The sequence below is a fragment of the Carcharhinus amblyrhynchos genome, chromosome 12, assembly GCF_965287045.1.
Source record: "Carcharhinus amblyrhynchos chromosome 12, sCarAmb.v2.hapA, whole genome shotgun sequence".
Classification (NCBI taxonomy): Eukaryota; Metazoa; Chordata; class Chondrichthyes; order Carcharhiniformes; family Carcharhinidae; genus Carcharhinus; species Carcharhinus amblyrhynchos.
This window is the reverse complement of record NC_137335.1, coordinates 32,537,178-33,670,105: the sequence shown is the minus strand read 5'-3', so window position 1 is coordinate 33,670,105 and position 1,132,928 is coordinate 32,537,178. Positions and strand designations below refer to the sequence as shown.

The 1,132,928-nt window shown below is 41.8% G+C and overlaps 6 protein-coding genes across 11 annotated transcripts; 4 read left to right on the top strand and 2 right to left on the bottom strand.

Moving 5' to 3' along the window:
- Positions 1-17,630: 17,630 nt before the first annotated feature.
- Positions 17,631-152,633, top strand: ipcef1 (interaction protein for cytohesin exchange factors 1). Its single transcript, XM_080200345.1, has 11 exons — positions 17,631-17,727; positions 86,599-86,649; positions 86,934-86,967; positions 87,187-87,356; positions 96,201-96,274; positions 102,721-102,792; positions 109,977-110,044; positions 110,148-110,230; positions 112,159-112,498; positions 146,585-146,772; positions 151,819-152,633. The coding sequence occupies exons 1-11, from the start codon at positions 17,695-17,697 to the stop codon at positions 151,972-151,974; spliced, it is 1,269 nt and encodes a 422-aa protein (XP_080056471.1). The 5' UTR covers positions 17,631-17,694; the 3' UTR covers positions 151,975-152,633.
- Positions 152,634-169,314: 16,681 nt separating this feature from the next.
- scaf8 (SR-related CTD-associated factor 8) lies at positions 169,315-454,577 on the top strand. Of its 2 annotated transcripts, XR_013888261.1 has the most exons (21): positions 169,315-169,550; positions 212,080-212,163; positions 240,288-240,332; positions 264,813-264,974; positions 273,102-273,258; positions 297,725-297,861; positions 299,051-299,224; positions 304,373-304,452; positions 307,331-307,448; positions 308,482-308,613; positions 310,562-310,680; positions 310,819-311,012; positions 319,986-320,086; positions 322,220-322,333; positions 324,233-324,389; positions 329,001-329,125; positions 331,417-331,567; positions 333,555-333,623; positions 335,143-335,388; positions 336,751-337,956; positions 452,673-454,577. XR_013888261.1 is itself a non-coding variant. In XM_080200340.1 (20 exons), the coding sequence occupies exons 1-20, from the start codon at positions 169,521-169,523 to the stop codon at positions 337,767-337,769; spliced, it is 3,414 nt and encodes a 1,137-aa protein (XP_080056466.1). In that variant the 5' UTR covers positions 169,315-169,520; the 3' UTR covers positions 337,770-339,505. The 2 variants fall into 2 exon arrangements, 1 of the variants encoding a protein (XP_080056466.1); XM_080200340.1 differs by lacking the exon at positions 452,673-454,577 and having other exon boundaries at positions 336,751-339,505.
- Positions 454,578-463,249: 8,672 nt separating this feature from the next.
- On the top strand, positions 463,250-808,746 carry LOC145350898 (rho guanine nucleotide exchange factor TIAM2-like). Of its 3 annotated transcripts, XM_080200337.1 has the most exons (26): positions 463,250-463,415; positions 511,096-511,151; positions 600,449-601,672; positions 608,777-609,212; positions 616,425-616,597; positions 621,034-621,258; positions 628,571-628,756; positions 633,144-633,290; positions 653,269-653,436; positions 670,933-671,037; positions 673,775-673,853; positions 678,589-678,681; positions 685,364-685,612; positions 690,185-690,285; positions 767,306-767,485; positions 774,271-774,339; positions 777,837-777,962; positions 782,370-782,478; positions 786,564-786,743; positions 793,374-793,492; positions 794,889-794,997; positions 796,053-796,111; positions 796,234-796,339; positions 798,119-798,206; positions 806,566-806,723; positions 807,317-808,746. In XM_080200337.1, exons 3-26 carry the CDS (start codon positions 600,455-600,457, stop codon positions 807,943-807,945), a joined length of 5,112 nt encoding a protein of 1,703 aa, XP_080056463.1. In that variant the 5' UTR covers positions 463,250-463,415; positions 511,096-511,151; positions 600,449-600,454; the 3' UTR covers positions 807,946-808,746. The 3 variants fall into 3 exon arrangements, with proteins under 3 accessions (XP_080056463.1, XP_080056464.1, XP_080056465.1); XM_080200338.1 differs by lacking the exons at positions 463,250-463,415; positions 511,096-511,151 and adding an exon at positions 589,722-589,920; XM_080200339.1 differs by lacking the exons at positions 463,250-463,415; positions 511,096-511,151; positions 600,449-601,672; ... (9 more) ...; positions 685,364-685,612; positions 690,185-690,285 and adding an exon at positions 733,804-733,994.
- Positions 808,747-820,736: 11,990 nt separating this feature from the next.
- Positions 820,737-868,287, bottom strand: tfb1m (transcription factor B1, mitochondrial). 3 transcript variants are annotated; one of them, XM_080199777.1, is made up of 9 exons: positions 868,260-868,287; positions 863,010-863,074; positions 862,088-862,239; positions 855,901-856,052; positions 855,250-855,358; positions 845,388-845,539; positions 837,605-837,724; positions 826,975-827,102; positions 820,737-821,082 (listed from the first exon to the last, which is right to left on the bottom strand). In XM_080199777.1, exons 3-9 carry the CDS (start codon positions 862,218-862,220, stop codon positions 820,830-820,832), a joined length of 1,047 nt encoding a protein of 348 aa, XP_080055903.1. In that variant the 5' UTR covers positions 862,221-862,239; positions 863,010-863,074; positions 868,260-868,287; the 3' UTR covers positions 820,737-820,829. The 3 variants fall into 3 exon arrangements, with proteins under 3 accessions (XP_080055903.1, XP_080055904.1, XP_080055905.1); XM_080199778.1 differs by having other exon boundaries at positions 868,256-868,276; XM_080199779.1 differs by lacking the exon at positions 868,260-868,287 and adding an exon at positions 863,693-863,747.
- On the top strand, positions 833,536-834,198 carry LOC145350673 (claudin-20). The gene has a single exon (XM_080199889.1). It carries the CDS (start codon positions 833,536-833,538, stop codon positions 834,196-834,198), a length of 663 nt encoding a protein of 220 aa, XP_080056015.1.
- Positions 868,288-887,058: 18,771 nt separating the features above from the next.
- On the bottom strand, positions 887,059-1,023,635 carry LOC145350707 (NADPH oxidase 3-like). Its single transcript, XM_080199912.1, has 14 exons — positions 1,023,517-1,023,635; positions 1,020,458-1,020,686; positions 944,936-945,031; positions 944,734-944,844; positions 938,915-938,999; positions 934,663-934,808; positions 933,480-933,661; positions 928,209-928,338; positions 915,021-915,113; positions 913,445-913,698; positions 907,789-907,951; positions 906,246-906,392; positions 894,582-894,706; positions 887,059-887,185 (listed from the first exon to the last, which is right to left on the bottom strand). Exons 1-14 carry the CDS (start codon positions 1,023,633-1,023,635, stop codon positions 887,059-887,061), a joined length of 2,007 nt encoding a protein of 668 aa, XP_080056038.1.
- Positions 1,023,636-1,132,928: the final 109,293 nt, after the last annotated feature.

The following is a 1,132,928-nucleotide window of genomic DNA, read 5'->3' as shown; positions in this document are numbered from 1 at the left end:
GATTAAGGAGAATCCCAAGGCCTTCTATAAATATGTGAAAGGTAAAAGGATAAGAAGAGAAGGGATAGGACCTATAAAAGGTGAGGGGGGAAAGGTTTGTGTGGAACCAGAAGAAATGGTGGAGGTGCTTAACGAGTACTTCGCCTCAGTATTCACAGTGGAAGCCGATCTGGGAGATTTTGTTATGGATTTGCAGCAGATGGAAAGGATTGAGTACGTGAATATTAAGGAGGAGGATGTGTTGGAACTTTTGAATTCTATCAAGGTAGATAAGTCGCCTGGACCAGATGGGATGTACCCCAGGATACTGTGGGAGGCGAGGGAAGAGATTGCAGAGCCCCTGGCGATGATCTTTGCGTCGTCAATGGAGACGGGAGAGGTTCCAGAGGATTGGAGGATTGCGGATGTAGTTCCTATTTTCAAGAAAGGGAACAGAGATAGCCCGGGAAATTACCGACCGGTGAGTCTGACCTCAGTGGTTGGTAAGCTGATGGAGAGGCTTCTGAGGGACAAGATTTACGAACATTTGGAGAGGTTTGACATGATCAGGAATAGTCAGCATGGATTTGTCAAGGGCAGGTCGTGCCTTACAAGCCTAGTTGAGTTCTTCGATAATGTGACTGAACACATTGACGAAGGAAGTGCCGTGGACGTAGTGTACATGGACTTCAGCAAGGCGTTTGATAAGGTCCCCCATGCGAGACTTCTTGAGAAGGTGAGAGGGCATGGGATCCAAGGGCCTTTGGCCTTGTGGATCCAGAACTGGCTTGCCTGCAGAAGGCAGAGAGTGGTTGTGGATGGGGCTTTTTCTGAATGGAGGTCAGTCACCAGCGGAGTGCCTCAAGGATCTGTTCTGGGACCCTTGTTGTTTGTCATTTTCATAAATGACCTGGATGAGGAAGTGGAGGGATGGGTAAGTAAGTTCGCTGATGACACGAAGGTCGGTGGTGTTGTGGATGGTCTGGAAGGATGGCCAAAGTTGCAGCAGGACATAGATAGGATGCAGGACTGGGCGGAGAAGTGGCAGATGGACTTCAACGCGGATAAATGTGTAGTCGTCCATTTTGGCAGAACCAACGGGATGAACGAGTACACTATCAAGGGCAGAAGTCTGAGTAGTGTTGAGGAGCAGAAGGATCTTGGGGTCCGGGTCCACAGGACTCTTAAATCGGCCTCGCAGGTGGAGGAGGCGGTCAAGAAGGCGTATGGTGTACTGGCCTTCATTAATCGAGGGATTGAGTTTAGGAGTCGGGAGGTAATGCTGGAACTTTATAAGACCCTTGTCAGGCCTCATTTAGAGTATTGTGCGCAGTTCTGGTCGCCTCACTATAGGAAAGATGTAGAAGCTATTGAAAGGGTACAGAGGAGATTTACAAGGATGTTGCCTGGACTGGGAGGCATGCCTTATGAAGTTAGGTTGAGGGAGCTGGGTCTCTTTTCCCTGGAGAGACGAAGGTTGAGAGGCGACCTGATAGAAGTTTACAAAATGTTGAGAGGAATAGATAGGGTGGACTCTCAGAGGCTATTTCCCCGGGTTGAAATGGTCGCTACGAGAGGACACAGATTTAAGGTGCGGGGAGGGAGGTTCAGAAGTGATGTTAGGGGTAAGTTTTTCACTCAGAGGGTGGTGAGTGAATGGAATCGGCTGCCGTCAGTGGTGGTGGAGGCGAACTCGCTGGGGTCTTTTAAAAGACTCCTGGATGAGTATATGGGGTTTAATGAGATTGAGGGTTATAGATAGGTCTGTAGGTTGGTAGGTGATGATGTGATCGGCGCAACTTGTGGGCCGAAGGGCCTGTTTGTGCTGTAGTGTTCTATGTTCTATGTTGTGTTCTATATTCTTTTCAGTTGGTGTCTACACACTTATTTGATTTACTATTGTTACATCTATTGACATAGAGTGAGAAGTATTGTTTCTTGTGCGCTATACAGACAAAGCATACAGTTTATAGAGAAGCAAACGAGAGAGTGCAGAATGTAGTATTACAGTCATAGCCAGAGTGTAAAGAAAGATCAACTCAACGCAAGGTAAGTCCATTCAAATATCTGACAGCAGGGAAGAAGCCGTTCTTGAGTCGGTGGCCTCAGACTTTTGTATCTTTTTCCCGAAGGAAGAAGATGGAAGAGAGAATTTTCGGGGTGCAAGGGGTCCTTAATTATGCCGGCTGCTTTGCCAAGGTAGTGGGAAGTGTAGACAGAGTCAATGGATAGGAGGAGGCTGGTTTGCAAGGATTGGGCTACATTCACAACTTCTGTAATTTCTTGCGGTCTTGGGCAGAGCAGGAGCTGTACCAAGCAGTGATACAATCAGAAAGAATGCTTTCTGTGGTGCATCTGTAAAAGTTTTATAAAAATTTACAATGAAATCATGTCATTAATATCTCCAGGATTATCCCTTTGGTTGTGTATTTTTGGACTTGGCCTTTGAAAATCTGGGATTGGCTTTTACACAAGGTGCATGAAAAATTGTTTTTTTGCCCAATATCATGGGTTAACTTGTGATCTATTTGTGGTGTATAGTGGAACAGTTAGCTTTTGTTTAAGATGTTTGTCTATCGTCGTCGATGAGGACCTGGACACCATTAGTCATTTTGAGGCTGGATGCAGTGTGTCCAGAGATGGTATGGGCATGTCATCCATATGCTGGACGAGCACATTGTTTAAGATAGGTTACTGTTTAAAAGCCATGATGTGGAGATGCCAGCATTGGACTGGGCTGGGCACAGTAAGAAGTCTCACGCCACCAAGTTTAAGTCCAAAAAGATTGAGCCTGCTCCTTCATTAGGTGACTCCTTAGGTACTCTGCAAGTTTGTGATTCCAAGTGAATCGCCTAATGAAGGAGCAGCACTCTGAAAGCTTGCAATTCCAAATAAACCTGTTGGACTTTAACCTGGTGTTGTGAGGTTTCTTACTGTTTAACATTTCAGCTGCAGACTGTTTTAATCCGTCTTTCTGGGACGCAGATGGACCTGCTGCTGTGCGTTGCAGTGTGCGCTTTCAAATTGAGAATAGTATGTATTCAGGTCTATTGCAGGAACAATGTTAATTCAAAATCCTATGTAGAATTAAAAATACTTTAAAATTAATAATTGGAAATGCTCAATTCCGAGCAAGTCTTTTTGTAGAAATTTACCTTTAATAAAAGCTTCAGCAAAACCAGGACATTAGTACTACACATCTCCAAAGGAAGTGTATTTTTTGACATGCTGTTATTAAAAACATAAGAAATAGGGGTAGTCTATTCAATTCACTGATTTGACTGAACTACTGCAACACCATTTTCCTGCACTATTCCCATATCCTTTGATTCCTGCGCCTCCCCCAGATCCCGAGAGTACAGAATTCCAAAGATTCATCACCCTTTGAACCATTTCAGTCCTAAATGGCCCCTTATTCTGAGATTGTCTCTCCTGGTTTTTGATGTTCTTCTGCAGCCAGAAGAAACAGGTTTTCCTGCATCAACCCTCTCACTTCCTGCAGGAAGTTTGTAAGTTCGAATGAGATCACCTTGTTCTTCTATACTCCAAATAATAAAGACCCAGTGTATTTAATCTTTCCTCACATGATGATCCCTCCATCCCAGAAATTAGTTTGTTGAACCTTTCTTGCTCTCCTCTATTACTCATTCCTATTTGTGCTATCAATTATATGATGCTACCTTGTGACGAATGCTGCAAACATTCAGATATAGAACCTTTCCAATTGTGTACTCTTCAATTTTTATTACTCTGACCTTATTTGCTGGTGCACCACTTATGTTTGTACACTTTGTCCCTTCCTGTCTCACTCTGGTTATCACTAGCCATACTATTGCTTTGCAATTTCTCTAACTTTCTAAATTGCTCCTTAGATAAATCTCCCCTCCCAACACCTTCATCCATCACCACTATTTAGCTCAGAATCTTCTCAGTGCAATTCAGAGAAGCTGCAAGAATCTTGAACATGTTGGACATCTGGACTAATTGAAGCTTGTTCACTGCTCCCTTCCGGATCACTCACGTTCACATCCTCCTGCCCCTGACCATGACCAAATTGTGGGGCGGCACAGTGGTTAGCACTGCTGCCTCCCAGCCCTCCATTCAGAAACGCACCCTTCTTTGACTGAGCCAGTTTTGTATCCACCTTGCCATCTCACCTTTGATCCCATGTGAGTTCAACTTCTGCACCAGCCTGCCATAAGGGACCTTGTCAAAGACTTTACTGAAGTTCAATTCCTGGCTTGGGTCACTGTCTGTGTGGAGTCTGCACGTTCTCCCTGTGTCTGTGTGAATTTCCTCTGGGTGCTCTGGTTTCCTCCCACAGTCCAAAGGACATGCTGGTTAGCTGTATTGGCCATGCTAAGTTCTGCCTCAGTATACCCGAGCAGGCACCGAGTGTGGCGACTAGGGGATTTTCACAGTAACGCTGTTGTAATGTTAATGTAAGCCTACTTATGACTCTCAAATAAAAATTGTAAGTACTTGCCTGATCCTGATTGTGCACATGACCACTTCCAAGTAAGGTAGGCACTTGCTTCACCCCACCCTGACCAAGGCGGGCACTTCCTTCATCCCACCCCAACCCAGTAATGCAACTGAAGGTTCTGTTCCTAGAAAACAATTCATGCAGCCCTGCCCCTTTTTCTGTTGCATCCTTCACCCAACATTTCCAACACCTTCAGAATGTGATACTCAGCAGTCAGTTAGCAGCCCCTCTGGCTGCTGGTCCATTCAGTGTTACCACTTGTGGACAATGCATCAGGGTACCACAAGAAATGAACTGGACTATTCTGGAAGTCATTTCATTTGGCCCAAGAGTGTGTGTGTGTGTGTGTGGCATTATGGAACCATGTTTTAGATATATATTTTATATGTTATATCTAGCAGTGCATCAGTTAGGTTAAGAAAGTCCAACAGTTTTCTTGATCACTTTTTTTAGATGCCAACTCACAGATAATAATTGTTGAGTTCAGTTTGCCATGGTAGAAGTCAAACCCTCAGTTGTTAGTCCAGTACCATGACCATTCAGTTACTATCAAGGCCAGATGTGGAACTGGCCTGAGAATTGGTGCAAAAAATGTTTAACTTGAGTGCAGTGTATTGTGATATGATCTGCTGAAACGTTTGGAAAGATTCTGCATCCTATAGTGCATTTTGCTGCCTGTACATGTTTAACTGGAGCTGCAGTGAGTTGGATTCAAACATGTTTGGCGTCCAGGGCATTGAGAATTCATATCCAACTGCGGTTGCCATAATCAATATTGCACAATACGATCTCACAACTTCAACATTCTTCAGCTTCATGTCTTCCCCTGCCTGCCATAATTGAATCAACTTTATAAAACCAGTGGCCTAGAAATACAGGCCAGTAAAACTCAAGCTGATCTATTGAGTTGACTCATTTCAGACGGAGAAGAGAAAACTGCAATGCAGCAATTGGCCTCTTCCCCGGGTTGTAGAGAATGGCCCCACTTGCACCTTCAGAATGGTATTGAGTGACACTTCTGGTCTCGTGTATGTGTGAGGACTGGATCTTGTGCTGCTATAAAGACTCCAGTGGTTAAACAGAAGATTGTGGTTCTCTTATAAATGGATGAGGTATCTGAGGTAATTTGGCATCAAGAGTGTGTGGCATACACACAACTCTTGATATCTGGATTCATTCTTCTAATGGTCATTGCTTTTAGGAGATGAGGAAAATATTTTCACAAGAAAATTTGGAGTCTTTTGTACTAGTTTTTATTTAATTCTCTTTGGGTATCTTTTTGAAGAAGAGTGAACTATGCTCCATAAACATGCAAGCCACATTCCCCCTATTGAATTTAAAGACACTTGTGGTGGTGTGCATGATTGGTAACAACAAACTCTTAGATTTTATGTAATGATGGAATATACATATACAGCTAGCTTCAAAATACGGGAATATATTAAATTATTTCAAAGATTATAAGCAAATATTCATAACACATTTCCTTTTTAAGAGTTTTCTGATTGAATTTTATCTATTTTGAAACAGACTCCAGCCTCTGTGCCAGATTGGATGGTAAAGCTAATGTGCTGTAATAAGCCAGCACTAGTTCAGATGTAGTGTAAATCCTTTTGGGTTTTTTTTTGTCTTGCCTATTTTTAGTTTAGTTCGTGGGCAAATTGTAGTAATTTCTGGTGCTTTTAAGCTGCGCTCATCAAAGTTATGCTGGAGAACGGAACACTTTTTTCCAATCATTCCATGGCTCCCAGTTTCAATATCAAATCCAAGTTGGCAATGTTAGCTAAAATGCACATTGCCACAGAGCAGTGCACACTAATACTAACCTTCAAGCGCCCTCTGCTGTCATCTTTCAGAAGTTTTCCATTTCTTTCATGCATTTTTTTTGTGTGGAGATTGAGGGTGGTTATTTCTCTGCTCGCTTGTAACCTAAAGGTTAAGAATTCACACCTGCAAGGAATTGGGTTCAATTCTTACAGCTGGCATATTATTAGTCTGTACCAGATTTGAACCTAGGCCCTCAAGGTAAACAGATGGTTTTCCAATCCTAAATTTATACTACTCACACCCGAACTAATTTTCCCCTTAGAGTGTTAAGTGTAACTTTCAACCTGTTTCTCATTGTACAGTGTCTGCAAAATATTTTAATTTGCAATAACAAGTCCAGGCTTGTATGAACTGAGCTGTTATTTTTAACTTGTTTACGTAAGTATGTCAACTGAAAAAAATGTTCACTTTCCCAAGTACTTGAACCTTCTACAAATGTTCACATGTCGAATGTTAACACAAGACTGACCAGCATCAACTAAACAATGATTGTTCCTCATTCACGCCATATTGATTTTGAGGGTGGCATGCTGCTACAGTGGTTAGTGTTGCTGCCTCACAGCATTGGGGACCCAGGTTCAATTCCCAGCTAGGATCACACTCTGTGCGTGGTCTGCATGTTCTCTCCATGTCTGGGTTTTTTCCCACAGTCTGAAAGGCATGCTGGTTAGGTGCATTGGCCATGCTAAATTCCTCCCCCGTGTACTCAAACAGGTGCTGGAGTGTGGCGACTCGGGGATTTTCATTGCAGTGGTAAGGTAAGCCTATTTGTGACCCTAATAAATAAGCTTAAACTTACGTAGCTATTGTGGACTGCCTTGGATTTTGAATGCTTATTAAGTTGTAGTGTCGTGGCCAATCTGTCCATGTTATTCCTAATTTTCCAAATGGATCTGCCTTCAAAAATCCTGAACAATCTGCTCAAAATTCTGGTTCACTTGCAATTCCTTGGCTTACGCACATGGTAGCACTTGACCTTTTAACAGGTTGTTTGAAAATTATCTGCAGTGTTTGTATCGTCTGACTGCAGATTCTGTTACTACATTGCAGCTTTGCTGGAGTATGTGTTTTTATTCTGCAACAATGACTCAACAATTCAAACTGTGAATTCCCTCTGTACTGTGTTGCCAAGCTTTGATTTCTGATTTTCACATACTTCCCCAGTTGTCTGTTGTACCATTTGAACTACTTAAGGCACATAATTAATTTTTAATGTCCAAAATGCATTTTGTTAGAAATGTGCATGGCAGCAACCTTTTTAGAAGACCAATATTTCTCAAAAAGCACTAGTCTCTCTACTTAATGTAGAGATCAACGCCACTTAACTTTCCATTGTTCTGTAATTAAGATCCGTAATGCAGGGTAAGCAACATGTTCTCTTCCCTGACTCCTTCACTGCCTTTTTGCTTGAACACTTCTCCCCACCACCACCACCACCTCCCTCCCCCCGCCCCCCCCCCGCCCCAACCTTGAATCCCTGCTGCAACTCTTACAGCTCACCAATAACTTACTGCTGTAAAACTTAAAAATACAATCGGCGAGCTTCACTATTCTTGAATTCTACTTTCCCACTCTACCTCTCCACCCCATGACTTCCTTTGTGCCCAATAGTTTGTTAAACATAAAGTAGGACCTCTGGTGAACTTCCACTCAAGTTGTGACAGCGAGAAGATTTGTTCACTTTATATAATGTTGGATGGTTTTTTTATCTGCTTTTCCTACCTAATCTGTCTTGACACTTTTTCCCGTTTTGTATCTATCTACCAGAGGTCAACAAAGTATTCCAGTATTCTGGAGATGAATGGATAAGGTATTGATTTAACACAGTTTTTTAAAAGTAAGGTATAAAGATGGAAATATTTTGTTCAGAGTGAACCTATTGTAGAATCACAAACCATATGAAAAAACTGAGCTTTGTTTTGTTTTGTTTTTGCAGCTTTGACTGAACAACGAGGATTATTACAAAGGCTGGAACACTATTGAACATTTAATATGTTGTAAAACTCCAACAAAACAGATCTGTGTTCCTTTTTTTTAAAATATAAAAACTTGTATAGAGCAATTGTCAGAAAGCAAACTTCAACCTGAAGCATGAATATGCTGTGAAAAATTCAGTAGCTAATTGCATGCAATTTCATATTATTGGGGGTGCGTAATATTATTTCGGGCCAGTTATTGATCCAGCCACCAGCAAGACCTGATTGGAAAGCTCAAATAGCTTAACTCTGTCCCATTATTTCTTAAAAAAGGAGATTGCTGCTTGAAGCAATAGTTAATACCTGCATTGATGATCCAATTCATGAACTGAGTACACAGCCCAATTTGTGCAAAATATCTGGCCCTCCACATGTGCTGAAGCTGTACTAGTTTAGGTGGATGCTTCTAGCCAGAGGGCTGTTATTCCACCCAAGTACAAGACTTCAGTGCTTTAACATCTATCAATTTGCGGCTTATTTCCTCTTCACAATACCCATGTCTTGCCTTGTCAGCTCTGTTTCATGGTTTCAGTTTACATTGTTCTGCAGTCATGGTGCCCAACTACTTTCTGTAGGATAGTATTTTGTACTATGAACGAGGTAAGACTAATAGCCTCTCCAGACCTTAAGCAGAAATGTTTGACCTCTTGATACTTGACAGTGATGCAGTTTGTTGTAGCCTCACCTGAGCTTTTTTGTAAGCATTGTGTGTTCTTGAGGGTAGTTTCATCTTTTCACCGGAATTGCGGTGAGGAGGGTCTCAGGCACTTAACTATGGTGGGGAATGATGTATTTGGGTAACAATTGTCCTTAATGTGATAGTGTAATGCAATAAGAGCAATAGTCAGGTCAATACACTACAGCTGACTTCCAATCTGAATGAGGATGGGGTGTGCCTATTTTTAGTTGTTTCATTTATTTTTAGCTTGAGTGTGTTGGAGATGCTGTATTCTGTCATCTGATTATCCTAAAGTTGCATTCTAATGTTAGATCCTTTACACCTTTGTAGATTAATTAATCCATTACAGTGATGAGGAAAACAAATACATAATTTGTCTATTTTCTAAGAAGTACTCAGATTGAGTGGTTTTTTCATTGTTGCAGCATTTAGACATCTGCTAGTTTACTGATTTGACCCTTGGGCTGGACTGGCTCAATCTATCTCCGTTAGACTCATGGTGGTCGGAGAGCAGAAGGAATATCAGCCGACTTATCCAGTGATTTGCTGTATGTGGATGTCATAACAATGTAACAAATAGAGGTAGCAATAGCTTTAATGCCCCTAAACCTGCTCCACTATTCAATTTGACTTCCCAACTTGACTCCACCAGATCCCCATGATCTCTTGATTTTCCAAAAGTCCAAAATTAGCTATCTAAATGCGTAGTGGACAAATCGTCTGCAGTTCATGGAAGAGAGAATGCCAAAGATCCCAACCTTAGGAATGAAGAAATTCCTCCTCATGATCAAAGCTATCAGATGACTGCAGGGTGCTTGGCCTTCATGTTTGTCACCTTGCCCTCAGCATTGTCCCGGTTCACACCTGAACAATGTCACTTGTCAGGTTTGACCCGCTTTCAAGGTGCGTGGCTGGAAGAAGATTACTCGCTCTTGCATTGCTCCCAATGCTCTTTTGCTCTTTAGGATATCGAAATTTTCACACCATAACAGCTGCTTGTATATTTATCGCACCTTTATGTCAAGGGTCTTGAGGTGTAATTCATTTTCAAAAATTAATTTATTTCCCTCAAGATAAAAGGGGGGCGGTTTAGAACGGAGTTGAGGAGGAACTTCTTCACTCAAAGGGTGGTGAATCTCTGGAATTCTCTGCCCGTTGAAGTGGTGGGGGCTGCCTCGCTAAATATTTTTAAGACGCGGGTTGTTGGGTTTTTGATAAGAGAGGGGTGTAAGGGTTATGGGGAGAGGGCGGGAAAGTGGAACTGAGCAGCGACAGATCAGCCATGATCTTATTGAATGGCGGGGCAGGCTCGAAGGGCTGGATGGCCTACTCCTGCTCCTATTTCTTATGTTCTTATGTTCTTATGTTCCCATGGTATTTTCTCTGTCCAACTGTGAGTGAGACCCACGTCTTCCAAAAACAGTTTTTCTAATACGTGCTAGATAGTGAGAATGGAATAGCCGCTGCTTCAGATAGATTCCCAAACACACACTTAGCAAGACTGGGATGGCTTTTCTCACAGTAATACATGCTGCGGTAGTGGGAGAGAGACTGGGTGGCCACTAATCCCTCCAGTGAGTGATTGCATGACCATTCATTTGTCATGCATAGGTTATAATTAATTTCATGGTAGCTCAGATTCAGTAAGAAATCAATTAGATTGTAGATACTAGTCTGTTTAATTTTAATTTTTGTTTTTCAACTTCACGTCTTAAAAGCAACTTTGTTCCCTGCTGTCTGCTTTAGCTAGTGTAATAGCACTGAATGCTTTCAATGGCGTCTCTGTTGGTTCATCCAAGTTGCCATTCTTCCTGAGCCCAACAAACAAATGCTGAAGGGTCAGATTTGACTTGAACGTTAACTTGGTTTGTCTCTCCATAGATGCTGCCAGACCTGCTGAGCAATTCAGCACTTTTTTTGAAAGATGCAATTAAAAAACTTACTTTGGCCCCAATTTAAGTGAACTTCTGATTTAAACCATTTTATTCCTGATTTGGCCAGATCCTGTTCCAATCTTCTTTATGTTTATCCACATTAATTTACTGTGCTTCTTTTACACGAGGTAGTAATTTGCATATGTATACCAAAGGTGATTGAACCATTCTCTTCCAGATGTTTCTTCCTGACACAAGCCCAACCACCCCAGCCTACTTTGGAATGGTAAAATGAGTTGACAAAAATTTGCCATGCTGTTTTCATAGTGTTAATTTGTGCTGTATTTCCACATTTTAGTCCCAATAGATTCAGAGTTTGGAAGTTTCGCGGTCAATAATTGTTCTCATATGAAATACATGGTGGAATGCTCATTTGCATATGTTGAGCCTAAATAAAAACTTTGTTAGCAAAACAGCTTTCTAAAATTCTGGAATAAAATAAATAAATAGCACAAAATCTGATTGGATCACATGGCTCTGCATGATGGGACAGGAATTTTCAAACTACAAATAAAAATGCACATCAAAAAAGAGTGACAGCAAGTTATTTGGTCCCAAATGACCCCATTGCTAATCTGCCAATAAGTCTCAAGTAGATGCACAGGAGCGAGTCAGTGATCCTAACACAGCCGACCTCTGAAGATCTCATCAGCAACTGCTATACAAATCAGGAATAACTCATTTTAATTTCCTGTTCTCTGCTGAAATAACAGATTAAAAAGTCTGACAACACCAGGTTTTAGTCCAACCTATTTATTTGATAATATACTCACAAGCTTTCGGGGTTAGTCCCTTCGTCAGGTGAATGGAGAGTTCTGGCCAAGGGACTAAGGGACTAACGAAGGGACTAACCCCGAAAGCTTGTGAGTATATTATCAAATAAATAGGTTGGACTAAAACCTGGTGTTGTCAGACTTTTTACTGTGTTTACGCCAGTCCAACGCCGGCATACCCACATCAGAAATAACAGATCCCAGTTCACGATGCAGTACAACAAGGGAGCTTCTCAATTGGTCTCAGTCCCCAGTCTGACAAAATGGCCACCCATACCCTTTTCCCCATAAACCTCAACCAACGAAAATCCCAGGATTATGTTTCGTTACACATCAAGGCTACAGAATGTTTCACGTGCATTCACAGTGGAAGAAAACTCCAAATCCGATTCAAATCCAACTTGTGAGTAACTGAGTCAGAGACTAACGTTTTTGTTCTAGAAGTTGGGTTTGATTTTGCTCCGGATGCTGAGATTCAGTTGGTCCCTCCCCTTGCCACCCTTATAAACTTGGGTAATGGAATATGTTTGAACCTATTTTGTATCAATAAGTTGTGGAGACAGCCAATGTAGGATAATTTACATTGATTTGCTGCTTTTCTGGTGTTGGCGAAAATACCCTACATGATCCAGGAATGCTCCAGTCATAGCAGATCGCTGATGAGTTTTTTCGGAGGTCGGCTGTGTGAGGATCACTGACTTGCTCCTGTGCATCTACTTGAGACTTACTGGCAGATTGGCATAGGGGTCATTTGGAACCAAATAACTTGCTTTCCTCTTTTTGGATCTGCATTTTTATTTGTTTGAAAATTCCTGTCCTATCATCACCGACTAAAGCACAATTCCATATGGGATATTGTGTTCTGTTAAATGAAGGGAAAAAAATTGCATTTTCTATTTGGACCTCGTTAATGTACATTGAATCTCTGCAATAAGTAAGTTAACTTGGTAAAAATTATGCCATCAGTCTTCTAATCTTTAGTTGCTGCTGAATAATGTAAAGATTTTGACCACAGTAAATTCTAGAGGAAGTTGGAAACAGATACTAAATAGATTTTGCTGAAGAATATACCTAAACAGTCAATCATGTTAAGAGTACATGTCGTGCACTTCACTTAAGTGCATTAGTGAGTTCCCATAATTGCGCAGGGAATAATGTAAAGTACACTGTGTAACCCAATATTTATATCAAGCAAGAATTGCAGACAGTGGAAATTTGAAGCAAAAACCAAAACTGGTTGATGGGTCTCCACCTGGAGCATTCAGCTGCTCCACTCATACTGGCTGACCTGAATATCTACAGTATTTCTGTCTAATTCTGATATATTTGTAGACAACAGGTTTTTATGGAGAATTAAAATGTGAAATTTGGGTTTTAAAATATAAAGACAAACCAAGCATACACCTGTTAAATACTTAAAAGCTCAAAAGTTTTATTTATCAGCTCTTTTTGGCTGCTGAGGTAGTTAGTCTGTTGTAGGACTTTTAATGTATGTGTTTATAAGGCAGTTCTTCATATGAAAACGTCAGCTATTTTTGACCGTCTTCTGTGCAAATAAATGATATTGCATTTTTCTGTTATGACTTTGCAATCTTGGTTGTCTCTGACATTGTTTCATTTCAGGGCTAAAGACCACAGGAGGGTTCATTCACTGTCACAAGACTCTCGTGATCCCTCCATCAGCCCAGATATAGTGGGTCTGCATCCTACTCTGGCAGCATCTGCTCAGGGATGATTTTGGGATTTGAGAAACATGAGCATTAGAACTGACAATGATAGCGTTGTATTCTCCAGATCCTCTTGTTTCAGTGGCTGGTGCCACCAGATCTACATGGATGTGTTGTGTTACATTTTATTCTGGCACCAGGTAGCTGGGAGAGCTACAGTAGCCACCTCTGCTGCTTTTTGGGTTCCAGTTCTGTTTCACTGGTGTCCAGTGTGCTTCTGCTGAAGGAGGGTGCAAGATGCCTATGCATATGAGCTGCATGGAAAGTCTGGAGTGATACTCGCCCTCAAATTACTGCAGTATCAGCGGTGGCTGGTCAAATTGGGATGTGAGGAGGTGCCTTGACAGAGGAAGGGGTTCACATACAAGATATGAAGAGGAAAAGACTGGGGTTTGCAGTGGCATGTGGAATGGGACTCTCCATTCCTGCCCTGACCATTCTTGCTGAACCTCTTCCAGCATTATCCGGGACTGAGGCACCACACTCCTGACCACTACCTGTGCCATCTGCTGTTCTGATTTCTGAGGCTCCTTTCTTCCTTTTGTTATTGGGGAAAGAGCTGTCTAAGGTGAGGTGTGTGGCAGGGGTGAGTGGGGTGTGGGTGAGGAGGTAGGTGAGAGCTGAATTCCAGGTATGTTAATTAAGGTCTTCAGTTTTGGTTGGTTGATTTTTGTTCCTGTTTTCTCTAAACTGAGCTGTAATTTAAAGTAATATTGGGAAGACTTTAGTACTTAATTAAATTTATAGCAACTAGTTAAGCTACTTAATATAGCTACATTTTATAATTGAATGCCATTTCTAAACTTTAAACGAAAATTAATTACAGATGGGGAGGTGATGGCCCAGTGGTACCATTGCTAGATTATTAATGCAGAAATTCAATTAATGCTCTGGGGACCCAGGTTCAAATCTTGCCATGCAAATGATGGAATTTGAATCCAATAAAAAATATCTGGAATTAGGAATCTACCGATGACCTGGTTCACTAATGTCCCTTAGAGAAGGAAATCTGTCATTCTTACATGGTCTGGCCTACATGTAACTCTAAACCCACAGCAATGTGCTTGAATTTCAACTGCCCTCCAAGGTCAATAAATGGTCGCTAAATGCTGGCCAGTCAGTGACATACATGTCCCACAAATGAATTTAAAAACAATATATTAATAAAGGTGGCACGGCAGATGATTTGTTGCAGCTACTACAGCTGAGGACTGGTGAACATCAGTGTGATCCACAGCAGCTTTAATGTGATGCAATGATATTAAGTGATCTTATACACTAGGCAAGAGTGGTCATAACATAATGGAATTTCACATTTAGATTGAGGGTGAGAAAGTTGGTTCTGCCACTAGTGTCTTAAACTTAAAAGTAATTACAAGGATATGAAGACAGAGTTGCCTAAAGTGGATTGCGTTAATAAGTTTGAAAGGTAAGATGGTAGATAAGCAGTGGTATCCATTTAAAGAGATCTTTCAAAACACTAACCAGAAATATATTCCAGTCAGAAAAAAAGACTGAGAAGAATGTACTATCCGTAGCTAAGTAAGCAAGTTAAGGAATATATTAAATTGAATAAAAAGGCATATGGTGAGGATTGGGAAACTTCAGAAACCAGACTAAGTTTATTTATTTATTAGTGTCACAAGTAGACTTATATTAACACTGCATTGAAGTTACTGTGAAAATCCCCTAGTCACCACACTCCAGCACCTGTCTGGGTACATGGAGGGTGAATTTAGCATGGCTAAAAAGTAAAGGGAGAAGCTAATGTATGAGAAAAAACTAGCAATAAATATAAAACAGACACATTGCAGTCAGCAACAAGCTGTGGAGCATATATGTATATGGTGGGTAGTTTAGTTTTGGCACGGAGATATCTGAGATTAAAACTTTCCATCTATTAGGTGATATTTAATACTGACACCAGAAGGCATTTGATCTTTGAGGTGAATAAGCCATTGTCAGGTAGACTGTATATAATTATGGAAGCTAACTCACAGCCTTGCTTGGCTTCAGTCTGGATTTTGAAACTGTCTGTTTTAGAACTCCAGGTCAGGGCGGTTGCAATCATATCATCATGAAGCAATTACAGGATTATGAAGAAGTTTACTGGACATCCAAATCTTTGGAGGACATTACATAGGGCCTCATGATTTACTGAGTCAAATACTTTGATCAGATTGATTGATGCAAATGAAGAGTTTGTGATGTCATTCTCAACATTTTTCTTAGATTTGTCTGGCCACAAAGAATATGTCACAGATTCGTCTGGAAGATCTGAAGCCACATTGAGAGAATTTTCTCAGCCACAGGAAACAAGTGATTCAAGAGAATGTCTGTCAGGAATTTTCCTGCTCTAGGCAAAATGGAAATGTCTCAATAGTTTCCACAGCATGATTTTATCTCCCTTCTTGAATCAAGTTACAATTGAAGTTTGGGGGGGGTGGGGAGTTGGCAAAAGTTATTTTTCCTCCCAAATCTGTAAGATGTGCATGGGGTCTTGATATGAACAAAAGCCAACCAACTTTGAAGAGCTCAACTGGAATCTGTCAGAGCTGTATGCCTTGTTCTTTTTCATTCATTTGATCGCTTGTTGCAAATCTTCCATCAATGATGGGTCATCCATGGATTCTACCACAGGATACTTGAGAATAGCCTGGAGAGTAACAGCTACGTTCACAGTTGAGGAGTTGTTGAGAGTGTTCTTTCCGGAGTTGATGGGTGGCATTGTCATTCTTGAGAAGAGAGCAAAGGGATTTTATCAATTTGATTGGTCAATAGATGATCCTGGTGGCTTCAAAAAAATTGTTGCATGTCATGAAGGTCAGCATATTGTTGGATCTTGCAGGCTTTCTCTTCCCATCATGTGTTCTTTAACATAGGAATTTGTCTGTAGTATTAGCTTTGTGCTGATGGAATGTTGCCACCTTGATTTAAGACCTAGAGTTGTTCTGCTAGGCAATGAAGAATGCTCGTTTACATTGTAGGTCATATATTTTAACATTATTTACCGAACAAGTCCTGATGATGACAGTGCTCAAACCCAATGGCCTGAGTATTGGAATCTAGTACAGCTGATCTATTTGATCCCACTGTTTAGGAATGGAATTGGATTTGTGAAGATTTTCCAGATTTGTCATGAGCTGTGCTTGGAATCTTCTCTTCAGTCAGGTTGAATGTTAATCTTCTACTTCTTGGACTTTGGCCCTTGTAATGTCTTAATGCTAGATGGATATTCACCATCAGTCAGACCAGTCAATTATATGTGCAGCAGGCTCCAGACCCGTGCCTCAGACATCACGTCAGCAATACAGACATGATTTGGATTTTTAACTTGGAAAATGATATATCCCATGAGGCGTCAGTGTTTTGATCCAGGATGCTTCCATGTAGTTTTGTATTTGTCTTTCTAGTTGAAGAGGGTGTGAGGCCATGCTGAACACACTGTCAACAAGTGAACACCATTCAATCATCAGGATCCAAAATTAAATGGACCAGCACATCAAATACAGTTCATTTTGAATTGGTATTTCTGACTGGGCCAGTAAAAGGAAATGTGAGCAGCGCCAAACCTATTACTGGATAAGCAGATTTTTCCCACCTCCAACAGAGAAACTTTTTGAATGAGTGACCATTGGGCCTGCTAATAGCATCCATCAATCACAGTACAAATTGGCATACTCCTCCCAAAGTGCCCTGGCTCAATTTCCAACTGTGATGATAGAAGTTTTAATTATTTCTGTGTGCAACGTTGCACAAACAAGCACAAAAACTATTCAAGGCCACAGCAAAAGTTTTTAATCTGCCGTGTCATTTCCTGTTTAAAAAAAATTATGTTAAGTTCTACATTTCACAGAAAACGTTACTTTGCAAAGTGCAACATAGGTGCAAGCAAACTCAATAAGTACTGATAGGGAAGTGGATACTTGAGGATATGTCACCACTTGTGCTACAAATTACCTTGCTTCTCAATAGTCTTAATAGCTTTTTCTACTTCCTGATTTGCAACAGCTCATCGAAGATAACCACTCAAATTGCCATTAGCCACATGGTACAATGCACTATTCCCAGAGCATCAGTAAAGAGAAGTAGTGTTGTGGTGAATACATCTCTGAAGTACCAGCTGTTAGAAATGCAAATCGGGACTGAGTTGCTTCATGTTTCAGTGAATCAGGGATTGTATATATTTGTGTGGGGGCCCTGAGGTGACTTCCTATTACCCCAGTTGGACTACTGCACAGAAAATGTTTTATTTTCAGGAGGAACTACTATGGATCAAACCTTGTAACTTCATTTTCTGGTGAAAATACACAATGTGGGGCATGAAAAACCTTCAACAGTCTGGGGTAAGTGTCAAATTTCATACCAGGGATTTACTGTAAAGGCTAGTTTTGTGAAATATTTGGATTCATTTCATGTAACCTTAGTTTAACACCTGATTTCATAGCCTGGTTTGCCTTGTACATCAAGTCAAACATTTAAAGGGAAATATACTCTCTCAAGCTTAAAGTGAATGTTTTGTGAATTAGTTAGGCAACTAGGCAAGGCCCTCATTGCATTTGTATTAAAGCTGCTGGTTCAAGACAGTCTGATCACACAGTCTATGTAAAGCCATTCCTCCTTCTTCCATGCAGAATTAACTGTATGATTCTCCAGTATCTATTTTCGAGTAGCACAGACATTGATAGTGCTGACAACAATACCATGTCTCATTCCAATGATGCTGGAGTATTACTTCATTGTGTTTTTTTAAAATATAATACTTGCATTTCCAAGGTGCAACTGAAGGAAATTAAATATTTAAGGACATAATGTGGCAACAAAAGTAAACTAAGAACAGAACATACGCAAAATCCACCTTTTTCTGTTACGTGGCGGTTGTATCATATTCACTTCCCTTTTAACAATATGAATATGTTCCTTTTGACAAAAACAAATTATTTTTCATAATTTTAAATGTGTGAATTAAAAATACACGCACACACACAAAGAGGCACATGCTGGCATCCACAGATATGGTCACTTGTCGATTTTCCATGCTATAGTTTGTTTTTAGTTTCTGGTCTGGAACACAGCTATTTAACTGTTTTGTCCTGTACGATCAATGCTCAGAATCCATTCCCATAACTGTTTCTAACACAGCTCAGCCTGAAAGGAGTGCTGAAATATTTGTACATTTCAGATTCCAAACCAATGACTGACCTCTTCAATACATTTGTAACAAAATACAAGCCTGGAGTGCTAAATTTAAAATTTGTATTGTCTCTGGCTGTCTCTCTCTGCCCAGTGCCAGCTTATTGCTTCGAACTACAATATAAATTAACCATTATTTTTATATTAAATAAAATGCACAAACTAAGTTACAATTTCTTGTTTTTCAAAACATTTTAAACGTATTTTACTTTACAGATCATGCTGTATTTCCAACAATGTTGAGCATTAAATACAATATTTTGAGCAAGAAGAAGTTAGATACTTTTCTAAATAGCCTATAATTATCAAATACTTGTTGTTTGGAAGTTCAGTGTTCATGCCAAGAAATCATAAAACTAAAGAAAACAACATTCAACTGTTTTCCTTTTCTTTTGCTTCTGTATTAAATGTCTTTGGAACATATTTTGGAATAGCTCAAAAAATGTTGTTTTAATTAGAATTATAGAAATGTACACAGAAGGAACCCATTGGAATTGTCACTGTCAGGTCTATGGCAGAGCTGATATACTTATGTGCCTTTCACACATCCTTACTGGTGTTCAGTATTTTTATATATCGAATTGAATTACCTCAATTAATCATTTTGTGATAATCTATTTTCTAATAATCCTATGCATTAAATATTATTTTAAAACTGTTCCCTTTTTTATGCTTCTGAAATATGTTCCTCACCTACAACAGTTGTTACTCAAATCACCAACTAATGGAAATAATTTCTTCACATTTACTTCCTCTCCAAAGACTGAATTTTTGTTCAGTTCAGTCGCGTTCTCTCGTAACCTTTTCTGCTCCTGTCATCCTTTTCTCTTACTAATGCTACAAATTTGGTATCAATTATTAATGACTTTTCCTCTATTGCCTTTATCTAAACTGTTTGTCTCATTTTCCAAAATTCACACCCAAGGGACGTGCACACAAACTATATCCTGACTATGCAGGAAACATTCTGTCTTTCACCTCCTCCTCTAGTAATTGCATCAGTTAACATTTCCATCTTGCATCTTGTGTACTCTGTCAAAAGCTTTTTAAAATTTCAAATATATTGCAGGCACGTTCCTCTTTCCAATTCGTCATCATGTTAAAACATTTGAGTAAATTAGTTAAAAACATGACAGACCTGTAAAGTCCATATTGTTGTCACTGAATAACCATAATTCTATTGTGTTCCTTAATGTTTTCCCTTAGTAACAGTGAATATGATACAGCCACTGCATTATAGAAAAAGGTGGATTTTGCACATGTTCTGTCCTTAGTTTACTTTTATTGCCACATTATATCCTTAATTATTCCCTTCAGTTGCACCTTGGAAATGCAAGTATTGTACAAAAAAAACAGCCACGATGAAGTAATCCAGCATCACTGGAATGAGACATGGTATTGTTGCCAGTGTTCCAATCACTGTCTGTGATACTGGAGAATCATACAGTTAACTTTGTATTCTTTCTGTTTGGTAGTAGGACTACGGATTCTTTAGACCAGAAGTGTTAAACCATGTATTGCAAAAAACAATGATAAGACGAGTACAGGAAAGAGAGAGAATCTGGTGAACTGGTACAATGACAATAGTCTCTCCCTCAGCGTTAACAAAACAAAAGGAGGTAGTCATCACCTTCAGGGAGCATAGTGGAGGCCGTGCCCCTGTCTTCATTAATGGGGACAAAGTGGAAATGGACAAGCACTTCAAGTTTCTAGGTGTCCTGAACACCAATAACCTGTCCCGGTCTGTCTACGCTATAGTTAAGAAAGCCCAACAATGCCTCTACTTTCTCAGGAGGCTAAGGAAATCTGGTATGTCCTCTACAGATGCACCATAGAAAGCATTCTTACTCATTGTATCACAGCCTGGTATGGCTCCTGCTCTGTCCAAGACCGGGAATCATGAGTGAAAACCAGTCCAAACCAGTTCCCACCCATTGAGTCTGTCTACACTTCCTGCTGTCTCAGAAAAGCAGCCAGTATAATCAAGGACCCCAGACGTACTCTCTTCCACCTTCTTCCATCGGGAAAAAGATACAATAGTCGAAGGACACATACCAACCAACTCGAGACAGCTTCTTCCCTGCTGCCATCAGACTTTTGATGGACCTACCTCTTATTAAGTTGATCTTTCTCCACATCCTAGCAATGACTGTAGCACATTCTGAGTTCTATCCTTTACTTCTATGTACAGTATACCTTGTTTGTATAGCACGCAAGAAACAATGCTTTGCATTGTACATGAATACACGTGACAAATCAAATCGAAACGATGCATTTTTTTTTGCTGGTAAAGTTGTTTCTTTTTAAGATCAAGAAGCCTATTTGTTAATGAAACATTGATGTTGTTCAGGATGGCCTGATCATTTAAAGCCAGAATGTCTATTTCCTGTGTGTGACGGCAGCCTGAGATTCCTTAAGAGCTAAATTGTTGCATTGACTGGAATGTTTCTGGTTTCTGCAGTGAGCATTGATTGCTTTTCACCAGTTTCAAAACTGTCTCTGGAATGGAACATCTCGGGACATTGATACATGGATTTTAACGTATTTCTCTTGGAACTTCTAATGCATTGTTATGATGAATAATGAGATTAAAGGACAGGAGTGAAAAATGGAATTCATTATTTGGCCAAAAACGTATACGAGCTCCTAAGCATACGTTGAGTTAAATTTAGTTTGGGAACTTTGCGTTTAGCCTACAACTCAGAATGGAGTTAGCATTTTAAAATGTGTTTGCTTCATAACTTGTGCACCACAGTCCAGGGTGCAACATCTGGGTTTCTCCAAACACCAAATGATTGGAATTTTTAAAACCTTTGGAAGAAACTTGCGTGGGCACTTCCATGAAGTGGAAGCAGCAAATGTAATTATATGTTCAAAATAACTGGTACTGGGCAATTACAGACACAACATCCTTGCTTCAACATTAGGAAAATTAATGGAATCAATATGTGACCCAAAATGGAAGAGTACTTGGATTTTTTTAAAAACGTAACCTAACAAATGGTGATTAACCCAGGATTCTTTTGAAGGAACTAGTGTCTCATCGGGATGTCATTTGATGTAGTGTAGGAATATTAAATGAAATTTAATAAACATTCTCCCTATACCTTTGAACAGATGAGGGCCTCTTTGAAGGATGCCCCCAGTTCTTTCTCAGCAGCCTAGTGGTTACAATAATTATATTTATCACCAGAGAAGAAGGTAGTTGTCAATTGCTGTTTCGAGTGATACTTAAAGGTATGGCCTGAAATAGCCTTTAGGAATTTATGCCTACATGACTCTTATGTACTGATTGCAGCAGTTGACAATCAACAAATTCCATTCCTTCTTTGACAACATCCTATAATACACATTTAAGTTAATGAAACATTCCAAGAAGGAATGTGATCAAAAATGACAATGACCAAGGGGACATTAGGAACAGTGCCCAAATTCTTAATCAGTGGTGAGTTTCAAGTAGCATCTTGAAGAAAGACAGGTAAATGGTGAAGCCTTCCATTGTTTGCTGGAGCAGAGAGACAGATAAGAAATTACCTGTTAAAAACCTGTTTAAATAAGTTTAAAGCACTTTGTAGTAAGAACTTACCTTGTAGAACGGAATGGGACGGCCGTAATTATGGGGGATTTCAATCTACGTATTGATTGGCCGACCCATGTTGGACGCGGTGGGCTTGAGGAGGAGTTCTTGGAATGCTGCCGGGATAGTTTCCTTGAACAGTGTGTGTTGGAGCCGACGAGGGAGCGAGCTATCTTGGATCTGGTGTTATGTAATGAGGCGGGTAGAATTAGGGACCTTGCGGTGAAGGATCCTCTTGGGGAGAGTGATCATTGTATGGTGGAGTTTCTGGTGCAGATGGAGGAGGAGAAAGTGGGTTCCCGGACACGTGTCCTTTGTTTGAACAGAGGGGAGTACAGTAGGATGAGAGAAGAATTGGCGAATGTGGACTGGGGGAGCGCGTTGGAAGGTAGGTCTGCTGAGGAGCAGTGGAGGATCTTTAAGGAGATCTTTCTTGGTGCTCAGCAGAAATTTATTCCGATGGTTAAAAGGACCGTAGGAGGAGAGGTAATAAGCCGTGGATAACGAAGGAGGTGAAGGAAAGTGTTAAATTAAAAGCGGAGGCGTTTAGAGTAGCTAAGAGTAGTGGGCGAGAAGAGGATTGGGAGAGGTTTAAATGTCAACAAAGATTGACAAAGAAGTTGATAAAGAAGGGTAGGAGAAACTATGAAGCTGGGCTAGCGCTTAATATAAAAAAGGATAGCAAGAGTTTTTATAAATACATAAAAAGGAAGAGGCTGGCTAGGGTGAACGTTGGACCTTAGAGGATGAGAAGGGGGACTTAGTGGTGGGGGATGGGGATATGGCTGAGGTCTTGAATAACTTTTTTGTTTCGGTCTTCACGGAGGAGGACGTGGATAATTTGCTGGGTGTTAGAGATGGAAAGGTGGTAGGACTGGAGGGTCTCAATGACATTACTGTTACTAGAGAGGCGGTGCTCGACAGACTGGAGGAGCTGATTGTGGACAAGTCCCCAGGACCGGATGGAATGCATCCGAGGGTTCTGAAAGAAATGGCGGAGGTGATAGTGGATGCCTTGGTGGTTATTTTCCAGACGTCGCTGGATTCCGGGGAAGTGCCGGAAGATTGGAAAACGGCTAATGTTACGCCATTGTTTAAGAAGGGTGCCAGGCAAAAGGCAGGGAATTATAGGCCTGTTAGTTTAACGTCTGTTGTAGGTAAAATGTTAGAATCCGTCATCAAGGAGGAAATAGCGAGGCATCTTGAGGGGAATTGCTTGATAGAGCAGACGCAGCACGGTTTCATTAAGGGGAAGTCGTGTCTGACAAATTTACTGGAGTTCTATGAGGATGTGTCTAGGGCGGTGGATAGAGGAGAGCCGGTAGATGTGGTCTTTCTTGATTTTCAGAAGGCGTTTGACAAGGTACCTCACAAGAGGTTATTGCAGAAGGTCAGGGGACATGGAGTTGGGGGTAGGGTGTTAGCGTGGATAGAGGATTGGTTGTCAAATAGGAGGCAGAGAGTGGGGGTCAATGGGTGCTATTCGGATTGGCGGTTGGTGACTAGTGGAGTGCTCCAGGGGTCGGTGCTGGGGCCTCAGCTATTTACCATTTATATAGATGATCTGGAGGAGGGAACCGAGTGCATGGTGTTGAAATTTGCTGATGACACCAAGATTGGTGGAACGGCAAATTGCGCGGAGGGTGTGGAGAGTCTACAGAAGGATCTAGATAGGCTGGGCGAATGGGCCAGGAACTGGCAAATGGAATTTAATGTTGGCAAGTGCGAGGTGGTCCACTTTGGTAGGAATAATGGTAGGAAGGATTATTACTTACGTGGCAAAAAACTGCAGCAGGCAACAGTGCAGAGGGACCTTGGGGTCCTTGTGCATGAGTCGCAAAAACCCAGCTTGCAGGTGCAGCAGGTGGTCAGGAAGGCGAATGGGATGCTGGCCTTCATCGCGAGGGGGATTGAATATAAAAGTAGGGAGGTCTTGCTGCGGCTGTATAGGGCATTGGTGAGGCCGCAGCTGGAGTACTGTGTGCAGTTTTGGTCGCTGTACTTACGCAAGGATAGTTTGGCCTTGGAGGGAGCGCAGAGGAGGTTTACTAGGCTGATGCCGGAGTTGAAGGGGTTGAGCTATGAGGAGAGGCTGAATAAACTAGGCTTGTACTCGTTAGAGTTTAGAAGAATGAGGGGAGATCTCATTGAGACGTATAAGATGATGAATGGGATGGATAAGATAGAGGTGGAGAGACTCTTCCCGCTCAGAAAGGACAGTAGGACTAGGGGGCACAGCCTCAAGATAAAGGGGGGGCGGTTTAGAACGGAGTTGAGGAGGAACTTCTTCACTCAAAGGGTGGTGAATCTCTGGAATTCTCTGCCCGTTGAAGTGGTGGAGGCTGCCTCGCTAAATATTTTTAAGATGCGGGTTGATGGGTTTTTGATAAGAGAGGGGATTAAGGGTTATGGGGAGAGGGCGGGAATGTGGAACTGAGCCACGACAGATCAGCCATGATCTTATTGAATGGCGGGGCAGGCTCGAAGGGCTAGATGGCCTACTCCTGCTCCTATTTCTTATGTTCTTATATCACAGTCAGTGACGATAGAGTGAAGGTAATAGGAGATGTACAAGAGGTCAGAGTTAGAGGAGTGTGGATTCCTCAGTGAATGTAGAGCTGGAGGAGGTTGCAGAGATGGAGAGGGGTGAGACCACAGTGGGATTTGAACACCAGGATGAGAATTTAGTGGACCAGAATCCAATTTAGATCAGTAAGCACCAGCCAATTGGTGAGCAGGACTTTGTATAAATAAGGTAATAGTAGCAAATGAGGATGACTTGTATTTTAGAGCATCTCTCATGACCTCAGCATGCTCCCAAATGTTTTACAATGCATGGAATACTTTTCAAGCATAGTCAGTGTTGAAACGTCAGCAAACTGGCAGCCAGCAAATCCCACAAACAGAAAGACAATGTATGACCAGATAATCCATTGTGATGTTGAGATATAAATATTGATCAGAGCATTCCACTGCTGCTTTTTAAATAGTGTCATGTAAATCATCCTTAGATAGATAAGCACCTTGTATGAAAGGTGACACCTCCAGCAGTGCAGTACTCCCTCACTGCATTGTCAGTCTACATCATATACTTATCTTTGGAGCAAGGTTTGAATGAATGACCTTTTCAATTTTGTTGCAGAGGTTGCTCATGTGATTTTGGTGATCAGATACTCACTTCAGCTGCTTCAGGTTTTCTTTGTGGGGGTGGGTCATTTTCTCCCTTGCACCCCAAGGCTGGCAGTTATTCTGTCAACAGTATATGTAATGCTGTATCCTCAGCCTCTGAGTCATTACTCCTGTATCCTTACATGCACCAAATTCTGATCATCTGTCATCTCTGCACTTGCTAAACTACATTGGCTTCCAATTCGTGTTTTCAGTATCCAGCTCAATTGTGTGTAAAACCAGTCTCCCATCCATTGATTCTGTTTACACTTCCCACTGCCTCAGCAAAGCAGCCAGCATAATTAAGGGCCCCATGCACCCGGACATTCTCTCTCCCACCTTCTTCCTTCGGGAAAAAGATACAAAAGTCTGAGGTCAGGTACCATCTGACTCGAAAAGTTTCTTCCCTGCTGCTGTCAGACTTTTGAATGGACTTAACTTGCACTAAGCTGATCTTTCTTTACACCCTAGCTATGATGTAACACTACATTCTCTTCCTTCTCTATGAATGGTATGTTTTGTCTGTATAGTGCACAAGAAACAATACTTTTCACTATATGTTAATACGCCTAACAATAAATCAAATCAAATGCATTGCTCTAGCTATAAATTCCAATTTAAAACCAAAGTATGTAACTATTTTGCGATCTGATGCAGGATAGAGTCCATTGTCTGGGGCGGCACAGTGACTAGAAATGCTGCCTCCCAGGGACCTGGGTTTGATTCCCAGCTTGGGTCTCGGTGTGGAGCCTGCATGTTGCCCCTGTGTCTGTGTGGGTTTCCTCTGGGTGTTCTGGTTTCCTCCCACAGTCCGAAAGATGTGCTGATTAGGTGCACTGGCCATGCTAAATTCTCGCTCAGTGTACCTGAACAGGAACTGGAGTGTGCAACTAGGGGATTTTCACAGTCATTTCAATGCAGTGTTAATATGAGCCTACTTGTGACACTAATAAAACTTTAAAAAATTGTCCCGTACCCTTACATTGTAGGATGTCATTGAATAGGAGGAAGACATGGTCACAGAGAGAGAGGTATTTCTTGAGATGGTTGAGTCACAACTTTTGTACATCATCATGAGGCAATGAAACCAAACCTGTTGTTCAACCTTCCTGTTGTATTGTGAGATCAACACTTCTCTCTTCCTCTTCCTAAGACTCAACCACCCTCAACTATTGCTCAAGCATTGGCTGGAATCCAACCTCTCACTTTGTCTCAACTGATTCTCTTCTTTTGTTTCTCTTCCCTTTGTTAATTTTCTTAACAATTTGAAGGCATGATTTTATTTTTGTTAGCGTATCATTCTACAAAATACGCCTGAACAATTCACTATTTCAGTACTAAAGAGAAGCATTTTCTTAAGTTTATTGAAGTCATGGCCAACTCCCAGGCCCTCAGGAATCTTTTACCTTATGGATTAGTACTTCACCCACACGTCTTCCTGCAGCTGTTCCCTAGAGTGAAACCAATCGTAAAAGTCAATTTTTTTCCCTATTCCCGCTGTAATGGGTGCGTGCCCTACTGTGTGGCTGATTACATCCTAACCCCCTCCAGAAATTCAGATGTAGCTTCAGTTGATTGCTTAAGAGGAGTGAAGAAGAATGTGTTCTGAATGCTACTTACCATAGAACCCTACAGTGCAGAAAGAGGTCCTTCGGCCCATCAAGTCTGCACCGAACACAGTCCCACCCAGGCCCTATCCCCATATCCCTACATATTATACCCTCTAACCTACGCATCCCTGGTCACTAAGGGGCAATTTCTTAGCACGGCCAATCAACCTAACCCGCACATCTTTTGGACTGTGGGTGGAAACCAGCGTACCGGGAGGAAACCCACACAGACATGAGGAGAATGTGCAAACTCCACACAGACAGTGACCCGAGCTGGGAATCGAACCCAGGACCCTGGAGCTGTGAAGCAGCAGTGCTAACCACTGTGCTACCGTGCCACCCCATTTTCCTCTTTTAAAAAACACCATCAATGAGGATCCAGTGTTTGTTTCTATATAGAACGGTAGGAAGAACCTGGGGGAAATAATAATAATAGCAGTTTCTATAATGTGGGGTTGGGCAGGGGGAGGTGATGGAGCTCTTGACGCACAGTGGTAGCATCCATACCTTGGGGCCAGACCCTCTGGGTTCAAATTCCACTTCAGAGACCTAATGAATTTTGAACTTGGCACTTGGTTGCCTATAAATCTCTGAGAGTGATAACAAGTAGAAAGAGCAGAAGAGTTTCCTGGTCAGCCAGACTACAGACGGCCATTGCAACACTTTATCACATATAATCATGGGCCAATCCAATGGACATCCATTGTCACCAATGCCCGTTAGGGAATAATACCTTAAGGTGGAAGGAGATAGTTCAGAGAGCCTTTCTGTGTGATAGACATGATTCCAGGATTTTATATTTCCTCCCTAATACTTGGGTCACAGTGCTACAGATCATTGTAGGCTAAGGGCTAACAACTGCGGTGGATGTAAGTACTAATGACAAAAGTAGAAAGAGGAATGAGCTCCAACAGGGAGACTTTCGAAAGCTTGAAAAGTTATTGCAAAGTAGAAGCTTAAAGGTGTGGGTCTGTGGATTGCTCCTGCTGCCACGTGCTAACAAATACAGAAATAGGAAATTTCAAATGACTGGAGAGATGGTGCAGGAAGAAGGACTTTGAGGATTTTGGGAGCAGTTCTGAGCGAGATAGAAGCTAGATGAACCAGATGTGTTCCACTTCAACAGGGATGAACCCATTGTCCTGTTTTGTTCCTGCTGTTCGGGATGATTTAAATTAACTTGATACGAGACTGTAAACTCGAGTGCAGTACAGTGGTTCCCAAAAAGCGGATCGTGACTCCCAGTGGGGTGGTGTGATCAGCAATTAGGGCAGCGAGAGCCATCTCCTTCCCTGCCAGCAATGAAGACTGCAGAACAAAAACTCCGGGCACTCGAGGTCAGCTCTGAGTCTCTTTTCATAAGGCACAATTCTTTTTTTCTTGCCCCAGGTGGGTGCGACTAAATGAAATTTGCTGCCTCCAACAGAGGCTGCAAAATAGTTCATGAAAATTCTAAACATTGCCTGTATTCCAACCCCCCTTCACCCCCCCTTCCCCCCACCATTCTCTCAATTTCCCCTGCCCCTCCACTCAACCCCCTCTTTTCTTGATACTCTGCTCTCTGAATGCTCCCATTCCAGGTCCCTCAGCTCTACCTGACCTTACAACTGGCCTCCAACCTGTTTCCCCCCCACACACCACCCATGCCCCTCATGGCAATTTTCAAGCTTCAAAATGAGTCACAGTCACAAAATCTTTAGCAAGCCTGCTGTAGAGTTAGAAAGGAGCAGAGCTTGATTGGGTGTTGAAGAGAGTGGTCAAAGGCAGCTGAATTTTGGTTGAGTTAAGAAATGAGGGCGGTGTTATTACCCAATTGTGTTTATTCTGTTGGCCATCAGCTAGTGGGAAAGATGTAGAGGAACAAATTTATTGAGAATTTAGAGAGATACAGGAACTATGGAGTAATAATAATGGGGGACCGTGGCCACAAATACGAAGCTGGCTGGGTGACAGGAAATGGAGAGCAGTTATTTTTCAGATGGGAGGAAGGTAGACAGTGATATTCCCAAGTGATACATACGCAAATCATTACTCATCTCTGTGTATATTAATGCCTCAGACTTGGATGTTCAGGGCACCAGATTTGCAAATGAGACAAAGTTTAGAATTGCAGTATGCAAATAATTGTGACATCAAGAAAACAGGTTGGTGAAATGGACAGGCAAGTGAAGTTTTAGGCAGAGAAATGTGAAGTGATACATTTTGGTTAAGATAAATGAGGAGAAACAATATGAACTAAAGGGTACAATTCTCAGGAAGTTGCAGGAGCAGGAAGACTTGGTACGTGTGCACATATTGTTGGTGGTATGGCAAGTTGAGAACATGACTGAAAAGGCATATGGCACCCAGGGATTAGAGACCTAGAGTAGAAGAACAAGGAAGTTACGGTGAACCTTTCGAAACACTGGTGTGTCGGCTCAACTGGAGTATTGTGCCCAATTCTGGGCACTGTACTTTAGAAAAGAGGTGAAGGTTTTACAGAGGGAACACAGGAGGTGGGAGGGTCATGAGGCAACCCTCCAGAAATATGTTGAAACAGAACTGGCAATCATTGGAGATTGGGTGGGGGAGAGATTGGGTGGAAAGCATCTTGATTAAGCTCGATATTACCTTTCCTCTTTGTCCACTTGGGCATCTCCAGCAGTTCATCACTGGATAACGATTAGAATCAGGAATCCAAGAGAAATTTCCTCTTCCTACAATCCAAATAAAATGAGGCCAGTTGTGGTAATTAAACAACTCTCCTAGCTAAAATCGGAGGCCAAAACTGAGCAGATCCTGGTCTATATTTCTCAGTTATTCAGCTAGGTATGCTACATTTCAATTGTTGTAATGTCACACGACTCCAAATGAGGGTCAGCGCTGAGCAGTTTCGTGCTTATTTATTATCTAGTGCCAAGAGTAGGATTGGAGTCTCTTTCTCCACGGATGTCAAAAGTACTCCTTGTCCCTGATTTTGAAGCATTAGGAAAATTCCTTTACTTTATAGTAGAGGACATTATCTTTGTTTCTTCAGAACCATTTAATTGTGTACTACTTTATCCTTTGGCTCTTCCAGTATGCTCAACTTAATTTCCTACGTTTACAACAGTAACTCCACTTCAAGAATACTTGATTACATATGAACATACAAATTAGGAGCAGGAGTAGGCCACTCGAGCTCTCGAGCCCACTCCACTTAGTCAATAAGATCACAGCTAATCTCATTAGTTGCAAAAAAGCTTTGGGAAGTTCCAAGGTGTTAAAAGGTGCTTTATAAATATATCCATCTCTCTTTGATTTGCTGATGTTTAATTTATTGGTGTAAAATTACTCTAAATTCACCAGAAATAGAAGACTACTTTTTAAATTATTTATAATTAAATTAAATACGTTTTAAATTATTATTTGCCTCGGTGATTATTTTCCAAACGTCGCTGGATTCCGGGGAAGTGCCAGAAGATTGGAAAACGGCTAATGTTACGCCGTTGTTTAAGAAGGGTGGCAGGAAGAAGGCAGGGAATTATAGGCCATTTAGTTTAACGTCTGTTGTAGGTAAAATGTTAGAATCCGTGATCAAGGAGAAAATAGCGAGGCATCTTGAGGAGAATTGTTTGGTAGAGCAGACGCAGCACGGTTTCGTTAAGGGGAAGTCGTGTCTGACAAATTTATTGGAGTTCTATGAGGATGTGTCTGGGGCGGTGGATCGAGGAGAGCCGGTGGATGTGGTCTGTCTTGATTTTCAGAAGGCGTTTGACAAGGTACCTCACAAGAGGTTATTGCAGAAGGTCAGGGGGCATGGAGTTGGGGGTAGGGTGTTAGCGTGGATAGAGGATTGGCTGTCAAATAGGAGGCAGAGAGTGGGGGTCAACGGGTGCTATTCGGATTGGCGGATGGTGACTAGTGGAGTGCCCCAGGGGTCGGTGCTGGGGCCTCAGCTATTTACCATTTATATAGATGATCTGGAGGAGGGAACCGAGTGTAGAGTGTCGAAATTTGGTGATGACACCAAGATTGGTGGAATGGCAAATTGTGCGGAGGGTGTGGAGAGTCTGCAGAAGGATCTAGATAGGCTGGGCGAATGGGCCAGGAACTGGCAAATGGAATTTAATGTTGGCAAGTGTGAGGTTTTCCACTTTGGCAGGAATAATGGTAGGAAGGGTTATTACTTATGTGGCGAAAAACTGCAGCAGGCGACGGTGCAGAGGGACTCGGGGTCCTTATGCATGAGTCGCAAAAACCCAGCTTGCAGGTGCAGCAGGTGGTCAGGAAGGCGAATGGGATGCTGGCCTTCATAGCAAGGAGGATTGAATATAAAAGTAGGGAGGTCTTGCTGCGGCTGTATAGGGCACTGGTGAGGCCGTAGCTGGAGTACTGTGTGCAGTTTTGGTCACCGCACTTACGCGAGGATATTTTGGCCTTGGAGGGAGTGCAGAGGAGGTTTACTAGGCTGATTCCGGAGTTGAGGGGTTTGAACTATGAGGAGAGGCTGAATAAACTAGGCTTGTACTCGTTAGAGTTTAGAAGAATGAGGGGAGATCTCATTGAGACGTATAAGATGTTGAATGGGATGGATAGGATAGAGGTGGAGAGGCTCTTCCTGCTCAGAAAGGACAGTAGAACTAGGGGGCACAGCCTCAAGATAAAGGGGGGGCGGTTTAGAACGGAGTTGAGGAGGAACTCCTTCACTCAAAGGGTGGTGAATCTCTGGAATTCTCTGCCCATTGAAGTGGTGGAGGCTGCCTCGCTAAATATTTTTAAGAAGCGGGTTGATGGGTTCTTGATAAGAGAGGGGATTAAGGGTTATGGGGAGAGGGCAGGAATGTGGAACTGAGCCACGACAGATCAGCCATGATCTTATTGAATGGTGGGGCAGGCTCGAAGGGCTAGATGGCCTACTCCTGCTCCTATTTCTTATGTTCTTATGATCAAATAGTAATTGATTTGGAAATTAGGATCCTATGTTCCCATTTTGATTCTAAGTGTTGGGCAGATCTGGAACTGGGAGTGTTTCAGATCTGACTTTTAGATCCATTCATAGGCGCCCCCATACATACTCTGCCTGCAGTAATATCAGTGATTTTGAATCACGCTGCACAAGCTTGTGGATAAACATGTCCAAAACCCTGCTGCTCCAATCGGAGCCTGCAACTGCACGTGCGCAGAAAAAAAAGATAGAATGCTGCTCCCCTGCCACATCCCCCCCAGCCCGGATAATGCCTCCCCCTGGCCCTGACAGGCATCGCCCCACCCCCACAATATTACTGACCCCCTGATCCCACACCCTGGCCACCCAGACCGATTGTGATCCCATCTGCCCTTCCTCCCACTGATCTCTGCAGAATGGCAGTGGACCCCCTCCCTCACTGATCTCGCGCAGAGTGGGAGCGGACTCCCTCCTCCCACTGATCTCAGGCAGAATGGCAGTAGAACCCCCTCTTTCCGTCCCCCTGTTGATCTCGGGCAGAGTGGTAGCAGACTCCCTTCCTCCCTACTGATCTCAAGCAGAGTGGCGCTGGACTCCCCATTACTCCACCCACATGCTCCTCTGAAACATTCAGAGGCTGCAGCAGTCCAATTTGCGAGGGCTTTTTGCACATACTTCAGCTGGCTGAGTGCACTGGGACCCATCCAAAAGACCCACAGTCAGTGGTGAGACCTGGGTCCATGCTGCAAGCCAATCGCCCTGCTGAGCAGAGCCCCTCGACCCGAGAAACAAAATGGCTGCAACAGAGAGCCGTCGGACACGAGGCACTTACCTCCTCACACACGCTCGCAGATGGAGTACCCGAATTAGACTTTTATGGAGCATGTCTGTTTTACGTCAATTTGAGATGGGTGAATGCAGTGGTAAAGGGGGAAATGCCGGTAAAGTTGGGCCTGCCGCCCATTAAGTCGATTTAGACGCGTGCAAAGCGATCGTTTTCAGGCCTTGGTAAAGGGGGAACCAGTGTGAAGTGGGTGTGGATTGCGCTACTCTCCTAATGCCTGACTTTACCAAATTTTTGCGCCCAAAAACAGGTGCAACTGGATGGTGAAATTGAGCCCTCCTTGTTTTTTTTGCTGTTAATGTCAGTAACTGAGATTTTTTTTTAAAGTTCGAAGTTTTACTCATTTTTATGCACCCAAATCTTGACGGGAACAAGTGTCCCAATAATATAAAAATATGACTGTTCAAGTCATTGTTTATGATATTCTGTTGCAGCACAGTGGTTAGCACTGCTGCCTCACAGCACCAAGGACCTGGGTTCAATTCCAGCCTTGGGTGACTGTCTGTGTAGAATTTGCACATTCTCCCCATGTCTACGTGGGTTTCCTCTGGGTGCTCCTGTTTCCTCCCACAGCCCAAAGATGTATGGGTTAGGTGGATTGGTCGTGCTAAATTGCCCCTTAGTGTCAGGAGGATTTGCAAGTAAATACATGGAGTTATGGGGATAGGGTCTGGGTGGAATTGTGATCCATGCAGACTTGATAGGCCAAATGGCCCCCTTCTGCACTGTGTGGATTCTACAATTATAGTAACTTTTTCTGGTTCAGCATCAACGGGGGTAGGGGTTTAAATGGAAGGAGCAATGATGGCTGTTCCGAGATACCCCAAGGAATGATAATAAATTTACTTCCTCGTTTGTCAGTCAGTAATAACAAGCTAGAATCAATTTTACCAGAAGACGGATTATGTCCATAATGGCTCCCAAGACTGATGCAAGAGTATGCAATGACCAATATTTGATATTGTCAGATAAAGCAAGTAATGCAAGATGCGCAGATTAATTAGTTTTAAACTGCCCAACTATGCATTAACAGTATCTATTTCCATTGTACTGAGCAGCGCACACTTTTACACTGACATTTCTCAGTCGATAGTGCACGAGTAACTGTTGGGTACAATGTACGTGGTGATTTCCTTATACAGCTATCCAGTCCTGCCCAGAGGCAGCATTAGATAGTGTTTCTAACACAATCAGAAGTAACTTGTGTCTTATTTTTTGGTTTTTGCTAGTTTGTAAGACAAAATTTGTTGTTCCTTCACAAAAGCAAAACACTGCAGATACTGGAAATCTGAAATAATAACAGAAAATGCTGCAACTACTTAATAGGTCAGGCAACATCTGGAAAAAGAGAAACAGGGTTGGTGTTTTGGGTCCATGACCTTTCATCAAAACTGTTTGTTACTCCTTGGCTGTAAGAGACTGGAAAATGGCAATGTCTCTGGGACCATAACTTTGAATAGTTTTTGGTTAAAAATTAATCAAATTGACCAGCATAAAAGTCTGAAAGGGATACTGTCTTAATCTTTCTCTCTCACTCACTCCCTAGAGAAGTGTGTGGAAGAGAGGAAGTGCAAAGGAAAATGTTTCTGTTCTGGGCCAACAGTGCATCAAGTCTTTATTGTTCTGTAAGACTGAGTCTCTTTGCCACTTATTCTCAACCAGTCAGAAGCAATTTTTTCTCCCAAATAATAGAATAAAAATGCTGATTCAGTTCAGCTTTGCAGAACATCTCCGTTCTGTCTATAAGCATGATTCTGACCTTGGCACTCACCATTTCAGTTCCTTTTCTCAATCCTAATTCAGTGCAAACTTTAGAGACAGTATCTTGTCTTCACCTTGAGGACTCCTCCAATCAACTTCTAATCATAAGCATTTCCTCCATTTTCCTACCAGCTTTCATTTACATTCAGTATTTTCGTTTTGGAGCAGTTTTAGTCCCTTGTCTTCCTCATGCTTTTTCAGAGCCTGAGTGAGTGGCATGAGGTATATCATCCCAGCACTTCTCATCTCTTTCTGATCCTTTAAAAAATAAATCCTTTGCTAGATTACTAAGTATGTTTTGAGCCACGCTTTGTGCTAGTGTTAACCATGTTCAGCTAGCAGCCTTTGGCTTATCCCTGCTCATTGCATCAGTCAGTCATCTACCTCCCTGAGCCAAAGGTTCCCTACCCTAAACAAGCTCCTTCTCCCCTTTCCAAACGCTGATAGACTTGCTGAGTATTTACAACATCTTTTGTAATTTTATGTAGCCTTGTCCCTTTCTGTTAAAAGTAAAACATTCATCAGCTCTCTGGGTAACCTAACTCTTAAGAAGTTCTGACAAATTACAAATAACTTGTTGCCATTTTAACCTTTTGAGTTTTACCAAGATTTGGGGTGGGGCAGTTCCAATCTGTAATGGTTTGAAGAGACAAAGTTTAACAATGTTTTAAATGTCACATTTAAATCATTCTGGATTTCAAGTTCAGCTTAAATTTCATTCTTACATCTCTGGAACAGGACGCATTGTACAACAGAGCACAAAAAGTACATTACTGGCAGCAGTAAGTTGGTACCAAGTGTTGCCACAGAAACGAACTGAAATAAATGTGCGAGAGTTCCAGCCTTGTGTTCCCAGTTCTCCATTTCAGATGCAATGATCACACAACACTCAAAAATGTTAAGAATCTTCCCAGTGAAGGAGAAGGGGATATTACTCTCAGTGAATGATTAGTAAATTCGCTATAAGCAAAATTACATGGAAATAAACGCCAAAGTTACGATTTATTCCAAAAAATCAGAAAATGGGGTGCTTTTTTTTCCTTTTTTAGAAGATAAGGCAGGGAACTACAAATTGGTTCTCTCACACAGCTCTGGAATTCTGATAAACTGGAAGCATAATTTTTCATTTTGCCATCTTTGCATCCATAAGAACACAATATAGCTGAAGTGCTCGTAGGGATTCTGACTTAAGTGTGTAAATAAAAATATCATGCAGCCAGCTGGTGCTGGATACTGCCTCCTCAAGAGGCAAGGATTTGCAGCAAAGAAACCATTCACCCCCGAATATCCATGTTCCTCAACTCTCCTTCCTACATTAAGATATCACTCTAGCATGTAAAAAGAATGAAAGAACAACTTGTAATTTATAATGCTTATTTATCTTGTCCTGACCATTCATATCAACTATTCCTTCTGGTAACCAACTCAATTTCCTAACTGCTCTCTGGGTAAAGTTTCTCCTGGATTCCCTATTGCATTTACTTAAAAGCTATTTTCTATTGATAGCCCTAGTTCCAAGTTCTGGTCTCATCAGCAAGTGGGAACATCTTCTCTGTTTACTCTAACAAATCCCTTCAATATCAATCAGGTCACCTTTTAGTCTTCCCTTCTGAAGGAAATATCCCTAGCTTTGTAATCTTTCCTGATGGATATGAGTTTAATTCTGATATCATTCTAGTATATGTTTGCACTTTCTCCATTATCTCCATATTGTACTCCACATGTGATCTAACCAAAGTTTTATACAAGGTTAACATAACTTCTCTGCCATTTAATTTGAACCCTCGAGAGATGAATCCTGGTGCTTTGTTTGCTCATCACATCATCTCCAGTTCTTTTCATTCCTTCATTATATTCAGGTAGTTATTTACAAAGGAGTATGTGGCCTTGTTCTTCAAGAAAGATGTATTATTTCACCTCAAACTTTGCTGATTATGTATCATTCTGAGAATTAAGTATATTCAAGATAGGGACTGATGGGGTTTTTTTAATACTAAGGGAATTGAGGGAAAGGAGATGGAGCAGGAAGATGAAGTAGAAGGTCAAAGGGCCAAATGACATACTCCTGTTCCTATTTCTTATATTCCTATGCATCTACTATGTGATGCCTTATCTAAGACTTTTAATATGTGAACTGCATCACCCAGAGTAACCCTTCCTAGTACGTCAAAGAATTCAGCGAGATTAATCAAGCATGACCTCTTAAAATTTGTGCTGACTACTTTTATATTTTCAGATATGCAATGTTCTTCTGTGACATCTTTGAGTAAGGTTCCGTTCTCTTTCCCAACAGTGATGTTGTCTATAATTCTCTGGATTCATTCTAGCTCCCCTTTTCAAATATGGAGATCCAGTTAGCTGCCCACTATTCTCCTGCTACAAATCCTGTTCTAATGAATCTTAACATATATTAATAGTGTCCCTGGTACCTCCTGTTAACTTCTTTTGATGTGCATGGATGGAGTCCATCACGTCCAAAGGTTTTCTCATTAAGTTTGATTAAGGGCGGCACAGTGATTAGCTGCGGACTGGGTTCGATTCCCAGCTTGGGTCACTGTCTATGCGGAGCCTGCACTTTCTCTCCATGGTCTGCATGGGTTTCCTCCAGGTGCTCCACTTTCCTCACACAATCCAAAGGACATGCTGGTTAGGTGCATTGGCCATGCTAAATTCTCCCTCAGTGTACCCGAACAGGTGCCAGAGTGTGGTGACTAGGGAATTTTCACAGTAACTTCATTGCAGTGTTAATGTAAGCCTATTTGTGGTAAATATATAAATAAACTTTAAACTTTTAATTTATTATCCCTCCCTTCTGCTCTTAAATGTCTACCTTTTTGATATCTTTCAAAATCTCCCTAGTAAATGTAATATATTGCAAGGTCTGAGCATTCTGTTTATATTGCCCTCTCTGCTACTGTGATCTCTGATGGGAAAGTAAAAATAATGTTTTAATAATGGCTTCCTACGGCTGTGCATGTGTTGTTTGTGCTCAATGCAAGGCAAAGTAGGAAGATGGTAACGAGGATGGGACAGAATTTTCTTTTACATTGAATTTGAGAAATTAAGGACTGGGGGACATTGTGCCACAGTTTTGAAACTTGGAAACTTGATTCTGAGGAAGTTTGACCAATTTGAAAGATTGCTGTGTGTGCTCATCATGTTCAGACACACAGTGAGTCAGCATGGTACATACTGAAAGAAAATTGCACTGAAGGCAATGGGTGAATTCAATCTTAACGGAAAGCTGGTATAATTACAGATCAAATTTTAACACTTGGCTGAAGGTGAATAAAATAAGGATATAGTAAACATTTTCTTCAACATGATGGGGCCAGATGCTTTTGATGTAGTTTTTACATCTTGTCTGACTGATCCCTAGTTTCAGGACCCAGATTATGGTGCTACTAAGAATGAGATTGCACTGAGAATTATGTTTCGTCAAAGGAAACAACTAAACGAGACTCTTGGAGATCCTCCAAATTAAGAAACCCTCTTGTCATTGTGGGATGATGCAAACTTAGAAATTAACCTTACAGACTCATTTGTAGGAGGCCTAAAGAATAATAAAATCTGGGCCAAGCCTTTGTGCAATAAGCTGACTTAGAAGTAGGCCTGTGGTGAAGTCACAGCTATGGAAATGACAAAGAGGGTTGCGCATTGCAAGGGAATTATTTTCCTAAGCCAGGATAAAGGAGGTCCACCAGATTTCAAAAGGGAGCTGGCTAAGGTCAGAGTCTCGAGAATGTTGCCCTGAAAGGGCAACCTCCACATCGATGACTGTTAACACAGCAGAGTAAGGCTGACACGGCTTGGTCATCCTTAAGACATGGAGTCAGAAATACTGTTGCTACCATTGCCATGACAGTTACCAATCAATTGACTGCCTCACTTCCCAGTCAAAGTGCTATGCTCATGGGAAATTCCGTCATATCGAGACAGGATGTAGGAGAGGAGGATATGATTCATGGATAAAGCTCCTGATCACAGTTAAGCACAGAGTTGAGATTGTGGTGGATCTAAAGCTAGGTCAGGAGTCTTGAAATCCTCAAATGCTCATGTGCTAAACTTGGAAGTTATCAAACAGGAAAGTCAAGTTTTGTATTCAGTGAGTAAGGAAAAAAAACGAGTGTTTAAGATGAGACCAATAAGGCTGAAGTTATAATTCCAGCATCCACTATAAAAATGAAAGTCAGAGATTTGCAACCTATTTTCAATATTGATACAGTTGCAGCTGTATTATAGAACATAGAACATTACAGCGCAGAACAGGCCCTTCGGCCCACGATGTTGCGCCGACCAGTTTAAAAAAAACAACAACAATGACCCACTAACCTAAACCAATCCCTTTTCGTCCATAAACCTATCCACAGACCTCTTAAACGCCCCCAAACTAGGCGCATTTACAACTGCAGCAGGCAGGGCATTCCAATCCCTCACCACCCTCTGGGTAAAGAACCTACCCCTGACATCTGTCCTATAACTACCCCCCCTTAGTTTAAAGCCATGCCCCCTCGTGCTAGATTTTTCCATCAGAGGAAAAAGGCTATCACTATCCACCCTATCTAAACCTCTAATCATCTTATATGTTTCAATAAGATCCCCTCTTAGCCGCCTTCTTTCCAGCGAAAACAACCCCAAATCCCTCAGCCTCTCCTCATAGGATCTCCCCTCCATACCAGGCAACATCCTGGTAAACCTCCTCTGCACCCTCTCCAAAGCCTCCACATCCTTCCTGTAATGTGGGGACCAGAACTGCACACAATACTCCAAGTGCGGCCGCACCAGAGTTGTGTACAGTTGCAACATAACGCTACGACTCCTAAATTCAATCCCCCTACCAATAAACGCCAAGACACTGTATGCCTTCTTAACAACCTTATCTACTTGATTCCCAACTTTCAGGGATCTATGTACACATACACCTAGATCCCTCTGCTCCTCCACACTATTCAAAGTCTTCCCGTTAGCCCTATACTCAACACATCTGTTATTCCTACCAAAGTGAATTACCTCACATTTCTCTGCATTAAACTCCATCCGCCACCTCTCGGCCCAGCTCTGCAACCTGTCTAAGTCTTCCTGCAAACTATGACACCCTTCCTCACTATCTACCACACCTCCGACTTTGGTATCATCAGCAAATTTACTGATCCACCCAACTATACCCTCATCCAGATCATTAATAAAAATCACAAACAGCAGTGGCCCCAACACAGATCCCTGAGGCACACCACTTGTATAATGAATACTCCATGATGAATATTTACCGTCAACCACTACCCTCTGTCTCAAAGAAAAATACAAGAAATCCCCAAGTCACATTTCCTTACGCAAAACTGTTGTAAAATTGACTATTTCGTCTAGTAACAGTATTCAAAGTTGGATCAAGTTAATGATAGGTTGGAATACAGTGACACATTATATTGCTTGACATTGGCAGTAGGAGGAGAGAACCAAGTCTCACTAATGGCAAGAAATTGGCTCAAGAAAGTATAATTAAACTGGGCTGAGTTATCTACAGTAAGGATCAGTAAGACTACTTCTGTCATTGAGGAAGTGGTCAGACAACACAGTAGTCTTCAACATGGAGGACCAAAGGCTAAAGGTAAGCATCACAAAGCTGAAGTGAAGATAATGGACAATGAACTTTGGAAGGTTGAACAAGCAATGTACTCTGTTAGAAGGAGTAAGCAAAGAGCTGACTGGATTAGAAAGAACGGGGGGGGCAATTAAGCAAATGAAGAGCAGTGAAGGATGCAACCGTTGTGATACGGTAGCACAGTGCTTCGCACTGCAGCCTCACTGCCCCAGGGACCTGAGTTCAATTCTAGCCTTAGGTGACTGTCTGTGTGAAGTCTAATGTTCTTCCCATGTTGGCCTGGGCTTCCTCCCACAGTCCAATGGTGTGCAAGTAAGGTGGATTGGATAAGCTAAAATTCCTCCTGGGATATGTAGTTTAGGGGGTACTATGTAGGTTATAGGTAATCAAGTCTTAAAGGTACAGACAATGTGAGTGAAGAGAGCGTTTACCTGTAAAGACTCGCATTCCAACCATTATTTTGCAAATTGAGTTTGTGTCTTTATATGTCCTGTTCATGAACAGAACTCTCACTTACCTGGCGAAGGGGCAGCGCTCCGAAAGCTAGTGGCGTTTGCTACCAAATAAACCTGTTGGACTTTAACCTGATGTTGTGAGACTTCTTACTATACCCCAGTCCAACACCAGCATTCCGCATCGTAAGATACTCTGTCAGAGAGTTGGTGCAGACTGGATGGGTTGAGTGGTTTCATTCATGGGTTTTTGATAAGCGAGGGGATTAAGGGTTATGGGGAGAGGGCGGGAATGTGGAACTGAGCCACGACAGATCAGCCATGATCTTATTGAATGGCGGGGCAGGCTCGAAGGGCTAGATGGCCTACTCCTGCTCCTATTTCTCATGTTCTTAAGTTCTTATTCTGCACTCCAGGGATTCGATGATTAAACAGGTCCATTTGGAACTTGTTAAGATTCTCAGCAAACAGTAAATTAAGATCAGGAATGATACCCACTGCCTACCAATGAAGATTTGTTTTCTGATTTAGCCAATGGAAAGGAGATCAGTCGAAAATTTATCAAATATATATTTGCAATTAGAAGTTAAATAATTTTTGAAGTTAAGTTAAATAAATAATTGAAGTTAAATAATTACTGAGCAGTGATGTTGTTTTGACCCACTATGGTTCTAAGAAAAGCAGTTGGTTTTTGTGTGCAATGCCTCACCACATGTTTTGGTGTTATCTCATAACAGTAAACATTATGGAGAAGCCTGCAGCTAATGCTACGTGTGCTTAAAGTCAGAGCGAATTTAGAAAGAGGCATTTGCAATCAAATATTCCATCAATGTTTGTGCAGTAGAAGGTTCACTTTGTTTGCTTAAAACCAAGCATTTACAATCATGTTTGGCTTAAAGAAGGGAATACTATCCTTTGTGACAGAATGGCTTCAGATGAGGGTTGATCTTGATCAGTACAATATTAAATATAATGTATCAGCAGTTCACACCAATACAAGCTTCCAATGTGATTTCTCATGAAGACAGATTCATTTCTAGCCACTGAGTTACCTGTGAATTACTTCACATAAATGACATACATTGCCAGTTTCTGCCAGAGAAATTAGTGAAGAAAATCATGAGGAGCTGATGTTTGAGTGACTAGTCATAACAGTGTGATGATGAGAAATTGCAGGATTACTTCCCATGTAGAAATGAGTGCTGAGTATAGATCGAAGCTTTCTCTTGAGGTTTAAGAGTCCTCAGTCTGCCCAGGTTTCAGGAGAGATTGTTAGAGGATTGTGATCAAGAGTGCACAGGGATAGTTTGTGTTAAAACAAAAGCAAGAAGCTAGTTTGGCCTCCAAAAGATGGATAGAAATTACTGAAGAGTTGGTGAAAAGTTGTGAAGTCTGTCTGCGAATGAGAAATGATCCAATTAATTTCATTCCATGGTCAAACACAAGTAAACCATGGGAATGTGTACATGTCAACTTCTTTGAAGTTCAAGAGAAAGATAACGTCCTTATAAGACTGTTCTCTGACTGAGCGTTTATGTTACCCGTGTTTCCTTACCTTGGCCTCACCTTTTTAATATCCCCTTTTTATTTCCTTTATCTTAACACCTGTTAGTTAAACCAGATCCACCATTGCCTTTTAGTAATTTCACCTCCTAGTAACAGCCCTATTTATCCATGGCCCTACACCTACTCCAGTTCAGGAGTGGACATTCTCAGTGGAACAAGTTCTCAGCATTGATATTCTTATGTCACATAAGAAATAAGGAACAGATTGGTCTATACAGAACTCAAACATTTTCTATCATTCAGTAAGATCATGGCTAAACTTGTCCACAAAATCTACTTTCTCATCCTATCCCCATGTTCCTTGATTTCCAGAGTGTCCAGAAATCTACCAGTAACTTGTATTTATGTAGCACCTTTAACATTATAAAGTATCCAAAGGTGGTACTTGTGAGCATCTGAAACAAAATTTGAAAGCGTGACACCTCTGGAATTATTAGAGCAGTTGGCTAAAAATTCATCAAAGTAGGTTTTAAGGTTTCATTTGATGACAATCTTGAATAAACATCAACTGAGCATCCACAGTTTTCTGAAGTAGTGAGGTCCGACAATTCACACCCCTCTGAGTGAAATTTCTCCTCGTGTGGCTGACCCCTTATTCCGAGACACTACCATATCGTTCTAAACTCTTCAGCATCTATCCTGTCAAAGCCTCCCATGATTTATATCTTTCAATGACATCACCTCGCATCCTTGTCAAACATGAAAAAACCATGGAAATATGTACAATGTCGACTTTTTTGAAGTCCAGGAGAAAGAGAATGTCTGTTTTAAAACTGTATTTGTTTATTCATTCATATTACCCTCGTTTCTTTATTTTGGCCTGTCCTTTTTAATCTCGCCAGAGTCAAAGCCCATTTTATTCAACTTGTCCTCACGAAGAACAACCCTCTCGTCCCAGGATCCAATCTTGTAACATTTTTTGTAACCCCCCTAAGGCATGTTAATCCTCCCATCGGTCAGGAGATCAAAACTGAATTTAGTATTGTAGCTGTGGTCTTTCCCCCCACTGTCCTATATGATTGCAGCAAGATTTTCCAACTGTCTATTTTTATTCATTCATGGGACATGGGCGTCGCTGGCTGGCCAGCATTTATTGCCCCATCCCTCATTGCCCTTGAACTGAATGGCTTGCTAGGCTATTTCAGAGGGCAGTTGAGAGTCAACCACATTGTTATGGTTCTGAGTCACATGTAGGCTAGACCGGATATGGAAGGCAGATTTCTTTCCCTAAAGGACATTAGTGAACCAAATGCATTTTTCTGAGAATCGGCCATGGTTTCGTGGTCATCAGTAGATTCTTAATTCCAGATATTTTTTATTGATTTTTGAATTCCACCATCTACCATTGGCAGGATTCGGACCCCACTTCCCAAAACCTTAGCTGCGTTTCTCAATCAATTATCTAGTGATAATATCACTCGGCCGTCGCTTCCCCTATAGTCCAACCACTATGCAATACATGTTCCTAATTGATTACTAAACCTACATGTTAACATTGAGTCTTGCGAGGACCCAAATCCTTCTGAATCTATAACTTTACTCATCTCTTAAAAATAAATTTTGCTTTTGTTCTCCCCGGCCAAAATGGACATTTTCTCACAATCTTTCAATATATTCTATCTGCCACTTCCTTACCCAATCACTTGATTGTACTATAACCCTTGGCAACTTTTTTGCATCATCCTCCTTACAGCCTAGTCTCCTACCTAGCTTTATATTGCCAGGAAACCTAAGTATTTCTAAATCATTGACGTAAGTTGTAAATAGCTGAGGCCCAAGCACTGATCTTTATAGTGCCCACTCTAGTTGTACTCTACCACCTCAAATGATTTATTAATTTTTACTCTGTTTTATGTCTATTAACCAATCTATCATATTGCAAATATTTTGTGCAATTAGATATTGTGCCTTTTTTTTGTTTTCCTGAAGGACCTTTAGTTGCTAATGTCCCAAGATAGTTTTAGACTCTGTCTCATCCTGCCATCATCTGCCTGATTTTTGCCCAAATTGCCACTCTGCTTTACAGCTTTGGCTGATTTGCCACGACACTGATTCCAGTCCATTCTTGTGGTCCTTCCCAACAGAACAACTCCCTTCCCCACCCACCCCCCTCCCAGTGCTGATGCCGTTGCCTCATGAGTTGAAACACCTTGCTTCCCACATTTCTTTTTAGATATCTATTTAAGCGTCTAATTGGTTTGTTCCTATACCAACTTAACTCAGGTAGTAATTCAAATATTGTTACGTTTGAGGTTCTAATTTTTATTTTGTACCCGAGCTCCTCAAACTCCCTCTGCAAGATCCACACTACTCCTCCAAGTTCTTTTCCAGCTGCAAGGAGATGTTCTTAACCTCGGAAGTCAGGAGTGTAATACAGACTTAGTGACTGTTAGTCATGGCTGCAGAGACTTTCCCCATCACTCCTACGTTTCTTTAATATCCCCATTTGAGTGACTTCCTGTGCCATGGTTAATTTGTCCATCATTCCTGCAACCTTGCTTCTCATTCACGTAGGCAGCAAGTGCATTGTACCGAGCTGACAATGTCAAAGGCACAGGCTCCTCAATTGCAATCATCTTCCCTGCCCTAATGTGGTCACGTCCTCCTGATCCTAACCAGAAACCAACTTTGAAAACCACTGCCCAAGTAAAGGATTGTGATAGCTCCCTGTTTTTAAATGTTCAGGCAACTCTTTCCCCTGCTCAATATGTTACAATGCCTCAGATTCCAGGTCGATCACTCTGAGCTGCAGTGCCTCGAGTTACAACAGATGTGAATGCCTGAGATCATTCTGCTCTCCACAAACTTCCACATCCTTTAAAAGCAGCACGCCACTGTCATCCCTATTTAAACATGTTGTATATACTTTTAATTATTACGGTTCTAAGTAATTAATTCACTTTTTTCTGAACTAACTTAACCAGCTTAATTAATTTACTGAAGTACTTGTTGCAGATTTCTGGTTTTAACTAACATCTGACTCTATCCAGTTTCTACAAATATTACAAGTGTGAAAGGCGAGAAGGAGTACTTCCTTTCTCCTCTGCACTAAATTCTCTCACCAAATTCTCAACTTCCCATTCTGTTAAGAATGCATTCCGATCACATTGCAATTTCTATTTATATTCTGTGCCGCAGCTCATGAAATGCAGATCCTCCTTCCTGCACCAGTCTCTCAGCCACATATTTTACGTTCCTGATCTGCCAATTCCTGTATTAGTTAGTACGTGGCTAGTGTGAAATTGCTAAAATTACCACTTCTAAAGTCCTCTCATTAAAAAAAAAACATGGTTCTACTTCTGATCCCTCAGCAAGAGCTCTCTTGATCTCTGTCATTGCACCGGTCTGGACCACAACATCCGGACATTCCCCATCACTTTCCAAGTTCTTTTCCATTTTTTGGAAGCTATCCTTGACGTTTGCACCAGCTATAGGCAACTCCATTTCCTGACTATAGATCACACCTACCAATGATAGTCTTTCCCCCAGCTCCTGGTCCAACCCAATTTGACGAGTCCCCGCCATCCAACTGCCCCGGCTTGCCCCCAACTCCCAAGTCTCCCTCTTGACCTGACCTCACCACCCTATCCAGTTTGCCACCTTGTTCACTCATTCATTTTTTCACCAATGCATGGAGAAGCTCTCTGAGGTTTCCTGCACTGTCTGTGTTCTGCAACAACCTGAACATCCTGCAAAAACATCCAATTGGAAGACTGGCCAGGAAAATCACAGGGAGGTAAGGGGGTAGTTTTTTTTGGCTGCTGAAAACAGGGTTCCCAATACTGATTGTGAAATTTGGGCCAGAGCCTTTTCCTCTCTAAATGAGGAGATGAGACTCGTGAGTCAGAGAATCAAATAGTGAGTAGTTTAAACAGGCTCACTCAGGATTTTCTTTCTCTGATTTCCGTGGAGTTTAAATTGTTACGAGCAGAGTTAGATTCCACAAATGATCTGCTGGGCTTTGTATTTTTTAGGACATGAATACAGCTCTGTGCTTCCTGATCAGTCACGTAGAGAGCAAATAAAGTTTAATAAAACAAATTGGTTCACAAAAAGCTAAGATAAAATTGGAATTATACCCTTGGCATCACCTGTGTTCCCCAACTGCTTGTGTGGCTATGAATCATCTTTGGCACTGACCCAGACAATGCATTACCTGCATTTAAAAAAAAGAAATAGTCTCTCTTGTTGTGGCAGCATGTCTCCTAAAAGCTTTAAATATTGTGCAAAATGCAATAGTCCATTTTGAATCACTCAATGTTTATCATTGTGTAAAATGCTTAACAACTAAACATGACACAGTAACTTGCCAGATTGGCTCAAGTTCAGAAAATATGTTATTGAGGAAACCTTGTGCTGTCTTCACGATATTCAAGACACAACACGAACAAAATCTGAAGAAATGTTGTGACAGTTCTGTAGTCCTGTGACCCCCAGTCATGAACGATGGTGGACAATTAAGCAACTAACAAGAGGAGGAGGCTCCACAAATAACACTATCCTCGATGTTGGGGAACCCAGCACAAGAGTCTAAAACATGGAACGTTTGCAAATGTCTTCAGCCAGAAATGGCGAGCAAATGATCTATCTGGGTGTACTTCGGAGGTCCCCACCATCACAGAGGACAATCTTCAGCTAATTCCATTCACTCCACATGATATCAAGAAACAGCCAAGAGCACTGCATATTGCAAAAGCTATAAGGTTGGACAACATCTCGGCAACGACACTGAAAACTTGTTCCACAACTGACCACACCCTTAGCCAAGCTGAGCCAGTACAGCTGCATTACTGCCATCTATCTGACAATGTGGAAAATTGCCCAAATTTGTCATGTCCACAGAAAGCAGCACAAATCCCATTACTGCCCCATTACTGATCATTGGTAGATGGAATGGTGTTATCAACGGGGCTATCACACTGCACTTGCTCAGTGACACTAGTTTGGATTCTACCAAGCCACTCAACTCCTGACCTCTGCGGTCTTGGCCCTTACATGGGCAAAAGAGCTCAACTCTAGAGGTGAGAGTGATGACCCTTGACATCAAGATAGCATTTGACCAAGTATGGCATCAAGGAGCCCTAGCAAAACAGGAGTTAATGAGAATTGGGGTAGGAAAAATTCTCCATTGGTTATACCTAGCACAAGGGAATATGGCTATCCTTGTTAGGGGTCAATCATCTCAGCTCCAGGATATCACTACAGTTGACCCTCGGGGTAGTGTCCCAGGTTCAATCATCGCTAGCTGCTTCAGCAATGACTTTCTATGACAGCCCATTGCGTCCGTGCCAGCTGGAAAAGCTATCCAGCCGAATCCCATTTTCCAATTCGTAGCATTATGGATTACAGCACTTCCGAGTGCATCACAAAGTGTTTTGTTTTAAAAAGCAAAGCTTCTGCCTCACTCACCTTTTCGGACAGTGATTTTAAACTCACACCACAGTCTGAGTGAAATCATTTCTTCTCAACTCCTCTCGAATCTTTCTGCTTTAAATGCCTGGTTATTGGGAAATTCTTATCCATTCATTTTATTTACACCTCAATTAACCTCTGTTTCAAAACAAACACTCAAAAACAACATCAACCTAGCCAATATTTCCTCATGGCTAAGATTCTTTAATCCAGATAATATCCTTTCAAAACTCTGTACCCTCTCTAATCTGGTCATATCCTTCCTGTGATGTGATGGCCAGAACGATATATAGTTGTAACCTAATTTGTGTTTAAACAGTTTTTAACATTCTTTTTCATCTTTATCTTGATTAATGAAAGAAAGTATCCCGTATATTTTCTCAAGCATGTTATTTACCTGTCCTGACACCTTTAGGGATCTGTGGACATGCACTTCAAGGTCCACTTGTTAATCTTATGTTTTCCATACTCCCCCATTTGTTCATTCCCTTGGCTTCCTGCCACAAATCCATTACCCCATAATTGTCCAGATGGCATTCCATTTGATATTTTCCTTCCCATTTAATCTGTTTATTGGTATCCTCTTGCAGTCCACATCACTTTTCCTTATTACCAAGCACACTAGCAATTTTGTATGATCTGCAAACTTCTGAATCATATCTCTAACATTTAAGTCTATATCATCGGTATATACCACAAAAAACAAAGGACCTGAACCCTTCTGAAAATAGCCTTCCAGTCACCAACATACCATCAAACATTACGCTTCACTTCCTGCTACTGAGATAATTTTGGGTCCATCCAACCATTTTCCCTTGGATTCCACAGACTTTTAGTTTTTTGACTAGTTTTGCACTGTGGAACCTTGTTGAAAGTCTTTTCTATATCAAAAATGTGATACTCATCAATTCTCCTTGTTAGCACTTAAAAAAAAGTTAACCAGAAGCAAATTCATCTGACAGCCTTGATAAATCTGTCTTTGACTAAAACTGTCTCTCAGAATTTTTTTCCCCAGTGAGTGAGGTTAGGCTAACTGGTTTGGAGTTACTTTATAAACAATGATTAAAACATCAACAATCTGATAGCCTCTGATATCCAGGCCTGTCACTGAATAGGATGGAAAAATGATGATCAATCTCTGATATTTTCTCCTTTGTTTTCTCTTAACTTGGGCTACATTTCATCTGGGTCCGGCAGGTTACCTGCTTCAATTTTCATGCTCCCTAATATTTCCTCTCTCTATGTTTATCCTTTCTGATAATTCATAGTATTGCTTAGCTACAGTGTCTGCAACATTCCCATCTTTTTGTGAAGACAGATGCAAAATATTTATTAAGAATCATGCTCACATCTTTTGTCTCCAGGAACAGGGTATCTTTCTGGTCTCTAAAAGGCCCTACTCTTGCTTTAGTTTACCCTCTTGTTCATCATTAGTTTATATTTTTTTTAGATTTAATAATTTGGAATTCATCTCGAGCAGGAATTCCTATGCATAGAGATTCCAGCATAGCTGAAAGCAGCATTATTTAAGAAAAACATACCAGATACCTTTCAGATTCTCAACCCTCAGGATAATGACTGAGAAGTCTAGAATGAACAGTACAGAAATCGATTCAGTCTGATTGATTAATGCTAGTGTTTATGCTTCACTTGAGCCTCTTTCATCCTCTGTTCATCCTAACTCTATCAGCATAACCTTCTGTTCCTTTCTCCCCCATGTGTTTATCTAACTTTCCCTTAAAGCATCACCTGCTTCTTAGAGTTACAAGTTCCACAATCATTGACCCGCTCTGGAATTTCCCAAAAGATTAATTAGTGACCAAATTACATGGCCCACTAGTTTTGTTCCTTTCTCCCATTAGAGGAAAGAACCTACCTAACCTATCAAACACTTCGATATTCATAATGATCTCTATCAGGTCACTTCTCTGAATTCTCTTTCCTAGAGAATAGAGCCCCACTTGTTAACTCTTTCCTGATGGGTATAACTTTGTGCCCTTATTGTTAAATAATTTTTGCCCCTTTGCCCACGCCTCTTTGTTCTTTTAGTAATATGACAATTAGAACTATTCACAGTACTTCATGAAAGCATCTCTAAATGGGCATGGTTTTGTACTCCTCATATGTTGCAATGGGTAACCCACCTCAGCCTACATTGATTTGCTGCCTGAAATTTCTACCTCTCTAAGATCACCACAATGGGGATCAATTGGATAATTGCTGTAAAAAGATCACACCTAAGCCCATCTTTGCTCCACCTGTCTTTTGGTGAGGGATAGGATTCCTTAGAAGGATCCTGTTTTTGTTGTCGCTCCTTTTATAGCATACTTGTTCTGAAGGCTTTTGTCAAGAGATTCCCTCAGTTCCTGAAACAGGACCCAATGGAAATCTTCCAGGAGGGAAGATTAAGGAAACCAGGACCAATATGCTCCCTTTCCACACTGCACAATCAGTTCAAATCCATTTCCGTTGGGTCCTGTTTCAGGAACTGTGAGAATTTCTTGACAAAAGTCTTCAGACAGGTATGCCACAATAGGAGTGATAACAAAAACAGGATCCTTCTAAAGGAATCCTACCCCTCACCGACAGGTGTAGCAAAGATGGGCTTAGGTGTAATCTTTTTACAGCAATTATTCAATTAATCCCCATTGTGTCCTCCACTGTACAATATCCAGTCTAAGACACTAACTGGTCAATCACACAGCAAATATTCCCTCATACCATGAGAGTCTTTTAAGTGACCATTTGCAAGAACATGGATGACTGTTACTACAGATGCAGGGATGCGCGAACCTATTTGAACATAAGAACATAAGAAATAGGAGCAGGAGTAGGCCATCTCGCCCTTCAAGCCTGCCCTGCCATTCAATAAGATCATGGCTGATCTGTCGTGGCTCAGTTCCACTTTCCCGCCCTCTCCCCATAACCCTTAATCCCCTCGCTTATCAAAAACCCATCAACCCGCGTCTTAAATATATTTAGCGAGGCAGCCTCCACCACTTCAACGGGCAGAGAATTCCAGAGATTCACCACCCTTTGAGTGAAGAAGTTCCTCCTCAACTCCGTTCTAAACCGCCCCCCCCCCCCCCCCTTTATCTTGAGGCTGTGCCCCCTAGTCCTACTGTCCTTTCTGAGCGGGAAGAGTCTCTCCACCTCCATCCTATCCATCCCATTCATCATCTTATATGTCTCAATGAGATCTCCCCTCATTCTTCTAAACTCTAACGAGTACAAGCCTAGTTTATTCAGCCTCTCCTCATAGCTCAACCCCCTCAACTCCGGCATCAGCCTAGTAAACCTCCTCTGCACTCCCTCCAAGGCCAAAATATCCTTGCGTAAGTGCGGTGACCAAAACTGCACACAGTACTCCAGCTGCGGCCTCACCAGTGCCCTATACAGCCGCAGCAAGACCTCCCTACTTTTATATTCAATCCCCCTCGCTATGAAGGCCAGCATCCCATTCGCCTTCCTGACCACCTGCAGGCTGGGTTTTTGCGACTCATGCACAAGGACCCCGAGGTCCCTCTGCACCGTCGCCTGCTGCAGTTTCTCGCCACGTAAGTAATAGTCCTTCCTACCATTATTCCTACCAAAGTGGACCACCTCGCACTTGCCAACATTAAATTCCATTTGCCAGTTCCTGGCCCATTCGCCCAGCCTATCTAGATCCTTCTGCAGACTCTCCACACCCCCCCGCGCAATTTGCCATTCCACCAATCTTGGTGTCATCAGCAAATTTCGACACCATACACTCGGTTCCCTCCTCCAGGTCATCTATATAAATGGTAAAAAGCTGAGGCCCCAGCACCGACTCCTGGGGCACTCCACTAGTCACCAACCGCCAATCCGAATAGCACCCATTAACCCCCACTCTCTGCCTCCTATTTGACAGCCAATCCTCTATCCACGCTAACACCCTACCCCCAACTCCATGCCCCCTTACCTTCTGCAATAACCTCTTGTGAGGTACCTTGTCAAACGCCTTCTGAAAATCAAGAAAGACCACATCCACCAGCTCTCCTCTATCCACCGCCCTAGACACATCCTCATAGAACTCCAATAAATTTGTCAGACACAACTTCCCCTGGGGCACACTGGAGTGCCCCAGGGATCTGTTCTGGGACCCTTGCTGTTTGTCATTTTCATAAATGACCTGGATGAGGAAGTGGAAGGATGGGTAAGTAAGTTCGCTGATGACACGAAGGTCGGTGGTGTTGTGGATGGTCTGGAAGGATGGCAAAAGTTGCAGCAGGACATAAATAGGATGCAGGACTGGGCGGAGAAGTGGCAGATGGACTTCAACACGGATAAATGTGTAGTCGTCCATTTTGGCAGAACCAACGGGATGAACGAGTACACTATCAAGGGCAGGAGTCTTAGTAGTGTTGAAGAGCAGAAGGATCTTGGGGTCCGGGTCCACAGGACTCTTAAATCGGCCTCGCAGGTGGAAGAGGTGGTCAAGAAGGCGTATGGTGTACTGGCCTTCATAAATCGAGGGATTGAGTTTCGGAGTCGGGAGGTAATGCTGCAACTTTATAAGACCCTTGTCAGGCCTCATTTGGAGTACTGTGCGCAGTTCTGGTCGCCTCACTATAGGAAAGACATGGAAGCTATTGAAAGGGTACAGAGGAGATTTACAAGGATGTTGCCTGGACTGGGAGGCATGCCTTATGAAGTTAGGTTGAGGGAACTGGGTCTCTTTTCCCTGGAGAGACGTAGGTTGAGAGGCGACCTGATAGAGGTTTATAAAATGTTGAGAGGAATAGATAGGGTGGATTCTCAGAGGCTATTTCCCCGGGTTGAAATGGTCGCTACGAGAGGACACAGGTTTAAGGTGTGGGGAGGAAAGTACAGAAGTGATGTTAGGGGTAAGTTTTTCACTGAGGGTGGTGAGTGAATGGAATCGGCTGCCGTCAGTGGTGGTGGAGGCGAACTCGCTGGGGTCTTTTAAAAGACTTCTGGATGAGTATATGGGGTTTTATGGGATTGGGGGTTATAGATAGGTGTTGATGTGATCGGCGCAACTCGTGGGCCGAAGGGCCTGTTTGTGCTGTAGTGTTCTGTGTTCTATGTTCTATGTTCCCTTTAACGAAACCGTGTTGCGTCTGCTCTATCAAGCAATTCCCCTCAAGATGCCTCGCTATTTCCTCCTTGATGACGGATTCTAACCTTTTACCTACGACAGACGTTAAACTAACCGGCCTATAATTCCCTGCCTTTTGCCTGCCACCCTTCTTAAACAACGGCGTAACATTAGCCGTTTTCCAATCTTCCGGCACTTCCCCGGAATCCAGCGACGTTTGGAAAATAACCACCAAGGCATCCACTATCACCTCCTTTGGTAATTACAGCAGTAATTTCTCCATCAGATTGTTTTATTTTAATTTGCTTGCTGTCTATTTGAATTAGGTGTAGTACATGAAAGTTTTAAAAAGACGTACATTTTCAAATCCTGTTGCATTTTACGCATTGTGGAACTTGTCTCCTTGGTAACATGCTCAAACAAACGTCTACAAATAATTTTCAAGTATATTCAGGCATTGTGATTAGTCCAGTATTGGATAAGATAAGGCAGTCCTAGCTTTCAAATGTCCTGAATTGTGAAGGGAGTGAGCGAAGAACAGCCCTTGATGTAGTTGAATCAAGCAAATAAATCATGTTTGGGAGGTATATTTAGATGACTCACAGCTGGTAAAGAAATGAGAAGGAGGGGATGATGAACATAGCAGTTTACAGAGAATTTAGTTTCACAAACCTTTGTGTTTCCTTTGAGGAAATGGATGACTGTGCACATATTATAGAACATTGAAAACGTAGAAAAACTACAGCACAAACAGGCCCTTCAGCCCACAAGTTGCGCAGAACATATCTCTACCTTCTAGGCTTACCTATAACCCTCAATCCTATTAAGTCCCATGTACTCACCCAGAAGTCTTTTAAAAGACCCTATCGAATCTACCTCCACCACCACCGCCAGCAGCTGATTCCACCCTCTGAGTGAAAAACTTTCCCCTGACATCTCCTCTGTACCTACTCCCCAGCACCTTAAACCTGGGTCCTCTTGTGGCAACCATTTCAGCCCTGGGAAAAAGCCTCTGAGAATCCACCTGATCAATACCTCTCAACATCTTATACACCTCTATCAGGTCACCCCTCATCCTTCGTCTCTCCAAGGGCAAAAAAAACCAAGCTCTCTCAACCTATCCTTATAAGGCATGCCACCCAATCCAGGCAACATCCTTGTAAATCTCCTCTGCACCCTTTCAATGGCTTCCACATCCTTCCTGTAATGAGGCGACCAGAACTGAGCACGGTACTCCAAGTGGGGTCTGACCAGGGTCCTATACAGCTGCAGCACTATCTCCCGACTCCTAAACTCAATTCCTCGATTGATGAAGGCCAGTATACCATACGCCTTCTTATCCACATCTTCTACTGCAACTTCTGACATCCCTCCAAACTATCCACAACACCTCCAACCTTTGTGTCATCAGCAAACTTACCAACCCATCCCTCCACTTCCTCATCCAGGTCATTTAAAAAAATAACAAAGAGCAAGGGTCCCAGAACAGATCCCTGGGGCACTCCACTGCTGACCGACCTCCATGCATAAAAAGACCCATCTATAACCACTCTCTGCCTTCTGTGGGCAAGCCAGTTCTGGATCCACAAAGCAATGTTGCCTTGGATTCCATGCCCCCTCACTTTCTCAATAAGCCTTGCATGGGGGACCTTATCGAATGCCTTGCTGAAGTCCATATAAAGTACATCTACCACTCTTCCTTCGTCAATGTGTTTAGTCACATCTTCAAAAAACTCAACCAGGTTTGAAAGGTGTGATCTGTCTTTGATTACTTTTGATCATACTATACTTCTCTAAATGTTCATAAATCCTGTCTCTCAGGATCTTCTCCATCAATTTACCAACCACTGAGGTTAGACTCACTGGTCTATAATTTCCTGGGCTATCTCTACTCCCTTTCTTGAATGTAGGAACCACATTTGCAATCCTCCGGAACCTGTCCCGTCTCCATTGATGATGCAAAGATCATCGCCAGAGGCTCTGTAATCTCTTCCCTCATCTCTCACAGTAGCCTGGGGTACATCCCATCCGGTCCTGGCGACTTACTTAACTTGATGCTTTTCAAAAGCCCCAACACATCCTCTTTCTTAATGTCCACATGCTCAAGCTTTTCAGTCCACCGCAAGCCTACACTACAATCGCCAAGATCCTTTTCCACTGTGAAATCTGAAGTAAAGTATTCATTGAGTACCTCTGCTATTTCTACCGGTTCTATACAAACTTTACCACCGTCACGTTTTATAGGTCCTATTCCTTCACATCTTATCCGTTTGCCCTTCACATATTTGTAGAACGCCTTAGGGTTTTCCTTAATCTTACCTGCCAAGGCCTTCTCGTGACCCCTTCTGGCTCTCTTAATTTCCTCCTTAAGTTCCTTCCTACAAGCCGTATACTCCTCTAGATCCCTAACATTACCTGGCTCCCTGAACCTTTGTACACTTTTCTTTTTGACTAGATTCATCATTCGTGCACCACGGTTCCTGTAACCTACCAAAACTTCCCTGTCTCATTGGAACGTTGTTGTGCAGAGCTCCAGACAAACATTCCTTGAAAATCAGTCACACTACTTCTGTACATTTCCCTGAGAAAACCTCCTTCCAATTTATGTCTCTAATTCCCTGTGTGATGGCTTCATAATTCCCCTTATTCCAGATAAACACTTCCCTAGCTTGCCTGATCCTATCTCTCTCCAATACTAGTGTAAAGGAGATAGAGTTATGATCACTATCTCCGAAATGTTCTCCCACAGAGTTCTGACACCTGACCAGGTTCATTTCCCAATACCAAATCAAGTACAGCCTGTCCTCTTGTAGGCTTATCCACATACGGTGTCAGGAAACCCTCCTGAACACACCTAACAAATTCCTCCCCATCCAAACCCCTTACCCTAGGGAGATTCCAATCGATATTTGGGAAATTAAATTAAGTATTCACTTATTCTTTTCTTAGTAGTTGAGAATTAGAAGAGGTTTGATATGATGTTTTCCACTGATGATAACACTAGCTTGAAAATAACAGACAATGGGTGGGATTTTCCAGCTCTTCCCAATGCCGGGATCTGCCGGTCACCAAAGGTGACTCCCTCTGGAGGGTTACCAGGCAGTGGGATGGACAAGCCATGCAAAACACTGCAGATATCAATGGGACTGGAAGATCCCACCAGCAGCCAATGGCAAACCGCCTCCACCGCTGGAAAACATACTATGCGGTTGGGAAGAAATCCTACCCTGTGATTTTGCTGTTTGTAGTTACAACGTTTACCCAGGTGATGTGACTGGTCAAGCAAAGACTCAAAGTCCTAAGGAGTGGGACTCAACTAGAAGATTGATCCAAGGTATGATAGAGAACAAAGAAGGATACAAAATAAACCCAAAATTAACAAAAGAACACCTTTTGAGATGTAAATATGATATTTGGGACAGACCACCCACAGAGCACTATCATTGCAGCAGTGTTAAGTCATAATCTGGATAAAATATGAATCTGAGAGGTACTGGAAAAAAATCCACCTGAATATCCTAAAAGGATGAGCTTCGAACTTGAAATTTTGTTGCAGGGAAGGTGGGAAATGAACTGAAATCACAGATTTCCAACTGGTGATTGCCACAGGTATTTAAGACGTTCATAGTATCTGAAAGGATACTATGGAGAATTCTAATTGAATTTCCCTAATGCAATGCTTTCACTACAAACTGATGCATATGACCTGTTCTAAACTGACAACAGCAGGAGTCGTAATGACAGGACGTGGCTACATTCTCGCCATTGAATGAAATTTTAAATTGGAGCTTCAGCTGCCTTTTCAAATCTTACATTTGCTTGTATAACACAAACTGACGTTGTACACTAGTTAGTTAGTTGTGAAGTGTTTTGAGACAGCTGAGGACATAAATTTGGGTTGGTATGGAACAAGCCCTTTTTTACCCTAACCAATGTTGGTACAGAAATATTTTCAAAGAGGATATATAGTGATGGGGCAATACACAGTCAATCTTTTTACACTCTCTAGAATGCATCATCCAGAACACACTTCCGGGTTCTAGCTGGTCCTCCAGCACACATTGTGAGCAATTGAAATCCTCTTGAATCTGGCACCTAAGTTGTGATATTCCTGCAGTGAGGTTATCAGTAACTCTAAGGTAAAAATTTATATCATATGCTTGAAAAATGATTCAAAACATTGTACATTTGGCAACTGCAGGTATCACTTGTACATGAGTGCCTTCAGGCACCAGAACCAAGTTATAATTGATAAAACTGCTTGCTGCCTCCAAAAAGTTACCTTAAATGTGCAATACACTCACACATGGACATTGTGTGTTAAAATGTATAAGGTGCGATCTTATGACCTCGTCCTGCCCAACTTTCAGCAAGGCAAGGTGGTTAGATCGCACAAGGCAAAAAATGAGAAACGCGCCTGTTTTCTTGCCTCCCTCTATCTTACTGGCCCTGTTTTGCCAACAAAATTGGTTTCGTGCCCAGAAAGAGCACAAAACCAATTTAAATATTAAAGACATAACTTAAATGTCATTAGTGAATCCCGGACACTGTCATCCAGGCTCACTTACCTTGAACCACCTTGTTGCTCAAGCTTCTCTCCAGCAAGAATCACAGATGGTCTCCACCAGGAGACCAGACGTGACAGCCTTGCTGGGGGGATTAAAGGCCATTGAAGACCCCCAGGTGGTCAGGGGCAAGGCCAGGCAGTGCCCTTGGGACACTGACAGCCTGGCTGTGCCCAATAGACACCCTGACACTGCTCGCTGGGCACCATAATTGTGCTGGAGCAATGCCAAGGTGGCAGAGCCTGTATGGGGGGAGGGAGTGGGAGCTCTGCAGGGGTGGCACTCATGGAGGGAAGGGAACTCTGCCGCCTGCTGGAGTGGCAATTGGAGAGGGAGGGAGAGCACTCTGGAGGCTGGTAGGATTGGAGAGCAAGGGAGAGAACTCTACATACAGGGCAGTTGGTGGGGAGAGAGGGAAACTCTGCAGGATTGATGATTGTGGGATGGAGGGGGAGCTCTGCAGATGGGGATGAATGGCATGGGGAAGGGAGGAATTCTGTAGATGGGGCAATTGGTGGGCAAAGGGGGAATTCTGTAGATGGGGGCAATTTGTGGGGTAATGGGGGAACTATGCAGATGGGGGCAATTGGTGGGGTAATGGGGCAACTCTGCTGACAGGATGATCGGCAAGGGGAAGGGGGAACTCTACAGTCAGGGACTATCAACAGTGGAAGATAGGGCAGTTGGGTGAAGACAAAGGGGGAATTCTGCAGATGGGGGCGGTTGGGAAGGGGGGAATAATGAACTGTACAGGGGTCATGATCGGAGAGAGAGGGAACACTGGAAGATCAGGGCGCCTGTACAATGGTGACCCAAGAGCTCAGCAGTCGGCTTTCCCAGTGAGCACAGCTCTGCGCTTCCCCCACTTGCTGACTAGAATCACATCCTGAACTATTTTTTGCATTAAGTTCTATATAATTGCTACTCTCAGCTTACCCAAAACACTGGTGCAAACCTCTCCTGTTTTCTCGCTCATTTGGCACTTAGTTTTTTTTGTAAGATCATGTCCATGGCTAGTTTTCCCTGGAGACAACAAAGAGAATCATATTCTTTACTGCTTGTCCCCATCCCTGCACCAACTACAAAGATTTGGATGGAACCCATTCCTGTTCATCCTTTCTCACTATCACTAACCCAAAGTATGCTTTTTTTTCAAAAATTTTGATATTTGTTGCTGGGTTGGTAATAACACTGGCAACTATTCCCTAGATAATGGATAGAATGACAGGAAGACCAAAGATACAAGGTGGTAGTTTGTTTGAAAGCAGTTCTGAATCAGAATGGTCAAATGAACAACATGTCAGCATCTGTCAAGTTTAACCTGCCTGGCACAAGTGGAATCACGGTGTGACCATTTTTGTCTGACATTCCTCACTACTATTTCTTGTATTAATTTAAAGACATTTCCTTTTATTCAAACTTTTACTTGAGACAGTTAAAAGTTTTTAAACGAGACGTGGGTGCGACCAGCTCACCTTCAGCTTTATTGTTGTAAGATGTTCTGTGTTTAAAAAGTTTATTTATTTATGAGTGCCACAAGTAGGCTTACAGTAACACTGCAATGAAGTTACTGTGAAAATCCTGTAGTCACCACACTCTGGCGCCTGTTCAGGTACACTGAGGGAGAACTTAGCATAGCCAATCCACCTAACCAGTTCATCTTTTGGATTGTGGGAGGAAACCGGAGCACCCAGAGGAAACCCACACAGACATGGGGAGAATGTGCAGATTCTGCACGAACAGTGACCCAAGCCGGGAATCGAACCCAGGCTCCTGGTGCTGAGGCAGCAATGCTAACCACCCTAAGTGCACATGAATACTGAGGTGGAGGTGAGGATGCTTTTTGATGTTACGTGACCCAAAATGGCTCTAGCCATAGCCATGAAGAATTGATTTTTATGAATAAGATTTGTGTGTGTATACAGAAATACAAAATAAAACCTGACCATTGAATTTTGTTTTACATTACAAAATCCAGACCTTGCTAACAACATTGTAACTAAATTTGAAGAATATTTCCCCTTCATTTTCTACATTTGTCACCCCTTGGCTGCTTCCATGCTCCTGTTTTACTCGCTGATAATAAACAGATGGATGATAATTGGCTTATCAGGATGAACTTTTTCCTGAGTTACTTGCACTACTGGCCAGGAGATTATTCCTGGCAACCTGAGACAATAAAAGTAAGCTCTTTGTTAATTTAAGGCAGCACAACATGAATATTACCACTCTAAAGGAAGATATTGAAACACTTGCTCAGAACTGATAGCTTGCCCTTTTTATTTCCCCATACACAGGTCCATAAATGTGGTTAGTAATGGGGTACAAATGAGTGAGAACACAGACTCAATGATCATCAAAGCTGGTCCTCTTGTAGGCACCATTTAGACACCACCCCCCCACTGCCCCTGCCACCCTGATTTCCAAGACTGCAATGTGTTTAACACAATGTTTAACTATTAGTGTCACAAGTAGGCTTACATTAACACTGCAATGAACTTACTGTGAAAGTCCCCTAATCACCACATTCCACTGGCTGTTTGGGTACACCGAGGGAGAATTTAGCATGGTCAATGCATGTAACCAGCACATCTTTCAGACTGTGGGAGGAAACCGGAGCACCCGGAGGAAACCCACGCAGACGCAAGAAGAACGTGCAGACAACGCACAGACAGTGACCCAAGCCAGGAATCGATCCCTGGTGAGAAAGCAATGCTTGCCACTATGCCACCGGTGGGCTGTTTTGATTCACTATGTCAGGGTCCTGCGACTTTGAAACCACATATCGCTCATTAATAACTGCGGTGGCTCCTAACCATAGTTGATCAATCCCATTTTGACAGCAGTTAAACAGCTTGTTTTAAAGTTTGTATTTGTGAGATGGTATCATTCATTTAACAACATTTTAATGAAAATGTTGAAAAATGCCTCTGCCCTGTATTTGATTATCATTTGCATTTAATCAAAAACATTGGACTCTTGATATTGCAGTTTTGGCTATTTCTTTTTAAGTCTGTTCTTGTTAATAAGGATGCTGACCCCTGCACAATCTAACTGTTAAATTCTGCTGCACTTTACACCAGGCTGTTGCAATTTCCTTCTGCACTTGATCACACTTATTTAGTTTGCATGTTCAACATATGGAGCTGTGGATCTGTTTCTTCATACGAGCAATCTTGCAACCTGTACAGCAGCAGGACAACAGCCTGAGAGCTCAGCACAAAAATGCACATCTTCCACATGTCATATGTTTATCTGAAATTACGTTATGCAGGTCAGCCTTTTGAATGATTAAAAGGATCCAACGAGAAGCTCAGCAGGCAGCTCTTGGAAAGCTTTTCAGCCAGAGTCTGTGAAATGATGATATTACATGCTCCCTTCCGCTGGAGTTATTTGTAGAGCTGACCAGTTTGAGCTCGAACTTCCTGTTTTTTGTCTGACATGTTGTCATTAACCAGTGTAGCTGCAGAGAGGTCAAGTGGCCTGAGTGACTTGGTATGTAATTTTTGTTCTTATTTTTAATGCTTTTTATTTCACTTTGTTTCTCTGCACTTGATTGAGAATATTTCAATAAACACATCTGCCTTAAATCTGTTTTACTGCATGCAGAAAAGAGGAAGATTGCATGTCTGCTAAAGCTGTTTTCTTTCAGAAACGTAAAGAAATATTTTTCATACAGATCTCTAAGCAGTGGGTGATGAAGTTTAAATGTTCAATAATTTTCTCCATTAAAGCATTATTTTGGGGAAATTAACATTTGAAGACTCCTTTTAGATAATTGATGGAAAAATGCAAACATTTTACTTAATGACTTTATATGGCATAAACCCTCTTTTTAATGATTTAATATAACGCAATCAAATGATATTAAACTATTTAAATTGTCTTTTTGAATTGTACAGCTATTTTGGCATTAAGTATTGCAGTGTGGCTAAATGCCAGTATATTGAGGCAGAGGCTATTGCAATGGAGGCTTCATTTCCATAAATCTTTACAACAGTACTTATTGATTGTAACTAAGTGAGTCTGAGAGCCATCGAGGATATTGCCAAGTAGCAGTGGTCACAGGGATAGGTGCAAGGAAGTATAGGAAAGAGGTTTTCTGACTGGGGTCACTGGACTCTTGGAGATCAAGAAGGGGATCACAAATTGAATTCCAGATGATCGAGCTGCTGTCTAACAAAGGGGGAATTTCTCAATCTTTCACTTTTTTTTTAAACAAGCTGATTATTTCAGCTGCTGCTCCTTCTTAGGTTCTCTCCCCATAGGCAAGGCCAACTGACCTACAGCGTCATGATCTCCACTGTGAGCTGGTGGATGGATTGCCAACTGGATAAAGTGGTCAGGATGGATTGGGGGATAATCAAATGGCGGGGTCTCGTCAGGTCAGGTTGGAGGATTACAAGGGTCAAGGGGGCAGCTGGGAGCAGGTCAGTGAGAGTGATTGGGAAGTCAACTGTATAATTACCAATAATTAGACTAAGACTTTTCTGTAACATTTCTTTGGTAATTGTCCTGATATACAAGTCAGACCATCCAAAGTCTCAGACTCTAAGTCAGTTTTGGAGGCTCCTGGGAAGTGGGAAATTGTTCACTGGAAGTTCAAACTTACCAGGCAATTCCCACAAAGTTGGTGTGTTTTTACTTTCAAGGGGGTCCTGAAGCACTTCTCCAGTCATAATTGGAGAGCAATGCCTGGGCCATGCTTTCTCCAGTGAATCCAAATTTCTAAAGTAGAGGGATCAATGCCCTTGCAATGCGTCAATATTTACAGAGGATGCCTGTGATTGTTTTGCTATTCTCAGAGTGTCTCCACTATGGAAATGTTTAAGCAATTGTCTTCTGATGCTGTAGAAACAATGACTTTCAAAAAGAAATACAATCTTCCAGTCAATAGCTGAAAGAATGACAAATCAAGATTTCACATTTTAAAATGTTTACTCTAACAAATGACTAAACATTCTGTTTCCAAAACATTATATTCATAGGAAACATATACTTTAATCCACAGAACAGAGTATCTCCTTTCTTATCCATAGTCCAACCTACAAAACACACTTCATAGTTATATTTTACGAGCACCTTTATGTAAACATTCAATTTTCCCAGAATAATTTCCAGGTGATTCTCCATTCCCCAGTGTCTATCATTGTTCTATTATTTTCCCAATCCTGGAACTGTCTTTCATAAATCCATGGAGAGGTTTTATTTTCCTGTAGACTCTCCCAGCCTCGTTTTAATTCCCCACAAACTTGGTCTTTTCAATCTGAATGTGAACTTCCACCAGTATTCCTAGACAGACCATAGAGATTTTCTTGACCTCAATGGACAGTTTAAAACTCAATTGTTTACATCCTAACATTCTCAACACTTCTCTGAGACTTTTGAGATTGTCAGTCTCCACTGTTAACACACAGACTGCTGCCATTGTCTCCAAGCCTAAATACCTTGCACTTTCTTCCCTGGAAAACAATCTAAGCTGCCTTTTGATCCCAGACAATCAAACGACCCAAGTTTATTGTCAGGCAGACTGCAGACCTAGTCACATGACCCCTTCATTTGACCTTGCATCTTAAGGTACAGTCTCAAAACATGACAAACTTAAAAACTTCACAATTGTAGCAATTGCTTTTGACTGTGGAATTAGTCATTCATTTGAAATTATTACCATGTGTGTGAAGGATCATAAGGAAATGCCTTTATGAAGAGTTATTGGATTCAGGGTTGCCTTGCCACTGGGAATAGTTGAAGTAGATGGCACCACACCTGTCTATCCAGCACCATTGTGGTTTTCGTAGACATCATGTTAATAACAGTAACTCACTGAAATTATTCTAATACAAATACCAGTAATAGTTACAATATTCATAACCAATAGTACTATAATAACTCTCTGATGGTAGGAATAGGTTTAATGACCAGCCTTTTGTTTTATTCTTGCATTAGATGTGGATGTTGCTAGCATTACCTGCATTTGTTGTCCATCCCAGTTAAGTCGACCACGTTGCTTTGGGCCAGAAGTCATATGTAGGCCAGACCAAGTAAAGATGACAGATTTACTTCCCTAAAGAACATTAGTGAACCAGACAGATTGAAATGGCAAATGATTACCAAGATCTAGCTTACATTCCAAAATTTGTTTTGATTCATCAGTTGACTTTATCAATTGAATCTAAATTCCACCACTGTGGGATTTGAACACACATTCCATCCAGACTATTGGCCTGTGCTTCTGGATCGCTAAAGCAGCACAATTACCACTACCATATTCCCCTAAATTATATCTGTGTCTAGTAGTTAATCTTATAACCCACTGACATTGTTCCTATACCTACAGTTGAAAGCCCCTGCACTTCACAAGGTGTGGTCAGGCTCCCCAGTACCACTTCAAACAGCTCAATCTTTCTCCCTATCTCCTTGGCCTCTAGTTTGGACCTTAGTTTCATGTGATGGTGACAACTCAAACCCTGAATTAAAGTTAATCATTTAATCTGTAGTTGGATATCATGTCAGTATGGAACTACCTGAACTAAGCTGACTGTACAAAGGGCAATAAGTTCACTCACTGGGGCATTTCTCACAGAGCAATTGTCCTAAACTTTGCACAATATCAATATTTCTAATTCACTCCCTGGATTCAGACTGGATAAATAACAACTTTTATTGAGCAATACAAATTTAAGCATAGGAGGAGCAATTATTCTCTCCATATCACCCTTAGCAGCTGGCACTTTGTCCTTTAACCCCATCTCCCTCAGCCCCTATCACATTTCTTTTCAAATATACCAATCCCTTTCAAGTGATTTATTCTGTACCTAAACAATAACTTACAATGAAGCATCCCATGACTTGGTCACATTCAGTACAGAAACCTCCACCCTTTCTTGCTCCTTGTTTTATCCAGTGAAAAGCTCTATTCTATATCTCCTTGTTTCCCATTGGGCAACCTATGGGAACACCTTCCACTGATTATCTACAATAAGATTCCCAAATTTCATTTGCCCCTTGCTACTCCTCTCTGTGCCAGCCCCAATCCACCCCTTTACTACTGCACCAAGCTCTGCGGGAAATTCTGGACTCTGTTTCCAAGTCTGCCTCACTCTCTTTCCCTCCCTACATCAAGGCTTAACCACCTGATCTTCAGACCCTCTTCCCCACTCACCAACCCAAGAACCAATCCCACGATTGCCTCATCATCCTCTTGAGTAACACCGTCTCCCAATCATCCTGCTTTTCCTGATTCCCAGTCTGCTGTCATTCTCTCTTCCTATCCTGAGTCCCAATCTCCTGACCGCCTCAGTCTCTGGTCACATGAGCCCCAGGTTCCCACTATCTAGTTGCTGTTCACTCTCATCTAACCCAGCCACATGCCTCACCTTCTCCATCTGTCCTGAATTCATCGTCTAACTTTCCCCAAATCCTGCAGACTCTTCACTTATCTCCATGAATCAGCCCCATTTCCAATGATCCTTAAGAACATTAGGTTTAGAAGCTGTAGCAAAGGGTTGGCATAGGCACAATGGGCAGAATGGCATCCTTTGGACTGTCATTCTCTTGGAATTCAACAGTGGCACAGTAGCACAGTGGTTAGCAGTGCTCCACAGCTCCAAGGACTGGGGCTCAGTTCCTGGCTTGGGTCACTGTCTGCGTGGAGTTTGCACATTCTCCTCATGTCTGTTTGGGTTTCCTCCAGGTGCTCCAGTTTCCTCCCACAGTCCAAAGATGTGCGGGTTAGGTTGATTGGCCATGCTAAAATTGCCCCTTAGTGTCCTGAGATGCATAGGCTAGAGGGATTAGTGGGTAAATAGGGATGTGGGATAGGTTTTGGATGGGATTGTGGTCGGTGCAGACTCGATGGGCCAAATGGCTTCTTTCTGCACTGTAGGATTTCTGTGAATCTGTGAAGTGTTGTTGGCAAGGTCATAATCTAGCAGTGAAGTCATAATATTTTGGTAATATTTAAGCCTCTGTTTTGACTGGGGCCTGTGGAAGGTAGTTTGTCATATTAGCTGCGGTTAAGCATTTGCCTGAAGGGATTTAATGGTTTTTCCTGTGCAGGTGCCCCCACACCCCACCCCACCCCCAGGAAAGAATAAACAGCTGTTACACTGTCTCTGTCTTTTACCCATCTGTGAAGCCAGTGCACGTTTTATTATTGTATGGTTGAAACCAAGTTTAAATAAACTGAAAAACAATTGTACGTGGGTGGCGCAACTTTAGATTGACCATTTTTAGATATTGCATACGTTCTATTTTAGCATAATTGCAACCAAGTGGAAGTTTGTTGGGTAGTTTGATCTTGCAAATGATGTGTAAATTAACTTATTATAGACTACAATGCATGAATCATTTGTTGTTTATATGTTTGCACTTTGATTCTAGTATCCTGGTGTCTGGGAGCCAGCTCACTGTCTGTGCTGGTGGATCTGGTTTCCTTTCCCTGCCAGCAGATTTGGAGACCTACTGGTCTGCTGATCAGGGAACCAGGTTTAACCACTTTGATGCTGGCAGCCAGCTTATACATAGAAACTAGAAGCAGGAGTGGGCCACTCAGCCCTTCGAGTCTGCTGCACCATTCATCTTGATCATGACTAATCATGGAACTCAATATCCTGATTTCTCCCTCCCGCCATATCCCTTTAGCCCCAAGAGCTAGATCTAATTTCTTCTTGAAATCAGACAATGTTTTGGCCTGAACTACGTTCTGTGGTAGTGAATTGCACACACTCACCACCCTCTGGGTAAATAAATTTCTCCTCGCTTCAGTTCTCCTCACTTATCTCCAAATTATGACCTCTAGTTCTGGAGTCTCCCACCATTGGGAACATTCTTTCTGAATGTTAACATTTTAACAGTTTCTGTGAGATTCCCTCTCATGCTGTCTTCATGCTATACGCTCACAGGATCTGAATTAAAAATCCACCTAAATATTGCAATGAACTAATCAAAAATCAAGTAATGCACCTTTGGGTCAAGTTACTATCTCTGGTTGGATATGTTTCTGCTACTTCAATTGCGTGACCATCTACCCCCGACAATCCTGAAAACTAAAATGACCTGCTTTTTACCATTGCCAATATTTTTACAAATAATAAATAGAGATGATTCAAAGGGATTGGATAGAAAACTTCAGTTTTTTCATTGTCTCATGATGTTTTTCCTGTGGATGCGTTTCACATCAAGGAAATTAACCTATAATTCTTGGAGACTCCAGGCAATCCTGGAGGGTTGATGACACTGCATTCAGGAGAGGTGTTAAAGTTCCTTGTTTATAAAGGCACGGTGGGTCTTTAAGCATCTGTCAAGTTTGCTAACTGTGTAGCATTGGGAATTATCAATGTTGAAGAATGCTTGATGGTGACTTTGTTCCATTATGGAATTTCATTAGAGTTAATCTGATTGAATTCAAGCCATTGGCATCCTTAAATTACCTTCTTTAAAACCAAATTATTCCAAGAATTCGCAATCATTTTAGCATCCTTTAATTTTTCTGCCAGTGTGATTTTGGGGTGTTTTTACAACCATTAATAATGGCAGTGATGTTCTCTGGAAGGAGTGTCCTGGAGAAATGGTAACAGTTAATAATGTTGCATTGTTGCAAAGAGTTGAACTAAAAACACCCTGGATGATGTCGGCGTGGGTTTCCTCCGGGTGCTGTGGTTTCCTCCCACAATCCAAAGATGTGCAGATTAGGGAAACTGACCATGCTAAAGTCCCTCAAGATGTATATGTTAGGGGGATTAGCAGGGTAAATATGTGGGGTTATGGAAAAAGGGCCTGGGTGGGATCCTCTGTTGGAGAATTGGTGCAGACTCAATGGGCTGAATGGCTTCCTTCTGCACTGTAGAGATTCTATGATTCCCTATTGATCAATCCTTTGCTGCCTTCTGAGCCAATCCCCTCAGCAATACTGGGACTGATTTTCTGACAGTTTGCACTCAGCAAAGTGTTATTTCCTGGAAGAGCAATGAAGAAAATTAGAATATTCACTCATGGGATATCAAAGCCTGCATTTATTACCCATCATCAATTGCCCTTGAGGTGATGAATGAGCCACCTTAGAGGTTTACAGCATGGAAATAGTCCCTTTGGCCCAACTTGTCTATGTATCCCTTTTTTTAAAATCCCGCAGGTAGTCCCAATTGTCTGCATTTGGCCCATATCCTTCTATACCCATATAACTGTCTAAATGCTTTTTAAAACACAAAATTGTACCCGCTTCTACTACTACTTCTGGCACCTTGTTCCAGACACCACCCTCTGTGAAAAAGATTGCCCCACTGGATACTTTTGTGTCTTGTCCCTCTCCCTTTAAACCTATGCCCTCTAGTTTTAGACTTCCCTACCTTTGAGAAAAGGTATTGACCATCTAACTGATCTCTGCCCCTCATTATTTTATCAACCTCTATAAGATCACCCCTCAGCCTTCTACACGGCAGAGAAAAAAGTCCCAGTCTGTCCAGCCTCTCCTTATAACTCAAACCATCAAGTCCTGGTAGTATCCTAGTAAATCTTTTCTGTGCTCTTTCTAGTTTAATACACAGTATTCCAAGTGTAGCGTTGCTAATGTCTTGTGCATTTTCAATAAGACATCCCAGTGATGTATTCAATGTCCTGACCAATGAAACCGAGCATGCTGAATGCCTTCTTCACCACTGTCTACCTGTGACTCCACTTTCAAGGAGCTATGAACATGTACCCCTAGGTCTCTTTGTTCTGTAACTCTTCCTAACGCCCTACCATTAACTGAGTAAGTCCTACCCTGGTTCAACCAAAATGCATCACCCCACATTTATCTAAATTAAACTCCATCTGCCATTCGTCTGCCCACTGGTCCAATTGATCAAGGTCCCATTGCAATCTTAAGTAACCTTCTTCGCTGTCCACTATGCCATCGATCTTGCTAACCGTGCCTCATCCAATTCTCATCCAAATCATTAATATAAATGACAAAAAACAGTGGACCCAGCACTGATCGCTGAGACACACCGCTGGTCACAGGCCTCCAGTTTGAAAAGCAACCATCCTCTGGCGTCTGTCATCAAGCCAATTTTGTATCCACTTAGCTACCTCGCCATTTAACCTTATGCAACAACCCACCATGCAATATCTTGTCAAAGGCCTTGTTAAAGTCCCTGTGGATATCATCAAGCACACTGCCCTCATCTACCTTCTTTGTTACCTCTTCAAAAAATTGAATCAAATTTGTGAGACATGATTTTTCCACTCACAAAGCCATGCTGACTGTCCTTAATCAGTCCTTGCCTCTAAATGCCTGTAGATCCTGTCTCTCAAAATAACTTCCAACAACTTACCCACCACAAATGTGAGGCTCACTGGTCTGTAGTTCCCAGGATTTTCCCTGCACCCTTTTTAAACAAAGGCACAGTATTTGCCACCCGCCAATCTTCAGGCACCTCACCCGTGACTATCGATGATTCAAATATCTCTGCTAGGGGACCCGTAATTCCCTCCCTCGCCCCTCTCAATGTCCTGGGATCAGTTTGGACCTTCTGGGATAAAACAGAGTGGTTTACTGGGCCATTTTTTAGACGGTAATTAAGTGTCAACCATATTGCTGTTGGTGGAATCACGTGTAGGCCAGATAGGGTGAGAACAGCAGATTTCCTTCCCGAAAGAACGTTAGTGAACTGGATGGTTTTTTGCAATAATCTGGTAGTTTAATACTTACAATTACCATGACTAACTCTTTTAATTTCGTATTTATTTAATTGAGTGAATTTAAATTCCACAGCTGCTCCTGTGGGATTTGAACTTGCTTAACAGGATCATTAGTCGTGGCCTCTGGATTACTAGTCCAGTAATATAACCACAGTACCAAGGGCCTTTGCCAAAGAGGCAGACCTGATCCTGCACCTATTTTGTATGGCATAGTTGAATCTTCTGCACAAGTTACCAGCAATCAGGAGATCTCATGGTGATCAGACCTAAGAAGATAGGCAGGATATTTTGTATCCTGGAGTTTTGAGCTTGGAGACCTTTGCTCTGCAGATTTCTAGTCAAAAGATCCAAAGAAAGCATCCAGTCTTGTATCTCTAGCTGTGTTCCCAACCCCATCATTGAACCTGCAGCATAATCAATTGAGTTATGTCTTTTCCAACACTATGATCACAGTGCATTGTGTCCAATACCTGAGAACAGGAAACACAGAAACCTAACCCCCATGAGCTATTGCTGTTCAAATCACTGGGTGGCATGGTGGTTAGCACTGCTGCCTCAGCACCTTGAATCCAGGTTCGATTCCCGGCTTGGGTCACTGTCTGTGTGGAGTTTGCACGTTCACCCCATGTCTGCGTGGGTTTGCTCCAGGTGCTCCGGATTCCTCTCAGTCCAAAGGTGTGGGGATTTGGTGGATTGGCCATCGATAGTCACTGGTGAGGTGCCTGAAGATTGGCAGGTGGCAAATATTGTGCCTTTGTTTACAAAGGGCTGCAGGGAAAAGCTTGGGAACTACAGGAAAAATGAGCCTCACATCTGTGGTGGGTACGTTGTTGGAAGTTATTTTGAGAGACAGGATCTACAGGCATTTAGAGGCCAGGACTGATTAGGGACAGTCAGCATGGCTTTGTGAGTGGAAAATCATGTCTCACAAATTTGATTCAGTTTTTTGAAGGAGTAACCAAGAAGGTAGATGAGGGCAGTGCAGTTGATGGACTTCAGCAAGGCATTTGACGAGATACCGCATGGTAGGTTGTTGCTTAAGGTTAAATTTCATGGGATCCAGGGTGAGGTAGCTAAGTGGATACAAAATTGGCTTGATGACAGAATGACAGGGTTATGGGGAGAGAGCCTGGGTGGGATTGTGCTTGGTGCAGACTTGATGGGCTGAATGGCCTCCTTTTGCACTGTAGGGATTCTATGAAATAAATGTTTCAACAGGTTGACTAATAGTTTAGGGCAAACTGATGTCAAGATCAGAAGAAGTCCAAAATCACGAGGATAAATCCAAGTGAAGAATAATGTTTTTCTTCTTGGTACATGAACATCATTGACAAAACCAGCCTTTTGATGCCCATCCTTGAGAAAGTGGTGACGAGCAATCACCTTGAACCGCTGCAGTCCATATGGTGTGAGCACACCCATGATGCTGTCGGAGTGTTTGATCCAGTAAGAGGGAAAGGATGGCAGTATAGTTCAAAGTCAGAATAGTCATAGGGGAGAACCAGTGCATGATGGTGTTCATGTGTGTTTGCTGCTCTTCTAGTGGTAGATGGTCAGGTCCCAGTTAGAGATGGTGGCTTGATAAATTGCTGCAATCATTCTTGTCGATGGTGCATGCTGTGCACTGGTGTTGAAGGGAGTGAATATTTACAATGGAGTTTGGAGTGCGATCAAACAGAATTCATTGTCTTGGATGGTGTTGAGTTTTTTGAATGTTTTTGAAGCTGTACTCATTCAGGAAAGTAGAAGGTATTCTACCATGCAACTGACCTGTGCCTTTTTGATGCTGTACAAATTTTTGAGAATCAAGTGAGTTCTTGCCACAGAATTTCTAGTCTTTTGACTCCTCTTGTATCTGCTGTATTGATATAGCTGATGTAGTTAAGAGTCTGCTCAATGGTAACAGGATGTTGATGGTGGGAAAATTCACTGATGGTAATGTCATTGAATGTTAAGGGGTGATGGTTAAATTTTCTTTTGTTGAAGTTGGTCATTGCCTGGCACTTGTGTGGTGTGAATGTTACACCACTTATCAGCCCAGGCCTGAATATTGTCCAGGTCTTGCTGTATGTGGACATGGACTGCTTCAGTATTTGAAGAGTTGAAATAATCAGCGAACATTCGCACTTCTGACCTTATATTGGAGGGAAGGTTATTGATGAAGCAGATGAAGATGGGTGGGCCTACCCTGAGAACTTTTGCACCAATGTCCTTAGACTGATATAATTGACGTCTAACATCCACAACAATCTTCCTTTGTGCTAATTCTGATCCCAACCAGTGGCAACCTTTTTACCTGATTTTCATTGTCTTCAATTTTGCTAGGGCTCTTTGATGCCACACTTGGTTTGCCTTGAAGTCAGGAGTAATCACTTTCACCACACAGCTGAACCTCAATAAACAGGACATTGTGCTTGCTAGCCCTGTTGATTATGACTATCATTTTGATAACGAAAAGTAGACAGATGGGATGGTAACTGGCCTGATTTGATTTGGCCTGCTGGTTTTGGATAGTCATGATGTGGATATGCCGGCGTTGGACTGGGGTAAACACAGTAAAAAGTCTGACAACACCAGGTTTTAGTCCAACCGATTTATTTGATAGTAAACGCACAAGCTTTCGGGTTAGTCCCTTCGTCAGGTGAATGGAGAGTTCTGGCCTCAGACAGAGCATATAAAGCACAGACAGTTTACAGATTACTGATTAGAATGCGAATCTTTCCACCTAACCTGCTGTTCAAGTCTTGAAGCGGCCGACAATGTGAGTGGAAGGAGCACTGATCACAGGTTAAAGAGATGTGTATTGTCTCCAGACAGCACAGTGAGTGAGGTTTTGCAAACCCAGGCAAGTGTTGGGGGTTACAGATAGTGCGACATGAACCCAAGATCCTTGTTGAGACCGTCCTCATGTGTGCGGAACTTGGCTATCAGTCTCTGCTCAGCGACTCTGCGCTGTCGTGTGTCGTGAAGGCCGCCTTGGAGAATGCTTACCCGAAGGTCAGAGGCTGAATGCCCGTGGCCACTGAAGTGTTCGCCAACAGGAAGGGAACAGTCTTGCTTGGTGATTGTCGAGCGATGTTCATTCATCCGTTGTCGTAGTGTCCATCATATCGGGCAATGGGACTCTGTGTGAGAACCTCTCCAGCTACGTCGAGGGCATCCTGAAACCCATTGTACAAAGAACCCCCAGCTTTTGTCGCGACACTACGGACTTCCTACTGAAACTCAGCACACACGGAGCAGTTGAACCAGGGACACTCCTCGTCACAATGGATGTCTCGGCGCTCTACACCAACATCCCCCACGACGATGGCATTGCTGCGACTGCCTCAGTACTCAATGCTGACAACTGCCAGTTTCCAGATGCAATTTTACAACTCATCCACTTTATCCTGGACCACAATGTCTTCACCTTCAACAACCAGTTTTTCATCCAGACACATGGAACAGCCATGGGGACCAAATTTGCACCTCAATATGCCAACATCTTCATGCACAGGTTCGAACAAGACTTCTTCACTGCACAGAATCTTCAACCAATGCTATACACTAGATACATCGATGACATTTTCTTCCTTTGGCCTCATGGTGAACAATCACTGAAGCAACTATATGATGATATCAACAAATTCCACCCCACCATCAGACTCACCATGGACTATTCCCCAGAATCAGTTGCATTCTTGGACACACGCATCTCCATTAAGGACGGTCGCCTCAGCACCTCACTGTACCGCAAGCCCACAGACAATCCGACAATGCTCCACTTCTCCAGTTTCCACCCTAAACATGTTAAAGAAGCCATTCCCTATGGACAAGCCCTCCGTATACACAGGATTTGCTCAGATGAGGAGGATCGTGACAGACACCTCCAGACCCTGAAAGATGCCCTCTTAAGAACAGGATATGGCGCTCCACTCATAGATCGACAGTTCCGATGTGCCACAGCGAAAAACCGCACCGATCTCCTCAGAAGACAAACACGGGACACAGTGGACAGAGTACCCTTCGTCGTCCAGTACTTCCCCGGAGCGGAGAAGCTACGACATCTTCTCCGGAGTCTTCAACATATCATTGATGAAGATGAACATCTCACCAGGGCTATCCCCACACCCCCACTTCTTGCCTTCAGACAACCACACAACCTCAAACAGACCATTGTTCGCAGCAAACTAGGTAAACTACCCAGCCTTCAGGAGAACAGTGACCACACAACCTTGCCACAGCATCCTCTGCAAGACATGCCGGATCATCGACATGGATACCATCATCACACGTGAGAATACCATCCACCAGGTACACGGTAAATACTCTTGCAACTCGGCCAACATTGTCTACCTGATACTTTGCAAGAAAGGATGTCCCGAAGCATGGTACATTGGGGAGACCATGCAGACGCTACGACAACGGATGAATGAACATCGCTCGACAATCACCAAGCAAGACTGTTCCCTTCCTGTTGGCGAACACTTCAGTGGCCACGGGCATTCAGCCTCTGACCTTCGGGTAAGCATTCTCCAAGGCGGCCTTCACGACACACGACAGCGCAGAGTCGCTGAGCAGAGACTGATAGCCAAGTTCCGCACACATGAGGACGGTCTCAACAAGGATCTTGGGTTCATGTCGCACTATCTGTAACCCCCGTGACTTGCCTGGGTTTGCAAAACCTCACTTACTGTACTGTCTGGAGACAATACACATCTCTTTAACCTGTGATCAGTGCTCCTTCCACTCACATTGTCGGCCGCTTCAAGACTTGAACAGCAGGTTAGGTGGAAAGATTCGCATTCTAATCAGTAATCTGTAAACTGTCTGTGCTTTATATGCTCTGTCTGAGGCCAGAACTCTCCATTCACCTGACGAAGGGACTAACCCGAAAGCTTGTGCGTTTACTAATAATTCGGTTGGACTAAAACCTGGTGTTGTCAGACTTTTTACTGGGTTTTGGATAGGACACTGGGTAATTTTCCACATTATCACTTTGGTACCAGTTTGATAGATGTACTGGAACAGTTTCGTTAGTGGTGTGATTAGTTCTGGAACCCAGGTCTTCTCACCACAACTGGGATGTTGTCAAGAACTATAATATTTGCTGCATCCAGGTTCACCTGTTTATTCACAGCAACTAAATTGACTGAGGACTGGTGTCTGTGATTCTGGGGGCCTTCGGAGATCAGGATGGATCACGCATTCAGCAATTCTGGCTGAAGATGGTTGCAAATGCTTCAATCTTGTCATTTGCATTGATATGTGGGCTTTCCAATCAGTGAGAATGGCAATATTTATGAAGATTGAAATCATCAAAGGTGAGGAACTGCTCATTGCAGACACTGAGGAAGGAAAGCAAGAATGATATCTCAATATCAGAATAGCTTGGGGTAGGGCTTTGAGGAGGGAGGCTGTGGAGGTGGGAGACAATCAGATTGAGATGAGGAGAAACAACTTCACTCAGAGCGTTATAAATCTTCGGAAACTTATCCCGGAGTGTTGTGGATGGTCCGCTGTTGAAGACATTTAAGGCTGGGACAGACAGATTTTTGGTATTTTGGGAAATTAAGGGATATGGGGAGGGTGGGAAAATAGAGTTGAAGCCCAAAATGATCGTATTGAACGATGGGGCATATTCCTGCCCCTATTATTATACATGCACTTGGACATCTGACAAAATTCAGCGCAAGATGATATAAACAAAAGCTAGAATAGTTCATTTGACCAATGAAGCATGCTATACCATTCAACAAGATTATGATGGTTCTTTTCAAGGATCAGATCCACCTTTGAGCACGATCCACATTTCTGATATTTCCCTCTGTAATAATCTCGCCGAGGCCAGTTTTCCATCAGCAACACGTTTTATTTACAGAGCGAATAAATCAGCGTTTCTGTAGCTACAGTACACAGATCAAGCCCTGGGGTTCTTTGGCTGCCAGCTTGAGTAGCGAAAGCTAATTTTAAACTTCCTCTGCTCCTACTCCATAAATCCCACAGGGAGATCTATTGATGATCCCCCATGGCTGAAATAACATTGCTCCCTCCCTCAAGTCCGTTTCTTAGAATAGAATCCCCTCAGTACAGAGGGACTCTATTCAGCCAGTCTAGTATTCACTGACTCTCTGACACAGCATCTTATACAGGCCCTGTTCCCATAATCACACATTTACCCCACTAATCCCCCTAACCTACACTAAGGGGAAATTTAGCATTGCCAATCCACCTAACCTGCAGATCTTTAGACTGTGGGAGGAAACCCATGTAGACTCGAGGAGAACATGCAAACTCCACAGAGGCAATCACCCAAGGCCGGAATTGAACCTGGGTCCTTGGCGCTATGAGGCTGCAGTGTAGGCCAGTGTGCTGCCTCCTCTTCCTCTGCAGCACCGTTGTGGGAAAGCCTCTTCTGCTGCTTGGTGATTGGCCTGAGGTTGGTTGAAGGCATGACCAGATCTAGGACTGTGAACCAAATTGGAGACTTTCATATTCAGAGGTAGAGTGTAAAGCCATGGATGCAGGTACTTCCTGGGGCCCTTCCTGGGGTGCTGGTCTCTTCCACTTCCATCTGAGAATCAATTCTTCATCACTCAGAGATGCAGATCTGGGGTTGGTTCCAAGTTATGGTTCCACACTGGCAGTGGTCGCCCCCATGGCTGGTAATAAAACCTACACTGATATGGGTTCCACTCCTGAGTTAGCTCAGGTATTTCTTCACAACTTTGCCCTGCAGTTTTATTTTACAAGGTCCTGCTGCCCTGTTTTCTGTCCGTTACGATCCCAGGGACCCAACTGAGACCGCCTTTAAAATTTCTCACACGAACTGGGTCACAGATTTTGAGTGTTCTTTCTGTCCTTGCAGAATCTTAATTTTTATTCTCATTCACTTGTTGGGACTTCGCTGTCCCCGCCAGGTTTGGTAACAGTAAGCTTAATCTTGTCTGAAGCCTCCATCCCATTAACAATTCTGCTATGGCGATTCCAGTTGTGTGAGAGGTAGTCTTAATGTTGAATAAAAATCATGCCAGTTTCGTCTCTGTGGACCCTGTGGGCTGTTCCTCATGCCAAACTTAAAAGTCCCCACCGCTCTTTCAGCCAGTCCATTCGATGATGGGTGATAGCGTACTGTCCTAATGTGATGGATTCCATTGAAAAGCATGAAAGCCTGAAACTCAGTACTTGTAAAGACCATTGTGGTAGACCAGGACTTCAGATATCCCATGGTGTGCAGAAGTTTGTTATAATTTCTCAGTGGTGGTATGGGAGATGGTGGAGCTCATGTATCCACCATTTAAAAAACATAGAACCCATAAAAGGCCCAGCAATGAATACATGAACTCACACTCAGAGCCTACCAGGCCACTCTCATGGAGGCTGAGGAGGGAACGTTTTTGATTCTGCTGGCATAAATCACACTGACCAAGTCTATAATGTCTGCATCAAGGCTGGGCCACCATACATAGTTCCTGGTTCATGTTTTCACTTTAGAAATCTCAGAGTGGCCAGGGTATAATTCCATTAGTATTGATGTTGTCCTGGGCCAACTATGGAGGAAAAACAGGGCTGGGCCTGATAAAGAAAAAGTGCAGGGCAAAGTTGTGAAGAAATACCTGAGCTACCTGAGGAGTAGAGCCCATATCAGTGTAGGTTTTATTACCAGCCCTGGGTACAACCAATGCCAGTGTGGGGCCATAACTTGAAACCAACCCCACATCTGAATCTCTGTGTGATGAAGAATTGATTCTCAGGTGGAAGTGGAAGAGACCGGCACCCCAGGAAGCACCTACATCCATGGCCTTACAGCTCTACCTCTGAATACGAAGATCTCCAAATGAAGCCACCCTCAACACTAAGCTTGTCTTTCTATTCATCTGAGGGCTATTCTCTAAATCCTCAAGTCAGAATCATATATTTTCATTTAGATAGGAGTGGGTTCTTTTGCATTCAAGACTTGTTTTGCCTTGCAGACACTGGCAAAAATGCACTAACTGATCTGCCATTGCCCATAAAACATAGAACATTACAGCACATTACAGGCCCTTCAGCCCTCAATGTTGTGTTGAGCTGTGTCCAATCCCAAGATCAAGCTATCCCACTCCCTATAATTCTGGTGTGCTCCATGTGCCTATCCAATAACCGCTTGAAAGTTCCTAAAGTGTCCGACTCCATTATCACAGCAGGTAATGTATTCCACGTCCCAACCACTCTGAGTGAAGAATCTACCTCAAACATCCCTCCTATATCTCCCACCATGAACCTTATAGTTATGCCCCCTAGTAACAGCTATATGCACCCGAGGAAATAGTCTCTGCACGTCCGCTCTATCAATCCCTCTCATCATCTTATAAACCTCTATTAAGTCACCTCTCATCCTCCTCCTTTCCAAAGAGAAAAGCCCCAGCTCCCTCAACCTTTCCTCATAAGACCTACCCTCCAAACCAGGCAGCATCCTGGTAAATCTCCTCTGCATTCTCTCCAATGCTTCCACACCTTTCTTATAGTGAGGTGACCAGAACTGAACACAGTATTCCAAATGTGGTCTCACCAATATCTGGTATAGTTGCAGCATAACCCCACAGCTCTTAAACCCAAACCCCCTGCTAATAAATGCTAACACACTATAAGCCTTCTTCACGGCTCTGTCCACTTGAGTGGCAACCTTCAGAGATCTGTGGATATGAACCCCAAGATCTCTCTGTTCCCCCACATTCCTCAGAACCCTGCTGTTGACCCTGTAATCCACATTCAAGTTTGTCTACCAAAATGAATCACCTCGTACTTATCAGGGTTAAACTCCATCTGCCACTTTTCAGCCCAGCTCTGCATCCTATCAACGTCTCTTTGCAGCCTGCAAGAGCCCTCCATTTCATCCACTACTCCTCCAATCTTGGTGTCATCAGCAAATTTACTGACCCACCCTTCAGCCCCCTCCTCCAAGAGACTGATAAAAATCACAAATAGCAGAGAACCCATCACTGATCCCTGTGGTACACCAATGGTAACTGGCCTCCAGTCTAAAAATTTTCCTTCCACCACCACCCTCTGTCTTCTATGACACAGACAGTTACTTATCCAATTGGCCAAATTTCCTTCTCTCCCAAACATCCTTACCTTCTTCACGAGCCTACCATGGGGAACCTTATCAAATGCCTTACTAAAATCCATGCATACGATATCAACTGCTCTACTTTCATCTCCATACTTAGTTACCTCCTCAAAGAATTCAATCAAATTTGTGAGGCAGGACTTACCCCTCATGAAACCATGCTGACTATCCCGGATTAAACTGAATCTTTCCAAATGGTCATAAATCCTATCTCTCAGGACCCTTTCCATTAACTTACCAACCACCGAAGTAAGACTAACTGGCCTATAATTACAAGGGTCATCGCTTTCCTTTCTTGAAAAGAGGAACAACATTTGCCACTCCAGTCCTCTGGCATTATCCCTGTGGACAGTAAGGACCCAAAGATCAAAGCTAAAGGCTTCACAATCTCATCCCTTGCCGCCCAAAGTATCCTAGGATGTATCCCATCTGGCCCAGGGGACTTATCCACCCTCAGGTTTTTCAAAATCGCTAACATATCTTCTCTCAGAACATCTACCTCCTCAATCCTATCAGTCTGTATCTCGCACTTATCCTCAAAAACATTGCCCCTCTCCTTAGTGAACACTGAAGAAAAGTATTCATTCAACGTCTCACTTATCTCTTCTGACTCCATGCACAAGTTCCCACTACTATCCTTGACTGGCCCTAACCTCACCCTGGTCATTCTTTTATTTCTCACATAAGAGTAAAAAGCCTTGGGGTTTTCTTCTTTCCAACCTGCCAAGGACTTCTCATGCCCCCTCCCCAGCTTTCCTAAGCCCTTTCTTTAACTCGTTCCTTGCTACCTTGTAACATTCAAGCGACCCAACTGAGCCTTGTTTTTTTATCCTTGCATACGCTTCCTTTTTCCTCTTAACAAGACATTCAACCTCCTTTGTGAATCATGTTCCCTCACTCGGCCATTTCCTCCCTGCCTGACAAGGACATCCCTATCAAGGACACGCAGTATTTGTTCCTTGAAAAAGCTCCACTTCTCGTTTGTGCCCATAACTGACAGTTTCTGCTCCTGTCTTATGTTCCCTAATTCATGCTTAATCGCATCATAATTACCCCTGCCCCAATTATAGACCTTGATCTGCCATGTGACCCTATCCCCCTCCATTGCAATAATGAAGGACACCGAATTGTGGTCACTATCTCCAAAGTGCTCTCCCACAAACAAACCTAACACTTGGCCCGGTTCATTACCCAGTACCAAGTCCAATGTGGCCCCACCTCTTGTCGGCTTATCCACATATTGTGTCAGGAAACCCTCCTGCACACACTGTACAAAAAGTGTCCCATCTGAACTGTTTGACCTATAAAAGTTCCAGTCAATATTTGGAAAGTTAAAGTCACCCCTGATAACTACCCTGTGACCTCCACACTTATCCAGGATCTGCTTTGTAATTTCTTCCCCCACATCTCTATTACTATTTGGCAGCCTATAGAAAACTCCTAACAATGTGGCCGATCCTTTCCTGTTTCTAACTTCAGCCCATATTATCTCAGTAGGCAGATTGCCTTCGAAATGCCTTTCAGCATTTTTTTGGACTCTTCAGGTGGCGTGTTAAGAAACTCTGTCATTTAAAAAAATCCTGCCCTGTGTATGTTTCAATTAGACATCCCTCATTCTTCCAAATTCCATGAAATATAGGTTAAATCACTTCAATCTCCCCTCATTGGACAATCCTGGCATCTCAGGAATCACTCTAGTCAACCGTTAGTGCATTCCTTCTCAGGCAAGTGTGTCCTTTCTTACGTAAGGAAAGGAATGTTGCACACATAGTGCTCCACCTGTGACCTTAACGTCCTGAACAATTGTGCTGAAATTTAATTGTTCTTGTACCATGGAATGCAGAGGAGAGTAAGCTTTGTCACAATTGTGTAAAGCTTTAATCAAACCTCATTAAGAGCATTGCGTTCAGTTCTGGACACCACACATAATAGCCGCAGGGATCGGTGCTGGGGCCCCAACTGTTTACCATATACATAGACGATCTGGAGGAGGGGGCTCAGTGTAGGGTAACAAAATTTGCTGATGACATGAAGATGAATGGAAAAGCGAATTGCGTGGAGGATGCAGAAAGTCTGCAGAGAGATCTGGATAGGCTGAGTGAGTGGGAAAGGACCTGGCAGATGGAGTATAACATTAGCAAATGTGAGGTTATCCACTTTGGTAGAAATAATAGTAGGAAGGAATATTATTTAAAGGGTGAAAAGCTGCAGCATGCTACGGTGCAGAGGGACCTGGGGATCCTTGTGCACGAATTGCAAAAACCCAGTCTGCAGGTGCAGCAGGTGATCAAGAAGGCGAATGGAATGTTGGCCTTCATAGCGAGGGGGATAGAATATAAAAGCAGGGAGGTCTTGCTGCAACTGTACAGGGCACTGGTGAGGCCGCAACTGGAGTACTGTGTGCAGTTTTGGTCACTGCACTTGCCAAAGGATATATTGGCCTTGGAGGGAGTACAGAGAAGGTTCACCAGGCTGATACCGGAGATGAGGGGGTTAGCTTATGAGGAGAGATTAAATAGACTGGGTCTGTACTCGTTGGAGTTTCGAAGGCTGAGGGGTGACCTTATAGAGACGTATAAGATAATGAAGTGGCTAGATAGGGTAGAGGTAGAGAGATTCTTCCTGCTTAGAAAGGACAGCAGGACTAGGGGGCACAGCCTCAAAATAAGGAGGGGGCAGTTTAGAACGGAGTTGAGGAGGAACTTCTTCACTCAAAGGGTGGTGAATCTCTGGAATTCTCTGTCCGTTGAAGTGGTGGAGGCTGCCTCGCTAAATATATTTAAGTCACGGGTAGATAGGTTTCTGATAGACAAGGGAATTAAGGGTTTTGGGGAGAAAGCGGGAATGTGGAACTGAGCCACGACAGATCAGCCATGATCTTATTGAATGGCGGGGCAGGCTCGAGGGGCTAGATGGCCTACTCCTGCTCCTATTTCTATGTTCTTATGTTTTTACATAAGGTAGGATAGATCATCCTTGGAAACAGTGCAGCACAGGATACCTGGGTTAAAAGGATTAATCATGAGAAATTGCATAGACTAGATCTCAGTTAATTGATTAGCATAGAAGTTGAAGAGAGGGTGAGGTCTGGAGCTGAGTAGCCTGACAGAACCCAGACTGAACTACTGCATGCAGGTTATTGATGAGGAAGTGCTGCTTGACAGCATTATCAATGGCTGATCACTAAGATTAGATTGATGTGGCCTTTGCTGTATCTAGTTCACTCAGCCATTTCTTAATATCACCTAGACTGATTTAAATCGGCTGAATCCTGGGATCTGTAATGCTTCATACTTCTAGCTGAAAGTGGTTGCAAATGCTTCAGCATCGACTTGTGCATTCACGCAGTGGTCTCTGCCTCCAAGTCATGTAATTTTCTATTATATGGATGTGGCAGGACTGCAGAGACTTGGTCTGATCCATAATTGTGCTGTGTCTGGAGAATGCTGCTTCCAGTGTTTAACAGGCATATAATCCTGTGTTGCAGCTTCACTGGGGTTGCATCTCATTTTCAGGTTTGTCTTGCTGCTACATTACCCACTTGCTATCCTGCCCACCTGCAGCCCACGTACTTCCCTCACCCAACATATCCATTTATCTTACCCACACTACCACGTGCATACCTTCACATTCACTCATTGACTAACACACTAAAAAGCTGCTCAAGTGTCCCAAAGCTTTTCAGTGTTTGTGACTGCTGCCATCAAAAAGGAGCAGGGTGTGCTGTGCCTTCACTGATGATCCAGTGCGACATGGAAACAGTCTGATGGAAGACCACTCCACAAGTGTGGGAGTAGAAGACTCAGCCAGTAATGCAGAGTTCCATCATGGAGCAGAAGAGCAGGAGTGGCGCAGTTATTCCAACTCCTTGGTAGATTCAGGTGCTTGCTACGTTTGGAAGGGCAGGTCCGTAAGATCATGAGATGTAGAAGCAGAATCAGGCCGCTCAGCCCATTGGGTCCACTGCACCATTCAATCATGGCTGATATTTTTCTCATTCTCCTGCCTTTTCCCCATAACCCCTGATCCCCTTAATAATCAAGAACCTATCTATCTCTGTCTTAAAGACACTCAATGACCTGGCCTCCACAGCCTTCTGCGGCAAAGAATTCCACAAGTTCACCACTCTGGCTGAAGAAATTCCTCCTCTGTTTTAAAAGATCGTCCCTTTAGCCTGAGGTTGTGTCATCTGGTTCTAGTTTTCCTTAGTTGAAATATCCTCTCCACATCCACTCTATCCAGGCCTCGCAGTATCCTTTAAGTTTCAATAAGATCCCCCCCCCCACCCCCCATCCTTCTAAACTCCAATGAGTGAAGACCCACAGTCCTCAAACATTCCTCATATGACATGCTCTTAATCCAGGGGTCATTCTCGTGAACCTCTTCTGGACCCTTTCCAAGGCCAGCACATCTGCCCTTTGATACGGGGCCCATAACACTCCAAATGGGGTCTGATCAGAGCCTTATCTAACCTCAGAAGTACATTCCTGCTCTTGTATTCTAGCCCTCTTGACATTAACGTTAACATTGCAAGTTATTGCGGTCACTTGGTCTGAAAGACTTGCATCTCATGTTGCGAATGGAAGTGGGACAGGAGACAATGAAGGGCTGGCCATAATCTTCCAATCTTCCCTTCATGGGGGGAGGACTGGAAAATAGAAAAAAAATGGCACCCTTGCACAGAAAGGTATGTCTGCATATTGCTTGTAATTGTCAGCTAATCAGTTTAATATCATTGAATCAGAGCATCACCACAGTACAGAAGGAGGCCACTCAGCTCATCAAGTCAGTACCGACCACAATCCCACCCAGACCCTATCTCCATAATCCCACACATTGACCCTACTAATCCCCCCTGACACTGGGGTCAATTTAGCACGGCCAATCCACATCTTTGGACTGTGGGAAGAAACCCACACAGACATGGGGAGAAAGTGCAAACTCCGCTCAGTGGTGCGTTAGGTTTCAGAAACGAACTAACAGGCACTTAGAGAGATTTGTGTTCATCAAGGAGAGCGAGTATGGCTTTGTAAAAGACAGGTCATTTTAATGTAACAGAGTGTTGATGAAGAGAAAGTCATGGATGTTGTCCATGTGGATTTTAAAAAAGTTTTTGACAAAAGTATCATACAAGATGTCGGTTAATAAAATTAAGGCTCCAGCAATAGGATAGCCATTGTCAACTTGGATAAAAATATTGGTTTAAGGATAGCAAACAGTGAGTCATGGTAAGCGGTTATTTTCAGCTGGAGCATGGTAGACAGTGGTATTATACAAGGGGTAGTGCTCAGGCCACTGCTGTTTTGGATATTAGAATGCAGAATAAAATTTCCACATTTGCTGATTATACCACATTTGAGGATGAAAGTGTAGAACATTAAAAGGACATACAAAGTTGGTGGAGTGGGCAGATAGGCGGCAGATGTAGTTCAACGCGGAAAAGAGTAAGTGATGCATTTTGGTAGGAATAACACGGAGAGATAATATAAAATAAGGAACATTCTTTGAGGGGTGCAGGAGCAGAGGGATGTATGTGTGCATAGATGATTGGTAGCAAGCAAGTGGAGGGAGCAGTTAAAACTTATAGTATTCTAGGCTTAATTAATAGGAATCTAGAATACAATAGCAAGCAGGTATGCTGAACTTATACAAGACTTTACTTAGGACGCAAATAGAAAATTGTGTACAATTCTGGACACCACATTATAAGGAAGGTTTGAATGCACTGGAGAGAATGCAGAAGAGGTTTACAAGAATAGTTCTAGGGGTGAGACTAATCGACTGTAGGACATAGCCGAACAAAACAGGCAGACAAGTGTCAGATGACATTTTTTTCAGAGAAATGTGAGATGATACATTTTCTCAGAAAGGATAGGGATTGGCAATATAGATTCAATGGCAGAGACCTGAAGAGTGTACAGAAACAGAGGGACCTAGCACATCACTTGAATCCATCTTCGAAGCTGGCATGATTTATTGAGAGCAAAACATATGGGATCTTGGTCTTCAGAAATAGAGGCACTGAGTACAAAGCTAGAAAAGTTATGCTAAAACTTCTTAAAGCTCTGATGAGGCCACAGCTAGAGTATTGCACCCACTTCTGATCACCACACTTTAGGAAGATGTGATTGCCCTTGAGGGGCTACAGATCAGATTTATCAGAGTGGTTCCAGGCTTGGGGAATTTTAACTACAGGTTAAATTGGAAAACCTGAGGTTCTTCTCCTTGAAGCAATGGAGATCGAGAAGAAGATAGAGATGTGCAAGATTTGCCAGGTTTCAGAAACATAGGAGGCCATTTGGCCCATCGCATCTGAACTGGCTCTCCAAACATGCATCATTACTTAGTGCCATTTCCCCTGTACATTGTTTCTATTCGAACAATCATCTAATGCCCTCTTGAATGCCTCGATTGAACCTACCTCCACCACACCTCCAGGCAGTGCATTCCAGCTTGGACCACTCATTTTGTGAAAACGTTTTTCTCACATCACACTTGCTTCTTTTGCAACTCACTTTAAATCTGTGCCCTCTTGTTCTTAATCAATTTACCAGTGGGAACAGTTTTACTTTCTGCTCTGTCCATCCCCCTTCTGATTTTGAACATCTCTATCAAATCTCATCTTAGCCTTCTTTTCTCCAAGGGGAATGAGTCCCATCCTCTATAATCCACCCTCAAACTGAAGTATCTCACCCCTAGAACTATTCTTGTAAACCTCTTCTGCGCTCTCTCCAGTGCATTCAAACCTTTCTTATAATGTGGTGCCCAGAATTGTACACAATTTTCTATTTGTGTCCTAAGTAAAGTCTTGTATAAGTTCAGCATACCTGCTTGCTATTGTATTCTAGATTCCTATTAATTAAGCCTAGAATACTGTAAGTTTTAACTGCTTTCTCCACTTGCTTGCTACCAATGATCTATGCACATATACATCCCTCTGCTCCTGCACCCCTCAAAGAATGTTCCTTATTTTATATTATCTCTCTGTGTTATTCCTACCAAAATGCATCACTTACTCTTTTCCGCGTTGAACTACATCTGCCACCTATCTGCCCACTCCACCAACTTTGTATGTCCTTTTAATGTTCTACACTTTCATCTTCATAGTTGACAATACTTCCAAGTTTTGTGTCGTTTGTAAACTTTGAAACTGTCTCCAGCGTACCAAAATCTAGAATATTAATATACTTCTTGAAAAGCAAGGGTCCCAATACCAACCTCTGGGAACACCACTACAAACCTTCCTTCAGACAGAAAAATATCCATTAAACCCCTGACGTAAATCTCCCTGCTGTCAAAAAAAATTGTGTGAGGGGGGAAGATTGCAAGGCCAAGCTCGCCCAGAAAACTGGTGTGAAACACTCCAGTATGACACTAGTTTTTTTGGTAAAGTGCATTCTTAGTGTCTGGGGCTTCCGTTGATGACAGATAGTTCATACAGTATTATTCTTAGAACTTTTCTTAGTAGCTTAATACAACAGAATGGCTTGCTCAGCTGTTTCAGAGGGCAGTTAAGAATCAACCACATTATGTAGGACTGGAGTAACATGTAGGCCAAACCAGGTTAGGATGGCAGATTTTCTTCTGAAGAGGATGTTAAGCTGAATGCTGTACTCCCGTTCCAGTACGCTATAAATAAATGGTGAATGTTGCTGGGCTTTTTAATTGATCATGTCATTGCAACCGACCTGATGTCTGAATATATATTGTCTACATGTATACTTTGAACAGTCAGGAGTAGGAACTATAGAATCTACAGTGGAGAAGGAGGCCATTTGGCCCATCGAGCCTGCACTCAACAATCCCCCCCAAGCCCTATCCACTACTCTCCTAATCCCCCTGACACTAATGGGCAATTTTATCATGGCCAATCAACCTAACCCAATCGGAGCACCGGGGGAAACCCCCACAGGCACAAGGAGAAGGTGCAAACTCCATACAGTCACCCGAGGAATTGAACCCAGGCCTCTGGCGCTGTGAGGCAGCAGTGCTAGGTACCGTGCTGCCCCCAACTATAGCCTGATCATTTCTCTAATATGAAGACACTGAAGTGGGTTGTGGACTAAATCGGGCTTCATTCCAGCTACACGCATTGATTTTTCATAAACCAAAGATTGAACTTGGATCTCTTTGGTTGTAGAACTTTGCTGAAACACTGCGGGGGCGGGGTGGGTGGGTGCAGAATAATGTCACTGTTTAACTTGAAGGTTTTTTTCTTTCATATACTCTACACACAGACATCATGCTTTCATACAAAAATAGGTCACTTGATGGAGATTAGTCTTTATTCCAGATTTTAGTTTTGCTTGTCAGTTTATATAGGCTTACAAGGGTACACTGCTGATTGGGAACTGGTCCAGCTAACTGAGTGAGTGGAGCTTCAAAACCACATGAATTTCAAGGACAAATAATCAGAATTCTGTTGTGTGGCAGGACCTATTTCATTGAAGGGGTGAGTGGGAGAGGCTGCTGGTGGAGCTCCTAGACAATAAGGTTAAGAGTATTTCATACCCTTAAAGATTGTTCAAGGAAAGATGTTGATCATATATAAAAAGCAAAGTTTCTTATATAATCACACCAAAACCCCATAGATTTACACCTCACTTGTGTCACTTCCTGTTTGCATCTCTGACTTTGTTCAAATAATATTTTTCATTAACTCTATCCGTACCCATGTTGTTTTGAAACTTTTTTTTCCATTTCAGCCGTCCCCATCTTCAGTCTCAGCTACTGGAGCAGCAAATGGCAACTCAACTGTAAGTAGCCATTGGAATTTTGGAATGTATTGTGTTGCCATCAGCCAAGTTGATTGTGGTTTTTTTTAGCTGTTGCTGTACGGTATCAGTGTGAACGTTCATTTACAGGCAACAGGATGTTCACTGAAACCCTGCTAATTGATTTTTTTTTGTGTTGTGCGTCAGTAGCTGTCAGTTATTAGTGAAAGGTTTCCTGACTGAGCTGGCTGAATGCATAACAACTGCTCCAAACGTCTGTGATCTATGAAGCCAAACGCTGTAGCTTGTGTGTCTTCTCTTCACAGGTTGCCTTGCGTTCGACTAAAAGGAAGACTCGAGGTAACTTTCTTGTACTGCACATCCAGTATAATTTGTTAGATTGTAAGAAAGAGCAGTGGACTGCTGTTATAGTTGGAATGACACGAAGAACCGTCACTTGAGCATTTTGTATCTCAGAGTAACATTGAGATATTGTGCACTGAATTCAAATAATTTATTTGGTTTGACAGTCCACAGTTGACTGAGTTTAGTGTGCTCAATTGAACTTGTTATTTGTAGGAAACTCAACCATGAGCAGACGAAGAATTTCCTGCAAAGACCTTGGTCAGGCAGACTTCCAGGGATGGCTCTATAAGAAGAAAACCAACAAGGGCTTAATTGGCAACAAATGGAAAAAATACTGGTTTGTGCTGAAAGGGACCTGCCTGTATTGGTATACAAACCAGTGTGTGAGTATACTTAAATCATATTTACCTCACGTTTCTGTGTCTCCGGCTAGGTTCAGGTGGGATTTGAGATTTATAGTCTGGCATTTGAATAACAGGGGAATAGCGTATCTCGTACCTTAATTACAGTTTAAAAAGCAGTGTGGTGTTGCTTGCCTGGTGGAAGAAGGGAAAATTGTTGGACCCTCTTACAAACTTCTACTCGCCAGTTCAGAGCCGTGTTGATTGAGAAGAGGGGTCTGGGAGTAGACTAACTGTTCATCTCAGCTGTAGCTTGGCAGACGGAGAAACATGTGGAGTGGGGAGAAAACAAATGTGTGTCTGTTTCAGTAATGAAGATGTGCAAGAGCAAACATATTCATTAAGCACATTCATTGGCTGGGAACATGCTCTACACACACTCACACACTATATTATATATACACATTTTAGATATTGTGCATGTGTGTAACAGTGAAGGGAATCAGATCATGTGAGTGATATTGATCTGACAAATATTCCCCAAAAACTTAAAATGCAGAAAATTCCAGAAATATTCAGTACGGCCAGGATTTCTTCTGTGGATGACTTGAAAATGCTTCAATGTCACTGGGCTGAAGTGGGTTTAAGGTTAAAGATCTTTGCGAGTGGGACATGATGCCATAGCTGGAAAGGTGTATTGAGAAACAGGTTTCACTAAAGGCACATGACTTCAGTGTTGGAGTGAAATCAGAGTTAGAGGAGACAAAATGGAATCTGGGAAACGACATTAAGAGGCGCACTGACTTTGGGCACAGACAGTACACAAAGAGTTAAAACCTGCAGTGTTTAAATTACTGCAGGAAAGAGGTCAGACCTTGAGGGACCTTAAACTTGAAATAAAAGCAGACCCAGGGCAATGAGTTTGATAACAAGATCAGCCACTAATGGGGAGACATAAATGCATAAATATATATAACAAGATCAGTCATTGATAGGGACATAATTGCATAAATGTATCTACGCTATGTACAACAATGTGATAATTGTCAATGTCCATACTTGTCTATGTATAATGACATGCATAATGTCTATGTCTGTTTTTGTCTACTCAGTGTGTAACTCTAATGTCCGTACTATTATCTAACAATGTATAAAAGATGCTCAATTACCATTGTGTAGTTGAGAAGGTGACTGCCTGTACTGCGGAGTGCCAGCGCTTCTCCCAAAGCTTTGTCCGAATAAAACTGTTGAACCTCCAAGTCTGACTCCAAAGAGGTGACTTCCATCAGGAAGTCAAAGAGGCTGAGGAGAGGTAGCGAAAAAGTGCAAAGCAATTCAGGCTTGAATGGATAAAACTGATGTGGAGATGCCAGCGTTGGACTGGGGTAGACGCAGTAAGAAGTTTTACAACACCAGGTTAAAACCCAACAGGTTTATTTGGTAGCACAAGCTTTCGGAGCACTGCCCCTCACCTAATGAAGGGGGAGCACTCCGAAAACTTGTGCTACCAAATAAACCTGTTGGACTTTGACGTGGTGTTGTGAGACTTCTTACTGTGGATAAAACTGCACAGACTTCATAGTCTGGTATGAGGTTTTACAGCTCACCATTCGTGACAAAGACTGTGCATGGAGAGAGAACAGAGGTAACAGTTTGAGTCTGAAAGAGTCATCCTCAATGTTGGCCAGAATCAACTGTTCCTCACTGCACAAGGGTCACGGGTCACTGTGTGGAATTTGCACATTCGCCCTGTGTGGGTATCTGATGGGTACTCTGGTTTCCTCCCACAGTCCAAACATGTACAGGTTAGTTTGATTGGCCATGCTAAATTGCTCTTCGCGGTTAGCGGGGTAAACATATGGGATTATGGGAATACGGCCTGGGTGGGATTGTTGTCAGTGCAGGCTAGATGGACTGAATGGTCTCCTCTGCGGTGTCAGGGCTCTATGTTTTATGATTCTCCCAGCCTGCTGCACCATCCTGCAGTGGGTTGGGAGACGACAACAGGGGGCCTTTTGCAAAATTTGCGATCAGCATCTGTCAAGCACTTTTTTTAGCGGATTCGGCTTCACAATGATTTTTGGTGCGGAGCTGATCATATAGTGTTTACAACCGCTCCCCACTAATGGAGAACAGGCTCCTCCACCTGCTGGTGGGGACAGAAGCCATTGAGGCCACCTCCTCCCCCCCTCCCATGGGAGGTCAGGGCAATGGGGGCATGCACCTTGGGCAGTGCCCACTGGGCACCAGGCAGTGCAAAGGGGGCACAGGCCAGAGGAGGGTGTGTGGCATACTAGGGGATGAGGCCTACCAGGAAACGATTGGCGGTGGATTGGGACCTGCTGCCATTCTCCAAGTGAGATTGGTGGAGTGGGGGTGGGGGGGGGAGGTGGTGGTCAGGACTAACCATTTGTTTCAGGGGAGGCCGGCAATCGGAAGGTTGGGGGGGGTTGTTTCGGAGGGGGCAGTGTGCATGCGCTGATCTCCACAGTGACAGATCGGCACTCAGCAATATGCTGCCACCCTCTCGGGCAAGATGAGGCCCTGTCCCCCATTTCTCACCATGAATCAGTCTACAAGACACTCTGTCTTGCTCAGAGTGTCAGCAGTTCAGTCTGGTTAGTGCATCCAAAAATCAGGTGGGAAATTCTCCCATTTTCCCGCCTATTGGGCGTTTATTTTTGTTTTGGGAGAATCCCAGCCATTATTTCTATTCTCAGTGTCAGACCTGCTGAGATTTTCCAGCTTCTTCTGTTTCCCCTTTTGTGCTTTGTCAATGTTTGCTATATACTTGCAATAAATCATCATTAAAAACATCTTGCTGAATCTGTTTATCACGAGCACTCAAGTTTAAGGAAACTTAATCAGTATATACTATATATGTGTGTGTGTATATCTTCCCCTGATTATTGAATCTGTCAATTTCTAATTGCTGAAAGCTAGCTGCTTCTCCCTAACATAAAGCACAGCCCACATGTGGAAGAAAAAGATCAACGTGTCTTTATTAAGTGGCTTCAACAAAATAGATAAATAGATTTCTGATCTGAAAAAAAAGTTAAAGGGATATGGGGAACAGGTGGGGAGGTGGATCTGAGACAGGGAAAGATCAGGTTCGAAGGGTTGAATTTGCTGACTTCTCCTAATTCCTACGTTCCCATGTTTATTAATAGAGCAATTGACATTGTTGGCATGAAATATCTATGAACTAAAAATCTGGCCAAATATCTTAGATCTAGAATCTGGTGGTAAAGAGTTAAAATCTGCAAGGAGGAACACTATTTCTTATTGTATATTGACATTCTGTAAATTTCACATCGGTGCAAATTTGCAGAACACATTTAAAACCACCTGTAAGTGTCAAATTGCTCTGAAGGCCCACTCTACATCAAAGCGAAACTCAGTGAGACTTACTTCACCAGAGAAGCATTGTACTGTGATAATGAATTCACACTACGTTTGTACCATAGGTGAGAAGCAAAACTGCTTTGCTTCAATGCTACAATTGCGGTGCAAATAGACCTTAACCCTACAGCAGAGAACAGTATTGCAATTTTCTGAAATAGGCTGTGTTCTGAAAATTCACAGAAATTGTTAACTTCATGAATTAACTTCTCCCTTTTGAAGATTCAACTTGTGCAGTAGATACAATATTTGCAGAGTCAGCTTTTCTAAAGTTTCATGTTGTGCAAAATGACCCATTAGTTGCAACATTATCATTTTGACAAAATACGTCAGCGTATGTATCTGGGTACAAAGCTGATGAAGGACTTAAGAATGCAAGAATATTTAGAAATTTAACTAAAGACATACCAGGGTTAAAGCACTGGTAAAAAGGATACTGTAAACTGGTTAAAAGAATACTGTAAATTAAGAATAGATCTTTTAGAACATAGAACACTACAGCACAAACAGGCCCTTCGGCCCACGAGTTGCGCCGATCACATCAACACCTACCAACCTATAGACCTATCTATAACCCCCAATCCCATAAAACCCCATATACTCATCCAGAAGTCTTTTAAAAGACCCCAGCGAGTTCGCCTCCACCACCACTGACGGCAGCCGATTCCATTCATTCACCACCCTCTGAGTGAAAAACTTACCCCTAACATCACTTCTGTACTTTCCTCCCCGCACCTTAAACCTGTGTCCTCTCGTAGCGACCATTTCAACCCGGGGAAATAGCCTCTGAGAATCCACCCTATCTATTCCTCTCAACATTTTATAAACTTCTATCAGGTCGCCTCTCAACCTTCGTCTCTCCAGGGAAAAGAGACCCAGCTCCCTCAACCTAACTTCATAAGGCATGCCTCCCAGTCCAGGCAACATCCTTGTAAATCTCCTCTGTACCCTTTCAATAGCTTCTACGTCTTTCCTATAGTGAGGCGACCAGAACTGCGCACAGTACTCCAAATGAGGCCTGACAAGGGTCTTATAAAGTTGCAGCATTACCTCCCGACTCCTAAATTCAATCCCTCGATTAATGAAGGCCAGTACACCATACGCCTTCTTGACCACCTCCTCCACCTGCGAGGCCGATTTAAGAGTCCTGTGGACCCGGACCCCAAGATCCTTCTGCTCTTCAACACTACTAAGACTCCTGCCCTTGATAGTGTACTCGTTCATCCCGTTGGTTCTGCCAAAATGGACGACTACACATTTATCCACGTTGAAGTCCATCTGCCACTTCTCCGCCCAGTCCTGCATCCTATTTATGTCCTGCTGCAACTTTTGACATCCTTCCAGACCATCCACAACTCCACCGACCTTCGTGTCATCAGCGAACTTACTTACCCATCCCTCCACTTCCTCATCCAGGTCATTTATGAAAATGACAAACAGCAAGGGTCCCAGAACAGATCCTTGAGGCACTCCGCTGGTGACTGACCTCCATGCCGAAAAAGACCCATCCACAACCACTCTCTGCCTTCTGCAGGCAAGCCAGTTCTGGATCCACAAGGCCAAAGGCCCTTGGATCCCATGCCTTCTCACCTTCTCAAGAAGTCTTGCATGGGGGACCTTATCAAACACCTTGCTGAAGTCCACGTACACCACGTCCACGGCACTTCCTTCGTCAATGTGTTCAGTCACATTATCGAAGAACTCAACTAGGCTCGTAAGGCACGACCTGCCCTTGACAAATCCATGCTGACTATTCCTGATCATGTCAAACCTCTCCAAATGCTCGTAAATCTTGTCCCTCAGAAGCCTCTCCATCAGCTTACCAACCACTGAGGTCAGACTCACCGGTCGGTAATTTCCCGGGCTATCTCTGTTCCCTTTCTTGAAAATAGGAACTACATCCGCAATCCTCCAATCTTCCGGAATCTCTCCCGTCTCCATTGACGACGCAAAGATCATCGCCAGGGGCTCTGCAATCACTTCCCTCGCCTCCCACAGTATCCTGGGGTACATCCCATCTGGTCCCAGCGACTTATCTATCTTGATAGAATTCAAAAGTTCTAACACATCCTCCACCTTAATATCCACAAACTCAATCTTTTCCATCTGCTGCAAATCCGTAGCAAAATCTCCCAGATCAGCTTCCACTGTGAATACTGAGGCAAAGTACTCATTAAGCACCTCTGCCATTTCTTCTGGTTCCACACAGACCTTTCCCCCTTCACCTTTTATAGGTCCTATCCCTTCTCTTCTCATCCTTTTACCTTTCACATATTTATAGAAGGCCTTGGGATTCTCCTTAATCTTACCCGCCAAGGTCTTCTCATGACCCCTTCTGGCTCTCCCAATTTCCCTTTTAAGCTCTTTTCTACAGTCCTTATACTCCTCAAGATCCTTAACCTCTCCTAGTTCCCTGAACCTTTTGTACACCTTCCCTTTCCCCCTGACTAGGTTCAACACAGCCTTCGTGCACCACGGTTCCCGCGACCTACCAAAACTCCCTTGTCTCATCGGAACATTGTCATGCAGAGCTCCAGACAAACATTCCTTGAATGTCCACCACCTTCCTTCGGTACTTTTCCCTAAGAACGCCTCCTTCCAGTTTATTTGTCCAAGTAACTTCCTGACTTCTTCATATCTCCCCTTACTCCAGACAAACACCTTCCTAGCCTGCCTGATCCTATCTCGTTCCAACGCAATTGTGAAGGAGATAGAATTATGGTCACCATTTCCAAGATGCTCTGCTACCGAGAGATCCATCACCTGCCCTGGTTCATTCGCCAGTACCAGGTCAAGTACAGCCTCTCCTCTCGTAGGCTTATCCACATACTGTGTCAGGAAACCTTCCTGAACACACCTAACAAACTCCTCCCCATCCAAACCCCTTACCCTAGGGATATTCCAGTCGATGTTTGGGAAATTGAAGTCTCCCATCACGACAACTCTGTTATTAATACATTTCTCCAGAATCTGTTTCCCTATCTGCACTTCAACTTCCCTATCACTATTGGGTGGCCTATAGAATACACCCAGCAAAGTTTTCAACCCTTTGCTGTTCGTAACTTCCACCCACAGAGACTCTGTAGATAGTCCCTCCACGGCATCCTCTTTCTCTGCAGCCATGACACTGTCCCTGATCAACAGTGCCACTCCACCACCTCTTCTGCCACCCTCCCTGTCCTTCCTGAAGCATCCGAAACCTGGCACCTGAAGTACCCAGTCCTGTGCCTGAGACATCCAAGTCTCCGTAATGGCCACCACATCACAATCCCAAGCAGCAATCCACGCCCTAAGCTCATCTACCTTATTCACTACACTCCTTGCATTAAAATATATACACTTCAGCCCCTCAGTCTGGGCATTTCCCTTCTCCACCCCCTGTCTAACCTCCCTCCCATACTGCCTGCGGTCCTCCCCTACCTGGGAGCTAAACTCCTCCGTCCCAGTCTCCCCATCACAGTTCCCTCCCCCCATCCTTTCTAGTTTAAAGTCCCCCCGGTAGCCTTAGCCAGTCTTCCCGCCAAGATATTAGTCCCCCTGGGATTAAAGTGCCACCCGTCCTTACTGTACAGGTCCCACCTACCCCTAAAGAGGTCCCAGTGATCTAGGAACCGAAATCCCTGCCCTCTACACCAGTCCCTCAGCCACGCATTCAGCCTCCACCTCATTTCATTTCTTCCCTCATTCTCCCGTGGCACAGGCAGCAATCGGGAGAATGAGGGAAGAAATGAAATGAGGTGGAGGCTTTGTTGTCCAATTGAATTTGATCTATAGAATATTTTGACTGTGTAAAGTAAAAACTTGGGCTCATGTCACACTTTCTGTAATCCCCGTGACTTGCCTGGGTTTGCAAAACCTCACTTACTGTACTGTCCGGAGACAATACACATCTCTTTAACCTGTGATCAGTGCTCCATCCACTCACATTGTCGGCAACTTTAGGACTTGAATAGCAGGTTAGGTGTAAAGATTCGCATTCTAATCAGTAATCTGTAAACTGTCTGTGCTTTATATGCTCTGTCTGAGGCCAGAACTCTCCATTCACCTGACAAAGGGGCTAACCCCGAAAGCTTGTGAGTCTATTATCAAATAAATCGGTTGGACTTAAACCTGGTGTTGTCAGACTTTTTACTAAAGTAAAAACACCAGCACACCAATCTAGAAGCATATTCATTCCTGACTGGCTCGCTGATATATCGTCTTAAGTTAAGATTCTGAGATCAAAGAGAAATAGAGGATGATCTTTAGACAGTCCTTCAACACAGTCATGGGAATCTCAATGTGCAGTAAAACAATGCCCAGTGTAATGGAGACTTCACAATAACTTAGCTGTTGTGGCTACATTGGTAGATTTTAGTGAAGATTTTTTTTCGAAGTGCTTCTCACTGTTCCCAGCTGATAGATCTGTTCCTTAAACATTCTGGATGGATTTGGCCTCCTGTTGCGAGTCCTCCTACTGATCCTCCTCCATCTTCTAGAAATTTGTTCTGTCCTGTGCGGTTCTCTGTTCATTCTCCCCGCCGTACGCATTTCCCTTGGAATACAGTACCAGTCCAGTATGTCTGGAGGCAACTGGCTTTTGCAGAAGCCTTGTAATCAACTGCCACACCACTCCCTGTAGACTTTTACAGCTTGAAACAAGTTCCGAAAGTAAAGACTTGTAAAATTGGAGCGACAGTCAGAATAAACCAACCAGCAACTAACCAGCAAGTAGTTGATGATCTCACTAAATAGCACTTTCTGTTATTGAACAAGTGTTTAGCTGGTTAAGACATTAGCTGGAACATGGCGCTCCAAAGTAGCTGTACTGGTGTCAAATTAGATCTGATTACTCTATCTTCTACTAGATGTTTGGGTGCTAATGCTCTCCTCAGTATGGTATCTGGTGCAGTTTTCCCCACAAATGTGTGCTTGCACCATGGATACCATTTTGGAGCAATATGAGGCACTCAGTGCCCCAGAAATGGGGGTCAACAGATCCCACTTCTCACCTAAATATCCCTTTTATTTGTCAAAATACATACCATATATTCAAAATATTCCGTAAATGGTTTGCTGCGCAACTAACTGGTTGCAGATGGTTCAAGGCTGAACAGACCCAAGTTGAAGGAGTGGTAAAAGCTTTATTGCAAACCGGAAGTGCTGCTGAATTCAGCAAGGATATAACGTGTTGCATTGCTCACCCATATTTATATTGTGAGTTGGCCAATTTATGGTGTGGAACAGATAGTGCATCTCTGTGCCTTACAATTTAAAAGGTATGTTCAAAATTGCTGCACTTTTTGCAGTGGGAGTTTCAGTAAAACTGAGTGCAATTTGCCTTCACATATTTCCCAGCTATATAATATATTGTTTGATCCACTTTAAAGGAAAATTTTGAAATACAAATTGAAGACAAAATAGTTCCAGGCGAACAATCTCAACTTGTTGATGATAATCAAGCTCTTCTTTGCTAAATGTTAACCAATTCTGCCCTTCCCACAGGCAGAGAAAGCTGAAGGTTTCATTAGTTTACCTGAGTTCAAGATTGATCAAGGAACCGAGTGCAAAAAGAAACAGTAAGTAATCAGTCATGAAACCTACACCTTAACCAGGCTGTATTCTTGCACTTTTATAATGCTTTTCATCTCATGGAACATTCCATAATGAGGATTTGAACATCTATAGCAGCTGAGGGGAAATAACTGCAGACAATTTCAAATCGGAAGTTTCTGGGTGAGAAAGAGGTGAAAACATAGCCAGAATCAAAAATGGGAATCAAGGTAGAAGTGGAGGAGCCTCAGCCTTTGCAATTGTTCAACAAGTTTGAGGTTTTTATGGATGAGAGTGGGAGTTTCAGGTTGGATGAATGAGCTAACTGTGGCACAGGAAGCCATTCAAGTGGTGGAAGTAAGGGGGTAGACACAGCTTTCCATAGCTGAGAGCAAGGCTCAAGATGGCTGTATAGCAGGTCTATCCCAATGTTAAGGATATTCCCTTGCAGTTGGAGGGAAACTTGGAATGGTAAGAGGAGCATCCGGTCGCAGTGGTCATAACACTCAGCAAAATTTCATTCCAATCAGAAAGGAAGATTTAAAACACCAAATGCTTCATGCAAGGCTAAGGTAGTGAACAATCGTATCAAACTGAAAGAAAAAGTGTACAATTTTACAAAGATTAGTGGTTGTCAGAAACCTGGACAGAATATAAAAACCAACAAAGAATAATAATAAGGAGGGAGAAATTAGAGAATGAGAGCAAGTTAGGTGGAAATGTAAAAACTTTTACCATCCTCTGTTTTTATAACAGTTTGAAAAGGAACAAAGTGAATATTGGTTTTCTGAGACTGGGGACATAATGAGGAGAAATAGAGAAATGTTGAACTGTTATTTTGTAATTCACTTTAGAAGAAATAAATGACATCCCAGAAACACTCGTAAATTGAGAGGCAAAAGGAAGGAAGGAACTTAAAACTATGACCACCAGAGAAAGGGTACTGAGAAAATTATTAGAAATAAAATTTGGTAAGTTCCCAGGATCAGATGGGCTTTATCCTAGGGACCTAAAAGAAGTGGCTGTGGTGATAGTAGATGCATTGATTTTAATTGTCCAAAGCTCCCTACATTCTGGAAAGGTTCCATCAGATTGGGAAATACTGAAAGTAATTCCTTTATTCAACAACAAAGAAAGGTGACAGAAAACAGATATCGACAGGTCAATTGGTCTAACATCTCCTGTTGGGAATATGATGCCATTGGAAATGGTATATTATTAAGGTAGTTATAGAAGGGCGCTTAGAAAATCTTCGTGCAATCAGGCCAAATCAACATAGTTTTGTGAAAGGGAAATAATAGAAACCTAGAAAATAGGAGCAGGAACAGACCATTCAGCCCTTCGAGCCTGCTCTGCCATTTATTATGATCATCCAACTCAGTAACTTGTTCCTGCTTTTCCCCCCTCTACCCTTTGATCCCCTTTCTCCCCCAAGAGCTGTATATAACTCCTTCTTGGAAACATACAATGTTTGGCCTCAGCTGCTTTGTATTGTAATGAATTCCACAGGCTCAGCACTCTCCGGGTGAAGAAATTGCTCCTCAACTCGGTCCTAAGTTGTCGATCCTGTGTCCTTAGACTATGACCACTAATTCTGGACTCTCTCACCATTGGGAGCATTCTTCCTGTATCTATCCTGCCTCAGCCTGTTAGAATTTTATATTTTTCTATGAGATCTCCCTCACCCTTCTAAACTCCAGAAAATGTAATACCAAGTGACTCAATCTCTCTTCATACATCAGTCCTACTATCCCAAAAATCAGTCCTGTAGACCTTTGCACTCCTTCCATAGCTTCTTATCCTCAGATATGAAGATCAAACGCAATATTCCAGGTGTGGACTCACCAAGTCCCTGTATAACTACAGCAAAACATCCTTGCTCCTGCATTTGGATCTTGTTGCTATGAAGGCCAAAATTCCATTTGCCTTTTTCATTGTCTGCTACACCTGCATTCTTACTTTCAGTGACTGATGTACAAGGACACTCAGGTCTCATTGCTCATTCCCATCTCTCAACCTAAAGCCATTCAGATAATAATCTGTCAACCTGTTTTTGCTATCACATTGGATGACCTTAGATTTATCCACATCATACTGTATCTGCATTTGTAAACTATGTTTGTCTAATTTATTAGAGTTCTTTGAAGAAGTTACAAGGAATATAAAGGAAAACCTGAGGTGTACTTGGATTTTTAATAGACATTTGAAAAGGTGCCACACCAAAGGCTCCTACACAAAATAAAAGCTCATGGTGTGGGGGTAACAATAACATTGATAGAGGATTGATTAGCTAACAGGAAGCAAAGGGTAACGAAAAATGGGTCTTTCTCATGTTGGTAAGCAGTAACTGCAGAGTGCCACAGGGATCAGTACTAGGGTCTCAACTATTTACAATCTACATAAGGGTTTGAATGGAGGAACCAAACATAGGGTTGCCAGCTTTGTTGATAACACAAAAATAAGTTGGAAAGTTAATTGCGTGAAGGACATATAGTTAATTGGCTTGCCAAAAAAATGGCAGATGGCGTATAATAGAAGAAAATGTGAACTTTGGCAGGAAGAATAGAAATGCAGCAAATTATTTAAATGGAGCAAGATTGCAAAAATTTGGTGTGCAGGGGGAGCTGGGTGACCTGGTATATGAAAGAAAAGTTAGAATGCAGATACAATGAGTGTTTAGAAAGGCAAACGGAATGGTGTTACTTATTGCGAGGTGAATGGAATATAAAAAAAGAGGTGTTTTGCTGCAATTGTACAACACATTGTTGAGATCATATCTAGACTACTACGTACAGTTTTGATCTTCTTAATTAAGAGAGGATATAACTAAATTAGGAGCAGTTCAGTGAAGTTTCACTTGACTGATTCCTAGGATGGAGGGGTTCCAAAAAAAGTTTGGAAAAGCTGGGTTGGGTTTAGGAGATTGAATGGGGGTCTTAAATCCTGAGGAGACTTGACAGGATGGATACTGAGAGTGACATGTGTCTCTCGAATGTTGAAAGAGAGGCTAGAACTTAATTTGATTTATTATCACATGTATCAGGAAACAGTGAAAAGTATTGTTTGTTGCGCACTTACAAACATACCATTCATCGAACAAATGGGGGAAAAGGAAAGGAGAGAGTGCAGAATGTATAGTGTTACAGTTACCAATAGGATAAAGAGAAAGATCAGCTTCATATATAATAGATCCATTGAAAAGCCTGAAGGCAGCAGGGAAGCAGCTGTTCTTGAATCGGTTGGTGCATGACCTCAGACTATTGTATCTTTTTCCCGGTGGAAGAGAATATGTCTGGGGTGCATGGGGTCTTCGATTACGCTGGCTGCTTTTTGAGGCAGCAGGAAATGTAGATGGAGTCAATGGATGGGAGGTTGCTTTGCACGATGGTCTAGGCTACGTTACCATCAGTTTGTAGTTTGTATTCTTGGTAACAGCAGGAGCCACACCAAGCTGTGATACATCTGGAAAGGATGCTTTCAATGGTGCATCGATAAAAATTGATGACAGTTGTGGCAGACGTGCTAAATTTCCTTAGCCTCCTGAGAAAGTAGAACTTGAGAACCAAACTTAAAAATGGCTGTAGTTGGGATGGGGAGTTGAGGGAAAGAGTCTGGTTGGGGGGTTAGATTTGTGGCAGGGTAGATTGCTTGGGTTGGGCAGGTCATGAGTGAACAATCGTATCAAACTGAAAGAAAAAGTGTACAATTTTACAAAGATTAGTGGTTGTCAGAAACCTGGACAGAATATAAAAACCAACAAAGAATAATAATAAGGAGGGTGCCGTAAGGGATGATTGACAAGTTCAGTTGTAGTGTTCATTTCAGTTATACTGAGTTAGACCAGGTACTAACTAGCGGAACATTTCCAGTGGAAGTATCCAGTTAAATCCCACTTTTCTGTCCAAAGTCTTTGACACCAAGCTCTGTGTCAGGGGCATTTGTGGAAAGACATGAGCTGCTGAAATCAGCCCATCAGAAGGTTAAACCTCTGGGGTAATTTCAGCACATGTGTACATAGGTATTTCAGTGGCTCAAGGCAAGGTTAGAGTGCATATCTTATAGTTAACTGAAGAAGAGGAATGTGCCAAAACATCAGTAGAGGCAGAGATGGTAGAAGTAATGAATGGGGTGAAAATTGAAAGGGAGGAGGTGCTGGCAAAAGGCAGGGAATTATAGGCCGGTTAGTTTAACGTCTGTTGTAGGTAAAATGTTAGAATCCGTCATCAAGGAGGAAGTAGCGAGGCATCTTGAGGGGAATTGCTTGATAGAGCAGACGCAACACGGTTTCGTTAAGGGGAAGTCGTGTCTGACAAATTTACTGGAGTTCTATGAGGATGTGTCTAGGGTGGTGGATAGAGGAGAGCCGGTGGATGTGGTCTTTCTTGATTTTCAGAAGGCGTTTGACAAGGTACCTCACAAGAGGTTATTGCAGAAGGTAAGGGGGCATGGAGTTGGGGGTAGGGTGTTAGCGTGGATAGAGGATTGGTTGTCAAATAGGAGGCAGAGAGTAGGGGTTAATGGGTGCTATTCGGATTGGCGGTTGGTGACTAGTGGAGTGTCCCAGGGGTCGGTGCTGGGGCCTCAGCTTTTTACCATTTATATAGATGATCTGGAGGAGGGAACCGAGTGTATGGTGTCGAAATTTGCTGATGACACCAAGATTGGTGGAAAGGCAAATTGTGCGGAGGGTGTGGAGAGTCTGCAGAAGGATCTAGATAGGCTGGGCGAATGGGCCAGGAACTGGCAAATGGAATTTAATGTTAGCAAGTGCGAGGTGGTCCACTTTGGTAGGAATAATGGTAGGAAGGACTATTACTTACGTGGCGAAAAACTGCAGCAGGCGACGGTGCAGAGGGACCTCAGGGTCCTTGTGCATGAGTCGCAAAAACCCAGCCTGCAGGTGCAGCAGGTGGTCAGGAAGGCGAATGGGATGCTGGCCTTCATAGCGAGGGGGATTGAATATAAAAGTAGGGAGGTCTTGTTGCAGCTGTATAGGGCATTGGTGAGGCCGCAGCTGGAGTACTGTGTGCAGTTTTGGTCGCTGTACTTACGCAAGGATATTTTGGCCTTGGAGGGAGTGCAGAGGAGGTTTACTAGGCTGATACCGGAGTTGAGGGGGTTGAGCTATGAGGACAGGCTGAATAAACTAGGCTTGTACTCGTTAGAGTTTAGAAGAATGAGGGGAGATCTCATTGAGACGTATAAGATGATGAATGGGATGGATAGGATAGAGGTGGAGAGACTCTTCCCGCTCAGAAAGGACAGTAGGACTAGGGGGCACAGCCTCAAGATAAAGGGGGGTGCGGTTTAGAACGGAGTTGAGGAGGAACTTCTTCACTCAAAGGGTGGTGAATCTCTGGAATTCTCTGCCCGTTGAGGTGGTGGAGGCTACCTCGCTAAATATTTTTAAGACGCGGGTTGATGGGTTTTTGATAAGAGAGGGGATTAAGGGTTATGGGGAGAGGGCGGGAAAGTGGAACTGAGCAGCGACAGATCAGCCATGATCTTATTGAATGGCGGGGCAGGCTCGAAGGGCTAGATGGCCTACTCCTGCTCCTATTTCTTACGTTCTTATGGAAAGGCTGGCTAGCTAAGAGTAGATAAGTCACCTGGTCCAAATAACAGTAGAAGCAGAGAACACCAGTGATTTCAAACGAAATATGCTGGGCATCTAAAGGAAATCTACTTGCAGTGGTTCGAGATAGGAAATGGCGCCAGCTGAATTGCTCCTTGGAGCTAGTAAAGATTCCATGGGCCGAATAGCAGTTCTCTAAATGATTATAAATCTATGACATTGAGAAGGAGAAAGAGAAAAGTAACACAGTGGCGATACAGTTGGATAACTGCAAATTATCAGTTATGGTAGGCATGGTGGCACAACAGTGAGCACTGCTGTCTCACAGAGCCAGAGACCCAGATTCAATATTGACCTCATTGTGTGTAGAATTGACACGTTCTCCCCGTGTCTGCATGGGTTTCCTCTGTGTGCTCCGATTTCCTCCCACAGTCCAAAGATGTGCAGATTGGCCATGCTAAATTGACCTAGTGTTGGGGATTAGCAGGGTAAAATATGTGGGGTTACGGGAATAGGGCCTGGTTAGGATTGTGGTTGAAACTCGATGGGCCAAATGGCCGCCTTCTGGACTGTAGGGAGTCTATGAGATCAGCTTGCTTCAGGGCAAATATTTCAATGTTAAAAGGACTTGTAAAAATGTTATAAATACTCATTCAGATGTTTGAAGTGTAATGTTCAAAAATTCTCTAAACCTCCACTTCAATAGAATCAGACATTTTTTCCTCATCTACATGTTTTTAAAAGCTAAGCCAAGAGTTGTTAATATGTTGATCATTGTGAGCAAATAAGGGGAAAAAAATCACCTTTTTGGCTTTAAAGTACAACATTAAGATGAGAAGAATTCTAATCAGTTGAAGTTTGTCCCTTTATTATCAATTTTCTATTCTCTTAATCAAGTGCGATAAAGGCCAGCCGCCCACAATTCAAGAACTTCTACTTTGCTGCCGAGAATGCTGAGGACATGAACAAGTAAGTACTAGGTGGTCAGGCAAAGGTATACGTTTATTAAGAAATGGCAAAAATGTACTTTTCAATTTTGGTCTTTTGTTTTAAATTGAGGAAGAAAGCTGAAGGGTCAAGAATATCAACAAGGCTGAAGAAAATAGGGAAAACTGGAAGTAATGGTTAAATATCTTGTGCTTTTAAAAACCAAGAGACAGCGGGTGATAGTATGGAATATCCATGAGGTTAAGAAGTAGTAGGAAAAAGTGAATTATGAGAAGATGGCAGTGGAAGTTGATTTCAACATGAGTGAAAATGTGTCTTACCATATTATTAGTTACATTCTAATTTTCCCCTCAGCAATTATGCTATCTTTAACTTTTAATTAATAAAAATTAGGAGCAGTAGTAGGCCACTTGGCCCCTTTCTGTCATTCAATAAGATCATGGCTGATCGGATTGTAACCTTAACCCCACTTCCCCCCTCCCCCAATAACCTTGCACTCCCTTGTCAAACAAGAATCTACCAACCCCTGGATGCCTTAAAAAGACTGCTTTCACTGGCTTTTGAAGAAGCAAGTTCCAGACACTCACAACCCTCCAAGAGAAATAATCTATCCTCATCTCTCCCTTCAATGGAGCAACCCCTTATTTTTAAACAGTGACTTCCTAGTTCTAAGTTCTCTGACAAGAGGAAATATCCTCTCCATATTCATCCTGTTAATATTCCTTGGGATCTTAAAGGTTTTGATCAAATCATTTTTTCTAAACTCTAGTGGATACAAACACATCCAATCTTTCCCCATAAGCCTACTTGCTCATTTCTGGTGCTAGTCAAGTAAACATTCTCTGAACTGCTTCCAACACGTTTACATCTTTCCTCAAATCAGGCGACCAATACTGTACATGATATTCCAAATGTGGCCTCACCAATACCCTGTACAACTGAAGCATAACCCCTCTACTTGTGTAATCAATTCTCCTCACAATGAACGATAGCATTCCATTAGCACTTCTAATGACCTGTTCTACCTTTTGTGATCCACGCACTAGGATACTCAGACACCTCTGCACCTTAGAGCTCAGGAATCTCTCACCGTATAGATAATAAGCTTTTTTATTCTTCCTGCCAAAATGGGCAATTTCACATTTGTGCACATTTACCAATTTTTTGCCCACTCACTTAACATCCTTTTGTAGGCTCCTAACATCCTCTTCACAAGTTACTTTCCTACCTACCTATCTTTGTATCATCAGCAAATTTAGTATCCTGCCTTCATCCAAGTTATTTATATAAATTGTAAAAAGTTGAGGCCCTAGCACTGATCCCTGTGGCACACCACTCATTTCCTGAGAAACAAGAAAAAGACCAATTTTTACCAACTCTCTGCTTCCTGTTAGCTAGCTAATCTTCAATCCATGCCATACATTGTGAGCTTTTATTTTCCATAATTAATTTTGATGTGGCACCTAATCATCATCGTAGGGGGTATTGGTGTAAAGTGCTGAGACATCCATTGTGACGAGAAATATTCCTGGTTCAACTGCTCCATGGGTGCTGAATTTCTATAAGAAGTCCATAGTGTCACGACAGAAGCTGAGGGGTTTCTTGTACGATGGGTTTCAAGATGCCCTTGGTGTAGCCAGAGAGGTTCTCACACAGGGTCCTATTGCCTGGTGCAGTGGGACGGCCAGGTGTGTTGGCCTTGTGTATCTTTGGGAGGCAGTAGAGATCTCTAACCCAGGGAGTACGTGGGATGAGAGTACAGAGGGTGCTCTGAAGGTCCAGATCACAGGTCTTGATTGGCCTGTTGAGTTGGTGGATGTACCCTTTGGCCAGATCTGCGGTAACTGTCTGTCATGCCCCTGGTTTTCAGTTTTCGGCTCACTTATTTGCCATAATCTGTTCTGTTCAGTATGGCCTCTCCTTTGTTTGCTGGTTTGATGACAATGTTGCAGTTGGTCTTGACTCTGGATGACATTGCATTGTGCTTGGGTAACATTTGGGGCTGTCTTCTGAGTGCGGCTGCTGAATCTGGCATCGATGCACCCTCTGACTGCTTGGGCATACATATCGAGTCGAGGGCAGCAGCCTTCCAAAGGGATCCAATTTGACCCTTCCCTCTTTGGTTGCTACACCGTGGATCTCTCTGTCGGCTGTTCCGGTTCATTGGCTGTCTCATTGGGTTCGCCGTTGGCCTCTTTGGGTTTGAGGAAGAATTCCTAGAACCTCGTTTGCCTGATGAATTCCTCTATGTCCATCGCGAAACTGATGGGGTCCATTATGGTGATGGGGCAGAAATTGAGCCCTTGGCTGAGAACTTCAAATTTGTCTGGCTGAAGGGTCTAGTCTGACAAGTTGACAATGGACTTCCCTGCAGCAGTACTGTTTTCTACTGTGGTATCGGGGGAGGCTTGGTTGGTGCTGGTGGTGATGCCCCAAGTTTTCCACATCCCCTGTTCTTGGCAAATGGAGTCGTTCTGTTGTCTCATCTGCTTGGCAACTGGTCTGCATCCTGAGCGCAAGTTGAGAATATGGACTCTATCTTGGTTTCCAGGATGCGATGTTTGCTGTAGAGCTGGTGTACGAGGTGGTTGAGGACTGTGAGAGAGGTGCGACGGCAAAGTCACTCAGCGTAGTCTGTGTTATCGGTTGACCTGAGTGGGTCAACTGCTAGGCAGATGAGACAATGGAACTACACCATCCACTGGAACAGGAAACTTGAGAAGCTCGGTATCACCAAGCCTCCCCCGGTATCACAGTAGAAAACAGTACCACTACAGGGAAATCCATTGTCAACTTGTCAGACTACACACTTCAACCAGATGAAATCGAAGTTCTCAGCCGAGATCTCAATATCTGCCCCACCATCAAAATGTCCCCATCAGCTTCGCTGCGGACACAGAGGATTTCATCAGGCAAATGAGGGTCTGGGACTCCTTCCACAAACTCAAAGAGGCCAACAGTGAACCCAACGAGATAGCGAATGAACCGGAACAGCCGACAGAGAGATCCGCAGTGCAGCAACCGAAGAGGAAGAGTTCAGTAGGACTCCTCCGGAAGGCCATTATCCTCAACTCGACGTGTATGCCCAAGCTGTCAGGAGGTGTGTCAACACCTAATTTATCAGCCGCACTCATAAGACAGCCCCAAACATCACCCAAGCACAATGCAATGCTACCTGCACTCTCAAGACCAGCCGCAACACTGTCATCAAACCAGCAAACAAAGGAGGGACCATCATCATACTGAACAGAATGGATTACTGCAAAGAAGTGTATGGACAACTGAAAAATGAGGAACACTGCAGACAGTTACCCACCGATCCGACCAAAGAAACACCTGCCAACTCAACAAACTGATCAAGATCTTTGATCTGGAACTTCAGAGCACCCTCCATGCTCTCATCCCACATACTCCCCGCATTGGAGATCTCTACTGCCCCCTGAAGATACACAAGGCCAACACACTCAGCCGTCCGATCGTATCAGGCAATGGGACCCTCTGTGAGACCTCTCCGGCTACATCAAGGGCATGGTAAAAGGAACCCCCAACTTTTGTCGTAATACTATGGACTTCTGACAGAAACTCAGCACCCATGGAGCAATTGAACCAGGAAAACTCTTCATCACAATGGATGTCTTGGCACTCTACAGTATCCCTCATGGTGGTGGGATTGCTGCAACAGCTTCAGTATTCAATGCCAACAACTGCCAATCTCCAGACACAATTCTACAATCACCCACTTTATCCTGACCCATGACATCTTTACCTTCAACAACCAGTTCTTCATCCAGACACATGGAACAGCCACGGGGACCAAATTTACACCTCAATACGCCAACATCTTCATGCACAGGTTCAAACAAGACCTCTTCACCACACAGAGCCTTGAACTGACGCTATTCGCTAGATACATTGATGACATTTTTTTTCTTTGGACTCATGGCAAACAATCACTGAAACAACTACATGATGACATCCATTCCACCATCAGATTCACCATGGACTATTGTCCGGAATCGGTTGCATTCTTGGACACATGCATCTCCATCAAGGACAGTCACTTCAGTTCACTGTGCTGCAAGGCCACAGAGAACCTCACGATGCTCCACTTCTCCAGCTTCCACCCTAAACACGTTAAAGAAGCCATCCCCTATGGACAAGCCCTGCGTATACACAGGATCTGCTCAGATGAGGAGGAACACAATGGGCACCTACAGACTTGAAAGATGTCCTCATAAGAACAAGATATGGCGCTCGACTCATCGATCGACAGTTCTGATGTGCCAGAGCGAAAAATTAGACCAACCTCCTCAGAAGACAAACATGGGACACAGCAGACAGAGCACCCTTTGTCATCGAGTACTTCTCCAGAGCAGAGAGCTACAACATTTACTTCGGAGCCTACAACATATCATCGATGAAGATGAACATCTTGCCAGGGCCATCCCCACATCCCTACTACTTGCCTTCAAACAACTGCGCAACCTCAAATAAACTATTGTTCGCAGCAAACTACCCAGCCTTCAGAAGAACAGTGACCACGACACCTCACAACCCTGCCACAGCAACCTCTGCAAGATGTGCAAGATCATCGACACGGATGCCATTATCTCACATGAGAACACCATCCACTAGGTACACAGTATATATTCTTGCAACTCGGCCAACATTATCTACCTGATACGCTGCAGTAAAGGATATTCCGAGGCATGGTACATCGCGAGACCATAAGATGCTACACCAACAAATGAATGAACACCGCTCAACAATCACCAGGCAGGAGTGTTCCCTTCCAGTTGGCGAACACTTCAGCAGTCACGGGCATTCAGCCTTTGATCTTTGGATAAGTGTTCTCCAAGGCAGCCTTCATGACACATGATAAGAGAATTGCTGAGCAGAAACTGATAGCCAAGTTCCGCACACATGAGGGCAGCCTCAACCGGGATCTTGGGTTCATGTCACATCATCTGTAACCCCCGCGACTTGCCTGGGCTTGCAAAATCTTACTAACCGTCCTGGCTTGAGACAATTCACATCTCTTTAACCTGTGCTTAATCCTCTCTCCACTCACATTGCATGCATCTGTAAAGACTTGATTACCTGCTAAGACTCACATTCCAACCATTACCTTGCAATTGAGTCTGTTCCTCAATATGCCCTGTTTGTGAACACGGTTCTCCATTCACCTGATGAACGGGCAGCGCTCCGAAAGCTCATGCTACCAAATAAACCTGTTGGACTTTAACTTGGTGTTGTGAGACTTCTTACTGTTCTTTTTTCAGTTCAGTCCATTATAATTTGGTGACCATGATCTGCTTTCTCACCTTTACACACAACACTTTACATCAGGGTAAAAGTTGCCATAGTCCCAGATGACCATAGGCTGCCCTCCCCTTTGAAAGGGTGGCTGATTGGTGATGATTTAACCTGAGGATCAAGCGAGGGCAAGTTTGAGAAGGTGGGGCCTAAATGAATATCCTCAGCTGGTACAGGAATTAAACTCACGCTGTTTGTGTTGCTGTACATCACAAACTAGCCATCCAGCCAACTGAGCTAACCAACCCTCAACTGAACTACCCTACGCTCGCCATTGTTCCAACAATCTCTTGACTGGCTTTGCTTATACTTCTTTCCTGCTCCTTGTTCCCATTAAAGTTGGAATTATGGGACCTGCCATAAAGGGTATTTGCAATGGGTCCTCCTTCACTTGGGAATGGGGAAGATGAGGGATTATGATCTGAATTAATTTACTGAAGATTAAATAATTCAGTGTAGAAGTATCTAATGATAAAAAAAGCCTAAAAGTAGTATGAACTTTCGTTCCTCCTCATCTCGAGATCTTTGTAGTTGTATGAATGCTAATAGACTTCTGGTACCTGAACCACTATTATGTAATTCAGCCTTATCAAATATTGTCAGCAGTGCAAACGTAACTACCAAAACCAATCTGGTCTTTAATAATAATGGCAGATAATACTGGAAATACTCACCAGCTCTGGCAGCATCTGTGAAGAGAAAAACTGAGTTAACATTTCAAATTGTGAGCTTTCAGCTGAATGCCAATCTTATCTTTACCTGAAACCTATATGCCACAGGGATCATTGCTGGGACCTCAACTGTTTATAATTTGTATAAATGATTTAGATAAAGTATGGATACCAAATGTGCCGATACACAAAGATAGGTAGGAAAGTAAGTTGTGAAGAGGACATAAGGATGCTACAAAAGGTATAGATAAGTTGGGTGAGTGGTTAAAGATCTGGCAAATGGAATAAAATGTGGGAGAATGTAAGGTTGTCCATTTTGGCAGGACAAATAAAAAAGAAGCATATTATCTAAATGGCGCGAGATTGCAGATACAGAGGGATCTGGATGTCCTAGTGCATGGATCATAAAAGGTTGGTGGATGGTGCAGCAAATAATTAGGTAAGTTAACAGAATGTTATGGTTGATTGTAAGAGGAAATAAAAACAAAGTTATGTTTTAGCCACAAAGGACAATGGTAAGACCACATCTGGAGTACTGTGTACGGTATTGGTCATCCTATTTGCGGAAAGATGTGAATGCATTGGAAATGGCTCAGAAAAGGTTTACCAAACTAATACCTGAAAGAGACAGGTTATCTTAGGCAGAAAGGATGGGCAGGCTCGGCTTATAGCTGCTGGGTAGAACCTGAAGGAAATTAACATGGTGGTTGTGGTAAGGATGTTTTCTCTTGCAGGAGAATCTAGAATGAGTGTCACTGCTTAGGAAGAATGGGTCCCCCATTTAAGCTAGAGGTAAGGGGGAAATAATTCTCTGAGGGTTGTGAGACTTTGGAATTCTCTTCCTCCAATGTGGTTGAGGCAGAGTCTTCCAATATCTTTAAGACAGAGGTAGATTGATTCTTAATAAGCAAGGGGCGAAAGGTTGTTGGGGGGAGGCAGGAATGTGAAATTGACCTTAAAATTAGATGAGCTATGATTTTACTGAATAGTGGAGCAGGGCCGAGGGGCTAAGTAGTCTACTCCTCCTAATTCATATGTTCATATGAAAATTGTATTGCAAACACTTTTTAATAACATGATCAAAGGCTTGGATAGAAGTGATTATGTATGTTTCACAATGAATTTTGGAAGATAAATATCTGGATTTATTGTCATTGATATTAATTAATATAGTTGAATATGTGCAATATCAAACTATAATTCTCATTAATCTTTTAGGTGGATTAATAAAATGGGTTTAGCTGCTATTCAGTATGTCCCTTCAGCTTCAGAACGAAAAACCGAAGGTATGTGTTTTGTTGAAATGAAGTGTCAAGCATGTCTCATTATCTATTGCTAATTTTCATCAAACTTAATCTCCTGCCAATGGTGAATTATTTCTTGCTGCAGAATGTTGGAGTGAGAGTGAGCACGAAGATGTGGAGATTCCACCAGAGGTGCCAGCCTTACCATCACAACCAGAAGTACAGCAGGTAAATATTGTTTCATAGAACACAAACATGTTAAGAACCATAGCACTGCGTACAGGTTAGATTTAGTGTATTACTTTATCACAATGGGTCTTTTACGAAGGTATTGATAATTAATTTTGCTTCATTACACAACACTAGATCTAAAACAGCTTTAGCCTGAGTTTGTTCTACATCATGCTACTTCAGAAAACTGTCAGAAAAATATTCTGCATACTCACCCTTTAGATGACTTTTGCCAATTTGATTGTCCAAGTCTATATGAAGATTAAAATCCCCCACAATTATTACATTGACTTTGTTACAAGCTCCAATAATTTCTTGTTCAATACTCTGTCCAACAGTATAACCGAGGGCCTGTCAACAACTCCCACCTGTATTTTCTGACTCTTGCTATTCATAATTTCCATCCATACTGATTCCACTCCATGATCCTCTGAGGCCAGATCATTTCTCACTATGATATTATTTGAGATGAGAAAGGAACTACACAAAAGAGGAAAGTGAGCTTTGGGTACCTTGGTGAACAGAATATAAAGAGGCTACTAAAAGACATAGGTTAAGTGAATGGGCAAAAATCTGGCAAATTGAATGTAATGCAGGCAAATGTGGAATTGTCCATTTTGGCAGGAAGAATAAAAAAGAAATATTTTATCTAAATGGTGTGAGATTACAGGAATCTGAGGTGCAGAGGGATCTTGGTGTCCTAGTGTATGGATCACAGAAGGCTGGTATACATGTACAGCGTGGAATTAGGAAATCTAGTAGAATAATGTAATTTATTTTGCGAGGAATTGATTAGCAAAGGATGGAGGTTACAGGGTGTTGGTGAGATCACATCTGGAATATTGTGTATAGTATTGGGCTATTTATTTTCGGAAAGATGTGAATGCATTAGAAGCAGTACAGAGAAGGTTTACTAGGTTAACATTAAGAATCAACAGGTTGTGTTATGAGGAAATGTTGGATAGGTTGGGTTTGTATGCACTAGATTTAGAAGAGTAAGAGGTGATTTGATCAAAGCCTTTATGATCTTAAGGTGTATTGACAAGTTGAATGTTTCCTCTTGTCGGAAAATCTATTTTTTAAAAATAAGGGCCCACTCATTTAAGACAGAGATGAGGAGAAATCTTTTTCTCAGAGGATTGAGAATCTCTGGAACTCTGTTTCTCAAAAGGCAGTGAAAGCAGAGACTGAATATTTTTAAGGCAGAGTTATATAGATTTTTGATAGACAAGGGAGTGAAAAGTTATCAGGGACAGGCAGGAATATGGATTTGAAGTTACAAATGGATCGGCCATGATCTTATTGAATGGTGGAGCAGGCTCGAGGGACCAAATGGCCTCCGCCTGCTCCTAATTCGTGCATTCAGATGTAACTCCAAGTTGATGGCATAACAGACTAATAATGAGTCTTCGAGCACAACATAAAGCAAATTTTTAGAAGAAACTGCGGGCTTCACCGAGATGTCACTCAACCAATGTTCTGAGTTCAAATTCTACTCTGGAATTTGTGTACTTAGCACAAGTGTATTTAATGCAAACACCAAATGATACCATATATTGGAAGTGCTACCCTTTAAATGAGATATTATTCCCATAGATGGATGCCAAAGTTCCCACTGCATGATTGAAAGAAGCACAGGAGTTCATCATTCTTGGCCAACATTCCTTCTCTGGGCAGATGAATTAGTCATTCATCCACCAATCTTTTGCTGGCTGCTATGTTTGCTTTAATATTACGAGTGACTCTAACATATGTGATGTTTTTTAGATCTATTTGAGATGTGAAATGATGCAATAGGAGTGCAGACTTGTTTTTATATATAAATGGAAACTGGTTATATATCTTCAAGATTTAGATAACATATGATTGAGAATAAACGGAACTGTGTTCTGACTTTTCTAATCCTGCAGACACTTTCTTTTCAGATTCCACTTGTGGCTAGTGAAGTATCAAGTTCTTATTCTTCAGCAGAGAGCACCAGTAGGTCATCCACCGCTTCACCGTCACCATCTCAATATTCCTGTCAGGAAAGACAGTCATGGCTTGACAGTGTTCATTCATCCTGTTCTGATTTTGGACACCAGTTCTTAACTTCTAGTGTGGGATCTTCGCAGCAGGAAATATGTGAAAATGAAAAAGCTGAGCAAAAAAGGACTCCCTCTGGATCACATGAGAATTTGGCTGCTGAAATTCCACAGTTCACTCTTTCTGGAGAAGACACCGAGACAGCAGAACACATAACTGTTTTAACCACATCTGTGAAAGGTAAGCATTTACCTCATTCCCAAAAGTCTTTCCCACCTTCTTGTTCTAAGCTAAGATTCTGTCGACATTAACTGCATCTTGACTGAGTGAATCTAGAAAGCTGGAAAAGATTCGATTGAGTGAGGTATCACAGTCAAGTCTAACCCTGCTCTCAATAACAATCTGGACACTTTGGAGTTGAGATCATTTGATAAACATTGGGCTGACTTCATTGAGTTTTGATTCAGCCTTTTAAGCTTCAGGAAGATGGCAATGTAATACTCCTCAGGCTGAAATCAGTTAAGCCAAGAAAAAATAGGAGTGTGTTTTCACCCAAATTATTCAGATTTACGATGTTTAATGTGACACTGGGGCAACTCTCTCTCTCTCACTCTGTCTCTGTCCAAATAAATCTGGTTCCCATTTGTCATAATGCTGGTTTTTGTAGTAGGAAAAGTTTCCAAATGCGTGAAATAAATAATCAAACAAATAACTTGTAAATAGGTCAAGGTATTTGATAACAATGTGAATTTTTTAGGGTTTCAATAATAATTTCCTTCCACGTAACTGACTTCGGTGTGGAAGGATGAAAGTAGCAACAAAATGATGGTGATTCAAGAGATCAGCAACTACTAAGTGAAAAGTAGCATTATTGCAGCGTTGTGAATAAGTCAGTGTTGAATATCCTTACATGTTACTTAAAACATTGGATAAATGTTTTATAAAATCTATCTGAAATGGATCATGGACAACATTCCTGAATTAATGTTGCTGAAAAATTGAACTTTGGAATCAATGAGATAACGGAAGTGCAAACAGAGTGCACTTTTATTATTTCATGGGATGCGAACATCACTGGCAAGGCCAGCATTTATTGTCCAACCCTAATTACACTCAGAAAGATACTAGTGAGCTGCATTCATACTACTGCAGGCTATGTGGTATAGGTATAGCCACTGCGCTGTTAGCAAATGAGTACCAGGTTTTTGACCCAATGACATTAAAAGAACAATGATGTAGTTCCAAGCTAAAATGGTGTTTCACTTGCAGTTGGTAGCATTCCCATGTGACTGCTGCCCATGTTCTTGTAGGTGACAAAGGTTATGGATGGAAGGCTCTGTCAATGAAGGCTTGCCAAGTTGCTGCAGTGCATATAGATTGGGAAAGATTGTGTCCACAGCATGCGGGTAGTTAAGAGAATGGATGTTTAGGATGCCAATTAATTAGGCTATTTTGTCCTGGATGGTGTGGAATTTCTTGAGTGCTGTGGAGCTGCACTCATTCTGGCGAGAGGACAGTATTCAATCACACTCCAGTGCCTTCATATCCTTCCTAAACCATAGAATCCCTGCAGTGTGGAAGGAGGCCATTTGGCCCATTAAGCCTGCACTGAACGTCTAGCAGACTATCTTACCCAGGCCCTCTCCCCTGACCTAGCCCCATAACCCACACACTTACCATGGCTAACCCCTCTAACCTGCACATCTTTGGAGTGTGGAGGAAACTGGAGCACCTGGAGGAAACCCATGCAGACACAAAGAGAATGTGCAAACTCCGCACAGACAGGTGCCCAAGCTGGAATTAAACCTGGGTCCCTGGCTCTGTGATGCAAGACTGCTGACTGCTATGCCACTGTGCTGCCTCAACAATTCATTGGAATGGGTGAAAACAATCAAAAGTTTTTGGAGAAGGGGTAGGATAGAATTTCTGTACAATTAGTGTTTCACAAAATAGTAACAGCTTATTATGTTGCACATAGAGAGATGTTTAATTTCATTATATTTTAAGCACAGAAAAAGTTGGCACTGTGATTAGTAAGAAATTTGAGCAACGTTTTCAAAGTGACTGCTCGAGTACTGTTTTTAAGGAATTGAAAGAGGAATTAAGGATACTTGTAATATATGTTTAGTCAAATCTTTGTAAGTGTGAGTAACAGTAACAGCTGCTAATATGATTGTTCCAGAAATGGAAACACAAATTAGCAAAGATATTGATGTAACAAGTTGCTCTTTGAAACCTCAAAAAATCCCTCCAGAAAAGGGAGTCAACTTGTATGCTGAATATAAAAATAAACTGCCAATCCAGGTGGTCACCATCTTTACCATTAACTACGTGGGGCCTGCTCTGTATAGATATGTATTAAATTCCCATGCACCTTCACAACACAGCCCATGTGGGATCCCTTGTGCCCAGTTATAAGGCACCAGTAAATAAAATGTCTAATTGTATGGTGAAAAATCGAAGCTGACTCCTAATGTGAGTGTAGCAGGTTGAGGCTGAAAAAGGGGGATCAATTTATATGCTGAGTATATGCAAATATGTGATTTCTGGGGCTGAAAAATTGAGCCACATTATCCACCAGCTTCTATAGCATACAGCCCAGTCAAATCAATATTGCTAATACGAACACGGAGCAGACACATTCCATTATTAAAGCACTGATAAGAGACTTGAGTTAATGATTTGCTAGTCAATGTGAGTATTGTATGTTCAGCCTTTTTTGTCACAGTATCAGAGTGGGCAGTTTAGCTTCTTGAGACTGTACTGTCTTTCGATGAAATCATGCCTGATCAATGACCTAACTCCACAGTCCCTGCCCCACATACCTCACCGTACAGGGCTGACAAAAATCGAACAGTCTCAGATTTATAATTACCAATTGATTTGGCATTAATTGCAATTTGTGGGAGCTTCTACCACCCTTGTATGTCGTGCAAGGTCTAGCTCTAACTTTTATGATATGTCCACTAATCCGAGATTCCTCAATCAGTAGAAATTGTTTCTCTCCATCTATCTATTCCCCTTAATAGCTTGAAAACTAGAATTATATCACTGCTTAACCTTTTACATTCCAGGGAATACAATTCATAATCCTTCTCATAATTTAATCCATGGAGTCCAGCTCTCATTCTGGTGTATCTAAGCTACATTCCATCCATCTTTCCTAAGGTGTAGTGCAGAACTGCTCACAGATCTTTTTTTAAATCAGTCAATGTGAACATCATTGGTAAGGTGGACATTTATTGCCCATCCCTAATTGTGCTGCGTATGGGGTGGTGAGCCTCTTTCTTGAACTGCTGTTGGCATGTACTGAAGATATTCCCAGTGTTTTTAGGTAGGGAGTTCCAGAATTTTGAGCTAATACTGATTAAGGAAAAATGATTTGCATTGATATAATGATATAAGATCATTAGGAGTAGGAGCTGGCCATTCCCAGCCCATGGAACCTGCTCCACCATTCAATATGATCATGGCTGATCTGATTGTGCCCCTAACTCTTCTTTCCTATCAGACACCTCAAGGCACTTCACAGCCAATTAAATACTTTGAAGTGTAGTCACTGATGTACTATATATTTATCATAATGATATATGTCCGAGTCAGTTTGTTTGATGACTTGGAGAGCTTGAAGGCAGTGCATTTTCATGCTACTGCTGTTCTTATCCATCCAGATTGTGTGTTTACAGTTTTGAGAGTTGATCCTATGTACCTGTGACCTAAGTCAGTTGGACATTTCTGGCTTTTCATGATTTAGAAAATATCCTGTTTTGTTTCTCTTGGCCCAAAGAGAGCAATCTCACATTTGTCAACGTTGACATTCATTTACTACAGTTTTGTCCCTTTACTTTAATGTATCCACATCCCTTTGAAATATAATGATTCGATTTACAGTGTTTAAAATGCTGGCTATCTTTGTGTCAGCAGCAACTTGGGATACGTGGTTTTCTCCTCATGGCACACAATTGAAGCCCTAATACCAAATCTTGCCGAACAACACCACTCTCATCCTGCTAATTACTGTACCTGCCCATTATCCAAAATCTGTTTCATGCCATTCATCCAAGTTTCTAACCAGGTTTATGAGCTCCAACTTTAGTGATCAGTCTGCTATGAAGGCCATATCAGTAACATCCAATTAGGTTTGTGAGGCACGATCAAATGTTTTACAAATCCATGCTAGCTCTTTCTGATCAGCTAAAAAGGTTCAAGGTGTTCAGTCATTCCACCCTTAATTGTAGATTCTATTCATTTCCCAGTGACAGGCGTTATGATAACTGGTTTATAATTCCTCAGTTTATCTTTCTTAACAGAAACAGACTGTGACACAACTTTCCAATCCACAGGAAGAGTCCCCAAATTGAGAGAACTTTGGAACATTATAGTTAGAGCATCTGCAATGTCCTCATTTACTTCCTTTTAAACCCTGGAATGGAAACCATCCAGCTCTGATGATTGGTCATTCCTTGGGGTGTATAGTGGCACAGTGGTTAACACTGCTGCCTCAGCACCGAGGATCCAGGTTCAATTCCGGCCTTGGGTGACTGTGTGGAGTTTGCATGTTCTCCCCATGTCTGTGTGGGCTTCTCCAAGTGCCCCAGTTTCCTCCCACACTCCAAAGACGTGCGGGTTAGTTTGATTGGACACATTAAATTGCTCCTTAGTGTCAGGGGAATTAATAGTGCAAATACATGGGGTTACAGGATAGGGCCAGGGTGGCATTGTTGTCACTGCAGGCTTGATGGGCCAAATGGCCTCTTGCACTGTAGGGATTCTATGATTCTATGAATCCCAGTGTCTTTGTTTTCTTTGTTACTATTATTTTGGCTACATTAAATGTGGTGAACCCCTGACCCTAATTCAATATCAATTTCCTGAGGATGTCTGGCATGCTGACCTCTTTCTCTGTTGTAATTACTAGTGCAAACTGCTTCAACATGCCCATCATTTGTTATGGTTTTTTTTAAAGTAGAGCTCTATCTACTTCGAGTATATGAACTGGTAACACATTACATTAAGTTCCCATTTGAACAGTTTCCACTGATCTTCTGTCTTTTTATGTATGAATGGATTTGCCAAGTTTGCTGTGAACAGTCTTTGTCTCAGAGAATGCCTAAATCTAGAAACTTAGTGGTATATCACCTATGTTCCTTTCAAACATTATATTGAACTCAATCATTTTGTAAATGCTATTAGATAAACGATCGTGTTGTGAACGAAATCCGGATCATTGCTCATTACCAAATCAAATACGGCTTGCTTTCTTATTTATCCATGAGCATATTATTGCAGAGAAATATCCTTAGCATGACAAAGATATTTGCTAATCTGCTTATCATAATCAAATTCCCCATTAAAACTGCCCTGGCTTGACTTACACACTTATCGAATCTCTGCTCTTGGTTGTTACAAGGAAACCCATATACAGCTCTGGCTACATGTTTGAATTTTACATCGGGCTGGCTTTTGCAGATTTGAGAAGATGCTGCAGAACTTTCAAAATGGACAGGATCCTGACGTAATGTCCAATCCAGAACTAATTTTGCTGGAAGGGGGAAGGGAGGGCATAATTCACAGGGGCTGGAAATCTGAACTCTGCAGGGCCTTTTGAACTCCATACTGAATTCGAACTGACCTCATTCCAGTTGTTCCAAAGGCCTTGAGCTACAGTGCAAAAGTCACAAATTGATGGTGCAGATATAAATGCTGTTGGAAGCTGAATGAGGCCTGTTTTAGTCAGAACATTGAATACAGGAGTTGGGACATCTTGTTGAAGTTGTACAAGACATTGGTAAGGCTGCACTTGAAATACTGTGTACGGTTCTGGTCACCCTATTATAGAAAAGATATTATTAAACTAGAAAGAGTGCAGAAAAGATTTACTAGGACGCTACCGGGACTTGATGGTTTGAGTTATGAGAGGCTGGATAGACTGGGACATTTTTCTCTGGAGCCTAGAAGGTGATCTTATAGAGGTCTGTAAAGTAATGCGGGGCACAGACCAACTAGATAGTCAATATCTTTTCCCAAAGGTAGGAAAGTCTAAAACTAGAGGGCATAGGTTTAAGGTGAGAGAGGAGAGATACAAAAGTATCCAGAGGGGCAATTTTTTCACACAGAGGGTGGTTAGTGCCTGGAACAAGCTGTCAGAGGTAGTAGAGGCAGGTACAATCTTGACTTTTAAAAAGCATTTAAACAGTTACATGGGTAAGATGGGTATAGAAGTCTTGTACAACTTCAATAAGACGTCCCAACTCCTGTATTCAATGTTCTGACTTAAACAGAGCTCATTCAGCTTCCAACAGCAGTCATATCCACACCATCAATTTGTGACTGTTGCACTACAGTTGAAGGCCTTTGGAACAACTGGGATGGGGTCAGTTTGAATTCAGTACAGAGTTCAAATGGCCCTGCCAAATGAGGACAACTGGGATTAGGTTAGCAGTTTAAAAAAAAAGGGCGGCATAGACAAGTTGGGCCAAAGAGCCTGTTTCCATGCTGTAAACTTCTATGACTCTAAGTGTCAAGATCTGAAGTTTTTAAACCCTCCATTTTTTAAATTTAGAATGAAAAATAGGTTAAGCTGTCAGTGAAACTAAATAAACAGTCTGCTGAACTGTTTTGATTGACAGACAATGTGATGTAGATAAAAAAAAGTCGACATTTCACTAGGTTTGTTATTATGTCATGAGGGATGCTTGGATACATTTCAAATGTGACAATTACTTCAGTAAGGGGCTCCAAGTTCACAGTTTGACAGTTTAAAGAACTATTAAAGAATTAGCTGTCTTAAATGTGACTGACTAATGAAATGAGGGAAAAGTGACAGCCCTTGAAATTAATTAGCAGGTGCAAAACTGAAATCAGTTGGGGACGAGCGGTATGGGAGGCTCTTCACTGGTTGGAGCAATACTTAACACAAAGGAAGATTGTAGTTGTTAGTGGCCAAACATTTCAGCCATAGGATATCACTGCTGTAGTCCCTCAGAGTAGTGTCTGAGGCCCATTCATGTTTAGCTGGTTCATCAATGAATTTCCTTCCATCATAAAGTTAGAATTAGTGGTGTTTGCTGATGACTGCAGAGTGTTTAGCTTCATTTGTGACTTCTCAGGTTCCTACCACATTCAGCAAAACCTGGACAGTACTCCATAAGTAACAACCACGCCACATAAGTGGCATGCAATGACCATCTCCAGTAAGGGAAAATCTAACCAACTTTCCATGATATTCAATGGCATTACCAATGCAGAATATTTCACTATCAACGTACTCTGGGTTGCCATTGACCAGGAACTGAATAGACCAGCCACGTAAATACTATACCAAATCAATTGATGCACTTGCATTCTCTAGCAACCATAACATTGTGGCTCCTTTAAACTGCCAATTTTGTGAAACATTCTGGATATTTTGATGGTAGATTGTGAACTGACATTTTCTGTGGTGGTTCTGCCATATGATGTCTGATTGATTGTCACTAATGTGAAATCGTGGCACGCCGGTCTTTAGAACACTTGTGGTACCCAGGAGGATTGATTGTACTTGCACTCCAAGATTATGGATCCTGTGCATGGAACGAGTGAACTATTCTATGCTGAAAGTTTTACAGCAGCAGGTTTCACCATGGCCTTCCATGTCTGTAGATGCATGTCTTTTAGAATTCACAGCAGTAGTATGTTGGCATTTACCTGTATCAGTCTTGGCCAACAGCAATCAGTTACCGACTTTCTTAGGGCAGATAATTAGAATCTTGATTTAAAAACTTCAGCATGTGAGATGGCATCTGAGTTTTCCACAAGACTGACAGTGTGAAACATCTTTACCTACACAATCTAACATCATGATATCCAGAATGTTTCACAAAATTGGCAGTTTAAAGGAGGCCACAATGTTATGTTGCTAGAGAATGCAAGTGCAACAATTGATTTGGTACAGTATTTATGTGGCTGGTCTAGTTAGCTCCTGGTCAATAGTAACCCAGAGTATGTTGGTAGAGAAATATTCTGCATTGGTAATGCCATTTGTCTCGTCATCTGTTGTTATTATGAATCTATGTGTACAAATCACATCTCTTTCTTTCTGTTTTAAAACCCACATCTTGGGACGTAGTTAGGAGATTACAAAAAGAAAATTGACAACGAGTCGAGATATTGTTTCACTGAGAACATCAAGGAAAGATCCTAAGCAGAAGGTCAGGGGACATGGAGTTGGGGGTAGGGTGTTAGCGTGGATAGAGGATTGGTTGTCAAATAGGAGGCAGAGAGTGGGGGTCAATGGGTGCTATTCAGATTGGCGGTTGGTGACTAGTGGGGTGCCCCAGGGGTCAGTGCTGGGGCCTCAGCTATTTACCATTTATATAGATGTTCTGGAGGAGGGAACCGAGTGTAGGGTGTCGAAATTTGCTGATGACACCAAGATTGGGGGAAAGGCAAATTGTGCGGAGGGTGTGGAGAGTCTGCAGAAGGATCTAGATAGGCTGGGCGAATGGGCCAGGAGATGGCAAATGGAATTTAATGTTGGCAAGTGTGAGGTGGTCCACTTTGGTAGGAAGAATGGTAGGAAGGACTATTACTTACATGGCGAAAAACTGCAGCAGGCGATGGTGCAGAGGGACCTCGGGGTCCTTGTGCATGAGTCGCAAAAACCCAGCTTGCAGGTGCAGCAGGTGGTCAGGAAGGCGAATGGGATGCTGGCCTTCATAGCGAGGGGGATTGAATATAAAAGTAGGGAGGTCTTGCTGCAGCTGTATAGGGCATTGGTGAGGCCGCAGCTGGAGTACTGTGTGCAGTTTTGGGCGCCGCACCTGCGCAAGGATATTTTGGCCTTGGAGGGAGTGCAGAGGAGGTTTACTAGGCTGATACCGGAGTTGAGGGGGTTGAGCTATGAGGAGAGGCTGAATAAACTAGGCTTGTACTCGTTAGAGTTTAGAAGAATGAGGGGAGATCTCATTGAGACGTATAAGATGATGAATGGGATGGATAGGATAGAGGTGGAGAGACTCTTCCCGCTCAAAAAAGACAGTAGGACTAGGGGGCACAGCCTCAAGATAAAGGGGAGGCGGTTTAGAACAGAGTTGAGGAGGAACTTCTTCACTCAAAGGGTGGTGAATCCCTGGAATTCTCTGCCCGTTGAAGTGGTGGAGGCTGCCTCACTAAATATTTTTAAAAAGCGGGTTGATGGGTTCTTGATAAGGGAGGGGATTAAGGGTTATGGGGAGAGGGCGGGAAAGTGGAACTGAGCCACGACAGATCAGCCATGATCTTATTGAATGGCGGGGCAGGCTCGAAGGGCTAGATGGCCTACTCCTGCTCCTATTTCTTATGTTCTTATGTTCTAAGTAGGGGAAAAAAAGTCATGGCACTTTGAAAAGTAGAAGGCTGGGGAAGATCAACAATGGGAACAAAAATTGAAGTGTCAACAAAGAAGACCAAAGAAGAAAAAAGAAAAAAAATCACATTTTTTCCCGGAACTAAAAATCGGGTAGGTTCCTCTAAGCTGCAGGGTCCATACAAATATTACAGTGAGTAGCACAGTAAGAGGTCTGACAACACCAGGTTTAAGTCTAACCGATTTATTTGATAGTAAACTCACAAGCTTTCGAGATTCCCCTCTTCGTCAGGTGAATGGAGAGTTCTGGCCTCAGACGGTACAAATAACAGCACAGACAGTTTACAGATTACTGATTAGAATGCAAATCTTTACACCTAACCTGCTATTCAAGTCTTAAGAGTGGCCGACAATGTGAGTGGAAGGAGCTCTGCACACAGGTTACAGAGATGTGTATTGTCTCCAGACAGTACAGTAAGTGAGGTTTTGCAAACCCAGGCAAGTCACGGGGGTTACAGATAGTGCGACATGAACCCAAGATCCCTGTTGAGACCGTCCTCACGTGTGTGGAACTTGGCTATCAGTCTCTGCTCAGCGACTCTGCACTGTCGTGTGTCGTGAAGGCCACCTTGGAGAATGCTTACCCGAAGGTCAGAGGCTGAATGCCCGTGACCACTGAAGTGTTCACCAACAGGAAGGAAACAGTCTTGCTTGGTGATTGTCGAGCAATATCAATGATATGTCATTAATGAAGACGAACGTCTCACCAAGGCCATCCCCACACCCCTACTTCTTGCCTTCAGACAACCGCACAATCTCAAACAGACCACTGTTCGCAGCAAACTACCCAGCCTTCAGGAGAACAGTGACCACAATACCACACAACCCTGCCACAGCAACCTCTGCAAGACATGCCGGATCATCGACACGGATACCATCATCACACGGGAGAATACCATCCACCAGGTACACGGTAAATAGTCTTGCAATTCGGCCAACGGTGTCTACCTGATACGTTGCAAGAAAGGATGTCCCGAGACATGGTACATTGGGGAGACAATGCAGACGCTACGACAACGGATGAATGAACATCGCTCGACAATCACCAGGCAAGACTGTTCCCTTCCTGTTGGCGAACACTTCAGTGGTCACGGGCATTCAGCCTCTGACCTTCGGATAAGCATTCTCCAAGGCGGCCTTCACGACACACGACAGCGCAGAGTCGCTGAACAGAGACTGATAGCCAAGTTCCGCACACACGAGGACGGTCTCAACAGGGATCTTGGGTTCATGTCGCACTATCTGTAACCCCCGTGACTTGCCTGGGTTTACAAAACCTCACTTATTGCACTGTCTGGAGACAATACACATCTCTTTAATCTGTGATCAGTACTCCTTCCACTCACATTGTCGGCCACTTTAAGACTTGAATAGCTGGTTAGGTGTAAAGATTTGCATTCTAATCAGTAATCTGTAAACTGTCTGTGCTTTATATGCTCTGTCTGAGGCCAGAACTCTCCATTCACCTGACGAAGAGGGGAACCTTGAAAGCTTGTGAGTTTACTATCAAATAAATCGGTTGGACTTAAACCTGGTGTTGTCAGACCTCTTACTGTGTTTACCCCAGTCCAACGCCGGCATCTCCACATCACAGTGAGTAGCAGCAGAGCTCTGCAGTTGAAAAAGGGTGAAAGCTCTCTGAGTGCTTTTAAAAGAAGGTGAGATTTCAGGCAGTTTGTGACATTTTTGAAAAGAAGGTATGCTCTGTAGGGCCATTTGAAATAAATACATACATACATAAAGTTAATCATTTCCAGGTAAAAACTAGAGTACTGAGAACACAGTAAAAAAAACTGAACAGTTTTGAGTCACTAGTGCCTGCAAGAGAAATGATGGGTCAGTTAGTCACAATGAGTCCTTTCAATGAAGAAAATGAATCATTGATTTCCTATGTAAAGCATATTCAACACTTTGTACTTGTCATTAAAACAACCATAAATGAGGTGTAGTGTGCTGATCTATATCAATTACTTTTAATTGAAGATTTGTTTGCTCGTTTATCAGATGGGCAGAAATTCAGCAAGATTGATCTTTCACAAGCATATTTATAAATGAATGTAGTTAGTGAATCTCAACCATTGCATACCATCATTACTCATAAAGGTCTTCTTTATTATAAAAGATTGCCTTTTGGAATAACATGTGCACCTGCCCTATTCCAAGATTGATTAATCAAATATTAAGTGGTCTCTCTGATGTACGATGTTACCTGGATGATATTCTTATTACAGAGTCCCATGAACAGGGCCCTGTAAAACTCCCTAATGATATCACCATCAAATCATGTGACCGGCTCTTAAAGTAATCATGCAGTGACCTAAATATATAACAATTGCACTCCTGACTTATAATTGTAGATGGCAGAGTCAAGGGGTGAGACACCTGCAGCAGAATTCCTAGCTTCAGACCTGCTCTGATAGCCGCAGTATTTATATGGCTAGTTCAGTTTCTTGTCAATGGTAACCCCCAGGATGTTGATAGTTGGGGAAATCAGTAATGGCAATTCCATTGATTGCTATAAAAGGTACCAAATGCTCATGAGGGATTGGGTAAACATGTTGTGGGTCCATTAATTAAGACAAGACATAGGAAAATAGTTATACAAACGTTTTAAAGCTTGAAGACACATTGGCAGCAAAGCTCTCCATGTGTGCTCTGCTCAAATGCAAAAGTGAAACTAAATTGGATTGCATGACACACTTCCCTTCAGTGTCCTGAATATCGCATGCTGCTACACATCAAAGACATTTTAAGATAGTGTATGTATTGTACTGCATCACCATACCATTCTTCCATCAGTAGCACCTTGCAAATGTGTAACCTCCACTATCTACAAGGTCAATGGTAGCAGATACATGTAAGTGCCACCACCTGCAATTTCCCCTCCAAACCTCTCGCATCCTGACTTGAAACCACACAGCCATTTCTTCACTGCTATGGGCCTAAAGCCTAGAACTTTGTTCCTCAGGTCAGAGGATGTACATACTGCAGATGGACTGCAATGGTTCACCACCACCTTCTCAAGGGGAATTAGGGATGGGCAATAAATGCTGGCTTTGGAAACATTTTAAAAAACAGACCTCATAACTTGGTATATTGAGTTCCCAATGCCCGAATCACCTTAGAAAATCATAGAATTCCTACAATGCAGAAGGAAGCCATTTGACCCATTGAGTGTGCACTGACAACAATCAAAACCAGGCCCTATCTCTGCAACCCTACATATCTACCCTTAAATCCCTAACACAAAGGGGCAATTTAGAAGGTATGCTCTGTAGGGCCATTTGAAATAAATACATACATACATAAAGTTAATCATTTCCAGGTAAAAACTAGAGTACTGAGAACACAGTAAAAAAAACTGAACAGTTTTGAGTCACTAGTGCCTGCAAGAGAAATGATGGGTCAGTTAGTCACAGACGTGGGGAGAAAGTACAAACTCCACAAAGTCATCCAACGCCAGAATTGAACCTGGGTCCCTGGCACTGTGAGGCAGCAATTCTAACCATTATGCCACTGCGCTATTCCTTGCAGCCATGTCTCAGTAATGGTTATCATAAGATCCCCAAAATGTATTCCAAACAATGAATATATGGAGGTCATTTATTCAGTTTTCCATTTGTAGAGATTGCACTTAACTAGTTGTTTAACGATGGCAAATATAATGTTTTTCAGGCTTTAACATTATTCGAACTGAAGTTGCTATTTCCTTGCTTTGACTTGCAATGAAATTGGCTCTTACTTTGCTGCGTATTATAAGAGGAATTGTTTGTTTTTTGTGTAATAAAGCCTGGAATAGACATCCTGAAAGTTGGTCAAAGACAAAACATGCTGGATACCAAGCTTTTATTCATCCTGTGTTAAGTACTTTTCACATTTTGGATGCATTCCTGAAGTGTCAGTTCTTATCCTCAAGGATTAAAGAGCTGACTGTCAAATAATTATGTTATATTTGTTTCTGCAGCATTCCTTTCCTAATTACTTTTTTTCCATTACTGGCTGTAATCATATTGAATTCATTTTTAATAAATGGAATTGAGTTTTTTAATTGCAAAAGTCAACACAATACACATCGCATCATTTATAAAACACAGTTTATATACATCAGGCTTTAAGAAAGTGTATATGACAAGGTTGAATTCTTGGTGATCCAATTTGTGCAAATTATACTATTAACATGAATTGATAATAGTAATGACAACAAAGCTATCAGTGTTGCTGATATCACTCCTGTGAACTGACAGCAGCTTTGAAGTTTGCATATATTGAAGTTTCAGAGTTGAGGAGGAACTTCTTCACTCAAAGGGTGGTGAATCTCTGGAATTCTCTGCCCATTGAAGTGGTGGAGGCTGCCTCACTAAATATATTTAAGTCACGGGTAGATAGGTTTCCGATTGACAAGGGGATTAAGGGTTATGGGGAAAAAGCGGGAAAGTGGAACTGATCCACTTCAGATCAGCCATGATCTTATTGAATGGTGGGGCAGGCTCGAAGGTCTAGATGGCCTACTCCTGCTCCTATTTCTTATGTTCTTATATGTGCAGTTAAATCTGGAAATCCAAATTTTGGGTGTCACTAATTCTACAATGGGTGCATATTGAAGTTTCCCCAGTCTGCAATCAATTAGGAATCAATGAACAATGAGAAATTGTCCTTTTGCAGTCTCATTGTCAAAATCCTTGAAAAATATCACACCTTTGACTGAGATATAACTAGCTTCAACAGCATTCTAAATTCAGAATTACTGATGAACAACTTCACTGGGCCTTGTGGAATATCACACTTTTATTATTTTTGAAATATTTGATTACAATATTGTCAATGCTGGCTCGATGGGCCAAATGGCCACCTTCTGCACTGTAGGGATTCTATGATATTTCAGCTGCTACCTTAATCTCATGTGTATGACCCAATCATTTGTACTGATTTCCATAAAATTCAATTAACGCTAAAGGATAATGCATTTTACTTCCTGGTTTGCGGTCTGTGAGAATACTTTAATACGATTGGCTGCTTACCTTGCCTGTTAACATCACTATTGCTAAATGCCCGGACACCCCTTTGACTTGACATCAGATTCAAACTTACATTGGGAAGTGGGAGATCTAAAACGACAGATATCAACTTTGATTTGATTTGGTTTAATTTATTATTGTCATATGTAATAGTATACAGTGAAAAGTATTGTTTTTTGCACGCTATAAGACAAAGCATACCATTCATAGAGAAGGAAAGGAGAGGGTGCAGAATGTGATATTGCAGTCTTAGGGTTTAGAAAAAGATCAGCTTAGTATAACGTGGGTCCATTGAAAAATCTGATGGCAGCAATGAAGAAACTGCTCTTGAGTCGGTTGGTACGTGACCTCAGACTTTTGTATCTTTTTCCCGATGAAAGAAGGTAGAAGAGAGAATGAGTGGGGCGCACGGGATCTTTGTGAGCAGCTTTCTTCAAGGTCAGCAGTGAAGTGCGATCATATCAGTGTCGATTGCAAAATTTAGGCTACTATTCTGAGGGTTATGCAAGGTGAACTTGATCTATATGCAAAGACTTAGCTAAACATGTCAATATATTTCTGACAAGTATTTCTGTAAAATGTAATGATGCATAGATTTGAAAATTTAATTTAGTAGCAACTCTGGATGTACCCAATGTTCAGTGTGTTTCTCCAGTGTGTTGCTGAGCCAAACAGATACACAATGTTTCTGTTTCAATCCACAGTATTGTGTTGAATGAGCTGATCTGAGCCAGGCTGCCAGTGAAACATTACAATTTACCTGATCTTTGTAAACCTAAAAATGCATTTGTGGATCTGGACAGAGACAGGGCTGCTGAATTCACTACTTTACTGTCTTTTCTTCAAAACCATGTTACTAACTAACAGTCAAACCTCAAACAGCCATCTGGGTGAGGCCGGGAACAGGGCCTATGGAACTGCTCCCCAGCAAGAGTTAACACTTGATGGATCCAGAAGTAATCTGGGTTCGTCATAGCACAAAATGTCTAAAGATTATTCTAATTGTCATTGAGAAGAAATGTTAATTATATTTCCTTGTTTTAATAGCCCAATAAATATCATCCAACTGGCAAGAGCAGTAGACAATGCTGCTTCATTAGATTGGAAAATTGGAGATATTTGGAGCCGAGTGCTTTTAAGTGGCCACTGGTCTCATTATATTGCAGTATGATTTAATAACATAGCATGGAAATGCATTTCCAAACAAATTTGGTTTACATGTTTGCTAGGGAGCCACCCTAAAGGAGAGAACATATTGATGTTATTTATGTTGTAATGTGCCATTTCCCATTAAAGCATATTGATTACATTAAAGGGGCATTTTCATCTCATTGGGGAATGTTTAGAGCAGCTTGCAAAGCTACATTTATATCTCACCAATATAATGATAGGAGAGCACTCATGCAGCATGTATTATACTGGATTTCACAATATTGACTCATGAGCATGTTTATGAGTTCACTTTTTCTCAATGTGCCATTGCTGTGCGTCACTCGTTGCATTATTGTATTCTATTCACTAGCTTAACAAAATATTGGGCAAGAAGATGATTATAGTACATAGGATACATGGTACAGAAACAGCCCGTTTGGCCCAACCTGTTTTGATTTGATTTGACTTATCATCGTACACAGTGAAAAGTATTGCACCAACTCATACAGCGTAAAAGGATTCTTTATTGATTTATTATTGTCACATGTATTGGTATACAGTGAAAAGTATTGCTTCTTGTGCGCTATACAGACAAAGCATACCATACATAGAGAAGGGAAGGAGAGAGTGCAGAATATACTGTTACAGTCATAGTTAGGGTGTAGAGAAAGATCAACTTAATGCAAGGTAGGTCTGTTCAAAAGTCTGATGGCAGCAGGGAAGAAATATTCTTGAGTGGGTTGGTGAGGGAGGCTAGTGTTGAACTTGCAGGGGCCCTGGCAGACATATTTAAAATGTCAGTATTCACGGGGGAGGTGCCAGATGATTGGAGGGTGGCTCATGTTGTTCCGTTGTTTAAAAAAGGTTCCAAAAGAAATCTGGGAAATTATAGGCCAGTAAGTTTGATATCGGTGGTGGGCAAGTTATTGAACGTTGTGATAAGGGATAGGATCTACAAATATTTGGATAGACAGGGACTTATTAGGGAGAGAGAACATGGCTTTGTGCATGGTAGGTCATGTTTGACCAATCTATTAGAGTTTTTCGAGGAGGTTACCAGGAAAGTGGATGAAGGGAAGGTGGTGAATGTTGTCTACCTGGAGTTCAGCAAGGCCTTTGACAAGGTCTCTCATGGGAGGTTAGTTAGGATGGTTCAGTTGCTAGGTGTACGTGGGGGAGGTAGTAAATTGGATTAGACACTGGCTCAATAGAAGAAGCCAGAGAGTGGCTGTGGAGGATTGCTTCTCTGAGTGGAGGCCTGTGACAAGTATGGGCCGCAGGGATCAGTGTTGGGTCCATTGTTGTTTGTCATCTATTTCAATGATCTGGATGATAATGTGGTAAATTGGATCAGCAAATTTGCTGATGATACAAAGATTGGAGGTGTAGTGGACAGTGAGGAAGGTTTTCAAAGCTTGCAGAGGGATTTGGACCAACTGGAAAAATGGGCTGAAAAATGGCAAATGGAATTTAACGCAGACAAGTGTGAGGTATTGCATTTTGGAAGGACAGACCAAAGTAGGACGTACAGGGTAAATGGTAGGACTCCGAAAAGTGCAGTTGAACGGAGGGATCTGGAAATACAGGTACAGAATTCCCTAAAAGTGACGTCACAGGTGGATAGGATCGGAAAGAGTGCTTTTGGTACATTGGCCTTTATAAATCGGAGTATCGGGTATAAAAGTTGGAGTGTTATGGTAAGGTCACATAAGGCATTGGTGAGGCCAAATTTAGAGTGTTGTGTCACCTAGTTACAGGAAGGATGTAAATAAGGTTGAAAGAGTGCAGAGAAGGTTCACGAGGATGTTGCTGGGACTTGAGAAGCTGAGTTACAGACAGAGATTGAATAGGTTAGGACTTTAGTCTCTGGAGCATAGAAGAATGAGGGGAGATTTGATTGAGGTGTACAAGATTTTGATGGGTGTAGATAGAGTGAATGCAAGCAGGCTTTTTCCACTGAGGCTAGAGGAGAAAAAAACCAGAGGGCATGGGTTAAGGGTGAAAGGAGAAAAGTTTAAAGGGAATATTAGGGGGAATTCTTCATGCAGAAAGTGGTGGGAGTGTGGAATGAGCTGCCGGATAAAGTGTTAAATGTGGGGTAACTTTTAACATTTAAGAGAAACTTGGATGGGTTCATGGATGAGAGGGGTGTGGAGGGATATGGTCCAAGTGCAGGTCAGTGGGACTGGGCAAAAAATGGTTCGGCACAGACAAGAAGGGCCAAAAGGCCTGTTTCTGAGCTGTAATTTTCTAAGGTTCTATGGTACATCCTCAGACTACTTTTTCATGACGGAAGAAGGTGGAAGAGAGAATGTCTGGAATACGTGGGGTCTGTAGGAGGGAATGAATGAACTGAGTCTTCAGAGACTGTGTAAAACTTCGACAAAAATGATTTACTCAACATGCATGAGGGAAAGCAGAACTCGAGGCTGTAATTCCAGCTTGCTTCCAAATTACTTTACTGATCATTGGTTCTTAAATATTCTGATGCCTCTTTTGTTACATTTCAAAGCATTTCATTTACATTAGGGCATATTGTTACTTTGAATTGGTTACAGTTCTGTTTTTGATCACATTATATGTTTCCATTATCTTGTGTGCTTTAGCTTTAATCATTTCCTGGACATCTCCTGTCTACCCGTTTACAATTAGAACCATAGAAAATTACAGCTCAGAATCAGGCCTTTTGGCCCTTCTTGTCTGTGCCGAACCATTTTTTGCCTAGTCCCACTGACCTGCACTTGGACCATATCCCTCCATACCCTTCTCATCCATGAACCCATCCAAGATTTTCTTAAACATTAAAAGTGACCCCGCATTTACCACTTTATCCAGCAGCTCATTCCACACTCCCACCACTCTCTGCGTGAAGAAGACCCCCTATTATTCCCTTTAAACTTTTCTCCTTTCACCCTTAACCCATGCCCTCTGGTTTTTTCTCCCCTAGCCTCAGTGGAAAAAGCCTGCTTGCATTCACTCTATCTACACCCATCAAAATCTTGTACACCTCCATCAAATCTCCCCTCATTCTTCTACGCTCCAGGGAATAAAGTCCTAACCTATTCAATCTCTCTCTGTAACTCAGCTTCTCAAGTCACGGCAACACCTTCGTGAACCTTCTCTGCACTCTTTCAACCTTATTTACATCCTTCCTGTAACTAGGTGACCAAAACTGTACACAATACTCTGAATTCGGCCTCACCAATGCCCTACATAACCTTACCATAACACTCCAACTTTTATACACGATTTATATTTGTCAAACTGATTTTGGTGGTGTGTTAATTGTCCCATCTCCCAGCTACTTGATTAGTTTTTCAGAGGCACAATGGTCTTCTAGACTTTTTGGAGCCTTGATAATCAATTTTCCTATGGTTGTTGTATGGTTGCCTATGGAACAATTTCACCTGGGGTGTGACTGTAGTTATTTGTGAGTATGGATGCTACAGTGCTTTCTGTTTAACTCTTTCCATACATTCCTCTCCCGCTGCAGCCCTCACTCATTGGGTTTGTCCTACTACAGGGTCCTGGATTATGCAGGCTGCTTTTCTGAGTCAGTGGGAAATGTAGACAATGTCACTGGATGGGAGGTTGTTTTTGTGATGGGCTGGGCTTTGTTCACAAACCTTTGTGGTTTCTTTCAGTCTTGAATAGAGCAGGAGTTATACCGAGCTGTGAAGCTGTCAGAAAGGATGCTTTCTGTGGTGCATCTTTAAAAGTTGGTGAGAGCCATAGCGGACATGCCAAATTTACTTTAGTCTCCTGAGAAAGTAGAGGTGTTGGTGGGTTTTCTTAATGATAGCATCAGCGTGGGAGGGACCAGGACATGTTGGTGATCTGGACACCTAGAAACTTGAAACTCTCAACCATTTCCTCTTCAATCCTCAGTTATCTTCTCCATCAAAATGGGTCTAGCTTCGCCTTAAATGCATCTTTAGTTGGCTTTGGTCAAGCATCCACGTTCATACCATTCATGGGAGAACTCTGAAGAACCTCTTTCTTCATTGGATTTCCTGGTGACCATCTCAGTTTGATGGCCTGAAATGATATTCTTCCCCACAAGAGGAAACATTCTTTCTGTATCCTCTGAAGCAAAACAGTCCATAATTTTAAAACCCTCTATTGGTCACTCAAGGGAAAAGAGACAATCCTTTACTAATGTATATACCCAACCATTGCCTGTAACATCTTTATAAATCATCTCTGTACCAAGGTTCAAAACAGCTTTCGAGTAACTTCTCTACTTTTCGATTCTACTTCTTTGAAAAGCCGTGTGCCCATTTCCTTGCAGCCTTCCTTTGTCCAAACTGCAAATTGTTAATGCAGTTTGTGAACAGCAGTGTTTCACGACTAATCCTTGTGGACATCATTTCCCACCTTCAGCCGCTCTGAATAAATACGCTTTGTTTCCAGGCCAGAATCAAGCCTGGGTCCCTGGCGCTGTGAGCAAGCAGCGCTAACCACTGTGCAGTGTACATAACTGCCAGGAAGCATTTATTAAATTACAAAAGCAATACCTAACAAAGTTAGGCAGCGACTTTAGTGGCTTAACATGTTTCTTGCTTCCTAGTTCAGTATGATGTGAGGTGACAAATAGTCTTTTCTCTCTCTATCTCTGAAACCTTCTGGTTTTCTGCTCCCAGCTAGGAAGCTGTCTTCAGTTTCCGACTCAGTACGTGCCTGACACCTTAAAGCTGTTGCTATTTAACTCTTTGCAAACTGCAACTCATGTACATAATCAGTGATGTTGATGAATTCTGATTCGCTCACGCAGCCCATGATCTGTCCCTGATTCATTTCTCGAAGCTGATGGTCACCCATAGATACCATTTCCTATTTCTCCTGACTGGGTGTATAATGTGTCAAATACTCAGAAGACCATCCCTCTCATTATAGTTTTTTTCTCTTATTTCATTACATTTCATGACTTTTTGCAGTGATAACTGGGGCTTTAAGGTAGTTCTGGTGTCCACTTATTTGAGATAAGAAATTGTGTGATGTCTTGCACTGACGATGAACATTTTTGACTCATTTTCCCATGTGCCTAATTGATGTATAGGTATTACTATCACATGTCCTGTAGAACTCTCGTGAAAAAGGTGTTAGTCAGTGTGTTTTGATTAAGAGAGCTGCTTTGCCATTGTACATTTTTGTAACATCTATCTGTGCTTGGAATAAGTTAATTAAAAATACTAAATAGTATAGAGTGCTGCATTGCCTTGCAGAAATTATAATGTTACAGAAATTATATAAAGTCAATTCACAAATACATATAAAATGAGTATATAAAAATGATCCAGAAACAGAAAATGCTGAAAAATCTCAGCATATGGCAGCATCTGTGGTGAGAGAATAGAACCAATGTTTTGAATCTGGATGACACTTCATCAGAGATGATTGGTATGTTAAAATAATAAAATACTCATATTATAGCATAATACGTTACATGTTCATAAAGAATAGAAATCAAGGCAACTACATAGTTGCAAAAGCTGGTTACAGGACTTAATTCTAAGCTTATAGAATCAAAGCTGGCTATGTATTGTGAAGGGAAGTGACTATTTCTACTCTTTAAGCTTCACAGGTTAAGCTATCTTAATTTAAGACACAAGGCTGAATGTTTAAGACCTGCTTTTCTTCCCCATCCCTCCCCAGTCACACTCCCACATGCCCACCTACTCACTGGGTTCCATCCACTATCCATATCGATGTTTTGATGTGGAGATGCTGGTGTTGGACTGGGGTAAACACAGTAAGAAGTCTCACAACACCAGGATAAAGTCCAACAGGTTTATTTGATAGTAAGCGCCGCAAGCTTTCGGGACGCTGTTCCTTCGTCAGGCGAGTGGAGAGTTCTGCTCAGAAACAGGGCATATAAAGGCACACACAGTTTACAGAATACTGATTAGAATGTGAGTCTTTACAGCTAATCTGCTATTCAAGTCTTAAAGGTGCAGACAATGTGAGTGGAGATAGCATTAAGTATAGGTTAAAGAGATGTGTATTGTCTCCAGACAGGACAGTAAGTGAGATGTTGCAAGTTCAGGCAAGTCATGGGGGTTACAGATAGTGTGACATGAATCCAAGGTCCCGGTTGAGGCCATCCTCGTGTGCGGAATTTGGCTATCAGTTTCTGCTCAGTGACTCTGCATTGCCGTGTGACGTGAAGGCCGCCTTGGAGAATGTTTACCCAAAAATCAGAGGCCGAATGCCCGTGACCGCTAAGTATTTGCCAATAGGAAGGGAACAGTCTTGCCTGGTGATTGTCGAGCGATGTTCATTCATCTGTTGTCGTAGCGTCTGCAAGGTCTCCCCAGTGTACCACGCTTTGGGCCGTCCTGATACACTGCAGGAAAGGATGTCCCGAAGCATGATACATTGGGGAGACAATGCAGACGCTACGACAACGGATGAATGAACATCGCTCGACAATCACCAGGCAAGACTGTTCCCTTCCTGTTGGCGAACATTTCAGCGGTCACGGGCATTCGGCCTCTGATCTTTGGGTAAATGTTCTCCAAGGCAGCCTTCACGACACAAGACAGCGCAGAGTCGCTGAGCAGAGACTGATAGCCAAGTTCCGCATATAAGAGGACGGCCTCAACTGGGATCTTGGGTTCACGTCACACTATCTGTAACTCCGTGACTTGCCTGAACTTGCAACATCTCACTTTCTGTCCTGTCTGGAGACAATACACATCTCTTTAACCTATACTTAATGCTATCTCCACTCACATTGTCTGCACCTTTAAGATTTGAATAGCAGATTAGCTGTAAAGACTCACATTCTAATTGGTATTCTGTAAACTGTGTGTGCCTTTATATGTCCTGTTTCTGAACAGAACTCTCCACTCACCTGACAAAGGAACAGCGTCCCGAAAGCTTGTGGCGTTTACTATCAAATAAACCTGTTGGACTTTAACCTGGTGTTGTGAGACTTCTTACCATGTCAATGTTAGCCAGCACAAAGTAAAAGCAGCAAGATCCCATACTAAAGCTGCTCACTCTCACTGTGAAAACTCTGCTGCTGAGCACTGGAGCCAAACTCAGCACTGTTCATTCTCTCACTCTCCTGCCGATGGCAGAGGCTCCATCTCCTGAGCGGGAAGTGAGCTGCAGTGTTTCTCTCCAATCCTAGACTGAGTGTAGGAACTGGCTCTCCCCTGCCTGCCTGCCTGTTTGCTATTGTCTTTGGCTGTAATCTTCTCCCTGTGTGCCTCTCCACTCTCTCTTCGACTGGAACATATTTTTCTCAGGCTTTCAGCTTTCTGCCACTTTCTAACAACTTGATTTTCTCCTTTCTCCAGTCTCCTTGTGGCCAAGTGAAATGATGGTAGGACTAGTGTAGGTGCTCAGTGTGCCTGCTCAAAAAACAGTGTTACACATCAACTGGGGTGGCATGGTGGCACAGTAGTTAGCACTTCTTCCTCACAGCGCAGGGACCCAGGCTTGATTCCCAGCTTTGGTCACTATCTGTGTGGAGTTTGCACGTTCTCCCCATGTCTGTGTGGGTTTCCTCTGGGTGCTTCAGTTTCCTCCACTCTCCTAAGATGTGCGGATTAGGTGGATTGGTCTTGCTAAGTTACCCGTAGTGTCAGGGAGACTAGCTAGAGTAAATACATGGGGTTATGGGATAGGGCCTGGTGGGATTGTGGTTGATGCAAACCCAATGGGCCAAATGGCCTCCTTCTGCACGGTAGGATTCTATGACGGTAACTACCACAATGTGAAAAATAATGAGGTGCAACACCAGTGGTTTGTAGTGAAGTGTGCTGTAGGCTTAAGATGTTGCTTGATCCAGGTCCAAGATGGAACAGCCACAGAAACCCACAAATCTCTCTACATACGTGACTACAGATCACATGATGGTATACATAGGAGAGATGCAACCACTTTAAATACATAACAGGAAGCAGTAAGAGAATTCTCAGTCGTCTCCTAGACACTGGCTAAGAAATACAGGAGAAATGGTGTCCAATGAAGGCATCAAATGGGATGCCAGACAAGGGACAAAATGATGGGACAGTTGGTTACCCAGGTTGGTATAGAGATCATGGGGATTGGAGATAATGGCTACAATGTGGTCTGGTGAGCCCCAGGATGCTTGCAGGTGGGAATGGTGACAGTTCTGCAACAGATTGTGAGCAGAGATATGAGGATTTAAGGTGTGCATGATTGTGGGGGATTTGATCATAGAGAGCCAGGCTACATTGATTATGAGGAGGACTCTAATTGTAGGCGAGCTCTGTGTTATCACCGACTAGTTTGTGTGGGGACGGAAACGGTTGAGCTTGAGCAATGAGGCAGACATGCTCCTGTTCCTACTGACCCTCAAGCAATGCTGGAAAGACACTTAACTCTTCCACAATTTCTGCAGGAATGGTTTTGGGTTTTTTGGTATTGATTAAATTATTGAAGGGAATGTGGCAACACAGTCAGGAAGTTGGTTAAGAGGTAACAGCGATACTTCAAGGACCCGAGGGATCTAAAGATAGTTGTCAGCTTGTGGTAATGCGTATGTAAAAAATAGTGTATGGTTGACTATGAAGATGTCTCAGTGGCTTCACATGTCAGATCAAATTTGATAAGGCAAGTGTGAGCTAAGTACATATTGAGAGGATGAATGCTTGTATATTAAAATCTGTTGAATATTTTTGAGTTGGTTGAGGTTCGTGAGCATAAAGGCATTTAATAGGATTACAATCTTCATCTTTTCATTCCTGCTGGTAAACTGAGACAGAAAAGGTTGGTAGGTTATGGTGGTCAAGTGCTGATAAAGGTTGCCTGGAGGCCTGGGCTAATGATATTGAAAGCAGGAGTTTGAATCCCAACCTGGACTGTTGTATATGTGAATTCTGTTTTTGGATATAAGGGGGTGTGCAGCGACACAGTAGCACAGTGATTAGCACCGCTGCCTCACAGTGCCAGGGACCCGAGTTCAATTCCAGCTTTGGGTGACTGTCTGTGTGGAACTTGCACATTCTACCCGTGTCTGTGGGATTTCCTTCAGATGCTCTGGTTTCCTCCTACACTCCAAAGATGTGCAGGTTAGGTGGATTGGCCATGCTAAATTGTCCCTTAGTGTCAGGGGATTAGCAAGGTAAATATGTGAGGTTACAGGGATAGGGCTTGGGTGGGATTGATGTCACTGCAGGCTCAATGGGCCAAATGGCCTCCTCTTACACTGTAGAAATTCTACAATCATGAACACAAAATTAGTTAAGTGTTAGAGAATAGAGCATTGTGGTGAAAGGCTGTTGGAGAGGAATACAGTGGCGATCCCCAGCTGCTGTTGTTGATATATATATGTGAATTGTGGATGCAGGGCACAATTTCAAAATTTGCAGATGACAGGAATCCTGGTAGTGAGGTAAAGAATCACAAAGATAAGCTGAATGTGAAGGAAGTGTGAATCAGTACATTTTGGTGGGAAAAATGAGAAAATACTATAGATAATAAGTAGTATCTAGTAGGGCACATGGTAGCACAGTGGTCAGCACTGCTGTCTCTCGGTGCCAGCGACCCGGGTTCGATTCCAGTCTTGGATCACTGTCTGTGTGGAGTTTGCATATTCTTCCCACGTCTATATGGGTTTCTTCCGGGTGCTTCGGTTTCCTCCCACATTCCAAAGATATGTGGGTTAGGTTGATTGGCCATGTTAAATTCAGTGTCAGGGAGATTAGCAGGGTAAATGTGTGGGGTTATGGGAATAGGGCCTGGGTGGTACTGTGGTCGGTACGGACTCGATGGGTCGAATGGCCTCCTTCTGTACTGTAGGGATTCTCTGATCACACAGCACAATTTTAAGTGGGTCGCAAGAAGAGAGAGTCCTGGGATGCGTTACAACAAATCAGGTGGCAGATCTGGTTTATAACCGGTTAATAAACCATGTGGGATCCTGTTTTTTATGAATAGAGACATGGGGGCGAATTTTACAGATCCCTGCTGGCAGGGTGGCTATAAGATTAATCGGGTGGCCTCTCCACTGCCTCCCTGCCTGCCCCAACCTGTCAGTCATTTTACAGGAGGTGGGTGAGGCCGAGAGAGGCCTGTCCACCTGTACTCCAATAGAGGCCCTTCCCACCTGGCTGTAAACTTGAGGCTAGAGAAAGAGCAGTGGGATGGGCCTGGGTAAGATGCTTTGTTGGAGAGTTCGTGCAGACTCAATGGGGTGGGGTGGGGGTGGAGGCCAGCAGGTGCAGGCCAACAGAGCTGCTGGCCAATCAGATTGGCTGGCTTCTCTCTGAGGTAGGACTTTGTCCCAAGTGGCCCCTCAACAGCCAACACTGACAGGGATGCATTTCCCACCAGTCTCTTCAGAGGCTGCACGAGAACCTTATTATCTGAAAAACCTTACCCAGAGAATACAAAGTCAGCAAGTCATACCAAACCTGTCCAACACGCGTAATTTAACACCGGCAAGAGGATCTGATCAAGGTTGTGTTGCCAGAAAAGGTAATGGAACTTTTGTAAAAATAATTTCCAAAAGGGAATTGGATAAGCATTTAAAGGGGAAATGTTTAGGAGGATCGGAGAAGGGAATGGGACAAATTGATTAGCTTTTTGAAAGAATCTGCATAGACATAATAGACTGAAAAGGCTTTGTTGTCTTATTCTATCCAGCTGGCTGAGTCGTGCAGATCACATGGATATACATTCATTTTGTCACTGTATACCTTCCCCTGTTTGAATTCAGTTGCACAAATCCCACGTTCCAGTTTGCTTTCTTATGCTGCCCTCTACTGGGACTCTTTTGATAAACACTGCAACCTCTTGTGTCTCTCAATGACACTTGCACGTGGAGGGAGGAGATTGCAGACTAATCATGAAAACTACTTCCTACAGAAGTAAACGTGTTAATCTTGGAACCAGAAACAAATTGTGGGAAGAATAAATCATCAAAGTGCAAGAAGCAGCCTGAAATCCTCCGCAGTGCAGCAGGCACCAGAGATATTGGATTCAGAAGGGAATGATATGTTCAGTGGTGTAAAATTAAAGAAAGCAGCGTACAACCGCTTTCCGACTTCCTTCCTTCAAGTCTGGGATTAAAGCAAATCACTGTGGAAGCTGGAATCTGATTTAAAATCTGAAAATGCTGGAAAATCTCAGCATCTGTGGAGGGCTAACATTTCATATCTGGGTGACTCTTCGTCAGAGCTGAACTCCGACACGAGAGACTGAATGCTTCTTTGAGGGGTCTGAAGGGAAGCACTTTCTGCATCTCCTGGTCAATCAGGAGTGCTTATAAAGGCTTTATTTGTGGAACTGTCAGCTCCCACCTCGCTTCCCCCTCCAAGAAACCCATTCCACAGTGGCACATTTCAATTCGAGCTTACAATTGCACTGTGGAAGTCAGATTTAAATATACTCATAAAATGTCTCACCAGGTTACGGTTCAGGTCCCATTTTGAATATTTGATAGTTTAACTCCTTGCCTTAACTCCCCTCCTGCCCGTCTTCTTGAGGAGGAAAGGGTGGAGCCGAGATTAATCATAGAAACCCTGCAGTGCAGGAAGAAGCCATTCAGCCCATCAAGTCTGCAGCAACAATAATCCAACCTTGGCTTTATCCCCATAACCCCACATATTTACCCTGCTAATCCCTCTAACCTAAGGACACTAACGGGCAATTTAGCATGGCCAGTGCAGTTAACCTGCATATCTTTGGACTGTGGGAGGAAACCAGAGCACCCGGAGAAAACCCACACAGACATGGGGAGAATGTGCAAACTCCACACAGATGTTCACTTGAGCTGGGAATCAAATCCAGGCCCCTGGAGCTGTGAGGCAGCAGTACTAACTACTGTGCCACCATGCCGCCCACAATATTCAGGTCATAGGCCAGAATTTTATCATCCTGCCCACCACAGGAATCGAAGTGGGCGAGGGGTGGACAATGGAAAGGTCCGTTGACCTGCAGACTTGATGGGCTGAATGGCTTCCTTCTGCACTGTAGGATTTTACAGTTTTGAAGCGAGGAAGGCTGTAAAATCCCACCCATGGTTTCTGTGCTTAAAGTGAATTCCAGAGCCGCTCAGTTCTCTGTATAAAAACATTTTCTTGCTCACTATTCTAAATCTTTTACATTTAGTTTTTACCCATGTTTTTTCCATTCTTAACTTAGCGACTGACAACTGTCTGCTTCCATTACCCTGTCTCATTCCTGCATAAGTTTAAATACTTTGTTATGATCCCAGCTGGACAAGTCAGATCCCAAACTGGAATATGGCTTGATGGACTATCATTTTTTAAAATTTTTTTAATCCATGTGGGGTACTTCTTAAAACAGATTCTTAGAATTCTTGTTAACATCTTAACAAAAAGATAAAGCATTTATTAAACATGAAACATCAACTATGGACACTAAAAAGATTGGAAAGGTTCAAAGACATACATCAAGAGAAATTATTCAAACCCATCGTCTCCTATTTATCCCAGCAATCTTCTTACAGACCCAACCCTTCAGTGAAGAGGTACCATTATTTCACACCAAGGGTGGAACTGCTTCAATTGCAAAGAGGTTTATTTTTCCCAGTAAACTGTTGAACATTCACTAGTTGTCTTTCTACAATTAGTATCTTCCTTGAGATCCAGAAAATTCATTCTACATTCACTTTAACTTTCAAAGATTATCTATGAGTTGCATTACGGTCAGGAAGACCATTCTGTTTTCTCCCTCTATTATGCACATTCAACTGATCTAAAATATGCCTTTCTCTCTCCTTGTGTTCCTGTGGGTGTCTCTTTGATGCTCTGTTGCTAGGTAACAGGACAGTTTTTTTTCTACTTTATTTTTGTTTTAACTCCCCTAAACAACAAGCGCCTTGGTATCCTATCTCTTAAGAACATAAGAACATAAGAAATAGGAGCAGGCGTAGGCCATCTAGCCCCTCAAGCCTGCCCCGCCATTCAATAAGATCATGGCTGATCTGTCATGGCTCAGTTCCACATTCCCGCCCTCTCCCCATAACCCTTAATCCCCTTGCCTATCAAAAACCTATCAACCCACGTCTTAAAAATATTGAGCGAGGCAACCTCCACCACTTCAACGGGCAGAGAATTCCAGAGATTCACCACCCTTTGAGTGAAGAAGTTCCTCCTCAACTCTGTTCTAAACCGCCCTCCCTTTATCTTGAGGCTGTGCCCTCTAGTCCTACTGTCCTTTCTGAGTGGGAAGAGCCTCTCCACCTCTATCCTATCCATCCCATTCATCATCTTATACGTCTCAATGAGATCTCCCCTCATTCTTCTAAACTCTAACGAATACAAGCCTAGTTTATTCAGCCTCTCCTCATAGTTCAACCCCCTCAACTCCAGAATCAGCCTAGTGAACCTCCTCTACACTCCCTCCAAGGCCAAAATATCCTTGCGTAAGTGCGGCGACCAAAACTGCACACAGTACTCCAGCTGCGGCCTCACCAGTGCCCTATACAGCTGCAGCAAGACCTCCCTACTTTTATATTCAATCCCCCTCGCTATGAAGGCCAGCATCCCATTCGCCTGCCTGACCACCTGCTGCACCTGCAGGCTGGATTTTTGCGACTCACACACAAGGACCCGAGGTCCCTCTGCACCGTCGCATGCTGCAGTTTTTCGCCACGTAAGTAATAGTCCTTCCTACCATTATTCCTACCAAAGTGGACAACCTCACATTTGCCAACATTAAATTCCATTTGCCAGTTCCTGGCCCATTCACCCAGCCTATCTAGATCCTTCTGCAAAGTCTCCACACCTTCCGCACAATTTGTCGTTCCACCAATCTTGGTGTCATCACCAAATTTCGACACCATACACTCGGTTCCCTCCTCCAGATCATCTATATAAATGGTGAATAGCTGAGGCCCCAGCACCGACCCCTGGGGCACTCCACTAGTCACCAACCGCCAATCCGAATAGCACCCATTGACCCCCACTCCCTGCCTCCTATTTGACAGCCAATCGTCTATCCATGCTAACACCCTACCCCCAACTCCATGCCCCCTTACCTTCTGTAATAACCTCTTGTGAGACACCTTGTCAAACGCCTTCTGAAAATCAAGAAAGACCACATCCACCGGCTCTCCTCTATCCGCCGCCCTAGACACATCCTCATAGAACGCCAATAAATTCATCAGACACGACTTCCCCTTAACGAAACCATGCTGCGTCTGCTCTACCAAACAATTCTCCTCAAGATGCCTCGCTATTTTCTCCTTGATCACGGATTCTAACATTTTTCCTACAACAGACGTTAAACTAACCGGCCTATAATTCCCTGCCTTTTGCCTGCCACCCTTCTTAAACAACGGCGTAACATTAGCCGTTTTCCAATCTTCCGGCACTTCCCCAGAATCCAGCGACGTTTGGAAAATAATCACCAAGGCATCCACTATCACCTCCGCCATTTCCTTCAGAACCCTTGGATGCATTCCATCCGGTCCTGGGGACTTGTCCACAATCAGTCCCTCCAGTCTCTCTTCACTTCAAGAGTCATAAAGCCTCATTTAAAATGCATGTACAGTAAAAAACAGTTTTAATTTTCCCCTTTTAAAATGGTTTGATTTTCAAGGACTTGTTTTTTGCACCTTGTGTTGATGGGTGCAACCGGTGTAATGATGTCATCATACGTCCAATGCAACAATGTCACCAAGTCCTGAGTGATGTGACTGCATGATAGAGGATTGGTTGACTAGCAGAAGGCAGAGAGTGGGGATAAAGGAGTCGTCGTCAGGATGGCAGCCAGTGATTAGCGGTGTGCCTCAGGGGTCAGTGCTGGAACCATAACTTTTCACAATATACATTGATGATTTGAAAGAAGGAACTGAAGGCACTGTCGCTAAGTTTGTAGATGATACAAAGATATATATAGGGACAGGTAATATTGAGGAAGCAGGAGGGCTGCAGAAGTACTTGGGACAGGTTAGGACAGTGGGCAAAGAGTGGCAGATGGAATACAATGTGGAAAAGTGCAAGGTTATGCACTTTGGAAGGAGGAATAGAGGTACAGTCTATTTTCTAAACGGCAAAATGCTTAGGAAATCAGAAACACAAAGGGACTTGGGAGTCATTGTTCAAGGTTCTCTTAAGGTTAACATGCAGTCGGCAGGTAGGAAAACAAATGCAATGTTAGCATTCGTGTCGAGAGGGCTAGAATACAACAATAGGGATGTACTTCTGAAGCTGTATAAGGCTCTGGTCAGAACCCATTGTCGTATGCGGAACAGTTGAGGGCTATGGGTCTGTACTCGTCGGAGTTTAGAAGGATGAGGGGGCATCTTATTGAAACTTACAGGATACTGTGAGGCCTGGATAGAATGGATGTATAGAGGATGTTTCCACTAGTAGGAAAAACGAGAACCAGAGGGCACAACCTCAGGCTAAAGGGACGATCCTTTTAAATGGGAGGAATTTCTTCAGCCAGAGAATGGTGAATCTGTGGAACTCTTTGCTGCAGATTGCCGTGGAGGCCAGGTCATTGAGTGTCTTTAAGATAGATAGGTTCTTGATGGATAAGAGGATCAGCGGTGATGGGGTAAAGGCAGAAGAATGGGGATGTGAAAAGAAAATCAGCTATGATTGAATGGCGGAGCAGACGCGATGGGCCGAGTGGCCTAATTCTGCTCCTATCTCTTATGGCCTTATGAACAGGCCAGTGACTTGGAGTACAATCTACTTGTGATTGTGTTGCTGCCGTTTTGTCCTTACTGTACATTCAGAGTACATCATTTTTTTACTGCATTTTCAACAATAAATTTAATTTTTATAGTTTTTTTCACTAGTTGAGGAACCTGTGGACTTTGTTTCCTGATAGAGTTCTCTGCTGTATCATGCAGTAATGTATACATACAGTACTGTAAACTTTGTTTCTCAAATTTCTCTGCTGTTTACACGGTACACACCTTAGGAACTGCTGTGGACTTCCATTTGTAAAAAAAATTCTTTATTGTACATGGATACTGCTCTGTACCGCAGAGTACCTGTGTTTGAGGAACCTGCGGGATTTTCGAGCCCTTCCTGCTGGCTGGATATCCCAGTCCCACCGAAGGTGATTCTTTAGACTCCCCAGTGGCAGTGTGGGGAAGCCATACAAAATGTCGTGGACTTTGGTGGAACAGGAAGATCCCACTGGCAGCCATCTCTACGTCTGCCGCCAGAAAACACGCTGCACGGATCCAGAAATTCCTGGCCATGGTGTTTTAAAGAGATCTTTGTAAGAAAGAAGCCTGCAAGCAAGGCAGAAATGTTAAACTCACTTATTGTACTCTACAGCAATCTGGACAGTATGTACCATGCAGATTGTATGGTACTGTGTTTCAATTTTTACATTGATTTATCCAGGCACAAATGCCTTCAGGAATCTAACTCTGATTTTAACATTGATGAGAATGCTTTACTTAAAGGGGTTTCATTTAAAGTGGTGATTTTCAGGAAATCAATCATCACTTTAAGTGAGGACTCCCTATATATTTATATATATATAGGGCCTCAGACTGCTGGCTCCACCTCCAAACTAGAACCAATCCCAGACTTCATCTTTCTTTAGACACAAATTAGAAAATATAAACATTAAACTTAAAACTATATCTTGTTCTTAACGCCCACAAATAGAAACATAACTTGCATAAAACTATCTCTAGTATCTAACAATTTCTATTATGTCATTCCATATCTGTGATCTAATGCAAAAAGTTAGTTTTTTCATATTTATTTTTGTATTTTCATTCTCTCATACCATTCCAGTGAATTTGTTTTATGCCCAGTATGATGTGTAGTATTTTAACTAAGCTCTTATTAAGAGTTTATTTAGGCTCATCCTGCTGAATTGAAACTTTAAAATTGGTGAAACACTTAACATTTTAAACAAGAAAATAGAAAATTTTAATGAACCCTGAATTTTGTCAAGAATGCTCTTTCAATAACGTTAGCTAGCTAATGTACCTCCTTTTAAGAGACAGTTTTAATATTGAGCACTTCATTCTGACATTCAGTGGCTAGATGAATTTCAGAATTGCTTTCACATTGCTCCAGTTATGTCCATTGGTTGTAAACTTGAGAAAAATTCCATTTTCTATACACTTTCCCCTTATGATTTCTCAGAAGGAATATTTACCTTTTTTTATGTTTTGGGTTGTAGCCATTGCTGGCTGGGCCAACATTTATTGCCCATCCCTAGTTGAACTTGAGAAAGTGGTGATAATCTGCCTCCTTGAATTATTGCAGTGCTGTTAGGGAGGGAACTCCAGGATTTTGATGCACCGACAGTGAAGGAATGGTGCTATGTTTCCAAGTTAGGATGGTGCGCAGCTTGTAAGCAAACTTCCAGATAGCAGTATTCCCATGTATCTGCTGCCTTTGTCTTTCCAGCTGATCATGATTGTGGGTTTGGAATGTACTACCTAAGAAGCTTTGGTGAGCTCCTATCAGTGTAGATGATACACACTGCTGTGACTGTTTGTCAGCAGTGGAGGGAGTGAATGTTTAAGAATGGAGTGCTAGTTAGGTGATTTGCTTTGTCCTGAATGATGTCAAGCTTCTTGAGTGTTGTTGGAGCTGCATTCAGTGGCATGTTTTGTGTAGTGAATTCTCATTGAGTGGGTGCATAGTTGGGAATGCCAAACAGATCTAGAAATTACATCAGAAGGCTGGTGAACAAAGATTTTGTAGTAAGCTTTTAAGGGCAACAGGATTGATAGTTGTAAAGGAAAGATTTGAGGGCTGTTAGGAAAGAGCCAGGGAAGTCACTAATTGGATAGCTTTTTCAAGAAGCCTACACAAATGTGATGATTCGAATGGCTTCCTTGGTGCTATATGATTGTATGAATTCACAAAGAACCTTCATCAGTCTCTGGAAATAAATGCAATGCTAATCATCTCTTTTAATGGAGAAATCCTGTGGCAAGTAACTCACCTGCTGAATCACCGCCTACAAGGCACAAGTCAGAAGTGTGATGGAATACTCTCCACTTGCCTGGATGGGTGCAGCTCCAACACTCAAGAAACTTGACACCATCCAGGACAAGGCAGCCCTTTTGTTTTCTCTTCTTTAAATATTCACTCCCTCCACTGCCGATGACCTGTGGGAGCTATGTGTATTATCTACAAGATGCACTGAAGAAACTCACCAAGACTCGTTGGGCAGCACTATCTAAATCTACAACTTCTACCATCTAGAAGGACAAGGGCAGGATATGCCAGGGAGCACCATCAGCTGGTAATTCTCCTCCAAGTCAATCACCATCCTGACTCGGAAATACATTGCCGTTCCTTCACTGTTGCAGGGAAATTCCCTCTCTAATAGCATTCTGGGAGTACCTACACCTCAGGAACTGAAGCAGTTCAAGAAGGCAGCTCATCACCACCTTCTGAAGAGCAACTAGGGGTGGGCAATAAATGCTAGTCTAGCCAGTGAAACCCACATCCCATACAATAAATTTTTAAGAAATAATTCAAAGCAAGGACCTATAATCACAGACAAATGTTCTGTTTAATCTCTTGTGCCATCTAATGCTACATTTAAGATCATTTCAATTGCATTCAATTAGTTTTATTGTGGTGATTAGTACTATATTTCATGAAGTCGTTTAATGAGTGATCTATATTTAATGCTTAGTGTCAGGGGATTAGTAGAATAAATACATGGGGTTACAGGGATAGGGCCTGGGTGGGATTGATGTCAGTACAGGCTTGATGGACCAAATGGCCACCTTCTGCACTGGGATTCTATGCTATCAATTTAAATGGGAATTGGTGTCACTGAGGAGCCCATTTAACATTTGCTTTGCTGCTTGTCTTTCAGAACAACCACAAAATTCAGACGAAATGGAACAATTGTACAAATGCTTAGAGAAAGCCAGTCTTTCCCCTATTGGGAAACATCGGCCTTCAACGAGAAAGGATTACAGGAGATCCTTCATAAAACGCAGCAATAATCCTGTTGTCAATGAGAAGTTGCACAAATTTCGAGCTTTGAACAGTACTTTGAAGGTATGTATATATCAGCATTCTTCTTGGAGCTGTTAATAAAATAGAAGCGCTCCATAATTAGCTAAATTGATGGGTTGTTGGAAAAAAGAACTATTAGGCCTCATCAGTAAAACATTTTTCTCAATCTAGATCCACCTTGAAAATTTTATATTTAACTTTTTAGTGAAATGTTGCAGACTTTGATGTTTTGACAAGCTGTGACCAAAATAACAGGAGAGGAATAAAATAGCAGCAGCATTTAATTTTCAATCTGAATTCTAAAAGAGCTCTTTCATTGGAATTGTAAAATACTTTATCTAACTAACTAACTGTGTATATATTTTTCTCAGGTTTGTTAAAGTACAGTTGTACGTCTTTTGTCCCACTATCTCAGATTTTTATCCTCAGCGTTACAGTGGAGACTTATTGAATTTTTATAGTATAACTTAATTAAATATGGAGATTAGGTTGGGCGACACTCTCAAACCAACCATAAGGCAAACTCTAACAGCTTATTTTTTTAACCGAAGAACATGTTCTATGTAAATATCCCAAAAAACCCTGAAATGCAAAATAGCAAATAGAACAGAAGCAATATTTTTATTCTTTCATGGGATGTAGGCGTTGCTGGTAAAGCCAGCATTTGTTGCTTATCACCTAAATACCCTTGAACTGAATGGCTTGAGGGCAGTTGAAAGTCAACCACATTGCTTTGGATCTTAAATCACATGTAGGTCTGACCAGGTAAGGATGGCAGATTTCCTTCCCTAAAGGATATTAGTGAACTAGATAGGTTTTTACTACAATTGGTGATAATTTTGTGGACCTGAATTTTCAGGATAGCAGAGTTCAGGCCCCACCATCTGAAGAGTTGGCAAGTAACACATCCCCACCCCCCCCAACCCTAGCAGCTCCAATGCCATATTATGCTCCAAATAAGCATTGATTAGCAGAAAGCAGGATTTTCACCCTCACTTGGTATTGCCCAGCATTTCTCCAGGCATAGTACTGCAGAGGCCAGAAGAGGCAGTGCAGGGAACTGCCTGGAACTAAGTCTCAGGACCAAGGGGGTTCAAAATAGCAGGTGTCCCAGGGCGGGGAAGGTAGGGAACATACTTGGGAGTCATGAGGAGGGCCATGGGGCTCAGGGGGTGAGGGGAGAGGGGCTCAAGGTCCAGAGCTCACCATGGCTTAAGGGTAAGGCTCCCTCAGTCAGAAGGGGAAATTATAAAATATTGGCTATGGTTACCATTACTGAGACTGGCTTCACGTTCCAGATTTTTTTTATTAACTCGATTCAAATTCCAAAAACTACCATGTTGAGATTTGAAACCATGTCTCCAGAGCATTGGCCAGGGTCCCTGGATAACCAATGCCACTACATTGCCATCTCCCTGATCAATATTCATTAACTAATATTTGCTTCCCACTAAATATTGAGAAAGACAGCTTCACCATTTTAAACCATTCTTGCCCTCATTAAAAAAACGAAGAAGGGAAGTCATCAAACGGGTTCTGACGGTGTTTCTATCCTATTATCCCCAATTCTTATTTCAGAATTACTGCCCATGTAGTCTATGCAGTTAAATGGAAAACAGGATGGTGTTAATTTTGGCTGAAAGATTTGTCTGTTCTATTGCCAATCAGGGGACAAGGTTGTGCAGATTGACAATCCAAAGCAGCACAAAATGGATATTTTCCAGCTGTCTATAAAATGAAGCTGGTTGAGGAGTGATTACACCTTCCTCCTGACTGAAGCCTCTTCACCTAGTTATGTCTTCCACCATTTGCCCTATCAGGTCAAGTGTGATGCTCAGCTCCAGATTGCACTTTGGTCTGACCCTCCATTTCTTTGGCACATTCTCCCACTTTGAGCATCTCAACTTGTTCCACACCCTCCTCTGTCTTTCAACATATCATTCTGCACCACTCTCCCAAGTATAATGAAAATAGTATCACTGAGCTTTCTTCAGTGATTTCTCTCTCAACCTCTGTATGAATGATTTATCCAACTTGATGTTTCATCTCAACTCATCATGCTTGCTCTGCTCTAAGTTAAGCTTCCTATATCTCCTCTTCCGTGCAGACTCCCTAATCCATATTCACGGCCAACCCCTCGATCTTTCTCCCTGACATGGTCTTGCTAGTCCCATCATATCTATTACAGGTAAGGCTATCTCTGACCACATCCCTGTATCATTCATTCATCACCCGTATCCCCCTTTCCACGCCCAACCCTACCACCTCTTGTATCCACCCTTGGAAAAAACTATCCCTCAATTCAGTTGCAGCTGCAGTTTCAAAATTCCAACTGTCTCCTTTGACCCTCTGTTCACATTTTGTAGCTACTGATAATTCACCCTCGCCTGTACCCTTGATGTTCTAGACTCCAGTAAAACTATTAGTCTCTCTCACCCTGATATTCCTGTTAGTGCGGCCCTTCTCTCCATAAATCCGAAAGGTGTAGATTTGAAAGGAAATGGCAGATGAATGGTTTAGCCATTCATCACCAGATCTGGTTGGACCACTTAAAACATTATCAGCTCCAGCTCTCATCTGCTGAAACTATTCACTGTTCTTGGGTCATCCTAGAATACAAAGAAAACTCCCAGCTCTTTGTCTCTACTGCAAACCATCTTCTTAAAACATTCTGCCCTATCTCATCACTCTCACCTCCAACAAGTGTGGGGAGCTCATGGACTTTTGCTGCTAAGATTGAGAGTATCTGATCATCAGTCACTGCCGTATCTCTCCTTCCACTAACCATCCCCTTACCAAACTTCCTGAAATGCTCCGTCCTGTCCTAGCCCTGAACTTGCATCTTTCTCTAGTTTCTTGCCTATCTCCCCTCATGCCCTCTCTTAGCTCATCTTCTCCATGCTTCCTCGATCCTATTTCCACTAAACTGCTGACCAGCCAACTTCCCTCCTGATCTCTACACTAACCAATATTAAAATGGTTTTCTTCAGGTATTGTCCCTTCTTTAAATCTACTACTATCACGTCAATCCTCAAAATAAACCCTTGACCCCACTGTCCTTGCAAACTACCATCATCTCCAACATCCCTTTCTTTTCCAAAGTCCTTCACATGTTATCACCTCAAAAATTAATACCCGTCTTTCCTTGAATTCCATGCTTGAATCCTGCTGCCACAGTTCTGAAACAGCTCTTAAGTCACAAATGACATTCTATGTAACTGTGACAAAGATAGTTTCCTCTCTCTCACCCTTCTTGACCCACCTACTGCCTTTGATGTATTTGACCATACTATCCTGTTCCAAAGGCCAACTGGATGGGACTGCGCTCACCAAGTTCCATTGCTGTCCAGAGAATCAAGCCAAAGGATCATTTACAATTTTGTTCTTCCTGCTGTCATACATTAAATCTGGTGTCCACCAAGGGTCTATCCTCGCTACCATCCCCTCCCCCACATCAAAATGCCATCCATTGGCTCCATGAAGCACAACATGAGTTTATACATACACCCTGATGATATCAGGTGTAACGTCATCACCACATTTCTCAACTTGATTATTGCTAAACGATTAGACTCCTTATCTAACAGCCAGTAGTGGATGAGCAGAAACTTCTTCTATTTAAATATGGGAAAGACTGGAGTCATTGTTTTTCGACCATGCTCTGTTCACCAGCAACTGACTCCATCCCTCTCCCTGGCAACAGTCCGAGATTAAGTCAATCTATTCACAACCTTGATGTCACATTTGATCCTGAAATAAACTTTTGAGCGCATGTTCATGCAATTCTTATTTCTATTTCCATAACTTCATCCCTGTCTCATCTCAAGTGCTCTGAAACCCTCGTTCATGCCTTTGTTAGTTTACCAGTTGAAAATTTGAGGTAATTCAGAATTTAGCTGCATGTGGCTTTATGCACAGCAAGCCCTGTTTATCACCCCGTGTTCACTGATCCTCTTTGGCCCTCTGTCATGCAACATCTCGATTTTAAAATTTTCATCTTCGTTTTCAAATCCCCCGGGCCTAACCCCTCCCTAGCTCTCTAACCTCCTCCAGCCACAAACCCCCCAAAGATATCGATTGTCCCTAATTCTAACCTCTAGTACATCCCCAATTTGAATCACTATACTATTGGTGGCTGCGCTTTCAGTTCCTCAGTCCCAAGCTCGAAAGCTTTGCTTTATAATGCTCCTCTGAAATGTTCTGGGACATGTCATTCTATTTAGAGATTCCATATAAATATAGGGGGGATTCTCCCAGCCTCCTGCTCTGACATCACAGAAGGCTGGGAGACAGGCCGTTATGCAGGTTTCCTGCTGGGCATCACAGCTTCCACACATCTCCCAACCAAAGATTTCCAGCATCATCAGCTCCGTGCCAGAAATTGGTGTGGAGCTGATTGCAATATGGAAGTCTTCACCACAGCTTTGTTATGGCTCCTGTTCTGCTGAAGACTGCATGAAACTACAAAGGGTCGTGAATGAAACCCAATCCATCACGCAAACCAGCCTCCCATCCATTGACTCTGTCTACTCTTGCCGCTGCCTCAGCAAAACAGCCAACATAATTAAGGACCGCACGCACCCCAGACGTTCTCTCTTCCACCTTCTTGCACAGGATAAAGATGCGAAAGTCTAAGGTCACATACGAACCAACTTAAGAACAGCTTCTTCCCTGCTGCCATCAGACTTTTGAATGGACCTACCTCATATTAAATTGATCTTTCTCTACCCTAGCTATGACTATAACACTAGATTCTCCACTGTCTCCTTTCCTTCTCTAATGAACGGTATGCTTTGTCTGTATAACATGCAAGAAACAATATTTTTCACTGTAGAATACTACATGTGACAATAATAAATCAAATCAAAGCTGCTCCAGAAAATGACAGTCTTGCTCTCATCAGGAATTAAATTTTATTTGAACGTAAGAAAATCCATATATCAAACATGCCTTTAGTACGTATATGAAGTGGAACGTGCACATACAGTGCAGCATAGCAGTAAGTTATTTTTACAGTGATTAAACATGGTTGGTTTGTATCATAGTAGTTATGGTTGCTTTTTCTCTTCTTTTGTCTCCATCAACTAGTCCAAAGAAGCAGACTTGGCCATAATAAACCAGCTCTTGGAAAGTCCACAGCTGACCTCTGAGAAATTTAGACAGTGGAAGGAAGATTACTCCTTATTGCTGCAGGATATCTGTAAAAGTTGCCAAGCTCAAATCTATTCTGAAAAAAACAACTAATGTTCCGGAGGATCAGCAGTTGTCCTACGTGAAAACTGATGTTTAAGACTTGAGAATGACTTCACCAAAATATGGTACTTAACTGTCCTGGTCAAGCTGTACAGCTTATTGAAGCACTAAGAGGCAGTGGTGGACTTCCAGTAGGCTAATGCTGCCTGCAAACAATGACGGCCATCAACTGATTAACAGTATTCATTGTGTTTATAAGTAGACATGTAAAGTCCTTTTTTGCCTACAGTGTAGGACTTGCAAATGATTATTTAACTTATGCGCTATTGCACTGATGGTAGTGGGTTGCAGTTTTATTTGTAAGTATAAAGATTCACAGGAGTGTGTTCAAAGACATTCTCCCAGGTGAAAGTACAATTCTGCATGCATTTACATATTCTATTTTGTGATATTCTATTTATTCTGCATTAAGTATTGGGCTTCAAATGGTCAGAGTTATTGAAACACGTTTTCACAGTTGCATAATATTTTTATACATGTGAAATTCCACGTAAGAAATTGTGAAAACTGATATTTTCTCGACTAAAGGCCAATTCACATTAATCTGTCAGTTCCTAGCAGACTGATCGAAGCAAAGTGTAACTTGTACAAATGTAAACAAAGCTTACATTTACATTATATTTTAATTGTACTAATCAAAGCTATGCCATCAGACAGAATAAACTGAGAAAAATCTGTTATTTCACCATTGTCATTATTTCTATAATAAATTGTTCTGCCTCCAAATAAACAAACAGCAGCCAAATTCAAACGAGTAAGATTATTTGGCTAATGCAAACCACACTCGCTGGCTGTGTCCTCACCCCTTTCCCAGCAGGGAAATACTCACTGGCTATGTACTCACCCCTTTCCTAACATTTGGTACTCACTGGTTACGTGCTCACCCCTTTCCTAAATTGGTACTCAGTGACTGTGTGCTCATCCCTTTCCTAACAGTGCGTACTCAGTGGTTGTGTACTCATCCCTTTCCTAACATTGGTACTCACTGGCTGTGTTCTCATCTCTTTCCTAACAGTGCGTACTCAGTGGCTGTGTACTCATCCCTTTTCTAACATTGGTACTCACTGGCTGTGTTCTCACCTCTTTCCTAACAGTGTGTACTCAGTGGCTGTGTACTCATCCCTTTCCTAACATTGGTACTCAGTGGCTATATCCTCACCTCTTTCCTAAATTGCTACTTACTGGCTGTGTACTCATCCCTTTCCTAACACTTGGCACTTGCTGATTGTTTACTCACCCCTTTCCTAACAGTGCAACATTTACTACATATATTGTTCTAACTCCTTTGCCACCAGTGGTAGGCCAAGTTGACCGGATCTCCAGCACTGAGTCCATCTCTGTGCGCAATAGTCATAGGGGATGCGATGGTTAGAGGGACAGATAGAGGTTCTGCGGCAGCAAAAGAGACTCACGGATGGTATGTTGCCTCCCGGGTGCCAGGATACATGACGTCTCGGACCGTGTTTTCAGGATCCTTAAGGGGGAGGGGCATCAGTCGCAGGTCGTGGTACACATCGGTACCAACGAAATAGGTAGGAGGAGGGATGGGGATTTAAAACAGGAATTTAGGAAGCTAGGATGGAAACCAAGAGCCAGGACAAAGCATGTGTCGTCTCTGGTTTGTTGCCAGTGCCACGTGCTAGTGAGTTGAGGAACAGGGAGAGAGTGCAGGGATGGTGTAAGAGAGAGGGTTTCATTTACATGGATAATTGGAGCACATTCTGGGGAAGGTGAGACCTGTACAAACAGGATGGTTTGCATCTGAACCAGAGGGGCAGTAATATCCTGGGAGGGAAATTTGTCACAGCTCTTCGGTGGGGCTTAGGCTAATTTGTCAGGGGGTGGGAAAACAGCTGTAGTCCAGAAGTCGGTGTTGAGGCTAGTGAGGTACTAAGGAAGATATCTAGGTCGCAGGAGTGTACAGGCAGATAGGAAGGTGGGTTGAAGTGTATCTACTTCAATGCAAGGAGCATCTGGAATAAGGTAGGTGAACTTGGAGTGTGGATTGGTACTTGGGACTACAATGTTGTGGCCATTATGGAGACATGGTTAGAACAGGGACAGGAATGGTTATTGGCAATTCTGGGATATTGATGTTTCAGTATGAGTAGGGAAGGTGGTAAAAGAGGTGGAGGAGTAGCATCTGTTAATCAAGGATAGTTTAACGGCTGCTGAAAGGCATTTTGAGGGCGATCTGCCTACTGAGGTAATATGGGCTGAAGTTAGAAATAGGAAAGGAATTTTCTTTTGGCCCCCTAAAAAGCAATAGAGATGCGAAGGAGGAAATGGCAAAGCAGATTCTGAATAAGTGTGGAGGTCACAGGGTATTTATCATGGGTGACTTTAACTTTCCAAATATTGATTGAAACTTTTATAGGTCAAATAGTTTGGATGGGGCACTTTTTGTACAGTGTGTGCAGGAGGGTTTCCTGACACAATATGTGGATAAGCCGACAAGAGGTGGGGCCACATTGGACTTGGTACTGGGTAATGAAGCGGGCTAAGTGTTAGCATTGTTTATGAGGGAGCACTTTGGAGACAGTGACCACAATTCCGTGTCCTTCATTATTGCAATGAGGAGGGATAAGGTCACATGGCAGATCAAGGTCTATAATTGGGGCAGGGGTAATTACGATGCAATTAGGCAACAATTAGGGAGCATAAGATGGGAACAGAAACTGTCAGGTATGGGCACAAACGAAAAGTGGAGCTTTTTCAAGGAACAAATACTGCGTGTCCTTGATAGGTATGTCCCTGTCAGGCAGGGAGGAAATGGCCGAGTGAGGGAACCAAGGTTCACAAAGAAGGTTGAATGTCTTTTCAAGAGGAAAAAGGAAGCGTAAGGATGAGAAAACAAGGTTCAGTTCATAAGAACATAAGAAATAGGAGCAGGAGTAGGCCATCTAGCCCTTCGAGCCTGCCCCGCCATTCAATAAGATCATGGCTGATCTGTCGTGGCTCAGTTCCACTTTCCCGCCCTCTCCCCATAACACTTAATCCCCTCTCTTATCAAAAACCTATCAACCCGCGTCTTAAAAATATTTAGCGAGCAGCCTCCACCACTTCAACGGGCAGAGAATTCCAGAGATTCACCACCCTTTGAGTGAAGAAGTTCCTCCTCAACTCCATTCTAAACCGCCCCCCCTTTATCTTGAGGCTGTGCCCCCTAGTCCTACTGTCTTTTTTGAGCGGGAAGAGTCTCTCCACCTCTATCCTACCCATCCCATTCATCATCTTATACGTCTCAATGAGATATCCCCTCATTCTTCTAAACTCTAACGAGTACAAGCCTAGTTTATTCAGCCTCTCCTCATAGCTCAACCCCCTCAACTCCGGTATCAGCCTAGTAAACCTCGTCTGCACTCCCTCCAAGGCCAAAATATCTTTGCGCAGGTGCGGCGCCCAAAACTGCACACAGTACTCCAGCTGTGGCCTCACCAATGCCCTATACAGCTGCAGCAAGACCTCCCTACTTTTATATTCAATCCCCCTCGCTATGAAGGCCAGCATCCCATTCGCCTTCCTGACCACCTGCTGCACCTGCAAGCTGGGTTTTTGCGACTCATGCACAAGGACCCCGAGGTCCCTCTGCACTGTCGCCTGCTGCAGTTTTTCGCCATGTAAGTAATAATCCTTCCTACCATTCTTCCTACCAAAGTGGACCACCTCGCACTTGCCAACATTAAATTCCATTTGCCATTTCCTGGCCCATTCGCCCAGCCTATCTAGATCCTTCTGCAGACTCTCCACACCCTCCGCACAATTTGCCGTTCCCCCAATCTTGGTGTCATCAGCAAATTTCGACACCCTACACTCGGTTCCCTCCTCCAGATCATCTATATAAATGGTAAAAAGCTGAGGCCCCAGCACCGACCCCTGGGGCACTCCACAAGTCACCATCCGCCAATCCGAATAGCACCCGTTGACCCCCACTCTCTGCCTCCTATTTGACAACCAATCCTCTATCCACGCTAACACCCTACCCCCAACTCCATGTCCCTCGACCTTCTGCAATAACCTCTTGTGAGGTACTTTGTCAAACGCCTGTTCAGTCGCTTGAGGGTTACAAGGTAGCAAGGAATGAGTTAAAAAAAGGCTTAGGAGAGCTAAAAGGAGACACGAAAAGTCCTTGGTGGTTCGGATCAAGGAAAATCCCAAGGCGTTTTACTCTTATGTGAGAAATATAAAAATGTTAGGGCCAGTCAAGGATAGTAGTGGGAACTTGTGTATGGAGTCAGAAGAGATAGGTGAGGTATTGAATGAATACTTCAGTGGTCACTAAGGAGAGAGGCCGTGTTTTTGAGGATGAATGTGTGATACAGGCTGATAAGATGGAGGAGGTAGATGTTCTGAGAGAAGATATGTTAGCGATTTTGAAAAACCTGAGGGTGGATAAGTCCCCTGGGCCAGATGGGATACATCCTAGGATACTTTGGGAGACAAGGGATGAGATTGCAGAGCCTTTAGCTTTGATCTTTGGGTCCTCACTGTCTACGGGGATTGTGCCAGAGGACTGGAGAGTGGCGAAAGTTGTTCCTGTCCTCAAGAAAGAAAATAGGAATGACCCTATTAATTATAGGCCAGTTAGTCTTACTTCAGTGGTCGGTAAGTTAATGGAAAAGGTCCTGAGGGATAGGATTTATGACCATTTGGAAAGATGCAGCTTAATCCAAGATAGACAGCATGGAGTTGTGAGGGGTAAATCTTGTCTCTCAAATTTGATTGAATTCTTTGAGGAGGTAACTAAATATGTAGATGAAGGTAGAGCAGTTGATGTTGTATACATGGATTTTAGTGAAGCATTTGATAAGATTCCCCATGGTAGGCTCATGAATAAAGTAAGGAGGTGTTGGATAGATGGAAATTTGGCTGATTGGATAAGTACTGGCTATTTCATAAAAGACAGTGGGTGGTGGTGTAAGGAAAATTTTCAGACTGGAGACCAGTTACCACCGGGATCAGCGCTGGGTCCTCTGCTATTTGTGATTTTTATCAAAGACTTGGAAGAGGGAGCTGAAGGGTGGGTCAGTAAATTTGCTGATGACACCAAAATTGATGGTGTAGTGGATGAGGTGGAGGGCTCTTGTAGGCTGTAAAGAGACATTGATAGGATGCAGAATTGGGCCAAAAAGTGGCAGATGGAATTTAATACTGATAAGTGTGAGGTGATTCATTTTGGTAGGACAAACTTGAATGCGGAATATAGGGTCAATGGCAGGGTTCTGAGGAATGTGGAGGAACAGAGAGATCTTGGGGTTCATATCCACAGATCTCTGAAGGTTGCCACTCAAGTGGATAGAGCTGTGAAGAAGGCTTATGGTGTGTTAGTGTTTATTAACAGGGGATTTGAGTTTAAGAGCTGTGGGGTTATGTTGCAACTATACAGGACCTTGGTGAGACCACATTTGGAATAGTGTGTGCAGTTCTGGTCACCTCACTATAAGAAGGATGTGGAAGCATTGGAGAGAGTGCAGAGGAGATTTACCAGGATGCTGCCTGGTTTGGCGGGTAGGTCTTATGAGGAAACGTTGAGAGAGGTGGGGCTTTTCTCTTTAGAGTGGAGGAGGATGAGAGATGACTTAAAAGAAGTTTATAAGAAGATGAGGAGGCTAGATGGAGTGGACATTCAGAGACAATTTCCTCCGGCGGATGTAGCTGTTACTAGGGGGCATAACTAGAAGGTTCATGGTGGGATTATAGGAGGGATGTCCGAGGTAGGTTCTTTACTCAGAGAGTGGTTGGTGTGTAGAATGCACTGCCTGCTGTGATAGTGGAGTCAGACACTTCAGGAACTTTCAAGCGGTTATTGGGTAGGCACCTGGAGCACACCAGAATGATAGGGAATGGGATAGCTTAATCTTGGGATTGGACATAGCTTGGCGCCACATTGAGGGCCAAAGGGCCTGTACTGTGCTGTACTGTTCTATGTTCTAGAACTGGACTGTCTGTCTATAACACATTCACCCCTTCTCTGACTGACATTGCGTTAGGTTCTGAAGATATATGTTCTGAAAATGTAATAGATGGATGGATCTATTTCTAATAAAGAAGGGGAAAGCAGGATATGTGGAACAGGAGAGGAGGTGGACTGGAGACCAGGGAAAGATCAGCCGTGATTTGACTGAATGGTGGAGCAGGCTCAAAGGGCTGAATTTGCCAACTTCTGCTCCTAAATCCTATGGATGATTACAGGAGGGCAATTGGGAGTTGGGCCAGAAGGTGAGAGGGACCTGGAGCTCCAACATCCCAGGGTGGAGGGTGCCCAAACTCTGAAGAGCCTTCAGAATGAGGCGCCTTCCCGGCTGAGATGGGGAAAGGTGGAAATGTTCATTTCTCACCCTCCCCACACCTGCTAGCCTAAACATTGAGGGTGAGGAGGATAAAGCCTTTAGTGATCATTGAGTGACCAGTTACGAGCCTTAATAGGTGAATGGGCAGTTTCCGACCTAAGGCTCTGCTCACCCAAGAATGAAATTGTGTCAGGTGATGGGTGGGTGGGTTCCCAGGGGGTAACATGTCCATTCAATTTTATGCTTCCCTCCGCTGCCTAAGAGCCCACCTTGCGGGGAGAATTAAATTCTGCCCAATGACATCAGCCTCTTCCAAGATATCAGCTTTGACAAAAGGTCATCTGGACTCAAAACGTCAGGTCTTCTCTCTTCTTACAGATGCTGCCAGACCCGCTGAGATTTTTCAGCATTTTCTCTTTTCTTCCAAGACCCTGATCTTTCTGTTTCAAACATTAGGGGCTGGATTTTGCTTTTGAGGGGATTTCCCCCATCCCACCCCCATGGGAATTGTAGCTGACAGGCAGCAGACCATGCAAAGGTCCATTGACCTTGGGTAGGGTTTTCCAGTTTTAGGGCAAGCGTGGCCGGAAAATCTAGTCCTTGGGCTCAGGACCCTGACTTCAGGAAAACCTCTGGCTCCTGACTCTGCACCATGATAACTACCTGAAAGGGAAAAGAACTATGCACAAGCGCGAGCCAGAATCTGCTGCGGAATTTTACTGTCCCGTCTGCCATGAGAATCGGAGGGGGCAGACCATGGAAAGATCTGTTAAGCTCTGGTGGGATCTTACAGTTTTGGGATGAGCAAGGCCGCAAAATCCCACCCTGTGTGTTCTTCACTGCAGGTCCTCACAGCAAGGAGCAATGCTCCTGCAGCAAGTCTGACCTCTGCCTCTGGGGATGATGACACAGATCACTCACAGGATACATTATCAATAACATTACTCCCATACCCTTCACCAGCATAGAGACAGTTACCTCAACTGGTACACATTCACGGTTAGACTCAAGGTCACAATCCAATGAGCACATCACAGCAGCTGATGGAAGGTGTGACAATTGACATCATTGACAATCAAAGGACTGCTGGGAACCAAGCCTAAGCTGAGCCAATACTGATAACATGCCATTGGGAAACACTGTGAGCTAACTGATGGAGATGCAGAGACAGACAGGGGAATACATAGCAGAGATGCCAGAAGCCATGCACAGACTTGACCAAAAGGTGGAGCAGTCCATCCAAGTCCTGAGTTGTGGATCAGTTCTACCATACAAGCAATTAGCTATCTCTGTAGATATGTTAGCAATCACCATGGAGAGCCAGGTCTAGCAAACACTCCGTGTCTGCTGGATATGTGCTCAAACCTACATTCTATTGATCTAGTCGTGGGCTAGTTATATGGTAATCAGCAGGAGGTTTCATGTCCATGTCTGACCTGGTACCACGAGACTTCATGGAAATCAGAGTTGACATTGAGGACTCCCAGGGTCGGTCCCTCTTGACTCTATACCAGTATGCCATCACCTGGGTCTGTTCTGCCCACGACACAGGACATACCCAGGAATGGTGATGGTGGTGTCTGGATCATTATCTGTAAGATATGATCCTGTGAGTATGACTATTTCAGGCTGTTGCTTGTCTTCTGCAGGATAGCCCCAGAAGTTATTCAAAAGGACTGTGCAGGTCAAGAGGGCTGGGTTTGCCATTGTCATTTCTGGTGTCTTAGGTCGAAGATGTGGAGATGCTGGCATTGGATAGGGGTAAACACAGTTAGACGTCTCACAACACCAGGTTAAAGTCCAACAGGTTTATTTGGTAACAAAAGCCACTAATTTTCAGAGTGCTTGCTGCCCCTTTGTCATGTGAGTGGGAGTTCTATTTGCAAACAGGGTATATAAAGACACAAACTCAATCTACAAAATAATGATTGGAATGCAAGTCTTTACAGGTAATCAAGTCTTAAAGGTACAGACAATGTGAGTGGAGAGAGGGTTAAGCACATGTTAAAGAGATGTGTACTGTCTCCAGACAGGACAGTTAGTGAGTTACCTATCTCCGCCTTTGAAGATCTCACCTTGGAATTCACTCTGAAGGTTGCTCTCACTCAGAAAACTTTCGCTATGACCCACTTAAGGGCCTTAATTGGAGTAAAGTGAGCATCTTGTTCAAGACCTTGCCAGCCCCAGTATTAAATTTCTGCAAGTTTGCTGCAGGCGGGAAACCAGAGGGAATCCTGTTCTTTCAATTTCGTGCTCCTCACCCCACCACCACAGAAACCTGGGGGTAGCGTGGTGCTGAAATTTAGGCCCTATGCTCAGGCACTTCCTCTTGGGCAGCACGGTGGCTCAGTATTTAGCACTGCTGCCTCACAGGGCCATGGACCCAGGTTTGATTCCTGGCTTGGGTCACTGTCTGTGTGGAATTTGCACATTCTCCCCGTTCTGCATGGGTTTCCTTTGGGTGCTCCGATTTCTTCCCACAGTCTGAAAGCCATGCTGGTTAGGTACATTAACCTGAACAGGTGCTGAAGCGTGGTGACTAGGAAAGTTTCACAGTAACATCATTGCAATATTAATGTAACTCTTACTTGTGGCTAATAAATAAACTTAAAACTCTTCTTCCATTACTGTAGGGATTGGTGAGCTACAGAATTACTGGCCAATGAGATTCTGGGGCAAAATTCCCGCCTGAAGCCAACTGATGCACATTCGGATGGTGGGAAGGCAGGCCTCGCTATCTGAAAAATTCAGTCCCAGGAAGTATAAGTCCAGTTCGCTCATTATCGGCCCACTCTCTTTTCCAGAACCTTCTCTTGGCATATTCTCGCCAAAGCAATTATATCCATCCTTGGATCTGAAGACCAAACAGCACACAATGAAGTAGGATGATGGAGTAGGATGAGTGACTGGATAATATTAATGCTGTAACATCGCCAGTACGGAAAGCTTAGGGCCTAATCATTTCCGGATTTTAGAATTTTCTGGATTTTAAAATGAATAAAAATGTCGAACCACAAGTTTATGAACTGGAAATAACATGGATATAGATAATTAACCTGAAACTAAAACAGTGATATAATATTTTAAAGCAGAAATTAAACTTGTTTTACTGATCTAAACACTGTATCTACTATATTACTCCTCCCAAAGTACTGGGTTAAAATGATGACATCAAGGGAAGCTTTAAAGTATTAAAACCGAGGATAGTTAATAAGTTGCTTGAAGACACAAAGACCAATACTAACTGGGAATGGAAAAAGGGAGGGGAAGGGGAGGAGGTGGCAGATGGAGGTCACAAAGTGAGCAGTAGCCTCTCCTCTACTGACCTTAGGTGTGTAAGGGCTGGCCGATTATAACCATTGGACTTTGTCAGCATCTTGAAATGGGTGTGAAATGGCAGCTTGCCAACAGACATTTATTTAGTGGTAAATTGGAAACAACCCTTCCCTTCTCAGGGTTAAAAGCAGTTGGAGCCCATTTACCCTGGTCTATATATTTAAAGAACTTGATTCAGATAGATTAACGTTGAAGACATTTGTGGGTATGTCATATGGACAATTTTAACCCATTTTCATTTGGGATAATAAAGTTAAAGATCATATCTGCTATTTTTGTGGGGTAATGAAAAATTCTGGCACACTGAGTTTATACCTTCTTGATTTAGTTGCTGCATCTGAACAGTTAAGTGGCGAGTCCATGGATTGCTCGGGTCTACTCAAATAAATTCCAGCCAACTGATATTTCCAAATTGGAGAGGTTACTATATATCATATTCTGCTTTTGAGAGAGATGTGTTCACTAAATCTCTGATCTATGCTAACATAGAACAATAAAATGCAAATACTGAAAATATAAACTAAAAACAAAAAATACTGGAAGTACACAACAGAGTATCAGTATTTATAAAAAGACAGATTTGACCTTTAATTGTGTCCCTTTGTCAGCGTGGAACTGGAGTATATGTCATATCACATAAACCTATTGCTTCCAATTTCCCAAGGGTTGCATAAGACATTGAAAGGCTTACACCAGTTGATGAAATAAATTCAAGTTGTGGTTGGCCCAAGTCACATGGTGCTCTGAAATGCCTTATAACGGCACAAGCTATTTGGAGCATTCCACTTGGAAGCAAAATCCAGGTTAATTCTTTCTGACCACTCTGCAGGCATCTGATATACAGCACAACAACCTACAGAATATCACCAATAATCATCAGCAGTTTTTAGGTTTACTGGAATTTCCTTGTGATTGCAACAAAACATTCATATTTCAGAATTCTGTTCTCCAGCCTTAGAAAAGATGGCTTTGAGAGAAATCAATGGTTTCTGGAACTATTGTCAAAGATCACTAACATTTCACCCTACCCATCTAGAGCCTCCATCAAAAGATGCCAATTAGGTAAATATATCATTGCCCTGCCTGTGTATGTTTATCCAATTCATCTTCATATCATTGCTTGATACGTTGTACATTGCACTGTTTCTCTTGTACAATTTCCATGAACAATTTCTGTAGTATATATTGGAATGTTCGAAATATGTAGATCTTACTGGGCGTCATTTCACTAGGAACCTAAATGTAACTACATGTGTGACTTGGTGTTGGGAACAAGAGGGGGAACCACTGCCGCTATTATTGCTGTTATAGCAGTGATCCTATTGGAGAGAAAAAACTGCAGTTAATGACCAAAGCCAATGTTTAGACTAGTGACATCTTAGTACCAGACAAATAGCTCAATAATTTTATTCAGATTTGTTACCATCTCATTTTGGTTTCTTTTTTGCTGCGGCTTGTTCCATTTCCATTTCCACACCATTTCCATTCCGCGGAGTTTCCCAATGTTAATAAAGATACCCAAAGCTATCAATTATCTCCTGATCACACTAACCTCTCACTGACCTCAGCACCAACAGCACAATACTCCAACAATACCAAGCACCTTCTCTCAACTTAGGCTGAGAGAAAGAGATAGATCAGGATCAATTAGGAAAGATCAGGTTTTAGATACCATCAACAAATGGTACACAAAAGGCCAACCACCAATACAGCTTTTGAAATGAAAAATTGCAATTTAAAATAAATAAAATATACTTTAAGGTATGAGTTGCTGTTATAGAAAAAAAAGTCATTTGCAACGTGATCAGCACACCTCAGCTACCTAGCATGGTCAGTTATTTTCCACAATTTCTTAGAATATGAGAGTATAAAAAAGGAGAGACTGTGTATACAATCTCTCATGCTTGCTCTGCCATTCAATAAAGTCAAGGCTGGTCTTCTATCTCAACTTCACCATCCTATGCTATCTCCATATCCCTTGATTCTTTTCTTCTCCACATGCACATTTTAATTCTCATATTTCAGCTACATATTCTAATGTTAATCTCCATCGCAAAGGAAGACAAATGGGAATGTGTTCTAACTCAGTTGTACAGAGCCTCCAGTCAGCGGGAAAGATGCTCTGTTAGAGAGTCGGTGCAGACTTGATGGGCCAAATAACCTCCTTCTACACTGTAGGGATTCTATAATAGGACAGGGCCAGAGAAATAATTTCCTCTGGTAGTGAAATCCAGAACAAGGAGGCACAATCTTAAAATTAAAGCTAGACCTATTCACATAAAGTATAGTAGAAATTTAAAATGCTCTTGACAAAATGCTATGGTTACTGGGTCAATTGAAAATTTCAAGATTGAGATCAACAGAAATCAAGACAGCATCTGATCCACTGTGACACGAAGGAGCCCCAGCAAGATTAAGATGAATGGGAATCAGGTGGAAAACTCTGCACTGGTTGGAGTCATGCCTAGCATAAAGGAAGACAGTTGCGGTTGTTGAAGGCAACCAAGCCTCCGGAGTTTGGTAGGATAGTGTCCTAAGCCTAACCATCTTCAGTTGCTTCATCAATAATCTTTCCTCCATCTTATGTTCAAAGTGGAAATTTCTTATCAATATAAGTTGCAATATAAGCATTTTCAGTACCATATGAAACTCCTTAGCTACTGAAGATATCTTGCACCCAGCAAGACATGGATAACATTCATGCTTCGTGGATAAATGGCAAGTACCATTCAAGTCACACAAGTACCAGGCAATGACCATTTCCAACAAGTGAGAATCTCAATCTACCCATTCCCCTCGATTTTCAACGGCATTACCATGGCTGAATTCCCCACCATCAATATCAGGAGAGTTACCATTAACCAGAAACCTAACTGAGCCAGGCATTTAAAAATTATGGCTACCAGAGTAAGTCAGAGGCTGGAAATTTTGAAGTGGGTAACTCACCTCCTGATTCCCCAGCTGTGTCCCATCTACATGTTATAAATCAGGAGACAATGGAATACTTTCCATTTTCATTAATGTCTGCAGCTCTAACAACGCTCAAGAAGCTCAACATGATCCAGAACAAAACAGCCTGCTTGATCAGCACCCAAAATCTTAAATGCTCATTCCCCCCAACTAGTGCATTTTAACTGCATTGTCCACCACCACCTTCAGCAACTTGCCAAGTGCACTTCAACAGAATCTTCCAAACCCATGACCTTTGCCATTTGGAAGGATAAGGGCAGCAAATGCAAGGAAACATCATGACCTGCAATTTCCCCTCCAAGCCAAACACTATTCTGATTTGACTATATTGCCTTCCTTCATTGTTGCTTGGTTAAAAACCTGGATCTCTCTTTCTAACAGCGGTGTGGCTATATATACACCATATTGACTGCAGCAGTTTAAAAAGATAGCTTAATACCACCTTTTCAAAGGCAATTAAAGGTGGCCAGGAAAAGCTGGCCTCGTTAGTGATACTCGCATCCTAATACAAAAAAAACAGATTTTTGTTAGGGTAAGGTATCACGTGGCAGAGGGTAGGTAAGAAGTGTTCAGGTTAGATTAGCCATGATCTAATTGAATGGCAGAAGAGGTGCGAGATATTAAATGATCCTACTCCGCTATTTGTATATTGCATGAATATTTAGGACGCTGTAGTAATGTAGAACCACAGTATCCCTATAGTGCAGAAGGAGGCTATTCGGCCATTGGTTCTGCACTGACTCTCTAAAAGAGAATCTTACCCAGGCCTACCCTCCATCCTATCCCCATAACCCTGTGCATTTATCAGGGCTAAACCCCCTAACATTCGCATCTTGGGACAATGAGGGGCAATTTAGCATGGCCAATCCATCTAACCTGCATGTCTCTGGAGTGTGGGAGGAAATCAGAGCACCTGGAGGAAACTCATGCAGACACAGGGAGAACCTACAAAATCTATACAGTCATCCAAGACTAGAATTGAACCCAGGTCCCTGGCACCGTGTTAATCATTATGCCTCCCCGCAAAGTCTACAGTTTAAGTTGTTTCCTGCCTTGGCTGCAGAGATTGATTGGCATTGCAGGAATGTAAATCTACTCAACTGAAAGGTGCTTGATGTTTAATGTACAATTAATGTGCAAATGTAGGAATTTCTTGAAACTCTCAGAGGGGTTGTGGGTGAACTGCCTTTTTCAAGGCTAATGGCAAAGTTGCTAGCACCAAAAATGCTGATTCACAATTTGCTGTGTATCCCTTCATTATCACAAGTTGCTGGATGATTTGCATTTATTTAATGATGGGCACATTAAATTCCCTATTATTTTGGCAGCAAAATCTGGGCCAATTGTTCTGTAGTTGAGTTTGTAAAGATGTAAAGAATGTTTGTAAAGATGTTAAAGAATTGTAAAAACTGCGAGAGGAAATAAAAATGTGTAGTCCCTTTAAAAACTGGTTTTATGTTCAGTGCTTGGAAGTTAATAATGGAAGTGCTTATGGAGTACACAGATTGCAACATTTGTAACCAGGACCAAACATCAGGGTTGTTTTGCATGCTTTTGCTTTTTAACAGCCTATCAGTTTAAAGAAGATACTCCGCCATTAGGAACTTATCAAATTTGAATTTACTGTTGTTGACAACATCAGACCAATCCTGGTATAGAAAATGGATAGGTCGTCAGATATATAAAAATAGGAATTTAACTGCCTGCCTTCAGATAGTTCAGTTCAGTTAGTTCAGTTCAGTGGGGTTGAAGTGAAAAACTGCCACCTCTCAACACTTGAAGAGGGCAAGAGCGGCTCCCTGCCAGCTAAAGAAATATCTCTTAAGAGAATTCTCCATCTATCTACCAGAAGTGTACCAAATCAGAAAGAGTTTACTGACAGCGACATCAACTGAAGAACTCCAAAATTTTTTTCCAAAGCCACAAAACTTGTTTATATATTTTCTTGAGAGTAACTAAGTTAGTTTTTTTTGGTAATGAATGGTACTTGTATTTATTTGAACAGTGTTCCAGACAAACTTTAATCTATATGTTACCTGTTTAGAGTTCCTGATTAGTTAAATAAATTACTTGTTAATTATTCACTTAAAGTGAATCAAGCCTTTATTTTAATGAACCTCTAAATGTTAACAACTTCCCAAACACTTTAACAGATTACAAAGTGAGGTAAAGGGGATTATCCTCTGCATTATAACACCAATATAATAATATTTCTAACTTGCAATAACTAAACATGGCCACATAGAATGTGAAAATTAACACTAACTAGCATTAAGTCGACAGGCTATTTCAATTGATTATGTTTTATTATGAGATTTGTTTTTAAATGTTTATACTGCAGAAATTCTGATGCTTAACTCCTGAGTTCCTGAAAATGTGGTGTGATGTTTGTGATTAGAAGTCACATTAATTATAAATCAATATATATATATAGACATATTTATTTTGAGAAGTTAACATATAACAAAAAATAGCTTGAGTTTGTAATCATTGAGTTGTAGTCAGTCAGTTTGAACTCAATGATGTAAGATGGTTAGATCTTAGTGAGATGATTTTATTTACTTTTTGTACCATAGAATGTAGATAGACTGTAAAAGCCTTGAAAGTGAATAAAGAGGAGATTTCCCAGAACGGTACCAGGGATGAGGAAATTCAATTATGAGGAGTGACTAGAGAATTGGGGATTGTGTTCCTTCCAGCAAGGAAGGTTAAGGGAAGATTTAATAGAGGTGTTCAAAATTATGAAGGGTTTTGAAAGAATAGTTAGGGAGAAACAGTTCCCATAGCAGAAGGGTTAGTTACCAGAAATTTAAGATTGTCCAAAAGCCAGGGGCAGATGATTAGCAATATTTTTACTCAGTGAGTTGTGAATATCTGAAAGAGAAAGGGAAACAGATTCAACAATAACTTTGAAAAAGGATGTGTACAAATATTTAAGTTCATGAGTTTATAGAGAAAGAGCATGGAAGATGGAGAAAATTGGATATCACTTTCAAAGAGCTGCCAGACACGGTTAAATGGTTTCCTGTGTTGTAGAATTCAATGATCCTACGGTATCAATGTGGGAAAGTCTGGGAGTATTATGAGGTGAATTTCTTCGTAGCACTCTCAATTGTACACCATAATTTCCACACAAGATTCATGGGAATGCCATATAAATGATAAGAATATCTTGTCAGTTTATTCAGGGTAACTTAGTGGAAGAGTTGTGCACACATCTTTTTTTTTGAAGCTGTTCTGCCTAGGTTATGGTAGACAAACATCAGAATTCCCATGAAAACCCATTAGTATTCACAATTTTTTCTACCGATGATCAAGAGAAGCCTGAGGAAGTTCAATCTGTCTGATGGAGTTTTGCCAATTTAAAGACTGACATGTCAACAGATATTGGACTAAAAGGAGTGCCATAACAATTATGGTAGCAAATTATACATGTAGTTAATTCAACCTTTCTGACACTGACAAATTGTCGATGCAAGCACACTTTTAGAGGGGGATTCTTTTTGTGAAACTACCAGAGTTGGGGGGGTTCTTTCGGGTCAAACCAAGTAAACAAACTCAAATTACATTAGGACAAATAAGAACATAAGAACATAAGAAATAGGAGCAGGAGTAGGCCATCTAGCCCTTCGAGCCTGCCCCGCCATTCAATAAGATCATGGCTGATCTGTTGTGGCTCAGTTCCACTTTCCCGCCCTCTCCCCATAACCCTTAATCCCCTCTCTTATCAAGAACCCATCAAAAGGGGGTGGCTCCCCAAAAGGAGGGGGAATGGCCCAAACAGAGACAAAAAGTACCAAGGAAACTGAAGACACTTCAAATCAAAATGTGATTGTCGGGGTCTATAGCGCACCTCAGCCCCTGCGGTGCCCAATGGGCGCAGAAGGCGTCGACTGTGCCCACGGACACCGCATGCTCCCTCTCCAGAGACACCTGGCCACGAACGTAGCCATGGTAGAGGGGCCTAGCAGAGTTGGGTTGCAGTTAGAATCTGTGATTTAATGGAAATTGCGATGTGTCTCACCAGTTATTTTATCTTGTATACAACTAGACTTTTAATATAGAGATACCGTGCTGGTTCCTTGCATAAATGTTTCGCTAACACGTAGTTGCTGCAATTGACTGCAAAGTATAACTATGTCTAATTTGTCTTTTTAGTGCATTATAATCAATGTGCAGGTGGGATGGAGCAGGGAACTGGCATTGCAGTGTGGTGGTGGGGAGGCAGTGAGTTGGCAGTGTGGTGCTGGGGAGTCACCTGATGAAGGGACAGGCTGTCCCGAAAGCTTGCGACTTTTGCTACAAATAAGCCTGTCTGGTCTTTAAGCTAGTGTTGTGGGATTTCTTTCTGGTGCTGGGGAGGCAGTGTGGTGCCAGCCAGGCAGTGAGTTGGCTGTGTGGTGCCAGGGAGGCAGTGTGGTGGCTGTGTGGTGCTGGGGAGGCAGTGTGTTGTTGGGGAGGCAGTGTGGTAGCTGCGTGGTGCCGGGGAGGCAGTGTGTTGGCAGCGTGGTGCTGGGGAGGCAGTGTGTTGGCAGCGTGGTGCTGGGGAGGCAGTGTGTTGGCAGCGTGGTGCTGGGGAGGCAGTGTGTTGGCAGCGTGGTGCTGGGGAGGCAGTGTGTTGGCAGCGTGGTGCTGGGGAGGCAGGGTGGTGCTGGGGAGGCAGTGTGTTGTTGTTGCTGCCTGTCGCCCCTAGGTGTCTCTGGCTGTGTGCTTCCCCCTCCCCCCTCTGCAGAGCCGCTGCGATTGTCCGCTCCGGAGCCGCTCTCTGCGCTTGACGCCATATTGCCTTCCTCCTGCACCGCGCTGAGATGCGAGTGAAGCGCGGCCGTTGCCGCCGCTCGTGACTCCTCGCCGAGCCTCAACTGCGCTGCCTTGACTCCCGCCAGCGCTGACGATCCTGCCCATCCTCCACATCCAAAAGAGGAGTGAAGGCGCGGAGCCATGGAGGCCGTTAAAGCCTTTAATAACGAGGTCTGTGTGAGCCGCGGCTTTTTTTTTGGGGGGGGGGAATTTCTAAGCGACGCAGGCGGTTGGTAGCGGGGCCTCCGGAGACTAACGGGCGGGGAGAGGGAGGCTCGGGCACTAACAGGCCTCTCGAGCGTCTCATCTCCGGATTAAAATTGGAAATTAAAACCGTGTCGGAAACCGGGGCCTGGAGTCGGGGTCAATGCGGCCGCCCCGGTGGCGATCCCGAGTAACCGCCCCCAGGAGGAGTTACTCAACCTGGAGGTGAAATGTGCGTGTTTGAGGGGAGAAGAGCCTCTCTGCCCCCTCCCCCGCTCCGGGTAACGGAAATTCCGCCAAGCCCTGGGCCTGCTCAGTAAATAAATGGCAGCTGGTCCCCGGAGTAGGGTGGGAGGATGAGCATTATCTGGCTGCCGGCTGTCCGTGACCTTTCCTGGAGGCGCTGCTGCCGCCGCCTCCTCCACAGGGCCTCCTCTGCGCATTTATTGCTGAGTGCGGCCCTGGGCCCCGCTCTCTCATTTGACGCCTGTCCAGGGGGACTGGAGCCTGTCCGAAGAATGCGTTTCCTGCGCCGATGAAGTGATGTTAATGCTGCAGAGAGCCATTGAGCCAAGTTTTCGACTTGTCATCAGAACGCATTTTCGTTTATTTGCCATCTTTAGTTAAAGCCGGTGTTTTATATCAGTTAAAAAAAACAAATCAATTAGTTTCAATCTAAGAGACAATATTGGACACTTATCACCAATGATCCTCATGAGTTTCATAAACTTAAGTAGATAAAGTTAATGGGTCTGAAACAGTTCTGTTAACTGTAAAGATACATTTACTTTAAAGGGAAGATCTTATGACATACTGTATATTTGCCAAAACATTGGTCAAATTAAACATTCATTTGTGGCAATATTTAGAAGTATTTTGTATGCATTTCGAGTCAGGGATAAAATAACTACTATGTTGAAGATATTTCAAAATTTCATAACAGGAAATCTAATCTTGTCTAACATTTTCCTCCCTAAATCAAGGAAATTGCTTCTCACACAAGCCATATCGATTATGATCAACTTGGACCAAGCTTGCCCATGTGGGCATCCTCATGGTCTGGAAGGACATTTGAGTTGCTATCTCGTGGAGTTTGGAGAAAGAAAAACTGGTGGAGTGTGCTGCATGAATAGACAACCTTAGTGAGCCACTTTAAAGGGAGGAAGTGAATTTTTTTGCTTGTAGGGCAGCAGGCATGAACATATTTAGGAATCGCTAAATGTTATTCTAGCAAGGGTGGGAGGCTTGTAAAGATTTTGGTGATCTGTGCCAAAAACTGTTGAATTAACCTGGAATTGCCTTTCTGAGGATGGCGAACACAATTCTGTTTCATTCTTCTTGCATTCTGTCAGTTTTGATTTGTATCCATAGACAAGAGAATTCTAGTGAGCACACGGTTTGAGAAAACTAATTGATAGTGGCTCTTAAATTGGTAACTTTGGGGCTTGCAGAAAATCAGGAAGGGGCAAGCTGGATTCTGTCCTCAGCAGTGTGCAAGAATTGTGTTTTTTTTTCAAGATTGCAGATTATCTGTGTTATTGAATTTTCATACAAGTTTTGGGCCTAGTGCTTAATGTTAGTCACATAGAAGTTGAAAACAATGGAATTTATCTGTAATATAAGACCTTAAGTTGTAGGAGAAGAGGTAGGCCATTTGGCCCATTCAGTCAACGAGATCTGATATGACGCTCATAACCTTTGATTTCCTTGCCGATGAAAAAATCTTACCTTAGCCTTCAATATACTTGAAGACCCAGCATTTGCATCTCTCTGCATTTAAAGAATTCGACATTCACGATCCTCAGAGAGAACAAATTCTTCCTCTTCTCTGTTTTAAACAGTTAACTCCTTACTCTGAGATCACGTCCCCTGGTCCTAGATTCTCCCACAAGAGGAAACATCCTCTCGGCATCTATCCTGTCAAGCCCCCTGAGAATCCCATATGTCTCAATAAAGTCATACCTCGTTCTTCTGAACTCCAAGGAATACAACCTACTTAACGTCTCAGGAGAAAATCCCTCCATACCCTGGACCAAACTAGAGAAGCTTCTCTGGACTGACTCCAATGCCAGTACCTCTTTCCTTCAATAAGGGAACCAGAATTGTTCGGAGTATTCCAAGTGTGGTCTAAGTGGTGCCTAGTATAGTTTTAGCAAGATATCCCTATTTTTATTTATTGTTTCCTTTGAAAGAAAGGCCAGCATTGCATTTGCTGTCCCAATCACCTTTTGAACTTGTATTCTATTTTTGTGAACTATGCAGGAGGACCCTCAACCTCTTCAGTTCTGGAGTTTTCTCCATTTAAATAATACTCAATTCCTTTATCCTTCGTATCAAAGTTGTAACTTCACATTTTCCTACATTATATTCCATCTGTGACTCAGCTAAGCTGTTTGTATCCCTTCGTATACGCTGTATCATCCTTACCACTTGCCTTTCCACCTATTTTGTATCACCTGAAACTTTGGCAATAGTACGTTCACTTCCCTCATCCAAGTCTGCACAGATCCCTGTGCTATGTCACTAGTTGCAAGTTGCCGTCTGAAAATGCACATCTTATTTCAGCTCTGGCTTCTCTTAATCAACCAATTTTCTATCCATGCTAACAAATCTCCAAAAACATGGATTCTTTTCAGTAGCATTTTGTGTGGTAGCTTATTGAACATTTTTTTGAAATCCAAGTATACTAATACATCTACTGGTTCCCCTTTATCAATCCTCTTGTAAGATGGGGCCATTGAATCTGTGGAATTCTGTCAACATGATTTCCCTTCATGACGCTGTTATGACTCAGCTTGATTATGTTATGCATTTCTAAATGCTCTGCTATGACATCCTTTATAAGTACTCTTAACATTTTCCCACTGACATAAGTTAGGCTAACTGGTCTATAGTTACTTGATTTTTGCCTCCCTCCTTTTTTGAATAAAGGTACATCGTAAGTTTTCCAATGTTCTTGGAATTTCCAGAATTAAGAGTTTTGGAAGATAACTATCATTATCCATTATGCACCCACTATCTCTAGCTACTTCCTTTTAATATTCTAGGATTCAACCTATCAAGCCCAGGATAATTATTGACTTTCCTTTTTATATATTTAAAGAAGCTCTATGGGATAATTGCAAAGATGTTGAAGGAATGGATAAAACATTTGATAACATCACTTAATCCGTCGATAAAGCAAAATATTGTGAATGCTGGAGTTTGAAACAAAAACACAAAATGTTGGAAAATCTCAGACTTCTGACTTGAACCGTTGGCTTATTCTCTCTCCACAGATGCCGTCAGATTTTCCAGCATTTTTTGTTTTTGTTTCATTTAATCCATCACTCCACGTAAGATACAAGGCAGTGGTATTCACTATCACCTATTCCATTTGATTTTGTCATTGACAGTGGGCTTAAAATTGGGCAGTGCACCTGCAAAAATATGAGGCTTTGCCAGTGGCGTTAGGCTTCAAAGTTCCACCAGAATGTCTGTGCAGACATCTCTGAAAGCATTGCCAGACTTTTGGCAGATACCATACTGCCACAGATGTGTGGTTTGTCGCATTTTACATGCAACCTTGACTATTGGGCTAACTGGTAGGATATGAAAGACTTGCGTTTTATAATCTTTAACAACCATAGCTCCCCCAAAATGATTTACAGCCAAAGAAATGTTATTAATGTGTAGGCACTGTTGTAATGTAGGAAACACTGCAGCTAATTTACATTCAGCAAGCTCCCACAAACAGCAATGTGATAACCAGATAATCACTTTTTGTGATGTTTTTGAGGGAGAAACACTGACCAGAAAATTGAAAATATAGCTTACCTATCTTTGAAATAGTGCCATGAGATATTTTGCACCTACCTAAGCAGGCAGGTGGAGCCTCAGTCTAACCTTTTGTCCAAAAGCTGAGACCTCTGATAGTGCAGCACTCCACAGGAGTAATTTTTGTGCTCAAGCCCAGGAGTGAACAAAAATGCTATAAGCTGAAATGGTGGGGCTTTTTCTTTCGTGATGTTTTTTGGATGCTGTAGGAGCGGAATGATTGGTGGATTCTGAGTACATCTTTTCCAACTGTTGATTGGAAGCCTGATGGATGCCAATTAGTTCTCAGGGACAGCACTAAGAAGGGCACTTTTTTGCTTTTCTTATCTTTCCAATATGCTGGTATATTCACAATGCAGATTTCACTTGAGGCATATACTTATTGTCCAAACATTTCTTTATGTAGAAAACTTTGGAGAACCTTTTGTATCTTAGTCTCTTCCAGAATTGTTTTAAATAGCATGCTTACACATTGGCAACTATGTGGTACTAAAACTAATGTCTGGATTGTCAAACACAGACACAGTATAAGCTGATCTTTATAGATATGGTACAGTGAAGGAACGAAAATATCATAGAATCCCTCCAGTGCAGAACGAGGCTGTTTGGCCCATCAAGTCTACACTGACCACAGCTCCACACACTTAGTCTGCTAACCCCCTTGATACTAGAAGCAATTTAGCATGGCCAATTCACCAAACCCCCACATATTTGGACTGTGGGAGGAAATCGGAGCACCTGGAGGAAACCCACAAGAACACTGGGAGAATGTGCAAACTCCACACATGGTGATCTGAGGCCAGAATTGAACCCAGATCTTTGGTGCTGTGAGGCAGCAGTGCTAACCACTGCCACTGCTGCCATGTCCATGTATAACTGATAAGGAAATGCTACTTGGAATGCCATCTGCTGGATGTTATTGCCTGGCCAAGTCTGAGGACATTGGTCAGTGCATCCAGATCTCAATGTCTGACATGATCACTTTGCAGAATAGCAAACGACCTCTCTGAAGCTGTGATGGAAACTTTGTTGAGGGTGCAGTGTGTTCCCATGTGACCAGGCTAAATATATAAATGTATTTATACATTTATATACTCATATTTATGTACTCATATACTTTATATATTCATATTTATATGAGTATTTATATACTCATCCAGAAAATGTATTTTGTAAATGTATTTTCTGGATGAGTATATGGGGTTTTATGGGATTGGGGGTTATAGATAGGTGTTGATGTGATCGGCACAACTTGTGGGCCGAAGGGCCTGTTTGTGCTGTAGTGTTCTATGTTCTATGTTTATTGGTTATCTGTGTTACTCAAAAGTGATACTCCAAACTCCAGTTATTTGCTGTTCACTGAATTATTATGTACTTGTTTGTCTGTCAAGGCTAATAACAATCCTCTTTGGAGCTAAGGTGGATCCAAAATGATACATATGGCAATGGGATCTCTGTGGCAAGCTTTGTTATCTCAACACCTGAACCAGGGAGATCTAGCAGACCTCAGGGCACTGACTAATAAAACATGGAGAAGTACACCCTCTACTGGGGCAGGGACTCCTACAACCTAGCATCTGTCCTTCTGAGGAGAAGCTCTCTCCTGCTTTGCACAAAATGCATTTTCACTCCTGCCTCTGTCAGATATCTGACTTGATAAAAGTTCTTTACAGACAGTTGTGGGCTGAAGAAAGCACTTACAATATGTGCAGCTATAACACTAGTTTATGGTGTAATGACATAATTAGTTATTTAATGTGGAATGCGAATTTTGGAGTAGTACATCACACCTGCCCCTTTGGCATTACAGCTAATGGAATCCGCAATCTTTAATGCAGAGGTGAGAGTCATCAACTGTACCACAGTTGACAAGCGGTCTAAAAGATTAATATGAAACTTGTCTATTTCTAGAGGAAAGGAAATCTAGGTGTTTGTTGCTTATGTTTGTCTGACTGTTTCAATTTCACTTAACCACAAGAAGTGAAACTGAATGGCAATTCAAATGAACTGATCAAGTTTGGTACAAATCGTACTTTCGGGTATTAAGTGAAACCTGCCATGTGATGTGTTGTGGACAGGATAAGAATCGTTGCAAATTTTATGTTTTAAAGATTGGTAAAACATGTTTAAAATGAACACGATTTAATGTAGAAGAAACCAGAAATATTAATCAGAAGCATAATAATAGTGATAAGTGGAAATTTCATGTGATCTCCAGTGCTAATTTTCACTGAGCATATTGAACCACGAAATGTTACAGCATTCTCTAACAGGGCATTTGGATAATAAAGTGGCCCTTGATGTTTTTCTTAATATTTTCAGTTTAGATAATTGTTTGGAAAACTAGGTCCATGCAGCGTCTACAGTTATCCTTAAGAGCAGTTAGGGATGGGCAATGAATGTTGGTTTAGACAGTGCGGCCTACATCCTTTTAATGGATGGGAGAATGGGAAAATTGAACATGTTGTGTGCCTTACCTTGATCAAGCTGGTTAGAGACACAGGCAGTTCTGTGGGTGCGAACGAGACTCCAGGATGGTAATCTGCCTCCCTGGTGCCAGAGTCCTGGACGTCTCTGAGCGGGTAGAAAGCATTCTATAAGGGAAGGGTTATCAGACAATTGTCATTGTCCACATTGGTACAAATAATGTGGGCAGAAAGAGCAGGGAGGTCCTGTAAGAGCAATTTAGGGACAGGTAGAAGGCTGAAAAACAGGACCGCCAGGGCAGCAATCTCTGGATTACTCCCTGTGCCACGTGCTAGTGAGGCTAGGAACAGGGAGATTATCCAGCTGAACACATGGGTAAAGAATTGGTGCAGGAGAAGGGTTTCAGATTCGTGGATCACGGGGAAGTCTTCCGGGGAGGAGGGGACCTGTACAAGAAGGACAGGTTACACTTGAACCGGAGGGGCACCAATATCCTAGCTGGGAGGTTTGCTAGTATGGTTCGGGTCGGTTTAAACTAACATGGCAGGGGTGTGGGAATCAGAACAATAGGTCAGCAGATGTAGAGACTGGGGATGAACATGGGGCCAAGACAAGGCTACGTAAGAGGAAGAGCAATCTGGGAGAGAATGAACTCAGTGGGCCTAGAGGTCTGGAGTGCATCTGCTTAAATGCAAGGAGCGAAACAGGCAAGACCGATGAACTTAGAGCTTAATTCATGCGTGGAACTTGGATGTGGTTTCAGTGACAGATACTTGGTTTAAAAAAAAGGACAGGACTGGCAGCTGAATATTGTATAAGTGTTTTAGGCGAGACAGAGGAGGGGCTAGAAGAGATGGGGGAGTAGCAATATTGGTTAGTGAGAATATTACAGCAGTACAGAGGGTGGACAATTTGGAAGGATCATGTAACTGTGGCTGGAGCGCAGATACAGGAACGGTGCAGTCGCTATGCTGGGGGTATACTACAGGCCTCCCAACAGCCCACAGGAAGTTGAAGAACGGATATGTAAAGAGGTTCTGGACAAGTGTAGAAAAAATAGGATTGTTGTAGTGGGAGACTTTAATTTCTCTCATATAGACTGGAAATCCCTTGGGGCTGGGGGTCCAGACGGGGAGGAATTTGTAAAATGTGTCCATTTTACATTTTGTCTCACAAAATGTTGATAGTCCAACTAGAAAGGGGGCTATACTGCACCTAGTACTGGGGAATGAGCCCGGTCAGGTCATCAAAGTTTCAGTAGGGAAATGTGTGGCGAACAGTGACCACAATTCTGTAAACTTTCAGATAGTCATAGAAAAGGATGAGTGTTGTCCTATGGGTGAGGTGCTGAATTGGGGGCAGGCTAACTACAGCCGGATTAAGCAAGATTTGGTGGCTGTTGATTGGGAAAGGCTGTTGGAGGGTAAATCCACATTTTGCATGTGGGAGTCTTTTAAGGAGCAGTTGATAGGAGTGCAGGACAAGCATGTGCCTATAAAAAGGAAGCACAGGAAAGGGAGGATTCAAGAGCCATGGATAGCCAGAAAAATTGTGGGTCTAATCAAAAAGAAAAAAGGGACATTCATAAGGTCCAGGCAGCTAAAAACAGATGAAGTACTGGAGGAATACAGAGAAGGTAGAAAAGAACTCAAGCAGGGAGAAGGGCAAAAAGGGGCCATGAAGTGTCCTTGGCAGACAGGATTAAGGAGAAACCCAAGGCATTTTATACATATGTTAGGAGCAGAGGATCATCAGAGAAAGAGTTGGACCTCTCAAGGACAAAGGAGGGGAATTATGCTTAGAACCCAAGGAAGTAGGTGAGATCCTAAATGAATACTTTGTATCAGTAAAGGAGAGGGACACGTTGATTGGTAGTGTCTCAGAGGGATTGTAGACCTGTTAGAACAAATAGCAATTACAAGGGAGGAAGTGTTAGGTGTTTTAGGAAGCATTAAAGTAGACAAATCCCCAGGCCAGATGGCACCTGTCCTAGATTACTGAGAGAGACAAGAGGTGAAATTGCTGGGCCTCTAACAGAAATCTTTGTTTCTTCATTGGACATGGTGTGGTCCCAGAGGATTGGAGGATGGTAAATGTGGTCCCGTTATTTAAGAAGGGTAGCAAGGATAATCTGGGTAAATATAGGCCAGTGAGCTTGACGTCCGTGGTAGGGAAATTATTTGAGAAGATTCTTAGAGATAGGATTTATACACATTTAGAACTGAATAGTCTCATTAGCAATGGACAATATGGTTTTGTACGAGGGTGGTCATGCCTCAGTTTTTTGAGGAGGTGGCAAAAATGATTGACGAGGGAAGGGCCATGGATGCTGTCCACATGGATTTTAATAAAGCATTTGACAAAGTCCCTCATGGCAGGCTGGTGCAAAAGGTTAAATCTCACGGGATCAAAGGTGAACTAGCTAGATGGGTACAGAACTGGCTTGGCCCTAGAAGACAGAGGGTGGCAGTGGAGGGGTCTTTATCTGTTTGGAGGTCTGTGACTTAGTGGTGTTCCGAGGGCTCTGTATTGGGATCTCTGCTGTTTGTGATATATATAAATGATTTGTAAGATGATGTAGCTGGCCTGATCAGTAAGTTTGCGAACGACACAGATTGCTGGAGTTGCGGACAGTGATGAACATTGTCAGAGAATACAGCAGGATATAGATAGTCTGGAAAATTGCTTGGAGAAATGGCAGATGGAATTTAATCCAGATAAATGGTGATGCATTTTGGAAAGCTGTACAATAAATGGCAGAACCATCAGGAATATAGACACACAGAGGGATCTGGATATGTAAGTCCGCAGATCCTTAACGGTGGCAGCAGAGGTGGAAAAGGTGGTGAAGAAGGTATAGGGCATGCTTGCCTTTATTGGACGGGGCATAGAGTATAAAAGTTGGCTTATGATGTTGCAGTTATATAGAACGTTGGTTAGGCCACATTTGGAATACCGTATCCAGTTCTGGTCGCCACACTACCAGAAGGACGTGGAGGCTTTGGAGAGAGTGCAGAAAAGGTTTACCAGGATGTTGCCTGGTATGGAGGGTATTAGCTATGAGGTGAGATTGAGTAAACTAGGGTTGTTCTCCCTGAGAAGGCAGAGGTTGAGGGGTGACCTAATAGAGGTTTATAAGATTACGAAGGGTATATAGGGTGAACAATTAGAACATAGAACATTACAGCGCAGAACAGGCCCTTCGGCCCACGATGTTGCGCCGACCAGTTTTTTTTTAAAAAAAAACACTGACCCACTAATCTAAACCAATCCCTTTTCGTCCATAAACCTATCCATAGATCTCTTAAACGCCCCCAAACCAGGCGCATTTACAACTGCAGCAGGCAGGGCATTCCAATCCCTCACCACCCTCTGGGTAAAGAACCTACCCCTGACATCCGTCCTATCACTACCACCCCTTAATTTAAAGCCATGCCCCCTCGTGCTAGCATTCTCCATCCGAGGAAAAAGGCTATCACTATCCACCCTATCTAAACCTCTAATCATCTTATATGTTTCAATAAGATCCCCTCTTAGCCTCCTTCTTTCCAGCGAAAACAACCCCAAATCCCTCAGTCTCTCCTCATATGACCTCCCCTCCATACCAGGCAACATCCTGGTAAACCTCCTCTGCACCCTTTCCAAAGCCTCAACGTCCTTCCTGTAATGTGGGGACCAGAACTGCACACAGTACTCCAAGTGCGGCCGCACCAGAGTTGTGTACAGTTGCAACATGACGCTGCGACTCCTAAATTCAATCCCCCTACCAATAAACGCCAAGACACCGTATGCCTTCTTAACTATCTTATCTACTTGATTCCCAACCTTCAGGGATCTATGTACACATACACCTAGATCCCTCTGCTCCTCCACACTATTCAAAATCCTCCCGTTAGCCCTATACTGAACACATCTGTTACTCCTACCGAAATGAATTACCTCACATTTCTCCACATTAAACTCCATCCGCCACCTCGTGGCCCAGCTCTGCAACCTGTCTAAGTCACCCTGCAAACTATGACACCCTTCCTCACAATCTACCACACCACCGACTTTGGTGTCATCGGCAAACTTACTAATCCACCCAACTATACCCTCATCCAGATCATTAATAAAAATTACAAACAGCAGTGGCCCCAAAACAGATCCCTGAGGCACACCGCTCGTAACCGAACTCCATGACGAATATTCACCATCAACCACCACCCTCTGTCTCCTATCTGCCAGCCAATTCCTGATCCAAGTACCTAGATTACCCCCAATCCCATGTATCTGCATTTTCTGCAGAAGCCCACCATGGTGAACCTTATCAAACGCCTTACTAAAATCCATATATACCACGTCAACTGCCTTACCCCTATCCACCTCTTTGGTCACTTTCTCAAAGAACTCAATAAGGTTAGTAAGGCACGACCTACCTGCTACAAAACCATGCTGACTGTCTCTAATCAATTCATTACTCTCCAGATAACTATAAATCCTATCCCTAATAATTCTTTCTAAAACCTTGCCCACAACAGAAGTAAGACTCACCAGTCTATAATTCCCGGGGAAGTCTCTGTTCCCCTTCTTAAACAATGGGACAACATTCGCTGTCCTCCAATCTTCCGGTACTATACCAGAGACCAACGATGACCTGAAGATCAGAGCCAGAGGCTCTGCAATCACCTCTCTAGCCCCCCAGAGAATCCTAGGGTAAATCCCATCCGGACCAGGGGACTTATCTATTTTCAAGCCCTCTAGAATATCCAGCACATCCCCGGTTTCAACTGCAATACTTTCTATTTTACACCCCTGCACCCCAGTGTCCTCCACAGCTACATTCATGTCCCCCTGCGTGAACACCGAAGAGAAATATTGGTTCAATGCCTCTCCAATCTCTTCCGGTTCCACACACAACTTCCCTCTACTGTCTATAACTGGCCCTAATCTTGCCCTAACCAACCTTCTGTTCTTGACATACCTATAGAACGCCTTAGGATTCTCCTTAATCCTATCAGCCAAAGTCATCTCATGTCCTCTTTTAGCCCTTCTTAACTCCCTCCTAGCCAATCTAAAGCTTTCTAATGCACTACCTGAGCCCTCAAGCCTCATCCGAACATAAGCCTCCTTTTTCTTCCTAATCAACGAATCAACTTTTTTAGTACACCACGGTTCCCTAGCCCTACCAAATCCTCCTTGCCTGACAGGGACATACCTATTGCAGACCAGCAGTAGGTGTTCCTTGAAAAAATTCCACATTTCGGATGTTCCCAGTCCCTGTAATCTCATAGTCCAACCTATGCTTCCTAATTCTCTCCTAATAGCCTCATAATTACCCTTCCCCCAGCTAAAACTACTGACCCGAGGTTCATGCCTATCCCTATCCATCACTAAGGTGAACGTAACCGAATCGTGGTCACTATCCCCAAAATGCACACCAACTTCCACGTCTAGCACCTGGTCTGGCTCATTACCCAGCACCAAATCCAATATAGCCTCACCTCTAGTTGGCCTATCAACATACTGAGTCAAAAAACCTTCCTGCACACTTTGAACAAAAACTGACCCCTCTAACGAGCTAGAGCTATAGCAATTCCAATCAATATTAGTAAAGTTAAAATCCCCCATAACAATTACCCTATTACTTTCACTCCTAACCAGGATCGTCTCCGCAATCCTTTCCTCAACCTCTCTAGAACTTTTTGGAGGTCTATAAAAGACTCCCAGCAGGGTGACCTCTCCTCTCCTATTTCTAATCTCCGCCCATACTACCTCAACAGACAAGTCCTCATCAAACTTCCTCTCTGACACTGTAATACAGTCCTTGACCAATAATGCTACCCCACCCCCCCTTCTACCTCCTTCTCTACTCCGACTAAAGCATTTGTACCCCGGGACCTGCAACATCCATTCCTGACCCTGCTCTATCCATGTCTCTGAAATGGCCACAACATCGAAGTCCCAGGTACTGATCTACGCTGCAAGTTCATCCACTTTATTGCGAATACTCCTCGCATTAAAGTATACACATTTCAAACCCTGCTCCACCCCACCCCCACAATGCCGTGCATTGCAGTCCCCAACTATGCCCCCCTCACTTTCACCCCCTCTACTCAGGATCCCACCCCCCCTCTGAATCAGTTTAAACCACCCCGCATAGCCTTCACAAATTTACCCCCCAGGATATTTGTTCCCCTCTGGTTCAGGTGTAAACCATCACTCTTATAGAGGTCCCACCTTCCCCAGAATGAGCCCCAATTGCTCAAGTACTTGAACCCCTCCCTCCTGCACCATCCCCTCAGCCACAAGTTCAAACTTTCCCTCTCTCTATTCCTCTCTAAACTATCCCTTGGCACAGGCAAGAGTCCAGAGATAACCACTCTGTCTGACTTGGCCTTTAGTTTCCACCCCAACTCCATGAATCTCTGCTTAATATCCCCTTCCCTTAGCTTCCCTATGTCATGTGTAATTGGAAGCTTTTTCCCAGGTTGGAAATGACAGACACAAGGGGTCACAAGTTCAAGGTAAGGGGGGAAGGTTCAATACAGATATACGAGGGGACGTATTTTACATATAGGATGGTGGGAACCTGGAATGCACTATCAAGTGAGGTGGTTGAGACAGACACGCTAGGATCATTTAAGACTTATCTAGATAGCCACATGAACAGACTGGGAACGGTGGGATACAAACAGATGGCTTAGTTACGAACATATGAATGGCGCAGGCTTGGAGGGCCGAAGGGCCTGTTCCTGTGCTGTATTGTTTTGTTACATTGCTCATACGTTGGTCCATACTAACTCTTGGGACCAGCATGAGACTGATTTGGGTTAACTTTGATTTTTCCCTTCCTTAGGACGTGACTTCAAGTATTGCCTGTCTTGATGTTGGGAACATCGGTTGAATGACCTATGTTCTTTCAAGCCTGCACGATCACTTAATTAGGTCACAGCTGAGTTGCACACCTGGCATGGTAGTCTTGTATAACAAAAATCTAATCAATCTCAGTTTTGAAAATTTCAGGAGGCCTAGCCTCAATAAGAAAGGGGTGTGTGTGTGTGTGTGTGGCTATTCCAGAATTTCACTTCTACTGGTTTCTGATTTCATCCTGAACAATCTGGTAACAATCTTAAGGTTATATTTTTCCAAATTCAAAATTGTTCCCCTATCTACTCTGATCATAAGCATCTCAATTAGATCAGCCCTTAATTTGCTATATTCCAAGCAATCCAGGTTTATGCAACCTTGTAATACTACGATTCTATGCTGTACTCCTCCAAGGCTGACATATCCTGTTTGGGATGTGATGTCCAGTGCTGAATGTGGTACTCCAAATGGTATCTAACCTGAGCTGGGGGGTCGGTTTAACTCAACTTGACTGGACAAAGGTTAGTGATGCAGAGTGGTGCCAACGGATAGGTTCAAATCCCGTACTAGCCGAGCTTACATGAAGGCCCACCTTCTCAACACTGTCCTTAGCCTCAGATATGGTCATCCTCAGGTTCAGGCACCATCAGTCAGTTCTCCCCCTCAAAAGGGAGAGCAGCCTGTGGTCCTCTGGGACTATCTGAGGTCCATAAGGCTGTAACTAAGATTCTCCTTTCAGTTTGAGACCTCTTGAGATGAGGCCAACCTCCCATGATCTTTTCAATTATTTGTCCCAGTCCAACCTTTACATATACTTGTATATGCCTGAATCTCTTTGCTCAACCCAGCTTCTTGCCACTCAGAAAATATTCCAATTTATCTTTCTTGGGCCAGAGTGGGTGACATCACATTTTCCTATGTTGGGCAAAACGTTGGTGAATGAAACTCACTAATCTATCAATAAGCTATTCCTTTGCATTTTTCTATGCTATTTATAATGCCACCTGGCTTATTGCTGTCAGAAAAATTAGATATATTCCTTCTTCAAAGTCAAGCTGAGGTTCCAGAACTGATTCTTTGGGGGAACCAGTGGTCACATCCTACTAATTTGAATACCTACCCATTATTTCTACTCTCTGCCTTGAATCCTTAACCAATTCCTGATCCACGCCAGTAGGATGGCTTCTATTCCAGATGCTCCCATGTTTATTATCAGTCTCTTGAAATAACCATACCATATGCTTTCTGGAAATCCCCATAAATAAAATCCACAGACCCTGCCTATCATGTTTGTGACCTCAGCTAGGTTTGTTAGATGTGAATTAACCTTTACAAGTTCATGTTGCTTTTTTTTGATGAGTTTATACTTGTTCAGTCACACTGTCTCTAATATAGTAACTTCTCCACATCTGACTAATAGGCCTCATTTCTTAGTTTATTTATTCTATCTTCCTTAACCAATAGTGAATTTTGTGAAACCAAGGGGGAAATTTTTGAATTGAGATAATTTTCTCACCTTCCTCATTTAAAAACTGAGGTGGGAATCTTCAGGCTCAGGAGATTTGCTTTACTTTTAAATCTCATTAGTATTTCCTCCACCTTGTTTTTTTTCCTCCTTGTATTTAATTGAATTAGTTCTTCCCTGTAATTTGCATCTACTTTGCCTTCTATCTCTGATAGTTTATCCTCGTCTTCTATTGTGAAGACTGATATCAAGTTACTGTTTTTATTAAGTCTGCCATTTCCTTATTTTCAATTACAATATTACCTGCACCTGCCATTAATAGGGCTACATCAACCTCAACAATTTCCTGTCTAAAAACCTTTAGTGTTATCCTTGATATACTTTGCAAGCTTATATTCACTCCTTTTTTGCGTCTCTTGCCATTTGTTTAGTATTCCTTTGCTGCCTTTACTTCTCCCAATCCATGGGATCTCTATTGTTCTTTGCTTTTGTGTAAGCTCTTTATTTTTATACTTTTAATTGTATGTTATCTCACTTCCTTCATTGAGCAAGATTGTTTTATGTAGAAACTAGAAGCAGGAGTAGGCCATTCAGCCCTTTGGACCTAATTCACCATTCATTTCGATTGTGGTTGACCATTGTATTCAATATCTTGATTTCCTTCCCCCGCACCCCCCGGCTCATTGCCTTAATTACCCTTTGGTAACAGATTCCACATTTTCAATCTTTTTTTGTATAAATACATTTCTCCTGCATTCCCAATTGATATTATTGGTAACTATCTTAAATTGTGGTTTTTAGTTTTTAAACTCCTCACAAATAATATCTTTTCTCTATCAAATAATTTCATGGTCTTTAAGATCTCTATCAGGTCACCTCCCCTTCGCTTTTTTCTAGAGAAAAGAGCCCAAGCTTCTTCAACCTTTCCTGGTAAGTATGCAGTCTTAGTTCTGCTCTCATCCATCTGGATCTTATTTGCCTCTTCTCCAATGTGTATCCTTTTATAAATGGAGGCCAGATCTGTGCATGTGTGGTCTAACAAAGATTCATTATAAGGTTAACTTCACTTCTCTATTTATCCATTCATAGAAGCATACAATCCATAGAAGGCCATTTGCCCTATTGAACCTGCACTGACAACAATCTCACCAGTGCCCCATCCCTGTAATCCCATGTATCTACCCTGCTAATCCCCTGACACTTAAGAAGCAATTAAGCATGGCCAATCAACCTAACACGCACATCTTTAGAGTGTGGGAGGAAACCAGAACACTAGTTGGAAACCCATGCAGACACAGGGAGAATGTGCAAACTCCACACAGTCACCCAAAGCCAGAATTGAACCTGAGTCCCTGGCACTGAGGCAGCAGGGCTTACCACTGTGCTGCCCATTCTATCCTTCTAGATATGAACCTCAGTGCTTGATTTACTTTTCTAAACTGCCTGAAAGCAAGTGCGAATGTATACCCCTTTGTTATTATACCCGATTTAGAAACTGTGTGAACTTTTAATCCTTCCGACCAAAGTATATCACCCCTCTTATTGATATTCATTTGGCGATCCTATGTCCGTTCTTGAAATTCATTCACGTCATATTATATTTTGTTGCAGTCCTGGTCTGTTAACTGCAAGCCCAGATTGGTGTCCAGTTCCCCAGTCCAAACCATTTGATGTAAATTATGAGCAATAGTGGTTCCAGTACTGATCTCTTTAGAACACCACTTGATAACTTTTGCCAGTCTGCATAGCTTTATTTAATGCCTCATTCTTCTTTTCTGTTTTTGTAGCCTGGTTGCTATCCATTCTGCAACTGCCCCTTAACTCCAAGTGTTCTGACCTTAATCATGAGTTTGCTAAAGATCTACTATGATCTTATCAAAGACCATTTGAAAATCTAAATATGTCACAGCTACTGTGTTATCTTTGTCTAGTCTTTCTTTTACTTGGAAAAAAATTCAGTAAGGTCAGTGGCCTTTTCTTTTGAAAGCATGTTGCCTACTCCCTTCTGTTTTCAGTTTCTAAATGTTTTTCAGTGACGTTTGAGGAAAATTTCCATTATCTATCTTGCCTTCAGTGTTAAGCTATAGACTTGTAGTTTGGTTAACTTAATCCATGTCCCTTTTAACTATAGGGATCATATTATCTGTCCACCAGTCTACTGAAAAAAATCTTTTCTAATTAAATTTTTAATGTTTGTGTGTGTATGTATGTATAGTTCCTCTAATTCTCTAACTTTTAATATGCATGGACATGTTCTAGTATTCTACCACAACACAAAAGCAAAATACTGCTGATGCTGAAAATCTGAATAAAATAGAAATTACTGTGGGCATCTGTGGAGAGAGAAATCGAGTTAACATTTCGGGTTAATAACCTTTCATTCCACCAAATAACTCCTGGTGATTTGTAGTTTTAGTAGTTGATACTGGTGCTGCTGAGTCTATTGTGTTGAATTCCTTCCTCATACCTTCATAATCCACTGTATTTAAACCTTGTTTTGTGACTCATCTTTCTCGCTCAGAAACCTAATAAGAAATTCTGTTATATGGCCACTTAGCTCCTTAATTAGCTGTTTCCTTACTTCTCGATTATCAACTAATTTGGCCTGTTTTGTTTGTTCTAGAGCGTATTATTCTCAAACTTTCCAAAATACAATCATGCAATTCACTGTTTTTGGGACTTGAGCTGTTTTAATTCCTCCAATCTATGTGAAAGTTAGTTTAGTTATCATGGGAGTGTTCTTGGAGCAAGCCTTTATGATCTCCAAACTTGTGCATCTCACTATTTTATCATTAACAGCTGGTCTGGGAATGACTCCCTTGCAAAATTCTGCAGTTTTTTCTATTCCTCTATTCTATCCAGACTTTCAGTTGCATCCTCACTCTTGGTGACAATTCTCCCTTTCTAATGTTGCATAACTCTCCCATGTCGATATTGTTACTACTCCAGTTGTAGTTTCCCTGACCTTTTTTAAGGAAGTTGTGCAGTCTGAGGTGTAGCATTCAGAGATAGGGATTAGAACTTGGGAGTAGGAGTAGACCATTCGGCCCTTTGAGCCTCCTTCGACATTTGATAAGATCATGGCTAATATGATTGTGATAGAACCTAAATGTGTTGCAGGTTGCTTTTTCAGCCATTCGAGATTAACGGTCAATGGTAAATTAGCTGCTCAATGCTTGACAAACGTTTGCAGTTAGAGAGGAAGTCTTTAGTCCTATTCAATGTATAATATGAAATTACATGTTTGAATGTAGCAGTGTAAATGATAATTTATTGAAATGTAACCATTATTGTATTTCAAAGTAGATAACGTTAAGAGAGGAAAAGACTTGTATTTCTATATCACTGAAACATAGTGACGTACTTTGAAAGATTGTAAGAACATAATAAATAGGAGCAGGAGTAGGCCACCTAACCCCTCGAATGTGCCCTGCCATTCAATAAGATCATGGCTGATCTTGTAGTGGATCAGTTCCACTTAGCCACTTGCTCCCTATAACCCTTAATTCCCTTATTGATCAGAAATCTATCGACCTGTGACTTAAACATATTCAATAAGGTAGCCTCCACCGCTTCAATGGGCAGAGAATTCCAGAGATTCAGTACCCTCTGAGAGAAGTTCCTCCTCAGCTCTGTTCTAAACTGACTCCCCCTTATTTTGAGGCTGTGTCCTCTAGTTCTTGTGACTGTTTATGTAGGCAAGTGTGACAACTGTTTTATGTTCAGTTAATTTGTCTTTAGTTGTGGTTGATGAGAAAGGAATTCTAGCTAGGGCACAAACTGTTCTGAGCCGTATTGTAGGATCTCTCTAAATGACCACAGACAGGTGATTCCTTGATTTCCTGTCTAATTTGAAAGATGACCCTTTCATCAATGCAGCTTTCCCTCATCTCAACATTGGAATGTCAACCCAGGTTATGTATTTGTGGTTTTGAGTGTTGGTTTAGATTATGCATTCAAATCCTCCTTAAAGCTACAAGTTTCTGATTCAAGTCAGGTTGTGACCAACAGAGTCTTGAATTGAACTAGACTGAATATACTGGGACAGAGAATAGGAGGAAAGTCATTTAGCCCAGCACCTCGAGCTTGTTTTGCCATTCATTAAAATCAAAGCTGATCTGCAATATAATTGAATATCCAAATTTGCCCATAACCTTTCACATCTTTGGTTAACAAAAATTGATCAATCTTGGACTTAGTGTTGCATCAGTTGTGGTTTGTGGAGGAGAGTTTTAAACTTCTACCATCAGGTATTAGGAATATTACTTCTAAGTTGAAAGTATCCATTGGAATACGTGGAGAAATCTTAGCCAAGTATTCTACGAAACCTGTTCAAGTACATATATTGTATTTAACTCAAGCTAGGATTGGGGTTGAGGTGGGAGGTGGCCATGTACTCATCCTTTCTCGACAGATGCGATTCACACGCTCATGCAGACCAGGGAGAAACAATTACTAGTGGTTAGAATGGGTACGGAAATGCAAACTTTAGATGTTTTTTGGAGGCAAACCTTCAACTACTTAATTTTTCCTAACTCAGGCATGCACACGTCAGATTGTGCTTGTATACCATGGAGCCATTGTGCCAGAGATTGAGGCTACTTGGCCCAGTGGGTCTGTACTGACTCTAGAGCTATCCAGTCAGTTCCATTCCATTTTTTGTAAACCTGTTACCTTGAACATTTATTCCTTTAAGTGCCCATCTAATTTCCTTTTAAATTCATTGATCATCTCCACATCTGCCATCATTGTAAAGATTAAATTTCAGATCATTACCACTTGCTGTGTAAAATTTTCCCTCAACTTTTTGCATCTCTTGCTGAAAACAGTAAACCTGTCTCTCCTGGTGCTTGTACAGTTAGCTAATGGGAGCAGTTTTTATTTGCCTGTCCTTTCTAAACCTGTCATAATCTTGTACACCTCTGTCAAATCTCCCTTGCTCCAGGGAGAATAATCCCAGCCTTCCGATGTAATCTTGTAGCTAAAATCCCTCAGCCTGGAATAAGTCTGGTAAATCTCCTGTGTCTTTTTCAAGGGCTGTCACATCCTTCCTAAAGTATGGTAACCTGAATTGGGTGTAGTATTCTAGCTGTGGCTTAACTTGAGCTTTGAAAATGTTCAACATAGCTTCCCTGATTTTGTACTCTGGGTCTAAACTCCAAATTCTTTTGTTCCTGCGTGTGCTTTACACTTTTGCCAGTTAATCTGTATTGCCTCTTTGTTTTACTTTTGCCAAAATTCAGCACCTCCCCCTTCTCTGTATCAGGTCTACTTGTTTGCCTATTATCTTAGCCAGTCAGTGTTCTTTTGCGGTTGATTGGTGTCATCATTGGTGTTTGCCACTCCTCCAAGTTTGGTATCATGGGAAATTTTGAATTTTCACTGTGTCTTCCAGTATTGTAGTCATTTATCCATGTCAAAGAATCACTGATCTTTGTTGAACATCACTGTCTTCCATCCTTGAGTTTGGAAAAATAAGCATTTACCTCTACTCACTTTCTATCCTAAAGCCTTCTTTTAATCTAAATTGACATTGACCCTCCTATTTCATTGCACATCTGTTTTCTTATGGGGGCAAGGTGGGCGGCACGTGTGATTTGCAGCTAAGTCTAGTGTAGAGACTGGTAATCATAGAATCATACAGTGCAGAAGAGGCTGTTCGCATCTACACCAACACATTAGAAACACCTGAACTCCCACTTAATCCCATCTGCCAGCATTTGGCCAATAGCCCTGAATGTGCCAAGTGCTCATCCAGGTACTTTTTGCAGGATGAGGCAACCTGCCTCCACCACCCTGCCAGGCAGCACATTCCAAACTGTCACCACCCTCTGGGTAAAAAAGTTTTTACTCACATCCCTCCAAAACCTCAGGCCCCTTACCTTCAATCTATGTCCCCTTGTGACTGTCCATTCAACTAAAGGGAATAGCTGCTCATTTCCATGCTGCCAATGGCCCTCATGATTTTGTACGTCTCAATTAGGTCATCCTTCAGTCTTTTCTCTCCAACAAAAACAATCCAAGCCTACTTGCTATCAGGACGTAACTCTTTAATTATAGTTTAATAAAGAACAAAGAAAATTACAGCACAGAAACATGCCCTTCGGCCCTCCAAGCCTGTACTGACCATGTTGCCCGACTTGACTAAAACCCTCTACCCTTCCTCCATCCCTCTATCCCATCTTACTCATGTAATTATCAAGATGCCCCTGTAAAAGTAACTACTGTATCTAATTCCACTACCTTCCCCAGCAACGAGTTCGAGGCACCTACTACTCTGTGTAAAAAATCTGCCTCGTACATTTAAATCTTGCCCCTTGCACTGTAAACCTATGCCCCCTAGTAATTGACTCTTCTGCCCTGGGAAAAAAGCTTCTGATTATCCATTCTGTCCATTCCTCTCATAATATTGTAGACTTCTATCAAGTCTCCCCTCAACTTCTGTCGCTCCAGTGAGAACAAACCAAGTTTCTCCAACCTCTCCTCGTAGCTAATGCCCTCCATATCAGGCAACATCCTGGTAAATCTTTTCTGTACCTTCTCCAAAACCTCCACATCCTTCTGGTAGTGTGGCAACCAGAATTGATCACTATATTCCAAATGATCCTAACTAAGGTTCTATAATGCTGCAACATGACTTGCCAATTTTTAAACTCAGTAGCCCGGCTGATGAAGGCAAGCATGCTATATGCCTTCTTGACCACCTTCTCCATCTACATTGCCACTTTCAGTGACCTGTGTACCTGTATACCCAGATCCCTTTGCCTATCAATACTCCTAAGGGTTCTGCCACCCACAGTCCAAAGATGTGGGTTAGGTTGATTGGCCATGCTAAAATTGCCCCTTAGAAGTGTAGGTTAGAGGGATTAGTGGGTAAATGTGTAGGGATATGGGGATAGGGCCTGGGTGGGATTGTGGTTGGTGCAGACTCGATGGGCCGAAGGGCCTGTTTCTGCACTATCGGGTTCTATGTTCTATTTACTGTATATTTCCCATCTGTATTAGACTTTGCAAAAAGCATTACCTCACATTTGTTTGGATTAAGTTCCATTTGCCATCTCTCCGCTCAAGTCTCCAACTGATCTGTATTCTCTGATGGCCCTCATCGCTATCTGCGATAAAGAGTTGCTTTGTTTTGGAACGGTGTTTCTTGAGATGTTTAGCTGGCAATTAAAAAACTTGTAAGAATGGTTATTTCAAGAAAAAACAGCATGATAAGCCTTCTGTCCCTTGTGTAATTAGAAGACAATTTATCTTGTCTGCTCATGCACTCTGCTAAAGAGGCAACCTTAAGTAAACTTCTACATGTTAAATATGGCTCCAGGTTTATTTTAAACAGGCATTTGATACATCTTGCATTTAAATGTTTGTTATATCAGAATATGTAGACTAGCTCAGCTAAACCATTTCCAGTACGCAAATAATATAGATTTAATGCTGTTCACTTTCGTTAGATCAGATTTGTCATATTTGATTTGAATTGCTTCAACCTGTATACAGCAATATCTGGACACCAATCAGTTTTGGGCTGATAATGGCAAGTAATGTTTGTTCATGACTGCATTTATGTAACTCATTTATAACAAGAGAAAGTTTAACTACCTCCTCACGACTTTCAATGGCATTACCATTGCTGACTCTCTCAACATCCTAATTTTTTGCCATTAACGAAAAATGCAATTGGACCAGCTGCACAAATGCAGTAGCTTGAATCTTGGTATTTTGCTAATCTTATTGGGGTGGTGGGGGAAGATGGGGTCCAGCATAAGTATTGCTATGTTTAAGAGTGGATTCAGAAATGGGAGGAATAAGACCAGGGAAATGCAAGGCAGATTAGGATGTGTTTGGAGTGCATGTGTGTAAATGCAGAGTATGGTAAATATGGTTAGTAAGCTGCAGACCTAAATTATCACAAGTGCTTATGATATAATGGAATCCTGGCACAGCCAAAGGGAAAATTGGAACATAATATTTGTGGCTATAAAGATTTCAAGAAAGATATGGAAGGGAAAAGTGAGGGAATGGTAGTATTGATTAGATATACTGTTACCACAGTGAAGCAGAGGGGGTAGTGGATGGGTGTTTTTCTGACTGGAAGACTGTCCAGTGGAGTCCTTTGGGGAGCGGCGTTGGGGTCCTTGCTGTTTGTGATTTATATAAATGATTTAGACGTGAATATAAGAGGGTTGACTAATAAATTTGCAAACGTTGGGGAGTGGTAAATAGTCTGAGATTACAGGAGCATATAGATGGGCTGATCAGTGGCAAATAGAATTCAGTCTGGTTAAATGTGGGGTGATGTGCAGGAGGACAAATAAGGCAAAGGAATACACAACGATTGGCAGGATCCTGGGGAGCACTGAGGAGCAGAGAGACTTTGATGTGCATGTAAACTGGTCCTTTAGGTAGCAGGACAGGTGAATAAAGTGGTTAAGGAGACGTAGGGTGTAATTGCCTTCGCAGACGCGTTGTGTTTAAGAGCCAGAATTATATAAAACGTTGGTTCAGCACAGAGAGAGTACTAGGTGCAATGCTGATTTTCAGATTATAGGAGGGATATGATAGTATTGGAAAGGGTGCAGAGGAGATTTACCAGGATGTTGCCTAGGTTGGAGAGTTTTAATTATGAAGAGAGATTTGATAGACTGGGGTTGTTTTGCTTTGGAGCAGAGGCGAATGAGTGGGGGTGTGGAGCATGATTGAGATGTGTAAGAAATGAGAGTCAAAGTGGAGTAGACTGGAAGAAACCTTTCCCCTTGGAGGGACCAATGACTTGGGGGCATAGATTTAGGGTAAGGGGCAAGAGGTTTAGAGGAGATGTGCAGAAAAACCTTTTCATCCAAAGGGTAGTTGGAGTCTGGAGCTCATTGCCTGAAAGAATTGTTGTAAGCCAGGTCAGAGACTCCAAGGTGTTTTATGGAGTTAGCTGAGATCATATGTTTTGCATTTTGAATTTGGCACGGGCAAGCATAAGATGTTTCACTCCAGGTATGATTCAGGTGACACGCTAGGGAGCGTTTATAAAACACTTTATTTAAGAATACAGTTAACATATATATACAACTAACAATAACTTTTACCAATTACAAACAAGAAAAAAATCATGACATTGTATAAACTTTATCTTTAACAGCTAAGTATACTATACCAACTGAACATCCCTCCAACCATACACATGGTTCTAGGCTTAGAAAGCAAGTGTACCACGTGATGCTGGATTTTGCAGATTTTCAACCCCTGCTTTGAATCAGTACTTTGGATGGAGAATTGAAACTCTGACTTCCCAGTCCAAACAGCTGAAAAACTGAAGCCAGCCCTTGCATTTCCTCTGTGGGAAAAAAAAAATTGGTCCAGAGTACCACTTGCCCTGTCAATCATTATTCCTCAACAATTCAAAACAGGGTCACTAAACTCCAGGGCACTGCATTAGGCCCAAATTAAAAGTAAGCAAGATGTCCATTATATTACTTAAGCATGAATAAGAAATGCTGCTTCATAGTTCGGTATGAAACAATTAAAATGTATTTCTTAAAGGCACAGTATTGTCACAGGTTGGTGGAGGCAAAAGATTGTCATAAATTGAAGAAGTATTTAGATGTGCACTTGGAATGCCAAGGCATGCAGGGTGATGGGGCAAGTGCTGGAAAATGGGATGAGAATAGTTTGGTGGTTTGTGATGGGCTGAAGGGCCCTTTGCTGTATACCTATGTGATTCTACTACCTGAAATATTAATTTTGTTTCTCTCTCCAGAAACGCTGCCTAATTTGCAGCATTTACTGTTATTTCAGATTGTCCTGACGCTCTTAAAATTCATAGAATCTGTACTGTCCAGAAAAAGTACAGATTTTGACAGGATTTTAGCCTATTGAGTCTGCATCGATCACAATCTCGCCCAGGCCTTATTCCCATAACCCAATATAACCCCTGCTAATTTCTTGACACTAGGATCAATTTAGCATGGCCAGTCAACCTATTGTGCACATCTTTGGACTGTAGGAGAAAACCGGAATACCCAAAGGAAATCCATGCAGGGTGGGAAGAATGTGCAAACTCCATACAGACAGTGACCCAAGGCCTGAACTGAACATGGGTCCCTGGCACTGAGAGGCAGTAGTGCTAACACTGTGCCAATGTATCACCCCGCAAAATTGCACAGCTTTAATTTAGCAACAAAATACTTTAATACATTGTCATGCTGTGTAGTAATCCTATCCTTGCAAAAGAATGAAGTAGATAATCCTGGGAAAATATTGGCTTTATAATTATACTGCTTTTAATGTGTAAATCACTCGGGATGAAGATGTATCTTGGGTGTTGCAAATCAACGGTGCTTCCCAAACAATTGACATTATTTTGCCATTTACATGGGCAAACAATGTCTTGACTTTACCCTCTCTATTTTTAAGAATTTTTTGGATTATCGCATTAATTGACCATGAAACATGTTACTGAAAGTTAGAACTAATAATTAATGTAAGAGGCCTAGAGATAAGGCATAGATTCAGACACTTGGAGTTTTCTATTAGTTATTACTGAAATGTAATTTAAAGAATGGTTATAGGGTTCTCAGATGGGATGGGGAGGTGGATAAAAAGGAGGGGGGTGGTTGTAAAATTGGTTAATGAATTGTGAGAAAGAATGAAATGTTAGAATGAGCATCAAATTAGGAGAAGTGAGTTGAGCAAAAAAGGTGCAATCACACTGTTAAGAATACTATGGGCTCTTGGTATCAAAGTGCAATAGAAGGGCCAATATGTAGGCAAATTGTCAATACATGATCAAGCAACAAGGCAATAACGGAATTTCAGCTTCCTAAGTAATCAACTATCAACACATAATATCAACACATAATATCAACACATAATATCAACACATAATATCAACACATAATATCAACACATAATATCAACACATAATATCAACACATAATATCAACACATAATATCAACACATAATATCAACACATAATATCAACACATAATATCAACACACAATTCTTAAAATATATTTGGGAGGATGCTTTTAGCCAATTCATAGCAACAACAGAAGATGCATTTTATGGAGTGAAGTTGGACAGGCAGAAGGGATATTTATGGGAGAACAGCTTAATGGTCATAATCATCGTACAGTTAGATTCGGCAAAGTTACATAAAAGAATAAAGATGGATTAAGAGTATCTTTCTTTAGGTGGGGGAAGACCAATTTTACTAAGGTCTGGTTTGGCAAAAGTAGGCTGGAAACAGTTACTTGAGGATTAATCTGTCAGAATTGTAGGTGTTATTCACAGCGTTCAAAACTAATTTATTCTTAAAGAAAAAGCCTGAGACCCTGAAATCTAGGCACCCTTGGATGTCAAAGAGCGTGTAGAGTAGAATATAGCAAAAAAAGGAAAACTTCGGTCAGATACCTGAACCTCCATACACCCAGAAAAAACACAGGAATATGACAAGTGCAGAAGTGAAATTTAAAAGGAAATTAGCAAGCCCAAGAGGCCATGACAAATTATTGGAAAGTGGGCAGGGTTCTCGATGAATGTTTTATCTGTGTTCACAAAATAGGAGTACGAAGTGGATATTGTTGTTGTTGTTGTTCGTCCATCGTCATCAATGAGGACCTCGACACCATTAGTCATTTTGAGACTGGTTGCAGTGTGTCTGAAGATGACTGATCAGGCCAATTCGGGCACGGAATGTCCTGGCACAAATTGGACAGACTTGTGTAGGCACTGTAGTTGTGCTGGTGGCTCTGGACTTGTGCAGCTCGCGCTTAAGTTGTGCTTCAATACACCTTGCTTCGTGGGCTTGACAGCCTTTGTGGATGAGGCAGCGCCAGGTAGGGCAGTTTTGTGCCAGCGTTTCCCAGGTGGTCGTGTCAATGTCAGGCGACTTCAGGGAGGCCTTGAGGGTATCTTTGAAACGTTTCTTCTGCCGTCCATGCGAGCGTCTTCCAGCAGTGAGTTCCCCAAAAAGGAGCTGCTTGAGCATGCGCTCGTCCGACTTGCGGATAATGTGACCTGCCCGCTGGGTCTGCGCTTTCATCAGCAGTGTGTGGACTGATGGTAGACTTGCTCTAGAGAGAACTTCAGTGTCTGGTACTTTGTTTTGTCGTCGGATGTGTAATATTTTGCGAAGACAATTCATGTGGAAATGATTAAGCTGTCTTAGATGCCTTCGACACACAGTCCACGTTTCGCAGGCATACAGGAGGGTAGTGAGTACCATGGTGCTGCAGACCTTCAGTTTTGTTGCTGGGCTGATTCCTTGACGTTCCCGTACAGTGGAGCGCAGTCTACCAAAAGCCTTTGCCGTTCTGCAGTTAACTTCTGCACCAGTAGTCACTGCTTGGGAGAGGGTGCTGCTTAGATAAGTGAACTGGTCCACTGCCTGTAGTTTCTGCCCTTTGATTGTGATTAATGGTTCTGTGCACGGTGCACGAGAAGCAGGCTAGTGCATGACTTCGGTCTTTTTAATGTTGATGGTGAGCCCAAAGTTGTCACAAGCCGTGGAATATTTGTCCATACTGACTTGCATCTCGGGCTCTGAGCCAGCAGACAGGGCGCAGTCATCGGCAAAGAGGAAATCTCTCAGAACAGTTTCTTTCGCTTTGGTAATAGCTTGCAGTCTCCTCAGGTTGAAAAGCTTCCCATCCACTCTGTACTTGAGGCTGATTCCAGCAACACTGTACTGGAAGCAGTAAACATCATGCTGAACAGTGTGGGTGCGAGCACACAGCCCTGTTTGACACCATTGGTGACTGGGAATGCCTCCGAGGGTTCTCCGCCATCCAGTACTCTGGCCATCATGGAACTGCCGTACCATCTGAATGAATTTGGGGGGGCAGCCGAACTTTGACACGATCCTCCACAGGCCTTGTTGGCTTACAGCGTTGAAGGCTTTCGCGAGGTCAACAAAGGTTGTGTAGAGCTCGCGATTCTGCTCCTGATACTTCTCCTGAAGTTGGCGCGTGGCAAAAATCATGTCAGTAGTCCCACGACCTTTGCAGAAGCCACACTGTGACTCTGGAAGCAGGCCCGGCTCCAGATGAGTGATCAGACGATTTAGCAGGACTCTTGCGAGGGTTTTTCCTGTGATGGAGAGCAGCGAGATTCCTCGGTGGTTGTTGCATACTTGCCGTTTGCCCTTCCTCTTGTAGAGGTGTACGATGGAAGCATCTTAGTTCCTGAGGAATGGATCCTTGCTTCCAAAAGGACTGGAACAACTCGGTGAGCTTCTCGACAAGTGCAGGACCAGCAGCTTTATAGATCTCTGTGGGTATGGCATCTGCTCCTGGGGCTTTGCCACTGGATAACTGGCTGACAGCTTTCGTGACTTCGGCTACTACTGGTGGTCATCCATGGCGCTGTTGATATCAGTCTATTGCCTCATCGTTAGTAGATGACGGTTGGTTGAGGACGGCTTCAAAGTTTTCAGCCCATCTCTGCAGGATCTGAGCCTTCTCTGTAATGAGAGTTGTACCATCTGTACTGAGGAGGTGGGAACTCCCGAGAGATTGAGGTCCAAAGAGTGTGTTGAGGGTTTCATAGAACTGTTTCAAGTCATTTCTGTCAGCATATCGCTGTATTTCATCTGCCTTGGCACTCAGCCAGGCACCCTGCATTTTACGCAGTTTAGTCTGGACTGTCCTGCGAGCACTGGTAAAAGCATTTTTCTTGGCAGCTGAAGATGGGTCGTTCTGACACGCCTGATGAAGACAGTGCTTTTCAACAAGTAGAGCCTGTATCTCCTCATCATTCTCATCAAACCAATCATGCTGCATGCGGGTGGAGGGCCCGAGCGTCTTCAGCGCAGATGTATGGATAGCATCCCTGAAGCGTTCCCAGTCGTCCTCAGTGCTGCCAGTGAGGTGCAGGTCAGCAAGCTTGATTTCTAAGTCTTCAGCCAGTGCTGAAGCTATGCTGGGGTTCTTTAGCTTGGCCGTATTGATTTTTTTCATAACCTTGCTTCCTTGTGAGCGCCTCTTGGGTCTGATGCGGAGCCTCATTTTGGAGACAGTGAGCCTGTGATCTGTCCAACAGTCAACACCACACATGGCCTTGGTTACTCTGACATCCTGGCTGTCTTTTCTCCTGACAGTGACATAGTCAGTAAGATGCCAATGCTTAGAGCAGGGGTGCATCCAGGAGCTCTTGTTATGGCTAGGCAGATGAAAGGTTGTGTTTGTGATGAGGAGGTCATACGCTGCACAGGTCTTCAGTAAGAGTAGGCTGTTACTGTTACACTTGCCCACTCCATGCCTCCCAATGACTCCCTGCCAGATTGCAGAGTCACACCCTACTCTTGCATTGAAATCGCCAAGCAAGATCAGCTTGTCGGTACTGCTGATTGCTGATAGTAGGGTATCTAGTTCTTCGTAGAACTTGTCTTTCATCTCGTCTGGGTTGTTCATTTTGGGAGCATAGGCGCTGATCAGGGTGGCTTGGCTTCTGTTCTGTAGCGGAAGCTGTAATGTCATAAGCCGGTCGTTCACACCCTTGGGTAGACAGTCAAGTTTCCGAACAAGGTGACTCCTGACGGCGAATCCAACTCCAGCATCATGACGCTCATCGCTGCCGCAACCGCTCCAGAAAAGAGTGTATCCACCTCCAGTTTCAGTCAACTGACCTATGTTGGCAAGATGAGTTTCGCTCAGAGCTGTAATGTCAGTGTTGTATCTTGCAAGGTCTCTGGCAGCTAAGGCTGCTCTTCTCTCTGGTCTCTGCAAGTGTCGTGGAACGCGAAGAGCAGGACAAGACACGGAATACGTCCTGGTCATCCACTGCGCCTAGTCCCACCCCCAGCCGTCTTGCCACTGGATCTAGATGGGAATTGGGAAGAGAGAATGAGGCTGATGCTGCGCAACTCTCCCTCACTTTAATCCAAATCAAACGCGAATTTCGTCGTCATCATCATCAGTGTCCTGTTCAATGGGCATGTATGGGATGTCAGGGAGGGGTAATACCTTTGATGGGGAAACATGTCGTGTCCTTTCAGGGTGGTTTGTCCATCCTTTGTCCCCACCTGGCACTCAGCTCTCACCTGTGGCTCCCCGTAGCTGTTTGCATGCGACAGCAGCCACACCCCGGGCAACGGCCTCGACAAGCCGGCTAAACCAGGTGAGGGTAGCCGACAGGTCTCAACCCTTGTGGTGAGATAGGGAGATGTCTATCCCAGCATGTGAAGACAGAGTCCGGAGAATTGAGCAGAAGAGCCAATGGAAGGTTCAATGGTCAAGATATTGTAGTTGAATGTGAAGTATCAAGTGGAATAAATAGTGAGGAAAAGTATTATGGTATTTAGCATGTTTGACATAAATCATCAAGCCCAGAAGCAATGTATTCCAAACTTTTAAGGAAAGTAAAGGAAAAGAAATAGAAAAAGCTCTGAGCATAATTTTCCACTCTTTGGGTACAGACATGGGACTTAAGGACTGTTCCTTTTGTTTAAGAAGGATTGGAAGGGATAGTCTATATAGTTGCAGGCTTGTCAGCCTAACTTTGGTGATGGTAAATCATTGAGAAGAAATTGAGATGAATTGTTGTTTAGACAGATTCAGGACTTCAGTTAATGAGGATGACATTTCTGAGTAATGATTAAACTTTTTGAAGAAGGTAACAAGGAGGGTTGATGAGGGGAACGTGTTTAATGTTATCTGCATCGATTTTGTCAAGGCTTTTGACAAAGTCCCACAGGACACAATAGTCAGAAAATTAAATGTGCATGGGCGAATATCACTGAATTAGACTTGAATGTAAGGGGCAAAATTAAGAAATTTTCAGATGATCCATAAAATAGGCTTATAGTTGATAGTGAGGAAGAAAGCTGTAGTCTACAGGAAGAGCTTTGTGGATATCCAAGAGCTTAAAAATATTCATGCAGAGAGGGAATGGCTGACTGCCAGAAGGATAAGCAGGATCAGGCAGAGATCCCATGAGTGGATCTTGTTCTTCAACCACAGTTCAGAGTTTCTTTAGGGTGCACAGGCAGAGTCAAGTCCATGGTACCTTGAGTGGTTCAGTTGCAGAGGGTAGGAAGGAAAAAGAGTGGATTGCACTGGTGGTAGGGCATTCCATAGTGGGAGGGGCAGGTGCTTTTGCAGCTGCTGATGTGACTCCAGGGTGATATGTTGCCTTCTTGGTGGCAGGGAAGTCACTCAGCAGTGTGCAGGGACATAGAGAATGTTGGTATGATTCTTAGTGAAAATGCATCTCTCTCAAATGATCAAATGATACAGATATCATTGGGGCAGAAGTGTGTGAAATATTAACTGAAATTAACCTTACTTCTGTTGTGGGCAAAGTTTTGGAAAGGATTATAAGTGATAGGATTTATAATCATCTAGAGAGAAATAATTTGATTAGGGATAGTCAACATGGTTTTGTGAAGGGTAGGCCGTGCCTCGCAAACCTTATTGAGTTCTTTGAGAAGATGACCAAAGAGGTGGATAAGGGTAAGCAGTTGACGTGGTGTATATGGATTTCAGCAAAGCGTTTGTTAAGGTTTTCCATGGTAAGCTACTGCAGAAAATACGGATGCACGGGATTGAGGGTGATTTAGTGGTTTGGATCAGGATTCGGCTAGCTGATAGAAGACAGGGTGGTGGTTGATGGGAAATATTCAACCTGGAGTTCTGTTACTAGTGGAGTACTGCAGGGATCTGTTTTGGGACCTCTGCTGTTTGTCATTTTTATAAATGACCTAGATGAGGGCGTAGAAGGATGGATTAGTAAATTTGCGGATGACACTAAAGTCGGAGGAGTTGTAGACAGTGAGGATGGATGTTACAGTTTGCAGAGGGACATAGATAAGCTGCAGAGCTGGGCTGAGAGGTGGCAAATGGAGTTTAATGCGGAAAAGCGTGAGTTGATTCACTTTGGAAGGAATAACAGGATTGCAGAGTATTGGGCTAATGGAAGGACTCTTGGTAGTGTGGATGAGCAGGGAGATCTCGGTGTACATGTGCATAGATCCCTGAAAGTTGGCACGCAGGTTGATAAGGTTGTTAAGAAGGCGTACGGTGTGTTAGCTTTTATTGGTAGAGGGATTGAATTTCGGAGCCGTGAGATCATATTGCAGCTGTACAAAACTCTGATGTGGCCGCACTTGGAGTATTGCGTACAGTTCTGGTTGCCACATTATAAGAAAGATGTGGAAGCATTGGAAAGGGTGCAGAGAAGGTTTACCAGGATGTTGCCTGGTATGGTGGGAAAGTCTAATGAGGAAAGGCTGAGGGACTTGAGGTTGTTTTCGTTAGAGAGAAGAAGGTTAAGAGGTGACCTAATTGAGGCATTCAAGATGATCAGAGCATTAGATAGGGTGGACAGTGAGAGCTTTTTTCCTCGGGGATGGTGATGGCTAACATGAGGGGACATAGCTTTAAATTGAGGGGTGATAAATATTGGGATGGATGTCAGGGATAGGTTTTTTACTCAGAGGGTAGTAAGGGCGTGGAATGCCCTGCCTGCAGCAATTGTGGACTCACCAACTTTAAGGGCATTCAAATGGTCATTGGATAGACATGGATAATATTGGAATAGTTTAGGTTAGAGGGCCATTTGATTTGTTCCACTGGTCGGCACAACATCGAGGGCCGAAGGGCCTGTACTACACTGTAACGTTCTATGTTCTAATTTAAAACCCAGCTTTTCAATTGTAGCACATTCTGAAATTTTATGATGACAACTTAATCTTAAAGCTAACCATTTAAATTGCAATCATTTAATTCCTAAAATAGAAATGTCAGTTGCCGCTTTTTTTATTTAAGTAAATAATTAAGAGACAAATCAAATGAAGGGAAGAGTTACTCTAGTGGCTGGTGTAGTTCAATCCGTTTGTTTCCTTTAATTTTGTAAATTATACTATGGGTAAATAAGTAGAAGATTTCCTTTGGCATTATGTACAAATGCACTGTGTAGGATTATATCAAGCCATTTTGTCCAGAAAGGCAGTAGTTTCACCCCTCAAACTGAGCTGAACCAGGTGGTTTAGTCAAGTTAGCAGCTGTCATGTTTCTGTTGGTCTTAATGCATCCAGTTCAAAAAGGAGAAAAATCATCTGTATTCTCTTTCGTGCTTGCCAACCAGTGATACCTTCTAGAGAATATGCATGTGTGAGTGGATGGAGTTCAACTGTCATGCACCTTCAAATAGCTTGTCTCTGCTGTTTATGTCCATGTATAAAAGATGACTGCTTGAAGTGAAGTGATGATTGGGTACAATCAGTTATGGAATTATAGCTGAATTCTTGGGATATGAAGAAGAAAGATAAATGGATGGAAATAACATTTAATAAATTATTATGTAGTATTTTGAATGTAGCCATGATCTTGTTCCAGTATGCATTTAGTAATCTGGCTTTCTTTTTACCTTTCCTGTATTATCTATTTCCTTGCTCAAGATAATATTATTCTAAAAAGTTGACTTCAATGAAATGTTGCCCATCTAGCTTCCAAACTTTGCTTTTAACATTTCTGCGGGGAATGTCAGCTTTTGACCAAGCAGCATATAATTGGGATTACTCAGACTTTATTATATGGAGCACTGTATTGGAACTACCACAGGAAAAGTGACCAAACCATAGCTTAAAGGGAAATTGGAGATAGTATTAGATCCAGGAAGAGGCATACAAATTGGCCAGGAAAAAATAGCAGGCCTGAGGATTAGGTGCTGGATAGACTTCAATAAAGGAGAACAAAGGAATTGATTAAGCGGCGGCTTGTGGAGAACGTGAAAACTGACCATAAAGGCTTTAGTAGATATGTGAAGAGAAAAAGATTTTTTGAGAGTCAGAAATAGGGTAATTTATAATGGTGAAAAATGAAAGGCTGACCAACTAAATACATGCTTTGGTTCTGTCTTCACACAGCAGGACACATAACATAGCAGAAATGTTGAGGAACGTGGTTTAGTGAAAGGGAGGAGCTGAAGGAAATCACTATTAGTAGGGAAATAGTATTGGGGAAATTGGGATTGAAGCTGAAAAATTCTGAGGCCTGATTGATAATCCACCAGAGCACTTAATGAAGTGGCCCTAGAAAGATTCAAGATTCTATGGCCTCTGGAACAGCTCCTATGGATTGGAGGGCAGCTAATGTAACCCCACTATTTAAAAAGGGAAATAGAAAGAAAACAGAATTGGGGACCAGTTAGACTCACGTCTTAAGAGGGGGAAAATGCTAGAATCCGTTATAAAATATTTAATAACACAGCACTTGGAAAACAGTGGCAGAATTGGATGAGGCAGCATAGATTTATAAAAGGAGAATTGTGCTTCACAAATTTATGGGAATTCTTTGAGGATGTAACTACTAGTTGATGAGGGGGAGCCAGTTAGTGTGGTTTATTTGGACTTTCAGAAAACTTGAAACAAAGTTTCAAGTAAGAGATTAGTGTCTAAAATTAAAGTGCATGGCATAAAAGGTAGTGCAGAGATGGAGTAAAACTGGTTGGCAGACAAGAAACAGAGTAGAAGTAAATTGATCTTTTTCCAAATGGCGGGCACTGGTGACTAGTGGGGTACTGCAGAGATCAGTGCTGGGATCCTAGCTATTCACAGTATGAATGATATAGATGAGGGAACAAAACGTAATATTTCCACATTTGCAGATGAGACAAAGCTGGGTGGATGGTTGAACTGAGAAGAGGATGCAAAGATGCTTCAGTGTGATTTGGATGCGTTAAGAGTGGGCAAATGCATGGCAGATTTGGTATAATGTGAATAAATGTAAGGTTATTTACTCTGGTAGCAAAAACAGGAAGGCAGATTATAATCTGAATGGCTGCAACAAAACTTGAATGACCTTTCACCAATTACGAAAAGCAAGCATGCAAGTGCAGCAGGTGGTGAAGGAGACAAATGGTATCTTGGCCTCCTTATTGTGAGAATTGGAGTACAGGAATAAGAATGTCTTGCTGCAGGTGTACAGGGTCTTGGTGAGACCATACCTGGAATACTGTGTGCAGTTTTGGTCTCCTTATCTGAGGAAGAATATTCTTATCATCGAGGGAGTGCAACAAAACGCTACCAGATTAATTACTGCGGTGGCAAGATTGATGTATTGAGACAATTTGAGTCAGTTAGGGATTATATTTGCTGGAATTGAGAAGAATGAGGGAGGATCTCGTAGAAACCCATAGCTGCAGAAAGGATGCTCCTGATGTTGGAGGAGTCCAGAACCAGGGATCTCAGTCCAAGGATGCGGGGTAGACCATTTAGAAGCGATAGAACCCCCACAGTACAGAAGGAAGCCATTTGGCTCATCAAATCTGTGCCAAATCTAGCCAAGCTAACCTGTGTACCTTTGGACTGTGGGAAGAAACCGGAGCACCTGGAGGGAACTCACGTAGACAGGGAGAATGTGCAAACTCAACACATGATCACCCCAGGCCATAATTGAACCTGTGTCTCTGATGCTGAGAGGCAGCAAAGCTTACTACTGTATAACTGAGATGAGGAGAAATTTCTTCATCCAGAGAGTAGTGAGTCTGTAGAATTCTCTACCAGAGAAAGCAGTAGAAGCCAAAACACTTTGTTTTCAAGAAGGAATTAAATACAGTTCTTGGGGCTAAAGGGATTAAGGTATATGGAGGGGAAGTGGGAACAGGTTACTGAGTTGATAAATCACATTCACAATGAATGGCGAAGCAGGCTCGAAGAGCCAAGTGGCTTATTCCTGCTATTTTCTGTGTTTCTGTGTAATTTGTGCAACCCATTGCTCTGATCGGATCTATAAAATTTTGCAACAAAGAATTTCAGTACCATTAAACTTTTAAAGTTCTGAGGCCTAGAGGACTGTATATTACTACTCCTGAGGATGGATTTTGATTAACTTGCCTTTCCATTATTTAACTATATCTTTAAAGATAAAGCTGTGACAAAGGGTCACTTAGACTCAATGTTAGCTGTATCCTCTCCACAGATCTGCTGAGATTTCCCAGCATTTTCTGTTTTTGTTTCAAATTGCAACATCTGCAGTAGTTCGCTTTTATCTCTTAAAGATGGAATCTCCTGTTCTTTGACTATGAGCATGAATCAGATGTTGGCAACTACTGAGCTTGACCCTCAATAGGGCATCCATCCATCAGCTGTCAGGAAGATCCTTGTGCACTGTTATAGTAGACCCAGCTAGATTTCTTCCCAGCATGCATGTTCCTTACTACAGTGCTTCAAGAAGACAGCTTCCCAGCACCTCCTGGAGGACAATAAATTCTGGCCTAGCCAATGACACTCACATTCTGTGAAAGAATAAAAGCATATATTCAGGAAAAACACCGAAGTAGGAATTATTTTCTTGAAAATAATGGAAATTCCTGAAGCTGTACTGCGATTTTAAAAAGGGAACAGTATAGAAAAGAGAGAGTCATAAAATGAGAAGAGGAAGCATAAGGTGTTGAGAGCATGAGAGACCAGATGAATTAGGAGCAAGTGTAGGCCAATCAACCTTGTGGGTCTGCTGCGCCAATTATGGTTGGAGAGATGGGATGAGAGGGAGTGCTTTAAATTTCTTGGTAGTTGGGAATGGTATTGAGTAATTTGAGACTTGTATAATGAAAGCTGCGTAAGTTGCACCGTCACAGGTTTAGGGCCAACCTTCTTGTGGGTTGGTTTGTTCGTAATATTGGGGAGGATTTAGACCACCGTGCTAGGGGTTTGGAACCAGGATGTAGTTTTTGAAAGAAAAAACAAGGTGGACAAAAGATTATGGTTGATATGATTGTAGCTTCAACCCCATATTTTACCTCCCCTGATAACCTTGGGCAAAGATTTGATGGAGGATATAGAACGAAAGAACAAGGGGAACAAACAAAAAACTGGGCTTTGGAGGAGGGATGAATGGAATGCCTTGGTGTTTGCTGTTTTATAAATCTGCGTTTGTATTATATTATTGTAATTAAATGATTGCAATGCAGTCAACATATCTATTTTTTACATGTACACAAACCCCTCCCTGCCCCCCTTTCCAAAGGCTGGACGTTCATTCCTCCCCTTAATTCTGCGTCATCTGTTACCTTTACTGTTAACATGTGATTTGATTGCATTCTTGTGTCAATTATTTTGATTCTTCCATTGCCGGCAAGCGGTCCACAATTTCTGTAATTGGATCTTGAGAAATGCAAACAGTGCAACAAATTCAGGTAATTATCTGGATTTCTGAGCTGCAATGAGGGAAAGTACCCCTTCCTAAGTCTAGGGAAAGAAATTGGGCTCAGAAGAATACAAACACTTGGATTCCAACATTTAAACAGAATGGATGTTACTAATATTTCACATTTAAGAGGCACATAAAATGTCTGCTAAGTGCAAAAACTGAAATTTGGACAAGTGCATCTTTGCTTTTACAGTATGGGATAGATTTAACTCAAAGTCCTTTTAAATAGGAAAATAGCTCATGTAGTTTAGCTTTTCATTTTGATATCCACCATAAAGAAGATGCTTGCAGAAATCCTAAGACTTTATGATCACAGTATTTTATATGTGTATTTTATGATCAAAGAAAATAAACCAGGCCACTGGAAATGCACTTCTTTCTATAGAAATAGAAAGAACTCCACAACAAACTTGATTAAGGCTTTGAAGAAGTTACTAGGTTAGTGGATGAAGGTAATCCAGCTGACATTGCTTTTCTGAAAATTCATGTAAAGAGTGATAAGATACCTCTTGCTAGAGTAATTCACAAGATAGAACCTACTGGTGGGAATTGACTCCAACTCCACACACAAAGAGATGTAGTCAACAATTGTGGATCAGTTGAAAAACACATTACTAGTCATGTTGCCCAGGAATTGGGTTAAGCCTGGTGCTGTTCACTGTCTTGGTATTCTGGACAGTGATGCCTTGGATATACTTAGTAGGTTTGCAGATGACACAAAAATAAGGGTTAAGAAAGTAGAGGAGTATCATCTTTTGCAAAAGGAATTAGCTGTTATGCAATACGCAGAAATGCTATGTCATGTATGTAGGTAGGCAGGACCAACACAATACACGTGTCATTTATGGAAAATGATACTATAATCCAGTGAGAAGGAAATGATCCCGATGATATTTTGTACAAATCGATGAAAGTGTGCAACCATCAATATGTGCTTTAGGGAAAACAAACTCTGTATTAAGTTGTGCTAATAGAATGTTTGAGTACAAATCCAGATGTAATCATTTTGTTGTTAAGTTGCGTTTGTGGTACTCTGACTAGCTTTGGTCCCTTCACATGGCATAATGTCCTTGAAAAGCCCTCAGATGAGAGTTATAAAAATTATTCCTGGCTTTGTTCCTCATGCAGGCTTAAAGATTTGGATGTATTTACTTTAGAACAGCATAGATTTAATGAGTGACCTGATAGAAGCATCTGAAATAATGAAACTACTGGCAAAATTTTAGGGAACTAAGAGAAGACTAGCAAGCAAGACCTCCAAGATAGTAAACTATGAATTACTCCCAGTGCCACATACCAGCCTATAGAATTAGGATAGAGTGGCTGATTACGTAGTTGGAATGATGAAGCAAGAGGGAGTACTTTAAATTTCTGGGACGTTGGGAATGGTATTGAGCAGGATGGGATTTATATAATAAAAGCTGCATAAGTTGCACCTCAACGGGGGTCAGGACCAACCTCCCTATGGTATTGGGGAGGTTTAAATCACTGGCAGGAGGTTGGGATCAAGATGTAACATTCTAAATAGAAAACAAGGTGGACAAAAGATTGGGTGAATGCTTGTGTTAGAAATAATAAGGCGTTATGTGGTGTCAGTAATAGAGAATGTAGTGAGGTCAAAATTAGCTTTACAGAGCTTAGTAAATGAGGTTGGTTTGCTGCAGGGCACAGATGTCAGTACAACAGAAGAGTTACAGACAAAAGAAATGAAGTTGAAGGCAGTTTTAGCAGATCTGGCAGATAGCTAGATTGTAGCAGTAATAATAGATAAACCCAGGAACGCTCTAGAAACTGAGGATTAGTATATGCTAAAAGAGAGAATCATAAAGAATGGAAAGGTCCTAGTAAGATGTAGTGGGAAGACAGTAGATGTCCGATATGGTAGTCAGGCTATTAAGGTTCTTTTGTCACATTTAATTGGGATTGATTACAAACGTTCAATGTGAGGAATTAATAAAAAATAATGAGGCATCCAGCAGTCATATGTTAACAGTTATGAGGAATAGAATACAGTAAATAATGGACTAGTTAGCAATAGGTGGAATGCTGACGGCACATAAAACACAGCTATTGTATCCAAAGGACAACTTGCTAGAGTCTGTACTTAGGTAATGTACATACCAGAAGGTTGAATGAACGGACAGGTGCTATGATTCTAGTGTGGGCAGGGAAAATTATTGGCAAGTTCAAACATTGGCTAAATCTCAAAGATAATGGACAAGAGGTAACTATTCTGGACTGGAAAATCAGATGAAATAGCAGAAGACAAAAAGCAGCGCGAGTCCTTAGAGTGGATCTGTTCCACTTTCCCACTCGCTCCTCAGATCCACTGATTCCTGAGACTCCAAAAATATGTTTATCCCAGCCTCAAATGGTGGAGCATCCATAATCCACTGGGGTAAACATATTAAAAGATCAACAGTCGGAGCATTTCACAGGTGGATAAATTTTATATAATAAATACATTTTTGGCAATGATAAACAAGGAAATAAACCCTATGATGATGCAAACAGATGTATCAAAAAATTACAAAACAAAATATTTTGTTCTGCATTGAATGACAGTGTATACAAAAGCTAGGAAGAAATGTTGAATTTCTTGGTTAGCCCACAGCTGTGTGCAGTTTTTCTCAGCCCCATTATAGGAGGGATATAAAAGCAATATAAAAGGTTAGGTTTAGATTCACTGTTAATATGTTGCACAATCTGCTAGGAAACTTAACTGAATCTCATTTGGGATTGAACTTTCACTCAACAGAGTGCATCAGTTATTAAGATAAATCTTATTTTTAAAGAAAACTTTACTTAGCTGTTAGAAATGCCAGAATGAAGTCAAACATTGCAATATTTGAACTTTTAAAAGAAGTTGTTGGCCATGCATTTCTGAAGAACTTCACAGAATAAATATCAGTTTCCAATTCTCTTCATTACATGTTAAATTTATTTTATTTATCATCATACCTACTGATTAAACAAATACAGCCTTTCCCTTTCCTTGCTTTTATTTCTTTGTTTCACCTTCCATTTGTAAACTTGGCAATCAACATTGGTGCATAAAGATTCTCTAAGACTTTGTGCTACTATATCACTTGTCCAGTGCACATGTTGAATATTGAGTCAGTATTAGGGAGATTGGTAGAAGTACTACAGTTTTTGATGCGAGTCTTGTTTTGAAAATTATATCAGGAAGATGGAGTTGTTTCCAAAGTCGATGCAAGTTACTCCTGCAACTCTCTTTTATGTGCTCTAATGAAAATTTTCCTTCCAACATTTGTAAGACTTGAAAATTTTCAACAAATATGGTTTTGAATCAGAATTATGAATGGTAAATGAAAGTGAAATAAAATTAAACGTCTGTTAAATAGACTATTAACATTTAAATGTAATTAGATGTAATATACTTTAATATCAATTTTCATTTCTTTTTGTAAAGAAATTCAGAGGCAAAAAATAGAATGCAACTTCCACCTCAAATGAAAAGTAGTATTGTTTGTTTTGCATATTACATTTTTTTTGCCTGAAGTTAACTTGCAAAATGCTTCACACAGGAGTGTTGGAATATGGGCCCATAGCCCAATCCTGTCATTGCAAGGGAACTTTATCCGGTAGCATCCTTGCATATATCTGCAGCTGGTGACAATGTGGGATTGGCAGTGGCCTGAGACTAGATGTTATATTGTTATTATTTGTAAAGAGCTAGGAATTAAATGTTATATATCCTGGGGTGCTGCGTTCACTGCTGCACTGCAGTCATGGACTGAATAACAGTGCATCAATCTTATCAGTCGGCAGCCACTTGGAGAGCAGCAAGAAGTACACCTTTGAAACTTGTGTGTCTAAGGTGCGATTATTGTGAAAACCAAAAGACATAGCACTAGGCCACTTGCATTGGCAAAGTGCACATTTTTAGTGAGTGAAGAATATTTTTTAAAATGTATTGTTTGGTGTTGGAAGGGGATATGCAGAGAAAAGTTAATATTAATGTTAGAAATTATTCTGAAAAAATTATACTATTAATTTATGGAGTGTTTTCACTGTAATTTGCATTGAACATACTTAAAGGTGAGGAAAATATAAAAATAATATTTGATAACCATATAGTTCAATAGCACAGAAATTCATTGGTTGCACTTGCTTTATTTAGAAATAATTCATCAGACTTCTGCAACAGGCTGCATGCATTGACACTAAGCTTGGTTACATCACAAATCCTGTTTATTCAATTCCATGTGATCTGCCATGTCTTCAGTTTACAATCGCTACAACCTAATATGGGGCACTAGAGCACCTGTCATAATTTGTTGCCAACTTTTTTTATATAGTACAGCAATTTTTATTTATAAAGTGCCCTTAACATAATGAAACAATCTAAGGTGCTTTCAAAACAACGTATGATGCTAGGTCATGGGTATTAAATCAAATGATCAAATGCTTGTTTAAAGCAGTTGGTTTTAAGGGGTATCTTAAAGGAGGAAGATGAGGTAAAGAAGTGTAAGGAGGGTATTCCAGAGTTTGTCAACTGAAGGCATGTCCACCAATGGTGGAGTGAAAAAAATTGAGAATACATAAGAGGCTAAGCACAGGTATCTTCAAGGGCTGTGGGACTGGAGGCAATTATAGAGGGCATGGAGGGTTCTGAAAGCAAGAATTTAAAATCAAGACATTGCTTGACTGGGAGCCAGTATAGTTTAGGGATGATAAAAGAATGGGACTTGCTGCGAGTTAAGATATGGGCAACAAAGATTTGGATGACCTCCAGTTTGCGGAGGGTAGAATATAGACCAGCCAGAATGCATTGCAATAGTCAACTCTAAAACTAACGAAGTACGAATGACAGTTTTCAGCAGCAGATGAATTTGAGCAGTTTTGTAGAAATGGAAATGGACACAAATATGGAGTCAGCATTTCCTTTCAGGATCAAGTTTGACTGCTGGATTTTGAACAGATTGGCTTAATCTCAGACTTAAATAATAAAAGCAAAGTACTGTAGATACTGTAAACCTGAAGCAAAAACAAAATGCTGGAAAGGCCCAGTGGATCTGGCAGCATCTGTGGACTGGGAAACAAAGTTAACGTTTCAAGTCTTGATGACTCTTCAGGGCCTTGAGCTCTGATAAAGCGCAGCATAAAGATGAGATATAGAAGATGGCTAAGGATAGATAGATTCCTGGGAGACACCAGAGGCAATAATGCAGGAGTAGAAAGTGAAGCCATTGCAAGTGATTCTTTGGCTTTGATGGATAAAAAAAGGAATCAGATTAGAGCAGTTGGAATACAGTGGAGAGGCATTCGAGGAGGACAGTGTGGTCAAAGCCCTAGATGGATGGGGAAGGATGAGGAGGAAAATTCTTTGTAACGGTTATAACAGAGTGCCATTGTGACTTTCAAAAATATTGTGGTACAGATTCAAACATTGAATTTCAGAAAAGATGGGAATTGATTTGGAAGACAGCAGCTTGTTCAACGTCTTTGGAGAAGAAGGGAATTTGGAGAAGGGATGGTAGTTTCAAGGACAGTAGGTTGTAGGTTGGTTTTGTGGGGAGCGGACGTATGATGACAGACTGACAACACCCAGAGAGATTACAGTTCATCATGGTTAATGTGGGCTACGTAGAGAAGTTGCTAGGTCAATGGGTTATTGACACACAGTTCAAGGATTTTCAAATGTATGTGGTTTCAAATGTATGCAGACCATCAACTAAATTGTGAAAGACAGGAATAACTACATTTAAGTTTATGTGGTGAAGAATGTAAGTGTTTCTCGATTCTCACAATCTGTTGTCATTTTCTTTTAGTTGTACTCATTAAATGAGTATAAACCACCTATCTCCAGGGCTAAAATGAACCAGGTGACAAAGGCGGCTATCAAGTCTATTAAGGTAAATTTTAAAAATGATTTGTTCTTTTGCTTTAAAACATATGTAATCTTTGATGGAAATGTTACTGAATGTTATATTGCAACATAATTTGAGCACATCTTCTGTTTAGTTAACTATTAACTATAGTCGTGGCTTTAACTGCCACAATAAATGTAAAGTTTTCTGACTCCGTGAAGGCACTAGTAGCTAGCGACTTGCATTCCAGCATATTCAACTTTCCAGTGTCTAAATTTGACCTTCTGGACTTGTTTCTTCAGACCTGTGAAGTCCAGAATGATTTTGTGGGTTGCATATGTCCTGAGTTCATAAATTGGGTTTGTGAAGTCAAGGAAGCCCAGTCATATTTATAGTTTAATTTCTTCTTCACAGTTTTGCCTTTTTTGCATTCTGTGTAGCTGGAGGTTTGGAAAGAATTGTACTTACTTTGGGTCTGGAGATCTGGAAAGGATAACTTATTGTGCTCTGCTTTTTCAGTATAGAACTTATCTATGAGTAATCCCAGCCTAAGATGTGCAAATTAATGGAAACTGTGATTTAAACTTTATATTTGGCTCATAAGGCTCATGAAATACATCTATGGGACTGATCATGGCAAAAAACCTTCATGCTATGGTTTTAGACAGTCTGTTGCCAAATTTCAAATATGCTTGATGCGTTCTAAACCGCTGATAGCTGCAGACAATGTTCTGACAACCCAGAATTTCTAATCTTGCATAGCCATTGATACACTTGTAAAAAGTACCTTGTAAAAAGGTACTTTCAGGTTGTCAGGTTTGAACCTATTTGTTTTGGAGCCTTAGTTCTAATGTATTGATGGGGAATTGTTTTGGTTCCAAGTTTTAGATCAGACAGTAAAATGTATTAGACATCTTTACAGGATGATGCAATGGTGGTTGTCAATTTTCTTTCTTAATTGAGGACTGATGGGGCTACATTGTCATTTTTTTTCAGCTAATATAGCCCCCACTTAAACCACATGAGAACTAACACTTCTGTATTGCTCTGGTATTGCATTAATTGTTAGGTGGCTAAAACATCAGGATTAATTCTCCTTCACAAAGAACGTTGTGTTCTGAAAAGTTCCAATGATATTTGAAATATTCTTCCCATTGTCCATTCCTCTTCACCTCTGTGCTCTAGTAAAAACTTGGATAGGGGAATTATTTATTTTCAGATATGTTATTTTATATTGGAAAAATAGGAGCGTAGTTGATGGAGCAACATACTTATTTTGTTTCACAAGGAATTTTAGTGGAAGGTTTTTTGAGACAGTTGGAGAGTGGTTTTATCAAAGAACTTTTGACCCTTAAAGATTGCACTCTGTGTAAAGAGGATAAAAACATCTGGGTTCAATTAGTTTAAAATTCCAGGAAGTTTCTTGAAGACCTTGAATTTCTCAAATTTTTTAAAGGAAAAATGTTAAAAAGTATAATATAACCTCAGTATCAGCAGTACAATCAAGATAATGATTGTAAACTTCAAGATGTATTCAGATGGCTAAGTAATTCAGAAAAAATACATTTGTTATATTAATGTAAATCTTTTAAATTTTTTTTCCACTTAAATTTGATTAGGTATGATGTAAAGTTTGAGTGTTAAAGCCGTTGCGTAGATGAAGCTTGTGGATCAAAATGATGCTTAGTTTGTAGTAAAGCATTCGTGCAAAAGGGCTGATCCAATTATTCCATGACGCCCAGCGCATTTTCTTGGCCTGGGTTTCCATGGGGGGGGGCCACGTTTGTGGAGACCTGCAGCCCTCGCTTCTAAATGTACTGATAGTGATGTTACGTCTGGTGCTTCTCAGTTGTGGTTAGGAATGCCTAGTTTCGGGTCCCTGACTCTTTATCTGTTTTGCATCATTGACTTTGTTAAGTGGGTATGCTGAAGTTTCAGCCCTTGCAAGGTTGACGAGAACATACAAGGAACTACTGCCATAACTGGGTTATTTATGGTCAACATGTAGCAGAAGAATGGAGAGAACTTGCAATGAAATTTATCCGATCTGATAATTTATTTGTAAGTTTAAGCGTTTAATTTAATTGTAATTCAAAAAAAACACCAGAATTGCGAGAAGAGGGAAAAGTAAAACAAAAATTACTGGTGACATTTCATCAGATCTTAGTTATGAGATGTGAATAAAATCTGCTTTTATTTAAAAGCAAAAAAAAGATGTAAAGTAGTAGCTGAAGTTATCGATCCAGTTATTGCTTCTTTAAATTCAAATGTTATAACTTAGAACATAGAACCCTACAGTGCAGAAAGAGGCCCTTCAGCCCATCGAGCCTGCACCAAACACAATCCCACCCAGGCCCTACCCCCATATCCCTACATATTATACCCACTAATCCCTCCAACCTACACATCCCTGGATACTAAGGGGCAATTTCTTAGCATGGCCAATCAACCTAACCCGCACATCTTTTGGCTGTGGGAGGAAACCGGAGTACCTGGAGAAAACCCTCGCAGACACGAGGAGAATATGCAAACTCCACACAGACAGTGACCTGAGCCGGGAATCGAACGTAGGACCCTGGAGCTGTGAAGCAGCAGTGCTAACTACTGTGCTACCGTGTCCTTTTAACATTTTTCCTTTAGAAAATTGAGAAATTCAAGGTCTTCAAGAAACTTCCTGGAATTTTAAACCAATTGAACCAGGATGTTTCTATCCTCTTTATTCAGAGTGCAATCTTTAAGGGTCAAAATTTCTTTGATAAAATTATTCTCCAACTGTCTCAAAAAACCTTCCACTAAAATTCCTTGTGAAACAAGATGAGTATGTTGCTCCATTAACTTCGTTCCTAATTTTCCAATATAAAATAACATATCTGAAAATAAATAATTCCCTAACCAAGTTATCACTAGAGCAGTTGGGGCTTTGTGTTTGGAAAAGGGACAGCTTGGCGATGACCAGATACAGGTCTTTAAAATCTTGAATGAATAACTCATGATCGATGTGGACAGAATGTTTCCACTTGTCTAATAGTGTTCTTATCTGCTATTGAGGGAGTGCAGTGAACGTTCACCAGGCAGATTCCTGGGGTGGCACATGTGACATATGAGGAATGACTTAAGTCGGTTAAGATTATCTTCACTAGAGTTTAGGAGCATGAGAAGAGATTTCAGAGAAACTTACAAAATTCTAACAGGGTTAGATGGAGTAGATTCAGAAAGCATGTTCCCAATGGTGTGCAAGTCCAGAACAAAGGGTCATAGTTTGAGGATAAGGGATAAACCTTTTCGAACTGAGCTGAGGAGAAATTTCTTCATCCAAAGTGTGGTGAATGTGTGGAATTCATTACCACAGAATAGTTGAAGCCAAAATATTGTTTAATTTCAAGAAATTAGACACAGCTCTTGGGGCTAAAGAGACCAAGGATTATGGGGGAAGGGGGATCAGGATTTTGATTTGATGATTAGCCATGATCAAAATGAATGACGGAGCAGGCTGGATGGGCGGAGTGACGTACTCCTAGTTTTTAATCCAAAATGAGGAACAACCTGTTGCCTTGGCAACACTACTGTCTGGCCCCTTGATACAATTTTCACTCTCTGCTCTCTGTGTACTTACATTTGCACTTACATTTAAAAAACTCTAAGGGCAAAAAAACCCACCTTTTTAACAGACGATTTTACAAACGCCAACTTTGCCACAAAATCTGATGGTGAAATAAGGAGAAATTTGCTTTGTCAGAACGGTTTAAAAGTGCAACTTGCTAATTTTTTTAATAACATGCAGAGGCAGTTTTTTTTTAAAGGTGCATGGCCCCTTTAATTTATTTTACACAACCAAGCATATGTAGTAATTTTAAGGGGCTTGTGCACAGCCTGTGCAGGAATGTTTGGATTTCTGTGGGACCGTGCAGCATAGAGAGAACATTGCTTACTACCACAGGAAGTAGTTGAGGCAAAAACATAGATGCTTTCAGAAAAAAATTAGATAATTACATGAGGGAAGGGAATAAAAAGATGTACTGATAAGGTGAGATGAGGCATCTGTAATGGAAGGAAACCGATTTGGATTATAAACTCCAGCACAAATTATTTGGGCCAAATGGCATGTTTGTTGCTGTAGGTTCTATGTAATTCTAAAGCCTCAAAAATCACCAGCAGTGTTTAGGATTTAAAACAAAAAGTAGATATCATAATGTAAGAATAAGGAAGTAATGATAAGTTTGTACTGGGCAGTAGTTATACCACAGTTGTAAGTACTGTGTGAAATTTTAGGTATCCCATTATAGAAAACGGAGCATACAGCATAAATTCACCAAAAAGATAGCAAAGATAGGAAACTAGTTATGGAGAGAGATTTGAGATGCTAGGACTATTTGAAGGAACAGAGGTTTGGTTCATTTTTAAAATTAAGAAATGTTTAACTTGAGTGAATCGGGAAAGATCATCACCTTTGATAGGGGAAAGGTTGGGATGGATTTATTTTCCCAGAAGATGGATGAAGTGTGAGTTGATTTGTAATAGGGGAGTTGAAGCAAGCCATTGTAAATTTTAAAGGAAATTTGATAGCTACTTAAACCAGAGATGCATGTAAGGCTCAGAAGATGGATTTTTTTTGGATTGGTCTAGCACAGAGCTGAAATGATGCATTGAGCGACTCCTTATACACTATCCATTTGAGATCTTTCAGTGTTCCAATTCATTTTAAAAATGGTTAGCCAGAGCAACATAATTCATAGGAGCTGCTGATGCTTTATATAAGAATCCAAATTATAGCTGTATCCATTTATTTACAACTTGCTTGATTGCCTCCTGAAGGCTAAAGCTAGTAGTTCCCCCTCCTGTTGCTAAGTGAAACACAACTTTATTTACAAAAAAGGGCTGTATGAAAAAGCTGGACAACAGTAAAAAGAAATGGAACGTTTGAATTCTTTGCTCTGGAAAGGGACATATGGAGTTGATTTCTGATCACTACCAAGTATTCATTTCATGGCTTCAAGCTTCCTCAGTTCTTTTGTGCTGTAAATATATTTTTACTTTTTAAAATGACATTCTGTATTCACTTTTTTATTATGTACAAAATGTCAGCACATCTGGGTTATTATGCACCAGAACAGGTTAAAATTACTTCTTCCCCTTCTATATAAAATAAACAAGATTGTTCCAAGTGGTTGGAGTTGAGTTTGTCAGTAGTAATCTTTGAAGCGCAAAGAATTTGCGGTTTAATACTCTTTGGTATTGTGCATTGGTACAAAACGTTAATGTATAGTGTGTTTCCAAGCTGTTGGTTGGGTAACTAACCTTGATATTGGTGCAAAGCACAATTGAACTAATTTTTCAACATGGTGAGCATGATATTGTTAAAAAAATGTTATTGGTTCAAGGTCCGTACTAGCTTTTTGAATTGAGAATTGTATGTAAATTCAAATGATGTTGATACTGATCTAGTCAGAAGAAATAAGCCTTTGTAAGGGGCAGCAGTGGAAAGGTTCTTTTGATCCTGATGCAGGACAGATTTGATCATAAAGCCTCTTTTCAGTCTTATTCAAATAATAGTTAGGAAGAGGTTTTATGGTAGTTTGGAATATGTAAATAATTGATTTTCTAAAATTTTCTGCCATTATTAGATATTGGAAAAATGTCAGGATTTTCTTTAAAATCCATACATCAGTATTTTCAACATAGTTCTTGGCTTCTGTATTGAGTTTAAGAATTGCAGCTTATATTTCCATCTAGCAAAGTTGGTAACTGGCAATAAGTTGTCAGTCTTTTTAATGTGCAAGTAATGAGTTGTCTGTGGAGATTTGAAGCAAAGAAAACGGGCTTGAATTTGTGATCATTGGCACAATTTGTGCATTTGCCGATGATTTTAGAGACAGTCACTCACAGAAATTTAATTTCAATGGTGTGATTTTCCTCTTTTCCCGGTGGCAATTTAAATTGTGTGCCAACTCACTTTGCAGCAGCAATGTCAGCAGACAGGCAGCCAATGTAAGTGATTTTGTAGAAGAGGAAAAATCATATTAAAAAATATATTCATCATGGAGAAATTTGACTTTCCAGAAATATAAAATAAACTTTTCAGAACCAGTGAAGAACTTCAGTTATGAAGCTAGATTGGAGAAGTTTTCTTTGAAGAAGTTGAGAGGAGATTTGACTAAGAAATTCAAAGTTATGAGGGGTCTGGACAGAGCAGGTAGGGATAAATTGTTTTTGCTCATCAAGAACAAGAGGGCACAGATATGAAGTAATTGGCAAAAGAAACAAAAACCTTCTTGGAGAAAAAATTTTTTCACACGTTCCACAATGCGCTGCCTGAGACTGAGGCGGGTTCAACCAAAGCATTCAAAATGGAATTAAAACATTATCTGAAAAGGAAGAATACCCAGGGTTACCGAGCAAATGACACTTGGAATTGCTCATTTGGAGAGCTTGTGCAGACATGGTAGACTGAATGGCTACCTCCCGCTCTGTAACAATTTTGAGGATGTTTAGCAGTAATTATGAAGTTTATACCCTGATTCAACAAAGAGCAACATTTTAAAAGAATTTTTACAGTGAGACTAATAGTGTATAAGTGGAAGATCTTGAAAATTCAACTGATTTCTGGAGGTGTATAGGTGTATTTTTGCACGGGGGGGGGTAACATGGGGGAATGGGTGTTGCTGCCCCAAATATGCACCCTTGCATGAATACCTGATGCATAGAATCACTGATAGCAACTTTTAGTTTCACTAGACTTTTGACAGCAAATGCTGGCAACTTTACAGTCATTACACAATTTGAACCAATAAAGTTAAAAATGATCAGAACTGCAGAAATTAGTTGCACAGAAAAGTCTAAGTCACTAAAGAGTAGTAGATACTGTAAGTTAATTGCCAAGTATATGGTAGACACTTCCTGTTAACAAATCCTTACATCCTACACCATTATCTTACTATATAAAGCATGTTAAGATGTCAGCTTACCTATAACACCACTAGATGGCATTTTAATAAATGTTACTGCTAAATATTAACTGGCGTTTTAATTAATTCTCTGGGCGTGAACGTTACTGTCAAGGCTTGCACTTGAGAATGTAGTGATGGGCCGCCTTCCTGAAGTTGATGTGAAGGTGATCCAGTAATAATAGATAGTGAAATGTAGTTGGAATTACCTCTCAAATGCTACTACTGTACAATCTTGTCATTCCTAACAAAATTACCAAAAATCCTTTCATTCATCTGTTCCAAGATATCGATTTGAGCAATGCCAGTTTAAATAATGACCAGTTATTACCAATTTCATGATTGGGTTATTAAATTGTCTTTCAATTTTCCATTAAAGTTTTTATTTTATGTTCTTGTATTCTTATTTAAAATCTTTAGATACATCAGTATCATGTAGAAAATGTAATTGAGAGTCAAGAAGAATAAAGAAGGCTGGAGGTGGGGTAGTGGTGTTGAAAGTGAAGAAGGATTATGTGAGAGACTAGCAATATAAAGGGGAATCCCAAAGTCATCTTCTATAGGCATATGGAGTAACAGGGTGGCAAAAGGAGGAGTAGGACCGATTCGGGACCCGAAAGGGAATTTATGCATGGAGGCAGGTGGCATATCTGAGGTTCTAAATTAATACTTTGCATCCCTGTTTACCCAGGAGATAGATGCTACCCAGGACATGGTGACAGGCGAGGAAATTCTTTTCCTAGAAGGGTTCAAAATTGATAAGGAGGGATTACTGAATTGTTGGCAGTGAAAGTTGGCACTGGTATTGGATGAGATGTTTCCAAGGAAATCAACGGAAGTGGAATGGAATTTGCAGGATTGCTGCCATAATCTTCCAGTCTTCTCTCAACTCATGAACTGAAGAATTGTAAATGTTACTCCCCTGTTCAAAAATAGTTATAAGGATAGCCACAGCAATTACAGGCTAGTCAGTTTGACATCAGTAATGGGCAAACTTGTAGAAGCATTTATTAAAAAAAAATGGGTTGATTAGGAAGTGCCAGCACTGCTTCCTAAAGGAGAAATTGTGTTTAACTAAATTGCTGCCTTTTTTTTTGAGGAGGTGATAGAAAGGATCAATGCCGGTAATTCAGTTGATGTTATGCACATGGACTTTTAGAAGGCAGTTGACACAGTGCCACACAACAAACTTGAAAAATTATAACTCGTGGAATAAATGGGACAGTAGCAATGTGGATACAAAATTGGTTAAATAATAGGAAGCAGACAGTAATGGTCAGTGGGTATTTTTTGGGCTGGAGGAAGGTTTGTTGTGGTGTTCTGCAGGGGTTGGTATTGGGACTCTTGCTTTTCCAGATAAATGTTAATGATCGAGGTCTTGGTGTGCAAGAGACGATTTCAAAGTTTGCAGATAATCCAAAACTTGTAAACTGTGAAGAGCTATGTAGAAATTCAAATGGGTATGGACAAGTTGGTGGAGACGACATGTAGATGGCAGATGAAGCTCAATGCAGAGAAGTGAGAGGTGATGCATTTGGTAAGAAGAATATGGAGAAGCAATATAAAATAAGGGATGTAATTCTTACAGGGGTGTAGGAACAGAGAGACCTGGGTGTATATGTGCACAGATCATTAAAGATGACAGGACACGTAGAGAGAGTAGTTGATAAAACATATAGTATTGCAGGCTTTTTAATTGGGGCATAGAGTACAGAAGCACAAAAGGTTATGCTGAACTTATATAAGACACTAGTTAGACTTCAGCTGGAATTTTGTGTTCAGTTTTGGGTACAACATTTTGGGAAAGATGTGAATGTATTGGGAAGAGTGCACAAGAAGTATACAAGAATGGTTCCAGGAATGAGAAACTTCAATTATACAGATTGATTGGAGAGGTTGGGATTGTTTCCCTTGGAGAAAAGAAGGCTGAGGGAGATTTGATAGAGATGTTCAAAATCAGGAGGGGGCTGGACTGAGTAGATGTAGATAGAGTAGCAATTATTCCCATTCATAAATGGACTTCAGGGCATAGGTTTAAAGTGAATTGCAAAAGAAATAAATGTGATGAGAGAAAAATCTTTTTCACAGGAGTGGTCTGGGTCTGGAATACACTGCCTGGAAGTGTGGTGGAGGCAGGTTCAATCAAGGCATTCAAGAGGGAATGAATAAAAACAATATGCAGTGATGTGTGCATCTTTGGACTATGAGAGGAGCACCCTAGTTACACTAAAGATACAGAGCACTGTAGGGGTGGTTAGCTCACCAACCATATCCCTAATGCCTTTTGTTTTGCAATGGACATTGAAAGTCTCTGTACACAAAATAGAAACAGACAGAGGTATGTTGTCCATTCAAAATATCTTTAATACATGTCCCCAGCCTGACAGTCTAGATGAAGCTATAATCCTGTTATTAACTTGGATTTTAACAACAAAAGACTTTGAATTTGATCATAAATTTCATCTTTAAATCAAGGGCACAGCTATGGCTAAGAAATTTACCCTAGCTTACGAAGGCAGTGTGGAAAGGAGAAGTATTTAAAAAGTGTCTAAGATTTCCTGTGTGTTACTTTTTTTATTTTTTGTTTCTCAGGATGTGGCCATTGTTGGCTAGGCCATTATATGTTGTCCATCCCTAATCCCTGAGCTACTGCCTTGAACTTATTTGGTCCCGTGTGGTATAGTTACACACATAACGCTGTTAGGGAGGGAGTTCCAAGATTTTGACCCAGTGACAGTGACGAAATGGCCATATAGTTCCAAGTCAGGATGGTGTATAGCTTGGAGAGAAACTTGCAGATAGCGGTGTTCCCATGCAGCTGGTCCCTTGACCTTCCAGGTGGTAGAGGTCATGAGGTATTATTGAAGGAGCCTCGGTGACTTATTACAGTGCAATTTGTAGATGGTACTGCTGCCGCTGTTCTCTGGTATTGAAGATAGTGAATGTTTCAGATGGTGGATGGGGTGCCAATCAAGTGGACTGTTTTGTCCTGGTTAGTATTGAGCTTCTTGAGTGTTAGAATTGCAGTCATCCAGACATGCGGAAAATATTCCATCACACATTACAAACTTGTACATTACAAACATATGAGCATATGAATTAGGAACTTGAGTAGACCACTTGGACCTTTGAGGCTTCTCTATCATTCAGTAAGATCATGGCTGATAAGATTATAAACTCACTCCACATTTCCACCTAATCCTGATAACTTTTCACCCTTTTGGTTATCAAGAACCTATCCGCCTTCAAATAATCAAAGACTCTGCTTTAAAAATATTCAAAGACTTTTCTTTCACTGCCTTTTGAGGAAGAGTATCCCAAAGATACTCAACCCCCTAGAAAAAAATTCTCCTCTATCCTGAACGGATAACCCTTTTTTTCCAAACACTGTCCCTGAGTACTTGATTCGTCCGCAAGAGGAAACAATCCTATCTGCAGTCACCTTATTAAGACCTCTCAGCATCTTATACTTCGATCAAGTCACCTTTTACTCCTCCAAACTCCAGCGTATTTGCATCTTTTCTTGTATAAGAAGACCACAATACTATACACTATAGATGTGGTCTCACCAGCGCTCTGTAAAACTGAAGCATAACCTCCCTATTTTTGTATTCAGTTCCACTCGCAATAAATGGTAATATTCTATCAACTTCCCTAGTTACTTGCTGTACCTGCATACTAGACTTTTATGATTCGTGCAGTAGGATACCCAGATCCCCCTGCATTTTAGAGCTCCACTATCTCATCTTTTAGTTAGCTTTTTATTTTCCTGACAAAATGGTCAGTTTCACGCTTTGCCATGTTCTAGTCCATTTGCCAAATCTTCAGCTACTCAACCTATCTATATTCTTCTCCATATCTTACTGACCTACCTATCTTTGCATTGTTAGCAAATTTAGCAACCGTAGCTTTTGGTTCCTTAGTCTCAGTCATTTATACAAATTGCAAAATGTTGAGACCCCAGTCCTGATCCCTATGATACACTATTCGTTGTCTTGCCAACCAGAAAAAGCCCATTTATGCCTACCTATGTTTCCTGTTTGCTAGACTATCTTGTAACCATGCACTTACGTTACCCCATACACCATGAGCTTTATTTGGTAGATGGTGGACAAGCTTTGACGAATCGGAGGTGAATTACCGGCTGCATAATTCCCACACTCTGACTTGCGCTTATAGCCAGAGTACTCAAATGACTGGTCCAGTTAAGTTAAATGATCAATGTGCTATTCAGACTCTCAAAGAAGCAAAATTAGAAGAATTCCTCAATAATTGTCCCTCCATTAAAGTTAAAGCCACAACACAAAGCTTTAGTTTCCTAAACATCAAAGCATTTAAATTGGCACAAAAAAAACAACAGGCATAAGAATAACACACATGTTTGCACAAGAAAATCATCAACCAAAATACAGTTCTGTGGACTGAAGTTGCAGATTTTTAGTTTTTATTTGATGTGTACAGCTGGAAGATTTTAACCAGGCAGTCATACTTCTTATTGCAGCAGGGCAGATGAGACGTAAAAGCATTTTTTGAGAGAGCTAGTCAACCCACCATTGCAAAGTAGGTTAACGCTAAGACCACTATAAATTACAACATATTGCACAATGACCCACAAATAAATAGTGATTAAGAATCATTTTGAAAAGTTATATGGGGATGTCCGTTCACAGCCAACATGACTTTTTTTGATGTGTTTATTGAAAATGTTCTTATATTTTACATAGGAAACAAACACAGATATAGATCCACACAGTGCTCACATATACATTCCAACGTGACTGGGCTCAGGGATTCCCGTGGCAAATATCACATTTTTAAAAGAGATTTTTAAAGCTTTTAAGAGGTAAAACCCTAAAAGACTTATTAAGACCGCAGTGAAGACACAAGCTACTCTACTCACTCAGCAGCCTCATTTGCCAACCTCCAAATTCTCTCCTGTTAGCTTGCCCATTCTGCTGAACGCTACCAACTCTCTGGTGCGCAGGCTTGTGAGACCCTACTTGCTTTACCACTGCATTTGTTGGTTGTAGGCTTACTACAAGCGAACCCAAGAGCAATAAAACAGGGGAAGAAGCAGCCTGTAGTTGCAAGAGTAGCTCCTCAAATTTCCTCTCACTTATATATTGGGGAGTAACGATTCTTTTACTTGTCCCTTATGTTATTGATTTTTTTGCAAGTTTTATTGATCCTTTTGAAGGTGATTTCCCCACCCTTTCCCCCAGTGTATTTTGTAGCCTGCATCAGAAGTAGCTTTGGATTCTATAAATGTTGGGATGTCAATGGAGAGAAAAATATTTGTTTTCTGAATAGACCAAGAGCAAATGAAGGTGAAGTATGAAAGGTTACAAATAAATGAGCAGGGTCCTCATAATGTAATTTCTTTCAAAATAAGGAACTAATTTGAAAGTTATCTGAAAAATTCAAATTACTGTGAATATTTTGTTGCTATTCTTGCAAGATAGGCAGATAGAGAAAGTGAGAGAGTGATATATAAAGGTTCCCAAACATGAACCCACAAAACATGACATCGAACAGAATAAGACTGCCAGTTGTGGATTCTCCACACCAGATTTGTTTCATGTCCCCCGCTTCCTTTCACTATTGATGAACAAATTTACCAGTGAGGTAAAGCTAATTTTCCATCACTAATTGCTTTAATTTTCACTGCTTTAGCTCTGCTAAATCCTACATTTTGAATCTGCAGTGATGCTAGAAAAAAGTAACTACCTTCCCAGGACCAGAACCTTTCATTACACCATAAAAGCTCAGGAAAGATCCCAAGTACATCTGAATTGTGCCCTACCTCTGCTGGACTGCTAAATATCAGATATTCTCCTTTGTCTGGTGCACCTGGATTGCCACCTTGCTTGGAGGGAGGCAGCAGATGGGAAATTCTAGGCTGGTTTGGTCATTGACAATGTTTTAGGGTCCATTATTTAAGACGACCTCATGGAGTACTTGGAAGTGCATGATAAAATAGGACTGAATCAGTACATCTTCATCAAGGGGAGGCCATGTCTGACAAATCTGTTAAGGGTTCTTTGAGGAGGTAACAAGGAAGTTAGATAAAGGAAAACCAGTGGACGTAATTTATTTAGATTTCCAGAAGACCTTTGACAAGGTGCCCCATAGGAAATTGTTAAATAAGTTAAGAGCCCATGGTGTTATGGGTAAGATCCTGGCATGGATAGAGGATTGGTTGGCTGACTGACAGAAAACAGATAGTGGAGATAAAGGGGCCTATTTCAGAATGGCAGCAGGTGACTAGTGGTGTGTCTCAGGGTTGGTGCTTTTCACAATATACATTAACGATTTGGAAGAAGGAACTGAAGGCACTGTTGGTAAGTTTGCAGATGATACAAAGATATGTAGAGGGGCAGGTAGTATTGAGGAAGCAGGAGGGCCTGCAGAAGGACTTGGACAGGCTAGAAGAGCGGGCAAAGAAGTGCCAGATGGAACCCAACATGGAAAAGTGTGAGATTATGCACTTTGGAAGGAGGAATGGAGGCATAGACTATTCTCTAAATGGGGAAATGCTTTGGAAAACACAAGCACAAAGGGACTTGGGAGTCCTTGTTCAAGATTCTCTTAAGGGTAATGTGCAGGTTAGTCGGCAGGGAGGAAGGCAAATGCAGTGTTAGCATTCATGTCGAGGGCTAGAATATAAGAGCAAGGATGTACTTTTGAGGCTGTGTAAGACTCTGGTCAGAGTATTGTGAGCAATTTTGGGTCCCGTATCCAAGGAAGGATGTGCTGGCCTTTGAGAGGGTCCAGAGGAGGTTCACAAGAATGATCCCTGGAATGAAGAGCTTGTCGTATGAGGAATGGTTGAGGACTCCGGGTCTATACTCACTGGAGTTTAGAAGGATGAGGGGGGATCTTATTGCAACTTACAGGATACTGCGAGGCCTGGATAGAGTGGATGTAGAGAGGATGTTTCCACTATTAGGAAAGATTAGAACCAGAGGGCACAACCTCAGGCTAAAGGGACAATCCTCTAAAACAGAGATGAAGAGGAATTTCTTCAGCCAGAGGGTGGTGAATCTGTGGAACTCTTTGTTGCTGAAGGCTCTGGAGGCCAGGTCATTGACTGCCTTTAGGACAGAAATATGTAGATCCTTGACTATTAAGGGGATTAGGGGTTATGGAGAAAAGGCAGGAGAACAGGGATGAGAAAAATATCAGCCATGATTGAATGGCAGAGTAGACGCGATGGGCCAAGTGGCTAAATTCTGCTCCAGTGTCTTATGGTCTCACAGTTTATTACCAGCCTTAAAATTTTAAGGAATAATAATTAGGTATTGATGTGCATGTAAATTAATGGCCTAGATCTGCAGTCTCAGATGATCATATCCAGGAGAAAACCTAGAAGATGCATTGAAGGACCTCTTGGAAGGCCTCATGCACTGTCTTCACAGGAATGGCTTAAGATGTTTCTATTTCCATTAAGCAATTCCCCTGTTTATGGAACCCTTGAAACCCCTGATTTAATGATAGAAACTTCTGGATGGTTCTGAATCACTTAGTAAAATAATTGCCCAGGACAAGTTAGAAGGATTAAAACCAGGTCTAACTCCTGGATATTGCTTCCTGTACTTTCAAGAAGTGGAGTGGCACAGTGGTTAGCACTGCTGCCTCAAGCGCCAGAGACCTGGGTTCAATTCTGGCCTCAGGTCACTGTCTATGTTGAGTTTTCACATTCTTCCCATGTCGGTGTGGGGTTCCTCCCGCAGTCCAAAGATGCGTGGGTGAGGTTGATTGGCCATGCTAAATTGACTCTAGTGTCAAAGGGATTAGAAGGGTAAATATGTGAGGTTACAGGATCAGGGACTGGGTGGGATTATGGTTGGTGCAGACTTGATGGGCCGAATAGCCTCCTTCTGCACCAAGGGGATTCTATGATTTTATGTCTCATGGTATATCATGCCTGAATTCGAAATGATAGTTTATTTTTACCTTGCAGCTTCTAGCTTCACCTAGGTAGATGGCACATTGGTTATAGCGTCATTTGTGTCACCATAGTATTTTAGCTTTACTGGACCTAAAGAACAGTAGAGCACAAGAACCAGGCCCTTTGGCCCTCCAAGCTGCACTGATCACATTGTCCTATCTGGACCAACCACTTACATCCCTCTATTCCTCATTTGTTCATATGCCTATCAAGATGAGTTTTAAATGTGGCTAACATAACTGCCTCAAGCACCTCATATGGCAGTGCATTCCAGGCCCCCACCACCCTCTGTGTAAAAAAAAAACCTCCCTCTCTGCTATAGCCAGCCTAGTTGCAACATATGTTGTTTGAGGCCTTGTTGACGGTCTTTAGACCTGCCAACTAATTGTTGGCCTGCTTTATTGCCTAGATAACTCCAAAACCTGAAACCAAAGATCTGGTCTGAGATCTGAGATGGACATCCCCATCAATGATCTGGAGGAGGGAACCGAGTGTATGGTGTTGAAATTTGCTGATGACACCAAGATTGGTGGAACGGCAAATTGCGCGGAGGGTGTGGAGAGTCTACAGAAGGGTCTAGATAGGCTGGGCGAATGGGCCAGGAACTGGCAAATGGAATTTAATGTTGGCAAGTGCGAGGTGGTCCACTTTGGTAGGAATAATGGTAGGAAGGATTATTACTTACGTGGCGAAAAACTGCAGCAGGCGACGGTGCAGAGGGACCTCGGGGTCCTTGTGCATGAGTCGCAAAAACCCAGCTTGCAGGTGCAGCAGGTGGTCAGGAAGGCTAATGGGATGCTGGCCTTCATAGCAAGGGGGATTGAATATAAAAGTAGGGAGGTCTTGCTGCGGCTATATAGGGCATTGGTGAGGCCGCAGCTGGAGTACTGTGTGCAGTTTTGGTCGCCGTACTTACGCAAGGATATTTTGGCCTTGGAGGGAGTGCAGAGGAGGTTTACTAGGCTGATGCCAGAGTTGAGGGGGTTGAGCTATGAGGAGAGGCTGAATAAACTAGGCTTGTACTCGTTAGAGTTTAGAAGAATGAGGGGAGATCTCATTGAGACATATAAGATGATGAATGGGATGGATAGGATAGAGGTGGAGAGACTCTTCCTGCTCAGAAAGGACAGTAGGACTAGGGGGCACAGCCTCAGGATAAAGGGGGGGTGGTTTAGAACGGAGTTGAGGAAGAACTTCTTCACTCAAAGGGTGGTGAATCTCTGGAATTCTCTGCCTGTTGAAGTGGTGGAGGCTACCTCGCTAAATATTTTTAAGACGCGGATTGATGGGTTTTTGATAAGAGAGGGGATTAAGGGTTATGGGGAGAGGGCGGGAATGTGGAACTGAGCCACGACAGATCAGCCATGATCTTATTGAATGGTGGGGCAGGCTCGAAGGGCTAGATGGCCTACTCCTGCTCCTATTTCTTATGTTCTTATGTTCTTATCAACATACCCCCCACTGAAAAAGAGAGGAGTCATAGACCAGTGTGTGCACACCCTATTGAAGGAGGGTGGAAAGTCACAGGCATAAACACTCCCCACCAAAATGGGAAAAAACATGTGCACGCATGCATGCACACTGTTCTCTTTAATATCATGAAAACTTTGATCAAATTACCTCATAACTATCTAAATTCGAGGGAATACACCACTGGCTTGTGTAATCTCTTGAAATTTAATCCTCTGAGTCGAAGTGTTATGGTTGTTAATCTATATTGCGCTTCCCCCAAAGTTGATATATCCTTCTGAATGTGTGGAGCCAAGAACTCCTGCAGTATGGTTTAACCAGGGCTTTGCATAGCTGCAGGATGATTTTTACCCATTATATTCTAGCCCTCTAGTTGTAAAGACTGGCATTCTGTTAACCTTTTTGATTTTCTTTTTGTACTTGTATATGACATTTTAGTGATTTGTGTACCTACCCCTCCTTTCACCACTCTGTCTCTTTGGAACTCCACTGTTTATTGTTCTTTTTATGTTAGAAAATAGCCTGTTCTACGTTTTTTAGTTCCACAGTGAATGAACTCACTTTGCCTACCTCAAAATACATTTCTCACAATTTTGCTCCATTAATCTATCAGTGTCTGTTTAAAATTTTATGCCTTGAGTCACACGTATCTTTTTGTTATCGATAAGTTTGTATATGTGGCTTTCTGTCTTCTACTATGGTGCCTTGAACAAAATGAAATATCTTTAAAGCACTTCACAGGAGCAATACAAAACAAATTTGATACTGAGCCATATAAGGAAATACTTGGTCAGATGACCAAAAAATAGTTTAAGGGGTAGATTTTAAGGAGGACCTTAAAGGAAAAAAGCGTTTTGGAGAAAGTATTCCAAAACTTGCAGCCTGGGTAGTTGAAGGCACAGCGATACTGACAAAAAAAATTACAATTGGGGATGTACAAGAGGCTTGAATTAAAGGAATGCACATATCTTAGAGGATTAGAGAAGATTACAGAGATGGAGTGGGGTAAAATCATGAAGGTATCTGAAAACAAAAGATGCAGATTTTAAAATCAAGATGATGCCTCTTGATAGAAAGCAGAGGGTAACATGGGAGTGGGACTTATTAAGTAATAGAGGGAAATGTGGGAATGCAACCATGAGTGCATTGCAATAGTCCAGTCTAGAGGTGGTGAAGGCATGACTGAGGGTTTCAGCAGCAGGTGAGCTGAGATAGAAGTGAAGGTGAGCAACCTTCACAGAGTTGGAAATAAGTGGTTTCCATGATGATGCTCATATCTTGGAAGATATGGTATCAGGGTTGCGAACATCGCAAAAGGGAGAGGGATGGAGTCTGTAGCCAAGGAAAGGAGTTTGTATTGGTGACCAAAAGCAATGGCGGGAGCCTGCCCAGTATTTGGTTTGTTCTTCCAGTACTAATTATGTTAGATAATTTATCTTGGCTCTTAATAAATTCGATGATTTGTTAAGGTCCCAACATTGATCTTTGCAAGACACTACAATCCACATCTTGTCAACTAAATTACTTCCCCATTTCCCCTACACCATTTGATGCTGCTGGTGTAGCAGATGGTGTAGGGGAAACACCATTTTCCTAACCAGATGAATAAATTGTCTGACTCTTTAGGATTTAATATCAGCCTCTTATGAGGGACTTTTCTGGAAGACTATACAAGTAAAATTCATAGGCCTTTTCCTGTCCACTATTTTAATTACCTCTTCAAAAAGATCAGTTTTGTTCATCAGCCATAAGATGTATTAAGTTATCCTATCCTTAATTAGACTCCTCCATCATTGGATTTCTCAACAGTAGGCAGACCAAGTTTACCACTGCACATCACAACTACGCTCTATCTCTGAACAATGCCTTGGCGGAGCTGAAGTTTCAAAAACCTCTTATCTTCTGATCTACATGTGCTCCTGAGTGACAGTTTAACTGATAAAATGCTGGAATATTATTGATTTCAGTTTTATGGTCAGAAATGCTGAGTAGCTGTGAACCAGTGACTTAATGTTGTTCATAAGTTCATTTTTAATTTGTGTTAAATTACAAATTCAGTTGTGTGTGTCCATTACGGAAAATGTATTAAAACTATGAAAGGGAGGCATGAAAAATCTGCTTGAAAATCTGCCAGCATTGTAAGAGATTATATCTCTGAAAATGGGCTTATGAAATTGGGACTCTAGTACAAGGTTTGGGGGATCTATCGATGATGGCTTAGTGGGAATGTCATTGGACGAATGGTGGATATGAAATTCAGTTAATGAACCTGGAATTGAAGACCAGTCTCAGTAATTGTAACCATGAAATTCATTGATTGTCATAAAATCCATCCAGTTTGCTAGTGTACTTTAGGGAAGGAAAACTGCTGTCCGTCCTTGCTGTGTCTACGTGTGACGATGTGGGTATGCCGGCGTTGGACTGGTGTAAACTCAGACTTTTTACTGTGTGTACGTGTGACCCCAGACCTGAAATGGCCTAGCAAGCCACTCAGTTTAAGTGCAATTGTGGATGGATAACAAATCGACCCACATCACATGAAAGAATAAAACAAATAAAGATCTACAAAATTCTGGAGATTTGGAAAGATTGTTTCCACTTTTTGGCATCGATTAACAAACATGTTTAAACTCGGGCTTATGACTAGATGAACAAAGATGATAAAAATGTATCCATACATTTGAACACAGATTACACGCAGGTACATAGTGTAGTTGAAAGAGAATTCGATAATTATTTGAAGACAAAAAGGATACTGGGAAAAGGCAAGCAAGTTAGATTAGATAACTCCATCCTGAGTGCAACTCCCAAGCAGCATATGAGGTAAAAGGTTGTTTTTGTCATTTGTCCTTCAGTTAATTCCTTGAGGACAGAGAAGATCATCTCAAAAGGCGAATGTCCATTTTACATTCCTAATACATTCCAGCATTAGGTAATCTACTGTCGCGCCATGTATAAATGCTCTGCAGATGCATTTTTTAAGCTCTTGTATATCTCACCTCACGACCTAGCTTATCACTTTTGTAGTTTGCTTGACTTCTAATAGTTACACAATTTCAATGTGTAACTTCAGATTTTTGTTCCATTGTTACATGTTTTGAAGTTATTTTCAAGTTTTTCAAAATTTCTTTGCTGAAGCTAGTTAGTTATATGGTTGCTATTTACTTCAGTCACTGTCTTCTCAGTTGGGATTACCTGATGCTTTGAAAAATGTAATTCTAGATTGTCACTTGAAGCTATTTGTTACTGAACATCTTTAGTATTAACTTCTAGCCATTTTTTAATACTTCTAACAATCTAATGCAACGATGTGAGAAATCCGTGGACTTTAGTTAACAATGACATATCTGATGCATGTAAAAATGGTACAGCAATTATCATGGGGGATTTTAATCTGCATGTCGATTGGTCAAACCAGGTTGGTCAAGGCAGCGTTGAAGAGGAGTTTATAGAATGTATCCACAATAGTTTCTTCGGACAATATGTAATGGAACCTATGAGTGAGTAAGCTATCCTAGATTTGGTCCTGTTTAATGAGACAAGAATAATTAATAATTAATGATCTCACAATTAGGGATCCTCTAGGAAGGAATGATCACAGTATAGTTGAATTTAAAATACAGGTGGAGGGCGAGAAGATAAAATCCAATACCAGTGCCTTGTGTATAAACAAAGGAGACTACAATCGGATTAGGAAGGAGTTGGCTAAGGTAGACTGGGAGCAAAACTTTTTATAGTGATACAGTTGAGGATCAGTGGAGGACTTTCAAAGCAATTTTTCACACTGCACAACAAAAGTATATATCAGTGATAAAGAAGGACTGTAGAAAAAGGGATAATCAGCCATGGATATCTAAGATAAAGGAGGATATCAAATTGAAAGAAAATGCATACAAACTGGCAAAGATTAGCGGGAAACTGGATTGGGAAATCTTTTAAAGATCAACAGAAAGCCACGAGAAAGGGAATAAAGAAAATTAAGGTAGACCATGAGAGAAAACGAGTTCAGAATATAAAATCAGCAAAAGTTTCTACAAATATATAAAATGAAAGAGTGGTTAAGGTGAACATTGGTCCTTTAGAGGATGAGAAAAAGGATTTAATAACAGGAAATGAGGAAATGGCTGACGCATTGAACAGCTATTTTGTCTTGGTCTTCCCAGTGGGAGACACAAATAACATGCCAAACATTAATGACAAGTAGGCTATGGCCAAGGCTATGAGGACCGAGAAATGATCATTATTACTAAATAAGTAGATTTCACAAGCTAATGAGGCTGAAAGTGGCCCTGATGTAATGCATCCCAGGGTACTGAAAGGGATGGCCTTCCTAATTACTTGCTGCACCTGCAAACCAACTTTTTGCAATTCAAGCACAAAAGACACCCAGGTTCCTCAGCAGAGCAGCATGTAATTTTTTTACTATTTAAATAATAGTCCATTTTGCTGTTATTCCTACCAAAATGGTGTTGAGATGCTGGCAGTAGACTGGGATAGGCGCAGTAGGAAGTCTCACAACACCAGATTAAAGTCCAACAGGTTTATTTGGAATCTTGAGTTTTTGGAATGTTGCTGCTTTATCATCTTACCCTACCAAAATGGATGACCTCACATTTACCAACATAGTACTCTATCTGCCAGACCCTTGCCCACTCACTTAAACTATCTATATCCTTTTGTGTCCTCTGCACACTTTGCTCTACTACTCATCTTAGTGTCATCTGTAAACTTTGGCACACTACACTTGGCCCTCAACTTCAAATCATCTATATAAATTGTGAACAATTGCAATCCCAACACTGATTCCTGAGGCACAGCACTAATCACTGATCAACAACCAGAGAAACATCCATTTATCCCCACTCTTTGCTTTCTGTTAGTTAACCAATCTTCTATCCATGTTAATACATTACCCGGAGCATTATGCACCTTTACCAATGCAGCAGCCTTTTGTGCAGCACCTTGTTTGAATGCCTTCTGGAAATCCAGATATACCACATCCACTGGTTCCCCATTGTCCACCGTGCTTGTAATGTCCTCAAAGAATTCCAGTAAATTAATTAAACATGACCTTTCATGAAACAATGCTGCATCTTCCCAATTTATATCCAGATGTCTGGGGAAATAACAAATGTGCTTGTGTTAATTTACCAAAATTGGCTGGATGCTGGAGTGTTTCTGGCAGATTGGAAAACCACAAATGTGACCCCGCTGTTTAAAAATGGAGGTCGGTAAAAGGCGGGTGACTGTAGGCCAGTTAGCTTAACTTCGGAAGTGGAGAAAATGCATGAATCTGTCATCAAAGAAGAACTAGTAAGACATCTGGATATAAATTGCCCCATTGGGAAGATGCAGCATTGTTTCATGAAAGTTCATGTTAAAGGTCATGCATTGATAAAGGTGCACGGTGTTCCAGGTAATGTATTAACATGGATAGAGGATTAGTTGACTAACAGAAAGCAAAAAGTTGGGGCGGCATGGTAACACAGTGGTTAGCACTGCTGCTTCACAGCTCCAGGGACCTGGGTTCGATTCCCGGCTTGGGTCACTGTCTGTGTGGAGTTTGCACATTCTCCTCATGTCTGCGTGGGTTTCCTCTGGGTGCTCCAGTTTCCTCCCACAGTCCGAAGGTGTGCCGGTTAGGTTGATTGGCCATGCTAAAATTGCCTCTTAGTGCCCTGCGATGCTTAGGTTAGAGGGATTAGTGGGTAGGACCTGGATGGGATTGTGGTGGGTGCAGACTCGATGGGCTGAATGGCCTCTTTCTGTACTGTAGGGTTTCTATGATTCTATGAATGGGCATTTTTCTGGTTGATAATCCGTGACTAGTGGTCTGCCTCAGGAATCAGTGTTGGGGCTGCAATTGTTCACAATTTATATAGATGATTTGGAGTTGGGGGCCAAGTGTAGTGTACCAAAGTTCACAGATGACACTAAGATGAGTGGTAGAGCAAAGTGTGCAGAGGACACAAAGGGATATAGATAGTTTAAGTGAGTCAACAAGGGCCTGGTAAATGGAGTACAATGTTGGTAAATGTGAGGTCATCAATTTTGGTTGGGTAAGGTGGTGAAGGAGCAGCGCTCCAAAAGCTCAAGATTCCAAATAAACCAGTTGGTGTTGTGAGACTTCTTATTGTGCCCATCCCAGTCCACTGCCAGCATCTCCTACATTATTTTGGTAGGAATAATAGTAAAATGGACTATTATTTAAATGATAAAAAAATTACATGCTGCTCTGTGGGGTGTCTTTGTGCAAAAAGCCGGTTTGCAGGTAATTAGGAAGGCAAATGGAATATTATCCTTCATTTCTAGAGGGATGGAATTTAACAACAGGAGGTTATGTTGCAGCTGTATAAAGTGCTGGTGAGGCCACACCTGGGGTACTGTGTATAGCTTTGGTCTCCTTATTTGAGAAAGGTTATAGTGGGACTGGAGGAGGTACAAAGGAGGTTCACTAGATTGATTCTGGAGTTAAGAGGGTTGGCTTATGAGGAGAGACTGAGTAGACTGGGACTATGCTCTTTGGAATGCAGAAGAATGAGGCGGGGATCTTACAGCGACATATAAAATTAAGAAGGCAATAGATAAGATAGAAGCAGGGAGGTTGGTTCCACTGGCAGTTAAAACTAGAACTAGGGGGCATAGCCTCAAAATAAAAGGGAGATTTAGGACTGAGTTGAGGAACTTTTTTATCCAGAGGGTTGTGGACCTGTGGAATTCCTTACCCAGTGAAGCAGTTGAGGCTATCTCGTTGAATATTCTTAAGGCAAAGATAGATACAGTTTTGAACAATAAAGGAATTAAGGCTTATGGAAGGAGGCAGGTAAGTGGAGCTGAGTCCACAAAATTATCAGCCATCATTTTATTGAATGGTGGCGCAGGCTCGAGAGGCCAGATGGCCTGCTCCTGCTCCTAGCTCTTATGTGACCCCTATCTGTATCATATCTGCTTCAAGTTTTGGCATGCATCCTCTATATCAGCTTGCAGTTGATCATCTTCTGTTAGCTAAGCACTGTCCCAGTTTGATGTCACTGCTTCATGGATCTGAGATATTAAGCAGTTAATATCTCATGCAACTACGAGCTTTTGTTAAACCAGGCATAAATAAATAGTCTGCTGTGAGTTGATTTCAAAATGATAATTTTAGGACATCTGTGATTAATTAACTTAGCCATTAACAGTTGTCCTTCTTTTAACATAACCATATTACGACCTTAGATATGGTTAAGCTGACTAGAACAAAGGGTGTCTTGTGATCAGCTATATTGTATCAGACTGAATGTGACCCTGAGAATTGTAAAAACTACATAAAGGGGGACAGTCCCATTATTCGGCGTCCTTTGCTACCTGACTCCTAGCACTGAGTGGAAGTTACATAGCTTGCCAGCCTGCATATGTAAGAAGAATAAAGAACTTTTGAATCGGACAGCAGTTGGTGTTTGCCTTTGTATCAAGGACGAAAGAGTCTTGCAAAAAACGAACTTAACAAGCGCAAAATGAACTTGACAGATCTGCCTTCAAGTCTTAAGCTCTCAGAAAGTAAGGAATTCCTTGTATGAGGCAACTTAACAAAAATGTAAGTGTTTTGCAGTCAGTGGATGTGATGAAGATTGGGAAAGATTGAGGTTTGACCTGGGACGATTTAGCAGTATAATGCTCAGTTTGAAGTTTACATGTTTTTTTTCTCTCTCTCTCTCTCTCTCTCTCTCTCTTCCCCCCCCCCCCTCCCCCCCCCCCCCCCCCCCCCCCCCCCCCCCCCGGTGTCTGTGTGGGTTTCCTGTGGGTGCTCTGGTTTCTAAAGTCTAAAGATGTGTAGGTCGGATGGATTGGCCATGCTAAATTGCCCTTTCGTGGGGTAAAATACATGGGCTTATGGATTTGGGGAACATGGGATGCTCTGATGGAGAGTTGGTGCAGACTCAATGGACCAAATGGCTGCCTCCTGCACAGAAGGGATTCTACTTCTGCTTTTCCACCTCTAATGAAAAGCTTTTAGAGATAATCCTCCAGCCTTTATGAAATATGAATTGTTTAGAATGTTTAATTTTGTTTAGCAAGCTGATTATGTCTCTTTAAAACATCACAAAAACTCAGCAAGTCATTCTTGTCTTATTACAGTGTTAGCATGCCACACTTTTTGAGTCTATGTTTGATATTGCTATAGACTCAGTGTCCCTAGTCACTATGAAGACAGACTGCATGCCTCATGATAAGGAATCTGCTTTTAGTGTCCAATAGCTGCTCATGTGACAGCATGATCTCTGGCCGTGTTCTATGTCTTGGAAACCTTTTCTGCCAAATGCGCAGCCAAGCACTTGGACCTCTGACCCTCACCCTCACATTTTTTTGAGTGTTGGTGTCTAGTGCTTCCCAATTTGTCCCTACCTTCTATGAATGAAAACAACACATTGTTTGGCCAATTCAGATCCCTGCTGAGTCCAGTAAAAGAAAGCCATCCTAGTGTTGCATCCAGTTTCTTTCTGGCAAATGAGCCACATTGTTTCTGCCTCGCATGATGTACAAGAATTTGAATCTAATCCACATTCTGAAAGTCAGCATAGAGTAAGAAGTTAAGCTCTTGTGCATTGCAAAATAAGTATTGTAATATAAACTAAGCCCTAAGCAGTGCAGTTTCTTCCCTGAACCTCTTTGCCACTCCTCCTTCAAGACACTTCTTAAAACCAGCTGTTTTGAGCAAGCTTTTGATCATCTAAACATCATCTTACGTGGCTCAGATGCTGTCTGATTACAATCGTGTGAAGTACCTTGGGATGTTTTACTTTGTTAAAGGTGTTTTATAAATACAAGTTCTTAATAAATGCCATTGATATTTATTTCATTACATGCACGGTGGCACAGTGGTTAGCACTGCTGCCTCACAGCGCCAGGTCCCAGGTTCAATTCCGTACTTTGGTCACTATCTGTGAAGAGTTTGTACATTCTCCCTGTGTCTCTGTGGGTTTCCTCCTGGTGCTCTGGTTTCCTCCCACAGTCCAAAGATGTGCTGGTTAGGTTGATTGGCCATGCTAAATTGACCCTAGTGTCAGGGGGATTAGCAGAATAAATGCATGGAGTTACGGGAATAGGGTTTGGATCAGGTTATGGTTGGTACAGACTCGATGGGCTGAAGTGCCGCCTCCTATGTTGTGGGGGTTTGAAATTAACGTATATTGGTTTGCATGATTGTAAAGGGATTTAGGAAAAAATGATCTGCCAAGTTTGGGAGCATGGTAGACTTGTAATTATTTGGAAATAAAATAGGTGGTAGCTGTTTTGTTTAAAAACAGGTATATCTGACCATTTTTGACTTTAAATGATATTTTTAAAACAGTGTTGGAATTGATGAAGTAGTTGTTGACCATGCCCAGTTCTTCAGTTGCTTCAGCTTCAAAATCGCTGGCTAAGCCAGCTGGTTCCCAAGGGGGTATCATCAGCAGCTGCCAGAAATTTCCTTATGACAGATGCCTGAGAGACTGTGATTTTCTGTCTTACTAAATTTGATTTGTCAATCTGTTTCTATCTTTCTTTATAGAACAGCACAGTTCAACCCATCGAGCCTGCTTAGCCCAAACAATCAAGTTAATCTCACTGTAGACCATTCCCAATATCCCTGTAATTTTTTTCCTAATTTCAGCACTTAATTCACCTTTGCTAGTTGTTAGTTTAGCTTAATTATTAGTGTCACAAGTAGGCTTACATTAACACTGCAATGAAGTTACTGTGAAAATCCTCTAGTTGCCACACTGCGGTACTTGTTTGGGTATACTGAGGGAGAAATTTAGCATGGCCAGTGCACCTAACTAGCATGTCTTTTGGACTGTGGGAAGAAACCAGAGCACCCAGAGGAAACTTACGCAGACGCAGAGAAAATGTGCAGACTCCACACAGACAGTGATCCAAGCCTGGAATTGAACCCAAGCCCCTGGACCTGCGAAGCAGCAGTGCCTAACTACTGTGCCATGTTATTGAATATGTTCCCACTGTTCTTTGTTTCAGCCCTGATCAGGTTCCCTTTCTTCTTTTTCCAGTATGTTGATTAATGGTTTTCTGCTGTTGCCCTAAACTGTAAAATTCAATCAACTTTATTTGCAATTTCCACCCTTACCTTTTGTCTCCATTTCTATTATCAACTAATATCCAGTATTAAGGTATTGACCCCCATGGCTACCTCAGTTACATTTGCTTTCACCCCGGTTCCTGTAAGGAATCTTCCAATCTCCCAATATCTCTGTCTCTATTGTATTTGTTCTGATGGTGCCACCTTTTATGTTAGTGATTTTAATGTGTCCTTTTCCTAAACTGAGGATTCCCAACAACGTCTTCCTCCCCACCAAAACTGTGTTTAACATTGCTCTCTACTATGACACTTCCAGCTCATGTACTTCTGCTTTCACCTCTTCGCAACATCCCAGGTTGCGGGTCTGGGAGGTTGTAGTGGTTTTCCCACAATAGGGTCCTCTTGTCCTCACCTTTCACCCCACCAGCCTCCATATTCATCAGATCACTCTTTGCCATTTCCATCTCATACTGTGGTGCTACCTTCCCCTCCCCTTTTGGCATTGTTCCCTCTACTCCCTCTAACATCCTATCGTCTCCACAGCACTTTCCTTTGTCAGAGCATGAAAAGCAATATCTGCTGTTTTCCCTCCTCTCTTCCCACAACGAAAGGCCCCAAACATACTTTTCAGGTGAAACAATGATTCATTTTTACCTCTGTCACTTTAGTATACTGTATTTGTTGCTTATGATTGGGCCTCCTCTATATTGGGGAGATCAAATGCAGATTTGGTGATGCACTACCAGTTGGTAAGTGTGACTGAACTTCAGTTATTTGCAATTTTAATTTTCCATACCATGGGGCGGCACAGTAGCACAGTGGTTAGCACTGCTGCTTCACAGCTCCAGGGACCTGGGTTCGATTCCCGGCTTGGGTCACTGTCTGTGTGGAGTTTGCACATTCTCCTCATGTCTGCGTGGGTTTCCTCCATGTGCTCCGGTTTCCTCCCACAGTCCAAAGATGGGTGGGTTAGGTTGATTGGCCATGCTAAAATTGCCCCTTAGTGTCCTGAGGGATTGTAGGTTAGAGAGATTGGTGGGTAGATATGTGGGGATGAGAGGGTAGGGCCTGGGTAGGATTATGGTCAGTGCAGACTTGATGGGCCAAATGGCCTCTCTCTGCACTGTAGGGTTTCTATGATTTCTATGATTCCATGATTCATCTCCACTCCGACCACACTGTCCTCATCATTTTGCACAGTTCCAATGAAGCTCATCATAAACTCGAGGAAAACACCTTATCTTTTGATTAACCACTTTTACAGCCTTTTCAATTTCAGATTGTAACCTTTACCACTATTTTTTGATTTCAATATTCGTTGATTGACCTTGGTGATGTTTCTGTCTTTTCTATTTACAATTCTGTACCCACCTTTTATGTCTTCACTCATCTCAATGCCATCTCACTTTGCCTTGTACAATCATGCCTCATGTCACTTGTTCTCTCTTTCCTTTGATCTATTATAGACCTCCCCTTTAGCTTTTTTCCCCCTTCTAGCTTTGTATTTAAAGCCTGCTACATCTCTAATTTTTTCCCTGTCCTGATGAAGTTAATCAACCTGAAGGATTAACTGTTTATCTTTCCACAGGTGTCATATCACAGACCTGTTGAGTATTTCCAGCATAATTTCCAGGTCTTTGTTCTCTGTCTTTATAAATAAAAAGTCCAAGATCTCTCATAATTTATTAACTTGTTTGTTAACATGTCTTGCTGTCTTCATAAATATAATACTTTCTCTTTTACATTGCAGTTTTACAAGCACGTGGTACAGAGTGTGGAAAAGTTTATTCAAAGGGTAAGAACTTGTATTAAGTTCATGATTGATGTATAAAACTTCAGTGCTTAATTGGACGCTTGGAAACACATCTGTATATGTAACTCATTTTATAATAGGTGAAACTCTGATTCTATAATATATCTTGATCAGTTTTTGAGGCAACGTACCGATTGACTTAAGGTTTTGCATCCTCTTTCCGTCTTTTTAGTCCTGCTTGTTCTGTAATATCCTTTTTTAAACCAAATCATCTGTCAGTGTTCCAACCCCCTCATTGAAGTGGGTGGGCTCTTTCACACATTGCACATATTTGTTATTTCAGATTGCTGAGTACATTCAGTTTTGGACGTTATGCAGAAATCTCAAGCCTCACATTTAGTGTACCAACTCTGTCAGCATGATGTACCTGGACTTGATTTTTGCTTCATCTGGTTTATGTCATTTAATCAATAAAGTTTGGGGGCCCAGAGAATTTACTTTCTTTTTTGGATCTTGGGATTATAATTTGCAAAAACGGTTTGATTAATATTTGCTCTCATTTAGATAAAATGCTTTTAGATATTAGCAAATATGATGTATCAAAGTAAAGTGGGGGGGGTGTATATGTGGAAAGTAAGCTACATATTACACCACTTAAAATGTTTGTATTTTGATCAGGTTATCACTCGAAGGTAATAACCATTTTCCGTTTCTATCAGCCAGTTACAATGTGACTGCTTAGTGTATTAAATGTTACAGCTATTGGGATAGTAGTAAGTATTTAGTCACTATTTGACAGCTTCAATAAGTAAGCTGCATGAATAAATGCTACTAATTGATGAATTGTTAGCTGTAATGAATATTTTAATTTATCCTGTTATTGTTTGTTATGCTTAGTTTCTTTTCTCTCAAAACTTCTTTCCCTTCTGACTTCGAATTCTCATCAGCTGATTATTTTGTCCCTAAGCACACAAAACAGCTTTGTCTTCCTCCCCTCAGTATATTTCTCTTTACCAGATGCCCATTTATCTCACTCAACGTTGATTTTTTTCTCTGTGGTCCAAATGCTTGTTCTTCTCTTGAACCCTTTGGGGATTAGGTTTCAGATACCAGGCACAGGGTGTGTGTAGTGCTCCTGTTGCAATGGACTGGTTTATGGACCTTGGTTAAGAACACTGAGAGACCATACACTAGGTGTATGGCATCTCTGCTGTTTGGCTGTGTCGTTTATAAATATATATGAAATTGATAGGTAGGGAAAGACCACTGGTCCATCAAGCTTGCCTTGCATTCGTGATTGCAATATCACCGTGACTAATGAAATCCTGTGCTCTCCTGGAGAGACAAAAAAAAAGACCAATGAGGGAAATATTCACCAGAAATTTGAGCAATCTGAACCACTTGACACTGCATCAGCAAAGGAGGAAAGTTACCTGGGCATTTGGTTCCAGGAGGTGTGAACATTGCTTAGATCATGGCCTTCTGATTTGACCTCTTGTAAGGGACAGGAAGATGTGACACTGAATGAGGTAGTGATCAAGAAAATAAAATTGGAGGGACCTCACCCTTTGCAATTGTCTAGTAAGTTTGAAGTTTTTGCAGCTTGTAGAACAAAATTGGGGGTTGTAAGATGGATAAACAAACTTACTAAGGTACAGGAAGCCATTCAAGTGGAGTGAGTTAATAGAAATACAGTGGTGTTAGGGGGATTGGCACAGATGTTACACTATTTCAAATCTGATTAAGTCTATGAAAAAAGAGTTGGCTGAAGAGAGCTGGGAAACTGTTGAAAGGTAGAACAGTAGAGCTGCAGTGGCAAACCTTTAAGAAGACATTTAATAACAACACAGATTTGTCACAGCAAGAAAAGAAGATTCTGAGATCGTTGCATCATCTGTGGCTGAAAAGAGAGTTGAGGATATTTTTTCATTCATTCATTCATTCATGGGACGTGGGTGTCATTGGCCAGCATTAATTGACCATCCCTAGTTGACCGAGGGCAGTTGAGAGTCAACCACATTGTTGAGTCACATGTAGGCCGGACCAGATAAGGACGGCAGATTTCGTCCCCTAAAGGACATGAGTGAACCAGATGGGTTTTTACAACAAATGACAAAGGTCATCAGTAGATTCAGAATCAGTAGATTCTGAATTCCAGATTTTTTATTGAATTCAAATTCTACCACCTGCTGTGGCAGGATTCGAACCCAGGACCCCCGAACATTAGCTGAGTTTCTAGATTAATAATCTAGCAATAATTCTACTAGGCCACTGTCCCCTCATCAGTTGAAATCAACACTAAACAAAACTGTAAAGGTTAGTGGTGTGTTAGAAGATTGATCAGATTTTAAGAATCAGCAAAGAATGACTAAAGCTGTAATTAAGCGGCAGAAAGCTAGCTAATTCTGGAAAACAGATAATAAGAATTTCTACAAGTATTTAAATAGGGGAATAATAACTAAAACTCATGTTAGTCCTCTAAAGAGAGTGTCTAGGGGAATTAATAATGGAAAAATAGGAAATGGTAGAGGCAAAGTACAGGTATTTTGTGTCTTCCTCGCTATAGAGGCTTAGAAAACTGGAAAATCGAAAGGTGAATTAGAGGGAAGAACTTAAAACAATCACCATCATTAGGGAAAGAATGTTGGGAAAACAATTAGACTGAAAGGCTGACAAGTTTTGTAGACCAGTGAGCCTTAGATCGGTAGTGGGTAAAATTCTCAAATCCATTATCAAGGACTTTATAGTGGAGCATTTAGAAAGTAATGGCAGGATCAGATAGTCGGCATGGATTTATGAAGAGGAAATCATGCTTGTCAAAACTGTTGGAATTCTTTGAAGATGTAGTTAGTAGAGTTGACGAGGGGGAGCTAGTTGATGTGACATATTTGGACTTTCAGAAAGCGTTTAACAAAGTCCCGCATGAGGAGATTATCATGCAAAAAAACGCTCAAAAAAGACAGTAGGACTAGGGGGCACAGCCTCAAGATAAAGGGGAGGCGGTTTAGAACGGAGTTGAGGAGGAACTTCTTCACTCAAAGGGTGGTGAATCTCTGGAATTCTCTGCCCGTTGAAGTGGTGGAGGCTGCCTCGCTAAATATTTTTAAGAAGCGGGTTGATGGGTTCTTGATAAGAGAGGGGATTAAGGGTTATGGGGAGAGGGCGGGAAAGTGGAACTGAGCTACAACAGATCAGCCATGATCTTATTGAATGGCGGGGCAGGCTCGAAGGGCTAGATGGCCTACTCCTGCTCCTATTTCTTATGTTCTTATGTTCTTAAAATTAAAGCGCATGGGATTGGAGAAGTGTATTGACATGGATAGAAAACTGGTTGGCAGAGAGGAAACAAAGAGTAGGAATTAATGGGTGCTTTTCAAATTGGCAGGCAGTAACTAGTGGGGTGCCACAGGGATCAGTGCTGGACCCCAACTATTCACAATATGTATTAGTGATTTGTATGAGGGAACTAAATGTAATATCTCAAAGTTGGCAGATCATACCAAGTTCATTGGGAGGATAGAGGAGAGCCGGTGGATGTGGTCTTTCTGGATTTTCAGAAGGCGTTTGACAAGGTACCTCACAAGAGGTTATTGCAGAAGGTCAGGGGACATGGAGTTGGGGGTAGGGTGTTAGTGTGGATAGAGGATTGGTTGTCAAATAGGAGGCAGAGAGTGGGGGTCAATGGGTGCTATTCGGATTGGCGGTTGGTGACTAGTGGGGTGCCCCAGGGGTCGGTGCTGGGGCCTCAGCTATTTACCATTTATATAGATGATCTGGAGGAGGGAACCGAGTGCAGGGTGTCGAAATTTGCTGATGACACCAAGATTGGGAGAAAGGCAAATTGTGCGGCGGGTGTGGAGAGTCTGCAGAAGGATCTAGATAGGCTGGGCGAATGGGCCAGGAAATGGCAAATGGAATTTATTGTTGGCAAGTGTGAGGTGGTCCACTTTGGTAGGAAGAATGGTAGGAAGGACTATTACTTACGTGGCGAAAAACTGCAGCAGGCGACGGTGCAGAGGGACCTCGGGGTCCTTGTGCATGAGTCGCAAAAACCCAGCTTGCAGGTGCAGCAGGTGGTCAGGAAGGCGAATGGGATGCTGGCCTTCATAGCGAGGGGGATTGAATATAAAAGTAGGGAGGTCTTGCTGCAGCTGTATAGGGCATTGGTGAGGCCGCAGCTGGAGTACTGTGTGCAGTTTTGGGCGCCGCACCTGCGCAAGGATATTTTGGCCCTGGAGGGAGTGCAGAGGAGATTTACTAGGCTGATACCGGAGTTGAGGGGATTGAGCTATGAGGAGAGGCTGAATAAACTAGGCTTGTACTCGTTAGAGTTTAGAAGAATGAGGGGAGATCTCATTGAGACGTATAAGATGATGAATGGGATGGATAGGATAGAGGTGGAGAGACTCTTCCCGCTCAAAAAAGACAGCAGGACTAGGGGGCACAGCCTCAAGATAAAGGGGGGGCGGTTTAGAACGGAGTTGAGGAGGAACTTCTTCACTCAAAGGGTGGTGAATCTCTGGAATTCTCTGCCCGTTGAAGTGGTGGAGGCTGCCTCGCTAAATATTTTTAAGAAGCGGGTTGATGGGTTCTTGATAAGAGAGGGGATTAAGGGTTATGGGGAGAGGGCGGGAAAGTGGAACTGAGCCACGACAGATCAGCCATGATCTTATTGAATGGTGGGGCAGGCTCGAAGGGCTAGATGGCCTACTCCTGCTCCTATTTCTTATGTTCTTATGAATTGTGATGAGGGTGCAGAGATCCTTCAGATTGATCTGGACAAGTTGGTTGAGTGGACAAATCAATGGCAGATGCAGTATAATTTGGATAATTGTGAGGTTATTCACTTGGGAAGCAAAAACAAGAAGGCAGATTACTGCCTGAATGACTGTAAATTGGGAGAGGGGAATGTGTGTCGGGATCTGGTGTCCTTATGCACCAGTCACTGAAGGCAAGCATGCAGGTGCAGCAGGTGGTACAGAAAGCAGATGGCATATTGGCCTTCATTGTGAGAGGTTTTGAGTACTGGAGCAGGGAGCGATTGCTGTAATTATACAGGACTTTGGTGAAGCCACACTGAGAATAATGTGTGCAGTTTTAGTCTCCTTTTCTGAGGAAGAATGTTCTTTGGAGGGAGTGCAGCGAAGGTTTACCAGGCTGATTCCAGGGATAGCAGGGCTTGTGTATGAAGAGAGATTAACTAGGTTAGGATTGTTTTCACTGACGAATGAAGTTGGGGGGGGGGGGGGTCCTCATAGAGATGCAGGGAGGATATTCCCAATAGTGGGTGAGTCCAAAAGCAGGGATTGCAATCTAAGGATTCGGGGAGACCGCGTAGGACAAAGGTGAGGAGACATTTCTTCACCCATGGAGTGGTGAGTCTGTGTAATTCATTATTACAGGAAGTAGTTGATGTCAAAACATTGAGTGTATTCAAGCGGCGGCTGAATATAGCACTTGGGGTGAATGGGATCAGAGGTTATTGGGAGAAATCAGGATTAGACTGTTGAGTTGGATAATCAGCCATGATTGTAATGAATGGCAGAGCAGGCTCAAAGGGCCAAATGACCTCGTCCTACTCCTACCTTCTATGTTTTTACGCAAGTCCCCAGGTGCTTATGTCCTTGATTTTTTTTAAGAAAATTGCTGTGATAGTTGATGCATTAGTTGTAATCTTCCAAAATTCCTTAGATTCTGTAAGGGTCCCAGTGGATTGGAACATGACTCATGCAGTGCCTTTATTCAAGAAAGAAGGGAGATGGACACAGGGAAATCAGGCCAGTTAGCCATAGGGAAATTGCTAGAATCCATGATCGAAATGAGAAAAATTCTTGGTATAATCAAAATTTCACATTGATCTTGACCACTCACATCTTGGTATGGCAATGCTTGGGCTATTTTCAGCTATTGATGCAATAAATGTCAGCATATAATTTGACCTTTAAACCTTAAAAAATACCCCCAAAAGAACTTGAATGCCATCTCTAAACGTGGAACACTGGCTTGGATAGCCACCACTTTAAAATTCATAAGCAAATCCAACACAGAGTAGTTGGGTCTTAAACTCCCACGGACTGTCGCAACATACCCATATCACCTGCATGATCTCTTGCGCCCAGTTATACAGTACCAGTAAACAAAACATGCATTTGCGGGGTGATAAATTGAGGCTGGTTACCCATGTGTATGGCATATTGTGGCTATAAAGCGGGGGTTGAATTTTATGCCAAGTATATGCAAAAGCATGATTTTTAGAGCAAGAGAAATGGAATTGTCTTATACGTCGGGTTGATTTATACATTGAGATTTATGGTAAATCTATGGTCCATGCAATCCAATGAGAAAACCCAGATTTTGCTGTGAAAGTAATTGCAAGTTTAATGCACATGCCACAAGTTACTGGATGGTTTGCGCTATCCCACCTTGCAAAAATGGAAGTTGGCTTATTATAATTTTCAAGAAATGGCTGTATCTGCATTTAAGTGCCAATTAAACCCACTGCTGAAAGTTTGAGTATGGCACCACTTTGGAAGGATCTTTTAATGACACTGTTTTTGGTCCTGTAATATCACTTAACCTCTTGGGCCCAAAAAGGGAACACTTGAAATAGTAGACACTCATTTCCATTTCCCCCTCCATTGTTTCTCTTTCTCAATCTTCAAATCTCATTGGTTCAAAAATAGGTGTGGGCAATTTCGACCCTCAGATTTGTTCTGCTATTCAACGAGATTATGGCTGAACTGCAACAAGCCTGCCGCATATTATATTTTGCTAACAATTTATTGAACTCAGTTTTAAAATGTACAACTTATCTAACATTAATAGCCATTTGCATAACAATGTTCCAATCCTCTCCCATTCTTTGCTTGAGTGTTTCCTAATTACAATCCTGAAATGTCTGGCTGTAATTTTTTTCATTGCATTTCAGTTCTAAACTTCCCAATTAGCAGAAATAGTTTCTGCAAATCAATCCTATTTGTTTCAGTTAATGTCTTGAAAGTTTCTGTCAAGTAAGTGCCGACATTTCCAAATTCCAGGGAAAACAGCCTAATTTGTGTAAGCCCTCCTAATGTATCATTTGAATTCAAGTTTTATTCTGGTTTTTGTGTCATGTACAGACTTGAACATGTGGCTGTCATTAATGGAGTAAATTGTTGAAACCTTGATATTGATTGTTGTGGAACAGTGAGCCACGTCCTGCCAATTAGAGTACTGTAAATCATGATGCTTGACTTGAGTGTAAGCCCATTTTTCAATAACAACACACATGTTTAGCTCAATACTTTATAATTCAATACCCTTGTTTTTCATAAGGAATATAAGAATTAATGGAGCAAAAGTAGGCAAATTCAGCCCTTCAAGCCTGCTCCGCGGTTCAATCAAATCATGGCTGATCTCTCTCTGGTCTCAAGTCCATCTCCCCACCTGTTCCCCATATCCCTCTTTCCGGTTTTTTTATTACAAATTTACTATTCCCATCTTGAAACTATTCAATGATTCAGACTCCATGTGCTATGTGGCAGCGAGTTCCATGAATTCACCATCCCCTGCGAGAAGCAGTTCCTCCTCATCTCAGTTTTAAATCTATCGCCTTGCAATCTCTTCCTGTGACCTTTTGTTCTAATAGCATCATAGGATTCCTACAGTGCAGGAAGAGGCCATTTGGCTCATCGAGCCTGCAGCAAAAGCATTTGCTTCCAGGCCTTATCACTGTAACCCCATGTATTTACCCTGCATTAAGCGGCAATTAAGTAGGACCAATCAATCTAACCCATATACCTTTAGTCTGTGGGGGGAAAACCAAAGTACCCAGAGGAAACCCCCACAGACACAGGGAGAGCTTGCAAACTCCACAGTCACCTGAGGCTGGAATTGAACCCAGGCACCTGACACTGAAAGGAAGCAATGCTACCTACTGTGCCACCATGCTGCCCATGTTCAGGGCTATTTTTAGGTCACAAGTACGTTTATAGGGTTCTGGATACCCAATAAGTCTGCACATCAATTGAAGCAGGTGTTGCCAAGGAGGTGCACAGGTGTTTACGACATGCCCACAAAGATCATGATGATAAACAAACAGAAATGGGCCCTCCTGCAAAAAGAATGACTTGCCAAGTTGGTTTCAAGCTAAAAGTCATAACACCTGCCTAACCCATCAAATAACTATGCAGCCACAAGGGAATTTGATGTCGGTGGGAAAATTGGTACCTGAAAGGAAGAAGTAATACACTCTGACAAAGATGCCCAAGATCAAATACACCTTGAGAGTAGGGACCAGCCATTGGCCTAATCTTCAGAAGAAGGTATCTGGGTGGTGGTAGTGGTGGGGGGGAGGGGGGGGGGGGGGTTCTTGAATTGTCAGAACGGTTCCATTGTCCCCAGGAATGCAATTCATATACATTGCAGTTAAGTAGCGCAAATAGAATCCCGAGTCCAACAAAGATTTCAACACAGCAGCTCATTCGTGTAGCAGCTTTATGGAACCAAAGTGGCCACTGATTGCAGCTGAAGACCGAGATAGCTCAGAAACTACCAAAAAACCTTGGTGCCAAAATGACCAGTTTCCAGCAATCGGACAGTGGCAAAAGCACAAGTACTTACGTCAGCTGGTAACATGGATGAAATGCCATCAATTTTGATATGTCCAGCATCAGCACAGTGGTGTGGAAAAGTTCAGAATCAATTATTTCAAGAGAAAACAAGATTCACAGTAATACCAGCTTGCATGGCTGACCGGATAAAACTAAATTTTCAAATGCAAAACTAGACTCATAATGAAGTTCTTGCAGGGTTTTTGTGCATGTCCATTACACAGTTGGGTGGATGAGGATGGAGTGCAGTTGTGGATCAGTAATGTGTGGAACCAATGTCCTAGTGACCTGCACCTTATTAATGTAGAACATGTTCAGATCCCATATAACTGATGAGATCAAGAGGCGTCTGCAAAGAAGTAACACCAAAACTTATATCAGGGTGTAACATCCTTAGTTCAACCATTGGATGTGGGCAAGCCACTTGAAAATGATGTTTGTGCCAAATGAAATGGGTGTGTGATTGATGGAGGGAAATCCTTCAGAAAGAATGGAAATGTATGTGGTGCCCTGCTTGATGTTTTGTGTGATTTATCATCAAATTGTGGGATGATTTTAATGCACAAACTGTTACCAGATTATTCTAAAAAATGTGAAATATCAAATTCAATGACTGGAAAGTGAAGAGAATTCATTGCGGAGGAATGATTATGAAATTAAAATGACACATCTGATCCAGAGTGGTATCTTATACCAAAATGACTTGGGATAAATTTGACAAACTGCGTGTGGGGTGCCAAAGACAATGAATTATATACGGCTTTCAAAATGCTATGATTGTGGTTTAAACTATTCTTATAGAATTATTCTATTAAATGAAAAATGATACATGATTTAATTTAAATTACTGGTTTCATGTCTTTATCCCATATTTCAGAATATCGAGACTAGTGACATAATGCCTTGCAGTTCTGTTTTTGGAATGAGTTTAAGAAGTTGATTTGTGTGCTGTGATTTGTGTTATCTACCCACTAGCTCTGTCCTCCCACTCAACCAATTTCCGAACATGTCAGTAATTTATATTTTGTTTTTACTTTAATTGATTGCAACTATGTCATGAATTATGGTTATTTGTTTGATTTATATTGTCATTGCAATTTGGTTCTTGCTGTTATGATGATTTCTCAAGAACCTAAACAAGCCAATTTATCTTCAATTCCATATGTCTCACCTATAGCTAACAGTCTCTTAAGAGACACTTTATGAAATGCATTCTGGAAGTTCACTTAAGTTACACCCTTGTCCACTACTTCAGTCATCTCTTTCAAAAATTTGATCGGATTTGTCAGGCATGATCTTTCCTTTTATTAATTTGTGTTGGGTCACTTTGATTAACTGAGAATTTTCAAGGTGTTTAGTTCTGCAACGCCTAATTTGGAGATGCTAGCAATTTCCTGATGACAGAAGTTTGGCTAACTGATCTATAAATTCTTTGGCCTCCCTCTCTCACCTTTCTTAAGTAAGTGAATGGAATGCACAGTCCAATTTAAAGAAATGATTCCCTTTTCGGATGCCATAACTATAATCTTCCAATGTAAAAACAGAAAACACTGGGAAAACGCAACAGGTCAGGTATCATCCATGAAGAGAGAAACTGAGCCAAAGCCCCAAATCCATCTGACTTCTATAATCTTCCAATGTTCTCATCTATTTTAGAAACCTTGGGTTGGAAATCACCCCATCTATGGGATTTGTTGCTCTTTGGTGCCATTAATTTTGCTTACTCATATTAATTTTGAGTCCCTGTTTCTGATTCCAGTAGTGAACTGTTTCTCCTCTGTGAATATGGGTGAAAAGTGATTATCCAGCATTTTCGTCCTTTCCCAATTTTCATTGACAACATCTCTGTTATTAGTTTTCAAGGGGACCAAATAGCTTCTTATAACCCTCTTTTTTCCCTCATAATTGTCAAAGCTTTTGGTGTTGATTTGGTCTCATGCAATGTTTTTATTCTTCCATGAGTTTGTGCATGTCAGTTGTTGTCTGTTCTAATTGCCCTTGAGAAGGTGCTGGTGAGCTGCTTTCTGAAGTCCCATGTAGGTGCAAGTACACCACAATGCTGTGAGGAAGGGAGTTTCAACATTTTTATCTAGCGACAAGTCTCAAGTTAGAATGGAATGTGGCTTGGAGGGAAACTTGCAGTTGGTGTTCCCATGCATCTTCTGCCCTTGGTCTGCCAGGTGATAGAGATTGTGTGTGTTTTAAGTGCTGTCGAAGGAGGGTTACTGCATTGCATCTTCTCGATGATTCATGATACTGCTGGTGAATGTTAGTGGTAGGGTGAATATTTTCTAAGGTGATGGGTGGGGTTGTGATACAGTGGGCTACTTTGTTCTGGGCGCTGTTGAACTTCATATCCAGTCAAGTAGAGAGTATTCCACTATGTTCCTAATTTGTGCCTTGTAGATGGTGGATAGGCTTTGGGGAGGCAGGAGGTGAGCTGCTCACTACTGAATTCCTAGCCTCTTACCTTCTCTTGTAGCCCCAGTATTTCAGAATCCATTTGTTAATGTTTCTTATCTGTTTTGTCATCCTTTGCCGCTGTTTGTACCTTTCTCAGTTGCCAGGATCTGTGTTTTTTTCATTTTTGTATGTTTTCTCTTAGTTTTACTTTGCCTCTTACCTCTTTAGTTATCCACAGCTGCCTTTTTTTCGCAGGTAGGACTCTTGCCCTTTTGTGGTCTAAACTGGTTCTGTATCACATTATTTGTTTGAACATTTTCCATCGATTATCTGTTATTTCACCCACAAATAGATCATTCCAGTTTACTATCTTGGTCTTATCCCTTAGAAGTCAACCTTGCCTAAATCGAGAACGTTGGTTCCTGCTTTCTCTCTTTCTTTCCAACGGTACATTGTAGTCTTTTCATTTTATGATCATTATTAGATAAATGTTTGTGCACAATTCTGCTAAATCTGGCTCATTGCTAAGTCTAATATGGTATGACCCCTTTTGGTTCTCAGCATAGTGTTGCAAAAAATTATTCTGGGCACACAAATTGACTGCCTTTCTAATATTTGCTAGTCCGCATATCCCAATCTAAACAAAACTGAAAATGCCCAATTAAAACCATGCTGCCTGTGCCACGTTGCAAGGTGTAGATGTGCCCTTATGGATTGCACTTTTTGCAATTTGTACATCAGACACACTTCTCTGCGTGTATGTATGTGTTAGTGTGTAGTCATGCAAGTGAGCATGAATTTTAAAACTGCATCTGTCTACGAAACTACATGCTTGCATCTATGAGCATCATGTTTGTTTAAGTACAGATTTATTGGGTGCAAACTCTTCTATCCAGTACATATTGTGGAGATGCATTTGTGATATGTGTTTATCTTCTGAATTTTGAAGTACTTTAAAGTATCTGTGAGTTGTTTTACAATAGAATCTAATGATTCTATCAGCCTTTGCTGAATGGATATCTGAACATTTTTCTTTTAATTTTCTAATTAGTATGATTATCTATTTAATACTGTGGTAATTTGTCATATTTTCTTGATTACTTGTGATCGCACAACAATCAGTTTCTGCATGAAGCAACATAAAATCCACAATATACAATGATTTTGTGAACCTGATCTTTGCATTTCTTTATACTGATATCTGGGCAGGAATTCTCTAGCTGTTCACACAGTTGGGATTCTACAATCCCACAAGCAGTGCACCACCTTTCATGGGTTTTGGGGCAGCATGGGATGACATCCTAGGGAGTTCCCATTGACAGCGGCAGGGCCACAGAATCCCGATGCTAGCGAACAGCATGTTGCCTCCCACTGTTGGGAAATACACGGCTGGGAGGCTGGAGAATCTCGCTATTTCTGAATTAGCAACAAATTAGACCAATGTAGATAGAACATATGTTCAATGAGCAAGTAGCAAAAATAAATGAAAATCAGCCATCATGAAGTCAGAAGAGCTATGACAAATGCAAATTGGTCTTGCAAGAGGAGACAAACAGAGAAGGTCAATATACCAAATGAGAGGTTGAGTGGTGCATGCTAGCAACCTATGCCCATAAAGTGTTAATTCAGTTAAGTTCTTTTAAAGATACTCTTTGGGTGGTGGCATACATAGTGTAGGCTAAAAGAGAGGGGTTTTACAAATGCAAAGAATGGTTTTGATTGGAATTGAACAAGAAATAGTTACAGAAAGAGTAGAATCAAAACTGCTATGAGAAATGTCAAGAACAATTGTCACAATATGTTAAAGGAAAGAGGGTTGCTAAAATAAGGGGTGCACTTTAAAGTCAGACATTGGCGGTACTGTCATTCGATTTCAGTTCCTGCACAGGCTGGTGGAATGTGCAAATGTGGCAGATGAAATGTAATGCAGCAAAGTGTAAAATGATACATTTTGGGAAGGCGGGCAATATAAATTAATGGATGTAATTCTGAAGGCAGTTCACAAATTATTGAAGGTGATGGGCAGGTTGAGAAAGCAAATGAAAAGGTTTATGAGATCCTGCACTTTATAATAGAGGCATTGTGTATGTAAGCAAGGAAGTTATGGTGAACCTTTATAAAGCACTTATTTAGCCTCAAATGGAGTATTCGTCCCAAGCCTGGGTACCACACTTTAGGAAGGATGTGAAGATGTTTGGGCAGATGCAGTGAAGATTTAGAAGAATGGTTCTGGCGATGGGAGATTTCACTTAGATTGGAGAAGTTAGTGCTGTTCTCCTTAGAGAAAAGAAGTTTGAGCGGGGATATGGAGGCGTTTAAAATCAAAGGGTCTAGATACTGTGGAGATAGAAACTGTTCCCCATTGGCAGAAGGATCACAAATCAAAGGGCATCAGTTTAAGGAGAGAAACATTTTTACACAGCAAGAGGTAATATCTGTATTGAACTGCCTGTGTGTGTGAGGGAGGCAAATCAATTGTGGCTTTCAAAAATGTATTTGATAATTAGCTAAACAGAAAAAAAATCAGGGCTACAGGGAAAAGATGGAATAGGACCAGCTCAGTTTCCCTTGCTGGCTCAGCCATTTTGGGCTGAATGGCTGCTGCCAGTGCTGTAACATTTATTGTTTTATGGCAAACTTGCTTAAACACTTGCATTTTATCAGCCTTCATTGAAGCTGGTGAGAATAAAGTATTTGAAATATGATAAAATTAATAAATCAAGGAGAGTTGTTTACTAGAGTTGAATGCAATGCTTGAATATATTTAAACATAACACTAGTAGATCTTTGACCAAGAGGGGTTATGTCTTCCTCATCACTTTCCTTCTCATATTTCTCAACTTTTCCTTTCTCTCCACCATTTTAAATTGATGTTCTCTTTGCAGTTCCAGATTCTGAAGTTCAGATGCTCTCTTTTTCCTCTGTCATTACGAGTCTCTTGTTGTTCTACCATTGCCATTCTCTCTTTACTTTGCCGCTCTTTCTCTTTCCTTTCCTTCTTAATCAAGCTGTCTCATTTCTTTTTCCTGTTGCAACCTTTTCATTTGTAATTAAATTAAATACCCAATTCCAGTGACTGTGATTGTGTCACTGGCACATTTAACTGCTGCACTACTGCTGAAGTTACCTTGTCCTTCCTTGCCCTTTCAGGCAAAGGCAACTGCGGCTTTGTTTTAAGCACCCATTGTAAATCAATCCAAGTGACCTCTTCCACAAATTTTTAGTCACTGAAAGAGCCACTTTCATAAGGCACTCCCTATTTAAGCTAACCAAATGCAACACCTGAAAGAAAGCATCAGTTCTTCACACTCACTGTTTTTAACTTCAGTAATTCCAAGCCAAACAAGGAATTATACTTTTTAATTCTGGCAGGTTTGGGTCCCGGACCAGAATCCCAAATTATATCAGGAAGCCAGACGAGACCCCAATAATTTTTTCTTAAATGTGAGGGTAAGATATTTCTTTCCAAGAATTATTAAATTTTATTTACTGACGTCATTTAAATATAACCCCAACAGATGAAACAGCTGAACTATTAACAGTTAAACAATATTTAAAAATGGAAGGAAGCAACTTTACTTTCTAGCTTAATGCTATTCCAGTTCCATATAAGCCCCATTCATGTATAGATCAAAACCACTTTCAAAAAAATAGTTAGCAAACTCAGGCATACTTGCTTTAAATTGTATTAACAGTCTTGAAGCTTTCAGAAAGAGATTTTGTGGAGAGTGAATGAATCCTCAGGGACAGCCTGCACATGCCTATTATTTCAGCAGACCTGCAACTTAGTTTTTGTTCTGCCACAGACCTAACTCCTCCCATCACCACCATGCCAGCACTTGATGATTCTTTCAGACAACCTAATCAAAAGCCCCAGGGGAAATCTCAATCTATAAACAAAATCCATTAGCTCTATGAAGTAAACTACATGGCTAAGATAGTTATCTTATCTCCCAACATTTGAGCTGCACTCCTTGCAGGCATATTGACTGCCTGTAGAATAAAGCTGATTTTTTAAAAACATTCTCCTTAAACATTAAACAATTCTTCATGAATTGTGCTACTATCATCACAATGATGGCAGCTTGTATATCCCTGATGATACAATGTTATCGACTGATTCAGTTGTTTAAGATGAAGGAATTGGTGGGATGGTGAAAACTATTGCCTCTCATTGGAGAGGGCAGGCAGGCATCTTACATTTAGAATTGGTGCATTCGGGATTGATGTCAGGAAGCACTTCACATACAGTGTGGTTGGTGGAACACTAAGTTGATCGAAATTGTTAAATAGAAAATTAATAAAGTTCTGTTAGGGTGTTATAGGTTAAAAATAGGAGCAGGAGTAGGCATAGTTCCTTAAGCCAGCTCTGCTATTCTATAAGATTGAATTTTCTCACCCAATCCTTGAATTTTTTGGTTTCCTTGGATTGTAAGAATCTGTCAATCTCAGTCTTCAATATATTCAACAACTCAGCTTCTACAGCCCTTTGCAGTGAAGAACTCCAAAAATTCACAGTCTTTAGCAGAGGAATTTCTTCTCATCCCATTCCTAAATGGCTGACATCTTGTTCTGAAATTGTGCCCCAAGTTCTAGACTGTAGCCAGAGAAAGAAGTTTCTCAGCATTTATCCAATTGAGATGTCCTACAATGTTGTGTTTCAATGAGATTATACCTCTATCTTTCAAGTGCCAGAGAGTATAGTCCCTTTCTTAGGACAACCTTCCCATCCCAGGAATCACTCTTCATTGCACCACCTAAGGAAAGTGTGTCCTTCATTGGGTACTTGAATCAAAGCTTTACTTGAGGTGTGGTCTCATTAGATCTCTATGCAATTGCAACCAGCCTTCCTCCATATTCCGACTTCATTACAGTATAGGCCAACATAGTATTTACCTTCCTCATTATTTCCTGTGCTTGCGTATTAATATGAGTTTTGTGCACATGAACATAAATTTTTCTGATCACCAAGAATTAATAGTTTCTCACCATTTAAAATATATTTTGCATTTATTTTCTTCCTAACGATAAGCATAGAATCTATAGAGCAGATGGAGGCCATTTAGCCCATTGAGCCTGCACCGACAACAATCCTACCAAGTCCTGTTCTATTCCCGTAACCCACGTGTTTATCCTTAAAATCCCCCTGCCATTAAGGGACAACTTATCATGGCCTGTCAACCTCACCTGCACATATTTAGACTGTGGGAGGAAACCAGAGCACCCAGAGGAAAACCTTGCAGACACAGTCACCTGAGACCAGCATTGAACCCAGATCCCTTGCCACCGTGCGCAACCTCACATTTCCCCCGTGTTATACTCCATATGCCTCCACATGTCCCTTTGTAGATTTCTTGTTTTCGCGCGCACACACACACACACACACACACACACACACACACACACACAATTTACTTTCCTACCTAACTTCGCATTGTCAGGAAACTTGGGTACCATTGCACTTGATCACTTCATATTTTTTAAATATGTAAATATTTGAGGTCTTTGTAGTGCTGTTTGTAACTGTTAATCTGAAAGCAATTATTTATTTGTGCTATTTTCTGTCTTTTAACCAATCCTCCATTCATGCTAATGTATTTCCCCAACCCCATGAATCCTAATCTTGTCTATTAATATTTCCTATGACACCTTTTTGTAAATCTAAATATACTGCACCCACAGGTTCCCCCTTTACCTACCTTACTAGTTACATGTTCAAAAAAACTAACAAATTTGTCATGGTTTCTCTCTGCCTAATCATGTTCTTTCCCAAGTTCCCTGTTGCCTCCTCAGTGGATTCTATACAACATTTTTCCAAAGATTTCCTGTGCGCACCAACCATAATATTGAGCATAAAAACAGAAAGTGTTTGAAAAACTCAGCAGGGCTGGCAGTATCTATTGAGAGAGAAACGGAGTTAACACTGAGTTCAATGACTCATCTTTGGAACAATATTGAACACTTTGAAGCCCATTTTATTCATGTACCCTCACTTTTGGTGACCAGTGCAAGGAACCCACGAGTCCTTTCTCACAAGTGAGACTGTTCACTGTGCTACTGCCTTACTTTTCACTAGCCCACCAGAAACAACCTTCTCTAAAGTACCCCCTTACTCAAGCCTTGAACTTGTGATTTTTCCTAGATTCTCTCCAGTGTTCCCAGAAACCTTCTCCAAGGTCATCTTGTCTAAGAGACCCATTTCCTGCTCCTTCAACTCTATTAGCATTGAACCTCTGACCACCCAACTTACATTCCTGGTCCACATGTTACATAGAAACAGGAGCAGCAATAGACCATGTGGCCCCTCGGGTCTGCGCCGCCATTCAATAAGACCATGGCTGATTTGTTTGACTTTTAATTTCTATAGTCCTATCTGTCTCCAATAACCTTTTATTCCCTTGCCTAACAAGAATCTATCCTTTTATTCCCTTGCTTAACAAGAATCTATCTACTTCTGCCGTAGATACTCAATGTCCTTTCGTCCACCACCTTGTGAGGCAGAGTTCCAAAGTCACACAGTCCTCAGAAAAATGTTTCTTCTCTCTGAGCTAAAAGGATGGCCCTTAAGTTTAACACAGTAAAAAGTCCGACAACACCAGGTTTTAGTCCAACCGATTTATTTGATAATAGACTCACAAGCTTTCGGGGTTAGTCCCTTCGTCAGGTGAATGGAGAGTTCTGGCCTCAGACAGAGCATATAAAGCACAGACTGAGGCCAGAACTCTCCATTCACCTGACGAAGGGACTAACCCCGAAAGCTTGTGAGTCTATTATCAAATGGACTGAAACCTGGTGTTGTCAGACTTTTTACTGTGTTTACGCCAGTCCAACGCCGGCATACCCATACCTTAAGTTTAAAACAGTGCCCCCTAGTTCTGAACTCACCCTCAAGAGGAAGTATCCTTTCCACATCCACCTTATCAAGACCATTCATGGTCTTCTGTTAGCTGGTAATGTTTTTCTTAATCCTTGGGTATTATGTCTCTCTACTTTTAAATTTGCAGTCATCGTTGCTCACCTCCAAAAAAAAATTGTACCACCATCCGTGCAAATTACCCCACCATCTCCAGTGTCCCTTTGATGCAGTTAATCATATTGTCATCTTCCAATGCCAGTCCACTGTTGTCCAGCTGAAAAGACTACATGCATCTGGTTCCATTCTTATCTAACATTTTCTTCCTGCTCCTGTAGTTTAAATTGTGACATGATGATTCCCAAGTCTACCATCTCCTCTTTCAGCTTTTCCACTAAATTGTCAGTTTACTTTTTTGACATTCAATACTGGATGAGTAGACATTGGGAAAACTAAAACCATTGTCTTCAGTGTCCAGCAGTTTTCTGGCTGCTGATTCCAACCCCTCCCTGGCTATTGTCTGGAGCAGAACCAATCCTGCTACAATCCTGTTTGCAATTCTGATGTCATATTTGATCCCAAAATGAGGCTACAACACACTGAATCATCACTACCGACTACCTGTTTTCACCTCCAAAATATCATCCAAATTGGTCTCTGCCTCAGGTTGTCTTCTGCCGAAAGTCTCATGCATATCTTTATCACTTCCATGCATTCCTAGTTAACCTTCTATATTCTACTCTCTGTAAACCTGAGTCACCCAAAGCTCTACTGCCCCTGTGCCCAAATACCATTCACTGTCATCCCAGTGCGCACCAATCTATATTGACTCCCTATCAATCAATGCCTCAATTTCTTCAAACTCTTCCATGGTGTGTCTCTCTGTCACGCTGTCCCTGTAATCTGCTTGAAATTCACAGCCCTCCAAAATATAAACGCTCATTTGCCTCCAAACTTTGAGCATCCCATTTTAGTTGATCCGTGTTGGTGGCCGTACCTTCAGCTGCCCATAGCTCCCTAAACTATGGAATTCCCTTCCTAAACCTCTTCATCTTGTTCCTCCTTTCAGATGGTAAATAAAACCTGCAGTCAAGCTTTTGACCGTCTGACCTTCGTGCTACGCTTCACAGCACGCCTCTGAAAACCCCTGGGACTTTTAATGTTTAAGGCACTTTAAAAATGCATGTATTTTTTGCTGAAAAGTGAGACCGATGAATTGACAGTCAGCAATAGCAAAAAACGTATGCCAGTCAAATTCTAACCACCCCCCCCCCCAAAAAAAATCATCCTTTAGACTATACTAACTTTTGCGAATAAAGTTTATAATGCTGAAAAGTTACAAGCAAATTATTAGTTTTTAAGTTTAATGTTTTCTGATTTAAAAATGTCCTTGTTTCAATCTGAGTCTCCAGATCTTTACAAGTGTTAAGCTGTATCTTTTTGTCTGAAGCAACCCTAGCTGGCAGACTGTAGTTCACAATCCATTGCATTGCATACAGCTTTAGATACTTTAATGATTCACAGCAAGTTTAGAGCATGTCGTTATTGCCCTTGCTGCCCCATCAAATAGAAAATTACAGAAAATGAAGTTTTCTGTCAAAGTAGTGCAAAGACAACTTTTTCTTGTGGATCTGTCTTGAAGCATTGTAAAAACACCATGCACATACACAGCTGTAGAAAAATTTGAAGTCAGGAATAATGTGGACAGGTCTTTTGATATTTGTATTTGTTGATCTCCCAAGGTGTGCCTGGTGAGGGAGTCAAGACCTTGAGCAGCATTTAGTGGATGAATTGATTGGAGTTGAGGGATAATTAGATCTGAGCATGCTAATTAAACTCTTGTCTCCTGTTTAGTCATAATTTGCATTTTTAATTTTGACATTAGAAAGATGCAGACTAGGAGCTTCTCTGCAGTACAGCTGAGGAAATGGGAGAGAAAAGGCTGAAGTACTACAATGTTTGGATAAAAGTTATACTTCAGATGTATGGATATGTGCAATTCTATTTGAATATTCACACAAGAATTTACAGTGGTGTGATTGGCAGAAGTAGTATATGCAGAAGTAAGATTTGTAATACTGTAAATTGTTACAGAAGTTGCATCTTTTTGTTATGTTGATCTGAATGATGGTTTGAATTCTGGACATAGTCGGTAGTGACTGGAAGACCTGAATGATCAAATGGGGAGTAATATGGTTACATTTAAAATGTTCCTCTCTGAATACTACTGCAACATTGTTTAAGGGAAAGAGATGAATAAAACTAGATGTGGGCTTTGCGCGCTGGAATCTTTAGCTAGAAACTGCTTCTCTGTTAGTTGTTGGTGCAAAAAAATACCTTTCAGGAAGCAATCGAAAATGGAGAGACCTCTTTCAACGTTGAGGTGCATTTTGTCCTCGTGAAACAATATATTTTGCAACACCCTGTGAGCTGAGCCACTGTACATTATATATATTTGAAGAGTTGAATCAGAAAAGTATAGCTTTTTTCTATTTTCAATGTTTGAACATGACTGTTGCAGCTAGAAATAAGTCAAATGTTACATTTTTAAGCTTGAATATGCAATTTAGTCCTAACAGTTTGTTAAAATAGATCTTAGCAAAAATCCCTAAAAAAGGGCTGAAATGGAAAGTGCAGTTTTCACAAGTTAGATTGCTCATTGTTTTGACTATCTTATTCGTATAGTCTGGAGGAGTAATATGGAAAGCATTAACTCTGTTTCTCTCCCCAAGATGCTGCCAGACCTGCTGAGTTTTTTCAGTATTTTTTGTTTTTATTTCAGATTTGAGCATCCACAGCATTTTGCTTTGGTTTAGCCCTATAAATAATTTCTTTATATTTATTGAAAGAATCACAGCAGTATTTTAAAGAGAATAATTCTTCCCAGTGCTCCTAGTTATTATTAGTCCCTGCAACAACAAAGTCATATTTTCTTAATCTGCTTCTTCTGATCATGTTAGCACAGATTATTTGGTTAATATTTGTTCCTGTTTGTGAGAGTTCACGATCCACAAATTGGTTGCCACATTTTTGATATTACAGTAGTGACTGCCCTTCAAAAGTGCATCATTGTAAAATGTTTTGGGATATTCTGAGATCATGGAAGATTGTTACATATAAAATCTCTTTTTTTAGCAAACCTAAAAAATGTAAGATTTTCCTTAAAATTGTTAGATAATTGTTCCACATTCTTATGCTTCTGCAGACTTTTCTGTGTCTTGAAGGCCTGTCATTCACATTGCTTTCAAGCTTTCAACTTTATTTCTCTGTATTTTCTTTGTGTCTCTAAACGTGTGTCTGTCTGTTGTTGGAAAAATGCTTGAATCCGTCATCAAAGAAGAAATAGCGAGGCACCTTGAGAAGAATTGTTTGATAGAGCAGACGCAGCACAGATTCGTTAAGGGGAAGTCGTGTCTGACAAATTTATTGGAATTCTATGAGGATGTGACTAGTGCAGTAGACAGAGGGGAAGTGGTGGATGTGGTGTTTCTCGATTTTCAAAAGGCATTTGATAAGGTGCCGCACAAAAGATTGCTTCAGAAGGTTAGGGGGCATGGAGTTGGGGGTAAGGTGTTAGCGTGGATAGAGGATTGGTTGTCTAATAGGAGGCAGAGAGTTGGTATCAATGGGTGCTACTCTGATTGGCGGTTGGTGACTCGTGGAGTGCCGCAAGGATCGGTGCTGGGGCCTCAACTATTTACCATTTATATAGATGATCTGGAGGAGGGGGCTGAGTGTAGGGTGTTGAAATTTGCTGATGACATGAAGATAAGTGGAAAAGCAAATTGTGTGGAGGGTGTGGAAAGTCTGCAGCGGGATCTAGATAGGCTGAGCGAGTGGGTGAGGACCTGGCAGATGGAGTACAATGTTAGCAAGTGTGAGGTTATCCACTTTGGCAGGAATAATAGGAGGGGAGATTACTATTTAAAGGGCAAAAAGCTGCAGCATGCTACAGTGCAGAGGGACCTGGGGGTCCTTGTGCATGAGTCGCAAAAACCCAGTCTGCAGGTGCAGCAGGTGATCAAGAAGGCGAATGGGATGCTGGCCTTTATAGCGAGGGGGATAGAATATAAAAGCAGGGAGGTCTTGCTGCGAATGTACAGGGCACTGGTGAGGCCGCAGCTGGAGTACTGTGTGCAGTTTTGGTCGCCGCACTTGCGCAAGGATATTTTGGCCTTGGAGGGAGTGCAGAGGAGTTTCACTAGGCTGATAGCAGAGATGAGGGGGTTGGACTATGAAGAGAGACTAAATAAACTGGGTCTGTACTCGTTGGAGTTCAGAAGGATGAGCGGGGATCTTATGGAGACGTATAAGATAATGAAAGGGATGGATAGGGTAGAGGTAGAGAGATTCTTCCCGCTCAGAAAGGACAGCAGGACTAGAGGGCACAGCCTCAAGATAAGGGGGGGGGGGCAGTTTAGAACGGAGTTGAGAAGGAACTTCTTCACTCAAAGGGTGGTGAACCTCTAGAATTCTCTGCCCGTTGAAGTGGTGGAGGCTACCTCACTAAATATATTTAAGACACGGGTAGATAGGTTTTTGGTAGGCAAGGGAATTAAGGGTTATGGGGAGAAAGTGGGAAAGTGGAACTGATCCACTTCAGATCAGCCATGATCTTATTGAATGGCGGGGCAGGCTCGAAGGGCTAGATGGCCCACTCCTGTTCCTATTTCTTATGTTCTAAACATCAATGAGCAGCCATGGTGTTTAAGCTATGCAGAATCTTAATGACTTTGATACACTGTGCCTCTATTTTTCACACTTAGCCGTAGTTCATTTAGTTAGCCACAGCTCATCTGCTGCTGACATCCTAGTTCATGTCTTTGTACCTCTTACTTGAATATTCCAATGTATTCCTGGCTGGTCTCCCATATCCTACCCTCATAAACTTGAGATCATCCAAAACTCTGCAACCCACTTTTAAACTCTTGGCAGGCCTCATTCACCGTCACCGATGTGTGCACTGACCAACAGTGGCCTCCGGTCATGCAACATCTTGATTTTAAAATTATCATTCTTGTTTCGAAATCCCTCCATGCATGGTGCCTCTACCTCAATCTCTTGAAACCTCCTCCAGACTCATAACCCTCCAAGAGAAAAGCATTCAGGAGGCCAATGGATTGTTATCTGAAAAGGAAGAATTTAAAGGGCTACAAGGAGAAGGCAAGGGAGTGAGACAACGGATATCTGGCACAAGCAGTGTTGTAACAATTCTATGATTCTCCCTGATTCTGACTTGTTGAGCTCCCCTAATTTTAGTTGCTCTACCTTTGTGGTTCCACCTTCAGTTGCCTCAGCATAAACTTTCAAATAAACACTCTACATCTCTCTGCCTCCACCTCATTTTTGTCCCTCAAGGTACTCCTTAAAACCTACTGCCCTAATATCTCCTTGTGTGATTTGGTGTGTATATTTCATATTTTAATGCCCCTGTTAAAATGCTCCTTCTGTTTTTATTGTTAAAGGTGCTATATAGTGCAAGTTGTTTTAGCTTGTCCTCTATTATCCCAAGTCTGTTCCATTTTCAGTTTAAATTTGAGCTTTATAAATTATTATTGTATGAAATTTTATTGCAAGAAATAAATGCAAACATGAATTGTGAGGACCAGGCGACAAAAGGAAATGAAAAGAGAAAAATAAAGAGGGGAAGCAAGAGAAAATCAATTAATAGATACTGAGCACCATAACTGAAAATGTGTACTCCGTATTTTGGGGGAAAAACTGTTATAATGCTAAACCCTGGACTGTCTCATGAGCAAGGCCATGGAAAATCTATATATGTAGGGTAAATTAATTCAATGCAGTCATTACAACCAAACTTAAAAATGGTTCTGTGCTTTACAAACAAGGAAAAATTTACCAAATCTGTTTTTCCTTTGCTCAGATGCCCAAAATTTAACATTTTTATCACGTTAAGCACTCTGAGATGTCACCATTTTACTGCACTAGCCTTTTTGTTTGCTGCAGTCTACTGTTGTTTGACTATTACTGTGATGCAAATTAGTGTACGGCAATGGTAATTCTTTCAACAAATCTTCCAGTCACTATGTTGATTTTTTTTTGAGATGGGGGTGCAGCATTATTTTAAAACAGTTATTACTGCAGGAGCACTGTGGACACTAAAAAGAAATTGTTACCTGGAAACAATACCAAATCAGTATGGTATAACTTTATTGCGGGGAAAAGTTCCATATAAAAGAACAAAATAACATGATCAGCAGCAGCAGTGTGTGGCATATTTTTAGCCTTCAACGCAGAAAACTGAAACACTTTCTTAAATAAAAATCTTTTCCAATTTTTTAAGTTTTCTATTCATTTGCTATTAATGAGTTAGTATTTTTTAAATAATAGTCTTTGGTTAGTAATACATTTTCTTCTTTTTAAAAAATTTCCAGCCAAGAGGACAGAGAGGTGGTTCTGGGAATCTATGCTGTAATTTACTTTGATTTTTTTCCCTCATTGTAGGAAGGTACTCAACTTCAGTTAGCACCTAATTTGGGTGGCACAAACAAAATTGATAACACCCCATGTGGGGAGCAGCTTAATCGCACGTCATTCCATTCCTGACATGTTTCTAGTGTACAGATCAGTGTTGCAGATAACTATAAAATTCCAACATAAATTGGACATCACCTTATTAAAGTGCTTCATTTGTATTTAAATATATATTCGCAGTGTAAACCAGAATACAAAGTCCCAGGGCTGTATGTTATCGACTCAATTGTGCGTCAGTCTCGCCATCAGTTTGGTCCAGAAAAGGATGTGTTTGCGCCCAGATTTTGCAAGAACATCAATACAACTTTCCAAAACTTGTACAAATGTCCTGCTGATGATAAGGTATGTGATTTTCTTTCAGTCTGTATAATGTATGCTGATTTAGTACACAGTAATAAAATAATTTTATTCTTTTTAAGCGTTTGAATTTCATGAATCCAGCCTAGCTTGTACTATTTTTATAATTAAACCACATCGACTGAATCATTTATTTATCAAATATAGGCCAGCTAAAGGTAGGATAATTCAGAATTTGAATCTTAAGTTAATCCATCTTTAATTTTCTTCACAAATTTTAATTTAAAAATTTACTAGTCCTCAAGTGGGCTTCTGCTTAGACAGTACCAACTTGGGGAAAAATAAACTCCAAAAAGAGGACAATTAGCAATGACAAATACTGGACCTCGGACCCAATGGTCATAGCATGGTAATGATAATGATGCTGGTGTCTGTAGGAAAATTTGCAACAATTTAAAAGTGGAACTACCTCTTTTTAAAAACAATCAGAGAAAATAACATTTTATTGCAATGAACATAAAACGTATAACTACACATGGGTGTTTTTTCATTTGGCTCAATGATCCACTGAAAGAGAGTTCTGAGAATTGCATTAAAAAGAACAACTCAATAATTGATGGTGCATGTGGTCTAAAATCCATTACAATTTGCATCACTGCATGCATAGTAATTTAGTTAAAATATGACACGTTTCCTTTAGGATAGAGGCTAATGTTTACACATTTTAATTCAGGAAAAATATCACTCAACACAGCAATGATTGCGTAAAGCATGTACCTTTGCTTTATGTGCATGTTACTTTAGTAATACCAGTAGGAAACAAAACTATATGGATGGAAACTAACGGAATCTGGCAATCCTGCGAGACGGCAGCAGTTAACAAAATGACTTGCACTTGGAACCCTGACTGGCCTCATGGGGCCTCTGGGCAGCAAGTTGCCCACCACTGCTATAAATAGTCTTGAGACTGGTTCCTCACTCTTTGCATAAATGCATCCCCAAAATCACATGAAATCTGAAGGATCACTGAACTTGAACACAAATTGTCCATCCAGCTATAGTGCCATCTTGGAAAATAACATGTTGGCTGGATGTAAAAGTGTGTAGAGGAGCTGACATAATCAGTGATCTGTTGGGTAATAGCAAAGTTCAAGATCAAGCTGAAGAGGCAGAATTAATCAAAGACATTGAGGAGAATTGATTTCAGCAATCTGGATGACAAAATTACTTTCAGAAACACGTTTGATATACTGGCTGACTGCATGCCTGGAACAGTAGATTGTTGGGAGAAACTGAAGGAGCACTGAAAGCAGAGGAGAAGAGCTACTAGGATACAGAAAGTCTTTGAAGGAAATTTGGAGATATATGCAATCTTAAAGCAGAAAGGAAGATACTTATCAGAAAAGTGAAACAAAAAACACTGTATTCCATGAAGGCTATGTAAATAAAAATAGAGGTGAAGAGGATCAACAAACAAATACAAAAGACAGAAAATGCTGCTGCCTGCAGTAACGTCATTACTTTGGAAAACTTCTAACTGCCGTTTTCTGGTAGTCCAAAACACTGCTGTTGTGAATAACATTTGACAATATGGAAGCACAAGCATGAATTTGCATCTTCCAGTTTTTTAACTGGATGCAACATGCTGCCAAAATGATGATGTCTTATATTGTGTAAACATGTATGCAATTATGTTATTTAGTTTAAAAAAAAGTTTCTTCGAGATTGGTTAAATCTAATATTTGTATTTTTTATAATCAAATTTAGGCTCTTCCTAATCTGTGACCATTGGATAGATCAATTTCCCGGGACCACCTTTAGTATTATTTCCAATAGTGACTCTGGGAATAAAGAACATAGTTAATTTACTAACCATGAAATAATTAATTTTCTCTTAAGCCTGTTCTGCATTTCTCCTCTAAAACAAAACAAAATATTGCAGAAATTGGAATGAAACAAAGAAATGCTGGAAATACTCAGCAGATCAGGCAACGTCTGTGAAGAATGAAATATTTGATGTTTCCAGTTGATGACTTTCATTTCTTTTATTGAGATCTGATGAAAAGTAATTGACCTAAAATGTTAACTCTGCCTCTTTCACTATAGATGCTGTCTTTCTACTCTAATCCCATCTACACGTTCGCTTTATCATTTTATATGGTTTATTTTTAAATATGTTTTCAATTCCATTTTAAATGTCCTCAATAACCACTTGTGAAATTCCACGTTCTAATAATCCTTAGGAGAAAAGTTCTAACTTTTCTCCATGTTATTCTTGTGATAATTCTCCATCTATATCTGTTGTTCCCGATTGAACAGCAATTAAAACAAATCTTTCACTGCCCTGACAAAGCTTTTGCATAATTTTGAAATTGCTATCAATTTTTTCCTTTTAACCTCTGTTCCCGTAAAAGAACTCTGCAGTTTCCAGAAGTGCAATCATGGCAAATTAGTACTTTCGTCAATAAATGAGGGCTGGTAACAGGTGAAGTAGAAGATTGCAGAATGCTTTTTAGGTTATTTAAGTTTGCACTCTAAAGCCCACTGTAAGCACCTGCAGTTTGAATCCTCAGCCATGGGTCCTTTGGTTCAGAATTTTTGTGTTCAGTATATATTCCTGAGCAAAGTCTTGAGGCTCCCAAATAAGTTCATCTTTTGAGTCAAATTTAATGTCAGTTCTTTTCCTTTCCTGATTTTAGCCACTCTATTGGAGCATAAAAACTTGAACAGATACCCCAAATGAAGGAGATAAACAAAGATATAGGAATAAACTATTTAATTAAAATTCTTGAACCTGGCCTGATCAAGCTAATATGCACACTTCCACTGACAAATTATAATATCTAATTATTCAAGACTAGTTAATGCTCATAATTTTCTTTATCATACTTTATCCTTTCCACAAATTGTGCAAGAAGGGAGTACAGTCTTCTAGTCTGCTCCTTTAAGCATTGAAAATGGAATCTTGAGAGCAATGTTTTGGATTTCTGCATTTCCTCTTACTCATGCCAAGCATGCCCTTCTGAGCAATGCTTGCATTACTTCCATGCTGGGAATCTAGAGTCCATAGAATCAAAGGCTAACACCTTGGATGTTGAGGTAGTGTGTTAGAATTTGGAAATTGTGTGTCAGACTCCATTGACTTGATGGCTCTGATCCAGTAGCCTGGCACTTGGCATAGATCACATTCAGCCAAAGTTAGCTGGGCACATTGGAATAAAAATTAATATACATTTTGTTTTTTTTTAGTGTATAACAGTTGCTGTGAATACCAATTTCTAGGTGTAAGGTCCTAAAGTCTCGAGTGTCATGTCAATTTTGTTTAAAAAAAAATTTTCATTCTGCTTGGGTCTACCTGCCAACAGCCTGAAATCTACATTGAATCAAAGACAGAATCAGCCCTATGCCTCTTTCTGGGCCATTTCATGACATATGTGAAAGGTTTTTTTCAGTCATAAGCAGTATCTAAAAGGGTAGCTTGAGGCCATTTAAAATGCATTAGGGAGAGATATACCACTTCCCCTTCTGTGGAGCTTGGAGGACCAAGAGGGTTCGGAGCAGTTCCACTGCACTACTGGGGGCCACTGTCAGCCTGTACTTGGTCCTTGTCTATCTCATTCCTTCGTGTATTGGAGCTTGTGATGTAAAGTAAGGACTTGCTTTTCTGCTGTTGCTGCAGCAGCATATTTTCAGGATATTGTTATCCTGGGTTGTTTCAGATTGAGATGCCAGTCTAGAATGGCAGGACACTGGATATGTATGGTCCTGACCATACAGCCCACATAGAGAGAATTAAAGACTCACTGCATGGATGAGGCCATCATGTCCATGATGCTGCTCTGAAAGAGTAATTTAGCTATTTGCACCTGTCCCTTCCCTGTGGCCCTACAAATGTTTCCTTCTGTTTTCTTCCTGCTTTGAAAGCCACAACGAAATCTCTCTCCATAACAGGCTTGGGCAATGCATTCCAGATCCCAACTACTCGCTACATTTAAAAAAAAGCTATTCTTCATGTCACCTTTGGTACATCTACCAATCAGCATTAATTAATGTCCTATGATTCTTGAGCTTTCAGCTAATGGGAACAGTTTCTTTCTATTTACTCTGTCTGGCGGGGGGACATCTAGAACCATGGGACTCTGTCTCAAAATAAGAGGCCGTTTGGGACTAAGATGAGGAGGAATTACTTTGCGGAGGGTGGTAAATCTTTGGCGGGCTGTGGAAGCGCAGTTTAAGTATGTTCAAGGTAGAGATTGATCGATTTCTGGATATTAAAAATATCAAGGGATATAGGGATAGTGTGAAGAAAGGACATTGTGGCAGATCAACCATGGTCTAGTTAAACGGCCGAGCAAGTTTGAGAGGCCGAATACCATCCTCTTGCTCTTGTTTCCTCTGTTCCTGTGTTTTTAGCCTGAAATAGAATTATATCATTATATCACCCTTATCAATTGTTTCTGCTTCCTCATCAAAAAATGAGAGTTGTTGGGGTGTCATTTGATGCAAGCATGAAAATAACTATTTCCATGATCTCTGATGCTACTCATCCTTTCATTTATTGAGCACACGCAGCTCATACTTACCTAATTCTTGAGTGAGAACTCCATATATCCTTGAAGATATCTGACTAAACATTGATGACCAAATGCCAAGGAATATTAAGAGAATCATCGCTAAAAGAGAGTAGTCGTATGTAACTGCGGTGGAGCCGACTCCTCAATATGGTGATTTAATCTGCAAACAGACTTTCGTTTTGGTACTCGAAGACATTACAACTGATTGCTAATAATATTAGTCATTGATGAGAAACTCGGCTTATTAGTGCATAATATCAGTGCTCATGCGATGGAATTACAGAAAGGCTTGATGAAGCAAAGGAGAAAATCCTTCCTGCCGAAAATGTAACTTCCTTGGTAGAGGCCTGCTTACAATCCTTGGAAAAATGGCTACGTGGTATGTCACAATGTTTGAATGATCTGCAGAACTGAAGCTGGAGGAAAAATGTCTGGGTTTTGGTTTACCAGAAAGATCTGAAGATAAACTCCCAGTTAAATTCTTTGAGGGACAGCCACCATTTTTTCTTAATCTGGATATGAAAGCTGAGCATATTAAGTTGAAAAGGGCACGCTGTGCATATTCTGTTTCTGAGGCCTAGGGGCAGTCAGTGATCCTGGCCCACAATAATGCAGTTTTGTAACTTCAGAGATCGCCAAAGAACATTGGAGGCAGATGTAACGGGGCCTTGCTCTATAATGGAGCTTGGGTCTCTTCCTTCCAAAATTTCTTGGCAGTGATTCAACAGAGACACAAGTGTTTCAGTGAAGTTAGAAAATACTGAAGGCGATCAAAGTGAAATGTGCCCTATTGCAACTTGCTGCATTGAGGGTGGTATTTGACAAGTCTTTTGACTTTTGACAATCCTGCTAAGGCTATGCCTTTGTGAACTCCATGGAAGGCATTAATTTGTTGTAATAATCTGTAGTTTACTGTAACTTCTGGAGTCCCCTTGTCATTATAATTCCTTCCTGATTCTTCGTTTTTCGTTATATTGGCAGGGGTGATCTAACTATTGGAACGCTATAGTGAGTTGTTTTTATCCTTAAGAATATCAGGAACTTTCGCTTGTCTATAATGGAAAACAACCTTAGCATGCTCTTTCTAGTTAAGGAGTGCACTTTGCAGGTTGCTTGGCACTATGGCTGTGAGATAATTATCCATTTTTTTTTCTTTTGTACATTTATAAATGTGGCTAGTCTCCTTTGATCTAATCATAAATATTTGATTTGATTTCATTGTCACATGTACTGGGATACAGTGATAAGTATTTTTTTCTTGTGCTATACAGGCAAAACATACTGCCCCTGAAGCACATAAGGGAAAAAGATAGGGTGCAGAATATAGTGCTGCAGCTACAGGTGAGGTGAAGAGAAAGATCAGCATAATGTGTGATAGGACCGTTAAAAGTTCTGATGACAGCAGGGAAGAAGCTATTATTGAGTCTGTTGGTGTGTATTTTTAGACTTTTGTACCTTTTTCCCATGGGAAGAAGGTGGAAGAGAGTCAGTGCAGGCTGCGTCTTTATTATCCTAGCTGCTGTCCTGAGGCAGTAGGTAATGTAGACTGAGCTAATGGATGGGAGGCTTGTTTGTGCGATGGACTGGGCTATGTTCATAATCCTTTGTAGCTTTTTGCAGTCTTGGTCAGAGCAAACTGATGCATCCGGACAGGATGCTTTCTAAAGTGCATCTGTAAAAATTGGCAAGTGTCATAGTGGACTCCCTGAATTTCTTTAGCCTTCTGAGAAAGTAGAGGCGTTGGTAAGCTTTCTTAACAGTAGCATTGATGTGAAGGGTCTAGGACAGATTGTTAGTGAGCTGAACTCTGAGGAACTTGAAGTTGTCATCTTTATCACCGTTTATGTAGATGGGCGTGTCCTCCACTACATTTCCTGAAGTGACTGGCAAGCTCCATCATTTTACTGACGTTAAGGGAGAGATTATCGTTGTTGCACCAGTTCCAGATTTTCTACCTCTTTTCCTATACTCCATTTCATCGTTGTTTGAGATTTGGCTCACTATAGTCGTTCAGTAGCAAACTTGAAAATGGAGTTGGAGTGGAATTTGGCCAGAGTCGAAAGTGTATAAAGGGTATCGTAAGGGACTGGACTGAGGAACAGCCTAGTGGGGTTCCGCTATTGAGGATAATTGCCATAGAAATCCTACAGTGTAGAAAGAGGCCATTTGGCCCATCGAGTCTGCACTGACCACAATCCTACCCAGGTCTTACCCCCACATCCCTACATATTTACCCACTAATCCCTCTAACCTACGCATCTCAAGACACTAAGGGGCAATTTTTTAGCATGGCCAATCAACCTAACCCGCACATCTCTGGACTGTGGGAGGAAACCAGAGCACCCGGAGGAAACCCACGCAGACATGAGGAGAACGTGCAGACTCCACACAGACAGTGACCCAAGTCGGGAATCGAACCCAGGTCCCTGGAGCTGTGAAGCAGCAGTGCTAACCACTGTGCTACTGTGCCGCCCAATTGTGGAGGAGGTGTCATTGCCTGTCCTTACTTCTGCATGCTATCCTTTTCTTTTTCCCCTGTGTACTTCATGAGCAGTATGTTTTGCCTGTATAGTATACAAGAAGCAATACTTTTCATTGTATCCCACTACATAATGACTACAAAATAGAATCAAACATTGCAGCCTATGGGTTAGGAAGTTGAGGATCCAGTCTCAGAGGGAGGAGAAGAGCCCAGGCCATGGAGTTTAGAGATGAGTTGTGTTGGAATTATGAGTAGTGCCATTGCTGGGAGGTTTGTGAGTGGCTTAAGTCTTAATGGGAGGAATTAGAATGCAAGTAGGGCATTCAGCACATATCCTTCTTGTGGTATACCTTGCCCCCTCTTTTGAGGGGGAAATTCCTTGATATAATGATGGAAAGTTTGTAGGTATAGCCCTTATTTAGTGAGGAGTACCCCTTAGAAGTAATGACTTAACATTTCTTTATTTTGGGATTAAAGAATCATTGGTTCCTGCAAGAGTCCAAGAAAAAGTCTTTATAATGCAGTGGCACCTCAAGTATAGTTGGAGATGGGGAGGTATGTTTTAGTGCATGCCCATGTAGGGTGTGCAAATCTCTGGCAAGTAATTTTTTTTTCCCTTTGTGTTCATATCCTATATTTTCTTTGGCTGAATAAGCAATGGCAGTAGCTACTTTGAAATGTTGCTCCTGGAATGTGCAGGGAATACAAATAATTTCAAACAAACCTGTTGGACTATAACCTGGTGTTGTGTGACCTCATATATGGAGAAACTATGTTGTACTGTACCAGTTTTGAGGGTATGCTGTTCTTCAAAGTATGTTTTTAAAAAACATGATTTGTCTTTTGGGGTACTTTCTTGAATGCATGTAGAACATTCTAGATATAGCAGTGAGTGCAGACTTTATCTTGTGATGAGTTCTCACATTTGTCTAGAATGGTTTAAATGCTATTGCAAAACCTTCTTGATCTGACGGGTCAGGGAAAATCTTAATAGGAAAAAGATAAACCTTGGTAAGAACAGAGATTACCAGGTTCCGTTCAGATTTCAGTTCTTTTTTTTAAAGACTTTTGTTCATATTTAAGTACTGACTAATGGCAGATTTGTGTGTTTTACAGAGCAAAGTGGTACGGGTACTGAACTTGTGGCAGAAGAATGGAGTGTTCAAAAGTGAGATCATACAGCCACTCCTGGACTTGGCAGCAGGGATTCCACCACCTTCTGTCACCCCTGCTGTTGCCAGTACTGCAGCAACTGTGAGCAGTAACACACCAGGTAGTTGTCTTACAACTGTAGTTTAACAGAATATATACAAAAATAATTTTGTTTGAATTGTATATGCATCAGAATATGCTTGTTCTAAATTTTTTCATTGATCTGTGACTATGCAAACTTGTCAGGATGACTGAAAAGTGTACGTATTTGTGGTATAGTCGATCCCTTGCAATTTCCTGTACCTTCAAGAGATGAAGCCATCATACAGAACAGACAATAAGAAAACATGGTCCATAGTAATACCTCTGGGACAAATGTGACTAGAAAAATTCCCTCTTTGGTTTGTTGTAAACACTAATGCCTGGCAACCATATATTAATATTTTCTACCGTGAAGACAGATGCAAAGCATTTCCTCTATCATTTCCTATTTCCTTATTATTACTACAGTCTTATTCTCTAAAGGACCTATGTGCACTTTGGTCTATCCCTTTTTTTTAAATTTAAAGAAGCTCTTAATATCTGTTTTAATATTGCATACTAATTTATCCTCATGGTTTATCTTCTCCCTCTTTATTTTCTTGTTATCTTCTGTTGCTTTTTAAAACTTTCCCAATCACCCAGTTTACTGTTGATCTTTGCCGCATTGAATGTTTTTCCTTTCAGTTTTATTACTATACTAACTTCCTTTGATTAGCATGGTTGATTTATCCCTTTCCTAGAATCCTTTTTCCTCACTGGAGTATATCTCTGTTGTGAATCATGCACTGTTTTCATCAACATCTGCCATTACTGATCAACTTCATTTCTGCTAAACTCCTTTCCCAGTCCACTCCAGCCAACTCTGACCTCATTTCTTTGTAATTACCCTTATTAAAGCTTAACACAGTTGTTTCTGACTCACGTTTCTCACTCTCACACTGAATACTAAATTCTATCATGCCAAGGTCACTGTTTTCTAGGGGATCTTTTACTCTGGAATTGTTTATTAAACCTGCCTTATCACATTATGCCAGATCTGAAATACTCTAATCCCTGATTGAATCCACAACGTATTGTTCCAGGAAATTATCTCAAATACACTGAACTTTTCCTCATGGCTCCCTCTGCCAATTTAAAATCAGTAAGAAGGCTCACAACACCAGATTCAAGTCCAACAGGTTTATTTGTTAGCACAAGCCACTAGCTTTCGGAGTGTTCGCTGTTCCTTCATCAGGTCCACATCTTAAAATCGTCCATGATTAATGTACTGCCTTTTTTACATGCCCTCATTATTTCCTGATTTCTCCTCCATCCTACCATATAGCTACTGTTAAAGAGTCTATACACTACTCCAATAAGCGCCGCCTTCCCCTTATTATTTTTAGCTCCACCCTTACGGATTCCACATTCTCATTCAGATGAAGGACCACTTCTTGCTATTGTACTTATTCCATCTTGTATTAACAAAGCTACCCCACCGTCGTCTCCTTCCTGCCTGTACTTATGAAAAGTTATGTACCCCTGAATATTTAGTGCTCAGCTTTGATCTCCTTGTGTCCACATCTTCATAATGGTGATGAGGTCATACCATTAACCTTGATTTGTGCCGTTAATTCATTTATTTTGTGCCGAATCCTATGTGCTTTTAAGTAAAGAGCTATTAATTTTACCTTTTTAACACTTTTTTCCCACTTTGACCCTATTTGCTGATTTTTTTTTTAAAAAAACTTGTACACACTGTCCCTTCCTATCATACTCTGGGTATCATTACCTAAAGAGCTACTTTGCAATGCTGCCATATCCTTCTTTTTTGTAAGCTTATGTATCCCCTCTTCAGAACCACCACTGTCCCTCACGCCCCTCGTTTAAAGCCCTTTCACCTTTCCTAGTTATTGGATTTGCAAGAACATTTGCTTGACCAAATCATTCCACTATTCATTGCCTACTTATGTAAAAGGACCTGTTAATGCCCGTTCTCTGCTTTTTATCCATTAGTTGATCCATGCTAATATAATGCCTCCAACTACATGAGCCCTTAGCTCACCTATTAACCTTTTCAATTCCTTTGAGGATAAACTTTATCTTGTGAAGAAAGGTTGAACATTTGGCATCTATTACCACCATTTGAGTTTAGAAAAATGAAAGGTGATCTCATTAAAGTATATAAAATCCTAAAGGGATTTGATGGGGCAAATACTAGGAGGATAGTAGAGATCAGAGCTAGACGAATCAGTTGAAGAATAAGAGGTCTTCCATTTGCAATGGAAAAGGAAGAATTATTTTTCTCTCAAAGGGCCATGGATTCTCTTCACCTGAAAGTAATGGAGACTGGGTCATTGAATTTATTCAAGGTAGAGTTAGACATATTTTTGACAGACAAGGGAGCATCCATTTATAAGAGCCATTGGGAAAAGGAAGTTGAGAGCAAAACCGGATCAGCCATGATCATAAATGGCAGAGCAGCCTTGAAAAGCGAATGATCTGCTCCTAAGTCTTATGTTCCTATGTGTGGCACTTTATCTAATACCTTTTGGCAAGCCAGCTATACAATACCTACTAATTCCCCTTTATCCACCCAAGTAGTTACATCCTCAAAGAAATCTGTTTAATTAGGATTTCCATTTAGTATAAATCATGCCATGCTTCTCTAGATGTTGTTAAGACTTCCTTCATAATAGATTTGAACATTTTCCCAACAACTAATATTAGGCTCTGTGGCCTGCAGTTCTCTGTTTTCTCTCTCCCTCCCTCCTTTTAGAAGTGTTGTAACATTTGCCAATTTCCAATCTGCTGGAACTGTTCTGAGTCTTAAGGAATTTTTGAAAATCCTAGGTAGTGCATCTGCTGCCTCTGCGGCTAAATCTTTTGGAATTCTAGGATGTCAGCTATCAGGTCCTAGGGTAACATAATTTTATCCAATTTTTTTTCTGCCATTAATCATTTCCTTAGTTTTCATACTATTTTACCAGCTAGTTTACTGTCTCATATAAAACGTGTGTTTTCTACTGTGAAGATAGACAAAACATTTACTCAATATCTCTACACTTCGTTATTCCCCATAATAATTTTTTCTGCCCCTGCTTCTAAGAGACCAATGTTTACTTTAGCTACACCTTTTTATATATTTACTAAAGCTCTTACAATCTGTTTTTATATTCTTGGCTAGTTTACTGTCATTCTGTTTGTTCCTTTTCAGTCAGCATTTTGATGGCCCAGTTATTATGTTACTTTTGTTACAAGCTCCAATAATTCCTTGTTCGATAATCTGCCCATTTGTATAACTATACCCTCACACCACCCCCATAGTCTGGTTTAACTGGAGCCTATCCAATAGAATAATTTTCTGTTCCCTGGCTATTTATGTCAGTGCCCTATGAATTAAAACCCCTCCATCCCAAACTACTCTTGGAGCCATTCATTTAATTCTCTAATCTGTATGACCCTCTGCCAGTTGCCATGTGTCTCAGGTAACAATCCAGCGATGATAACCATCAATGTTCTATGTTTTAAATTTGACCTTAATTCTTCAAATTTTCTTTGATGGGAATAGGAGTGGTGTCCTGCTGCTATGTTGTTGGTTCCCATGTGGCTTGTAACAACTGAATCCTTTCCTCGTTTACACCCAAGTTCCTTTCCAGCCGCAAGGAGATGCCCTTGACACTGGCACCTGGCAGGTGAAACAGTGTTTCACAGCTGCAAAGAGCAGTACCTAAACTCCATTTAAATTGTCTCCCATTACTACTACATTCCTGTTCACACTTCCTACTTAAATGACATCCTTCAGCATGGTCAGTTTGCTCATCCAGCTTGTAGTCCTTGTAAGCACTTTGTACTTGCTGGACAAAGTTGGGGCTGAGGTTTCTCCATCACTATACTCTGATTCTCTATACAAGCCTGATTCTCAAACAAACTCACCTGTCTCTGACCATTGGCATTAATCTAAGGGATATTTATTGCCTCCTGGAACAAAATATCTGGATGATTTTCCCCTGATATCCTTAACTCAGACTCTAGCTCTGCAACTCCAAGCTAAAATTGTACAAGTTGCAGACACATCATACTTGTGGGTTAGTTGTCCAGGATTGCGGTGCATTCCAAATATTCCCACATGTTGCAGTCATGACATACCATCAGCCCTGCCATTTCCTTATTTATTTAACTTGTCGATTAGTTAAAATCTCCAAGAGCTAAAGTAATAGAAAGTTGCCCCCTCCTAGCTAGAAGATAAAAGAAGAAAATTCACCAACTGCTGGAGGCTGAGCAAAAAGTAGAAAAAGATGCACCCCTAACCCCCTTGCATCGAATTCCCAATTATACACTCTGACTCCATCTCACTCGAGAATAGTCTCTTCTCTACACATCACCATACTCCTTACCCTCCTCAAAGACGTGTTTAGATCATGATTAGAATACTAGTTATTTGATTGTGGCTGCATTGACCTGCAGCCAGATTTTACAAGCATTTTCTGGTTGTTAATTTACTCACCAAGCAGAAATTAAAACTATGACCTCTGGCTCTGTTTATTTAAGAGTAGTTAATTGCCTGGTAATACAAAACTTGGAATATTATTGAAAAGAGAAATATGTAGCCAAAGCTTTTTGTCTTGCACTCATCAGAACAATGATAATTAATGCTACTGGACAAAAAGGGTGCTGATTGGTTGGCAAGTCAACTATGATTGGCCACGGTGTTGCCATGGAGAAAGCAACAGGGAACCACAGGCTCTCCAATTTGCTGGATAATTCAGTGCAAAGCTTGAACATGTTCCTTTTGTTTACAGAGACCGGGTACCTGCATACCAATATATGTCACTTTTTAGCAAATGTAAATGAGGAATAGTAGACGTCAAAATAGATGAAGGGTTCCATGTACGCAGATCAATAAAATGTAGTTGTCAAGTGCAAAAATAATTATGAAGGCAGTTGGAATGTTAGCTTTTGTAACTAAATGACTAGTGTACAAACCAAGAGGAGGGTTTGCTGCAGCGTTACACAGCCCTTTTTAGACTTTTTGGAGTACTGAATTTAGTTCTGCGCACCACATTTTAGAAAGGTACCTTAGCGTAGGAAGAAGTGCTACACAGATTCACCAAGTGTTGTCAAATGCCCAGAGTTAGACGATTAAAGATATTACATACACTCACCTTGTATGCCTGGAATATAGAAGGCTTGAGGGGTAAATGATTTAGGTTTTTCAGAATTTTGAAAGGAATTGATCAGGTAAATAGAAACTTTTTCTGCTGGATCTGGAGTTTAGGACAACATCGCATGACCATAAAATCAGAGCCAGGACACATCTTCATGCAAAGGACAGGAATGAGAAATTTGCACCAATTTACAGAACTCCCGACTTTTCAAGTATGGAATTTTACCTTGGAAATGATTTCCCAATCTCTGTCTTTCTATAATTGTTGGTGAGTTCGACCTCAATCTCGTGTTTTCAACCAGATTTGGGCTCTCTAAGACCGAATGCATGAACTCTTGTCTGGGGAGCCCTGTTGCAGTTTGCATCCAGAAATGAACACCAGCAGATGTCAGTAAACTTTGTGCAGACTGTTTTTGGTTGCAGTCACTTATCCCGTCGGCAAGGTATGCTCTACTGCTGGCTGCTTGATGGACTGTAGGTTTCATAGGCAATTTGCGTGGGATAGGTTGGGGTGAGGGAACAGCAGAACTTCGTCTCTGCAGGCCTGAGGTGGGCAGTGGTGTGCTGAGGGAGCAGCACGGCCCAAGTCTAATGTAGAGGTCATTTATTTTATCTGGAAAATTTGCAAGCTGGCTGCAGGGGATGCACATGATGATGTCCAAAATTGGAAATACCCAAAGCTGGTGAGGTGCTGTGCATTATTTAATAATTTGTTAAGTCAAAAGTGAGATTTTTAAACTTGTGCATTGGAAGGGGACATGTGAAGGTTGATGGCTTCAGACTGCCAGCAAAATGAATTACAGAATTATTTGCTACATTAAAAAAGCTAACAAGGTACAGAATTTTTTTATTTAATGAGATGTCCTATTGTAATTTGTTTTAAGATGCATGTTTCCACACTTAACCATTGCAAAGACAAAAAATTCTCAACACAGCCCTGTTTAAGTTAATTAGTATTCTAAAAATAAGTTAACAACTTTTCCTTGCTGCTAAATCAAATTTTTTTTGTTTGTAATATGAATTCTTCATTGAATCAAGTGCGACTGAGTTCTTTGCAGAGTAAGATAAAGCAGTACAACATACTACCCTGGAGGCATAAAGGCTCTCGAGTGTCGGCTGATTATGGTGACTCGGTGCTGGTTTTCAATCACGGTGGCCTGGCCATAAGTGAGCTGTGGGGCTCCAAAGTGGCTCAGTGTTCCTGTATGGTCATTGGAAAGGCCATGCTGATGAGTGTGTTGGGGGAGGGGATTGGGAAGAGGGGCATTTAGGAGGAGTGGGGGGCTAGAAATTGAGTGATTGGGAAGGGGGTGAAGTTTTGGGAAGAGTGATATGTGTCTGTTCGAGGAGAGTGGGAAAGGAGGAGGAGCTGATTATCATGTGTGTGTGATGGATGGAGCGGAGAGAAGCTTTATTGAATATTCTGTCGTCAAGGAATATGGCCGAAGCTACATAATTATGTAGAGTTATTACAACGTATCTCAAAAACACAAAAAACAGTAGTTAGCACTGCTGCCTCACAGCGCCAGGGACCCAAGTTTGATTCCCAGCTTAGGTTACTTTCTGTGTGGAGTTTGCACATTCTCCTCATGTCTGCGTCAGTTTCTTCCGGGTGCTCCAGTTTCCTCCCACAGTCTGAAAGACTTGCTGGTCTAACGCCTGTCTAACTGGCAAGTCCCCTATTACTACTGCTCGCTTGCTCTACAGCAGAGCCAGGTATGGTGCCATAGATCTGGTGCATTGGCCATGCTAAATTCTCCCTCAGAGTACTCGAAAGCACCAGAGTGCGGCGACAAGGGGATTTTCACAGTAACTTAATTGCAGTGTTATGTAAGCCTACTTGTGACACTAATAAATAAAACTAATCTTAATATACCGTATATGAAAATCTGTGGTCATTTGTAACATGCAGACTTAATTAATTTAGTTAACATTACTATGCTGCTTTATTGCTGATTTGTTTTTGCTGGCGATAAGGGTCACATTTTCAGAAGTTTTACTAGGCATTCATTGCCATCAGTGGCATGGCCAGCATTTGTTGCCCATTCTTAATTGTCCTCAAGAATATGGTGGTAAGTTAAAATGGGGTCACATTGTGAAAATAATTTACAAAGCACTGCTATAATGCATTGCTTTGCATGTATGTGATGTTCTGTTCTGTTATGTTCTGTTCTGATTATGTTCTGTTGGTAGTATGAACTTCGCCTTATATTACATAATACTAACTGCATTAAATTCTGGAATGCTGAAGTCACTGATATGTTGTGATACAAATATGTTGGTCCACAGTCTTGGCGGTAATAGAAGGTTGTCAAAGAAAAGACAAATGTCTAATAATTCCACTTCCTTGAAGCCAACCAGAAACATTTGCATTCATTACAGGTCATAAAATATGCTACAATTGCTTGAATCCGCATTTTAAACCATTTTTGGATGTTTGCCTTCAGCCTTTAATTTTTCAGTCATTTTGTTTTCAACTACTCTGATCTCTGAAGTGGTAGTAGAACTTTATCCCACAAAAAGTAATAGATGATAGTTTAATTAGTAATTTTAAATCTGTGTATAATAGATGTCATGCTAAGTAATGATATTAAGGATATGGAGCCAAGGCAGGTATGTGGTGTATGACACAGATTAGCCATGATCTAATCAATTAGCAAAATAAGGTCAAGAGAATAAATATCTTTCTCCCATTCCTATGACTACACTTCATGAAATATGTACTTGGGGGCAATATGCTTGAAGTGTACAAGATAATGACGGAGTAGGTTGTGTTTATGTTGATAGTTTGTTCCAATTACTTAGCATAGGGACCAGGAGTCACAATTTTAACTGACCTAAGGCCAGATCTATTTCAGGAAGTAATCCTTTTACCAGAAAATCATGGCCCTTAGAGCTAGCTACTGGCACATGTGCTGGTCAACTATTTGCTTAATTCCTTCAAGTGCAAGATGGAACTGTTTCTGATTGGGGTAGAGATCCCTTCAAAATATAGTTTATGTCATAGAATCAATGGGGCTAGAGTAATTTCCTGGACTAATTTCAATTATGGAGCGTGTGTGTGTGTGTGTGTGTGTGTGTGTGTGTGTGTGCGCGCACGCGCGCAGGGTTGGTGGGGGGGGGATGCAGGGCACAGGCAGAAAGAGAAATGACCTAGACTTTTCACGCCTCAATTGTCCTGATTTTTGAATTAGCCTTTCCCTGCATATCGCTTGGTTTTAGCTGGGGTGGAGAATGTGCATTTCATGATGGTATCACCATTAATGGAATAGGCTAGATCAACTAGGGAATCCTTCCCTGTAAATTGATGCTCAAATGTTGGTAAACAGTTCACTTGTCTGTTTTCCCATTTGCTGAATTCCCAAATGGCAAATCTGTTGAACAGGTGCCGTAGAGAGATAGTCAAAGCAGCAAGTGGTGCTTTATTCATATCAAAATTAGATTGTTATTTTGGAAAATAAGATTTTAGAATGCAGTTTATTAGTAACCTGAGATATGACCCGTGATGAACTTAGAATGTTTGGAAGAAACAGGTGAGTTTTGAGCCTATGATTCTCAAAGCTTTTCACAATTGGTGTGTGTTCCTCTTGCTACATCTGGAGCCTTTGTGTACACTAATTAATAGAGATCATTTGCCATGATTAGTCCTCAGCAGCATCATTGTCGTAGTATTTGGCTACCAGAATGGCAGTGGACTAAGGTTAACATTAGACCTTACATTGTTCGGCAATTCCTGTGTTCCTTTAAGTCGAACACGATGAAAGTCTGAGTGTATACTCTCATGACATACCTATAATAAAAATAACTTAATTTCACCACCTAAACTAAGCACTAGTGGTGTAGAGCTATGATCATTGCGGTGTTGCAGACATAAAACAACTTTTGTGATTATTCACAGAATTTTATATTTTTGCTATGCTTTTGGTCATCCTTCTGTATTTGCCATCTGCTTCACCTTTGTGAAGCACCTGGGAAGTTTTTTATGTAAAAGACAATTAAATATGTTGATATATATTTAAAACATTACAAAAGTAGCTTTGGGGCCAGTGCTGAGTGAACAGGTGCCATTGGGCTAGATTTAATGCAGCACTGAGGGCTGTGCAGTCCCTAGCTAAAACATTTGTGGGAGAGCCTCCCCTATTGAGAATGGCTGTCTTGCAGGCATTAAACAACCAACTTGCCATTCATTAAGTGACTTGAAGAGGAACTTACACCATTCACCAACAGGAAGTCATGTGCAGAGAGCTGCTAGCACCCCCACTGTAGCTGCCTCGAACTCTTGCAGGGAGAGCTGCTAGACAGAACATTTGGCATGCAACTTAGCAGTTGAGGTATGAATCACTTCAGTGGCCACCGATTAATCATTTAAGGATCTCAGTCTGCCCACGTGACATGTCCCTCTCCCTGCTGGTAAAATTATTGTTCGGGACTGGTGAGTAGGCAACACCCATTGGATTTTACATGAACTACCCTGCCTTCAAACCTGCTGATGTGGGCAATTATAACTGGGAATGCGCATGAGGCTGAATTAAAGATGCACAGATTTCTTAGAGTGGGAAGAGATTAAAGAAATATCGAGGAGCCAGACATTTGAAAACTGAGATGAGAATTTTTAAATCAAGACATTAAATTGACAGGGGACCACTGATGATCATCCAAAAAAGGGATGGCAGGAGAGTTAGAATCGGTGCAAGTTAAGACGTGGTTAGCAGAATGTTGGATGACTGTAGGTTTATGGAAGATATAATATAAGAGACATCCATGGAGTACGTTGGAATAGTTGAGTTGATAGATGACAAAGGCGTGGCTGAAGGTTTCAGCAGAACTTGAGCTGAGACCAGGGCACTGAATTTTACAGCATTGAAGAACTGGGGCTTTGTTTCTGTGCCTGTTCTCCGAAACAGTAATCTTTTCCCCCAGTCAATTTCCCATTTTTCCTTCAAAAAACTAATTTATCCATTTCTCTTTAAACTTTTATGTTCTATTGTCATTGCATCTTATTCTACTAAAGAATATTTTGTTTAACTCCTTCCACCGTTCTTCACTGACAATTTTGCTAAACCCTTTTGGATGAGAAATTAAGCAAAGACCTGGATTGCCTGTGTTGGTGGAAGTGAAAGATCCCATGGCACTACTCAGCTTACTGAACAAAGAACAGGGGCAGTCTTCCAGTGCTGTGACTAACATTGATCCATTGGCCAATGTCACCAAAAATCATTTGTTTCATTGCTGTTTATGGGGTGTTGTTGCATGCAAATTGATTCCCTCATTTGTGTGCAAAACAATAGTGACTACATTTCAAAAGTAATAAGTTGGTTGTGAAGTGTTTTTGGATATCTTTTTATTGACTTGTTGGATACAAAGTTCCTTGGTCACGATCTGCTCCATTCTCGATTTAAAGAATTATATATAAATTTTGATATTTTAAAGAAGTGACCTGTTGTTTTAAAGCCATGCTTTGTGGCAAAAATGACTTTCTGTACTTGCTGGAAACTACTGAGTTTTCAAAATCTGAAAAAGTATTCCAATAACTTGGAAATGGCAGTTTCCAGTAGGGCTGAACCTTTGCGTAACTGTACCTCACAGATTTGAAAGCCATTAAACTGGAATCAAACTGCCTAGAAAATTGCCTTGAAGTGTGAATGGGGCATCTCCTAATCTTTGATAGGCAATCCAGGAAGTGAATGGGCCTTATCACAAGATTGAAATTGGATTTGTTCATCAACCATGACCCCATGAATAAGATTAAATACATTTAGTACACGGCAAAAATTTCATAACTTTTAGAAATGCTTAATCATTTATATATTGGTAGAACTATCATCAACTTCAGATGGTAAAAACAAAATAAAGATTTATGTCTTGGACATACAGGGAGCACACAGCTCTCACCATCAATGTTGTGTATAATCACTTCACTTGTCCTCGCTTCGCATGCATATCACTTCAGTTATATCAGTAGGAATAAACATACGCGGATAGAAATTGGTGGAATGTGGTAGCCCTGTGCATGGGCAACGGTCAACAAAGTGCGTACAACCCTGAAGGAATGCATGTGGCCCTTGGGCAGTTTGCCTGCCATTGCCCTAACCCATTCACAAAGCATCCAGATAATTACCTGAGTACCCAGCTTGGTGGGGACCAAACATTAGATGTAATCATCTCAGACAGTGAACTCTGGCTGAAAATGGAATTCACCCAGCCACAACCTAATGGTGTAAATCATTGTCCTAGAATCCAGTAACCATGGCTGTTTCAGTAACTGATCAGTTGGTGAGAGAGGAGCATTTGGCAAGCCAACTGAACCCTTTTTGTGTTCAAGAAACTGCTTTTCTCTAGGTCACAACAGAAGCGATAGAAATGCTGAAGAAGCCGGACCCCTGAGTAGACCTCACTTGCTTTTGTGCTTTCCACCCAGACTCCATGTTTGAGCCCTTCTTGCCATTCAGTCTTCCACATGCTGCAGACAGTATTTTAAGAACCAACCCAGCAGCTGTTGACTCCATAAGGATCCGGTATAAGTCATCCGTCGACGTATTTTAAGTTGTTTCAAAGACAAATCTGAAGAGATAATTAAGCTCAACCTGAAACCGTCAATCTACAAGTTTTTAAACTCTTTTTAGACTCCTAAAAGTTCTGCTTAATCTGTCCCCTCATTCTGTAAATTGGTTAAGGCAGGATTAAATACAATATAATACTATTTGCTTTTTTTTAGAAAACTTTAATGCAGAATTGCTGATTTATAAGCAAGCAATAGATATACTCCCTCCCTTAACATGACACCTTGAATGTGCTCACAATTCCCTGTACCAACTTTTGACATAATTGAAAGAAACCTGTGTCTCTCTCTTCTATGATCACCATACGCAATTAAACACTGACTTAATTGGCAAGCATATCCCTTTTTTAAAAAAAATCTATTGCAGTCAAATAGAGTGGGAAAAGAGGAGAGCCATTTTATTCCTCCTGACCTGATTGTAATGCCTGTGGAGTCGATGTTATTGAGGTTTACAGCATGGAAACAGGCCCTTTGGCCCAACTTGTCCATGCTGCACTTCTTTTAAAATCCTGAAGCTTGTCCCAATTGCCCACATTTGGCCCATATCCCTCTCTACCCGTCTTACCCATGTAACTGTCTAAACGCTTCTTAAAAGACAAAATTGTACCTGCCTCCACTACTACCTCTGGCAGCTTGTTCCAGATACTCATCACCCTCTGTGTAAAAAAAAATGCACCTCTAGACCCTTTTATATCTCTCCCCTCTCACTTTAAACCTATGCCCTCTAGTTTTAGACTGCTACCTTTGAGAAAAGATATTGACTATCTAGCTGATCCATGCCCCTCACTATCTTCTAGACCTCTATAAGATCACCCCTCAGTCTTTTGCACTCCAGAGAAAAAGGTCCCAGTCTATCCAGCTTCTTATAACTCAGACAATCGAGTCCCGGTAGCATCCTAGTAAATGTTTTTTGCACTCTTTCTAGTTTAATAGCATGCTTTCTATAATAAGGTGACCAGAACTGTACACAATGTTCCAAGTGTGGCCGTACCAATATATTGTACAACTTCAACAAGACATCCCAACTCCTGTAATCAATGTCCTGACCAATGAAACCAAGCATGCTGAATGTCTTCTTCACCACTGTTCACCTGTGACTCCACTTTCAAGGAGCTATGAACATGTACCCTCAACCCCTTTGTTCTGTAATTCTCCCCAGTGCCCCACCATTAACTGAATAAGTCTTGCCCTGGTTCGATGGACCAAAATGTATCAGCTCGCATTTATCTAAATTAAATTCCATCTACCATTCGACACAGTGCTGAAATGCATATTTTACTTCTGAAATGCAAGGTATGGCATTTGGTGCACCGTGGAAGGATCTTTATTTTGCACTTGTTCCTTTAGCTGATATTTGGTGCTGCAAGTAATGGAAATATTCTATGCACAGGTACCAAGTATAATTCTCACCTTAAGCACAATTTTTAAAAAAACAATTTAGAACTAATTGCTGTTATATGGTAACTAATGTGTGTAATAATTCTCTGGGTTTGAGACCAAAGACTGAATCTTTCAAAATTTAGTCGTTTTTTTAGTCAGACAAAAGATCTTAACACTTTTTAAAGTGGCACTGTGTTTCAAAGGCTCTGTTTATATAGTAGTTCAATGAATTAAAAATCAGTATTTATCTAGTTAAAGACATTAGTTTTCTGTAAAGCGCTTTGTTGTATCTTGAGAGGGTGCTATGTTTTTCACTTTCCATGATGTATGTAAATAAGTGAGGGTTTTGTTTTGCTCTTGTCTGTGTTACAGGTTAGCACTGCTGCCTCACAGTGCCAGGAACCTGGGTTCAATTCCAGCCTGGGATGACTGCCTGTGTGGAGTTTGCACGTTTTCCCCGTGCCTGCATGGGTTTCCTCCGGGTGCTCTGGTTTACTTCCACATTCCAAAGATGTGCAGATTGGGTTGATTGGCCATGCTAAATTGCCCTTTAATGTCAGGGTAAAAATACGTGGGGTATGGGGATAGGGCTGGGGAGAGATTGTTGCTGGTGCAGGCTCAATGGGCCAAATGGCCTCCCCCTGCACTGTAGGGATTCTATGATTGACATCATTAATAACTCTAAGTATACATGTAGAATTTCTCTCATTAATGACATATTTGAGAAAATCAGCTTGAACTGAAAAGATGGTTATTTGGACTAGATTTGTGGGGCAATATACTATTACTCTGTTTTCTGTGTCTCAGATAACTTTGTATTTGTGCTGCTGAATCTATTTTGTCTCATGGGCTAACAAGCCTGTTTTATGTAGTACTTGTCAAATAGCTTTTTATGGTCAATACTTGCAACACTTAATTTGGCTCGTCCTTTTACTACCCATTTATTATTAATATATTTATAAAACACTTTTTAAATCTTATTTTACCAACTAATCTATTCTTGTGCATTCTTTTATTTTCTTATTATCCTCCCTATTTTCATTTTCAGTCCTGCAATATACTTTACTATTCATGTTTCCACTTATATCAAGTATAGAATTATACATAGTAAATCAATGTTAGTGCACTATGTATTGCTTTTCCTTGCGTCTTCTAAGCAAAACCCTCCAATTTTTCCCAAATATGGCTGATTCAGTGGATTCTGATGGTTTGCACATTTATCGTCTTCAACCCACTAACTGTGAATTTACTTGAACAAGTAGAAATCGGTCGAACACAGCTCTTGGAGAATGAATTAAGAGATTCTTTGGCATCTGAGTGGAGATGGGACTGCCTTGTTTCCAGGGGTTGCTGGTGACTGGTAGTAGGTTGCTGAGAGGAAAGCTCAGTGTGCATGCTGAGGTACATATTGCACGTGCACAAAATTTGGTGATTGAGAATACAGGACAAGCATCTCAAATATCTGGGGTAGTTGGTCACCTTAAAGTAATGTAAAAAAGTACAAAAAGCATAAATAGATATTTTTACAATGGAAACGATGGTGGCACAGCGGTTAGCACTGCTGCCTCACAGTGTCAGAGACCTGAGTTCAATTCTGGTCTTGGGTGACTGTGTGGAGTTTGCATGTTCTCCCCATGTCTGCGTTGGTTTCCTCCGAACGCTCCGGTTTTCTCCCCACACTCCAAAGATGTGCAGGTTAGGCAGATGGACCATGCTAAATTGCCCCTTGGTGTCCCAAGATGTGTGGGTTAGTGGGATTAGCGGGGTAAATACGTGGGGTTGCAGGGATGGGACCTGGGTGGGATTGTTGTCGGTACAGACTTGATGGGCCAAATGTCGTCCTCCTCCACTATATGATTCTATTCTATGAAAAAGGGGCAGGTCAGACATGTTGATAGGAAATTACTAAAGCCAGAGTGAGACACAAATAACTTTGCATGTGTATGACGTGCCAATAAGAGGGAGAAAGAAAGCATGGAAGACAAGGATAGGAGACAATTGATTTCGTCCTATCTTGGACAATTTATTTGCTCTCTTCCAGCCCATAATCAGTTTTGTTTATATGGAAAGAGGTATGCCTTTTCTTAGCCTTGGAGTGTGTATCCCAAATAAGTAATTCAGCAGCAGCTTTTGTTAGTTTTAAACAAAGAAGGTTATTCCTACATATTCCAAATTAATGCAAGGACATGGTTTTATACATGGCTGCACACACATGCAAACAGATTGGATACGGATAAAAATAATGGACACTTACAGATTACTGAATTGTTTTGAGGATTTAAAGTTGAGGTGAGGGTCTTGTAAAACAAAGGATGCACAGCAGGTTGAGAAGTTTCTTGTAGTCAAATATCTGGGGTGCTGATTCTTCAGGTGAATTGTAAAACTGGAACCAATTAAGTACTTTGGCTGCTAAATAACTTGCATCCAATTTTCGAGTCAGGTTCTCAGACCGAACGAAAACTAATGGTTCTGAAAGGCAAAGAAAGTATAGCCTTTCTTTGAAGCTGTTGTCTTGTCGGGTTTTCTACAGCCTGCCTTGACCTCCCAGTCTTTAAGTAAAACCTGTCATCTCAAACCAGTTCCAATCACATGACCACTGCTGGCATTGCTGAACCTGCATGGTTTCAAAGTTTAGATGCATCACTGTACAATGGGAGATAGCCGATCATCTTTCACACTTAACTGGTGAATTCTGGTCTCATTAGCTTTCTGTTGAATCCAGGAGACCTGGATTCTAGGAATCCATTGATTTCATGATATGTCCATTCCAGGGGGAGGCCTCACCAGGGTGACTCAATTACAACTTTCCAGAAGCTTGATAGTTTGTGTTGAATAAGGTTACTTGACTCGTTGGCTACCATAATAACAGTTCACCTGTCCATTTTAAACAAAGTAAAGACGAAAGTTCCAGGCATTTGATGCATGCACAGTCCATGTTTAAAGTAATGAATATGCCATGCCTTTGCTGGGCATGACAAAATATATATGTTATTTAAAGTCCCGTTTTATTTTCTCCACTATTTCTTGTAATCCTGTAACTAATGCTTTCTGCTGCAACACAGTGACTTCTGGTGATTCATGGCACCACTTCATAGGGTACCATGGGCTGTGGATAATGTCTAGAACACATCCATTTCTAGCAAAGGACATCTTGATTTGATTTATTATTGTCACATGTATTAGCATACAGTGAAAAGTATTGTTTCTTGCATGCTATACAGACAAAGCATACTGTTCATAAAGAAGGAAATGAGAGAGTGCAGAATGTAGTGTTACACTCATAGCTAGGGTGTAGAGAAAGATCAATTTAATGCAAGATAGGTCCATTCAAAAACCTGATGGCAGCAGGGAAGAAGCTGCTCTTGAATCGGTTGGTTCGTGACATTAGACTTTTGTATCTTTTTCCTGGCGGAAGAAGGTGAAAGAGAGAATGTCTGGGGTGCTCGGGGTCCTCAATTATGGCTGCTTTGCTGAGGCAGTGGGAACTGTAGACAGAGTCCATGGATGGGAATCTGGTTTGTGTGATGGATTGGGCTACGTTCATGACTTCTTGTTATTTCTTGTGATCTTGGGCAGAGCAGGAGCCATACAGGCCATGATAGAATCAGAAAGAATGTTTTCTATGGTGCATCTGTAAAGGTTGGTGAGTGTTGTAGCTGACATGCTGAATTTCCTTAGTCTTCTGAGGAAGTAGAGGCGTTGGTGGGCTTTCTCAACTAGAGTGTTGGCATATGGGGACTGCGACAGTTTGTTGATCTGGACATCTAAAAAATTGAAGCTGTTGGCCCTTTCTACTTCATCCCTGTTGTTGTAGACAGGGGCATGTTCTCCTCTATGCTTCCTGAAGATGACAGTCTCCTTCATTTTGTTTACATCGAGGGAAAAATTATTGTTGCCGCACTATTTTACCAGATTCACGATCTCATTCCTGTCCTGTCATTGTTTGAGATCTGACCCACTACGTTGGTGTCGTCATCAAACCTGAAAATTGAATTGGAGGGGAATTTGGCCGCACAGTCATAGGTGCATATGGAGTATAGTAGGGGGCTGAGAACTTAGCCTTGTGGGGCAGTGTGTTGAGGATGATTGTCGAGGAGGTGTTATTGCCTATCCTTACTGATTGTGGTCTGTGAGTTAGGAAGTTCAGGCTCCAGTTGTGGAGGGAGGAGCCGAGGCTTAGGCCACGGAGTTTGGAGATGTGTTTTGTGGGAATAGTGCTGTTGAAGGCTGAGCTGCGGTCAATAAATAGGAGTCTGACATAGATGTCTTTGTTATCCAGATTTTCCAGGATTGAGTGCAGGCCAGGGAGATGGCATCTGCTGTTGTGGTGGTAGCAAACTGTATTGGATCCATATGATCCAGGAGGCTGGAGTTGATTCATGCCTTTCAAAGCACTTCATAATGGTGGATGTCAGAGCCACCGGTCGTTAGTCACTTAGGCATGCTGCTTAGTTTTTCTTAGGTACCAGGATGAAGGTGGTTATCTTGAAGCAGATAGGGACCTCACGTTGTTGTAAAGAGAGGTTGAAGTTGTTTCCGATTACCCCCGCCAGCTAATCCACGCAGGACCTGAGTGCTCATCCCAGTATCCTACCTGGGCTGTCACTTTCCATGGGTTGACCTTCAAGAAAGCTGCTCTGACATCTGCATTGGTGATCCCAGATACTGTTCATCCAGGGTGGAGGGCATGCTCTCGCTGACCTCTTGGGCTTAGAATGCATTGATCCCATCAGGGAGGGGTGCATTGGAGCTGGTGATTTTACATGCCTCCGTCTTGTAACCTGTTGTGTCTTGCAGACCTTGCCATAGTTGGCAGGGGTCTGTGTGGCTAGCCTAGAACTGGTGCTGATCCGGCTTGATCCGGTACTGTCTTTTGGCATCTTTGATGGATCTCCTTAGGTCGTATTTGACTTTCTTACAAAGGTCAGGGTTGCCTGACTTGAATGCCTCAGACCTGCACTTCAGCAAGCAGTGGACCTCCCTGTTCATCCATGGTTTTTGGTTGGGGAATACGCAGATTTGCTTCTTTGGCACAATCTTCTACACACTTCCTAATCAAGTCAGTTACTGTAGTGGCGTACTCACTTGTTCAGGCTGGTCACAAAGATTTCATTGCTAGTTCACTGAGTCAAAGCAGTTCCCATAGGGGATAATCCGATTACTCAGACCAACGTTGCATGACTTTCCTTGATGGGTTGTTCCGCTTCAGTTTTTGCTTGTATGTGGGGAGCAGGAATACAGCCTTGTGGCCTGATTTGCTAAAGTGTGGGCGGACAATGGAGCGGTAGGCATGTTTGATACTTGTGTAGCAGAGGTCTAGGATGTTTGGGCCTCTAGCGGAATAGGAGACGTGTTGGTAACTTGGCAGTACACTCCTGAGCTTAGCCTGATTGAAGTCCCCGGCCACGATAAACATGGCCTTGGGATGTTTTGTCTCAAGGCTATTCGTAGTTATGTATATTTCATCCAGTGCCACTGATAGGCACCAGACACGAGAAACGTTTTGGTGTTTTTGTGTTTTTCAATAACTTCCTTAGTTCAAGCATATTGACACCAAACTATATTAGTTACCCACTATCTGTCTGAAATTGGCTTAGTCAGCAAAGACCCAAAACATTTGAGTGTCATAACAGCGTCCAAATGGGAGTCCTCCACGCCGGTCTTCAGTGAACTTGGCAATGCAATCTTCAGACACTCTGTCAATTTCTTTGATATCTCAGAGCTTTGTGCCAGTGAGGGATAGGAGAAGCTTGAAAACCTTGGTGAAGCTGGCCTCAGAGTGTTCGGGCATCATTGCACAGGTTGTCCCTATCTCCTAGCGAGCTGGAAGTCTTCCTTCAACCCAAGATTGTGCTGTCTGGCCTTCCCCCAACCACCCAGGCATTTCAGTGGCCTTTGTTTTCCCCCTGCCCCCAGCCTGGCTCCCACCATTGCAGAGTAGAGAGCAGTAGTGATTCTCACAAGCGTGATCTCTCACTGATAAGGGGGGAAGTGGCCATGCTGAACCTTGTAAGCGCTGAGTCCATCCCTGTGCTTTAGAAGGGAAGGGGGGAGAGTAGGAGAGCAATAGTAATTGGGTATGCGATGGTTAGAGGAACACATAGGAGATTCTGCGGCAGCAAAAGAGACTCACGGATGGTATGTTGCCTCCCGGATGCACAGGTCCGTGATGTCTCGGACCGTGTTTTCAGGATCCTTAAGGGGGAGGGGGATCAATCACAGATCATGGTGCACATTGGTACCAGTGATGTACGTAGGAGAAGGAATGGGGATTTAAAACAGGAATTTAGAGAGCTAGGATGGAAGCGGAGAGCCAGGACAGAGCACGTTGTCATCTCTGGTTTGTAGCTGGTGCCACATGCCAGTGAGTTGAGGAACAGGGAAAGAGTGCAGATTAACATGTGGCTGCAGGGATGGTGTAGGAGAGGGTTTTATTTACACGGATAATTGGAGCACATTCTGGGGAAGGTGAGACCTGTACAAACAGGATGGTTTGCATCTGAACCAGAGGGGCAGTAATGTCCTGGGAGGAAATTTGCTACAGCTCTTCGGGGGAGGGTTAAACTAATTTGTCAGGGGGGTGGGAAAATGAGATGTAGTCCAAAAGCCAGTGTTGAGGGTTGTGAGGTACTGAGGAAGGTATCAAGGTTGCAGGAGTGTACAGACAGGATGGTGGGTTGAAGTGTATCTAGTTCAATGCAAGGAGCATCAGGAATAAGGTAGGTGAACTTGGAGCGTGGATTGGTACTTGGGACTATGATGTTGTGGCCATTACGGAGACATGGTTAGAACAGGGACATGAATGGTTGGCAGTTCTGGGATATAGATGTTTCAGTAAAAGTAGGGAAGGTGGTAAAAGAGGTGGAGGAGTAGCATTGTTAATCAAGGATAGTTTAATGGCTGCTGAAAGGCATTTTGAGGGCGATCTGCCTACTGATGTAATATGGGCTGAAGTTAGAAACAGGAAAGGATCGGTCACATTGTTAGGAGTTTTCTGTAAGCCCCCAAATAGTAATAGAGATGGGGAAGAAATGGCAAAGCAGATTATGGATAGGTGTGGAGGTCACAGGGTAGTTGTCATGGGTGACTTTAACTTTCCAAATATTCATTGGAACCTTTATAAGTCGAATAGTTTGGATGGGACACTTTTTGTATAGTGTGTGCAGGAGGGTTTCCTGACACAACATGTGGATAAGCTGACAAGAGGTGGCACCACATTGGACATGGTACTGGGTAATGAACTGGGCCAATAATTAGATTTGTTTGTGGGAGAGCACTTGGAGATAGTGACCACATAATTCGGTGTCCTTCATTATTGCAATGGCGAGGGATGGGGTCACACGACAGGGCAAGGTATATAATTGGGGCAGAGGTAATTATGATGCAATTAGGCAAGAATTAGGGAACATAAGATGGGAACAGAAACTGTCAGGTATGGGCACAAATGAAAAGTGGAGCTTTTTCAAGGAACAAATACTGCATGTCCTTGATAGGTATGTCCCTGTCAGGCAGGGATGAAATGGCCATGTGAGGGAATCATGGCTCACAAAGGAGATTGAATGTCTTGACGAGGGAAAAGGAAGCATGTGTGTGGATGAGAAAACAAGGTTCAGTTGGGTCGCTTGAGGATTAAAAGAGGGCTAGGAATGAGTTAAAAAAGGGCTTAGGAGAGCTAGGAGGGGGCACAAGAAGCCCTTGGTGGGTTGAATCAAGGAACACCCCAAGGCTTTTTACTCTTATGTGAGAAATAAAAGAATGAGCAGGGTGAAGTTAGGGCCAGTCAAGGATAGTAGTGGGAATTTCTGCATGGAGTCAGAAGAGATAGGTGAGGTGTTGAATGAATACTTTTCTTCAGTGCTCACTACGGAGAGAGGCCATGTTTTTGAGGATGAGTGAGTGATACAGGGTGATAGGATGGAGGAGGTAGATTTCTGAGGGAAGATGTACTGGCAATTTTGAAAAAGTCTCCTGGGCAGATGGGATACATTCTAAGATACTTTGGGAGGTAAAGGATGAGATCACGGAGCCTTTAGCTTTGATCTTTGGGTCCTCACTGTCCACGGGGATTGTAAAACAGAAAGAAATCTCACAACACCAGCGAAAAGTCCAACAAGTTTATTTGCACGTCACGTCACGGAGATTTTGCCAGAGGACTGGAGAGTGGCAAATGTTGTTCCTCTCTTCAAGAAAGGAAATGGGAATGACCCTGGTAAATATAGGCCAATTAGTCTTGCTTCGGTGGTCCGTAAGTTAATGGAAAGGATCCTGAGAGCTGGGATTTATGACCATTTGGAAAGATGCAGCTTAATCCAGGATAATCAGCACGGTTTTGTGAGGCGTAAGTCCTGCCTCACAAATTTGATTGAATCCTTTGAGGAGGTAACTAAGTGTGTAGATGAAGGTAAAGCAGTTGATGTTGTATACATAGATTTAATAAGGCATTTGATAAGGTTCCCCATGGTAGCCTCATGAAGAAAGTAAGGTGTGGGATAAAAGGAAATTTGGCCGATTGGATAAGTAACTGGCTGTCGCATAGAAGATGGAGGGTGGTGGTTGAGGGAAAATTTTCAGACTGGAGGCCAGTTACCAGCGGTGTACCTCAGGGATCAGTGCTGGGTCCTCTGCTGTTTGTGATTTTTATCAGTGACTTGGAAGAGGGGGCTGAAGGGTGGATTAGTAAATTCGCTGATGACACCAAGACTGGTGGAATAGTGGATGAGGTGGAGGGCTCTTATAGGATGCAGAGAGACATTGATAGGATGCAGAGCTGGGCAGAAAAGTGGCAGATGGAGTTTAAACCTGATAAGTGCAAGGTGATTCATTTTGGTAGGACAAACTTGAATGCAGATTACAGGATCAACGGCAGGGTTCTGAGGAATGTGGAAAAACTGGGAGATCTTGAGTTCACATCCACAGATCTCTGAAGGTTGCCACTCAAGTGGATAGAGCTGTGAAGAAGGCTTAATAGTGTGTTAGCGTTTATTAGCAGGGAATTTGTGTTTAAGAGCTGTGGGTTTATTCTGCATCTATACCAGACCTTTGTGAGACCACATTTGGAATATTGTGTGCAGTTCTGGTCACCTCAGTATAAGAAGGATGTGGAAGCATTGGAGAAAGTGCAGAAGAGATTTACCAGGATGCTGCCTGGAGGGTAGGTCTTATGAGGAAAGGTCGAAAGAGCTGGGACTTTTCTCAGGGGGATAGATAGTGTGGACATGCAGAGACTATTTCCTCGGGTGACTGTAGCTGTTACTAGGAGGCATAACTATAAGGTTCATGGTGGGAGATATAGGAAGGATGTCTGAGGTAGATTCTTTACTCAGAGAGTGGTTGGGGTGTGGAATGCACTGCCTGCTGTGATAGTGGAGTTGGCATTTTAGGAACTTTCAAGCAGTTATTGGATAGGCACTTAGAGCACACCAGAATGATACAGAGTGGGGTAGCTTAATGTTGGGTTTGGACATAGCTCGGCATAACATCGAGGGCTGAAGGGCCTGTACTGTGCTGTACTGTTCTATGTTTCTATGGATGTTAATGTAATCAATTTCAAAGGGCACAAAGCCATTCTTGTTTGTGAAAAGGGGCCAGGGGGGTAGCAATCCATTTGGCCCCTCAAGCTACCTTCCCAGCTCACTGTTATCGACCAGTGCGGTAAGATCACGTCCAGTATCTTTCTAATTTGAATGTCTGTATATTGCAACACATGGTGAATTGGCCTGCAACCTTAGTTTTCAAAAGAAAAGTTGTCTGTATTGATGTTCTTGGCAATGTATGCAGAGATGTTCCCTTGTGAAATTATAAATCTGAACATGCTAAATGTCACAGATCAAATTCACTATTCTTACTCAGTTGTTTTGAAATAACTGCTACTTTGCAATAATACCTACTCGGTGTAATCCCAGAGTAAACGTAGAAAGGATGTTTCCACGTGGGAGGAAATCCAAAACTGCAAGTGACTATAACTATAAGATAGTCACAAATCCAATGTGAAATTCAGCAGAAACTTCAGTCATAGAATGATAAGAATGTGGAAGTCAGTACTGCATGAATTGGAGGTAAGTAGCATAGTTGCAGTTATCAGGAAGTAGTTGGAAAGGAATATAAGATCCAGTACAGAAATCATTAAAAGCTAGTAAACAGGTACATTTTTTTATAAAAGCTAAGGAAATGTTGGCCTTTACCTCAGGACTGAACTACAAAGAAGTGAAGTTACGTTACAATTACATAATTTTTTGGTTACGCCCCGTTTAGAAAACGGTGTTCAGTTCTGGGCACCACACCCAACAAATATGTATAGGCCTTGGAGAGTATGCAGCACATATTGTTCAGAATGAATGCAGCACTTTCACATTATGAGGATTATATACAGTACAATGTCTGATAGCATTATTTATAGAATAGCAGGGAAATTTGCTCAGTGCCAAGTCCAACATCAGTAATCTAGTCTTTATTGTAGTTATTGGCACCTTGCATGTTGACTGTCAGTAAGCATTCAGCAAACGTTCTTTGGTGCAAAAGAAATACAGTTTCTTTCTTGCTCGTTTGCATTACCATTTTATGAAGTATCTAAGTTCGGTTTGGATTAATGATCAGTGTGACCATTAAATGGTATGCTTATCAAGCTTGCAGAAGTCAGCAATATTTAAAGTTTGATTGCGTTTTCTCTAAGTCACACACACAGTTTCTATTTTGAGTTCTTGTGAAATCCTATCTCGTTTAATTTGGTAAAATATTAGATGATCATTTATATAGTTCCATTGTCAGAAAAGGACAATTTGACTTGAGCAATGTATACACAGCATTGTGGATGTTCCTACAAAACATGGACTCTGGCAATTCAAGAATGCAGCACAGCACCACCACCTTGAGGGCAATTAGGGATGGGTAAAAAATGCTGGCCTAGCCAGTAATGCCCACATCCCATGAACAAATCTAATATACAGAAGATAGCGTGAGAGGCCAAACGGATTGCTATTCTTTGTTGGTAGCCTAATACACAAGGTAGGTGTGTGTTAACTGGCATCTAACCTGGTATAATGTGTGATTTCTCTGTCATCCTATGCTTTATTAGGTCCTTTGCCTGTGTAATAGGGTGTTTTGACGTTGTCAATGCAAATATTTCTACCTCTTCACAAATTTGCTTCCTACCTTGCAACTGTTTGAGGGTATATTAGTTCCATAAAATCTAATCAATCAAGTTAATTAAAAAATGCCATCCCCTGCTTCAAAATCAGAATTCTAGCCTTCTGGAACTCAAACGGTACCTCAGTATATTTCAGGCAAAACTGTATTGCCAAAGTATGCTGACTATACATTTTTGTGTTAGTAGATGGTTCATTGAATGCAGGGAATCAGTTTCTGCAATTCATGAAAAGATAAGGATTTAAAAGTTTTATCAGAAATAATAAGTATTCTACCTACAATAACAATTTATATAGTTGTAAATGTTTTATTTTCCAGGAACTCCAGCCACGCCTGCGACACCAGCTAATGTAATGCAAAATTTACCTGACGCATGGGCATCTATCTCTCAGCTATCAAATACAGACACAATTGCTGCTGTTGCACAGCTTCTCCAGAGTCCCCAGGGTCAACAGGTATGATAGTATTTTTCAATTTTGCATTTATCTGAATCGATAATTGTTGATAAGAATTGCAGATCCTTTGATATGTTTCATTTACTTATATTTGGAGTCTGCTTCTTTAAGTGATTCACTTTACTTCTATGTCCCTAATGCTCGTACTAGGATAAATGTCTGTGGGTATTTAGGTGGGTGGGGGCTAAGTCACGGAGGTGTTACGACTGCACCTATTTATATACTCCCAATACTGAAACTACTGGGTATGTTTGGAAATTTGGCCAGGCGGAAGGATCCAAGCAACATATTATGCTGAATTTGCAGTTACTAATTGTTGGTCTATTTCAATAAACAGTTTGTGCTGTCACTGCTTGGAGAGAAGATTTTTATGGGTATTTTATTAAGAAGGCTAAAATTCAAATAAATGTTCAAATTATTACATTCTTGAATCAAAGCTTGATTAACTATTTGAAAATGAAAAACAGGTTACTGCAGGCATTAGAAATCTTTGATTTGATTTATTATTGTCACATATATTGGGATGCAGTGAAAAGTATTGTTTCTTGCGTGCTACATAGACAAAACACACTGTTCGTAGAGTACCTAGGCGAGAAGAAAAGGAGAGGGTGCAGAATATAGTGTGTGTCATAGCTAGGGTGTAGAGAAGGATCAGTCCAATATATGGTAGGTCCATTCAGAAGCCTGACAGCAACAGAAAAGAAGCTGTACTGGAGTCGGCTGGTACGTGATCTCAGACTTCTGTTACTTTTTCCCAATGGAAGAAGGTGGAAGAGAGAATGTACGGGGTGCGTGGGTTCTTAATTATGCTGGCTGCTTTTCCGAGGCAGTGGGAAGTGTAGTCAGAGTCAGTGGACAGGAGGCTGGTTTGTGTGATGGACTGGGCATCGTGCTCAACCCTTTGTAATTTCTTGTGGTCTTGGTCATAGCAGGAGCCATAAATCCAGAAAGGATGCTTTCTATGGTGCATCATAAAAATCGTTGAGAGTCAGAGAGTCATCTATGAAACCAAAATTTTAATATGTCCCACATTTGATGGATTTTATGGCAAAAACTTTCCCTCAATTTATTTGACTTTATTCCCACTATCATATACATATGTGCAGATGTTACAGAAGATAAATTATTTGTAGTGTGAACTCTATCCTATATGTAAACAATTGCATTGTCATTTCCACTTTGTCTCTAGCTCCAGCAGTTGGTTCAGAGTCTTCAGATGCAGCAGCAAAAACCTCAGCCTTCTCTGCTTCAGGCTCTTGATGCTGGGCTTGTGGTCCAACTACAGGCCTTGACAGCTCAGCTGACAGCAGCTGCAACAGCGAATACTCTCAATCCACTGGACCAGCGACTCAATTTTAATAAGGTACTCTGATGGGTGCAATCATATTAGAAAGATAATTTAATAGAGTGCAAGACACAATGACTCTGTGATCAATGGACTACTGAAATAGCGCTAGATTTAAAAATGTCCAATAAGTGAATTAAGTATAAACAGAAGCACTGTGATATTTCAGTGTTACCATAATAATGGGTTTAATGCTACTGTTACTTTGGCCATCATCTAACCTGCTTGCTGACCTACGTAATCACTCCAGCATTCAATTCTAAATCTTTCCCCATTTCACCAGTCAGTGTCCTGCTGAAGCAGGAGCAAAATGATCTACGGTGTAGATATGCAAAGCACCAGAAGTAGCAATGAAAGTTAATAAAACAGTTGCAAATCACTGGGGTTAATTCCTAGAGAGAAGTAATTAAAGAGCGGAGATGTTATATAAAACTTGAATAAAATCTAGGTTGGACCACACTTGGATACTGTGAGCAGTTCTCATCTCTATATTGTATGGAGGTTATTTACATTGCTTGGTGAGGTTCCTGGCATATTTCTTGAATTGGCCCTGCAGTCAAGAACATGTTTCTGGATAGGCGAAAACTGTACTGCTACTCTGGAAAGGAGTTCTTTGGCTACTGAGAGGAGGCAACTGAGGAAGATGCTTGCAGTGATATTTCCAATGGCAGACAGCCGAGAGACATCTGTTATTTCAATGATTGGACTTGTCTCCCTTGTTGAATAGAGTTCCATCACAGCATTCCTAAGATTCTCCCCGCCTTTTATTTGTCCTCCCAGATGAGGGATGTAAGGTTGTGCATCTCCGCAAAGGTTCACAATTTAGGCAGGGATTCCATTTGCTCCAACAGCCTCATTACTTCTGAGCTGATGAATGGATTTTTCAGCTTAGCTCCAGACTGGGTAAAGGCCAAGACTGAAACAAATGGGACATTGAAGAATGGAGTTGAGGATGACAGAGTCTTAGTTGAGGATATTCTTCAAATTAAACCACATATATCATTGGTGTCTGCGAGTTATTGGGTCTCCCTCTTTCTGTCCATCATTTGTTCTTCATGGGCTTTATATTGTATCATTGCCTTCAGCTGTCTGTGGAATGTTGTTTTTCTCTTGTGGTGTGAAGAAGTTTCCAGTCTGCAAAAGCTTTGCACCTACCCACAAATTCCTGTATCTATTGGTGATTTCCAGCAAATTATTCCCAGTGTTTTTAGTTGGAGACAAAAGATCTCTTTGCAAGTAGTTATTTTGATGGACTTGGGTCAACCAGGCACTGTAGAAACACACCTGATGGCTGGAGGTTGAGAGATTGGCAGAGAGGCGCTGATTGAAAAGGGCTGCCTTGGTGGGAACTTTGAGGTTCTTAGTGCTCATTTGTTTGAGGCAATAGTTCTTGTTGCCTCCACTGTTTGGGGACCAGGCTGGTAGAGATGGTAGATCAGATAAGGTATTGATTGGTCCAGCAGTCATATTTACCTGTCATGGTGCAGGTGATGTGGGTACATTGCTCAACCAATGATATGCATGAGTAAATGCCTGTGTTTGGACAGTGGATGTTCCCATGTGGTCTTGTGCTTGTCACTGGCAGAATAGGGGGTTGTTTACGACAAAGCCAACATGCCCAGCTAATCATTCAAAATGAGCTCCACTGGGTAAGGAATGTCACTTGTACGCCTGACATCAGACTCCCAAAGCAGCTGTTCTACTCAGACTCCCAAGAGAACGGTGGAAAAGTTTTGGGGATGTCCTCAAAACACTCTGAAGAGATTAAACATCTCTGCTAACTCGTGGGAATCCAGGGCTTGTGACCATTCAAAATAGTGATGATTTACTTAGGAAGGCACCAAACATATTGAGGGACTATATTGGGATCACAAAAGCAGAGTTGAGATTTTCAGAGTGCATTACAAATCTCCAAACAGCTCATCTGCCTGATTATTCAAGCAACACCTGCCTCAAAGCAGAGTCTGTAAATTGCACAGTGAACTTATCAACCGTCTCAACATCCATCAAAATGGTATGGAAGTAAATTGTTCTTCATCCGAAGAGACTGCCTAAGAAGAAGAAAGAGATTGTAAAATTTGCTGGGGAAGGTGCAAAACAAAATACACAAGAATGGTATTAGAACAGTGAGTTTACACTTATTAAGAAAGATTGGACAAGTAAAGAGTCCTTTTCTAGAAAAGAGAAGTGAGGAATAACTTGATAGATGTCTTCAAGGTAATGAAATGGTATGATAGGGTCGAAGTGGAAAATATGGCTGTGCTGTGGGTGAAACAAAACCTAGGGGACCTAAATATACAAGATAGTGACTCATGGATCAACTGAATTTAGAACAAAGAAAAAAGAAAATTACAGCACAGGCCCTTCAGCCCCCCAAGCCTGCACTGACCATGCTGCCCAACTGAATTAAACCCCCCTACCCTTCTGGGAACCATATCCCTTTATTCCCATTCTATCCTTGTATTTGTTAAGATACCCCTTAAAAGTCACTATTGTATCTGTTTCCATTACCACCTCCGATAGTGCGTCCCAAGCACCTGCCTCCCTCTGTTTTAAAAAAAACTTGCCTCGTTCATCTCCTTTAAATCTTGCTCTTCGCACCTTAAACCTATTCCCCTAGGAATTGACTCTTCCACCCGTTCCATGCCCTTCATAATCTTGTAGATTCCTGTCAGGTTGCCCCTCAACCTCTGTTGTTCCAGTGAAAACAAACCAAGTTTCTCCAACTTCTCATAGTTAATGCCTTCTATACTCGGAAATATCTAGTAAATTTTTCTGTACCCTATCCAAAGCTTCCACATCCTTCTGGTAGTGTGGTGACCAGAATTGAACATTATATTCCAAGTGCAGCCTAACTAAGGTTCTATAAAGCTGCAACATGATTTGCCAATTTTTGCCAAACTCAGTGCCCCAGCCGATGAAGGAAGCATGCAGTATGCCTTCTTGACTACCTTCTCCACCCGCGTTGACACTTCCAGTGATCTGTGTACCTGTACACCCAGATCCCTTTGCCTATCAATATTCCTAAGGGTTCTGTCATTTACTATATGTTTCCTATCTATATTAGACCTTCCAAAATGCATGACCTCATATTTGTCCGAATTAAACTCCATCTGCCATCTCTCTGCCCAAGTCTCCAATTGATCTATATCCTGCTCTATCCTCTGATGGTCCTCATCGTTATCGGCATATTCACCAATCTTTGTGTCGTCCGTAAACTTATTAATCAATTCAGTTACGTTTTCCTCCAAATCATTTATATATATTACAAACAGCAAAGGTCCCAGCACTGATCCCTGAGGAACACCACTTGTGATGTGGAGATGCCGGCATCGGATTGGGGTAAACACAGTAAGAAGTCTCACAACACCACTTGTCACAGTCCTCCATTTGGAAACGCACCCTTCCACTGCTACCCTCTGTCTTTTTTGACCAAGCCAATTTTGTATCCCCTTTGCTAGCTCACCTCTGATCCCATGCAACTTCATTCTGCACCAGTCTGCCATGAGGGACCTTGTCAAAAGCCTGACTGAAGTCCATTTAGACAACATCCACTGCCCTACCGTCATCAATCATCTTTGTCACTTCCTCGAAAAACTCGATCAAATTCGAGAGACACTACTTATATTTTTCAGAATTGCTCACTAATTTCCATCTCATTGCCTGCTCTGAATTTGCCCTGGGGTTCCCACCCCCTACCAATCCAGTTTAAATCCCTGTCAACAGCACTAGCAAATATCCCTATGAGGATATTTATTACAGTCCGTTGCCAGTATAGACCATCCAACTTGTACAGATCCCACCTTCCCAAGAACCAGTCCTAATCCTCAGACGTCTGATGCCCCCCTCCTACACCAGCTTTCCATTCCTGTATTTAATCACTCGATTTTCTTATTTCTGTACTCATTTGCACATTGGACTAGGAGTAATCCTGAGATCACTACTTTAGAGGCCCTGCTTTTTAATGTCTTCCCTAGCTCTCTAAAATTTCTGTGCCTGATCCCTTTTTCTATCTAAGTCATTGGTACCAATGTGGACTACAGTCTATGAGGGCTGAATACCTCCAAAAGTATTTCCTGCAGCCACTCTGTGACATCCCTGATGCTGGAACCAGGAAGGCATCATACCATCTTGCGGTCGCATTTACGACCACTAAAACACAGTCTGTTCCCCGAATTAACTATTGCTCTTTCAGAGCGGAAAACTGATTGATAAATAGGACGTCAGGCCTCCTATGCTAGTTCTCTTGGACTACCTGTCAGTCACCTATTCGCTTTCTGCCTCCATGCTCCTGGGCTGCAGTGTGACCGCTTCTTTGAATCTGCTATCCACATAAATTTCAGCCTTCTGGATGTATCTCAGTGACTCTCGCTGTCACTCAGCTCAGGTTTCTGTTTCTGGTGACACATCCTACACATGATCATCTAAGACACTGGCAATGTCCACAACTTCTCACGTTTTACAGGACATGTATTCCACACAACGGAGCTGTGCTACCATGCCTTCAATTTACTTCCCTTGTGTGAACTTTAGTATAAGTAATCCAAAGTACAATACTTTATTTTACCTCGGTAGGACTTAATGTACTTTCCTATTGCTTGTGTTTGTGTTTCTTAAATCTAAGTGGCTACTTTTAAAATGAATGTATCTTTCTAATTTTCATCTACTTAAAGACCCTCTCTAATAGCAGAATCTCGCAAACCAATTAATTTATATTTCTCCTGTGATGTCCCTCTTGGATTTTTTTCAAACTCAGCCCTCCCGTGTAGATTTTCAACTCCTGATACCCTGGGGCAAACTCTCATTAATTCCATTTTTACAAGCTGCATTCTGTCATCTTGTCTATATGTTCCTATAGTATTTATGTTTGCCGTAGGCAGACAGGATGGTATTGGTGTTTCCAGATGTGATCTGTTTTAGATCTGAGGATCATTTGAATCAGCAATTCTGATTAATTACAGCCTCCAGAGTGAGATGATTGTCAGCAAACTTTCAGGAGGCTCCACAAGAAACTAAATGTATCTCTGCTTTTGAAGAAATTTCTGATTTTGAATGAAGAAGCCATGGCAAATTAAAACCAGATCTGCACAGGGCTAGGTTGGTTAACACTGTTATTGAATCAACTGGCTATAAAATACTGAATTGGGTTTCTATGTTTTGCTGCAGAAACTCCTTGACAGATTTGAGTATGATGAAGAACATGATCGTTCAGACGAAACTAAGAAAGAAACGTCTGCATCCCAGCTGTAAGAAATTATTTATGCATCTTCTCCCCACTCCCAGTTGCACAAGTGCTGTCTTGCTCCTGTAATCTTTAAACAGAATATACCATTATTTTAGTTGTAATATTGTTATGAAGCAGAGGTGGATCCCCTCTGAGAACTAACAACTAACCACTCGGAGGACCTCGCCTCATAATCTGTAAAAATGAATGTGAAGTGGTACGATCTGCTCTTCAGCAACTTTTAATAGTTAAATCAAAATAACTCCCTGACACACTCTCAAGTCAACAAGAAACAATTTATCAGTCAAACTGGCAGTGAACAAGTTAACAAAACTATTAACAAATGGAATAAAACAAGATTCTAATAGAATGCTGTTCAGATAAATACAACTTCCACTTATTAACAAAAAAGTAGAATTTTAGTTCCTCTCTAAATTGCAACCAGGTTTTGTCTCTCCTGGAATATTCTGAGCCTTCTCTGATTCTTTTTTCTTCTTTGATACCTTCGCTATCGAGATGATATTTTCTGTTAAGACGTAAATGAAGCTAAGAGCTGTTACTCTGGCAGTTGGTGGTTGCTCTCTGCTTTTGTCCCACTGCCTCCCTTCTTTTATACCTGTGATGGCACATCAATATCACCTACAACAGAATTGGTCCTACGTTGCCAAAACATTGGATGTAAATTTAATAGGTTCTTAGTGTTTAAGTGCCTAGTTCAAATTGATAGGCTGCATTCAAATAATTCAAATGCATGAAAGCCTGTTGCCTTGGTAACCCTGCTGCTTGGCCTTCCGATACAATTGTTTCATTTTGAGCACACTATATGTTCTTGCATTATCTCTAACTTTGTAAGCACAAAAAAGCACCACCTTTTAAAGGGACTATGCAACGCTTTTCCCCTAGCATTTTACAAACACCAATCTACAATTACTCTACTCAACTTGGCAACAATATCATAAGAGTTGTTATGGTACAGAAGGAGGCCAATCAGATTATCGAGTCCAGGCCATTTTTCTGTTGAGCAATCTGATCAGTCCCATTCCCTCACTCCATCCTCCTTAGGCAACAACTTCCTGCCCATTACTGATTGCTATGTAAAGATACAAGTTCCTCCTCACCTTCCCCCTGAATCTTTTGCCCAAAACCTTAGTGTCCCCTAATCATTGTACTATAAACTAATGGGAACAACCTTTTGTCTGCCTTATCTAAACTGATAATTTTGTACACAACTATCAAATCTCCCCTTAATTTCCTTTGCTCCAAGGAGAAGAGCCTCATCTTTTCCAACCTACTCGTTTAGTTAAAATTCCCCACCCTGGAACTACTCTGATAAATCTCCTCTGTATCTTAACAAAATTATTTCCTTCCTAAGGTGTGGTGACCAGAACTGGATGCAGTACTGTAGTTGGCCTAATCAGAGCTTTATAAACACTTAGCATAACATTTCTGCTTTTGCTCTCGATGCCTCCATTTTTAAGCATAAGGTCCAATGTGCTTTGCTAAATACTCTGGTCCCTGTCACCTCAAAAATCCATGCATATGTAATTCCATGTCCCTCTGTCCCCACACACACTTTAGAACTGTTGTTTTGTCTGTATTGCATTTCTATATTCTTCCAAAATTCATCACCCCTCATTTCAATTAAATTCTGTGCCCATTCTACTCTTCTATCTATGCTCTGTTGCAGTTAACCATATGAACACTAATTTGTTATCCTCTAATCTGCAGAGCAACCTTTGCAGTTTTCTGTTTTAAAGCCAATATTTTATCTAAACTGATACTAACACTTCTATCCAATGAGTTTCAATTTTGTTAACTAGCCTTCTTCATTAGTCAATAGAAATAAATATGCAGGAGATAATATTCATAATGTGCACCACACTGTCATTGGAAAATGTAACATTTCCAACAATATAATTGGAAGTTAAAGTTCTTATCCATTGCATTTTCCACAACCTGGCTCCCATAGGTTCCTGGATATCATTCTGTGTAATCTCATTTCTTTGCAATTCCATTATCATTAGGGAGGTTTGCTGGGTGTAAACAAGGAGGTGGGTAAGGATTATGGCTATATCTTAGAACCTTGAGAGCAACCCTTAATATATTAATAAACTTTGATTAAAATGAAAGTTTTCTTACCTGATTTGGATGCTTAATAATTGTCACTTGAGAATGTGACACTGATTTGTATAAGAAATTGTTATTTGAAACAAAGATGAAATGCAATTTTTGTCGATAATAAGATGCAAGGCAAGCATGTATTTTGTGAACTATGTTTTGGAAAGTTTTGATTCTACAATTAAAGATTTAAAGTTTAACTCAGTAAAATGATCTTTGGGATCTTGTTTGTCTCTCTTGTGGGGGTCATGAATTAGATTCAATTTGATTTGGTTTTTGGAGCAAGCGAGACGATCAAGGACTTGCCCTGTCCACTCTGCGCATTGGCTTTGTGACTTTAAGAACGGAGTAAAAATAAAAATAAACAGCCTTCACCAAAGTATCTTAGTTTTTATCTTCAAAACCAGGCTTGGAAATTCCACTGATAACAGACTAGTAGTGCTTTATTGATAGTGCTTCGGTGCTGTTTGAGCATCAGGTGAGCATCATTATGGTTAATCTGATGTAAGCATCCTTGGTTAATAGCAGAGAGCAATGGCATGGTTGATTGTTTCTCCCTTTCACCAATTGTAATGAACTTACACCCCAATTTGATATCAGCACAGAGCTGGATTTTATTGGTTTGTATTACTTGATTTGACACAATACATTACATTTACGGAGCAGTCAGAGAAATGTTGCAAGCTATGAACATGATCCCCAGTTCAACATCATCTTTTCAGCCTCTTATAGAAGTGCTGTTCTTTGCACGAGTGGTAAATGGTTACCTCTTTGATTTACAGACCTCTTGTAACTGAGACCATGAACACATCACTTTTTCAGCAGCTGGCCGAGCAATTCCAGCAGCAAAACTTTGAGCAACTACGCCAGCAGCTAATGGAGCAACAGCAGACACAGCAGGTACAGCCAGAAGTATGAAAGATAATTGTTAATATAATTAGCACAAATTATAGTAGTAATGCAATTCACACTCAAAACTGAAAGGAAAAGACATGCATTTGCAGTGATGGCAATGCAGTTCTCTGTGAAGATATGCTTTGAAACAATTTATCTCTATCTGTATTTTCATTTAGTAAGTTGTTTATATTTAAGCTTGACAACACAAAATATATTGATCAAATTAAGTATTTTACAATGACTACACATCATAAAATTTGTTTCAACACTTTGCAAATCATCATTTGAGCAAATTCATTCTTCATTCTCAAATCATTTCTCATAATTTATGAAACAGCAAAACACTTCATTTCTGTTATCATCACATAATTCTTTTGCCTGTTTCCAATACTTACTGTACTTTGGAGTTTATTTTGAGGCAGATTTGCAGCAATTTAGCTACAAAGACTGTAATAAAAAGTCTATGAACTTTGTAACACGTTTGTTCGGAATACGTAGCTGTAGAAGTAATTCAAGATTCAATATTTTGTATTCTTTGCACTGTATCAAGGTAGATTTATCTTACAGCCCATAAATAACATATTTCTAAGTTGCAACATTCATAGTAATTTGCTATAAATTGCAGTTTTCATAGAACATGATTAATGATTTGCACTTCTAACAATATGCATTTCAGTATCATCAAATTCATTGTTTTGCAGTTAACTCACCATACCTTACATGCAAAAAGTAGGACGGGACTTACTTATTTAGACTATTAATCCATGAATTATGGGATGAATTGTAATTGTATGTTGGGCCTTAATTTTTTGGAACCCATGTACCATTCTTCATACAAGGCATAAACCATGTTTATACTGGTGTCAAAAAAAAATCATTTGTTGTGGAAATTGTTATGGTTAGATACTTTGTTTCTAGTTTAAAAGATCTGTACGTGCTGTATTTTGATAACCAAAAGAGTATTTCAGAACACATGGGCCATAGAGACTGAACCTTGGTGTACAAATTTGTATTTATGAAGTACTTTATTTTGCAGACTTCAACTTTGGACAATCAGGAAGTAACTTTTGGATCTGAGCAGTCAGTAACCCCTTCCCAGAGCAGCACTCACCATCAGCAACAGGATCAGGAGATCAGAGTGGAGGATCCTCTTGAGCAACAGCAACAGGTAGAGAGACAATTTTGTGAAGTTACAAAATACATTGAATATGATAGTCAGCCTCTGATTCGGCATGTACGTTAATGAAAAAATATTTGACTTTTTTGTTGAATCTGTGATATTAAAACTGGTGCTGCTTTTGTTCTGTTAAAAGGGCACCTGTATTAACATCACTCCATGGAGTGGTTTTCATCACATTTGCTAATTATTCAGGATCTCCTAGGATCAACTGGATAGGACATCTTGACTTTGACGATTATCTTGATAAGTGTGGAATAAGAGAACTGGAAATTAAATATAATTGCCTCACCATTATATATATTATTTAAAAATTGCCATACATACAATTGAGTTCTGACATTAATTTTATCTCTGCTAGAGTTATTCTGCTGAAGGAGGCTGTTTGCCCTGTCATCAATGTCAAGTCTTAGCTAGAACAATCAAAACCTAATCTACTCTTCTCTCTAATTATTTTACTGCCTTTTGCTATCCTGTACCATTTTAAAGAGAGGAAATGGTGTAGGTCAAGGTTTTCCAACCACAAAATCGCTCTTGACCTCTCGAGCTTCAAGGAACCTCTTAGCATGTTAACGACACGTTTTAGCCTACTGACATGATTCCCCTCCCAGAGTTCTTTTTATCCTTTGCCCCCAGAATCTCTTCCCAAAGCCCCCTCATGAATCCCCTTGGCCTTTTATCATTCTCTGCTTCAAATGTTCTTCAAAAGATGCATTAATCTTTGTTTCAACTACTCCTTTTGACAAAACATTCCATTCTCCAAAAGAATCTTTGCATAAAGGAGTTGGTTTGAATCAAGGCATTTCATTGAACTATAGAAAAATCACAGCAGAGAAGGGGGTCATACAGCCTCTCTTGTCCCTAAATGCAATACCCTCTCTGTTACAGTGGAATTAGTCCTACGATCTCAAGTACATTTGACAGTATTTGGACAATATCACCTTATTGTCTCATTAATTTATTGCCTGGTAATTAATGTTGGTATTGAGTAAAATTTATTTTTACTACCATTTATCATTTTATACCATTTTGGAGAGAGGAATTGGCGTAGCACAGCATTTCCCAAACCGTTCTAGCACTGAAACCATTGTAACCTCCCTAGAACGTTAGGGAACCCCCAAACTTTTTCATCATGTCACTGACAAGTTTAAGCACTCTGACATGATTCACCTCCTAAATCCCCCAGTGAATGCCCTCCAAAGCCCCCCCTTATGTAGCATTATGTTTATTTTCCAGTATTTACATTCTTGTATTGTCAGAATGTGGTTGACACTACCAATATGATAATTTCTCTTACTGAATAAGAGTACTCAGCCTTCACTGCATAGGCTGCTCTGCTCGCTCAGCTGCTTTTCTGCCCAGCAATAGAAAAAGAAATCAAATTGGCCAGAATCCTGTCGAGTACTGGCTACTGATAACCTGATTCGTGAGCCTATCAGAAGCCAGTGCTCTGAGACAATGGTCTCTGGTTAATTTGATTTTTTGTTCTTTGATTTGTAATTATCATTCATGCACTTTTTTTTAAAAAGCCTGCCCTTTTCTCACTAACTGCCAGAACTATGGATTCCTGGAGGCCTCTCATGGAACGATGGAGTTCCACGGATCCCATTTTGGGAACCCATGGTATACAGAAAGGTCTGGCAGATTCATTAAGTAAATATTATTGTGAGGCAGTATTTAATGGGAGCAATTATTTTTGCATTAATTCTTGGACAATGTGGGTAATAGTATATGTATCCATTCATAGCAGCATTTGGAACTGGAAAATGCAGTTATGCCTGGCACACTCTCCCTATACTTGATGCCCTTCAGTGTAATTTTTAAAGCAGTTGATATTCAGTACTTGGCCCAGCATTAGAAAAATTTTAACATGTCTGCACTTCGTTGACCCTTGAATTAATTGCTGCCTTTCTTTTTAATGATACCTTGGGTTATTAAGGATATGGATATTGATGCTCCTGATGGTCAGGACCTTATTGAAGAGGAAATCTTTCAGCATGAAGAAAAGAAACCTTTAGTACGTTCAAGATCTCTGACACACTCAAGATCTCGTTCAAGGTGCAGTATTTATGACTCATGTTTGAGGCAGTTTATTTAGAATATTAATTAAAATATTTTTGTAGATAATCTGCAAATTATAAGGTATTAAATGTAATATCTGAAACCTTTGTTAATTTTTATGTAATTTTTGATTAGGTCACCGCGTAAGAAAAGGTCCAGGTCCCGATCAGGATCTCGGAAACGCAAGCATCGTAAACGTTCTCGTTCAAGGTCAAAAGAGAGAAAAAGGAAATCATCTCGATCTTACTCTAGTGAAAGACGTGCAAGGGAACGCGAAAAGGAACGCCAGAAAAAGGGTTTACCACCAATCAGGTCTAAAACACTTAGCGGTATGTAATTATGAAAAGATTCTTGTGTAGCAAAGGTTTGCTTTTTTATTCAATACAGGACAGAAAATGCTTATAATACAATTGGCAGCACATGTAGCACGTTGTTGTTGAGTGTTCTGCACAAGAGTTTTTTTTGAGATACTGAAATAAATTGTGTTTCCCCATTTATGTTTATAGTTCTCTGCACTTCCAGTCTTTCCCAATTCCATAAATCAGCCTACTGCAATAGTTCACATGATGCAGTAGACAATTGTTTGTATCAGATACCGTTGCATCAGTTAATCCATTATTTTAACAAATCTGTGCCTAACAATAAAATATGGCATTGCAGCCTCAGCATCGGGAACCTGGGATCGATTCCAGCTTTGGCTGACTATCTGTGTCAAGTTTGCATGTTCTCCCCATGTCTTTGTGGGTTCCCTCTGAGTGCCTTGGTTTCCTAAAGACGTACAGATTAGATGGCTAGGCCAAGCTATATTGCAGAATCAGTTATGAATGAAAGACTGAAATTCATCTAGTGCCATTTATGGCCGCAGCAAGTTCTAAAATGTTTTATAGCCAATTAATTATTTTGGAAGTGTAATCACTGTCATTGTTGTAATATTGGAAACTGAACAATCACTTTGCTCGTAGCAAATTCTCACAAAAGCAAACACAAGTTTGTGACCTTGACTGAAGGAAAATATTGACCAATGCACTGGAGAGAACTCTCCTCCTCTTCAAATTAGTGCCATGGGATTTTTCCGGTCCACCTGAAAGAGCAGGTGGGCTTCTGTTTAAATCTCATCTGCTAGGTGACAGCTCTCATAATGCATTATCTCATTACCACACTAAAGTGTCAGCCTTGATTTCTGTGGTCTAGTCCTGAAGCAGACTTGAACACACAACTTTCTGACTTGGAAAAGAGATGGAAACATGTTTGATGCAGAATTGACCATGAATCAAAATATGCTTTTTTTCACTGCCATATATGAATTAAGATGGCTTAAGGATTCTTTTCTGATGATGTAATATATTGATTATATGGTACAAAGATGTGTGGGTTTCGTGGATTAGCCATGGTAAATGTGTAGGGTTATGGGAATAGGATGGAAAAGTGGGCTTTTTCAGAGTGAGTGCAGACTCAATGGGCCAAGTGGCCTATTGCACTGCAGGGATTTTTTAAAAAGTTATTTTAAAACCCTCTTACATTTTTACAGAGTTAAAAAGAGGCAGGAATGCAAAGGTGTAAATATGATCATTCTTTGTAGTTTATTAAAATTATGTAAATTAACATCTATTGATTAAAACACCCTATCTACTGTAAATTGATGAACTAGTATATTGTATGAGAGAGATTGAGGATTCAAAATTGAAAGCTTTCCTGGTCTTAGCTTGCTACCTAAGGACAGTCAACTGTGATATGGCACTTGTATACCAATGTTGTTCAACATCTGATCAGTTAAATACTTGGCCAATCGTGAATCAAAACATGTTTAATTGCATTTCTAATTAGTATACAAAATAAGTAATTGAAATTATCATTGGGCATGCAATCATAGTACTTAGAACTTGAATGGCATTTGCACATCTATTTTTATTCATTTGTTGCTAAAATGGTGAGGTAGAAAGCAAGGGCCAGTGTGTTTTTGATCATTATGACGCTTTTACTTTCTTGATTCCTGAATGAAAGTAGATGTTAAGTAAATATGAGTGAAGCATGTTTCCCTGCATCGTTCTAGTGTATGTTGGATATTTTCTACAAAAATGTATGTGATTGAAATGTCGCTTATTAGCCAAAACATTGACACATTGAACAGATCTAAAACCTAAATGGACTGTTCAAATTCAGGATTTTTACCAGTACTTGCTATTGCATTGACTGGGCAGCAATTTCCTGAAGCAGAATCAGTTGTGAACGAAAGACTGAAATTCATCTAGTGCCATTTACGGCCGCAGCACGTTCTAAAATGTTTTACAGCCAATTAAGTATTTTGGAAGTGTAATCACTGTCATTGTTGTAATATTGGAAACTGAACAATCACTTTGCTCATAGCAAATTCTCACAAAAGCAAACAAGTTTGTGATCTTGACTGAAGGAAAATATTGACCAGTGCACTGGAGAGAACTCTCCTCCTCTTCAAATTAGTGCCATGGGATCTTTTCAATCCACCTGAGAGAGCAGGTGGGCTTCTGTTTAAATCTCATCTGCTAGGTGACAGCTCTCATAATGCAAAGTTCTCTCATTGCTACACTAAAGTGTCAGCCTTGATTTCTGTGGTCTAGTCTTGAAGCAGACTTGAACACACAATTTTCTGACTTGGAAAAGAGACTGAAACATGTTTGATGCAAAATTGACCATGAATCAAAATATGCTTTTTTTCACTGCCATATATGAATTAAGATGGCTTAAGGATTCTTTTCTCACCGTGGTAAAATGCCTACTGGATCATATGTGAGGTGCTCTCAAATATGCACCAGAGATGAAAAAATATAACACTACCTGAAATGTGGACAGGCTTAAGCTACTTGTTTAAGTTTATTTACAGTTGAAAGATAATGTAAAAACAGGCACCCTAATATCAGTTGGATAGAAAAGGTGGGAAATGGGAATGGAGTTCCTACAATTGGTATAGGACTGCTTTCCAACCCCAGTATGTAAAAAGTCCAAGGGAAGATTCAATATTGGAATCGATACATGGTAGCACATAGGTAGCAGAGGAACATATAAGAGAATATGAGGAGAGAAGTCAAAAGAACAGTTTGGAAGGCAAAGAGAGGCTATGAAACTAAGTTATCAAGGAACACAAAATAAATATTTTATAGGCATAAAAAATAAACAAAAGAACGCTGTGATAGAGGTTAATATCACCGGTAACAATAGAGAGCTGGCAGAAAGATTAAATAATTATTTCTCTTTGATATTTGCTGGGGAAGTAATACAGGTGGACGTGGCATTCAATTATGAGATGACTTTTAAGATAAAGTTTGGGGGTGAGGAGGGAATATATTGAATAAACAAACTCAGATGATAAAGCCCTTGTCCAGGTGGATTGTATCCTCACATTTTTTAAAAATCTAGGCAAGAAATAGTAGTGGCATTACTGCATGTATTTAAATTGTTAGACCAAAGGTCCAGTACTAGAAGACTGGCAAAAGTTAACATAATACCTGTATATGGGGACAAAACATGCCCTGGGGATTATAGGAAGTAGGTGTAATTTATCTGGATTTTTAAAAGGTTTATGATACATTGCCCCCAAAGCAGATTAATAAGGTGAAACCTTATAGAATTAGGGAACAAAGCAGAATGTTTCAAGACAGAAAGCCAAGAGTGGGAGTAGTTATTCGGAATGGCAGAAGCTAGAAAGTGGGGTTCTACAAGTATCAATACAGGGACCACTGCTATTCACAATTTACGTAAACAATTTGTACTTCAAAATCAAAAACACAACTTCTAAATTTATGGCTGACACCAAGTTGGGGAGGAGAGTCAATACTAGTAAGGAGTGCAACAAATTACAGAACATTATGTTGTGAAGAATAGGATAGTCACTTATTTGGAAGTTGTAACTCTGCATGAGGTAAAGGGACAAAGATCTGAGTGAAATTGCTCTAATCACCAAAGGTTGTGCCACAGACCTTTTATTTGAAAAGCAAGTACTAGGCTTAGTTACTAAAGGGCTAGAATTGAGAAGTTGGGAATTATGCTAAACCTGTTTTGAACTTTGCAGTTCTGGGTGGAAAAATATCAATAGCATACAAAGGCACTGGAGAGTGATGAGAATGCAAGGCTTGCTATCATAGGCCTATTGAGATTTTCCAGCATTTTCTGTTTGTTTCCGATTCCAGCATCCACAGTATTTTGCTTTAATATTATTTTGCTACTGCAGGAATTGGTTGAAATGAATAGTACGTTTGCATTTAAGGTATGAAGTTAGACAGGAGAAGGAGAATGAAATTGATAATTTGCATATGGAAAGATGGGAGGAAGCTGAAGTAGAACATAAATGCCAACAGGGATGGTTGAGCTGTTAGCCTGTTTCTGTGCCATATATCCTATGCAATCCTATGTAATATGACAGCAAGATGCTAAAATACCACTAGAACTAGGATTCAAGCACAATGTTTAATATTTCCTTTTCAGAGTTGCGTTGTAGTCTGGACATCAACAGTTCTAATTAACAGATATGTAGACTAGACCTTTTAAGTTTAGATTAAAGTTTAGTTTAACGTCTGTGGTAGGTAAAATGTTAGAATCCGTCATTAAGGAGGAAATTGCGAGGCATCTTGAAGGGAATTGCTTGATAGGGCAGACGCAACACGGTTTCATTAAAGGGAATTCGTGTCTGACAAATTTACTGGAGTTCTATGAGGATGTGTCTAGGGCAGTGGATAGAGGAGAGCCGGTGGATGTGGTTTTTCTGGATTTTCAGAAGGCGTTTGACAAGGTACCTCAAGAGGTTATTGCAGAAGGTCAGGGGACATGGAGTTGGGGGTAGGGTGTTAGCGTGGATAGGGGATTGGTTGTCAAATAGGAGGCAGAGAGTGGGGGTCAATGGGTGCTATTCGGATTGGCGGTTGGTGACTAGTGGGGTGCCCCAGGGGTCGGTGCTGGGGCCTCAGCTATTTACCATTTATATAGATGATCTGGAGGAGGGAACTGAGTGCAGGGTGTCGAAATTTGCTGATGACACCAAGATTGGGGGAAAGGCAAATTGTGCGGAGGGTGTGGAGAGTCTGCAGAAGGATCTAGATAGGCTGGGTGAATGGGCCAGGAAATGGCAAATGGAATTTAATGTTGGCAAGTGTGAGGTGGTCCATTTTGGTAGGAAGAATGGTAGGAAGGACTATTACTTACGTGGCGAAAAACTGCAGCAGGCGACGGTGCAGAGGGACCTCGGGGTCCTTGTGCATGAGTCGCAAAAACCCAGCTTGCAGGTGCAGCAGGTGGTCAGGAAGGCGAATGGGATGCTGGCCTTCATAGCGAGGGGGATTGAATATAACAGTAGGGAGGTCTTGCTGCAGCTGTATAGGGCATTGGTGAGGCCGCAGCTGGAGTACTGTGTGCAGTTTTGGGCGCCGCACCTGCGCAAGGATATTTTAGCCCTGGAGGGAGTGCAGAGGAGGTTTACTAGGCTGATACCGGAGTTGAGGGGATTGAGCTATGAGGAGAGGCTGAATAAACTGGGCTTGTACTCATTAGAGTTTAGAAGAATGAGGGGAGATCTCATTGAGACGTATAAGATGATGAATGGGATGGATAGGATAGAGGTGGAGAGACTCTTCCCGCTCAAAAAAGACAATAGGACTAGGGGGCACAGCCTCAAGATAAAGGGGAGGCGGTTTAGAACGGAGTTGAGGAGGAACTTCTTCACTCAAAGGGTGGTGAATCTCTGGAATTCTCTGCCCGTTGAAGTGGTGGAGGCTGCCTCGCTAAATATTTTTAAGAAGCGGGTTGATGGGTTCTTGATAAGAGAGGGGATTAAGGGTTATGGGGAGAGGGCGGGAAAGTGGAACTGAGCCACGACAGATCAGCCATGATCTTACTGAATGGCGGGGCAGGCTCGAAGGGCTAGATGGCCTACTCCTGCTCCTATTTCTTATGTTCTTATGTTCTTATTATCTGTGGCATGGTGGCACAGTAGTTAGCTCCACTGCCTCTCAACGCCAGGCATCCAGTTCAATTCCTGGCTTAGGTGACTGCAGACTCTGCACATTCCTGTGTCTGCATGGATTCCCTCCGGGTGCTCTGGTTCCTCTCTCAATCCAAAAGACACGCGTTGGCCATGCTAAATTCTCCCTCAGTGTACTCGAACAGGTGCCGGAGTGCGGTGACTAGGGGATTTTCACAGTAACTTCATTGCAGTGTTAATGTAGGCCTGTTTGTGTAAAGAAAGTAAATAAAAAACTAAATAATGTTTGTGGATTTAAGTCCTCCCATAATTTGTTTCTGTAACACTAGAACTGTAAATTAGCAACCGGAACTCTGATATTATGCCACAGGGCTTCTTTTGTGTGATATCTGTTGCATTTAAAGCATGAAAACATAACCTATCAAACCACCTAATAATCATCATCTTCTGGGACTGGTCTTCACATGTGATTATAATTAGAAATTATAATCCCATCTGCCCGATGTTCCATCTCCATCTGTCCATATATTTGAAATAAACCGTTTTAGCCATCAAAACAACTGCAACTTCAAACTGCAAGTGACATATCCCAGGGGTCACTACTGGGTACATAGTAACTCTGCTACCTATCTCCTAATTTTCACCAAGTCCTGTTCACCTATCCCTTCTGTACTGTGCTACAATCAGGTGAGATAGGGTTGAATGGCACCCTTGTTTTTGCCCTAATAATTTGATCACTGTGGATTTTTTAAAAAAACAATATAGCTTCCAATTCCATGAGTGTTTAACTGTTTACTGCTGAGACCATAAAAGACTTAATTAGTTATTGAAAATTAAAGAGGACAGTTTTAGTTATACTTAACCCAGTGTCAGTTAAATTGTAAAAAGATGCTCTGATCTACATACATGGATGCACAAATTCACATAGAGTCCAGTAAAATTGAAGGAGAATATCTGGAAGGTTGGTTACTTGGTAGCTTCAGGCTGAACTTGGTGTTCCTGCTGCTTTTTCTTTGCGGTTTTGCTGCTTTTGGCAACAAGGCAGTTTAAAGCTGTAGACAAACAATTTTTCTTCTGAAGCCAGTGCCTTGGTAAGTTCTTTTTAAAATATGTGCAATACCTGGATAAATAAAACCAGCAGACAGGATTCAAAACTTACACACCAGATAGAGAAAGGGGAAGAGACCCATTCAGTCTTGTTGCTTCAGAGTCTCAATTGCTTATTCTGTTCTGCAAGAAAAGCAGGTGCATAAACACACACAAAAGGGGTAGGCTTGTCATCTGACCTCTTCCCAATTGCCCCAGTCATGACTTGTGTTTTCCAGTTACCTTGTTTAGTTCATGACTGGGAATTCTTCTCTCAGTAAAAGTCACATTGTCCAATTGATTATGTCAAATATTTTGTCTCCACCCCGTTAACTACCCAGCTGGTAGCTGATTGAAGGAAATTGTTTACTGGCAGTGACAAGGTATTTGCTTTTTTTATGTAATTTGATGGGTTTTTTTTCTCTTCTGTGATCTCCTCTATTTACTCTGCATTTAACTTCCATTTATTTGACACCAATATTTTCTTTTTCCATCACCACGCTTTCAACTTTTTTTTGACATATCAGTACCCCCATCCACTGACAAGTTGTTCTGGGACCACTTCCTGTTTTCCCCCAATGTTCTCTCTAAAACCCCTGGGTGAGACTGTATGGCCTTATAGTCCCAATCCAGACATTGAATGTTTTGGTTTCAACATAAGCAGAATCCATTACCTGCATTCCTGAAAGATGAGAGAAATTTGATGATAATGAATCCATTACCTATGCTTCCACATCACATTGTCATCATTGGTGTTTGTGGGCACAGTGTCACCTGTAAACATCTCATGAGATCTATTGCTAAATCTTGCTTCTCAAGAGTTATTGAACCTTACTGAATATTCATTGCAGACAGCCGCTCCTTTGCTGCCATCGGTCCCTCCCTTGCACTTGATGTCCGCCTGACTCTTCCGGCCCAGCCACCCACTCCTTCGCCCATGTGCACTCTCACTCTGCTATTTTTTTCATTGCTCCGGTCCTCAGATTTCAGCTGAGCACAGTGACCTCTTCCCACTGCTTGTTGCTCCTCCAGTCGCAGACGATTTCTCTTCCATGTTTGCTGATGATAGCCTCACTGTTGTATCTGTCAATTCCACTTGTATTCATGCTTTCAACATTGGTTGGCAGAACAAATGGAAACATTTGATGGACTGGACTCTGGTCCACAGACCAAAGGGTGGTGAATGTCTGGAATTCTCTGCCCGTTGAAGTGGTGGAGGCTGCCTCGCTAAATATATTTAAGACGCTGGTTGATAGGTTTTTGGTAGGCAAGGGAATTAAGGGTTATGGGGAGAAAGCGCAAAAGTGGAACTGAGCCACTACAGATCAGCCATGATCTTATTGAATGGCGGGGCGGACTCGAGGGGCTAGATGGCCTACTCCGGCTCCTATTTTTTACATTCTTATGAATGTTTTTCAACCTTGTTCTAAAACAAATCAGTGAAAAATGCATGATATTGGATGGGGAATAATGATGCCAAATGCATTTTACTTTTGAATAAACAACATTATTTACCTAGTCTTTCTCTCTCATGGAATTAAAACCAAACATTTAAAAATTAAAGTTATTAGGCCAAGGCAAGAGTATTATGCAGCTTTGGACACTGTGTTTTGAAAGGATGTAAAAATCATTGCAAGCCTATAGCATAGATTTCCTAGGTGAATGCAAGTGAAAGCTTTCAAGTGCCAGTGATGGCTCATTAGTACTTCTCTTTTTATATATATTTGGCAGTTCAAATCTCACTCCAGAGACATGCATACAATTCAGTGCAGTGCTGAGCAAATAATAGTACTGCTGTACAGTTGGAAGTGCTGTCCCTCAGGTGAGACGTTAAGTTGAAACCCTAAAGGCCTCAAGTGATTGTAAAAGATCCCACTGCGTTGTTTTGAATAAAACAGGGAAGCTTTATTCTTTTGACCTGTGCAATATTTATCCTTCAACATTTCCAACATTAGTAAAATAGATGATCTGGTCATTATCACATTGCTGTTTGTAGAATCTTCGCGGCCACATTTTCTACACTATAACCATGACTGCACTTTGTACGTGCTCATTGGCTGTTAAGGCTTTATGACTTCATAGGGTCATAATGTGTAATACAAGTTTGTATTTTTATCAGGTCATGTTCCAGCTTATTGCATTGAAATTTGTATTTCAATTTCATGTCTGTTCCTATTATGGCAAGGAGTGAATGCTGTGGGTCAACAGTAGCTTTTTATGTACATTTGTCTTTTTTTAACTTTTCTCTCTTTATTTCACACTTGCACTTCAGTATGCAGCACCACACTATGGGTTGGTCAGGTTGACAAGAAGGCAACACAGCAAGATATAACAAATCTCTTTGAGGAATTCGGCCAGATTGAATCAATAAATGTGAGTATTGATTTTTATTTGTGGCAGTATATAAATATAAATAACATTTGACATTCTTGTGAGGAAAAATTGAGTATTTTTTAACAGAGTTCTCTTAAATGGCAGTGTAGGAACAATAAAATCATCATGCAGTCCATGCAATAAGTGTTCCATAGCACAGTGGTAATACTTTGGTATTACAGAGTCAGAAGATTTTGGGTTCAGACCAGGATCCCACAGCACGTGATTCAAGGTGACATCCCCAGACAGTATTGAGGGACTGCTGCAATGTCTTAGCAGGCATTTGTGCCAACCAGTGAAAAATAAGTTCTCACTGTGATTGACACTGGATGACTGACACTTAATGTCTGTTATAAAAATCAGTTTCTCATTCAGTAATTTTTCGCACACATTTTCTCTGCTGCTCCTTGTACTGGCTAGAACTTGAAGGTGAGATATTTATAAATAATTTACACATGCTAGAATGTATAATTTAGAATTGATTTCACGTTTAGTGATTCTTGGCATCTGGCTTGCACATCTTCAACAGAATGATATTCATGAAAATTTCTCACTACCAGGCCTCCTCGCAAGTTTCTTCTGTAGATTTCAGTAATTGCAGTTGTCCCAAAAAAGTAGGAATTGTATCAAATTTAATCAAATTGAGTTTCCATGGTTTTTCTGCTGCTTGGCTGAAAATGCAATTTCAAATCAATTTTAAGTTGATCTGGAAATAAAATGCAAGTGTCATGGATCTGATTTTAGTAATGACTGATAGAGCAATGAGTCAATAGGAACTGAGTAAACTTGATTAATGAAGATAGAATAAACAATGACTGAAACAAAATAATAAGAGTTTTAGAAATGTGTGCATGCAATGCTTTTTTTAAAAAAAAGCTCTTTGATCTCTGGGTTGTCACAGTATTATGCAAAATAATATATGTCCTGGACGTAAGAAATAGGCAAAACTATTCTGGAAATGCATGTATTCTTGAGTCCAAGCACTGAACACAAGTCAGTCAAAGTAAAGTAGGAAAATCCATTCTTTGGGCAACATTCAGATGCCTGTATTGCCTTGTGTAAATCATTGAATGGTACCACATGGAAGCCCCTAGTGGCTAAATCCCTAAAAGTCCTATCCCAATTAATCCCACACTGCTATATTTCCCCAAACACCTGCAAGTTATTCAATTTCGAATACTTATCCAACTCCCTTTTGAAATTTATTAAATCTGTTCCTAGCAGCCTTACGGACAATGCATTCTAGTTATCACAGCTCCAATTTAAAGGGGAAAAAAAACATATCTCTGGTTCTTTTGCCAATTACCTTAAATCTGAGTACACTGGTTACTGACTTTGTCACTGGAAATAGTTTCGCTCCTTATTTATTTGGTTAAAACACACCTATTAAATCTCCAGTTTTCTATACTCACAAGAACATCAACCCCAGCTTCTCTAAATATTCCATGTAATCCTAGTATCATTCTGGCAAACTTCTGTGTCCATCCTAAGGTCTAGACACCCTTTCAAAAATATTGCACCTAAAATTGGACACTTCTAAGCAGTGATTTGCAAATACTTATAGCTTCCTTTCCTTGTACTCTATGGCTCCTTTTATAAAAATAAAAGTTGTCATATGCTTTTCTAATAGCTTTCTCAACTTATCCTTCCACTTTAAGAATTTGAGTACATACAAACCCAGATCCACTGTTGCTGTATCCCCTTCAGAGTTGCAGCATTAATTTAAATTGCCTGACTTCCTTTTCCCTACTGTATTAAAATACATTACTTCTTACTTCTGTGCATTATATTTAATTTGCCATTTTTCTGCCCCTTCCATAGAATCCCTGCAGTGCAGAAGGAGGCCATTTGGCCCGTTGAGTATGCACCAACCACAGTCCCACCCAGGCCTTATCCTGTAACTCCACATAATTGCCCTGCTAGTCCCCTGACAATATGGGGCAAATTTACCATGGCCAATCCACTTAACCTGCACGTCTTTGGATTCTATATCCACCTTAAATCTGTTACCATTCTGCTCATTGTTTATTATATTCTTGAGTTTCTTGACAACTATAAAATATGAAATTATTCCTAGTACACCTACGCCAAGTTGCAATATATATAATAATCAGCACTTCATATTCTTTTTAGATGATACCCCCTCGAGGATGTGCATATGTTTGCATGGTTCATCGACAAGATGCTTTCCGTGCTCTTCAGAAACTAAGCACTGGATCCTTTAAAATGGGGTCCAAAATTATTAAGGTAAGTTTGAATTCTGAATGAACTGCAGCTAGTTCCATAAATGAAACTGACAAAAAAGGAAAGACTTCTATTTGTTTTTTGATAAGAGCAATTTACTTGTATAAAAAGTATTTTACTGAATCCCATATTTGAGACATTTTTTGGTTTTAATTTCTTTTTAAAATATGCTTTCTCCTATTCATCAGTTCTGCTGAAGGGTTACACCTGAAATATCATGATATGTTTTATTCCCTGAACAGATATTGACTGATCTATGTACTTCAAAAAAGGTCATTTGGTTTCTAGCACACGGCCCAATTTGCAGGTCATTCAGGATTTTGTGGCTCTGGATAAGGGTCCAGTTGTGTGGGCAGTTTTTTGCATTTATGATTTGGATTGTCTGTACATTCAAATAAGGGAAAATCACAGCGCAAAGCTTCACAGAATACTGAGGCAGGTACATGATTAAGAAAAGCGGTGCTGTGTCAGCTGAGCTGCAGTGTAGATCTGTTGCATGTGATTTTATTTCAGAACAAAATTGTGTTTTCTTCCTAGATGTAAGGTCACTACTGGGGAGAGATTTTATCTGGTTGAAGGACAGAGTTTATTTTAAGAGGGGAGGCTCATGCCAGAATGGATTCCCAGGGTGCACTCACCTGGCAAAACACTACTTCACTAGCAGCATATGTTTTGTTCTCAGTCAGCAGGTTCTGAATAATTGCATATTGTTCATTAACCTTATTCATCTCATTAAATAATGTTTTGTTTTGGAAATTTGGGAGAGAATTTGCGTTTTTGTATTTCATGGGATCCCAGCATCTCTGGCAACACCTGTACTTGTTGCTTATCACCACTTGCACTTGGCAAGGTCGTGGTGAGCTGTCTTCTTGAACCACTATAGCTCATCTGGTGTAGATCCACCCATAGTGCTATTAGGGTGGAAATTCCAGATATTGACCAGCGACAGTGAAGGAATGGCAATATAGATTGTAACATAAACATTGAACTAGTGCTTCAGAAGTTTGACATCTTTCTGGTCAAATGTCTCCAAAAAACCCAGGCACCATAACTAAGCCAACCCTTAAATCACATTATCTGCATAATTCTTAAAATAGCATAAGATCAATTGTTTGATTTGATTTATTATTGTCACATGTAATAGCATACAGTGAAAAGTATTGTTTCTTATGCGCTATGCAGACAGAGCATACCAATCATAGAGAAGGAAATGAGAGAGTGCAGAATGTAGTATTATAGCCATAGCTAGCTTGTAGAGAAAGATCAACTTAATGCAAGGTAGGTCCATTCAAAAGTCTGATGGCAGCAGGGAAGAAGCTGTTCTTGAATTGCCTCTCAGTGTTTTGAGATGCATAGGTTAGAGGGATTAGCGGGTAAATGTGTAGGGATATGGGGGTAGGGCCTGGATAGCATTGTGGTCAGTGCAGACTCGATGGGCCAGATGGCCTCTTTCTGCACTGTAGAGTTTCTGTGATTCTGTGAGTTGGTTGGTATACGACCTCAGACATTTGTATCTTTTTCACGACAAAGAAAGTAGAAGGGAGAATGTCCAGGGTGCATGGGATCCTTAATTATGCTGGCTGCTTTGCTGAGCAGCAGGTAGTGTAGACAGAGTCAGTGGATGGGAGACTGGTTTGCGTGATAGATTGGGCTACATTCACAACCTTTTGTAGTTTCTTGCAGTCTTGTCAAAGAAGAAATAAATCAGTGTTTATGATCCTGAACGAATATTTTATGTAGTCCAGAAATGTTTGGTAAAATAGTATTAAATGTACATATTTAACATAATTAAGGAAAGAAAGAAAGAGTACCAAAATGCAGAGGTGAACTTTGTACCTTATATTCTTCACTTGAATGTCTTGGCATTATTGTCTAATCTGGTTTATCTTCTCTTTTCCTTAGATTGCTTGGGCTTTAAACAAAGGCGTGAAACCAGAGTATAAGCAGTTCTGGGATGTGGACCTTGGAGTCACGTATATTCCTTGGGAAAAATTGAAATTAGATGATTTGGAAGGCTTTTCAGAGGGAGGCATGATCGACCAGGAAACTGTTAATAGTGGTATGGGGTCATCATTGTACCTTAATGGGTTATCATAGGTCTCTGATGCATGTTTTACTTTTCCTGCATTTTTTCATTTCAGAAGATTGTCTGTTCTTTGGGTTTTCAATTGTATCTAGAATCTTGTGTATAACCACTGTTGGTGGTTTCTTTTTCTGTTGAGTCAAGTCTGTTGAACTTCTGTATGGTGAATTTATAGACAACTTCCAAGACAAGTTTTGTCTCCAATCTAGGTAATTGTTTGGCCCATCTTTACAACACAAACCTCCTAACTTTAGCTTTTAGATGTGACCTGTTTTTGATACCAGGCTGGTTCAATTCCAACACCTGCAGCTCACCAGTTGAAAACTGGTTTGTGGCCATGACCAATATCTCACCTGTGAACTACTGCCCCAAAACTGGCCTACTCCAAGAAAAATGAGCAGAAGTAATCTAAACTTGGCAATGAGAAACAGAAGATACAAACGTAGAAACAAAATATTAATGCAGATGAAGAACAAATAAAACAAAATAACTTGAGAGAAAATAAGGAAGAATCACACAATTTTACAAAATGAAAGTAGTAGGCAGACAAACCCCTCCAACTCATCTTCAACAGTTCCCTGGAAGATCTCATATATAAAATAAATATTACAATCTTCATTATAAATTATAGTATAAAATGCAAAAATTGTGTTTTTATACATTCTATATACATTCACACATCAGCATTTATATTTAAAACCACATTCAAATAGTTTTCTCCTATTTGAATCCTCTTCTATAAGAATAGGTTGGAACATTATGTTGTCCTGCCCATCCAAACATTGGAACTAAATTTTTATCTAACTACAATGTCTTTAGCATTTGAGATGAAGAATTCAGTGTGTTTAAAATTTTATCAAAAGGAAAGCGGCACTGGAAATTGCTCAACTGCATAGTTCAAAGTGCATGACCATTAGGAGGAACATCCCAGATCTTTAATAGCTTCATTGTCAGAAACAGGTTGTTAATGGAGTTAGACAACTCAAGTTGATTCCGGGGATGAAGGGATTGACGTTTGAGGAGAGATTATACAGTTTGCTGGAGTTTTGAAGGATGAGAGGGGATCTAATCGAGGTATTTAAAGTTTTAAAAGAGATTTATTAAGTAAATGCAGACAAAATGTTTCCTCTTATGGGCAATCTAAAACAATAAATCTCAGGCACAGGCTGCAAGGCAATAGATTTAAAACTGAGATGAGGAAGAACTACTTTGAGAGGATGGTGAATTTGTGTGTCTCGCTGACCTTTGGCGCTGTGGAGTCTGAATCGTTGACTGGTTTCAAAAGGGAAATAGATTAACATATTTCTAATAAAAAAGGGAAAGAGGGATTTGGGGAACTGGAGGGGAGGTGGATTTGAGGCCAGGAAAAGATCAGCCATGATCTGATTGAATCACAGAACAGGCTCGAAGGGCTGAACTTGCCTACTTCTGCTCCTAATTCCTATGTTCCTAAATGTACTTAATAGCAGGATCCGTTGATCAAGTTAAGGGAACAATACTGTTACTTGTACTATTGTGCAAGTAAAGATATTAATACGACGAAGTGTAGGTCATTTGGCCCTTCAAGCCTGATTTGCAGTTCAGCTAGATCATGGCTTTACTCCATCTTCCTGCACTGTCCTCATATCCCTGAATGACCTTAGTACTTAATAAATTATCAACCTCTGTCCTGAGCTTACTCCCACCTGACCCTGCAGAGTTTTCTGAACTCAAGAATTCTGGAGATTCACAGCCTTTGAGTAAAGAAATTTCTCCTTACCCCAGCCTTAAATACTTGACCCATTATTCTGAGATTGAATCCTTGTGTTCTAGGTTCCTTAACCAAGAGAAATGTTTTCTCAGCATCTGTTGAGTCCCTTCAGAATTTGACTTAGATCATCCCATTTTAAAAAGCCCAAGGAAATGTAGGCCTAGTCCACTCTTAACTGTCAGCGAAGACATTCCTCTCATCGTAGGTACCAATCTAGTGAACTTTTGTTGCAATCTCTCTAGTGGGGGAAAAGTATGTTCTCTCAAGAGTAAGGGGACCAAAATTGCAAGCTACCACAAGTTTGTCTTCACCAGTGCCCTTTAAAATTGTAGCAAGATTTCTTTACTCCAATCCCTTTGTAATAGAAGCTAACATACCTAAAATAATAATGCTAATTGTTTGCTGTATCTGCATGTAAACATTCTATGATTCATATACAAGAACACTCTTGGCCCCTCTGATTGTAAACATTTTCCAGTCTCATCACCATTCAAAAAATGTTCTTTTTTTATTCTTACTAAAGTGGATAATTTCATACTTACTGTGCTCTATTCCACCTGTGCTGTTCTTGCCCGTTTGTCCAACCTGTCCATATTCCTCAGCAGCTTCTTGGTATCCCATCTAATTCTGTATTATCAGTGAAATTGGATACATTACACAGTGCTCTCATCTAACTCATGAATGTAGATTGTAAATAGTTATGGGCCAAGATCTAGCTACAGTCTGCCAACCTTGAAGGTTTTCTTTTATCAGATTTCCATCCATATGGTATCCCCAGGACTCCTAATTTTGTGTAGTAGTCTCCTCTGTGGCATTTAATGAAATGCTTTCTGAAAATCCAAATGCACTGCATCCTACCTGTTATCATTCTCAAAAAGCTCTAGGGCGGTGAGCAACAATTGCCTGCTGTTGGGCAAGGCAAGCAGTAAGATTGCAAAAGCACCAAGAAATTAGGCTCGCGCCCAATTTGTCACCTGTTGCAATCTTGTCAGCACTGGATATCTGGCATGATCAGCTACGCACCCATTTCTGGCTCAAGGCTGAATAAATTATTTAAATCGAATTTGTGTTAATTTAAATAGAGTCCCGGGCTCATGAATTCTATCATCCAGGCTCACTTGCCTCATTGGGAGAAGTTCTCTACGACAAGAATCACAGCTGATGAACCAGACATGATGACCTCGCTGGTAGAACCAGAAGTCATTGAGGCCCTTGGGGAAGTTGGGGGCAAGGGGGAGTTCCCCTTTGGAAGTGATAGCCTGGCAATACCAGGAGGGTGGGGCCAGACCAGGGGCAGGGCAATCGGTGATGGAGAGGAATACTGCACACTCTGCAATGTGATCGTTGGGAGACGGAGGGAGCCTGCAGCCAATCTGCAGCGTGATTGGTGGTGGGAGGAGGAAAGGGGGGGGTGATAATCGCCGTATCTGGGGAGGAAAGGCCTGCCTTAGGCCATAGACACTGGCTGAGTGAGAAGAGAGATCTTTGCTTGCACAATGGCATCCTCTGCTGCTTCTCAGTCAGCTTTCTGTCGATTTAAGCCCTTCCCCCAAGAAACGAGAGACCGGTTTTGAGGGGTCTTTTTTGCTCTCAGTACATAAGGTCGTAGATTTGACTCATCCAACAAACAGCTTTCCTGTTTTCAAACTCATTCTGGACTTAGAATTTTTTTCATAAAATCGTCCCCTAAATTTTCTAAACACATCGTTTTAGAAATCCATGTTGACTCTGCTTAGTCATGTTATAATTTTCTCAGTATGCTGTTACCACATCCTAGATTCTAGTATTTTGCCTACTACTGACATTCGGCTAACTAGTCTAAAATTCACCATTTTCTCTCCTCTTCCTTTCTTAAATAATGGGGTTATGTTTTCTAACTTGTAATCCTTGGGAATTGTTCTATAATGTAAGAATTTTGGAACTTCAAATCAATGTATCTTTTATCTCTGCAACTATCTCTTTATGTCGATTGTTAGGTCCAGGGAATTTATAGTAAGTAAAGTTTATACAATAAGTCAGGAAAACATCATAATTTACTGAAATGTATTTAAACTTCTAAAACATTTTTCTTGATTTTATTCATCTTTTAGCTGATCTCAGCTTCCACTTTGATAACTTATAAAAGAAAATTTGGTTTGCAACCAGCAACAAAATATTTCAGTCTCAAGTGCCGTAGTTGTGTGCTATCTGTGATCAGACTAAGCTTTGCTGAGTAGAAATATATCAGTCATATAAATTGTCAAATCAGTCTAACATCATTAGTTCTTGCAAACAATGCACAAACATGTGAACCTCAGCTGTAACACTGTAAAGTTAATCTTTTTCCTTTGAGCTATTTACTCCTAAGCTTTTGTTGCCGCGACCACAATTCCTAGAATTTAATCAGACAATGCCACTTCATTTGTTCATGTTCTACTGCATCTTCTTCAGGAAGAATCTAGTCTCCAATATCTTCTTTACCTCAGTCCCGAATAACCTAGTTAAGATACATAGTACATAAGATGGAGATAGATAGGTCATATTTATTTTGAATTGCTTTTTGTCTACTTATTGAAATATCTTCATAGTCACCCGTTGCAGTTTTTGATCTGAGTGATATGTGTGAGTACTGTTAACATTTCTGTTGTTCATCACATTACTTATAACTTGTTTGCAAGGGTTTTCATTTTAATTTCTTGACATAATAAATGGTAAGCAGCAACAAAATATTTTAAACAGAAAAAGTGGAAATCAGAAGAGATGTAAACCTGTTTTTTTTTAAATTTATGCACTTTAAATTGCAGTGAGACTGTTCTGTAATCTGTTGCCAAAAGGAACATTCTAACGTTATATTTCAGAGTGGGAGTCGAGGAACTCGGAGGCAGTAAAGGAGACTGTAATCCAACCTGTAACTACTGAAAGCACTCAACCAACATCACAAGCAGAGACATTCACTCAAGCTGTCACTATGCTTCCTGTCCAGGTACCAGTGTTATTTAATATTATGAAATTGCACTTCCACAGTTTGTTTTATTGTTCACTTTGTAAAATGTGCTATTTTGGTTACACAGCAAATAGAGAATGTAAGTTTCTTTCATGAGTAAGAAAAGCCTTATAACTTTGATTCATTAAACTTGGGAACTAAATTCTACTGTTTGTGACATTGATGATGGAGGTGTATGTAAGGTGGGTTCCCTTGACTGTAAAGTGCAACTGTCATTTATAAATATAATTTCTTTACCCTAGAAGTATTATTGATAGTACTTATTTTACTTCATGCAAATCTATCACCTCAAGTTTCCTCTTGTACCTGGGGGCAATGAAAATGATAGTGCAAATCTGAAAGGGATATGCGCTGAGAAAACCTATTACAGGCTAAATATGGATAATAATTACCTCATCTTGGGCACAATAAAATAGCATTTGAGCTGTCCAAACAATTAACCTCTTGATTTGCTTGCAAAGACACATGCATAATTCTTTGAGGAGGAAAGAAAGACTTCCTTATATATGATATCTTTCACAATCTTGAGGCGATCCAGAAAGCTTTACACACACTGTGCTGTGTTAAGGATAGTCATTGTAGTGATGCCAAAACAAAGCAACTAAGGTCCCATAAACAGCGTTGTGATCATTAACAGATGGCTTTTTTTAATGATGAAGGTTGAGCGATAAATATTACTCAGGACACTGGGGGAGAACATCCTTACTGTTGTTCAAAATGGTGTCATGGGATGTTTGACAACCACAGGGCCTGTACTTTGATTTATTTTGTGTTTCTGCAGAATGTTTAAAATATAGATTTTCAACAGGCAGCTAGTATATATGGCAAGAATACAGCTCAGATGCTGGAAAAGCAGGATATTTATTCATTTTAGCCATGTACTGTTTACTTAGGAGGGGGCTAATGGACTCTTATTTACAAAAGATTTCCCCTGGGTTTTAATTAAAGGAATCAAAGGTAGGTTTAGGTATACAGAGTCTTGTGCTAAAGTGATTAATAATGGGGATGTAGCAGAGAGAACCTACATTCTGTTCAGTTTTGTGGCTGGGATTGTTTAAAGACGGAAGTCTCCAAACTGGTCTTTCTCAAAGTCTCTCTAATAGCTTCTACGTTAATACACCTGGGTTTGCTAGCTGTATTTAAAATGACATTTGAATTTAAGAGGACCGTTGCTTATTTAGAACTGAAATAGTGCTAAATTGGATGTTTACTTTCGTTTTTCCACTGTTGTTCAACTGTTAAAAGTTAAGATGCTTCGCTTTGTTGGAATTGTATTTAAACTGCTATGAATAAAGCTTGTTTTGACATTTTAAAAATCCCTAATTTGTCAGTAGAATTATTCCTGGAGCAAAACATCCTATCCTTACAGTTATGCCAACATTTTGAAAAATTGTTGGGGTCTAGTCTGGCTTCATAATGTACCTTGGGATTTGATCCATGACTCTAATAACTGGTATGCAACATTCCCTCAGTAGTGTATTGGAGTATCAATTCAAATTACGTACTAAAGTTTCTGGAGTGGTACTGAAAACAAAAATAAGAGTGCTGCCACTGAAATACAGCTGAAAGTTTTTGAAAATTCTGTATAAATGGTGATTTGAAACATTAGCACTGCATGGAAGCCAAAAATGGGACACTTGATGGGTTGGAAGCAGCTACATGGAGGGAGTTTTGAAATTATGTAAACGTGAAGTACTTTGGACAGCATATCATTTTTAAGTTTTATCTTTTTAATATGAGTAGTGACTTTTTAGTTCATGCCTTGTGCTTCGGAATACTATATACATCCATACTTCCAGCACGACCAACACGTTGCTGCTGGAGTACATTCTGAGCTGTCAAACTAAACTGCAAGCAAAATGTTGGGACATAATTTCAATCGGTTTGCCTCCTTATATAATTAAAGTAATACATCAGTCAAAGTACACTTTACCTGAGTGTACCTTGTGCAAATTCAAGAATTCTTAACTTATCCCACAGTGACCTCATAAAATTAGAATCCTGTTATTTCATGTGTGAGAACTTGTGTTTGTCACAGTAAGAGTTTAAGTACATCAGGTTGTAAAAAATTTGATACAGTAACTGTAAATGGTGAAGGCACTTTAAAGGAAAAATATATTCTGAGGTTAATATGTGCCTAGCAATTTTTTTCAAAATCCAAGTTTCAGTGATCTTTAAATTTGTGAATCTCAAGTTTTTCTTCAAATTAGTTACACAATATAACATCAGAACATTCATTCTTTGCACAATTAATCATAATTTGTTTTCAGATCCCAGTGACTCCAACTGTTTCAGCAATTGGTATGGTGCAGCCACCAGCCTTTCCTGTATCAATGTCGATACCTCCTCCAGGCTTCAACCCGGCCATTCCACCACCTCCATTCTTACGGCATAGCTTTAATCCTTCACAGCCGCCTCCAGGTACAGAATGGTTTGTTTTTAGCTATTTCGTGTGCGGTATTGATCCCCCATATTAAACTTGTACGAATTAAGTTGTAATCTACTTGGTTTGGTTTCCCACCATTTTAATGTTTTAGCTGCATTAACAAAATATCAGTAATCAACATGCAGTACTGTAGCAACATGGTTGAAATTGATAATTCAGCATTTGGAAGTAAACTACCACCCTTCATTGCTTGTATTTGGTGTTCGAAGTCCAAATTTCCGTTCCACTTTACTAACAGATTTTAATAATGATTTGTTTGTAATAATCTTTGAGGTTCCTTTTTCCATCAGTAGGCTCAATACAGCAGTTGCTGGTGTTATATTTGATAATACTTAATAATGTATATAAACCAAAAATTTTGCAACAGTACTTGATTACCATATTGATGTCGTGGCCCTTACAAATGTTAGAATTTCCTTTAATTTTGATGCCAACAAATTGGCAATTTTGACAGTGGGTTATAGCAGTGCTTCCTAAACTTGTTTGTAGTGTGACCCTATTTTAATGGCTCATACTTATGATGTCGGGGTGAAAATTTGAACAAAAGAGTTGTTGCGTGACTTGGGATGGGTGGGATGGGCGTATGCTCCACTCCCCCTCCTTCAACTCCTGTGCCCATCCCCTCACCCCACCAATCCCAAAGTGTTCATCCATTCACATTACTTGGTGATTATTGCAAAAAAATCATATCTTATGCATTAAAGTAAAGGAAATTATTTGTCAAGCTAGCGAATGGAATGATCCCACAGACACTGGAAATTGAAAGAAACTTAGAAGATGTCAAAATGTGCAATTTCTTGGTCAGCACCTCTGTAAACAAAAGACTCGTTACACGTTTTGGGTATGTAGGCATTTTTTTAGAATGGAAAACTAAATGGAAGGGTGTGCGGAAATAAGTGGATGTGCCAGTCCAGAAATGAAGTTTATTAATCTGCAGACTGCCAAGTGGAAAATTATTAGCTGACATAAAGTATAAGTGAAGTAAAGATAATGGGTAAAAGGGCAAAATAATGCAAATATTTGCAGAAGAAAATACACAGGCAAGTCCCAAACAGAAAGATGCGGAAATGGGGAAGAATAGAGTGTGGGAGAGAGTGTGAAGATGAGCTGTAAATGCAACAGATCAGAAATTAGAATAGAAAATAATAGGAACACAGTTGATCAGCCAGCACTGAGAAGGGAAAGCCATTAACATTTGGGCCTTAGCCTTGGTAGGGTCAAAGTTTATGTTGTTGACCTTTTTATTTGTTCAAGGGTTTGCACTTGAAAGATCATGACCATAACTGATTCTGAGTACAGATAGTGATTGCCCTGCAATATTTCCTGTTCTATTTTAGTTGTCTATTGTCCTTCATCTCCCAAATTGTCGCAGTAAAATTTAGGTGATTAATTTATCATAGTAGGTGCAATCAGACTTGAAGAATCATGGATTATAAATTGATTGTAAAAATCTGTTTTCTTATTTGTCAGTGCTGTTGTAGAAAATGTATGTGGTGCTGATCGTTCCAGAAACTCTTCAGTTTTATTGCAGATTCAAATCATAGAACATCTCTTTAAGTTGAACAACTTACAAATGAGGGAAAGAGAGTTAAAGAAATATTTATTTTAGTACAATTTTAATAGCTGATAAGGTAGATTACATAACTAGACGGTTAGCCACCATCTCAACTCAAAAAATTATGCAGTACGTAATAATTGGAAAGTGCAACAAATGTTATATAATTTGGTTATGCCTATCTTGACTATTTGTAAATTTTGTACTATTCAATAAACATATAAAATGATATATTACAGTCAGTTGCATAGATTGAGCCCTTTACTATATAATATTGGTTTGAACTGAGTTCTTATTATGAATATTAGTTGAGTTGAACTAATGCAAGATATTTTATTCTGATTTAGGTAAAACAAACTAAATCATAATTTGCAAAACTGAAGGGCTACTTTTAATCCCAAATGCAGGTTATTTACCACCACCCCCAGTTGTTCCACCTCCAGTTGTTGGACCTTCGATTCCTCCGGTACAAACCTGTGAGTATCATTAAATTCTTTGAGGGTGCTTTATGTACGTGTCCTTTTTTAATGGGTATTGTTGTGTAAGGTTATATAAAGTTGATTAAAGGTAAACTTGAAAGACCAGGTAGTTTTCAGTTCTTTTTGAATAGACATTTTATTTGCTGAGAAGAAAATGCACCAGGGATTGAGAATTTTTTGTCATTTGGCGGAATTCTGATTTCTGAATAACAGAATTCTGTCCTTTTAGTTATTTTTGAGTTCCATCTCCCACACAGCTAAAGCTGGGAGGAGAGAGTCTCAAAGTCTGGAATAGCTCTGCCAGCAGGAAGGCCAGGAGCAGGCTCAGGGGAGCTATGAGGAGGATGCAATTTGTTGCTGGCTATTTGTTGGAGCCGTGGGATTTGCCAGGAGAAGGGAGCACAGCCCAAGTGTTGGTGGGGTTCAGCATGCTGGTGAGTGGTGGGAGGGGAGAACAAAGGCCTTGACTCTTAGTGGAGTTTGGTAGGCCAAGGGCTGAAGGGGTGCAGCAGAGCCTGAGTCTCAGCAAAGTTCAGCAGGCTGGAGGAGTTGGGATAGGAGGATGATGAATGAATGGGGAGAGAAGGATTGGAGAGCACAGCTGCTGAATGAGTGGAAGGAGGAGGTTGGAGAGAGGAGTTTCTGTGTGTGGAGTAATGGGATTGATTTACACTGTGTATGTTTAGAGGTGGAGGGCAGATTAGGATGTCAGTGAGTCTGTCTCACCAGCGAATTGGAAAGCTTGCTTGAAACCTACACGTTATGAAAAATAATGATGTAAAGTACTTTAAAAACAGATTTCATTTTTCTACAATATGTTGGATCAATAAAATGGGCACTTTAATTATATTTTGAATGTTAAAATGCTGCTTTATTGCTGTTTTGTTTTGCTGACATCTAAAATCATGTTAATTTTCAATTTTCTTTTAAATATATATTTCATGGGATGTTGAGATTGCTGGCAAGGACAGCATTTGTTGCCCAACCTAATTGCCCTTGAGAAAATGATAACAATAGGGTCACGTTGAAGAATGCTATGTGAAGGCACTGCTGTAGTCCTTTGCTTCGCTTCACATGTACATGATCCAGCACGTTCTTGTTCTGTTGTCAGTATAAACTTCATCCTGTATTACATGCACAAACTGTATTAAGTGCGGAGCTGGTGATTTGATACAAACTATTGGTCCACATTCTTAATGATAATAGAAGGTAAACAAAGTAAAACTAACATTCCTATCCTATTGAAGTCTAATAATTTTGTCCATTTGAAGTGTCCTGGAAGTATTTGCATTCACGACAGATCATAAAAGTCATTGTAATTATATGATTCCTTGTCACAGAAGTTTAGATTTTTTTGGCTACTATTTTTCAGACCTTGTGTCTTCATCTGCTCTCATCCCTGAATGCTTACTTTCTGGACTGTAGATATGAAATAGATTGTTCTGGATTTTGGTTGAACATTATTCTTAAGTTTGTTGTTTAAAATTAACAATAGTGCAAAAAAATTATTTTGCAGCTCTAGTTTGCCCGCCTCTTTCCAACACCCAAGACAGTACAAAGGATTCCCCGTTTGGGAACCTACTTTCACATATAGGCTCTGGGCACAGCAGTCTCCCAACTCCTAGTATTCCACCAGGGGGTATGTTTAATCCAATTGGCACACAGCCTCTCTCAACTGGTCCAGTTGGATCAAATGATTTGGGGGCATCACGCACAGGCAATCAAACGTCGTCATCAGAAACAACATCTACATCTGGACCAGGTATGTACATTCAGTTCACATTATTATGCACTATTTTAATAACAGTAGCAACTTGATCTCCACTTACATTTAATATTTTCAGTATTTTCCTTAACTGCAATGATAATTGTTATTTTAGTGAAGTTTGCATGCTGTAGTGGTTAGATGTACAAATAAAATATAAAACTGATTTGGATTGAAGGCAACTATTCTTGTTTTGCAAATGCAAACTTTTATTTTTTTCATCTTGAAATGGGAAATGTCTGTTTTCCTTGCATGTAGCATTGGATACCTTCTTCCATCATAATTGCATGCAGTTGCTGACCCATTATGCCTAATGTATTGCCCTAATTATGGTATTAGTGTTTAGGAGTTGGTAATTTATGACAAAATATATAACCTATTAACTTGACATTTGGTTGAAATAATGAGACATTGATCTTTTTTGGCTTTTTGTACTTTAATGAACTGTCATTTTGTGGGTAATTTGCATATGTGCCAATCTGAAGTATTGTAATAAATTACTTGGGACAAAGGTTAAAAGATTTTTTAACTCATCTGTGTAATAGGAGGAGTCCACAGCTTAATATTCTCAGTATTGCACATCCAAAGCTATAAATTTTATACGAGAATACTGTAGTAGTCTTTTGTAGTTCTTCATTTCATCTGGGGTTAATTAGAACATCTCACACATAGGTTTCAACAGAATGCAGGATTAGTAATTGATTTATGTATAAACAGTCTCTCGAGAATATTTGATTCTCAGTTCAGTGATCCTACTTCAGTGACAGAGTTACAACTGTTACTAGCTATATAATACACTGATTTTGTGATCTTAAAATGTGGATGGCAAATGATGTGTCATTTGTTCATCAGTGCATTATATCATAGCATGATACGATACTAGCTCTTCAGTCGCAAGTTAACCAGTCTCAAGTAATCCTAAAATAGCAACTAGAGCTCTCCATGTTGAAGAGAAATTTGATGACTATGTCCACATGCGTTGCTGCCAAGAGGCTTACTGCAAATTGACACTAATGATGTTTGAACACAGGTTATTTGTCTCAACAAGTGAGTGATGAATGATAAGAGGGAAGTTGAATAGGAACCTCCCCATCCCCAACCATGGAAACAGACTTTGTGAAAGTAGATTATAATTTCTTGACTCATTACTATTTCTGCAGCTAAACTGAAGTAGTCTTGATAGATTTCTCTGTGGAATATTTATTCATTTTAAACAAAATATGTGGGTTACCAATTTAATACTTCATAATTTAATGCCCATGTAATGGGTTTTCATATACTGTGTCATGGGGACGGTGGTATGAGTGTGTAAACCTGGCTAATAAGCATAAAGTTTATTGTGAATTCTTGCTGTTGCAGGAACTCCAAGTACAGTATCCAGTGGGACTGTTCTGGGGATGCAACCATCAACACCTGCACCCGGATTGCCAAATTTGCCTCCACCAAGTATGGTTGGGCCAAGGATGCCTGGAGTCCTTCCACTGGACGTGCGTCCTGGAATGATGCCTCCCTCACCAGGCCAACGGTTCCCATTGCTGATGCCACCTCAGCCAAACATGCCCCCTTCGTTATCAATTGATGGACCTCTTCACCCGGGGTCCAGAGCTCCCTTTCCACCAGGAGGTTCTTTCAATAGGCTTGAAGGAGCATTTACGAGATCTGCAGTCCCCAGTGCTGACAGCAGTACTAATACAAGCCAAGCTACAGGAGATGAAAGAAGATCCACTGGAAATGATAATTCCTTTCAGCGAGACAACATGCAACAAGAAGGTGACCGAGATTATCGTTTCCCGCCAGTGGATAACAATGACAATCTTGGAAGACGGGATCAATTTGGATTTGGTTCAGACCAAAGATGGGGCTCAAGAGATTTTGATGAACGTGAGCGTCGTGCTGTGCCCTTTGGTGGTCCTAAAAGTTTTCATGAGGATCATGAAAGATTTGGTGGAAGAAATTTCAGGTTTGATGGTAGAAGTGGTCCGATGTGGAACCGAGGTTTTGATCAGGAAACACATAGGGATCTTGATGATCGCAGCAGGCCGTGGGAACGTCAGAGAGATCGTGATGACCGAGATTTTGGCTTTCGCCGAGATGTAAATGGCAGCCGTTTTGGAAGAGACAGAGAGCAAGATCACTGGGTTCCTCCTCGGCATAGGTTTGACTATTTTCAAGGGACCACTGATCACCAGAAACCGGACGATAGGCCTCGGGTAAATGGTGATTTCTCAGAAACAAACAGCCAGCCGCCAAACAAGGAGCTTGCAAACAATGACCCAGAAGTGTCTGTTAGCCTTGCATCTCCATCAGATGAAAGCGTGGAGAAGGATGATTTAGAAAATCAACCTGTAACCGAAAACACAGATACCGAGGGGACATAATCGTCAAACAGTATGACGGTATTTTGTATAGGTGGTCATCTGCAGTGGACAAAATGGTTGACTGGAACTTGAGAAAAGTCACTGTTGTCTGCGAGACAATTTAATCCGATGTACATCTTTCACTCTAATAACTGAAGTTAATGTGTACAACTGACCTGTACAGACTGTTGTTCTTTAGTTGAACACGGTAGGTAACGACATTTTTTTTTCATGCTTAGAGGCCAGAACTCCCACATTTCTTTTAATTTGAGGAAGATTATAATAGCTTGCCAAAAAAAATTTTAATTGACCTTCCTATGGAAGAAAGGTAAACGTGTAGCTGTTACGGCTGGGATGGAATAAAAGTGGTTACAGTAATACTTGAAAAAAGGGCATAATCTGAATTTCGCCATCCCCTGAAGCTGCTACAGTATTTAAATTTAATGCTTTGATGAAAATGAGTTATTGTTTTATGTTTTATCCTGTTGACAGCAATCGCCTAGCCCATTCACAGTGAGCAGTGCAGTACTGAGGTGTAGGAAAAAAAATTGTAATACTTTTCTGTTTTGTAAAAAAAAAGACATTTTAAATCCTCTTATAGTCTGGTCTCTGTTAATCCCCAGAATAAATGTTTGTGATTTGTCCCTCGTACTGCAGTGAGTAACGGCTGAAAAAAAAATCATTTGAATGTTGGGTGCATTCTGTTTTTAGATGCTAATAAAACGTTTGTTTGATAATGTTGTGATCTTCAGTTCATCTGGTTTTTTTTTGCAAAGGAAAGTTGCCATAAAAAGAGCTTTAATTTGGCATCAGGAAATACATATAGAAAGTGCCAGGTAGGAATAGTGGGGAGGTGGATTCAGAGTAATTAAATATTGTAGGAGCTAAGATTTTTCTCTTGAGAATTGCCTTTTATCTAGCTATCCCTTGTTTTCTGCTTTGCAATCTTGAGTAAGAGTAAGGGACAAGCTGGGTTCAGACAATTCCATTTGCTCTGTTCCACTCTGTGGTGATTCAGCAAGAAGGCAGAGGTAAATGTTCAGGTTTACTTTTCATTAAGGTGAGACTTTTGCTTCCAAAAAGAACTCCACTTGGTGATCCAATTGGTGCAAAATGAGTTTGAATGAAAGGGATTTGAACTTGCAGCCCATCCTTTTAGTTGGGAGAAACGTGCTGACCTAACCTGCACAACTATGACTTGTTAAAGCAAAAATCCCCATAATCATTTTGTCCTTTATATATGATTGGTAAAGAACAAAAAAGGATGAATTGTTAGGACTGATGTTTTTCAATTGAATACAAAAAGTAAATTGTTTTCTGGACAAAGTAACCACTTGCCACTGCAACAGCATTTTTAGCGTTCTGTGAAATTTGGTCAAGCCTGTTTCACATCTGCTTTAACTATCATAATTTTGTAGCAGTTAGTCAGCAGTGGTTAATGCTCTTGTTAATAGGTAGATGTGTGTGACTTAACCAGGATAAACAGCAAAATTGTACAGGATTTCATAAAAATTTAAATGGCCAATCCATCAGTATATATTGATAACACTACTCTCAGAGCCAGATGTTATACTAGTTTCACCCTAAAAATGTAATCCTTTTCGGGTTATTTGTGCTTACAGCATTGTGGGAACCAGGGCCTTCTGACTTACTGCTTTGAATATTGGATATACAAGTACAGGTCAATGTTCTATCGATCAGTTCTCTTTGTAACTTTTACATGATTGTATTTTCCAATAAATAGAGTGTGCTTGAGATTTTCATTGTACAGCTAGTCAGTGTATTGACAGTTAGTGTAGTGCTTTTCCAGTAAGTAAGCACTACTGAGAGTTCAAGTATTTTTTTTAAAAGGTGGATCTGAAACATGTAGCTGATTTACCTAATCTGTACTTCATAAAAACATATCGCGAATTGTTAGCATGTGCCCAACCTACAATTCTAACACAAATTTACAAACGTGGAAATCAGTACTGTTGAAACTTTGGTTTAAATGTAAATTGAGGATTATTAATATGACTTTACAAAAAGAAAATAAGATGACTTGCAATCAAAACAGGTTTGGGGTTTTCACACTTCAGGAGAAATTTGCTAAGGAGAAATATTGAAGAATGAAGAGCTTGGGGTAGTGTATTGAAATACCTGGAATAAAAAGGCATACACAGCTGCCTGCATGTCAGGAAGAAAGTAAGTTGTATTTTTCCAGCAGCTGGGTAAAGAGCAATGGTGTTGGAACCTTGAAGCAGGGCATCCACTCAGAGACACCAGTAAAATAGAGTAGTTTGCTCACCATCCTTGGAACAGAAACTATCTAATTCCATAATATATTTAGTGGCTTGCTGATGTTGTTAATTATTTACAGCATGAAGATTTATAAATCTATGTATCTAATTATTGTGGACATTAGAAACCTAATACACATAAAAGGATAAAAATGATTGTGATTTGCGGATGAAGAAATAAAAACCTACAAATGCTAAAGCAGAAAACACTAAAAAATGCACAGCAGATCTACAAGCACCTGAAGAAAAATTATATAATTTTGCTACCATTTGTATTTCCTTTTTTTAATCTGTACATGATCATTACACCCATTATCCATTTCAGCATTTTCTGATTCTGATGTAGGACCTAAGTTATGGAACTTCAAAACTGATGTTGGAATTTGGGTAATAATTTTGGATGTGATCAAAATTACGATCGAATTTTGGAAACTAGGAATGAAGTGATATCAGAATAGAACAGGAAAGTGGAGTTAATGCAGAAATTCAGCCATGATCTTATTGGAGAGGAGAGCAGGTTTGCGGAGCCATGTGGCCTTCAGTTCCTGATGTTCTCGGGAGATTGCTGGAAAAAGGACTATACTGTTGAACAAGGGTGTCAGTAAGCAGCAAGATTTGCCAAAAATACCATGCGCAAAGTCAGATTGTGTACCATAAGTGCTTATGCCATTGGTGACATTTTGCAGGGAATGCCATCAGCAAGATGTCACTTTTTATATATCATTGCTTCTATTTCAGGTGGTAGACTTGGTAGAATCGCATTATTTCAAGTGGTTTTAAATAATGCGATTCTACCAGTGATATCCAAAATTTTGTATAAATTGACATGGACCACAGAATTGGACTCCTTAGTTTGTGCTGTGGATGCCATTTTGATAGCAAAATGATATCTGTGTTGCTTGCACACATTTCTACTGTGGCTTGTGCCAAACACCATCTTGGTGTGGGCATTCGGAGCACCAGATGTCGACAAGAGTAAATAATTGTGACATCTGTAATGCAGATTTGACACTAGCACTGCCATTTTCAAATTCATTATTCAGCTAATGTCATCTTTTAAACATAGCTGAACATGGATTCAGCAGGAATGCAAACATCCAACCAGTACTTTTAAAGTATTCCTGCTCAGAAAGGACAGTAGGACTAGAGGGCACAGCCTCAAGATAAGGGGGGGGGGGGTGCAGTTTAGAACGGAGTTGAGGAGGAACTTCTTCACTCAAAGGGTGATGAATCTCTGGAATTCTCTGCCTGTTGAAGTGGTGGAGGCTGCCTCGCTAAATATATTTAAGACGCGGGTTGATAGGTTTTTGGTAGGCAAGGGAATTAAGGGTTATGGGGAGAAAGCGGGAAAGTGGAACTGAGCCACTTCAAATCAGCCGTGATCTTATTGAATGGCGGGGCAGGCTCGAAGGGCTAGATGGCCTACTCCTGCTCCTATTTCTTATGTTCTTAATCATCAATTTGCCAGCTAGTTGCTGATTAATCTCTGCTGATTCTGTTTGAGTTCATTGAAGTTCTTAGTGGTTGGAAAAATTAGTGAAGTTAACATGGAGTTGTACTGCACATTTTGAAGACCTTGATTGTGCCTTAAAAGGTTCTGGCCAGGCCATTTGCTCTTGGTCATGAGTACTAGAGTTGAAATTTCCTTTGAAATACAGCATTAAATGGAGCAGAGACAGCAAAGATAAGAATGTGCTGTTTCAGAGGGAGGAGGAAGAGGCAGTCACCCAAGTCAAGTCCAGTGTCTACGTCATCTGCGCTTTACAAACAGCACATTCATAGAACTCTGCCACTCTTACAACTGTACCAGAGCAGGGAAAAAACAGTGCTGTGATTGGCTGCGAAGGTCCAGCATTTCTTAGCATTTCGGTCCTCAGAATGGAACTGGCAACATGTATATAATTTCCTAGGTTGCTGTCCACTGTTGCATCAGAGAGGTGACAGATGCTCTTTATGCCAGGAAAGGGGAGTTCATTTTGCTCTCTGTTTAGAGAAAGCACAGAGTGTGCATGTGGCTTTTCCAGGATAGTGAGCTTCCTCATGATTCAGGATGTTATCAACTGTACACACTTGGCTTTGTAGGCACCACTTTGCTGTAATGTAGCTCACCTACAAAGATTGTCACACATTGTGCAGTTGGTGTGTGACCACAATAAACATCATGCTGGTGAATGCCTGCTATCCTGGTATTGGTCATGATGCTTTCGTTCTGCGCTAGTACGCTGTTCCCTCAATCTTCCACTCATCAAATCAGAGGGTAGCTGCTGGTGACTTGTGCAACAAGGAAGATGAGAGTGTTTCCACTAGATGCTGCATTGCATCATGGCTGAGTTCACTGGTGTTCTCATGGATTTGGCCAGCACCCCCGTGCTGAAAAGGGATGGAGTTCCAAGCTCTTTGCCAGTTTGGAATCCGACTCCTTGCTTTTTGACAGCGACAGCAGACTTCCTGGCATGTTGGAGTCCATCAGTGAATATGCTCATCAGCATTTTTCTCTTTGATGCTTGAATCCTCTGGAGCAGAAGCCATGTGCATCCTCTCCCTCCAGGGAACTGGTACCTGGAGCGAGCAGTTGCAGTTGTGAATTTGAGTTACGTGTTTCCTTCTTTCTTTCATTGTTCTTAGAATTCAGATTCAGCATCAGTTCTTGATTATCTAGCAGTTCTTGAGCATCTCAAAAGATGAATGTTTCATAGGTGGGATTTGGGTGAGGGAAGATGGGGGAAAGCAAGGGCTGAATGCTTGCACACTCTGCAGCTTGTAAATCAGATGGAATGACAGAGGTGGAATATAAGGTGTATTAAGTAGGAATATACTGCTATCCTTTGACATAGCTCCACCTCTGGCCATGGCCTTCGTTGTGGCTGCAAAATTGATTACCACGAGTGTCCTCCATAGATGTGAGAGCTTGTGCTTGTCCCCTGATTATTAGGTGCTACCACTTCCAGTTATGGACAACTTGATCCTGCAAGTAAAAGAAGTGTGCCATTGATAGTGTGTGCAAACTGGGATATGAATGAGGCTTATAGCAACAGTACTAAGTGTATGAGGGAAAGATGAAGCTATGAATACTTGGTGAGACATTGTTGATTGAAATTATTGGTAGGTGACTGAAGTGATTGAAATTCTTACAGCACTGCATCCAGGTTCTCAGAGTTTATACTGCTGGCATTGATTGCTGATCATCCACCTCCATTCACCAGAAATACCCATGGGCAAAGTCAGATTGTGTACTCTACAGTGTTTATGCCACTGGTGACATCTTGCAAAGGGTGCCGTAAGCATGACTAAGCTGCCCAGTATTGGCTTCAAACACTCTAAATTTAGAGCAGCTAAATGTTGCTTTATTGAATAAGTGTGACAATTTACTATTTCACAGTCTATCATCCTCTACATTTGAACCCATCCTGAGGTGAAAGGTCAATATCTAAATTCAATTTTCCATTATTACATTTTCAGTTTTTAACTCTTTAATATTGGAAATATAGGACAGTGCAGGCCTGATTTGTATGAATTGTCACACACAGCCTGGTAAGTCATCTCACAACGCTAGGTTAAAGTCCAGTAGGTTTACTTGATATTGCAAGCTTTCGGAGCACTGATCCTTCACAAAGTCTGAAAAGGGCTTCACATCTCACAGAGTTTGCAATGTTTTTTAGTTCCCAACTTCAAGATCTTATTTATTTCCTGAATTATTGATGAAAGTCTATGTAAATTATTTTCAACTACTTCTAGCTTAGAACTAGAGCAAACAGCTTTCGTGCGCAGCCTTTTTTTAATATAAACACTTCATTTCAAGAAACTAATTATATCAAAAAGCAGAGTGCAAATTTGTGCCGGTAAAGTCGCCAACGGTTTGCATTTGGCAACCAAGATGGGCAGCACAGTGGTTAGCACTGCTGTCTCTCAGCACCAGGGACCCAGGTTCAATTCTGGCCTCGGGTTACTGTCTTTGTGGAGTTTGCACATTGCCCGATTCCTCCCACAGTCCAAAGGTTAGGTGGATTAGCCATGCTAAATTGACCCTACTGTCGGGGATTAGCAGGGTAATATATGGGGTTACAGGAACATAACTTAGGTGGGATTGTGGTTGGTGCAGACTCAATGGGCCAAACAGCCTCTTTCTGCACTGTAGGGATTCTATGGTCAGAATTTTCCATCTTACCCACCACTGGAATTTTAGCGATTGGATTGCAGGGAATGTGAAACCCCATTGATGGTCAGGCAGGAATTTCTGGCTTTTAGACCAGCGAGGCTGGAGAATTTCACCTATGATTCTATATAAATTGTTCCAACAAATGGAAAATCATATGGCTTTTTTATGTAAGATAGTGTTTTCTCAACATATTTATACAAAGGTATGTTGATTGTATAGTAGTTTAACAGCTTTGGGTCTAGGACCACTCTTATTACACAGCTGTGCAAAATAGTGGTTTGGTTACGTAACAGTTCCTACCTCCATTTACAGGGTCATGTGAGAGTTTCATGAGTCATGATGCTCTCAGGATGGAGTTCAGTGTTTGATATTTTTACAGTTTCAGGTAGAAGTCATTCATCGCATGCTCTTAGTGGCATGTATTTCACAGCAGCTTGTTTCCATTTTTCTAATGGGAGCAGTAGCGTTTCTATCATTAGATTGGGGAAGGTGCTGGCAAAATGTATATTGCCAGCATTTTTCGGCTGCAGAACATGCTTGGTATTACTGGGGTCAGGTTTTGAGAAGTGGGAAATTGATCTGCAGGAATGTCACCTTTGATCAAGTTCCACCATAGATTTAAGTTCCAAAATGGTTGGATTTGTGAGGCACAAATTCGGAGTTTTGAGTTAATGATAGTTATATGATAGGGAAGAACAAAACTTTGTGAGATGTAATACTGCTCTGCTTAGTTAAGGATGGGAAGAAGATTCAGAAGATCAGAGAATCCCTACAATGCAGAAGGATGCCATTCGGCCCATTGAGTCTGTGCTGACAACAATCCCATCTAGTTCCCCTGATACTAAGGGGCAATTTAGCATGACCAGTCCTTCTAACCTGCACATTCATGGACTGGGAGGAAACTGGAATACCCGGAGGTTTGTGTGTTGACTCCACACTGACGGTGATCCAAGCCCAGAATTGAACCCAGACCCCTGGCACTGAGAGGCAGCAATGCTAACCACTGTGCCTCCGTGCTGCCCTTCAAGATGAAGTATCTGGTTTACAGGTATTAAAAATGTAAATGTAAAATGGTTAATACTGAATACATTACTTTTTCATTCCCATATCTGTATTTTGATCACTGACACAGGTGGCACAATAAATTGCAATTACGCTACCAACCAACTGTAGGTTTGGCTGGGTCATTCTGGAAGGCACAAGGATTATTTTCCTGGCATAATATCTGCAGATGTAACAGAGCAATTCACATACAGTCAAGGAAGCAGCTTTTTACACTTACACATGGTGATGATGACGAAGTCTTCAATTACAGCTACTGAAAATTTGATAGGTGTGATCAATTTTTGATACTTTGTTAAAGAGCCCCTCTCAATCTGCTAAAGATATCATAAAGATAGAACGAGGTTTTAAAATCTCTTCTGGACACGAGGGATAGCGGGGCTGCCTGGAGTAGCTGAGATTCAGCTTGGATTTTCTGCAGAATCTTTGGGCTCCATGAATCATTGAGTATTGAATGGGAAGGGGTTTCCAGTGAAAGAGACTGGTGATGAATGGCATTTTGAGTGCAAGAAGTGAACACGTTGCTAATTGGAAAGTGATGGAGAGATAATACAAACATAATGAACAGCAGAAAAAATCTTGAATTATGAGGTGAGAAAATGGGGTTCAAAGAACACAAGTGTTCTACTACAAATGATGACAATTCACTAACCCAGACAGGTAAATTAGTATAAAATAACAGAGTCCTAAAGAAATGGTATTAACAAAAGACCATAGCATCTGTCCAGAACACCCTTCCCTATTCTCTGATCTCAGACAGATTGGTACAGGACCTGGAGTCCACTTTTATATATACACCACATATATACTGATATAGAATGAGGTGGGGCAGACAGTGAGAGAGCGTAACTTGTATTAGCTTTGGTCTGTTGCAAATCCAAGCATGCTAGCCTCTGAGTGTCACTACAAGGATAGGAGTACATAGTGGTCAGTTAAAGGTTTCACATGTCCTGTAACTTTTTATTTCCTCAAAATTTAATGTTGGCAGAAGCATAACCATCTTCAGATTCCCATGATATCAATGTGCTTTCTGGTTTTAAATCTCACATTTCACCTTAGGCACTCAGTGATGCACAAACTTGCACTGTTTGAGCCTGAGCTGACATTCCTCCTCAGTTGTTAAAACTTTTACCCAATCTCCACAGCTTGGCTCAGCTTAGATTCTGTCTCCCGTATATTGCTGCTGAAACACTAATCTATCCCCTTACCATCTTGAAGCTCTCCACTTTAATCCTTCACCAATTAGCTCACCAGACATGGCAGGGTCTGTGCCCTCACCAATGAAACCTGGCACCACCATCCTCAAGTTTCTTGTGCTCCAGTAATTGACTTAATGATCTGGATCTTTACTTTTAACTTATTCCATAGACTCATTCTAAACTGTCAGTGATCTCCAGACATGGATTTTCTCCATTTGCCCACCCCCTCCCCTATAAAAACACCTCGTGCATCAAATTTGCATCTTGTCCTTCACTCTTGTTGTCACTACAATCTCCCAAGATTTCTCTGACTTGCCACCTTGCTTAATTTTCGCTGCCCTTTTGTTTCCTCCTCATTGACCTCCAATATCTAATTTAAAAATATTTACATCCATGTTCACTTGCCCTTTTTAGAGTCATAGAGGTTTATAGCATAGAAACAGGCCCTTCGCCCCTCTTGTCCATGCCACCCAGTTTTTACCATTAAGTTAGTCCCAATTGCCTTCAGTAGACAACTTTGACAACTTATCTGTTGATAAATTGTCAAAGTTGGAAAGAGGCAGCTGCCCGGTATGGTGTAAAAGAAGCAATGAGCTTTGGTGGTTTTTGTATTTTTGATCTATTTCACTGGATGAAAACTTCCATCCCATTGAGTGGATTCAAATATTTTAATATATAAATGACATGCAACCTTTAAGAGACTTTTAATTCATCATTAGATTAATTCCCCTCCAAAACAGACAAAAGGAAACCAATATAGTGCATAAAAATTTCCCCCAGTAACTAAAATATCCTGGGATACTTTCACTAGGCCAGTCAGCTGACTGCTGGAGTTACTACTTCAGATTTCCTTTTCATTAAAAGGGAGTCTTGAGTAAGTACACATGAACAACGCAAAAATCTTACACTGGATTTCTGTTTTCCCAGGTAATGAAGTGCTTTTGAAACTAACGTGCAGTTTGCTGCCCCCCAACCCCCACCTGAAGCATTAAACATCCAGTGGAATTTATATACTATGGAAGATGTAGCTACTGCCCTTTAGTTTAATGACTGCTTTTGAAAATAAACATTGCTTTATCTCTACATTTGCTGATTGCCATAAATATTCCCTGAAGAAGAGCTAACATAATAAAAATACTTTTATTAGATTTTCTTAGTAAATAGATGCTTAATATTCCTGCAGTCAGGCTGTTGATTTTATAGTGTAATGCCCCTGATTAATCAAACCTAAAACTACTAAATGTCCACTGGACTCTGACCCAATTTGTTCAGTGACAATGATGTAAAAATCTCCCACCCCACTCCACCCCGGGTTGACTTAATTTGAGAATTGGACTTTTTTCTATCAGTGGAACAACGTCCTGCCCTTGATAGCTGCCAACCAGTCTGACTGGGACTGCAAGTGGTCCCATGAAGATAGAAGGCGGATACCAGATACAGGTAAGTCCTGGGCTTTTTGCGTGATAAGGATTTGAAGGTCAGGCATGGAAGCGCAAACAGGGAGGGAGTATGATCTTTGGGGTGGGTTTGACAGCCGCCCCCCCCCCCCCCCCCCCCCCCCCAAATGATGTACTCCACCTTCTGGCTTTTTCACAAATTTCAGTCAGTCTCACTTTTCCACTACCCAATGTATTATGAGATGAAAATGGATTTGGGACTTGAAGTGGGCAAAAATAGGCTGCAAGGGTCTCAATAGGCCTAAAGACGGGCAGGCTAGGGGATGCCTCATCCACACCCTGTATAATGATCATGGCTGGGTAGACTGGCAGTGGGCTAGCCACCTGCCATATTTTTTGATACTTCTCTACCCACCAAAAACAAGCCTGGATAAGGGCTATAAAATCCAATCTCATATGTACATCAACACAGGACAGGAAAAGCCATTCATCTCCAGAACTGGTTCTGCCATTCAAGCTCTGTTTATCCAGAGCCCCTGACACCCTTGTCAAAAAATCTAATTCCAGACTATTTTGATTTAGCACCCAAAGCCCTTTGCAGGTGAGACATTAATATTTCTTTCTGAAAAACTTCTTCCTGATTTCATTACTAACTGGCTGAGGAATAAGATTATGACACCAACCCCACCTACCTTACATTCTGGACTCCCTCATAAAAGGAAATAATATTTGTTGCCCCATTGCAGTCCTTATTTTAAAAACCTCAATTAGAACACTTCCCAACCTTCTAAATGCAAGAATTTATGCAACCTGCCATCATCATTTATCCATTTAAACCGTGGGTATCATTTTGGTGAATCTGTCCTGTAAGTCCTTCAAACATATTTCTTGAAGTTTATTGCCCAAAATTGACTGCAGGATTCCTTTCAAGGCCTAACCAATTTCCTTTAGATGAAGGCCTGCATACCATTCACCTCCTGATTTTCTTTTTAAAAGAGCAAGAGCACTTTAAGTTTTAATAATTTATATACCTGGGACCCAAGATCCATTACTCTTACTTCGCTCCTAGTCTCTCGGCATTCAAATGTCTTTTTCCCACCTAAAATAGGTGTCCCAATTTCAACACTAACTTGCATTTGCACTGCATTTATACAAAGGGAAGCATCCCATAGGAGCATGACCAGACAGGAATTACCGCTTTAGGAAAGATGAACAAAACCTTAGTGTCTCTGTCAGATTTGAGGAGAGAGAGAGAGTGAGAGATGGAAGTGAAGAGAATTAGAGCTTAATACTTAAACAGATGAAAGCACAAGAGGTCAGACTTAAAGAATCGGAGTTCTGGGAGGACAGTAGGGCTGGTGGAGATTACAAATGTAAGCCATGGATGGATTTACACTTGACAATAAGAATTTTAAAACTGTGAACCAGTGTAGATATGCCTGCATGGGTAATAGGTAAACTGAACGTGTTGCAAATTAGGATACAGGCAGCATTGTTTCGGATGAGAATAAGAATAAGGGTGGAAAATGTGGCTGTCCAAGAAAGCATTGAAATAATTGAGTCTGGAGGTAACAAATGAATAAGTGCTTCAGCAGCAGATAGTTTGGGGAAAGGGAAGAGTAGGGCGAGGTTATGGAGGAAGAAGTAGGTAATATAAGGTTAAAAGCTCAACTCAACATCCTAAAGGATGCAGATATTGTGAGCAGTCTAATTCATTCTGACTGGCCAAAGTGAGGTGGAATCATTGGCTCTGGGATACATTCTATGGCAGGAGCTGCAAACAATGAGATTTGATCTTCCCATTGTTCGTGAGCAAAGATTTCTCATTCAGGACTAGAATCAGGATAGACATTTTGAGAACACAGCCTCTCGAGCTATGTAAAGGCACTTGAGGCCAGGCCAGCAAATCTGTTGTATTTTCAGATGATTTCTCTGAGGGGCATATATATGAGAAAGAAGAAAGAATCGAGGATAAATTGGGGATTCCAGGTAACAGTGCAGGGATGGGCGGCTAAGTAGCACAGTGGCTAGCACTGCAGCTTTGCAGCGCCAAGGACCTGGATTCGATTCCCAGCTTGGGTCGCTGTGTGAAGGTTGCATGTTCTCCCCGTGTTTGCATGGTTTTCCTCCGACATTCTGAAAGACATGCTGGCTAGGTGCGTTGACCCGAATAGGTGCCGGACTGTGGCAACTAAAGGAATTTCACAGTAACTTCATTGCATTGTTAATATAAACCTTACTTGTGACTAATAAATAAACTTTAAGAGAAGAGATTGTCCAGTTGTCTAGATAGGCAAGTGGAGTTGGGAGAGGAAAATCTCATTGACCAACAAAGTAGAAGAGGATGGTGTGGTAAACTAAGGCTTCTGACGGGTTGAAAGGGTAAAATACCATGGTTACAGTCATAGAGAGTCAGTTGTAACTTCTCCACAATGAACTCCATCTTACAGTTATTCCCACACACTTAGTCTATCTACATATCTTCATTCCTTTCCTAATTTTTCACCTAGTGCTTACTTTGTGTTCCATTAAATATTCTGTACTTTTTATATCCCTTGTATATTTTGGAAATGATATTTGTATAAGCCAGTTGTGCAGTAAAAATGTTTAACATTATAAATGAGGGTGGTGGGGTAGTGATTGTGAGAACAGATATGTTTTACCACACCTCAGGCAGTCTAATGTTAGCTGAAAGTTCTGTTAATTCACTCAGCTCATATTAACAATATGAAGTGACCTGATGTAGTATTGATTTTCTGTTGTGGCATGGTGCCACTGTGCTTTCTACAGTTTATGCAGTACACAGAGCCCCCATGTGACAGAAGATTTATACTGCAACAGATCAAATAAACATCGTAATGCATATAACATTATGAAATAACATTAAGAAGGATTTACCATATTCTTGGAGAAGATTAGGTTTTGAGCAATAAAATCAAGATTATAGTCTACAGATTAGGCTTCCCTTACCCATTTCACTGAACAGTCAGTGGAAAATCTTTGTGAGTGGAAAATCATGTCTCACAAATTTAATTGAATTTTTTGAAAGGGTAACCAAGAAGGTAGATGAGAGCAGTGCAGTTGATGTTGTCTACGTGGACTTTAGCAAGGCCTTCAACAAGGTACCGCCTGGTAGGTTGTTGCATAAAGTTATATCTCTCAGGATCGAGGGTGAGGTATCTAAATGGATACAAAATTGGCTTCTTGACAGAAGCCAGAGGGAGGTGGTAGAGGTATTTTTCAAATTGGAGGCCTGTGACCAGTGGTGTGCTTCAGGGATCAGTGCTGGGCCCACTGTTACTTGTCATTTATATTGATGATTTGGATGAGAATATAGGGGGCATGGTTAGTAAGTTTGCAGATGACATCAAGATTGGTGGCATAGTGAAAAGTGAAGAAAGTTAGCTCCAATTGCAACAGGATCTTGATCAGTTGGACCAGTGGGCTTACGAATGGCAAATGTTTAATTTAGACAAATGCAAGGTGATGCATTTTGGTAGACTGAACCAAGGCAGGACTTTTCAGTTAATGGTAGAGCGCTGGGGAGAGTTACATAACAGAGATCTAGGGTTACATGTTCATAGCTCCTTGCAAGTGGAGCCACAGGTGGACAGTATGTGGTGAAGAAGGCATTTGACATGCTTGGTTTCATCAGTCAGAACAGCGACTACAGGAGTTGGGACGTCTTGTTGAAGTTGTACAAGACATTGGTAAGGCCACACTTGGAATACTGTGTACAATTCTAGTCACCCTATTATTAGAAAGGATATTATTAGACTAGAAAGAGTGCAGAAAAGGTTTACTAGGATGCTACTGGGTCTTGATGGATTGAGTCATAAGGACAGGCAGAATAGAACGGGACTTTTTTCTCTGGAGCATAGGAGGCTGAGGGGTGACCTTATAGACTTGTATAAAATAATGAGTGTCATAGACAAGGTAGATCTTTTCCCAAAGGTAGGGGAGTCTAAAACTAGAGGGCACGGGTTTAAGGTGAGGTGGGAGAGATTCAAAAGTGACCAGAGGAGCCATTTTTTCACACAGGGTGGTGAGTGCCTGGAACAAGCTGCCAGAAGTAGTAGTAGAGGCAGGTACAATTTTATCTCTTAAAAAGCATTTAAATAGTTACATGGGTACGATGGGTATCGAGGGATGTGGGCCAAATGCAGACAATTTGGATTGGCTTAGGGGCTTTTTAAAAAAAGGGTGCATGGACAAGTTGGGCCAAAGGGCCTGATTCCACGCTGTAAACCTCTGAGTCTCACTCAGTTAACAGGAATGTGATGTCAAATAGTAAGAAAATACAATTAAAGTATTTTTTATGATTCCTCCACTAGATTGTGAATGTTTTGTTCTTTAAAATAAATACTTTCTACCCACTTTCCTGTTTTCACAGCCCCTTCTCAAAGCTTTCCCTGTTCAAGACCACTATGATAGAAATCACCATCATTTATATCTTTGGTTAGCCTGTTCTGTTGATGTAGAACGCAAAACTAATAGAAGTGAGTAGTCCATTCACACTTGCAATTATCTGTTTAGGGGAACAGTTAACATCTGGAATTCACTGTTTGCCATCCATCTTCACTGTTCAGAAGAATTATGTCTAAGAATTCAAGAATAACCTACAACTTTGGAAAATGTCTTTCTTAAGTAGACCAGTAATAGATTGTCTACTCCTTATTGCCACACAGCACACCTTGCCCAAACTGAATATTTTTCTCTTATCCCTTGATCTGCACCATTGCCCCCTCTGTCACCTTTTTATTACAGCCCTCCTTAAAACAGGAATGTCTACATGTGCATAACAACATGCTTATCTGTCAGTAGCAAGACAGCTGCACTCATTCTCTTTATAGCACTGGGTTTCATCAGAAACATTGTATAAATGATCAGCATATTATAAATTTGTTTAGATCCACTTCAAACAAATCTTGCTGATATGACGTCATGAAATTCTCATTTCAAATAATCAATATAACCAAAGTTTTATCCTTCTTGCTATATCACAGAATCTGGGAGTGCAGAGGGGTTGACCAGGTCTAATGACATGAGAAACACCTAACCTCCCACTGAATCCCATTTGCCAGCACTTGGCTTAAAGGCTTGAACGTTAGGCCATGCCAATTGCTCATCCATTAAAGGATATGAGGCAGCCTGCCTCCACCACTTTCCCAAGCAGCACATTCCAGACTGTCTCCACCTTCTGGGTAGAAAAGTTTTTATCCTCATCTCTTAAACTCTTATCCCTCACTTTGAACTTGTGTCCTCTCATAATTGACCCTTCGCCTAGTGGGAACAAACCAGATTATCTGCAGAATTGTTACAAATCAAATATATGGTATGTTTGGTCAAAATTTCTTTTTTCAGACCATGAATGTAGACCACAGCATTGTACAAACCAGTTTCAAGAAACTGTTAACACATGAATATATTTGTAAGCAGAGTTTGGATTCCTCACAAAATCCAACCTCTTGGCATTCTAATCTGTGGTTTACAACAACTTGTATTTATATAGTACCTTTAATTAATAAAATGCCCCAAGGTTCTTCATAGGAGCATTATAAAGCAGAATTTGGCACTGAACTATGATGTTAGGGCTTAAAGATTAAAAGGTAGGTATTAAACTGTAGGTTCCTTATTGCGCAGAAAACGGTCATCTGGCCCATTGGGTCTGCACCAACTCTGAAAGCGCATCCGATCCAGGCCCTTCCCTTTGCCCTATCCCCGTAACCCTGCACATTTACCATGACTAATCCACCTAATCTTTGGAATGTGGGAGGAAACTCACATAGACTTGGGGAGAATGTGCAACCTCCACACACACAGTCACCCAAGGTATTGAACCCTGGTCCCTGGCGCTGTGAGGCAGCAGTGCAAACTACTGAGCACCATGCTGCCCAATGGTGTCTTAAAGGAGAAAAGAGAGGTAGGGGAGCCTAGAAAATTGCCTGTGGCAGCTGAAGGCCTGGCCGCCAACGGTGGAAAACTTATAAAATCGTGGATGCTCAAGAGGCCAGAGTTAAATAATTAATTTAGATAGGGTAGTGGGGCTGCAGAAAATAACAGACAGTGAGGAATGAAGCTATAAAGGAATTTGAAAATCAGAATAAGAATTAAAATTGAAAACATTGCTTGACAGAATCCAGATGTCAGTCTACAATGGGTGAATGTGCAAGAATGTGAGCAGCAGAGTTTTGGCTGGCCTAAATTTTACAGAGGCTGGAATGCCTGAGGTTGCACACTGGGTATGTTGAAATTGAAATACCAAGGTTATAACGACATGAATGAGGGTTTCAGTTGTTGATGAACAAAATTGATCAGTGTTATAGAAGTGGAAATAGGAGGCCTTCATTGCATGAATGTATTGTTATCTCAGGGTTAAATATGAAACCATGATTGTGCACAGTCAGATTCAGCTTATGTAGTTGTCAGGGAGACATGATGTGGAGATACCGGTGTTGGACTGGGGTAAATACAGTAAGAAATCTAATCAGTATTCCGTAAGCTGTGTGTGCCTTTATATGCTCTGTTTGTGATCAGAACTCCCACTCAACTGACAGGGGCAAACCCCGAAAGCTAGTGGCGTTTACTACCAAATAAACCTGTTGGACTTAAACCTGGTGTTGTGAGACTTCTTACTGTTGTCAGGGAGAGACATGGAATCAGCAGCTAGGGAACTTAAGGCAGGAATTTTGCAAGACTGGATAATCCTGTCCAGTGTACATGTAACAACAAATGTTTCCATTTGATGTGATGCTCCTCAACTATATGAAAAATAGATGGGCCCAAGGGTATAACCTTGGGGGACAGCAGAGGTAGGAAGTGAAGCCATTGTAGATGATACTGTGCAACATGTAGATAGAATGAAACCTCACCCAGATGGCCAACGGTGGAGAGACATTGGAGGGGGAGGATGGTGCAGTCAACGCTGTCAGACTGTAGACGAGTTGAGAAGAATGAGATATGTGGTAAGTTAGCTTTGTCACAGCCACTTGGGTATCATTTTTGACTTTAATAGCGGGTTTTTTACTGTGATGGGTGAAAATGTGATTGAAGTGATTCAACCATGGAGTGCCCAGAATAGATGGCACTGACTTTGGAGGTGATAACATATTCAAAACTTTGGAGATGAAAGGGAGGTTGAAGATTATAGGTTTTAAACAAATAGTGTAAACCAGCCAGTTGGCACAACTGCACATAACCAAATGTCCAAATATGCAGTAATGTTACCAGAATAGTTCAGCAAATCAAAAAGGTTTGTAGAATATTATTCTTTATAACTAACAAAAACTAAACTATAAAGGGAAGGAAATTGTGCCTCAGAAATATAAAGCCCTGCATCATTCTGGGTACTGCATCTGAAAGAAAGGCATAAAGTTTGCCTTCTGTAGCAAAGCTTACCACTGACAGCAAAGTAAATTTTGCTGAGAGATCTTGTGATCTCTCCTGTGATGATTTCACATTGTCACCATGAAGTGGTACTGCAACTGATCACAATGTTTTATATGGGCACTGATAGTTTGGAACACAGGTCATGTAATCAGGCTGTCTGAGCAACTTATTACAGGATTTTCACATCTCAAAAAACCTGAAAATAAATTCACTTCTAAAAATGCTTTACATAGAACATTAAAGATTGGTGGTGTACACGTGGCATAAAGGTAGACAGTAAACGTTCTGTTTGTTAATGATTTTTAAAAAAGCTTTAACATTTAGTTATCACTTAATACTTCATGAACATGAAACTATTTCAATTGGGCAGATTCTGTCTCATCAAATCTTATTTATCACATCATTGTTAAAAACCCAGTTGCATCTGATTGAACAAGGTGAGGCAGGATAAAAACAATCTGAAACCAAAAGAGAAGATGCTGGAAAATCTCAGCATGTCTGGCAGCATCTGTAAAGAGAGAAAAAAGCTGACAATTCATGTCCAGAAGACCCTTTGTGAAAGCTATTTTGGGGCAGGATTGTTGGAATTTTCACCTGAGTTCAGTGGTGACCAGATTTTGTGGAGGTAGGGAGTGGCACTATGAACTTGCAGCCTCTAGTGGGACATGAGTGACAGATCACAGTTTCAATATTTCTGTGTTCAGCTGTGCATTCCCCACATCCTGAATTTACAGTTAGTTTCAGAGGGATACTAACAGGAAACATGGATAGTTTACTATCATCTATCCTCCCCTACTCCCATTATAATGCCTTGGAAGGAGTACACACAGTAAGAAGTCTCTCAGTGCCGGGTTAAAGTCCAACAGGTTCATTTGATAGCAAAAGCCACTAGCTTTCGGAGCGCTGCCTCCTAGTCAGGTGAGTGGGAGTTCTATTCACAAACGGCATATAAAGACACAAACTCAATTTACAAAATAATGATTGGAATGCAAGTCTTTACAGGTAATAAAGTCTTAAAGGTACAGACAATGTCAGTGGAGAGAGCATTAAGCACAGGTTAAAGTGTATTGTCTTCAGACAGGACAGTGATATTTTGCAAGTCGAGGCAAGTTGTGGGGGTTACAGATAGTGTGACATGAACCCAAGATCCCAGTTGAGGCAGTTCTCGTGTGCGGAACTTGGCTGTCAGTCTTTGTTCAGCGACTTTGCGCTGTTGTGTGTCGTGAAGGCCGCCTTGGAGAACGCTTACCTGAAGATCAGAGGCTGAATGCCTGTGACTGCCAATGTGTTCCCCAACAGGAAGAGAACACTCCTCAGAAAACAAACATGGTTCATCGCCCAATACTTCCCCGGAGCGGAGAAGCTACAACATCTTCTCCAGAGCCTTCATGTCATTGGTGAAGATGAACATCTCACCAAAGCCATCCCCACACCCCTACTTCTTGCCCTCAAACAACTGCACAACCTCAAACAGACCATTGTCTGCAGCAAACTACCCAGCCTTCGGGAGAATAGTGACCATGACACCACACAACCCTGCCACAGCAATCTCTAAGATGTGCCAGATCATCAACACGGATGCCATCATCTCATGTGAGAACACCATCCACCAGGTACATGGTACATACTCTTGCAACGCGGCCACTGGTGGCTACCTGCTACGCTGCAGGAAAGGATGTCTTGAGGCATGGTACACTGGGGAGACAATGCAGATGTTACGACAATGGATGAATGAACACCACTCGACAATCACCAGGCAAGAGTGTTTTCTTCTTGTTGGGGAACACTTCAGCGGCTACAGGCATCCGACTTCTGATCTTCGGAGTAAGCGATCTCCAGGGTGGCCTTCACAACACACAACAGCACAGAGTCGCTGAGCAGAGACTGATAGCCAAGTTCCGCACACATGAGAACAGCCTCAACCAGGATCTTGGATTCATGTCACGCTATTGTAACCCCCACGACTTGCCTGGACTTGCAAAATCTCACAAACTGTCCTGTCTCCAGACAGTACACATCTCTTTAACCTGTGCTTAATGCTCTCTCCACTTACCTGTGAAGACTCGCATTCCAATCATTATTTTGTAAATTGAGTGTGTGTCTTTATACGCCGTTTGTGAAAGGAACTCCCATTCACCTGACGAAGGGGCAGTGCTCCAAAAGCTAGTGGCTTTTGGTACCAAATAACCCTGTTGGATTTTAACCTGGTATTGTGAGACTTCTTATTGTGTTTACCCCAGTCTAATGCCGGCATCTCTACATCATGACTACCATTGGAAGGAGTACAGCATAGATTCACCAAAATGTTACCAGGGATCCAAGCATTAGATTCTGAGGAGAAATTACATAAACTAGGCTTGATTCAGAGCCAAATCATGCAGGAGAAGTGCTTGGAAACTCTTCTTCGCGTTAAGAACAGTTTTAAAAATGTCAAAATCTATCCCATAAAAAGCAGTACATGCAAGTTGAGTGAATAATATGGAATCTGAGATCAGTAGATTTTTGCTCACCAAGAATATAAAAAGCATATGAAAGGAGTTGAGATGAAATTGGCCATGATTCCATTGAAATATGTAACAGGCCTGAAGATCTTATGGCTATCCTTATACCAAGAACGGACATGTTCCTGGACTAATTAATTCCTTCTCTCTAACACTGTATCTTGCCTACCACCCACCCTGACCGTGCACCACATGTTGCCTGTGCCAAATTGGCAAAGGTACCTTACATTGCATGTATGTAGCTGTGAATATAATTTAATATAATTCAAAAGCAATAAAGTTTGTACCATCATTGACCTTCCCACTGGTTTAAACAGGCCAGCTCCACTAATCAACTTAAGAAAGCAAAAATTACTTGTAATGAATCAAGTGAATGGAATCATTGTGCACAGATAAAATGATAGGTTAAACTTTGCATTAATGACTACTTTACACATCTGGTTTAGTCACTTTTAGTCACTCTGATTTGTTGGCACTAGAAGTTCAATCGTTGACTATTCTTCAATTCGAGGATGATATCTACTGGGATGCATGTCTGTGCCATGGGTCTTCATTGACTAAACAGGCCAATTTACAATCCACAGGACTTTGCACACAAGGGCTGAATGGGGCACAAAACCTCTTTGATTCTGCATACAAAAAACTCAACCTAGCCTTCAATATTGCAAAAAGAAAACTCATGTCTACCAAATATTTCACCTCCCATATATGCTGAAGGAGAGACTCAAGTATTTGAGCACTAACCATAATTGGCAGCCACCTCCAAATCTCACACTCCAGATCCTACATTGTACCCAGAGTACAGGATTTGCTTCCTTTTCTTGCCTGATCATTAAGGCATTGTGACTCAAAGCATGATGTGTGACTTGATGGACAAGTTGTCACCATTTTGAACGATTGATAGCAAACTCCTCCCAATTTGTGTTTTCTCTATTGTTCCCAGAACCTGGTTTAATTGAGAGTTGTTAAAACAGGACCTGGTGGGGAGATGGTTTTCAGCCATCTGGTCAATCAAAGCTGATTTTGCAGGAGCTTTGTCTGGATGCTTATGGAACTGGCTTCAAGAAAAGAACAAGGGTTTGTTTGACATTCCGCCTGTTGAATAGGGAGGATGTATTGGAGGCTTTGCTGTTGGAATTCCTCTACTGCTGTTATGTGTTGCTAATCACTGTTCAGAAGTCTGGTAATGACAATTATTCTGTATACTAGGACTCACGAGGTCTTTGTTGTCAAATACTTGCTGCCATAGTTGGTAGAAGACAGCTGGCACAGCCAATCTGAAGTTGGATCTCCTTGTCAACGGTGGCCTTTTCAAAGAGATGACTATTACTTTGGCAACATTGAAGTTTCTTGTTTGCAGAATTGAAGAGTTCAACAGGCTTGCAAATCTTGTGAAGAATGTGCTGCGAGACTGATGATCTACAGCAATGTTTCCAAAACGTTTCGAGCCATGGAACTCCTAGTGATCTCCCAAGAGCACTGGAGAACACCAAATATTCTCAGTGTTGACACCAATTTTTTGCCATGAAATAGGCGCAAATACAGAAATCAAATGTAAGCAAGTTTTTTGCTAGCTATATCTACGCATATATCAGCAAATATTAGGAACTGAAAGTTGATCTTCTTGTCATCTTCAGTGTAAAGAATGATGCTGTCTTCTTTGCTCACATATTCACTTAATGGAATCATAGAATCCCTATAGTGCAGAAAGAGGCCATTCGGCCCACTGAGCCTGCAGTGACAACAATATCATCCATGCCCCATTCCCATAACACCATGTATTCATCCTACTAATCCTCTTGACACTGAGGGACAATTTAGCATAGGCAATCTACCTAACCCACTCATCTTTGGACTGTGGGAGGAAACCCACACAAACACGAGGAGAATGTGCAAACTCCACACACACCATCACCCGAAGCAGGAATTGAACCCTAGTCCCTGGCGCTGTTGAGACAGTAATGCTAACCGTTGTGCCACCCATGACGTCTGGGCTGATGTTGGAAAGCTAGGTTTGTGTTCCAAATGTGGCATTCAATCTGCTCCTGTGTTTTGATTTTGTAGCTGATTATCAAGTAAAATCACTTCAACACAAATAGTTGAGGCTGAAAAGAAGGGGGCTTACAAACTACTCTCTTGCCACATTAGGATACTCACATGTGAAGCTCCTCCAGTATGGAGTCAAAAATCATGTCAATCAGACTCTTCATCGTTAACTGATAAGTCACTTGGCCTGGCTATTAGTGCAAATAGGTTGTGAACCCACATATTGTGCTTATCTGACAGAGGGAAGTATTCCAACAAAGAGTGCAAGCTATGCAGATGCTGGGTAATCTCCCTGAAAATATTCTTGTCAGATTGGATTTAACTTCAGTGAGAAAGTCCCACTCGAGATTGTTAGCCAAAGTGGAAGGCCATGGAATTGAGGATAGATTGCTAACATGGATAGGAAATTGATTGAGCAACAGGAAACAGTTGTAGTGTTGGGCAAGTACTCAGATTGGGAAGATGGAACTAGTGGTGTCCCACAGAGATCTGTCTTGGGGCCTCAATTATTTAAAATATTCATTAACAACTTATATAATGCCATTAAAAGTCAATTGTCTAAATTTGCTGATGACACAAAATTGGGCAGCATTGTAGATAGTGTTGAGGACCGCATAAAGCTACAACAGGATATTGATAAATTGGGTGAACGGGCCAAATTGTGGCAAATGGTTTTTAATATAAATATACGTAAAGTTATCAGTTTCAGATCAAAAAAGGATAGAACAAGGTATTTTTTAGAAGGCAAAGTTAAATTCAGTGGATGTCCAATGAGACTTTGGGACTCAGATACATAGCTTCTTAAAATGCCATGAATAAGTGCAGATAATAGTTAAGAAAGCCAATGGAATGCTGGCCTTCATATCTAAAGGGCTGGAGTATAGGGATTCAGACATCATGCTTCAGTTGTACAAAACCCTAGTTAGATCTCACATAGAGTACCGTGAACAGGTATGGGCACCACATCTTAGGAGGGATGTTTAGGCCCTGAAGAGAGTTCAGTGCAGGCTAACAAGAATGATACCTGGATTTCAGGGGTTAAATTACAAGGGGAGATTAGACAAAGTAGGCCTTTATTCCCTTGAATTCAGAAAGTTGGGCAGTGGGGGGTGATCTGATGGAAGTCTACAAGATATTTATGGGGCAAGACAGGATGGATTAGTTGAAGGCTTTAGAACCAAGGGCCATAATCTAAAAATTAGGACCGAGCCATTCAGGAAAGATGTTAGAAAGCACTTCTACATGCAGAGAGTGGTGAATGTTTGGAACCCTTTTCCTCAAACGGCTGTGGATGCTGGTTCAGTTGTTAGATTTAAGTCCATGGTAGGCAAATTTTTGTTGAGTAGGGATATCAAGGGATATTGACCTAGGGCAGGTACATAGAGTTAGGCCACAGATCAGCCATAATCATATTAAATGGCAGAGCGGGCTTGAGGAGCAAAAGGCTTACTGTTGTTCTTGTATTCAACATGGGAAAGCATTAAAAGGCCTTCTTTGCTGCAGTTGAAGTCCAAAAATAGAATTTTTTTTAACAATGATGAAATCTTATCTTTTGCAGTGAAGATGGTGATATCTTTGCCTTGGAGTGACAGATTCACTTCATTTAGCCTTGTAAAATTACCTGCAAGATATGCAACTCTCATACTTGTCAGCAATCCTGAAAATTGACATTTCTAATCCACACAAAACGCCAGGATTTCATGATAAAGTTCAAAATGTCTTACTAGTACTTTGCCTGTTGACACCACCTCACCTCTATGTAGGGGCAGTGCTGTATGCTCATTGCCCATTTCATCACAGAATTTTAAACTGCCTTGATTTCAGTGAAAGAGCTTTAATGCTACTGATAATTTGAACTGTTCCATCCAGTACATTTTTTTTGAAGGTGCAGGTTGCTTCCTGTCAGCGAGTGCATGTTTGTGGAGGACACAGAGACCACTCATGCAGCAAGGTGCTACATCTTCGATACATGCTGGAACAATTGCAGTCTTCCCAAACATTGTCCTGGCACCATCGGTGCACACATCAACACAGTTGTCCCAACTAATCCCGTGTCTTTGCATGAAGTGGTTTGATGCAGTTGAATATTTAGTTCATTAGTGATGTTGCCATGCAGAGGTTCACATAACAGCAAGTCCTCCTCAATAACATCAACAAAGGCATAACATACAAATACAAGCAACACTGCAAGTCCTGACACATAAGTGGACTCATCTTGCTGCAATGAATATACTTTGCAACATTTAAGGAGAGACTAACTGACTCTTGGTGTCATCAGCAAGATTATGAATCTGACGGGTGACAGTTGTTGAAGAGCTGTAGCTCCTCAGTCTTTCTACCTGGCACCTTGTCTAACATAGAACACTACAGCACAAACAGGCCCTTCGGCCCACAAGTTGCACTGATCATATCCATACCAACCAGGCCATAGAACTGTCTGTAACTCCCAATCCCATTAAATCGCATGTACTCATCCAGAAGACTTTTAAAAGACCCCAGCGAGTTCGCGTCTACCACCACCGATGGCAGCCGATTCCACTCACTCACCACCGTCTGAGTGAAAAACATACCCCTAACATCTCCTTTGTACTTGCTCCCCAGCACCTTAAACCTGCATCCTCTCATAGCAACCATTTCAGCCCTGGGAAATAGCCTCCGAGAATCCACCCTATCTATTCCTCTCAACGTTTTATAAACCTCTATCAGGAAACCTGTCAACCTTCGTCTCTCCAGGGAGAAGAGACCTAGCTGCCTCAACCTATCTTCATAAGGCATGCCACCCAATCCAGGCAACATCCTTGTAAATCTCCTCTGCACCCTCTCAATAGCTTCCACATCCTTCCCGTAGTGAGGTGACCAGAACTGCACACAGTACTCCAAGTGGTCTGACAAGGGTCTTATAAAGTTGCTGCATTACCTCCTGACTCCTAAACTCAATCCCTCGATTAATGAAGGCCAGTACACCATACGCCTTCTTGACCACGTCCTCCACTTGCGAGGCTGATTTAAGAGTCCTATGGACCTGACCCCAAGATCCTTCTGCCCCTCAACACTGCTAAGACTCCTACCCTTGATATTGTATTCCTTCATCCCATTTGTCCTGCCAAAATGGACCACTACACATTTATCCGCGTTGAAATCCATCTGCCACTTCTCCGCCCAGTCTTGCATCCTATCTATGTCACACTGCAACTTCTGACATCCCTCCAGACTATCCACAACACCACCAACCTTCATATCGTCAGCAAACTTACTAACCCCACCCTCCACTTCCTCATCCAGGTCATTTATGAAAATGACAAACAGCAAGGGTCCTAGAACAGATCCCTGGGGCACTCCACTGGTGACCGACCTCCATGCAGAATAAGACCCACCCACAACCACTCTCTGCCTTCTGCAGGCAGGCCAGTTCTGGATCCACAAGGCCAAAGCCCCTTGGATCCCATGCCCTCTCACCTTCTCAAGAAGTCTTGCATGGGGGACTTTATCAAACGCTTTGCTGAAGCCCGTGTAAACCACATCCACCGCTCATCCTTCGTCAATGTGTTCCGTCACATTTTCAAAGAACTCAGCCAGGCTCGTAAGGCACGACCTGCCCTTGACAAAGCCGTGCTGACTATTTCTGATCATACTAAACTTCTCTAAATGCTCATAAATCCTGTCCCTCAGAATCCTCTCCATCAACTTACCAACCACTGAGGTCAGACTCACCGGTCAGTAATTTCCTCGGCTATCCCTGTTCCCTTTCTTGAAAATAGGAACCACATCCGTAATCCTCCAGAACCTCTCCCGTCTCCATCAACGATGCAAAGATCATGGCCAGGGGCTCTGCAATCACTTCCCTCACCTCCCACAGTAACCTGGGGTACATCCCATCTGGTGCCGGTGACTTTTCTATCTTGATAGAATTTAAAAGTTCCAACACATCCTCTTTCTTAATGTCCACATACTCAATCTTTTCAGTCCGCCACAAACCTGTAGTAGAACCTCCCAGATCACTTTCCACCGTGAATACACGCATGCCTTTTGGCTAAGATCAAGTACAGTATTGACATGCATGCCTTTTGGCTAAGATCAAGCACAGTATTGACATGCTGTGCTTGGTTGAACTCAGGTTAAATTTTAGCTTAATTTGAAGCAATTTTTAAAAGCGGCATCTTGGCCTTTGGTTAATATGCAAATGAGAATGTCTTGGAGGAGGAGCTATGCCTACTCCAATCAGCTTGGATTATGTAGATCAAGTCTGAGACAGGAGGTGAGAGCTCTGTCTCATCAGCTTGGGATCAGGAATGTCTCAACTTGTTGAGACTCTGAATTGGACTTGAATTGGAATAAAGACAAAAAAAATGCACATTATAATGTCTTTGCTACAAGGCTTTATTAAGTTTTTGCCAATCATGGACTTCTTCTGTAAGTGCAATGCAGCAACTTACTCGGTAGGGTGTTTCAGCTGTATTCTTGCTATCATCATGGATTTATTGCTCGTCAATGTTTTCTGAAAAACTATGTCCTTGTTCTTATAATTAGGATGATTTGTTTCCAAAAGTCTTTAGAGTTTAGCAGGTACCATTGAACTGTTGGATGATATTTTGAAGCACACAATACTGTGCTTCAGGTGTATCTTAGTCTCCTGCACGAATGAATCCCAGAGAGATTCATTGAACCTATGCTTATTTCTTGCTGCTGCTTAGTTACTGTGGGCAATAAGCAGGACACCCATGATTATTCACCAGTGATTGCCAGAAGTGGTCTGTCTTCATCACTTGCTTCCTGCTTCTTAAAGCCAACCTTCTTTGGCCACTGATCCATTGTTGAGTAACACACCTAGATTAAATGTGCTCTGAAATTAGGAAGAGGCTCACCATTTCAAACACATTTGCCAGCTGCATCGACCTTCACATTAACCGGCTAGCCAAGCTCCCTAACAGTAACCCCCTCTGCTCTGAAATAGTACTCAACTACGCCACTCCTCCACTGCTGATGTCACCAGTCCTCTAGTTCTCAACTTGCTGCCACCACCTCCTCACTACTTCACCATCTCCTCACAACCCAAAGGCCTTGCCAACACCCAAGGTCCTCACCATTGTCCCTCCTCACTGCTGCTGCCACACCTTCACCTCTCTTCCACTTCTCACAGCCTCTTCTTTGCTTCTTGATAGCTTTAAATCATCCACGCTTCACAAGGTGCTGAGAATATTGGCCTTAAAAGCGATCTGCTTCGTCCTAGGGGTCAACTTGACTTTATTCCATACACGCTTTTTGTGAATCAACCAAAGGTGGAAACTGCTTTCCTTATGCGTGCATCAAGTTCTGCAAAGGTCAGATTTAATAAATAAGTTGGTTTGCCATGGGAACTCACTTAAGTTAGAAGAATTAGAACTGAGAAAGCCAAAACGAAACTACAGCATCTAATAATTCAAATTTGTGTTGATAATGAGCTGCTCCAGTTAATCCAAGTACGTAAATCAATTGAATAAAAGGTTAAGTAGTACCATTTAACTCATCGTAGAATCCCTACAGTGCAGAAGAGGCTATTTGGCCCATTGAATCTGCAGTGACTCTGACAGAGTATTTTACCCAGGCCCTCTCCCTCACCTGCTCCCTGCAACCCCACACATTTGTCATGGCTAATCCATCTACACATTTTGGGACACTAAGGGGCCATTTAGCATGGCCAATCCACCTAACCTGCACATCTTTAGACTGTGGGAGAAAACCAGGGCACCCACAGAAAACCCACGCAGGGGAAAATGTTATATTAACATAGTTATGGTATCTGTGAACATGGTGTTAAGTTAGAAACTGAAAAAGCATGAATAAAAATATTTTTAAAAATAGTTAATTATAAAATGTAGTTTAAATGAGACATTCAACAACATTCCACTATTTTTGCAGGGTCAGGTCAAATTCAGCAGTAATTATTATTTAAATCGTCATTAAATACTCAATTTTACTTTTTTTAATAAAGTTTCTAATGATGATAGTAAGATTAAAAAAGGGTAATTTGTGCCAAATCAATTGATCTCAATGATTGTTGCCAGAGGGAGAGTGAAAGTGTATACAAAGCCTCTAGTGGAGCACTGTTTGACAGACTGCAAATTCAGGATCACCATGTTAATCTGCTTGTCCTGAAGTTGTGCTCATATTCAGAGGTATTGTCATGGAAAATGCTGACCAATCACGATCAAAAACCTCTGCTAATTCTGCTTCATTGTTTTCTAAGTACTGTCTTGCTCTAGATGTTGTACTCATGCCAGCATAGCACCTATACCGTTCTCTTAGAGGGCACACAACTGAATAGGAGTTCCCTTTAGCTGCTCCATAATTTATATTGGTACTGATGTAAATATAGCATGAAGGTACTGACATGACAAGATCTTATAAGGAATAAATACTTAGGTTTTGTTTAACCCCAAATTAAGGATGGTGAACTGTTATATTTTTACTCCATGAGCAGATTTTGTACTTAAACACAGCTGCTCATTTAAGTTAACATGGTCAATTGCTTGAATACTAAATATGTTTTGTAGATTTTAGAACTCCCTTAATATTTTCAACTTGTCACCACTCTCTGGCTTTAATCATCTCCAAAAACCTTCCCTGCAACAGTTCTCTGCTTCTCCTCATCCTAGTCAAGGTCCACTGTCCATTCTGAGATGGTTCTTTCCACGTGAGGAAAACTATAGCAATCAAAGTTATTGATACCAATCGTAAAAATATATGGAATTTTAAAATATATTTAGTTGCATTTCACTGTTTCTGTAATATCGAGCATATCAGTTTTAGACAGTGACAGGTTGGCCCAGAAGCATTCATTGCTATGTTTCATATATTATTGTTATAAATCTAGGTTGATTGCCCATGCTAAATTGATCCGAATGTCAGGGGATTAGCAGGGTAAATGTGTGGGGTTGTGGGAGTAGGGCCTGGGTGGGATTGTGGTCGGTGCAGACTCAATGAACTGAATGGCCTCCTGCACTATAAGGATTCTATGATTCTATGAAAATGGATACACACCTTTCTATTGTGTTCTTCCCAAGTTAGTTCAACATCACAATTTAATTACTGATGAAGATTAATCATTTTAATTAATTAATTCATAAAATCTCTACAATCCCACTTCCCAGATGTTCTATCTAATTGTTTCCTGAATGTCCTCGAGCATAAATCACTAAAAAACTAATGGACAGCTGTAAAAACAATCAAAAGGTTGTGGAATATTATTCTTTATCTGAAAGTGGCTGAAATACAAAGGGATGGAAGCTATGCTACAGTTTTTTTAAAGCCTTGGTCAGACCCATCAGGAATATTGTATTCATTCCCAGCCACTGGATATATTTGCCTTTGAGGGAATGCAATGCATATTCACCACAACAATATGAAGGGTAAAAAGTTTTAATTATGAGAACCAGTTTCATAGGCTAGACTTGGATTCCCATGAGAGTAGAAGATTGAGGGATGATAACATTGAGGTGTTTAATGATTACTAGATTTGATAGAGCAGCTAGAAACTACTGGTGGAGGAGTCTGGAAAATGGGAGCATAAATTTACAATTAGAGCTAGGCTATTCACAGATAATATCATTCAGCATTTCCTCAAACAAAGAGTAGTAGAAATTTGGACGCCAGACCGCTCCTTTCCAAGTACCTCTCTGATCTTTCATCATAGCTCAAACGCCTGAGAAGTGAATGTTCTACTGCTTGTCATAAGAACCGGGGGCAGGAGTAGGCAATTCAGACTCTTGAGCCTGCTACACCATTCAATATAATCATGGCTGATCTTATCTTTGCCTCATCTCTACCTTTCTACCCGACCCTTTCATCCCATTACCAATAAAAAAACATATCTATCTCCTCCTTTGATTTGTTTAGTCTTCCTATGCCAATTCATTCTGGGAAAGGGAATTCCATAGATTTGCAATCCTTTGAATAATTTCTTCTCATTTCTGTTTAAATGTGCCACTCCTCAGCCTAAAATGTCCAACAAGGGGAAACATTCACTCTTTGTCTACCCTGTCAATCCCCTTTAGCAACTTATGTACCTCATTTAGATCGCCTTTCATTCTTCTAAACTCAGCGAATATAGGTGTGAACTGCTCAAATTCCTCATAAATGCTCAATCCTTTCATAAGACAAGTTCTTCATCTCTGGAATCAATCTAGTGAACCTTCTCTGAACTGTCTCCAATGTCTTTATGTCCCTCCTCAAGTAAGGGGACCAAAACTGCGTAGTATTCCAGATGCAGTCTTACCAATGCAACAGCACTTTCCTACTTTTATGCTCTCTTGCATTGGCAATGAATGCCAAAATTGCCTTCTTAATACCTGCTGCACTTGCATACTAACTTTTTGCAGTTCTTGCATAAGGACATTCAGGTCCCTCTGCACCAAAGCATTTTGAAGTTTCTGTCCACCTAGATAATAAATTGCCTTTTTATTCCTCTGACCCAAATGGATAACCTCAAATTATCCACATTAAATTCCATCTGCCAAATCTTGGCTCACTCACCTCACCTATCCATATCCATTTGTAAATTTCTGATTTCTTATTTCTTCACTGCAACTTGTTTTTCCACCTATTTAAGTGTCAGCTGTAAATTTGGCTATAGTATTTTCTATGCCTGCATCCAAGTCATCATTATAGCTTGTAAATAATTTTGACCTGAGAACCAAACCGTGTGGCGCACGTCTAGTTACTGTTTGTCAACCAGACTGCATCGCTATTCTGCTTTATATTGGTTAGCCAATCCTCTCTACAAGCTAATTTATTATCCCCACTCCCTTGGGCTCTTACTTTGTGTATTAACCTTCTGTGTGGCACCTTCTCAAATGCTTTCTGGAAACACTACATCTACAGGACGCTCATTATTCCCTTTGTTCATTGCATCTTTGAAGAACTCTCAGAAATTAGTCAAAAAAATGATTTACCCTTCATAAAACCATGCTGGCTCTGATGGGTTTTGACTTTCCAAATGCTCTGTTACTACTTCCTTAAAAATGGATTCCAACAGTTTCCCCAACAACGGACATTAAACTAACTGGTCTATGGTATCCTACTTTTGAACACATGCATTATATTAGCCTTTTTTCCAATTCACTGGAATCTTTCCAGAATCCAGAAAACTTTGGAATATTATATCCAATATAATGCTGGTGTTTTGATGGATGAGCAACTGAACCTCTGCAGAATTCACCCTTTATCAATCAGCCTGTTGAATCCTACTGAGAACTGCCTGCAGTATTTGAGTGTCTCTCCTATTTCCTGGTGGCCAGAACTGGACACACAACTCAAGTACTACTTAATCAAAACCAGGCACAATACTCAAGGTGCCATCAGACTAGAGCATTGTACAGTTTGATTACAACTCCTTTTGTTCTACAGTGATTGGGCCTATTTAGGATCATGATGACTAAGGCCCATTGGTCACTTTCAGTATCATTCTTGGGTGCTTTATGGAGTGTATGCCACCTTAATTTTCTGTGTAGTACTTTGCGCTATCCTACATTGTATCGGTTCTTCAGAAATCATCATAACTCCAATCCCGAAGTTACATTTTGCAAGTGAAAATGCTCCACACAGATCCAACTACTCACCACTGTATGATTAACATTCTACTTAGGTACTCTTAGAAAAGGTGTAATAAAGTGAAGTCACACAGTGATATTTGTAAATTGATAAATCTATATGACATTGCTCTGCCCTTTAGTTTAGCGAAAGTATTATTCAGTTCAAAATATAAATGCTTGGTGGTAGGGATGGTGAGTACAGATTTGCAGCTTCAGCATAGGTAGGGGTGCTAGTGGTTTGGAAGTAGAGCTAGAAAATGAATTTTCAGCATTATTCTATGTTGCCACAAAGAGATATGAGGTGACCTTCAGCAGTTGTAGTGAAATAGAGACTGCTATACAAGTAAATGTTGGTTTCAGGGCAGGCAGAAAACAGAAGGGCGTCCTTATTGTCTATATATTTTGCCCATCTTTGATTCTCAGGATCCAATATTGGGCATCTGAAAATTAAACATAGTCAGAAGATGAAAACCAGAATCAGAAAAATAGAATTCAATGTTTGTAAATTAACATTCACAGTGTTGTCCCAGGGTCTATTTAACATATTGCTGTCAACACAGTTTAGGAAAAATCCCACTTGTTCAATTAGCTTTTATGTTACACTACAGTATGTTATAAATTGACCATCTCAAGTTACTTTTGTCTCCACCAGTCACAAGTGTGTGACAAGGAGTACTTGGCACTGGCAATGTACAGTTCAAAATGCTCTTCCCAAGACGTAATCCAAGTTTGTATAATAAAATTGATAATTATATGCTGGACATTATTCACCATACAAGTGGACAAAATAAAGCAAAGTCACATTACTTTATTACAATTTACTGAAATCCTAATCACGGACTGCAATATTATATAAGCATATGTATTTGATTTTTCATTAATTAGAAATAATATTGTTAATGCTGATTTTTGTTCACAATACCTGCAGGAGTGTTCCATTCTCTGTAAAGCAAAGTGTATCACTATATTGGAGTATGTTAATAAAAGACTGCTTCATTCTATTTATTGTTTGCAGACACTTTTCTAATCCTGATCTAGCAACTTAAAAATAATGCATATTTGTCACTCAAAATTTGGGCACCATGACAACAGAAAATATAGGCCCTGATAGTGAAACAGTGGAGATTAAACAGAGCATCTGAGGTGGAGAAACTAAAAAATTAAAAGTGAACATAGTTTGGCATTAAACAATCAGTTGAGATTAGACTTCAATTTTATGATAGTCAGCGTGCGTGACGGTGGACTTTAGCCTGATACAGTCGGCGTGATTGACAGTGGAGTTTAGCCTGATACAATTAGCATGCCTGACAATGGAGTTTAGCCTGATACAGCCAGCATACGTGACAGTGGAGATTAGTGTGATACAGTCAGCTTGTGCGACGGTGGGGTTTAGTGTGATACAGTCAGTGTGTGTGGCAGTGGAGGTTAGTGTGATACAGTCAGCTTACGTGACGGTGGGGTTTAGTTGATACAGTCAGTGTGCGTGGCAGTAGAGTTTAGCGTGATACAGTCAGCAGGGATTTAGCCTGATACAATCAGCGTGCACGACAGTGGAGTTTAGCCTGATAAAGTCAGCCTGCATGACAGTGGAGTTTAGTGTGATACAGCCAGCATGCGTGACAGTGGAGTTTAGCCTGATACAGTCAGCAGCCGTGACGGTGGAGTTTAGTGTGATACAGTCAGCGTGCGTGATGGTGGGGTTTAGTGTAATACAGTCAGCGTGCGTGACAATGGAGTTTAGTGTGATACAGTCAGTGTGCGTGACAATGGAGTTTAGTGCGATACAGTCGATGTGTGTGACAGTGGAGTTTAGTGTGATACAGTTGGCGTGCGCTACAGTGGAGTTTAGTCTGATACAGTTGGCGTGGGTGACAGTTGAGGTTAGTCTGATGCAGTCAGCATGCATGACACTAGAGTTTAGTTCGATACAGTCAGCATGTGTGACAGTGGAATTTAGTGTGATACAGTCAGCATGTGTGACAATGGAGTTTAGTATGATACAGTCAGCATGCTTAACACTGGAGCTTAACCTGATACAGTGGGCATGCGTGACAGTGGAGTTTGTTCTGATACAGTGGGCATGCGTGACAGTGGAGTTTAGTCTGATACAGTCAGCGTGCGTGACAGTGGAATTTAGTCTGATGCGGTCAACGTGTGTGATGGTGGAGTTTAGTGTGATACAGTCAACATGCGTGATAGTGGAGTTTAGTCTTTTGCACGCTTTTTATAACACAGTTCCATTTTTATAGTCATGTCTGAGCGTGGCATAGCTTTCTAATGCCTTTTGAAGGCTGCTGTATGCCCAATAAAGGAGTTCAGCAATGGGAAGAGGTTGCTGTTGGAAACCACCTCCCTGAACTTGCATCCAGCCCTTCCACTAAAACACCCGTTTCACGCTCCATTACTTGGGCCCAGTGCTGCCACAATGTTCCTGGACAGGGCTCTGGAGTTCTACCGATATTATTCCTGGCCTCTGATTGTCCAGCATGATTCCGCCCCCCAGGGCCTTAAACCTGAGGAATGTCTAACACTGATTGGCTGAGTTCCTGACAGGCATTTAGTTCAGTCAGGCCTCCCCCTTAAAAGTAAAAAGTTTCCTACCAGCTCTCCATCGGTGGTCTCAAGCCATGCCATGGTCAGGATGTGTTACTCTGGAATTTATTTTTATGCAGTCACTACATGTGACAGTTTAGTTTTAGAGTCAGAATGTATGACCTATGAATTATTCTTTAATTATTTCATACAGTTGAACATAAGCTTTATCAGTCAATTAACAATGAGTTTTGTTATATGCAAGGTGTCCAGGTTGCTGTACATTGCAGCATTCTGCAGCCTGTCAGTGTGCAACCTCACATTTTTCCCACATTGTACCCCATCTGCCAAATTTCTGTTCACTCAATTAACCTATCTATATTCCTTTTCAGATTCTTTGTATCACAACTTGCTTTCATACAATCCCTACTGTGCAGATGGAGGTCATTTGGTCCAGCGAGCCTATACCAACAACAATCTAACCCAGGCCCCATCCCCACAACCCCATGTATTTACTGTGTTAGTCCCTCCTGAGACTAAGGGGCAATTTAGCATGGACAATCATCCTAATCTGCACTATCTATAGACTGTGGGAGGAAATCGGAGCGCCCAGAGAAACTCATGCAGACACAGAGAATGTGCAAACTCCACAGTCTCCCAAGGTTAGGATTGAACCTGTGACATTGGCACTGTGAGGCAGCAGCACTAACCACTGTGCCACCATGCTGCTCTACCTTCGTAGCATCAGCAAATGTGACCACAGTACAGTCAGCCTTTTCATCCGAATCATTAGTATGAATCATAAATAATTGAGGTCCCAGTACTGATCCCTGTGCAGTCCATTGCTCCAGTTTACAAAGCTGCAAATGATCAATTTATCCCTACATTCTGTTTTGTTAGGCAATTGTCTATCCACATACATCACCCCCAACCAAATGAACTCTTATTTAGTAACATTTTATGTGGGAGCTTATTGAACGCCTATTGAAAATCCAAATATAGTACTTCTACTGGTTCCCCTTTATCCACCCTGATTGTTAAATCTTCAACAAACTAACAAATGTGTCGTTATTTCTCATTCACAAAACCATGTTCACGCTATTAACTGTACTGTGATTTTCTAAATGCCCTGCTACTACACATCCTTAATAATAAATTCTAGTATATTTCTAATGTCAGATTTTAGTCTAACTAGCCTATATCCTGCTTTCCATCCCCTTCCTTTCTTGAATAGGAATATTACATTTGTGGTTTTCTAATTTGCTGGCACCTTCCAGAATCTAGGGAACTTTGAAATGTTACAACCAATGTATCCACGATGTCTCAGCAGTTACATCTTTTAAGACCTTAGGATGTAGGCTGTCTGGTCCAGGAGATTTGTTAGCCTTCAGTCCAGTGCTTCCCAAACCTGCTTCTGCTGTGATCATATTTGAATGCTACACTTGGTGAGCAAACGTACCATTTTGCCGTTTTTTTGATGTCTGCCATCGAGTCTATGAGTTCACTGAATTAGTTTTCCCAATACTGGCTGCACAATCTTAAATTGAGATGACTATAACCACTCATATTCAAATAACTCATATTGATCTCTGTAATGGGTTATAAACTCAAAGTGCCAAGATTTGTGATATGCCCAGGTTGTCCAAGGAATAATCCCATAGTTTAAACGAATTTGAAACCAAAATCAGGACTCAAGTACCTCAAAAATATTACAGACTACAAATACATAGAGAAAATTAATAAAATTAAATCAGGCCATGTCCCTCCACATTCCAAGGTAGGACCACAAAAGGTTAAATAACTTTTAGATTTGTGCACCGTCAGTCTCAAAGAGACTGAAATTATTTAAAAGAAAGAAATGACAGATTTTTGTGGGTGGCATGGTAGCACAGTGGTTAGCACTGCTGCTTCACAGCTCCAGGGACCTAGGTTCAATTCCTGGCTTGGGTCACTGTCTGTGTGGAGTTTGCACATTCTCCTTGTGTCTGCGTGGATTTCCTCCGGGTGCTCCGGTTTCCTTGCACAGTCCAAAGATGTGTGGGTTAGGTTGATTGGCCATGCTAAAATTGCCCTTAATGTTCTGAGATGCATAGGTTAGATGGATTAGTGGGTAAATATGTAGGGATATGAGGGTAGGGCCTGGGTGAGATTGTGGTCTGTGCAGACTCAATGGGCTGAACGGCCTGTTTCTGCAGGAATTCTAAGTCATTCTAAGTCAAATCCCAACAAAGCCAATAATAGAAAGAAAACTAATGAACAAGATCTCACTTTTTAAAACTTTAACTGTAACAAACCAACATGATTCAAAAATAATTAACAGGTGAAGAATATTTCAGTTAAAAATATAAATTTAACTTTAAATAGTCAATGCAACAAAAATACCCTTTGCTTGGTTACTTCCTGTGCAATTGTGGAACCAGGGGGTAGAGAGATTCTTCCTGCTTAGAAAGGATAGCAGGACTAGAGGGCACAGCCTCAAGATAAGGAGGGGGGTGGTAGCAGTTCAGATCAGAGTTGAGGAGGAACTTCTTCATTCAAAGGGTGGTGAATCGCTGGAATTCTCTGCCCATTGAAGTGGTGGAGGCTACGTCACTGAATATATTTAAGTCACGGGTAGATAGGTTTCTGATAGACAGGGGAATTAAGAGTTATGGGGAGAAAGCGCGAAAGTGGAACTGATCCACTTCAGATCAGCCATGATCTTATTGAATGGTGGGGCAGGTTCGAAGGCCTACTCCTGCTCCTGTTTCTTATGTTCTTATGTAGGTGCAATCTCTTGTCCTCGCCAGCTTGGCTTCACCATGTAGAAACTCTCACTAATCATTTCTACCCAAGTGTCATTCACCAGCAGCCTTTTTCCATCCAACAGCCCAGAACAAGGTTACCAGTAATAAGGCGCAAATCTACAAACCCCTTCTCATTAGGGCCACAGCAGTCGTGATGGTGCAGAGTCCCCAATAATTCCCTCTTCCAATCCCTTTAAACAATGGTGAGCTCTGGTAACACTGAAACAATAGCAATGGGCCTTGTTCAATCCACATTCCTTTGCTTTTCCTGTTTTCAGTCCTCTGCTCTTTTCAATTGTACAATACACAATAGCATTGTCTCTAATTTATACTCAAGAGCAGCTTTAAATCAAAATCTATCGAAGACTGCCACACAGAAACCTGTTCCATTTGGGGAGAATATTGCTTGTTTCTTCTCTACATGAAGTCTCATTATATTTTGAACTGCCAAACAGATAGAAACTGATCCAAACCCACTGTAATTAGCTTCCTATTTACCCATTGCTTCTTAGTTGTTCATTCTCATGGCAATCTCAGATCACATGGCTATTTCTTGGAACTTATTTATGTCAAGTTGAGGAAACCAATTAACTTTCTTTCAGGATACTCCCCAGGGCACTTGGATCTTAAGGAGACACTGCGTTAAGGAAACAAACACTCTTAGCACATGACATCAGAACATAATAGAGGTGGTGTTGACAATCAAAACAATCTCAGATTTTCAAACAAATGAAATGCTGTAACGTTTTATAAATTCAGAAACCTCCACAACTTCACTCATTTTCATGCATGCTGAAATTTCAAATCCTTTAAGGTTCCTTTCATTCAGTAATTCTCATGTTTAATTTTACTCAGTGTAGGAGGTGACACTGTTAACAGCTTCAACTTTTAAGTTTCTTTTCTTTCATCTTTTGAACTGTTAACTGAGCAGCTCATTTTAGTTCTCTGCTTCCCTGTTCCTTCTTTCCTGCCTGGAATTGGGTTAGCATAAAGCTTCAGTCACCATGCCTGATTTCTAGTTGCTGATGTTCTTTCCCTCTCTATTTCATCTCTCTTATAGTTCTTAACCTTTAATCGCCATATTGTATGGGCAACATAGTGTAACAGCTCCCTCTCTTTATAAATCTTCTCACTACACTCTCAATAAGGTTATTTCACTTTTTTTCTATTCTTTCTATTTTATTTTTATTACAGCTGTACCTCATTTGGTCACTTTCCATATAGGCCCTAGTTACCCGGCCACTTTGGATTTGGCTCACATTAGAGGTGATCAGTCTTCCCTGCAACAAGCCCCGTTTGCCATTACGATTATTATGATTGAGATCTAAACAATGCCTTCAAGTCTTAATTTTAACATTCTCGTCCCTTTTTGTTTTACAAATCCCTCCGTTGTCTTGGTGCTCCCTGTATCCATAATCCACTCCAATCCCATAACTGTCTTGAGATATCGGTGTTCCTCTAAACCTAGTGTCTTGTGCTTTCCCAATCATATTGCTCCAACGTTGGTTGCTGTTGCCTTCAGTTGCACAAGCTCTGGAAACCCTTTCTCCATCTCCCTACCTCATTTTGCACCTTTAAGACACTTACTAAAATCTACCCGATTTCAAAAATGCATTGGTGGAGCGTAAGATTAATCCACGATCTTCCCATACTAAGTTCAGAACATTGGCACTTAGCATAATTACGTAGGAGTGCTGGATTCTGAGTCCCTCACTTTCAGTGCAGAGCTGGACACTGACCTGAAGTAAATGATTAAAACAATATAGTGTCTTCCCACATGACAACTTCTTTTATATCTGTCAACTCATGAACAACCATTTTTCTAATAAATTGTTATTTCAGGATAGTGTTCAATTTAGCACAAAAATCAGAAAGTGTGAATCTGATATCCAGCACTCCTAAATTTTCCTGCATTTTTAACATTATTTAGTGCACCCGGGATAGGAAGAGGAAATTAAGATGTGTGAAAAGGACATGTTGTATTAAAATTTAATGGTCCAGAACACCTGATCTCAGGGGCGGCTGAACCCTGGAAGTCCCAACTCGAGGACTGCATGGCAATTGTCTAGGAAGTTTAAACTGCTGATGGACGATTGCCCTCCACTGGGAATCATCCAAAACTGATTTAAATCGGACGTTCAGATGATTCTGACTGTTAGCCAAATGGTTACTCAGAAAAAGGATTGAAACCACTTAACACCTGTGTAACTACTACTGACCACTGTCCCATCCCCTGGCCAGCACACAATCTCCCATCTCCCCAACTATCCTCCCAAATCCACCCCCATCTAGCCTCCCACACAACAAACATAGAAAATGCTGGAAAATCTCAGCAGGTCTGTCAGCATCTGTCAGGGAGAGGATAGAGCCAACGTTTTGAGTCTGGATAACCCTTTCTCAGAGAGATTTATACTATGGTGGGGTGGGGGGGAGCTGTAAATGAGGATGAATAAGGCTGAGAAAGGTCTCCCACCCGTCTGATTACCACTCCCAACATCCCAACCCTTCCACTTCCTCAGCTCCGTCCTGACCAATCCCTTCCACTCCTGTTACCCTCCTGACACCCCTCCCAACTATACATCTGACCCCACCCCATGGCCACCTGACACTGACTATTCCTCCCCAACCACTCTACCCCTCACCCACTTAACTTACACAATTAATTCCTCCCTGGCTTCTCTCAAAGTGGCTGGACTTTTAAACATACTCACTTTACAGCAGCTAATACTATAAAAAGGGGGGAGTTGTTTTACTTTCCCTGAATTGGAAGGGGTCTGGAGTAGCTGCAATGTATATTTCTCACCAGCTCTGGAACAGATGTCTGGGTGAGAAATGTGCCGTTAGCAACCTGAGACAATCTGACTGTGACTGCCACTACACAGAAGTTATATCCCAATGTATAGAGAATTCTTCACCATGGTGAGTTAAAAATCCACCAAATAACCAATTTTATGATGTAATTCACAGCTGGTTGACCGAGCATAGATTGCAAAATTACAGCATCTGAAGCATTTTGCTTCCCTATTGCAAAATTTGTTCTCGAACTGAGAAACAAAGAACAGGAAAGTGATTCTAACCTTACAATCCTTCATCAACTCTCTACTTCAATTCTAGCATATTGCACATCCTCAATTCAGGACAATTAGCATTAATTATGGGGGCTATTAAGACCCCATTCCCAAAACAAATGTGGTGGGCCCGTGGAGGAGTGGTGCAAAATGAATCATGGATGGGAATCCCCATCTGGAAATACTAATCAGGCTACAGCTGCTGTCCATCCCCTACAGACAGCTGGCTTTTTAAAAACTGAAAATACATTTACCTGGCCTCCCTCTCTCTCTCTATCTTCACATCAGTAGCTCTGACCTTGACCTGTGGGGCTGATGATCTCTAAGTGCTGGAGGGCCTCACATTAGCCTTCCAGAGGTAGGAGCTTGCCCATGACCCCTAATTGGATGGTGAGCTCATTGCCTGCCATTAATTGGCTTATCTCTTTACATTTCTGATGGTGTATCTGGAACACCTACATGGAGCTGCAACTAGAAAGTGAATCAATGGCACACAGAATCAAAAAGCCTGGCAAGTATTCCAGCGTACCAATAATGCTGGTATGATGTGTTTGGGATGCTTTAATACATTAGAGACACTTTCCATATACATAATGTTGTTCCTATTCCATTTGTGTCCTTAATTGAAATAAAACCCACTCCAAATGCTTTTTGAGACCACATCAACATCTTAACCCATGAGTTAGCTTGACAACATTTTACAAGAACAATGAGATTTTATACTGGTATTATGAAAAAAAATGGCAAAAGTTTCTACAAATATACAAAACGAAAAAGAGTGGCTAAAGTAAACAATGGTCCTTCAGAGGATGAGAAGCGGGATGTAATAACTGGAAATGAGAAAAAGATTGAGGCATTGAACAGGTATTTTGTGTCGATCTTCACAGTGAAAGACATAAATAACATACTAAAAATTGATGACAAGAAGGCTATGGCAGGTGAGGACCTAAAAACTATCATTATCACGAAAAGAGGTGTTGGGCACACTAATGCGGCTAAAGGTAGACAAGTCTCCTGGGCCAGATGGAATGCATCCCAGAATACTGAAAGAGATGGCGGGGGAAATAGCAAATGCACTAGTGGTAATTTACCAAAATTCACTGGACTCTGGGGTGGCTCCCGCAGATTGGAAAACAGCAAATGTGACACCACTTTTTTTAAAAAGGAGGTAGACAAAAGGCAGGTAACTATAGGTGGTTAGCTTAACTTCTGTAATAGGGAAAATACTTGAATCTATCATCAGGGAAGAAATAGCAAGACTTCTGGATATAAATTGTTCCATTGGTCAGACACAGCATGGGTTCGTAAAGGGCAGGTCATGTTTGACTAATTTGGTGAAATCCTTTGAGAACATTACATGTGCAGTGGACAGTGGGAAACCTGTGAATGTAGTGTATGTGAATTTTCAGAAGGCATTTGACAAGGTGCCACACCAAAAACTGCTGCATAAGATAAAGATGCGCGGGTAATACATTAGCATGGATAGAGAATTGGTTAACTAACAAAGAGCAAAGAGTGGGGGGTAAATGGGTATTTTTCTGGTTGGCGATCAGTGACTAGTGGTGTGCCTCAGGGATCAGTGTTGGGACCACAATTGTTTACGATTTACATAGATGATTTGGAGTTGGGGACCAAGTATGGTGTGTCAAAATTTGCAGATGACGCTACACTGAGTGGCAGAGCAAAGTGTGCAGAGGACGCTGCAAGTCTGCAAAAGGATATGGATAGTTTAAGTGAGCAGGCGAAGGTCTGGCAGATGGAATACAATGTTGGTAGATGTGAGGTCATCCATTTTGGTAGGAATAACAGCAAAATGGGCTATTATTTAAATAGTAAAAAATTGCAGCGTGCTGCTGTGCAAATGGAGTTGAGTGTCCTTGTGCAAGAATCACAAGGAGTTGGTTTGCAGGTTCAGCAGGTAATTAGGAAGGCAAATGGAATTTTGTCCTTCATTGCTAGAGAGATGGAGTTTAAAAACAGTGAGGTTATATTGCAGCTGTAGGGTGCTGTGAGGCCACACGTGGAGTACTGTGTAGAGTTTTGGTCTCCTTACTTGAGAAAGGACATATTGGCAGTGGAGGAGATGCAGAGGAGATTCATTAGGTTAATTCTGGGGTTAAGAGCTTATTGGCTTATGAGGAGAGACCGAGTTCAGAAGACTGAGGGGCATCTTATAGAAACATATAAGATTATGAAGGGAATAGATAAGAGAGAAGCAGGTGAAACTAGAACTAGGGGGGCATGGCCTCAAAATAAGGGGAGCAGCTTTAGGATTGAGTTGAGGAGGAACTTCTTTACACAAAGGATTGTGAATCTATGGAATTCCCTGTCCAGTGAAGCAGTTGAGGCTACATCATTGAATGTTTTTAAGGCAAGGATAGATAAATTTTTGAACAGTAAAGGAATGAAGGATTATGGTGAGCTGAGTCCACGAAAAGATCAGCCACGAGAACCTCCTAGTTCTTATTAGAGGATATCAGTACCAACAAATCCAGTTGATTGGATGATGGGACAGAGAGCACAAGCCACACACCTGCTGCAATGAGGTCAGAGAATTTGGCAGCCTGCCAAATCACCGTCACTGCAGTGGGATGGGAGAATGCCACCGGCGTGAGTGGTGATAAGATTCCGGCCTGAGACCGTTACAAACAATCAACTTTCACAGCTAATTATAGGACTGGGTAATAAATCACATGCAAAAGTATTTTCAAATGCGCTGCTAGTTTCTGAGAGTTAAATTTGGTAATGCGACATTTAAAGGACTGATTTTAACTCTGTTTAAATGAATGATTTTTAAAATCTTATCTTTAGGTTGTGGAGACTCTGCAACTTATTCAAAATGGCACCAGGACCCCAGATCCGGAAGTCTTGCTCTTCTTTCTGACCGATTCTATTTTCACCATAAGGGAACAAGGGCCAGATGTGACTGATGTGGGGCAAAGCTGAACTGAGCAGAGCCATTTTAACTAGGGCTGATTTCAAACATACGCTATTTTCACTAGAGCAAGGGCCTTATCTCACAGTGTGTAATTTATGACTTTTTTAGAGAAGACATAAATGCTAATAAAAGGAAGATGAGGTTTGTGGAACTGTCAAATTATCAAGTTACTTAAATCCCCAGTTCCTTAAATTTTGAAAAATACCTGCCTGTATCCTTACAATCAGTACTTACAATTTCAGAACAGTTTGTTGACATAACATAAGAACATAAGAAATAGGAGCAGGAGTAGGCTATCTACCCTTCAAGCCTGCCCCGCCATTCAGTAAGATCATGGCTGATCTGTTGTGGCTCAGTTCCACTTTCCCGCCCTCTCCCCATAACCCTTAATCTCCTTGCCTGTCAAAAACCTATCAACCCACGTCTTAAATATGTTTAGCGAGGCAGCCTCCACCACTTCAACGGGCAGAGAATTCCAGAGATTCACCACCCTTTGAGTGAAGAAGTTCCTCCTCAACTCTGTTCTAAACCGCCCCCCCTTTATCTTGAGGCTGTCCTACTGTCCTACTGTAGTCCTACTGTCCTTTCTGAGCGGGAAGAGCCTCTCCACCTCTATTCTATTCTATCCATCCCATTCATCATCTTATATGTCTCAATGAGATCTCCCCTCATTCTTCTAAACTGTAACGAGTACAAGCCCAGTTTATTCAGCCTCTCTTCATAGTTCAACCCCCTCAACTCCGGTATCAGCCTAGTAAACCTCCTCTGCACTCCCTCCAAGGCCAAAATATCCTTGCGTAAGTGCGGCGACCAAAACTGCACACAGTACTCCAGCTGCGGCCTCGCCAGTGCCCTGTACAGTTGCAGCAAGACCTCCCTACTTTTATATTCAATCCCCCTTGCTATGAAGGCCAGCATCCCATTCGCCTTCCTGACCTCCTGCTGCACCTGCAGGCTGGGTTTTTGCGACTCATGCACAAGGACCCCGAGGTCCCTCTGCACCGTCGCATGCTGCAGTTTTTCGCCATGTAAGTAATAGTCCTTCCTACCATTATTCCTACCAAAGTGGACAACTTCACACTTGCCAACATTAAATTCCATTTGCCAGTTCCTGGCCCATTCGCCCAGCCTATCTAGATCTTTCTGCAGACTTCCCACACCCTCCGCACAATTTGCCATTCCGTCAATCTTGGTGTCTACCATTATATCATTATTGCTGCTTGACTGCTTCCTCAATCTATCATGACAATGGGAAGGGCTGTGTGTTCATTGTTTTATGAACAAGAGATTAAAGACCCTTGTCTTTGATGTGGGCTGTGAGTACAAATGTTTAGAATAAAAGATTAAGGTACTTGAGGGAATTTAAATATATTGAATGGGCTTTCAGCAGTGAGATTACTTTTTATGTAGTGTAGTCTGGAATAGATATTGAGAACCTATTTCATCTCAGCATGGCTCCTGATATATGCTGAGTAAGTTGACATGGAGAGTATAAGGGCAAACGGAGGTGAATGGGTGGGCATTGGGGCTATAGAAGTTCATGGGATTGAGTGAAAAGTCACAAATTGGCACTAAGTTGGTATAGGAGCTATAAGAGGGCTTGGAGGTGGGTGAAAGGTCATGGGTTGGCATCAAGGGTATGAAGGGCCATTGAGAGTGGGTGATAGGGTATGGGTTGGTATGGTTGGAGCATGTGAGAGCTAAAGGGCCCAATATTGAAAAACACAGTGGGATGAAATTCCAGAAAACTGGGATGATTCTTTTAATCAGTTCACCTCTGCACTCCGCACTCTGTTAAAATGTTTTCATCTTCCTCAACAGAACACTCTGTAGCCTGTTCAACATAATCTTACATGAAGATTTATTTTCTGCATGACTTATACTTGAGATAGTCAGGCAAGGAATGATAGAAGTGGAACCCTTTATATATTTACATACTTCTATTTCTTGAGAGACACATGTCAACCATTCACCTCAAATCTAACCAGCACAGTTTGTCTACTAACTCCAATCAGCTTGGATCATATAGATCAAGCCCAAGCCAGGAGATGAGAGTTCTGTCTTGTCAGCTTAGATCAGGAATGTCTTGTTGAGATTCTGAATTGGACTTGATTGGATTGAATTGGAATTTAAAAACAAAAAAAAAAGCTCAAGTGAATCACAGGTTAGTGCCCACCATCTGAATATAATTAAACAGCCAATTAATACAGTGAGCATGACCAGTTGTAAATGTTTTTTTGAGATAAAAGGTTTGATTCTACTGTAAATATATTCATTTTCTTTGAGTATTCTCTACAATGGCAGAACTTAATTATTATTTTTGAAGTTTAAGCATTGATAGCAAAGTCAGTTGATACCTAGTTGCTCTTGAAAATGTGATGTCGTGAGCCCGCATTATCCATGTTCGAGGGGTTAACATTCACATGAAAGTGTGATAAAAATATTCATCATTGATCAGTTTATAATAGGTTGTCAACTTCAGATTAAAGGCAGTCAGTCAGGCAAGCAGAACCCTACTTCTGCACAGCATGGTTTTGAGCATGTCTGTTTTTTCTAGTGCAAAGATTTGTACCCACATACAAGGAAATTTAACCCTTTTGACAGACAAAAGAGTAGTCAGAAACTGCTGTCTGATAATAGCAGAAAATACTTCAAAATTCAAATGATTTTGCTGCTAGTTTAATGGAAGGCATTACTCATTTATTTTACCTAGGTTAAGTGAACAGAAAGAGCAATGTCAGACAAGCACATTCGGTATTCATATATTATCATCATGAACATTAGCTTCTAGGCTCCTTTGTTTGACAATGTTGGAAATGTACAGCATATTAATCTGTATCTACCTGAGGAGACAGCTGGTTAATGTTTGGTTTTGACACAATGTCAGGACTAACTTTCAGTGATAATGACTTGTCCTTATCTTTTGAAGGTACTCAAAATGTGAATTATTTATTAAAAATAGTTAAATCTACATTTGCTCAGTTCAATATTCCTTTGGCCTGAGCTATTAACTCAACAGCAGGTGGGCCTATCACCCATGGGAAGCACCACATGTGGCTAGATTTTATGCTCCCCCCGTCAATAGCTCTTGAAGGTGGGGAGCTCAAAACCCAGCCGGTGGTATTTCCACTGCCCCCCCACCAGTCTGTGATTTTTACAGGGGTGCTGTATAGAATTTTACAGGGGTGCCTTTGGGCTAATTAATAGCCACTACAAGGCCTCAATGCACCCTCCTGGTACTTTACCCACAGCAGAGAGAGGCACATGCCGTGGAGGAAACCAACAGCTTTGGCTGTGAGACTGGTGTTGGGCAATGGGGGTGAAGGGGACTCCTTTGGTGGTCACATGGAGCATCGGAGGCAATGCCGTTGCTGCCGCCGCCCCCCTCCCCCCCCCCCCCCCCCCCTCCCCCCCCGTCATACTTCCCACTTTATCTTCTTGGGGCTCTGAGACTAGGCCTTTTACCCACTTGCTAGGTCCTGACTGCCTGTAGTCCCAGCTCTCAGTCATCTGGTTTTCCAGCAGCTCTTTGGTACTTACTGCTGGGATAGAGGCAGAAGTTTTGTCTTAAAACAATTAACAATGCTCCAAATGTTAAGTTGATGTGGGGAAACTGTCAGGATCATAAGTGGACTTGCTGTTGATTCCACGCTGGGGTACTTTCAAAGATACTCAGTGCCTGTTGATGGGATCCAGTATTGTAAAGTGTTATGAACTCAAAGAAATACAGTGTTCCTAGTGCAATGTCTTAATGAAATGAGTGTAAAATGGCTCTCCTCAGCCCTGTATCTCATGGCAGAGGGCACATGACTATGCCAAACCAGATAGGATCTTTCTTACATGATTGCATTTCAAAACCTAAACATTCTGCCTTCCATAATGAAGAAGACAAACTTGCATGCACTATCATGTGTAAAAATGAGTTACCCAAGTTACTGTCTGTACCAAAACTATTCTCAAACCGACTTGTTTGTTATTTGAGTCAGTCACTGCACTTGCATTGCATACACAGTTGTTAAATCATTCAGGTCTCTTAATGGTACATGTGCACACTGTCAGTGGTTGTTCATCTGGGCGATATTTTCTCTGGGGAATGTCATTCCTGTGATAATTGTTGATATTATTCCATTTCCATTGTTGGTGACTGGTGGGCCACTGGGAATGATGGTGGTTCTGTACTGTACGCAACACATATCTCATTTTTCAGATCGGCTTCCTGCAGTTGTTCGTATATACCAGCGATTGCATCTAGTTATTTAGTCATATGATTTAGGTGATACCTACTCCACGCATGTCCGAAATTGACATGTGGGCTGATTCCTGTTATGAGCTCTGACTGACTCTCCAATGCGCAACTCTGGCAAAGATTTGGCAGTCTTGTCAAACTGAAATTTAGCTGTCATTTTACCTTAATCTTCTCGCTCACATCTGTTACTATTAGTGAAGCAGTTTAGGTGTGGCACGACATTAGTCTTTGGACTGCACTACTTTCCATGCCTTCAGTTGGTTCTCCATTCAAGAATTGCTTTATATACATCCACGCAATGATCTTTTGTGGTCAGTATGTGACCTATGTACTTCAGCCATTTTCAGTTGCATTTTTTTCTAGTTCAGCTTCAGATTCATTTGGCACTCTCTCTCACAGTCACACTAGACTCTGATCATGATTAGCTATTGTTCTTCCATTGTGTCTCCACATCCCATAGACTAACAGATATAAATGTTGTGTGTGCATATGTGTATAGTGAAAGGTATCAGTATTCAAACTGATGTGAAAGCCATGGCTTTCCAATTATAATGCCAGTGACAAAACATTCATTGTAAAGGAATAATGACCAAACTTACAATTAAAATATCTGTGTTATTTCACAATGAAGACCATAGGACTACTTTTCTTTTAAGATTTAAAATATCTGCCGTGCTTGCAATCAAAATGATGTTTGCCTTCAAAGGCTGAATTTTAGTCGCAGAGTTTTAAGCAGAATTAACAGAGTGTAAGAAGTTAAAATTTTCTGGGGGCCCTCAAGTCCACATGAACATAAATCTCTTGCCTTCAGTGCTTATGTCTCTCTCGGTAATTAATAAATGCACCAACGTTGCAAATTGAATACAGTTTGCATATTCCCACTTTGGAATCAAAGCGAGTGAACATTGGGCTTAGGTGTAATGGTCCAAAGACCCAAGTTAATGCTTTGAGAGCAAGGGTTTGAAACCAATTTTAAATTCAATTAATAATCTGGAATTGAGAAGTTAGTTTCAATGATGGTAACCATGAAACCATTATTGATTGTTGTAAAAACCCAGCTGGTTCACTAATGTCCTTTAGGGAAGGAAATCTGCCATCCTACCCGGTCTGGGCTACATGTAACTCCAGACCCACAGCAATGTGGTTGTGGAAAACCGCTCGGTTTAGGGTCAATTAGGGATGGACAACAAATGCTGGCCTCATCCAATGAAAGAATAAATAACCCATATCCCATGACTTCCACCATAGTTCCAGTTTAACTTCTCGGCTTCACGTGTCAGAAGTTTCATTTGTCTGTTTTTGAATAGTCAGATTTTCTGGAGCTTTGTTAGGTTTTTTTTGGCATTTTTAACATATCTTTAGCTTAACAGGTATGCCAAAAACATTGTGCTGTCTTGTAATTACAGATACATTTTTGTTCAGCTTGTGACGAACTCACAATGCAGGACTAAAATATTTTTGCCACAAAGTTATTGGGCCAAATTTTGCAGTTCACAGCACTCATCATTTTTCTAATGCAAAACTTGGCTACCAATTTCCAGAAGAACTAGCAGAGAAGTGCAATTAAATGTGAAAATCTGGAAGCTGCTGTCTAAGATGCACTGCTCCCCTGCAAGCTATATGAAAAAAGTCCATGTGATTCCATGTGATTCTTGTTAAATACATTGAACGGCGTGAACGGGTCCTAAAGGATATAACTGTTAGACTGGGTCTGCAGCAGGTGGTGAAGGAATCAACAAGGGGAAATAACATACTTGACCTCGTCCTTATGAATCTGCCGGCTGCAGATGTATTTGTCCATGCCCATATCGGTAAAAGTGACCATCGCACAGTCCTTGTGGAGATGAAGTCCCACCTTCACATTGAGAATAACCTCCATCGTGTTGTGTGGCACTATCACCACGCTAAATGGGACAGACTCCAAACTGATCTAGCAACTCAAGACTGAGCATCTATGAGGGGCTGTGGGCCATCAACAACAGCAGAATTGTACTCCAGCACAACCTGCAATCTCATGGCCTGGTATATCCCCCACTCAACCATTACCATCAAGCTAGGGGATCAACACTGGTTCAATGGAGAGTGCAGGAGGGCAGCCAGGAGCAGCACCAGGCATACCTAAAAATGGGGTGTCAACCTGTGAAGCTACCAAACAGATCTATTTGCATGCCAAATGGCAAAAACAGCCATTTAGATTTAGCTAAGCGATCCCATATCCAATGGATCAGATCTAAGCTCTGCAGTCCTTCCACATCCAGTCGAGAATGGTGATGGACAATTAAACAACTCACTGGAGGAGGAGGCTCCACAAATATCCCCATCCTCAATGATGGAGGATCCCAGCACATCGGTCAAAAGATAAGGCTGAAGCATTCACAGCAATCTTCAACCAGAAGTGCCAAGTGGATGATCCGTCTCGGCCTTCTCCAGTAGTCCCCAGCATATCAGATGCCAGTCTCCTGCCAATTCGATTCATTCCATGTGATATCAAGAAACTGTTGGAGGCATTGGATGATGCAAAGGCAGTGGGATAACATTCCAGCAATAGTACTGAAGACTCGTGCTCCAGAACTTGCCACTCCCCTAGCCACACTCTTCCAGTACAGTTACAATACTGGAATCTACCCAATGTTCAAAATTGCCCATGTATATCCTGTACTACAAAAAACAGGACAGATCCAACCGGGTAATTACTGTCCAATCAGTCGACTCTCGATCATCAGTAAAGTGATGGAAGGGGTCATCAACAGTACTATCAAGCAACACTTGCTCAGCAATAACCTGTTCAGTGACGCCCAGTTTTGGTTTTGCAGGGTCACTCAGCTCCTGACCTCATTACAGCCTTAGTTCAAACATGGACAAAAGAGCTGAATTCCAGAGGTGAGGTGGGAGTGACAGCCCTTGACATAAAGGCTGCATTCAACTGAATCATAGAACCCTACCGCGCAGAAAGAGGGCTTTCGACCCATCGAGTTTGCACCGACCACAATCCCACCCAGGCCCTACCCCCATATCCCAACATATTATTACCCACTAATCCGTCTAACCTAAGGATCTTAGGAAACTAAGGGGCAATTTTAGCATAGGCAGTCAACCTAACCCGCACATCTTTGGACTGTGGAAGGAAACTGGAGCACCCGGAGGAAACCCACGCAGACACTGTGGAAGGAAACCGGAGCACCCGGAGGAAACCCACGCAGACACAAGGAGAATGTGCAAACTCCACACAGACAGTGACCCAAGGCAGGAATCGAACCCAGGTCCCTGGAGCTGTGAAGCAGCAGTGCTAACCACTGTGCTACTGTACTGAGTGTGGCATCAAGGAGCCTTAGCGAAACTGGAATCAATGGGTATTACAAAGAACAACACAGCACCTGAAACAGGCCCTTCGGCCCAACGAGCCTGCACCGCCATTTCAACATTGTGAGCCCCTTCTTCCACCCATGACCCCTGTCCATGCTTATGGCACTCCACATTGGAAACAAGATTAGGGGGCAAACTCTCTGCTACTTGGAATCAACAACATGAAAAATTATGAAAAAATTTATAGGGAAGGAAAACTCAGGAGATGATATTAATGGAAGTGTTAGGATTCAAAAAGAAGATATAAAAACTAGCATAAGGATACTTTACCTTAATGCTCTTAGCACTCGAAACAAGGTAAATGAGTTGACGGCACTCATCACAAATGATTTAGTAGCCATTACAGAGAAATGGTTGCAGGATGGTCACGACCAAGAGTTAAATATCCGGGGGTATCAGACTATTCTGAAGGATAGACAGGAAAGTATGGGAGGTGGTGTAGCTCTGATATTTAAGGATGCCATCAGGGCAGTAGTGAGAGTTGATAGCGGTTCTGTGGAGAAAAAGGTTGAATCCATTTGGGAGGAAATTAGAAATAGTAAGGGGAAAAAAGCCACTGATAGGTGGAATCTATGGGCCATCAAATAATAACATCATGATGAGGCAGGAATAAACAAAGAAATAACTGAATCATGTAAAAATGGTACAGCAATTATCATGTGGAATTTTAATCTGCATGTCTATTAGTCAAACCTGGTCGGTCAAGGCAGCCTTGAGAAGGAATTCGTAGGATGTATCTGCGATGGTTTCCTTGAATAGTATATAATGGAACCTAATGCAAGCTATTCTAGATCTGGTCCTGAGTAATGAGACAGGAATAATTAATGATATCATAATTAGGGATCTTCTCAGAAGAAGCGATCACAGTATGGCTGAATTTAAAATACAGGTGGAGAAGGTAAAATCCAATACCAGTGCCTTGTCCTCATACAAAAAAGACTACAATGGGATAAGGGAGGAGTTGGCTAGGGTAGACTGGGAGCAAAAACTTCATAGTGGGATAATTGAGAAATAGTGCTCAGCAAAATTATATGCCAATGAAAAGGAAGGACTGTAGAGAAAGGATATCAGCCATGGATATCTAAGGAAATAAAGGAGGGTATCAAATTGAAAGAAAATGCAAACAAAGTGGCAAAGATTAGTGGGAAACTGGAAGATTGGGAAATCTTTAAAGGTCAACAGAAAGCTATGAAAAGGGCTACAAAGAAAAGTAAGATAGATTATGAGAGTAAACTAGCTCAGAATATAAACACGGATAGCAAATGTTTCTAAATGTATAAAACAGAAAAGGATGGTCAAGATAAACATTGGTCTTTTAGAGATGAGAAGGGGGATTTAATAGTGGGGAAATAAGGAAATGGCCAACGCATTGAACAGCTATTGGTCTTCACAGTGGAAGACACAAATAACATGCCAAAAATTGCTGGCAAGGAAGCTATGGCAGGTGAGGACCTAGAAACAATAATTATCACTAAAGGCATAGTGTTGGGCAAGATAATGGGCTAAAGGTAGACAACTCTCCGGCCTTGATGGAATGCAACCCAGGATACTGAAAGAGATGGCAGGGAAAATAGCAAATGCACTAGTGGTAATTTAACAAAATTCGCTGGAATCTGGGGCGCTTCTGAGAGATTGGAAAACAGCAAGTATCACACCACTGTTTAGAAAAGGAGGTAGGCGCAAGGTGGGTAACTGTAGGCCGGTTAGCTTAACTTCTGTAGTCGGGAAAATACTTGAATTCAATATAAAGGAAGAAATAGCGAGACATCTGGATATAAATTGTCCCATTGGGAAGATGCAGCGTGAATTCATGAAAGACAGGTCATGTTTAACTAACTTACTGGAATTCTTTGAGGACATTACAAGCTCAGTGAACAATGGGGAACTGGTGGATGTGATGTATCTGGATTTCTAGAAGGCATTTAACAAGATGCTGCACATAAGGCTGCTGTGTGAGATAAAGGTGTTATGGGTCATGTATTAGCATGGATAGAGAATTAGTTAACTAACAGAAACAAAGAGTGGGGATAAATGGGTGTTGTTCTGGTTGGCGATCAGTGTTGGGACTGCAATTGTTTGCAAGTTACATCAATGATTTAGAGTGTGACGGACTACACTTGGTCCCTGAGTTCACAGATGAAACTAAGATGATTAAGAATTCTCACAACATCAGGTTAAAATCCAACAGGTTTATTAGGTAGCACGAGCTTTCGGAGCACTGCTCTTTCATCAGGTGAATAAGAACAAAGAACAACACAGCACAGGAAACAGTCCCTTCAGCCCTACAAGCCCACGCCGCCCATTTTAACACTCAGTGAGTGCCTCATTCCAATCTTTCTTCTACCTACAACTTTTGTCTACATCTAGTGGACTCCACAATAACGGGTGCAAATTTAGGGAATTATATGTGCGCCAGATTAAGGGAGATCCAATTTAGGGACAATTTATTAACACCAGTCAGCCTAAAAGCACATTTTTGAGGTGTGGGAGGAAACCAGAGCACCCGGAGAAAACCCATGCAAGCACAGGGAGAATGTGCAAACTCCCACAGACACTGACCCAAGCTGGAGATCCGACCCGGGTCCCTGTAACTGCACAGCAAACAGTGATAGTCACTGAGCTGTCGTGTTGCCTGTCAATTGGTCCAGTTTAAGCGTACACTAACGATGTGAAGCACTAGGCAACCCTTGAAGCAACATCCAAGAGCAGCCCTCGCACGACCCACCGCGTGTATGCCCCTTGTTGGCCAACAAGGCAGACCGAATCATCTTTGGATGTAAAAAAGAGACATGAATAAACATACAACAGCCTATTGAGACATTAATGGAAGATCCCCAATAGCTCCAACGTAAGAGACAGGTGAGCCATAAAATTTGTTGGACGGCTGATAGGAATCTATTAATTCCCAGGAACGTCCAGAGGCTCTTGATCCTCAACTAGAATCTTCTTTTGTATCCCTGCATCTCTAGTCTGCTCATGTGCCTATCTAGGTAGGCCTTAAACAACCCTCGCGTATCTGCCTCCACCACCCTACTTGGCAGTGCATTCCAGGCCCCCACAACCCTCTGTGTGAAAAACATCCCTCTAACATCTGAATTATACCTTGTCCCTCTCACCTTGAGCTCGTGACCCCTCGTGATTTTCACATCCAACCTGGGAAAAAGCTTCCCACTGTTCACTCTATCTATACCCTTCATAATCTTATACACCTCTATTAGGCCTCCCCTCATTCTCAGTCTTTCCAGGGAGAACAACCCCAATTTGCCCAATCTCTCCTCATAGCTAAGACCCTCCATACCAGGCAGCATCCTGGTAAATCTCCTCTGCACTCTCTTCAAGGCCTCCACGTCCTTCCGGTAGTGCGGCGACCAGAACTGGACGCAGTATTCCAAATATGGTCTAACCAACCTTATATACAACTGCAACATTAGGTGCCAGCTTTTATACTTATACCCTTCCTATAAAGGCAAGCATACCATATGCCTTCTTCACCACCTTCCCCACCTGTGCTGCCACCTTCAAGGGCTTGTGAACTTGCACACCTAGGTCCCTCTGTGTTTCTGTACTCTTAATGATCCTACCATTTATTGTATAACTCCCCGCTATATTATTTCTTCCAAAATGCGTCACCTCGCATTTATCTGGATTAAATCCCATCTGCCATTTCACCGCCCAATTTACCAGCCTATCTATATCCTGCTGTATTGTCCGACACTGTTCATCACTATCAGCAAGTCCAGCCATCTTCATGTCATCCACAAACTTGCTGATCACATCAGTTACTCCCTCTTCCAAATCATTTATATATATCACAAATAGCAGGGGTACAGGATGTCTCAGAGAGGGTAGGAGGTATATTAAAGGGTGAAGAGAACCAAACAGACATGATCATACATATAGGTGAGAATGACTCCAAATAAACCTGTTGGACTTTAACCTGGTGCTGTGAGACTTCTTACTGTGCCTATCTCAGTCCAACGCCAGCATCTCCACATCATGACTGAGATGAGTGGTAAAACAAAGAGTGCAGAGGACATTGGAAATCTGCAGAGGGATAGAGATAGTTTATGTGAGTGGGCAAAGGTCTGGCAGATGGAGTACAATGCTGGTAAATGTGAGATCATCCATCTTTTTAGAAATAACAAATGGTAAAAACAATTGCAGCAGTCTGCTGTGCAGACGGACCTGTGTCCTTGTGCATGAATCGCAAAAAGTTGGTTTGCAGGTAATTAAGAAGGCAAATGGAATTTTGTCCTTCCTTGCTAGAGGGATGAAGTTTAAAAACAGCGAGGTTATGTTGCAGCTGTATAAGGTGCTGGTGAGGCCACACCTGGAGTACTGTGCATACTTCTGGTCTCCTTACTTGAGAAAGGATATACTGGCACTGGAAGGGGTGCAGAGAAGATTTGCTAGATTGATTCTGGAGTTGAGAAGATTTGCTTATGAGGAGAGACTGAGTAGACTGGGACTATACTCACTGTAATTCGGAAGAATGAAGGGAGATCTTATAGAAACATATAAAATTATGAAGGGAATAGATAAGAAAGAAGCAGGGAGGTTGTTTCCACTGGTGGGTGAAACTAGAACGAGGGAGATAGCCTCAAAATAAGGGGGAGCAGATTTAGGACTGAGTTGAGGAGGAACTTCTTCACCCAAAAGGTTGTTAATCTGTGGAACTCCCTGTCCAATGAAGCATTTACATAAGAACATAAGAAATAGGAGCAGGAGTAGGCCATCTAGCCCTTCGAGCCTGCCCCGCCATTCAATAAGATCATGGCTGATCTGTCGCTGCTCAGTTCCACTTTCCCGCCCTCTCCCCATAACCCTAATCCCCTCTCTTATCAAAAACCCATCAACCCGCATCTTAAAAATATTTAGCGAGGCAGCCTCCACCACTTCAACGGGTAGAGAATTCCAGAGATTCACCACCCTTTGAGTGAAGAAGTTCCTCCTCAACTCCGTTCTAAACCGCCCCCCTTTTATCTTGAGGCTGTGCCCCCTAGTCCTACTGTCTTTTTTGAGCGGGAAGAGTCTCTCCACCTCTATCCTATCCATCCCATTCATTATCTTATACGTCTCAATGAGATCTCCTCTCATTCTTCTAAACTCTAACGAGTACGTACAAGCCCAGTTTATTCAGCCTCTCCTCATAGCTCAACCCCCTCAACTCCGGTATCAGCCTAGTAAACCTCCTCTGCACTCCCTCCAAGGCCAAAATATCTTTGCACAGGTGCGGCGCCCAAAACTGCACACAGTACTCCAGCTGTGGCCTCACCAATGCCCTATACAGCTGCAGCAAGACCTCCCTACTTTTATATTCAATCCCCCTCGCTATGAAGGCCAGCATCCCATTCGCCTTCCTGACCACCTGCTGCACCTGCAAGCTGGGTTTTTGCGACTCATGCACAAGGACCCCGAGGTCCCTCTGCACCGTCGCCTGCTGCAGTTTTTCGCCCCAAAAGTAATAGTCCTTCCTATCATTCTTCCTACCAAAGTGGATATTGAATGTTGTTAAGGCAAAGATTGATAAATTTTTAAACAGTAAAGGAATTAAGGGTTGTGGTGAGCAGGTGGGTAAGTGGAGCTGAGTCCACAGAAGATCAGTCATGATCTTATTGAATGGCAGAGCAGGCTGAAGGGGCCAGATGGCTTACTCCTGGTCCTAGTCCTTATGTTCTTATGTCTATTCCAGTCTAAGTATTTTGTTAATGGCATAGTAGATCTTAATTAGCATCAAACATTACCATCTCTGGAAATTAACTTTTAAAAATGTGCAGCCTCAATACCTAAGACCTTTAATTTTTTAAAAATGTAAATGCCTTAATTTTACATTTTGCTTTATCTTTAATTATCTCTTATGCCAAACTTTCTTCCCCTCTCTTTATCTTGCATTTTGTTCATGATTTGACACTGAATCCTCCATTCTAATTGATATTTCCTGATAGTTACCAACAGTTCTTTAATATGATTGGCTGAGGGAACACATTGTTGCTCACCATGTTCTTATGTTCTTATGTCCTGTAGAGGGCACTGCACTGTATTTGGCTGTCAGCAACTTGCTGTACGAAAGCCCATAGGGAGGCTATGGGAAAACTGCGAGTCTAACTTTCTCCGTGTGCAAACTTATATTAGTCATCACATTCCAATACACACAGCAACAGTCAGCGAAACTGGTCATTAAGTTACTGCGGAAAATTAGAAATTCTGAGCTTTAAAGTTTGTTAAGGAGATTAAGAGGTGAACTTTAGCAAAATGTATACTATTTTTAAATGTTAATATCAAATGTTATGGATAAATTATTCACAGATTATCGCTTCAAAGTAAAGCTGAAGGACATTAATAGAGGTGAATAGAAAGGAAAATTCAATCCAATATCTGATAAAAATATTTGCTCAAAGTGATAAACATTTGCATTAGTCTGCTATGCAAAATAACAGAAGCAAAAATGTTTGCGTGTTCAAAGTATAGTTCAGTGTTATAATGGTTGGGTATGTGAGGATTAAACTTCAGCAATGAACCTTTTGTTTCTGATAATCTTTATTTCACTTAAAAAGATCCGGAGGAGCAGCAGAGATGGAAGTCTTAGAGTGAGGCATTCAAAATTGACCTATCGATAACTAGATGACTGATTAAATTGAACAAAGAACAGCAAAGAACGAAGTATGAATGTTCATGTTAGTCTGTCAGTCTGGTCTGTTGCTTACAGGCTTGTTGTCACCTCAAGTTCAGGCTGGAAATATTTATACCACTACAGAAGTTTTCCAATATCTAAGTGAAGGTAGAATGTTAGATAATGTCAGTGTAAACAGAAAGTTTGTATTTCAGAAAATACAAAACTGGTTTAGTCAACTGAATCTTTAGAACTTTGTTTGTATATTTGCTATAAGAATCGTATGATTGGGATAAATCTGCAGTTTTTATTTTAACTCACACCCATATAGTTCAACATAACAGCTGAAAACACAGTTTAACACATCATACTGTGGACTAAATTGAGTTTTATGCAACATTTCTTCAACATAAACTATTAGTTTGATCAGTAACAGCATGAGTGCTTCAGCATGCAGTGTTTTTCTTCTGTAGTGACTACATCATGGATGGAAACTTTAAATAAATGTCAAGATCACTCAGGTGTTCAATCATAGCATTCAATTTCCTAAAACTGTTGAATAGTGCAGTGTTTTGTTGGAATTATTTTGCACTGAGTCTGTTTAAATGACACTGATACACAAATGCAGTATGGCACTAAATAACTTTTGTAATGCACAATGCTACTTCGAGTTAGATTAAGAGTTTTAAATTATCTTATGTTTCTTCTCAAGTAAACATTGGCCTGGATTTTGAGACAATCTAGGTTATCTTTATTTCATATTTAAAAGTTGCACACTTGCTCATATTAGCTTGTATTTGGCAAAGGGCCATTTCCCACTCAGTCTCGATATTTGGTTGGCAGGCAGAAGATAGCTCAGGTGGGGAAACCTGGAAATGAAGAAAGGTCAATCTCCCAAGGGAATTGGGGAGGGCAGGGAGGGAGCACTTTTATCAGAAGCTCCTTCTGCCCTCCCCTTAAGGCTCAGTGACCTCCAGATCTCCCTCAGCCCCTGACCTACCCCGAGTCCCTGATGCCCAAAGGTCTTCCCTACCCTCACTGCCCGTAGGGCTTGACACTTAACTGGCAGCTTTGTACAGTCCTTCTTCCAATATCTAACTGAAGGTAGAATGTTAGATAATGTCAGTGTAAACAAAGTTTGTATTTCAGAAAATACTAAACTGGTTTAGTCAACTGAATCTTTAGACCTTTGTTTGTATATTTGCTATAGGCAGCGCTGTTGCTGGAAGGGCTGGAGAGCTGCCAGCCAATGCGACTTGTCCCACCTTGTGCCAATCAATGCTCATTAGAGCACAGAATGGCACCGGGACTCTCGTGTTTCCTGCCATCCTAAAATTTTAGGCCTTTATGTTTACAGACCAATGTTTCTCCAAACAGTCTAGGCAACACCACTTTAGCTTCCCTTTGGAGCAGTTCCCAAATGTAGCAGTTCTCAAAACTATTAAAAATTGAACATTTCTCCTCTTCAATTAAACTTTGTATGGTAAAAATTATTTGCACGGGAATAATCTCACTGATGCAAAGTCTTCTGAGTAGACATAGAAAATCAAGATTTTTCAATATCCTGATCCTTTTGTGTCATTTTACAGCTTTGCTTCTACTTTCAGCAAAGTTTCTTGCACAGATCTCCCTGCATTCTCTGGGCATCACTGATAATTTGAGGCATTTACTGTTCATCCTTCTTTCTCTTAGTTGTCTTTTTGTTATGACACAATATGAGACCATCATGCACCAATTCCCTTAGTGCTAATCTCCCAGTAATCCTGCCAATTGTTCCTTTTCAGAGAACAGTCTGATTCCCAATAAATGCTTCAATTGAAACTGCCTCCACCACGTTCCCTGTGATTTTTGAGAAGAAGTTAGATGTAGCTCTTGGGGCTAAAGGGATCAAGAGATATGGGGGGAAGGGGGATCAGGATATTGAACTTGCAGATCAACCATGATCATAATGAATTATGGCTCGAAGGGCCAAATAGTCTACTCCTGCTCCTATTTTCTATATTTTTATGAATACTATTTCCCCAATTGTAAAATAAACATGTTTCTCAAATGTGTTAATTGTCTGAAAGATTTCAGAGCTCTATACAACATCAATTTAATCCAACTCCATAGAATCACAGATTCTTTGCAGTGCAGAAGGAGGCCATCATGCACTGGCTCTTTGAAGGAGCATTTTACTTAATTCCATTCACCTGCCTTAGACCTTGTACATTCTTTTCAGAATGGTTAATATTTCAAAATAATAAACTGTTATGAGAATCTTCGATCTCTACTGGTGAGTGTACTCTTGGTTTCTGGTATTCTACAATTGACACGGCAACTGGACAATCAACTATAAATTGGGATTTTGTGGAAATATCATTTCGACTTCCATCCAGATTAGTTCCAATCTTTTCTCTGGCGGTGTGGTCATTCTTGACATTCATTTCTATTTTAGAATCATTCAAGCACCACATAAACCTAGATTCCATAGATTGTGAAACGTTCAGTCAGTGAACTAGAAGTGCATGATACTGTGTTCTTGGTACGCTATTCTCAGGTTTGAGACAAGGCTGAAGCAATTGTAACAATTTTCAGCCATGCATGATTCTGCTTAGCATCCTCTTGAGGTCCCCAACATCACTGGTGCCTTTGATTCACACCTCATGGATCCAGGAGTGACTCAGTGCACTGGTCTTGACAACATCCAGCTGTAATGCTTAAGACCAGTACTCCAGAACCAGTCACAGCTTTAGCCAAGCTGGTCCAGTATAACTATAATGCTGGCGTCTACCCAGTATTTCCCAGGTGTGGTCTATCTGCAAAAAAAAATGACAAATCCAACAATTACTGTCCAATTTGCCTAAACACACTCATCAGTGAAGTGACTGGATGAATAGATAACCTGCTGTCAGACAGTTAATCATCAATAATGTAGTCAGCAAAATCAGATTGGACTACTTGAATTCAGGCTTCACTACAGCCTTGGTGCAGACATGAGCAAAAGAACTGAATCAAGGCAGCCTTCAAATGTGTATGACATTGAGAAGCATTAATAAATCGGAAGTCACTGAAGATTGAGGGAAAGTTTTCCATTCGTTGGGCTCATATCTCACACAAAAGTTGTTGATTTAAATTGTTGTGCTGGCGGCCAATCATCTCAGCCCAAGGCCGTTGTTGCTGGAATTCTTCAGAACAGCATCTTAGACCTGGCTCTGTTCAGTTGCTTCATCAATGACTTTCCTTTTATCTTAAGGTTGAAAATAGGGATATTCGCTTACTGCAGTGTTTAATTTTATTTACAATTACTGACGTACTAAAGCAGTCCCTGCCCACATGCAGAATGTCACGATCAACATTCATGCTGTAACATTCCCACTATATAATTGCCAGATGATGTCCATTTCCTATGGAAGAACCTCTAACACCTTTCCTGAACACTTTCATCATCCAATTTCCCACCATCGACATCCCAGGGGTCAGCATTCACTTGAATCTTAATGGATGCAGCCACATAAACGACATGGCTACTAGAACCGATCAGAGGCTGGCAGTTTTGTGGCGAGTGACTCACCTTCTTACTCCCTAAAGCCAGTCCACCATTTCCAAGGCACAAATCAGAAGTACAATGAAATATTCTCCACTGACCTGGATGGGTACAGCTGCAACAACACTCAACACCATCCAGGGCAAAGCAGCCCAACAGTTATTGCAAATATTCACTCTTTCCCTCAGTGGTGTACCATATTGGCTCTATGTACTGCTTAGAGGATGCATGGAAGCAATACTTCTTCCAAACATGTATTCTTCACTAGTTAGGAAAAAAGAGCAAATGTGTGGGACTACCAGACCTCAGATTACCCTCCAAGTGATACACAATCCAGACCTGAGCATTAATTGCTGTTCCTTCAGTGTCTGTTCAAAATCTAGAATTCCCTACTCCGAGTACCTTCATCACATGGACTGCAATAGTTCGAGAAAATGCCTTAATTATTTAACGCACCATCTCTAAGTGTGCATAAGTCATGATGTGGAGATGCAGGCATTGGATTGGTAAACATAGTAAGAAGTCTCTCAACACCAGGTTAAAGTCCAACAGGTTTATTTGTAGCAAATGCCACTAGCTTTCGGAACAGGCTGTTCCCTCGTCAGGTGGGTGAGAACTCCCAACCACCTGATGAAGGAACAGTCAGTTCCGAAAGGTAGTGGCATTTTCTACAAATAAACCTGTTGGACTTTAACCTGGTGTTGTGAGACTTCTTACTGTGTGTATAAGTTAAACAGGCTTTGAAGAGACCTTGATATCCTATGCCAATCATTAATGAAATTCTGTCTTAACTAGCCAATACAAAGATCTTTATTACCCTAGATGCTGAGGATGGATACTGGCAAGTGAAGTTAGACGAAAGCAGAAATTTTCTGACTGCATTCTGAACATTATTTGGGAGTTGCAGATGGTTGAGCATGCTGTTTGGCATTTCTACTGCTCCAGACATTATGAGATAGTCAATGATTTATCAGCAGTGGAAGTGACTAGGAATGATCTGCTAGTCTATGGATGCAGAAATATCATTGTATCTGAGACACTTGAGTGGCCACATAAGGACCTCAATTGGCAGTGGGATGGGAAGGCTCATGGCCAGTCTTCCTGCCTCCAGCTTAGTTGAGGTTGAGGCAGGAACGTGGTCATCGTCCCTTACCCGTCACCATCCCAGTCAATTAAATGCTTCTCTGTCAACAAATTCACCATGAGGAGGAAATTAATTTCTGCCTTCTGTGTGCAATGCTGGTACCGGGGACCAGATTTGAACAGATGAACAAGAGCAATATTTTGTTTGTGCATTATCATTTTCCATTTATATAGAGTAACTTCTGAATGATAGCGCTTGCAGCTTCTATCTGTTTTTTTTACATGGATATTGGTTTAAATATCTATGTACATTGTGACTTACCTTGTGATCTTTGATATAATGATATACAAAAGAAAGGTTTTAGGGCAGCGGCCAATTTACACGCAACGTGGAACACCCAGTAGGGTAGTGGACCTCTCTTGTTTCTTAACTCTAGCCAGACCAGTTTAATTCATAATCCCTTTAGGATTTCCTCCCTCTACAGCACTACAGTATTCTTATTATTTAATATCACTTCCCTTCATCTTTTTTCTACTTCCCTGAACACTTTATAGTCAGGGACATTTAGTACCCATTCCCACCTTTTGAACCAGGTCTCCATTATCGACATGTTATCTGTGCTTGCAGCTCACTAACACTGTTTACCATGATTTGTGCATTTACACACATGCACTATAAACCTAATTTAAACCTTATGGCATTCCCTCTAATCTAACTCCGATGCTGTCTCTGCCAATCCTTTGCATACTTTGCTGTGTTTTCTAATGCTATGCTCTGATTCCCATCCTCTGGAATTTGGTTTAAATCTTTCCTAAAAGCACAAGCAAACCACTCTACGAGAACAATAGTCCCGACTCTGTTGAGGAGTGACTTATTGGCCTGTATAGGTCCTACTTCCTCCAGAGCAGGACATAGTCCCACAAATCTAAAGTCCTCATTCCTTCACCTTGCAGTCATCTGCTAAGCATTTCCTTTTCAAGTATATAACTGTACTGGCTGCTTAACTTGAAATTCAGGGTTAATATTTTTGAGAACATAATGTCGAAACAAATATCAAGATAATTTTTACTGTTCAAAAACTGATTTGAACAATGTCTCTTTTTATAGGTTAGATAAGGTCAATGCACATATATGTCTGCAATAGAAATCAGAACTGTGGGTCTGTGCATGTACCACTACTGGGGAGGATCTGTTGAAATGTTTTAATGGGAACTGATTTTGGAGAACAGTATATGCCATTTTCCTTTGTTAATGGCTGTTTTCAGACTTCTACTTCTTGTATCGGGGCCAATTATTACTGTTGAGAAACAAAAGGCTTCCTGGGATTGTCACAAAGCCATGAGGCAACCTTTTCTGCTCTCAGCTGACCTGTTCAGTGTTTGACTTTCCTTCAGCTGAAGCTGTGCTTTTAACTTTGTTGCATTAATGAGATTAATTTTGCCTGTTCTTGGCTGGTATGTTAAATAGAAAGACAAAGAAGAGGGAAATCCCCATGTTAACTACCTGCACACCTCCTACTCATCAGCTATATTAACAATGCTGATCACAAGTTCACAGCCCACATTCTCCCATCATCCTATTGAGAGAACACCTGAATGAAAAGTGAAAAATGCATATTTTGTAGATTGTCCATGCACGTGAAATGGAATGATTGGTTGCCATGTTGTGCTTCAACAGGGATAGCAGTTGAGAACTGGTAAAACTTATCCACTGTTAGATAAGGTTAGACTTCAAAATACTGTTTTGATAAAACAATTTCCATCATTAGCTGTTGGATTCCAACAGCACTTAACTTGTTACAAAAAAGCTAAGTGATTGGGTAAGAGCAGGATTGAAAGCCCCACTTTTTCCTCATACTTTCCACTTTTTTCACATTGCCAGAAGACATTGTGAAGCTACAAAAATAGCAAGACAAAAAGTAATTCTAGTTCGTTTTTTAAATCAATGATTTATAACATTTTGAAGATTAAGCATAATATTTTAACTGTTGCTTCAGCTAGATTTTTGTATAACTTCAGCACAGATGATACTACTTTTGTTAACATTTTTTGTCTATGGTACTCTTGTGATGATGTTTACTACAGACGTACTTGTGTCTGTACAGGCTGCTTGGAGCAACTCCAACAGGATCCTACAAACAACAAAATAATTCAAAGGACACCATTTTAAAAAAATATACTTTCCTGCAGTAACTTTTTGCTTTCTATCCTCATTTTGTAACTCTCCATCACCACACTATTTTTCATCTACTGAGAGGGGAAAATTTGATTTTGATTGCACAGGCATCATTACAATTGTCCAATAGTATTGGAGTGCTGTCAGTTTTCAGTTATTGGGAGGAATGGTGGGCAGGGGGGAATGCATCTGCCAGCTCAGCTGTGTGTTGTCAGAACTTAACCCATGGGACAGGATTTTATGGCCTCGCTCATCCCGAAACTATAAAATCTCGCCCAAGGTCAGCAGACCTTTCCGTGATCTGCCCCTCACCTGCTCCAATTCCCGTGGCAGGCGGACCAGTAAAATTCCAGCCGTGCAATTTAGATAATGCTGATTATCCAGTCATTCTGAAACTCTCAGGATTGGACTGCAAGTTACTGGCACAAGAGTTATTAGCCCACTCACCCATTCAAAGATTTATTTATTACTGTGGCTTTTTTGTTAAATTGTTACCATCATCATTTAAAAAGATGATGAGAATTTCACTAACTTAATAGTAACCTTGAATACAATGTACCTCCCTCTCTGCTCCTATCCCAATACCTTATACAATGGCACAAATAAGGGTAAGTTCCTCTGATCCCAATTTATCTATTTTCCCAGAAGGTGCAAATAATAAGTTTATACTAATATAACAAACTTACTGTAATAAAATGCCCCAAAATTTAAAAAAATCCATTTTTTGAGGGCCTTTGCATACACATCGGGATTGTAGCAAGCAATCTAACTGAACATGCATTTGTTTTCAGAACCCAGCCATCACCACCAAATGTTCAAATACAGTCAATGTTTGTATACACTAGAATGAGGTTGGCAACAGCCCATGAGTTGGCATGCTTGCAATTTGCTCTTGAAATGCTTATGAAAGGAAACCTCCAATTCAACTCACCATTTTGTCACAACCACAACCAGTAACAGTCTAACAATCACAGTAACAGGGATTATGCATCAACCAAAATGGTTGAAACTATATGAACATAAAAACTCATCATTGGCATGTTCTGCCAAAAGTAATCAATAACAGAACCCAGTTGAAAATGGGCCAACTGCTTACACATCTAACAGCATCATCATAAACTAGAACTAAAGTTAAAGTTTATTTATTAGTCACAAGTAGGCTTACATTAACACTGCAATGAAGTTACTGTGAAAAATCCCCTAGTCGCCACACTCCCGTGCCTATTTGGGTACACTGAGGGAGAATTTAGTATGGCCAATGCACTTAACCAGCATGTCTTTTGGACTGTGGGAGGAAACCGGAGTATGCGGAGGAAACCCACCCAGGCACAGGCAGAACATGCAGATGTCACACAGACCGTGATCCAAGCTAGGAATCAAACCTGGGTCCCTGGCACTGTGAGGCAGCAGTGCTAACCACTGTGACACCATGCCTAAGGTTACTAACTGCACCCTTCAGCCATCAAAGGAAGTGATGGTGGTAATGACTGCACCATAAGATATATATCACCTAATAACTGCATAGGAAAGAACAAGACTGTTATAGCTCCTGTGTGCAGAGCGCACGTATGTGTGTGTGGGTAGTAGTTGTGAGTGAGAAATGCGTTATGAGAATTGTAGTTTTTAAGTTCTTCTTGAATGACACACTCAATGCGTAGTGACTTAAGCAGAAGGTTTACAAATAATAACTGAGCTGCAATCATTTCAGGATTTTATAGCTTTATTGATTCTATAGTGTTGCTTGAGTTTAAGTTTTTTTAAATCTAATGAATAACAAAATTTATTCTCCGGACTAGAGGAAGATATTTATGGGAGGTTTTGATGCTGACCTCAGACACAGTTCACAGAGTTCATCAGTCAACCAAGCCTGGTTAATGGTGAATGACAAGCTGTTTGAGTGGAAACAATTTCCCTTGGCAGTACCATCCTGAAGAAACTTTCAACACAATCTAAAATTCACTGAAAGGGGAGAAAAAATGTATTTTATTATTGTACAAGTGACTGAAAAAAATGATTTAAAGAAGTGGGAGAAAGTGAAAAATGAAGCAAAATCATGACAATTTTCAGACAATACCCAGCACTAACATTGCAGATTTCAAAGGATGTTCGGGAGTTCAGGTTGTAAAGGGTGAGGCCAGTGAAGGGATTTCAACATGAGGATGAGAATTACAAAATCAAAATGTTGATGGACCATGAGCCAACCAAAAAAAAAGCTTCAAGAAGTACAGAGAAAAAATTAATATGTAATATCAGGGAATAAGAGGGAATAGTAAATGTATATGCACCATAAACTGATAGGTAAATGGGATTGCAAACATTCTATGAGGCTGTATCCTTTAAGATCAGCGCATTGTGTTATATTTGACCAGTGTCAGTTGTGATCTATTGTATAAATAATGCTGCAGTGAGTAAGCTGAATAGGTTCAGCAAATCTACAAAATTATTTAATTAAGCTTTGATTGATAACACCTCATATTGCCAACAGCCCTTTCTTAGCAAAGTAAGAATCTTACCCAGTAGTGTGACTATTGGAAAATCATAGACTACTTACAAGTACAATCCATTCAACTTACTGTGGAGAATCATAGGCATTGCAGCTGCCATTTCCCAATATTCTTTACAATAACAGCCTGCCCTCAGAAAATTGTCCCCAATAAGGGTACAAAGTATTTTGTTTCCTGAACATGATTTTGCATTACGATACCCGAATAAAAATAAATTCCACCAGATTTTGGGATTCTGATAACAAAGGTTCTTTGGTGCTATTAAATATTTCAGAATTCTTATAAAAATCAGGAACCTGAAAGGATTACAAACATGACTGTTTATTGTAAAGAGTAAAATACTGCATATATTGAAATTATGAGAATTGGAAAAGTCAAGTCAAGCAAATGATATTTTAATAACGTGCATCCAGGTTGGACCATCACAAATACATACTAATTCTTTAAAATGTATTTATCCATTCTCTGGATGCAGGCAAGGTCAACATATATTGCCCATCCATACTTGGCCTTGAGAAGGTGTTCGTGAGCTGCCTTTTTGAAACTCAGTAAAAAGTCTCACAACACCAGGTTAAAGATTGTGAGACTTTTCACAGTGTTTACCCCAGTCCAATGCCGGCATCTCCATATTTTTGAAACTCTGCAGTCTTTGTGGTGAAGGTGCTGCCATTGTGACATTAGAGATGTGGAGTTCGGAGACGAGTAACTCGCCTCTAGTCTTCCGAAAGACTGTCCACCATCAGCAAGACACTAGTCAACAGTGATGGAGTACTCTTCCACTTGACATGATGGGTGCGGCTCCATTGTACACGAAGTTTGCCTCCAAAGCAAACGTTTGACATCTGTCTTTAACTTAGCCATTCTCTCCCTCCATCCGTGACACACAATGGCAACAACGTGTACCATCCACTGCAGCAACAAACCATAAGAATATAAGAAATAGGAGCAGGAGTAGGCCATCTAGCCCCTCGAGCCTGCCCTGCCATTCAATAAGATCATGACTGATCCAAAGTGGATCAGTTCCACTTTCCCGCTTTCTCCCCATAACCTTTAATTTCCTTGTCTGTCAAAAACCTATCTACCCATGACTTAAATATATTTAGCGAGGTAGCCTCCACCACTTCAACAGGCAGAGAATTCCAGAGATTCACCACCCTTTGAGTGAAGAAGTTTCTCCTCAACTCTGATCTAAACTGCCCCCCCCCGCCCTTATCTTGAGGCTGTGTCCTCTAGTCCTGCTATCCTTTCTAAGTGGTAAGAATCGCTCTACCTCTACCCTATCCATCCCCTTCATTATCTTATACCTCTCTATAAGATCCCCCCTCATCCTTCTAAACTCCAACGAGTACAGACCCAGTTTATTTAGTCTCTCTTCATAGTCCAACCCCCTCATCTCCGGTATCAGCGTAGTGAACCTCCTCTGCACGCCTTCCAAGGCCAATATATCCTTCCGCAAGTGCGGCGACCAAAACTGCACACAGTACTCCAGCTGCGGCCTCACCAGTACCCTGTACAGTTGCAGCAAGACCTCCCTACTTTTATATTCTATCCCCCTCGCTATAAAGGCCAACATTCCATTTGCCCTCTTGATCACCTGCTGCACCTGCAGACTGGGTTTTTGCGATTCGTGCACAAGGACCCCCAGGTTCCTCTGCACTGTAGCATGCTGCAGCTTTTCACCTTTTAAATAATAATCCCTCCTATTATTTCAGCCAAAGAGGATAACCTCACACTTGCTAACATTATGCTCCATCTGCCAGGTCCTAGCCCACTCGCTAAGCCTATCTAGATCCCTCTGCAGACTTTCCACACCCTCCACGCAATTTGCTTTTCCACCCATCTTTGTGTCATCAGCAAATTTCGTCGCCCTACACTCAGCCCCCTCCTCCAGATCATCTATATAAATAGTAAATAGTTGAGTCCCCAGCACCGATCCCTGTGGCACTCCATTAGTCACCAACCGCCAACCAGAGTAGCACCCATTGATACCAACTCTCTGCTTCTTATTAAACAGCCAATCCTCTATCCACGCTAACACCTTACCCCCAACTCCGTGCACCCTAACCTTCTGTAGCAACCTTTTATGAGGCACCTTATCAAACGCCTTTTGGAAATCTAAAAACACCACATCCACCAGTTCCCCTCTGTCTACCGCACTAGTCACATCCTCATAGAAATCCAATAAATTCGTCAAACACGACTTCCCCTTAACGAATCCGTGCTGCGTCTGCTCGATCAAACCATTCTTTTCTGGGTGCCTCGCTATTTCTTCTTTGATGACGGATGCTAGCATTTTTACACCAAAGCTTCTTCAACCTTCTAAACCTCTACCACCTAGAAGGGTAAGGACAGTAGATACATGAGAACACCATCGGCTGTAAGTTCCACTCAAAGCCACACACCATCCTGATTTGGAATTATAATTCTGGTCCTTATTGCTTGGTTAAAATCCTGAAGCTCCCCTTCTAACAGCACAGAGGGTGTACCGACACCATGTGAACCACAGCAGTTCAAGAATGCAGCTTACCAAGACATTCTCAAGGAAAATTTAAGATTGACAATTAATACTGGCCTAGCCAGCAATGCCCATATTCTGTGAAAGAATTACATATTTAAAAAAAAGCAGGGAGATGCTGCATTTGACCCAGCAACATTGAAGGAACAACAATACATGCCCAGGCTTGAGAGGCGCTGTCAAAGAAACTTGGAGTTGCTACAATGCAGCTTGTAATTTGGACACACTTGATTTGACTTATTATTGTCAATGTATTAATATACAGTGAAAAATATTGTTTCTTGCGTGCTATACAGACAAAACATACTGTCCATAGAGAAGGAAAGGAGAGAGTGCAGAAAGTAGTGTTACCGTCATAGCTAGGATGTAGAGAAAGATCAAATGAATGCAAGGTAGGTCCATTTAAAAGTCTAATGATAGCAGGGAAGAAGCTGTTCTTGAGTCAGTTGGCACATGTCCTCAAACTTTTGTATCTTTTTCCTGACGGAAGAAGATGGAAGAGAGAGTGTCTGGTGTGCATGGGGTCCTTAATTACACTGCAACCACTCTACACTTGTGGTGGAGGAAGTGAATTTTAATGTATTATATGATGTGCTAATCAAGCAGTTGTTCTTCAGTACAATGGCTGGGATAAATGGGAGGGTAATGGCCTAGTGGGATTATCACTAGATTATTAATCCAGAAACTCAGCTCATGTTCTGAGGACCTGGTTCAAATCCCACCAGGGCAGATAGATGGTGGAATTTGAATTCAATTTTAAAAATATCTGGAATTAAGAATCCACTGATAGCCATGAAACCATCACCGACTGTTGGGAAAAATCCATCATCTTGGATGGTGTCGAACTTCTTGAGTATTGTTGGAGCTATACTTATCTAAGCAACTGGAGAGTATTCCATCATGATCCCAACTTCTGCCTTGTGGATGGTGGAAAGGCTTTGAGAAACTGAGCCATGGCTGCAAAATACTGAGCTTCTGATCTACTCTTGTATGCACAGTATTTATGTGCTTCTCCCACCAAGCTTCTGGTCAATACCGATATTCAGGATGTAATGGTGAGGGAGTTGATGATGGTAATGCCATTGAATCTCAAGGAGAAGTGCCTAGATTTGCCCTTGTTGGAGATGGTCATTGTTTGTTAGTTGTGTGATATGGATATGACTTGCCATTTATCAGCCTCACACTGGATGTTGTCCAGGTCCTGTTTCATGCTTTTTCATTTTAATGCCCAGCACCTTAAACTTTTTACAGAGCCATGAAAAGGAAACAACTTGTGAGCAGCCTGGGCTGTGCTTTCCATGTAACTGCATGGCCACACATGGATGATGCTTACTGCAAAATTGGACTGGAGATAACAGAGTAATTTTTCACTTTGTTAGGAAAATACAAGTTCCATTCTGGAACATTCCTGAACACAGTTCTTCAGCACAATGGCTGGGACGTACGGGAAGGTGATGGCCTAGTGATATTACCACTAGACTATTAATCCAGAAACTCAGCTCATGTTCTGGGGATCTGGTTCAAATTCCACCAGGGCAGATAGATGGTGGAATTTGAATTAAATTTTAAAGATATCTGGAATTAAGAATCCACTGATAACCATGAAGCCATTGTCGATTGTCAGGAAAAACCCACCTGGTTCACTAATGCTCTTTAGGGAAGGAAATCTGCCATCTTTGCCTGGTCTAGCCTACATGTGGCTCCAAAGCCACAGCAATGTGGTTAACTCTCAACTGCTGTCGGGCAACTCATGATGGGCAATAAATGCTGGCCAGCCAGTGATGCCTGTGTCCCACAAATGAATAAAAAAAAATTGTCAGGGCCAGTAGTGTTTGCTTCATCTAGTGCACCAGCTGTTTCTTAATCATGTGTGGAGTGAATTGAATTGGCTAAAGCTTGACACCTGTGATAGGCCTTAGAAGGAGGTCAAGATGAATCATCTACTCGGCATTTCTGGCCAAAGATAGTTGTGAATGCCTTCTGAGCTTATGTGTTTGGTTTCCCCATTGTGGAGGATGGTGATGTTCATGTTGCTGCTCGAGGAATTTGAGCTCAGAGCTCATGAGCAGAGTCTGAGCTTCAGACATTGTGACACATCAGGGAGGGGGAGGAGTACCTGTGTTTCCAGAGCAGCCACATCCCTTAAGATTACTTCAAATTGTCAGTGGTCAAGGACAGGAGGATGTGATTGAGAGTGAGGCAGAAAGAGAGAACCAACAGATAACATTCCAGAGCCTTGCCCCTGTCCAGCAGGTTTGAAGTTCTTACTCCCTGTGTGGGTGAAAACAGGGACTGTAGGAAGGATGAGCAAATTGGCCACGGCACCTTAATTCAGAAATTTTGTTGAAGTCAAGGAGAAAAGATAAATGTAGTCATAGTTGGGATAATATAGTCAGGGGAATAAACACTGTTCTCTGTAGCCAGAATCAAGAATCCATCCATCGAGAGGCTGTGTTACCTACCCATTGTCAAGGTTCAGGACATCTGCTCTGGGCTGGAGAGAAACTTGCAGAGGGAGGGGGAGGATCCTGTGGTTGTCGTCGTCCATGTAGGCACCAATAATATTGATAAAATGAGGAAGGAGGTTCTGTGTAGGCAGTTTGAGGAGTTAGGCACTAAATTCAACAACAGAACCTCAAAGGTTATAATCTCTGAATTATCACCTGAGCCACATGCAAATTGGCAAAGGGTACGTAAAATTAGAGTGATGAATATGTGGCTCAAAGACTGGTGTGGGAGAAGTTGGTATTGGTTCATGGGATATTGGCATCAGTACTGGCGAAAGTGGGTACTGTACTGTTGTGATGGCCTACATCTGAAATATGCTGGGACCAGTGTTCATGCAGACCATATAACTAGGGAAGTAGAGAGGATTTTAAACTAAATAGTGGCAGTGAGGGTTCAGTTGCTTGGAAAACTAGGAAATCAAAATTAAAGAAGATAGGAGTACAGGTTAGTGACGAGTCTGAGTGTCAACAGAAAGCAAAGGTAGTGACAGATCATGTGAAAGTCATATTGCACCAAGGACCTGTACAAAAGGAGGGAAATTGAATAATAAAACAAACTTAAAGGCTTTGTATCTGAATACATAAAGCATTCAGAATAAGATTAAAGAATGCAAATAGAGACAAATGGGAATGATTTTATGGCGATTACTGAGGCATGGTTACAGGGAGACCAGGTTTGGGAATTGAATATTCTAGGGTACAGTATTTTGGAGGGATAGGCAGGAAGGAAAATGATATGGTGTAACCTCGGCATACTGGGAGCTTGAGAAGCTTTTAAACATCAATAAAGGATTACTAAAAAAGAGCAAAGGTAAATTATGAGAAAAAACTGGTTCAAAATATAAAAATGGACAACTAAAGCTTCCATAAATATATAAAGAGGTAGAGAGTAGCTAAATTGAGTGGTGGTCCCTTGGAAGATGAGGTTGGGGAGTTAATGGTAGGGAACACAAAAATGGCTGAGACACTAAGTCAATATTTTACCTCAGTTTTCACGGTGGAGGACATGAGTACCATCCCAATAGTAACAGAAAATGCAGAGGTTACAGAAATGGAGGAACTTAGAGCTATCATCATCACTAGAGAAAAAGTACTGGGCAAACTATTGGGATTGAAGGCAAACAAGTTTCCAGGGCCTAGTGGCCTACATCCTAAGTCTTAAAGGAAATTACATTGGAGATACTTGATCTGTTGGTTACAATATTCCACAATTCCCAAGATGGGGGTAAAGGTTCTGGGGAATTAGAAAAATTCTAATATAATGCCCTTATTCAAAAGGGGAAGGAGGCAAAATATCGGAAACCATAGGCCAATTAGTTTAATATCTGTCACTGGAAAATTGTTAGAATCCATTGAGGAAGTAATAACAGAACATTTTAAAAGTCCAAATGCAATCCATCAATGTCAGCACGGTTTTATGAAGGGTGAATCATGTTTGACTAATTTGCTTGAATTCCTTAACGATGTAACAAGCAAGATGGATAATGGGGTTCCTGTAAATGTGGTATATCTGTACTTCCAGACGGCATTTGATAAGATGGTACACAAGGTTAGTTCACATGAGATTAGGGGTAATTTATTTTAGATAGAGGATTGGCTAACCAGCAGAAAGCAAGAGTTGGAATAAATGGGTCTGGCTGGGATGCTGTTTCAGAAAGTTGGTGCAAACTCAATGGGTCGAATGGCCTCCTTCTGTGATACAGGGATTCTATAGTTCACGTCCACTCTGTCAATTCCCCTTTAAATGTTTTAATTAAGTCGCATCTTCCTCTCCTAAGGTCTAAAGGATACAATCTAACATGTCCAGCCTTTCCTCATAAGACAACGTTCCCATCACAGGTATTAATCTAGTATATTTTCTCTGAAATGCTTTAAATGCATTTACATCTTTCCTTAAATAAGGAGACCAATACTGTGCACAGTACACCAGACTTGCTGGGAGATGTATAGTAATGTGTTAAATTCAGAAAAATATATGATGCTGATGCAATACTGATGTCAAGTCACATGAATAAGAAGTTAGAAAGATCTTGAAAAAGGAGAAGCTCAAATATGGTGTAAGAGGCCCAAAAGAGTCCCACACCCCAAAAATGTGCTCTTAGGCTGATTGGTGTAACAAATTGTCCCTAAATTATTCTCCCCTTAGTCTGGTTTCCAGTGGGGGTACCATAAGCATAGACATGGGTCAAGGGTGGAGGAGTAAAAACACATTGTTAAGATGGTGGCGTGGGCTCGTTGGGCCGAAGGGCCTGTTTCCCGTGCTGTGTTGTTCTTTGTTCTTTGTTCAAATGTGAACATATTTACTGTAAATAAAGAGCAATGGTTTTCAGAAAATACAGACTCAAGCAGTATACTTTGGGAGAATGAAGAATCCCCCCTTCCCCCCCTCTCCACCCCCCCAAACTTCAGCAAAACAACCTGAACATTCCTTGGGTTTGAAGGGTGGGGGGATGTGGCAGCTGGATGTGGTAATTTCTGAATGAATGCTCCAGATATATGAATTCAAATCTAACCATGGCAACTGGAGGTGTTTCAATTCAATTAATGAATACATTTGGAATAAAAAATATTGTTATTAATGAGTACAAAACTACCTGCTTATCATAAAAACCCACTGGTTCACGGATGTGTTTCAGGGGAGAATATCTGCCTCCTTAACTCAGTTTGATCTACACACCCAGGAATGTCAAACTGTTTCAGAAAGGTTGAATGAGAAAATAGAATCCTTTATCAACCTAGGAACAAAAATGAGGTATATTCTGTCCAGTTAACCTTGCAAAATTCTTCTCAATTGCTAATATCCTTCAACTTGTGCCAAAATTTAGGGAGTTGTCCCACACACTAATAAAGCAACAATTTGATATACTTATCCTTACTGGAGCGTTCCTATTGTCAATCTCCCAAGCTTTTCCATCACCATTTCCATATATGTCCTGATACAAAAACAGAACAGACCCATCAGAGGTGTGAACACAATGGGAGGGAGTTGACACAGTTGGGAGGGAGTATCCCGGGAGTCTTCAATATTGATTCTGGACCCTGTAAAATCCCATGGGTTCAGGTCAACACAGGAAGGGAAACACCCTGCGATCTCACAGCCAATGAGTCTGCACTCCTCCATAGTGAACACCAACTGGAAAAATCAGTGAAGGTGACAAGAGTATAGAATATACTCTGGTGGAGACTTCACTGGCCATGACCAACAGTAACGTGGTAGCACCAGCGGTGACTGAGCTGGCCAAGTCCTGAAGGACATATCATCAAAACCAGGCCTGTCTCAGAAGGTGAATGAATCAACAAGAGGAAAATCTACTTGATCTTGTCCTCACCAATTTACCTGTCACCATTGCATCCTTCCATGGCAGTATTGGTAGAAATGACCACCACAGTCCTTGAGGAGACAAAGTGCCTCTTTCACAGTGACAACACCCTCCGTTGTGTTGTGCAGCACCACACCATGTTAAATTAGTTAGACAAAGAACAGATCTGGCAGTTCAAAATGGGCTTCCATGAGGCACTATAGTAAGATCTGCAGCAAGATCTCGAAAACATTCAACTTTGGGCAGTTAAGAGACATGTAAGTGCCAGGCAATGCCATCTCCAACAAGAGAGAATCTAACAGTCTCTCTTTGACATTGAGTTACAATAATAATGGCATTGCTGAAATAAATACAGTGGCTACAAGAGTTGGTCAGAGACTGGGAATTCTGTGGCAAGTAATTCTGTTCCTGACACCACCACCCCTTCCCCCCTCCCCCCCCTCAAAAGCTTGTTCACCATTTACAAGGAACAAGTCAGGAGTGTGATGGAATGTCCTCCCCTTGCCTGGATGAGTGCAACTCCAACAACACTCAAGAAGCTCAACACCAACAGGGACGAAGCAGCCCATTTGATTGCATCTGCAACCTCTACTCCCTCCACCGCTGATATGCATCATTAAGATGCACTGCAGCAACCAACTAACTTCAACCTCATCTTCGAAGTCTGCAACCTCTATCACTTGGAAGGACATAGGCAGCAGGTGCATGGGAACACCATTACACGCAAGTTCCCTTTCAAGCCATCCTGACTTGGAACTAAATGACCATTTCTTTGCTGTAAAAATCCTGAAACTCTCCCCCTATCAGCACTGTAATTGCAGCTGCATCTGATGGACCGCAGTAGTTCAAGTAGGTGGCCCACCACCACTTTTTCAAGTGCAATTTGAAATAGCTTGCTTACTGCAAATATTTAAAAATTCTACAATGCAGCGTGGGAACAGCTTATGCAGTTCAACCTCCCATAAGGAACAAGACAAGCAGCATTTGCAGGAACAGCAGAAACCTTCTCCAAAGTCCCCTGATGCTCCACAGGACAGAGGGACTGAACACAGATCTCAGCTCACAGGAGGCTCCCAAGCACAAGCAGATAGTGTCTTGGGAGGTTCAAATCTGGAAGATTACCACCATCCAAGTGGACCAGGTGGGCATGCATTGCCATTGGAACAGAGGATTCAGGAGCAGGAGTAGGTCATTCAGCCCTTCGAATCTATCCACCATTCAATAAGATCATGTCTGATCTGATTGTGGTTCTCAGCTTGATTTTCCTGTCTCCCTGCACCCCATAATCCTTACCTCACCCGCCTAATAAAAATTAACCTTGAACAAATTGAATGACCCAGTCTCCATTACCTTCTGGGGAAGAGAATTCCACAAACTAATGACCCTCTGAGAGGAAAAACAGGGTTTCACAGTCTGTTGCTCACAAGTGCATTTCGTAGGTGTCGGATGCCATGCCTCTCGGGTCACGATTTATGTCCACTTCATTACTGATGAGATCAGTCCGAACTAGACGGCTCTCAGATTTGCTGCACTAGTTGCATTCCCAGTACAAGGGCAATGTGGAAATCAAGGAACCTTCAATCAATTGGGATTATTCATCAATTGAAAGAGATTTCAATCTATTAATTTTCAACTAGTATACAACCACTGAAAAAATATCACATGCATATGTGCAAGATGCCCAGGAGTTGTTGTGACATCTACATTCAGAGAATCTACAGTGCAGACAGAGGCCATTTGGCCCACTGAGCCTGCACCAACAAAAATCCCACCCAGGTCCTATCCTCCATAACCACGCAACTTTACTGTCCTAGTTCCCCTGACACTCAGGGGCAATTTATCATGGCCAATCAACCTAATCCACACGTTTAGACTGGGGGAGGAAACTGGAGTACATGGAGGAAGCCCACACAGACATGGGAAGAACATGCAAACTCCACATAGTGACCTGAGGCCGGAATCAAACGTGGGTCCCTGGCACTGTGAGGCAGCCGTGCTAACTACTTTGGCACTGTGCTGCCCAATATCATTCAAGTAATTGCACGTCCAAGCAATGTCAGTGGATGAGTCCTTGCACAAAAGGGTTATTCTCCATGGATCCGATACCTGTGAGGCACTTTATAACTGATGCCCAGACAAGGTATAACCAAAGCCACATGAGCATGGGTGATTATTGAGCAAGCCACTGGGATACTGAGTATATGATTCAGGTGTATGAACAGATCTGGAAGCATCTTTCAGTAGAGAGCAGAATAGGGTGAATGGAATGATAGCAGTATTTTGCATCTGAACACACTGCAGCAGAGGGCTGAGCTCTAGACGGATGAAGGTGAGGATCGTTGTATTTTTAGAAGAGGAGCAGCAACAGGAGCTTTATGTAGTTAAGGTAAATGCAGATACTCATTTAACTGTGAGAGATGCCCGGATCGACTCATTCATGCCACTTTAGCTAATCTGAGGCAGTGCTGCCATCTGGCATGCTGGTGTTGAACCCAGTATGCCCAATGCACACCCAGCCCCTGCACAATGTAATCGCACAGACGCCCTGTGTCTTCTAGCAAGCCACAAGCAGCAACAGGTAGAATGGGATAATGCAACTTTGAAACAAAGTTTATGGTTCATAAACATTGGCGGTGAAAGTGACAAATTAACAGTTATAAACAGCCAAGTGATTTTACCATTGAAATAACAGAAACTTTCTTTTCCTTTTTCCCTTCCTCCTATGGGAGCTACCCCTGTGGTTTCAATAAAGCTGGAGGCTCATGTCCCTGCTCCGACTGCTCACCTGTACCAGGGCAGCAGCAGACTTGGCAATGAGGCAGTATATTGGGCTTTAATTGGGATGGAGGAAAGGAATGCTTTGAGCAGAGTCCCAGGTCCCCGTCCCCCTTCTTCATCTCCTCTCTCAAGATCTATTTGATAGTCATTGCTAGCCAAGAGCTAGAGAGTACCTTGAATTTTTAAAGTTTATTTATTATTGTCATAAGTAGGCTTACATTAACACCAAAATGAAGTTACTGTAAAAATCCTCTAGTCGCCACATTCCAGTTCCTGTTTGGGTACACTGAGGGAGAATTTAGCGTGGCCAACGCTTCTAATCAGCATGCTTTTCAGACTGTGGGAAGAAACCAGAGCGCCCGGAGGAAACACATGCAGACATAGGGAGAATGTGTAGAGTCCGCAAAGACAGTGACCCAAGCCAGGAAGTGAATCAGGGTCCCTGGCACTGTCAGTCAGCAGTGCTAACAACTGTGCCATCGTGATGCCCAAAAGGTGATGGAGTTCTCAGCTATCAGAGTAGCTCTTGTCCTCTCTCACTCCCTGATGTTCCATGCTCTCTTCTCAAGAAAAAGAAGGAAAATTTGAGTGTTGTGATTGTGAGGAATGCAAGGTATTGAGAGGCTGGAAGGACAGTATTTGTGAAGTAAGTTTAAGGGATGGGTATGACATGGCAATACAATAAAAGGGATTGTCGGTGGTGCCAGACCAGAGGGGAGGAGGAATAAAAGAAGCTGCTAAGTGTGTCATTCTCAGTGCCAATTCAGACAGAGTGGATTGGTACTTGAATGTGAGACATTACTCACCTTTCAGGTCCCAATAAGGTCATTGCAGCTTTTTGAAGCACTGTATCCAGTCCTGCTGCTCACATAGTCTGCTACTTCCACTCATATCTACTTGGCCTCCGAGGCAGGATTTACCCTCCCTGCAAGTCCCGAGAGTCATGATGTGGATATGCCAGCGTTGGACTGGGGTAAACACAGTAAAAAGTCTGACAACACCAGGTTTAGTCCAACTGATATATTTGATAGTAAACTCACAAGCTTTCGGGGTTAGTCCCTTCATCAGGTGAATGGAGAGTTCTGGCCTCAGACAGAGCATACAAAGCACAGACAGTTTACAGATTACTGATTAGAATGCGAATCTTTACACCTAACCTGCTGTTCAAGTCCTAAAGTGGCCGACAATGTGAGTGGAAGGAGCACTGATCACAGGTTAAAGAGATGTGTATTGTCTCCAGACAGTACAGTAAGTGAGGTTTTGCAAACCCAGGCAAGTCACGGGGGTTACAGATAGTGCGACATGAACCCAAGATCCCTGTTGAGACTGTCCTCACGTGTGCGGAACTTGGCTATCAGTCTCTGCTCAGCGACTCTGCGCAGAGTCGTTCCGCACACATGAGGACGGTCTCAACAGGGATCTTGGGTTCATGTCACATATCTGTAACTCCCGTGACTTGCCTGGGTTTGCAAAACATCACTTACTGTACTGTCTGGAGACAATACACATCTCTTTAACCTGTAATCAGTGCTCCTTCCACTCACATTGTCGGCCACTTTAGGACTTGAACAGCAGGTTAGGTGTAAAGTTTCGCATTCTAATCAGTAATCTGTAAACTGTTTGTGCTTTATATGCTCTGACTGAGGCCAGAACTCTCCATTCACCTGACGAAGGGACAAACCCGAAAGCTAGTGAGTTTACTATCAAATAAATTGGTTGGACTTAAACCTGGTGTTGTCAGACTTTTCACCGTCCCTAGAGTCCACCGCATAATGTCCAGGCATAATGAGAACCATTGTGCAGCCTGCCTGCCTGCCTACCCTGTCCACTCTCCCTGACACTTCATCTGTTGAGGCACCAACTCAGTCCATTTTGACCATTAAATAGTGAAGTTTGACATCAGGTGAGGATCATCATCACAACCACTCATTCCATTTGGTCAGGAAGCTAGGAACTGGGAAACCCCAGTGCTGTGGATCAATTAAAAAGCCACTCACAAACCCATTGCTCAAACACCAGGTTCTCAGCCAGTAGTCAGACTCATCCACTGTGAGCAAGTCGCAAGGTTAACCCCCTCTGAGTGAGATCTTCAGGCACTGATGGGACATTGTTATTATTAGGTTGATTGAGTAGAAAGTGTGAAGATGTGAGGTTGTGGGGGTCGGGTATGTTAGCTTTTAGATAGTGAAGTGAACAGTGATGGTGCCAATACTTGCAGATGATGTCCAGTGTTACCAATTACAATGCATCCAGTCTTTCCAAGAAATCAACTCACTGCCATTCCTGGCTAAGAATCCAGACCTGAGGTCGAGAACAGGAGAACAAAGTGAGCTATAAAGCAAGTGGGGAGGAGAATCTAATCCAAGTCAAACAGAGGGGAGAAAATGGGATCCATCTTCTCGTCTGGATTTTGTTCTGTCTCATCTGCCACCTTTAGATTTGGATCACATTCTCCCCACCCGTGCTCCTGTCACCCTCCCTTATCCCTTATCAGCTATTCCACTGTCTGATTTCTTACTCCCAATATCTGGTAACACCCTTTTTGATCTCCTGTTCTTCTCTCTCCTCCCCCCCCCACCGCCCTCTCCACAAACTCCCAACCCCCTCTGATCTCTTGAATCCCAACTCTAGCCTTTGGTTCTCTCCTCCAATTTCCTTTCGCTGCTGATCCCCTATGCCACCCTCTGATTCCACCTCCTCCCTCAATCTTTAATTTCCTGCACTCCTTTCATCTCCTGCAACACTCCAAACCTCTGTTTCCCCTTTGATCTCCTGTACTCCCTAAAACCTACTGACCCCCCCATCCCCCAATTACCTGTCAATCCCTGACAAAACTTCTGTTTTCCCCCTTCCCACTACCTCCAATCACTTGATTCTATCACATCAATCCTCTCATCACCATAGTCTTGGCCCTGGTGATCTTTTGTATCCCTGTTTCTCCCCTATACTCTCCGAGTACCTGGCCCACCCCAACTTCTATATATCCTCTGGTCCTCTTCCTGCTCTGAACTCCAGTCTCACAACTCCAATCTTCGGCAGCACACTACCGTAGTGGTTAGCACTGCTGCTTCACAGCTCCAGGGACCTGGGTTCAATTCCCGGCTTGGGTCACTGTGTGGAGTTTGCACATTCTCCTCGTGACTGCCTGTGTCTGTGTGGAGTTTGCACATTCTCCTCGTGTCAGCGTGGGTTTCCTCCAGGTGCTCCAGTTTCCTCTCTCAGTCCAAAGATGTGCAGGTTAGGTTGATTGGCCATGCTAAAATTGGCCCTTAGTGTCCTGAGATGCTGAGGTTAGAGGGATTAACGGGTAAATATGTAGGGATGTGGGGGTAGGGCCTGGGTGGGATTGTGGTCAGTGCAGACTTGATGACCAAATGGCCTCTTTCTGCACTGTAGGGTTTCTATGATTCTCTGATCTTAAATCTCTTTCCAGGTCTTTGCCCTATTCTATCTCCTGCCTCCTTTCCGATCTTTTGCCCTCTCTGTTCTGAACTCCAGGCTACCTCCCATTTTCTGCCCTCCTACTGTTCTCATGACTTCCTCCAATCAACCATGGTTGCAAAAGAAAGACAATGTACTTCAGGCCACAGGCTCTAACTGGACACATTCATGGTCACAATGTCATCCACGTGTGCTTCTAGTGGGCAGAGAAGAGCGGGACAATATTTAAGCTCAGGCTCCAGAAGTCCTGCCAATGTTCATATCGAATGTGTCATGACCTCAAGACATCCCACAATGGTTTATAGTCATGGAAACGGCAGTACTGTAAAAAGCACAGAAGCCCATTTGCACCCAACAACTCTCACAGATAGCAATGAGGTAATGACCAGATAATATGCTTTTATTGATGTTTGAGGAATAAACCTTGGCAAGGACTATGAGGAGAGTTCTTCTACTAAATAGTATTCTTATAGACAGGACCTTGATTTAATGTCTCATCCAAAAGCTAACACCTATAACAGTCCAGCATTTCCCTCGTACTGAACTGAGCTGTTGACCCAGATTGCTACACTAAAGTATATTGATAGATGTTAAACAATATAAACTTCAAAATAACATTCACCTTCTACCATAGCATTTATTTACCTATTCCTATTGCCACATGTTCCAACCTGCAATTGTTCTGAATATATTTAATGTAATGTCAATGTAATGGAAGATTAAATTACTCAATACCCTCTTTGGGTCTAAACCCATTGGCCTACTATTTACTCAGGAGACACTTGTGAATGTTCACTTATATATTTATTGATTTCTAGGCTTAGTAAACAGTTCTGAGAGCAATTACTTCAAATTTTCTGTGTATGAAGCTCAGGCCTAAATGAATATCAGAACTGACACAAATCCCTTTTTTGAGTTTACTGAGATCTGAAAATATGAGAATAAATGGAAACAAAAAGAATCCATAAAGTATTTTGCAACACCAGTAGGGGGCAGCAGTAGTCCATTTAAAGGGAGACATTTTCTTTAAAAATCAGGATATTGTTGCTTTTTTTCTTTCTCACTTAATAATCTGCTGAGAAAACCACACTCCTCAGCATGTCGGCTTTAAAACCAATGCATTTTATAATTTCATCAGTTTGTCATTGAAAAGACAAGTAAACATTCTCTTTTTTGGTTGCTCTCTGCGGTAATCACACAAATTACAACAAGCCTAATGAGTTCACAAGAAACGATGTACTAAATTAAAATATATCAAATGAAGATGCTTCGGCCAGAAAGAGTTGCTAAAAGGCTGGTTTATGATACTGCCCTAAGGGGCAGCATGATGGTGCAATGGTTAGCACTGCTGCCTCACTGCACCAAGGACGTGGGTTCGATTCCAGTCTCAGATGACTGTCTTTGTGGAGTTTGCACATTCTCCCTGTGCCTGCATGGGTTTCCTTTCGGTGCTCCAGTTTCCTCCCACAGTCCAAAGATGAGCAGGTGAGGTGGAATGGCCAAACTAAATTACCCCTTAGTGTCCCAAGATGTGTATCTTAGGGATTAGAGGGGTAAATACATCAGGGTATGGGGATAGGGTCTGGGAAAGATGATCTGCAGAAGAGTTGGTGCAGATTTGATGGTCCGTATGGCTTCCTCCTCCACTGTAGGATTCAATAGTTAAACAGGGGGCTTTTCCTTATTGCTCATTGCAATCTCATTATCTGGAAAATACCTGAACCAACATAGCACAATGAAAGCTGTCAGAAACTTTTCTTACAAAAACTGGAACAGGAGTTCCAAGCAAGAGTCATATTGAACTCAAAATGTTAACTCTGTTTCTCTCTCTACAGATGGAGCCAGAACTGCTGAGTATTTCCAGCACTTTCTGTTTTTATAACACTCTTTCAGGACCGAGTGGTTCTGCACATAATGGTTCAGGAGTGTTCCTCTGAGTCAGGGAACATGACTACAATCTGGCTGTTAGAAGCTTGCACCAAGGTGATGGACACCACCCTGGGCTGGAGCAGCGTCCCGAAGTACCTCCACCAGGCTAGCCTGAGCGACTCTCAGCCCTGGCCGCTCCTCACTGTCATTATCTAAAGTGTGATTACTTCTAACTAATGGGAACTGGAAGACATAACACAATGTTGTGGCTGGTGGTACTATTCAAGAACATTCTCTTTTTAAAACTACTTTAAAGTGAAAACATGTAATTAGAACATGCTCTTGGTAGACTCACCATTGTCCCTGATGGCTATAGGTTGACTCATGGTGATTTAACCTGAGGATCACCACACCTCAGGCCAGGAGCAAGGTTGAAGGTGGGACCTACATGAATAAGTGTAGCTGGTACGAGAATTGAAGTAAGAAGTCTCACAACATCAGGTTAAAGTCCAACAGGTTTATTTGGTAGCACAAGCCACAAGCTTTCAGAGCACTGCCCCTTCATCAGGTGAGTGGGAGTTCAGTTCACAAACAGGGCATATAAAGACACAAACTGAATTTACAGAATAATGGTTGGAAATTTTGTATATTCTGTAAATTGAGTTTGTGTCTTTATATGCCCTGTTTGTGAACAAAATTCCCCCTCACCTGATGAAGGGGCAGCACTCTGAAAGCTTGTGGCTTGTGCTACCAAATAAACCTGTTGGTCTTTAACCTGGTGTTGTGAGATTTCTTACTGTGCTTATCCTAGTCCAACACCAGCATCTCCATATCACAAGAATTGAACCGACGCTGTTGGCATTGCTCTGCATCATAAACCAGCAGTCCAGACAACTGAGCTAACCAACCCCCACCTCCCCCTGAGTTCCTTCCCGAGGTGCAAATATCCTCTTGTGTTCCCCCATCCCAACCCCACATTGGGGCCTGTCAGCCTGACCCCAGAGAAAACCCATACATCCTTGTTCCAAAGCTGAATGCCTTCCGCTTGGCAGTCCCAGCAGTGGCTACCACTTATGGTAGTGCTACTGAAACATGTGAGATGCTGCCCCCAGTTGGCCATCAGTTCACTGAAATGGGGCTTCCTCTTGGTGAGGAATTGGTGACTCTCCTAAAGCCATTTAAAGGACTGTCAGCTGTTTAATGGCTCCAGACAAGCCAATCAAGTGTAGGCAGTCTTCGTCCTGATTTTAGACAATAAAATGAAACTACTGTCTCCGGAATAAAATTCGACACAAAGAATGCGCAGGGAAAATTATGATGAAATTTTCTAAAGCATTGGATCAGCCTCAAATGGATCATTTTGTCCAATTCTGGGCATTGCACTTTTAGAAGGATGTTAAGGCCTTACAGAAAATACAGAAAAGATTTACTAGCATGGCTCCAGGACTGAAGGAGTTCAATTATGAAAATTGATAGATGAAGCTGGGATTCTTCTTCTTATGGCTGAGGAGTTTGAAAGGAAATCTGATGGGGGAGTTCAAAATCATGAGGGGTACAGACAGACATTGGAGTTTAGAAGAATGAGAGACGACCTTATTGAAACATAAATTTCTGAGGGGGCTTGACGAGGTGGTTGCTGAGAGGATGTTTCTTCTTCTTGGGGAATCTAGAACAAGGGCGCACTGTTTAAACTAAGGGATCTCCCACTTAATGGAGATAAGGAGGAATTTCTTCTGAGGGTCATTTGTGTTTGGAATTCTCTGGGTCATTGAACATATTCAAGATTGATGTATTAAACTTGTTGAGGCCAGTATTCTGCTACCAACACCCTTTATTGACACAGTGAATAAAGCACTGCTTCAGCCGCTATGGCACACAGATCAAAACCCCGAGACCTATAGGACCTGGTCCGAACAGGCACAGCTGGCTATAAACTCCCACGGTTCATTTCCTAATGGGTGCACCCAGCACAATAATCACAGGAAGGTCCTTTCCGCTGCATGGCAATTGGTTGAAGCTGGGACTGGATCTGGTGGTGTGAACTGATTGGAGACCTATGTTTCTGGAGAGACATCATAAAGCCACTGACACAGGTTCTTCCTGAGGCTGTGCTTCAATTGAGGCACCAGCTCCTTCCGTTTCTCTCTCAGAATCCATGTCTTCATCACTCAGAGGGACAGGCATCAGATCAGCATCAAGTCATGGCCTGATAATGATAGTGTCGTCAGCATGGTTGGTAATGAGGCCTGCAGTGGCACAGGCTTCCTACTCCAGGTGCTTCCTCGCAATTTTGCCCTGCACACACAAACCCACCCCCCCAACCCCCCATCCTCCCCACTCTGGTTTGGGAACAATAGGCTTAATCTTGTTCAATTAACAAATCTGCTGGGACTACTCCGGCCATTATGTGAGGGATAGTTCTATAGTTGAATAAAGATCGGACCAGGTTGATCTCTGCATGTTGCAGTTTGCTTCTTCATGCCAAGCTTAAGAGTCTGCACCATTAGTTCAGCCAGCCCGATTGATGACAGGTGGTAGGGTTCTATCCTAATGTATTTTATTCCGTTGGAAAGCATAGTGGCCTGAAACTCAGTACTGGTAACGGCAGAGCCATTGTCAGAAACCAGTACTTCAGATATCCCGTGCATGCAGAAACTTCGTTGTAGTTCCTCAATCATAGCTTGGAGGTGGTGGAACTCATGCAATTTATCTCTAACCATTTGGAGTAAGTATCCACCATGATTGAAAATATAGAACCCATAAATGGCAAAGTCCACATGCACCCAGGGCCTAACAGCCGGAAGATTGGAAAATGGCTAATGTTACGCCGTTGTTTAAGAAGGGTGGCAGGAAAAAGGCAGGGAATTATAGGCCGGTTAGTTTAACGTCTGTTGTAGGTAAAATGTTAGAATCCGTGATCAAGGAGAAAATAGCGAGGCATCTTGAGGAGAATTGTTTGATAGAGCAGACGCAGCACGGTTTTGTTAAGGGGAGGTCATGTCTGACGAATTTATTGGCGTTCTATGAGGATGTGTCTAGGGCGGTGGATAGAGGAGAGCTGGTGGATGTGGTGTTTCTTGATTTTCAGAAGGCGTTTGATAAGGTGCCTCACAAGAGGTTATTACAGAAGGTCAGGGGGCATGGAGTTGGGGGTAGGGTGTTAGCGTGGATAGGGGATTGGCTGTCAAATTGGCGGCAGAGAGTGGGGATCAATGGGTGCTATTCGGATTGGCGGTTGGTGACTAGTGGAGTGCCCCAGGGGTCGGTGCTGGGGCCTCAGCTATTTACCATTTATATAGATGATCTGGAGGAGGGAACCGAGTGTATGGTGTCGAAATTTGCTGATGACACCAAGATTGGTGGAACGGCAAATTGTGCGGAGGGTGTGGAGAGTCTGCAGAAGGATCTAGATAGGCTGAGCGAATGGGCCAGGAACTGGCAAATGGAATTTAATGTTGGCAAGTGTGAAGTTGTCCATTTTGGTAGGAATAATGGTAGGAAGGACTATTACTTACATGGCAAAAAACTGCAGCATGCGACGGTGCAGAGGGACCTCGGGGTCCTTGTGCATGAGTCGCAAAAACCCAGCCTGCAGGTGCAGCAGGTGGTCAGGAAGGCGAATGGGATGCTGGCCTTCATAGCGAGGGGGATTGAATATAAAAGTAGGGAGGTCTTGCTGCGGCTGTATAGGGCACTGGTGAGGCTGCAGCTGGAGTACTGTGTGCAGTTTTGGTCGCTGCACTTACGCAAGGATATTTTGGCCTTGGAGGGAGTGCAGAGGAGGTTTACGAGGCTGATACCGGAGTTGAGGGGGTTGAACCATGAGGAGCGGCTGAATAAACTAGGCTTGTTAGAGTTTAGGGAGATCTCATTGAAACGTACAAGATGATGAATGGGATGGATAGGATAGAGGTGGAGAGGCTCTTCCCGCTCAGAAAGGACAGTAGGACTAGAGGGCATAGCCTCAAGATAAAGCGGGGGGGGTGGTTTAGAATGGAGTTGAGGAGGAACTTCTTCACTCAAAGGGTGGTGAATCTCTGGAATTCTCTGCCCGTTGAAGTGGTGGAGGCTGCCTTGCTAAATATATTTAAGACGCGGGTTGATAGGTTTTTGATAGGCAAGGGGATTAAGGGTTATGGGGAGAGGGCGGGAATGTGGAACTGAGACACACCAGATCAGCCATGATCTTATTGAATGGCGGGGCAGGCTTGAGGCGCCAGATGGCCTGCTCTTGCTCCTATTTCTTATGTTCTTAGGCCACTCCCATGGAAGGGAGTTTTTGACTCTCTTGTTGCAACACACACTGTCTGACCAAGTTTATAATGTCTGCATCAAGACCAGGTCACCAAACATAGCTCCCTGGCTCGCATTTTCATCTTTGAAATCCCATAATGACCATGGCGTAATTCCATGAGAATTGGATGCCATCCTGGGCAAGGGACCACTACCGTGGGACCAACAGAGGCAGATGCCATCCTGAACTCTGAGCTGGTCTTTCTTTGTCAGATAGGGTTTCTTTACATCTGAGGGCTGTCCTCTGAATCCACCACTCAGAATCATATTCTAATTTAGACAGGACTGGGTCCTTCTGCATCCAGGCCTTGATTTACCTCGGAGACACCACAGGGTCTCCAAAAAAACTAGGGTCATCATGATTTCTTCTAACGAAGCTGGGCTTGAGGTCATAATAGCTCAGTGCATTAGCATTGGCTATTTGAGTTCTTGGGCGGTATTCTAGGAGGCCCAACACTCTATGCAGGCAGAGGCAATAGGGTACATTTGTCTTGTCTTCTTTAAAAAATCCCAGCGATGGTTTATTACCATTTACTATTATAAAACATCTACCATAGACATATTGATGGAACTTTTTAACACCAAATAAAACCGCCAAGCCCTAATTCCCAATTTAGGAATACCTCTGTTTTGTGTCTGAGAGGATCCTGGATGTGAATGCAATCTGTTCCATCTTTCCAGAGGTGTGCCAGTACTGCCCCAACCCTGGAAGGAGAAGCATCACATGTCAGGACAAGGTCCTTTTTGGGGTCAAAATGGGCCATTAAGTTAGATGACTGAAACTTTGCTTACCAGTATTGAAAGCCCCTACCTGCGGAGCCTCTCAAGACCATTTTTGGTGTTTCCATAGAAGACTATGTAAGTGGGCCAGTGAGGAAGCCAAATTTGGAATACATTTCCCATAATAATTGACTAACCCCAGGAAGGTTTTCAACTCCATGGTGTTCCTTGGAGTTGATGCTTTCCTTAGGCCTTTATCTTGTCCTCCAGTGAATGAAGGCCTTTGCCATTTATTCGATAACCCAAATAGGTCAGAGATGATGGCACTTGCTTGGAAGGCACATTTTTCCCTTTTCAGGCATATCTCAACTTCCGAGGGTCTCCACAAAACCTCTTCTAAGTTTACCACTGTTCTCGGTCTGAAGTCCCCGTGATCAAGGTTTCGCCCAGGTACGCTGCCACTTGGGGTAATCCTTGGAGTATGTTCTCCATGTCCCATTGGAAAATGGTAACTGCGGACCAGAACCTATAAGCAGGCGAATATACTCGCATAGGCCTTTATGCATATTAATTGTCACATAGTTTTGGGAAGGCTCATCTAATTCAAGTTAGAGATATACATGCCCATATCCAATTTAGAGAATGCTTGGCCACCTGCTAACTTCATCAATAGGTCTTCAATTCGCGGCATGGGCATTATCCATCAAGTTTAGAAACCCAATTGTCTGTGAACTTATGGTCTCCAATAAGTCAGACTGATTTATCCAACTTAAAAACAGGACATCAGGCCCTGACCCTTGTGGTCTTAAGGCTGTCACTGCCTTGTGATAAGGCCTGGGTTCCAATGTTAAAATGGATTCTCTGATACTTTACTTACACAAAAGCTCTCAGGTGAGGAATGAACGTGGCATGAACGTCCCACTAATTGGAGGACATTGCTGTCTGATGCCCCCTGTAGTTCCTGAGCTCCCTTCTCTGCATTCTGTAGTGACAGAGCTACCCCAGTGGCCTTCTTTAGATTCAGGCTGGGTTCTGCCAATAGGATTGCTATCTGCTTTGCATTTCCCGCAATATTATTAGCCCAGAAGAAATAACGCATGAGTTCTGTGGGCCCAGTCTTCTAAGTTTAAGTTTATTTATTAGTGTCACAAGTAAACTTACATTAACACTTCAATGAAGTTACTGTGAGAATCCCCTAGTTGCCACACTCCAGTGCCTGTTCAGGTACACTGAGGGAGAATTTAGCATGGCCAACGCACCTAACCAGTACGTCTTTCGGACTGTAGAAGGAAACCAGAGCACCCAGAGGAAACCCACATAGACATGGGGAGAATGTGCAGACTGCACAGACAGTGATGCAAGCTGGGAATCAAACCCAGGTCCCTGGCACTGTGAGGCAACAATGCTAACCATTGTGCCACTGTGCCGCTTGTATCAAAGGCTTCAAGCTTACCAAAGAGGGGCATTTTTCTTACCGCAGTATAATTACTTGCCCTGACGATGAAGGTTGTCCAGAGAGAAGAAAAAAGTTGTTTTACTCCTTGTCACCAATGTAATAACCTCCTTGAGGATAATCTTCCATCACCATTATGCTTTATTTACACAATGAATAAAGCATCATTTCTGCAGCTAGAGGCCCCGCAACCCACAGTGCCATGTCAGGTAGAGAGAGCTGGTTTAAACTCCTGCTGCTCCTGCTAACTCCTGGACAAACCTCATTTGCTCAATACAGGAATTCATGCTGCACAAGGCCCACAGAGAGGTCTATCATAAATCCCCCATAACCTTTGTGCCCGTCATAACAGCTGAGTTAGACAAAATTTTGATTGATAACAAGAGTTATGGGACATCAAAGTGAAGTTAAGACCACAATCAGACCAGCCATGATCTTATTAACTAGCAGAGCAGGCTTGAGGGGCCGAATGGGCTATTCCTGCTCGTGTTTGTTTCTGTTCTGATGTTTTTACAGAGTAGTTGAAGAGAGAGGCTGTTCCCTTTAGCAGAAGAGTGAGAAATAGTGGACATAGATTTTAAGATGATTGGCAAAAGACCCAAAGTCATTGGTATCCTTCCGTCTATATCTGGTGGACACGCAGCAAATCAAATTCATTAGGGTAGCTTCATAAGTGCACTGTTGCTGATTGCAGAAGAGACCAAGTGCGGCATATGAAGTGGCCAGTCATTCTGGGCTGTTGTTGTGGTGTCTGTTGTCAAACAGTGTGTCATTGCTGATCATTATACAGTGCCTGGCAACCCAGTGGTAATGACACCATTTCCCTCTATCATTGGCTTATATAGAACATAGAACATTACAGCGCAAAACAGGCCCTTCGGCCCACGATGTTGTGCCGACCAATTAAAAAAGCAATGACCCTCTAACCTAAACCAATCCCTTTCCATCCATAAACCTATCCACGGATCTCTTAAATGCCCCCAAATTAGGCGCATCTACAACTGTTCATCAACACTATTCAGAGTCCTACCATTCGCCCTCTCCTCTACACACCTGTTATTCCTGCCAAAGTGAATTACCTCACACTTTTCTGCATTAAACTCCATCTGCCACCTCTCGGCCCAGCTCTGCAACTTGTCCAAGTCTCTCTGTAAACTATGACACCCCTTTTCACTATCTACCACTCTCTTGGGTGTGAAAATCAAGTCTGGTGCCTTCATGTAAGCAGCACTTGGGACGTCCTGCTGGTCTCCTGGTTCCAGCTATCTTGATGTGGAGATGCCAGCGTTGGACTGGGGTAAACACAGTAAGAAGTCTCACAACACCAGGTTAAAGTCCAACAGGTTTATTTGGTAGTAAATGCCACTAGCTTTCAGAATGCTGTTCCTTCGTCAGGTGAGATATCTTGCCAGATAGAAAATCCTTGGGTACACATCCGTTTTCTGTCATTCAAACCTGTCCAAGCCAAAAGGCAACATGTGAAAACATTTTTTTATGCAGTGAATGGTTAAGGAATACATTGTCTGAGGGTATGGTGGTGGTAGGTTCAACTGTGGCTTTCAACAGGGAATTGGATAAGAACCCAAAGATAAAAAAATCCAGGGACCTGGGTCTGGCTGGATTGGTCTTGCAGAGAGCTAGTGGGCTGAATGGTCTCCTTCTGTGCTGTGACCATTCCATGTAAATGAATATATGGGCAACCAAATAATTTGCTCCTGGTGTTGGCTGGAACACTAGGAGAATTTCCGGCTCTTCAGATAGTGACTCCTGAGTAGGTGTCAGTCACACTCTTATCTTACATCTAAAAGAAGTAACGTCACTTGTGCAATCTTCAGCAACCAACAATGAAAACATCAACTCACTCAAGAATATTTTTGCTGCCTTCCTGATAACTCAGTGGATGTTTGCAATAGGTGGTGTGCTACATCATTCAAGGCAGCAATGTCTCAGGTTTGATCTCTGTGCCAAATTAATCACCCAAAATAAGACAAGTCTGAGCCTGACAACTGGACCCAGCGACTATGCTTTCAACCCCTCCCCCAGAGTCTCTTAACATCCATTGTTCAAACTGACACAAGAATATCAATCACTTGGATAAGTACCTGTGATCGGAAAGGATTTGAGTTTAGAAACAATTACCAATTGAACTATAGGGATAATTTTTTTTGTATTTTTATTCCAATTCAATCCAATCAAGTCAATTCAGAGTCTTAACAAGTTAAGACATTCCTGATCCAAGCTGACAAGACAGGCCTGTCTCCTCCTGTCTTGGGCTTGATCTACATGATCCAAGCTGATTGGAATAGGCAGAGCTCCTTCTCCAAGGCTTGATCTCATTTGTACCTTCGCCAAAAGGCCGAGATGCCACTTCTAAAAATTGCTTCAATTGAAGCTAAAATGTAACCTAATTACTTCAACCAAGCGCAGCATGTCAATACTACACTTGATCTTAGCCAAAAGGTAATTAGATAGAGCCACAACACTGGCCTGATTCTTCCTCCTTATACTTCCTGCAAGTCTGGCTCCCTGGAATAAACTCGCCTTCAGAGGTGGAGATGGGAACAAAGGAATGGGGGGAATTAAGTAAAAATATTCCACAAAATTTTTAAAAAGGAGAGGGCGGGAATGTGGAACTGAGCCACGACAGATCAGCCATGATCTTATTGAATGGCAGGGCAGGCTCGAAGGGCTAGATGGCCTACTCCTGCTCCTATTTCTTATGTTCTTATAAAAACACAGAGATTTTATTGGCAGGGCCTATTTTCTAATTTTTGCCTCACTGGTGACAGTGATTCAGGACCAGAAAAAAAAAAGAAACCTTTTATACACATTCCAGCGGTGATACCTCAGCAATAACTATCACTTAATTCCTTGCCTGTTTCTGATCTGCTATAGTAATGGAGGTAAGCAACATTGCAATAAGACATTAAACTTCATACTGTTAGGCACTGGATCCCAAGTTCATTGGAGGTAATCTTTTAGAATCGTAGAATCCCTACAGTGCAGAAGGGGGCCATTTGGTCCAGTGTGTCTGCACCGACCACGATCCTACCCATGCCCTTTTTCTATAACCCCACTTACTTACCCTGCTAAATACCTTGACATCCCCTTTTGGGTTAAACACAAGGACCTTACTAATTAGGTGACTCCTTCCTGTAAAATTCATTGAAACCATATGGAGCCAAGAGAGGCTAATTGTGACATTTTTACTGTTGCTCAAATGAGGTGCGAACATTTCTGGCATTAATTAAAAGGAGAATTCTTTGCATTGTCAGGCAGAATATCCAAGAATTTTCATTGTAAGATCTTCATCCAGAAGTACTCGAATTGTGCATGAAGTAAACAAATGCACCTAATTTTGAATCTAAGTGAATGTGTTGTGATTAAGTTCAATTCGGGTCCAAATGTCTGAGTTTTTTGAAGGTAAGGCATTATTTTTAGAATGTCTTATGCTAATGAGTATATACAGCATGCAAATATATTACAAGTACAAACCCTGACAGACATTAGATCCAACATGCTGCTGACTTAATCTCTGCATCTCAACCTGCCATTGGAAAATCCAGCTTAGTTCAGTTATCCTGCACATCACATTTATTATTAAAATCCCCTCCTCCCATGAGTGTATTCAGGACAATTTACTGCAACAAAATATTCCTGAATCTAGAGGACATGCCATGCTAGAGTTAGTGTTTATAATGAACCAGAATTAGCCAGTAATCTAATGGGAAGGGAACACTGAGCTAACATGCCTCAGAGCAAGATATGTTGATGGTATAGAAGAATGAGTTACAAAACAAGATTTAAAATTTTAGGAAGGCAGATTTTGAAAGAATGAGGTAGAAATTGACCACAACAAATTGAAAAGGACTATTAACAAGTAAAACTGCTGAATGATGGGAGAGATATTCAATGGAGAATTTAACAAGCATAGGAGCAAACAGGAGATCAGGCGTAAAGCCTATTCTTCTCTGCTTGGATTTAGTGGGCAAAACCTTACCAGAAAATGGCAGTGTTGGTTCCAGTGAGAAAAACAGTGTGTCCCTTTCCAGATCCCATGACAGTCTATCAAAAAAAAAGTGGTTTCATGCCAGGGTAAGGCCTAAACAAGCCAGCAAATCTCGGCCGCAATGATCAGACTAAGAAATAACCTCTCCCCCACCCCACCAAGGAGATTTCATGAGCTCCCTCCTCCTCACAATCCATGCTGGCGTTCCTCAATTTCACCCCCCCCCCCCCCCCCCACGATTAATACTGGTATCCCTCCTCCCTTCTCACATTCAGCATCCCCCCTCCCCACCCGATCAATGCCAGCATCACCCTTCCCCACGATCAATGCCAGCATCCTCCCCACTAACTGTCATTGTCACCATCTCACCCCCCCTCCCTCCCCCCCCCCATCTTCTTCACCACTACACAAGCATGTTCCCCTTCTCCCATGAAGCTCCCACCCCTGCCACTACCCCCAGAACAGGTTGGGACTGCCAAGTTCGCACTACCAGGTGACATGGTGCCAACTTGGCAGTGCATCCTGTGCTGGGGACATTGTTGGAGCACTGAATGGCCACATCCCTCTCCCTTGGGGGCTATAATCACCTTTACGCTCCCAAGTGGATCCCATGACAGGCTCATATCTGGGTGAACCTGTGGTGAACATGTCGGCGAGGTTTGAAAATATGCCTCGGGTTCAATAGATGGCAAGCGGAGTGGTTAATAATATGTTAATGCATTTAAATGTATTAAAATCTGTGAACCTGGTTACATCATTGGCGAGGGGCAGTGAAAATCAGAAATCACAATCTCACGGTGAGATTCGCAACTTCCAGGTTTCCCCGGATCTTGAGCCCCTGCCGCCATTCCCATGCACAGTGAGCTCAGGCTTAAAATCACTCCATCGTGCCTGTTTTATGGGGACCATGAATTGGATTCAATTTGAATTGGGTTTTGGAGCAAACAAGGAGATGGATTAAGGACTTGCCCCATCCATTCTGCACTTTGGCTTTGCAACTCTGAGAAAGGAATAAAAATGTTTTAAAATTCAAAGGAGAATTTGGCACAATATAAGATCTATATTGCAGGACAAAAAATGTGTATAAACATATATATAATTCTACAACCTTGGTCAACAAACAATAGCATAAGACTAAAGAAAGGGGTGATGTAAAAGCAAGGAATAGTAACTGATCCTGCAGACTACAAGAGATATAAAGTACAATGACAGTGGATACAAACAAATGTAGTAAGAATGGCAAAAAAGAGAGGAAAATCTCTTGAGGGATATCAAAGGCAAATGTGCAGATTTTTTCAGGTTGATTAAGAGAAGCACAGCAGCTAAAAGTAATGTAGATATCAGAGATAATGGGACAATTCTTCCAGTCTCCAGATCATCGGCAACCAGACATATAACGAAGATGTGTGACAGAACCATGCAGTTGTCCTGACATGTGGACCTATGTAGAAATTGCCTGGGAAGTTCCAACTTGTGTGTGAAATTTGCTTGCTCCCTGGGACCCTCCACAAATATCTCTGACTCTATGTTAGAGTCATAGACTTTGGGTTAGGGGAGGATGAGACATCCATGGCTAACAAGGGAAGTCAAGGAAAGCATAAAAGAAAAAGCATTCAAAGTGGCAAGGAATAGTGGGAAGCCAGAGGATTGGGAAGAATTTAAAAATGAGCAGAGGACAATTAAAAAAGCAATAAGGGGGGAGAAGATGGAATATGAGTGTAAGCGAGCTAGTAATATAAAAGAAGATGAGTTTTTTCAATATATAAAAGATAAGAGAGAGGCAAAAATAGCCATTGGACCACTGGAAAATGAGGCTGGAGAAGTAATAATAGGAAACAATGTAATGGCAGAGGAACTGAATAGTTACATTACATCAGTCTTCACGTGGAAGACACCAGTGGGGTGCCAGAGCTCCAGGAGAGTCAGGGGACACAAGTAAGTGTAGCGGCCATTACTAAGAAGGTTCCGGGGAAACTGAAAGATCTGAAAGTGGATAAATCACCTGGACTGGGTGGACTATACACCAGGGTTCCAAAAGAGATAGCTGAGGAAATTGTGGAGGCATTGGTGGTGATCTTTCAGGAATCACTGGAGGCAGGGAGGGTCCCAGAGGACTGGAAAGTAGCTAATGTAACACCTCTGTTTAAGAAGGGAGGGAGGCAGCAGATAGGAAATTTATAGGTCACTTAGCCTGATTTCGCTCATTGACAAGATTTTAGAGTCCATTATTAAAGATGAGATCGCAGTGTACTTGGAAGTGCATGATAAAGTAGGACTGAGTCAGCACAACTTTGTCAAGGGAAGGTCATGTCTGACCAATATATTAGAGTTCTTTAAGGTGGTAACAAGAAAGTTAGATAAAGGAGAACCAGTGGATGTGATTTATTTAAATTTCCAGAAGGCCTTTGACAAGGTGCTGCATAGGAGACTATTAAATAAGTTAAGTGCCCGTGGTGTTAAGGGTAAGATCCTGGCATGGAGAGAGGATTGGCTGACTGGCTGAAGGCAGAGAATGGGAAATAAAGGGGTCTTTTTCAGTATGGCAGCTGGTGACTAGTGGTGTGCCTCAGGGGTCAGTGCTGGGACCACAACTTTTCATAATATACATTAACGATTTGGAGGAAGGAACTGAAGGCACCGTTGCTAAGTTTGCAGATGATACAAAGATATGTAGAGGGACAGGTAATATTGAGGAAGCAGGGGGGCTGCAGAAGGACTTGGACAGATCAGTGGGCAAAAAAAGTGGCAGATGGAATACAATGTGAAAAAGTGTGAGGTTATGCACTTTGGAAGGAGGCACAGATTATTTTCTAAATGGGAAAATGATAGAACATAGAACAATACAGCACAGTACAGGCCCTTTGGCCTTCGATGTTGTGCTGAGGTATGTCCAAACCCAAGATCAAGCCATCCCACTCCCTATCATTCTGGTGTGCTCCATGTGCCTATCCAATAACCGCTTGAAAGTTCCTAAGGTGTCCGATTCCACTATCACATCAGGTAATGTGTTCCAACCCCAACCACTCTCTGAGTAAAGAATCTACCTCGGACATCCCTCCTATATCTCCCACCATGAACCTTATAGTTATGCCCACTAGTAACAGCTACATCCACCCGAGGAAATAGTCTCTGCACATCCACTCTATCTATCCCCCTCATCATCTTATAAACCTCTATTAAGTCGCCTCTCATCCTCTTCCACTCTAAAGAGAAAAGTCCCAGCTCCCTCAACCTTTCCTCATAAGACCCACCCTCCAAATCAGGCAGCATCCTGGTAAATCTCCTCTGCACTATCTCCAATGCTTCCATGTCCTTCTTATAGTGAGGTGACCAGAACTGCACACAATATTCCAAATGTGGTCTTACTAAGTTCCTGTATAGTTGCAGCATAACCCCACAACTCTTAAACTCAAACCCCCTGTTAGTAAACACTAACACACCATAAGCCTTCTTCACGGCTCTATCCACTTGAGTGGTAACCTTCAGAGATCTGTGGAAATGAACCCCAAGATCTCTCTGTTCCTCCACGTTCCTCAGAACCCTGCCGTTGATCCTGTAATCCGCATTCAAGTTTGTTCTACCAAAATGAATCACCTCGCACTTATCAGGGTTGAACTCCATCTGCCACTTTTCTGTCAAGCTCTGCATCCTATCAATGTCTCTCTGCAGCCTACAATGCTGAAATCAGAAAGACGAAGGGACTTGGGAGTCATTTTCAAGATTCTCTTAAGGTTCAGTCCGCAGTTAGGAAGGCAAATGCAATGTTAGCATTCATGTCAAGAGGGTTAGAATACAGGAGCAGGGATGTACTTCTGAGGCTGTATATGGCTCCAGTCAGAGCCATTTGGCATAGTTTTGGGCCCCATATCTAAGGAAGGATGTGCTGGCCTTAGAAAGGGTTCAGAGAAGATTCATGAGAATGATTCCTGGAATGAAGAGCTTGTCATATGAGGAATGGTTGAAGATTCTGGATCTGTACTCTTTGGAGTTTAGAAGGATGAGGGGGGATCTTATTGAAACTTACAGGATACTGTGAGGCCTGGATAGAGTGGACATGGAGAGGATGTTTCCACTAGTAAGAAAAACTAGGGCACAACATCAGGCTGAAAAAATGATCCTTTAAAACAGCAATAAGGAGAAATTTCTTCAGCCAGAGTATGGTGAATATGTGGAACTCTTTGCCACAGAAGGCTGTAGAGACCAGGTCACTAAGTGTCTTTAAGACAGAGATAGGTTCTTGATTAATAAGGGGATCAGGGGTTATGGGGAGAAGGCAGAAGAATTGGGATGGGGAAAATATCAGCTATGGTTGAATGGCGGAGCATACTTGATGGGAGAAGTGGCTAATTCTGCGCCTTTTTCTGATATCTTATGGTTATGTGATACTTACGTCAATAGTAACCCAGGAAATATTCGACAGATTCAAACCTTGAATGACACCTGAGCAACTACACAATTTAACTCCCACAACCACCCAACTAGCCCCAACATCCCAACACTCCCCAACCAGACTACCTCATGACCTGACCTGTCTACCATCCTGACCACCCCCCACCCACATTTAATTTGATTTATTATTGTCACATGTATTAGCATTAGTGAGAAGCATTCACTAATGCGCTATAGAAAGCATATCATTCATAGAGAAGGCAATGAAAAAGTGCAGAATGTAGTGTCACAGTCATAGCTAAGGTGTCAAGAAAGATCAATTTAGTGCAAGGCAGGTCCATTTAAAAGTCTGATGGCAGCAGGGAAGAAACTGTTCTTGAGTCGGTTGGCATCTGACCTCAGGCTTTTGTATCTTTTTCCCAATACAAAAGTCTGAGGTCATGATCTTCAGCCCAACTATCCTCCTGACCACTGCCCAAATCACATATCATCAAACTGTCCCCCAAATACCCACCTGACCTGACCCAAACACCTGACTACTGCCTGACCCAAATACCCTCCTGACCATCCAACTATCCTTCATAGAATCTCTACAGTGCAAGAGGAACCTTTGTCCCATGGAGCTTGCGTTGACAACAATCCCACCCTGGCCCTATCCCTGTAATCCCACGTATTTACCCCCCTAATCCCCCGACCTACACATCTTTGAATACTAAGGGACAACATAGCCTGGCCAATCCATCTAACCTGCACATCTTTGGCATGTGGGAGGAAACTGGAGCACCTAAAGGAAACCCACGCAGACACAGGAAGAATGTGCAAACCCCACACAGACAGTCACCTAAGGCCGGAATTGAACCTGGGTCCCTGAAGCTGTCAGGCAGCAGTGCTAACCACAGTGCCACGGTGCCACTTCAGACCTGACTTGACAACCCTCTCAATCCCTGATTGTTCTTCAATTCCAACCCAATCCAACTACTCTCCTGACCATCTGACTACACTCATCTATCCATTTGACCTGACCATTACCTTCCCGACCAGCCGAATACCCTGGCTACCACTATTGACCTGACATAACTACATTCTGAACCAAGTGACCACGGTTTCAAGTTGACCCAATTACTGACATGACTACCTTCCCGACCTAGTCCAGCTACCCCTGATCTGATGACCCACCTATCCACATTACCTGCCAAGCCACCTACCTACTTAACCTACTAACACCCTACACATTTAACCACTTATCCTCCTCAACCATTTACCCACCAACCCTCCTGACACACCAACCACCCCATCCATTTACCCATGTATCCTCTACCCATTTACTGAACTTCCTCTACCCACGTGGACATCTACTCATTCACCCATCTACTCCCATCACATACTTACCACCTCATCCACTTACCCACCCACCCATTCACCTATTCATTCACTTGCCCATTCACTGATGTTTGAACTGGACATTTAATCTTATCATTTAACCTTACGACTAGTGCCTTTAAAAGGAGGAGAGTCCTGTCGCTCCCCAGCATTTCTCCACTTCTACCGAGCTCCCTGGGGAACAGTATGCCGTGCTTTTTTGCTAAAGTTGGGCACAGACAAGTCCGATAACAAACTGAAGTAAAAAGTTTATTAATTAGTCATAAGTAAGGCTTACATTAACACTGCAATAAAGTTACTGTGAAATTCCTCTAACACAGCAGCATTGAGTGGGAGAATTAACAAGCGCAGTGACAATCCAATATAATTAATGGCACAGTGATTAGCACTGTTGCTTCCCAGCTCCAGGGACCCGGGTTCAATTCCAGCCTTGGCTCACTGTATGTGTAGAGTTTGTATATCCTCCCCATGTCTGCGTGGGTTTCCTCCCACAGTCCGAAGATATTCAAGTTAAATTGATTGGCCTTGTTAAATTGCCCCTTAGTGTTGGGGAGATTAGTGGGGTAAATACATGGGGTTATGGAGATAGGGCCTGGGTGGGCTTGTTGTCGGAGCAGCTCAATGGGCTGAATGGCCTCCTTCTGCACTGTAGTGATACTATGATTGTATGATAAGTTTAAAAACTGGAAATACAAAGAGTGAGGACCTGATGATTTCCACCCCAGGTTATTAAAAGAAGTAGCCGAGGAAATTGTAGATGCTAGAGTCATGATCTTCGAAAACGTTCTCAATTCAGGAGATGTCCTCTTGGATCAGAAAATTGCTGATGTTTCTATTTTAGTTTTTCACCTGGTGCAGACACAATGGGCTGAAGGGTCTTTTCTTGTGCTGTAACTTTTTTATGATCCTATGGATGGGAGAGATAAATGAGAAAATTATAGAGCACTAGTCTAATGTTCAATATGAGGAAGTTACTAGAATGTGTTATTAGGAACTGAATGACTGAGCACTTGGATAAATGTGAACTGAGCGACAACATGGATTTGTAAAGGACAAGTTAATCTCATGAACCTGATTGAATTTTTTGAGGAGATTACTAAACTAGTATATAAAGTTCATTTTTTTTTAAATGACGCAAGTGTTGCTGGAAAGACCAGAGTTCACAGCCCATCCCTAATTAACCAAGCTGTTGAACCGCTGCAGTCTGTGTGATGTAGGTACCCCCAAACCACAATGCTTTTAGGGAGGGAGTTCCAGAATTTTGACTCAGCAATGATGAGGGAATGGCAATATAGTTTCAAGTCAGGATGCTATGTGACTTGCAGAGGAACATAGAAGTAGTGGTGTTCACAAGCCTCCACTCTCCTTTTTCCTATAGGTAGTGGTGGTCACAGGTTTGAAAGATGCTTTACTTTCTTTCTTATCTTTTCTTTTTTTTCTTTTTTCTTCTTTACAGTATGGCCCAACTTGTCCATACACCCCTTTTTTTAGTCACAAAGTTAGTCCCAATTTCCCGTGTTTGGCCCATATCTCTTTATAGCCACCTTACCCTTGTAACTGTCTACATGCTTTTTAAAAGACAAAATTGTACCTGCCTCTATTACTACTTCTGGCAGCTTGTTCCAAACACTTTTTACTCTCTATGTAAAAAAAATTGCCCCTCTGGACCCTTTTGTATTTCTCCCTTCTCACCTTAAACCTATGCCCTCTAGTTTTAGAATCCCCTACTTTTGGGAAAAGATATTGACTATCTAGCTTAAAGTTTAAAGTTTTTTTAAAGTTTGAGTTTATTTATTATTTATTGTTGTCACAGGTAAGCTTACATCAACACTGCAATGAAGTTTCCATGAAAATCCCCAAGTCACCACACTCCAATGCCTGTTTGGGTATGTTGAGGAAGAATATTTCATGGCCAGTCCACCTAATCTGATCTATCCACCTAATCTATGCCCCCCATTATTTTATAGACCTTTATAAGATCACTCCTAAGCCTCCCATGCTCCAGAGAAAAAAGTCCCAGTCTATCCAGTCTTTCTTTATCACTCAAATCATCAAATCCCGTTAGCATCCTAGTAAATCTTTTCGGCACTCTTTCTAGTTTAATAATATCCTTTCAATAATAGGGTGACCAGAACTGTGCACAGCATTCCAAGTATGGCCTTACCAATGTCTTGTACAACTTCAATAAGATGTCCAACTGCTGTATTCAATATTCTGACCAATGAAACCAACCACGCTGAATGCCTTCTTTACCACTCTGTCCACCTGTGACTCCACTTTCAAGCAGCTATGAATCTGTACCCTGAGAACTCTTCGTTCTGTAACTCTTCCCAACGCCCTACCATTAACTGAATAAGTCCTACACTGGTTCGATCTACCAAAATACATCACCTCGCACTTACTTAAATTAAACTCCATCTGCCATTCATAAACCCACCGGCCCAATTGATCAAGATCCCATTGCAATCTTAGATAATCTTCTTCACTGTCCACTACGCCACCAATCCTATTGTGATCTTCAATCTTACTAACCATGCCTCCTAAATTCTCATCCAAATCATTGATATAAATGACGAATAACAGTGGACCCAGAACCGATCCCTGAGGCACACCACTAGTTACAGGCCTCCAGTTTGAAAAACAGCCTTCTACAACCACCCTTTGTCTTCTGTCATCAAGTCAATTTTATATCATTTGGCTACCTCACTCTGGATACCATGCAGTACCTTCTCAAATGCCTTCCTAAAGTCCATGTAGACAACATCAACTGCACTGCCCTCATCTACCTTCTTGTTTACCCCTTCGAAAAACTCAAATCAAGTTTATGAGACATGATTTTCCACTCACAAAGCCATGCTGACTGTCCCTAATCAGTCCTTGCCTCTCTAAATGCATGGGATTGAGGGTGATTTAGCAGTTTGGATCAGGAATTGGCTAGCTGATAGAAGACAGAGGGTTGATGGGAAATATTCAACCTGAAGTTCAGTTACTAGTGGTGTACTGCAGGGATCTGTTTTGGGGCCACTGCTGTTTGACATTTTAATAAATGACCTAGATGAGGGTGTAGGATGGGTTAGTAAATTTGCGGACGACACTAAAGTTGGAGGAGTTGCAGACGGTGAGGATGGATGTTACAGTTTGCAGAGGGACATAGATAAGCTGCAGAGCTGGGCTGAGAGGTGGCAAATGGAGTTTAATGCAGAAAAGTGTGAGGTGATTCACTTTGGAAAGAGTAACAGGATTACAGAATATAGGGCTAATGGAAGGACTCTTGGTAGTGTCGATGAGCAGAGAGATCTCACTGTACATGTGCATAGATCCCTGAAAGTTGGCACCCAGGTCTATAAGGTTGTTAAGAAGACGTACAGTGTGTTAGCTTTTATTGGTAGAGGGATTGAATTTTGGAGCTGTGAGATCATGTTGCAACTGTACAAAACTCTGGTGTGGTATTGCGTACAGTTCTGGTCGCCGCATTATAAGAAAGATGTGCAAGTGTTAGAAAGGGTGCAGAGGAGGTTTACCAGGATGTTGCCTGGTATGGTGGGAAGGTCTTATGAGGAAAGGCTGAGGGACTTGAAGTTGTTTTCGTTAGAGAGAAGAAGGTTAAGAGGTGACCTGATTGAGGCATACAAGATGATCAGAGGATTAGATAGTGTGGACAGTGAGAGCCTTTTTCCTCGGATGATGATGGCTAACACGAGGGGACATAGCTTTAAATTGAGGGGTGATAAATATAGGATGGATGTCAGAGGGAGGTTCTTTATTCAGAGGATAGTAAGGGCGTGGAATACCCTGCCTGCAGCAGTTGTGGACTCGCCAACTTTAAGGGCATTCAAATGGTCAGTGGATAGGCATGTGGATAACATTGGAATAGTTTAGGTTAGAGGGTCATTAGATTGGTTCCACTGGTCGGTGCAACATCGAGGGCCGAAGGGCCTGTACTGCGCTGTAATGTTCTATGTTCTATGTTCTAAATGCCTGTAGATCCTGTCCTTTAGAATACTTTCTAATAACTTATTCACTACAGATGTGAGGTTCACTGGCATGTAGTTCCCAGGTTTTTACCTGCAGCCCTTTTTAAATAAAGGCATAACATTTGCCACCCCCCAATCTTCAGGCACCTCACCTGTGGCTATCAATGATTCAAATATCTCTGCTAGGGATCCGCAATTTACACATGTTTGAAAGATGCTATCAAAGAAGCCTTAATGAGATGTTGCAGTGGATCTTGTAGATGATACATATTGCTGCCACTGTACCCCAGCTGCAGACACAGTAACTAACGTGGTGGATAGGGTGCTAATCAAGCAGACCGCTTTGTCCTGGATGGTTTAAGTTTTTTTGTGTGTTGTTGGAGGTGCAGTCACCCAGCCAAGTGAGGGTGTTTCAACACACTCCTGGTAAATGTTGGGAAGATTTTGGGGATTCATGAGATAATTTACTTGCCCCAGGATTCCCAGCCTCTGACCTGCTCTTGGAAACAAATTATTTGTGTGGCTGAACAAGTTAAAAGTTCTGGTCAGTGGTGACATTCAGGATGTTGATGGTGGGGAATTCAGTGACAGTAATGCTGTTGAGTGTCAAAGGAATATGATTAGGTTCTCTCTTGTTGGAGATGATCATTGTTTCGTACCTGTGTGGCACATCTCGACCCCAACCAACTGTTGCCCAGAGTTAGCTGTGCTGGACAGAGACTGATTATCTGAGGATTGGGAATGGAACTGAACACTATAGTATGGTCCGCAAACATTCCTATTTCTGATCTATGATGGTGAGGCTGTTGATGATATGAACTATCATCAACAGTCCTGCAGTAATGTCCTGATGCAGAGATGATTGGCCTCCCATCACCAACTTCCTTGAATTATAATAATATCTATGAATATTATTTACGTGGACTTCAAGAAGGGAGTTAAATACAACTCAACTCCACATACACTGATTCAGGAATGATTATTCACCATGCAATAGTATCAGCATGTATACTGGTGATGGCACCTTAATACTGCCCATTAGGCACTGGGCAATGCCAAGGGGAGAGGCCTATGGGGCAAGGCCTATTAAGAACATAAGAAATAGGAGCAGGAGTAGGCCATCTAGCCCCTTGAGCCTGCCCCGCCATTCAATAAGATCATGGCTGATCTGTCGTGTCTCAGTTCCACCTTCCCGCCCTCTCCCCATAACCCTTAATCCCCTTGCCTATCAAAAACCTATCAACCCGTGTAATAGTGAGCAATTGGTGAGGGATGGAGCAATCGGTGGGGGAGGCATCCTCTGCCACTCTGCAGTCGAGATCAGTGGGGAAGGGAAGGAGTGAGGGCAATTGGGATTGGGGTCCAGGTGGGTGGGAGGGTTTGACTGGTGCGGGGTCAAGGATGGTCATCAGGAGTTGGGGCGGGCTTGGCACTGTTGGAGGGGAACATCAAGGCTGATCATCAAGATTGGGGAGGGGGGTTGGGACTGTCAGTGGGGGGACAGGATGAGAGATCCAGACCGGTCACAGGGGTGGGGAGAAGAGGACAAAGGGGCTGGCCCAGGGTGGTCTGGAAGGCCAGCGATCAGTGGGTCGGCAGGCAGCAATGGAGATTTGCAAAGTTGGCCAGTAATCAGGCTGGCCAGTGATCTGAGAGCTGGCAATGGGAGACCACTGCACATGTGCCATTCTTTGTTCTGACAGTGGCCCATTCAATGCTATGCTGCTGTTCTCTTAGGTGGGAGTAGGCCCCACCCCTGAATTTCAGAGTGAATCACGCTGAGGCACGCTGTGATGCAGTGTTGGAGATTCATTCTAGAAATCATGCTAAAAAAAAGTGGAATTTGCTCTCCTTTCCCACACGTTGGGGACTTAGAATTTTTTTGGGAGTATCTCAGTCATTGTCTTCAAGAGGAGATTCACCTGAATGATACGGGGGCTGAAAGACGTAAGTTATAAAGACAGGTTACATAAACTAGACTTGCATTCCCTTGGGTATAGAAGAACTGAATCTTTGAGGTGATGAAAAGTTTTGACAAAGCAGAAAAGAATTATTTTCTCCTGTCGGAGAGTCCAGAACAAGAGAGCCTAACCTTAAAGTTAGGTCATTCAGAGAAGCTGTCAAGAAACGCTTTATCAGACAGAATAGTGAAAATATGGAACTCTCTTCATTAAAAACAAACTGTTAAGTCAGGGTAATCGAAATTCAAGGCTGAAATTGATTGCTTTTTGTTGGTTAAGCATACTAAGGGATGTGGATTCCAGGATTCAGTCAATTGGAGTTGAGATGCAGAGCAGCTATGATTCAATCAAATGGTGAAAAAAGCTCGGGAGTTGAATGGTTTATTCATTTTCCAGTATCTTTCAACATCACCTCACCACTATTACATTTTCTCATATACTCTTCCCTGTCTCTAAGCATTGCATTCAATCAAAGGAAATAGATCCTACAAGGCTAAATTCGCACAGTCTTTCACTGTCTTTCACTCTGCTCATGGTATCTTCTTCACTGGGGCATATAGATCCAAGTCTTTCAGACCAAGACCCGCTAACTGCATAAATCCTCTTTGCTGTTGCCAAATTTGTTGGAGAATATGTGATGTTAGAACTCTTGACAGTCCTGCATTGACCAACAAGTGGATAATACTGCAGCTCCTGATTATTCTTGTTCTTTATATCATTAAGAATCATCTAACAGGAAGTGGAATATTAAATCAAATGGTGAAATATTGAAATTGCAACTCCATTTTAATTCATTGCTGGTTCTTCCTCAATAGCTGTGTTCTTTGTAGTCTGAGAATGTATAAGAAAATTTGTGCTTCGGGAAGCTTATTTGAAGCTTTTTTACCCATTGCAGCAGTTACTTCAGCACGTAGAAAATACTCTTACAACAAGTGATGAATTATGATACTCCAACAATACTGTAGCTAATTGCGGTCTATGAAATCAAACCCACACATTGAAACTCACCTGTACTCATTTATCCTGCATTGTATTTAGCAAATTGACTTTAAAGCTTCCCCTGGTATCAAGATTTATGAAAAAACTTACCCATTAGGTCTTTCGTTCAAACTTTCATATTATCATAAGAGCTTCCTCTTATTCAATGTTTACATGTCCTTGGGGCTATTTTGTCTCAAGATCTGAAGTTACTCACTGGTAAAACAATCCCATTGTTCAGCTACAGTGCATTGAGCCAGTGTACTTCTATCTGTCACAGTCAATCCTTTGGTACTCAAATCAGACAGAAACATATTGCATTCAAGACACTTTCTAAAATGTGTGAGGTCCCAAGAAATTTTTATGTCCAAAATGTTGTATCACTACACTCTGAAGTCTCTTGTAATCAGCTAGGATGATTAAAAAAAACAACTGGACATCAACAGTTGATCCCATAGAGGTTTTCATTTTCTGAACATACAAATGAAGGCAACTTTTATAAATTATTTCATGGGGTGTGGGCATCGCTGGCAAGACCAGCATTTTTTGCTCATCCCTTAATGTCCTTGAAAAGATTGTGGTGATCTGTCTTCTTGAACCGCTGCAGTCCATCTGGTACACCCAGTTAGGAAGGGAATTCGATCCAGTGACAATGAAGGAATGGTGAATCAGTTCCAAGTCAGAATGATAACTTGTGGGTGGTGGTGTTACCATACATTTGCTGCATACCATTTTCCTTCTACCTGATAGAAGTCACGAGGTTGGAAGGTGCTGTTGATAAAGACTTAGTGAGTTGCTGCAGTTAGTCTTGTAAATGGTATTCACTGCCACCTATGTGTGTTGGTGGTGGAGGGAGTCAATGCTTAAATTGGTGGAAGGGATGCCAGTCAGGTGAGCTGCTTTGTCCTGGACAGTGTCCAGGTTCTGAAGTGTTGTTGGAACTGTACCCAGAGGCAAATGGAAAGTTTTTCATCACACTTGTGCCTTGCAAATGGTGATGGGTGTTATCTCAGAATTCTCAGTCTCTGACCTGCTGTTGTAGCCACAGCATTTATATGGATGAATTTACAATTCTCAAATCAGCCCTATTCCTGGTACATGCAGAATGGGTCATAGAATTTTTCCCTAGTATGTTTGGTTAAATCAAATCCTCTGCAATACACATTAACTCATAAAGAAATAAAATGTTAACCTTGTTAACTAATAGAAACGTTTTATACTTCTAAATTAGTGGAGGACCCAAGGCAGCCTGCTAATGATGTATATTTATTTTGATGGGTAAATAGAATTTTTTTCATTTCCAATAAATATCATTGAATAAAACATGTGAATCATTACAAATCATATTATCAACACCAGAGTGAACAGACAGAATTCCAAAGAAGGGCACTTCTTATCCTGCAATAAAGCCAACACATTAAACTGCTACTTACTCAGCTGTCCATTTCCCACAGCCTCTGTATAGAATCAAAAGCAATGATTTAAGCAGCTAAAGGTTGAGCTACACCCATACAGTCATGTCCAATACAAAAGTATTTATCAGCAAAGTGATGAGAGAGAAACAAGGTTTCTCATTAATTTATTAACTAGATAAGAAAGTTGCTATCACACCCTCCACTAGCAGTGTGTTTTTAAAGTTGGGAAGGCAATAAGATAGGTTAACCATTGGCTTTTCCCACCTGATTATACAACACCTTTGACAAAGTTATAGAAATAAGTTGGCTCACACCCTCAGAATCAAAGACCGATGTTTGCAAACACATAAAAAGGCCACCTCAGTATTCAAATCAGTATTCAAATCACTAAAAACAATTAATCATCTACTCAACATAAACACAGATTTTGAATTTAAAGATTACCCAAAAAGAAGCCAAATCAATTTTAACTCTTGTGCCTCACAAGCATACCAGACCTGACTCCCAGCAGGAGTCAGGAGGAAGCCGCACAGGAGATCCCCTGGAACAGTCATCATCAAGATTAATGGTGGGGCTGAGGTAGTTCAGTGCCAGAGAAAGCCCAAGGATTTATTATGGGGCCTAGACATGCATTCCAACTCCCAACAAAACCTCAGCCAGCTGATCCTCAAGACTAACATTCTCAGTGAGGCAGGCAGCAGGAGCTGACCTTGCTCTTGCTAACAAGAATATGGTTAGGATCAGGACAGTCAGCACACCCTTGACCTTTGAACCTCAATGAGATAATGAGGCTCTCATCTATCTGGGGTGAATGCCTTGCACAACAGCCTAGATGCACCTGGTAAAACGATACAGCTCAGGTGCGCAGACTGGCTCTGGTGGGAGAAAGCTTGTCTGTCACTCTTCTTAGACCATCATGCCCTGTTCTTTAGGAGGTGGAAATCGGGACTTATTTTTCATTAAGTTTGATTACACGTAAGAGAAGCCCCTCTGTTTATGTGGAGTAATCAGGCAGAGCCTGCACCATCCACACCGGAGCCAATATCCGCAGCAAAATATTGTGAATAACCCTAATACACAATAAAAATGTTATAAATTGACACCCCCAGAGCTTACAGTCAAATACTTCAAAGACCACAAAATTAATTTCCCTATTTTTGGAAACCAGGGGCAGAATTTTACAGTCCCCAGCTGCCATGTTGCAGGTGGTGGAGGGTATCCCGTCAAATTCTGCGAATAGCCATGCCAACACCCTCCTGCCCACTTTCAACTGTCTGCAAATTTATGATGGAATGGGTGAGGCCTAAGCCAGCCTATGCACTCTTGCCCTAATTAAGGCCCTTAAATGGGTAATTGATGACCACTTAAGGGCTGTTTCCAGCCTAGCCTCAATTTTGAGGTTGGCAGGAAAAGGTTAGAGACAATGGCAAAAAACAGCAAAATCTTTCTTATGAGTCTTGGACATAAAGGAGGAACTCCATCTTCAATGGCCTTCTTTTCACATCTAGCATTCCCCACAAGATCTGCCCCTCATCCCACCCATGGACTGAAGGTGAGGGGGGAGAGGTACAACACTGATATTAGAGGGAGGTTTTTCACACAGAGGGTAGTGGGGGTATGGAATGCTCTGCCAAGTAAGGTGGTGGAGGCAAACACGCTAGTGTCATTTAAGAGTAACTTAGACAGGCACATGACTGAGTTGGAGATGGGTGGATATAGGAGATCCTTTTAAATAAGGGTCATTAGCATTGGGGCGTCCCTGGTAATGTAAATGGGTATAGTATGATAATAATGTTTTTTCTCTTTTCATTCACAGGTTTTAAGTCGGTCCACCTCGTGTCCAATGAGGGGCATACACGCGATGGGTCGTACTGGGGCTGCTCTTGGTTGTTCGAGATTGGCCTAGTGCTTCATGTCGTTAGTGTGTGCCTAAACTGGACAAGATACTGGGCAAGACGACAGCTCAGTGACTATTGCTGATTGCTGTGCAGACACATGGATTTGGGCCAGTGTCTGTGGGAGTTTGCACATTCTCCCCGTGCTTGCGTGGGTTTTCTCCGGGTGCTCCGGTTTCCTCCCACACCCCAAAGATGTGCTGTTAGGCTGATTGGCAGGAATAAATTGTCCCTAAATCAGTTTCCCTCAATCTGGATGGCCATAAAACATTAGACAGGGGTCGTGGGTAGAGAGGTGGACTGGTGGTGTTGAGATGGTGGCGCAGGCTCGTTGGGCCAAAGGGCCTGTTTCCCGGGCTGATTTTGTTCTTTGTTCTTTGTTCAACCTGCAGCCTTCCCATCAGGACTGCCACACCTTTCTCCCCATATCCTTGGGTTTGACCTCTCCATACCACCATGAGACCACTCAAACTTACCTGGGCCCAGACTCATTTAGATGGTAGTAGCAGGCATGTGCCCAACCTGAAAGAGCATAAAACCTCATGAGAAGATATCAGGCACACATTCCACGATGCTACAGTTAGCCTATCAAGCCAAATGAGTCTTTTTCTGATTGGCAGTCAGTGATTAGTGGATTTCACGGGGATCTGTCCTAGGACCCCAACTGTTCACATTATATATTAATGATTTTGAAAGAGGGAACTGAATGTATTATCTCCAAATTTGCAGATGATACAAAGTTGAGTGAGAGGGTGAACTGTGAGGAGGATGCAGAGATGCTTCAGCGTGCTTTGGATAGGCTGAGTGTAAACAAGCATGCTGCTTTATCCTCGATGGTGTTGAGCTTCTTGAGTGTTGCTGGAGCTATATACATCAAGGCAAGTGGAGAGTATTCCATCACATTCCTGACTTGTGCATTGTAGATGCTGGACAGGCTTTGGGGAGTCAGGAGATGAGTTAACTGTCGCAGAATTCCCAATCTCTGACCTGCTCTTGTAGCAGGTCATAGTATTTATATGGCTAGTCCAGTTCAGTTTTTGGTCGATGGTACCTCCCAAGGGGAAGGGGATTCAGTGATGGTAATGCCATGGAATGTTATGGGAAGATGGATGGATTTTCTGTCGTCTCGTTGATCATTGCCTGGCACTTGTGTGGCACTGAGATTACTTGTAACATATCAGCACAAGCCTGAATATGTTCTGATCTAGTTGCATGGGCAAGAACTCTTTCAGTATCTGAGGAGTAGCGAATGGTGCTGAACATTGTGCAATCATCAGTGAAAATTATGTGGAGGCTAGACAGACAAGCTAGAAGAAACTGTTCCCACTTGTAAGAGTGTCAAGAACTAGAGGGTACAAATTTAAAATGCTATCCAAAAAAAGCAAATCTTAGGCAAGAAAAAAATTCTTCACGCATTGGGCAGAATTTTCCTGTGCTGCCCACTAGAGGAATCATAGCAGGTAGGACAGGACCATGCAAAGGTCCGTTGACTTCAAACTGCATTTTCTGGTCTTGAGGCAAGTGCGTCTGGAAAATCCCATCTACTGTGTCATTCAGGTCTGGACTGCACTGCCTAGAAGTGTGGTGGAGGCAGGTTGAATTGAGGCAATTAAAAGAACATTAGATAACTTGAATAAAAACACTGTGCAGGAGGTATAGGGAAAAGACAGGGGAATGTTACAAAGTCATGATGCTCATTTGGAGAGCTGGTACAGACACAATGGGCCAAATGGCCTCCTCCTGCACTGTAACAATTCTGTGAGGCTGATTCTGTCGTTCTATGATATTCCCACTTCTGACCTTATGGTGGAGGGAAGGTTGATGCAGCAGCTGAAGATAGTTGGGTCTAGGACAGTACCCTGAGAAACTTTTGCATTGAGGTAATGGCCTCCAACTGTGCTAGATATAACTCTAACCAGTGGAATGTTTTACTCTAGTTCCCATTAGCTCCAGTTTTGATAGGGCTCCTTGACACCATACTCAGCCAAGTGCTAAAACACAAAATACTGCAGTTTCTGGAATCTGAAACAAAAACAGAAAATGCTGGAAAGTCTCAGCAGGTCTGACAGCCTCTGTGGAGAGAGAATAGAGCCAACATTTTGTGTCTGGATAATCCTTCGTCAGAGCTAAGAGCAAAGGAAAATCAGAAAAGATTTATACTATGTGGGCAGGGGGAGGGTGTAATAGGACAAAAGGAATGTAAATGAGAATGAAAAAGGCTGAGAAAGTGCTAAAGGTATTCATTAAGTGATCAGAATGTGTGAATGGTAGAACAGAGATACAAACACCTAAAGGACTGCCTGAGGAATGTGGCAGTTGCCCTGATTGGGGTGGGGGGGGGAATGGAATTGGGTCAAGATGGAGATTGAGAATGGAAAAGTGGAAATATGGAAACAAGAATGAATGATGGTAAAAATGGGATGAAAAGAAGATATGAAATAAAATGGAAATGTGACGAAGGTGGTGAGGAGAGTTCATGCTCTGAAGTTGGTGAACTCAACGTTCAGTGCGGAAGGCTGTAATGTGCCCAGTTGGAAGATGTCCAATCGGAAGTGTTACCTTGATATCAAGGACAGTCACTCTCACCCCAATTCCTGAGTTCAGCTCTGTTATCCATGTTTGGACCAAGGCTGTAATGAGGTCAGGAGCTGAGTGGTCCTGGCAGGACCCAAACTAAATATCCATGAGCAGATTACTGCTGAAGTGTCACAATACTTTCCACCAACTTGCTGATTTAGTCAATGATGGAGCATCCACAACCCTCCAAAGATACACAATCCTTTGAGTGATTTCCCTTCATCTCAGTCTTAAACCCTTGAATCCTTATTCTGAGTCTGTGCCCTAGGTGTTCCAGATTCTATCAGAAACAGCCTTTCAGCATCTAGCCTATCCTATTGGGGAAGCACGGTGGCACAATGTTTAGCACTGCTGCCTCACAGTGCCAAGGACCTGGGTTCAATTCCAGCCCAGGATGACTGTCTGTGTGGTGTTTGCATGTTCTCCCTGTGTCTGCATGGGTTTCCTCTAGGTGCTCCGGTTTCTTCCCACAGTCCAAAGATGTGCAGCTTAGGTGAATTGGCAATGCTAAATTGCCCCTTAGTGTCAGGGGGACTAGCTAGGGTAAATGCACTGGGTTATGGGGATGGGACCTGGGTGGGATTGTGGTTGGTGCAGACCTGATGGGCCAAATGGCCTCCTTTTGCACTGTAGAATTCTATGAACAACCCATTCAGAATCCTGTATGAGATTATTCCTCATTCTTTTACGTTCCAGAGTATGTAGGCCCATGTTACTCAGCATAAGAACATAAGAAATAGGAGCAGGAGTAGGCCATCTAGCCCTTTGAGCCTGCCCCGCCATTCAATAAGATCATGGCTGATCTGAAGTGGCTCAGTTCCACTTTCCCGCTTTCTCCCCATAACCCTTAATCCCCTTGCCTACCAAAAACCTATCTACCCGCGTCTTAAATATATTTAGCGAGGTAGCCTTCACCACTTCAACGGGCAGGGAATTCCAGAGATTCACCACCCTTTGAGTGAAGAAGTTCCTCCTCAACTCTGTTCTAAACTGCCCCCCCCTTATCTTGAGGCTGTGCCCTCTAATCCTGCTGTCCTTTCTGAGCGGGAAGAACCTCTCCACCTCTACCCTATCCATCCCTTTCATCATCTTATACGTCTCAATAAGATCCCCCCCATCCTTCTAAACTCTAATGAGTACAAGCCCAGTCTATTCAGCCTCTCTTCATAGCTCAACCCCCTCAATTCCGGTATCAGCCTAGTGAACCTCCTCTGCACTCCCTCCAAGGCCAAAATATCCTTGCGCAAGTGCGGCGACATATCAAACAAGAGAACCATCCTAGCCTAGGGAGCAATCTAGTGAACCTTCACTGTACTGCCTCCAATTTAAATATATCCTTCCTTAAATGTGGAGCTCAGAACTGCACATGGTGTTCCAGGTGTGGTCTCAACAAAGCCCTGTGCAATTGTAGCAAGATTTCTTTACTCTTGTACTCCAATCCTCTTGCAGTAAAAACCAATATTTACTTTCGTAATTGCTTTCTGTACTTGCATACTAGCTTTCTGTGTTCCTTCTATAAGCATGCCCAAGACTCTCTGAACATTTACAAGTTTTAGACCTTTTAAAAATATTCTGTGTTTCTATTCTTATGATCAAAATGAATAACCTCACACTTGCCCACATCTTACTCTACCTGCCGTCTTTATCTCTTTGTAGCCTCTTTGAGTTCTCCTCACAATTTGCCTTTCCACCTAGATTTATATCATCAGTAAACTTAGAAACATAACCCTTTGCCTTTTCATCTAAGTCATTGATATAGATTGTAAATAGTTGAGGCCTCAGGACTGGTGTCACTTTAGTTTGCATTGCTGCCTCACAGTGTTAGAAATCAGGGTTCAATTCTGGTCTGTGTGGAGCTTGCATGTTCTCCATGTGTCAGCATACTTTACCTACAGGTGCTCTGGTGTTGTCCACCAATCCAAAGATGTGCAGCTTAGATAGATTGGCCATGCTAAAATGCTCCTTAGTGTCTAAAGATGTGCAGGTTCGGTGGATTGATCATGGATAGGATGGAGCTTTGTGTGGGTTGCTCTTGTGGAGAGTTGGTGCAGACTCTATGGGCTAAATGGCCTCTTTTTGTACAGTAGCAAGTATCTGGTTGTATGGACTGATCCTTGCAGTACTAAACTATTCATAGCCTACCAACTTGGAAATGTCCCAATTTTTGCCTGTTCTTTGCTTCCTGTTCATTACACATTTCTCCATGTATGCTAATATATTACCCTCAATTCCACAAACCTTAACTTGGTTATTAACCAATTGTGTGACACTTTGTTAAATACCTTTTGGAAATGTGAGTTTACTGCATCTACTGGTTCCCCCTTATCTACCCTATTATTACATACTTAAAAAGAAAGTTTGTCAAACACAACTTCCCTTTCATAAAACCATTTCATAAAATCATACTATATTTTACCAAATACATTATTAAGACTACCGCAGTAATATATTCCAGCATTTGCCTATTGCATATCCTTGATTTCCTTCATTTCACCATTAGCTACACTATATTCAACTGTCAAAGTCTCATGTCCTGCCATTCCCTCCCTAAATTTCTCTTAAAATTTCCTTAAAAACATTTTTACCCAAGCTTTTTTCTTCACTTGTCCTAATATTTCCTGATGTGGGTGTGCCGGCGTTGGACTGGCGTAAACACAGTAAAAAGTCTGACAACACCAGGTTTTAGTCCAACCTATTTATTTGATAATATATTATCAAATAAATAGGTTGGACTAAAACCTGGTGTTGTCAGACTTTTTACTAATATTTCCTAACATGGCTCGATATCCAATGTTTGTCTGATAATGATCCTATAAAATGCTTTGGATTAGGATTTTTGTTACATTTGACTTGGAAGTAACAAACGCTGATACTGAGTGAAATGAGTAAAGCCTTTCTGTTCCCAGTGTTAATAGTCCTCACCATACTGGACACAAGGAGGAACAAATAAATATGTATATTTTTAAAACAAGTTCATTGCTTCCTAACTTTTATTTCATATCTTTTATTTCATATCTTCACAGATAATTTGTCTATAACTTAAGACATCATGTCTCCCCTGGTGAGAACCCACCATGGTTGCTGATGAGGAAAAGGATTCCAAAGAATCTGGGCATGGAAGAAGCAGAGTCCAATGTCAACTGAAAGCAATGGCACCAGAATACACATTGGAAGGAAAACATTCAGGATGTGTCACCATGGAAACCAAGACAACTGTCTTTCCACCTATCAGACGTATTAGTCACAAGGGGCAAATACTAAAGACTTCAATCACCTGCTGTACAATTGGAGACAGCCAGATACGGCTCACAAGACTTGGAGTACAATAGGCACTTATGCATATAAACTACACTATGACATAAGAATAAAAGCAAAATACAGCAAATGCTAGAAATCTGAAATAAAAACAGAAAGTTCTGGAAATGCACAGTAGGTCTGGCAGCATCTGTGGAGACAGAAATAGAGTTAATATTTCAAGTCGAATATGACTTCTTCAGAACTACACAATTACTTGTCTAGCTCCGTACATCATAAAAAAGGATTGTATGTGGGAATGTAAGCAGATGAACTCTACAATCATTTAAAGAGTACATAGATCATTTCCATGCCAGTTGAAGCTGTGTTGAGTCATCTGATGTTCAGCTGGATGGACTCAAAGGATAAGTCGAAATGCTGTTGTGACAGATGTGGTACGTTCCTCTGGGGTAGACCCTAGAGATGTTTTCAGTGTAGATTCGGTATTGAAGTATCACTGAGCTTTTATTGTATATTATAATTTGTAAATAGTAGCAAGGCAAACTGCTATTGTAAATTTTGCCTTTATTGTTTATCTTTTACTTGAAAATATGTAAATGAAACCATTGTTTTTCAATAATTTTGTGTACAAATGATAGCTACATGAAAAAACACTAAATTATCTGTTCCCTTAGAAATGGTGTTAATTAAATTGCAAAAATAATACATATGATACAGAATTAAATTTTGATAATATTTTTAAATCCTTTTCAAAAGTCAAATATAATCAAAGGGATTATTTTTCTTAGAAACTGCAGTTGTCCTAAGGTGCTCATAGTGAATCAGAGGATTTTTTAAACACATCTTAGTTGATTATGAGGCTATGGACAGGAGTGAGATATTATAATTTTGATGATGTAGATAGGTTGCCCTATCTGCTTTGTGGCAGACTCGATAGAGTAGCTGGTCTTTTTCAGTCTTTTTTTTATATATATACTTTCCAAATGGAATTAGGGACATGGTGGTGGTGGGGAGCAAGGGCATGGGGACAGCTAATAACAGGAAGTCCTAGCACCCTTGTGAATTCATCAATTAGATAGGAAATTCCATCAACTAACAATCTCATGGGCTCGTTTCTTACTAGTTTTAAACAATTCCTTTATTAACAAAAGTTGGCCACTTCTCCTTCCCTAATACCCAGTACGTATCCCTTCAGCAATATATAACAAGCATGTTAAATTCAGACCCATCTCTAAGACCCAGCTCTGTGAAGGATATTCGCTCAGGGTTTCTGTAATGATATATTAGCAGAAAGTATGTGAATCTATTTTTGATGTTTTTGGTGGCTGTGTGGAACCATGGATGAAAACCTCGGTTTATTTGAAACAATGTTGCTTCTTTGTACCATATTTTAGTAGTTGATCAGACTGCAAAGGTGCATTAACATTTTCAGGCCACAATTCAAGCAAATTCTTATCTTTTTCCTTGCATTTTTATACTTACAGTTTGATTTTCTAACTTGGAATGACAACTAAAATGTCTCAGATGTATCCGTGTTTCATTTCACTTGCCATGCAAACACTGAAAGAAGAGAAAATATTGGCATGTTTAGTCACAAAAATGCAAGCAAAGTTGAAGGGAAATTGCAGGGTCTACTTCCTAAGAACAAATGTGTCATAATAATCAAATAAATTGTGCAGTTTGAACAAATTAACTGAATATGGCAGTGATTTATTTTATACCTTGGGAGTGTGGTCCCAGGAAGCAAAAAAAAGCTTAAAATAATCCAAATGTCACCAGTTAATAGTTTTTGGGTGAAATTCATTCTTTAGCTAGAAATGGAAGAATGTTTCTCTCTGTAATGAATATGCCACAGAAATAATCTTTTTTACTACAGTTTTGATTGTAGGTCACTAATTGAAAAGAAAAACTGGAACCTTTTCACTTTTTTTTAATGGAATAATTTCTTGTTTGGTAGAAAAATGGGGTGGAGCTGGAAAATTATATGATAGACAGCATGCTTATAATTGCCAGCTTACACAGCAAAATACTTTGGCCACAAAATATGTCTCTCTTGCGTCTGTATTTTCATGCTATGGGTGTTGTTTTGATTTCAAAATGGTGCTTGCACTTCATGCACAAACTTCTGATGTGGCGTGTAGCAGACACCTTTTCAGGGAGTCAGTAGCGTGCACATTAGGAGTGTGCACTATGCAGTGGAAGTATGCAGATGAGGCAAATCATAAAAGCAGTCAGTGATAACACTGATGTAACGCAAGTACGTTCAACCTCAATGCTTCAGCTAACACCCTTTTGTAAATATACTCAACTGAACGTGCCTTCAGCAACAGGAAGGACCTCAAAGCAGCACTATTTAAATTGATCTTCAATTGTCTCGTGTGATTTGCTAATTACTTTCTACCAACTCTATCCAAGTGTCTAGAGGTGTTTGGTGTTTGCAGAGTTGTTTAAAGTTGAGAGAATGATGACAGTGAGAGGGGTGAGAGTCATTGGAAGTGGAGAAGGTCAGTAAAAGTATATCTCAACCTCTAAGAGGTTAGTTGCTAAGAAACAAATTGCAAAGTCTGAAGGTAAGGTTCATGTTCTCGCCAAAGTACAGATGTCAGAGGACGTACAGCAACCTGGAAATTACCATACAGTCTGCTTTCAAGTTGATCCTTTGAGATCATGATTGCATGAAAAAATGATACCATGCATTGAAATTAAGAGGTAGCTAACAACAATAAAAATAAAGGGAATGTTGAGGTGGGAGCGCAAATTCTGAGAGTTTAGGGGGGTGGGCAGAGCAACAAAGCGATGGGAAGGTTCTAAAGAGCAGGTCCCTGTAATGGGCCTTAATTGGAAGAGGACAGAGATAAGGCAACACAAAAGAGAGGTAGAAATCATCTAAAATTATATCAACACAAGAGGAGGAACTATTTGGTCAGTAGCTGTTCTTTTTTGGACATTTCAGGAACACGTCTCAAGTTTATTTCTAGTAAGTTTAGATGATAGTCCAATAAATAGAGGTACAGCATAGCACCTCAGCGCATTTGAAAGCACATCTTGTGCCATTTGAGCAATCCAAGTCACTTCTCAAGTCCTAGGCAACCACATGTACAGGAAGTGTTATCAGCCAGACGAAATCCAAATACAGGTTTTGAAGATTGAATAGCAGCTGATGTCACTGCAGTGCATCCATGAGACTGAAAACTATGTAGTTAACATGTTTCAGGATATAAGAGTTGAAGGTCTAAAGGAAAATTTGAGGTAGCTAGGAAAAACATTAAAAAGCAAGACCGTCAGTTTAGTAATCAGTGGATTCACCCAGTGCCATGCACTAGCGGATATAGAACTCGGGGGATAGTGCAGCTGAAGGCATGGCTGGAAAGATAATTTAGGAGGGAGAGGTTTAGATTCCTGAGAGTGGTTTTGGGGGAGGTCAGCCATGTACAAGACAGGTAGATTGCTCTTCAACAGAGCCGTAACCAAGAATGTTGCATAAAGGTTTGCTGGTGTGGTTTGGGAGGATCTATATTAGTTTAAACCAAAAATAAAATGCTGGGAAATCTCAGCAGGTCTGGCAATATCTATAAGGAGAGAAAAGAGCTGGCGTTTTGAGTTCAGATGACCCTTTGTCAAAGCTAAAAGGCATAGAAAGTAGGAGATATTTATACTGTAGGATGAGGGAATATGGAGGGAGACAACATTGGGAACAGCCAATACAATAGACCAAATTGAAAGAGGTGTAAGTGAAACACTCCTCCATGCTTACCATCCAAAGTCCAAAACTCTCATTCCATGTTAAGCAGTGATTCACTTGCGCCTCTTGGTCTCCTCGATATCTGAGAGACCAAATGTAGACTGGGTGACTACTTTGCTGAGCATCTTCCGTCTGTGTGCAATCAGGACCCTGACCTTCCGGTTGCTTGCCATTTTAACACACGATCCTGCTCTCATGCCCACATGTCTGTCCTTGGCTTGTTGCAATGTTCCAGTGAAGCTCAACGCGAACAGGGGGAACAGCATCCCATCTTCCGGCTAGGCACTTTACAGCCTTCCAGTCTCAACATCGAATTCAACAACTTCAGATGATTAGCTCTACCCCATCTTGACCCCTTTGTTTTCATATTTAATTTTTAACTGTTTTCTACCTTTTATTTCTTTATTGTCTCTCTTTATTCCCCTCCACCCTTTCCCTCTATTTTATCTCCCCTTTTCTTACCATTTCTCTCTCTTTGCTTCCCTTTTCCCACTTTTTCTCAATTTTATCCCTCTCCTACCCATTTCCCCTCCTCCCCCCACATCTTCGTCTGTCACAGCTTACCCTCTGATTTCAGCTTCTCTGCCATTTGGCCTTTCACATCTCCTTTTTTCTCTATGGACTGTAATTAGCAGCCTTTCCCCTTGTTTTTGTGGCTATGACTCATCTTTCATTCCCTCACCCTACAGTATAAGTATCTTCCAATTTCCATGTCTTTTAGCTTTGACAAAGGGTCATCTGGACTCAAAATATCAGCTCTTTTCTCTCCTTACACATGCTGCCAGTCCTGCTGAGATTTTAAAGTATTTTCTCTTCCGGTTTCACATTCCAGCATCTGCCGTAATTTACTCTTATCACAGTAAGAAGTCTCACAACACCAGTGTAAAGTCCAACATGTTTACAGGTGCTTTTATCTATATTAGCTTAGTCAGGAGATGGGAATCTGAGTGTAGATTCAGATGGGAGAGGAGCAAAGTTAGGAATAGAAGGCAGAAAATTAGTGAGTGAATGGGCAGCAAGGAAAGCGGAGACATCCACTGAGACATCTGGAATTCTCCGACCTCGCCCATGGCTGACTTTCCACTGCAGTGAATAGAGATTTGGCTGAACTCCAAATTCTCTGTTCTCAGTGGCAGTGACAGTGGGTTGTGCGAGACGAGAGAACTTCGGCCTACCCTATGATGGGGCTACAAGTTCTGTGAGGCTGACCACCATTGACAATGTCAGAAATAATTGGTTCCAATTCCGTGCATTGACCTTGGCCAAGTCAATGTACAGCTTCTCCATTCTCCTCTGGCAAGTCTGTCAATGCACCAAGCTCTTTTTGTGCATTCCCATCAATATGCTATCAAAGTCCTTACCTGAGCCTGCTGCAGCTGAACTTAAATCCAACCTCAACCTTGGGAGCTGGTACCAGTGCTACAATTTCCCTGGCTTGACTGAAGGTCATTTGTGCCCAGAAGTGGTCACATGCTGATCTTGCCACATTGCTTCCTGTTGAGTTTGTGCTGTGCCAGTATCTGAGCTGGTGATTGTGAGTATGAGGTCAACTGATGGTATTTCTTCATTACCAACATCCTTCTCCTCCTGTGTTTCACATCCCCATAACAATGCTTGACCTGGTGACAGTTTTTGCTTACCTGAAAGGAGAAAGACATAGGTAGTGGAGATGTGGTGAATGAGGCTACAAGGAAGTAAGGTGCTTATACCATATGCAATTTGCATGTCAGAAGTTATTATGGAAGTGGGGGAGGTGAGATGTTAGTTTTCAGCCTCATAGCAGGCAAAGACTCAGTAGTGACAAAGATTGCCAGCACCATCTCCTCCATGGGATGAAAAAACAAAGCTATGCCCTTCCCTTCACTGGTGCAGTTATGTGTGTGTGTTTTTGGTTAAAATCTTAGAATGCTTACAGCATTCAAATCCATCACACTTGTGCCAACTCTCTGCAAGAGCAAATCAGCAAGCCCAAATCCCCTGCCCTTTCCCAGTAACCCAACAAGTTTTTTTCTTCAGGTGTTTCTCCAATATTCTTTCGAAAGTGATGTTGAATCTATTCTCACTGCTCTCTAGATTGCAGATTCTAATCATTTAAAATATTTTCCTCATGTTGCCATTGATTCTTTTCCATTCACCATATATCAGTTTCATCCAGTTCTCAAGTCCTCTAGCAATGGAAATAATTTTTCACTATCCAGTGTGCCTCAACTCCTCACGGTTTTGAACACCTTTATCAAATTTCATTTCAATCGCCTCTTCTCCCAAGAAGCCTAAGCTTCTTCAATCTAGCCACATAACTGAAGTTCATTATCCCTAGTACCATTCTTGTAAAGCTTTTCTGCACCCTCTCTAAAGCCTTCACATCCTTCCTGAAGTGAGGCATTTTGAAATGGAGATAATATTTAGGTTGAGGCTGAACCAGTGTTTTACAAAGGATCATCATAAATTCCTTGCTCTATGAGTGGAATTTGATGGGGCAGCACAGTGGTTCGTCAGGCACCCAGTTTCTGTTTCAGTCTCGGGTGACTGTCTGTGTGGAGTTTGTACATTCCCCCCATGTCTGAGTGCTCTGGTCTCCTCCCACAATCCAAAGATTTGCAGGTTAGAAGGATTAGCCATGCTAAATTGCTCCTTAAGTGTCCCCGAATGTGTCGGTTAGGGGGAGTAGCGGGGTATTACGTGGGGTTACGGGGATAGGGCCTGGGTGGCATTGTTGTCGGTGCAGATTCAATGGGCTAAATGGCCTCTTGTATTGATTCTATGATTTGGTGGGAGCTGATATTGAGGGGGACAGGGGCACAGGGGTGGGGGGTGGTGGTAGGGGGAGGTTGGTGACTGTGGATGGGAAAAGTTCTTGTGGCCAATGGGAATGTCATGCATTCCCATTGGTCAATTGCAACTGCAATATAGATGATGGCTGTGTACACAGAGGTGATCATATCTATACCTGCCTCTTGACACAGTTTATCTATGAGTTGCCTACAGCCAGTCTTTTTTGCCCTTTGCCAGAAGAACAACAATATTGCCCATAAGGCTGTCAGCCAGCTGAAGTTGGAGAGAGGTCAGGAGGAATGCAACCAGTGCTCTCATCAGTGATGATGAGCATTGGAGCTTGAGTGCGCATTCAGAATGTGCACCAACTACCTTCAAATGTCTGAGAGGCGATTCCAGAAATGGCTAACGTTTTCCCAAAAGGCAGTCACGCTCCTTCAACAAGACCTATAGCCTCATAGATTTGGAGGGAACGTGATGCCAGTCATCCTCAGAGTAACTGCAGCTTGAATTGCTACAGCAGTGGATCATTCCAGGGTCCACTGCAGACATGCGTGGCCGCAACACATGGTGCCTCAAGGTGGTAACCAGTGTTCTGTTCAGGAAGGGCAATTAACTCATTGAGCTCACAATTGATGCTGATAGCCAGGCTACAGGAGCAGTTGGTTTGGGGCCATTGTGTGGTTCCCACCGGTACAGGGTATAATCGACTGCACTTACATGGTCAGTAGATGTCCTTGCAAACAGTTAGATATGTTTGTCAATCAAAAGGGATTTCACTCACTCAACATTCAACTACTCTGCGACAATAGAAAGAATGATGTAAATCTGTGCTTGTTTCCCAGGGAAATCTCACAGCTCCTACATTTGGCTCAATTTGGAGCAAAACCCTGCCTTAGTGCAAGATTTAATCCTGGATGCCAAAGGCTCTCTCTTCAGGACATGGCTCATGACACCAGTGTGTCATCTACACAGCCCTGCGGAGGAGCATTACAGTGCAGCACATGGATTGACCAACGCAACCACAGAGGAGACCAAAGAATTGCTGAAAATATACTCCTGATGCCTTGCCCACCCCAGCAGTGCCTTGCGATACCTGTCACAAAGGGGTTCCAGGATTACATGAAGTAACATTGCAATAGCAAAGAAATTACCATGCACCAACATAGAGGAGCTGCTCTCCTCCTCAGATGAGGATGACAGAGAGGACTGTGAAGAAGAGGCACAATGGCTAGCACTGCTGCCTCATAACGCCAGGGACTCAGGTTCAATTCCAGCCTTGAGTGACTGTGTGGAGTTTGCACATTCTCCCTGTGTCTGTGTGGGTTTCCTCTGGGTGCTTCCGTTTTCTCCCACATTCCAAAGATGTGTGGGTTAGGCGGATTGACCATGCTCAATTGTCCTTTAGTCTCAGGGGTATTAGTAGGGTAAATACATGGGGTTATGGAGATAGGGCCTGGGTGGGATTGTTGTTGGTGCTGAATGGCCTCCTTCTGCAGTGTACGGATTCTATGATTCTATTGCACCACCTCTCCAAGATGGCAGGGCTGTGGAGAGAAGTGGAGCTAACCTCATCTTTAATCATTTTCAAGTAATGAAGTACCTCCTTGAGCAAACCAAATTTGAATGTGCATTCACTCTGCCAGTCTCCAGCCAGAGTGCAGCATCCCAGGGGAGTGGACCTTTATCATACAAAATTGAAAGATATGACAACGCCCGAGGATTCAAGCTTTGAACTTGCATGTTAAGTCATTGAAACTATAATGAACAAACATTCAGCTCCTTGCCTACAGAGCTGAATCCTGACAGGTTGACTTCTCTATGAGATTCAGTGATATTTTGGCTATGCCTGCAGTCCAATCTTCAGTGGTTTCGTAAGGATATCATTCCTTGGCATTAAGTTATTCAGCATTCAGCATAAGCCCACAAATCTGGAAAAACAGTCTTCAATGTATAGCAGAACCCTCTTCAAATGATTCAGGCAGTGGATATGTGGCTTGACCACACTCATGGTTTACTCAATTATGGTTCTTGTACACAAACACTGCAACAACTCCAGTGCCTCTTATCGCTCAGCAGGGACACAGTGAACATGTGCAAGATCTTAGAGGGTGGCTGGACATATTGAAAGTGTTATTAGTGAAACAAATGGTATCTTGGGCTTCATGCGTAGAAATACTTAATACAAAAACCGGGAAGTTTTGCTGAACATCTTTATAAAACTCTGGTTAGGCCACAACTGGAGTTTTGCATCCAGTTTTGGAAGGGTGCAGGGAAAATTTATTGACAAGGTGGTAGTGATAAAGAACTTTAATTAAAAGATTTGAGGGGCAACCTGATGCTGATGTATAAGATTATGACAGGCTTTAAAAATATTGTTAAAGCTATTCCCATTGCCTAGTGGTAAAGGATTAAGGGACACAGATTTAAGGTTTCAGGCAAGAGATACAGGGTGATTTAGTTTGATTTATTATTGTCATGTGTATTGGGATACAGTGAAAAGCATTGTTTCTTGCGTGCTATACAGATGAAATATACTGTTCATAAATTTCATAGGGGAGAAGGAAAGGACAGGGTGCAGAATATAGTGTTGCAGTTACAGATAGGGTTAAAAGATCAACTTAATAGGATAGGAGAAATATCAACTTAATATATGATAGGTCCATTCAAAAGTCTGATGGTTGTAGGGAATAAACTGTTCTTGAGTCAGTTGGTATGTGTTCTCAGACTTTTGTACCTTTTTTCTGACAGAAGAAGGTGGAAAGGGAGTATGTCCAGAATGCGTGTGGTCCTCAATTATACTGGCTGCTTTTCCGAGGCAGTGGGAGGTGTAGAAGGAGTCAATGGATGGGAGGCTGGTTTATGTGATGGATTGGGGCTACATTCACGAACTTTTGTAGTTTCTTGTGGTCTTGGGCAGAGCAGGAGCCATACCAAGCTGTGATACAACAAGAATGTTTTCTATGGTGCCTCAGTAAAAGTTGGTGACAGTTGTAGCTGACATGCCAAATTTGCTTAGTTTTCTGAGAAGGTAGAGGCATTGGTGGGCTTTCTTAACTATAGTGATGACATGGGGGCACCAGGACAGATTACTGGTGATCTGGACACCTAAAAGCTTGAAGCTCTCGACCCTTTTTACTTATTAGCCACTGATGTAGACAGGGCATGTTCTCTTTTATGCTTCCTGAAGTTGGTGACAATCTCCTTCGTTTTGTTGACATCGAGGGACAGATTAGTGTTGCCGCACCAGTTCACCAGATTTGCTACCTCATTCCTGTACTCTGTCTTGTTATTGTTTGAGATCCGACTCATTAAGGTTGGATTGTCAGCAAACTTGAAAATCGCATTGGAGGGGAATTAGATTGCTCTGTACAGCATGGACTGAATGTGAGCGTATGAATTGGGAACAGGAGTAGGCTACTTAATTGATTAAACATACTGCAAATTGTTAGATAAAAAAGTTAGCGTATTATCAGTGAAATAATGCATGGATATAAAAGGACTAAAGCATGTGCAAATGAGGGTGAGATAAGAGAGATCCACACAACAATACCTGTAAGAGTGGTGATAATAGCATCCAGTTTGTTTGATTCAGCCAGCTTTTGCAAGCTAAAATGATATGAAACTCTGTCAATCCAAAACATTTAACTCCAGTGAACACTCTGCTGTAGCTCACAGTCAGTGACGTTAGTGAACCGAGGGCGGGACTAGGGGAGAATGAGCGAATGGGAGTGGAGTGTTGGTAAGATGGACAGTGGGGCTGTCCAATGGGCCAGGAGAAGTGTGCTCGCGTGCCGAGGCTGCAGTGTGCTGAGTGTTGGAGAAGTTTGGAGGAGTGCGGGTTAAGAGTCAGAGTGGGCATTGAGTGAGTGTCTGCTAACATCGGGGCCCTGCACTGTACTGAGGCATGTTTATCACCGCTACATGAAAGGAAGGAAAAGAACGGCTACCGGGGGTTTTTCCTTTCAGAAAGTCAGCTAGCGGCGAGTCGCTTCCAGTAAGTACAGCGGTGGTAAGTTTGACACCGGACTTGCTCCTGCAGACCCTTCCTCACTCCTTTCAAAAGCTGCCTTTGTGCGGCTTACTCTGCCATCCCTTTGCAATCTGGTACCGATTTCTCTGTTCCTCACGAAGCCACACGTCGTGTTTGCTCTCAGACCTTTGGGCAATACGTTCTTTGTCAGACAGTCTGGGTCATTTTAACTGAAGCCAAGTCATTTCCAACGACGAGAAGACGAGATCGGGGAGGCAGCCGGAGCCGCTTTGTGTTGGGGGGAGTTTCTGAGGAGGATGCGAGACTCTCGGCTCCTTCCTCAGGACTACAACGGAGTTAAAAGTATGGCGATTAATCACAGAGAGAACAGCACCGGCCAACTCCTGGAAACTAATCCATGTTAGAGAGCACGGAGTGAGAGTAGCGGAAAAGCGCTACCTGGGGAAGGGAGGGATAGTTTTGTCACCGTGTGGGGGATGGGAGGCACTCCCTCAACATTCAGCCTTTTTCACATCTATCATTAGTTTACAAATTGCCGGGCTGATCTGAATTGAGGGTGGCGCCTTCAGCGGTGGAAAACAGTTTTTATTTGTCAGTGTAGTTTGTTTTTTTTCCTTGTGTGTGAGATTACTAATGTTACTTTATGTGGTGAATGGAATACCCAACTCCGGATTCCCCAACCTGTCAAACCCTCGCTCCCCCCCTTTTCTCTGGCCGTGTGCTGAGGATGTGGGGGAACGAAGTCCGAAGTGGCTGAAGAGGGGCCTGTAATGTATATATTTTAGAAGGTGCTGGAATGGAGAATTGGACGGATTGTTGCCAAAGACAGTATTGTAATGACAGCGTTTACTGCTTGGTGCGTGCCGAGAGGAAATTCCTTCTCTGAGAATAACGTGGCAGTATGTCAGGACACATTATTCCAATTAGATCTATATTATAGCATTGCATAATGGTGGAGAGATTTGACCAGCAAGCAGTTTTAGTAAAAGTCTAAACTTTAAACGTTATGCTGTCAGTGGCTGCATTTTTACTTTGCAATAAAACAAAGGTAACATTCATTCTTTGTTTCGGATCCATCCTTCCAGATTGTAGCAATTTCAAAACTGATTTATTTTTCTTGTCCAAATTCTGGATTACGAAGCAACTCTTTTATTTGAAAGCAGTTCAAGTAGTTAATCCAGCCCAATGGATATTTATTCTGGACTTTATCTCGATGACCCAAGTAACTGTTCAAGACTTTGTTTCGGATAAATTGGCCGACAATAAAATTATTCTTGATAGGAAGCTGCAGCCAGAAAAGTCTCTCATTATTGTTGGAGTCTGCCGTTGCGTATGTTTGCAGTTAGGCTGGAGTGAGCAGAAGGATTTGCTGTTTTAAGTACCATGTTGAACATCTCTCTGAAGTAGGGATTAGAGGGTTTGGGAGCTCCTTTATAATAAACTGAGGCACAGGACTGAACCATGTGGGCCAGGCAAATTTTAGACTTATTGGAGATGCCAGAGGACTGGAAAAATTGTAAATGTTACCCCCTTGTTCAAAAAAAAGGTTTGTAGGGATAGCCCCAGCAATTACAGGCCATATGAGCAGTGGGCAAGCTTCTTGAAACATTATATGGAATAAATTTAGTAGTCTAAAGGGAAAATCGTGTTTAACTCGCTGGAGATTTTTGAGGAGGTAACAGAAGGATGATGAGGGTAATATTGTTGATGTGATGTACTTAGACTTTCAGAAGGCATAAGAAAAGTTATAGCTCATGGAATAAGTGAACAGTAATAGTGGATGCAGAATTGGCTGAGTAATGGGAAGCAGAGAGTAATGGTGAATGATTACTTTCGGGTTGGAGGAAGATTTGCAGTGGTGTTCCCCAGGATTAATATTGCAACCCTTGCTTTTCCTGATGTATATTAATGATCTCGATCTTATTGTACAAAGGACAGTTTCAAAGTTTACAGCTGATGCAAAACCTCAAAATATTGTAAACTGTGAAGAGACAGTGTAGAATTTCAAAAAGACATAGACAAACTGGAGTAGATAGATAGATGGCAGATGAATCATAGAATCCCTACAGTACAGAAGGAGGCCATTCAGCCCATCGAGTCTGCACCAACCACAAACCCATCTAGACCCTATTCCTGTAATCCCATACATTTACCATGCTAATTCCCCAGACACTAGGGTCAATTTAGCATGGCCAGTCAATCTAACTTGCACATCTTTGGACTGTTGAAGGAAACTGGAGCACCTGGAGGAAACCCACTCAGACATGGGGAGAATGTGCAAACAGCACACAGACAGTGACGCAAGGCTGGAATTGAACCCGGGTTCCTGGTGCTGTGAGGCAGCAGTGCTAACCACTGTGCCACCATGCTGCCCCCAAGTTCCATGTGGAGATGTTTGAGGTGATGCATATTGGTAGGAAGGACATGGATAAACAATATAAAATGAGGGCTAAAATTCTTAAAGAGATGCAGGAGCGGAGGTACTTGGATGTATAGATCATTGAAGGTGCAAGACAGGTGGAGAGAATAGTTAATACAGCATATAGTATTCTTTTGGGGACACAGTGGTTAGCACTGCTGCCTCACAGCGCCAGGGACTCCGGTTTGATTCCAGCCTTGCGTCACTGTCTGTGTGCAGTTTACACATTCTCCCCATGTCTGAGTGGGCTTCCTCCAGGTGCTCCAGTTTCCTCCAACAGTCCAAAGATGTGCAAGTTAGATTGATTGGCCATGCTTAGATCACCATCTGTGCAGAGACTGCATGTTCTCCCTGTGTCTGTGTGGGTTTCCTCCTGGTGCTCCAGTTTCCTCCCACAGTCCAAAAGATGTGCTAGTTAGGTGTATTGGTCATGCTAAATTCTCCCTCAGGTTCTCGAACAGGCACCAGAGTGTGGCGACTAGGGGATTTTCACAGCAACTGCATTCAGTGTTAATGTAAGCCTTCTTGAGACATTGATGAACTTTTGCATATTAAATAGGAGTAGAAGCAGCCCATTCAGCCCTTTGATTCTGCTCCACCGTTCAATAACATTATGGCTGATCTGTTTGTGGTTCAAATTCCATTTTCCTACATACCACCAATAACCTTCAGTTCCCTTGTGTAACAAGAATATGTCTATCTCTGCCTTAATATTCAGTGATCCCTCTTCCACCCACATTCTGAGACAGAGTTCCAAATGACAAAATGTCAGCGGAAAAAATATTCCCATCACCTCTGTGTTATAAGCGTGACTCCTAATTTTAAAACAGTACCCCCTAATTCTGCTTTCACCCACACAAAAAAAACTTTCCAAGTCTGCCTTGACTAGACTATTCAGAATCTTGTATACAACAATCAAGTCATCTCTCACTCTTCTAAACTCCAGGGAAACAAGCCCAGCCTGTCTCCCTACCCTCATAAGACCACCCACTCATTCCAGGTTATCAACCTGGTAAACCTTCTCTGAACTGCCTTCAATGCAATTGCATCCTTCCTGCCTTAATAAGGATTTTAATGATAGGGGCATAGAGCAAGGGAATTTTCCTGAACTTATACTAGTTAAACCCCAACTGGAGTATTGCATACAGTTCTGGACCCTGCACTATAAGAAGGATATGAGCGCATTGGAGTGCAGAGAGCTATACAGGAATAGAAAGGATGAGAAACTTTAGATTGCAAGGTTGGAACTGTTTTCTAAGGCTAAGAGGAAATTTGATAGAGACGTTCAAGATCATGAGGGGACTGAGCAGAGTAGATAGGGAGAAACTGTTCCCACACACAAAAGCAATAGGGCACAGATTTACAGTGATTTGCTAAAGAAATAAATGCAATGTGCAACAAACCTTTTTTATATAATGTATGGTTTGGGTCTGGAATACACGAAGTGTGCTGGAGCAGGTTTAATGAAGGCATTTAAGAGGGCATTCATTGTTTCTATTCAAAATCATGTGCCGGGGTATGGGGGGGAAAGGCAAGGGAATGGTATTAAGTCTTGATGCTTATTTAGTGAGCTGGTGCAGACACAATGGGCCACCTTCTGCACTGTAACAATTCTGTGATTTGTGCTGACTTAGTGGATTTGAATCATAGTTGATTTTAGCCTTTGGGACAGAATAAACCCTCAAGCTTCTTCTGCTACTCAGTGAGATCATGATTGATTTGCATCTTAATTCCACCCAACTCCCCTGGTTGAAATCCTTTCATAGATTTGTCTGACAAATCAGTCACTCTCAGATTTGGATGCATTACCATTGTCTGAATCTGTATTCATTGCAGTTATGAACTCAGCAACTCTGCATGCCCAAAGAGATGGTATTGCCATGGGATCCCCTCAATATCCAATTCTTGGAAACTGACAAAGATGATTGCATGAGAAACGCATCTTTGATGAAACGACACCTAATGTCCTACCTCCTGCATATTTCTGACATGTAGATGGTGCATTTGCTAAGTTTGAATCAGCAGCTGCAGGTATGAATTTCTTGTCACACCTCAGTAGGCCATCCTGCACTCAAATTCACCTTTGTTGAACACAAGCCTATTTTGCTGGTCAGTATACATATTGGGATTTCTACAGCTCCACACGCTATAAGATTGGCCTGATTGGCAACCTCATAAATAGGGCCAAGCTATTTGCTTTCATGCAAGCTTGATGCTGAAGTAAGATGCACTAAAGTCATCCTGTGGAATAATGGCTACCCTGATCAGATGTTTGAATGCTGTATATCAATCGAACCCATGGACCTAAGACCACCACTTATGATCCTGAAACGTTTTCAGTCTATCTTGGATTGCCCTGGAATGGTAAGGTGTCTCATAAAATTTGAGCAAAGGTGAAACTATTGTTTCACACTGCTCCTATGCAGTAGCTACCCAAGTGGTTTTCTTCACTAATAGGGAGAAAACCATCAAGACAAAAAGACATTCAGTTTATCACTCAATTTAGCATTTGAATTTCAGTGCCAGTGTGATGCCAGGCATGCAGGCCATATGTCCAATGACTGGCAGATCATATCAAACAGCATGTCCCTCTGTTCACAACAGGCAAAGTACTGACATTATCCAATGAGCCCGAGCTGGTTAGTGTCCAACATTAGCTGTGATTCCACGATTGGATAGCAATCCATTGTTAAACAATTCTGATTGTGTTAAGATTTACACTGACAATCAATTTAAGGCAATCAGTTGGGCTCGCATTGTGGCTCACTTACATATACTAGAAGCTACAGAGTCCTGTCCTTTGCAGGCAGAAGCAGCATGCCCATATCTTTTGCCGTTTTCAACCAAAGAAAAGCTTGGGGATAGTTATCGCCTAGTTCATTCCCTATAGCAATACCTTCAGCAATCAGTATTGAGCTGCTTGATTCAAATGTAAACAAAAGCTTGGCAGTTAACTGTTCCTTGGTGCATTCTCCATAGCAGTGCCTCTACCAATCAGAGTCCGCTTGCCACGCAGTCAACACATTGGTAGAGTTTTCTTTTGTTGATCAAAAAAATAGTGAACATCAAAATTTGTTTCTTATTTTGGTAGAGGTCTCTTTGAAACCCAAGATTACAAATTGCAGTTGTGTAGCTGGTTCCTTCTGGCTTAATTTCTGTTGTGGGGTCCTTCATACAGCACAAAGCAGTCATATATTGTGAACCTTTGTTTAATTTGTCATTGGAGCTCTGTCATATCTGAAAGAATGTATGGGCTTTCATATCTCAATAAAGTAAAATTGTGTTCTAACTGAGTTTGTTTCAATAAGTAGAAATTTTGGTCTTTAGTGACAAATGGGAGTAATTTTTTTCATGTTCCAGTGAAGTTAGTTCATGTTGCTTTTTCAATCAGGTCAATTCTGTCTGCCATCCAATTGAAAACTAGATGTTGCATAATTGGTTCTCCCCAGCACATGTGAACAATTGTGTGATATGTGTCCAATCATCTTTTCTGACCATACAGGCTAATGATGACCAATAAAAACAGGTTTGCTCACGTACAATGTCACCTGCAGGAAGAAAAGTCCTTTTAATATAGCTTTGCTGTAGCTATTTCAATAATGAAATCAGGATAGGACTGGAATGATGACTAGATAAACATATTGGAGAGTGAGTCAGACTTTCCGACACGAGTTCAAAATGTTTGTAATTTAACGTAGGAAGGAATTAATATTTGGGTTGACAATAATTGATCTGAAAATTCAAAAACCTGATTTCATTTGGATCTTGATTTAGCGACAAGGATGTGGCATAAGTTTGCAATGAACGTGGTTGGTCAATACGAAGTTTGTACCCTCTTTAACCACAATACAGTTTTGCTAATTGCTCAATACAACCAAATGCAGTGAATTCAATTGCCCTGTCTTATCGCTCCTTTTTATTCCTTTAGTGTTCCTGTGAAACGTAGTTGGGAAATCCTTGAATGAAATTGCAATAGTTTGACCAGTTACATACTGTGCTGCTCCATGTTCATACTTCTCAGTAGAACACAATTTTGCTTTGTTGAAGCAATTTATCATTGAAGCTGTGTCAGGTCAGAAAGAATGTATATTTCTTGCCTCATCGTTACATTCTGGAGAATACCATTTTCCAGAAACTGGAGTGATTAGCATTGCTACCTCACAATGCCAGGGAACTGGATTTGATTCCCGGCTTGGGTCACTGCGTGGGGTTTGCATGTTCTCCCCACGTCTGTGTGGGTTTCCTCCGGATGTTCTGATTTCCTCCCTCAAACCAAAGGTGTGTGAGTTAGGTTGATTGGCCATACTAAATTGTCCCTGAGTGAGAGGGGGACCAGCAGGTTAATTATGTGAAGTTACGGGGATAGAGCCTGGTGGGATTGCTGTCAGTGCAGGTGTGATGGACCAAATGACCTCCTTCTGCATTGTAGGGATTCTATGAACTGGGCTAGCCATATAAGTACTGTGGCTACAAAAGTAGGTGAGAGGCTTGGAACCTAGCAGTGGGGAACTCTCTTGAATCCCCAATATACACCTGTCCACCATCTACAAGGCAAGTCAGCAGTCTGCTGGAATACTCTACTTGCCTGGATGAGTGCAGCTCCAACAACACCTCAAGAAGCTTGACAGTATCCAGGACGAAGCAGTCTGCTTGATTGACACCTTTTTCACAAATGTTCACTCCCTCCACCACCAACAAACAGTTGCATCAGGAATTTACCAGGACTCCTGAGAACACCTTCAAAGCCCAGAAATGATACTATTTTAGAAGAACAAGGGAGCACACATACAAGAACGCCAACTGGAAGTTCCCCTCCAAGTCACTCATCATCCTGTTTTGGTTATATGTTGCCGCCCCTTCACTGACACTGGGTCAAAATCCTGAAACTCCCTTTCTAACAGCACTGTGTTTGTACCTACACTACAAGGTTCAAGAAGGCAGCATACCACAAGCTTTAGCTTGATAGATTAGTCTCTACATATTTTTTCCCCTTCTGGTGGAGAAGCGCCTGGCTCCAGTATTTTCACACTGTTGCAGAGCTGAAATGGGGAACTTCTTATGCTGAAAAATCCCCATGGGAATGTACGCTGTAACACTTGCAGAGTGGCTGGCACTCCAACCCATTACTGCCAGTTCACTTTTGATTTTACTCAAATTCTTTTTCTCTCTGGGGAAACATCTTCCATTGAACTCCTTCCCTCGGGCAGTTGGGCTGATATTTGATTATGTAAATAAGTTGACATTGGCAGAGCCATCAAGCCCATTTATTAAAGTAAGGAATAGTGTTTTAACCAAGCTAAAGGAAAGAGTGATGCATCTATCACAATGACTTTTCAGCTGTATCTTGTGTCTACAGGTGACCACATAACTGCTGAGAATTAAAGTAATTTTGATCACTGAAAGGAACCAGCATAATCAATTAATACTTTGAATTGTAATTATCTTGGGACTACCCAGGCCTTTTCCATTTATTTTGCATTTAAAACTTCAATTCCCAAAACTAAAAGTTACATCTGAGAGTCTCGAAATTAGATATGGAAAACATTAGAAACTTGGAAAGTTTACATGTACAGATTGGACAGCTATCAAGAATGTTGAGCTGCCATTCTTGCCCTTTTTAAACCTTGCTTCATTAAAGGCTCTATTATAGTTCCTAGCTGTAATATGCTCTCAGCACATTTACCTCATTCAGTACCTCCCTTGAATTACAGACTGTTAATCACTGAACATCACCGTTGTCGTCTATTTTCTTGCCTTTGTTGAGTTGACCATCTACACTTCTGATTTTCTGCTTTCTATGTCCAGTTTTTGTTCCGTTGGTTTTAAAATCTATGCTCAATTTCCAAACTCCCTCCGACAGCACTAGCATACCTCCAGGCAACAATATTGGTCCTGACCCTGTTCAAGGACAGTCTGTCCAATCCACCTCCTCAGAGCCAGAGTCAGTTCCACTGCACAAGGAATCTAAAGATCTTCCTTCTGTACTATCTGTCTCTTGAGTCATGCATTCCAGTGCAGTATTCTTGTTAGTGTGTGGTACCAAGAGTAAACTGGAGTTTACTAGTTTTGAGGGAGCTATGAAAGAAAATTAAAAAGTAATACCTGAAACCTGCCTGCAGAACTTCAATCCTCTTACAATCACTGTAAAGATGAATAACTTTTTAAAAGACACTTGAGTTCCCAATGACCACCTTAAAGGAATTGTGTGACAAGATTTCAAGTTTTAAGACTTTTATTGTAACTAACTAAAAGCAACATTTATTAAACATTACTGAGTAGGCACCTAGTGCTCTAAACTTCAGAATTGTGTTACTGTGGTAACATGACTGATAATTCCACATTACACATACGTACTTTCCAGAACACGCCCCACAGGATTATAGTTTTTAAAGGACACAATTCACAGTCGTTCTCAATTTGCAATCCCCATTTCACCAAGTCAGAATGCCGAGTTAGAGTTGAAAGGTACTTCCCTCAGTTTTCAAAGAATTCCCATTCCATCTACCAGCAATAAGGCCCACTCCAGTGATTTCTTCTTCTGGTCTTGCCCAAGCAATTCTTTCAATCTATATGCCATGAGATGTGTCTCTTTAACCAGCTCTCTCTCTTTCTGACCATCTGTCCAGAACCAGCTGTTCTTGCCATTGTTTCAGGTGTGAACATTTTGCACCTTTCTCCCAATCAATTTCCCTGGGTTGCTTGTTCCTCTGGTAACCACCCAGGCTTTTTGGGCAGAATTTGTCTTTGTCTTTTTTCACTATCCATTTTATCTTAAATCAAAGAGACAGATGGTATCTGAACCTTGTAAAACTGCGCATTCATAACATTAGCCATCTCTTTGATATTGATATGCTGTGTGATCTCTGGATGTTAACCTTTAACTTTACCTCTCCACTCCCATTCAATTTTGTAGCCTTTTCATTATACCCTTGACCTTGGCACCAGAGAGATAACATATCATCCTGGAATGATGTTTGTGGCAGCAGAAATACCTATTTGTGCCCCATAGTATTGAATTTCCTTTCACTACTGTTTTTCTAACCTTTCTCCTCTGTTCCTGACTCAACACAACTGGGCCACCCAACACTTCCCCATAGCCTGCAAAGCCTTAAACTGCAGGATGACCACCTCCAGAAATGTGCTTATGTCTTTAGCTTACAGCCTCACAGCAGCACCACAGTGATGGCAGCTGCTACACAAACTCCAAAATCCATAGCTCAAAATCCCTCAGCTGATACCACTTGCTGTACATGTGGATATCCTGGAGAAGCAATGTCCTCAAGTTCTCGAATGGCACATGATGTGCATTCGATGGGGTTGGAGTGCTGTACTGTGGCTTCATTTATTTGATAACTAATAAACTTATCTGATGTAAGACTTCAGTCGTAAACCTACTTAACCAAATTTCAAACTTACCAAACATAAACTTGTTGGATCACTAAGTAAATTTCTTAGTTTAACCTAATTTAGAAAAAAAAGAACAATAGTAATATCCACTTAACTGTTGTCCTATGACTTTAATTCTTGATTTCTTTTCTTGTCAATTATATACTGTAACTGCTGCTCCTCCTGCGGCTAAGATCTATTCTCTGTACAGGGATTTCTGTCCTGTGTGCTGCCTGTACTCGCCCTCCTGCCATTGTTTGGATCCAACATCTTGGTAATTCTTCATAACCACACTAGAGTTTCCTCAAATCTCAGGAGTGAGGCTTGAACCAATGACCTAGTGACTCTGAAATGCTAGTGCTGTATTTGAATGAAGGCCAATGCCTGATACCCTAGAAATTACTTCTTTAAAGATGTCAAAATGATACCTCAATCAGTGGCTTTTTATCACGGTTGCTGGAGTTTCCATTCCTGAACTTTATTCATCAGTGTTGTTGGAAAACACAAATGTGATGGCCCTCAGTGTGTTAAGGTCTGGAATGTATTGTCTGAAACAAAACTAAGTAAATTTGCCAGAATGTTTCAGAGAGAGCAGGGGAGTGAGGCTAATTGACAGGTTTTCTCAAAGAGCTGACATAAGCACAATGGGAAGAATGGTCTCCTATGCAATAATGTTCTGTAATTGCGTAACTGGCTGGTGCTCGCTGCCCAGGCTTACAATGATTGGACATTTGGCAAAGCACCAATGGGGCATCATGGTGACTACAACAAATAGACCCTGGTATTACAGGAAAGCTTTGGCTTAGTGTTTAGTGCACACAAGCACTCAGTGAGCAGGAAAGTTTATTTAATTTTCTGGCTCTTTCTCAGGAATTTCAGACCTAAAAGATCACATCAGTATTCATAAATGTGAATAATGGTCCTTTCTGTAAAATGTGGTAAATTATCTCAAGTTGCTGGCAGGATACCTTATAGTTATAACTTAAATGCAAAATAAACAGCATAAATTGTAAGTAATTTGTTTTTTGATCATTTTGAATTTGTGTCCTCAGCTATTGAGATGCCCTTTACACTATAAAAATGTATAAAAGGCTGTGGTACTAATAGAAAACAAGTTAGGGTATGTGCATGTTTTACTTAAATATTTTTACAGCAGCATTGTGACTGGAAAACAATTTGTAGCAATGTATTTTCCAGTAACTGGAAAGGCTGGATGTTGTGCAGCATATGATGTCCTGTTCTTCATGTTTGAATTTTGATAAGATGCTTTAATATTATAGCTGAGCCAAATCAGGTCTTTACCTGATATATAAACAAACTCAGGCCAATTAATATTTCAGGAACAGCTTCCCAGGAGGAAGGAATATAGTGGAAGGGTAATTCTGTGTTGTAAAGTACCCTATCTTGCATGGTTTTAACAACTTCAAATGACAACATAGGTAGTGTTGGAAAGTCCCTTCCACACTGGATCTCTTTCCAGCATGCAGCATTTTGTTTTACTTGATTAGATTTCAGCATTGTTAAGTCCACTCAGGCTAGCGATTCAGAAAAGCTAATGGGAAAGACCACAATTCATCCATTCCACAAGAGAAGAGGTAATTTATTCACGGATTTTGAAGATATTTTGTGTTGACAGGTTGTGTAAGGTGCGGTGGGCAGTAAAGCTCTATGGCCTGGGAAAACCTGAAGGGTTAGAAATTAATCATTTTTAAAAAGAAATACGAGAATAAACCCTGGAAGACAAAGTAACAGCTGTTTTCCTTTGGTGCTAATGAATTTGTCTAGTAATCCTATTAACAATATATCTCCCAAAACAACAAAATTTCTCCCTTCAAGCCTGAACAATATTGAAGTCATCCTGCAATGGTCCCAGAAGACTATTTTAACCCTGGGCCTTGCATTAAATCAGCAGTACTCCAGGCAGTAATGCTGTTGTGTGTTTATAATTTTAAAGCACATTACATTCCTGATTGATCCCCAGCATGCTTTAAAAATACACAATTAACATTCTTGTGCAGTTAGTAAAATAAGATTAGTCTGGACTAAATTGAGTTTCATCTGTCTAGTTTTTAAAGTCTTTCTGTTACTGATAGTTGCTCTCTGTGATGACATGGTTTTCATCTGAATCAGGATTACTGTTTGTTATCCATTTTTCTGTATGTTCAGATTCATTTTTATGACACTAACCCATAAGAATTCTGCTTGGACAATCAAAGCAAAACTTGCTGGGATCCAGGAGGGTGAACATTCAATACTGCAACTTGAGTCTTAAGAGTTCCAACTAGAAAGGAGGTTTGAATTTGTCTTGAAATATTTAGAACTTTAAATAAAATTAGTTCTGGAGTAAAAAAAAGAGCTTAATTGCTTGAAGTAGCTGCAGAAATGTCTAAGAGTTGTTTCATGCGTTCAGGCACATCATTAAATAATAGTCTTTTAATCTACTTTTATGATCACAGAGACAGTTATTAATTTCTCAGAAATCAGATTCCCATTTAAATACCTTAAGCAAAATTCAGGTTCTGGTATTGTTCAGCCTTGATTCCTGTCAGAGGGTATTGTAATTCTGATTGTGTGGGAGGAGGAGATTAGGAAGATTTATCTAACCAGTACAGATTCAACCTACAGAAATGTCGATCAATGGTCAGCCCAGAAAACAGCAGCCTAAGCTTTAACTTTCAGAGCATTGCAAATCAAACATCTTGCCTAAAATTGAAATAACTACTTTACTTAACATGGGGCTAAAGCACATTTCTGCTACCACTTTATTCACTCTTTAGGTTGCAAAAGATGAATGTCTGTTCGGTTGACATTGAGGTTGATCAGCCTATGTATTGTCAGAGGTCAGGGATTTCATGTACTCACTTTCAACTGAAATGAGTTTGAGTGTTTGCGTTTGTAATGAAGAATAATGACTATCCTCCATCATTTCTAAAATTAGCAGTGTTGTGTTCAGTCACATTTGACATTCCACCCTGATTATCAGTACCAATCCAAATATATCCAGCTGGGTGGAGAAGGTTACTAATCCATTCTTTGTGTTTAACAATTTACATCGTTTTGATTCTGTGCGCTCCACCCGTATTATATCACTTCATTCCTTTTAATGCCTCATTTCTTTTTAGGAACTCGTCACTGCTGCATTTTCATCTTTGCACTTGTGTGCTCGTAGCTTTCTCTTAATGCGTGTTGTAATCAAATCTCTACGGATGACTAACATACTAAATAGAACCACAGGAAAGTCGTAGCACTGAAGGAGGCCATTCAGCCTATCTTGTCCATGCCAGCCCAAGGACACCCGGGTGGCCTTTCTAATTCCACTTTCCTGCACCTGCCTCATAGCCCTGTAGCTTACAGCACATAAGGTGCAGATCCAGATACTTTTAGGGTCTCCACCTCCAACACCAACTTGTGCAGCAAATCCTGACACCCACTACCCTTTGCATAAAAGTATTCTTCCTCATTTGATTTGATTTATTATTGTCACGTGTATTAGTATACAGAGAAAACTATTATTTCTTGCACGCTATACAGACAAAGCATACCATACATAGAGAAGGAAAGGAGAGAGTACAAAATGTATTGTTGCAGTCATAGCTAGTATGAAGAGAAAGATCAACTTAATACGAGCTGGGTCCATTCAAAAATCTGATGGCAGCAGAGAAGAAGCAGTTCTTGAGTTGATTGGCACATGACCGTAGACTTTTGTATTTTTTTTCCTGATTAGAAGAAGTTGGGAGAGGTAATGTCCAGGGTGCGTGGGGTCCTTAATTATGCTGGTTGCTTTTCTGAGGCAGCGGGGAGTGTAAACAGAATCAATGGATGGGAGGCTGGTCTGTGTGATAGACTGGGCTTCATTTACGATCCTCTGTAGTTTTTGTGGTCTTGGACAGAGCAGGTGTCATACCAAGCTGTGATATAACCAGAAAGAATGCTTTCTATGGTGCATCTGTAAAAGTTGGGTAGAGTCGCAGTGGACATGCCAAATTTCCTCAAAGTAGAGGTTTGGTGGGCTTTCTTCACTATAGTGTCGATGTGGAGGGACAGGACAGTTGTCGGTGATCTGGATACCTAGAAACTTGAAGCTCTTGACTATTTTCACTTCATCCCTGTTGATGTAGACACATTTTCCACTGCGCTTTTTGAAGGTGATAACTATCTCCTTCATTTTATTGACATTGAGGGAGAGATTATTGTCATCACACCAGTTCATCAGATTCTCTGTCTCTTTCCTGTACTCTGTTTCGTCATTGTTTGAGTTTCGCCCTACTACAGTGGTGTCATCAGCAAACTTGAAAATTGAGTTGCAGAGGAATTTGTTGCATAATCATAAGTGTATAAGGAGTATAATAAGGGGCTGAGGACACAGCCTTGAGGGGCACTAGTGTTGAGGATGATCATGGAGGAGGTGTTGTTGCCTATCCTTACTGATTGTGGCCTGTGGGTTAGGAAGTACAGGATCCAGTCGCAGAGAGAGGAACCGATCTCCAGGACATGGAGTTTGGAGATGTCTTGTAGGAAAAATGGTGTTGAAAGCTGAGCTGGAGTCAATAAATAGGAGTCTGACATAAGTGTCTATTATCCAGGTGTCCCAGGGCTGAGTGTAAGGCCAGGGAAATGGCTTCTGCTGTGACCCTGTTGCAGTGATAGACGAACTGTAGTGGATCCAGGCAATCTGGAAGGCTGACATTGAATTGTGCCATCACTGACCTTTTGAAGTACTTCATAATGATGGATATCAGAACCACCATCAGACTCACCATGGACTACTCTGCAGAATTGGTTGCATTCTTGGACGCAAGCATCTCCGTCAAGGATGGTCACCTTAGCACATCACTGTACCGCAAGCCCATGGATAACCTCCACTTCTCCAGCTTCCGCTCTAAACACGTTAAAGAAGCCATCTCCTACAGACAAGTCCTCCATATACACAGGACCTGATTGGATGAGGAAGATCACAATAGACGCTGAAAGATGCACTCGTAAGAACAGGACATGGTGCTCGACTCATCAATTGACACTTCCGATGCGTCTCAGTGAAAAACCGCACTGACCTCTTCAGAAAACAAACATGGGACACGGCCGACAGAGTATCCTTTGTCTTCTGGAGTGGAGAAGCTACAACATCTTCTCCAGAGCCTTCAACATGTCATTGAAGACAAACATCTCACCAAAGTCATCCCCACACCCCCACTTCTTACTTTCAAACAACCGCATAACCTTAAATAGGCCATTGTCCGCAGCAAACTGCCCAGCCTTCAGGAGAGCAGTGACCATGACACCACACAACCCTGCCACGGCAATCTCTGCAAGACATGCTGGATCATCAACATGGATGCCATCATCTCACATGAGAACACCATCCACCAGGTACATAGTACATACACTTGTGACTCAGCCAACATTGTCGACCTGATATGCTGCAGGAAGGGATGTCCTGAAGCATGGTTTATTGGGGAGACCATGCAGACGCTACGACAACGGATGAACAAACACCGCTCAACAATCACCAGGCAAGAGTGTTCTCTTCCTGTTGGGGAACACTTCAGCGGTCATGGGCATTCAGCCTCTGATATTTGGGTAAGTGTTCTCCAGGGTGGCCTTCATGACACACGACAACGCAGAGCCGCTGAGCAGAGACTGATAGCCAAGTTCCGCACACATGAGGACGGCCTCAACCGGGATCTTGGGTTCATGTCAGACTATCTGTAACCACTGTGACTTGCCTGGAATTGCAAAATCTCGCTATGGCTGGAGACAATATACATCTCTTTAACCTGTGCTTAACCCTCTCTCCATTCACATTGTCTGTACCTTTAAGACTTAATTACCTGTAAAGACTCGCACTCCAACCATTATTTTGTAAATTGAGTTTGTGTCTTTATATGTCCTGTTTGCGAACACATCTTCCACTCAGCTGATGAAGGAGCAGTGCTCTGAAAGCTAGTGGCATTTGCTACCAAATAAACCTGTTGGACTTTAACCTGGTGTTGAGAGACTTCTTACTGTGTCAGAACCACCAGACAATAGTAATTAAGGCACGCTGCTTGGCTTTTCTTTAGTACGGGGGTGATGGTTGTCTTCTTGAAGCAGATAGGGGCCTCAAATCCCCTCTACATCTACTGCTACTCATCTTGAATCTATATCCCCTCATTCTAGAATTCTCCACCATATGAAACTGTTTTATCCTTCCACTGTATCTCTTCCCCTCATAGCTTGTACACCTCCTAACAAGTTCTGGAGACCCAGGTTAGAATCCCGCCATGGCAGATGACAGAATTTGCATTCAATAAAAAATATCTGGAATTAAGAATGTACTGATGATCATGAAACCATTGTTTGAAAAACACATCTGGTTCGCTAATTCTTTAGGAAGGAAATCTGCCGTTCATGCTTGACTCCAGAGCCACAGCAATGTGGTTGACTGTCAACTGCCCTCTGAAATGGCCTGGCAAGCCACACTTTTCAAGGGTGGCTAGGGATGGGCAATAAATGCCGGCCAGCCATTGACACCCATGTCCCATATATGAATAAAAAAGTCCTCAGTCTTTTGTGTCCCAAGGAAAATAACCCCAATCTATCCAATTTCTCATTGTAGCAACGTTTTTCTCGCCCAGTTAACATTCTCCTAAACCTCCTCTGCACCCTCTCCAGAGCAATTACATTGCTCCTGCAATATGGTGACCAGAACTGTGCACAGTACTCCATTTGTGGCCTTTCCAGTGTTTTATACAATTCCAACATTATATCCTTTTATATTCTATTCATCTTCCAATGAAGACATTCTGTATGCCTCCTTTACAACCTTGAATATTTGAACTGCTGCCTTTAGGGACCTGTGTACTTGCATGCCAAGACCTCTCACTTCATCTACCTCTCTTAGTAAATTTCCATTTATTGTGTATTCCCTACAACTGTTTGACCTCCCTAAATGCATTACCTCACACTTCTCTATGTTAAAATCCATCTGCTACTTTACCACCCACTCCACCAGCCCATCAATATTGTTTTGTAGATTACGTTTATCCTCTTCACTAACCACTACTTGGCCAATTTTTGTGTCATCTGCAAATTTTCCAATCGTCCCTCCACATTCACCTCCAAATCATCGATATATAGCATACACAGTAAGGGTTTGAACACCACTTGAAACAACTTTCCATTCACAAGGGCATCCTGTGACCATTACCCTTTGTTTCCTGTGACTAAGCCAACTTTTGATCCAGGTTGCTAAAGTACCGTATGTCCCATGGGCTTTTACTTTTTTGACTAATCTACCATGTGGGACTTTGCTAAATTCCATGCGCATAACATCCACTACACTACCATCACCAACCCTTCTTGCCACTTCCTCAAATAATTCAATCAAGTTTGTGAATCATGTTTCCTTTAACAATCCATGCTGACCATCCCTGACAAGTCCACGCCTTTCTACATGACAGTTAACCCTAGCTCTCAGGATTGATTCTACTAAATTGCCCACCACCGAGGTAAGACTAACTAGCCTTTAATTGTTTAGCTTTTCCTTCAATCCCTTTTAAACAATGGAACTACATTTGCATTTCTCCAGCTCTCCGATACCTCTCCTGTATCTGCCGAGGGTTGAAAATTAAGCTCAGAGCATCTGCTGTCTCCTCCTTTGGCAGCTTTGGAAACAAGCCATTTGGCATTGGTGAACTGTCAACTTTAATTGATTTCAGCCCCTTGAGTACTTTCTAATGCTTTATGATTATCCTGTCCAATATCTGAGATAGTCCTGAGCTCCTAAATCTGCATTATCACTTCCCTTTCTAAACACAGAGACAAAATATTTGTTTAAAACCCTCTACAGTTACACACAAGTTCCCTTCTTCATCTCTGATAGGTCCCACTTTTTCCTGAATTAACCTTTATTATTGATACCTTCTTAAAATACCTTTTGGGTTTCCTTAAGTTAACTTGCTAATCTTTTTTCATCCCTTTTCTTTGATTTCCTTTTTACTTCATCCCTGCACTTATATTTATCCAGTCTATCTGCACTGTTTAGTTCTTAGTGCTAAGGTACATATTCTTCTTCTGTTTGATCTTCCTCCTGTGTTCTTCTAGACACAATAAGAAGTCTCACAACGCTAGGTTAAAGTTCAACAAATTTGTTTGGTAGCAAAAACCACTAGCTTTCAAAACGCTGCTTCTTCATCAGGTGAGTGAGATTTCAGTTCACAAACACAGCATATAAAGACACAAAGTCAATTTACAAAATAATGGTTGGAATGTGAGTTTTCCAACCGCATTCCAACCATTATTTTGTAAATTGACTTTGTGTCTTTATATGCCCTGTTTGGGAACTGAAGTCTCACTCACCTGATGAAGAAGCATTTTGAAAGCTAGTGGCTTTTGCTACCAAGTATATCTGTTGTACTTTAACCTTGTGTTGTGGGATTTCTTACTGTATTTACCCCAGTCCAACGCCAGCATCATGGCTTCTTCTAGCCAACGAGAGGGGTCTAGATTTGGCAGTATCACTCTTAGTTTTGGAGGGAACATGTCTTCTTTGTACATTAGGAGTTCACTTTTTATTGCTTTGTACTGGTTTTCCCCTGATTATCCCCTGGCAGTGCTGTCCAGTCGACGTCAGCCAAGTCCCTTCTCATTCCTGTGTTCCTTTTGGAATTAAAAATAATTCTTTCTATGATGACTGTGCAGGTTACTGGGAATTCATAGTAAAGGGATTGATAACCTCCTCCAGCTGGCTATGTAAGCTTATTGAACAGTAATTTTTGCAACTGGCATTTCACGGCTCAACTGGCCAGAGCAAGCCTCAATAATTCTGCTTGGTCTAGTTGAATTTCTGGTCAGTGATGGTGTTGGGACTGGATGGTGGAAATTTCACTGAATGTCATAGAGAGGTGATTATGTTTAATTTCATTGGAGAGGAACATTCCAAGAGATACAGTATAGAAGATTGCGATTTGGTCCATCGCACCTGCTGTAATTGAAAATGTGTTAGAACATGAGAACATAAGAAATAGGAGCAGGAGTAGGCCAACTAGCCCTTCGAGCCTGCCCCGCCATTCAATAAGATCATGGCTGATCTGTCTTGGCTCAGTTCCACATTCCTGCCCTCTCCCCATAACCCTTAATCCCCTCTCTTACCAAAAACCCATCAACCCGCGTCTTAAAAATATTTAGCGAGGTAGCCTCCACCACTTCAACAGGCAGAGAATTCCAGAGATTCACCACCCTTTGAGTGAAGAAGTTCCTCCTCAACTCCGTTCTAAACCGCCCCCCCTTTATCTTGAGGCTGTGCCCCCTAGTCCTCCTATCCTTTCTGAGCGGGAAGAGTCTCTCCACCTCTATCCTATCCATCCCATTCATCATCTTATACATCTCAATGAGATCTCCCCTCATTCTTCTAAACTCTAACAAGTACAAGCCTAGTTTATTCAGCCTCTCCTCATAGCTCAACCCCCTCAACTCCGGCATCAGCCTAGTAAACCTCCTTTGCACTCCCTCCAAGGCCAAAATATCCTTGCGTAAGTACGGCGCCCAAAACTGCAGACAGTACTCCAGCTGCGGCCTCACCAATGCCCTATACAGCCGCAGCAAGACCTCCCTACTTTTATATTCAATCCCCCTCGCGATGAAGGCCAGCATCCCATTTGCCTTCCTGACCACCTGCTGCACCTGCAAGCTGGGTTTTTGCGACTCATGCACAAGGACCCCGAGGTCCCTCTGCACCGTCACCTGCTGCAGTTAGGATAGTGTTTTCAATTTTTTAAATGCACAAGTTTTATATCTTGATCAATTGGGCCAGTGGGCTGATGAATGGCAGCTGGAGTTTAATTTAGATAAATGCAAAGTAATGCGTTTTGGTAGATTGAACCAGGGCAGGACTTACTCAGTAAATGGTAGGGTGTTGGGGAGAGTTACAGAACAAAGAGAACGAGGGGTACATGTTCATAGCTTCTTGAAAATGGAGTCACAGGCAGACAGAGTGGTGAAGAAGGCATTCAGCATGCTTGGTTTTATCGGTCAGAATACTGAATACAGGAATTGGGAAGTTTTGTTGCAGTTGTACAAGACATTAGTAAGGCCATACTTGGAATACTGTGTACAGTTTTGGTCATCCTATTATAGAAATGATATTATTAAACTAGAAGGAGTGCAGAAGAGATTTACTAGGATGCCACCCAGACTTGATGGTTTGAGTTATAAGGAGAGGCTGGATAGATTGGGACTATTTTCTCTGGAGCAGAGAAGGCAGAGGGGTGATCTTATAGAGGTCTATAAAATAATGGGGGGGCACAGATTAGCTTGATAGTCGGTATCTTTTCCCAAAGGTAGGGGAGTCTAAAACTAGAGGGCATAGGTGTAAGGGGAGAGATACAAAAGTGTCCAGAGGGGCAATTTTTTTTCACAGAGGGTGGTGAACATCTGGAACAAGCTGCCAGAGGTGGTAGTGGAGGCGGGTTCAATTTTGTCTTTTAAAAAGCATTTAGAAAGTTACATAGGTACAATGGGTATCGAGGGATATGGGCCAAATGCGGGCAATTGGGATTAGCTTAGGGGTTTAAAAAAAAGGACAGTATGGACAAGTTGGGCCGAAGGGCCTGTTTCCAAGCTGTAAACCTCTATGACTTAATGACTAAGTTTTTTTTTTGAGGGGGTGAAACACCAGTTGGATCCTACTTTATGTTCTTTGTTGAATAAAAATATACAAGCTAAAATTGGGAATCTTAAGGAATGATTTCCAACTCTCTTTATAGACCTCAGAACCTTACAGGTAGTAGTACTGAGAATGGCAGATTTATTTGTCAGACATGCTGATTTCTTAGGAATTCTTTTGGAATTTAAATTGGATTTCCACATTGGTTCAGTAGTTGATGTTATACACTGTGTGGTATTAACACAATGACTGAATATGCTACAATACATGATTCTGAGTCATAGGAATAAAGACATTTTCATTTTGATTCCTGGTCAGTTTTTAGCATGAACAGCTTATGCTGTTCAGTTTTTAGCATGAATAGCTTAACATTTGCAGAGCTGTGGCAGAGTGGATGGCACTGCTACCTCACAACCCCAGGAATCCAGGTCCAATTCCAGTCTTGTGTGGGATTTGCATGTTCTTCCCTGTATCTGTGTGGGTTTCCTGTGGGTACCCTGGTTTCCTTCAGTGGTGTGGAGATGCCTGTGCTGGACTGGGGTAAGCATAGTCAGAAGTCTCTCAACACCATGTTAAAGTCCAACAAGTTTATTTCGTAGTGCTCGACAGACTGGAGGGGCTGATTGTGGACAAGTCCCCAGGACCGGATGGAATGCATCCGAGGGTTCTGAAAGAAATGGCGGAGGTGATAGTGGATGCCTTGGTGGTTATTTTCCAGACGTCGCTGGATTCCGGGGAAGTGCCGGAAGATTGGAAAACGGCTAATGTTACGCCGTTGTTTAAGAAGGGTGCCAGGCAAAAGGCGGGGAATTATAGGCCGGTTAGTTTAACGTCTGTGGTAGGTAAAATGTTAGAATCCGTCATTAAGCAGGAAATTGCGAGGCATCTTGAAGGGAATTGCTTGATAGGGCGGACGCAACACGGTTTCATTAAAGGGAAGTCGTGTCTGACAAATTTACTGGAGTTCTATGAGGATGTGTCTAGGGCAGTGGATAGAGGAGAGCCGGTGGATGTGGTCTTTCTGGATTTTCAGAAGGCGTTTGACAAGGTACCTCACAAGAGGTTATTGCAGAAGGTCAGGGGACATGGAGTTGGGGGTAGGGTGTTAGCGTGGATAGAGGATTGGTTGTCAAATAGGAGGCAGAGAGTGGGGGTCAATGGGTGCTATTCAGATTGGCGGTTGGTGACTAGTGGGGTGCCCCAGGGGTCGGTGCTGGGGCCTCAGCTATTTACCATTTACATAGATGATCTGGAGGAGGGAACCGAGTGCAGGGTGTCGAAATTTGCTGATGACACCAAGATTGGGGGAAAGGCAAATTGTGCGGAGGGTGTGGAGAGTCTGCAGAAGGATCTAGATAGGCTGGGCGAATGGGCCAGGAAATGGCAAATGGAATTTAATGTTGGCAAGTGTGAGGTGGTCCACTTTGGTAGGAATAATGGTAGGAAGGATTATTACTTACGTGGCGAAAAACTGCAGCAGGTGACGGTGCAGAGGGACCTCGGGGTCCTTGTGCATGAGTCGCAAAAACCCAGCTTGCAGGTGCAGCAGGTGGTCAGGAAGGCGAATGGGATGCTGGCCTTCATAGCGAGGGGGATTGAATATAAAAGTAGGGAGGTCTTGCTGCAGCTGTATAGGGCATTGGTGAGGCCACAGCTGGAGTACTGTGTGCAGTTTTGGGCGCCGCACCTGCGCAAGGATATTTTGGCCCTGGAGGGAGTGCAGAGGAGGTTTACTAGGCTGATACCGGAGTTGAGGGGATTGAGCTATGAGGAGAGGCTGAATAAACTAGGCTTGTACTCGTTAGAGTTTAGAAGAATGAGGGGAGATCTCATTGAGACGTATAAGATGATGAATGGGATGGATAGGATAGAGGTGGAGAGACTCTTCCCGCTCAAAAAAGACAGTAGGACTAGGGGGCACAGCCTCAAGATAAAGGGGAGGCGGTTTAGAACGGAGTTGAGGAGGAACTTCTTCACTCAAAGGGTGGTGAATCTCTGGAATTCTCTGCCCGTTGAAGTGGTGGAGGCTGCCTCGCTAAATATTTTTAAGAAGCGGGTTGATGGGTTCTTGATAAGAGAGGGGATTAAGGGTTATGGGGAGAGGGCGGGAAAGTGGAACTGAGCCACAACAGATCAGCCATGATCTTATTGAATGGCGGGGCAGGCTTGAAGGGCTGGATGGCCTACTCCTGCTCCTATTTCTTATGTTCTTATGTTCTTATGTTCTTATGTACAAGCCACAAGCTTTCTGAGCGCTGCTCCTTCGTCAAGTGAGTGGGAGATATGTTTGCAAACAGGGCATATAAAGACACAAATTTACAAGATAATGATTGGAATGTGAGTCTTTACAGGTAATCAAGTCTTAAAGGTACATAAGAACATAAGAACATAAGAAATAGGAGCAGGAGTAGGCCATCTAGCCCTTCGAGCCTGCCCCACCATTCAATAAGATCATGGCTGATCTGTCGTGGCTCAGTTCCACTTTCCCGCCCTCTCCCCATAACCCTTAATCCCCTCTCTTATCAAGAACCCATCAACCCGCTTCTTAAAAATATTTAGCGAGGCAGCCTCCACCACTTCAACGGGCAGAGAATTCCAGAGATTCACCACCCTTTGAGTGAAGAAGTTCCTCCTCAACTCCGTTCTAAACCGCCTCCCCTTTATCTTGAGGCTGTGCCCCCTAGTCCTACTGTCTTTTTTGAGCGGGAAGAGTCTCTCCACCTCTATCCTATCCATCCCATTCATCATCTTATACGTCTCAATGAGATCTCCCCTCATTCTTCTAAACTCTAACGAGTACAAGCCTAGTTTATTCAGCCTCTCCTCATAGCTCAATCCCCTCAACTCCGGTATCAGCCTAGTAAACCTCCTCTGCACTCCCTCCAGGGCCAAAATATCCTTGCGCAGGTGCGGCGCCCAAAACTGCACACAGTACTCCAGCTGTGGCCTCACCAATGCCCTATACAGCTGCAGCAAGACCTCCCTACTTTTATATTCAATCCCCCTCGCTATGAAGGCCAGCATCCCATTCGCCTTCCTGACCACCTGCTGCACCTGCAAGCTGGGTTTTTGCGACTCATGCACAACAGACAACGTGAGTGGAGAGAGAGCCAAGCACAGGTTAAAGAGATGTGTATTGTCTCCAGCCAGGACAGTTAGTGAGATTTTGCAAGCCCAGGCAAGTCGTGGGGGTTACAGATAGTGTGACATGAACCCAAGATCCTAGTTGAGGCCGTCCTCATGTGTGGAACTTAGCTATCAGATTCTGCTCAGTGATTCTGCATTGTCCAGAGATGTGCAGATTAAGTGGATTGGTCATGCTAAATTGCACCTTAACATCCCAACATGTATAGGTGTGATGGATGAGCCATGGGAAATGTGTGGGTTTACAGGGATAGAGTAAAGGACAGGGCCTGGAGGAGACGCTCTGTCAGAGAGTTCGTGCGTAGACTCAGTTGGCAGAATGGCCTCTCCTGCACTGTACAGATTCTCCCGTGGGATGGATGGGATGAAGAAATAATTCCGCATTTCTACATCTGATCACTTGCTGGAAAGTGCTCCTGTGCCATCACCAAGCAACCAGAGAATTAGACCCACTATAGTTCTGTCTGTTGCAGTGAAAAAGCCTGAAGAGTAGCTACTCGGGATATTTGAGCACTGCAGGTATTTATAGAAACTGTAAAAAGCATCTTGAGGCAAGTAGGGGAAAATGGGGAAAATATTTTATAATATTGATGAAAAGTATTTTACTGGCTGTCTGTGGCAATTCTAATTTAGTGTATTGATAACCCTTTTATAATCATGATTGCATAACAAAAGCCAATAGTATTCTCGAGCAGACTTGTACAAGGAAAGATTCAAATACCTGAGCCACCTTTTTGAAACAAATAACTTGGCATCCGATCTTCAGAGTGTCCCTACACAATGTTTCAATGAAAATTTGGTAGAAAGCATGTGTGACCTAAAACTTACATTACAGCCTCCAACTGAAACATAAATCATTCTGTCATTTAAAAGTCAATTGCTGTTTGGCAGCGTTACAAAAGGAACAGATTTTAAAACTGGCACAGTATACCGTGACTGCTTAAAAAAGAAATCGAGTTAATAGTGTTGTGCCAACTGCCTGGAATGGATAAAAGGATTTTGCATTCAAAAGCAGCGGTATGTGGATATATATTTGGACTGGTTTTGGAGGGAGATTTAGTTAGTCCAGCATAGAAGAGGCAGTTGGTTCATCCTACCTGCAACAGTTCCTAAATTGAAAGATCATTGGAATATTATTGGTTTTGATATGTACTGAGTGTAGTTACAAACAGCACATCTGTTTGTTAACCTCTGCCATTGTCCTGTATTGAATAAATAGAAACAGTGTATATTGCAGGACTTGACCGACTAATAGGTTTAAAGATGCCATTTGATTTGCCAATTATTTCAGATTTTACAACTATTATAGTTAGATTTTGAGTGCTTGAGTTTCAGATGCTGCTTTAAATGTCTTTGCGACAATGGGATGATTTTAAAGCCCCAAAAATGTTGCATTTGTATCAGGTGGGGTTAAAATTATGAACTGAACCAATCCACTCCCAGTTTCAACAGATTGACTGACTGGTGCAGTTTACCACCCCTCTCTCAGGAGGTAGGTCTTGTCATTTAGATATTTTAATGAGGCTATTTGCTTATGATTTTCTATGTTTAATTTTAACATTGACTGGCTGGGTCTCTTAGACCTTGGGAAACCCAACAGTTTAAGGAAGGTGGGAACTGCTGGATGGTTTCCCTCAATTTCCTGCTTTTTCTCTTGTGTGTCCAACTGTGGCCTGGCGCCTCAGGCTGACCAACAGTTGCTGCAGACTGACTGTGCATCAAAGATTCGTTAGTATACATTGTTGTTCATTGGAATGGTCAGCTCACTTACACAGCAAAGATAAAAGGATGAAAAGGTTGCCACAAGGTGGGTTACTTAACCAGATTGTGGAGCTTTATAAGAAAGCTGTTGTTTGTTTGCAGTTCAGGATGGAAGAAAGGGAAAATCTACCATCTGTCTCTGATGTCACCACATAATCATGTGACACTTCACTGATGTATTGGTTACAATACATCACATCCCTCCCCCTTTACTCAAGTAGTATGACAATTAACATTAACTTGTCTTTTACTCACTAAGAACAATAATTATTTTATCAAGTAGCATTATATGAAGTTTTTTATACTTGAATCAGTATGAGAGTCTTTTAGGTGGACTTCGCTTTCACTTCGGCAGCATCAATTGTTCCAGAGTTGTTGCTTTCGTCAGTCTATTCACCACTTGGCTCACACATATCATCTCAGAAAGTTGGTTGTTCTTTAGCTTCTCCAGGTGCTGTTGGTTCAATTGTTTAGAATCTGAGCTCGACTTAATCATGGTCAGGCCATGGGGTTTCATGTCACATGTTGGCCTTTCAGATACCAACCCTACCAATTCTCTTTTTGAAGCAAGGATTTGTCCTCTGTGCTTTCTCTAATCTTTCTCATCATTGATTTTTTTTACTTGTCTTTGCGAGTATTGTGGCAGACGAGTGGTTTTGTCTAAAACTAAAACTCTTTCTTCTTGATCAAAACTTCTTGATTTTGATGTCTGTTCATGGTGAGTAACTTGGTTTTGTTGCTGTTGTCTTACTATGGGAGAAAGTGGTAAGAGCAAACCAGATTTGGTTCTCAACTTTTTAAAAACAATACTGCTGGTGAGTTTTGGATTGTTGCAGGGCTGTGTTTCTATTGGATATGAGAAAGCTGTTTACTCTTTTGGTGAAGGATCCTTCATCCTTTGATGCTTTAATCACATTCTTAATGACTGTACCAACCTCTCCGCCAATCCATTGGTGGAAGGATAATAAGATGCAGTTTTGATATGCTGTATGCCATGGTTCTTGAGGTAGTCCACAAATTCCTTTGATGTGAACATCCCAATATCACTAATTGTTCCGGTTTGCGATACTGTACAGGTGCTTCATTTAGTTGTTCAGTTGTCATTTCAGTAGTCGTTGGCAACAGCATCATGATTTCAGGCTGTTTGGAACATGCTTCCACTCGGATGATGAACATATATTCTTCAACAAAATCTATATGTACTCTTTGCCAAGCTTGTGATCAAGCAGCAGGTGATCAAGAAAGTGAATGAAATGTTGGCCTGTATAGCGAGGGGGATAGAATATAAAAGCAGGGAGGTCTTGCTGCAACTGTACAGGGCACTGGTGAGGCTGCAGCTGGAGTACTGTGTGCAGTTTTGGTCGCCGCACTTGCAGAAGGATATATTGGCCTTGGAGGGAGTGCAGAGAAGATTCACTAGGCTGATACCGGAGATGAGGGGGTTAGCCTATGAGGAAAGATTGAATAGACTGGGTCTGTACTCGTTGGAGTTTAGAAGGCTGAGGGGGGATCTTATAGAGACGTAAAAGATAATGAAGGGGATAGATAGGGTAGAGGTAGAGAGATTCTTCCTGCTTAGAAAGGATAGCAGGACTAGAGGGCACGGCCTCAAGGTAAGGGGGGGAGCAGTTTAGATCGGAGTTGAGGAGGAACTTCTCACTCAAAGGGTGGTGAATCTCTGGAACTCTCTGCCCGTTGAATGGTGGAGGCTACCTCGTTGAATATATTTAAGTCACGGGTAGATAGGTTTCTGATAGACAAGGGAATTAAGGGTTATGGGGAGAAAGCGGGAAAGTGGAACTGATCCACTTCAGATCAGCCATGATCTTACTGAACGGCGGGGCAGGCTCGAAGGGCTAGATGGCCTACTCCTGCTCCTATTTCTTAAGTTCTTATGTTCTTGTCTTGGCCAATCCTATGTGTAAAGTGGTTGAAGAGGTGGAGTATTTTGTATCCAAGTACAAGACTGACACTGTCCCACTCTTTCTTCAATATGAGAGTCTAGTCCAGGCTACCAAAAATAATTCCGTGAGATTTTTTTGTACATGTAACTGCTAGATGTTCCTCGTGGAGTTGATCCAGTATACGACTCCACAAGAATGGAGGAATGATCACTCTAGTTCACCACAGAAGTACCGTTGACTCAAGTTCCTTTGTTCAGTACAGCTTGAATTCCAGATTCCATCCTTTCAAGATCATGTCCGTGTCTTTCCCCATCACCAAATCTGACCTTGATCTGCACTTGAGACGCTGTAACAGGTACACCATCGACTTGGGAAAAGTATAGAATTTTTACATAGTTCTTCTGTGTTTGGCATTGTCCCAAATTTGATGTTCACATGTTGCTCAGATCTTCTGTATTTAATCTTATAATTATGCGCTGACGGGATGAAGGACCACCCTCTCCGACTCATAGCTAGAGATGGCATTCCTTCGTATGGATCAGAAACCATTGTTAAAGGCCTGTGGTCTATTAACAATATAAAATGCCTTCCATACATGTAGTGATGAAATCACTTGATTCCAAAAATTATACTTGGGACTTCCTTTTCTAATTGAGCATAATTTTGTTCAGTGCTTGTCAACGTTCTTGAAGTGAAAGCTTTCAGTCTCCATTTGGCATTCTGAGAGACAACTGCACCAACCTCATAGGGTGATGTGTCCCATGCAGGTTGTATTTTCAAATTAGGGTCAAAATGAAGTAAAAATTCTGATTTTGTTAGCATATTTTTTACTTCATTATACATTTTTTCACAGCATTTTATTGTCCAATGCATTGTTGATTTGCACACAATAATCCATGGAATGGTTTTAATATGGTAGTCAGATTTGGACTATATTTTCCATAATAACTGAGTTCCAAAAAACATAGTTGCAATGTATCCTGTGGTTTAGAAACATCTAAAATCGCAGTCATTTTGTTAGATTCCTTTTGGACCCCATCCTCATTGCCAGTTTTGACCTGTTACTGTTGTATATTAAAATGGACAGCTTCATTCAGCAAAGATAAAATAACGAAAAGGTTGCCACACAGTGGGTTATTTAACCAGATTGTGGAGCTTTATAAGATAGGTGTTGCTTGTTTGTAGTGCAGGATAGAGGAGAGGGAAAATCTCCCAAATGCCTCTGATGATTTGACACTGCGCAGAGATGTATTGGTTTACAATATATAAGATATATTAAAGTTCTATTTGGGTATTAGCTGGTGCAGTAATTTTGTTTGTCCAGTTTCTGGGTTTGAATAACTGCATGAAAGTTTCTGTTGTTATTTAGCTGTAAGAGACTTGCATGGTGAATTTGGGCAATTTTTGGCCCTCCCAAGAAGAAAAATTAAAATAATTGCTTTGAAAAATGAAAGAACACTTTCATGGATTTGTGGGTTGTTCTGAGTTGGGCATAAAGTATTTTGTCAGGAAAGGGAGTTTTAAAAAAATACTCTGTGCTTGATGCTGAAACTGGGTGGTCCAAGTGGAAACGCATTTCATCTCCTTTTCAATTAAACACAAAAGCAATAACCAAGATGTAAGCTTTTGGAAGGAAAGGCAATGGGCTAAAATTTCTGCCAAGCCTCCTTTTTGAAATCTCAGCTGGCTGTATGCAGTTTCCTGACGTGCACTGGAGGTAAGGTTCCCTTGTGTTCTTTCATATGTATACTGGAAGAGTAAGATTTTAAAATCTCAGAAAACAAAATGTGAATCCAAATTTTGTTTGGCTAACCAAACACAGGGTCGTGACTGAAACTAATGCCTGCTGACTCAACTATTCATTTGTAAATTGATGGAGTATGGTACCTTACCCTATTTTTGTGTGCTGAGTACTTTTGTGTACTGCTTTTTCTGACTTTGTAAGACTGAAATGACTACTCTTAAGAATTCTGCCTGATTTTGATCTTGGTTTAAAAAGCAATACTGTGAGGTCAGTTAATTTTTCTGAGCCTAATATGATTTTTCGTGTTGGACTTGAAAAGTTAAATCTATTTCTCTCACAATAGATGCTGCTAGACTTGCCGAAGATATGATACAAGGAATACAATTTAGAAATGTGGGGAATTTAAAGAAAAGAATTCAGATGAAATGACGTGGTGACTGAAGTCTGTGCCGGTAGCTGAGACCCTTCGCCACCTCCCTCTCCCAAGCATGTGAAGAAGTACTGGTTAAACTCATATTTCTTACCAGCACAGATCATTACTGCCTGCCCAGCTAAGATCCAACTTCTCTGTTATGGCATTGGATTGCAGAGTGAATCTTAAATGCTTGAATTCTAGCCCTGGTAATGGGTTGATCCTTCCAGCTCCTATCAATGAACTATTGGTTGGTTGGCCAACTATCAACCACACCCTGAAGTAGAACCATAGAACCCCTACAGTGCAGAATGAGGCCAACAGTCTGCAGCTACTCTCTGAAAGAGCATTCCTGCTAGGCTATCCACTTAGCCATTACCATGGCTAATCTGCTTAACCTACACATATTTGGAAACTAAGAGGCAATTTAGCATGGCCAATCCACCTAACCTAGAAATTTTAGACTGTGCGAGGAAACTGAAGGAAACCAATGCAGACATGGGGAGGAGGTGCAAACTCAGTGCAGCCAATCACAAAAAGCCGGAATCAAACCCGAGTCACTGGCGCTGTGAAGCAGCGGCGGCAGCCACTTGCCACGTAATGATAGACGTACGCAGAACCCAAGATCAGAAAGAGAGAGAAGGAAACCTGGTCTGAGAGTCAAGCCTGCTCCACTGGGTGTTTCATAGCATCCTAGATTTTTACCCAGTGCCATATAATATGAAATGGGTATAAAAACACATTTTACTTGTCCATTTGGTCAAGATGAGAGTTTTTTTATTGATTGGGGTATAGCTGCTGCTGTCTGTACACAGAACATTAATAGAATTACTGCTGGGCAGTACAGCTTTGCATGTGCATGTAAATACTCAGAGCAAAGCTCTCTCGGATTTCCCTTTGTTGTGCATGGCCCATTTGTTGCATTGCAAAGCCTCTTTAAGATTGTCAACAGCCAAACATGTCTTAAAGGAACCATTTTGGGCTTGGCTGTTTTATCTCTTGCACCATCGGTTCTGGACCCGCGGCGTGTTAGCACATTTGCACAGCTTTTTGGGAAGGTTAACAGCTATCTTAGTCAAATTCCATACAATGCACAGAAAAGAGCAACAGGCAGTATGATTAATTATTTCAATCTGATAATATATAAGAAGCTATTGATTATGATGTTCTATTCATGGTCATTATTGACAAGTTGTTTCCTTGTTTAAATATATATGAATAAACTGCGAGAAGCTACTGAACTTATAGGGCATTGAAACATCGGACAAAATTTTCTTTTTTGCTGAGCTCTGGCTGAGCCGTGAAAACTAGCATGCAGCTCACTGGCTACACATTTTTTCGACATGTTGTGCAGCATTCTGTCTAAAGGAAAACAGAAGCATGAAAATTAAAAGTTAACCGAGTAAATTATTTGCAGTGATTTTCAGCCATATCGTAATAGACTAATTTTACTGAACTCAGTGATGCAGACAGATATATTAGCTTTGTTCCAGGCCCAGCTGGACTGAACTTCCAATTCAACTGTACAGCCCGGCAATACATTTTCAGTATCATTGGCTTATGTGAACCTTCTTAACATTGAGCAAGTTCCATCACTGAAACGTAGACCAGAGTACAGAGGGAGGAAATTTGGGATGAGAGTGAAATCCTCATCCTCTGTGTCTGTTTATGATTTCTGAGCAGTTGTATTTCACAGATCTTACACTTAAAAATATATGCAAGGCCAAATCAGTAATGAAATAAATTTGGCAGGTGGGCCCACCCTCTAGTAATGTGTTGTACATTATTCCAACACACCACTTCCTTAGTAATTTTTGTTTTTGTGCCTTCGTGCTTAGTTAAGTTGAGAATATTTGGGTAATTGTATTTATGAGTTCAGTTCCTCTAACTCCACATTGCAGGCACTCCCTTGGCCTTTGTCACTGTATGCTGTTGGCAGTGATTCCTCCCCAGGACGTAGATTCATTTGACAATGTGAAAACAGGAGCAGTGCCACTAATCTTAGATGTCACTGATGGCTAAGGAAATTAATATTTTGCAATATAATGTATATATATAATTTGCCTAAAGCAAAGTGATCCAGTCTACATCTGCCTATGTTACATTCTAAGCCTCTTAACACTGCTGTGTATAATATTGCCAGGAACAAAAGGCATACAATATAATTATGCTTTCTGTAATTGAAAGATGGCCCAAAAATAAAGCAATTTCATTTGATCTATGTAGAGTCACTGATATTAATGAGTAGCTTTGTTTAAATATTATTGAGTGATTGAATTGTATTAGGTGGCAAAAGCGTATAAGTAAAAATTTGCACCTGCTTATGAGTTTGTTATTGCAAATAGCAAACTACTGTACAACAAAGCTAGTTAGTGCATTCTCCAAAGAGGAAACTGTGATATCTCTTAATCTTAAACATGTTTTATGCAAACTTATTGTTTGGTTTATTTTGTGCTGCATGACTAAACACTATTATCAATTTATACTTTGGAATCCCAGAGTGTACTTGGCAATTACAGTTTACATGCCATTAGTTCTTTGTTATAGAATGCATTTTCTGCTATTTTGGCATCATTGCAAAGAGGTTTATTGCCAAAGCTGTAGTACAGTTCTGGTGCCCAGGCCAGATCTAACTCCAAAGAGAAGTGCTCAAAGTCTTACATTGCTTGGATTACATGCTAATTCTAATATGGCTCCAATTCAGTGACAGTGACCTGTCATTGATTGCAGCATTTTATACTGTGTGGTTACCCCTGCCTGTACATTCTCAATATTTCATTCGTAACCACTTCGAAGAGACTATTTGAATGTGCTCATCTATGGGTGCAAGTACAGAACCTATAAGCAGACATACTATTGGAGCCAGGCAAATTAAATAATACATATACCCACCATCAGAGCTGTTTTGAGAGGTTCATATCCCCAACATTAGCTATCTGTTCATGTCAGGTATTTTTGGGTCTAATTTCAGATTTCCAGGATGCAGTTTTTTTGTGCTTTCAGACTAGCTGTGGTGCTGCTTGGTTGCACCCGATGCTGTGATCATATAAGACCAAAAACAAGATTCTGAGGGGACTTGACAAGATGGTTGCTGAGAGGACCCCCCAATTGTGAGGGAATCTGGAACTTGGGGGCAAGTTTCAAAATTTCAGAGTTAGAAGTCTCCCATTTAAAATGGAGATGAGGATGAGTTTCTTGTCACGGAGGATTGTTAGTGTTCCCTTCTGCAGTGAGCAGTGGAGACTGGGTCATTGATTAAATTCAAGACTAAGATAGATACGTTTTTGATTGACAAGAGAGTCAGTGATTATGGGGAGCAGGCAGGAAAAACGATTTCAGGCCACAGTCCCATCAGCCATGCTTTGTGGAATGCTGGAGGAGCTGAATTATCTATTCCTATTTCTTATGTTCCTGTGTAACCATTTGTCCTTGGACAGCTAGTCACACACAAATGCTTCAGTAACTTTTTTCTCTATTCACTTACTACATATTAGCTCAATTGGCTAGTTTATGATGCGGAAGGATGCCAATAGCGAGGGTTCAATTTCCACACAGACTAAGATTATTTTATGAAGGCTTGGCTTCTCAAACCTGCCACTTGCCTGAGGTGTGGTGATCTTCAGGTTAAATCACCACCAGTCAGTTCTCCCCCTCAAAGGAGAGAGCAGCCTATGGTCATCTGGGACTATGGCGAGTTTACCCGTCACCTTTATTTCACAAGAGTGAGTTTTCTGATGTACAGTGATGCATCCCCTCCCCCCCCACGTTTTGGAGGTACAGTGGAAAGGATGGACAAAAACAGAAAAAAAGAGTCCTTGTGGCCTTGTGAGGTCACTGAATTGGTAATCCACAAACCTTGGGTCTAGGGTCCTTGGCTCGAATCCCTCCGCAGTCAATGGTCAAATTTGAATTTTGTGAAATAAACCTCTGTTTTCCTGGTCTGGCTTTGGACATTGTGTCATACTATTGTGGAGGTAACTATCTCCTGCTATTATTATCGTATTGTATATGAGATGTACTGCAGCAATTCGTCAAAGTTGCTTTGTTGGCAGCACCTTCCAAACCCAAGACTTTGAACATGTTGAAGGACAAGGGCAGCAGTTGCATGGGAACACCACCACCTGCAAGTTCCCCTGCAAGTTGCATGCGATTTTGACTTGAAAATATTTCACATTTCCTTCACTGTTACTTGGTCAAAATTATGGAACTCCTTTCCTAACAGCACTTTAGGAGCACTACAGCAAATGGACATGATGTGGAGATGCCGGTGTTGGACTTGGGTGGACAAGATGAGAGGTCACACGATTACAGGTGATAGTCCAACAGGTTTATTTGAAATCACAACCTTTTGGAGCACTTCACCTGATGAAGGAGCAGTGCTTCGAAAGCTTGTGATTTCAAATAAACCTGTTGGACTGTAACCTGGTGTCGTGTGACCTCTCATCATAGCAAATAGACGGCAGTGGTTCAGGAAGGTGGCTCACCATCATCTACTTGAGGACAATTAGTGCTGGATAACAAAATCTCTGGCCTAGCCAAGGATATGCACACCCTGTGAAAAATGGATTGAGCCTGAATAGTCAAGAAGCATTAAGTTGCATTTTACTTGAAACTATTTTTGATTTCATGTGTACATTTTGTACAAATGAGAGTTTGTCAATAATATATTATAAAAGCACATTAATGGCTTTTGAAGGCAAGAAATGATTTCCCTTGAAGAATGAATCATTTTAAAAGAGAATGTTGACTTCCTTTAATGAACTGTCAACTATTGTTGAAGCCAGTGAAAGTGAATGTGGAGGTTCCTGTTTGCTTTTTGATTTGGACTATCCCAGTTAAATCAACATTTCCGAAAAAGTGGAAGAACCTCCCAGTTCAGTTGGTGAATATTAACGTGCTGAGACCAGAACCAGACCAGCCATCTAATCTTATTAATTGGCTGAGCAGGCTCAAAGGGCCAAACGCTTTTGAGATCTATGATTTTATGTAGCATTACCTTTATTTGTCTTTTTTCATATTTGTACTCAATCATTTGGGGCAGCACGGTAGCACAGTGGTTAGCATTGATGTCTCACAGTGCCTGGGACTCCGGGTTCAATTCCGGCTTTGGATGAATGCCTGTGTGGTTTGTACGTTCTCCCCGTGTCTGCGCAGTTTTCCTCCAGGTGCTCCAGTTTCTGCCCACGTTCCAATTAGTTTGGTCATGCTCAATCGTCCTTCAGTGTCAGGGGGACTAGCAGTGTAAATACATGGGGTTACAAGGATAGGGCCTGGGTGGGATTGTTGTTGGTGCAGACTCAATGGTTCAAATGGCCTCCTTCTGCACTGTAGGGATTCTATGATTCTGCAAAACAATACCCAAGTAGCTTAAATTGCAACCTCATTTGATTGATATTTTGCCTTTCCCAGAAGAATAATTTTGGTAAGCCAGATCTTGAATATTGCTGAAAAAGAGACATGATGGGAGCAATTTTCTTTGTCAAAAAAACTAAGTGCCCAATGGGCAAGAAAACAGGAGAGTTTCCTGTCCATTTCTTCGGCGCTTAGGCAGTTGAATTTCTGGCACTCTATCCATCACAGAGTCCACTGGAGAATTCACACCGATAAGGGGAGAGAGGCAGGACCTAATCTCACCCTGGAGGCCAGCATCAGTGGGCTGAGTGGGTCTCTGCATATGCACCAATCTATCAGGAGTTTGCCCAAGAGCACTGGCCTGCCATCACTAGCTCCTGAAAGCTTTCCTCACCCCGCCCACCACCAATCGCTGTGGCAGTGTGTGTATTGCCACCCCACCACTGCTGCCAATCACTCTGCCCCTTTGGCACTGCCCCTGGCCTCCTGGGGAGGCCTCAATTGCCTCTGCTTCCACCAGCGAGGTCACTACACCTCGGGGGACCAGCTTTAATCCCCAAAACCATCCCAGGCTTGCTGATGATATGGAAGTGGTGATTTAAATATTGTAATCAGCCTCACATGGGGCTGATTACACCATGAAAATGGCCTGAGAAAGTTGCAGTCGGCTGGATGCGGTCGTGAATCCCGCTATACAGCCCTCCCGTTTACGTTTCTTGGCCCGCTGCGCTATTCAAGCAGCACTTGTCTTGTACTCATCAGGATAGTTTGCAAAAAATGGCCAAAGCAGAATAATAATTTGTACTGCATGGGAAGAGAACGCTGATTATTTGGCAAATTCACTCTGGTGGAGATGTTGCTATGTAGCATAGAATAGTTGATTGTCTAGCTTTGTTCAAATTCGAGTGTAAGTGTGCTCTGAACTCCCATGACGGATATGAATGTGGTTCCGAGCTTGCTGCAAACCAGGTTTTAGCACCTAAGAATTGCATTGCATTGCTGCAGTGATAGAACATAGCAAACTTACAGCACAAACAGGCCCTTCGGCCCATAAGTTGCGCTGATCATATCCCTACCTACTACGCTTACATATAACCCTCAATCCTATTAAGTCCCATGTACTCATCCAGAAGTATCTTAAAAGACCCTATCGAATTTGCCTCCACCACCACCAACAGCATCCGATTCCACTCACCCAACACCCTCTGAGTGAAACCCCTGACATCTCCTCTGTACCTACTCCCCAGCACCTTAAACCTGTGTTCTCTCGTAGCAACCAATTCAGCCCTGGGGAAAAGCCTCTGAGAATCCACCCGATCTATACCTCTCAACTTCTTATACACCTCAATCAGGTCACCTCTTATCCTTCGTCTCTCCAAGGAGAAAATACCGAGCTCCCTCAACCTGTCCTCATAAGGCATGCCACCCAATCCAGGCAACATTCTTGTAAATCTCCTCTGCACCCTTTCAATAGCTTCCACGTCCCTCCTGAAATGAGGCGACCAGAACTGAGCACAGTATTGGTCTGCTGCGTTTGTAGCTTCAGAACTGTGCCTTCCTTATACTGCTGTACATCATGAAAAAACATTGATATGGCTGAAAGTCAGTTCCTAATATACAGTGTAATAATCCTGAACTATCCTCAGTGCAGAGAGAGGTAAACAGAAATAAACCTTTCCTCATTGTGGTACAATTGCAAATTGGTTTGGATGCCAAATGGTGTGCCCCATAATTCATTGCAGAGGCATTATGTAACAACCTGTATGTATTTTGAATTTAACAAAACATTGTACGGCTTAACGGAAGTACATAAAACGCCTCTGGCCAAATAACACAATGACAAAAAGAACTTGCCTTTAAGTAGCGCCTCTAATGTAGTTCAAAGTCCTAAGACATTTGACAGAAGCAAATATTGAACAAATGGGCACTATTAAGGCGGGTAATGAAAAGCTTGGTCAAAGAGAGTGATTTTATGGAACATCGTAAAAGAGGGGTGGAGAGAAATCCAGAGCTTTGAACCAAGCAGCTGGAGGCATGATTGCCAGCAGTGGTGTGAAAAAATTAGGGGTATGCTGGAGGCCACACTTGAAGGAGCACAAGTATCACCTGAGGATCTGTTTACGTGTCTCTGCTGTTTCTCTGTTCTGTGATGTATCCACTGCTTTAATTTTGTATTCATATTTTAATTGTAATCAGCTGGTAATATTTTGTTGGGATACCAGAAACTGATTATAGTGATTTTGTGTTAAAAGGACTGCATTGGTCAACCTCCAACCTCCTCCTGTGACCCACCTGGTGTGGCCACTGTTCAGCACTGTAATACAACTCTTGTATATAGCCTTGTACATTTCTATTGTTTCTCTCCTATCAAATCTCAGGGCTCATCTTGTCTGTAAGATCCATCTCCCTCGACCCTAGTCCCCACAAACTGCTGATCTCCCAACGGTTACTGTTAACAAACCCACTTTTCAGATACTGATTCTTTCCCCTTCTGATGTAGTCAGTCTACTCCTCAAAAGCAACCTACTCATGAGTTCTTTGTACTTGTAACCCACAGTCCTGTCTCCAACTTGCTTTCCTTTCAAATCCTTGAATGCATGTTGCTTCCTAGATTTGGGCCCATCACTCATGCATGCCCATCAGGCTTTGACCCTATTCAGAATCACAAATGATATTCTGTGTGATTGTCACAATGATAAGCTCACCCTCCTCAATTTTTTCTTTGCCTGTTTGCAGCCATAGATCACACTATCTTCTTCCAGAACCTCTCCTCCATCATTGAGTGGGACTGACCTCGTGTGCTTCCATTGTTAACTATCCAATTGTAGCCAGGAAAACACTTGCAACAGCTTCTCTTCTCATTCTTGCTCATTATCTCTGGAGTCCGAGAGGATCTATTCATGGCCCCTTCCAATTTCTGAACTATATGTTGCCCCTCAGTGGCATTATCCAATGCTTTTCTAGATAACCTCCCATATTCCACCCAATAGTAGCTTGCGCTCACCAAAAACTCTGCTGCCCACGTTCTAACTCAAACCAAGGCCTGTTCACCCTTTCCCATGCCAATTTACACTGGCTTCTGGTCCAGTGGTCCAGTTTTAACACTGTCACTCTTGATTTCAAATCCCTTTTAGAATCTCACATCTCCCTTTATCTGTAATCTCCTCCAACCTTACAGTTCTGAGTTATTTGTTATTATTTTGGCCTCCTGTGTTTTGGATTTAACAAAACATTGTATGCTTTGCCTCGTATTTTAATCATGACACAATAGGTGGTCATGCCTTCAGCTGCCTTGGCTGTAAATTCTAGAATTCCCCCTCTAAGCCGCTCAATTGCACTACTGTTCTCCTCTTTAAGTTGCTTTTAAAACTTCCCCCTTTTTGACCATGATTTTTTGTGCCTTTTTTCAATATTTCCTGATGTGGTGCAGTGTCAAATTTTGTTTTGCTAACAGTCCTGTGAAGTGCTTTGGGATGTTTGAATACATTAAATATGCTATACAAATACAAATTGCTATAGGGCTTGAGGACATAGAGATCAGGATGAAGGAGGCAATGGAGAGATTTGGAAACAAGGATGAAGATTTTATAATTGGAGATTAGGAGGGTCCATTTTTGGAGCCTGAATACATTGGATGGGCTTATTTTAGTATACTCCTGTGCTTTGAATTCCCCTAATACCATTGGGTATACTTCAGAGAGTCTGTTGCTCTGTCTGGGGATGAGGGGAGTGTAAGAAAAGAACAAAATAACAAATTGTTAAGCAAAAGAAACGGAATAAAATGGGTGTTCTGGTCAATAAAAGTCAAACGGAACTGCCTGTAATGAAAATTAAATCACTCATCTTCATTGCTGCAATGTTGTCCACATGGTGATTTTGAATTTTAGCTGTTTTGATGGAAGTTTTTGAATTGAATGTGCTAATTGCTGTTCCCGATGGTTAAGGAGGGGATGGGTGGAATTGATTGTGGCGGGAACTTCCCCTTTGAAGCACAATAAATATCATCCCCTGCTGAAAAGTGTTAACGCTTTTTCAGCTGTTTGTACCCTGGCTGGTCTTTTCTGGAAATAGCTTGATTGAGTCCTTGTTGATACTAGTGAAAAAAATATTGAATGCTAACCTTATTTGGATGCTGTAGTTTGCAGAGTTCTTTTTGGTGAATGTATGAAGATTCATTTCTGAGCATTTAGTTTCTGGACTAAATAAAGATGGCCAGTATCTCAAACTACAATAGGTTGGTTTTTATTTTAGAATTTAGATGGTAGGCAATTATGACATACAGTTCCTCATTTTTTTTAGAGTTGAATTTTCCCTTGAGATTTCTTGGCATTGTTCTGGTAAAAAGGTGCATTTATTCTGTCAAATGAAATTCTAGAAAAAGGATAAATCAGGTGTCCGGTATTACCCATACGCTGCATAAGTGAGCATATTATTCTGAAAATTAATGTTTTGTTGACAATTTTTCCAATATGACTAAATTGATTGCAGTTATGTACCACAGGCAGAAAAACAGGTGTGAATAATTTTGAAGTTTTCAACAAGGTTACACCAAGATAAATGAGGCTAAATGAGGCTTTTGGATTTAAATTGAGACTTTTATGTGAACCATTTATGGTACACAGATTATCTCCCTTTGCAGCTGGGGAAGAACTTACGTGGCAGATATAGACAATGTCAAAGTTGAATTGTCACTGCAGGCTCTACTTCAAATTACAACATTTATATAGGAATGATTAACCCGGGGAATATCATAAATTGCCAATTGAAAGTAATTGCTTTGATTTTGTCAGGGTCTGATTAGGGATTCAGTTCATTCAAAATTAATTTCACATGAAACAGAAAATCAAATTGCTAGCCAGTTTGGGATATTTTCCATTCAATTGCTGGTGAAGCAAAATATTCAGCGTTGGGCCACCAACCCTTTAAGTATGGACTTTAAAGTGATATTTCATTTAAGCATCATGGAATTGGTTCTAAGTTAAACAGAACCTGCTAGAAGTAAATAAATGTTTAGTACCTCATGCTGCGTCTATTCTTGCATAATAGATCACTTCATTTTATTATCACCTCACAAAAGCTATTGATTTTTGTCAGCTTGAGCTGGTCTTGAGCCTGATTTACATCACCCCTGTGGTTTCAAATAGTCGGTCACCTGCAGCTACTGCAGAACTATACTGATTCATGAGCCCATGTGTATATTGACCAGATGGATCCTTGTGAAAAGCACTGATGGGAGCATGAGCTGAGTCTGCTACTCTGAGGTGACCTCAAGTGCTTGGCTATAATGGTAAACATCAAAGGACAATTTGGGTATTGCTTCTGCTAACCCATGAGATGGAGAAATTTTTTTTTCCCTTTTTGAAATGAACAATTAATAAACAATTGGAATCCAAAGAACAATTGGTTTTAAAACCATGGCACTGATATTGATTTGTGAATATAAAAAAATCCAGATATTTTAATCTCTTATAACTTTTAATTTTTATGGAACAAGGATGACTGATTTTATTTGAAAGACTTACAGGATCTGGATTGGAACAAAGCAGATGAGAAATTTGTTGGAATTGCTCAAATTAGAGAGGTTTAAACAAGAATAAGGTAAAAAATATTTCCACTGGTCAATGAGTTAGTAACTAGAAAGCATCAATTGTAAATCAACTACAAAACAAGTGAGAAATCAGAGAAAAATTTGCAAAAGCACATTTTTCTGGGGTGATATTTTGGTGAGAACAGAATCCATGATAGCTTCTAAAAGGGAAATAGTCACCTTTATAAAGGACAAATTGAAATGATGCAGGAAATGTTAATAAGTAGACAACTCTTTCAGCCCCAAAGATATGGGGCCTGATTTTAACAATTGGAGCCTAAGGACCGGATCTGGGTGTAATATGGATCCGAGCTCGGAATCTTCATTTCAGCGCTTTACGCTTCTTGCTGGCTCCGATCTGATCCGATCCGTGCAGTTCAAAAAAAATTGGAGGCAGCCCGCCCGGGTGCTGGGCTGGAATGCATGGCTCTGGCGGGTTGTGGCTTCTTTACAGCTGAATGTCCCTGTATGATTGCTTCCTGCTGTGTATCCTGTGTCAGCACACCCAGGCGGAACAATTCCAATACAACATCAATAGTTCCCTTTGGAAAGCGGGTCTATGCCAGGCTGTATCCTGTTTTGGTGGTTCGACCTGATAGGCCCACTATCAATATCCGATACAAGGAGCCTAAAAAAGTTAATGCGATGCCAGTCAATGTTTCCCTTCTGCCAGAAGCTGAAAGGAAAACAAAATTGCAGAAACATGTTCCGAAAAGAGCTGGAACGAAAGAGGAGCAATTTGAAGATGAATTTAAAGTTGACAGTTATAGCAAATTGTGGACGAAGAAGTAGTCTTCAAAATTTTGGATTTTAGAAACAAACATCACTGGACTGCTTGACTGGTGTTGACATCAGTGGAACTTTGACAAATGCACATATTATTGTGGTGTCATTAATAAGCTGCGTTTTTTAATTTATATTTGACTCCATTTATTTTATTAAAATGTGTTTTTACAGGAAGGATACAGGGAATGAAAAAACAGATTCCTGTTTTTATTTCTATTATTACATGACTTAAATGCAAGGAGAAAATGCTTTGAATGTTAATTAAACAATACCCATTCACATTAATTCTATGCCTCCTGTTCCTGACTACATTTGTGTGGATTTGACTTGCATATCATTAGTTGTTTGTATGATGTATTCTTAAAACCAGTTGCAGGGGAAAAAAAAGCAGAAAGTGTAGAGAGTGGCTCTCTGACACATCATCTGTGGGAGTTGGGGGGGGGGGTGCTTCAGATGGATCTCTGGTTGAGGGGGGGAGGAGGGTGGTGGGCTCAGATGGATCTCTGGTTGGGGGGAGTACTGGGGGGGAGAGGGAGCTCAGATGGCTCTCTGGGTTGGGGGGGTAGGGGGCCCGCTGCCACTCTGTGGGCGATCCCTCTTCCACAGCGGAGGAAGAATCCCTCCTCCTGGAGTGGGAGTGGACGTGCGGCCATGCCATTCCACCAAACCTTCAGGATCAAGTGATTCCTCGCTAAGAAAATGAAGCAGAATTGACCGATTCCACAGTGGGTCCGCATGAAAACCAGCAACAAGATCAGGGATAACTCCAAGAGGAGATACTGGAGAAGGACCAAACTGGGCCTGTAAAGGGATGCACCATCACTGGTACACAACAGCCACAGATTACCCTTCCCTGCAGGGACAAGAGAGCGGGAGAGATGGCTCATGGTTTGATGAATTGTAGCTCTGCAGGAACCTTGTGTCAGAAGATTACCTGTTGCAGGTTTGGGAAGGTTAGCCCCAACTGTACGTACATATTACAGTGCAGAAGAAGGCCATTTGGCCCAAGTGTCCACACCGGCTCTCCAAATAAGTATTATGACTTGGTGCTGTTAACCTATATTTTCCCCATAATCTTGCACATAGTTCATTATTTGAATAGAAACAAATGCCTTCTTGAATGCCTTGACTGAACCTCTCCACTACATTTCCAGGCAGTGCATTCCAGGCCTAGACCATTCGCTGTATGAAAAACATTCTCACATCACATTTGCTTCTTTTGCAAATCACTATAAATCTGTACTCTCTCATTCTCTATCATCTTCTGAGCAGGAACAGTTTGTATCTACTCTGCCCAGCCCCCTTGTAATTTTGATCACCTCTATCGAATCTTCTCTTAGACTTCTCTCTAAGGAGAACAGTCCCAATTTCTGTAATCAGTCTTCATAACTGAAGTTGCTCATCCCTGGAACCATTTTTATAAACCTTTTTTGTACTCCAGTGCATTCATATTCTTCCTATAGTATGGTGCCTAGAACTCTGCACGTTATTCCAGCTGAGGTCTAACTAGTATCTTGTAAAAGTTCAGCATAACCTTCTTGCCCTTGTACTCCAGGCCTACTCCAATGAGAAAGCGGGAAAGTGGAACTGATCCACTTCAGATCAGCCATGATCTTATTGAATGGCGGAGCAGGCTCGAAGGGCTCGATGGCCTACTCCTGCTCCTGTTTCTTATGTTCTTATGTACTCCATGTCTCTACTAATGAAGCCTAGGATATTGTATGCTGTATTAGCATGTTGTAGCATGTATTAAACTTCCCACTTTATTAGTAGTGGGAAGTTGTGCGTGGAGCCTGAAGAGATAGGAGAGGCACTAAATGAATAATTTTCGTCAGTATTCACGCAGGAAAATGTCAACGTAGTCGAGGAGAATACTGAGAAACAGGCTTTTAGACTGGACGGGATTGAGGTACACAAGGAGGAGGTGTTAACAATTCTTGAGAGTATGAAAATAGATAAATCCCCTGGGCTGGATGGGATTTACCCTAGGATTCTCTGGGAGGCTAGGGAGGAGATTGCAGAGCCTTTGGCTTTGATCTTCATGTCGTCATTGGCTACAAGTATAGTGCCGGAAAACTGGAGGGTAGCAAATGTTGTCCCCTTGTTCAAGAAGGGGAGTAGAGACGATCCTGGGAATTATGGACCGATGAGCCTTACTTCTGTTGTGGGCAAAGTTTTGGAAAGGATTATAGGAGATAGGATTTATAATCATCTAGAGAGAAGTAAATTGATTAGGGATAGTCAACGTGGTTTTGAGAAGGGTAGGTCGTGCCTCACAAACCTTATCAAGTTTTTTGAAAAGGTGACCAAAGAGGTGGATACGGGTAAGGCAGTTGACGTGGTGTATATGGATTTTAGCAAAGCGTTTGATAAGGTTCCCCATGGTAGGCTACTGCAGAAAATGCAGATGCATGGGATTGAGGGTGATTTAGCAGTTTGGATCAGGAATTGGCTAGCTGATAGAAGACAGAGGGTGGTGGTTGATGGGAAATATTCAGCCTGGAGTTCAGTTACTAGTGGTGTGCCTCAGGGATCTGTTTTGGGGCCACTGCTGTTTGTCATTTTTATAAATGACCTAGATGAGGGTGTAGAAGGATGGGTTAGTAAATTTGCTGACGACACCAAAGTCGGAGGAGTTGTAGACAGTGAGGATGGATGTTTAAGAGATTGGTGGATAGGTTTATGGACGAAAAGGGATTGGTTTAGATTAGTGGGTCAATGTTTTTTTTTAAAAATAAGACTGGTCGGCGCAACATTGTGGGCCGAAGGGCCTGTTCCGCGCTGTAATGTTCTATGTTCTATGTTACACTTTGCAGAGGGACATAGATAAGCTGCAGAGCTGGGCTGAGAGGTGGCAAATGGAGTTTAATGCGGAAAAGTGTGAGGTGATTCACTTTGGTAAGAGTAACAGGAGTACAAAATATAGGGCTAATGGAAGGACTCTTAGTAGTGTTGACGAGCAGAGAGATCTTGGTGTACATGTGCGTAGATCCCTGAAAGTTGGCACCCAGGTTGATAAGGTTGTTAAGAAGGCGTACGGTGTGTTAGCTTTTATGGTAGAGGGATTGAATTTCGGAGCAGTGAGATCATGTTACAACTGTACAAAACTCTGGTGCGGCCACACTTGGAGTATTGCGTACAGTTCTGGTCGCCGCATTATAAGAAGGATGTGGAGGCATTGGAAAGGGTGCAGAGGAGGTTAACCAGGATGTTGCCTGGTATGGTGGGAAGGTCTTATGAGGAAAGGCTGAGGGACTTGAGGTTATTTTCGTTAGAGAGAAGGTTAAGAGGTGACTAATTGAGGCATACAAGATGATCAGAGTGTTAGATAAGGTGGATAGTGAGAGCCTTTTTCCTCGGATGGTGATGGCTAACATGAGGGGACATAGCTCTAAATTAGTGGGTGGTAATTATAGGACGGATGTCAGAGGTAGGTTCTTTACTCAGAGGGTAGTAAGGGCGTGGAATGCCCTGCCTGCAGCAGTTGTGAGCTCGCCAACTTTAAGGGTGTTCAAATGGTCAGTGGATAGGCACATGGATAACACTGGAATAGTTTAGGTTAGAGGGTCATTAGATTGGTTCCACTGGTTGGCGCAACATTGAGAGCCGAAGGGCCTGTACTGCACTGTACTATATTCTGTTCTATGTTCTATATTAATTGCTTTCTAACTGTCCTGTCACCTTCAACTACTTATGCACATATATATCAAATCTGTCTGCTCCTGAACCTCCTCTAGAGCGGTACCCTTTATTTTATATTGTCTCTCCATGCTCTTCCTCCTAAAATCAATCACTTCATCTTTCTCCATATTGAACTTCATCTGCCATCTATTTGCCCACTCCACTATCTTGTCCATGTCCTTTTGAAGTTCTACATTGTCCTCTTCACAGTTTACAATGTTTCCAAATTTTATATCACTTGAAAGTTTTGAAATTGTTCCCTGCACACCAAGGTCTAGGTCATTAACATATATTAGGAAAAGCAAGGGCCTCAACATTGGGGAAACTCCACTACAAGTCTTCATCCAGCCTGAAAAACATCTGTTAATCATTACTCTCTGTTGCCTGTCATTCAGTAAAGTTCCTATTCATGTTCTTTTTAATCCATGAGCACTAACTTTATTCACAGGCCTATTGTACAGCACTATATCAATGCCATTTGGAAGTCTGGCTGCACCACATGGACAGCATTGCTCCATCAACTTTCTCTTGTTTCCTCTTCAGAAAACTCCAAGACTAGCTTGATTTCCCCTTAGTACATTTGTGCCAGCTCTCTTAATTAACCTCTACTTGTTCATGTGACTATTAATTTAGTCCTGGATTATTATTTCCAGAAGTTTCCCCTTCATTGACTGACTTGTAGTTTCAGGGCTTCTGATCAAGAGTGTAATTCTCCATTTCTCTGGCATCGCCACTGAGTCTAAAGAAGACTGAAAAATTATGACTGTGCTTTGGTAATTTCTACCTTCACTTCCTTCAGTATCTTTGCCTGGATCTCATCTGGTCCTGGTCACTTGTATTAATGATTTGGATGAGAATATAGGAAGCATGATTAGTAAGTTTGCTGATGACACCAAGATTGGTGGCATAGTGGACAGTGAGGAAGTTTATCTCTGATTGCAGTGGGATCTTGATCAGTTGGACCAATGGGCTGACGAATGGCAGATGGAGTTTAATTTAGATAAATGACTCCTCCCCCCCTTCACCCCCCGCCCCTCCTGCCTCCCGGCATGCCTTTGCAGAGAGGATGAAGTAGAAAGGGCCGAGACCTTCAAGTTTTTTAGGTATCCAGATCACCAACAACCTGTCCTGGTCCCCCATGCCAACACTATAGTTAAGAAAACCCACCAATACCTCTACTTTCTCAGAATACTAAGAAAATTTGGCATGTCAGCTAGAACTCTTACCATGGCAAGCATTCTTTCTGGTTGTATCACAGCTTGGTATGGCTCCTGCTCTGCCCAAGACCGCAAAAAACTACAAAAGGTCATGAATGTAGCCTAATCCATCTCGCAAACCAGCTTCCCATCCATTGACTCTGTCTATGCTTCCCACTGCCTCAGCAAAGCAGCCAGCATAATTAAGGACCCCACGCCACCCTGGACATTCTCTCTTCCACCTTCTTCCGTCGGGAAAAAGATACAAAAGTCTGAGATTACCTACCAACTGATTCAAGAACAGTTTCTTCCCTCCTGCCATCAGACTTTTGAATGGACCTACCTCGCACTAAGTTGAACTTTCTCTAAATCCTAGCCATGACTGTAACAGTACATTCTGCCCTCTCTCATTTTCTTCTCTTTGAATGGTATGCTTTATCTGTATAACGTGCAAGAAACAATACTTTTCATTGCACGCTAATACATGTGACAATAATAAATCCAATCCAAGAGCTCCTGGGATACTGGATTGGCCAGAGCATCTGTCATTCAGTGCATCGAGCAAATTGTCATTAAGGCAATTTGGTCAATCACCCGATTCTTCCAAGGAGTGGTATTTAATTACTAATTTCAGCCAAGAGAAGGAGGATTCTAAAAACAATGGGAAAAAATCTTCTAGAAATTTAGGGGAATTCAAAATTTGTTGGGAAGTTGTGAAAATGGCAGGAAAAAGTGCACAATTGAAGCTGTAATTTCTGAAGCTGAATGATTATATTGAGTTGAGTGAAACTTCAAAGTACCCAGTGATACCTGCTGGATAATTTGCAACAGATTTAAACAAATTTCCAGGACATTTCTGTTCTTTTTACTGAGCAATCCTTCTGTCACATGCAGAGTCCTGGAATTCCCCGTATTTAACAATTGCTACTTTCATTTATAAAGCACCTTTTAAAATAGTAAAACATCAGAAAATGCATTTCACACGCATGTTATCAAACAAAATAGCACTGAGCCAGAAAAGAAAATATCAGTGCTGGGAGTTAAAAGATTAATTAAAGAGGCAAATTTTAAGGAGAATTTTAAAGGAAGGGAGAAAGGTGGAGAGACAGGGAGATTTAGCTTTGAAACACTAGCTAGCTAATGGCTCGGATAACAGTGGTGAAGCAACGAAAATACAGGATGTGCAAGAGGCCAGAATTGGTGGATTGCACAGATCCAGATGGTTACAGGCCCTCAAGGAAGTTATGGGTAGAGGGAGGCCACAGAATGATGTAAAAACAAGCATCAGCAACAAGTTTTCCATAAAAGAAAATGAAAGAAATATATACGTTTAATTGTAACTAATGTTTTGAGAGCAAACAGTTATGTTGTGGTAGGATGGGGGAACATGCTGTAAAATTTGCATAACTTAGAGAAGATCCCTCGTGAAAGGTTTGAACGCTCCTGGCCTAATCAGCATAGAATAAATCCAGAACTGTTTTCCCGTTAATGGCACAGTACTATGACACTTGTTAAATATGTGCAGTGAGCTGGCAAAAAGTTGATCTTATAAAGGGAAATTCAAGTGATTACAATATGCCCTTGAAAGACTTTTTTTTATATGAAATTTCTGTTTTAAGCTTCAGTTAAGTACTAGAGGTGTAATTTGATTTGTCTGTTTATCTTTCAGAGCCATCAGTCAATCATGTGGGCGTGAGTAAGACGACTGGCTCCACTTCCATTAAGGTAATCATCTCGTCAGTGACGCTGAATAACCTTGCCCTTATTTTCTTTGTTTGGAAACCCTTTAATAAAGTATATGTGTTGTACAATTGAGACTATGAACACTTAAAGACAACTGACATATGTTTAGCATTTTTGAAAAATTTTCACATGACTGGAAGGCTAAATATTTCAGTGTATTCAGTACTTTTCTATATGTTGTGCAACACTAGTGCTAAAATATTAGTCTGTAAATTAACTAATATGTAACTAATGTTTTTTTTTCTGTATACATCATTGATTGTCCAGATTTATATTATCCCTCTCCCCTTTCATTGCACACACCACCCTCACACCTTCCCAACTTGTTCTGCGTATGTTATGGAAGGTATATTTTGTTAAAGGAATATTCCAGGGTAAATTACTAAGTGGCCTAATTATTTATCCTTCTACAAAATATTATCATTATGACTTTGTTTTTAAAAGTTCTAAAGTGTGGGGTAAGTGGGTTCACTCCAGTTTTTTAGGGTGGGTTGGGAACATTGCCAGGGGTGGAAAAGCCAGCAGGCGTTCCAAAATGGGTTTTATGCCAGTGTGATTTTTCTGCTGGATTGTCCCTGCTTCCCACCAGTGATGTAATGGGCATCGGACATTTAGTATCAGGACCCCTATTTGAATGCATTTAAATGGCATTATCAAACTTTTATGCATGATAGCCCCTCCATGTTAAATTTGTGAATCACAACAGGTCCCCCACAATGTGCATTTGGTGAGTAGAACCTGCTGGAAGTGGGTGGAAAAGGGTGTCATGCCTGGCAGTTGCAGGAGGAAGTAGATCACTCATATAACTTCAGAAATGTTTTGTCTTAACAAGCAGACCTACTTAACAGTAGCTACTGCTGGCAGTATTTTTGAAATCCAACTGCCACAATTTTCCTCACTCATTTAAATGTCAGTTATCTTTTTGTCATTTTATGCTCCCATCCACACTACCTATTATGCAATAATTTTTGTGTCATCGGCAAACTTAGATACGTGAATCTATTTTATTATCTTTGTCATTAATAAATAATATGAATGCATTAAGCACCATCATACCCTTACAGGGGCATCAGGAGGCACTTCCTTCCAATTCAAGTAGATACCTGATTTGCCTATGCTTTCTCTTATGCTACCTAACCACTCTACTGTTCTGGTTAATAATTGCCCTTCATTTCTTTGAGCTTTTATTTGATTTGCAATCTGTTATGTTTTGCCACCTTCAAGCCCATGTAAACTGCATCCAATTTCATTCCCCTGTCGTTACTCTGGAGGCGAAGGTACTCATTTGTTGAAATTGCTGAGGCCTGGTTTTGGTTGTCCTCTGGCCTTTCTTCACAATTTAAATAGTTTATTGACACTCTTTACCTCTCAAGAAAGACATGCAGATGAGTTACTGAGGGGACTAATACAATTAGAACCATATCCTAGCAAAAACATTTTTCTGCTGCCCACCCATCCACTTCTAATCAGTACAATCTCAGTATTTGAATTAAACCCATCAAATATGCTGTCTAAAAGAGCATCTTGTCCAGGCCCAATCCCACACCCTATCTCCATAACCCCATGCATCAATCATGCCAAATCACCTAACCTACGCATCCTTGGACACTAAGGGTCGATTAGCATGGCCAATTCACCGAACCACATCTTTGACTCATTGAAAACCTTGCCCAATCGATGAAAATTTTAGAGAGTTAAGAAATGCCTATCCCTGGCAGGTCAGGAGCTTATGAAATCTCCCCACGAGCCCTGAACATTTGGTACCTATAGCATATAAGGGTGCTATGTTTTGTGTGCACGTATATGTTCATCCAGAATGTGGCACTTTTGTTACAGATGGAAAATACTCTTTTAAAAAGAAAAATGCCAGACATTTATCGATGGTCCTTTTTTCATCTTTGATTTGATCTGTTATTGTCACATGTATTAGCATATAGTGAAATGTATTGTTTCTTGCACGTTATAAAGACAAAGCATACTGTTCATAAAGAAGGAAACAAGAGAGTGCAGAAGGTAGTGTTACAGTCCTAGCCAAAGTGTAGAGAAAGATCAACTTAGTGCGAGGTAGGTCCATTCAGGGATGAAGCTTTTCTCGAGTTGGTTGATATGTGGCCTTAGACTTTTGTATCTTTTTCCTGATGGAAGAAGATGGAAGAGAGAATGTCTGGGCTGCGTGGGGTCCTTGATTATGGTGGCTGCTTTGCCGAGGCAGTGGGAAATGTAGACAGAGTCAATGGATGGGAGGCTGGTTTGTGTGATGGATTGTGCTACACCCTTTGTACTTCCTTGCGGTGTTGGGCAGAGCGGGAACCATACCAAGCAGTCATGCAACCAGAAAGAATGCTTTTTATGGTGCATCTGTAAAAGTTGGTGAGATGGTTGTAAAGAGAGGTTGAGGATGTCTGCAAATACCACCGCAGGATTTGAGTGGAAGTCTGGGTATCTCATCATCTGGCCAGTTGCTTTCCATGGGTTGACATTCGAGAAAGCTGCTCTGACATCTGCAATGGTAACCCCAGATACAAGTTCATCCAGGGTGGAGGGCATGCTCTCACTGACCTCTTGCTCAAAATGGGCGTAAAATGCATTGAGCTCATCAGGAAGGGGTGCATTTGAGCCAGCAATTTTATATGCCTTCATCTTGTAGTCTGTTATGTCTTGCAGACCTTGCCATAGTTGTTTGGGGTCAGTGTGGCTAGCTTGGGACTTTAGCTGGTCTGGTACTGAGTTTTGGCATCTTTGATGGATCTCCTTAGATTATATCTGGCTTTCTTGTATAGCACAGAAAGAAGTCTCACAACATCAGGATAAAGTCCAACAGGTTTATTTGATAGCACAAACCACAAGCTTTCAGAGCACTACCCCTTCATCAGGTGGGAGTTGTGTTCACAAACACCCTGACTTGAACGGCCCAGACCTGGACTTCAGCAAGCAGTTCCCTGTTCGTTCCTGTACATCCATGGTTTCTGGTTGGGGAACACATGGATTTGATTCTTTCATACACAGCCTTCCACACATTTACTAATGAAGTCAGTTATTGTAGTGGCATACTCGTTCAGGGTGGTTGCTGAGATTTTAAATACTGACCAGTCCACTGACTCCAAGCAGTCCCATTGGAGATCATCTGATTCTTCAGACCAACATTGCACGACTTTCTTTGATGGATTCTTGCGCTTCAGTTTTTGCTTGTAAGCCAGGAGCAGGAGCAGAGACTTGTGGTCTGATTTGCCAAAGTGTGGGCGGGCAATAGAGCGGTCAGCATGTTTGATGTTGTGTAGCAGTGGTCTAGAATGTTTGAGCCTCTGGTGGAACAGGAGACATGTTGATGGTAACTTGGTAGTATGCTCTTGAGCTTGGCCTGATTGAAGTCCCCAGCCACAATGAACAAGACCTCAGGATGTTTCATCTGAAGGCTATTTGTAGTTGTATGTATTTCGTCCAGTGCGATCTCCATATCCACGTGGGATGGGATGAAAACTGCCATCAGGATAACGGAGGTGAATTCCTGTGGAAGGTAGTAGGGGCGGCATTTTAAGGTCAGGTATTCTAGGTCAGGGGAGCAGAAACTTGCCAGTGTTGTTACGTCTAGGCACCACAAGGTGTTGATTAGGAAGCAGACATCACCTCCTCTAGGCTGCTATACAGTCCATTTGATGGAATGGGAAGCTTTATGGTTGTAGGGCGCAGTCTGGTGAAACAGGAGTAAGCCACGTCTCCGTGAAATGGAGCATACAGCAGTTCCTCAGTTCTCTTTGGAAAGTCAGCCTGCCTGTAAGTTCGTCTAGCTTGTTTTCCAGAGATTGGACATTTGCAAGCAGTAAGCTGGGGCGGGGTGGCCTTGGGACCATGTTGCTTCAATCTTGCCTGCAAGTTTTCCACACTTCCTGAAATGTCTGCTTCTTTTCGAGTCTGGGAAACGGTGAGAGTAGTTTGCAGTGTTAAAGGTATGGCATATCGGCTACAATGACATTGATTAGCCTATTACGCTTCTCTACAAGAACACTTGATTAGTGCCTTTAAAGAGACATCAGATTAGTAGTTGTCTTTATAACTGTGCTTAATTTTTTGAGTTATGTCATAGTAGATACCTGAGTATTGACAAAAAATTCCTCAGTTTGTGGTTATTGTCCGTGGGCATTTTCCTGGAGCTTTGTAGCCATGTTACATCTTTACATTGTAAAATTCTCAACAGTACTGCAACACAGTAAGCTTTTAAGAAAAATTGAAGAATGCAAGGAAGTTCAAGAGTGCACCTCAAAGTTTATTGATGTTACATGTCGTTACGACCGTAAAGATATTTGACTTAATGGTGCACTTCTGACTTCACAGCATTGGTAATTGTAGCCAAATACAGGAAGTGCATTAACCCAACCTCAAATGTGCTGAGTAGCATTTTTTATCCTGAACGCACAAATTGCAGACCTAAAACAGTTTATTCATGACGATGCTGATTTGATATCGTGGTATTGGTGAATTTGAAGATTTTGGCAATTTATCTTCAAAATGTTACCAGCACCATCAGCTGTACAATACAAGTTTCTCAGAGATTGCTTATAAGGAATCACAGGTTTTGGTTCCACTTTTGATCCAGGTATAATTTCTTCATGCAGTTAGTACCTTTTGAATCAGCCTTTATTTTGCACTTAAGATTTATTTCTGCTCCCATCCCTTTCCACAAAATGGATGAATTCAAAGCACCAATAGAAATAGCCATTATAAGAGGTGGTTGCAGAATGATCAGAGCTGGATACAAAATATTAAGGGTACTTGATTTTGAGAAGGGATAGACAAATAAAAAAGGAGGGTTGGCCTTGATAATGAAGGATGGGATAATAGATAGTGGAGCAGGAGGACCATAATCCAGAGAACCAAGATGTAGAAACAGTTTGGGTGCAGCTAAGAAACAAAAACTAAGCCCAGGAGTGTTTTCTTCCCCTTAATGAGCCTCTTGGTAGCAGTCATTGTGTTAGGTAGGGCATAAATCAAGAAATTAAAGTTGCATGTAACAGGGATTATGCAGTGAATGGGCAGTTTAATCTTCAGATGGACGGGGCAAACTAATAACATGGATGATGAGTTCATGGATTGCATGTAAAGCAACTTTCTAGACCACCGTTGAAAAGCCAACTAAAAACCGGTTATTTTAGTTCTACTATTGTACAATGAGATAAGATTAAATAATCTTGTCGTAAAAGAGTCGTGCAGAAGGCTAATAGAATTCTATGTTGAGTTTGAAAATAGTTTTCCAAGTTCAAAAGTATTAAAGCTGAATACAATAAATAGATATGAGAGAGTGATTGGCTGAGGTGGATTGGGAATCTAGATTAAAAGATATGCGAAACAAGCGATGGCAAATATTTAAATAACTCGCAATACTCAACAGATATCTATTCTCTTAAGATGTAAAGAATCTTCTGGAAAAAGGGTCAGCCAATGCTAACAAGGGTTGTTAAAACTAATAAAGATAATAAACTAAAAGATGAGATTTGTATACTTTATATCTGACTTCATACTAGAAGATATAAAAAATGTTCTGAAAATACAGGGGAACCAAGGGTCTAATTAAATCGAAATCCTTAATTTATAGTAAACGAAAATATGGAGAAATTAATGGGAGAAAAAATGGCGAGTCCCATGAACTTGATGGCCTGCATCCTAAATCATTTGGAAGAGATGAACAGAGAACAAAGAAAAGTACAGCACATGAACAACTCTTCAGCCCTCCAGCCTGTGTTTAACAAACTGATTGCAAAGATAGTGGATACTCTGTTTTGATATTCCAGAATTCCTAGACTCTAGAATGATTCCTGTGGATTGGACGAATGCAAGAAGGAGAGAGAAAGAAAAAGGGAAATTATTGGCCAGTCAGCCTGATGTCATTAGTGGGGCAAATGTTAAGACCTATTAGGATTGCAAGAATAGGATGCTTAAAAAAATCATAGTGTGATTAAGAAGAAAACTGGGCATTGATTTATAAACGGGAAGCCCTGTTTGACAAATTTATTGGCATTCTTGAAGGGTGTAACTAACAAGGTGGATAAATAGGAACCAATGAATGTAATGCATTTTGGATTTTCAAAAAAAGCATTCAGTAAGCTGTCTCATGGTTATTGCACAAAATTGAGGTTCATGGGCATTATTAATAGTGTGGATTTGTTAATGCAGAGTGTTGTAATGGACAGGTCATTCTTGGGTTGCAGGTTGTAACAAGTACGGTATTTCAGCGATCAGTATTGGGCCTCAACTATTTATGGTCTATAAACAATGATTAGATGAAGGTGCCAAGTGTAATCTATCCAAGTTTGCTGTTGATACAAAATTGCTTAGGAAAGTAAACTGTCAAGATTACATGATTAGGCAAGGATGTGACAAATTGAATATAGTGTGGAAAAAATGAGGTTAGTGGACTATTTTGCAAATGTTGAGGGGCTGGGAAATCAAAATTTTGAGGATTTGGGTACTGTTGAACACGAAACACAAATTTAACTTGCAGTAAGCAAGAAATTAGGAAGGCAAACACTAATATTAGCTCTTGTTACAAAATGTTTAGAGTAGAAGCGTAAAGAAGTCTTTCTAAAGTTGTACAGAGCCTTGGCAAGTCAAACAAAAGTGCATTTATATAGTAATTTCACAATCTCCAGTCATCCCAAAGCTCTGCTGCCTCACAGCACCAGGGATCCAGATTCAATTCCAGCCTCGGGTGACTGTCTATGTGGAATTTGCACGTTCTCCCCATAACTGCGTGGGTTTCCTCCGAGTACTCCAGTTTCGTCCCACAGTCCAAAGATGTGCAGGTTAGGTGGATTGGCCATGATAAATTGTTCCTTCGTGTCAAGGGGATTAATAGGGTAAATACATGGGGTTACGAGGATAAGATCTGGGTGGGACTGTCAATGCAGGCTCAATGGGCCAAATAGAATCCCACTGTAGGGATTCTATTTGGATCTGTAGGGATCCACTGTAGGGATTCTGTGATTCACTTTGTCGCTAATGAAATATGTTTTAATTGTAATCATGTTGTAATGTAGGAAATACGATCATCAATTTCCTCACAAACTTCTACCAACAGGAATATGATAATGATCAAATAGTCAACAACACAAAAACAGACCACGAGATAATGGCCAGGACATTAGGGGTAACTCCCCTGCTGCTCTTCAAATTATTATCACGAGATTTTGTTTTGCACGTACCTTAAGAGAACAGAAAGGGCTTTAGGTTAGTGTCTCACTCCAAAATCAGCATCTCCAGTAGTGCAGTCCAGTAAACCCTTAATGCTAATGATTGATTTTAGGTTCCCACTTAACTACATTTTCAAAGGAAGGCACACAAAATGAGTCCTCTCTAAGTTTAGAGCATTTTGACCATTCATCAGCAAATTAATGCAGAGGACCAGTGTACCATCAAGGCCATGATGACATGAATTCTTGATTTTAAATGTATTTAAAAAGAAAACTGTGGTGAGTATGATGTAAAGGAGTTTGCAAATCTGGTTTGTCAATGCATAGATGTTACGAAATTAAAGCAAGCATTCATTTTAACCAGTTCATGTCACCATTTGCCCTCCATGTAAACAAAGAGTGCGAATCACTTTTACCCACCCAGTTCTCAAGAATTTGACCCCTTGTCCAATTTAATCCTGAATATTGACACAGTTTTTGTCTACCCATTAATCTTAGAAGTGAATGCCAGAGCCTTAATTGAAGCCTCGTTTGAAGTAGCTTGGTAGCAGTTTATCTTAAATATTCTGGTAAATGTAAACAATATAAGAAGGATGAGGGAGTGCAATAGAGGTTTACCAGATTGATTCCTGGGATGAGGAGATTGTGCAAATTATGCCAGCGCTCCCCATTTGGACAAATAAGAGTGAAATCATTGAAACATAAAATTATTAGGAGGCTTGATGTGGCACATGCCAAGAGGATGTTACCCATGCCTGAGATATCTGGAATTAGAGGCCATGGTCTCAGATTAATTTTATTGAATAATGGAGCACATTTCAAGGGAAGATTAGCCTGCTTCTCCGGTTTCTTGCTTTGCAGCCATGGCTCCACTGTTAGCACTCCTGCCTCTGAAGCACACTGCTTTGGGTTTTGGTTTCAAGTCTGATTCCAAGTCTTGAGCAAAAAGATAAAGGCTGATACTCCAGTGCAGCACAGAGGAAGTGCCACACCATCAGAGGTACTGCTTTTCTGATGAGATGTTAACACAAGGCCCATTCTGACTGCTCGGTGGCTGTTAGATCCCATGGCACTACAGCTGTCTATCGTTTAGCACTTCTAATGGGTTCCTAAAAAAAAGAAATGTGCTAAACAAAAATCACTTTCCCACAAGAAGGCATAGAGTGAGAGTGTGGGAGCGCAGAATGTGAGTATGGTAAGGTACGAGCGCTAACTTGAGAATTTGGTGCAAAGAAGGAAAGAGCTGCTGCTTTTTAATTTTTTTTCAGCCTCCAGAAACTACTAAGTGTTAAAGGCATACAGATAGGTGTTTGGTGTTCTTTTAAGATTTTATCCCTCCAAATGTGGGCAGTGTTTTAAACTGGTAATGGGTTGAAATAAGCATTGTATTAAATTTTTACCATAATCAGTTAAATTATTTTATCTACAGACATTCATTGAGTGATATTTCTAAACTTGAAACCTAATTAGTTAAATTAAAAACAGTAAAAATGGCAGGACAGATGTTGTATTGCAGATGGTGTACACCACGTCTGCAGCTTGAGGGACTTTGGCTCCAAGCAGATGAGCTGGAGTTGGAATTTTACCTGGACGCATGGGAAGCAGTCACATTCTTTAAGCAAGATATTTGAGATTTGGCCAGAAGGATGTGACTATGAAGCAGGTATGGGAAACCAAAAATTAGCAGTTGGAGGTGCCTCATTGCGGTTGTTCAAAATGTTCTTGCAACTCGGTGTGGGCAAGAGTTGGGGCTGCAGGGAGGACAAGTAAATTGACCATGGAACTATGGTAGAGGAGTCATCCTAGTGTGGAGAGAGGTGTAATTAGGAAGAAGGAGAATAAAAAGGAATGTAACTGTAGATTGTAGTAGAGGACAATATAATTATGGGGATAGATATTGCTGTCAACCGCCAAAAGCATGGGTCTCAACGCTGTGTTGTCTAATACACAACATGCAAAAAGCAACATGGATAAATGGGAGCCTATCTCTGTGGTATACTTAGATTGATGTGGAGATACCGGCATTGGACTGGGATAAAACAGAAAGAAATCCCAACAACAAAGAGAGAGTATAGAGAACTTGAACGGAAGTTAAAAAGCAGGACCCTGAGGGTAGTAATCTCAGGATTGCTACCTGTACCAAGTGCCAGTGAGGGTAAGAGTAGGATACTTGAGCGGATGAACACCTGGCTGAGGAACTGGTGTAGGGGGCAGGGTTTCTGATTCTTGGATCATTGGGACCTCTTCTGGGGCAGGTGGGACTTGTACAAGAGAGACGGGTTACGCCTAAACTACAAGGGGAGTTTTGCTCGTGTTATTGGGGAGCGTTCAAACTAGATTTGCAGGGGGAATGGGGACCAGAGTGCCAGTGCAGATAGGGTAAAAAGACAGGTTAGTTCAAGCAACATCACAAATGGGAGAGTTGAGTGTGGTGGAAATAATCTTTTGAGGCGTGTCTACTTCAATGCCAGGAGTATTGTGGGGAAGACAGAAGAGCTAAAGGCGTGGATTGACATGTGGAAATATGACATTATAGCCATTAGTGAAACTTGGCTACAGGAAGGGCAGGACTGGCAGCTCAATATTCCAGGGTTCCAATGTTTCAGGTGTGATAGAGGCAGAGGGATAAAAGGTGGGGGGTGGCATTGTTGATCAGGGAAAATGTTGCAGCATTACTCAGGCAGGATAGATTAGGGAGCTTGTCTACAGAGACCCTATGGGTGGAGCTGAGAAAGATATGACCACATTAATGGGGTTGTATTATAGACCACCCAACAGTTAGCAAAAATTGGAGGAGCAAGTCAGCAGAGAGATAGCTGACAACTGCAAGAACCACAAAGTTGTGACAGTAGGAGATTTTAATTTTCCACAGATTGGGAATCGCACACTGTTAAAGGTTTAGACAGGGTAGAGTTTGTAAAATGTGATCAGCAGAATTTTCTATATCAGTATATAGAGGTGCTAACTAGAGAGGATGCGATATTGGATCTCATGAGTTAGGGTAGGTGATGGATGTGAGTGTGAGGGAACACTTTGGATCCAGTGATCATAATGCCATTGGTTTCAACCTGATCATGGATAAGGATAGATCTGGTCCTCGGCTTGAAGTTCTGAACTGGGAAAAGGCCAAATTTAATGAAATGAGAAGGGATCTGGGAAGTGTGGATTGGCGCAGGCTGTTCTCTGGTAAGGATGTAAACGGAAAGTGGGAGGCCTTCAAAGGAGAAATTTTGAGAGTGCAGAGTTTGTATGTTCCTGTCAGGATTAAAGGCAAAGTAAATAGGAATAAGGAACCTTGGTTCTCGAGGGAGATTGTAACACTGATTAAGAGGAAGAGAGAGTTGTATGTAATGTACAGGCAGCAAGGAACAGGTCAGATGCTCAAGGAGTATAAAAAGTGCAAGAAGCTACTTAAGAGGGAAATCAGGGGGGCTAAAAGAAGACATGAGGTTGCTTTGGCAGACAGAGTGAAGGAAAATCCAAAGAGCTTCTATATGTGTGTAAGGAGCAAAAGGATAGTGAGGGGTAAAATTGGTCCTCTTGAAGACCAGAGTGGTAGACTGTGTATGGAACCAAAAGAGATGGGGGAGATACTAAATGGGTACTTTGAATTCATATTTACTGAGGAAACAGACATGGAGTCTACGGAAACAGGGGAAACAGGTAGGGAGGTCATGGAACCTTTACAGATCGCAGGGGAGGAGTTGCTGGCTGTCTTGAGGCAAATCAGAGTAGGTAAATCCCCAGGGCCGGACATGGTATTCCCACGGACCTTGAGGGAGGTTAGTATTGAACTTGCAGGGGCTCTGGCAGACATATTTAAAATGTCAGTATTCACAGGGGAGGTGCAGGATGATTGGAGGGTGGCTCATGTTGTTCTGTTGTTTAAAAAAGGTTCCAAAACAAATCCGGGAAATTATAGGCCAGTAAGTTTGACGTCAGTGGTGGTGTGATAAGGGATAGGATCTACAAATATTTGGATAGACAGGGACTTATTAGGGAGAGTCAACATGGCTTTGTGCATGGTAGGTCATGTTTGACCAATCTATTAGAGTTTTTCGAGGAGGTTACCAGGAAAGTGGATGAAGGGAAGGCGGTGGATGTTGTCTACCTGGATTTCAGCAAGGCCTTTGATAAGATCCCTCATGGGAGGTTAGTTAGGAAGGTTTAGTTGCTAGGTATACATGGGGAGGTAGTAAATTGGATTAGACACTGGCTCAATGGAAGAAGCCAGAGAGTGGTTGTGGAGGATTGCTTCTCTGAGTGGAGGCCTGAGATGAGTGGTGTGCTGCAGGGATCGGTGTTGGGTCCATTGTTGTTTGTAATCTATTTCAATGATCTGGATGATAATGTGGTAAATTGGATCAGCAAATTTGTTGATGATACAAAGATTGGAGGTTAGTGGACAGTCAGGAAGGTTTTCAAAACTTGCAGAGGGATTTGGACCAACTGGAAAAATGGGCTGAAAAATGGCAAATAGAATTTAACGCAGACAAGTGTGAGGTATTGCACTTTGGAAGGACAAACCAAAGTAGAACGTACAGGGTAAATGGTAGGACTCTGAAAAATGCAGTTGAACAGGGTGATCTGGGAATACAGGTACAGAATTCCCTAAAAGTGACGTCACAGGTGATTAGGGTGGTAAAGAGTGCTTTTAGTACATTGGCCTTTATAAATCGGAGTATCGAGTATAAAAGTTGGACTGTTATGGTAAGGTTGTATTAGGCATTGGTGAGGCTGACTTTAGAGTATTGTGTACAGTTTTGGTCACTTAGTTACAGAAAGGATGTAAATAAGGTTGAAAGAGTGCAGAGAAGGATCACAAGGATATTGCCGGGACTTGAGAAGCTGAGTTACAGACAGAGATTGAATAGGTTAGGACTTTATTCCCTGGAGCGTAGAAGAATGAGGGGAGATTTGATTGAGGTGTACAAGATTTTGATGGGTGTAGATAGAGTGAATGCAAGCAGGCTTTTTCCACTGAGGCTAGAGGAGAAAAAACCAGAGGGCATGGGTTAAGGGTGAAAGGAGAAAAGTTTGAAGGGAATATTAGGGGGGATTCTTCACGCAGAGAGTGGTGGGAGTGTGGAATGAGCTGCTGGATAAAGTGGTAAATGCTGGGTCACTTTTAACATTTAAGAGAAACTTGGACGGGTCCATGGATGAGAGGGGTGTGGAGGGATATGGTCCAAGTGCACATCAGTGGGACTGGGCATAAAATGGTTCGGCACAGCCAAAAGGCCTGTTCCTGAGCTGTAATTTTCTGTGGTTCTAACACCAGCTTAAAGTCCAAACAGGTTTATTTGTAGCAAAAGCCACAAGCTTTTGGGACAGGCACCTGATGAATGGACAGCCTATCCTGAAAGCTTGCGGCTTTTGCTACAAATAAACCTGTTTGGACTTTAAGCTGGTGTTGTGGGATTTCTTTCTGTGTACTTAGATTGCCAGAAGATTATCTTTTGAGGAAAGGTTGCACAGTCTGGGCCTGTATCCATTAGAGTTTAGAAGAAGGGGAGGTGATTGTATTGAAACATTTAAGATTCTGAAGAGACTTATGGAATCATAGATGTTTACAGCATGGAAGCAGGCCTTCATCCCAACTTGTCAGTGCCGCCCAGTTTTTATCACTAACCTAGTCCCAATTGCCCGCATATCTCTCTGTACCCCTCTTACCCGTGTAACTATCTAAATGCTTTTTAAAAGACAAAATTGTACCTGCCTCTACTAGTTGACAAGGTGATTGTTGAAAGGATGTTTTCCTTAGCTTGAGGAGCTGAATGGCCTATTCCCACTCCTTGTTCTTATGTATATTTTGCATGATCTCCTCTCTCTCTCCTCCTCTGTCCTCTGTCCTCTGTCCTCTCTCCTCTGTCCTCTCTCCTCCTCTGTCCTCTCTCCTCCTCTGTCCTCCTCTGTCCTCTGTCATCTCTCCTCTGTCCTCCCCCTTTCATTCTCATAGTTTTCTTCCATGGTTGAGCTTGGGTAGTTGACACTATTACACATATAGTAAACCGAGCAAAGCAGATGATATCTGAGGCTTCTCACTACTGCCCAACAACACTGTGTTCTATTATTGTCTTAAAATAACAACCACAGTTAAATGGATTTTAAACTGCTGAAATAGTATGTATCCTGACTTAGTATTCAAACCTTGTAACAAAGTCTGTATTTATAGCTGGCAAATTGTATGTATCAATGTTTTTAAATACTGTGTGCAATATTGATAAAGTCTCTAATTTTGATTTTATTTTGGTATTTGCATTATTGTAGCCCTCATAACATGGGATTTCTTATTCCTAAGCCGTTTAGGCAACATAGGAATTCTCACATTTTTCTCCCAAAGATTTACATATTTGAACATAGAAAGGGTTCCTGTGTTGCCATACAGGGATCAAATAGACCTACGGTGACCTTCCTACATCTGCTTGTAATAAACTCCTCCTACAGACAGATTTTATTCCCTTTTTGTTCATGCTTTGAAGAAGAAAAGACTGAAGTGAGTGAGTAGAATATAGAAAAGGCACCAGCAACTTTGATATTGGTGGGCTGTAGTTGTGCAACTAAACTGTCAGAAATATAATGCTTTTGCTCTTAAGCATGGTTTAAGATGTAATTTACATTTCTTGGCACTATTTTTGACTGTGATTGTATGAATGTAGTGCCTCTGTATTGGTTTCAAGTTCACCTGATTCACATTGAGCCATTAGAGCTCCCCTGACAGCTCAAGGTGGTGCGTGACTAAACCATTTGGACTGAAAGTTGTGGTTTCAATCTGCAGTCTGTACTCTATCAGCTAATCCCAGCCCAGGCAGCAGTTAAAACCATGCAATTATCCTCAATGCCCTGGGCTATGAGGATTTAAACCAAGTTTGGTTTCTTAGCCTAACCACCTTTTTGTGGATGCACAAACTCACCTTGCTTAGATACCCCTACACCATCAAAGTTCTTTGTCTAGGTTTGTACATTGATAGCTTCTTCCATGGGTAATTGGTGCACTTGGAATCATCTATGTGTAAATGCCCTAATGGGGAGGAAGAGCTATTACATGGACTTGCATGCTGCGTGGTTTCATTCAGCATGTGAGCAGCACAATGTTGTTAAAGAAGAAAGTTCTTAAGACTCTCTGGGGTAGGAATCTGACTTGTCCTCTAATCAAGTGGCTAATTGTCCAGGCATCATTATGCTTTAGCTTGTAGGTAAGGATTTTCCAACAATACTGTTGTCTACAGGTTGACATTTTCTGAACAAACAGACATCTGTTCCAATCTGTTTTGTCCACATAAAGCAAATTTTAATTGCCCCAGAATTAGGGCCACAAGGCACTTATTTCAGTCACTGCTGTTCACACCTCTGTCTCTGTTAGGACGCAACTGGTGAACATGATGGCTTTCCCTAGCAGCTGTTGAAGGTTACACATTGAGTTTTAACCAGATTGATCACTGGGCTTTTCAATTTGAAATTGCAATTAAAATTTTCATAGTTTACCAGTGTCCAAAGTATTGACAATGCTTATTGGGCACTGCTCCAACCATTGCTATGCATTTAACTTCAGTTAGGGTAAAACAGCTTGTTATAATTACAGATAAGAAAAAAATCAATAAATGAATCAGATTTATATCAGTGCTTATCAGAATTATGGTGGTTCTATTATGGTTAGACAAAAGGAAGATGCATTTTGATGTATTGTGACAGCTTTTCATTCAGAGAAATCAAAAGCTCCAATCATGAAAGAATATCTCATCTATATCTATGTATAAGAAGCTGACAAGAAGAGAAGTTACTTAATTCTACTTAAACTTGCCAGTATTAAGGAAGTAGTAGTATTCAATGTAATAAAAATAAAAAATGCTGGAAAATCTCAGCAGGTCTGACAGCATCTGTGGAGAGAGAATAGAGCCAGCATTTCTATTCGGGATGACCCTGCTGAAGAGCTCTAATGGAGGGTCATCCTGACTTGAAAGACTGTTTCTATACTCTTTCCATAGATGCAGTCAGACCTGCTGAGATTTTCCAGCATTTTCTGTTTTTGTTTTGGATTCCAGCATCTGCAGTTCATGTAATAAACCTACCCACTCCTAGTCCATTATTTCTTTATAACTTCTGCCTGGCTCCTGACTCAGCAAGAAGTCTGACAACACCAGGTTTAAGTCCAACCGATTTATTTGATAGTAAACTCACTAGCTTTCGAGGTTAAACTCTTCATCAGGTGAATGGAGAGTTCTGGCCTCAGACAGAGCATATAAGGCACAGACAGTTTACAGATTACTGATTAGAATGCAAATCTTTACACCTAACCTGCTGTTCAAGTCCTAAAGTAGCTAACAATGTGAGTGGAAGGAGCACTGATCACAGGTTAAAGAAATGTGTATTGTCTCCAGACAGTACAGTAAGTGAGGTTTTGCAAACCCAGGCAAGTCACGGGGGTTACAGATAGTGTGACATGAACCCAAGATCCCTGTTGAGACCGTCCTCACGTGTGCGGAACTTGGCTATCAGTCTCTGTTCAGCGACTCTGCGCTGTCGTGTGTCATGAAGGCCGCCTTGGAGAATGCTTACCCGAAGATCAGAGGCTGAATGCCTGTGACCACTGAAGTGTTCGCCAACAGGAAGGGAACAGTCTTGCCTAGTGATTGTCGAGCGATGTTCATTCATCTGTTGTGGTAGTGTCTGCATGGTCTCCCCCACGTACCATGCTTCGGGACATCCCTTCTTGCAATGTATCAGGTAGACAAAGTTGGCCGAGTTGCAAGAGTATTCACTATGTACCTGGTGGATGGTATTCTCACGTGTGTTGATGTCATCCATGTCGATGATTCGGCATGTCTTGCAGAGGTTGCTGTGGCAGGGTTGTGTGGTGTTGTGGTCACTGTTCTCCTGAAGGCTGGGTAGTTTGCTGTAAAAAGTCTGACAACACCAGGTTTTAATCCAACCGATTTATTTGATAATAAAATAAATCAGTTGGATTAAAACCTGGTGTTGTCAGACTTTTTACTGTGTTTACGCCAGTCCAACGCCGGCATACCCACATCATAGTTTGCTGTGAACAGTGGTCTGTTTGAGGTTGCGTGGTTGTCTGAAGGCAAGAAGTGGGGTTGTGGGGATGGCTCTGGCGAGATGTTAGTCTTCATCAATGACATGTTGAAGACTCCGGAGAAGATGTTGTAGCTTCTCCGCTCTGGGGAAGTACTGGACGACGAAGGGTACTCTGTCCACCGTGTCCCGTGTTTGTCTTCTGAGGAGGTCGGTGCGTTTTTTTGCTGTGACACACGACAGTGCAGAGTCGCTGAACAGAGACTGATAGCCAAGTTCCGCACACGTGAGGACGGTCTCAACAGGGATCTTGGGTTCATGTCGCACTATCTGTAACCCCCGTGACTTGCCTGGGTTTGCAAAACCTCACTTACTGTACTGTCTGGAGACAATACACATCTCTTTAACCTGTGATCAGTGCTCCTTCCACTCACATTGTCGGCCACTTTTAAGACTTGAATAGCAGGTTAGGTGTAAAGATTTGCATTCTAATCAGTAATCTGTAAACTGTCTGTGCTTTATATGCTCTGTCTGAGGCCAGAACTCTCCATTCACCTGACAAAGAGTTTAACCTCGAAAGCTTGTGAGTTTACTATCAAATAAATCGGTTGGACTTAAACCTGGTGTTGTCAGACTTCTTACTATGTTTACCCCAGTCCAACGCCGGCATATCCACATCATGACTCCTGACTCAGGGCAAGATCAGAGAAATGCTGAGTGACCAACTGTCTTATTATATGCTTTTATTTGAAGAAAAACTGAACTTTGTGGAACATTAATTACAGTTATGAATACTAAAGTAATTACTTGTGTTGGACTCAAATTAAATCTTGGAAGGTGAATGGGAGAAATGTTATTTATTTTAGATTCAGTGTGAAATAGCATCAATGGCTGCGGGGCAGTGGAGTTAGCATCTCAAAATGACGGTGTTGGCAAAACATAAAAGACTAATGGTAAATAATTGACTGACTTGTGTACTATATGAATCCTGGGATTTATTCACTGGCAGAGGTCTTTCTAGTGTGAAGTATTAAGATTTCTTTCTTTTATTTTGAAGCATGAGCATGATTAGCTCCTTGTTATGTGTGTGTATTCATACTAAGGTCTGCTCACTGGCAGAACACAAATCAAATGTTGTCCACGTCGGGTGGTGGCTTTCACCCAAGTGGAATAAAACAATAAATTCCAGATAACTGGCAAAACTACTGGAAAACATTCATCATGTGCAAGGCACAATGCTTTTAAAGCCACCTTTTGATGTTGAAATTTTACAGGATCCAGTGATTAAAAGCTTCAGGCTCTCTGTTTTAAAACAAAAGGCAACAGGTTCTGACTTTTTTTTCTTTTAATTGTTCTATGCTTTTTGTTGTCCCCCCCCCTCCCCATTTTGTACCAGCACTTTGGTTTTGCATGGAGTTGGTTTTTTGAATTTGCATGGAGTTGGTCTTTGCATAACGGTCAGGCAAATGTAATTGTTTCAGGAAATGTATTCATTTAAACTTGTTCTTGAATTCCTTCATGAGGTAACTTCCTTCAGTTGAAGCGGTTGCAATGACTTTAGGGGCCTGATGTGGGAGATGTAGATTGCCATGTTTAAAAAAAATACAATGGTCATTCATGAGAGCAGAAAATGAAGTTTTTTTGTATACTGTTTAAAGGGTTATCAATGCGCTTCTGTTCTGTAGCCATTTAGACTATTGAAATGGGTAGTTTAAAAGTTAGGTAAGTAAAGTTCTATTTGTAGATAATACTATTACTGTTCTGGAATATCTAATACTATTCTGTTCGAATAGGTAGCAGAATCTAATGGTAAAGGAATATACTGAATTGTGCATTTGGATAGGTTTGTGTTTGTTACTTTGTATTCGAGGTTAATACTAAAATAAATGGTTTTCATGGTATTCGAGTTCTATCATTTGTCTGCAATTACATGGATAGTCTGGAAAGCTCAGTGATTGTGTTCACTAATCGTTTGTTTGCAGCAAATGCTTTGTGTTTCTATCTAGCAGGATTTACATGCTGCATACAAAATTGTGTTGCGTTCACAGGAACTGCGATGTTGTTTTAAAATGATCAGAATACGTATAGAAACTGATATTACAAACCGGAATGAAGAAATTAGTTTTGATCTTCCAGCAAAATTTAAGTTTTTAAAATAGCTTCTTGTCTTCTGCTTCATTTTGAAAGACTCCCTTAATTTGTGAATTCCCATCACAGTGTAAATGACATGAATGGTTTCTTTGCTTTAAACTGATTAGGGCAGTACAGTGCTTGCCCCTAGCGATAAACTGAAGGGTGTTTAAATTAGCAGTAAGGATTGTGAATACAGATCACTCACTTTTTTTGTTTGCTCTAAGCCAGGCAGAATTTTGTCTTTTGCATTTCTGTTCATTAAGACGAAGCTGTTGGCTCACTTACTGGCAAGCACCTGCTATTCTCTGCTAATGACTTTTTAATTGGTCATTGACTAATTATTCACTAAAGTGCTGGACAAATGCATGAAATTTGTAGCTGTAAATACCCATCTGTATTTTTTTATTCTCTTAATTTTTTTTCTCTTTCAGGGCCTCTTTTGTAATCTGAGCACAACAGAATATTTATATCTTTTGTCTTAATTGCAGTTTCTGAATGCTGCTGCTTTGTGGCAAATGCCAAGCAGCTGTGGGCAATGATTATCTCACAATGATGTTGGGACATTACTTTATCAATAGGTGGGTCAGACCTCAGTTGGATTGCTAGCGGGCAGGGGGAGGAGCAGTTGCAGCAATAGTGTTGGCACCATGTTTAACCATATAATCACACCAGCATTCTTTTTGCCTTCAGCTGGTCTAGGTAAAGATTTCCCCTTTTGTCACGAGTATGAGAGTTATTAATTATTATACTGTGCTGTTGTTCAGACGTCTGATCAGGCAGCAAATGTGTAGCTGGCTCTTCCAATAATTATCTACACAAAGAACTTGACAAACACAAACATTCTCGGGAGGAGGATCGAGTTCCACCCTACTTTTTCCAGTTTGGTGGCAATAACTCGTTGAAAACAAACTAACCTAGTATCGTTTTGCTGAATGGTGTCTGTTTTGGATTTGCAGGTAAGTACCAAATTTCATTCACGTTGCTTTGTAAGGTTTGTTTGATGTGTGTTTTTTATATGATTTCCATATGATCGGCAAACCTTTGTACTATTCAAAAGATTGTTAACGTTTAAGGAATGTTTCCTGTGAACACTGAACTTGAGCAGGAAGTCAAATAATGTTTGTTAATACAGTGAAAACAATGGAGGCTGTTGACTTTTACTTTGTGGAAGTACATCTGGAGTTTGAATAACTAGTTTATAAAGTGGCTGGTATTGGATACATTGGAACACCTATGGGAGACATTGGTGACTGTATGTTGTATGAGCAGCTTTGATTCAGCAGTTGGTTTGCAAATATTTGAAAACCATTTGCCTGTATTTCACTATTATTGTCCTAAAGGGCAAATTATTAGGGTTGCATTTTGCAAAAATGCATGAGTCAGTTTTTTTTTGGTGACTAAAATGTTACACGGATGGATGATTTTGGCATGGACAGATATTATGTCCTTCCAACTTAACAGCGTAATTGAAATACCAAGATGTTCCAACTTCTGGCAGTTTAAGAATATATCTCAATCTGCTCTTGTTTTAAAAAAAAGTCTTGCTGTTGTAATCCTTTCATTGGTTCACAAAGGAAAAGTTACAGTTTTATAATATACTGATTTTTATATAAAATCCAAGTCAATAAATGCATAGCTGGGTTTGAAAATGATCACATTGTATTCTTTGTTTTCTGTAACATTTCCTTTTGTGAAATTGAATTGTCAGTTGAAACACACCTGGAGTATGTTCCAATGTATTATTTTAAATATATGTTTCTCCAGTCTCTTGTGCTTTACCTTAAATAAGTACCGTGCACATTTGTCACTGGAATTGGATTACCTTTTCAATAAGGAAATAATAGCCTTCAGATAGTTGTGAAGTAATCATTATTCGGAGTCTACCTGTTGGAATATGGGGAGTAATTTCTTTCCCATTGCCATTATATAGTGGGAAATTGCAAGTTTTCTGTTGGTGATTTTATTTTTAATCCATTGAATTCAATAGAAAATTGTGCAATGCACCTGTAATTTTCTGATGTACGTCAGTGTAGTTTGTGGCCAATTGCTATTTAAAGCATTGCACGCTTTAAATTTATTTCGGAATTTTTTCTTTCACATGGATGTTCGAGGAGTAATTATTTCTTTCAGCCTTATGATATCAGCATGCTCTGTTTCCCTAACCTATTTCTTAACTATGCGAACACAGTTGAGTGTGTTTTAGAACCACTGTTGCATGTAAATTCTCTGAACATTTTAAGATTAGGATAATGTGTTTGTATAAATTTATTTTCTTCTTTTGGATTAAGTTTTGTCCATTGCATCGAGGAAAGCAGCATTTGAGCTTAAATTCTTGTGTAATTTGGCCTTTGTACCTGGTGAGGAAGACCACGATGTATTGAATTATATCTTTCTGTACCACATTCCAAGGACTGGGAATGAATAAGTTCAGGGCGTGTTTTATAAGCGGTTCTACCAAGTGTATCTGTAATTTGTTCCAAATTGTTAGGGAATAGGTTCCTAATTTTCTCTGTACACAAAAGCCTAACCTAAAATCATACACTCTTCACTTTCTACCACATTCATCTCTACTTCTAAAAATCTAAACCTTAGCTGCATCTCCAGCAGGAATAGAAGATGCTTTGTCAATTGCTTCAAAAATGCATAAACAAATAATCATTCAGATGTTCATCTCAAAATGTTAAATCGCCAAGAAAAGGCCCCCTGCAACTGCCAATCATTAACTCCATATTACCTGGAAATACTTCCATTGATCTTGAAGTACTTCCATCGTGCTCTCCAGGATCCTCAATTTCCTTCCACAACTTTTGATGCTGATGGTGCTCAGTGTTGTGGTTCAGGTTAGAAAATCCAAAGTGTTTTATGAAGGCTGCCTGAATCATAAGTTTTGCATTTTGAATTTGACTAGGATAAGCATGATATGTTCCACTTCAGGTCTGATTCAAAAGACCCACTAGGGAGGTTTTATCAAACCAAGTTTATTTAAGAATATAGTTAACATATATAATAAGAAAATTAGCAAGAACTTTTATCAATTACAAAGAAGAAACCAAACAACCACTATAATTTACAACCCATAATGAATATATATATATATATATAAATAAGCTGTCTCAATCAAAACCAAAACCTCCCATATACAAAAGACCCTTTTCACAGGTTTAACACAGCACAGACTAATGTTCATGTAAGTAATGGAAATTTGAATCCATTGGTTGAAGTCTGCAGTTCTCTCAATTCACTCCAAACAGTTTGAAGACAAGACAGCTTCCCAAAGCACCAGAGAGACTCTGGTCCAACCTCCAAGAACAACAGATTTTCACCCTCAGGAAACCAACAGAATTTTCAAAACAGCCGAGAGGGAGTGTAAACACTTATTTTTAGCTTGCTGCCCTTCTAAAACTCAGCCTGCAGCTCCAAACTGAAAATGAAATCCCTGTTACCTGAGCTGCACACAGTTTTTATCCCCTCCCAACAATGACATCAGCTAGGGCAATTGTGAATGTGCACTTGGCTTACACTGCATCCACTGGGGCACCAGTGCTTTCCCTAGTCCAGACTAGATTAAAAGCTCCTTGGGTGGTATACTGCCCACATGGGAACTAGGGGAATTTCTGCTGTTCAAGAAACTGATTTGATTTTATTAAGCAAATTAAAGCCTCTTGAAAGCTGCTTTCATTTTCGTTATTAGTACCTTATAAATTGAAAATTTGTATGTTTCCTATTGCATTGATAATCTAAGTATTTAATGAATCAGAAATCATTGAATTAAAAATAGAAAGTGCTAGAGTGCAGGCCAGGCAGAGTTTGTGTAGAAAGGCAGAGGCCCTGAATTTACCGGCATGGCCACCCGAGGCTCGTAAGATCATGCCCGAGGCCAACGGAGAATGCTGTTCTACAAGTCTTGCCCATCCTGATTCCGGGGTGACTGTATTGGTAAAATCAGGACCAGAGAGTTTGCATTTTAAACTGATGTCCTTTCATCCATATCATAGAGTAATATGATACTGCATAAGACGTAACCGTGAAAAAAAAGCATGTTACTGAGATTGTGTTTTAGAGAATAAAGTGTTTTAATTTATTTAAATCTAAGAGATTAAGCATTATTATTGTTGAACAATTTGTTTTGAAGTTTGGTGCAAACTATGTTAGTTGAAATATACTTGCTTTTTTCAGCAGTATCAAATAGAGTAGCGGAAATTGAGGAACATAATGTCGATCTTAACCTTCAAACTGTTCAATGAAACTTTGTGTCTCAGGAGTACTAATGTGTTCTGGAACATTGGATACCAAGACGGTGTTGCAATTTGAGAGAGAGCTCAGTGTAATGAGAGAAAGTTGGTGTGACTGGTTAAATGACGTCAGTGCTTCAACAGCAAGAGAACTTTAAAAATAACTTTAATAGAATGTCTTCTATTACGAGTCAATTGTTGAAGATGAGAGTAGAAATTAAGTCACTGTAAACAGCAAAATTGCTCCCAAGTTCATAGAAGCAATAAAATGTACCACCACCGTTCTCCCGACGCACTAACCTGCATACTGAGATGAACATATTTTTGGGTCCTGCCAAAGCTGGTCTGTAACTTTGCATTAGGAAATGAACCTCCTTGGAGAGGCAGTGACACATTGGTAATGTCGCTGGACTTGTAATCTAAAGGTCCAAGCTAAGATCCTGGGGGAATTGATTCAAATCCTACTATGGCAGCTGGTGTACTTTAAACTGCAATATAAAGTTAGTCTTATGGTCACCATTGTAGAAATTATCATTGAATGTTGTAAAAACCCATTCTGGTTAACTGATATCTTCAGGGAAAGAAATCTGCCATCCTTACCCGGTCTGGCCTACATGTGGTTCCAACCCCACAGCAAGGTGGTTGACTCTTAACTGCTTTCTGAAAAGGCAAGCCAGGACAATAAATGCTGGCCATTGATGCCCATATCGCATGAACAAATAAAAAAGAACAATAGTGGTTCCATGTGTGGATTGCCCTTCTGATTATTATTTCTTCCCTTTGGAACAGTTGGGATCACAACCTTGCCATATGGATAATTCTAGACTTGTGACTCCATGTTTCCTCTCTTACTGTTCCTCAAAATTTACTTCAAAAATAAATTGGAAACAACTCATTGGCAAATGTTTAGAGGGAAAATAGTTAACTTTGGTTTGTTTGAACTTTGGTACAGATGTATCAATTAACTTTATAAAATTAATTTACTGCCTTGTTGTGATAGATATAGTTACAGTAAAAAATATACATAAAGTTCTACTTTGAAGGTTTATCAAGTCTTATTGTGTTACAAATATTTTTACATGTTTGAGTCCATTGCCAGATAGAGTTATGGGTGGCACAGTGCATTGGATCATTATCTGTTCATCTTTGAGAATTAATTTCTTTCCACCTTCGCAAGTAAGAATGATGCTCTCTTTATTGTGATGTTCAGGGTAATTTGTGACATTTTAATTGGTGGCAATTTTAGTCCAAATTTTTATTTTGCTGGAGCGTGAAGCAATTTTCCATGTTTCTAATAAGAAGAAATTAAAACTGTAAAGACCATAAGAAAAGGAATGAATTAGTATTGATGACCAGTATGGTTTCTTGCTTTGAGACTGTTCTGTTTTCCAGATCTGCATGCAGTGTTGAAACTTTATTTTCCTTCTGCAGACATATCTGTTACAGAGTTGTCTTAAATACTTTTATCTCCAGATGAAAATAGTTCAAAAATAGCTAAGTAAAATATTTTACTTTATTTGTACCCAAGAACTATATAAGAACTAATTTCTCCTAATGCGTAATTTTGTTTTTTTTAAAATGAAAACTGGCATTAAATGCACGATTTGGCGTGAATGTGGAAGCATTTTTGACCCTAATATGGATGAACAGATTGAACCAGTCAATGGTTTTAATTTGGGCTGTCATGATGTAGAGACATCTGATGAAGGAACACCGTTTCCGAAAGCTTGTGGGATTACTATCAAATAAACTGGTTGGACTTAAACCTGGTGTTGTGAGACTTCTTACTACTTTAATTTGGCCTAGCATAAGAAATTTGCAAGTAGGCCTTGGCGCAAACATACAAATATGCCATTGCAGGTATGAGTCGTACTATATTTGCAGCAGTTTGTGAAATGGAGAAGACCGGAATATCCAGGCAGCTACTTTATAATTGCTTGGATTCTGGGGTCAATAATGAAGGGGCAACCCCTGCTGATTTTGCTTTTTCTGATGTGACTTTGAACCTAGCGCCATCTGTAGGGGATATGTAGCCCAGTATGACCAGTTGAAGCCATGATTCCCAACCTTTTGTATGTCAGTGCACACCTCTACACTTTTTTTTAAAAATGAGGCATACCTCCTATTTTCTCTGAACTCCTCTTGAGCAAAATAACTTTTGGGACGACTTTCAGCCTGCATTCACCGTCAGAGAGAATGGCAATGTAGGTGGAAAATCTGGAGAGAATCAGGAATCGTGAGTTGCGATGTTTTTGGCATCCACACATGCCACTGTGCATGTATGGATGCCAAAAGTCTGATTTCCACCATAATTACTGAGCACTGATAGCTTCAGTTCTAGTCGTCACACAACCTGGACTTGGAAACATGTAAACTATATAAAGGGAACTTTGATGTCCTTAAAACCACAGCTCACAAATAATTTATCCAATTCATTCAAGATTTAATATTTTGAAACATGAATGTTGTTTGTTTCTGTCTACAGATGTTGCCTGATTACCTGAGTGTTTCCAGCATTTTTCTTATGTCAGATTTTCAGCAAGTGAAGTATTTTGTTTTTGTATTATTATTACCTCAGATAAAAAAATACAAAATCCTATTTAAAGCAAAAAGTGTGCTATAATTAAAAAAGAGGAGGAAGCTGAATTACAGGGCAGAAGTCTCAACATAATGCTAATTCCATATCTAAATATAAATAAATAGAACTCTGGGTATAAGTTATTGCCATGATTTCAATATTGTGATTTTCACAACAGCAGATGCCATTCTTACCTCTGTCTTTTCTTGTTTCTCCCAGGGTTTTTGTGCCCTTTTTTTGAGTTTTCGTGTTCTGTGCAGGCACAAGTTCCACGTCCCACTGGTCATGCGTTTTGGCCTGACAAACATAGAAGGTGGAATTTTGAGATTTTTTTCTAAGTGTCCAGAAAACAAGAGAGCTCCTGATCTCTTTTCTTTAGAGGAGTTTTCATATGTATTCAGTCTTTGCAAATCTGGGTTAGACCATTTCTAACCACTAGAGGCAGTGGACAGGGCTTAATTCATCAGACAGCTAGCAGCTCCCATTGGAGCCACAAACTGCGCAGATAAAGCTTAAAAAAAGAGTTCTCCAGACTGAACACCCATGGGCCAGATACAGCTTTGCATGCCTGACCTTCACTGCCGCCAGCCCTCCAGCGCTTGGGTGGTGTTGCTCGTCGCCGTCATTCTCCTCCTCTTCATCCTCCTCTGCCTCTTGCCCAGGGATGTCCGGCTGGTTGGCCTCCACGTCCTCCTCCTCCTCCCCCCAAACGTTTCATTGCTGCTGAAATAGTTGTAGGACACAGCACACAGCCACAGTGTGGGACGATATCAGGGGGCCATATCGGAAGGCCCTGCCAGAGTGGTCCAGGCATCTGAATCACATTTTGAGGAGCTTTATGCACCTCTCCACTACTGAATGGGTGGCAATGTGAGCCTCATTATATCGAGTCTCCGCCTCAGTCTCAGCCCTCTGCATAGGCATCTGCAGCTAAGTCCAAAGTAGATACCCCCTGCACCAGGGGCTCCTCCTGAAAAACCTCCAGGACACCAGCGCTACTCAATGATGTGCCAGGTTGTGCAACAACTGCCACAGGTGTCGCATCCTCCCCACCACTTCCCCCTCCCTCACTCCCCCTTTTCTCCCTCTCTCCGCCCCCCCCGTCTCTCTCTCCAACCCCCCACCTGGTTCTTCTCCCCCTCAGTCTGTCTCCACCCCCCCACCGTCTGTCCTTCTGTCTCCCCCCCCTTCCCCCTACCCCCTGCCCCAGCACACCTCTATGGGGCTGGGGGGGGCAAGAGTTGGCATGGCACACTGGTTGGGACAGTAAAAAGTCTGACAACACCAGGTTTTAGTCCAACCTATTTATTTGATAATATACTCACAAGCTTTCGGGGTTAGTCCCTTCGTCAGGTGAATGGAGAGTTCTGGCCTCAGACAGAGCATATAAAGCACAGACAGTTTAGAGATTACTGATTAGAATGCGAATCCTTACACCTAACCTGCTGTTCAAGACCTGAAGTGGCTGATAATGTGAGTGGAAGGAGCACTGATCACGGTTTAAAGAGATGTGTATTGTCTCCAGACAGTACAGTAAGTGAGGTTTTGCAAACCCAGGCAAGTCACGGGGGTTACAGATAGTGCGACATGAACCCAAGATCCCTGTTGAGACCGTCCTCATGTGTGCGGAACTTGGCTATCAGTCTCTGTTCAGCGACTCTGCGCTGTCGTGTGTCGTGAAGGCCGCCTTGGAGAATGCTTACCCGAAGGTCAGAGGCTGAATGCCCGTGACCACTGAAGTGTTCGCCAACAGGAAGGGAACAGTCTTGCCTGGTGACTGTCGAGCGATGTTCATTCATCCGTTGTCGTAGCGTCTGCATGGTCTGCCAGTCCAACGCCGGCATACCCACATCATGACACTGGTTGGGAACCATTGGTTGAAGGAAAAGGACCAAAGGAAATGCAATTGTTGACAGTCCTGTAACTTCAATTATGATTCAATTAAAACATTTACATCAGTTATTTGGAGGAAGCCGTCAGGTAGTTGTATATGTGCCACGGGGTTGATAACATGTTTCATAATTTTCATAAAAGGCTTGACAAGGTGTTGTGTGCAATAATGTTGAGTTCACTGGACAAATTTGGTTTGATAAAGCACTGATTGCATTCTTGTAGACAGAAGGTTGCTGGTGGTGGTCATTCATCCTGGGGACCAGATATTTGTTGAGTAAAAATTGATGTTGGGATTATTACTCTTCTTCAACTTTATCAATGATTTATGTGATGGCCTGGGGATAATTGATCGCACAAATATATGCATGGTTGTAACAGAACCTTGTATAAGAAAATTAGATGGTAGGTATATTTTGATATAAATGCGTGGCTACTCCACATTGAGATGTAAATTTATATATTGGTATGGAAATCAAAACACGTATACTGTGCAGAATTGCTTTCTCAAGTTCACTGAGCAGAAAAACTGGGTATTATGGTGCATAGCCATGAGGCTATCACAAAAGAAAACGCCATCATAGAGTACATTTCCATTTAGTTGCCTCACATGGCAGGTATTGATGGCTTTGGAAACAGTTCCAATGAGGCCACCTGATTGATCCCTAATTTTAATACCATAATTAGCACAGTGAACTTCGACTTGGGCTTTTTACTGTAGAAAGGAATGGATTTCGATGAGATTTGACTGTCGTCTTTAAAGTAATTGAAATTTTTGTTTCCTAGGAAATTTATGTTAGATTGGTCGGGATGGATCAGAAGTATGAGTAAAGATTTTGTACACACAATATTGGGTTAAGTAAGGGAGTTATTAACCTACGAAGTGGTGGGAGGGGGAAGGGAGGGAGGATAAACCACCTAGCCATTTCCTGAACTTAAATTTCATTGACTCATACCTGTATGTTTTTGTGGTGGCAACCCAAGCTAAAGTACAGAAAGTTGAGGAATGCGGGTCTTTAATCCTGTTGTGCACTGCAATAACTCTTAATGTGATCCACAAAAGCGTATCATGCCATATGAAACTCAGATTTCATTCTACAAAATCAGATGGAGGAAAGGGGCATTTATAATGAGTAACCAAGAAAGAATATTCAGCTACTAAGCCATTGGCCCCAATATTTGCAGCTTAGACTGAAAACAAGCTAAGAATTGGGGCTCAAAAGCCCGATTGATCATAATGCAAGGCCCTCATTGGCATTTACTCCTGGCTGCCAGCTGGCCAAATGGATAGCCTAGTCAGTGGCTGGAAGGACACATTCGTGGTAGATGGTCCATGCTAGCATCCCAGTGATGCTGTCTGTTTAGCAAAGCCTATTCTGAATGCTATTTTGGTTAATTTCCAATGAATTAGTCTTTATCAGCTTGCAAGTTATTTCACAAGAACAAAAACAACAGCTTAAGTTTATATGAAATCTTTAACTAATGTAGAACAATCTGTCGAGGTACTTAACTAAGGTATCATAAAAGAGGGCATGCCAAGCCAAATGAATCAATAGTAGGAGGGATGCCTGCACCCCCAATCCCCTCTCACTCTAACAGGGTTAAACAGGGTGGATTCAGAAAGAATGTTCCCAAAGGTGGGGGAGTCCAGATCTAGGGGTCATAGTTTGAGGATGGGGCGAGGAGAAATTTCTTCACGCAGGGGTGGCGAATGTGTGGAATTCACTACCACAGAACATAGTTTAGGCCAAAACGTTGTTCAATTTTTAGATATGGGGCTAAAGGGATCAAAGGATATGGGGAGGGGGGCGGGGGAGCAGGTGGTGATCAGGGTATTGAATTCGGTGACTGGCCATGATCAAAATGAATGGTGGAGCAGGCTTGAAGGGCTAAATGGCCTACTCTTGCTTGTAGTTTCTAAGTAAAGCAGGAAAGAGGGCTTTTCCAGAATGTGGTGGCTGATGACATAATTGCCAGTGGTGGGTCAAAAGGGACAAGAAATGCAGAATAAATAGATAATTTTGTGGGGGCAGTTTTTGTAAGGCTATTTTAAGAACGAAGGTTTATACAAAAAATGCTTTATTCGCTCTTAACATATATATGTAAATTGATGCCGTTTTGCGATTTCCAAGAGATGGAAGGAAAAGTCATTCGCCTTAAACAATCTGCTGCCTTTAACAGCAGGTGTCATTAAATATAGAAATCTGCATTCAAGATTTCATCGCAGCCTCTTGGCTGGACAAAGAAATATAGTAGCTGGTTATCTTAGCGGGGAACAAAAGTGGTTCTAAAATAAAAAAGTAGCCAAGCTCTTTATAGATAAAAGCTTTGGATGCTGTTTGTTCTCCAATCACCCTTGACTGACATGATTGCTGATTTGTATTATTAAGCAAAGAAATACAGACGTGATGCAGAAGTACATACTTCTGAAATACTGTTGTTTTACAGCTTTTTAACAAACCATTATTCTGTGTGATTCACAGAATATTCAGTTTTTTTTATTATCACACCATGAAGCCAATTCTGTCCAATTTTGGAATGGCTGTATTTACTTGAAGTGTAATTGATTCATGTGCTCTGTGTTAAGTTTCCAAGAGAAAATGTAATGCAAGCTAGAGCTTCACCTGGTAATGTTTCAACATAGCACTAAATCCAGCTGGTTGTGGAAGTACTCAAATGACTTCGACTTTGACGAGTTTATAATTTAAACAGATACATTCTGTCCCCTATCTCCATTTCGCACCTTGATTGATTCATTGTTACCTCACCCAAGCTGCTTTGATGTACCCACCTGAATGGTGGGTACATCAAAGCAAAATCCAACCTTACGCAAGTGAAAATGTTTTTATTTGCAGGGTAGGCAAGAACTTGCTGCCAGAAATATTGGATAATTACCAATTAATCCAATAGGAAAGTCAGGAAAAACTCCTCCACGCAAAGAGTGACAAGAATGTGGAACTCATTGCCACAAGGAACTATGGGGGCTAAAAGGAATCATGGAAGTGGTTGGAAGGGCCCAAGTTGGCATTAAGTTGGAATGCAGGCTATAAGTCGCCATTGTGTTGGATGGGGCATGAGAATTGGGTGGTGGGGTGATAGGCATGAGGGCTAGAAGGCCTAACCTGACAATGCTGGGGAGTCCAGAGGTTCCAGCCCATAGTTAGTGCTTCAGTGAAATAAGAGTAGAAAATGTCAATTGCACAACTGGTCTTGTAGTTAAAGAGAAAAAGCATTCATATTTTAGACCAATGCCCTTTCATTAAAACTGGATGAACTGGAAAAGAGAACAGCGGAACTTTAAGGTGGGCCTTTCTGGAAGAGAAGTGATGATGTAAAGATTTATCAGCTTAAAATGTTAACTACTTCTCTCTCAACATTTGTTGGAGGACTTGCTGAGTATTTCCAGCATTTTCTGCTTTTCTTTCAAATTTCCAGGACATGCGGTATTTTGCTCTTGTATTCGTGTTTCAGGGAAAGAATCTTATTTTCTCTTTTTGCGGGGGGTGGGGGGTGAGGTTTTGGGTAAATGTTTATGGTTGCACCACAGTATATAGTTCAATTATGTCCAGAATGAAAGTTAGCTGCCAACAAAAATATAGGACGAATTTGGTATAATTTTTTAAAGGAAACTAAGCTTGCGCATTACCTGTACTTGATATAGTTAAGATGTTGAGCTGAGTTAGGTATTGCAAGGGGGCTAAAAAAGCATGCTCTGAAGCTTGAGGTCAGCTGTAGCGCAGTTGAAGAAATTGAAACTTTTTGCTTTGACTAAAATAAATTTGGATAATTTCATCAGGGTGGGTGCAAAGCCGCAATCTAAAACTACCCATAATTTAACATAAATTTGGTGTCACTCAATATAGTCATTTGGTACTGAACTCAAAACCAATTTCTGTGTATAAAAATAGAAAGTGCTGGCTATTTATACATACAGAAGGGCAGACATCATCAGTAAAAGTTGCTTTTTCCTGCCATTTTAAACATAGCAGAATATGATCTCAGTCTGATGAAGCACACGCATCTGAAACACAGCCATTCTATTAGAGATGCAGGCTAACATTTATTTAATTTTCATTTTTGCTATTTGATTTTCCAGCTTTTGAAACTTTTATGTAAAATTGTAAAGTTCTACTTAAATTAACTTGCCCAATTTTATATTGGCTACATTGGGGGAAAGACAGCCGATCCACTGGGAACTGCAAAATGAGTTCATACTTCATTTCCTGTTGCTTATTAACCCTTTGACTAACTGTAATTCCCTTGTGTGCCAATATGTGCAGCATCCCAACGCACATCTATAAGCAAGAGCAAATGTGGCATTTCAAGTTTCTTCACTGATATTGTTGTGTGTGTGCAAGAATAAGGATACAAATTCTGTCTGTAATGTCATGGTTTTCTTTGTAAACTCATTAAGTATTGCCACCTGAATTCTGAAAATATTGATTGTTTTCTACAATATATTGTCTGTTCACAGGGAATTTAACGTGGATGTTTTCGGCTATTTATCAGTACCAATGTAAGCAACAAAAGAATGTTCTGTGTTTGACTAACAATGAGTATTCATCTACAACACTCTGAAATTGATCTGGTGTTTTCCACATGGCAAAATCTGATGTTTCTGAACAATAAATTGAACAAAAGGAAATTTTCAGTGGTTTATGTTGAATCACATCTATACTAAGTGCTTTGTGAGCTGTTGCCTAGTTTGTCTATTAAGAACCTGCCAACCAGTGAGTATATTTTTGAATGAGATGGCATGGCTGGTTAAATTAATCAGTCTGGCATATGTTAAAATTTGTTTCTGTTGGTTTCGGCTGTTATCAATTATATCTTTGTAAAGATAAATGTTTGAAAGTTTGACAAAGCAGAGGGACAACAGATTTTAAAATAAAAATCGCCTTTTATTTGAAGAAGAAACTTCTGCATTAAATGCGTTTTCTAACTTCAAATTCATGGAGTTTTCCTCCCCTGAACTGAAAATTTTGACTTATCCATGTAAACCAACTGTCCACGGAGTTGACAATCTTTGTTATGAGCCAAGAAAATCAGTTTGTGATGGGCTATTCAATTGGGGGTGGCAGATGTTGAGTCTAATCCAATGTCCATGCTCTTGGATGTTGCTTCGAGAGTTGCCTAGTGCTTCACGTTGTTAGTGTACACTTAGACTGGACCATCTGACAGAAAACATGACAGCTCAGTGACTATCACTGTTTGCTGTGCATATACATGGATTTGGGCCAGTGTCTGTGGAAGTTTGTACATTCTCCCTGTGCTTGCGTGGGTTTTCATAGAATCCTACAGTGCAGAAAGAGGCCCTTTGGCCCATCGAGTCTGCACCGAACACAATCCCACCCAGGCCCTACTCCCATATCCTTACATATTATACCCACTAATCCCTCTAACCTACACATCCCTGGACACTAAGGGGCAATTTCTTAGCATGGCCAATCAACCTAACGTGCACATCTTTGGACTGTGGGAGGAAACCGGAGCACCTGGAGGAAACCCATGCAGACACGAGGAGAACGTGCAAACTCCACATAGACAGTGACCCAAGCTGGGAATCAAACCCAGGACCCTGTAGCTGTGAAGCAGCAGTGCTAACCACTGTGCTACTGTGCTGCCCCAGGTGCTCTGGTTTCCTCCCACACCCCAAAAACGTACTCTTAGGCTGATTGGTGTTAAGAAATTCTCCCTAAATTAGTCTTCCCTCAATCTGGTTATGGTTCCTTTATTGTGGAGTCCAATAGGTGTAGACAAAGATCATAGGTAGAAGAGGGCACTCACAATGTTAAAATGGCGGCACAGGCTCAATGGGCCGAAGGGCCTGTTTCCCGTGCTGTGTTGTTCTTTGTCCAATTTGCACAGTGTGGGTCAGCAGCTAGTGAGCAAGACCGATCCATTTTTAATTCTATTACAATATTGGCTGAGGACCAATAAAAGTAAGAAGTTTCACAACACCAGGTTAAAGTCCGTCAGGTTTATTTGGCAGCACAAGCTTTCGGAGCCTCAGGCTCCTTCAAGTGAGTGAGGACATGTGTTCACTAACAGAGCATATAAAGACACAAACTCAATTTACAAGATAATGGTTGGAATGCGAGTCTTTACAGGTAATCAAATCTTAAAGGTACAGACAATGTGAGTGGAAAGAGGGTCAAGCACAGGTTAAAGAGATGTGTATTGTCTCCAGCCAGGACTGTTAGTGAGATTTTGCAAGCCCAGTTGAGTCATGGGGGTTACAGATAACGTGACATGAAGCCAAGATCCTGGTTGAAGCCGTCCTCATGTGTGGAACTTGGCTATCAGTTTCTGCTCAGTGATTCTGTGTTGTCGTGTGTCGTGAAGGCAGCCTTGGAGAACACTTACCCAAAGATCAAAGGCTGAATGCCCGTGACTGCTGAAGTGTTCCCCAACAGGAAGAGAACATTCCTGCCTGGTGATTGTTGAGCAGTGTTCATTCATCCATTGTTGTAGCATCTGCATGGTCTCCCCAATGTACCATGCCACAGGATATCCTTTCCTGCAGCATATCAGGTAGTGAATGTTGGCTGAGTTGCAAAAGTATGTACCTAGTGTTCTCATGTGAGATGATGGCATCCGTGTCAATGATCCAGCACATCTTGCAGAAGTTGCTGTGACAGGGACCTGTACCTGGTGGATGGTGTTTTCATGCTCTTGCGACTTGGCCAAAGTTGTCTACCTAATACATTGCAGGAAAGGATGTCCTGAGGCAAGGTACATTGGGGAGACCGCGCAGACGCTACGACAACAAATGAATGAACACTGCTCAACAATCATCAGGTAGGAGTGTTCCCTTCCAGTCAGGGAACACTTCAGCAGTCACAGGCATTCAGCCTTTGATCTCCGGATAAGCGTTCTCCAAGGCAGCCTTCACAACACAGAATCACTGAGAAGAAACTGATAGCCAAGTTCCACACGCATGAGGATGGCATCAACCAGGATCTTGGGTTCATGTCACACTGTAACCCCCACGACTTGCCTGGATTTGCAAAATCTCACTAACTCTCCCGGCTGGAGACAATACACATCTCTTTAACCTGCGCTTAACACTCTCCCCACTCACATTGTCTGTACCTTTAAGACTTGATTATCTGTACAGACTCGCATTCCAACCATCTGAACTTAACTGGCACAAAACAATCTTATTAATTTAAACAGTCTTAACCTTTTTAAATTATCTTTTCCTTACTGCTTCTCTCACTAAACCTCCCACTCGTAGGTCATCCTCCTGCTGACCAATCTTCTCTCTTGCCAACCCTCCCACTTGGGTGGCACTTCCTGACCCCCCCCCCCTCCCCCTTTTGTTGGCACTCTCTCATGCCTGACAACCCTGCTTTGTGTTTTGGGAGAGGGATGAGAAGATTGGGGACGGAAGAGGCGAGCAGTTGTGCGAAAAGGGAGAGTCGGGGAGTCAACATAAGGAAGGGTTGGTGAGATAAGGAAAGACAAAGGGTTGTGAGTCTTTGGAACTCTCTTCCTCAAAAAGCAGTGGAAGCCGAGGCTTTGAATATTTTTAAAGCTGTGTTGGATAAATTTCTGATTAACAGGTTATCGGGTGTAGGCAGAAATGTGGAGTTGACATTACTATCAGATCAGCCATGATGCTATTGAATGGTGAAGCAGAATGAGGGGATGAGAGGCCTACTCCTAATTCATATGTTCATATATATGGGTTCCAAATGGTCAATGGGCCACTTAGTGACTATTGCTATATTAAAATAATCATTGTAATAGCAATTATATTTCAAATAAACTTATAGTTATAAGAATGGATCATGTTTCATTCAGACATTATCTTCTTTGTATCATCCATGAATCGAGCAGTCTGATGACTGGACCATGAAGTATATTTCCCTAGATTTTCATTTTGCTTTTCCTTCCACACCACTTTTCATGCTTACATTCTACTTTCTGTTATTTTCTTTTTCTTTTGGTTGCAATAGTTGCAATCTTGTGGTTCCTTTTTTCGAATGAGCTATATTTTTGCCTTTGACAGTGCCTCCTGTGTTTCCAGTATTCTGCCTGGACAGAATTATTTTTTAGTAAGGTGAGGTTTTGGTTTCTGATTCATGATATTACCAAAAATTCAAGGGTTATGTGAAGAACTGATTAAACTTAATTTTGTAAAACTCTAGTAGTTCTATCCCTAATTTGATGCCAATTTTTGAGCCCAATATGGGGCTCAAAAAGTTTGAAGAAGTGTCATGTTGGGCTCAATGTTAACCTTGTTTTTATTTCATGATTTGTAAAATTTGAGGGAGGGAATTGCAGAACATTTTACATATGTTTTATAAGCTCAGTGTTTCAAAGTGCTTTATGGTCAATGGAGCACTTTTTTGAAGTGTGAGTGATTGCTGTAATCTAGGAAACATGATTGCCAGTTTGAATATGAACATTAGATTTGTCAGTGTGCAATAAATAGATGCAGGATTTTGTATAACCATCCGGAAGGAACTACTTGTAATGTAGCGACGTGTGGGAATGAGGACACAGGTAGTAACTTACAGAATACAGCAGTGCGGTAGAGGCCCTTTGGCCCATCGAGTCTGCACCGACACATGTTTATGTTTAGATCGGTACACAGTTCTTAAACTTGGGGTTTGATCAGCTCAGCCTCCCTGAGCGTATAGCACTGGGAGGCGGGCATGCTATTGTCCACATGGTGAATAACAGCAGGTGAGATTGGAATGAGCATGGTGGCTGCAGGACATTGCACTGGCAGCAGGAAGGGCCTCCAGCTCAGCTGGTAATGGAGGCATGGACTGCAACTCGGTGTGTCAGCCTCTGTGGCACTTAGTGGGGTTGGTTCAGATGAGGCTAATTCCTGACATGCATAACACTATTTGAGGTGACCTTGTAGCTTTTGAGTTGAGGAGCATGGCTGTGCACATTAACCAGTTTGTCATAACCGTGCATAGTTTACGTTCTGACTGGCCTGGCTCTGGAGACAGGAGTTGCGATTGTAGTTGGGATTATGGGGAAAGAGCCTGGGTGCGATTGTGGTTGGTACAGACTCAATGGACCGAATGGCTTTCTTCTGCACTATATGATTCTATGAACTCTTCCTTCTCTGCCGTTGTCTCATAAGAGCTTCATTCACATTTGTTTCCATAGTAGGCTGCAACAGAGATTTGGTAACAGACATTTCGGTCCTGTTATGTCTGGAGAACATTTTCTGTACCGATGAGGGCAGACCTTCCCTTGGCAGGTTGTGCATATTAAGCAATGCAGTGTTAAAGTCTGTGTCATCGCAGAGGCATTTTTCGAGGAGGTACAGTGAGGGAGAGTAGGGCACTGTGAGGTAGCAGTACTAACCACTATGCCACCGTGCCACCCCAGGGTGCTTTGCTGAATGCACTGCATGCTCCACCAAGCCATTTGATTGTGGCTAATGGAGGCTGCTTGTAACAGGTTTGAAGTCCCTGAAATTCCTGCACACTGTCTGGTATTGTCCATGGCCAATGCACCTAACCAACACGTCCTTTGATCTGTGGGAGGAAACTGGGGCACCCTGAAGAAACCCATACAGGCATGGGGAGAACATGCAGACTCCACATAGGCAGTGATGCAAGCCAGGAATCGAACCCAGATCCCTGGCGCTGTGAGGTAGCAGTACTAACCACTATGCCACCGTGCCACCCCAGGGTGCTTTGCTGAATGCACTGCATGCTCCACCAAGCCATTTGACTGTGGCTAATGGAGGCTACTTGTAACAGGTTTGAAGTCCCTGAAATTCCTGCACACTGTCTGGTATTGTCCATCGTTAGCCGTCTGGAATTCCTGCATGGCAAAGTATCTCTTCAGCTTCCAGTTTACTGTAACACTCTTCATGTCAGGTAAGTAATCAACTTCGTACCACCCTGTGAATGAATCAACAAGAACCAAGATTCCCTTAAGGCTAACGTGCTGGTTCAGTCAGCGATTAGGAAGACAAATGCAATGTTAACATTCATGTCGAGAGCGAGAGGGTTAGGATACAAGAGCAGGGATGTATTTCTGAGGTTGTATAAGGCCCTGGTCAGACCCCATTTGGAGTACTGTGAGCAGTTTTGGGTCCCGTATCTAAGGAAGGATGTGCTGACCTTGGAAAGGATCCAGAGAGGTTCACAAGAATGATCCCTGGAATGAAGAGCTTGTTGTATGATGAACCGTTAAGGATTCTGGGTCTGTACTCCGAAGTTTAGAAGGATGAAGGCGGGATCTTATTGCGTGGACATGGAGAGGATGTTTTCACTAGTAGGAAAAGCTAGAACCAGAGGACAAAACCTCAGGCTAAAGGGATGATCCTTTAAAACAGAGATGATGAGGAATTTCTTCAGCCAGAGAGTGGCGAATCTTCAGCGCCGAAGGCTGTGGAGGCCAGGTCATTGAATGTCTTTAAGACAGAGATGGACAGATTCTTGATTAAAGTCATAGAGTCGTAGAGGTTTACAGAATGGAAACAGGTCCTTCGGCCCAACTTGTCCATACTGCCCCTTTTTTTAAGCCTCTAAACTAGGCCCAATTGCCTGAATTTGGCCCATATCCCTCTATACCCATCTTACCATGTAACTGTCTAAATGCTTTTTAAAAGACAAAATTGTATCCGCCTCTACTACTACCTCTGGCAGCTTGTTCCAGACACTCGGTGCCCTCTGTGTGAAAAAAATTGTCCCTCTGGACCCTTTTGTAGCTCTCCCCTTTCACCTTGAACCTAGGCCCTCTAGTTTTAGACTCCCCTACTTTTGGGAAAAGTTATTGACCATCTAGTTGATCTATGCCCCTCATTATTTTATGGACCTCCTAAGTCTCCTATGTTCCAGAGGAAAAAAGTCCCAGTCTATCCAGGCTCTCCTTATAACTAAAACCATCAAGTCCCGGTAGCATCCTAGTAAATTTTTTCTGCACTCTTTCTGACCAATGAAACCAAGCGTGCCAAATGCCGCCTTCACCACTCTGTCTACCTGTGACTCCACTCTCAAGGAGCTATGAGTCTGTACCCTGAGATCTCTTAGTTCTATAACTTTCCCCAATGTCCTGCCATTAACTGGGTAAGTCCTGCCCTGATCTGATCTACCAAAATGCAAAAACTCACATTTATCTAAATTAAACCCCATCTGCCATTTGTCAGCCCACTGGCCCAATTGATCAAGATCCCGTTGCAATCCTAGGTAACCTTTTTCACTGTCCACTCTGCCAACAATCTGCAAACTTACTAACCATGTCTACTAAAGTCTCATCCAAATCATTAATATAAATGACAAATAACAGTGGGCCCAGCACCGATCCCTGAAGCACGTTGCTGGTCACAGGCCTCCAGTTTGAAAAACCAACCCTCTACAACACCCTCTTGATTTCTGTTATCAAGCCAATCGTGTCTCCGTTTGCTACCTCACCCTGGATCCCATGAGATTTCACTGTATGCACCAACCTACCATGTGGTAACTTGTCAAAGGCCTTGCTAAAGTCTATGTAGACAACATCGATTATACTGCCCTCATGTACCTTCATAGTTACTCCTTCGAAAAATTTGATGAAATTTGTGAGACATGATTTTCCATTCTCAAAGCCATGCTGACTGTCCCGATTCAGTCCTTGTCTCTCTAAATGCCTGTAGGTCCTGTCTCTCAAAGTATCTTCCAACAACTTACCCACCACAGATGTGAGGCTTCCTGGCCTATAGCTCTCAGGCTTTTTCCTGCAGTCCTTCTTAAACAAAGGCGCAACAATTGTCATCCTCCAATATTCAGGCACCTCACCTGTGATTATTGATGATTCAAGTATCTCTGCTAAGGGACCTGCAAATTCCTCCCCAGCCTCTCGCAATGTCCTGGGTTACACTTCATCAGGCCCTAGGGATTAATAAGGGTGTCGATGGTAGTCATGGTGCGAAGATGCTGGCATTGGACTGGTGTAAATACAGTAAGAAGTCTCACAACACCAGGTTAAAGTCCAAAACCAGTTAGACTTTAAACCTGGTGTTGTGAGACTTCTTACTGTGATTAATAAGGGTTAATAATTAATAACGCTTGGTGTTGGGCATTGGGTGGTAAGTTCTCAGTAATGTTTTGTTGAAGTGAATTGGGTAGATACAAGTCCTGATTGTACAATCTTTCTTCACTACAGCTACTATCGCGGAGACCCATTCTGTGCCCTCACCTATGGGAGCTATAACACCGTTGGCAACATCGACAAAGCTAAAAATGCTTTTAAGTTCCTCATTAAAGTAAACATTGTGGTTAGGAACAATGGGAGTACTTGAGATGCATTCAAGTAAGAAGGGAAAGATAAATAAACACACATGACTGCACGCTGAGTAAAAACCATTACATTGTCAAACAAATGAAAGTTCAAAGGACTGCACTGAAATTGAATAAAAACAAAGGTTTTCCAAGATTGGAAGGTATTTCAAAGATGAGCTTTTTGTGAAGGTGCAGTGTTGAGATAAATCACATATGAAGCTGGATGAGCAGCTGTGGAAATGTAAATTCCACCCCCCCCACCCAAGTGAAAGTCACTGTCTCTTGACAGTCCGAGGTCTTCAAAGGAGTCTACTTACACCTGCAGCTTACTAAAGAGAGGGGAATCCCTTCTGAATGGAGTGGCGATTTGGAAGCCTTCCAGCTGTCCAGGCGGCATGGAAATTAAAGTGACCAGGGAACTTGAAAGCTTTAGAAGACATAGACAATAATGAATAATTTACCCCAGGAGGGTGTCTGAATTCACCATCCTGAAGCTGAACCACATTTTGCAACAGCTAGAAAAGGCAGCCTAGCCACGAGACCCCATCCCAGAGGAGAGAGGTGATGTCCGTCTCTTGCCCACAGCCTTAGCCCAACCCAACACCAGGTCCCTTAGGAACCCTTCTCTATGGCTTGGCAGAGGGGCACATGGGCACTGGACCTACCCCCTTGATCTTCTTGGGGGCATAGTGCTTGAGTGGGGGTCAGAAGAGAGCTGTAGATGGGGGAATTGGGTCACCTTCACGTCTGGGGGGGGGACATTATTCGAGTGGTGATGGGGAGGATGCCCCTCCTTTGCTGAGGGTTTGGTGCTGCTTCCCTGGTCAGCAGTTGGGTCACTATTTCCATTTTTGGTGGTGGGGGTGGCCTGTCTCCACCTTTTTAAAGGCACCAATCTCTGAACAGCCGGTCTGGCCAGCATGATTCCCGAGATGTATTTATTTGTATCTGAGAGATGCTTCCAGCCCCAGCGGGAAATGCTTAAGCTTTCCTTCTGGCATGGGCACTTTGTCCTGATTCAGGAGAATCGTGGCCTACGTTTTGCCTCATATCCGTTTTGACTTTCAGTTTGGTATTGTGAGCAATATTGAACATTGCGAATATTTCACTCTTTCCCCTGAAGAGGTCAACACTTTCCCAGCAAAATGCTTCCCGGGACACCAGATTTTGTTTTATCTACAGATTATTAACTTTGTTCGAATGCTGAGTTTTGGGGAGGTAGCTGGCTGCAGCAATAGCCCTTAATATGGCTTTTACCTACAGTACTTGGCAAAGTGATTCCATTTACCACAGTTATTGTGTCTGTTAACTTGATAGCATGTGCTTTGTTTTTGTGGGTGTTGGCCACTGCAGTTTGAATGGTGTGTGTTTTATGCTGAAAATAATTCAACTTCTACTCTTAAATCTTTATTGCTCCTTTTGGAGTGTTCATTTAACGTGCAAATATTAATACAGAATCCTAAATTAAGTTTTTTTTCATGGTGTCGCTATTTGGGTACACTGTTGCTGTGTATTCCACATTCTACACAACCTCTTAACAGGTTCATCAGTGAGAACACCGCATTTGCTTTTTTTTTGCCAGAATTTTTGGTGTTCAGACACAAGATGGTATTCACTGGGTTTCTGGCTAGCCGTGTAGGAGGTGTGACTATCCATGATTGCATTTTTTTACAGGCATGCGGATTTGTTTAGTTTTTGTTTAGTGGTATCTCGGGGTCCTCTTTGTCTTTCCCTCCTGGAATGCAAACGATTCCTATTTCTTCCCAGCTTCTAAGCCGGCCAGATTTAGCCACATAAAGGCTTTGACTTTTCCTTCACTTGTCGGACAGTCAGGCATTGCAGCAAACACACCATTCCCTCTCAAACTTTCTCATCAAAATTAAACAGGTTGATGTGTCAGAGTCCTTGTACCATCTCAGCCAGCTCCTGATATTATGTAATATTATATAGTTGTGTGGGGGTGAGGACACGGTAGTAGCTGAAGCAGTTTATTATTAAAGTACTTTACTGGTCTTACATGCTGTGCCTGTACCCATGTGGGAGTTCACCTCTGGGGTACACCCTCTTATCCCATATCACTATCAGGATACAGGTCACTTGGCAATATGTAAATGAATGCTCACTCTACACTAATGAAGCCTCTGTTGCACCAGGCACTCTATTGCCCATCACCATGTGGGTAAGCTTTGCAGCTTGATAGCAAATTTCCTTTGAAGCGTCTGTATGGAAAAGCTACTTTGTAAGCTTCGGGATCCTTGAACCTGTGGCTACGAATGGCAGATTTGTCAGTAAGAGAATAACGAATCACTGGAGAGCTTCCTCCTTGTCTATGATGATCTGGTAATGTGCCAAATTTGCATAATTATCCCCCAGAAGGAAAAAACCACACTAGATCTCGGGTTGAAAAAGCCTTCAAAAAGTGAATTGGTGGGGATTCTGAAGATTGAAAGCAGAAGTTCCCCATGGAAAGAACCAGCCAGTGACCAAAACTGGAAATTTTTTAACACTGGATTTAGCATTCTCCTATGGTTTTGCACACAATATTTCCTCTCCTGACTGCAGTAATTGATACTGGGTTGAAGTTCCACAGACTTCACTGGTGGCTATTTATCATGTGTGAGCTCAGAGGCTGCATGCAAGTTAGTTACGGGGAAATTCATTGTTGAACTGACTTTTTATTGTTGTACAACACGATTCCTCAGTGATTGTCCAAGAGCACATTTTTGGTGAATTTTCTTTTTCCTGTCCCTAGCCTATGGATATTTCATTCTACTTCCTTCATTACTTGTTCATCTGAAGTCAGCAAATTAAATCCAGGACCATTCTGATTTTGTACAATTGAGGCCGTGTATTTTAGACATTGGGGAGCCAAAGCTGTTTTTTTAAACTAATAAGCAGAATACTTTGCAATTTTCAGTGCGCTTACCATCTCCCACCCCAACCTCTTGGAGCATTCTAACATTGGAATGTAGAATTACATTACAATTACAACACGGAAATGGGCTGCTTGACTTAAATCAGTCCACATTGGTGTTTATCCTGCACATGAGCAGGGTCTTGTTCCCCAGTGCCTGCTATTCCCTTATTACTTCTCATTTTACTTAATCATCTATTAAATCTATTCTTAAATCATTAATGCAGTATTGCATTACAAAACCCCACAGCCCTCATGTGATCGTACAAATTAGGAGCAGAAACAGGCCACTCGGTCATTCAAACTTGCTCCACCATTCAATAGGATCGTGGCTGATGTGACTAACCTCCCACCTGTCTCCAATAACTTCTAACTTTTTCATTGATCAAAAATCTATCTACCTCTACCTTGAAAACGTTTGACTCTGCTTCCACTGCCTTTGAGGAAGGGAGTTTGAAAGACTCACCACCCTCAGAAACTGTATTCTCATCTTTCTTAAACATGAGCCCCTTATTTTTAATCAGTAACCCCAGTTCTAAATCAATGGTGGACTGCCTGCGGTCCCAGGGCTACATGAGGCCCACCTGGGTTCTGAGTGCAGCCCACAAGATACTTTCTTTACTGTTGTCCAAGCGCAGATCACCATGTTCCACTGATCTCTGTCCACACAGTTTTTTTCCTACCGATATGATTGAAGTGACGCATAAAGCAAGGGCAGTGAAGTGAGGTGTGTGCTGATTGCACACAACATTGACTGAAAGCTGTGCGGTCCCTCTGTGTTCAAAGTGTAAATATTCCTTTTTATAAAAAATGAAGTTGATAGTTCTATTAATATATATTAAGCATTTTCTATAATTCTGTTAAATATTTGGCACGTATTAAATGTGTTTAACCTTATTTATGGCGGTTATGGTTATTGAACAAGTCTGATTTCAACCTTAGTGGCAAACTGAAATGGAGGGTGGCCCACTCACTAGCCTAGGTTGCCCAGTTCTAGAATTCCCCATAACATCTTTCTCACAACAATCCTGTCAAGAGCCCTCACAACCTTTGTTTCAATCAAGTCACCTCTCAACCTTCTAAATGCAAGAAGCCTGGTCTGTCCAACCTTTCCTCAAGACAGCTCACCCATTTTTGTTAACATCACAGAAATGAAAATATAGTTCCAATTGTGTTTCACTGCCGAGACTCATTCAGGCTCAGGTGCCATAGTTCATATTGAATTAATTCCCCATCACCGTCTGGAAGAACTTTGTTTCTTAGGCTCCAGATGTTGGGCAAAGGCTGTAAGTGCCAGGCTTGGGTTTAAGTCTGTCCTCAAGAAGCTCAGTAAGAAATCTCACAACACCGAGTTAAAGTCCAACAGTTTTATTTGGCAGCACAAGCTTTCGGAGTCTCAGGCTTTTTCATCAGGTGAGTGAGGACTTGTGTTCACAAACAGGGCATATACAGACGGAAACTCAATTTACAAACTAATGGTTGGAATGCGAGTCTTTACAGATAATCAAGTCTTAAAGGTACAGACAATGTGAGTGGAGAGAGGGTTAAGCACAGGTTAAAGAGATGTATATTGTCTCCAGCCAGGACAGTTAGTAAGATTTTGCAAGCCCAGGCAAGTTGTGGGGGTTACAGATAGTGTGACATGAACCCAAAACCCCGGTTGAGGCCGTCTTCATGTATGTGGAACGTGGCTATCAGTTTCTGCTCAGTGATTCTGTGTTGTCGTGTGTTGTGAAGGCCGCCTTGGAGAACGCTTACTCGAAAGGAGCCTGAGACTCTGAAAACTAGTGCCAAATAAATCTGTTGGACTTCAATGTGGTGTGGTGAGACTTAAGAACATAAGAACATAAGAAATAGGAGCAGGAGTAGGCCATCTAGCCCTTCGAGCCTGCCCCGCCATTCAATAAGATCATGGCTGATCTGTCGTGTCTCAGTTGCACATTCCCGCCCTCTCCCCATAACCCTTAATCCCCTTGCCTATCAAAAACCTATCAACCCGCGTCTTAAAATATATTTAGCGAGGCAGCCTCCACCACTTCAATGGGCAGAGAATTCCAGAGATTCACCACCCTTTGAGTGAAGAAGTTCCTCCTCTGTTCTAAACCACCCCCCCCTTTATCTTGAGGCTGTGCCCTCTAGTCCTACTGTCCTTTCTGAGCGGGAAGAGCCTCTCCACCTCTATCCTATCCATCCCATTCATCATCTTATATGTCTCAATGAGATCTCCCCTCATTCTTCTAAACTCTAACGAGTACAAGCCTAGTTTATTCAGCCTGTCCTCATAGTTCAACCCCCTCAACTCCGGTATCAGCCTAGTAAACCTCCTCTGCACTCCCTCCAAGACCAAAATATCCTTGCGTAAGTGCGGCGACCAAAGCTGCACACAGTACTCCAGCTGCAGCCTCACCAGTGCCCTGTACAGTTGCAGCAAGACCTCCCTACTTTTATATTCAATCCCCCTCGCTATGAAGGCCAGCATCCCATTTGCCTTCCTGACCACCTGCTGCACCTGCAGACTGGGTTTTTGCGACTCATGCACAAGGACCCTGAGGTCCCTTTGCACTGTCGCATGCTGCAGTTTTTCACCACGTAAGTAATAATCCTTCCTACCATTATTCCTACCAAAGTGGACAACTTCACACTTGCCAACATTAAATTCCATTTGCCAGTTCCTGACCCATTCGCCCAGCCTATCTAGATCCTTCTGCAGACTTTCCACACCCTCCGCACAATTTGCCGTTCCACCAATCTTTGTGTCATCAGCAAATTTTGACACCATACACTTGGTTCCCTCCTCCAGATCATCTATATAAATGGTAAATAGCTGAGGCCCCAGCACCGACCCCTGGGGCGCTCCACTAGTCACCAACCGCCAATCCGAATAGCACCCATTGACCCCCACTCTCTGCCTCCTATTTGACAGCCAATCCCCTATCCACACTAACACCCTACCCCCAACTCCATGCCCCCGACCTTATGTAATAACCTCTTGTGAGGTACCTTATCAAACGCCTTCTGAAAATCAAGAAACACCACATCCACCGGCTCTCCTCTATCCACCGCCCTAGACACATCCTCATAGAACTCCAATAAATTCGTCAGACACGACTTCCCCTTAACGAAACTGTGCTGCGTCTGCTCTATCAAACAATTCTCCTCAAGATGCCTCGCTATTTTCTCCTTCATCACAGATTCTAACATTTTACCTACAACAGACGTTAAACTAACCGGCCTATAATTCCCTGCCTTTTTCCTGCCACCCTTCTTAATCAGTGGCGTAACATTAGCCGTTTTCCAATCTTCTGGCACTTCCCTGGGATCCAGCGAGGTTTGGAAAATAATCATCAAAGCATCCACTATCACCTCCGCCATTTCTTTCAGAACCCTTGGATGCATTCCATCCGGTCCTAGGGACTTGTCCACAATCAGTCCCTGCAGTCTTTCGAGCACTGCCTCTCTAGTAATGATAATGTCATTAAGACCCTCCATTCCTACCATCTTTCCATCGCTAACACCCGGCAAATTATTCACGTCCTCCTCAGTGAAGACCGAAACAAAAAAGTTATTCAAGGCCTCAGCCATTTCCCCATCCCCTACCACTAAGTCCCCCCCTCTCATCCTCTGAGGGTCCAACATTCACCCTAGTCAGCCTCTCCCTTTTTTATATATATATAAAAACTTTTACTATCCTTTTTTATATTAAGCACTAGCCCAGCTTCATAGTTTCTCCTACCCTTCTTTATCAACTTCTTCGTCACTCTTTGTTGATATTTAAACCTCTCCCAATCCTCTTCTCGCCCACTACTCTTAGCTACTCTCAACGCATCCGCTTTTAATTTAACACTTTCCTTTACCTCCTTTGTTATCCATGGCTGATTATCTCTCCTCCTACGATCCTTTTTAACCATTGGAATAAATTTCTGCTGAGCACGAAGAAAGATCACCTGAAAGATCCTCCACTGCTCCTCAGCAGACCTACCTTCCAACGCGCTCCCCCAATCAACATTCGTCAATTCCTCTCTCATCCTATCGTACACTCCTCTATTCAAACAAAGGACGTGTGTCCGTGAACCCACTTTCTCCTCCTCCACCTGCATCAGAAACTCCACCATGCAATGATCACTCTTCCCAAGAGGATCCTTCACCACAAGGTCCCTAATTCTACCAGCCTCATTACATAGCACCAGATCCAAGATAGCTCGCTCCCTCGTCGGCTCCAACACACACTGTTCAAGGAAACTATCCCGGCAGCATTCCAAGAACTCCTCCTCAAGCCCACCGCATCCAACATGGGTCGACCAATCAATATGTAGATTGAAATCCCCCATAATTATCGCCGTTCCATTCCTGCACGCTGCATTTATTTGCGCGTTAATTTGGGGGCCTATAGATGACACCCACCAACGTCTTCCTCCCTTTGCTGTTCCTAATCTCCACCCACAACGATTCCACTTTCTGCTCTTCTTACTGTGCTTACCCCAGTCCAACGGCAGCATCTCGCATCTCAAGAAGCTTGACAAAGATAAAACTCCTTCACTTGAAGGAAATATGCAATTGCCCATAATTACATGATTTGGCACCATGAGCATACTTTTAGGAAAAGTCCTGTTTTTAGCTTCTGTAAATTCCAGTGTCTGATAATGGAACCCTCTCATGAGAGAACTATTAAAAGTTCCCAGACGTCTGGCTAGCTCTGTGCTACTTATTGGGTGTAAAATTGTCCTTGACAGGCCCCAGCATGATGATCAACGCCTACATGAAAACCTCCAAAGGCTGATAAAAACAATCTTAATCTGAAACCAAGCTGCTTATGAGGCCCTTGCAACTGAACAAATGAATCATTACCTAGTCTTATTCTCAAGTTCAACTCAGTTGTCTACTTATATATGGATTTGTTAAATCCCACTGAAGGGCCTGACGATAATAGAAATTTCTCTGGTTTCTAATTTGAAAAAATACCACAGGTAAGGAAGGAGTAAGAAATAAGAGATGAATACATTGATTTTGCAGGAGTACTTCAAATGTTTTCCAATACACATACTATTATTTTCTTCCCAGCTGTGCGTGACCTCGTGCAGTTTAAATAAGTTGCCCAAATTTGGTGTTTTCTAGTTTGTGCTGCAACTACAGATAATCAATCGGTTTAAAAAAAATGAAAGATGTAAACTGATTGAAAAACATTCAACCATTTTGAATTATTTATTTCTGCCTTTAAAATTATTAGAGTTAATTAGAAGTCAGAATTAATTTTAAAATGATTAGAGTTAAGGCTGTTTTGCTTATTTCTTCAGAAACCCTGGGCATGAAATTGTGATTTTGTTTCTGAGTGAGTCAAGCTGTAAATGGTGGAATTAAGTTTGGCAAATTAGGATGAGAATCCCTTTAAAAGGCTCATGAGAGTGTTTTTTCCATTTTTATTCTTACTTTTTTAATCTGAATACTAAAACTGACAAATTTACTTCATTGTTTAATATTAGAATGCATTAAATACTTAAAATTAAGTGTTAACTTATTTTAGAAGTGAAAATTGTTGCATGAAAGCTGATCAGCTGAAAGCTGGTGCATCTTAATTGCAGATCTCGTTATCTGCTGTTATTTGGAAAAAGTTCATTTGATTCCTTGTTATGATATAGATAGTATATCATTTAAGACTCAAAATTTAGTAGAATAAACAAAAATTAAAGTATTTCTACTTTTTCTGAGTTGTCCTTTCTAATATCCATTCTGCAATCACCACCCCCCCCGCGCACACGCGTACAGACACACACACGTGTGTGCACACACCTGTTTCATCTGTTTTATATTAGATCTTCCCCCAGATTACCAATAATTGTCTTTTTCACAAATATATGAAGACCATTGTTTTCCTTACAGGCCATTGAAAAGTTTTCTGTTAATTTTTAAAGTTTGTTGATGTTCTTGCAGATGTAGAATGATTGAAAATATATATTGTAAAGATTTATAATTAAAACATAGGGACTGACTGCCTCCATCAATCTGCTTATTTTTGATTATCATACATGTTGTTTTCTTACACTTAGTGTGTTGAATGGACCACTGAATCAATTAATGAGTGGCTGAAAGATACCTGCTGTGCGTTAATAAGATGGCACCTGTGTCCTTTATTAATATACCATTGCATTAATTCCTAAGGGATGATTAGTTCATGAAAGAATCCATCTTTTTCTGATTTATCTTTGATCCTAAACTTAGTGATGCAGCAACAAAGCCAATTAAATAATTTTTAGTTCCTCAATTACTGCACTTTGTGTTGGAATTGCAAAAATACCTTTTTATTATAAGATTATACTGGTATTGCAGATAAAGTAAACAATTTTAAAATCTGAGTCTAACCTTAGAGTAGGCTGCTCATGGTTTAACCGTTTGGTCTGGGCCTCAGCTGCACCACTGGAGGGTAGTGCTGAGAGGTCTCCAGATGAGGAGGAAAGGAAATAGAATGAGATTAGCTGCTGTATGCCATCTGCTGCCCCAGTGCCGTGCTATTGGAGATAGCTGCCTGCCCTGCTCTGCTCATTTTAGGATGTGCTATTATTTGGAGGTTCCAGTGAAAAGAGGGAGATTAGTTTAAATTTAGATTAAATTTGGGCACCTTCAGAAATATCTTAGGCGGAGTAGTGATCAATTTGCAACTAACCCTTATTGTTGATGATTTGGCATCATTTTTTATAATGATATGTCAAAGCTGATGAGGGTCAGAGGAACTTTATTGATGATATCATACTTAAAAACAAACTTGTTTAAAGTTTTAAATACACCACTTATCGTTCCAACTAACCTGATTCACTTGAAACTAATTACCAGCTTATCAAATATGTGATTCTTGAAGTTTTATAACATTTTGCTATGTACTAAATAGAATTGAAATTAGAGTTGAAATCATAATTTCAATTAAATATGTTTCTTTAAAAAAAATCTTTGTATTGGAAAATGACACAATTAAAAATTGCTTACTGCTGAGCCATGGCTCAGCTCAATGTGCATGATTTGAATAGTTTGTTCATAACACTTGCAAAGGGAACAAACTGTTATCTATGTTGTGTATTTCAAAGCCTAAAGGTGACTTGTGCTTGTGGGGAAATGTGGCGGCCATTTATAAGATTGTAAGATTGCACAAAATCATGGGCAGAAATTTCCATTCTGGAAACTAAGTGCTGATGGGAGGATCAGTGTGATTCCAGCTGGATGGCTGGTTGGAATCAGCCACATGATCTTGTGCTTTTCAGCTTATTAGTTATGTATCAGTGAGGAACTTGTTGAAGGGGATGAGCAGGGATTCATCTGCCCTGCATTTTACCTCACGGTTCTGATGCGGGACTCAAACAGCACCCATGTAGATATTCATTCACTGCAGGCTGAGTGTGTTATTTCAGTCTGTTTTCAACGGCTCTCAAAAGATCTAAACTTTCTGCTCCATGACTCAGCGAGGCCTTCCTGCAAATTCTCCTCTAGGCTATCCAGGAAAGATGGGAAGTACTTTTTCCTTGGAATGGAAGAGGATCTGACCTCACTAGCCCGGGAGGAGGTTGCCAGGGATGTTTGTGTCATGGTGAACAGACGATGGACCACCCTATAGTGCAGGAAAAAGATCAATGATCCGTGGCACTCTGCCGGAGTAAGTGAAACTTCTACTCACTCCAAACTCACTCAATTGGTAGTTTAAAGGTTAGAGTTCATTTGGATGTCTTACATGACCAACAGATGGAGCAGCAACATTGGATATCTGTCAGCCACTTTTAATCTCACCATCTCATGTACATTCTTGCACAAACAGCATCTTAATCCTGTTTGGGATGGGCTCAGTATTCATGATAGGTGTGCTTATTTCTGAACTGCTCATTAATCCATAGTACACACACCATTGCATTATCCATGGGTTACAGCAGTGGCTAGGCAAGAAGAGACAGGGGATCTTAGCCTTGCTCCAGGTGCCCCTTCTCCTTAAAGAGCCAGAGAAGGGCTTTTGGGCACCCAAAGGGAGGAGGCGTGCTGGCCATTCTTCCCAGGGCACCAACTCAAGTTTTGCCACTTAAGATTCCCTCTACCAGTGACCCCATCAAATCCAGCAGATCAGACCAAAGCAGTGCATCTGCTCCACAGCAGATTCTTCCCGTATGTGTATGGGTTTCCTTGGCTTCCTCCCACAGTCCAAAGATGTGAGGGTTAGGTTGATTGGCCAAGCTAAATGGACCATAGTGTCAGGGTGATTAGCAGAGTAAATACAGGATTACAGGGATAAGGCCTGGGTGGAATTGCAGTGGCCCCCCCCGCCCCCCCAATACTGGCACACAGAGACTGTTGTTTGTGGGTGTAACAAGCATTTGTTGGGATCAATGTTAGGATCTTTTCTCCCACATTCTCTTTGCGATGGTATTTATGGTATGATTGAGCTTTTAGGAAAAGTAGTATTCATCGTTGCGCACCTCAGCCTTTCATGCCTTCATGCAGCATGTTTTCATCTCCTCATTTAAGGCTGAACGTTATTCATTTCTTAGCTCCCATTTTCCCCATGCATGGCGCTGAGTGATGGGAGTAGGTTCCACTTAGTGATGTTAGAAATGTCTCTCGGCAGGGAGTGAGTATGTGATGTTAGAGATGTGTGCTTCTCCTGATGAATCTGTCTACTTAGTTGTGAAGGTTGTACTTGCTCCTGAATGGCCACTAGTGGTGCTTCACAGAGCCCTTTTGTAAAGACACAGAATGCATCTTGATATGGAATTTATTGCATGATTGTGCGCAAGTTGACTTAGGGTAGATAAAAAGGATTGATCTTTGTGAGGTGGATGATGTTGAGAAGCGTAATTCGATGAAAGCAGTGCTTTGGTACATCTCCTGAGCGCTCAGCAGGATCTGTGAAGGGAAGTTGTCATTGATTGCTCAGTCAAAGCTGACTGGGCTACCTTCCTCCCTAATGCCAAGGCAACGCAAAATCTAGACTTCCAATGAATGCAGGGAGTGTTTGTAAATAATCAAACCATGGTTCTGCTGAATTGCTCCCTGAGGACAATGTGAACATAATTCACAGCTTTGGACGTATGTTGTAGAGTAACACCCAGATACCCAAGATCATATTGTGGTTCAGTAGCAAGATGACACCTCTGCATTATTCATCCATGAGAGCCGACGGTGGGAAATTATAATCTGGAACAAAGAAATGGTGGAACAATTGAGCACCTACTTTGCTTCTGTCTTCACAAAAGAGGACACTAATAACCTCCTAGAAATGTTAGAGAACCAAGTGTCTAGTGAGAGGGTAGAATTGAAGGAAATCCACATCAAGAAGAAAATGTTGCAGATGAAATTAATGGACTTAAAGGCTGACAAATCACCAGGGCCTGAAATTTATACCACAGAGTAATGAAGGAAGTGGCCCTTGAAATATGGGATGCATTGGTGGGTCATCTTCCAGATTCTATAGACTCTGGAGAATTTCCTACAGATTGGAGAATGGCAAATGTAACCCCACTATTTACAAAGGGAAGAAGAGAAAAAAGGGAGGATTACAGACCAGTTAGTCTGACATCAATAATGGGAAAGATGCTAAAGTATTATAAAAGGCATGATAACAGAACATTTGGGAAGCATTGATAGGATTGGACAAAGCCAGCGTGGGTTTATGAACGGCAAATCATGATTAACAAATCTACTGGAGTTTTTTTTTAGGATGTAACTTGTAGCATGGACAAGGGAGAACCAGCGGATGTGGTGTATTTGCACTTTCAGATGCTTTTAATAAGGTCCCTCGTGAGAGTTTAGTGAGCAAAATCAAAGCATGTGGGAGAGGGGTTAATGTATTGGCATGGATCAAAAGTTGGTTGAAGACAGGAAACAGAGATTGAGAATAAGTAAATCTTTTTCTGAGTGGCAGGCAGTGACTAGTGGAGTAGGACAGGGATCAGTGCCTGGGCCTCAGCTGTTTATGACATATGTAAATAACGTGGATGAGAAAACCAAATGTAACATTTCCAAGTTTGCTGACAACATAAAACCGGGTGAAGTTGAAAGTTGAGGAAGATGCAAAGAGGCTTCGAGGTGATTGAAATAAGTTGAATGAGTGGCTCAGTGGGAGGTAATATAGTTGTTGTGAAGAACAGGAAGGAGGAGTATTATTTAAATAGTGATGTATTGGGAAGTGTGGGTGTACAAAGGGATGCTCTTGTTCGCCAGTTTGAGAGGCCAGTGCAGCAAGCAATTAGGAAGGCAAATGGTAGGTTTGCCTCCATTGCAAGAAGATTTGAGTTCAGAAATAGGTATGTCTTATTGCAGTTATACAGGGCCTTGGTGAGATCAAGCCTGAGTATTGCATGCAGTTTTGGTCTCCCTACCTGAGAAAGGATATAATTGCCATACGGAGGGTGCAGTGAAGATTCACTATTCTGATACTGGGGTTGGGGGAATGTCTTATGATGTGCGATTGGTTCAGCTGAGCCTGTATTCACTGAAATTTAGAAAGATGAGAGGAGATCTGATTAAAACACATACAATTCTAAGAAGGTTGGACAGACTAGATGCAGGGAGGATGTTTTCCTTGGTTAGAAACATAGAAAAACTACAGCACAATACAGGCCGTTTGGCCCACAAAGTTGTGCCGAACATGTCCTTGCCTTACAGATTACTAGGCTTACCTATAACCCGCTATTTTACTAAGTTCCGTGTACTTATCTAAAAGTCTCTTAAAAGACCCTATCGAATCCACCTCCACCACCATTTCTGGCAGCCCATTCCACGCATCCACCACTCTCTGAGTGAATGACTTACCCCTGACATCTCCTCTGTACCTACTCCCCAGCACCTTAAACCTGTGTCCTCTTGTGGCAACCATTTCAGCCCTGGGAAAAAGCCTCTGACTATCTACTTGATCAATATCTCTCAACATCTTATACACCTCTATCAGGTCACCCCTCATTCTTCGTCTCTCCAATGAGAAAAGGCCAAGCTCCCTCAAACTATCCTCATAAGGCATGCTTCCCAATCCAGGCAACATCCTTGTAAACCTCCTCTGCACCCTTTCTATGGCTTCCACATCCTTCCTGTAATGAGGCGACCAGAACTGAGCACAGCACTCCAAGTGGGGTCTGACCAGGGTCCTATATAACTGCAACATTATCACTCGACTCCTAAACTCAATTCCTCAATTGATGAAGGCCAGTACGCCATACGCCTTTTAACCGCAGCTTCAACCTGTGCAGCTGCTCTGAGCGTCCTATGAACTCTGATCTTCCATACTACCAAGAATCCTACCATTAATATTATATTCTGTCATCCTATTTGACCTGCCAAAATGAACCACTTTACACTTATTTGGGCTCAATTTCATCTGCCACTTCTCCGCCCAGTCTTGCACCCTATCAGTGTCTTGCTGCAACTTCTGACATCCCTCCACACTATCCACCTTTGTGCCATCAGCAAACTTACCAACCTTTTTTGTCTTTTGTCTTTTTAAATTTTTTAAAAATCCACAGGTGATTCGGTCCGCCTTGTTGTCCAACAAGGGGCATACACGCGGTGGGTCGTGCGAGGGCTGCTCTTGGATGTTGCTTCGAGAGTTGCCTAGTGCTTCACATCGTTAGTGTACACTTAAACTGGACCAGCTGACGGGCAACACGACAGCTCAGTGACTATCACTGTTTGCTGTGCAGATACATGGACTTGGGTCGGTGTCTGTGGGAGTTTGCACATTCTCCCTATGCTTGCGTGGGTTTTCTCCGGGTGTTCTGGTTTCCTCCACGCCCCAAAAACGTGCTTTTAGGCTGATTGGTGTTAACAAATTGTCCTTAAAGGAGACCTCCCTTAATCACATAAATTCTCTAAATTTGCAAACCTTTATTGTGGAATCCAAGAGGCGTAGACAAAGGTCATAGGTAGAAGAAGGATTGGAATGAGGCATTGAATGTTAAAATGGCGGCGTGGGCTTGTAGGGCCAAAGGGCCTGTTTCCTGTGCTGCATTGTTCTTTGTTCTAACCCATCCCTCCATGTCCTCATCCAGGTTATTTATGAAAATCACAAAGAGCAAGGGTCCCAGAACAGATCCCTGGGGCACTCCACTGGTGACTGACCTCCAAGCAGAATATGACCCATCTACAACCACTCTTTGCCTTCTGTGGGCAAGCCAGTTCCGGATCCACAAAGCAATGTCCCCTTGGATCCCATGCCCCCTCACTTTCTCAATAAGCCTTGCATGGGGCACCTTATCAAATGCCTTGCTGAAGTCCATATATACTACATCTACTGCTCTTCCTTCATCAATGTGTTTAGTCACATCTTCAAAAAATTCAATCAGGCTTGTAAGGCATTGACAAAGCCATGCTGACTATTCTTAATCACATTATACCTCTCCAAATGTTCATAAATCTTGCCTTTCAGGATCTTCTCCAACTTACCAATCACTGAGGTTAGACTCACTGGTCTATAATTTCCAGGGCTATCCCTACTCCCTTTCTTGAATAAAGGAACAACATCTGCAATCCTCTGGAACAAACAACAGTACAGCTCAGGAACAGGCCCTTTGGCCCACCAAGCCTGTGCCGCTCACTTGCCCAACTAGACCATTCGTTTGTATCCCTCTATTCCCAGTCTGTTCATGTGGCTATCTAGATAAGTCTTAAACGATGTCAGCGTGTCTGCCTGAGCCACCTTGCTTGGCAGCGCATTCCAGGCCCCCACCACCCTCTGTGTAAAATATGTCCCCCTGACATCTGTGTTGAATCTTGCTCCCTTAACCTTGAACTTGTGACCCCTTGTGTTCGTCACCTCCGACCTGGGAAAAAGCTTCCAACTGTTCACCCTATCTATGCACTTCACAATTTTATACGCCTCTATTAGGTCACCCCTCATCCTCTGTCTTTCCAGGGAGAACAACCCCAGTTTGCCCAATTTCTCCTCATAGCTAAGACCCTCCATACCAGGCAACATCCTGGTAAACCTTTTCTGCACTCTCTCCAAAGCCTTCTCGTCCTTCTGGTAGTGCGGCAACTAGAACTGAACGCAGTACTCCAAATGTGGCCTAACCAACATTCTATATAGCTGCAACATCATATGCCAACTTTTATACTCTCTGCCTCATCCAATAAAGGCATGCATGCCATATGCCATCTTCACCACCTTCTCCACCTGTGCTGCCACCTTTTAGGGACTTGTGGACTTGCACCCCCAGGTCCCTCTGTGTGTCTATACTCCTGATGGTTCTGCCATTTATTGTATAGCTCCTCCCTACATTAGATCTACCAAAATGCATCACTTCACATTTATCTGGATTAAATTCCATCTGCCATTTCTCCACTCAATTTTCCAGTCTATCTATACCCTGCTGTATTCTCTGACAATGTTCATCTCTATCCGCAAGTCCAGCAAATCCGCAGACTTACTGATCACACCAGCTACATCTTTTTCTATCATTTATATATATCACAAACAGCAGAGGTCCCAGTACGGAGCCCTGCGGAACACCACTAGTCACAGACCTCCAACCGAAAAACACCCCTCCACTGCTACTCTCTGTCTTCTATGGCCCAAGCCCGTTCTCCACCCATCTAGCTAGCTCACCTTTTATCCCGTGAGATTTAATCTTTTGCACCAGCCTGCCATGAGGGACTTTGTCAAACGCTTTACTAAAATCCATATAGACGACATCCACAGCCCTTCCCTCGTCAGTTGTTTTTGTCACCTCCTCAAAAAACTCAAACCAAGTTTGTGAGGCATGACCTCCCTCGTACAAAACCATGCTGTCTATTGCTAATGAGATTATTCTGTTCTAAATGCGCACATATCCTGTCTCTAAGAATCTTCTCCAACAATTTCCCTACCATAGACGTCAAGCTCACTGGCCTATAATTACCCGGGTTATCCTTGCTACCCTTCTTAAATAACAGGACCACATTTGCTGTCCTCACCTGCGTAAAGTGAAGAGAAAAGATTTCTGTTGGAGGCCCAGCAATTTCACCTCTTGTCTCCCTGAGCAGTCTAGGATAGATGCCATCGGGCCCTGGTGATTTGTCTGTCTTAATGTTTCCTAAAAAACCTAACACTTCCTCCCCTGTAATTGAGATTTTTTCTAACGGGTCAGCACATCCCTCTGAGACACTACCAGTCAACATGCCCCTCTCCTTTGTGAATACTGTTGCAAAGTATTCATTTAGGATCTCACCTACTTTTCTGGTTTCTAAGCACAATCCCCCTCCTTTGTCCCCGAGAGGTCCGATCCTTTCCCTGACAACCCTCTTGTTCCTAATGTATGTATAAAATGCTTTAGGATTCTCCTTAATCCTGTCTGCCAGGGACAGTTCGTGTCCCCTTTTTGCCCTTCTAATTCCCTGTTTGAGCTCTTTTCTACTTGCTCTGTATTCCTCCAGTGCTCCATCTGTTTTTAGCTGCCTGGACTTTACGTATGCCTCTTTTTTCTTTTTGATTAGACCCACAATTTCCCTGGTTATCCACGGCTCTCGAATCTTACCTTTTCTATCCTTCCTTTTTGTAAGCACATGTCTCCCCAGTAGCCTTATCAACTACTCCTTAAAAGACTCCCAAATGCCAGATGTGGATTTACCCTCAAACAGCCTCACCCAGCCACCAAATCCTGCCTAATCCAGCTGTAGTTAGCCTTCCCCCAATTCAGCACCTTACCCATAGGACAACACTCATCTTTTTCCATTACAATTCTAAAGTTGACAGAATTGTGGTCACTATTTGCTACATGTTCCCTGCTGAAACTTTGATGACCTGATAGGGCTCATTCCCCAGTACTAGGTCCAGTATAGCCCCCTCTCTAGTTGGACTATCAACATGTTGTTCCAAAGAACCCTCCTGTAAGCATTTTATAAATTCCTCCCCATCCAGTCCCCCAGCCCTAAGCGATTCCCAGTCTATACAAGGGAAATTAAAGTCTCCCACTACAACTACCCTATGTTTTTGCACCTATCCAGAATCTCATTATGTATCCGTTCCTCAACTTCCTGTGGGCTAATGGGGGGCCTGTAGTATACCCCCAGCATAGTGACTGCGCCCTTCCTGTTTCTGAGCTCCACCCCAGTTACTCATTACACGACCCTTCTAAATTGACCACCCTTTGTACTGCTGTAATATGCTCCCTAACCAGTATTGCTACTCCCCCACCTCTTCTGGCCCCTTCTCTGTCGCACCTAAAACACTTATACCCCGGAATATTCAGTCCTGACCATCTTTTAACCAAGTCTCTGTCACTGCAACCATATCCAAGTTCCGTGCAAGCATTAAGGCCCTAAGCTCGTCTGTCTTGCCTGTTACGCTCCTTGCATTGAAGCAGATGCACTCCAGACCGCCAGGCCCACTGAGGTCATCCTCTCCCAGAATGCTCTTCCTCTTAGATAGCCTTGTCCTGGCTCCAAGCCCGTCCCCAGCCTCTATGCTTATTGACCTATTGTTTTGATCCCCACCCCCCTGCCACGTTAGTTTAAACCCACCCGAACCACACTAGCAAAACTCCCAGCCAGGATGTTCATGCCCTTCCAGTTAAGGTGTAACTCGTCCTTCTTGTACAAGTGCCACCCTCTCTTGTAGACTTCCCAGTGATCCATGAATTTGAAACCCTCCCTCCTGCACCAGTCTGCACTACAACCACCAAGACCCTTTTGCACAGTGAATGCTGAAATAAAGTATTCATTAAGTACCTCTGCTATTTCTTCCGGTTCCATACAAACTTTCCCACCGATAGGTCCTATTCTTTCACGCCTTATCCTCTTGCTCTTCACATACCTGTAGAATGCCTTGGGGTTTTCCTTAATCCTGCTTGCCAAGGCCTTCTCATGACCCCTTCTGCCTCCTAATTTCCTTCTTAAGATCCTTCCTATTAGCTGTATACTCTTTTAGATCTCTAACATTACCTAGCTCTCTGAATCTTTTGTAAGCTTTTCTTCTTGACTAGATTTATTACAGCCTTTGTACACCACGGTTCCTGTAACCTACCATAACTTCCCTGTCTCATTGGAACGTTGCTATTGCAGAACTCCAGACAAATATTCCCTGAAAATTAGCCACATTTCTTCCATACGTTTCCCTGAGAAAACCTTTTTCCAATTTACGCCTCCAATTTCCTGCCCGATAGCCTCAAAATGTGTCTAGGACGGTGGATAGAGGAGAGCCGGTGGATGTGGTCTTTCAGGATTTTCAGAAGGCGTTTGACAAGGTACCTCACAAGAGGTTATTACAGAAGGTCAGGGGGCATGGAATTGGGGGTAGGGTGTTAGCGTGGATAGAGGACTGGTTGTCAAATAGGAGGCAGAGAGTGGGGGTCAATGGGTGCTATTCGGATTGGCGGATGGTGACTAGTGGAGTGCCCCAGGGGTCGGTGCTGGGGCCTCAGCTATTTACCATTTATATAGATGATCTGGAGGAGGGAACGGAGTGTAGGGTGTCGAAATTTGCTGATGACACCAAAATTGGTGGAAAGGCAAATTGTGCGGAGGGTGTGGAGAGTCTACAGAAGGATCTAGATAGGCTGGGCGAATGGGCCAGGAAATGGCAAATGGAATTTAATGTTGGCAAGTGCGAGGTGGTCCACTTTGGTAGGAATAATGGTAGGAAGGATTATTACTTACGTGGAGAAAAACTGCAGCAGGCGGCGGTGCAGAGGGACCTTGGGGTCCTTGTGCATGAGTGCAAAAAACCCAGCTTGCAGGTGCAGCAGGTGGTCAGGAAGGCGAATGGGATGCTGGCCTTCATCGCGAGGGGGATTGAATATAGAAGTAGGGAGGTCTTGCTGCAGCTGTATAGGGCATTGGTGAGGCCGCAGCTGGAGTACTGTGTGCAGTTTTGGGCGCCGTACTTACGCAAGGATATTTTGGCCTTGGGGGGAGTGCAGAGGAGGTTTACTAGGCTGTTGCCGGAGTTGAGGGGGTTGAGCTATGAGGAGAGGCTGAATAGATTAGGCTTGTACTCATTAGAGTTTAGAAGAATGAGGGGAGATCTCATTGAGACGTATAAGATGATGAATGGGATGGATAGGATAGAGGTGGAGAGACTCTTCCCGCTCAGAAAGGACAGTAGGACTAGGGGGCACAGCCTCAAGATAAAGGGGGGGCGGTTTAGAACGGAGTTGAGGAAGAACTTCTTCACTCAAAGGGTGGTGAATCTCTGGAATTCTCTGCCCGTTGAAGTGGTGGAGGCTGCCTCGCTAAATATTTTTAAGACGTGGGTTGATGGGTTTTTGATAAGAGAGGGGATTAAGGGTTATGGGGAGAGGGCGGGAATGTGGAACTGAGCCACGACAGATCAGCCATGATCTTATTGAATGGCGGGGCAGGCTCAAAGGGCCAGATGGCCTACTCCTGCTCCTATTTCTTATGTTCTTATGTAGTTGGACAACATTCTGATGTTTCATTGTGCCATTGAGTAAGTTTTATTCTTTCGCATATGAGCATCGCTAGCAATACAAACTTTTCTGTCAATCCCCAGTTTCAATTGAGAAGATGGTTATGAGCTGCTATCTTGAAATTCTGCAACCTGTCTGGTGTAGGTACACCCACAGTGTTGTTACCAGGAGAATTCCAGGGTATTTACCCAGCAACAGCAAAACCAGGATAGAAGGAGCATCTTTAATTAGTAATCTCTAGGTTACTCCCAGTTCTCAATGCAAGTGAATACAGAAATAAAGTTAAAATACATAGATGCATGGCTGGAAAGATGATGCTGAAGAGAGGGCTTTAGATTTCTTGCGCATTGAGATCAAGCTGGACAGGTTGCACCTTAACAGGATCATGGACTGATTCCCTTGAGTGATTTGCTCGTACTTTTGGGGAGGATTTAAACTAAGGCAGGAGTGAGGGAAGAAGCTGGAAATAGAGAGTTGTGCCAAGATGCACAGAATATTGGGAGAGACATAGCACTAAAATAGGAAATAGTAGGTATTAGTTGGATCCCGAGTATTGACGGGAGAAAGTAATGACATGTAAATCATGGATTACTGTGCATGTATGTGAATACATGGAGTGTGGTAAATAAGATTGGTGAGTTACCAGCACAGATTGTTATATGGGAATACGATACAGCTATAAAAGAGACCTCGCTCAAAGAAAGGTGGAACTAGACATTAAATATTATTAAAGGAAAGGTGGTGTTGTGGCAGTATTGATTAAGGAGAACATTGCAGTGCTTTGGCTAGAGTTAAGAAACAAGAGGTGCAATTACATTGCTCGGTGCAGCCTCTAGGCCACCATCCAGTGGGTAAGATGTAGAGCAGCAAGTTTGCAAAGAAGTGCAAGAGATGTGCAAGAATTATAGAGCATTTTTAATAGAGGATTTTTATTCAGATATAGACTCCAAGAGAGTAGTGAAGGGTAGAGATTAGCAAGAGTTTGTGAGGTATGTTCAGGGAAGTTTTCAAGGGCTAGTTGGCCTACTCCTGCTCCTATTTCTTATGTTCTTATAATTCCCCTTACTCCAATTAAACACTTTTCTAATTTGTCTGATCCTATCTCTCTCCAATGCTATTGTAAAGGAGATAGAATTATGATCACTATCTCCAAAATGCTCTCCCACTGAGAGATCTGACACCTGACCAAGCTCATTTCCCAATACCATATCATGGTTGGGGAATCTAGAACCGGGATACGGGTAGACCATTTAGAATTGAGATGGGGAAAACATTTTTCACGCAAAGGGTAGTGAACCTGTCAAATTCTCTACCACAGAAGGCTGTGGAGCCTGAGTCACAATAAGTTCGAAGTTTTGTTTTTAGATTTTGGGTGGCACAGTGGTTAGCACTGCTGCCTCACAGCACAAGGGACCAGAGTTCGATTCCTGGCTTGGGTCACCATCTCTGTGATGTTTTCATGTTCTCCCTGTGTCTGCATGCATTTCCCCTGGGTGCTGCACTTTCCTCCCACAGTCTGAAAGATGTGCTGGTTAAATGCATTGGCCATACTAAATTCTCCCTCAGTGTTATGTAAGCCTACTTGTGACAGTAATAAATAAACTTTAAAAATAAACTACAGTAGGATCAAAGGGTATCAGGAGAAAGTGGGAATATAGCATTAAGATGAGGATCTGCCACAATTATAGCGAATATGGAGCTGACTCGAAAGGCCAAATGGCCTGCTCCTCCTAGTTTCTATCTAAGTGTCATGTGAGCTCCATGTGTTCCTAGAACAAACATGCTTGATCTGTTTTCTGTGATCAGAAATGAGCTGGATGTTCTGAGAGTTCTGATCCTATTAATGAATGTCTCAGGTTGCTGCCAGGTCATGTGGGCGTTTGATGGTGCCATGCACTTGCAGGAAGTTTGAGATCACTAAGAATTACACAGCTGTGGCAGTCTGGCTTGTTTCATCCATGCAGAACTGCACATAATGATGAGCTTTCCTGAAAAGGCTGTCGTCACCTTCCTTTGAGTTTTGCTGATTGTGAGATTCTGCAAAGGTCCCCAGTGGAGACCTGGACGGACCTGCTAACAAAATGTTCAGTGCAGCAGTAACCTATAGAGCAACTGGCATTGGATGCTCTCCAGGTCCATGTGGCATGAGTTCTGCATTAAGAATGTGGTAAATATGAGCTACCACATCCCTAGACAAGCAAAGGTGCCTTCATTTATCTCCATGTATAAGCTCTGTTTACTGTAGGCTGTTGGTCACACAAATCCCTTTGTGGATTTGGCTCTTCATCAGCACCTGGTGAGGCCTCACTGGCTGTTGATCCTCAGGGTGATGATCTTCCCTTAGCTGTGCCAGTCAGCGATGGATTCTGCTCCTCATTCCAGTCATAGCTATCAACAGCTATCACTGTTGCCTGCAGCCTGCATTCTCCACAATGAACAATCATTGGCAATCCCTCTTGAATGGTCTCCCTCCACATTAAAGGCAGGAATCCATATTCTAGCCCTCCACTTCCCTTAGTCTCTTCATGGCAATCCCCGGCTACCTTTGTAGGATATCATTCTGGAGGAGGACAGGTGACTGAGCTTTCCCTTCAGATGTGACTGCGCATTCACAATGTGGGTCTTAATTCAGGTTAAAAGACCCATGGGCTATATAGCACATTCAAGCCTCTGGTGGTTATCTTCCAGTGGCCTTGACAATTGATGCCCAATCCTTGCACTAGGGTCATGACCACAAGCAATGTGGATGCTGAAACCTGAAACAAAAACAGAAATGCTGAAAAAGCTCAGCTGGTCTGGCAGCATCTGTGTAGAGTGAAACAGATATAACATTTCAAGTCTGCATGACTCTTCAGAGTTAGAGAGGGAGAAATGTGATGTAAGAGGCTGGAGCCTGTATTTGCTGCTCCCAATGTGGTCTCCTCTACATTGAGGAGACTAAATGCAAACTGGGTGACCAGTTTGTTGAACACCTTTGCTCAGTCCACAAGCATGGCCCCAACCTTCCTGTTGCTTTCTATTTTCACTCAGCACTTTGCTCACATGCCTACATGTCCACCGTTGGCCTGCTACAATACTCAGCACAAGCTGGGGGAGCAGCACCTCATCTCACAGTCCCCTTCCCTGATTTCTACAACCACACCGTCCTTCTCGAGCATGAACACAGTTGCAAAAAACTTATTTAATACCTCACCTCATTCCAGATTTACTAATTTAAATTCTCACAACTGCTATGGTGGGATTTGAACTCCTGCCTCTGGAGTATTCATCCTGGCCTTTTGGATTACTAGTCCAGTATTATTGCCATAATACTACCTTCTATGTTTTTATGAGGCTTAATCTAAGGGTTGGATTTTTTTAACTTGCATAGGGAACACACGAAGGCAATAATAGTAATAAATTCTGACTGCCGAGTAATGAATTTCTGTGTTATCATTAAGAATCTTGGTCATGACTTTGTATTTTTTTGGTGAAATTCTTCTGTTGATTCGTATGCACATGAACAATGGGTGTACTTGTGGTGTATTTGTCTTGCCTGTTCTGATTATATTCAATGAGGCAGATAAGCCTTAAGCTTTGTCACCCTCTCGTACCTCTGCAATATTTTGTTGTTCACCATTTCATTGCAATCTATCTAACCTTTGATTATTTTCCTCCAGTACACCCCACGCACCCTCCTAATCCCCTGTTGTGTAACTAACTTAAATAGTTGTATCATAAACTCCAGCATGGCCTCATCTGCTCTGAAAAGTTCAGTATCATGATAGGTGATATTGATTGCAATGCTGTTAATAAATGTCATGCGTAATGGGGAGATGGTAGTGTAGTAGTAATGTTGCTAATGTCATCAGACCAGTAATTCAAAGTCCCAGGCTAATGCTCTGGGGACATGTTTTTGAATCCCACCACCACAGCTGGTGGAATTTGAATTCAGTTAATAAATCTAGGGCTAAAAAAGCTTGTCTTGGTAATGACGGACCATTGTCAAAATCTGCTGGCCTGTGTGATCTGGCCCCCAACCATTTGCAATCTATGCTCATAGTGAAATTTGACACTAAAACAGGTGGGAAAGCAAGTGGCAGTGAGATAGGAATTCAGAAATTTACACGTAGATACGGATAGGGCCAAAATTTGGCAGATGGAAAACTACTGTGCCACTATCTCTGGTGGGTCATTCTTCTTGGTGGACAAGATGTACCCAGGGATGGTGATGGTGTCCGCAAAATTGTCTGTAAGAGATGATTCTGTGATTATGATGCTGTTGCTTCACTGGTCTCCCAATTTTTGCTTGCTAGGCCATTTCCAAGCTAGCATGAGAACTAGGAACAGGAGTAGACAATTCAGCCCTTAAGCCTGCTCCACGTTCACTATGATCGTGACAAATCTCTTTTTGGCCTCATCTCCACTTTCTTGCCTGCTCCCCATAAACACTTCATCCTGCTACTAATTAAAAACATATCTGTCTTCTCAAATTTGTTTAGTGTTCCACCAGCAGCTTCAGTCTGGGGTAGAGAATTCCACAGATTCATGACTGTTTGAGTGAAGCAATTCCTCCTCATTTTTGTTTTAAATCTGCCACTCGTATGGCCCCTCATTCTAGAATGTCCATCAAGAGGAAAATCCACCCTCTGACTGCCCTGTAAATCCCCTTTAGCATCTGATACCTCAATTAGATCTTCTCTCATTCTTCTAAACTCGAGCGATTAAAGGCTTAAACAGCTCGGTCTCTCTTCATCAGACAAGTCCTTCATCCCGGAATCAATCGAGTGAAGCTTCTCTAATTCCTCCAATGTATTTACGTCCTTCCTCAAGTAAGGGGACCAAAACTGTGTATAGTACTCCAGATGCAGTCTTGCCAATGCCCTATTCAATTGCGATGTGGGTATGCCGGCGTTGGACTGGCGTAAACACAGTAAAAAGTCTGACAACACCAGGTTTTAGTCCAAACGATTTATTTGATAATAGACTCACAAGCTTTCGAGGTTTCCTTCTTCGTCAGGTGAATGGAGAGTTCAGAACTCTCCATTCACCTGACGAAGAAGGAAACCTCGAAAGCTTGTGAGTCTATTATCAAATAAATCGTTTGGACTAAAACCTGGTGTTGTCAGACTTTTTACTATTCAATTGCAACAGCACTTCCCTACTTTTATACTCTGTTCCATTTGCAATTAAAAGCAAAATTCCATTTGCCTTTCTTATTACCAGATGCACCTGCATACTATCTGTGATTCATGCACAAGTACACCCAGATCCCTCTGCACCAATACATTTTGAAATTTCTCTCCATTGAGATAATAAGTTGCCTTTTTATTCCAACAATCGAAAGAATAATCTCAGTACTGACCAAGCTGGCTGGACTGGGACATAGCTGCTAGAATGGTTCTGCAGCAGGTGGTGAGGGAATCAACAAGAAGAAAAAATATACATGACCTCATCCTCCCCAATCTACTTGTTGCATCTGTCTGTAATGGTATAGGTAGGAGTGATAGTTATATAGTCCTTGTGGGGACAAAGTCCCATCTTCACATTGAGAGTACCCTCCATCATGTTGTGTCACCATGCTAAAGATTTTGAACAGATCTAGCAAACCAAAACTGGACACCATGAAGCACTGTGGACCATCAGTAACTTCAACATAATTGTATAAACCAAAATCGGAAGTTCATGACCTGGCATATCCCCCATTCTATCATTACCATACAGTCAGCGATCAACCCTGATTCAATAAAGAGTGCAAAAAGGCATGCGGGGAGCAACTCCAGGCATATAAAAATGAGCTGTCAATCTGGTGAAGCCACAACACAGGACTACTTGTGTACCAAGTAACGAAAACAGCACGTGATAGATAGAGCTAAGCAATGGACAAATCTAAGTTTTGCACTTCAATTACATCCAGTTTTGAATGCTGGTGGACAATAAAACAACTAACAGGGGGTGGAGGCTCCAAAAAATACCTTCATCCTCAATGATGGAGGAACCCAGTATCTCAATGCAAAAGACCAGGCTGAAGCATTTGCAACAGTTTTTAGCCTGAAGTGCCAAGTGGGTGGCCCATCTCAGCTCCATCTCAGGTCTCCAGCATCTCAAATGCCAATCTTTAGCCAATTCAATTCACTCCACGTCAAGGTATCAAGGAATGTCTGAAGGCACTAGATATGACAAAGCTATGGATCCTGATAGTATTCCAGCAATAGTACTGAAGACTTGTGCTCCAGAACTAGCTGCACCCTAAGCCAAGCTGTCCCAGTACAGCTACAACACTGGCATCTACCTGACAATGTGGAAAACTGCCCAGGTGTGTCCTGTATACAAAAAGATGGATAAATTCAGCTTGATCTGTCTACTCTCAGTCATAAATTGATGTAAAGTGTCATCAACAGTAAAATCAAGCAGTACTTTCCTCAACAAAACATGCTCACTGACACCCAGTTTGGGCTCTGAGAGGGTCACTCAGCTACTGACCTCATTACAGCCTTCCTCTTGCTTCCCCAGACATAATTACAATTTGATAATATTCTTATTCTTATAGCAATGCACAAAATAATTCAAACAAGTTAAACTAAATATTATGTGCACATTACAGATAAAAACACTTAACATGGTATCCCTGCATCACCAAGAGTCTGTTTGTAATGCTAAATTTTTGATTTATGCTTGCTTAGACTGTGGTTGTCTCTTTCCAATTAACTTCTGGTTCTCAGTTCTGCTGTACCTCGTATTCTGAATTCTACTAAAACCCGTTTGCTGATATTTGCCATCCAGTATCTTCACTGTGGCTTCTTGGTAGTAAACAATTTACAGTTTGTATTTTTTTAAGAGGTCAGATGGGGCCTCAGTTTAAGATCTCCTCTGAATGAACTAACTGTACTAAAGACTCAATCTGGATGATATTCTCAAGTCCCTGGAGTGGGACTTGAACCCATAATCCCTGTGACACTGAGGTGAGAGTATTACCACTGACCAGCCTGAGAAAGCATTATAAATCTCAAAGCACGTGGCAAAATGTGATCCCTTGGAGTGCTGTGGAAGACCAGCTGCCAAACTGCAGAAAATTTTTACCATCAGACTGACTAACCCCAGGATTGCCGGAGAATGCTATAAATCCTTGGGACCAATGCCTTGTGTTATTTAAATCCCACAACTTTCTTTGTCACTGCTCGTAACTTGTGCTGCTAAAAGTCTGGTCTGTATGCTGTAGCACCTTGTGTTTACGTATCTAGTTTATTTTGAGCAATGCCACAGGAAATACTGGAAGTCAGAGTACGTTGCTTTGTGTAATACGCATAAATGGCTGGACTTTGTGGGGTGGATGGGTCTGGGTTTGATGTAATTTGATGCTTGCCATCGTTACATCAGGAACAACAATCTCAGCAATGTTGTGGATGTGTTGATTAGCACAGAAATTTGAAGTTGCAGCCTGTCACTCAGGTTCTGTCATAGGCTTCAGTGTGGCCCCTGCCCCCCGCCCAATCAGGCAGTCATAAAATCAGCTCAAATTACAACATTCCTGTCCCCATATCTTTTGTTTGAACAACTTCTTCTGGTGTTTTTATTATGTACAACTGGATTTCACCGATGATGTGAATAATTAAACTTGGTGAACAATGAAATCGGCTCTGGAACTACTTTAGAATTGTGGAGTGCTGTCAAATTATGAAATAGTGGACTTTTTGAATATCTTGTGTCTTCCCTTTTTGGCTGGGGTGGAGAAGGAGGGAGAGCGAGGGGGTTTGCCTGTGAAAATCCTTTAATGTGATTGGAGTAGAAATGCTGAAATCAGTTGTGGCCAGAGGATGAAATTCTTGCAAAAGATGTTACTAGATTTCTCTCTGAGACTTGACTTTTAAGGTTAGCAGCAAGAACTGTTGTTTCATCGATGACTGTAAATCCTGGCCCTAAGTATCAAGGTCACTGATTTGCACCTTAGAATGGAGTGCAATAATATTGTTACTGCTGTTGGGCATTGGAGAATTAAATGTTGTAGGACATGAAGGTTAAATTGGAGATGTTGGGATCCAGAAAAAAGTGGTAGGAAAGGATTGCATTTTGAAGGAGTATTGAGAGCTATGTTATCTATTTTGGAGGAGTCTTACTGGGGAGGAGTATGATGGTGCCTATTTTAAAAGTTGACCTGAAAATTGAGAAGTGCTTGGAAAACATAAAGCATTTATCCAAAATCCTCATTAAAATAAAAACCTTCTAAAATAAACATGTCTACGAGAATTGTTGAGCTTATTTGAAAACTTCTTGAACTTGATGTTGCACTTTGCTATACAATTGAATGTGTGATTCGTCAAGAACCACTCTCATCTGGGCCTGAGACAGCAGTTTGTTTCTATTTTTAAAAACTTTTCTATTGAAAGCTTGTGAATGTGGAAATAAGTTGAACTTGTACAGGTACAAATTACTTTCTCAAATCACTGAACCCCTGTTGAGTCAGGATTCTGATTGAGCACTCGTGGTAATTCTGGAATGTAGGGTCGTACAACAGCCCAGTCATACAAGTATTCCCCGAGGACTGTGAGACATTATGCCAGCCTGTCTGGAGCAATCATTTGAAGTGGGTGATGGAAAGCCACTTCGGTTTGGGTTTTTTCATTTTTTCCTCTCGCTCCCCTCTTTCAACCAATGGAAAAAGTTGAACACATTTGGGTGTAACTAACGAAAATACATGAAGTGTAGAAAGCATTTCCAGCATTTAACGGTCGAGCAGTGTGCAGTATATTATTCACACATGTCCAGCGGCAAGACAGTTTGAAACACTTCTGTCAGAGCTTGGGATTTTAATGTCGGCGTTTGAAAAACACGATTCACAGGTGGGGGTTAAGGTCTACTGTGTGAATATTATCATTCCTTCAAAATAAGCATTGCTATGTAGAGCACGAGCTTTAAACTTTGTCAAATATGTACAACGTTAAAGGAAGTTGTTCCAAGATTATGTACACAGGGCCAGTTGACTTTAAAATATATTTTCATCACTTCAGTTTCAGTATCTGGTGATTAGTAATGTGGCATTTTTCATTATTCTGTACTCTGCATAATACTGTAAGTATAGCCTAAGCCCTGGGTTACTAGCTTTTGTCAAGCCTGTGTGCTGAGTACTTGTGCAAAATTGAGTGCTTCCTGTAGTTTCAAAAAGTTCCTGTACATTCAAAAAGTCATCTGGCCAATAACAGTCTGTTCCTTCATTGATTAAGAACTTCAGGTAGTGTGTGGCTCTCAGCGTAATGGTGGATAGGTGGGGAAAGGAGGGAGGGATGTGAGAGTGAAACTACCAGTTTGCAAACCAATTCCTAAAGCAGAAGGGTTTCAAGGTGGTCAGACTGTCACTGTTTATTCAGATGTTACAGGTAACTGAGTAACCGTAATCATCCGTAAAGATTTATACTTCTGAACTCTCGTACAAGAAACTAACTGAAAGTCTCTCGGATTCTGTATTAAGGTGCACGATTCTCAGAACTCTGTTTGGAGCCCCCTCACACCTCGGTTTTTCACAAGGTTCTTACCACAACCCAGCTTAGGATGCAGCATTTTCTTGCATAACTGCATTTCAGCAATTGACATTCATTCCTCTGATCTGTCAGCTCAACAGTGCAGTAAATACTCAGTGTTGTCAAAATTATTGGAACTAGCAAATTATGTGATTCTGTGTTCAATCTAAGTTGGAGTTAATGTTCGGGGTTTGATTAGAAAACCCATCAGATGTTTCTTCTGTTTCACCCTGTAGAGCTAACCTTTCCTAACTAGAAAGGATGGTTTAGATTTTGGCCTCTTATTGTGTTTGTAGAACCGTGTATTGCAATTTTTTGTGCATTGATTTTTGGTAGCAGATGTGTTCCAGACAGAAGGGCTCATCCTCATCCTCATCTTCAAGGGTCCTGAGTAAAGATATGATTGATCGGTCAGTCGGAAGGATCTGAGTCATATGGCTTGATCTGTAAATATCCAAATAATAATTTGGAGGCCAAAAGAGAAAATGTTGGAAAATCTCAGCAGGTCTGGCAGCATCTGTAAGGAGAGAAGAGAACTGACGTTTCGAGTCCAGATGATCCTTTGTCACAGAGGGTTATCTGGACTTGAAATTTCAGCTCTCATCTCTCCTTACAGATGCTGCCAGACCTGCTGAGATTTTCCAGCCTTCCTCTTTTTTGATTTCAGATTCCAGCACCTGTAGTAATTTGCTTTTAATAATTTAGAGACAGACAATATACATGTAGATGATCTGGAGGAGGGAACCGAGTGTATGGTGTCGAAATTTGCTGATGACACCAAGATTGGTGGAACGGCAAATTGCGCGGAGGGTGTGGAGAGTCTGCAGAAGGATCTAGATAGGCTGGGCGAATGGGCCAGGAACTGGCAAATGGAATTTAATGTTGGCAAGTGCGAGGTGGTCCACTTTGGTAGGAATAATGGTAGGAAGGATTATTACTTACTTGGCAAAAAACTGCAGCAGGTGACGGTGCAGAGGGACCTCGGGGTCCTTGTGCATGAGTCGCAAAAACCCAGCTTGCGGGTGCAGCAGGTGGTCAGGAAGGCGAATGGGATGCTGGCCTTCATAGCGAGGGGGATTGAATATAAAAGTAGGGAGGTCTTGCTGCAGCTATATAGGGCATTGGTGAGGCCGCAGCTGGAGTACTGTGTGCAGTTTTGCGCGCCGTACTTACGCAAGGATATTTTGGCCTTGGAGGGAGTGCAGAGGAGGTTTACTAGGCTGATGCTGGAGTTGAGGGGGTTGACTATGAGGAGAGGCTGAATAAACTAGGCTTGTACTCGTTAGAGTTTAGAAGAATGAGGGGAGATCTCATTGAGACGTATAAGATGATGAATGGGATGGATAGGATAGAGGTGAAGAGACTCTTCCCGCTCAGAAAGGACAGTAGGACTAGGGGGCACAGCCTCAAGATAAAGGGGGGGCGGTTTAGAACGGAGTTGAGGAAGAACTTCTTCACTCAAAGGGTGGTGAATCTCTGGAATTCTCTGCCCGTTGAAGTGGTGGAGGCTGCCTCGCTAAATATTTTTAAGACGCGGGTTGATGGGTTTTTGATAAGAGAGGGGATTAAGGGTTATGGGGAGAGGGCGGGAATGTGGAACTGAGCCACGACAGATCAGCCATGATCTTATTGAATGGCGGGGCAGGCTCAAAGGGCCAGATGGCCTACTCCTGCTCCTATTTCTTATGTTCTTATGTGGTTGGACAACATTCTGATGTTTCATTGTGCCATTGAGTAAGTTTTATTCTTTCGCATATGAGCATCGCTAGCAATACAAACTTTTCTGTCAATCCCCAGTTTCAATTGAGAAGATGGTTATGAGCTGCTGTCTTGAAATTCTGCAACCTGTCTGGTGTAGGTACACCCACAGTGTTGTTACCAGGAGAATTCCAGGGTATTTACCCAGCAACAGCAAAACCAGGATAGAAGGAGCATCTTTAATTAGTAATCTCTAGGTTACTTCCAGTTCTCAATGCAAGTGAATACAGAAATAAAGTTAAAATACATAGATGCATGGCTGGAAAGATGATGCTGAAGAGAGGGCTTTAGATTTCTTGCGCATTGAGATCAAGCTGGACAGGTTGCACCTTAACAGGATCATGGACTGAGTCCCTTGAGTGATTTGCGCGTGCTTTTGGGGAGGATTTAAACTAAGGCAGGAGCAAGGGAAGAAGCTGGAAATAGAGAGTTGTGCCAAGATGCACAGAATATTGGGAGAGACATAGCACTAAAATAGGAAATAGTAGGTATTAGTTGGATCCCGAGTATTGACGGGAGAAAGTAATGACATGTAAATCATGGATTACTGTGCATGTATGTGAATACATGGAGTGTGGTAAATAACTTTGGTGAGTTACCAGCACAGATTGTTATATGGGAATACGATACGGCTATAAAAGAGACCTCGCTCAAAGAAAGGTGGAACTAGACATTAAATATTATTAAAGGAAAGGTGGTGTTGTGGCAGTATTGATTAAGGAGAACATTGCAGTGCTTTGGCTAGAGTTAAGAAACAAGAGGTGCAATTACATTGCTCGGTGCAGCCTCTAGGCCACCATCCAGTGGGTAAGATGTAGAGCAGCAAGTTTGCAAAGAAGTGCAAGAGATGTGCAAGAATTATAGAGCATTTTTAATAGAGGATTTTTATTCAGATATAGACTCCAAGAGAGTAGTGAAGGGTAGAGATTAGCAAGAGTTTGTGAGGTATGTTCAGGGAAGTTTTCAATAAGTTTCCAGTTCAATGAGGAAATAGGCCCACCTAGACTTAGTTCTTGGGAATGAGGTGTGTTAAGTGGGGAAACAGTGACAGACAGATGTCAAATTAATAATACAACAAAGAACTAGGCTGATTATAGAAGGTCCAGATGGGAAGTGGAAAAGCAAATCAGAAAAACCAAGAGAAACTTTGAACAACGACTGGCAGCTGATGTGAAAGGAACTCCCAAAAATCTTTTATACATACAGAAATGTTAGAAGGAGCAGTGGGGCTGATTAGTAATGAGAAAGGAGATTTACACATGGAGCATAGCTGAGGTCTTAAATGAATACTTTGCATCTTTTTTTACCAAGGAATAAATTGCTGCTGAGGTCATGGTGAAAGAGCAGGTAATTCAGAGACTTGAAGAGTTTAAATCTGATATGTAGGTGATGTTGAATAGGCTGTCTGTATTTAATAGTTGAAATGGCACTGGGAGCAGATGAGATGCATCCAAGGATACTGAGAGAAGTGAGGATGTAAATGCCTGATTTTCCATGACACCAGTGAAAAACATCCCATTTGACAACATGTCTGGATAAAGGTGACTTGCAGAAGTTAGGACTTAACCTGAAGAATGCCAGGGGCTGCTTCCGGATTTGGTGTTGGAGTCTGCCAGCAATCCTGGAATATGACAGCTATGGGTGGGGGAGCATCTATCAGACGGATCCTTCAACTTCTGTGTCATCGAAGTGATGCACCTTCCAGCCTCACTGTTCCTGCAGATCCGTCATAACTCTTTAGATGGTTCACCTTTCAAAATGACACCCAGGTATGATGGTGGGATGGGGCAGCACACTACCACAGTGGTTAGCATTGCTGTTCACAGTGCCAGGCACCTGGGTTTGATTCACTGTTTGTGTGGACTTTGTATGTTCTCCCTGTGTCTGCGTGAGTTTCCTTTGGGTGCTCCAGTTTCCTCCCACATTGTGAAAGATGTGCTGGTGAGGTACATTGACCCAAACAGGCACCAGACTGTGGTGACTAGGGGAATTTCAAGGTAACTTCATTGTAGTGTCAATGTAAGCCTTACCTATGACTAATAAATAAACTTTGACTAATGTGTGCCATCAAGCCCATTCCACTACCAAAGTCAGCATATAACTCCTGGATGCATAATTAATTATGCCAGGGCCGGAAGATATGGTACAGTTTCTTGGCACCCTCCACAATGACACTGTGCCTCTGTCTCACCAAGGGACTTAGTTCTAGATTGGAGAATTCCTCCTTTAATGTTCACAGCATCAGTTTAAAAATGTAAATGTGGCTTTGTGTCTATTGTGCCTATCTGTTGCATGGAGTTTGTCTTAAGCTTACACGCTCTTTGTTAGTCCTGTATCTCTGTCTCTCTCTGGCAGACTGGTCTGCCTCTTTGTCTCTGCTACAGGGATTGAAAAATATCCAGTGTCTCTGGGCTTCATAACTTGATTGGCTGCCTAGTCATGAGGCTGTTGGGAGACCTACCCTGGTGGTCATTAACCACTGATCATCAAGCAACATGTGGTATCAATCACCATTCCTTGGTATAGTATATCTCTAACCACCTCATTTAATGCCATCATGCAACAAAGCTATGCCACAAAATGTTAAGCATATGCTTCACATTGTACATCTTCAGTTAGAGAGCCAGAAGACTAAAATCTTGCAAAACATGGCAATATAATATCTACCCTGAGCAATAGTAGTAGTAGTAGTTCAGTGAATTGAAGGTAAGCATGAACCACTAAGCTCTCAATTGGGGAAAACTGGTGAGAAAAGACACAGTGCGGAATTCTCCCAGCCAGCCCATGGTCAGTTTGGTGGCGGTTGGACATAGTAAATCTGACTGGAGCCGAAGAGCTGGAAACCTGCTGGCATAAAATCAAGTCACAATTCTCCCAAAGTCGCTCTTCCAACTGGCAAGTGGTGCAAACATCTTTTGTGTTAATTTGCATCTCATGATTGCTCATTAAAACAGCTACCCGCTGGAATTACATTGGATCGTCCAATCTTGCGTGAAATCAGTTGTGTCAGAGTCAAACCTGATTGCTAATGGGGGATGTGCTCAAAATGGTGCTCAGTTCACCAGAGACTTCCAGATGAGCACATCAACTTTCTACCATATTGTTGTAAGGCTCCTGATGCATTGTTCACTACTCTGACAGGCAGCCTGCTTTCTCTCAACTCCATGCCCAGCTGGGTTTTCATGGACAGCACCTTGCTGCTGGATCTATGGATCGTCCTATGTCACTGAGTTCAGTTAGTACTGCCCCTTTGGTTTGGGAGCACAGGAATTGTCTTGCTCTTGATGACCCCACAGAAGTGTTTATCTAGGTAGCACTGAGCTGTGGCAGTCATGCAGCCATTACAACGAAGGTTTGAAATTTGATCAGAGTGTGAGGTGAAACTAGGCATGAGGGGTTGTAGCCTAATGAAGGTAAGGGAGGTAATGTAGAAGGAGAGCTGCGTGAAGAGGTGGGGAGAAAGGGCGAGGCTTCACAATGGCAATCGGAGGGGCAAGGATGAAGAAGATGAACAGTGGAAGGCTGAGGGAAGCTGGAACTCAAAATGTCTGCACGAAAAGCTCATCAGCAAGGGAGCCCAAGGGATACCACATCATTTACTAGAAGCAGATGCACGAATACTTCAGATATGGTGGGTAGAGGTCCATGTGGGCATGGGCACCTGACAAGTAATGAGCTCAGTGGGAGAGTGTTTGAATCAAGGAACAAACTTCCACTCAAGGATGCTGGCCCTTTTCTTCAGGGTTGCTGACCTCCTGCATGGTCTGGTGAAGACAGACAGACTGGAGAGTGTTATGAGCGTGCTGGACTGGTATTTAAATATGGCACTGGGACCTTTGAACCCAGTAGCTGAGGACAGGCAGACGAATCAACTGCCAAGAGAGGCTGAGGGGAACTTCCTTGTGCATAACTAATGAGTGTCCACAAAATCCTGCCATTCTGATTAGCGGGACAGGACCGCCATTGCACCTAGTTTCAAAATGGGAGTATTCTACCCAGTTTTAATTGTGCTTACCGGTGTTAGCAATTGCTTGAAGTCCTGTGTTAATGGCAGCCACAGTTGTTTAATTACTATCTTGCTGAGAATATCTGCTGTTTTTAAAGTAGGCATAAATGCAGGAATTTGAAACAAGCTGGTTGTTAAACTTGAGAACCAACAAACCAATTTCAGACTGAGTTCAGTGGTCATGGAAAGCCCTAAGAAGCACAAGCTGTTACTGTCCAGACAAATTTAACAGTAGCATTTGGCACTGTAGAATTGGTAAGGAAAATTTGTTCTGAAAATTTTGAGTAAAAATTGGTGCTCCGAGTTTAATTCAGCACATTGCTCATTTGCTTTTCTGTGACATTTATAGGAGAGGTGAATGTTAAAACCAAAATAATATTTTACAGCAGGAATACATATTTACATTGAATTCTTCCAATGGATAATGTGCCAAACCATGAGATATTAAAAATATGTGGGTTAAAAAGCCACGTTAACAGTAAATTAGTGAAGAATGTGACTGAACTGGAGCATTTACAGATTAATTCTGATATGTTTGGTGTACAAAAATATTTTTATTGCATAATTCCGTAACAGCAAGTTTGGGTTTTTTTTTGCACAAATCAAAATTTGCATTGGTTATGATTCATTACAAATCACAAAGCACTCTTAAATACTTAAACTGGTTCTTGGTTATAGAACCATAGAAAATTACAGCTCAGAAACAGGCCTTTTGGCCCTTCTTGTCTGTGCCGAACCATTTTTTGCCTAGTCCCACTGAATATGTATATTTGATGAGCACAATTTTGACATGATAATAGTGTGCTCAAAATAAGCACAGACCACCCACTCTCCCCACCACAACATGCATTTTCTTCTTGAACAATTCAGTTTTAGGCTGTTCCATGTGTTGATTATTATTATTATTATGAGGAATTTTTTTACTGGCTTTAAATTAGTATTATTTTGAACTTCTGTGTCTTGTACTGTTGAATTTCATGTGGTATTCTGGATTGACTTCATCTACACTAATTCATGTTGCAAACGTCCTGTGAAATTTCCCATCAGCTTCTCATTTTTTGTTTACAAAGCCCATGGCCTAAAAATCAGAAGATGTGTGAACGTAGACACAGAACATTGCATAATCACATCATAAATAGATTATTTCTATGTTCTTTGTATCACACACAAGAAATTGTAAAATGCAGTATGTTTAATGAGGCGGTGGTCTTTCTGCACTTTCTTCCCAACTGATGTATCATGAATATGAGTTGACTTGATCTCTCCAATGGATGTGAAATCTTTAGTATCATTTTGGACAGCATTTATTTTTATTAACGTCATTTATTAACATATCTATGTTTCAAACCTTAAGATTATTTTCCCATGTAATTGGAGTTTAACCAAAAACCCTTCCAGATGAAGATAGTTTTCAATAAGCATTTACATTGACATGCTCAGTAATCACAGGCCGAGGCAATGCACTTCTTTATAGGTAAATAATCTTCATTGCTCTTTAATGACCATATGACCTAAAGCAAAAGCACAATTCCTGTTAAACTACAAAGAAACATGGCATTTTTAACTTTTTTGTCTACATACTCTGGGATACCTTAGCATTTCAGCTTTATTAAAATCTAGTTAGTCTATTTGTGCTCTATAATTTTAATTAACATGCAAGCTGCATGTGACTGACTATAGTGATGAATTGTCTCTGCTATCAGAATTTTTTTTAAACTATGAAAATAAACCACTGCCAGCTGCAGTAAGTAAGGAAATAAATCCCTTGCCTGTTAGAATTATGAAGCTTTTTTTTTGCCCAGCAAAGTAGTGACAGACAATTGCTTAGTTCCTGCAATGAGATTGTAGAATGATAACTTTTTTCCACAGTAATTATATTGGTATCAGACATCAGTTACACACAGGTTTTTACATGTATATCAGATGCATCAAGTGGATGGCAAGGCACTAGTAATTGGACAGTTTTAACTTGAGATGAAACACAACAGTAGAAGATCCATTTTATAAACAATCTTATAACTCATATATCACAGTAAGTAAAAGGAGCACCAATTTGTTGTGTAATTTTCTGTAGTCTTCATTACTTGCATCTTAACTAATGATAGAGTTTCTTCAATCAAATTCATTCAAAATTTGAGCAAACACATTCAAAGAATTGATATGCTTAAGCATTTTTAGGGAGCTTTGTACGCTCACCAGAGATAATGCTGCTTCACATTGTCAGAATCTGTCAATTTACTGACATCCAAGGATCATAGTAAAGTCTACCAGCTGTGCACTATACTATGACCTCTTGTTTGGGGTAAAAGGTTAACAAATCTTTTTTGGTTGGGGGAGGGTGTTGGCAAGCATGCAAGTTAGAAGGTTAGAAAACACACAAGGCAGAGAATTGTAATATTTTGGAACCCTGAAGCGTGAAGGACTACTATAAATCAGTTAATGGAACTTTCGGTCCTTGTCTGTCTGTTTGTGTAGAGAAAAACTTAGTTCTAAAAAGGCAACATATGATTTAATTCCCAGTAAATTTACTTGGAGTAGGTTTTCATCTTCATGATAATGCAAGGATGGTTATAGAACAAAGAAAAGTACAGAACAGGAACAGGCCCTTTAGCCCTCCAAGCGTGTGACAATCATGATGCCGTAACTTCAAAAAAAACGTTCTGCCCTTATTCAGTCTGTATCCTTCCATTTCCTCCTAATTCAGATGCCTCTTAAATGTCACTAATGCGCCCGCTTCCTCCACCATCTTTGGCAGCACGTTCTAGGCACCCACCACTCTGTGTGAAAAACTTCCCCCACACATCTCCCTTAAACTTGCCCCCTCTCACTTAAGCCTATTCCCCCTTTTAATTGACACACTCTTGGAAAAAGCCTCTGACTATCCACTCTGTTTATGTCTCTCATAATTTTGTAGACCTCTATCAGGTTTCCCCTCAGCCTCCGTCTTTCCAACGAAAACATTCCTATTTTCAACCTCTCCTCATAGCCAAAACTCTTGAGACCAGGCAACAACCTGGTGAACTTTCTTTGCACTTTCTCCAAAGTTTCCACGTTCTCCTGATAATGTGGTGACCAGAATTGCACGCAAAACTCCAAATGCAGCCTAACCAAGGTTTTAGATCATTGCAACATGATTTCCCAACTCCTGTAATCAAAGGCCCCAACTGATGAAGGCAAGCATGCTATATGCTTTCTTAATGCCCCAGCTATTTCTCCCCTTCCTCCCACAGTAATCTGGGATAGATTCCATCCGGCCCCAGGGACTTGTCTACCTTAATACAGTTTAGGATACTCAACACTTCCTCCTTTGATATATTGACATTCTTGGGAGCGTTCACACACCTATCCCTGACCTCGACATCTGTCATGTCCTTCTTGGTGATGCAAAATACTCATTAGAGATTTCACCCACTCCCTGTTTTTCCCTCCATTGCCCTTTAGTGGGCCTACTATTTCTCTTGCTACCCTCTTGCTCCTAATATATGCATAAAAAGCCTTCAGATTCTTTTTGATCCTGTTTGCTAAAAGCACTTCATGGCCCCTGTAGCCCTCCTGATTCCACGTTTAAGTTCCTTCTTACTTTCACTATATTCCTCAAGGGCTTTGTCAGTTTTTAGATGCCTAGATGTAAAGATAATTGTATAAACATTTGGAATCATTTGTGTATCTTTCATTTTATGATGATTTACTACAGATCGTTGCCTGTTTTGTTCCAGCATTGACCGACAGACCAAATTAAAACCAAGTTGATTCTGATACTTTTAATGACATATATCCTATCAGCCTGTAAGTTGGACGTGAGTCTTGTTCAGTTTTCAGAACAGTAACTGATGGAAGATCAATGGGTCTTGCTGGTGAAAAGTCTGGATAAGAGGATTGAGGAACTGACACTTCATTCTTAAGTTTCTAAAGGTGGTTTTAAAGATGGTTGTATAGGTAAGGATTTTGTTTTTCTGTTCTGCAGAGATTTGACTGGCAACCAGCTTTTATCCAAAACTTGATGTTCAGTGTTTTTCTGTTTGTGTTATTGTACAGGATTGTAATAATGTTAAAGCAGAAACATTTTAGTGGAATTTTCCAACCTGAAAGATAACTTTCAGCCTTGAAATTGGTTATAAATACTGAGGGATGACATGCCGAGCTGCTCCCTAATTAGTGGGTTATATATCGTATATCACTAAGCCACTTGGACTAGAAAAGATGCTGATTTAGCCTTTGGGTTTATGCTGAGTTAGCTGCTTGCCGATGGAAATGATGTGAAGATGCCAGCGTTAGACTGGGGTGGGCACAGTAAGAAGTCTCACAACACCAAGTTAAAATCCAACAGGTTTATTTGGAATCACAGGCTTTCAGAGTGCTGCTCCTTCCTCCGGTGAGTGGGCTGGTGTTGAGAGACTTCTTACTCAGTTGGAAAGAGGAGTGAGGGGAAGAGAATTACATCATGGAGGTATTTTGAAAGATCTTGAAGTTTGTTTGTAGAGGAGAAAAAAATGACAAGTGTTTCAATTCTTTATTTCCCCTCTCCTAACTGTTGCATGAATGTGTAGCTGTGACTTTTGATGCCTTAGTCTCCAATTGTGCATGAATAACAACAAATTAAGTGAAATATTGAATCATTGAAATCCTACGATGCAAAAGGAGGCCATTTGGCCCATCAAGTGTACAATGACTCTCTGGCAGAGTATCTCACCCAGGCTCCATCCCTTTAATCCCACGCGTTTGTCATAAATAATCCATTTAACCTACACATCGTTGGACACTAAGGGCAATTTAGCATGGCCAATTCACCTAACCTGCACATCTTTGGACTGTGAGAAAATGGGAGCACCTGGAGGAAACCCATGCAGACATGGAGAGAATGTGCAAATTCGAAACACGCAATCACCCAAGGTGAAATTGAACCTAGGTCTCTAGCAGTGAGGCAGCAGTGCTAACACTGTGCCACTTCTGGATCTGTTGGTGTTGTGGATCTGTTGGTGTTGTGAATCTGTAGCTCAACAGGAGTTGAGGCAGAAGAAAAATTGGGAGACAAGAGTCAAGAAAATAAAATCACTTCAATTGAATGTTAGGAGCAAACAGTATGTTGTATAAGAATAATCTGCAGTAATAACATTGCCTCGTTTGTCCAGTATTAAAATCACTGACTAATAATCGGAAAATTATGGGAGCACAGGAGAGTGTTTTTGCAAGAAAATGAAACCTACAGCAGAGCCTGATGTTGATATAACAATGATTCAGTAGTTTTTGGAACAAGGCAGGAATTTGAAATATTGTGTGTGCACGGGCCAGCATTCATGGATCTGTCCAAGTTTTTTTTTGCTTTGCCATGTGGAATTCTGTTGTGAGTGGTTGGGGGGATGGGAGTGAAATGATTACCTTCTGAATATTCCTATAGTTATACTTTTCAGTTATGGTAGTTGCATTTTCATGTGACTTTTAAGTGAGCAAGATTTGTTGTCTTGTTTTCTGTGTTACAGATTTGCCTACATAATTCACTGTACCCTGGCTAAGAGGGCAAGCAAATGACCTTGTTAGGCTTTTGCTGGTTCTCTGTTCAGTTGGCTTCTGATGGCATTAAAATCTCATTTCTCTCACTTCAGTGGATAGAGGTTTGGCCTCATCTTCATGCATCCCCGTAATAATGCAGCTGCGATCAAGAAGACAGCATGTGGGGAACTAAGGTGTACATTATCTTGTGCCAATACTCTGCACAACCCTTAGAATCACTATTTAATAATAAATTAACCATTCTCTGAAGCATTAGACAGGGGACATCAATATTAGCCTTCATTGAAGTAGGATTAGAGGGTGGGGGAGTGAGTTGGACCAAAGCACACTGACGTAATTTGGTCATTTTAAAGTGTGCCATTCTGTTTTGATGAAGGGCTTGTTTGAGAGTTCAACATTTTCAATTGTAAAAAAACTGTTTGTCTTGCTGAGCATTCTGTTTTTGTTTCAGGCATGTTGAAGGTAATTTTGCACCCCTCCTTCCCCACTATTTCTTCCCAAAAGAGATTTATTCGGGTAGGATCTTAATATTAAAAAGCTCAAACTGGACCTGCCTACATCCAGTTTTAATGAGGAGCTAATCCACTTCCAGGGCCATGCATTTAAATATCACTCCCTGTTGTTATCTTTCTATAGGTTTAACTTTGGCTAGTTGGCATTCCATCTTCTGTTGCTTTCCTTTGCTTGTGATCCACTCCCCTAACTCATGACTTCCATACCATGCTGCACTCTGCCACCCCACTCACTGGCATCTCCAAACCAAGGTACTCCTTGGCTGTGCTGCTTTCTAAGCATGCCCTGGACTACCTGGATCCACTGCAGTTTGCCTACTACTGCATTGGGTCCACAGCAGACGCCATTTCCCTGGCCCTGCACTCAGCCCTGGAATACCTAGATAACAAGGATACCTATGTCAGACTCTTATTTATTGACTACAGCTCAGCCTCCAACACCATTATTCCCACAACACTCATCTCCAAACTCTATGGCCTGGGCTTCAACACCTCTGTGTGTGACTGGATCCTGAACTTCCTAAAGGCAACAACACCTCCTCCATGATCATCCTCAACATGGTGCCCCACAAGGCTGTGTTCTCAGTCCCCTACTATACTCCTTATACACCTATGACTGTGTGGCCAAATTCCCCTCCAATTCGATTTTCAACTTTGCTGACAATACCACCAATGTGGGTCAGATTTCAAACAATGATGAGGTAGAGTACAGGAATGAGATAGAGAATCTGGTGAACTGGTGCGGCAATAATAATCTCTCCCTCAATATCAACAAAACGAAGGAGATTGTCATCGACTTCAGGAAGCGTAAAGGAGAACATGCCCCCTGTCTACATCAATGGGGACGAAGCAGAAAGGGTCGAGAGCTTCAAAATTCCAGATCACCAACAAACTGTCCTGCTCTCCCCCATGCCGATACTATAGTTCAAAAAGCCCACCAAAGCTTCTACTTCCTCAGAAGACTAAGGAAATTTGGCATGTCAGCTATGACTCTCACCAACTTTTACATAGAAAGCATTCTTTCTGGTTGTATTACAGCTTGGTATGGCTTAGCTCCGCCCAAGACTGCAAGGAATTACAAAAGGTCATGAAAGTGGCCCAATCTATCACACAAACCAGCCTCCCATCCATTGGCTCTGTCGACACTTCCCACTACTTCAGCAAAGCAGCCAGCATAATTAAGGACCTCACACACCCCGGTCATTCTCCCTCCCACCTTCTTTCTTTGGGAATAAGATGTAAAAGTCTGAGGTCATGTACCAACTGACTCAAGAATAGCTTCTTCCCTACTGCTGTCAAACTTGAATGGACTTGCCTTGCATTAAGTTGATCTTTCTCTACAACCTACCTATGACTGTAACACCAAATTCTGCACTGTCTCATTTCCTTCTCTATGAACAGTATGTTTTGTCTGTATTGTGCACAAGAAACAATACTTTTCACTGTATGTTAATATATGTGATAATAAATCAATGAGCAGAGAGCTAAGCCTGTCAATCAGGCTGGCTTCTGGACAGCGTACTTGTTAACATGCATGCCGAGGTTTCTAAACTCCATAACTTTTGGGAAAACATACTTCTTGGGACTAAAACACTTCATCTAGCTTGGAACACCTGCCCTAGAAAGAATCAGATCATTTGTCCTTGTTTTTATATTTTCATTATAAAGTCCTATGTAATTATGAACTCCCGCCAGTGATGTAGCATCTTCAGAAAAGGGGAGGTGAACTTAGTGTAAAACGTTTGTTCATTTGGTTCTATTATGAATATAGACATGGGAAAATGTTGACAGGAAGGTCATGGCAATAATAACAAGTGAAGTTTGTACCAAATCCAGAGTCCAGCAGCCAGCCATGATAGCTAGCAATAAAGCATATTTTTCTTAACTGCTACACTGTTTGGTGCATTTGATGGTGCAACTTACTCAGATCTATCAATGACATATTTGTGTATTAAGAATTGGGTAGCTTATGTTTCTTCACTGGAAAAAGTTGCAACAATTAGGATTGATCTATCAAAAAACTAGTTTTATTGGATATTAATTCTGCTGTGCCCAAACAACTGTTTGGAACCAACAGAATAAAAGCTGAGTGCCACGTGAGGAATCTGATTTCATTTACCAGATGTGGTTTCCCATTAGTTGTGGCTGCTACCTCTCCAAATACATTGCAACTTGAATAAATAGTGTGAGAAAATAAAAACGCTTATTGTAGGTTTAGCTGTTGCTTTACATAGTACAAAAATGCCTGCAAATACGAATCTCGGTATTTTGATTGTAGTTATGGTTGTGGGTAAGAGAACTTCAGCGCTTGGAAAAACATTTATTATGGATTTGGTTGTTGCTGTTCTCTCAAATGATGAAAGATAGAGTCTTGTCTTAATACATGTTTAAGCTTTCATTTAGAAAACATGTTGCATATCAAGCATTTCGGCCAGCACGGTGGCACAGTGCTTAGCGCTGCCTCACAGTGCCAGGGACCCAGGTTCGATTCCCGGCTTGGGTCACTGTCTGTGCAGAGTCTGCACGTTCTTCTCGTGTCTGCATGAGTTTCCTCCAGGTGCTGCAGTTTTCACTGGAGCACCTGGTGAGGCCGCAGCTGTGCACAGTTTTGGTCGCCGCACTTGCTCAAGGATATTTTGGCCTTGGAGGGAGTGCAGAGGAGGTTCACTAGGCTGATACCAGAGATGAGGGGGTGAATAGACTGGGTTTGTACTCGTTGGAATTTAGAAGGATGAGGGGGGATCTTAAAGAGACGTATAAGATAATGAAGGGGATGGATAGGGTAGAGGTAGAGAGATTCTTCCCGCTCAGAAAGGACAGCAGGACTAGAGGGCACAGCCTCAAGATAAGGGGGGAGGCAGTTTAGAACAGAGTTGAGGAGGAACTTCTTCACTCAAAGGGTGGTGAATCTCTGGAATTCTCTGCCCGTTGATGTGGTAGAGGCTACCTTGCTAAATATATTTAAGACACGGGTGGATAGGTTTTTGGTAGGCAAGGGAATTAAGGGTTATGGGGAGAAAGTGGGAAAGTGGAACTGAGCCACTTCAGATCAGCCATGATCTTATTGAATGGCGGGGCAGGCTCGGAGGGCTAGATGGCCTACCCTTGCTCCTATTTCTAATGTTCTTATGTCCTTATGACTATGTATGATCTTTTTCTTATATTACAGCACACTGCCTATTGTGTTGGCCACAGCCAGTTAAGAATGGCCTTTCAAGAGCACAGTGCTGCTGGAAAGATGTCTCCCTCTTACAGCTGACTTTTATTTGTTCTGTGCATGTATGTGCACGTGTACTCTCCCTTTCTCCCTTTATTTCTCTTTCCTCTTCCTGTCTTTTGTCTACTCATCTTCTCTGATTTCCAAGCCTTCCCTTTGCCATTTTCTCTTCTCAATAGGTGGAAAAGCTGCCATCAACATGGCATGTCATATTTGATGTATGGATTGTGTGGAAAATGTGGTTCTGCCCGCACATTGAAATTTGTCGTCTGTAGTTTTTCATAATTATCTGAAGAAATTTTAGAGCGAAGGCTTCTAGGAGCTGAGACGACCCATTATCTCAATGAGCTAACTGACCAGTGCTGGTGCATTGTGGGAAATCGGCTATGCTATATTCCAAATTCTACTGTCCACTCTGAGCAAAATATCAGCTCCAAGTTCACAGTTTTGGGAGAGGCTGACACCTTCAGGCAAACACAATAATGATATCCGAGAGCCAAAGTGCGTGGCCGCAACAGGCAGGGCAAAGGTGAGAGTGAAGAAGTCCTGCAGGAGGGCGAGGGTCTGAGTGGAGTGGTCATGTAGGATGAATTTGCGAGTGACATGAGAATGCAATAAAGTCTAAACCAGATATACTGCACATATCTGTAAATAAAGTTAGTGAGTTCTATGCACAGAAAGTCACATTAGAATATGATGTGGGAATAATGGAGAATGGGGTCAAAAGAAGGGCTGGACGAGACTTGACAAATTCTTTGATTCAAGATGTTCAGGAAGGATCGGGAAGAAAAAAAGGAGGATAACAGTATTGATTAAGAAGCCACAGTGCTAAAAAGGAAGTTCTGGAGGGGTCAGGGACAGAATCTATTTGACTATGCTTATGAAACAATATTTGTATTATTACACAACTAGTTGTTCAAAAGGACACCCAAATTGGGGATGATATAGAGGAAATAATATTTCACAAAATTAGAGAAGTGCAAAAACCACAGAATTGTCCTAATGGGGACTTTAATTATTCCAGTATAGTCTAGGATAGTAACAATGTAGAGGGCAAAGAGGGTAAGCAGATTCTGAAATAAATTCAGGAGAATTTTCTTAATTGTTGTTTCTGACCCAACAAAGAAAGGAGGTTTTGTTAGAGACATTGTTGGATCTCCTTCTAGGGGGTTAATGAAGTGAGCCAAATGTCAGATGGATGATATTTGGGGACCAGTAATCAGAGTATCGTAAGGCAATCGAGAGTAAAGGTATTTAATTAGAGAGAAACCAATTTAAGTGAGATGAGGCTGGATCTATCCGAGGCAAGTTGGAATAAAAATATGGTGGGTAAAACTGTAAAAGAACAGTGAGTTGCCTTTGAAGAGATGATGATTTCATTACAGGCAAAGTATATTTCTTGAGGTGGGAAGACAGGACAACCACAACCAGAGCTTACTGGATGATGGAAGAGATAGAGAGTAAGGTGAAGTGGAAAAGTGTATGACAAATGTCAGATTGATAATACAAGTGATTACCAGACTGTGCATGAAAAGTTCAGAGGGGAAATGAAATCAAAATCAGAGGCAAAGAGAAAGTACGAGAAGAGAATGGCAGCAAAAGTCTTCAATAGAACTATGAATATCGAAAAGGTAGTAAGAGGAGGGATGGGCCATTTAGGAATCTGAAAGGAGATTTACAGATGGAGTCAAAAAGCATATCTGTTGTACCACGAGTACTTTGCACCTGCCTTTTCTAACAAAGATGCTGCCAATTTCATAATGAAAGAGGAAGTAGTTGAGATTTTTGATGGGTTAATGACTGATAAAGAGAGGGTCTTATAAAGGCTAGTGTACTTAAAAGTGTAACGATCAGCTGAAGTACTTCCATGGACACTTGGGATTATAGAGAGGAAGTTGTGGATGTTCTGGCCAAAATTTCCAATGCTCCTCAAATGCAGAACTGGGAACAGAAAACTGGAGAACTGCAAATGTTGCACCCTTGTTCAAGAAAAGGATGCAAGGATAAACACAGCAACTACAGGCCAGTCAGTTTAATCTCAATGGTGAGCTAACTTGGAAACAATAGTCTTGGAAAAATTAGCATTCATTTGGACAAGTGTGAATTAATTAAGGAAAACCAGCAAGGGTTTGTTAAAGGTCAAATTCTGTTTAACCAGTTTGATTGAGATTTCTGATAAGTTAACAAAGGGATGATGAGGTGTACATGGACTTCAAAAAAGTATTTGTTAAAGTGCCACTTAATAGGCTTGCCGACAAAGATGAAGTCTATGGAACAGAAGGACAAGTGGCATCATGGATATGAAGTTTAGTGATGGGAAATTAACGACAGCGGTGAAATGTTGTTTATTGGACTGGAGAACGGTATATAGTGGGGTTCCCCAGGGTTTGGTACTAGCACCATTTCTCCCCTTGATGTACATTAATGACCCAGGCTTTGGTGTACAGGACACACTATCAAATTTGCAGATGACCCAAAGCTTGGAACTATTATGAATTGTGAAGAGGCCAGTGATGGACAAGAGGGGACTGCAGACGAGCTGATGAAATGGGCAGACATCTGGCAGATGTAATTTCATCAAAGAGATGTGAAGAGAAATGACGAGAGGCAATATCAAATGAAGGGTACAATTCAAAACAATTCCAGAATAGAGAGACCAGGGATATATGTGTACAGATTACTGAAGGTGGTAGAGCACTTTGAGAAAGTGGGTAATTATATCTGAGGGATCCTGTGCTTTATAAACAGAAGTAGTGAGGATGTGTCATTAACCTTCATAAAACACTGGTTTGGCCTCAACTGGATTATTGAGTCCAGTTCTGGGCACCACGCTTTAGGAAACATATGAAGGTTTAAAATGGTTTAGGGGCAAGAGGCCTCAGTTACTGTGGATTGGAAAAAATAGGTTTCTTCTCCTTGGAGGAGAGATGATTTGAGAGGAGACTTGAGAGGTTTCAAAATCATGAGTGTTCTGGCCATTGGGATGGGGTGAAACTGTTCCCATTGGCACAAGGGTCAAGAACCAGAGGATATTGATTTAAGGTCAATTTGCAGCAAATGGTTGGGATCTGGAATGCATTCCTATGTATGTGATGGGGGAGGATTTAACCATGGCTTTCAGAATAGAATTGGATGACCATGTGAAGAGAGAACATTTGCAGAAGCATGGGGAAAAGGCTGGATAGTGGGACTAACAGAAATGATTTTGCAGTGAGTCAATACAAACACAATGAGCAGGATTTTCCAGTCGTACCTGCCCTGAGACCAGAAATTCCCACCAAGGTCAATGGCCCTTTTCAAATAGTCCACCAAATCTCCTGAACTGCCTGCAATGATTTCCATAGTGGACAGAACTGGAAAAGTTACATCAATTGCTGAATGGCCTCTTTCTGTGAATCTTTCTATAACCAATTACAGAACTACGGTTCTATAATTCTATTAAAGGCATTCAGTAGATAAATATAATTTTATTGTCGTGAAATATGCAGTTTTTGACTTGTTTAACTCTTTATTTTGAACATTAGAAATATGGAAGAAAAATAGCAAACAGAAAAAATAACATACTTCTGGAGAAATTTTGGAGCCCAATGGCTAGGGGGTGTGACAAGTTTTAGTAGTCATTTCTACCATAATGTCATAATAACTTCTAATAGAAAATGTTGGGAATGACAATGTGAAGTAATGTGGTGCAGACAATAAATGTATTCAGGTGTAAGAAATCTAACAGGCAGATATATTTACCGTATTTAAACCAATTGTGGTAAAGCATCCTAGAATTACAACTTGTAGAGCAAACCATATGAATGTGAGGTAACAAAGATTACAGGTGGGATTTTCCAGGCTTTCCTGCCAGCAGGATCTTCTGATCCCACTGAAGGTGACCCCTGCGGTGGGTTCCCCAATGGCAGGGCCACACAAAACACCATAGACATCAGTTGAACAGGAATAGCCAGCCGGTGACCAATGACGATCCACGTCTGTTGTCAAAAACACATCATGGGGGAGGGGTGAGAAAGAGAGAGAAAATCCCGCCCTATATATAACCTTGTGTACCTTTTTAAGAATATAGTTTTCTACACTGAGCCAAGTATGTTGCTACCATGCTTATACTAATATTTTTAATTTAATCATTTGAGATATGTGCGTCAATGGCTAGGCCAGCATTTACTGCCCATCCCTAATTGCTCTTGAGAAGATGGTGGTGAGCCATGGTTGAACCTCTGTATACGTGTGTTAAAGGTACACTCGCAGTGCTGTTCAGGAGTTCAAGGATTTTGACCCAGCAACAATGCTGGTGTTTCCATGAATCTGCTGCCCTTGTATTTCTAGGTGGTAGTTTATGGTTTTGGAAGGTGCTGCTGAAGAATCCTTGATGAGTTGCTGGAGTGCATCTTGTAGGTGACATACAGCTACTATAGTGTGCTGTTGATGGAGGGAGTGAATATTTAAGATCATAGATTGGGTGCCAGTCAAGCATGATGCTTTGTCGGGGATAATGTTAAACTCCTTGAGTGTCGTTGGATCTTTCCTCATTCATGCAAATTGAGACAATTCTACTATTCCATTGCATTGTCGGTAGTGTCTTTATATGCCCTGTTTGTGAACACAAGTCCTCACTCACCTGATGAAGGAGCTTGAGACTCCAAAAGCTAGTGCTGCCAAATAAACCTGTTGGACTTTAACCTGGTGTTGTGAGACTTCTTTAACCTGGTGTTGTGGACTTACCCCAGTCCAACGCTGGCATCTCCACATTGTAGATAGTAGACAGGCTTTGGAGAGTCTAGAAGTGACTTTACTCTATGCAGAATCCCCAACCTCTGACCTGCTGTTGGAACCACAGTATTTACATAGTTCAGTTGTGTTTCTGGTCAATGGTAACCCCCAGCATTTTGATAGTGGGGGATTCAGCAATAGTAATACCACTGAACATCAAGGGTTAGACTCTCTCTTGTTGCAGGTGATCATTACCTGACACTGTCTGTGTGAAAGTTCCTGGAATACTATCCCATTCTTAATTTTTGACAAGCAGCTTGTTCAGGTGCTTATTCTGGGATATTGAAGAGTGGTTTTCCTGTAGTAACTGATGTGAATGAGCTAATAACTGCCTGCTGAAACACTTCAACATTGGCAACATTTTACAGCTGTTTCCACAGAATAGTAAAACAGATTGTAATTACTATTTGTTTTTAGTGAGAACTGTTTCTTGATTTTTTTTTTCTCTCCTCAGCACAAGATGGGTAATTCAGACAGCCAGTACAATCTGCAAGGGACTAAAGGTAACAGTGCTGAGGGGAAGTTGATGCCTGGTGGCAGGCAGAAGTCATGCACACTCAAAATTCGAAGCGTTCATGCCAAGGATGAAAAGTCACGCTCTTCGTTCGGTTGGGGATATGGTGGCGGCAACATAAGTTACAAAGCAAGATCTCTGGGCAAAAACTGCCTTTCCCAACACAAAAGCAACCAGCGTTACTCCCTCAGTAGTTCTTCACGTCAGGGCAAGTCTTTGATGGGTAATAGTAATGCATATAGCAGATGCCATCAGGATCACCTGGGGAAATATGATCATGGGAATGATAAATTGTTATCTGGAAACCATTTTCCTTGCATTAATCTTGACAAAACAGACAGTCACAGTAAAGCTCTGGAATTCAATGGCCATGTTTTAAATGGACATAGATTACCTGAAAAAGTAACTCAATCCAAGAAAGCAGAAGGAGAAGGCAGTCCAAAGGTTCTCATCAAAACTCTGGGAAAATTTGATGGGGATGTAAGGGTCGAGTTTCACAGTGGTGGTGGGAGTATTAGCAGCAAATCACCCAGTGATGAATCCCAAGGGCCAGTTCAGCTTTTGAGATATTCTCCTGCAATGGAATCTGACTCGAGTAAACAAAATGATGAGCAGGATGATGCCAATAAAGGAAACTTAATGGATCAGAGTCTTCTGCTTGGTGAGCAGAGATCAAAATCAAGCAAAGGTAGCTTAATCAGCTCTGAATTTTCCTGGTCCGAATTGCCATGGGGACATGGTGCTTATGCCAATGATTTTGATAAAATGTATACAACTGGGAAAGTTACTGAGACAGGTAATCCAGAAAGCATTTCACCAAATGACGAGCAGCTCTTCCAAAGATCATCTCTCTCTTCTCTTCAAACTCTGTACAGTGATACAAGTGTCAGACTTTCCATGCCCTCAGAGAGTGAATTTTCCGATGGCTACAGGAACCTGACTTTTAATTCTCATAACTTGTTCGAGAACAACTTTTCTAACTGCTTAAATTTGCTACCTGCTGGGGAGGATAGAGGAACATTACAATATGCCTCTTACACACTACCATGTCGAAAGCCCAAACACCTTGTTGAGGATGGCTCCTCAAGAACTGCCCTGAAAAGTCGAATGCGACGTTTAAGTGCTTGGACTGGGAGCCTTACCAGGAAGAAGAGGAAACTACAGGTAAGGAAACTTTTGTTTTATTGGAAATCTAAACCAAAGTTTGACCACACTTTTTTATAACTTGCAATAGCATACATATTCATTGCTTTCAGAGGAGAAATATGATGTTAGATTGCCAAATTTTTTTTTTCAAATTAACCCCCAATTGCAAGAATTTCCAAGAAGTTCCCGTGTCCTCTTTGCTGGTTTGTTGGTTTTGACTTCCTGTATGGCTATGCTAAATTTGGCAGCTTGTTATGGTAACAAAGCCATTGCAATACAGAAACAACTTTATTTTTATTACTGAAGTAAATACCAACGCACAGTTCTGATCACCTTGTGGTTCTTTTTTGTTCTCCCCTTATTCTGAATAGTTTCTGATCTGTCTCCGACTATACATGGAGCACTGTGTACAGTTTTGGTCACCTTAAATAAGGATATACGTACTTTGGAAGCAGTCCAGAGAGGGTTCACTGGGCTGATTCTTCGGATAAAGGGACAATCTTGTGAGAAAGATTGAGGAGGTTGGGTCTGTAATCATAGTTTAGAATAATGGGAAGTGATCTTATCAATAAATATAAACATTTTGAGGGGGTGTGACTGGGTAAAAGATGATAGGGCATTTCCTCTTGTGGGGGTATCTAGAACTAGGGGGCACAGTTGGAAGACAAGGGGATGGAGATTAGGAAAAATTTCTTTGGAATTCTTTTTCACCAATAGCAATGGAGGCTGAGCCATTAAATATATGCAAAGTTGAGTTAAAAAAAAATTGACAAGGCAGTCAAGAGATATGAGGAACATGCAATAAACTGATGTTAAGGCCACACTCAGATCAGCCTAGATCTTAATAACAGGAAATACTTGATGGGCTGAAAAGCCTATTCCTACCTCTATTTCTATTTCTTGGTAATTCTGCCTCAATTTTATTCTCTGACTTACTAGAATCTTCCATTTAAAAAGCTTAATGTTTCAAAGTTAAAGCATTTACATACTTTCTCTCATAGTTATCCCCCATTGTTCTGGGAGTGAATCAAAATGTTATTTTCTAAAATCTGTTCCAAAGGGTCAATATTTGACACTTTTCTGCACTCCCAAATGACTGTCTTGCTTCACTAAAGATGTCTAAATTCACCTGTGATGTGCTAATAAGAACATAAGAACATAAGAAATAGGAGCAGGAGTAGGCCATCTAGCCCTTCGAACCTGCCCCGCCATTCAATAAGATCATGGCTGATCTGAAGTGGATCAGTTCCACTTTCCCGCTTTCTCCCCATAACCCTTAATTCCCTTGTCTATCAAAAACCTATCTACCCGGGATCTCTCTGCCACTATCCTATCCATCCCCTACATTATCTTATACGTCTCTATAAGACCCCCCCCTCATCCTTCTAAACTCCAACAGGTACAGACCCAGTCTATTTAGTCTCTCTTCATACTCCAACCCCCTCATCTCCGGTATCAGCCTAGTGAACCTCCTCTGCACTCCCTCCAAGGCCAATATTTCTTTCCGCAAGTGCGGCGACCAAAACTGCACACAGTACTCCAGCTGCAGCCTCACCAGTGCCCTGTACAGTTGCAGCAAGACCTCCCTGCTTTTATATTCTATCCCCCTCGCTATAAAGGCCAGCATCCCATTTGCCTTCTTGATCACCTGCTGCACCTGCAGACTGGGTTTTTGCGACTGGTGCACAAGGACCCCCAGGTCCCGCTACACCGTAGCATGCTGCAGCTTTTCGCTTTTTAAATAATAATCCCTCCTACTATTATTTCTGCCAAAGTGGATAACCTCACTTACTGGTCTATAGTTCCTTGTTTTCTCTCTACCTCCCTTTTTGAACAGCGGGCTTATATTAGCTACCTTCCAATCTGTAGGAACTGTTCCAGGGCCCAAATAATTTGGGAAAATAACCGCCAATTGATCTATTATTTCCAGGGCCACTTAAGTACTCTGGGATGAAGATTATCAGGACCTGGTGATTTATCCACCATTACTCCTATCAGTTTCCCCAAAACCATTTCTCTACTAATGCTGATTTCCTTCAGCTCCTCACTGAAACAGGATTTTCTCAGCACTTCTGGCACGTTATTTTTGTCTTCCTTTGTGAAGACTGAAGCAAAGTACAAATTTAATTCCTCAGCCATTATGAATTCTCCTATTCCTGACTGTAAGGGGCCTCCATTTGTCTTTGTCAATCTTTTTCTCTTTACATATCGATAGAAACTTATACAGTCAGTTTTTATGCTTCCCAATAGCTTACCTTCGTACTCTACTTTTCCCTTCTTAATCAACCCTTGGTCCTCCTTTGCTGAATTTTAAACTATCCCGATCCTCAGGCCTGTTGCTTTTTCTTGCCAATTTGTGTGCTTCTTCCTTGAATCTGATACTGTCTCTAATTTCCCTTGAGCCATGGTTTGGCCATAATTCCTTTATGATTCTTGTGCCAAAAAGTAATAAACAACTTCTGGATTTCACCTATTAATTCTTCAAATACCTGCAAATGCCTGTCCACTGTCTGTTCTCATACCTATTGGTAAAAGACCTTGGTAGATTTCAATTTCCACATGTTGAAAGTGGTTTAAAATCTCTGGGTTGGACCTGTGCGCTGGGTTTTAAGGACCACTGTTGTCCAATAAAGCACAAATTACAATATTGCAATTTGTAGAACACTAAGCACCTAGAGCATTACTTCAATACCTAACTAGGTTTATTGATTGTTCAACTACTACAGTCGCCTCCAGACATGTTTAAATCTAATAATCAGAATTCAATTCAGGTGAACCAGAGAATATGTGTACATTTGTTAGGAGCTCAATAATGAAAACAAAATAATATTTAAGGAAAAGAATTGCATACATCTGGAAGCATTGACTTTGCCATTTTTCTGAATAATTTTTACTTGTTGCAAGAATCAAATCGCATCACTTGCAATAGTGAGGAAATACTACATATTAAGTTAAGTAAGTCATCTTACTGCGTCCATTTTAATAGCATGCCTGGAGTGCTAAGTTTTGAAAAAGGTTATCGGATTCATGGTCAAAACTGAAAAATGATGGCTCAATTGTGATTTTAAGTTTTCCTCCTATTTGAGATTTTTATTCTACGATGATCTTAAATTTTAAGTAAGCTGCTGCAGTAAAACCAGCTTCAACTTCTAGCCCAAATATTGACATTATAAACTTCTCAAATATAGAGCACTGTGGGTAAATGTTCCATACTGTGGTATAATAATAAATGAATGGTGTAAAATTGATCTTTCCTATTTTGTAGTGTCGTCAAAGATCGATTTTTTTTTGACTCTTGCTATGCTTAGTTAGGAACTAATGCTCCTTACTGTTTCCCTGGTTATCCTCTTTCCCTTAACATACTTGTGGACAATCTTGGGATTCTCCAAATTCTACCCACCAACTCTTTTTCGTGCTTCCTCTATGCTATTGTAATTGCTTTTGTTGTCCATATAACCGGCAATGATTATGAGCTTGATACAAGGGGAAGGAACCCTTTCTCTATTAGTAATTCGCTTTATTACTTATCAATGTTAGGCAGTGTACAACATAAATCATGCAGTTTATATGAAAACTTTGTCGTCTAAAACACATTCTCGTTGGTTTCCATGACAATTCCTGAGTGATCACAGAACATGGGAGATATTACTCAAGAAAAAGAGCTACGCTGGCCATTTGTCTGTCTTCCCTCTGGATGCCATTTCCACATCTTCTGGTATAGGCTTTTCCTCTTCTGCGTGATTAGTCTCCAGGTTTCGCTGCAGCTGGTCCAGGAGTCTTCGTTCTTATCTTGTCCGAGTTATGCTGCCTTTTCTTTGTTGGTTCAAACTTCCTCAGTTATTTTGTATTTTTCCCTCGCTGGTCCCAGCCCAGCGTCCTAGGTAGGATTACCTCATTGCCCTCTGGCTAAATAAGGGCTTGTGCCTTATAACATTTCCTTTGTCCTTTTTATAGAACTAAGTTTAACCAGTTCAGGCCAGCTTCAAGTGCAGGTTACTGCAGTTTGAGTGGAGTTTGCAGACTTTAGCTGCCTCTTTATAGTCTCTGGCCAATACTTCCTTGGTTCCCCCTGCACTTCCTAAACTCCATTAAGGCCTCTGTTGATCCTTTCCTATCTAGTCCTGAATATCCCTAGGCATTCAGGGTTCTCTGGGCTTTTTGCTTCGAAGTTTCACCCTAAAAGAAACATGTTGGGCCTGTATTCTCCCAATTTTCTTTTTGAACATCCCCTTCCCCCACTGCTGTGTTTAGATTTTCCCACAAGAAGCTGCTCCCGGTCTACTTTGTCCTTGGTTTAGAACCCTGAAACTCCTTATCTCCACGTGGACCATGAGTTCTGTTTTTAGTAGGACAGTCCCATATTTAAGCCGACCACAGATGTCCCCGTTTTAAAAGGTAGCAAATGCCTCCTGTTGCCTTTTGCATTTCAGAACATCCGATGTCGCCAGATGGATGTTGTTTCTGAAAAAAATCTAAGAGTAAACATGGAGTAATATTATATTCTATTATTCCAAAATAATTTAGAAACTATATTGTCACGTGGAAGTATGCACGTATATCCACCATGGCACCTCGCTTATTGCACCATAGTCAGCATAGAAGCGACTATTGGCAGCAGTTGAGCTGGGCAACCTGAATCATTCCTAGGTACAAAGCACTGCAAGGCTTCACTGCTTGAAGTTAGTTCAGTCTTTACTCTGGGACTGTGTCAAAAAATATGCCAAACATGAACACTATATTTTGAATTGCTCACAGCAGCCTTAGTAACATTACTTAGCACTTTCGGACAAAAATAGACAAAGAGGCTAAGTGATGTTAATGTGTTACTCCTCGTGTTTCTGATTATTTTTTGTTTGGTGAAACACAGAAGCTGATCAAATACATGCAAATAAGGGACTGTTTGCTTAACATACACTATGCCTTGCACATTGTTGTAGATCTCGTGATTGTAAATCTCAATTGATTAAAAAAAACAGAATTCTGATTGAACTCACTTGAATACAAGTTATTTTATCAAGAGTTCCACATTCAGCAGAGGGAGACATGGACTGCAGCGATTCAGAAAGGTGGCTGATTCACTTTTCAAGGGCAATTCGGAATGGACAACAAATACTGGACTTGCTAGCAATACTCACATCCAACTTAAACAATAAAAATAAGACTCTTAACAAGCTGGGCCATATTGTGACCAAGTACCCGTGTCATCTCTGCTCCCAGCCCCCAACCTCCCCAAGGGCCAGATAGAGCCAAGGGACCTCATGTTGACCTCCCTGATTTTTTCATCCTTGTCTGTTTCTGGCCTCAGCATGACTGCAAACACAAGAAGCCTGTTAACTTTTTTTTCTTCACAGATGCTGCCTGACCAGTGGAGTATTTTCAGCATTTTTTGTGTTAACTTCAGAAATATTTTGCTTCTGTATTACTGCAAATCACATTATTATGTTTTCAAATAATCTTAATGTAAATCGATTAATTCTAAGTATTTGATAATTGTTTCTTGTAGCCCAAAAAGAAAAATTGTATTGGGAATGGTTGCAATGAAAGTGTCTGGAATTAACTTTACGCAAAAGGAAAAGCGTTATTCAGATGATGATCCATTGATTTGCCGACATTCTGTGGCGCAGATTGGTAGGATGCAGCTTCTCAGTGAATGAGAGACTATGTGAGCACAACTCACACTGAACTACTCTCACATGCCTAATGGTGCCTGTCTGCCTGCCTTATCCATTGAAGATCTTTGATTTCCTTTTGTAGAAGAGGACAAATATCAAACTCTTGGTATTTTAAGAAATAATTGATTAATGTTATAGAAACCAGTTGGAAGAGGCAATATAAACCAAAGGGTACATTTTTAAATGGACTGCAGAATACAGAGACATGTAGGTGTACACGTTCAAGGTTGTTTCAGTAGCATATGGGATTGGGATCTTTGTTTGGAGGGCCATACGCTGGAATTTTCTAGCTCCCCCATTGCAGAGCCAGCAAGCCATTGGAATCTTCATTCACAACGATGGGCCAGAAGATCCCACTGTCTTGAGAGGATAGCAAATTCTGTCCATAGTAGTATAAGAGCAATGAAGCATTCTTAACTTTTTAAAATCACTAATTAATACCTCAGCTGGATTTTTCTATCCAATTCTGGATACCACACTTGAGGAAAGATGCAAAGACATTGGAGAGTGTGCAGAACAGTTTTATTATGATATTACCAGGGATGAAAACTTCAGTATGTGGAGAACCTCGGGAAGCTGGGATTATTCTTCTTGAAGCAGCAAATGTTAAGCAGAAATGTTCAAAATTTAGCAAGCTTTTTATGCCGTTAATAAGGAGAAACCTTCCCACTGAAAGGTTGCTAACTTTGGGAACCTATTTAAGACAATTGATAAAAAGAACCTGGGGGAATGATAATTTTTGGAAGGTCTTGGCCTGAAATTCAATGCCTGATAGGGTGGTGGAAGCAAATTGAATCGCAACTTTAAAAAGATATGGATATATTCTTGCTGGGCTGTGAGGAAGACTAATTGAATTGTTCTTCTGAGGATCATGAGCTGAATGGCCTCCTTTGGTACTCTAATTCTTAGATTAGATATGTATTTCAGACAGGTAGATAGGTTCTTGATTGGTAAAGGGATCAAAGATTACAGGGAAAAGGTGGGAAAATGGGATTGAGAAACTTACCAGTCACGGTTGAATGACAGAGCAGACTCGATGGGCCAAATAGTCTAATTCTGCTCCTATATCTTTTGGTCTTCTTATATTGCTTTGCAATGGATAATAAATCTGGTCAAGATGTAATGACAACTTTCTGTTGCTAAAAATAGCTCATCATTCTTTAAATATTTGTATTTGCTTTGACTTTTAAAACCTGGTCATCATTTGTGCTGTGTTCCTTCTGTTCTGCTTTCCCTCACTTTCTCCAGATAAGGCAGTTGAAGATTGTGTCTGTGCATTGCAGTTGTGTAGTTCTCAATGTAAAGATAATACTCAACAAATGTTTGGTTATGATTAATATGTGGTAAGATGGGTATGTTATAGAAGTTCTTATCAAACATTTGCAAATTTTCTGTTTAACCTCCTAAAATGTGTTTCAGCAATCAAATAAAAATCCTATCAATCTTGCAGGACTCTAAATCCAAGGATATAAATGAATATTGTGACAGTGGAATTGATGGCGTGACTGCAGACACCAGCTCTCCTTCCCAAGTATCAAGTTTATTGTGGTCACCTGGCTCCAGCTATACATTGCCACCCAGAAGTAACTCTACCAATGCAGTTGGCAATGATGTCTTGAGACAGAGCATTTATGAGAACTTCATGCGAGAGTTGGAAATGGGTCATATACCTGTGGAAAATGCAGACCAGTCTACAGGAAGTGAGGAAACCAGCAGTGATTCTTTCAGTTCTTTAGAACAACTGGATCTATTGTATGAAAAAGAACAGGGGTTTGTGCGAAAGGCTGGCTGGTTGTCTTTTAAACCCCTTGTTACACATCAAAAAGAGAGGAAGTTGGAACTTGCACCTCGCAGAAAATGGAAACAATATTGGGTTTCTCTTAAAGGTAATTAGTATAAATCAGATTTAATATGTGGGCCTGGATTTTTGGCAGTAGGGATGACTTGAGAGACCTTTAAAAATGGCAAGTGCGTCCTGCTTGCTTGATTCCCTACACCATTTTTAAGAGTGTCTTTAAGGATTTGGACTGGTTCAGATCATGAGCCCCCATCCTATATTCCCGAACGGGCCAGCCCCATTATAGGATAATGCATGCCATATTCAGACCAGATTTCCAAAGAGTCGTGTTCAGAGCACCTCAGAGAAGTTATGAACCATAATCTTCGAGAGAATTCTTTGAAAACGAAGTTCAGAAGGTTGCCCTCATGAACCTCCATGCCATGATACGTCTCTCCACACAACCCAAGACCCCTCTAAATCCCCTGTAAGCTATACACCTCCATGCCTGTTCATCCACCATACTCTATAAAACCAATTAGCCCTATAGTGACATATGTATAAAAACGCTTCAAACAAAACCAATCTTTCACTCATTAATAATTTTTTACTTTCTTAAAAATACTCTTTTTACTACAAGCAAATGTGTCAATCATCCTGACCCAATTTAAAGTACTAATGGCAGAAACTGCAAGCACCCTTAACCTTGTGTAAATAAACATTGGGCAATTGACATCAGTGGTGTTCAGCTGTTTCAACAGTCTAATGAATGTCTGGACTCACAGCCAAAAATGCATAATAAGGCTTAGCTGAGAGTTCAGATATCTATGATACTGCTGAAACTTTTTTTTTGCTGTAACTGGGACAAGTCCCATAAAAGTGAGGTGGACCTGTTTTAAACAGTTCACTATGGTGCCTGGCAAAGCCTGTGGTTATCTACACAGTGCACGCACGCACGCACTAGTGCTTAAACCTGTTTTGGATTAAAGTTCTGGATGACGTCTGATAATTGGTCCTAATAAAATGGCCAGTTTGAATCTACATGCCATTGTGATAAATGTAGACTGCTTTCCCTCCAAGACCACTTTATCCTTTACAAATGCGTTGCTTAGAATCTCTCACTGTAATCCAGATGTACTCTAACCCAGGGCTATAGATGTAGTATAATTTCTACCCCCTTGCATACCAGTTCTTTGAATATAAAGGCCAACATTTCATTAGCCTTTTAAATTATTTTCTTTACCTGTTTGTGATATCTTAATGATCTGTGTATCTGGACTTCCTCACATTTCTACCCCCCCCTTCCAAAAACATATCCTTGTATCTTTGCTGTCTCTAACTTCTTACTGTTTAGAAAATGCTCTGTTCTATCCTTTCTAGGTCCAAAATAGATTACCTTACTTTTGCCAAATTGAAATTAATTTGCCATGGTTTTGCTTACTGATTTCATCTATTAATATCTTTTAACTTGGTGCTTCTATCATCACTACTGCTTAGCGTATGTGTCATCGGCAAACTTAGTGGTGTAACTCTGTCTATTTTAATTTAAATGGTTGATACAGTGAATCACCAAGGTCGCAGCACAGATCCTTGTGGGACACCACTGGTTACCAATCCATTATCCCCACTCTGTCTCCTGCTGCTCAACTGATTTCCTTACCAGATCAATAATTACCCTTCAATTCTGTGAGCTTCAGCTTTAGTTGTCTGTCTTGTATAAGGAATTTTATCAAATGCCTTTTAGAGGCCCAGGCAAATAATATGTAAATATCCCTCAGTCCACTACTTAGCTCTTCAAAAATGGGATCAGATTCATTGGGTACGTCCCACCCTTTGATAAATCTGCTGAGTTGAAACATTTCAAGATATGCAGTGCCCAATCATTAATTATAAACCCTACCTTTCTGGTATGAGCTCGTCTGCCAATCCCAAACTATGTGAGAGTTAAAATTTCTATTTAAAACCACTCTGCCTATGTTTGATGCAAAGGATGCTTTAAATATTCAAACACTACTTTAAAAACTCTGCAGGTAAACTGTTCAAGATAGCTTAATAAAAATATATTCTGTAACCTGCTTCATCAAATAGGCAGATTTATGATCTGTTTCCTATTTGAAGGCAGTTTCTAAAGTTGTTAAAACTTTCATTGCATTTTGTATTGATAATTTTTTTAGTTAATGAGCTGAATTTGTGACTGGTGCCAGAAACTTGTCCATTGGTATATTTTTCTAGGCACTGCCTAGTCTTCTGGGTAACAGTATTGCCATCAGCAGTGTCAACTTACTTGAGCCTGATGCGGCTTTCAAACCTTAATTTTGTTCCTTAGTTTATAAGGTGAAAAGTAAGAGGTCAGTATCTGATTAAGATTTCTAAATAGAAAAGATAATTTATTCCATCCAGTCGCCTCGCTCACTTAATTGGATCACCCCGAGATATGAAGTTGACAAAAATCCCCATAATGAAAGCGCCAGTTGTACGAACATCCATGCCTTTTGGACAAGTATGTTCCAGATCTCTGCTAAAAATGCTTTGATCTAATTCCTGAATTCTTTAGCTGGAATTTTAAATCTATTTCTCCCATTCTTGATTTTGCCCCATGAGAGGATGTAGTTTCTCTGTAACGTAGGAACATAGGAATTCGGAGCAGAAGTAGGCAAATTCAGCCCTTTGAGCCTACTCTGCCATTCAATCAGATCATGGCTGATCTCTCTCTGGTCTTAAATCCACCTCCTCATCTATTCTGTAGATCCTCTTACCCCCTTTTTATTAGGAATGTATCTACCTCCCTCTTGGAACCATTTAATGATTCAGATTTCAGTGTGCTATGGGATAGCAAGTTCCACAAATTGAGCACCCTCTGCAAGAAACACTTCCTCCTCATTTCAGTTTTAAATCTACTGCTGCTCAACCTGTACCTGTAACCTCTTGTTCAAGGTTGCCCATTTGTCTACATTATGAATCCCTTTTAAAATGTTATATACCTCGATTAGATTTCCTCTCACTCTTCTAAACTTCAGTCAATACAAGTTCAAAATGTTTAATCTTTCCTTATGCCTTATCCCTTCATCTCCAGAATCAATCTAATGACCCTCCTTTGAACTGCCTCCAATGCTACCACATCCTTTGTCAAATAAGGAGATAAAAACTAGACACAGTACTCCCAGACGTGGTCCCACCACAACCCTATACAATTGCAATAACACTTCGCTACTTTTATACCCCAGTCCTTTTACAATAAATGGCAACATCCTATTTGCCTTTTTCATTACATGCTGCACCTGCATACCGACTTTAAGGATTCATGAATATAGACACCCAGATCACTCTGCTCAGTCACATTTCAATCTGTTTTCCATTTAGGTAATAATTTGCCTTTCTATGTTTTTTGCCAAAATGGATACTTCTCACTTATCTGCATTAAACTCCATCTGCCAAATTTTGGCCCATTTTCCTAACCTATCTATATCCATCTGTAAAATCTTTATATCCTCTTCACTGCCTACTTTAGTATCCACAAATTTTGCTATGTTTCACTCTCCCTGCTTGCAGATCATTTATATAGATTGTAAACAGTTGAAGTCCGAGGACTGACCCTGCAGCATCCCGCTAGTTACATTTTCACCAGCCAGAGAAGGACCCGCTTGTGCCAGCCCTCTGCTTTCTGTCAGTCAGCCAATCCTCAATCCAATCTAGCGCTCTACCCCCAATCACATGCAATCTCAGCTTTTGGATCAGTCTTTTATGTGGAACCTTGTCAAACACCTCTGGAAGTTTAGATATACCACATCCACAGGTTCCCCACTATTCAACTTGCTGATTATGTCCTCCAAGAACTCCAGCAAGTTTGTCAAGTATGACTTGCCCTTCATAAAACTGTGCTGACAACAGTAGATTGAACTTTTGCCTTTCCAAATGCTCAGTCATCTCCTCCTTAATCATTGACTCCAGCAACTTGCCCACCACAGAGGTCAAGCTAACCGGCCTATAGTTTCCTTTTATTGCCCCTCTCTTTGAATAAGGGTGTCACATTAGTGTGTTTCCAATCCATCAAGACCTTACCAGAATCCAAGGAATTTTGAAATATCAATGCAACCACTATCTCTGCTGCTACCTCTTTTAATACCCTTGGGTGTAGGGCATCAGGTCCTGGAGACTTATCTGTTTTTAAACCCATTAGTTTATTCAATACTTTCTCCCTAGAATGGTTATTGCACTAAGTTCCTCTGCATTAATGACAGTTTTTGGAAAACTTCATTATTCTCTATCGTGAAGGCAAAAGTAAAATATTGGTTTAGTGCCTGCACTATCTCTGTGTTCCCCATTAATACCTCACCAGTATTGTCCTCTAGAGGGCCAACATTTACGTGAGCTATTCTCTTCCTCTTTATATACTTACAGAAGCTTTTGGTATCTGTGTTTGTGCTTTCTATTAGTTTCTTTCATAATTTACTTGGTTTCTTTGATTTTATTTTTAGTTGCCTTTTGCTGAACCTTAAAGTTCTCCCAATCCTCCAGCTTACCAACAGCTTTTGCAATTTGATATGCCTCAGTTTTTGCCTTTGTCCTTTTTGACTTCCTTGTCTAGCCATAGAACATTTTTCTTCCTTTTACAATTCCTCTTGCTCTCAGGAATATACTTTAATTGAGAGGTATTCAGTTTCTCTCTCTGAATATCTGCCAATGTTCCTCAACTGTCTTGCCCTCAATTATTTGTGCCCAGTTTACTTTGGAGAACTCTTTCCTTAGGCCTGTATAATTACCTCTGCCCAATGCTAAAATTCTAGTATAGCACTCTGTCTTCTATTGTGCAAAGTGAATCTAAAATTGTAGCATGTTATGATCACTTTTTCCAAGAGGATCTTTAGCAGCAAAACTATCAACCTTTCTTCGTAGCATAATATTAAATCTAAAATAGCCTGCTCCCTGGTTAGTTCCATAACATGTTGCTCTGAGAAACAATTCCTCACATGCTCTATGAAATCTCCCTCGAGGCTACCTTTTGCCAATTTCATTAATCCAGTCAATGTGCACGTTTAAATTGCCCATGATTACTGTGCGCCCTTCTCACAGGCCTTCATTATTTCTTGGTTTATGTTATGCTGCACTTTGGAAGTATTACTTGGGGGCCTGTAAATTATTCCTACCAAGATGTTTTTTCCTTTGTTTTTTAATTCTGTCCAGATCAATTCAACATGTTGGCCCTTAGTGCCAATGTCATTTCTTAATACAGCCTTGATGTTATCTTTAACCAATAAAACATCTCCACCTCCTGTTCCATCCTGTCTATCCTTTCAGAATACTGTGCACCTTTTGGACATTCAACTCCCAGTCCCATGTTTCAATAATCCCCATCAGATCATAGCTGTTTGTCTCTGTACCGTCAACTCATTGACCTTATTCTGAATACTGCGTTCGTTTAGGCATAGGGTTTTTAAATACTGGCTTGTCTTTTCTTTGCAGGACTTTCTTGTGCACTCTGTTTTTCACACGTTTTGACTTCCTTTAATTCCTGTAATTATCCTAACAAATTCCAATAACATTTTGAACACCTTGAAGAGATCGCCTCTCAATCTCAGACTTTGGAGAATATCGGTTAACATTTCCAGTTCTTGATCTGTAACCTTAACTCAGTCCAATGTGTTTCAAATGCAATGAGGATTTCAACCTCTGCCATCCTTTCAGGCAGTGAATTCTAGAATCCCAACCTTTCTTCTCCAAAGTCCCTAGTTTCTTACCATTTCAAAAATGCTTTGATTCATCCTCCTTCAGTCTAAAATGGATTATTTAACTTCGTTGATCTGTCTGCTTTGCCCACTCTGTCTTTATTCCTTTAGAACTTACTGCTCCCATCTGCACTACTTTCTCTCCCCTCCCCACCTCCTTAACTTTGTGTCATCTGCAACATTAGATATATAAATCTATATTCCTTTATTGAAAACAATATACTCTAAAAATAAAGACAAGACATTGCGGATGCTGGAATCTGAGTCAAAGCGTTGTCTCTATTCTCTCTCCACAGATACTGCCAGACCTGCTGAGATATTCCAGCATTTTCTGTTCTTGTTATTCAAAATATGAGTTGCTGAAACAGATACCTGGGAAATATGACTCTCACCAATAACCCGTCATCTTCTAGATTCTGTTCCTGAGTCTAGGATGCGTGAGACAGGCAAAACTAGTTTCTGTGGAACGGGTCACTGGCCTGTTGCTAGTGGATATAGCTTGAGGGACACTACCCTACATCATTTCCGTTCTTGCTGCCTGCTATAGGGATTGTGGAAGTTTGCACCTTTCAATTGTTGGTGTGTGTGCAGCATAACCATACAGGTTGCATTTCCAATAATCAACCTGTTTGGCCACATTATGAATGCACCTTCTCTAGTTATCAAGTTCTGGAGAGGAACTTGAACCTGGAACTTCTGATTCAGACGCAAGAACGCTACCTAATGCACCACAAGATATCTTTCCAATCAGAGTACCTATCCTCTGCCTCCCCTCCACTTATATTTTCTATCTTCCAACACATTTCCAACCCAAATTAAAGGCTATTTCTTATTTTGTGCACTCTGATATTTGCTGATCATGTCTTGTATGAAACCTTATTGAATGCCTTCTGGAAGATCATATGGGATAATATCCTATATCCTGTTAGTGACCTAAAAAAATCTACTAGATTAGGCAGAAACTCTTAGCTCTCTGATGAATTTATCTATTAATTATACCAAATTGAATGCCCACTTGAGAGCAAACTAGACCTCTAAATCTGCTATGTGATTATTTATATAAACAGCCCACCTGGCCAAAAACTTGCCAGTGTGAGATTTAATTGGATTCCATTGCAATTACATGATCTAGAAGGGATCCAAATTTGACATGCTAACTAATGACAGAATTGCATTGGCAAACAAATCTGGATGAAAACAGGATCTTCTGCACCAGTTGAAGGAAGAAATAATTTGTTTTTATATAGCACTTTTCATGGTCATATGAGCCCAAATTGCTTATTTGCTATTTTGGTCAATGTTTTAAAAAAGACCAAAGATATTTCCATATTACTTAATGACACCAATGCAATTGCCATTTAAATGTAAGCATCAATTATTGAGCTTTGGTTAATGAGCTTGTATACAAGAATAAGTTTGAAGCAAACTGGTACCTGGAACTTTTTAATATATTAAATTATTTGCATCTAAGTGACAGCAGGGAATGTTCAGTAGGTTTATTTACATCAATGCATTCTTCTGTTGTTGGTTTGTCCACCATATTTGTACAGGTTCCATGTCAAATAACACACAATGCTTGTTTTTTCTTTTTTTTAAAGGTTGTACCTTGCTATTTTATGAGACCAGTGGGAAAAACTTCATGGATCAGAACAGTGTTCCTAGATATGCCCTGTTTGCCGAAGATAGTATAGTGCAGCCTGTACCGGAACATCCAAAGAAAGAAAATGTGTTCTGTCTTAGTAATGCCTTTGGGGATGTCGTCTTATTCCAGGTTTTTCTTGATTTATTTGTCATATAACTACAACAGGGGCACCTGTAAGGCAGGGAAGAACTACTGCAAACAATTACAGGGTGAATGAAAAACAAAAAGATTAAAGTAAATGAAAATGCATATATTAGCAACAACTTATTTACGTGGCATCTTTAATGTAAAATACATCCTTCGATCCTTTATAGATGGAATGGATGATTCCATGAATCAATTAGTAAGGGAGAAATTACAAGTGATCACAACTGGCTAATATGAATAGCTTTGTTTAGGATACTTACAAACAAAACCTTGGGAGGCCAAGTAGAAAGCTTTGTTCTCTGAATATAGTGCTTTGATACTTCCAAATTTTTTGGCAATCTGTTTTCGGAATTTTGTTTTCCTAAATTTCAGATTGCTGTAGCTGTAAAACAAATAACTGGATGTGTGCAATAAATCTCAATATGTTTATAGTTGTAATGCAAGTCAAATGATTTGTAAGAGTGATACATGAGTATTAGTCTGAGATCCGTATCAAAAAAAGGGAAAGCTGGCTTTAAGTTAAACACTTTAAGAAAAAAACATGTTCTTCATAAATTCCAATTCTTAAAGTCATTTTGTTTCCCTGTGGAGTTTATCACTTGAACTTTTAAGTATTTCTGCACTTGGTGTTATTCTGTTCTCAAAAATCTTCAACATTAAATGCCAGTGAATATCAAATGAATTAATGCCATGTGACATTTATATCTCTGACGGCTGGTTGGCAGGTAGATAAAAAACAAACAAAGAACAACCCAGCACGGGAAACAGGCCCTTCGGCCCAACGAGCCTGCGCCGCCGCATCCTCCTACACCTACCCTGCCCTGCATGTATGCGAGTGGAACCCCTAACTTAGCCAGATTCAGGGGAAAATAGTGTCAATTTGGTAAACCAATTAGCCTAAGAGCACATCTTTGGGGTGTGGGAGGAAACCGGAGCACCCGGAGGAAACCCATGTAACCACAGGGAGAATGCGCAAACTCCCACAGACACAGGCCCAAATCCATGTATCTGCACAGCTAGCAGTGCTAGTCACTGAGCTGTTGCGGCGCCCATCTACCGGTCCAGGATCAAGCACACACACCGACACGAAGTACTAGGCCACTCCCGGAACCTCCAAGAGCAGCCCACGCATGACCCACCGTGTGCATGCCCCTTGTTTGACAACAAGGTGGACCTCTACCTGCGGAATAAAAAGACAAAAACGTTAACATATAAGTCTGCATTTCCGGTGTCTCCCGAGGCTCTGACCCTATTTAATACCCCCTACTATAACCCTCCATCCTTGTTTTGCTCATGTGTCTATCTAAGTAAACCTTAAACAAGTCCAACATGCCTGCCTCCACCACCCTACTTGGTAGCGCGTTCCATACCCCCACGACCCTCTGCGTGAAGAACCTTCCTCTTACATCCAAATTATACTTCTCCCCCCTCACCCTTAGATCATGACCTCTCGTAATTGTATCCAATCTAGGGAGCAGCCTCTCACTATTGACTCTATCTATTCCCTTCAGTATCTTATATACCTCTATCATGTCTCCCATCAACCTCTGTCTTTCCAAGGAGAAAAGTCCCAGTTTCTCCAACCTTTCCTCGTAACTCAGCCCTTCCATGCCAGGCAACATCCTGGTAAACCTCCTCTGCACCCTCTCCAGAGTCTCCACGTCCTTCCGGTAGTAAGGTGACCGGAACTGGACGCAGTACTCCAAATGCGGTCTAACCAACGTTCTGTACAACTGAAGCATTAGACGGCAGCTCCTGTACTCTATACCCCTTCCTATAAAGGCTAACATTCCATAAGCTTTCCTCACCACCTTCTCCACTTGTGTCGCAACCTTCATAGACTTGTGAACCTGCACTCCCAGGTCCCTCTGTATTTCTATACTCCTAATCGGTCTACCTTTTATCACGTAGCTCCTCTCTGCATTATTCCTTCCAAAATGCATCACCTCGCATTTGTCAGGATTAAATTCCATCTGCCACCTATCTGCCCAATGTACCAACCTATCTATATCCTGCTGTATCACCTGACATTCCACCTCAGTATCCGCCAATCCTGCCATCTTGGTGTCATCCACAAACTTGCTGATCACACCACGAACGCTCTCTTCCAAGTCGTTTATGTATACTACAAAGAGGAGGAAAAGATGAGGTGGGGATTGCAGAAAAATTAGCTACCAAGCCAGAAGTGCTAATTATTGATCACTTAACAGTCTCCTCCCACTGTCTCTCGAATCTTGCTCTCAATGGGGGAGGCCAGTGATAAGTGTCCGTCTCATCAGGTGAAACCGTCGTAAGGCCAGAAGTGAGAATGCTGACAGATTGAACATTGTTTAGGTCCACTTGCAACTCCTGAAATAACGAAGCAGTTCATGCCTGTGCAAGACCTGTCACTGTTTTGATTCTTCTATTGCCTATCAGAGTTCTTCTTCCCCCTGTCTGTGAGGTATTCTGTCCCTTTTTTTCCACCCCCAACGCCTCTCCTCTTGCTCTGTCCATCCGAGTCCCCTTGCAGGGGCTGACAGGCTGGCCCTAATGAGAACCTGGACATACCAAAGTCCAAATTCCATCACTGAAATTCTTTCTCAGGGAATGTTGCAGTCCGAGCATTAGCCACCAAGCCTGGTAGCAGTGCAACGACCAGAGAACTCCTAGCCATCTGATTGGCCAACTGCTCTCTGAAGTGGCCTCACCGTTGGGAATGGAAACAGTACTTCAAGCCAATTAACAGCGAAGACAAGCCAGCTAACTAACCATAGGCAGGCTGACCCCTGACTTTACACTGTGTGTGGGGATACTGCCCCAGCATAAAATTCAGCCCATACAGTATTTTTATCAGGTTAGGTTTACATTCTGTTCACCTTATTTCTATTTTGCTATCTGTTTATGCTTCTATTTTTAATTCAATCTTTGTAATCGCAACTCTTTCTGCTTTGAAATTGTTTTTCAACCAAAATCTTGTAGCAGAAGAAGGGTGCAGAAGAAATTAATATTTGATTTATCTTTTAAAAACATTAATAATATTGTCTGCCCCTCCAATAACCTAATAGTTAAAATAACCATGTCACTAAGTTACACTTGGATGCTCAGTTTGGTTCCAGGAAGGTCACTGGATTCCAGACCTCATTATAGCCTTGGTCCAATCATGGATAAAAAAAGCAGAATTTCAGAGGTTAGAAGATCAGCATTGACTAATAATACCAAAGCAGCATATGACTGAATATGTTATCAAGGAGTTTAGTAATATTGAAATTGATGGGAATTAGTCATCAGCTGCTGCTTCATCAATAATTTTCCCACCGATGCAAGATTAGAAATGTAAGTACTTGCTGATTATTGCAGAATGTTCAGTTCTGCTCTCAATTCCTCAAATAATTAAGCAGCTTGTGCCCACATGGCAACAAAACTGTGCCAGAATTCAGTCTTGGGCTGGCAGTGGCAAATAACATCCACACCATGTAAGTGCCAGACAATAATTATATCCAACATGAGGGAATATAACCATCTCCTCTTGATGCAAATAGAATTCCCTTCTTTGAATCCCCCACTATTAATATTCTGTGAGTCACCATCAACAGGAAACTTAACTGGACCAACCCATATGTATACTTCAACTGCAAACAAGTTAGAAGCTGGGACTTCTCCAGCAAATAACGTGGCACCTGTCCACTTTCTACAAAGCACAAGCCAGGAGTGTGATGGAATGTTCCCCATTTGCCTGGCTAAATGCAGCACCAATAACAGCATCTGGGACAAAGTTGGCTGCCGTATGTACCATCTACAAGATTCACTACAGTAATCCATCAAGACTATATTGCCAACACTTCCCAACTCCACGACCTCTACCATATTGACAAGTTATTAAAAACCGTTCATATGGGATGTTAATTGAATATAAATGTGTGGAAGTTATTACAGGCTTTGATAATTCCCCATTCCCAATGTCTCGAGACAAGTAATCACAAAAGACATAGCTTAATCAAAAGGTTCAGGTGTAAATTGGGGCCAAATCTTATACCTTGGTTAAGATTATTAAATTCTATGTTGACTAGGGATTACATTTTTGAATCCCTGCTCTGTAAAACTGTTTGTGGTCTTGAACAGCTGAGGTATCAAGAAATCTTGCCGTTTTATTTAAATTACAAAATCCTTTTCAATGCATTCACCTGGTCATCTGCTTGGCGTTTCCAAATGAGTTGAGTAAGACTGAATGTTAAGTTTTCTAAAGTTTCAAGATAATTATCAGGAACAGCAACCATACAGAAATTTATAGAATCATTTTACGAGAAATAGAGAACATGAGCAGACATTCACTATTTGTCTTGAGCGTTAACAGCTTTTAATATTTCAGAAATTCTGCTATGATTTAAGATGACTTTAATGTATTAAATTACAATTATTCTGATTGTCTGATTTTTCAGGCTACAAGCCAGACTGATCTTGAAAACTGGGTAACAGCAATTCATTCTGCCTGTGCATCAGTGTTTGCAAAGCAGCATGGGAAAGAGGATACAGTCAAGTTACTAAAAAACGAAACCAGAAATTTTATCCAGAAGATTGATATGGATGGAAAAATGAAGAAAATGGCAGAGTTACAGCTATCTATTGTAAATGATCCCAAAAACAGGAAAGCCATTGAAAATCAGGTATTCTTAAATCTTCTCGATAATCTCTAGGAACTTGAAATGACTACAAATTGCATGTTTTATGCCTGGGAGTTGCAGGAGTGTGAGATATAAATTTTCTTTGTCGGCTAGAATTGTGTGTCAACAATTGTGAATATGTGCCACTATTATTGTGCTTTAATTTACATTTGTGTACTTGAACATGTATGTAAAGACATGGTGACCAACTTCCAATCATATTGAATGTTAGAAATCTCCAGACTGAATACTTGTTTTACAATTTATGCATTATAATTCAAATGATGATAATCCACTGTATAGCTACATGGTGTTTTGGCAATTTAATGAAAATCCAGTGTTAAAGAGTTGAAAAGATTAACTTAACATCTAACCTATCCAGATTGTGTTTCTCCTTTATTTCATTGGATTCTAGGAGAATGTCGACCGGCTGACACACCACTGGCTAATTGGCTTGTGGTTTAGCAGGTCTCCTGAAAAGGAGGTAGTACGAGTTACTTGCTGGTTCTCTATATGTGTTGCTTTCCCTTTGTTCCCAAACATGAACCTAACTTAATGCATGCTTGGTTCCCCTGTTACCTTGCATTGCAGCAAGCAGAAAGATGTATATTCAATATGATAGCTTGAACAGAGAAAAATTGTATATCCCTTGGACTCTTATATTCAGACAAATCCCCTGGCTCAATTTTTGTTAAATGCTTGAGTGATTGATAGTTCTGTTGGGTACCAGTAAGTCGGCTCTTTCTGAAAGAAAAATGATCTTTCATTCCAACCCATAAAAATACTTCTGTTTCCATGGGGAATTTGATGTAGCTACACTTTGCTAAGTACCAGAACCTGCAGGATTTTCCCATTACATCAACTATTCAATTTAGACCATTAAGCTAAATATTTGAATGATTATGCATTTCTAATTTACTGCCAGAGAGATAATGATTGATGTGATTGCTTGTCTAGTTCTCCAACTACATGTAATTTGTAAATTTAGCACAATGATTGGAAGGCAATACATGGCTGTTTGAAAGGCCATACGTGTTTTGGTGCTTTAGGATGTCATGATGTTCATATAGAGACCTCTTCACAATTACCTTAACCATGTGGCTCTATTGAATGAAATTCAGATCCCATGTCTTTTCCTTTGGATCTTGAATGCATTTATTTGGGTCATATATTTAGATTCTGCCAAATCTTTCTGTGGATTAGGCAAACCAAATATGGTTATAACTAATACATAATGGTTAAATTGTTATTTACTAAAATCCTATGATGGATTGTTTCTAGATTTTTAATCATTCAGTATTGAATATTACAAACTGATTCTTAAATTATTGACCCAGAAAAGAAGAAAACAGAGTTCTGGCCATGTACTTGAATATAAGAATAAGGCTGTGCTCATCAGCTTCCTGTCAAATGTAATATTAGATGTAAGTTGAGAAATTTAACTTCTCTCGAGTTTAGAAACTTGGGTTTTACATCAATTTGAATTGGAAGTAAGGCAGGTAAATGAAGTACCGATGAGCCATTATCTAACTGAATGGTACAGCTGGTTTGAGAGACTGAATACCTATTTCTGTATATCCCTACCACAACATGTGCAAAGCTAAGGTGCAATGAGATTGTTCTTGTCATGATTCTTGCAAAATACTGAAGTGATACTGATTTGGCTGCACTTGTATTTCTGGAAAATGTAAAATCATATCATTTTGCTGATGACATCTGCATTAATTACATTTTAAAAAATATGGCTTACATGTTTAAGCTAGATTCAAAGAAATGTTCTTTGATATTTTAATATAACTGGGACTGGAAGGAATAAATACCCAAAAATAAATGACTATTTCTACAGTAGAGTGAGTAGATGCATTATTTCCACTCAGTGCACAGGCATTTTTTCCACGTAGCTTGTTTGCCCTGGATATAGCCATAATATCCTGTAGCACACTGAATGATAGAACATTCTGTGGCATGATGACATTCTTGTTGATGACTGACATATAGGGGTGGAAAGCCCCACCTTCCTTCTTGCCCTTGCCGCCCCCCCCCCAAAAAAAAAGCTCTGTAAGCTTGTCCATTAGTCATTAAACATAAATCATACACGGAAATTGAAGCAAAGCTCGTGAGTAGAGACCATAGGCTGGCACTCCCTTGAGAACAGCTGCTACTACTTTAACATCTGAAATTGGTACCAGATAGTTTTCAGAATTAACAGTATTTCACTGAAGCTCACAAAAACTCCTTTTTAAAGTTCCTTGCTCTGAATATCTCTGGAAAATCTCCCAATCTCATTCACTTCGAGGAAAACAACCCCAACATTCCTAACCTATTCTTGTAACTCTTCCCTCAACCTTGGGAACCTTCCTGCTAAATCTCCTCTGCACCCTCTCAGGGAGTCTCACATTCTTGCCCCAAGTGTGGGGACCAGAACTGGACGGAATATTTTACTTGGGACCTAACCAGAGCTTTATAAAAGTTCAGCATAATTTCCCTGCTTTCTTACCCATTGTTTCTATTTTTGAAGCCGAAGATCTCATATGCTTTGCTAATCATTCTCTCAATATGTCTGGAACCTTGGGGAACATCACCGTCTACTATCCTCCTTCCTGTCTGAAATATAATCATTTCCCATGGCTCACTGTTTTCAGTCCTTAAGCCAAATTTTTTTCCCATTGGACACAGGCCCTCCTAGTTCATGAACCTCTCTTCCGTTAACTTTTATTTTTAGGCAGCAGCATTTTTTTTATCCTTTCAAAGGTAATGGACACCAATGGTTAGGCCAGCATTTATTGCCCATTCTTAATTGTATTTGAGAAGGTGGTGTTAAGTTGTAGGCTTGAACAGCAGCAATCCCTAGAGTATAGATACACCCACAGTGCTGTTAGGGAGGGAGTTGCAGGATTTTGACCCAGCAATAGTGAAGGAATGGCAATAAATTTCGAAGTCAATGTGATGAACAGCTTGGGAGGGGAATCTCCAGGTGGTGGTGTTCCTGTATATCTGCTATTTTTGTCCTTCTAGATGGTAGTGGTCTTGGGTTTAGAAGGTGCATCTTGTAGATGGTACATACCGCTGCTATTGTGTGTCTGAATGGAGGAAGTGAGTGTTTGTGAATGGGGTGCTGATCAAACAGATAGCTTTGGCCTTGTTGGTGTCAAGCTTCTTAAGTGTTGTTGGGGCTGCACTTATCCAGGCGAGGGGAGAGTATTTCATCACATTCTTGACTTGTGCCGTGAGAATTGTGGATAGGCTTTTCTGCGGAGTCAGGAGGTGAGTTACCCACCACAGCATTCCTAGCATCTGATCTGCTCTTGTAGCCATAATATTTATATGGCTAGTTCAGTTAACATTCCAACTCTTATACTCAATACTTTAAGAGTTGGAATGTTATAGTGAGGTTGTATAAGACATTGGTGAGGCTGAGTTTAGAGTATTGTGTACAGTTTTGGTCACCTAATTACAGGAAGGATATTAATAAGGTTGAAAGAGTGCAGAGAAGGTTTACAAGGATGTTGCCGGGACTTGAGAAACTGAGTTACAGAGAAAGGTTGAATAGGCTAGGACTTTATTCCCTGGAGCGTAGAAGAATGAGGGGAGATTTGATAGAGTTGTATAAAATTATGATGGATATGGATAGAGTGAATGCAAACAGGCTTTTTCCACTGAGGCTAGGGGAGAAAAAAAAACTAAAGGACGTGGGTTAAGGGTGAAGGGGGAAAAGTTTAAAGGGAATATTGGGGGGGGGTGGTCTTCACACAGAGAGTGGTGGGAATGTGGAATGAGCTGCCAGATGAAGTGGTAAATGCGGGTTCACTTTTAACATTTAAGAAAAACTTGGACAGGTACATGGATGAGAGGGGTGTGGAGGGATGTGGTCCAGGTGCAGGTCAGTGGGACTAGGCAGAAAAATGGTTCAGCACAGCCAAGAAGGGCCAAAAGGCCTGTTTCTGTGCTGTGATGTTCTATGGTTCTATTACCTCAATGTCAAAGGCAGTGATTATAGAACAGAGAACATAGAACATTACAGCACAAACAGGCCCTTCAGCCCACAAGTTGCTCCGTTCATATCCATACCTACCAGGCCATAGAACTGTCTGTAACTCCCAATCCCATTAAATCCCATGTACTCATCCAGAAGTCTTTTAAAAGACCCCAGCGAGTTCACCTCTACCACCACCGATGGCAGCCGATTCCAGTCACCACCCTCTGAGTGAAAAACTTAGCCATAACATCTCCTCTGTGCTTACTCCCCAGCACCTTAAACCTGTGTCCCCTCGTAGCAACAATTTCAGCCCTGGGAAATAGCCGCCGAGAATCCACCCTATACGCCTCTTAACATTTTATAAACCTTTATTAGGTTGCCTCTCAACCTTCGTCTCTCCAGGGAGAAGAGACCTAGCTCCCTCAACCTATCTTCATAAGGCATGCCTCCCAATCCAGGCAACATCCTTGTTAATCTCTTCTGCACTCTCTCAATAGCTTCCACATCCTTCCTGTAGTGAGGCGACCAGAACTACGCACAGTGCTCCAAGTGGGGTCTGACAAGGGTCCTATAAAGTTGCAGCATTACCTCCTGACTCCTAAACTCAATTCTTCAGTTAATGCAGGCCAGTATACCATACGCCTTCTTAACCACATCCTCCACCTGCAAGGCCGATTTAAGAGTCCTATGGTCCCGAACCCCAAGGTCCTTCTGCTCCTCAACACAGCTAAGACTCCTACCCTTGATATTGTACTCCTTCATCCCATTGGTCCTGCCAAAATGGACCACTACACGTTTATCCACGTTGAAGACCATCTGCCACTTCTCCGCCCAGTCTTGCATCCTATCTATGTCATGCTGCAACTTCTGACAACCCTCCAGAGTATCCACAATGCCACCAACCTTCGTATTGTTGGTGAACTTACTAACCCATCCCTCCACTTCCTCATCCAGGTCATTTATGAAAATGACAAACAGCAAGGGTCCTAGAACAGATCCCTGGGGCACTCCACTGGTGACCGAACTCCATAGTAGTCATGATGTGGGTATGCCGGCGTTGGACTGGCGTAAACACAGTAAAAAGTCTGATAACACCAGGTTTTAGTCCAACCTATTTATTTGATAATATTCTCACAAGCTTTCGAGGGGTTACCCTCTTCGTCAGGTGAATGGAGAGTTCTGGCCTCAGACAGAGCATATAAAGCACAGACAGTTTAGAGATTACTGATTAAAATGCGAATCCTTACACCTAACCTGCTGTTCAAGACCTGAAGTGGCTGACAATGTGAGTGGTAGGAGCACTGATCACAGTTTAAAGAGATGTGTATTGTCTCCAGACAGTACAGTAAGTGAGGTTTTGCAAACCCAGGCAAGTCACGGGGGTTACAGATAGTGCGACATGAACCCAAGATCTTGGGTTCATGTCGCACTATCTGTAACCCCCGTGACTTGCCTGGGTTTGCAAAACCTCACTTACTGTACTGTCTGGAGACAATACACATCTCTTTAAACTGTGATCAGTGCTCCTACCACTCACATTGTCAGCCACTTCAGGTCTTGAACAGCAGGTTAGGTGTAAGGATTCGCATTTTAATCAGTAATCTCTAAACTGTCTGTGCTTTATATGCTCTGTCTGAGGCCAGAACTCTCCATTCACCTGACGAAGAGGGTAACCCCTCGAAAGCTTGTGAGAATATTATCAAATAAATAGGTTGGACTAAAACCTGGTGTTGTCAGACTTTTTACTGACCGAACTCCATGCAGAATAAGACCCACCCACGACCACTCTCTGCCTTTCGCAGGCAGGCCAGTTCTGGATCCACAAGGCCAAAGCCCCTTGGATCCCATGCCCTCTCACCTTCTCAAGAAGTCTTGCATGGGGGACCTTATCAAATGCCTTGCTGAAGTCCATGTAAACCACATCCACCGCTCTTCCTTCGTCAATGTGTTCAGTCACATTTTCAAAGAACTCAACTAGGCCCGTAAGGCACGACCTGCCCTTGACAAAGCCATGATGACTATTTCTGATCATACTAAACTTCTCTAAATGCTCATAAATCCTGTCCCTCAGAATCCTCTCCATCAACTTACCAACTACTGAGGTCAGACTCACCGGTCGGTAATTTCCCGGGCTATCCCTGTTCCCTTTCTTGAAAATAGGAACCACGTCCGCAATCATCCGGAACCTCTCCAGTCTCCATCGACGACGCAAAGATTATCGCCAGGGGCTCTGCAATCACTTCCCTCGCCTCCCATAGTAACCTGGGGTACATCCCATCCGGTCCTGGTGACTTGTCTATCTTGATAGAATTTAAAAGTTCCAACACATCCTCTTTCTTAACGTCCACATACTCAATCTTTTCAGTCCGCCGTAAACTTGCAGTACAACCTCCCAGATCACTTTCCACCGTGAATACCGAGGCAAAGTACTCATTAAGCACCTGTGCCATTTCTTCCGGTTCCACACAGACTTTTCCCCCTTCACCTTTTATAGGTCGTATCCCTTCTCTTCTCATCCTTTTACTCTTCATTTGTAGAACGCCTTGGGATTCTCCTTAATCTTACCCACCAAGGCCTTCTCATGACCCCTTCTGCCTCCCCTAATTTCCTCCTTAAGCTCCTTTCTACAAGCCTTATATTCCTCTAGATCCTTATCATCTCCTAACTGTCTGCACCTTTTGTACGCCTTTCTTTTCTTCCTGACTAGGTTCATCACATCCTTCGTGCGCCACAGTTCCCGTGACCTACCAAAACCTCCTTGTCTCATTGGAACTTTGTCGTGCAAGGATTCTTGCCTCAACTCTAGAATTTAGTTTTTTGTCCGTGTTTTGTCGATAGCTTGAAGCATTTCAAAAGTTGACTCACTACAAGGGCAGTTAGACAAAGGCAATCAATGCTTGCCTAGCCAAGACATCCAGGCCCCGTGAAAGAACTAAAAATGTACACGACCATAATTTACTTCTGCAAATCATTGATTGTAAATGAACATCAGTAACTTTGACCAACATAAAGTAGTTTAGTGTTAATATGTTCCTCCTTTTTGATTGACAGGGGATATTGTTATGTGAATTTCAATAAGTAATTTATGATCTACTGTTTAGATCTAAACAATGAGAAATCACCATTGACATTTTGTGACATGTTCTGATAACAGAGCCTGTTGTTCCACTATTTGTGCCTAGAAATTGTGTTGGGGAATACTGAGACTATAATGAACTTGACATAAAATACATCTTTTTCATAAAGATGTTACTTTGAATAGAAACTACAAATAATCCATAAAGCTGTATGAATTGAGAACTGTGGTTAATCATTCTCTGCAAATGCCTTCCTTGCCAGATCCAGCAGTGGGAGCATAACCTGGAGAAGTTTAATGTGGACTTGTTTCGAATGCGCTGTTACCTGGCTAGTCTACAGGGAGGTGAGCTACCCAACCCCAAGAGTCTCCTTGCAGCTGCCAGTCGACCTTCCAAATTGGCACTTAGCAGGCTAGGCATCTTCTCCGCCTCTTCATTTCATGCACTGGTAAGGATAAACTGGAAAATTGCTAAGGAAATATTGACTTCTTCCATTCTTCTCCCCTCCCTCAGGCACCCCTTTTTACATTCAGCAAAAAATTCAGGTCATCATGTAATAAATTAAGTGATCCTAGAATACAATTGTAATTATTTATATAATATATTAGAAAATGAATACTGCCACTAATATCCACTGGCCGAGTAATTGTCACTGTGTTGTCAGTAACAGAACCTGGCTTTTATCTCCCAAGGTTCTGTTCTTTCGGCCACATCTGAATCAGAGCAGGATTCTTCACTTCTCTTCAACAACTCATTCATTGCAAATTGTGGTCAAACACATCATACTACACAATAAATCCCCGTGTGCATCATGGCACAGTGGTTTGCACAGGCTGACTTACAGTGTCAAGGACCTGGGTTCGATTCCCAGCTTGGGTCACTGTCTGTGTGGAGTCTGCATGATCTCCCTGTGTCTGTCTTGGGTTTCCTCCGGCTAATCTGGTTTCTTCCCACAGTCTGAAAGATGTGCTCGTTAGGTGCATTGGCATGCTAAATTCTCCTTCAGTGTACCCAAACAGGCACCAGTGTGTGGCGACTAGGGGATTTTCACAGTAACTTCATTGCAGTGTTAATGTAAGCCTACTTGTGACACTAGTAAACTTATTTATTTACTTCCAGGCACAATTTCAGCTCTTTGGCTGAAAACTACTACAAAAATGTATTCTTGCCCCTTTGCCATGCAGCACAGACTGACCAACCTTCAGTAACCTCCTTGGATCATCAGGGCTTCCAGTAGAATGGTAGCACAGTGGTTAGCATTGCTGCTTCATGGCTCCAGGGACCCACGTTCGATTCCCGGCTTGGGTTACTGTGTGGAGTTTGTACGTTTTCCCTGTGTGTGTCTTGGGTTTCGTCCGGGCGCTCCAATTTCCTCCCACATTCAGAAAGACGTGCTAGTTAGGTGCCTTGACCCGAACAGGCATCGGACTGTGGCGACTAGGGGAATTTCACAGTAACTTCATTGCAGTGTTAATGTAAGCCTTATTTGTGACGAATAAATAATTTCCTTTGTTATTTCTTAGACTACTAGGGCTTCTTTCAAGAGTACCTCAACTAAGATCTGCTCCCTGTAGCCCTTTCTCTAATGTGAAGCCTGCTTCTTCTTTTCTAAACTTTATTGGTTCCTCTGTCTGCTGCCCTTATTGGGAACTTTTTTATTTAACTTCTTGCTGTCTTTTTTCGACCTTTCCCAGAGAAAACAATTTTTGCACCATTTTTGCGTTTTGCCTCTTATGCAGATATGTTGGGTCATCGTCATGTGCTCTGTGACCAGCATCTCCAAGTCCTGAGGAACCTGTGTCTCCCACACATGCAGTAGCTGGGAAAGAGCCTCTGAGTCAATATTTTATATTGATCAGGTGCATGGGTCTGACCAAATGTAAAAAATCCAAACCACGCATGTGTGGAAGACCCAAGGTTTGTTGGGACTTGGAGATGCTGTCCATGGAGCTGAGAACGAAGGCTATATTAAGTTCTATTCAATTAAATTTTTTATAATTTCGTATCTTATTTCCATGGCACACCGGTTGGGAACCTCTAGTCTAGCTTTCATAAAATACCTACAATGCAGAGGGAGACCATTTGGCTCATTGAGCCTGCACTGATGACAATCCCACCCATTCCCTATCCCCTTAACCCCACATATTTATCCTACTAGTCCCCCGACACTAAGGATCAATTTAGCAATGCCAATGAATCTAACCTGCACATTTTTGGATTTCCTATCCTATTGTGTTCTAATTGTTACTCCAAAAAGATCATTGGACTATTGCTCCCTAGGAGTTCCCAAGAATGATTTTTGCATGCTGCACTAAATGTACACTTGAACTCATGAAACAGAAAAATGTGGTGTCTGAGGGCATTAAGTAATTAGTTATAAGTTTTCATGGACCTTTTGGAAGTCCAGCTTCAATTCCCAGAGTGCTGAATCAGCAGACTTAGCAGGAGTGAGCTTAAACTTTTCAATTCCAGGATACAGCAAGTCCTGAGAAACTTTTAAACAGTTCAGTGGCCAGAAATTGGAGCCCAGACACATTGTAGGAGAAACCAGATTACCGAGTAAGCACCTGAACTTGAACTTGCTCCGAAAAGAACAAAAACTACTGAATTGATAGAGTGGTTCAGTACCAGAGAATGACAGTGTACCAGGTGCCAAAACAGTCTTCAAATTAACAGAGTTTACCTGCAATGGAAAAGCCTACCAACTCCTCTGACAATAGTGCAAATGAGATATGGAAGGGTTATAAGGCTTCTATACGTCCTGAACCTGTGAATTCAGAGACTTGAAGAGGGGGAGATGGGGTAATAATAATAATGATGATGATGTGGTAAACAAGAATACATTGGATAAAGACGTTTTGGGGTGGGGGAGGCGTAGTATAAAGATCTGCCGCATATAGGGTTAACGAGGGACTGAATGTATTACTGCTGTTAGTGATATAAGGGAGCACGTGACCCACACCTGGGTGTCGACCTCATGTTGGACAGAACCTTGTGCACAAGCAAGCATGGCAACAGCTCCTACCTTGAATCCTTTACTATATAATATGTGCATAGTTATTTAGTTCATAAATATATACTGTTAACCTATTACTGAATGATAACCAACACCCTACAATCCTAACCATGTTCATTTAATAGCTTAAATTTTCAATAGTTTGTTAAATTTATTTTATTTGCTGCTTCAATCTGTTTCATGAGTTCCAGTATACATTTAGTGCAGCATGCAAAAATCATTCTTGGGAAATCCTAGCAAGCAATAGTCCAATGATTTAAGAACTTGCTGGTGAGAATGAAACCATGTAGCTCTTTTAAAAATAACTTTATGAAATGCATGTGAACCATGTGTTTTCTTAATGTGTTTACAAGACCCATCGTGTGTATGTATTTCATGAGGTACGGTAAATGTGTTCAGGAAGTTGTTTGATCTTCACTTTACTTCACACAAATTACGAGTTGTGTTTTTGAAAATCCCATATGCTGGGATTATGTGTCACATTCTTTGCTCCTCCCAATCCTTTAAATAAACTTTTTACTATATCAGTGACTCATGCACAGGGAGCTAAAATGAGCAGTGGGATTATTTTTTTGATTGCTGTAGCTAAGTACCAACGTAGGCACAGTGAGTCCTGTGGCTGTAAACCTTTATGGTTTACGTTTGAATATTTAGTTAAGTTACTAAGTATAAATTTAAAATTCGGTTATTTTTGAAATTGGTTCTCTGATCATTTTGGCTAATTACAGCAATAAATGTGGCTTGCCTACTATGAAGTAACTGAATATATAGACCATTCTACACTTCTGTCAAAATAAATTTACAATCTCAAACTCTCAAAATCATAGGCATTGCAACAAAATTCAGAATGAGCGATCCCTTTACAGAGTTTAAGCCCTTTGTGGGACTGTCAGTGTTGTGGAAAATTAATTTTTTGACCTAGCGGAGAGCGTCGGTGGTAATATTTTGGTGAACCAGAAGACTTGCGGTCATAACTGTGTGGCATTTGTGTGACTTCACTGACAGGTTTTCCATCCAATGTCAGCTTGACTTCCAGTTGGGTGGGGACTGCTCGAGGACAGGTTGTAGTATCTGGTAGGTGTGACCTTGGAATGGCTTGGTTGGGACAGATCGGAGGAAAATCAGAGAGTTTTGGGGCAGGCTTTTTGTGAGGGTTTGTGAGGTCAGTATGCCAAATCTAGCAGAGAAGTGAAACAGCAATTGCTCCCTGGATCTGACAGTCCTCTGTTCCCTGTTGCTGTCAGGTTTCCAAGAAAACTAGCTGTCAAAAAATAAGTTGAAAGTACGCACAAGTATGAAGCATGTAAGCTCTTAATATTTCAATTGCAAACCCACCACCGGGGAGCAAATTAATTGCCTGAACTTAGCCAGTCATTATTAAAACTGATTGAGGTGGGCAGACTAGGAGCAGAGTTGGAGATAGGATTTATAGTTCAACATTTTAGTCTCTCACTAGCCCAAGCCTTACTGTTTTTGAGGGGTGGGGGGGTTAACACCCCCAAGCCCCCTCCCCTCTAAGTAGCTTGTAATGGTTTATTTTTGTATAATAATTTCAGTTCCAGTAAGTAGTCTCACAACACCAGGTTAAAGTCCAACAGGTTTATTTGGTAAAACAAGCTTTCGGAGCACTACTCCTTCATCAAGTGAATGCCTCAATTCCAGTTCCGCTGTACCAATTTTCAGCAATTGTACTTCTGAAAAATATCTTAATGACTTTTTACATTCTCAATTCATCAGGTTTAAGAAGCACATTAATATCAGGATGGAAATTTGAAATAAAATGAATAAACATCACATGGTTCTTTGTTTTCTTTTGAAGAATTGTTCCAGAGATGAAGCAACACTCAGGAAAAGAACATTGTCCCTGTCTCAGCGAATAAGAAGTAAAAAGGGTTTGTTCTCTTCACTGAAGGGGTTAGATGATCTTGGAAGAAAAGGAAAAGAAAAGAGACCCCCGATTATGCAGGCATGTCTTACTCAAATCTTTCAACCCATAAAGTAACATTCAAGAGTTGTGCTTGTTTTTTTTTAGTGAAACTTCCTCTGAGTATGTTGCAAAAGTATTTCCTTTATCATACAAAGAGGGTTCTTTATAACTGAAAAGAAGTGTATATTATGAATTATTTAATGTAGGTGAGGTAAAGTATCTGAGTGAACCAAGCATAGTTGAATTTCAATAATGCAGCTCATCGTTTGCTGTTAACTTCCTTGTATGAATAGAATTGAGTGTGTTGTTGATTTAGTTCGTAGTGATTTAGGAAGGAACATTCTAATCTCATTTAATCTTGTGAAGAGCTACTGGGAATGTGTTAGATCGATAATTATACACTTGCACTCTTCATACCAAGTAAATATCAATATTATTGCTGTAAGATTAAGTGTATTGAACTTCATCTAATCCAATGAAGCATTTGTTTTTGAACTATTGATGTTTGAAATTTGTGTTAGAATTGTAGGAATATATCGTATTGGAATTGATCTTGCAGAAGCTAACACATAGCTAATACTCGACACTGTGATGTTATTGAATTGCCTTGAATGTAACTTAATCTCTTATGACCTGTGTACCATAAATCTGCATTGTGATAGTATTTAAGAATACTGCAGTCATTTTACCAGCAAAAGGGAAAAACATACTTGATTTGTCCTCACCAATCCACTTGTCGTGGATGCATCCGTCCATGGCTGTATTGGTAGGAATGACAACCCATACTTTTCGTGGAGATGAAGTCCCATATTCATGCTGAAGACACCCTCCATTGTGTTGTGTGATACTATCACTAGGATAAATGGGATAGAGTATCAAATAGATGTAGCAACTCAAAACTGGGCGTGCGAGCCATCAGCAGAAGCAGGATTGTCTTCATCCACAATCTGTAAAGCATTGCCTTGTACAACACACACACACACACACACACACACACACCTCCCCCCACCCCCATCAAGCCGGGCGTTCAATCCTGGCTCAACAAAGAGTGTAGGAGGGCATGCCAGGAATAGCACCAGGCATTCCTAAAAATGAAATGCCAACCTGGTGAAGCCATAACATAGGGCTATTTGTTTGCAAATTGAAGAGATGGGTATTGTCTCCAGACAGTACAGTAAGTGAGGTTTTGCAAACCCAGGCAAGTCATGGGGGTTACATCTCTTTAACTTATGCATAGTGCTCTTTCCACTCACATTGTCAGCATTTTAAGATTTGAATAGCAGGTTAGTTGTAAAGACTCGCATTCTAATCTGTAAACTGTCTGTGCTGTTATATGCTCTGTCTGAGGCCAGAACTCTCCATTCACCTGACAGAGGGCAAATCCCGAAAGCGTGTGAGTTTACTATCAAATAAATTGGCTGGACTTAAACCTGGTGTTGTCAGATTTCTTACAGCAAAACCAAGACAGCATTCAGGCTTGGGCTGATGTGTGGCACAATTATTACTTGACACTTAAGTTCCAGGCAATGACATCTCCAACAAGAGGGAATGTAACAATTTTCCCTTGATAGTCAATGCTATTACCATTGCTGAATCCCCAACCGTCAACATCCTGCGGGTTACCATTGATCAGAAACTGAATTAGTCATGTAAATACTGTGGCTATAAGAGCAAGTCACAGGCTAGGAATTCCACGGTGAATAACTCCCACTTCCTGACTTCCCAAAGGCACAAGTCAGTGTGATGAAATATACTTCACTTGCTGAAATGAATGCAGATCCAAAAACCCTCAAGAAGCTCACCACCATCCAGGACAAAGCAGCCCACATGCTTGGTACCTCATCCATACCCTTACCCATTAAATCTGTCACCACTAGTGTACAATGGCAACATCAGAGGCAATCTACAAAATGCACTGCAGAAATTCACCAAAGCTCCTTTGACAGTACTTTCCCAGCACTCAACCACTATCACCTAGAAGGACGAGAGCAGTAGATGCTTGGGAATACCACCAACTGCAAGTTCCCCTCTGAGCTATGTACTCTGCATTGAAGTAAAATATCTTGGAAGTGTCTGTGGTGACACTTTTGCCTGGTTTGCATATGTGGAAACTAGCAAAAGCAAAATGGACGTAAACATTATAATTCCATTTTATGCACTAATCCTTTAAATTTGGAGCTGGGGGAAACTTTAGCTAGGATATGGGAAGAGCTAATGACGGAGATTCTTTAAAGGCACTTCTACAGAATTCCAACTGTGCATTTTAAATATATGCTGTTGAATTTAAGGGAAATGTGTTGGTAATTCTGTGCAATTTCCCATTATCAATGGCTATTAGTCAACTTGTATTATTTTAGGCTCATCATTGTAAAGAAGGTAATGAGAAATTCGTTATTTTATATGCTGGATTATAGGCCAGCAATAGTAAAGATTATGTCTTTTTTACAATTGACTTTGTGTCTTACTGTTTATTCTTTGCTAATTGATTGTGTAACATTGTTGTAATTGAAATATTAAGGGCAAAGAGGCTGAGTGATGCAATGCGTTAGTAGTGCGCTGTCCTTGCACCTCTTGAAGTGGGATCAAAATTCTCTAACCAGCTAGTTGCCATGAATTAATAGCTTAAAACTAGTTCTATTCAATTTCTGAGTCCAAATCTTTAATGTAAATGGTGATCAACAGGGTCATTTTGTAGGGATCAGGGTAGCACTGATCCCTACAAAACCTATTTCCTACCTCATTCAGTTTGAATAACAATTTTAATCCTTACTCTGTTTTGCAGCCAGCTTGCTATCCATTCTACTAATTATCCTGACTCCACATACTCTAACTTCAATCAGGAGTTTACTATTAAAGGTTTTTTGAAAATCTAAATATGTAAGATGGAGTGCATTATCCATGTCTGCTTCTCCTGTTATTTCAAAAAATTCAATAACTGGTCAGCCATGATCGCCCCTTTTGAAATATATGATTACTCTTTATTATATTTCTGATATCTTCTGGTCTTGAAGTAGGTATTAAGAAAGAGGATGTGCTGGAGCATTTGAAAAGCATCAAGTTAGATAAGTCGCCAGGACCGGATGGGATGTACCCCAGGCTACTGTGGGAGGTGAGGGAAGAGATTGCTGAGCCTCTGGCAATGATCTTTGCATCATCAAGGGAGAAGGAAAGTTCCGGAGGATTGGAGGGTTGTGGATGTGGTCCCTTTATTCAAGAAAGGGAGTGGAGAGAGCCCAGGAAATTATAGACCTGTGAATCTAACCTCAGTGGTTGGTAAGTTGATGGAGAAGCTCCTGAGAGGCAGGATTTATGAACATTTGGAGAAGTATAGTATGATCAAGAATAGTCAGCACGGCTTTGTCATGCCTTGCAAGCATGATTGAATTTTTTGAAGATGTGTCCAAACGCATTGATGAAGGAAGAGTGGTAGATGCACCATGTATGGATTTCAGCAAGGCGTTTGGTAAGATGCCTCATGCAAGGCTCATTGAGAAAGTGAGGAGGCATGGAATCCAAGGGGACATTGCTTTGTGGATTCAGAACTGGCTTGCCCCACAGAAGGCAAAGAGTGGTTGTAGATGGGTTTTCTTCCACCTGGAGGTCAGTCACCAGTGGAGTGCCACAGGAGTCTGTTTTGGGTCCCTTTCTCTTTGTGATTTTTATAAACGAGCTGGATGAGGAAGTGGAGGGATGGGTTGGCAAGTTTGCTGATGACAGAAGGTTGGAGGTGTTGTGGATACTGTGGAGGGATCTCAGAAGTTGCAGCGAGACATTGATAGGAGCAAGACTGGGTGGAGAAGTGGCACATGGACTTTAACCCAGATAAGTGTGTGGTGATTCATTTTGGCAGGTCAAATAGGATGACAGAATATAATATTAAGGGTAAAACTCTTGGCAGTGTGGAAGATCAGAAGGATCTTGGGGTCCAGGTTCGTAGGACGTTCAAAGCAGCTTTGCAGGTTAAGACTGTGGTTAAGGCATATGGTGTACTGGCATTCATCAATCGAGGAATTGAGTTTAAGAGTTGGGAAATAATGTTGCAGCTATATAAGACCCTGGTCAAACCCCGCTTGGAGTACTGTGCTCATTACTGGTCACCTCACTACAGGGAGGATGTGGAAGCTATTGGAAGGATGCAGAGGAGATTTACAAGGATGTTGCCTGGATTGGGTGACATGCCTAAAGAGGATAGGTTGAGTGAGCTAGGTCTTTTCTCCCTGGAGAGACGAAGGATGAGCGGTGACCTGATAGATGTTGAGAGGTATTGATCGAGTGGATGCTCAGAGGCTTTTTCCCAGGGCTGAAATGGTTGCTACAAGAGGACACAGGTTTAAGGTGCTGGGGAGTAGGTACAGTGGAGATGTCAGGGGTAAGTTTTTCACTCAGAGGGTGGTGGGTTCATGGAATCGGCTGCCAGCAGTGATGGTGGAGGCGGATTCGATAGGGTCTTTTTAGAGACTTTTGGATAAGTACATGGAGCTTAGTAAGATAGAGGGTTATAGGTAAGCCTAGTAGGTAGGGACATGTTTGGCGTAACTTGTGGGCCGAAGGGTCTGTTTTGTGCTGTAGCTTTTCTATGTTTCTATGTTAATGCATTATTAGAGAAATTCTGTTGATTGTATTGATTGTAATGAATTCCAGTCATTGACATTTCCTCCTTAATCTGCTATCGCCCAAAGGAAGGGATAAGATAGAAAGTTAATGAAGTTCATATTGTAGCATTCTCCTCAATTGCATGTAGATGTCATTCTTTCCTCTTAGCAGAAGAGTGCTGCTGAGCAATTCAGGAAGTCACCATTTCCTGACTAAAACTTGAAATAGAAATTGCAAATTCAACCCTGATGGAAGTGCAAGTGTAAATAGTAATCAAATATGGCACTTGAACTCTAGTTTTGCAGTTGAAAGTATTCAGGTTTCATTTTACCCAATTGATGCAAAATTGGCCCATAATTTTTTTCAGTACTGAATTTGAGGTTAATGTTATTAGCATGTACCCATTTGGAGTTTCAGTTGATAACTATAGATATTGTTGATTTAAAATGAATAAGTAGATTAGATCAGAACTACATTTTAATGCAATTTTTTCTTTTCAAATCTTCCGGAGTCTTTTTTAAACTTGTTTGATTATTTCCTGTATTCCTACATACTTAGTCATCTCAAGATGTGGAGACATCAGCTCTTAATTGGGTAGTTGTGTAAAGTAGTTATCAATTAACTTTGTCATTCTGTCTCGTAAAATGGTCTATTTATTAAATTGATTATTGTTGGAATGTCCCGATTGCCTGTTGAAGTGTACACTTGTGCAGTGAGCCTCAGATTCTTACAGCAGAGCAACTCAAGGCTTTACTGGTAAACTGTCTCCTATATCTAGCACATCTTTTCATCCAATGTGATCATGGGTGAGAACACTCATTAAGAACTTGTTATTAAAAAGGGTTATCTAAAGTTAATAACGAAAGCACATGCATAAAAAATGCTTAACAGCTCTGTGATCTCATATGTGAGTACGAAATTAGTAGGTGCAATGTTTAGCTTTTCTAGGAAGTGGACATGATACTTGATTGTAATGCCCTGTATAATAATGCCAGTATTAACAATAAACTAGTCTCTTCATATTCGATGTCTCCTCGCTTTCCCACCATTCTAGTGTCAAATAAAAAGCTATATTGTCCAAAACATAATTCAAGAGATTTGAACTTGGTGAGTACACTATCATCGAGATGGTCCCTGCTGTGAATAATTAATTACTTGTTATGCTCCATGAATGTTAAATAATTTACATTAAAAACCAAACATTGATGGACATTAAAAACCAAACATTGGTGCTGAGGTGCAGCTGCAAATCCAAATGTATGGCCAAAATCTGTAACTGTTGCTGGAATCTCTTTAGATTTTCAAGTGCAATGGGGGGCCAGGCTGTGCAGCCTTACAGTTATCACTGACTTGTAATACTTTTGATGAGGTGTGAGACCGAACACAGTATCTGTACCTTGTGAATGGGTACAGACACATAGCATTCCATCGCTTTGTAAAACACATTACCAAATACTCCAAGTCAGTATGGACAAATTTTCCATGGCTTGTGACAACTTTGGACTCACCATCAACATTAAAAAGACCAAAGTCATGCACCAGCCTGCTCCTCATGCACCGTACACAGAACCCATAATCACATTCAAAGGGCAGAAACTACAGGCAGTGGACCAGTTCACTTTATCTTGGCAGCACCCTCTCCCAAGCAGTGACTATTGATACAGAAGTTAACTGCGGAATAGCAAAGGCAAGTTCTGCTTTCGGTAGACTGTGCTCCACTGTATGGGAACGTCGAGGAATCAGCCCAGCAACAAAACTGAAAGTCTACAGCATCGCAGTACTCACTACCCTCCTGTATGCCTGTGTAACATGGACTGTGTATCGAAGACATGCAAGACAGCTCAATCATTTCCACATGACTTGTCTTCGCAGAATATTACGCATCAGACAGAAGACAAAGTAACAGATACTGATGCTCTCTCTAGGGGAAGTCTACCATTAGTCCCCACACTGCTGATGAGAGTGCAGACCCGGTGGGCAGGTCATGTCATCCGTATGTCAGACGAGCACATACCCAAGCAGCTCCTTTTTGCGGAGCTCTTTGCTGGAAGACGCTCGCATGGAGGGCAGAAGAAACATTTCAAAGACACACTCAAGACCTCCCTCACGTCGCTTGACATAGGCACGACCACCTGGGAAACGCTGGCATAAAATGACCCTACCTGGCATTGCATCATCCACAAAGGCTGTCAAGCTTACAAAGCAAGGTGTATTGCTGAAGCACAACTCAGGCGCAAACTGCGCAAGTCCAGAGCCGCCAGCGTAACAACTACAGTATCTACACAAATCTGTCCAATATGTGCCAGGACATTCTGTGCCCGAATTGGCCTGATCAGTCATCTTCAGACGCACTGCAACCAGTCTCAAAATGACTAATGGTCGAGGTCCTTATCGATGACTATGGACGAGCAACAATAACTAAATACTCCAAAATTTTGGATGGGTTGTGGTCCTTTGATCACAGGCACTTAAGGTGCTTTAATAAATGTCATATTCATAAGATTTCTTTTTGATTTGGAGTGCAGTCATGGGACGCACTCATCTCCTCCCCCGCAACCCCACCCCTCACTGCATCCCCAGCCCAAAGTTTCACTGTATGGAATATGTGCTCCCGCTTCTTCCCCATCTCCACCCCAAAAGGAGTTTCAGAACTGTCCTTGTTTGCACTTTGAGGACTTGATGTTATGCATATTTTCCATTTAGTTCAGTTCATGATACATTATGGGGAAATAAAATAATTCCTATGTTAGTTTGACCCTAGGACAGTCTAAGATGCGTGTTTTTGAAGTAAACACAGTGGGATTTTTGCATTTTTCAGATGACTTTTAAGTTACACAATTTCTGGATACCTTTGAGGATTGTTTCTTTGTTTCAGTATGATTTTTGAAAACAATCTAATGGGAGTGGTTTTTTTAGCAGTAAAGTTGCAATTTTTAAGTAGTATAGATTTTGCAGCTTCCAATATAATTGGTGGCAATTTCCATGGTTTTAGTGAAATTAAGAATTAAGTGTCACAATATCAAATTAATAATGCCTGATCAGAAAGTGAAATAGTATATTAAAGAGGAATCCTCATCCAGGAAAATTTTTGATCAAGTGTATATATTGGTTTATGACAACCAAAAATGGGTGGGTATGGGGTGCAAGGATAGCAGTGATGTATTGGATTTTGTGACATTTAAGAAGGACTCTTGTGCTAACCACTAATCATTTCTTGTTGCAAATATATAATAGCAGGCACAATTCTCCAATGAAATTTAAAGATCGTGAAATATTTGAGATTTTAAAATTAAAAACAACCTTTGAATTTTTCTCCTTTGCAATCAAGAGCAGCTTGCATAAATATAGCATCTTTAACATGGTAAAATACCCCAAGGTGCTTTTAGAAAAGCATAATCAGTCAAAAATCATTGTCAACCCAAATGAGACTTTGAGATTGAAGCAAAGAGGGAAATAGATGGGGATTCCAGAACTTAGGGCCAACCCTTTAGTTGGCCTTTAGCTAATACAAAGTTGTTGATGTATACAAATATTGGCTTCATGCTACTGCACTCTATGTTATTGCAAAAATGCTGCTGTGCAATAACATCCAACTTTGACATTTGCTTCTTTGAAACTTGTCAGCAAAACCTGGAGTAGAAGGTTGCCATTTAAACAGCATAAATTATCACTTTGTCTCAAAGTGTTTCCTCTTTCTGAGATGGCACAGGATACATTTTAGAAATATGTGCTGTTTTTAATTTCCGCTGAATTTAGTTTTCTGCTGCATTCTAGGAGGTTTAAAACTAAGGGAACGAAGTCGCAGCAATATGTCGGGTCGCGATAAAACTGGAGGCAAAGGGCGCGCTAAGGCCGAGACTCGCTCCTCCAGAGCTGGTCTTCAGTTCCCAGTGGGCTGTTTTCAGTGGCTGCTGCGGAAGGGCCACTATGCCAAGCGGGTGGGCACTGGGGCACCCGTCTATTTGGCCGCTGTGCTCGAGTACCTGACCGCCGAGATCCTCGAGCTAGCTGGCAATGTGGCCCGGGACAACAAGAAGACCCACCCCCTAAGTATGCAATCTGATCAGTGATGAATTGAGGTTGCCAACAGGAAGCAGCTCTTGTTGAAATCAGGAGTAGCGTGGAGTAGGGGTGAGGACAAAGAACAGAATGGAATGAGCAATACAAAAATTGGTTTTGGGGTGGAATTTTTAAAAGTGTGAGGGGCAAGACTCCAGGAACTACAGTGGCCTGTTGAATTGGGCATTAGCCTGAAAAAAAGCATTCCCCTCTCCCCCACCACCAAGTGGGAAGTCCACCAGGTGGGATTTGGTGTAGATCCTGACAAACATGGACCAGGAACCTTGTTTCGGGGGGAGGCAAGGGGTTAAAGTTTGTGCCCATGTGTCCCTCTGCTGCTGCTAAACTGCACAGTGAGGGTCGGCCAAGAAATCTGGGGGCTTGATGGCCTTGGGTTGGAGGAAGGGGTTGATATCTAACTTGGGTTGGGGTCTTGTGGCTGTCCCTTCTTGCCCTGGGAAAAGTGGAGATCAGTCTCGGTAGGTTTCTGTTCAAAATCTCCATTCTTGTCTGTGTAGTGAAATCATTGTAGTGGTCTGGTCATTTTAATACCCATTCCCCTAGACACCTGGAAGCCTTCATAATCATAGTAGCACTTTATTCTGCAGACGAGGTTCTCTTGTTCTCTCGTAGTAGTCCCAGGTGTGAGTAGACCCCTTTGAAGTGCTTTGACTGACAGGAGATGTCGGTTTCACTTGGGTAAATTCCCTTTTTTGCCTGAATAAACAGCAGGTGCAGCCTGCTCTGATTTACAGCTCCAAAGCAGTTCATTGTTGATGCAATCATGTAAGTCTCAAGACCTTCCTGTTCTCGCCATACCTGTTCACACAACCCCATTCTTTTAACACTTTTTTTTCAAGACTCTGAGCATTCTTGGAAAGCTCAAATGCTTTGAATAGTTTTGTTTACATTCAGTTTCATGGTTCAGAATCTTAAGCTAGTTTCTTGATTGACAGCTTGAGGCAGTTTAACAGCAGGTAGGAGTTTTGTTTATTTTTGTTTCTCTTCACAGTTGAATGCATCTCAAGTACTTGCTTTTGTTTTTAACCATAATATTTATAAACAAGCTTGTTCTGATTAACAGATCAAGGCTATTAAACAGCAGGCAGGAGCCTTCACTTCCTCTTTCCTAATGCAATGTTTATAAGCAGGCTTGCTCTTTGATCTGAACACGAGGCTGACTTTTTTCCCAAAATGAGCTTTCAAACACTCATGCTGGAATCACATGCCCGAACTGGAGGTGCCTTTCAGCCATAGATGAGGCTGGTAGAACTCCCCTTGCCACACTGGCAATGACACCCCAGCAGTACCTCTGTGCCAGGATATTAAAGTGACCAGGCTACTTTAAAGCTTTCACAGTACATGATACCAACTTTTACATGAGTATCTATGGTATGTTGCACATTGCGTTGTTAATTTATTTGTCTTCATTTGCTGAAGTATCTTTTGAAAACTGCTATAAACTTATGAATTCTTTCACAATGCCGTTATCATATAACCTTTACAAAACTTGTTATCAAGATGATTCTCTCTAAATATTCTCAAGTAGCAACAAAGAAAGGCATGGGTCTGTAGAAAATGTTAAATTCACATTCTCTGGCTTAGGAGGGTTATTTCTACTTCAGATTAGATCTCCAAAAATGGGTAAATATATTAATTCTGTAGAATTCAGGATCCCAAAATTAGTTGCACATGTTACAATCACTATAATTAAAACCTTTCATTTTGTCCAGTTATTCTCGATGCCGCAGATTATTGCTTTGCTATGTATTGGTTTATAATTTCTCTCAGTATCTTTTCTCCTTGGGTTGTCATCAGCTTGCTAATAATGTTGGTTATAGCAAAAAGAGGTTTAAATAACTTGCTTCAATGCTTTTCCTTTAATATCAACCTTTTTCACACTAATACAGTTAGCAAAAGAAGCAATTGGTTCCACTTCACCAGCATTCCTTGGGCAAGATAACAAATGCTTTAGCAGAAATTTTTGTGTTGAGAGACCTGTTCTGGTAGCAATGACTTCCTGAAGCTTTCATTGAGGAACCAGATGTAAGCCAGATATGACCACCAGATTTCAGAAGACCCCATTTGTGGGCCTTCCCAGCTGCTTGTCATAAATCCCAGCAATTTAAAAATTTGGTTTGCATTCAGCCGTGGATGTTCTACACTGTGCAATAAATAAATTATATAAAATGGACACAATGTATGAAGTATTCAGAATAAATTTGCCTGTTCTACATTCATCAGAGGATTAATTCACTGATAAGATTTTTCATATTAGAGTTGTCGATTAATGAAAGTAAAAGAATTGCCTTCTGAAACATCTATCAATGATGGTAAGGCTAAATGCAGTCTCAGGTGACCTGTGATGTTATATGCTCTCTGTCTCTGTAGTGAAAGGTTTCCATATGTTGTTCAAATCAGATTGTGGGTGGTCAGATTATAAACTTTCATATGTCTTCAATAAGTTTACTCCATGTGTGTCTCCCCTCCTGTGAAATAAACTCTTAGCTCCCATATTGGCACAGGAAACTAGCTGCGGCCATGTCAATAACATTTTTGGTTTTTGATTGGCAAAAAGAAAAATGGTTTTGATCAATTTATTTAAAAATTATTCCCACCTCCAAAGTGAAAGTTGAGAGTCAGAGGGACATTCGCTAAAATGTTTTTAAGGTGCATAAAATGTAGGAAAAATGAAATGAAAGTAAATAATTGGAAGAGAGAAATTTGAGGCAAATGGAAATAAAATGATTTTTAAACTAAGTTATTGAAATCTATTTTCTATTGGATCAGCATTATTATTGTAATTGCATTAATTTCAGGGGCACACTTCATCAGTTGAAAATTTACAAAAATTACAAAAAGAGAAGCTTTTCTGTTGCTGAGCCTGTCAGCCATCTCAGGGATAATTAACTTACAAGAACAAAGAACAGTACAGCATCCACCAAGCCTGCACCAACTGCTAATCCTCAGTTAGACCCACTAGTTATTGCCAATATGTAGTTACTATCCCCCTCTTTGTCTCCCATTCATGTGAATGTCAAGATGCGCCTTGAACGTTGCTAATGTGCCTGCTTCCACCACCTCCACTGGCAGTATGTTCCAAACACACACCATCCTCTGTGTTAAAAACTTCCCTGCTTGTTACCCCTAAATTTTTCCCCTCTCACCTTGAACCCGTGCCATCTTGTAGTTGACCTTGCCACCCTGGGAAACGCCTCTGACTATCCGCCCTATCTGTGCCTCTCAATTTTGCTGACCTCCATCAGTTTGCCCCCTCAGCCTCCATCTTTCTAGTGAAAACAATCTGAGTTTATAGCATTGGCAATGTTTTCTCCTGGTTACATCAGTCAGATTATTTGGCAAGCTTTATGTATTTCAATATTTGTCGATACTTAAGTGTTGAGTTGACTTCATAGCTTTGGGTTCTTTTTATTCAGTCATGAGATATGGGCATCAGTGGCTAAACCTGTAGTTATTGCCCATCCCAAGTTGCTTAATGAAATCGCCTTACACATTTTGTAATTGATACTAAGCATAATGTCCACTTTTTTGTCATTGTTGGGTTAGTTATTTTTAAGTACTTAATCTTGTCTAACCAAGACAAATTGGGTTTTGCTAAACAGTTCGCCTAAACATCTTAATTGTCATATCTAAACTCTCTTTAAAGTTAAATAAGTAATAGAACTAAAAATTATTTTGCCCCTTTATCATCATCCTGATGGCTATGTCCAGCCCCCCTCTGTCCAGAGGGAACTTGCTGTTTGGGAGATTGAAAAACCTGTGTTTTGTCACTGTTACAATCTACCGTGCCCTAAACATTTTGCCATACTGCCATCGCTTCAGTTCTGTGATTTAAGCAATGCAGTCAAGCGATCAAGTGAATGTTGTTTTTTTTTGTGAGCATATTAATACATTTTTAATTGACCTTTTAAATATCCATTCCCTCCCCATTTCCATCCGATTTCCCTCCTCCACTGTGATATGGTTTAACTAGCAGCCCTCCCATATCTTATCTAAATGGGCGTTTTAAACAATAACCTGGATTACTCAGAAACAGCCATGTGTCCATATATTGTGTCTAGAAATAATCAGACCAATTTCAATGTAACCATAGTTTATTTATCATCTGGTCATTACTTCATCGTTGTTATTGGTATTTGCACATTGTTTGTGCCATTTCCTCCATTACAAAAGCAACCACACTTTGAAGTATTTCATTGGTTGTAAAGTGTTTTGGGACATCCTGAGGTTGTTGAGGTAAGTGTGTTCCTTTTTTTGGCTGAAGTTTGACTTTTCTAACAAAATAAACACCATGCAGTACATTTTCCATCAGTCTCTTGGGAGGAACGTAAGCCCTATATTCTTCAAAGTTACTGAGTAACAGAAACAACTTATACGGAGCCATTAACTGTCCCCAGGCACTTCACTGGAGCATTCTGAAATATAAGAACTAGGAGCAGGAGTAGGCCATTTGGCCCCTCAAGCCCCTTCCGCCATTCAATAAGATCATGGCTGATTTTTCCATGGACTCAGCCCACTCACTTACCCGCCACACTTACACTTACCCGCCCGCTCACCATTACCCTTAATTTCTTTACTGTTCAAAAATCTGTCTATTCCTTAAAAATATTCAATGAAGTATCCTCAACTGCTTCATTGGGCAGCAAATTCCACAGATTCACAACACTTTGGATGAAGAAGTTCATCCTCAACTTAGTCCTAAATCCGTTCCCCCTTATTTTGAGGCTATGCCGCCTAGTGCTCGTTTCACCCGCCAGAATAGGACACTGAATCACAATATGTTAGGACAGAAGTTAAAGGTTTTGGTCAGACGAACAGGTTTTTAAGGAGTGCCTTAAAGGAGGAAAGCAAAGTAGGGGGATGGGGAGAATTCCAGGCTTGGGTCCAGCCACCAGTAGTAGAACAGGAATGCTCAGAGGCTGGAATTAGATGAGTTCAGATATATTGGATGTTTATGTGGTTGGAGGAGATGACAGAAATAGGGAAAGGCAAAGCTATGGAAGGACTTAAAGATAAGAATTTTAAATTCAAGGTGGTGTTTGACTTGAAGACCACTAGAGATTAATGAGTACAGTGATGAGAGGCGAACAGGATTTTGTGAGTTAAGACATAGGCACGTTGGTTTCAGATGACCTCAGGTTTATTGAGGGTATAATATGCGAGATGAACCAGAAGTTTGTTGCAATAGAGGCATTGAGGACACAAATGAGGATTTCAGCAGATGATGAGCTGAGATGGTGGCACAGTGGTTAGCACTGCTGCCTCACAGCATCAGGGACATGGGTTCAATTCCAGCCTTGGGTAGTTATGTGCGTGGAGTTTGCGCATTCTCCCTGTGTCTGCATTGATTTCCTCCGGGTGCTCCCATTTCCTGTGTGAATTAGGTGGATTGGCCACGGGAAATTGACTGTTAACGTCCAGATACCTGGAACTAACAACCCCCAAAATTGTACAGCGTCACCCCACTGACAATGCAAATTCCACCCTTGATGACGTTTTCCCCGACAGTGCCCTCCTCCCTGCCCTCGCGCCGACACTGTTATCCAGGCCCCCAACCCCCTCCCGGGCAGGGCTCACTTTCCCTGTCTTCCCTGGCCCCGTCCCCAATGATGTGCACCCCCTCCCCCACCTCAGTGTTCAGGCCTCCCTCCTTCAACCCCAACAGTGTTCAGTCTTCCTCACTGCCGGGCAGTGTTCTCCTATCTGCCTCAGCCTCCTGTTGCACTTTTATTTTTACCCTGTTCTGGACAAGTAAGTAAATCCATGTAATTATAGGATAAATAGCCCAGGTCTGTGTAGTTCAGGCATATCATGGAACATTCCAGGTAGGGTAAAAGTGACAGTCAGAAATTTAGAGTTCCTGTGAGTGTACTGGGGTAATGTTTCTACTGAGACTGTGGTCCCACACATATCTTTTGTGGTATTCTGGTATTTGACTATCTAGAGACTGGAAGACCTGAGTCAATGGCTTCAGCCTTTCCAAATATTGGAGGAAATTTCTGCAGATTCGGTACCAGGTGTTGATTAAACCCTCTAACAATTTTGCAATTTTTATATCCCAATTTTTTCAGCATAACTTCACTAATTATGTTTATTTTTCATACACATGATGTGGCATCACAGACTAGACCACCATTTATTGCCCATCACAAATTATTCTTGCAAAAGTGGTGGTATGCTGTTTCTTTAACTGCTGCAGCCCATGTGGGGTTTGCACCCATAGTGTTATAACGGAGGGTGTTCCAGGATTTGACCCAGTGACAGTAAAGGAAGGGCAAAATATTAATTCCAGTTGCATAATGTGTGACTTGATGGGAAAGTTGCAGATGATGGTTCCCATGCATCTACTATCCTTGGTTATGGGTTTGGAAGGTACAGTCAAAGGAGTTGAGTTGCTGCAGTGCATCTTCTCAATAGTACATACTGCTGCCACTGTGTGTCAGTGGTGGAGAGAATGGATGTTGAATGTGGTGGCAATCAAGCAGGCTGTTTCATCCTGAGTATTGTTGGTGATGCACTCATTCAGGCAAAGTGGAGAGTATTCCATCAAACTCATGCCTTGTAGATGATCGACAGGCTTTTGGGAGTCAGGCGGTGAGTTATTCTCTGCAGAATTGATAACCTCTGACCTGCTCTTGTGGCCACAGTATTTATGTGGCTGGTGTAGTTGATAATGGAGATTCAGCAATGGTAATATCATTGAATGTCAAGGGGCAATGGTTAGATTCTCTTATTGGAGATGATCATTGCTTGGGACTTGTGTGACATGAATGTTACTTGCCATTTACCAGGTGCAAGTAAATCTGGCTGCTAGAATTTATTGTAACCCAACCATTTTTGGGTTAATTTAAGTTATATTCATAGTAATGAAAAGTCACAAACTAAACTGAGAAGGTTATTGCTGAGCAGATGCCTCTTTGTAGCATTGTTGAAGACCTTTCCATTATGGTAGTACTCTGCTTCTCAGTACCAGGGACCCGGGCTTAATTCCCAGTTTGGGTCACTATCTGTGTGGAGTCTGCGCGTTCTCTCCAGACCTGTCTGATGCTCTGGTTTCCTCCCACAGTCCGAAAGATGTGCTCCTTATGTGCATTCACCATGCTAAATTCTCCCTCCGTGTACTTGAACAGGTGCCAGAGTATGGTGACATGGGGATTTTCATAGTAACTTCATTTGCAGTGTGAATGTAAGGCTACTTGTGACATGGGAGTAGGCTGATGGGGCAGTGTTTTACCCGTTTCGATTTGACCTGCTTTTTGCCAACAGAACGTACCTGGGCAATTTTCAAATGTTGTTGCTGTACTGGAACAGCTTGACTAGGGGTGCAATAAATTGTATATTCAAATGTTTTTAGGAATGGGAGTAGGTTGGGAGTTGCAGATGTATGTTTCACAGAGGCAGCCACATATATAAATCAAAAACTGCCTCCACACTTGTCTACTTTTGGTGTCGTGTGAAACATGATGTCCAGAGATTGGACCTGATAGGAACAAGTATAAATTTTCTGAATGCCTTTTGGAGTGGTGGGGTTCTTTTTTGGAGAGGTAGGGTATCCCTTTGGATATTTTACCAAGACACTTTGTGGAAGTGAGGTATTCGTTGTGAAAGATAAAGTGGTCTTTGGAATGTTAAATGTAGACATGAATGTGTGTAAAATTGCATAAACTCATTAACTTTCAAGTTCATTAGAACTCTTAAAAGTGTAAAAATGAACTGTCAATGGAAACAGTCAAACCAGCAAGGAATTTAAAACCTCCTGCCCTCCATCTGGCATGTTTCATAGAATTATTGCTTGCTATAAGCTAAAACTGGATGTGTGCTACATGATTGATTTCATAACCCCTTGTTATCACAGTAGGGTGTCTCCCATTTTACAGTTTGACTGCTCCATGGTTATTGGTCTTTGAAATGGGACTTTGAATTCCAGTGTTTGGTTTAGAAGGATTACATAGTTGAAGAAATGTAAGTTTAATGAATAAGCTTTCTTTAAAATAAAATTGACTGTAGCCACTTCTTATTTCATCGCAACATGGCTCCTGATATCTGCAAAAGGTGGATGCTGGGTGAGTTGACGTGGTAGATGTAAGGGAAAAGGGTGGTGGATGGAGGGCATGAGTTGGCATAGGACCATGGGGGGATTTTTCAGAGGTCACGAGGTGGTGTAGGTACTATAAAGAGCCATGGGTAGGCAGAGGGGCATAGGGATATATGTGAAATGGGCATAAGGGCATGGCTGGTTTGGAGGATATGGGGGTAGGCAGATAGGCATCAAGTAGTATGGATGGGAATGGAGAATATGATGAGGGCTGGGGCTAGAGAGCTGTTTTTTTCCTTTAATTTTTTAAAAATCTTGATATAGTGCTGCTGCACCTTCAACCCAACCCACTTCCACACCCTGCAGCCACTTGCACTCATTCTGTGGTGGCTTTGCCTGACTCTTGGAGAACACCAGTATCACAGGACGAAAATTTCAATTTCCAAGGCACTTCCATCCAGGTTGGATTTGCAGAGCCAGAAATTGACCAGACTCTGCATTTCTGGCCCAGGGTCAAATGATTCAGGCCAATGTTTTTACAAAGCATTAGTTTTCCTTTTCTGATGCTAATACTTCAGTCATATATCAAAAAAGTGGCTGCTAACACCATTTCCATGTCTCATAATAGAGGCTTTCTATTAGCTTTCCCTTTGAAAATGAATCATCAACAAATTCTGCAACTAAAAATAACTCACGCAACTGGAAACAAAATTTAGGCAACATGAAGTGGTAGGAAAGTTTGAACTGACGTTGGTTTTAATCACGCATCATGTTGCATATTATGTCATATGTCAAATTAGAATACTTTGTAATTCCTGGAATGTCTTACTGAACCACAGTTGAAAACATTGCTTCACCTTATGCCACCTATTTACAATAAAGTGGACTGTAGTATTCATAAGTTTAAGTTGTACCTTTAAAATCTGTTTATGAGAGTTAACATTTGAGTCGGATACTTTAGGAACTTTCAAGCGGTTATTGGATAGGCACATAGAGCACTCAAGAATTATAGGAAGGGGATAGCTTGATCTTGGGATTGGACATAGCTCGGCACAACATTGAGGACTGAAGGGCCTGTACTGTGCTGTAATGTTCTATGTTTCTAACTGAGTTTATATGAGCCAGATATGAGCATGGTTTTCCTCTGGGTGTTCCGGTTTCCTCTTATAGTCCAAAAATACACAGGTGAAATGGCGATGCTAAATTGTGTCCCAAGAAGTGTAGGTTAGCGGGATAAATATGGATATTTACCCCGGTATATATAGCGTGGTATATATGGATTTTAGTAAGGCGTTTGATAAGGTTCACCATGGTATGCTTCTGCAGAAAATGCAGATGAATGGGATTGGTGGTAATTTAGGTACTTGGATCAGGAATTGGTTAGCAGATAGGAGACAGAGGGTGGTGGTTGATGGTAATTATTCATCATGGAGTTCGGTTACAAGTGGTGTGCCTCAGGAATCTGTTTTGGGGCCACTGCTGTTTGTAATCTTTATTAATGATCTGGATGAGGGTATAGTTGGGTGGATTAGTAAGTTTGCTGATGACACCAAAGTCGGAGGTGTGGTAGATTGTGAGGAAGGGTGTCGAAGTTTGCAGGGTGACTTGGACAGGTTGCAGAGCTGGGCCGCGAGGTGGCGGATGGAGTTTAATGCGGAGAAGTGTGAGGTAATCCATTTCGGTAGGAATAACAGATGTGTTGAGTATAGGGCTAACGGGAGGACTTTGAATAGAGTGGAGGAGCAGAGGGATCTAGGTGTATGTGTACATAGATCCCTGAAAGTTGGGAATCAAGTAGATAAGGTTGTTAAGAAGGCGTACGGTGTCTTGGCGTTTATTGGTAGGGGGATTGAATTTAGGAGTCGCAGCGTCATGTTGCAACTGTACACAACTCTGGTGCGGCCGCACTTGGAGTACTGTGTGCAGTTCTGGTCCCCACATTACAGGAAGGATGTGGAGGCTTTGGAGAGGGTGCAGAGGAGGTTTACCAGGATGTTGCCTGGTATGCAGGGGAGGTCCTATGAGGAGAGACTGAGGGATTTGGGGTTGTTTTCACTGGAAAGAAGGCGGCTAAGAGGGGATCTTATAGAAACATATAAGATGATTAGAGGTTTAGATAGGGTGGATGGTGATAGCCTGTTTCCTCGGATGGAGGAAGCTAGCACGAGGGGGCATGGCTTTAAATTAAGGGGGGGTAGTTATAGGACGGATGTCAGGGGCAGGTTCTTTACCCAGAGGGTGGTGAGGGACTGGAATGCCCTGCCTGCTGCAGTTGTAAATGCGCCTAGTTTGGGGGCGTTTAAGAGATTGGTGGATAGGTTTATGGACGAAAAGGGATTGGTTTAGATTAGTGGGTCAATGTTTTTTTTTAAAAATAAGACTGGTCGGCGCAACATTGTGGGCCGAAGGGCCTGTTCCGCGCTGTAATGTTCTATGTTCTATGTTCTATGTTCTAAATGTGTGGAGTTTTGGCGATAAGCCAAGGGGTGTGCCTGGTTAAAATGCTCTTAGAGAGTTGATGCAGATCGATGGGTCGAATGGCCGCTTCCTGCACTGCAGGGATTCTATGAGTGTATGAAATTCACTGGATGGAGGTCCCTTTCAAATGGCATTTTCTTTGTGAAGCAGTGAAAATGGGATTGCAAGGTTACAAAATGGTCAATTCTGCAACACCTGTGTAATGATACAGTTAGTGCTGTTTCAGATACCTAGCAACATCATGAGCTGGAAGGCTGAGATATATTACGTAGAGGATAATACGTAAGTGGGAGTAGCACAAGACAGTAATTGAGTCAACGGTCTCAGATAATTCCTAGCTTGTAAATGAGTCATCAGCCTTTTATAATTGAGATTTCAATTTCTGGATTAGATATAAATCTTGATGGGGGGGAGGGGGGAAGAACCAGTTGAATGCTCAGTGTTCCAGCTTTATTTCAGAATTTTATTTTGTATAATAGATTTAGGTTTCTGTGCTTATGTCAGTAACTCGCCTCATTTCATTGGGACAAGTTGACAATGTCAAAGGTAATGCAGGTGTTTGCAGAGGTAATCGACAGTTGTTTACATTGAAGTTCTTGTATGCATATGTACAAGTTGAAAAGTTGTAGCTGCCTTAATTGTGTCAGTGAAGGATTTTATCTGAGCTATTTCTTGTTCAAGTTGTTTAGCAATGAATCAAATTGGCCTATTTAGTTAAAAACAATATTTAACTTTAAATGTGTCTTTCTTGGCTGATGGTATTATAATCAGCAATGATAGAAGATAGAAGGGAAATAAATTTTTGGTTAATTCGTATTAACTTTATTTCAGCATGAGCAAGATGGAACTTCGAACATCCACTTTCCAGCACCAGAGGGTGCAGTCTGGGACAGTCCTTCAGAGTGTTCTGTTCGTGTCTGCTTCCCTGATAACCAAACGGCGATCATGGCTATCAAACCAGACCATACGGTGGAAGATGTTTTGATTATGGCTTGCAAGGTATTTTTATTAAATTGATAAAAAGTAATGTCATAAGCATGCCAAAATTATAAAATTGTTGCATTAACTGCAGTTGTGCTAGTTCAGTTTGGGATTTTTAGTTTACCTTACATGCCTAACTTTTCAAATGCAATAATTCAAATGTCATCTGTGTATTACTAATTATACAGTTTATTAGTGATGTTGTTCCAAAGTCACACATGACTTTGGTTCTGGCTACAGACTTATCCCTAGGCAGAGGAAGGTCCTATACCCCAGCAATATTATACTTATCACTGGCCTGGAAAAGAGAACCAAAAACTGAGCATCCCAGCAGTGATGCTGAGATGTCAGAGATGCCAGTGATATTGGTGGCAACCATTTCCTTAGTCTCTGTAGACAAACAGTGAAGTAAATGTGAGAGTTAATGAACTGTAACTTCCTGGGAGTGGCAATCAGCACTGGATTACGGGAGGGGGCATTGGCTGGTCAGGCCTGTGGGGACAGAGGTTGAGGTGAGTGGGGATAATACCATTTGGGTCAGGGGCTGAGGAATACCAAAATATGGAGGGGGAAATTGTCCATTGGGAAATGGGGAAGCTGTTGGTACACCCTGGGTGGTTGGTGTTGTGGGTGAAATTCTCTGAGGGGCAGGGTTCAATCTGGGTCTTTCTACTAGTTACCTCGAAATTAGAAGAGGCTTTAATTCTTCTAACATTTTCTGAGCAACTATTGGTGTAACCATGTCAGAAACATTAAAAGCTAGTGATTTAAATTGCATTTTCTGATGGTTCACACTGCAGGGCAGTTGCTAAGAGGAAGCTTGCACTTCAGGGAAATTGCTGAGCAAATGCTTACCTGTGACCTTCCGAGAGGGATTCCCCAGCACATCTTTGGGTAATCTCCCAAATCAGTGCTGAGGAGCTTGGAAATTACACTGCTTGAGTCTCATGTAATCATCTTAAATAGTTATCCCTCCATCATCGATGTACAGTGGCAATGTGTAGCATCTACAAGGTGGCATAGTGTTTAGCACTGCTGCCTTACAGCACCAGGGATCCGGGTTCAATTCCAGCCTTGGGTTACTGTCTGTGTGGAGTTTGCACATTGTCTCCATGTCTGCGTGGGTTTCCTCCCACAGTCCAAAGATGTGCAGGTTTGGGGGATTGACCATGTTAAATTGACCCTTAGAGTCAGGAGAATTACAGGGTATATATTTGGGGTTACAGGGATAGAGCCTGGGTAGGGTTGTGGTCAGTGCAGGCTTGATGGGCTGAATGGCCTCCTTCTGCACTCTAGGGATTCTCTGATTTTAAAAGGTGCCTTATTGCACCCACAAAATGCTTAATTTTCTGAACTTCCTCATAGGCCTGCCTCAGAATCAGTGAAATAGTTCAAAGGTTTTGGGACATGTGCTTCATTTGAGCATGTAGACTGATTCTATTGCAATGTTTTCTTTAAACTAGAACAAAAGATCACAGAAGCTCAATTTGTATTGGATGTAATTTGTCCTTGAAATATTGAAATCTTTTGTGATTTGGCTGATTTCAACCCAATTACGCTGAAACAGTGAAAGATATTGGAAATTCCAGATTTTGGTATGTTATTTAATATGGATGTGATGAGGGAGTGTTGTGGGGTACTTGTTGACTCATGGGATCCTGGCAGATATTGGTGTAACATCAACAGTCCACCAGAACAGTTCAAGCATATGCAGGCTAAATAATTATGACCGTGAATTTTATTTCATGCTTCTTATCTGATGTGTCATGGTCAAAATTAGTCAGCGTATGCCAAAAATATCTGTTTAGCTTGGAATTGAAGCTCTTTTGGCTCTTTCCCCATTTACAAATAAAGACGTGTATTCTGTGCCTTTTTTATTTGCAGAGTATCTTAGTTATAATGGGCCATTTCACTTTGAACTGCTTGAATTGTGACAAATTGAAGGCAAAAATATCAAAATGCTCTGTCATGCATCCTTTCAGTTGCTGCCGTGATATTCATTGCCATTGAAATGGCTTCCAGGTTGTTTTATACATTTGTGGCTGTAGTGATTGCATACACACTGGTAAACCTCAAAGTTAAAGATTGCCCCTGATGGCCTAAAACTACAGTTGGTGTAATTCTGAGCCATACTGGCTGTGAAGATCACAGGGTTTGTACACTTCGGTCAATGAATTCTGCAGACCTCAGCCATTGACCTGATAATTGCTGGGCTGGGCAAGAGAGATCTACTCGTGTTCTTGCTCTTGAGCACAATCCAGGGCCCTTTCCACTATGTGTGGATTAGGTGAGAAGTAGATCAGACTTTGTACTCAGTAGGTTGCTTTTTTTAAAAATTATTGACATTAACAGGTACAGAATGCATAACTGATATGGCACCCCATCCAACATTTCACTAGGACTCTGTCCCAGTGCCATAATCAGTTAGTTATGTTGCACTCCTGATCATTTCATTCCAATATTCCCACAATTCCCCAGTGTTCATGATGGTATAGTGCTCTGTCATCAAGGTTGTATTGTAAAAAAAATCCTAGTGTAGGAATTGGAGAAATCTCAGCAATCAATTGAATATTGCTATTCCAACTCTAATATCCTGTTGTTCATCAATTACCACAAGTTCTGCCTTGATGATAGCTACATCAGGCTCTGTCAATGCTAAGCCATTAGTGAAATCAACATGACAAATTAAATTGGAACAATTGGAGTGACTTTTTGTATAATCAACAATTCAAATCAATTAAATCATGCTGTGATGTTTCTCAAATATTTTTAAACACTATAGCTCTGGAAAAGTTGAAAAAAGTAGGATTTGAAGAGTTATACACTGCTAATTCTCATGTAGTGCCTAGTAAATTTTTCTTACTGGCTGCAGTTAATTAGTACAACTTATTGATTTGTTGCAGCATGTTTTCAGATTGTGAAATCAGAATCCCTACAGTACAGGAGGCAGCCATTTGGCCCATAAAGTCTGCACTGACCCTGACAGAGTATGTTACTCAGGCCCTTTCATCCCATGTATTTACCCCCTCATCTACACAAGAAATTTGATGGATTGAATTTTTAATTTTTGTTATATAAACAAAACTAGGTTGATTTTCTTTTTCATGTTGGTGTTGTATAAAAGTGCAATTTATGTTCATCAGTCTGTCTTAAATTGTTAAGTCAAAACTTGGAATAGTTTATAACAAATGAACTTCTTACAGTAGATTGTGATAAGGGCAGTGACTTACTTCAGGATTATTCTCATGGCTCCTTGAAGGCTAAAGTATCTAAGAACTTCAGGGAAACTTAAAGCTAGTACTGTGAACACGGACTGAAAATCTCAGATCAGAAACATTCATGCCTGACATGGTGCCTCTTGTGTTTATAATGGCAGCCAGCTCTACACATGTGCATAGGTTGAGACAGCCTGTTAAGCTCAGTTCACTATTTTCACTTCTAATTCACATCACAGCTGTTCTTCAGTTATAATTAAAGCAACCAAAATGAATCAACTAGAGGATATGTCTGTATCTGAACACCTATCATGCCATTTTGAAGAAATGATTTCATACTAGAAAGAATGGGAATTTAGCACAAAAATAGCTGATGACAACAAAGTTTAAAAAGTCAAATTAAACTCTGGTAGCACAGTCTACCATCATATACATATTTTAATGACAGGGAAGAACTATCTTGTCAGCATTTATGGAACAGTAATGTTACACCAATGACAGGGTGATGCTATGAATATTACATATTGATGTTGCAAGGAGGTCAGGCAACAATATCAGTAGGGATCCAAGACAAAACATCAATAAGTAGAAGGCCAAGGAATAAACAGTTTATTAATTAAGCCATGTGAAGGCATATAGCCAAGTTCATTGTTATGAAAATGGAAAAGGTTCTAGTTACCAAGGTGGGCGACATCCAGTCCTTAGTCAAATTCCACATCATGTTCCTTGTCCATAAAGCACATAGTAAATTTACACACTATCAACACCGCAAATTTACACACAGCAGGGTACCCCCACATAGGTATCTACCATTTTCATCCTGTGGCTTCCTCTCAGCAGGATTCAGCACTCTACTTATATAGTCTGATAAGGCTACACAGCTGATCCTTGCTTGCACTGATTACTCATCAGTTTGTCATGTGACTTCCTGTGGCCATCTTGGTAGGTACGCTACACTCAACAGCCATGTTAAATATGGGATGGAAATGATTAGAAAATGGAGAAGCAAGTGTCAGAAATACTGCCCCCCCCCCCCCCCCCCCCCCCACCCCCACCCCTGAGCACCCAGCTCCTTGTGACATTATATTGGTAAAGCCAAATAAACTGGACAGAAGAGATGGGGAAGGAGAATGTAAATTGCACAGTATGTTTAGAACTATTCTCTTAATCCGTACATAAGCAAGAGAGGAACCAATGTTTGAGCTATTAATGGGAAATAAGTCAAGGCAGATAAGGAAATTAAGTGTTGAGCAATATCTGTGCAATAGTGATCATAATTTAATATGTTTTACAAAATGATTTGGCAAAACAAAAACTAAATTAATTTGAAAAAAAATCCCCTTTTGAAGGGTTGAAGGAGTTTTGACACATAGGGCCTGATTTTACCATTTTCATCCTAAGTGCTGAATCTGGGTGTAATGCAGATCCGACTTAGAAATCTGCTTTCAGGTGCCCCCATACGCACTCAGCCTGAAAAACACATCACGGGCCCCATTCACACTGTGAGTGGGGCTTAGCGCGGCCGAAACAATCAGAGCTCTGAACTGCGCATGCACAGTTAGAAAAAATTTTAAAAATGTGCCTGTGTCAAATCGCTCCCAGGCCACAGAAGACGGAGAAAGTGGTCTGGGAGCAAAAAGCGGGAGTGATGGAGCCCACAGATGTCACTGTCCCTCAGTCCACCCTCCCTGCCCTCCTCCCCCACATCACTGTCATGCTTATCCACCCCTCCCCACTACCCAGACACACTCCAGAGAATGGTCTGGACTCAATCATCCCCCCCCACCATCCTTCCCCCAGAGGAATATCTGACAACAACCCCCCCTCCCCATTGGAAGCACTGAACACGGCCTTCAGAAGCTGGAGTGCCCGATTCAGACTTTTATTTAGCAGGTCCATTATGGCACAGTTCCGGATTGGCAAACGGGGCGGTAAAAGGGGAAATGCCAATAAAGTTGGGCAGGCAGTTCATTAATTCAATTTAAATGCATGCAAATGCATTTAAATCGCCATTGTGCCTGTTTTGGGCTCGGATCGAATCACCGCTATTCCTGGGTTTCGGTGAAGTGGCAATGTGCACAGATTGCGTTAATGGCCTCACACCCGACTTTACCATGTTTTTGCACCCGAAAACAGGAGTGACGCAATGGTAAAATCGGGCCCATAGAATAGCTGTGCAAAATATTTTAAAACGTGCTCATTAGAAATCGAGAGAAAGATACCTTACCAAAAATACGAGAACGAAGTAACTAATAATGAAATACTAATAATAAATCATGAGATAAAATCAAAATTGAAACTGAAAGAAAATGTATATGCTAAGTACATAAGAACATAGGAACTAGGAGCAGGAGTAGGCCATCTGGCCCCTCAAGTCCGCTCCGCCATTCAATTGGATCATGGCTGATCTTTTCGTGGACTCAGCTCCACTTATCTGCCCACTCACCATAACCCTTAATTCCTTTACTGTTTAAAAATTTGTCTATCCTTACCTTAAAAACATTCAATGAGGTAGCCTCAACTGCTTCACTAGGCAGGGAATTCCACAGATTCATAACCCTTTGTGTAAAAAAAGTTCCTTCTCAACTCAACTAAATCTACTTCCCCTTATTTTGAGGCTATGCCCCCTAGTTCTAGTTTCACCTGCCTGTGAAAAAATAATAGGGGGATAATAATAAGGGGACGATAAACAGGAAGCAGCATTTCTGAAGACGGATCTAAAATTAGGCAAGAGGAAATAAGAAAGTAGGTTATCAAAGAATGCAAATTGTAAAATATTCTATGGATACACAAAATTTAAAATAATGTTAGGAACAGGGTCGCTAAGAAATGCAATTGAATAGCAGTTTTGCCAGTGAGACTAATCTGATGCAAAATACACTTGAAGAAAAGATCAAAAACGTTTCTATAAAGACATTTAATATAGAAAGAGAGGAGATAGTGGATAAAATAATTAAACTGAGAGGATAAAATTCATGGGGCTGGATTTTACAGCTCTCTGCCAGGGATGTTTTCAGCAGGTGGGGAGTAGCTAACATATGAATGGTGCCCATCTCACCAACGTCCCAACCACTTCCAAGCCATCCCCCATAATATGAGGGGAGAGTAGGCTCCAAAATCACACACCATATTTGAATGATCAATTAAAGGTAAATGGAATTTGTTCCAAAGTTGATTGGTACATTAGCCTGGTGAGCAAAATACAAGAACAACTGTCCTTACGTTATAGAACAGGTAATGGTCCCAAGGCTCAGCATTCTGAGGGCAGTTGAAAGTGAGCAGCGAGTAAAAACAGTGTTTTTCAAAACTAAGATTTCAGCACTTTTAAAATGCTTGGAAGGGTTGTATTCAGGCTGTGTTGTAACTCTGCAGGAATTTTTCCCTCATTTCAAACTGCTCTGCAGATTTCTGCAGTTAACTCTGCCAGCCCCTTTTCTGTAGATTTTTGGAGAAGTAGCCTAGGTTTTAATAGTAATAGTATAGGTGGCGGGTATTATAGCAGATGTCATAAATGGGTGCTGCAACAATATTTGAATTTTCATTAGCCCGTCAGTAAGTCATAGAGGTTTACAGCATGGAAACAGGCTCTTCAGCCCAACCTGTCCATGCCACACTTTTTTTTTAACCCCTGAGCTAGTCCCAGTTGTCTATATTTGGCCCATATCCCCCTATACCCATCTTACCCATGCAACTGTCTAAACGCTTTTTAAAAGACAAAACCGTACTACCTCTGGCAGCTTGTTTCAGGCACTCACCACCCTCTGGACACTTTGTATCCCTCCCCTCTCACCTTAAACCTATGCCCTCTAGTTTTAGACTCCCCTATCTTTGAAAAAAGATGTTGACTGATCTGTGCCGCTCATTATTTTATAAAACTCTATAAGATCACCCCTAAGCCTCCTACGCTTCAAAGAAAAAAGTCCCAGTCTATCCAGTCTCTCCTTATAACTCAAACCGCTGGTAGCTTCCTAGTAAATCTTTTCTGCACTCTTTCTAGTTTAATAATATTCTTTCTATAATAGGGTGACCAGAACTGTACACAATATTCCAAGCGTGGCCTCACCAATATCTTGTACAACTTCAATAAGATGTCCCAAGTCCTATGTTCTATGTTCTGACCAATGAAGTACAGTAAAAAGTCTGACAACACCAGGTTTTAGTCCCACATCCTGACCAATGAAACCAAGCATGCCAAATGCCTCCTTCACTACTCTGTCCACCTGTGATTCCATTTTCAAGGAGCTATGAACCTGTACCCCTAGATCTCTTTGTTCTATAACTCTCCCCAGTGTCCTATCATTAACTGAGTAAGTCTGCCCTGGTTCAAGCTAACAAAATGCATCATCTCGCATTTATCTATATTAAACTCTATTTGTCATTCATAAACTCATTGGCCCAATTGATTAAGATCCCATTGCAATCCAAGATGACCTTATTCACTGTGCACTAAGCCACCAATCTTAGTGGAATCTGCAAACTTACTTACCATGCCTCCTAAATTCTCATCCAAGTTATTAATATAAATGACAAATAACAGTGAACCCAGCACCAATCCCTGAGGCACATTGCTGGCCACAAGCTTCCAGTTTGAAAGACAACTCTCTACAATCACCCTCTGGCTTCAGTCATCAAGTCAATTTTGTATCCATTTGGCTACCTCACCCTGGATCCCATGAAATTTAGCCTTACGCAACAACTTACTGTGCGGTACCTTGTCAAGGGTCTTGCTAATGTTCATGTAGACAACATTAACTGAACTGCCCTCACCTACCTCTTGGTTATCCCTTCAAAAAACTCAATCAAATTTGTGACATATGATTTTCCACTCGCAAAGCCATACCGACTGTCCCTAATCAGTCTTTGCGTCTCTAAATGCCTGTAGATCCTGTCAAAATACCTTCTAACAACTTACCCACCACAGATGTCAGGCTCATCAGCCTGTAGTCCCCAGGCTTTTTCCTGCAGCCCTTCTTAAACAAAGGCACAAATTTGCCATCCTCCAATCTTTAGGCACCTTACCTGTAACTATCGATGATTCAAATATCTCTGCTAGGGGACCCGCAATTTCCTTCTAGCCTCCTACAATGTCCTGGGATACACTTTGTCAGGTCCTGGAATTTATCGACCTTGATAGATAAGGTGCAACTCCCCCTCCTCTCTTACCTCCTGTTCTATCTTTCCTATCGCATCTGTACCCTGGAACATTGAGCTCCAGTCCTGTCTTCCCTTAGCCATGTTTTAGTAATTGCTACAATATCCTAGTCCCATATACCCAACCTGCGTTCATCTGTCTTGCCTGTCAAACCTCTGAATTGAAATGAATGCAATTTAATCTGGACTTCCCTTGCTCTCTGTCTTGTTTTTGCCTGATATATCTAGTATTAGAATTCCTGTCACTGCCTTTACCATTTAATGTGCTGTCTTTAATTTCTGTGCTGTCCTCAACCTTTTCTCCTGTCTTCCTACTGCTTTGGGTCCCAGCCCCCTGCCAAACTATTTTAACCCCTCCCAAGTGGCTCTAGCATATCTCCGCCAGGATATTAGTCTCCCTCCAGTTCAGGTGCAATCTGTCCCTCTTGAACATGTCACCTCTTCCCAGAAGAGATCCCAATGATCCAAAGATCACCAGCTCTGAAGCCACGCATTCATCTGCCTCATCTTTCTATTCCTCCTCTCACTAGCACATGGCCCTGGGAGTAGTCCAGAAATTATTATCTTCAAGGTCCTGCACTTTCTGCCTAACTGTCTATATTCACACTTCAGGACCACATCCCTTTTCCTACCTATATCGTTGGCACCAACATGTACAACAACTTCCGGCTGCTCACCCTTCCCCATAAGAATGGCCTGCAACTGCTCAGAGACATCCTTGACCTTGGCACCAGGGAGACAGCACACCATCCTGGAGTCTTGACTGTGGCCACAGAAACGACTATCTGTGCATCTAACTAGCGAGTCCCCAATTACCATTGTTCGCTTGCTCTTTGCCTGATTCTGTTTACAGCAGAACCAGCTGTGGTGCCACAGGCCTGGCTGCTGCTGGTATTTTCCCCTGAGAGGCAGTAAAGTACCTGATACTAAATTTCTGATTAAAATCGGAGCACTGGCTTCAGGGAACAGGTACCTGAATGGATGGCAGGGTGGCTATAGAACAAAAAACGGTAAGGATTGAGGTTAGCTATTTAGAGAGGAAAATGGAGTTCCACTAAGTTCAGTACTGGGCCCATTTTTCAAAGTTTGCGTGAATGATTCAGACTCGTGAATCAGATGCCACTGATTTGGGTGAATATAGTTAATACTGAGGAAGAATGTTTCTAACATATTAATAAACTTGCAAAATGGGCATGTAATTGGTAAATTACTTCAGATGGCATGTTTTGAATTTTGGTTGAAAAAGTAATGAGACTACACATTGCTTCAACAATGAGTTCAGTTGGGCTCAGGAAGCAAAAAGATCTGGGCTACAGATGCACACATTGCTAAAAGTGGTATCATGGGTTAATAAGGGGGTTGTATTCTTTGAAAAGAAACAGAACTAGGGTTGAATTCCATTGAGGTTACGATTGTGAAGCAGGGAGGTTGATGTTCAATGTGTATGGAACCTCGGTTAGACCACATTTGGATTATTTGCACAGATCTGACCTATTTATTATAAAAAGGATATAGAGGCACCAGATAAGGTATAAACAGATTTACAAAGATTTATATCAGAACTGAGAGAATATACTTACCAGATAGTGTTGAATATACTGGATAAAAACAAAATACTGAAGATGCTGAAACAAAAATAGAAAATGCTGGGAAATCTCAGCAGGTCTGACAACATTTGTGGGGAGAGAATAGAGTCAATGTTTTGAGTCTAGATGACCTTCGTTAGAGCTAAGAGCAAAGAGAATCAGCAGGGATTTATACTATGGGGGGGAGGGGGTCTAATGGGACAGAGGGAATGTACATGAGGATACAAAAGGCTAAGAAGGTGCTAAGTGAGCATCAAGTGATCAGAATATGTGAATGGCAAAACAGAGGTCTTGATGCTGTAGGGGCTGCCTGGGGATTATGGCAGTTGCCCTTGTTTGGTGGGGGGGGGCAATGGTGCAAGGAGGAGAACTGGAATGGAGAAGTGGGAAAATGGAACTGAAAAAGGATGATAAAACGGCTGAATGAAATGAAACAAAATGAAATAAAATAAATGGAAATGCGGTAAAGGTGGAGAGGAGAGTTCATGCTCTGAAGTTATTGAACTCAGGGTCCGTCCGGACTGAACGCTAAGTTAATTTGAGTTAATTATTCAGTTGGTGTTGAAAGAGATGCCTAATCAGAAGATGAGGTGCTGTTCTTGCTGTTTGTGTTTGTGTTCTGTAGAACATTTTAAAAGGCCAAGGACGGATGTGTGGACAGGAGAGTAGGCTGGTGTGTTGAAGTGCTGAGTGACAGGATGGTCTGAGTTCTGCTTGCGGACGGACTGAAGGTGTTCAGCAAAGCGGTCACCCAGTCTGTGTTTGGTCTCCGATCTAGATCGAAAAGTCGCCGGGACCAGATGGGATATACCCCAGGATACTGTGGGAGGCGAGGGAAGTGATTGCAGAGCCCCTGGCGATGATCTTTGCGTCGTCAATGGAGACGGGAGAGGTTCCGGAAGATTGGAGGATTGTGGATGTAGTCCCTATTTTCAAGAAAGGGAACAGAGATAGCCCGGGAAATTACCGACCGGTGAGTCTGACCTCAGTGGTTGGTAAGCTGATGGAAAGGCTTCTGAGGGACAAGATTTACGACCATTTGGAGAGGTTTGACATGATCAGGAATAGTCAGCATGGATTTGTCAAGGGCAGGTCGTGCCTTACGAGCCTAGTTGAGTTCTTCGATAATGTGACTGAACACATTGACGAAGGAAGTGCCGTGGACGTGGTGTACATGGACTTCAGCAAGGCGTTTGATAAGGTCCCCCATGCAAGACTTCTTGAGAAGGTGAGAGGGCATGGGATCCGAGGGCCTTTGGCCTTGTGGATCAAGAACTGGCTTGCCTGCAGAAGGCAGAGAGTGGTTGTGGATGGGTCTTTTTCTGAATGGAGGTCAGTCACCAGTGGAGTGCCCCAGGGCACTGTTCGAGGACCCTTGCTGTTTGTCATTTTCATAAATGACCTGGATGAAGAAGTGGAAGGATGGGTAAGTAAGTTCGCTGATGACACGAAGGTCGGTGGTGTTGTGGATGGTCTGGAAGGATGGCAAAAGTTGCAGCAGGACATTAATAGGATGCAGGACTGGGCGGAGAAGTGGCAGATGGACTTCAACGCGGATAAATGCGTAGTCGTCCATTTTGGCAGAACCAACGGGATGAATGAGTACACTATCAAGGGCAGGAGTCTTGGTAGTGTTGAGGAGCAGAAGGATCTTGGGGTCCGGGTCCACAGAACTCTTAAATCGGCCTCGCAGGTGGAAGAGGTGGTCAAGAAGGCGTATGGTGTACTGGCCTTCATAAATCGAGGGATTGAGTTTAGGAGTCGGGAGGTAATGCTGCAACTTTATAAGACCCTTGTCAGGCCTCATTTGGAGTACTGTGCGCAGTTCTGGTCGCCTCACTATAGGAAAGACGTAGAAGCTATTGAAAGGGTACAGAGGAGATTTACAAGGATGTTGCCTGGACTGGGAGGCATGCCTTATGAAGTTAGGTTGAGGGAACTGGGTCTCTTTTCCCTGGAGAGACGTAGGTTGAGAGGCGACCTGATAGAGGTTTATAAAATGTTGAGAGGAATAGATAGGGTGGATTCTCAGAGGCTATTTCCCCGGGTTGAAATGGTCGCTACGAGAGGACACAGGTTTAAGGTGCGGGGAGCAAAGTACAGAAGTGATGTTAGGGGTAAGTTTTTCACTCAGAGGGTGGTGAGTGAATGGAATCGGCTGCCGTCAGTGGTGGTGGAGGCGAACTCGCTGGGGTCTTTTAAAAGACTTCTGAATGAGTATATGGGGTTTTATGGGATTGGGGGTTATAGATAGGTGTTGATGTGATCGGCGCAACTCGTGGGCCGAAGGGCCTGTTTGTGCTGTAGTGTTCTATGTTCTATGTTCTAGACTGCACTAGGAACAGCAAATGCAATAGACCAGATTGAAGGTGCATGTGAAGCACTACTAGGCCCAAATATCTTCAGCCACTTCATCAATCACCTCCATCCTCAAAGATCTGCCATGCTAAATTACCCTTTAGTGTTTAAAGATGTGTAGGTTAGGTAGAAAGCCATTGTAAATATATGGGATTACAGAGGGAGGGGGTGTGAGCCTGAGTAGTATATTATTTCAGAGAATTGGTACATACTCGGTGGGCAGATGGCCTCCTTCTGCACTGTAGGAATTCTATGGATACCCAGGTTAGAAGTGGGTATATTGCACAGTTAGTATTATATGTAGCTCCTTAGATACTGAAGCAGATATGCTAACAAGACCTGGGCAGCATTTTGGCTTGGGTTGATAAGTGCCAAGGAACACTTGTGTTATGCAAGTGCCAGGCAAAGAAGCAATCCAGCCATCTCCCCTGGACAATCAACAGCATTACCGTTGCTTGGTCTCTTCATCGACATCTTGTAGATTAGAGACTTGGCATTCTGTGGAAAGTAACTCACCTCCTGACTTCCAAAACCCTGTCCATTATTTAACAGGCACATGTTAGGAATATGATAAAATGTTCTCCACTTGCCTGAATGAGTGCAGGTCCAATAACACTTCAAAAAGCTCAGCACCATCTAGGACAAAGTAGCCTACTTGATTAACACCTAATCATCTTAAATAGTTGCTCCCTCCATCGTTGCACAGTGGCAGTTGTGTGTAGCATCAACAAGATGGCATAGTGGTTAGCACTGCTGTGTAGCTACAAGGTGGCATAGTGCTTAGCACTGCCTCACAATGCCAGGGACCCGGGTTTGATTCCCGGCTTGCGTCACTGTCTGTGTGGAGTTTGCACATTCGCTTTGTGCCTGCGTGGATTTCCTCCGGGTGCTCTGGTTTCCTCCCACACTCCAAAGATATGCAAGTTAGGTTCATTGGCTTTGCTCAATTGCCAGTTAGTATCAGGGGGATTAACAGGGTAAATATGAGGGGTTACGGGCATAAGGCGTGGGTGGCATTGTTGTTGGTGCAGGCTTGATGGGCCGAATGGCCTACTTCGGCACTGTAGGGATTCTATGGTTCTAAAATGCACCAGAGCAACTTACCAAGGCTGCTCCAACATCACTTCCCAAACCCATGACCACCAGCAGGGCCAGAACTGCTGATGCATGGAAATAAAGCTACCTGCAAGTTCCCCTCCAAATTACTCATGATCCTGACTTGGAGCTATATTGCCATTCCTTCACTGTGACTGGGTGAAAGTCCTGGAAATCCCTTATAGCACCCTGGCTGTACCTATACCACATGGACTGCAGAAGTCTGAGAAGGCTGCTCACCAGCACCTTCTCGAGGACAATTATGGACGGGCAATAAATGCTGGCCTAGCCAGTAACACTCGCATCACATGAACAAAGAGAAAGAAGAAACTGAACTGGACCAACAATGCAATTCTGTGATTACAAGAGCAATGTAGCGATGGAATAAAAACAGAAAATGCTGGAAAAAAACTTAGCAAGTTTGGTAGCATCTGTGGGAAGAGAAACAGAGCTAGTATTTTGAATCTGTGTGACTTATTCCAAGCTCTGAACTTGAAACTCAAAATGTTAACACTCTTTCTCTCTCTGCAGGTGGTGCCAGACCTGCTGAGTTTTAGTGTTTTCTAATTTATTTAAATTATTTTAAAATTTTTATTTAAAATTCCCAGCACCTGTAGTAGTTTATTTCAGAGGTGGGGAATTATGCAGTGAGTAACTCACTTTCTGATTCCCCAAAACCTGGTTAGCCTGCACTTTCCTGGATATCATAGAAATCATAGAAACGCTACAGTGAAGGAGGCCATTCGGCCCATTGAGTCTGCACAGACAGCAATCCTATCTAGGCCCTATTCCTGTAACCCCATCTTTACCCTGCTAATCCCTCTAACCTACGTATCCCAGGAGACTAAGGGGCAATTTAGTATGGCCAATGCACCTAACCTACATTTGTCAGCAATCTCTGAAAATTAGGGATGCATCTGACAAGCTTGGTGAGTTTTCAGGTGACTGAGGAGCCCGCTGTGGATTCATAAATCCTTCTGCAGTGGGGGCCTGTTGCTTTGCAGAATTTGCAGCTTTGAGTTGATTCCCCTCTTTTTCTTCAGCAGCTGCTGCCATTCTGTCTCACTGTCAAGCAGCTGAGCCTCAAAGCGGCTTGTGCCTTGAAAGACCAGATGGAGCCACGCTGAGCGGCTCACAGCCTTCTCCACCCAGTCAGTGGTGTTAATACCTCTATTTTAAGGTAGCCGTGAGCCTATCATTGTATCTTTTTCTTTAGCCACCCTTAGAACGTTGACCAAAGCTGAGCCGGGAGAAGAAAACCTGCTGAGAACGGTGGGTTCTGGCATCTGACATAATGGCCTGAACATCGGAGTTGTTCAGCAGGAGCTGGGCTTTGATGCTGGTAGATTCAGCTTGGTCTTGCGGTCCTCCCTTTAGATCCTGGATGTGTACAGCTCTGACAACACCCAAGAAGCTCAACACTGTCCAGGACAAAATGCTTGCTTGATCGGCACCCCATCCACCACCTTAATCAATTACTCTGCCACCTACCACAACACAGTGGTAGCATTGTACCTTCTAAAGATGCACTGCAGCAATTTGCCAAGGTTCCTCCAGCAACATCTTCCAAACCAGCAACATCCATCACCGAGAAGGACAAGGGCATCATGCATACGCGAACACTATCACCTGAATCAGCTTCAAATCACACACCTTTCTTCCGTAGATATATAATTACCATTCTTTCACTGTTGTTGGGTCAAAATCCTGCAACTCTCTTCCCAATAGCACAATGGGTGCACCCACACCACATGGACTACAGCATTTCAAGAAGGATGCTCACGATTACCTTCTCTAGGGTAATTAGACATGGATACTAAATGCTTCCCTTTCCATGGCGTCCACATCTTAATTTTTTTCAAATGTTCAGCTTTGAGCATAGTAACTTGTGAAAGTTACCTTGGCCTTGGTAGATTCACTGGATGGTTACTGGGGTGCCAGTGATGAAAACACATTGCACAAACTTGGCTTCTATTTATTTGGGTTTGGAAAATTGAAACATAATTGAATTGAACTGATTAAAATGATGAAAGGATTCAATAGGGTCAGCACAGAGGGAATAGCTCCTCTGATGGGGAACACAGGACAAGAAGACTTAATCTTTGAGTTGGTCCATTTAAGGATGAGAGAAGAACCTTTTTTGTAAAGTTTGTGGAAAATCTAGAAGTGTTCCCTCAAACGGTGTGGATACTGGGTTCATTGAAATTCTCAAGATTGTGAACAATGGATTTTTTGTTTAGAAAATGGTAATAAGGGAACCAGAGTTGAGATATAAATAAGCTATACTGTAACTGAACGGTCAGACAGTCTGGAGAGGCTGAACAGTGTATTCCTACTCCTTTGTAAATGAATTTTTTTCCCTTCAGTGGATTTCCAAAGTGGAAAAACTTCAGATCTCTCTTTCTTATGCACAACTATTGTGAAACCTCTGATGTTCCATCACCTTGCTTGTGTTTTAAACATTAACTCACTTTCTCTCTTTTCAGATGCTGACCAGCTTGCTACATATTTCCACTACTTTCTGTTCCCTGTTCCTTTGCAATTGCCTAGTCTAATTTACACACTGTCTGGTGAAACTGCTTCTCACATCCCTTCAATCAGGAAGGCCCCTTTATCCCTATTTTCTATCATTTACTTTTAATCAATTACCACCCCATGCCGAAAGGCTATCTCCATTGCTTAATTATAGCTCCTTCTGTAAGAGAAAAATTATCAGCAATCTTGTGTTTTGTGCAGTTTCCCAATTGTCTAGTGCACACTAATTTTGAAGAACATATTTTTCTATAACTGACAGTATCTGTACTCCTCATTAGTAAATGCCATAGAAATTTGCATGCAAGGTTTGTGCATTTGTGTATTGGTCTGGTATGTTGCTGTTGTACTTTCCAGAGAAAGAAAATTACTGGTGGGCGACAGCATTTGACCTCTTGTTTCTCTTCTTCCTTTCTTGTACTTCATGATTTCCTTTCTTCAGTGATCTCTGCTATCTACTGCTTCTGAGATGATTATCTCATTCTCACATTTCAAGTCTGCTGGTGAGTGTTTGGAGAACATGACTGTTTGTGTGATCTCAACGTTATACAAACTGCATGAGTGAGAATGCCTAGTTAATTACGTTTGGTGAAAGACCAGCTTTCTAATAAGCAATGCGTAAAAATGTTGTATAGTTTTCACACTGAGCGATTTATTTGAGGAAAAAAATCGAATTGAATAAATATTAAATATATTACTGAATAAATTGTAATATGCATGGTTGCTACCATTTTACAAAGAATAAGATAAACATCTCCTCCCCTCATCAATAATCCCTGTACGCAGCATTGACTTGCAATTTTTTTAAAGAGGAAACACATTTCTCCAATTGCTTTGCTGATTTTTAGAGAGGGGAGAGACAAATGGTCAGTTTTTCTCTTCAGGTCTACCTACCTCCTTGAGATACAGAGATCTGGTTAAACTGCATCTAGCTGTGCATGGTGATGGGTGATGAATTATAGGATAGCAATGATTTGAATGCAGGTGCTTTCATTAGCTAAAATTGTAACTTTGTACTCAATTTGTGGTATGAACTATTGCATTCTTCTTGAATATTGATGACTGTATATGTTTATTTTTCTAAAAGATATAGAAAGTTGTTTTCATTGCAATTATTATTTTCACTATCACTCCCTCTATTTGTCAGGCTTCATGTTTATTGTCTCCCAGTATCGATTTTACTTCTGTAGAGACATAATTATAAAAAGACTCGGTTTATATGGTGCTGTCATAATCTCCACATCCTAAAGTGCTTTACAGCTAATAAAGTACTTTTTGAAATGCTATCACCTTTGTAATCTCGGAAACATAGCTGCCAATTTGTAAACAGCAAGTCTCCACAAACTGATGTGATAATAACCACATGCTATTTTTTGAATGATGTTAATTGATTTTCAACCTTGGGTAATGGTGAATTATCTTGACTTGCACACTCTGCCAATGAGAACAGGTCGATTACCTGCCATCTTAGTGTGGGAATTGCGCAGCGAGAAAAATACAGAAGCAGTTCATTTTGGATTCGAAGATTGTAAACCTATGAAGCATGCAATAAGTAACAATACCTCTGTCCTATGCAGATAAGGCAACTGGATCCAGTTCATCATTGTATTCGCCTTAGAAAAATGGTGCAGAATAACATGGAATGTTACGTTCCTAACAGTTTGGACTACATACAAGAACAGGTAACATTTGACATAATATTTCATGTAAAAAGATTTTCCTCCCCACTTGAAGCTATTATACATCATAGTCTATAGTTCCATTGACACTGGCATTATTCAGAACATTCTATGCATTAACTTTAGAACCATAGAATCCTACTGTGCAGGAAGAGGCCCTTCAGCCCATCAAGTCTGCACTGAACACAATCCCACCCAGGCCCTACCCCCATATTCCTACATTTTATACCCACTAATCCTGCTAACCTACACATCCCTGGACATTAAAGGGCAATTTCTTAGCACGGCCAATCAACCTGACCTGCACATCTTTGGACTGTGGGAGGAAACCGGAATACCCGGAGGAAATCCACGCAGACATGAGGAGAATGTGCACACTCCACACATACAGTGACCCCAGCTGGGAATCGAACCCAGGACCCTGGAGCTGTGAAGCAGCAGTGCTAACCACTGTGCTACCATGTCACCCACAGCTGTACAACCATGGAAAGTATTGTAGCCAGGACCAACACATTTTTGCAGACAAGCATGAATAGGTACGAATCAGAAGACATTAAACACCGTATCAGGTTTTACTGCATTATTGATATTCCTCAGATTGATAGCTTGCAAATGGGATTCAACATAGAGAGGGCAAGGTGATGTATTTGGGGAGATCAAACAAGGCAAAAGATTACACAGTAAATGGAAGATAAGTAAGAGGTGTAGAGGAAGCGAGGGATCTTGAACTGATTGTCCACAGATGCGGTGAAGAAGGCAGATTGAATCCTCTAAATTATGAGCCAAGGCGTAAAATATAACAGCAGCGAGGTTATGCTGGAACTAGCTAAAACATGACTGAGGCCACAACTTGAGTGCTGTGTGCAATTCTGCTCACTTCATTACAGAAAGAATGTCATTGCAACTGAGAGGGTACAGCGGAGATTCAAGAAGATGTTTAAGGACTGAAAATTGCAATTGAGCAGAGATTGGGAAGGCTGGGGTTGCCCTCCTTGGAACAGAGGGGCTGAGGGGAGATTTGGTTGAGATGTACAGAATTGTGAGGGGCCTGGATAGAGTGAATGGGAGGGACCTATTCAACATACCAGTGACTGGTGGAAAGATTAAAGGGGAGATAAGGAAAATCATTTCCACCCAAAGGTTTGGAAATGAGAGGGGTGGGGAGGGAGTGCTAGGTGGCGGGGGCTATGTGGCGGGTGATGTCTGGAACGCATTGAAAGGCAGTAGAGACAGAAACTCTCACCGCATTTAAAAGGTGTGCCTCAAGTGCAGGGGACTGGAGATTAGGCCGGGCAGCTTGCTTTTCAGCCGGCACAGACAGGATGGGCCGAGTGGCCTCTTTCTGCACTGTAAACGTTCTATGATTCAATGTTAACCAGTGAATCTCTGTCATGTAATCAGTATAGCAGCCACTCATATATAACAGCTCCTATAATCAGTAATTGAGATGAATAGTTAATCTCCCCTTAGTATTGGTCAGGACTGTTGACCAAGTAAATGGTACATCATCTTAATATGTTAACCCAAAGAAGTTGGGCAGAATTAACCTGCGTGCACCTACTTGGAGGTCTGATGCACAGGCTTCCAGGAATGGCTAGCAGTTCCGACAGATGTTGGAGAAGCACCCTTGTGACTTTCATGTGACTGGCTGCCATTGTAGGCAGCACTGTAAAATCCATGCACTATGAGGAGCCATGGTAACACGTGCTGAACTCCTGTGATTGGGACGATAGTTGCCAGCCCGGTGCTCATTACTGTTTATAGGGCCTGGGATCAGATGTTAGCAGTAAACCACTGAACCTGTCCAGCAGACAGATGGCAGGGCAACTAGGTGTACATTCGTGGGGTTGGGACTTGACTTGCTATGCATCCCCTTGGGGTCGTCCAGCAGGTGGGGGGAACAGGTACAACACAAATCCCAAGCCAGCAGTGACCCCTGACCTGAGGACCCCCAGACCACCATCAGCAGCTGAGAGTTTGCACCCTGGGGATTGGTGCTCAGTGGTGCTCCATAAATTCCCAAGTCATCCAAAATCCTGTCCTGCCATATTCCTGCTTGCCCATCAACACCCACACTGGCCCTCCATTGCCCATAGCATTGCATTTTTAAAACCCTTTTCCTGATTAACGAAGTTGTTTATAGCTTATTCCACCATGGATATGCATATTCCTATGATGATGATCTATGATTTCTATAGTTCTTTGTAACCTCTACTTTGGCTCTCCGTTCTATTCCACCTTCCTCCACTTGATTATTGCTTTAACCCTATGCTATTTCAACCATTCCTTTGGAACTCCAGTCCTTAACCCTCTGTCCACCTCTCTCTCTCCATCTTCCAAAACTATCTCAAAATCCAGATCTTTGAGCAAGCTTTTGATCGCATCTCAAGTTGTCCCATAAGAGCTTTGCATCCATTCTTTTGTTTAGGCCTATGGGATATTTTCAACCTGAAAAGCTTGATATAAGTTCAAAATATGCCCCATATCAATGTCTTAATTGGAATGAATGCTGCACGTATTCAACTTATCCGACCTAACCTTGGATATTTTCAATGCTGTAAAGAGCTATGAAAAGATAGTTATGTGACCCTGAAATTTAATCTAAAAATTTGTGGTCACATGGAAACATCCTGTCGATAGGGCACCCAGAATCTTGCAAGAAGTTTTAGTTGGTAGCAACTTATTTCCTCAGTTTTAAGTGCAATGTAGGTTGACATTTGCTCTTTTCTTTTGGGTGCAGTTATTTGATGAAATAGAAGTCACCATGATGAATATTTATCACATACATCTTGAGAGAAGAGGAACTGAAACAGCCTTTGGTAAGTGTTTGGGACTTAGTTATTTTTTTCCAATTTAGTTTAAAGCAGGCTAAATGTGCAAAGCAATGTTCTCTCAGTTGTTTTATTACCTGGAGCATAGTATTTCAGTATTAATAAATGGAAATGTTAGTGAATTTTGAAAAATAACCTTTAATTACATTAAAAATTTAATTATATTCATGATTGTCAATCCATTGCACAAATCTATCATTTGAATCTCAGATCAGTTACATTACGGCAGCGTAATTAGCACTCCTGCTTCACAGTACCAGGGACCCAGGTTTGATTCTCACTATCTGTGTGAGTTTGCATGTTCTATCTGTGTTTGTGGGGGTTTCCTCTGGGTGCTCTGGTTTCCTACCTCAGTCCAAAGATGTGCTTGGCAGGTGCATTGGCCATGTTAAATTGTCCCTCAGTGTACCCGAACAGGCGCCAGAATGTGGTGACTGAGGGATTTTCACAGTAACTTCATTGCAGTATGAATGTAAGCCTACTTGTGACTAATAAATAAACTTAACTTTATTAGATAAAAATGCTTACATTCAAATATTCTACAATTCATCAGGAAAAAAGTAACTCTTTTCAAAAGCACATAATTGACATAGCTTCTGTTCCTCTAAATGAAAACTTCTATGTGTGAAATTTGACTTTGTGTTACTTCAGTGTCTTATTAAATATATCTGTATTATTAGCGATATTAACATACTATCAAATTGAAGAGTGAAGATCATTTATATTTATATCATTTAAATAACCCAAACTTGGCTCCAATGTTTAAGGCTCTCTACAGGTGAGAGTCCCATCACTTCGACCTGAGACTTTATGGAGAGTAGCTGGTGCAATGTTAAATAAGTTGTAAAATCTATTCAGAGGATACCTTTGACCTGCGCATAATTAATGTTCAGTAAATGCTTGATATCTGTGTAAGGCGAGTCTTCCTAATATCCAGTGATTTGGATGCTATCATGCCAAAAATGTATCTTTAATCAAAGGAATTAGTATCAATTCCATAAAATACGGAAGATAAAGCTTTTAATTTTGTTCTAGATTGCAATTTGCTTTGCTAGTTGTCATGCAAAATCAGCATTGTTCCAATTTTTCTGCTCCCCTCCCCTCACCCCCATCTACAATACTGGGCTTCTTAGAATTTGTTATTGGGGTCTGAACATCGTTAACACGGCCAGTATTTGTTGCCTATTTTCAATTTTCCTTGAAAAGATGGTGGTGAGACACCGTTATGAAGGTACACTCGCAGTGGGTTTACATAACGACAGTGAAGGAATGGTAGTATAGTTCCGAGTTTGCAGGTTTGTGGTGTCCCCATGTATCTGTTGCCCTTTAGATAGTAGAGGTTATGGGTTTGGAAGCTGCTGTCAGAGGAACCTTGGTGAGTTGCTGCATTATATCCTGTAGATAGAAAGCACTGCTGTCACTGTGTGCCAATTGCGGAGGGAGCTAATATTGAATTTGCTGCTTCTGCATTTGTTCCGGGGTGGTGGGCCCATCTTGCAATCAGAAAATCTCAACTGCAGGTGGCTATTTTTAAAGGTTGTATTTGCAAAGCAGGAATTCTTCCGTCTCTGTGCACCTGACATGGAAACGAAAATCTGGGCCACAGTGTTCCCCGAAACTAATAACTAGTCAGGGTGCCTGTTAAAAGTAATGCTGTGAGAATGCCATATTTAAGACTCTGGGAAACCAGTCTGGTTTGTTTTCCCTCCATATTGATGAATATTGTTGAGATGCTGTTGTCCTTGCATTTGAGTGTAACATGCTTTTTTCAGTATATGTATGTCAAATATTTATCATCTGTGGTGCTAACCTTTAAATATCCTTCAAATTTCTTGTCAAAGTAGAACATTACTCTAAGTCCAGACAACAAAATTTGCATTTACAAAGTACCTACAACCTGTAAACTGGTCTCAATATGTTGCAACAAACAAAATTTCATACTGAACAATATAACAGGCTATTAGGACAGGTGACCAAAATCATGGTCAAACAGGTAGGTCATAAGGAACGTCTTATGAGTGGAGAATGAGGTACAGAAGCAGAGAGATTTATCCATGGAATTCAAGAAGTTAAGGCCTCATCAGCAAGGCATCCATTGGGTAAACAATGACAATGAAGGATACACATAAGGCCAGAATTAAAGGTGTGTTGCGATCTCGGCGAGTTGTAGGGCAGAAAGGATTACAGGGATTGCATCAGGGTGGAGTTGGAGGAGGGGTTTGAATGGGCGAGTCCATGCAGCAATTTGAAAGCAAGGTTGTAATGTTTTACATTACCCTTGTACCTTGTAGATGATGGACTGGTTATAGCGAGTGAAGAGACGAGTTATTCTGCAGAATACTGTTCAGGTAGTCACAGTAGTTATCTGGCTGGTTTGGGTTAATTTCTGGTCAATGGTAACTCCCAGGATGCTAATGGTGAAGGTTTTAGCAATGGTAATGTCATTGACTGTTAAGATGGTGAAATTCTCTCTTGTTGGAGATGCTCATTATCAGTAAGTGAGGTGTCACAAATTGTACGGAATATTGTGCAATCAATAGCAATCATCCTCACTTTTTGCCTTATTAGGGAGGGAAGATGATTGATGAAGCAACTAAAGATGGTTGGGTCTAAGGCACTACCCTGAGGAACTCCTTCAGCAACATCCAGGGGCTGAGATCAATCTCCAGCAACTACATTCATCTTCATGTTAGTTATAAACTGTCCAAGCAGTGGACAGTTTTCCCTCTGATTTCCATTGACTTCAGTTTTTCTAGGGCTCCTTGATGTCATGCTTGATCATGCCTGAATGCCGAAAGACAGCTGCTCACCTCCCGTCTCAAGTTCAGCTCTTTTATCCATGTTTGGACCAAGGCAATAATGAGGTCAGAAGCCAAGCAGAACCTGAACTGAGCAGCGGTGAGCAAATGCCACTGGGTTACACTCTTGTGACACCTTCCATCACTTTGTGATGAACTGAGAGTAGACTGATGGGATTGAATATGTCCAGTTTATTTATGGACAGGACATTTGTGGGCAATTTAAAACAGTTGGTAACAGCTTGGCTTGAGTAAAAGCAAAATACGGATGCTGGAATCTGAAACAAAAACAGAAAATGCTGAAAAGTCTCAGCAGATCTGAAGCATCTGTGGGGAGAGAATTGACACTTTATCAGAGCTTGAAGGGTCATCTAGACTCAAAATGCTGGCTCTATTCTCTCCTCACAAAAGCTGTCCAACTTGCTGAGACTTTCCAGCATTCTCTGTAGCTTGGTTAGAGTGGCAGCTACTTCTGGAGCACATGTCCATACTAGGATACAGACCTTGCTTTGTTGAATTGAGGCCCATTTCACTCATCAACCTTTGTGGTCCGGAAATGTGTAATGTAAAACATCACAACCCTGCTTTCATGGACTCACCCATTCAAACCCCTCCACCAACCCCACCCTGATGCAATCCCTGTAATCTTTTCTGCCCTACGACTGTCCGCGATCGCGACACACCTTTAATTCTGGTCTCTTGTGTATCCTTAATTGTCATCATTTACCCAATGGATGCCTTGTTGGTGAGACCTTAACTTCTCGAATTGCGTTGATAAATCTCTCTGCTTCTTGTACCTCATTCTCCGCTCATTGCCTGCTGTGTTATTTGTCTGAGTATTACTTCTAACAACTGGCATGGCTTTGTTCAGAGCAGAGGAGGTGGGGAGAGGGGGTTTTCCCTTTAGTCAAAGGGTCAATACCAAGGTAAGGGGTGGGAGATTTTGTGGGGATGTGAGAAAAAACTTCCTCACCCAGATGGTGGTGGGAATCTGGAACTCACTGCCTGAAAGGGTGGTAGAAGCGGGAACCCTCGCAACATTTAAAAAGTATTTAGATGAGCACTTGAAACTCTGTAGCATACGAGGCTACAGACCAAATACGAGAAAATGGAATTAGGATAGATAGGTTCTTGGTTGCTGGCACATACATGATGGGCCGAAGGGCCTCTTTTTGTGCTGTAGAACTCGTGTGGCTTTTGGGCAGTATAGAACAGAAGAATAGCTTGTGGACTGAAATCTCTTCACTTGGTCTTGGGCAATTTGGCCTAGATACTAATTGTTTAATTTTGTTTGTAAAATTAGTTGCTCCAACCATCTCCTGTGCATTTGGTGATGGGAGAGGTGCTCTTATTACATTTAGGGTTTCTGGAACTCAAGAAATTCCTGTACGTAAGCAGCCAATTCTGAGGTTAAAATGGTGGATGAAAAGCAAATATACCACATTCACCAAAATGAATCTATTTAGGAAAGAATGGCGTGTAATTTTCCCATACCACCAGCCATGGGAATTGTAGCAGGCAGGGAGTGACCTCGGGTGAGATTTTCCAGTCTTGGGGTGAGCACAGCCAGAAAATCCCACCCTGTATGTTTAAAAGTTAATGTTTTGATGCAGTTAAAGTTTTAGTATCTTTTATTAACTTGTGGATGTTGTGTTTGTGGAAGATTTTGTCGCTTGCAACCTGAAAGTTCATGGCAATGTCTCCACCATAAAGCCACATATTTTGTTTTAATTTTGAGTGTAGCAGCAAGTTGAAGCTGCTTACAATGTCTGTGACTCACAAAATATCTAATCTTATGTAAATCATGTTGCTGCAATTTTGTAATTTCATGACAGTTTATTTTGTTTGTTCCTAACCTGATACTTCATTGTCACAACATTTTCTTGGTGTAGAAAATTTACACTTTTTGCTTGTCTCTTTAAAAGGTTTTGCTGTTGCTGGTCAGGTTGATGGAAAGCAGCAACACAATTCTTTGTTTGTGAGTGATGTTCTTCCTGGTGGACTGGCCTATAGAGAAGGTATGATTATGTATGTGCATTTGTATATATGTATGCGTGCTGACTGAAGAGATGGATTTTAGTACTGGCATTAATGGTGCACTCCACTTTGCCACCCAGTGTCTACACTGCTCAGTGTTGTCCTCTAATCCTTGTATAATAACTCAGGAAACCCGACTGGAAAGGAATATGGTTTATCTACAGAATGAAAAGTAACATCGCTACCATGGTATACACACACTAGTCCCTGTCTGGGATAGGTGGTTCTGCAGGCCCGGTCCTGGGTCTGCCTTATAAAATGCTTAGGTAATAAGTCCCAGCCAGGCAAGCCATTACCTGTTACCAGAGGAACTTATACTTGGTGACCTCAAGAGGGAGGTCAATCACTGATTTCCCCATGGAATCCGTGTGGGTTATTACACATCTACCCCTCCGAGTCCAAGTGTTCCTCCTTGCTACCATGATGATCGGGCCTTCTCCATCTGTTTGCCCGCGGCATCATCTCCATCATTCATAGGGTCTGGTTGGGGGGGGGGGTGGTTCCGGAGCCTCTGTCTCCATATCTGAGCCACAATCATCAACTTCCTGAGGCCTGGCTCTTAAGGATTTAGTGAGTGGAATGTCCCATCGGCAGGCTGGTGTAAAGAATACCGATAGTGGCTTGTCTATAGAATTCATTGCCTCCGTGATGGACTCCCTGTGACAGAAGTTATCGATGTGTATTTTGAAGGTCTTCTCCATGGTTTTTACCTTATACGACACTGGTCCTGTTTCTCTGTGAATAACTCCCAGAGAGTCAGCTATGGAGAGCCGTCATCAAAGTTCCTGATGTGAAAGTTTTCCCTTGGTTTGAAGGCTACATTTGGTCTCTGACCATCGTGGCTCCTTTTCTGGGATTTTTGTTTTAACACAACTTTGCCCCCCAAATTTTGGAATGTCAGATGGAGCCTAGTCCGAAGGCATTGGCTCATCAATAGTTCCACTGAGGTTATTCCAGTCATCATATATGACGTAGCCCGATAGTTGAAAAGAAAATGTAGGAGCTCTGTTTCCAGGGAATTTGTGGTTTGGTTCTTCATGCTACATTTGAATGTCTGGACTGCCCACTCAGCCAGGCTGTTTGAAGACGATTGGTAGGCTGCCTTGCGGATGTACCTACTCTGTTTGAACTCATGAAGGTCTGAAACTCCCTGCTGGTAAATGGGGTCCTATTGTCTGTTTCAAGAACCTCTGGTATACCACATGTTCTAAAAGATGGAATTTCTCTACAATATCGTAAGAGGTTGCTGAGGTCACCTGGTGCACACCAATCCATTTTAAATGGTCATCAGTGAGAATTAAAAACATGGAGTCCATAAATGGCCCTGTGAAGTCGACATGTACTCTCACCCAGAGTCTCCCCGGCCATTCCCAAGAGTGCAGTGAGGCTGCTGGTAAGGCCTTCTAGTTTTCCTGGCAAGTTTTCTTCCTACTTTTCAATATCATTGTCTACATGAGGCCATCAGACATGGCTTCTTGCAAGTGTTTTCATCTTAGAAATTCCTGGGTGACCATTGTCCAATTCTTGAAGTATTGGTCATTGGCCTGGATGTGGGAAGATCAGTCAGGCTCCTCACAAAATAATGTCATCTTCTATCCCTCAACTGATGATATTTAGAAAACTAAGGTTTCAAATCCACCACTTTGGTGCTTATGTCATAAGTACCTAGTATCAGGATTCAAGCAGATACGATGGGAAGAATCACCTTGTTTTTCTTGAAGAGCTCCAGTAGAGGTTTGTGATTGGTTACTTTGAAATGCCTACCATCGTACTGGTGGAACCTTCTCACTGTGAACACCATGGAAATCATTTTTTTCCATCTGGGCATACTTCCTCACTGCATTTGCTAGGATTTGTGATGTGTATGTGATTGAACATTCTGTCCCATTGTCCCAATGGTGAAATAGTACCACTCCTATCTCATAGAGGGAGGCATCGCAGTTACAATGAGTGGTCTCAGGGTGTCTTAATAGACAAATGTTTTTGTTGACAGCAGTTGTTGTTTGACATTTACAAAGACTTTCTTTTGTGGCATTTGCCATGACCATTTCTATTCTTCTTAACAGTACGTGGAGGGGTTCCAGCAGGGTCACCAAGTTGAGCATGAATTTCCCATAGTAATTCATGATACCCGGGAAAGACTTCAACTCTGTTATGTTCCTTGGAGTAGGAGCCCCTGTAATGGCCTTCAACTTCTTTGACAGGGTGTAATCCATCCTTGTCAACTTGTTTAGCTGAAACACATTTTTTTCTCTTTTAAATGGCAACATCAGAAAAATGCTATAAGATCTCCTCCAAACTCTCCAAATGTTCCTTTGCAGTAGATGCTGACATTTAAATGTCTTCTAGATAGACTGCCACTTTGGGCACCACCTTGATGGATGTTCGCCATCATCCTTTGAAAAATGGTGCAATCTGAAGACACCCCAACTTTTACTGTCCTTTTTGAGTATTTATGGTTACATACTTCCTGGGTGACATCGCAAGCTCCAGTTGGAAGTAGGCGCAGCTCATGTTTAATTTGGAACATATGTGAACCCTCCCAGCCAGCTGCCTGTACAAGTCTTCTATGTGTGGCATAGGGTATCTGCCTAAGCAAGAGGCTCTGTTGACAATCAATTTATAATCCCTGTTAGGTTTAAAAACCGGGACTACAGGCATGACCCATTCAGCAAATTATACTGGGTACATAATGCCAAGTGCTTCTCGATGTTCAAATTCAGCCTCTACTTTGGCATGTAGGGCAGAGGAGACCAGTTGTATCTTGAAGTATTTATGTTTGGCCTCTGGATCTACATAGATCTTGGTCCTAGCAGCTTTAATCTTCCCTAGGCCATCTTGGAGCACCTCGGGATATTTCCCAATGACTGTACAGACTGCCAATACCCATTTTATAGGTCTATATCCAATCCAGACAGATTTTCTGTAGCCAGTCCCCTCCTAAAAGGCTGGGGCCTGGTCCTTGCACCACTATCGGGAGAGGTCGGTCTGTCTGTTGCCCATGCGTAATTGGGGTTACAATGGTCTCAATAATATGTAAGGGCTCCCTTGTGTATATAGCCATTCCAGCGTTGGTGTCCTGCAGGCTTAAGGGCAAGACGTCCCATTGGATTCACCTGAAATTGTGCCCCCCAATGCTAGATACTGCAGCACCTGTGGCTATCTCCATGTCTAAGGGCGGGTCATTTACCCGGAGTGTAATCTCAATTGAAGACACTTTGAGTGCAATGATGAAATTCAGCTGCATTAATTCCTCGTTCTCAGGTTGGTTTATTTGTAAAGCTGTGTCTTGACGTGGCTCCACCCTTCGGCCTGGGCAGTATACATTCTTCTATTTCGGTATCCTTGTCTGGGGTGGACCCTATGACGACAAGCCTTGATGTGCTCACTCCTCACTGTATGGTGGAGAGGCTTCCTGTCCGGATCCAGAATTTCTCTGCCTCTGACTCTAATCACCCTTTCTTAGCAGCAAATGGGAGGTGTGAGCTTTACCCTCTGGGGATTTAGTTCTGAGACCTATGCTGAAGACTGTACCATCTATGGACCCCTAAAGCTACTGGGCCCCTCTATTTGTGTTTTTATGTGAAAAGGCCAGTTCTGTGGTTTTGTTGAGTCCAGAGTTGGTTCAGTCAGTAGCTTCCTTTGGTTCACAATTTTATTGATTCCACATACTAAGCAATCCCATAACATTTCAGGAAGTGCTGGCCTACATACACTCAGCACATTTCTGCAGTACTGTCAAGAATTCACTGACTGTTTCCCCAGGAAGTATATTTGCAATGTTAAACCCATAGTGTTGCAATAAAATGAACAGGTTAGGGTTGTAGTGGTTCACAAGCATTTCTATCAATTCATTCAAAGACTTTGAATCTGGGCTTGCTGGGTAGGTTAAATGTTTTATGCTGCAGAAAATCAGGCCCCACAAATGGTCAGGAGGATGACTTTTTGCCAGTCATCCCCTTGTATTCCATTTTCCCAGAAGAAATTCCTCATTCTTTCAGTGAACTGGAGTAAATCCTTCATATCCTCATCTTGAAGTTCCAGTTTCCCAAATAGCAACATTTTCAATATCTCCTCACCATTGTCTTGCTGGGCTAATTGAAAGGCAAAGCTGTCTTATTCTTCATCACCAATATAATAACTCAGGAAGATAACTGGAAAGGAGCATAGTTTATTTACAGAATGTAAAGTAAAACCACTGCTATGGTATACACATATTGACTGGGACAAGTAGTTCTGCAAGCCCAATCCTGGATCAGCCTTATAAAAGGCCCAGGTAGTGAGTTCCAACTGGGCAAACCGTTGCCTGTTACTAAGGAACCTTCTCCTCAGTGAGCCCCACAGGGAGATAAGTCAGTTGTTTCCTCTTAGATCGCGTGGAGGTTATTTACCAGGAAAAAAATGTCAACATACTGCTGAATGAGAACAAGACTGCTGTTTAATGTGATGTCCCCATAGTGTAATTTGCTGAAACCCAACCCCCCCACCCCTACTCGCTCAGCGCACTGGCTGGTGGCAGGATCTTGAGGTCCTGCTGATGTCTATGAGAATTTGTGCGCCCTACACCCTCTGGAAGCTGCCAAAGAGTAACGGGCAAAACGCTCTATACTTGTATGTTTTGGGTAATTATGTGAACTTGTTGCTTAAGTTATCAGACTGCTTATCTGACAGATGTGGCTAAGCAGAATTTTCTTCCAATTAAATATTGGGAAGACTGAAGCCACTGTTTCAGTCCCCAATCCAAGCTCTGATGCTTAGCTACTGACTTCATCCTTCAGCCGGCAACAATCTGAGATTAAATCAGTCTGTTTGCAACATTGATGTAATTTTTGAATCATAGAACCATAGAACCCCACAGTGCAGAAAGAGGCCCCTCGGCCCATCGAGTCTGCACTGAACAGAATCCCACCCAGGCCCTACCCCCGTACTCCTACATACTGTACCCACTAATCCCTCTAACCTATGGATCCCTGGACACTAAGGGGCAATTTTAGCACGGCGAATCAACCTGACCCGCGCATCTTTGGACTGTGGGAGGAAACCGGAGTACCTGGAGGAAACCCATGCAGACATGAGGAGAATGTGCAAACTCCACACAGACAGTGACCCGAGCCAGGAATCGAACCCAGAACTCTGGAGCTGTGAAGCAGCAGTGCTAACCACTGCGCTACCATGCCACCCTTTTGATCCTAACATGAGCTCTTGTGACTGCAGGTCCATGTCATTGCTGAGACTGTCTATTTCTACCTCTAAGATTGCCCAGCCCTGCTATAGCACATCTGCTGAAATCCTCATTCATTCTGTTTTCACCTCAAGACTTGACTGTTCTAACACACATTCTACCTTCCATAAATTTTAGATCATCCGATACTCTGCTCTTTGTATAATAACTTACAAAAGTCCCTTTCACGTATCACTTTAATGTTCATTAACCTACATTGGTTCCCAGCTATGCAATATCTTGACTTTAAAATTCTTATACTTGTTTTCAAGTTAAGAACATAAGAAATAGGAGCAGGAGTAGGCCATCTAGCTCTTCGAGCCTGCACCGCCATTCAGTAAGATCATGGCTGATCTGAAGTGGGTCAGTTCCACTTTCCCGCTTTCCCCCCATAACCCTTAAGTCCCCTGTCCATCAAAAACCTGTCTACCCGTGACTTAAAAATATTTAGCGAGGTAGCCTCCACCACTTCAACGGGCAGAGAATTCCAGAGATTCACCACCCTTTGAGTGAAGAAGTTCCTCCTCAACTCTGATCTAAACTGCTCCCCCCGCCCCCTTATCTTGAGGCTGTGCCCTCTAGTCCTGCTATCCTTTCTAAGCGGGAAGAATCTCTCTACCTCTACCCTATCCATCCCCTTCGTTATCTTATACATCTCTATGAGATCCCCCCTCATCCTTCTAAACTCCAACGAGTACAGACCCAGTCTATTTAGTCTCTCTTCATAGTCCAACCCCCTCATCACCGGTATCAGCCTAGTGAACCTCCTCTGCACTCCCTCCAAGGCCAAAAATCTTCCGCAAGTGCGGCGACCAAAACTGCGCACACTGCTCCAGCTGTGGCCTCACCAGTACCCTGTAGAGTTGCAGCAAGACCTCCCTGCTTTTATTTTCTATCCCCTCGCTATAAAGGCCAACATTCCATTCGCCTTCTTGATCACCTGCTGCATCTGCAGGCTGGGTTTTTGCGATCTGTGCACAAGGACCCCCAGGTCCCTCTGCTCCTGTTGAAGGTACTATATAAATATCGTTCGTTTAATCCACTTTGAGCATATTTAGTTTAGGCGATACCGTGTAGTGCTGTGGTTCAGATATTTGTCATCCCTGTGGCATCTCCTGGTAGATTTTGTAAAAAATCTAGTGTAGATAGAGAAATTACCCTGTATACCAGTTTTAACAATTAGGGTTAATGTCCTTGTGCAATGTTCCTATTTTTGCTATTTTAATAAACTAAAGTGTAAAGTGATTTTTGACTCAACTTGCAAAGACCCTCTGCTGGCAATATTAATGACTTCATTCATTTAGATTAAACAGAAATGTATTTTTTAAAGAGATGAGTAGGGGAATAGAAAATATACAGTACATTAGCAAACAGCTAGATCCAGGGTAAATTGGTGGTTTGGAAGAGTTTCTGAGCATTGTTACTTTTCTTCCTTTCCTTAGGTGCCAGAGTCGGGGATGAGATCTTGATAATAAATGGTGAAGTGGTTGCTAATCTGCATCATGCACATATCGAATCATTGTTTGCAGAGAACCATTTAATACTAACTATCAGGAGATTCTCATTAGACTGCAATCAAGTGTCGAAAGAATGCAATGACTCATTAAACCACACAACGGTCCCACCTCCCCCTGACCAATCAAAGTTGCTGGAGGAGTTTATTGACAACCTCCTCCTTCCTGTTCCTTCTGGTGAGTTTTGAATTTCTTGGTAATTACTAAACTGAGTCATGTTTTAAAAAGTGACGGTGTACTTTCTCTTATAGAATTAGTGATGTTTCAGACAGAGGGTAATTCTGAGCTCGCCTTAAAATCTGAACATCAGCTTTGTGATCAGTGTTTGTCTTGGTTGTTGTCTGTACAATACTTTGATAAATTGTTTGCCACTTGTTTCTCTGTTACAAAGGGAAACTTGCAGAGGAAATAGTTTGATGTATATTGCTGGCATCATGCCGGAATCATACCTGTGATTTTTTTTGATCAGAGTGCTTTAAATTTTAGAATGTGGCATTAGTGATCAATAAAACAAATTCCAACAGCCACAGATATTCTGATGCTTAGCTGTAGACTACTCAACAGTTTGAAAATATTTATTGCTTTAAAATATATCACATGTATAATTGCTTTAAACTGTTGTCCCTTTATTTAGTAGTTTGCAATTGAAGGTTTAAATAGTTATTTTTCTCTTCTTGGTCTCCTGTGCTACATTCTTCTGATACCTCAGTTTGTGTTCCATCTGGAGTACTGTGTACTGGTTTGGCCCCCTTATTGTGGAATGATGCAGTTGCATTAGAGACAGTTCAGAGGAGGTTCACTAGGGTGATTCCAGAGATGAGAGGTTTGTCTTATGAAAAGAGATTGAGCAGTTTAGGCCTATAGTCTCTAGAGTTTAGAAGAATGAGAGATTTGATTGAGATATATAAGATGATAAACTGTATTGACAAAGTAGAAGCTAATGCTTCCTCTTGTGGGGCAATTTAGAACAAAAATGTCATAATTTTAGGATAAGGGGTAGCAGATTTAAACAGAAAGAAACTTCTTCTGTTAAAGGGTTGTGAATCTTTGCAGTTCACTACCCCACGGTGTGGTGGATGCCAGGATATTGACTAAGGAGGAGATAGATATTTAATTAGTAATGGGTTGAAAAATTGTGGAGAATGGGCAGGGAAGTGGAGTTGAGACCAAGACAAGATCAACTCTGATCATATTGAATGCAAAGCAGGCTCCGGGCTGAATTGCCTACTCCTGTGTCGAATTCTTATGTTCTCTTGTTGCTATTTTTTGTGTTTTTGTTCCATCTCGTGGGAATGTGTTTAAGGTGATAAGATTGGCTTTAGAGGGTGTTTTAATATGATTTTTCTCTGGTGGGGTTAAGTTCAGTTTTTCTGTCCATGGTTTCCAATTTCTAATCTTGATTCAATTAGTTCACGTCTGCAAATTATGAGTTGCTATTCTTCAGTTTCCAATAATTCAGCATTCAGTAAACATATAAGGTTCTATGGCTGGATCTGGCATCTTCTGTTCAGTGACTGGGTGGTGCTGTGTTTACAATATTGATCAGCGTAAGGGACACAGTGACATTGTGCCTCCTCTCTCTAATTAGTTGTCCCTCTACACAGTCACGCATTAGGAATATACTGCGCAGGGAGCAAATAGGATGTGCAGTCTTAAAGGAGCCACAGACTGCAACAAGCTAGTTATGCACAGCAAACAGAAATTAGAGTGAGCATTGAGCACAATGCATGTCGAGTGAACAAAGGTGACTTGCTTCAGTTGTCATGGTGGGCAGTTTAGGTTATTGGAGGGATTTTCTTTGTGATTTCTGTTAATTAGGGGAAGAATGCATGTCTTTCCAGTTTTGGGGGTAGGAGAGGGAATTCATTTTGTCAGGGATGATGGGAAGCATTGTATAACTTTTGCTGAATGTTTGGGAATCAACCTAGTTTTGATGAAAGGTTGATGTCTGATGAATGCTGCGATTGATGGGGGTACAATAGATTGAATTAGTGATTTTAACATAAAATTATGCTTGCTTTTTCCTTCAGCAGCAATACAAAATCTTGACCATTCAGTTTCCAATCTAATTAATGTAGCCCATTTGATGGGTGACATTTATGTGCTATCCATTAGTTGCTGTCTATCTAAAAATGTAAAATAGTACGTATTTGTACATTGTTTGTGGTTGGTTAACTAATCAAATACATATGAAACATTCAGTTCATAATCTGTGCAGGATAAAAAGGCTGAATAGTTTAAAAACTGGAAATAGAATAATATTTCAGATAAAACTCTTGCCTTTTGCAGATGCTATAGAATTTATGCTTTACCACAACTTTATTGCAAAGCTGTACCTATTCTCTTATCATATGATTCCAAATATCATTAACACAGTGCAGTGTTGAGTAGCGACTGGTGCGCTTATCATCATCGCCTGAAACAAGATGGATCTGTGTTCACAATCCCCAACACAGTTCAGCAATATTTTAAAGTGCAGGTTTTCACTGGCCTCACTATCCGTAACCTCCTCTGAAACCTTTTTCTTTCAAATCTGTTGTTAAGCCTGTACTAATTTTCATGCATGCCACTGATTTTCCATCTATGTCTTAAGTTGCTTAATCTCTGAGTTCTGGAATCCTAAATCTGCCTGCCTCTCTGCATTTCACTCCTTAAGAAGCTCCTTCAAATCCACCTCTTTGACCACGGTTTTGGCCACCCATCTTAATATGTGGATAGGTTTCTCTTTGCCTGAGGGTTGCACAGTAGCTAGCACTACTTCTTCACAGTGCTGGGACCCAGGTTTGATTCCAGCCTTGGGTGAATGTCTGTGTGGAGTTTGAATATTTTCCCGTGTCTGCATGGGTTTCCTCTGGGTGCTCTGGTTTCTTCTCACAGTCTAAAGATGTGTTGTTTAGATGGATTAGCCATGAGGAATGTGTGAGGTTATAGGATAGGATAGGGAGAAGGTCTGGTTAAGATATTTTGTCAGAAAGTCAGTGCAGAGTTGATGGGCTGAATGGCCTCTTCTGCACGCTTTTGTAAAACACTTTGGGATGCTTTACTATGTTAAAGGTGCTGTGTAAATACAAGTTATTGTTGACCAAGTAAAAGTTGACTCTGTGTTGGTTAGCTTATCAGAATGTTGGCGACAGGCTTTACATGAGAGCACTCTAGCTTTAAAAGTATGCTGCTTCAGGCTTGGTTTGACTTTTACATCTTGAGAACATGAGACAGCACTTTTCACATAAAATGGATCTACTGTTACTTTGTCAATTATCTAAAGTTTACAAATAATCCAACTTTCAGCCTACTTAAATTTCCCTCGAGCAGTTGCTGAGTCTTGAAGGATTTAAATAACTTGATAGTCTAAATCAAAAGGAGTTGCCAGTCATCTACATAATGGAATCACGCAACATATTATATTTGAAATGTATGGTTTGATTCCTCCCTCAATACATTTGGGCAGAAATAACTGAACAAGACAGTGCAACATTTGTATTGAGTTAAATGCAGACATAATACTGGCTGGAGCTGTGCTATACTGCAACTGGAGTAAAGGGGCTCCCACAGAAATAAAATATATTATTTCATCCTGTCTACAGAACAGAAAATTATCTTTCCTTCAGTCTTAACAGTTCATCTATGGTGGTACTGAAGGAGTAATGTAAAATTACTCCATTCTTTTTGCATTTTTATAATTCATTTTGGGCACTATCTGTGGCTGTTCATATACCAGATAGTGAACTAAATTAACAACAGCACTGTGGCTGTTTGTATTGTTTCACATGCTGCTTGCAGTGATTTTTTTTCAATTAATGTTTAAACAGAGCATCTGAAAATCTTAATACTTTATGACTGCAATAGGATACTTTCCAACAGAACATAAATATTTTAAGGTTCTGATTACAATTTATTGTTATAACCATGGACTAAAATATGTAATTTGCCACAATTGGGAGTGAAGCCTACATGACGCATCTTCCATATTCCTGCTGTTTCACCAACTCAGATCCCTGACATCTGCTGGCATTGGATGTGAGGCTTTGGCAATATAAACTGTTTCTCAAGTAAATTTCGTCAGATTGAGTCGTCGGTGGCTAAGGATCAGGCATAACCTCATAACTTCAATGAACATCAAATGCTACAGAGAAATGAGTTCTTGAATTGGATACAAAACTGTCTTACGATAGTTATCTACAATGTAGCATAATACATGGAAAAATTGCAACAATCTTGATGGATATTATTAGCAGTTCATGGAAGCCCACTTTAAAAAAAAAGCCAAGGGCAAGTTTCATATGTTTGGGCACTTCTTGCATGGTACTGGATTCTATTGTTTACTGTTATTTCTGACTTTGTTTAGTTTTTACTCCGGGCTTTCATTAGAGGTTTGTTGGTATCGTTCACAGCCAGGTAGGTTTATGACCACTGATTTACTGAACGGTTAAGATGTTTTTCTCCTTGCATCTGAGTAAATGAATATCGTTTGTGTTGCAGTGTCCAAGTGAACATTTTTAACCCTGTCATATAAAAATAGCTTTTTTCTTGTGCATCAGAATCATCTAACTTTAATGTTTCAAGATCTCTTATAGGTCTGCTTCTAAATCTGAATTAATTGATTTTGTATTTTGCCTTGAAAGGGGAAATAATAGACTTTTAAGCTGGAATTCAGTGGGTATTACAGCTTTGAATTGAATTAATAATACAACTAAACAGAGCTGTGTGGTTGTTCTTCATAAAATATGCTTAAACCTCTGTAAATTTCAGATTTCACTAGCGTACCTGATGTGCCAGCCCTAACAAGAAGTGTCACTACAGACTGTGTGGAGTCACTGCATCAGGCTGAAAATACAGAATCTTTCTCAAAGGTAAGTAAGTGATTTGATGAATTTTTTTATATACCACCCTGTGAGTTAAATTCTGAACTAAACTCTGCAGTGGATTAGGAAGATCTTTTAGGCTTTTCACAGGCTGCAATGTTATTTTGATAGGCTAGGGGATATCTCTGAATCAAGTTATTACAATGGCAGCACCAGAATATATAGTATCTTTCGAGGCAGAAAAAGTGATATAGATATTGTAAATTTTAGGTTGAGTTTTTACTGCGATTCCAGAACAAAAAGTAATGAAAATCTTAAGGCTTCATTTCCACGCTAAAATTCATTAAATGTAATTAATGTACAAATTACTGTGGTTAATACCTATCTGGCTTATCCAGTTGCCTTTTGACTTAATGTGTCTCCCCTACTCACTCTTCCTGATCGCTGATCTCCTAAGCGCCAGCCCCGACTCCCAATTGGTGGCCTCAACCCCAATCAGTGACTCGGATCCCTGCTTGCTGGTCCTACCACCAGTTCCCACCCCCGATGCAGTGCCCCCCAGTTCTCTCCCTTGTCCCAGTCCCCTTTGGCATTGCTCACTGGGCAGTGTCAGGGTGCCAATCTAACACTGCCCAAGGGAAACTGCCTCCAAACACCTCGGAGATGGAGGGGGAAACGGGGTGTGGGATGCCCTCAGTGGCCTCTGGGCCCACCAGCAAGGCCATCACATCAGTTTCCTGTTGGTGGGGAACATCTGTGATCCTTCCAGGCTCACTAATAGTATTTAAATCTGCCTCACGATCAGGTTACATCATTGTAAATCGCCTGATGGGATCGCAAATGGCCCAACGCTGGTGCAGCACACCAGGGCGGAAAGCTGGCGCCCAATGTACTTAATAGACTATTTTGCCCTTTTGCAAGGATAGCACTCATTCTTAATTTTGTTTTGAAAATCGTGCGTGTAGTTGTGTTTTTGTGTCTGCTTTCTCTTTTCCATACTCTAGCCCAAGAAAGCTTTGATTCCTTACTGGAGTAGCCTGATACTCTTCACTACCTCAACAAAGTGACCAACATTTAAATCTTTGCCTTAGTGTTAGGCTACTCAGCCATTGAGGACATTTCATCCAATCCCAACCCCAGTTTCTACAGAAGTCTTTTGTTCAGTCCCCTATCCCTAATAAGCCAGGATGCCTGGCAGAGATGAAACCATGATGAGGTAGGGCACCAGGCTAGCCCGTTGCACTTTGGGTATGCTGACCCCTGGTTTGCCCAGGCTAGGGTAAAGTAAAGGATCAGAATAGCCAATTAGATTCAAAGTTATCTAATTGGCCTTTTTGTTAAGATTTGTTAAGAACCTACGAGGGAGCAAGCTATCTTAGATCTGGTATTGTGTAACGAGGCAGGTAGAATTAGGGATCTTCTTGTGAGGGATCCTCTTGGGACGAGTGATCATCGTATGGTTGAATTTCTGATGCAGATGGAGGATGAGAAAGTTGGGTCCCGAACCTGGGTCCTCTGTTTGAACAGGGGGGAGAACGATAGGATGAGAACGGAATTGGCAAATGTAAATTGGGGGCGCAGAGTGGTTGGTAGGACGGCTGAGGAACAGTGGAAGATTTTTAAGGAGATCTTTTTCGGTACTCAGCAGAAATATATTCCGATGGTAAAGAAGGACTGTAGGAGAAGGGATAACCAGCCGTGGTTATCGAAGGAAATAAAGGAGAGTATTACATTAAAAGCTAATGCGTTCAGAGTGGCTAAAAATAGTGGGCGATTAGAAGATTGGGAAAGATTTAAAAATCAACAAAGAATGACTAAGAAGGTGATGAAGAAAGGAAAGATAGAGTATGAAGCTAAACTAGCTCTAAATATAAAAAATGATAGTAAAAGTTTTTACAAATATATAAAGAAGAGGAGGCGGCTAGAGTGAATGTTGGACCCTTGGAGGATGAGAGGAGAGAATTTAGTGGTGGGCGATGACAAAATGGCTGAGGCTTTAAATAAGTTTTTTGCCTCGGTCTTCATGGAGGAGGACACGAATAGTTTGCCGGATATTAAAGATAGAAGTATGGCAGGAGTTGAGGGCCTGAATGCGATTACTATCACTAGAGAGGTAGTGCTTGATAGACTAATGGGACTGAAGGTGGAAAAGTCCCCAGGACCGGATGGAATGCATCCCAGGGTTCTGAAAGAAATGGCAGAGGTGATGGTGGATGCCTTAGTGATTATTTGTCAAAATTCGCTGGACTCCGGGGAAGTGCCGGAAGATTGGAAAACAGCTAATGTTATGCCGCTGTTCAGAAAAGGTAGCAGACAAAAGGCAGGGAGTTACAGGCCGGTTAGCTTAACGTCCATAGTTGGAAAAATGCTAGAATCCGTCATCAAAGAAGAAATAGCGAGGCAGTTAGAAAAGAATGGTTTGATCGAGCAGACGCAGCACGGATTCGTTAAGGGGAAGTCGTGTTTGACGAATTTGTTGGATTTCTATGAGGATGTGACGAGTGCGGTAGACAGAGGGGAACTGGTGGATGTGGTGTTTTTAGATTTCCAAAAGGCATTTGATGAGGTGTCTCACAAAAAGGTTGCTACAGAAGGTTAGAGTGCACGGAGTTGGGGGTAAGGTGTTAGGGTGGATAGAGGAATGGCTGTCTAATAGGAAGCAGAGAGTTGGTATCAATGGGTGCTATTCTGGTTGGCGATTCGTGACTAATGGAGTGCCGCAGGGATCGGTGCTGGGGCCTCAACTATTTACCATTTATATAGATGACCTGGAGGAGGGGGCTGAGTGTAGGGAGATGAAATTTGCTGATGACACGAAGTTGAGTGGAAAAGCAAATTGTGTGGAGGGTGTGGAAAGTCTGCAGAGAGATCTGGATACGCTGAGCGAGTAGGCGAAGACCTGGCAGATGGATTATAATGTTAGCAAGTGTGAGGTTATCCACTTTGGCAGAAATAATAGTAGGAGGGATTATTATTTAAAAGGCGAAAAGCTGCAGCATGCTACGGTGCAGAGGGACCTGGGGGTCCTTGTGAACGAGTCGCAAAAACCCAGTCTGCAGGTGCAGCAGGTGAACAAGAAGGCGAATGGAATGTTGGCCTTTATAGCGAGGGGGATAGAATATAAAAGCAGGGAGGTCTTGCTGCAACTGTACAGGGTACTGGTGAGGCCGCAGCTGGAGTACTGTGTGCAGTTTTGGTCGCCGCACTTGCGGAAGGATATTTTGGCCTTGGAGGGAGTGCAGAGGAGGTTCACTAGGCTGATACTGGAGATGAGGGGGTTGGCCTGTGAAGAGAGACTAAATAGACTGGGTCTGTACTCGTTGGAGTTTAGAAGGATGAGGGGGGATCTTATAGAGATGTATAAGATAATGAAGGGGATGGATAGGGTAGAGGTAGAGAGATTCTTCCCGCTTAGAAAGGATAGCAGGACTAGAGGACACAGCCTCAAGATAAGGGGGGAGGGCCAGTTTGGATCAGAGTTGAGGAGGAACTTCTTCACTCAAAGGGTTGTGAATCTCTGGAATTCTCTGCCCGTTGAAGTGGTGGAGGCTACCTCACTAAATATATTTAAGTCACAGATAGATAGGTTTTTGACAGACAAGGGAATTAAGGGTTATGGGGAGAAAGCGGGAAAGTGGGACTGATCCACTTCAAATCAGCCATGATCTTATTGAATGGCGGGGCAGGCTCAAAGGTCTAGATGGCCTACTCCTGCTCCTATTTCTTATGTTCTTAAGGTGGAGCATCAAATTAAGCCCAGGATGGGGTGCAATGCTTCATCTTGTCAGCTTGGATCTTGTTTGTCCCTCTTGTGAGGACCATGAATTGGATTCAGTTTGAATTTGGTTTTTTGGATGGAATAAAAGCAAAATTCCATGATGTTTCGGCTTGCTTATGGTTTACTTTACTTAGGTGTATTCCAGGGACCAAAGATGGTCCAGGTGGCTCAATTATTTCCAAAGTTAATAACTCTCCTTCTCTCCTCACCTCTTCCTCTCCTGGTGAATCTGGTTGCATTGTAACCCAACACAGACCACCTTGCAGAGATCGTAGAAGATAGGAAGATTTCATAGGCTGGGCTGAACAGTGAAAGTGCAACTTAAATAATAGTAATATTGTATTATAAATAATCACCTGTTATTTTCCTTGCATTGTGCTTTTAGTTGTGAAAATTATGTATGTATTTGTTTAACTAATAAGGTTTCTATTGTTATATTAGTTTAAGCAATTATAGTCAGAATTTCATGCTAAATAGGATGAAATTTAGTGCATTGAACTGTTTAAATTAAGCTGTTGGACCTTTGTTGAATGAAATTGTGTATTTTACTCAACTTTGAAATAATTGGTGAGCAAAACCAGAATGAATAATAATTTTTGCAACAACCCGCAGAATAAAACATTTAAAGATAGGTTTTGAAAGGTTATTCTTAGTTAACATTGACTATTATCATTTCAATAGAGACAATGCAATTCAGATGCATGTTTTCAAAATTCCAACTGAATTGTATCTCACTCTGAGAGATGATGTGGTACTTTGTTAAACAAAGAAAAATTAAGTGTTTAAATGATTTTTTTAAAGAAGTAGCTTCAGTTTCTGTTACCTTGGATTCCTTGAGTGTTTGCCGCACTGGTATTTTAAAAACATCCAGTTTCCTTGTTGTGATGAATAACTATTCACTGAGAATGCAGTTGTGATTTGTAGAAATATGTGCAATAAGATATAGATGTAAATCTATTCTTCATCACTATTTATGTGATAAAATTACTATTAGACATTAAGTAACTATTCTGGTGCAAGCATTCTGCAAATAGAACTTGGCACAATAAAGTTACGCAATTGCAGATTTTTAAAAAAATGAAATTTATGCAGAAAATACACAGCAGGTCACTCAACCTATCTTTTCCCTTTTTACTGGGCAGCATGGTGGCACAATGGTTAGCATTGCTGCCTCACTGCTTGTGTGCAATTTACACTTCTCCCCGTGTCTACCTCCAGGTGCTCCGGTTTCCTCCCACAGTCCAAAAATGTGCAGGTTATGTTGATTGGCCATGTTAAATTAATCCTAGTATCAGTGGGATTAGCAGGGCAAATAAGTGGGGTTACGGGAATAGGGCCCTGGTGGCATTGTGAAAAGTGCAGACTCGATGAGCCAAATGGCCTCTTTCTGCACTGTAGTGATTCTTTGATTCTCACACCTGGATCCGATTCCCCACTTGGGTCAGTGTGTCTGCCAAGTCTCTACGTTCTCCCAGTGTCTGTGTGGGTTTTCTCCAGGTGCTCCAGTTTCCCCCCACAGTCTGAAAGACATGCTGGTTAAGCGTTTTGGCTAGACTAAATTCTCCCTCAGTGTACCCAAACAGGCACGGGAGTGTGACAATTAAGGGATTTTTCACAGTAATTTCATTTCAGTGTTAATGTAAGCTACTTGTGACACTAATAAAATAAACTTTAAAGCTTTAAAGGTTTGACAGTAGATGCTTTGTTTAAACCAGTTCAGATCCTAATGAAAATTAATAATACGAAGTAAAATTGAAAACTTCAATCACATGCAGTTAAGATTCAGATGATGCATATAATTCACTGTTTCTTTCTCTAGATTATGATGTAGTTGTTGTGTATTTCCAGCAGTTCCTATTTTTATTTACTGATGCCTCTGACTACAGCTGGCTGATTTAAATGCTGTTCAGAATCAATGAGATGTGATGGAAGTTCAGTTACAGTGAACTGTCAGTTCAATTTCAAATTCCTACACTGAATCCAAAAATGAGTCACTGAGCGTTACAGGCAAAGAGCACAGTGTGTTCAGTAGCTTATCAGGTTGTCCTCTTGAAGCTGACGCCCACTCTCGTGATTCCGAAACAGCTTCCTGAATGGAGCTGAATGAATGGAAATGTTTCATAATTGTTTTTATTTCAGAAGAAGTGTTCCATTAATCCATTAAAACATAGAATATTAATCATGTGCTTTCTAATGAAGAAACTGCATTGTATATAAAAACTTTATTAAGCTTTTCAGAAGACCAGAAGAATTATTATTGGTGGTACAATGATAGCCATTTTAAGCATGGCAAATTCTCACAAAACAGCAATTAGTTGGGTTACTTATCATTTTTTTTGGTGGTGTTGTAGCTGAATGTTTTATGAAGACTGTTTGCTCCTCTTGAGATAGAATCTTTATTACACTGGAATATCAGAAGAGGCAGTCCTGGCACCTTAATTTAACATTTTACCCAAAGTAGGTCAAGCCTGATAATAAATGGTTTCTGCAGAACTGTGTTAAAATGGTAGCCTAGATCTTTCTTGACAAGCTGGACTATGAGCAACTCATTTATAGATAAATAAAAATAGAAAATTTTGGAAAAGCGCTGCAGGTCTGGCAGGCCCGATCCAAAGAAGTCAATTTGGATTTGGAACGTTAATGTTTCTGTCTCCTGCTGGGTTTTTCCCGATTTCCAGTGTCCACAGTAATTTACTTTTAAATGCAATATAGTGACTTGAAAAGCAGCTGAAATATGAACAGCATGTCACAGTAAATTGATTGGCAGGATGGAATGTATGCAACATGTCAATACAATTGTCACTTTTGTTTCAGCAAACCTTTTTTTTAATGTCTGAAACAAGATTGATTGTGATGCTTACAGGAGCTTCACATTTTTGTGAATTTAATTTTAAATTCAAATTCAGAGAATGTAGCTTTGAAATGGAAATTTTATGTTTTGGTGAAATAATTGTGCATCACAAGCAAAACCCAAGGCTAATCTCTAACTAGTAATTAGAATTGCCCTGTTAAACAGTGGTTAAGCATTACCATGGAGTATCATCGACATCGCAAATTGCTGGCTCCAAGTGGAGAGGATCTTCAAGAAGATCATGCATATCAACACAGACATCAAGTTTCTACAAAGATGCAAGAAAGCCGACAAGATACCGAAAGGACTACAGATCACGGACCCATTCAGGTCAACCTATAACACAGACTATGCTGAGAGACTTTGCCGTCGCACCTCTCTCACATGCCTCAATCACCTCATATACCAGCTCTACAGCAAACGCTGCATCCTGGAAACCAAGATAGAGTCCATATTCTCAACTTGCGCTCAGGACGCAGACCACTGCGAAACCCTGCCAAGTAGGTGAGACAAAGGAATTACACCATGTACACACACACCAAGAACAGGAAACTTGAGAAACTCGGCATCACCACCAGCAGCGACCAAGCCTCCCCATTACCACAGTAGAAAACAGTACCACTGCAGGGAACTCCATTGTCAACTTGTCGGATGACACATTTCAACCTGATAAATTTGAAGTTCTCAACTGAGGGCTCAGTTTTTGCCCCACCAGCAAAATAGATCCCGTCGGTCTCGCAGCAGACACAGAGGAATTCATTAGGTGAATGAGGCTGCAGGAGTTCTTTCACAAACCCCAAGAGGCCAACGGCAAACACAATGAGACAGCCAATGAACCAGAAAAGCCGTCAGAGAGATCCGCAGTGCAGCAACCTAAGAGGAAAGAGTCGAATTGGACTCCTCCAGAAGGCCGCTGCCCTCGACTTAACATGAATGCCCAAGCCGTCAGGAGATGCGTCAACACCAGATTCATCAGCTGCACTCACAAGACAGCCCCGAACATCACCCAAGCACAACGCAACGCCATCCGCGCTCTCAAGACCAACTGCAACATTGTCATCAAACCAGCAGAGGGGCCATCGTCATACTGAACAGAACGGATTACTGTAAAGAAGTGTACCGACAACTGAACAATGAGAAACACTACAGACAGTTACCCGCAGATCCAACCAAAGAACACACCCGTCAACTCAACACTCTGATCAAGATCTTCGATCCAGACCTTCATCCCACATACTCCCCATGTTGGAGACCTCTACTGCCTCCTGAAGATACATAAGCCGTCCCATCATATCGGGCAATGGGACCCTGTGCGAGAACCTCTCTGGCTATGTCGAGGGCATCCTGAAATCCATTGTACAAAGAACCCCCAGCTTTTGTCGTGACACTAGGGACTCCCTACAGAAACTCAGCACACTTGGAGCAGTTGAACCAGGAGCACTGCTCGTCACAATGGATGTCTCAGCACTCTACACCAGCATTCCCCATGACGATGGCATTACTGCAACTGCCTCAGTACTCAACTACCAGTTTCCAGATGCAATTATACAACTCCTCCGCTTCATCCTGGACCACAATGTCTTCACCTTCAACAACCAGTTCTTCATCCAGACACACGGAACAGCCATGGGGACCAAATTCACACCTCAATATGCCAACATCTTCATGCACAGGTTCGAACAAGACTTCTTCACTGCACTGGACATTTAACCGATGCTAAACACTAGATACATTGATGACATTTTCTTCCTTTGGACTCATGGTGAACAATCACTGAAGCAACTATATGATATCAGCAAGTTCCATCCCACCATCAGAATCAACATGATCTACTCTCTGGAATCAGTTGCATTCTTGGATACATGCATCTCCATTAAGGACGGCCACCTCAGCACCTCACTGTACCACAAGCCCACAGATAACCTCACGATGCTCCACTTCTCCAGCTTCCACCGTAAACACATTAAAGAAGCCCTCCGTATACACAGGATCCGCTCAGATGAGAAGGATTGCAACAGACACCTCCAGACGCTGAAAGATGCCCTCATAAGAACAGGATATGGCGCTTGACTCATCGATCAACAGTTTTGACGCACTACAATGAAAAACCGCACCGACCTCCTCAGAAGACAAACATAGGACGCGGTGGACAGAGTACCCTTCGTCGTCCAGTACTTCCCTGGAGTGTAGAAGCTACAACATCTTCTCTGGAGTCTTCAACATGTCATTGATGAAGACGAGCATCTCGCCAAGGCCATCCTCACACCCCCACTTCTTGCCTTCAAACAATCGCACAACCTCAAACAGACCATTGTCTGCAGCAAACTACCCAGCCTTCAGGAGAACAGTGACCACAACACCACACAACCCTGCCATAGCAACCTCTGCAAAGGTGCTGGATCATCGACATGGATGCCATCATCTCATATGAGAACACCATCCACCATGTACACAGTACATTGTCTACCTGATGCGCTGCATGAAAGGATGTCCCAAGGCATGGTACACTGGGGAGACCATGCATCCGCTACAACAACAGATGAATGAACACCACTTGACAATCACCAGGCAAGACTGTTCTCTTCCTGTTGGGGAACACTTCAGTGGTCACGGGCATTTGGCTTCTGAACTTCAGGTAAGCGTTCTCCAAGGCGGCCTTCACGACACACGACAACACAGAGACACTGAGCCGAGATTGATAGCCAAGTTCCACACACGAAATGGCCTCAACCGGGATCTTGGGTTCATGTCACACTATCTGTGATTCCCACGAGTTGCCTGGACTTGCAAAATCTCACTAACTGTTCTATCTGGAGACAATACCTATCTCTTTAACCTGTGCTTAATACTCTCTCCACTTGCGTTGCCTGTACATTTAAGACTTGATTACCTGTAAAGACTCGCATTCCAATTGTTGTCCTGTAAATTGAGTTAGTGTCTTTATATGCCCTGTTTGTGAACAGATCTCCTACTCACCTGAAGAAGGAGCAGCGCTGTGAAATCTAGTGGTGTGTGCTACCAGATATACCTGTTGGACTTTAACCTGGCGATGTGAGACTTCTTACTGTGTCTAACCCAGTCCAACGCCGGCAACACCACATCAAGCAATGCTTGAACATTGAACAAAGACTGTGAAGATGTTTGCATTTCCTGTTTACTGAAAACTAAGTTTTGACCATTAAACTATGCTATAGGACATGATATTCTGCAGCATGTATGAAAAAGTGGTGTAGCTAGTTTCACTGTATTAGTGATGCAGTTTACAATTTTACATATTCCCCCTCCACCCCCAGTTTCCCTTCAGTTTGGAGTGAGGCTGAATAAACTGAAGGCTTCTGTGGTGATAGTGCCTTTAAGGGCAACACAGCAGAAGAGGGTCACCTGGCTTGAGGGACCAGTTTGGACTGAGAATGGGCAATCACCCCATGGGGTGGAGCCCTATCTTGGGCAGAAGACACCCAGGAGACATAAAGACTTGCAGGGATTGGGGGCAGCTGGTAGGCTGCTCCAAGGAGATGGGGCGGAGACTGTAGGGGCTGTAGAGAAAAATCAACCTATGAGGTAGGTTCATTCAAAAGTCAGGTGGCAACAGGGAAGCAGCTGTTCTTGAGTCTGTCTTTTGTGTCTTTTTCTCGATGGAAGAAGGTGGAAAAGAGTATGTCCAAGGTGCATAGGGCCCTTGATTATGTTGACTGCTTTTCAAAGGCAGTGGGAACTGTAGACAGGGTTAATGGGTGGGAGATTGGTTTGCGTGATGGACTGGGCATCATTTATAACCCTTTGTAGTTTCTTGTGGTCTTAGATAGAGGAGGCACCATACTGAGCTGGGACACAACTAGAAGGAATGCTTCCAATTGTGCATCTGTAAAAGTTGTTCAGAAACGTAGCAGACATGCCAAATTTCCTTGGACCCCTGAGAAAGTAGAGGCGTTGGTAGGTTTTATTAACTGTAGTGTCTGACTGTTGCCCATGTGCGGAGTTGCCACAGCATGCTGATTCCTTTTTGCATAGTTTTTTTCTCTGCCAGTGTGACTGAATTGATACACACAAGGGCAAGTGAAGTGAGGTATGTGCTGATCGAGTGTGAGAGCCGTGCTTTCCCTCTGCATCCAAAATGAATTTTCTTTTGTTTCCACCATTTGAAGTTGGTGATGGTTCTGTTAATATACAAATGATTTATCATTTTCCTTGTTACAAAATATTTGGTGTGTATTAAATATATTCTGTCTTATTCAAGGGGTTGTGGTTAGCCAACAAGCCCGATTTCAATCTTGTGGCCCACTGAGATGAAGAAGGGTCACTCATATGGCACACTCATTAGCCTAGGTTGCCTATCATTGCACTAGAGGATAAGTATCCATTTTTAATGCTACTTTGTAACCCTACTTAGGGATCCTAATACAGCCCAGTGTAATGAACTGCAGCTGTGTGCCAGTTTCTCAAGAGTAATGCTAAGACTGAGTGCCGTGTAATTTTACATACCATTATCATTTGAAAGCACCCATTACTGTCAAAGTTGCATTCAAGCCTTGTCAGCTCCACTGGTATCGACTTTGAGCAATGAATAAAATTATAGCATGTTACAGGAGTAGAATTGTATATTTGACAGAAAACAGGGCAAATGGTTTTAAGAAGAGCTACTTTTAGGTTCTCTCATTGCCATAGCTCAAGTTAACATACTGACAGGCTTCATCCATGTATATAATCTAAAAGTAATTTTACAAACACCAAGGCATGTTCGTGTCATAATCCAGCTGCTTTTATAACACAGTAATGCATAACGTGTGCCTTCCTTGTGAACATTTGGCATGGTTACAAAAGGGGAAGCCTTTACATTTGCAGTTATCTGTCAGCAAACCATTTCCTACTGATGGACAATGATGTTTGAAGACGTTGAGTGTGAGGAGGAAATAATTGTGAAGCATCTCTATTTCTGCTTGTGCTCATTCAAAGCTGACTTCATGACACTCCCTTTGGTTTCCTGTGCCCCTTCCTTAATTTGAAAACACTAGATATCAGATGGCTGTCTGGATTCAGCCGAACCATTTTTCTCCCTGAGTGTGGATCATTGAACAGTAGCAAAGATAAGAATAGGTCACAAAATTGTTCAAAGTCAAGTTCTGAAAAATAGTAATTGAATGAAAGCAAAGCCATTAAAGGTATCTCAAAAATTAACAGGGTTCTTGAATAATGAACGTTTCTGCTGTGTCAAATGATGTCATGGGCCCCCTAGTCATTGTCCCCCTAGTCAATGTCCCCGACAGAGAAATAACTGCTAACAGTGAAATGTGAAAGTAAGCTTCCAAATGTGTTCAGTCCTCATTTTTACGAGTCAGTTATTCTGGCAAAATTGATGATGCTAGCGTATTGTCCTTTATGCTTATTATTTCACATATTTTTGAAAAACTTCAGTCTATGGCATTTGTAGCTATATAACCTTGTGTCAATGAAGAAGTTAGCACTGCTACCTCAGCGCCGGGCTCACGGGTTCAATTTCAGCCTTGGGTGATTGCCTGTATCAAGTTTCCTCCAGATGCTCCGGCTTTCTCCCCCAGTCCAAAGATGTGCAGGTTTGGGGAATTAGTGAGTTAAACACATGGGATGGGGCCTGAGTAAGATGCATTTCGGAGATTTGATGCAGATCCGATGGACTGAATAGTCTCCTGTACTGTAAGGATTCTCTGAAATATTCATAAGCAAGGAGGTAAATGCCTAATTTTGCATTGAGGTAGATCTGTAATAACGAAGAATGGGAATTGCAAGAGGAAAAAGTGAGATGATCATAATGTCAATTATGTATTCATTTGCTGGGTATTGTTGATTTTTTGGAGACAGAGAAAGCAATTAAGACTTCATAAGCATTTCTATTTTTAAAATCAGGGAGTGATGGCTAAGAACTGGGTGACCCTGTTAATGTTTAGTCTGCTAAATTTGGGGCTGATAGAAAAGCAGTTGTCACTAAAGGGTGAATGGATGTTTTTACTGATGATAAAATGGAACAGGTTGACTGTTACATTGAATGCAAAATTATTCAATGGTAACTTCTTTCCAACTTGTAACTTTTTTCTAAGTGTTGATGTTTTGCTAAATAGCTGAAGGCATTGCTCTGATGTGAATATGTTTACATGAGTGTTGCTCCCCTATGTACATTGCTCATGTTTCTTTGCTTTAATATTAAATTCTGACAGTCTCTAATTTGTGGGGAATATCACAGCAAAGGCATGTTCTTCCTGACCAGGTTCTACATCAGTGCACTTTCTGGTATGATTCACTGGACAGAAAAAGGGGATCTGATCTCAGCTGATTTTTCCTACCCCACATCCCCCGTCCCCCATTCCCCCCCAAGTCTCTAGCATTGAGGCCAATTGTACCAGCTCTTATAGCACTCCAGCTGAAATCACTTAAATCCGTGCAGATCACAATCGAGCAAGGAACATTCTGATCTATAATTATGTGTATAATTATCAAGGGAAATGCTGCTCAATTTCATTCGGTTGTTAGATATTCACAAGGACTATTTCAAAGAACGTTCCGTTGAATAGTTTGTTATAGTTCTAACTGTAATGAGGTATTTCTACCAAGGTGTGGATTTCTCTATTATTACTACCTGTTACCTTGCAAATTGGAAAAACTATGAAAGTAGGATGAGGGTGCTGGATGGTGGAGTGTATTACAAGATTGGTTTCACTCGGAGACCTCGATTTGAATCCAGCTGAAGTTGCTTACAGCTGGTTGCAATAGCCCACTGCAAAATGAGTTTGAACATTTCCAAATTACTTTCAGCTGGTTCAAAGGGTGATACAACAAAGGAACATGGAAAATGAAAGACAAGAAAGGACCTACTCATTCATCCAGCCTATCCCACCAAGTTGTATGTCTTCTATATCACAGTATATGCACACCCCCTCTACCTGGAGCCATTTAATTTCCTGGGAGAGGCAAAAAAAAATGAAATTCAGCCCAATTAAGGAGAAAAAGTGGAAAGTTGCTCCAGGAGATCATAGTGGCCCAGATTTGCATTGCACAATACCCACCCTTTGCAGCAAGTAATTTCTGCCATGTGTGACGCGCGTGTACCTTAAGAAATGTTTGTTTGAAAATCATGTTCTCTGCAGCTATAAGAGCTTTGTTTTTTTGTATTGTTGCCCAGCTATCTGTTAGAGGCTGCTGCTTCAATGCTTAAAGGGGTTTTTGTTAATTTTTACTGGGGGTCCAGGTACTTTCTGGGAACTTTTGTGAACCTGAATTGATTGACAAGTCAAAGTCTGATTGTTCCTCTCCAGAAGAGTTTGAGGATGCGCTTACAGTTTTGGTTTTGGAGTCAGAAACTGCACTGGGTTGTTAAGTGGCAGGCAGTTTCTCTGACACCCGCCCTCTCGTGCCCACTCTCTGGCATCCGCCTGCCCCTGCTCCCGCTGCCCCGCCCCCTCTCTCACCCAGTCTTGTGAGCGGGAGAGAGAGCGCAAACGCTTGTTCGCTCGCTCCTTCCTTTTCTCCCTGATCGTATAGATTTTGCTGGCTAGCTAGAAGCAGGTCTCCTGGCCTTCCTGGGATGAAAGTTCTTTGTTGATGGGTTGCTAGGTAGTACCTAGAGCCTCTCTCTGTCTCTGTTTGGGAAGCTGTTCTGACTTCAGTTTTGTCTGTATGTGATCAAAAGGGCTGCTGGAAGTTACAAGGCTGGGAAGTCACAGTTCTAATTCTCCAACCAAGGGACTAAGTTCCAGCATCATGTGAGCATTCATATTTCCTGTGCTAAACCTATGCAAGGGCTTTGTCTGAGGGATTTGTTTGATTGGAATGGTATTTAGCTGTCGAGGTTTATACAACATCGTGGTTATTATTTTTTGTTTGTATTCGGTAAAAGTTATTGTTCTATGTTAACTGTATTTGTAAATAAACATTGTTTGATTAAAAGCTCCCTAGTTGGTCAGTTGAATCATACCTGAACTGAAGCATCTCATGCTCACCTTAGCCAAATTCAAATTGCAAAACGTACGATCCAGCAGACTTAGTAAAACAATTTGGAGTTTCTGACCTAAATTATAACACAAGAATAATTTATTTCTCACATAAGACGATTAGGAGCAGAATTTGGCCCATCGAGTCTGCTATGCCATTCAATGGCTGATAAGTTTCTCAACCCCCTTTTTCCACCTTTTTTTCTGTAACCTTTGATCCTCTTACCAATCAAAAACCCATCCATCTCTGTCTTAAATACACTCAGAGACCTGGTTTCCACAGATTCACCACCCTCTGACTGAAGGAACTCCCCCTCATCTTTGTTCTACTCTGAGGCTATGCCTTTAGATCCTAGTCTCTCCTGCTAATGGAAACATGTTCCCCACTTACACGCTTTCCAAGATAAAAGCAAGTTACTATGGATGCTAGAGTCTGAAACCAAAAGACAATGCTGGATAATCTCAGCAGGTGTGGCAGTATCAGTAAAGAGAGAAAAGAACTGACAGGGTCATCTGGACTCGAATGACAAGGTCATCTGGACTCAGCGTCAGCTCTTTTCTCTCCTTATAGATGATGCCAGACCTGCTGAGATTATCCAGCATTTTCTCTTTTGGTTCCGCTCTAACCAAGTTTTTCAGTATTGTGTAAGTTTCAATGAGATATCCCCCACCTCCTTCTAAACTCCAACATACAGACCCACAGTCCTCAAAAGCTGTTTATACATCAAGCTTTTCATCCCTGGGTTTGTTCTTGTGAACCTCCTCTGGACCCTTTCCAAGGCTAGCACATTATTTCTTGGATTTGGGGCCCAAAATTGCTCTCAATATTCCAAATGTGGAGTGGCCAGAGCCTTATGTACTTCAGCAGTACATCCTGCTTTTGTATTCTGTTGAATGCTAACATTGCATTTGCTTTTCTAACTACCAGCTCAACTAATAAAGAGATTTGCAAGCTGCAACTCTGTTTCATTATTCTCTGGGAGAATACCAGAGCCATGTTTGCTTTGAGGAGAGTTTCAATAGCACAATGCTGCCATAACCTGCTACTAGTAGCATTGCCTTGGCATTCTAAGAGACCAATAGGATAACTGGAAAGCAAAATAAGCAGTCTCTCACTGGTACAGCCTTGGGTGCAGATACCCAAGGCAGTGGTAGGAGTATGAAAGGTCTGTGAGTATGAAAAGTCGGTTCACTAGGCTGATACCGGATGTGAGGGGATTGGTCTATGAAGAGAGACTAAATAGACTGGGTCTGTACTCGTTGGAGTTTAGAAGGATGAGGGGGGATCTTATAGAGACGTATAAGATAATGAAGGGGATGGATAGGGTAGAGGTAGAGAGATTCTTCCTGCTTAGAAAGGATAGCAGGACTAGAGGACACAGCTTTAAGGTAAGGGGGGGCCAGTTTAGATCAGAGTTGAGGAGGAACTTCTTCACGCAAAGGGTGGTGAATCTCTGGAATTCTCTGCCCGTTGAAGTGGTGGAGGCTACCTTGCTGAATGTATTTAAGTCACTGGTAGATGGGTTTCTAATAGACAGGGGAATTAGGGGTTATGGGGAGAAAGCGGGAAAGTGGAACTGATCCACTCCAGATCAGCCATGATCTTATTGAATGGTGGGGCAGGCTCAAAGGGCTAGATGGCCTACTCCTGCTCCTATTACTCCTGCTCCTATGTTCTGTGCTTGCTTGACTTTGCTATGTCACACTCAAGTTGTCATTTTTACCATCAGGTTTGGACAGAACTATCTTGTTTCTTAGTTTTGAAAACCTTATTCATTTAACCTTTATGGATATATTCTTGACCTGTAATAAGTCTACAAAAAATCTCCTTTCCTTTTCCCTCTTCTGCTTTTCTCTTTCCTACACTTTCCTTCATTTATTTCTATACGCCAATCTCTTTTATATTTTTATTTTCTGAATTCATGTAATGTAAGTGAGGCTTTATTGTGTATCCCAAGTTACATTGAGGAGATGTAAGACAGAGATTGATAATTTTCTGAATATTGAAGATAAAAATGGAAATGGGATAGTGTGGAAAAATGGCAGTTAGGTAGAGGATCACCAATGATATGGTTGAATGATGAAGCAGGTTAGAAGGGCCAAATGGCCTCTTCCTATTTCCTATGTTCCTCAACAACATACATTAACTTTACTGGTCTGTTATTCCCTCTTTTCCCTCCTAGCACCTTTCATCATTATTACATAGTGACTACAGGATGCATTGCAGTTGCTCACCAAGGTTACTTCAATAACCTCCATCTCCCCCATTACCATTTGGAAAATCAAATCAAAGTAGCACTTTCACAGTGCATGGTAGGACCTGAGGGAGTACTGTGGAACAGAGGGGCCTTGGAGTTCAGGTGCACGGTTCTCTAGAGGTGGAGTCACAGGTAGATAGAGCAGTGAAGAAGGCTTTTGGCATGCTAGCCTCCATCAATCAGGATATTGAGTATGGAAGTTGGGAAGTTATGTTGCAATTGTACAGGACATAGTGAGGCCGCATCTGGAGTATTGTGTTCCGTTTTGGTCACCTTGCTGTAGGATACTTTCACAACGGTAATGGGGGCTATTGATGTAACCTTGGTGAACAACTGCAATGCATCCTGTAGGTCATGTCTACTGTATCACTACATAACAATGATGAAAGGTGCTTGAGATACAACAGGGAATAAGAGACCAGTAAACTTAATGTTTATTGATGACGAACATAGGAAATAGGAGGAGGCCATTCTGCCCTTCCAACCTGCTCCATCATTCAACCATATCATTGGTGATCCTCTACCTAACTGCCATTTTCCCACACTATCCTGTTTCCATTTTTATCTTCAATATCCAGAAATTTATCAATTTCAGTCTTGAACATACTCGATGACTAAACCGCCACAGTCCTCTGGGGTAGTGATTTCTTCCTCTAAATGAAGAAATTCCTCCTCATGTCGATCCTATATGGCCTACATCTTATTGTGAGATTGTTCTAGACTCCCCAAGCAAGGGAAACACGTTTCCTGCATCTGCCGTTCTGAAGCCTGGAAGGCTTCTGCACACTTCAGTTAGAGAAAGTACTTGAGGCCATACAGCATGGATTTGTTATGGGCAGATCATGGCCTGTGAGTCTGATGGAATGATTTGAAGAGGCAACTGAAGTAGTGGATAGGGGAATGTCTATATGAAAAGAGTAAGCCATTCAGCTCACAGACACTTTGGTGCCTTTTACACCTAATATAGAAACAAGGATGTTACTTATATGGACTTCCATAGGAAGGCATTTGGTAACATTTCTGAAGAGACTGTTAGCTAAAGTTTTGAGTATTGAGTTGTTTAGCAAGTGGCCTGAGTGGAAGGAGACCAAGGGTAGGGATAATGGACAAGATTCTAGGCATCACATTTTGGAAAGGTTATGTTGCTATTAAAAGAACATAGCAGCATAATGTTTCAGGAATGATACTAGGACTTCAAGGATAAAACTATGACTGAAAAACAAGGAAACTAGGATTGTATACGTTGAATTTAGGAGATTTAGGGATGATTTAATTGAAGTTTTCACAAAATGAAGGAGAACAAATGGATCAAATTGGGAGGAAATATTTCCAATAATTTGGAATCTTAAGACTGGGGGCATAGTCAAAAAGAAATATTCAGACAATGAGTGAAATTAGAAAACATTTTTTTGATGTGGGAAAAGTTTGGAATTCTCATCGACATGGTAATTGAGCTGGATCAATTTTTAATTTTAAAAATGGAGATGGGTTTTGTTAGCCAAAGGTATTAAGGAAGATGGGACAAAATCAGGAATATGCAGTTGTGTCACAAATCACCCACAATCTCTTGGAATGGCAGGGAAATTGGCTTGAAGGGCTAACTAACCAATTCTTATTCCTGCTTTCCTGTGAAGAGAGTGGATATTGAATTCAGTAACACATCCAATCAAATTAATTGCTTCATCCTGGATGGTGTTGAGATTTTTGAATATTGTTGCTGGTGCAATTTTCAGGCAAGTGTGTACCCCAGCATGCTCTTGATCTGAACCTTGTAAATGATTGTGAAGCTTTGAAGAGTTTACTGGTTAGCTACCTGTTGCCCCCTTTGTCCTATTTGTGCAGGCACAACAAAAATCTTAGATAGTACTTTTATCCAAGATGCTTGACAGGAATGTAACAGAAGAGTTGATAGAATTTGAGAGCAAGCCACGTGGAGATATTATGACAGGTGGCCAAAAGCTTAGTTAAAGCAGAAAGTTTAAAGAAGCCTAATAAAGAAAGAGAGTGGAAGGTTTACAAAGCTATGATGTTCATATCTAGTGGCACCGCGCAGGCTCCGAACTTCACAGGGAGAGCAGGAAGATCCCAGAGTGAAAAGGGAGCAGTGAGAACACTGACTCTCCCCTCAATCACAAAGCAGTGCATTCAAAGCTCCACTTCCCTTCCCCAGGCTTTAAAGCCAGCCATAAAACTCTGCTGTTTCTCGTATGTCCCTATTTTATTATCCGACCCAACACTACTGCTGAGAAAGCTCTGCATTGTCGGAAGTGCCATCCTTTCGCAAGACTTTCCAGGTAGATGCAAAGAGCCCACCTCAAAGCAGAGCAGGGAGGTTTTCCCAAGTGTCCTGGCAACCTTCACGAACATCGCTAGAACAGATTATTTCGTCATTGCTCTTTGTGGTAGCTGGCAAATTGGTTCCATTTATCTTGCGTTATGGTGGCATGGCGGTTAGCACTGCTGCCTCACAGCGCTGGTGACTGGGGTTCTATTCTCGGTTTGGGTCAGCTTGGGTCATTGTCTGTGTGGAGCCTGCATGCTCTCCCAGTATCTGCATACTCCAGTTTCCTCCTACAGTCCGAAAGACATGCTGGTTAGGTGCATTTGCCATGCTAAATTACCCATCAATATTACCTGAACAGGTGACAGAGTGTGGCAACTAGGGGATTTTCATAGTAACTTCATTACAGTGTTAATGTAAGCCTACTTGTGACATGAATAAATAAACTTTAAACGTTTCAATCAATTCTATAATAACCATCATGGAGTGGCAATTTCAGTCGGATGTCACTCCTCTCCTGTTACTAGAACTGAAATGGCGGTGGCGCATTGGTATTATTGCTGAACTAGTAATCCAGAGACCCAGGATAATGCTTTGGGGACCTGGGTTTGAATCCCACCGTGGCAGATGGTGAAATTTGAATTCAGTATAAATCTGGAATTAAAAGTCCAAGGATGACCATGAAACTGTTGTTGATTGTTGGAAACAAGATCCATCTGATTCACTAATGTCCTTTTGTGAAGTAAATTCCTTACCTGGTCTGGCCTACATGTGACTCCAGATCCATAGCAATGTGGTTTTCTCTTAAATGCCGTCATGGATGGGCAATAAATGCTGGCCCAGCCCCGGTCGCCTACATCCATGAACAAATAAAAAAAAAATCTGGTTCTGGGCAGCAATGTCTGACCCTTTCTGACAACACCACCTGATAGGGTTGGCAGGCTGCGGTAGATCAGAGGACATAGGGAGGGGGAATGGATGGTTAGGGATGGAGTACTGGGTGATAGTGGGGCAGTGGTCAATGGGTAGGCCTGATCACTGAGGGGGGAGTGAGGGAGGTAGTCAAGGTTGGCGGTGTATTTGGGGATGGAGAGGGCTGTTGGGGAGGGGGTAGTAGGAAATGGTAGTCGGAGGGTGTCGGGAAGTCACTGTATATTAAACAAACTACTAAGCCAACATTTGCCCAGTCTGTGCCCAGTCAGATGGCCATAGAAGGGTCTCAAAAAATTGAGCAAAGGTTTCACATTGCTACTCTCCAGTAGCCACACAAGTGGATGCTGCCATTCAGCCAAAGAAACATCCTGCCTATCACACAAATAAATTACATGCCAGCATGGTACCAGGAATGTAGACCGTTCACCCAATGACTTTTGGATCATATCAAACAGCATATCCCTTCAACTGTTTGCAACAGGTAAAGTACTGATTGTACCCAACTGACTTAGAACATAGAACATTACAGCGCAGTACAGGCCCTTCGGCCCTCAATGTTGTGCCGACCAGTGGAACCAATCTAATGACCCTCTAACCTAAACTATTCCAATGTTATCCATATGCCTATCCACTGACCAGTTGAACGCCCTTAAAGTTGGTGAGTCCACAACTGCTGCAGGCAGGGCATTCCACGCCCTTACTACCCTCTGAGTAAAGAACCTACCTCTGACATCCGTCCTATAATTACCACCGCTTAATTTAAAGCTATGTCCCCTTGTGTTAGCCATCACCCTATCCAATCCTTTGATCATCTTGTATGCCTCAATTAGGTCACCTCTTAATCTTCTTCTCTCTAATGAAAATAACCTCAAGTCCCGCAGCCTTTCCTCATAAGACCTTCCCACCATACCAGGCAACATCCTGGTAAACCTCCTCTGCACCCTTTCCAATGCCTCCACATCTTTCTTATAATGCGATGACCAGAACTGTACGCAATACTCCAAGTGCAGCTGCACCAAGTTTTGTACACTTGTAACATGACCTCATGGCTCCGAAATTCAATCCCTCTACCAATAAAAGCTAACACACCGTACGCCTTCTTAACAACCTTATCAACCTGAGTGCCAACTTTCAGGGAGCTATGCACATGTACCCCGAGATCTCTCTGCTCGTCAACACTACTAAGAGTCCTTCCATTAGCCCTATGTTTTGTACTCCTGTTACTCTTACCAAAGTGAATCACCTCACACTTTTCCATATTAAATTCCATCTGCCACCTCTCGGCCCAGCTCTGCAGCTTATCTATGTCCCTCTGCAAACTGTAACATCCATCCTCACTGTCTACAACTCCTCCAACTTTGGTGTCATCAGCGAATTTACTAATCCGTCCTTCTACACCCTCATCTAGGTCATTTATAAAAATGACAAACAGCGGTGGCCCCAAAACAGATCCTTGAGGTACACCACTTGTAACTGAACTCCAGGTTGAATATTTCCCATCAACCACCCCTCTGAGTAAAGAACCTACCTCTGACATCTGTCCTATAATTACCACCACTTAATTTAAAGCTATGTCCCCTCAGGTTAGCCACCACCATCCGAGAAAAAAGGCTCTCACTGTCCACCCTATTTTACCCTCTGATCACTTTGTATGCCTCAATTAGGTCACCTCGTAACCTTCTTCTCATGAAAATAACCTCAAGTCCCTCAGCCTTTCCTCATAAGACCTTCCCACCGTACCAGGCAATACCCTGGTAAACCTCCTCTGCACCCTTTTGCTTGCAAAACTGAAAACACATTGTCCATCATTAAGTGTGATTCTGCAATTAGACAGCACTTGCTAAACAATCCTGATTGTGCTTAGAAATACACTGACAACCAATTTAAGATTACCAGTCGGCCTGGCAATGTGGCTCACTTGCACATGCTAGACATTACATATATTCACACGCAGTTCTTGCAAACAGAAATAGCGGGCCTGATTCTCCCATCCCGGCGTGTACGTTTTTAGGTGCGTCAGGTTGGGAGAATTGTGTGTCGGCCATTCCATGTGATTCGCACATATGTTCCCGATGGATGCGTGTCTCCAACAGCTGGAGAACAGACACAGTCGGGACCACGCTGGAGTCATTAAAATCTGTTTTTAATGCATTTTAAATGTGATTATCAGGCCTGATAGCATCTCCCACCCCACCAGGAGTATTCCACTCTGGCGGGGTTGAGAGTAGCTCCACACTTGCCGGAAACTCACGGGAGACCCTGCTGGAGCGAAGGGGAGCAATCAGGGGCCCCTGGAGGGTTTGGTGGTGGGGGGGGGGTGCCCCCAGGACAATGGCACCCTGACAGTGCCAGCCTGTGCCCCCTAGCACTGTCCAAGGGGCAAAGTGCCCATAACTAGGGGCACTTGACACTGGACATGGGCAGTGCCAAGGGGAATGGGGTCAAGGGGGAGAGGTAGGACGAAGAGGCAGGGCCTATTGTGTGTGGGGTCTGGGGTGGAGCCTGTTGTGGGCGGAGCCTAGGGCTGATCGGTGGAGGTGGGGTGGGAGGTCTGACTGCCATTCTGTATTGGGACTAGTCGGAGCTAGATGGACACCAGCGATTTGGGGTGTCTGCCTCTCGTGGCGGGCCGAAGGGCCTGTTCCTGTGCTGTAACTTTCTTTGTTCTTTGACCTCATTGAAATACCTTATCTTCATGCTGATGCCAAAATCAAAAAAATGGTTGGGTTGTCTTGTCTAACTTCATAATACACATTCGGATTTCTGATTTGTCTCTAACAATTGTTATTTTATACATTCTCTATGGCAAAGCCTATACAATCAAAGTCCACTTCCCAACCATTCTCATGTAGTATAAATTGTTGTTCCCTTTACAGTTGTTAATCTTGCAAATCTGCTTGATGAGTGCAAGACGAGGAGCTTCTACAGCATGTCTCTTTTTCAGCAATACTCAGGTTCTGCCAAACAATCTTCCAGTACTATCATGGAAATGTTTGTAACAGATTGGTGAAGTTTCACTTCTGCTGTATCCTATAGTCTCCTCTTTTGCTTCTGTCCCTCCATTTCCACCCCTCCACTTCCAGTACCCCTGTTTCTCTTTTCCACCTCATTTCTCCCACTGTCCTTCATTTCTGTTTTTCACGTTCTGTGTTTGTGTTGAGTCATACTCCTGAGACAACAAAGGCGAGCTGTATCCATACCCGAGCTAGTATTTGCTGTTGGCATTGGGTGCAAATGTGGGAAACATTACGATGCCAATTACACAACCTATGTTTTAATTGTGAATGTTCCATGGAATTACTTATTGGTTCAGAAGGCCATTGGTGCCTAGCCTTATTAATGATTAAATTGGACTGCTACTTCTGGTGTTCATGCATGCACAGTAAAAGGCAAATATCAAGAAGTTGAGTTGTTCTCCTGGCAAATTTTGCTACCTCAGCAAAAAGTTCAACATTAAAATATGTGAACTGTGTGAAGTTGAGGTATTTATCTACTAGTTACCTATTTAAAAAGCTATAAAATGTCAGCTGTAAGTCTATTTTTAATGCTGTGTTAATGACTGCTAAACACCGTTTCTGCTCTAGAAAATTAAATTTTATAAGTGGTGATCTATTCCCTCAGAATTTCATTATTATTGGAAATCTAATAAATTATTTTGGGTCTGCTTTCTGTCTCTTATTGTGCTCATGGTCTCTCTCTCTCTCTCTCTCTCCTCCTCTCTCCTCCCCCCGCCCCCGCTCAGTTGGTAACACTGTCTTGCCTCTGAGTTACAGGGTTCTACATTCATGTCCCACTGCCAAGCTTGAGCACGCAAATCTATGTGGATACTCCCGTTGCAGTACTGAGAGACAGCCACTGTACCACAGGTGCCGTGAAATGTTAAACCTGCTGCTTGGGTCGATTTAGAATCGTACAGCAGAGAAAAGACCCTTTGGCCCATTGAGTCTGCACTGATGATAACAACCACTAAAATCACACTAATCCCATTTTCCACCACATGTCCCATATCCTTTAAATGTTATGATATTTCAAGTGCTCATCCAAAGACTTCTAAAAGGTTGTAAGGCATCCCAGGCAATGCATTCTAGATTCCCACCACCCTTTGGGTGAATTTCTTTTCTCAAATCCCCACTGAATCTCCTGCCCCTCACCCTAAAACTGTGTCCCCTCATGATTGACCCCTCATCCAAAAGGAACAGCTGCTTCTGATTCACCTTTTTCATACCCATCATAGTCTTACACCCTCAGCCATGTCCCCCTTCAGCCTCCTGTGCTCCAGAGAAAACAATCCAAACTTGTCCAGTCTCTCCTTACAGCTGAAATGCTCCATCTCAAGCAACATGTTTCTGACATTCTGGTGAATCTGCTCATACCCCCCTTGAGTGCTATCACATCCTTACTATAGTGAGGCGAGCAGAATTTCACACAGTTCTTCAGCTGTGGCCTAACCAACACTCTGTACTGCTCCAACATTACCTGCTTCCTCCTGTACTCTATACCACAACTGATAAAAACAAGTGTCCCATATGCCGCCTTAATTATCCTATTGACATGCTCTGCCACCTTCAGGGATATTTGAATAAGTATACCAAAATCCATCTGTTCCTTTGAGCTTCCTAATGTTCTGCCATTGATTAAATACTCCCTTGTCCTATTACTTTTTCCAAGGTGCATCACCTCACACTTATCAGGCTTAAATACCATTTGCCCAACTGACCAACCCATCTAGGTCTTCCTGTAACCTACATCCTAACCACCATCTTCACAATTAACCACCCCACCAATCTCGGTGTCATCTGCAGACTTACTTATCGCTCCCCCTATTCTCATTTGTATCATTTGTGTATATAATAAACAATTTATAGGATCCAATGGCAGTATTTTGAAGAAAAGCAGAAGAATCATCCCTGGGGTCCTGGACGTTTATGCCTCAATCACCACCATAAATAACAAATTATCGAGTCGTTTATTATCAAGTAGGAGTTTGATATGCACGAATTGGCTGATACACTTCCTACATTACAACAGTAACTTCATTTCAAAAGTACTTCATGTGCCGTGAAATATTCGAGACCTCCAGTGGTGCAAAGTGATACATAAATCTTTCTATATAAATCAAGTCTTTTTTTCTCCAATCTCGTCTTTTCCTTCTCTTTATTTTAGTTTCTGCCACACATTGAATTATATTTTCTAATTTATGCTTCCTCAGTCTTCATGTCTCTGCAAGGATTATTCAGTTTGATTGATTGATTGAAAAGATGTATTCACAGCATATGCCCTGTAGAGGTCAGTGCAGTGAGCAGGATCTCTAATTACCACTCAAAGCCCCACGTTAAGGGCCCGATTTTACCATTTTCATTCTAAGTGTTGAATCTGGGCGTAATGCAGATCTGATTGGGAAATCTGTTTTCAGGCACCCTCATACGCACTCAGCATGAAAAAAATATTGGGGGCCCCATTCGTGCTGTGGGTGGGGCTTAGTACAGCCAAAACGATCGGAGCTCTGAACTGTGCATGCGCAATTAGAAAAAAATATGAGAAAGTGCGCCCATGTCAGATCACTCCTGACCCGCAGAAAGCAGAGAAAGTGGCCCAGGAGCGAAAAGCAGGAGAGATGGCCCCCATACACATCACTGCCCTCCTTATCCACCCCCCCACCCCGCTACCCCCACACATTGCTGTGCCCCTTACCCACCCCCCCGCTACCCATACACATCACTGTCCCCCCTCATCCATCCCCCCACTACTCACACACACATCACTGTCCCTCTTAGCAACCCCCCTGCCACCCTGTCCCCCTCCCTGCCCACCGATCGCTTGCACAGTGGCAGCAGACTCCCTTCCACCCCCACCCCTACCAGAGATCCATTTTATCTGCCCCCCGCCCGCAGACAACAATCTGATCTGCCCCTCCCCCCCTCGATAACGATCAGGCCTCACTCACCATCCCCCCCCTCCTCCCCCCACAACCAGACAATGATCTGGCCTCACCCCACCCCCCTCAACTAGAGGATGATTTGACCCGCCTCCCTCCTCCTCCCACCACTGATCTGAGTCAGAGAGCTGTTGGAAGCTTTGAACGTGCTCTTCAGCAGCTGGAGCGCTCAATTAGCAGGTCCGTTACGATGCTGTTCAGGATTGGCGAACACTGTGGTAAAGAGGAAAACACTGATAAAGTTGGGCAGGCCGTTCATTAATTCAATTTAAGTGAATGCAAATACATATAAATTGCTGTTGCGCCCGTTTTGGGCGCAAAGCGGATTGCCACCATTCCCGGGTTTCGGTAAGTGGCAGTCTGCACGGACGTAGACACGGATCGCATTAATGGCCTCACACCCGACTTTACCATGTTTTCACATCTGAAAACGGGCGCGACGCAGTAGTAAAATCGAGCCCTGTGTCTGTGGACAGCTGTAAGCATGACGAATAGCTAGTGTCGCTCCTCTGTTGTTGACCATGAAACCTAGATCACTGCATCAAAAGATGGTTATTTTATAACTGGGGGTCAGTTGGTTGGACGGCTGGATTTTGATGCAGAGCGACGCCAACATGCAGGTTCAATTTCGCTAGTGCCGGCTGAAGTTATTCACTCAATGTGGTGATCCTCAAGTTAAATCACCACCAGTCAGCCCTGACCCTTCAAAGGGATGAGCAGCCAATGCTCACCTGGGACTATAGCACATTATTTTACTATTGGTGAGGGCAGAGCTCACAAACATAAAGTTGTGGCACTTTTTTTTCAATGAACCACTCTGCTGTTCATGAAATCTGACTTTATTGATGTTCATACTCCCCAAATAAGCTGTATATTCAGAACAAAGTTTGTTCGGATTCATAATAAGATAATTAAGTAACGAAGTATGATATGACTGATTATGTCCCCTTCCTTGTCTCTTTGCAATGTTACAATGCTCTCCAGTATTTATTGTCATCCACAAAGCTTTTTGCATAAAATGCTACACGTACATTCTGGGAGTTGTATCCCATGACTCAGCTGGGTTTTCATGTTACTAAAAAGGGATGCCTGCTTTAGGAATGTAGCTGAATAGCTGGCACAGTGGTTAGCATTGCTGCCTCAGTGCCAGGGAACTTGGGTTTGATTTCTGGCTTGGGTCACTGTCTGTGCGTGGGTTTCCTCTGAGTGCTCCGATTTCCTCCCACAGTCTGAAAGTTGTGCTGTTTAGGTGCATTGGCCTTGCTAAATTCTCCCTCCGTTTACCCAAACAGGCACCAGAGTGTGGCGACTAGGGAATTTTCACAGGAACTTCATTGCAGTGTTAATGTAAGCCTATGTGTGACAAATAAATTAATTAATTAACTCAAGTGTTAGGTTCCAGATAGAGGCACGGGCCTGAATTCAAACACAGAAAAAGCTCCAAACCTCATAGTAGCCACAGGCAGACAAACTAATTGTGGTCCTAATTTCATGATCCTGGAAATTATTTAACATTTTTGGATCTATTTGTATTTTTGGCACTGTATTATCCCACATTATTGAGAAAAGATGATTGTTTTAAGAAGAGTAATTTCATTTGTTGTCCTTGTGCAGCTTTTTAGCTTATTGATTACATTAATGCTGTTGAAGTTTATTAGCTTTACTGTTGTATTTATTGTTCTTTGTAACTTTCATGTTTGTTTAATTACATTTGAACTATCAACATAATAGTGCAACATGTTTAATTTTATGACTGGATATGTGGTCTCAAACTGAATGCATGTTGATTTTTGTAAATGTGAGTTACTCCCAAAGCAGGCTTACAATTAATTAATCAGGAGATTGAAAATATTGCATTTTTCTCCCATTTTAAACTTTGGAAAATAATGAGCTGAATGGATAAATGTGGGCACTAGCCTACAAAATGTAGTTCGTTAGATAATGCATACCACCGAGGGAATGTCAAATCCAAAAATTATTGCCCTGCATTTAGCAAACGTCTATCTGTGTTTTTTTACATGTTAGAGGATAAAAAGAAGACATAAAAAGGGAAATAGGCATTTCTGTTGATTGCTCACATCAATCCAGCTGTTTAATGATCAGGTTAACTTATCACAGTCTTATTAACAAACAAATCTTATTGCAATGTGGGCTCTGCCGATAAGGGTGACATTTATTGCTTGTTCTTAGTTGCCCTTAAGAATTTGATTTGATTTGATTTATTATTGTCACGTATTAATATACAATGACAAGTATTGTTTCTTGCGCGCTATACAGACAAGCCCCTAACCCTATAAATTAGTCCAGAGAGGATACCCGATTCTCTACACTAGTAGAGAATCCCACCCTCCCACCTCCTCTAACCTAATTATAAGTGTGGGGAAGTTTTTTGTTATATTTTTTACTTTTTTTTGCTGTTACCTGTTTCAGGGATGGCAGTTCGGGCAGTGTGCTGCATCTCCTGTGGGATGTATGTGGTGAGGGAATCCAGTAGTGTTTCAGGGGATTTTACTTGTAGGAAGTGTCTTAGATTGAAGCTTCTGGAGGAGCGTGTTAAGGAGCTGGAGGTGGTATTAGATGAGCTCCGCGTAATTCGTGAGGCTGAGAGAGACATTGATAGGAGTTTTAAGGAAATAGTCACTCCTAGAAATCAGTCTTGGGTCAATGTCAAGAGGAGGGGAAAGAAGCATGTGGGAGGAGAATCCCCTGGGGCTGTTCCCCTCCAAAATAGGTTTTCGGTCCTGGAGGCTACAGTTGAGGAAGCATCAACTGGGGATAGCCAGAGGGAGCAGGACTCTGGGGGTGAGCCTATTGTAAAAGCTCAGGTGTCTAGGGGATGCAAGAGATTGGGCCTCGTGATTGGGGACTCTACAGTTAAAGGGACGGATAGGAGAGTTGGTAGTAAGGGTAGGGATTCAGGGCTGGTGTGTTGCCTACCAGGGGCTGGGGTCCGGGATGTGTCAGAGAGGATATTCAAGACTCTTAGGGGAGAGGGTGATCAACCCCAAGTTATAATTCATGTGGGGACACATGACATAGGGAGGCTAAGGGAAGGGGATATTAAGCAGAGTTTCATGGAGTTGGGATGGAAACTAAAGGCCAAGTCAAACAGAGTGGTTATCTCTGGACTCTTGCCTGTGCCACGGGATAGTTTAGAGAGGAATAGGGAGAGGGAAAGTTTGAACTTGTGGCTGAGGGGATGGTGCAGGAGGGAGGGGTTTAATTACTTGAGCAATTGGGGCTCATTCTGGGGAAGGTGGGATCTCTATAAGAGTGATGGTATACATCTGAACCAGAGGGGAACAAATATCCTGGGGGGTAAATTTGTGAAGGCTATGCGGAGTGGTTTAAACTGATTCAGAGGGGGGGTGGGATCCTGGGTAGAGGGGGTGAAAGTGAGGGGGGCATAGAAGAGGATGGCATTGCACGGCATTGTGAGGGTGGGGCGGAGCGAGGTTTGAAATGTATATACTTTAACGCGAGGAGTATTCGCAATAAGGTGGATGAACTTGCAGCGTGGACCAGTACCTGGGACTTTGATGTTGTGGCCATTTCAGAGACGTGGATAGAGCAGGGTCAGGAATGGATGTTGCAGGTGCCAGGGTACAAGTGCTTTAGTCGGAGTAGAGAAGGAGGTAGAAGGGGGGGTGGAGTAGCATTATTGGTCAAGGACTATATCATAGTGTCAGAGAGGAAGTTTAATGAGGATTTGTCTGTTGAGGTAGTATGGGCAGAAATTAGAAATAGGAGAGGAGAGGTCACCCTGTTGGGAGTCTTTTATAGACCTCCAAAAAGTTCTAGAGAGGTTGAGGAAAGGATTGCAGAGACGATCCTGGTTAGGAGTGAAAGTAATAGGGTAATTGTTATGGGGGATTTTAACTTTACTAACATTGATTGGAATAGCTATAGCTCTAGCTCGTTAGAGGGGTCAGTTTTTGTTCAAAGTGTGCAGGAAGGTTTTTTAACTCAATATGTAGATAGGCCAACTAGAGGTGAGGCTATATTGGACTTGGTGCTGGGAAATGAGCCAGACCAGGTGCTAGACTTGGAAGTTGGTGTGCTTTTTGGTGATAGTGACCACAATTCGGTTACGTTCACCTTAGTGATGGAAAGGGATAGGCATGAACCTCGGGTCAGTAGTTTTAGCTGGGGGAAGGGTAACTATGAGGCCATTAGGAGAGAATTAGGAAGCATTGGTTGGACTAGGAGATTACAGGGACTAGGAACGTCTGAAATGTGGAGTTTGTTCAAGGAGCAGCTACTGTGGGTCTGTGATAGGTATGTCCCTGTCAGGCAAGGAGGAATTGGTAGGGCTAGGGAACCGTGGTGCACGAAAAAAGTTGATTTGTTGGTTAGGAAGAAGAAGGAGGCTTATGTTCGGATGAGGCTTGAGGGCTCGGGTAGTGCAGTAGAAAGCTTTAGATTGGCTAGGAGGGAGTTGAAGAGGGAGTTAAGAAGGGCTAGAAGAGGGCATGAGATGACTTTGGCTGATAGGATTAAGGAGAATCCTAAGGCGTTCTATAGGTATGTCAAGAATAGAAGGTTGGTCAGGGCAAGATTAGGGCCAGTTACAGACAGTAGGGGGAAGTTGTGTGTGGAACCGGAAGAGATTGGAGAGGCATTGAACCATTATTTCTCTTCGGTGTTCACACAGGACGATATGAATGTAGCTGAGGAGGTCACTGGGGTGAAGGGGTGTAAAATAGAAAGTATTGTAGTTGATACAGAGGATGTGTTGGATATTCTAGAAGGGTTGAAAATAGATAAGTCCCCTGGTCCTGACGGGATTTACCCTAGGATTCTATGGGAGGCAAGAGAGGTGATTGCAGAGCCACTGGCTCTGATCTTCAGGTCGTCGTTGGTCTCTGGTATAGTACCGGATGATTGGAGGACAGCGAATGTTGTCCCATTGTTTAAGAAGGGGAGCAGAGACTTCCCTGGGAATTATAGACCAGTGAGTCTTACTTCTGTAGTGGGCAAGGTTTTAGAAAGAATTATTAGGGATAGGATTTATAGTTATTTGGAGAGTAATGAATTGATTAGAGATAGTCAGCATGGTTTTGTAGCGGGAAGGTCGTGCCTTACTAGCCTTATTGAGTTCTTTGAGAAGGTGACCAAAGAGGTGGATAGGGGTAAGGCAGTAGATGTGGTATATATGGATTTTAGTAAGGCGTTTGATAAGGTTCACCATGGTATGCTTCTGCAGAAAATGCAGATGTATGGGATTGGTGGTAATTTAGGTACTTGGATCAGGAATTGGTTAGCAGATAGGAGACAGAGGGTGGTGGTTGATGGTAATTATTCATCATGGAGTTCGGTTACGAGTGGTGTGCCTCAGGGATCTGTTTTGGGGCCACTGCTGTTCGTAATCTTTATTAATGATCTGGATGAGGGTATAGTTGGGTGGATTAGTAAGTTTGCTGATGACACCAAAGTCGGAGGTGTGGTAGATTGTGAGGAAGGGTGTCGAAGTTTGCAGGGTGACTTGGACAGGTTGCAGAGCTGGGCCGCGAGGTGGCGGATGGAGTTTAATGCGGAGAAGTGTGAGGTAATCCATTTCGGTAGGAATAACAGATGTGTTGAGTATAGGGCTAACGGGAGGACTTTGAATAGAGTGGAGGAGCAGAGGGATCTAGGTGTATGTGTACATAGATCCCTGAAAGTTGGGAATCAAGTAGATAAGGTTGTTAAGAAGGCATACGGTGTCTTGGCGTTTATTGGTAGGGGGATTGAATTTAGGAGTCGCAGCGTCATGTTGCAACTGTACACAACTCTGGTGCGGCCGCACTTGGAGTACTGTGTGCAGTTCTGGTCCCCACATTACAGGAAGGATGTGGAGGCTTTGGAGAGGGTGCAGAGGAGGTTTACCAGGATGTTGCCTGGTATGCAGGGGAGGTCCTATGAGGAGAGACTGAGGGATTTGGGGTTGTTTTCACTGGAAAGAAGGCGGCTAAGAGGGGATCTTATAGAAACATATAAGATGATTAGAGGTTTAGATAGGGTGGATGGTGATAGCCTGTTTCCTCGGATGGAGAAATCTAGCACGAGGGGGCATGGCTTTAAATTAAGGGGGGGTAGTTATAGGACGGATGTCAGGGGCAGGTTCTTTACCCAGAGGGTGGTGAGGGACTGGAATGCCCTGCCTGCTGCAGTTGTAAATGCGCCTAGTTTGGGGGCGTTTAAGAGATTGGTGGATAGGTTTATGGACGAAAAAGGAGTGGTTTAGATTAGTGGGTCAATGTTTTTTTTTAAAAAATAAGACTGGTCGGCGCAACATTGTGGGCCGAAGGGCCTGTTCCGCGCTGTAATGTTCTATGTTCTATGTTCTAAAACATATTCATAGAGAAAGAAACGAGAGAGTGCAGAATGTAGTGTTACAGTCATAGCTAGGGTGTAGAGAAAGATCAACTTAATGCAAGGTAAGTCCATTCAAAAGTCTAACAGCAGCAGGGAAGAAGCTGTTCTTGAGTCTGTTGGTACATGACGTCAGACTTTTGTATCTTTTTCCTGAAGGAAGAAGATGGAAGAGAGAATGTCCAGGGTGCATGGGGTCCTTAATTATGCTGGCTGCTTTGCTGAGGCAATGGGATGTGTAGACAGAGTCAGTGGATGGGAGGCTGGTTTGTGTGATGGATTAGGCTACATTCATGACCTTTTGTTGTTCCTTGCTGTCTTGGACAGAGTAGGAACCATACCAATCTGTGATATAACTAGAAAGAATGCTTTCTGTGGTGCATCTGTAAAAGTTGGTGAGAGTCATAGCTGACATGCCAAATTTCCTTAGTCTTCTGAAAAGGTAGAAGCGTTGGTGGGCTTTCTTATCTATAGTGTCGGCATGAGGGGATCAAGACAGGTTGTCGGTGATCTAGACACCTAAAAACTTGAAGCTCTTGACTCTTTCTACTTTGTCCCTGTTGATGTGGTGATTTGCTGGAAAAGGGGCCAAGAAATTGAGGTAGACTCCTTCAGAGTATAGTTAAGGGTCTGAACTCTGGCCCACTTGAAAAAGATGGTCAGATTACTCTTCTTGATTCTGGTTTCTATTTGATGTAACGGGCTTGTTAGTATTTGTAATAGCACCCTCTTGTGGCAATTTCTGTATGTAAATTTTAAAAAACAGAATAAACCATTTTGTTTGACAGTGGAACTCCACAAAGTTTATTTTATTAGTCACAACTAAGATGTACATTAACACTGCAATGAAGTTACTGTGAATGGGGCTGATGTTGCATCTGCATTTGCTGCGAGCGTAAATGATGAAGTTGGTGCAATATCTAGTGAGAGTTGGGAAATGAAATTCCCACCGTCAAGAACTTTTTCCTGATTTTCCCACCCCTTGCCAGTGACATAATGAGGTTCTTCCCCATTTAAATGTATTTTAATAAATTTTAATATTATCAATGCGCCTCCTCACTGCATGATTTCCTCCCTCTCTGCATATCTAAACCTTACCCGTAACAGCTCAGGATAACTGGATTCAGTCGAAGAGAACCAGACAGAAACGCCAAGCTAAGTATAACCCCCAGGATGGAGAACTCTTGGTACTTTGTGCAGTTAGGGTTGGGGTGAGGGATAGCCTCCAAAACCTTTGTGAAAATGATGTGCTACAGTTGCAAGAAGAAAGATCATCGTGCCAAGATATGTTGAAAGAATGTAGATGGAGAAATGCTAGCTGGAGGAAACAGCTGTCGTTGCATATGATTGTTCAACAGCACCACGTCAATGAGGGATCGGTTGAGATCCACATCATGTAAAGCACAAAGATGTCCACTGGAAATTCACAGAGGATCGCAGTCCAATTCTGATAAACATGGAGGGTGATCTGAATGCATCAGTTAATGTGATTCATGAATCACTATCCCATAAAAATTCAAGGCACTGTCAACTGGAAAAATTACACAATGGGGGAGAGAAAATTCCCACAATGGGAAGTGTAACGAGGCATTCCAATTGTGTAACAATAAATTGGTAGATGGTGCGACACTTGCACATTACAATGTGTTCAAAAAGGTTAAACTAGTGTGTGATGCCTGTCCATAAGGAATAGTTGCTGTGATCTCTTACATGTTGGATAATTGTGAGAGAGACCAGTTGTATTTGCTTCAGTACCAGTGAGTGGTATTATGCTCAGGTAGAAGACAACACATTATTTTTGATTTTTGGGGTAGGAAGATTTCAACAATACCCGTATGGTTGTAATTTCACAATTGAAACAGATGATAAGCCATTGATGGCTGTTTTGAATCCAAGTTTCAAATATCCACTTTAGCAGCACTTCAAGTGCAGAAATGAACATTGATTTTGTCTGCTTATCAATGTGACAATAATCACAGACAATCAGAAAATCATTATAATGACAATGCGATGTCTATCCAACAGGGTTATTTTTCTTTTCACACGTAGGTGAATTGTCAGTCACAACTGATTGATGGAACGTAAGAACATAAGAAGAAGGAGCAGGAGTAGGCCATCAAGCCCTTCGAGCCTCCCCCGCCATTCAATAAGATCATGGCTGATCTGAAGTGGATCAGTTCCACTTTCCTGCTTTCTCCCCATAACCCTTAATTCCCCTGTCCATCAAAAACCTATCTACCCGTGACATAAATATATTTAGTGAGGTAGCCTCCACCACTTCTTCAACAGGTAGAGAATTCCAGAGATTCACCACCCTTTGAGTGAAGAAGTTCCTCCTCAACTCTGATCTAAGCTGACCACCCCCCCCCCCACCCCCCCCCCCCCCCCCCACCCCCCCACTTATCTTGAGGCTGTGCCCTCTAGTCCTGCTATCCTTTCTAAGCGGGCAGAATCTCTCTACCTCTACCCTGTCCATCCCCTTCATTATCTTATACATCTCTGTAAGATGACCCCTCATCCTTCTAAACTCCAACAAGTACAGACCTAGTCTATTTAGTCTCTCTTCATAGTCCAACCCCCTCATCTCCGGTATCAGCCTAGTGAACCTCCTCTGCATTCCCTCCAAGGCCAATATATCCTTCCGCAAGTGCGGTGACCAAAACTGCACACAGTACTCCAGCTGCGGCCTCACCAGTACCCTGTACAGTTGCAGCAAGACCTCCCTACTTTTATATTCTATCCCCCTCGCTATAAAGGCCAACATTCCATTTGCCCTCTTGATCACCTACTGCACCTGCAGACTGGGTTTTTGCGACTCGTGCACAAGGACCCCCAGGTCCCTCTGCACTGTAGCATGCTGCAGCTTTTCGCCTTTTAAATAATAATCCCTCCTACTATTATTTCTGCCAAAGTGGATAACCTCACACTTGCTAACATTATACTCCATCTGCCAGGTCTTGCCCACTCGCTCAGCCTATCCAGATCTCTCTGTAGACTCTCCACACCCTCCACGCAATTTGCTTTTCCACTCATCTTCGTGTCATCAGCAAATTTCGTCACCCTACACTCAGCCCCCTCCTCCAGATCATCTATATAAATGGTAAACAGTTGAGGCTCCAGCACCGATCCCTGCGACACTCCACTAGTCACCAACCGCCAACCAGAATAGCACCCATTGATACCAACTCTCTGCTTCCTATTAGACAGCCAATCCTCTATTCATGCTAACACCTTACCCCCAACTCCGTGCACCCTAACCTTCTGTAGCAACCTTTTATGAGGCACCTTATCAAACGCCTTTTGGAAATCTAAAAACACCACATCCACCGGTTCCCCTCTGTCTACCACACTAGTCACATCCTCATAGAAATCCAATAAATTGGTCAAACACGACTTCCCCTTAACGAATCCATGCTGCGTCTGCTCGATCAAACCGTTCTTTTCTGGGTGCCTCGCTATTTCTTCTTTGATGACGGATTGTAGCATTTTTCCAATTACAGACGTTAAACTAACCGGCCTATAATTCCCTGCCTTTTGTCCGCTTCCTTTTTTAAACAGCGGCGTAACATTAGCCGTTTTCTAATCTTCTGGCACTTCCCTGGAATCCAGCGAATTTTGATAAAATTCAAATTAGAAGGATCCTGTATTGGCAAGTGCATATGATTATGTCAGAAATGAGTGGCCAATATAGAACGGGATTTAGAAATCACACTTTTTTATATGTACGAATGAACTGTCAGCTGATAACGGTTCTGTTCTATGAGGAGTCAGGGTGTAATTCCTGAGAGGTGTCGATCACAGTTGCTATGTGATGTACAGGTTCAACACTTCAGCATGAGCTTGACAAGGAGATGAGCAAAAACCTATCTTTAGTGGACAGTGTTAGAAAAGGATATAGAGGCACTGTAATGTAGTAGAATAGTTACTTCTTAAAAAAATGTTTGGCAGTTAACTGTCAGTCATCATCACCTGGTGCATTCCCCATGGCAATGCCTCTACCAATCAAGCAACATTCTTTGCTCATACTGTAGAAATATTGTTTCCCTCACATTGGTATTCTTGTGAATTATGATGAGTGCATAACAAAAAGATTCAACAAAAGAAATCTTTTTTTCAGAAATAACATTCATCCATTCACCAATGTATTCAGTAACGTTCACACTGAACATTTAAACTTTCCTGATGGCAGCTGGTGCTGTAAGCAGTGGTGCTTCTGCACTGATTGTCTTTTTGCTTCCTGTGTGGATTCCTGAGCTGAGCGACATCCCACTGCTGCATCAGAAGATGAATCCGTTTAAGTGTAACCAGGTAAGTTTACAGTGTTCTGACTGATCAGAGTCAGAAGTAGAGGTCCAATTGGACCGAAGAGCATGCACCAGTGTTTTTGGTCTGCAAAGATATGACATCAGCTTGATGAAAACTATAATATATTTTGTCAATAGCCATATACCTGTGTGTATTGTACCTGGGTCTGTAAGATTGTGACATGATTGATGAAATAAATATATAGATGAAATATAGAAGAGTTGCTGATAATCAACAGTCACTTGACTGACTAAATTAAGAAGCACATCAAATGTAATGCCTTTAATTTGGCAGTTTTCACATAATGATGTATTTGTTGTTTTAATTTTACAAGCAATGCCTATGATACTATGCAGATTCTAGAAATGTTTGAGCTCAGACCTCATTCGCGTGATCTCCAAGCCACAAAAAGACTCTCTTTAAAATATGACATATTTAAAATTATGAATTGTTGAACAGCCGTGTTTATTGTATTTCTATGCTTTTGAAATGTTTGTTCTATCTAATATGTCTCTCAATAGGTTGTGGTACCCAAACATTTGTAGGAAGGTTAATGTCAGGGTGCAGTGAAATGTTGGGATACAGCAGTGGCGGATTAACTACCACCCAGACCCCTAGGCAGGGCTTCAGTAAGGCCCCTGACCTTGCCCCCTGCCCCCTGCCCCACCCTTCATTGAATAGAATAAAGTGACATTAAGTGACGTTAGATAACTTATATCATTGTACTCTGTATAATGTACTACATGTATAATATCAAAGTTATATGAATCAATTACATCCCTTTTATTCATTCATTTTTCATTTTCTTTACACTTGTACATTAAAAAGTTTCTGTGCTTTTTGGTTTACAAAAGTGTTGATAACAGCACGTAAATCAACAGATCGAAGCATGTCTGATTCAATGTGCATGAGTGCCAGATGACTAAGTTTCTCATCATTCATTGCTGAGCACAAATAGATTTTGATCTTCTTCAGTGCCGAAAATGAATGCTCACCTGAACAGTTAGTCATCATTAAGGACGGATAAATTCTAAAGCAACTGTATGTATTTGGATACACTTTGTGCAGTCAATCTCTAGTTATGAAAATTTATTCACTCTTAGAAGGGTTAAACCAATTTTTTTTTCGCTCTTGGGGCCTCCCCCTCCCTTCCAGGCCCCCTAGGCTTAAGCCTACTCAGCCTATTAGTTAGTCCGCCACTGGGATATGGGTTTGATTGCTCCCAAATCAGATCAATCTCTGATCTATCCATCAGTGTTTCAAAATTTCTCTTTGGGCAGCTTCATCTTTCTTTCTTCAGAACCAAACAATGCTATCATGGGTAGCTATAAAGGCCACTTGGGTGTTATCAGCAATTGTGCACCTAAATTTAAACAAAACAGATCTTATAATAATGGTTGGGTTAGTGATGCAGCTCAGTGACATATTTTGGGAGCTTAACTGTCGTAATTTTGTCTGCTGATTGTGAGCTTTTGGGCATGAACTCGAGGCCTTGTCTGCCACCTCAGCGACACACAAATAAAATTCCATTGTGCTGTTGAAGTGAGTCTCTGGTAATTTATCTTGTTGTTTATGGGATCTTGCTGGGTGCTAATTGATGGCCATGTTTGCATACATGATGTGGAGATGCCAGCGTTAGACTGGGGTAAACACAGTAAGAAGTCTCAGAACACCAGGTTAAAGTCGGAAACGCTGTTCCTTCGTCAGGTGTTGTTGTAAGAACTTTCCACCTGATGAAGGGGCAAACCCCGAAAGCTTGTGGGTTTACTATCAGATAAACTGATTGGACTTTAACCTGGTGTCGTGAGACTTCTTACCACATTTGCATACACCAGTGACTACGTTTCAAATATGCAAGATTGGTGATGAACTACTTGGGGATATTCTGAGATAGTGAAAGGCATCATGTGAATCAATTTGAATTAATTACCCCAGCACTTTCTGCAGCAACATCTGATACGGTCCAAAGTCCAACATCTGGGGCTCACTGGACCATACCATTTGTGCACATGGGGCTAGTTGTAATTATTATTAATGCACTGTACAATTTTTTTGAGAATGTAAATAAAACTTTTGGATCCTCCTGACTTTTACCTTATTATTATCTTGCTTCTTGAAGTTAAAAGAATTCTATTTTTAAATATTTGTATTTTTAATCCTGTTAAGTATTAGCTTTGCTATTTTCCTCAAAGCAATACTTGGTACATTCATTAAAGTTCTTAAGTATTAATTATCTGAATCCTTTTCCCAAAAATAATCCAAAAAGAATAATCGGCTCCAGTTAGTCCTTCTGAAGTTCTGTCCAATTTATTGTCTTTCTCCTGCCTTAGCCTTTTCTAAATGTCAAATCCAATTATACTGAGTATTGATTTTAAACTCGGTATGCACTTTGTGTTCCTTTTCTCTATCTTGGCTGCAGAGAGAGCGGCGATAATAAAGAAAATAATCTGTGGCAACTCAAGAATACAAATCATCTTTGGAAATGTGCAGAACTGTGCAATTTTCTTGCCCAGGCTGCAGTAAGTGAAGTTGTTGGACTATAGTTTAACTTGAAACAGAGGGCTGTCATATCTCTCTGATACAAGGGGAATTGGATGCTTAGCTCTTTGATGTTTTTAATTTTTGAGCTTTGGTAAAATGAACTGTGAAGAGTTCACAAAAATATAGTTGGAGGCTCTCTGGTTATGATTAAGTTGTCTAATTTAATCTTACAAACAGAAGAAACTAAGCCAGTTAGAATTTCATTGAAAAGGGATATAATACATTTCTAAAATGCTGTAAGCTTTCAGATACTTTTCATCACTTTTGGAATAGGAATTCTCTATTCTAGTTGTATCTCTTTATTTTCTTTTAGGTTAATATCTTGATTTATTTTTCAGTCAAGTCTATTTTGATTGTTGATCTAAGAACATATATACAGTTTGGTTTTCTACGCTAATACCCAGGTTGTTAATTTTCTCCTGGCATTTTTTTAAACTATTTTTTGCTTCATTTAATGTTTTGCTTTTCTTCATCTTCAAAGAATGCATACTGCAGCACTAAATGTTGATTTCAAATGTGCACTAGGAGTTTCTTTGATTTGCTGAGAGACCACTATCCTTGCTGATTTTGGAGCATTGAATGTTGGGTACAACTGACCTTTTCTCAAATGAACCATGAGCTAAAAGAATGCTCTAAATTTGGTTTGGTTGTTTTTTTTTACATGGGCTGATTCTCTTCAAAATTAGAAATGGTGTCTGACATTCTTGTTTAATAAATATGGAGGGAAATTACTATTCTTTTCAGTAACTCTGAAAACCTACCCTTATGCCACAGATTAAATATTCTACTGTGCCCCAAGAGTATGGCTTGACTGCTATGCATATGCATTGCACCAGTATTCTGTTTCCATTTCTACACCAGTCTGTACTCGGTGACATTGCCAATTTAGTATTAAATTTGGACAGTTTCCTGCCCATACAAACTTGCTGGGGACTAGTTGAGATTACCTAAGCTTGTTTACCCAACCCTTGCTTTTCAACCAGCTGGGTGTCTGACACAGAAGGAACCAATCACGATGCAATAAGATTCACTTGAAACTTAAAACTTGAAAAATCCACAGATGTACACTTCTGTTTGGCTGATGTAGTCTGCACTCAGTATTCTTGTAAGGACATTGCTGACTTCTTTAAGTAAAGTTAGGGATTGGTTGTATGAACAAGATTTGGGGACTGCTGGTTTATAACCATCAGAAATCACAGAGCTCTCAAGTAGGTTCCACCAATTTATACAGCTAGGACCACATACCCAGTTGGGGTATTAGCTATGCAGGAAATCTACAAGCTCCTAGAGACAGGACCTGGAAGATATATCTAATAAACAATCCTCAAAGAGTCTGACGCAGGATCAGTTCTGTTCAAATTTCCCATCACGAGGTTTATAAACTAATGTCAGTTTCTGGCCCGTAACAGACACCATCAACTTCTGAGGAACAATCGGTCATGCAAACCACGATAAAATATGCAAGTGCATTTACAAAACCTCAAAATTATGGCATTGGCTTAGAGCCTCAACTTTTTGAAGGTCTAGAACTTAAACAACAAATGAAACTCAGATAAAGTAGGCACCTAACTCTAGTCCAACTTCCAGATAATGTTTGCCAGCAATTATCTTCCAGATTGGTTTCCTCATAGATATGACACATGGTAAAAAAATTTGCACCAAACAGCTTCTAACACAGAAACTAGAAGTAGGAGTAGGGAATTTGGCATTTTGAGCCTTCTGTCATTCATTTTGATAATGGCTGATTGTCGAATTCAATATCCTGATCTTCCCTTCCACCTCATATCCCTTGATCACTTCATCCCCAAGAGCTATATCTAATTTCTTGAAGTCACACAACATTTTGGCCTCAACTATATTCTGTGGTAGTGAACTCCACACATTCACCACCCTCTGATGAAAAAAATTTCTCCCCACCTCAGTTCTAAAAGGTAACCTTAACCGCAAACTCGGACCCTTTATTCTGGACTCCTCCACCATGGGGAACATTCTTTCTGAATCTACCTTGTCTAACCCTGTTAGAATTTTATAAGTTTCTATAAGAACCCCTCCAGTGAATATAATCCTAACCATCTCTCCTCATATGACAGACATGCTATTCCAGGAATCAGCCTGATAAACCTTTGCTGTGCTCTCTCTATAGCAAGGACATCCTTCTCAGGATAAGAACACCAAAACTGCAAACAATACTTCAGTTGTGGCCTTGCCAATGCCCTATACAATTGTAGCAAAACATCTGTATCTCTATATTCAAATCCTATCGCTATGAAGGCCAGCATACTATTTGCCTTCTTTACTGCGTGTTGTACCTATGTGCTTATTTTCAGCAACTGATGCACGAGGACACCAGGGTCTCACTTAGTGTCCGCCTCTCTCAATTTACACCAATTCAATTAATAGTCTCAGTTCCTATTATTGCGACCAATGTGGATAACCTCACATTTATCCACATTGTACTGCATCTGCCATGCATATGGCCACACATTCAGCCTGTCCAATTCACACTGAAGCATCTCTGCATCCTCCTCACAGTCATTTTCCCATGCAACTTTGTACCATCTGCAGATTTGGAGGTAATACATTCAGTTTCCACTTCGTGCCTTCCAAACTTAATGAAAGAGACACAAGTTTCATTTCATTAATAAGGGATGTAATTGATTGTCACACATGTGGATGGACAGTAAAGAAAATTTGGTATGAGAAGGTCGTTCAGTGAAATGTCCTAATTTTCCCTTTCCTATTAACTTTCAAGCACATTGTAAATGTGATGAACTCAGTGTCAGCATTTGCTGACTATCCTTGGTATATGGGGAAAGGAATCCTTCAGATCTCCCTGTCTTACATTTCAGGCAGACTTTTAATTAGTAATGGGTTGAAAGGTCATGGGGAGAATGCAGGAAAATGGGGATGAAGAGCATATCAGCCATGATCGAATGGCGGTGCGGACTTGATGGACCGATTGGCCGGTTCTGCTCCTATATCTTATGAATTTTTGTCACTGAGAGAAGTAGGCCTGTTTCAAAATGGGAGGGGTGGTGGGAACCAGTACCAGCTATCTGTGATCATACCCACTTCTAGGGCAAAGCGAGTCTAAGTTGAGTAAATCAGGGCTTGGATACCCAAGCAGTATTAAGAACAGGAGTTGTTAAGTGCATTTCCAGCACTGCTTGTAGCCCAGGAAGTACAGGAGTGTTTCTCTATCTTTCCCTTCAAGTAAGTTTTTTATCCTACCACCTTACTCTCTCACCTCAGCCACCTGGTCAATCCATTCCTCCTCTCTGCCAGACTTGAGTCCCACCAGACAACCACTCTTGATTTCTGAGGGCTTTAAGCAGGCCCTCTTGGCTGCTGCAAACTACAAGTTTTCCATGCTTCACAACCAGCAGCCGGTTAGGGATGGTGTAAAATAATTCTAATGAGGTCCTTCCCATTAAATTCAGCAAGGCAGCTGTATTTCTGGTTTTCCACATTGCCTGGCTGCTGGTGGGTATCCCTGCTCCCTTCCTTGCCTTCCCATAAAAAGCTAGCCCTGTTTTCCAGTATTTACATGCAAACCCTTTCATAATTTTTAATACTTGCTTAATTCCCGATGAGACTTCTGCTCCAGTCAAAATGGCTTTTTGAAAAGTGACTAATACACTGTGCCATGCCTTTCAACCACATTCAAATTTTTGATTCAGGCAATGCATAAACATTCTCCATTGGTATACGGACAAAAATATTTGTTGGATTGCGTGAGTTTCATTAGTCTACCCTTGCATTATTTTATATTTTCTGTGTTTATTTTTCATTTATTGATGCTAAAATACTTTTTGTTATGTAACTTAAGGGTATCCAAAATACACATTTCTTTTTCCATGTAAGTTTCATTGTATAAGTTAACCTGTGGCTGTTTAATATTGCTATAACTTGTTCAGTCTGCAATACATATTATGTGGGATTTTCCCATCCTTTTCTCCGATGGGATCTTATGATGGCTAATCCACCCAACCTACACATCTTTGGACATGTGGACAGGGGGAGAATGTGCAAACTCTGCACAGTCACCCAAGATCGGAATCCCTTCATTGTGTAGCTTAAACTTTATAATTAGATTATAAAAGCAGTGTTTTATTTGGCTAACTGACATCCTTTCAGAGGCTGTTTGTTATAACTTTTGCTCCATCCTCACATTTGCTTGAGGGCATTGAGAACATGTGGTTTGAGAACAAGCTAGTAAGCTGTACTTAAATGACAGACTGCGTATTTACTAAGTAACCTCTAAATAAGGAATAGCGGCAGTGGTTAATGCAATTTCAAGGTGATTAAAGCAAAGGGATAAACTCCCAAGTCTCCGCCCACGTTTTGAACTTAATCTGCTGTGGTTCTTCCAAGCTGCCGTGCAAGGAAGTAATTTTCTAATTGCTGGTGTACAGTGTTTGCAGTCAGAGAATGGAGAAGTATCTGATGTTCTATTTTGCAATGTTGTTGATGAAACTTGCACTGGAAACTAAGCTTTCTTGTCTTTTGGATGATCTTGTAGTTCATATTAAAAGCTGCGTTTCTACTGAGCCATTCTGCAGGGTACGTGCGAACCACATAGCATTACTAATGCTGAATCATGCCTAGTAGAATTTGTTTTACAAAGAGCCACTGGCTTGCAGGTTTTCTGTTAATAGATTTTGTTTGAAGTTCGTTCAGAATTGTCCTGCTTATATGCTCAGCACTGCTGGTTGGTACTATATGGTTAATCAATTGTGCATAGTGTTGCTTGCTAAGTGAGTTTGTTTGATATCCAATAATTTATTCTGAAATGTGGCCATTGATTTTTTTTTTGAACAGATGTTGCATTTTATGTACAGGTAGTTTTTTTTGGCTTTTTATCAAAGTCCTCTTGAGTATCAGTACTTTTGAAAGGCTGGATGCTCCTTAACTTGAGTTGTAAAACTATTTTTTTATAACATTGCTTCCTAAGGTTTATGGGTAAAGCATTTGTTTGCTGTGCAATTGAATGTTAAAGATATAAATTGACTCTTGAAGCTTTTGTTGACATGAATATTTTTACATTGGCTATTCATAATTATGGTTGCATTGCAAAGGTTGGAATATTGGTGATTAATAAGAAAAGGCTATTATGTAGTATGGAAATTAATACACCTGTGCTGATTGACAAATTATGCACGTTTCTATGTGAAAACCTGACGCAAACCACAGTTCAATCCGCTGTAATGCAAGAATTTGGTGTGAATGCATTTTCATATACATTGGATGTGGGCTTCGCTGGTTAGGCTAACATATTGCCAATCCTTAATTGTCTTCAAGAAGGTGGTGGTGAGCTGCCTTCTTGACTGCTGCATTCCATATGGTGTAAGTACACCCACAGTACTGTTAGGAGGCAGTTCCAGAATTTTGACCCAGTGATAAAGTAGAAACAGTGATATATTTCCAAGTTAAGATGGTGTGTGTTTGGAGAAGAAATTCAGGTGCAGGCATTCCCATATATTTATTGCCCTTGTCTTTCTTGCAACACCAGGTTAAAGTCAAACAGTTTTATCTGGAATCCTGAGCTTTCGGAGAGCAGCTTCTTCCTCACTTGAGGATGGAGCAGTGCTCTGAAAGCTTGTGATTCCAAATTAATCTGTTGGACTTTAATTTTGTTGTTGTGAGTCTCCTTACTGTGCCCACACCAGTCGATTGCTGGCATCTTCATATCTTGTCTTCCTTGATGGTAGTTGTGGGTTTGGAAGGTGCTGTCTAAGGAGGCTTGTTGAGTTCCTGCTGCTACTGTGTGTTGGTGATGGAGAGTGTGAATGTTTGAGGATGGGATCCCATGCAAGCAGACTGTTCTGACCTGATTGATGTCAAATTTCTTGAGTGTTGTTGGAGCAGAACTCATCCAGCCAAAAAAGAGTTTTCTATCAGATTCCTGACTTGTGTTTGTGGTTTATGGAGAGGCACTGAGTAATCCCCAGGATGTCGATAGTAGGAATTTCAGCAATTGTAATGCCTTTGAATGTCAAGGAACGAGATCAGGTTTTCTCTTATTGGAGAACATCATTGTCTGGCACTTGTGTGGCATGATTGCTGCTTGCCATTGCCACTAGAATCATGCAATGCAGAAAGAGGCCCTTCGGCCCACCGAGCCTGCACCGACCACATCCCACACAGCCCCCACCCCCCTATCCCTACCTATTTTGCCCAGTAATCCCTCTAACACACACATCCCAGGACACTAAGGGGCAATTTTAGCATGGCCTATCAACCTAACCCGCACATCTTTGGACTGTGGGAGGAAACCGGAGCACCTGGAGGAAACCCACGCAAACACAAGGAGAATGTGCAAACGCCACACAGACAGTGACCCAAGCCGGGAATCAAACCCAAGTCCCTGGAGCTGTGAAGCAGCACTGCTAACCACAGTGCTACTGTGCCACCCCTCCTGAGGAACTCCAGCAGTGATGACTTGGAGCTGAGATGATTGACCTCCAACAACCACAACCATCTTCCTTCGTACTAGGTATGACTTCAACCAGTGGAGAACTGCCCATGCTCTCCCCCCCCTCCCCAATTCCCATTGAATCCAGTTTTGCCAAGGGCTCCTTGATGCCACACTTGGTCTTGATGACAAGGGCAGTCACTCTCACCTCCCCTCTAGAGATTAGCTCTTTCTTTGGTCCATATTTGAACCAAGGCTGTAATGAAGCCAGGAGCTGATTGGCCCTAGTAGAACCCAAACTGAGTGTAGTGAGCAAGTTATTGTTAAGCAGATGTTGCATGTTCGTGCTGTTGATGACCTCTTCTGTCATTTTACTGATGATGAAGAATAGACTGGGGGGGGGGGGGTGGATTCAATAATACTAGTAATCCCAGAAAAGTTGCTTTCTTCAGAATCTTTTTCAAATTTCTGTTGTTTTTTGCTATGTTATCATGGCTCCCGAAGGCAGTGACTGTTCTATGATACTGGCAGCCACTGATTTTCTTGTTCTTGACTGTTCTTCATGGGCATTTTATGCTAGGCAATTTGAGATCTGTACATTTAAAAACATAATGTGCACCGACACGGTTATCAGTACGATTTTATATTCATTTACTATTCAGTTGGTATAATTCATTGTTAATTGCTTTTCCTCCATGAAATGCTAAATTGGATTTTAGGATTATGCTGAATACCTTAACCGACCTAAGAAGATGGAATCATTTAGTGGAAGGCAGACTTTGTCAGAAGAAAATTGCAAATGACATTTAACAATTAGTAGGGTCAAAAGACTAATTTGTTGGAAAAATGGGAAGGACTAGTGTGCATGGGTTTTAGTAAGGAACATCTGCATCATTGTCTAGCTTTAACTCTTAGTCTAATTTGTAAAGCTATATATAATAATAATAATAAGATAATAAGAAATAGGAGCAGGAGTAGGCCATCTAGCCCTTCGAGCCTGCCCCGCCATTCAATAAGATCATGGCTGATCTGTCGTGGCTCAGTTCCACATTCCTGCCCTCTCCCCATAACCCTTAATCCCCTCTCTTATCAAAAACCCATCAACCCGCGTCTTAAAAATATTTAGCGAGGTAGCCTCCACCACTTCAACGGGCAGAGAATTCCAGAGATTCACCACCCTTTCAGTGAAGAAGTTCCTCCTCAACTCCGTTCTAAACCGCCCCCCTTTATCTTGAGGCTGTGCCCCCTAGTCCTACTATCCTTTCTGAGCGGGAAGAGTCTCTCCACCTCTATCCTATCCATCCCATTCATCATCTTATATGTCTCAATGAGATCTCCCCTCATTCTTCTAAACTCTAACGAGTACAAGCCTAGTTTATTCAGCCTCTCCTCATAGCTCAACCCCCTCAACTGCGGCATCAGCCTAGTAAACCTCCTCTGCACTCCCTCCAAGACCAAAATATCTTTGCGCAGGTGCGGCGCCCAAAACTGCACACAGTACTCCAGCTGCGGCCTCACCAATGTCCTATACAGCCGCAGCAAGACCTCCCTACTTTTATATTCAATCCCCCTCGCTATGAAGGCCAGCAACCCATTCGCCTTCCTGACCACCTGCTGCACCTGCAAGTTGGGTTTTTGCGACTCATGCACAAGGACCCCAAGGTCCCTCTGCACCGTCGCCTGCTGCAGTTTTTCGCCACGTAAGTAATAATCCTTCCTACCATTATTCCTACCAAAGTGGACCACCTCGCACTTGCCAACATTAAATTCCATTTGCCATTTCCTGGCCCATTCGCCCAGCCTATCTAGATCCTTCTGTAGACTCTCCACACCCTCCGCACAATTTGCCTTTCCTGCAATCTTGGTGTCATCAGCAAATTTCGACACCCTACACTCGGTTCCCTCCTCCAGATCATCTATATAAATGGTAAATAGCTGAGGCCCCAGCACCGACCCCTGAGGCACTCCACTAGTCACCATCCGTCAATCCGAATAGCAACCATTGACCCCCACTCTCTGCCTCCTATTTGACAACCAATCCTCTATCCACGCTAACACCCTACCCCCAACTCCATGTCCCCTGACCTTCTGCAATATATAAGCAACTTCAAACTCCGAAACTCAGATGAAGCACCAAGGCCCATAGTACAAGACATGAAGATTGAAAACAACACAATAGAAAATGTTGTGAATGAAAAAGTCATAATTATATGACTCCCAACCTTCAATTTAAAAGGTCTGTAGATTGTATAGGGAATGTGCAATTGTGAAAAATAAGGGGTTTCATAGCTTTTGAATTCCTGAGAGTGAAGAAATTCAAGGAGGAGGAATTGTAAACTCATTGTTGTAAAATGTCCTATATTTTAATTGGAGCTGCAGAATAGTCATAATTAATTGAAAGCATCCAGATCATGGAATCCATAGAAGGCCCATTCGGTCCGTCGCGTCTGCACCGACTCTCTGACAGAGCACCTTACCTATGTCCATGAATCCATGTATTTATCCCACTAATCCCCCAACCTACACATCTTGGGACACTAAGGGGCAATTTAGCATGGCCAGTGCACCTAACCTGCACATCTTTGGACTGTGGGAAGGAGTCGGAGCACCCAGAGGAAATCCCCGCAGACATGGAGAGAATGCAATCTCCACACAATCACCAAAGGCTAGAATCGAACTGCGTCCCTGATGCTGTGAAGCAGCAGCACCAACCACTACACCACAGTGCTGCCTTTTGTGAAATAAAGATCAGCAGTGATTATTTTCTAAAACCAAATGTTAAAAGAGTAGCTAAAATTATATTGCAAATCTTATTGATGGGGCATCATAAACCTATGTATAGAAATGGTTAGTGAGTAAACAAATTAAAAGAGGCCAGTCTACCTTAATGCATTTCTTCTTTCACAACTCAATTCTTTATGCTCACCTCCGGAGTCTGACAGGGGAATCTGAGAGTACAGGACAGGTAGTTAAAGTGATTAGGAAGACACGCTGGGTAGTTGAGTTTATTAGCCATATCATTGAATGTAACAGCAGGGAAGTAATGCTACGTGTGTACCAGACATTGGTGCACAGTGCACAACTCTGGTCAAGGCTTTACAGAAAATGTGTGATCGCACAGGAGCATGTACAAAGGAGATTTAAGAGAATGTTGCCAAAAATAAGGGTTTTTAACTATGTAAAGATTAGAAACACTTGGGTTGTTTTTTTTGGAGTAAAGCAGGCTAAATGGAAACTGAAGTATATATTGTGACAGGCCAAGAGTTGGATTTTTTTTTAGGAAATGGTGATAATGACAGATTTAAGAGAGAGAGGGCAAACACCTGGAGAGAACTGCTTACAATACCAGTTAACATGGGGTCCTGAATGGGAATGTGGGTGATCAGCAGTAGTAGAGGTTTAAAGCATCAGTGCTGTAGCAGAGTGTCTAATGGCATTTACCATTGATTGCCCTGGCATGTTTAGGTGTCTGCATTTTTTGAGTGGCAAGTTGCCTAATAACTGGTAACTGAGGGAAACCTGGCAGTGAGGCACACTGTGAAATGCTGCTTTCGTAAAAGTAATGGTGGGGTAGCACATCTCAGACAGCAACCATTAGATATTGGTATTAATTGCACATCTGTTCTTGCCATTTATGCTTAAATAACAAAGTACTGTTAGTCTCATCATTATTTTGACATAAAATCTGACATAATGACAAAAACTTGTCTCTTTACGGCTGAAATACTGCTACAGTATTTAATCTAGTGCAAATTAGATTGGATTTTGGAATAGCTGGTTGCATTTTCCAAATTTCACATAGAATTCTGAATTGTAGTTGAAAATGATTAGGTTTTCATTGTAACATTGATCTCCAAAAGTAGTGTAGTATCCAGTTATGTATCTTTAACCAGATTTTCTGAGTTGATAATTTTATGGCTCTAAATCTTAAATGAATATGTAATTGATATTGATCATGCAAATAATAATCAGGGACCCCACACATCCCAGTCCCTCCCATCTTCTTTCATCAGGAGAAAGTTACAAAAGTCTGAGGTCACATACCAAACCAACTCAAGAACAGCTTCCCTGCTGCCATCAGACTTTTGAATGGACTTACCTCGTACTAAGTTGATCTTTCTCTACACCCTAGTTATGACTGCACCCTCTCCTTTCCTTCTCTATGTATGGTATACTTTGTCTGTTTAACAGGCAAGTAACAATACTTTTCATTGTACACCAATACATGTGACAATAATAAATCAAATCAAAATAATATGACTACTGTGCAGTCTTGTGTAAAAGCAAGGCTGCAATTTTTTGTTTGCAGCAAAAAGGAATTTATGTTACCACCCCTTTTCCAGCACCTAGTACCATTTTCTAACAAATGAGTAGACTGGTATCATCAACCCTGGTTTGGTGTATTCCTGGGAGTTTCATTATATAAACCACACACCCCCCCCACCACCCCCTCACCCCCTCTCCCTTCACCCCCCCTCCCCGCACCCCACCACCACTACCATGTTTATAGCATTGAGTGTTGGATAACTTAGCAGCAGCGGAGGAGTCAGGTGAGGTTCCGGTAAGTTCAGCTGGGTGTTGTCAACATACATATGAAAACCTGATGCTGGCCACATAATATATCAGCACACAGCACACTGCCTTCCATGGCAAATGGAAATTGAAAAGATTAAAGACATGTAATAGATCTGCTGTCTCCAAAAGTAGCACGTAATCTTTAACCTGTCTGTTCATATATGTTTCACTTTCAATGTGTAAGACATAGCTGTGTTGGTTCTCCTGTTGGCCTATGTATCTGGGATTATACCAGCATTGCAATTTATACATCAATAGGGTGGCACAGTAGTTTGCACTGCTGCGTCACAGTGCCAGGGATTCAGGTTCGATTCCAGTCCCTTGGGTGGAGTGAGCATATTCTTCCCACGTCTGGGTGGTTTTCCTCCAGGTGCCCTGGTTTCCTCCCGTGGTCCTAAAATGTGGATTGGCCATGCTAAATTGACCCTTGGTATAGGTTGTGCAGGTTAAGGGGATTAGCAAGGCAAATATATGAACTTATGGTGATAGGACAGGAGGTGGGACAGGTTATGAAGCTCGTTGGGGAGTCGGTGCAGACATGATGGGCCAAATGGCCTCTGTCTGCACTGTAGGGATTCCCTGATTGTGTGACGTTGCTCAGTTAAGTGGTAGGCAGATCTTTGGATTGACCATAGCATCCTTTTAATGGAAAATACCATTGGCATAGCCATTGTATGGTAATAGCGTGAAATGGCTTACTTAACCTGTTGTTCAATTTTTTTTGTTGCCTTTGAGGTAATCTTCAGCTCTTTGCCTGGGCTTCGGACTTGTATCGGTTATTTTTCCAATCTGTTTCCAGCTTCTCTACAACCCTTTCCAAGCTAACTGTTCAAGCTAATTGCTTTCTGCCACAAGGCTCTGTGAGGACCACTGCAGATCTATTCCACTAGCTGCAAATTACACAAGTCTTCCAACTGCTTTCCCTCATGAAACACAAACAGAATTGCTGTTCTGTCACCAAACACGCAAAAATTAAACAAAATAGCCTTCTAACTCCACACCCTGTCTCCTTGACAACCTGACATGCTTTGGGGTGATTCAACCAGAAATGCAAATAAATTATTTTACCTTTGACACAATTCCTGGGTTCTGTAACCTGTATGAATAATTCTCTATCCTGACTATTCCAAGAATTGTTAGCCCTTCATTTACTTTGTTGAGAAAATGATAAATACCCTAGTTCTATCAGGATGCCCAAAAATAGGTCATCTATTGTATCAGCTCTGACATTCCAAGACAAACACAGGCTACCTTTTTAAGAGTAATAAACCTAGCTCAATTTGAGTTGCATTCGTACCAGTTTCTCTACCAGATGATCCAATTTTCTGCGGTTATAACTCTAATTCCAGTATCTAAAAGTTACATTCTAAAATGTATTAATTATGAACTAGATTTTCACAACATTTTTTCCACTGGCTGGAGTCACTCAAAGGAAAATGATTGTGGTAGTTGGAAGCCTATCATCTCAGCTCAGGGACAGTGCTACAGGAGCTCCTCAGGAGAGTGCCCAACCATTTTTAGCTGTTTCATAAATGAGCTTCCCTCACAACACGGTCATTAGTGGGTGAATTCACTATGTTTCTCTCAATCTTGCACAATGTTCAGTGCATCCTCAGATAATGAAGCAATCCATGCCCACGTGCAGCAAGATTTCAGCAACATTCAGGCTTGTGTTGATAAATGACTGTAACATTTGTGCTACAGGAGTGCCAGGCAACAACCCCTTCCAACAGGAGATATTCTAACCATGTTGCCTTGAAATTCAGTGGCATTTAGATCATTATATCCTCTGCCATCACTGTTGACCAGGTGGACTATCTGTATAAATTCTGTTGTTACAAAAGCAGATTGAATACTGGCAAACAAGTAGCTCCCTTCTGTTAATAGAAGCCAAGCCAGTTGGTGAAGTCAAAACCAGGAAACAAAGCTGTTTTTTTACCAAGAGTTTATTGACTTTGTTTAGCTTCATATGTCTACAGACGCACTGTCCTGGTTGTCCCCTATTTATTCAATGTACTTAGTTAAACATTAACCTTTACTGGTATAATGTAACAATATAATTGTCATACCATTAACACCTTCCTATTCACCAAAGCCCATCCATCTACAGGGCACCAATATTATGCAATAGTTGTCATGTGTCTGGATTAGTGCAGCTCCAGCAACACACTGAGTACAGTAGCATTAAGGGCGAAGCTGCTCCCTTAATTGCACTCCATCTACCATCTTAAACATTCACTTCCTTCATCACCAGCTCACTGTTCCTTTCCTGTGCACCACTAAATTTGTACACTCCAAAGATTCTCTTGACAGCCTCTCTCAAATCTGATTGTCTACCAATCAGAAGGATTGGTAGCATGGAAACATAGGCAAGTTCCCCTCCAAGACACACATGATTCTGACCTGGAAATATATTGCCATTCTTTTTCATCATCACTATAGTGAAACTTTGAAGCCTCCTACCTTGACTGTATTGTAGAGGCACCTTCATCACATGGACTGTAGCTGCTCAAATTGGGGCAACCATCATCTTTTGAAGGACAATTAGGAATCACAAATCTGTTGTATCACAGTAGGAGGCCAGTTGGCCTGTCACGTCAGTGCCAGCTCTCTGTAGGAACAATTACCTGGTCCCGCTTTCACACTTGCTCCCATAGCCTTACATATTCTTTCAGATGACAATTCAATTCCTTCTTGAACTCCTCAATTGGTCATTACTCCATCTTACTCCAGATTTAACCACTCGTTGCATTAAAATGTTTTTCCTTCTGTCATCATTGCTTCTTTTGCCAATTACCTTTACCCTGTGCCCTCTGGTTCTTGATTCTTTCACCAGTGGAAATATGTTTTCTCCATCTATTCTGTCCAGACCTGTCATGATATTGAATAACCTCTATCAGATCCCCTCTCAAACTCTCTTCTCCAAGAAAAAATCCCAACTTCTCCAATCAATCTATTTAGCTGAAGTTTTTCACCTATGAGTGAATCTTTTCAATAAATATTGGCTTTGCCAATGGATCCCACATCTTGTGAATGGATTTTAAAAAATTCAGAGCAGTTCTGTCTCTGATTTCAAGTCGGAACGAGTCAGTAGTGTCCCTATGGCAATACGTGATCATAAATTTTCTTCTGAAATCTTGTTGAACTTGTATAAAACACTAATTCCACCTCAGCTGGAGTATTGCACCTAATTCTGGGCATGACACTTTAGGCAGGATGCAAAGGCATTAGAGAGAATGCAGAAAAAAATCACAAGAATTGTTCCATGGATGGGGAATTACAATTATGAAGATCGATTGGAGGAAAGAGAGGTGATTTGACAGAGCTATTCAGAATCATGAGGATTCCAGACAAAATGGATAAGGAGAAACCGTTTCCACTCCTGAGAGGACAGTGAACAGAAGGGAACAAGTTCAAAGTAATTAGCAGTGATATGAGCAAGAACTTTTTCACACAGTAGGTGCTTAGGGTTTGGAATGCACTGCCTGAGTGTATGGTGGAGGTAGGTTCAAACAAGGCATTCTAAAGGAAATTTGACTATTGTCTGAAGAGGAAGAATGTAATGGGTTACAGAGAGAATGATGTGGGTATGCCGGCGTTGGACTGGCGTAAACACAGTGAAAAGTCTGACAACACCAGGTTTGTGAGTATATTATCAAATAAATAGGTTGGACTAAAACCTGGTGTTGTCAGACTTTTCACTGTGTTTACAGAGAGAAGGCAGGAGAATGGCACTCGTTTGAAGAGCTGGTGCTGACATGATCAGCCAAATGGTCTCCTCCTGCACTGTAATATTCTGTGATGGGCTCTACAATAGTTTCTTGTGAGCAGTAACATGTTAAAATGAATCCTCATTCCAGGATTCCACTTGAGTGCCAATACAAATTGTACTAATGGGCAGCACAGGTCTCCATGAGCCAAAATGCACAGTACAATAATGAGGGTACTTCCATAAAGCAGGAGAAAAGGTGATAGAAAAATATTTATTTTGGTGTTTCCATTTCTTGAACATAAGAAAATGAGAACTAGGAGCAGGAGTAGGCCATCCAGCCCCTCGAGCCTACTCCGCCATTCAATAAGATCCTGGCTGATCTTTTCATGGACTCAGCTCCATTTACCTGCCTGCTCACCAAAGCCCTTAATTCCTTTAATGTTCAAAAATTTATCTATCCTTGCCTTAAAATCATTCAACGAGGTAGCCACAACTGCTTCACTGGGCAGGGAATTCCACAAACTCACAACCCTTTGGATGAAGAAGTTCTGCCTCAACTCGGTCCTAAATCTGCTCCCCCTTAATTTGAGGCCATGCCCCTAGTTCTAGATTCACTCATCAGTGGAAACAACTTCCCTGCTTCTATCTTATGTATTCCCTTCATAATCTTATATGTACCTATAAGATCTCCCCTCATTCTTCTGAATTCCAATGAATATAGCCCCAGTCTACTCAGTCTCTCCTCATAAGCCAACCCTTCAAACTCCGGAATCAACCTAGTGAACCTCCTCTGCACCCCTTCCAGTGCCAGTATGTGCTTTTTCAAGTAAGGAGACCAAAATTGTACACAGTACTCTAGCTGTGGCTTCACCAGCACTTTATATAGCTGTGACTTAACCTCCCTGTTTTTAAACTCCATCCCTGTAACAATGAAGGACAGAATTCCATTTGCCTTCTTAATTACCTGCTGTACCTGCAAACCAACTTTTCGTGATTCATACACAAGGACACCCAGGTCCCTCCGCACAGCGGCATGCTGCAATTTTTTAACCATTTAAATAGTGCAATTTGCTGTTATTCCTACCAAAATGGATGACCTCACATTTATATTGAACTCTTTAGATGTTTATGTTTGGGTGAGATTCTGTTGCTTTTTTGGAATTTGGACATCAAATTTACTGCTCTGTTGAAATAATTTTCAATGCAGTGGCAGCAGCTAGTTAGGATCTGCAGTTTACCACCCACTAAGCTGCACTTCTGGGGCTTGTTTCTCAGCATCTAGTTGGGCACACGAATAAGGAGGAAATAGGAGGATGAGGATTGAGTAAGGGCAGAAGATTTTGTTTTAGTTAGGGCATCATAATCGGCACAAGCATGGAGGGCTAAAAGGTCTGTTCCTGTGCTGTACTTTTTTTTATTCTTTGTAGTATTTTCCTCACCTAAAATAAATGCCATTAAATTACCTGTAGTAATCCAAGCACTTATCTGCCCCCCCCCATTGGGACTGCTGAAAAATGAATGTTGGAATAAAATTTTGTTCCCATTTTTACTTATTTTGCCATGGAAAAAATTGAATTGAATTTTTAAAAAATATTACAAGAGGATTATTGCATTGATGCTACTGATTTTATGGAACCTTTTCCTGAACTCTGTTGTGGTGTGCCTTTTAATTATGTTATAAACCAGCTGCAGCCTGTTCTGAAAGATTGTTTCTGCTGCCTAGCATCCCTTCCGAGACAAGTGGTACAGACAAAATTATTGCTGTAATCAACTTTTCTTCAAGGACAAGAGCAGAAAATAGATACATGCATTAGGTTTATTTTGAAAACTGCCTTTAGCTTTTGAGAGTAATATTCCATTAAGGCTAGATCCTGATGTTTTGTTGGGTGTTTGTGAAATCTGTGAAGAATGCTTGTGAGATCTGTAATTTCATTACATTAATTATGGGACCATTTACCAGTTTAGTGGCTCAGTCAAAGAGGTTGTTTTCGTTGAAACAATTTTGTCAAGGCTGTGGTTGATGGAGTACACTATTTGCAGCTAATTAAGCTTTATTCTTTCCCTCACTTTTTATTTTATAAGTTTACAGCATGACTTGTGTGCATGTTGCAATGTGTTTTTGTTGGTGCTGATTGCTTTACAGCTAGACATTGTACAGTGACGGTAACCTCCTCTCTGATATCTCAGTCACTAGTTCGCTCAACTAGCATCCATGTGCAGCCTGTCATGAGCACTGTCCTACAGTCTTTCAAGCTGCTTAGGAGTTCCATCCCCGTCAGAGTACATATGCAGCTTGTCATCAGTTGTAGCAGGGAGAGACTTTCCAAATGATTTTTAGTAGCATCTCCGTGAAGGTTGATGTTATTTGTATAGTTAAAAACTGTGTGAAACGTTCTTTTTAAGTGTCTTGAAGTCATTCAAGTTGGGACACTGCTTTTTTATCGCTGAACCACTTTTCATTCAGATTGAAGCTTGTGGAATTTTACCGAATGAAATTCTGATGTTTTTTGTTCTGCAGTATTGTGCCGCTGTGCTCAAGCTGCCCAAGGATTAACATCTCTATGCCTGCTTCTAGAAAACAAAAACCTATAGTCAGGAGACTTGGCCTGGTTTGTAAATCCAGACAGCAGCAGCTTATGGTTCATTCCATAAGATGTTTTCCATGGTGAGTCTTGAACCTAATGTAGCCCTGTTATTGAAGGACCTCCTCACAGGGTGCTTACTGGAATTAAAGAAAACTATATTAGCCGATGATCGTCCATAAAGGAGGACGTTGATGTTGTCTGTTGAAGAAAAGTTAATGCCATGGGAGTAATCAATGAAAAGCTTTGTGATTTATTTTTGACCTCCATTACTAGTCCAGTGAAGGCACTATTGCTATAAAGAATCAGTAGGGGTATTTGTTCTTGATGTTTGGTGACTAGGTTATTAATTTTTGACAAGAAGTACTTTAGTGTAAAACTGGGAAACTTTATAATTAAGCAAGAGGACAAGGTTTATATAACAAGTGTCACTTGCTTTCCACATTGCAGAAATCAACCTCTGATAATTAAAAAATACCAAAGGGACTTGAGATGTTTTAAAATGAATACTGTAATTATATTGGTTTCAATAAATGTGTCTTCAGCCAGCCCAGCATTTAAATGATGTGGATGTTTTAGGTGTCATCTGGAGATTTGAAAGTTATGGGGCTTCTCTGGACTCTCTATAACTACTTTTTGGTAAAACTTGCACTTGACATATTATTGCTGAGCTTTTTTTTTGAGGTTCTGTTATGAATTGTTTTCAAAAAGGGATGCAAGGGTAAAGCTAGCAATTAAAGACCAGCCAGTTTGACTTCAGCGTTGAGGAAACCTCTGGAAATGAATGTTTGGAACAAAATCTATAGTCATTTGGACAAGTGCAGGATGAGTAAGGAAAGCCAACATGGATTCATTAGGGGAAAAATCATGTTTTAACTAACTGGCTGGAATTTTTTGAGGAGGTAACAGGAAAGGGCAATTGTTGATGTGGTTTATATGGATTTTCAAAAGGCCATAGTGCCACACAGACTTACGAGCAAAATTCTAGCTCATGGAATAAAAGGAAAAGTCAGCAATTGGTAAGAAATTAGCAGAGTGACAGAAGCAGAGAAGTGATAAATGGTTGTTCTTCAGATTGGCAGAAGGTTTGTAGTGGAGTTCTCCAGGGGTCAGTGTTGGGAACTTTGCTCTTCCTGATAAATGCTAATGAGCTAGACTGTGGTGTTCAAGGCATCATTTCAACATTGTAGATAGTACGAAAATTGAAAATGTTGTTGGCTGTAATGAGGATAATCCTGAACTTCAGTAGGCTGTAGACATGTTGGTGGTTTGGGTAGACAAGTGGCAGATGGAATTTCAATGCAGGGAAGTGTGAGTTGTTCCATTTTGACAGGACAAATAAGGAGAGACAGTGTAAAATAAAGGGAGAAGCTCTAAATGAGGTGCAGGAACAGAGCACCTTAGTGTACGTTTACGTAATTGATTGAAGATGGCAGTTAATAAAGTAAATAGTATCTACAGCTTTATTAATAGGAGCACTGAGTACAAGCAAGGAGGCCAAGTTGAATAATGCTGTGTCCATTTCAATGGGCACCATACTTGAGGAAAGATGTGAAGGCATTGGAAAGAGTACAGAGAATATTCACAAGAATGATTCCAGGGATAAAGAACTGTGGCTATGAGGATAGATTGGAGAGGTTGGCACTGTTTTCCTTGGAGAAAAGAAGGGCAATAGAGGTGATCAAAATCGTAAGGGGTATGGACAGGGTAGCTAATGAGAAATTGTTAGCACTCTGGAGAGCACCAAGAGCTAGAGGGTACTGACTCATAATGGCTGAAAGGAGAGAAAGTGATGTGAAGGAAAAAAAGTTATCTAAAGGGTAGATGGGGTCTAGACAAACTTCCTGAGATGGTCATGGAGGCAAGTTCAATCAACATATTCAAAAGGGAGTTGCATTGTTATCTGCAAGTAATGTGCAAGGTTACAGGGATAAGGCAAGGGAGTGGGGCTACGTAGAATGCCTTTTCAGAAAGCCAGTGCAAATTGATGGGCTGAATGGCTTACTTTTGCACCGTAAAGATTCTGTGAAGTTAGTTCTCATGATTAAGTGGGTGGATGCATCGACTGAAACGACACAACCATACAAAATGAAAGGCTGCAAATTTGTTCATTCATTATTGTATCTGATGATGTCAAATTCACTGGCAGGGTAACAAAATTGGCCTCAATGCCCAAGTTGGGGAAGAGAAGAAATTGAATGAGCTCAGTATACAATCATCACTGATATGCGCAGGTGATGAAATGGTAAAACTGTTAAATAGTTTGCAGATGATTTCAGTTGAAGAGCAGTGAAATTATGGAGAGATGCTGATGCTCATTTATATTTATTCTAACACGAGTCAGTATCTTCACTGCTACTTCTGTCTTTTGGGCTACATTTTGCAAGTTAAATTATGTAGCAGAAGACTGAATTCAGAAATAGTTGTTCTGACTTGAGATTACCTGTGCTTTAGCACGTATTTTCCACCTAAACAGCTCTATTTGCTGCAGAATAAGGTTTAGGAAGGAAGATTTATTGAACAAGTGAAGTCATTGGGTTGGATGTTTACACCAGAATAGAATCCTTCAAAATGCATGTCCATACTTCAGCAGTAGGAACAGTAACTGTTTTTGAAAATTGAGGAAAGAATAGTCCTTGAATAGTGAAAATGTGTTTGTGTAGAATGTTTGGGAAGTCTTTACATAGCCTCTTTATTATGACTGGAAAAGAGAAAAGAAAGACTTGGATTTATATAGTCCCTTAAGAGATTCCAAAGCATTTACAGCCAATGAAGCACTTCGAACTGTAGTCACTGTTGCAATGTAGGAAAACATAGAGCATAGAACATTACAGCGCAGTACAGGCCCTTCGGCCCGCAATGTTGCGCCGACCAGTGGAACCAATCTAATGACCCTCTAACCTAAACTATTCCAATGTTATCCATATGCCTATCCACTGGCCATTTGAACGCCCTTAAAGTTGGCGAGTCCACAACTGCTGCAGGCAGGGCATTCCATGCCCTTACTACCCTCTGAGTAAAGAACCTACCTCTGACATCCATCCTATAACTACCACCCCTTGATTTAAAGCTATGTCCCCTCGTGTTAGTCATCACCATCTGAGGAAAAAGGCTCTCACTGTCCACCCTATCCAATCCTCTGATCATCTTGTACTTCTCAGGGATAATTGTATTTTTGTGACTGAGTTCGGTGTTAATCTTTGGCTTTCATAGTAATAATAAAGATCTTAACAAAAAAACCTCATTAAAATTGTTTAGTTTTATTTCCCACCCAACAGCCAGTCAAATAGAAAGACTGGTCAATGGGTGTGAAATAATGTCAGCAGCAGGGTAGTCCCAATAATCGGGAAGCCAGAGAGGCCTGCAATCAGGAGGCCCACAGGGAAGGCTGAGTGAGGCACGCGTGGAGCCATCAAGTCTGCACCAACTCTCTGACAGAGCATCTTATCCAGCCCCAACCCCCACCCTATCCCCATAACCGCATGCATTTACCCTGGTAATCCCCCTAATTTACACATCTTGGGACACAATGGGGCAATTTAGCATGGCCAATCCACCCAGCCACTCCACCCACCCAATCCACTGGTGAATTTCCCAGCTCTTGGGAAACTTGGGTAGACCCACAATTACATAAGAACATAAGAACATAAGAAATAGGAGCAGGAGTAGGCCATCTAGCCCTTCGAGCCTGCCCCGCCATTCAATAAGATCATGGCTGATCTGTTGTGGCTCAGTTCCACTTTCCCGCCCTCTCCCCATAACCCTTAATCCCCTCTCTTATCAAGAACCCATCAACCCGCTTCTTAAAAATATTTAGCGAGGCAGCCTCCACCACTTCAACGGGCAGAGAATTCCAGAGATTCACCACCCTTTGAGTGAAGAAGTTCCTCCTCAACTCCGTTCTAAACCGCCTCCCCTTTATCTTGAGGCTGTGCCCCCTAGTCCTACTGTCTTTTTTGAGCGGGAAGAGTCTCTCCACCTCTATCCTATCCATCCCATTCATCATCTTATACGTCTCAATGAGATCTCCCCTCATTCTTCTAAACTCTAACGAGTACAAGCCTAGTTTATTCAGCCTCTCCTCATAGCTCAATCCCCTCAACTCCAGTATCAGCCTAGTAAACCTCCTCTGCACTCCCTCCAGGGCCAAAATATCCTTGCGCAGGTGCATCTTAGATTACATCTTAGATGCTGGATTTTAATCATGTTAATGAATTTTTCTTGTCTCCATGGTGGGACAGTCTGATTCCCTGATATCTGCTGCTATTTTTATGAGAGTGGGCCTGTGCATGGTGGTTTAGACAATGGAGACCATGTGAGTGCAGGGATCAGAGCAAGTTACCCATATTTCAGATGTATTGTGGGAAGAACTTAAATTGCTTTGTAATTTTAGACTAAAAAAGTAATTTCTAGAATGGGGCAATTTTTGTTAATCTTTCCACATTTTTCTTTTGGGGTATGAATTTTCTAGTTGCTGCTGAGATGAATCCTTGTACAAACAATCTATTTTATCTTTATAGTTCTTCAGTTCAGCTTATTGGTTGAAAGAAGGGCCCTAACAATGTTGGTCACTAACAGTGCTGTGTGATATTGGCTAATGGCTTTTTAATCTGTGCTTTCAAGATTTATCACAAAGCAATGATTTACTTTTAATTGTTAAAACCATGTTACAATTACTTGAAGTTTGCTGATCCGGTGACATTCATTCTTGCTGTTTTAACATGGGATAAGCTTGAGTATGCATGTCAGAAACCTAAAATTAAAGTGAAAGAAGAAACATGTTAACCTTTACTCTAACTGAAAATCAGCATCGATAGCAATTATGTTGTACAGTTGATGTGTTGTTATGGTGTTTCTGTGTAGGCACATCCATCTTTCGTAATTGCCATTTATGAACTAACACAGAAACTCAGTAGGTGTTAATGTAGACAGAACTAACCACAAAACCAATGGGTATCTTGTCCTTTGTTTTATTTTTGCTTTGTAAGTCATTGGCAACCTATTGACATTTGGTAATGTGCTTTGATATACATGAGCGAAACAGTGGCACGGTGGTTAGCACTGCTGCCTCACAAGGCAGGGACCTAAGCTTGAATCCCGCTTTGGATGACTCTGTGTGGAGTTTGCTCGTTCTCCTCATGTCTGTGTGAGTTTCTTCCAGGTGCTCCAGTTTCTTCCCACAGCCCCAAGATGTGCAGGCTGGGTGGATTGACCATACTAAATTGCTCCACTGTGTCCCAAGATGTACAAATTAGGGGAATTACCAGGGTAAATGCATGGGGTTATGGGGCTATGGGGATAGAGCTGGGGTAAGATGCTCTTGTCAGAGTTGGTGCAGACTTGATGGGCTAAATGGCCTCCTTCTACCCTGTAGGGATTCTAAGTTGCAATATATTAGCCACAAATATGGCGACTACTTGCACTTAGTCCCCAACTAGAAGCTTTATTCAAGGCTTCGTGCTACTTTTCATCTTTCTTTACTATCTTTCCTATCTTTCACTAATTGCTTCTCGGACTTTATCTTCACTAAACTGCTAACTTTCAATTTCCCCTCATTGAAAAACATATCCTTGATTCCCCTTCTCCAATATCCCTCTCCTTTCCAAAGCCTTAAACTCGTTGCCTCCCAAATTCTTGTCCTTTTATCCTGCAACTTCATATTTTGATGGAATTTTACCCTCACCGTGAAACTGAAGCAGCTGTGCCCACAAAAGTCAAATATAATATCCTTAGTAACTGTCGAAGCTGCACTATCCTTACCCATTCTTATTGATTTGTCTGCAATTTTTGACATGCTTGGTCACATCCTCCTTCTACAACACTTTCTTCTCTGGCATCCTACTGAGTAGGACTGCACTCCGTTCTTAACTATCCAGACAAAGCTAGAGAAGCTCTTCTGTACCTCCCATACTGCTGCTTCTGGTGTCCCCTGACAAAGATCCATCCTTGGCCCTATCCCTCCCTTACCCGATCTACATGCTGCCTCCCCGGTAACATCATTCAGTCATGTTCCACATGTACATGATGACACCCAGCTCTCTACCTCCCACTACCTCTCTCTTGACCCACGTACTTTAGCAAGGCTTTTGACAAGGTACAGCATGGTAGATTGTTGCATAAACTTAAAATCTTACGGGATCCAAGGTGAGGTATCTATATGGATACAAAATTGGCCTCTTGACAGGCTTTTTTCTCTGGAGCATAGGAGGCTGAGGGATGACATGATAGAGGTCTATAAAATAATGAGGGGCATAGACAAGGTAGATAGTCACTATCTTTTCCCAAAGGTTGGGGAGTCTAAAACTAGAGACCATAGGTTTAAGGTGAGGGAAGAGATACAAAGTGTCCAGAGGGGCAATTTCTTCACATAGAGGATGGTAAGTGTCTGGAACAAGCTGCCAGAGGTAGTGGTAGAGGCAGGTACAATTTTATCTTTTAAAAAGCATTTAGATAGTTACATGGGTACGAAGGGTGTAGAGGGGTATGGGCCAAATATGGGCAATTGGGATTAGCTTAGGAGTTTTAAAAAACAGGGCAGCATGGACAAGTTGGGCCAAAGGGCCTGTTTCTATGCTGCAAATCTCTATGACTCTCTGACTGCATCTTTTGTCAGATTTCCAAGCCTGGGTGAGTCATATTTTCCTCCAATTAAACATTAGGAAATGAAAGCCATTGTCTTCAGTTCCTGCCAGAAATACATTCCTCTCACTACTCATTTTGTCTTATTTCCAGGTCACAGTCTTAGGCTGAACAAGACTGATTGAATCTCCAATACCATGAGTTTCCAATCCCATACGCTCTTTATGGCAAAGACTGCCTACTTCCACTATCATAATCCAGCTCTACCCTGTCTCAGATCAGCTGGGATGCAAATCTTGTCCATGTTCTTATTACATCCCAATTCACAATTCCAAAATCTTCCACCTTTCATAAACATTAGTTCATCCAAAACTCTTTCCTAACCTGCAACAAGTCACACTCATTATCCCAATGCTTGCAGACTTACTTTGACTTTTGATTGATCAACCGCTGAATTTTACTGTCCTATACTTAAACCTCTCTATGTCCTTGCCACTCTCTCTAACCTCTTCCAGCTTTTCAAAACCTCTGCATTCCTCCAACATTGTTGTCTTTTCTTATTCTTTGTTAGCATTGGTGTTCATCCTTAAAACTATTTCGACCCTAATGCATGGGTTTTCCTTCCTAAACCACTCCACCCCATCCTCCTAAGATGCTCCTTAAAACCTGCCTTGCTGAACAAGATTTTAGCCCTCCCTATAATCTCTCCTCCTGTTGACAGTGTCAGTTTCAGTCTTGCCACATTTCTGGAACATTTTCACTAACAAAAAATACTAGCTAAATGCAAGATGTTTTCTAGTGGAGACCAAATATTGGGCAGAGTATGGCACAACAAACCCATAAGGTGTTTTCAAGCACAAACATTTTTGAATTGATTTCCATGCCTCAATAAATAGATGGATTGATTTATTCATTGTTTTCGCCACATTAATTCAAAATGTTAATTCTGGCCTCAAGATCAACAATAATGCATTAAAAATGACTTCAGTAATGAAATGTATTGGCTCTGAAATTTATGGTGGGGTGAGCAGAGATGATCTAGTGATCAGGTACGTGCAGTCTTACTGAATTTAATAGAAGGATCTCGTTTGTTTCTGTTTTATCTCTCAATTTCCTGCCCAGCAGCCATCCAGATTGAGATATTGTAGGTTGGTTAGATTGGGAGCATGGGGGAAAGTACTCTGACTCCACCCGATCCACAAGCAGTGCTGGAAAAGCATTTCTGCTGGATCTGGTGATTCCCATCTCCATTTGGCTATTAATTCTTATGTATCCTGGAAAATCCAGTCTGCAGATCTTAAATTCAAGTAGCTGCTAAAATCTGACACACACAGACCTACTGACAGAAAATAACTTATTTATCTTTTGAGCATTTTCTGCCTTGCCAACCTTCCCTAATTAAACTGGAAGTAGATGTATTTGTGGACATTTAAGGTCAACTTATACAGTTTTACGATTTTAAATCTTCTTCTTCACCTGTCCAGAGATGTTTAGATTTCCCCATTGGTTTTAACTTTTCACAGCCGTATTGTTGCAATGGCTTAATATTTAACAAATGCAAGAAGCAATTCACAGCAGAAGAGGTTTCCCATATAAGACTGCGTTTGTGTTAATTTGACTTGATACCTATTGGCATGTCAGGTCTCCTTGCTAGAATCAAAACCCCATTCCCCCATTGGAATATCCAGGCATGTCAGCGTGTAATTAGAACGACATGTTTTACATAACCAATGTGCACCTGGTGACTCGTGAGTTCAAGGTTTTTTTGCTTACCCTACATTACTTGTGGGAATTAGTGCCAGGCTTCACAGACAACACAGCACTTTTCAGAGGTTTGTCACCGGCTCTATCTACTAGATCAGTGGCAAGGCTTTTCGTGACTGCGAGGGTTGTACTGGGGGAAAAGGGCAGCTGACTTGAGACAAGATAAAGGGATACAGGGCTAGCTCTATACTAGAGAATGGTGGGGAAGAACTGGCCTCAGACAAGAGAAGTGCGGAAAGGCAAAGATCTGTACTTGGAAAATGGGACAAGCAGTCTCGGACAGGAAAGGAACTGCAAGGCTAGGCTTGTATTAGAGCTTTCAAGTGGAAACGGTTGCACTTTAACACATGACTGGAGGGTGGGCACAGGGAGGGGATGGGTATGTATTGAACAGTGTAAGTGGCCTCAAGATGGGGATGTTCAGAATATTCAAGGATTAGCAAATGGATGTGCACCAGAAGCAATTTAGAATTGAGGAATACACACAGTGGTTGGGAATGTCTGTGAGGGAGGAGACTTTAAATATGAAAGTCCTCTGAGACAAGAACAGAGACACAGGAAAAACTCAACAGGTCTGGCAGCATCTGAGTTAACATTTTGAGTTTGTATGATTTTTCTCCAGAGCTGAAGGGAGGGAAAAATGTGTTGGGATTATATACAATATAAGAGGGGATGGAACAGAGTCAAAAACCAGGAGCTAGCAGAGATTGCAACGAAGATGTAACAAACTTAAGAACAAGTGATAAATGGCTCATAGTGGGAGGGAGAGCTTTGCACTGGGACAAAAATGTTGGCATCTACAAACAGGGTTAAAATAGAGGAGAAAGGACACAGTTTAAAGTTATGGAACTCAATGTTGAGTCCTGAGGGCTGTAACATGCCGAATCAGAAGATGAGGTGTTGCTCCTCCAGTTTGTATTGAGCGTCACGGAGCTGGCCAAGAACGAACATGTGGGCATGAGAGCAAGATGCTGAGTTGAAACACCAAGTGACAGGGAGGTTGGGGTCAGTCAGTTATGCTTGTGTGCTTAGCACAGGTGCTCTGCAAAGCATCCATCCAATCTGTGTTTAGTCTCCCCAACATAGACAAAGCTGCATATGGAGTAACAAATACATTAAACCATATTGAAGAAGTTGCAAGTGAAATGTTGCTTCAACTGAAAGGAGTATTTGGGGCATTGAATGGTGAGGAGGGAGGAGGTAAAGGTTTGCAATTGCATAGGAAGGGATGTGGAGTTGGGTGTGATGGACGTGTGGACAAGGTTGTCCTGGAGGGAGCAGTCCCTGTGGAACACTGATGGTAGTGGTGACAGGATGATGTATTTCGTGATGGCATCATGGTGGAGTTGGCAGAAATGGCAGAGGATGAACTTTTGAATACAAAGACTGGTGGGGTGGAAAGTCAGGACAAAGGGGAAACAACCTTGCTTATGGGAGGGAGGGGAAAGGGTAAAGGCTGAAGTGCAGGAGATGGGTTGGGCATTTTGAGTTTCCTATCAACCACAGGGGTGGGTTGTGAATATAGGGCATTGGTGAGGCCGCAGCTGGAGTACTGTGTGCAGTTTTGGGCGCCGCACCTGCGCAAGGATATTTTGGCCCTGGAGGGAGTGCAGAGGAGGTTTACTAGGCTGATACCGGAGTTGAGGGGATTGAGCTATGAGGAGAGGCTGAATAAACTAGGCTTGTACTCGTTAGAGTTTAGAAGAATGAGGGGAGATCTCATTGAGACGTATAAGATGATGAATGGGATGGATAGGATAGAGGTGGAGAGACTCTTCCCGCTCAAAAAAGACAGTAGGACTAGGGGGCACAGCCTCAAGATAAAGGGGAGGCGGTTTAGAACGGAGTTGAGGAGGAACTTCTTCACTCAAAGGGTGGTGAATCTCTGGAATTCTCTGCCCGTTGAAGTGGTGGAGGCTGCCTCGCTAAATATTTTTAAGAAGCGGGTTGATGGGTTCTTGATAAGAGAGGGGATTAAGGGTTATGGGGAGAGGGCGGGAAAGTGGAACTGAGCAGCGACAGATCAGCCATGATCTTATTGAATGGCGGGGCAGGCTCGAAGGGCTAGATGGCCTACTCCTGCTCCTATTTCTTATGTTCTTATGTTCTTATGAATCTTCGTTAAAGATAAAAGGCAGACTTGTCACAAGTGTCATTTTCAAAGGTGGCATCATCGGAATAGAGGCAGAGAAATCAGGAGATGGGATGGAATCCTTACAGGAAGCAGAGTGTGAGGACATGTAGTTGAGGTAGCTGTGGAGAGTGAATGGGCTTATAATGAATATTGGTGATCAGTCTGTCACCAGAAATAGCGATGGAGAGGCCAAGGAAGGGAAAGCAAAGTGTCAGAGATGGACTATTTGAAGGTGAGACAAGAATGGAAGTTGCAAACAAAATTGAGAAATATTTCCAGGTCCAGATAAAAGAATGAAGGGTCATCGATGCTGTCATCAATGTAACAAAAAGTTGTGGGAGAGAGCCAGAGTAGGACTGGAACAAAGAATGCTCCACATAACCCACAAAAAGACAGGCATGACAGGTAATTCAGTTACCCATGGCCATATTTTTATTTGTAGGAAGTGAGACAAGTTAAAGGGGAAATTGTTGAATGACAACAAATTCAGCTAGGCGTAGGAGAATGGTGCTGAATGGGGATTATTTGAGTAATTGCTCCAGGAAGTGGAGAAACCTCTGACCATCCTGGCGGGGAATGGAGGAGTAGAGGGATTGGACATCCATAGTGAAGAGGAGACAGTTAGGGCTAGGGAACTGGAAATTGTTGGTATAACGTAGGGCATCAGAGGAATGACGGATGTAGGTGGGAAGGGATGGACAAAGGGAGAGATGATGGGGTCAAGATAGGAAGAAATGAGTTTCATGGTGCAGGAATAGGCTGATATGATGGGTCTACCAGGACAATCCTGTTTGTGGATTTTGGGAAGGAGGTAGAAGCAGGAAGTGTGGGGTTGGAAGACTGAGGTTGGAAGCTGTGGAGGATCTCCAGATGTGATGAGGTCCAGGAAGCAATGGCTTGATGTTTGGTGGCGGAACCATGGTCCAGGGGAGGTTGGAGGAAGTGTTTGAGAACTGGTGCTCAGCCTTGGCAAGGTAGAGATCAATAGGCCAGACAACATCAGCACCACCCTTCTCAGCAGGGTGATCACAAGGTCAGGGTGGAGTCTAAGAGAACAGGAGTGCAGCAAATTCAGAGGGAGACAGGGTAGAGTGGGTGAGAGAATCAGAAATTGAAATGGCTAAAGCCATGCCTACAGTTCTCAATGAAAAGATCAAGATTGGATAATAGGTCAGAGGGAGGGGTCCAGGACGAGGTGGTGAAAAGATCTGTTGAAAGGAGGGAGGACTCCTGCCCAAAAAAGTGAGCATAGGGATGGAGGCAATAGAAGAAAAGTTCAGCATCTTGCCAAGCCCAAGATTCATTGAGGTGAAGAAGGAAGGGGACAAAATGGAGTCCTTTGCTGAGCTCAGGACATTCAGTAAGAGTCACGGATGGTTCATGGGCACCTGGTGCAAACCTGCAAGATCAGTTTTTTGTAATCGCAAACCAGCTGTACATTGAGCGAGTGGTAGCCTTTCCAGTTTGCAGTGCTTATGGCCAGGGAGCTTTTACAGCCATGAGTGGTGTTGATGGCGTCCTACATCTGTTGGAATCTGGAATCTGGAAATCTTAGCAAAGCCCAGTGCTCTAGTCTTCTGAGTTGCTTGATCTCTGTCAAAGTTGACAAAATTGTGGGTCTTGGCAAAAAGAGCGTAACCTCATGAATGCATTTGTGCATGGACACTTGAGAGTTTGCTTAGAGGCCGCAGTGGAGCCCTGGAAGGAGCCATTGACATGTAAGCTCAGAGCAGCCTGCTACTTTCACAGCCAAAAGTCTGACAACACCAGGTTTTAGTCCAACCGATTTATTTGATAATACTCACAAGCTTTCGAGGGGACTGCCTCTTCGTCTTTTACCGTGTTTACGCCAGTCCAATGCCGGCATTCCCACATCATGACTTTCACAGCCACCAGCAATGGATGCCCTCCCAGCACCTGTGACACCAATTATTGGAGAACGTGGTAAATGTGAGTCTGCAGATCCCTAGACATGCAGAGCCATCAGCGACACTGATTCTCACTCACCTGGTGATTAAGTATGCAAGTTTTGTAGACCGAGTGTTGCGAGCTGACTATGGATGATGTCTCTGTGAGCCTCATCCCCTGTATCCAGAGGAGGCCCATTGTCTCTTGGTTTTGGGGGTCTTGCTCCTCCCTTTGGTGATCCAGGCACCCCCACCACAATCTTCATCTCCTTCTCACCTGCCTGTAAGTGATAACACAAGCAGCAATGAATACAGCCTCCATTTTCCTGATGGCCTCCTCTTTGCAGTGTCAGTGAGAAACATACAAGTGTCAGCGTCAGTCCCCGTAGGTTTTTTTTTGGTAATTTAATCACTCCTCAGTGAATGATCAGTTTTATGTGCTTCCAGACCACATTGAGCAAGTGGTAGCCTTTCCAATTTATATAGTACAGTGCCTGTTGCCTGAGAGGTTTTACAGCCATGGGTGCAGTGGGCCAACATGAGCACCAGTGCTGAGGGTAGGACAAGTCACCAGAACCCAATGAACTGCACGCTAGGGAAGTGGCTGCAGAGATGATGGACCCATTGGGTGAAATTTTTCATAATTCGCTAAATTCCCAGTACTAGAAGATTAGAAATTAGTCAATGTGACCCCCTTGTTCAAAAAGGGAGAAAGGTAGAAGGCCAGTTGGTTTAACATCAATTATTGGTAAGATGCTGGAGTCAATAATCAAACGGCAAAAAGCTCTTTCCTGTAGCACATTATTAGTTGCATTCTTCAACCAGAAAAATTCCCCTGTTTCTTATTAGCTAGTCAGTCTTCTATCCATGTCAATATGTCTCAGACAGTCAGACACTTCTTCCTGCCTTCCCTGGACAAGACCCCACAAGCAAACATCAAACTTTTACACCATAGAATGCATCCTTTCTGGTTGTACCACAGCTTGGTAAGGCTCCTGCTCTGCCTAAGACTGTAAGAAACTACAAAGGATCGTGAACAAAGCCTAGTCTATCATTTAAACCAACCTCTCATCATGACTCTATTTGCACTTCTTGCTGCCTCGGAAAAGCAGCCAACATAATCATGGAACCTACACACATAGTCTCTTCCATCTTATTCCACTGGGGAAAAGAGACAAAAGTCTGAGGTCATGTACCAACCAACTCGAGAACAGCTTTTTCCCTGCTGCCATCAGACTTTTGAATGGACCTAACTTATATTCTGTTGATCTGTCTCTACATCCTAACTATGATTGTAACATTACATTTTACAGCCTCTCCTTCTCTATGTATGTATGTATGTATGCTTTGTATAGCGCACAAGAAAAAATATTTTTCACTGTATATTAGTACATGTGACAATAAAAAAATCAAATCAAATGTTACTCCTTATACCATGAGCAAAAACCTATGTTGCGCTTATCAAATGCTTTTTGGACATATAAGTACAATACATCCAACCGTTCCCCTTTATCAACAGCACATGTGACTCTTTCAAAGACCTTCAGTAAATTAGTTAAGCATGATTTCCCTTTCACAAAGCTATATTCACTATGCCAGTTCGTCTTCAGTTTTTCTAAATGCACTGTCATAGCATCTTGAAAAAAGCTTCCAACATTTTCCCTATGACAGTTGTTAAGCTAACTGGTCTGTAATTTCCTATTTCCTGTCTCAATCCTATTTCTGGAATGTTACTTGTATCATCTATAGTGAAGTCCAATGCAAAATACTGGTTCAATTCATCTGTCATCTCCTCAATTTCCGTTATTAATCCTCCAGACTCACTTTCTATAGGACCACTGCTCACTTCGTTAACTCTCTTATTTATAGAAGCTCTTAGAATTGTTTTGGTAAGATTGCCCCTAAGTCCTGGAGGGGCGTGAAAACAGGAGAGTTTCAGATCTGTTTTAGGGTGTGTTCGAACCTGCTATCTTATGCACTCAAGTGCACGAAAAACCAGCAGAAGTGGTTTCTTGCCAATAAAGGAAGGGGGTGAGTCTTAAGTTGCCCGAACACTTGCTGAGGGCGCCATTCCACGTGTGCAGTCTCTAGTAGTAGAGACCTGTCGTTTGGCCTCTGCTGTTCTTAGTTTGCCTCTTCCATTACCTCCACAAACCCAGCCAGGCGAAGTCACACAGCACGTGAACCTGGACTATTCTATCCTGGACTCATTAGATCAATGTAAAATCAGATAAAAATAAATGAAAATAATTCATCCAGCCACACGTGGAAATGGAAGCGAGGCTAATTGCGCTGGATATCCAGTGCTGGTAAGAGCGCGAGAAATCAGGTGTGAATCTGATTTCTCGGCTGTCTCAATCTTACTGGCTCACTCCATCCGTTGGCCAGCAGCGCACAAAGGTAAGATCATTCCCTTAATTATATTTCAAGTTAGTTTTCCCTTGTAATCTAAATTTTCCCCTCCCTTATTAATCATTTTGTAATTCTTTGTTGTCCTTCATATTCATCTAACTCTCTAACCTTCGCCCATCTTTATGTAGTTATATGCTTTTTCTTTAATTTTGATACTGTCTTTAACTTTTGGTGAGTCCTCCCCTTGGATTTTTTCTTTCTCATTAGTGTGTAACTATTCTGTGTTCAGAAATATCCTTTTAAATATTTGTCACTGCATCTCGATTGACCTATATTTCAATTGGTCACTTTAGCTAGCTCTGTTTTTATTTGCATATCATTGCCTTTATTTAAGTTTAAAATACTATTCTTGGAGCCATTCAACTCTTCCTCAAACTCAATATAAAATTCAATCATATGATCACTACTACCCCAGGGATGAGCTCACTATGACAAAATCAAATTAACCCAGCTCTTGCACAACACCAGGTCTAGTATGTATCCACTCCATGGCCTGGGCCTCAGCTCCTCCCTCTGCAACTGGATCCTGAACTTCCTAACCCATAGACCACAATCAGTAAGAATAGGAAACAGCATCTCCTCAATCATCCTCAATATTGGTGCCCCACAAGGCTGTGTATTCAGCCCCCTACTATACACCTTATACATCTATGACTGTACGGCCAAATTCCCTTACAACTCGATTTTCAAGTTTGGTGATGACATCAGTGTAGTGTGTCAGATCTCAAACAATGATGAGACAGAGTACAGGAATGAGAGAATCTGGTGAATTGATGCGATGACAATATCTCCCTCAATGTCAACAAAAAAAGAGATTGTCATCGACTTCAGGAAGCTTAGCGCAGAATATGCCCCTGTCTACGTCAACAGGGACAAAGTAGAAATGGTTGAGAGTTTCTAGTTTTTAGGTGTCCAGATCACCAACAACCTGTCCTGGTCTCCTCATGCCGACACTATAGTTAAGAAAGCTCACCAACATCTCTGCTTTCTCAGTAGACTAAGGAAATTTGGCATGTCAATTACTACTATCACCAACTTCTTTAGATGCACCATAGAAAGCATTCTTTCTGGTTGTACCACAGCTTGGTACGGCTCCTGCTTTGCCCAAGATCGCAAAGAACTACAAAAAGTCGTGAATGAAGCCCAATCCATCATGCAAACCAGCCTCCAAATCATTGACTCTGTCTACACTTCCCACTACCTTGGAAAAGCAGCCAGCATTATTAAGTACTCCATGCAATCCGGACATCTCTCTTCCATCTTCTTCTGTCAGGAAAAAGCTAAGAAGTCTGAGGTTATGTATCAACTGACTCGAGAACAACTTCTTCCCTGCTGCTATCAGACTTTTGAATGGACCTACCTCACACTAGATCTTTCTCTACACCCTAGCTATGCCTGTAATGGTGCATTCTGCACTCTCTCCTTTCCTTCTCTATGAACAGTGTGCTTTGTCTGTATAGTGCACAAGAAACAATACTTTTCACTGTATACTAATACATGTGACAATAATAAATCAAATCAATGTTCTGCTCTATGATTGGCATGCACTGTTCTAAGAAACCCCAAAAACACTGTGTACTCCTCACTTGGGTCACATCTGTCAATCTGATTTTTCCAGTCTATACGTAGATTAAAATTTCTTACGATTATTGCTGCATCTTTCTGACACGCCTTCATTATCTCTTCCTTTACATTCTGTCCGACATGTAGATACAATTTAAACTTATGCAGAAGCAGAATTAGAAAAAAAAATCAATAATCATGATTCCTCCATTATACTTAAACCTACAACACAGAAGAAATGCGTTAATTTCCTAGATACCACAGTATTTAAATTGGAATAAGGAAGCAATAGACATAAATTAGCAACATAAAATGTTTTTGAAATAACTGACACCTAGTTCATCTCCCGGAATACACCTTCCATGGACTGGTAAGGTTGTAGCTAATGGCCAGACTTTGAAAGCTCCTCTTGCCCGGTAGGATGTTATGGTCCCACAAACCAAATGGAGATTTAAATGGCTTGCTGCATCCACTGGGGGAGACACTCTGTGGCAGGGTCATCACATCCCGGCTAATGTGTTTATGCTGTATATGCATAAAGCTGGAACATTTTAATTGGCCGTTACTTCCCATTTTACTGCATCTCAGACCACAACCTCAGATTCAAATTTAGCAATTGATTCAGCATTATTATTCATCTAGTGTTGGTATTCATCTAATATTAATTAAAATGATTCAAATGAATGGCAAGTTTATTTTTTCACTTTTCTGGCTGGCACACAGTGGGCTGAATGGCCTCTTTCTGTACTGTAACTCAAAGCTAATGGTTCAATTGCTGTTTGGAGAAGAGTGTTCCAAATTTTTGTAACTCTCTTCTTTACCCTTTGAATGTCACCTAATTTCACTTCAGAAAGATCTGGGATTATTTATGATATTTAAAATATATTAAAATTAGCATTTAAATAATTCTGGCACTGATTTCTGGCATGGAACTAACAGCACCAGAAGTCCAGCTGCCGGAGATGCATGGAGGCTGTGTCACCCAGCAGGGAGCCTGCAAAACAGCCTCTGCTCGTGTCTTGCCCGCTGAGCTATAAAAGCAATGCGGTGAGCTGGAAGAACTCCACCACCACCATCAACTCAACACACTATAACTGCCTTGGGAAATGGTGAAATAGCATACTAAAACTACAATGCCAAATCGACCATTAACCTTCATTAGAACAGTGACTACATTTGAAAGCATTTCATTAACTGTAAACCACTTTGGAATATCCTGAAATTAAAAGCACTACAAAAATGGAAGTTGTTCATTACTGTTAGAGATCTTAGAATAAGTAAAATAGTTGCATGTTTGTCCTCTAACGCAGTCGCTGCACATCAATTCTGTCATAATAGTCAGATATTTATTTTGAAATAAAACTGTTTCAGTATTACATTATCCAATTAACACAGTGTTCATTACAAAAGTATCCACTACATTTTTTCCTCACTTGCTCCTAAGCTTATACAGCTGTACTTTTGAGTCTACACATTTATTTCCAAAGAATTCATTACCTTAGTGACTTCATAGAAACATTGAAAATAGGAGCAGGAGTAGAACATACAGCTCTTGGAGCCTATTCCATGATTCAATGTGATCATCTCTGACCTTCTCTCAACACCATACTCTCACATTCTCCCCATACCCCTGACACTTTTAGAATCAAGAACTATATCAATTTCTTTCTTAAATATATTCAGTGACTTGGCTTTCAAGCCTTCTTTGGTAGAAAATTCTACAGGTTCTATAATTCTACTCACCCTCTGAGTGAGGAAGTTTCTTCTCATCTTGGTCATAAATAACCGAGCCCATGTCCTGAGATTTCATGTTTTTCCTGGCACCCTGATAGTTGAGTACTCCTTTGTTGACCAGTTAAAACTGTTCTCTTGCCCTCTCCCCTCCTTCGCAGCCTCTCTTTTCTTAGCCATTCCCTCACTGCTTCCCCTGTGGTACCTGCTTCCTTGCGTCCCCCTCCCATCTTTGCCCTTGCCGTGTCCCACTGCTGTAAGCGCTGCCTTGCCCCAGACTGAGTGCTGCAATTCAGATTCCCGCTGCCCGCTACCTCTCAACTCATAGGCTGCTGAGTAGGAAAATGGGAAACAAGCAGCCCATCAACAGCAAGCTTGGAAAGGAAACAACTTGTGATTGGAGGAGCAGCACCTTACAGAATGCCAGTTCCATATATTGTTGGGGGTCGGGGGGGTTGGTGGGTACTTTGGTTTGATTGGTTGCCTTTTGATTGAATGTTTCTGTGCATTTTGGGGCCTTTTGGAGGCAAATTCACCCACCACCCCCATGTATTTGATTACCAACTATTTGAGTTTTAAAAGGAGCTATGCTATGCATCAGCAAGAGAAAAGAGGTGAAAAATAGTGAGGCAAAATGGAGGAACATAGTAGAACATCGTGCATTAAACAGTTAAATTCAGGACAACTGACCTTAATTAGATTCTAATTATTATGGTTGAACTGAGACTTTTTTTGAAGAATATTATTTCTTAGGTTTACTAGGCTGATACTGGAGTTGAGGGGGTTGAGCTATGAGGAGAGGCTGAATAAACTAGGCTTGTACTTGTTAGAGTTTAGAAGAATGAGGGGAGATCTCATTGAGACGTATAAGATGATGGAATGGGATGGATAGGATAGAGATGGAGAGACTCTTCCCGCTCAGAAAGGACAGTAGGACTAGGGGGCACAGCCTCAAGATAAAGGGGGGGCGGTTTAGAACGGAGTTGAGGAGGAACTTCTTCACTCAAAGGGTGGTGAATCTCTGGAATTCTCTGCCCGTTGAAGTGGTGGAGGCTGCCTCGCTAGATATTTTTAAGACGCGGGTTGATAGGTTTTTGATAGGCAAGGGGATTAAGGGTTATGGGGAGAGGGCGGGAATGTGGAACTGAGCCACGACAGATCAGCCATGATCTTATTGAATGGCGGGGCAGGCTTGAAGGGCTAGATGGCCTACTCCTGCTCCTATTTCTTATGTTCTTATGTTCTTTCTCTAATTGTTACTGAAGACTTGTGTCAGAAATTTAATTGTGTTACTGTAATGATCATCTGCAGTTCTAGTACTATTCTTCGGATGGAAAAGACTTGTTATGCTACAGGGAGTAGTGGTCAAATTTTTTCTGTTAGCTATATGTACCAGAGAATGTAACATATTCTTCATACTCTGTTTATAGAGGAAATCTCCCCACACCCCATAAACTTAACTCACTTGGCTTTGATTCATAAATTTTTCATGTTACATCTGCTAGGTTATTGGATATTCAGTGGAACACGCACCTTGATTTGATGCACAAAAGACTCAACTCCCAAGGGTACTATTTACTCAGGGTGTGGTGTGGAACTGTGAGTTTCTCTCCACACAGCACTGAATGAATTTCATTGCCTTTGTCTATGAAGTACTGATCAGGACAGTGACAAACTAATGTGGATATTCAGAGGCTGGGGTCCAATTCTCACCCAGGTATTTACTTGCCTTCACTGTATTAAGTATTCAGTGGGTTCAAGGTACGAGGAAACGGAAATTATTTCAGCTTTGTGAAAAGGAATTAAAGGTAAAGAGAATGTAATGGGGATTGATTGTTGCAACTCACCTGTGTTTTGATCTAGGAAGTTTTAAGATCATCTTTACATTTTGTACATAGTATCAGTTTTAAAACTACGCAGTAATTTCAGTATTCAGAGAAAATATGGAAGACTATTCATTGAATTTTTTTTATTGAGCAATGGATTTTCACTGAAATTAAACTGAGGTGGTCCAAAGCAGAAGACTTTGTTCCTTTATTCTCTCTCTTTTGCATTCTCTGCTGAAGATATTGACTCTTTGCTGATTGCACTTCCGTATGTAATGCATTCACTATTTATGTATGAATTTTAAATGGAGCATTGGCAAGATTTTCCATGCATCACAGTTGAGCCAGACATCCGCCCAGCTGCACACCTTCACTTTCAGCAGAGTTTTTTGAATAATAGAAACAACTATTGCTGTTTTGTCTTGAATCCACATAGGCTAGGATTACCTCACTTAGCAAAGTTCAGACATCAAACCTCTGCATTCTAAGAACTTACTTAAGCTATTCTTCTTCTTTTGCCATGAAATCAAATAATAAATTTCTCCCCAGTAATTCCAATTTTCTTTATTGTTTTCTGATGGTCTAATACAAAACTAGAATCTGAAATGATGGAAGTTGAGTTAACTAGTCAATTAGTTGGTTTTGTTTACCGTCTCTTTTCTCCCTTTCTCTAGAGTGCAGAGCAGGTTTCTACATTCTGTCGGAGTTTATATGAACTGCAGCCACCTGATATGGATGGGCAGAAAGGGAATCTTGATCAAAATTTGAGGCCACTAGCACGACACCTCTCTGACGCAGAGAGACTTCGGAAAGTTATCCATGAACTTATAGATACAGAGAAGTCCTATGTGAAGGTATGTCTGAAGGTTAAATTGAAGGCATGCATGTATCTTGTTAATTAAGTTAAAATGAGTAACCCATATTTTGCCATCAAATAAAATATTTGTCAATTTCTTAATGTGTCTCCTTCATCTTATTCTGCCGTTGACTCATGCTGAGGAATGATTCCACAGCTACAAAACCTTTGAACATCTCATCCATACCCATATACTTCTACATACAGTCAGTAACAACCAAGCTGATTCTTTCCTTGTCCAACTTCCAGCATGTAATTTTTTGAGCAAGAGTTCCTTGATGATGATTGGGAATTTCCAGCAAGAATTCGTAGATGATAATTGGGAATGGAAACTGTAGTTGTTATTTCAAAACTGAATCCAGGTGATTTGAATTTGATACCCCAAGTAGATACAGACTTGTGTCTGAACACCGTTGTCTGTAGTGCTTAGTGTGACACTCTCTAAAGTAGTGATAGACAATCTTGGCTAATCAGAGAGTCTCCTTCATTTCAGTGGGCTGCAAGATTGAAGTCAGGCCTGTTCACTAATCACAACCCCATGAATAAGGTTAAATACATTTCTTAATTTCACAGTACTTCAACGATATGACAAATATTTCATAATGAGTTCTAGAAAATATTTAATCATTCAAATGTTAATAAAACTATCAACTTCAAATTTTAAACAAAATAAATATTTACACTTTGGACGTAAAGTGAGCGCACCACTCTGAAGGTCAGTGTTGTGTGCAATCAGCATACATCTCACTTCACTTGCCTTTGCTTTATGTCAAACTGGTAGGAAAAAAACTGCTTGGACAGAAATCTACAGGATGTGGTTACCCTGCATATTGACAACGGCCAACAAAATTGTCTTATGGGCCACACTCAGAACCCAGATGGTCCGCGTGTGGCTCTGGGCCGCAGGTTGCCCACCATTACACTAAACCATCAGACAGGCTCAAAACTGTACTCCAATCCCAACAAATACCACAATTTTACTACAGTGCTACAATTTATAGTATTTGCTCGTAGTCATCTTTCCCAACATTAATTACATTTATTCTGTGCATATCCTGACTTTTGAAAGCTAAGACCATAAAGGCAGAATAACCTATTCATTGTTTCCTCCTCTGATGTTCAGTCCACCATCTTGAGGGGGAAGGGGACCTGATCTAATACAGTGTAACTGATGGCTCAGGGAACTATAATTTGGTGCCTTTTTATGCTGCAAGTACTTTGGAAGCCATATAATTATATGCCAACTGAAAGTTGTTGAGTATTTATATTTACAAAATGGATTGTAGTTTTAGTATACTATTTCTCCATTTCCCAAGGCAGTTACGGTGGGTTCTCTGTGAGTTGACAATTTTGTGTTTACTTAGGGCATTTTGTGTTGTGGGCACTTCACTGATTGACCAGGCTGATTGGTTTACTAAACCCATGATATTCCAAACAGAAAACACACACACGTTTCTATCTGGGAGTACACCACACAGCATACTGGAAAGGAAAGAATAGATGCTTTTAACTACATCTGAAGCTGACATTGGATCCTTTGCATATGCAAATAAACCTTTCTAAAATTGACTTACCCTGAGGCAGTCAGCATGTTACATTCAGGTTAACAACCCAAGGGATCACCTTTAGATAAATAATTTATCTAAAGGTGGTGTTGGGAGGAGCAGAGCAGGAGTACTCTTCCTAACGTCACATTAAATGAACCATCTGTTGTAAATGTGATCGTTGATTCATGATCTCTGCTGTTTCTAATCTTCAGTGCTTCCCTTCCCAGGTAGCCCTTACTCATCCTGGCCTTCTCTGCCAATCACTTCTCTTCCAAACTCCTGATTAGCCTCCCTCCCCATGATTTATTAGCCTATGAACCATTTGCTACAAGGCCTCTGTCACTTTAGCAGTGGCTTGATATAACGCAGTTCTCCACTGGCTGACTTTGATGCCACATCAGCTTCTTTATAATGAAGTACAATATCTGGGTCATCTTAGATCTCGTTATTTAGGTGCAGGAAACATGCTGTACGTCATCACCCACCCAAATTTCTGGGCCCTAGTCTATTCATTGCATCTTTTTTTGATGGAATTTCCATTTAATGTTCCATTATTCTACAGCCTATCTTTCCATCTGAACACTCAGTTGGTATATCAAATATCAGCTGACTGTAGAAATCAGTTCATCTTGCAAAAACTTCCCAAACCCCCGAAAAAGCACAGATGATGTGGGCTCATGAGACCTGGACAAATGCTGAGGAAACAGCTGGCACCATATCTACCTGCTCAGCAGCAGATACTTAGGGAGGAGATGTGGGTGGAGATGCTTCATTTGTTGGGAGTAACAGTGGTCTGGTCACCTCACTAGTGTCTCTTTCTCCGTAACATTCAGATTAATTCTGTCAAGTTTGCTTTTGTGCTCTCTGATCTCTGCTTTAGATTGCCAATTTTCCACAGATTCAGATCTTGTACTGTGTACGCGTTATATTTGTACAACTGAGGACATTATTTCATGGAGTCATCTAATAGTTTGTCAGTTTGGATTATGATTGTATTAATCACAACATTGTTGTTGGTTTGAACAGTGTGCATTAGTAGCTCAGGTAAAAAAAATTCGTCTGTCAGCGCTTTCCTGAAATTGACACAGGAGCTACAAAATCAGCCAGTAGGACCCACAGTGTTAATCTCCTGTAGATTCAAGACATCGTTTAAAAGTCAGCATATCTAGTGAAGTTATTTAATTGCATCAACAGGTGACCTGAATTGGGACAGCCCTCTTTGTAAACCTTGAGGGGATTACATTAAGTTAGTCAATGGGTTATACTGATCTCTGTGGGGCTGAGCTATAAAAAGACATGAAATCCTCTCTCACTTGTAAAACTGTCAATAATGCAAAATTAAGCCAAACAATCTATTGCTTGCTGTTATAAAGCATTTATTAGAGACTGTCTGCCTGTGTCCTGAGCACTGGAAAGAGAAATCCTGGAGTTATTAAGTATAAACTCCTTTGGCTACAGTGAAGCAGTTCTTCAATCCACGATAATCCCACTATCACTAAGCTTTGGGGGCAGAAATTCCATGGGGTTGGAAGCATTGAGAACAAGTCCACTCCTGCTTGGCCTGCTCACCCTGCACCATTTAATGGCTGTCACGCCATCTGGCTTGAGAGGGATTATTGTACCCATTGGGAGAAGAAAGTCCCACTTCCCTGAACTATTGGCTAGTCAGATGGTCAGCAGTTCTCCAGTCCCAACAGAGTCATGGGGAGTGGTGGTCACTGCTGGGATTGCAGCAGTCCTAGAAGGAAGTGAGCAGTGATAGAGTTGGACTTCAAAGTCTCACCAGGACCAGGCCAGGAGGCCTGGGCTGGAAGCTGGAGGGATAGGGGGCTGCAGTGGACAGGACAAGGGGGCAGTGAAACCACTAGTTAAATGCTTTAAGTATCAAAATTGACTTGCGTGCGATGGCACAGTAGTTAGCACTGCAGCTCACAGCACCAGGGACTCGCGGTCAATTCTGATTATAGGTGACTATCCGTATAGAGTTTGCTGTGTCTGCATGGGTTTTCTCTGGGTGCTCCAGTTTCCTCCCATACTCCAAAGATATGTGGGTTAGGATGGATGGACAAGCAAAATTGACCCTTCATGTCAGGGCGACTAGCAGGGTAAATACGTGGGGTTACAGGGATAGGGCCTGGGTAGGATTGTTGTTGGTGCAGGTTTGATGGGTTGAATGTCCTCCTCCAGCACTGTAGAGATCCTGTGACTTGAGATTTAAAGACAAGGAGGAGGTGTTCTGAAGAGCAATTTTGCAGGCATCATGAAAGAGAAAAATTAATAAGTAATGCATTTATATATGGAGCCATGAGAGTGCAAATAAAGACCAACTTAATCAAGTTTTTATTAAATCCTTTTGATCTTAGAGCTTCCTCCATCAGCTCAATTAAAGGTTGCTTCAACATCTAAGGAGTGAAGCAAATATGCATTGAGCAAAATGATGGTGATTAATAATATGACTAACCATGCACCTCGCCATTAGAATGCCTATGCTATAGCTGTACTATATTCAAGAATCCCAGGACTTTTTTTACTTTTCAAGCAGATGTCCGGTATTATACAATTTCTACATCAACCTATTGAAAATAAATCAATCTTTTGCAATAAAATTTGCAGTATCATGAACTGGGTATAAAATTGGACTTAAGCTGGTGCATGTGATGTGTATAAATATTTGCTTTCTATTTCCCGATGACCAGCTGTGATTGCATCATATTGGTTCATCATCAGCACAGATATAATCACTTATCAACTACGCAGGACACTTTGTGTCTTCCATCACTCTTGCTTATCCTCAAACAGTAGACATTTAAAAACATCTGGGCGTAGTTATATGGCTGAATTCTGATTGCAGGTTTCAGACAATGAGGTTGCCAACAACTTGAGTTTGCTGTTGTGGTTTGACATTTACATCCCATAATGAGATCAACAACTTGTAACCATGTGTGACTATCCATTGTTCTAATATCACCCTGCTCAGTAATCCAGTCTTCTCCACATTACATCTTGTAGGTAGTTCCACTGTCATTTTCCTTCAATATTTTAAGTATTTGTTTTCTCTTCATATTTTTTCCCCCTTTTCCTATTTGTTTTATGTTGTGTCTACCTCTGGTTGCATTTTCTCATCTGTTATCCTGGTTATGCATTCATTCATTTTTCTGCTAATTTTCTTGTTTTCTCTTTGCCTCTTATATTACATTTTCAATCTTTATATTTTGTTTTGCTTCTCATATTTCATAATTCAGAGCCATCTATATTCATATTTCTTAAAATTCAGTAGTCTGTGCCTAATTTGTTTTTCCACTCAATCCCTCACAGCAGGATTTTCCTTCCCCTGTGAGTCATCGCCATGACGACCTTCTGCTCTCCAGGCCTCTGAGTCTCAACTCATTGCCTAAGATTTTTAAACTAGGGCTCTAGGAAGAAGAATATGGCATATGCTCTGTATTCTTATCTGTATTTTATTGCTCTACTAACTTCCTGCCCACCAGTGAAAATAGAGTTGCTGTAGAATTGCTCTTTTTGTTTCATTCTGTGCCAAACTTTTTTCTTGTCTAACATTTCAATACAGTAAAAATAGGTCGGTCTACTACCTACCTTTGCTCTTTACCAGGGCTTTGTAATTTAATGTTTAAGCATTGGCATGCATTTGACTTGTCCTCAAATCTTCACTCTTTCCCTCTGCAAAGTATTCACTCTCCCTTGTGACCAAACAGGCCAGAAATCCGCAGCTTTACTGAGTAAATGCAGAAATTACCAACTACTTTAATAGACAATGTATTAGTACAGTAACACACAAAATAGTTGCACAGAGCCACCATTAGATTTTAATAATTAATGCATGAGTGCCTAGAACAAATGAGCTTTTTGACTTTTTATAGATGAGCTCATAAAAGTGATGGATGTTAATATTAAATAAAGCTTCATGTATCCTTTGTTAGCATCAAGAACGTGAATGTTGTGTGTAGCAGTTAGATGTGAAATCAAACTTCATCTGCTCAATAAAAAAAGTTCAGTTCCAATTTCAAAAGAGCATTATTACTACACCAGCGTGGCATTTTCCACAGCAGTCATTCTATGGGCTCGTGAGTGAGATTGCAAAATTAGAACATCTTTGTGTTTTGGGTCCAATCCAGATAAGACCCTTACAGCCAGCACACAAAGGAGTCTTACATCTCTCAGACTGGGCTAGATTTGAACCCATTGTTCTAACTTATAATTCTCTTTGATTCTGTACTGAAAAACTTGACTGTATTTTGATAGTTGTTGAAGAATATAAAATCCAAAGGCTATTGAAAATGTTTTACCTTTTCAGTTTATGTATTTTTCTCAGGTTTTGTGCTGCTAAAGTAGCTTTATTAGGTTGTATTTTCCAATTAAAGGGATTGACATGATTAAATTTTCCAGCTATCTCTCATCTGAATAGCTGTTTTGATAATTTGCTAATATCAAACCTTTCCTTTTCTTGTCATTATGGTCAGCAATGATGATAGTAAGCACTCTTCATTAAGTCAGTATGATCAAATGTGAAGCATCCTCTACTCTACCCTAACAACATCAAACATCAAATGAGTCCCCCAGTTATATCAGTGTCATCCTTATTCCATATCCAATATCAACCATCCTATATCTTCTATGAGTGAGACTGTCAATTTGTGCCAAATTCGGAACACTGTTATATGGAGACGCTTCTCTTGGAGGAACTGAATTAACTCTACTGAACCTCAGCTCACACTGGATCCTCATATCCACAGGACAGAGATTTTCATTCTTTCAAGTTGAACTGGTCCTGAATCCAGATCCCAGAGATATTAAAGCTGGTTTCCTGTTTTATTTTAATATATGGCGATGGAACATTTACAGATGACAGCACTCTTTGAAGACTAAAGTGGTATTTCAGCAACCAAAGTCAAATAGCTAGTTTATATTTTGCTTGTTTAGAGATGCAATTAATTGTGGATTATACTGTAGAATTCTCTAATGTCACTTTTTAAATACATTTTCCATAATGATCACGAGTGGAAATATTTCTTTATAGCAATATTAGGCAGTTTTGGCATTGAGGATTAAACAGTTATGTTTCAATTCTATATGGTAAATAAAATACTAATCCTCAGAGCCTGTTTAAGATGGTTAAGAGGATGATGCAGTGAAGTACTCAGTAATGCTGGAACAAATGAATATAATACAAAATCAGTTAACTTCAGTATTCTTGGGTAATGGTATCTATCTTTTGCAGGATCTAAGCTGTCTGTTTGAAGTATATCTGGATCCCCTACATAACGAGACTTTCCTAACACAGGATGAGGTATGGTGCCTGCATGTTATCTTATTTTCAGAACTCTTGTAATATAGTTTAAGGCCAATGCTTGTCACATTCACTGTATCTATTTATTATCTGGTTCAATGGTTAGCACTGCTGCCTGACACTGCAGGGACCCAAGTTTGATTCTCAGCTTGGGTCACTGCCTGTGCGGAGTTCGCATGTTTTCCCATGTCTGCGTGGTTTTCCTTCGGGTGCTCTGGTTTCCTCCCACAGTTTGAAAGATGTGCTGGTTAGGTGCATTGCCCCGAACAGGTGCCAGAATGTGGTGACTAAAGGAATTTCACAGTAACTTAATTGAAGTGTTAATGTAAGCCTTACTTGTAACTAATAAATAAACTTTACTTTTAGAAGAATTATACAGACTTGAAACGTTAATTCTATTTTCTCTCTCCACAAATGCTGCAAGACCTACTGAGTTTTTCCAGCATTTTCTGTTTTTGTTTCAATGTTTTCCCTTTATTAATATATGAATGTTTCTCTCTGTGCAGATGCAGTCCCTCTGCTTCAAATCCATTGTCATTGCCCCTCACTTCAAAAAATCAAACATTGACCCCATTTACCTTGCTGACTTACTGCCCCATTTCCAAAATCCCTTTCCTCTCAAATCCTTGATCTTGGGGATTGCCATCCAAATTCATGCCCATCTTTCCTGGAACTCCTGTGGTTCGAATCTATTCAATCTACTTCTGTCATGGTACTAACTCTGATCGAAGTCACGAACGATTATTACAAAAGCAAATTATCCTTCCACGTTCTCCTTGACCTTTCTGCAGCCTTTGACACAGATCATAACACCATCTTCCTCCAACATCTCTTCATTGCAACCACATTAATTTTGATGACACTCACCTAGTTCCATTCCTCTCTGTCTAATTGTATTCGTTGAATCACCTGCAATGCCCCACAGCTACCTCTGTTTCCCCCAGGATTTATCCCAGATCCCTTCCTATCACATGCTGCTATCAGCAACATCAGCTAAAAACACAGCATTTAACACTGTTGTTAAATTATCAAACTGCTGGTCTGACATCCAGTACTGGATGAACAGTCATTTCCTAAAGTTAAACATTGAAAATGCCAAATCTATTGTCTTTGGTCCCTAATACACATTCTGCTCCTATGTTACTGACTCCATTTCTCTCTCTCCGAACCATCTATGACTAAGTCAGAATTATCACAACCATGGTGTCATAATTGAATCCAGATGATGTTCTGACCAAATATTCATGCGATCACTAAGACTGGAATTTCTGATATTCCCATCGCCACTATTTAGCTCAAATGCTGCTGAAACCTCATCCAAACCTTTGTTACCTATAGACTTGACTACTCCAAAGCACTCCAGGCTGGCTACACGCTTTCCACCCTGCATAAACTTGAGGACATCCAAATCTCTGCTTGCACCAACCCCCATTCACCCATCACACCTGTATTCGCTGATCTACCTTGGCTGCTGAAGCAAACATCAATTTTAAGTTTCTCATCCTTGTTTTCAAATACCTCCATGAACTCTCCCTATCTCTCTAATCTCCTTCAGCCCCACAACCTGCTCAAGACATCTGCAATTCTGGCCTCCCTAATATTCCTGACTCTTGCATTGGTGGGCATGCTGTCAACTTCCCTAAGCTCTGGAATTCTCTTCCCTGTGCTCTCTCTACCTATCTAACTCTCTTTCCCCCTTTAAGATGCTCCTTTGTAGCTAGCATTGCTGCCTCCCATTCCCGGTTTGGGTCACTGTGTGGAGTCTGCATGTTCTCCCATGTCTGTGTAGGTTTCCTCCCGGTACTCCGGTTTCCTCCCACAGTCTGAAAGATGTGCTGGTTAGGTGCATTGGCCATGCTAAATTCTCCTTTAGTGTACCCAAACAGGTGCTGGAGTGTGGCGGCTAGGGGATTTTCATAGTATCTTCATTGCCATGTTAATGTAAGCGTACTTGTGACACTAATAAGTAAACTTTAAAAAAAGCTTAAAATTCATTTCTTTGATCATCATATAGAGTTACATGTTGTTTTATAAGGGCAGATGGCTTTGGCCATCTGCCCTTATAAAATCATATATAACTCTATCAAATCTTATGTTATAATGTTCTTCTGAAGCACCTAGGGATGTTTTATTTCCTTAAAGGCGCTATATAATACAAGTAGTTGTTGTTGTAATATAAATTAACCAAGGTCTTGTAAAGAGAACAGCACAGAGCTTATCGACTCAAGTTTTGTTGCTGGCTGTCAGTTGTCACTGTGTGAAGGAGCAGTGGACCTTTGTTCATAGATGTTTGCGTACATGCACAGAATGATGGAGTACATGTTGGAAAGAAACCCAATTGCATCCCATCTCTCAAAATTTAACATGTTCAAAAACTTCATAAAAATGTATTAGAGGAACTCTTGGGATTATTTTAATTGAGTTCACACTAGCTGCAGTTGGAAAACATTGTCCATGAAGCCAAAACAGGACACAGCAGAAGGTAACTTTGCTTGAATATGTTTTGCTCACATTGCATCACATGTATTTTTGTCATTGTAAAGATGAACTCATCAAATATCATCAAATCTTTTGCATCATAACTGGAGTTGAATCCATAGTCAAGTTGAGATAACATCAGTGGTGTGATGTGATATATGAATCAGTTCCATCTATTGGCAGCTTTATTGCTACTTAACCTAGCGGGCAAAGCAAAAAGTATTTTGACCACAGATCAAAAATCTTAAATTATACTATATGCATATCTGATTTCATATCAGTTCCTCTGGTGTCACTGCCAACTCTTGCTACACTACAAATCTGACCTTATGAAAGCATTCACTACCAATGTAGCGTAGGTTGGGAGGTTGACCCAGAACAAGATGGGATGACATAAAAATGCCCTTAAGAGAAAATGAGCCTTCCTGCTACTGAAGCTCAAGCAAGATGCCTGGACCATAATAGTTGAAGAAATTGGCATTGATAGCCTATTTTAAGATAAGCCACTAGACCAACAGAACCAAACCTAAGGTTTCATATTTCTGTAACTCTGTTGAAGTAACTAAATATTCTTGCCCATGAAATATTGATGTAATATCTCAGGTTATCCCTTCAGCTATTTTTTAAACACGCCACTGTGCTGTTATTATATATCCAGTAACAACAATGTTTTTGGTTGCTTTTAGTATAGAAGTCCAGATTTCTCGTGAAAATTTTAATAGAGTTGTGCATAGTGAGGTCCAGCATATCAATCCCATTGTTTGTGTTTGTAGGCTTTAATGTTGGTTGCAAATTTACTTCTAATTTTAATTGTTGTGGGTTGTTGCTGGTGGCTATTAAGCTCACAAGCTAAATTCTGCTGTTGATTTGAAATTGAATTCAAGTCCCATATTTAACCTCAATGAAGCATTCATACATCCTATAGTTGGATTTGTGGTTCCCATGCCCAAGATGCACAGACAGATGATTGAGTTTCTTCTTCAACAGAATGCTAGACTTCTGTTTCCATGTTCTCACAGATGGAGTCATTGTTTGGGAGCCTGCCTGAAATGCTCCAGTTTCAGAAGATGTTTCTGCAGACACTTGATGATGGGATTGCCTTATCACCTGATTTCAGCAAGCTTGAAACTCCATCCCAATTTAAAGTAAGTTAACAATTTATGTATTTATTTATTGGCTAAGATATAGCATCAGATCAAGCCCAAAATCAGGTGCCATGTCTTTTCTTGTCATCTTGGATCTTGAATGTCTCTCTTGTAGGCATCATGAATTGGATTCACTTTGAATTTTAATTGATTTTTGGAGCAAGCAAGAGGTGGATTAAGAGCTGGCCCTGTCCACTCTACACATTGGCTTTGTACTTTAAGAATGGAGTTTTTTTAAAAAAAAATGAACCATTTATTTACAGGATCAGGAAAGTTCAGAAATGGCTGCAATGTAAAGTTGTAACATTGTGGTGGAACTAATGATATTTTCTATTTGACATAGCGCTGCTCATAGAGTTACAACATGAGGGTAATTGATGTACATGTTTAAATGAATTCAGGGCTTATAATCGGGGACATCTTCATTGAATTATGATGTCCAGTCTTCTTGCAACTAAATTATTCATTTTTACTGCAATCTTTATTTCATTGTGCACCAATAGCGATAGAAATTTTGTGCTGAAGTTTTTGTATGAAGTAGCCCCATTACACTCTGATTTGACTGTCTCAAATAGACCACTTTAGTAAAAGAACTTTTCTAGCTTTAGTATTGATGTGGAGTTGTCAGCTTTGGACTGGGGTAGGCACAGTAAGTAGTCTTACAACACCAGGTTAAAGTCCAACAGAGTTATTTAGCAGCACGAGCTTTAGGAGCATTGCCCCTTCATTAGATGAGTCTGAAAATTTGTGCTATTAAATAAACCTGTTGGCCTTTAACCTGGTGCTGTGAGACTATTTAATGTAGCTTTAGTATTGTTCTGGGGGTCTGTGCAGAAACTTGAAGTCATTAATTGGACTGAACCTGCCTTTTTACTGAAATAAGCCTAATCCTTCATTCATGGCAGTCCATTGATAATGTGCTGCTAGCTGAAATAGATATATACACTGAATAGTGCAGTTTCCTGAAACCTGGATTGGCAGTGCTCTCTTGCACGTTCAAGAGAGTTGGATTACTATCATAAAAGAAAGAATGTGCAAGGTTATGGTAATAAGATAATGGAGTGGGACTAGGTGAAATGTTCTTTCAGAGGGTTAGTTCAGACCTGATGGGCTGAATTGTCTCCTTCTACACTGTAAAGATTCTGTGATTCATAGAACGTGAGCATCACTGACATAGCTAGGATATTTCCCTAATGGCCAATGAAAAGGTGATGATGAACCTGCCTTTTTACTGAAATAAGTCTAATCATGCATCCATGTCAGTCCATAGAGAACGTGCTGCCAGCTGAAATAGACATATACATGGAGTAATGCAATTTCCTAAAACCTGGAGTGACAGTGCTCTCATTTGCAATGTACTTCCAATGGCAGAGTGGTGCTACTCCGAGTATCAGAGGAAACTAGATCAGGATATTACAGTTCAATTGTATTGATATGAGTGAGGAAATATATTTTAAATTCATGCATGGGCATTGCAAACAAGGTCAACCTTTGATGCCTATTTCTAATTGCCCCTCAAATTACTTCAAGTCCATGTGTTTTAGCCACACCTTCAGTGCTGTTAGAGAGTGAGGTATGAGTTTTCATCCCATGATAGTAAGGAAACAGCGATATGTTTCCAAGTCAGGATTGTGTATGACTTGGAGGGGAGTTTGCACATCCAGGTCTTACGCACCCGCTACCTTGAGCTTCTGGGTGGTAGAGGTCAATTTGAGATTGATTACTTAAGAAGCCTTCGTAAGTTGCTGCAGTGCATTTTGTAGATGATGCACACTGCAGCCACATTGTGCCACTGATAATGGGTGTGAATGTTTAATTCAAACAAACAGAAATCTGTTCAATCTCTGCCATCTGTAGATGAGATCCAAGATTGCCCTATCATTGAACTACAGTATGCAGATGATGCTTGTGTCTGTGCATGCTTGGAGGCCGGACTGCAAGCCATTGTCAACATTTTCACTGAGGTGTACAGAACATGGGTCTTAAAACAACCTGCCCTTGTCATATAGCACTGTGTCCAGTTAACAGAATCCATGACAAGTTCTTGCACTTTCTGTATCTTAGGACCCACATGTCAACAAGGGTAGATATCAATAATAAGGTTCAACATTACCTTCAGTGTATTAGCGCAGTCTTCACTCACCTGAAAAGACAATGTTTGAAGATCAGCATCTGGCACCCAGCACCAAATTCATGGTCTACTGGGCTATTGTAATACCCACCTTCTTTTATGGCTGAGAGACGTAGGGCCACATCATCCACATGCCTTGTATAACACTCCTGAAACAAGTGCTCTATTCAGAGCTTTGACATGATAAGCGAGGCCCAAGAGGGCAGAAGAAATGCTTCCAGGACACCCTCAAAGCTTCCTTGAAAAAGTGCAACATTCCCACCAACACCTGGGAATCGTTGGCTGAAGACCATCCAAAGTGGAAGAAAAGCATCCGGGAAGGAGCTGAACACTTCGGGTTTCATCACCAAGGGCAAGCTGAAGCCAAGTGCCAACAGTGAAAGGAACACTTGGCAAACTGGGCATCCTGCCCACCCACTCTTCCAACCATCATCTACCCCATCTGTATATTGTTTTTATTTCATAGATTTTGGAGGCATTGGGACCAGTTTTAGGGCAGATGGGACCTGAACAAAGACAAGGTTAATCTTAACAGGACTGGAACTAATGTCCTCATGAGGTGGTTGGGATGGTTGAAAATAAATTGGCAGGGGGTTGGGAAATTCAGAGTGGAGAGAAGAAAGACTTGCAATGGGAAGTGGTGAAGTATTAGCTGATAAGGAGGATATATCAGAAAGTAATATCAAGGTAAATAGAATACTTAGACAGTTTGATAGAATTAGAGTAGACAATAATAAGTCATCAGATAGAGTCAGAGTAAGGAAGAAAGTGAAAAGAGGCCTAAATCAGGGTTGATATGCATTATGTGAATGCACGAGTGTGATTAATAGGTTTGGTGAACTACAGGTACAGGTTGACAAGTGCACTTACGATATTATTACTATGTTTAGCACTGCTGCCTCAGAGTCAGTGATCCGGGTTAGATTCCCAGCTTGGGGTCACCATCTGTGCGGAGTCTCACGTTCTCCCGGTGTCTGTGTGCCTTTCCTCTGGGTGCTCCTGTTTCCTCCCATAGTCCAAAAGACGCGCTGGTTAGTGCATAGGCCATGCTAAATTCTTCCTCAGCATACCTGAATAGGTGCTGGAGTGTGGCGACTAAAGGATTTTCACAGTAACTTCATTGCAGTGTTAATGTAAGTGTACTTGTGACACTAATAAATAAACATTGAGTCAAAAATATTTTCACCAAGTGGGTGATTAGAGTCTGGAATGAACTTCCTGAGAGGTTGGTGGAAGCAGATTTGATTGAGGTACTCAAAAGAGAGTTGGATTGCTATCTGAAAAGAAAGAATGTGCAAGATTACGGTAGTAAGACAGTGGAGTGGGACTAGTTGGAATGTTCTTTGAGGGTTAGTTCAGACTTGATGGGCTGAATTGTCTCCTGCACTGTAAAGATTCTGTGATTCATAAAACGTGAGTGTCACTGGCATAGCTAGGATTTATTGTCCATTTCTAATGATCACTGAGCAGGAGACGATGAACCACTTTCTTAGCTGCAGTCCATCTTGTATTTATACAGCCATAGTGCTGTTTGGAAGGGAGTTCCAAGTTTTTGACCTAGTGGTGACATAGTTCCAAGTCAAAAAAGTGGGTAGATTGGATGGGGATCTTGCAGGTGTTAATGTTTCTATGTGTCTGATATTCATAGCTTTCTAGCTGATGGAGGCTGCAGGCTTAGAAGGTGCTGTCAAAGAAGGCGTGGTGAGCTGTTGCAGTCTATTTTGTAGGTGGTACAGACTTCTGTAACTGTATGCCACTGGTGGAGTTAATGCATATTTAAGTTGATAGATGGGATTGCGATCAGTCAACTGGCTTTCTCCGGAATGCTGTTGTGCTTCTTGGGTGTTGCTGGATTTATCCAGGTAAATGACTGTATTCCATCACACTCTTGACTTGTGTCCTGAAGGTGGTGAACAGGCTTTGCAAAGTCAAGAGGTGAACTAATTGCCAAATAATTCCTAGTCTTCCACTTATGGTGCTGATTTATGGAGTTGTTTTGAATGATAAATTGGAACCTGGATTGAAACTACTCAAACATACATTTTATGCAACACTCAGAAAACAAACTTCTCAGCCCATCAGTGTTTTTATTTCTTCACTTCACAACTAACAGAGCTGCATTCTAAATCAATCTTGGCATCTTACAAGCTTTTCAAACTGTTTATATGTGATGCTTGTGTATAGAATTAGTATAACAGGTACAGTATTAGACCAAAGCTGTGTGTGTTGCGGCTGTGTTCACATAGCATTGCATTTTTTTGTTGTGTCTATTTCAGAAACTCTTGTTTTCCCTGGGTGGATCATTCCTATATTATGCTGACCACTTCAAACTCTATAGTGGCTTTTGTGCGAACCACAGAAAGGCCCAGAAAGTTTTGGAAAGAGGTAAGCTAGCGTAAAGATATTTTAAATCTTAATTAGATATTGAATTATTTTTGTGCATGGCAAGCATGTATTATTTTGCTTATCTTCATTACAGAATTAAAAAATATTCAGTTAATGGTACACAATCTCTGTGCTGCTCTCATTTGGCCAGAAGTAGTAATTGACAGGAATAAAAGTGGAACTGGTTTTTGTCTGGGAGGGAAACTCCAGGGAGTTTGACCCAACAGCAGTGAAGGAACAGTGGTGTAGTTCCAAGTGAAGATGGTGTGCAGCTTGGAGGAGAACTAGTGGTTAATGGTGTTTTCATGCATCTGCTGCCCTTGTCCTTCGAGATGTTGGAGGTCAGGAGTTTAGAAGGTGCTGTTAAAGGAGTTTGCTGAGTTGTGAAGTGGATCTTGGAGATGCTACACAATGTTGCAACTATGTAATGGTTTTGGAGAGAGTCCAACGTTGGATGAGGTGACAATGGGCAGATTGCATTGTCCCAGATGGTATCAAACTACTTGTGTGATATTGAAGCTGTACTCATCCAAGCAATTGGAGAGTATTTGATCACACTCCTGACTTGTACCTTGTAGATTCATAGACCAATTGTGGGGCATCAGAAGTTGACTTACTCGTCACAGAATTCCAAGCTTCTTTGTCTGTTGTAACCATAGCATTTGTATGACTGGTCCAAATCATTTTCTGGTCAATGATAAACCGCAGAATATTAACTTGGGGGGTTGATTCATTGATGATAAAGCCGTTGAATGTCAAGAAGAAATGGTTGGATTCTGTCTTGTTAGAAATGGTTATTGCTTCGAAATAGTGTGGAGTGAATGCTACTTGCCTTTCTTCAGTCCAAGCCTGAATGTGGTCCTGATCTTTCTGCATATTGCAAAGAGTAAAGAACAGTACAGCACAGGAACAGGCCCATCAAGTCTATGCGGACACAGATGCCTCTCCAATCTAATATCTTCTTGCCTCTACGTGATCCCTACCCCTCTACTCCCTGCCTATTCATGTATCTATCCAGATGCCTCTTGAATGTTGTTATAGAATCTGCTTCCACCTCTTCCTCCAACAGCACATTCCAGACATTCACCACCCTGTATGTGAAAATCTTGTCCATTACATTTCTTTTAAACTTTACTTCACACTCATTCTCAACCTATGCTCCTGAGTAATTGTCCCTTTGATCCTGGGAAAAAGACTCTGACTATCCTCTCTAGCCTCTATCAGGTCCCCCATCCTCCGGTGCTCCAATGAAAACAATCCAAATTTGTTCAACCATTCTTCATAGTCCATATCTCCGAACCAGGCAACATCCTGATAAATCTCTTCTGCACCCTTTCCAATGCATTAACATCCTTCTGGCGGTATGGAGACTAGAATTGTACACAGTACTCTAAATACTGCCTAACCAAAGTCAAATACAGCTGCAACATGATTTTCCAATTCCTACACTCAACATCCCAACCGATGAAGGTCAGCATGTCATACGCCTTTTGTCATTTACTATGGACTGCTTTGGTATCTGAGTGGTGCAGAGCGCTGAACACTGCACAATCATAAGTGAACATTCCCACTTTTGACCTTCATGGCCTTATGATGGAAGGAGAGTAATTGATGAAGCAGCTGAAGATGGTGGGGCCTTGAACACTACACTGAGGATTTTCTGCAGTGATGTTCTGGGACTGAGATGATAGACCTCCAACAATCACAACTATGTACCAGGTATGACTCCAACCAGCAGATGTTCATTCCCATTGACTCCAGCTTTGCTAGGGCTCCTTGATGCCACACTCAGATGCCACCTTGATATTGAGGGCAATCACTCTCTCCTCACCTCTGGAGTCCAGCTCCATGTTTGAGCCAAGGCTGTGATGAGATCAAGAGCTGAGTGCCTAAACTGAGAGTGTAAGTGTACAGGTTATTGCTGTGTAAGTGCCCTTTGATAGCACTGTTGACAACCCCTTCCATCTAATCGAGAATAGAATGATGGAGTAGTAATTGACCAGGTTGGATTTGCCTTGCTCTTTGTGTACAGAACAAACCTGGGCAATTTTCCACATTGCTGGGTTGATCCCAGTAGCTGTATGGGAGCCACTTGGCTAGCACAGCACCTCAGGAAGAAGCGTAGATAGATCATCCACTCAACACTTTTGGTGAAGATTGCTGAAAATGCTTCTTCCTTACAATGATGTGCTGGGCTCCATCCATCATTGAGGAGTATTTGTGGAGCTTTCTTTTTCAGTTAGTTGTTTAATTGTCCACCAGCGTTCATGTCTGGATGTGGCAGGATAGCAGAGCTTACGTCAGATCTGCTGGTTGTGGAACCACTTAGCTGTGTCTATTAGTTGCTGCTTCTGCTGCTTGGCATGCAAGTAGTCCTGTGTTGTAGCTTCAGCAGGTTGACATCTCATCCTCAGGTATGCGTGGTGCTGCTCTGAAGTGTCCTCCTGCATTTTCCATTGAACCTGGATTGATTCCCTGGCTGTACAGTAATGGGGGGATAATGCTGGGCCATGAGGTTATAGATTGTGGTTGAGTACAATTCTGCTGCTGAGGATGACCCACAGTACCTTGTCGTTGCCCAGTCTTAAGTTGCTAAATCTATTTTGAGATCAATTGCATTTGGCATGCTGATAGTGCCATGCAACGCAATGGAGGCTATCCTCAATGAGAAGATGAGCCTTCCTCTCCACAATTTCTGTGTGGTGATCACTCCTAACAATACTATCATGGAGAGATGCATCCCTGGCAGGTGCATTAGTAAGGTGAGGTCAAATAGGTTTTTCCGTCTTGTTGGTTCTCTTACCACCTGCCGCAGACCCAGCTATGTTATGCTAGCAGCTATGTCCTTTTGGACTCAGCCAGCTGAGTCAGTAGTGATACTACTGAGCCAAACTTGGTGATGAATGATGAAACTTCCCACCTAGAGTACATTCTGTGCCCTTGCACACCCCCCCACCGCTTCGTGCTTCCTCCTAAATGGTGTTCAACATGGAAGAATGCCAGTTCGTCAGCTGAGAAGGCATGATAGGTGGCACTCAGGTTTCCTTGCCCATGTTTGACCTGATTCCATGAGACATCATAGAATCCAGAGTCAATGTCGAAGACACCATGGACAGCTCTGAGTATGACTATGTCAATTTTGCTTGACTAGTCTGTGGGACAACTCTCCCAATTTTGGCACGTGCCATATTCAACTCTCTGTAAACTTGAGAATATTGAATATTCTGCCTCCCTGTACTTGTTTACACCAAATCTCATCTATCATCATTGAACTCATTGACCTACATTGGCTCACAGTTAATCAAAACCTAGATTTTATAATACTTACCTTTGTTTTCAAATATTCTCCCTGGCCGCAACCTCTCTTTATTTCTGTAATCTTCCTCAAAACCCATAATGCTCTCAAATGTCTGCACTCCTTTAATTCTGGCCTTCTGCACCTTCCAGGGTTTAATTGTTCCACCATTGGTAACCGTTCCTTATCTGCCTAGGTCCAAAGCTCTGAAATTCTCTCCCTGCACCTGTCTACTTCTCTGCGCCTCCTACCCCTCACTCTTTAAACTTACCTCTCTGATCAAGCTTTGGGCCTTCTGTCCTAAGTATTGATTTCTTTGGCTCAGCGTCAGATTTTGCTTGAAATACTCTTGTGAAGATTCTTGGGACTCAACTATTTTGAAGGCACTATGTAAACACATGTAGTTGTAATCACATTTCCGATACTTTGAAACTGTTAAATTTTCACTTGATTGACTCAAATATTAAACTCTCAAAAGCAACAACAGACAACCTAACACACAGGAATCCTGCCATCAAGTAGGTATTAAAACATCTCCAATCAAAAATCACAATTCGGAAACTAACTAATAATTGGCAAGGAGCATTTTGAAAAAACTCTTTTGTAGCTACCTTGTATTTTTAGTAACCAAAGGTAGTATGTGTTTAAAAATGAGGTTTCTTGATGTAAACAAAAGATTTACTATTTGACAATATAGAAGCTTGGGTCTTGCATTTTTTAAACTGTTTCCTCAAATGTGGTTCTTTCAGCATGTTTGAACAATATTACAATGAAGTCTTTTTAATTGCAGCAAAAACTGACAAAGCCTTCAAAGAATTTTTGGATGCCCGGAATCCCACAAAACAGCATTCTTTCACTCTGGAATCCTATCTGATCAAGCCTGTGCAGCGTGTTTTGAAGTATCCATTACTGCTGAAAGAGCTAGTGTCTCTAACTGATCCAGAGAGTGAGGAGCATTATCATCTAACAGGTCAGTACTAAATGTGATGCCAAAGATCAAGACATAATTATCCTCCACAATGTTATCTGGATTCCTTTCACCCAAAAGCAATATTTCCTAGTGGGGGGAGATGAGAGGTGCACAGTAAGCTGACTTGAGGTGTCTGCTGCAAGAATGGTCCCAGCAGTGGGGAGATGCATTGAAGAAATGAAAAAGCGTGGAAATTGCTTCCGAGCCTCATTGTAGGGCAGGAAGATGTGGGCGAAAAACCTTCAGCAGCACCTCTAGCTCTCCACTGTGTTAGATATGCAATTTTTAGTAAATTCGCAGGAGAAGACTCAAGTATTCTTAGAGTTCAGATCCTCAGGAATTCTTAATCAGTGTAATTTACACGAAAACCCTTGATAAGATTATCATTCAGAAATATATGAACCAACATTTACCAGATATCCTTGGTCTCATCACTTTATGGAATTATTTTTACCAACCCTCTATATTTTTTCTCTCCCCTACATTTTTACATGTGGATGGAGCATTTTTTTTAATATTCTCTGCACTTTTATCACCATTTATCTGAAGATAATAATTTTTGCAAGCTTGTGCTTTGCTCACAGCACCAGGTATTTGCCAGCACCCATCTCAAAAGACAGCTCTTCCCATTTTTCTGTAAGGGATTGTTTTGGAAATGGGGATTGGGAGCAAAGAACAAAAGACAAAGAAAATTACAGCACAGGAACAGGCCTTCGGCCTTCCAAGCCTGCACCAACCATGCAGCCCAACTTAACTAAAACACTTCTGGGGACTATATCCCTCTATTCCATCCTATTCATGCACTTGTCAAGACGCCTCTTAAAAGTCATTACCATGTCCACTTCCACTATCTCCCCCGGCAACGAGTTCCAGGCACCCACTATTCTCTGTGTAAAAAAATCTGCCTCGTACATCTCCTTTAAAACTTGCCCCTTAAACCTATGCCCCCTAGTAATTGACTCTTCCACCCCTGGGAAAAAGCTTCTGACTATCCACTGTGTCCATACATCTCATAATTGTGTAGACTTCTATCAGGTCTCTCTTCAACCTCCGTCACTCCAGTAAGAACAAACCAAGTTTCTCCAACCTCTCCTCATAGCTAATGCCCTCCATACCAGGCAACATCCTGGTAAATCTTTTCTGTACCCTCTCTAAAGCCTTCACATCCTTCTGGTAGTGCCGTGACCAGAATTGAACTCTATATTCCAAGTGCGGCCTAACTAAGGTTCTATAAAGCTGCAATACGACTTGCCAATTTTTAAACTCAGTACCCGGCCAATGAAGGCAAGTGTGCCGTATGCCTTCTTGACTACCTTCTCCACCTGCATTGCCACTTTCAGTGACCTGTATACCTGTACACCCAGATCCCTTTGCCTATCAATACTGTTAAGGGCACCTTAACAGTGGAGAGAGAAAGAAGTATTGCAGAAAGTTCGCTAGCAGAAGTTGCCAGGAAGTGACTAAGTGCAGCAATTTTAACCACCTGACAATGTAGCATCCCAACGATGCTTTTTTCACTACAGCCAAGAACAGGCTGCACACCTTGTGGACTACTGGTGAATTTTGTCAACAGAACATTAACATCAAATACTTAACTCTTCAAACACAAATATTTCTACAGCAAAGTCAAAAACTTTATTGAACTTCCAACAAGCTCAAATGTTATGAAAGATCTGACTCTCAGTGATAAATTTTATTAAATATTACATTCCAAATGTTAAGTTTTTGTGGTTTCTCAATTTATTAGAGTGGCCTGGACTTTCCTGGGAGGTTGATGGTGAACAGTGAGCTTTCACCTTCTTTATCAGTCTGAAACTGACTGTAACTTCAGATTATCGGGCATGTGCAGTTTAGAATGGAAATACACTTCACTGTAGATCTCCCTGCCCCCTCCCCCATGTATACACACACACACCTTGCTGTTGAAGCAAGGTGTAATGTTTTATGGTGCTTCTATCAAATGTAACTGGGGTTTTAAAGAGTGATGTGATTAATAAAATCTGCTGAAGAATAGAAAAGTGTTCTATAACCATTGGGTGCCATTAACTGGTAAAATACTAGCCTTTAAAAATTACCTTAATTTTAAATGTTTAAATATTTTAAGCTTTGACTTTCACATCACGTGTATTTTAATCTTTAATTGCTCTTTGCGCTATTTGTTTGGAGAGGAATCTATGAAAATAATGTAATTGGTGATGATGTCACTGCAGCTCCAGGCTGCAAATGCCCAGCACTGCAGTTAGTTACAGTAGCAATGTAGTACCATTGCATCAAAATAGATTTTTGTCTGAGATTACATAATCTCTGCAGATCTGAACATCCTTACTTTGCCACTGACCACAAACTCTGGGCCATTATACTCCCTACTTGCTGGGATGGACGCAGCTCCAACAACATTCAAGAAGCTTGATACCCCTCAGGACAACCACTCCCTCCACCACCGATGCTCAGTGGCAGCAATGTGTACTATCTATATGATGCACTATAACAATTCACGAAAGATCCTTAAAACAGCACTTTCCAAACCCACGACCACTTCTGTCTAGAAGGACAATGGCAGCAGATACATGAGAACACCATCACCTGCAAGTTCCCCTCCAAAAGCCACTCACCATCCTGAATGAGAAATATATTGCCATTCCATCACAGTTGCTGGCTCAAAATCCTGGAATCCCTCTCTATAGCATTGTAGTCAACATTATGGACTGCAGTGATTCAAGAAGGCGGCTCACCACCACCTTCTCAAGGGCATATAGGGATGGGCAATAAATGCTGGCCAGCTAGCGATGCCCATGCCCCATGAATAAATGTTAAAAATTAATCTTTAAAAGAATGACTTACATTTATATAGCACCTTTCACAATCACCAGATCTTCCAAAGTGCTTTACAAACATTGAAGCGCATTTGAAGTTTAGTTACTTTTATAATGAAGGAAACAAGGCAGCCAGTTTGCAATCGGTAAGCTCCCACAAACAACAGTTAACAATGAACAATTAATCTGTTTTTGAGATGTTGGCTGAGGGATAAATATTGGCAAGGATACATTAATCTTCTCTTAGAAATAGTACTGTGATCTTTTATATCTACCCAAGAAGACAGACAGGGCCACAATTTAATGTTTAATTGAAACAGCGACCCCTTCAGCACTCCTTCAGTACTGCACTGGAATGTTGGCCTTCATCGTTATGGTCAGGTCTTGGAGTGGGATTTGAAACCACAACTCTCTAAATTGGAGGTGAGAGTATTTACCAACTGAGCCACATTATAAGTATTAATTTAAGTGATAAATTAAGTGGATTCTTCTCATTCTAATATTATGCAGACCCAGACTGGAGTATGAGAAAGTGCTGTTCATGTATTGGCTTGTGGCTCATTCAAAATGAAACCTTTGTTTAATTTTTTTACTTCACAAAGCGGGGCAGAAGTGAGGGTGATGCAGTGACAGATTGGTCTTCAGTGAATGGGGTAATAGTGAATTAGCAGCCTGTTTTGCATTGCTCCTGATTTTATAGTCCATTTAATGTAATAGAAAAGCATAGAAGGCTTGGTGTAAGCAGGGTTTTTATTTGCTGTATCCTGTTCTATGATTTCTTCAGACAAATTTCACCCTTTCAAACTCTCCTCCTCCTCCTCATAGACCATGATGATGCAGTGTGCATATGTAATTTTCACAATACCTCTTCCACTCCTGCCCACCACTGGAATTTCCCAGGCAGGATGGATCATTTAATGGACGAGCAAAAGGTCTGTTGACATTGGGTGGAATTTTCCTATTCCAGGGTGGGCAGGACTGGGAAATCTCACCCAATGTCATGTGCACAAAACTTCTTGTCTGATCTTTGGAGATGAGCCAGCTTTGCAGAGTTCATGTGTTGAAATTGTTTAAAGTCTGTTTAACCAGCTTCTCATTTACTGCTTATGTAACAAAAAAGCAGCTGAGAGCAGAAGCAAAATATTATCTTTGAGATTCCTATTAGCTGATGTGTGAATGATTTGATCAAAAGTTTGATCAAAAGAATACGATGCAAGGAATGACAGAAGCCATAAGGTGAAGACTGTAAGATATAGGAGCAGAATTAGGCTATTTGGCCCATCCTGCCTGCTCTGCCATTCAGTCATGGCTGATATGTTTCTCAACCCCATTCTCCCACCTTTTGCCCATAACCTTTGATCCCCTTATCATTCAAGAACCTATCTATCTCTGTCTTAAATACACACAATGATCTGACCTCCACAGCCCTCTGTGGCAGTGAATTCTATAGATTAACCATCCTCTGGCTGAAGAAATTCCTCCTCATCATGGTTCTAATGAAGAAGCAAATTTATTTTAAAATATTCATAATCACCACAGATTAGAGCCTGCAAGAATCTTCTTATTGTCTTATAGAATCATAGAAACCCTACATTACAGAAAGAGGCCATTCAGCCCATCGAGTCTGCACGGGCCACAATCCCACCCAAGCCCTACATCCATATCCCTGCATATTTTACCCACTAATCTCTCTAATCTACACATCTCAGGACACTAAGGGGCAATTTTAGCATAGCCAATTAACCTCACCCACACATCTTTGGACTGTGGGAGGAAACCGGAGCACCTAGAGGAAACCACACAGTCACGAGGAGAATGTGCAAACTCCACACAGACAGTGACCCGCGCTGGGAATCGAACCCAGGCCCCTGGAGCTGTGAAGCAGCAGTGCTAACCACTGTGCTACCGCGCCGCCATCATCTTCATCTTGAGATTGTGTGAGGTTCAAAATAAAAGCAGTTTTCACTTTTTCTAAATCTACCTTGTTATTTCACCCATTTTCCATACTGATTTTTGCTTTTGAAAATAAAAGCATAAAGACAGTGTCTAAAAACTGTTTTTTTAAAATGGTAGTAATAGCTGATTTGGAAGGTCCTTAAGTAATTTGCATGAAATAATTCTAGGTAATCTGAACCCATAACACAAAATGGCTCAAATTCAGTATGCAATTGACATCAAAATGAAAAATACTGGAAATGCTGAGCAAGTCAGGCAACATCTGTAGAGAGAGAAACAGACATTTCATCAGAACTGGGAAAAATTGAAGGTTTTGATCAAGGGATGAATGGGGCAAGGGCAAAGGAAGGTCTTGTAGGGTGAACAACAGGAGAGATTGTATAACAGAAGAATTTTATGGGGCCAAATGGAATAGTAATGGGGCAAGAAAATAAATAAATGATGTGATGTGTCTTGAGTTGACGTAATGTTGTCTGAAAGCAAAAATGAGAGAAAAACTGAAAACATGCAAACAAAAGGACAAAAAATAATGTAACAGAGATTATGGTCTGTAATAGTTGAGCTCTGTGTTGAGTGTCAAAGGCCAAACCAAAAGATGAGGTGCTGTTCCTCATTCTTACATTGAACTTCACCAGAACAGGCCAAGGACAGAGATGTCAGCGTGAGAGCAAGATGGCGAATTAAAATGACAGGCTACCAGAAGCTCAAACTCATGCCTGAATGGAAAACCTCCAAAATATGCTCACCTCATCTGTATTGGTCTCACCAATGTAGAAAATACTACATAGTGAACAAAGAACATAGTTGACTTTTGATTAGGTACTTTATAGCCTTCTACTCATGTACCCCATACTCCTTTTAAACTGTTCCTTTTTTTCCTTCTTATTTTTGCTTTTTAAACATGCCTGCTGGAGGCACATCATTTGTTTCTTTTCTTGCCCCATTACCATTCCCTCCCTCCCCTTAACTCTTCTGTCTTATAATTGTTCCTGTCTTCCACCCTATCACTGACCTTCCTTTTGTCCTTGTCCCTGCCACCCCTTGATCAAACCTGTTACAGCTTTAATTTTTCCCAGTTCTGATGAAAGATCATTGACCTGAAACATCAACTGTTTCTCTTTCCATAGATGCTGCCTGATGTATTTCCAGCATTTTATATTTTTGTTTCAGAATTCCAACATTCTGCATATTCTTTTTATTTGACACTAATTTGGCAATCTCACACATAGTGACATAAAGGCTATATAATTTGAGTTATTATTGTCACACGTATTGATACACAGCAAAAAGTATTGTTTCTTGCATGCTGTACAGACAAAGCATACCATTTATGGAGGAGAGGAGAGAGTGCAGAATGTAGTGTTACAATCGTAGCTAGAGAAAGATCAACTTAGTGCGAGGTATGTCCATTCAAAAGTCTGGTGGGAGCAGGGAATTCAGACTTTTGTATCTTTTTCCCGGTGTAAGAAGGTAAGAGAGAGTATGCCTGGCATGTATGGGGTCCTTAATTATGCTGGCTGCTTTTCCAAGACAGCGGGAAGTGCAGACAGAGTTAATGTAGAAAATGTCGCACTGATGCAGTGGGTGATACTTTCCTGAGGCTGAGACTGAGACTGAATAATGTTGTTAGACAGAGAGCACGAGTTTTACTACACACCTGGTGATTGAAATGGGAATATGTACCTTCTTCCAACACTTAGCATCCTTCACTTCAATCTATGCAAGATGCACCAAATTGTCAAACCAGGTAGTCATGTGTAAAAATGTGGTGAAAAGCAGTCAAACTATTTTACTTGCATGTTTTAAAGAAAATAACTGATAATTGCGACTTTTTGATGTATGTATTATTTTGCAATCCCAGAAGCACTAAAGGCAATGGAGAAAGTGGCCAGTCATATCAATGAGATGCAGACGATCTATGAGGATTATGGGACTGTCTTTGATCAGTTGGTTGCAGAACAGCCTGGAAATAAGAAAGAGGTAAATCTCTTTGCATGAACTACCCTTTTTTGCTCCCTCTTTTTGCCTTCTCAGATATGCTTCAAACAGTATTGCTGCCTCACAATAGTAGCCATTCTTTGCAATTAAGCTGAGACTGAGTGTCTGCATGCTATCAAGGCATCACAGCCAAACCTGATTTGGTCCTCCAGAATTTACTACCTAGTTAAGGATTATTGGTTAACAGTCAGGAATGAGAATATTGACTGATTCTTGTTTTCCTTTTCCACCCTCGAAAGCCTATGATCAATTTCTCATGCCTTTATAAAAGGTTGGCTGGGACCAGGAAACTCTGCATGGATTGGACATCAAACTTGGAGTATTCCAGCTCTGAATGGCTTGTTTTAGGAAATGACTTATAAACTGAGCCTTTGGAGAGGCATCTGACTTTTGAATTGATTCTTGGATATTAGTGTTATAATAAATAATTGTTTTCTATCCAACTATTGTCATTAGAAGGGACCTTTTATTTTTAAAGAGTTTAAGATGTTAAACTCAGGCAGCAAGATGACACAGTGGTTAGCACTGCTGCCTCACATCATCAGGGAACCGGCTTCAATTCCGGCCTCGGGTCACTGTCTGTATGGAGTTTGCGCGTTCTCCTCGTGTTTGCGTGGGTTTCCTCTGGGTGCTCTGGTTTCCTCCCGCAGTCCAAAGATGTGTGGGTTAGGTTGATTGGCCATGCTAAATTGTCTCTAGTGTCAGAAGATTGGTGGGGTAAATATGTGGGGTTATGGGGATAGGGCCTGGGTGGGATTGTTGGTGCAGGCTCGATGGGCCGAATGACCTTCTTCTGCACTATAGGGAATCAGTGATTCAACTCAATGATATTGTAGACTGTTGAGTACTTTGTGAATACCCATTGAATTTCAGGGCATAGGAAATGTTCTTGCATTTTGTCTGTGTATTTTGCTCTAGAGAATTTTCAGAAACTACACATTGAAAATGAATGATAGAATTACAAAATTAGCTGTCTTTAACAGTCTAACTATTTGACATATATTCTTCATTTCGTACTTATTTAAGATGATTGATACATTTAAGTACCTTGATTATTTTCTGTTTAGGAAAGAGAGCACGTGAGGAATATAACTACATGTTTCCCTCTTCCTATGGAGAGATGTTAAATATGCTGGGCTGTATTCACTTACTTTTATACATGAAGGCTGGCAGGACAGGCAGATGATCAATAACAACACATATAAGCATATAGATTTATTTTGATGCATGCTGTTTCATCTTTCTTTTATAAAACTTTTTTTTTGCAAATTGAATGCACATTCTATCCTGATCTTTGTTTTTAGAGGTTTTTTAATTATTTGTTATTTAGAAGGATTAGTTTTTGTTATGCAACTTAAATTTCTCAATTAAATTTTAGGTCACAGAGCTTTCAATGGGAGAGCTTTTACTGTACTCTTCAGTTACTTGGTTAAACCCTTTCCCATCTCTAAGTCGAATAAGAAAAGATCCTGAACTCACCGTCTTTGGTAAGTGTTGAATATGGGGAATGATGGAAGGCTGTCTAACTTTACTAGGCTAAGGAGTAAACAACATCTCCGGCTTCTCATATAGTGATGACAGAAACGTGAATTCGCATTCCAACAGGGGACTGAGTCCATGGGAGTCAGTACTTTTCAGCTCTCTGAAATTAAGATTTTGGAGTTGGCAGTGCAGTGCAAGTGAAGATTTCTTCATTATTCCCCACTCCCAGCCCACACCCCGACCTCTCTTGTCCTAAGGTAGTAAAAAATATAAGCTATCAACAGCTGTTTGGCACAAGTTACCCTTCATGTATAATCGTGGACAGAGAATAGTATGAGCTGCTTGACTGTAGAAAGTTGTTGCAGCCAACCCACTCACTCATGTCCTCATCCAACGTGTGCACTTCCAGACTGAATTGCTGTAGAATCATTACAGTGCAAACCTCAATTTATTTGTCACACCTTGGCCTGGAAAGATCTGGTCACTGATAACAGCATCTTACCCCTGACACTGCAGCTCAATCACGGTCACCAAATAAACAAGAAGCTAGGGATGAGACTTCGAATCTTCCTCATTTGGATGCCCGAGCTCCACAATACATTTATCCAAAGAATTGGAAAGCTGCAAGCTGAGGATTTTTTTTTAAATTGTGTGCTGGAGTTTTGTGGGAAAAGAGTCAGAAGAGCACTTTTGCTGCTGTACAGTTTTTTTTAGAAAGTGCATATACGCAAGGTTCTGCACAGGCTATAATTTATTTTATTTTATAGATCCATCTTGAACACTATCTGGGAAATCTTGAGAAAATCTATCCCTCTATTCAAATTGCAGTGTTCAAGATTTTGCTTCTGATATTTTTGTTTGTTTTCTTTAGTAAAGAGAACTGTAACTGCAATCTGTATTTACAACTAATTTCCTGGTTTTTTTGCTTTATCTAACAGAGCAAATAATATTCAGCCTATTTGTAGATAAGCGTCACTTTTCTTCAACTCCCATTAGCCTTTAGTTCATTAAATCAGCCGCTAGAGTTTTGATTGACAAACATATCTTTTTCATTCTCCAGTTTTTAAGCGAGCTGTCATTCTTGTCTATAAGGAAATCTGCAAGTTTAAAAAGAAAACTGTAAGTGACACATTTGCGCTGTCTTCAGTGCACATGCAGCACTACTTTTTTGACTTTGATTGTATATAAAGTGTTTTCTAATTGCTTGAATTTTTGACTTCTCTGACCTATCTTTTCTCTAGGGAACAGTTCCACGCTCCGCCTATATCCATGGTGATATTGAGCAGTTTAAATTCAGATGGCTGATTCCACTGTCAGCTCTTCAGGTCAGGCTGGGAAATGCTGCAGGTAATTCAATTTGAATTTAATGGCTCAAGTTAAATTGCAGCCTTGGATAAATTGCCCTGTAACAGACTAATGAATAAGGTTTAGAGAATGTGGAGTCAGGGGACAAGTAGCAGAACGAATTCCTAGCTGACTTCAAGACAGGAAAGATATTTATTCAGAATGGCAGAAGTTAAGAAGTGGTGTTCCACAGGATCAATGCTGGGACCACTGCTGTTCACAGGTTACATTAATGATTTAGATTTTGGAATTATTAAAAATTCATTTATGTGATGTGGGCATCTCTGGCTAGGCCAGCATTTATTGCCATTCCTCGTTGCCCTTGCTAAGATGGTAATGTGCTGCCTTCTTGAACCACTGCAGTCCATGTGGTGTAGGTACAACCACACATCACATGGTGCTGGGAGGGCATTCCAGGATTTTGACCAAATGATAGTGAAGGAATGGTGATATGTTTCTGTTAGGATGATGAGTGACTTGGAGGGGAATTAAAAACACTATTTCTAAATTTGAAAGTTACACAAAATTAAGGGACAGTGATTATTGAGAAGAACTGCAACAAATTACAGGAGGACATTAATAAACTTTCATAATGGGAAAATTATTAGCATAAATTCAACACCGATACATGAGAGGTATAAAGGTAGGTACATAGAACATTACAGCACAGTACAGGCCCTTCAGCCCTCAATGTTGTGCCGAGCTATGTCCAATCCCAAGATCAAGCTATCCCCTCCCTATAATTCTGGAGTGCTCCATGTGCCTATCCAATAACCGTTTGAAAGTTCCTAAAGTGTCCGACTCCACTACCGCCTCGGACATCCCTCCTATATCTCCCACCATGAACCTTATAGCTATGCCCCCTAGTAATAGCTACATCCACCTGAGGAATTAGTCTCTGCATGTCCACTCTATCAATCCCTCTCATCATCTTATAAACCTCTATTAAGTCGCCTCTCATCCTCCTCCTCTCCAAAGAGAAAAGCCCCAGCTCCCTCAACCTTTCCTCATAAGACCTACCCTCCAAACCAGGCAGCATCCTGGTAAATCTCCTCTGCTCTCTCTCCAATGCTTCATATGCTCCTTATAACGAGGTGACCAGAACTGAACACAATATTCCAAATATGGTCTCACCAAGGTCCGGTATAGTTGTAGCATAACCCCACAGCTCTTAAACTCAAATTCCCTGTTAATAAACGCTAACACACTATAAGCCTTCTTCACGGCGCTATCCACTTGAGTGGCAACCTTCAGAGATCTATGGATATGAACACCAAGATCTCTCGCTTAGAACCCTGCTGTTGACCCTGTAATCTGCATTCAAGTTTGACCTACCAGAATGAATCACCTCACACTTATCAGGGTTAAACTCCATCTGCCACTTTTCAGCCCAGCTCTGCACCCTATCAACGTCTCTTTACAGCCTACAAGAGCCCTCCACCTCATGCACTACTCCACCAATCTTGGTGTCATCAGCAAATTTACTAATCCACCCTTCAGTCCCTTCTTCCAAGTCATTGATAAAAATCAGGAAAAGCAGAGCAAGAACAGGGAAATCGCTCCTTTCTTGGGTGAGGTGGAGGAACAAAGGGATCTTGGAATACAAATACATCAGTCACCAAATGATGCTCCACAGCTTAGAATTTTTTTTTATAATGAAGCCATAGATCGGAAATTTTTTTTGTGCTTTGGTTTACAATTCCTGATCCAGAAATTCCTGACTGCAGGAATTGAGATAGCTACTTTGCAATTGTCTTCATTACTTGTTTCTTTCTTGTTCAGGCACAGATACCAACTGCATCTGGGAGTTAATCCATACTAAATCTGAAATAGAAGGGCGGCCTGAAACAATTTTTCAGTTGTGTAGCAGGTAACTTAAACAACACTTTTTTTTTGTTTTCATTCATATTTAAGACCACCTTCCAGAAGGGTTTTACTTTTTTTTCCCTGATTTTGTTTAAATAGCTCATTAACTATTCAGCAAAATAATATCTTCAAGAGTTCCATGAGTCTGTTATCGTCTCTTGTCTTCCTCTTACCCATATTGCCAAATTTGGGACTGAACAATTTACTAATCTGGAGGCATTATGTTACTGTATGTGTACAGAATAGTTAAAATCAGCTGTAAATGCATGTTTTTCAAAATCAAAATGAAACCATTTGTTTTGTTTTATTTCAATTCAATTCAATCAAATCCAATTCAGAGCCTCAACGAGTGAGTCATTCCTGATCCAAGCTGACAAGACAGGGCTCTCACCTCCTGTCTTGGGCTTGATCTACATGATCCTAGCTGATTGGAGTAGGCAGAGCTCCTTCTCCAAGGCTTGATCTCATTTGTATTTTAGCCAAAAGGCCAAGATGCCACTTTTAAAAATTGCTTCAAATGAAGCTAAAATGTAACCTAATGACTTCGACCAAGCACAGCATGTCGATGCTAAACTTGAGTTTAGCCAAAAGCGCAAGACCAAAAACCTTTTTGAGAAGTGAATAATTGATGCAAGTGGTAAATTTTTGCTACAAGTTTACCCAATGCCCTACTTCCTCCCCATGAAAAAATGACAAGAAATGATTTTACTTTCTGTAATTTTAATGGGAATCAATGTAAATTAAACATAAATTAACAGGCAAATAACAAATAACAGTCATACATAAGAACATAAGAAATAGGAGCAGGAGTAGGCCATGTAGCCCTTCGAGCCTGCCCCGCCATTCAATAAGATCATGGCTGATCTGTCGTGGCTCAGTTCCACATTCCCGCCCTCTCCCCATAACGCTTAATCCCCTCGCTTATCAAAAACCCATCAACCCGCGTCTTAAAAATATTTAGTGAGGCAGCCTCCACCACCTCAACGGGCAGAGAATTCCAGAGATTCACCACCCTTTCAGTGAAGAAGTTCTTCCTCAACTCCGTTCTAAACTGCCCCCCCTTTATCTTGAGGCTGTGCCCTCTAGAGCGGGAAGAGTCTCTCCACCTCTATCCTATCCATCCCATTCATCATCTTATACGTCTCAATGAGATCTCCCCTCATTCTTCTAAACTCTAACGAGTACAAGCCTAGTTTATTCAGCCTCTCCTCATAGCTCAACCCCCTCAACTCCGGTATCAGCCTAGTAAACCTCCTCTGCACTCCCTCCAAGGCCAAAATATCCTTGTGTAAGTACGGCGACCAAAACTGCACACAGTACTCCAGCTGCGGCCTCACCAATGCCCTATACAGCTGCAGCAAGACCTCCCTACTTTTATATTCAATCCCCCTCGCTATGAAGGCCAGCAACCCATTCGCCTTCCTGACCACCTGCTGCACCTGCAGGCTGGGTTTTTGCGACTCATGCATAAGGACCCCGAGGTCCCTCTGCACCATCGCCTGCTGCAGTTTTTCGCCCCGTAAGTAATAGTCCTTCCTAACATTATTCCTGCCAAAGTGGACCACCTCGCACTTGCCAACATTAAATTCCATACATTACACATTACAAACCATACATTACACATGGAATAGCAAGTACAACAAAGGCTATCTAATTAGTATTATTAGGCAGATCACCTTGGCTGTTTAATCTCAGTTTCAGCCAAACAATCCTTCCAAGCAGAATTGAAGTCCTTTTTCTTCAAGGATTTAGCAGATTCTCCACAAGAAGCAGCAGCTGTGCTTAATTTCAATCATTTTCTCACCTTTATGTGGTCCATCTCCAACACTTCGCTTACAGTTTTACAGCAAGGAAAGAGACCTTTCAGCCCATCATGACTGCACTGGCCATCAAGACCAGTTCTAATCCCATTTTACTTGGCCCGTAACTTTGTATGCAATGGCATTTCAAGTGCTCACCTAAATAATTAAATGTTGTGAGGTTCGCACCTCGAACTCTCTGTCTGAAAAAGAATGGTACAGATTTCCACCTTCCTCAACTATCTCCTGTTCCTGGGTTAAGCTGTCTACGAACGTCCAGGTAAGCCCACTGACTCTCTCAGCCACCTCAAATGCATCTCCTCACACCCTGCCTCCCTCCTGTGAGGGCCCCATTCCATTCTCCCAGTTTCTCCATTGCATCTGTCAAGATGATGCATCCTTCCACAACAGCATTTCAGATATATCTTCCTTTTTCCTCACCCGTGAACTTTGCACAGTCTGGTTGACAGAGCCCTCAATGTTCTGTCCAATGAAACCAAGCATGCAGAATATCATCTTCACTACTCTGTCCACCTGTGAACCCACTATCGAGGAGCTATGAATCTGTACCCCTAGATCTCTTTGTTCTATAACTCTCCCCAACACTATACCATTAACTGAGTAAGTCCTATTTTGGTTTAGTCTACCAAAATGCATCACTTCGCATTTATCTAAACTAAATTCCATCTGCCATTCGTCAGCCCACTGGCCAATTGACCAAGATTCCGTTGCAATCCGAGATACCTTCTTCACTGTCCACTATACCACCAGTCTTGGTGTCATCTGCAAACTTACTAACCACGTCTACTAAATCCAAACCATTAATATAAATGACAAATAACAGTAGACCCAGCACCAATCCCTGAGGCACACTGCCTCAGTCCTTTTACAACTCGGATGTGATCACAGCTTCAGATGACTTAAAATAAAAGGGGATTTTTCCACTCCCACTCTCAGCGGGTATCTCTGGTAGGCCTGATCAGAAAATATCACAAGATGAAAAAAATCAGATTCACGTCAGCAGGAAAACATCTTCCATTTGGGACTTAAATAGTGGATTATGTTTCCTGAGGTGCAATGTCAGAAACACCAGTTGAATGTATTTAAGTGTCATGAGTACTTACTATAAAGTCTGCTTGCCGATATCAACCCCCACATTGGATCAAGAGGTAATGTCAGTGTCTACTTGGGCTGATATGTTTCAACTGGATCTAGGTGATGTGCAGTTGGCAACCTGCTTCTTAGGCAGTCTCTTGGTATTGAGAATGACTTGCTTTCACACTAAAAATGATTCTCAGGTGCCTGAGGAGTCTAGTGCGTGATCTGTAATCTGTCACAGACGGTACAGGTGGTGCTCTGAGGAGTGAGTGGATGGAGTGTTTGGTTTACCACACTCCTTTTGCTGTCAACATTTGGCTTCAGCTTGCTCTCGGTAATGCAACTCGATGTTTAGCTCCTTCTCAGATACTTTCCCTCCACTTCATGGTGAAGCCAATGCCATGGAGGCGGCATCTTTCCAGAAGGTGTAACCATCATCTTGTTCCTTGAGCTGATCCCACGGTCTCTCTTAAAGTGACGATACCTGAGCTCCCTGGCACTGATAATGTAACAGTTTGTTGCTTTTGGGGTTGCCTATGACTTTCATCCTTAACTTCATTTTAAGGAATGGAGGATGTCTGTGCGTGAGTTATTTATTATCCATTGTATGGGCCTCGGATGTACAAGCACATGAACTTCTACTGTCCTCCTTTCTCCTTCCCACAGACCCCTGTCCTGGGGTTCAGTGCATTGGCAGGACCATGAGCTCATGGGGGTGGCACTGGCCTCTTGCTGTTAATGGCCACGTTTCTTTTCTCTGTTAATGGCTTCTCCTCTCTCGCTGAGAATAGCCCAGTTGCTCCTCACTCAGTCATCTAGATGGTGGTTACTGCATCTGGGTCCTCTTTTCATCTGGCTACCAGCACTTCATTCATAATTTTGAGGTTTGTTTGCCTACCTTTTATCGCAGAGTGCGGTTGGCACTTTAACTCAGTGCCAGCCTTTGCAGACAGCACCACATAAGAGGGGGTCTCATGGGCAAGGATCTATACATCAGAGCAGTGGTTAGGTGGGGATGCTGTGAAAGGGGCTGCAGGGCTAGACCTCCATTGTGAGACGGGAATAATGGCAGAGGTACTACTCATAAACATGACAAGGTGGGGTTTGGGGTGGGGCGTGCAAAGTGTATTCTGCACCACTATGGGACGAATCTTTTACAAAGGGATGTAAGCAAATTGGAGCCAGAATGGTGTGAGAAAGGGCTTCAATTTACATGGCTGACCTTGCAAAAATTCGCCTCCTCCCAATCCAGGTAGGCATGTTGGTCCAGGGTCAGTAGCGCCCAGAATGTTATGAATAGGTAGTCTTCGTAGCATTGTGCATCTCGGTCCTTGAGGATGTCTGGCATTATAGTGGGCTGCAGATAGCACACTCTGTCAGGGAAACTACCTGCAACCTATAGATGGGGAAAAGATAGTGTCAGGGTATTGGAGAGTTCTGGGGAGAGGTGTGCTTTATGTCTAACTGGGCAGAAGGCTACAAGAAGGGGGTGGGTAGAGAAATGAGATCCACACTGGCATATTGTTCTCTCAAGCTCCTCCAGACTGATGGAAGGGATATTTATAGTCACACACACAGGATTTAAGCTGGCCTGGGAGTGAGAGCTCAAGCACCATCATTTTCCAACCAAAGTTCAAATGAGGTGAGGGTCCTGAGGGCCAATTGGAGGACCAGGGTTCTGAATGGAAGGCTGATTGATGGGGCACTCAATTGTATTTTGCCGAATCAAGGAAGGTACACAACCTTTTGAGTGGTAATGCTGCAAATCAGTAGAGTTAAGCACCGAGGCATGTTCAGATGAGATGAATCACCATTCCTGGTACGAATGAAATTCCTTGGGTGGGGTGTTTCACAGTGGCACAGGGGGCATGCCAATGGTTGGCAGCAGGATATTCTATCCTGCCACAGTCAGGCTTCCCATTGTTTGCACCCCATGTCAGGAAACCTGTGGCAGGATTCATCATCGGTGGGACTGGAAGATCCCACTGGTGTGAATGGTTGGAAAATTCCAAATCCTGTATTAACTCCTTGTTTGTAGTGCTGAAATCCCCCAGAGCGATAGAAAAGCGTGAAGTAATTGGACAAGTTGGAACTGCAGCAAAGATTTGAGACTCAGAATACAGTCGTGGGCAGTTGACCAGACAAGAAGCTCCAGCCCCTCATCAAATAATCTCACATCCTCAGTAAAGATTTGCCCAAATGTCTTTTCCAAAGTGTCTAGTTAGCCACTGCTGAAAATGCCAATTTTCACACCCACCAGTACATTTATTGCATAGATGGGGAAAATCCCGCCCTTACTCTTAATACAGTAACTTCATATCCTTTCGTAAGTTTCAATGACAAGTCTCTCTGTGACATCATCATAGGGCAGCTTCAGAAACTTCCTGAACTGTTCATTTAACAGCTCTGGTCTGGTTGCTACATGTTGTTGTCTAGCTGATGCATTAATAACAATTAGCAGTGTTAAGCCGAATTTATTTATATCACAAAATCCACTCAATATCTTCTTCAAGTAATAGGATAAGCAGGAATTTACACTAAGTTCTTCAACTAGTTTTAACAAGATCGAATATCAAGTTGTCCAAAATATTATCTCCATTTAATTTCTCAAAGTTTAATATCTATACATTTAATCCAACCTTATAATTACTTAATCATGAGGTGGTATACTATAAAACATTGGCCATTATGTTGTGGAATACGAAGTGATTATATTTCAGTTGCTGTGGCCACCAGTTTGTTTTTTGATTGCTCCAATGTCGTTAATCCTTCTATTTATTAATAAATGAAAGGCATGAAGAAGTGAAATATTTTATTGCGAATTAGAACCATAGAAAATTACAGCTCAGAATCAGGCCTTTTGGCCCTTCTTGTCTGTGCCGAACCATTTTTTGCCTAGTCCCACTGACCTGCACTTGGACCATATCCCTCTCATCCATGAACCCGTCCAAGTTTTTCTTAAATGTTAAAAGTGACCCCACATTTACCACTTTATCCCGCAGCTCATTCCACACTCCCACCACTCTGTGTATGAAGAATCCCCCCCTAATATTCACTTTAAACTTTTCTCCTTTCACCCTTAACCCATGCCCTCTGGTTTTTTTTCTCCTCTAGCCTCAGTGGAAAAAGCCTGCTTGCATTCACTCTATCTATATCCATCAAAATCTTGTACACCTCGATCAAATCTCCCCTCATTCTTCTACATTCCAGGGAATAAAGTCCTAACCTATTCAATCTCTCTCTGTAACTCACTTCTCAAGTCCCAGCAACATCCTTGTGAACCTTCTCTGCACTCTTTCAATCTTATTTACATCCTTCCTGTAACTAGGTGACCAAAACTGTACACAATACTCTAAATTCGGCCTCACCAGTGCCTTATATAACTTTACCATAACACTCCAACTTTTATACCCGATACTCCGATTTATAAAGGCCAATGTACCAAAAGCACTCTTTACCACCCTATCCACTTGTGATGCCACTTTTAGGGAATTCTGTACCTGTATTTCCAGATCCCTCTGTTCAACTGCATTCTTCAGAGTCGTACCATTTACCCTGTACATTCTACTTTGGTTTGTCCTTCCAAAGTGCATTTCCTCACACTTGTCTGCATTAAATTCCATTTGCCATTTTTCAGCCCATTTTTCTAGTTGGTCCAAATCCCTCTGCAAACTTTCAAAACCTTCCTCACTGTCCACTGCACCTCCAATCTTTGTATCATCAGCAAATTTGCTGATCCAATTTACCACATTATCATCCAGATCATTGAAATAGATTACAAACAACAATGGACTCAACACCGATCCCTGCAGCCCATACTTGTCACAGGCCTCCACTCAGAGAAGCAATCCTCCACAACCACTCTCTAGCTTCTTCCATTGAGCCAGTGTCTGATCCAATTTACTACCTCCCCCACGTACACCTAGCGACTGAACCTTCCTAACTAACCTCCCATAAGGGACCTTATCAATGGCCTTGCTGAAATCCAGGTTGACAACGTCCACCACCTTCCCTTCATCCACTTTCCTGGTAACCTTCCCGAAAAACTCTAATAGATTGGTCAAACATGACCTACCATGCACAAAGCCATGTTCTCTCTCCCTAATAAGTCCCTGTCTATCCAAATATTTGTAGATCCTATCCTTTATCACACCTTCCAATAACTTGCCCACCACCGATATCAAACTTACTGGCCTATAATTTCCCAGATTTCTTTTGGAACCTTTTTTAAACAACGGAACAACATGAGCCACCCTCCAATCATCTGGCACCTCCCCCGTGAATACTGACATTTTAAATATGTCTGCCAGGGCCCCTGCAAGTTCATCAGGTCCCAGGGATTTATCTACTTTTATGCACTTTAAGAATTCCAGCATCTCCCTGTTATATATACACTCATCAAGACATCACTATTTATTTTCCCAAGTTCTCTAACATCCATGCTTTTCTTAACAGTAAATGCTGATGAGAAATATTCATTTAGGATCTCACCCATGTGTGAGAATCTGCTGCGAAAATTAATTGCAGTGTTTTGTCAAGTGACTGTTACACTTCAAAACTATTTCATTGGTTGTAAATTACTTTGAAATATATGATTATGAATTGCAAATATTCCCCCTTTTCTCACTTAATTCTGCACACTTCACTTCCTTGCATATTGCTGAGATTGAGATTAAGAGTCAGGCAATGTGCTAGGTGAAGGATATACAGCTGCACTCTCCGTTAGGGTACTCACACAATTGGCAAGATCTGCTGCATGGATGAAACCATGTGCTTTGGAAAATTCTTCACCAGCGCTGTCACTGCCTTCAGAACCTCCATCTTCAGCCCACTGTCAGAGCTTGGGCCATCAGGCATCTGTAAGGCTGTAGGCTCAGTGAACCACAGGAAAAATCAATGCCTTGGCTGCACCCTTCTCAACCTCCTCAGAATGAGTTTTTTTGCGTATTTGAATGTCAGCACTTAGCATTGTAATGAATCTGTGGATATTTTAATTTGTGTCCAAAATTTTCATCATTAAAGAACATCTTGATTTGATATGGATTCCACTGTATTTAGCTCTCTATACCATGCAGCAGTACCCTGGCCAAAATAAATAAAGTGATCTGCTCACAGATGTAGCCAGTCTTATATTTTACTCAGCCACCAGATGGTGCCTGAGAGTAATCAAGATTAACGAAGTCCTCTAATTTTCCTTCTATCTCTGACATAAAGGCTTTGCTTATACTTGTTGTCTTGATTGCCATTAGGCTTGCAGATGAACCCCACGTACTAACACTTTGATAAAGTATACTACAATAAACCAAAGAGCATTAAACTAGCATCATATATATTTAATAGTTAATGGTAAAAATTTATTTTGAAAGGCACGATTGTCATGTACATAATGTGGCATAAAGTCATTTGCTTTTAATGATATTTTGTATGCATTTGTGCAACAACAATTATTTTATTTCCATTTTCCAGTGATTCGGAAAGTAAAACAAATATCATTAAAGTGATACGTTCAATTCTGAGAGAGAATGTTCGTCGCCATATGACAAAGTCAGAAGGAGCACTTGAAAAACTGAATAAAGAATATCTGATTCCTGTAAGAAACAGGGTACCATCCTCTGCCAAAATTGGTAAGAAAACATACAAAATATTTCCTGCATTAGCAAATCTTGTACTTAGCAAATCTTAGCAAGTCTAGCCAATATTTTGACTGCCATAGAAAATAAAGTTAGAATTAAAAGCTCACTCATGGAATGCATTTTCTTTGATCAATACTTGGGATTAAAATTTCCCTTGTATCTGCTGCACAGAATAATTAATGGTCAGAGGAAGCTTTGTATGTGGTGGGAGAATATCTATGTTTTTGGGCTGTTACATTCATTTAATTTATGTTCTTTAAAACATCTTAATTCCAGATTTTCTTCAGAGAGTCTTCCTGTCCTATTTATTCTATTGAATGTCAATTTATCTCAATGGCAGATCTCTGCTCTTTTCAAACAAGAGATTGAGCATGTAATCTTCCTGGTTTATACTGTTCAATAAAACATGGTATATAACATGAAACACTGGAAGAATCTCACATGAAGGCTAAGATATGTACATAGTCTAAAAAACAAGTCTTGACCTCAACCATACCTGTAGTTTGTATCAAATTATTATTTCTAGTTTTTTTAAAATAGTGACAATAGCTTCATTTGAAATTTTGGTGTGCTCTTTACTTCAGCATCGACTAGAGCTTCAAAGTTGTTCAAGCAGTCTTCATCTTATTGGAGTCAGGACTCTGGGAGACGTAATGCCATTGATTCTGATGAATGTAGCTTGAGCAGTGGGACACAAAGCAGTGGCTGCCATACCTCAGAGAGTGGATTAGAGCCTAGTAGTCTTTCATATCCAAAGCAAGAACACAGTGGTGCAGAGGAGCAACAGGAAGCTGGCGTAAAGGAATCAGACATTTTGAGTGATGATGAAGATTACTGCAAGTCCAAGAAAGAGACTTTGACAGATGAAATTGAAGTACAATTTGAAAAAATGCATATTGAAGTTGATAAAGCTGATGTGGAGGAGACACCAAATAAACAATTGAATACAGAAGAGATGGAACAAATAGATGACCATCCCAGGCTTGTGCGAGGTCACTTCTGTCCAATCAAACGAAAAGCTACCAGTACAAAGAAGAAAAAAGGGAATCTGTTAGCCATGCATGAGCACAACCGATCTCTGGATAGTCAATCTGATGGTCCAAATGTTGACTTGAATTCTGTGTTAGAGAGAGAGTTTAGTGTCCAGAGCCTAACATCTGTAGTTAATGAAGACTGCTTCTACGAAAACATTGAAAGTAATGGGGAGCCTTAGCTTCGAAGTCTCAAATGAGTGCTGCTCCTTGCAAAAGGATCAGGAATTGAAGTTAGCTTATTGTTTGTCTTTATTTTAAGTATCCAAGTTATACTGTTCTGGTCAATTGTTTTTGGTTTCGAAAGTAAAGATCGCAGAAGCTTTATAAAGGAAAGTAATGTTTAGTTTGCCTTACTGCTGTCTGCACTAAGACCACAGTTAGCCTCAAAAATGTAGATTTTTAATACTTGTTTTCGTTAAAGAAAATAATAAGCATATTCATCAATTATTTATTGTCTGTTGAGGACAATAAAATTGTTTAGTTTCTATAATTCACTAGTTTTGTATTGGATTTGCAAATAGGGCAGGTATTGAACACCAAAAAGGTAAGTAATATCTTCAAGAAAGGTTAAATTGCTTATTTTAATAGGCTGTAAATCTTCATTTTATTTATAGATGGAAAATATTGGTTTACATTACAGCACCAAGATAATGATTAGATGGAATTTGTGTCCAGTTTTTAAATTTTAGAATGCTAAGTATGGCACTGTTTTCTTTTCAGTTTGCCAAGGTAAACCTCTGGTGGCCTGACACAAAGAGCTCTAATTATTTAACACTGTCTTCAGCACTACAGGCTTTGGTAGAGGCTGCAGTATTGCACATGCCTCTTAATGCTAACATTTAGATGTCTTTTTTCCTTTGTACATAAATGTTGGAGGTTGTGTATATTGTAATTTTATGAAAACTGCATTGTAATATTGGTTTTAATTGGTTATATTTTGTATTCTGTTGAATGACTACTTGACATCAAATATGTGGAATAAAAATGCACATTGTATTCAAAAAATTCTGTGTTTTCTGTGTATTGATGACCCTAATTGTTACTTCAAAGTCAGTGTATGTTATACAATGTATGACAAGCTGAAGTCCAAAGGAGCCTTTATGAAGACTATAATTTTGGTCAGCTACTGAACTAGGAACTTTTCTAAGCCAATTCCTATCTCAGACTGCAAAGCTCCAATATTCTCTGGAATAGTAGGATACAAGTTTGTCTAGGTTTCTCAAATGCCCTTTATAATTTTGCTTGTGCTAATCTGGGAAATGGACAAATGAAATCAGGTGATTCACTCAGAGGAGAGGTCACATGACACCAGGTTATAGTCCCAACAGGTCTGTTTGAAACCACGAGCTTTCACAGTGCTACTCCTTTATCCAGTGGACCCTTCTGACAAAGGAGCAGTGCTCAAAGCTTTTGATTTCGAATAAATCTGTTGGACTCTAACCTGGTGTTGTGTGACTTCTCATCTTGTCCACTCAGTCCAACACCAGCATCATGTGCCTCAGGGATAGAGGAAGATAAACTCCAAGTTGCTCCTCTGCCCCTTTTTGCTGCAATGGCTAATGAGCATAAGCGGTAGGTGTAAAATTCATTTTTTTTTACATAAAAAATCTAAATGACAACTTGCAACTTGGAAGTCATAAAACATCAAAATTTTGCTTCATAGAGGTATTATGAAACATAAGAGATAGGAGCAGGAGTAGGCCATCTAGCCCCTCAAGCCTGCCCTGCCATTCAATAAGATCATGGCTGATCTGAAGTGGATCAGTTCCACTTTCTCACTTTCTCCCCATAATCCTTAATTCCCTTGTCTGTCAAAAACCTATCTACCCATGACAGCTCAGTGACTATCACTGCTAGCTGTGCAGATACATGGATTTGGGCCAGTGTCTGTAGGAGTCTGCGCATTCTCCCTGTGGTTGCGTGGGTTTCCTCCGGGTGCTCCGGTTTCCTCCCACACCCCAAAGATGTGCTCTTAGGCTGATTGGTGTACCAAATTGACCCTACACTATTCTCCCCTGAATCTGGCTACAATAGGGGTACCATTCGCATACACACAGGGCAAGGAAGGTGTAGGAAAATGCTTTAACATGGCGGCGTGGGCTCATTGGGCCTGTTTCCCATGCTGGGTTGTTCTTTGTTCTTTGATTTAAATATATTCAGCGAGGTAGCCTCCACCACTTTAATAGGCAGAGAATTCCAGAGATTCACTACCCTTTGAGTGAAGCAGTTCCTCCTCGACTCCATTCTAAACTGCCTCCCTGCCTATTTTGAGGCTGTGCCCTCTAGTTCTGCTATCCTCTCTAAGCAGGAAGAATCTCTCGACCTCTACCCTATCTAGCCCCTTCATTATCTTACATGTCTCTATAAGATTCCCCCCTCAGCCTTCTAAACTCTAACGAGTACAAACCTAGTCTATTCAATCTCTTTTAAAACAAAATATGACTGAGCCACGTAGAGATTTTAACACAGATAACCGAAAACTTGGTCAAGAAAGTAGGTTTTAAGAACCATCTTAAAATCTGTTCTGGGACCCTTGTTGTTTGTCATTTTCATAAATGACCTGGATGAGGAAGTGGAGGGATGGGTAAGTAAGTTCGCTGATGACACGAAGGTTGGTCGTGTTGTGGATGGTCTGGAAGGATGGCAAAAGTTGCAGCAGGACATAGATAGGATGCAGGACTGGGCGGAGAAGTGGCAGATGGACTTCAACGCAGATAAATGTGTAGTCGTCCATTCTGGCAGAACCAACGGGATGAACGAGTACACTATCAAGGGCAGAAGTCTGAGTAGTGTTGAAGAGCAGAAGGATCTTGGGGTCCGGGTCCACAGGACTCTTAAATCGGCCTCGCAGGTGGAGGAGGTGGTCAAGAAGGCGTATGGTGTACTGGCCTTCATTAATCGAGGGATTGAGTTTAGGAGTCGGGAGGTAATGCTGCAACTTTATAAGACCCTTGTCAGGCCTCATTTAGAGTATTGTGTGCAGTTCTGGTCGCCTCACTATAGGAAAGATGTAGAAGCTATTGAGAGGGTACAGAGGAGATTTACAAGGATGTTGCCTGGACTGGGAGGCATGCCTTATGAAGTTAGGTTGAGGGAGCTGGGACTCTTTTCCCTGGAGAGACGAAGGTTGAGAGGCGACCTGATAGAAGTTTACAAAATGTTGAGAGGAATAGATAGGGTGGACTCTCAGAGGCTATTTCCCCAGGTTGAAATGGTTGCTACGAGAGGACACAGATTTAAGGTGCGGGGAGGGAGGTTCAGAAGTGATGTTAGGGGTAAGTTTTTCACTCAGAGGGTGGTGAGTGAATGGAATCGGCTGCCGTCAGTGGTGGTGGAGGCGAACTCGCTGGGGTCTTTTAAAAGACTTCTGGATGAGTATATGGGGTTTAATGAGATTGAGGGTTATAGATAGGTCTGTAGGTTGGTAGGTGTTGATGTGATCGGCACAACTCGTGGGCCGAAGGGCCTGTTTGTGCTGTAGTGTTCTATGTTCTATGTTCTATCTTGACGAGAGGCAGAGGTTTTGGGAGGGAATGCTAGAGCTAAAGCTACAGGCAACTGAAGACACAGCCATCATGGATGGAGTGATTAAAATTAGCGTTGTGCGGGAGGCCAGACGTTCACTCAGGGTTATAGGGCTCGAAATTACAGTGTTAATTGAGGGGCTAGGCCTCAGAGTGATTTGAAAATAAGAACCGACATTTGAAATTGGCATTAACTAGGAGCCAGTGTAAGTCAGTGAGCATAAGTATGATTGGTAAAAAGCATTGGGTGCAAGTTGGGGCATTAACAGCAGAGTTTTGAAGTGAATGTAAAAGGCCAGCGAGGAGTATGTTACAATAGTCAGGTCTAGAGGTAACTAGAAGTTTTAGCAGCAGAGGAGAAGAGACAAGTGGTATTATTGAGATGAAAATAGGCAGTTTAATTACTGTCTGGATATCCGGTTCAAAGTTCATCTTGGGGTTGAATATGATAGAAATTGAGAACAGTCTGATTCACAAATTACATCCTGTGTGACTGACAAAGGCAAACTATCCCTTATTATTCACTGTCTGCAGCCTTTGACACAAGTAACTATACAACCCTCTCCAAATTTTTCCATTGTTGTCCATCTGGATCACACTGCACTTTCACGGTTCCATTCTTATCTAATCATAGTGTCACAATCATTGGCTCCTTTTCCATTCCCACACACTTATCGCAACTGTCCCCCAGGGATCAATTTTTGGCTACTTTTTTTTCATTAACCAGTTTCTCTTTATGACATTATCCGAAAACCCGTATGTTGATGACACCCAGCTTTACCTTATTCAGACTCCTCATCTGTCTCTGTCGGGTCCAACTGCTTATCTGATATTAGGTCCTAGATGTCAAGAAATTTCCTCCAATGTTCACTCCAAAAGAGTGAAGCCACTGTCTTCCAACCCTACCAAAACTCAGCTCTCACCACCAATTCCATTTCTCTCCCTGGCAACTAAATTACTTCCTTCAACTTGGATGTCACACGACCATAATTGAATCATTCATTTATTCAACACATTTTTGGTATACTACAGAAGTGTTTTAACAAATAAAGGACCCCTGAAAATTGAACATATTGTTGATTTCTCAGGGTGATGAAGTTGCATGTCAACTGTCCATTATGAAACTATCCAATTTACATTAAAGTAATATAATAATTCCTGAAATAGGCAACTGATGTGCAATACCAGTTTTATGTCTACATGACACTGAAAATCAACATCATTATCTCTGACTTTCCCATTATCAGAATGTGGCCATTGGAAAGCTTTACTTGAGAAGGTGCCGGCAAGCCTTTGCCGGGAGCATGGCAATTTCTGAATGGCTTGAGAACATTTATGAACCAGATGAGTTTTTAATGACATTCTGACAATTTCAAGCTCATTTTACCAGTACCGGCTTGCTGTTTCCAAATTTTTAAAACCTGCCTTGTGGGATATGAAATAATGTTCTAAGCACTATTAATCTACGGCTCGGGACTAAGCCTCAAGGTGACAGGCGTGAGGTATAATTCAGATGTTAGAGGGAGGTTTTTCACACAGAGGGTTGTGGGGGCCTGGAATGCACTGCCAAGTAGGGTGGGGGAAGCAGACATGCTAGGGTTGTTTAAGAGTTACCTAGACAGGCACATACGCAGACTGAAGAAGGGGATACAAATGAATGTTCTAGTTGAGGTTCAAGAGCCTCAGGACGTTCCTGGGAATTAATAGATTCCGATCAGCCATCCAACAAAGTTTAAGGTTCACCTGTCTCTTACATTGGAGTTATTGGGGCTCTTCCATTAATGTCTGTATAGGCTGTTGTATGTTTATTGATGTTTCTTTTTTACATCCACAGACGATTCGGTCTGCCTTGTTGGCTAACAAGGGGCATACACACAGTGGGTCGTGCGAGGGCTGCTCTTGGATGTTGCTTCGAGAGTTGCCTAGTACATCACGTCATTAGTGTACGCTTAAACTGGACCAATTGACGGGCAACATGACAGCTCAGTGACTATCACTGTTTGCTGTGCAGTTACAGGGACCCGGGTCGGATCTCCAGCTTGGGTCAGGGTCAGTGTCTGTGGGCATTTGCACATTCTCCCTGTGCTTGCATGGGTTTTCACCAGGTGCTCTGGTTTCTTTCCACACCCCAAAAACATGCGTTTAGGCTGATTGGTGTTAATAAATTGTCCCTAAATTGGATCTCCCTTAATTTGGTGCACATATAATTCCTTAAATTTGCACCCCGTTATTGTGGAGTCCACTAGATGTAGACAGAAGTCGTAGGAAGAAGAAGGATTGGAATAAGGCACTTACTGAATGTTAAAATGGGCGGCACGGGCTTGTGGGGCTGAAGGGCCTGTTTCCTGTGCTGTTCTTTGACTACTCATCCAGCAACTCCTGAACCCATCATTTCTGCTTCTTTGACTATTTGGTACCATTCTTTTCCAGCCTAGTTATTTCCAGACCTTTTTACTGGTAATATATTTCCAGCTTACATTTTGGGAGATGTAATTTCATAGAATCCCTATAGTACGACAGGCCACCATTCGGCCCATCGAGTCTGCACTGACAACATTCCCACTAGGCCCTATCACTACAAATCCATGTATTTACCCTGCTAATTCCCCTGACACTGAGGGTCAATTTAGCATGGCCAATCCATCTAACCCATGCATCTTTGGGGTGTGGGAGGAAATCAGAGCAAACCCCTGCACATATGGGGAGAAAGTGCAAACTCCACACTGGCCTGAGACTGGAATTGAATCCAAATCCCTGGTGCTTTGAGGCAGCAGTGCCACCATTCTGCTCAGTTGTGTTCGCGTATGTTTGTAAACACTCTAAAGGACTACGTTAAAACTGGAGCAACAAGCAATTCTGCATTTGAAACAGATTTCAATTCTCCTATGGAAATTAAGTGTGTTGGTTCAGTCAATGTTTCCGCTACAGAAACATGACTAGGATTGCACATTTATACTTGTTTAATTGACATAAGAATGTTTTTATTTGTTGCAATTTTTATTTAACTAATTCAATCAATTATCACCTTAAGAGCATTACAGAGATCAGTCATGCCATCTATTCAATGCCATTATGATGCAATCAGTGTGTAAAAGTGAGCTTATGAAATAAGCTGCTGTAATTAAACTTGCTCTCTCCTAGATGTCAGTCTAGGCATGGTAGTCCAACTGATCATAGACAGACCATCTGGAATAACCCAGATTCCTGGAAAGCACTTGAAGGTAAGTGGCCAACCACATTGTGGATGGGATAGGCATAATCACAGATAAATCTCTACAAGAAAACTCCACAGCCTGTGTGGAAGTTATTAACTCCTGACTCAAGTACATACTGTCATGTGATAGCACTCTGGTAACATCTAATAATCTTTCTTGCTGTTGCCCTCTGAATAAATCCCAAACAGTTGTCCCACACTTTGACCAATGTGAACATATGAATTAGGAGCAGGAGTATGCCATTCGTCCCCTCGTTTGCTTTGCTATTTGAAAAGATCATGATTTGATTGTAGCCTCAACTCTACTGTCTACTTCTGCTCCCCCGTAACTTTTGACTCCCTGGTCAAACAAGAATCTATCTAATTCAGCCTTAATAATATTCAATGATCCTGCCTCCACTGCTTTCTGGGGAAGACAATTACACTGACCGTGGAGCCTTGGAGAGAAAAGACTCATCTCTGCGTTAAATGAGAGATGCCTTATTTTTTAAGTGGTGCCCCCTTGTTCCAATTTCTTCCAAAGGGGAACATCCTCTCAGGATCCACCCTGTGAATTGCCCTCAGGATCCTTCCTGCTTCATTAAGGTCGCCTTCATTCTTTAAAACACCAAAGGATAATGGTCCAACATGTCCTCAGAATATAACCCCTCACCCCAGGAATCATTTAAGGGAACCAGCTCTGAAATGCTTCCAATACTATTATATCCTTTCTCAAGTAAGGAGATCAAAATTGTACAAGCACCCTAGAGAAAGTCTCACATATACAAATATAGCAAAACTTCCCTACGTTTATATTCCATTCCCACTATGTTAAAGAACATTCACTTGCCATCCTAATCACTTGCTGTACCTGCATACTAACTTTTTGTGATTTATAAGAACATAAGAAATAGGAGCAGGAGTAGGCCATCTAGCCCTTCGAGCCTGCCCCGCCATTCAATAAGATCATGGTGATCTGTCGTGGCTCAGTTCCACCTTCCCGCCCTCTCCCCATAACCCTCGATCCCCTTGCCTATTAAAAACCTATCAACCTGCGTCTTAAATATATTTAGCGAGGCAGCCTCCACCACTTCAACGGGCAGAGAATTCCAGAGATTCACCACCCTTTGAATGAAGAAGTTCCTCCTCAACTCTGTTCTAAACCACACCCCCCCCCCCCCTTTATCTTGAGGCTGTGCCCTCTAGTCCTACTGTCCTTTCTGAGCAGGAAGAGCCTCTTCACCTCTATCCTATCCATCCCATTCATCATCTTACATGTCTCAATGAGATCTCCCCTCATTCTTCTAAACTCTAACGAGTACAAGCCTGGTTTATTCAGCCTCTCCTCATAGTTCAACCCCCTCAACTCCGGCATCAGCCTAGTAAACCTCCTCTGCACTCCCTCCAAGGCCAAAATATCCTTGCGTAAGTGTGGCGACCAAAACTGCACACAGTACTCCAGCTGCGGCCTCACCAATGCCCTGTACAGTTGCAGCAAGACCTCCCTACTTTTATATTCAATCCCCTCGCTATGAAGGCCAGCATCTCATTCGCCTTCCTGACCACCTGCTGCACCTGCAGGCTGGGTTTCTGCGACTCATGCACAAGGACCCCGAGGTCCCTCTGCACTGTTGCATGCTGCAGTTTCTCGCCATGTAAGTAATAGTCCTTCCTACCATTATTCCTACCAAAGTGGACAACTTAACACTTGCCAACATTAAATTCCATTTGCCAGTTCCTGGCCCATTCGCTCAGCCTATCTAGATCCTTCTGCAGACTTTCCACACCCTCTGCACAATTTGCCATTCCACCAATCTTGGTGTCATCAGCAAATTTCAACACCATACTCGGTTCCCTCCTCCAGATCATCTATATAAATGGTAAATAGCTGAGGCCCCAGCACTGATCCCTGGGGCACGCCAGTAGTCACCAACCGCCAATCCGAATAGCACCCATTGACCCCCACTCTCTGCCTCCTATTTGACAGCCAATCCCCTATCCACGCTAACACCCTACCCCCAACTCCATGCCCCCTGACCTTCTGTAATAACCTCTTGAGGCACCTTATCAAATGCCTTCTGAAAATCAAGAAACACCACATCCACTGGCTCTCCTCTATCCACCGCCCTAGACACATCCTCATAGAACTCCAATAAATTCGTCAGACACAACTTCACGATTCAAATACCAGTCGACCCAGATCCCTTTGTACGGCAAAGTTTTACAATAGTTCTCCATTTAAATAAACCGCTTTTCTAATCTTCCTGCTAAAGTTGAGTTCACATTTGCGTTCAGGTTTAGTCTTATTCAGTTTTCTAGGTTTACTAATTCTACTGGTTTGGGCCACAGCAGCCATGGGTTTAGTGTCCTCGCCCAAAAGGGGCAGTCAGTGACTGTCTTTAATCAGACAGGGGTGGCCCTGCCCCTATATACATAACGATATCACTGCAAACTGCAGCCACTGGCTTTTCTGGATTTAGTCATTCATTTGTCTACCAAATTATAAATATTACCTGGTGACTACCATTGCCCCTTTCTGTTGTTTGGCCTTCTGATCCACCCACCACTCTTGTGCAGCATGTGGGTTTCAACTACCCTTCTGCATTTTTTAAACTAATTTTGACTGTTATTCCACTATGAACCTTGTAAGAGAGCCCTTGGCTCCCCAGTCAAAGTCCGTAGCGTTCTCTTCCTCTTTTCTATCACGCGTTATCCTGCCTGACTCTGTGGTTAGTTCTAAAATGTGGCACGACTCTTGTTAGCTTTGTGAAGGTACAGTATATACTCAGGGGTAAACTCTCCCTGCGTGACTTCAACCAGGTGCAGGTCTGCCAATACAGCCCATTTGTGCGACTTTGACTGCAGTCATATCGACCAAAAGTCTTGCCTGTGCAGCTTCGACTAAACTGGCCTCATTTAATTGATATGGCCTAGCCTACTTCTTGTGGCTTCAGCCCAATCAATCTGCCTGCATAGTCCTGCCCCCTGCCCTGAGTTTTCCCCACCCCCGGATTCTTTGATACTCAGAGTATTTTCTGACAGGCTTACTGCACTAACTATGGATGGCAGATAAAATATACTCACTCCTTTTGCAGAGCCATTCTGACAATCCGATATGAGTATCTTGTTCGTGACACCAAAATTTCAGAATGTTTGATTATTAGCTAAAGTGTTGGGGGAGGAACAACTCAGAGAAAGGCGTCCGAAGCAGACTCTATCCTACTGGAAAGCTATGAGACATTTATACAGTGAAGATTAAATAGGCACTACAATTTTTAAAATTCAAGCATTGCTTGATTTAGATTTACATTAAACAATCTATAGACACTACAAGATAGGATATCTGTTTCACCAAGAATTATCTGTCTTCCTAACCTCTTGTTTGCTACCAAGCTTGATCTTGCACAACCAGCTTTGTGGCAGTACAGACATCATAGAAATTAGTTGCTAAACCATAAGCAATCTATGTTTTTTTGCCTGATTTTAGAATTTTACTTAAACTTTCTAACAGTTTTACAGATTCCTTAGTCCCTTTTGATGAGACATTTAACCCTTATAAGGATCTCTCAATAAACGATATTCGCTACGTACCATAATAAATTGTTGTAATAAACCATATTCGTTATTTCCCTCTTAAATTCCCTGAATGGAAAATCCCAGCCTATATATTGAACTCTTGGCCGAAGGTAATCTCTCACTATTGTACTAATGTTGGACACAATCTTAGCGGCTCGCCATGCCAATCAATCAGTGTGGCAAACCAGGAAGATAGTATAGGAGGGCAAAAATCCTCTGACCCCTTTTTACCGGCAAGAACAGCTTCACACCCAGAAAGGGCGCAAAGCCTATTAGCATAAAAATGTCTAAATTTAAAAGCACTTACTTGCTTCAGCACAGCTGTTTCCATTCCCTGGATGCTTCTGCCCTCATTGGCATGAGACACACCAGTGACACTGGAAGCCACTGGAGACCAGGCGCCACGGCCATGCCAGAGGGACCAGAGGCCACTGAAGCCCCTGGGTGGTAGGGAGCAGGGTTGGGCAGTGTCAGCCCGGCTGTACACACCTGAACTCTGGCAGTACCCACCTGGCACCATAAGAGCAGGGGGAGCTCTACAAGGGGTATGGTGGTGTAAGGGGAGCGGTCGTGCCGGGGGACGGGTGGGGTGGGGTGTGCAGGGATGGTCAGGGAACTCCTCAGAATGGTCCTGATGCCCTAATGCCAGCAACCCATGTTTTTGTTGGGGGTTGGGTAACAATGCCACTGACGATAGTGGTTTCCAATGGGGGTACCATACGCATACACACGGGTCAAGGTAGGTGTAGGAAAAGGCTTTGTTAAGATGGCGGTGCGGGCTGGTTGGGCCGAAGGGCCTGTTTCCAGTGCTGGGTTGTTCTTTGTTCTTTGGGAGTCCGGTGTCTGTTGGCGGGGGTGGGGGTCTCCCAGTGCACCAGCAAACGGGGCATCCTGCGCAATGGCACCTGAATGCTCTGAAACTGGCTTCCCCAGTGTGTTTAGGTCCCCTACCTGCTGCAAAAAAAGTGCTGGAAGATTGCACTGCTGAGTCCTTCCAAAAGACCAGTGTGTAACACTCCCATTTACACACTGTTATAACACATAGAATTTGTTTGGAAAGATTACACCCATAATCTTTATTTAACAAAGCCACCCCACTACCTTTTCCTAGCTTCCTTTCTTTCCAAATTGTCAAGTACCCTTGAATATTCAGGTCCCAGCAAGGGTCACCTTGCAGCCATGTTCTGTAATGGATATCAAGTCAGCAAGTTGATAGGTTTATTACTATTTAAGTTGACAATTCATCTGTTTGTTAAGAATGATGTGGGCATTCAGATATAAAGTCTTCATTTCTGTCTTTGTATTATTTCTGGAAACTCTGCTATCATGTTATATATTCCTGTCACACTCAGGTTGTCATTACCTGTATTGCTGCCTCTCTCTTTTGCCTTGCCCTTTATCCTTAAATTTACCAAATCTTGTCTCACTTGTTTCCTACCTTCCACTGTTTAGTTTAAAGCTGTCTCTACTGCCCTGGTTATATATCTCACCAGAGCACTGGTCCCAGCACAGTCAGGTGAAAACCATCCCAACAGTAGAGTTCCTACATTCCCTAGTACGAGTGCCAGTATTCATGAACAGAAACCCACTATTGCCACAGCAATTTTTAACTCTGTAATTTTATTTACTTTGTCAATTTGTTCATGGTTCTGATAATCCAGAGATTATTACCCTTGAGGTTCTACTTTTTAATTTAGGCCATAGTTGCTCATACTCCCTATGCAGCTCTTCCTTCCTACTCTTACCTATGTCATTGGCATCCAAGTGGACCGTGACAACTGGATCCTCTCCCTCCCACTGCAAGTTCCTCTCTAGTCCCAAGCAGATGTCCCAAATCCTGGCACCAGACAGGCAATACAGCTAACTGGACTTCCACTCTCGGCTGCATAGAACTGTATCTATCCCCCTAATTACACTATTTCCTACTATCATTACATTTTAATTACTCCACTTTCCTGCATCAATGTCAGTTCGCTTATCCATCCTGCAGCTCCCACTCCCATCCATATAAACTGAAAGAACCTCAAACCTTTTGAACATTGTAAAGATTGAAGCCTTTGACCCATACCTACCTCCCTCACAGTCACATCCTCTTGTTGCTGATCATGAACCAAATCAGAAGACCCTATCCTAAGGGACTGCCTTCAGAAATAATTTTCCATCTCTGATGAATCACAGTGTCAGCAGCTCTGCCTCCAGTTCATTAACGTGGGGCCAAAGCGCTTCAATTTACTAATACTTATTTCAGATGTTTGCATGAATCATGCTAGCACCCAAGAGCTCCCATATACGGCAGCCACAACACATCTCCTGCCCTGCCATCTTTGTTGCATTTTAATTAATTGATTATTTTCTTATTTTAATTTTTAATTAATGCACTTAATCTTGTTTGTGCTTACATCCTTATTATTTCAATAATGTTCCACTTAACATTACCGATTGGATACAGTATTGACATTATCGCCGCACATTTCCATAATAATTTACCACAGAGTTCATCTGAGAGTTTTCCCTCGCTGTTGCCTACCATGACACAAAATCAACATCTTGGAAAGAATTGTTCCAGTCCCTAAAGTGTTTCAGGGACTTCTGTTTCAAATACGTATTACTTTTCACACAGAAAATAGGGAGTCTCAACTGAAGCATCTTACTGGAATGATCAAGCTAATCATAAAGCTGATCTTAAACACATTTTTTAATGAAAGTCAATTTAAAAGCAGTTAATGATGTGGCTTTAGCACCAAACACAGATATCCAGTTCTTGGACTTCTCAACTTACACTTGTCTCATACTCATCAACGTGACTTTTTTTCCCTTTACCCAAAAGTTTCTTTTGTCGTAATTCTTCTCTGAAGTTGTAAGTGAGAAGATTTTGGTTTTCATTGCACAGTTGGCTATATGCATCACAAAGGGCTCTGAAATGTGGTATAGAAAGTTCAGTTGGCCGGAGTGTAGGGTCAACATCAGCAGTACACAGCATTTGTTCTGTTAGTTGTAATCTCTGGGCTTCAGGAAATAAAATCCTAGAAAGGACAAAGACACTTGTATAAAATGCATCTGTTCACAATATACTGCAGTATGTTTTGAATTTTTAGACAACAGAAGCATTAGAAATGATAATTCATGAAATAGCTGTGAATCAGTAACAGGTTGTAACGGCTAGCTGGCTGTTAAGAAGTGGAGTATTGTCATCTAAGTTCATAGTTAGATTGGAAGAATGTTACGCAAGTGTTACGCAATTCAGTCAAGACAAATATGTAATTCTGTTCTTAAAAAAATGCTATATATAAAATGCAATGGAAAAATATTGCAGATGTTTGAAATCTAATAAAAACAGAAAATGCTGGAAACACTGCGGAAAAAGAAAAAGTGTTAACATTTTGATTTGATATGATTTATTATTGTCACGTATTAACATACAGTGAAAAGTATTGTTTCTTGTGCACTATACAGACAAAGCATACTGTTCATAGGGAAGGAAAGGGCAGAGTGCAGAATGCAGTGTTACAGTCATAGCTAGGGTGCAGAGAAAGATCAACTTAATGTAAGGTAAGTCCATTCAAAAACAAGGAAGAAGCTGTTCTTGAGTTGGTTGGTATCCAATCCAAGATGGTGCTGGAACAAGGCAACTTCTTACAAGCTGTGCCCAGCATACCTTCTAATTCTATGTTTTACTCTCATTCCAACTCTTTTAAACTCTCTAACAACGCTTTAATGCAATTTCTTACAGATTTTAAGTCAATAAGTTTTCGTCAAAATTGTAATTGAAATAGAGGCCACAATTCTCCCATTGTGACCTGCTGCAACTTTTCTGGTGGGTCGAGATGGGAGGTGTGCGTTGCCAACCTTGTACTGGGATTTGTGCATGCGCTGGGAACGCATGCACATCTCCCAGAGATGGACACCAGCGGGAAGGCAGGTAAGTCATTTAAATCTTTTTAAAATGTATTTTAAATATGTTTAGCAGGTCATTATTAGGAACTTTCAGGGCCCAGTTGAATCTCCCACCAAGCCAAGAGTTCTTCATTCCGGTGAGTTCAGAGTAGCTTCCCAAGTTCAAGGAACTAGCAGGAGACCCCACTGGAATGAAGGGCCCCCCCCATGGGGGTCAGGTGGTGGTGAGCGTAGTGCCCCCAGGCATGAGCACCTTGGCAGTACCAACCTGTGTGGCCTGTCACTGCTCAAGGGGCAAAGTGCACATGCCCGGGGGTGGCTTGGCACTGCCTACCAGGCATCGTGCAGTGCCAAGGGGCAGATCCTATTGTGGGCAGGACCTAGGAGGTAATCAGTGCAGGTGGTGGGTCCCGCTACCACTCTGCAGACAGTCTGGGCTGGAGGGAGGGCAGCCATTAGGGCAGCCTGGGGGGAGTGGGGGGGAGGTCTGCTGGGACAAGAGGGGTGGGGCTATCGCCACTGCTGGGGGGAGAGGGCTGTGCATCAGGGTGGTGTGGGATGAGACGGGGGTGTCGTGGCTGGCCCGGGAATTGCTGTGGGGGCCTCGAGGGGCAGCACTGTGGTGGTTCCAGGCTGGCCAGCAATCGAGCAGGCCAGCAAACAGGGAGTGTGACCGATTGGGACCACTGTGCATGTGCAGAGTTCCAGAACTGTCAGATTCTGGCGTGAATAGGCCTCACCCTCCCGGGTTTTTAATGATATTCAAGACTGGGACCTCTGCAGTACACAGAGTGCAGACAAGCTGAACTGACAAAACAGCCGGGATTTAGAAAAGTTTTCCCGCCAATTCAGCACTTTTGGGAGAATCGCAGCCAGAGTTGCTGAGCTTTTTTGAGTATCCTTTGACTATATATTTTAAACGAAACCTTGTTAAAAAGACTTCACCAGAACCTGGATGGCTGTGAATTAGGGTCTCATCTTCACCCTTTAGGAACTGTGTTCAAACATTTAGCTTATTACCTGTCTTTCCTGGCTGTTAACTTCCTCCAGAGTATACTTTCAGAGCACACTTAGATATAGTTGTTGGGGCTAAAGCAATCAAGGGACATGGGGGAAGGCAGGATCAGGATATCAAATTTCATGATCAACCATAATCAAAATGACTGGTGGAACAGGTTCAAAGGACCAAACAGCCTACTTATGCTTCTAATTTCTATAATTTATGTTCACTTGAAAGTGCACATTCTTCATTTTTGACCTTGAGAATGAATGAGAACAGTATTCTAACTGTGGGATTCATCACTCCCCAAGTACATTGTTGTTCCCTTAGTGATGTCTGTATCATTCATTCCATACAGATGCTTGATGGACAGATCTTCTTTTCATCTTATTCGTCCATTTTTATTACTTCATGTTCTTATTTTTATTTTTCCACTTCTGAAATCTCACTTTGCAACTTGTCCATCACTCAGTCCAATCTCTTAACGGATGCTCTTAGCACCTTTCTCAGCCTTTGTCATCATCATTTACATTCCTTTTGTCCAATTACACTCCCCCCCAATATTTAAATCTTGTCCTATTTTCTTTGTCTTTAGCTCTGACAAAAGGCCATCCTGACTTGAAATGTTGGTGCTATTCACTCTCCACAGGTGCCATCACACTTGCTGAGTTTTTCCAGTAGTTTCTCTTTTTGTTTCAGATTCCTGCATCCACAGTATTTTTTTTGCCTTTATCACATTAACCCACGCTTGTTCAGCCAAACATGCCACCGCGTACAAATGTTGAAAGAAGGACTCTGGAATATGTTGAGCATAGTAGCATTGAACTAATGACTTAAAGAAGTTGCTCCCAATTGTTTGCAATGTGACAACTTGTCTGTCAAGTTGCATTATGCTTGGAGTCTCAAGGTTTGAATAATGAAGCAGAGCAATGGCAAACAAAAAGGAGGCAAATCCCACACAAATCTTTGGGTGGATGTAGCTGTTGCTAGGGGGCATAACTATAAGGTTCATGGTGGAAGATATAGGAGGGATGTCTGAGGTAGATTTTTTACTCAGAGTGGTTGGGGTGTGGAGTAGACTGCCTGCTGTGATAGTGGAGTCGGACACTTTAGGAACTCTCAAGCGGTTATTGGATAGGCACATGGAGCACACCAGAATTATAGGGAGGGGATAGCTTGATCTTGGAATTGGACATAGCTCGGCACAACACTGAGGGCCAAAGGGCCTGTACTGTGTTGTAACGTTCTATGTTTCTATGTTACTTCAAATGGACTATCTTTTGAGGTATCCTACCTCACTGGTCCAAAGAAATGCAGGACAAGAATTGGCCTATTCAATCACATGAAGACCAATGGCAGAAACTCACAAATCTGAGGTGTTGTCCACGAATCAAGGGACACCTGCCATCAATAATGCAGGAGAAGGAATAATAGTAGGAGGGATCACTATTTAAAGGGCGAAAAGCTGCAGCACGCTATGGTGCAGAGGGACCTGGGGGTCCTTGTGCACGAGTTGCAAAAACCCAGTCTGCAGGTGCAGCAGGTGATCAAGGAGGCGAATGGAATGTTGGCCTTTATAGTGAGGGGGATAGAATATAAAAGTAGGGAGGTCTTGCTGCAACTGTACAGGGTACTGGTGAGGCTGCAGCTGGAGTACTGTGTGCAGTTTTGGTCACTGCACTTGCGCAAGGATATATTGGCCTTGGAGGGAGTGCAGAGGAGGTTCACTAGGCTGATACCAGAGATGAGGGGGTTGGACTATGAAGCGAGACTAAATAGACTGGGTCTGTACTCGTTGGAGTTTAGAAGGATGGGGGGGATCTTATAGAGACGTATAAGATAATGAAAGGGATGGACAGGGTAGAGGTAGAGAGATTCTTCCCGCTTAGAAAGGATAGCAGGACTAGAAGGCACAGCCTCAAGATAAGGGGGGGCAGTTTAGATCAGAGTTGAGGAGGAACTTCTTCACTCAAAGGGTGGTGAACCTCTGGAATTCTCTGCCCATTGAAGTGGTGGCGGCTACCTCGCTAAATATATTTAAGTCATGGGTAGATAGGTTTTTGATAGACAAGGGAATTGAGGGTTATGGGGAGAAAGCAGGAAAGTGGAACTGATCCACTTCAGATCAGCCATGATCTTATTGAATGGCGGGGCAGGCTTGAAGGGCTAGATGGCCTACTCCTGCTCCTGTTTCTTATGTTCTTAATAATAGTTCACAGGTTTGTTATTTGTGTAAAGCCATAACTGCTTCACATCAATACTAAATTGTTAGATCACTAAGGTTATCAGGGTGCTAAAACAAGTCTAAAGCTGCCAAAATAGTTTAAGAGTGCGAGGGGAAGAGAGAATTCAAGTTTTCAATTTAAACAAAATAGCATAAATATAAGTAGTACTCTTTAAGAATCAGTTAGAAGCAGGAGCTAAAAAGATTAGCTATGAGCGGCACAGTAGCTAGCGCTGCTGCTTCACAGCTCCAGGGATCTGGGTTCGATTCCCGGCTTCAGTAACTGTCTTTGTGAAGTTTGCACATTCTCCTCATGTCTGTGCCACCTGTTTCCTCCCACAGTCCAAAGACATGTGGGTTAGGTTGATTGGCCATGCTAAAATTGCCCCTTAGGGTGCTGAAATGCATAGGTTCGAGGGATTAGTGAGTAAATGTGTAGGGATATGAGGGTAGGGCCTGGGTGGGATTCTGGTTGGTGAGACTCGATAGGCCAAATGGCCTCTTTCTGCACTGTAGGGTTTCTATGATTCAAAGATTACTTAAAAGTCAGCTTTTTTCACTTAAAGGTGTTCTTCTTAATGGATCTGATTTTCAGTGAGCTGAAACATATAAAACAGCAAAACTATTCCTAATTCATCAGACAGTATACTCCAGCTTGATGTCAAGGCAAGAAGATGACGAAAATAGAGTGGTGTCTTAAAATGAAGCTAAGCAACAGGACAGGGCACACTGGGTGAGCAGAACAGGTTTCCCTCATTGTACTTTTCTGAGATGTAAATAATTTGATCTAACTTTATTTTGATGACTCTCATTTGCCGCCATTAATCCTCTAAAACCGACAATTTGCCGAATCTGCACATGTGCAATTAAATTCAGAAGTTTCCAGGTCTGCTGCTCAGAATGCAATCATTTAGAATTCATTAAACTCATAAATTGTCCTTTTACGTTCTTATCGGCGGGATTTTCCGCACAACCCAATGTGTGTCGTTGACGTAGTGACAGCCTGCCATTGGCTGGTAGCAGAATCTTCCGGAATCTTCCACCATTGTCAACAATGCTTCTCACTGAATGCACCCGCTACCACCGGAAACCTGCTATGGGTGTGTGCCATCGGCGGGACCAAAAGATCCTGTCAGCACCAATGGCCAGAAAATTCCAGCCTTAGTCCTGCTATTAAAAACTCTTAGAAAAATGTACACTTTTGTTCATTGAGATGTATCTGGATTTTGAAGCTTGTTAGTTGACAATTACTGTTAAACATTCTCGCTGGATCATAAAGTGCAATTTTATATTTGATGAATGTCAAATTCTTCCATTTTGATAAATACTATGTGCTTTTTTAAAGCCGATTTTTCTAAACTTCTACTTTCACTCCACGTATACACAATTATTTGTTTCTCTCTCTATAAAATTTAAATCTTAAAATGGTTTTTACGTCTGAGTGTGAGAGAATATTTCAATGTGATTGCTTATGTGCCCTATTTGACAGCATCACTTGCTGGATGTCGGGTAATCCACTTGACTTGCTGCTGGAGTCAAACTGGCCTTGGTAAAAGGGAAAAGCATGATCTATACGAGTAGCTTTCTTCCTGGCCAGCAGCAAGTGCCATTGCTTCATGCTGACCACAAAATCCAGTTTTACAATTAACTGCAGCATGTGAAAGATTTTTCATTACTTCTTTTGTCTTGGTTAACCAACTCCTCTAAAATATAAGTTGTGTCCAGATAATATAAACTGTGATCAATTTTCTCAAAATTACAAATTTTCATAATTGACAGGGACAGGATAAAACTTACTCAACTCCTTTTCTGCAGTACTTTCTCCTAAAGCTGAAGATACATCTCACCACTTTCTCCACCAGTTTAAAGGGTTGGTTAATCTGTGGTCTCACCAAAGGAGTAAAGTGCACAACTCCTACATCCACCTAGATAACAGAAATTAGATTAAGGTCACATCTAACACAGGAAAAAAACGCATTTGGAATTCAACGTTTTTAAAATTTATTTATTGGAGGGTAAAGTTGATTTGATCTAGCAAACATCGCACAGATGCAACCAGTCTACATAACTGAAAATGACTAAATATGTCCTTAACGTTTTGCCATGCAGCTGATCAAATTAAAAACTCCTTTGTAATGTAAGCAAGAGACTTGTATTCATATAGTGCCTTTGTTTTAATAAAATGCCTCAGGCCCTTCACAGGAACATTGTAAAATAATAATAACAACAAGCCACATGAGGAGATAGAAGGGAAGATGGCAAAGCTCAGTGAGCGAGGTGTGTTTTATGGAATTTTTTGAAAGAGAGGTAGGAAGTGGGAGAGGTAGAAAAAGGAAATTCCAGAAGTTAGGATCTAGGCAGCTGAAAGCACAGCCAAAATGATGGATCAGTTAAAATCAGGGATTCTCATGATGCTAGAACTGGATGAGTGCAGATACATCAGAAGGTTGTGGGATTGGAGGAGATGACAGAAAAAGGGAGGGGTGAGGTCAGTGGATGATTTGTTTGACCAGTGTAGGCCAGCAAGCACAGGAATAATGGATAATTGGAATTTGGTGCAAAGGAGAACGCATGTATTAGAGTTTTGGATGACCTCAAGTTTACAATTGATAGAATGTGAGAGTCCAGCCAAGGGTGCAAGAGAATAGTCTAATCTAGAGTAACAAAGACATGGGTGAGAGTTTCAGCAGCAGATGTGCTCAAGCAGGCAGGCAATCACTAGGTGACGTTACAAAGGTGGAACTAGATCTCAATGACAGCAAAGGTATGAAATCGGAAGTTCTTCTCAGGGTTGCTTGGGATTGCAAAGGCGTTGGCAGTGTGGGCCAAAACAAGTGATTTTGGTGTCTAAATTGGAGGAAATTTCTGATTATTCAGTACTGGTAGACAGCAGTCTAGCAACGTTGTGACAGTTGGGCTCAGAGAGTATTGATAAGGTAGAGCTGCACTTTGTCATTCTGCATGTCAAAATTAGCACTTTCATGATACTGCCAATGTGCAGCATATTGATAACAAGCAGAAGAGGGTCAAGGATAGAACTTTGCGAAAGACTAGTGGTAACATTGCAGGAACAGGAAGAAACATAAGAAACTATAAGTAGAGTAGGCCACTCAGCTCTACGAGCCTGCTCCACCATTCATTTTGATCATGGCTGATCATTGAAATCAATATCCTGATCCCCCTTCCTTCCATATCCCTTGATCCCTTTAGCCTCTGGAGCTATATCTAATTTCTTCTGAAAGCGCAAAATATTTTGGCCTCAACTACTTTCTGTGGTAGTGAATTCCTCACATTCTTCCTCACCTCAGTTCTAAAAGGTTTACCCTGTTATCCTCTAACTATGTACCCTTAGTTCTGGACTCCCCCACTGCTGGGAACATTTTTTCTGAATCTACCTTGTCTAATCCTGCTAGAATTTTATAGGTTTCTATGAGATCTCTTCTTACTCTTCTAAACTCCAGTGAATATAATCCTAATCAATTTAGTCTCTTGTCATATGACAGGTCTGCCACCCCAATCAGCCTGGTAAACTTTCGCTGTACTCTCTCTAAAACAAGGGCATCCTTCCTCAAGTAAGAACACCAAAACTGCACACAATACTCCAGGGATGGCTTCACCAACACCCTATTTAATTGCAGTAAAACATCCCTATGTCTATACTCAAATCCTCCCGCTATGAAGGCCAACATACCAGTTGCCTTCTTTACTGCCTGCTGTAGCTGCGTGTTTACTTTCAGCAACTGATGCATGAAGACACCAAGGTCTCACTGAGTATCCACTTCTCTCAATTAACACCCATTCAAATAATAATGTCTTCCTATTATTGCTACCAAAGTGGATAACCTCACATTTATCCACATTATAATGCGTCTGCCATGCATATGCCCACACACAAAACCTGTCCAAATCATGCTGAAACATCCCTGCAAGCTCCTCACAGTTCACCCTTCCACCCAACTTCGTATCATCTGCAAGTCTGGAGATAATACATTTAGTTCCCTCTTCCAAATCATTAATATATAACGTGATCAGTTGGGGTCCTAGCACAGATCCCTGTGGAAACCCACTAGTTATTGACTGCCGGTCAGAAAAAGGCCCATTTATGCCAACTCTTTGCTTCTTATTTACTAACCAGCTTTCTATCCATTTCAATTTGTTACCTGCAATCCCATGTGCTTTAACTTTACATACTAGTCTGTTATGTGAGGCCTTGTCGAAAGCCTTCTGAAAGTCTAAATAAATGACATCCACTGGTTCTCCTCGGTCAACTCTCCCAATTACATCCTCAAAGAATTCCAATAGATTCAACCAGCATGATTTCCCTTTTGTAAATCCATGCTGACTTTGTCTGACTATATCATAGCATTCCAAATGCTGAATTATAAAATCCTTGATAATAGACTCTAGCAACTTCCCTGTACCGACATTAGGCTCATTGATCTATAATTCTGTTTTCTCTCTCCCTCCCGTTTTGAATGGCGAGCTTACGTTAGCTGCCCTCCAATCTGTAGGAACCAGTCTAGAGTCCAAAGAATTTTGGAAAATAACCACTAATGGACCTACTATTTCCAGGGCCAGTTCCTTAAGTACTGTGGGATGAAGGATATTAGCATTTTACCTCTAATTCCATCAATTTCCCCAAAAACATTTCTCTACTAATGCTGATTTTTTTCAGTTCCTCACTATTGCTGCAATAAGAATGGAATCAGATAAGTGTAGTTACACCCAGTTCAGCAACTATGAAGAAACTTTGGAGGAGGATGGTGCAGTCAGTCATGTCAATGGCTGTAGGCAGGTTGAGAAGAATGAGGAGAGATGGTTTATCTTGGTCACAGTCAATAGAATGTTTGTTCTAACTCTGCCTAGAACTGTTGCAGTGTAGTGGTGGAGTTGAAACCTCATCAGAGGAATTCAAACATGCCGATCTGGGGAGGATGGGCATGGAATTGGAAGAAAACACATTCTAAATTTGTGAAGAGGTTTGGTGATGGGATGGCTGTTTACAAGTGGCATTGATGAGATAGTTGAACACAGCATTTTTGAAGGAGGGAACAACAGTGCTTGAAGAGGGAAAACTTTCAATAATATCAGCGAACATGAGAATCGGGAAGAGACGGTATAAACTATATCAATCATTTGTTGAGGAACTCAATGCATTAGGAGGACTAACTTCCTATCTGCATAGTCTAACAACCCTGTTCAAGTTCAATTGTTTGTAGCCATATGGGTATTCTGGTGTCTTATTACACATTCTAACTCACTAACAGACTCTCTCAATTATGAACACTTATAAGTTTCATTCATTCATTAGGAAAATATTCAATTCTCATCAGTTCTTGAAGAAGTTGCACTCAGAATGTTCACTACACTTCCAAATGCACCCAATTAAAGTTTTAAATCCAGAGGTTTCAAATATAATTACTTCAGTGGGGCTAGAATTTGTACACTTTTATTTCAAATTTTTGTTGATTGAAAAATGTTTTAAATTAATGGATTAAAAAATTGAACTACTCAGTTAAATCAGAGGGAGCGGAAGGGGGATATAGGCAGAAATGTGGGTTGAAGTTACTAGCAATTCAGTCATGATTTATTTAATAGCAGAGCAGACTTGAGGGACTGAATGGCCAACACCTGTTCCTAATTCATATGTCCATAGGATCATAACACCACAGAAGAAGGCCATTCAGACTAAGTCTGTGCCTGTTCTTCTGAAGAATAATCTAGTTAGTCTCAAGCCCCTGTTCTTTCCGCAATTCCTTGCATTGTTCCTCCATAAAACCTTTATCAATTTTCCCCTTGAAAACTACATTATGGGCGGAATTTTCTCAAAATTGCAGTGCTGCAGCAGGCAGGAAACGCTGTGTGAAACTTGCTGGTTTCACAGCTGCCTTTTCTAGCCTGATGAAACAGCAGTCTGTGCAATTTCAAAGTGCTGCCAACGATTATACATATATTATTGTGCTTACCCCAGTCCAATGCTGTTATCTCCACATCATAACGATTATACAGCCAGCTTGGGGATGGGAGGTGGGGAGAGCAAGCCTGAGATTCAGATAAAGGTGCCTCACCTCAAAGTAAAGTTAAAGGTGCCCCTCCCCACCAAACCTCACTACAGACATCAGGACTCCTCCACAAACAACGGCATCCCCAGCCGATGTGGGGACCACCTTCAATCCTTGCCAATGCAACCCACCATGATTCATGGGCTCCCGGGGGGAGGGGGGAGAGCACTCTGGAAGTAATAGCATTAGACCATAAATAATATTGGAATTGGAAGAAAACACATTCTGAATTTGAGAAGAAGTTTGGTGATGGGATGGCTGTTTCATGGTTATCAGGTTCATGACCTTTCATGCCTGAATGTGATTACATTGTAAGTAGTCTCACAACACCAGGTTAAAGTCCAACCAGTTTATTTGATAGCAACCCCACAAGCTTTCGGAAATGCTGTTCCTTCGTCAGGTGTGTAGAAGGTTCTGATCAGAGAAGGGCATATGAAGTCACACACAGTTTACAGAATATTGATTAGAATGCAAGTCTTTACAGCTAACCTGCTATTCAAGTGTTAAAGATGCAGACAATGTGAGTGCATTAGGCGTAGGTTAAAGAGATGTGTATTGTCTCCAGACAGGACAGTAAGTGAGATGTTGCAAGTGCGGGCAAGTCACAGGGTTACAGATAGTGTGACATGAACCCAAGATCCCGCTTCAGGCTGTCCTCATGTGTGCGGAACTTGGCTATCAGTCTCTGCTCAGCGACTCTGCGCTGTCGTGTGTCGTGAAGGCCGCCTTGGAGAACGCTTACCTGAAGATCAGAGGTCATATGCCCGTGACCGCTGAAGTGTTCGCCAACAGGAAGGGAACAGTCTTGCCTGGTGATTGTCAAGCGATGTTCATTCATCCATTGTCGTAGTGTCTACATGGTCTCCCCAGTGTACCATGTTTCGGGACATCCTTTCCTGTAGCGTATTATGTAGAGTTGCAAGAGAATGTGCCGTGTACCTGGTGGATGGTGTTCTCACGTGAGATGATGTCATCCATGTTGATGATCCGGCATGTCTTGCAGAGGTTGCTGTGGCAGGATTGTGTGGTGTTGTGATCACTGTTCTCCCGAATTGTTGGACAACTGGTTGGACTTTAACCTGGTATTGTCAGTCTTCTTACTGTGTTTACCCCAGTCCAATGCCAGCTACTCTACATTGTGATTACATTGCCAATGGAAGTAGGAGTGCAGAAATCTCATACTGAGATCTTGCCGCTGCATGTTGCTTTATGGTCCTCTTGTGAGAGTTAATGGCCACAAATGGATTTGTGCCCATGGTAAACAAGCCCCAAGAACTGCACCCTAAATCTTTTTCAGCACCCGATCAGGCACACATTCCAAATCCTAACCACTAGGTACATAAAGTTATTCCTCATGTTGCCTTGAGTTCAATGCCCTCTCCTATACAAACCTTAGTCACTGGAAACAGGTTTTTTTAATGTACTCTGAATACCTCTGTCAAATTTTCTCTTCCAGTCATGTGTATAATTGTCATCCCCTCATCCTTGGAACCATTCTAGTAAATTTCTTCTGTAGCCTCTCCAAAGCCTACAACTCTTTCCTAAAATGTAATGCCCAGAATTGGACAAAACAGGCCAAGCTGAAGCTAAGTGGCGGTCCAACCTTACCAACAGTGTTGGCATGATTAAAGTAGCTCAAACAAATTGCTCATCTGCACTCATTTCCAGTCTGCATCTATTTCACAAACGTTGTATAGGTAGCAATAGATGAAACTTAACATCCATCTGACTCAGAGATAGGAATAAAGGCAGACAGCATAATAACAAAAAAAAACCACATGGGGAAAAATTTTAAAATAGATCTCTTACATATTTGTCAGATTAGACAAATAATCCCTCACTGCTGCATTAAATGTCCAGACATAGGCAGTATATCAGAATTGAAAAAAATATTCAGCTTATTAACTGAAGAGCTGTAGCTCTGCATGAATTTGTATTTTCAAAAGCAGGCAGTACTGTTGCCAAGGAAAAACTGATGTCACATGAATTGATCTATTCACACTAATTTGTAGATTCTCTTTGTCCTCTAGGTAGCTGGGCTGAGAGTGAGCTTTATCAGTCTGCTATCACTGAATTTAGTTCCCAACCATTCATTGCAGTTCTGGATACAAATTCTATTGGTAAGGGTTTTTTTTTTATTTCTAAAAATGTGATTACTTTTCTTATTTCATTGAAATTTTAAAAGCTGTTTTATAACAAGTATCATTCCCTTAAGCAAAGCTGAGAAAGAGCCTGATTAATACTATTCCATTAACACAGAATTGAACGGGAGATTCCAAACACATAGAAGATAATAATGGCTTCGGGAGGGCTGCAGATTTTTGCACTTTCTTTGTCTTTAGCTGCTTGCCTAGGAGTAATTGCTACAACAGTGCTGCCAAACTGGAAGGTAACTACCTTTGAGAAATCAAATATAATCTCTACAACGGCATACATGCAAGGTCTCTGGATGGAGTGCACTTGGTATAGTACAGGGCTCTTCAGCTGCAGGTTTAACTTGTCCTTCCTAGCACAACCTGCGCACATTCAAGCCTCCCAAATTATGATGGTTCTGTCGTGTCTTATATCAATGCTGGGAATTGGCATTTCCTTGCTTGGTATGGAGTGCATAAGATGTGAAGCAGATCGACTCACAAAACATTGTGCTGCCATCACAGGAGGGGCCTACTTCATTATTGCTGGCCTAATGTGTTTAATTTCAATATCCTGGTTCACAACTGAGCTAGTAAGCCACTACTTCAAACCATCTGTCTCAGAAGATAACAGGTATGAAATAGGAGAAGCAATATATCTTGGATGTATTTCTGCACTGTTCTCATTTATCGCAGGTGCAATTTTCTGCTCATCACGCAAAAGGGAGCCACACAGAGAAAACATTCATCTCAGAAATAGACAGCACAACACTAGACGCCAGTCTTTGGGGCATAAGGCAGACTATTCTCTTCAAGATTATGTGTAAAAACCAATAATACACCAGTAGGTATGCCAAGTGGTGCTGGTATACTGAGCATGCTGCTTGGAAATCTGACAAAAATACTCTTAATTTCAGTTTATTTGCCACCTTAGTTTTTGTCACAGAGAAAATGTGCAGATACTGAGCAATTATTTGGAAGGTCATCTGGGTTTTGTCAACTATTCTAATAAATGTTCAATTGTCTCCAAAAGAAAAACTATTTCACAAAGTTTCAAAAATGGAAGTTGTTGCTTCTCTTCTTGCACCTAGTAGTGCACAAGGCCGACTTTCATCCGATTCTACAGCTAGTTTTCACTGGAACTGGTCACTTGTCTGTTACCAGACTATAACTCGAGGGGTGCCAGTCCACACCAAGCATGACTGACCCGACTTCCGCCTGCCTTTGGCATGTGGATAAGATTTTGCAGCTTGATAGTTAACCCATTGGCCACATTACAAATGCACCTTCCTTGGCCATCAAGTTCTAGGGTGGGACTTGAACCCAGAGTTTCTGGCTCAGTGATAGCGACATTACTCACTGCGCCACAAGACTTCCTTATCAAAAATAGGAGTACTATTTTAAAAGCATTTTTTTCTGATGTTGTAAGCTGATTCATTTTAGACAGTGTCACAAAAGACAAACATTACATAAGCATGTATTTTGTTAGTTGTCGGCTGTATTTGGATCAGTACGGATAACAAAACATTTGTCTCCAATGATAAGTAAAATATCAATTTGTGAAGATGATCAACAAATTAAAACAATGTTACTTAATAAAATGTATTGCAACACTAACTTCATTTTGTTGCAATGAATTCAAAGTCATATACCTACAACTAGAATAAATTACAACACACACAATACTTATTTTTAAATCTTTGTGGATGATCCCTTGCATTGAACTTCGGTTACGCTCTACTACATGTACTATGCACAGTATTGGTTGCCACCTTACAGCAAGGCTCTCAAGGCATTGCTGAAGATCACTAAAGATTTATAAGGATTATCCCACAGCCAGGGGTTATAAGCATCAGAAAAGAACGAGCGAGATTTCTCTCAGCCTCTTCTCTCGCTTGAAAAAACCAGGCTAAGAAGCGATCTAAAAGAGACCTTAAAACAGAGGATTTGAAACGATCGAGAAATGGAGTGTTCAGAGATGATCAAGTTAAGATCTCTAGATACAGAGTTCAGAAAAAACGGAGAATGCGGAAACTCACCAATGCACCAAGTAGCTAAGCCGAACAGCGTGGATGCATTTAAGGAGAAGTTACACAAAGATATGAGAAAGAAGGGAGAGTTATACCAATGGGAGGAAATTTAAGTGCAGCCTGTCACTGGCTTGGACTGGTTGGGATAAATGGTCTGATTGTATGCTGTGCATTCTAAGTAATTTTATGTAAAAATGGCATATATACTAGTAAATCATTTCTCTCATGTGTTTTAAAAGAATTAACAATGTTTATTCTTGTGTCCTATGGTAACTAATAAATAGAACGTTAAATAATTGCAATAGGTCATTTTATTAGAGTAAACTTCCAACCTAACTACAAAACAGAAGGCTTTAATTATATTTTCTCCTAATTAGGTCTCAGAAAACCCACAACAGGGAAAATATCAAGATAAACTTGCATTTTAACACTTCATAATTCTCAGAATACCGACACAGCCAGAGGAAAGATGGAGATGATTACAGCAGGGCTGAAATACTGAAGAAAATTAGTACTGGGGCACAAATTAAACATCACAGCCTGCCCTCCCTGTCAATGCAAATACATTCTGCTCTCACTTTCACTAACAATGCAAACTCCCCATCTACCCACTGTTTATTATTTATTCTCAACACAACTGCCTTTGCTTTTAAGTCCTTGCTTTTAACTACCATGGTTACAGAATTTCTTTATCAGGATCCATATTTTCCCATCAATCTGAAGGGCTTTCATCAATTTGATGTCAGTGTTGCTGCTACCATTTCTGGCACCCAGCTGCAATTTTCCATTCAAGAGCACTTAGGCTCATTTCAGGCTGCAAACATTCATGATGAATTACAGAGAGCTGTATCTGGATAATCTCATTTCAGCGCTCTGCCCTGTTTCCCCACCCACCGTCTGCACCCATCCTCATAGCCCACCTTCTTTTATTTTATTAACAGCTCCAGCCTGACAGAAACTGTATTATCTGCCACAATGTGTTGGCTTACTTAAGAAGTCTCTTTCAAAAAGTGACCCTCTATATGTCATATCCTTCAAACAGAATTTGGTTACCCCTAAGATTTTACACAGCTGGGATGTTATAAAGTAACTTCAGGCAATAATGCAGAACTCAGTCTTTAATTCTGATGTTTTAAAATATTAGTAAACAACATAACTGATTTAAATTGAGCCTTGCTCAGACAAATCAGCTGTTAAAGGATCCTTTACAATCACCAGTTTTTGTTTGTAAACATCTGAGCAATAATGAATAGTCAATTGATTACCAAGCACTCAAAGTTTTGAAATATTTTCATGACTTCAGAAATAAATGTGACATATGAACATACAAAATTATGGTTAGCAAAAGATCAAGAGACCCAGCAAGTTTACACCATACAGTCAAATAGTAAGTAAGCATTGTTAAACCACATCCACCATGACATGCACAACATCAGAGAAGCATAACTTTCCCCGACTGTGATGAAGAATGTTGCATATTTAAATTGCAGAGAATCATTGCGTAATCACAAATTCCTGAAGGCAGCAGAACAAGTTGGTAAGGCAGTTAAATAAGCTTATGGGATATTTGGCTTTATAAGTGGGACAGCTAATACAAGAGCAAAGAAAATATTTTAGAACTTTAAAAATCACTCGTTAGCCAGCACCTGCAGTATTGCATACAATTCTGGGCACCACACTTGAGAAACAATGTCAAGGCCTTGGGGAGAGTGCGGAGGAGGTTGACTGGGATGATGAATTTTAGTATGTGCAGAGAATGGAGAAGCTATGACCTTTCTCCTCAGAGCAGAGAAGGTTAAGACATAAAAGAAGTATTCAAAATTATGGGGGGTTTTGATAGAGGAAGTACATCAGCATCCAGAGTGGTTAGCAAAAGATCAAGAAGAGAAATGAAGAGAGATTATTTTACACAAGTTTATTATGATCCAGAATATATCATCTAAAAGGGTGGCAGAATCCACTTTCAGAACATCTTTGAAAAGGCAATTGGACATGTACTTGAAGAGAACTAGTTAAGAGAAAAAATCTGGGGTGCTGTGAGACTAAATGGACATTTCTTCCACAGAGTTCGTAGAGGCACAATGGGCTGAATGATTCCATGAAATCTGCACCAGAAATTAAGATACCTTAAAAACAAAACAAGGAGTACACTTCTAACAATCTCACATTAGGGACTTCTTATACCCAAGTCAAAATATCTTACCTTAGGTTTTGGAACAAAGGCTCTGCCTGGAATTGTAAAGCAACTCTTTACATTACACAAATATTGAGCCATTATAGACAATCTGCTTCTTTGCCTACTGCCAGTACTTGCTGTGAGACGCTGTAAAAGAAACATATTGTTTTAAAATCTAACATGCATACATATTTAAAGCCTATCACTTTATACAGTTTAGTTATATGAACAGAAAATGAGTTCATGAATAGATAAAATAGTCACTGAATTATGTCCCATAAAGTCACACAAGTGAAATTAAGTTTCACTTTACTAAAACAGATCTCACAGAAGTAATTCCATTCTTTCAAAGAATAAAAACAAATTGTTGAGTGCAAACAGTATGACTGACTATGCAAGTGTAAATTTTAACCTCAAATAGGAAAGCTGGGTCAGATTTTGGGGGTGGGGGTATTGGGAGATGGCAAGTTGCCATCCTCCTGTCAGCACTCACCCCTAAAACAGACCACTGTGCTCTGAAGAAGGGTCATCCAGATTCAGTGTTAGCTGTATTTTCTCTCCACAGATGCTGTCAGATCTGCTGAGATTTTCCAGCATTTTCTGTTTTTATTTCAGATTCCAGCATTTGCAGTAACTTGCTTTTATCATAACTTCAACGTGGCATGCACAGATTAGCAAGGACTTGAATTAAAGGCCACCTGCTTGGGATATCAGCAGTATAACTGAATTGCCTCATCATTGTAAGATTTGAAACAATTTTCCACATTCAGTAATCATGTTTGACTACTAAAAGTTGTGCAAAAACAAAAAATGTTTGAATTCATTGAATTGCTTAAGTTTATATTGTGATGATACTATGCCTTTAAGAAATGTATTGTATCATGTTTCTCGTAAAGGGTATGCTTAAAATTCAGTTGTTTTGCATGGTGCTGGTTTGTCTGTACCAGGCAGCTCACATGCTGAGAATGCAGGCTAATTATTTATTTTAGCTAGGGATGTGTTTGTTTTTAATGAATTAATGCATATTTGTTTATTTTGGTTTTCTCCCTCAGATTTCAGAATAGGATTTTGATTAGGTTGATTGACAGAGGTAGGGTCATGTGGACGGGTGGAGCTAAGCTTGTAGGGAAAACATACAGTTCTCTTTGATTTTAAAACAGTCAGTTTCTGCCTGGTCCTGAAAGAAGCAAGAGGTGTTTTCTGTCTCTCTCTCTCTCCCTCCAGAGGTTTTCAAAAGGATCTAGGATGTTAACAAGTGCAAGCACATACACCTGTCACCTGTGTGCTGCTAACTGATTTTGAAAAGGGGTTTAGGTATATAAGAGGAATATTGCTTGAATTGGAACTAACAGAGATAGGTTGGCAGTTAAGTATTGTACCTTGTCATGTTTAAGTATTTCAATTGATAAAAGTTTAACTATAATGAATGAATTAGCTTAAGTATATTGTTAAATAAAGTGTATTTTGATAAAAGCTTCCTGGTGTGTCAATAGTATCACACCTGGAGTGAAACACCTTATCCTCACACTTGTGCCAAAATAGAAAAACTGCTGGGGTCTAGTTGGACTTCATAACATACTTTGGGGTTCCTGCTCTGGTACCCTAATGATTTACAAAATCTTGAAAGCTGTATTGATAGTAAACTTCTAAAGTTTTTCTTTGATTACATTTTATTTGCTTATGAACTAGTTAACTGGTCTGATATGGTTCACTGCATCTTGACCAGTGCTAACACTGCATTTCAGACTACTACATACTTGTGGTACATGGAAGAATGATAATCATGGGGTGACTTTCCATGCCTGATGCAGATCGTGCCAATCCTGGAAAACAGCATGCAGGCGAAAAAATATATTTTGCGTCCAATGTCAAACAGTTTGCGCTCGTTCCAGTCCTTTTCTAATGGTGCAAACCAGATCTCGCCCAGAAATGGTGTGAGGCTGGTTAGCATATTTAAGATTGCAATTAAATATGCACAGCTCGTTCAAGGCCATTTCCTCCAGCACCCGCGCCCTTCTAACCTTTGGGCGCAGCCAAGAATCATGCGAGGTCACGCCGGAGAGAAGCTAGGAAGTCATTGAAGCCACCGAGTCACACTGGCAATTCCAGGTGGGCATTGCCAGTACGCCAGGAGCAGTGTCAAGGGGGTGGGGCCAATGCAGGGGGCTCTATGTTAGGGGGCCGGTGCAAGGATGGAGCACGAAGGGAGCCATGTCAAGGGTCATGAAGGGGGATCTGTTAGAAGGGTCCCAAAGCCCTAAAGTCAGCAAAGAGGGTGGAAAAACATGCCACTGACGAAGGAGCATTCCTGATGTCCCTGGGGAGGGGGTGGGTGGGGGGAGGGGTCTCCCAGTACACTGTGAAATTAGGGCACCCTTCCAAAATAGCACCAAAGCCCTTTGCAGACAAGCTCACTAGCATTTTAGCCCCACCCCCTAGAACTGGCAGGCAACTCACCACTCTCCTAAAAATTGGCTGAGTGTTCTGAGCATGGGATAATTACTGTCTGGACAGCATCTGACAGACTGGCACAGCTCTAGTTTTCTCGCTGTTATATCACTTTTTTTGGAAAAATTCCACCTAATGTTAATTTATCAACACTATTTCTAGTAGGATCATTTGAATCAGTTTCATTGACAATATATCTGTTAAGTACTGAAAGAGATCAATAATCTACGTGATGAAATTTTTAAACAGTAAGAGAGATTTCATATTAATTGATCACAACTTGAGGATTTTTTAAAAATTCCTGTCTACAAACCTCACTTCCTTTTGTAACTTAACGTCACATTTATCATTAAACTTACCAAAGTAATTACATGTTACAAAATTCTTCATTGTAAATAACTAACATTGTGTGTTACTCAACCAATTAAATCACTCAATGTGTTTAAAACAAATTCCATCTGATATTTTCTCCTTCAACAGAATTTATAAAGATCCAAAGTAAGGTTTTGGATATATTTCTGAATCGAATGATTAAATCTACCCAGTTATTTGCCTTTTGTGACTTCTAATCAAGTTTTTTTTAACTTCAAGGATTCTGCTTTGCTTAAAATCCTGGCTATCACAGAATATTACCCCCAAAAGGAGGCCGTTCTGCCAATCATACCTGTAAAACAGTTATCCACTGAGTGCACTCCCCGCTTTCTTATAGCCCTACTAATTTTTCTCCTTCAAATTTATGTGCATCTTTGAAAGTTGCTATTTTATCTGCTTCCATCATCCTTTCAAGCAGAGCAATAGAATCATAGAATCACAGAATCCCTACAGTGCAAATGGAGGCCATTCGGCCCATCAAGTCTACACTGATTAAAATCCCACCCAGGCTCTAACCTGTAACCCCACATATTTGCCCCACTAATTTCCCTAACACTAAGGGACAATTTTAGCATTGCCAACCTTAAACGCACATCTTTGGAGCATAATGAGGAGCATAACAAATCACTCGGTTAAAAAACAACTTCTATCTACTCTATAAAAATGTTTAATTATTTTGAACATGTCTATTAAATATTCCCATGACCTTCTTACTCTAAAAACAACACTCTCCAGCTTCTCTGGGGAAAATGGCTCGAGCAGCTAAGTGGTCTATTCCTAGTTTTTCCACAACACTAAGTCTGGTATCAGTTCAGCAAATGTTCTCTCCACAGACATAATGCAGATATCACCAGAGTGATGCTTAAAAGTATGAGGACAGGTTGAATAGATTAGGCTTGGATTCCATTGAGTGCAGAAAATTACTAGATTACCAGAATAAGCAGGTCTAATTGAAGTGTTTATTTTAATTGTTTCTCTGCTAATATAACCGGTTGATTTGTTTTTCCTCCTTCACTCTCTTTATTCTGTCTTTATGCTGTCCTTTCTATAAAATTATTTTATTTCTTTATTTGCCCCATCTATTTCTACCCCATATTTCCTGGGGTTTTTATTTTCCCTGCTTACTCACTGCACCCACTTCTGAGTTTAAATATTCTTCACTTTCTTATACATTCATTTTGCCTGCTCATTAGCTCTGCCCTGGTCATATAGTTAGTCTTGTGGAATAGTTCCAATCTTCTCGGGATTAATACCAAAGCTCCACTAAATGGAAACGATCTCTCCCAACGGCTCTTTAGCAAAATGCAAGAGCAGCCTGATATTCGAGTACATAGAGAATCAATTTCAACACTCCCTTCAAGAGCAGGCTGGCAGGTGGAAGGGGCATAAAATCAGGTGGGCATGGTAGGGTCCCTTAAATTAAACATTGAGGGCCTGGCTGTGTATTTATTGGGGGAGAGTCCCTCCAGTTCATGCACCCTAAGCCCAATGGAGCATGCACCAAATGTGATCGTTGCACAGCTTGCTCCCCATCCAACTTCAGCCTTATAGTTTTTGCACTCTACCCCCACTCTGCCTGACTGGCTCTGGTGAAGCCACCCCAATTCATCTCTGAACCCTGGCTCAAGCCTGGTTGGGTCTATCCGTAATGGGCACTGCCCACAGTGGTGCTGCTGGGACTGCAGAGCTGTTGGCCATCTGATTGGTCAGTAGCTCTGGATGGTGGGACATCCTCCCAGTTAGGTAAGGAGCCATGCCATTGTGGACATGACAACCAAGGTAAACATCTTTCCTGCACTGACTCTGCAGAGCCCTGTTAGAGCTGCTGATGCTGTGTATGGATATCCTCACAGTCCTCGGCACCCTCCAGCACAAAAACCCATTCAACTCTTTCATGTCATGAACTAAGATCCTGGTCCTTCAATGATTTAAAATGTACTTAGATTGTGAACCTTTTATACAACGTCTATTGACACGCTTGATAAGGAGGCAAGGAGGCCTAATAAATCTCCATCTGAGGTCTGACAAAGGGTTCAGTCAACTACACACACACCTCTTTAATCCCCGCAAATCCCTCTTGCAGTTAAGGCTTACTTGCCTGTTACCTCTTTACTTGCAGCCTTCACCTGCATGTTAGAACAAAATGAGAAGTCACCAAGGGCATTAATGGTGGCACATGCTCAGCACAGCTTTCTTCAGACATGTAGGGAAGCCTCTAGTTTTCTACTGTTAAGAAGAGTGTAGAGCTTCACTCTCGCAGCCGAAGTGCTTCTTGTCACTCATGTAACAGGTTCAACTCCCCACGAGTACTCACACTGAGGCAACAGCAGCTGGAGCTGTAATGACCTCGTTGATATATTTTCGGAGGTCATAACCTGGTGAACTGCAAGCAATGGCTTGTAAGATGCCCAGACAACACACTCACAATTGATGGCCAGTGCGTAATCATTCATGTGTGGGATTACTGAGTAATCATTATGATGACAATGTGAGAGTACTGAATCTAAATGTGTAAACCGTCAGGCTCTAATGGGGGCCCAAATCCCACATCCTTAAATGCCCTCGACCATTAAAACAATTAGCAGCAAGATGGAATCCAGGAAACATTCAAACAGTACAAGTGAATACATATTTACAAGTGTCCAAACTGTGTATAATGCTTATACACCTGTGTACAGTCAAAATTTCATTTTCTTTCTTTATATTGTATCCAAAGTAAGAGATCCCACAACACCAGGTTAAAGTCCAACAGGTTTATTTGGCAGCATAAGCTTTCAGAACACTGCCCCTTCATCAGGTGAGTTGGAGTTTCCTCCCACAATCCAAAGATGTGCAGATTAGGTGGATTAGCCATGCTAAGTTGCCCTTTAGTGTCCAAAGATGTGCAGGTTATGCGAATTGGCCACGTGAACTGATTCTTGGGTCAGGGGGATTGGCAGGGTAAATACGTGGAGTTATGGGGATGGGGCGGGATTGTTGTTGATGTGGGCTTGATGGGTCAAATGACCACCTTCTGCACTATAGGGATTCTATGATTCTAAGTACTGGAGATATGGTACCCTTGAAGGTGAATAGATCATCAGACCCTGTTGAAGGTTGTCTGGGAGGATGATCTGAGGATAATTTTTCAATCCTCAGGTGAAATCCAAGAAGATTTATATTTAAAAAGGGTGCCAGAAGACCAGGTCAGCCAGTCTGTTGTTGGTGGTGGGCAAATCATTAGAAAAAAACTCTAAGAGTCTGGATAAACAATCACTTAGAAAGGATGTTTTACAATTAAGATATATTTTTGCAAAAGACAAAATTGATCAGGGTATCAGCATGGTTTTGATAGGGGATATGGTCCCTCCCATTTATTATGAGCCTTGTCTTACAGAAAGACAGAAGGATTGAATGGCATCCTGATGACTGCATGGGCAGTTCAGAAATATGCATGCTATGGCTGCTGCCAAGCCCTCCCACTGATTAACCAGCAGGATGTCCTGCAACTGATACAGACTGGGAGCATAATGAGAGTGTGATACATTCAATGCACATGTCCCATTTACTGGGGAGTGCTGCAATTCAAACCTGTCTGACATCCTTGTGCATTTGCACACTTACATTGCCTGATCCTTTATGAGTGTCTATTGCAGTGAATAAACAGTGCCATTTGGCCTGGCAGATTGCAGCAGACCCTTCATCCTCTTCCTGCACTTCTGGGTGTTTCTCATGTGGGCTCCACAGGCACTAATCTCTGTTGTAACCTCCATCCAAACCACTGTGGTCTGACAGGATAATCGCTTGCAGCCATCCCAGGGAAACACTACGTCCCGCCTTTCTTGGATGGCCTAGATGAGAAGTTGCCGAGAGGCTTCACTAAATCGTGGGGCTGCACATTATCTTCTCCGGGATGTCCTGGTTGAGGTAGAGTTTTGAATATCAGCCAGGCTGGATCTCCTGGCTTGCAGTGAATAAATCACTTTAAATATGGTACTTGAACAGACCTTCAATCACAAAGGTAATGGTGGAGATGGTGGCCTCCTGTCCACCCCTATGTCCTGAGATTCACCAAATCCCTCATGGATAAATAGGTATTGAGCTGACCAACGCAAGATCAGCCCCCTCCCACCAGCGCAAATCACTCAGACCTCTGCTCCCACCATCAAACAGACTCCAGGACAAAGACGCTAGCCAATGTCAGGCAGTCTATCCATTATAGAAAATGGATCCATCTGCTCTTCAATATCTGGTACACAATGTTAAATATTTTTCTAACTGGGGTATTATAAATTGGATAGCTGAGTGAACAGGTTATTTACCTTGTCAGACGTAAATCAGAATTTATGTCTGGGGATTGTCAAAATATTACGGGTTTCATAAAGGCCACACAACCATTGTAATACCTGAAGTCCTCCAACAATTCACATACACAGCAAACAAGGCCCAGAGCATTTTAAAATCTTGGTGCTTTGGCTATTTGATGAGCTCCTATAAAAATGCAACATAAAAATTCTTGTAACTTGAAAGTAACTGGACCCCCTTCTGCAGGAGATGAAGTATGTTGAAAATAACATTCTCCTGTGAGAATATCAAATCATTATGTTCAAAATAGACAATAGAGGTAAATGATCAAAATAGTGGCAGCTATTATGTTTTTCCTCCTTCAATAGCACCTTCCAAACCCCCAACCTTTGCCACCAAGAAGGACAAGGACAGCAGATGCATAGGAACACCATTGTCTGCAAGCTACCCTCCAAGCCACACACCATCCTGACTTAGAAATATGTCACTGTCCTTTCACTGTTGCTGGGTCAAAATCTTGGAACTCCCTTCCTAACTTACACAACATGGACTGCAATGGTTCAAGAAGGCAGCTCACCACCACCTTCTCAAGGGCAATTAGGGATGGGCAATTAATGCCGAGACAGTGACGCCCACACTCCTTGAAAGAATTTTAAAAAAATATCAGGAACCAAACACAGAAAAAGTCAGAATTATCAACACTTACCTCTGCAACCTCTTTTTGAAATGTTAGTGTCATCTGCGTTCTCCCAAAGACAAACGGTCCACTGCGATTTGCAATATTCTCCAACCATTTGATAATGAGAGGTGTTGAGACACTAAACGGAAGATTCCCAATGATGTGCACATTTGGTGGGTCTATTCATAACATTTAAAAATCATTACTATATAGTAAGCGTTTCACTAAGTCAGTTTCAAGCACTACGTTTAGAAAAGAATGTCAGTCAGAAATAGAAATCAGCTAAAGTACAGTCCAATAATAAAAATACACATTTATCCTCTTGCCACTGGCAGACATAATAATTTTAACCAATTACTGATAAGACTGATGTAAAACTTCATTTTGTATCTTCCCAGTGGGTAAATAGCTCTTCAAGTAGGTTTATAGATTGGAATCCTCTCCTGTCTAACTACAACATCCCAAAATTATTTCTTAAAATAGAACAGTAGGGCTGTGTCATCATTACTCTCACAATGACAGCTACTGTTGATGGACCCACTGATCTCATCAACAGATTATTAGCTAGTTAGTTAAAGCCTGAAATCCAGCAGCCTCCGGGTAATTAACCAAAATCTTCATCTTAACTAATAGGTGACTAGTGAAGATCTTTTGCTTTCACATCCTGTCGCTGTGAACCTTTTTCCACAAATGTGCTGTGGTACCTAATCAAATACAATTAATTTCACCAAAAGATTTGACCAGTTACTAGGTGACTCAATGAAAAACCTCTTCCTATGAAGATCTCTGGAGTGCTTTTCAATAAGGATAACGCCATGACTGCTTTTCTAGAATGCCTGAGTGTACTTCTTAGAAAGTCAACTGAAAGAAAATAACGTTACTACAAGCTAGATAGCCCTATTTTTCCCAAACAAATATAGCCATGATGTGAGAGGGCGAAGGTGATTGGAACATTAAACCCCCTCAGAAGACCCGAATCTGCATAAACTAAAAATGCACACTTCTTTCAAAACAAACCTAACTAACAAGCTGCTTATTGTTTTTCTTTCAAACAATAACACATTTTAATAATGGAATTCTCCATCTTCTCAGTTTTGACTTATTTTCCCCCAATTTTATAATTGACACCTGGTTCTATTCACCTTTAGATAGTCCAAACAGGATCTGTAACTCATTTAAATAAAGTCAGTCTAAGTGTATTCATATCACTACTATCTTTATCTGTCATGTATATTATTTTTCCATCTAAGATTATTATAATGAACAAAATACTGTCTGGGTCCTTTAAATTTGTCCTATTATTTTGAGTTTACAGTTAACTTCAGAAACCTCTTTGCGCGTGTTAATATTTTGTGTATGTTTTAGTGCACAAAATTATGTGATGTCCTATGGTTATGAATGGTGCTTTTTAACTATTGAATACAGCACAATTATGAAATAAGAACATAAGAAATCGGAGCGGGAGTAGGCCATCTAGCTCCTTGAGCCTGCCCCGCCATTCAATAAGATCGTGACTGATCTGACAGTGGTTCAGTTCCACTTACCCGCCTGCTCCCCAAACTCTTAATTCCCTTATTAATCAGAAATCTACCTGTGACTTAAACACACTTAACGAGGTAGCCTCCACTGCTTCAATGAGCAGAGAATTCCAAAGATTCACTACCCTCTGGGGGAAGAAGTTCCTCCTCAACTCTGTTCTAAATTGACTCCCCCTTATTTTGAGGCTGTGCCCTCTACTTCTTGTTTCCCTTCTAAGTGGAAACAATCTCTCTGCTTCTACCCTGTCCAGCCCCTTCATTATCTTATATGTCTCTATAAGTTCTCCCCTCAGCCTTCTAAACTCCAACGAGTACAGGCCCAATCTACTCAATCTCACCTCATAAACCCCCCCATCTCCAGAATCAATCTGGTGAACCTTCTCTGTACTCCCTCCAAGGCCAATATATCCTTTCGCAAATAAGGGGACCAAAATTGCACACGGTACTCTAGTTGCGGCCTCACCAGTACCTTTACAATTGCAGCAAGACCTCCTCCCTGCTTTCGTACTCCATCCCCCTCGCGATAAAGGCCAACATTCCATTTGCCTTTTTGATCACCTGCTGCACCTGCAGACTGACTTTTTGCGATTCATGCACAAGGATCCCCCGATCCCTCTGCACAGTAGCATGTTGTAATTTTTCACCATTTAAATAATAGCCCATTTTACTATTATTCCTTCCAAAGTGGATAACGTCACATTTGCCAATGTTATACTCCATCCGCCAGATCCTCACCCACTCACTTAGCTTATCAAATCTCTCTGCAGACTTCCCGCGTCCTCCACGCAATTTGCTTTCCCACTCATCTTTGTGTCATCCGTAAACTTTGTTACCCTACACTTGGTCCCCTCCTCCAGATCTTCTATGTATATGATAAACAGTTAAGGCCCCAGCACCGATTCCTGCAGCACACCGCTAGTCACCAACTGCCAACCGGAAAAGCACCCATTTATTCCAACTCTCTAGTTCTTGTTAGATAGCCAATCCTCAATCCACATTAACACTTTACCCTAGTCCGTGTACCTTAATCTTATGCAGCAACCTTTTGTGAGGCACCTTATCGAACGCCTTCTGGAAATCTAAAAACATCACATCCACCGGTTCCCCTCTGTTAACCGCACTCATTACATCTTCATAAAAATCCAGTAAGTTCGTCAAACACAACTTTCCCCTCTTGAATCCATGCTGCGCCTGCTTGATTGAACCATTCTTTTCCAGGTGTCCTGCTATTTCTTCTTTAATGATGGATTCCAGCATTTTCCCAACCAAGGATGTTAAGCTAACTGGTCTGCAGTACCCACCTTTTGTCTAACTCCTTTTTTAAACAGTGGCGGCACATTAGCTGTTTTCCAATCAGCTGGCACCTCTCCAGGGTCCAGCAAATTTTGATAAATTACAATTAACACATCTGCTTTTACTTCTGCCGTTTCTTTTAGTACCCTGGGATGCATTCCATCCAGGTCCGGGGACTTGTCTATCTTAAGTCCCATTAGCCTACCAAACCTCTTTGATAATAGTAATTGTTTTAAGGTCCTCATCCTCTACAGTCTCACAACCGTCAATTATCGGTAAGCTATTTGTGTCCTCTACCATGAAGACTGACACAAAAAACTTGTTTAAGGCCTCGGCCATTTCCTTGTTTCCCATTATTAAATCCCCCTTCTCGTCTTCTAAGGGTCCAACATTTACTTTAGCCACTCTTTTCTTTTTTATATATCTGTAAAAACTTTTACTATCAGTTTTTATATTTTGTGCTAGTTTAGTTTCATAATCTACCTTTCTTTCTTTATTGCTTTCTTAGTAGTTCTTTGTTGTTTTTTAAAGCTTTCCCAATCTTCTAGTTCCCCACTAGTTTTGGCCACTCTGTACACATTTGTTTTTAATTTGATACTCTCTTTTATTTCCTTAGTTATCCACAGCTGGTTATCCCTTTTCTTAGATTCCTTCTTTTTCATCGGAATTTATTTTTGCTGAGTACTGAGAAAAATCTCCTTAAAAATCCTCCACTGTTCCTCAGCTGTACTACTAACTAGTCTGCGCTCCCAGTCTACATTAGCCAATTACAAAGAACAAAGAACAAAGAACAACCCAGCACGGGAAACAGGCCCTTCGGCCCAACAAGCCCGCGCCGCCGCATCACCCTACACCTATTCTACCCTGCGTATCTACAAATAGAACCCCTGACTTAGCCAGATTCAGGGGAGAATAGTGTCAATTTGGTAAACCCAATCAGCCTAAGAGCACATCTTTGGGGTGTGGGAGGAAACCGGAGCGCCCGGAGGAAACCCACGCAACCACAGGGAGAATGCACAAACTCCCACAGACACAGGCCCAAATCCATGTATCTGCACAGCTAGCAGTGCTAGTCACCGAGCTGTTGCGGCGCCCGTCTACCGGTCCAGGATCAAGCACACACACCGACACGAAGTACTAGGCCACTCCCGGAACCTCCAGGAGCAGCCCACGCACAACCCACCGTGTGCATGCCCCTCGTTTGACAACGAGGTGGACCTCCACCTGCGGAGTGAAAAGACAAAAACGTTAATCACAAGCCTGCCTTTCCGGTGTCTCCCGAGGTTCTAACCCTTATTCAATAACCCCTACCATAACCCTCCATCCTCGTTTCACTCATGTGCCTATCTAACTGAACCTTAAACGAGTCCAACGTTCCCGCCTCCACCACCCCACTCGGTAGCGCGTTCCATACCCCCACAACTCTCTGCATAAAGAACCTTCCTCTCATATCCAAATTATACCTCTCCCCCCTCACCCTTAGATCATGTCCTCTTGTATTTGTAACCAATCTAGGGAGCAGTCTCTCACTATTGACCCTGTCTATTCCCTTCAGTATCTTATATACCTCTATCATGTCACCCCTCAATCTCCGTCTTTCCAAAGAGAACAGTCCCAGTTTCTCCAACCTTTCCTCGTAACCCAACCCCTCCATGCCAGGCAACATCCTGGTAAACCTCCTCTGCACCCTTTCCAGAGCCTCCACGTCCTTCCGGTAGTAAGGTGACCAGAACTGGACCCTCATCCTATCGTACTCCCCTTTGTTCAAGCAGAGGGCACAGGTTTGAACATAAGAAATAGGAGCAAGAGTAGGCCATCTAGCCCCTCGAGCCTGCCCCACCATTCAGTAAGATCATGGCTGATCTGACGTGGATCAGTTCCACTTTCCCGCTTTCTCTCCATAACCCTTAATTCCCTTGCCTACCAAAAACCTATCTACCCGTGTCTTAAATATATTTAGCGAGGTAGCCTCCACGACTTCAACGGGCAGAGAATTCCAGAGATTCACCACCCTTTGAGTGAAGAAGTTCCTCCTCAACTCTGTTCTAAACTGCACCCCCCCTTATCTTGAGGCTGTGCCCTCTAGTCCTGCTGTCCTTTCTGAGCGGGAAGAACCTCTCAACCTCTACGCTATCCATCCCCTTCATCATCTTATAATCTCAATAAGATCCCCCCTCATCCTTCTAAACTCCAACGAGTACAAGCCCAGTCTATTCAGCCTCTCTTCATAGTTCTACCCCCTCAACTCCAGTATCAGCCTAGTGAACCTCCTCTGCACTCCCTCCAAGGCCAAAATATCCTTACGCAAGTGCGGCGACCGAAACTGCACACAGTACTCCAACTGCGGCCTCACCAGTGCCCCGTACAGTTGCAGCAAGACCTCCCTACTTTTATATTCAATCCCCCTTGCTATGAAGGCCAGCATCCCATTTGCCTTCCTGATCACCTGCTGCACCTGTAGGCTGGGTTTTTGCGACTCGTGCACAAGGACCCCCAGGTCCCTCTGCACCGTAGCATGCTGCAGCTTTTTGCCCTTTAAATAGTAGTCCCTCCTACTATTATTCCTGCCAAAGTGGATAACCTCACACTTGCCAACATTGTATTCCATCTGCCAGGTCCTCGCCCACTCACTTCGCCTATCTAGATCCCTCTGCAGACTTTCTACACCCTCCGCACAATTTGCTTTTCCACTTATCTTTGTGTTATCAGCAAATTTCAACACCCTACACTCAGCTCCCTCCTCCAAATCATCTATATAAATGGTAAACAGCTGAGGCCCCAGCACCGATCCCTGGAGCACTCCACTCGTCACCAACTGTCAATCCTAATAGCACCCATTGACAACTACTCTCTGCCTCCTATTGGACAGCCAATCCTCTATCCACGCTAACACCTTACCCCCAACTCCATGCCCCCTAACCTTCTGAAGCAACCTTTTGTGCGGCACCTTATCAAACGCCTTCTGAAAATCGAGAAACACCACATCCACCGGTTCCCCTCCATCCACCACACTAGTCACACCCTCATAGAATTCCAATAAATTCGTCAGACACGACTTCCCCTTAATGAATCCGTGCTGCGTCTGCTCTATCAAACAATTCTTCTCAAGATGCCTCGCTATTTCTTCTTTGATGACGGATTCAAGCATTTTTCCAACTACAGACGTTAAACTAACCGGCCTATAATTCCCTGCCTTTTGCCTGCTACCCTTTTTAAACAGCGGCGTAACATTAGCTGCTTTCCAATCTTCCGGCACTTCCCTGGAATCCAGTGAGGTTTGGAAAATAATCACTAAGGCATCCACTATCACCTCTGCCATTTCCTTCAGAACCCTGGGATGCATTCCACCCGGTCCTGGAGACTTGTCCACCATCAGTCCTGCTAGTCTGTCAAGCACTACCTCTCTAGTGACAGTGATCACATTCAGGCCCTCAACTCCTACCATCCTTCTATCTTTAATACCCGGCAAACTATTCGCGTCCTCCTCCGTGAAGACCGAAACAAAAAACTTACTTAAGGCCTCAGCCATTTCCTCATCCCCCACCACTAAATCCCCCCTCTCATCCTCTAAGGGTCCAACATTCACCCTAGCCAGCCTCCTCCTCTTTATAGATTTATAAAAACTCTTACTATCCTTTTTTACATTTACTGCTAGTTTAGCTTCATAGGCTATCCTTCCTTTATCAACTTCCTCGTCACTCTTTGTTGATATTTAAACCTCTCCCAATCCTCTACTCGCCCACAACTTTTAGCCACTCTAAACGCATCAGCTTTTAATTTAATACTCTCCTTTATTTCCTTCGTTAACCACGGCTGATTATCCCTTCTCCTACGATCCTTCTTTACCATCGGAATAAATTTCTGCCGAGCACCAAGAAAGATCTCCTTAAAGATCCTCCACTGTTCCTCAGCAGTCCTACCGACCAATCTGCGCCCCCAATCTACATTTGCCAATTCCTCTCTCATCCTATTGTACTCCCCTCTGTTCAAACAGAGGACACAGGTCCAGGATCCTACTTTCTCATCCTCCATCTGCATCAAAAACTCAACGATACAATGATCACTCTTCCCAAGAGGATCCCTCACAACAAGGTCCCTAATTCTACCTGCCTCATTACATAACACCAGATCTAAGATAGCTCGCTCCCTCGTCGGCTCCAGCACACACTGTTCAAGGAAACTATCCCAGCAGCATTCCAAGAACTCTTCCTCAACAGGGACCCTACTTTCTCACCCTCCATCTGTATTAGAAATTTAACCATATTGTGATCACTCATTCCAAGAGGATCCCTCACAAGAAGATCTTTAATGTTACCTGCAGTAAATTAAATGCAGTGATCATCAGGTAATATAACGTAAAATGTTGAAACCAAATATATTGCCTGCTTACGCTGGAAGTCCTTTGCATTTTTGACATTATTATAATTGCTGAAAATTTAATAACACATCATCATTAGTAGCCCACCAAAGCCTCATTTTTGTCACTCTACACAACTTGATTTAATATTTTCATTAATTTTCAAAGTTTCCTCAACAACTCAGCTTGGCCACAAGATGGCACTAAATCTCACTTGAATCCACATTGCCACTACTTGCAGTAGACATGGATTTACTAATCTCAGCCTCTCCCCTGTGATGCCAAGCAGAATTTATCTGCTGTAAAACAAGTAATTTCCAAGGAGGACAGAAGAGGACAAGGTAAAATGCTACAAAGTCACTCTTGGGGCATGATCTTACCAGCTGTTCACACCCTGCTGCCACTGCAGCGAAGCCAGAGAATTTGGCGCACAGTCAAATCTCCATTTACTGCAGCAGGATGGGAAAATCCTGCCGGCATGAACAGCTGTAAGATTCCGGCCTCAGTCTAGTGCACTGACAGTTTTAGCTCAATGGTGGCGCTCTCACCTCAGTGTCAGAAGCCTGTCGGTTTAAATCACACTCCGGAGACATGAGCATATAATCCAGGCTGCTACCTTAGTGTGATGCTGGACTGTTTGATGAAATGCTCTCTCAGATACACAGAAAACATCACAGAAAACGATTTAGAAGAGGACTCCCTGAATCCCTGGACAATATTTATCCTTTCACTAACATTAACAATGTTGGGACTTTGAAAATCCACTTGGTGAAATGCCATGTAACAGAACATCAGCAAAACTGAAGACAGTGACAATGTGGATTCCAAATTGTTGTGAAATAGAGATGAGTGAAGAATTGGTACAGACTGAATGGGCCGAATGGTCTCCTTCTGTACTTTAGGGATCCTATGATGTTAAGAACTTTTTTTCTGGCTGCAGCGAAGTAAACAGTGGTGTCCACTCGGGGCCACTTTTAGGACCACTGCACTTTTTGATCTTTTACAACAGTGACACTTCATTGTTTGTTAAGGTTCATCATCATAGATACCATACAGTGCAGAAAGAGGCCATTTGGCCCATTGAGTCTGCATCGACCACAATCCCACCCAGGCCTTATCCCCATATCCCTACATATTTACCCACTCATCCCTCCAACCTACACATCTCAGGACACTAAGGGACAATTTTAGCATGGCCAATTAACCTAACCCACACAGCTTTGGACTTTGTGAAAGATACTACCCAAGTACAAGTTTGTCTTTCTTTCTAGCTATCAGCTACATCAACAGCAGCACTACAGTCTGTCTGGAGCAGTTCACCTGCTCACATCAACTGTAGCTGTGATAGTATGTTTTTGTGACAATAGATTATGATATGGAGATGCCAGAGTTGGACCGGGGTAAACTCAGTAAAAAGTCTCACAACACCAGGTTGAAGTCCAACAGGGTTTATTTGGTAGCAAAGGCACTAGCTTTCGGAGCGCTGCCCCTTCATCAGGTGAGTGGGAGTTCTGTTCACAAATAGGGCATACAAAGACACAAACTCAATTTACAAAGTAATGATTGGAATGCACGTCTTTACAGGTAATCAAGTCTTAAAAGGTACAGACAATGTGAGTGGAGAGAGGGTTAAGCACAAGTTAAAGAGATGCATATTGTCTCCAGCCAGGACGGTTAGTTAGATTTTGCAAGCCCAGTCAAGTTGTGGGGGTTACAGATAGTGTGACACGAACCCAAGATCCTGGTTGAGGCTGTCCTCATGTGTGCGGAAGTTGGCTATCAGTAGATTAACAATAGATTAACTAGAATGATTCTCATTACAGAGAAAACCATAAAGCTCACCTATGCGCAAGAGGCTGCAATTCTGACTTTAACCTTGCACCTCCCATGTAATCACAAAGACTCTGTTTACAAATTATCTTTTTCTACTAAAGCTGATATGATTATTGTAAATGCAAACATTTACACATTCCTTTCTCCTCCATAACAATAAAACTAGTTAAGTAGTGGTGTTTTACTTTAGTTTGGTTGATTACTTGGAAGGCTAAAGGTCAGTGGGACTCAAGATTCCACACTAACTTGGGTAATTTTTAAGTGGTTTCCTTTTGCAACATTTTTCAATTCCAAAAGCTACATACTTCACTTTTTCTTCTGTTGGGTCTGCTATTAGGGCATAAAATGTTAACTTCAGTTTTATAAATCGCGTAACATGTTCTTTTATATGTTATCGTTCTGGTCAAGACAATAGCTATTTTTAATGAGGTCAAACCATGCACTGGCTTAAAGCATTTAAGAAATTGAAAGCATTTCTGTAGCATCTGGCATGCAGCACACTTAATACATGTCAACAGGAGTGATGTATTCTTTGAGAGTTCATTCCCCTTTTATGTTCCAAAACTCCTTGGCAGATGTTGCAGAAACAGTTTTCACTATCATTTTTGTAAATATGTAAACCGTTTTGAATTATGATATGAGTCCTATACTTAAAATAAGGAACACCAAGTCAATGATTGGTCTGTAGAAAAACTGAATAATTCAATAGCTTAGAGCAATTATATAAAGTGGGACCAGCCAGCATTTAGAATTCATAGTTGACTTTCTTATACTTCTATTATGCAATAAAGTTAGAGAACAAATTTTGGGGATTAAAAAAATTCTCCAATTAACTAATGTCTGATAATCCATTATTAAACAAACTTACCGTCTTCCCACTTATTTTGAAATTGCTTTGGAAAAGCCCTTTCCAATTTGTAAGTCAGAATATCTCCATGAACGATGCGCATTTTCCCAGGTGCTGCTTCAGCCAGCAACTATATGGGCACAAAGTTACTATTGTATTATAAAAGTTTTGTCTTTTATCCACATTTTACAATGTAACTGCTTTTACGTGGCCAGCATTATAATTTCAGGATTTATCAATACAAAAAAAATTACCCTGGTAGGGAGAGATGGAAGCAATTCTACTTTGAAAAAGTCCACATAAATACAACATACAGAAGTAAAAGGTGGCAAGGTTTTGTATAAATTTTAGAAGAATGTGGACACTAACATCTTTTGCAGACCCAACATTTACTCCAAGATAGTGATTACTTTCAAATACCACTGTTTGTTTTAGCGACCTGCTCCTCAACCTCAGACAACTTGGATTCTATGTAACTGTATAAACTGAGTCAACATCAGTAAACTATTTGAAACACAAACAAGATGATCTTAAAAAAGTTTAGAATGCATTTGTACTGAGAGTTTTATCCACTACCTATCATATATATTTTTGTAGCAGCTACTTTTGGGTTTGCAAAGTGTGTGTAACATACATACAACACTGCTTCTTTACATTCATTTATTTCATTACCTGTAAACCAGGAATAAATCTGGTATCCTTTTCCACCACAAGTAATTCTGCAATGCCAGCATTGAGAATTGATCGAGTGATGCCACCTGGGCCTGGGCCCACTTCACAGACACAAGAGTTCTTCAAATTCCCAGCCTGCCGCACTATTTTACCTGAAATGAATATTAAAATTACTATTTACAAGATTGGATCATCAAATTAAATCATATGGGTTAACTTAAAAAACAGATAAAAGAATCAGTCACTCGCCTGGGAGTATATTATGGACCTCTGTAGTGTACTCCAATCAGAGGGAGATAGAAGAATAAACATGCCAGTAAATTGTTGAGTAGTGCAGAAATGAAGAGGCATTAGTAACAGACTTCAACAACCCAAATATTGACTGGTATAATACCAGTGTAGATGTAGAGAATGTGGAATTCTTAAAATGAGAATCTTTTCAGCCAATATGCAGTAAGCCCAACATGAGAAGTGGTAGTTCTGAACTTCAGGACTTTATGAAATAAAGCTGGACATTGAGAAGGAATATCAGTGGCGGAACATTTAGGTGATTCTAATTCAGTTAGATTTTGTTTTGTTATGGAAAAGGTTAAAGGTGGAGCAAGAGTAAAAATTGGGGAATGGCAATTTTTTTAAAGAATATATATGTTTCATCTGGCAAATGTGGGACAGAAGCAAACTGTGATTAGAGGAGCAGCAAACAGCAGCAGCGATGAGTTTGAGTCCTACGGAGTGTGGCCCAGGGGAGGAGATATCAGAAAGCATGGCCCAGGTGGGTGGGAGCGAGGAAGGGGAGAGGTGAGTGAGGGACTGGAGAGGGCACGTGATGGAGAGGAGAGGGCGAGCGAGAGAGAATGCGAGAGAGGCGGACAAATAGAGGGAGGTGAAGACAGAAGGAGGGGTGAGAAAGGGAGGTGGGAGCAGGAGAGCGGGGGCGATGGGGGAGCGGGGCAGAGGGGCGAGCGGGGCAACAGGGGGAGCGGGGGAGAGGGGTAGTGAGGGAAAGGGGGACGGGGGAGTGAGGGAAGGGGGGAACGGGGGAGCGAGCAAGAGGAGAGGGGGAGGGTGGACCGGGAGTGGGGTTGGGGTGGGACCGGACACCGGGGTGGCAGGACCAGGAGCGGGGGGACGGGACTGGACCAGTGTGGGGGACCTGGGAACTGGTGACGGGGGAGCTGGGGAGGAACAGCTGGGAGCGGGGCAAGGGGGGGGGGGGGCAGCAGTGGAGGGGGAGTGGAGAGAGGTGGAGGGAGAGTGGGGCAAGACAGACCAGTGAGAGGAGAACGGGAGTGCAGGGGAGAGGAATGTGGGTGACAGGGAGCAGGGGAGGTGGGCTCGGGTGGTGTCAGTGAAGGGCAGGCCGAGGCAGGGACGGGCCTAAGCAGGGTCCGGGCAGGGGTGGGCCCAGGGATAAGGCCGGGATGGGGCCGGTTCGTGTGCCGGACAAGGCATAGGCGAGCCAGGAGAGGGGCTAGCTGGGAAGATTGGGGTGGGGTGGGGGCAGGGCGAGGGAGGGCGGACGGCAGGGTGAGGAAGGGCGGACGGCGGGGCAAGGAAGGCGAGGAAGAGGAGAGTGTGAGTGGGAGGGAGTGCAAGGGTAGACTGAGCCTTAGGAGGAGAAGGTGTGTGATGGGCTGAGAGAGTTTGAGGGAGGAAACAGTGTGAGTGGAAGTCTTTTTAGCTCAATTGGCTGGACAGCTGGTTATGATGCAGAGCAATGCCAACAGCACAGGTTTAATTTTGGTACCGGGTTAGGTTATTCAGAAAAGCTCCACTTTCCCAACCTTGTTCCTGACCTGAGGTGTAGTGATCCTCAGGTTATATCACCAGCAGTCAGCCTATGGTTATCTGGGGCTATTGCGACTTTAACTCAATGGCATTGTTTAGGGAAAAGCAAATTGGAAACAGCTATGTGAAAATAAATCAGTATTCAGAACAATACAAAGCATTCAAGAAATAGAGAGGATTCAGAACAAATATATTTGCATTTAGAAAATGATGTTGATTGCAAATTTCGGCCCATCCATACCCAAGGCAAACAGGGTAAGGAAAGGCAAAAAAAAGAAACTTAAGTGAGATACCAAGAGTTCAACTGACAAAAAGCCTAGAGGAGTATCAAAATTGTAAGGACAAAATTAAAAATAAAACAAGGATCCAAATAGAGGACATAAAGATAAATTGGCAAGTAAAATCAGGAAAAACACAAAGGTGCTTTATAAATACACTGAGAGCAAGAGGACAACCAAGGAAAATTAAGATTAAAAAAGGTAACCTTGTGTTTGGAGACAGAAAATGTAGCAAGGTTTTTAGTGATTCGTTTCTGTGTCTCTTCACCAAAGGAGACAATGTAGACAATGCAGACAATGCACCACGACAGTGAAATATTGCATGAGATAAACAGAGTCACAGAAGAGACTAAGGCATTTAGCATTTTTGAAAATAGATAAATCACCAAGCCCACGTGAAATGTATCTAAGAACATAAGAACATAAGAAATAGGAGCAGGAGTAGGCCATCTAGCCCTTCGAGCCTGCCCCGCCATTCAATAAGATCATGGCTGATCTGTCGTGGCTCAGTTCCACTTTCCCGCCCTCTCCCCATAACCCTTAATCCCCTCTCTTATCAAGAACCCATCAACCCGCTTCTTAAAAATATTTAGCGAGGCAGCCTCCACCACTTCAACGGGCAGAGAATTCCAGAGATTCACCACCCTTTGAGTGAAGAAGTTCCTCCTCAACTCCGTTCTAAACCGCCTCCCCTTTATCTTGAGGCTGTGCCCCCTAGTCCTACTGTCTTTTTTGAGCGGGAAGAGTCTCTCCACCTCTATCCTATCCATCCCATTCATCATCTTATACGTCTCAATGAGATCTCCCCTCATTCTTCTAAACTCTAACGAGTACAAGCCTAGTTTATTCAGCCTCTCCTCATAGCTCAATCCCCTCAACTCCGGTATCAGCCTAGTAAACCTCCTCTGCACTCCCTCCAGGGCCAAAATATCCTTGCGCAGGTGCGGCGCCCAAAACTGCACACAGTACTCCAGCTGCGGCCTCACCAATCTCTGGTAGCATTTGTGGAGAATGAAACACAATTAACATTTCAAGTCCATTGACCCTTCTAAAGATCCCAACCAGTGTCTTATCAGTTTTGAATAGTCCATGTCCAATGCAAGCATGTCATATAACGAACATTCAGTCAATACTTTAGTTGGAGACAAACAAGTTGCTAAGACAGGTGCCGCAAATCATGTGACTTTTGGCATTTGGACTGCAAACAATATCAAATCTCTTGCAAATACTAAATTATATATGGACATAGATGAGGGTACCTCACATCCATTTGTGGAATTCTCAAGTTGTTTAAGGATGGGTCGTCATCTAAAGAATATAGCATTTCCAGACTTCCTGTATCTATGTTTCATATTTGACAAAAGGGAAGATCGAAACTCAGTGGCAACTATCAATATTCCATTATATCACACCTACCTCCCACATCCAATCTAGACTGGTTGGGTCTCAGTGTTAACCTAGTAGTTATGTAATTGAACCCTATTTCAGGAATAACATCCATATTACCTCAGAATCTAGCAGATCCATCAGTTGTCAGTCAGTCTAAGAATTGGACTCTAAAACCAACTACAAATCATCAAGCAGCCAAAGTACTTCACCTGTTCCAGTTTCAAAGTTCACCTGAGAGCCAACTGCCTAGTTATTCAACCACAAGAAACTTCACAACCTGATATGAGCCCTTCAATTTATAAGACACTCACTTCAAATTTAAACAATCAAATCCATTTAAGAAGCCACAGGTCTGCCACTTGAGAGACTGAAGATCATAAATCAGAGGCTAAATTAATTGCAATCTGTAAAGGTGAACTCTATCTGTATCTAATTTTTTAAGTACATGTATGCATGTGTCTGTGTACATTGTGTGTGTCTGTGTACATGCTTGAGATTGGGTGTTTAACATTGCGTTAATTTGATCGATGTAAGAATAAATAACCTTTTCTTTATTTTAAAACTCACAAAAGCTTTCTACTGAATTACTTAATTGGGAAGACAGGATGTGAAGAAAACTTTTGACACCAATGAGCGGTGAGAGTCTGCAATTCACTGCCTGAAAGGGTGGTAGAGACACAGATCCACATAACACTTAAGCAGTATTTAGATGTGCACTTGCAATGCTATGGACCAAGTGAGTGTTTTGGAAAATCAGATTGGAATAGCTGGGTGGTTTGTTTTTGACCAGCACAAACTCGATGGGCTGAAGGATCTTAATCTGTGCTGTAAATCACTCTCTCTCTCTCTATGAATGCACACCTCTTTCCAAACAAAACTTACTAATTATGGATAGTAACAGAGCAAATACTTTCTGTTCATGTCATAAATTCATTGCATAAGTGCAATTTACTATAATGCATTTCAACACAGAAAGTGCTAGTCAACTTATCTTTTAGTAGTTAAAACATATTACAACACAACATCTAACGGAGACATTTAATATTGGTAAATGTTTTTCACACGTACTGCCAAAATTTGCTTTAGTAAATTTCAAACGGGTACTGGCTAAATAATAAGTGGGAAAATTTGATGAGCAAGGGAGAAGGAACAGGGTTTAAACTAGTTTTTAACAGTCCAAATTCAGCTGACAGTTCCATTCAAATAATATAAGAACATAAGAACATAAGAAATAGGAGCAGGAGTAGGCCATCTAGCCCTTCGAGCCTGCCCCGCCATTCAATAAGATCATGGCTGATCTGTCGTGGCTCAGTTCCACTTTCCCGCCCTCTCCCCATAACCCTTAATCCCCTCTCTTATCAAGAACCCATCAACCCGCTTCTTAAAAATATTTAGCGAGGCAGCCTCCACCACTTCAACGGGCAGAGAATTCCAGAGATTCACCACCCTTTGAGTGAAGAAGTTCCTCCTCAACTCCGTTCTAAACCACCCCCCCTTTATCTTGAGGCTGTGCCCCCTAGTCCTACTGTCTTTTTTGAGCGGGAAGAGTCTCTCCACCTCTATCCTATCCATCCCATTCATCATCTTATACGTCTCAATGAGATCTCCCCTCATTCTTCTAAACTCTAACGAGTACAAGCCTAGTTTATTCAGCCTCTCCTCATAGCTCAATCCCCTCAACTCCGGTATCAGCCTAGTAAACCTCCTCTGCACTCCCTCCAGGGCCAAAATATCCTTGCGCAGGTGCGGTGCCCAAAACTGCACACAGTACTCCAGCTGCGGCCTCACCAATGCCCTATACAGCTGCAGCAAGACCTCCCTACTTTTATATTCAATCCCCCTCGCTATGAAGGCCAGCATCCCATTCGCCTTCCTGACCACCTGCTGCACCTGCAAGCTGGGTTTTTGCGACTCATGCACAAGGACCCCGAGGTCCCTCTGCACCGTCGCCTGCTGCAGTTTTTCGCCACGTAAGTAATAGTCCTTCCTACCATTCTTCCTACCAAAGTGGGCCACCTCACACTTGCCAACATTAAATTCCATTTGCCATTTCCTGGCCCATTTGCCCAGCCTATCTAGATCCTTCTGCAGACTCTCCACACCCGGGGGGACCATCTCACCACTGACTAGACTACATGGGTTAATCATGAAAAATACAGGACATAACAACTCATTCGTACTTGTTACTATTGAGAAAGTTTAATGTCTGTGTTCATATGGTAAGTAAATATAAATTTTAGTTGTTAAACCTAAATTGACAATAACCAAAGACTACTGCAATTTGATCTACACATCTCTCCCAGTGGATAGTCATGAGTAGTAAGCCATTGTCTCAAGACAGTGTGAAACACATTATTTTCCACTCTAATCATAGTATAGCACTGTGAGGAAATTCTCTTTCGGGATACAGTTACATTGAAATTTAACATGAAATGTAATGTTAATTACAATGTACGTAAGTGAAAACTTTGTTCTGAACTGTTTCTCAATTCTATTTTTAAAGGTTTATCTATAGCTTTATCATTAATTCAACTAATTATTTGAAGTGCAGGACAGCAGTAGCATATTTATATAACGGAATTATTGATTTGGACATGTCAATTTGGGTGAAACAATAATTACCAGTCATGGACATGAAAAAATAGGAAGATGTACTGATGAGATGTTCATCCCTAAAATTTAAAAGAAGTAAAAGATAACGTCTTCAGTCTGATATTTAAATTTATAGTTACCTGTTAATCTTAAATCCAACAAAAAGTTCTGAGAGAGCTGCTTTTCAGCTCTTAGTTTATATAACTTGATAATTTCTCCAATGGTGGGAAGAGGAGGCAAGCGAGTGAAAACTATTTTTCCTGGTGTTGCCATGGTCAAATTCTTGATACTCCTGGAAGAATATAGTAAGAAGTTACCAAACAATACATTGTTACAGGGAAAGAAAATCTCAAATTCATAATGTCAATTAATTAGGAATTGCATTAGCGCCTGCTTTGCAGTGTTTAGCATTCACTGAGGGCCAGAGGTTACTGGCCTTGGTTTACGAAGCCTGGAAAACTCAAGATCAATTTTACATGGCGTACCGATGTCAAGCTTGGATAACAGTCCAACATATGGATGTAATGGTTATAATTTATAAATATGTCTTTCCACTGGGCTATCCAACATGTTACTCTTCATATTATAGTGCAGTTGCTGTTCCTCATCCTGAGCAGAATGCATTCCACTGGGCATTTTTACCAAGATTTACTTTACAAAGGCTTAAATTAATATAAACTTGTTATTGATTTTGTCTGTTCCACTGTTTCATTTAGATTTGCTGAACATTCACATTTGTTAAAAGCTTCCAGCATCAGAGAAAGTGTTCACTAGATACAGAATATTATTCATTCAAAGCAGATTTAATGACTGTTAACTGTATATTCTATCTACACAAGTGAACTGAACTGTTTGAATCATAACAGAAACATTATTTGGTACAAATTTACAATATCTGGCTTTGCTCTGAGCAACATGTTAGGCTTGCACTGCCCAGAGGTCATCTGTGAGATTTTGTATGACAAGTTGTTAGCAGTATATCCAAATGGCTTAATACCCTCTATCTAGGATCTCTGAGACTTGTGTGAAAATAACTAACAACTGTGTATCTCTTTAACCAACCTGAATGAAGAATCATTATGTCAAATGCCGTGCACCGTCTGAACCAGGAAATGTCAGTTCAAATGCTGAAAATAATGTCAAATCAGACATAGTAAGACAAATAGAGAGTGTGAGAGATGAAAGAGATTTTAAAATACTTCATTAGTTTCAATCTCCAACAATAATTAAATGTTGAAGGATAGTGACTAAACATTGTAGTGGTTCATTTTCAGTGCCAGAGAGGCAGTAATTAAGACTTACTATGCCGTTAAAAGAATACTTAAAACTGGAATGGACAAGCTTAACTTTTTTAGCAAGTGTAGTCCATATGTACGAGGTCAATGCAGCAACTTCACATCTTTGAATATATCTGAATGGGAGCCAGGTGCCGAGATACGGTTTTCAAGCAACTTGTGGAGGAAGTTTGGATTTTGGATTTTCACTTTGAAACATGTTGCTGTCTGATTTGTGCATGAATAATGATAAATGCTGTTGAACGCACCATTACTTTCCCAGCAAAACCCAGCGCACAATACCAGGTTTAAGATTGTGCTGAGGTCAAAAGCTGAGGGGAACATTAGCAGCATGTTCTCTGTGAATCGGTGTCACTTGATTCCTTTTATTGCTGTGCTGATGACTGAGAAGATGCTGATAGGGCATTAATCCAATGGTTAAATTTGACCTTTTTGTGGAACAGGACATACCTGAACAATCTTGCACAGTGTTAGGTAAATTCCAGCATTCCAGCCATTCTGAAATAGCTTGGTTTGAAGTACAGGACTTCAGCACCACAGCCAAGATGCTATCTGTGTCGATAACGCTCCTTCTGTTTGGTGCTTCTTAATGTCACCTGGATTGAATCAAATTTGCTGGGCACTGAATGAAATAATCTACTTGTCACTTCTGGTTCCTTACTGAGTTCTGCCATAGTTGAGAACAGAAATGTTCATTGACCTCAGTCTTCCATTAGTTGCCATACACTTGAGTGGATGTGAAAAGGCTACAAAGATTTTCTCTAATTTGTTGGTTTTGGGACTGTTTTCTACCTAAAGGCTACTGCTTGGTGTTTAGTCCAATATTGTGATTTTGCTAAGCTCACATTTCAGTCTGAGATATGACTTGTACACTTTCCACATTCCAGTTTAAACAAGAATTGTTGATCTGGAGCTGTTGAAGTAGAACCACATTAGCTCTCCTCCAGTCATCTGGCACTTCCCCTGTGGCCAGAGAGGAATTAAAAATTTGTGTCAGAGCCCCTGCAATTTCCTGCCTCACCTCACCTCCCACAGCAGCCTGGGATGCAATTAATCTGGGACTGGGGATTTGCCCAGTTTTAAGTCTGTAAGAGCCTCCAATACCTCCCCATTTCCTATATTAAACCGCGCAAGTTCCTCGCAGTCCCTTTTCTGAATTCTGTACCTACATTCTCATTTTCCAGAGTGAAGGTTGGAGAGAAGTATTCATTTAACACCTAATGTCCTACAGCGGCACACACACATTGTCCCCTTCATCTCTGGTTAAGCTCTTCCTTTTAATGTATTTATAATATCTTAGGATTTTCCTTAATCCAGTTCACAAGTACTTTTTCATACTCCCTTTTGCTCTCCTAATTGTTTTCTTAAATTTGCACTTGCACTTCCTATATTCCTCTAGGGTCGCAGCTGAATTGCTCCCTTAGGGCTAAGCCTTTCTTATCTTCCTTATCCAGTCCTGAATTGCCCTTGACATCCAGTGTTCCCTGAACTTACCTTATATTTCACCCTAAAAAGTACATGTTGAACCTACACTCTCCCCAGCTCCTTTCTGAATGCCCCCCACTGCTCTGTTGTAGCCTTTCCCACAAGGAGCTACTCCCAGTCAACTTTGGCCAGGTGCTGATTTATTTTAAAATCTGCCTTAACACAATTCAAAGCTATGTTTTGCAGGTCATCTTTCTCTTTGTCTATAACAAGCCAAACAGAAATAAAATATTGCCTTAAAAATGGCAAAAGAATGTTTGTGTCATTCTTGCACTAAGTTATTTTGAAGCCCTGAATTCTGTGCAATCTCAAGGAACTATCAATATCCAAAACCTTAAATCCAGACAATATGAAAAAAGTTTGCTATCAGTTGTAGACTGTACTGTAAAATGAGTTTCAGTTGTCTCCATATATTTCCAAATGGTTGTGGACTCACAGCAAAGGCTGGCTAATTTCAAGACAAACTGTCAACACAGTGTTGCATTTACACTACAAGTAATTCCTCTGGAAAGTGACATCAGTTTCACACCAACTTTAAACTTCTGATATAAATACAGAATCAGGAACCAAAGTGGTGTGAATCTCATTTCAAATATCAGTCTCTCACTGCTTGGGTTTCACACTGCATGGAGTGGAGTCACTGGAATATCAAAATTAGAGTTTTAAAATCCATTTTACCTCAAAGTAAATGTTTAGATTGTACGGGTCATTTGCTTCCCTCCATGCTTTCTACGCATATATGTTTGATATTGATGGCTAAGAGTTCCATGCATACATGTATCCAAGCATTAGCATATCACATGTTTAAACAGGATAGTTTATGTTCAGACAAGGGCCATACAACACAAGTGGAGTTCTGCCTCTCTGAAACCCTGACTACAGCCACTAATTTTAAATGTACACATTGCAATGTGAATAATAAGTCACAGAGACCAGAAAAAAACTTGTTTATACTAATGCAGTGCAGATGACCTTTTGAAATTGAGAAGAAACACTGGTAGGATGTCCAGCATTGTTAAAGAGGATGTTTTTTGGCACGTTTTGGGGAATCCCAAAGTTCAATGCCTAGACATAAGAAGTCCCCCAACTGTGGGCCAAAAGAAGTATATACACAAGGTCAATTTGGATAAATGCAGAATTCTCACACATTGTCAGGTTGGAGGAGATTACTGAGATAGAAAGGCTCAAGCCATGAAGGGACTTGGACGTGCTGATGATCATTTTAAAAGGCAATTAAAATGATGTCACTGTCAGTGAGTATCAACAAACATAGGGCGGATGCAGGATATAGGCAGCAGAGCTTTTGCTGAGCTGAAGGTAAGGGAGTGTGGAAGATTGGAGGCCGGCTAAGAAAGCGCAGGAAGGAACAAAGACAAAAAGTAATAAAAGGGTCACATTAGCAGATTGAGTGAGGCAGGGGCCTAAATGGGCAATATTATAGATGTGATCATTGTAGTGCAACAGTTTGGTTCAGAAGCTCAACTCAAAGTTCAGCCTCAGTCTGGTTAAGCCTGAGATAATGGCCAGGGAAAAAGGAATTAAACCATTGGCTAAAAAAGTTAGTGGTGGGGCCAAAAGAAGAATGGCTTCCTAAAGTTTAATTGTTGGAAATTTCAGTTCTCCAATGATGAGGTAAAACTGAATGTAATCAATATAATTATATATGTAATCTAACATTGTATCTTCAGATATTGTCACCGAAAGACAACATGCAGTTGAGAAAGAGTAAAGGAGGAGGGATAGTCCCAAAGCAAATTCTAGAAAAAGTGGCACTAGGATGTTACGCGAGCAATTTACCATCCTGTTCAGCGAATGCAAACTTTTCAAATATGCAGCAATAAAATTACAGTAAAGATCTGAGCATTAAAATCTGTAGACCAACTTCAGGCTTTATTAATAGGGGCATGAGAGTAGAAGAGCAAGGTTAGGTTGAACTTGTATAAGACACTAACTAGTTCAGCCTCAGCTGGACTATTGTGTCTAGACCTCAGTGGCTCATTCTGTAAAAGATGCAAAAACACTGGAGCACAGAAGAAATTTGCAGGGAAAGTTGCAGGGATGAGAAAATTCAGTTGTGAAGATGGATTGGAGGAGTTGGAACTATTTCGCTTGGAGGAGCGGATTGAAATGAAATTTAAAAGAGATATACAAAATCTTGAAGTTTTTTTTAATCGATCGTGGTACATGGGCATCACTGGCAGGCCAGCATTTATAGGTAGATAGGGCAAAAATGTTCTCACTCATCACGAGGACAGCACAGTGGCACAACAGTTAGCACTGCTGCCTCACAGCATCAGAGTTCAATTCTGACCTCGAGTAACTGTCTATGTGGAATTTGCATGTTCTGGCCATGTCTGTGTGGGTTTCCTCTCAATGCTCCTTCCACACTCCAAAATGCTCAATTGCTCCTTAGTGTCAGGGGAATTAGCAGGATAAAGTGTAAGGTACAAGGTAGGATTGTTGTTGGCGCAGGCTCGATGAACCTAATCGCTTCTTTCTACACTGTAGAGATTCTATGAATGAGAAATTTAAATCGGCAAAAGAGCAATAGTGACAAGAGGCTTCTTCATGCAGTAAGTGGTTGGCATCTATTTGTGTGGTGAAGACAGGTTCAATAAAGGTATTCAAAAGTCTGTTATCTGAAAACGATGAACGCGCAGGGTTACTGGGAATAGAACGTCTGATTCAGAAAGCTGCCACAAAGTTGGCCAAATGGCCTCCCCTGTTGTAACATACCAATGACTCTCTTATGGCTCTACATTTTATACTCCTTTTCCTCTGCAACACTCCTTAAGAATTTAGATTTTGGTCATATGTCATAATATCTTGGGCTCTGTGTCAAATATTTTATAACATTTCTTGTGAAACACTTTGGAATATTTTACTATATTGTAGGTGCTATATAAATGTAAGTTGCTGCTTTCATTGATTCTCAGACATTTGAGAAACTGACTCTATCTTTGATCTTCCTTTTGGGGCTGGCACAATAGTTAGCACTGCTGCCTCACAGTACCAGCAGCCTGGATTCAATTCCCTGCTTGGGTCAATGTGGAGTATACACATTCTCCCCGGTGTCCTCCCACAATCCAAACATGTGCGCATCAGATTGATTGGCTATGCTAAACTGCCTCGAAGTGTCAGGGGGTTAGCAGAGTAAATAAATGGGGTTGTAGGGATAGGGCCTGGATAGGGTTGTGATCGGTGCAGAGACTCGATGGACCAAATGGCCTCTCTGCATTGTAAGGAGTCTATAACTAAGGATTCAGTTTCACTAACACCATGGTCCCATGAGCAAAACACCGGAGATCCAATCCTTCACCCTGAGGTTGGCTCCTCATGGAGTTAGCTACGAACTGATATTCCAGATTAGACAGCCCATCCCCGCGGCCAGTTCCAAACTAAAACCCAGCATAAACTTCAGCAAGAACACCGAACAAGCCCACACCACACGCACACACTGGACTGAAAGAAAAAGAACCAAACCGCCATCAGCCACCCAGCCCGGTCCCCGAACCCGCAGCGCCTTACCGACCAACACTGCCGCTCCACCACTGAGTGACAGCACTGCTGACCAATCACAGCGAGGTGACTGACTGGACAAACCAATCACAGCGAGGAGGTGGAGACAAAATAAACCAATCATAGTGAGGAGGCAGAGCCGGACTAAACCAATCACAGCGAGAAGACCTCGCCTGATAAACCAATCACAATGGTCTCTGCCTAATCAGACCAATCACAGCGACCACTCCAAGAGCATGCGCAGGGATCTTGCGGCTGCGCAGTAGGTCAGAGGGTGCTCAGATATGAATTGTGGGAATTGTGCTAATTAATGTTTGTTATTTTGTGCTGACTTACTCGCAGAATATTGCCATTCATATCATCCTACTTCCCTGTTTATGGCCTTTGTTCAACCGTTAATCTGATAGTGAGTGTGAAGATCATGTTGAACCGTGAAGTGTTAATTATGAGTAATGGTGGTTTGTACCCCTAACTGAGAATACTGAGTGAACCAAATAGCATCTATTCCTTTGAAAGGGACAGAGAGAAATGCAGCAGTGTTAGACTTGGACACATAAATTCCATTCCACTGGAAAGGGAGAAGTAAAGAGGGGGAGTTATATCCTGCAGGTAACCCAGAAGATGGTCCAGACTGCTGACTCTGGCCCTGCTCAAAGTCTGTGCAGAAATTGTCGGGGAAATTCAACTTTCAATGGTAATTAGCCCGCACTGGACATCAGATGGTTCTAACTCTCTTACAGAATAGTTTCCATGGAAAAGTTAGAAGAATTAAAACCAGTTTTAACTCCTGGGTATAGTACTGACGCTCTCCCTATCCTGACCCCACTGGATACCCAACTACAACTGAATATCCTACACTTGCCCGAATACCCCTACCCTGTTTAAACCCTATTCCTCCCACTGATGATCCTCCCCACATCCTAACTACTCCCCCACACAGCTACGACTACTCTTGATCGCTGTGACTACCTTCCCAACTCTCGATCTCTTCCTAACCACCCCAATTCTTCCAACTATCCTTCAACCCCACCCTGACGATTCGCCATCTCCCTCCCTGACTACACAGTTGACTACCTCTCACATGTCTGACTATCCTCCCAATTGCCTGTACAACCAGCCACAATAGTATCCCTACAAACTCCCAATGCCTCTGATACTGCCATCCTTCCAAGTACCCTTCAGACTACACCCCAGATCTCCTGCTACCTTTCCGACTGACCAATAGGCCACTGCCAAATGGACACCCTGCCCCTGATTGACCACCTGACCGCCCTCTCCTATTGACCAGCCGACCCTCCCAATCTGTCCTACATCCCCTTACTGACCCCCTTCCCCCACCAGATCCATACCCCTGTGACTGACTACCTGACTCTTTCATCCACTCCTCAATTGACCATCTGAACTGCCCAGCAAGCCACCTTCTTCCCATCATCAAACCACCACCCCCCGACCATCCTACCCACTTACATTATACAGTTATCTTATAAAATGGATCGAACATTTAAACCTGCCTGCCTTACAACAGCTGGTGTAGTAAAAAGGGGACATGGTTCCTTTTGGTTGATTCTCCTATCCAGATTGAAACCTCGGTATCCCACTGCACTGCAGTATTCTGAGGCCTGAATCAGAAGATTGGGTGTGAAATGTGCAGCTTCATTGCAGTGTAAGTAAAAAGGAATAGTGGCAATCTGGCTGTAACTGCCTCTCCCCAGATGTTCTAGCTCAAGCTCATAACCATCTAAGAAGGTATCTGAATAACAAAGAGGAATTGGAAAAAAAATCGTAGCACACCCTCAGGTTAAGAGAAGGTAATATTAAATATTAAAACGCTGGACTGATATTAGGAAGCATTACTATCTGGAAGGATCTACCATGTCAAGTAATGTGGGCAGAAGCCCACAAGCCATTCATAACAGCTTGTAATTGTGAAGTACACTAACCCAGAGAGGCAGTGGTGTAGTGTTAATGGACTTTACGTAATAGCCATCCAGAGACAAGGTGGAATTCAAATTCAATTAATAAATCTAAAATTAACAAAGCTAGGCTCGCTAATAATGACTGACACCATGTCAATTGTTGTAAAAATCCATCTAGTTCAAAAATGCCCATTTGGATAGGAAATTTTCCATTCTTACCTGGACATTTTTGTTTTATTATTGTCACGTTTATTGGGATACAGTGTATTGTTTCTTGTGTGCTATACACACAAAGCATATCATTCATAAAGTACATAAGGGGAAAAGGAAAGGAGAAGGTGCAGAATATTGTGTTACACTCATAGCTAAGGATGGAGAGAAAAATCTACCTAGTAATATAAGGTTTCATTCTAAAATCTTATAGCAGCAGGGATGAAGCTGTTCTTGAGTTGGTTGATACGTGATCTCAGACTTCTGTATCTTCTTCCTGATGGAAAAAGAAGGACGAGAGTATGCCCGTGTGATCCTTGATTATGCTGGCTGCTTTTCCAAGGCAGCAGAAAGTATAGACAGAGTCAGTGGTTGAGAGGCTGGTTTGTGTGATAAGTTGGGCTACGTTCATAACCCTTTGTAGTTTCTTGTGGTGTTGGACAGAACAGGAGCTATACCAAGCTGTCTGATGCTTTCTGTAGTGTTTCTGTAAAAATTGGTAGCAGACATGCCGTACTTCCTTAGCCTTCTGAATTTAGGAGAATTCTGACATTAGAAAATGTTACCTTACAAAATAATGCTATTTAAGATGAAGAATGAGCAATCAGAATATCCATTAGTGTCTATTCTTTCTCTTTTTAAAAAAAATTTTTCTCCATCCGTAGCTATCACCTAAACTATATTTTACTTTTTCGAATCCTTTTAAATGTCGCTTTTTATCACTATCGTCATTCCCTGTATCCGTCAAATGAATTCTATCTTTAGTTCTGTCCTACTCTGTTCACTATCAGCTCTTCTATAATGTCTCTTTTACTAACTACCCTGTTCACTTCCCCATATCTCAATAAGTTTTTTGTGTCTGTCTTCACAGAGGAGGACACAAATAGCTTGCCAAATATTAAAGATAGAAGGATGGTAGGAGATGAGGTCCTTAATGCAATTATTGTCACTAGAGAGGTAGTGCTTGAAGGACTAACGGGACTGAAGGTAGACAAGTCCCCAGGACCGGATGGAATGCATCCCAGGGTTCTGAAAGAAATGGCAGAGGTGATAGCAGATGCCTTAGTAATTATTTATCAAAATTCGCTGGACTCTGGGGAAGTGCTGGAAGATTGGAAAACGGCTAATGTTACACCGCTGTTTAAAAAAGGTACCAGATAAAAGGCAGGGAATTATAGGCCGGTTAGTTTAACGTCTGTAGTTGGAACAATGCTAGAATCCGTCATCAAAGAAGAAATAGCAGGACACATAGAAAAGAACGGTTTGATCAAGCAGACGCAGCACAGATTCGTGAAGGGGAAGTTGTGTTTAACAAATTTATTGGATTTCTATGAGGATGTAACTAGCGTGGTAGACAGAGGGGAACTGGTGGATGTGGTGTTTTTAGATTTCCAAAAGGCGTTTGATAAGGTGCCTCACAAAAGGTTGCTGCAAAAGGTTAGGGTGCACGGATTTGGGGGTAAGTTGTTAGCATGGATAGAGGATTGGCTGTCTAATAGGAAGCAGAGGGTTGGAATCAATGGGTGCTATTCTGGTTGGCAGTTGGTGACTAATGGAGTGCCGCAGGGATCGGTGCTGGGGCCTCAACTGTTTACCATTTACACAGATGATCTGGAGGAGGGGGCTGAGCGTAGGGTAACAAAATTTGCTGATGACATGAAGATGAGTGGAAAAGCAAGTTACATGGAAGGTGCGGAAAGTCTGCAGAGAGATCTGGATAGGCTGAGTGAGTGGGTGAGCACCTGGCAGATGGAGTATAATGTTAGCAAATGTGAGGTTATCCACTTTGGTAGAAATAATAGTAGGAGGGATTATTATTTAAAGGGCGAAAAGCTTCAGCATGCTACGGTGCAGAGGGACCTGGGGGTCCTTGTGCACGAATTGCAAAAACCCAGTCAGCAGGTGCAGCAGGTGATCAAGAAGGCAAATGAAATGTTGGCCTTTATAGCGAGGGGGATAGAATATAAAAGCAAGGAGGTCTTGCTGCAACTGTACAGGGCACTGGTGAGGCCGCAACTGGAGTACTGTGTGCAGTTTTGGTCGCTGCATTTGCAAAAGGAAATATTGGCCTTGGAGGGAGTGCAGAGAAGGTTCACTAGGCTGATACTGGAGATGAGGGGATTAGCCTATGAGGAGAGATTGAATAGACTGGGTCTGTACTCGATGGCGTTTAGAAGGCTGAGAGGGGATCTTATAGAGACATATAAGATAATGAAGGGGCTAGATCGGGTAGAGGTAGAGAGATTCTTCCCACTTAGAAAGGATAGCAGAACTAGAGGGCACAGCCTCAAAATAAGGGGGTATGGGGAGGTGAAGTTTAGATCAGAGTTGAGGAGGAACTTCTTCACTCAAAGGGTGGTGAATCTCTGGAATTCTCTGCCCATTGAAGTGGTGGAGGCTACCTTGCTGAATATATTTAAGTCACGGGTAGGTAGGTTCCTGATAGACAAGGAAATTAAGGGTTATGGGGAGAAAGCAGGAAAGTGGAACTGATCCACTTTAGATCAGCCATAATCTTGTTGAATGGCGGGGTAGGCTCGAAGGGCTAGATAGCCTACTCCTGCTCCTATTTCTTATGTTCTTATGTTCATCTGTACATTGCATACCAGTTCCTTTCCTCTGGTGTTCATTTATTCCACTGAATTATTTCCCTCATCTCTAACTATAGTCTGTTTGTTTAATGGTAGGAGTGGCTTTCCCTTTGAGGCTGTCTGGCATTTAATACTGTTTTCAACCTTCCCATCTTCAAGCATTTGCAACAGGGTGAGCTTTGTGTTCTGAATTACTTCTCCCATTGATTCACTAACTTTGAACATCTAATCCTCGCAGTCAAACTGAAATGCTGTTGGATCACTATCATTGTCGAACAGCCCGAAGTTGACCGGTGCTGTTACCACAAGTTATCCAAAAGGGACAGATGTAAACTTTGCACTCCCACCACCCTTTCTACTTTTTGTAAATCTTCACTGTCTAGATTTTGATTTAAGCTAACAATTTCTACTATATTGAATATCTGCAAATAAATTAAAGCTACTGCAAATCTTAAAACACACAGATCCATCCTGCCTGGGAAGAAAGAGTTAATCCTCTGCTGGTTTCAGAAGGGGCAGCCTACATCTCAAATGATGGTCATTACATCATCACTTTTTCTTGGCAAGCATTCAAAAACTCCAGATTAATTGTCTTCTCAGAATCTAAATCTAAATTTATAATTTTGTTGCCAGTTGTAGGACTTTCACACTTACTGTCATATCCCTCTGGCCTAAACTTTAAAATTTGCATGTTTAATTATTTCTACAATTCTGTTTCCATAAACTGATGCAGACAACAAGTCTTGGAATGATACAGATTTGAATCAACTATTTGTTGAAATAGTTAACTTCCCTTACAATTATTCAGATGTAAAATTGCATCTATTTTGGGATTGATGCAATTAATAAATTTTCTTTTCCAAAATGGCAGAGCTCAAATCACTGTCAAATTCCTATCCTTGAAAATGACCATGGCCACTGATAATTCTCAAGATTAAGGAAATTCAAGAATTTATATTCATTCCCATATCTATTTGATTTTAATTCTGAATAAATCCCACACTGTTAAAAACCTTCTTGTTTTCCAAATTCTCTGATGCCTTACCTTACAAGACCCACATGATGGCAGTGTAAACTATACAGTTACACTGTGTTTTTCATTACCAGCTTCCTTTGTCCTGCTCACCCACTCGCTCTCTCTGTCTGTCTGATTTATAAGTGCTGTTACTACAATCTACTTGCACTTTGCCTGTTTAACTTTTGATTTTTAAAGTTTTCCCCTTCCCGGGAATCACTGCACTGAAGTCCTCAGCCCCTGCTGAGAACAACTCCTCCATAACCCTAACACTTCTTTACTGGGGACTACTCACTGAATTGTCATTTTTAAAATAATTCAAAAATGCCTCACTCCTCCTCCTCCTCCCCCCCTCCCTTTCTAACAGGACCTTCTAATGCCTAGGCTGACCATTGCCCATTCCAATTGGTTCTAACCTCTTAGACTACTGGTGCAAGGCCTTCTTCACTCTACTAAGTGAACAGTATCAGGAGCCTGTCCCTGGTCTTTTGGATTAAGCACATCCAACAATTTTACATCTTATCTTAACGTTATCTCTCAGCTTCACTCACAGAATTTCTGTTATCACCCCCTCCACTTTAACTGCGTTTCGTTAGTCAGTGACACTCCCTTCGTGGCCCCAAATCCTCATTTGGATAAGTCAGTTGATGGATCCGACGACTTAACGTGTTACTCCTCAAACTTGGGTGGTAAAATAAAGATACTCATCCTCAGGAGGCACATCCTACCATCAGACTCTGATGACTATCCATCACTTGTCTCCAAGAAGACTGTAGGTAGGGTATCCAAAGTGACCAGTACTGCCTAAACATCAGACAGTACAAGACTCACAAAACCAGTGTTTCTATTTAAAGACGTGACTTTATGTAACCAGCGGCAACTAGGAGACTATCAAAGGGTGAAGACTGCTGTCAGCTAGACCTTTCCAATGAAAATCTGATGTATACAATTCAAATCAGAGCTTGTTTTTTTATCAATTATTCCTGCCTATCATTAGCATAAAATCAATCATCTTCAATATACCCAATCAACAATAATATCTGTCATAAATCTTAGCCAACTGCACCTTATCCCTTGACATAATGGCATTTTATTAATCTGTAAAATCTGGAAGCGAGCTCCTGTCTTTGCTGGCACCACTTCCTGTATTGCCTAGTAATCTCAGACGTTAGCCCAAAGTTCAAATGAACATTCCCACAAGTTCCACTAACACATGACTCCATGTCTGGGCAATGAGTAAACCCATGTGAAATGTGGTTAAGTGTTCTTTCCTTCCTAAATTTTACTAATAAATCTGGCATATTCCCAAGCTTTAAACATTCTCTTGGAATATGACTTTGCCCTAATGTCTTTTACCATGAAGCTTCACAGCAAACTCGTGTGGACTAAAGTAAACAATATACCTTAAAAATACATTTATATGTTCAAAAGATCAGCATATATGTCTTAAAATCATAATCACTTGTTTAAATCTCTTATTGTGACTTATGGGTATAAACTGCTTTCTTGTTCACTCTTAAGTTTGTTTTAAAATTCATTTAACTTAATGCTGGTAGTTATGTCAGTGACTTAATGTCTGATGGTTTAAAAATCTTACTAACTTATTAGGGTTCTCGCCTTATAGTGGGCTTTCTTAACTATTTAACTTCAAGTTTTTCGATGTCCAGATCACCAATAACCTGTCCTGGTCCTTCCATGTGAACATTATAGCTAGGAAAACCCACCAATGCCTCTGCTTTCTTATGAACTAAGGAATTTTTGCATGTCCACTGCAACACTTCACCAACTTCTACAGATGCACCATGAAAAGAATTCTTTCCAGTTGTATCACAGCTTGGTATGGCTCCTGGTCTGTCCAAGACAGCAAGAAACTATAAAAATATTGTGAATGAAGCCCAATCCATCACTCAAGCCAGCCTCCCATCCATTAACACTGTTGACACATCCCACTGCCTTGGAACAGCAGCCAACGTAATCAAGGACCCCATACTCTCTTCTATTTTCTTTCATGGGGAGAAAGTTAAGTGTCTGAGGACACGTACCAACCGACTCAAGAACAGCTTCTTCCCCGCTGCCATCAAATTTTCGAATGGACCTATGCCACATTAAGTTGATGTTTCTCTGCACCCTAGCTATGACTGTAACACTACATTCTGCACTCTTTCCTTTCCTTCTCCATGTACGGTCTACTTTGTATAGCGCGCAAGAAACAATACTTTTCACTGTATACTAATACATGTGACTATAATAAATAAAGTCAAATCTGTTAACACATGACTCTAGATCCACACCATTGTGTGACTGACTGTTAAATGACCTCTGTAATGATCCTGCATCAATTCAGTTGTATCCATTTGCTATTGAAATGTCAAAAAGGAAATCTGATGGATTACCTGATGTCCACCTAGTCATCAAAAATGACACATACATTTAGGTCTGTCGACTCTGCAAAGGCCCCCTTACTAGCGCCAAACTTGAGAGAGCTGTCAACAGATTACTCAGACTCACAGAATCATACTTGATGGATGATGTCCTAAACACAATCATCCTCATTCCCTGGGTATATTCTGTCTAACAGGTAAGACAGATCAGCAGAGGTGGGAGTGAGTCAGGAGGCAGGGCCCTATGTGTCTTCAACATTGATTCTGGACCCAATAGATGTTGGCATGGAAACCTGCTAATGACCACCACACCCCCTCAGCTGATGAATCAGAGTTATCAATGTTGAATACCACTTGGAATAAGCACTGAGAGCGGCAAGAGCACAAGAGTATATTCTGGGTGGGGTTTTCTATGTCTTCACCAAGGGTGGCTTGGTAGCATCACTATATGCCTGAGCTGGACAAAGCCTAATGGGCATAGCTGCAACACTGGGTCTGTGACAGTTGGTGAATGGAATCAACATGAGGGAAAAACCTACTTCTTTCTCATTAATCTACTTGTTGCAGAAGCATTGTTCCATGACAGTGTTGGTAGGACTGACCACTGCACAGTACTTGTGGAAACAAAGTCCTGGGTCAGATTGAGGATACCTTCTATCCTCTATGTGTAGCACTATCACCGTGCTAAATGGGAGTGATTTCAAACAGATGTAGCAACTCATAACTAAGCATCCATGAAGTGCTGTGGGCCATCAGCAGCAACAGAACTGTATTTGGCCTGGCATCCTCGCCACTCTACTATCAGCATCAAGCTGGAGAATCCTCCCTAGTTTAATGAAGAGTGCAGAAGGGTATGCTGTGAGTAGCACCAGGCATAGGTAAACATTATGTGTCAACCTGGTGAAGCTAAAATGCAGACGACTTGCATGACAGCAGAAGGAGCATGCAATAGACAAAGGTAAGCAACTAACATATGCCAATACTGCGCCTTTAAGAAATGTATTTTTTTTAATCATGTTCTCTACAGTTTGTAAACAAACTTTTTGTTTTTATGGCACTGGTTGCCTGATTAGATGTCCTTTTATTGCTGTCAAAATGGTTTAAATGAGGTTTTGTTTATTCATAAGCTGGGCCTAATAACTTTCTGAGAGTTTACAATCTTTTGAATTGCTGTGGGAAGGATGACAGGTCAGGTGAGACGGTTTTCTTCTCCCAAGAGTTCTTTCACTTTCACTTTTGGTTGGTTAAAAACTGTGTGGAATCCAGACTGACAAGTGTGTTTCTTGCCTCTCTGGCATGAAAATTCACAATCAGCAGCCTTTATGACAACAGTTTAAGGATATAAACTCAGGGTCACATTATTTGCAAACAATCTGCTTCAGAGCACGTGTGGCCAGGAAAGATAGAGTTGGTGGAAAGCGTACAGGTGCTAAAGGTGATGATTTCAGTCCAAATGTTTAACTGGAGAAAATTGAGATGTTTCAAGATTAAATGCCTGACAAGCACCTGAAAGTATTGAAAAAGTGGAAGGATCAAGAAAGGTCAAGAAAGATAGTGGAGAAGTTGCACCCATTGCATATATGCGGATGGTGTCAGCAAGTGTTAGCATGTCAATGAGGGAGAGAGCAGAGGATGGGCTTCAGGAACTCCCAAAGTAACCGCTGCATTGTGAAGAGAAACCTAGAGATGCTCAAACTGCAATCAGATAAGTAACATGCACTCAAACTAGGATAGGGCCATTCCAAATAGGGACTGGGATATATCAGATTTAGTATTATGTGATGAGAATGGCCTAATTAATAACTTTGCTGCAAAGGAACCTTTAGGAAATAGTGACCATAATGTGGTAGAATTTTACATTACATTGAAAGCAATATAATTCATTCTGAAAGTAGGGTCTTGAATCTGAACAAAGAAAACTATAAAGGTATGAAGAGCAAGTTGGCTATAGTGGATTGGGAATGTACACATTAAAAAAATTGATGATGTATAGGTAGTGGCTAGTATTTAGAGGTATCACATGGCGACAACAAATATAATTCCTCTTTGACACAAAATCCCCAGAATAGTAACTCAATCAATGGCTAGCCAAAGAAGTTAAATACTCTGTTAGATAAAAAGAAATGGTTTATAAGGGTACGAAAAATGTGGTAAGCCCAAGGACTGGAAGCAATTTGAATCCAGCAAAAGAGACCAAGAAATGATAAAGAATGGGGAAACAGAATATGAATGCAAATGAGAAAAATAAATGTGGACTGTAAAAGCTTCTTTAGGTATGTGAAAAGAAAGAGATTAGCAAGGACAAATGTGGGTTCATTGCAGATGGAGACAGGAGAATTTATAATAAAAACAGGGAAATGGGCAGAAACTAAACAATTACTTTGTGTCAAGAGCTTCAAGTTTCTCGGTGTCCAGATTACCAACAATCTGTCTAGGTCCCTCCATGCCGATGTTATAGTTAAGAATGCCCACCAATGCCTCTGCTTCCTCAGGAGGCTAAGGAAATTTGGCATGTCCACTGCAACTCTTACCAACTTTTAATAACCATAGAAAAAATTCTTTCTGGTTGGCATGGCTCCTGCTCTGTCCAAGGCTGCAAAAAACTACAAAGGGTCGTGAACGAAGCCCAGTTTAGCATGCAAACCAACCTCTCATCCATTGACATTGTCGACACTTCCAGCTGCTTCGGAAAATCTGCCAGCATAATCAAGGGCCACACACCTGTACATACTCTTTTCCACCTTCTTCTGTCAGGAAAAAGATACAAAAGTCTGTGGACACATACCTACTGACTCAGCTCCTTCCCTGCTGCCATCAGACTTTTGAATGGATTTGCTTTATATTTAGTTGATCTTTCTCTACACCCTATCTATGAGTGTAACACTACATTCTGCACTCTCTCCTTCCCTTCTATATATAAAGCATATATACAGAATGCTTTATCTGTATAGCCTGCAAGAAACAATACTTCTCGCTGTTTACTAATACAAGTGACAATAATAAATCAAAAATCAAATCAAATACAGAAATCTCCCAGAAATACCAGGGAATCAAGGGACTTGTGAAAATGAGACACAACACAGTCCCAAAGTAATTCTGAGACCGTCTATGACTGAAACTTGTGTGAGTTTCTTCAATTGAAAGGTCCAAAATGGTTGATACTCAACAACACAAACTGCAGGTGATACATGGTTATTAAGTAATCTTAAAATATTTTGGATGGTAAATATGTCAAGAGATATGAGTTTACTATGGGCGAGTGACGACAGTGGGGGCAGGTACATAACCTTCCCTAACCAATCTGCATGAAGGAGCGATCTCAAGAGGCCAAATGGTGTTCTCATCACACTCCTCCCTGTGCAAAGATGGTCTATACCTGGTTCTACCTGAAAGAGCTCTCTCCATGGTCAGCTGCCCATTGGGAGCAGGTGTGAGAGTGATATCAATGCACTTGTGAAAGGTGCAATTTCCATTTTGCTTTGAAGATGCCAAACACACACATTTTGTGAGGGCATGGGAAATATCACATTTCAACTTACAGGTGCCTGAGGTTGTGGGAACATGGAGTGCTGTGTATTTTCTAATGTCTGCATTTAGCTCCAGAGCTCTGTATTTCACTACAGTTTAATACATGCGAAGGAACAAATCACCAGCAAGGCAGATGCTAAATAGTGCAGTTTAATTCAGCTATCATAAATCAAGGTATTGTAGAGCAGAACGTAATGTCAGCTGCCAAAAAAGAGTTGTGGCCTGCCAGCCAGCAGATGACAGTAAACCAATTAGTAAAGGGAATGTCTCAGCAACTTATTCTGACTGGAGTCTGTTAGCTAGATTAGCAAGAGCATGTCTGCCACATCATATCCTTGCAATGGCCTCTGCATGTGTCTCTGTGTCATCCTTGTCCTGATCAACACCATCCCCTTCACCATCCTTATCAGCGGAGCCATCTCATCCCTTCATATCTAACTCAGCCAAGTTGTGGAGATGCCGGTGTTGGACTGGAGAAAGCACAGTAAGAAGTCTCGCAACACCAGGTTAAAGTCCAACAGGTTTATTTAGCTTTGGGGGCCTCAAACTCCTTCTTCAGGTGAATGGAATTCTCACCTGAAGAAGGAGCGTGAGGCTCCGAAAGCTATTGCTGCCAAATAAACCTGTTAGACTTTAACCTGGTGTTGTGAGACCTCGTACTGTAACTCAGCCAAGACATGCCTCCTTTTAGTGTGAGATTGTGCAAGATGCAGCAGACGATGATCAGAAGACAGTAAGGAGTATTGAGCCCTCTGAACTTTACCTGAAAGTATATAGTCTGCTCAACTATAGCTCTGAAGGAGGCGAATGTAACATTGTAGCTCTCCTGATGGCACTCACTGTATGGATTGCAAACTAGTGTCATCAAGGAGCCAGCTCCGCAATAGCCAAGCTTCTTCAAAAAATTGTGGCACCTGGGAGCGATTCAAAATGTAGGGGTCGTGTGAGCTCCCAGGAACCATGCACAAACATGCAGGATTTGACTTGTATGATCTCCTATGTGATTGGCCAATGCCAGGGAACTCAGAAGGTCATGTGTGCAGTCAATAGTTCCTTGCATTTGTGGGAAACCAGTGATTAGTGCAAAACCCAATGCTCCGGCATTCTGGATCCAAGTTGAATTTGATAAATTCATGCATGCTCCAGAAGAGGGCATCTGTCACCTCCTAGATGCACTTGTCACTGACTGCAAGATGCCACACAGGCCCCCATTGGAGGCCTGGATGGAGTCACTGGCAAAGAGGTTCAGGGTGGCAGTGACATTGATCATCACTGGCATGGGATTGCCTCCAGGTCCTTGTGGCCACAAAGCAGTATGTAGAAGCAGGTAGATATAAGCAGGCACATTACAGAACATCTTCAGGTGCCTCTGATATTGCCTTTCACTCATTTGTAGATAAGTGCATTGCCTAGGATATGCTTGTGGTTGTGCCAATGGCCTTTGCATTAACCACAGTATCCTGACCTTCTTGCTGTTGAGGCCTTTGCTCTTCCTAGCCCTGGATTAACCTGAGCTTCCTCCTTATTCAGGTGCAAACCCATGGAAAGCCAGGGTTGCCTGTAGCCTGCATCATCTACATCTCAGTGGATCTGTGAACAAGCTGGTGGAATCCATCTAGTAAGTATATTCTTTGTAGATTAGCATCCATCTTTTACATCAGTCCACTCAAGGGCTGACTAGGCTAGCATTCACTGCCCATCCCTAATTCTCATTCTCAAGGCCAGCTGTAATCTGGCTTTCCGCAACCTTGGTGGCACCGTGGCGCAGTGGTTAGCACGACTGCCTTACAGCACTGGGGACCTGGGTTCGGTTCCCGGCTTGGGTCACTGTCTGTGTGGAGTTTTCTCCCCGTATCTGCATGGGTTTCCTCTGGGTGCTCCGGTTTCCTCCCATACTCCAAAGATGTGCAGGTTAGGTGCATTGGCCATGCTAAAGTGACCCCTAGTGTCAGGAAGACTAGCTAGGGTAAATGATGGGGTTATGGGGATAGGGCCTGGGTGGGATTGAGTCGATGCAGACTCGATGGGCCAAATGGCCTCCTTCTGCACTTTAGGGATTCTATGATTCTATGAAATTCCCCCCATGAGACCATCCACTACCTACCCAAGAATCTAGCACTTCCACTCTACCTGATCACCTCCTCTGACCGTAAGTGTGCTCTCTTCCTACCAGTACCCAAACCAAATTCAAGAACTCACAGCCCATGTGATCTAAACATCTCTCTGTGATGTTCAATGCCAGAAAGGCCATCCACTCTCCTATAATGTGACATGCTTATTTTTACCCTTTCCTGGACACTTCTAACATTCCCTGGAGAGTTTGTCTTCCTTCCCAGGCCAGCCCCCCACCTTCCCTCACTGGTCCTCCCTCCCCTATTATTACAAAGGGGAGGGTGATCTCCTCTCAAAGAACTAACAGTTAACCACTCAAAGAGGAGGTGGTAGAGGTGGGTACAATTACAACATTTAAAAGACAATTTAGGATAGGAAAGGTTTAGAGGGATATGGACCAAATGCAGGCAAATGGGACTAGTTCAGTTTAGGAAACCTGATCAGCATGGACAAGTTGGGCGGAAGGGTCTGTTTCTGTGCAGTACATCTCTGTGACTTTATAACCCTTTCCCCAAAAAGCTGTTGAGGTTAATTCAATTGAAAAATTCAAAAATAAAATTGATAGCATTTTGTTGGACAAAGGTGTTAAGGGATATGGGGGCTAAGGTTAAAAAATGTAATTAAGATTTAGGTCAGTCTAATTGATTGTTGGGAAAAGTGCCTGAATGGCCTACTCCTATGTCTATTCCTATGTTTCTGTCAGCCACAGGAATACAAATAGTGGAAAGGTCACTCTAGTTAGCTCTGAGATTTCAGGACGATAGCTGAATCCTAATAAATGTCATCACCACTTCATTTTGACTCTTCAAAAGAAAGTCATCAAAGACTCTGTCTGGCAGAGATTTTGCAGGGCAATATATCCCTTAATACAATGTCAATTTACTTTACTGTCAAACAAAGTCTGCTATTCACCCCTATGGCTTGTTCATGAAAGCTGGAGAAATTGATACAGATAAATATATCACATGTGCTTGCCAAAAGAGAAAATGCATTTGGGGAAATTCCTTCCTTTTCAAAACACAAGCCAAGTGTCACAGAACTATCCAGACAGCTGTTAGTCACGTGTGTTGACACAAAAGGAGTACAGATCACACCGCTGCATGCAGATTTAATGTAAGGTTGTCTGGCAGTGATCTACCTACCATACTTGGCGCTGTTTCACCTTTAGTGTCTTCAGCACACATTAAATTTGGAATGTTTTGCTTCCCCAGAGGTGGGATGGCTGGTGAGGGAGTTGTGAAATGGGCTTCCATGCTAATGGCACTACGCTCATCATCGCCCTGTCCATCCCACCCCTGTGGATAGTTTACCCATGACAGAAAAGGCATCAGATGGCCCACCTGCCCTGAGCCAATTGAGGTTCTTAAGTAACCAATTAATGACCATTTAAGAGTCTCCTTCTACCACCACTATGAGTTTTCCTATTGTGGGTCCATGTCAGGTTTGCAGGCTGCCCAGCAATAGTTGTGAACTGGTGAATGGGCTGGGTCGGGATGCCTCTGGTTGGGCATTCTGTGCCATTCCCCTCCCTCCCACAAAGGTGTGCCCCCTTCCTGCATTCCTCCCCACCCTTGACCTGTCAGTCCCTTCTCCCCCAATCCCCTTGCCATGTTCAAAGGGGTCTGCCAGCCTGGCAGAAGCTGATTAACTGCAACATCTAGGTTGGAATTTTCTCAAAAAATTCTAAACATTGAATGGGCAAGAAAATGGTAGGTTTTGTCACCAATTTTTTCAGTCAGCTAAGTAATGTGAATATCCGGCACTCTGTGCATAACAGGAGCCATCGTGTGACTCTCGCCAACAGTGTACACAGTATACTGGGAGATCTCTTGTTACTACCCCACCACCCCCACAGATATCACACCCCGTCCCCGCTTCGGATTGCCGCACCAGACATTGCCCCTCCCCTCCAATCACCATCTCGGTGATAGCTCCCCCCCCACACGCTCAATTGTCGCTCCTCCCCACCAATCAACACCCCACCCCCCACACTCTGCCGAGTTCCCCCTTCCCTACTCCCTGCCACCCTTCTGGTCAGGCCCCAATCCTTAGGTGCTGCCCCTCTGGCCCCACCCCCATGGCACTGCCAGGGTGCCTATTGGGCAGTGCCAAGGTTTCAGGCTGACAATAACAAGCAGCAACCCCAACTGCTCCATTCAGCTCTCCTCTCCCCAACCTTCTCTTGTAGAATGCCTACTGGGGTTAATCTCATCAATCTCCTTTCCATTCCAGTAACCCCTTTGAGTATTTATCTCATGGACAATCCAAGGTGGATTAACTATCATCACCCCTCCCTGAAGCTTCATCTTGAACTCCTCTCAAAATGTTTGCCTCCCTAGTCAGAATGCATCATGGCAGTCACATAACTATGGCAAGTCAGTTAATCAGGCAGTATTTCCAAAACCTAGACAGTACACCTGGCTGACACCGTGTGTCGGTAGTGGAAGGATTGAATGTTTAAGATGGTGGATGAGTTGCCAGTCAAGTTGGTTACATTGTGCTGGATGTTGCTGAGTTCCTGAGTGTTGTTGCAGCTCAACCCATTCAGGTAGGTATTACAACACACTATTGGCTTGTGCCTTGTAGATGGTGCACTGGCTTTGAGAATTCAGGAGAGTGACTTACCACAGAATATCTAACCTCTAACCTACTGTTGTAGTCACAGCATTTATAGAACTGGTTTGGTTAAATTTCTGGTTAATGGTGCTCCCAAGATGTTGATGATGGCAGATCTAATCCAATTGAATGACAAGTGAAGGTGGTTGAATTTTAAATAAATGGTCAGTGCCTGACACTTCTATGGCATGAATGTTACTCGCCAGCTATCAACCCAAGCCTATCTAGGTCTTGCTGCGTACAGGCATGGACTGCTTCATTATCTGAGAAATCACAAATGAAACAGAACATTGTGCAATCATCAGCAAACACCCCCATTTCTAACCCAATGATGGAGGGAAGGTTATTGATGAAGCAACACTACTGTGAGAAAGTTCTGTACTGATATCCTGGGACTGGGCTGATTAACCTCCAACAAGCACAACCATCTTCCTTTGTGTTAACTATGACGCAAGCTATATATGCTCGTGATACAATAATTTTTAATACAGCCATACACATTAAAATGTATAGATTGATTTGTCAGCTAAATTACAATCTGGTCATTTATTTTATTTATTTTACAAGAGTGGTTCCAGGGACGAGATACTTCGGTCGTGAGGAGAAAATTCAGTCGTGAGGAGAAATTGGAAGGGTTGGGACTGTTCCCTATGGAGAGAAAAGGGCTAATAGGATAATTGATAGAAATGATCAAAGTCATGACGGGACTCGACAGAGTAGATAGGGAGAAACTGTTCATGTTTGTAAAAGGATCGAGAACAAGAAGGCACAGATTTAAAGTCAGTTCCAAAAGAAGCAAATGTGATGGGAGAAAAACTTTTTCACACAACAAGTTGTTTGGGTTTGGAATGTACTGCCTGGAAGCGTGCAGGAGCAAATTCAATATAGGCATTCAAGAGTGTATTAGATAATTATTTAAATAGAAACAATGTGCAGGGATACAGGGAAAAAGGAAGGGCAGTAAGTTATAATGCTCATTTGTAGAGTCAGTGCAGCCATGATGACAGAATGACCTCTTTCTACACCATAACAATTCTGTGATTCTGGTTGATACATCTCAGGCATTTGGAGGCTTGAGTTAATTATGGAGAACCTGAATGGACATAGGTAGACTAGCAAAATGGTTAGACGAGTGATAGATGGTATTTAATACAGAGATTGTGAGGTAATTCATTTTAGCAGAAGGGAAAGGAAGAGACAATACAAAGTTAATGGCATAGTTCTAAAGAATATGTCATATATAAGGATCTGGGGGGTCCAAATGAATTGATCTTTGAAGGTGGCAAGTCATGTTGGAGAGTAGTGAGCAAAATATATGTGATCTAGGGCTTAACAAGAAATATTGTGTATAAAAGGAAGCAAGTTATGATGAACTTTTATAAAGCTTTGGTCAAGCCACAAATAGAATATTGCATCCAATTCTGATCACCCTGCTTTAGGAAGAATGTGAAGGTCTTTGAGCAGATACTGAGGAGATTGGTTTCAGAGTGGCTCTAGGGATGAGAGAATTTAGCTACAAGGCTAGGTTGGTGAAGCTGGGGTTGTTCTACCTGGAGCAAAGGAGATTACGGGTACGTTTGATTGAAGTGTACAAGATTATGACAGGCTTAGATAAAATAGACGAAAAACAACTGCTCCCATCAGCTGATTGAACAAGGGCTTAGAGACACAGATTAATGTTTTGGACAAGTATATAGGGGAGGAGATTCGTGAGAAAGAATTATTTTGCTCAGCAAGTGGTGATGAACTCACTGCCTACAAGAGCAGTGGGAGTGGAAATGATTTGAAAAGGAAATTGGATAGGCAATTGTGGGAAATAAACTCACAGGGTTATGGGGATTGAACAGGGAAATAAGACTGACTAGATTGCCCTACGAATTGCGCAGTTTCCTAGATAGGTCTAATTGCCCTCTTCTATTTCCGTAATAACTCTATGACTTATGTGGAGGACATCCCCTATTATATCATTGCAGTGCTGGGGCAGTACTTGTAGACATAGAGCAGCCGCTATATCTCATGTGTATCAATGACGTCTGGCATTATTGGAATAATATAAAGTCAGGTATGAACTCTAACATCAACAGAATGTTTCTAAATTAAAAACAGTATTAACATTTCAGGAAAAAAGAATAATATCCCATGGCTAATTTATATAATGTAATCAGGCATGAGATATAATTATTGCATGCTCATTTGTATACAGGTGTTTTCATTTTAATAAGCTGAGTAAAAAATATAAAGAAGAACACATGTTATATTTCTAAATAACAATTACATATTGTTAATTTTGTTATCTGATGTTTCAAATTATAGAACTACCGGAGTAAAATGATCAAACTGTTTATGTTACATCCGAATCCCCCCTGCCCCCACCCACCCAATCTCCACCACAATCCCGAAACTCCATCTTGAGCATAATCACAGTGTAAAAGTTGCATCAAGATTAGATATTCTCTTTGTTGTAGTGGAACTGAACACCTTGGGGATCAGCAGATGAGTAACTATTACACATTGAATGAAGAATGCTTGAAAGGTCCTTGGGCCCACAGAAGAACACACCGACATTGGCTCTGTAGAAGATGCAAAGTTAGAGACAATTTAGAACAAGGCATCTTGTACTTGCCAGGCTGTTGGCTATTTTTTATGCTCATACCATTGGAGGTTGGCTGTTGAAACATTGGCACAAAATTGCAAAAAGGAATCAAGTAGATAATGGGATTACAGGTATATAAGTAGATAATTGGATTACAGGTATATAAGTAGATAATTGAACACAGCCGCCATCAGAATGTAGTAATTTGTTTGATACAAAATAGCACCAGTTATCATTTAGGTTTCTGTAGTCATGCAAATGAACATTATTTGTTTTTTTTTAGCTACATTAAACTTGGGAACGTAGTCAGTACTGAATGAAATTCAGTTGCAGTACAGGAAACATGCTGTGAATGAATTGTATGACTGAATGTATCACGTTCTATTTATTTTTCTGACGACTCGTGTTAACACTTCTGATGATACATATCATTGCAGGTGGAGTGTATGGCTGCTAATACTGGGTCATTGTTACCAAAGAGGGAATAAAGCAAAGTATATCATATTACGTAAGCTACTTATTGTATAAGTTGAAATAAACTTAGATTTTTCGCTGTTCAAAACTTTGAAGTAACAATCATTTCTTTTTTTTTGCTATTACATCAAGTGTACAGCAGAAAAAAGAGGCCATTTGGCCCAACTAATGTATGTTAGCATTTATGTCTCACATGAGCTTCCTCCCACCTGACTTTATCCAAAATGATGAGCATATCTTTCTTTTGATTTGATTTGATTTATAATTGTCATGTGTATTACTATACAGTGAAAAGTATTGTCGCTTGAGGGCTGTACAGACAAAGCATTCTGTAATCGAGAAGGAAAAGAGAGGGTGCAGAATTGTGTTTTACAGTCATAGCTAGGGTGTAGAGAAAGATCAACTTAATTCTTTGCATTCAAAAGTCTGATGGCAACAGGGAAGAAGAAGTTCTTGAGTTCTATTCCTTTCTCCCTCACCTCCATGACTCTATGGGGGCAATTCTCCCAAAAGTGCTGAATTGGTGGGAAAACTGTTTTAGTTCACAACTGTTTCTTCAGTGCAGCTTTAGACCTGAATCTCCCCACTCTGTGCACTGCATAGGTCAGAATCATGAACATAATTAAAAACCTGGGGGTGAGGCCCATTCATGCCAAAGGCTGTCAGCTTCAGAACTCGTGCATGCGCAGTGGTCCTGATCTGTTAGTCTCCCCATTCGCTGGTCAGCCCAGGACCATTACAGTGCTGCCCCCCCACCCCCCACGGCCCAATCACAGCCTCCACAACAACCGGGCCAGCCCTGACCCCCGCCATCTCACCCCCCAGGGGGCTCTGACTGCCCTCCTTGCATTCTGGCAGGGTGTCCGACTAGTTCCCCGAATGTGGGGAGCTACTCTAAACCCTGTCGGAATGAAGTACTCGTGGTGGGGTGGGAAATGCTATCAGGCCTGGCAAGTTCCGTGCTGGGCCCAATAACAACATGAAAAATATATTTAAGCTACATTTAAAAAAAGATTCAAATGACTTATCTCTCTTCCTGCCGGTTTCCAATGCAACTGTTCTCCGGCTCTGGGAGAAGCGCATGCATTCCCGGCACATGCGCGAATCCTGCAAAATGGCCGACAAGCAATTCTCCCTACCGGACCTGCCAGAAAAGTTGCGGAACGCAATGGTAGAATCAGGCCCTATGTTCGTATGTAGTTTCCCCTTAAATGCATCTAAGTTCCTCAACCACTCCATGTGGTGGAGTAAAATAGAATACTGTGGATTTTGATGTGAAGATGCTGGCATTGGACTGGGGTGGACACAGTAAAAAGTCTCAACATCAGGTTAAAGTCCAACAGGTTTATTTAGAATCACAAATTTTCGGAGCATTTCTCCTTCATCAAGTGAGTGGGTTTTGGCAATCCGAAGCAAAAACAGAAAATGCTGGCAATACCAAGCAGTCACAAACCACTTTTTCCCTGTTGCCATCTGACTTTTGAATGATCCTATCGCATATTAAGCTAATCTTTCTCTTCACCTTATCAATAACTGCAATACTAAATTCTGCACCCTATTCTTTTCTTCTCCCCTATGTACTCTATGAATGGTATGTTTTGTCTGTATAGTACACAAGAAACAATACTTTTCACTGTATCCCAATACTTGTGACAATAATAACTCAATTCAATTTAATTCAGTCCAGGCAGCATCTGTGGAAAGTGAAACAACATTAAGGTTTCAGGCCAATGACCCTTCATCAGAACCCATGTGGTGACATGTTATATGTTCTTAATCCTTATTTGGGTAAAGGTGTTTCTCCTGAATATTGGAGTTATTAGTCACTTAATCCTTATTTGGGTAAAGGTGTTTCTCCTGAATATTGGAGTTATTAGTCACTATCAAATATTTACAACATTTAGTTTTGAACTTCGCTGAAAGAACACAAGGGGTCTGGGTGGGAAGGTGAATGGCTGAAGAATTCTGGCCTTTGATTATCTTAAAGTCATCTATATGGTCACCCTTCAGCTTTCTCTTTTTTCTAGAAAAAAGAGCTTCAAAGTCTCTTGCTTTGGAGGTTCTTTTAATTCTAGACTTATCCCTGTGAACCCTTTTTACATTTTTTCCAATGTGTCTCTATCCTTTCTATAATGGGACTAAACTTCCAGAGCATTTAGAAATACATAATATAGTCAAACAGAATCAGCATGGCTTCATGAAGTGTAAGTTATGTCTGACAAACTTAGTTGAATTCTTCTTTGAGGTGGTAACGAGCAGGATAGATAAAGGGAATATAAAGTATTATACTTGGATTTCCAAAAAGCATTCCATAAAGTATCACGCAAAAGGCTACTTAATAAGCTAAGAGCCCAATTTTTGGATAGTATATTAGGATGGATAGAGGATTGGCCAGATAATGGAAGACAGAGTGTTGGGATTAGAGGAATATTTTCAGGATGGCAACTTGTAACTAGTGGAATGCCGCAGGTATTGGAGCCATAATTATTTACAATATATATTAATGACTGGGACGAGGGAAAGAAATGCACTATTGCCAAGTTTTGCAGAAGATACAAAAATAGGTGGGAATGTAAGTGGTGAGGATTGGATATAGAGTTTATTGACGGATATAGATCAGTTAAGTGAGTGAGTAAAATCTTGGCAGATGGAACATAATGTGGGAAAATGTGAAGTTATGCACTTTGGTAGGCAGCAGAAAGGAACTGAATATTCTTTAAATGGAGAAAGACTGCAGAAGCTGCAGCACAGAGGGATTTGGGGGCCCTCGTGTATAATTCACAAAAAGCTAGTAAAAAAATTCAGCAGATAATAGGGAAGGCAAATGACAGATTGGCCTTTATTTCAAAGGGAATGGTGTATAAAAATAGGGAAGTCTTGCTAAAATTATACAACGTACTAGTTAGCCCAGACTTGGAATACAATGAACAGTTTTGGTTCTCTTTTCGACTGGCATTGGAGACAGTCCATTGACTGTTCACTAGGTTGATTCTGGGTATGGAGTGATTTTCTCATAAAAAGAGGTTACATAGCTTGGGACTGTACTCATTGGAGTTTAGAAAAATGAAAAGCGACCTTATTGAGACCTATAGGATTCTCAGAGGGCTTGATGGTGAGAGACTGAGAGGTTGGTTTCCCTTGTGGGAGAGTTTAGGACCAGAGGGCATAATCTCAGAGTAAGGTGTGTTCATTTAAGACAGACATGAGGAGAAATTTCTTCTCTCGGAGAATAGTGAATCTGTGGAATTCTTTACTGCTGTGGTTTGCAGAGGCTTGGTTGTTAGGTATGTTGAAGGGTGAGATAGACAGGTTTTTAATCAGTAAGGGAATCAAGTTTTGTGGGGATAAAGCGGGTAAGTGGAGTTGAGGATTATCATATCAAATCTGCCCCATCATTGAATGATGGAGTGGACTTAATGGGCTGAATAGCCTGCTTCTGCTCCAATGTCATATTGTCTTATAGATATCAGCTGGTGCTTGCAATGAGGTTTGGTGCACTTTGATTGCAATCCCTTTATGTGAGTCTATTTCAATCTTTAATAATGAAATGGGCATGTGAGGTCCATGTGAGTTTCTGACAAAGGCAACTGCATACACACCTCTTTAATCCTACACTTAATCTCTCTTGCTGTCAATGGGCTAACTTGCCCATTGCCTCCATACTTGCTGCCATCAGTTACGTATCAGCTCAAAATTACAATGCATGAAGGGTGGCCAGAACGGTTGGACATGCCCACAACAGCATTCTCCAAATATGCAGGGAAGCCTCTACTTTTCTATTGATTAAAGCATGGTGTACTGTTTCACACTTCCAACACTAAAACTGCATCTACAGTGATCCTTTCCTCTCGCGTAACCTATTTAAATCCCCTTGAGCAATCTTTGCATCTGTTCACATCACATGTCAGGGCAACAGCAGCAATGACTTCACAACACCCTGTACATGGATCATTTTCAGAATTCAGAACATGTTGAGCTGCAAGTGATGGATTGCATGCTCATGACTAATGCATTGCTTAAGCATGCACATGTGGGATTATTGAGTATTCAATAAGTTGATAATGTGACGGATGGGACTCCATAGGTGGACATCATCGGACCCTGACGGAGGACGAAATTCCACACTGTTAAATATTCTTGACCATAGAAGAAACTAATAGCAAGATAAAAATCCAGGACAATTCCAAACTGTGCGTATGTTTGCAAGTTCCAAAAATTTATCGAATGGTTGTACACCCATGCCATCTGTGTGCCTTCAAACTTCTTTATCTTTCTTTTCCTATGTGCAGTACCAAATCCACAGTTGAGGTGGTGTCAGCCTTCTGACTGCTATGCCCAGTTGACTGCGATAATTTTGACATATGACTCTGGTGGCTCGAGATCTCCCACCTGATGAAGGAGCAGCCAGTTCCGAAAGCTAGTGGTGTTTGCTACAAATAAACCTGTTGGACTTTAACCTGGTGTTGTGAGACTTCTTATTGTGTTTACACCCCAGTCCAACACTGCCATCTCCACATCATGGCTCGGGGCCTTGACAGCCTTGGCCTGCTAAGGGTGTTTCCTGTTCTGGTGTAGGCGCATCTTCTTCGGCTTCACCTTCTGGAGGGATTGGTGTTACTGGAGAGGGTAGGCTGATCACTGGATCATTTGATCAGAGTAGTAGATCATTGGAGTATGCTGGGATGAATCCCACAAGGTGCTCCTCCATTCCAGTGGGTGCCTCATGGCACCTGCCTAACTGCTGGAAGAAGGTTGAGCAACCATGGCTACAGAGACAGTGCAGATCCAAATGCACTGGATGGACAGCCACTGTGTGTTCTGCTAGACCTGGGTCTCCAAAGTGGCTGCCACCTTTTCCACTGAGGTAGCCAAGTGCACACATGCTGGAGTCAAAACAGCAAACAGATGTCTTTGGATTCCTTCAACTTCCAGTGCAACCAGTACATGGCTACTGGCATCTTCCCCTGACGGTTGTCCGTCCTGCCTGCCCCTGTATCTCTAGCATTTCTCTTAAGGCTGAGTCCAGAGGGTGTCATATGCATGAGTCTGAGCAGTTCTCCAAGTGTCAGGGGTGTAAACTGTCACCTCCTCCACCAAACGTGGACCCATGTCTGTGATGCGCTCACCAGATTGTGACCCCGATTAAGAGAATGTGTACCCCATGATGTGAATGGCTCTGCACTGATAGAGTATGCACATGAATGCTGTGAAGATGAATCATCAGAGGCCTGTGAGACATCCACCTCAGAGGTGGTAGTGGAACTGGTTCGGTGGCTGTTTCCCTTGTTTGGAACTCCCATTTCTTTCTGATAGCTGGAATGGAGAAAAGATTTATTGGATGCCTAAGCAGGCTCCCTTATTAAAGCAATGTCTCACACTGTGGTGCATCTGTCAACTGAAGACTGGAGACATCCTCACTGGCTTCCTTGGAGAATCTTAGCTCACCTTGTGTGCAAACACAGTCTGCTCATTCCCAGCTAGCTCAGTGGCCTCCTCCTAGAAGTTAGTTAGCAGTCTAATATCAAGCATGTTGGTGGTGCTGTTGGCCCATTCAGTCAATTGTGCTCTTCATTGCAGCATGTTACTGCATTGTAGCTCAAACAGTGTACACTTTCTATTTCATTCTGCGTCTAATGGAACTGCAGTCTCTACTTAGCACTGCTTCAGACAGTTTGGCTAAGTAAGACTGAGATCTCACAGGAGTTAGCAAGGGTATATATGTTTCATGTCACATGACTGGTAACAGTGCAGATTAGTTAATACTTTACTCCAATTTTGAGCCCCAAACTCTCTGAAATAGAATCATAGAGGTTTACAGCATGGAAACAGGCCCTTCGGCCCAACTTGCCACCCTTTTTTTGTAAACCCCTAAGCTAATCCCAATTGCCCACATTTGGCCCTTATCTCTTTATACCCATCGTACCCATGTAACTATCTAAATGCTTTTTAAAAGATAAAATTGTACTCACCTCTACTACTACCTCTGGCAGCTTGTTCCAGGCACTCACCACCATCTGTGAGAAAAAATTGCCTCTCTGACATTTTTGTATCTCTCACCATAAACCTCATGCCCTCTGGTTTTAGATTCTCCTACCTTTGGGAAAAGGTATTAACTATCTACCTTGTCTTTGCTTCTCATTATTTTATAGACCTCTATAAGGTCACCCCTCAGCCTCCTATGCTCCAGAGAGAAAAGTCCCAGTCTATTCAGCCTCTCCTTATAACTCAATCCATCAAATTCCGGTAGCATCCTAGTAAATCTTTTCTGCACTCTTTCTAGTTTAACAATATCCTTTCTATAATAGGGTGACCAGAATTGCACAGAGTATTCCAAGTGTGGCCTTACCAATGTCTTGTACAACTTCAATAAGACGTCCCAACTCCGGTATTCAATGTTCTGACCGATGAAACCAAGCATGCCGAATGCCTTCTTCACCACTCTGTCCATCTGTGACTCCACTTTCAAGGAGCTATGAACATGTACCTCTAGATCTCTTTGTTCTGTAACTCTCCCCAGTGCGCTACCATTAACTGAGTAAGTCCTGCCCTGGTTCGATCTACCAAATTGCATTACTTCGCATTTGTCTAAACTCCATCTGCCATTCGTCAGCCCACTGGCCCAATTGATCAAGATTCTGTTGCAATTGGAGATAACTTTCTTCACTGTCCACTAAGCCACCAATCTTGGTGTCATCTGCAAATTTACTAACCATGCTTCCTATATTCTCATCCAAATCATTAATATAAATGACAAATGACAGTGGGCCCAGCACTGATCCTTGAGGCACAAATATCATTTGTTTCTTATAAGGTAAATTATGGATTGTAGTCCAAACCTTTTATAAACATACATTAATGTCTGATGACTCAACCACTATTTAAAGCATTAAATGCCTTACCCAGGATGATGCTCAGCTATGCGTTTGAACTCCTTGTTCCAATTTGGCCTGCCATAGAAAGTCTTCTGTTTCAGTCCAGTGATAACATCTTCATTCTTTTCATAATGCAAGGCAATGTGAGCAGCCTACAGAAAAACAAGTGCCAGTCTATCATCAGAGCAATTGCTAAAGGTCTTTAATGTTGCAAATTGAGTCTCAAACTATTTAACTCTTTCATTGGCAAAAAAACAGCTTAGACAGCACTAAGCAATACAATTTACTGTTATGTAGTACGTAGTGAATTAATATAAACTCAGTTCCATCAGTACTGTTTCTGGGCTGAGAGTGTTGCTAGCAAGGTTTGCATTTGTTGACCACCATAATTGCCCTTGAGAAAGTGTGGTGAGCTGTCTTTTTGAACCATTCAGTCCATATGATGTTGGTGCACCCGTAGTGCTGCAGGAAAGAAAGTTCCATTGTTAATTTTCTTGAGTATTGTTGGAGATGCACTCAACCAGGCAAATGGAGAGCATTCCTTTACATTTTTCACTTATTCCATTGTACATGGTGGATAGGCTTTGGGAAGTCAGAAGATAAGTTACTCGCTGCACCATTTCCAGCCTCTGACCTTGTGTTGTAGCCATAAGCAGGTCTAGTTGAATTTCAGGTTCATGGTAGTCCCCAGGATGGTGGGGGATTTAATGACGGTGATGTTATTGAATGTCAAGGGCAGATAGTTAGATTCTCTCTTGTTGGGGTTGGTCATTGCCTGGCACTTGTGTAGTGTGAATGTTACTTGCTAATTATCAGCCCAATCCTGAAGATTGTCCAGGTCTTGCTGCGTGCTAGTACAGCCCACTTCTGTAGCTGGAAAATCACAGTGAAAATCCCCACTTCTGACTTTATAATTAAGGGAAGATCATTGATGAAGTAGGTGAACTTAGGACACTGGGGCTGAAATAAATGAAACCACAACCATCTTCCTTTGTACTAGATATGAACTCCAATTACTGAATACTTTTCCCCTTGACTTCCATTGACTTCAGTTTTGCCAGGGCTCCTTGATGCCATACCTGCTTAAATATTGCCTTGTTGTAAAGGACAGTCACTCTAACCTCACCTCTGGATTTCAGCTTTTTTATCCATGTTTAAATCATAGCTGCAATGAAGTTTGGCCATGGTTGAACCCAAGCTGAGCATCAGTGAGCAGGTTGTTTCTGTGCAAGTGATGCTTGATGGCTGTCTCACTGACACCGTTCAGTACTTGATTCATGATTGAGAATAGACAGTCAGGGCAGTACTATTATATTGGATTAGTCCCATTTTTTGTGGATATTTGTTATTTTTGTAGCTGGACTGGGACAGCAAGGTGAAGGGTACGGCTAGTTCTGGAGCACAAGCCTTCAGTATTTGCTGTATTCAATTCCTTCAGCCATTTCTTGATGTCTCATGGAGTAACTCAAACTGGTTGATAACTGGCATCTGTGAAAGTGAGGCCCTCGGGGGATGTCACAATGGATCGTCCATTCAGCAGTTTCAGCTGAAGAAAGTTATAAATATATTTTGCACTTGACATGCTGAGCTCCACCATCATTATGGATAGGGATGTTTGTGGAGCTTCCTCCTCTGGTTCCATGACTCATGAGGAGTAGATGATTGAGCTTTGCAGCCATTATGATTTGAGATTCCAGTAATGTTGACTTAAGTTGATGAATAGACAATTTTGAGATTCTACTGTTCTGCAGTTTGGAGAAGAAGCTTCCCTGTTTCCATTTCAACTGTGGTCTTTGGTGACTTGGCTTATTTCAACAATCACAGAAAGATAGAGAAATGCCTGAAAGTAGATTTTGCATGGTTGTTGCTGCTGCTGACTTCTTCTTTGGTATCACATATTTTCTGTTATCTCAGCACCGGTTCACACAGACACACACAACTGGGACAGCTTATTAGCTGGCTTTTATCCCAGTCTTTGTATATTCCTGAAAGGCAAGACCCACAAAGTAATATCGACATCACGCACTAAATGGAGGGAATTTTCTTGTCCCACACACCATGAGAATCATGGCAGGCGGCAGCGAACCACACAAACATCCTTGGGCAGGAGTTTCTAGTTTTTGGGCGAGCGTGGCCAGAAAATCCTGCCCTATATCTCTTGATGAGATTTCAGTTATCTCCCATAATGTCCCATTGTCTCCACCAGAAATGGAATTCATTTCTGTATGCTTTAGAAGTACCTTATCAGAAACAGAGTGGGGTTCCATTGTTGCCCAACGTAACACCTTCAAGCAATTACATCCTCAGCCATGTAAAAGTTGTCCATTTAAATAAATAATTCACAAGTTCAGTTTTTCCTGAATGTAATTCAGTGTTTTTTTCTCATTATTATGACACCACACTACTTTGAGAACGTTCCAATGGAGGCAACTAATTCTTCAAATGGAGAGAAAATTGATGGCAGATTCATCTTAATCAGCTTGAATGGGCCAAGGATCAGTTGCATATGCAATAGAAGTCTGGGATAAATTCAGCCATCAGCTTTCTGAGCTGAGGATATAATAAAATTCACAAAGCCAAGCGTAGGGGAATGAGAAAAGTAGATCTTCAAAAGAGGGTGTATCATCCTTTTGAAAATATTGTGGATTAAGGATATTAAACTGGACTGGGTAAGTGATATAGCACCATCTGCAATGTATTAAAAATGGTATGAACATGCAGTTTTAACAGTTCAGACACTGTTAAAAATGCAAATAATCTTCATATGGATTGTGCTTCTGAGATGAAATCTGAAAACAAAAAGCATACCCTAATTTACAAAGTCTGCAAGCCAAACAGCTGTGTACTGTGAAGGATTTTTATCGCTGATTATTTGACTATGTCTGCTGTTGTGCCAGTATATTTGGTTGTTCACTTCCACTGCACACGATTGAGGTGACAATCTCTCTACACACTTGCCAAGTTTCATGTGGATTGACTCCTGTTGAGAGCATAGATGGTTTGCATTTCAACTTGTTGATGAGCGACTTTATCCCATGCCTCTATTGCACCCTGGCTCTCCATTACTGAGCTCTAGAAATGGTTTGGGAGACTTGTCAAACTAAAATTTGATTTTCTATAGTTTCACCTTGGTCTTTTTACTCACATTTGTTACTATGTCTAATTTCAGTAGCTTTTTTGCTGTTGAAGTGTAATTTGCATACAGCATGACATTAGTTTTTGGACTGAACTACTTTCCATGCCTTCAGTTGAATGTTTTCCCATTCAAGGATTGCCATGAATATATGGTACTAGACTTGCTTGATTTCTTGATGAGTCATTTTTACTGCCATCTCAGCCTTTTCATTTGACTGGGTATAGCGTAGAGGTGATGTGTTAAATTTCCCAATCCTTTGTGAATTGTGATTCTTCACTCTTGAACTGAGGGCCATTGTCACTCATCATAATGTCTGGGGTGCTGTACCCATTGAAGGGTGCTTTCAGGCATCTTACTATCTATTTCATCATCATTGAAGACAGTTGGTCTAACTCCCAGTAGTTAGAAAAGTAATCTACCATAACAAGATGATCAATTTCTGTCAAAATGATAAAGTTCACCCCCAGCAATATCTGTGGACTGTCTGGGATCTCATGTGTCGTCAAAGGCAGTCTAGTTTGTTTAGCTTGATACTCATTGTATACAGCACGTTAGCCAATGTAAGCTTTAATTTCATTGCTCATGCTTGGCTAATAGAGCACTTCTCATGCCTTTCTCAGAGTTGATTCAATTCCCTGATGGCTTGCATGGATGGTCTTCAGCATCACTTCATTCATCTCCTTAGGGATGATGACTCTATTTCCTTTGTACAAGATGCCATCTTGGGCTCTTCATTTCAGTATGCCAGGTATGCTGTTGTGACTATGGGTATGTCCATGATACTCTCAGACCATCCTTTTATCAGTACTTCCTATAGTGCTTATTGTTAGGGGACTTCAAAATACGCTGGGATTTAAAACACTAATTAAGATTAATTAGAACAGAGTAGATTAGCTTAAGAAAAGAATCAGAGACTGCCTTATAGATATTTTACAGAGGTACTATCTACATCAAAACACTTATAATCACAGTTAGAGAATTTAAACATGTATTTCTGCAAAGTACGTTATTGAAGAAACATACAGCTTGGCTAATGGTGCAGAGTTCTGAGGCATTATGGGAAAATAGACCGGTAAAGTGAACCACATTCCTTATAACAATACACTTATAGAAGCATAACTCTTATCAGCATGAGTACCAGACAGCTAGTGAATGAGACATTCATTGAACAAAGACATCAGACAGCTAATGAATAGACCAAGTATATACCAGATAGGTGTTTAGGCCAGGTGGCCACGGGAAAGTCAGACAGAAACCGCTAGAACTTGTTGTTCCCATGCTATCAGAGAATAACAATAATTGGCCAAGGATAATGACATTTACTATTGATGACTGACTTGTGTTAAAAAGCAGAAGTTGATCCCTCCATTCTGAGAACTAACACCGAAACATCCGAAGAGGAATACCTCACTCTATAATCTGTAAAAAGTGTGTGTGAAGTGGTATGACCTGCTCTTCAGCAACTTCTTGTGGTTAAATAAGAATAAATCCCTGACACACTCTGTAAAATCAACATGTAAGAATTTATTTATCTAACAGTGAGCAAATTAATTAAACTATTAACAAACTGAATAAATCCTTCTAACTAATTCTTGAATAAAACAAGATTCTAATGGTATGCTGTTCAAATAAATACAATTCCTACTCATTATAACCAGGTTTTGTGTCTTCCAGAATATTCTGGGCCTTCTCTGTTGATTCTTCCGTCTGGAACTGCTCTCTTCTTTGGTACCTTTGCTATCTAGATGTTTTTTTCTCTGAGACATAGATGAAACTATGAGAGCCAGTGATGCTCTGTGTGAGAGAGAGAGAGTTGAGAGCTCAGAGCTATTAGCTCTGTCAGGTAGCAATTGCTCTTTTCTCTTTGTCCCAATGCCCCAGTCTTTTATACCTGTGATCATATGTCAGTATTTCCCAGAGTAGGATTCGTCCTACGTTGTCAAAACCATCAGTTTTAAATTTAGTAGGTTTTTGCTACCTAGATGCCTGACTCAAATTGGCTAAATTCAAAAAATTCAAACCCTGTTTGTTGTCTTGGTAAAACTGCTGCTTGGCCTTTTGATACTAATGTTTCAGTTTGGGCTTTCTATGTACTACATTTTTAAATCTCTAAGCACTGAAAAAGCACCACCTTTTAATGGGACCATGCAATGCTTTGCCCCTAGCATCTTACAATTTTATAATTTTACAATATTACAAACATCAAATTTTAACTTCTTACCTCCTGATCTACAATTACTCTGCCCAACTTTGCAACACTTGTACTAATGATTGGTTCATTTCTGACTGGTATGAGTCAGTGGGCATGTAAAATTACTTTTGAAAATTGTATAATTATACTGCCGATGTGATGTAACTTCAGAGAAGAGTTGGACTGCCCAGTTCTTCTCTCCCAGCATGCATTGGTCAATAAAGAAACTTCCTTTCACCGGGATACTGTGTTGCGAGTCTTTGTATTAGCTAAAGTTAAGCTCAATACGTAGTCTCAGAAAAAATCTCTACACTTGTAGAGTTGTATTTTATTGCGTGATGCTCTTGATTTGAGCAAGGTGCATGCCTGTCAGACTGTGCTGTGTTAGTGACTTAAAGAACATATTAAGCTGTTGCTTTCCATTGAAACTAGAAGATGCTGCATTCTGTTGTAGCATCCTCAATTTTCTTCATAGGAGTGCTGCTCTCGACAACATGTCAGCAATATATGTCTGTTTCCTTTGCACATCCAGATGAAATCTTTGTAAAGGAAGTAAATTTCTTTGCAGTTGCTTTGGAGCAAATAGTAGCGGTTTATTAAAAATTGCTTTGAAGCGGCTTGTTGTCAGACTCCACTGTTACTTTGCCTCTTCTCAGCAGGAACTGATGAAAATGCTCACAGACAAAAACAACAGCCAGACACACTTTCTCTATCTGAACATAGCATCATTCTGTTTGCATTTGTGCCCTGGATGCACGTGTGACTGGTTGTCCTTATGCATTGGAGTTTCTCACCAACTAGTCACACTGACATCACATTGCACGATGACTTCCTCAGTGATAATACTACAGCACTGGCATTGTCATCATTAGTTATTTGATTTCATTGACTGCTGCTTCTTATTCTGTTCCCTACACAACTGCACTTCCTTGGCACTGAACTTGCATAATGGTTCACACTCTGCTGACACGTTTGGCAAAGATATTGCTAAATAGCTCACAAATCCAAAAAATTGTTTCACTGCTTTTAGATCCATTGACTGCTTTATTACTGTTACAGCTGTCATCTTGTCAGGACCCAGGAGATGACCTTTGTCATCAATATGTGACTTTTTTTTCTTAGAACATAGATAGATTGTACAGCTTCAGATTCATTTGGCGAGCTCTCTCCAGTAATCCTATTAATTCTGACCTTGGTCAACTATAGCTTCTTCTATTGTGTCTCCACATCCATAGACAGTGGATCATCTACTATGGCTTCCACTCCAGGAAGATCACTGACTACCTCATGCTGTTTGGAGCGAGGGAAAAGCCAAATGGCATGCAGAATCATCTATGTTTCCTAATCAGCGTCCAGAATGCTGCTTTCATCCAGTTTCACTTGCCAGTAACCTCCTTCACATCCAGGGTAGTGAGTATCTTTGCCTTGGCAAGTTGTGGAAAAATCCTTTCAATGGCTGGTGAGATCTCTTCAGCGTTTTACTTAAATCCTTAGGAATTCAACTTATTCTCAATTACCAAGTTGTTTCATTGCTACCATGCTACTAATCCAGTGTGTTGGAATTGTCACTATTTTGATCACTCTTTTTCGGCCTTTCTATCATGTTCTTTAGATTTGAGGGCAGCTCGTACTCTTCTTGACAAATGCTGAATTGGACTTACACTCTCGTATACTTCTGGGTGATATTCTCCAAATAGAGTTCCAACCCTGTAAACACATCTATGTACTCTAAGATCTGTTCTGCAGCCTCATCAGCTCCACACCAGAAATTGGTGGGATGGGCCACTCTGCATTTACGACTGGTGGCAGAGGGAAGGTTGGTCATCCATGGGAGAGGTGTCGGGATTGTTGAGGATTGGGACTGTCAGAGACCGGGACTGTCGTCGGGGGGGGGGGAGATAATTGGGGGATTAGGGCTGGCTGAGGGGGCTGGGTTGAGAAGATCGGGGCTGCAAGGGGGATTGAGGAGATCGAACTCTTGTGGGATAGGTTGAGGAGATAGGCTGAAGGAGGCAGGCGATTTGGGCTGGTCAGCAGAATTTGGGGGGTCAGGACTGTCTGGGAGGGGAAATCGGGAATGTCGAGACAAGGCTTGGGGCAGTTGAGGCTGGCTGTGGTTGGGGACATTGGGGCTGGCCCTGGGAGGTCCAGAAAGAGTAAAAAGTCTGACAACACCAGGTTTTAGTCCAACCTATTTATTTGATAATATTCTCACTAGCTTTCGAGGGGACAGCCTCTTCGTCAGGTGAAGAGGCTGTCCCCTCGAAAGCTAGTGAGAATATTATCAAATAAATCGGTTGGACTAAAACCTGGTGTTGTCAGACTTTTTACTGTGTTTACGCCAGTCCAACGCCGGCATATCCACATCACGGTCCAGAAAGAGGCCAGCGATCGGGTGGTGGGAGAGTTTGGAAGGCCAGCAAAGTGGGGTTGCAGGGTTAGCCAGCAATTTGGCTGGCCAGTGATTTGGCTGGCAAACAATCTGGAGGCTGACAATGCAGGGCCACTGCACGTGTGCCGATCTTTGCTCTCACAGATCGATGCATGCGCAGTGGCCCACTCAGCGCTATGCTGCCAGCCTTTCAGATTCATTCTGGAAATCACACTAAAAAAAAACTGGCACGTGTTACTTCCGTTTTCACAAAAATTGGGGACTTAGAATTTTTTTGGGAGAATCTGTCCATGCTCTAACTGATGTTTCACAACTTCTGCATTTCTACATATCTATTGCATGCTTTAGTGTCTGTTTCTCATCTTTCTGCAGACATGCCCTCATTGAGGAGTCACTCATGCCTAAGACAAGTCTATTTTTATGCAGGCCCAGTCTATGTTTCCTTTGCCTTTTCTCTCTGTAGCCTGTAACTTCACTTGCAGCCAGTCTGTGTTCTTTTGTCTTTTCTTTTCAGCAGCTTTTTTGCTGATTTGTATTTTTCTTTGTGTCTTTCGGAGCTGTCTTGCTCACAGCCTTTACCTGTTTTCTTTTGTTCTTCTAACCTGTATTCCTGGTTCTCAGTTCTTTTCTGTATTATTCCAGAGTTTGAAAAAATCTTTTTTTCTCTCTTCAATTTTGTACATCATGGGCAAGATTTTCTAGCCCTTCCTGTCAGAGGGATTTTATGGCCCTGCTGATGGTAAGCCTTGTGGTGGAACAGATGAGCCAAGCAAAATGCTATAGAAATTGGCAGGCCTAGAAGATTCCGCCGCAGCCAATTGTAAGCTGCCTGTGCTGGCGGAAAATACACAACATGCTGCAAGAGTGGGTGGGGTGGGGGAGTGATCCCATCCCATATTTCAGTTATAAGGACAGCAATCTTCTTCAATGTATTCAGTGAGGGTTTTTTATTGAACTGATCTTAAAATGCTTCCTCGTGGAATAGTCATGTGAGTATGGAAAGCTAGATGTGACAATCAGCGAGTTACATTTCAAAACTCAACATCCAGCATCTGCAGTGTTTTGCTTTTATTTGAGTCTTGTTGAGAATTTGAAATCAAATGAAACTGAAAGCAGCTTTATATGAATCTTTTGAAGCAAATTCAAAATGATTTGAGTACAAGAGATAGGATTTGCATAATCTGAAGTTTACTGGTGAGGGACTAAGTGCTGACTCAAGTGTCACAAACGCATAACCTGAAACCATAAAGGATGTTATTGAGAAGGGAGATTATTTACCCTGTCAAGTCTGCAATTTTGACAAGTTAAGTCTCTACTGTAAATTACCAAATAGAACTCATAGGCTGGAGTTTATGCTGAGAATGGGATCCCTACGCCTCAGTGTAAATGTCAGGTTAACCTCCATTTAGCTGCATCACCCCTGTTTAGTTTGTTGGGCCAATGACCCTTTAATTGGAACAAGGAGGGATTTCTGTACAACTCCAGGAGAAAATATTGCCTCATAAAGGCCAGCACCACACCAGGATCGGTGGCTACTGCCAGGTTTGCAGAAGGCCTGGGTGGAAGAGAAACCATGGATACCCTGAAGTGCAGGCAAGTTCAAGTTCTTAGTAAAGCCAGATTGGCAGGCCTTGGCTGGGCATATTGTACAGGGCAGGGAAGATGGTGCATGCAAGAAGGCAAAACTGTTTGATGGAGCTGCAATTGGCAATAAGCTGCCTGGAAAGGAGGCACTCTCCCTTTAATTGACCAGAAACCTGCAGGATTAAACAGTCTGGCTACATCTCTCCTGCTGCCTATTTAATCACAGCAGCAGTGGAATGAGGCCCTTAATGTGGACTGCAGCGATTCAAGAAGCTCACCACCACCTTCTCAAGGGCAACTAGAGACGGGCAATAAATGCTGGCCAGTCAGCGACACCCATGTTCCACCAATGAATAAACAAAAAAAGGGTATGAATTGTCCACAAGAGGGCATAATTTGGCTCAGCTGCTGCCTCCCCCACCACCAGTAAAATAGTGGCAGGCTAAGGGTAGGTAGGCCAGCAACACCCTCATTGGCACCTGCTTTATTTTTCAGGTCCACTTGTCAGTTTTCCTGTCAGTGGCCAGTAAAATTAAACATTCTTCTACATTTCTGCAGAAGAAACCTACGCTTCTGTGTTTAAGACTGTAAAAGTTAGGTTGACAGGTTTTCTTGTGTCCAATGCTGAGGGAGGTTTTAGCTTGAAACCTGTGATTGTGTACCACAATGAAAATCCGAGGGCTGGAAAGAGGACGTTAAGGCTTCTCTTCCTGTTATATGGCACTATCATGAGAAAACATGGATAACCAGGAAGATTTTTGTTGACCTCATATTTTGCAAAGCTAAGAACTTTACCTGTAAAGCATTCTAGACAATGCACCGGGTCATCCCATCAACTTGACTGAATTATCTGGTAACATCAGGGTAACACCTCCCAAAGAATACTACAGCCTATGGATCAAGGTGGATCACTACATTCAAGTATCAGCTGATTCATGAAACTTGTGGAGAGGATAAGCCTCTTGTTTGTGAGTTTTGGTGAAATTTCGGCATCATGTATGCCATTAAGTTCATTAATGCATCTTGGGATGAAATCCAACCATCAACATGAAATGCAGCTTATTGCAAGATTTGGCCAGATTGAGAATGTGATTTTCATGGGTTTACTTCATGTGAAAATGCAGCCAATTTAACTGTGATTATTAATCTTTCACGCAAAATGGATTTTGAAGAAATTAATGCAGGTGACATGGAGAAATTGTTGGAATCTCAATGCAAAATTATTAGATGAACATCTGATGAAGTTGGAGAAAATGAAACAAGTTTGGGGGAAGATGATGATGGTGGTAAGACAATGAACAAATTGGAGTAATTTGTGAAATTACAGTGAAGAAATTAAACAAGTTATGCAGTCTATCATTAATAATATGGATCCCATGGTAAATCACAACTCCAGTGTTTGCCTTGTCTTGGATAATTCCATTCTATGTTGCAGAGCAATCTACTGGGAAAGACAGACATTTTCCAAATAGGTTAGGCTGGACTAGTTTCAAGAATAGTCAACCAGGAGTTCCAAGCACATAAGCCTTTGCATCAGCTCTCCCTCTATCAGCTCTACTAGTTATGGCTATCCAGTCAAATAGTAGTGAGTCTTCTATGAATTCATTCAACTAGAAAGATCAACCATCACCTTCAAGCACCATAGCCTGTCTATCAGCTCTCCCTCCATCTGCTCCTGTTGAAAAAAAGAGTCAAATAGCCATGAATCCTCTTTAGTTTCAGTAACTAATCTTCAATCTCCAACATAGTGTACAATGCTACTAAAACATTTCATAACTATTTTTCTATATATTTCTGTGTTTCGATGTAAAATTAATTGCATTAAATACTTACAATAAATTCATAAAGTAGGTCTTAAATCTAAAAACTGCAGGTTAGGACTGTAACAGACTTACTATATGCTTTCTTATGGGAAAGCGATTTAGCATGTTTTCATTTAGCACACCATTTTTCAGGAACACAATGGGAAGGCTAAATGAGGAATAACTATATTCTGATTAGATTGGCATGGAATTTTAGGGTATCTTGATGAGGAGAGGAAGTGTGAGAATTAGTTCATTTTTGAGAGTAGAGTCACCTTAGAGCGCTTCATAATGATGAATAAAAGTTTGTCATGAACACAGCACATATTGAAAGAAACATTAAGGCTAGGATGGAGAACTGAAAGCATATCAAAAAGAGCAAGATTTAGAGAAGATTTTTGAAAGGATGGAGGGAGGTGGAAAGGGGAATATAATTGGACGTTCTGACATCACATATAAAGCTTGAAGAGAAATGATTGAAATTATTTGCATAACAATGGTCAGTTTAATTTTTAGCATAAGCAAACTTTAATTTTTGAAGGAGAACACAAGTAATATTAAGGACAAGAGTGCAGTTCTCACTCACTTGGTATTCATCCCAGCCAGTGAGGAAGATGTGATAGCTCAGAAGATGGCTCTTTCCTTTCTCCATCAATTGTGTTTCCAGAGAATGTAAGACATCAGCAAACCACTCAAAAGAATGAGTGTCCCGGCAGATCCAATAGAAATAAACCTTTATATACAAAAGAAAATGTATTAAAAATTTCACCGTATTCAAGAAACCTATGAAAAGGGAAAGAAATTAAAATGGGAATGGAACGAAACAGTCAGTTAATAATATCACATTTGCTGGCAATTAAAGGAAACCAAAAGGCTCACTGAAATTGTTTGATACATATGAGAAAAAGCTGCCATTCTGACTTTGTCTTTACATTTTGTTATTTTTTTCCTTCTCTCAATCCACCCTGGATGCCATTTCCTAATCAAAAGGTTGAGCAAATGCACCAAATTTCTCTTTACTGAATTATATATCTAATTCATTCCATTCCCCATGGGGTAGCACCCGGTCGAGCAATGCAACATTTTTTACAACTGGTGAAGCTCACTCAAAAACACTCACTGTGTTAGCAAAATGTTCCTCTGGATACAATGCTTATATGGGAATGAACCCATTTATCCAAGTCAGGATAGTGTGTGACTTGGAGGAGAATTGGGAGTGGGGGTATTCCCATGCAACAGCTCCCCTGTCCTTCATGATGATCAAAACTTCAGATTTGGAGGGTGCTGAATTTGAAGATGCATCTTGCTGAATGCATCTTGTAGATAGTACATAGTGTAGCCATGGTGCATGGCTAATGAAGGGGTTTAAGATGCTAATAGAGGTGTAACCCAAATGGGCTACTTTATACTGGATGGTATTAAGATTCTTGAGCATTTTTGGAGCTGTACTTGCCCAGGCAAATGGAGCATATCTGATCACTTATACATTGTGACAAAAAGCTTTTGAGGAGTCTTTAGATGAGTCCCTCACTGCAAAATATTCAACCTTTGACATTCTCTTCTAGTCGAAGAATCGCTGGTCTTTCCTGCTACAGGAGAAGAAACTAGTTACTTGGTGAGTATTTGCTAAGTCATTAAGGTTTATTCTATTCCTAAGGGCCAAAATAATCTAGCAATTGGTGTTAAGGTTAATAAAACATATAAAAGCAAAATATGTAATTGAATAAAATAATTTAAACAGTTAATTAGAACATATTAAGGATGTCAGGAGAGGTGATCTGTCATAGCTGCAGCATGTGGGAGCTCCTGGATGCCAGTTTGATCCAGGGCAAACACATCTGCAGTAAATACAAACAATAAAGAAAAGTACAGCACAGAAACAGGCCTTTCAGTCCTCCAAGCCTGTTTGAAGTTTGAGCAGCTTCAACTCAGAATTTATCAACTGGAGCCTGAACTACAAACACCATGATGCATCAAGGAGGGAGAAAGTTATGTGGATTCTTTGAGTTCACTCATACAAGCTGTGTTCGATCAGGTGACTTCTTGTTTAAATGTCTCATCACGATGACTCTTGTGACATCCTTTGCCTGCTTTCAGGATAAAACAATATTAGATTTTAAATTACTTACCCTTTCCACTTTCATTGTCATTGTTGGTTGATTGCACTTGTACCAAATGGATTTCAATACAGAAGCAAAGGGGGTGACTCCAATCCCTGTAGCAATCAACACACTCACTTTGTAATAGAATACGTCTATACAGGCAGTTCCAAAAGGACCATCAATTGCAACTCTGAAACACAGAAAAATACACACAATGGTTTGATACATAAGTACATAAAGTATCCATTATTTATCATTATTGTAAGTGCCACATTTCAGTTATTTGCAGTTTTCAGTTACTTTTAAGTAACTGAAGTTTAACAGATATATCGTTACATATTCCTAAAAAAATTCAGACTGCGTTATTATATTTATATTAATAGAAGCAGACTTGACCTGAAAAATACGTCAAGGGGGCGGCATGGTAGCGGTTAACACTGCTGCCTCACAGTTCCAGAGACCTGGGTTCGATTCCCAGCTTGGGTCATTGTCTGTGTGGAGTTTGCACGTTCTCCTTGTGTCTGTGTGGGTTTCCTTCGAGTGCTCCGGTTTCCTCCCACAGTCCAAAGATATGCAGGTTAGGTTGATTGGCCATGCTAAAATTGCCCTTAGTGTCCTGAGATGCATAGGTTAGAGGGATTAGTGGGTAAATATGTAGGGATATGGGGCTAGGGCCTGGGTGGGATTGTGGTTGGTGCAGACTCGATGGGCCAAATGGCCTCTTTCTGTACCGTAGGGATTCTATGATTCAGACTTGATATTCCAACATTCTGGGAAGATGGTGGCATTGTCACTGGGCTAGTAATCCAAAGATCTAATGTAATGCTCTTGGGATAGGGGTTCGAGTCTCACCATGGCAGATAGTGAATATAAATTCCATCAATAAAAATCCGGAATTAAAAGTTCAATGATGACCTTGAAATCTTTGTCAATTGGCCTAAAAAGAAATCCCATTTGGTTCACTAATGTCCTTTAGGGAAGGAAAGGAATAAATGATCCATCTTGGCCTCCTGCAGAAGTCCCAGCATCACAAATATCTGTGTTCAATCAATTCAATTCAGGCCATGTAATATCAAGAAAAATGGCTGAAGGCATTGGATACTGCAAAGGCAATGGGCCTTGACAATATTCCAGCATTAGCAGTGAAGACTTGTTCTTCAGCAAACTGTTCCAGTACATCTATAATGTTGGCATCTATCTGGCAATGTGGAAAATTGCCCAGATATGTCCTGTGCCCCAAAAGCAGGACAAATCCAATGCAGTAAGTTACCCTCCCATCAGTCTACATTTGATCATCAATCAAGTGGTAGAAGGGGTCATCAACAGTACTATTCTTTATTTGTTTAACCATAACCTGCTCACAGACACTCAGTTTGGGTTTCGCCAAGGTCATTCAGCTCCTGATCTCATTACAATGTTGATTCAAACATGGACAGAAGAGCTGAATTCCAGAGGTGAGCTGAGATGACTGCCCTTGACATCAATGCAGATATATGATATTAAGGAACCCAGCAAAACTGCAGCCAATGGTAAAGGGAAAAAAACAGCCCACGGATTATAATCAAAACTGACACAAAGGAGAATGATTGTAATGGTTGGATGTCAATTACCTCAGCTCCAGGACATTATTACAGGAGCTCCTCAGAGAGCTGTCCTTGACCCAACCATCTTCAGCTGGTTCATAAATGACCTTCCTTCCATCATATGGTCAGAAGCAAGGACATTCTCTGATGACTGCACAATGTCCACCATTTGCCACATCTCAGATGCTGAAGCAGTCCATGTCCAAATACAGAAAAACCTGAACAATATCCAGGCTTGGATTGACAAGTGACAAATAACATTTGTGCCTCTCGTTTCCTTCTCTGTGAACAGTATGCTTTGTCTGTATAACATGCAACAAACAATACTTTTCACTGTACACTAATACATGTGATAATAATAAATCAAATCAAGTGCCGAGCAATGACCTTCTCCAACAAGAAGAATCTAAACATCACGCCTGGACATTCAGTGACATTGTGATTGCTGAATCCTCCAGTATCAACATCCTAAGGATTACCAATGACTAGAAGGTGAAGTGGACAAGCTATATAAATGCTGTGGCTAAAAGGGTAGATCAGAGACTAGGAATTCTCTGTTGAGTAACAACTCACCTCCTACAGCCTCCAAAGCCTGTCCGCCACCTGCAAGGCACTTGTCAGGACGCTATGAAATATCCTCCACTTGACATGGAGATGCCGGTGTTGGACTGGGGCAGACAAGATGAGAGGTTACACAACACCAGGTTATAGTCCAACAGGTTTATTTGAAATCACAAGCTTTTGGAGTGCTGCTCCTTCATCAGGTTCATCACTTCACCTGTGACCTGTCATCTTGAACACTGAAGATGCTTGACACCATCCAGGACAAAGCAGTCCACTTGCTTGGCACCCCACCCACAAACATTCACTCCCTCCACCACCAATGCCAGTGACAACCATGTGTACAATCTGCAAGGTGCACTACAGGAACTCACCAAGACTCCGATTGTTCAAGACAATAGCAACTTCCAAATCTACAACCTCTACCATCTTGAAGGACAATGACAGCAGACATAAGAATATTATACCACCTCCAAGCCACTCGCCATCCTGTCTTGAAAATATATTGCTATTCCTACACTCTTAAAATCCTGGAACTTCCTCCCGAACACCACTATGGATGTACCTATACCACATGGAAAGCAGCAGTTCAGGAAGGCAATGCATTATCATGTTATCAAGGGCAATTAGGAATAGGCAATGGCTTAGCCAGCAAAGCCCTCACCCATGAATGAATAAAATAAGCATGGAATAATTCTGAATCTCAGTCTTTCCTTCAGCCCAACTATGTCGGAATATTATTCTGCACCTCAAAGTGTTATACAGCAGAAGACATATTTGCAGGGAATAGTGCATTTGTCGGTTTATGCCTTTCTTCCAGGTAGCATTGGCATGGTTCCACCTTTGCTTAAAATTTTATTCTTCATGTTTTAGGTTAGAAAATGAGTGCTCGACAGGCTGGAGGGACTGATTGTGGACAAGTCCCCAGGACCGGATGGAATGCATCCAAGGGTTCTGAAAGAAATGGCGGAGGTGATAGTGGATGCCTTGGTGGTTATTTTCCAAACGTCGCTGGATTCCAGGGAAGTGCTGGAAGATTGGAAAACGGCTAATGTTACGCCGTTGTTTAAGAAGGGTGGCAGGCAAAAGGCGGGGAATTATAGGCCGGTTAGTTTAACGTCTGTTGTAGGAAAAATGTTAGAATCCATGATCAAGGAGAAAATAGCGAGGCATCTTGAGGAGAATTGTTTGGTAGAGCAGACGCAGCACGGTTTCGTTAAGGGGAAGTCGTGTCTGACGAATTTATTGGAGTTCTATGAGGATGTGTCTAGGGCGGTGGATAGAGGAGAGCCAGTGGATGTGGTGTTTCTTGATTTTCAGAAGCGTTTGACAAGGTGCCTCACAAGAGGTTATTACAAAAGGTCAGGGGGCATGGAGTTGGGGGTAGGGTGTTAGCGTGGATAGAGGATTGGCTGTCAAATAGGAGGCAGAGAGTGGGGATCAACGGGTGCTATTCGGATTGGCGGTTGGTGACTTGTGGAGTGCCCCAGGGGTTGGTGCTGGGGCCTCAGCTATTTACCATTTATATAGATGATCTGGAGGAGAGAACCGAGTGTATGGTGTCGAAATTTGCTGATGACACCAAGATTGGTGGAACGGCAAATTGTGCGGAGGGTGTGGAGAGTCTGCAGAAGGATCTAGATAGGCTGGGCGAATGGGCCAGGAACTGGCAAATGGAATTTAATGTTGGCAAGTATGAAATTGTCCACTTTGGTAGGAATAATGGTAGGAAGGACTATTACTTATGTGGCGAAAAACTGCAGCATGCGACGGTGCAGAGGGACCTTGGGGTCCTTGTGCATGAGTCGCAAAAACCCAGCCTGCAGGTGCAGCAGGTGGTCAGGAAGGCAAATGGGATGCTGGCCTTCATAAACATAAGAACATAAGAAATAGGAGCAGGAGTAGGCCATCCAGCCCTTCGAGCCTGCCCCGCCATTCAATAAGATCATGGCTGATCTGTCGCTGCTCAGTTCCACTTTCCCGCCCTCTCCCCATAACCCTTAATCCCCTCTCCCATCAAAAACCCATCAACCCGCGTCTTAAAAATATTTAGCGAGGCAGCCTCCACCACTTCAAGGGGCAGAGAATTCCAGAGATTCACCACCCTTTGAGTGAAGAAGTTCCTCCTCAACTCCTTCATAGCGAGGGGGATTGAATATAAAAGTAGGGAGGTCTTGCTGCAGCTGTATAGGGCACTGGTGAGGCCACAGCTGGAGTACTGTGTGCAGTTTTGGTCGCCGCACTTACGCAAGGATATTTTGGCCTTGGAGGGAGTGCAGAGGAGGTTTACTAGGCTGATACCGGAGTTGAGGGGGTTGAACTATGAGGAGAGGCTGAATAAACTAGGCTTGTACTCGTTAGAGTTTAGAAGAATGAGGGGAGATCTCATTGAGACGTATAAGATGTTGAATGGGATGGATAGGATAGAGGTGGAGAGGCTCTTCCCGCTCAGAAAGGACAGTAGGACTAGAGGGCACAGCCTCAAGATAAAGGGGGGGCGGTTTAGAACGGAGTTGAGGAGGAACTTCTTCACTCAAAGGGTGGTCAATCTCTGGAATTCTCTGCCTGTTGAAATGGTGGAGGCTGCCTCGCTCAATATTTTTAAGACGCGGATTGATAGGTTTTTGATAGGCAAGGGGATTAAGGGTTATGGGGAGAGGGCGGGAATGTGGAACTGAACCATGACAGATCAGCCATGATCTTATTGAATGGCGGGGCAGGCTCGAAGGGCTAGATGGCCTACTCCTGCTCCTATTTCTTATGTTCTTATGTTCTTATGTCAGCAAGCGATTTCTCCATGGAGAATGTCATAGTTCAACCCAAATCTTCATATACATGGCGTCAAGTCGCATGCACTTTTTAGTAAATTTTACCAGATAGCAATTTGGAGGAGGAATTTTCTCTTGTCCAAGGACATTGAGACCAATTTTAATTTCCAAGCGTTGTCACAGCTGAGAGTGGCTAACTCAACACAGTTCAGTATTCAAATCTTCATGAGACTTCATGACAAGCCATGGTGCTACACGCTGCAGCCGGCGAGCTGAAGGTTTATTTAAATGCTTAATTTATCAGGAATCAACAGGCAACATGCATGATATCACTGAGTGGTATAAAAATTTGCTCGGACTGGTCCACAAATTGGAGTATTGGAAACAGAGCTATGCCATCCAATTCATGACATGCCCCTACCTACCCACCCTGCTCTATCCCCGTAACCCCACGCATTTATCATGGCTAATCCACCTAACCTATACATGTTTATAACACTAAGGATCAATTTAGCATGGCCAGTTCACCTAACTTGTACATCTTTGGAATGTGGGCGGAAAACCACACAGACATGGGGAGAAAGTGTTAACTTCACACAGTCATCCAAGGTTGGAATCAAATCTGTGTTCTTGGTGCTGTGTGGCAGCAGTACTAACCACTGTGCCATCATTCTGCCCCAAAGAAACAGCCAAAGTACTTGTACTTCCATTACTTACGATTAATTTAATAAAACTAGCAAGATAGGTATACAGAAATATCAATTAATAAACCTTGGCATCTTCCAAGCTTCCTGAAATCCTCTTAAAGTAGCTCCACAGGCCTCATAAAGAGCATTTGTCCAGTCTCCCAGTGCTCTCACGTGGATACTAAAGTGGTCTTCTTCAGAAGCAGAGGTTAACGTGAATGGATGCCATTCAAAGCGAGATATTGAAGGACAATGCAGGAAGATATACTGACCGGGTTTCATTTTAAAGCCATGCTTTTTCATTTGAAGCTCAAGAACCCTGGAAGGATGTACAATCACCTGCCCATCAAAAAATGAGTAACAGAAATTATGTTTTTGACATGAATAGTCATGGAAGATGTTGTGTATATGTTTTACATTTAAAGCAAAGTCAAAGGTCCATTAACTTTTAGAGATGTTACTGTTGAATCTTGGTTTTGGAAAAATACAACAATAAATGTTCACTTTTCGCATAATTATAAATTTGTAACATACCGACCATTTGACAAATGAATTAGGAGCAGTAGGCCACTCAGTCATTTCAGCCTGCTCCACTGTTCAAAAAAATCATGGCTGATCTGATTTCAACCTCAACTCTGATTTCCGGCCTACCCACCCGATAACCTTGCTAATCAAGAATCTATCCACCTCTATCTTAAAAATATTCAAGGATCTGTTTCCACAACCTTTTGAAGAAGGGTGTTCCAAGGATGTTCCTAAGAATGCCCTGAATGGGTGACTCCTTATTTTTAATCAGTGGCCCCCAATACTAGATTCTCACATAAGAGGAAACAGCTTCTCCACGTTGACCCTTTTGCGATCCCTCAGGATCTTATATGTTTCAATGAAATTACCTCTTACACTTCCAAACGCCAGTAGATACAAACCTAGTTTGTCCTTTCCTCATAAGCCAACTCACCATTTCAGGTATTCTGTTATAATAAGTCTTTAAAATCCAAGCTTAGTGTCAGCTAATCAGTACTTCCTGATTTACTACATAGTGATAGTGACTTCCTTATCATCCATGTTGTCGATAGAAAACTATTTTGTTTATTGTGTTAACTATACTATGGCTGGAACGTTTCGGCCATTTGCACCGCTGGGATCTTCTGGTCCTGGCGACATTACATCCTGTCATGGGTTTCCCGGTGGCGAGGGGTGCATTTAATGGGAAACCCCATTGGTAAGGGTGAGACCAGAAGATTCCACTGCCGACTAATGGTGGGTTGCCACCCTTTGTGGCAGATTGCACAGAAAATCCTGCCCCAAAATTCTGCTCTGTTCATCAGGGTGAAGGGGAAGTCAGTTAACCAAACATGTCACTATCAATGACTTCTTTTGTAAAATTTGGTACAACAGCAGCAAGTTCGTTGATTAGAGAATCCAGAGGTCTCACTCATCAGTGATGGGAATACCTGATATTCTATGTCAGCATTAGTTGCAATGAAGCTTATCACTTGTTAGTCTGGCTGTTGGGCCATGTAAAAAAATGTAGTGGTCTATCATAAAGGAAGAGGAAGGCTAAACGGTCACAACGAGATTAATTCTGAGTAAAAACCAAACGATACTATGTAAACAAGTACTCCAGAAAAATCTGTAATATGTAACAAAGTAATTTTTACCTTTGTAATCACAACTTTTTGTAGAGATCTACAAAACCGAATCAATCTTTCAGAAATGTACAGAATGATAGGGCCCAAAACCCATTTCCAGGTCTGGAAAGGAAAATACATAAGAAATTCTCAAGCAAGCTCGATAAAAAACTCTTTATGATCACTAGAGAGAATTGTCTGGAATTTTACCATTAATCTATATTGGCCCGCCACGGGAATTGGAGCAGGCAAGGGACAAGGGATTGGAAAGTCCGTTGCTCTTGGGTGGGATTTTTGCAGTTTCAGGATGAGCGAGGGTGTAACATTCCACCCTATGTCTCACTTTTGGCTGATTCACTTAGGTCCCTTCCAAGCTATATTAATGTTTGTGATTTTGATGAAATGGAATATAATGAATTATATAGCAGCCACATTGTGCAACTTATAATGTAGGTATTAGACTGGAAGTTGGTGGCTAGTAATGATAATTAAATTTATAGTATGGTGTAACATCACACGATACATTAGCAATCAATTGCTGGAATGTTAGTATAATAATGTCAGACTGATTTCAGTGTCATGCCTGGGATCTCATGAGCATTGTGCCCTATTGTCTATCTTCATTATCAATTTTTCTCTGAAGTATAGAACCAACAGCCACATTCGTATGGTCAAGAATAGTGCAATACCTAGTGAATATCCCATTGCGCTGCTTTCATAGGAATATAGGAATTTCTAGATGTAAAAAGACCACAATCAATCTGGTTAGTCTTCAACCATCTGGTAATCAGATGATAAAATGACTATGAATTTGGTGACTAATTATCGCAATCAACCTCAATCAATTAATCTATATTGGTGAGTAAATGAGACATAAGGCATGGAAAGTCTCAGTGGTGGAGAACTTTGGGAACCATAGGTCCAAAGTCACCTTCATTTACCATGTGATAATCAAATTTCTCATAAACTATTTCCCAACATGTTATCTTCTGAAATAAATTTATTCAGTTTGCATTTCCAAGTGTTAAACTGACTTTGCATCCTTAAAATGATTGTCCCCTGACCCCAGTGGGAATGTTAATGGCCATGATGTGGGTATGCCGGCGTTGGACTGGCGTAAACACAGTAAAAAGTCTGACAACACCAGGTTTTAGTCCAACCGATTTATTTGATAATAGACTCACAAGCTTTTGGGGTTAGTCCCTTCGTCAGGTGAACGGAGAGTTCTGGTCTCAGACAGAGCATATAAAGCACAGACAGTTTAGAAATTACTGATTAGAATGCGAATCCTTACACCTAACCTGCTGTTCAAGACCTGAAGTGGCTGACAATGTGAGTGGAAGGAGCACTGATCACAGGTTAAAGAAATGTGTATTGTCTCCAGACAGTACAGTAAGTGAGGTTTTGCAAACCCAGGCAAGTCACGGGGGTTACAGATAGTGCGACATGAACCCAAGATCCCTGTTGAGACTGTCCTCATGTGTGCGGAACTTGGCTATCAGTCTCTGTTCAGCGACTCTGCGCTGTCGTGTGTCGTGAAGGCCGCCTTGGAGAATGCTTACCCGAAGGTCAGAGGCTGAATGCCCGTGACCACTGAAGTGTTCGCCAACAGGAAGGGAACAGTCTTGTTCGCGGCAAACTACAAAGAACAAAGAACAAAGAACAACACAGCACGGGAAACAGGCCCTTCGGCCCAACAAGCCCGCGCCGCCGTCCCATTGTCTCAGTGACCTATTCATGATTTTAGTCAGCCTTCAGGAGAACAGTGACCACAATACCACACAACCCTGCCACAGCAACCTCTGCAAGACATGCCGGATCATCGACATGGATACCATCATCACACGTGAGAATACCATCCACCAGGTACATGGTAAATACTCTTGCAACTCGGCCAACATTGTCTACCTGATACGTTGCAAGAAAGGATGTCCCGAAGCATAATACATTGGGGAGACCATTCAGACGCTACGACAACGGATGAATGAACATCGCTCGACAATCACCAGGCAAGACTGTTCCCTTCCTGTTGGCGAACACTTCAGTGGTCATGGGCATTCAGCCTCTGACCTTCGGGTAAGCATTCCCCAAGGCGGCCTTCACGACACACGACAGCGCAGAGTCGCTGAACAGAGACTGATAGCCAAGTTCCGCACACATGAGGACGGTCTCAACAGGGATCTTGGGTTCATGTCGCACTATCTGTAACCCCCGTGACTTGCCTGGGTTTGCAAAACCTCACTTACTGTACTGTCTGGAGACAATACACATTTCTTTAACCTGTGATCAGTGCTCCTTCCACTCACATTGTCAGCCACTTCAGGTCTTGAACAGCAGGTTAGGTGTAAGGATTCACATTCTAATCAGTAATCTCTAAACTGTCTGTGCTTTATATGCTCTGTCTGAGGCCAGAACTCTCCATTCACCTGATGAAGGGACTAACCCCGAAAGCTTGTGAGTCTATTATCAAATAAATCGGTTGGACTAAAACCTGGTGTTGTCAGACTTTTTACAATGTTAATGGCAACACTGTCACAAAGATATTGCCAAACAGTTAAAAATAATTTTAAAAGTCCATAGAAACTGTTTGCTACCTGTTGGAATGGAGCTGTACAGTTTTGTGGGCCTCCCAGCTTGCGCGTGGGCCATATATTGAATAGTCTGTGACATTAATTACCAGCACTAAATGGCCATAGTTAAAACATTACATTTTATATCACGACAGGAAAATACTTTTATTAGTTTTGGGAATATGAAAGGAGGTAAATTCATAGAGAAACCTTTTTTTTGCCTACAAATTACTGGATTTTTATGAATTATTGTCATTATAATTGCAGAAATTTGGACAAAAGTGTGATGGAAAGTTGTGACGAGAGGAAGTAAGGCACATGCTAATGATTTTTAAATAATAAGTGACTGTCACTAGTAGTTTCATAATTGTTTAATTATAAACATTATTCAACAACTAGAAAGGAAGCCAGACAAGTAGCAGATAGTTCCAACACATTAAAACTGCTATAAGATTTTAGGGGGGGTAATTTTAACCAAAACAAATGGGCAGATTTACATTGGGAGGAGGTGGGGGGATTAAAGTCTGAAAAAAGGGTTTCTGACCTTAACCCATGTCCAAGCCACCACTTTAGGCTTTAACAGAGCCAATGTGGTGCACAGAAGGACAATCTGCTTCCAAGAGATATGTTGTTACTTTAAATATGGTAATGAAGCTATGGGCCTGATCATCATTCAGCTTTCTGAATTTAATTGTTATTGATTGGGCTCCTCCCCTGCCTGATGGATCAGTTCTCATTCTGGGATCAAAGCCCCTCCACCTGGATTGGCCTCCCTGTCGTCACTTTAAGAGTGCTTGCCTACTTTATTCCCAGCATGGATCCACATGGTCCTAGAGCCTCCCCTGAGTAGCCTTCTTCAGTTCCAAAGAAGAGTCATATTGAACTCGAAACATTAACTCTGTTTCTCTCTCTCCACACATGGTGCCAGACCTGCTGAGTTTTCCAGCATTTTCTTTTTTTTATCCCACTGATTGGATTCCATCCCAAGTGGAAGCCCAACCTGATTTGTAGGCATGGAACCAATTTTAAAACTCCATGACATACAAGGAAAAGCTGACTTCCAGGTTCCCTGCACCTTTCGGACCCACTTGTCCCATGTGATGGATAAAATGGCAACTTCATAATATGTCTTTATTTATATAGGGCAGCACAGTGGTTAGCACTGCTGCCTCACAGCGCCAGGGACCTGGGTTCAATGTCTGTGTGGAATTTGTACATTCTCCCCTTGTCTGCGTGGGTTTCCTCCCACAGTCCAAAGATGTGCGGTTAAGTGGATTGGCCATGCTAAATTGACCCTTAGTGTCAGGGTGAATAGCTAGGGCAAATGTAAGGGGTTATGGGATAAGGCCTAGGTGGGATTGTGGTCGGGGCACACTCGATGGGCAGAATGGCCTCCTTCTGCACTGTGTGATTCTATGATTCTGTATATCATGCAAGCCACAGTGCACAAAGGTTATTTATTTTAAAAATGTGAATTAGTCTGCATACATAACGCATAAAGAAAGTTATCTCAATGAACAAAAAACTGTTTGTTTTCTTTCCAATGTGTTCCAATTATGTCAATTTCTACAATGGTATTACACAAATAACCTTTAAGGTGTTCCAATCTTTTTGTGCTATGTGAGTGAGTTGTGAATGTCTGTTCATGTGGTGCGCACTGGTTTCTTCTCTGGGGAACATTGTTGCATTGGCAAATGTTATTGCTGTGGTAATTGTTGCTGCTGATTTGTTGTATTTGTTGGGAAACAATTGGCCTCAAACTCTAATAATTATTCAATTCGTTGTTCCGCTGACAGAAACCACATACTCCATCAGTTGTCTGCTTTAAAGATGCGGCTTCTCCAATTGCACAGACAGTCTGTGGCTGCAAGAATAGATCTGGACGTTCACTTTTACTTTGTATGATTTGAGTGATTTCAGCACAGGTACAAAGTTATCAATTGGACTGATTTAATTGAGTGTGTTGAGTGTTTGCACTCTGGCCAGCTCTCCAACTTTCAACTCTGGCTTTGATTTGGCAGCTTTATCAAAGTGAAATTTGGCTTTCTGTCATTTCACATTAATCTTGGCACTCACTATGTTACTACTTCTGGTCTCAGTAGCTTTGTCCCAATGTTGAAAGAGTTGTGGATGCATCATGGAATTTTGATACTGGACTGGATTACTTTCCAAACTTTCAGTAGGTGTGCTTCTCCATTCTATTATTGCCCTTTGTTTACATTTGCACTGAATCAAGTCAATTTTTGATAAATCCTTTGAAATTTCAGAGAGCATTTGAGAATCAACCACATTGCTGTGGATCTGGAGTAACATATAGGCCAGACCAGGTAAGCACAGCAGATTTCTTTCCCTAAAGGATATCAGTGACCAGCTAGGTTTTTACAACAATTGAAAATGGTTTCGTAGTCATCATTAGACTTTTGATTCAATATTTTTGATTGAATGGGGCATGGGACATTGGCACCAGTATTGGGGTAGGTGGGACCTGTTCGAGCGGGATGGGGTTGGTCTGAACCGTGCTGGGACCAGAGTGCTGGCGAATCGAGTAAAGAGGACTGTAGACAGGGCTTTAAACTAATTGGGGGGGGGGAGGGTGCGAGGGTAGGTGATGTTACGAGGTCTAAAGTTAAGGAGAGGGTACAGGTAAGGGAAGAGGCCGAGGATGTCCCAATAATAGAGGGAGTAGGGGGCGTGAGTATGGTTGGTGGCGTTACGGCAAATAGGGTCCAGGTGAAGGCTGGGATGAAAGCGCTTTATCTGAATGCACGAAGCATTCGGAATAAAGTGGATGAGCTGGTGGCGCAGATCGACACAAATGGATACGATCTGGTGGCCATTACAGAGACGTGGCTGCAGGGTGGCAGGGACTGGGAGCTGAATGTACAGGGCTATCAAGTGTTTAGGAAGGATAGGCAGGAGGGAAAAGGGGGGGGGCGTAGCTCTGCTGATTAAGGATAGCATCACGGTGGTAGCAAGGGATGATATTGGAGCCAAGGAGCAGAGGGTGGAATCGTTGTGGGTGGAGATTAGGAACAGCAAAGGGAGGAAGACGCTGATGGGTGTCGTCTATAGGCCCCCGAATAATGATCTGGAGGTGGGGCGGGCTGTTAACGCGCAAATAAGTGCGGCGTGCAGGAATGGGACGGCTGTAGTTATGGGGGATTTCAATCTGCATATTGATTGGTTGACCCATGTTGGACGCAGGGGGCTCAAGGAAGAGTTCTTGGAATGCTGCCGGGATAGTTTCCTCGAACAGTGTGTGTTGGAGCCGACGAGGGAGCGAGCTATCTTGGATCTGGTGCTATATAATGAGGCGGGTAGAATTAGGGACCTTGTGGTGAAGGATCCTCTTGGGGAGAGTGATCATTGTACGGTGGAGTTTCTGGTGCAGATGGAGGAGGAGAAAGTGGGTTCCCGGACACGCGTCCTTTGTTTGAATAGAGGGGAGTACGGTAGGATGAGAGAAGAATTGGCGAATGTGGACTGGGGGAGCGCGTTGGAGGGAGGGTCTGTTGAGGAGCAGTGGAGGATCTTTAAGGAGATCTTTCTTGGTGCTCAGCAGAAGTTTATTCCGATGGTCAAAAAGGATAGTAGGAGGAGAGGTAATAAGCCGTGGATAACGAAGGAGGTGAAGGAAAGTGTTAAATTAAAAGCGGAGGAATTTAGAGTAGCTAAGAGTAGTGGGCGAGAAGAGGATTGAGAGAGGTTTAAATGTCAACAAAGATTGACAAAGAAGTTGATAAAGAAGGGTAGGAGAAACTATGAAGCTGGGCTAGCGCTTAATATAAAAAAGGATAGCAAGAGTTTTTATAAATATATAAAAAGGAAGAGGCTGGCTAGGGTGAACGTTGGTCCTTTAGAGGATGAGAAAGGGGACCTAGTGGTAGGGGATGGGGATATGGCTAAGGTATTGAATAACTTTTTTGTTTCTGTCTTCACGGAGGAGGACGTGAATAATTTGCCGGGTGTTAGCGATGGAAAGGTGGTAGGACTGGAGGGTCTTAATGACATTACTGTTACTAGAGAGGCGGTGCTCGACAGACTGGAGGGGCTGATTGTGGACAAGTCCCCAGGACCGGATGGAATGCATCCGAGGGTTCTGAAAGAAATGGCGGAGGTGATAGTGGATGCCTTGGTGGTTATTTTCCAGACGTCGCTGGATTCCGGGGAAGTGCCAGATGATTGGAAAATGGCTAATGTTACGCCGTTGTTTAAGAAGGGTGCCAGGCAAAAGGCGGGGAATTATAGGCCGGTTAGTTTAACGTCTGTGGTCGGTAAAATGTTAGAATCTGTCATTAAGGAGGAAATTGCGAGGCATCTTGAAGGGAATTGCTTGATAGAGCAGACGCAGCACGGTTTCATTAAAGGGAAGTCGTGTCTGACAAATTTACTGGAGTTCTATGAGGATGTGTCTAGGGCGGTGGATAGAGGAGAGCCGGTGGATGTGGTCTTTCTAGATTTTCAGAAGGCGTTTGACAAAGTACCTCACAAGAGGTTATTGCAGAAGGTCGAGGGACATGGAGTTGGGGGTAGGGTGTTAGCGTGGATAGAGGATTGGTTGTCAAATAGGAGGCAGAGAGTGGGGGTCAACGGGTGCTATTCGGATTGGCGGATGGTGACTAGTGGAGTGCCCCAGGGGTCGGTGCTGGGGCCTCAGCTTTTTACCATTTATATAGATGATCTGGAGGAGGGAACCGAATGTAGGGTGTCGAAATTTGCTGATGACACCAAGATTGGGGGAACGGCAAATTGTGTGGAGGGTGTGGAGAGTCTGCAGAAGGATCTAGATAGGCTGGGCGAATGGGCCAGGAAATGGCAAATGGAATTTAATGTTGGCAAGTGTGAGGTGGTCCACTTTGGTAGGAAGAACTATTACTTACGGGGCGAAAAACTGCAGCAGGCGACGTTGCAGAGGGACCTCGGGGTCCTTGTGCATGAGTCGCAAAAACCCAGCTTGCAGGTGCAGCAGGTGGTCAGGAAGGCGAATGGGATGCTGGCCTTCATAGCGAGGAGGATTGAATATAAAAGTAGGGAGGTCTTGCTGCAGCTGTATAGGGCATTGGTGAAGCCGCGGCTGGAGTACTGTGTGCAGTTTTGGGCGCTGCACCTGCGCAAGGATATCTTGGCCTTGGAGGGAGTGCAGAGGAGGTTTACTAGGCTGATACCGGAGTTGAGGGGGTTGAGCTATGAGGAGAGGCTGAATAAACTGGGCTTGTACTCGTTAGAGTTTAGAAGAATGAGGGGAGATCTCATTGAGACGTATAAGATGATGAATGGGATGGATAGGATAGAGGTGGAGAGACTCTTCCCGCTCAAAAAAGACAGTAGGACTAGGGAGCACAGCCTCAAGATAAAAGGGGGGCGGTTTAGAACGGAGTTGAGGAGGAACTTCTTCACTCAAAGGGTGGTGAATCTCTGGAATTCTCTGCCCGTTGAAGTGGTGGAGGCTGCCTCGCCAAATATTTTTAAGACGCGGGTTGATGGGTTTTTGATAAGAGAGGGGATTAAGGGTTATGGGGAGAGGGCGGGAAAGTGGAACTGAGCAGTGACAGATCAGCCATGATCTTATTGAATGGTGGGGCAGGCTCGAAGGGCCAGATGGCCTACTCCTGCTCCTATTTCTTATGTTCTTATGAATTCATATTTCACCATCTGTCAGGGTGTGATTTGAACCAGGATCTCCAGATCTTGCTCTGGATGCCTGGATTACTAGCCCAATGACAATACCACTATACACTGCTTCCTTAAAGTCAAACTTGGCTAGACAATGAAAGATACAAGTCACATCTCAGTACTTGAATCTCTGAACATTGGAATCTTACGTGATTCAAACCTCTGAATCATTACAAATCCAGCTGACAATCTTAATTCTCTTAATGGAACATTGAGATGGATCTCAGCATGCTGCCCTCATTATTACTGGTATGAACTGTGCCTTCATAATTTTACCATTCTTTTTGAGTTGTCTAGTCTACAAACACTCACCAAGTCATGTATGAGTGTGAATAAATATATTAAAGGGTTCAAATGTGCTATATACAATGTTAAATATGTAACCACAGTGTTCTAGGTGTGACGGCACCCTTTACTCTTGCACAGTCCTACTGATTGCCATGTTGCCTTGGAGAAATGGACGTAGGCTGCTCACTACTTCTTTGCCTAAATGACAATGAGAGCATGGTGGCCAGCCTTGTTGTACAGGCACCTTTTGTGTAACCTCCTTCAGGCTGTGGCCTCTATATATCTTCATGGGCATCCTCGACCACTGGCCCACATGCAGTCGATGAGGGCTGGCAGAAAGGCTGGGCTGGTGGAGAAAGATGAGTTTGCTGAGAAGATCTTGGTATCTTCATTCTCCTCAGTGATTTGGACAGCCCTGAGTTGGCCTTCAGGTGAGATTGATGAGGCTGGATGCTGGTACAAGGCCATTCATTCCAGTAGTGCCAACATTGCGACCACCCTGTTAACGATGCACAACTCTAATGCATTGCATGGATGTCAATGTTTATACTCTGAGTTGACTGATCCAAGTAGACTGTTGGAGGCTTCGACCCTTTTCTGGCTGTAGTGCTGCTCCTGCATCTGCTTTGTTGCTGCATGTGTCTCACCATGGGATTGGTCAATCTCTCATGGTCAGAGCTCATGGAGTTGAGTCCCTGGGACAGTGTGGAGCTTATGACAATCATGAGCTTCCATTCACAATCAAAGAGCTCCCACTTCATTAGGGACCTCTGACAGGTGTCCACACATCTGATTATCTAAATACTGTTCCCCAAAAGGTACATCCTCAGGTTCCATGTTCCTGGCCATTGGAGTATCGCAGTGACTTTCCTCCCTCCTCCAGGAGAAACTGTGCACAAATATCCCTAACACCTTCTCCTGCAGTCTGGTGCCCTGACTTTCACCCTCTGCCACTGACTGTACTCATGTGCTACATCATCCAAAGTACTTGGAGATGTGTAGGCTAGTCAGATGTAACCCTGCCTCCTTGGATATCTCTTCCTCCTCTTGGTGCCGAAGGATGATGTGGCGTAGTGTGGTGAGGAAGCAGAACTGGGACCTGTGAAATCACACTCTGATGTACATTACTGCTTAACCATGTGTGTGCTGCTAGATGATGTAACCCTATTTCACTCCTCATGTTAATATCCCATTGTGCTTAGCCAAGTTACAGCATGTCTTCCACTATTATCACCAGCTACCAAGGCGATTTACCATCATTAGCAGAGAGTTGTTCAGACACCCTGGCAAGTTCCATGGCCAACTGTTCCATGGGACGGGTATGTCTCAGGCAGGTTGACCCAGACTCCAGTCTGGGCCATTTCTGTGGTGCTCTTCATCCTTTTTCACTGCAATGGTAACATGATTTTAAGTTATCCTGATATATAGTGCATGAATGGTGTTGCTCTTTACTGCGCTTATGCATCACAGTGCTCATCCATGTGTGTTCTGTGTGCACATACATGAGCTGTGTGCCATATTTCACACCTTAGCTGCAGGCTTCAAATATGGGGAAAAATTGTTCTCCCTCGCCATGCCTGGCGCAAATGGCAGCAAGCTGGGAAAATAGCGTATGAGGCTAAAAGTCCAATTCACGCCCAGCGCCAAATGGTTTGCCATCTTTCCAGCCCCTTTAGATTGGCACAAACCACATTGAGCCCAGAATGTATGTGAAGCTTATTAGCAAGAAATTGGCTGGATTTCAGTATCATTAGGAAGTTTGGCTCCCAAATGCTTCCCACCTCTCTGGTGTGATGTCACACCAGCACCAGTTAGTACAAACCTTTAAAAGTGTGGCTCAGGCATTGTGGTAGCGAAGGAGAGCTAGGAGGTGAATACTGCTGAGCACCAAGCTCCGGAGTGCAGGGGAGGGGGAATCAGCTGCTGCCATGGTGCAAGATGGGGTAGGGGACTTGCATGGGTGCAGGGGATTGGAGTGGCTTGGGCATATCTGGGGATCCATGGGGTGTGAGTCGCTGCTGGTTTGAGGCTTGTGTTAAGCCCATTCTCCATGGCTGCTAAATGATCCCTGAGGGATTACTTATGAAGTCCAGTCCCAATCCACTAATGTTGCACTGGTTACCCTGCCATCTGTCCGCTCACTCTTTATTGCAGACATTCGATCTCAGGCCCCACTAATAGTAACAAGCACCAGGTCTGGCAACTATTACCCCAATTATGGGAGGTCCGCAGGTGTTGACACAGCTCCTCGTGCTGCATGGACTCTGCAGTGTTGCCTACAATGACCATTCATCACTTGGAAGTCAGGAGGATGCATCTCCACCATCTGTCTGAACTGCAAGCCAGACATCCAGGTTTATGCTTCAAAGGTTCTCAATGGGAAGCCACAGATTACTCTACATGAGCACCAGAACCCAAGCCCAGTCTACCACATATTGCCACCAATGGCCTGTGGTCTCAGGGCCCCGTACCTGGGGCGGCTGGCCATCCAGAGAGGCAGCTTCACGTAGCACATCAGCAACCACACAACTGTACTGGGGGTGCAGAATGCATCATGCTGCACCATAAGCTTCATGCCCTTCGAAGCGGTTCATGCCATCAAAAGGGGTCATGAAGATAGCAATCCTTTTTGCATCAGGTGCAAATTGGATTTTTAGCATTTTTCAGTTTGCCATGCTGATCACTGGGTGTGGTGAGGTAAAACCATGCCCCATGGCTCCTTAGAGGTAAAGACAAGAAAGTATAATGGCAATAAGGAAATGATAGAGATGCTTCACAATATATTGTAAGCAGAATTTTATCAAAAGGTTCAGGGTCCCAATAGTATGTCAGCTCGATTTTGCCAGTGGCAGCTCATGAATAAACTGCCACCTGACTCGCTATTCTGTGCAGAATGTCTGTCCAGCCAATCCAGTTGGGGGAGCCCTGCAGCCGCATGAGATAGGCCAAAGAGAAGTTCAAGAAAACTTAAAAATGATTTTGATTCAGGGGATTGTTTGAGTTAATCATTCGGGCTCCAGGCACTGTCTTCCCTGCTCATGGCTTCCCCTTAACTCCAGGACTTCTGCTGGGAGGACACCTCCCTATAAGGGTTTGATTCGCCAATGGCAAAATGCTAACAGTTTGGTAAAATGGCCATTTTGGTAAAATGGACTATTGAATACTTAAATTTGCTTCCCACCTAGTTGTGGCAGGTAGCCTGTCTAAAACTGGTCCAACTTGTGACAAAATTGCCTAAATGCCTATCAGCCCTGTCTCCTTCCCACCTGCCATGAATTGTACTGAACATTGTGCAATCATCATTGTGATGACATCGCAGTTGACTCTGATCCTATCCTCATGCAGAAGATTTCCAGCAGAAGTGATAAACCTTGCTGAGATTTTGTCCCTCCACATTCCTGTAATCCTCGTGTGAAGGGATGTTTCTGAGATTCTAACACCAGTTTTAGTGTCACAATTCTTGCCCTGGCAACAGTTAGCTGACTTAGAACAGGCAATGGATCAAATCTGCAATCACCCTGACTTAGTGTAGCTCAGTAAAACAAGTCTTGGTGGTGAACAGATAATCTGGAGTTTATGAATTCAAGTAGTCATATTGTAAAATTGAATTCAATGATAAAACTTCAATTAAAAATTTTAAATAAAATTCTAAGACTTATGACCAGCAACATGTGATTGTGAAATATTGTGGACTGTTGTAAAAATGTAATTGTTTCACAAATACTGTTCAGGGGAAAGGCAAACTACCAGCTCCACATTCAATCCAAGATCATGCTACATAGTTGATTTTTCATACCCTTTGAAGTGATTTTCTCTTTTATAAAGTTTATTTTTTGAAGTAGGCTTACAATAACACTGCAATGAAGTTACTGTGAAAATCCCCTAGTCACCACACTCAGGTGCTTGTTTGAGTTCACTGAGGGAGAATTTAGCCCAGTCAATAAGACCATAAGACCGAGGAGCAGAATTAGACCACTCAGCCCATCGAGTCTGCTCTGCCATTCAATCATGGATGGTATTTTTCTTATTTCCATTCTCCTGCCTTTTCCCCATAACTCCTGATCCCCTTATTAATCAAGAACTTATCTATCTTTGTCCTAAAGACACTCAATGGCCTGGCCTCCACAATATTCTGTGGCAAAGAGTTTCATCGATTCACTATTCTCTGGCTGAAAAAATTCCTCCTCATCTCTGTCTTAAAGGATCACCCCGTTAGCCTGAGGTTATGCCCTCTGGTTCTAGTTTTTCCTAAAAGTGGAAACATCCTCTCCACATTCACTCTACCCAGGTCTCGCTGTATCCTGTAAGTTTCAATAAGATCCCCCTTCATCCTTCTAAACTCCAACGAGTACAGACTCAATGCACCTAACCAGCATATCTTTTCAACTGTGGGGGGAAACCGGAGCACCTGGAGGAAACCAACGCAGACACAGGGATAATGTGCAGACTCTGCACAGAGAGTGACCTAAGCCAGGAATCGAATCCAGGTTCTTGGCGCTGTGAGGCAGCAGTGCTAGCCATTGTGTCACCATGCTGCTCCTTGATCTTGCAAACTACTCAGATTTATGAGGCAAATAATTTGGCTTTACCAATGTCATAAAAATTGATGGTGTTATTAACCAACAAGTGCTTCATAAAACAGCAATTAATATACATGTAAAGATGTTTGATTTATCTTCTGACTTACTACTGGTTCATTTCCAGCAAATTGTGGTAAAGGGCATTCTGGGATGTCTCCCCATTCTTCATAGTGATCTTTGCAGTATGTAACATTGTGGTCCTGAAGACTCTGAGGTGTCTGACCTCGAACAATGCGCCTGCAAACACAGGATCACTTAATCAACTGCCTACATTTTATGAGTTCAGGAAAGAACAATTACAATATTTAAAAATGCTGTTACTGGTTTTATAATTTTCAGAATAGATCTGTTGCATTATCTCTACCACCGAAAATGGCATTTTTTTAACACAGTTTGTCATTATTGATTTTAATTAAAAATATATTCAGTATCAAATTATTTCAACAGTTTTTCATACATCTTATTTATCAGGTAAAATGTTTGGAAAGACAACACATTGACTACAATCTTGCTAAGATCACCAATATTACAAAAGTGCAATTTCTTGTTCGTTAATGATGGAGTAACCACAAAGATATCCATTGTGATAACTTGTGATAATTTTGCTCTCCCCTCCCTCAAAGGGAAAAAAATGTGAAATTATTCAATTATATTTTCATCATTTATATTAAAACAGAGAACTCCCCCATGAGCAGGATAATGCTATTTTGGAGGGCCCAGTAATTTTAATATCACTTACAATGGAAAACCCTTTATATCAAAATTATTTCCATGTACAGATTTCTTGATTGGGAAAAAAATGGAGTCAGTTCAGCCAAAGTATTGTCAATTAAAAACCAACTGACTTGATTAAAAGAGATCACTCTTGTGCCCTGGCACCTTTTCTGTTCCAAGAGACATTGGTACTGCCTGTTTGAAATTCCAGTAGGTAACCATAAATTCAAAGAAGGCCTACTGTGACTGCCAGACCTTTGCAGTAGCCATCCTCCCTTACTCTCTTCTCATAGCGCTGAACCCAACCTTCCTCAAATCTGCCCACTTTGATAGCATTGTGTGTGTGAGCAATCAACCCATTCCCAGGAAGAGTTGGATATTTCATTTAAAGTATGTTAATGAGGCTGCATGGATGAAGGAGAGGTCATGTCTCACTATCTTGATCAAGGTTTTCGAGGAAGTGACAAAAATGATCAATGAGGATAGGGCAGTGGATGTTGTCTACATGAACTTCAGTAAGGCCTTTGACAAGGTCCCTCATGGCAGTCTGGTGCAGAAGGTGAAGTCACATGGGATCAGAAGTGAGCTGGCAAGATGGATACTGAACTGGCTCGGACATGGGTAGCAATGAAAGGGTGCATTTCTGAATGGAGGGCTGTGACCAGTGACATTCCTCAGGAATCCATGCTGGACCTTTGCTGTTTGTAATATATATAAATGATTTGGAGGAAAATATAACTGGTTTGATTAGTAAGTTTGCGGATGACACAAAGGTTGGTGGAATTGCAGATTGCGATGAGGACCGTCAGGGGATACAGCAGGATATAGATCAGTTCCCAGGGTGGAAGAGTCAATTACTAGGGGGCATAGATTTAAGGTGCGAGGGGCAAGTTTTAAAGGAGATGTACAAGGCAAATTTTTTATACAGAGGGTGGTGGGTGCTTGGAACTTGCTGCCAGGGCATTAGCTCTATTCTCTCAAACAAGCTGTCAGATCTGCTGAGATTTTCCAGCATTTTCCATTTTTGTGTCAGATTCCAGCATCTACCATGTTTTGTCTTCATCTTTGAATTGTGTTTGTAATACAGCCAAACAAGTTGAATTTTGACCTACAATCCTTCCAAAGCATGCCAATGGCAGATGGCATAAGTGGGAGAGATTCCTGGTCAGCTATCAGATGGAGACAATCCTGGAGCCTCTACCATCATTGTCCATAGCTCCAGACTAAAACAGACGTTTGAGAATTGCATGCTGCAATAGGAACTTTGACTCCCTCAGTGAACTGTAACACAACACAACCTTATAATTGAATGGAGGGGATCAAATAGGCCAAGAGGGCTGTTATGAAGATGTGCAGGAATTTGAGGCACGTCATTGACGTGCCATCAACTTTCAACTTCAGGAAGCATAGAGGAGATATGCTCCTGTCCACATCAACAGGGATGAAGTAGGAAGGCTACAGTTGTACAGAACATTGGTTAGACCACATTTGGAGTACTGCGTCCAGTTCTGGTCACCTTACTAACGGAAGGACGTGGAGACCCTGGAGAGAGTGCAGAGGAGGTTTACCAGGATGCTGCCTGGTATGGAAGGACTGGGTTATGAGGAAAGATTGGGTAAATTGGGGCTGTTTTCCTTAGACAGAGATTAAGGGGGGATCTAATAGAGGTGTATAAAATAATGACGGGTATAGATAATGTAAACAGTGGCAGGCTTTTTCCTAGATTGGAGACAAATATCACGAGGGGTCACGGGCTTAAGGTGAGGGGGGAGAGGTATAATTTGGATGCTAGAGGGAGGTTTTTCACACAGAGGGCCGTGGAGGTATGGAATGCACTGGCAAGTAAGGTGGTGGAGGCAGGCACCTTGTTTAAGGTTTACTTAGATAGGCACATGAGCGAAATAGGGATGGAGGGTTATAGGAGACTGTTTTAAATAAGGATCAGAGCCTCGGGACGTTCCTGGAAATCAACTGTTACATGTGTTGATGTTTTTCTCTTTTACTCCGCAGGTGCGTCGGTCCACCTTGTTGTCTAACGAGGGGCATACACACGGTGGGTCGTGTGTGGGCTGCCCTTGAAAGTTCGAGAGTAGCCTAGTACTTCGCGTCGTTTGTGTCTGCTTAAAACTGGACCAGCAGATGGGCACCACAAGAGCTCAGTGACTATCACTGTTTGCTGTGCAGATACATGGATTTGGGCCAGTGTCTGTGGGAGTTTGCGCATTCTCCCTGTGGTTGCGTGGGTTTCCTCTGGGTGCTCCGGTTTCCTCCCACACCCCAAAGATGTGCTCTTAGGCTGATTGGTGTAACAAATTGTCCCTAAATTATTCTCCCCTTAATCTGGTTTCCAGTGGGGGTGCCATAAGCATAGACATGGGTCAAGGGTGGAGGAGGAAAAACACATTGTTAAGATGGCGGCACGGGCTTGTTGGGCCGAAGGGCCTGTTTCCCGTACTGTGTTGTTCTTTGTTCTTTGTTCTTTGGATCAAAAGCTTCAAGTTTTCAGGTGCCCAGATCATCAACAACCTATCCTGGTCACCCCGTGCAGACACTATAGTTAAGAAAGCCCACCAACGCCTATACTTTCTCAGAAGACTAAGGAAATTTGGCATGTCCGCTACAAGTCTCACCAACTTTTACAGATGCACCATAGAAAGCATTCTTTCTGGTTGTATCGTAGCTTGGTATGGCTCCTGCTCTGCCCAAGACCGCAAGAAACTACAAAAAGTTGTGAATGTAGCTCAATCCATCACGCAAACCGGCTTCTCATCTATTGACTCTGTCTACACTTCCCGCTGCCTTGGCCAAGTAGCTAGCATAATTAAGGACCCCACACACACCGGACATTCTCTCTTCCATCGGGAAGAAGATACAAAAGTCTGAGGTCACGTTCTGGTCAATGTTAACCCCCTGGATATTGATAGTGATTGATAAGTATTTTTCATATGTCCAAAATAAGGATTTTGAGTTCAAATTTACAGCATGGATTTTATTGTTAAAGATTAAATCTTTGAAATGAGATTCTGAGCAATATAAATATTCCTTTTGGCAAAGTCATTGGCGATTTGTGTTGCTCGCCTGCCCCACTGTTGGGGAACCTGCCTTTGGGGCATAGCTTTTGATGGGACTGGAAGATACTCTTGGCAGGAAGGGCCAGAAAATTCCACCCAACGGGCAGGATTCTCTGGGCTCATCAGTGGAGGGACCCAATGCAAGTATAAAAGTATAAGAAATAAGAACAGGAGTGGGCCGTTCGACCCATTATGCCTGCTCCACCGTTAAATAAGATCATGGCTGATTGGACATTCCTCACGTTCATTTTCCTGACCTTTCCCTGTAACCCTTGATTCCCTTACTAATCAAAAGGCTGCCCTCACAGCTCTCTGTGGCAAGGATTTCCAAACATAAGAACATAGGAATTAGGAGCAGATGTTGGCAAGTTCAGCCCTTCGAGTCTGCTTCACCATTCAGTCAGAACATGAATGACCTCTCCTAGTCTCAATCCACTTCCCTATCTGTTCCCCATATCCTCCTTTCCCTCTTTTAAAATTAGAAATATGTCTATCTCCCTCTTGAAACCATTTAACGATTCAGACTCCACCGCACTATTGGGCAGTGAGTTCCACAAATCTATCAGCCTCTGCGAGAAGTAGTGCCTCCTCATCTCAGTTTTAAATCTACCGCCTCGTAACCTATACCTGTGACCTCTTGTTCTAGATTGCCCCACAAGAGGAAACATTTACTTTATCAATCCATTATAAAATTTTATAAAGTTCGATCAGATCCCATCTCGTCCTTCTAAACTCCAGCAAATAGAAGCTCAAACCGTTTAATCTCTCCTCATACATCACCCCTTCATCCCCGGAATCAATCTGGTGAACCTCCTCTGAACTGCCTCCAATGCCACCACATCCTTTCACAAATAAGGAGACCAAAACTGGACACAGTACTCCAGATGTGGCCACACCAATACCCTATACAATTGCAACAACAAACTCAAAAGCCTCTGAGAGAAATTCCTCTTCATCTCAGACTTAAATTATTCTGAAACTAAGCTGTCTGGTCCTAGACTGTCCCATGAGGGGAAATATCATCTCAGCATTCACTCTGTCAAACCCCTTAAGAGTCCTATATGTTTCAATGAGATCACCTCTCATTCTTTAAAATCCCAATGAGTAGAGCCACAACCTGTTTAATCGTCCCTCATAAGACAATCCCTCCATACCAGAGATCAAAAATTAAGGTAGGTAGCAAGAATGGAAAATTTAACATCCCAGCCAAAACTCCATTTACTTTCTCACCTGAGAAAGGAGCAGCACTCTGAAAGCTCATGCTACTTTAACCTGGTGTTGTGAGACTTCTTACTGTGCCCATTCACTTTCAGCAGCATGAGGAAAATCCCAGCCATGACACAGAGAAAGGTTTTAGCCATAAACTTTTAATTTGAATTGCTTGGTTGTATAATTAGAATACTTTATGACTATATTATCCGTTTTTAAAAATTTCAGCATACTCACAACTTTCTCATTATTTAGAAATATGTTAATAATACTAATGCCATATGTTTTATCCATTACAGAAGGTGAAAACTCATTGACAGGAACACTTTCATTCGTCATTTCAATATTGCATTATTATACTCTAACAAACAAAAAAATGCTTACCCTGAACCATGAACGATGAGACCAATGAAGAATATGATGAAGAGATGGTGAGTGAACCAAAACACCTCATAAAATGACTTCATAATAGCTTCTGTTGATGAAGTCACCATCAAAACGAAAGCCACAGTAATAACGATGCCAGTCACTCCTGCTGTGCTACTTAATAGCTCTTTCATTGTGTTCTAGAAGCATAGATAACATCACATAAATAAAGACAGAATCACCAGCTATAAATAATTATTTTATCTATTTCAGCATCAAATCATGATGAACACCTCATATGTAAATATGTATTTAAGATCCCATTTTCTGAATGTAACTGTAGAAGTAAGGCATTTTAGGAACATAACTTAACAGTCTATAGATTCACATCATCAGTCTTGTGCTTACTTCAAGCTTAATTCAAAAAAAAACAAGGACCAAATAAGTTATTGCCCTACATCTTAAATTAAACGTTATATTTTATCATTAAGGCTGCTTTAATTATGGAACATGTTAAACTTTGTACCACTTTAATTTCAATTTTGATTAAGCATATCAGTGCAGACTTGATGGTCTCTTCTGCTCTGTAGGGATTCTGTGATTCTATGAAATGCAATTTTCACACAGAAAGTGATTCCCTGTGTCTTTGCCACTTCACAAATAGGATCTTTGCTTCTAGTCGCTCTTTTGATATTGGGGAGAAAATACTGAAAAATTAAGGTAGCTAGCAACTGCTAAAACAATGTACTTTCTAGTGTGCTTTTGTTTTACTTTGCTGAAGCTTAACAACTGATGATTTTCAGACATATTATTGAAATAGTTCAAAAGGCAATCAATATCCTAAACAAAAGAATATAACAACTCTATTCATTAAATCATTATCTTCATTCCTTAATTTGATCAGTGGAGAGTCCAGTTTGTTAAGAAAACCAAGCACTAGCAACTCTAAGTAAAACTAATAATACCAAACAGAAAATCATAATATTAATAAGTAAGTTAAAACATTTGAAAAATTAGCTTTAACAATTGTGTGCATTTAAATGTTGCACAGATAGCTTCAATTCTACAATCTGCATCTCATGAATAATACCTAATGCTCGGTAAATTGAAATGAAAGATGTCAGTAACTTTAGTGAGTTTTAAAGTTGCAATGATTTGTAATTTCTCTCCTTTGTCTCAATTGGATTAAAAGACAACATACCGTATTGTATGTTCTGATGGGGTTGAGGTAGCTTTCACTGGTATTCTTCCCAATGCTGGAAAGTCTGATCAGTAAGTCTTTGGCAGCAGGTGAATAACTTGTGTGGTATCGCTCAATATTGAACAAATGTGCAATTACGTGGATCACTACATGTCAACAAACAAATATTTTATTTTCTACATTTGTGTTAGTTTTATTTAATGAAATGAACATTGATAATGACTTGCAAATAGAGAATCTTGGGGGCATGCTGGGACGCAGGAAATCTAGCAAAATGCAGTGGGAAGATGGCAGATAACATGTCTGTCATCTTCCTGCTGTCATGGCATCTGAAGGGGTGTGGGAAGGCTTGCAGATGGGCTGCCTAATTGCCACTTAGTTCATAGAGGTTTACAGCATGGAAACAGGTCCTTCGGCCCAACTTGTCCATGTTGCTCTTTTTTTTAAACCCCCAAAGTAATCCCAAATGCCCGCATTTGGCCCACATCCCTCAATATCCATGTGACTGTCTAAATGCTTTCTAAAAGACAAAATTGTACCTGCCTGTACTACTACTTCTGGCAGCTTGTTCCAGACACTCACCACTCTCTGTGTGAAAAAATTGCCCCTCTGGACACTTTTGTATTTCTCCCCTCTCATCTTAAACCTATGTCCTCTAGTTTTCGTCTTCCCTACCTTTGGGAAAAGATATTGACTATCTAGCTGATCTGTGCCCCTCATTATTTTATAGAACTTTAAAGAATCACCCCTCAGCCTTCGATGCTCCAGAGGAAAAAAGGTAGTTAAGATAAGGTAGTTAAGAAGACATGCCTTCATTGGCCGGGGCATTGAGTATAAAAATTGGCAGGTCAAGCTGCAGCTGTACAGGACCTTAATTAGGCCTCATTTGGAATATTGTGTACAGTTCTGATTGCCACACTACCAGAAGGATGTGGATGCTTTAGAGAGGGTACGGAGAGATGTTGCCTGGTCTGGAGGGCATTAGCTATGAGGAGAGGTTGGATAAACTCGGTTTGTGCTCACTGGAATGACAGACGTTGAGGGGTCCTGATAGAAGTTTACAAGATAGTGAGTGGCATGGACAGAGTGAATAGTAAGATGCTTTTTCCTAGGGTAGAAAAGTCAAGCACCAGGGGACATAGGTTTAAGGTGCGTGGAAAGAAGTTTATAGAGGAGATGTGCGAGGTGGGTTTTTTACACATAGGGTGGTGAATGTCTGGAATGCGCTACCTGGGCAGGTGGTGGGAGCAGGTATAAGAACATAAGAAATAGGAGCAGGAGTAGGCCAGTATAATAGAGGCATTTAAGGGGCATCTAGACAAATACATGAATAGGATGGTAATGGAAGGATACGGACTCCTTAAGTGCAAACGGTTTTAGTTTAGGCAGGCATTATGATTGGTGCAGGCTTGGAGAGCCGAAAGGTTTGTTCCTCTGCTGTACTGTTCTTTGTTCTTTATTCTGCCAATCTTCACAGTCAAAGAACAGTCACTTAAGTGATGTATCAGGTATGTACATAACATAAAACCTTTGCATGAGTCAGCACTTTCAAAAGAGGAGAAAATTGGAGAAAATGTATAAATAAACTGAACCTGCAATATTCCCAAATCTTATCCCACACCCTGTGAAACCCAGCAGCTGAAGAGAAGTGAGAACAAATGGATTCAACAGATGAAATCACTCTCAACACTGCTTATGAGTCAGGTGAAATATTCAGAGATATTCAAAATCATGAGGGGGCTGCAAAGAGTAGATGGGGAGAAACTGTTCCCCCTCATGAAAGAATTGAGAATGAGAAGACAAAGATTTAAAGTAATAGGTAAAAGACGCAAAAGTGACCTGGTTTATTCCTTCTAATTTGTATGTTTGTATGTATGAAAAGCCCTTTCACATAGTTAAGGATTGGAATGCACTACCTGAAAGTATGGTGGAGGCAGGTTCAATTGTAGGATTCAAAAGGGAATTAGTTGTCTAAAAATGAAGAAAGTGCAGGATTACAGGGGGAAGGGGGAGAGTAGCACTGTGAGTTGTTTATTCAAAGAGCCAGTGCAAATGCTGACTGAATGACCTCCTGCACTGTTAACAATTCTGTGATATTGGGAGGTTTGAACACATCGGGTGGGTAACAAAAGACACATTGGAGAGGCTGGTGGGAAATTGGAGACATAAGAGGGGATGAAGATGGAAAGAATGTGTTGGAGACACATTGGGTGGCTGGTGTTATAAGAGGACCAGAGTCACATCAGAAGCAAAGAAGATGTTGGTGTTTTTGTCACAGTGGAGTTAGAGGTTAAGTGCAGGCATGTGTCTGTGGTATTGGGGAGTGGAGGTCCTATCAATTTCTCACAAACTCTGACCATGGAGATATTAATAGATTTGTTTTGATGTGTCTTTGGCCCTTCCAATGTCTCTGATTCCCTGTTGATTTTCCAGCCATGTCAGTGTGTCACCAGCCACCCTCTCAAAGTATCTCTAGTACCCTGATACCTTCAACCATGATCCCCTTGTCCCCCCCACCCTGTGTCAGCAACACCTACTGACCCCTATGATTTGTCTTCCTCCCCTCCATCCCCTCTGAAGTTACTTCAGGTCCCTTGATGCATCTCCAATCCCGCTGAAATGTCTCCAACCTCTCAAAATGTATTTCCAAACCTCAATGTATCTACTGCCCTTTAGTGTGTGTCTGGCTGATCTAAAGTATCTCTGGTTTCTCTGATATCTTTGGCTGTTCTGTTTGATTCAAGGCTCCCAACCAATGTCTCCCTCATTTCCACTTGCCAGCTATGGCCTGGGACCAAAGGCCTTCCCATCCTCTCACTGAAGCTGGAAAACAAAGTCTAAAAGCATAAAGAACATTCTGTTGTTAAGTTTGGCAAGTCCTTCTTATTTCCAGATTTCTTGGTTGCTAATTGCTTTCCTCACTCCTCATTCCATGGCCACTTTCTGTACAGGGCCATTGAATCTGTTTGTAATATATGTAAATGATTTGAAGGAAAATGTAACTGGTTTGATTAGTAAGTTTGCAGATGACACAAAGGTTGGTGGAATTGCAGATAGCGATGAAAACCATCAGAGGATACAGCAGGATTTAAATCGGCTGGAGACTTGGGTGGAGAGATGGCAGATGGAGCTTAGTCCAGACAAATGTGAGGTAATGCATTTTGGAAGGTCTATGGGAAGGTCTATGGACAGATGGGAAACATACAGTAAATGGCAGAACCCTTAAGAGGATTGATAGGCAGAGGGGTCTGTATGGACAGGTACACAGGATATTGAAAGTGGCAATGCAGGTGGAGAAGGTAGTCAAGAAGGCATACTTGCCTTCATCGGTTGGGGCATTGAGTTTAAGAATTGGCAAGTCATATTGCAGCTTTATAAAACCTTAGTTAGGCCACACTTGGAATATAATGTTCAATTCTGGTTACCATACTACCAAAAGGAGGCTTTGGAGAGTGTACATAAAAGATTTACCAGGATGTTACTTGGTATGGAAAGCATTATGAAGAGAGTTTGGAGAAACTTGATTTGTTCTCACTGAAACAGTAGAGGTTGAGGGGCGACCTGATAGAAACCTACAAGATTGTGAGGGGCATGGACAGAGTGGATAGTCAGAAGCTTTTTCGCAGGGTGGAAGAGTCAATTACTCAGGGCACAGGTTTAAGGTGCGAGGGGCAAAGTTTAAAGGAGATGTACAAGGCAAGTTTTTTATATAGAGGGTGGTGGATGCCTTGAACTCGCTGCCGGGGGAGGTAGTAGAAGCAGATACGATAGTTGGTTTTAAGAGATGCCTGGACAAATACGCGAATAGGATGGGAATAGAGAGATATGGTCCCCGGAATGATAGGTGGTTTTAGTTCAGATGGGCAGCATAGTTGATGCAGGCTTGGAGGACTGGAGGGTCTGTTCCTGTGCTGTAATTTTCTTCGTTCTTGTTCTTTGAGTTTGTTATTTCTATAATATATAATTGGCTAGATTGAGAAACATATGGCAGCTATTGCATCAAGAAATAAATAGTTCCCTATTAGAATAATGTGATGTGAAGAGACGAGTTAATGAAAGTATGGAGAAAGATGGAAAGAGATAAATAGATAAATGCAATTAGACAAATCCATGTAGAAGGAAGTTTAAGAAAACAAAGGAATCAATATGGGAAAATCTTTATAATGTATGTTTTAATAATCATTTTTAATAATTACGATTCAAACTTTACACACAACTTAATAATTGGGGAATTTACCAGCAAATGTCTCACCTGTGTGTAGAAGTATCATGTAGGCAACCATCTGATGAAATCTGATGTTTTTATCCAGTTGCCTTCTGATACTGCTTCGGCAACACTGATTAAAAAAATCAACACTTGATAGATTAAATGATTTATTTGGTGGAATATATTCTTACACTTATTACACAAAGGAGAAAGCTAAGTGATTGTCAGTCAGTTTATGGTTGAAGTGAGATCATTAATCAAGTGATGGAAATTCAATCTGTGCTGCTAGACCTGCTGAGTTTTCCGAGCACTTTGTTTTGATTTTACAAATCCATGCTGGCTTTCTCTCATCAGCTTTGAATTTTCAGGGTGTTCATTCATCCTTAGATATAGACTCTAATATTTTCCTGACAACTGATCTATAATCGTCTATAAACCTGTCCATAATTTCCTGGTTTTCCTTTCTCATCTTTACTAAATAGTGATGTGCACAATCTTACAATCTATGGGAATGGTTCCTGAATCAATCTTCTTACCTACCTCTATTTCTGCCTCAGCTCTTCAAAGTCTGCCTGACTGTGTGTAGTACTCCAGGGAAGTACTTTATTGTTTTCTTGTCTAAGTGTCTAGATGTCTATGTTTGACACTTTCTCATGACATCATGATGGCTCTGAGTGAACCCCCTGCCCCGCCAACAACCTTGACTTTCAAGAGATCAGTGCGCACTTTTTAAAACATATCCCAATCTAGAAAAATTAAATCAAATAAAAGATTCTACTTCCAAGGACATGTGAACACAATGAGCCCTGATGCCCAGGGAATCCTGGGGCAGTGCCGGGGCAATGCAAGAGGGAGGTGCCAGGCAGCAGTGATCAGACACTGAATATACCTGTGTGCCTCTGGCGCGCTCTCTTCACCAGGTCCCCAGGTCAAAAACTGTTGCAATTCCTGTTGACATGATGTCACGTTGGCAGGGGGAGGGGGGATACTAACGTGGGAGGATAATAGAGTGGGAAACCCGCTAATGATATTAAAATATATGGCAATGAGGTTCCTGACCTTTCATAGCGTAAAAGCCTTTTGAGGATGCCCATTGGGATTCTCTGCCCTCACCACCATTCTGCCACCAGGTGTAATCTTATCAATGTCCTATAGCTATAGCAAGACTCTCCTAGTTTTATATTCTATTCTTTTTGCAATAAAGGGCAACATTGATTTGCCTCCAGAAGTCATTGCTGTACCGGCATATTGACTTTTTGTGATTTATAAACAAGGTCACCCAGATTCCTCTGAACCACAGTCTCTCTTCACTTAAATAATATTCTGTTTTCTATTCTTTCAGTCAAAGTGAAAATCTGATATTTTCTCACATTATACTCCATCTGCTGATTTTCCCCACTCACTTAACCTTTCTGTATTCCTTTGCACATTCACAACTTGCTTTCTTGCCTGTATTTGTATTATCAGAAAATTTGGCTACAATACAGTTTGTCCCTTCTTCCAGGTCATGAATATAAATTGTAAATAGTTAAGGCTGCAGCATTGATTACTGTGGCACTCCACTAGTTATGGTTTGCTAACATGATAATGGTTCATTTATCCTGAATCTCTGGCCTGTTTACAGCCCCCTGTTGGCTATATTTGAAGGTGGAGTGCTTGTAAATTAAAGAGGATGGGTGGCCTTTCCATTGCCTTCCCGTCCAACCCACCAAGTACATTATTAGTGGGCAGGAAGATTAGGGTGCCAATCCGCCTTTATCCCTATTGAGGCTCTTAGGTGGTCAATTAGCAGCACTATTATAGGTGCAGCTCGGGAAGGTGAAAGCAAAGCAGATAGCTTGGCGGCTTTTAATGTGCAGGCAGGCTCCTGTCCAGCAGTCAGGATGCCTCTTTTGGCAGTCTTCTATAGCATTGAAGGCAACCTGACCTCTAGATCATATTTCTTCAATTATTCTCTCCAGTGTCCTTTCAAACCTGGCGCCTCACCTGCTCCTCCCCTTACTGGGGACTACCTGTGAAGTCCATCCAAAATCCCAGACTGAAGTCCAGCTGATGTCAGTCTTCTTCCTCAGGGACTGCCTGTATTCCCAACAGTGGCCACAGCTCGATCCTAGCACTGCTGGCACTACAGACCAATCAGATTGGCTGGCAGCTGTCTGGGGCTGGAGTTCCACCCCAACTGAGACCTAAGTGACACTGTGAAGCTATTAAGGTTGCTCCTAGAGTAATATCATGCCAGGTTTTTCTTTCCCACCAGTAACTTCTTCATTTTTTCCCTCTTGTATTTCTTATCTCCAATCTAACAGATTCTACATTGTGATTCTCCGAACCAAAATAATTTCTTACTACTGTAGTGATCACATCCTTTATTAACAGACCTACCCCATCTCCTTTTCCCTGCTTCTTGTTCTTCTGACATGTCAAATACTCAGGAATATTCATATCCCAGCAGTATTCATTTCACAATCATGTTTCTGCATAATGGCTGTATCATTCTCGTTTATTTCTATTTGTGCTATCAATTCATTTTTCTTTTTATGAATGCTGAGCCTTTAAGTCTGTCTTTTTATAATTTTTTCTACCCTGTTCTTTTTTGTTGTGCACTCTTATGTTTGTACGCCCTGTCCCCTATTATACACACTGTTTGCCATTGCTGTATTGTCACTGCAATACTGCAATGTCCTTCATCTTCAGTTTTTTAGATCTCCTCTCATGTTAACCCAACCCCTCAAAATTTAGGTTAAAACCCTCTCTACAGCCCTATTTATTCAGTTTATCAATCTGATCCCACTGATCCCAGCACAGTTCACATGAAGGCAGTCCCAATGATACAACTCCCTCTTTCCCCAGTTCTGGTGGCCCATGAATCAAAATCCTTTTGTCCTTCATCAATCTTTGAACCATGCATTCCACTCTCTGATCTTCTTTTCCCAACGCCAATTTGCTTCATGGTAGTAATCCTGACATTATTAACTTTGTGGTTCTGCTCTTTAATTTAGCCCCTCGCTGATCATACTACCTTTGTTGAAACTCTTTGCTGGTCCTGCCTATGTCCCTGGAACCACATGGATTATGAAACATGGATCCTTCCCCTCCCATTCCAATTTCCTCTCCAGATCCAAGGAAATGTCCTTAACTGTGGCATTGGTCTGCAACACAGCCTTTGGCACTACTCTTGCTACAAGGAACAGTATCTATCTATGTAACTATACTACAATTACATACCTATTTATTTCCCCCAATTGAATGGCAACCTGCACCATGGTACTACTTTACCTTGCTCATCCTTCCTGCAGTCCCTGCTCTCGTCTTCACAAGCTTTAAGAACTTTGAATATGTTGGAAAATTGCAAGGGTTAAGGATCCTCCATTGCTACCTTTTGATTCCCCACACCTACCTTACTTGCAGTCACAGTGCCTGGTCCTTGACAATGGACCAAATCTGAAGTGCCTAGGCTAAAAAAATCTGACTGTCTCCTGGAATAAAATGTCCAGATATTTATTTTCTTGATGCTTGAACTCCAGCTCATCAACTCTGAGCCAAAGAGCATGAAGTTGCAGACACATACTGCAGAACACTACTAATTCGCTGGCCATGGAATTGGAGCAGGCGAGGGTCCGACAGCAAGAATCTCCATTCAGCGTGGATGGGAATTTCTGTTCTCGCTCAAGCTAGGCTGTAAAATCACACCCATACTGCGGCTGTAGTTGATGCAGATCACACTGTAGTCCATGCGCTGTAGCTGCAACACCACCTCAAATCACCGTTACATGCTAATTGATGTGAGGATCTGTATACTCTACATACATCTGGTGAATGCTTCCTGTATACATGTTAATGCCCTCATCCGATTGACATCTGGTGCAGTTGGTTCCAAAAATATGTGCTTGTGCTGCAAGTGCCATTTGAAAGCAAAAACAACACTTAGAGCACCAAAAGAAAACATCACTTTGGTGTTGAATTTCATGGCCTATGTCTTTAGTAGGCATTGCAACCAGGAGCAATCAATGTTCTTCTTTAGAGTTTACCAAGCTGGCTGTACTGTTAAGATCTACCTGGTTAAAGCATTTGAAGATTTTGAGGTGATAAATTTCAAGGATTGTGGTCAAGGAATTGTGGTCAACAGTTGCTGTCTACTTATATTGAAGTTGGGGAGGGGGCAATTTTATGGCCCCATCATGCAGGCATATTTGAGGGTGGTGGGAGGAGCACATGTAAAATAGAACAAATGGCTAGTTGATTGCTTTCATGCCCAATCCCAAGCTGTCCCCTATAATACACTGGGAAGGTAAGCCATCGACCAGCCTGCCACCCTGAAGACTATTGAGGTCCTTAATGGGCTAATAAATGATCAGTTAAGAGCCTCTTTCAGTCCCCACCACAATAGTATGGCAGGGGAAGGCAGAACAAAGGAGGACAGCTTGATGCCTTACCCCTTCAGGCATAAAGTTAGGAAGATAGAGGGGTTTTACCTCCTGTGATGGTGCCCTGTGCCCATCGATGTACTGCCTCCTCAAGATTTATATCTTCTTTGTAACTCCCCTCCAGACTCTGTAACCTGACTACTACTCTGCCCAGTGATCCTGATTCCTCCTCAACCAAGAACCCCAGACTTACCTCTAAGTCATGTTGCCATCGATCTTCTCCACGAGACTACACGTAATCCCATCAATAGCCACTACTGAGTTCAGGTGCTCCTGGGGCAACTGTTGGTCAATTGGACTTGCAGGCAGCTCTCAAGTGCAGGACTTCCTCTTCCATAATTATCTCTATATGGTCATCACCAATGTGTTATTACTACGGGGCAGCCATTTTTAATGTTATCTAGCAACCAACTTTTCTACCGAGGGGATAAGTAAAAGGAACAATACGCCACCTGTAAAATTCAGCCCTAGCTTTATCAAAATCTAAGACTGAATAAATTTATGAAAGTTTGAAGCAATCTAATATCATCACTGTCAGCTTAACTTGTTTATTTCTCAAGGCTGAAGGATGTTTATTCAAGCACTGCCCCAGCTATTTGAACATATAAACTAAGAAAATACATCTGAAGGAGTATTGTTGGAAGAGATCTCTTTTAGAAGAAATGTTAAATCAAAACTTTGCTTGTTCAGATACAAGAACACAAAAAAACATAATAAATGGGTACAGAAGGAGATCTTATGGCTCGTTGAGCCTGCTGTCCTCTTCAGTATAATCATTGCTAATTATGGAGTTCAAATCCACTTTTCTGCCTGCTCTCCATACTTCTTGATTCCTTAAGACACCAAACACTTGTCTATCCAGCCTTAACTAAAGTAAACAATGGAGCATCCACAACCCTCTGGGATGGAGAATTGCAAAAGAATTAGATATAAATGATCACTCATCAATAAAAACAGCAGGGCATTCCTGGGCCCCTGGTTAGCATTTATCTCTTAACTAAAGAACATAAAGTAAAGTAAAAGGAAAGTTTATTTATTAGTCACAAGTAGGCTTACATTAACACTGCAATTAAATTACTGTGAAATTTCCCTACAGCATGAAGATAATTTTGACTTTGGGTGAATAATGGCCATGTTTCCCTACACGAAACATTTACACCACTTTCAATGTAATTCAACTGTTTTATAACATAAAATATATTATGTAAATGCAGCAACTTTCTTCTTTTTCTGCCACAATACAAAAATTCTTGCTAACTTATAAATTCCACCTTACACTCTGACTGATTTACTTCAGGGCTTTAACACTTCTCTATTTACTGTAAAACCTAAATCTCAATTTAACATAACATTTTCTGACCTTTCTTTCATGTGGAGTATCATTTATAAATGTACCAAATGATGTAAACATTAAGGTACCTTGGAAGAAATAATACATACACTGCACGATCCTCTCAAAAATGAAATCAGGTTCCGACTCACGGGCAGTAGGATTAGGAGACAGTTTAAGTTGAGACACATCGCAGATGCTCTTGACCAAGCCAGTGCTGACTAATAGGAAAAATCAGACACACGTCTCTAGTTTACAAGAGCAGATTAATGGTGTAAAAATATGTGTAAGTAACAATAATAAAGCACTTACTCCAAGCAGTGCACGAGTATAAATATATGCTTCCTCTTGCTCATATAGGAAGAAAGTATGGCCAAAAAGAAATGTATTGATTCCCAACCACAAAAGCTGTAACGTAAAAAGCTTTTATTTCACAAACTAGACATCAAATCATTTATTGTGGAGTTGCAAATATATAAAATGAAAAAAATACTTCAAAATCCATAATGCATAACATTTCAAATGTTTCAAAAGTGTCAAAGTTAAGAATAAGCTTCAAATTAAACTAAATAAACTGATATAAATTAAAAACTTGTGTGTCTAATATGACATGACATGAGACCTGTAACTTTCAGTTTGCAATAATTTATCTAGATACTTCAACAAATGCAGTTAATTCTTTTTCTTTGTAAACTACAAAAAATATATTTTCCTAAACAGGCTTGTAAAAATAGTTAATTAACATTAAAAGTTGTGCACGATAATCAAAGTTTATTATTTGTAATAGCAGGCTTAGACACTGAAGGACAGAACACTCACTTTGTACTAAGAAAACATTTGACATATGAACAATTGAATTATAAGACTTACTAATATGATGAGCTTGGGAGCATCATTCACAAACCAGTTTGCCATTGAACTGTTACTTTAATCTGTTTTCTGCTCCTTTACAACTGGTGTTCTGTTTTCTACCAGCCGAGTCCTGTCAGTTATTGCTGAGGTGTAGCATTACTGGGAATGTACTCTGGGAATTGTAGTTTAGTCTTTGACTATCTAGTATTCAAAAACTTGTTTAAGCTGTAGTTCTAAAATTTCCAATAATCCCATGAGGTTGACAGTTTAAAAAAGAACATGTCAGGGGACTGGGTCCCACTGAGTTAGTTGGTCTATATTTTTCTCATGAAAGGAAAGAGTCTTCCATAAAATAAGATTGAACAGTCAACATTGTTCCTCTTGGGTGCAGCAAAACTGTTAAATATCATTTTGACAACACATGTGAATGGATGGCATTTGAATACACTGGTATAATTTTTTAAAGAGAGCTGAAGGCTAAATAAGCATTCATGGACAGTCCATTCACAGTAGTCAAGACATGTTGGATAAACTGTGCTACTCTTCTTGAGCTGATATTCTTACCTGAAGTTAGAAGGTTATTGATCTGAGCCCATCAACAACAACAGCTTATGTTTATATTACACCTGCAATTTAATAAAACATTCCAAGATACATTACAGCAGCACTATAAAGCAAAATTTCATATTGCGTCGTATGAGGCTATATTAGACAGCCAGTTTTAGGGCTGGGGAAAATTACAGAGACAGGGAAGAGGTGAGGTCATGGAGACAGTTTGAAAACGAGGATGAGAGTTTGAAAATGGAGGTATTGCTTGACTATGGACCAATGTGGGTCATCTAGCACAGGGGTGATGGGTTTGGTGCAAGTAAAGACATGAGCTGTAGATTTTTGAATGGCCTTCAGGCATGGATTATATTCTAAGCCAGTGCCGTGAAGACCCCCCTTGCAAAATCAGAATCAAAATGATTCAAAATTTGTGCAATTAATTCACGTAATTAAACTAAAACTAACCATATTTTATACTCTGTGGTTGCATCTCCAAGACCCAGTGAATCTGGGGCCTCCCACTCATTTGCAAGCTGGGAAAGAGCCACATGTGAGTGGTTTAGATGTTTTACGTTGGTCAGGCTCATGACCAACGGGAGTTGGAGCTGAAGGCAATGGCCTCATGTACTTGCACAAAGAGTGAAAACTCAAAAAAAGGCACTAAAAACCACGGAGAAGTGAGACAGACAGCGAGAGGTAAAAGAAAAGGACAGGGAGAATTTAAAAATGAAGTTCCCAGTGAGGAAAGAAGACAGAGAATATAGAAGGTCTGCCTCAATTTTTTTTACAGTCTAGAGGTGTAGCATGACATATAAAAGGTTGGGAACCACTGTTCTAGGTTGATACTCCAGTTTAGTACTGGGACAGTGATGCACTTTTGTAAGCTGGTTTGTCAACAAAGTAATCATAACAAAACCTTGTTGCTGCAACATTGTTTGTTAAATACAAGTTAAAATTAAGTCCTTTTGAGTTGTTCAAATGATATAAGTGTGCAGTCCTCTCTAGCAGGCATACAGAGGTCAGTGCAGGGAGAGCAGGAATGGACGGCACGGTTGCAGTGGTTAGCACTGCTGCCTCACAGCAACAAGGACATGGGTTCAATTCCAGCCTTGGGTGACTGTCTGTGTGGAGTTTGCAAGTTCTTCCCGTATCTGTGTGGGTTTCCTCTAGTGCTCTGGTTTCCTCCCACTGTCTAATGGTGTGCAGGTTAGGTTGATTGGTCATGCTAATTAATTGGTCATCTTATTAATTATTCTAAAAAGTTTTAAGAGGAAGGATAGGCTGTCCTTGAATCCTTATTTAGGGCCCTATTTTACTATTTTGATTCTAAGTGCTGGGTGTACTTGGAACTGGGAGTGTTTTAGATTGGACTTTTATACCCGTTCTCAGGCATCCCCATACGCACTCTGCCTGCAAAAATATCAGCGATTCTGAAATGCACTGTAGAAGCCTATGAGCAGGGCTTAATGCAACCAAAACCCTGCAGCTCCAATTGGCACCTCCAAATGCGCATGCACAGAAAAAAAATTGATAGGGTGCTACGCTGTCCTGCCACATCCCTCCTGGGCCCGATAATGCCTTCCCCTAGTCCTACAGACATTATCCCAACTACCTAACATTACTGACCCTCTTATCCCTCCACCCCCTGCCACCCAGACCGATCATGGGCCCCTCCCCCACTTCCCTCCCACCGATCTCAGGCAGAGTGATCCCCCTTTCCCCAGCCCCCTCCACCGATCTCAGGCAGAGGGGCAGTGAAACCCCTTTCCGTGCCATTGATCTCAGGCAGAGTGGCAGTGGACCCTTAAGACCATAAGACTGGAGCAGAATTAGGCCACTCACCCCATCGAGTCTGCTCCGCCATTCAATCATGGCTGATATTTTTCTCATCCCCATTCTCTCGCCTTTTCCCTACAACACCTGATCCCCTTATTAATCAAGAACCTATCTATCTCCATCTTAAAGACACTTAATGACCTGGCCTCCACAGCCTTCTGTAGCAAAGAGTTTCACAGATTCACCACTCTCTGGCTGAAGAAATTTCTCTTCATCTCAGTTTTAAAGGACCATCCCTTTAGCCTGAGGTTGTGCCCTCTGGTTCTAGTTTTTCCTCATGGTAGAAACATCTTCTCCACATCCACTTTATCCAGGCCTCGCAGTATCCTGTAAGTTTTAATAAGATTCCCCCCCCTCATCCTTCTAAACTCCAACAAGTCCAGACCCAGAGTCCTAAATCGTTCCTCATTCGACAAGCTCTTCATTCCAGGGATCATTCTGTGAACCTCCTCTGGACCCTTTCCAATGCCAGCACATCCTTCCTTAGATATGGGGCCCAAAACTGCTCCAATGGGGTTTGACCAGAGACTTATACAACCTTAGAAGTAAATTCCTGCTGTTGTATTCTAGCCCTCTTTACATGAACGCTAACATTGCATTTGCCTTCCTAACTGTCTCCTGAACTTGCACGCTAACCTTAAGAGAATCCTGAACAATGACTCCCAAGTCTCTTTGTGTTTCTGATTTCCTAAGCATTTTCCCATTTAGAAAATAGTCCATGCCTCCATTCCTCCTTCCAAAGTGCATAATGTTACATTTCCACGCCCCTTCCCCTCCAATGATCTCAGGTAGAGTGGCAGCAGACGCTCCCGGCCGCCACCCCCACACCCCCACACACCACGCCCCCCCCCCCCCCACCTCCAACCCCCCGCCACAACCCCCGATCTCAAGCAGAGAGCCATTGGATGCTCAGCACCTACCTCCTCATTAACTGCATCGCCCGAATCGGACTTCTATGGAGCATGTGTGTTTCGCACCGATTCTGGATGGGCGAACACGGTGATAAAGGAGGATGTGCTGGTAAAACTGGGCTTGCAGCCTGTTAGGTCAGTTTGAATGCATGCAAATACATTTAAATGACTGTCACATCTGTTTCAGGGATGGTTACAATCACAACCATTTTTGGGCATTGTAAAGGGGGACTGGCGCGGAGATGGGCGTGGATCGCGAAACTCACCTCAGGCCTGACTTTACCAAGTTTTTGCATCCAAAAACAGGTGTAACGTCATGGTAAAATTGGGCACTTAGTCTTAGGATGTTATCCCATCACCATTGCTTCACAATACCCTATCTCATGATCTCATTGGCCAAAATCCTGCAATAAATATCACCAATAAAAATCCTTTCTATAATAGCTTAATCCAGAAATATTTGCTCTGATAAATAGATAACTTTTCACCCTTGCACTCCCACCTAGTGTCTGAGTTTCAGGTGCCCCAGTGCTCCTAAACAGTTATGTCCAATTACTGCAGCAGGGTTTGTGGAAGGCTGCTAAGCTTTACTTGGGAGACTGCAAATAGTCTCATGAGATGGCAAGCAGCTCTGAGGGTCCTGTTTCAGACTACACTACCTCAGCATGGACAGTAGCAAGACTGACTGAGGGGCAACAGCAAGGACATAGACACAGCAATGGTGGGAGCAGGGATGCTGTCATCCTGAGAGAGAAAGTTTGTGCTCCATGGATCCAGTGACACATGAGGGTGATGCCTCAGAACATCTTGTGAGTATTGGAGGGCAGATTGCTGGATTGTCAAGAGAGCCTGCATGCACCTTTGAACACTGAAATCTACAGCCATGATGACAGCAGAGTGAATTGTATGGCAACAGGCATGGATCTCATGACTTCCACCTGAGTTTCCACTACAACATTGAGATTCTGCTTTCAGTCTGTGCTGCATAGAACCTTAGAATCCCTACGGTGAAATAGGAAGCCATTTGCCCCAAAGTGTCTGTGCTGACTCTCCAGAAGAGCATTTGCCCAGGCCTTCGCCCTGCCATGTCCTTGTAAGCCCACATATTTACCATGGCCAATCCACCAAACATTCACATCTTTGGACTGTGGGAGGAAACCGAAGCACCTGGAGGAAACCCACACAGACATGGGGAGAACGTGCGAACTCCACACAGGCTGGAATTGAACCCCAGGTCCCTGCCACTGTAGGCAACAGTGCTACCCACTGTGCCATAGAAGCTGAGACAGTGTCCATCAGTCACAGCAACATGCTAGTCTGCTGGTGCAATCATAGAGCTAGTCACGATTTCCACACTGGAAAAGGTGGTTCCAAGCCTTGTGGAAAATCCTGTGCCACGTTGGAGCTGGAGTCTTCCATGCTCCTGGACATGACAGTTGGCTGTCTGGTAGGCTTGACAAGCATATCTATGTGTGATCATCTGCATTCTCCTCCTTCATCACATCTTCATACAAAACCTCAGTAGTGAAGTCGTTCGTACCTGGCTCATGAATTGACTATTCTCCCGAACAGGCTGCTCTCCAATGCCCGTGATAAATCACTTACGGATCTTGACTCTATGCAACTGTCTAATATACTAACTGTGACAGTAATTGAACTGGTTGCTGAGTGTTGGATAAAGTGACAGTGCTTCTTCCTCAGCGATCTGTAGCAAACACTTATCATTCCTCATGAGTCTGCCATGATTGGTCAGGAGTGTAGGTCAATGAACTCACACTTCCCCTCTTACATTCCTAACCCTGATCTTTGGCATGAACCCGTCCTAGTGGAGAAAATGGTCAATGCTCATATCTCTTTTCAAATTTTTTTGTAACATCAGTAAACTTACAGAAGTCAAGTTACTGCTTCCCTTTTATCTTAAATCAGTATCATATGCACAAATACCACTCCTGTAACTTCTGACCAACACTCACTCTGTTTACTCTTGAATTGCTGCCCCATTAGCTTAGTTGACTCATTTAAGTTCATCTAATCCTCTCATTAAACTTATTTTCTGAGAAGCTGTAAACTGTGCAGTGCTGCCAATACCGTCTGCTGTTTTTACTGTTATCTACTTTGGCTGTTACTGTTATCTGCTACTATTGCTAAACATAAACATAAAACTACCAGGAAGATCATGCCTGTGCCTCGCAGCAGAGGTGGTTTTGTTCAGTGCAATCTGATATCCAAAAACAGGGCAATATAAATTTTACTCTCCTTATTTAAATTCTTCATTGCTTTGCTCCTTCCTATCTCTATAACTTCCACCAACTTTAAAACTTCCCACACCCCAGAATCCTGTTTTTTTCTTGCACTGTTTTCTTAAGCCTACCTACTTCCCTTTGCTCTGTAATTAGTGACTGTACCTTAAGCCACCCAGGTCCCACCCTCTGAATGGTAACCTAAGGCCACCTCTTCCCTGCTCTTCCTTCCTTCCATTCCTCCATAAAACCCAATTTTTTGACACTGGTCTGTGTCATTGCTTCTTCTTTGGTTTGACATTAAAATTTTTGTTCATGACAGCTCCGTGCAGTTACTGGGATTTTTTAAAGATGGTAACTGAAAACAGTTGTTGTTCTTTTATATATTAGCAATCCAGAGATATACAGGTTAGGTGGATTGGCTATGCTAAAAAATTGCTCCTTAGGTTCGGGTGATAAGCAGGGTATATACTTGGAGTTGCAGTGATAGGGCCTGGGTGGGATTGTTGTTAGTGCCGGCTCAATAGGCCAAATGATCTCTTTACTACTGTGGGAATTCTATAGTTCTGTAGATTATGGAGTTTAAGCAGTTTAACGGTAACATATACCTATTTCAAAATCATGTTTGTATTATGTTTCAAAGATTTGGGATTGTTGCAAGAACCCAATGTAGGAATGAAGGAAAATTTATTGATAGTGCATGGCATTGCAGTTGTGAAATGTACTAGTGCCCTCTCCTGGTATAACATTGTATGGCGATTTCACATTAGTCCATATGGCCACCCTGCTATGCTGGGAATGGTAGAATAAAGTTGTGTTGGTAAACTAGCAACCCACCATCTTCAACCTTCCATGTGGTGAAGATACACCCACTTTCTCCATATATCTTGACTCTCTAAAAGATCAAAAATCCATCTAATCCAACTTTAAAAATATTCAATGATGGAGCATTCACAACTTTTTATGTTAGGTAACAAAGAAGCCATTTCTTCGCTACTAGAAGCACCATCTGAAACATTTGCTGTCCTCATCACTGATTTATAGGGCGGAATTTTCCAGTTCTGTCACCGGCAGTCATCATGGTGGGAGGGACCAGAAAGTGCGAGAATGGCTGAAAGTCAGTTTCCTGTTTGTTTGAAGATGGATTGCAATTTTCCGCTCGTGACTTTCTTGCGGGGTTGGGTTATCTACCGTGTCACGTTAGGAACCACATTTACATGCCTTTGTATCTCATGCCCCCATTCCAAATCAAATGGCTACACTGGCAGCTAATTAGATTGGCATGAACCCAGGCAAGTCATGGGGGTTACAGATAGTGCGACATGAACCCAAGACCCCTGTTGAGACCGTCCTCATGTGTGTGGAACTTGGCTATCAGTCTCTGCTCAGCGACTCTGCGCTGTCGTGTGTCATGAAGGCCGCCTTGGAGAATGCTTACCCGAAGGTCAGAGGCCGAATGCCTGTGACCACTGAAGTGTTCACCAACAGGAAGGGAACAGTCCCCCATGACTTGCCTGGGTTTGCAAAACCTCACTTACTGTACTGTCTGGAGACAATACACATCTCTTTAACCTGTGCTCAGTACTCCTTCCACTCACATTGTTAGCCACTTTAAGATTTGAAGAGCAGGTTAGGTGTAAAGATTCGCATTCTAATCAGTAATCTGTAAACTATCTGTACTGTTATGTGCTCTGTCTGAGGCCAGAACTCTTCATTCACCTGACGAAGAGGGAAATCTCAAAAGCTTGTGAGTTTACCATCAAATAAATCGGTTGGACTTAAACCTGGTGTTGTCAGACTTCTTACTATGTTTAGGATTTATAGCAGCTAGCAGCTTCTGTGATTTTTAAGCTTCTATTTTTAATCCTCTCAGTCCACCTGTCCCCTTCCCTACCATTTGGCCTTTTATGATCACCAAAATAAGACAACATAATGTTGAGAACACCTCTCTCTTATCCACTTCCTTCTGAACAGCGGGCATAACAAATGGACTTCTATTCCATACACAATGTGCAATTTGGGCAGAGAAAGCTGCTGCCCATTAATTAATTGTAAGCCACACCCCATAGTATGGTAAATTGTGCTATTAGTCTAGGTGGGCATGATCGATTTCTAATTTATTATGGGTAGTCCCTATTTCGTGCAAAACCAGGTAAACTAAATCAAATAAACTCAAGGATCCCATAGGCCTCTCGACTAGCTTTCTAAAGTGTCTATTACTTGTGGGATCATCCCACACATTAAAGTTTGTTTCTGATACTTCTTGCTAAGATAAAAAGAACACTTTGATATCTGCCTTGCCCATTTATTCAGGATGGAGAAAATACGCTGTCTATATTTTGAACAGGTTATTTGAAGGTTGCTATTACCCCTCACTGGTTAGTTGGAATGGTTTACTTTTCTTTCTTTATAACCTTAAAATACAAATCAATACTTGGACATGATTGGTCTGCTTAATGGAACACAATACATTCAACTAATACATATAAATTTAAAAGAACTAGAATTACGAAAGCTAATTACAGATCTTCATTCTAAACTTCAAAATTCAAAGATGGTACAGTGTGAAATAAAGTGCCTTTTCAGGGCAGCACAGAGGTTAGCACTGCTGCCTTAAAGTGCCAGGAACCCAGGTTCGCTTCCTGGCTTGGGTCACTGTCTGTACAAAGTTTGCACATTCTCCCCATGTCTGCGTGGGTTTCCTCCAGGTGCTCCAGTTTCCTCCCATAGTCTGAAAGATGTGCTGGTTAGATGCATTTACCCGAACAGGTGCTGGAATGTGGCAACTAGGGGTATTTCACAGTAACTTCATTGCAGTGTTAATGTAAGCCTTGCTTATGACTAATAAATAAACTTTACTTTTACTTTGACTTTTCTTGGACATCATACATTAAATTGCACTAATATAGTGCACATGGTTGAATGTTTTAATACTTGTTTTTCTCAATACAACAGATTTTGAATTTAGATAACAAAACTGATTGTTTTAATTTTGAGGTTAGTAATAATATGTTTTCTCTCCCTTGTAAATTTTGAATATAATGCTAAGATCAAGCCAGGTGATGAGCTTGTGCCCCCAGGACTCAGTATAAAATCATATTGTCGTGACATATGTAGATTGTGTGTAAACTGAAAAGGAATTAATCATTTAACATTGGTTTCTCTACCTTGAGGCTGAGATTGCCTGGGCACTTGGTGCTCCACACAATAATTCCACTGCTATGTGTCAAATATCTAACATTATATTTTCTCCTGTAAGTATGGGAACAAAACTTTTCACCAGCATCATTGTAACTGAAAGATGAAATTTCAACTTTTGCTATGTTATTAATTTTATTCATTGGTTCCTATGTGGATTAAATGTCATTCCAACTTGATTTTCACAGGGTGAGATCTTATTCCTTCACATCTTCTTATTATTCTTGATCACTTTCTTTCTTTTTTCTAGCACTTGAGTGGGATGATCTGTGCAACAAGAAAATGCACTTGTCTTTTTTTTTATTTCAGTTTCCTCTTCACGTAATTTGAGTTAAATTCCATAATCTTTGTAATTTGAATGTGATTTCTGAATAATTAGATTGATGCTCCTTTCTCTCTGACGTATCACCAGCAGATCACCTCATTCAATATCATTCAGAATTGCTTCATGAATACAATATTCTCCAATTCTCCATTTATTTGTATTCATCTTATGGATATTCCTTACCAAGTTTATTTGCTGCTCAGTCCTTAGTTGTTCCCACCCAAATTATTTACTGTTTCACTTTAATTTTGCTCATTTTGGCTGGTAATGATGTGTTTAATTCTATCCTAATTGTTTTGAAATCAGTCTCTCTATGTGTCAGTGCCTTGATCATTTAGTAGTGTTGATTCACTCTGTTGGCCCCATTAACCATTTCATATCATGTTTATTGTCAAGTAGAGTGCATGTCTGAGACCTGGTCCTTGATGTATAATTGCAAGCTCTTCCAAACCCTTGAATGGGTTTATTTTGAATTGGTTTCCTACATATTAGTTACTTCCCACATAACTTATCTGCACACTTATGCAGTATCTCAATATCATGCCAACACCTTCTTGACTCTCAGGTGATCATATCAAAAGATCGTGAAGTCCTTGCTCATCTCTTCCCTTATGGTCCAGATTCCTTGGACGGCGGCCAGAGTATCAAATTTTGTTCTCTTTAAAATAAGATAAGGACACAATTATCACCAAGACAAAGCTACCAACTTACTAGCCTCGCCTATACTTTCTTTTCACTAGACTATACATCAGCGCTAGATTGAAATATTCCGTTGAGTTGAATTGCACCCAATATCCCAAGTGCTTTTGATCTCCGGTCTCTATCTTCTACCCTAAATGATTTAATTCAATCCAATTTGATGCATGCCATTAGCTACCTTCCTATACAAATCACAAGCTCTGGGGAAATTTTGCAGTCCAACAAAATGTCTTTGCAACATCTTTAAACAGAAATCAAACGTTTCTATTTAATTGTTGTACCATTCCTGAACTCTGGGGGTGATATGATATGAAATCTTTGTCTTATCCCTAACATCCAGCAAACTTCCCTTAAACCTCTTCCTGTAAAATGACTCGAACTGAAGAGGCATTCCCCATCTAGGTATTATTTTATTCACCAATATCAAAGCTACAGTTTTGGCTGTGGCATCTTTACACAGGAATGCTTCAACCCATCGAGAAAACTGATCAATAATTACTGAACAATAGGTCTTCCCTTTCGCTCTAAACAATGGTCCTGTAAAATCCATTTGCAAGTATTCCCAGGGTCTTTTGGGTTGCAGCTGATTCCTCATGTTAATCCTGCAGGGACGGTCTGTTTGCACCAGGGCACACTGCAGGCATCTCTACCAGAATTTCGTTACATCTTTTCCCATGCTTTGCCAATGCCAGCATTCTCCTATTAATCTGACCATTGTATCTCTTCCTGTATGAGCTAGTCCTTGGTATACTTATAACAAAGTCTGCTGTACCACTTCTGGGGCTATTATTTTCCCCTCCCATCTCCATGCACCAGCCTGGCCTTTCTGTCCTCTATATTTCTCCAACTTCTGCTTCTCCTCTTCTGGTGCTTGGTCCTGTCCCTGCTTCGCATGAATGTCTGTATTATCACTAACTTGTAATGCTGCTACACCTGCAGTTTGTGTCTATACCCAATCTTGCTCTAATAAATCTTTTTGTGACTTTATCGGCACAGCTGTTTTCTCTTTATACTTGACTTTCAATCTTTTTATGAGCTTGTACTTTTATTATAGCTGCTTCTAAGGGACTGCGAGCTGCTTGGATTAAATCTTTAATCAAATTCTCATGCTGCACGTGTCCCCCGTTATGTTATAAAACCACGCCTACTCCAAGCTGTCATGTAATCATGGACTACTCCAAAAGTATACCTGCTGTCAGAATAGATGTTAACTTGCTTCCCTTTGCTCCATTCTAAGGCTCTAGTTAAAGCTAATAATTCTGCTACTTGTGCTGAATTATTCCCTGGGATTTGTTCTCCTGCAATCACTGTTCCCTCTCATTTACCACACCCATGCAGTGCAGGGTTTACTCTTAACATACTTTCTAGCTCTGTCTACTTACAGTTAATTACCTCTTCTCCTGCAAGCGGTTTTTCTGCTAAACCCCCACATGCCCCCTCAATCACTTATGCAATACATTCATGCTCTGTTCTTTGCACTGTCTGTCCTCCTGCAGGATTTTCCCTAATATCTCTACTGATTTCTACATACCTGTCCCCTGGCAAGAGATTTATTCCCATTTTGAACATTTTCCATCAGAAACTCCTTTTAACCTTCCAGCTTCTAAGTGCTAAATGATTGTGTGAGGATTGTGGATGATTACTTCTCCCATCAGAGTAAGCGGCTCAGAAACACTGACTGCCCATGGGACATATGCTAGTGCTCTCACACATTGATGCATACCTCTTATCTAGTTGGGTGGAGTAGTACTCCACTGGTTTTAACATGTCCCCATGCTGCTGGGTACTACGGTTTCTTGCATTCCATCATTTTCTTGACAGAAAATACGGAATGGCTTGTGAGATCTGATAATCCCAGTGCAGAAACCTTTGTCATAGCTTGCTTTAAATTTGCTCCAATTTAAAGCAAGGGTAATCAAATCCTGCAAGGGTTTTGCAAGTACCACATAATCTCCCACACAATTCCTGCAGTAAATAAAAAGTCCCTTTTATGGTGAGAGGCCTTTGCACCCAAAGCATAATCTTCTTCAGGTGCTCTGGAATTCCTTTTTTACTGAATTCAGTTGCTTCATAACATTTTTGAAACAGTAATCAAACCTTTCCAGATAGTAACTTATTTTGATCACTCATTCTTTAACTTAAGTTGTTAAGGTAGCTGTCTATATAAAGTCTGCATGTTCTCCCCGAGTCTGCTTTGGTTTCCTCCGGGTGCTGCAGTTTCCTCCCACATTCAAAAGACATGCTGGTTAGGTTGCATTGGCTATGCTAAATTCTCCTCAGTGTACCCACAAAGGCACAGAGTGTGGCCTCTTTTAGGTCACTAACAGATGTTGGCCTCATTTAGGTCAAGCCAAATAAACAAAGTCAAGTTAAATCAGGACAAAGTAAAAGGGCAGCTCCCCAAGAGGGAGGACAGCCCGAACAAAATCAAAGTACAAAGGAAACTTGAAACATCAAATTATAATGTGATTATTAAGGTCAATAGTACACCCCAGCCCATGCGGTGCCCAACGGGCACAGAAGGCATCAACTGCACTTGGGGACACCACATGCTCCCTCTTCAGGGACACCTGGCTGCGAACATAGCCACAGTAGAGAGGCAGAGTCAGGATGGACGGCCCCCTCGATTGCCCGCTGCCTGGACCGATGCCAGAATGTGGTGACTAGGGGATTTTCACAGTAACTTCATTGCAGTGTTAATGTAAGCATACTTGTGACAATTATAAACATTAAACTTTAAACTTACACTCTTTGACAATTAACTTACAACTACCTTCAAGCAATTAACATTTGCCAAAGGTGTACATTTGTTTAAAAAATTGTCTATGTCCATTTACAACTAGTAATTAGGATTACTTAATGTATAACATGAGAATAGTTGTCCAATTACAATTTGAGCATGTCCACTTAAGCACATATTGTGTTCTATTTATCTACTAATTATAAGAATAATAAAAATGTTTGACCAGTAATGAATCAACTCATTTACTCATTGTCCCTTGTTTTTAGTGGACGCGTGAGCTGTAGTTATTCAGCTGGATTATTGTGTGCACATGGTGTGAAGAAAGCCTCTCTTATAATTAAGATAAAGCAAAATATTGTAGATGCTGGAATCTGAAACGAAAACAGAAAATACTGATCTCAGCAGGTCTGATCGCATCTGGGGAGAAAGAATAGGGTCAACATTTTGAATCTGGATGCAGACTCATGGGCGGCACGGTAGCACAGTCCCTGGTACTGCTGCCTCGCAGCGCCAGGGACCCGGGTTCAATTCCCAGCTTGGGTCACTGTCTGTGTAGAGTTTGCACATTCTCCCCGTGTCTGCTCGAGTTTTCTCCAGGTGCTCTGGTTTCCTCCCACAGTCCAAAGATGTGCAGGTTAGGTGGATTGGCCATGCTAAATTGATGCTTAGTGTCAGGGGAAATAGCTATAGTAAATGCCTGGGTTACAAGGATAGCACCTGGGTAGGATTGTGGTAGCTGCAGACTCAATGGGCCGAATGGCCTCCTTCTGCACTGCAAGATTCTATGAAAAGTCTGAGGTCACGTACAGCTGACTCAAGAACAGCTTCCTCCCTGCTGCCATCAGACTTTTGCACTAAGTTGATCTTTCTCTACACTTTAGCTATGACTATAACACTACTTTCTGCACTCTGTCCTTCCATTCTCTATGAATAGTATGCCTTGTCTGTAGCGTGTGCAAGAAATAATACTTATCACTGTATATTAATACATGTGATAATAATCAATCAAATTAAACTGAATCCAATGACCGTTCATCAGAGCTATGAGCAAAGAAAATTAGAAAAGATTTATACTATGTTGGGGGGGGGGCGCTGTAATTGGACAATGGACCATCTCTGACACTTTTCTCTTCCTTGACCTCTCTGTCTCCATTTCTGGTGATAAACTGTCCACCAGTAATCATTACAAGCTCACCAACTCCCACAACGATCTTTACTCCAGCTGTTCACACTTCACATCCTGAATGGACGCCATCTGATATTCTCAGTTCCTTCATCTCCGCCGCATCAGTTCTGATGTTGCCACTTTCCAAAATAGCGTTGCTGATATGTCTTCCTTCTTCATCAATCATGGTTTTCCACCCACTGTGGTTGACTGGGCTCTCGACCACATCTGACCCATTCCCCCAGGCCACTGCTCCCAACTCCTCCCAAAACCAGGATAGGGTCCCCCATGTCCTCACTTTTCACTCATCAGCCTCTGCACTCAAATGATCAAGCTCCACCATTTCCAGCAACTCCAGCATGATGCTGCTACTCCTCACTTCCCCATCAGCATTCTGCAGGGACCATTCTCTCCAGGACACCCTGGACCACTGCTCCATCACACCCAACACATCACCCGACACCCCGCCCCACCCACAGCACCTTCCCACACAATCGTAGCAGATGCAACACCTCCCCTTTATTTCCTTCCTGCTCATCATCCCAGATCCCAAATACCTCTTTCAGCTGAAGCAGCACTTCACATGCACCTCCTTCAATCTGGTCTATTGCATTTGCTGCTCCCAATGTAGTCTACTCTACATCGGAGAGACCAAAATAGACTGGGTGACTGCTTTGCTGAACACCTTCAATCCATCTGCAAGCAGGACCCAGATCTTCTTGCCACTTCAGTACAACACCCTGCTCTCCTGTCCACATGTCCATCCTTGGCCTTTTGCAATGTTCCAATGAACCCCAGTGGAAACTGGAGGAACAGCATCTCATCTTCCAATTGGACATGTTACATTTCAGACCATCTCTCCCCCAACTTCACCCATTTGAAATTAGTGGGTATAATATGTAGGGATATGGGGGTAGGGCCTGGGTGGGATTGTGTTCAGTACAGACTCGATGGGCCGAAGGGCCTCTTTCTGCACTGTAGGGTTTCTATGAATTTAATTTATGAATTTCCACTTATTTCATTCTGTTACTCATTTTCATCTTATTCAACTATTTTTATTACACTTCTTTCTCACTTCCATTTTTCCACCTCTCCATTCCCACTCCCCATCTTGCCCAGTCCATTCCCCCCTCCCCTCCCCAGGTCCAGGGCGACTGCCTTAACAATCTGTACCTCTGTCCTGCCATTCACACATTCTGATCACTTGAAGGCATCTTTTCAGCCTTCCTCATGCCCATTTACATTCCCTTTGTCAAATTACAGCACCCCCATAGTAAAAATCTTTTCTATTTTCTTTGCTCTTAGTGCTGACGAAGGGTCATCCAGACTCAAAATGTTGATTCTATTCTCTCCCCACAGAGGCTGTCAGACCTGCTGAGATTTTCCAGCACTTTCTGTTTTTGCTTCATGTGAAAAGCTTTGACAAAACGTCATCTGGACTTGAACTGTCAGCTCCTTTCTCTCCTTACAGAAGCTGCCAGACCTGCTGAGAATTCCCAACAGTTTCTCTTTTTGTTTCAGATTCCAGCATCAACAGTCATTTGCTTTTCTCCAGTGAGTCAACAAGCCTGTGCAGGACCGGCAGTGAGCTAATGAGCCTGCGCAAAGCCGGCAGTGAGCTAATGAGCCTGCGCAAGGCCGGCAGTGAGCTAATGAGCCTACGCAAGGCCGGCAGTGAGTCAGTGAGCCTGCGCAGGACCAACAGTGAGTCAATGACCCTGCGGAGGACTGGCAGTGAGTCAATGACCCTGCGCAGAATTGGCAGTGAATCAGTGCAGGACTGGAAGTGAGGAGTTGTCTACTCCAATTGGATCATTCTTATTTGGGCGGGTGAAAGGAGATTTTGAATTTTGTTCTTCCTCGTGGAAAGGTTTTTGAGTTTGGAATAGTTGAGCGGCTGGCATTTGTCCCGATGAAGGGTGTATCGCGTAATATTCCTATAAAAAATGAAGTGGCACCTAGTGAGTCGATTTTTCAGCTGAAAGGACTGAGCCTGGGAAAGGGCCGGCAGGTCCCCTCAGCCTACGCACTGGATCGGCTTTTATGGTAGCAAGGCGGCCATTCATAAAGATTATTTGAAAGTAAATCAGACGGACGAATGTGCTATTCAGCCTTACAGCACGTTTAGATAAGAGTCTTAAGACGAGTCAATGTGCTCATCTCTAAGCCTCAAAAATTCTAGGGAGAATTAAAGTCCAGGATGGATCATTATTTTGCCAACGTGGAATTGGCTTTTCTCATGAGAATTTAAATTTGGACTTGAAACATTCTTTTTTTTGCCATGAATGCCAGACCTGTTGAATATTTCAAGCACTTTAATTTCAGATTTTTAACATCTTGCAGCATTTTGCTTTTATTTTGGACTTTTTTTTTGCCATTCTCTAACTTGTGAAAATGCATGCAGAATTGTGCTGTTCCTTCCATATATTGACAACAACAGGAAGCCTATGTGACATGTAAACTCACCCCACTTGGAGGGGCTGGCACAGTGATTAGTATTGCTACCTCACAGTGCCAGGGACCTGGATTCAATTCCAGTCTTGGGTGACTGTAGAGTTTGCACGTTCTGTATGGGTTTCCTTCCTCAGTCCAAAGATGTGCAGGTTTGGTAGCCATGCTAAATTGCCCCTTGAAGACCCAAGATGTGTAGGTTAGGTAGATTAGTGAGGTAAATGCATGGGATTACAGGCATATTGGGGGGTGGGCCTGTGTATGATGCTGTGTTGGAGAGTTGGTGCAGACAAGCTGGGCCAAATGGCCTGATTCTGGGCTGTACATTTCACTTATCCTACCCTCAGACTCTGTTTCCTGGGAGAGGGGGGAAGATCAATTTAGGAAAAATAGTTCTGTGTTTTCTTGTTTTTATCTTAGTTCTGTAACCTGTATGTCTTCACCTGCAACCAATTTCTTTAAGTCACACACCTTTTGGTCCTTTTGAATGCCAGTAGTGAGTCTGCATTTACTGCAGGTGCCTGTGATGTTCCAATAAGTTAATTATCTGAAAAGAAGTACCTTCTGCCATCAAACCCATTTCTAAGCTTGTGAAACCTAATGTAATTTCTCTGGTTCTCTTCAACTCAATTAACTCCAAAAATGTATCTTGAGAATGCTGATATGTAATGAAATTCAACAAACACTCATCTGGAACAGTCTACTTGAATGATATCCACCTGCAAACTTAAATAATCACTCCTACCACAGTGGCAACTGTGGCTGCAGCATATGCCATTTATAAAATTCAATATAGGTTCAGCATTTTCATTTGAGATTGTTTTCCTAAAGAACCTTTTATTAATGTTTTGTTTGCGCTTTATTCGCATGCTCCCGATCTATGGACACCTGGTGCGGAGAGGGGTGGGTCAGAATGGTGACCTTCCTGTGAACCTGCTCCTGGGTCTGGCGAACCGTGCCATTTACAGGTCCAGGCAGCAGGTGATTGAGGGGGCCATCCATCCTGACTGTCAGAGGGTCAGTGCTGAGGGAGCGCTGCACTGTCAGACGGTCAGTGCTGAGGGAGCGCCGCACTGTCAGAGGGTCAGTGCTGAGGGAGCGCTGCACTGTCAGAGGGTCAGTGCTGAGGGAGCGCTGCACTGTCAGAGGGTCAGTGCTGAGGGAGCGCCGCATTGTCAGAGGGTCAGTGCTGAGGGAGCGCTGCACTGTCAGAGGGTCAGTGCTGAGGGAGCGCCGCACTGTCAGAGGGTCAGTGCTGAGGGAGCGCCGCATTGTCAGAGGGTCAGTGCTGAGGGAGCGCCGCACTGTCAGAGGGTCAGTGCTGAGGGAGCGCCGCACTGTCAGAGGGTCAGTGCTGAGGGAGCGCCGCACTGTCAGAGGGTCAGTGCTGAGGGAGCGCCGCACTGTCAGAGGGTCAGTGCTGAGGGAGCGCCGCACTGTCAGAGGGTCAGCGCTGAGGGAGCGCCGCACTGTCAGAGGGTCAGTGCTGAGGGAGCGCCGCACTGTCAGAGGGTCAGTGCTGAGGGAGCGCCGCACTGTCAGAGGGTCAGTGCTGAGGGAGCGCCGCACTGTCAGAGGGTCAGTAAGTGGATGGCCCAACTAGACAGGGGGCAAAATTTGACCTTGGGGAAGTAAGCAAGGGCAGCTGACAGAAGTGTCAGTGAGGGATCACTTTGGGACCAGTGACCATAATTCCATTAGTTTTAAGATAGCTATGGCGAAGGATAGATCTGGCCCAAAAGTTAAAATTCTAAATTAGGCAAGGCCAATTTTGATACTATTTGGCAGGAACTTTCAACAGTTAACTGGGGGAGCCTGTGGGAAGGCAAAACGATGTCTGGTAAGTGGGAGGCTTTCTAAGTGTGTTAACCAGGGTTCAGGGTTAGCACATTCCTCTGAGAGTGAAGGGCAAGGCTGGTAAAAGGAGGGAACCCTGGATAACTCGGGATATTGAGGCCCTGGTCAAGAAGAAGGAGGAAGTACATAACATGCATAGGCAGCTGGCATCAAGTGGATCCCTTGAAGAGTATAGAGAGTGCAGGAGTAGAGTTAATAGAGAAATCAGGAGGGCAAAAAGGGGACATGAGGTTGTTTTGGCAGATAAGGCAAAGGAGAATCCAAAGAGTTTCTACAAATACATAAAGGGCAAAAGTGTAACTAATGCATGGTAGGGCCTCTTAAGGATCATTTACGTAATATATAAATGTGTAACAGAGGTGGTGGTGCTGGAAGTCTTAAAGCACATCAAGGTAGATAAATCCCCAGGACTTGAAGTGTAGTGCAGGACATTGTGGGAGGCTAGGGAGGAAGTTGCGGGTCCCCTAGCAGAGATATTTCGGTCATCGATAGTCGTGGGTGAGGTGCCTGAAGATTGGAGGGTGGCAAATGTTGTGCCTTTGTTTAAGAAGGGCTGCAGGAAAATGCCTGGGAACTACAGACCGGTGAGCATAACGTCTTTAGTGGGTATGTTGTTAGAAGGTATTTTGAGAGACAGGGTCTACAGGCATTTAGAGACATAAGGACTGATTAGGGACTGAGTAGGAGGCTTCAGGTTGATCTTTGTGAGTGGAAAATCATCTCTCAAATTTGATTTTTTTTTGAAGGGGTAATCAAGAAGGTAGATGAGGGCAGTGCAGTTGATGTTGTCTATATGGACTTTAGCAAGTCCTTTGACAAAGTACCACATGGTAGATTGTTGCATAACATTAAATGTCACGGGATCTAGGGTGAGATAGCTAAATGGATACAAAATTGGATTGATGACAGAAGCCAGAGAGTGGTTGTGAAGGTTTGTTTTTCAAACTGACAACCTGTGACCAGTGGTGTGCCTCAGGGATCAGTGCTGGGTCCACTGTTATTTGTCATTTATATTAATGATTTGGATGAGAATATAGGAAGCATGGTTAGTAAGTTTTCAGATGACTCAAAGATTGGCATAGGGATAGGGAAGAAGGATATCTCAATTGTAACAGGATCGTGATCAATTTGGCCAGTGGTCTGACGAACAGCAAATGGAGTTTAATTTAGATAAATGTGAGGTGATACATTTTGGTAGATTGAGCCAGGGCAGCGCTTACTCAGTTAATGGTAGGACATTGGGGAGAGTTAAAGAACAGAGATCTTGGGATACAGTTTCCTAGCTCCTTGGAAGTGGAGTTACAGGTGGACCGAATAGTGAAGAAGGCATTCAGCATAGAATCATAGAACCCTACAGTGTAGAAAGAGGCCCTTTGGCCCATCAAGTCTGCACTAAACACAATCCCACCCAAGCCCTACCCCCATATCCCTACATATTTTACTCACTAATCCCTTAAACCTCTAACATTGGTCAGCACATTGAATACAGGAGGTGGGACGCCTTGTTGAAGTTGTACAAGATGTTGGTAAGGCCACACTTGAAATACTGTGTACAGTTCTGGTCACCCTATTATAGAAATGATATTATTAAACCAGAAAGAGGGCAGAAAAGGTTTACTAGAATGCGACTGGGACTTGATGGATTGAGTTATAAGGAGAGGCTGGATAGACTGGGATTTTTTTCCCTGAAGCATAAGAGGCTTCGGGTTGATCTTAGAGGTCTATAAAATAATAAGGGGCAAAGATCAGCTATATCTTTTCTCATAGATAGGAGAGTCTAAAACTAAAGGGCATAGGTTTAAGGTGAGAGTGGAGAGATACAAAGGTATCCAGATGGGCAATTTTTTCACATATGGGGTAATGATGAGTGTCTGGAACAAGCTGCCAGAGGTAGTAGTGGAGGCATTTCAAAATGCTTTTAAAAAGCATTTAACAGTTACATGGGTAAGATGGGTATTGAGGGATATGGGCTAAATGCGGCAATTGGTACTAGCTTAGGGGTTTAAAAAAAAAAGTGGCAGCGTGGACAAGTTGGGCTGAAGGGCCTGTTTCAATGCAGTAAATTCTATGACTATGATGACTCTATGGTTGCTGTGATGCAGCAGATCCAAAGTGCCTTTCTTACAGAACCCCATTTAAAAAAAAATTATATCCTTTGCTACAGTGTAGCTACTATTAGGGAGCTGAAAACTACTCCCACTGGCAATTTCTTTACTTTGCTATTTCTTATCACTGCCTAAGCTAATTCTACATTTTAAACTTCTGAACAAAGATCATTCTCACTGTGGTATTGATCTTATCCTTTATTACCCCATCACGTGTTCTTTTCTTCCTGTTCTTCTGAAATGTCAAATCCAGTTGAATATTCAGGTTCTGGCCTTGGACGCCTTGCAACTATGTTTCTGAAATCATTATCATTATTTCCATTAATTTATCCATCTTGTAACAAGCACTGTCCACTCAGAAAAGAGCCTTTAACTTTGTCTCTATCAATTTTACCTGCCCTGATCTTATTTGTTCCGCCACACTCATGAATGCATGCTCTCCCCTATCACACCCTGGTTATTGCTGTATCTAGCCTGCATGTTTGCCTTATCTTTTTCCTTTAAGTTTCAAAATTACCTTGTGACTCCACCACCCTCCCACCCCAATATGTAATTTAAGGCCTTCTCTACACCCTCATTAAACAATATTGAAGCTCCAATAAAGATCTTTCGAAAACATCACTTATCACATTTTGTCAGTTAGAAAACTTTCCCTTTATCCTTACATCCTGTTTTCTAGCTTTCCACCAAAACTGATCTACCCTTGTGCAGAACCTGATCAAGTGCCTCTTAGAAATTATCCATTCAACAACCAACAGTCCCCTATTTTTCATTTCTGTAACATCAAAATTGTTTCACCTGAATTAGATATAACTTGACCTTCTCAAATCTGGTCAAATGTTTTTAATTAATTCATGGATGTGGCTATTGCTGGCAGGGCAGCATTTATTGCCCATACCTAGTTGCCCTTGGAAGTCAGTTGCAAGTCAATCACATTGCTGTGGCTCTGGAGTCACATGTAGGTCAGACCAGGAAAGGAGGGCAGATTTCCTTCCGTAAAGGACATTAGTGAACATTAATGTGCAGGAAGTGTCAGCTGAAGGAGCTCATGCGCTGGGTTAAGAGTTTTATGGATAATGCATTTCTGGATCTGCCCACCCAGCACCTTAATGATGTGCAAGCAAAGAGGGAATATGGATGACTAGACCATAAGCTATAGGAACAGAATTAGACCTTTTGGCCCATCGAGTCCGTTCTGCCATTCAGTCATGGCTGATAAGTTTCTCAGCTCTATTCTCCCATCTTTTCCTCATAACTTTTGATCCCCTTACCAATCAAGGATCTAGATCTAGTTCTAAGATACACTCAATTGATCTGGCCTCCACAGCCTTCTGTGGCAATTAATTCCATAGATTCACCACCTCCGAGTGAAGAAATTTCTCCTCATCTCAGTTCTAAAGGGCCATCCTTTTACTCTGAGGGTATGCCCTCGGATCTGAGTTTCTCCTATTAATGGAAGCATCTTCTCCATGTCCACTCCATCCAAGCCTTTTCAGTATTCCATAAAGTTTTTTGATGAGATTCCCCTGCATCCTTGTAAGCTCCATTGAGTACAAACCTAGAGTCCTCAAACGATTGTGAATTGACGGGCAATCTCTAACGAGAGAGAATCTGACCCCTCCCCCATGACATTCAATAACATTATCGCAATCCACACCATTAATTTCCTGGGTTTTACCATTGACCAGCAACTTAACTGGACCAGCCTTATAAATACAGCGGTTTAAAAAAAAGTAATTAATCTCATGACTTCCCAAAGCCTATCTATCAAATAAAAACGAGGTACAATTCAGGAGTGATTGATTACTCTCCACTTCCTTAGGTGGGTGCAGCTCTCTCAACACAAAGTTGCACACACCATCTAAGTCAAATCAGATCACTTGATTGGCACCCTATCCACCATCTTAAACAGTCACTGTCTCCACTATTGGTACATAGTGGCAGCTGTATATCCCACTTATACAAGACTCTAAGATTCCTTCACCAGTACCTTCCAAACCTGTGACTCTGCCACCTGTAAGGACAAGGCTAGCAGATGTATGGGAACATCACCACTTGCAAGTTCCCCTCCAAGCTATCCAGAATTGCAACTATATTGCTGTAACTTTACTGTTGCTGGGTCAAAGTCTGGAATACCTTTTTAGCACTGAAGATGTACCCACACTAGATGGACTGCAGTGGTTCAGAAAGTGGCTCATCAGCACCTTAAGGGTTATTAGGGATGAGTTACATATATTGGTCTTGTCAGTGACTCTGACGTTTCATGAAGGAAAATAAATAAATAGAAAATATGTGAATCTAGAAAGGTATATTTCTTTCCTCTGATAAGTTCATGGATGCCACTGAGTGGCTGCAGATCACTCTGGAGGAGGATGAACAGCCTGAAATTGTGGTCCATATTGGTACCAGTTACATAGTTAGAAAGGCTTTGAATCCAGATTTTAGGGAGTTATGAATAAAGTAGCAAGCAAGGCCTTAACAGACAGACTGGAGGGACTGATTGTGGACAAGTCCCCAGGACCGGATGGAATGCATCCAAGGGTTCTGAAAGAAATGGTGGGGGTGATAGTGGATGCCTTGGTGGTTATTTTCCAAACGTCGCTGGATTCCGGGGAAGTGCCAGAAGATTGGAAAACGGCTAATGTTACGCCGTTGTTTAAGAAGGGTGGCAGGCAAAAGGCAGGGAATTATAGGCTGGTTAGTTTAACGTCTGTTGTAGGTAAAATGTTAGAATCCGTCATCAAGGAGGAAATAGCGAGGCATCTTGAGGGGAATTGCTTGACAGAGCAGACGCAGCACGGTTTCGTTAAGGGGAAGTCGTGTCTGACAAATTTATTGGAGTTGTATGAGGATGTGTCTAGGGTGGTGGGTAGAGGAGAGCCGATGGATGTGGTTTTTCTTGATTTTCAGAAGGTGTTTGACAAGGTACCTCACAAGAGGTTATTGCAGAAGGTAAGGGGGCATGGAGTTGGGGGTAGGGTGTTAGCGTGGATAGAGGATTGGCTGTCAAATAGGAGGCAGAGAGTGGGGGTTAATGGGTGCTATTCGGATTGGCGGTTGGTGACTAGTGGAGTGCCCCAGGGGTCGGTGCTGGGGCCTCAGCTATTTACCATTTATATAGATGATCTGGAGGAGGGAACCGAGTGTATGGTGTCGAAATTTGCTGATGACACCAAGATTGGTGGAACGGCAAATTGTGCGGAGGGTGTGGAGAGTCTGCAGAAGGATCTAGATAGGCTGGGCGAATGGGCCAGGAACTGGCAAATGGAATTTAATGTTGGCAAGTGTGAGGCGGTCCACTTTGGTAGGAATAATGGTAGGAAGGACTATTACTTACGTGGTGAAAAACTGCAGCAGGCGATGGTGCAGAGGGACCTCGGGGTCCTTGTGCGTGAGTCGCAAAAACCCAGCCTGCAGGTGCAGCAGGTGGTCAGGAAGGCAAATGGGATGCTGGCCTTCATAGCGAGGGGGATTGAATATAAAAGTAGGGAGGTCTTGCTGCAGCTGTATAGGGCACTGGTGAGGCCGTAACTGGAGTACTGTGTGCAGTTTTGGTCGCCGCACTTACGCAAGGATATTTTGGCCTTGGAGGGAGTGCAGAGGAGGTTTACTAGGCTGATGCCAGAGTTGAGGGGGTTGAACTATGAGGAGAGGCTGAATAAACTAGGCTTGTACTCGTTAGAGTTTAGAAGAATGAGGGGAGATCTCATTGAGACATATAAGATGATGAATGGGATGGATAGGATAGAGGTGGGACACTCTTCCCGCTCAGAAAGGACAGTAGGACTAGGGGGCACAGCCTCAAGATAAAGGGGGGGCGGTTTAGAATGGAGTTGAGGAGGAACTTCTTCACTCAAAGGGTGGTGAATCTCTGGAATTCTCTGCCCGTTGAAGTGGTGGAGGCTGCCTCGCTAAATATTTTTAAGACGCGGGTTGATGGGTTTTTGATAAGCGAGGGGTTAAGGGTTATGGGGAGAGGGCGGGAATGTGGAACTGAGCCACGACAGATCAGCCATGATCTTATTGAATGGCGGGGCAGGCTCGAAGGGCTAGATGGCCTACTCCTGCTCCTATTTCTTATGTTCTTATGTTCTTAACGATAGTAATCTTTGGATTCTTCCTTATGGCATATGCTAGAGAGTAAAGAATTTGGAAAATAGATAGCTGGTGGAATAAGTTTTAAGTTTTTTTAAAGCTTATTAGTGTCACAAGTAGGCTTACTGCAATGACGTTACTGTGAAAATCTCCCAGCCGCCACACATGGTGTCTGAATAGGTGGTCAAGTGGTAGATAAAATCAGGTGGTGCAGGAGGGAGGGCTTGAGATTTAGGCAGAGGGATGTGAATGAAGAGGTAACAAGAAAAGCAAGACATGAACCCAAGATCCCGGTTGAGACTGTCCTTAGGTGTGCAAAACTTGGCTATTAATCCTACTAACTGTACAACTGACAATTCACACTTCTTTAACCTTTGATTATCCCTCTCTCCACGTGCACTGCCAATACTTGTAAAGACTTGATTATCTGAAAAAACTCAACTATTATCTTGCAGTCGTGTTTTTGTCTACATATGCCGTGTTTGTGAAACCTACCTCTCTGAAGAAGGAGCAGTGTTCTGAAAAATTGTGAAAGCTGTTGAACTTTAACCTGATGTTATGAGACTTCTTATTGTGCCCACCCGAGTTCAATACCGGCATCTTCACATCACAGTTTACAATAAGTTTAGAAGTTTGTTGTTTATTTTCAACTGAAGTGGTGTTTGAAGCAATGGTGTTTGAGCCATTACAGTGATTTCTTCTTCACTTAATGATCACAGAATAAAATGAGGGTGGTAATCAGCCAATTTTCATCCATCTAGAGAAATTTTAATACCTTCCCCACTTCATTTTAGCATCTAGTTGTTTCTTGCTTTATTCTACTGGAAATTAATTTGTTCTGTGCTTTCCCCTGGTGTGTAAAAAAAGATTTCCTAATATCAGTTCTAAAATTATTTTTCTTTAAAATTAGTTTCAACATAGAGCCACAGCAGGGAAAAAGGCCTTTCCACCTGCCCATGTCTGCACCAGCCATCAAGTACCTATCCTAATCCCATTTTTGAGCAGTTGGTCTGTAGCCTTGTATGGTAAAGCATTTCAAGTCCTCGTCTAAATGCTTCTTAAATGTTGTGAAGGTTCCTGCCTCAAGCACTCTTTCGGGCAGAGTTCCAGATTCCCTCCACTCTCTGGATGCAAAAGTTTTTCCTCATTTCCTATGAACCTCCTGCCCCTTAACTTAAATCTATGCCCTTGGTTATTGACTCCTCTGTTAAGCTCCTTCCTATCCATCCTATCTAAACCCCTCATAATTTTATGCACCTTAATCAGGTCCCCACTTAGCCTTTTCTGCTCTCAGGAAAACACCCTATCCTATCCAGTCTCTCTTGATAACAGAAATGCTCCAACCCATGCAACAGAACTGCACACTGTACCGGAGCTGTGGTTTAACCAGTGTTTTATGCAGTTCCAATATAACCTCCCTGTTGTTATAATCAATGCCTTGGTTGATAAGTGCAAATATTCCACCTCCCTCCTTAACCACCTTTATCTACCAGTCCTGCTGTCTTCAGAGGTTCCTCCCCCCCTCACCCCACGCAGTTCTATAGCTGTGGTTTCAGTTAAAGTGACATTCTAGAATGAACATTTTCTGTGCCTTCTAACAATCTTGTACATCCCTCTAGTTGGACACTCTTTCCATGCAAAAAAATCTAAGCCTATCCTTTTCTTTCCATAAACTAGACCCCTGATACTGGGGATCACTTTGTGGCTTTCTTTTGTACTGCCTTTCTGGGGAAAGCCTTGTTCATTTTGCTTTTCAAGCTGTTGGAGATGATATTTAGTGTAATTTGACCCAGAGCACTTAGCAATTTCACCATAACCTTTATATTCTATTGATAGACATTTTTAGTGTTGAATCTGTTAAGGTGCTTAAATCTCTCAGTTGCAACAATGCCATCCACGCAGTGTTGCCTATTTTTCTTTCTGTTGTTGAGCACTTTACACTTATTTGCATCAAAATTTATCTGCCATTGTTATACTGGCTAGCATATTTTGTTCAAATTATTGCAATTTCCAAATTGCTAAAGCACTTAACAACCTAGAAAAGTATTTTTTTTATATAAATGTAGTCACTTTTGTAATTTTAAAATGCAACAGACAATTAGTGCAGATTTTTCTCACAAATAGCAATAGAATGCAGATGACATAATCTGTTTTTTAATGTTGGCTGAAGGATAAATACTGGACAGGATACCAGTGGTAACTCCCCTGCTGCTCTTCAAAATAATTCTCAAACAAAAACGCATTGAAGTTGATGGCCTTTGGCTCAAAATCACTAATAGTGAGTTAAATTTGTAATTACTTAGGTGTTTGGAAATCCATACTTGTTTCTAAAAATTAATAGGACTTTTAAGAGCTTGTATCACTTGTATAGGGATCGATTACATTTTTGCATAATAAAGAAATAATGGTCTTTGTGGTTTCAAGACCTTTGACTTGGAAACTGTACGAACAGGAAGGAATCTGAAATACGCAAGCCACATGGCAGGCAGTAAAGAAGGAGAGAGCTGGAGCAGTTGGCAAGTAGTTGAAGACTGCTATTTCACTCTTTGGGTGATTGAATGTGCAGAATTAGCCATTTTGCACAAAGGCAAATGTGGGTCTAGTAGATCCACACTAACAAGGCTGATGGGAGCTGAGATTTGAGAAGGTTCCAGAAAGAAGTGTGCCATATAGGGAAACTACAGGTAGAACCCTGTTTACATGAAAGTTCCTTCCTGCAATGTATGGACCTTGAAGGAAAGGGAAAGAATTCTGCTTAGATTGAAGAACTATGTGGCTGAATCATACCAACTGCCTCCTAACTCCATGAGATAGTCCCTGGTGTATCTGTTTATATATATGCGCCAGTTGTTTGTACCAACTGTGATTTGCCTGTTAATTTATGTTTAATTTAAATTGATTCTTACTCGCGTTAAAATAAAAGTTACAAAAAGTGAAATCTTGTTTGATCATTTCTTAATTTGGGAGTTGTTTGGTAAACTTGATTGCTTTGGTTTGCAGATCTCCTTGGAGATTATAAATCCATAATCTGCGTGTCTAATTTTCCTGCAAATTTGCCTCTCCATATCTTTCCTATTTGTGAGTGGCCTATAGAATACATTCATTAGTGTAATGGCACATCTGTTGTTCCTGAATTTTACTAAAATTGCAGTTGTCCTTGACCCTTCTAGCACACACTCTCCAACACTGCAATATTCATCCTCATCAATATACCCACTCACTGCCATTATACAAAATTGTGAGTTATTAGGTGTTCTGTATTATCTCTCAAAACTTTTGTTCTCTAGATATTTTATTCACATGCAAGATTAATCTAACCATAATTGTATATGTCTTTGGCAAAAAATCCTTTAATTCCACAGCACTTCATCTAATTGGAAATCTAATTCTAAATCAGTAGCAGTTTTAGCAGCAATGACCTGCTCACTGATGCTCCGTTTGGGTCATTCAGCTGCTAACCTTATTACAGACTTGGAAAAAGAACTGAACTCCTGGAGGTTAAATTGACCAGAAGCAAGAGGACTAGCCATGTAAATATTGTAGCTCCAGAAGCAGTTGTGTCTAGGAATCATACAGTGAGTAACTCATCCCCTAACTTATAAAGGCTGAACACTACTAGGCACAAGTCAGGAATGTAGTGGAATACTTTCACTTTCCCTGCACGAGTGCAGCTCCTTCAACCCTTTTGACACCATCCAGGCCAAAGCAACTTGCTTCAGTCACTCCCTTCACCACTGACAAACAGTGGCAGCAATGTATACCATCTGCAAAATGTACTGCAGAATCTCACCAAGAGTCCTGCTATCATCCGCACAAGGTCAGCAGACATGTGGAAACACAACTTGGAAGTTCCCTGAAGTCATTTACCAGCCTGAAATGGAAATAGATCACTGCTTCAAAATCCTGGAATTTCCTCACTAACATTACTGTGGGTGTACTTATATCACTGGGACTGCAGCTGTTCAAGAAGGCAGCTCATTACCACCTTCTTAAGGGTACTTGGGAATGGGCAATATATGTTCCCTTTGCTTGTGATGCCCACGTCCCATAAATGAGTAGAACAAATACAGGGCTGAAGGCACATTAGGAATGGACAAAGTAGGTTTTAATGAGAGGAAAAGCAGAGAACACAGCAAGGAACACTGCTGATTGCATGTTAAACATTCCTGCACATTAATCATGCAAAACTGCAGAAGAACATTTCTGTATACTATAATGATACAAGTGCAATTAATACAAATGTATATTTTTTTCTTTTTAAGGGGAATATTTAAAATTTCAGAGTTATTCTGCTGGCAGCTGAATGTCTGGATAAACATTTAGCTCAAACATGTGAATGCGTTTTAATAAGTCATTTTCAGATTGGAATTTGTTACTTAAATAGAACTAATAGACTTTTGTATAAGAAATTTCTCTAGGATTTCAGATTAAAGTTGATTAACAGGATTATGTGATAAACTGGGTTTGTAGCAGAGAGGAGGTTTTGCAGTTTGAGTTGCAGCTCTAGCTGGGAGTCTTTTCTGATCTGCAAACTGCTGTAAAACTAATTTTCTCTCTGAAAGCTTCAAGGCTGTTAACACAATTTATGGCAAGTGTATCTATTGTTGTTAACTGTATTTAAAGCAACATTTAAGTCTCTAAGAGGAATGTTGCTCATTTGGAACAGTCATAAGTTAGAAAATACAGTTCCTTCCTTTCAATTTTAAATATTGTTCAACTGTTAATAATTACGCTGCTTTATTTATTAGTTATATTTAAACTGTTATTAAATAAAGTTTGTTTTTACTGTAAAAGATCTCTAATTTATCAGTAGAATCATTCCTGGAAGTAAGTATCCTTTTCTCTCACATTTGTGCCAAAATCAAAAAAATTGTTGGGGTCTAGTCTAGTATTCTGATTTAACTTGAGGCTCTGGTCCAGGACCCTAAGAATACCAATAGTGTCTGCAATAGGCTAAAACAGAACAATGGTTACTAACTCCCCACCCCCACCCCTCCTCCCCCCAAGTATGATCTGGAAGGCCAGTGATGTCCTATTGGAATTCAAACTTTAAAGAGTACAGCTTTGCTTCATAGGCTGAGCAGTTGCAGAACTGAATAAGCAAACTATGAAAATACTGATAACAATTGCTAATGAGGAGTTACATAGAGTCAATATATCCGGTATTCATCATCTGAGAGGACCAGGTATTCTGTGGTCTCTCTATGTAAATAATATTTTGTTCTTCAATTCTTCTAACAAAAGTGAATAACCCTACATTTTCCTTATTATACTCCGGCTGTCAAATTTTTGTTCACTCTATTAACCTATCTGTTTTTTTTGAGACTCTATATCCTCTTCCTGACTTGTTTGTTTACCTATTTTTGTATCATCAACAAATTTGGGCTGCAATGCACTCTTCATCCAAGACTGTAAATAGCTGAGGTCTTAACTAACTCCTGTGGCACCGTACTAATTATTTTTTTCCAAGCTGAAAATGATGTGTTTATACCAACCCTCTGGTTTCTGTTGGTTACAGTAAGAAGTCTGACAACACCAGGTTTAAGTCCAACGCCGGCATCTCCACATCATTCTGTTAGTTAGCCAAACCTCTATCCGTGTTAATATATTTCCTCCAACACCATGAACTCTCATTTTGTGTTGAAAACTTTTTTGTGGCACTTTATTGAATGTCTTTTTTAAAATTCAAAGACACTATATCTGCTGGATCCCATTTATCCATCCAGCTCATTACATCCTCAAAGAACTGGAATATGTTTGTCAAACTTGTCATCCCTTTCATAAAACCTGTTGACTATGCTTGATTATATTTATGACTATGTGCTGTATAATCAAGCATAGACTGCAGAGGAGATTAAAAGTTTTCCTCTCCACCATGCTAAGTGGGCACCATAATATTTTCAGCTATTTTGTTTTCCTGAGCAAAATAGTCAAAACACTCAATTTAAGTGCTCCATTGCTCTGCATTTTTGTCAAATGCCTCATTGATGCTGAAAAATCCTACCATTTCTTTCACTTCACAATCATGCTACCTCAGGTTTCTTTAAACACAAGGTACTAATTTGAGCTTCAGCCTGTCTTTTGCTACAGGCAACTCTATAATTTGTCTGCAAAGTACAATTTGCTCATGTCCACAGTAGCCCACTACTTCTCCATAGCATATGTGAAATGTTGTCTTTTTCCAACTTTTCTTCACTAAAACCTCTCCTTTGAGTGGCTCAACAAGCACACTTCCATAATCCTTGTCACCATTTTTAAAAATTTATTTGGAAACATTACACTTAGAAGCACTGGGTTAAAAATGAATAGTGATCTCTTCCATGGCTACTGCTTCTCTCTGTTTCCTGCTCTACATTTTTGACATCCCTTCCGTTTACATACATTACTACATTAAGGTTTCACAATGGAACAAATACAAATCCATATCAGATGGCAGCAGATTGGTCGAAGTCAGGCTTTCAAGCAGTGCTGATGCTTCCTGAGGTCCTCTTTTGAGCTGGTTGGTAAAGGAAAATCCATAAATGGCTCTACCCCTCTGGATCTTGTTTGAATCAAAAGCACATTGGTGACACTTTGACAACTCCCTGTCAGATTCTATGAAGAATTGGTGTGTGGCTGCTGCCATTTACTTGAGGCATGGCATCAGCCATAATCCTATCTAAACTAGTAAAGGTGGGTTCCCTTACACGGGCTGTCTTCCCTTGAAGGTTGAAGCATTTTTATTACTTTTGCCGGTTGGCATCTTCTCTGATGATGGAGGAGAAATGTTCCTGATTGTGAAATCTGAATTTTCTGGGGAATCCTTGCTTAGAATGTCCAACCCCATTGTAAGCCTAGCATTTCTTGGAAGTATCCCTTGGAATACTTTAGAAGTAGGACAGCAAGGATTTGTGCTTATTGTGCAGCAGGCCACTCCATCAGTCTCCTCAGCATGAATTTACATCCCTATCTGCAGTGATAGTCATTGCCCTTACGCTGACCTCCTCCTGGTCTCAATAGTCTGGACTTGATTCTGATGATGTCACGTGTGTCAAAAAAGGACAGTAGGGCTTTATCACTGTTAAGCCCCCTCAACTCTTTTCAGACATTTTCATCCCTCACTGCTTCAGGTGGGTGACTTTTCAGCTGCATTTCCCTGGATTATTTGCAGGAGAGATCTTGGAGGACACCAACTCCAAGGATGCAGAGACCAGGGGCAAAGTCTGATATTGGTTCAGAAAAGCAACCGATGGCAATAGGAGCTTTTCCGCCTTATATTGTGGCACTTAGTCAAAACCATTAGCAGGCACAGGTTCCATGCAGGGCTTCCCACCTCAGGGAGAATAAGATAAAGGCATGCTCCTTCTGGAGGGTGACTTTGATATCTGCAGGATACTTCTGTGAAAGGTGAACTGTGACAAGTTTCTGATGTCACATACTCCCACCTGGCAGGATCCCATTGCAAAGAAAGAAAAGATAATGGTGATTTTCGTAGGCACTGAGAGAGATGTGCTAACCCTGGTTTGTGACTGTCCATGTCATCGTGAAGAAGTTGAAACAACTGTCACTAACTCCTTTATGAAACTAAGCCCTCTGAGATATTGTACCTGGCTCATCCCAAAGTAGGACATAAGGACTCTGCTGCTTTTGCTTCCTTATAGAGGTTACCCTCACTGACTCCTCTTCTACACGTCCTGTTCATGTTGCAGGGTAAGTGGAACTGCAATTACTGCTCTCTTATATAAGGCATATTTTTATTTTCTGCGGTCAACAAAAATGGCTAAGTACCTCCAAAACAATGCTTCCACAACATTTGCACAAGTAAGTCAAATGACTACAGCTACAAATTGTGTCGGCCTTTAAGAACAGAACAGGCTCCATCCTACCTGATAATGCTTGTTGTTTCAAGCGTAAAGGAAGTTACCTGCACATTTGTTGGCCAGTTTTGGTTTCCTGGCATAGCATCAGCCCATTAATGTCAGAATCTTTAACTGCAGAGAGATGTAAAAAGAGACACTGCTCTCTCTCTCAACTCCAAACAACACCTGAAACAGCAAGTAAGCTAGAATTGTCTATGAAAGCCTAGCTGACCCCAATCATGTGACTCTACCTGACAATTATCCCAATCGAGCTTTACCCTGCAATCCCAGGGAAACACTAAAACAACAGAATACTGCATTAATTCAGATTAAAACAAATAGAGGACACTGGTTGAAGACAAAATGGCTTCAATAAAATGCCAGGGACTGCTTGAAACATCCAGCAGAGAAACATGATTAAAATACATTTCTTAATGCACAGTATCGTCACACAAGTGATTTAGCACACCACTAAGTTATAGTCAAAATATATTGCCATCTTTTTAGGCCAACAATGAATAAGCAATAAAAACAGTTACCCCATGCCATTGACATCTGGAGTAAAAACAAAATAATTAGTTTTGTTGTGTGCGGTAGGAAATAATTCATCATAACTGCAGCAGTCTAATAGCCAACACCCCCTTTTTCAAGGATTGTGATTCAAACTTCATTATTGTATTACTCAGCAAACTGAAATTTCATGTTTCTCAACATGGTGAGGTCCTGTTTCATGAAGGTGCAGTTGCAAACTATATGTTATTTATTGAGAGAAGTATAATGCTAATGGAGGGATCCGACTTTTCAGAGAAGTTGGCTGATGGATCATTCCTGGGAGGTAGGGCAGAATATTATAAAACTTTTTTACAATATACTGTATGCATGTGACTTCCAAATGAAAATGAATTATAAGTGACGTGCAAGCATAATTTTCAGCCATTTTCAAATTTTCAGCCATTGCCTGGTACAGTGCAACTCCAATCATTTTATCATTAGTAGTTCATAAATTTGTCTTACAATGTTTGTGATTCACAATGTTTTACAATATGGAATGGGGAACTATTTAATATGCACACCTCATTATCTCAAATATTTATACATGCCTTTTCCAGAATTGGTATTATGTTCCCTATTATTCACATTGCAAGCATCACAATGAAATATATTTCTATTTTGCGATAAATGAATATGAGAAAGCTTAATCCGTTACCTGATGAAAAAGGTTCCGTCTATCATCAGCTGGAAGTGATTTCCTTTAGTTTGTAAAGACTTAACATGTAACTAACAAGGTAAAGGGGAAAAGGTTCAGTGCGGGGAAGTGTTTTACACAGAGGGTGGCGTTGTCCTGGAGTGTACTGCCAAGTGAAGTGGTTGAGGCAGTTACATTAGCGACATTTAAAACTTATGTGGATAGACACACGAACAGATGGGGAATCAGTAATCTACTTCTGTAAGATAGAATTGGGTAAATGACAGGACGGAATGTGTATGGAACAATCAAACTCTGAATTTCTGATGCAAATTTGAGGTTAAATTGACTTTATTGTTGGAACATTGTGGCCATCTTGTGGCTGTAGGATGCATTGAAAAATCTGAAATTAAATTGATTCTGTGTTTATAGCAACACATGAAAATCAGAATATATTGAATTATATTTAAAACATGAGCTGCCGTTTTCCCAAAAGTGCTGAATTGGCGGGAAAACTGTTCTAGATCATGACTGTGTTTTCTCACTCAGCTTCTCACTCGAATTTCCCCACTCTGTGCACTGCAGACCTTACAATCGTGAATATCATTAAAAACCTGGGGGTGGGGCCTAAAAGCCTGAAATCGGCAGGATGAGTGGGAACCCAGACTTGCGCACATAGCTGAGAGATTGCGGAAAAGACCTCCTGGCATCCAGATCATTGTCTCAAACCCCCACACACATTGCTGGCCTCGTCACTGGCCCCCAAAACATCCCCACAGACATCAGTGGCCTCATTTCTAGCCTGTACAACCTCTTCAGACAGACATCACTGGCCCCCACAATCCCTTCACATAGACATTACTGGCCTCATTGCTGTGCCCCACCCTGTTTCCTCCACCCCCCCCCCCCGCCCCCCGGCCACCCCCACACAGACATGACTGCCCGCTCACCTCATGCCCCCATGGACCTGGATAAAGCAAGTTTCTAATCGCTCCATCCCATGAACATGCTATTTTCACTGTTGTTCTGCAGAGAACTAGCTTTGTGCTAACGTTCACAACCCCAGATTGTGATCATTCCCTCTCTTGAATGGGAGCCTTGAATATCGCACACCCCCTGGACACAGCAGCTAATTGATTAGGAGCCCTGAATATTGCACTCCCCTTTCCCCGGACACAGCAGCCTATTGAATGGCAGCCAGTCAGCACCCCAAGGAACGAATGACACTCAACTGAATGCAGCTTTCAAAATCTCATTGTTGCCAATGGGCCCTTGACTGGACATACTCATTGCACCTGCACTCCCCTAGTAAGAACTCTCACAACACCAGGTTAAAGTCCAACAGGTTTATTTGGTAGCACAAGCCACTAGCTTTCAGAGCGCTGGCCCTTCGTCAGGTGAGTGGGAGTTCTGAAGGGGCAGCGCTCCGAAAGCTAGTGGCTTGTGCTACCAAATAACCTGTTGGACTTTAACCTGGTGTTGGGAGACTTCTAACTGTGTTTACCCCAGTCCAATGCCGGCATCTCCATATCATAGCTCCCCTAATAAGCCAGAGCTGTATATAAGCTGCAGGAATGGACACACAGTCAGTCACGCCACAAAAATGGCTGCGCGGAAATCTGCGCCCAAATTTTCAGAGGAGGAGCATCATTATCCCAGATAATGCGTGAAGCACGCACAAGATCATAAGCTCCCCCCCACCCCCCCACCCCCACCACCACAACAGCGGTCCAAGCAGCAGAACTTCAGCAGGCCAATGCATCGCTCAATGACGGACTGGGTGGCTGCAGGAGCCACGTTGTAGGAGGTCTCCACCTTGGTCTTGATACAGGCATCATCAGCCATGACCTCACTGGATAACTCTTGTCACCCAGCAGCTGTCCCGGGTCATTCTAGGCTCCCAGTGATGAGCCTAGAATGACCCGGAGACATAGAAATTGAGGCACCTTCATGTCCACAGGGAATGGGTGGCTGCCCTTCCCCTCAGGTGTCAGGTCTGAGAGTACCTCACAAAATGTGTTGCACCGTGATTTGGACACGGCACATCTCCTCTGAGAGGGCCTTGAAGAAATTGCTTGTAACTCCTTGCCCTTGGCACCCTCCACCTTCTGTGCACCCTCTCACCCACCTTCTGGCCCTCAGCGGTAGCCCCTTGCCCTCCTTCCTGAGGGTTTTGTGGTGGCTGCTCTTGTGGTGGACTCTCCACACCCACCTCCTTCTGACCATCACCTCCTCCTCCTCCAGCCCTGTGCCACCACCATGGCCGGCTCCAGATGGATCAAACCGAGATCCATCTGCACAGTGGGGTTTGGAAAGAGTATAGAATGACTGATTATTCTCATTGGCTGCACAGACTCAGAACCACCCCAATCCCTCACTTGGGCCAGAACCCCCACATGTGGGAGCTGGCAACCCCACACAATAAAAAGTCTGACAACACCAGGTTTTAGTCCAACCTATTTATTTGATAGTATTCTCACTAGCTTCATATCGACACCAACCCCACACAATCCATGGTGCCATGCGTGGCCCAAATTGGGTTGTGTGAGATTCCCATCATGACAAATGCTGGTACAGATTATACAGCTTGGTGCGCAGGTGTGGGCAATGCGCATCCTTGAGTCATTGCTATGTGTGCAACTGCAGCATCTGTTACCCTCTGAGGAGAGGCTGAGGGATTTGGGGTTGTTTTCGCTGGAAAGAAGGCGGCTAAGAGGGGATCTTATTGAAACATATAAGATGATTAGAGGTTTAGATAGGGTGGATAGTAATAGCCTTTTTCCTCTGATGGAGAAATCTAGCACGAGGGGGCATGGCTTTAAATTAAGGGGTGGTAGTTATAGGACGGATGTCAGGGGTAGGTTCTTTACCCAGAGGGTGGTGAGGGATTGGAATGCCCTGCCTGCTGCAGTTGTAAATGCGCCTAGTTTGGGGGCGTTTAAGAGATCCGTGGATAGGTTTATGGACGAAAAGGGATTGGTTTAGGTTAGTGGGTCATTGTTTTGTAACTGGTCGGCGCAACATCGTGGGCCGAAGGGCCTGTTCTGCACTGTAATGTTCTATGTTCTATGTTACAGGCATGTATTGCTGGTCCGTGTCACAGGGCAGGGACAGACTGCAAAGCAGCACCAGATGTGTGCCCAGTGACAGCAGATTCCATGCAGTCCATGTCTGAACCTCTGCACCCCGGCCTGGAGCAGCAGCTGTTTCATCTGGTTAGGCCTCAGTCAGCACATGGTACACTCCTCCTCCATCCGAAACACCAGCACTTAGTCGAGTCCCTGACCACATCCCGCGGCAAGACAATGCCACTGCAAAGTACCATGGAGGGGGAGGGTGAGCAGGAACCCTTGAGGCTGCTTCCCACAGTGCATTATAGCGCTGCCCAAGAGGGAGGTGGGAAGTGGGAGCCCTTGAGACTACTTCCCACAGTGCACCACAGTGCTGCCCAGGAAGTGGGGTGAAGGTAAAACGGGAGCCCTCGAGGCTGCTTCCTACAGTGCATTACAGTGCTGCCAGGAGGGTTGGATGGGGGGGGAAGCGGGAGCCCTCGAGGCTGCCTCTGACAGTGCACTGCCCAGGGTGGGGACTCCCTGATGGAACCTCACCCAGAGAACTGTGAGGAAATAGAAACCCCCCCCCCCCCCACCGAGCCCACCTCTCCACCCCTGATATCACTGGTCCATGGGCCAACACCATGGCAGCAGGAGGAAGGCCATCAGGCATCTCGTGGGCCAGTCTGCAATATCCCCTGCGCTCCGCCAGCAGCACTTACCACCTCACGCCAGTTCGAGGCTGCCATGCTAGGTTGAGACTTTTAAATACCTACTCTGATTCATGCCAAAGTTACATCATACCAAAGAGATGGGAGACACAGACGTGGGCGGAGATTGCTGTGTGGACCTGATAATGGCATGTAAAGTTATGCTACCACCAGTTTTCAGCGGGTTCCCGTGACGCCATTTTTCTCCAACTGGGAGATGCGCACTGACGGGGAACCCGTGAAACGGTCAACACGCACATTTCTTGGCCTGATCTGCCAGAAAAGATGGGAGAATCGCAGTCATGGTCTCTGAAATCATGCTTTGGAATGCCGTTTAAATTAGAAATGTTTATATATCTGCTATTACAAAGGAGAGGCATTTCAGGGTGGGGTTTCAAGCATTCATTTGTCAATATTTCACAGCATAATTTCAAGGTAAGTGTGGCATGAATGGGAATCCTGTGATTTGATGTGCAAAGGAAAGAATGTAAAGATAATGGTAGTGGGAAGGAGGAAATGTGCACAGGACTTTGTTGATAGTGATTAATCCAACATCCCCTCATTTTATCTGTGGCCCTGTAAGTTCCTTATCATTCAGTACCTGTCCAACTAACGTTAAAAGTGATTTATGAAATCAACTTCCAACACCATTTCAAGAACTGCATATCCCAACTCTCTCCTGTAAATTTTCTATCACTGATTTTGAATCTATTGACCTCTAATTATTGACACACTCATAAGAGGGAACTCTTTTTCCTCACCTGCTCTTTCAAAACCTCTCATTGCCTTCAACATATATTAGGTCACCTCTAAATCTTCCCTGTTCCAAGGAAAATAGTCCTAAATGTTCTAATCTATCCTCATATCTGAGGTTTCTCAGATATAACATATGATATCTTGGCAACATCCTGGTAAACCTCCTCTGTAGCCTTTCTAAGGCCTTCACATCTTTCCTAAAAAGTGTTCGGCTCAGAATTACCACCATATTCCAAACTGACCGGTGATTAATAAAACTCTGTTATGATCTTCTTTCTTTTACATTTTATTCCTCTATTTATAAACCCAATTAAGTAACTTTTTTTTAACTACCTTATAAACTTGCACTGTCAACATAAAGTAGTTCAGTATTTTGACTCCAAGATCAGTCTCCACATGTACGCTTGTGAAAATGGTGCCATTTCTAGGTTACTGCCTCTTAATATTAGTCTTTCTTTCCAAATTGCAACACTTCATTTTCTACCTGCCATGTTTCTGCTAACTTCACCATCTATGTCATCTTGAATCCATAAGTATCCTCATCACTATCTACTATCTTATCAGGTTTGCCCCATATTAACTTTATCAATTCCCTTCTCTACCTTCCATCACCTTCCTTGTTATTACTTGAATCTGGCTCCTGACATTTGTCTTAAGTTTTCTTTATCTGTTTAATTTAACCTTTATTTCCTTTGTATTACACACAGGGCACAATATATTTGGAGCTCTGGCTGCAAAACATGGTTCCTGGTGCTGCTAGTGTCAGTGCCATGGAAGCTCTTAGTAAGTGCTGATAGTATGGATTTTCTGTCTGTGGGAAGTTTATTAAATCAGTCAACATTGTCACATGCTGATATTATCTGCAAGGGCATCTCAATGTGAGACTTTTGTTCATGGTGGTGAATATTATTATTTTTTTGAAATGGTGTGAGGAGTCATGTGAAACCATTCATGAGAATAAGTAGTCTGGTCATGGGGTATCAATTAGGCTAAAGGGTATTTATTAAATGAAAGAAAACATGAATACACACAATGGGACTATAATTCTGTAAGACACATTAACACTGGAGTAATGCGCATGTGAAAAGTTTTATCTAGAAATTACCCCTTGTTGCAAACCATATCCCTGATATGTGAACTGAGTAGTACTTCTCTGTTCCCCAAATAACATCCTCCTTAAACAAATCTATCAGTTAAATCCTACTTATCACCCAATGCAAGAGAATGATCCAATCTGGGAAATGTCTTTGCCTGGTTCAGCGAAGATAGATAAACTGCTTTTATGAAGGTTTCTGCATTAACTTAGCTATAAGATTTTAAAAGAGTCTCTGCTGTTAGCTAGCTTGCTGTTAGCTGTTACCCTGATCTTCCTGGGTGATGTTAAACTAGTCTTTGTTTCTGCAGGAGCTGACAGTAATACTCCTGGTTGTCTTTGATTCTGCTCACTGTGTGTTAGGCCATATGTCCCTCCTAATTTCCTGACTCTGAAATTAGCATTCGTATGCCTTCCCTGATCACTCAATCATTTTGGTAAACTGCTTCCTGATGATAGGATCATTTACATCTGATTTTAGTCTAGATGTTTGCTAATCTCATTACTGGATAAGGATGTGTCTCATCAGCCCCACTGAATGTGGGCTGCTGGCAGATTTTCCCTTGTAGTTATGTAGCTCTTTTGCATACTAAACAAGTACACAAACTCAAATTAACTTGGGGACAAATTAAAAGGGGCAGCCCCCCAAAAAGGAGGGGGGGACGGCCCGAACAAAAAACAAAGTCCAAAGGAAATTTAAAACATTAAATCAAAATATGTCTTGTAGTTAGGTAGTTTACAACCTATCATTTCCTTTGTTAATTCTGAGTCTGGTTGTTACCAGGTAAATCCTGACCTGCCATTTTGGATCTCACAAATTTTGTTAATGCTGTCTGTTATTTGCATGAGAGATCCCCACTGTGGCTATTTAAAGACTTCACCATTGAACTTTTGGGTAAAAAATTTACATAAGAACATAAGAAATAGGAGCAGGAGTAGGCCATCTGGCCCTTCGAGCCTGCCCCACCATTCAATAAGATCATGGCTGTTCTGTCGCTGCTCAGTTCCACCTTCCCGCCCTCTCCCCATAACCCTTAATCCCCTCTCTTATCAAAAACCCATCAACCCGCGTCTTAAAAATATTTAGCGAGGCAGCCTCCACCACTTCAACGGGCAGAGAATTCCAGAGATTCACCACCCTTTGAGTGAAGAAGTTCTTCCTCAACTCCGTTCTAAACCACCCCCCTTTATCTTGAAGCTGTGCCCCCTAGTCCTACTGTCCTTTCTGAACGGGAAGAGTCTTTCCACCTCTATCCTATCCATCCCATTCATCATCTTATATGTCTCAATGAGATCTCCCCTCATTCTTCTAAACTCTAACGAGTACAAGCCTAGTTTATTCAGCCTCTCCTCATAGCTCAACCCCCTCAACTCCGGCATCAGCCTAGTAAACCTCCTCTGCACTCCCTCCAAGGCCAAAATATCCTTGCGTAAGTACGGCGCCCAAAACTGCACACAGTACTCCAGCTGCGGCCTCACCAATGCCCTATACAGCCGCAGCAAGACCTCCCTACTGTTTTTAACTTAAATAAAGTGAACGACAATGAAATGAGGATCAAATTAGCTAAAGTGGACTGGGTGGATAGATTAGCAGGAGAGACAGTAAGCAACCATTTAAGGCAGGTATTTAAGAAGGTAATTCATGACTCTCAGCAAAAATACATTCCAGTAAAGAGGAAAGATTCTAAAAGAGAGAGGAACCAACCTTGGCTAACCATGGAAATGAAGGAGAGTGTTAAGTTGAAAGAGAAAGCTTATAAGGAAGCAAAAGTTAATGATAGTCCCAAAGACAAGGATAAATTCAGAATCCAGCAAAGGAGGAATAAACAGATAATAAAGAAAGAGAAAAATAAACTGAGGGCCAACTAATGAGAAATATAAAACTGACAATAAGAGCTTACTTAAATATATATATCTAAAAAAAAGAAAAGAGAGGTCAAAGTAAGCATAGGCCCCTTAGAAAATGGATCTGGGGTGATAGTTATGGGGAACAAGGACATGGCCGAAGAGTTAAACAGATATTTTGCAACTGTCTTCATGTTGGAAGTTATTTCAAACATCCCATTAATACTAGAGAATGCAGGGGGAGAAATTAAGTACCATCGCTAGAGAAGTAGCATTAGACAAACTAAGGGGCCTGAGGGCAGATCAGTCCCCTAACCCTGATGGCTTGCATCCTAGGATCCTAAAAAAAGTCCAGAGATAGTGGGTGCATTGGTTGTAATGTTCCAAAAATCCTTGGATTCTGGAGAAGCACTGGAGGATTGAAAAGCTGCCAATGTGACACCTCTATTCAAAAAGGGAGGGAGGCAAAAAGCAGGTAATGACTAGTCCAATTAGCTTAATATCTATTGTTGGAAAAATGTGGGTGGCATGTTGGCACAGTGGTTAGCACTGCTGCCTTACAGCACTGCCGTCTCACAGGTTCAATTTCTGGCTTGAGTCACTGTGTGTGTGTGGAGTTTGCACGTTCTCCCCGCATCTGCATGGGTTTCCTCTGGGTGCTCCCACAGTCTGAAAGATGTGCTGGTTAGGTGCATTGTGGGGCTGAACTGTAATGAAAGGTTCTTTGAAAAAACCGATAATACAACCGATAAAGGCATAGTCCACAGATTCTCCACCTCTATCCTATCCATCCCATTCATCATCTTATACGTCTCAATGAGATCTCCCCTCATTCTTCTAAACTCCAACGAGTACAAGCCTAGTTTATTCAGCCTCTCCTCATAGCTCAACCCCCTCAACTCCGGTATCAGCCTAGTAAACCTCCTCTGCACTCCCTCCAAGGCCAAAAAGAACGGAGTTGAGGAGGAACTTCTTCACTCAAAGGGTGGTGAATCTCTGGAATTCTCTGCCCGTTGAAGTGGTGGAGGCTGCCTCGCTAAATATTTTTAAGACGCGAGTTGATGGGTTTTTGATAAGAGAGGGGATTAAGGGTTATGGGAGAGGGCGGGAAGGTGGAACTGAGCCACGACAGATCAGCCATGATCTTATTGAATGGCGGGGCAGGCTCGAAGGGCTAGATGGTCTACTCCTGCTCCTATTTCTTATGTTCTTATGTTCTTATTCCAAAAGGCTTCAAAAAAGGGCAGTCTTCTTGGTAGTCTGTGAACCCATGCAACCAGCCGTTGTATGGGACTGCTGCATGCAACACCTTCCGTCCCGGGTCCCAAATGTTAAGGGGGAGGATTTCCATTTGGGCTACTTTCGTATCAGCATACCATTTAATTTATTTCACCAATCACCCTTTGCCAACCTGCCTCTTAAATTTATGTAATTAGCTTCATTTAAATTTAGTACTGTTATTTCAAATTAAGCATGTCACTCTCAAACTTAATGCAACATTCCATAAGATAGCAATCACTTTGCCCAATAGCATCCTTTACTTTGAGATTACTAATTAACCTTTTCTCATTGCACAATACAAGTTTGAAAATAGCTTTAACCCTGTAATCCACAGTGCTTGAGGTAACTCTCAACTGCAGCCCATAAACTTCTCCTTCAGGCTAACTTCGCCAATTTATTTTGTCCAATCAATATGAAGATTGAAATCCCCCATGCTCATTATACTATGTTGTTACAGGCTCTTATTATATCTTAATTAAAACATTGACTATGTAGAGGGGTGGCATGGTGGCACAGTGGTTAGTGGTGCTGTCTCACAGCTTCAGGGACCCGGGTTTGATTGCAACCTTGGGGGACTGTCTGTGTGGGATTTTGCTGGGTACCCTGGTTTCCTTCCCAGTCCAAAAATATGCAGGTTAGGTGGAGTGGCCATTATAAATTGCCCCTTAATTTGAACGTGTGCTCTGTGATGGCCTGGTGTCATGTCTTGGGTATACCCTCTCTAGCGCCCACCATCTGTCACGATAGGCTCTGTCTCTCTGTGATCCTGAATTGGAGTAAATGGGAAACTGAAGTAAAGAAGAATGATGCCAGAAGTCTAAGTCTTTAGACATTTCAAAAAAGCTTGTGAAGTACTCCAAACAATCCTTTCTATCCTATGTTGTTCCTCATCTCCACTCACACCGATTCTACATCCTGATCTTCTGGTCGAAGATTCATTCTCACATCTGTCCTCATGTCATCCTTTAATACCAAGGCCTTCTTTCCAAAACCTTTTCCATTCTGCCCGCCCTTCCTAAATCTGAACCACCCTAGAATATTTAGTTGCAAGCTTCCAGCCTCCACTATAAGACTCAAATAAGGATGAGGATGCCCTTCCACAGGATTCATGTTTTAGTCCCCAGTCTGTCATCAAGGGGCCACCTCCAGCCAGCTGCACCTGCTCCCCTACTCTTCTGGGGAGCTGGAGGTCAACTGGAAAATTTCAGTCAACTTCTGACTGTCAGCCCTCATCATCCTCTAATTAGTTGAGTTGTCTATCGTATAATCTCTACAGTGTAGAAGGAGGCCATCTGGCCTCTCAAGTCTGAACTGACTCTCTGATAGAGCATCTTACCCAGACCTACCCCCATAACCCTCCATATTAACTTGCTAATCCCCCTAACCTATATATTTTGGGACACTAAGGGGCAATTTAGCATAGTCAATCCACCTAACCTGTTCATCTTTGCACTGTAGGAGGAAACTGGAACAATCAGAGCAAACCCACGCAGACACAGGGAGAACATGCAAACTCCACACAGACATTGATCCAAGGCTGGAATTATATCTGGGTCTTGGTGCTGTGAGGCAGCAGTGCCAACTACTTGCAGCTGGGTAGCTCTGCTGCTCAACATTCCACTTTGGAAAAAAGGATTGGTGAGGGCAGGATAGAGCTGGCATACCAGCCAGTGGCACAATACTCTGCTCCTGCTTGCTTCTCTGCCTGCCTCCATCAGGAGTTGAATAATGAGTTGTGAGATAAAAACACATTTATTTTCTTTTGTTCCAATGCTACATACAAATGCTTCATGAATCTAGATAAAGAGTCTTTAATTTAAATCTTTTGCATTATTTCCAACTTACTTTTGATCTTATTCTTAATTCGCAGTGACGTAACTGCTGAGCTCCATAGCTCAGGGGGAACTGCAAAGATGTGCTGGAGAATTCCAACCATGTTATGACAATAGCTATTCAGAAACAGAATAATTAAAACCACTTCTAGCATCCGGGTAATTATACCAACACCCCATAGGGTGCCACCCCTCCCTCCTCCTCCAGGCCAGACTCCTGACTATGCTCCCTCAGGCCTGACTCTTGACTTCCCCCACCCCATGCCCAACTTGATACCCCTCCAGGCCCAGTGCATAACTGCATCCCTCATGGGTCCGACTGACTCTCTGACTGACATGATTTCACCCAAAGTGACCTGACCTCCCCAACCCTACACCACCAACCTGACCACATCGCCCCACCCAAACCCCCTCCCCCACCCCCCTGACTCAACCTTTTCCGACACTACTGCTCTCCCATTACAGGCCCAACTCTTCCCTGACCCTACTCTGCCTCCTCACCTCAAATCTTCCCCCCAACACCCTTCCTTTCCCATCTCCGCTTTGGATAGAGAAACAATGAGGAAGTACTTAATGAATGGTAGAACACTGGGTATCTCAGAGGTATAGAAGGGTATTGGGATAAATATTCACAGATCACTGAAGGTAGCAGAGCATATGAATAAGATAGTTAAGGTGGCATATGGGACACTTGCTTTCATCAGTCATGGTATTGGGTATAAGAGCAAGAACAGAGCATTGGTTCAGCGACAGCTGGAATACTGTGTGCAATTCTGGTCACCTAACTAGACGTTCTCACACAAGGTCCCGTTGCCTGTGTTGGGTGTGTTGGCCTTTTGTATCTCCAAAGTGGAAAGTACATGGGATAAGAGCACAGAGGGTGCTCCAAAGGTCTGAGTTGATGCATGTGTTCTTTGGCCGGATCTGCGGGTAACTGTCTCTAGTGTTTTTCGTTGTTCAGTTGTTGGTACACTTCTTTGCAGTAATCTATCCTGTTCAATATGACAGTGCTCCTCTTCTATCTGCTGGTTTGATGATAATGTTGTGGTTGGTCTTGAGAACACAGATGGCGTTGCGTTGTGCTTGGGCGATGTTCGGGGCTGTCTTGTGAGCGCGGCTGATGAATCTGGCATTGACTCACCTCCTGATGGCTTGGGCATACACGTTGAGTCGAGGGCAGCGGCCTCCCGGAGGAGTCCAATTCAACTCTTCCCTCTTTGGTTGCTGCACCGCGGATCCCTCTGTCGGCTGTTGCAGTTCATTAGCTGTCTCATTGTGTTCGCTGTTGGTCTCCTGGGGTTTGTGGAAGAACTCCAGCAGCCTCATTCACCTGATGAATCCCTCTGTGTCCTCTGCGAGACTGATGGGGTCCATTTTAGTGGTGGGGCAGAAATTGAGCCCTTGGCTGAGAACTTCGATTTCATCTAGTTAAGTGTTTCGTCCGACAAGTTGACAATGGACTTCCCTGCAGTGGTACTGTTTTCTACTCTGGTACCGGGGGAGGCTTGGTTGCTGTTGCTGATGATGCTGAGTTTCTCACGTTCCCTGTTCTTGTTGTGCATGTAGGTGGCGTAGTTCCGTTGAGCAGGTAGGGGGCATCCAATTTCAAGAGTTATCTAGTTCAGCCTCCAATTTTTGAAAGAAACAAAATTTTGTAAAGCAACAGAGAAACAAATAAGCAAAGTTTGAAAAAAAGAGTCTGTCTAATTTTTACTGGATGTGGGATCATGATTTGCAACCTTTCTGCATTGGCTCTATTGGAGATGGGGAGGATGCAAATTTGCTGCTCCCATGTTATTACTATGAATAGGATGTGAATAGCAATGTGCAGAAAGCCAGTGCTCTGTTCCAGTTTTAAGGGAAGCTGCAATGAATTATATTACTAGAATTTAAGGGATCGAAAATGGATGAACACCAAAGCAGAGAGGTGATTGAAGAATAGATGCTACATCCCCACTGTATCATTCTTCAAGGAATGCCAGGAGGAGGAGGCCAGGGAAGCCTCAGAATCTGGATCCAAGGATCTGGCAGGAATGCTAGAAGAAGCCTAATAACCCCACACACGTAGTCAAAGTCAACGAATAATCTTCACGTGGCATTTCCTACCCACCACACCATCAACCTCTAACGCCACAACCAACATCTTCCCTCACAGCAACCTTCCCCTTCCGATTTCCAACATTTAAAAATTGCCATCTACCCAGCTGCAGCATAGGATCATAGAATCCCTACTGTCAGAGGAGGCCATTTGGCCCATCGAGCCTGCACCAACTTCCTGACAGGGCATTTTACCCAGGCCCATCACCCGCCCCATCCCTGTAACCCCATGCATTTACCCGGCTAATGCCTCTAACCTACACATCTTGGCACGCTAAGTGGGCAATCCACCTAACCTACACATCTTTGGACTGTGGGAGGAAACTGGAGCACGCGCTGGGAGAATGTGCGAACTCCACATAGTCATCCAAGGTTGGAATCGAAAGGGGGTCCCTGGTGTTGTGAGGCAGCAGTGCTAACCACTGTGCCACCGTGTGCCCTAAGGGCAGCCCAAGCAAAAAGAGGAAGAGCAATAGCACAGTACTTGATCTGGAGTTTGTAGCCTTTGGCTCAGGTGCCAGGAAGAACTCTTCTGCTCATCCTTAAAATAGTGCTACAGGACTTTTTATGTTCAATTGAGGGGTAAACAATGCCTTATCATCAGCATCTATAAGCAAATGGAGCTAACAAACTAAGTTTCCACTACCCTGCATCACCAACAGCATACAGAGCAGGGGCAGGAATGGTTGCTGCAGGTCCCGGGGTTCAAATGTTTTAGTCGGAGTAGAGAAGGAGGTAGAAGGGGGGGAGGGGTAGCGTTATTGGTCAGGGACTGTATCACAGTGTCAGAGAGGAAGTTTGATGAGGACTTGTCTGTTGAGGTAGTATGGGCGGAGATTAGAAATAGGAGTGGAGAGGTCACCCTGTTGGGAGTCTTTTATAGACCTCCTAAAAGTTCTAGAGAGGTTGAGGAAAGGATTGCGGAGACGATCCTGGTTAGGAGTGAAAGTAATAGGGTAATTGTTATGGGGGATTTTAACTTTACTAATATTGATTGGAATTGTTATAGCTCTAGCTCGTTAGAGGGGTCAGTTTTTGTACAAAGCGTGCAGGAAGGTTTTTTGACTCAGTATGTAGATAGGCCAACTAGAGGTGAGGCTATATTGGATTTGGTGCTGGGAAATGAGCCAGACCAGGTGCTAGACTTGGAAGTTGGTGTGCATTTTGGTGATAGTGACCACAATTCGGTTACATTCACCTTAGTGATGGAAAGGGATAGGCATGAACCTCGGGCCAGTGGTTTTAGCTGGGGGAAGGGTAATTATGAGGTATTAGGAGAGAATTAGGAAGCATAGGTTGGACTAGGAGATTACAGGGACTGGGAACGTCCGAAATGTGGAGTTTTTTCAAGGAGCAGCTACTGCGAGTCCGTGATAGGTATGTCCCTGTCAGGCAAGGAGGAATTGGTAGGGCTAGGGAACCGTGGTGCACCAAAAAAGTTGATTCGTTGGTTAAAAGGAAAAAGGAGGCTTATGTTCGGATGAGACGTGAGGGCTCGGGTAGTGCACTAGAAAACTTTAGATTGGCTAGGAGGGAGTTGAAGAGTGAGCTAAGAAGGGCTAAAAGAGGACATGAGAAGACTTTGGCTGATAGGGTTAAGGAGAATCCTAAGGCGTTCTATAGGTATGTCAAGAACAGAAGATTGGTTAGGGCAAGATTAGGGCCAGTTATAGACAGCAGAGGGAAGTTATGTGTGGAACCGGAGGAGATTGGAGAGGCATTGAACCAATATTTCTCTTCGGTGTTCACGCAGAGGGACATGGATATAGCTGAGGAGGACACTGGGTTGCAGGGGAGTAGAATTGACAGTGTTACAGTTGATAAGGAGGATGTGCTGGATATTCTGGAGGGTCTGAAAATAGATAAGTCCCCTGGTCCGGATGGGATTTACCCCAGGATTCTCTGGGAGGCAAGAGAAGTGATTGCAGAGCCTCTGGCTCTGATCTTCAGGTCGTCGTTGGCCTCTGGTATAGTACTGGAAGATTGGAGGTTAGCGAATGTTGTCCCATTGTTTAAGAAGGGGAACAGAGACTTCCCCGGGAATTATAGACCGGTGAGTCTCACTTCTGTTGTGGGCAAGGTTTTAGAAAAAAATTATTAGGGATAGGATTTATAGTTATTTGGAGAGTAATGAATTGATTGGAGATAGTCAGCATGGTTTTGTGGCGGGTAGGTCGTGCCTTACTAACCTTATTGAGTTTTTTGAGAAAGTGACCAAAGAGGTGGATGGGGGTAAGGCAGTGGACGTGGTGTATATGGATTTTAGTAAGGCGTTTGATAAGGTTCACCATGGTAGGCTTCTGCAGAAAATGCAGATGTATGGGATTGGGGGAGATCTAGGGAATTGGATCAGGAATTGGCTAGCGGATAGGAGACAGAGGGTGGTGGTTGATGGTAAATATTCATCATGGAGTTCGGTTACGAGTGGTGTGCCTCAGGGATCTGTTTTGGGGCCACTGCTGTTTGTAATTTTTATTAATGATCTGGATGAGGGTATAGTTGGGTGGATTAGTAAATTTGCTGATGACACCAAAGTCGGAGGTGTGGTAGATAGTGAGGAAGGGTGTCATAGTTTGCAGGAAGACTTAGACAGGTTGCAGAGCTGGTCCGAGAGGTGGCGGATGGAGTTTAATGCGGAGAAGTGTGAGGTAATTCACTTTGGTAGGAATAACAGATGTGTCGAGTATAGGGCTAATGGGAGGACTTTGAATAGTGTGGATGAGCAGAGGGATCTAGGTGTATGTGTACATAGATCCCTGAAAGTTGGGAGTCAAGTAGATAAGGTTGTTAAGAAGGCATACGGTGTCTTGGCGTTTATTGGTAGGGGGATTGAATTTAGGAGTCGCAGCGTTATGTTGCAACTGTACACAACTCTGGTGCGGCCGCACCTGGAGTACTGTGTGCAGTTCTGGTCCCCACATTACAGGAAGGATGTGGAGGCTTTGGAGAGGGTGCAGAGGAGGTTTACCATGATGTTGCCTGGTATGGAGGGGAGGTCCTATGAGGAGAGGCTGAGGGATTTGGGGTTGTTTTCACTGGAAAGAAGGCGGCTAAGAGGGGATCTTATTGAAACATATAAGATGATTAGAGGTTTAGATAGGGTGGATAGTGATAGCCTTTTTCCTCGGATGGAGAAATCTAGCACGAGGGGGCATGGCTTTAAACTAAGGGGGGGTAGTTATAGGACGGATGTCAGGGGTAGGTTCTTTACCCAGAGGGTGGTGAGGGATTGGAATGCCCTGCCTGCTGCGGTTGTAAATGCGCCTAGTTTGGGGGCGTTTAAGAGATCCGTGGATAGGTTTATGGACGAAAAGGGATTGGTTTAGGTTAGTGGGTCATTGTTTTGAACTGGTCGGCGCAACATCGTGGGCCGAAGGGCCTGTTCTGCGCTGTAATGTTCTATGTTCTATATAGCATATGCATACAGCCAGTTCAGGCCAATTCAATTTCCAGGTATCTCCAAAGATATGCGGGTTAAGTTGATTGGCCATGCTAAATTGCACCTTAATGTCAATGGAATTAGCAGGGTAAATACATGGGGTTACGGGGATAAGGCCTGGGTGACATTGTGGCTGGTGGCTCAGCTTAATGGCCTCCTTCTATAGGAATTCGATGGAGTTACACATAATCTACCTGGAAAGTTCTACAGGTTTTGGCCCCTGATGAATACTTGATATTTTACTTGTTGGAGAATTTGTATAACATATTAAATCTCTCACATCCTGTGCCACAGAATGTAGAACACTAACTATTAAGTCTGTGTTACTCTGCACACTAAAATAGTCTTCATCATGCTGCCATGCAGAAGTATTAGAGCTGTAACTTTTTTCAAATGAGGAAATTAAGAACAGGTTGCTATCCACACATTATATCTTTAGTTAGGAATGTTTGTTATTGTGCAATCCAAGAAGGAGTAAAACTAAAAAGGGGAAGCCATTCCCAATGAATAAGAAAGTATTTAACCTTATTAATTTTTATCAGAAATTGGTTTCTATTTTACCATGATAAAGATTTATAGGTGATTAGTGGCTTTGGGGAAAAAAAGTGTAAAATTTTTTCTAGAATCCTGTTTTCAAAACACCTCTAGGCAAAACTTAAATGTGACATTTGTCACTCGAGGAAGACTTTAAATGCCCAAGAACAGGTGAGTTGGGAGTAGGTGGGTACTTAAAATAAGTTATGCTTTGATTGTTACTGCAAGCCGGCTCCAAATCTCCACTTCCATGTTTAACAGAAATGTTTTGGATGCCTGAGATTAAGCTACTCTCCACAATCAAGACCTTAATTAGTGCAGCCGGCTGTTACTTATTGCAGCAATTAAAGTCCTTATGAGATGTTAATGAGTTTTTTTGCATTGAAATTTATGAACCTTTAAATTTAATATCTCAACAAGAACAGAAGAGATAGGTGCAGCAGTAGACCCACAGCCGGCTGAGCCAGCTGCATCTTTCAATATGATAATGGCTGATCTTGTGCTGCAACTTCACTTTTCTGCCTGCTCCTCATATCTATTGATTGCCCGAGAGACCAGAAATCTGTCTCTCTTTGCCTTAAATATATTCAATGATGGATAATCCACAAACCTCTGGAGTAGAGAATTCCAAAGGTTCACTGTGATAAACCCCACAAAGCCCAAGGGGAATCGCTGATTGATCTCCCCGTGGGGCTTCTTGAGTAGGAGTTCCCCTGATAACAGGCAGTGACCTAGCCACTTGGAACTCATTACCTGAGCCTTTTATAAGGCAGGTCCTGGACTGGGTCTGTTGATTGGTAGTCCAGTAAGAAGTTTCACAACACCAGGTTAAAGTCCAACAGGTTTATTTGTAGCAAACACCACTAGCTTTCGGAGCGCTGCTCCTTGTGTTTGCTACCAAATAAACCTGTTGGACTTTAACTTGGTGTTGTGAGGCTTCTTACTATGCCTACCTCAGTCCAACGCCGGCATCTCCACATCACGATCGGTAGTCCAGACAGGGATGACAGTGGTTTTACTTTGCAATCTATAATAAACTATGTTCTTTTCCAGTCAGGCTTCTTGAGACATTATATTGGCAATAAGGAACAGGAAAAGTTTTCGATAGCCTTGCCTTTCAATGAACCTAGTAAGACAGTGAGGAGGAGATATTGAAAATGCCACAGTTTGGGAAACTGGAAATTTATGATGTGGGTGTGGAGGATTGGTCCCCGTACGCTGAAAGAATGAGATATTTCTTCCTGGCAATCAGGATAGAAGGGGACAACTGGCAAAATGTCACCCCCCTGACCGCTTGTAGGTCTATGACTTTCAGCATCATAAAAAATCTTTTGACAAATTGTTAGGTATGGTTTCCCTAAACCATCTGTTATATTGCAATGCTGCAGGTTTAACACGGCAAATGGATTTCCTGGGGAACCAACCACTGAATTGTTGATGAGACTACAGAAATTGATAGAACACCGTGAATGCAGGTCAGCACTTCTGAAAATGTTAAGGGATCATTTAGTATGTGGAAATAATAATATTGCGACCTAGAAGAACCTATTACTGAACCAACTCTGGACCTCAAAAAAACCATAGAACCTGCCCTTTCTCACAAAAATGCAGAAAAAGGGGCCCAGGAGCTTCAGGGATTCTCAACTGTGTGCGACCCCAGCAAATAACACTCGTATCTCTCGATTGCTACCAAGAAAGGGCGATTGGAATTGGAGGCCATAGGATTCCAGAACTAGATGGAAAGTTTCTCCATAATACAGTGAGAAACAAGTACAGCTGTGCTACACTTGTAGTCATAGAGTTTTCCATGGACAAGGCCACCAAAACAGGCAAAATGCATACCACGCAGGCCAAATGGCAAAGCCATCTCAGGACAGGGCTTTGTCAGTAAACCAGCCCAAGAATGAAGAATAGATGCAGCTGAATTATATTGCTGCACCCAAAGTGACTTCAATCAAGATTAAACTCCAGGTAAGTGGCCGTTTCCTGGGCATGGAGGTAGACACAGGAACCGCTGCATCTATTACTGAGCAAACCTTTAGGCAATTCTGATTGGGTATCTTTTCTTTAAACCTGTGGGACACCAAGGCTAGATTTTCCACATATTCTGGGGAATCCTTGCGCATTATTGGGACCACTATAACCTCAGTTCTGCACAGGCAACAGACAATCCCACTCCTTTTAATCATAGTGCAAGGATCAAGGTCCAGTTTTTCAGAAAGGACAAAATATCCGCCTGAATTGGCAGCAGATCTTTAAAATGGATACTGACAATTTATACAAAGTCATTGGGAAATAGCCCAGAGTGTTCCAAGAAGGTCTTGGGAAGATTAGGTGTGCTAGGGCCATGATCTACATGGACTCAAAGGCCCAACCTAAATATGTCAAGGCACGACTAGTCCCCTATAACCTATGTGCCAATGTAGAGGCTGAATTGAAAAGTCTAGAGGAACCTGGCATTACATGCCCAGTATAGTTTGCTAAATGGGCTGTGCCAGTAATCCCATTTTTAAAACCTGAAAATTCAGTCCATCTCTGTAGAGATTATAAATTGATGGTCAACAGAGCCTACACTTAGACAAATCCCGTATGCCGTGCATACAAGACTTGTATGCCAATCTGGCTGGTGGAATGAGATATTTTCCAAATTAGACATGAGTTCTGCCTACCTCCAACTGGAATTTGAGGTGTCATTCAGGAAGTATGTCACCATAAATATTCACAGAGGACAGAATGAGTATATTTACTTGCCCTTTGGGGTGTCTTTGGCTTGCATCATTTTTCAAAGGATAATGGAGAACATCTATCAATGTGGTGTCCAAAGTGGCAGTCTATCTGGAAGACATTTAAATCTCAGCAGCTACTGCAAAGGAACATTTGGAAGAGGTCTTATGGCTTTTCTCTGATGCTGGCATCGGATTAAAAAGTGAAAAAGAATGTGTGTTCCAGTCAATGGGATGACGCTTCTTAGGTACAGAGTTGACAAGGATGGATGACACCCCATCGGATAGAAGGTGAAGACCATAAAATGTGCTCTGACTCCAAGGACCATAACCGAACTGAAGTTTTTCCTAGGTCTCATAAATTATTATTGAAAATTCATACCAAATTTGGTGGCCCTGCTGGCACCCCTCCATGTACTGTTAAAAAAAATCAGAAATAGTCAAGGCAAATGCCACAAGAGAACGGCTTTGCAAATAACAAACAACAATTGCTGTCAACAAATTTACTAGCAGATTATGAGCTCCTGAAACTACTCATTGTAACCTACAATGCCTCCCCCCAATGGGATAGGAGCGGTATTATCGCATCATTGGGACAATGGGACAGAATATCCAATCGCGTACACATCACAAAACCTGGCAGAGAGGAAAGATGCCCAGATTGAAAAAGAAGATTTGGCTTAGTATATAACAACAGGAATAGCCCCAGCAGAGCTATTGATGGGCCAACAAATTCAGACTAGACTAAACCTGACATTCCCAAATTTGGCCGACAATGTCGAGTTAAAGCAAGAAGCCCAGAAAGGGACCATGATGGTCAAAATCTGTTCAGAGAATTCAAACCGGGAGGTTAAATTTTGGCAATGGCTCTCAGTGGATTCCAGGAGTTATTCTCAAGACAACAGGACTGATGTCTTAAAAGGTAAAAACCAAGGAGAAGATCTTAAAAAAGCACGTAGCCATCACAGGGTACCCTCCACAGGGGCAACTATTTCTATCGATGCACCACCATCAGAAAGCTTCTCACTGACCTGTGGATGGGAAATTCCATTCTCTAAAAAAGCCAGTCATCTGGATGATGATGTTTATGGCTCAGACATGGATACAGAGGCAGTGGACACCCAGCCAGAGGTTGCCACCAAGGCTTTTAGCATAAGAGGTGTTCATACAAGAAGTAAAACCAGGAGTAGGCCATCAGGCCCTTCAGGTCTATCCAGGCCATCAGTACAATCATGCCTGATCTATGCAGGTCTCAACTCCTTTATGGTGCCATTTCCCTATTACCCTCTGTTCCTTAATCTATTAAATATCCATTTTCACTTTGAATAATCTAATGATCCAGCATCCACATCCCTTTGGACAGAGAATTCCAGGTGGTACAGTAGTTAGCACTGCTGCCTCACAGCACCAGGGATGCGGGTTTGATTCCTGGCTTGGGTCACTGTCTATGCAGAGTCTATGTGGTCTCCCTGTGTCTGTTTGAGTTTCCTCTGGGTGCTCTGGTTTCATCCCACAGTCCGAAAGATGTGCTGGGTAGGTGCACTGGCCATACTAAATTCTCCTTCAATGTACCTTCTATGTTCTATGTACCCGAAACCAGAGTGTGGCGACTAGGGGATTTTCACAGTAACTTCATTGCAGTGTTAATGTTAACCTACTTGAGACACTAATAAAAATAATAAAACTTCTAATGACCGGCCATTTAGCTTGTAGCTGTGTCCCCTTATTTGAGACTCTCCATTAATGAAAAAGTTTCACTATCTACTATGTCAAGCTCCTTCAGGACCTTAGATGTTTGAATATGGTCACCCCTCACTCTTCTAAACCCCAAGAAACATAGACCCACACATTTTAGTCTCTCTTGATAGAACAGCCCTCACAGCCCAGGAATTAGCCTAGCGAATCTCCTTTGGACTGACTCTGATGTTACTATATCCTTTTTTAGGCAAGGAAATCAAAACTGTATGCAATATTCCAGTTGAGGCCTCACCAACACCCTGTGTAATTGCAACAAAACCTGCCAATTTTAAAACTTCAATCCCTTTGCAATTAAGGCCAAAATGTCGTTTGCCTTCTTAATTACTTGTCAGATCTGCCTACTGGCTTCTTGTGGTTCATGCTGAACGGTAATCCCAGGCAGGGACTAGCATGTGTACATCACAATAATGGTTTTAGTTTGCATTCTGTAATAAATTATGTTCCTTCCCAGTGGGATTTCATGGGTCATTCTGTTCACAATCCAAAGCGAAGAAAGTTCTCCTCAGTCCTAAGTGATTAGCCATGTTATCCTCAAACTGTACCCGTCTTGTTCTAGATTCTCCAGCCAAAGGAAAGAATATTTCGGCATTTACACTATCATAATCATGTATGTTAAAATGAGATTCCTCTCATTCTTCTGAATCCAAGAGAAACTGTGTAAACTGAGAATAGTTTACACAGTTTCTCAGTTTCTTTCCAGAGGACAACCCTCTTATCCATGGAGTATTTGCTATACTACCTCCAATGCAAGTGAAACATTTCTTAAATATAGAGACCAAAACGATACATAGCATTCCATCAGAGTTTTGAATGGACTTACCTCACATTAAGTTGATCTTTCTCTACGCCCTAGCTATGATTGTAACATTACATTCTGCGACAAGTTGAATTCTCTAATTTGTTTGACTCTATACTAATTGGCATGTGGCTTAGTTAACAATTCGGAGATTATGAACTTTGCTCTGAATTTAAATTTTTAAAAATTCATTTTTATGAGATATGGGCAATGATGGCGAGATCCCAACATTTACTACCCATCCCTTGTTGCCCTTAAACAGGTGGTGATGAACTGTGTTCTTGAACCACTGCAGTCCCTGAGGTGTAAGGTGTTGTTAGAGAGGAGCTCCAGGATTTTGGTCTACTGACAGTGAAGAAATAGTGTTGTATTTCCAAGTCAGGATGGGTGAGTGAGTTAGAGGGTAATCTTGAGGTGGTCGTGTTTCCAGGTGTCAGTTGCTTTTGTCCTTCTAGGCAGTGGTTTTGGTTTGGAAGGTGTTACCTACAGAAACTTGGTTAGTTCCTGAAATGCCACTTGCAGATGGTACATACTGCTGCCACTCTTCGTCAGTGGTGGAGGGAGTGAATGTTTGTGGAAAGGGTAGCAATAAATGGGCTATTTTTTCCTGGATGGTAGCAATGTTCTCAAATGTTGTTGGGGCTGTACTCATCCAGGCAAGTGGAGAGTATTCCACTACGCTCCTGACCAGTGTTGTAAATGATAGACAGGTTTTGGAGAGTCCAAAGGTGAGTTCTTTGCCACAGGATCCCTAGCCTTTGACCTGCTCTGATGGCTGCAGTATTCACATGGCTAGTCCAGTTCAATTTCTGGTCAATGGTAACCCTAAGATTTTGATAGTGGTGGATTCAATGATGACAATGTCATTGAATGTCAAGGGAAGATTTCTAGTCTAAATTATAGCTTGAAAAAAACTTATCACCTGCATCAAATTTCTGACTTAGCACTCATTCCTATTGCACTCAGTCTTCATCACCTCACTTCCACTCCAAGTGATTGCAAAACCTATCTCCAGAATGGGGTTTCTGGACTCCCTCAAAACATGGCAGCTAAAAGGAGACAAGAAGAGTCAGATCCAGCAGGTAAGAGCCTTTTCAACACTACTGGCAGACCAGAGATAGAATATTTAGAATGGTGAGTGTACAGCATTTGCTATTCTAAGAATTTGTGTAATGTACTCCTGTGAACTCTTCGACACCTGTTGTCATTCAACACTCAATTGATTATTGATTGGCAGTGGGCAGAGCTTCCATCCATCCTTGGAAGGAAGTCTGGCCTTGGAGGACTATCAACCAATTGAATTGGCTGACAGCTATTCAATCCCTTCAGACACAGCGCTGCAATGGTCAGAAGCAGTACTGTAGTGCTCTGCCTGCAATTAAATCCTGTTCCCAACGTGAGTCCACGGTCCCAGGAGGTTGGGAGGAAGCAATCACAGCGTTGGGCATAGGCTGGGGGAACGAGAGGGCTGGAGGTCCCAGATCCCGGAATGGAGGATGCCCCAACTCTGAAGGGAGCTTTGCCGATCTGTGTCTGCACCCAGTGAGTGAAATATTGCGTGAGTGTGAGCTGAGAGATCAGTGTGAGTGATTGCGTGTCAACCACGTTACCCAGGTGTTAGGTAGGGTTTTTCTATCTAACATTTCCTGGGTAACTATCCATTTAGAAACATTATTTGAATACATTATCATATCATTAATAGGCTCCTAAGCTTGAATCATGCCTCCCGTCAGGAAATACACCCAGCAGAATGGTGTGTACCATGAATAGTCTTCCAAGGTGTGCACCTGCTGAGCAGACTTTTGAGGAATGTTCAAGTGAGTGCAAGGACCGGGTGGTGGGGGACAGAGGTTCATGCTCGGGCACTGCCCTCTGGTACTGCTAAGGCCAAGTAATGCCAGACGACAGTGCCGGTGCATTGTCCAGGGTGTGTGGGTGGGGTTCCAGGATTAACAGCTTTGCTCTCTTTTGGTGGGGCAGACATTAAAAATGGCACTCTGATCCTCAGCTTACAGTTGGTGGTGGGGCAGACAATTCAGAGGCTGCTGGGTTAGCGGTATGTTGTTGGGCCAGTGGTATACTCGTCCTCATCGCAGATAGTGATGAGGACCATCAGAGGATACAGCAGGATATAGATCAGTTGGAGACTTGGGCGGAGAGGTGGCAGATAGAGTTTAATCTGGACAAATGTGAGGTGATGCATTTTGGAAGGTCTAATACAAATAGGAAATATACAGTAATTGGCTGAACCCTTAGGAGTATTATTGATAGGCAAAGGGATCTGGATGTATAGGTCACTGAAATTGGCAATGCAGGTGGAGAACGTAGTCAAGAAGGCTGACGGCATGCTTGCCTTCATCAGCTGGGACACCGAGTTTAAAAATTGGCATGTCATGTTGCAGCTTTATATAACCTTAGGCCGCACTTGGAATATAGTGTTCAACTCTGGTCACCACACTACCAGAAGGATGCGGAGGCTTTGGAGAGGGTACAGAAAAGATTTACCAGGATGTTGCCTGGCATGAAAGATATCAGCTATGAGGAGAGGTTAGAGAAACTTGGTTTGTTTTCACTAGAACGACAGAGGTTGAGGTATGACCTGATAGAAGTCTGCAAGATTATGAGAAGTATGAACAGAGTGGATAGTTAGAAGCTTTTTCCCAGGGTGGAAGAGTCAATTACTAGAGGGCATAGGTTTAAGGTGCAAGGGACAAAGTTTAAAGGAAACGTACGAGGCAGATTTTTTACACAGAGAGTGGTGAGTGCCTGGGACTCATTGCAGTGGGAGATAGTGGAAGTAGATACGATAATGACTTTTAAAGGGCATCTTGACAAATACATGAATAAGATGGGAATAGAGGGATGTGGTACCCTGGAAGGTTAGGGGATTTTATTAAGTAAAACCTCCTCGGTTGGTGCAGACCTGTTCCTACGCTGCAATTTTTGTACATCGTGGGACCTGATCATGGAAGGATTTTTTTGCAAAGTTCTGGACTATACACCAGAGAAAGCCACCATTGTTGTTGATGGCTTCAGTGCCACTTTTCCTACTCACCATCAGTCTTTGCTGATTTCTGGGAAAATCTTGGCAATTGTGTCAAGTAATTTTTTTCTGAGTTGAATTTCCCACTCCACAGACGGTGGGTGGGGAAGCACCAGATTAGCCTGTAGAAGACACAAGCTCTGTGCATCTAAGTCCAGTGGCAAGGGACTGGCGGCATTCCTCAGGCAACTGAGGACTGTCAGAAGATTATTTATCTCTGTGATGGGAGTCCGAGGTCCATTAACCTCACTGCTAAAGGATGGGAGGAAGTCACCAGTACAGTTAGCACCTGCAGTGCTCGGAAGAGGAATGCTACCAGTGCCCTAAAGGATAAATGATTTCACTTATTCTGCCAGAGGAAGTAAACCTGCTCCTCACTCTCATAAGCCCATCAGGCATTCACAGGGTTTCAGTCCACAGCGATCTCAAACATTATCAACACAAGGGACATCAGCACTGATTTTCTGTCATGTACCTAAACATCTCTTACTTCCTACACAAGTCACAGCTTCAGCCTTTATATTGGTCAGCACACATGGAAGGCATGCATGCTCATATTTTGCTATGTTACATCTGGAAAGGATGCTTTCTATTGTACATTAGTAAAAATTGGCAAGAGTCATTGCGGAAATACATAATTTCCTTAGCTTCCTGAGAAAATAGAGGTATCAGTGGGCTTTCTTACCTATTGCATCAGCTTGGAGGGATCAGGACAGATTGTTGGTGATCTGGACACCTAGGAACTTGAAGATCTCAACAATTTCCACTTCATCACCATTGATGTAGACAGGGGCATGTCCTCAACTATGCTTCCTAAAGTTGATGACTATCTCTTTCATTTTATTGACATTGAAGGATAGGTTATTGTTGTTGCACCAGCTCACCAGATTCTCTATCTCTTTCCTATATTCCTGAAGTCGATGACTATATCCTTTGTTTTACTGACATTGAGGGAGAGATTATTGTCATTGCACCATTCCACCAAATTCTCTATTTCTTTCCTGTACTCAGTTTCATCATTGTTTGAGTTCTGATCCACTATGGTGGTGTCATCAGCAAACTTGAAAATGAAGTTGGAGCAGAATTTGGCCATGCAGTACTGTAAGGGGCTGAGGACACAGCCTGAGGGGCACTGGTGTTGGAGATAATCGTAGAAGAGGTGTCGTTGCCTATCCTAACTGATTGCAGTCTGTGGGTTAGGAAGTCTTGGATTCAGTCGCAGAGGGCGGAATCGAGCCCTGGGCCACAAAGCTTGGAGATGGGTTTTATTTGGATAATAATGTTGAAGGCAGACTGCAGTCGTTATATAGGAGTCTGATGTAAGTATCTTTGTTATTCAGGTATTTCAGGGTTGAGTATAGAGTGTCTGCTGTGTACCAGTTGTGGTGATAGGCAAACTGTAGTGGATCCGGGCAATATGCAAGACCAGAGTTAATGTGCGCCATGAATAACTTTTTGTGGCATTTCATAATGATTGACGTTAGAGCCACCGGGTGATCGGCATTAAGGCATGCTGCCTGGCTTTTCTTTGGTGCAAGGAAGGGCGAGTCTTAAAGCGCATAAAATCACACAAGAAGTTGTCAAGTGCACCTCCCTGAGGGAGCAAATTGGAAGCGCCAGCCCTCATGCTCCCTTTTCACAGCAGCTGCCCTGATCCCACCCTCTGCAGCAATGTGCAGCAGTTCACACAGCATGTTTCACACTAGATGGTTATTTATTGTAAGAAGTCTCATAACACCAGGTTAAAGTCCAACAAGTTTATTTGATAGTAAACCCACAAGCTTTCGGGGTTTGCCCCTTCATCAGGTGATACCAAGCGATGAAATGGAATATAGGAAAGAGATAGAGAATCTGGTGAGCTGGTGCAACAACAATAATCTACCCTTCAATGTCAATAAAATGAAAGAGATAGTCATCAACTTTAGGAAGCATAGTTGAGGACATGCCCCTGTCTACATCAACAGGGACGAAATGGAAATGGTCGAGAGCTTCAAGTTTCTACGTGTCCGGATCACCAACAACCTGTCCTGGTCCCCCCATGCCAACGCTATAGTTAGGAGAGCCCGCCAACCCTTCTACTTTCTCAGGAGGCTACAGAAATTTGGCATGTCTACCACAACTCTCACCGACGTTTGCTGATGACACCATCACAGTGGGTTGGATCTCAAACAATGAGAGTACAGGAATGATACCGAGAATCTGGTGAACTGGTCAACAAAACAAAGGAAATTGTCATCGACATCAAGAAGCGTAGTGGAGAACATATCCCTGTTTACATCAATGGGGATGAAGTAGAAATGGTTGAAATCTTCAAGTTTTTAAGAGGTATAATCAACAACAACCTGGCCTGGTCCCTCCATGCTGAAACTATAATTAAGAAAGCCCATCCATGCCTCTGTTTTCTCAGAAGACTGAGGAAATTTGGCATGTCAGCTACGAGTCTTACCAACTTTTATAGATGCACCGTAAAAAGCATTCTTTCTGGTTATATCACAGCTTGATATGTCTCCTGCTCTGCCCAAGACCACAAAAAACTACAAAGGATCATGAACAAAGCTCAGTCCATTACACAAACCAGCCTCCCAATCCATTGACTCTGTCTACATTTCCCGCTGCCTTGGAAAAGCAGCCAGCATAATCAAGGATCCCACACACTCCGGACATACTCACTTCCACCTTCTTCTGTCAGGGAAAAGATACAAAAGCCTGAGGACCCATACAACTGATTCAAGAATAGCTTCTTCCCTGCTGCCATCAGACTTATGAATGGACCTACCGCGCATTAAGTTGATCCTTCTCTACACCCTAACTATGACTGTAATACCACATTCTGCACGCTCTCCTTTATTTTTTCTAAGTATGATATGCTTTGTCTGTATAGAAGCATAGAAGCATAGAAAAATTACAGCACAATACACAGCGCACAATACATGTGATAATGATAAATCAAATCAAATTTACTTTGGTAGGAATAATGGTAGGAAGGACTATTACTTACATGGCAAAAAACTGCAGCATGCGACAGTGCAGAGGGACCTCGGGGTCCTTGTGCATGAGTCGCAAAAACCCAGCCTGCTGGTGCAGCAGGTGGTTAGGAAGGCGAATGGGATGCTGGCCTTCATAGCGAGGGGGATTGAATATAAAAGTAGGGAGGTCTTGCTGCAGCTGTACAGGGCACTGGTGAGGCCGCAGCTGGAGTACTGTGTGCAGTTTTGGTCGCCGCACTTACGCAAGGATATTTTGGCCTTGGAGGTTTACTAGGCTGATACCGGAGTTGAGGGGGTTGAACTATGAGGAGAGGCTGAATAAACTAGGCTTGTACTCGTTAGAGTTTAGAAGAATGAGGGGAGATCTCATTGAGACATATAAGATGATGAATGGGATGGATAGGATAGAGGTGGAGAGGCTCTTCCCTCTCAGAAAGGACAGTAGGACTGGAGGGCACAGCCTCAAGATAAAGGGGGGGTGGTTTAGAACAGAGTTGAGGAGGAACTTCTTCACTCAAAGGGTGGTGAATCTCTGGAATTCTCTGCCCGTTGAAGTGGTGGAGGCTGCCTCGCTAAATATATTTAAGATGCGGGTTGATAGGTTTTTGATAGGCAAGGGGATCAAGGGTTATGGGGAGAGGGCGGGAATGTGGAACTGAGACACGACAGATCAGCCATGATCATACTGAATGGTGGGGCAGGCTCGAAGGGCTAGATGGCCTACTCCTGCTCCTATTTCTTATGTTCTTATGTTCTTAAAGGCCCACCTGCAACAGAGAGCACATTTCAGTGAACACCTCCCTCGGGCCAGTGGTTTTAGCTGGGGGAAGGGTAATTATGAGGCTATTAGGAGAGAATTAGGAAACATAGGTTGGACTAGGAGATTACAGGGATTGGGAACGTCCGAAATGTGGAGTTTTTTCAAGGAGCAGCTACTGCGAGTCTGTGATAGGTATGTCCCTGTCAGGCAAGGTGGAATTGGTAAGGCTAGGGAACCGTGGTGCACTAAAAAAGTTGATTCGTTGGTTAAAAAGAAAAAGGAGGCTTATGTTCGGATGAGACATGAGCACTCGGATAGTGCACTAGAGAGCTTTAGATTGGCTAGGACGGAGTTGAAGAGCGAGCTAAGAAGGGCTAAAAGAGGACATGAGAAGACTTTGGCTGATAGGGTTAAGGAGAATCCTAAGGCGTTCTATAGGTATGTCAAGAACAGAAGGTTGGTTAGGGCAAGGTTAGGGCCAGTTATAGACAGCAGAGGGAAGTTATGTGTGGAACCGGAGGAGATTGGTGAAGCATTGAACCAATATTTCTCTTTGGTGTTCACGCAGGGGGACATGGATATAGCTGAGGAGGACACAGGGTTGCAGGGGAGTAGAATTGACAGTGTTACAGTTGATAAGGAGGATGTGCTGGATATTCTGGAGGGTCTGAAAATAGATAAGTCCCCTGGTCCGGATGGGATTTACCCCAGGATTCTCTGGGAGGCAAGAGAAGTGATTGCAGAGCCTCTGGCTCTGATCTTCAGGTCGTCGTTGGCCTCTGGTATAGTACCAGATGATTGGAGGTTAGCGAATGTTGTCCCATTGTTTAAGAAGGGGAACAGAGACTTCCCCGGGAATTATAGACCGGTGAGTCTCACTTCTGTTGTGGGCAAGGTTTTGGAAAAAATTATTAGGGATAGGATTTATAGTTATTTGGAGAGTAATGAGTTGATTGGAGATAGTCAGCATGGTTTTGTGGCGGGTAGGTCGTGCCTTACTAACCTTATTGAGTTTTTTGAGAAAGTGACCAAAGAGGTGGATGGGGGTAAGGCAGTGGACGTGGTGTATATGGATTTTAGTAAGGCGTTTGATAAGGTTCACCATGGTAGGCTTCTGCACAAAATGCAGATGTATGGGATTGGGGGTGATCTAGGGAACTGGATTAGGAATTGGCTAGCGGATAGGAGACAGAGGGTAGTGGTTGACGGTAAATATTCATCATGGAGTTCGGTTACAAGTGGTGTGCCTCAGGGATCTGTGTTGGGGCCACTGCTGTTTGTAATTTTTATTAATGATCTGGATGAGGGTATAGTTGGGTGGATCAGTAAATTTGCTGATGACACCAAAGTCGGAGGTGTGGTAGATAGTGAGGAAGGGTGTCATAGTTTGCAGGAAGACTTAGACAGGTTGCAGAGCTGGGCCGAGAGGTGGCGGATGGAGTTTAATGCAGAGAAATGTGAGGTAATTCACTTTGGTAGGAATAACAGATGTGTCGAGTATAGGGCTAACGGGAAGACTTTGAATAGTGTGGAGGAGCAGAGGGATCTAGGTGTATGTGTACATAGATCCCTGAAAGTTGGGAATCAAGTAGATAAGGTTGTTAAGAAGGCATACAGTGTCTTGGCGTTTATTGGTAGGGGGATTGAATTTAGGAGTCGTAGCGTTATGTTGCAACTGTACACAACTCTGGTGCGGCCGCACTTGGAGTATTGTGTGCAGTTCTGGTCCCCACATTACAGGAAGGATGTGGAGGCTTTGGAGAGGGTGCAGAGGAGGTTTACCAGGATGTTGCCTGGTATGGAGGGGAGATCCTATGAGGAGAGGCTGAGGGATTTGGGGTTGTTTTCGCTGGAAAGAAGGCGGCTAAGAGGGGATCTTATTGAAACATATAAGATGATTAGAGGTTTAGATAGGGTGGATAGTGATAGCCTTTTTCCTCTGATGGAAAAATCTAGCACGAGGGGGCATGGCTTTAAACTAAGGGGGGGTAGTTATAGGACAGATGTCAGGGGTAGGTTCTTTACCCAGAGGGTGGTGAGGGATTGGAATGCCCTGCCTGCTGCAGTTGTAAATGCGCCTAGTTTGGGGGCGTTTAAGAGGTCTGTGGACAGGTTTATGGACGAAAAGGGATTGGTTTAGGTTAGTGGGTTGTTGTTTTTTTTAAAACTGGTCGGCGCAACATCGTGGGCCGAAGGGCCTGTTCTGCGCTGTAATGTTCTATGTTCTATGTTCTATATAACAGAGATTGAAAAATTGTTCTCTTTAAGGTTGATGTAAGATACCTAAGATGTAATGATCTTTTGCTAAGAGTCTTTCTCACAATCCTTCTACTTCTTCGAGCTATTTCTGCTACTCTTGGTTGTCCTTGTTCAAACTTCTGGTCATGCTGTAGATCGAGGGGAATGGTAACAGTAGCACCCATGACAAAGGCATCGGTCATAGAACTATTTAGATGAGAATCAACATCTCCATCACAAGCAACAGTATTTCCTGTAGACTTTGCAAATTTAATTGAGTACAAGCCTATTGACTCAGCAACCTACTGTAACACGCAATCAGCAAGTAATCTGACAGTTGCTGATCTTTTTAAGTAACACGGGTTTTATGTTAACAGAGGGCATTGAGCTTAACTGCTACAGTCAAAACAGCACTACATGCTGTCTGTTGTCACACTCTACCTGCTCCGCATACCAAAAGAAAAAGTGCTGGAAAATCTCAGCAGGTCTGGCAATATCTGTAAGGAAAGAAAAGAGTTGACGTTTCAAGTCCTGATGACCCTTTGTCAAAGCTATAGGCCATTGAAAGTGGGAGATATTTATACTGCAGAGTGAGGGAATGAAAGATAAGTCATAGCCACAAAAACAAGTGGAAAGGCTGTTAATGGCAGATATATTCTGGAATATTATGTACAATTTTGGTCTCCCAACCAAAGAAGGGATGTACTTACCATAGAGGGAGTGCAGCGGAGGTTCACTAGGCTGATACCAGGGTAGGCAAGACTGTTCTAAGAGAGACTGGGTTGACTGAGCCTGCATTCACTAGAGTTTAGAAAGATGAAAGGAATTCTGATTGAAATGCATAAAATTCTAGCAGGGTTGCACAGACTAGATGCAGGGAGGATGTTTTTCCTGGTTGGAGAATCTTGATGTGGGTATGCCGACGTTGGAATCTTGAACCATAGGGCATCTCAGGATATGGGGGAGACCATTTAGGATTGAGTTGAGGAAAAATTTCTTGACTCAAGGGGTGGTGAACCTGTGGAATTCTCTACTACAGAAGGCTGCTAGAGGCCAAGTCACTGAATGAATTTGATATTCTAGAAAACTCGTCCTTATCTGTGACACACAAGACTCAGTGAGGTATGCTGTTATATGTCCTCTGACCTCTGAACAGGATGGTCCACGGTTTACTCTACCTCACTTTCCTCCTCCTCCTCCTCCTCCTCCTCATTTATGAAATGATGCTCGTCCAATGCTTCCTGCTGTAACCTATATTATGGCCTCATTGATGTGGGTGTGTCTGCTCTTGTGATTGGTGTCAAGGTAGGATATTGTAATGTTCTAACTATGTTAGAGATTGTGGGTTTCAAATAAAAAAAATGGTTTCTATACTTGGATCCAAAATAACAACAGATTTATTGTAGGAATGTTCTCCGTGCAGAATACAAACTGAAAGTAAAACAGCTATCCCTGCAAACACCCTAATGACAACACCATCAAATTATGTGAACAGCTCTTAAAACAACCATGTCACCAGTTAAATAAGTAACATCCCTTCCCCTTTATTTCTGTAGTCATGACAACAAATTATTATATTATACATACGATCAAAAATACTCTAGACAGGATAATGAATCACTAATCATTATACACATCAATAAGAAAGTCAATCGGGGGATGTCTATTCTTTTTTGGTTGTATATAATCTTGAATTATTCTGTGCTTGACTGTAGAAGAATTATTTGGAACTTCAGCAGACTGTTCTTCTCTTCAAATTAATTCTGTATCATTCTCACTCAGTGTAGTCGCAAAGATATAATCATCAGACAACTCAGACTCAACAAATCTTGGGTAGTAGCATTCACAACACTAGGAACAAAAATGTTTAGTACTTCTGGAGATGATTCTGAGAAATCATTTTGAGATGACAACAATTGGCCAGCATGGCATCACCAAATTAGTTCATCTCCTGTTTAAACTGTGCAAGAAATTGGACCTGTTTTTGCTAAAACTGTAGCTGGTACCTACTTATCACATAATTACGGGCAAACACTCGATCTCCTTGTTGAAATGAATGTTGCTTTATCCACACTTCTCATCTAGCAACTTGAGAATGTTGTTAATGCTCTACTATCTCTGAAGTTTCTGGAGTTAATAACAAATCAAATGTAGTTCTCAATTTTCTCTTTAAGAGTAGTAATGCAGGTGAGCTCTGGAGAGTCACATTTGGAATGTCAGAAAACTATTCACATGATGTGATAATGAGCATTGTTCTTCTGAATCTTCTAAAGAATGTTTCAAGGATTATACAAACCTTTAAGTTAATCCATTGGTCACTGGAGGATAAGATGTGGGTTTTATATGTTGAATACCTTTTATTTTGAGATAAATATTTAACATTCTATGACTCTATGATTGTACTTTGAGACAATCCTCAAACTCTTGTGAAGTAAACTGTGAGCCATTACCTCTAACGATCTGTTTTGCCAAATCTTGCAAACATTTTATCAAATATATCAATGGTTTATTCAGTTGTAGTAAATCTCATGATAACAACTTCTGGCTACTTTTAGTGTGCATCAATTATGACTAAGAAAATGTAAACCTCAAATGGATTAGCAATGCCAACATCTAATTGCTGCCAAGGCATTTTAGGGCACTCCCAAAGGTGTAAAGGAGACAATGGTGGTATATTTCTTATTCGTGCACAAGATTGACACTGTCCTACTTATTCTTCAATCAGAGCATTCAGACATGGCCAGCAAAAGTAACTATGGGCTAATTCATTCATCCAGATTATAACAGGATATCCTTCATGTAGCTGTTCAAGAACTCTTCCACAGAGACTAGGAACAATGATCACTCAGATTTACCACGATAAATATGCACCTTCAATGGTCAGCTCAAGCATTCTTGACATATATAATTTCAAATCAGGATGTGATCAATGCATTCCAGCTATTGTTCCTTTCAATACCATATCCATCACCTTGCCCATCATGGGATCATTTCAGGTATGCCTCTGAACTTGAGAAGCTGTCGCAGGCAAATGATCTACTAGCAAAAAATAAAGATTATTAGCAAAACTAATTGGTGGCAATTGCTCAATAGGCAAAGGTAAGTGTGATAATGCATCAGCATTAGCATGGCATTCTGAATGATGTTACTTTATATCATAAGAATGTGCAGGTAACACCAGGGATCATCTTTGCAATTAACTTGCAGTTAATGATAGCATGCCTTTATAAGGCCAAAAAATAGTGGTTAAGGGTTAATAATCAGCCAATATGTGAAATGAAGACCATATAAATAATAATGAAACCATCATATGCCAAAATTATACTCAATGCTTCTTTTTCTAGCTGAGCATAGTTAGATTCAGCACTTGTCAGGGTAAGCAAAGCAAAAGCTATTGACCGTTCTTCTCCCAAATTCATAATATGTGAAACTACTGCCCCTACTCCATAAGGTGAATCGTCGCAAGCAAACAGTAATGGTAACATTGGAATAAAATGAACCAATACTTAATATTTTTGCAAGATATCTTTGACATCCTTTTAAGAGACTTTTGGTCTTTTAAGAGACTTTTGGATAAATACATGGGACTTAGTAAGATAGAGGGTTATAGGTAAACCTAGTAGGTAGGGATATGATTGGCACAACTTGTGGGCTGAAGGGCCTGTTTGTGCTGTAGTTTCTCTATGCTCTATGTTTTATGTTCTATCCTTGTATGCTTTTTCATATACTGTGGTCTAGTCCCATGATTGTTTCACACATAGTAAATTATGCAATGGCTTCAATAATGCAGCTAAGTTAGAAACAAATTTATATTAATAATTTATTAATCTTAGAAAGGACTCAAGTGCATCACATTTGTTGGATGTAGTGTTTCTAAAACAATGTCTACTTTTTTAAGTGCTTTATGTAGACCTTTGCTATTAACAACGTTCACCTGTAAATATACTTGTGAAAGATCAATCTTGCTGAATTTCTTCACACCTGATAGCCCAGCAAACAAATCTTAAATTAAAGAAAGTGGATATTGGACTCATTGTTGCTTTAAAATCACCACAAATACAAACTGAACCATTTGGGTTCATGACAGGTGTGATGGGTGAATCCCAGTCACTCATTGTAACCAGGTAGAACACATCAATTAACAAGTCATACTAATTCTTCTTCAACCTTGGATTAAATTGCACATGGCACCACTCTTGCTGTTTGACTTTTTGCTTGTCTATTCTGCTTTATCATGAGTTTCATTTGAACTCCCTTCCTTGAGCCAAGTATCTCTTTGAATACATTCTTATATTTATCCAGAATGCACTGTAGTTCTGTTTCTGCATTGACTGATCTTTTGATAGCACTCCAGTTAAGCTTTATCTTCACCAGCCATGATCTCCCAAATGGAGCTAGAAAATTGCCACGTTCCACATGGAAAAGCAACTCAACTGTTTGTCCACTCAACTCTATGTTGACCATAATGTAACGTTTTAATGGTATAATCTCACCAATGTATATCCTTAAAATCACAGTGGCTGGTTTTAAAGGATGGTGCTCCAGCTTTTGCTGGTATGTAGTCTCAGAAATTAAAGATATAGCAGCACCAATATCGATCTCCGTCCTAATATGTTTTCCACTTAACTCCTGAATCATCCAGAATTTATGCTGGCTAAGATGTTCAGTTAGAGCTCTTCATCATATTTTTGGACATTCTCTTCTTCACAGTCATAATTCTTTTCTTCCACATTATAAATTCTTTTTGTAAAATGCAACGTGTTCTTTTCCTTGTAAGTATCCAGGTTCTTCTTCTGAATATTCTGCTCAGGAGAAGCTTGTCTAGCCAAACAAACTTGTGCAATTTTGCCACAATTCTTGCATTGATTATCCAATTTGATTTATTATTATTATTATTATTATTATCCTTGCTCCAGCATTCACTTGCTGAGTGAATGATGGAGCATTTTGGCACATCTGTGACATGTTTGTTTGTCTTGACTTCTCATGGGCAATTCCCAATTTGTGGTTCCTCATTCCTGCACCCAAAATGTGAAGCCTCTTCAGCAACTATTTCCATTAACCATGTGATTTCTACTGTTATCTTTAAAGTCAAAGCATGTTCAGTGAGCAATCTTCTTTGGATAGCCTCATTTTGGAAACCACAAACTGGATGATCTTGAGAATCTTTTGATGACTCATCAGATTCACAATGTTGTGCCAGTTTTTTTAAAGATTGTCACAAAATGAGTCTTCCACTTGATTTCTTTAGCGGAACCTGAATTGGTTTATGATGATCAATGGCTTTGGAGAGTAATACCCTTCAAGGATCTTTATCAATACATTATAAGTTTTGGTTACTGGCTTTGCTGGATAAACCAAGTTCTGGAGCAAGTTAAAGGTTTTACTTATTCTACTGAGAAAAACTAGTCTGACCAACTCATTTGCAATGTTATTTGCTAATAAAAATCACTGAAAATGCTCTGCAAAGGAACTCCATGTTTCATTTTCTTTAATTGAAAGACCCAATGGACTTTGATTGACCCACCATTTCTCTTGCAGGCACAAGTGATGCAGGACTGTTCCATATATTTACTTTAGTTCACTGTCTTTCCAGTACTCCTCTTTTTACCCTGGAGACCATTGATTTGATGTGTTTTTGCTTTTTTTAATGGACTCAGCTGTACAGCAAAGCATCCACTTTTCAAATATGAAGGATACTGCCTAAAATCTCACCCTTTTCTGATCAGAAAACCTATTCTTTTAAAACCAGATAGAGAGCTTTTTCCTTTCTTGACCTTCCTTCACTGGCACTTTAACTTTAATTCTGTTGTTGCTTCTCTCCAAACTTCTAATATTTGAAGTGTGAGAACCCACAATAATTTTTTCTACCTTAGGATCTATTCTCAATGTTCTTAATGAAACAAAATTCTGAATCACCGTCAGTTTTTTTTCTGTAATGTGTGAGGAATATATTTATACCATGAATTTGGTGAAGGGAATGTTTTAAACTTCAGCTCCAATTATGCTGCCACTTTGTCTGCTTCAGGCAGCCTACCTACTGAGAATGTAGTTATTGAGGTACTTGTTTTCATCCGAGTTATTGCGGTTTTATTATTTTTTTGTGTTGTTCCCTGGAGTTTCAGAGTAGAGTTAAATTAGGTTGATTGACAAGAGCATGTCAAGTGCTAACAGGAGGATCTAGGTTTACAGAGGTAAAAAGCAGGCAAATTCTTTTGGATTTGCAAGGAGCAGCAGCTCTTCTCTTTGTCAAGATTGAAGTCTGAGACTGGCTAGAAAATAGGTATCTATTCCCGAAGTGTTCTGGAGGTTTGAAGGCTAGCAGCCCACATACCAACATGTAAGCCTGTTGTTTGCTAACTAATTTTGAAGATGAGTTTATGTCATGTGGTATATTGCTTAAATTGGAACTAATGGAGATAAACTAGCAGCTAAGAATTGAATCTTAACATGTTTAAGTAATTCAATTGGTAAAAGTTATGCTAATTCTTTTTGTTATAGTTAACTGTATTGTTAAATAAAGTTTGTTTTAATAAAAGCTTCCTAGTGGGTCAATAGAATGACACCTGGTGTGAAACATCTTACCCTCACACTAATGCCAAAATCAAAAATAATAGGGGTCTAGTCTAACTCCATAATACACATTGGAGTTTCTGGTCTGTTCATAAATATATAACAAATATGATATATAACAAATACCACTTGCTCTGTGGTATCTCTCCCCAAAGAGAAGGACAGCAGTGCTTGCATTGTCTCCTTTTGCTGTGACCCAGGCTGCAGGTCCTGTAGGAGGGATAGAAGAAGATTCTGTTTTGAGCTCACACAACTCAGTAGGGGCACCAGCACAACCAACCCCATAGATGATACCGGGCAATGAGTCATTGGGCAGTTGTCTTCTCCATGACCTTCATTTGAGGATCGAGCTATCAACTGCCACTGTTCTTCTCAGCTTCCAGTGCCATCATCACAAATTGGCTCCCACAATGGCACCAGCATAATATCATGTGGAGATGCCGGCGTTGGACTGGGGTAAGCACAGTAAGAAGTCTCACAACATCAGGTTAAAGTCCAACAAGTTTATTTGGTAGCACAAGCCACAAACTTTTGGAGTGCTGCCCCTTCATCAGGTAAGTGGGAGTTCTGTTCACAAACAGGGCAAATAAAAACACAAACTCAATTTATAAAATAGTGGTTGGAATGCAAGTCTTTACAGGTAATCAAGTCTTAAAGGTACAGACAATATGAGTGGAGAGAGGGTTAAGCACAGGTTAAAGAGATGTATATTGTCTCCAGCCAGGACAGCTAATGAGATTTTGCAAGCCCAGGCAAGTCGTGGGCATTACAGATAGTGTGACATGAACCCAAGATCCCGATTGAGGCCATCCTCATGTGTGTGGAACTTAGCTATCAGCTCATCAGGAACTTGGCCAAGTTCCGCACATATGAAGACGTACAGCTATACACCAATATATTGATGACATTTTCTTCCTTTGGACTCATGGCGAACAATCATTGAAACAACAACATGATGACATCCCATCCCATCATCAGACTCACCATGGACTACTCTCCGGAATCATCCCCCACGGACAAGCCTTTCGTATACACAAGATCTGCTCAGATGAGAAGGATCACAACAGACACTTCCAGATGCTGAAAGAGGCCCTCATAAGAACAGGATATGGCTTGACTCATCGATCCACAGTTCCGACATGCCACAAGGAAAAACCACACTGACCTCCTCAAAAGACAAACACGGGACATGGTGGACAGAGTATCCTTCATCGCCCAGTACTTCCCCGGAGCAGAGAGGCTACAGCATCTTCTCCGGAGCCTTCAGCATGTCATCAATGAAGACGAACATCTCACCAAGGCCATCCCCACACACCCACTTCTTGCCTTCAAACAACTGCACAATCTCAAACAGACCATTGTCCCCAGCAAACTACCCAGCCTTCAGGAGGACAATGATCACTCCGCCTCACAACCCTGCCACAGCAACCTCTGCAAGATGTACTGGATCATCAACACAGATGCCATCATCTCACATGAGAACACCATCCACCAGGTACACGGTACATACTCTTGTGACTCGGCCAATGTTGTCTATCTGATACGCTGCAGGAAAGGATGTCCTGAGGCATGGTGCATTGGGGAGACCATGCAGGCGATACGACAATGAATGAACGAACACCACTCGACAATCACCAGGCAGGAATGTTCCCTTCCAGTTGGGGAAAGCTTCAGCAGTCACGGGCATTCAGCGTTCTCCAAGGCGGCCTTCACGACACGCAACACAGAATCGCTGAGCAGAAACTAATAGCCAAGTTCCACAGACATGAGAATGGCCTCAACCGGGATCTTGGGTTCAGTCACGCTTTCTGTAACCCCTACGACTTGTCTGGTCTTGCAAAATCTCACTAACTGTCCTGGCTGGAGGTAATACACATCTCTTTAACCTGTGCTTAACCCTCTCTTCACTCACATTGTCTGTACCCTTAAGACTTGATTACCTGTAAAGACTTGCATTCCAATCATTAACTTGTAAATTGAGTTTGTATCTGTATGTGACCTGTTTGTGAACACAAGTCCTCACTCATGATGAAGGAGCCTGAGATTCCGAAAGCTAGTGCCAAATAAACCTGTTGGACTTTAACCTGCTGTTGTGAGACTTCTTACATGGAAATATATTGCCATTTCTTCGCAGTCGCTGGATCAAAAGCCTGGAATTTCCTCCCTAATGGCATTGTGGGTCAACCCACAGCACATGGACTACAGTGATTCAAAAAGGCAGCTCACCACCACTTTCTCAAGGGCAGCTAGGGATGGGCAATAAACGCTGGCCAGCCAGCAACACCCATGTCTCCTGAATGAATGAAAAGAAGAATTAAATAAGTCCTCCACGGTGTGCACTGCTCAGGGGGCAATAGAGAGGATTCAGGAGACACAGATAAGTACAACTCGGGGTTGGGAATGGTGGTCCCAGAATCGCCATTTTAGGGAGAGGAATTGGGAGGGGTTGTTACCTTCCCTTCATGTCGGGGCACCCCTTGCTTTAAAGAGATTATGAAGGCTGGTCTCCAGGCAGTGCCTTCCATGTCCTCCTTCCTAGATTCCTGTCCAGATTACAGCTGAGGGAATACCCTTCCTTACTTGGGACAGGCAAGAGGCTGGGAGGGACATAGCACTGCTATTCTCATACTCCACAAGGATGAGGTGCCAGGTGAGCCCGGTGGTTCTCCAAGGTTGGTGACAGGAACAGACAGGATGAAGGCTCAGGATGGGTGCACAAAGTGAAATTTATTGACAAACATCCAAAACAAAATGGTGACCTAGTTACACAAGTGCCAATATTCACTTGTACCCATTAAGTACCTACAGTTTGTTAATATTCCTGACCCTCCCACTACATCTAGGCGTATCCCCAGGATCCACAACTGAGGTTGAGGCAGCCTGCTAACTTCCACGCACTATTCCCTGAGATGGCCTTGGTGGGCGTCCCTTAGGGTGCCAGGACCTTGAGAGTCCAAACCTGCTTTTGGGCAGCACAGATGTTTAACTGCTTCCCTCTTTGGTATCTGGGGCTGGAGGTGCGTTGCTCACAGGGAGGGGGGTGTCAGATCAGCCAAAGCGACCATGCCCATCTGGTCCCTTTGGCTGGAAGGCCCTGGCTGTATTCCTGCCAATCTTCACTTCAGATTACTGGGGGCCCCTATGCTTTTCCAATGCATGGAGTGGCAGCTGGAGTAAGATCCAAAAGCTCCACCGTCCTCTGGTGCTTATTCTCGTGGATGCCCATCAGTGCCTGCACCATGCAGTTGAAGCCCTCCACCATGGTGTGGACATCTCCTACTTTGGAGTGCACGTCCTGCGTGAAGGTCTCCACTGTGGAAGCAAACCTTCAGTATTGGTCTCAGTGCACTATCTCCTTGGATAGAAGGTGATGGGACTCCTCCAATTGGCCTTGCACACCGGGAACGGGTGGTGTCATTCCCTTCCTGATACTCGTGACTTTGCCTTTGCAGTTCCAGCAGCTGCAGGATGAGCAGCCCAGGAGCACATCATCGGCAAGGGGCTCAGGAGAGTCCAGGGCTCTAGCACCCTTCCGACTGCCAGTTCCCTGGGATATCCCTACCTCCGCCTGCAGTGGATTTTCAGCTGTGAGGTGCTCCCTAGTGACTGACTCAGAAGCTTGCCTATGAGATAATCCCATTGAGATATGAATATCTGAACTGGTGCAGGTGACAGCTGTGATGCCTTTTCAGTGGTGGGATTGGAGAAGTTCTCCTCTGCCCTGCTAGAGTCCAGTGAGTCCAGGGGTCGTGAGGGTGGTCCTGCAACAGAAGAGATATGGCATCAGTGCATTACAGGGTTTATGGAGGGAACATGGTTACTCACTTGAGACCTGAGGAATGACAGTATATATGTTGAGGATACTCACATTTCTCTGCTGCCCCTATTTCACTAGCAGAATAGGTACATTTTTCCTTCTTTCCTGCCAGCTGGAGGACTTGTTCCTCAAAATGCACGAGGGTTCGGAGCTCAAGCATTACTCCAATTGGCTGCACCTGCTCATGTCTGCTGTGGTTGAGTTTGTCCTGTAATGACACAGATAGGGAGAGTCTAGGTTGACCATTAAAGATGGTGATGAGGTGTGGCAGGTGTGGGGCTTTTTTGGGAGCTGGAGTGTGAGGAGCCTAGCAGCTACTGGGGGAACATGGTGATTGTGGGAGGGTGCCTGGTGTTGGCAGAGGCCAAAGTGACTGAATGAGAGAAAGGGTTGTGAGTGCAAAGGCTTTTTGAGGGTTTCCAGTGGGAGACCGGGGATGGTTTGCTTACCCAGACTGAACGAAGAAGATCATTAATCTTCTTCCGACACTGCTGTCCTGTCTTTTTCTGGAGTACACTTGCGTTGACCAGGGCTGCCACTGAATCCCAGTGATCACTCTGCTGGAAGGCCATTTCTTGGAGCAGGGCTATAGGGTATCCCACCTCTGCGCCACTCCATCCAGCAATCTGGTGAGGGCCCCTTCTGTAAAGTGCGGTGCTAGCTTCTTGGCTGCCGTCCCTACAGTCATCATGGAACAAGTATTGGGGAACACTGGAGAACCGCTTATATGGAGCTCCCAGTGCTTTCAGCAGTTAAGTCGTTATGTGGCGGGCATAAAGGAATACAGCCATGAAATTTGTGAGAATAAAAATTAATACTAATGAGCCAAAAGATTTGGACCAAAAACACAACAGTGCCATTGGCGGGAAATGCTCCGTTTTTAATACCAAAACCAACACTGCCATTTTGTGGTAAGATTTCACCCCATTGTGTTATCATAAAAGAGAAAGCAAGTTGGGTGTATCCTGCAGCAGTGAACGCTAGTTTCAAATCCACATCACACTTTATTTCTCACCATATATTAAATTATTTACACCTTCAAGGCAGCTGATTGAACTGAGGCATCAGTCAATTAGCAAATCAGAAATTTGTATGATTCCAATTTACCATGAAATACTTCGCTTCTTTTTTGCTTCAGATTTTCAGCCTGACATTGACAAATTACTTCTGTGCTGGCTGAGATTGGAAATTAAAAGCATTTAGAGTTGCTCATGCATTTATGCTAATGAGAACCTCTGATATAATTTGCATGCCAAGCAGGACAATCTGAAACCTCATCAGTTTCAAAGCGTTTCTGTTTGATATGCAAATATGTTTCTTAAGAAAAATGCCATATTTGAAACAATGTAGAGTATAGGATTTTTTCGTCAAATGCCATACCATTTGGTATGTTTTTTTTAAAGCCATGTGTTAAGTCAGTTGTTCATGATTTCGAGGCTGAAGCCTCCGTTCATTAGCATCTTAGATGTTTATCAAAGCAATGATCCACTATCTGCCATGCAGCATTACCGTTTAGCTTCATTTTAAATTCACTAGAAAAGAACCCGAGGACAGATGAGTGGAGAGAAGTGTGTCCTGACAGCATGCTCCACAGACATACTCAAATTAATTCAATCCATACAGAAAAGAATTAATCAGTCTAGATGACTACAGACGTGCAGCTAGGACTTTGTTACTGCGTTTCATCTTGATTTAAAGCTGCACATATTGTTTTAACTGCAAATTTACAGTAGAGTGGTCCATCCACTCCAGAATTTACTGATTTGAAAAGGATAAAAGAAAACTCGTCTTTATATCTCATAATTTTAACAGATACTTGAGATGTGATACGATCCAGGATTTAATTTATGTGATGTTCTTAATAATTGAGTAAAAGTATTCTTACTTTAATATTCTCAGTAATACAGGTAATGTTTGAAATAGTAACTTTCTTCACTTAAATCTGCTTAAATTTATAATTAAGGTTAATATTAAGCTTATAGCAAAGTCAAAATATTTCTGAAAAAATTCTAGAAAGAGTAATGTGGTTATAAGGGTATGCAATTGCAAAAGAAAATGGGGCAATTTTTATAACACAGTTGTTTTTAAATTTTGCATTTATTATTTAGGCTTTCGTTCTCGATTTTGCTACCCTTCATAATACTTAAGGTAAAATATGCAATAAGAAACTCAGAGGGAAATCCCTACTTTTTTGACTGAGAGAATGTTTTGTGTTGTGAGGTGGGGAGGGGCAGAGGGTTTATATGGAATTGCATATGGCTTCAGACACTCTGGGTATCTGAACCATGATGTGGAGATCCAGCGTTGGACTGGGATAAGCAGAGTAAGAAGTCTCACTACACCAGGTTAAAGTCCAACAGGTTTATTTGGTAGCACAAGCTACTAGCTTTCGGAGTGCTGCCCCTTCAATCAGGTGAGTGGGATTTCAGTTCACAAAAACAAGGCATATAAAGACACAAACTCAATTTACAAAATAATGGTTGGAATGCAAATCTTTACATCAAGTCTTAAAGGTACAGACAATGCGAGTGGAGAGAAGGTTAAGTGCAGGTTAAAGAGATGTGTATGGTTTTCAGCCAGGACAGTTAGTGAGATTTTGCAAGCCGAGGCAAGTCATTGGGGTTACAGACAGTGTGACATGAATCCAAGATCCCAGTTGAGGCCGTCTGCATGTGTATGGAACTTGGCTATCAGTCTCTGCTCAGCGGCTTTGTATTGTGTGTTGTGAAGGCTGCTTTGGAGAACGCTTACCCGAAGATCAGAGGCCGAATGCCCGTGACCGCTGAAGTGTTCCCTAACAGGAAGAGAACACTCTTGCCTGGTGATTGTCGAGCGGTGTTTGTTCATCCATTGTCGTAGCATCTTCATGGTCTCCCCAGTATACCATGCCTCGGGACGTCCTTTCCTGCAACGTATCAGGTAGACAACATTGGCCGAGTTGCAAGTCTATGTACCATGTACCTGGTGGATGGTGTTCTCACGTGAGATGGTGGCATTTGTGTCGATGATACGGCATGTCTTGTAGAAGTTGCTGTGGTAGGGTTGTGTGGTGTTGTGGCCACTGTTCTCCTGAAGGCTGGGTAATTTGCTGCGAACAATGAACCATGTTGGTATGAACCCTTTGCAGACTTCCCTGTCAACTAAGTGAGCTGCTGCAGGCACCCTAGACACATCAGCTTCCTCTTCCACTTCCTCCTTGTTCTTGGATCCAGAGAAGTCAGCACCTTCCTCCTCTTGCAGCCCTATTCCTCTGCAGTGCCATTGTGCAAGACACGCCAGACCATTGCCATTCTCAACATTCTTGCTGCTGCATAGGGAATTTACACCCTCTCTTCCCCCAGTACAGTTAAAATCTTGTTCAAAGTATCAGTATAATTGTGGGTGATGTTTTGTAGTCTGGTCAATGGTGCTCAATGAATATACCAGTGACAAAGCGTTATTAATACCTAAGCGCACGCTGTTCTTTCATATCAGCAATGTATTTCTCCCCTCCGGAATATCTGTTCACCTGTGAACAAGGCCTTTGCCATCCATGAACTTATTGTGAATGATTGCATCGATATCAAGGTCTAAACAGAAACCTAACTGAGGGAAGGTGACATCTTCACCCTTAATGATGCCTTTCATCTGACTACATCATCTACCAATAGCCCCATCAAGATACTGATATCAAGATGTAAAACCTAATGCAAATCACAGCATTGCCTGGCACCCTAGTCCTCTGGCACTTTCTTCACCTTTGGGCATCTCACTCTGTTTCACTCCTCTTCACCTCTCTTCCAAATGGAATTCTGTACTGCCTTTGTAGATGTGATAAAAAAAAATTATCACCAGGTTTTCTTCATTGCTTTCCTCTCTCAACTTCTCATCTTCAGTGATTTCACCCTCTATGTTGTTATTAGGTTATCGATGTTTTTGAAACAGCCAGACATCTCAAAATCCAGTTGCACCAAGTCTCCACCATTTCTTGGGTTTTCCAGCCAAAACTGCAAGGGCTGAAGTTCTGCCTAACTCTAGAAAAGGAAATGTCATTTGGAGCTGAGAAAGACTCGTTATGGAAAGAGTTACTGTTTCCCTATATCTTTTGGTATGATGAATGAGATGAGGTGACAACAAAGAAGATGCTGTAACCAAGGCCTGCCTGCCGGTGGCAGATGGAGATAAAGATACTTGCACCCCTGGAGATTGGAATTTTAAGCAAATGCCTGGGTTGGATGACTTCCATATAGGTTCCATAGGTGTATTTGATGAGACAGCTTGAGTATCCCTCCATACCATATTATTTTCTCTCACACACCTCCAAAGAAAGATTCATATTTAGATAACAGTTTCCATGACCACTGGATACTCAAAGCATTTCACTGCCAGTGAAAGACTTTTGAAGTGTGGTCACTGTTGTGAAAGCGGAAACACAGCAACCAATTTCTGCACAGCAAACTCCCACAAACAGCAATGTGACAATGACTGGATAATTTTTCTTGAGATGTTGATTAAGTGACAAATATTGGCTCAAACACTGGGAATAGCTCCCTTGTTTTTCTCCAGAATAGGGCAAATCTTTTACATTCACCGGTGACGATAGATACAACCCAATTTTAATATCTCAACCAAAAGGCACTACCTCTATCAGTGTAGCGCTGCGTAAGCATTGGACTGGAGCTCCTGCTGTGATTTTTGTGCTCAACCCTTGGATTCGAGCTTGAATCTTATGATTTAGAGGCAAAAATATTACCAGTTGAGTCACAGTAATAGTAGGAAGGTAGAAATTTTTCTGGCTACATGAGGCAGATGGACACTGGACATGCACCCAGATATCATGGGAATTAAAAACTCTCCCAACTGCAAACTTAAGTGAAATCAGAACTGGATGATACATGTGAGCACAATCTATTATTTCAAGTGTGGATTTTTAAGTTGAGGAAGCAGCAAGCATATAGGATAGAATTTTCAAAAAAATCTAAGTGTGAAAATAGTAGTTGTCTTTTTGGTGGGCTCAGCACTGCAAACCTTCTGCATTCTGTCAATTTTATGCCATTACAAGGGGTGGAGCCTACACAGACCAATAAAGCCAGTTTCAGAGCACTCAATCAGCATTTTGTGGATCGCCCTGATCTGAGACCTCCGACCAACCCCTCTCCTCCCACGATCACCTTCTTCCATTGTGGCATTGTCACCTGTCTAATACTGACACAGGCCACCAGCTTTGGGGCATAAGCCCCCCTGTTCAGAGGCCACTGTCAGAGTGCGTAGTCACACTATCATAGCCCCAACTTCACTTAGGCCCCACCCATTTGGCACTGCCAGGGTGCCAGGTGAGCATTGCCAGGCAGGAGCTGCCCAGTGACACAGCCCAGCCATGCCCCAGCCACCTGGGGATTTCAGTGGCCTCCAATCGCTCAGGCATGGCCATGGCACCTAGTCTCTGGTACTGCAGAGCATAGAATCATAGACATAGTACAGAATAAGAACATAAGAACATAAGAACTAGGAGCAGGAGTAGGCCATCTAGCCCTTCGAGCCTGCCCCGCCATTCAATAAGATCATGGCTGATCTGTTGTGGCTCAGTTCCACTTTCCCGCCCTCTCCCCATAACCCTTAATCCCCTCTCTTATCAAGAACCCATCAACCCGCTTCTTAAAAATATTTAGCGAGGCAGCCTCCACCACTTCAACGGGCAGAGAATTCCAGAGATTCACCACCCTTTGAGTGAAGAAGTTCCTCCTCAACTCCGTTCTAAACCGCCTCCCCTTCATCTTGAGGCTGTGCCCCCTAGTCTACTGTCTTTTTTGAGCGGGAAGAGTCTCTCCACCTCTATCCTATCCATCCCATTCATCATCTTATACGTCTCAATGAGATCTCCCCTCATTCTTCTAAACTCTAACGAGTACAAGCCTAGTTTATTCAGCCTCTCCTCATAGCTCAATCCCCTCAACTCCGGTATCAGCCTAGTAAACCTCCTCTGCACTCCCTCCAGGGCCAAAACTGAGAGAAGTGCTTTATCATATCATGTTGGTTACAGTAGATGATGATCTGCCACTAATATCCTGATGTAATCAGTAGATTTTTGTTTTCAATTATGAGATATGACTACGCCAGTATGTATTGCCCATCCTAATTGCCTTGAGAAGGTGGTGGTGAGCTATCTTCCTGAACCATTGCAGACCCTGCCAACCAATCATAACCCCACTCCTTCCGATCACAGTTGCACAATTCCGCACCCCCCTGCCCCCCTTTCCAGTCACTCTGTTTTCCAAACCAAGACTACATGTAGCCTAATAACTGCTACTTAATCAAGGTAGGATTTTAAAATATACTTAATGGAATTTTTTAATATTGTGCTCCAGATATTTCCTGTTATTTCTAAAGCTCTGGAATTCATGAAGGACTCAGCTTAAAAAGCAAGCTCTAAAATCTGGGAAAGTTTCCTTCCATATTGCTAATTTAAATTCCATTTAAAAAGAATATTATTTGCAAATTATTTTGTTTAATTATTTAAGCCAACTTTCATGAAAAACAGTAAAACTTTAATTACAACTGTAAGAAAATCCATGGACAATCGGAAATGTTTTTTTACTCAGCAGATTTTGAGATCAGCATTTCCCTAAAAATGTATTTTCTTTTAACTTTAATGCATACCCAGTTACTAGATGGTTATATTAAATAGTGTATATGAAATGGGCACTATTTTGCTAAATGAAACAAAAAACATTAAATATGTAGAAAGTCCTTGATTGCAGCAATTTTTCTTCTATTTCCATTAAAAGTAATGATCATGCTGTATCACAGATGACAACGTGACATAGAAAATAGGATGAGTTTGAAATGATCAGATATAATAATGCATTGAAAAGGTTGGAAAATAAAATAAAAATCATAAAACTGTTAATACATAAGTTTTCTTATTCCCAAAAGATGTAGGGCATGAATAATTTCCAGGCATCCTTATCCCAGTGCACTAGAAAAACATCCACATGTCACAGCATTGCAAGATGTTACAATCCTTGCTTTTCATCCCCAATTTAGCTTTGTTAACCCACCCATAATTCCCTCAATATTTCCAGCTGGAATTCTTTCAGGGTGATTCTCCTAAAAAAAATTCTAACTGTCAAATTTATGTAAAAATTGGAGTAAATCCTGCTGGTTTTTTCAGCGGGATTTTCAAAATGAGTCTCCCACACTCTGTGTACTGCAGAGGGCAATAGCATGAATCACGTGAAAAAGTTGGGGATAGGGCCTTTTCCCGCTGAAGAGGCTGAAATCAGCACTCCGAGTGGGCTCCTGCCCACATGCCATTCTCTGGAAAATCACTAAACAAGTCCTCCCAGCATTGAGTTCGCTGGCCTCAATAACCCCATGGATATTGCTGGTCTGATCGATGGCCTCTCACTCCCCCACAGACATTACTGGCCACATAGCTCGCATCTCACTACCCCCATGGTCATTACTGGCTCCTCACCCCTCCTTCCTCTCCACACAAATATCGCTGGCCTCTCAGTGTCCCCATCCCCCACTGACCTGGACATCACTGACCTTCCCACCCCCACTGACCCAGACATCACTGTCTTCCCATCACCCAGTGACCTGGATATTGCTGGCCTCCCCATTCCCCATTGACTTGAACATTACTGGCCTCCCAGCCTCCCCAACTCCAACAAACCTGGATATCGCTGGCCTCCCCATCCCCCACTGACCCAGACATCACTGGTTTCTCAGCCCCCCATCCCCCCTGACCTGGACATCACTGACCTCCCCATCCCCCATGACCTGGATATCGCTGGCCTCCTCATCCCCCACTGACCCGGATATTGCTGGTCTCCCCATCCCCCACTGACCCAGACATCACTGGTTTCTCAGCCCCCCCCCTCCCCCCTGACCTGGACATCACTGACCTCCCCATCCCCTGTGACCTGGATATCGCTGGCCTCCCCATCCCCTACTGACGCAGACATCACTGGTTTCTCAGCCCCCCCATCCCCCATGACCTGGACATCGCTGACCTCCCCATCCCCCACCGACCCGGATATTGCTGGTCTCCCCATCCCCCACTAACCCAGGCATTGCTGGTCTCCTGGCCTCCCCAGCTCCAGTCCCCTTCACACGCAGAGTGTTGTGCTACTGTGCACACCCCCTGCCTGAGAGCATTCCCCCTCGCTGACTGAGAGCATTGCACCCTTTGGCCACAGTACCTTGTTGAGTTCACCCAGTCAGCACCTTTGGAGAGGGCTCACCCTCTATTGAAACCAGGTTGCCTGTACATTATTCACAATTAAATTTAACTAAAGGGCTCATGAGTGGCCCAAACTAACTACACCTGGGTTCCCTTAACAAGCCAGAGCTGTATATAAGCTGCAGTTATGGATACAAAGGTGGTCATGCCTGGAAGATGGCCCTGAAGAAAAATGCTCTAAGGTTTTCTGAGAGTGAGCAGGCCCGCCTACTGGATGCAGTGGATGAGAGACACCAACTGCTGTACCCACTCCATGCTGTCACCTAAGGGGCCATGCAGCAAGCATCTTATGGGAGGCAGTGGCATCTGCAGGACACTGACCCCTCGGTCTGGAGACAATATTGAAGGAAATGAATGACCTTCTTTGGGCAGCAAGGGTGAGTGTGCATCCCATTCTGAAATCTGTACATGTGTTGTGCTTACAATGTCAAACCATCTCCAGACACCTGAAGGGCAGCCACCAACCATCCCCTGCCCCACCCCAGTTCTGCCTCCAGACTCTGTGGTACCCTTCCCAATCAGCACCCCCTTCCTCCCTCCCCATAAGAAGCCATTTGCCTGAAATAACCAACATGAGCTCCCAACCCCGTCATACATTGCACATTAGGTGGAGATGGGCACATGGAAGTCTGCTGGAGGCGAGGATTCAGTTGGCTCCAAGTCAGATGCTGGGTTTTAGAGTTTATCCATCCCGAAGCTGCTGGAGATGCATTAGCAAACTTGGGGAGTTCTGGATAGGCTGTCAATAACCATGCTGTGACTGCAAGGCTGTTTAGAGGAGTCAAACAGTGCTGTTGCAGGAGGTGGTGCTGGCACACAGCATGGTAATCTTGCCAACACTGCTAGAGTGGCATCTGCAGTGGAAAGTCTGGCACAGGGATTTGGTCTCACGGGTAACATGGTGCAGGCCATCCTGGAGACACAGCTGGTCATGGCAGAGACACAATGGGCCACAGTTGAGGTTGTCCCCAGCATCCTGGAGGCACATTGGTCCATGGCCACAGGCGTCCAGGGCATGTTGGAGACACAGCTAGCCACAGCAGGGATTCTGGAGACACAGCAGGTTATGACTGTGGGCCTGGACAACTTAGCCCAATCTCACAGGGCTAATGCTGAGGGGCTCCAGAGCTTGGTATAGTCTTAGAGAGCCTCCAATAGGTCCTCAAATGACCTCCAGGTCTGGTATTGCCTTGACCCCTGCATACTTCTTCTCCTGGCCATTCTTTCGAGATACTGCTCTTCCATCTCATGGGCTTCACCAGCAGCCCCTTGCCCTCCTTCCTGAGGGCCTGCCACTGGCTGCTCCTGGAGTGGCCTCCTCACACCCTTCACCCCCTGAGCCACCTTCTCCTCCTCAGCTCTAGGTTAATAAGACCAAAATCCATTCTGTACGGTGGGCATTAGAGAGAGAGAGAGATTGATAGATACATGTCATTTCTTGCAACTATCCCAGCACCACTGCCCCTCCCAACCCGCTTGCTGCAGCCCCAGTCCCTCAGTAGAACCAGTACTCCCACTTATGGACGTTTGCAACACAACACAATCTGTGATGTCATGTGTCACCTGATTAGGTTGCCTACCATTGGCATCGTAAAACAACAGGTAGGGAGAGCACGAAGGTTGGTGTGTGGGCGTGGCCATTGTGATCCCTTGAGCCATTGCCATGTGTGCAATTATACCATTCCCTTCCAGGCATGTGTTGCAAGTGAGAGACATGAGGCAGGGACAGACTCCTAATTATCACAATATGGCTTCCCATTTACTGCAGTGCATGCATTGAGTGTCTGTGTTAACCAAAGCACCGCAGCTTGGAGCACCAGATGCTTGAGTTGATGAGCCCTTCAGCAGCACATGGTGCACTTCTCTGTGCCCGCCCTCCCTCCCACCCTCTCTAAAACACCAGCACTCAGTCCAGTCCCTCACTACACCCCACAGTCAGACAGCAGCCTGACCAGCACTCAATAAAGGGCCTCACCTCATCCTGCAGAGATTACATGGAGCATCCCTGGGTCTGGGGACAGCACTTCCAGCTCTCTAGGAAATTCCCCTCACCAAGAAGAAATTTTCCAGGCCTTGCCTCCAACCCCAGCTGCACTCAGGGGTGGGGGGTGGTTTGCAGCTCCATCATGTTTACCTCCTTACTCCTGTTCAGTGCTATCATGCCAGGTCCTGACTTTTATAGAACAGTTGTAAACTCCATTAGTCACACCAGAGAGGGGGTAAACGCAAGTGAGGTTGGAGATTCTCGTCACGGACCAGCTAATGACATGCTAAGGTATGTTAACGAATGCAAATCGCCATTACGCTGATTTTCAGCATGGATCTATTGATGTGAAAGAACAGGTTGGGAGATGCATGGAGGCTGCCCAGCACGAATCCCGTGAATTGGCCGCTGCTGATGTCTCCCAGATGGGAGAATCGCCTGTTTTGTATCTGAGGTATTTTAACTGGGATTTTACTGAAACATTTTTGTATGCATGTCAAAGAAAGAACTGTTATGAGCAAAATTCATCCAGCTATACCAGTAATGGTGCTGCTGAGCCACTTTCAATGATGGGCATTCAGCCCCCCAAGCCTGCGCCAATAATGATGCCTGCTTAAACTAAAACTGTATGCACTTATGGAGTCCGTATCCTTCCATTCCCGTCCTATTCATGTATTCATCTAGCTGCCCCTTAAATGTCTCTATCGTACCTGCTCCCACCACCTCCCCAGTGTGTTCCAGACATTCACCACACTCTATGCAAAAAAAAACTTGCCTCGTACATCTCTAAACTTTCCCCACGCACCTTAAACCTATGTCCCCTAGTACTTAACTTTCCTACCCTAGGTAAGAGCATCTAACTATCCATTCTGGCCATGCCACTCATAATCTTATAAACCTCTATCAGGTGACCCTCAACCTCCATTGTTCCAATGAGAACAAACCAAATTTATCCAACCTCTCCTCATAGTTAATATCCTCCAGACCAGGCAACATCTTGGTAAACCTTTTCTGTACCCTCTTCATAGCATCCACATTCTTCTGGTAATGTGGCGACCAGAATTGTACACAATATTCCAAATAATCCTAATTAAGATTCTGTACAACTGCATCATAACCAGCAGTATAGCAAGGTCACTGAGTAAGCGGGGATAACCCACACTGGCATGAGGAGGACTGGACAACTGATGGCAAGGCCGAGGCCATTCCACAGACAGCCAGTGCGTCAGCACAACAGCGAAGTCATTGATTGAGCAAGGGCAACTTGTGTCCCAGGGCTAAGGAGAGCAAAAAAAAAGCCTGCTCTTTCAGAATGAAAGCGAATTATTGCAGATGCTGAATCTGAAACCAAAAGAGAAAATGCTGGAAAATCTCAGCAGGTCTGGCAGCATCTGTAAGGATAGAAAAAGCTGATGTTTCGAGTCCAGATGACCCTTTGTCAAAGCTAAAAGGCATAGAAAGTAGGAGATATTTATACTGCAGGGGGAGGCAGAGAAACCAAGGGAAAAGATTGCTAAAAGCTGTCCTCAGAATAAAGGGCCAAAGCTGTGACAGATGAAGACGTGGTTGGGGGACGGAAGTGAAATAAGAACATAAGAAATAGGAGCAGGAGTAGGCCATCCAGCCCCTCGAGCCTGCCCCGCCATTCAATAAGATCATGGCTGATCTGTCGCTGCTCATTTTCTTCTAAACTCTAACGAGTACAAGCCCAGTTTATTCAGCCTCTCCTCATAGCTCAACCCCCTCAACTCCGGTATCAGCCTAGTAAACCTCCTCTGCACTCCCTCCATTCCCCCAATCTTGGTGTCATCAGCAAATTTCGACACCCTACACTCGGTTCCCTCCTCCAGATCATTTATATAAATGGTAAAAAGCTGAGGCCCCAGCACCGACCCCTGGGGCACTCCACTAGTCACCATCCGCCAATCCGAATAGCACCCGTTGACCCCCACTCTCTGCCTCCTATTTGACAACCAATCCTCTATCCACGCTAACACCCTACCCCCAACTCCATGTCCCTCGACCTTTTGCAATAACCTCTTGTGAGGCACTTTGTCAAACGCCTTCTGAAAATCTAGAAAGACCACATCCACCGGCTCTCCTCTATCCACCGCCCTAGACACATCCTCATAGAACTCCAGTTCTATGAATATAAATGGGACAGAGGTAGAATGCAGAAAAGGGGAAGTGGGGGGAGAAAACATAAGGGAAGGAGATAAAGTAGGGGAAAGAATAGGGGGGGATAAGAAAAATGAAGAAAGACAATAAAGAAATAAGGTAGAGAACAGTAAAAAATTAAATGAAATAGAATGAAAACAAAGGGGGCCAAAGTGGGATACAGCAAACTATCTGAAGTTGTTGAACTGGATATTGAGACTGGAAGGCTGTAAAGTGCCAAGCCAGAAGATGGGATGCTGTTCCTCCTGTTTGCGTTGAGCTTCACTGGAACTTTGCAGCAAGCCAAGGACAGACTTGTGAGCATGGGAGCAGGATTGAGAGTTAAAATGGCAAGTAACTGGAAGGTCAGGGCCCTGATTGCTGAAGGTGCTCAGCAAAACGATCACCCAGTCTACGCTTGGTCTCTCTGACATAGAGGAGACCATACTGGGAACAGCGAATGCAATACACCAAATTGAAAGAGGTGCAAGTGAACCACTGCTTAACCTGGAATGAATGTTTTGGACCTTCGGTGGTAAGCATAGAAGAGGTAAAGGAGCAGTTGTTACACCTTCTGCCATTGCATGGGAAGGTGCCATGAGTGACTGGAGAGGTGTTGGGTATAGTGGAGGAGTGGACTAGGTTATCCCTGAGGGAATGATCTCCATGGAATGCTGACAGAGCTGGTGAAGGGAAGATGTGTTTGGCGGTGGCATCACACTGGAGTTGGTGAAAGTGGCAGAGGATTATGCTTTGCATGCGGAGGTTGGCAAGGTGAAATGTGAGGAAAAAGGAGGACTCTATCCTTGTTCTGGGAGGATGGGGAGGGGCTGAGGGAAATGGTAGATGCACTGCACACTGTTGAGGGCCCTCTCAACAACTGTAAGTGGGAACCCACAGTTGAGGAAAAAGGAGAACATATTAGAAGCATCACTTTGGAAAGTGGCATCATCGGAACAAACGCAATAGAGGCGAAGGAGCTGAGAGAAAGGGATGGAATCCTTACAGGATGTGGGGTGTGAAGAGTGTAGTCCAGATAGCTGTGGGAGTCAATGGGCTTGTAATGGATATTGGTAGATAGTCTACCAATTTAGATCTACCAATCTACCATTTGATCTTGTTCTATCTCTCAACAACTTCTCCTTTAACTCATCCCACTTTCTCCAAATTAAAGAGTAGCGATAGATACCCTCATGGGTCCTAACTATGCTTTTTTTTATGGGATATGTGGAACATTCCTTGTCCACTCCCACAACTCTTTTACCAGTACATTGATTACTATTTTGGAGCTGCTTCATGTTCTCGTCCAGACCTAGAAAAATATATCAACTTTGCTTCCCGTTTCCATCTCTCCATCGCCTTCATCTGGTCCATCTCAGACACTTCCCTTCCTTGACCTTTCTGTCTCCATTTCCAGCAATAAACTATCTACTAATATCCATTACAAGCCCACTGACTCCCACAGCTATCTGGACTACAGCTCATCACACCTCACATACTGTAAAGATTCCATCCCTTCCTCTCAGCTCCTTTGCCTTTGTTGCATTTGTTCCGATGATGTCACTTTCCAAAGTGGTGCTTCTAAAATGTGCTCCTTTTTCCTCAACATGGATTCCCATCTACAGTTGTCAATAGGGCCCTCAACAGCATGCAGTCCATCTCCCGTGCCACGACCTCACCATCTCTCCTCCCTCCCAGAACAAGGATAGAGTCCCCCTTGTTCTCACATTTCACCCCACCAGTCTCCACATGCAAAGCATAATCCTCCACCATTTTCACCAACTCCAGTGTGATGCCACCACCAAACACATCTTCCCTTTACTCCCTCTGTCAGCATTCTGCAGAGACCCTTCCATCTGGGATAACCTAGTCCACTCCTCCACTACGCCAAACACCTCTCCTGTCACTCATGGCACCTTCCCATATAATCGCAAAAGGTGTAACATCTATCCCTTTATCTCTTCTATGCTTACCATTTAATGTCCAAAACATCCACTCCATGTTAAGTAGCATTTCGCTTGCACTTTTTTCAATTTGGTGTATTGCATTCGCTGCTCTCCTTTATATTGGAGAGACCAAGCGTACACTGGGTGATCGCCTTGCTGAGCACCTTCAGTCTGTATGTAATCAGGAGCCTGACTTTCCGGTTGCTTGCCATTTTAACACATGCTCCTGCTCCCATGCCCACATGTTTGTCCTTGGCTTGGTGCAATGTTCCAGTAAGGCTCAACGCAAATTAGAGAAACAGCATCCCATCTTCCAGCTTGGCACTTTACAGTGTTCTGGTCTCAACATTGAGTTCAACAAGTTCAGATGATTTGCTCTACCCCACCACGGCCCCCTTTTGTTTTCATTCTATTGTATTCAATTTTTTACTGTTTTTCTTCCCCCCCCACCGAATCTTTCCCCCTATTTCATTCCCCTTCCCTTACCTTTTCTCCTCCCATTTTCCCTTTTCGACATTCTACCTCTGTTCCATTCCCCCACTCCCCCCTCCTCAACATCTTCATCTGTCGCAGTTGACAGCTTCTGTCGTTTGGCCATTCACACCCTTTATTCACTCTGTGGACAGCCATTAGCAGTTTTTTCCCCTGATTTCAATAGCTATGACACATCTTTCATTCCCTCCCCCTGCAGTATAAATATCTCCCACTTTCTATGTCTTTTAGCTTTGACAAAGGGCCATCTGGACTTGAATCATCAACTCTTTTCTCTCCTTACAGCTGCTGCCAGACCTACTGAGATTTTTCAGAAAATTAATTCATTAAAATAATCAGTCGATAAGAAGCGAGACTATCAATCTGGTGTCAAAAGCACAGAAAATTATAGGCAAGGTATGAAGACAAAGCTAGGCAAAATTTTACATTAGGAAGTTTGAAGTACCTCATCCATCAAGAGTATTGGTGAATTCTCTGATGATTTCAGCTTGCTAATTCCCACAGATATCACATGATCTGAAAAAATTGAACAAGAAGTTCAAGAACAAGATTAGGACTCTGAAATGGGAGTAGAACTGCAAGAAACTGCTCAAATTCATTCTTCGTGCAGCTGAAGGAAGGGAATAAGCCTACCCTGAAGACAATACCTTAGGGCCAAAATCTGTTCCACTGGTTATGATTGAATATTTCATAATAAATAGACCAGAGAACATAGGCAATATGGATAATTTGAGAAAAGGTTTTGTAGTTTGAGGTCGAAAGCCGTTTTGAAGTCTTCATGAGTCCCATTTTCTGGAGGTGAAATGAAACAGCGTGAAAAAAAGAAAAAAATTGGTTGATTTTTTTTTCAGAAATCTCTTAGGGTCCACTGACCCTAGTAAAATGAAACACACATTCATCGACTGGTACTCTAACAGGAGAAATGTTGGAAGAGATCTTGCTGATCGTGAAACTTCGAAAAGTCACATCAAGGATATGTGTGCATACGTTCAATGATGTAAATCATCTGGAAGAATTGATTCTGTATTTGAAAAGGAGTGAACTTACTGGAGGAAAGTGCTGAGATGTGTTGTTGCCACAGTCAGACTGCTATCTTACTTGGGACTTCCTTCAAGAGGACATGTTGAGTCACTGGTGTCAAGTTGAAGAGGTAAATTTTTAGCTTGCCTTGAATATTTCAGTCAATTTGGCAAGTTTCTCAAAGAGCATTTGAAAAGCTATCAATATTGCGGTTCAGAGAAGACCAATGTTTTAACGTACAGAACTTACAATGATATCATCACTATAATGGCAGAATGACTCAGAAACCAATTCACTAATGAAGTTAAAGATGCCAAATACTCTTCCATAATAATTGATTCAACACCATATGTGAGTTATGTGGGCCAATTAACATTACTTTTAAGGTATGTGACCAGCAATGGTGAAGTTATACAGCGATTTTTATGTTTTGTTCAGTTACAATCTCACATCTCTTAGTGCCTGGAGACAACTGTTTTGGAAATTTCAAATTTAGGTTTGGCATCAAAAATTTTTATCGGCAGATCTTCAATAATGTTGCAAATATGTGGGGAAAATATTCCGGTGTACAAACAAGACTGAAAAATGCAAGACTCTGTGGATTATTCATTCTATGTTCCAGTTACTCTTTGAATTTAGTTTGCAATGCAGCAGCTGAATTGTATGAGCCAGCCATACATTTTTTTGACTTTGTATGCCCTTTTTTTTGGTTTTCACACACCAGTGAATTCTGCTGCACTGTTGTTGCAGGTACATGGAAAACATTTTACGGTCAAAAGAACAGGTGGTTAGTTTGTGCAGATGCTATTTTGGTTTTGAAACTGAACTTTGTCGATATAAAGGAATGTTTTTATCAAACATACCCACATTAAATTCAGAGAACCACGTGTCAAAGCTGAAATCCTTAGCAGGAAAATTTGAAAAGTACAACAGTGTAGCTTTTACTGTTTTGTGGAACTGTTTACTCTAAAGAATCAGTGTCATCAGCAAGTTGCTGCAAAATGTTGCTACAACTTCGTTGAAGGCTTCACAATTGTTAGCCTCAGTTAGAAATTTTGGCATGGAAGCTCGAAATGATTATATCTCAGTGGAAGCAGAGACACTAGCATTAACAAAGTATGCAGGTTCCTCTGAGAAGTATACAACATGTAGAAAGTTATTTTTTGATGAAACTAAAGACAATGAAATCACTTTAAAAGAGAAAGAGAAGATCATCATCGAGACTGTCAAAGTTATTTGTGACACAATCAAAGTGCAATTGTAGAGTAGAAGTGAATTTCTGAAGAAAACTGTTGAATTAGTTTGTGCTTTGCGATAGAAGTTTGGATGAGAATGCTAAAAGCTGCTGCAGTAAGAAATTAACTGAATTCTACTGGGAGGACATAGACACAAATATTTTCGAAGATAAAGTGAAACAAATCATTTATTTCACCTATAATGTTGAGTTCTGTGCTTTGAAATAACCAGCTGATTTGTACAGACCTGTATATGATGGTTTGAAGGCAACTTTTCCAAATTCTGAAAATATTTTTAATAATACCTGTCACAAATGCTTCTGGTGAGAATTCTTTCTCAAATTGGAGAAGTACGATGGGTCAGGAACATTTGACAAGTTTAGCATCACTGATGATTAAAAATGTATCCTTACAAGATTTTACCTATGATGATGTTATTGATTCTTTTGTGAAGTAAAAGTGCAGAAGTGGCACAGTGGTTATCATTGCTGTCTCACAGCACAAGGGATTGAAATGGAATTTGTACATTCTCCCTGTGTGTGCATGGGTTTCCTCTGGATGGTTGCTTTTCTCCCACACTCTGAAGATGTGCAGGTTAGGTTGATTGGCCATGATAGATTGCCCATCAGTGTTAGGGGAATAGCAGGCAAATGTGAGGTCATGAGGATAGTGCCTGAATGGGATTGGTATCAGTGCAGGTCAATAGTTCAAATGGCCTCCTTCTGCACTAAGGATTCTATGAAGAAAAAGTATTTAAATGGCCATGAATTGCAAACAACTGATGAAGCAAGAAAATCTTAAAACAGATAGAGGACAGTTCTCAGAGGAAGAGGGTGAGGATGAAACGAGGGAACTTGATGACATCCAAGTTGAAGGCGCCGACCATGATTACACTGATGGCCATGACACCAGGATGCCTTATTATACCATAGTCAGTACTGCCAGTGCATTAGACATGCTTGGAGGTATTCTGGTTTATCCTTTGCTCATGTGGCATGAGCAAGTCCTGTCACGATTGTATTCACATGCAGTCCCTTTACATGATGAACACATGATTCCTCCAGCCCTCCTTCAACATTATCAAGCTCTCCTCAGTGCTACACCCACTACCACAGCTCATAATTAAAACATCAGGTTTCAGGTATGTGAGGTGTGTGTTTGTTTGCAAATGTGGAAGAGTTATTAACAGCAAACAATAAGCAAGTCATTCATGTGTTCCTCTTTACAATTCATGTGGACCATTCTAAAGTAGTGATAGATGCTCCAATGCAGTGTTTCTCTCTTTGCTTACAGCTGCACTGGAGAGAGAAAGCTGCTCTACCACCTCCTTTGGTCTAGATGACCCCAGTGGGCATCCTCTGTGTGTCTGAGGCCAGCCATTTTAGATTAGTCACGTTGAGATGCATGAGAATCTTCAATTGCTGTGGCACACCTCGAGGTCTGTGTCACTGGCGGGTAGAAGGAGGAAATGCTGTCCCCATCAGAAGTGCCCTGAGATACTTTCAGATGAAGAAGCTTATTCTCCGCCACAAGGACTGGCTGATTTTCCCTACCAAGCACTGAGATCCCAAGAGCGGAGACTGTGTCTAAGCTCCTGATTCCCCTGTTGCTGTGGCTCTATGCCCCTCAGCTCAGAATCAGGGTGCTGGTGTTCAGGTTGGAGTGCATCCCAATGATTGCACCTTCAATGCATTCGCTTTGCTCCTCTAGGCCAGTCAGCAGTCTGCACATGGAGGAAGCTGTTCATTCCAAAGAGTTGGTGATCACTGAGCATATAGCCTGGATGGACACATTCACAGTCCAGGCCAGAACACACAGATGTGTTCTGGTGTATCCACCAAATTTCTATAAAACTTCCACTTTACAGATATTCCAGAGTCTCCCCATCCAATTTGGAATCAATCTCTGGATCAGTTCCTCCAACTGTCCAAGTCCTGCTCCACCAAACTGTGCAAATGTGAAATCCTCTCACCAGTGTGTGTATGACCCTTCTTCAATGCACAAGTCCCTACCGAGGTGCCAGTATCGGTGATGGTTCTTGTTGCTGAAAGAGGGCATAATGCAGCATCCTCAACCCAGTGATTGGCCAGTGGTGGGACCTTCTAGTCCCATTGTTGTCAATGGGATTTCCTGTTGAATGATCCCCTCATTGCTGTGAAATCCACTGAGCCGTCAATGGGACCCGAGGATCCAGTCAGCATGAAAGACTGGAAAATTCTCGACATGGTCTATGATCTATGAGACTGGACATTTTGCTCTGAAGCACTTCTTGGGAGGATGAAGGCCTCAAGTCCATCTTTCAGTTTAATTAAGCCCAGTCAATATATTATCAAGTTTTCCGAAGCCAGGCCCAGAAGTTGAAAGGGTGCTAACTTCTAGTGTGGAATCTGCCCATGTTATATAGCATATTATATAGCCCAGAGAATGATCTCATTGTTGGAGTTCTGATAAATCCAGCCTTTAATGTTGTCTAAATACTTCCTTTTGCCTCTTGATTTTCTTGCATTAATCCTTCTGATAGCGATTAGGCATTCAAACCCTTTTTATAGGGATAACATGTCCAAAGGACTCTATTTGTCTTTTTTTGACATTATTTAAGTGATCTCATGTTCTTCTGACCTCACTCTGTTCTTCTGAATTAGTTCTTTTTATCTCCCAGACTATTGTTAGGATCCTTCTTAAGAACCAAATTTTGAAGCTTTTGATTTTCTTCCTCTTTCCCAGATCTTCAAGCTTCGCGTCTATAATATTATTACTGACTAGACAATAATTTTAGTGCACAAATTCTCACTACAAGTTTCAAACAGACATTTCTTAGAACGTGTTTAATTTGTAAAAACACTTTTGGTTTGTTCAGTCCTTTTGCACCTTGTAGCATTGCATTTGACATTGAATGTTATTGTGCTCCCTAGGTAGTTGAATTGGATGACATACTTTACCTTTCTTCCATTTATTGTGATGTTGTAGAGTGGAATGTCCATTTTCTTTGTCATTGCCATACTGTATGTTTAATTGCAGTCGAGTGTAAGCCCATATCTATCAATTTCCTTTACAACAGTATCAGTTATTTTGGCAAGTGTTTGTTTGTTGCTATAAGTAAGGTGTTGTCAGCATAACAGTGTTGATGGCTCTCCTTCCTATCTTCCTACTATTGATCTCTTTAATTCCTCTGATAATGACATCATTATATAAAGAAAAAGTTGGGTAGGAGAATGTAGTCTTGCCTAACCCCTCTTTTTTGATTGTGTTGTGATTGGATAACAAACTGGAAGACCAGCGCCCCATCTTCCGAAAAGGCACATTACAGCCTCCTGGACTCACCATTCAGTTCAACAACTTTAGACTGTGAACTTTCCCCTCCTACGTGAACCCCCACCCCCTTTTGCAGTTAGTTATTTTTCAGTTCCGTTGGCCTGCCCCAACATAACCCCACGTCTCCCCCACATGGGCACCTGTTCCTTGTTGTTGTCTTGCTCTTATTTAACACATTCTGCTATCTTTTGCCACTATTAGCACTTTTCACCCCTTGATGGTACCTTTAACACTCCCCTTTGTCTTATATGGATCTCCAGAGCATATAAGTCTGTGTCCTGGGCAGGAAAAGTTTGGACAGGTCAGGGAGGGGGAAACTGGTGGGTTTAAGACTAAAGCAGGTAGGACTGAGGTGGGATTCATTTTTAAGGAGCCACCTTGCAATCAGCAAGGGTCAGCCACTGAAGAGCAAACTTCCATTCCTTCCCAAAGAAGAAACTATGATAAAAAATTGGGCCATCAGCACCTGCCCAGCTGGCCACACCAATGTTTTACAATGTGGGTGGCATTTCATAGGTTAAGTGCTTGATAACAAGTCTAATTGTCCCTTAATTAATGATTTCAGTAGGTAGACTGCCAATTTTCACGTGAGTTGAATGACTCCATTCTGGATAAAAGCTCAGTGAGAAGCTCCTGTTATGAGACAGAAAGTATAAGGGGGTTCTGTTTTTACCTGGGGGACAGTCAGGTGACTGCATATTATAATAGTTGTCCAGCTGTTTCCTGATCTGTTTCAGATGGTCCATCATGGGCTTTAGGAAAATGTTGTCACTGCTGCTGAAGTTAATTTATTGGTCTCAAATAAGGTTCACATTAACACTGCAATGAAGTTACTGTGAAATTCCGTAGGTGCCACACTTTGGTGCCTGTTTGGGTCAATGCATTTAACCAGCATGTTTTTCAGACTGTGGGAGGAAATCAAAGCACCCGGAGGAAACGCACGCAGGCATAGGGCAAACGTGCAAACTCCACACAGACAGTGACCCAAGCTGGGAATCAAATCCTGGTGCTCTGAGGGACCTGGGTTCGATTCCCGGCTCAGGTCACTGTCTGTGTGGAGTTTGCATATTCTCCTCGTGTCACCGTGGGTTTCCCCCAGGTCCTCCGGTTTCCTCCCACAGTCCAAAGATGTGCAGGTTAGATTGATTGGCCATGCTAAAATTGCACCTGAGTATCCTGGGATGTGTGGGTTAGAGGGATTAGTAGGTAAAATATGTAGGGATATGGGGGTAGGGCCTGGGTGGGATTGTGGTTGGTGCAGACTTGATGGGCCGAAGGGCCTGTTTCTGCACTGTAGGGTTCTATGTTCTAATTTAAGGCAGGAAATGCATCAAACGACATAGCCCATGGAGGAGGGAGGAAAGTCAGAATGATTGTCTAGTGAGCAAGGATGTGGGACTCAGAAGCCTCCTTTTCTGCCACTTGGCCCAGACTCCACATTCTCTGACTATATTAATTAGCCTATTATAGGGCACTTGTTGAAAGTCTTTTGAAATTCCTAACCCTCTTCAGATGACGCTGCTACTGGTAGATGCAACTGAAGCCTTTATTGTTCATCCTTTGAAGTGAAGATGATCATATTCAATGTCTGGGGTGTTTGGGAAGGAGGCCATTTTATGTCTCCAATGAAGTGATTCATAAATGTTAGGTTTCTGTGATGTCTCCTGTGGGTGCTGAAGGGCCTTCTATTGATGTAGAACTACAGCACAATACCACTACTAGTAAATTGCAATTTATCGATTCTACATGCAGGTTTAGATACTAGATGGTGCACTACTATCTCAACCTCTATGCTGTGTCTGAACTTTATCAGGCACTATACTGTCCATTCAGATAGCTGATATTATTGAGGTATATTAATTACCCACGGTAGTTCATACATGGCATGCTCTCCAGGCCTGCTCTATCCTCTTATCCTGCTGGACTTTGAGTTATTTGCACATAAATTTCCACACAATATTATGAGAGTTATTCCTTGGTAAGTATTTCACCAGTTTTGATAGGTGTTATCAAGACTCTAAAAATTGCTAATTCGTGTGAACGTATGGGAGAAAAACTCAGTGTAGCAATGCGAACAGCTGAACCATCCACTAACATTTTCTGTTTGCCCACATCTTAGTCATCAAAGTTAATTTATAGAGGGTAATATAATCTTTAAGGTAATCTGTATTTATTGTATTAAAAGCTCATTTTTTGACAAGTATCAAAGAAGATTGGTTACCATGTATTAAATTTTAAGCTGGAGGAAGGGACTCCATCCCAGTTGAGAAGCTCGTCCAGCTTGCCCCACAATGATTTAAAGGGTGTTGGACTTTTAATTGGCTTGAAGCTGACTTCCCCTTGGAAATGGCTGGGAGCACTCTTGCTCCAGCCGTACAACTGGGAGGATGGCCAATGCTGGGACCATAGGCAGTCCTGAAAATGTGCAGCATGGAGTCTGGACTTAAAGGTAAGTCTGAGGTCTTGACAGGGCCAGGCTCATACGCTCCAGCAAGGACAAGGAGGACAAAAGCATTGTAGGAAGGGGTGTCACATATATTGGGATACAGTGAAAAGTATTATTTCTTGAGCACTATACAGACAAAACATACTGCTCAAAGTACATATGGGAGAAGGAAAGGACAGGGTGCAAAAAATAGTTTTACAGTCTTAGCTAGGGACTAGTAGAGAAAGATCAGCTTAATATAAAGTAGGTCCATTCAAAAATCTAATGGCAGCAGGGAAGAAGCTGTTGTTGAGTACCTGAAGAGGAACAGAATGTCCAACCAGAAAGCAAACCCCAGGCCGAGCAATAATGCTAACTATGTTTTAATGGACAGCTTGTGTATTGGTAAAAGCCTCCCTTGCTGCAGGTAAAATCCTAGCAGCAGCAGGAGGAGGTTCTTAAGTAGTCATTAAGTGGCAACATAGGACCTGAATTGGCCCACAGCTGAGAGGGCCGCACATCGCCTTCCTCACCACAGTTAAAATACCCATAAGGGCAGAGGCAATTAAAAAGGTATGCAGACAACCAGTTTTACACCCCTCCTGCCAACCTGTCCTGGAGAAGCATAAAATACCAGCTCATGCCACTATCATACGTAGAAAACAAAAAGAAAATGCAGGCTGGAATTCTCTGGCTGTTCATGTCAGTGGGATTCCCTGGTCCTGCTGCAGTGTGCAGCTGAGCACCAAATGCTCCCTCCTTGCTTGTGATGGTAGCAAGATATGAACAACCAGAGAATTTCAGCCACAATATATTTGTGGTTAATGACCCTTTAAGAATTATTCTGTGGAGGAACAGTCACATGACCTAGGGAATCAGTCAGCGAGCAGGATGGGGAATCACCCAGTAAGCAGGGCTTGCTGTCCCACAGTCATTTCTGGAGCTGATTATTGCCCCAAGGCTGTATGTAGAAAGGGGTTAAATGTGCAGTCAATGCAGTGGCGCTAAACTGGGGAAACAATCAAGGGAAGCATCAAACCTTGCATGCTATAGGTAATTCTTTGCTTAAATTAGTGTTGCACTATTGAGCTAAAGTCAGATGGGGATATATTTTGTGTGAAGAAACCCCAATTGCCCAAGTGAACAAAGGAGGTTTGTTAAACTAGGCCATTTGATTTTATGCACATTTTTGCTCCCATTTGCTTTGAGCTGCAATTTTCTGACCAATTGTCTACCTTGTTTGTAAATACCTTTTTCAATTTTTTCAAATTTGCTTGTACCTTTAAGGCACTATTTCTTAACATGGTTATTTTTCAATCAGTTTTGCCCAAAGACAAGTATTACATAGAATTAAATTGAATATGCATAACAGGAACAGACCATTTGGCCTAAGTGACCTTTGCTAGTGCTTACACTGCTCATTAGCTTTTTTTCCCACTGAGGAATGGGAGTTGTATTTTTTAACAATTTATTACTTGCAGCATTTTCATCTGATCTTTTATTTCCTTTGAAGGCAATAGAGCTCTTTCCACTTTGGAAATCACCAATCCACATTTAGCTTTGGAATAGTTCACATGCATTGTGCTCATCTATCAGTTGGTAATTGTGGTCCAACCTATTCCAATTTATGCACTTGGCACAACTGCCACATGTTGTCTGTTTCGATTCTGATTATGGATTATTTATAATCTGTAAATTTAAAAGTTGGGCAAAGTAATTTATTGTGCACTTTGGATATAATTCAAGACCACAATGTGAAGTTAGATAAGACATGCAGCATAATTGACTTTTATGCCAGTAAAATTACTACCTGCCTATTTATGTTCTGAAAATTATTGCATGTAATTTGTCTTGATTTCAAAATTTTTACCTGTACTGTAAAATAAATACAAGATTGATCTAATAATATAAATTAAAAAATGGTTACTTTAATAACCATATTGATATTGATCTCTTTGATTATTTTACAACAAGGACAATTTCAAAGCTGTCTGATAAAAGACATGTGACATAAAACAAAAAGAGTGCTCATTGTATACAAGTGCAAAATTTAAATCAAAGTGAAATGTAACTGGAAGGCATCATGATCACAAGCCCTTCTGCTTTGTCATGGGGAAAGATCACAGCAATGGAAAAATACTTGCGCTTTCCTTTTATCATGTCAGTTTGTAAGAAGTTTTTATCCTTTCAAACCACTTCTGAAGTTACAAATTGTTAGATATAAAACATATTGGGTGGAAAATTGGAAAAGGGCTCATTTTCAGATGCAAAGATTGTGAGGTGTGATTATCTTGCATCTGGTGTTGAGGAAACATCTTGAGGATTTCAGTGTGTAGCCTAGTGACTGGCTGGACTCTTGCCGAACAAGATACTTGGCCTCAGCTTCAATCATGTACCAGTCACAACTTCCACACAGCCCGTAGCTATAACATGCACATTGCCTAAACACATTGTAGCATGTACTGATGTTCTCCCTCCTCTCTTGGAGAACGAGGTGGTCTATTAGCATAAGAGCAACAAAGAACAAGCTTGCCTATGTCAACTGAGTCCTCTGGAAGAAACAATTAATGAGGCTGTTGCCATAGGATGATAGCATATTCCTGCCTTCTCAAATTCTAACCCCTCTCACCCAGACACTTGATTCCACTCACGACTATAGCAATGGTGTGCAGTCCTGAGTGCATATCCAGAAGGAACTGAATGGACCTGTGTCTCAAAGGCATCCACCATCCTTCCAATGGAGACTTTGATGCACTTGCATATTAGAGGCATGACATCAGCCAGAATATGGATGGACTCCTAATCTGCTGATGGACTCTGACAGGGGAATACAGACAGGATTGTTAGTGTCTAACATTTCTTTGAGGGCCGATTACTGGGGCATGCCATTGGACTCATACTCAAGACCTGTTCTCCAACAGTTCTCCGAGTATCAGAGACCTTGGCGCTTACTACTGTGCGCCTGTGAGGTGCTCACCAGGTAATGATCCCGAGAGTACTCTAGAACTAGGACCTACTGAGGTGTGTGCCTTGGCATAGGTAAATGCAGGAATGTATCTTCCTCAGATACTTCCTCAGGGTCCTCACCTGAAGTGGTGTGGGATCTGGGACTGAAGTGCTGGCTGGTGCTCTGCCTCCACCTTTTCTTGCTGGTGGCTGGAATAGATACTTAGTCATTGGGTCAACAGGCACCTACATTATAGCTCACACAGTCATTGTCAGTTGTACACCAGCTGGAACCTTGCTGGCTTCTTGGGGGACATCGCTCTCACCTTCTGCCTACGAATGGGCATGTCCTCTCCAGTGAGCTCTGCCATCTGCTGTTCTTAGGGTAGACTGCATCTTCTCTCCAGTCTGCAATCTCCCTTTTGTCGTTGGAGATCTTGTCCTGCATGAAGCCAGATGGATTGATCTCCCCAGATGCAGAACTTACTTGTGCAGAATGTTTTATGAGATGGTGATTGTCCATCAATCAGTGCTGATATCTGCAGGTAGTGAATGAGATTCCTAAGGATTGTAATCCTTAGACTGCCTAATGACCTGATGAGAGTGTGAGTTTGGAGTGAGGAGAATGTTAATTTACTCAGTTGGAGTGGGTGGGAACATTCATCCTTTGTTGGCCCTCAGAGCAGTCCTCTTCTGAGGCTCAGATGGGCTGACCTCCCAAATGACCTCCTCCCAGGCTGGCATGGTTGGTGGGCCTCCCACTCCCAACCCAAGGGTAGTGGAGCTCCTGCCTGTCCTGAAATGCCTGGAGGAGTCTGTCCAGCACTTTCTTTGAAGTTGGGGGAAGGGGGCTTGGGTTCCTCTTGGGGCCATTTTTGGTTTTGCCATAATCCCTGGGCTGCAGTTTTGGTTTTGCCGCAACAAGTCCTGGGCTGCAAAGAGTGAATGTTTTTGGTGCTATATAGATATGGTGCCTGGATTTTCAACCAGGTGAGGTAATGACAGGTCAGATAAATCGCTGCCTGCCCCACCACAAGATTCAACAAGCTTCCCACTAAAGCATAATTAATATGCTGGAAGCGGGAATCCACTTCACTACCCAGCATGAATCAAACCATGTTCCTCACCTACCACCAAACTTAGAGTGGCATTTTCTGTTCTAAGACAAAGTGCAGTGGCGGGCAGGTTTCACGATTCATTTCCCACGGGGCTGCATGGTGGGAAATCATGCCCTGAAGTTCATTAATTATGCCTCAGTGAGTACGTCCCTGAATCACAACATGGAACAGGCATTAATTTGTCTGCCCTGCCATTTTCTGATGGGGTCGAAGGTTCAGTTGTCATTTTTTTAATGCCACCTGAACACATACATTATGCCAGCAGTGTGCAGGAAACTTCCTGATTTGACTCCACAAAGGCAAAAAGCTGCTCCCAAGTTACTCCCTTGAGGTTCTCACCTGTGGAGTCTGCCAGCACCAGATGTTCTCTACCTGAAGAACGGCTGTAGGAGGCCATGAGCTTGACCTCGCTGGCCGGGGAGACACTTCCAGGGGAAGTCAGTTTGTCAGGCACCTGAGAAACAGCATCCAGTGCAGGAAGAGGATGAACAATCTCATCTGCCCTGCCGGGGTAAATCAACCTTTAGCTCACTCCAATCTCACTCATAATGGTATCATGCACTCAAAAGATTACACTGCTCAGGGATCTCACAATATGAGTGGGGCAAACATCAATACTGATTGTCTCACGGACACTTTAATATCATCTGCATCTCATCTATCATACTGTACAAACTCCATTCTGAGCCCTTACTGGGGAGGATTCAGCACACACAATTGGCATGCATGTGTCCCCAATTAGTCCTCCATCTCTTCTCATCATATTCCATTCCATTTATCTTCGAGCAGTTCAAGCTCGCCAACAACCAGAGGGTAATAATCCAGAAGATAGGAGACACGGTAGACTTCCAGGAGGATGATGCCACTGAGCTGGCAGGTGAAAACAAAGGTTGCTGCAGTTCAGAAAGCATGATCGGCCTCTCCCAAATTGCCAGTGTGGATGAGACCTCCATGAGTTTGATCAAATCCTGATAATTGTAGTGAACAACACGCAATGTTATAATCTGCCTTCTGTCTCTGAAAAGTCATCAGCAAGCTCAGACAGAGCTCCAGATCAACCACAAACCCCAGCCCCAGACCTAAGGCCACATCAGAGGGAGATGCTGAGGATACATCAGAAGACCTGATACTGCATTCATTTTCATTCTGTACCAGTGCAGGGACACCTGTCCTGATGTGTGATGGATGTAAATTAGACTCAGGGTCACTTTCTGGGAAATACCTTATTGACATGTCTCCATAGCAGTTGGAGGTAGTGATTGCCTGGGTCTCTATCTCTCAGAAGACTGCTGCAGATTATGCACCTCCTGAGTTTAAGCCAGATGATGAGCCTCTGGAAATAACCATGTTAACATGCTGGAAATGCAATGGAAATCAGATTAAAATAAGGTAGGGTTGCAAGAGACAGTCAATGGAGGAAAATGGAGGAGTTTGTCTGTTTTCTGTCTTATGCTGTGGCTCCAACATGCAAGCACCTCGAGGTCTCCATGGGAAGAGTGGCAGTCGCCTTGGAGACCTTGGTCCAGCTGACCCTGCTGGATTTGCACTTGGACCTACACTCCATTACTATAGGCATTGATGGGATCTATCAGCGGCTAGGTGAGAGCAGTCGTGGAACACTTTGACCTCTATAATGATGCACTTTCACAGACTTTATTAGAAACACAGAAGGATTTATTAATATGAAAAATGGCGCAGCTGTACAGCAGCCACACGTCTGCCCTAATCCCTTACATGTCTTCTGCCTAAGAGAAGATCGTGCCCATTTGTGCAATTACACACTGCGGCCCAATTAGCACCCATGCCAGGTGACCCTTATTCTGCTGAGTTTGCCTTAAAGGAACGATCACCACATGCCTCCTCTCTTAGCTGCTTTGTACCATCTTCAATAACTAAGTCAGTCAGTCATAAATTCTAACTAGATATTATATCTATGAGTTTGACAATTATAAATTGAGTCTTTGAGAGGGTTTTTCTGTTTCTTGTAGAGGGACGTAATTCTGGAATCTGAGATGTTTCCACAGGATCGACATTAACAAGAACTGGAATAACGGGTACCTCTCCTGGCACAGGCAGTTCATTACTAACTAATCTCAGACTGATGAATCACCTATTTAAGACAGAGATGAAGAGGAATTTCTTTTCTCACAGAGTGGTGAATCTGTGAAATTCTTTACCGTAGAGAGTTGTAGAAGTTGGGTCATTAAGTATGTTTAAGGCTGAGGTAGATATTTTTAATTGATAGGAGAATCAAGGTTTATGGGGACAAGGCAGGAAAGTAGAGCAGTCCTGGGCAGGTGGGTTGTCAAGCGTTTGGCGGAATCCCAGGAGGGGGAAAATGGTGGGGATTATTGTAGGGGGGTTGTCACTTTGGGGGATGTAGGGGCAGTCCCAGGAGGGGTCGAGGGTGTGGATCCTGTGCATGGATCAGTCGGGCTTTTTAAAATAGTTATGCAGAAGTTAGAAAATGTTTTATTGTAACATTTTCTAAGTGACTATTAATGTAACTCTGGCAGAACCATCTGAAATTAACAATTTAAATAACTTTTTTGAGTAGCTTCTAGCACAGCATGTCTAGGAAATTGGGAAATTTCAAGAGGGATTCCTCTTGGGAAATTAATTCCCAAGAGGGAAATTTCTTGGGAATTGGGAAATTTCAAGAGGGATTCCCCAACGCATCTTTGGGGTAACTTCCAGATCTGATGCTTGGGAGCCTAGAGATTACGACCCAATTAATATTTATATATGAACAATATCCCTTTGCTAGATTGAATTCCTACTAACTCCTGATGACTGGCACATCTTTCAAATATTTATGTACTTTACCTTTTTGTATTTGACAGGTTAGTATTACAACGAAGCCTCTGTGTCTGTGCTGTGTCATTGTGTGGAGTTTGTACGTTCTCCCCATGTCTGCATAGATATCCTCCGGATGCTCCAGTTTCCTCCCACACTCCAAAGATGTGCAGGTTAGTTGGATTGGCCAGCCATGCTAAATTGACCCTTAATGTCCAAGGCTATGTAAATTAGGTGGATTAGCTATGGTAAAATATGCTGTGTTATTGGAATAGGGCAGAAGGGAGAGCCTGGATGGGATACTCCTTTGGAGAGTCAGTGCAGACTTGATGAGCCTAATGGCCTTTTTCCGCACAGTAGTGTATGGTTCTATGCAATAGCAAAAATAAGAATTCACATCAAGCGCTTCCAGCTTTTTTGTTATGCCTTGCAGTTTCCAGAAGATTCCAATAATCACGTTTAGACACAAAGTGCTGGAATTTTCCTAAAATGTATTTCTGAGATCTTGCCATGTGCTACAGACTGATACACTGTTGCTTGGTACAGTTCTTTGATCAGACTGAAATAATATAACAATTTTAATAAGATAAGGTACTCTCATTTTCAACTAAAGCATGTAGCATGGGTTATTCAGAAAATAATTGTTTTGAATTGTTATGAAATTTAAAAACTTTTGCCATAAATTTTGAATTCCTTTGTCAGAGAGCTCCAAGGGGCCAATCATTCATGATGTGCACATAAATGATTCGTTTCGATCTTGTAAATGATGCACCATCAAAATGCATTACTCTTACAAGTACAAATGAACAATCTCGGTGGACAAATTCATTTGAATGCTATGTCTGGATTGAAAAAGAGTAGGAAGGCGCAGGTTTCGCTAAAATGCCTTTTCATATCCCTCATTTGCAGTATTTTGAGATTTTATAGTGCCTCTAGGGGACCTTTGCTGCAGTTTCTCAGGAAATATGCTGTTTCCCGATTAAAAACATCTAGACAGCTGTGACAATTTTTTTAACAGATGCATTAAACAGTGAGCACGCATTTAAAGGTACCTAGCATCCTACTGAATTCCAAATAAAACTATGAAAATTTATATGGTGTAACATTATTGTATATTAAAGACCTAGTTATGTATTTATGCCATGCATGTTATATCACTTATATTCCACAGAATAATTTTACAAGATTTCATACTGCTTATAGATAATTTAAGGGTCAGAAATGAAAGCCTTCTATAACACTGGAACAAAAAACAAAGCTATATTGAGTTTTTCTCACAATTTTATTTAAACCTCCTTAAAATTGGTAATTCAACAACTCTAATCTTTATTGCAGCATAATTCAATAGTACATTGTCTACATGACCATGCAGTGAGGCTTCCCATTAAAAGTAACGGTATCAAATGGGAATCACCAAAACATAAATGTCAGTTGGTAGCACTGCTAAAAAACATTTGAAAGATGACTTGTCACTTGATTACTTGTCACTCTCTTTACAGAATTTGTTTAAATATTTCCATGCCCCAGGCTGTTGCTTGAACTTTAATTTGAGAAAGACAGAGAGAACTTGCATTTATAAAATGCCTTTTATTTCCTTTGGATGTCTCAAAGTGCTTTAAAGCTAATTACTTTTGAAATGTATGCAATAATTACTGATATTAGTATATATGGGGAGCCAAAGTACATAAAGATTTACAGAAATTCACAAATGATAAGTAACCATAAGAAAATGGGAAACAAAACATTTCAGGATTGGAGGTGGAGATGAGAGGGAAACATAGACTGGGATTTTTTTCAGCCCTGCTGCAGGCTGCAGTGGGTCTTTCAAATCACTATTGACTTCAATGGGACTAGCAGATCCCACTAGTAGAAGGGGATGGAAAATCCCACTTATAGTTAGTTATAAGTTGTGAAGATACTTTTAATTTTTCTTGATCCAAATGTTAGAAGTCAAAAAATATGATCAAGGTGGCACTTGGTTCCATCATTACCAATGTTGCGCCTCTGAAATTAGCAGATGTGAACTATTCATTGCCAGAAATAAATAGATGTCTTGAGGTTGAATGCCAATGTGAGCTGTACGCCATGACAAGGGTACATCCCAGTCTGCTCTTGATGATCACCTGAAGCTTTCAGTCATGGTTGAGTTCAACACAGAGCCCTCATCATTTGAACTTGAAAAGACCATTGATTTCTTAACGGAAAACCACTCAGAATTCCAGGCAAATGCATAAGCACAACAAGCCCGATGTACTGCCTCAGCTTCATGACTTCTTCCTTCTCTGTTGGAGGGCGGGATCTATCCTACAGGACATGTGAAGCTAAAATCATCACATTATACAAAATAAAGATGTCCATAATCTCATAATTTGAAATGATGCGAATGTGTCATCAGCATATAGATCTTTAAGTGTGTTGATGCCACGAGTGGACTAAATATTAAAAGCTCCATCCAGGAAAGAGAGAAGTCCCGCATGAGAGGTTAGTTAGGAAGTTTCGGTGACTAGGTATACATGGAGAGGTAGTAAATTGGATTAGACATTGGCTCAGTGGAAGAAGCCAGGGAATGGTAGTGGAGGATTGCTTCTCTGTGTGGAGGCCTGTGACTAATGGTGTGCCACAGGGTTCAATGCTGGGCCCATTGTTGTTTGTCATCTTTTTCAATGATCTGGATGATAATGTGGTAAATTGGATCAGCAAATTTACTGATGATACAAAGATTGGAGGTGTAGTGGACAGTGAGGAAGGTTTTCAAAGCTTGCAGAGGGATTTGGACCAGCTAGAAAAACGGGCTGAAAAATGGCAGATGGAGTTTAATTCAGACAAGTGTGAGGTATTGCACTTTGGAAGGACAAACCAAGGTAGAACATACAAGGTAAATGGTAGGACACTGAAGAGTGCAGTAGAACAAAGGGATCTGGGAATACAGATACATAATTCCCTAAAAGTGGTGTCACAGGTATATAGGGTCATAAAGAGTGCTTTTGGTACATTGGCCTTTGTAAATCAAAGTATTGAGTATAAGAGTTGGAATATTATGGTGAGGTTGTATAAGACATTGGTGAGGCTGAATTTAGAGTATTGTGTGCAGTTTCGGTCACCTAATTACAGGAAGGATATTAATAAGGTTGAAAGGTTGAAAGAGTGTTGAAAGGATGTTGCCGGGACTTGAGAAACTGAGTTACAGAGAAAGGTTGAATAGGTTAGGACTTTATTCCCTGGAGCGTAGAAGAATGAGGGGAGACTTGATAGAAGTGTATAAGATTTTGATGGGTATAGATAAAGTGAATGCAAGCACCTTTTTCCACTGAGGCTAGGAGACAAAAAAAACTAGAGGACATGGGTTAAGGGTGAAGGGGGAAAAGTTTAAAGGGAATATTGGGGGTGGAGGGGGTTCTTCACATAGTGAGTGGTGGGAGTGTGGAATTAGCTGCCAGATGAAGTGGTGAAAGCGGGCTCACTTTTAACATTTAAGAAAAACTTGGACAGGTACACGGATAAGAGGGGTGTGGAGGGATATGGTCCAGGTGCAGGTCAGTGGGTCTAGGCAGAAAAATAGTTAGGCACAGGGCCAAAAGGCCTGTTTCTGTGCTGTAATGTTCTATGGTTCTAAGTAAAAAATGGTTTGCTGGGAGTGGGGAGAGCATTTAAAATGTTTGCAGGCCAAAATGGCATTTGAATGATATCCAAATTCTAAGGGTTGACTTAACAATGACATTCTTGGTGTAAAGAGAGGTGGCTGAAATAATGGTAGAGTAAATTAGCGCCGTCAAGGTGGAAGGGGTACAAACAAAATTCTAAGTGCAACCAGACCAAAGTGTCCACTTGAGTGTCTACCTCTAACCAATGTAAGACAGCCCTAAAGTTGGTAATCCAGTAATGGAAATGTAAATTGGGTAAACCTATTGTCACAAGCCATGCTGATGTTATCTGTGAAGATATCCCAACTTGAAGCAACAGTTTATGGTGGTGTATAGATTTGTTTTTGGAATGGTGTGAGGATTCACATGAAACCCCCAGTGAGAATAATCAGCCCAGTTGCTGTTTAACAATACTAAATGCTATTTATTGAATGAAAGAAAAGACAAATGCACATGAATAGGCCTCTATACTCTAAGATCATTACAATGTTTATAGACAATTACCCCTTGTAATAAGATAGATCTGTGATTCTTGAAATCCTTAAATAAATCTATAAGTCAAATCCAGATTACAGGTACCACAATACTAGGTGGATGATCGAATTTAAAAAAGATCTTTTCCTGGTTCAGCAAATATGTTGAAATTCCCTTTGTAAAGTTTTCTGTACCACCTTAGCTCTAAGACATCTTGGATGTTAAAATGGTCTCCTGGCCATGAGATGTTAAACTGGCCTCTCAGCTCTTACGCCTATGCAGTTGCTGGCAATTATACCTTAGTTCCTCTTTGATATTCCCCTTTGTGTATTTGGCCTGTCTGCATCTCTTGCGTTCTGTGACTCTTGAAATTAGCCTGATCTCTCAGTCATCTAGGTATGCTGTTTCTTGATGATATGGCTATTTACACCTGATTCTGTTTGTGTGCCTGTTAATCTAATTGCTGGTTTTTACCTGTTGCTCAGCAGATCACATCCTAACACTCCGAGTTAAATTCTTCTTCCATCTATATAAAATCTTGGTTAGGCCACATTTGGAGTATTGCAATTCTGGTCACCACACTATCAGAAGAATGTGGAAGCTTTGGAGAGAGTGCAAAGAAGGTTCACCAGGATGTTGCTTGACTTCGAGAGTGTTGACTATGAGGAGAGGTTGAATAAAGTAGGATTGTTTTCGCTGGAAAGATGGAGGCTGAGGGGAGACCTGATAAGATTCTACAAAATTATGAAAGGCATAGACTGGGTAGATAATCAGAAGCTTTTTCCAAGAGTGGAAATGTCAATTACAAGGTGGGGTAGGGTGGGAGGCACAGGTTCAAGATGAGAGGAGGAAAGTTTAAGGGAGATATGCAGGAAACGTTTCTTATGTAGAAAGTAGTGGATGCCTGGATTGCGCTGCCGGAGGAGATGGTTGAAGCAGGCATATTAGCAACATTTAAGAGGAGGCATCTGGATGGATACATGAATAGAGGGAAACTGCCCAGTAAGGCCAGAAGGTTTTTTTAGTTTGGTTAGGGCATCATGATCGGCACAGGTTTGGAGGGACAAAGGGTCTCTTCCTGTGCTGTACTTTGCTCTTTGTTCTGCTGTTACTAGCAGATCCATGACACCATGCATCCCAAAGATTTTGTTCTTTGCGAAATTTATTTGCAAAGGTTTGGGACATTTCTGTTCCAGATTAAATCTGAGATGAGATGATTGAGTGGGAGGATAGGCAAGTGTTTGAAATCCTGTTCTACATGTGCAAGAAGATGAGCAAAGTAACATTTAAAGAGATTATCAAATTTGTCTGTTACATGCACCCCCAGATAGGTAAATTGATTGAAGGAGATTTTAAAAGGTAGTGTAGTGGAAAGTTACGAGTATTCAAAGGAAGAAGTTTGTGTTTTTTTAAATCGAGCTTGTATCCAAAATATGACCAAATTCCTCAAAAATAGGCAAAGCATTAGGCAAAAACATGGCAAGGTCTGTGAAATAAAGGAAAAGAACATCTGTATAAAAGTGAGATCTTCTGTTCAGTGACCCCCCCCCTTCACATTTCTATCATGCGCTGGCTATTGTTAAGTGCAATAGCGAGGGGCTCAATGGCTATAGAAAATAGTTAAGGGGAAAGAGGGTACCTTGAGGTTGTCAAATAGGAGGCAGAGAGTGGGGGTCAACGGGTGCTATTCAGATTGGCGGATGGTGACTAGTGGAGTGCCCCAGGGGTCGGTGCTGGGGCCTCAGCTTTTTACCGTTTATATAGATGATCTGGAGGAGGGAACCGAGTGTAGGGTGTCGAAATTTGCTGATGACACCAAGATTGGGGGAACGGCAAATTGTGCGGAGGGTGTGGAGAGTCTGCAGAAGGATCTAGATAGGCTGGGCGAATGGGCCAGGAAATGGCAAATGGAATTTAATGTTGGTAAGTGTGAGGTGGTCCACTTTGGTAGGAATAATGGTAGGAAGGATTATTACTTACGTGGCGAAAAACTGCAGCAGGCGACGGTGCAGAGGGACCTAGGGGTCCTTGTGCATGAGTCACAAAAACCCAGCTTGCAGGTGCAGCAGGTGGTCAGGAAGGCGAATGGGATGCTGGCCTTCATAGCGAGGGGGATTGAATATAAAAGTAGGGAGGTCTTGCTGCAGCTGTATAGGGCATTGGTGAGGCTGCAGCTGGAGTACTGTGTGCAGTTTTGGGCGCCGCACCTGCGCAAAGATATTTTGGCCTTGGAGGGAGTGCAGAGGAGGTTTACTAGGCTGATACCGGAGTTGAGGGGGTTGAGCTATGAGGAGAGGCTGAATAAACTAGGCTTGTACTCGTTAGAGTTTAGAAGAATGAGGGGAGATCTCATTGAGACATATAAGATGATGAATGGGATGGATAGGATAGAGGTGGAAAGACTCTTCCCGCTCAAAAAAGACAGTAGGACTAGGGGGCACAGCCTCAAGATAAAGGGGGGGCGGTTTAGAACGGAGTTGAGGAGGAACTTCTTCACTCAAAGGGTGGTGAATCTCTGGAGTTCTCTGCCCGTTGAAGTGGCGGAGGCTGCCTCGCTAAATATTTTTAAGACGCGGGTTGATGGGTTTTTGATAAGAGAGGGGATTAAGGGTTATGGGGAGAGAGCGGGAAAGTGGAACTGAGCCACGACAGATCAGCCATGATCTTATTGAATGGCGGGGCAGGCTCGAAGGGCTAGATGGCCTACTCCTGCTCCTATTTCTTATGTTCTTATGTTATGTTGAAGAAGGGAAATATTCAGGATGGGTATTATTTGTTTGGACTGATGACCGTGGGACAGAACACAACAATTTAACCCATTTAAAATTGGTGTCAATTCCAAATTTTTTCCAAAGCATTAAAATGGTAGGTCCACTCAACATAATCAAAGGCCTTCTTGGCATCTAAAGAAATTAACATCTCTGGGAGTTTTATAATTTAGGGGTTGTACATAGCATTAAAGCATTGCTGGATGTTATAAAAAATAGACACTCCTTTTTTTAATCTTAGTCTAGTCGGCAGAAATAATGTAGGGAAAATAGACTCTAAACTCATAGCTAATATTTTAACAATCAGTTAAGATCCACATGAAATTGACCTAAAAGAATTATATGAAAGGGGATCTTTGTTCTTTTTTAAGATGAAATTGAGTCTGTCTTAGGGTTTAAGGGAGACATTATGATTTAAATGATTCATTAAACATATTAAATAGTAAAAGATTCAATTAGTCTGAGATTTTTTAAATAACATTTAATAGGATATTCGTCTGATCCTAGACATCTTCCACATTGCATAGCTGCCTTCGTAATTTCCTCTATAGTGAAAGGTTTCTCCTAAGTTACTCATTGAGTTGGGACCAATAGTGGGGACATTCAAAGACTCAAAAAATTTCTCCAAGGCTGACATATCACTAAGATGTTCAGATTTGTATCAGATACCATTTAAAGAATATTATGCTTTTTTAATCTGCTGAGAATCGACTGATATGCCTGCAGGGGTTTGAATCTGTGTAATTAGATGGGTCGAGGACGACTGACAGAATTAGTGGGCCAACAACTTAGCTTAGCTTAGTTTATTTGTTAGTGTCACACAAGTAGACTGCAATTAAGTTACTATGAACATCCCCTAGTCATCACACTCCAGTGCCTGTTCAGGTACATTGAGGGAGAATTTAGCATGGCCTAACCAGCATGTGTTTCGGACTGTGGGGGGAACTGGAGCATTCAGAAGAAACCCATACAAACATGGGAAGAATGTGCAGACTCCATACAGACAGTGACCCAAGCCGGGAATTGAACCCAGGTCCCTGGCGTTGTGAGGCAGCAGTGCCACTGTACTGTTCACTTGCTTTATCGCTATGTTCATAATGTACATGCCGTGGTTTAAATAGTATCTCCTCAGCTTGATATGTAGGCAAGGTATCAAAGTCAGCATGTAACAGGAGACGTTCCTATACAGCTGGAGATGGATAGTGACATATATGTTGTCCAACTGAATAATACGTTCTGATAGTTCAGATAATTTTTTACTCATCTGTTTTCTTTTATAGGAGACATAGGATATGATATGCCCTCTTAACTAAGTCTTCAAGGATTCCCATAGAACAGAGGTGGAGATATCAGGGATATCATTAATAGCTATAAAAACATCTATCTGGGACAACAGAAAGTTAACAAAGTTATCATCTGAGAGCATACGTGTATTAAATCGCCAAGGGGATGTGATTCAATCCTGCCACTAAGCAGTAAATCCATTATTAGAGGAATGTGGTCAGAACTAATTATAGCATTATATGAACAGGAGTGGACAGCTGGAAGAACTTTATTATCTAATAAAAAATGATGAACAAGGGAGAAGGAGTACTCCCTGCTAGTTTGGTTGAAGAAATACCATGGGTCTGAGACTGTATACTCCTGAAGGAATGATTTAATAACCTCAGAAGACTTCAAAGGCATGCGAGTTTTAGTAGAGGAGCAGTCAAGGGCAGATTCAACCAACAATTAAAGTCACTGTCTAAAATAAGTAAATGTGAACCCATATCTGGCAGAGACAATAAAAATGAGTGAAATAGATTTTCATTGCCTCAATTAGAGATAAATATAAGCAAAAATTAAGGGAATGTTATATGTACTACCTGTTATGATATTTTGGCCATTCAAATCAGACAAAAAGGGCACAATCTTTCTGCCCCGCTGTACTGGCCAAGTAGTACAGCAGAGTGGGACATTTTAATTGGAGGCTAAAAACGAGAGTCACATCTGGCACCGAGCCAGTTGCGATCCTCCCAAGCCATTTTTACTGACGTAATCTGCCTCACTCCTGGGAAGGGCATGAAGCTGATTTAAATATCCATACGATCATTTTAAATGCTATTACTGAGCCCAGAGTTAGCTCTCCAAATTCACTGGTGGAGGTCCTCACTGGAGAGCATCACAGATGGTCCTCACCAACGGGTACTTGACGTGAAGGCCTTGCAGGTGGGACCGGAGGCCATTGAGGACCCCCTGGGTGATCAGGGATGGGGAGGTATTGGCCCTCTGGCAGTGCCAGCTTGGCACTGCCAACCTGGGACCTTGGCAGTGCCAGCCTTGCACTGCCCATTGGGCATCAGGCAGTGTCAAGGGGACAGAACTTGAGTGAGTGGGGTCTCATGGGGGGGCGGAGCCAGAAGGGGAGGGTGGTGGGGGGAAGGTGGTAGGAAGAGAGGGGAGTGTGACGATACTGTGTCTTTAAGAAATGTATTTTAATCACATTTCTGCAGTTTTTTCAAACAGACCCTGGTAGTTTATTTTGGTATCATTTTGTCTGTAAGGGATGCCCTCTAATTGTTTCAAAAGCAACATAATGGACAACATTTGTTTTAACCTGGCCAATACAGTGACCTGGTGTCTTAATGATCCCTTGGGATTGCTGATTGGGACTTGATTTGGGGATGATTGACAGGTCAGGTGATGCATGGATAGTTTTTAACCACAGGTTTCATTTTCATTTTTGTCAGGAGCTATTTGGACTTGAGACAGGACGTATTGTTTCTCATTTCCCTCCCTGATGTTAGAAATCCAGCTAGGTAAGCAGTGTCTCTATCTGTCTCTCATGGTTTGCTGAAATTTCCAGAACTGGGAAGCTTCCGAATGTAATCCAATGTTTCAAAGGACTAATTCACAATAGGTGTTAAAAAGCTGCAAAATCCAGTATCACATGAGCATTCTAGTTTTTTGTGTGCCAAGCTTAGGAAGGGGGGTACGTTTATAAGATGTTGTTTGGCTGGGAACATTATAGTTAGCTGGCTGTTAAGGTTTATACTGTATCATGGTTGTTTCTTGTAAGCAGTAGAAGTTATACTAATTTTTCTTATAATCGTTTAACTGTGTTCTTAAATAAACTTTGTTTGATAAAAAGCTTTCTCATGAATCATACCTGGAGTGAAACATCTTATGCCAACCATGCCAAATTCAAAGTGCAAAACTTATGGTCGAGGCTGCCTTTGTAAAACACCTTGGAGTTTCTAGATTGGATCATAACAGGAGGGAAGTGTGGGGAGCTCTGCATTGGGAATGGGGGCTGGTGGCTTGGCTAGTGATTGGAGGTTGAGGCTGGCAATCAGAAGGTTGGGCATTGGGGGATGGGGGAGAGTGTGATTGGGCGTGCATGGTGACTAGGGTGTGTTCCATGGGGAGGAGGTGGGGGGATGTCTGCGGTGGCAGGAGGTTGACAGATCTCCCATATACTATATGCTTTTACACAGTATGTGGGAGATCAAGGAACATGCCTAGCAGTCTGCAGCTGGCTTCCCCAGCGAGCTTAGGTTCTCCCAAACCCCCCTCCCCCACCAGCATGAAATGCCCAACTCTTCCATTCTTCAAAAAGAGATCGAAGGCAATGTCAAACAGTTAAAGTCCAGTTAGGCTTATATTGGTGGTGGGCAAATTAGTAGAATCAATCCTGAGAGATAGGACTAACTGTCACAAAGAAAGGCATGGACTTGTCAGGAATGGTCAACATGGATTTGTTAAAGGAAGGTCTTGCTTCAGAAACTTGATTGAATTCTTTGAGGAAGTGACAAGAAGGGTTGATGAAGGTAGTGCAGTGGATGTTGTGTACATGGATTTTAGCAAGGTATTTGACAAGGTCCCATGTGGCAGATTGGTCAAAAAAGTAAAAGCCCACAGGACACAGGGTAATGTGGCAAACTGGATCAAAGATTGGCTTAGTAACAGGAAACAAAGGATAATGGTCAAAGGATGCCTTTGTGAACTTGTGTAACAAGTGGTGTTCCATAGGGCTTGGTGTAGGGACCTTTGCTGTTTGTGTTATATATCAATGATTTGGATGTGAATGTGGGGCATGATTGGAAAATTGGCAGATAATATAAAGATTGGCCAAGTAGTGGATGGTGTAGAGGATAGCTATAATCTACAAAACAATACTGATGAATTGGTGGAATGGGTGGTAAAGTGGCAGATGGATTTTAACATAGAGAATTGTGATGTAATGCATTTAGGGAGGTCAAACAGTTATAAGAAACACACGATAAATGGGAATTTACTAAGAGGGATAGATGAAGTGAGAGATCTTGGCTTACAAGTACACAGGTCCCTAAAGGCAGCAACTCAAGTTGAAAAGAAGGCATATGGAATATTCTTCTTCATTGGCAGAGGTGTAGAATATAAAAATACGTATATAATGCTGGAATTGTATAAAACACTAGTGTAGCTATAACTGGTGTGTTATGTGCATTCTGATTACCATATTACGAGAAAGATGAAATTGCTCTGCAGGGAGTACAGAGGAGGTTGACAAGCATGTTGCCAGGGCTAGAAAAGTGTAACTACGAGGAGAGATTGGATGGGTCGGAGTTATTTTCCTTGGAACAAGGAAGGCTGAGGGATGACTTGATAGAGGTGTATAAAATTATGAGAGGAATATAGAGTTGACAGAATAAAACTGAAGTAGGGAAAGAGTTAATGGATTTTGTACCTGGAATATGTCACAAACATAACCCTCATCATGACTGATCTCCTTTAGCTTATACTGCTCCTGGCATTAATATAAGTTATTTGTTCATGTCTTACATGTTTTAACTCTCATTTTTATAAAGACAGACAGATTAATGTGGCTGTTATTTTGTAGACTTTGCAAATCTTATCTATTTGTGTTAGTTGGACATTGTTACACACATGGTAGTTTACGATACCGGTTTTTGACAGATTGCGATACCAACTTTTAACAGGAAGAGTCCTGCTGGGGCAGCCACGATCACACAAGTAACTTCAAAGACAGGGATGCCGGTACTGCTGCAGAAGGGTTTTGAATCGTGACCAGACTGAAGACTGCGTCATGACTGCAGGACTGTGATTCCTGATTAAATCTGGGACTGCATCACAACCAAGGAAGAAATACCTGGAGGTCTGGCAGGAATTGGAACTTTGAATTGTGATTCCTGCTGAGCTCATGATGTATAAATGCCCACTTGTGTTTGTGTTCTATGAGAAGTCTGGTCGTCCCTGCTTCTCCCAAAGCTCTTGAATAAATGCCAGAGTTTTGAAATAAAAACCACTGTATTTTGACTCACTAACAATCTCAGAGGTATTATTTTACCTACAACATTGTTTCCCTTATTGGAGAATTCTAGAACCAGGGAACATAGATTCAAGGTAAATGGCAGTAGGTATAAGGGGACATGAGGAAGAACTTTTTTTTGCAGAGGATGGTGAGTGTCTGGAATTCGCTGTCTGAGTTGGTGGTGGAGGCACTCTTCAAAAAATCTGCACATTAAGTGCTGTAAGATACAGGGCTATGGGTCGGATGCAGGAAGGTGGGATTAGAAAGGGAACCTGGTTGTCCTCAGGCTGGCTTGGACAACTTGGGCCGAGCGTCTCCTTCTGTGCTGTAACTTTTCTGTGGTTCTATGGAGAGTAAGAAAATTTAATATTGGTGTAGAAAATTAGGAAGGGTCAGGATAATATGGATGGGAGAGGGATATTTATTTTAGTAGAAAAGTCAGTGATTAGGGGACATGCAGTGATTGGTAGAAAGATTGAAAGGGAGATGATGAAAGCTTTTATACAACCGGAGGATTGCGGGGTCTGGAACTCACTGCCTGAAAGGGTGGTCGAGACAGAAACCCTCAATTCATTTAAAATTTGTCTGATATTCACTTCAAATGCTGTGTTACCTGCATGGCTACAGACCAATTGCTGGAAAGTGGGATTATACTAGGTAGACATTTCTCTTTTCAGTTGGCACAGACATGATGGGCCAAGTGGCCTCTTTCTGTGTCATAAACATCCTATGATTCTATGACAGCTCACCACCATCTTCTCAAAGGCAATTAGGGAAATGCTGGCAGAGCGAGCAACACCCTCATCCCATGAATGAATGAAAAAGTAACAGCAGTGCACCATGTGGTTCTATCCCATCACTAGTGAGGGAAGATAGTTTGTTTCTCAGTTTGACAAAGCTTAAAACTAAGCACAGAATAACTGGCAAGTGCATTTTCCCAAACTTCTCAATGTGTTATTAATGGGTTCTGTATGACTTGAACAATATATAGGCAATGCATTTGGCCTAAACAGGCTGCATAATACATACTTTAATAATTTAGATGGTGTTGAGACACTACTGTATGTAGAACTTTAATGTGCCCTCAGTCTTAAAATTAAAGGATTTGATCTTTATTTCTCTCCTCTTGTAGAAATGAGTATCCTAACTGATAAGAAAAGGGAAGCCATTGTGACATCAATTACACCTTGTAAATGTTATACCATTTCAAAGGTGGACTTTAATGAAACATTGGAACTATATCCAAAGATGAAGCAGCATTTTGAGAAGGTTTTATTGCAAAAGCAGACGTCACCCCAAAAAACTACATCAGAGGAATCAACATTAACTCAGTGATCTTTTAATTTAATTTTATTTTTCGGTGAGTCAAATTAATCTTTTTTTTTATTTGTTTCTGTTTAATGATGTTGACAGGACAGGAATTGGAAGCTTGCTTTTTGAAGTCCTGAGGCTTGTTTGGGGATAGAGGCTTGCGTTTTTGCTTCTAAATCTACAAACCCAACCTGGGAGAAAATGGCCAGGATAAAGTGGAAGGTTACATTTTTGTTCTTGGGTGGCAGGTTTGCCAGGTGACCCCGTACAGAGTGTGGAAGATGCCATGTGTGAGGTGAGCTGTGCCTACCTCTGCTCCCCTCATTATGTTAAAGCAGAAAAACATAAAACAACCCTCCAGCCTTCATGTCTCACACCTTCTCACCCCCAACATACCTCCCATGCCACATCCATGTCTATCCATGTTGCCCCATGCCCCATCCACCCCTGGCCTCTAATATTCTCCATGACAACTCAAGCCTCAACCACCCACTCCTTAGTCCTTCACAACTTCTATGCCCACCTACCCTGAAGATGCTTTACAACTCCATGCCAACTTAGTGCCAAATCATGTTAAAGCAGTCCGCCCACCCACCACCCTTAGGATCTGTGCTAAGATTAAATGAAATAAAACTCCAAGGGGCGAATGTTCCCGTTCTGCCCACCATGGGAACTGTAGCAGTTTCGGGATGAGTGCAGCTGGAAAATCCTGCCCCAACTGTCTATTGCAGACTTTATTTTTTCTGAAAAACACAGGAGAACCTATAGGTTTGCCATTGACTTTAACCATTGGGACAGTATTTACAGGAGGAGTATTGTGTAATCTTTCAAATGCTACAGTTTTGCTTCTTAACATCCAGCATTCGGCCTTCACGTGTCTTTTTTTAATGACAAATAACATGGCCCCAATTCTCCCAAAGTGGCTGGAAAACAAGAGTGTTTCCCATTGGTGCTGGCAGCATCCATCAGATGTCAGCTAATGAAAGTCCGCTCAAGTGTCAATTCTGAGTTGATGGGCATGTTTCTCAGCAGCGGGAAGCAACATGCCACTAGCCGATGGTGGGATCTTCTGATTAGTGGCATTTCCCATTAAATCCACCTCCCATTGCCAGGAAACCCATGAGGCTGGGCTGTGCCTTTAACAGGAGTGGAAGATCCTGCCAGCAGGAAGGGCTAGAAAATCCTCCAACCCACCCCCCTCCTCCCCCTGCCGGTGTTTGTGTAATCGAAACCTTCCTCTGCCTAATTCAAATATTTCTCATTTCTCTTTCTCTCTGAAATTCAAAGTTTTCTTATTCTTTTTCCCTTTCTCTGGAATTATAATTCAAGTTTTTGCAATTCTGTCTCCAAATCAAGTTGTTTCATTTGTAATTGTGTTGCTGGGCCAATTCTTTCAGACGCTTTGCCTTTTTAAGTCCTTCTTTCAGACTAACCCCTAGATGTTCTGCTTTTAAATAAATCTTTGCTAACTGTCCTCAGTTTAACTTCTTTCTCTAGAACTGTTTGACCTTCAAAAGTAGCCATGTTGACTTTTCATTGAATAGAGCTGAAGTAAGTGTGACATATAATGGTACATCTTTTGGGGAAAAACGAAATATGAGGACCAGGTATTAGATCATACACAATCCCTTTAAGCCAAAAAGGGTTTTTATCAAGAGTTGGAACAAATGAAAATCTTAGCAGACATCCATGCCTTTGAGTAACATCAGAAACCTATAATTCATATCCAAAACTGATACTTAAAACTGAAAGAAAATGGAAGTTTCATATTCTTTAACTAACACAATTGAAATGTCTAATATAAAGCTTATATTCCTCCATCCTCGAAATCACCCAGATGCAATTTCACCAGCAAAGTACACCTCAATGACTCCCTTTTCCTTCAATCTTCTAGACCCCTTTGTTTTGAACAGAAACCAAACTCTTAAGTTTCCTGCTTGGTCATTAACACAGTACAGTTCTCCCTATTTTTTTTCACAGCGGTAGCTTCTTTGATTCAGCGTCTCAGCTACTAGTGTTCTTTTACTGTCAGATAGTGTGAAAGGTGTTAAAACTGCCACTTCACTTCAATAGGTTTCTATTTGAGTTCCTCTCCCATGGCAATTAGTTCATCTGGGCATTTCTCTGAACGAAGTCTTCATCAGGACTTCACCCTTTTCAGAACATTCTTTTTATCTTAAGTTAAAGGGGACATTTTGAAACGTAATCATCTTGTAAAGTTCATGACAATTCCTACCCAAAAACGAAACTATGAAATATCATAGTAACAATATTTTCTGTACTTACTTCAATATCTCCAGCCTGCTTCACTGGTTGACGGGGACAGTGGGCTGGAAATTTAACATGCGAGGCTTTGTGTTGAGCCTGAACCAGTCTCATACCAAAAGTCATCTTCCTGGCTATTTTACCAGGTCAAAGAGGGTGCAAAGCTGACTTAAATGTTAATGTCATCAGTTGAATGATATTACCGTGCTCGGCACAACCAGTTCCGACCTCTCCACTTCTCGCCAATGAGCATCATTCATAGTCCATATCCAAAGGGGAGCAGATGTGATGGCCTCGCCGGCAGGATTGGAGAGTTTTGAAACTCACAGATGGATGGGGAAATGGCCAGGCAGTGCCCATTGGGCATCCTAGCAGTTAGAACATAGAACATAGAACATTACAGCGCGGAACAGGCCCTTCGGCCCACAATGTTGCGCCGACCAGTCTTATTTTTTAAAAAAAAACATTGACCCACTAATCTAAACCAATCCCTTTTCATCCATAAACCTATCCACCAATCTCTTAAACGCCCCCAAACTAGGCGCATTTACAACTGCAGCAGGCAGGGCATTCCAGTCCCTCACCACCCTCTGGGTAAAGAACCTGCCCCTGACATCCGTCCTATAACTACCCCCCCTTAATTTAAAGCCATGCCCCCTCGTGCTAGCTTTCTCCATCCGAGGAAACAGGCTATCACCATCCACCCTATCTAAACCTCTAATCATCTTATATGTTTCTATAAGATCCCCTCTTAGCCGCCTTCTTTCCAGTGAAAAACAACCCCAAATCCCTCAGTCTCTCCTCATAGGACCTCCCCTCCATACCAGGCAACATCCTGGTAAACCTCCTCTGCACCCTCTCCAAAGCCTCCACATCCTTCCTGTAATGTGGGGACCAGAACTGCACACAGTACTCCAAGTGCGGCCGCACCAGAGTTGTGTACAGTTGCAACATGTGTACAGTTCCCAACAGGCACCCTGGCACAGTCCACCAGGCACCATAACAGTGTCGGGACAGTACCAAGGTGCTGGGGCCTGAGTGGGAGGGGAGGCCTGAGTTGAAGTGGGGCTATAGAGGGAAGCTCTTCAGGGGGGCAAAGCAAGAGGGGGAGATCTGTGGGGAGGGGAGGCAAGGTGCAGGGGGAAGTAAGAGGGGAAGCTCTGCAGAGATACGCAAGGTGGATGGTTGACAAAAGTGGGTGATTGGAAATGGGGGGCATGCAGGGTATGACCGGCAACAAGGGGGTGTGCGGAGCAGGGGTGATCAGCAATGAAGGGCCACCATGGACTTTCTGGGCACCTGGCTCATCCAAAGTGGCCATAGCTGTAAGGCATCAACAAGGAGAACTGCATTTAAGTGCTAACAATTGATTCACAGGCAGTCACACCAGGAAGATGGCACCTTGTAAAATACACTCGAGGTTTACCAAGGGAGAGCTGGGCCGTCTGCTGGAAGCCATGGAGGAGAAGAGGGACATATTCTTCCTCCAGATAGGCGATGACCCAATAGTCAGCCAGCAATGAGTTCTGGGATGTGGTGACGGTGGCGGTGAGTGCCTGTGCACTGCATGGAGGACCAGTCACCAGAGCTGGAAGAAAATGAATGAGCTCATTCGGGCAACAGGGGTGAATGTCGATCCTGCCCTGGTATCAGGCCCGTCTGTCATGCCTGGAATGTCCAAGCCAATCCACCCTAACACCCTGGGACCTTCCAGCACCTGACCACCTAGCACCTTCCTCCAACCCCTATCCAGCAAGGCACAGCTCTGTCTGTTCCCATCCAACAGACCTTACCTCCAACACCCCATGTCCTTCCAGCCATTTGGTTTTCAATTCCCCGCCTTCCATCCCCACAGGAAAAGATGACCCATAATCATTGGAAGCAGGAGAAGACTGGAGGCTGCTGCTATCAATTGGTGGCACGGTAGCACAGTGGTTAGCACTGCTGCTTCACAGCTCCAGGGTCCTGGGTTCGATTCCCGGCTCGGATCACTGTCTGTGTGGAGTTTACACATTCTCCTCGTGTCTGTGTGGGTTTCCTCCGGGTACTCTGGTTTCCTCCCACAGTCCAAAGATGTGCGGGTTAAGTTGATTGGCCATGTTAAGAAATTGCCCCTTAGTGTCCAGGGATGCGTAGGTTAGAGGGATTAGTGGGTATAATATGGGGGTAGGGCCTGGGTCGGATTGTGTTTGATGCAGACTCAATGGGCCGAAGGGCCTCTTTCTGCACTGTAGGGTTCTATGATTCTATGTTACTCTCGGGGGATTGCACCAGATGCTGGTGCCACTGACCCTCACTCAGATATGGGCCCAAGTGCCAATATGCAGTCAGAGAACTGGTGGGAATCAGACTTGTATGGCATCAGGGCAACATCACAGCATTGCAAGTCATCATCCTCCTGCCTGAACTAGTAACTCGCTAATACGGTCAATCCAAGCCTATCACCCTGGTTTGATGTCAATAGGACTCATGGTAGGAGGTTGGGGTTGGGGGGGGGGATCGATTGAAGCATGGGCCTCATTGTATTAAGTCTCTAGTTGGTCTGGCGTCTCTGCATTGTGTCATCGGCTATGACCTCAGCAGGTAGCCTTGTCTCTGAGTCAGCCTGGTCATCGAAGAGCTCAGGGATGCTTCCTGGGTGGCGTGCTCAGATCTGCATGATGTCGATTGCAGACTACCTGCATGTTCAGGAGTGTTTATAAAGGGCACTTCTTGATTATATGGGGCCCACAGGATGATGTGCGTGCCATTGATAGGCCCCTGTATATGGGGTATGACAGCAATATTTGCAGCTCAGGCTTCCTGTTGGGCCTGGCCCATGCTGAAGTTGATGTAGTTGATTGCCTGAGCACACAGGGCATCCATCACTTCACAGACGCATTTGTGTATAGAGGACTGTGAGTTGTTGCAGAGGTCTCCGCTGCTGGCTTGGAAGGATCTGGTGGCATAAAGGTTGAAGGCCACTGTGACCTTTACTGCCACAAGGCACTCCAGACCTATAAAGTGCCAGCTCTGCAAGGTTGAGCTGGACCCTGCAACAGCACATGACATCTGGCAGCCCATCAAATGACACATAGTCCGATAGAGGTGGGATCTCCGTCTCTGATGTTCTCTAGCCCTCCCCAACTGGTGATCCTCTGTCCTCCTGCTGCAGACTCTGGCCTGGGTGGGTTTGCAGTGAGCAGACATCTCCCTCCTCCTCCTCAGTTTAATTGCCAGCTCAACTGGCTCAAATGTGAAATACATTATTCCTTTGCAGGAGTGGGAAAGCGGCTGGAGGAGGGAAGGGGAGAGAGAGACGGAAAGGAAGATAGTAAGGTTATCCATCCCAGGTCCCTCATTCCTTCTCAGCAACCTGTGTCCCCATGAGTCTGGACACTGAGAACCCGACTGCATCACTGGTGCCAAGTACCATTATTATGGGCTACCAACAGTTGCCACATCCTTGCCATGGTGGGCACAGAGAGCATACAGGTGGCTGTGTGGGGCTCCCTTTTCAGAACTCCAGAAACATTGACATGGGTGCATCCATCTGTATGTCTGGTTTCCAGGAATGACTTGCAGTTCAGACAGACGGTGGGTGGAAACGTGCCCTCGTGAATAGCACGAGATAGGATCCCATCGAAGGCAGTGCTGCAGAGTCCATGCAGTGTGAGGAGCTATGTTAACACCTACCGAGCCCCCTTGATTGAGTTGTTACTGTCAGTGGGCCTGGGGATGGAATTGCAGCAATAAACCACAGAGTAGTCCTCCTGCAGATAGCAGAATAACCAGGGCAACATCAGTGCAGTTGGGAGCCACCCTTATATGTGATCCCTTGGGAAATGCGTGCAAAACCCAATGCCAGATTTGACCCCAACCAGAGGACCCTTATACTGCATGAGCCCCACCAAACATCTGCACCCATACAAGCCCCCTGTCCCATCCTGCACCATGGCAGCAACTGAGATCCCCATGCACCCCAGAGCTTGGTGCTCAGTGGTACTAACCTCCTCCACTACTGCTGTATCTGAAACTCACTTTTATCGAGCATTAGTGATTCACACAGCGTGACATATGAATCATTAATGTGGTGGGAAGCTTTTGGGAGAGGGGATGATAGTGCGCTGAGTCATAGAATCACAGCTTGCTTGCTAACGCATTAGTTTGTTAATGATATTGAAATCCAGTCAAATTCATGCTAATAAGCTTTGTGCCATTTTTGGCGCAAAGTGGTTCTCGCTATGAAAAAGGGCAGGGAAGATGGCAAACTATTTGGTGCTGTGCCAAACTGATGCTTCTTTGCAACTCATGCTATCTTCCCAGCTTGCCACACTGATTGACAGAGGGGTGGTAAGTTGGCACCCACTACTTTTAACTTCCATTAGAATCACCTCTTTAATGTTTCAAAGTATTATTCAATCTTTATTGGCATACACTACCTACAAAATACTGTAGATCCTGTCTCATCCAAGATGGAACTAATTGCAAGCCAGGAATGGAAAATTTGATCTCCCAGCCAAAGCTCTGTTCACTTTTAGCAGCACCTGAAAATCCCAGCTGTGAACAAGGATGGAAAATTTCACCCCATTTCATTTTCTCTAACAAATTCTTCAAAGTCTGAAATAAAAACAGCAAATGCCCAACAAGCCCAGCAGGTTAGTTAGCAGTTGTGATGAGGAAATAGACCATTTATTAAAACTTGGAAGAGTTAAGAATGTAATAGGATAGGGTTTGAGCAATGGGTGGGTGGGCAAAGGACAAAAGAAAAGTCTGAAATTGAACAAGAGATAGGGGAGATTGAATGACAGGAGAGTTTAAACAGTTCTTATCCTCATCTCACATGTCAATGGCAAAATTATTTGGATGTCTTATTTTACTAAAATGAATGGTTGTTGTTAGGTCTCATTGGATGAAGAGAGGAGATTGGCTATAGATTTATAGAAAATAATTGCCGAGGAGGCGGCCATTCAGCCCATCAGATGTCTGCTGCCTGAAAAAGATTCATTCTCAGCCCTTGGCAATAGCCCCATAGATCATGGTACTCCAATAGATAACCATGTGCTGCATGTTTTAGAATCTTTCTGCCACTAACCTGCCCTCCCCACTTCCCTCCACATTGGTTAAAATATTTTCCTCCTCAACTCCCCTTTAATCCCTCAGCCTATCACTTCTAATCTATGACTGGTGGCTGCACCGCTTTTAGAAATTGTCCCTTCCATTTCCACTTTGTTGAGGCCCCTCATTATTTTATGTACTCCAATTAATTATTTCCTCAGCTTCCTCTATTTCAAAGATAAAAGCCCCAGTTTATCCAATCTTGAAGCTTGGCAGAATTAAAAAAAAGCTGTTAGAAAAAAAAGCAGAAAGATGAAGCTATGGGCTTAGTGAGAAGCTTTGCAGACGAGAGAAAAAAAATGGGGAAAAAATGTATTAGAAAGCATATGTGCCCACGGGTTCTGATGCTGATCAGAAGACTAGATTTTCACTCGGCATCAGAACACAAATAGAAATCACTTACATAATGGAACTTACAATTTTGGATGCCTCATATCTGCTTTCTAGGAAAGGTCAGCGACTTGAAAGCAAAATGCCGTGTTAAAAAAATGCTGCCAGACAGAACAGGTGTGGTGAAAAAAGCAGCCACTTCTGGCTTAATGGAGCATGAACTGATTGTACCAAAAACAAACTGCTTGAACTGCCCTGGAGCTGTCTGTCAGAAAAGCTTTCAGCAGCTAATGGACTATCAGTTCCTTATATATTCCTTGGCTAAATCTCCTCTTTGATTTTCAATTAAAGCAGGCTAAAGAGGTTCAGAGCAGCTTATGAGAGAAGGCAAAGGAACCTCCCTACTGAAACTGACAGCCCCTGTCACTCAAAGCACTTCAAAGAGAGTTGGTAACACCTGGGGCTTTTGAAATCAACCAAGAACAATCTCTACTATAGAATGGAGTGCTGCTTGATTTGGAAGGCTTCCAGGTGTTGAGGGGTTCATATTTTAATGAGACCAAGCCACTTCACAGAGCATAATGAATAATTGAAATTTTTAGCAAAAAGGTTATTTACATCATCATCCTCAGAGTGATTTTCATATTTTCCAAGGAAACAAGAAGTCCAGCCATAAGACTCCCATTTAGGGGGGACAGCCCCTGGTTAAACTCTTTTCCCTGCATGAGTTCCCCTCCCCGCCACACCCCAAACCAGCACTCCTTTGATGGTTCCCACCTCTGGAACCTGCTAGTGGCAGAGGAGCCCATGGGCACAGTTGGAGGCACTAATTATCTCCTTTCCCCCTTTGGAGTGCATAGCGCAGACCAGGACTAACTGGTGCTCATGTGACTTCTGCTTGGGGGGATGAGGGTTGGGAGCATTCCAGAGTCCATGGAACCAGGCTTCCAGACCATTAATTGCATGAAATTTTATTTAAAGCTGTTGTAAATCAGTTTTTTGCCCGCTCCGGAGAAGAACCTAATCTGTCCATGTGTAATGGGCCAAGAGTTCCGCAACAGTTTTGACTCCTGAGAATCCCGATTTGGCCCTCACGTCCCATTCAGTGGGCCATCAGGAATCTTCACTGTGGTTAGTGGCTGGAGAATTGCCCTATAGGTTCTGATGCTGACCAGAAGACTAGTTTTCCACAAAGAATCAGAACACAAACATAATGGAAGCTACAATTTTGGATGCCAGCTCTGATTTAACTCACAGCTTGATGGCAGCTGATCTTTGTTTGCAAACAAGCATAGAAGTTGTTGAGATAAAGCAACTAGTAGTCAGCTAGACCCTAACTATAGTAAAGGGGGTGGCAGATATGAAAAAGGCAGATGCTCCTCAAAGTAGTAAACTATAGGAATAAGTTGGAAAGATATGTTTTCATTGTTGTAAAGCTGGACACTTGAAAGCAGATTTTTGGAAATTGAAACCAAAACCATTGGCAGAAATAGCAGATGTTTCTTCAGGGTATTGCATTAGGGTCTGAAGCTTGTGAGAAACAATACCTTGTTGGGTTTTTTCAGTGGTGTAAATAGGGACTTGAGAGATTATGGAAATTTTATTTTTGAAAGTGAAGTCACTCAAGGACCCCAAACAAACATTACCTAGAGAGGTTTAACTTTTTAGCAAAAGACTTTTCTTCAAAAGATTCACTTAATAAAAATGTATGTTCATTTTATCTATTGCCCATCCCCAAGGGCATTTAAGAGTCAATCGCATTGCTGTGTGTCTGCAGTCACACTTAGGCCAGACCAGGTAATGATGACAGATTTCCTTCCCTAAAGGGCATTAGTGAACCTGATGGAATTTTATGACAATCATTTCATGGTCATCATTAGTAGACTTTTAATTCCAGATTTTTATTAATTTAAATTTCACCGTGTGCCATGGTGGGATTCAAATCCAGATCCCCACGACATTACTCTGGGCCTCTGGAATACTAGTCCAGTGACAATACCACTCCACCACTCTCGTTCCTTAAATATTGGATATTGATGGGAAATGTGTCCATTCTGTAGAGTGAAGTCCATTCTGTAGAGTGAAATTGTGCTTTAAGGGGATTGTTACTGTTGTTGTTGAACCTAAACTGCTGATTAATCAAGAGGATTTTATTTTGGAGAATGATTTTGCAGGAGACCTGTGCAGATCATTTTGGAGGATCAGATTTAGGTGTGAATTATAGTGTAGATGGCAGAAACTTTAGGAACATTAACATATAGAGGGATCCACAGTTCCCAAAAAGTGGCAACACCCGTGGCCAGTGTAATTAAGAAGGCATATGGTGTGCTTGACTTCATCAGCTGGGGCAAGAGTTGGGAAATTATGTCCCAGCTATATAAAACCTTGGTTGGGCTGCATTTGGACTATTGAATGCAATTCTGATTGCCACTCTACCAGAAGGACGTGGAAGCTTTGGACAGAGTACAAAGAATGTTCACCAGGATGTTGCCTGGTCTTGAGGGTGTTGGCTATGAGGAAAGGTTGACTAAACTAGAATTGTTTTCACTGGAAAGATAAAAGCTGAGGGGAGACCTGATAGATGTCTACAAAATTATGAAAGGCATAAACAGGGCATGTAGTCTAAGGCTTTTTTCCCAGGGTGGAACTGTCAGTTACAAAGGGGCACATGTTCAAGGTGTGAAAGAGTAAATTTAAGGGAGATGTGCCAGGGAAGTTGTACATGCAGAGAGTGGTGGGCGCCTGGATTGCGTTGCCAGAGGAGGTGGTGGAAGCAGGCACATTAGCAACGTTTAAGAGGCATCTGGGTGGGTACATGAATAGGGAGGGAAAAGAGGGATATGGCCTGAGTAAGGGCAGAAGGTTTTTTTTATTTTAGTTAGGGCATCATGATGAGCAAGTTCTTGGAGGGCTGTGCTGTACTTTTCTTTGTTCTTCTATGTCCTTTGAGTTGCATTGCTGCACCCAAAGTGGCTCCAATCAAGATTAAACTCTGGGTAAAAGGCCACCCCCTCGACATAGATATAAACTCAGATGCTGCAGTATCTAGCATTTGGGAACAAACCTTAGGTGACTCCGATTGGGCATCTTTAAGCCTGCGGGACACCAGGGCTAGAATGGCTACTTACACTCAGGAGCCTTTACATATTATTTGGGTCCACTGTAGCCCCAGTTACACACTGGCAACGGACGTTCCAACTCCCCTCGATAATGATGCAAAGACCAGGGCCCAGCCTTTTGGGAAGGGATTGGCTACCGAAAATCCGGCTGGATTGGCACAGGTCTTTAAAATGGGTACTGACAATTTAAACAAAGTCATTGGAAAGGATCCTGAAGTGTTCCAAGAAGGGCCCAGGAAGATTAGAGGCACTAGGGCCAAGATCTACATGGACCCAGAGGCTTGACCTAAATACACCAGGGAACAACCAGTCCCCTATGCCATTTGTGCCAAAGTAGAGGCCAAATTGTAATGTCGAGAGGATCTTGGCATTATACGCCCAGCACAGGTTGCCAAATGAGTTGCACCAATAGCCCCGGTTTTTGAACCTAACAATTCAGTCTGTCTCTGTGGGGATTATACATTGACGGTCAACAGAGTTTCCCGCTTAGACAGATAACCTATACCATGCCTAGGAACTTGTATGCGAAGCTGGCTGGTGGGGGTGTCACATATTTTCCAAATTGGATATGTGCAATGCCTATTTCCAATTGGAGTTTGAGGTATTATCCAGGACGTATGTCACCATAAATATCCACAAAGCTTGGTATGAGTATACTCGCTTACCCTTTGGGGTGTCAGTGGCTTGCACCATTTTTCAAAGAGTGAAGGAGAACATCCTTCAAGTGGTGCCCAGAATAGCAGTCTATCTAGAAGACATTTTAATCTCAGCAGCTACTACAAAGGAACATTTGGAGAGTCTGGAGGAGGTCTTCTAGCTTTTGTCTGATGATGGTGTCCAATTAAAAAGGGAAAAATGTGTATTCTAGGTCAACAAAGTATAGAGTTGACAAGGACGGATTACACCCTGTTGAAGAGAAGGATGAAGGCCATAAAAGGGGCTCCAACTCCAAGGGACACCCATTCAAAATGGATCAACATACACCAGATAGCCTCCACAACCTCTTACAAAACTACAGAGAAACTCTATCAATCTTTTAATACCCATGGATATACCCAAAGTTTAGTGACAGACAACAGGACCCTGTTTATGAGCGAGGGGTTTCAGACCTTCATAAGTATTAACTGAGGTGGAAGAGAGAATGTTTGGGATGCGTGGGGTCCTTAATTATGCTGGCTGCTTTGCTGAGGCAGTGGGAAGTATAGACAGTCAATGGATGGGAGATTGGTTTGTGTGATGGATTGGGCTACGTTCACAGCCTTCTGTAGTTCCTTACAGTCTTGGGCCGAGCAGGAGCCATACCAAGCTGTGAGACAACCAGAAAGAATGCTTTCTATGTGCATCTGTAAAAGTTGGTGAGAGTCATAGCTGACATGCCAAATTTCCTTAGTCTTCTGAGAAAGTAGAGGGGTTGGTGAGCTTTCTTAACTATAGTGTCAGCATGGCAGGACCAGCACAGGTTGTTGGTGATCTGGGCACCTAAAAACTTGGAGCTCTCGACACTTCCTACTTCATCCCTGTTGATATAGACAGGGCCATTTATGCTTCCTGAACTCAGTGACAATCTCCTTCATTTTGCTGACATTGAGGAAGAGATTATTGGTGCCGCACCAGTTCATCAGATTCTCTATCTCATTCCTGTACTCTGTCTCATCATTGTTTGAGATCCAGCCCATTACGGTGGTGTCAGCAAACTTGAAAATTGAATTGGTGGGGAATTTGGCCACACAGTCATAGGTGTACAAGGAGTATAGTGGGGGGTTGAGAATATAGCCTTGTGGGGCACCGGTGTTGAGAAGGGTTGTGGAAGAGGTGTTGTTGCCTATCCTTATTGATGGTGGTCTGTGAGTTAGGAAGTTCAGGATCCAGTCGCAGAGGGAGGTGCCGAGGCCCAGGCCATGAAGTTTGGAGATGAGTTTTGTGGCAGTAATGGTGTTGAAGGCTGAGTTGTAGTCAATAAATAGTCTAACATAGGTGTCTGACTCCTATGACATAAAGTTTATTTTATATCTATCTGGAAGGGCTAGTTTGTCTTAAGGAATCTTGAAAAATACTTTGAAGTTGGAGAATAAACAGGGAGATTTCAATTATGCATGTAGGTTCTCCAAATCAAAGAAACTAAAAGAAACTTGAAAATACTGAGATTCCCAGTAAAAAGGACTTCTATCTCCAATCTCCTGTGGATCCCTGAATCAAAGGATTGTTTTGAAGGTAAAAGATGATTGGTTTAAATATCTGGAACACCTCAGAAATTGTCAAAGGGATAAGTTACTGTGTATTACTCCTTTGTAAGATATTTATCTGTGTATTTTTCTCACAGAATCAAGCAGTCAGTTTAGAAGGCAGTTTTGTACCTGCCAGCAGCAAGAGCAAGGAACCTAGAGGCTGAGAATCAGGGGTATTTCTGTCCTGAAGCCACTAGCAGCAATTGTGAGTAGGGCCCATGCTCAGGATGAAAATTCCAAATGATGGGAAATCAAAATCTCAGCTCTGCCTGGTAAAACTTATGGAAGAGATCGGCTGTGCAATCCTCACAGAGGGAGAGAGTTTCAGAAGTCAAAGCGCGAGGCTGGGAAGCTGAGGAAAGTTAGTGAATTCCCAAGTGTTCTGATGCGTTTTGATTTGGACTTGGGAGGATTCAAGGAATTCTCAAGATCCTGTAACGTATAGTGCTGATAGTGTTAATTTGATAGCACTGGCTTTGTTTAATTCTTATACATTAAAAGCCTTTATTTAAAATGTGAAATATTTTGGCATGATTCTTTCAGAAAAGAAGTGGGAATTTGAATATATTTTTAAAAGTTAATGGTCTCCCTTGAGATCATACCACATTCCAATCATGTGAAAAGAACCATGTGGTGATCAATGAAATGTTGCATAAAATTTTGGCTGATCAACCAGTCTGCAAGTTGACAACTGCCTTTGCAGAAAGAGTCATTTCAGATGTTTGGAGGGTATAATCCCTATTGATTTGTCCATGAGCAAAATCCCAAATTGCCTCTGTGCTGCTATAAAAGGTACTATAATTAGTTCCTTTTTTTCTGCACATTTAAATGCTTTACGTGCATTGAGGCAGATTTTCATCAAGTTCTTGAAGAAAATTCAGAGAGCATTGAGACATCATTATAAGGCTATCTGAGACAGAATTTAATTCAGGAGATTTGGTACTTAACTGAAGAGAGGTTCACAGGGAATGGAAAGGCCCTAATAAGCTATTAGTTCATGATTGCAAGTCAGTACTTATCAAACATGGAAATCAAACTGTTAAGGTTCATTCCTCACAAGTAATCAGAATTAATTATAAAATATTTGACACTGAGCAACTGGTAGAAATACATGAGGCAATTTGTACCTCAAATACATAGAACATAGAACATTACAGCATAGTACAGGCCCTTCAGCCCTCAATGTTGTGCCGAGCTATGTCCAATCCCAAGATCAAGCTATCCCCTGCCTATAGAAAATAAATGCTCATGTATTTTGTGATAAAGACCCTGAGGAACAGAATACGATGAATCAGAGATTGGATATTGGTAGCGTGAATGATTATATTACACATGACAGAGGTATTGCACCCAAAAGCCAGAAAAAGTCCAGAGTGCGTACTTGGGTGACATACATTGCAAAGAAGTCTAATAAATGAAGGGATACAATCATCGGGGGATGTGCTGGAAAACTACTTGCAAATTTATCTATTGGTTGAATATTCAGGAAAGAAATAAGGTTCATGGACAGCAGGATGGGATGAAAGAGTGGAGAGGAGAAAAGTGCAGTTCATGTACTGACAGAGGGTTCAGAACTGCAGCCAGCAGGGTGATCTGGTTCTGCCAATGGCAGCCCCCCTGCCATGGTTCCCCGGCAATGGAGGGTGCGAACAATGATAAAAAATGTTGACTGTGGTGGGACCACAAGATCCCGCCATTGACCAATGATGGGCTGTTTTCACCATCACAAAACATGCTACAGTTGTGGGGGAGAGTTTTGCTCTGAGTCTTGCATCAGAAAAGGATCACATTTCCAGATCACATGGAAAGACCCTCCAATAGTTCAAGAGGGTGATCTCACAGTATTATTCCAACAGGTATAACAGTCCAAGTAAAGATTACACGATGAAGTAAAGAGTCTCAAAATAGAGCTAAAAGCAGAAGTCCTCACGATTGTGAAGTTTTGATAGCTGCTAATGAATTTGAAGGTAAATGAGTAAGGGAGAAAGCAAAGAAAGTGAGATAGCTGGAGAGAATTTTGATTTTATTCTGAGGTGCCTGGAAAGGGGCAACCAGCCTTATCACAAAGGTGGATCCGTACAGCAGATGGGGCTTCTATGGTAAAAGCGAGGTTAGTTGCTAGGATTTTGAAGAGCAACTGGATAAGAAACATATTAGACTGGACTGTCCGACAGTTGAAAAAGTAATCTTGGAAATCTTCTTAGCTCTTTGGTCACATATTCTTGGGTGTGTAAGTTAATCGAAAGCCACATTTCTGCCTGGTGATACTTCGCAAAAGAGAAGTGTTTCTTAGCTGCGAAAATAAGCAGTAGCTGGAAAAGGAAAGTCACTGGAAAATATAAACTATACAAATGCATCCATGGCATGCATGATGCTTCCAGGATGTGGTATGTTTCAGTGAGATGCTTTGCTGAAAATAAGTTGCGTTTAATTAAAAGCAAATGCCACAATGTTTCATTGGTATCAAAAAGAACTTTCAAGCATCTTTGTAATGCCTGTTCATAATTTTTTCAGCAAAAACAATGAAATTTGAGAAATGTGTTATTAAAATGTTTAGAGTAGGAAATAATTTGATGCTCCATAAGGACATTGCAGTATCTGAGGTTCTCTTTCTAGGATATTGTAATAACTCCATGGAGGCAAATGTCCCATCACCAAGTTACTTTATTTACACCATACATCTGTACACAGCCAGCTGTTTAGTTGCTCCCTGCTGAATGCAGGCTGGGAGTTTAACATGCCTGTTTTAAATAGGGAGCATGAGACTCCCTGATTTAACCATCAATTAAGACTCATCAGGTATCTCTTTCAACACCAACCAAATAATTAAGACTCATCAGGTAGTTCATACTCTAGCAAGCCAAACTCACTAGCCTGGCTGAAGTCATCACAGATATACAGTGACAGCCACTGGAATAAACAACTTCAAAACCACTTGTGTGCTTCTGATACCTTGGTACTACTAAGTATACAGTGATCACATAGCCCTTCAAAAAATATGATGTAAAGATGCATAGTTGGAATGGACAATCACACAGCAAGCAGCATTTGACATGTTGGAGGTGAAGATAACATCTTCGCCAGTCCATGTGCTATTTCAACCAACATGGAGAGATATGCCACAATAGGTGCATCAGAAAATGTGATTGACCCTATTTTTATAACTCATTGAAGGAAGCAAACAACTATTTGCTTCCACATCATGGCCATTGTCCTACTATGAAAATATCGCAAGTGGTATCCACAGGCAGAGGCTTTTTCTAAGGTCAAACATCAGTTACTGTCATCCATTTTGACCTAAGAAAGAAGTTATTTAAACCTGTGATGCTTCCCTATGTGGGATTCGTGCAGTACTGTCACATCACTGGAAGGATAGGATGCCCTTCCCACTGTCCCACAGGCCCACAGGACCCACTGTCTGTGCCTCCAGGATCCTTTTGGATGCAGAGCAAAGATATTCTCAAACTGAGAAGGTAGGGCCGACAGTCATATTTGGTGTGAAAAAGATCCATCAATAAGTCTGCACTCGACAGTTTTTTAAAGTTACCGACCATAAACCTTTACTGGGTTTTTTCAAAGAAGACAAAGCAATTCCACCCATCAGTTCTACTCAGAACAGCACTGGGCTTTGTTATTGGCGGCTTATAAATATATTCTGGAACACCATCCTGGGACTCCACATTAGCTCCTCCGGATAGCTAAAGTACGGACTTGGACCTCCAGGCTGAAGCAAGAAGGAGGAGGAAGCTGAGGAGGAAGCTGCTTCAGTAACCCTGAGATGCTCCCTTTGAAATAAAACATGTTCTATTCGGTTTACATCTGAGGCTTTCCCAGTGTGAAGCAACTTAAGCCTGTAACTTTACCCTGATCAGAGTTGTAATTCTGAGGTGAAGACTACCTTCTGTAAGATGCAAGAGTGGCCTTTTCCTTTGGTGAACAATAGATGGTGTTGTTGACGAGAAACTGGCTTTTGACTGAATTACTACAGTTACAATCATTTATTAAGTCCATATGAAACTTGAGAAAATCAATACCTTTAGAATATGTTGAAGAACAGAAAAGAGCAATAGCCCAAATTGTCCATCTGGACTTAAGTTGGGAGGATGCAGTAGAAATCCTGACATACATTCATTGAAATTACCAGGAAATTTAAACATCCAATGGGCTGGTTTACAGTGCCTGAGACCCATTATAAATGTGTCAACACTGAGCACAGTGTCAGGAGCCTGAACCAAATATGTGGAACCTACCTGAATACTTACCCAAAAATGTTACATTTAATAAATTAATATTTGCTTCATCTCACAGATTAATCATCATAACTGCACCCTGAGTACCACAACTGAACTGCTTTCCCAATCATTCACCAACTCAACTACCTTCTCTGCTAGGGTTGACCTGACTATATTTTGCATCACCCTCGATCTGACATGACTTTCTCTCGCCGACCACCAAACCCCCTCCCGGATCTGAGCCAACTACACCCTGACCCGATCTAACCCAAAGCTGGAAGCCAGAATCAGATGTCTTGGCTGAAAATGGATAATATCATCAGGTCGGAGAATACTTAGTGGGCAGTGGCAATGCACTCAGCATCACTGCAGACTGGGAGATCCAGACCATTGTCCATAAAACTGCAAAATAGCCCTTCTGCACAGACCTTTTCTAGATCACTGCTGTTATGTTTCTCTCAAACTGTTTTGAAATTCTATGCACTAAGATATTCATGAAGCACAGCAGTATGCAAGCAGCATTCTACTACAGAGACTTTGGAGATTACTGACATTAAACATTCAAGAGCTGCAAAATATTGATATTAAAATGCTGAAGTACTAACCTAAGTCAAATAGAGGTGTGAATTAGCAACTTAGTGGGACGTGCAAGTCACCACACTTCAAACTAAGCAGGTTTTCATCTCATTGACTAAAAAAAAGAACAAAGAACAAAGAAGATTACAACACAAGGACAGGGCCTTCAGCCCGCCAAGCCTGCACTGACCATGCTGCCCAACTTAACTAAAACCCCCTACCCTTCCAGGGCCATATCCCTCTATTCCCATCCTATTCATGTACGTGTCAAAGACGCCCCTTAAAAGTTACTACTATATCCACTTTCATTACCTCCCCTGACAACGAGTTCCAGGCACTCACCACTCTGTAAAAAAATCTGCCTCGTACCTTTAAACCTTACATCTTGCCCCTTAAACCTATGCCCCCTAGTAATTGACTCTTCCACCCTGGGAAAAAGCTTCTGACTATCCACTCTGTCCATGCCTCTCATAATCTTGTAGACTTCTATCAGGTCTCCCCTCAACCTCCGTCGCTCCAGTGAGAACAAACCAAGTTACTCTAAGCTCTCCTCTTAGCTAATGCCCTCCATATCAGGCAACATCCTGATAAATCTTTTCTGTACCCTCTCCAAAGCTTCCACATCCTTCTGGTAATGTTTCAACCAGAATTGAACGCTATATTCCAAATGCGGCCTATCTAAGGTTCTATAAAGCTGCAACATGACTTCCCAATTTTTAAACTCAGTACCCCGGCCGATGAAGGCAAGCATGCCGCATGCCTCCTTGACTATCTTCTCCACCTGTGTTGCCACTTTCAGTGACCTGCGTAACTGTACACCCAGATCTCTTTGCCTATCAATACTCTTAAGGGCTCTGCCATTTACTGTATATTTCCTATCTGTATTAGACCTTCCAAAATGCATTACCTCACATTTGTCCGGATTAAACTCCATCAACCACCTCTCCGCCCAAGTCTCCAGCTGATCTATATCCTGCTGTATCCTCTGATGGTCCTCATCGCTATCCGCAAATCTACCAACCTTTGTGTTGTCCGCAAACTTACTAATCAATCCAGTTATATTTTCCTCCAAATCATTTATATATATTACAAACAGCAAAGATTCCAGCACTGATCCCTGAGAAACACCACTTAGCACAGCCCTCCATTCAGAAACGCACCCTTCCAATGCTATCCTCTGTCTTCTTTGACCAAGCCAGTTTTGTATCCACCTTGCCAGCTCACCTCTATCCCATGCGACTTCACCTTCTGCACCAGTCTGCCATGAGAAACCTTGTCAAAGGCCTTACTGAAGTCCATGAAGAAGACAACATCCATTTCCCTACCCTCGTCAATCATCTTCATCACCTCCTTGTAAAACTCGATTAAGTTCATGAGACACGACCTCCCCTTCACAAAACCATGTTGCTTCTCACTAATACGTCCACTTATTTCCAAGTGGGAATAAACCTTGTCTTGAAGAATCCTTTCCAATAATTTCCCTAATGAAAACTCACTGGCCTGTAATTACCTAGATTATTCTTGCTACCGTTCTTAAACAAAGGAACAACATTGGCTATTCTCCAATCCTGTGGGACCTCACCTGTAGCCAAGATATGGACTGGGGTAAACACAGTAAGGAGTCTCACAACACCAGGTTAAAGTCCAACAGGTTTATTTGGTAGTAAATGCCATTAGCTTTCAGAGCACTGCTCCTTCATCAGATGAGTAGGGAGTTCTGATCACAAACAGGGCATATGAAGGCACACACTCAGTTTACAGAATACTGATTAGAATGTGAGTCTTTACAGCTAATCAAGTCTTAAAGGTGCAGACAATGTGAGTGGAGACAGCATTAAGTATCGGTTAAAGAGATGTGTATTGTCTCCAGACAGGACAGTAAGTGAGATGTTGCAAGCCCAGGCAAGTCATGGGGGGTTACAAACAGTGTGACATGAACCCAAGATCCCGGTTGAGGCTGTCCTCATGTGTGTGGAACTTGGCTATCAGTTTCTGCTCGGCGACTCTGTGCTGTGGTCTATCATGAAGGCTTATGAGACTTCTTACTGTGACTTCCCCCGTAGCCAGTGAGGATACAAAGATTTCTCTCAAGGCCCCAGCAATTTCTTCCCTTGACTCTTCCAGTGAGGGCACCATCACTCTTTGAATGGGTGAGTATCTTGCAGAATGGCTAGAAAAAAATCTAAAAATGTTGTGGTGCTTTCAATGAATGTAATAAGATCATAGGAAGATGTTTTACAGTCACCCTGCTGAGCAGGTCTGAGATTGAGGTAACGTAAAAAAGAATATGTGGCTAGTCCACCACTTCCTCAACACCCCGATCTGTCCTCATAATGCAGTGGATGGTAAGGTGTGTTTAGGCCTATTGAGGCCCTTAACTGGCCAATTGATGGGCAACTAAGGGCCTAATTCCACCTCAGCAACATATTCCAATGGGTGGTGAAAGACAGAAGAAAATTGGCCAGTTGAGTGAAAAGTCAAGGAGTGGGGTTGCTCCTTTGGGAGGTATGCTGTGCATATTGGGGCATTCCCCCAAAGATTATACACTCATTTGGCGCTAGCCTCCAAAACATGACTTATAACTCCTTCTCACTATCCTTACGCTCCACAGGCCATTCCTGTTCAAAAACCCTCACCTTTAAGTCCGATTGCCATAACCTGCTTCTTGGTGCTGTTTGTATTCCCAGCCATGCTCACTACTGAGTATTATCTCTGTGCGATATCTCGGAACTAACTTTCAGATTTATCCACTGACGGCTGGGTGAGCAATATGCACCCTCCCCACCCCACCAGACCCCCCTCCACTCTCCTCCACCAGGTGAAATCCAATGCATAGAATTATTCAACACAAAAAATCAGGCAGCCCATCAGGCCTGGGCCTAGTTCTTCAAACAGCCAGCCAATTAGCTCCACTTTGGGTTCTGGTTTCTCAGCCCTATTACTTTTTACTGAGTAAATATTTATCCAATTCCTGCTTTGGAAATTACTAATGAATCTGCTTCCAACACCTTTTCAGAGAATGGATTCCAGTTCACAGCAACTCACTGATTTTTTTTCTTTGTCTCTCTTCTGGTTCTTTTGCCCACACCTGAAGTTTGTATCACCAAACCTTAGAGTTACTTCATCAAATAATTTAATAAAATTAATGAAACACAATTTGCTTTGAGAAAATCTGTGCAGGCTGTCATTTATTAGTCTCTACTTTTCTAAATGCCAGTTAATTATGTTCTGTATTGTCCTTTCTAAATCTTTCCCTATTGCTGATATTCGGTGGACTGGCTTGTAGTTGCTCATTCCTGCAGTTGCCCAGTCCATATCAAAGGTAGATTGGAAGTTGTGGCCACAGCTTTGTGATTTCCTTACTTCCTTTAGTAACCTAACGTATGTCCCATATGTGTCCCATACAACTGGGTGACTTTTCCACTTTTAGTTGCCAACCGTGTAAGTATCTGGGGTAGAATTTTATCATTTTTGACCAAGTATCAGTTGTCGGGAAAAGCTGTGTGCTGCCCACTGGCTCCACTGTAGGCTTTTCCTATCATGTTTTTGACATTTAGGGTGCGATCTTATGACCTTGTCTTGCCCATTGTTCGATGAGGCAAGGCTATACCATCACGTGAGGAGCAAAAAATCAGAAACACACCCGTTTTTGCACCGGTTCCCGTCAAGCACTTTTTCCAGGCCTGAACAGGATCGCACCCAAATGGGTGAGATATCAATTTGCATACATTTGAATGGATTGTAAAATGATTAGTGAGTTCGGCCTGAAGGAGATGGGCTGGTCAGAGTGGGGCAGGGGGGTAGAAAACATTATGCACTTTCCAACTGTAATTGGGGAAGTGAGACAGGGTTGAGGCCGCTGTGCACTCTGTAATTGGCGATCGGCTACTCAGTACACTTGGGGTGAGGGCGTAGGATAGCCCCTGCCAAAGGCCCCTGACTAGTCATGAAATAGTGGAGCCAGCGGTAGCTGGGGGAAGCAGTGGCTGATAGATCTCCTATGTCTTTATTTATGAACCCAAAGATCCTATAAGCCTTCTTAACAACTATGTCAATTTGCCTGGAAGCTTCAGAGAATTATGCACTTGAACCCAGAGGTCCCTCTGCTCCTGTACTCCGCTCAAAATTGTATCATTGAGCCTGTATTGTCTCCCCATGTTCTTTCGACCTAAGTGCATTACCTCACATTTTGCTGCCTTGAAAGTCATCTACTAGATGTCTGCCCATTTGGCCAACTTGTCAATGACCCCCTGAAGTCGCTTGGCATCATCCTCACAATTCACTATTCTCCCTAGCTTAGCATTATCTGCAAGTTTAGAGATTTTGCCCTCAACACCTATTTCTAAATCATTTGTATAAATCAGAAAAAGCAATGGCTCCACCCTGGTCCTTGTGAAACTTTCAACTTGTCTCCAGTCTGAGAAACGCCCATCTCCACTTACACTCTGTTTCATATCTTTCAGCCAATTTCTAATCCATGCTGCCAAGGACCCTTGAATCCAAACATTTCTAATTTGCTAACCAACCTGCCATGTGGCACTGTATCAAATGCTTTCTAACAGTCCAAACATACAACATCCATGGCATGATCCTTATTCACTGCCTGTGTCCTTCATCAAAGAACACAATTAAATTTGTCAGACACGACCTGACCTTGTTTGCAAAGCCATTTCGACTGTCTGGTATTAATTTATTTTTCTCTAAGGTATCTTATCCCGTATTATAGCCTCCATTAGTTTTCCCACTATTGATGTAAAGCTGACAGGTCTGTAGTTTCCTCGGTTCTCCTCTGCAACTTCCTTAAACAACGGTGACATATCACCCCGCTGCCCCTGCCACCATTCCCAAGTTTTAATTTTTGCCTTATCCAATATACCTGGTTTCTCTTTTGCAACTATATAGGAAATGTCCTCCTCTAGATTCATAATGGCATAGAATCAGCCTGGGGCTCAGCATCTAGCTTACCTCTGGGTGCCAGAGGCCAACTCCATCTTAATATCTGACAGTGGGTGTGATGACTTTGATATACTCACAACAGTGTGTGGATCCCTGACAGCCAAATCACGCAAATCCACTGAGGTGCATATCTCTGCACTGTTGCTATGTTTGGAGGAAGGATGTGATGATGCATGCACTGAGGTTTCTTCTTTCTCCTCAGAGAATAACATTGGGTTGGTGAGTTAGATGGATTGGCCATACTAAATTGCCCCTTAGTATCCCAGGATGTGTAGATTAGGGGGATTAAGTACATGGAGTTACACGGATAGCAGTGAGTAGACCTATGTAAGATGCTCTGTTGGAGATTCAGTGCAGATTCAATGGTGCGATTAGAGAGCGAGAGCTCACCAAAGCACTGTAGCTGTATCTGATAGGGATGCAGGAGAGGCCCCTTCCAAAAGGTAATCTGCCTATTGCCCAGAAAGATTGGTCCAAGTTCAGGAACAATTTGTCTGCCATTTCCACCTAAAGCACCTAGACACAGAAACTGGAACGTATCATTTGTGCTGGTGCTGGTGCTGATGCCTGAGCTGAACACTGGACCGGAATCTCCTAAAGAGGCCAACATCTCATTGAAACACCCTAATCTCCTCAGTCTAATCACAGTTCTGGGTTTGAACAGTGGAACTCGCAGGTTACCAAAGAAGACAGGGAGGAGCTCAGCTGGATAAGAGTTGCACAGCCCTATGTTCAAAAGTCCTGGCAATCACAGAGTGAGATGGCCAGCATCCCCTGAGGATAGACCAGAGCAGCTTGACCATTACTCAGTGCTAACCATCCCATAAGACCCCCAGAATGGACACTTAAAGAGGGCAAAATTCTGATAACAGGCCCTTTGGCCCAACTTGTTGGCATGGACAACTTGGGCCAAAGGGCTTGTTTCCATGCTGTAAACCTCTATAGTTTTGCTAATGCCTGATCCCCTACAGAGAAGATTCAGAACCCTAACGCTGTATAGGCTTTCCTGAAAGACAGACTTGAATCTTTCAAAGCATCTGAGACATTCCACATCCCAAGTTCAGCATCGTAAATTTTTCTTTTCTCTCTCCTTCTTTCGCTGTATGAATGAACAGGAGGCAATGTCGTGACCCTCCCACATTTTGATGTGTGCAAATATATTGACTTATCTCAAGTTTGCTGAGGGGTTATGATTGGAAAATTAGATCATATCAGCCGAAGAGTTGGGAAATTTGCTTCCATTTATAAAAGGGGAAATCAAAAATACTTTTTTGTTTACAGATGGATAGGGAGAGGAGAAATAAGGGCTATTTAACTTTACATCTCTCCTATCGATAATAATGATTTAAAAATAATAGAAACATAGAAATATAGAAAAACTACAGCACAAACAGGCCCTTCAGCTCACAAGTTGCACCGAACATGTACCTACCTACTAGGCTTACCTATAACCCTCTAACTTACTAAGTTCCATGTACTTATCCAGAAGTGTCTTAAAAGACCCTATCGAATCTGCCTCCACCACCACTGCCGGCAGCCGATTCCACACATCACCACCCTCTGAGTGAAAAACTTACCCCTGACATCTCCTCTGTACCTAATCCCCAACACCCTAAACTGTGTCCTCTTGTGGCAACCATTTCAGCCCTGGGAAAAAGCCCCTAAGAATCCACTCGATCAATACCTCTCAACATCTTATACACCTCTATCAGGTCACCCCTCATCCTTTGTCTCTCCAAGGAGAAAAGATCGAGCTCTCTCAACCTATCCTCATAAGGCATGCCACCCAATCCAGGCAACATCTTTGTAAATCTCCTCTTCACCCTTTCAATGGCTTCCACATCTTTTCTGTAATGAGGTGACCAGAACTGAGCACAGCACTCCAAGTGGGGTCTGACTAGGGTCTTATAAAGCTGCAGCACTATCTCCCGACTCAGTTCCTCGATTGACGAAGGCCAACTGAACTCAGTTCCTCGATTGACGAAGGCCAATACACCATATGCCTTCTTAACCACATCCTCTACCTGCAAAGCTGCTTTGAGCGTCCTATGAACCCGGACACCAAGATACTTCTGATCTTCCACACTGCCAAGAGTCTTACCCTTAATATTATATTCCGTCATCCTATTTGACCTGCCAAAATGAATCACCACACACTTACCTGGGTTCAAGTCCAACTGCCACTTCTCCACCCAGTCTTGCATCCTATCTATGTCTCGTTGCAACTTCTGACATCCCTCCACACTATCCATAACACCTCCAACCTTTGTGTCATCAGCAAATTTACCAACCCATCCCTCCACTTCCTCATCCAGGTCATTTATAAAAAATCACAAAGAGCAAGGGTCCCAGAACAGATCCCTGGGGCACTCCACTGGTGACTGACCTCCATGCAGAACATGACCCATCTATAACCACTCTCTGCCTTCTGTGGGCAAGCCAGTTCTGGATCCACAAAGCAATGTCCCCTTGGATCCCATGCCTCCTCACTTTCTCAATAAGCCTTGCATGGGGAACCTTATCAAACGCCTTGCTGAAGTCCATATAAACTACATCTACTGCTCTTCCTTCGTCAGCGTATTTAAACACATTCTCAAAAAATTCAATCAGGCTCGTAAAGTATGTTCTGCCTTTGACCAAGCCGTGCTGACTATTTTTGATCATACTATACCTCTCCAAATGTTCATAAATCCTGTCTCTCAGGATCTTTTCCATCAACTTACCAACCACTGAGGTTAGAGTCACTGGTCTATAATTTCCTGGGCTATCGCTTCTCCCTTTCTTGAATAAAGGAACCATATCCACAATCCTCCAATCCTCTGGAACCTCTCCCGTCCCCATTGAAGATGCAAAGATCATCGCCAGAGGCTCAGCAACCTCTTCCTTCACCTCCTGCAGTAGCCTGGGGTACATTCCATCCGGTTCCAGCCACTTATCTAACTTGATGCTTTTCAAAAGCTCCAACACATCCTCTTTCTTAGTAACTATTTGCTCAAGTTTTTCAGTCCACTACAAGTCTGCACTACAACCACCCAGATCCTTTTCCACTGTGAAGTCTGAAGTAAAGTATTCATTGAGTACCTCTGCTACTTCTACCGGTTCTATACAAACTTTCCCACCGTCACATTTTATAGGTCTTATTCCTTCACGTCTTTACCTCTTGCTCCTCACATACTTGTAGAATGCCTTGGGGTTTTCCTTAATCCTGCTGCCAAGGCCTTCTCATGACCCCTTCTGGCTTTCCTAATTTCCTTCTTTAGGTCCTTCCTACTAGCTGTATACTCTTCTAGATCTCTAACATTACCTAGCTCTCTGAATCTTTTGTCAACTTTTCTTTTCTTCTTGACTAAATTCATTATGGCTTTAATGCACCATGGTTCATTATCTACCATAACTTCCCTGTCCCATTGGAACGTTGCTGTGCAGAACTCCAGACAAATATTCCTTGAAAATTTGTCACCTTTTTTCTGTACATTTCCCTGACAAGACCTCTTTCCAATTTATGCCTCAAATTTCCTGCCCGATAGCCTCATAATTCCCCTCACTCCAGATAAACACTTTCCTGGCTTGTCTGATCCTATCTCTCTCCAAGGCTAATGTAAAGGAGATAGAGTTATGATCACTATCCCCAAAATACTCTCCCACGGAGAGATCTGTACCTGTCCAAGTTTATTTTCCAATACCAAATCAAGTACAGCCTATCCTCTTGTAGGCTTATCTACATACTGTGTCAGGAAACTTTCCTGAACACACCTAACAAACTTCTCCCCATCTAAACCCCTTACCCTGGAGAGATTCTAATCAATATTTGGGAAATTAAAATCTCCCATCATGACAACTCTTATTATTAATACATCTTTCCAGGATCTGTTTCCCTATCTGCTCCTGAACATCTCTGTTACTATTGGGCAGCTGAAAGAAAACACCCAGTAAAGTTAATGACCCCTTCCTGTTCCGAACCTCCACCCACAGAGGCTCTGTAGACAATCCCTCCATGGTATCCACCTTTTCTGCAGCCATGACACTATCTCTGATCAACAGCGCCACTCCCCCACCTCTTTTGCCTCCCTCCCTGTTCCTTCTGAAACATTTGAAACCCGACACTTGAAGTATCCAGTCCTGTCCTTGAGTCATCCAAGTCTCTGTAATGGCCACCACATCACATTTCCAAGTAGTGATCCACACTCTAAGCTCATCCACTTTATTCACCACACTCCTGGCGTTAAAATAGACACATCTCAAACCTTCGATCTGAGCACTCCCCTTCTCCATCACCTGCCTATCCTCCCTCTCACACTGTTGACAAGCTCTCTCTGTTTGTGAGCTAACCTCCTCTCTCCCAGTCACTTCATATTGATTCCCACCCCCCAACCATTCTAGTTTAAACTCTCCCCAGTAGCCTTAGCAAACCTCCCCCCCAGGATATTGGTCCCCCTGGGATTCAAGTGCAACCCGACATTTTTGTACAGGTCACACCTACCCCAAAAGAGGTCCTAATGATCCCGAAACCTGAATCCCTGCCCCCTGCTCCAATCCCTCAGCCACACATTTATCCTCCACCTCATTCCATTCCTGCTCCCACTGTCTCAAGGCACAGGCAGCAATCCCAATTGGAAAATAATAGAGGCCAAAAGTAGAGTATGAGAGAAAGATGGCCAGTGATATAAAAGCATATATTAAGAGTTTCTATAAATATTTAAATAGGAAAAGCGCAACTTAAGCTAGTGTCAGTCCACTAGAGAGCAGGTTTGGAGATTTAGTAATAGAAAACATAGAAATCACGCAAGCATTGAATAGATATTTTGTGTCTGACTTCACTGTAGAAGACTTAGAAAACCTTCCAAAGACACTTGAAAATCAAGGGATGAACAGAAGGGAGGAACTTAAGACAATCACCATGACTAGGGAAAAACTTCTTGGGGAAACTATTAAACCTAAAGGCTGACAAGTCCCCAGGACCAGATGGCCTGGTCTTAAAATAAGTGGCTGCAGCGATATTAAATACATTGGTTATAATATTCCAAAATTTCTTAGATTCTGGGAGAGTCCCAATGGATTGGAAAATAACTAATGTAACTTTTTATTTAGGAAAGGAAGGAGACAGAAAGCAGGAAACTACAGATCAGTTAGTTTAACATCTGTCACAGGCAATTTGCTGGAATCCATTATTAAGGAGGTCATAGCAGCACACTTTGAAAACCATAATTTGATCAGGCCGAATCAGCATGGGTTTGTGACTGGGAAATCATGTTTAACTTCTTTATTATAGTCTTTTAAGGAAGTAATAAGCACTGTGGATAAAGGAGATGTGATAGTCCCATAGAGAAGTTGCAGCAAAGAAGGAGGCCATTCAGCCCATCATGGTCATGACAACTCAAGGACACCCAGGTGCCTGTCGTGAACATGTTGGGCTGCTAGCTATGAGGAGAGAGGAGAGATTGGATAGGAATTCTGGAATTTGCTGCCCGAGTTGGTGGTGGAGGCAGAGACTCTAGATTTACCTGGATCTGGATCTGCAACTGGATCTGCACCTCAAGTGCTGTGATGCAGCCCATCATGTTCTCGACAACCCAAGGACACTCAGGTGCCCTTTCTAATCCCCCTTCCTGCATCTGGCCCATAGCCTTGTAGCTCACGGCACTTGAGGTGCAGATCTAGGTAGTTTTTTGAAAAATCTAGAGTCTCTGCCTCCACCACCAACTCAGGCAGTAAATTCCAGAGTTCCTAGCCAATCTCTCCTCTCTCCTCATAGCTACATATTTCTAGTCCTGGCAACATTCTTGTAAACCTCCTCTGTATTCTTCCCAGAACAATTACATCCTTGCTATACTTGGTTTCAAGTAGGAATTTGATAAGGTGCCACCTCAAAGATTATTATATAAGATAAGATTATATGGTGCATGGGGTAACATATTAGCATGGATAAATGATTGGTTAGCTAACAAGGAACAGAGAGTATGGGTAAATGGATCTTTTTCAAGTAGAGTGGTGCACAGACAGTGTTGGGGTCTCAATTATTTACAATGTATATCAGTGATTTGAATGAAGGGATTGAATGCACCTTAGTTAAATTTGCCAATGACACCAAGATAAGTAGGAACATAAATTGTGAAGAGGAGGTATAGAGTCTACAAAAGGAAAGAGATAGTTAAAGTAGATGGGCAAAAAATTGGCAAATGGAGCACAATATGCAACATATGAATTTGTTCACTATGGCACGAAACACTGAAAAGCAGTAAATAGTTAAATAGAACAAGATTGCAGAATTTGGTGGTACAGATGGATCTTAGTGTCCCAGTACATGAAACACAAAAAGTTAGTACATAGGTACAGAAAGTGATTTGAAAAATAAATGGAACATAGACAATTATTGCAAGGAAATTGAACAAGAAAGTAGGGAAATTTTACTGCATCTGTGCGGGACCTGGGTGAGACCCCATCTGGAATACTGTGTGAAATTTTGGTCTCCTTGTTCGAAAAAAAAATTACTGCAGTTCAGAGAAGGTTGACTTAACTCTGGGTTGAGGGGCTTATCCAATAAAGGTTGAACAGGTCAAGCCTGTAGTTTAAAAGAATGAGAGGTGATCTTATTGAAACATAAGATCCTAAGAGGATTTGGTAGAATGTTTTAACTTGTGGGAAAAACTAGAGCCAGACGACACAGTTTAAAAATCAGAGACTTATCGTTTAAGATGGAGATGAGGATAAATTATTTCCTGTCAAAAGGGGTCTTGAGTAAGCAGGAAACAATGGCTGGGCCATTCCATTTATTCAAAACAAAGTTAGACACAGCTCTGATGGACAAAGAAGTCATGATCTTATTGAATAGCAGAGTTGGCTTGAAGGGCTGAATGGTCTAGCCCGAGTCTAAGTCTTATGTCCAATTTTGCAATGATTGAATCTGCCTCTACCACAGTCTCAGACAGCTCATTTCAGCTCTTAACCATTCTCAATTTTCTCCAAGGAAAACATCTTGGATTTTTCAATCTATCTATCTAACTGCAGTTCTTCATCCCTGGAACTATTCTTGTGAATCTTATGCCTCCCAAGTGTTTTCATAGCTTTTGTATAGTGTGGTACTCAGACTGAAAACAATACTTCATTTAAGGCTAAATCAGTGTTTTAGATTGTTTACCTTAACTTCTTTGCATTTGTATTCTATATCCCTAGTTATAAACCCCAGGATCCCAAACATTTTTTTTAAACAGCTCCTTTAACCTGCACAGCCACCTTCAATGATTTGGGTACATATACCCCACATCTCCCTTTAAAACTGTATCCTTTAGTTTCTATTGCCTCTTCCCTTGTCTCCTACCAAACTGAATTGCATTGTAATATGTATTAAATTTCACATGCTACTCCTCTATCCATTCCACTGTTACAATTCTGTTAGGAGCCATTAATGTTTAAACTGGAATGTGAACACAATAATTAGCTGACTGAACTATGCCACAAGAATTCACATAAAGTTCTTGGAGAGATGAAGTCAATATTATCTAGTTTGCATGATCATCTCTGCAGTAGAGACATCCAGTAGCCATACCTTTATGGAACAGCCAAGCAATGCCAAAGAAATCATCAGGTGGTTAATGTTACCAATCTAATGCATTTCCTATTCCTCATACTTACATTTCAAACTAAGGTGTTCAACAGGTACTTATACTTCAATGTCAATAGAGTAACATATGCATCTGTACATTTGGTTAGAGGGCTTTCTTAAGCAAGCAAATGAGCTTGGTGAGGGACCAACCCTCATTTTGAGTCAATTAGATGCTAGTCCACTTGGTCCTCAGATACCTAAATTTCATGGGATCTTTTACAAGATTGCTTATAGGCTGAATTCAAATCCAACTAAGATTTTAGCTATGTGGTTCCCTCTAGCATTCCCCATTTGCACTAAGTGTGAGGTTGTGTATACACAACTTGAGTTCTCCTGTTACAGAAAAACACATTTAAAAGACCAGACTCTTATCGGGCAGAAAACTGAGCATTAGGTTGATATTTTATTGTTAGATATTTCAAAACTTATTTTCCTTTAGGCATTGCCATGAAATGTCAATATCACTGAACATGTGGAATGCATTCCTGTCCATCATGCCTTTCAGATATGTTTCTTTCTGTTTCTATAAGAAAACCATTGCTTCTATTGTAATTCATAGAACTATTTCTAGCTCCACTGCATGTAAACCTCATACTGTGTTCTCTTGAAAAGCAATTGTAACTGCCTCCCTGTTGCAGCTTGTTTTTCTCTCCCATTTCTCAAGGCTTTGTTTTATTGCTACAGATAGATGTTTCTTTCAAAAGAACAATAGGAAATCACAAAACATACATTTATTTCAGGAGTAACAACTCAATGCAAGGTTTTCACAAAAAAAAGGAACACTGCTATATTTTATACATCCTCTTCAACACTGCTATTAGATCTATTCTAAAGGTTGATGTAATGTAGGTAGCAGCATTATTATTATCTAGATGGATTTAGAACACCATAGCGTCAAGAAGGGTTGATCAATGAATGTAGATTGAGCCACTTATAAAGCAACATTCCACCAAGGCAATATACTAGTCAAAAAATTCACAGCCCCATAAAAATCAATCTTTCAAACTAAAACCAAGTAGATAAGGCAGCAAATCAAGAAACAATTTGTTAAAGTGAAACTTGTAATGATTATAGTATAATTCTTAATAATGTATTATCAAACATATATGATAGAAACCTTTTGTGAATTGTGACAATATTGTTTTGCTTTTCTAACATAAAAGGGTATGATAATACTCTATTGAAGGCATATGTTGACATTAGATTCAATTGCAATTCACTGAGTCTTGAACAGATCTACAGCTCCCAAAGCACTTAGTTGGGATTTTCCAGTCCTACTCACCCAGAGACTGGGAATTCCTGCCTAAGGTCAATGGACCTTTCAATGGTCCATCAAATTTCCAGTCTTGCCCATGACAATTCCTGCAGCATGTGGGACCAGAAAATTTACCCCAAGGTAATAGTTTAAAGGCAACATTTCAGTCAAGGTGACTTTTATAACCATCAGCTATCAAAGGTGTCTTTTTTCTCTCTCCTCCCTGGTCAGTGCATGTCACTAACTAAAGTCATTTCTTCACCTCAATAAACTTGGTTCTTTCCTTGTAAAATTTTAAAGACAGGCCTCAGAGGAATAGAACTGCTATGCCTCAGTTCCCCTTTCAGTCACAGTGGCCCATTTTCATTTAACAGGTTTGCCAATGGGAGAGAAAATCTTGCAAGATGGCCAGAACACATTTCACACCAACGTAAACATGTGACACAATTGTTACATCCGGTGTAACTGAATTTGACAGTTAGTATCTGACATCCAATGTGAATAGAACTCCAGTAAAAGCCTGCGCTGTCTACCACCAAGCCGGCAGCAGCAGAAAGACCTCAGATCCTCATCAAATCTGCCAAGTGCTGGAACTTTGGAACTCATGCCTCCAGGTGAGTTCATTCTCTGTGCCTTCCCCTGTGGAAGTCTCACTCCGGAAAGACAGAACATTTCACTATTAATCAACCTCCCTTTGTTGCCTTCTGATTCTGGACTCTAGACCTAAATAAAATCCCATGCTTGTATTTTATCCTGGTCACGCCCTGAACCTTCTTCATTTTTCCTTATCCCCCCTTTATTGTGTGAGTATAAAGCCAGTGGACATTGTGAAACCTTTCTCGCATATGTGTGATAGAAAAGAACCAACCCTTTTAATTTCATCTTACTTGAGTTTGCTGTGCAAGTTATTCACTTTTCCAAATTTAAGTGTTGGGAAGAAGTGTGCCACCACTTATAAAGAGGAAAATCACAAATAAAAAAAAACACCTTTCTGTTTATGGAGAGGTGGAGACTAGGGAAATTAGGGCAGTTTAAATTGATACCCCTCCCCTCCTGTCCATGTCAATAGATTGCATAAAATAATAGATGCTAGAAACTGAGGTAGAAGTTGTCATTTAGCCTCTGGCATCTGCTAGCATTCAAAAACTGAAACTTTGCTTTCAGTTTACGATGTCATCAAAACCTTTCTATTGACATACTTCACTTCCCTCCCTGGTATACATTAATCTGTAAAATTTAGCTTGATAAATCAACCTCTGTCTTAAACTAATGGTGATCTGAGCAGAATGCTCAGAATTCTCTTCAATGAGGCAGACAATAAAACCAGTGAAGTGCTTTCCTGATATCAAGCAGCTCCCGATCAATTCCCAGTCTAGCCGACTAAAATTAAAGGTGTTCCTGTGGGATGCTTCCATGCAATCCTTCACTATAACTGTTTTAATGAGTGGCTGAGAAAAGAAATGGCATATCTCAGTGAGACTATCTTAGCCTTAGCTGTTAAGATCGCAGTTTGATTCCACCTCAAACAAAAAAGATTAAAGACTCCTCTGCCTGCTTGTTCTAAGAGTTGCAATAAGAGTTTGTGTCAGTTTCTAACTGACTTTTAATGGGTTCCTAAACACATAACCTTCATCCTTGCAGCAATAATTGACACTAAGTCCTCAATTGCACTCAAGAGGCTCCAACATTGGCTCTTATAAAAAATGAATATGTGCACGGGTGTACTGTAAGCTTTCTTTTGAGGTTAATGTTGCTGTAGAAGAAAATAATTCTGCTCCTTTATTGTATCTGATGTGAAAAAATATTTTCCTAAGCCCAATATTCTTCACCTCCAGTCCAAAATTGATCTGAAAAATTAAAACTTAAATTAACATTTTCAGAAAATACAAACTTTCTCACGTAGCCTGGAATCATTCTGTATTTTTTAGCTGCAAAAGTCTGTTATATGGTGCTGATATTTTCTCCGCTATGGGTACTGAAATGTCATCCAGGCTGCACGTATACACTTTGGGTTTGAAATCATTGCTCTCCATGTTCCTGCTTACTAAATTAGCTGTCTGAGGAGACTGTAACATTTAAGATATAGTATGTTCCAGTACTTGCTACATTGTTTGAAAATATGGGTGGGACCTTCTGGGAGTGTTTTGTAGGTTCTTAGATCAGCTCAAGGGTCAGTGAACAGTTCTTCTTGACTTGGTCAGTTTTGGGAGAGTCAGGAATCCGGGGAGAATTAATCTCAGTAAGTGAGATTGAAACCCTGTGAGGTACGCCACTGCTTTAGTTGTCCAAGTAGGAATGAATTTTGGAGAGAATTCCAAGGGGAAATCTTCGAAGATGAAGCTGGGAATCCCTAGTGAAAATGTTTCAATGAGATTGTTTGACTTGCTGACTTCCGAGTGGGTCCTTGAGAAATCTGTCTAGATTGTATTTGTCATTTATTCTGTGGCGCACTATGTTTGGCCACAATTCATCTGTTAATTCACATGTACCTCATACTTACCCTGAAGGTTGGAGTATTGATAGTTTTATCTTTCTGAACGTGAATAATCAAATTTGTTTTCGTTTTGTTCAAAACTTGTGTAATCTTCATTCCAAAAGCAGGTGTCTTAAATGACATCCTCTGCCTACTTTAAACAAAACATTATTGGTCCCAAACTGGACATCTCCCATGTCCTGAGGTCTGACCAGCGATCAGGACATCTGTCAGGCACACTTTTATGGTAGGCCAGAAGCACCAGTGCTGGAATGTATGAAACTTAGGAACTCAAGTACATAGTGTAGACAGCTTGTAGCATCTGTCAGCATGTAATGCTGATTTTTCTCTAGTGCCATTTTCAACCTCAATCCTACAGCTAAGGCCTTTTTTAAAACTTCACACAGCTGGGCATGTGCTCAGCAGTGAGAAAGAGTCTTCCACTAATGCTATTAATAAGCATTACTGAAAAGAATATAGTGTGTATTCTGAATCCACATAATAAAATCTGGAAAAAGATAAAATAGCTAGGACAGGATTGGCCAGAAGAAGGGAAATATGATTTGAGCCAAAGAATTTCATCAGGCGAGGAGACAGAAAAACAGAGTGGAGCCAGAGTATTAACCATTCGATTTAATATTGTTAGTAAATCCAACATCATTTGGTCATGAAAAATAAGCATAAAAACATAACAAAAACTAAAAATTAACATTCAATGCAAAATATAAATTTAAAATGTAAGAGTAAAGTTGGAATGTTAAAAACGACAAATATAAAATTGATGTGAAATACCACTTTAACCAAATATACATGTATTGAAAACCAGTTAAACAAAATAGTTAAATATAATTATTTAAATGAAATGTTTGGCAAAAATTGGCAAATTGTCAGGGTCTGACTGAAAAACAATGGGGGCGATCTAATTGCCAAACAAGCGTGAAAATGGGAAGGATTGGCACCCACTTTTTTGGTGAGAGAAAAATTCAAATCTTATGCCACTTCGAAAAAAAAGAGGCAAAGTGTGATTTGTGCCAGTAGAATCATAGAATCCTACAGTGCAGAAGGAGGTCATTCGGCCCATCGGGCCTGCACCAACTACAATCCCACCAAGGCCCTATCCCCATAACGCCATGCATTTACTCTGGCTAGACCCCCTGACACTAAAGAACAATTTTCCATGGCTAATCCACTTAACCTGCACATCTTTGGACCATGGGAGGAAACCAGAGTCCCCGGAGGAAACCCACACAGACACAGAGAGAATGTGCAAACTCCACACAAGACAGTCGTCCAAGCCAAGAATCAAACCCAGGTCCCTGGTGCTGTAAGGCAGCAGTGTTAACCACTATGCTGCCCCATGGTAGGGGAAGTGGATGAAGTCTATTCATGCTAGGAAGCCTGTGTTTATTTTCTATGTGTGTTTCTATGCACATTTCCTTCTTCATAGTGCAGGATCATTGGGGGAAGCCAAGGCACACTCCCATTTTCAACACTAGTTGCCTTATTTTAGTGAGTCTCCAATTCACAAACACAGTGAAAAGCTTTGGGTCATTTAAATAGATTTTCATTGTGTTAATGAATGATTGTGTGAGGTGGGAGGGTAGGGTGCCAGTTGGGTAGAGTGGTAGGTGGCAGGGAAGCAGTGCAGCACCGGGTTGGTGGCAGGAGGATAAGGTGGCATCTTAGTAGGGTCATAGGGGGTTGAGGCCGAGTCAGGTTGGGTAGGGGAGCACTTGAAAGGCCATGGACTGTCAGAGGGTCAAGCGGAGTCAGAGAATCAGAGTGCAACTGGACGGTCAGGAGGTGGATTTGGTAGATGGGGAGGGAAATGATGAGGCATCCGTTATATTGTTACGCAGGGGTATTCCTGTCTAACATTTCCTGGGTAACTATTCAGATAAATGAGTTAGGATCCTCCAAAGTCTCCCATTCTAAATCAGAGTTCAACTATTTCACTGCATTCCAACGTAGGGAATCTTTCCATTGGAAGTTGAAACTTCTTGGGAAATGCATGCGGGGTCTTTATGTTGGAATTCTGAAGGGTCTAGTACTGCATCTTCTGGGTTATATCTGGTGTCAAACCAATCAGAGACCAAAAGATCTGGACCTGAACTTCTTGATATCAGATTTGGGGGACTACCCTAAAGATGCACTGCGGTGTCCCTCTCGGATGGTCTCAGGTAAGGGTTTGCATGGCAATTGTCCAGAAAGGCTAACTTCCCCTGGACAATTGTACTGGGCTGGAAACAATCTGACAAAACAATTTAAATCACTGGATTTGGATTGTTCTATTAGTTTTATACCAATTGTTACTCTGAAAGGATTAGAACAATAAATTATTTCTAACTTTAGTGTAACAATTTTTAACACCCAGACCCAAGCCCCGTACGGGACATTCCTTATACTCCAAACCCGCCATCCCCCAACTAACCAACTGCCAGGGTATTCCCTACTCACCCCACCCCTCAATTCCCCCACACAACCGGATTCCTGACCCCCCAATCCCTCCCCTCCAATCTGCAGGCCTGACTCTTAACTCCCCTCTTTCCTTTGACCCAACCAACGCTCCACTCACACCAGAGCGAACCAGGCATCTCTGGAATAGACATGCCCTCCCTACAATCTCCCTCCTCCCCCCACCCCACCCACTCCACCCCACCCCCTCCACCCCACCCCATCCCCATCTCCGGAGTGGACCTAACTGCTTGCTCCTTTCCACCCTGTTCCCATTGCCATCATTGAAGTGAAACCAAACCACAACTCACGCTCCCCCCCCCACCCTGCAAACACCATCTTCTCCCTGCATCCCCTCATTTAAAATTAGATGGTAATAAAATTGGGTGTAACATATGCGTTTTTAACATTGCTGTCTTATGGAGGGGGGTGGAGGGGAGAGGGAGGCGGAGTTTATTGATCATCAATCCAACATTGCATTTTGATTTCACAAATATCTTCTGGTAACACTGGTCCCTGAATTCACCCAAAATTTATTTTGAATTTACCTGATCTAATGTAACTTAACTCAGCTCCATTTAAACTCCAATTATTCTTGGTATTATCGTATAATGTTATATTCTTGGATATCCTGTAAAATTTTGTTTGTATATTTAATATTGAGGCTAGAGTTCCTGCAGAAATGTTCTGACAACTCTCGGTTTATGACCTATGATGCTCCAGGTGCTTTTGGGCTATAATCTTAGGGTGGAATTTTCCATTCTGGAGACTAAGTTGGTGGTGACTGGGAGGCTCAGCATGATTCCACAAAGATGACGGCAGGGGTGGGGATAAACATTTGCAATCTTCAACTTTTCAGCTCATCAATTATGCATCAGTGAGGAACTTGGTGAATTAGTGGTGCAGTGAGCAGGAAGTCCCCCTCCCGATCATGACTCAAAGCCAGCAAACAGTTCCCTTCTGTCAAACCTCCACCTGTTACCCTGGATCCAACTCCACATGCTTTTCCTGCCCTCAGAGCTGACACCCATTAACATCCCCAGGCCCATCCTGATCCCTCCCCCTCCTGATATTCTAACCACCTACCTTGTCCTCCTCCATGACTCCCCTAATGAGACCTTCAACTATTAGTCTCTCACCCTGTACCTGCATCTCACTCCCCCACTCTGGCTGGGACTGTTCCCTCCTACCATTAACCCTGCACGCTACCACAGCACACACCCCCTCCTTTTCCCAGATACTCTAACTCTCCCTTCTCCAGACATTCTCTTCACTTCCTCCGACATTACTCCATCTCCTCCTTTCCAGGGCATTCTCCCCACCCTTGCCCATAAACTTGCCTTCCCTATTCAACCTACTCTCTTCTCTCCTCCCCCACACTTTCTGCCTTCAACTGCCACCTGCCGCTGCCCCCCTCACCACCACCTCCCCCCCCACCCCCCCACCAGCCCCCAGCCTTGGCACAGTGTTTGTAACAGCTGAATGAATGAATCATAAAATCATAGAATCCCTACAGTGCAGAAGGAGGTCATTCAGCTCATCAAGCCTGCACAGACCACAATCCCACCTAGACCCTATTCCCACAACCCCTCATATTTATCCTGCTAATTCCCTTACATTACTGACAATTTAGCATGGCCAATCAACCTAACCCACACATCTTTGGACTGTGGGAGGAAACCAGAGCACCTGGAGGAAACCCACACAGACACGAGGAGAAAGTGCAAACTGAGCAGCAATGCTAACCACTGTGCCACCAAGCCGCCCACGAAGCTATGTGAGGTCGCCAAGAAGTCATGGAAGAACTGAAACTTTTCCAGGCGCGTGCCACTTATGTACAGCCATAAAACTGAATGTTCTAAACTTGAGCTGGTGGGGAATCTAATTTGCTGGAGAGGGAAGGGGAGTTAACTTCTGGTGAAGTACCTAACCTTGAGTAAATGATCATGTGACAAAGCTGCCTCCGAGGTAAACAATACAAAAAATGGCCAATTGGAGGTTAATTTTAAAGATGATGAGGTGTGGGTCAGGCCTCAAGCAGATCTCCAGTCAGAAAAACACCTTTCCACTGCCACTCTATGTATTCTCTGACCAAGCCAGTTCTGTATCCATCTTCTCAGCTCACCACGGATCTCACGTAACTTCACCTTGTGTATCAGACTGCCACGAGGGACCTTGTCAAAGGCATTTCTACAGTCCATGCAGACAACATCCACTGCTCTACCCTCATCAATCATCTTTGTCACTTCCTCAAAAAACTTAATCAAGTTTATGAGACATGAACTTCCCCGCACAAAGCCTATCGCTAATACGTCCATATTTTTCCAAATGTGACCAGATCCTGTCCCTAAGATACTTCTCCAAAAATTACCCTACTCTGACATAAGGCTCACCAGCCTGTGTTTTCCTGGATTATCCCTGCTGCTCTTCCTAATCAAAGGAACAACATTGGCTAGTCACCAATACTGTCGGACCTGTCCTGTGACTAAAGAGGATACAAAGATTTCGACCAAGGCTGCATCAGTTGCCTCCCTCAGTATTCTGGGATAGATCCAATCAGGTCATGGGGACTTGTCTACCTGAATGCTTTTCACAACTTTTTTTTTATATTGGCGTGCCTTAGAATATCAATATATCCCTCTCTAGACTCACCATCCACCATTCTTTTGTGAATACCAATGCTGTATTTTGGTCATACCAAAATGTGAATGACTCAAAAGGCTATATCAACAGGAAATACCAGGCAGCACATTGTGCTGATCTCGTGAGTGACTGCACCTCTCTCAGACAAATTACAAAGACTGCTGTTCATCACAATATTAAAACACAAGGGTAACGGAGGATTTGCTTGCTCGATGCCTTTGCAAATTCAAATTGGTCTAACCTACCCTTTCCCGTCTCAATTACAGTAGTAATGCCAGAGTACACATTTTCAACAAAATTAATATAACACACAACCCCAACTGTAGACTTTTAGTAATCAATATGTGATCCATACTATCAAACGTTTTAACAGGGTGTGTAAAAACCTTGGCTAATGTTTATTGTTGCCATTTCCTCCCTGGAACTCACTGTAAAAATATTTTTATTGCAACTGGGTGTCCCAATAATAAAGCCGCTTTGCCTGGTTTTTATTGGTTAAAAGATGAACAAATCTTTTCGTCGTTGTTTTCCGACCCTCTGATTTTGATACTAAAAGAGTTGAACAGAATTTCACCGTCAGGAACCATCCGGGCTTTACTCCAAAATGTGAAGAAATTAGACAAGATCGTGGGACTTGTATTGCTTAAATCTAAAAGATTATCTAGTGTCGATATACCGCGACCTGGAGCAGAATTCTTTTTGACTTCAATTGTCTTTTCATTAAGGTCCTGTTGCTTTTTTATTGGAAGTAGAAAGTGTGTAATTCCGAAGCATCTCTCTGGAGCTCCCCCCATGTCTATAAGCAGGAGATATGATCACAGCCACCTTGCTAAGGACCTCCTGTCATTCTTAAATATATTCCTTGTCTGTTTAAGAATAGACTTCTTCCCAGCAAACCTCCTCCTTGCAGCTCATGAGCGATCAGTTAAAACTCTTACTATAAGTATCATTAATATCTTGCTTAATATCCCTGTTAATTTTCTTGCTCTTATTACATCTGGTGATATTTTCAGTAATTTGGTGGATTAAGTACACAATGTGACTTCTACCATCTGTGTCACTTGAGGCCCCAATTAACTGTTCAGTGGAATTTATCAATGTTAACAGACTTGCTATTATTCTGGATCACTGATGAAGATGTCACTTCACCACTATTACTACTAGTTGAACCAATAACTTTGTGACATCTGATTAGATAGTCTTCTCTGATCAGAAATCAGCTCTCATAATTGTTAGAGTCAAAGGGGAGGCTCATATTCTCCCTAAGTTTCATAATTTCATTCAGATCTCGTATCCGAAGTGTGGTTGTTTATTTTTGTTGGAAGTATTTTTGTTAGCCATCACAATAATGTTCTTTCTGTCCATACAGATTTCCTGCGAGGGGTGAAGGGATTGATCTCTATCCATTCAGTGACAATGTGCCTGCTGCTGGCAGTCAGCTCAATGTGACATATCACAGTCCCCACTGTATCCTCCTCCTGCTGCCGCTGCTGCTTTTAAAACGGCGGCATGTTATTCTAAAATTTATTACAGATTTTTTAAAAATGAAATAATGTTTCCCAAAAGAGCCGATCGAATGAAAAACCTCAGGACAGGACGTGCAAGTAAGATGATCAGGAGGAAAGCCGATCCCTGAACAATATTACTGTCTCCATTATCTCGGATGACCCTAGGGGGCATCACTGCGCCTTCCACTGCAGGTGCCTTCATCCACTTACAAACCTTCACTGACAACGTTTAAATGATGAAAATCACTGAGATGTGAATAATTAGCAAAGTCCATAGGTTTGAGCTGCAGAGGATAAAGTTAAAACTCCCAACATTGCTGCATTCCTCACTCTGGCTCAATCTCCCCTGATAACATTGTCCATACATTAGATATATATAAAAAAACTTCCAATGACCCCAATGGGCTCCTGAAAAGGTATTTTTAAATCAGCCTGGGAACTTTGAATAAAAGGTAATTCCGTTGTAATATTAACAAATTTAAGTTTAAAATTGTGAACTGTCCGAATCTCATTCGGTTGGATTCAGTCTAGGCAGACTAACCATGTTTTCTTAAAATAGATCACAAACCCCCACAGTGCAGGGAGAATTAACACCAACCGGATTGATTTAACACAGACCGTCTCACTGACAGGAAATATTACACCCAGGTCACAATCAAAATCAAAATTAAAGTAGAGACGAAGGGCTAAAATCAAAGTGGGTCAATTGTAGTTTGGACCATGGGGAGATAAGATCAGCCGCGAATCACATTATTTATAGCTATTCTCACCATTTGGATTATCACCAACTTTCAGCTGAATTACTGATTGATTTCTGCTGGAAGTTGCTGAGTTAGTTGAAGTGTTTGGTGTTATTCAAAAATGGTGAAAGAGACAACACTTGGACAAGGTCTTTCCTCGCTTTAAGTGTTTTATTCAGAGCACTGGGACTGTCGTTTCCAACTCCCTGATCCGTAGCAGCAGCAGCACAGGGAGAATGAGCATAGACAAAGAAATATTGCAAGCTGCTGAAAGAGAGGAGGGGAGAGAGAAGGGCTCTCAGCAGGAGCCCACCCACACAAGAGCTTCAAGGAGTAATTTTCCAGCAGCAACCTCAATGGAGTAGATTCCGCTGAAACGTTTATTTCACGAAGAAGGTGTTTCCGGGAAGCTGCCACCTGCTGTAGGCAGGGTGAAGATAGTGCCGACAGCAGCCGCTGTTGTATAAGGGAGATGGCCTCTTCACTGTATGTTGAATAAATTGTTTTGTGTGTCCAGGGAGAACCAGCCACGTGACTTTTCCAGAATAATGCTTTCTTGCAGGATTCCACTAACTGCACATATACATTACACTGTGGATGCCACATCTAAATTCAGAGATGTACAACTCCTCAGCACATCAGACAGACTAATGCCCATTATCCAGTGTTAACGTTTAAAGAGAAATGCAAACATCCAATGATGAACCAGCCACATGACTTATCCAGAATAATGCTTTTTTTGCAGGATTCCACTGACTGCAGACATTACACTGTGGATGCCACATCTAAATTCAGAGATGTACAACTTCTCAGCACATTAGATAGGCCAATACCCATTATCCAGTGTTAACGTTTAAAGAGAAATGCAAACATCCAATGATGAACTGGAAGAGATTACTCTGCAAGATTCCACAATAAAACAATTTTACTATTCATGAAGTAAGCAAACACTACTAAATAAATATTGTCTTTGGTGAATTCTTACAGTTTGCATTGAAAATCATAATAAAATGGTAACATTTCTGAAATTGTCGACAGAATCTGCACCCCCCTCCCCTCCAGGAAGTATTTGGAAACTTATCAGGCTCCTGAAGATCTGAAGTCTTGGGATTAAATTAATGTGCCACAGCTCTCAGGAATTCATTTCAATTCTCCTCAGAGTTCTGCTATTCATTAAGATATGAGCTGTCTTGAGGTCCTACCACTACTCTTCAACTATCTCAAGTGGGAGACTCATTAGTTTTAAATCGCGTCACCTTATTCTAGATTCCCCCACAGGGAGAAACAACCTCTCAACATTTACCCTGTCAAGTCCATTCAATAGGATCACTTGTCTCATTCTTCTAAACTCCAGTGAGTATAGTCCCAACCTGCTCAACCTTTCCTCATAAGACAAGTCCCTAATCCCAAAGATCAGCCTACTGAACCTCCTCTGAGCAGTTTCCAATACAAGTTTGTTCGTCCTCAAGTAAGGTGACAAAACATATACACAGTACTCAATGTGGGATTTCACCAACATCCTGTGTAGTTTACAAGACCTCCTTACTTTTATAGTCTGGTCCCCTCACAATAAAGGTCAGCATTCCAGTTTCCTTCCTAATTACTTGTTGTACCAGTATGCTGACATTTTGTGATTCATATACAAGGACATTCGGCTCCCTCTGTAATACAGCATTCTCCATTTAAATAATATTCTGCATTTCTATTTCCCTCCCAAACTGGACAATCTCACATTTTCCCACATTATACTCTATCTGCAAATTTTTTGCTCACTCACCCATCTTATTTACAGTCCTTTGCAGACTCTTTGGCTTGGATTTTTATCCTCAAAGTCCATATTGGGAAAATTCCTGGCTTGACCCACCAACCTTGGGAGAAAGTGCCCTGGGCGGGGAGGTGAAGGGGTGCAGGCGCAGACTGGAGTTGGGTTAACTGACCTGGTAAAGAAGTTTGGTGGCAGCCACACGGGCTGTCGGGTGCTGAAGTGGGCTGTTTAAAAGTTCCATCTCGATGCTGTGGGACTTTCTCCCAGTTAAAACAAAAGCCAGAAGGACTTCTGTCCTTCACATCTCCTCACCCTCCAAATCCTCTCCATGCCCCAGCCATGAAACTTCATGCCACTGGATGGCCCCCTGTAGCGCTTCATACCTCCATACTAAGCTCTGTTTTCCCACCCAGCTTCCCAGTGGCCCCTCCTGATCTTCATGTCAAGTTCTGTCCTTCCAACGCTATGAAACCATGCAGATCGTCGGATGGATAGTGGCTGCTGTTTGGGAGTGTGTGACCTCCAGCAGTAATGGTAACTTCTTGGTCTTTAAACTTCTACAAGGTTTATCTCTTCAAATAGAAACATAGAATCCCGACAGTGCAGAAAGAGGATATTCGGCCCATTGAGCCTGCGCTGACAATAATCCCACCCAGGCTCTATCCCTGCAACCTCACACATTTACTCTGCTAATCCCCCTGACACTATGGGACAATTCAGCATGGCAAATCAACCTAACCTGCATATCTTTTGGAATGGGGAATCATTCTCAGTAGCATTCTGCTTGCACAGGCACAGCTTCACTGCTTTCTACACTCACTGTCCCTCCAGGGTTTCTACCCAAGAGTCTGTATGTCTACCAGCTGTTCTGTCTTGTGTTCAGAGGTTAAACATGACACCAGGGTTGATCAGGCAAGCATACTACACAGGCTTATCATTGAGTAAAACTAATAGCAGGTCACATGTCCCTTTTAATCACTCCATTTTGTCTTGAATTAATGAGGCCATTTAAAATATTACCATCTCATAAATCCTCACACTCATTACAATATGTAAATAATAGCAGTGATACTAGATTTTACAATTGTACTAATTTCACCTGCTACTTCTCTGCTCATTGGCCTCTTATACTTGTTTTCAAATCCCTCCATGGCCAGACTCCTCCCTATCACTGTAACCCTCTCCTGTCCCATATCCCCCTAGATATCTGCACTCCTCTAATTCTGGTGTCTTGAGCATCCTTAATTTTAACCGCTGCTCCATTGGTGAGTGGGCCTTGTTGTTGCCAAGGCCCCAAGCTCTGGAAAACCTTCCCAAACTACTCTGCCTCTCTATCTCACTTTTCGTCTTTAAGACACTCCTTAAAACTACCTTTTTGACCAAGCTTTTGGTCATCTGATTGATTATCTCCTTATGTGTCTTGATCTCATATTCTGTTTTAGAATGCTCCTATAAAATATCTTGAGATCTTTTATTCTATTAAAGCTGCTCTATAAATATAACAAAAGAAATAGGAGCAAGGGTAAACCATTCAGCCCATTGAGCCTGCCCCATCATTCGGTACAACAATGGCTGTTCTTCTGTCTCAACTCCACTCACCCACCCTCTCCTCAAATCCCTTAATTCTCTGAATGACCAGAAATATGTCATAAATGCTCAATAATGGAGCATCCACAACCTTCTGATATAGATAACTCTAAAGATTCATAGCCCCCTGAATGAAGAAGTCTCTCCACACTTCAGCCCTAAATGATTGTTCCTTATCCTGAGACTGTGTATCCATGTTCTACAGTCCCCAGCCAGGGAAAAAACAATCTCTCAGTATTGACCCCGGCAAGCCCCTTTAGAAGCTTGTACCTTTCGAAGAGATCCACCTCTCATATTTCAAAACATGCTCCATTAGGACAAAAAATGCCCCTGATTAAGGGTTCAATTTATTCAGCCTCTCTTAACAGACCAACTCTCTTATCATAGCAATCAGTCTTGTGAACATTCGCCGTACTCCAGGTGTGGTCCCTTTGAAGAATCATACAATTATAGCAAGTCTTCCTTGTTCTTGTTTTGAACTAAATGAAGATGCAAAGGTTTATTTTCCTTCAGTTCTGAAGAAGTCATATTCAACTTGAAATGTTAACATCTGTTTCTCTCTCCACAGGTGTTGTCAGACCTGAGTATTTCCAGCACTTGGCTTTTATTTCAGATTTCCAGTATCTGTAATATTTTGCTCCTATCCCTTATCCTTGTACTCCAATCGCCTTGCAATAAAGGCAAATGTGCCATTGATCTTTCGAATTGCTTGCTGTACTTATACCTTACTTGTATGAATAAACCAATGGCTCCCTGAAACATTTAGAAGTTTCAGACCATTTGAAAAAGTATTCTGCTTTTCTGTTCTTACTACCAAAGTGAATAACCTCACACTTGCCTATATTACACTCTATCTGCTACCCTGTTACTCAGTTCATTACTCTGCCTTATTGTGTTCTCCTCAAGCTCAAATTGCTACCCAGCTTTGCACTGTCAGCAAATACTCCTGGATTATTCTACCAAGTAGATTGTAAATAGCAGAAGCCCCAGCACTGATCTCTGCAGTACTCCACCAGTTACAGCAATTGAAAATGCCTGGTTAGCCCTCCTATCTGCTTTCTGTCCAATAATCAATCCAGGCTAATATACTATCCCTAACTCCATGTGTTGCTGCTATCATGATTAAATCACATATATGTTTTGTGGAATACATGGATAGTGAGGAAATGAGGATTACAATAATACTATGTAAGACTGCAGAATGCAGGAGTAGGAGAAAAAGAGAATAGAATGAATTGTGATGCAGTGAGTGGAGGCTAGCGAAGAGCCCTTTTTCAGACACAGGCTAGAATTTTACGAGAACAATTCTAAGTGCCAAGCTGGTGTGAAAATGGGAGAGTTTTAGGTCTGTTTTTGGGCAAATCTAAAATCTTATGCACTTAGAGGAGTAAAAAGAGGGCTAGAATGTTTCTAGCTACTAGATGGAGTGGGCAGGGCTTAACTCACTGGCCAACTCCTGTGTCAGTAGAGGGAAATATTGTACATGTGCAGTTGCAACTAGCAGAGGGTTGACAGGTCTGAGTGAGAGACTTGTCTGAGAGACCTGTCAGGCCTCTGCTGCTGGAGCCAGCATTAACCCAGCCATTGCCCTCCCTTCCCTCCCCCTAGCTAATGTGGGGCCCACAGCCGATCACAAACCCCCCACCACCACATGATTGTCCCCCCCCCAACTGATTGTAATGCAAAGTAGCAGTGGATCCCCACCCCTTCTCCCCTCCTCTACCAATCGCCTGCAGAGTGGCAGCGGGTCCCGTTCCTCCCTTGCCACCGCCCCCCCCCCACCAATCATGATGCAGAGTGGCAGCAGGCCCACTGCCCCCCTACCCAATTGGTCTGTCCAGGCTGTGCCCCTTCAAGCCCTGCCACCTTCAGACACCATCCCCTGGCACTGTCCATGGGACAGTGTCAGGCTGGGTACTGTCCAAGGGGCACGCGCCTTTGTCCTTGACCTCCCTAGAGGAGGCCATCATGACTGGGGACCTGGTGTTTTCCTTGCCGGAGAGAACCTCTCCCATCGAGGCCACAAAGGCAAGTGAACCCGGTTGATTGAACCCCAGGCTCATTAAATCCATGTAAATACCGTTTAAAATAAACATAAATAATTTATGTAGCTTTTCGCTGGAAATGGGCAGGACGCTGAATGCACCAGATATCTGGTGCCAGTAAGATCACAAGAGGTGAGAGATTAGGCATGAACCTGATTTCTCAGCTCTCGCAGGATTTTACCAGCTCCCCTGCCCATTGTGGACAGGACAAGCCAGTAAAATTCATCCCCACAACGTGTTGTTCATGGGGTGAAGGTGTTGATGCCAAGGCCAGAATCTGTTGCTCATCCCTAATTGTCCTTGAAATGAGTGACTTGCTTTGTCTTTTTGGAGAACAAGAAAGAGACAACCACATTGCTATAGATCTGTAATCACATGCATGCCAAACCAGGGAAGGATAGCAGATTTATTTCCCTAAGAGAGAATAGTGAGCCAGATGGGTTTTGACAACAATCAATAATCTTTGTCATGGTCACGATCGCCAAGGCTATCTTGAAATCCCAGATTTTATTAATTGATTTAAATTCCACCAGTTACCATGGTGGGATTTGAACCCACATCTCTAGAGCCTTGGTCTCTGGATGACTAGACCAACGATATTTACACTACGATACCATCTCCCCAAATTGAATTTCTAGGCCCTGTTTTTTTTAAACTTATGTATTTTGACAGAAAGAAGTTATTTGCTTGAGAAATATCAACCCCGATATTCACTTTGGGGCAGATAGTGAGTGTGACTCCGATGTTGTGTGGGAAGTCCAGAAATAATTTCACATCGGTCTGTAACATTTTACCCGACACCTCATTATCAATTAATTTCTTTGTTTGGTATGGAATGTGTGGAAATGGGCATGTTAAGGGCTGAAGGATGTATTCTTCTACCTTTGATAGTTACTCTATGGTTTGGACATGAACGTTATGAGAAGTGATGAGAACACCTTCAAACATCTGCATTAAGTAGTAGGCTTTATTAGATCAGAGACGCAATAAAAAATTCTATTATTGAATCTACAATAAAGGTTCAAAGCAGATTGAAAGAAAGATCGCAAAACCTCCACCAATAGTCTCCCTTGAATTACAATATCCTTTTTGTCTATTCTTCGCCATAAAGATGCAGCAATACAATGACCAAATATGTCCTATGTAAATAGTTAGACAATCAACCCAAAGTTGCTAAATACTTTTAAATGTAGATATCCACCTGATGATGGGTCAGGTTCCCTTAAATATCCTTCAGACAATGCGTCAGGCTCCCTTTAAATATCTGAGCCTGAACACAGAGCAGGTATTCTTCTAATGACGAGTTCTCTCTGCCTTCTATTCTTGTTCCTAATATCGGCTCTCTTTCCATGATTAATTGGTTTGCCTCCTTGTTCTCCACAGTTCTTATTATAATTCCTTGGCTGCAGTAATAAGGTTATCTTAACAGCTCCTTTCACTTCAATTGTTCTGTTGCCAGGTCCTCATTGATAGTCTTAGATCATGATAACCAATGATAGATTGCATTTTGTTTAAAACTTGATTTGAGGTCACAGAATCCTGAGTGTAGAAGGAGGCCATTCTGCCCATTGAGTCTGCAACGACCACAATCCCCCCCCAGGTCCTATTCCCAAAGTCTGTTCACCATCTACAAAGCACAAATCAGGAATGTAATGGAATACTCTCCCTTTGCCAGGATGAGTGCAGCTCCAACAACACTCAAGAAGCTTAACTCCATCCACGAAAAAGCAACTGGTTGATTGACACCACATCCAGAAACATTCACTCCCCTCCACCACTAAGAAAAGTAGTAACAGTGTATACTATCAACAAGATGCACTGCAGGAACTTACCAAGGCTCCTTAGGCACCACCTTCCAAATCTATGACCACTACCATCTAGAAGGACAAGAGCAGCAGATGCATGGGAACACCACCTAATGGATGTTCCTGTCCAATCACCCACCAGCCTGATTTGGAAATCTATCTCCGTTCCTTCACTGTCGCTGGGTCAAAATCCTGGAACCCTAACAGCACTGTGAATGTACCTACACCTCAGAGACAAGAATGCAGCTCACCACCACCTTCTCAATGGCCATTAGAGATGGGCAATAAATGGTGGCCTAGCCAGTAACACCCACATTCAGTTAATGAATAAAAAAATGTAAAAAAGATAGTAAGCATTCCTACAGGTATTTAAAATAGAAAATGGTAAATGGAATAAGTGCTCATCCTCTAGAGAGTGAGAATGGGAATTAATAAGGGAAAGTAAGAAAACGGCATAAATTTAAATTTTTAAGGTGCGTCTCCTAAGTGGGTTATGCGCAAACAGACAAATGCAACTGAGCTGAATACCAAAGCTGGTGCCAATTTTGATGATATTTGCAACAAAGTACTCAACCCCAATGTTTTCCCATTCTGTCTGAGATCAAACAACCTTTCTTAACTGCATTTAATACACTATCTTTTTGAAAGATATGAGGAGAAGGCGAAAGAGGAAGAAGGAATTCTGGTGTATACCCTTGGTATTAAATATTAAATACTTGTATACCTGTAGAATCACTTCCAAATTAACATGTCCTTCATAGAACGTAAACCATCATGTAAATGGAAAGCAGCTTCATATGAACTGTTTCACAAACCGATTTCCATTTGTTTACAAATACCTACACCTTACCCAAATCTCATCCCACAGCTCAAATCAGGTCACTTGTGTAAGGCATACTATAACTTATAAGACATCACTATAACATCACCCCTATAATGTGTAAGATACACTATAACATCTAAGACTCCACTATAAATGTAAGACCCACTATAACATGTAAGACCTCACTATAACATGTCAAACCCCACTACAATGTGTAAGACACACTGTAAAGTCACCACTCTAATGTGCAAGACACACTATAATATATAATACACCATTAAAACTGCTATGCACTACAAAAACATGCAAGACACACCATAACATGCAAGGCACATCATAATGTCACCACTATAACTTATAAGATCCCACTATAATGCACAGGACACACTATAATGTGCAGGACGCACTATTACGCGCAAGACACACTACAATGCGTAGGATAAACTATAATGTGTAGGACACACTATAACATGCAAAACACACTTTAACGGCAAGACACACTATAACACGCAATACACACTATAATGTGCAAGACACACTATAACATGAAAGAAACACTATAACACACAAGACACACTGTAATGTCACCACTATAATGTGCAAGACTCCATTATAACATGCAAGGTTCCACTACAACACGCAAGACACAGTATAACGTACAAGATACGCTATAACTTGTAAGACCCTACTGTAATGTGTAGAACCCCACTATAGCGTGCAAACCCCATTATAATGTGTAAAACCCCACTATAATGTGTAAACCCCAATATAAAATACCAGTATAACATGTAAGATGCCACTATAATGTGTAAGATGCTACTAAAACATGCAAGACATCACTATAATGTGGAGGACACATTATAACGTGCAAGACACATAATATAACATGCAGGACACACTATAATGTGAAGGACACACTATAACGTGGAGAATATCGTGAAGGACACATAACATGGAGAAAATCACTATAACATGGAGGACACATTGTAACATGGAGGAGATCGCTATAACGTGGAGGACACACTCTAACATGAAAGACACACTCTAACATGAAAGACACACTATAATGTGGAGAGCATCACTATAATGTGAAAGACACACTATAACATGGAGGACATCACTATAACGTGAAGGACACACCATAACGTGGAGAAAATCACTATAACATGGAGGACACACTATAACGTGGAGGACACAATATAACATGGAGAACATCACTATAATGTAGAGGACAAACTATAACATGGAGGAGATCGCTATAATGTGGAGGACATCACTAAAACGTGGAGGACACACTACCGTGCAGCACACACTATAAAGTGGAGGACACACTATAACATGGAGGACACACTGTAACATGGACGACACACTATAACGTGCAGGACACACTATAACATGGAAGACATCACTATAACATGCAGGACACACTATAATGTAGAGGACATCACTATAGTGTGGAGGACATCAATATAATGTGGAGGACACACTATAACATGCAGGACATCACTATAACGTGGAGAACACACAATAACATGGAGGACACACTATATTGTGCAGGACACACTATAACGTGGAGGACATCACTATAACGTGCAGGACACACTGTAACATACTGGACACGCTATAACATGCTGGTCACACTATAACGTGCTGGTTACACTATAACATGCTGGACACACTATAATGTGCTGGACACACTATAACATGCAGGACACACTACCATGCAGGTTACACTATAACATGCAGGACATCACTATAACATGCAGGACACACTATAACATGTAGGACACACTATAACATGCAGGACACACTACCATGCAGGACACACTATAACATGCTGGACACATTATAACATGCAGGACACACTACCATGCAGATTACACTATAACATTCAGGACATCACTATAGCATGCAGGACACATTATAACATGCAGGACACACTATAACATGCAGGACACACTATAACATGCAGGACACACTACCATGCAGGACACACTATAACATGCAGGTCACACTATAACATGTAGGACACATTGCCATGCAGGACACACTATAACGTGCAGAACATCACTATAATGTGGAGGACATCGCTATAATGTGCAGGACACACTGTAACATGCATGACATCACTATAATGTGGAGGACACAATGTAACGTGCAGGACACACTGTAATGTGGAGGACACACTGTAATGTGGAGGACACACTGTAATGTGGAGGACACATTATAATGTGAAGGACACACTGTAATGTAAAAAATGCATGTCTGTAATTTTCAAATGAAAAAGTAGATTTGCCAGATGTTTTTGCATGCTTTGAACACCCTCAATAATTGTGTTTCTAGAGGATAAAATTCAAATGAGTTAACTTACCTTTAACTAGGCCTACTACAAATGGCAAAATTCACTAATTCTCATTACTTTGTGAGCTTCCTCTCACCACAATCTTGAAAATCCCCCTAGTGGGGATGAATAATTAAACTCACAGGTCCCATTTGTCCCAAATAGAACGTGTAGCAGTCAGATGAAGAGCTGGAATGAGATTTTCACTTTGTGGTTTGACAAAAAAAAATGTAAAATGGTTTTGAAATTGGGATTTGGCAGCTGTACAGAAATAAAATGCACAGTTATCACTTCAGTTCCATTTAGCAGGCCATACATTCAATGTTTGTCATAAAAATAAACATTCTAGCATTTTACTACAACATTCATGCATTCACGGTTTGAAACAGAACTGAAACAATAACCACATATAATTCTTGACTAGATCAAAGCTTAGGTTTTACCCTTTCATTTCTCCATATGAAGTCGCCAGCTAAAGACTTAAGTTCTCAGTTCTCTGACTCATTGTTAGAACACGTTCTATTTTGGGCACAAACAACCCAAGCTGTCATAGAGATGTCAAGAATGCAGAAGCTTTAAACTGTAGCTGAAGCTTGTGCTTTGGTTGCCTCAGAGCACATTAGATAACATTGCTAGGTGGACAGAATCTTAATTCCAGTCTCTGATAGATTGCTCAATAGTTATGACATTAATATCATAAGGTATTTTACTGTTTCCATATTTTAATGTATCCTTCAAACATTTTTGATTCATGTTGATTTTACCCTTTGGAAAAAAACAACATCCCCGGAATTCAAATTTATCATAGGATCCCTACAGTGCAGAAGGAAGTCTTTCAGCTCACCGAGTCTGCACCGAGCACAGTCACACCCAGACCCGATCGCCATAATCCCACCTATTTACCCTAGCTAATCCCCTCACACTATTTAGCATGGCCAATCAACTTAACCTACACATCTTTGGACTGTGGGAAGAAACTGGAGCACCCGGAGGAAACCCGCACAGACATAGTGAGAATGTACAAACTCCACCCAGACAGTGTGGATTATTTTACTTCAAAGTAAAATAATTAATTTGATGCTTTTTGTTTTACAGATCAATCTATACAAACAATATGATTTTTGGACTTTAATGCAGCATTCACCACACACCCATTTAGTCAATTTTTTGAGCAATTTTTACTAAGTAATGGCAAAATGTACAATTGTCGGAACTATGCTTTTTCTCTGGAGGTCTATATTGATGTATTATTTTTCTATTGCTGAAAGCTAAACAAAATGATGGTACACACTTTGTGCATCTGTAAATGACCAAATGATCCAGATTTTTTCTGGAACAGGATAGCTCATGGCAGGCTTCACTTAAGAGAAACAGAGGATCAATGGAACATTTTGAGATATTAGCTCTATTCTCTCCCCACAGATGCTGTCAGACCTGCTGAGATTTTCCAGCATTTTCTGTTTTTGTTTCAGATTCTAACATCCGTAGTATTTTGCTTTTATCTAATTACTCAACATACTTGAAACACTCAGGTCAGATATCATCTGTGAAGAGGGAAACAGAGTTAATGAGTTGCAGTTGTGAGGGCTTGGAGAGAGTCTGTGAATGTTTAAAAAAGACCTGATTCTGGGATTCTGGGCTTCAGTCCTGGCATTCACTATTTTCATTCATGCAAGATATAGGTGCGGGCTCATGGCCTGCAAGGTCCATAGTCTGATGTCTCAAAATGTTCACTCTATTCTCCCTCCACAGATACTGTCAAACTTGCTGAGATTTTCCAGCATTTTCTGTTTTTGTTTTTATGTTCTGTACTTATCTTAGACTTCTAGCATCTGCAGAATTTTGCTTTCTTTCTTAAACTTTATTTCTTCCAATATCTGATTTAACTTTAATTCACTTTATTGCCTTTTCCATTGATCCTCTGTTTCTCTTAAGTGAAGCCTGCCATGAGCTACCCTGCTCCAGAAAATATCTGGATCATTTGGTCGTTTACAGATGCACAAAGTGTGCATTATCATTTTGTTTAGCTTTTAGCAATAGATAAATAATACAACAATATCTGGAGAAAAATCATAGTTCTGACAATTGTAGATTTTGCCATTACTTAGTAAAAACTGCTCAAAGTGTTCTTCGTATTTAGATCATAGCTTTTTTTCAAAAAATTGACTGAACGGGTGTGCAGTGAATGGTGTATTAAAGTCCAAAAATCATACTTTTTATTTAGATTGGTGGACATTTTGAAAAGTAAGTTCAAATGGTTCTCCCCCATGCTCTCCATGCCAACCTTTGCCCTCTCTACCTATACCCATGGTTATTCCCACCATTCATGTGAACCCCTGCCACTCCAACCAACCTCCATGGCCCCTCATATCTTCCATGACAATCTATGCCCTGCCACCCACAACCCCATAGTCGCTCATATCGTCAGTGCCACTCTAAGCCTCTCCAGCAACCCCCAATGAGGGTTATATTCTCCATGCCAACACATAGCACTTTAGTTCCCATTCACCCAATATACACAGTGCCCAAAACGATTGAACCCTATATTAGTTCATAACTTACTTAAAAAAATCTACAGCCTGAAAAAAGTGCTAAGCAGCCAAAACTTTAAAGTATCAATATCAGAAACTACAAGCACTTTATACTTTTTTATCTTGTATGCATAAACATTGTGAAATTGACAAAGTAAATCCAAGTGGAAGAGCAGTCAATCACATTTCTTTGTCATTTGGGTGCAGTTGTTTAAACTGACTAATAAATGACTGGTCTCTCAGTCAAGAATGCTTAATAAGACTTATAAAGAAAAAAACATAAAACTAGGGCTGTGGACAGGATTTAAAACCAGGGGAGAGGATTTAAGCGAGGAGAGATATAAAAATCCAAATAGAAAAGTCAACCGAACCATGTAGTGATATGGGACAATTAGAGTAGAACCAGAAAGGGCAGAATTTAACATAAATTGTACATCAGTGAATAAGATCATTGAAGGCAATAAAAGTAAACAAAAAGAAGTCCTATATCAGAATGCAGGAATACATTAGATGAACTAGTGACACAAGTAGAGATAAATGGTTAAGGTTTAAATCACTATTACAGAAACATGGCTGCAAGCTGTTCAAGGTTGGGAAATAAATATTCCAAGATAAAAGGTATTTCAGAAAGAAAGGCTAATAGCCAAGTGCTGGAAAGTAAAAAGAGCTTTGTTTTGTCAGTGTGGACTCGATAGGCTGACGGGCCCCTGCAACACTGTATGGCTCTATGATCATACTCTAAGTACATCCAAAGACATATAGGTGAGGTGAATTGGCCATGATAAATGTCCAGAGTTACAAGGATATGGCAGAGGAAGTGGGCTTAGTAAAATGCTATTTTGGAGATTCGGTACAGAGTCGATGGGCTGAGTGGCCTCCTTTTGCTCTATAGAGTTTCTATGCTTCTACACCATAACTCTAAAGACAAAATAGCAACGGAGCGTGGATAACCCTGATAGTAAAAGAACATTAGTGAGAAAGGATCTAGACTCAGAACATCATGAAGTAGAATCAGTTGCGTGGAAATTTTCAGGTGCCAATAGTTGAAGTTTGTTTCACAGGTTAACGCTATTAATGCTTCCAACACTCAAACATTTTTCCATTCACTTCTGTTACAATGCAGATGCTGTCCCCCTTTTGAGAGGTGATGCCAAACTCTCCCAAAGAGGAATACCTCACCTCAGAATCTGTTAAAAGTGTGTAGGAAGGTGAATTGTCCTTCAATAACATTTAGTGGTGTTAACAAACAGAAATACCTGACACTCACTTTAAAATGAACACTTAACAATTTATTTATTTAACTAACAGGGAACTTTAACTAAACAAGAAACATATTGAATAAAATAAGATTCTACTGGAATGCTGTTCAAGTAAGTACAGTATCCATTCATTAACCAAAAAAAGGAATAGTAAAATTTAGTCAATCTCAAAAATATATACAACCAGGTTTTGTGTCTTTTGGAACCTTCTGCAGTTTCTTAGTTGATTTCTCTGTCTGTAAGTTCTTTTTGATTTGGTACCTTTTACTGATTAGATGGTGCGTTCTCTTAAGACATATATAAAGCTGGCAGGATGGAGAGCTGCTCTCTCCCTCTCGAGACTTGAGGGGTGGCAGTTGCTAACTACTGTTTTCCCCCTTTCACTCTCTTTTATACCTGTGATGATCTATCATTTTTCCTACAATAGGATTGGTCTGCTGTTGTCAACATCATCAAATTCAAATCTTATATGTTCTTGGTAGTTGAATGCTTGATTTAAATTGAATGAGCAATATTCAAAAACATTCAAAGGCCTGAAGCTTGTTACCAAGGCAACCTGTTGCCTGGCCTTTGATACAAATGTTATAGCTTGGATTCAGTGTGTATTTTTCATTTTAAAACCTCCAAGCGTGGAAACAAAACGTCAGTTTTTAAAGGGACCATACAATGTTTTCTCCCTCTAGCATTTTTATACTTTTTACATCTTTACAAGTGCAACTTCGCAACACCACTAATATATTTCTGTCCCCTCAACACAGATTGACATCCACCATACTGACCAATACCTAACCACACCTCCTATTCCCCTCCCCACTTAAAATCCCACCTACCTCTCGACTGCATGGAAGTGCCATCAGATTTCTCATGTCCTTAATCAGCCTACATCATTTTGTTGGCATCGGTAGTCCTGGCAGCAAATCAGAATTGTTAACATTTGGCCCAAAGATTAAAATGGTTCAGGCTCCTCACCAACTTCATTGGAAAGCACGCAGCCATTGGAACTAGATACATGAAAAAACTGGTAAGGGACTTGAGATGCTGTCATCTTCAAATCGTAAACCTGAATGCAAAAATACAGGCTAGTCAGCATTCTTGTGAGATGGCAGAAGTATTGGTGTCCAAAAGTGCCCGGTTTTCTACCTCAGTTATCAGAATAGTACGAAGTTATCATGTCTGCTCCCTCTGGTAATACACTCCTCCTGGTCCCAATAACACAGCTGACTTCCCACTAAGAACAAACACCAAATATAGCAGGTTGAGAAAAATATGGGAAGTTATGATTTGCATTAAATATTCAGGGTTGGTGAATATACTGTGTATATCTGAAGAGTTCATTTAAACTGTCTTTAGAGGTGCATGCCACCTTTGCATGAAAAAAGTGTTAAGTACATTTATGTTTGCTCAACAATCACATTGGTGACATTCAAACCTGAATTTAGGAATGCTTGGAACACTAATTTGATAAAATGTTGAAATATTCAGTGGAAGTAGCTTCCATTAGAAAGATAACTGCTGCCATGATGATTCTATTAATCTTTCATATACATTGATAAGGTCAGTGTTCCCAAGGCCACTGCAACTACACTACATCACCCGTGTGAACTGGCTGCTGGAATGCAGCAATTGTCATTTAAACAAGCGTTTCCGTCCTTGGGAAAATCCATTTCTCTTCTGACATTTAGTTGACTGTTTCGCAACGTATGGAACTTTCAGACCATGTTCTCTACATTGTAACAGCGAATTCTCCCATTTTGAGGCTAAGTGCCCACATCGCAGAAACTGGAGTGTTTTCTGTTGGCAGCATCATGAAATGTTCCCACCTGACAGATGCAAGTGAGCTGATTTCCAGTAATCTGCCCGCCAGCTCCGTTATTCAGAGATCAGGGCTCCATTTTTAAACAGAGGCCCGATCTCCACAATCAGAGACAGTCCCCCTCCCCCCAGAAAACTAATGGTGCCTCCCACCCTCCCCCCACCATTGACCAGGGCAGAACCACCAACCCCTCACTGAAGAGGGGTAAACTCTTCCCCACTCAAAAATAACAGATATTCCTCCCTTCCCCCAACACACACTATGCAGGCATGAGGCTGACCTGAGTGCTCCCCCCCCCACAGACTTCAGACCCTCCACTCAGCCCCTCAGACCCTCCACTCAGGTGCCCTACCCAGAGTCACCCCCTCTTACCTCCAGAACCCCCACTCCAGCCCCCTTTCACTTCAGACCCCGTCAGACTCCCACTCAGCCCCCATTTCCCAGGCCCTCCATAGCCCCCTTAGACTACTTCTCAGCCCCCATTTCCCCACAGGTCCTCCATTGCCCTCTCCCTCAGGGCCTGTTCCCCCTCAGACTCCCATTCAGCCCCTATTTCACATGACCCCCTCCCCCATTCAGGCCAGGGACATTTTCAGTGCTCTGGGTGCACCATCCCCGGCGCTGACACCCAGGTCTAGTGTCTGGGCCCCAAGGTGGCTCAAGGAGCTGGGTCAGTGGCAATTTTCCCTCTGTTCCTACCAAGCTGCTGGTAAGAGCCCCTCAAGAATTCTGGGGGTTGGGTGAGCTCGGGCTGGGGGCAAGGTGTTGATCTTGCCACTCTCCACTGGGATGGACATCTCGTGGCTGGACTGCCCCTTCCAACCATGGCAGACCTGAAGATCACCCTTGGCATGGTGATTTCAGGGTGATCAATTTCTGCATTCCTGCCTGCCAGCTGGGAAAATTCTGAAATAGTCTGGTCTTAATACACGAACCCGTAATGTGCTTACCCAATCCCTTCCTTCTTTAAATTGAATTATAGAATGTGGGCATCGCTGCCTGGAATGAACAAAGGCTCAGAGTTTCATCTACGCAAATGAACCAACATCTCAGCAGAAGCGGAGTTGAAGAGGGAACTGGCAGTTAAAATGCAAAGCTGTCTGCAGGTTGTATCTTCAAGGAATGATGCTATGAAGTTTAAAAGCACTGTAGGGGGTGAGGCCAAAGGTGTCTCCCAGGTCCACAGCAGTCACTGGAGGCAGGATGGGATTCTTGAGAGGTTCATCGTTGTGGAGGTTTCATTTGACTGCAAGAGCAAACCTTTTAGACTTTGACTCCTCTAATGTGGAGGAGAGTGGCCCATAGACTGGGATGCAGCCATCAGACCACAAGACATAGGAGCAGAATTAGGCCACTCGGCCCATCGAGACTGCTCCACCATTCAATCTGGCTGAGGTTTTTCTCATCCCCATTTTCCTGCCTTTTCCCCATAACCCTGATCCCCTTATTAATCAAGAAACTATCTATCTCTGTCTTAAAGAAACTCAATGATCTGATCTCCACAGCCTTTTGCGGCAGAATTCCACAGATTCACCACCCTCTGGCTGAAGAAATTCCTTCTCATCTCGGTTTTAAAGGATCATCCCTTTAGCCTCAGGTTGTGCCTTCTGGTTCTATTTTTTCCTACTAGTGGAAACATCCTCTCCATATCCACGCAGCATCCTGTAAGTTTCAATTAGATCCCCCCCCCTCACCCTTCTAAACTCCACTGAATACAGACCCAGAGTCCTCAACCGTTCCTCATATGACAAGCTCTTCATTCCAGGAATCATTCTTGTGAACCTCCTCGGAACCCTTTCCAAGGTCAGCACATCCTTCCTTAGATACGGAGCCCAGAACTGCTCACAATGCTCCAAATGGGGTCTGACCAGAGCCTTATACAGCCTCAGAAGTACATTCCTGCTCTTGTATTCTAGCCCTCTTGACATGAATGCTAATATTGCACTTGCATCCCTGATGACTGACTGAACCTACACGTTAACTTTAAGAGAATCTTGAACAAGGACTCCCAATGTCCCTTTGTGTTTCTGATTTCCTAAGCATCTTCCCAATTTAGAAAATAGGCATTTGATAAGGTGCCGCACAAAAGGTTGCTTCAGAAGATTAGGGGGCATGGAGTTGGGGGTAAGGTGTTAGCGTGGATAGAGGATTGATTGTCTAATAGGACGCAGAGAGTAGGTGTCAATGGGTGCTATTCGGATTGGCGGTTGGTGACTAGTGGAGTGCCCCAGGGATCGGTGCTGGGGCCTCAACTATTTACCATTTATATAGATGATCTGGAGGAGGGGACTGAGTGTAGGGTGTTGAAATTTGCTGATGACACAAAGATAAGTGGAAAAGCAAATTGTGCGGAGGGTGTGGAAAGTCTGCAGAGGGATCTAGATAGGCTAAGCGAGTGGGCGAGGACCTGGCAGATGGAGTACAATGTTAGCAAGTGTGAGGTTATCCACTTTGGCAGGAATAATAATAGGAGGGAATACTATTTAAAGGGCGAAAAGCTGCAGCATGCTACAGTGCAGAGGGACCTGGGGGTCCTTGTGCACGAGTTGCAAAAACCCAGTCTGCAGGTGCAGCAGGTGATCAGGAAGGCAAATGGGATGCTGGCCTTCATAGCGAGGGGGATAGAATATAAAAGTAGGGAGGTCTTGCTGCAACTGTATAGGGTACTGGTGAGGCCGCAGCTGGAGTACTGTGTGCAGTTTTGGTCACCGCACTTGCGCAAGGATATTTTGGCCTTGGAAGGAGTGCAGAGGAGGTTCACTAGGCTGATACCGGAGATGAGGGGGTTGAACTATGAAGAGAGGCTGAATAGACTGGGTTTGTACTCGTTGGAGTTTAGAAGGATGAGGGGGGATCTTATAGAGACGTATAAGATAATGAAAGGGATGGATAGGGTAGAGGTAGAGAGATTCTTCCTGCTCAGAAGGGACAGCAGGATTAGAGGGCACAGCCTCAAGATAAGGGGAGGTGCAGTTTAGAACGGAGTTGAGGAGGAACTTCTTCACTCAAAGGGTGGTGAATTAACTTATTTAAGTCTCCTACGCAGCGCCTTGTCAAAGGCTTTCCGGAAATCTAGATAAATCATGTCTGCTGGTCCTCCTTTATCTAACTTCCTGTTACCTCCTCAAAGAACTCTAACAGATTTTCCAGACATGACCTCCTCTTGACAAAGTTGCACTGACTCAGTCCTACTTTATCATGCACTTCCAAGTACTCTGCAATCTCAACCTTAATAATGGACTCTAAAATCTTGTCAATGAGCGAAGCCAGGCTAACCGGCCTATAATTTCCCGTCTACTGCCTGCCTCTCTTCTTAAACAATGGTGTTACATTAGCTAGTTTCCAATCCTCTGGGACCCTCCCTGCCTCCAGTGATTCCTGAAAAATCAACACCAATGCATTCACAATTTCCTCAGCAATTTCTTTTAGATCCCTGGGGTATAGTCCATCTGGCCTAGGTGATTTATCCACCTTCAGACCGCTCAGTTCCCCAGAACCTTCTCCTTAGTAATGGCCACTACACTCAACTGTGCCCCCTGACTCTCCTGGAGCTCTGGCATCCCACTGATGTCTTCCACCGTGAAGACTGATGCAATGTAACAATTCAGTTCCTCTGTCATTGCTTTGTTTCCTATTATTACTCTTCCAGCCTCATTTTCCAGTGGTCCAATGGCTATTTTTGCCTCTCTCTTTCCTTTTATATATTGAAAAGCACATGGGGGAAGGAGGGCAATTTCATGGTCACTGAAGGCACTGCCTAGCTCAAAGGGTACAACATTAGAGGCTCAGATTCACTGAGATGTCTCAGTACCAATGTCTACAAGAACGATGTCTCCAGGTAATAATGGATCTGTACAATACAGATTTGATGCCAATGGGATGTGACAGACACCCAATGCATGCAGTGTTAAAGGTGACATGGGCACTCAACTTTTCTTTTCCGTGGTTGTTTCAAGGACAATGTGACCTTTTAGTCAATGGCTCATCACTGCATAAGGAGGTCTCAGAGGCCATGTACATAAAAACAAAATATTGTGGATGCTGGAATCTGAAACAAAAACAGAAAATGCTGGAAAATCTCAGCAGGTCTGACAGCATCTGTGGGGAGGAATAAAGCCAATGTTTGGAGTAAAATGCCATGTACAATCTGACTGGTCAACATATTAAATTCACGACAAATCAGGATAGTCAGGCCAAGAGGAACGTTAGCTCCGGGGCCATAGCTGGATTTCCAACATGGATTTCCCCATTTCAAACTTAGGGATGAGTGACCATAATATGAAAGAATTCTTTACCAAAGTGGATAGTGGAGTAGTTGATTCTGAGACCAGGGTCCTAAATATCAGTAAAGGCAACTACGATGGTATGAAGCATAAAGTGGCTATGATGGGTTGGGAAACATTACTGAAAGGAAGGACAGTTGGCAGTCAATGGCAGAGACTAAAGGAATGAACAGGTGAACTCCAAAAGTTGTTCTTATTTGGCACAAGAGCGGAAGGAGAACTGTGGCCAAACCATGGCTTGCAAGGGAAATTCGAGATAGTTTTAGATTCAAAGTAACATACAAACTGGCAAGAAAAAGCAACAGACCTGAGGATTGGGAGCAGTTTAAAGTTCAACAAAGATGGTCCAAGTGATTGATGAAAAAGGGCAAAATAGAATATGAAAGGAAGATAGCGGGAAACATAAAAACTGACTCTAAAAGTTTTGATAGGCGTGTAAAAAAAAATTGACAAAAACGCTTGCAGTGAGAAACAGGAGGACAAAAATATGACCAAGGAACTAAATTCGCACTTTGCTTCAGCCTTCAGAAAGGAAGGCATCAATAATGTAGCAGAAGTACTGAGAAACAGTAGTGAGGTGCTGACGGAAATCAGTATTCATAGAGAAATGGATTTAGGCAAATTAATGGGATTGAAGGCTGATAAATCTCTAGGGCCTGATAATCTTCATTCCAGGTGTGGAGGAACTTCTTCACTCACAGAGTGGTGAATCTGTAGAAGTCACTACTACAGAAAGTAGTTGAGGCCAAAATGCTGTGTGGTTTCAAGAAGAAATTAGCTATAGTTCTTGGGGCTAAGGGGATATGGAGGGAAAGTAGGACTGAATTTACTGATCAGCTGTGATTACAATGAAGGGCTGAATGGCCTACTTCTGTTTCTATTTTCCATTATGTTTCTCTGCAATGAGGCCAAGCCATAAGTATATGAGCACCCTTCTGCATTCACTCAGTGCTTTTCTCCATCTGTCTCTCAATAAGTATCCCTATTCTCTTTTAAGCATTAACACATGGGATGTCATTGCCTCTGTAAATTGTGGTATATGTTCACATATTTGGTGCTGCTGCTATAGTATATGCTGCTTTACTGCTAACACCAGAGCCTTTGCAAGGAGCTGAGCATCATTAGCTCCACTGAAGGGAGGTGACCAAACTCTCACTGCCTCCAAGACCTCCTCCTGTGCAGTGTTCACCTGACTGTGCCACCTGTTTTACCCTCAGAACAAAGCCCATCACTGAGAGTGCTTCTGGAGGCTGTGCTGGATAACAAAGTGATACATTGCCTTGAGGTGCTGTTGGATCCTCTGAGCCTTCCAGTCCAGCAGGAGCCCTGGTCTCTTCCTCATCAGTTGATGTACCTTGATAAGAGACATGAGATTAAATTAAACAGATGCTCCTTGGTCAGGAATTTCCAGTGGTGTTAAAGACTCACACAGAATGCCACTGGAAATGAAGGATGTAACTAGTGCGCGATTTACTCTACGTAGCTTTCATACACCTTCACTGACACCCTCTCCCTCACCGACAGGTTTCCCTGCTGTCACCTATAAACCTTCATGGTCTTCTGCTCCTCCATCTGTGTCACCATGGCAATGAATGGCAGTGTATCTCCGCCCACCCTTGCTGATGCTCCCTGGCATGTTGTGTGTGCTTCTTGTGCAAGCTCAAACCAAATAGTGTTTCCTGTATTATGGTCCATCTGCGTAGGTCACTCTGAGGCACTGTAAATATGTAACAACACAAAGCAGGGGTAACGTGATGGAGTATTCACCCATGACTGACCTTGGGGTTCAGGTGCATGTGAAATGGGCACCTCAATGTGAATGTTGGTGCCTCATGTTGCTCTATGCATGAGCTTATTACCTGGCCTCACATTTCAGGAGTGCCTTTTGATTAATATTGGGCATTCTATATATGACTCTAAATGACAGTCATCTTTCCAGACTACATGCAGGATATGCTGCAGCAACTCACCAAGGCTCCTCCGACAACATGTTCCAAACCTGTGACTTCTACCACCTAGAAGGGCAAAGATGGAAAATGCACAGGAACGCCACCCTAGTGGCACCCACCCCCACCCCACTCCCCTCCTGAGCCCCACACCATCATGATTTGTAACTATGCAACTGACGTTCACTGCATGGGATCAAACTCTTGGACACCTCTTCCCAGCGATTCTATGATGGATAACCACCACCTTCTCAAGGCAATTACAGATGAACAACAACGCTAACCCTGCCAGCAAAGCCCAGATTCCATTAAATAAAGTGAGGCAACAGGTAGTAAAAGAAACTCACATTTGCAAGAGAGTTGGGACTCGAAGACCTCATGCAAACTGGACTTTAAATCTAAACTGTCACTTATGGTCAGCTGTTACAGGTTATGCCTTATATTGTTGCCAAGAGAGAATGTTCGTGGTGAAATGTGACAAAAGAGGAAATAATACTCAATGCAGTAGGTAAGATGTTAAAATATTTAAATGCTGTAATTTGTGACATTTTGATAGTAATATGAAAAGGTAATTACTAAATTAATTCTTACATCGTGTTTTAAGAGATAGATGTTATGAATGCAAATCCTTATTAAACAGTCATGTTTTAATATATTTCCTTTAATTTAAAGTGATGAAAAATATCCTGAATCAGGGGATGGTGAGATCATACTCTGCCCAGAGACAGGCCACTGTTATTTGGTTGTTGTAATAATGTCAGGTGACTCGATATGACAAGTAACAAACTAAAAGATTTATTGACTGAGAAGCACTATGTGCAACTGAAGGTTTAATAGCACAACTATACAGGTCTACTTCTGATAATGCCCTGACTCTGACTGAAGTATTTCAGCACCGGGCATCACTCCCGATTGGCCCAGGTTTGCATGCCCGCGCTAAATTGGCCTGTGACGGATCTCCCATTAAAGGGGCCACGCTACCAGAGCTGTCATAGGGGAAGATGCCCAGGCCAAGATCTATTGAAAATCATATGATAGTTTTCATGCTTTGAGACTAAAGAAGAGCAGCTGGTCTTTCTGAACACCTACACACTCAGGGAGGGAGATAAAAACAGCTGTTGCTGTGAAATGCAGAAATGTTTTGTGTTAGCCAAGGAGCAGGATACTGACAAGAACTAATTTTCTGTTTGAAGAGATGGGACACGGTGGAGGTTTATGGACTTCAGGGTTGCTGGAGTGGGTCTTACTGCTGGAAGTCATAGAACATAGAACATTACAGCGCAGTACAGGCCCTTCGGTCCTCGATGTTGCGCCGACCAGTGGAACCAATCTAATGACCCTCTAACCTAAACTATTCCAATATTATCCATATGTCTATCCACTGACCATTTGAACGCCCTTAAAGTTGGCAAGTCCACAACTGCTGCAGACAGGGCATTCCACGCCCTTACTACCCTCTGAGTAAGGAAACTGGGTGGTTTCCTGTGTTGGCCGGGCGGTTTCCTGTGTTTGTGTGTCTCAAGGAGGGGTAAGAGCTGGGAGCAGCAGCAGCTGCCACTTTGAGCATGGCATAAAAGAAGAGAACGAAGCAACTTGCCAAAGCTCGCCGATTGCACTCTTAAATGCACGAATCCCACCCGGTTAGGACAGTACAGCAGCCAGATTGTCACAAATTTAACGAAAATGGCGAACGACTCTCCTGCTAAAAGTCTAGTGGAGTCCTCTTTGCGGGGCCCAGCGGGCATATTTGAATTAGTTGAAGTGGTCGGAAGCAGCACATAAGGGCAAGTGTATAAGGGTCGCCATGTCAAAAGAGGTCAACTTGCAGCCATTAAAGTTATGGATGTCACAGAGGATGAAGAAGAAGAGATTAAATTGGAGATCAACATGTTGAAAAAATATTCCCATCACCGGAATATAGCAACCTATTATGGTGCTTTTATAAAGAAGAGTCCTCCTGGTCATGATGATCAACTCTGGCTTGTCATGGAGTTTTGTGGTGCAGGATCCATTACAGACTTGGTGAAAAACACAAAAGGAAATTCTTTGAAGAAAGTCAGTTTGGGAATGTTCAGGAGACTGAGTGAAGTGATATTTGGAGGACCCGTCCTGATGAGACAAGAATAAGGGAGCCTGCTGGAATTCCAAGAGAAGTGTGGAATTCTTACAGCCTACATATCTGCTGGGAATGTGACTAAACGCAAAATTTGATCATGAATTATTTCTATGGTGTTAGTTAATAGACAAGTACTTTTTCTGTAGTTGAGTATATTAGTTGTCTATAAAGTAATGGTTAATCTAAGTTAATTTCAGTTTTTTTGTTGCAGTAAAAATTGGAAAACATGAAATTTTTGTAGTGCGATTTTTTGTCAGTAACTGGGAAATTCATATATCTCTTTAAATGTTGCCAATCTCCACAAAAGCATAAAAATTGTGTGCTCCTCACAAGGCAAATTCCAGGTACTGTGTAGCTGTGCACCCATGCTGTTTAGAGGACGTACTGATGATGAACCACATCCTTGAAATGTTATATTCCATGACATGAGTGTGCACTAACAGTGTCCATAGTGGGCTGTTGTAACTGTGTAATTTATAGGCCATTTTAAACAGCAGTTAAGATCGAAGTGGATCACATTTAGGCCAGACTGAGAATGTAACTAGCAGAGTAGACAAGGGAGAACCAGCAGATGTAATGTATATGGACTTTCAGAAGGCTTTTGATCAGCTTCCTATGACAGATTATTTCCCAAATTTAAAGCACAAGGGATAGGGGGTAAAATATTGGCATGGATGGAGAATTGGTTGACAGACAGGAAATGGAGAGCGGCAATAAATGGTTCTACAAAGAACAAAGAACGACACAGCATGGGAAACAGGCCCTTCGGCCCAACAAACCCGCGCCGCCATTCCAACATTGTGAGTCCCCTCTCCACCCATGACCAAGTGGCAGGCAGTGACTAGTGGGGTAGTGCAGCGATCAGTGCTTAGACCTCAGCTGTTCACAATATACGTAAATGACCTGGATGAGGGAACCAAATGTAACATTTCCAAGTTTGCTGATGACACAAAACTGGTCAGAAATGTGAGTTGTGAGGAAGACGCTTGTTTTTTTCTGCATTTGAGCAAACTGCTTACACATCATAGGAGAAATGATTGATTGCCAGTGTGGATTCATGCAGACATACACGATTCCCTGGGGGGGCGGGTGTTGGGAAAGAGAGGGCGGGGGGGGATGTGTTGGGAAAGAGAGACAGTGCCGTGGGCTACTACCTGCACAGCCTACACCATAGGCTTCCTCATTGCTCTCATTACCAAACAATAAGCAGCCCATGGAGATAAATGCTCCAGAGAATTGATGCAGTGTTTTGTAGCACTGCTTCAGGCAGCATTACATGGATAAGTGTTTCCCCCTATGTTTATAAAATGTTTTACAGTTCAATTTATAATGCCTGTGTTTTTCCATGACTCTTTCATCTCCTGGATTAACTTTTTCAATTCCTTCCAGTGCTTTCCATAATCTCCCATTTAGCAACCGAATGTGCCCCTGCTGTTTGTCCTACATTCGTATTTTCTGCTATAGTTTAATTTTATTTCCTTTGATATTCAGGGCTCATTAATTTTGGATGTCCTCCCATTTCCCTTCAAAGAAATATGCTGAGTTTGTACTGTTAAGATTTGGGTCAAGACCAGTAACTTTAAAAAAAAATTGAAATCTAGTTATTTACTTAAAGAATGAAGCCACAAAATTCCACATTTTAAATCAAAAGGTGTTTACCATTCAAGAGTTGAACAAAGCAAACATTAAATACTATTTTACCTGACGCCCTCTGTACTCTAAAATCCAGAATCAACATTAGTCAAACAAGAATTAATAGGTAAATTGCAGTTGACTATAAAATCATAAATTATACTTTAAACGGCAGATACAGCTAGGACTGATCTCATGCATTGGCTTGGAACTCCATTTGACCTGCATGTGGCCAATCTGAGTCACAAAGTTCTATCTTCCTGATCAAGAAATTCAATTCCTCTTCCTCTAGGATATAACTTAAACCTCAGCTGACAGCAGGGCACAGCAAGGCAAGGTCTGCATCAAAAATGCCTCACGTCTGCAGAACGTCCTCAGCTCTGCTCACAATCGCTTAGATGGCAAAGATTCACCAATGTTACCTTCAATAATAGAAACAGTTGTACTAACTATATCTTGGTGTATTCTTGGCTTTTGAACCTAGCCTCTGTTTTCTTCAGCTTACCTGCACTGCACCAGAATCATCATCATCTGCTGAACTCTGATGGTTCTAACACTGTTTATATAGTTACAATCAGAAGCCTTGGTTTCTAATCTCAGTTTCAGTTGTAGTTTCTAGCAGTGGGAGGGTCAACTTCCTTTCTCAGTGTCCCATTTCAAGTCTCAAAAAATATAACTGTTTACCCAGCACGGTACCTGAAATATTTCTTTCCTGAATTCCATCATTGCTCCATTATTACTTTACCCTGGACTCATCTTCTCCAATCTCCTGCTGTTGCACGGGTTCTTTCTTAAATCACTGAAATTAGTTCCTCTTTGAGCATCTTATCTCTGATATTTTCTGGTCTTTTTCTACAGAAAACTGTGGAATTTCTTCAGAACTAAATTATGTAGTGATCAATGTTAACTAGAAGATCTCCTACTATGGCCAGGGCACAGAATGTACTCTGGATGTGGGACTTCAATGCCCATCACAAAGAGTGCTTGGTAGTGCCACCACAGACCCACCGGGGGCATCCTAAAGGACACAGCTCCAGACTGGGTCTGTGACAGGTGGTGAGGGAATGAATAAGAGAGAAAAGCTTGACTTCATTCTCACCAACCAAATGCATGTCAATGACCATCACACAACCCTTATGGAGATGAGTTCCATCTTCACATTGAGGATACATTCCCATCTTGTGAGTGGCTCTGTCATGGTGCTAGATGAGATGCACATCGAACAGCTCTGGCAACTTGAAAATGAGACACTGTGGGCCATCATCAAATGTGCCTAGGAATAAGGGAATAAGGCCTACTTGGAATTGTGGGCAGTGCAGAGTCAATGGTTGGAATGGCCTCCTTCTGCACTCTAGGGATTATATGATTCTATAATCAGCAGCAGCAGAATTATACTCATCAACAATCTGTGACCTTATGGCTCAGCATATCACCCACTCTAGCAATACCACCAATACCACCAAGAGCAGGAATCAACCCTGGTTCAATATAGCCGCAGGAAGGCACACCAGAAGCAGCACTAGGCATACTAAAAATGAGGTGGCAACCTGTGAAGTTACAACACAGGACTCCTTGCATGCCAGACTTATGTAAGTAGCAAGTAATAGATGAAGCTAAATGATCCCACAATGAATGGATCAAATCAAATTATAAATGCGAAGTGATGCATTTTGGTAGGACTAATGTAGGGAGGAGCTATATAATAAATGGCAGAACGATCAAAAGTATAGACGCACAGGGGCACCTGGGTGTGCAAGACCACAGATTCTTGAAGGTGGCAGCACAGGTAGAGAAGGTGGTGAAGAAGGCATATGGCATGCTTGCCTTTCTAGGACAGGGTACAGAGTATAAAAATTGGTGTCTGATGTTACAGCTGTATAGAACATTGGTTAGGCCACATTTGGAGTACTGCGTCCAATTCTGGTCATCGCACTACCAGAAGGATGTGGAGGCTTTGGAGAGAGTGCAGAGAAAGTTTACCAGGATATTGCCTGGTACGATGAGTCTTAGCTATGAGGAGAGATTGGGTAAACTGGGGTTGTTCTCCCTGGAAAGACGGAGAATGAGGGGAGACCTAATAGAGGTGTATAAAATTATGAGAGGTATGGATAGGGTGAACAGTGGGAAGCTTTTTCCCAGGTCGGAGGTGACAAACATGAGGGGTCACAGGTTCAAGGTGAGGGGGGTGAGGTTTAACTCAGATATCAGAGGGACGTATTTTACACAGTGGGTGGTGGGGGGCTGGAATGCAGTGCCAAGCAGGGTGGTGGAGGCAGACACGCTGGGATCGTTTAAGACTTATCTGGATAGCCACATGAGCAGACTGGGAATGGAGGGATACAGAAGAATGGTCTAG

Excerpts from the sequence above, each read along its gene's own strand:
- tfb1m (XM_080199777.1), bottom strand. The coding sequence starts at position 862,220 with ATGGCAACACCAGGAAAAATAGTTTTCACTCGCTTGCCTCCTCTTCCC. Across the intron at positions 856,053-862,087 it reads GTTGGATTTAAGATTAACAG|GTAAAATAGTGCGGCAGGCT; the intron begins GTAACTATAAAT and ends TATTCATTTCAG. Across the intron at positions 845,540-855,249 it reads TCAAAATAAGTGGGAAGACG|ACCCACCAAATGTGCACATC; the intron begins GTAAGTTTGTTT and ends TGTTATGAATAG.
- LOC145350673 (XM_080199889.1), top strand. The coding sequence starts at position 833,536 with ATGGCTTCGGGAGGGCTGCAGATTTTTGCACTTTCTTTGTCTTTAGCT.
- scaf8 (XM_080200340.1), top strand. The coding sequence starts at position 169,521 with ATGGAGGCCGTTAAAGCCTTTAATAACGAG. Across the intron at positions 297,862-299,050 it reads AGAGTCCCCAGGGTCAACAG|CTCCAGCAGTTGGTTCAGAG; the intron begins GTATGATAGTAT and ends CTTTGTCTCTAG. Across the intron at positions 331,568-333,554 it reads TCCTTCACAGCCGCCTCCAG|GTTATTTACCACCACCCCCA; the intron begins GTACAGAATGGT and ends TCCCAAATGCAG.
- LOC145350898 (XM_080200337.1), top strand. The coding sequence starts at position 600,455 with ATGGGTAATTCAGACAGCCAGTACAATCTGCAAGGGACTAAAGGTAAC. Across the intron at positions 621,259-628,570 it reads GGAAAGCCATTGAAAATCAG|ATCCAGCAGTGGGAGCATAA; the intron begins GTATTCTTAAAT and ends CTTCCTTGCCAG. Across the intron at positions 796,112-796,233 it reads GCAAGTTTAAAAAGAAAACT|GGAACAGTTCCACGCTCCGC; the intron begins GTAAGTGACACA and ends TCTTTTCTCTAG.
- ipcef1 (XM_080200345.1), top strand. The coding sequence starts at position 17,695 with ATGTGGGGCATGAAAAACCTTCAACAGTCTGGG. Across the intron at positions 102,793-109,976 it reads AATGCTGAGGACATGAACAA|GTGGATTAATAAAATGGGTT; the intron begins GTAAGTACTAGG and ends TTAATCTTTTAG. Across the intron at positions 110,231-112,158 it reads CACAACCAGAAGTACAGCAG|ATTCCACTTGTGGCTAGTGA; the intron begins GTAAATATTGTT and ends CTTTCTTTTCAG.
- LOC145350707 (XM_080199912.1), bottom strand. The coding sequence starts at position 1,023,635 with ATGAAAGGCATCATTAAGGGTGAAGATGTCACCTTCCCTCAGTTAGGT. Across the intron at positions 913,699-915,020 it reads AAAAAGTTGTGATTACAAAG|GTGATTGTACATCCTTCCAG; the intron begins GTAAAAATTACT and ends TTTGATGGGCAG. Across the intron at positions 887,186-894,581 it reads ATAGCTGAGCATCATCCTGG|AGCCAATGTCGGTGTGTTCT; the intron begins GTAAGGCATTTA and ends CATCTTCTACAG.